Here is a 1153433-nt window from a genome sequence, read left to right as displayed (position 1 = left end):
GAGGATGGTTTTCTGGATGTACACAGCTGTGGTGTGTGCAATCTTAACGTATGCCTCTATTATATGGTGTCAAGCTTTGACCAAAAAGTACGAAAGATCGAAACTGAATAGGATTCAAAGAACCACGTGTGCAGATGCTGACGGGGCGCTGCAGTCCTGCCCGGCAGATGCTCTCAATGAACTCCGATACCTTCTGCCCCTAGACCTCTACATTAAATACATTTTAGCGTACAGTACCATATGGATGTTGGACAGCGAAGCCCTACGGCCATAGTAGCATCCTAGACGAAGTACCTCGGGAAATCTGAACGTTCCCCAAAGACTACGCCACATCTAAGTTGAACTTCACGAAAAACTTTGCTGTGGACTTTCCAATCAGGGCAGGGTGGAAGACCGGCGTGGCGTGTTGAAAGGCCATGACAACATTCTTCACCGACGGATCCAAGAAGATCTGTTTAGTCGGTGCGGAGGGTTTCTCGAGGGTAGTGTGTCCAAGTCGCGTGGTCTCCCACGCGGTCGCACTGACGATACCAGAAGCCTGTCCGTGCCCTAAGCATAAATAAACATTCTAATCGGCAGTCAAGCGGCGATCAAGGCAGTATATTCAACGACGCCATCCTGCAGGCTGTTGGGGCAGTGCAGAAACGCGCTGAACAGTCTGAGCGGCACGCTCAAGGTCACCCTCTTCTGGATTCGCGGTAGTAGGAACACAGAAGGGAGTGAATGGGCTGACGGATTGACCATGCGGGGCTCCACTCTTGGCAGTCGTTCGGCGGGTGCAGCCTGTGTCCCGCTGGCAACTGTCAAGAGCGGAATATACTCTGACTACTTAGTAGCTGAGGATCTTAGATAACGAAGGCTCACCACTTGCATCAAGTCAAGAAGGATTTGGCCCGCTTATAACAAAACCCGATCTGGAGAACTTCTATGCCAGACACGTGCACTAGCCCATAGGGTATCATGCCACCAGGCTCGGTATACCCTACAATTCTCATTGCCAAAATTGCGGAGAAGAGGGGGCAATACTCAGGCACTTCCTTTGCGATTGTCTGAGTTTAGTCAAAGTCAGGGTACGGACACTAGGTGAATCATCCTTTGGAGACCACAGTGAGATTTTTAGCTGCAGGATGGGAGATCTGCTTTCCTTTGTGAATGGTATGGGCTGGCTCTGAAGATCTGAGAGAGCTGGACTCTGCCTCATTGCTTTCATAACAGCAGTCACGGTCTTAGGGTTTGTGACATTAAAACGGCGCACCAAAGCGCTAATTGGGCTTCTCGAAACGGCCACTGATACCTACCTACCCCCATCCTTATAATGAATAATCCTTAAATAAATAAGTATATTAAATTTAGTTAAAAACCACCCCTGGGCGCACTGTCGATTGCAATGTGGTCAGTCTGATTTAGTGTACGTTTCCACTCAGTCAAGCTATAACGAAACCACAAACCAAAAGCCACAAACCTGTCACCAAGTGGTGAAATATACGAAAATCGAAATTGTCAATCACCTATTCCGGTGAGATATTGTCGAAGCACGCCTTGTCATTCAAATTTGTTGTTCAATTTCAACCCTTATAGCCCCAACTCCTCGCCATCCATGCCTCACCGACTCTTTTTTCTTCGATTAATCGAGTTTGGGGGTTCAATCTTGATTAATTCACTTAGTTAAGTTGAGAGTTAAATTTATCGTTTCAAATGCTGTAATCCTTCAAGTCCTTGTGTGTGGCGTGTAAATCCAGGACAATCTACTTTCACACGTATAATGCATGTTATTTTCAGTCATCCAGCGTTTTTCTGGGCCAATTGAAATTTTGCAATAAATAATGTATCGTAAGGAGCACGACGGAGGCCCGTACCTAATATCGATTTGATCCGGAAATATGTATATGAGGGGATGGTTTAGCTGCTGTGATTGAAGGGTACACAAATATCTCCAGATTAAATCTGAAACGAGCTCCCATATCAATATTTTTTCCTTCAAATACGGCAAACCATTTCCAGGAAGCGTTTTAATATTTGGTGTTGTGTTGCGGAAATGAACATTGTTGGTGGTGCGTGCAACATATGTGATCCTCTCCTGTGGGACTCTAATATTCAGGATGTAAATATAATTTTCCTTCATTCGATATGTGATTGGTTCTCCACCTACTGCAATTACTTTTTCCATTACCCTCAAAATCATTATTTTGTAATTCAATCTTTTCTGGTCATTGTTTCCTCCAATCAAGTGGGTTTGCGGAGTGGCTTGACGTGCATTACATACTGAGTACATGAAGCTTCCAATCAACCTTTCGGAAGTATTTTTTAGCAAATATAAAACATAACAAGCTTCCTCTGTCAACTTCCGTTCCGATTTTAACAAAAATAAATTGACAGAAACGGCTACAGACAACCAGAGGTAACGAAGGACCATCTCTGAAATAAGTTGCCGACAGGCCAATTCGATTCACTTCCGAAAGTGACGCGGCGAGACACAGCAAACTTGTGGGAAAGCTCTCAAAATGCCAATTTTTATGTTACGAAAGGACTTTGCTTGGAAACGACGGTCACATGGTACACAATGTCGACCGCATAGTGGTCAGTTCCTTCAGGTCATCTGCAATAATGGTATGATAACATGCCCGTTGTTTCCCCCCGACCAGTTTATAGTTCTTTCCTTCCTTCCGTCCGTTAGTGGTTCGATAACGTTCTCGACTTTCTACCCTCGCTCCACGTATTTCAACGTATCTGATGTTCTGATCCATGTGACCGGAAAACGAAATTGTACTTTATCACTGTTCAGCACATATGTGGGGACCATTTGTGTTCAGCATAATGGAATCCATGCTTCCCAGTGTAGAAAGTGTCAACATCCATATTTGATGTAACTGTGTGTACTTGGAAGTGGAACTGCTTTAAAGACAACAATCCTTACAAGGAAGTACATCATGCATAGTTGTATGAGGGAATCACGGCTCTGCTCTCGAAATTGAGCTATTTGGTAATGGGGAGTTACTGCGGATAATTGGAGACAAATCGCTTCTAGTTGAATATTGAAGGAATCTGATTGCACTTTTTGGTCTGAGCAGGACTAGAGAGGATATGCATGAATATTTACAGGTGCCTGCATATTTCAGGACGAGGGATTCTGTGTTGACTTCACGTAGGCAACAGAGGAAATTCAGAGAATTCATGACTTCCTAGGAAATTTTCGAGCGTGGTCGGTATAGGAAGGCACACATGTGACATGTAACCACAATCCCAGAAAGCTTGTCAATTGCGTTGTCCATACTTTTTGCATGAAGGGAGAAAAAATGATTTTTGCAGTCGACATCAAGGTCCTTGTACTTTAATTTTCAACACTCAAAAAACACGGCCTTAAGGGGGAGGAAAGAGACACTGTGGTCCAACCGAGAGAGCAGACAATTAGGGTCCTGTCTGTATCAGCATATCAACCACAGCCCGTATACGCTGATTCTTCTATATGTTGGGGGTTGAAAATGCATTGCTTGCTGTAAAGTGTCCCTGAAAGAGCCCAAATTAGCCAGCCATTTTTGAAAAGTTTTGGAACATACACAGAGTGGGGTTGTTTTTGATTCATTTAAGTAAGGGAAAGTCGCAGCTTCAAGCAATCAGGCTTCGTGAATAATCATCCTCATAAGTTAAGGGATTTGTAGCCATTGGCGAAATGCACAGCATCAAACACCCTACGCTCATTTGTTGGATCTATTAATCCATGCGAAGCCTGGAAGCCTGTCGATGGGTAGGCGTGATCCTAACTCCAAGCGTAACATAGTAATTCTGACAAACAACCAAGCGGCCATTAAGGCCTTGCACTCAGTCCTGGTCATAAGAACATAGAGGGGAATGAGCAGGCTAACGGATTGGCCAGACGGGGCGCTCCTCTTGGCAGTCCTTTGGCGAGTACAGTCGATGTCTCGCTGGCGATCTACCTACATTACTTAGCCGCCGCAGACTTCAGATGGCGAAGGCTTACCACCTATGCCAACTCAAGTAGGATTTGGCCCGCATATAGCAAAACCCGATCACGAGAACTCCTGTGCCAGACGCATGCAAATGCGCACAAGATTACGGCCATCTGCACTGGACACTGGCCCATAGGGGACCATGCCAGGCTCGGCATACCCTAAAATTCGCATTGCCAAGGCTGCAGAAAGAGGCGGAAACCCTCAAATACTTCCTTTGCGATTGCCTAGCTCTAGCTAGAGTCAGGCTACGGACACTTGGTGAACCATTCTTTGGAGACCGCAGAGAGATTTCTAACTGGAGGATGGGAGAACTGTTTGAGCCAGCTGGACTCTCCCTCCTTTTTTTCATAACAGCAGTCATGATCTTAGGAGTTCATGACATCAAAATGGTGCACCACAGCGCTAATTTCCTGGAAGCGATCACTGATACCTACTGATTCATTCCTGGGATCCGCTATTCAAACAGCTTCCTCTCAACGACCTACACAGACTTTTGTTAATATAACACATTTCGCAAAGTTGGATACTGCGCAGATTTCTTGTTTGAGATCTTTCTGAAGTATCATCGTTTGGGATTTGAGAAAGGCAGCTACATATGTGGGCGGCGGGAAGAAGACTGAACTCAGGTTATTTGCCGTTTACTCTGAAACATCCAACCATTCTAGCTAACTGCCACCGAGTAGAGTTATTAATAGGCAGGCAAAACCAAACCGTAACCACCCCGCGGTGCCTGCTGTAGAACGCCAAAGACAGTCGTAGTGAATGAGAAATGCTATATTCTCACTTACCAGCGAGGGGCCGGCAACCCCTCCTGATAATACCTTTTTGCTGCATAACCAGACCAACAACCTCGAACCGGCCGGATTCGACGGGAACGACTTCAGCAACGGAATATGGTCTGCTCCTTTGATACTTGAAACCGTCGCACTCTAAATAGAATCAGAGCCCTACGAAAACTTTTCATAGAAGCCTCAGGATACAACATCAACATCCTGGCGATCCAAGAAACCAAAGGGTTCAGATACAAGGTTGACGACATACGTTCGCACACAGTATTCACAAGCGGAAAAGAATCGGGAAACACTGAATTTGGAGTGGCATTTATCATGAACGACAAATTCAAAGAAAGAGTCATTGACTTTAAGGCTATAAATGAACGACTGTGTTACTGTTTGGCTAGTTAACTGCCACGCACCAACGGTCAAAAAAGGCGACGCGGTCAAGGAGTAGTTCTACAATATCCTGGGACGAGTTTATGACGCACTGCCTTCTAACGAAATAAAAATAGTGTTAGGTATTTCAGCAGCCAGATTGAACCAGACACAGCCTCCATGAGGACACGAATGACAACGGGCAGCGTCTTCCTAATTTCGCTAGCAGTAAAAGCATGACGGTAAGCCCTACCTGCTTCCGACATCGTGGCATTCGCAAAAGGAAATGAGCAACGCCAGATTGTCGCATATTCAATCAAATTGACCATGTTCTTATCGAAAAACGGGCTGCAACTAGCATTAAGGATGTGTAGGGACATTTGTTCCATTAGTAGCTAGGACTTTCGCGTGATGCTGACATTCAGAGTCTAGAAGTTGCACAGAAGCAACTATTTTGGCCTGCTATAACTTTGTTAAAATAGTGCGATTTTCACCAAACTTGGTAGGATCATGCTCTATGTTATAGCCTACACTACTGCTCTTGATTCTAGGATGAACTTAAGGGGGGTTTTACAAACAATTACTAAAAATCATAGTAATATACTAGCATTAACTTTATTTGAACAGATATCGGTGTGGAGGGTATTTCCGAGCCTCTTAATTTTTTTTTTCAGATTTTTCGGTTGGGTAGTTTCCGGGAATGGAACCGTGAAAGAAATGATCACATTCGACCTCCCGCACCCCACCTTCCAAACAAATTTCAAAACTAAACCGGCATCGGAAAGTACTAACCGATACCCTTCATTTGATGCCTTACATGATTACATTTAGCGAAAAAAAACTTTACACCCCCCTTTTGCATGTATGGGGACGCCTCCCTCAAATTCGGCGTAGAATGATGCAACTCACTGAATGCGTGAGCGTTCATAGTTCCAGCCTTTCCGCCAAATTTTGTGTCAATCCGTATAACCGTCTCCGAAAAAAAATGCGTGTGACAGACAAACAGACAGTAGACCTATTTTAACAAAGTTTCATTTTACACAGAACCTTAAGAAGACTAAACTCCCAAAAGAGTTGAGCACGGGAGAACTGCGGCTGAAGCTGCAGGCGAAATTGTCACAGCCGCGATTTCGAGTGAAGAGACTAGATCTCTCAAGGCGGAAGCGGAAACCAGGAGAAATAGAGACCAGAACTGATTACTTTCTCCAAACGAGGTGACATTTTTAGGGAACAATATCAGGCGCTTTTGACGATCCCAGAAAAAAGACATTATGTTAAAACTCAAGAAAACCAAAGATGTAACCGCGAAGACAAATCGGTAAGCCATTGGAACAGGCAACCGGCATAAAGGCTAGCAGGCCGGAGATCACTATAATCTGCAAAGATATAGATAAGATCTCCACGAAGAAGAGGTTCGCGAAGCAACCGACCAGTAAAGACAGCTGGGAGAGGATTATGTGTCCGCTTAAGGAGCAGATCGCAATGAAGTGATGCAATATATGCCATGAATTTTGAGGCTTTATGCACTTTCAGGGCAAGTGGTCTGGGATCTATAGTGGACCTGACATTCGTCAGCGCGGCTTTAGCCAATAGATTCTCTTGGCAAGTCAGTGAGGACTATACTCACAGTGACCGCCAGGCAATCTGCATGAAAATCAAGGTCGAATCTAGCTCGAAAAAGTTTTCTCGTCAAATATCGGGTGGTTTGCTCGGCTAGACGACGAAAGCTTTTGGGGGACACGTTTTCCGTGGCACTTAAGCTCAATATATGCCTGGCTGGTACAGCCTTAGAAAAAGTCACCGGAATCACCTGATAAATGAGGAAAGCATGCCATGGTATTATGCCTAAAAGGCGGGTGCTCCTTGACAACCCAACTGCCAACGGAACAACGAAATCCCAAAGTTGCGGGCCAAAATTTTCCGGCCAAGGACGCTTTACCAGAGACTCTGGGAAAAGAACGATAGCAACCGGTCAATAGGAGGCACACAGGCAGCTTCATAGCTGCTTAAAGAAGCCATTCGGAGAAGTAAAAAGAAATGCTTCAAACAGCTGTGTGACCATGTCGATATAAATCCTTGGGGTAAGGCCTACAGGGTGGTAATGTAAAGGCGACGGAAATCGTCCCAGGTCTCTGCCTCCTGAAGGAGATTATTACCACTCTCACTCACAACAAAATAAGGAAAGGCAAACGGTTGTCCAACAAAGACATAACACCTCCAGTAATTGTGGAGGAGCTAGATATTTAATAGGATCGGCGACAACAAGACCTCAGATTCGGATGGCATCCGTAACCGAGTTTTGAAGCTAGTAGTGAAGACTAGACCCGACTTTATCGTTTACCCTTTTGACGAACCTTGCAGAAAAGCAAAAAGCAAATGTTAGTTTTGCATCCCAATCCCAAAAACAGACCTGTCTACCTGCTAGATACAACGAAGAAGATGATGGAGAGAGTCAGCTACAGCAGACTCTTACCCGTTGTCGAAAACAGCAATGGTTTGTCGAAAGGCCAGTTTGGTTTCCGGCATGTCCACTCTACCGTGGATGAAAAAAGCGCGGTCGTGAAGCTGACAAAAAGCGGAGTCGTGAATCTGACAAAAAGTGCACTAGTACCACAGCCATCGGCATTGGCCCCCTTTTTGGGGAATGTCATGTATATTTGGGTCCTTATTCTTCCCGTTGCAGAGGGTAATCTAATCATCGACTTTGCTATGGTTGTTACAACAAAGTACCCAGAGGATGTCTACAGGGTTCAATACGACGGAATAGTGAGAGTGGTAAAGTCCTGGTTAAAAAGAGCGCCGGCGGCGAAAATGGAAGCGGTCTTGATAACGAACCGTAGGAAAAATAACACTGTGATGGTAGAAATCGGTGGAACAAACCCGACTATGATCATTTATTGAGCTATAGGGAGCACTTAGAGTATGCAAACCAAAATGTTGCCGAATATTGACGAACAAAACACTTTTGAAGATTTCTTTTTGCTTGATTGGTGCGATCTATTTTGCTTCACTTGTCACCCGTGTAGCCGAGGTACTTGTAAACGGAAGACAGAAGCAGATAAATTCAGTTTACCGGATGGTGCCCTTGAGGGTTTGTAGTGACTTTAAAACCACATCAGATGAGGCACTACTGGTCGTGGCGGGCATGATTTCTATTTGCCTTCTACGAAATAAATGAGTGTGCCGCTCCATCCAAGCTGATGGAGAGACATTCAAAACGCAGGAATTCACCAAGGTCAGAGTCGACTGAGGAGTCTGCAGAGGGTCGGTGGGCGCACAGGCCCATTCCCAACATTAGGTCAGGGCTTGAACAGAAACATGATGAGTCCAACTTCCACTTTGATGGAGCATCTGTATTCTTCTGCCCTAGATGTGGTGGCATTCTGGAAGATCCAGAGCATGTGATGTTTCATTTCCCAAGGTTTGCTATGGAGAGTGGCAATCTGGACCAAGCGGTAGCCAGGAGCATGAGCCCATCAATTTTGTTTACCAAATATAGTCATGTGGGGTATCAAATGAAAGACCCTGGTTAGTTCTTTTCGAAGCCGGTATTAGTTTTCACATTTGTTGGAATTATGGTGGGTGCGGGAAGTGAAAAGTGATCATTTCTTTCACTGACCCATTCTCAGAAACTACCCAACGGGATGATCTGAAAAGAATCAAACAGGTGCAACTATTTGGTGTGTATGCTCCGAAATATCCTCCATACCGATATCTATTCAAAAAAAGTTAATAATTTAAATTGCGTTGATTTTTCGTAATTTGTATAGAGAGAACCGACACCTTGCGATCGAGATCTACCTCCTGAACGCAAAGTCACTGCGAGCTTTCTGACCGCGTCGGCTAGTGTTATCACCATCGACTTAAGCTCGTCGATTTCCCGAGTTGTGTCTTGAGAAACTTCTACGACCACGGGCACGTATATATCTGGTGTACTTTGTCGGCCATGACGGACGACATCTCCTGCGATCCTGAGTCCGCGCAAGCCAAGACGATGCCGGGGCTCTCCGGGATTCGTTGCAGCGACAGAGACTTTAGCAGTTCAGAGTCGACCTTATCCACCCAGCTGCTTCATTTCTCGTAGCAACTGGCTTGGTGTGCGGTTGCCTAGCGTCAGCTCATTCAGCAAATGATTAAGCTTGACTTGCTCACTCACTGAAAGGCGCCGAATCAGTTGCTCTTTCAAGCGGACGTACGAGCAGTCCTCCGGCACGTCCGTGACGAGTTCAATGGTCTCCTCGTCGAGGCCGAGAAGTGCATGGTTCTGCTTCTACGATTATGCAAATTCTCCCTATTTCTATCAAGGCTTTACCAAAGGCATTTATTACCAGTAGCCACAACATGGCAGGGTGAACCCCTCCCTCTACGCAGTCACTAAAATCTTTTGTTAGAAATTGGTTCCCAGATCATGAGAGCACAGTTTAGTACCCCCTAGCAACAATCCGACATCGGATTCGCGTCTGGTACCACTTGGCTTCTCAAAGGACAAAATCACAATGTCGTAAGTGAGAGAGAAGTACTCGCCAAAATCCCACCTTCTCACTTCGTTTGGGTCCAGAATTACCAATCTTTATCGCCGGAATTCCGGCAAGTTGGAGAAACCAAGAATCCGGGGGGCCCTCGACACTATTGCCGAGGAGTGGGCGTAGATTTCAAAAAACAATCAGAAGCTTCACAATCTTTCAAGTCAAAGGTCGAAGCCGTTAAGACACTCAGGTGTTGTTGGCGTTTCAGTAGCAAGGCTGTTTGCCCACAAATTTCTATCCATTTTAGACGCCTTTTACTAGAAGCAGGAGATACTTTGAGTGTTTTCTTAAACCATAATTTACAGGGCAAAGTATGAATTGGGGAACGCAAACGGGAGCGTGACTTTTGAAGGTCGAAAACGGAGTCTAGAGCCTCAACGACAACCAATAAATATTACATTCAGGACTCTTGAGGTTCTGGAATTTATGTGTTCGCCAAGTATATGTGGTAAATATTTATGATTTGCAGGCCCAGGGCGTCTATTCGTCCTCATTACTTGTGCAAGGATGATGTCATTTGGGCCAGTAGATTTGTACCTATAGAGGAGCTACATGTCGGTTTAGGCCACTCGAATGACGTTTTTTGCACATCAAGGATCAGTTTGCATACATAGTTTCCAACTGGTCAATATTACTTTCAGAAGAAAACCAAAAGCAGTTGGAATTGCCCACGTTCAGACTTCAGCAAGGATCTAGGAGCAGCTGTAAAAATTGAAGCTCAAGATTGCATTCAAACAACATGTATCAGTACATAAAAATTGGAATTGCATAGTATCCTTGCCATTTCGAAAAAATGTGAAACGTGCATGTCGTCCCAGGACCACATAAAAGCAAAAGAATTTAATTGTCGTATAAAAAACAAGGACCAGTCAATTCGTACTGTAATTGAATGTCTTCATAAAGCGACTTTATTGCTGATGATATGGTGGAATGCTTCCCTTATTGACTGAGTTCTCATCAACAGACGAGATAATGCGTCGTATCTTTTTATCTTCCATTCCACTATTGTGATTACTTTTTGGTGGATTGATATTTGCAGAAGTGTAAAAGTTTCCTGGATGCCGTCATCCGTATTTTTAAGGAAGGATCATTTGCATTGGGTGAAGTTCAGTAGAAAGTTTATTCCAATCCGTCAGTTGGGGCAGCAGATAGCAGATAGAAACCTGTATTTGCTATGTAGAAAGGAACTTTTCCAAAAAAAAGTGAGAATTGGTTCATAAAGTTAAGTGTCCACACTAAATCGGTCGAGTAATAGTTCACAGCTATCTTCCCTAATAACTTGTCCTAAATCTTAGAAGTAGATCCCCGAGAGCTTAAATGCAAACTCTTCCTGGACGAAGTATATTATTCAAGTAAATTAAATTTCTTTCAATTTCAACCCAGTTTACGGAAGACATTGAATCTGCATGAAACGACCACAGCGGCCATAAATTGACTCTCAACTGAAACTTTGCCGTTGCCGGGCTTTACAAACGATAAGTTTTGGCACCTTTTGGTCGTGATAACAATGACGTTGGCAACTGCAAAAATGCAACTTATTCAATTCAGACAAAAGATTGTTCACAGAAGTTAGCCTTTGTTTGCTTTTACACACTCTTGACGCAAGTGTTTGCTCTGAACTTGTTCATTACGACTCAACTTGAAGACTTCTAATGGCATGAAGTCATTGTGGACATAGCGTTTTGAAAAGTCGTCAGTTTTTGGGGAAAACTATTTGGAAATTTCAAGTCCTTCGTAGACATCATGGACTTGAATGTTTGAGATTTAATTAACTTTCAAGAAAGTCAAGAACAGACCCGAAGATGGACCTCGACAGAAACATGTGCGTTCCAGCCTTTCATCACAGCAGGACAGATTAGAACCCTAAAGGATTATGAAGTTTCTTCGTTACTAAAAACAGAAGGAAATAGTTTGAGATGACGTATCAATTGAGGATATAGAGAAGGTTTAGTTTGAAAGGTTTCTTGTAATGTGTGATGCTTTCTTAACTCCAACTGAGCGAAATGCAGTTTGCAAATCGTTTCTCTAATATAGAAAAGGACTCTGGTGAATGAAATGACAGCTTAAAGAGAATCAGGATAAATCGATTTACCATGAGTTATCCTGACGAATTGTCGAACGGTTTTCTACACCTGATATAGTAGTGGGAGAGGAGCTGTACAGTCAAAAGCAACGTGAAGGTTGTAAAGGATAATTCAGGCCAAATGGAAATAAGTTGAACGATTCCTCGGACTCGCGGAGAGAAAGGTCCTAGAGTTTGTGAGGTTGATTCTGAGAGTTTCTGAAGTACGGCTCCTGGAAACTCCTCTTCTCTTACTTGATGTGTCTCAATGAAGTCCGTTGTGTTATACCGGCATGCGATGGAGTGCAACATCGGAAAGAGTTCAGCATTATGTCGAGGTAGAAGCTAGTCTCTGAAGATTGAGTCAATAAAGCGTTGTAAAGTAGGTTTGAGACGCATTTCTTACACTAAAATCCATGCCGTTAATTTGATAGCTCAAAAGATGCAATGACTTCCATTTCTGGGTACCCGACGGGGACACCTGTCTCTAGAAATAAGTTCCATTTTGCTGAATTTCAGTATTACAAACATTGGAGTCAACCATCTATGGCGAGTGCTGCAGAAGGGGATTTGTAGGGGAGGGGGTATCTTGGCGCCAGACACCATAATATCGGATCACACGACGCAGGCGCTTCTTGAAGACCTGCCTTGGTCTGTCTTTCCCTGAGATTTGATTGCTTGCTTGATATTTTACTGGAATAGGTATTTTGCCTGGGATGTAACTGACCATTTGATTTCGATTAATGAATGTGCCGGCCTATAAGCTCTGAAAGAAGCATAACGCGTCTACTGCGCCCAGATGCCATCTTTCCCGGTTCGACGAAAATTCAGCTCCTTACAGGTCGTTTCGAGAAGAATACACTTCCCCTTTGCATTTCTACGTCATGTACATCTAAGGTAACCCACTCGTCGGACACCCAGTATTAGTGGATTCCACTGCATTTCAAAGCCAACGATGAAGTTTTCACCTTTTCTTAAAGTATGACCTATCCACTGCTACTTTGTCCTCTAATAAAGACATCTACCGTCACCTGATCTTTACGCCGCCTTAGCTCTTCGTTCGAAGTTTTGTCAGGTCAGAGTACATTGAAGACATGGCGACGACAGGTGTTCACGATGGCTTGGAGTCTATTAGCAACATTGGTGGTCACATCCCATGTACCCATTATGAGAAGCCACGTCTGATGAGTCCCGATACAAATTCAGGTTTGTTCGCCTAAAACCTTGGACCATTCCTCTACTGTATAACGATCAGTAAGTCAATGTAAATACTGTGTTTTCCGGTGCCACTAGGAGGATGTTCTCCTTGGCCACTATGTGTTGATTCAGTTGGCAGTGTTGCTGCCCCATTTGCCTTCTCGCCACCTCAGAGCAGTCAATATGACAGCACAGAAAGAACATCGCTGCGAAACAATCAGCACTTGATATTAATGTTCAGGTATAAGCATTTCAAGATTTTAGACAAAACAACAAACGAGGAAATATAGACATCAAGTTTGGTGCTACCATCAATCAAAACAGCTTTACCGAGGTAGGCAAATTGATCAACATCCTCGACATTCGGCTTGTTAATGCAGGTAGAAAAATTGCGATGAATATTCAGACTAGGAACCTTCATTTTATCGGTGTTTATCTTTAGTCCAACTCTGCGTCCTACTCTTTTCAAATCCAGAGGAAACATGTCATCGACAAAATCAGGGTGTTGGACGAAGGATGTCATTTTACGTTAGGTCCTCCTCATCGGCTAGTGAAGGCAGCAGGAAAGAGAAAATCACCGATAACAAAAAGGAATATTGTCAGCGATAGAATGCAATCTTGTCAGACTCCTCTTTAAACAAACAATAAATTCTTCTGAAATTTTACCTTGATGTAGCAAGTGACATATTACGCATTATTGGCCGCTCTGATGATAGCTCCTCCCGATATACTTCCTGCTCATCTGTCGAAAATCTTCTCAAAATCAAGGAAGATCAAGTGAATGCCATGTCCATCCACTGACGGGTCCCGTGAATGAACTTTTTCAAGCTTATCAAGTCGAAGCTCGCTTCCTCTGTGAAAAGAAATGGACGTGATACATAAGTGAAGGGAAGGCGACCATCAAGTGATGATCTGGCTCAAAACCGATGCCAGCACTTCCGGTATTTCATACATCCAGAAGATAACTCCTACGTCTATTGCTGATCATGATGTCATTGATCGGATTAGATGTACTTTGATGATCAGTTGAAACCCAATTAACCTTATGATAGACTTGCGTTCTAACAATATTCCATGAGTGACTAGGCCGTGGCAACTGCAGGAAGTTACAAACGTTTCACCATTGTCGTCAAGACGCACCACATGTCCGAACAATCTGTTATCCGGGCCCACCTTGTTATTCAGATCAACCATAACGATTGTAATGTCACTTTAAGGAAAGTTCTCCTAGACTACGTGGTGTTGTTCATAGGAAGCCATCTTCTCCTCTCTATCAGAAGTTTTTGTCTGATATCGGTTTCCAGGACATAAGGGCCCATCTAGCATAAATGCCATCCGTGGAATCGTCGTTGAGAAACGTTCGCATATTTGAGAATCCAATCATAAACCCCTGACGAGAGGGTGGGGAACAAGGAAGTTAGGACACTACAGCAGTAGTATATGCATACCATTTATCCGGGTTTAGTTGGCCTCACCTACTCCCTGAGACGCCAAGGTGTTACATGGTCATCCAGATTGCAGTAACTTTTCCTGTCCCACCTCTCGAACGGGCTTGGAGACTTCTATTGCGTCTTTGACTATTTCAGAACTTCCAGACACTCCAAAGCCGGCACATATTTCTGTAGTGCATTATTTCTCTCTTCCGTTTGTCAAAGATAAAGAAAGCAGAATGGTACCACGACGGTGGTCATCATCTCTACCGACGATAGATTAATTTTACTAGATTTTTTTCTTCGAGTTCCGTTTCTGAAGTTGTTATGGCTGTATTACAGTTCGCGGTTGAATGTTGTTCCAAACCTTTTGAATTTAGAAGGGAGTATTGGATGGGCGCCCTTTAAGTTTATATGGTTGATGGTTACCGCGGAATGGGGGACAGCTTTTGCCGAGCCTCTCATGCTTCTCATCCTGAAGGTCAAAGCACGAAATGGGCTATAAAACCTGGGCGAGGACGATGATGAGAAAAAAATATTTGCTCGGTGTTCAAGATTCTCTAGAGCGCGGAAACCTGAAACCTTTCTGATCTCGCATTCGCAACTTCCGCAATCCCGACCAGCATAACCTTTCATTAATTTATTTGGGTCCTTTACAAGCTCCCCACAATTATCTAATGACCTACACTTCTGCGACTTTTCCTCAGTCTAAGTTTCTCTCCTCTCTCTTCTCTCCCGCGAGTCGATATAAGTTGCCCAGGTAGGTGCATAGGTAACCACGATGCTAATGTTGGCCCTCTTAATGACGGTCTTCTTAACCTCCTTTCGATTAAACCTTTCAGTCCATACTTTTTCCACTATTTCCAATAAAAGCTTCGAAAAGAATTACTTTCCTAACCTGTAAACTCCGCATTTAAAATAGCTGATATTAGATTGTTGCTGAGATATATCGCCCCCACTCCTCTCCTCCTGTTTCAAAATTTTGGAATGGTATGCCAGTGACTGGTTTCGCCACCTCATAGTGAAAGAGCACCAAGGTTTCGTTAAACGCAAGTCCACTGCAGTGAAATGCATCGGCAAGGGATGCCCTACTGCACCCTAAAAGAACTATTGTGCTCTAGGAATAGGAAGTGCATACTATCAACAGTGATTTGACTAAATCCGTAAATAACAAGATACTTTTGTCCAAATAGTGTCAGTGCTTCCGTATCACTTGGTTGTCACTTACCTTTTTAGCCGATTTTTCTGCGTCTGTTTTAATGGCCACATATCCTATTCCCTTTGCCCCTACTCTGGTATCCCATAAGGCTCGATTCTGGCCTCATAATTATTTTCATTCCTTATCAGCGACCTTTCCCCCTTTTTACTTGCCCATGTTTGCTCTATGCTGACAACCTTAAGCTGTTTTCCGCTACATCATCGCTTATGAAGCGATGGAAGTTGCAGAAATCCACAAAAGTGCCATCATCATCGTGACAACGACCATGATATCTCCAAGGAAGATTTGTCAGAGCACACCTCGGCATTCAAATTACTTATCACAATCAAAATATGGCCTCCAATGAACTGCGTGTAATTGCCGTAGAAAACATCCCTCGCTGCTATATTTGAAGTTTCCATTGGTGCATAGTACTGAACAATTTTGATGCCCCTTACCCTGGACAGGAATCTTGCAATTAGAAGTCAGTCAGAAACCGGTTCCCTGGTGAAACCTTTTGGTAGCCATCAGAAATAACCTGACACCAGGGTCACGTCTGCTACCGCTTAGCTTTCCAGAGTACAAAAATATGTGTGGTAAGAGGGAGAAAATTACTCTACAGAGATCAACCATTTTCTTACTTCGCTTAGGCCCAGAGTGTCAAGCTTATATCGCTGGAATTCCCTCCCAGCGAGCATTCTGAAGTTCGAGTTGGAGAAAACAAATATTGTGGGAACCCTCGATATTGTTGTTGAGTGGCGTCTGCACATTTCAGAAACCAAACATAGTCCGTTTTCAATAGCAAAAAGTCTCTGGCGAGAGATCAGTCCCTATCCAAGGCGTTGTTGGTGTTTCGGTAGCATTGAAATATCACATTTCGCTGATGGCTAGTTCACAAATATATATCGCTTTGTTGACGATGCTGGTAGTCCTGAGTCCACATCCACTTGATGGTGGACCGGACCACTTGGGAAGTAACTTACTTCCTCTCTCTCTCTCTCTTGGACGAAACTGTCAGTCACTCTTTTTTTGATAAACTTGAGTGTTAAACCTAAAGAAAGAGGAGCCCGCGGACCGCGACAGAGGAAGTAAGTTGCTTCCGAAGAGGTACGCTCCTTCATCAAGTGTATGCGGATTCAGGACTCCCAGCATCCTCAACAAAAAGTTCACTTCGGCCTGGTTTAGGTCTGAGCTTACGACGATATAATTAGCACTCATGTCGTTTTTGCGATTATATATATATATAGCGAGTACCACCTGTCGCTACTTTCGGTCACGCTGCTCCTTGGGCAAAGATAAGGTAGCGTCTGATGAGTTGCCTCTGTCCTGGACGAAACGGTCACTAACTCTTTTTTATCTATCTCTTTGTCTCAATCTGTCCCAGGCACAAGTAACTAAAATGCGAAACATGCAATGATCAGCACGAAACAATGATTCATACCGTAAAGCGCTGGCAGGAGGTGACTCCTGTGATGCCATATCACAGTCTATAATCGTCCACCCCACAGCCGGGATCAAGATGAAAGAATATGATGATCAGATGTTACCGCCGTGTCTTAGTAGACCAGGCAAGCCAGAGCAACTGGTGACGTAATTCAGAGGTTGCGTACTGACAGAAAGGGAAGGAATATGGAAACCTTAGGAGGAGAAATATCGGCAGGGAAGCCACCCTTAATTGTCTCAATTGTTGAAGTTTGAAGGGGGATTGAAAATTACGACTGAACCGCTTTTCTTAAGATGTGCAACTAAGACAGGTCACCTTTACCTACCGCAACAGATCAGTAAACTATTGGCAAGTAGGAAACTAACACCCGCGGCGCAAGCTTCATATGCCCCAATGTTTATCGGACCAAATACTTAGCTACAGCGCTTTTTGAGGGAGAAAGATCGCAGAAAACAGGTCTAGTATGCAGTTCCATGTTCCATGGCAGTCAACAAAGAAAAGGGCTGAGAGATGAATGGGATGAGTACAAATATTTATGTAAGGCCAAACATAATCTAAAAAGGATGGACCAACTCCCTCCATTGCGTCTAAAAAATCTTTAATTTGGGAATTCCTTCGACTAACTATTGAATCATTTTCTCAGCAAAGAAAAAAGGTTCTTGAGAAACGCGAAATAAAAACTCGAATCGGAGGAAGTTTCTAAGGAGCTAACCAAGGCTAAGGCTACCCAATAGGCGGGAGGTTCTGAGGATAAGGTGCGACAAGTAAAAGCACTCATCATTCTTCGGAACGATGAAAGGGATCTTAAGCTACTGGGATTTTGTTTCAAATCACGGGAAAACTATTTTTAATAAATATCAAAATAAAATGTTCAGTACTGCGGCCTCCCTGTTTGGTCTTATTATATGACTACATATTTCCAAGCGTCACTAAATTTCGAATCTAAACTCAGAGGATATGACAGGATTGGAAAGAAAAAGACACTAGGATTTCGATGATCGCCCAGGAACGGGGCGCAAGGCATTTATCTTCATGAGGCGCCTTAGGCAGGTCTGAATTTAAAAGTGGACCCAGTATGCTCGTCAAATGACGTCATAAAGCTAGTAGGATTAACTGACACACCTAGAGATGGTTATGACGCAGCCATTTATAGCATGGTGAAAGTTAGCGCTTGATCGTAACCAACTGGCGACCCTATTCAGAGCTCAGATAAAGCAGGTGCCCGGTGTCTGCACGACACCGCAGCTTGAAATAGAAAGTGCGAACTGATCAATATCAGGATCTTGAAGAGAGTTTGGGGAGTGAATCTTATATTTTCATTAGCTATTCAAGAATTTATGTTAAACAGTGAATTTACCATATATAGAGGCCCCGCCCGCCATTGCTGATATTCACAGGGGAATTTAGGCTTAATAGACAAAGTTATTGTTAATGAAAATTACTACAGAAGCATCATGCCAAAATTTCAGACAACCATATTACGCTTTGTTGCCCATTAGCCATCCAGATTACAGGAGAATCTGAAAAGTGCTTGATCCGAATATGCGTATCTTTTCGTTCTGTGTCCTTTTCTGCCAACAAGAGCATAAAACATCTTAACCTTGACACATCCAAATCGGAGCATAAATTCTTGACATATACAGAGCAAGGAAACCTATAATGTCAAAAGGCTCAATATCTTCCATCTATGAACTCTATTGGAAACCAGAGCGTTACCAACTTGTCATATGTGCTGGAAAATTGACCTAGAACTGCATCTTCATATGCTGAAACTCGAAACACATTACGAAAATTAATATGGCACTCTCCTTATTTGGGTCATCCTTGCATCCTATGCGTCGCAAATGTCGATTCACTGTACTTAGAAATGTTATCCTTTGCGAATGAATCCATCTGAAATGAATACATCTAACCTTGCCTCACTACAGAATGAAGAAGGAACTCTTATCGTTGTGCTCTTTGGTTTCCCCAAGCACGTATTTGAATGGCTTGCAGGGTAACGCTCCAAGCTTGCTTACAAACTGTAGAATGTAATATTTGCTCCTTTATTTAGGAGATTGGCTGCTTTCAAATGCTGGAATGTTTTTTCATAGCAACGAGTTTTCCTTTGCAACAACAAACCAAGGCTTAAATGGCTTCTGTATCCATTAAGGGAAAGTATGAAGAACGGATATAAGCAATTTTCCGTTTTTTCCTGATTACTTTGTAATGGAAAATTCAGTAATGAGAATTCACAATGCTTAACCAAGACAGAAAGGTAAGCAATTTTTCTGTTATGCAGAATTAATTTCGGCGAACGTTATTTTCAAAAATTTGGTAATCTTTTTATTTTACAGCCAAAGCAGTCAAGGAAGATTGTCTAAATTATTTAATTGGGGTTGGGTTTTTATACTGCCAATCTTCACGTTTGAAATACGTGCGAAGTGGAGTAACTTACTTTACAAAGGAATTTTGTTTGGAAGATTCAAAATGGTGACTCTGGTGTCTATGGGATTAATAGAAAAAGTGTCCTTTCAGAAGCGTTTTTTTTTTTGGGAGAAGGGTAGGTGAATGCGTTTACGCATAGAGTGTTGGAATCCCGAAACAGCGCACCAACGCTGGCTGACTACCAACTAAACACCTCCCTGTCATCAGAGAATTAGCCTGGGATCGTTTGACACATTACTTCCTCCCGCTCTCCCGGCTTTGGGAGCCTTCTGGTCAAGGAATTCCTTTCACCAACGGGAAGGGAGGGGAGGAAGGGAGTTGTTGTTAGTTCAGGGAACCCCTTACCGTCCGATCCCTCCTCCGGTCGAATTCAATCTTCTTCGTAATAAGAAGAGCCCGAACATAATGCACAATACGATTCCAGCTGCCTGCGCTCTTCAGCATCTCTCTGACAATGTTGTCTGGAGAGAGCTCCCCTGTGTCTGCGTAAAGCTGCTGGCGGAGGCCGCCCCACCTCTCGCAAGAGAAAATGTTCTGCAATGGTTCAGCGTCATCCGCCACTCCATTGCAGAATACACAATCAGGAGATCGCGCATTCCCAATCCTGTGAAGGTAAGACTGAAGGCTTCCATGCCCACTTAGAAATTGGGTAGGAAAGAATCAATCTTACTGTGCGTTCTGTTCAACCATGGGTCTAATTTGTCGATGAGCCGCGCAGTCCACTTACCCCTTGGCTCATTTTGCCAAGAAAGTTGCCACTCGCTAAGGGTGCGTTGGCGTTCTTCACGGGCAACCACTTCTCTAAAGTTTTCGCCCTTACGGCGATAGATAGCTTTGCGCTCCTTAGCAAGGAGAGCAACGGGGATCACTCCTATAATCACCATCACAGCCGGTTCGGAGACGGTGCGATAAGCAGACGCCACTCGCAAAGCTCCCCGCTTCTGCACTTCAGCGAGGCGTTTACGATGCACCTCCTTGTCAAGGGCATCAGCCCATACTTCCGCACCATAGAGAAGAACGGACTGCGTTGCCCCCATGAGAAGACGTCTCCTAGTTGATATAGGGCCTCCGATATTCGCCATTAGCCGACTCAAGGCCGCGACTCCAGCTGCAGCCATGTCCGCTGCTGCTTTGATTTGCTCAAAGAAGCTCATCTTCGAGTCGAGCATTAAACCAAGGTATTTACCCGCTGGTTTTGACTCTATAGGCAACTCGCCGAACGATATGGGACACAGGGTCGGGATTTTCCTTCTGGCCAAGACGACTACTTCGGTTTTTCCAGCGCAAGGCTGAAACCGTGACCAATCATCCATTCGCTTATCCGTCGTATTAATAACATATATCAAGTCTACTATGCGCCTGTTTACCAGTGCGTCCGGCAACAATTGCCGCAACGTCGTCCGCATAACCGACCGATCTTCACATAGGACATACTCTTCGGGCATATCGAGTCTCAGTTAACTATCGTAGGAAGCGTTGTCCGGCCCTAGAATGAATCCCTGTGCTACTCCCGACGTGATTTCCATCCTCCTCTGGCCCTCAAGCGTCTCATAGAGCAGGGAGCGGTCTTTCAAATAATCCCCCAATATCCGCAAGAGATAACTTGGCACGTGAAAGGAGTTATTTAGTGTGCCTAGCATATTTGGCCCTTTTTACGGAATTGAAGACATTTCTGACATCAAGCGTTATGAGGAGCACTATCCGTCGAGATCGGCGGCTCTGTGCCCTGGCTCGATTAAACGCATTTACGACCGCCATAACAGCATCCACTGTAGATTTCCCTGCTCTAAACCCGAACTGCCTTGCGGATAAGTCCCCGGCAGCACGGATCGCTTCAGCGAGTCTACCCCTGATGAGCTCCTCGAGCACTTTTCCGGCCGTGTCAAGCATACACAGCGATCGGTATGCAGACGGGAGCTCCGGGTGTCCTTTACCCTTAGTGACCAACACGACTCTGACCACTTTCCAGGGACAAGGCAAAATACCCTCCTTCAAGCACGCGTTGAACACTTCAAGCAGCAATTCTGGCCGTTGGTGGAACACCAGTTTGTAGACTTCTGCCGGGATGCCATCAGGACCTGGCGCCTTCCTGTTTTTCATAGTGAGAACCACTTCATCGAGCTCTCTCACTGTGAAAAGGGGACAATCCATGACGCTTTCCGCGCTATTTGCATCATCCCTTACAGGTTGTCTAGGGAACAATGCCCGCACAATGCGGTCCATCTCGTTTTCAGAAGTGGTGTATCGATTGTTCAGTTGCGTAAAAAGCGTTAACATTTCAAAAAGACAATCAAACGCAGTTTCATCGACGCGAGAGATAAGGGAAATATCCTTGCCATCATCCCCGAATACTAGCCAGGATTGCGTTTTGTAGATCTAGTAAAACATAGTCGCATCTAGGAAACCACTCCGCCAGCATCTTCCAATCATGCGTTCATCGCGCTTTCCGGCCTCAATCCAGATCAGTTTATCACTTTCAAATTTACTTCCAGGATCACTATCTCCACTTCAAGATAATATATATTTCGGTAACTAGGTTAAGGGCTTCCCCTTTCCTTCATTCAAGAATCTTGGAGAATGAAGCTAATACGTTCCGGGTCTTTGAGTCTAGCGATGTAACTACGGTATCCCGTAAAGAACTACGTCAGGATAGTATAATTCCCCAAGTCTTCGCTCGATCCATTTTTCAATGCACGTAATCGATGCGAGTACGCCGACTTTTTCGGAACTATCCCAACTTTGCTCCTCCTTCAGAAGTCCGGAGGCATTTCGAGCGGGTTTGCCGTACTTTCCTGGTGGAGATAATGTCTCTCTCCTCAGACGATATGAAGAAATCATTTCCGCGGTGACAAACACTCTCTCTCTTGACGCTGTCCCAAATACGTCTTAGCGCATTTGACCGGTACTACAAACAAAACTTATATTTTGGCCCCCGATATTGGGCATCAACCTTATTAGTGATGAACTAGTATTTACTGTCTTCTCTAGCACAGAACCCAAGGACCCCTCGAATCTCAGATTGGCAACGATAATTACCCGGGTTTGCCTCCAACCTTTTCTGGACAATGACCGCGTCTTCCAATTTTTTCAAGTTTTCGTATGTTTTCTCGGTATTCCGACTGGGCTCCCTCCGTCAATTTTCCACTAAAATACCCTTTTGAGTATTCTTACGTTGTCCATACCTGGATGACCAGAACATTGGGGCCTTGGTATTTACATCATGGTCGAGACTTCTGGCTCACCGTGAACTTCATAAAACCCGTTGTTGTGCCTGATCCACCCCTCCTCCAAACTGGATCCAATATTCCCCATAGGTTCCTTGAGTTCCTTTAGAATATATTCACACTACTGCTACCTGAGTCAATGTCTTCGTTTTGCTGCCGATAACATAGCGCAGGTCTGATAACACCTTCCTCTTGTGTATCTATTTTGACTTTAAAATGGGATTAATCGAGTAATGGGCTCTATTCGTCAGCTGAATGCCTGTATTTCGTGAATTTCATTAGAGTCCTTTAGTTTTCAAACTTGTATTCACCAATAGAAATATATTGTCTAGGTTGCACCAACACCTATCGGCATCTCTTTTGCGCCGACAAAAGATCAGAGAAAAATGTTAATATGGTCATCGAATACCACTAGCTGGTCCTATTAAAATAATGGGGTCCCTTTAGTGCCGATGGAGAACTTTTTGACTGCATGCCCCAGTGCTATACTGAAAAGGATAGAGACCAGCTGATCAACCAGTTTTAAGCTTGTTTGAGTGACAAATGGGTCAGTTAGTGCATTCTGAACCCTCACTTAAGCTGTCGTGTCTTTTATTATCAATTTTTTTAGCCGGACTAGTGAAGCCTACAAATGTTTGTAGACGTCAACATTACACTCTCAGCAGTTCATCAAAACCTGCTTTACCGTAAATAAATTAGTTAAACACCTGACCATCCAGTTACACCCCAACCATTATTCCTAAATGTATTACCTCATTATCGACTTTGGCGTTAAATTCGCCATGATGGGGCAGTGAATCGTAAAGCCAATCTAGGTAGCTGTCTAAACTACCAGTATCCGGTTTAGGCCTACCTTAGTAAAGAACTCCAGGCATCGCGGTTTTCCGTCGTCAGTATCGACTAGTAGTTGGGTAGCAATAAAGAGGATGCTACTACTTAGGGTGCACGTTAGGACCTCTCCTTCCCTTAGACGACCTTGAAGTCGATGGAAAGATGAGCATATTCCAACAGTTTTTCCATCGCTTGCCGCAATGAGAAAATCTAATCTGTTGCTAGTTTTCCTGGAGTGAAGCCTCTTTGGTATGGGCCAATGATATTCTGGGCGTATGAGGTTATCCGATTTAGCCAGATAGCGAAGAATATCTTATAGATGGTACTCAGAAACCCTGCACCGCTATAATTGCTACACTGCATGATATCTATTCCTGTATGGGATAGATAATGCCTCGTTACAGGTTACTAAGCATTGATTTGCTGTCGCACACCTTGGGCATAAGTAGATGAGCCGCTTGGTGTAGTTGGTCACCTCCATATTTATCCAATCCGGCAGTAATTCCTTCGGCTCCTGGCGACTTGTGATTTTTAAGCCGATGAATTGCTCGGACTGTTTCTTCTATACTTGGTAGTGGCAGTACTTTCAGGTCATCTTCAATGGGCGGAACTTCCAACTCGCAGCATTCTTTCGTTCCGTTGCTAGTTTACATTCATCGTCGAACCAGCCGTTCCGACTTCATTGTGACTGTGGTCAAGTATGTTAGTGGTCATATCAACGATTGCGTCCTTCAGATGATTGTGAAGATCGTTTGCCGAAGCTTCATCTCCAGGACCTCTGCTAGCTGCGGTTATTACAGCGTCTATTTCCCCTTTATAGGCTGCGCTGTGTATGGCTTCAGTCGTAACTCGTTCCTAATGATCAGAGAGGATTCTTGGCAGTCGGGCCCGAAGGATCAAGGCAACGAGATTCCAGTCTATATTGGCCCCCTATATTCTGACAGTCATTAAGACTGAAAGGTGGTGGCGTTCAATCAACCCGTGGTCAATTTGATTGAGAGGCCCATGTTTGTTTGTGGACCGCCTTCCGCGCAAACCAAGTACTTCCGACAACCATTTCGTGTGACACTGCTAATTGGATAATCCGCAGTCCGATATTATTCGTATCCTTATGTAAGCTATGGGAGTCAATGTATCGCCTGAATACGAGCTCCGTCCCTACTTGACTGTTCTCCAAAGGCGATTTTGATATCATACCTCGGACAGGCTTCGAGGGTTCGTTCTTCTGCCTCGTAGAAGGTATCCTTCTCCGACTTGCAGTTTCCTCTGTAGTGGCGTGAACGTTAATGAGGCTTATATTCTAAATTTGCCTCGCCAGCGCAGAGTCCATAGCCGTTCGCTTCAGTTTTCAAAGCCGATAACAGCAGGTTTCACGTCTCGTGGCTGACTAAGAAACCTACTCCGAGCACATGGTTTACTGGATGGCCACTATAATATATGGCGTAATGGCTCTTTTCAAGAAACCCCTCCCTGTCGAGTGCATCCTTTGTAATGCTGTTACATCAGCCTTTTAGTGGGACAGGGTATCGGCCAGCTATTGAGCAATATTCGGTCTGTGCAGAGAGACTATGTTTCATGAGAAAATGCACCAATCATTAGTCCGTTTTCGTTACCGGGCTGGTCATGGTGAAATCCGTCCAGTCCAAGGCTCCTTTTGTGGCTTCGTGGCTTTGGTTTTCCTTGTAAGGTTGTCAGCATTACACAGCCCCAAAGCTGGAGGACCAGTTTGTACAATTTGTCCCGTTTTTAAGCGCGGAAGACTCGCTTTGATCCTTCTTCGTTTGCAGTTTTTCGTTAAGAAAGAACTTCCAGGTATTACACTATGGGGAAGACGTTGGAAAGGGTAATATACGACAGGCTACTTCTGTTCGTCGAGTTAGCGGGTCTATCGGGGCGGCAGCAAGGAGCATTCCTAATATTAGAGAACTGAAATCTAATCGCCGGGATGGTGAAATCCACTTTGTTATACGCGGCTCCTGTCTGGGCGTGCGCACTGGATGACACAATGAGCCAATGAAGAGTAAGTTCGGTATATCGGCCAAACACGCTGAGGGTGCGCAGTGCATATCGGACGGTATTTGGTAAGGTAGTGTATGCAACCGCGGGGATGATTCCCTTGAATCTTCTAGCGAATGAGGCAAACTGTCTTTACTGAAGAAGGAGGTGAACTCGGCCGAAATTACTGCGGACTTCCGAAAAGCCACTAGGAAGGAGCTGTACAGGAGATGGCAGCAATGGTGGGATAATTCCCCAGTATCAATACACTGATCCCGTGTGTTGGGAGATGGATCCAGCGACACCATGGAGAATTGAATTACCACCTAACACAGTTCCTTACGGAAGACGCTTCGCTTCGGTTTGGATGAGTCCCCAGACTGTTTCGAATGCGTCGCTACACCCGAGAACTCGGAGCATGTTATGTTTCTCTGTCTGAAATTTATGATTAAAAGAGGGGGGTTAAACGACACGGTCAATGCAGCTATAACACCCCATAATTTCCAAGAGGAGATGCTAAGATCCGGAGCAAATTGGAGTGCGATAAATGCAACAGTCACTGTCATACAGGAAAAGCTGCAACAACTGGAACGAGCCGGGAAAAAGCGATGGACGCGTGACTTAGATGCGCTGGTGTAAACCTGAGCCCTCCCCGCGAAGTAGTACTTCATGGTGGTGCCGCGGGGTATGGGGGTTGGGTAACCTGGCATAGTAGCGTCTTTTCATGATTTTTACGTCCACTTATTAAAAAAGAAAAAAGCATCCCGCAGTGTTTGCAATTACAAAACAAGCTTCCACTATACGCTAATCCTTGGTTGGGATGACAGTGCCGACAGCTAGAGAATATCTTGTGACCCAAGAAATAGGAAATGCAGTTAACGTTTTGTCAGGACATATCTAGACTAAGCTATGTGTCCGGATAGCTCAGTGGTTAGAGCACTAGGCTGTCATACGGAAGGTCGCGGTTCAAATCTCACTGGTGACAGTGGAATTTGCATCGTGATTTGACGTCGGATACCAGCCTACTCAGCTGTGAATGAGTACCTGAGTCAAATCAGGGTAATAATCTCGGGCGAGCGCAATGCTGACCACATTGCCTCCTAGTGTACCGTTACGGTCTTGAATGAAGTGCTCTAACAAACTTCAAGGCCCTGATCCAATATGGGTTGTTGCGCCAACGATTATTATTATTATTATGTGAAAAAAACTTCACATAATGGTTGGGCGGGAGGGAAGTTAGCTAGATCTACATCTTCCCTGCGATGTACCACTTTGCTGTAGTTTTGTTGGGCAGTAAATATGAGGTTTGAGCAAGGTAAGGTAAAAATCCCAACAACTGGTAAAACATGGTCCAGTATCTTTCTACCTCCAGCAGTAAATTATAAACAGATAGTAAACCAATTTTAATAAAATTTTGTTTCCCACAAAACTACGAAAAGTGCTTATCAATCAACATGCAAATCATGTCATACTCCAGGCGAAATAGTAATGATTTCCGGAAATTTACAGGTTACAGGACACATTGCGAATGAATTTCCTATCATAAGCTCATCAATAACGACAAAAAGGCTTGATATTCCCTTTGATATTATATATTTAAAACTAACAACTGACAACCCATCATTTTAAATGGTTCCGTATTCCCCAGCCCCGAAGGCAATTTTTCTCAAATTCCAAATATCAGCCTGTCATTCCCATGTAAATTACAAACTGGATGATATCATTCCAAATGATTGAAACGACGCTGACAAACCAAATCATCATCTATGGAAATGACTGTACAAAGGGAGAGAGTGTAGCTCGTCCAACGATGAAAGGACCAGCGGCGATAACTGAGGCACATTAATATTCAAATATCCTCATGAAATTCAGGAAATGCTTGAATACAAGTAGAAAGGATAATTTTCCTTCTCTTTAAGTAATCTGTTTTTTTTTAATTCGTTACTAAATATTAATGTTTCCAAAATATCTATTCACCACATTTAATTTTTGATCAATTTTTAGGAAAGCAATCACTGCTGACACTCAAAACCATATCCTGCATTCGTGGAATCGATGTCATTAGTGAAAATTTGTTGCCAACTAGCTTAGCTATTGCAACGTTCATTATTCATTGCTATCTAAAATTTTTTTAATAATGTTTAAAACTGTCTGGTTTGAGCTCCATGCGTCAGGAGCATCTATAAATTTCTGTTCCTACTGCTAAGCAGATAGTTTATGTCCCAGATTCAGCACTTCAGTACCACTTCACCGACTGCGGCGATTAAAGCTATCCTAAATTTACCCTCCATTCACTTGGAGGTGAAACGGAAACTAGCCAATGACGCATATAGGCTCGATAGCATTGGGGCGTGGAAAGGCGGCAAATCACACAGTCATGCGGCTATCTGGGAATTCCTTGACCTACATCCGGCAGCCCTGATGCCGACCGATCATATGGTTCGCAGATTCGTCTTTGAAAAGACATTCAATGTCCTAATCACCGAAAGAGAAGAATGGTCGACAAATGGCCATGAGTCATTTCAGATTTCAAACTTAATAATTTTCACCGACGGGTCAGTCATGGAGGGTGGATCGGGCGCAGGGTTGTTCTTGGGGAATCCGATTATAAAACTGGCCCGACTCCCCGGAAAAAATGACCACCATATTTCAGGCGGAGATTTATGCCATTTCATTGGCAGCAGAAGAATGTCTGCGAAAGTGGAGGGGTCGCACCATTTGAATCTGTTCCGACAGTTGGGCGCCATTATCAGCATTTAATGGCAATGACATATCAAGCCAGTTGGTGTGGAGTTGTCATTAGGTGCTGCTGAAACTTGGCCGACTGAACGAAATATTTCTGATGTGGGTGCCGGGGCATTCTAACATCGCTAGTAATGAGAAGGCTGATAGACTGGCTCATCGAGGGTCTGGATCCACAATGGTGGGGCCAAAACCAGTTCTTGGAATCCGGCCATCTACTGTCAAGTCTACTCTGAAGTGTAAAATTGCAAGTATTCACGCAGCCGTGTGAAGAAATCTGGACTCTTGCCGACAGCGAAAATCCTTGTGAAAGAGCCTTGAGCCACTAGAGCGGCATTTTTGTTGTCTCTAAGAAATGGAACTTGAAAACCCTAGTAGGGCTTTTAACGGGACACTGCCCCTTAAACTACCATTTGGAAAAGATTGGGGTAGTGGTTTCGGCTATGTGCAGCCAATGTGAGGAGAAGGGGGAGACGGCCCTGCAGCTGCCCGGCCTCCTCAGATCTCAGACGGAGACACTTCGGCAAGGTTTTTTTCAATGAAGAATCTGCACACTCTCTGCCTCTAAAGAATATTCTCAGATTTGCTTGAGCCTGCCAACACCGTAGCCATTAAATAGGCGATATACGGGGAAACTATTAAGTCGCACTTACTTCTGTCGGGAATCACGTCATCAGTCAAAAACGTTGCCATAGACAAAGAAGTGCAGTTCATATGTATTGATTTAGAGCAGAAGGGTAACGGGTGGATGATCGTTATGGCTGAATGTAACCCTAATTCAAGAAAGAAATCTGTACTGGAGAGCATGGTTGAGGCCAAGTTTATTGATTGAACGATGAATGTTGTTTCCCCAAAGGTCTTAAACAAGCATTTGAGCAGACAAGAGCCCATTCCGGAAACAGAAACTGCAACCTCCGCTCATAAAGGCGGCGTTCGAGAAGTTCATGGTCTGATGGTTAGAGCCAGATATAAAGGCTAGGCCTACATCTGGCAGCACGTTCCTGGTGGCTTTCATATTTTTATGCCCAGCATTACAGATTTCCTGGCGGGGGAATGTGCCTAGGGAAAAGGAAACTGTAAGTTCCGCTTCTCCCAGTGAAATTTTGTAGGCTTTCTACCATTTTTTTGATGTCCCAATCGTAGCCATCCAAAGCCCCTTAGGTTACTGCGTTCAACTAAGGATCGATTGATCGATTCAAGTTTGATAATAATTGACCTCGATCGTAACTAATCGTACAATGCCTTATCCACTTCTGATTTTGTTCTCTGTGGTATGTCCATGCTTCCAATACCATTTACTGGTATCTCCACCAAGCAACATATGAATATGACTGCATAGTAAATGGAAATTTACCTCGAAAGCAGAGAGCATCACTGACTCTATATGATAGATGAATAGTGCAGCGAACTATCATATCGTTGCCATTCAACCTTAGGGGGGGGGAGGAATAGTGCGTCAACCATATCTACGCGTAATCATGTTCTCGCACGACTTCCCGTGACGCTCCCACTTCTCCTCTATTGTTAAGCGCCAAGTGGCTTTGGGGCGACCCACTAGCCGGCCATCTAGGGAGAGTGGATTCCACTGCATGGCGTAGCCCGCAACCCAATTGTCGCTCCTCCTTAAAGTGTGACCTATCCACTGCCACTTCGGTATTAGGATCATATTTAGTATGAGTAGCATGCCTGTTCGCTGACCATCCAACTATCAGCCTCAATAAATTTAAGCCTTCATTAAATTAGTGCCCCTCGGAATTCAAAAACTGAGTAACTTAGCTGAGTGTTGGTTAAAATACTGTAAACATTGGTGAAACTTAGGTGCAAAGAACGTCACTATTACCAATGTACCATCGACAAAATGTTCTTCTTATTTCTTATACTTTCATTGCTGTTGAAAGATATGGAAAATTTTGCGAGTAAAATGTGAACACTGTCTTCAAATTTCGCGGCAATTCTGGGATAGCTTCCGAAATTGGCCATTAATTTTCGCTTTGAAGACAAAACTGCAGATTTTCAATTTTTCTTCTACTCACTGAAAATGCATTATAACTAAACCCATATACCAGCGGAGGGAAGTTTAAAGTTCCACACCGTTCCCCCTGGTTTGGGTCCTTTGCATTATCATTCCAGTGAGACAAAACATTATGAATATAATGAATAAATTTTTCGTGGTGTATAAAGTTAATTCGAACTCTCTCTTTGGAAGACTTTTATACACTGGCTTAGTTACAACTAATTCTAACGCACTGCCAAGTGCCCAACCTTATCATTGACTGTCAGACCAATCCTATATGCATGGTGCCTAATTGGCTCTGCTGAAGTCAATACCGGGTGTTGAAAATTCCAGGTTTGGGCTTAGAATGATGCAGACAGGGCAGCAAAAGCGGATCTAGCGCTGCAAGTGCTTCGGGCAACATATAGTTGCCTTCGTCACCAGGATTATTTAAGTTATTGTCTTTGCGACGGTAGGGAGCCCGCAGATCCCCCTCCACCGGTCACACTCAAAAGTTGTGCCCTTTTTGGAATTTTAGCGATCATCCCCTTCTTCCACTCTTTGAAAAAGGTCCCGGATTCCCAAGATTTCTCTACGAGTGGAAGCAGCAAATCTACAGTAACTGCAAGTGCAACGACAAAAACCATCAAGTCTAGTGGCTTTATTCCGTTTAAGTGCATAAATGGCCGAAATAATTTCCCTTATGCTTGGAGGAACAGTCCGTATCCGCATGTTACGGTGACTAGCCATTTCATCCACAAAAGGGGAACCTTACCGGACGTAATACGATTAAGAACCATAGTGAAGTGTTCTTTCGACTTCTTCACTTGTTCATTATCGTGTATGAGCAGTTCTTCACAGGACCATCGAAGGATTTATGACCACATGCAAGCTCTTTAGTAATGCGGTATACAGTTCTGAAATCATTGCGATCTACGGTACCTTCCACTTATCTGACCAGCGCAATAGCAAATTCTCTTTTCTCACAACGCACACTACGCTGAACTTCTCGGGATTTTAGTCGGTATTGAAGTTCGAGCGGGTCACGCCGCCACCACTCGCAGAGGTCAGTAGAGCCTTCAACCCCCCGTATGCTCGAACAATGTACCACCAACGACAAGGCGGTGGAAGTTGCAAAAGTCCACAAGCCTCACACAATTATCATCCATCCATCCATCATCATCTCCTGTCCAAGCAAGATGTTGTCAGAACACAACTTGACCTTCAGATCACCCATCACGACCACGTTGTCGCCTTTAGGAAGCTTCCCCTGAGTTGCGTTTTGTTGCTTCTGAATGCTTCCTTCTTCACTGTATCGAAGTCTCCGTTAGTGCGTAGCATTGTACAATTGTGATGCTCTTTATGCTGGGCCGAATTCTTGCAGTTAGAAGTCTGCCAAAAACCAGCTCCCCGGGCCAAGAGCTTTTCGGTAGAAGTCAGAAGCAACCCGACACCGAATTCGCGCTATTACTTGACATTATGGAGTAGAATAGCACATTGCCATTAGTCTGGCAAGAGGAAAGGAGTACTCGTCAGAGTCGCACCATCTTACTTCACCTAGGCCCCGAATGTCTAGTTTATATCGCTGGATTTCCCACTCAAGTTAGGGAAAGCGAGCATTCTGGGGACTCTCGCTACCATTTTCAAGGAGCGTCCACACATTCCAGAAACCAATCATAGTCCGTTTTGGATAGTCAAAGGTCGTTGTCATGAGGTCAGTCCCCATCCACGGCCTTGATGGCGTTTCGGTAGCAATAAAGTTTCAAAATTTGCAGGTAGCTAGTCCACACATTTCTATCCCATTTAGTCAGCTCTTATGACAAATGAAAAATTAAGAACCATGATCCACATCCAGCAAGCAAACATGCATAGGTGTGCAGCTGCTCGCGACCTGATTGGGCAGATAGTATAAAAAAAGAAGAGCTGACTTGTTGCTTCTTATCGAGCGATACCGAGATAGGAGCTCGCCATCATGGTATGCCGATATATCTGGCACTGCTGCCATCTGGGTGAGAGATACGGTTAATTTGTGAATGCGGACCCATGGTTGAGGAAACGGCTTTGATTGGGTTCGTTGTGACGTTTTCCAGCACTTACCTCACACGGAAAGAATCAATGCAAGTTTTTCGAAATAGGCTCGCACCTTAGAGGATGAGATTAGAAGCACGGAATGGAAAATTCTAGTCGAAGGAGATTTTATCCGAAGAGCTTCCGAATGGGGTATATATAGAGATGGCCTCCAGGACAGGACTCATTGTCCTAAATACAGATAGCACTCTGACATTCCGATACCCCGGTTGCAAGGGCACTATCTCCGACGTAACTTTCGCTATGGATTCCTAAGTGTCCGCGACCCAACGATGCAAGGTACTGGAGAATTTCACGACCAGTGATCATCAGTACTTTTCCTTCGAAGTGACAAACGACTCTTCCCAATGTTCTGCCGTCCGGAAAATACCTACCGAGTAGAACATCGGGAAAATCGAAGTTACAAAATTTGTCGAAGCTCAACCAAGAGGAGTAAATCAGCGACGAAACCCAGATGTAGACAGAAGAACCGCAACTCAATCGTTAGTTCATTCAATACTGAGCCTTATCACCACAATGCTTCGGCTCGCAAAACGAAATTGGGTTCCGGAAAATTACCCATGTGCTAGTGAACCGCTGAAATTGTAAACGTACAAAGGAACTACCTCAGACTTCCGAGAATTGTTCAGCGCTCAAAAAGCCAAGACGAAGTGACACTTAGATCCACAGAGTAGAAGATTGTGAAAAAGGAACTTTGCCATGATCTCAACAGGCAGAAGGCAAGCTTCTAGCAAGCTAATCAATGACGTAAACAGAGAACCATGGGGCCCCGGGTATAAGATGGTTACCAAAAACTCAGTGGCCCCTTGTTATTGGAAGTATTCAACGCATGCTTGACAACTGGTGGTTTTCCCTCGCGCTGGAAGGTTGCGAGACTTGTGCTGATAAGTAAGGGCAAAGGCGATCCCGAGACGCGGTCAGCGTATAGTCCGTTCAGTATGTTAGACACAGCGGAGAGGCTGCTTGAGAAGTTCATTAAGCCACGACTGACTAGCGCAATACATGTTGCGAGAGACTACTCAGCACAATATTCTTTTAGAGTGGGGTGATCTACAATTGATGCATCGAGGAGGTGAACCAAACGAAAAAACTACTGGCTTAGTCAAACAGTAGATGCTGTCGGCGAATAGTGCTCCTCGACGTAAGAAACGCCTTCAATTCTGCGTGGCGGTGCGACATGCCTGAAGCACTAGAAAATCGCTTCCATACTAAAGGCATCCTATCGCAAAGCGATTATTCAAAGAACCGTGCCTTACTCTACGAAACCCGGGAAGGACAACGTCGAATGCAGGTGACATCGGGGCAACTCAGGGATGTATTATTGATTCAGGTCTTTGGAACCTCTTTGACGATAGTCTTCTACGATTCGAGATGCTTGATGAACTGCATCTGGTCGGATACGCGGATGATGTTACTGCACCGGGCTACTACACGCACGTTGAACAAACTCGGCGTAAACGGGGAATGGCAATGCGGAGAGTAGGCAGATGGATGGCAGGGCATGGATTCTTCGTAGCTCCGGAAAACCGAAGTCTTTGTGTTGACCAAGGAGGGTGCTCAGAGGCGGCGGCGAGGAACATGGGGCGGCAACCCTATCGGCCAAACCAAAACCAAGTAGCCGAGGAGAACCTCCATAGTGCTGGCACCGGGAGACGCTGTCATCACTTTGGTTTGCCGGCCGTGATTCAGTAGGCGAATGCTCCAAAGGCCTAATCAGGGCGATCAGACCCGAGTCTGCACGGGGACTCATCTGAAGTGGCAAATTGGTCACGAAACCTTACCAGGGGTATACTGGTACCATGGGAACCGGGAAAGCCCCTGGACTCACATACTTCGGGTGAACTCCTGTTGTATGTGAGGACAGCTTGGTTATTTGCGGTTGGCCCCCCTAGTGGGAGTTTCATGGTGGTTGTGGTTATGCTCAAGCGAGAAGAGACCTTCGGGCCTCGACGTGGTTTTGCGTATCAACACGAGTGCCGTACTCTATAGTTCGGTAGAGATTTAGGTAATTCTTGCATCCACCAGTATGAATGCTAAGCCATGCACTTGGTATAGACTAGCACCGTTGTTGCTTGTCTCAGCGGGGCTCTGATTGTGGTCACAAAATCAATCCGTGTCTGAAGAGGACCGTAGGATAAGTCTCACGACAGGCGCCTACGTAAAACACCATGGGCTTCACTGTTGACCAAGGAGAAGTTTCCCATAGTCCTCCCTATTCAGGTTGGTGAAACCATTGTCTTGTTGAAACTGGCGGTCAAATACATCGGCGTCATGATAGACACGACGATGAGCTTTATTGAGCAGATTCGCTGCATCATGTTTGCGATTTTTCGGTTGATGTCCAATGTCGGGCATCACTTGCTGATGAGTGCCGTTCAATCTGTCCTCTTTTACGGTTCCGAAGTATGTGCCGGAAATGTAGCGTAAGCATCTAGTGAAAGTACAAAGATGAGGAACTCTGCGAATTATGTCTTCATATCGCACTGTCTCGGAGCCAGCTGTAATGGTGATCGCGAGAGTGAGAAGAGAAGCAGAATCGAGGGGTAGATGGACCACGAATCTCATAAAAAACCTGCGGCCTTGGTTCAATTAAAAACACAGTGGGGGTGACTTTTACCTAACCCAGCTACTCAGCGGACATGGGTATTTTCAATCTGCTTCAAAATCACAGTCACCCGACTACATTTATTGCAAGGACGCGGTAGACGATGCCCGCCACACTTTTTTCTTCTGCAGAAGATGAGAGCGCCACCGCCATCACTTTTCAATGGAAGGATATCTTGCGTCCCCAGACACCATAATTGAGGTCATGCTGCAGAGCGATTGTGGCACGTTACACTCAAGGCATTCTGTAAGCGAAAAAAAAGGAAGATGGATTGGAGGTAATTGAGGTTCCCTGAATCTATGGAGTTTTGCCCCTATACTGAATGGGCCTGGCCTGAGGAAATGTGTCAAACAGTTCCGGGTCAGAGTCCTCAACGCTCCTGATGAGGTGTTTTAGCCGGTAGCCTGTATGAGACAGAAGCCCGGCATAACGGGTGGATCATTGGGAGTTTGTAAAAGGCACGCTGATCACGGAGACGGTCAGTAGTAAATTTGCAAAGTCCGCAAGGTTTTCCACTGCAAGCAGACGTAGTAGTGGCCATCAGATGATGGTTCCTTTCGGAGCCGATATCAGCACATCTTTTATTATGCTCATTGGTTTATTATATCTAATCTTATTATAGTAAAAGAAATTCATTCAGTCCGTCCACATTCAAACGCTATCATGATTCTTTACTCCTTTACTCATCTAACAACTCTACAACCAGACGGTGGAAAATGTACATAATTTTGGCTTTATTTTTTTGAAAAGTTTCTATTCACAGAAAAGTTTCAATAAAAGACCGATAGCTAGGGGCGTATTTAAAATTTTAAACCACAATTTCGTAACCACCTGAAATTTTCCTGTCTCTTTATTCCGTGAATATTTCCCATAGAAAGTTTGAAAATTCGCCGTCAATTATACAAGAGAGTATGCATGAGTCCATACAGTGAAAGAACAGTTCTTATTCGCGAAACATCCCTCCTAGCGTATTGCAGCGGGAAGGACATGTACGAACAGTTAGGGTTGACTGTCCGTAACATCCAAATCCGACTATGTTGATCAATAGGATAGAAATACAGATAGGATATCAATAAAGAGATAACGCGTAAACAGAACCAATCGCTAAAGCTCCATTAATCACGGGTCTAGTGACTATTGACATGGGTAGAGTACATACCGTATCAACCTTGCCTCCACCATATCCCGATTGTAGGTTGCAACACTAAAAATATTTCCAGAGAAAATATTTCCTGATGACTGACCTTTTCACTGCCGGTAGGCATCTGAAAATGTTTTCGAGTGATGAAAGCCTTTCCCATCACAAGGAAACCTGCGGGTTGAACTTCCACTTGAAAATGAATTTCCAAAAGGTCACCTGGCCAACAGCCAAACATAGTGAAGCATCGGCAACAGCGAAAATCATTAATACGAAACTCACAATTAACGTTATCAGAAAACCGGAACAAATATAAATAATTAAGGACTTTCAAAGGATTTCGTAATTATGGAAAAATTTTCAAGCACCATTTTGAGTTTCCAGAGAACATGGAATGATCAGAGAAATATCAATTTGGAATAAGTTTCTGTTTGACTTTTATTCATTTTCAATATTTTACAGGGTTGGTTGGTAAATATGATTGCAAGTGGCTGAACATGTTAATTATTCTGATTTTAATCAATCATAGGTGCATGAAGAGCAAAAGGTATGATCAATGGTCATTCTAGACTCTGAAAAAAGTAGGGAACTTACGTTAATTTCCGGAGAGCAGCATTCGCTTCTTTAGGAAAACTCGTATCGACAATTGCATCAAAGTGAAAACCCCGATTTTGTTCCTACTTTTGTCTGCATAAAGGGAACACAAACAACCCCGTAAGTGTAAAGGCAAGAGCTCTGTCCTTTCAATAGCGTCTATTGAAATGAATACTTTCAGAAAAAATTGCTCCATAATCCTGTAATAAACTGAGGGAAACCTCCCCAATTTTTTTATTATCACCGATGAGAGCAGAACTATAAGTTAGAACCTAAATAAGCTTAACTTGTCCAAGCGGGGCTTTTAGTACCCAAGTGCACCTCTGCAAAAGTTAGGTTTGCTTGCATACCGGCTGATTAGTCAATGCACCAGTGTAGGCGAAGTTTTTTAGATCAGAGAATGTGCCCAATCTTCAACCATCAGCCATTTATTGCGGAACACTCAGCCTCCCTTTATGGCACTATCCTGGTGTTTTCCGTCAAGCCTTCCGGAAGTAACCTTGAATCCGGTGTCAGATTAAAGCTATGTACAATCTTATATCGTTGAAAGTGGTCCACAATGACGAATATCTCAATAAATAGTAACTAACAAATCACGCCTTTAAATTTCACTAGGAGCGATAGAGATAGAATGTCATGTAAGGCCCCAGTCTTAAAGTTACCCAGGTTTTGACTGGGAAATCGCTGTATTTGGGAAACGCGGCGTGTGCTAGGAACTGAAAACTGGATTTATTAGAAATTGACAGGATCTGTCTCATTTTCTTTCCTTCCATACATATTGCCCTTGAAGACTAGACTTTTCGGGCTGGATCATCCTCATTCATTCGGATTGGATGACTCGCCCAACGCAACCTATTGAGCCGGATTTTATTCACAACTTGACGGCCGCGGCATCGCCCATAGATTTCGTCGTTATGTAGGCTACAGAATCATCCATCCTCATGTAGGGGGTCAAAAATTCTTCGCACGATTCTTTACTTCGAATGCGGTTCAGAGTTCGCGATTTTTCTTGCTAAGAACCCAAGTCTCTCAGGAATATATGAGGAGTGGCAAGATCATTGTCTTGTACAATAAGACCTTTGACCCTAGGATGGGACGTTTCGAAAAAAACACCTTTATAAGCTGAAATTGGCTCTGGTTGCTGCCAACAACCGTGTGCGGATCTCATCGTCGTAGCTGTTATCGGTTGTGATTTTCGATCCTAGATAGGAGAAATTATCAACGGTTTCAAAGTTGCAGTCTTCTATCTTTATTCTTCCCATTTGACCAGTGCGGTTTGATGTTGTTGTTGGTTGGTTTTTGGTCCTGACGTTGCCAATATATCGTTTGCCTTGCCTTTATTGATGTGCAACCCAATATGTTGCCCCAAGTACTCAATTTGGATGAAGGCAGTTTGTACGTCAGCATAGACCAGGAGTTGGGTAGACTTAAAGAGGATCGTCCCCTGGCATTTACTTTAGCATCACGGATCATTTTCTCAAGGGCCGAGTTAAAGAGGACGCATGTTAGGGCATCCCCTTATCGTAGACCGTTGTTGATGTTGAATGGTCTTGCGCGGGATCCTGCTGCTTTTATCTGGTCTCGCATATTGGTCAGGGTCACCCTAGTCAGTCTTCTCAATTTCGTCGGGATACCAAATTCTCTCATGGCCGTGTACAGTTTTACCCTGGCTATGCTGTCATAGACGGCTTTAAAGTCGATGAAAAGATGGTGCCACTGATGTCCATATTCCAACCGTTTTTCCATTACCTATTGCACAGAGAAAAACTGACCTGTTGCTGATTTGCCTGGAGTGGAGCCCCTTTGGTATGGGTCAATGATGTTCTGAGCGTATAGGGCTATCCGGCCTAGGAATATAGCGAAGAATATCTTATAGATGTACTCATCAAGGTGATACTGCGTAATATCTCTCTCTTTAAGCGATTTAACTGTCATTCCGTCGGCTCTTGGTGACTTATGGTTTTTAAGCATTTGTCCGTCGTCTTCAGTTGGCAGGACCTCCAGCTTGCCGATATTTTGCTTGTTGAGCAGTTCATCAAAATACTCAACCAGTCGCTCTAAAATGCCTATTCTGTCAGAAATCAGTTTTGCCTCTTTGTATCGGCAATATGAGCATCGAAGTGTATAAGGCTTTATCCTGCTGATTTATTGGTAAAACTCCCCCGCCTGGTGCGGTTGCTCCCTGTACTTTTTGAGTTCACGGACTCGCTGGTTCTCCCAGGCTTCCTTTTCCTTTCCGTAAAGTCGTTTGTCCGCTCGGCAGAGCTCGTGATAAGTCACCACACCTACCCGCGTCCTTTGAGAATGCAACATTACTCGATATGCAGCATTCTTCCGTTCCCTTGCAAGCTTACATTTATCGTGAAACCGGCCGTTCCGACCTTTTTGCGGCTGGAAGCAAGTGTGCCACTTTTCTGATAACGTTCTTTAAGTGATTCTGAAGATCATTTGTTGATGCTTCATCTCCAGGACATCTGTTAGCTGCGGTTATTGCGGAATCTATTTGCCCCTTATAGGTGTTACGCGATTCCGTCGAAAACCAGCTACTACCAACAACCGTTTCGTGTGATACTTCTAATTGGATAAGCCGCAGTCCATTATCATTTATATTTTTATGCAAGTTATGGGAGCCAACGTAGCCTACTTGGCTGGCAAAATCACCAAGAACGATTTTGATATCATACTTGGGACATACTTCGAGGGTTCGTTCTACTGCCTCGTAGAGGGTATCCTTCTCTGACTCTTTAGTCTCCTCTGAAGGGGCGTGAACGTTAATGAGGCTTATTTTTCTAAAGTTGCCTCTCAAGCGCCTTTCGCTTATGTTTTCAAAACCGATAACAACAGGCTTCATTTTTTGGCTGACTAAGAAATATACTCGCATGGTTTGGTGGGTTAGTTTGGTGGATGGCCACTATAACTCCAGGAAACCGGTCCCTTCCAACGCATCTCGGCTAGCTACTTGGCAACTCCATCTCTGTTTCGAGGAGCACACGTTCCGCGGATCTTTATTCCGTTGTCGTCGCCGAGTTTGTCGTTATGTAGTCAGTTCAATCCTCCTTCCTGTGGCTTCATAACAAGTTGATACAATTTGTCCCGTTTTTAGGTGCGGCAGTCTGCAGTTTTCTATTAAGAAAGGGCTTCCAGCGATCACCACGTGGAGCCAGCAACACTAGAACTTCTTTCTCTTCCTTTTCAAATATTAACTTATGTGAACAATTTCTTTGGTAGGAAAACCAGCTCATATTGCCCATTTAAGGTTGAATCTTATAAAGCAGTCTTCCAATAGCTCCTTTCTGGTCTCCTTTATGTCCTCCCCGAAAGCCTTCCTACTCCTTTTGAAATAGACTTTCTTAATGTTATTACCTCTTCCGCCTCAAACTAATTCTTCTCCTTCAAGAACTGTATTTTGCCTAGGGTTATCTGTGTTGGTCAATTTTGTCTAAAAATCTGACTATTTCCTAGACCTTTCTATTTTTTGAATCCTTGCCTCGTATTAAGTAATTTTTTTTTAACTCATTTCTATGGTTATTATACGCTTAACCTGTTTTCGCTGCTTACTTTTGTAGTCCCCGTTAAAACTAAAGGGTTTACATACTTGCCAGATCTCCGTACATCGAATCAGATCGACTACATTGCGATCAGCAGAAAATTTTGGAGATTTTCTCCATGAAAAGCGGGACGAAGACGGCTACGGTTTCGTACCTGGACAGAAGCAACTCATGTCCTTTACCCTGGGAGCAGCGTAACCGAAGCGGCTCGCAGGTCTTACACGCCCCCTTTGATAACTCGCAAAACATTGATTTTTGACCTTTGGGTGTTAAACCTAAAACGACGAGTCTGTGAACCATAAAGAGTGACAGTAGGTTGCTCCCCATTTGGTCCGGCCCGACATCAAGTGAATGCGGACTTAGAATTCCTCAATCCCTAAACAAAAATGTTTCACCATGCTCGAACCCACAGGGACGTCGACATTGGGCTCGTGCAAACACGTCAGTTGATGGTCGACCCCGAAGATTAACATGGTCTACCTAAAAGAACCGACGTTCGCAGGAATGGGAAGTGCTTTTCTCCGGGGTAAATGAGGCGGTTGACCACGTGTCGAAGGATCGTCATAAAATGTGGCTGATTGCTAGGGCCTGGAAGTGCATTGAGGATCCTAAAAGACTGAAGACTCTTATTTCCAGTATGCGTGGGGCGAACACCATCCGGATCAATTTGGAGCTGTGTTTGGAGCAGTGCTGGGAGCCTTTCATTTGATACCCTATATGACTAAATTCGGTAAAAAAAATATACCCTCCCCTTTTGCATGTATGAGAACTTCCCCCCTCTTCTCTTAAATTCAATGCAAAAAAATGTAGCTTGCTGCATAGTTCTCATCTTCTCTCCAAATTTCGTGTCAATGGGTGTAGCCGTTTCTGAGAAAAGTGGCAGATAGACATTGATCCGATTCCGAAAAAAGATTCTCCCGCGGAGACTATTTTGAAATAATACTATGCAGTCCTCTTACCTAATTAATGTAATCCGCAACATTGACAGGTCAATCGGTCAATGAATTTTAACACTGTATACCAGCTACCTCAATAAAAGCCTCTCCAACATCGGACTGAATTCTAGCACGTTCAAAGAAATCAGAAAAACTTATCCTAAACTGTACAAAACAACCCAGCGAACCGCGATCCCACCTCAAAACATTTCCCCGCGCAAGCACACCAATTCATACTGCACACTCATCGACATCGACCTTATCTTTCTATCGCACTCAAACTACATAACTTCTTAACCAAATGGTAGAAAAACCCCAACCCCCTTATCACCCAGATATCCGTACAATCCTAAAATCGCCTCTTCGATCCCAAAGCTAGAGTAATCTTCTACACTAATAACTAACTTCATTTATAATAAAAATTTGTCAGGAGGTGTTTTTCCGGATTTGTGGAAGGAAGCTCGTATTATACTCTTACACACAAAAGGTAATACCCGGGCCGAAAACTACTGACCTATATCCATCCTTCCTTCGTTCTCCAACATTTTTGAAAAATACGAAAAAAACTGCTTTTCGTCTCATTTCCGTCTCCCCCTTTTTAAAGGAGCAGCATGTGTTTCAACAAATGTAAAACTCAGTCCAGCTGGGAAAGTACAAACCGAGATCTTTCATTTGATACCCCAAATGACCATATTTGATGAACAAAAAATACACCTCCCTTTTGCCCCCTTAAATTCGATGTAGAACTATGTAACTCACTGTATGCTTAAGCGCTCACAGTTCCCACCTTTCCATCAAATTTGGTGTGAATCGCTACAGCCGTCTCCGAGCAAAAAGCGTGTAACGGACAGACAGACAAACAGTCAGACAGGAAGACTGCCTTCGATCCATTTTACCACCGAGTCAGACGAACAGCTCAGAGGACAATAGGAAGGATCCATCAAGGGCCAAATTAGCGTGCCTATAGAGAAGCCCGCAAGAACTTCAACCTCCCCATCCAGTGAAGTGAGAGGAATGTTTTGAGGAGCTCTGTTCGGAAGCGGTCATAAATCCGTGGGATAGCGCCTATAAAATCATGACAGGACGATTCAGAGGTAGATCATCTCCGCAGATCACGTGCCCTTTGCTCTTGTTGAAAATAATCCAAGGGATATTTCCCAGCAAGATGTTGGTGCTGACACTTTTCACCGCCCTCTGAATGTGACGTCGATACCACAAGTCACCAGGGACGAAGTGCTAGGGATCTACAGTCCAAAAGGCGACAGCGGATCTGGACGGCATACCGAATAAGGCCCTCAAACTTGCTGTCAAATGTAGACCGGATATTTTCTCGGAGCTGTTCGAAACGTGCATGTTCGAGGGTATCTTTCCTGTACCATGGAAGCGGCAGAAGCTAGTAATGCTGCCTAAGGCTGACAAACTTCCAGGGGAAACGTCCTCCTATAGGCCCATATATCTCCTAGACACTATGGGGAAAATGTTAGAGTGGATAATTTATAATAGATTACTCCTAGTCGTCGAGATCCAAGGGGGTCTTTCAGATAGACAGTGTGGGTTCCGTGAAGCGCCAGATCAACCATTGATGGCATCAAAATAGTTACTGGTCTGGTCGAAAATGCAATTCACGGAAGAGGTTGTACCAGCAAATATTGTGTGGTGGTGGCCCTCAATGTTAGGAATGCATTCAACTCGGCCAATTGCAACCTTATACGAAAGTCTCTTACGACGATTGGTGTTCCCACCTACCTCGCCGCTATTATCGATAGCTACTTGCATGAACAGACACTTTGGTATAATACCGATGATGAACCCAAGGAGTACGTTGTCTCCGAGGGAGTCCCACAGGGCTCTATACTGGACCCACTACTGTGGAACATTATATATAATGATGTACTTAACATTCCGGTTCCGGAGGAGGCGACGATGGTGGGTTACGCCGACGATATAATACTGGTTATGGTCGCAAAGCATCTCGAGGATGCTAAGTTGTACTCAAACGAAGCAATCAGTGTTGTTAAGGCTTGGTTAGAGAGTGTTGGACTGGCACTCGCGGAGGAAAAGACGAAAACTGTCTTCATCACTAAGCACCGCAAAAGAAATTACGCCTGCATTAGAATCGGGAATCGAATTATCACTTCTAAGTCGGCCATCAAAAACTTGGAGGTGATGATAGATGGAAAACTCAATATTAAGCAGCACATAGAGCATACTTCTGAAAAGGCATCCCCCACGAGTATGGCTCTGGCAAGGATGATACCAAACGTAGGAGAACCGCGTCATACTTGCAAGCTGCTCATTGCTAAGGTGATGAGTTCTATTTTGTTGTATGCAGTTCCAGTTTGGGGAAAAGCGCTGAAAGTTTTAGGTAGTGCACGTAAACTGAGTACGGTCTACAGAAGAACAGGGTGTGTTCTACCTTCAGGGCTGCCTCACATGATGCAGCGTTCGTCATCTCGGGAATGATGCCGATTCACATGCTGACAACTGAGATGATGAACATTAATAACGTAGGTCCATCTCTCCCTTATCGCAGATGAAGAAAGCTGAAAGGAAGAGAACCATAAGCAGATGGCAACTGCGATGGGATCAGTCAGAAAGGGTCGTCGAACTTACAGGTTGATCCTTTCCAGTATGGGGAGATCAATTATTATCTCACCCAGTTTCTCATCGGCCATGGAGGATAGCGTTAATACCTGTACAGGTTTAAAGTGGACACCTCACCTAATTGTCCAAACTGCGAAGGTGTCGCAGAGGACCCAGCGTACACATTCTTCTAATGTCCTAGGTTCGGGTTCTGATCAGTGCAGCCTTTAGTTAAACCTTGACACATTATCTCAGCGGTACATTCGTAACAAGTTGCCTGTTAATCCTTGTGTTATTCACTGAATACTTCTCCCCTGACACCTATTTATTATCTTGGCGGTCAGCCCTTAACCGTGATTGCCTCTTACGAGGACTTAGGTGTAATCTTTGACAGCAAACTTCGATTTTATTTTCATTATGCCAATGTACTCAGCTGTGTTTCCAAAATGTCCTTCGTTCCTCCTGGATATCCATTTATAAATCCTTCGTCCGTACTATTTTGTATGTATGCTTCGGTAATGTGCTCGCCTTACCATAATTGTGATTGTGAAGCAATTGAATCTGTGCAAAGGAGATTTACTCGATTCTTAGCCTTTTAGAAAACGTTCCCTACTCGACATATCTTGAACGTCTGACTTTCCTTAAGCTGACACCTCTGCAATCGCGTAGAAGTTCGACTGACGCATGCGTCCTTTTCAAACTTTGTAATGGCTTGATGGACAGCTCTGTAGCCTCCGAAACTCATTACTGTGACCACACAATTTTCGACAACTTCATGGAGGTTTCTTTCGTGGAGCTCTGGTGTTATTTCAACTCCTTCTTACCCAGAATATTACGGGATTCTAACCGTTTGCAACTTGGTTTGAGATGGAGTCTCCTATGACAATGATAGACCTCTTTACAGCTTTTAAATCGACTGACGATAACGAACGGAAATATATCAGACAGAAATGACAGATGCCAATAACCTTGAAATCGAAAGACTCAAGCTACCTTCAAGACTATTCTTGTAAAAATAAGTACCTTTGTATGGAAACTTGGAGGAATTTTGGGAAAAACCTTCAAACCTTGTCATGTTATTTTCTTTTTTGTCTGCATGACATGACGCCTTTTTGAGACCGGATTGAATAAAAAAAAATAAGCGAATAACATGGGCAAAAGATGAAAGAGAACGAAGATTTGTCAATCTATTTTTCAGGACAATCCACTTGAATTCAAGCTCGTGCAACTTTCTAAAAAGATACATAGATTCTGAGATATAGATTTCCTTATTCCTTATCAATCAGATCAGAGTTCCGCTGATACGAAAACAGTCTTATTTTTCACAAGCTAAAATTTAGGTCAAGTATAAACTATTTTGCTAACGAAATACCAAAAATAATTCACTCCCTTCATCTTTTATTTATGAACTGTTCACAGGAAATCTAGTTGAAAATCAATGTATTGCTCATTGTCAAGCACAAGGATCCTATCCTGCACACAACAGGACATTCATCACATCCAATGTCCCCACTGGGAGTGCAAGCTCAAGCATCGAAAACAAATAAAGCAAACTCTGATAAAATATAAATGGGAGTTATATTTTTTCCGACCCCACTCCATGATATTTTATGATGGCTGAGAAATGGCTGAGTGAATGATATAAAATATTTATTTTGGGTTTCCTCCATATTCAGCTCCGTCGATGACTTTATTTATGTCAATTCTTAAATCACTAAGATACCAAGAACAGGATGTGCCATTTGAACTCTTTGCGCTTCACTGACTTCAAATTCGTCCAGTAAAGACAGCAGAAACTACTAATTCCACCCCTATATTTGCATTTGCATATGTTAGATGTACATGAATAAAAAATTAATTATCTGAATCAGTAGAGTAATGACAACTTATTATCAAACATCGCGGTTTCGCGCTGAGGTCCATCAATTCGATATCCCTAAAAGCTGTCTGGGGTCCTGGCCAACGCCATCGTTCTCAGGCAGAGTCTGCCTCGTCTTCTTTTTCTTCTATAGATATTGACCTTACAGACTTTTCGGGTCGGATCATCCTCATCCATACTTAACCCGTTGGGGAGTTCCGTCCCCACGTACTCGAGGAGGGTGATCAGACCCGAGTCTGCAAGGGACTCATCTGAAGTGGCTCTGCCACGAAGCCTCACCGGAGGTTATCTAGTACCATGGGAACCGGGACGGCCCTCTGAGAGCATATGCTCCAGGAAAATTCCTGGAGGATGTGTTCTCGGCCCGGTTATTTGTGGTTGGCCACCTAGTGGGAGTTTCATGGTGGTTGTGGTTATGCCTATATCGCGGGCAGAGCTCCTCGGAGCTCAAGCGTGGAGTTGCGCTATACAACTCGGGTGCCGTACTCCTTAGTCGCGGCAGAGGTGTTAGATAGGCCTCGCATCCACTGGTATGAATGCTGAGCCTGCACTCAGTATAAACCAGTACAGCAGTGCTTGCATGGCGGGGCTGTGATTGTGATCCCAAAATCAATCCGTGTTCGAAGAGAACCGTGGGATTATGCCTACACGTTAAACCCCCAGGACTTTCATCCTCATCCATACGGATTAAGTGTCCCGCCCACCGCAACTTATTGAGCCGAATGAGATCTATCCTTATAATTGTAATATCATCTTTAAGGCATTTTTTTCTGAACTGTATCGAATTCTTTGTAAAAACCTCTATCGGAAATCCTTTTGAGTAAACTAACAAGAAACACCCCTTAAATTCATAATAGAATCATATAGACCCGTTTGGAGAACGGCACTAAAAAGTTCCTTTACTTTAATCTTTGTCCCGTTCACAAGCGAGGTTGGCATGTCTTGATTGGTTTCACCACTTTCCTCGGTCAAAAACCTAACCTAGAAGCAGTCACCGAGGCTTTAAAATCATCGTCCAGCGTGTCAAGCCACTTTTGTTTCGACCGCCCTTTTGGTCACTTACAATTGACTTCGATGTTTAGACTAATCTTGATAACTGACAGTGCCTGTTTCATAGGAATCGGTGGTCCAAAATTCTGTTTTATTTAGATTCAATCTGAGACCGCGTTGTATCAAACGATCTTTCCATTTTTGAGCAAGTTGCTCAAAATCATATTATAAGACGCTAAAAAAAGTCATCTGCATAAAGCAGTGTATAGGGCACACGACGTTGGATGTCCCGTGTGACGGTGTCCATAAAAAGAACAAAGAGAGGGTGAGAGGGGATTTCGTTGATGAATAGAGGCACAAAGCGGTTTTGACATTCCCGCCATACTTCGAACTTTACTGTGACCTAGCACACGTGCTCTTCTATCAGAATGTATCGCCGCGGAGCATACCAGGCACACGGTTGAACACTTTCTCTAGATCCAGAAATTAAATGTAAAGAGGGCGATGCTTCTCAGTTCTAGAAAAACTCCTTTTGATTCACGGTTATTTGAATTATGCTGCGAATATGCTTGTCAAGAATGAGTTGAAAAATCTCAATGGTATGGGACAGCAACCGGATCGGACGGTAATTTCAACATTTTGCTAGACTACCTTCCTTTATCCATATTTTTTTTTTTTTTTGAGTGGGGTAGGTGGCTGGCGGAGGCGTGTTCAGCGTCATCCGCCACTCCATTGCAGAACACACAATCAGGAGATCGCGTCTTCCCAATCTTGTGCAGGTAAGACTGAAAACCTCCATGCCCACTTAGAAGTTGGGTAAGGAAGTAATCAATCTCACCGTGCGTTCTGTTCAACCATGGGCCTAATTTGTCGATGAGCCGCGCAGTCCACTTGCCCTTTGGCTCATTTTGCCTAGAAAGTTGCCAGTCGCTAAGGGTGCGTTGACGTTCTTCACGGGCAACCACTTCTCTTAAGTTTCCGCCCTTACGGCGATAGATAGCTTTGCGCTCATTGGCAAGAAGGGCAACGAGGATCACTTCCGCAATCACCATCACAGCCAGTTCGGAGAAAGTGCGATAAGCAAACGCCACTCGCAAAGCTTCCCGACTCTGCACTTGAGCGAGGCGTTTACGATGCACCTCCTTCTCAAGGGCATCAGCCCATACCTCCGCACCACAGAGAAAAACGGACTGCGTTGCTCCCATGAGGAGACGTTTCCTAGTTGATATAGGGCCCCCGACATTCGCCATTAGCCGACTCAAGGCCGCGACTCCACCTGCAGCCCTGTCCGCTGCTGCTTTGATTTGCTCGAAGAAGCTCATCTTCGAGTCGAGCATTGAACCAAGGTATTTAATCGCTGGTTTTGACTTTATAGTCAACTCGCCGATCGATTTGGGACGCAGGGTCGGAATTCTCCTTCTGCCCAGGATGACTACTTCGGTTTTTTCCAGCGTTAGGTTGAAACCGTGAGCAGTCATTCGCTTACCCGTCGCATCAATATGCAAAGTCTGCTTTGCGCCTGTTCAACAGTGCGTCCGGCAACAAGTGCCGCAACGTCGTCTGCATAACCGACCAGGCGCGACTCTTCGGGCATATCGAGTCTTAGTAGACTATCGTAGGAAGCGTTCCAGAGGTCCGGCCCTAGGATGGATCCTTGTGCTACTCCCGACGTGATTTCCATCCTCTTCTGGCCATCTAGCGTCTCATAGAGCAAGGAGCGGTCTTTCAGATAATTTCTCAATATCCGCAAGAGATAGCCTGGTACGTGAAAGGAGTTCTCTAGAGTGCCTTGCATATCTGTCCATCTTACAGAATTGAAGGCATTTCTGACATCAAGCCTTATGATGAGCACTATCCGTCGAGATTGGCGGCTGTGTGCCCTGGCTCGATTAAACGCATCTACGACCTCTATAACAGCATCCACTGTAGATTTCCCTGTTCTAAACCCGAACTGCCTTGCGGATAAGTCCCCGGCAGCGAGTCTACCCCTGTCTGGGGAACAATGCCCGCACAATGCGGTCCATCTGGTCGTGCTCAGTATGCAGGGCTCCCGAATGGTCGTGCTTTTTTGCGAGTCAGATGGTGTTCTACTTCCTCAATAACCCGATTGAAGAACTCAATACGCCACAATGTTCGGCACCGGCTCTTTACTTTCCTAGGCTCAAGTGCGATGTCGTCAGGTCCTGTCACTTTTCCCGATTTCATTCGTTTGAGTGCTTCCTCTACTTCAGCAGCGTTGACAGATAGAATTAATCCAGAGGTCAGCAGTGCCTGTGGAAGTGAAGGATGAACAAATTGTTCCACTAAAATCTGCTCGAAATATTCTTGCACTCCAACGATCCGGGCTTGTCAGTCGGTAAGCAAAGCACCGTTCTTATCATTAACGCAACAGAAGTGCTCCATATCCTGTGTGGGTTGGTATCGGCTTTTGACAAGTCGATATGGATCTCCCACGCTGCTCTGATTGGATTTTTTTTCTGGATTTGCCAACTGCAAAAAAAAGGAGTTCATCAAGAGGAAGAAGAAAAGGAGAGAGAAAGTTGCTTTCTAATTGTTTCGTTCGCATAAGCCGCCTACTATGTAGTTGCCACAACATAATCGAGGTCACCACTAGAGAATCTTGACAGCTGCTAAAAAAACTAGGAGTACAAAATGTGTAGGAATCGGACGTCAAGTCCTTGTTGAGAGCATATTTAGCAAGAGAGACGACGATCATGACTATGTACTATGTATCAATATGTATTTATGTATCTCTTCCCAATCGGAAGGCAACTTATTCTGGACGAAATCTGCGTCTGACAGGCTTTCACGATTGGTTGAAACTCTATCGAGAGTTCGCAAAAGAAAACCATCTGCCGAAGAATAGTAATGACCGTCACTGTTTACTCAGCAGAGAGCAGAGATCGCGATTGTAATCATCTGATGGTATCTGACAATGAGAATCCTACCACTGAATCTAAACCATCGGCAAACGAAGAGCAAGTCAATATTATGGACAATATAGAAATCTACACCGTACCGATTAGGAAATAGATACAAACGGACAAGTTGTAATATATCCATAAATAAATAGCTCGTTAGATATATTTACTCTAATGACATCGAAAGAGCGTGTATCACTAAACCATGCACACCACAATTTTTTAACGAACTACAGGGGTAGACTTTAATCAAAAAAGACTGGTCATCAAAATCACCTAATGATGACCCTTATTCAAAGATATTTCCGAAAAACACCTGCAGATACGATGTCGCGGATTACCCATCGAACACATTGAGCCTGTGATGTATGGACACTCTCTTCCCGACGGTTATAGCAAAGTCCGAATACCCGAATATGAAGCTCCTGACGCAGTTGGGGACAACGCAGTTGCCGGTGTGCATTCAGTTCCCAACAAAATGGTTAACTAGTTTTGTTTGAGGATTGAGAGAGTCCTAAGTTCGTACTGAGTTGACATTGGACCAGACCAATTGGGAAGAAACTCTCTTCCGAATTAGTAGCCCCTTTAACATAGAAACCTCTTCCGTGGAGTCGCAGTTTAGCTCCGACTTGCTGCTCTCTCTCTCCGTAAGGACGCTCCCGTCTTTGCCCAACGAATTAGTAGCGTTAAATCCACTTCCACTGTTTCAGATTGAGGCTGATTCACGGAAATGTTCTCTAGTACTTGGAAAGTGTCCTCCAATTTTACTTCAAACCTCCAAATTTGAATCAAGTCTCTCTGTCGTACCATACAGGTGTTCTGGCATGGACAAGACACAGTCGGAACTGTTAATGAGAATGCAGAAGTAGTAATGGATAGATTACATTTTGGAAAAAGTTGACCATTCCATTACTAGTTATGCCATGTAATGGTCGCCGAGGGGATCGGTTTGGAACTACGTGACGCAGAACAGTGAAGTAAGAAGGAGCGCAAGTATCTCGAAAACTCATGGCTGTTGTTGAGTCACATTTCCAAGAACTGTGTAACTGACAGGCCTCGATGGTCATCTCTTTAAATACTACCCATTCAGCTTAACTGTTATCAAAATTTGTAGCATTTTTTATCTTTTGATAAAATTATAAAGGTATAAGGTATAAAGGTGAAAATCGCAGGAACCGAAATCTAGGTCCGGCTTAGTAAGGAACTCTACACATCCCGCTTTTGTGTAGAGATCCAATAATTGGATATCCCTAAAGGGTGTTTGCTGTCTTATCCGACGCCATCACTTCATCTGAGCCAGCGTCTGCGCCACGTCTTCTTTTTCTGCCTTAGATTTTGTCCCGGTAGACTTTCCGGGTTGGATAATCCTGGCCCATGCGAACTAGGTGACCTACTTATCATAATGTATTGCGCCCGATTTAATCCACAACCAGACAATAGTGGTATTCCTTATAAATTCCGTCGTTATGTAAGCTGCGGGCTTACCCATCCTCCTATAAGGGGCCAACTATTATACAAAGGATTCTCGACTCAAACGTCGCTAAAAGTTCGGAGTTTTCCGTGGTAACAACCTAAGTCGCCGAGGAATATAGAGGGTAGGCCGTTTAATGTGGTCCCATTTGTCCTTGGATTGTTGATGTATACCTTGGATTTGAGATAGCCTCACAGAAAAAAGTCTGGTGGTGCCGAATCTGGTGATCTCCGTGACCATGGAAAATCACCATTTTTGAATATCAACCTCCCGGGGAACAATGGGTTCAACAATTGATTGTAACGCGTGAAGTGTGGCAAGTTGCTCCGTCCTGCTGAAACCAGAAGCCTTCAATGTCATTTTCTTCGATGATTGGCATGACAAAATCACGAATCATGGCCCGAAAACGCTCGCCATTGATGGCAACAGAGGCTCCTTCGTCATTTTCGAAAAAGGACGGTCCGATGACCTTTTCCGCACAAACACCGCACCATACAGTCACTTTTTGATCGAAGAGAGGCTGCTCTCCAATGAATTGAGGATTTTCGGTAGCGTAGAAGCGACAGTTTTGCTTATTTACGCCTCTATTTAACTGAAAATGAGCCTCGTTTGGCATGATGATTTTTCGCCAAAAATCTGGTTCATTCCGAACAATTTCAACGGCCCATTTGGCATACTGAAGGCGTTTCGGATAATCGGCTGGGTTTGATTTTGTGTCAATTGAATTTTCTACGGAAACATTTTTAAATCGATACGAATTATGCGCCTGAGTGTGGTTCTTGCAATGCCTAACTCCTGGGAACGGCGATAACTCGATGTTCTCAGAGTCTCCTCAATACTGGCTCGTACGACTTCAATATTTTCTTCGGAACGCCTTGTACGTTATCTGGATGCGTGACTGGTATCGCTGAGAGTACTGTGATTAATAAATAAACGCTGCAAAGTGCTTTTAGATGGAGCACTTTTCACTTTATTTTACGAACACAATTGAGAGTTTATTTTGAATATAAAGCTGAATCATTTCAGCGCCTTCTTTTGGAGTTTACTGCTCCATGCTGTAAATTGTCTTGGACTGACGTTTAAAATGCAGTATGTTATTAGTCAATCGGATACTCCTGCCAAAAGTTACAGGGTTGCCAGATGGGCCCACATTAAATGGCCTACCCTGTATGACTTAATAAGAGTTCTGACTCTAAGTTCTGACCTTCCAGCGGAACAGTTGTTGTAAGCTGAAATAGGTGCAGCTAACTGTTAAAAACTGTGCGTTGTCATATCTGTTATCGGTTGTGTTTTTCGATTCTAAACAGGAGATTTTTTTGGTTCCAAAGTTGCTTTCTCCCATCTTTATTATTTTCAGCTGACCAGCACTACTGGATATGGTTATGGTTTTGTCGTTTTTGAAGCTGAGGTTTCCATCATGTATGAGTACTTCTTGTTGCCTTCTCTAATGGGCAACCCAACATCTAACGCCTCCTGCTTGATCTGGATGAAGGCAGTTTGAACACCTCGGGTCGCTTTCCTCATGAAGTCAACGTCATCAGTATACTTCTTCTTTTTTCAAGCTTTGACCCATTTATAAGGGGGGTCGGCTTCTCGTGATCGCTTGCGTCATTCTCATCTACTAAAGGCATGATCCACCGTCAGTACAATATATAACATAATCAAAAAATATTTCACTGTCCATTCCGAGGGATGAAAACGAATCAAACTCCAAATAAATGGCATTCCAAACGACGAATTGAGCAAAGATTGTTTCCATAGAGGCAATAAAAACAATCAAGGCAAAAATTGCGAATCTAAATGCGTGCATGTATCTTGCTTATGCTATTAAAATAGACATCATTTTTATAGATGTTTAATTCGCTACATGATTTTATTATGCGGATTTAAGTCCTGTGCTGCGTGGGCACAATCAGATACAATGAAATACACTCGTTTTATTCTTTATGCTTCCAATCTCTGCCAAACTTTACAGCAGAGTTTTATGGGTTTCATAAAACTCTTGATTGGTTATGGGCTTAGAGTGGACATAAAAGGAATACGTAAGGATATGTATGAAGGATATATTCCTATGGACATGCATATTCCATATATGATATGGATGAATATTCAATGAAAATAATGAACTGAAGTTTATCGTAGCTCCATTCTGTTACAATCTTTTCCCTCGTAACTACGAATGGATAACTATTTACTATTAGTAATTTGGTGAATTCGAGCTCCTCCAATGTCACATTATTTTCTCCTTGGATATTTAGTATGTTGAATAATTTAAAAGCGAATATGAATTTTGGATGCTACTCGACTTTATCTATTTTATTCTTTTGAAAATAAGTAGAAAGGGTATGTTCTGGAATCTTTCTTCAATTCATGCGCCGAAATTACGAAATGATTTCACATCAAATTCTTTTATGGCCAAAAAGATAGTGAGACACCATGTCTCAGTTATCATTTTCAGCAAATCATTTTCAAGGAGTTTTCTTGGTCAAAGAGTATTTAATGCTAACCAAATTCCATCTAATTGAATCTCATATTTAAAGTCTGCTTCTAGCTCTCGGCTGAGACAGTCGAGTTATCGGAGCTGAGTTTTTCTCAAACTTCTGTGCCGAGTAATCCGCGATTCGATCGCTCTGCACAAGTAAAACAAGAGACTCATGAGGAAGCTCGAAGAAGCCCACGAGAACAACCGCCACCTCACTGCAGTCATCAAGTCGCTCGAAGCGACGATCGCCCGTTCCTTCGGGGCAACCAGCCACCCTCTGGCGCCAACCGCGCCAACTACACCAACCGAGATGATGGACACCACCGTCCACATCAAGCAAGCACCACCGGCGCCACTCGCCCTACCGTCCGGGTCCCACCCCGAGGCGTACCCCACACTCAGCGAGGCGAAGAAGCTGCATCCTGCTAGCGCAGCCAAGCAGCCGCCACTGAAGCAACCGCAACCTCAACAGCCAAGACCAACTTCTGCAACCTCATCTAAGAAGGAGGTAAGTCGAAGAATACCTCGTGGTAGTCGAAAACTCGGTTGCCTTCAAAGGTATCAAAGAAACTATATCCCATGCTCTCCCTAATAACTACCTGAACAAGAAATCAGGTAGTTCCCATCAAATCATTACAAAAATGTCGGAAGATTACTCGTCAAAAACGTCTTTGTGGAGAACAAGAATAAGTTCTTCACGTACACTCTCCCTTCTGAGAAGACGACCAGCTTCATCCTCCGAGGCCTTAATACGACGTTCTCTCCTCAGGAGATCGTCCAAGAATTGAAGGCTCTGAGAGTCTCAAGCACCCTGAGCGCAAAACTCTTTGCCAAAAACGGGCAATTCCTGCAAATGTTCAACTCAATGGTCGGTATCTTGGCATCCATTAATGGACGTTAAGATAATCGAGTTGAAGATTAACTCAATCATCGGCCGAGCCCACAGACATGAGTTAGAGCTTTTCCTTGGCGAGCACAAACCCAATATAGTTCTCCTATGTAAAACTAGGTTGAACAATACATACAATCCTTCCTTTCCCAACTTCAACCTATTCCGGACCGACCGATACTCAATCCTCAAGGCCGCAGCACATGTGGCGGAACGGCCGTCCTCATCTCCGACAAATTCCAAGTCACACAAATCCACCCATCTTCGAACACCTTCACATCTATCGAAACCACCCTAATCTCCTTCTAATCCCAATCAACTTCGGTCTTCGTCGCCTCTGTTTGCTGTCCCCACCAATCCCTCGACACCCACGACTTTCTCCGTATTATGTCCCTCTGCGCGTCCCAACAACGCTCTCTCGGTAAACAATGGTCGCTGATTATTGGTGGAAACCTCAATGCCAGACACCCGTCCTGGTTCGATGCACGGTCAAACCACAACGGGGACCAGCTACACCTTTTCCTCACAACCTCAAATCCCACCATCCACCTAGCCCATTTCAGCCCGGCCCTTCCAACCTACAACAGATCGCACTACCATTCCTACCTAGACCACTTTCTGATAAGCAGCAGCCTGACTGTTATTCCCAACCTAAAGACTTTCGCTTTCCTCGAAACGGTCCCCGGAATCAGCGATCATGATCTCATAACCCTCCTCATCAAACTCCCGGACGGAGTCGCTCGGTCCACCCCACCTTCAGTTCCCGACTTCCAGCGCGCAAACTGGACACACATCAACCTGGCCCTCAAAACCAAACTTCAACCTCTCCTACTCCCGTCCAATTGTACAGTTCCCAACGAGTCCATTGACCCAACAGATCGTCAATACACCGAAGCAATTTGGCAAGTATGCGACGAACTGATCCCATCCCGTCCCTTAAACTACCGCAACCTAATCACCCTGCTCGGCCACATTCTAACCGATATCCACTATAAAAAGACCCTCAGGCGGAAATCATTTAGGAATGGATACTTTCCGGAATCCTCTCACCTCCTCGCCGAAATCCGCGAACTGGACAGGTCCATCCGCGAAACAATCCTCACCCAATATCTCCACAACCGCCTCTCCAACACCAAACTGAACCCTGATACATACAGGGAACTCAGGAAAACCTGCTCGCGTTTAAGCAAATCAGTCCAACAAAACGCGATCCCACCCCAAAACATCCCACCCACAGAAAAAGTGACCGTACTCGCACACCACTTCCTCCAAGCCCACCACTGCACCCTCCACTTCCGTGAACCAAGTTTCGACAACGAGGTAAACGGAAAGATCTCCCAACTCCTAGCCCACCCTTCCTATCTCATTCCCCAACCCACACAAAGTCCCTTCACCCAGGCCCTCGCCGACCAAAGTCAGCGAAAAAATATCCTCCCCATTCACTTTGTGAGTCCAAATTCCGTCAGGGCGACCATCCCCGCCTTCAAAATCGAAAAATCAGTTGGACTTGACAAAATCCCCTCCATCGTCCTCAAGAAATGAACCCAAAGCATTGCTCCCATTATGTCCTCCATCATCATCCAACGCCCACTTCCCAACAGATTGGATAAGTGCTCAAATTGTTCCTATCCCAAAAAAGAACCAAAATCCCGATAGCATCCTCCTTGTCTGCTGTTCTCCGCGAAGTGCCCTTGGGACGACCCACTCGTCAGCCATCTTTTGAAAGTGGATTCCACTGTATGACGTAGCCCACAATGCAATTGTCGCCCCTCCTTAATGTGTGACTTATCCACTGCCAGTTTCAGTTTCCAATCACAGTGTGTACAAGTGCCTGATGAAGTTCTTCATTTGACAATAATAGGCCAGCGAACTCCGATGATACGACGCAGACAGGTGTTGACGAAAGCTTGGAGCTTTTGAGTAATTGTGGGAATCACTTTCCACGTACTACTCCCCCCCCCCCCGTCGGGTTCCACCGTTGGGAGAACTCACGCTTCCTAGATATACAAATTCATCGACGCCTTCGATGCTTTGCCCACTAATGCAGATACGGAAAGTTTGATGAATGGTGTTTATCTTCAGTCCAACTCTACCTATCTCTCTTTGCAAATCCAGAGCCATTTGGCCAAATTCCAAGACCCGATGAGAGAGCATACTCTACTAATTGTATAGCACGTTATATTTTGCTTCATAATATGTCACGCTGATAATAGCTTCCGGAATGCCCCTGTTGCGTAAAGCATCCAGGATACCCGGCATCTTCATGCTATTGAAAGGTTTCTCGAAATCGTTGAAGAGCAGTGCAGCGAAGATCTAACCTTTGCGCACTGTTCCAAAATGATCCCTAGAATGTTGACGTGGTTAATGCAGGAGTATCCTGAAGGGAAACCAGTCTGCTCTCTATCGATCAAACTATCGAGATGTTCTTTGATGCGCTTCAGAATTATTTTAGTTATTATCCTCAAACTGTCACACTCAAAGCGGGCACCCTTCTTTGGAATCTTAACAATCATCCTCTTCTTCTACTCTCTGGGGAATGTCTCAGATTGCAGTAAGGGAAGTTGCAGCGATAAACAGCTCTCTCATCCTCTCATCCTCCGCCAAAATATTCGAGTCATCAACGACGAGCACTGTGGCTCCAACCGTTCATTCCCACAATTCCAATTCGCCAACCGACCTAAACGCTCGGTTAAGCATGCGCTCCTCGTGATCAAATCGGACGTCCTCCTCGGCCTCAACCGGAACGCGCCGACCATAGCCTATTTTCTTGACATAAAGAAGGCTTTCGACTCCGTATGGCAATGCGGAATCGCAAACAAGCTTTCCGTAGTCCTCCAGGTCCATCCGCACCTCTGCAAGCTAATTCTTAGCTTTCTTGATGAGCGGAAATTCCAAGTCCAACTCCGTGAACACCCCTCTCGTCCCCATATTCTAGTCCGGCTGGCATCCCTCAGGGATCAGTCATCTCCGCTACCCTCCTCTCCTTGTTCACGGCAGACCTGCCCAAACCAACTCCACACCCAAATCCAATCCGAATCATCCAATACGCGGATGATCTCATCTTTTACACCCAGTATATCCCAGCCGGTGAAGCCCACCTGAATTCCTATTTGGACCAGCTCTACCGGTATTTCACCCGCTGGAAACTATTCCTAAACACGCAAAAGTGCGTGACCATCGTATTCTGCGGTAACGCTAAAATGACACCGAAAATAAGGAACGACATATCAACCCTATCCCTGAAGATTCACAATGACACCATCCCAACCGTGAAGGAAGTCACCTACCTTGGGGTGGCAATGAATTCCCGTCTGTCCCACCTTCCACACGTCACAAAGGCACTAAGCCGTGCAACTGGTGCCTTAAAATCCCTTTACCCAATCCTAAAACACAGCAGCCCAACACCTCAGAAAGTCAAGCTGTTTTGCTACAAACAGCTCATCCGTCCCCTCCTCATTTTCGGCTTCATCTTCTGGTCCGACACTTCCCCCCTACCAAATCGAACAGCTCCGTGGCAATGAGCGCAGAATCCTACACCACTGCTCCAACATCTACAAGAACGAAGACCGCTCCAAATACCTTTCCAACCCGATCCTCTACGACTCCTGTCAAAAGCCCCACATCGACACCGTCCTAGCCCGTCACGCCCTCAAATTCGTCAACAAATGCCTATCCCATCCAAATCCACCTATCTCCCAGGCCATGTAGATCTAGATTGTCGAAGAGAATCTTCTACGAACTCATTGGTTCCCTCAAATCCTCCTATCTCTCCAGTCCCGAAACCACCTGCTCGACTCCGATGGTAGAGTAACCTTCTACAACGGCATCTACTCCTCATCCCAGTTTTCAAAACTCACCCACCCTCAGCGCCACTCCTAGCTTCCTTTCCCAAGCCCCTCCCGCAATGAATCTGTATTTTGTCAAAAAATACTTTGAGATACAGACTATCCCCTTTAGTGAAGTCTAATGGATTTTGCGGAAGTGTAACCCTTGACGAACAACTCCTTATACGGTAACCAAGAAAATTCCTTGAGGGTATGAAACGGATATTATATTTATTTTTAGTAGGGATTGATTTTATGTAGAATCCAATAACATGGACGCAAATTCAGGCATATCTTATATACTATATATATACAGGTGCTCATTGAAAAATTTGATTGGCATTTTCAAGAGAATTACTTTAGGCAGTTTACCTTTTTTTCATCAAATTGTCCTTTTGTTGTTTGTTATTTTCCGCAATTTTCTTGTATTTACCCGATATGCCAGGCGCAAAATTTAACAAAAATGAAAATAATTAAAGGACAATTGCTATAAATAATCAGGATTGCGTCGCCTACCTACGTGATTGCTACAAATTGCTTTTCAGAAATTAAACAGAAATCAGAATTTTTATTTATTCATGATAATGAAAATGGATAATTATTGAAATGAATTTTTTTTCTGAATGAAATAAAAGGTGTTTACTTTTCGACAGTTTTTCCTAGAGCTATTGTGGAATTGCTTTCGTTGCGTATAATGATGTTCCAAACATGCCCACACTCCATATAATTAATCCTTTGACCTTAATTGGGAAAGTATTCGAACACTATATGTACCGGAAAATTCATTACAATTGTATCCTAAAAATGGGTTTTAATTTAAATCGAAGAAAGTTTGACATCTGAACAACGCGAAAGTTGAACCCCATACCTTGGCCAACACCTTATTACATAAGCAGAGGACGCCGTGAATGTATGTAGGCACCTTAGTTATATCAAGCAGTTTACCTATTATATTCAATACGTTAATAGAAAAGAAAACGTTTTACTAGAAGCTTCCACAAGTGCTATCTATTTTTCAGCAATAATAGAAGCTCCAAAAGGTTCTTTAGACCCTATTCACCAATTTCAAATATTATACAAATTCGAAGTAGGTTGGTATCACTGGTTACTCCAAAGAGTCCAATTAGCACTCTGGTACGTCGTTTTGATACCATAAATTCCTAACACTATGACTGTTGTGAAAAGAGCAAAGGGAGCAGAGTCAGACTGCCCCAGATCTTCAGAGCCAGCCCATAGCACTCCCAAATGATACCAGCTTTCCCGCCCCACAGCTACAGATCTCCCAGCGAACCTCAAACCATATCTTACCCAGTGCCCGTACACTGGCTCTAGCTAGAGCTGGGCAATTACAAAAGAAGTTCCTAACGGTTTCTACCTTTGTTCTGCACCAATATGAATTTTAGGGTATGCAAAGTGTGGCGGCATGCTCCCCTATAGCCCGGTGCCCCGTAAAGACAGCCATAATTTGCGTTGGCATGCGTCTGGCACAAGAACCCTTGCGATAGGGTTTTGTTATAATTTGGCGCTGTTAAGTAGTCCGAGTAGATTCCATCTTTTACAGTGATATAGTCACCAGCGGGACACGGACTCTGCCCACCAAGAAACTGCCAAAAGCGGAACCTCATCTGATCAGTCCATCAGCCCGCTCATTCCCTTCCCCTCTTTATTCCGATGACCAGAAACCCAGAAGGAGGTGACTTTGACGTTACTGCGCAGACTAATCGTCGCATCCCTGAGCTGCTCCACTAGCTTGGAGGATGCCGCTGCTGACAGAACTGCACGCTACCGCGTATCTAATGTTGAAGTCCAGCGGGAGAAGGTACATTGAGACCATCCGCCCTTTTGGACTGAAGAGCCCTAACAGCACTCACATACGCGGTACTTTGAATCCTTTTAAACATCATCCTGTTGTACATTTTGCTCAGCACGTGCCATCACACAATAAAGTCGTACAGCAGATATTTCCTTACAAAGGTCCTCTTTCGGGTGTAGAAGGCTATCCAGGCCTTCTTAACCTCCTCAGCTCTATGTTCTATCTCCCATTTAAGTTACGAACCAGGATTACGCCGTGATGCTTTATATCAGGAAAAAGAACCAGCTTTTTTTCATTTAGTCTTACAAGGTTGATATCAGCGCCTCTCTTGTTACTCACATCCAAAAAATAACTTATAAATCTACCGCTGATAACAAAGTGGTCAATTTCACTACTCGTAAGAAATTCAACTGGCCTTATTAAAAACTTTTTGCTCGAACAATGTGCACCAATTAGCAGGCGGTGGAAGTTTTCAGAAATTCGCAAACATCCCCCGTCATTATCTTTATGGTCACCGAGAGCCTGCTTCTCCATCATATGTCCAAGCGAGGTGTTGCCAGAGCCCACCTTGGCGTTCAGATTACCCATCACGATCACAATGTCACTTTCGGGAAGTCTCTCCTGAACTGCCTATAATTGTTCATCCCATCTCCTACAATTGTGACTCTCCTTAACCTGGAATCCTGTCAGACTCCGGCTCCCTGGTGAAGGGAGCGTGCCTTGCCACAGTGGAAACTGACCAGGGAAATCTTCAACATCTGCTATTGGCATAAATACTGTCAGCCATACAAGGACTGCCTGAAGAAGTACAAGTCGGCCAGCAAGACGGCCAAGAGGCAATCTTGGTTGGACTATTGTCAGAACGCCAAAAACCAGCAAATCCGCGAAGCTCAGTAAGATTCTGTCCAAGGAACATAACAGCCCATCCTCTCTTAAAAAGTCCGAAGGCTCCTGGACGGAATCTTCTAGTGAAAACTTGCAGCTGCTGGTTCAGACACACTCACCCGCCAGCGAGGAGCGCTGTGAGTCAGAGCCTTGCTTGGGGAATTTGCGGCCACCCCAGCCATGCGAGTAATCGGTAATTACCGACGCTATAAACAGGACCCGAGTAGCTGAGTGGTTAGAGCACAAAGTTATCGTACGGAAGGTCACGGTTCAAATCTCACTGGTGGCAGTGGGATTTGTATCGTGAGTTAATGTCGGATACCAGTCGACTCAGCTATGAACGAGTACCTGAATCAAATCAGGGTAATAATCTCGGGTGAGCGCAATGCTGACCACATTGCCGCCTATAGGGTAGTGTACCATTACGGTCTTGAATGAAGTGCTCTAACACACCCCAAGGCCCTGATTCAATTGGATTATTGCGCTAACGTTTATTATTGTAAACAGCATCTCCGCATATAAATCTCCGGGTCCTGATGGCATAATGCCAGTCATACTACGGGCGCAGCAGGAAAGGGTTGTGCCGTGGTTTGTCGAGATTTATCGAAGCTGTAACCCTTTAGGATACGTACCACAGTCTTGGAGACACACACGAGTTGGTTTCATATCGACATGGCGGGGCCATGAGTCCACGAAGGACTTTCGACCAATCAGCCTCACCTCTTTCGGTTTGAAGAGCGCGTCCTGGACATCCACTTAAGGGCGATTGTGGAGAGAACGCCTTTCTCTAAGTCCCAAAATGCCTACCTTAAAGGCAAATTCACAGAAACCGCTCTCAAGGAGGTAATTGGCACGGTTAAGCTGTCACTGCAGTAAAAGCAGTATACCCTAACAGCCTTCTTGGATATAGAAAGAGCATTCAACAAAGTTAGTACCGACGCCACCGACAAAGATACCTGAATTGCACCTACCACGGCTGAACGAAGAGTGGTTCCTTCCTCCAATGTAAAATATTTGAGTGTAATCCTGGATCCGAAACTAAATTGTAGATTAAATTTAGAATTGAGAGTAAAGAAGACATGTATAGCCTCCTATGCCCGCAAGAGAACCTTTGCAAAGGAATGGGTTCTCCGGCCGAGGATGGTTCTTTAGATGTACACCGCTGCTGTGCCTCAAATCCTAACGTGCGACTCAATTGTGTGGCGGCAGGCGTTGAGCAAGAAGTTCAATAGAACGAAGGTTAATAGGATTCAAAGAACCATGTGTACAAGTGCTACCCAGCTGATGCCCTCAATGTACTCCTGCATCTCTTCTCCTCCACATTAAATACGTTGTAGCGTGCAGTGCCATCAGACTACGTGAGTCTGGATGCTGGACACCGAAGCCCTACGGCCACAGCAATATCATACACGAAGCACTTCAATAAATCTGGGCATGCCCCATGAACCATCCCGCAAGCTGAACTTCACGAGAATCTTTGCTGTGGACTTTCCAACCAGGGCAGAAGTGGAAGACCGGCGGCATGTTGCAAGGTTATGACACAGTATTCTTCACCGATGGATCAAAGGTGGTCTGTGAAGTCGGCGCGGGGGTTTTCTCTAATACATACAGGGTATCAGAGTTGAATAGTCTCCCAAGTTTCGCCAGTGTATTCCAAGTGGAAGTACTGGCGATGATGGAAGTCTGTCGATGGCTGGGGCATGATCCGAGCCTCAAGCGTAACATAGCCACTCTGACCAACTGCCAAGCGGGCATTAAAGCCTTGTACTCGGCAGCGACATCTTCCAGTTTGGTCGAGCAATGCGGAGATGCACTGAATATTGTGTACGGCACGCTCAAAGTCATAGGAACATAGAGTGGAATGAGCGGACTGATTGGTCAGGCGGAGTTCTGTTCTTCCCAGTCCTCCGGCGGGTACAGTGGATGTCTTGCTAGCGACAGTCAAGGGCGTACTATTAAGCAGCTGCGGGCCTTAGATGGCGAAGGCTTACTACCTGTGTCAAGTCAAAGAGGATTTGACCCGCTTATAACATAGCCCAATCACGAGAGCTCCTGTGCCAAACGCGCGGAAATGCATACAAGGTTACGGCAGTCTACACTAGGTACTGGCCCATAGGGGACCATGCTGCCAGGCTTGGCATATCCTAGAATTCACATTGCGGAGGCTGCTGAAAAGGGGGCAAAACCCTCGGACACTTCCTTTGCTATTGCTCAGCTATAGCTAGAGTCAAGCTACGGACACTGGGTAAATCATTCTTTGGGGACCTCAAAGAGATTCCTAGCTGCAGGGTGAGAGAGTTGCTTTCCTTCAAGAATGCTACGTGTTGCCTCTGAAGGTTTGAGCTGCTTGGACTCTGCCTCCCTGCTCTCATAACAACAGCCACGGTCTTAGGCGTTTGCGGCATCAAAACGGCGCACCACAGCGTTCTTCGGAGCAGCCGCTGATACCTACCCTAGCCAATTACCCCCGACTGCAAGCTATCCATATTGCGTATGGCTTGCATAACACCCTGGATTCGGGGAGCTGTTTTTCGACTTCTTAATCTAGGTCCGTAACGTGTTGTTAAAAGTATAGGCAGCTCATACCGGATGTGACCATCACGACGCACTAACGTTCTTGATAGACGCAAGGCTTAGTTTTCCGAGAACCATATATAAACCCTGGAGAGCGATGTGTTGGTTTCTACAGAGCTATATTTCACATCAGTCTATCCTACAGTCCACCGCTTGACCCCATTGAAACACAGGAGTATATTTGGTCATCTACATACAATCAGTTTTCATATTCTACCCTCCCCTACTAATTATGATTTCAGTTTCGGAGTTTACCCTTTACTTACTATAACTTATTGAACGCAAACCAATTGCTCTTTGAACCCGCCAGAAATTAATATCAAGTAGTACCCTAGTCCCTTTCAATTTGTCTGGTATTCGCTATACTACATTTCTCTATATTTTATTGAACTTCCCCCTCTTCAGTAGTTAATTATCGTTGCCGCTTTCATATCAACTTTCAACTCCGCCGAAGAACTTCCAATAGATACAAAAGAAGTGGCCCTGGAGTTTCTGAAGTCGGATCTCTACCATCTTTCTAGTTAGCTTCCTATATTGCTCCTTGGACATAACTTCCTTCGCAAACTTATGATCACTTCGCAAAATTTTCTTTATTTGCCTTTTAGTCAACTTCTGGAGAGAGTGCTCAAAAGGCAAACTTCAATAAGCCTTTCTTCCACTTTGGCTCCAATGTAGTGCTTGTACATTAAACTCCGTCCCGGGAATGTCCGGTCGCATGGTCTGCAGAGGAATTTTCGTTGTCCTGCTAACAGCCCTCCCGTCTTAATGGACATTTTTTACGTTTCTTCAAGATGTTGATGTAATATGCTATCGTGTTGGCCTGTGGATAGTGAGGGGGTCTACTGTACATAAAAACTTCGCAATACAGACTTTAGAAGATTTTCTTTCTCCAGCAGTATTTGTCTTACCCGTCCCAAGGATAATTGGCTAATGTGGGAATAAGTTCACGCGATGCGGGTAAATATACATGTCCATTTTGAAGCTTAATTTTCTCTTAATTTTCATCGTTTTGTCACCAAGAAAAGTTAACTCCCATTAAGAAAAACAACGAACGAATGGCACCTAATAATAATAGCGAAGGGATGAAAGCGCCTAGGAACAATTCAAAGCAGTTGAGTAGCAGGACATGTGGACTCTCTGAAATTTGGATCACACAACCGAGGAAAGTTATGAAGGATTATTATTATTATTCTGTTAAGGGAAAGTCGCACGGCGTCCTTGAAGAACTATTGTGCGCCTTTTACTGGTTATAGTGTACCTATTGATCATAGTATCTCAAGCAGGCCTGTAACCGTTAGAAACTTTAGTATGTTCCCCACTTCCAGATGTTTCAGCTTTACATTTGGTATTAAGTGTTCTCCCAGATGTCTCGACCTACTTTGCACAAGTGCCGGACACTGTCCCAGGACGTGTATAGAGGTTTCGTCCTCCTCCTCACAAAACCTGCAGCTTGCCTAGGTGATAGTTCAGCCGGCAATGACCAGTGAGAATTCCCACTATGATTCGGAGGTTCTTTTTGGTGAGGTTTAAGCAATCCTTTGTACGCATGCATTCGTATCCCCCAATAAGCACCCTGGACTGCTCCATCCCTGGTTGGCCCGCCCAATATAGTTCCCTCAACCGTTTCTCTTCGTTTCTTAGATTCATAGCCATGAAACCGTTTTCGATTCCACAGAAGGGGTCTGCCCCGTGTAAAGGCGTCCCTACTCCCTTCTTGGCTAATTCGTCCGCTGATTCGTTGCCTTCCAACCCAGCATGGCCTGAAACCCAAAGTATCCAGACCTTGTTGGACGAGCCGAGTGTATTCAGTCTCTCAAGGCATTCCCATACCAGTTTAGAGTTCACCTGGTTGGACCTAAGTGCCTTGATCGCTGCTTGGCTATCGATGAGAATAGCTATGTTCTGCCCCCTGTAGCTCCTTTGCAGATTAAAGGAGGCACATATGTCTATGGCATATATTTGCGCCTGGAATATGCTAGTGTACCTGCCCATTGGCTCAAAGTACATTTTCCTTGGACCAATGACACCGGCACCCGCTCCCTCTGCTGTGAGGGACCCGTCAGTGTACCAAGTAATCAGTTGCCGGTTTAAGCCGTATGTCGCAGCCACGCTCTCCCAGTTTGCCTTGTTACTCCAACGTGTTTCAAACTTCTTATCGAAGTGAAACCTCGTTGTCATGTTGTCCCTCGGTATCAGTAATTCGGGATACCGTATAGAAAGGATTTAGGTAGCTCCCCGCCTCACTCATACTACCGGGCATCTTGAATATTGATCTCCTTGCCTGCATCTGCAGATGGAGAAGGGTTAATCCCAGAAGGACCTCCAGGGATGCCGTTGGGCATGTCCTCATTGCCCCACTGATACACACGCAAGCCAGCCTTTGGAGCTTATGTAATTTCCAATGGCACTATGGTGGTTTTGGTCGGGTTGATCCGCAGTCCCACCTTCCTGCACCAGGCACTAGTAATCCTTAATCCAGTTTGGATTCTATCACATAGGGTATCTTCATATTTGCCCCTACGGATTAAAACAATGTCGTCCGCGTAGCCCTGGACTTGTATTCCAGTATTAGTTAACACGTCCAGGAGTTCATCCACTACCATACTCCACATCAGCGGCGATAGTACTCCACCCTGTGGACAGCCTTGAGTGGTGTTCATGATAATAGAATTTGTACCTGTTTGTACCCCTATTTGTCTGCTTTCTAGCATTTTGCCCATCCAGAGTGTCAGGGTGTTTCCCACTCCTTTGCGGCTCAGGGCATCCTGTATCTCTGTGTGCGATGTGTTGTCGAATGCTCCTTCGATATCCAAAAACGCGCACAGTGCAATTTCTTTTGTTTCTATGGCATCCCGTAGTACCTCTGTCAGCTGATACAGAGCAGTTTCAGTTGACCGTCCTGCCCGGTAAGCGTGTTGACAGTGATGTAGGGGATTACGCTTTAGAACGTTAGTTCGAATATAGTTGTCTAGTTGTCTTCTCCACCGTTTTGAGTACGAACGATGTTAGGTAGATTGGTCTGAAAGATTTAGGGTGAGAAGGATCCTTTTTACTCGCTTTCGGAATAAAGACCACTTTTGCCCGTCTCCAAGCCCTTGGTATGTAACCTAGTGTTATACTCCCCCTTAGAATCCTCAAAAAAGACTCTAAGATAATTCCTAGGCCTCTCTGGATAAAAGCTGCGAAAATGCCGTCTACTCCGGGAGATTTCATTGGTTCAAAAGTTCCCACTGCCCATCTTAGCCTAGCTTCTGAGCATACCTCTTTTGCTAGTTTCCAGCTCTCCTTTCTTCCCCTTTTATTCGTTGTTGGGGTGCCAGGCAGATTGTTGTCGCCTGCGACCGAGGGGTAGGACCCCGGGAAATGAGTTCTGAGAAGCAGGTGTACCCTGTCTTCCTCATTCTCGGTGAATGTCCCATCTTCCTTTTTCAAGCAGACAGAGGATATTCCCCCGTCTTTGGCTACAGCCTTGTACAGCCTGGTTGCTTCTGTGATCTGTTCAATCCCTTCACAGAATTCCCAAAAGCTGTTCCGTTTCGCTTCCCTGATCGCGTTGCTATACGCAGTCAGTGCATTTTTATACCTCCACCAGTCTCCGGTTTGTTTTGCCCGGTTAAAGAGTTTTCGTACCTCCGTTCTCATTCTGGCTAAGTTTCTGTTCCACCATGGTACATCCCTTGATGACTGGACTATCTTGGCCGGACAGCTGGCCTCATATGCGTCAATGACGATTGTGTTGAGGTTTTGCACCACCGTTTCTAATTCCAGTTCGCTCATGATGTCACCGCCCCCTTGAAGGTGGGCAATGTTGTTGCTCAAGTGGGTTGTGTAGGATTCCCAAGGATACTCACCTCCCTAAAAAGACGGAAGCGTATTGTGCGGAATTAAGGATACGTCTTCTATAATAACCATTAATTGTATCTCTTTATGTAATTAATACGTGGGAATTGGAAATTTATAAGAACTACTTTCATCTCGGTTTGAGGTTTGGTGGCTTACCCCGGATAACTCTCCAAAGCAGGCATAATTCCAATTCAATTTGATACAAACGTGGATAGCACGTGAATTCATTGAAGTTTAAATTGATTCGTGGTCTGCATTCTCAACTTCAAACAAAACATCCTCCCAAGTTGAATAAACTGCTCCAGTTAAATCATAACCAACATCTCTCAAATGAGCAATTAACAACGCTTGGAACGAACCGTGTTGGTCCTTATCAACAAACGTATCAGATACCCAGTAATTAGAGCATGCGGTTCTGCAGAAGCCTCCAGTTTCCATGATAGTAATTGATGCTCATATGAATTCCTGGAGAGCAAGGCAAACCGCAAACCCAAATTAATTACCAACCAGTTCACATATCAGATTGAAAATTAACGATTGACTTTAAACTGGAATAGAAGCCTCAATAGTCGCGAAAAGCTACATATTTGCAGGAACTTTATCAATTATGAGAAAGCAGTTGTGAATCTCATGAAACCTAAATGGAAATGCGTTCAAAATTCTCCTACCATGACGGCTAAGTGGGGGTGAGTTAGTCAGAAACCACACAAATTGAGTAGATTTTAATAAAATTGACAACTATCTTTTTTTGCCAATAAAGGATATTTATCTATATCTTCTGGTCTAATCGATGCCCATAGTCTCCGTTTCCCAATTTGAAGTATTTCAAATAATGTGTAAAGTATGTTATTGGGTTGGGGGTCCTTCTAAATATTTATTTACTAAAAATCAATAAAGAACATAAAAATTGGGTAAGACTATCTTTTCCTGCATTTTGCGTTTTAAGAAGAAAGATCATCAGATCAATTTTTAAGGTTTTGTGTGAAACAAAAAGGTATTACATCACGGGGCGGAGTCTCCTTTAAATTCCTCCTTTCTTCCACAAATCTCAGACAGTACAACAATACATGCTCTGGGTCCTCTAGGACTCCATCGCAATTTGGACAGTCGGGCGAGGTTTCCAATTTAAACCTGTGCAGGTATTGGCGATATCCTCCATGCCCCGTGAAAAGTTGGGTGAGATTATAGTTAATCTCACCGTGTCGTTTCTCCAACCACTCCTTGATGACAGAAATGAGCCTGTGTGTCCATCGACCCTTTCTCGAGCGTTTCCAATGATTTTGCCGTCTATTTAGAGATCTCTCCCTTCCGGATTTCTACGTCTGCAATAGAGGAGAGATCGACTTCTCATTATATGTATTCTTCATCTCATCTGCCAAGATGTCAATGGGCATCATTCCCAAGATGACGACTGTTGCATCATCTGAGACAATCCTGAATGTCGAGCACACCCCTAGGGCTGTTCTTCTGTAGACTGCACTCAGTTTGTTAGCGTGTGACCTGCAATGCCTTTCCCCAAACTGGAGCTGCATAGAACAGAATCGAACTAACTACCCTAGCTATAAACAACCTGATAGCATGCCGTGGCTCTCCCATTTTCGGCATCATCCTTGCCAGGGCCACACATCCTGTAGATGCTTTATCATAAGCATACTGCACGTGTTGCCTATAGCTGAGCTCCCCGTCTATCATAACTCCCAAGTATTTGATGACAGACTTTTCAACAACAATTTGAATGGGGGCTTAATTTTGTTTTTTTCCCTCTAACCAACCCTTAATAACACTGATCGCTTTCCATGAGTATAACTCAGCGTCTTTCAGATCATTTGCGACTACAACCTGCGCTATATCGTCGGGTTACACCGTGACTTTCTCCGGAAGGGGAAGTCGTTGTACATAATGTTCCACAGCATTGGGCCCAGTACGGAGCCCTGTGGGACACCCACGAAGACAACGTACTCCTGGGGTCAGTCATCAATGTCATACCAAAGCCTCCGTTCTTGCAAATAGCTTTTGACAATACTGCAAGGTGGAGGGGAATAACAATCTTCTCCGGAGATTCCGGCATTAGGTTTCAACTGGCCGAATTGAATGCATTTCTCATATTCAGGGGCATCACCACTCAATATTTGCTAGTACCACTCTTTCTGTGGATTGCATCTTCTGCCAAGCTAGTAACCATTTTGATGGCATCAATGGTTGATCTGGCTTTACGGAACCTATACTGTCGATCTGAGAGGCCTCCCTGGCTCTCAACAATCGGGAATAATATATCGTAGATTACTCGCTTTACCATTTTTCCCACAGTGTCCAAAAGACAAATAGGTCTGTAGGAGGTTGGCTCACCTAGTAGGCGGTAGTACTAACTTCTGTCGCTTCCATGGTGCAGGAAATATCCCCTCGGAGAACTCAGCGAACATGTCCGGTCTGGATTTCACGGCCAGCTTAAGGGCCCTATTCGGTACGCCACCCAGACCCGGAGCTTCGTTATCTCCTATTCTAGCGCAGAACTCCAGTAGCTCGTCACTGGTGACTGGCTGTATTGCCGTCACATTCGCTGAAAGCTGTCAGTACCCTCTTCTTGCGGGGGGAAAAATCCCTGGATACTTTTTAACAAGAGTGAAGGGCACGTGCTCTATGGTGATGAATGGCCTCTCAATCGCCTCATCACGATTCTATAGGCGCTCCCTCACGGGTTTGCATCCGCTTCCAAACAGAGCTCCTGAAAGTATTCCCTCTTTCTCCGTTGGATGGCGAGCTTGAGGGTTCTACGGGCTTCTTTATAGGCGCGCTCTTTTTGTCCTTGTTCAATTCTGTCTACCGCCCTCTGAGCCGCTGTTTTGGCTCGGCAACAGGCTGATCGAAGGCTGGCCAATTTAGTATTCCACCAGTAGTTTGGTCTTCTAGTGGGGAGTGAGAATCTCCTAGACATGGACACGTTACACGCTTTGGCGATGCATTGGACCACATGGACAGCTCTTTCTGTAGGGGCGCCTGCTTTACTAGGTTGGTCTAGCCATATGAAGGTTTGCCTGGTGATCGCTATGAGTGTAGTGTTCGCTAACGCACCAAGACATACCACGTGTCCTTGCAGGGCTGACAAAAGTCAGGTTTACAATTGAGACAGATCCGCCTTTCCGAAAGGTGTTTACATAATCTTTACTAGCCAGAATTATTTTCAACTGTTCAAAAGCGTCTAATAAACTGCGGCCCCTTGCATTTATCTCTCTGCTACCACACAGGTGCAAACATTGAAGTCACCAGCAATCACGCTTCGACTATGGCCTCTTGCGTCGACAACAAGACTGCTAAGCATTTCCTCGAATTCGGACAGTGTCAGACTTGGTGGGGCGTAACAGCTGTACACAAATACCCCAGTTATTTTTGCCCACACAAAACCACTGACTGTCTGACTCCCGGTACATTGTATGGCTTGTAGACCGCATGCTTATATCGCGGCTCCACCAGTCGAATCTGTAACCCACACGCCACCGTGACGGTTTCTATAGGGTTCGCTAATGATGGCAATTTCCACCTCGGCTTCGTATGTGGTCTGCTCGAGTAAATCCTGAGCGACCCTGCAATAATTGAGGTTTATTTAAATAAATCTCATTTCATTGTAGTAAGCGCCTTCCTATATTCCGGGTATTTAGCACTTCCGGCGATATGCCCGTAAATCCCGTCTTTTATTTCCTTCGCACAATAAGCATTAGTCACTATTGCACTTTTTGGAAATATGGCCTTTCTCCCCACACCTTCTGCATCGATTGGACCAATCAATGCCGCTGGTGTATGCCCTCGCGAAATGACCAAACGCGAGACACTCGAAGCACCTCTTTAGAGAAATCTGCTCTCTTAGACGGCAAACAATCCATCCGATTTGATCCTTCCCGGCCGCTAATAACTTTTGCGCTGCGTCCACTGGTAATCGCAATGTATCCGTTTGAGTATTGCCGGAGGCTTTCCACAAACTCACAATTGTCACCTCGACAAGTTCCTCCAACTTAAACTGTTCCATCAAGGCAGTGCAAATTTCTTTTCTGGATGTCACTTCATCGAGATCCTGACCTCATATATTTGAGTCTGTACTGTGACATTCTCCCCAAGTGAGTTCTTAGCTTGAGTTCGGAAGTCATCAGTTTTTCCCAAGCTGGATTTTTTCATCTCAAACATGAGGCCACCCTTCTGGGTCCTTCGAATCTTGCTGACATTTCCGCTCAGATCTTTCAGGTCGGAGTAGGGTATCTCCGCGTAGAATGAATTTCCCATGCTGGAGATCACAATTGCTTCTGGGTGAATTCGCACGTCACTTGGGTCACCTGTGACACCGTTGGGGCAACAGATTTCGACTTGGCCTTGGAATTTCGTTCCTCCTGCTGCGATTTATTTTAGAGCACTCTAATAGCTCGCACCATATTTTTTATAGCTGGACGTGTGCACGTTGTGCTTGTCCTTGATAAACTCGGACAGCTCAACTATTTTTGCACCAAGCTGTGTGAAGGGTGATTTCTCTGGATCAGGGCTCTATGCTCCATGAGTCCTAATCGCATTACTACCTTTAAATAGTCCTTCACATTTGGCATTCATTGACCTTCCCTCCATTTGTTTTTTTTTTATGGTTGGCATTGGCGGTGATCTCAAAATTGACACGAACATCTTCTGAATGGGTCCCTCTCCTGGTCCTGGAGTACCTCCTACTGGTGCTCCTGAATATGTGCAGTCGGTGTTGTTGCCGTTTTCGTCGCCTAGCGATCTGCTTTCAACTCAACTTATTTCGATTTTCTTCCTGGTGTTCTTAGTAGAGTGGTACTTCGCTTGAACACCACCTCCTTCTCCAGATCCAAATCATTTGTAGCATTGTATGCCCCGGTGGTCAAGTTGTTCACTACCGAGGCACTGCGGTCAAGGAATATCGACGACCAGGAGCCCGCTTGCTCACTTCCAAAAGCCGCCGATACTGGGGTTCCGAGCTCCTGCCCCGTAAGATTCCTCCATGTTACGTCTTTCATAGTGGTTTTATGTTCCGGGGATCGTCCCCATCGTCAAAAAATAAAAGTTCATGAACACATATTTATACATCAGTAGGTATGCCAGCCACTCCTCTAAATGTACTAATTGAACTCTTTCATTTGATACACACGACATATTCTCTCATGTATTGGGACATATTCTTTCGCATGTATTGGGAGCCTCCTTCTAAATTCAACATAAAATGGTACCACTTGTCATATGCAAAAGGGATTCACAAACCACACGTTCCCACCGAATTTCGTGAGAGTCGGTCTAACCGTTTCCAAATAAATCGGGAGTGACAAACAGACTGACAGACAGACAGACATCGAAGGGGTTCTAATAGGGTTTTGCTTCACACGAAACCTTCAAAATGGAAAAAAGCAAACAAACTTCAGCGTATACCCTCAGGATAAATGGTGGTATATGTGGTTTCTGTAGACGGAGTTGCTTTCCTTGAAACTATTATCATGAAGTCTTTCCCCAATAAAATATCCAATAATCAATAACCAAATTAAACCCATTTCAATCCCTTTTGATTTTAAATTTTTTAAACATTTCTGAACTAGAAAACTGACATTATCAGTCTGGGTAGAATACGGAGTAACGATTTCATGACCAATTACTAACTTATACGTAAGTAACGCAACTCATCTGGCCAATTTATCGAGTACAGGACTTCTAAGTACTTCAAGTTGACTTTCCTCTGGTAGATTCACTAATGTAGTTACCCATTTAGTGTTTCACTATCCTGAACTAGAAGTAAAGCGACCTTGCAGAAAGTTTTCCATATTTTCCTCGGCACAAAGGCGACATAGAGTTACTGTCAGTGGTTTTTAATCAAATTACATAGTTTACTTGCTCCTTATTGCCATCTAAAGTTAAAATGGGAAGATATATAGAGTATGCTCTATTTATATATTGTGACGTAACAAACCGTCATAATTTGTAGCAGATATTGCTTAAAGGATGAAAACGGATCCTGAATATATCCCTTAAGGGGCTATCTGTATATGCTTACATATTTTTTCAAGGAAATATCATATGCCCGATCAAACATCACACTAATGTTTCTGGTATTTTCATGCTTATTTACTTAGAGAATTTCCCAGGGTTAATCCAGTAAAACATATTTCTAGAAGGACATGAAATAAAAAACTTAACATACGATCAGAATTATGATAACAGAGCAATTTAATGGACCAATCTATGCATTGTAACGCCGACATGGTCTCGGAATCTGGGAGTGGAAACACAGTTCAAGCTCCGCAGAGAGCATCCTGAAAATGTCTGGTAATTTCACTGGAGGCAGAGAACTCTATCAGTCCAGTCGAAAATGATAACAAGGAAGGTTTTGGGATGCCTAGAAAATCATCGCTACGGAATGGAACGAAATTCCGAAGTAACCCTCAAGGACGTTTGGAACAAAGGAGCTGAATAGTGTTAAGCTGGGTTGAACGGAGTCAAAGTCAAAAGAGATACGCTATATGAAGCTAGGCATTCTGGAGGTGCAGTTGCTGAATTCTGATACGGTCAGTGGCAGGAGCTTATCATCAAAAAATACACCGCAGTGTCATGGATCTTTATGGTGCACCAGTGGGAGCTGAAAATGAATAGGAGATACAGGCACAAAAAAAGAAACACTGTCGGAAATCAGAGGTAGGAGGCGAAGGTAACAGAGAGGCAAAGCCGCTGAGGGTTCAGACTCTAGTGATCCATTATACTCGATTCCCACATCCAATTGAATATTCTAGATTCGTTTATGTATCCCAGGATTTCCACTAGTTAATATGATGCTACCCGCAGTAGTTAGAGCATGTCAGCACCAATCTGAAGCCTGGTGTGTGCATAGGTGGGACACTCGCATAAAAAATATTCCGTGGATCCCGCTTCTTTATTACAGGAAGGACATGCATAATCTTGAAGTGTAACTATTCTAACATATGCTAAGCTCTCAATACTTGCTCCTGTTTGTCGACGGGACAAAGTTGGCTGTAAGTTTATATGATTCTGCCGGGAAAAATTTGGTGTGTCCAGCAACGTTAAAACGCTGCCACCTGCCATTATGGAAAGCTTGTTCCAAGTTTACGATAGCAGCATTAGTCAATACTACTGAGACCGCAATTACTGTGAGGTAATTGGACCGCCTTTGGCTAAGGCATCCGAGATTTCATTTCTTTGTACACCACAATGACCAGGTACCCAGAGCAATTCCACCGTATTAAAATTCAATCGATTTCTACATCCCTGGACAATTTTTGAAGTGATCAAAGGACTGTTCAGCGTCATCAGTGCAGATGGACTATCGCTACAGGTTGTCGCCCTTAGGATAGCATACTTCTCAGCCTGATAGACCGTTGCATATTTTCCCAAGGCAAAAGGTCGCTTCTCATTTTTATTCGAGACTCCTGCTCCGGAACCCAGCTAGAGCCATCGGCGTAGAAGACTTCCGAATATCCTGTCATGGATACTTTCGGTTCCTACCAGTTTTCTCTATATTTCAGGAAACTTCATATCAAAGATCCAAGAATTTTATAGTAGGCAATGGGGAAAAAAGTAGATTCAGTTCTCCCAATAACTCTTCCAATGCTCTGTGCACCAAACAACCATTGTTACAAATTGAGTTATGCACTCAGAGCTGCACCGGATATCGTGCTTTTCGGAGCGGTAATAATCAGAAGCACAGTTCTTTGCAGTGTGGATAATTTACAGCGAAAAATCTTGTATATCACCGTAACCCACCACACTACGGAGCGATAACCGAGCAATGGCCTGATGATAGCAACACATGGGTATCCACATTACTACCTGAGCCCTGAGTCGAGGCAAACAGCCCATAAGCTGTTAGAGCCCGTTCCATCCTTATCTGTACATGTTTGTTCCAAAGAAGCTTCTTGTCTAGAATAACAACCGGATATTTCGCTTTTTCGGACAGTCATCTGTGAAGATAAAGATCATTCAGTTTCTTCCCTTTTGTAAATAATACCAACATGGTTTACCGAAAGCCCATCTCTGAGGCACCAACTGTCCATCAAATCAAAGGCATGTTATGCATTTCTGCACATCGTTCCCAAGTCTCGACCAATAATTAGGACAACCACTTCATCACCATGAGCTTCGGGTGTACGAGGAACATACCAGAAGTGGCGATAGCTCTCCTACTTTGACCAGCCTTTCTTTGGTTCTGTTAATAGGTAGCGTTCAACACCCATTTCAGCAATCTCTGCATTAACATAAATGCACTTAATTAGGTTTCATCGATACCATATTCTCTGGCGGCACCACAGAGCTTTTAGAAAGGCGAACAGTCAAACAACCCTTTCATGTCCACAAACACTCCCATCACATACTCAACTTTCAAAGTTACGTCCTCTATCTTTGAAACCAAAGAGTGAAGAGCAGACTCACAGGACTTTCCCTGTTGGTAAGTGCCTCGGTTTTCATTTAGTGGGTGCGTTCCTAGCTCAACCATTCTCCCCAGGCATTTCAGCGAAAATGATATTAAGCTGGTTTGTCTGTAGTTCCTTGGATTCGAATACTCATCTTTCCCAGGCGAAGAGGGAGGCACGTAGCCCAGAGCAAGACATCTTGGAAAAATATTTCCTGCAAATCACTCTAATTGCTCTGCATCCTCCTTTAGCATCGCAGGATAGATGCCATCAATGCCAGGTGCTTTGAAGTGTTCAGATGATAGTATAGCAGTTCTCGCCTTTTATTGGTAAGCCTATCCTGCAGTGCCCAATTTCCCTTGCATCATTTTCGTGTAATAATGTTTGCAGAGGCCACCAATTCTCCCCTGAGGCCGCGTTTGACAAGCTCCTTTTACCCTGGTAGGAAACCGTGAAGCCGTCTTCGCTTTTTATTTCATGAATCTATTTCCACATAGCGCTATTGAACCAGATGTTCACATCACCAGCTTCACTTTTCTCGTTAGAGTCGGAAGTGGAGGTTTTAAAAGGCAAGATTTAGCCTGTAGTCCCCTTTTCTTAACGGCTGAAATTCTTCTGTGGTTTTCTGGAATTTTGGCCGCCAGGCCGACAAACAGTCGCGTTTCCAGTTCCTTTCATTAAGGGAGTACTTTTCTTACCAGCTGACCACGCCGTAGACTCTGGGTGGGGGATTTCAACTGAGATGGAGAGCATGTCTTGCACAGGCTTCTCCTTCGGAGAATATGAATCCTATGAAGCCTCCAGCATTCCGCGCCTGATTGCTCAAAGTCGCGGGTGGATTCGAGTTTGTTACTCCTTACCACTTGGAGAATTATAATCCGGTGATTCCATCTTCGAGTCTTTTGGACTTCCTTAGTGTAGTAATAAATTATTTCAGACTCGCCCACATCGACAAGGTGTCGACATATTAAGGAAAGAGCAAGAGCTGACTGTGTTTAGGCGCCACACAAAAATGCATCGCTCACCGCGGCGACCAGCGCAAGAAGCATTGAGGACTGACACACCCGGTGTAATACCGGTACGCCCAAATAAATAGGAAGCTTTATCAAGTGCCACGACTGACGATGCGGGGACCCTAGTCCTAATACCCAGTAGTGTCCCTGTTCCGGAAAAAATCCCAGCCAGAATCGCTAGTCCTGAGCAGGTGGATTCTGACGCGAACGGAGTCCGCGACCATTCTACCTAGAGCCGAAAAGGAAGGCTCATCAGGAAATACGCAGCGGCGGTGTAGCTTATGCATTCGGTGACGTTCCCCCAGAAGCATGTCAGCAAAGGCGTCAAAAACAGGCTGATGGAACTCGGGGAAATACTGCATCGCATGTCCTTCTACAGGCGAACGTGGAAAGCAGCAAAAAACGCGTGGAAAACAGAAACAGGCGCACTTCCCGCTGAAAATACTGCAAGCACCAAACGGATCGCAGATAGCCCACTGCAAAGCGGACAGGGACTGGTGTAACTAACATGATCCGGCGGTGTCACTAACATGATCGGATCGCTTCGTTTCAGGCACGGCGGGTAGGCGAACCCTGATAGGCGGTGATTTAAATGCTAGAACCCTTGACTGGAGCATGCCTCAACCAGACTACATAGTTTAAAACACCGAAGGAAGGAAGCTTCCCTGATATCACTTTTGCGTCGGAACCTTCAGTGAACGAGTGGCGAATTCTCGGTAAGTGATCATAAGTGATCGGGTTCGAAGTGGTTGATGCTACTTGTCGGCGCGCACCAACTCCGTGCTCCCCCTGTGTGTGGAACGCCGCGAGGGTGGAAACCATCGGGAAATTCGTCGAAGTTCTTAGAATAAGCATAGCGCGCTGAAGGGTGTTGGGGGAGCGTGAGGGGGAGGTAGCGTTGTAGTTGACACTCTCATGCCAGGGGTCCCAGCTATGACAAGCTTTCTATGTACTTCTGGACGGCAGAAATTGCCGACCCTTGGACGAAATGTAATAAGTTCCACCGTTTGCACAACGTTTAGATACCCGGGAGGAGGCATGCACCATAAAGGAAGAGTATAGATCGACAAAAGGAAACTGCGCAGCGCGATAAATAAAAGCAAAGTTCACGGCTGGCAGAACCTAGTCAATGAGGATCCGTGCAGACTTTGCTAGCTTGTCACCTGGAAAATTGGGACTTTGCGGAAGCCCTGCATACTAAGTACCGACCAGATAGATCGCATTGTATCGGTATTATTTTTAGGATATCCCGCGCGAGTTAATGTCAATAACGCGGAAAACGTCGAAGATTGCCAGCTTTTCACAAAGAATCGGTTTTCACCATGAAAAACAAGAAGGCTCCAGGTTCTGATGGTATCCCGGCGGAAATTTACAAACTGGTGTTCCGTCTACGGCCAGACTTGCTGCTTGGGGCGTTTAATGCTAGCTTGAAAGATGACATTTTTGCTTGTCGCTGGAAAGTGTCGCTGGGTGATCAGCAAGGGAAAAGGAGACCCGGAGCTGCCGTCTGCATACCGACCGGTGTGTATGGTTGACGCGGCAGGGAAAGTGCTCGAAAAGCTCATCAGGAGTAGACTCATTGAAGCGATCTGCGCTGTGGAGGACCTATCCCCTAGGCAGTTCGAGTTCAGACCAGGGAGATCCACAGAGGATGTTGTTATGGAAGTCGTGGATGCGGTTCATCGAGCCGAAGCACACAGGCGCCGATCTCGACGGATAGTGCTCCTCATAACAGTTGATATCAGAAATGCCTTCAATTCCATAAGATGGACAGATATGCTTGGTACATTAGAAAACTAATTCCAAGTTATCTCTATGAGACGCTCGAGGGGCAGGAGAGGATGAAAATCACGTCGAGATTAACGCGGGAATCCATCCTAGGGCCGAACCTCTGAAATGCTTCCGACAATAGTCTAGTAATGCTCGACATCCCAGAAGAGTCGCACCTGGTCGATTATGTAGACGAGGTTGTGGCAATTGTTGCCGGACGCACAGTTTAACAGGCGCAAAGTAGACTTGTCATATTTATGCGACGGGTAAGAGGATTGATGACTGCTCATGTTTTCAACCTGGCGCTGGTAGAAACCAGAAAGAGAATCGCGACGCTGCGTTCTATATCAATCGGCGAGTTTACTATAGAGTCAAAACCAGCTGTTAAATACCTTGGTTTAATGTTTAACATGAAGATGAGCTTCTTCCAGCAAATCAAATCAGCAGTGGACAGGGCTACAGCTGGATTCTCAGCCTTGAGTTACCTAATGGCCAATGTTGAGGGTTCTATGTCTACTAGGAGACCTTCTTATAGGAGCAGCCGGTTCTGCTCTATGGCGCGAAGGTATGGGCTGATACCCTTGAGTAGTAGGTGCATCTTCAGCGCTTTGCTCAAGTGAAGAGGGGGAAAGCTTTGCGAGTAGCGTCTGCTTATCGCACTGTCTCATAACCTGCCGTGACTACGGGAGCGCGAGAGGGCTACCCCAAAGTAATGTGCGAAACGGTTCCACGCTAGTTCTCTGATAACAGGGAGGTGTTTAGTTGGTTATCCGACAGCATACTGTTACGGGAGTTTAACACCCTGTGCGTAAATACCTTCACATACCCTATTTCCCACCAAAAAAGGAGCCCTATCCACAGGTAAGCGCTTTCATAGAAATTGAGAAATGAGATTTAATTCATCCATTACAGTTTATAAACCACTCGCTCTATGTAAATTTAGAGACTGAATGACGATGATTACAAACCCAAAATGCTTTTATAAAGGTTGCTTCCATCCAAAATAAGATAAATAAATATAAAGCCCCAGATTAGTAGATGAAATGGGGCATTGAAGCATGTTTGCAAAGGCTAGTCACATATTTGCCTCAAAAAGCAATTACGCTTTGACTATGGATTACTCGAACATCGCTGAAATACCAGAAATACTTACGTCGACAACCGAGGATATTATTGTATCTCTAAGCAAGCGTGTATCTGCGTTTCACATTTTAAACCTCCGCATCAGAAACGTGGCAGCATAATTTATACACTAACAGAAATTGCATTCCATTGCTCTGTGTCGATGCAATATCCTCCTGAATCCCACAGGAACGATGATCTGTTTGCAATTTCGCTGATTGCAATCTGCGAAGTTCAATACTCCTTTGCGGAGCAATAAGGATTCCAAACATTGTCTCATTGGGACTTAGTCGTAAGTGCTTTCTTTATCCTTTGGCATATCGACAAATTTTATTTGAGTTTATGCAAATATTGTGTACGTTGCGTATGTGCTTGTGGTGTATTGGAAGGAAAGATACATCCGTTCGTAGGGATATGTGGGATGGGAAGATGTAACTAATTATTGCGGATCAAAGGACGGGAATGTTGGGACTTATCGGACTTATTAATCGCAAGGGGTTGAAAATTTTAAAGAAGGAAGATATGTACTCCGTTATTTTATATAGCCATGAAAGTTAGCCCTCAAATGTGCCTCTTGATCAAAAAGTAAGGAATCATCTTCAATACTGTTCTCTCAAATGTTAGAAACGGTATCCTTGTAATTTTTCCGATAAGATTATCCTTCATTAATTGTTTCTTTGTAATATCCCAATGAAGGCTTTTTGTCAATACGAAATGCTTAACTCGGGGGAGGGGCATCAGTAATCGAGACAACATAAAAGCATTCCTATTTCTGTCAGAGTTCTGAAACTATTCGCCAAAAGCTACAATAGATGCAATTTCCTATTTGATTCGATTCTATTCTGTGATGAAATCACACAAGAATTTCGTAATATTTGTCATGGTTGACCATAATGTTTTGTGAAACAGAGAATCATGAACACAACAAAGGACCCAACGGAGACCAAAACCGTATGGTTAGGGTAATGGTTAATGCGATGATAATCAAACTGCCACGTGGTCTCATTGTATGGAATGGAATGTTTAAAGAAATAAAAATACTTAGGAAGAGAGTGTACGGATGTCCTTCAGTCTACAAAGAGGTGTAAAGAAAACGACTCTACATTATAGTGACATCACTGTAGACTCTTTTACAGCTGAGGCTTATTTTTTTAGTGTAGCTGGTGTTGACACTACCGAAAAGACTTAACGATGTTAATCCATGACAAGGTAATGCACTTGACAATAGCCAAAATCTTGACGTTTACACATAGCATCCACTAGATGCCCTGCTCAGAGTATCCCGATTGACGATTACCTACCTTGCCGTGGTGGGGGAGTTCAGTAAGGAAAATCCTTTAGGAAACAAGAGGTGACAGAGCGGTAATAAAAACCCCAACCTAAGGTGTGACTACCGTGTCGAGGGCTGAATGGGGGGTTAAGATGTGGCCGTGAATAGTAAACTCTGGAAACCAGGCGACCCCCCATTTCAACTAGCCCTGTTTCGACAAAAAAAGAGTCTACCGAGATCGACTTACTTTCTCTGATAAAACTGAAGCCATGGCAGTCAAATATGAGAAACTAGAAAACTAAAAACCTTTTAAAAAACCAAAATTAAATCGCGATCGTGATGATCCAACCACGAATAAAGGGGCAATCTTAAGTTCATTCATGAACAACCTGAGTCTAGGGTCAGATTCTCCACTTTGAGTAAGTGGGAACCAATCTGGCTGAGACACAACCCTTAACGGACGAACCGAAGCAGGCCCCTTCTGTGATGCTGAAAGGAGCATCCGAGGCACCTGTGGCTAAGGCAAAACTGAAACGGCCACGATCCTTAGACGATCCCAACTCTTCGTAGCAAAAGGCAGCAAAGAAGGCTCGGCCGCCAACGACTTTTTCTGATTTAATCACAACTTCATCGATTGATTGAATCTTAGGAATTTATCGTAGAGATATATTTTGTTTTATTGGGCCTTTCTCTTTGAAAAGAAGAAAACGGAGAAGAGGAATCAGAATCTACAGTCAATTCAAAAATGAACACAAAAATTTAACTTAATTTAATGTGATGTTTACGCCGCCGCGGTTGTCCCAACCAACGGCATTTTTCCACCGCTAATTCTCCACTCTCCGTGCGTTCCGAAAATGAGTGAGTGGAGAGTTCCGCGCCATCTACCCGTCCGCATCCGCAACATTCGAAATAAATTTCGAATGCTGCAGATCCTGCCGCGCCACATCACTCCGCCCCCAGACGAAACCTAGGGGGTTTCGGCGACGGATCCCGGAACTTCGTTCCCCGTTAATCCACAAAGCGGACACGACGCTGCTTCGGGGCGCACACGGGGTTCAGCCTGGACAAAGAGACCGCCTTTTTGTGACCACCGATCTCGAGCTGGAAGAAATGTTCTCCCCTCTCGAGAACGCGGTACGGGCCCTCATATGGAGACTGCAGCGGCTTCCGGACGGCATCCGTCCTGATAAGCACGTGCGTGCATGTACCCAGTTCCTTGGGCGAACAAGCAGGTATGGACGCGTGTCGAGTGGGTGGTGGCGCTTTGATGCGTCGGAGATTGTCCCTCAGCAGACGCACCAACCCCGACTCCGTGAGACCCGATCTCTTGCCGAAGACCGGATCGCTTGGGAGTCTTGGGTTCTCCCCGTATACCTCTCGGCGGGTTGTACCTAGGCCAAGTAGAACGAGGGGCATGACTTGAGTCCAGGACGGATCGTCGCGTGCCATAACGGCGGCTTTCAGCGTCCAGTGCCAACGTTCCAGCATCCCATTGGATTGCGGGTGGTATGCAGTAGTCCGCTGGCGTTTAAAACCCAGGAGTTTGCCTAACTCCGAGAAAAGGGTGATGACCACTGCAGGGACGCCAAAGCGAGGTATCCACTCTCGACAGAGGGCTTCGGCACAAGATTGCGCCGTAATGTCTTTCAGAGGTATTGCCTCAGGCCACCGCGTGAACCTGTCGATGATTGTGAGGCAATACTTGTAGCCGTGCGAGTCTCGCAAAGGCCCTATTATGTCGAGGTGTATCGTGTGGAAACGCTTGGTAGTGCGGGGGAATGAGCCCACTTCTTTCCTTACATGCCTGGAGACTTTACACTTCTGGCATGCGATGCACTCTCTGGCCCAGGAATTGATATCCTTGTTCATGGAGAGCCAGAAGTATTTTCCGGTGACTAACCGGTTTGTTGTCCTGATGCCGGGATGCGCCAAGTCGTGAACTGCGTGGAACACTTCCTTGCGAAATGTGGCCGGAATGTATGGCCGAGGTCCCTTTTCCGAGTCTTCGCAGCAGAGCGAAAGGTTTGAGCCGAAGGTTGGCCACTCCCGAAATTTGTATTTGGGGTTGGACTTGAGGCTCTGAAGTGCTGCGTCATCCTCCTGCGCCTTGGCAATAGCCGAGAAATCGAGTGAGGCGGGGATGTTAACCTCGGAGACACGAGACAAAGCGTCAGCAACTATGTTGTCCTTGCCGGACACGTGCTGGATGTCTGACGTAAACTGGCTGATGAAGCTCAAGTGTCGAAGCTGACGAGGGGACGCTTTGTCGGGCTTTTGTTTCAAAGCATAAGTGAGAGGCTTATGGTCCGTGAACACTGTGAACGGCCTGCCTGTGCCCGTTGTAGAGTCCTGATGGGTTGCGATGCGGCGTTGTTTACGTCGTCAGCTCGTAGCGCTGATGGGTTGCGATGCGGCGTTGTTTACGTCGTCAGCTCGTAGCGCTGATGTTTTCGTAGCACTTCGATGGGAATTTGTATGCTTCCGTATTCACACAATTTTCCAACTTGATATCCACGAGGATGACGATGGCGGCATCACGTCGGGGTCACCACTTTTCTGATTTAATCACAACTTCATCGATTGATCGAATCTTAGGAATTTATCGTAGAGATATATTTTGTTTTATTGGGCCTTTCTCTTTGAAAAGAAGAAAACGGAGAAGAGGAATCAGAATCTACAGTCTATTCAAAAATGAACACAAAAATTTAACTTAATTTAATGTGATGTTTACGCCGCCGCGGTTGGAAACAGAAGAGACCGGCTTATTTCCATGCGGTCCTTACTGTCCCAACCAACGGCATTTTTCCATCGCTAATTCTCCACTCTCCTGGTGCGTTCCGAAAATGAGTGAGTGAAGAGTTCCGCGCCATCTACCCGTCCGCATCCGCATTATTCGAAATAAATTTCGAATGCTGCAGATCCTGCCGCGCCACAGACTAAGCCTTAATTTGCAGTCAAAGCTATCAAAGTTGCTGGATGGGTCTTGAATGACGATACTAATCCATCCGGCTACGATAGTGAGCAGTGCGAATAGCTTAGGAGGAAACTCCTCTTAGTTGTAAAGACTGTAACCTCGCAAGGGATTATACTACACTTTGAGTCGGTAGATATACACCGTAAGATGTTACCGATCAATTTTGAAGACAAAAGCAGAAACGTGTGGCTCATACGGTACTGCTCCTTCCTGTTAGGCAGCAAACGCAGGGGAAAGATCCGATAGGGCGGAAACTTTTCTCAAAAATCGCGTTCCTACGGGCCTTGAACGGTCATAATACAAGTGTCGGCTACTAGAACCATCGAAGGGGACGTGCAACCCACGACATCTTCATCTGAATAGTGAATGAAGCGCCATATCTCCCAAATAAACCATGGGTTATTGGTGAGGAAATTAGGCGCTTAAACTTGCGACATACCAACTTAGTATATGTGGTTTCAAAATACTTGCAAGCTATCTTGGTTAATGACCTATGTGATGGCGACACCACAAAGATCAAATTGGCACAAAAAGTCACGGGGGCGATAAGGAGATTCAGCTGTGCTCCGCTTATTTCTCTTATGACGTAAACGAAGTTCCCAGTGGAATACTCATCAGAGCTAACCAATATGCCAAAAGTAAAAGCCTGGGGATAATAGCAGGATTTGATGCTAACGTGTCCTATATATGCCAACATTAACGCGAGAGCTGGAAGTTTGAGAATACGGAAGCATCGTACAAAATCCCCTCGAAGTGTTGCGAATCTACCTGTGCTACTGGCGAGGGCGTAAACAAGGTCGCATCTCAGACCTTCGGCATCGTACCAAGTAGTAGGGATACGACGGCAGTGCGATAAGCTTTTTACATTTGACTTTTTTTATTTGACATTCTACATTGGATATTTTAAAACGATTTACATTTGATTTTACTTGAAGGAGGAGGGTTCGCTCCAGCTTCCACCAAATCGTTTTTCGCGTAGCTGCGGGGGTTGTTGCGTCGACGGGACGCGAGTTCGCCGTGCTTTCCTTTTTGTTTGTCCGCTTCGGTTCTTCCGCTCCAGTGTTCCACCTCTGCTCTACTCACTAGCTTCGCTGTCATGCCGCGGGCGGAGAAAACCGCGGGAAGCGATTCCTCTTTGGCAGTTGTCACAGTTAGGATGTCCTCCTTTTGGCGGCGCAATCCGACGGGGTGGTTCCGCCAATTGGAGACGCAATTCGCGCTGGCTTACGTCACAACGGACGCCACACCGTTTTAACCACGTCCTCATCGGTCTCGACGGGAAGACCATCGGATTAGTCTCGGACGTGCTGGAGGACTACTCCTACGTTCGGCTGAAGAAGCAATTCATGCGACGGCTTTCAGTGAAGAAAGAAGCGCAGTTAAATGTCTTGAATGAGCTAATGCTAGGCGGCCATACCCCCGGTCAGCTCTGAGTTGTTGAAGCCCTTTTGGTTGCAGCGGCCCCGGAAAGCACCCATGCCATCTTGGTCTGCGGGAACTCGGGGTCGCTGGAGCTCTTATTCGTCACAGTTAATAAAGTACACGAGGTGTAAACGCGCTCCGTGTTCACGAAGGTTTCTGAGAACGTGGCTCGGAAAATCAACGAACTGAGGACAATGATGACCCTGGCCGACACAGTCACCAAACTTATAGTGACAGTGGGTACTTTGCGCCACCTTTTTGAAGTCGGCAGGGAAAATTTCAACTTGCGCAAACGGCACTCTTTCTATTATTTTCGAGGATGTTACCGGCCATCGCATTCGCGCACTCCTCAGAAAATACCGCAACATCCTTACTAAAAGTAGTTTTTTCCCAGCCGGCTAATCATGATATGCAGCACCACAACAATACCAGTAGTGCGTCCTCTATCAACTGAGAAGCTACCTCCTGTAAGGAAAGTGATCGAGGAATTATTGCAACATGATATACTTCATTTGCTCGCTAAGCCAAACGGCGAAGGGTGGCTATTCTAGGATTACAAGTACTCAGACAATTTCCGTCCGGCACACTATTCTACTTTTCCATAATTTCGCGCAATCACTTACAAACTGCCATAGTTTCACGGTTCATGCCAAAGCGTAGTATCAAATCCTCATCGCTCCCAAAGACATACCTAAAACAGCTATCTGCACACCTTCCGGATTTTCGAGTTCACCAGGATGACTTTTGGCTTATGCAACGCTGTGCAGACATTCTAGAGATTTATCCTCTCTGTTCCGCGAAACTTAAACTTTTGTTTCGAATACATGGATAATGTTTTGGCCGTTGCTTTTTTCGAAATCGACCATTTCGACCATCTCGAGTGTATTTTTCAACGCCTCCATCAGGGCGGACTCGTTCTAAACAAAAAAAATGCAAATTTCTCCAGAAGCAGGTGAACCTGACCCAGACAAGGGTTATGCAATAAAGAACTTTCTGCTGCCAACCAGCGAAAGATTTGCGAAGGTTTTTGGGCATCTATCGTCATTTCTTGCCCAAGGCCGCTCATCACCAAGTAATCGTAAACGCTTACTGGAACCGAAAGCAAAAACTCCCGCGAGGTTGCGTGGACTTCTGAAGCCTGCTACACTGTTGGCATTTCCTCGAGCAGAAGCACCCCTAGCTGTGTTCGTCGATGCCTCAGATACAGGCGCCGCTCTGCATGAACGGGTGAATCAAATCTGACAACCGTTGAGCTTTTTTTCAAAACAGCTCAGAGCAACTATAGCGCCTACGATCATGAGCTACTCGCCGCGTACCTCGCTATGAAATACTTCCGTTTCTCACTTGAGGGCACGCCGTTCGCCGTGTTCACGAACCACAAGCCCTTACTTTCGCGCTTAGACAAAAGCCCGATAAAGCGACCCCACGCCAACTTCGCCAAACTTGAGTGGAAAAGACAATGTGGTTGCAGACGCTTTGTCTCGAATCTCGGAGGTCCCAGTCTCCGCAGCGGTCAATTTTACGGCAATCGCAAAGCTCCAGAGCCTGAAAAGAAACTCCAAATACAAATTCAAGGATTTTTGCAGGAAACTATTTCACGAAATGACCGATCTCCCGCACTAGGCATCAGGATAACGAACGGCGGAGGTCGACACCCGCAAAAACTTCGAGACAGGTCCTCATTCGGGCGGACGCTCCTCGGAGGCCGCTGTAGCCACCACGAGAGTCCCTTTAGAGTTCTGGAGCGGGGGAGCACTCCTTCAAGCTCGACGTTTGGATCGGACCAAAGTGGATCTCTTTATCGAGGCTGAAGGCTTTCGATGAGCCGGCGGACACTTCAAAAAAGTACTCGGGAAGCATCAGGGTCGTCCTATAACCCCATTAACGGGGTCACTCGATCAGTTTGCTCCGCTGATCCCACACAGTTTTAGCTGGATGCGAAGTGATGTAGCGGCACATCAGAAGCACGAACCACCCACTGGACTACCTGACTGGAGACCGCTCTCACTAACTACCTTTCGCACCTGAAGCACCGAGCTTCCAGTTTTCCGGATAGTATAGAAAAAAAGAATATGATGCTTAGTCAGATTAAGAAAAGATAATTTTGCTAATATTGAGCTTTATTCAGTCTCTTTTTTTGCACTTGTTACTTTCTTCTCTCACAATATTTCACTTTGAATCTAATAACATTTCTTCCGTCCTCGAAACCTTCTTGTTGAATGGGCTTTCTCGAAAGATACTGTTCCCTGCTTGACCCTAGATTTTAAGGGTATTCCGATTATTGGGAATAAAGTTGAAATTGCATATTGAAAATAAATTTAAGGATGGGCTGAAAAAATATGCTTTCTGGACCTGTAGCTACTAATGGCGCTATTTTGACTCTAACAACAAAGGAAACGGAATTATGGTATCATGCTTCTGGCGTTGAAGTTATACGTTTATACAGAGTCCTACATTTTACAGTACTTGGTTGTAATGGAAATGAGAATATACAAACGAAATAGTACTTCCAAACATAGAAGCATTATATAATCCTCCCAATTACAAAATCCTTTATTGCTCAAATTTAATACGTTTTGAGCTCCATTGAAAACTCTCTTAATATGGAGACTAATGAAATGATTACATAGCATACTTTACAGACACGACGTGCTGCTAACGATCCTGCTTACATTAATGAAGGAAGCAAACAATTTGATATTGAAATTTGATTAAATGAAAGCCCTAAAGGGAAAGCAATAAACAACATATTGAGGAGAATTTCAATCGAAACAGAAACCTTCGCTTGATAGAATGAAAATATTAGAAATTTCACTCCACTTGGCAATTAGATGTTAATCAACTTCCGATATTTACAAACCAAATATGCGACTTTTAATCTATTTATTTCACTTGAGTATCTTTAGCAAAGAAAACATTAAAATGCAGAATTCTGCCAGTTGCATTGATGGAAAAGGGACGTGGAACAAACACTAGTTGCCCCGTCCTGAAACATGGGTAACTTTTTCGCGATTAATTTGATAAAATAGTGCATTCTATTACCTTAAATTTCGCCGCATATTGCACATTATTGAATGCATTTAAGTGAATTGATCGTGACAGAGGGGACTGATCTGCCGCATCCGTCAACGCTACTGCCTTCGGAACATGAAATCTGGAACTTCAAAGCGATCGTAGCTACATCGGATCCTCCTCGTGGTGGTCAGCTGAATTAACGGCCGAGGAATTGTCAACTTCGCGGTTGGGCCTTTTGCTGTAGAAAGTATAACGTCTTGGCACCGATGAGTCACATTCCTTCACGATTCTCTGCGTGATATGGAGGGCCCTTTCCGAGGGTGTACCTGATATAGTATCCTGGTCGAACCAGAGATCTATGAATGTTTGTTCGCCAATTGCTTTCGCAGACCAACCCGTCGTTCTTCTTATTCTTCGACGAGCAGATTTCCAATCGCTTGACTTGCTCTTCAGATCAAAGACTAAATCCCCTGGTAATCACTGTGGGTGTAGTCTTTACTGACGTTCCAGGACATATTCCAAGTTAGTGAAGGACTAACAAAAGTCAGATACACAACCGAACCAAACCCTCCTTTACGGTAAGTATTAATCTGATCGTCATTAGTCACTATGACATCTAACTGCAGGAGAACCTCCAGGAAACAATTTCCCAATTCAGTGACCCATGCATTGAAGTCACCGACGACAACTTTTAGTTTCCATCCTTTTGCCTCCAAGACCAATCTGTCCAATATGGCCAACGTCAAGCTTGGAGCGTAGACGTATATGTCATCAATTTTTGCCCAGGCGAACCCACTTGTTGACTGTCTCATATATCCCTGTGTGGCTTGGCCTCGAATGCCCACAAGCCCCCCCCCCCCCTATAGCATCTGGTACCCATACATTATTGCTAGGGTTTCTATGGGTGCGCTTACTACAGCCACTTGCATCTCTGCATCGTGGGTCATCCCCGAGAGCAGGTTTTGTGGAACCGAACAGTGATTGTGGTCGATTTGGATCAACCTCATTTTCCCACAGCATTTAGAATCCTTTTCAACTCGGGATACCTGCCGCTTCCGCCAATATGCCACTGCCCTGATCCTCGTTTTCATCACGTAACATGCATTTGGGATCCTTGTTATATTCCCGAACAATGTGACCTGTTTCTCCACAATGTCTACATCGATCAGACCGATCAACCCTACTAGTGCATACTCTTGTCAGATGTCCTTACAAGAGACACTTGAAGCATCTCTTCAACGAGATTTGCTCTCTAAGGCGGCAGACTAATCTTCCAATACCTTGTCGACCTTCTCGACATCCAACAGTTAGTGCGCTGGTTCTGCTAGTAACCGGATGGTCGCCGTCTGTAAATACCTATACAGCTTCCAAAAGCTTACAATGGATGACTCCTGCAAACTTGAACTGCTCCGCTAAGGGAGTACAGATTTTCGCCGTAGAAGTGACCTCATCTAGGTCCTTACACTGAATGGCGATCTCATGTTTTTGAGCACGCACAGCAGCATTTCTCTCTGTGGAAGCCTTCGAGTTTGCTATCTTCGGATCTTTCCAGTTCCTGCATGAGATCTCCCTTTTGATTCGCCGGATCTTACTTATATTTCCCTCCATGTCTCTGAGATCAGGGTCAGCTTCCTAGGTATGTCTGCATAGGATATACTCCCTGCGCTTGAAGTGATGATCGCCTCGGGTCAGATCCTCATTCTCTCCTTCTTCTTCTTTTACTTTTTGGTTCAACTTTAGTCCAACCTTTTGAGATATCGGGTTCCTTGGTAGCGCTACTGTTTTGGGTACTATTCTCCTGTCTACCGGGGTTTTAGGCCCCTTCTTCAAAGTGGGTGATACACCTTCTTGCTTTTTGGTAACCTACTGATTTCCTGGATGTTCGTCTTCCTTTTCGCAAACACTCTTTTTCCTCTGCTCATCCACGAGTATACGGTTGGGTATCACCGTCGAAGGTGTAATTCTAGGGCTCTCCTCCAAATCTTTCGCATCTTCCCGCGGTTTGCTATATAGAACCCTGATAGCTCTCACCATATGCTTGATTGCTTGGTGAACGTTGTGTATATACTTGATGTATTCCGATAACTGAATAATTCTCGCTCCAAGCAAAGTGAAGGATGACAGGTCGGACTTCTGTTCCAAAGCCTTCTTATTTCTGCGCATTTCTAGCATTAACGGGGTTCCTTTGGCCCAGGTCCTTTTCCACCTTGGATATTGGAGGATATCACATAATCATTTAACTTCTCCCTGCTTGTGAACGGGAAAAAGACTGAAGGAGCGTACCATAACCCTTTACGCTCGGATGCGGTTGGTGTCACTGAGGTATTTGACGACCACCATTCTTCCGTAGGCTCACCCTTCTGCACTTTTATTATGGGTGTTCTGAGGAACGATGTGCTCGGTTTAAACAACTCATTGTCTAAGCTACTTGTAGCATTAAATGTTACGGTGGCCAAGGTCTCCACCCCCAAGGCACTGCAGTCGAGGGAAATCGATGATCGATAGCCTGCATGCCCACTCCAAAACCGCCCGTGCTGGGGTTCCGAGCCCCTAGACCTTCTCTTCGTCTATATTGGTTTAGTGTTCTGGGTGACTTTCCCATAACCATTTTTATTCACGGGTGGGCGCTTTTCTTCCACCTATCTGATCTGCACATATTCATGCCCATGCGCCCACACCTCCGAATGCGTGCAAGTACATATCCATACGCACCCGCCGACCATTTCCTTATCCGCACGAAGAGACGCGCCTGATACCTGGTAACTCCTCACAACGGTGGGATCGAGCGGAAAGGGGTCGATGGACCCACAGGTGTGAACGTAGTGAACGCACGAGACACCGTAAACACCTCTAAACTGGAAAGATCACCCATCTGTCCCAGCGGCAACGGTATTCTGGTGGACCCGGGACTATTTTCTTTCATTGTCCTAGATACGCAGAAGAAAGGAAGAACCTCGAGGAGGCATTTAGAGAAACAATTGCGCCGGAAAATATTATTGAGAAAATGCTTCTGTGCCTGGAGAACTGGAATGACAGTATGAGAAGAGACAGAAAGACAGAAGAGGCGAGAAAAGCGCAGTTGCGAATCCAATCGATGGGCGAAGGGGGTACTTTGTGGTAGTTCCGAGAGGAAGAGGACAGGAGTTAGGGGGTGGTTTTAGTGATTAAAAACCCCGCATGCCGGCGCATGTATACCAGTGTCTTTGGAACATTTCAACCTCCGGGAAAAAAGGACACAAAAAATCTTAAAAATGGTCTGATGTGGCCCCAGCGACTATTACTTGTTCCCAAATATCAAGCAACGACTCCAGGGAACGAGATTTACAGCGAATGAAGAAGCCATTGGTACAACTTCATCAAAAAAATGTTTTCAAATTCCGGGACTTTTCAGCCCATGTAGTATATATTCTGCGAAGGAGGCAGTACTTTCTACCTTGGTGTTTTTAAAGTTCACTGTAAGACCTGTTCCAGTGCAATTTAGTCCTTTGCAGACAGCTGCTTACAGATGGGACAATTGGTAACCATTCCTTATAATTCTAGTTATTGTCAGGATGCAAAAGCAATTTTCCACTCCAGCTCGCCGAAGTTTATAGTCAAATTTTGATATGCTTTCAGATACTTCTATCTTCCGGATACGTACACACCTTTTCACCAGATTCTAAAATTTCCCATGATAATAAAAACAATCTTCATGTCCGCCAAGGTTGACATTACACATAGGAACCATTCATCATCAAAAACTCATTGCCGACATTCACATCCCTTCATCCCTTTGGTGGCGAATTCTGGTTTCTCCAACTCATAACTCTTGACAGTCTGGTTGGAACTTATTAAATAATACTTGAACAATCTGTCACGAAAGAATTATGGGAAGGTTCCGTACATAATTCATGCCCATTAAGTATTCACTTGTTCCCACTTGATTAGAAATTTCCTGCCTTTCACGTGTGTAATTGCGATGTGAGGTGAAAGCTTCATTGAGGAGAATCAGATTAATTGAAAATTCATAATTCCAAGATACAGTACCAAGATGGGAAGACTTGTTACCATCTAATCAAAAAGTTTTGCTTCTCATGAGAGCAATGAAAAGGTTTCAGCTATCCTGAGATGTTTAGGACGAAGTATCAATTTGGAAGCTGATTCATTTAACCAAGTTTGAAGGGTAAGTGCTGATGAATGGCGCACTTTATATAATACTTCACTCTCGTAAAAGATACTTTTCTGTTTTGAAGGCAAAGACTTTTTTAGTTTACGTTTGCTAACTGTCAATATCCGAAATAGTAGGGAGTCGAAATCTTCCAAAATTTCTGCCAGCAGCCAAGGATTTAGTGAGACTGGAAGATAATCGCATTACTGTTAAACGCTCAGAAGTTCGTTCATAATCTAGCAGGCAGAATTAGGATGCGTTACGGAAGAAAAGAAGATGTTCCCGAAAGATCAACATTAGTGATGGTAGGTGATCGAAACACCGTGAGTTTAGGCCTTGGTTAGTCTAAGCCTGGACGACAACTTTTTAGTTTGGTGATTCAAAAACGTATTGCATTTGTACCCATTATAGTTGATACGTCAGAGAGGATCTCGGTACTACTGAAAAATTAGAAAGGGTTCGAGGCGGAAAGGGGGTATCAGGACGTAATGAAATTTCAAGTCCGTCTAATTTCCAGTAAGATCCTGTTGGCCGGACCAGACAAGGTGGTTATTTTTCCCGAATTACCTGTGGGACCAAGATAAAGATTCCAATTTAAAAACCAATAAGCTTGGATTAAAAAAAGAAAAGATATGTTAATGCCATATACATCATCCGTGGACGAATTTCTGACGTCCAGCCAGGACACAGTAACTGCCGAGGACTATGCAGCCATAGCACCGCTTTATTGGAATCAATGACTCCAAACTCTAAGACATAGATGTAGCGAGTGCCAGCGGCAGGTCCCCAAGGAACAAGGGTTGACAATAATGTCGGCTACCGGAAGTCAGCAAAAAATCGGAGGTTCTGTGGAACGCTGTTCAGAAGCCAGTATTAAAAGGGTACCCATATTCTAAGCAAGATTTTAGGAATAAAGAAACCGCTGCCGTTAAAAAACTGGATGCAAAATCCCTTAACTAAATACTAGGCGATTGCCAGAAATACATCAACAAACATCTGGGAAACCAATAGAAAAGGAAACATATCGCGTTCAAGCGCAAACAGATTGCGGTCGAACAAGAAATTCAAAGGCTCCAATGCGAAGTAACCTTAGCAAGCATCGAAACAGCAATGACCAGCCGAAGAAGCGCGAATCATGAAGGCCTTGAGCGGCATGGTCAGGAGTTATTTAAGGGTGAAGCTGTCGAAAGGTAAATCCGCCAGCAAAAAGCTGCACGTGGACCAATGTTGATGTCGATGCTCGATAAGATTCCTAGGAGATCCGCATCGGATTGACGAAAATTCACATAGATTAAAGAAAACTCGTCTAATTTCTGTGACTTTAAAGCCCTGGAATTCCTATCCAGATGGGCGCTAGTCATACGAGAACAACATAAATGAAGAGTACTGGAGACACTAGGAAAGGCAGACTATAAAGTGTAGTGTTAAGTCAGAAATGCAAAGATAAAAATGTTGCGCTTCGCGAAACCAAACGACCTGGACCCAATCGGAACCACCAACAAGCCGTTAGAGGAAATGACGATCAACGGTCTGACAACCATAGACGGAAGAATGATTAAGGTAATGAAAGCAACTCTACAACCCCTAAAGTCATCTTCAGCTAATCTGCTTGTCTATCTCAAAGTGGAATACATAGACGTCGCAATGCAGGCACTTAGTCAGAGAAGGCCGAACCATCAAGTAGGCATTACAATTTATTCAACAACAAAAGGACCATTAATTGGGAGAGATTTCGAGCATGGTTCCGTGCTAAAGAGGGCTACATGTAAAATTTTTATGTTCGTACTTGAGCTTCATCAGAGTGTGATCGGGGGTAATACACTAACCCTTCATTCCAATTTCAGGACGGTTATTAGGAGATATTGGACATGACCCTCCTATGGTGCTCTGCATATTTTCCCTACGACGCAGAAGACGTTCCCAGTGGAACATTCATCAGAGCTGTCCAATATGCCAAAAGTAGAGGCATGGGGGTAATAGCAGGATGTGATGTCAACGCTCACCACATATACTGGGGAAGTATGAACTTCAATGCAAGAGGATCGAGACTACTGGATTATCTAGTAGGAACCGATTTGCAGATCTTAAATGTGGGTAATGAACCCACTTTCTTCAACGTGATCAGGCGAAAGGTCATCGACATCACGGTGGTATCTCCTGACATCGCGGCTCTGATCGGAGGGTGGAGAGTATCAAACGATATCACACTCTCGGATCATAGACGCATTGATTTCGTTATGGGCATGGATCTACCTCCACCCACTGCATTTCGGAATCCGAGGAAGACAGATTGGGTAATGTATCAAACAGAATTGAGCGCCCGAGTCACGATCCCTGGGAAGCGCATCAAATCCATTGCTGGAATTGAGAAGACAACCCAGATGATCACAACTAGCATGAGAGAAGCTTTCAAAGAAATCTGTCCACTCAAAGAAGGGTAAAACACCATAGTGGAACTCGGATTTGGCAAAACAGAGGAGAACGACAAGGATGCTCCTTAATCGTGCTCTGAAGGGTGAATCAAGCACTAGCTGGAATCGCTATAAAGAGGCACAGAAGGCTCTAAAGAAGAGCATAAGATCGGCTAAACGATCATCTTGGAGACACTTTTGCGAAGAGACTAACTCTCTTGAGGCAACCTCAAAGCAGAAGCGGATTCTGATCAAAGAACGTAGCCAGAAACTGGGTTATTTACGTTTACAGAATGGGAAGTATACAGAAAGCGATGAAAAAACGGCAAATCATTTGCTTGAAGTACACTTCCCAGGCAGCATCCAAAATCTAATCTCTGGGCCAACAGGTGCATACAGCCCTCAACCGAGAGACTGGAATCTGGCATGCAAAGTAGTATCACTGGAGCGAGTGAAATGGGCATTTAACTCGTTCCATAGATTCAAGTCTGCACGTCCGGATGGCATCATCACTGCGCTAGTAATAGAAGGAATGGATGCCCTGGGTCTACACATTCGGAATATATATCGTGCATGCCTAGCACACTGTTATATTCCAATTAAATTGCGGGATCTGAAGGTGTTGTTCATTCCCAAACCAGGAAAACCCACCTACACAGACGCAAAAAGCTTTCGACCGATCAGCCCAACGTTCTTTCTGCTAAAAGGACTAGAGAGGACTAGTAGATCGGTTCATAAGGGATACACACATTCCTAAATGGCCACTTCCTACCAGAAAGGCAAATCCACGGAGACAGCACTCCATCAACTTACGGCAAAAATTGAAAAGGCTATGTCCGATAAAGAATACGCCTTTGGCGCATTGATGGACATCGAAAGTGCCTTCAATTATGCCTCATTTGCGGCAATTTGTGATGCGGCAAGATAACATGGAATCGAACCGCTGCTAATCAGTTGGATCTTTCACATGCTAGAGCGGAGAAAAATCCACATATCGGTCGGCCAGAAGTCTATTGAAGCAGGATGTCTCAAGGGCTGCCCACAGGGAGGGGTTCTTTCTCCACTGGATACCCTGCTGTGACTTCTGGAGGACAAAAAAGTCTTCGCGCAAGCATTTGCGGACGACCTAGCCGTAATAATTACCGTCAAGTTTGCGGACACAGTATGTGACCGCTTGAAAGCAACTCTGCATGTAATCCATAGCTGGTACCTCCGCAATGGACTCACAGTGAACGCTAGGAAGACTGGACTAGTTATGTTCACTAGGAACGTCAGGTGGGGCAGCCATACGCTACCCACCTTAGCAGGGGCGGAAATCCAGCTGGCACAAACAGTCAAGTACTTAGGAGTACATTTCGACTCCAAGTTAACGTGGAAGCATCATATCCAGGAACAATACCAGAAATCCTGCAGATTGCTCTGGTGCTGTAGGAATGCGATAGGTAAGACCTGGGGACTTTCACCTAAACGGATATATTGGATGTATACATCCATAATAAAACCCATTTTGATGTATGCATGCATCGTCTGGTGGCCAAGACTGAACTTTGCTAACAGCAGGAAGCTGCTAACGCAGATTCAGAGACTTGGTTGCCTAAGTATTACTGGAGCAATGAGTACTACGCCGACTGCGGCACTTGAAGCTATCCTAAATTTACCCCTATTCACTTCGAGATGAAACGGAAAGCAGCCAACGACGCATATAGGCTCGATACCATTGGGGCGTGGAAAGGCGGTCAATCAAACGGTCATACGTCTATCTGGAAATTCCTTGAAAAACATCCGGTAGCCCTGATGCCGACCGATCATATGGTTTCCAGATTCGTCTTGGAAAAGACATACACCGTCGTAATCACCGAAAGGGAAGAATGGTCGACAAGTGGCCATGAGTCTTTTCAGATTACAGACCTAATAATATTCACTGACGGGTCAGTCATGGAGGATAGATCGGGTGCAGGTGTGTTCTCGGAGAATCCGATTATAGAACTGGCCCGATCCCTCGGAAAAATGACGACCATATTCCAGGCGGAGATATATACCATCTCATTGACAGCAGAAGAATGTCTACGACAAAAATGGAGGGGTCGCACAATTCGAATCTGTTCTGACAGTCAGGCGGCATTATCAGCACTAAATGGCAACAACATATCAAGCCAGTTGGTGTGGAATTGTCATCAGGTGCTGCTGAAACTTGGCCGACTGAACGAAACATTCCTGATGTGGGTGCCGGGGCACTCTAACATCGCCGGTAATGAGGAGGCTGATAGACTGGCTCGCCGAGGGTCTGGATCCACAATGGGTGGGCCAGAACCAGCTCTTGGAATCCGATCATCTACTGTCAAGCCTACTCTGAAGGGTGAAATTGCAAGGATTCACGCAACCGAGTGGAGAAATTTGGACTCTTGCCGGCAAGCGAAAATCCTTGTGAAGGATCCTAGGGCCACTAGAGCGGCATTTTTGTTGTCCCTTAAGAAGTGGGACATGAAAACCCTAGTAGGGCTTTTGACGGGACACTGCCCCTTAAACTACCATATGGAAAAGATTGGGGTAGTGGTTTCGGCTGTGTGCAGCAAATCTGAGGAGGAGGAGGAGACAGCCCTGCACTTTTTATGCAGCTGCCCGGCATCCTCAGATCTCAGGCGAAGATACCTTGGCAAGGTTTTCTTCAATGAAGAATCTGCACACTCTCTGCCTCTTGAGAATGTTCTCAGATTTGCTAAAGCCTGCGAACACCGTAGGCGGGAAGCGATTGAATAGGCAACTTACGCGGATAGTACAATGGGCCTAATAATGGCCTGAGTGCTCGGAGCTGCGGCTCCCCCCATTTAACTAAACTAAACTAACTAAATCACCCTCCTAACAAACTATGAGACGTTAAAAGTCGAAAAACTCCAAGTCCTTGGAGCTGTTGGTTTATACGCACTTTCCCGCCAGCGAACAGGGCTTTGAGTCGGAACTGTCTTTCGTTTAGCTCCGTGTGGCACTGTTCGAGATGTGCCCGCGGGGTTTGTATACGGAAGGCAGGCATTAGTTCGCAAAGGATTTTCAATGTGGGTGACGTGTGGGTGACAGAAACAGTGCCTTACGGTTTGCTTTACCTGTAAGGCGCTACCTCTGTCACCCACACGTCATCCACGTACCAAAAAATCCTTGAACGACTGTAAATAATATTTTTTTATATAGAAACTTTACCCCTTACGAGACGTTATTCACGTACAACAAATTGACGTGTTCAGAACACAGCCACATCCCCTTTTTCTCTTTTTTTCCATAGTCGCTGGCTCTGAGCGTTCCCTGGTATCCACATGCCGAAGTTAATCAAGTAGCATCCACGCCACCTGTTTTCTTTTCTTCCGCTCTTCTTAGTAAGGGTAAAGATAGCGGATGCAACTTTGAATGGTGAGTACGCGATGGGGGTGTTCGTGGACATTGAAGGGGCTTTTGACTGTGCACCTTTTCAAAAACTTTGTGATGCCGCCAGAGCGCATGGTGTTGATGATGCTTTAATTAAGTGGATCCATGCTATGCTAACGCAAAGATTGTTGTGCGCTGAGGTAGGGGTCGATCGCTACCTGACTACAGAAGCGACGAAGGGCTGCCTCCAAGGAGGTGTGCTTTCGCCGCTTCTGTGGAGTATGCTGATCGACTCACTGCTATGCGAACTGCAAAATTTGCCAATACACGCTCAAGCTTATGCTGATGACGTTGCTGTACTTGCTGTTGATCATGAATATACAGCGTGCCATTGATTTGATAGACAGCTGGTGCCTCAGACATGGTTTGTCAGTTAATCCAAATAAAACCACAATGGTTTTATTCACAAAAAGGAGAAAACTGGATGGACTTTGTCTCCCTGAGATGAGGGGTACTACCATTCAACTCTCCGAAGAAGTGAAATATCGGGGGGTCACTCTAGATAAAAAACTTCTTTGGAACAAACATGTAGAGGTAAAGATGAAACGAGCTCTCACAGCTCATGGGCTGTGCAGACGGACCTTTACCTCGACATGGGGACTCAGGCCTCATGTGGTAATGTATCATAGATATACGTTGCCATCATTAGGCTGATGTTCGTATATGCATCCGTGGTGTGGTGGGTTAAGGTGAGACAAAAAGGTTTTCACTGTAAACTAGACGCACTGCAAAGAACTGTTTGTCTGGGTATCACTAGTGCCAAGAGCACGACATCCGGCGCAGCAATTTGCAGCCCCTAGATAGATATATTTATTCAAAGCACTGCAATGAGAGCAGCTCATAGGCTAATTCGATTAGATCTACGGTAAAACAACGAATGTGGGGGGCACAGAGCATTGGAAGAGTTACTGGGAGGACTAAATCCAGTTCTCACAATGCTTTCCGATTCTCGTGTCCCCATACATCTGTTTGGTAGAAGATATGTAGTTACCCTGAAGCGTAGAGAGGACTGGGAAGGCCCAGAGGAATGCGTGACGGGATATACGGAAGTCTTCTAGACCGATGGCTCAAAAACAGAAGAGGGTTCTGGAGCCGGAGTCTACCTCTCGAATAAAAACGAGAAGTGTGCTTCTCCTTTGGGACAATATGCAATGGTTTTTCAAGCCGAAGTTTATGCGATCCTAAGGGTGGCAAACTGGGTGATTGACGAGCGATTGAAGGGCAGGCGCATTGCAATCTGCAGTGACAGTCAAGCTGCACTGAGGCTATTGAGCAGTCCTTTGATCACCTCGAAAATCGTTCAGGAATGCAGAAACCGTTTGAACTCTATGTCTAGATTCAATACGGTGGAACTACTCTGGGTACCTGGTCACTGTGGCATAGAGGGAAATGAAATCTCGGACGCTTTAGCGAAAGAGGGGTCAATCTCCCCTATGCCGGGACCGGAGCCAGCAATTGGAGTATCAGTGGCATTGGCTAAATCTGTTTTCAAAAACTGGGAACAAGTTTCCCATAATGACAGGTGGCAGAGCTTAAATGCTGCTCGATACACCAAACTTTTCCTGCCAGAACCCAACATACGTACCGCAAAGTTTATTCTGTCCAAAAACCGGAAGACTTGCAGGTGTATTGTGGGCATTCTGACAGGCCATAATTCACTAGCTGGGCATATGTTCAAAATAGGAATTACGGAAGATGATACGTGTCCCTCCTGTAATGAGGAAGCGGAATCCACGGAGCATTTCCTATGTGAATGCCCCGCCTATGGACGCACCAGGCATCTTTGGTGCCGATGTCCTCCAATTGCGACGGGTAGCATCACATCCACTAACGGATACGTTAACGAATCCGGAATATTCCGTTAGACGGGGGAGGCGAGTACAATGGGCCAACACGGCCTGAGTGCTCAGAAGCTGTAGCTTCTCCCCCACCATACACACACACGCACACACAAGGATAATGGAAAAGATTCTGAGAGGAAGGACTCTGCCTGACTCTGTTCCCACTTTAGCGTCTGAAGTCCCCTTCTGCTAAGCCTTCCTCTTCCGCCTAGACGAGACGGCCGCAGTAGGATTTCGGATTTCTCCTAAGATGGCAGTTGCTGGGCTTACATTGAATTGGAAATCATCCCTTCTACAGACTTCTCCATAGGAGGACATGAATTTGGTGAGATCTCCAAAATCCACGCCTCCACCGCGAGCTGATTGCTCATAATTGCAGGTGGATCGGAAGTCTGTGACTTCTTAAAAGTTGTAGAGTTTAAATCCAAAACTTTCATATTTATGTGTTGAAGATCCTTTGTTATCCTGGCGACCTTGAGTGAAGGGCTATGTATAACACACTTTCAGACCCAGATCTATATGTATTATCTGTCATCCCACTCTTGATGCTAAATTGAAATTTCTTCAGAAAGGATTCTCAAGTGATAGTTCGTTGTTGTGTTATTTCCTTCGCCTATCAAAATTGCTGTTTACTGTCTTCGGTGCTATCCCTGGGCTATTTATTGCTTCTATTGTTATTCCATTCTTCAAGACGTGGAGATGAATTTCAATTTCAGCTATTGCAATAGAACCATTTGGATTCTTGAACAAGGCAAACATTCCTAAGTATGATGTTCGCGCCTACATAAGAAGGAGCGTCAGGAGCTCATCTAGCACAAACTTGATGTGATCTCTGTTATTTGATGCAATACATGTATACAATCGATTTCGAAGTTTAGGCATGAAGTTGAACCTCGGATGTCTGTTTTGATTTCCTTCAAATTGTTAACCCAAATGGAGCGGTGCCATAGAAAGAGGCAAGTCATCTAATATGCGAGTTATATTCTCAAGGATCTACGTTCTCGGAAAACACATGAACCTCAAGATGAATGCTAATCTGACTCATTTCATCTTTTCTTTTGAAGCGGTTGCGTTTAATCTTTTGACAAAGGCACGTATGTTTCACCGAATAAGCCTTTTACGAGTAGGTGACATACATTTCGTCCTTTGTGAGCATAAAAGTCAGGTAACTCTCCCAAGTCAAATATATTCAAATCTACACCGAACTTTCAAATGTGATTTACGTATTTGTTTTAAAAAAATATTGGCCCAATTTTCCAAGGAGTAGGATTTCATGAGCTGAATGGAATTTTAAACCAATGCGTAAGCGATTTCTTGGAAGTACATATTATTTTTCGGCAGGAATTATTCACTACCTTAAAAGCTTCACGAAAATACATAAAACAAAATAAAAGCAGCTCCTGAGAAAGGTACCTTCTTCCAAGGACATTTCCTTTTCATTTGTTTGCTGCAAGGAATATTCGGTGTTCTTTCTGTCGTTTTGTATTATTTATTTGGAGCAGAGAATCAAAGCCGGAGAGGACTTAAAGAAGTCTTGAAGTTCCTGAGAAAGGAATCCGATGTGTAGTATTTTCAAAAAGGACTACCATTGAATAAAATGCTAGCAGACAGCCTACCGGTGATATGAATGTGTACACGTCAAGGAAATGTTTCCAAACAAAGGATTCATTTTATCGTCACTTCCGCATATGGCAGTGATTCGCACAGTGGGGTGGCTTATCAGAGGCTTAGATGAACAATTTATAAGTTGAAATGCGGTGAATATTGATTCTGTAGATACGCACATTATTCATTCAGGTTTTTCACTTTTATTGTACGTCTGCCATGGTTGTAAATCTTCCGCTCCCATCTTGCCACCCTTAACATTTTCACAACGAGTTCAAAAAATTTCTTTATTTACGAGTATTTGGTTGTATTTGATCCTTTTTTTGAATAATGCTGTCCAGGGAAAAGATTATAATATTTTATGAAATAAAGAGTAAAAAGTTATTTGAGGATTTCTAGAAACTTGTGGATACATTCATTGTAGTACAGCGTCATTAGATTTCGACCAGGAGAGGAGTAATCAGAGTGAAAATCAACGAGAATAGCAGCAGCCGCATCAATCATCAGTGACCTCGACATCACCGCTATATTTCTGGCCAGCCAGCATTCCAAAGGAAAATCAGCACAAATAAATTAAACTTTTTCTTATTCTAACAACGACTCATTAATGCGTCTGACTATCTATAGCAGTGATTTAATATAAAGTATCTTATTGGAAAGTTTGGTGAAAATCCTACTATTATCAACAACGTTATAGTAGGTCAAAGTTGCCTCTTTCGCGTCAAATTAACACTCCCACACCGAATTGAATATCGGATGTATTCAACGTACATCTATGTATAAATAAGACCATCGTGTACCCAAATATTCTTACAATAAAAGGGGGTGTGGCTGTGTTATGGACACCACAATTTGTTGTACGTGAATAACGTCTCATAACGGGTAAATTTAATATATAAAAAAATATCATTTACAGTCGTACAAGGATCTTTTGGCGCGTGATTGACGTGTGGGTGACAGAGACAGCGCCTTCCAGGTAAGGCAAACTGTAAGGCACTGTTTCTGTCACCCACGCGTCAAAAGATCCTTGTAAGACTGTAAATAATATTTTTTAATATAGAAACTTTAATGTTAAAGAGGACGAGCATGATAGGACATCCCCTAGTCGTAGGCCGTTGTTGATGTCGAATTGGACCGACAGTGTTTTTATCTAGCCTCGCACAGTGGTCATGGTCAGCCTAGTCAGCCATGGCCGTGTATAGTTTTACCCTAATTATGCTATCATAGACGGCCTTAAGGGGGTCATCCCGTGTGTCGGGTTGGAGAAATCGATTTTTTTTTTTTGCATGAATTGTATCTATATATAGTGGAGAATATGTGGGCAAAGGGATTTTCCGATATTCCGAGTCCTTCAGAAATTACAGGGTTAAACAGGTAAGGAGTTTGCAGCCGCGGCTAGAGTACTCCATGAGAAAGAGCATCGAATCCTATTTTACCTGTTAGTTTTTTACCTGAGCCTTATAAATTCGAACACAGATATAAATATAAAAAGGTGGAAAACCAATCAATTGTCTAAACTTATTTGCTGTTTGGAATAAAAAGGATAATCCAGTCTAGAGTGAGCACTGAAAGGCTTTCAAGCTATACTCAGTTATATTTTGTTGTAACTATTGTGCTGTTTGTCTGTTCAGTGATTTTTTTAAATGGATCGTACGAAGGGAGATCGCTTTAACGTTCAACGTCATGCTCGCACTAAAAAACGAGTATTTCATGGGAATCGATAGTTATCAGAGAAGAAAAAGGACTTCGCATCAACATCAGCAAAGAAAGTTTTAGCAAGCATGAACATGGATGTTCCAATTGCGACAAGTTTTGTATATTGTATATTGGATTTTACTGGAGTTTTCTCCGGGATTTCTGCAAATTTCTGCAAATAATAAAATATACATAGTAGTAAAAAAGGAATACGTAGGACGTGTCGAGAAAAGAATGGGAACGCGGCTTAGAAATACAAAGAAGAATCACAAAGGCATTGGTGGAAAAGGGGCTGGAAAACTAACTGATAAGGACCTGACTACATTTTCTGGGCTAGCTATTCGTTGATAGAAGGAATGAAGCAAGAAATTTGGGTAACTTTCTTCCATATATGTTCTACAGACGAAAATCCTCAGCATCAAAATTGTCCAGCAGGCGAGGACAGTTGGTGCAAATGGCGCAAAGCGGAAGCTAAAGGAGAACTGGATAGTTTCCACCACGAGAAGGCACCTTTGACTGAAGAAGTTCAAACAGTCATTAAACCAATCTACGAAGATTTGTCACGAGATGATCTCGTGAACAGATGTTTAGGAGCAGAGACCCATAATAACAATGAGTCAATGCATTGATCTGGACTTTCGCTCCTAAACACCTTCATTCTGGGGCCAAGGTCGTAGAAATAGCCACTTTTCTGGCTGTACTTATTTTCAATGAAGGATTCAATGGCATTCTCAGAATCCTAGTGACAATGGGATGTCAAGTTGGTTATATATGTCAGGTTTATACCGACCGCCGTAATGAAGCGCGAATTTGGCGGTCCGAACGACGCTCGACTGACCTCGCAAAAAGAGCCACAATTGACACCAAAGAGCAACAAGCGGCCTTACAAGACTTTTTTGAAGAAACGGGGGGTGCTCTCTATGGACCAGGTATAGCAGATTAATGGTGAGCTAAAATTTTACTGTTGATAATCACATTTAAATTTTCAAATGCGTTTTTCTCGAAACTGCATCTTGAAAATCGGCTGCCACCATAGCTCAAAATCTATCCAACCAAATTCTTTGAAATTTTCACGACTTTTTTAATACATATTTCTACGGTCCGCAAACTAGGATAATTGCAATCGGACGGGTCGTTTTTTTTTTATTCATAAAAAAAGCCCCAAAAAAACACCAAAATCCAAAAAAATAAGTTTAAAAGCCCACCAAAAATTTACCTTTTAATATTTTCTAATTATCCTAGTTTGCGGACCGTGGAATATTGTCCACATTAAAATGCCGTTTAGTTTTTTCTCCTCAGATGAACACAGCGCCCTCCAGCGTGGCAGCAGAAAAACACCTTTTTTTGGAGATGGGTGCATAAATTAACACCTATTTCGAAAATTAGCTACGAAATCAAGCTGAAAAATTTGTCACATATACTAGACATATCAGTAAACATATGATGAAAAAATCACGTTTCTATCTTTATCCAGTCCTTCAAAATAATTTTTCAAAAAAAGGCAAAAAAAACGGCCTTCACACGGGATGACCCCCTTAAAGTCGATGAAAAAATGGTGGAACTGATGAAAATATTCCAACAGTTTTTCTGCACTGTGCGATATCTCCCTTTTTATGTATAAGACGGATAATCCTTCTTTACCAGTCGTCATGCCTTGATTCGCTGTCCCACACCTTGAGCACAAGTTGATGAACCTCTTGGTGTAACTGGTCGCCTCCATATGTAACCAATTCGGCTGTAATTAGTAATTGGTAAAAATTCCGCGCCTGTCGCGGTTGCTCCCTGTAATTTTCTAGTTCACAGACTTGTTGGTTCTCCCAGGCTTCCTTCTTCCGTCTGTGAAGTCGCTTCTCCGCTCAATGGAGTCCATGATAAGTCGCCGCGCTTGCCCGCGTTCTTTGAGAATGCAACATTAGTCGGTATGCGGCATTCTTCCGTTCCGTTGTTAGCTTACATTCATCGTCAAACCAGCCGTTCCGACTTCTTTTGCGGCTGGGGCCAAGTATATTTGTGGCCGCATCCATAATAACGTTCTTCAGGTAGTTGTGAAAATCATTTGTTGAAGCTTCATCTCCAGGATCTCTGTTGACTGCGGTTATTGGGGCATACATTTTCCTCTTATTGGTGTCGCGGAGGGTTGTGTTGTGGATGGCTTCAGTGTTAACTCTCACTTGATTGTCAGAGGGGATTCTGGGTGGTGTTGTTATTCGAGCTCGGAGCACCATGCCAACGAGATAATGATCCGAGTCTATATTGGCCCTCAATATGTTCTGACATTCATCAATGCTTATATTTCCAAAGCCGATAAAAGCAGGTTTCATTTTTTGGCTGACTAAGAAACCTACATGGTTCGCTATAATATATGGTGTAGTGGCTCTTCTCTAGGAGACCGGTCCCTGTTCAACGCATCTCCTGTAAGGCTGTTACATCTCTGTACAGGAAGCGTACGTTCCATGAGAAAATGCGCAAATCGTTATTCCTTTGTCGTGTCCGGGTTTGTCGTTGTGTAATCCATCCAGTCCGGGGCTCCTGTTGTGGCTTCGTAACAAGTTGTTTTCTGTGTAGGGTTGTCATCCCTACCCAACCCCGAAACAGGAGGACCAGTTGGTACAATTTGTCCCGTTTTTAGGCGCAGGAGACTCACCTTCATCATTCTCTCTGCAGCGTTTGGTTAAGAAAGAGCTCCCAGCGGTCACCACGTGGAGATGGAGATAGGGTTTGGTAGTAGTGCTGTTGGTGTTGGTTCAGCTGCCGTTTCCCAGGTTTTATGCTCCATCGTGGGTACCAATCCACGTTTCGCCCTGGAACCTATACCACCTGTTGACCACCTCCTTCTCCGCAAAGCTCCCACATTATAGGGACATCGTCTAGAATAATGTCCTGATGATGTCAAAGATAAGAGAGAACCTAAGAAGCCGCGCCTCAATAGCGAGCTGAGGCAGGAAAAATAAGGGTCGAGGCGTTGTCCCGCCGTGGATTTCTCCTCCTCGATCGCGGCAATCAGGTCCGGATATTTACCGCTTCACAAGTGGGATCGAGGCGTCGTTCTTCTGTTTTTGTTCTCCAGATTTTAATTCACATTTTGGTTTATCTCGTTAGGCTTAGGCAAATCCACGATTATTTCTAAAATCACATGCGGACCCACGCAGCGGTATGGACGCTTGAATTTTGAGATGAGATGAGATGAGGGATTGAAGCGCTCAAAGGGTGACTTTTTCGGCCACTCAGTTCATTACAAGCTGTACATATGTTCGGAATAGGAATTGTGCGAAAAGGTACATGTCAATCCTATAATGAGGAAACGGAATCTACGAAACATTTTCTATGTAAATGGGCGTCTATGGACACATTAGACCTCAGAGCTTTGAAGCTAATCTGCTCCACCTTATGTGACGTTCCATCACGTGTTTTTCCTCGAAATGGAACTTGCACGAGGTCGATCATCATCATCATCATCATCAACGGCGCAACAACCGGTATCCGGTCTAGGCCTGCCTTAATAAGGAACTCCAGACATCCCGGTTTTGCGCCGAGGTCCATCAATTCGATATCCCTAAAAGCTGTCTGGCGTCCTGGCCCACGCCATCGCTCCATCTTAGGCAGGGTCTGCCTCGTCTTCTTTTCCTACCATAGATATTGCCCTTATAGACTTTCCGGGTGGGATCATCTTCATCCATACGGATTAAGTGACCCGCCCACCGTAACCTATTGAGCCGGATTTTATCCACAACCGGACGGTCATGGTATCGCTCATAGATTTCGTCATTGTGTAGACTACGGAATCGTCCATCCTCATGTAGGGGGCCAAAAATTCTTCGGAGGATTCTTCTCTCAAACGCGGCCAAGAGTTCGCAATTTTTCTTGCTAAGAACCCAAGTTTCCGAGGAATACATGAGGACTGGCAAGATCATAGTCTTGTACAGTAAGAGCTTTGACCCTATGGTGAGACGTTTCGAGCGGAACAGTCTTTGTAAGCTGAAGTAGGCTCTGTTGGCTGACAACAACCGTGCGCGGATTTCATCATCGTAGTTGTTATCGGTTGTGATTTTCGACCCTAGATAGGAGAAATTGTCAACGGTCTCAAAGTTGTATTCCCCTATCATTATTCTTGTTCGTGCTTGTGTTTGACCAGTGCGGTTTGATGTTGTTGGTTGATTCGTCTTCGGTGCTGACGTTGCCACCATGTATTTTGTCTTGCCTTCATTGATGTGCAGCCCAAGATCTCGCGCCGCCTGCTCGATCTGGATGAAGGCAGTTTGAACGTCTCGGGTGGTTCTTCCCATGATGTCGATATCGTCAGCATAGGCCAGTAGTTGGGTGGACTTGAAGAGGATCGTACCTCTTGCATTCACCTCAGCATCACGGATCACCTTCTCGAGGGCCAGGTTAAAGAGGACGCATGATAGCGCATCCCCTTGTCGTAGACCGTTGTTGATGTCAAATGGTCTTGAGAGTGATCCTGCTGCTTTTATCTGGCCTCGCACATTGGTCAGGGTCAGCCTAGTCAGTCTTATTAATTTCGTCGGGATACCGAATTCCCTCATGGCCGTGTACAGTTTTACCCTGGCTATGCTATCATAGGTCACGAGGTCGATCGTCGACGTAATTCCACAGGTTGTTAATAATATTGTAACCCTACGAATTGTGGAAGGGTTTCGTCAACCTTGTGACTATTGAACAGTCATAGAATCCGTGTTTTCCACACTTTATGTTAGGGGTCATTGTCTTGGCACATCTGGAATATTTGGCGAATACTCAACTTCTCTGCGCTGGCATGGATTTTTTTTTTTCAAAAATCGATGTATATATTCCTTTTTACAAATACCAAATTACACACGCTGTTCGCTCCGTAGTAGCCCCATACCACAACGCTTCCCTGGGCGTGGAATTGACGCATTGCACGGAATCAAACTTATGTTAATGGAATCTATCAAGTGATTTGAATTTGCGTAGAACCATCTCTTTGAATATTAAATGTTTTTGGGTGACGCACGCGTCCTTGGCGTGTATAAATTTACTGAATCCTTCGGCGATGGAGCTGTAAAAGCTTGGCGAAAACCTGACCCAAAACTAAAACCGAAAAATGTGTAAAGCCCAGTAAAACAGGGCGGGGAAGTGATATAGATATAGGCTGATACGGAACAGACGACATGAGTAATTCGTTATTCGCGGGAAGGAATGTATTATAGTTCCGAATATGCATAGCGATATTGGTGCTCTAGGGTTGCGAGAAGACAGACGGGGTAGCAACCTTCCCGTTCGAATCAACACAAAGTGGCCAAGGTGAACTTCCATGTGGTGGCGCCGGGGAACACAGTATTCCCATTGACTAGTTTGGCGTGATGAAATGGGCGCATGGCTCAGGGATTAGAGCACTAGGCTGTCGTACGGAAGGTCGCGGTTCAAATCTCACTGGTAGCAGTGGAACTTGTATGCTGATTTGACGTCGAATACCAGTCGACTCAGCTGTGAATGAGTACATGAGTCAAAATAAGGGTAATAATTTCGGGCGAGCGCAATGCTGACCACATTGCCTCCTACAGGGTACTGTAATCCTGTAGTGTACCGTTACGGTTTTGAATGAAGTGCTCTAACCAACTTCAAGGCACTGATCCAATATGAATTGTTGCGCCAACGATTATTATTATAGTGGGCGCATTCTCTAAAGCTTTCTACGATCAAACCAGAGTTTACACGGGAACTTATCTGAAGTGGCTTCGACTACGATCCCTCAACATAGCCCTCCGAGTTCAAATGCCTTAGGAGAATGGCTGGGGCATGTGTTCTCAGCCCGATTATTAACAGTTGGCCCCTTAGTGGGAGTTTCATGGTGATTGTGGTTACGTCGACTTGGCGGACAGAGACCTGCATGCCTCAAGCGCTGTAAAACGTTGCTGTCATACTTCTTAGTTCGGTAGAGACTTTAGGTGGATCTTTCATCCCCCACCATGAATACTGAGCCTACACTTAGTATAGATTGAAACTGGGCTGGCCAAAAGCCAATCCGAAGCGAGCCTTAAACGAGTACAAAGCCCCTACCCCCATTACTCGCCGTTGGCCTCGAAAACTGCCACCGCGGCTTGTACCACGAACGCCGGTAATGTTAGCAAATAGCAAATTCCAACATCAGTTTTATAATGTGGTAATGCGGCGATGTAAGGTGATACGGTAATGCTAGGCGACGTTGAAATGTTTGGTGATGTAGTAATGTTTGGAGTGCACTCGGTGATGGTAATGTGATATCACGATTCAAGGAGATATCACATTTGTAATATTATATACATCACTTACCCATCTCTACTGTTGAGTATGTTCTCTCCTTGTGAAATATAGTAGAAGTGCTTGTGTTTGCAAGTGGATACCGTCAGTTCAACCAGTAGAACTTATCCTCTGTCTTCACTAGTCCATTCAGTTGATCAAACATTGAAAACAGCCAAAAAGTTTACCAGGCTTAAGGACGCCAAAACGTCTTTGATAAAAGTCTCTCTAGTGGAGAAACTGAAATATTCTCAGAGAGAAGACATCAATTGGGGTTAATCAAATATCACGTACGTTCATCACATTAGCTGAGGTTTTTTTTTTAATTCCAGCAAAGTGCATATCCTTTCTGCGTGTATCAAAGTCATTTTATTGGAAATTGTACTATTTTGCATACGGGATTGATCAATGTCCTCCAATCGATCACAAATTATTAAAAATTATCAACCCCAAAATGCAGTTATTTTTAATTTCATCAAACGGGAACTTATTCTGAGTGCCAAACGGCCGACTTCTGGTTCAGTGGTCAACATAGCTTGGAAAAACAACAACTCCACCGTGTTTAATTGCGAAAACCACACGCAAAAATAATTATTTCTGACATTTAATTTCATGCATTCTGAGGCGAATATCACATGTGCAATTTTTATGCAAATTTCGCATTCGTTTCCACGTACACATGACCGAGAAAATAAGGAATTTCGCCAGGATTTTCCGAGTTTTTTAATTATTAGTAGTTTTATCTACCCAGTCGTGCTGTGAGCCTTTAAAGTTTGGACAGCTTTGCCATTAATCGATTTAATTTGCATACATATGTGTACATCCACATATGCATATCCTTTCCCAGCCAGTCGACAGCTTTACCTTACAACATAACTAAATGAGATTTCAACGAAATCCAATTTGGGAACAAAATGCAATTTTTATTTTGCGGTGATGTTGGGAACAGTTGCATGCATGTCCTGGAATGCAGGAATGCAAGCGCGTTGAGTACTATGTGCATACGTCGTGCTGAGGCTCATTAACATCATCACATCCATTATATTGTATTTAGTACCGATAGCAATAATAAATGCCTTTAAAAATGCATGGGAGCCAAGTTTCATTGGACCATGTTTCGTTCGTTGTGTTGTTATCTCTGCGTGAAAAAAAATGCTGCACCTACGGGTGAATCTGCGCTATTGAAAGGGTGAACACATTTCAATTCATGTACATTTTGTTTAAAAAAAGACACAATTAAATTATAAACTTTGATATGAAATTCAATCATCTGAATGCAAAGGGATCAAGCAGAAGACTGCAGGATAGAATAATGCGGAATACAGCCTTGTGGGAGCCAACCTATGTCTCTCGGGGTTGATCTGTGGCTCTCTAGAAGCCAAGCTTCTTATCTCGGTGGAGATAGGCAAACCCTGGCCAAGATGACTTTACTATTTACAAAACGCTACGGATCTAGACCAAGGAGTGGAAAAACATCTCCTACATTCAAGAGTGTGTGCCCATTGGATAGTTTTCAGTCGGTAGTAACTGACTGCTTTCGAACGGAGCCTCACTGATACCTGCCTCTCTTAATCCCCACACTCGTGCGAATCATTTGAGTACACAAACGAACACAAAAAGGAAACTAAAAACAATCAAGCCCATCAGGCATATCTCCATAACTTTGAGAGTCAGCTGACCACACCCAAAAAGGGAGAAGTTGGGACATCAAGCAGAGGAGCAAAGGTCAACATCAGCCTACTGCAAAGGCCACAACCAAGAAAGGTCCCCGCTAAAAAGCAGGAACGGGCAAAAGTAAGTCTGAGGTCATATCAGACGTCAGAAAGGAGATTGGCCTCAGTGGCGCAGGTGTCAAGTGATATCTGCGCTATCTGGAGGACGACTTTCAAACAAGAAGAGTACCTACCTAAGCCTTCAGCATCAGAGCCGAGAAAGCAAAGAGCAACCGAACTCAGGCTGCAAGAGGGAAATGCTCCCAAGAAACCTAAGATCGAGCGTAAAAGGGGGGAAATCTCGCCACAATCAGGAGTGAAGGCAGGAGCCAGAAGACCTGCCGTAAGCTATGCTAATGCAGCAAAGCCTAATGGTCCATTGTACTCGATTCCCTCGTCTAACGGAATATCCCGGATTCGTCTATGTATCGCAGGATTTCCATTAGTGGATGTAATGCTACCCGCTGCAGTTGGAGCACATCAGCTCTGCAGGTTCTGACTAGAGTTTGGTGTGTTTAACAGCATTAAAGCTCAGCCACCTGTCATTATGGGGAAGCCTGTTCCCAGTTTTTAATAGTAACTTAACCAATGCTACCGACACCCCAATTACTATTTCCAGTCCGCGTATGGGGGAAATTGAACCCGCTTTTGCTAAAGCATCCGAGATTTCATTCCCCTCTGCACCACAGTTACCGAATACCGAGAGTAGTTTCACCGTATTGAAACTAGAAACAAAGTTCAATCGATTTCTACATTCCTGAACGAGTTTGAAATGATCAAAGGTCTGCTCAACGCCCTCAATGCTGCTTGACTATCGCTACAGACCGCATTACGCCTGCCCTTCAACAACTTGTCAATCCACAGGATCGCGTACAATTCAGCCTAAACGACCGTTGTGTATTGTCCCAAGAGAAAAGCCCACTTCTCATTTTTCTTCGAGAAGTAGACTTTTGCTCCAGAACCATTTTCTGCTTTTGAGCCATCGGTGTAGAAGACGTCAGTATATCCTGGCACGCATTTTTCTGGTTCGTCCCAGTTTTCTCTTCCTTTCAAGATAACATCATATCTTCTACCAAGCAGATCTATAGGGATCTGGGAATCAGAAGGCATTGCGAAAATTCGATTCACTTCCCCCGATGACTCTTCCAATGCTCTGGCGGTATCGCAGAGCTCTTGGAAGGACGCACAGATAAACGCCCCTTCAATGTCCACGAATACCCCCATTGCGTACTGGCCTTTCAGAATTGTGTCCTCTATCCTCAAAATTAAGGAATGAAGAGCTGACTCACAGAACTTTCTACGCTGGATTTTGCTTAGCGCCTTCCCGCAAATGTGACGCTCAACCAGTCCCTCCAGACGTTTCAGCGAAAAGAATGTTAAGCTGATTTGTCTCAACTTCTTTTTGTTTGAATAGTCATCTCACCCACGCTTAAGTATGAAGACCATCTTAACCTAGAGCAAGACATCCTCGAAAAATATTTCCTAAATTGCCATCAATACCAGGTGCTTTGATGTATTCAAATGATAGTACAGCCTCGCCTCGCCTCGCCTTTCCATTGGTAACAACCGCTCTCGCAGTGTCCCAGTTCCCCTTATAAAACCTTCGTGTTAAAAGCTTTGCAGAAACCGCTAATTCCTTTCTAACGTGCTTTTTGATTTTGCACTTCAAACATGCGATACACTGTCTGGCTGAAGAGTTTACGCCCTTGTTGATTGAGGGCCAGAAGTATTTTCCAGTGATTAACCGGTTCGTCGTCCTGATGCATGGATGCGCAATATCATGTATTGCGTGAAATACTTCCCTGCGAAAATCGGCCGGAGGGAATGACCTAGGTCTCACATCTAAGACCTCGCAGAGGTCGAGCCAAAGATAGGAAACTCCTTGAACTTGTATTTGGAGTTCGCCTTCAGGCTCTGAAGCTCTGCTTCGTCTTTCTGCGTCTCGGCGATTTCCGTATAATCGACCATAACAGGGACTAGGACCTTCGAGATTCGAGACAAAGCGTCTGCAAGGACGTTGCTTTGTCCAGACACGTGCTGGATTTCAGAAGTGAACTGGCTGATAAACCTCAAGTGCGGTCGTTTGTTTCAAAGCAAAAGTGAGTTGCTTATGGTCGGTGAACAATGTGACGGGCCTGCCCTCAAGGCAGAAACGAAAGTATTTGATAGACAGGTGCGCGATGAGGAGCTGACAATCGTAGGCGCTGTAATTACGTTGAACTGGGTTGACTTGTACCAAAAGGGCTCAAGGAGAAAAATGCACCCGAGATGCTCCAAATGCTCACCACCAACCGACCAAAAGATGCTCCAAATGCTCACCACCAACCGACCAAAACTTCATCGATGTATACGAAACAGAAGTTTAAGTTCCGTAGGGCAGAGTGGATGAATCACTGGAATGTCTGCGCAGCGTTGCGCCAGCCAAAAATCATCTTCGAGAACTCGAAAAGTCCGAAAGGTGTGCAGATTTTCGTTTTCGGTACGTGCTCGGGAACAGCAGGAATTTGATGATACGTCTTGGCTGGATCCAGGAACCTGAAAATACGGCAAACGATTGCGCGAAATCATGAATGAATGGAATGGGGTACCGATCGGGAATTGTCTGCGTATTCAGACTTCTATAATCTCCGCATGGGGTCCATTCGCCATTTGGCTTTGGGATCAAATGAAGTGGAGATTACCCGCAGTTATTGGAGGATCTGCAAATACCGTTTCATTAAATCATCAAACGGTTTGCTTACAACAGCTAGTTGATAGAGGACGCACCTTTGAGAAGACCGGGGAGCCGATGGTATTGATGTGGTGCTGCACGTCGTGCTCAACCAGCTGGGAGAAACTACTTTCAGTAGTGATGTTACAGTATTTCCTGAGAAGTATGCGAATGCGACCGTCAGCAACGTCCTCGAAAACTGTCGAAAGAGTGTCGTTTACGCAGGTGGAAATCTTCCCGGACGACTTTAAAGAGGTTGCGGGGTCTACTAAAGTTTTGTTCTACTGATCCACCAATAGACTATAGTGACACAGGAAGTCTGCGGATCGAATAGGGGTGCTAATGTCCGCCAGAACGATTCGCCACGAAAACTTTCAGCGCAGTCCAAGACTCACGTCCACCTGCCCACAGACATACGTGCGGATGGGAGAGGAGTTCTCGGCAACCAGTCGTAGGTTCCGCGGTATCAATGTATTTAGACGGAGTACCAGGAGAGCCAACACCTCAGCGCCCGTGTGAACAGGAAGCAACGCCTGCTCATAGGATCATAGATAGTAAGGCGACGTGGTACTATGCTTCGGGTCGCCGTCACCGAAAATCTTTTGTTGCGTGGAAATTGCATCCTGTGGTACATTTTGTCGCAAAAGCTCCGTATTGACGGTGGTACTGGCAAATCATTGGAGCCGATGAGGGTCCCGCGGGGCTACTACCTGAACGCCTTTTCGGAAAGCGAACCTCGACCGTGACTGCGATCGAGATCTACCACCAACGCAAAGTACCTACCTTCACTTTTAGTTTCGTGACTGTCTCGACCATTGTCGTTACCATTGTTTTTAGATGGTCAACTTCCAAATTGCGTCTCGAGAAACCTCCGGAACCACGGGACGAGTTATACTTCGTGTAACTTATCGGCCGTGACGAAGAACACCCCCAGCGGCCCTGAGTCCGCGCAGGCTAAGATGGAGTTGTCGTTATAAAATCCATCCTATCTGAGGCTCCTTTCGTGGCTTCATAACGTCGGTTTCCCGTGCAGGGTTGTGAGTCCTACCCAACCTAGGCGAAGAAGTATGTGTTTTGTCAGGATTCCTGATGAGAATTTTAGTTGTACTCAATGTACATCTTCAAGGATAATTAGCGATTCTCCATACTTCAATTTTGAAGACTTACTGCGACGACTATTATAATCCGATGGCGAAAAGTCATGGTCTAACCTTTACCTAAAAGCAAGGTAATTTTTTTCATAGTTTTCAGAGCGACGGTGATTTTCGCATTTGAGCTTTTTCTACTCAAATTTCAACTAATGCAGAAAGGACTAATACGAACCCTTTTCTGTATAGAATTAATCTCTCTAATGATCCTTAAGAGGTTCATGCACAATAGATTTGATTTTAATGCAGTTTTCCTCTTTCGTTTCCACAGAACACTGAAGATTGTCACGAAAATCTAGTTTCATAAAAACGGGTATCTGGTCTGTTGTTACTTCCTTCTATTAATTCTGCTTCCCCCAGTAAAGCATCACGTTATCCTTGTTTAGGCCTAGGGATTTACACACTTGGTCCAGTGCTCGGAGTTAATGTGAAAAGTGTTCACATCTTCCAGCCCTATCCTTCCATCTAAAAAACCTGGAGCATCCCGGAATGAGTTATTTCATGACTGGCGTTGAGGAAACGCAGCTGGTCCTCATACCGTCTACGTTGTAGACATGTACATACTCCTGCACGTACATCGTGCAAGCGGAAGCTTGATCCTATTTAGAACATCTGGAAGAAGAGCACCATTAGCGTTTCGTTTAAAACTAATTAACGGTGTAAGGAAAATTCTCTGCACTCATGAGCCAGTGCAGAATAGTGACTACGTTAATAATTTCCATTTTCGAGTTAATCCTGTCTAAATGCCCCGTAATACTAGCTAATCACGCAAATAGATCCGACAGTCATATTTCATGTATATTCCCTTAGAGGAAATGTTCCAAGCTTAGCGGAAAATTACGTTCACTAGAGTTACATAGTCCTTGCAGAGCCTGCTCTATGTACCTAGAGTTGTTAAAGATGCCGTCATGGAACACGAGAGATGATTTAACGGTGTCATTAAAATTCTCCATGACTTTTACTGCTTCATGTGTTGCTGAAGACTTTAAGATTTTGTAGAATTTAATGTTGATGAGGGTTCGCTGCTTATGACACTTTGTAATATGTACTCTTTCGAACTGAGTGGATGTAGATTTATTGATATGAGCACCTGAAAGATGATGGACAATTACTCCATTTAATTACCGTGAAACATTGTATGTAACCCTTAAATTAATTACTTCAACTTCTGATTAATTTAATGTCTACAATAATTATTATTTAGCTCCTCGAGTTAGTTGGTCAGCCTCTCGACGTTCTATGCCACGATCGAACTCCCCTTTTGTCATGGATATTTGTATTCGACCTTGTGTTGATCCGCCATTGTAGGTTTATCAATCAAGTCCAAGTCAAATTAATCAAACTCCGGGAGCAACAATGGGCCGGCAGTATTCGAGTGACGGACAGAAGAACCAAGACCGGTAAGAAAACCCCAGAAATGCTGACCAGCTTTAGTCCAGGGAGAAGAAAACAAATTACCCTGATTCGAATTATACCCCTTAAAGTCATTAGACGCATCACTGTACCCTAGAACGAGCCAAGGTCGAAAAAGAGACATGTCAGAGACAGGGCAACATATTCCAAACCACCGACGTCCGGGCAAGCAAAAAAGTGAGGAAAAATTGCAGAATTCGCAAGTGGTATAAGTACCAAGTTTCAAAAAAACAAACCGAAGATGAATTGAAGTGACCACCGAAGGTTGCAAGGTTGCTGTATAAATAACTGAAAAAATCACTGGCCTAGAATATATCAATGGGTATTCCTCATAGGATACAATCCAAATACTTAAATAAAGTCATATCTTAAACCGAAATCGCGCTGCTAACTTCAAAGCCAGATCAGAAGCTGTCTGGCTCTGGAAAAGTCTTACCTTGATATGTCCCCATTTGACAGAATAGAACTTTTCAAGGAGTTCTTCAAAAGTCTCGCTTACAAACTCTCTGGCAAGGCGTCTACAAGTTCTGTTTTTCACACATATATTACAGCTGAGTCGACTGGTATCGGGGATCCAGTCATGATAACAAATCCCTCTGCCACCAGTGAGATTTGAACCGCAACGTTCTGGTATGACAGCCCAGCGCCCTGATCGCTTGAGCCATCCGGACCCATTCTGAATTCTGTAAAATAAACGATGATAAAATCATAAACGCCGTTTCGTCGTTAGCCAATTATTTCATACTTTGCATATACCAGTATTTGGATAGCCAGCTCTTCAACGGAAAGCTATCCAGTCTCTGCAAAATGGAGCATAGTATAGTACTAATATTCTGTTAAGGGAAAGTCACACCGCGTCCTCAAAGAACTACAGTATAGTATTTTTTTTTTGTTCGTACATGGAGGTGAAAAATCTTATAAAGATACATCCGGCCCAGCTCCACTGCATAAACGCCGGGGCTATAACAGGCGCGTGTCGGATTCGCACCCACTAAAAACCACACCCAGTCTCTCCAGCGCCAGCTCCACGGGAGCACCATTTAGGTTTTTCCTTAGACACTTGTCCTTCTCCTCCTTTCGGTTTTCTTATTTCTTTGCTCCTTCAGCAACTCCTCCTGCATTTTCACGACTGTGTAACAAACCGTAAGCCAGTTCTCCTCGAACCTCAGAACCTCTCCAACTAAGTTCTCCGGGTTCTCGCTCCTGCCCAACACCTGGTTTAGGCTCCTCCTCTCCATTGTAAATCTTGGGCAGCGAGACATCACATGCTCTGGATCTTCCGGTATGCCACCGAATCTAGGATAATTCGGAGAACCCAAGGCGGGGCAGATACTGTCTGTAGCAACCATCGTGTCCCGGAAGGAACTGGGTAATGTGGTAGTGTGTGGTCTCCCCATGTTTCCGCTCAAGCCACACCATAATGTTGGAAATGAGCCTGTGCGTTCACCGACCCTTCATAGACTCATCCCATCTGCGTTTCCAGAGATTATGCGACTCTGACCTTGCCACATTTCTACGGTTTGTGTGCCTCTCCCCGTCTTGCAAGGTACAGCACACTAATTTCTTTACCCAGAATGTCGGCAGGGATCATGCCTGCCACCACCAATACTGCCTCATCTGATGTAGTTCAAACGCACTGAAAACCCTCAAAGCTATCAGCCAGTAATCCGGGTTCACCTGCTTCCGTCTCTGAGAGTTTGCAAGCGCCTCTGTCCACACAGGTGACGAGTAAAGCAGTATGGAACGCACCACTGGGTGTTTTGCTGTAAGAACCACAGCTAGGTCATCACCAAAACCGACAATCGTAGTTCGTTCTGGGACGAGAAGAGCAAAAACCCATTATACATGTTATTCCACAACAGAGGACCAACTACCGATTTCTTTGGCATCCCGGCTGTGACAATGTACTCTTTGAGGCCCTTATCCGTCCCGTATCAGAGAGGTAATTTTCCACCAAATTCGCTAAATACCCAGGAGCACCTATGTCAGGCAACTCCCCTTTAATGCAATTCCAGTTGACCGAGTTGAAAGCGTTCTTCACATCGCCAACACGGCACAGCACCCGCCAGAAATCTGTGCGCCTTTTGCCAGGTTTACTGCCACGCTAATTGCGTCCACCGTAGAGTGGGCATGCCAAAAACTAAAGTGACGTTCCGACAAACCATTGCTGGTTTCGACGATGGGTAGATGACTCCCTCCACCATTTCCCCCATTGTATCCAGCTGGCAAAGAAGATGATACGATGCTAGGTTTCCAGGTGGCTTGCCAGGGTTCGGAAGCAACACTAACTTTACCTTTTTCCACTAGACTGGGAATACTCCTTCTTGTACGTACGCCGCGAAGGTGTTGGCGAAAAGGTCGTGACTAGTCTTCACTGCCAGTTTCAAAACTCGGTTGGGGATGCATCCAAACATGGGACCTTGTTGTCACTGATCCTACTACGTATTTCCCGCAGCTGCTCCACATTTAGCTGGACCTCTGTAGGCCTCGCCACAAGGGTTTATGTCGTCATGGTTACACAGCTGTTTGAAGTAGTTCTTTTTGCCACGCAGTTGCCTGCAATTACGGTGGACTAACGTCCTCTTGCATCCAAAACCTGAGCTGCAAACATCTGGTCATACTCAGCGAGTGTAGCGCTAGGTGGAGCATAGCAGCTGTAGATGTGGACGCCTTTCGCCTTCACTCTGATGATGCCCCAGTCCGTGTGCTCCATTATTTTCTCGAAGGCCTGTTCTCCACAAGCCCATAGCGCTGCTTGGTCCGTCTGGTCTTTGACCAAAATGCTACCACCATGGTTTGGGTATGACTAACTAATTATAGCCACATAGATGCTTTTCTCGCGGATGATTTGCGAGAGTAGATCCTACACCGCTTTGCTGTGGTTGAGCTTGATTTATTTCAACCTCATCTGCGAATTGTGCTAACGGCTTTCCAGTATTCCGGGCATCTGCTGTTGCCTGCAATGTGCCGATGGTCCACGTCCACCTTCTCCTTGCACAGTAGGCAATTTGAGTCTGCTCCACACTCCTTGCTGATGTGGCTTTCCGCTCCGCACCTCCGGCATACCTTTGACCTGTCATTGGGACTGGAACATGCCTTCACGATATAACCGAAGCTAAGGCATTTAAAGCGATACTTGCTCTCTGAGGCGACACATAATCCAAACTATTTGAATTCTCCCTGCTGCCAACAGTTTGAGTGCTGCCTCCACTGGTAGACTGACGGTGGCGATTTGCCTCCCACCGTAGGCTTTCCGAAGCGTCTTTACCAATTACCCTTGAAATCCAATGAGGTTGACTTTTTTTATAGCCTCACGAACTTCCTACTTCGAGGTGATCTCATCTATAATCCTTGCTGGCAATAGAGATCTCCGCTCTGCTAGCTCTGATTTCGGCTTTCTGTTCCAACAACTTTCCAATTGATACGCCGTTATATCCTTGGACTTCTCGAGCTCCAGCATAAAGCCTCCTTCCTAAGACCGTCTAATGCGGCTAACATTACCTCCCAAGGTGGCAAGTTCTGGGTCTGCCTTGACTCTCTTAAGCATGTCAGCATATGACCTTTCGACATGCTTGGAGATAATGATAACCTCCGATCGCCTTCTAAAGAGCCACCTCTCTCTAAGCTCCCACATCCTTTTTAGGGGGTTCGCACCCTGTTCCCGAAATTGCGGCTAATTGAGATTCCCCTGCAGCTTGAGCAGTCTTCTTCACTTGCTTCACTTTTTTGGGAGCTGAACGCTTTTTTCTCTTAGGGGATTGCTGGCCAGTTGAATCGCTTAACCATTCGCGGTGCCTCTTTCCCCGTTTCCCCTCTCCCGAGCTTTTTGTGGGTGTCACTTGTGTTGCCTGGCTTACTTTTTCAACCGATGTTCTCACTTCTCTTTCATGATAAGCCGTGTCATTCGCCAACCTTATGCCTCGGATAATAGCCCTTATACTTTGATATTCCGGCGTTCATTAATGAATTTGCAAAGCTCTAGGATTTTATTACCTAGTGCGATGAAATCAGCTTCCGCCGCTGCACATTATGTCGCTCAGGCAGTTATCGGGCATTGTTTCCACCTACCCGTACCCCCCCCCCCCCCCTCTACACTCTCCCTCTTGGGAGTAGCATTCATTTTCATTCGCGCGGGTCTTGTGCCTGTAAGGGTGGGGATCAACGAAAAATCGAGCTTCTTCTGAACGGGTCTGTCAATGGATCCAATTCAACTCCATCCATCGCGCTTTCAACATTTGATGGTTCCCACTACTGCGGTCATTGGATATCGACGACCGGCAGCCCGCTTGCCCACTCCCAAAAATCGCAGGTACGGGGTTTCCGAAGCCCTGCATCGTAACTTTCCCTTTCCCTCTATTCTTCTCCTCCATGTTTAGTTTTATTTCTAGGTATCCTTCCCGTAGTCAATTTTGATCCACGGGTGAGCGTTTTGATTCCCACCTACCCGGACTGCGAATAAGCATGCCCATACACGCACATCTCCGAATGCATGCATGTGGCGCTCCTCGGTCCTTGGAAGTTATAGCTGCCCAAAGAATCGACAGCCATTGTCTTCGCAGACGACATGGGAGTGACTATCGTGGCACAGGATATTAAGGAGACCGAAGTCATCGCAAACGAGGTAATCTTTGAAATCACTGGCTTTTCCCACCCAAAGCATTAAACAGAGGTAGTTCTGATCACCAAATATATGAAGCACACGTCGAGAAAATCAGGATTGGCGAGCACATGATAAATTCTCAACGAAGATTACCGAATATAAGTTGTCCGAGGCGAAGCCCTCGACTCCTTATCTCGAGAATTGTCAAGCCCTTCTTGCTTTATGCGACGCTAGTCTGGACTTTGGCATTGAAAAATCGCAGCCCCATACCGACTGAGTGTATTGCGAACGTGATGCGTTTACCATGCAACATCAGACGAAGCAGCACGTGAACTAACAGGCATGGTCCCCATCAACATCTTGGCAAACGTGGGTTGACACTTCTATGCCCCAACATATGTAATCGGTGAGTCTTCCTGCCATCGACAATTGGCACGAAGTGAAACTATTTTTGAGTGGTAAAAAAAATAGGATGATTCGCCTAAAGGACGCTGGAAGCACAGGTTTATCCCAGATGTCGCAAAATGGATCAAACGGGGACACGGCGAAATTGGCTACGACCTAACTCAATACCTAAGCGGATATGGAGGGTACGCAGCATATCAATATCGCTTCGGACGTGGCTGCTCCCCATATTGCCCGACACGCGAGATGATTTCGGAGCATGTTGTTTTTAACTGACCGAGGTTTGCGTTATACAGGATGGAAGGAAAAAGTGACGCCAGGAAGCTGTTGTTACCAAAGATTATCGTGGACCACATGCTAGTCTCTGAAACAACTTAATGCGATGTGGAGAAATTAGTGAAGGCAATACATAATCTGCTGAGGAAGGAGGAGCTTCGGATGAAAGAAGTAAAAAGTGACAAGCTGCAGTTCGCCCGTTCCCCCGGAATAAGCGAGAGAGCAGGTGATTTTAGTCAGTTAAAGTCTCATATAACCGTATCGTAGCAGCCAGCGATAGGTTTTGAACCTTTCCACCTTCCAATGACAAAAAAACATCGATAGACAAAACCTTAAGAAGACCATTGGCACACTTATCTTGGAAATATGAAATGAAGAAGAAATCCCAACAGGATAGTGTAAAAGCATTATCTGGTTAATGTGCAGAGAGCAACTCACTGCTGCAAAGTGTCCACCAAAACATGGAGAACATACCAAAACTCTGCACTAGAAAGTCATTGAGGAGTACCAGGGCGACTTGAGAGATGGATGCACAATTATAAATCCGCTCTTCGTTGAAAAACAAACACCCGAAAAGTGTCAGAAATGGAACGTCAACATCTACCAAATATTTGAGATTAAACGAGCGTACTGACAGCATCGATCGCAACCTTCTGTATGAAATTATACTCCAGCTTGGTATACCAGGAAAACTTGGCTCGTCTCACAAAAATAGTCATTTTGGGTTGAATTTCGTAGGTGCAAGTTCAAAATGGTCTGATCCATTTTTAAGATAGAATGTTCTCAACGAAGGAGATGGACTAGTCCTAGTGCTCTTTAATTTGACAGTTGGGCATGCAGTCACAAAAATCCTTGTTGTGAGGTTCAAACGGAATCGGACCTGCATTATTTTGCGGACGCAAATTTTGGACTTTGACTCAGACTTCCGAAAGGAGAGTTTTGAAAAAGATCCTTGAAGCAGTCCAAGAGGACTACTGTACAATGGGTAACGCTACGGTATATATATATATATGTTGGCCATGTTCAAGGTATGGACGGATCGAAATGCCCATAATGGTATTCAAAGTGAAAACTAATGCCTCTATACTGGTTGGGAAACTAAGAAAACATTAGGAGGACTCGGTCAAAGCTAATATTCAATAACTGGCGAGGGCGCTAATTAAACCAAAGGAACTGTAGGTAATACATTTAGGGATTTACATACTAACCCCAGCCCCAACCGCAAAAGGAGTCGGAACGGCTGGTTTGACGATGAATGTAAGCTAGCAACGGAACGGAAGAATGCCGCATACCGAGTAATGTTGCATTCTCAAAGAACGCGGGCACGCGCAGAGACTTATCACGAACTCCGTCGAGCGGAGAAGCGACTTCACAGACGGAAAAAGGAAGCCTGGGAGAACCAACAAGTCTGTGAACTAGAAAAGTACAAGGAGCAACCGCACCAGGCGCGGAAGGTTTACCAACAAGTCAGCAGGATGAAACCTTATACACCTCGATGCTCATCCTGCCGAGACAAAGAGGGAAATCTGATTTCCGACGGAATGGGCATATTAAAGCGATGAGATGAGCTACTGAACAACCAGAACAACGGCGAGTTGGAGGTCCCGCCAACTGAAGACGACGGACAAATACTGCCACCACCAAGTTTAGGAGAAACAGTCCTTGCAATTCATCGGCTAAAAAAGCATAAGTCGCCAGGAGCCGATGAAATTACAGCCGAATTGGTTAAATATGGAGGCGATCAGTTACACCAAGTGGTTCATCAACTTGTGCTCAAGGTATGGGACAGCGAATCAATGCCTGACGATTGGCAAAGAGGCATTATCTGTCTCATACATAAAAAGAGAGATATCACACAGTGCAGCAATTATAGAGGTATCACGTTGCTGAGTACCATCTATAAGATATTCTCTTCTTCTTCTTCTTCTCTCTTCTTCTATCTTGCAAGGTCGGATAGCCCCATACGCCCAGAACATCTTTGGCCCATACCGAAGAGGCTTCACTCCATGCAAATCAGCAACAGATCAGATTTTCCCTCTGCGGCAAGCGATGGAAAAACTGTTGGAATATGGACAACAGTTGCACCATCTGTTCATCGACTTTAAAGCCGCCTATGATAGCATAGCCAGGGTAAAACTGTACACGGCCATGAGCGAATTCGGTATCCCGACTGACTAGGCTGACCCTGACCAATGTGCGAGGCCAGATAAAAGCAGCAGGATCACTCTCAAGACCATTCGACATCAACAATGGTCTTCGACAAGTGGATGCGCTATCATGCGTCCTCTTTAACCTGGCCCTGGAGAAAGTGATCCGTGATGCTGAGGTAAATGCAAGAGGGGATCCTCTTCAAGTCCACCCAACTACTGGCCTATGCTGACGATATTGACATCATGGGAAGAACCACCCGAGACGTACAAACTGCCTTCATCCAGATCGAGCCGGCGGCGTGAGACCTTGGGCTGCACATCAATGAAGGTAAGACAAAATATATGGTGGCAACGTCAGCACCGAAGACGAATCAACCAAGAACATCAAACCGCACTGGTCAAACACGAAGAAGAATGAGGATAGGAGAATACAACTTTGAGACCGTTGACAATTTCTCCTATCTATGGTCGAAAATCACAACCGATAACAGCTACGATGATGAAATCTGCGCACGGTGGTTGTCAGCCAACAGAACCTATTTCAGCTAACAAAAACTATTCCGCTCGAAACGTCTCACCCGAGGGTCAAAACTCTTACTGTACAAGACTATGATCTTGCCAGTCCTCCTCGGAAACTTGGGTTCTTAGCAAGAAAAATTGCGAACTCTTGGCCGCGTTCGAGAGAAGAATCCTCCGAAGAATTTTTGGCCTCCTACATGAGGATGGACGATTCCGTAGCCTACATAATGACGAAATCTATGAGCGATACCATGACCGTCCGGTTGTGGATAAAATCCGGCTCAATAGGTTACGGTGGGCGGGTAACTTAATCCGTATGGATAAGGATGATCCATCCCGGAAAGTCTATAAGGCAATATCTATGGTAGAAAAAGAAGACGAGTCAGACCCTGCCTAAGATGGAGCGATGGCGTTGGTCAGGACGCCAGACAGCTTTTAGGGATATCGAATTGGTGGACCTGGGCGCAAAACCGGGATGTCTGGAGTTCCTTATTAAGGCAGGCCTAGATCGGATACCGGTTGTTGCGCCGTTGATGATGAATACATAATCTGCTGAGGAATGAGGAATTTCGGATGAAAGAAGTAAAAAATTATAAGCTGCAGTTCGCCACTGATCCCGCCCCGCAACATAATAACGAAATCCCGCCGGATGAACGAGAGAGCAGGTGGTTTTAGTCAGTTAACGTCTCATATAACCGTATCATAGCAGCCAGCGATAGGTTTTGAACCTTTCCACCTTCCAATGACAAAAAAACATCAACGAACAAAACCTTAAGAAGACCATTGACATACTTATTTTGGAAATTAGAAAGGAAGAAGAAACCCCGACAATATAGCGTAATAGGAGTTGTTGTACGGTTGAAACTTTATAAAACAATTATCGGACCTGCATTATCTTGCTGACCCGAAATTTGGACTTTGACTCAGAGTTCTGAAAGGATGTTTTTAAAAAAGGATCCTTGAAGCTGTCCAAAAGGACGACGGAACTAGGTGCAATGGGGAACAATTGTACAGTATATGATGGACACGTTCAAGGTATGCACAAGTCGAGATGTCCACAAGGATATTCAGAGCGGCAGCTAATGCCTCTATACTGGACACTCTGGTTCGTTGGTGCACGACTAATGGTTTAGCGCTAAACGTCAGAAAGTGTCACTCTATGTGCTACTCCCTAAAATCCTCACCCACTTCCTTCTCCTACTCGCTTAACGGACATTCCTTATCCTGCTTAAATTCCACTCAAGACCTCGGAGTCACTTTCGACAATAAGCTCCGCTTTGACACCCATTGCCTCGATGTCATCAATCGAGCAGCAAAATTGTCAGGCTTTATTCTTCGCTCCTCCTCTGATTTTGACTCCATCCAACCCTCCTTAGCTCTCTTCAATTCCCTTGTGAGGAATACCCTCGAGTATTGCTCCGTGATCTGGTCACCCACTCGTAACTGTGATTGTCTTGCCCTTGAAAATGTGCAACGTAAATTCACCCGTTCTCTCTTCTTTAAGAAAAGTCTCCCTCGTGTGGATTACTCCTCCTGCCTCCGCTTTCTAAACCTTCCCTTCCTACAACAGCGTAGATCCTATCTGGATCTATGCACATTCTTTAAACTTTCCTCGGGCCTGATGGACTGCTCCGCCGCTGACGAGATCACCTGCGGTCCTGCGTCTTATAACACACGTAACGCAGATATTTTCAACGTGCCCTTCGCGGAGCTCGAAGTCTATTTTCATTCCCCGATTCCCAGGCTTTGCCGGAATTATAATGCAAAACAGCTTGGTCCTTTTAACTTCCCTACTTTAAGTAGTTTTAAACGTAGGATAAGTTTTTTGCTCTCTCCTCCTCCTGAGGACAATAATTAATTGGAATTCTCTCTGTTTGTTGTCCGTTAATTAAATAAATAAATATACTGGTTGGGAAGCCCGGAAACCCTTGGGAGAACTGGGTCAAAGTCGACAGTGCTTCAATATTCAATACTTGGCTGGTGCCTTGTTGAGCCAAAGGAACTGTAGGTAATGCATTTGGGAACCCAAGCCTCGAAACTAGGTGTGGTGCTAATAGGTAGAAGACTACGAGGATTTACATACTAACCCAAACGCAAGGAACAACAATGGTCTATTTGAAGCTTCCATAAATTACCAACTTTTTCATCCTCGCAGCTTTGAAATATTTATTGTTCACGCAGGCATTTCATTTTGATTTCCTATTACCTGGAACTCTACGGATGCAAGGACTGCATCAATATAAACGCTCATTTTGTCGATTGTCGCAATTTATCTTGACCAAACAAATTTTGTTTCAATCCTGCACCAGTTCTAGGAACTTACATTGGATCTACATCCTACATATGTAAAGTAGGAGAAGGTCGATATTTCCATTTGGATATTTATGGCTTCCATTATACGTGAGTTGAATAAATATAATAAATATGGCTTCGAAAAGATAAAATAACCGAGATATGGTATTTGAATAAAAACATACTCAGCGAAAGTATTGGTTTATTGCAAATATTGTGTATCCAATATATCCTTCGGGGGAAATTTTAAAATATATATTTCCAACACTAAATTTTCCATTCATTTTATTTTTGAATGGTTTGCTTTTTTTGAGAAACCCAAAAACATAGAGTGGACCCCTATCGCTATTCACGGAGAAAAAAGGGAGATTTTGAATAGTGAATAAACGCTTCCATTCATGCATACAACCAGGTACACGTAATCATCCGGTTGTAAATCCTCCCCCATAATACCTTATTCGCTTCCCTCCCAATCTTCTCGCGTTAACTCCACACAAAAGGAGTTCATTTCAATTATCCTCAATGAAATAAATTCTTACTTTCTCGACATTTTCTCTGGAATACAAACTCAAAGAACGATTTCGTCCTTTTTGCTCCTCTACACTAACATCATGTTACATACCATTATTGAAATTTGTTATGAGATTTAATTATTCTTAAATTCCATTCTGCAAAGATTCGGCAATTTCGCGACAGATATCGAGCATTCTGTTTACCCCTGAACTCCCTTCAGTGCTTACTCTCGGCACCAATATCACACTTGGTGGAGGGTGGGGGATGTTTTCAAAAGACTCCTTGTAGCATCCGCTCGATTATGTGTAGCGTACGACAAGTGTTGTATAGTATCTTCTTGAATGAGAAGATAATCTTATTATGAACGCACTTTTGCCATTTTACTTAAGCTGGTACTGGTGGGGAGTGTGTTCAAATACCCAGAGAGTGATATAATAGCGGTGAAAAAACCCATGAAAGTTTCCTCTTGTTTCGAATGAAAAGACGTTCCAGAATGAAGTTTATCTGTTATGAGACACTCCATTTTTGAGTTTTTAGCAGTCGGTAATAATGCATGGATTTTATTAACAGCGTTCGGTGAAATTAGTCCCAAGTTTAGTTGAAAGGGCGAAGGGACGAAAACCAATTATAGGCCCAAATATTGATGATAAGAAATTTGAGAGTAAGAGCAGCTCAATATTAACATTAAAACTAGCTTTCAAGCTCTTCATGAAACTGACAAAGTACCGATTGTTGGTCGTTCAGCTCCCTCAACGCCTAATCGATTGATCCATTGACTAGCTTTTGTATGCTGCTAGGCCAGTCAATTCGGGAAGGTGGACCATGATGTACCTTAATTCTGGCCTTCGTTAACCTATATCACCGAAGAACTGACAATGCATGTCGGGTTCTAATTCCCTGACGTTCTAATAGATATTGCAAACTAAGTCAATTTTGTAAAGTACTAGCTGAGCCCTTTCGTTTGACACCCCATATGACCATATTCTGAAAAAAATGTATATCACATCTCCCTTTCGAATGTACCTTCCTACCGACTCACGGCCTTCCCTATTCTTTAAATTCAAGATAAAGTCGTGTCACTTGCTTCATGTTCGCGTTTCTTAAGCACAGGCACAACACACATCTAACCATAAAGAATATGGTAAGAGCTAGTATGGTCCTCTATAACATATCGCAGGGGGGAGAAAGGCAATCTAAGGAGAAACCGAGAGCTACTGTCCCAACAGTGTCACAGACCACCCGAGTTTCACCTAACCGTATTGTCATCGAATTATGGCGAAATACAAGATACAGGGAAAAGAAGGAATCAATAGGAGCCTAAAAAAGGCACACCACCGAAAATCAGAACTATAAGTTCAGGAGAGGAACGTAAATGACCCAAATGCAAATATCGGTTGGCCTAGCGAAATCCAAGGAAAACGAAAACAATGTGTCGTCCAAGGCTGTAAAGGAAGGAAAGCAGAGACGGCAATGTACGGCAATGGTAAGGCGGGAGAAGATATTCAAAAAGTTGAAGCCTGATCCCGACCTAAAAAGTCTGAGTGGAAATCTCAGTGGGATTCGAAAAATTCAGAAGAAGTATCTCATGTTAGAGTTGAAAAGATACAGCGTGGCCAATACTGATGACTTCCGTAATCAGGTTAAAAACTCATGACTCATACCCAAACATGACTTTTACGTATATTATATGGATCTCCATGAAATGACATCCAATGAAGAAATCTGCGCTACCTTGAAGGAACAGGGAGATAGGCCATATTGCAGGGGGTGCGAAGCGAGATGGACTTACCAGTTTTGAGCCAAAAGAGGTTTGGAAGCCCATCGTAGCCTGGTCCGACAACGGCATCAAGTTTGCCAATGAGGTATTCGACAAGGAGAAGAGTAAGAAGGGGAGTGATAGGCGATGCGGGGCAGGCTACATCCGCTAGCGGGAGGTATTCGGAAGAAGAAGGGAGAACATAGACTGAGAAAAAATAGCGGGAGAGTAAATCATAACTAGTTGGGGAGAGTTAGCTGAGGAGCCGGAGAATTTAATGGCCGGAGGGGATAGCTGAACAGGACAGCGGGAGTTGCGAATATGGGAGTCTTCAACACTGACCAAATATTCGTTTCTGGACCTACGTATTAAGGATTTGACCAAAGAACGTAAAAAACTAAGCCAGCATAGGTTCTTGAAGACAGGAACTTCTTTCTCGCAATGTGTTTTTGACGTAGTTTTTTGTCAACTTCAGTGGTGTAAACAGGGTAAGAGCACAAGCACTTATGGGAGGAGGGGTTTGTTACGGCAGAAAAAATGGTATACAAGGTGTTGAGTGCTTGGTCACACCTAAATGGGAAGAGGAGGGGAACCCAGTTGATTGCCGTCAGGGCTGAGTTCATACCTTCGAAGTTAGCCTTATGAAAGTTGAACTTGGTAGGGTTGCGCGTGTCAGAAGAGAGGAGTCGGGATATCTGAGCATCGAACTCGAAAGCAGAATGAAGGGCTTCAGGGGCAACGTAAAAGGGCTCATGAGGGGTTTAGGAAAGGCAGTGGATGGGAAGGTCAAAGAGGACAAGGACAAGAGTGCGATATAAGTGGTTTCTAGAAAGGTTAAACTGGAGGGCGGCACAGGTGTACATGAAAGTGGATAGAGGAAGGGAAGGATGGGTGGAGTTATTACGGAGGGAGTGAAGGCCAGGAGAGCATGGGAAGATTAAAGTCGCCACAGAGGATAAAAGGAAGTGAGGAAACAAAATGATTAGGACGTTTGGAGGAATGACTCGTATGGTGACAAAATCGTAGGTGGAGGAGGAGGTAGAAAAGATGATTTCGGCACGGAGAGGGAACTTAACAACCATTAGGGTACCTCCGCTGGTTGTTTTGCCAAGCACAGCGCAGTCTCTGTCACAACAAAAGATAGAGAACCTTCGAGGAGCTCGGAATCAAAAATCCTATCATCCAAACAGATTTCAGAAATGCAGATGACGTGATGTTAGAATGCTAAGGCAGACAGTTTGAAATCCGACAACTTGGTCCTTATATACCTTACATTTTGATAAAACAGAGAAAAATTTTCAAAATCATTTAAGTTCGGCGAGGCAGACGGGCGGGCCGGAAATTTTCACGAAGCTTTGTCCTCTGATAAGGTTTGACGAAGACCCTCCGTGGATAAAAGGGAGATAGGACGATAGCATCGAAGTCGTGAGGATACGTCACCTTGAAGAAAGCTCACTCGGTCAAGAGAGCCATCCTTCGTTAACTTCACGCATGAGAAAGGTGACAAAGTTAAATTAGCTTTGCTTCTCATATAGGCCAGAATTTCGTTGGACATGGTGGAGTACGCTTGCCTTGACACGAGCAGCTGTTTCAGCGGTCAGGCGACGTTCAATTAAAGCCCGCTCGAGCGGCACGAGGTCGGAAAGGCCTGATGTGTGTGATGATTATGTTTACCTAAATAAACCTCAATCATTGTACAATCCGTTAGGATTTAGTTGAGCAGATCACTTACGAATCTGAAATGGAAATTGCCATCATAAGTGAACCTTACAGAAAGCGTCACCGTGGCGAATAGATCATATAATCGACTGGTGGAGCGGTGATATGGGCATGTGATCGTCAATCCATACAATCTGTCATGAGTCAGTCGGCTAGTAGCTTTGTGTTCGCGAAAATAAAGAGTGCATGTGGGTACAACTACTACCCGCACCAAGTCTGACACTCGCTGAATTCGAGGTAATCTTATTATCAACGGAAGGGGACGAAATGCGATGGTGATTGCAGGTGGCTTAACACTTACACTTACCGCAAAGGAGGGTCTGGTTCAGTTTAAGGCCTGGTTTTTGGCAGTCCTGCACTGGCGCGTGGGACGTCAGCGAGAGGTACACCCACAATGATCACCAGGCAGTATGGTTCCTAAACTATGAATAGGAACCAACATGACTGAAACCGGGAAAGACGTCAGATTGATTTGCAAGATCTTTGAATGAACAGATCATCATAGAGGTGTTGCTCGACTCACCTTCTAAAATAGGTGCTTCTTCGAAAATAATTTTCCATGAGGCGGCTAGAACTTCTGGTGCAATCGTAAACTGACCTGCCTTCCATCAGCCAGTCATACCAGATGAATATAACGACACCTAAGGGATTAAAAAATGGCATACCTATAAAAAGCCTTTCAAACCTACAAGTTGCCCATCATGCGAAGCAAAAGATAATGCCTTATAAAGCTCTACTTGGAGGCGGACGTAAAACTTTGGACGGAGGATGATTCAGACACTGTTCATCCCAGCAGATTACCTAACCAATCTTGTTGTTGAAAATCATCCAGGACGCTGATAACTTTCAGCGCCCGTTAAATGGCAAAACGAGCTGCCTGTAGGTCTACATGTCAACAAACAGGTGAGCAAAGCCCCAGGTATTAACCGGGTACCGAATAAACCCCGTAAATTCGTCTTGAAGTCCAAATTGAACGCGTTCGTTAAATTGTTCGAAGTGTGTATGTCCGAAGGGATATTTCCTGTGCCATAAAAGCAAACCTCGAGGTGAGGCCTTATCTTACGGACGAATAGGTATTTTCGGCAAGTTCAAACGTAGTGTGACGCCGGAAAGCAGGTGCTAAAATCGTTTGCGAGCAGCGAGAGTGAAAGTTGAGGCGCAGTTTCATAACCACAGTGTCAAATAGTGTACGTGATGCCTATTTATATATTGTTTTTGAGTTCGAAATCGGATTCCTATCATGAATACAGGAATGAAGGACAAATTTTAATTTAAAAAATCTAAAAAATATCATTGAACAATTCTTGAATCGTTTTGTTAATTACATAGATTTCTCAAGAAGCCAATAGTTGGTAATATTCGTCCTGTGCAGGTCACAATCACTAGTAAAAACTGTGGCATCAACACAATATTTCGTAGCTTACGGAAGCTCTCAAGCTGCGTCACGTCATCCTTAGTGCGAACATGGACCATCGTATTCATTTCCCTGTTTCACAAAAAAAAAACGCCCCTTCATCCAATGTTCATAAAATGAATGCAGTCTACAGAAGGACATCCTAATGGCTATACCCGGCAAATATGGGCTGAAAACCTGCAATCAAGGAAAATGATAAGCAAGTTATTCCGCTGAGTGGCGAGACATACAGAGTTTACCAGAGAAAGTTACGGAATGTAATCCGAGGAGGCATGAATTATATGAAGAGCCCGATATCTACCGTCTAGAGGAGCCGACAGAGCAGCTAAACCGAAGGGAGGCAATGCTCTCAGACCAAGTGCCCAGCTTTCTGATATCACGTGATTTAGAATTGACGCAATACAAGGCAGATGCTGTACCAATAAACAGCCACTAGTTAAGGAATTTCTAAAATTTCGTGTCATCGCAACAGGCGATAGAGCCCAAGCAGTACACCTACTACCTCGTTATTATACTTACGTAAACGGGAAAATGGGGAAGGTTGCAGCGGCGTTAGCTATCATGGTTCCTAACGTTGAAGGACCCAAACCGCCGAGGAGGCTGCTGCCCAAAGTGGTGCATCAATTCTGGCATACTCAGCACCAGTTTAGACGAAGGCCTTCAATATTTAGGCGTTTAAGAAGAAACTAACTACCATGTATCATCTGAGCAATGATAAGATGGAAGAAATGCACGTACATGGATGCAATATGAATGCTCGAAACATCCGCGGAGCTAATCGTGGCACTCGTAAATGGCGTGATTTCGCACACCTTCAGAGGAAGGGATCTGAAGTCTATAGTGAATCTGACATACGTGAGCGCCACTTTAACCAGTAGAATTGTCTGGCAAGTCAGTGAGGACCATACCCAAGTTGACCAACAAAAAAACCTGCGTGGAAATCAAAGACGAATCGATTTTTAAAAAGACCTATCCCAAAATATCTTGTGGGTTGCCCGAGTGAACGGCCAAAGTTTCGCGTTCTCCGTGGTACTCAAGCCGAATGCATCCCCAGATGGTATAGCTGGGAAAAACCACCAAATCACCCAATAGGTGAAGGAAGCATGCAATGCTACTATGCTCCTGGTAGGCCACCCAACTACTAGTCGAACAAACAACGCCACATTTGCGAGCGATATGTTTCCAGACAAAGAGGCTTTACTACGGACTTAGGGGAAGGCCCGGTAGTGACTTTTGGAAGGAGAAATGAAAACAAAGGCTTAGAAGAGACCATTCGGGCCAGCAAAAGGAACTACTTCAAACAATTGTGCGATCGTCATGATATAAACCCTTGAGGTGGGACTGCGTGGTAATAAAAAGGCTGAGGAAACCACCTCAAGTAACGTGTCCAAAACAACGGAAGGCAAATGATGGGTCACCTCAATAAGTGGGAAATACCTCCAGTAACTGAGGAGAGCTGCGGTGGAAAAACCGTGACGGACATAAATGTTTCTGGATATTTGGCTAGTTCGCTCAAAAATCACCACTCAGTGTGCTAGGACGGCTAGAGAGGCTAGAGAACCCCCTGTTGTAAAATGTTATATATAGTGTGAGGTGCTTGTTCTTCCAATCCCAAAAAAGTCTATGATTTTCGTCTTTAAGGATAACCTGACTGTAGTTACTACAACAAAGCACCCGGACGTAAAGCTTTAGTTAGAAAGAGCGAGGCTGACCTTAACAACAAACCGTTATCATAAGAATACTATGAAGGTACAAATCGGTGACCATACGGTCGTCTCGAAGCTGACTGTCAAATACCTAGGGGTTATGACTGATGCCAAACTGAGCTTTACGAAACAATAACAAGTCAGAGTTTGGGTCTCTTCGTCGTTTAAAATGGTCTCCTATATTAATAATGACATAATGATATTTACAAACCACCCGAAACTCTATAATCAAAACAAGATTGTCTGCAGAAATAATTAATTGAAATTGATGCTGAAAGTTGTGAAGTAGCAATAAATGTCAACAAAGTTCTCTTGAAAATATTCCCTCTACATGTGCCTTGATGATCGACATTTTAGAATTTGATTTTTCTATTTCTTTCATCCCCCATACTTGATTTCCTTTTCAAAAATAGGGCACAGCTCTCGTAAACCGAAGGGTGAATTTCTCTGAACTCCCAAATTCAAATCAGCTTTTCCAGTGCCAGCAAACCAAACGAAAAATTTCGAAAGTGTCATATTATGTAACTTTTGGCAACTTTTCAAATGAAAACGGAATTACTTAATTACCCCTCCAACTTACTGTGGCGATTTAAAAAGTTTGCGAACTTTTAAGTAGCAGACAAAAAGAAAAGCCAACATGCCCCACATCCTGGAAACTCACAAATTGCGTATAAGGTCGTATAGTGGAAGTTAAATGGTGTTTTCGTGTTTAGGTGAAATTATGAAGCTTTATGAAGTTTGTATGGCTTACCTTAGAAATAATTCAGACATTGGAGGGTCACGACTCCGAATACATTTAAATTCTGACTTGTAGAATGTTATATCATTGAAGCAGATCCTTTAGGAATTCCGTCTCTGCTGATATTGAGACTGGTATATATTGCGAATTTAAAATATCTTAATTTATACTGTGTATCATGCCGGAATAAATTCAAATCAGGAACGTCAAAGACACTTTAATCCTTTGGCAAGAGTGTATACATGGTACCTAGAACAAGATGATAATTTTGCCACAACTTTGCAAAATTTGTCCGCAAAGAAACTGGCAAGGAACACGTGAGCCGTCAAAAACAAGAGAAGTGGGGACTTAATGTTAATGCCCATTCAAAAAAGTCAAATTTTTTCGTCTCTCAGGGTTTATCTCTGTAGACCGAGTTCTTCCTGTTTTTTGAAGTTGCACCCTTGATGTTATTGAAAGCTTCGTCTTTCCAAAAACAAAAAATGCAAGAAAAAGAGGAGGGGGCCAAATCGAAGACCCTCCACCTCAAATAGAAATGCCAGTCTATTCTCGCTATGTAAGTGTACGCTATCGAGTAAACCTTCCTACGAGTTACCAATTTATTTCAGGTGATTTGGTTAACACTTTCCGAAAGCTTTGAAAGGACCGGGCTGAGCCTTCAACTCAAAACTGATTCTTAGCGTCGTATGCTCCAAAAAAATAGAGTCTAGGATCATGAACCTACGCCTTTGCTAAATCAGGCCATTGCATATCGCTTTAAGCGGAACTCCCCCGTAACTGCCAGAATCGATGCATCACCAAAATCCTAGATGATTGAATACCGTTCCAAAAATGGCCAGACTAAGACTAACTCAGTAACTTAGCCGCCCTCCCCCCGCCCCAAACATTCCAAAAAACAACGCTGTGATAGTACTAGGTGCTGCCCCGGAAATCCTGTTTTCGGAAAAACCCAGGCAGGAGAATGTCCACGAAAGCGGTAAAATTTGATTTCCGTAAAACAACAAAATTAACCTCAAGGACACGACCAGATAAATGAAATGAACGTTTGGTATTTGCACAACCTGTCGGGAGTCATAAGAAATAGAGAAAAATTAATTGGCATCCTCACCTCGGAGATTTTCGACGCTTCAAGAATATCATAGGATTTCAGCCTCTACTCAGAAGCAAAGCCTGCATCTTCTGAATGCTAGAACGATGAAAGGCTAGTGGGATTACCAAAAGATTCACTCCAAGAACTGACACTGATTTCCAAGAAATTTTCCTCGAGTCGCTAGAACTAACGTTCTGTGAAAATTTGTGATCCTGGCAGCCGAATCCAACATGGAAATTTTACTGACGCATATCAACACAACATATCTGATTAAACGTATGTGCACTGAGATCTATAAGAAACCGCAAGAGCTCTGAGCGAAAACATTCAGCCCAATTATCCACCACGAAAAAGGTCCTGTAGTCCGGTATTTTCTCCCTGTGAGTTGGGTCTTGGGAATACATTCAAAGTTTTCCCTGCTTGCCGAAACTGGCGACTGAAAGCGATAGTAATTCTTGAGCTGCTACTAGCAAACAAATTTTGGAACTTTATTGCTACCGAAACGACAACAACACCTCAAATAGGGACTATTCTGACGCCAAAGACCTTTGGATATCGAAAACGGACTATGACTGGTTTCTGGAATATGCGCACCCTCCTCGACAGCGGTCCCATGGCCCCCAAAATCTCGTTTTCCCCAACTTGGGCGGGAATTTCAGCGATATAAACTGGATACTCTAGGCCTACGAGGAGTAAGATGGTGGAACTCTGGAGAGTACTCCGCTCCCTTATGCGGCAATGTGCTTTTGTACTGTGGAAAGCCAAGTAATAGCAGACGTGAATCCAGTGTCGGGTTGCTCGAGTTCACTCTAACATCGCCGGCAATGAGGAGGCTGACAGACTAGCTCGCCGAGGGTCTGCATCCACAATGGTGGGGCCAGAACCAGCTCTTGGAATCCGACCATCTACTGTCAAGTCTACTCTGAAGAGTGAAATTGCAAGGATTCACGCAACCGAGTGGAAAAATTTGAACTCTTGCCGGCAAGCGAAAATCCTTGTAAAGGAGCCTAGAGCCACTAGAGCGGCATTTTTGTTGTCTCTTAAGAAGTCGGACTTGAAAACCCTAGTAGGGCTTTTGGCGGGACACTGCCCCTTAAACTACCATATGGAAAAGATTGGGGTAGTGGTTTCGGCTGTGTGCAGCCAATGTGAGGAGGAGGAGGAGACAGCCCTGCACTTTTTATGTAGCTGCCCGGCATCCTCAGATCGCAGACGAAGACACCTTGGCAAGGTTTTCTTCAATGAAGAGTCTGCATACTCTCTGCCTCTGGAGAATGTTCTCAGATTCGCTAAAGCCTGCGAACACCGTAGGCGGGAAGCCATTGAATAGACAACTATGGGGATAGTACAATGGGCCTAATAATGGCCTGAGTGCTCGGGGCTGCGGCTAGTCACCGTGACCTGTGAATACAAATTGTTCCTTCAAGCAGAAGAGAATAGTTAAACGGAGTATAGCCGTTGAAGTTGTAGATCTCCCTACAGAGCTATCCATCGCTACACCTGCAATTACTGTAGATCTGCTACTTCTATTCATGCGGAATTCACAGGAATACCCACCTTTCCCAGAGAGTGGAAGAAGGAGATGATAGTTATGATTCCAAAGAAGGTTAGCCGTTTTGAGTGTGACAATTGAAGCGATACCTGTATGTTTCCTGCCGACGGTATCTTGGATGCTTGATCGCCAGAAATGAGACTGTTTCTGCCCCCAATCATCCTGCATTGACCATATCAACACTCTAGCTTCACCTGCTCTTCATCGATTTCGAGGTGACTTTGCAGAGAAACTAGTAACTATTATCAGAGCGACATATGGTGGCGCAAGATGTCAAGTACTGCAATAAGGTAAAATCTCAGAGAATTTTCATGTCCAAAGTGGAGTCCGCCAGGATTCCATTTTGTCACCGATATTATTTCTTCGTGATATCGGTGACGTTCTTCATGCTGGCTTCTTCGGAGGATGTTAAGGAGTCCAACGGGCTATGACATCTTTCTTGAATCGTCTCGACTACGCAGACTAGAGGCGCTAGGAAGTCGTTTCCATATTCCAGGCTACCTTTGATGAATAATGAAGGACTGTTTATAAGACCGCAGACTGGGAGGACCGCACAAAATGAAATTCACATCGGGAACTGCTCGGGGATCTATCCTTGGTCCGAATTTTGGAAAAAAAAAAACAGAGTGGTAGAACCAAGGGGAGGTTTTCAACTGACTTCCCTATTTAGGTTGGAATGTAATGCTTTTTTCGAAACCCGCTGTGCAATACCTCACATGGTCAGCACAAGTAAAACGGCGAGGGCTTTGCAAGTTTCCTCCACCACCTCCGTCTCGAAGCCAGCGGTAATGGTAATGGTCAGAAGTTATTTCGATCACTCTCCATGTTAGTGTGGGAAAGCCTGTATACCTCAAAAAAGTGGAGGGAAAAAAAGAAATCGTCGCTTGCCAAGCGATCGTGGGAAAGGAAATGGAGAGCTAAATATCATTAAAAGTGTGCAGCCGTGGTTAACCGAAAACAGATAAGGTTCACTATTACCTAGCCTAGGTGCTCAGCGGTCACCACGGTACCAGGTTGTGCTGAATGATGTCTGAAATTTTTATGGCATTTCTTCTGTCAAGTGCCAACGGTCTCTGGACATCATAAAGAGACCATAGTGCAGAGCAAAGACGTGTAAAATAGAGTCGTACGCTACACTCAAGGCATTATTAGGGCCTAAGAGATGGAGATAAATAGGAGAAACACGAGAGTAACTGATCCACGGTTAGTGCAATAGATGCAACAGGGGGGATCTTTTATTCGGTAGCCTCTCTGAGACAGATACCCAAAAGGAATATTCTCCTATTTTGTAACTTCCCCAATTATCCAAATTATGACCGCACAATACTCTGTGCTGTCATGCATTGTTGGAATGATGGCTTCTGCATTAATCGGGTCAATAATTCCACAATAATGTTAATTTGTATTACAAAAACATTAGGTTCTGACACCTTCATATTCAATTAATATGGAACCTGTTAATCACCTATAAAACAGTAATTACACGGTAATAAAAATTAATTGCAAATGAAAAAGTTAATCTATTTGTAATTCCAGGTAAAACACAAAATTACATGAAATTTGAAATCGTCAATTTTAAACGTTGCATCCACATAAACCTTTAATCCTTTTGTTAACAATCAACCTCGCCCACTAACGAAAGTGGCGTAGATAAAGTCATATAGGGGATACACAGGCTAAAGCTACAAATCAAATGCAGTTTTTAACGCTAACGAGTAATGGAAAAATTAGTATCTGAACGATATTAAACATGTACAGATATGAATATCTACAAACAAAAATTATGTTTATTTCAATGAGCCACCGTTTCAAAACCGGGGAATAGCCTTTGTGCAAACAATTTATGAAATACACACATTAATTCGCTTTCAGAAATTTTGGGATTAGTTCAATGATTAGCAGTGATAACCCGAGGATTCGAATAATCAAAACGCACTGCATCCAAAGCGCATTATGAGGTAATCACCATTCAACTCGTTTCCATATTTTATGGAAATACAGTCATCATTCCGTTATGGAACTCCGTACATGGTCCTATCCTATCCCTATATCCTGTGGATCGATTTTACTGAATTGCATAAGCCAATTGAATGCATTACGAATAATTTAATGCAAGTTTTCGCTGATTAATTTAAACTCCTAATTTTCTCTTGCAATCTGTCTAGCTTTGAGGGAGTTGCCCCTTGTATGATGGCGAACAGGAAATTTAATTAGTGATAATTTAGTATGCTATCTTCTTTTTCTTTAGCCTTTATTCCATTCACAACCGGGGTCAGCTCGTCGTGATCGGCTGCACCATTTTATTTTATCAAAGGCTTGATCTGGATGTAGTCGTGAGGCGTTCAAATCACTATCCAGCGTATCCAGCCACCGTTGTTTTGAGCGGTTTTCTTTGGTCACTTACCATCGACTGTGGTATTCAGACCAATTTGGTCAAGCGAGTTTTCGTTAGCGAGGATTATATAACCATACCATTGAGGGAGCCTCTCTCGCAATTTTTCCACGATAAGTGCAACCCTATATCGATCACTGGTATCCTCATATCAGATATGATAGTCTCCCTTACCGTAAAACGCCGTTCATTGTCCTTCATAGTCGGCCAACACTCAGAACTATGCAAGGCGACAGGACAGACGACATTGCGATAAATTTTATATTTGAGACGTTGGTTGATCATTCAAGTTGCGCTAATGCGAGAAGCAATTTCATAACGGCGTTCTCCATTGGCTGACAGCATTGATCCTAAATATTTAAATGGCTTAGTGCCTGCCACCGACAGTGATAATGCCTATTTCGCCGGTCGTCAAAAATTCAGCTTTATTTAAATTCAATTTGAGACCGTGTTGGGCGAGGCGATCATTCCAGTTTTGCACAAGTTACTGGAGATCATTTTTAAGGCTTTGTGTGAAACGAAACCAAAACTAGAATCGAGTCAATGTCTGTTTTTTTTTGGTGGCGTTGGAGGATGGAAAGGTTCGAAACCTACCGCTAGCTCCTCCTGCGGGAGTGCCATTTCTTTATTATGTCGCGGGGCAGGAGCAGTTACGAACTGCGGCTCGTATCGTTCACTACTTTCCTTCGAAGCTTCTCCTTCTTCAACGGATTGTGGATCGCCTTCATTAATTTTTCCACCGCCCACAAAGTTTTTTCAGAGGCTGACATTTTATCCACGATATTATCGGGTGACAGCCGCGCCCCGGCTTCAATTTCCACCTCCGCTCTATATGCGGCGAAACTCGGGCAGTAAAAACAACATGCTCCACATACTCCGCAAATATCCCGCATGTCGGGCAATACAGGGAGTCGTCACGCGCGAAGCGATATAGATATGAACGTATCCGCTTAGCAATTAAGTTAGGTCGTAGCTAACTTCACCGTGCCTTTGGATGATCCATTTTTAGACATCTGGAATAATTCTTTGGGTGCATTCATTTAGGTGAATCCACTCCACTCCAAAAAAACTTCATTTCGTGCTAATTGCCGACGATAGATACAGGACTCGCGGATTGCATATGATGGTCATAGAAGCGTCGACCATCGTTCGCCAAGATATCGATGGGGACCATGCCTGCTATCACATATGCTGCTTCGCCTGATGTTGCGTGGTAAGCGCACGACATTAGCAATGCACTCAATCGATATGGAGCTGCGATTTGCTTGCCTTGGAACCTTGGTTGCTAAATTTTCAAGATGAGGCTTGAATTTCCGCTTTTGATCAACCATGACTCCTAGATATATGAGCGCTGGTTGCGAATGTATTATTTGTTCGTAAATTCTGATCTTTGTCGCCGTTTGCTTTCTTCGCTTGTTGATCAAAACTATGATACTTCGGTTTTATGCTCTGCGTGTGTCAGACCAGCGCAGTGGGCAGTTGCAGCTTTAATATTCCATCAAACATTATTATAGACAGGAGAGGACCGAGGACTTATCCTTGTGGAACCCTGCAGTTTGGTCTATATGTCTTAGGTGGATCGTCCAAATCGTAATCTAATTACCCCTCCTGGATGAATTTTATGACTACGTGCACCAGGTATTTGGAAGCGCCCAATTTGGCTAAAGCCACAATTATTTTGCTCCGTTTTGCAGTATTGATGGCATTCTTAGTAGCTTTCGCCTAAGATTCATTGGCCTCTACTGCTTTCTCAGCAATTTTCATCACCGTACTGATTGCATTGACAGTAGATCTTGTCTTTAGAAATCCGAACTGCCTATTTAAGAAGCCACCCTCCTTTCCTCCGAGCGGTACAAGTCTATTGTAGAAAAGTTTGCCGACGCCATTTAATAGGCATGTTGGCCTATTAGACGAAGGATCACCCAAAAGTTTATTTCGCTTCGGGATTAGGACAAACTTCTGTTTCCTCCTACTTCGAGGTACGTCGTGAATGTTTCGGTGAACCAGCTTGGAATTATTTTAGCGGCCACTACCAGAGCTTTATTTGGAATGCCATCTAAGCTTGGGAGTTTATTTTGGACAATCTCTTTTGCGTGATCCAGGACTCCTTCAGTGGTTACCTTGGAAGTTTCATCGGAGTCTATCTGGACAGTGCGCATTTCAAATGAACCACATTTGGAACTTTTGGGAATGATATCCCGCAGCAAATTAAGGTTGGTGATCGGTAGCCAACATTTATCTTTATTGATGCCACGACTGCCTTGTACGCGCCTGCCCATGGGCCGTAGTCTGCTTACTTACATAGCTTCTTGAAGTGTTCAATTTTACTCCAAGAGACAGTTGTTTGCAGTTGTTTCCTCGTCTTCTTATATCGGTTGTGCAGCTTTTCAGACTTAGCACGGTTTTCGCTACGTTGACTATGTCCCCAGCCCTTAAGGCAAACTGTACAAACCTAAGGTCTATCGCCCATCCCATATCCCATCTCCAAGAAGTATTGAGACCACCAGTGTTTGCCGAAACGACATTCAGACGTGAAAATATTTCGAGCAATATACGGTCTCTTGCATTTGTTTCGTGACTACTCCAGTCCAAGCGTTAAAATCGACGGCTATTATTATTGGGTTGTGGTGGCTTGCTTCAGAAGCTAACTTTTCAATCATCAGTACGAATTCATCGACCGTGAGGCTTAGCGCAGCCCAACCACTGAATATGTGAATGCCGCCTACCTTGGATGGTGTGAATCCGTATTCTGGGCTATTGTTTGTTTCTGCGGTTGCGCGGTTTCCATAGGTCAGATTACCGCTTTTCCGCTTCTGTCTAATGTAAAAACATAACTGTGGAGATCGTAGTAATCTCATATGAAAGCAACGTCAATTTTATTTTGAAGCACGCTTTGGGACACTAGGTCCTCGGTTACCTGACAATGGTTCAAATTCATGTGTAAGAATTTCATTTATGAAAAGCTGAAATCGCCTTCTTGAACGCTGGACATCTATAATTGCCTGTGATATAGTCGATGTTACCCTCTTGTGTTGCTCTGCATAGCAGACATTTAAGATTCGCATTTCACTCTCTGGCAATATGCCCTTCCTCTCCGCATCTTCGGCACAACTTATATCTATTGTACTTGCTTTGACAGTTTCTCGAAATATGTCCAAATTTCAGGCATTTGAAACACCACTTTGGCGATATCAGTCCTCGCAATCGACAGCTGACCCGCCCAACGCGAGTTTTACCAGCAGCAATAGCTTTTTTTGCTGATTAAAATGGCAAGGCTATTCTGGCCGTCTGAGTACCACCATATGCATTACGTAGGCTGATCACATTGGACTCAAGGGTCGAATCTAGACCAAGTTGGGTCTTTAGGGCTTGACAAATCTCCACGTTTGTGGTGTTTCCATCTAGGTCCCTTCACTCGATCAGCATTGAGTCCTGGCTCTCCTTTACCTCTGTTGCTTCGGTAATCTCATTATTCTACCGCTGCGCCTAAAAGGAGCGTTCACGTTTTGAACGACTCCTCTTTAGCGCTGTCGCAATACCCTTCAACAACGGGGTAGACATTCCTCCTTTGTGGTGACTCTCTTATTCCATCTTCTAGTTATATTTAAAATTTTTAAATTAACAGTTTATAAAATTATCCACTAAACACACTGTCTGTCTGTCTATCACATGCATTTTTGTCGGAAATGGTTATTGCACCGAATCTAGTGGAAAGGTAGGATCTGTAAACAGTCACGCATACAGGGAAATAACTCATTCTACGTTGAAATTAAGGGGGTCCCCATACATGTAGAAAGGGGGTGTAAATTTCATCAAATATAGAAACGGGCTGTCAAAATACGTATTCAATTGGTTACTTTTTTGGGCACAAAGCCAGATAATAGGGCTTGGTATATGCTGATGATGTCAATGTCCAAACTATTTTTTGGGGTCCCTGTCGCTTCGTAACCGTATGTTTTAATACCATTTATTGCTACAAAAAGCAGAAATGATTGCGATGAAAGCAAACCCTCGGAGAAAGGTTAGAGTGTTCACCTCAGTCGATGCGGCAGCAAAGGCTCCGATCCTGTCGAAAAATCAGCAAGGGTTCCTGGCGCATGGACGGTGTCCGGATATAAGTAAATTAGTCTGACCAAAACTAATACAAACTTGTTAGCACGATAGATATTGGCACGCTCACTGGGAAGACAGAGAAACCCACAAGAACTCTTCGGAAAGGACGCGTTGATATTTGCGGTCTACAAGAAATGTGATGGTCTGGGGCCTAAAACTACGATATAGAACGTGAGCCCACATAGCCGACACACTCAATATGGTGTCGGCATTGCCATCTCAGCGAGTCTCCATGGTACCATTAAAGAAATCGAGCAATTTGATGACTGACGAAGCTCACCATTAGATCGCACGATTTATTTCTTCGCCGCACACGCACCATAGAGAGATCGATATGATACAAGAATCCGAACTACTTGATAAGAAGGTAATAAGGGGATAAGTATACCGTCATTATGCCGATGATAATGGTCGTGTGGACGAAAAAGCATAAAAACAAGAGCTAGTAGCATGTAATGAGATATAGTCAAATAAATGATTAAATAAATGGCTTATCAAAGGATTGTTTCATCTTCCTAAAATTCAAATCGGCTATACCCCTATAAGACGCTGATCCCATTGGCCATTGGTTGCTGTTTTCCGAATCAAGCCACCGATTAAACAACGTAAGGAACCTATCTGTATCCAACTCTCGAGGCTACCCAAACTTCCAGCTAGTTCATCGACCGAGACACTTCGTTTCGGAATGATGATGTCCAAATGCGCTTTCCGCACTGTTACCATCAACTTGTAGGGGGTGTTGAAGAAATAGCACCCGTACAATGGCTATATGCACTACTTTAAGTGAACAGGTTACGTTGGGAATGCTTCCGTCGCGGAGCATGGTTGCGGGTTCCCCTGGGTGAATCCGGGGTTTAAAACTACTCCTCGCCGTCACTTTGGAAATCTGTTTTCCTCTGTAGTCTAAGTGAGACAAGTTCGCAGACCTTGAAGTATTCCCTAATCAAGATCCGCCCTTCAGTGCCCAAGGCAGTGTCCATCAGTGCATCAAGTGTCGAAAGTCGGGTATCGCCTCATTCGATGTTAGACAGACCATCAAGATCGTTACCCCTAAGCTCCGAATCCAGACGAAGCCACCGGCTCGGTCTGCGGAACCCTGAACCCAGATGGCAGCCGCGCCTGATAAGTCGGGGAGCCATGTATCTGAGTCCATTGACTGCCATGAATCTGGGTTCGGTACTGTTTGCTGATGAACATTAAATCAGCTTTTATTTAACTGGCGACTTATGAATGGTTGTACTCTTGTGTAGATTGATCTATAAAATGCGGATCGTGTTAACGGCATCCTAGCTATTTTTAACTGTGAAGATTGCACACCGCCATGAGCCCACAGTACGTGTAATGCTTCATCAGACGTGCGATGATATCTGCATATAGCGCAGTTCTCCCTTTCATAGCAGGTAATCAACTTATCTCACGGCGTCAATGGCATCCAGCCCTCCTGTCAAATCAAATTGCGGACTATTTTGCCCATAACAAAGCGTCGAAACACGTCGAAGACACTTCGGCTACACTATTTTCAGGCTTGATTTTATAACGAATTTCGCTGAGAACTTCCGCGGACGTCTTGTCTTCCGTCGGCTTAATAAGAAGAGCTTGCGATTCTCCGTCGTCTCCCCAGCTTTCCTAATGGTGCTTTAACTTAGGCAGAGGCATGTTGTTTCCTCTTGTCCTTCTTTGGACAAGAGGAAACAACATGCCTTCTTCTTCTGAGCGCTGGGAGCTATCTGCCTGAAACTTCTCTAAGATTCGCCTTCCTCCTTTCAATTTCTCCTCAGCTGGTAGTCCGGTTGCTTTTCGTGCATCTTCGGTTGCTCTCCATGTCTGAAGTAACAAAAACCTGTTGTTTCTTTTTGGTTGGTGTGAATATTTATTCTTGCAAATACCGATATTTCGGGAACCACTTGTTCCCTTCATCAGTGCTAACAAGTTTGACATTTTTCCTTAGAAACGTTTCAAATCGCAAGCGTTTCGCAGTTAAGACGCATTTTCAACTGCGCCAACACTCAGCTTATATTCGAAGCCATCTGTCTAGTTTTTGCGGTTTCTCTTTTGTCTCTTTATGGATTAGTAGCGTTACATGGTGGTGGGGTTACCAGCCGAGCCCCGGGTATTTTGTCATTTTACGAGTCTTCTTCTTTTTTAAGCTGTGCGTATCACCGTGTCTCGTTGGGCATTTCAGCTTTTACTGATTGCTTCACTATGCGCTGCAGATGAGTTTGCTCCTGCTCCATTCCTTTCTCCCAGTTTTACAACTTTTTTCTCCATGGAAGTTCTACAAGCGAATCGTGTGCTAGAGAGCGGGCTACCACAGTCAAGGATGGGTGTCCCTTCGGGGACGAAGCCCCCTCCCCAAGTTCCCTACCACGAAATGCAGTATGTAAGCTATAATATAGAGCATAATTTTACCAAGTTTGGTGGAAATCGCACTATTACTAACAAAGTTATAATAAGTCAAAGTTGTCCCTGTCGCTTCTTTGTTGCGTACTAATGAGGTAAATGCGCACTTAAATGGCTTGAGATAAGAAATACACAAAGACCTTGTATACCTGAAGCGTTCAGCTTCCGGTTTCTTGACTTGTTATATGGATATGGTAATGCAACTACCAAGTATGGCAGCTGAAAACGAGTTACACTAAAACTTTTTAAAAATAAGATCAAATAAATTTTTGATCTTGGGGAAACATTGTTGTTATTTACAACAACGTCAATCATATCTTTGTAATCATTGATTAGTATTTTATTCGCATTATTATCACTTGGCAGACCATGAATTTCACTCCTCAGATCAATAATTTGCCTTGAAAGATCGCTATTTTCACTTCTTAAAACTTTAATTTTATTTATTAATGAATTAATTTCATTTATTAAAGTGTTAATTTCATTTTTAAGGTTTTGTGTAAAACAAAACCTTATTAAAATCGATTCAATGTCTGTCTGTCTGTCTGTCACACGCATTTTTCTCCAAAACGGCTAAACCGATCCGAACGAAATTTGGTGGACAGATGGGAACTATGAAATCCCACGCATACAGCGAGTGGCATAAATTTAGGTGGAGTTTAAAGAGGGGCTCCCCATACATGCAAAGGGGGGATTCAAAAATTTTTTTCACCGGATATAGTTGTGTAGGGTATCAAATGAAAGGTCTCGGTTTGTACTTTCCGAAACTGGCATTAGTTTTGGCATAAATTGCAAAGTGCATGAGTAATGAGTCAAAATGTACGCACTTGAAGTGAAACAGGACTCATTTTCGGAAACTACCCAACCTAAAAATCCGAAAAAAATCAGGGTGGTGCGCCTAGATGAAATCTAGGCCTCAAAATATGTCCCATTCCGATATCTGCTCAAATAAACTTACTAATAGTGTATTACTACTTTGTAGAAATTTACTGAAAAACCCCCCTTAAATTCATCCTTCCGAATTTTGTACCAGCATCTTCTTCTTTTTCTTCAGCCTTTGTCCCGTTCACAAGCGGGGTCGGCTCGTCGTGATCGGCTTCGCCATTTGGCTCTATCGAATGCCTGATCTGGGTGCAATCTCGAGGCTTTCAAATCCCCATCCAGCGTATCAAGCCACCGTTGCTTAGGTCTGCCTTTTGGTCGTTTACCATCGACTTCGATGTTCAGACCAATCTTGGCAAGTGAATTCTCATTTGCACGAACTGCGTGACCATACCATCGAAGACGCCTCTCTCGCAACTTTTCCACGATCGGTGCAACCCCATAACGATCGCGGATATCCTCATTTCGGATGTGATCTAAACGTGTGACGCCACTAGTCTAACGTAGCATCTTCGTCTCGATTACCGCAAGACGCCGTTCATTGTCTTTTATGGTCGGCCAACACTCAGAACCATAGAGAGCGACTGGACGGACGACATTGCGGTAAATTTTAGATTTGAGACGTTCGTTGATACGTCGATCACAAAGAACACCAGTTGTGGAACGCCACTTCATCCAGGTTGCGTTAATGCGTGAAGCAATTTCATAACGCAGTTCTCCATTGGCTGATAGCGTTGACCCGAGGTATTTAAATCGCTCAGTTCTGGACAGATCACTGCCGCTGACAGTGATTGTGCCTGTTTCATGGGGATCGGTCGTCAAAAATTCAGTTTTGTTTAAATTCAATCTGAGACCGTGTTGCATGAGGCGATCATTCCATTTTTGAACAAGTTGCTCGAGATCATTTTTGCTATCAGATGCTAGGAAAACATCATCTGCATAAAGCAGTGTGTAGGGCGCTGGACGTTGGATATCCCGTGTGACGGTGTCCATAACAAGGACAAAGAGGAGTGGTGAGAGGGCACTTCCTTGATGAACACCAACAGAGACACGAAGCGGTTTTGATACACCCGCCATACTTCGAACTTTACTTTTCGGATCGTGGTAGAGCAATTGAACCCAGCGCACGAGTTCTTCTGGCACGAAGTGTTGTCGTAAAGCATACCAGATGAGTTCGTGTGGTACACGGTCAAACGATTTCTCTAGATCCAGAAAGGCAATGTAAAGAGAGCGATGCTTCTCACGGTGTTTCTCCATGAGTAACCGTGCAGCGTGTATTGCGTCAGTAGTTCCGCAGTTCTTGACAAATCCGGCTTGATTCACGGTTATTTCAATGATTTCGCGAATACGGTTGTCAAGAATGCGTTCAAAAATCTTCATGGTATGGGAAAGTAACCGGATCGGACGGTAATTTGAACATTCTGCTGGGCTACCTTTCTTTTTCCATATTGGAACAGTGGTACTTTCTTGCCAGTCAGATGGTGTTCTTCCTTCATGAATAACCCGGTTAAAGAATTCACTGAGCCACAGTGTTGGGTCCCAGCTCTTCGCTTTCCAGAGCTCAGATGCGATGTCGTCAAGTCCTGTTGCTTTCCCCGATTTCATTTGTTTTATTGCCTCCTCGACTTCAGTTGCGCTGACTGGTGGAACTGCTCCAAATGTCCAGGTAAAGGAGGAGGGTTTGAGGCAACGTACTCTGTACTATCCTCAGTAAAACAAAAATAAAATGCTGAGATCAGGGAAAGAGATAAATAGAGTATATTTGGAGTTATTCTACTATGCTAAATCCTACCTGATCTCTCTTGGTGACAGGCCCCGCGACAGGTCGACCAAGCAAATGCATAGAATGTCGTTACAAACATGAATTTTGTACCAGCATAGGGGACAATATTTCGAATATATGTGCTAAATTTCATGGAAATCAGGCAATTAACGCCAAAGTTATAGCAGTTCAAACTTACCAATTTCGCACGAGTTTACTGCTTCCAAAGCCATGCAAATCAGATGCTGACGTCATAATTACCCGGAATAATTGACATTCGCGTGGAATATTAAAGTCACATTTATGAAGAATCTATTTATCTGCAGCCCTTTTTAAGGTTTTTTGTAAAACACTTATGTGAAATCTAATCTTCGAGAGATGTCCCATTCCGGTATCTGTTCAAAAAATTTACTAATAGTATATTATCAACTTTTAGAAATTGACTAAAAAATTCCCCTTAAGTTCATCCTAAGCATACTAAATTTTGTACCGACATAGAGGACAGCTTCGTGGATACACATGCCAAGTTTCATGAAAATCCAACTATTATTGGGAAAGTTATAGCAGTACAAACCTATCAATTTCGTGCTAATTAACAGCATCCTAAGCCATACAAATAAGATGCTTACCTCATAATTAACGAGAATAATTGAAATTCCACTGAAATATTAAAATTCCATTCAAGAAGAATCTAATTCTCCCTAGCCCTTTTTTATATTTGATGTTGGTTAAATTGTTTTCATTCGCTAATAATATTAACCTGAGGGCGTAAAGCGTATGAGGTTGACCATTATCAACACAGGGCTTTCCATCAAATGATTTATTTAAATCGCTTTCTAGAAAATAGAGGGCAATGGAGTTTCTAGCTATATTACACGGAGCTGTCGTGCACTCGTCGCTTCTCATATCTTTTCCTTTTTCTTCAGCCTTCAGTTCAGAAGCGGGGTCGGCTCGTGGTGATGGGTTTCGTCATTTTATTTTATCAAATGCCTGATCAGAATGTAATCGCGAGACCTTTAACTCCCCATCCAGCGTATCAAGCCACCATTGTTTTGGCCGGCTTTTTGGTTGCTTACCATTGCTTTCGATGTTCTGATCAATACTGGTTGTTGAATTCTCGTTGGCGTGAATTACGTGACCACACCATCGAAAACGCCTCTCTTGTAGTTTTTCCACGATCGATGCAAACCCATATCGATCGCGGATATTCTCATTTCAGACGTAATCAAAACGTGTCACGCCACCAGTGCAATGCAACATCTTCGTCCCCATTACCGCAAGACACCATTCATTGTCATTTATAGTCGGCCAACACTCAGAACTATGGAGACTGGCAGACGGACGACATTGCAGTAAATTTTAGATTTGGGACGTTGCGCTGATACGTCGATCACAAAGAACACCAGTTGGGGAATGCCACTTCATCCAGGTTGCATTAATGCGTGAAACAATTTCATTACGCAGTTCTCCATTGGCTGATATCGTTGACTCGAGATTTTTAAATCGCTGAGTTCTGGCAATGGCAGTAACCTGCCCAGAACTGAATGATTTCAATATCTCGGGTCAATGCTATAAGCCAATCCTCCTCACATAGGGAAACACAAAACCTTTTATACCTGAAGCGTCCAGCTTCCGGTTTCCCGACTTGTTTAAAGGGTTAATTTCATTTGTTGAAGCGTTAATTTCAATTGTTAAAGCGTTAATTTCATTTGTTGAAGTATCCATTTTATTTGCAGAAGCGTTAATTTGACTTGTAAATGGTATATTTCTCTCACATATTTATTGTCCAATAAGATGATTTTGAAAACCAAACCGAACTTCTAAGAAATTTAATACTTTCAACCGACAACTGTCGATTATATTTATTTCAAATAGAAGTAAATGGAAAGGAGAAGAAAGGACTTTGTCTGCTTGTGTGGTCTGAATGGAAACAGAAACCATGAAAGTACAAGACAAATATCGGGCCCTGCAATTGAAATGGTATTATATTTTTCTACATGTTACATTCCATTGAAAGTAACTCTTTAAAAAACATTCAATAGTACTTAAATACGCAATTCCTCTTTTCCTACTTTGGCCTCTTACTCCTTTGCTTCTGCTGGTGACAAAGGAAAGCATCTGACATGTATATAATGACAAAGCAGTGCTAGGAAGTTCGTTCTACCTTTAGAGAATAAGGACCCGAACACTATCGTACCATCTTCCATTTTTCAAAGTATCACTCTTTGCTTTGTAAGTGACTTCCACTATATCAACTCTAACTCTACATGCATTCAATAATAAAAGATGTTCCTTCAGATATAACCCACTACATAGTTTTCAGCCTGCTCCAATCTGACCGAGAAAAAGTATCAGAAAATTCTAAACTTTTAAGTTTCTAGTTTCCTGTCTCTCCCAAGCCTCTAAATAATGTATGCGCTCCTGATGATAAAATCTTCCCCATGGCGAGGGCGATCCTGCTTTTAATTACACCTTTCTGGAATCTAGCCACTGGCGATTACGTTTGAGCCAAGCAAACACAGTAAATTAACTTTTTAATTATTTGCACTCGACTAGTCCGACAACATCAAATAAAATTAATGCCTGACTGTCAAACAATTTAATTAAATCTTTGTTCAGAAAAAGGAAAGGCCAATCAACTCCTGCGAGTAACTTCTCAGCATAAGTAAATGTAATAAAACCTGAAGGATTACTGCCTGCCGTTTGAACTGGATTCATCTTCAATATCAAACGACGTCAGTCAAAAGTCATTTTAAAAAGAGCTTAATATCCTGCTTGCAGTGATATAAAGGCTGTTTATCAAGGAGCGCAGCATTTTCACTCCATGTCGATGGGTTCATGTTTATGTCGAAATTACAGAATCGGAAAATTATTAAAGCGTAACAAATTGAGAGGAAAGCTGTTCCAGTGACTGAATGCCGGAGGTATTGCATTCTACCTCTAAAGGGATCATTATGCACGATGATATATAAATTTTCTAAATTAATTGACATCATAAAACCTGTCCGCACTGAATAGAGTTTGCAGGATAAAAGCACCACAGAGAAATCCAATATCCCACAGGCAGATATTCGCCAACATCATTATTTTCTGGACCAGAACAGGCTTAGCTAAATTAATTATTAGCTATTGATCCACCACTAACAGTTATATCAATGCATTGAACCACGCTAAATAAACTTAATGAAGGGGTCATGGATGCTGGAAAATATTGGGATTATAGAGAATCAATCGAAAAATGATGAGGTATTATAGGAAGGTGGTGGCATTCCCTGGTCCTTTACTCTATCGTTTATAAATAGTCTCTCTCTAGTCTCTCTGGACTTACGAACAGTGGGGTGTTCGGGGAAGCGGTTGAATAATTCGATTAAAAAACAAGTCAAAAAGCGGAAGCTCAGTGCTTCAGGTATGAAAGGTTTCGTTGTATCTAAGCACCCACGATGGTTCATTTATATATAGTCTGGTCTGATTATTCTTCAGAATAAAGTTGCATAATTCGACAAGTTCGCACAGGACCTCCCCGTGGGGGCCGCTGGAAACCGTCTTCGGAAGGGCTAAGAGTGTGTAGGACCGGGTTGGGAGCAGGCTTATCTAACAGACAAGAATCTGCTTGTCTGCTGGTCATGTGTTAGGGGCAAGTAGATCTTTTTTTTTCTTCATCGTTGGAAGGTGAAAAGGTTCAAAACCTACTGCTGGCTCCTGCCAAACAGTTATGTGAGACTTCTACTCACTAAAACCACCTCCTTCTCCTTCCACTCTCCCCACGGGACTGCTATAAGCATTGCATCGTGAGGCTGCATCAGTTCTTAACTGCGGCGCATTATTGTTCGCTCCCTTTCTTGCTTTCTTCGCAGTTCTTCATGCCTTAGCTGTTCATGAATCATTTTCAGCTCAATGACCACTTGATTCCAAGCCTCCGTTGATTCCAACATAAACTCCACTATATTTCCAGGTGTTAAGCGCCTGTCTGCTATCGCCTCCAGCCTAGCTCGGTGTGCTGTAAACCTTGGGCACTCAAACACAACATGCTCCGCATTCTCAGCCACGTTACCACATCTTGGGCACCATGGTGACTCGTCGTGTCCAAATCGATAAAGATAAGCCCGATAACCTCCATGTCCACTTAAAAACTGTGTTAGCTCGTAGCCTAGTTCCCCGTGATTCCTTTCCATCCATCTTCGAATGTGTGGAATGATACGGTAGGTCCAACGGCCAGTTTGTGCCTCGTTCCATCTCTTTTGCCATTTTGCTATGGATTCTCGCCGTGCTAGTTGCTGTCGAAGTACAATAGACTCACCGATTGCATACATATTGTCGTAGAGACGCCGACCTTCATCGGCCAAGATGTCTAAGGGGATTGTCCCTGCCAGTACATATGCTGCTTCTCCTGATGTCGTTCGATAAGCACTGCATACCCGGAGTGCATTCGCCATTCCTAGTTTTTCGCAGTTTGATTTGTTTTCCAGAACGGTTGCCCAAACTGGAGCTGCGTAGAGTAGCACGGAACTAACTACCCTTGAAATAAGGCGACGTCGACTTTGTCTTGGTCCACCAATGTTCGGTAGTATCCTCGAGATCGTTACAGCGATGGAAGATGCTTTAGTTGCAGCGCACTCAATGTGTTTTTTAAAGTTGAGTCTTTTGTCAATCATTACTCCCAAATATTTAAGCGACTCTTGGGAGTAAATTGTTTTTTCACCAACTTTAATTTTCACGGTCGTGTCTTTCCTTCTTTTGCTGATTAGCACTAGTTCCGTTTTATGTTCAGCAAGTGATAGACCGGACTTTTTTAACCAGGAATTGATCTCCCATATCGTTTCATTTGCATAGATTTCGATCTCGTCTAAGCGTTTTGCCACTATTGTTACCCCAATATCGTCCGCAAAGCCTATAGTTGTCACGCCGTTAGGAAGGTGTAGCGTCAGCACTCCGTTGTACATATTATAATTAACCACAGTAAGGGACCTAAGACAGACCCCTGTGGTACGCCGCACGTCATTGGGAATAATTTCTCTCCATTGTCCGAGTCGCAATATAATCTTCTTCCAAGATGAAATGCAACAACGATGCGTAAAATGTACGTTGGAACCTTTAGTTTGGTTAGAGCCTCTACGATTTTCGTCCACTTTGCAGTGTTGAAAGCATTTTTTACATCGACGGTCACCACTGCGCAGCATTTGTCATCTTGTATTACAGCGCGAGCCAGGCCAGTCACCATGCTGATTGCATCGATGGTTAATCTCCCCTTACGAAACCCGAATTGCTTGTCGGATAGGCCTCCTTCCTTTTCCGCAACAGCGAGCAGCCTGTTGTATAATACTCGTTCAAATAGTTTACCAATGGTATTGACCAAACATATCGGTCGATATGAGGAGGGATCTCCCAATGGTTTACCTGGCTTCGGAATAAGTATCAACTTTTGCAGCTTCCATTGCTCGGGGAATTCTCCTTCTCTAAGGCATGCCGTAAAAACTTTGGCAAACATACCTGGTGCTGACCTGGCTGCCACTTTCAGGGCGATATTCCGGATTCCATCTGGCCCTGGGGTCTTATTTTCAGCGAATTTCCTTACTGCATCAAAAATTTCCTATTCTACCACTTCAGGAATTTCGTCGGGGTTTACATGCACTTTAGGCAGATTTGTGTAGTTCACATCCTCTGGGAAGAGAGTGTCCACTATGTTTTCTAGTAATTTTGGGCAGGTAATCGGTGGGGAGCGCTTGCCTTTCAGTGATGACATTACAGACCTGTAGGCGCCACCCCATGGATCAGAATCAGCTTCGGTACACATCCGCTTGAAATGTTCGGATTTGCTCTTCGTGATAGCTACTTGCAATTTTTTCCTCGCGTTCTTGTATTGCATGTGCAGCTCAACGAATTCAGGTTGATTTCTTCTGCGCTGGGAGCATCTCCTAGCTCTGAGGCAGTTTTTCCGATATTCCTCAATTTCTGAATTCCACCAGAAATTGGGATTTCGTCTTCGGAAAGCGCTACGCCGTGGGATAGAGGCATCGCATGCCCGCTACAATTTTTCCGCGTCCTGTAAAGCTTTTTCTTGTGCGCTTCCCGATACTAATGTGTCATCTAGAAGTACATCCTTGAACATTTCTTCATCGAATTTGTTAGTTACCCAGCTCATCGTTATTCTTTTTGTTGGCTTCATATAATTCCTACGCGCTGTGTGTGTACTCTTCGCTAACATGCCACTGCAAGTCTTTGATAAGGGGGTCACTGACGAAAGTGAGGTCTACTACCGATTGTAATTCTCCCCTCCGGTATGTGTTGGCTCCCCCAGAGTTCGCAAGTACGACATTTAGACGCGAGAATGCCTCTAGCAGTATTTGCCCCCTTGCATTTGTTTTCCTGCTTCCCCATTCTTCTTTGGGATTATAGCGCCTGGCATCAAAATATAGTTTCTCAAGCAACAAAGTGAATTCCTCCAGCGTGAGGCTCGGGGCTGCGTAACAACTATAGATGTATATACCTCCTATTTTGGCACGTGTAAATCCGTTCTCTGGATGTTTTTTACATCTTCTATAGCACGACTTTCGCAGCTCCATATCGCGGCTTTGCTGTCAATTACCACTTGATTCCAAGCCTCCGTTGATTCCAACACATACTGTTTTTGTCAGCTACCCATACTCCGCTATGAAGATTTTCATATTGTTCGCATACAATAGCTACGTCGACATTACTTTCAAACACGCTCTGGGAGAGCAGGTCTTGGGCTGCTCGACAGTGGTTCAGATTTAGTTGCATAAACTTCATTTGTGCTTATTTATGAACGCCTTTCTGAATACTGGGCAATTACTGCTTCCTGAAATGTGGGCGCTGTCGCTATTTTTCATTTCGACACAGAACACGCATTTGGGCTTTCCGTTGCAATCCTTCGCAAAATGGCCTTGCTCTCCGCACTTGCGACACAGACTAGATCTGTATTGTGAGCTGGTACAGGCTTTGGCAATGTGGCCGAACTGCCAGCACTTAAAACATTTATGCACCTGACTTTGCTCTCGTATCCGGCAAACCACCCATCCAATACGAACTTTGCCTGCTGCTATCGCCTTTTTTGCTGCTTCGACAGGAAGACTTATCGACGCTATCTGTGTATCCCCGTACGCCTTCCTAAGTCGTAGCACGTTGGCCTCGCTCACTGACTGTAGTCCTAATTGAGATTGCAAGGCTTCACAGATCTTCGACTTCGTGGCGATTTCACCCAAGTCCTTACATTCTATCACCACTGAATCTCTGCTCATTTTGATTGCTGCAACCTCACCTAGTGCCACTTCGATTTTTTTTCGTAGGTTTTCGCCTACATCTTCACCCGCTTTAAGCTCCAGCAACAGATCACCTTTCTGCGTACGTCTGATACGCGTAACATTACCACTTAGTTCAGTCAGGGAGGTATCTGCTTTTGCTTTACGTAAAATCTCCGCGTACGTCAGCTCGCTAGTTTTTGTTGTGATCAGCGCGTCTGGCCTGGCTCTCCTTTGCAACCGTTTCTTACCTTCTACTTTAGTCCAGGTAGATTCTTCGGCGCGATTAGTGGCCTTTTCCGGGTGGGCCGATAAGCTTCCGTCTCCTAGGTTGCGCTGGAATTAGTTTCTCTTTTTTGCGTTTCGCTGTCCGTTGGGGTGATTGTACCTCTTCGCTGGGGTCTCTTTGTCGCTTATTGCGCATTGCTGAGATGTCTCTTTCACCTTGGATACCTTCTTTGTCAAAGAGCCTCTTGGGAAGAGATGTTTTCACCATAGTTTGTGTTGCTACAGTAACCATCACTTTCTGTTGGCTGTTCGGCAGTATACCTTCTTCGCGTGCTTTTACATCCTCTTTAGCCTTAAAGTACGTCGCCAAGTAGATCTGGCGGGGGATGTACCAAAGCAACAGGCCAGGAATCATCTTCCGTGCACTGGAGAAGGTATTTAAAGGACCCCAAAGAAAGGTAGGACTGTGTACGCCAAGGGCTGCGTGGTCAATGGGGAGCTTGGTCTTTAGTATGCGAACTCTGAATACCTTGGGCACCCTCATTTTCAAGTAAGACCCTTACCCTTGTGGCCGAGTTAGGCCGGGTGGACATTCTTCCCGAACTACTCGTAGGACCAAAACATGGATTCAATTTGAAAAAAAAAAAAAAAAAAGACGACGGAAGAAGAGGGTCAGATACCAGGCGCATCATCGGAGGATGAGCTACAGGCATCCAGCCAGGAGACAGTAACCGTCGAGAGCAGTACACTCGGTGCCAGCCGTAGCACCGCTTTGTTGAAACCAACCGCAGGGACTTCCTGGAGTGAGACGGCAGGCTAGTGGTTTCCAGGCTGGAACACATTGCCGTCAAACTGGGTGTAGCGAGTACCAGACATGGTACTTCTAACCCGAAACCCTCGGCGACGGGGGATTCCTCAAAAGTAAACACCGACAAGAACGCCGGTCACCGAAAACCAGCTACGAAGTATGGTGTCCTGTTCAAGAGCCAGTACCAGAAGGCCATGAACATTCTCAGCAAGATTGCTAACAATAAGTAGGCCCGTACTGTCGACAAATGGGATGAAAAAGACTTCGCTAAATACCAAGCGACTTTTGAGGAACACAATAGCAAGGGAACTGCGAAACCCTTCAGCAACATGTCCATGAGCCACATAAGAATGGCGCTGGCGGATGGTAATTCCGCTAGCGGCAAACAAGCGCCGGAGGTGTGGACCAGTTTTGAGGCCAGGCTGCGGAGATGGTCATTGAGCATCTTCTGGACAGAAAAGGCAAACACACGGGATTCATCCCCTGCTTTGATTCCTCTGAGGTGGTCCGTGGGTTCCACGATATAGCTTGCGAGGACCAATTCTCTAGGGACTTTCTCGATTCGTGCGTCGCTAAGATCAGTGACGCCTGAGAAGGCTTAAAGCTCAAGGTCATCCCTTACGACGAGATTCCCAGCAGACCGGTTACTCGTATCTGATTGCCGAAGAACCGCATGGATAAAGATAAGCTCGTTCAATCCCTGTACCTTCAAAGGCACACGCCCAAGGTGATTGAGTTGGTATCAAGGAGGAGGAACCCCAGAAAAATAGCCAACCTTTTCAACTCCGTATAATCGGAGGGTGCCTGAAGGCACTGGGAAAGGTAGACTATAAAGTTCGCTTTGGATTCAGAAACAGAAAGGTAAAAGTGTTCCGCTCTGCAAAACCGGACGACAACTTAGTTGCAATCGACGTCGCCAACGAGCTGTTGGAAAGAGATGAGGATCGACGGTCTGGCGGGGACTGACGAACACCCCACGCAAGCAGATCATGCTGAGGGTAACGCGGCTAATCTGCTTGTCTTCCTCCAAGAGGAAGACATCGATATCGCACTATTTCACGCACTTGCGTCGGAGGCGATCGAACCATCAAAGAACTCCAAGCAAATATTTTAATTTATTCCACACCACTGGAGACGCTGATCAGGACAGACCTAGAGCATGTATCCCTGCGAGGAAGAGTCTATACGCTTTTCTGTGTCCGGACCTGAGTCCTAGTGGCCTAGTCGTGGTCAAGCTGGAACAGGCGCGGGCAGAGAACGTGTATATTTCCTCGGCTTACATGGCTCGCGAACGATCAGTTCCGCCAGAAGAACTACAACATCTGACGAACACGATAGCAACAAAGAAGGCCAACCCGTTGATAAATTGGCACCCCAATGCAAAGCGTACACTTTGGAGCAGCTGGGAAATCGACGATAGAGGTGAATCGTTCTTTGATTTTATTATAACTACAAACGTATCGGTGTATAAGAGGGGCAGTACACCAATCTTCGATTTCCCCAGCTCGGAGAACTGCGACGGTTGGGAAGAGGTCCATGATATCACCCCAATAACCAATAATGGGATTCTTATTGTGCAGAACTAGAGAGTGTCCGACCAGAAATCCTTCTCTAATCACAGTTGGATACTTTTCAGTCTAGATTTCGCCACAGATGTCTCCAAACCCTTCAGCCACCCCAGAAGGATCGACTGGAGAAAGTTTGTTCAAGTAATTAAGAACAAACTCTCCGCTGCCCAAATTGGGAAGATTGGCACGACAGACGAGCTGAAGTCAAAGGTCAGGGCTATGGAAAAGGCATTCGATACCGCCTTCAAAGTTTCGTTGCCTACTAAGTACAGCAAAAAGACACTGCCACTGTGGTGGAATGAAGATTTCTCCAGCCTCAGGAAGCTGACCAAAGAAATCTTCAATATCTGCTACAGGCAAAAGTATTGGCAGCCATACAAGGACTGCCTGAAGAAGTACAAGTCGGCCATCAAGACCGCCAAGATTCTGTCCAAGGAACATAAAAGCCCATTCTTTCTTAAAAAGTCGGAAGACTCCTGGATGAAATCCTCTGGGGAGCAGCTGCTGGTTCAAATGTACTCTCCTGCCAGCGAAGAGAATTGTTAGTCACAGCCTTGCTTGGAGGGATTGTGGCCACCCCAAATGTGCGAGACTATCAAACCGGTAATTACCGAGGATGAAATCGGCTGAGCTATAAACAGCTTCTCCGCATATGAACCTCCGGGCCCAGATAGCATAATGCCAGTCATGCTACGCCATCAAGGAAACCTTACCGGTAATGGATTGGAGGGGTATCTTGCGCATTGGATTATATCCATGCTAAGTGCCAGGATAATCCAGAGTGCTCCTCCCGGCTTCCACTGAGACTCAGATAACCACAAGTTCCCCGATCAGGAACTGTGACATATATATATTTTAAATTGCGCTTAAGAATTATGCAAGCTCTTGGTTTTCGCAGGAGGAGTCCCAAATACGTGCATGCTTCCTCCTTGCAGACCCAGGGCTCCTGAGCCAGCACTATTCCAATGTTCTCCTTGGAACTCGCCCTTGCAATTGCCACAGTTGCAGCTCTTGCATGATGGAGGTTTATCTGGGCTATCTTAGTGTGCGTCCACCCTGTGCCCTAGAAGTCCTAGGTGTAGGTCGTGCAGCTTCCGCTCTTCACTGGGCAGCAGGTCTACTTCCTTGTTTGATACAGTCCTTTCTTCTTTGGGGACCTCTTTATGCTTTTCATCCGGTGTCTACTCCGTGGTGTCTTCCCTCGCCTTTTCTCTATGCACATGCACAGTTATATTGCCAAACGGATAGTTGATATGGAAACTTCGATGTTTGATTAACTCCAGCGAACGGTCATCTACCCCGATCATGAAAACTCTACCCTTGCCCTCCGCCTTGCATCTGAAGACTCTCCATAATCGCCTATGGATATCCTCATTCTGAGCGATAAGGAGATCCATGAGATCTTCCGCCTCTATTATAGCGGCTTTTGGGAGAGAGACTGTCACCATGTGTACTCCTGGTATATCATCCCCAGCACATGTTGACAAGTTTACTGCTTCCAAGCCTGGCAATTTAGGAACTATGGTCCTAAGCCACTCTGCAGTGTCTTCCATTGCGCAATCCACCAGCATATGACCTGGTCGAAAGCGTATTCCGGCGAACACAAGTTTCGTAGTCCATCCCTTGTACATCTGCCTGACGACAAGGTCTCCTTTTCCTTTTCCCCACGAATGAGTATTTACTCAAAAAGCATTTTTGGCAGTATGGCCAGTCGAATGCCCTTTACCGCACTAGCTTAGCTTATGGGGGGCTTCCTGATTCCTGCCTTCACCCCTGAACTGCCCGAGTTTTCGTCCCCACTTGGGTTCAGGTTTGGATTTTTGAGAGAATTCCCTTCATCCGGGCTAATCTCTGCTGCTCCCCGCTTTCTTGGCTCCTATAAAGATGGCTTAGGTCTATCCTGGCCTGGTTTCCGGCCTTCCTTCAGGTAACTCCACTGAGACCTTTCCTGACGTCTGATATATTTATCTCAGACATGCTTTTGTTAGTCCCTGATTTTTTAACAGTGGTGTTTGTTGATTGTTGTCCTCGCAGTATACAAATGTTGAGTTTGGATTCACTGTTTGACGACCCACCTTCTCCCTTCTTGGGTACAATCAACTAGTTCTCAGTATTTCGGAGATGTGCCTCGCCTGGTTAACCAGTTTGTGTGCGGTACGGAGTCCCGCTTTATTGGCTGTAGTTTTTTTTTTATTTTAATACGGGTATCCATTTGATTCCCACGAATATGGAGGTTAAGAGGTCTGCCGTGCCATAGCTCCGCGTAGCACGTTAAGGTCTAACTTACTCACTGAGACGACCAGGTATCAGTGCGACTCCATTCGAATACAGTCAGTTACCCCCGACTGCAAACTATCCAATTGGCACGATTCGCATGAGACCCAGGATTGGGCAAGGTGTTTCTCGACTCCTCAGTCTAGATCCGAAGCCTTTTGTTTATAGTAGGGTCACCTCGTACGGGGTGTGGCCATCACTACTCTCTAACGATTTTGGTAGACGAGAAGCTTGGCCCCTGAAAAGCCACACATCGCCCTATAGGAGATACAGTTAACCGTCAAAGAGAGATAGGTTCGCCTCAGAGAGTTATATTCCGTGTCAGTCTATCCTGCAGTCAACTGTTTGATCCCCATAGAATCCAAACTGGACTAATAGTTACTAGTGTCTGGTGCACAAAGGCGGAACTGCGCATCAAACCACCCAAAGCTACCATGCATGGTACCATTCGTTAGGAGGTGTAAGCTTGATCACTTGGGAACCATTACAAGGTTACATGGCATGGATATGAAACCGGAAACAGAGGCCAAATATTTGGCAGCTATTATTAACTAACTAAAATTACATACTCTGGAAGTCGCATGTTGGAAACACATGTCGGAAAGATACAAGAGCTCTGATGACTTGCAGGTTCAAAGCAGGGAAAAAATGGGGTTGAAAATACTACTTTCGATATACACTACCATGGTAAGCGTCAAATAGAAGTGAACTCAACACAACAGCCAGAGGGTTACAGAACCTTCAAAGTGTGGCATGCTTGCGTATCAGTGGGGCGACGAAGACATGCCTACGGGATCCCTGGGGATCAACTCCTGTCTACCTTCACATACAGATGCAGATATGGAGGGCAATCTTCAGAATGTCTGGGAGTATCAATGAGACGAGGAGCTGCCTAAATTAAGGGAAGATTAACATTCTTTTTTCGGCGGTATCTGAATTACCATTGTGTGGGATTATTTAGTAAATTTCCCAAATGTACATTGCTTTAAATTTATTCGAATAAGTATCAACATCCCATGTAGTCTGAGAGCTAGGTTTAGCGAAGCTGTCATGTCCTCTGGCGCCCGCTGTTAAAATCAGATTTTTGCTATGAAAAAATTGACTGTGACTGGCTCGAAGCCTTGAAAATAATGATTTACTGCCAAAATCAACATTAAATCACTGCCAGATTCACGGTCGCTTTCATAAATCCTATCTACGTGCAGACAGTAACATAGATTGTAAGAAAGATAGAGAAAGGAGTACCCTTCAAAATTACACCACCTTAAACCCAGTAAGTCTGGTCTCTCTAGATAAAATACACATAATCGGGACAAGATGGGTATTTTCAAGATTCTCGGTACACATCTCCATTGAATCCCGAGCTCTATTTAAATGTTCGTTTGCATATCGGTTCAACCTGCAGCCTTGGGCCATATTTATTCAGTCTTCATTCGGCGCCGAAATACCTGAATTCAAAATTAAAGTGAGCTCCTCTTGCTTTCTCTGCACGCGTAACATTAACTCGAATCCATTTGGAATCCTCAAATATGCAAACACATTTCCCTTGTATTTTTCCAAGTTAGAAAGTGAATAAATGTACGGAATAACCAAACTACCCTCCTGCTCCCTGAGACTTATACTAAAATCACAAACCAAATACGTCCTAACCTCCCACGTAAATTCTATCCATAGCGGATTCAATCACATCCTTAAAAAGCCACTGGAATTTGTAAATCTCTGCGTTTATTGAAGATTGTTTACGACCTTCAATCCACATACGTTGGGTCGAGGTTAATGATCTGAATAACATGTTCGCCATCACATCGGAATTCGTCTAGACACACCCTTGCTCGAGCGTATGTCCAAATGTAAAAAGGATACGCTCATGCTTCATATCCTCATACATTTGAATTTTATTTAGTGTTAAAACTCATTGTAAATCCACTTGAATCGCAAATCAAATTTCACAAGAACATGTTGCCTGTTATTGTAATGCGAATGTATCTCTGCCGGTTACATCTGCTCTCAATAAATTTAGATACACAGTGAATGTTGCGAATCATGGAAATGGAAATAAAATGAATTCCAGCATCAGAAATGTACAGGAAAAATATTTCACCGTTGGATAAACTGAGTGGAAACAATTTCAATAGAAATTCGTTGGGAATCCCGGGAGAGCAGCTGGATCAGATCAGCCAATATGGTTACGTGTTCTATTAAATCTATAGATTGAATTAAGCTGAATTAAAATATGACGGTCTTTCCACTAATGCATTCATTCTGAACATTCCAAAAACCCAGTGGGATTACACTAATGAAATATGCTAGAAAATGATATCAGAGAGTTCAAAACGTCGATTGAAAGGAATCTTTGAATATATCCAAAGCATATTGACAACATCCTTATGTAATGGAAAAGGGAACAAGGTAGGTAGGTAGGTCTCGGTGGCCGCAATGAGGAGCCCAATTAGTCCCATTTTGATGCCACAAACTCCTACATCCGTGACTGCTGTTAAGAGCGCAGGGAGGCAGAGTCCAACCGGCTCAGACCAACACAGCCAGCCCATAGCATACAGGATGGAAAACAGCTCTCCCACCCTCCAGCTAGAAATATCTCTGAGGTCCCCAAAGAATAGTTTACCCAGTGTCCGTAGCCTGACTCTAGCTGGAGCTGGGCAATATCATAGGAAGTGACTAAGGTTTCCGCCTCCTTTTCCGTAGCTTCGGCAATGCGAATTGTAGGGTATGCGGAGCCTGGCGGGATGGTCCCCTATGGGCCAGTGTCCCGTGAAGACCTCTGTAATCTTGTACGCATTTGGTCGAGTCTGGCATAGGAGTTCTCCTGATCGGGTTTTTTTAAAACCGGGCCAAGTCCTCCTTGACTTGTAAGCCTTCACCATCTAAGATCCGCGGCTGCTGTGTAGTGCTAGTAGACTCTGCCCTCCACAGTTGGCAATGAAACACCGACTGTACCCCCGGAAGGACTGCCAAGAGCAGAGCCCCGATTCGCCAATCACTCAGCCACTCATTCCACTCTATTTTGCTATGACCGGGAACCCAGAATAGGATGACCTTGAGCGTGCCGCCCAGACTTTCCAGCACGTTTCTGCACTGCTTCACTAGCTCGGAGAATGTCGTCTCTGAGTGCAAGGACTTAATGGCTGCTTGGCTGTCAGAATGTCAGAATGGCTATGTTACGCTTGGGGCTCGGATTACGCTCCAGACTTCCAGTATCACTGTACTTCCACTTGGAAACCATTCGACACTCATACACTGTATGTATTCGAAAAAAACTCCCGCACTGACTCCAAGGACCATCTTTGATCCATCCGCCTGTCTTCCACTCTGCCCTGATTGCGTGTGGCATAGTCCTTGGATGTCAAAGTCTAGGGGAAGAAGATGCAGAAGCACATTAAGAGCATCTGCCGCTTCTTTGTATCCTATTAAGCTTCGTTCTATGGTGCACTTTGCTCAAAACCTGCCACCATACAACAGTGTACATCCTAAGACCATCCTCGGCCGGAGAACCCTACAAGCCTTTTTAACCCTCAGTTCTATATTCAATCTCCACTTTAGTTTTGGATCCCAAACCAATCTTTGTTCATTCAGCCAAGGTAGGTGGAATTCAGATATCCTTAGCTTGCTGGTGAATAGTATCAGTTCCGGTTGGTTGGTTGGGTTTATGCCGAGCTATATCTTGCAGCCCACAGGCACATCTTTCACAACAGTCTTTCCATGATGTCGCTCATAATGTACGGAAGCATACTTGACACTAATATCACCAAGTCATCGGTACGCTGGTGTCCAAGACCAACCGTCACAGTTCTCCGAGCTGAGGAAATTGAAGGTTGGTGTAGTGGCCCTGTTACTCAGCGATAGATTTATAATAATAATAAAATCAGGGAACGATTCACTTCTTTCGTTGATTTCCGAGCTGCACCAAAGCGTATGCCCTGCATTGGCATCGCACCCTATCAACAGGTTCGTCTTCATTGTTGCTATGGTGCTCGTCAAATGTTCTAGTTCTTCTGGCGGAACCAATCGGTCGTGAGTCATAAAAGCCGAGGAAGTATACACATTCTGTGCCCGGCCTGTTCCATTTTGACAACGACTAGGTCGCTGCAGCTCAGGCCCGGACACAGAAAAGCGTGCAGACTCTTCTTCGCGAGGATACATGCTCTAAATATATCCTGATTAGTCGAGACGCACTTTCAGTGCTGCAGATTTATCTGCGTTACTCTCACCGAGATCTGCTTGCGTGGGAGGTTTGTCGATCTCCGTCGGACCGTCGATCCTCATCTCCTCTGACAGCTCGTTGGCAACGTCGATTGGACCCAGGTTGTCGTCTGGTTTTCAGAGCAAAATGCTTTTACCCTTGCGTTCCTGACTCACTTTAGAACGCACTTTATAGTCTACCTTTTCCAGTGCGTCTAGGCACTCATCATTTGCACGGAACAGAAAAGGGTGGCTGTTTGTCAGGGACTCCTCTTCCTTGATTACTACCCAGTCGTCCATGGGAATCCTGGGGTTCTGAATGCGCGAGATTGATCGAGCTTGTTGTTATCCATGCGTATCTTCGGCAACCATTTGCGAGCGATTGGTCTCCTCGGAATCTCGTCGTACGGGATAGCGTTGACCTTTGCGCCCTCCCAGGTGTCGCTGATTTTAGCGACACACGAACCGAGAAAGTCTCTGGAGAATTGGTCCCGGCGAGCTATAACGTGAATCCACGGACCACCAGAGAGGAATCAAAACATGGAATGGATCCCGTGTATTCGCCTTTGGTGTCCAGTAGATGCTCCATGACCATCTCAGAAAGCCTGGCCTCAACACTGTTCAACACCTCTAGCGTTATTTTGCCGCTAACGGAATTGCCATCCTCCAGCGCCACAGGTAAGTGGCTCCTAGACAATTCACTGTAGGGTTTCGCAGTTCTTAACCCGTCGGCTGGCTGTTGCGCGCTCGAGCTCTTGCCCACTTTGCTCCACTTGTGCTTTTGTTTGACCTTGTTTTGGGATCGATTGCATTTGAGAGCGAGGGGCGTCGCCTTCTGCTCGTCTGCTGGGCGTTTGCTGCTATATTCCTCAACAACCACCTGGTAATAAGTGAGGTTCTTTTCATCCCGCTTGCCAACAGTACCGGCCTGCTTATTCTTAGCAATTTTGCTGAGAATATGTATGGTCTTCTGGTACTATCTCTTGAGCAGTACACCAGAGGACCTTAGCTTCTTAGCCGATTTCCGGTGGCCGACGTTCTTGTCGGCCTTTACTTTTGAGGGATCCCCCACCCTCGAGGGTTTCGGGTTAGGAGTACTACGTCTGGTACTTGCTACAGCAAACTTGAGGGCAGTGGATTCGAGACTAGAAACCACTTGTCCGTCTTCCGCCTTACTGGGGAAGGTCCCTGCGGTTGGCTTCTACGGCTGGCACCGAGTGTGCTATTCTCGACGGCTATTGTCTCTTGCCTGGATGCCAACACCTCATCCTCCAAAGATGCACCTGGTATCACTACCCCCGTGTAGGGTATCAAATTAAAGGCATTGATTAGTACTTTCCGAAACTAACATTAGTTTTGGCGTGAATTGCAAAGCGCGCGAGTAAGGATTCAAAATGCACGCACTTAAAGTGAGACAGGACTCATTTTCGGTAACTACCTAACCCAAAAATCCGAAAAAAAATCAGGATGGTGCGCTTAGATGAAATCTAGGCCTCAAAATATGTCCCATTCCGATATCTGTTCAAATAAACTTACTAATAGCATATTACCAACCTTTATAAATTTACTGAAAAGCTCCCCTTAAATTCATCCTAGAACTACCAAATTTCGCGCAGCATAGAGGTCAATATTTGGTATACATTTCAAATTTCATCGAAAGCTGGCTATTAACGCCAAAGTTATAGCAGTTCAAACTTAGCAATTTCGCGAGAATTTTTTGCTTCTAAAGCCATGCAAATAAGACGCTGACGTCATAATTAACGAGAATAATTGGCATTCGGGCGAAATAGTAAAGTCGTATTTATGAAGAATCTACTTCTGCCCAGCCCTTTTTAAGGTTTTGTGTAAAACACTTAGGTGAAATGTAAGCCTCGAGAGATGTGCCATTCCGATATCTGCTCAAATAAACTTACTAATACTATATTGCCAACTTTTAGAAATTGACTGAAATACTCCCCTTAAGTTTATCCTAGGAGTACTAAATTTTGCACCCGCATAGAGGGCAGTATCGTGCATACGCATGTCATGAAAATCCAACTATTAGTGTCAAAGTTCAAACTTATCAATTTCGTGCGAATCAACAGCATCCTAACCCATGCAAATAAGATGCTAACGTCATAATTAACGAGAATAATTGACATTCGAGTGAGCCTTTTTTTGTGTCTGTTGTAGGTTAAATTCTTCACATTTGCTAATAAAATTAAACTCAGAGTGTGACGCGTATGAGGTTGACTATAATCAGTACAGGGCTTTCCATCAAATGATTTATTTAAATCGTTTTCTAAAAAATAGGGGGCAATGGAATTTTTCGCTATGTGACACGGAGCTGTCGTGCACTGGTCGCTCCTCACATCTTTTTCTTTTTCTTCAGCCTTCGTCCCGTTCACAAGCGGGGTCGGCTCGTCGTGATCGGTTTCGTCATTTTATTATATCAAATGATTGATCATGATGTAATCGCGAGACCTTTAAATCTCCATCCAGCGTATCAAGCCATCGTTGTTTCGACCCGCTTTTTGGTTGCACACCATTGACCTCAATTTTAAGACTAATATTGGTAAGTGAATTCTCGTTAGCGTGAATTACGTGGTCACACAATCGAAAACGCCTTTCTGGCAGTTTTTCCACGATCGGTGCAAACCCATATCGATCGCGAATATTCTCATTTCATACGTGATCAAAACGTGTCACGCCACCAGTGCAATGCAACATCTTCGTCTCCATTACCGCGAGACGCCGTACATTGTCTTTTACAGTCGGCGAACACTCAGAACTATAGAGAGGGACAGACGGACGACATTGTAGTAAATTTTAGATTTGGTACGTTGCTCTGATACGTCGATCACAAAGAACACTAGTTGTGGAATGCCACTTCATCCAGGTTGCGTTAATGCGTGAAGCAATTTTATTATGCAGTTCTCCATTGGCTGATAGCATTCACTCGAGATATTTAAATCGCTGGGTTCTGGTAATGGCAGTAACCTGCCCCTCGAGATATTTAAATCGCTCAGTTCTGGCAATGACAATAACCTTCCCAGAACTGAGCGATTTAAATACCTCGGGTCAATGCTATCAGCCAATGGAGGACTACATTATGCTTCTCACATAGGGAAATACAAAACCTTTTATACCTGAAGCGTCAAGCTTCCGGTTTCCCGACTTGTTAATTCGTGTGCGCAGCCTCGCCTAGATACGACGGTTCGTGTCGCATGAAGCACTTTCCTTTGCTTCCCTGCTCATTTTCGTTTTTGGTTAATTCACAGTGGAGTTTTCCGCTGGATGCCCTCCGTTGACCAAACAACGACACAAAGGTCACACTTTCCTTATAATATTCGCTTTTTCATTTAAATACTTTTAATTGTTTAGGATATGCGGGATCCTAAGTCCACATCCACATGATGGTGGACCGGACCAAATGAGGAGCAACTTACTCCTACGTTTTATAATCCATGGATCCCTAGTTTGGAGCATTAGTTGATGAGTTGCCTCTACCCTGGGCGAAACCGTCAGTCATTTTTTGGTTTTTTTACTTTTTGTTACTTAAATTCTATTAAATTGAATAGAATTAATTAGACAAAATATTATTAAATAATTAGGTGGATTGCGATTCAGCGACTGCTTGGATCGGACTCCCAACGAGTCCCCTTTCTCGTGAACTTTTGGCTGTCCGGGCTTCTTCCTATTTAAGTGGAAAGAAAGTTGTCAGCGTGTCCTCCACAAACACTAAAGATTAGGGAACTGGCAGCGGAAAACTTATTATATCATTTTCTATTTGTTACATAAGATATTGTCACCTTAGTTATCCCAAAAAAGAAATCCTCGAACGATATTTCCGCGAAACAGAACAAACCTGGCTGACTAAGATTCAGATCTGTTCTCCATTGTCGTGCATGATGTCATTCCCTGTATGCATGGGGGTCCTGACATTCCCACCTAATTTCATGTCAAAAGGTGAAACAGTTTTCAAAAAAAAGTGAGTGCACGGATTTTATTAGAATTGGACAAAAAAATAAGCATGCGTAGGGCAATTTGTGACACATATTAGTTCTTGACATTTTCTCTGAAAGTGAAGTCTCTAAAGTTGGACTTAGCACCCACGTTGGGCGCCATTTATCATTTGACATTAGGTCCTTCTGAACTACTCACAGCACGATGAGCAGCTCCATTCTATACTATTTATCTCCAGTTGGATTATCCAGCCGATGCTATGCTCATACCAGTTTGACTCCCACAGAGCTATTATTTAAAGTCTGGCACATGCCGCGAGACACCCAGAAACCTCATTAAAAAGAGACAAGAATTCTTGGGATAAACTGCTAAATACCATATCACCCACTGAAAATAAGCCTTCAAGGAAAACTCATTTCACACTGGTGCGAACAGTCACCATATTTGGATGAGCCAGTGTAAATGTATGGTGTATGTTGCTGAATAATGGAGTCCTTAACGATGTCTGCGAAAGTCTATACTTAAAACCACTCAATGGCGCTGGAATAAATTAAAATCTAGAATCAACACGCTTCCCTGAGCGCAACGATACAATAAACTTTAGATATTCCAGTATCACAGACGAGGGTGCTCCCGAACGACGACGCCTCAACTAGGAGCCAACATTTTAAAGACGCGCCGGGCTCCGCCGAAGTTCAAAGTCATTCTCATCTGATGATTAATGAGGTGTAAATTTAATCAATATTTGTTTTGAAGTTGTCGAAAAATCATAAAGCAGACATTTTAATTAACTTCAAATTAATGTCTGGAATCTGTTCTATGAACTCCGGGCGGGCTTCCTTCTGGGGCGGGTTTTCAAGTGCGCACACACACTGAGTTAATAAATCACCTCATAATGAACAACTTCAAGGATAAAACCTATCGAAAAGAATAATATGGAATTTGGTGCACATTTTCAAAACGGAAAATTCCCAATGAACGCACAAATGAATATACTCAATTTCAATAAACATTTTCCAATCAAGCGGAAGGTATATATGTACCATATGTACGTGCAAATATTAGCCTGTACGGCTACTGATGTAGTATTTCATAAATGCACATAAAAGAGATCAATTTTTGTACGTAGTCAACGAAAAACCACCGAAATGACACAAAAACCGTATCGGAGGCGTACATCATCTGGCACCAATTTTATGAGATTTCCAGGGGTGTTTTGTTTGTTCACCGAATGATACTGCATATTGTCCTGCGGAAGTACAGAACCCAATAAAGCACTATATCGGGCTATGCGCAAAAAACGTTGTAAGGGAAACTTTATGGAAAATATGTTTAATTGTTTTTGATTTCAAATTTGGAAAATTTATGACGCTACGGTTAGTGGAAATGCAATGAAATTATCGCACATGAAAAGAAGGGGTTGCACCATTTAAATAAAATCAATACGATACCAGCTCCACCTGCAAATCACGCCACTGTTACTACAATCCTGTTAGAGGGTATTAATTAGCAACCGTTCCTTTCCTTCGCGATGAAATTTACTAGACACTATCAAAGAGGGATATGTAAGACCTCTTCTTTAGAAAATGCAGACTTTGCAGCATCCTAAGTAAAAAATACTAAAAGAAATTTATATGAAAGTCCAATCAGATCTCGGATATAGTCACTTAACAGGACCGCGAATAGATGAATGAAATTCTGAAGAAATCCGCCAGCGGCGACAAAGTTGTGATATTGGTATCAAGGATATTCGCCACCACTAAGCAAAAGATACCCGGATTCCACCTCCCGGTATGTCGAGCTTACCTTTCTTTGGTTCACTGTCTTATCCCGACAGGAGGCGCGTATAGCAGGATGGATTCCCCCGCCATAAACAGAGGGCGACTAGCTTTCGGCCCTCCAATATTTGGCATCATCCTTGCTAGAGATGAACTAGCCTTTGCTGTCTTTTCCCGAGCATAGTCCAAGTGCCTCTTGAAGCTCAACTTGGCATCGATCATTACCCCCAGGTATTAAAATGATCGATTTTGAAACGTCCTCGTGATTAGCAGCGCGGTTTTTGACAGTATTGTTTCCTGCGATTACGTAATAAGGACCGCCTCCATCTTATCTCCTCTCAGGTGCTTTGATAGCATGAATGATTTCACTTGCATACAGTTCCATATCCTGATGGTCTCTCGCAACTACTACCACTGGCAGGTCGCCTCCCTTGGCACGCGAAGGCCGAACACTCTGTCATACATTATGTCCACAGCAGGGGCTCCAGTACGGAGCCTTTGGGAACAATTCCTGTCAGAATATATTCCTTCGGACCGTCGTTCGTCTTGTACCAAAGAAGTCCCTCCAGCCAGGGTGCCCTTAATCTAGCCGGAGTTGGCTAAATTAAAGGCTTTCCTGACATCTAGCGTAACCACCGTGCAGCACTTACCAGTGGCTGATGTATCCTGAGCCAAGTCCACGACAGTTGCAATGGCATCAATCATGGGCCACGCTCTACGAAACCCATACTGCCGCTCCGATATTATATATCACCCTCTCCAACATCCTCCCTATAGTGTCTAGAAGACAAATAGGGCGATATGAAGAGGGTGCGCCAGGTGGTTTGTGGGGCTTCGATAGCAGAACCAACTTCTCCCTCTTCCCTTGAGCAGGAAACACTCCTTCAACCATCATCATCATCATCATCAGCGGCGCAACAACCGGTATTCGGTCTAGACCTACCTTAATAAGGAACTCCAGATATCCCGGTTGTGCGCCGAGTCCACCAATTCGATATTCCTAAAAGCTGTCTGGTATCCTGACCTACACCATTGCTCCATCTCAGCCAGGGTCTGTCTCGTCTTCTTTTTCTACCATAGATATTGCCCTTATAGACTTTTCAGCCTGGATCATCCTCATCCATACGGATTAAGTGACCCGCCGACCGTAACCTATTGAACCGCATTTTACCCACAACTTGACGTTCATGGTATCACTCATAGATTTCGTCGTTATGCAGGCTACGGAATCGTCCATCCTCATGTAGAGGGCCAAAAATTCTAAGGAAGATTCTTCTATCGAGAGTTCGCAATTTTTCATTGCTAAGAACCCAAGCCTCCGAGGAATACATGAGGACTGGCAAGATCAGTGTCTTGTACAGTAAGAGCTTTGACCCTATGGTGAGACGTTTCGACCGGAACAGTTTCTGTAAGCTGAAATAGGCTCTGTCGATTGCCAACAACCGTGCGCCCATTTCATCGTCGTAGCTGTTGGCGGTTCTGATTTCCACCCCCGTGGGCTTGTTGGTTCTCCCAGACTTCCTGCTTCCACCTGTGAAGTCGCTTCTCCGTTCGACGAAGTTCTTGGTAGGTATCTGCGTGTGCCCGCGTCCTTTGAGAATGCAACTTTACTCTGTATGCGGCATTCTTCCGTTCCGTTGCTAGCTTACATTCATCGTCAAACCAGCCCTTCCGACTTTTCTTGCGGCTGGGGACAAATATAATTGTAGCCCTATCAATGATAACGTTCTTCAGGTGGTTGTGAAGATCATTTGTTGATGCTTCAGCTCCAGGACATCTGTTAGTTGCGATTATCGCGGCATCCATTTCCCTCTTATAGGTGTTGCGGAGGACTATGTTGTGAAAGTCTTCAGTATTCACTCTCACCTGATTGTTAGAGGGGATTTTGGGTGGTGTCGTTATTTGAGCTGGGAGCAATATACCAACAAGATTGTGACCCGAGTCTATATTGGCCCTCCTATATGTTCTGACATTCATTAAGGCTGAGAGATGGCGGCGTTCGATCAGCACGTGGTAAATTTGGTTCAAAGTGGTCCCATCTGGAGAGGCCCACGTTTGTTTGTGGACCGCTTTCCGAGCAAAGCAGGTACTTCAAACAACCATTTAGTGTGACACTGCTAATTGAATAATCCGCAGTCTGTTATCATTTGTATTTCGATGTAAGCTGTTAAAATCCCAAGTAAGATTTTGATATAATACTTGCGACAGGCTTCGAGGGTTCATTCTACTGTTTCGTAGAAGGTAGGTGCAGGAGACTCGCTTTCATCCTTCTCCGTCTGCAGAACTCCCAGCGATCACCACGTGGACATGGAGATAGGGTTTGGTAGTAGAGCTGTTGGTGTTGGTTCAGCATGCGTTTCCCAGGTTTTATGCTCCATCATGGCTACCAATCCACGCTTCGTCCTGGGATCCGTCGAAGGCCTAGTTTGAGCATGAGGGTAGGGATTCCGTATGTGGCAATTGGTCTCCCATTGGTAGCGGAAAGATTGAACCGTCCTTTTTTACATTGGAATTTAAAGCACAGATAAACGCAAATATCGGAACCTGTGTCTAAGTGGTACCGTGTTTTCATATTTTTGCCAAACATAAAGAAAACCATAGATGGTTCCCCAAAGTCTAATTATACGATTTCATACAGTTGGTGGCTTCGGCATTGAATCCTCAGTAATACCAGCAATCTCCTTGGAAACGGAGACTTTTAGGCTGTGAAAAACTTTGGCAAATAGAGCGGAAAAGTTTCCGTCCAGAAGGATTCAAAGATGTGAGACTCCTCGGGGCGTAGCATTACAAATTGGATTAAGCATGATCCAGCTGCGTTAAACGACTTTCCACTGCTGAAATCGAAGATGTTGTTAAATCTGAAGTTGGTTTCGCGTTGCTTGATAGAAATACGACATAGACCTTATCAACTAAGTGGGCTGCAGTTTGTATCGCCTGGCAATCCACTTTAGGGATTACCATGTAGAAAAGAAAATTAATTAAACTTGTTGAGGCAATTTTTGACTTGCTTACACCAAGTAAATATCTGGAAGTGATTAGCACCGCCCCAATGTTATAGTATCAATGTTATCTATCTAGCTAAAAGCCAGGATAATTTAACCAATCAATAGTCTGAAGATGGTTTCATGGATGTACTTTGCGGTAGTTATCCAATTCAAACCTGGAAGTCTTACATAAAGTAGGCGAGAGCGAAGGGAACAGAGTAGGGGCAGAATTAGTGAATCTCTTAGTACACAGAAAACAACCTCTTCGCTGAAAAAGGCCGAGTCGGCGAAAGTCGCAAGTTCTTCGATTAGGGTCTCAACTTTGACAATGCATTTGCAGCTCATAAACTCAAGCAATGGTCAAAAGGAGGAGAAGAAGATTCGTCCGGAAATAATTATTACTTCCAAGAAAGCAGATATGCCTTACGCAGATAACCTTGGGCTCGATGAGAGTCGTATTGGCCGTACGCAGAAAACGAGGATCTGATGTTGAAGCTAAACCAATCAACCTCAACCATTGCCAGGCTGCCCAAGATCTGCTCTCGGAAACCATTTGAAAGATGAATGTGGACGTGCCGCTAAACTGCAAACATTACCAAACTTACGATATTACTACGTGTGTGAAAGACTCATCTGGAAATGCGGCGATATGGACATGCGCAAGGCAAGCGATGAAAGAAACTATGACACTCTTTGTAGCCGGCTTTGAAACGTCAAAAGCCAACAGCGGAACGGCTGTAAATACACAGCTGTTACGCCCCTCTTAGTGCAACATCAGCCCTATATGAGACGATGCTTGACACCTTGATGTTGGACGCTAGAGACCATAATCCTAAGTTATTGCCGGCGATTTCAACCCGACCAGACTAGGACTGGGGAAGCCAAAGGATGAATACCAGAAGCGAAATCTTTCTTGGAACATTTGTGGAGCTGGACATCATACTGAAGAACGTTGGATGTGCTAGACATCATTCTAGAAAATGTAGGCTAAGCTCTATCGTCGACTTGACTTACCTCAATAACGCACAGACGAAAGGGATGATCTGACCAATGAAGGAACACACCCACAGAAACCATAGGACCATCTTTCTCGGCATTAGAAATGGAAGCGGTGACAGTCGAGTGCACAACAGAAGTAGAAAACCCAGGGTAACTGGTTAGTTCACCAGAGCTTTCGAGGAAAAAACATTCCTGATGGCTTTAGATGGAGATCATGAGTTAAAAGGGGCAGCCCTGGAAGAGGTGAGTCAGCTACGTCAGTGGATAACTGAGTCATGCAACTCTACAATGCCATAACGACATTTCCACCATAGTTGGATATCAAATTACTGGTGGTCCTGTTTGCAAGCGAGGAGGCTTTACCAAAAGGCAAGAGGGAAGGCAGAACATCGCCAGATGGAAAAAAATATGGAACTGCTAGAAGTAGCTGTGGCTCGAGGCAAATACGAAGCAAGATTTATGAGCAAAAATCGCATCAATTAACGTGTCACCGATGCTTGTTCAAAATAATTGCAATACTTTCCTTACAATAAGATGAAATTGGGCCTTAGTGAGAGCGCGTCCTCTCGGTCCCAGCAGGGGTGATGAAATCTATCCTGATCAGTACAGTAGACAACGCTGAGAACCGAAAAAGAAAGAGTGTGACATACTGGGCAATTCCAATAGTAAAACGCATTCAGCGAGGCATGGGGCGAAGATGTATGTTTCACCACGATAAGGATCCCTGTAGATCTTCGAAGGAGGCACACTATCTCCACCGACCCCCCCTAAATGATCACGGTATTCCGAAAACCAATGGAAGCACGGCAAAGCAGTTCCAAAAGGGGCACTGGACTCATATCTTGATTGCCTGTATTGAGAAATGGACCGAGAGTAGATAAAGTGAATTGAATTTCGAAATGAACCCTTCCTTGCCCAGTAATTTTTCATGATGGATAAACCTACCTTTCTTTTTTAGCGATCACTTACTCGGATTAAAGGCTTGGTTAAAAAAGATTTTACCTGATTTTTTTCTTTGTGCGTCATTAATACCGACGTTTGTGATCCACCTACTTTATACAGGCGTATTTGTTCAATCAACTGAGCTAATACATTATTATTATTAATATCATAATTGATCCCACCAATTAAAAGTTTCAACGTAATGCTATCCATTCCTGCATTGTGGAAATATCCATTCAGATCCCACACTGTCCTCTTTCTGTTTAAATATATTACGGAAACACACACTCATTTTCCAATAATTGAATTCACCGAAGGTGGACGCAATATAAATGTAATTAAGTATTTAAGTTATCATCCCTCATAAGCTCATTACATGGCATTCAATATTGAACGCATAAATTGAAGCCTTTGTTTTATATATTGGTGAAAATTGCCATAGTTCCAAATTTTAATTATGGTCAGAGCTTCCTGTACTGTTTCACATTATTTTCATTATTAAATCAAGTAACCTTTAACCAGCAAAAATTATTTGACAAGTAATTAATGTATTATATTGGGCCGTCAAAAAAGACAAATCTGATCTTCAAATAAAATAAAAAGAAACCATTTAGCGTAACATGTGACCTTTAGGAAGCCTCTCCTGGTCTGGTTTCGTAGTTGCGACTGACTCCTTTGGTGTCTGCATCACCATCGGTGGGTCCTTAGAGCTCTAGGACGACCACGTTTGTGATTTTGCGTTTTTTTTTTTTTTTGTTCCTTTTCCTTCTCTTTTTCTATAAGTTACTATTCCCTTTCTTTCTTCGGGCTGGCTGACTTCTGCGGCTAATTTTTTTTAGTTGTAGCTTCTTGACACCATCATCACGGAATTCGTAAGAAGTGCAGCCGTACGTCACTTTCGATCTCGATTTGATGGTTTCCGCAGTTGAGCTTTAGAAAATAACCGAATGTCTTCAATTGAAATTAGCTGGTCGAGACTTAATCGACCGGACTCTTGATCGGCATCCCATGGATCTGCCTCTTGATGGGCAATTGATGAAGCAACCTCTTGTTGGGTTGTAATGAACCTAAAGGAAAATAAGATCCTGAGTGGCCGAAGACGACCGAGAAGGAAAAGCTATCCCAGAAACCTAAAAACATCGCGAAATTGACCGTGAAGGTCAGTCCGCAACCGAAACAAAAGAAAGGATCTTTCCAACAGTCTTCAAACAAATGTCCAATCTGCCAACAATTCCAGCAGAGTCTAAACCATAATCCTGAATCTCAGACTGAGGATTTCCTGTTCTTTAAGTCAACACCCCCTTCAGATTCAGCAAAATAGCTGCACAATTGGTTAGAGAGCCTGCTTGACAGACGCTCCTCTAAAATTTGGCTCAGCTGTACCATCTCGCAGCTCGTGACCCGTGCTAGCTAGAAAACAAAGAAGTTGCCTCTGAATGTCAGGTCTCAGTCCACGACGTAACAACTCTACCAGTTTGTCTTCCGTTAAGAAATGTTGAAGCCTATTGGCTAGCGAAAGCGCCGCTTTATAGTAACCGTTGAAATCTTCTAATGGACCTTGCATGCGGTCTCGCATCAGTTCAAGGATATCCCAAACGTCTAGAGAATCTTTAAACTGTTGGCGAAGAGCCTCAGGAAAAGAGGTCCACTCAATTCGTCCGACAGACTGATGGTAGTTCAAGTACCAATCTGCTGCTCCGTCTGTAAAAAGGGTGTGTACATAAGCCTCCAGGCGGAAAAAGAACTGGTTGATGGGCAAAGCTGCTGATGTGCCATCAAAAACCAAGTACCGGGACTCCAAAATTATGTAAATACGATCCGCTGACATGGAATTAAGCAGTCATGCCTGGCATACGGCGAATCGTCATCGTCACAGTCGCTAAAATCGTACATATAGTCGAGTCTGGATCTGTCGTCATGTCCGTGTAAGTTCTCGAATCACGACCCGCGATAGAAGATCAATTGGAAACTCTGAATCACACAATTCTAGAGTGTTATAAAGAGGCTTGTCCTATTTCCCTAGGCCAACGAAGTAAAATGGTTCCATGGTGAAACCGAGAACTGCACAGACCCCGGAAATAAACCAAACGATTTCTAAATCGTATTTGCTAAACCAATAAGAACGAAATCTAGTTAAACTTCCAGAACTCACAGCGTGCATATAAGAGACTCGTTAATCGTCCGAAAGGAGACTCCTTTAGAGCATGCTGTGCGGAACTTGAAGGTGGAAGAGAGACTTCAGGCTGTGCAGAGTCCTTAATACGGATGAGTCGGCAATGGTGGACTCTCTACCGGATGATACTTTCACGAACTCCAGAGTTGAGTCTATACAGACTCTCTTGGAGGTCACCACCCGGGAGTACATGTCTCGGAAATAGGAGAAGAAAATTGTCGGTTTCCGCAAACCTTTCAACACGAAGGTGTTGCAAGGGAAATCGGAATACTCCATTCATCTGTTTGGCAGAAGATATGAAATTATTTTAAAAAGAAGAGAAAATTCTGACTAACCAGAAGAATGCGTGTCAGGATGTACTGACGTCTCCAACACCGATGGCTCAAAAACAGAACCAAACAAACATACTGCAAAGTTCATCCTGTCGAAAAGCAAGAATACTTGCAGGAGTATTGTAGGCATTCTGGCAGGCAATAATTCATTAGCTGAACATATATACAAAATAGAACTTGTGCAAGATGATGCGTCATGCTCCTGTAATGAGAAAGCAGAATCCATGCAGCGTTTTCTATGTGAATGCCCCGCCTATGAACGCATCAGACATCAGATTTTTCGTCCTGATGTACTCCAACTGGAGCGGGTAGCATCACATCCGCTAACGAAAATCCTGCGATACATAAAAGAATCCGGGATATTCCGTTAGACGGAGGAATCCAGTACAATGAACCACTAAGGTTTGAGTGCTCGGAGGCTTTGTTTCTTCCCCACCTTAAACACGGACACAGGCTCTGTTGACTGTTAACAACTATGCGCGAACTTTGTGATTGAGGACAGTGCCACTCGCGTTTAATTCAGCGTCGTAGATCTCTTTTTCCAGAAACAGATTAAAAAGGATACACGATTCGGCATCCCCTTGTGTTAGACCACTGTTGACAGTGTATGGACTCGAGGGTGATCCTACTGCTTTTATCTGGCCTCGCTTATTGGTCAGAGCCAGCCCAATCAGTCCTATCAAATTCGTGACGACACCGAGTTTTCTTTTGAATACGCACACCAAAAACAAACATAATTCTTTTAAAATTTAATTAATTTAATGTTGAAAAATTACACAAGTTGAAAGTTTAACTCAACAATAGTCATCCTAAAAAATGTACTAATTTTTAAAACCCCTCTTCACTCCTTGGAAAGCACGATCCCGCTGGGGCGTCGTGCTAGGCCACTAGATGTGTCAGCGATGGTTCAGTGCATCGGTGGTGAGCGCGTTCACTGTGACGGTAATGCAGTGCGTGGGACGCATATCCACTGCCCCGCCGCCTCATTCCGTCCCCAGCTGAAACCACGCGGGTTGAGCGGAAGAACCCGGGACGCGATTCCGCCAATGGTGTTACTGTACAAACCTGGCGCTTCGTGAAAAATTTTCTTGGATCGTCACTCGGCTTAGTGAATGTTTCCAGTCTTGACACGGAGACCCATTTGAGCCCGCCCCGGACATCGGGGTTGCAGAAGCGTTCCCGTCGTTCCAGGACTTTATAGGGGCCCTCGCAGCTTCCAAGAAGCGTCCACCCTAATGGGGACCTGCGAACATGTCTCAAGGTCTCTGAAAGTGTCGACTTCCTTCGTCGTTTGTTGGGAAGGTGGAGTCGGTCAAAGTTTTTAAACCGCTTCCCTGAGCAAACACTGCATGCACAAGTCGCTTAACCATGGCCTGGTGTCCAGTATAGGGTGGGCGGGAGCTGCAGATTCACTTCGTATACCATCTCCGCGGGGTGGCCGTGAATGTCTCTCGGTGGACTGTGCGAAAATCGAGGCGGACGGAAGGTACGGATTGCAACCACGACGGATCGTCGCGAGCCGTTAAGGCGGCATCCAGCATCCAATGCCAACGCTCCAGCATCCCGTTGCATCCCGGTCCTCTAACGTTTGAAACCCAACTGCCTAACTTCGAGAAAAGGGTAGACTCAAATTCGATCCCCTGGTCCGTGATGATTACGGCTAGCACACCAAAGCACGGGATCCATTCTCCACACTCGATTGTGCAGTAATATCAGCCAAAAGTATTCCTTCAGGCCACCGCGTAAACCTGTCGATTATTGTGGTGCAATACTTATATCCCTGCGAGTCTTGCAAAGGGACAATGATGTCGAGGTGGATGGTATGGAAACCCTTGATTAACCGAGGGAATACGTATACTTCCTTTTATACGTGCTTGCTGATTTTACACTTTTGACACGCGATGCACTATGTAGCCCAACAGTTTACGCCCTTGTTTATGGGCGACCAAAAGTATTTTCCGGTGACCAACCAGTTCGTCGTCTTGATGCCTGGGTGCGCAAGATCGTGTACTGGCTGGAACACTTCTATGCGAAATTCAGCCGAAACAAATGGCCTAGGTCCCTTTTCTGAGGTCTCGTAAAATAAGTAGGATTTTGAGCCGAAGACAGGAGACTCCTTAAATTATATTTGAAGTTTGTCCTCAGACTCTGAAGGTCCGCGTCATCCTTCTGCGCCTCTGCGATTACCATATAATCGACCGCGGCGGGGAGTGATACTTCCGAGATTCGTGATAAAGCGTCTGAACGACGTAGTCTTTTCCAGGCACGTGTTGAATGTCGCATGTGAGCTGGCTGATGAAGCTCAATTGCCGAAGTTGGCGAGGGAACGTTTTGTCGGGCTTTGGTTTGAACACGAATGTAAAGGATTTCTTGGCCGTAATAACAGTATCCTCAAGGGATAAACGGACGTATTTTATGGAGGAGGTCGCGGCAAGTGGCTCATGATCGTAGGCGCTGTAATTACGTTGAGCTGGGTTGAGTTGTTTCGAAAAGAAGCTCAACGGTTGCGAGGCTTGACTTCCCCCTTGTTGAAGAGCACCGCATATCGCTGTGTCTGAGGCATCGACAAACATGGCTAGGGTGCATCTGCCTGAGTAAATGCCAGAAGTGTAGCATGAATCAGCTGTTGTTTGAGGATTTCAAACGCCCGGAAGGCTTTCTGTATACCACGCGTAAGTAAGGATTAAGGATGGCTTGACAGTGAACGGCCTTGGGCAGGAAACGGCGATAGGAGTTTAGAATGCTCAAGAACCGTGCAGATCCTTCACGGTCGGCGGGTTTTTGTGATAATCGATGGTCGAGTCGTCAAGTAATGTGCAAAGTCATGGATGAATGAAATAGGGTATCGGTCAGGAACTATCTGGGGATTTAGATACCTGTAATCCCCGCAAAGCTGTTTGACTTAGGGAACATAAGGAATCGAGATTGCGAACAGCGGTTAGAAGGTCTGCAAATACTTTGTTCCAAGAGCTCAGAAAGCCCTTTCTTGGCAATAGCATACTTCTGGGGTGATTTGGGACCCACCAAGACAATGTTGGCAAAAGGTAGAAAGTTTTCTGCAAACCCTATTGTTATCTGCAAAGTTACGGTATTCATCTATGCTGCAGTGGTGTTAGAACTGTATAAAAGGGTGACTTTGGGTCGTTTCTAAGTAATTTATCCGTATATGTACTCAATAATTTTCCAGGCGGACAAGGTAGTTGATAGTAGAGAGGGAGGTTTTATTTACACACTCGCTCTGGAAAAGGCATAACAAAACTTTCTGATTCGCAAGCGTTCGAAAGGAGAGTTAAGAACTCTCTAATGAAAGCTGAACATTATGGTGCGAACTTATTTTTAATGACGCATACGTACAACTTCCAAGAATGTTGGGGAGTGTTGCAAGTGCTTACAACATGGACGCCAAAGAAACTGAAAATTCACTTAGAAACCGGCTGGGGAGGTAAGTGCAAAGAGGCATATATGAAAGTGCCAACTTTCCCTCTTGTGAAAATGAAATGAAGATTAATGCACTTACTCTGAAAGTTGCGTTGCGAGTATCAAGTTTAAAAACTAGAAAGTTTGTAAATTTATTCAAGCGCTAATGCCATTAAGGGGGTGTACACAGCTCCTTGCTGATTGAGGCGAATTTTCTTAATTAAAACATTAAAGGAGAAACTGTTTCTTCACATTCCAAAATTCTCTTACTTTTGATTACTTTTTGATGTAATGAGTTAAGGTACAAACTTTTTCCAGGAATGAAATTATTATACTAGGTCCTAATGGAATTTTCCATCGAAAGTGTGGGGTTTTTTTTTAACTATTTAAGGTAGCTCTATTGTACATTGCCTATCCCAAAATTTCGAATCTATTCATCCCGGAAAAAAAATTAAAACCAATTAGCGAATCTGACTGAAAGGCACTAGCAATTAGCTCATTAGGTCAACATGTTCTATATACGGGAAATGGCTGCTCCTTTGAACGTTACGATCCCTCAGGTATCAATATACAAAATTCACGTGTCTATACCAGTGCGGATTTCTTTTAGATCGCTCAACGAATCCCAACAGAGCGCCCAGACAGTACAGTTTTCAGTAACGTAAGCGAAAGAAGACTGGGGTGGATTTTAGGGATTACCCGCCCAGCATGCTGAGTGGATCACCGCCAAAGGCACCCGCCATACCAATACGCCTGGCTTGAATTTTGCGGATGTTACGGAAGAGGAAGTTCGATGAGCCATAAACAGCTGGAAGAACTGGAGGAGTCCAGGTGGGATCGGGTGCAGAATTTCTGGTATAAGAAATTTACCATAGTACACGATCGGTTGGCACACAGCATAAACCAGGTCATGAGTCGGTCGGAGGAATTTTCACCCTTCCTCACGGCGGGGATAACCTACATTATTCCTAAAAAGGACACGGTGCAGAAACTCGCAGACACAAGACCAATTACTTGCTTACTAACTCTCTACAAATTCTTAATGACCATTATTAGTGAAAGGGTCAATGCGCACCACGAGACCAAGAATATTCAGTTCGAGTTGGGTCAAGGGGTTGTAGTTTTGCATATCACTGAACCCTCTTTTATGGTTACTGAATGATGCTAGAGGGCACGGTTTTGCAATAAAGTATGGCTTATATGCTAAGTGGGAACTGACACACTTTATGTAACTAGATGACGTTACGGTGTGTGCTGGTACTGATGACCACCTTAGAAGTCAAATAGCAGAGATATTCAGCCGTGATATTCGGATGAAATTTGGATTAGACAAGTGTCAAATCCAAGCCAAAGGTCATCAAGAGCCGCATGTCGGACGTAGCATTGAGGACCTCCACATTGAAGCTATGGCCGAGACAAACTTCTACAAGTACCTAGGAATTCTGCAAGGAACCTATGTTCGAGAAGGTGATCAGAAGGATGCCCTGCAGTCTGAATTCCTTCGACATATAAAGCTGGTACGGAAATCTCATCTCGAGGGGAAGAATAAAATAAGCGCGTTGAGTGGATTCGCTATCCCTTCACTGGCTTATGCATTCAGAATATTTCCGGGGATGAAGACCGATCTGGAAAGCGTCCAGCGGCCGATACGGACAACTATGCCCAAATTCCGAATGCATCATCCAAAGTCTGCCGAGGAGCGGATGAACCTCCATCGTGAATTAGAAAGTAGGGGCATGGTTGACGTAGCGGCACAACATCATCGCCAAGTCGACTCACTGCGAGCTTATTTTTACAGCAAAGAGTAGGCGAGTCCCTTGGATGCAGTTGTCTGTAAGGCAGACTGTGGGCTGGCTTCAAGGATCGATCTTTTAATACTCTGAGTGGCGTGAAGTCGGACCAAGAGCGGATCGATGAATGAAAGTCGAAGGCAGTCAATTGTTGATTTACATTTGTCGAACAGATGGCCGTGTGCGATTGAGGATGACGTGGCCGCCACCCGAGCTTATAGAAAGCTCATAATGAAAGGGCGGGTAAAGAACGACCAGTGACCATCTCATTTGTGGCTGTTTAGCCACATCGAAATTTAAACAATCGTTTAGCCCTGCTCTGATGTCCAGAACAAGATCGGCGGGAAAGAGCAGATTCTCCCCGTAAACCATTTCCGCTGGGCTGGCCGCGAATTCGTCTCGTTGGGCTCTATGGAAGCCAAGGAGGAATAAAGGCAAGGACCGCGACCATGACGGATCATCGCGGGCCATTAGAGCGGCCTTCAGCGTCCAGTGCCAACGTTACAGCATATCATTGGACTGTGGATGGTATGCAGTAGTCCTATGCCGTTTAAAGCCAGAGAACTTTCCTAACTCCGCGAAAGAGTAGATTCGAATTGCATTTCCTGTTCCGTGATGATGACGGCTGAAACAACAAAGCGCGGAATCCATTCTCGACAGAGGGTCTTGGCACTTGATTGCGCTGTAATGTTAAAGAGGGGTATTGCTTCAGGCCACCGCGTAAACCTGCCGATGAGTGTGAGCCAACAATTTAATCCGTGCAAATCTCGCAAAGGACCGATGATGTCGAGATAGATGGAATGAGGTGCTCAGAGGTGGCGGTGAGGAAGACGGGGCGGCAACCCTGTCGGATGAGCCAAAACCAAGTGGCCGAAGAGAACCTCCATAGTGATGGCACCAGGAGACGCTGTACTCACTTTGGCATGCCGTCCGTGATGGAGTAGGCGAATGCTCCAAAGGCCTAATCAGGGCGATCACACCCGAGTCTGCACGGGGACTCATCCGAAGTGGCAAATTGGTCACAAAACCTCACCAGGGGTATACTGATACCATTGGAACCGATATAGCGCTTGGACTTCGGGTGAACTCCCGTTGTATGTAAGTACAGCTCGGTTATTTCCGGTTGGCCCCCTAGTAGGAGCTCATTGGGGGTTGTTGGTTATGCTCAAGTGAGAAGAAACCTTCGGGCCTCGGCATGGTGTTGCCTTTCAACACGGGTGCCGTACTCCTCAGTTCAGTAGAGATTTAGATAGGTCCAGTATCCACCAGTATGAATGCTAAGCCATGCACTTGGTATAGACTACCGTTGTTGCTTGTCTCAGCGGGGCTCTGATTGTGGTCACCAAATTAATCCGTGTCTTAAGAAGACCGTGGGATTAAGTCGTCCAGACAGGTGCTCACGTCAAACCCTCAAGGACTCATTGTCCTTGTTTATGGACGGCCAGAAATATTTTTCGGGGACTAACCGGTTCGTCGTCCTAATGCCAGGGTCCACAAGATCGTAAATAATTCCCTGCAAAAATCGACCAGAATGAATGAATCAGGCCCCTTATTTGAGGTCTCGCAGGGTAAGTAACAGTCTGAGCCGAAAATAGAAAACTCCTTGAATTTATATTTGGAAATTACCTTCAGGCTCTGAAGCTCTGCGTCGTCTTTTTGTGCCTCGACGATTGCCATATAATCGGCCCCGGCAGGTACTGTGACCTCCGAAATTCAAGACAAAGCATCTGCAACAACATTGTCTTTACCAGACACATATTGGATATCAGAAGTAAACTAGCTGATATAACTCAAGTGTCTAAGTTGGCGAGGGGACGCTTTGTCGGGCTTTCGTCTAAGCGCGAATGTCATGGGCTGGTGGTCCGTGAAAATAATGAACGCCCTGCCCTCAAGAAAGAAACGGAGTTATTTTCTAGCAAGGTATGCGACGAGTAATTCATAATCGTAGGCGCTGTAGTTGCGTTGAGCTGCGGTTGCCCGTTGGTGAAGAGCGGCGCTACTATTATTCTGTATGTTATAACCTATATTGCTGCAAAATGATTGCTTCATGATTCTAGAATGAACTTAAGAGGGGTAAGCATGATATAGTGGCAGTTGCTTTTTTCAAATTTCACCAGTTTCTGAGAAAAGGTCCGTGAAAGAAATGATCAATTTCGACCCAGCACAACCGACTCCCCACCTTTCAAACAAATGGAAAAACTAAGACCGGTTTCGCAAAGTACTAACCGAAACCTTTTCTTTGATACCCCACATGGCCATATTTGGTGAAACAAATTTACACCCCCCTTTTGCATGTATGCCCCCCCCCCCTTTAAATTCCACGTAGAATAATGTAACTCAACTTCCCCAAATTTGATGTCAATCGCTATAATCGTTCAAATCGAACAAAATGCATGTGACAAACAAACAAACAATCCGATTTTAATAAGGTTTTCTTTTTCACAAAACCTAAAATAAGGTTTTGATTTATCTGGGGAAGCTCTTTATAGCCCAATCGATTTTACCCTCGGTGGCCATAGATTTGATAGTCTTACATGACCGGGGCTGCATACCCTTGAAGCAAGGCTCTGAAACCGCAGCTTCAGAATTTTACCAGAAGATTCCAAAAATAAAAGATTAATTTTTTTCCGAAATGCCAAATAAAAATTGGTATTTTTCATACACCGATATTCCATGGACAAGTTGTCCTCTCCCTCAGTGACCTGCTTTACGCACTCCTAGGAGTCGTTGATCTTAACAACGCACAAGCCGAGAAAGTTAATGAATAATTGGCCCCCGCTCGCAGTGTTCTCAGCGGTAAGTTTAGCTGTTTCTACTTTCCAAGCGTCCTCCGCTACTCTCCACGCTCGGCTGTAGGAGGAGATGCGGTCCGGTAGCTCCCAGAGTTCTATCAGCCTTTGCAGACATTCTTCTGGAGGAACTTTGTCTACCACATACGCTTCACCACTGCCGTGCGGTTCCTGATGAGCCATTCGAAGGACGATCAATTCCACTTCTACTGGGTTCATGTCCGAATCCACCTGCTCACGACTAGTGATTCTGACTGAGCTTTTTCTGAAACACTACAGGGTATTAAAGTTAGCGTCCCCGCACCTTCAGTCTTGCTACTTGGTAGAAACTTGCTCTTTATTTAGTCGTCCCAATGTGACATCGGGTATCTCAGCCCTCGCTGTTTCTTTCGCTGGTCGCTGCGGTGAGCGACGCATTTTTGTGCTACGCCCAAACACACTCAGCTTCCTCGCTATTTCGTCTATTTTTTCTGTAATTAGGTTTACTATCAGCGCATCGTGTGCAAGAGAGCAGGCCGCAATAGTCAAGAACAGGTGTACCCTCGAGGACACATCCCCTACCCCTGTTCCCTGAGGCCTAACCTAAGCTTAGCTGATCCGCGAAGTCACGGACGGATCAGCACTCGCTCGGGACAACACAGTCTACTAACACCGGTTCAATGCGCACTACCCGACCAGAGTCCCGAGGGGGCTGGCCCCTGATACACGTCACAACTACCACCTTGACAGAGCTAGTCTCACATTACCCCATCGACGTTGACAGAAAGCTCTCGATGGCTCCGGCGACTCCCACTGTGTCCCGACATCTACTGGTCATTCGTGGTTCGCTCTTCACCGAGAGGCTTTCTCAAGGCTACTACCCAGAACTCAGGGGTACTGCCAGCTAGGGGGTTGAATCAAAATAGCCAAGCTCTTCAACTGAGTTAGAGGTAGTGTACTTTCTGCTTTGTCCTACATACCCTCGATACCCTCCCTATCACTGCCCCCTCTTGAGGTAGGATTCATAATTCAAACTTGACTATGATGATATCGATACGCCACCATAACTTTTTAATGTGGGTGACCGCAATGAATCCAACTTCCCTTGCATAACCCATCTACGCCCTCCGGGGGCGGAGTTGCAAATTCAAGTTTTAGCTTTTCTTAGTCCAGTTTGTGTGCTGGCTTCGAGATGAATTTGTGAACCGGAACGTGTTGATAATAATGATATTGAAGATTATACAGATTCAACAAATAACCAAAATTTCAAAATCCGTCCTACATTGGTCGTTCAGATAATATTCTCACTGAATGAATAGATACATTCAGTGAGAACAGATCGAGAACATAGTTCTAAGATCTGAGATTTTCTTGCTGATTTCTGCCAACTGAACTGTAATACAACAAAAACTCTGAACTCTGAACTCTGAAACTCAATACAGGCCGCGATAACTCTTCTCCTTCCTGGGTTCGATACCATCAATTAGCTGAGAACAATAAAAAACTTGAATTCAGGTCATGCAATATAATCGAAAACATATTTTATCAAACACTTACCAGCTGAGCTCTATCAAATTCCTGTTTGTATCCAGCCAAACCGGATAATTTATGTAGCAACTCTTTCCCTTTAGCTCGAGAAAAAAGTGTGCACATTTGGATAGGTTCCTTGACATGAATCCCGAATAAATAATGAAGGACCAGATACCCTTCAATGAATAGGGCTTAAAATATTCCATTCAAGCCTTATCTTATTTAAAGGACAAAAGTTTCCGGAAACTTCCTTCTAAACCGATGCGTGGGCCATGTACTTTGATATCAAAAACATAAACAAATTCAAGAGGGGCTTTATCTTTTCGGATTTTATGCAGCTCCTTCTCCATTTGTTTTGGTTTTCATACAAAGCAATTTCAAAGATATTTTTCAAGAGCTTTCAGGGGCTTTTCCCGTCAAGAGCTGAATATGAAAATTTCATTCGGCCCATTTCGAGATTTTGTTTATAACGGGCTCGACTGGTTGCTGCTATCCAACACTAAGTTTAAAAAATTGAGGGAAAAAAGAACGTATTAACTGAATACATCCTGGAAAGGTGTATTCAGAATGACCACATAAAGTTACTTTCCATTAAGATGTCGAGCGATTTATCCTGGAGGAAGTGGTCAATTTGAAAGGTTTTATAGCAAACTATTGATTGGATGACAATAGAATGAAAATGATAGTAATATCAATCAGGCTTTGCTACACGTGGCTTATTGTAAAACAAAATCCCAAAAGGGATATTATCTACGAAACTTCGAAGTTCAAATTTATACCAAGTCAGCGAGAGGTCGCTTAGGAAGGTTCCATTCTAAATCGAAATGAACAAGCGATTAGATAGTATCTTCGAATTTCAATATTTCCCCTCGCATTTGATAGGTTGTCAGAAAATGAATGACGTTTCCTGTAATTGAAAAATGTTTTATTTGGTTATTATTTATTCACTGTTTGCCCGAAACTATGGTATAAAAAAGTCAGTCTAAAGAGTTTAAGCTGCAACGAGTGGCTTCATATCATTGCCCTAATATCAGAGTCACCTGACGTTTTGCCAGGAAGTCCCAAATTGACGTATACCAAGGGGTTGGTCGCCTTTCCAAGCGCCACCAATTTGCTCTGCTCTTCTAACATTATTCTTGAACATTTTCCATTCCTGAAGATGGGTTGCGCAACTAATCCAGTCCTACTAGAGTTCACCGCACTCTTGCAGTCAAATACTATGTCCACTAACTTGCCGATGATTACTATTTGTAGATCACTAGACCGTTCATAAATCCTTGGGAAATACCTTTTCTCCGCCTGGAATCCATAACAAGATGTTTTGAAGGTATTTTCATAGGTATGGGAATAAATATAACCTTCCCGTACCACCAGGTTGAATTTTTTTCTGTTCATAGATGGTGGTGTAAAAATTTCAGAAAGACACGTCCACTCCACTTCAGCGGCGCGAACGTAAGAGCTAGAGTGGCTAGATATGAGACTCGCACCCACCAAAAACCACCCCCGGTCACTCCAAGCCCAGCTCCGCCGAGGAAACCACCAACATCTTCACATCTACATTCTCCAAACCCAAGTTACTTGCCAGTGCTTGGTTTACATTTTTCTCTCCATGACGAATCCTAGTCATAGCGAGAATCACATGCTCTGGATGCTCCACTATTTCGCCGCACTCAGAACAATTCATGGAATCTTCCAACCCAAAGCGATGCAGATACTGCTTCTAACAAGCACCATGTCGTGTGAGGAGCTGCGTAATGTGGTAGTTCGTCTCTCCGTGTTCCTGCGTGAGCATAACTGGATGAGCCTTTGTGTTCACCGACCCTTCGAGAAATCGTCCCATCTGCGTAACCCCGAATTCGTACCTTCGCGTGCCTCTCCCTCCGCCTTTGATGGTACAACACGATCATTTCTTTCACTATATTGTCGGCTAGGATCATGCCCGTCGCTACCTGTACTACCTCATCTGATGTGGTTCTAAAACCGGCGCTGCAAACAGTCTGAGCCATCAGTCGGTAAACTGACTTCATCTGCTTCCTTCTCTAAAAGTTTGCAAGAGCCTCTGCTCATAAGGATATGCGGCTAGATGAAACCTCCGACAGCGTTTTGGCCCTTTTACATACATAGATATACTTTCTACCCGGCCCTTTAAAACCACCCCTATTTTGGGTGAAACATGAACGATATACGTACCTGTGATCCATTCCTTTAGAAAGCGCCAGCCTGGCAGCCGACCGTTCTCTCTTACAATCTCCTTGATACACAACAGATCGGTGTGTAACAAACTGGGTTCATAGAGTTGGGGTTGGATCTCCACTCTCTCTTCCTCGGAGAAGAGTTAATCCTTACTAGATCCTACAAATAATACTCGGAAAGGATCCGTCACCCCAAAATATCAGAACTGATTTTCTTTGTCGGGAATTCAAATGACTGTAACGCATTTAAATTTCTCTCAATAAACCAATGGAATTTTATAATCGATACTAGCCCACCCGTCCCTTAATCCTGCAACCATTAGATCCAAATCCTCTAACTCTGACAATATTATGTTAGAAACCTTATTGATTTTGCTCACGTATTCTGCCTCCTCTTTTGTAATGAGCGGGGGTATGACCCTGCTTCGCTTAAAGGATATAGATTGCGATTTGGTTGTGTTAATCGGTAACCCCAATCTCCGGGATTCATCAACAAAGAGATTAACCTATTTTTACAGACGTTTGGAGGTCGAGCTCCAATTGTCACCGGTTGCCAAAGAAATTGTCTGCATATTGGAAAATTTCAATACTATCAGAACATTTATTATGCAGGGATGGTGTATAGAGGTTGAACAACATTGGACTTAAAATGCATCCTTGGGGAATACCGTTGCCAACTAGAATGCTGTTGAGCCGTAGTTAAAGGCATGAAACACATTCCGCAGGAAAACGGAAACATGACATTGTATCACACAGAGTCGCAAGAGTCACTTTCTCATAGGCATTCTTCACATTCAGCACTAAAGTCAGAACCTACTGACCCCTCCCTTTAGCTACCGAGATGTGCAACAAAACGTCATTAATGCAAGCAGACGTAGACTTGCCTGTAAAGTAGGAGTAGCAGTTGGCCGGCAGGACTTTGTATTCATCAATGAAATTGTTGATACGAACCTTGATCATCGAATTTAATAATTTGGCGAAGATATTAATGAGGGTGATAGGGCAGTAACTCGTCAAAAGTTCAGGGTCCTTAAGAGCTTTAGGGGTGAGCACTACCGGAATAATGGACCAATCCTCCAGGAAAATCCAATTGAACAAGATAAGGTTAAGCCCCTGTACGAAAGTTGAGAGGGCTTCAGGCGCCAACCATCGTACATATTGATAAGTTAAGTTGTCGGCACCAAGCGCAGAGGCACGCGTGTGCTTTAGCAAAATGGCAGCAAGCTCTTGTGAAGAGAAGGCCAGAGACATTGTGGGATATCTGACGACATCAGGAAGAGAGGGAGCAAGGAGGGGCCGTACTACCCAGCTAGTTAGTCAAGATATTCAACATTCTTCCTAGGATCCCAAGTTAGAGGCCTGTGACTAAAATATATATGAAATCCCACCATTAATTTTCTGAAGGACATAACATCTTTTGTCTCAGATAAATCAGACTAAATTTCAGGCTTTCGAATTGATTGACGCCGGTGTGCACCAACCCGACGCTCCCCCTGCGTGTGAAATGCCACGAAGGTGAACATCGGGAATTAATTCGAAGCTCTTGGAGTAGGTAGACCCGCGCTGGACGGCGGATTTGCCCTTCCACTTGGTGATATTCGAGGTTTGTCACGTTAAGTGTGCTTGATGGCTATATCCAGATAGCTTAAATACCCTACGGCTCCTGTTTCAGTTAACTCCCCCCCCCCCCCCCCCCGCCTTTTACTAATCGCTCGCAAATCTTGAAGAACCTCTCCATCTGCTGTGTGATAAGTTTCCGATCCGGCAGGAAATTCACGGAGGTGAGAATGTTATATTTGAGTTCGAACGCTTTAACCTGGACGTCTCCAATTTCAACCACCTTGATCTGTAACACTGGTTTCACTGACCCAGCATCGACTCTACAGACTAGTTCTAGCCCGTGTACGAGGCGGATTAGAAACACGAGACTTTTCTGGGGGTCGCTTTTTTAGATCGAGTTATTTGCCTGAGGGTAGATCCTTCTCCTCTTCTGGAAAAAGAGGGCCGAACTGGTGCACAGCCCAATGAACATACACAGATACACTTAAAGTACACGGGCCATTTTCCAACTTGAGGTACTGTGCCCGTTTTCTTTTATGTCTACTAGATCTCTTTAGGCGATCTACCGGCCCGGCCTTTTCCACTTGTCCTGTTTTTGTAACTACCCCAAATAGTAATTATTAAACTTTTCCCGGATATGCCTTTGAAGCTCCTTAATTTGAAGTCACCTTTTTGTAGCTGGCAGATTCTCACGCAAACCTTTTCCACGGATCTCCCTGGCCATCTTTTGCCGAAAGTTTGATAATGGCTGTTGGAAGAATTGTAAGTTTGGATGTTGGAAGAATTGTACTGGGGCTTGACAGCTCTGACTAATTTTTACATGGTGACTGACGCTGCCTGTAGGTGAATGACTACACAAAGTGTTACCGGATGCAGAACAGTGAGATCCTGTTCCTTACAAATATCGCACTTGAAACACTAATGCCTTCTGCAAAGCTCTGCTTTCTTGAACTTATGGGAGGCACAGTAAATACAGAAAGAATGGTGCCGAAGCAACTTTTCCTTCTCGAGACTATCTGCCAATTTTGGACATCCGAAGACAATATGTCTTCCCCCCCCCCCCACCCTTCTGCATAATTTTCCCCATAGACCCTTAGGTGAACTATCACCCCCTTTGCATCGCCCCTCAGCTAACTTTGGAGCATCATCAGACGCTCCACACTACCAATATCGGAGTCATTATAAACCAAGTTGAACAGAGTTTTGAACGACTCATATTGACTAATATCTCCCTAAACACAGCGATTTCTGGCACTGGAGAATTAGGTCTCGACCGATAATCCCGACTCCAGGAAGTCAAATTTTCTATAGGAGGGTATACGTTTATATGCTCTGCAATCAGTGGTATCAGTCCTTCGAACCCTAATGGGGGGATGTAGTCCCTTGTACTGCGCACCCCCCGATCGCCATCGATTTGGATCTTGTATCCGTTTAGTTTGCACTCGAGCCCCTAGCTTCCAAATGATTTCGAACCTCATTCCGGTCTAATTCTGCAGATTGCTCAATATTATCCCTTATTTTCTCGAGTTCTCTCCAAATTCCCTCTTCATTTAATTCAGGGTTATTACTGATCCTATGGTCCTTCTATCACTGAAGATATTGCTTTTAGAGCACTTTCTAGTTCTCGTAGATGATCGCGAACGAACTTTCCTCGGGTACTAACCTAATATGAACTTGACTGATGAATTCTTTGGCCCTTGCATAGTCGCTGCTCATAAGCGGAAACTTATTTTCACGGAAGTACACCAGAACTGCGGGTCCGTTCTGATCCAAAAGTCTCTGATGATCCTCAAGGATTTCAAATTTTCAAATTTTTCAAAACTCCGCGCTTTTGCAGGGCGTCAATTATCCCTTTGAAGAAATTACTAAGCTGAAGCTAGACTCCAAAAACTACTTTGAACAGTACAACACACCAGTAGGCGACAATTCCACAAGTAACGCCAAAAATGCAACGACTGATATGCAGTTCTAACGCATGATAACTCAAATGGGGCTGCACCGCTGTTGCTACAAAACTCTCTCTTCTGCGGTAATATACTTTTTATGATGGACTGTCGTTGACAGCTACTGCTTTGGAATTATATCATTCCCCATCTTGTCTATGAATATCTCACTCAAAAAGCGGGATATGGCGTTCCCCACTGCCAGCCCTTTGTCTCCTTTGTAGAACTTCCCTCTAAATAGTAGCTCTCTGTCATGCAAATGCCCACAAGTTTCATGAGTATCCCTGTTTCTCTTTTCCACGCCAAGGATGTCGATTTTTTACTTAGTAGCCAACAAACGATTCCGAACCACTCCCATTCTTATAAAATAACCCCTTTCCATTCAATGATCCACGGATTGTTCACCGTGCTCCCCAGTGCTGGAAGATTTAGAAAAGAAAAGGAGTATATTATCACCACTGGAATGAAAGAGGGCTTTCATCATCATCATCATCAACGGCGCAACAACCGGTATCCGGTCTAGGCCTGCCTTAATAAGGAACTCCAGACATCCCGGTTTTGCGCCGAGGTCCACCAATTCGATATCCCTAAAAGCTGTCTGGCGTCCTAGCCCACGCCATCGCTCCATCTTAGGCAGGGTCTGCCTCGTCTTCTTTTCCTACCATAGATATTGCCCTTATAGACTTTCCGGGTGGGATCATCCTCATCCATACGGATTAAGTGACCCGCCCACCGTAACCTATTCAGCCGGATTTTATCCACAACCGGACGGTCATGGTATCGCTCATAGATTTCGTCATTGTGCGGGTCCGTCGTTTTAAAATCCGTCCTATCCGAGGCTCCTGTTGTGGCTTCGTAACAAGTTGTTTTCCGTGTAGGGTTGTCAACCCTACCCAACCCCCAACCTGGAGGACCAGTTGGTACAATTTGTCCCGTTTTTAGGCGCGGGAGACTCGCCTTCATCCTTCTCCGTCTGCAGCTTTTCGTCAAGAAAGAGCTCCCAGCGGTCACCACGTGGAGGTGGAGATAGGGTTTGGTAGTAGAGCTGTTGGTGTTGGTTCAGCAGGCATTTCCCAGGTTTTATGCTCCATCGTGGGTACCAATCCACGTTTCGCCCCGGGACCTATACTACCCTTTGACCCTTTTTCAACCATCAATTAATCCTCATAAGGAAAAAGGCAGCAAGAAATAGAGGCACAGACATCCCTCGTTAGCAACCTGGAAAGTAAAACACAGAAGTAGGGAAGATTGAACCTCGGCACGGCCAACATGCAACCGGGGCTTCTGAGAGAGGTAACAAGTAAGATATCGGATCCCCGTATTCTTTTCGTCGTTTCCTCCTATCATGATAATTCTTATCAGGCAAATCAGTAGTACATCACGAATTTAAGATACTCAAAAATCGTCCTCCATTAAAGATCAGGGAATCCTAATTCCTAGAATCAAATAGGCATTTTTTCCTAGACTAAACTATCCACTGGGCCATAGTCCTACTTCTTAAGTGCAAAAAAAATCTCCATTAGAGAAATATTTCCTTTCAACCTGAACGTCAAAAGGCGGTAAACCAACTGCTTGAAAATCTTTCAGTCTCTTGTCTCATTCATTACTGTCATTGTTACATCCAGCCAGGATGTTTTTATGTCGTTTCGAAAATATTCTCTGGCCGGAATTCAAGCATTACGAAGTCATCCTCAATTAATTTTTGTTAAATTTCCAACTTGAACGTCGACAAAAAGGACATCCAGCGGCTCTTATTACACGGCGAGTAACAGAACTAGAAAGAAAAATAATTACTTCATGCCAGGCCCTTTCCTCGACTGACCCTCCTACGTTACACTTTTACTATGTAGACTCCTCCTGAGGAATGTACTTTTCATTGCTTCCCGAGCGAAGGGAAAAATTCGTAATTGGAAAGCATCTGAGTTTACGTGACGATTTAGATTGATTTGTAGTAATTTAATAGGGTTTGAAGTAAGGCTGGAGGTTGAGTTTAATTAATGGAATTCCGGGAAATTGCTAATGATTTCCCCGTCAATTTGGGGCGAAATGACGCTGAAAAGCAAAACAAAACAATAAATCTTAATTGAATGGAATATCGTTGCAAACAAAGGGTCAACGGATTCAAAAGTGAACAACAATACAGGCCGGAATATTAAAAACTTAAATACTAAGTAATTAGACCCTAGAAATCGATTTTACCATTCTAGATAAGTCTCCTTTTGACAAGTAAAACCCCAAGAGAAATGGTACTCAACGCCTACTAGCCAATGTAACATTTATAAAAGGAAAGAAGCGGGAGATTTATCGCTTATCTTTGACGTAACCAATTTATAGCGCTAGATGGGCCAGTTAGAAAGTATCACGATAAAAGCCTCCCTCCTTCTCAGGTATGTACACCAACGATGAAAATCACTCTTTTCATTACAAGATTTTCCCATTTTATTTTCAATGAAACTGTGTTTTAACTTCATTATCATCTCTGACCAACAGGAGTGAAACAGCACGAAAATGAACGCAAACATCCATGACCAATCGGGATCCGTAATCCCAAGGCACCTAAATCGAGAGGGTGACCCTAACCTAACCCGGTCATCGCTTCCTCTTAAGCTTGTCCAATAAGAAGGATGAATAAACCATTGTAGTGCAAACTGCCAAGAAATACCTAGACGTGTGAGGAAGTAGGTGGGGAAATTTCGTGCAGTTTTGATAGTATTAATTTCATTGAGATACCCCCACTTACTCAAGGAGGATGATCAGACCGGAGTCTGCAAGCGAATCATCTGAAGTGGCTCCTGCCACGTAGCTTCACCGGAGATTATCAGGTACCATGGAAACTGGGATGGCCCTATGAGAGCATATGTATCGGAAGAATTCATAGTCATAAGACCATCCTGAGTGACCGGAGACGCACGGAATGCGTTTTGAATCGAGATCCGAAATGAAGACAATGCCTCTTAAACTAATTTTTCAACCCGGGAAGCATCCGCGTGGAAAGGTCAATCCAACCCGCAGGACTTCTCCTCGTGACCTCATGCTACCGTCAGTCATCGCGCTGCGCTGGCAAGCCAAGCTCAACTGAGCGCCAATGACCTGAAGTAAAGCAGAGGTAAGGCAAGGTTTGTCGCGTGAAAAATGGTCTCGGTAATCTGACATGACTTAAATTAAATAAAATTGGAAACAGCCAAAAGGAAGCCCGAAAAAACCAAAAAAAATATAATGACCAACTAATCAAACATTAGAAAAAAATAATGAATTCTCAGGACTCCTCTACCCCTAGATTTTCGACTCGCATTATCAACTTCCGGCAAAACTCATGGATGGCCAAAATGCCATCCTAACTTCAAAACTTCGTTGCAAAAAGTATGCAGGAAAACTCCTGGTCACAGTGCTTATCAACGGAGAAACACCAATCGAGTTGCTTCCCGTTGCAGAGTGTTAGTAAATTAAATCAAAATAAAAAGGAGCGCAATAATTCGGTCTACTTCGTTTAGAATAAGGAACCAAAGTGGGGATGAATCAATGAGAACGGAACTGCACAGAATTTAGCCGACTGCCTTCATATCCCATCAAAGATTCATCTCACCTGTCACTTCATCTCGACGATAAAGAAAGAATATTCGATTCTTCATTTAATTGAAGAAGAGATAACCGTTTCCCATAAAGGTAGTAAAGGACACTCTTCACAACTTCGGACGGCAATACCTTTCATAATATATAGGCGCAAAGCCCCGTAAATCCAAAGCTTCTGGAAGGCAAACACTTATGAGACAATAAGTCCCAAAGACAAACACTCACTCACTCAGCTCTTAAAGGACCTTACCAAGGATAGGACTGGAAACCCCACTCTACAAGGTGGGAAAGGAGAATGAAGACCTGGGAACACTTACTTCTAGGGAAAAAGGCGTGCAAGCTAGAACTCAGGAAGATGAAGCCGGGCACAACGTTGAGAAACTTTTTTTTCTCTATCCAACACACCACTAATTCAAATAGCCTCAACCTAGGAATTTTGAGCCTGAACCTGGGAATTATTGGACCCCATGTTGGCGCCACCATTTGTAATGACTAAATTGAATTGACGATGATCAAAAGCCCATCCTGAGTAGCCGGATATGACCAAGAAGGGATAGCAATCCCAAAAGCCTGAAAAGTAGCGAAATTGACCCTGAAAGTAGGCGTGGAAATATTGAAGCTCAACCAAAGTGTTCCGTCGGCACGTGCTGGCACGCATCAGTGCTAGCCAAGCTCGGGAATATGGGGAGGGGTCCTTCGAACACTTCGATCCCCACGTTTCCTTTTACAAAAAAAAAATCACATGTCGTTTCTGGTACGTGGGTTCGCATCGAATATTGCAAAATAAGCAAAATAAGGATTCGCGCGTGCCTATCGAAGGACGCGAGCTAAGCCTGATAATAAAAAAAGACCGGCTGATGGCGCGCGTGGAGCCATAAAACGGCAGACTCACGGACCGGGAAAGACTCGCGAATTTTGGTATAATGATACGTGAGAGATCGAAGTGCTCAAGGATGCATGAAAAGCACAAATAGAGACCTTTCATTTGATATCACACATGGCTATATTCGGTGAAAAAAATCTATGCATGCATGGGGACCCCACCCCCCTTAAATTCAATATGCAGCAATGTAACCCAACATGTGGGGGGCGGGGGGTTCACCGTTTCCATTGTGGCGGCACGGAGGCGCGAACATGAGTGTCATTGTGAATTCGACTCTGCCGCTACATTCAATAGCCGTTGAAACAACTGACGGCCTGACATGAGGCTGGGGTGACAATTGTCAAGAATGACATCGGTCATGAGACTCGAGTCCCATCCACCAACCAGCTAAGGTCATAAAACCGGGTTTCAAAGCAAAACCTAGTTAAATGTGAAGTGAAATGTGAATATGTTACAATTGATTATTTAAGTAAAAATAAAGGGTGAAATTGTACTAAAACATAGTCAGTCTGGTTGTTTTCCCTGTTCTTCCCCCGGCTTCTGTTCCAAGCACACATATAATTGGGGAAACCTTGTGTCAATCGTCGTTTCTGAGAAAAGTGCGGGAAGCAGAGAGACAGACAAATATGACGCAAGAACGGACGCTCTGGTGCGAAACCGATGGTTGATTTATAGAGTACGTCTTCTCCGCAAGCATCCCACAGGGTTTGGTACTAGCCCCACTACCGCGTAACGCTATGAACAAGGTTGTATCTAATCTTCCAGTTCCGGAGGAGGCAACAGTAATGAGACTTACAGATGACACAGCACTGGTTTTAGTCGCGAACCATCTTGAAGATGCTAAATTGTACCCATGTGAAGCATAAATACTAAGGCCTGGTTGGAGAGCGCTGGACCCAGTTATGTAACTGCAATCGTCGACAGCTATTTAACAGGTCGAAAGTTCTGGTACAACACAGACAATAAACCCAGAGAATACATTGTTCCGCGGGAGTTCGGCAGGACTCTATACAAGGAACGTCATGTATAATCATGATAATGTCCTTTACATTCCAGTTGCTACCGAGACTACAATAGTAGTAGTAGTCGATGATGTAGCGGTGATTCGTTTTACAAAGCATCTGCTAGAGGGAAGTGACTTGAAGATGTAAATCTGAGAAAGGACAAAACAAAGGTGGCGCTTGCCATGAACCGGCGTAATGAAACCACTGCGTGCATCAAAATAGAAAAGCGTATCACCACTTCAAAATCAGTAATCAAATATCCTGCATCTGTCATGCAAGGTTAAGGCGTACAATGTTAGCATGACCCTGGCAAGGATGATGTCAGATTTTAGTAGCCCACGATGCACCCTGCTGACCATAGCTAGAGCAGTGCGCTTTAACATGCAATGCTCAAAAGATGACCACCGTTTATTGAAGCCTGCCATAAGAGTGTGTTGTGGTTGTAGAATCATCTCAGACGAAGCAGCCTACGCGGTAGCTGGAATGATGCCGATCCACATTTCGGCCAACGAAATGACACCCATCTATGATGAACCCGATTGCTCCTCTGATCGCCCGTGAAAAACGTGAAAAAAGAGGAATCATCAAGCAGGTGGCAACGACGATAGATGGGTCCACAGACTAATTCCCAGCATTTAGATGTCCCACACGCTGAAAAATGTGTATCAGTGTCTTTTGAACATTTCCACTTCCAAAAAAAGACAGACAGAAGAGGGTTATAATCCGGAGAAAGAAAGATGGGATGAAAAGACAACTCGAAGAAATACTATTGACCGCAATTCTGTGACCCACCGATATAATCAAGACACCACCCTCTCTTGTCTCTCCTCTCCCCTCTCTCCTTTCCACCACTACGTTACATGAACCCCTGGTGAACTTGATTATTAATCCCTTTTTAAATTATAATAGCTCCTCAGCGTTAAGCTCCATCTTAATTGTCCTACCCTCTTCGGCAGCAGACGTCACATTGGTATGCAAAACTATAGAAACTTTCAGTATGATATCTTTCAATAACTACCCATTTGGCCCTTTGGGTTGGTATTTAAGAATGGTATAGTTGGAGACGTCTTTTGAAAAGAGTAAGGGAGGTTGAAATTTGGAGCAAATTTTGAACAAATCCACCGAACAGTCTCCAGTGGAAACGTCACGTGTATCAGTGGAAGCGAAAAGTTCAAGAAATTGAAAACTCTACTACAAGTTTGAAGATATGGTATTCAGACGATACGATTTATTTGGAACATTTCATATGTTATATGTTTATTCAACTGACCAAAAGCTTATGACAAAACTGGATTGTAGATGTTCAAGAAAATATCCACAGTGGCCGGAGACGAACAAGAGGAGAGAGCTAACCCAAAAACCTAAAATATGTCCAAATTGACCGTGAAGGCCCGCCCGCCAATTTTGAAGCTCCATCGAAGTGCTTCGTCGACGCGTGTTTGCGCCCCTTTGAACTAGCCACACTAAACCTTTGAGGACGCCCTGCCTTGCGCTCCTCAGGTCATGATATTTTAGGATGTCCCTAATCTATATAAGTTTTGCATCCTAAGAAGAGTAGGGGAAAGGAAGTCCTCAAATCAAAAGTGTCTAGATATAATTCATTATAAAGTATATTTTTACAATAATCTTGCTGAAGTTACCCCATTCAATGCAGAAGCAAAAAAAAACAGACTGATAAAGAACAAAACAAAGAAAAAAAACTATAAAACAATAAAATAAATAAATAATAAAAAAAGAAAAGAGAAAATAATAAACGAACATAAGGAAATAAAACCAAAATTCAAGAATATAGAAGGATATTAAATAATAAAATAAGTGCAGGGACTTTGCAGTCTTGCACTTTACTCACTGGAGAAGCTATCCCCACACCTACCAGCTAGGGATAAAATGCACCACAAAAAATGAGAAGAAGAAGAAATTTGGGGTCCAGTATGGATAACCGGCGGGAGTCGTCTGACATGGTGACTGGGTCGAGTTCCCGTAATGGACAGCACCGTGTCGAAACCGTTAGTCGTGGGGCGCTTGGACGTCTAAGCGCCACGACGACGAGGAGCATTGCTTCGCCTGCTGCAGCTGTTTCACCACAATTTGTGGTGACCACTTCAGCAAGTTCTCGTAGGCAGCGGATGAAATGGACTGAAGAAATGAACCTCTTCATCATCCGCTCCTACTACAAAATAACAGCGAGGGCGGATGCGACATCTTACCGGCCATGAGTCGGCCAGGGAAATTTCCACCATTCCTCACTGCGGGGATTACCTACCTTATCTCTAAAAAGGACACGGTGCGGACCCCGCAGACGTAATACCAATTAGTTACTTACCAACTATCTATAAATTCATAACGTCCATCATTAGTGGAAGAGCAATGCGCACCTCGAGACCAACAACATTCTGTCCGAGGAGCAGAAGAGCTGCCGAGTTGGGTCAAGGGGTTGCAAAGAGCCACTCATTATTGACTCAGTAGTTCTAAGGCAAGCAACTAGAGGCCAAAGAAAACTCTTTAGTTCCTATATCGATCATTGCGAAATTTTCGACAGCATCCGGCATGTGAGTAATCGATGTCCTACATCTGTATCGCATTGATTCGAAACTAATAAAATTTTGGCGACAGTCATGGAAGAGTGGCGCACCACATTATCAGTGAAGTTATCACGACCCGCATGCCGGACATAGCATTGGTGGCCTCCACATCGAAACTATGACCGAGACAGACTTTTACTCTTTAGTACCGAGCAATTCTGCAATGAACCCATGCTCGTGTTGGTAATCGGAAGAGTGCTCTGCTGTCCGAATTCCTGCGACGTGTAAAGTTGGTGCTGAAATCGCATCTCTCGGGGAAGAATAGAATAAGCGTAATGAATGTATTCGATACCCCTTCAGCGGCTTATGCATTCGGAATATTGCGAAGACGAAAACCGAACCATGGCAATACAACATCATCGCCAAGTCGACACGCTACGCACTAATTTTTACAGCAAAGAGCAGGCAAATCCTTTGCATGCGGCTGTTTGTAAGGCAGAATATGGACTGACTCCACTTAACTTCAAGGATCGATCTTTCAATCCTCTGAGTAGGGTGAAGGAGTCGAAGGCAATTCACGGTAAACACGTGAATTATATTTGGCAGCCATTTGTCGATTTGCATTTATCGAACAGATGGCTCTTTGCTGAGACGGAGGGATTCATGTATACCATTCAGGACGGCGTGATCGCCACCCGAGCTTATAAAAGCTAATCATGAAAGAGCGGGTAAAAAACGACAAGTGGAGAATATGAGGTTCGGCATTAGAGACGTTGGACTATGTCATTTATTTTTGATATTTCTATCCCCCATAATCGCAACATTGAACGGAACTACGTGGAAAAGGAGGTGAACTATGAGCCACTGGCTCGGGAAATCAAAGAAGTTTGGTGTCTCGAGCGGGTTGTTGTAGTTCCCATAATATTGTCAGCTACAGGTATTATACCTAAATCCCTCACGACTTCCCTTGATGTTCTGGGACTTTCACACAGCCGGGTTCAAACCATGCAGAAATATACCATTCTGCACACTTGCTCGACGTTGCGGAGAGTTCTCGATGGCTTCTCCCATTGACCTACCACCGACCACCATCATCATAATTTAAGTAGGTAGGATCCTCCGAGCTTAATGCTTGATACTTAATGGTAGTATTTGAATCGAAACACGGGATTGGTATTGGTTTAGCATCGTCTTAAAACGTCTGAGTCCTCTGACTCTTCCTTCAATCATACACCGACACTTGCTTTCAATTAAATCAACTTACAAAACACTGTTGTTACCTTTTTTTAAATTTAACTCCACAAAGTGCTGTCTTGCCGGAATCGTTCGCCCAAATATTATTCACGTTTAATAGTCTTCACTCAGAAATTTAGAAAACTTCCACTAAAATTAGATATGTCCCTGCGCCCACTTGGTCGAAAGTGACGTTCGCTGTTAAATGTAAGACGTAGGAGGATTTCTATGAAACTGCTACCCCACTAACTGCACAGAATATATTCAAATTAGATAGGATCTCACCTGAGTCGGCATCCACCAGTACGCCGTCTCGCTTTCCACTTGAATCCACAAGCCCAAACAGAACTCTTTGACCCCTTCACGCACAGTACAGCTCTACTCTCCCTCACTAAGCAACCTCCGCGGTTCAGCTGTTCCGGTGCCAATGGATCAGCCGGTCCAGGTCCCCCAAATTTTCATGAAAAATGAATTTTTACTCGTCTCAAAATGGAAGAAAAGGGGAGAATATTGCATATTAGTAGATGCATTCCCGTTCTAGATTGTCTCTTGAAAAGGCAAATGAAGGACTGCCACCTGTGGCAAAGACGCGAACACTACAAACTCGCAAGCTTAAATTTGGGAAGCCCATAAATTATTACTGTATTTGGTACAAAAATCTGCATTGATACTACCATTTTCACTCTATCAAGCCTGCATGGCCACCATCGCATAATTGTGAAGATTCCCAAATGCGACATGTTTACGAAGTAATCTGCCTATGTATGTCCTTTTCTTTCTTGTTCTTCATGAACTAATCGTGTTTTCCTAAAAATAAGGATTCATTCGGCAATTAAAACCGTCAAGAAAACATCCTATTATAGAAATGAAAAGTTATGTGCGCAAATGAACCTGCAAAATGAAAACCATGTTCTCAGAAGGCCTCAGCACATTCTCAATTCCATGCCAATATTTTACAATATGAATAATCTTTGCAGAAACGGGGCCAACCCGCTCATATCCAGCTGAAAAAAAACTCCATAAGGCGAACAACAGAGCAACCACAAGGCTTAGCAGAACTTTACGAACAAGGGGAATTCATAATACAACTAAGCAAACTCCTACATATATTTATGTAATTATGCACATACTGATATATATACAGACGGTATAACTGGCATCAAAACTACATGAACTGAATCTCACATTATTTTCACTTAAGAGCTTCTCGCTATTCCAGGAACCTACACACTGCATAAGGAAAGCCCTAAAGTCTTAAGAACTCCTGCCGGAACCATCTTTGTTACATACATATTTTTATCACGAATAGAGTGCTAAGGATTTAAATGCATGCTCTTTGCCAGTGTTATGAGGGAGGATTATAATTATGGAAGGTCGTCTAGCCGTTATCATACTCGACAAAAGTTAGTGGTAAAGTTTGTTTTTCTTAGTAATTATGCCCTATTCCGGTAGAACATTGTACTTACATGTGTTTCCACGATGGTCCTTGAAAATCTTTGTATCGTAGGCATTAACATTTTACAACAGGATGGCCGGAAGTTATCCATACATATATGGTATCCTGAGCAACTCCAGTGAGCACTTCGAGATGTAGAGACATCCTGATTTACCCAGTGATCGGCTGTTTCAAAAGCCTCTGTAAAAGTAGGGTACCGAAGGTCTTAAAGGATACTACAACTTTTCTGTAACCAACTTAAAATTAAGGAATGTATCTTAGCTTAGCAATAGCCAACCTAACGACAATATTTATTGAAGAAGTTAGTTCACTTTTGACTTATAACCCTCCATAAATAACTACGATATCAAAACACTCATGAATGTCACTGTGAACAAAGAGCCACATGGTTCATAGGAGACAAGTCCTTTTCTTTGTTTAAGATTCTCTCAGTGTAGCTAACTCATCTGAGACGAGCTATAGCTTAGAATGCTCTTAATGGGAATATTCGCTTAGATAAGCTTCCATAATAAGAACCAGTTCCTAAGCCATGACAATTAGCTTAAGAGGATATCCTTGCTGATACCAAAATATGCTCCTATGCACACGTTTAGGAATCTTATCTTAAGGAAATTTTCCTCGACTTGCAGTTGTATAGTATTTCAATGTAAGAAAGGATGTGGTTAGTTCCTTTGTTAGGATAATCTGTGGAATTTCTATTATATAAATGCTCTTTTGTGTAATTCGCAGTATTTGAACGATGAAAACAAGAAGTTTAGGCCAACTTTAATTGTTTGCTCAACAAAATTTTCGTAACCTGAAATATATATGCAAGTAGGAGAAATAAGTGGGTACATATGGATGTAATCTCGGGTTCTCTTTCCCTTTAAATACCCAATTATAAAAAAATATTTGAACACCATCCCTAGAGGATGCCAATGGCTGAACTGCAAGCCAAACCTGTCGTCAACCCGATTTCAGTGGCACCCTGCTAAATATTACCTCACTACTAAAGCAACTATTCGTATCCAGGCTACCTTACTCCACCATTCCCGATAGTGAGTGAGTGATAGCTTCCTTCAAAGTTACACATCCCCACGACTTCGACGCTATCGACCTCGAAAGGGATCTTCATCAAGCCTTATCAGAAGACCAATCTTCAAGGAAATTTTCGGTCAGCCTACCTTGAATGATTTTCATAATTTAAGACCATTTTACCAAAATGTAAGAGGGTTGAAAACCTGCTTGGTCGACCTTCAAGTTATCTGCCTTAGCATTCCCACATCACGTCATATGCATTACTGAAACCTGGTTGAGAAAGGGAGACTTCGCCTTTCCGGGACCCAATCTGATCAAATAATGTATTCAATAATGTGTAATGCGCTCTTTATCCACACATCTTTTCTACCCCTTTAGTTTTCTCAATTATCCTTCCACAATTCCACAAATTCATTCCACGATTCCCATCCCTCACTTCATTTAAAAACAAAACTTAATATTTGAACTAATAAAATTTTATTATGCTTTAAACCATCCAACCACTGGTCCATTTCCCTTAAAGTCCATAGTTCAATTTCACTCAAACCTTTTCAAATTCATTTTTTTATAAAATTGCTCGTATTAGACATAATTAGGTGCAGGCAAACGATTGTTCGTGGGTTAGGGGAATGATCTGCCGCACACTTCAGCAACCTTGTACATTACTGTTGACGCAAAGCCGGAATGGACTTTTAAGTTCAAGGTAATGGATCAGGAACGAGATTAGCTGAACCAAGACCGGCTGATCGAGAGACGGCTGATGAGCTGGACAGGAGTCTTCAATTTGAAAGCGAGCCTCCAATGGTGAGGTTGGTGTTCAGAGAAAGAACGTGCGTGGTTGCAAAATTTTGTCAAAATAAACCTCAAAGTCAAAAAGCCGGTTAATTTTTGCATTGGCTCCTGATATGAGCCAAATTTTGGGAAATCATCTGCGATGAACATGAAGTGCTAGTTTTGTGCTGTAGAAAAGAAAATAATGTTCAGTTCGTTACATTTCGGTTTCACTTGTGATTGCTGGTGATTAGAGAATATCCTGCATATCTTGTGATTTGATGCGACAATATTTACTTCTTTTTTTATAATTTTTCTTTGTCCGAACAGACACTGAAAATTGGGTGAACATGTTTCTTGTTTTCATGTGAGATTTTGTGTAGCCAAAAGTAACCACCAGGAAATTGTCCCTTGTTGGCTCCAGTTAGCAAAAGGGTTCAGTGCTTAGACTTAAACAAAGCACCCGGAGCCGAGCCCAACTAACTTAATTTCAAAACGATATACAAGCAAGGAATGTCTTGCCAACAATGAAATTAAACTCAACATTTAAGATTACCGGTGTCAGAGTCGATTCTGGGTGGTGTTATTATTGAAGCTCGGAGCACCATGCCAACGAAATAGTGATCCGAGTCTCCCCTATATATTCTGACATTCTTTAAGGCTGAGAGGTGGCAGCGTTCAATCACCACGTAGTCAATTTGGTTAAAAGTGGTCCCATCTGGAGAGGCCCATATTTGTTTGTGGACCGCCTTCCGCACAAACCAGGTACTTCTCACAACCATTTCGTGTGACATCGAATACGGGCTCAATCTCTACTTGGTCTCGTAGAAGACATTCTTCTCCGATTCCTCAGTAGGGGCGTGAACTTTAATTAGGCCTATATTTCTAAATTTGCCTCGCAATCGCAGAGTGCATAGCGCGTTCGCTTATGTTTTATAAGCCGATAGCAGCAGGTTCCATTTTTTGGCTGATTAAGAAACCTACTCCAAGGCGTAGCGGCTCTTCTCCAGGAAACCAGTCCCTGTGCAACGTATTTCTTGCAACGCTGTTACATCAGCCCTATATTGGGACAGGGTATCGGCTGGCTGCTTGAGATCTCCATCTCTGTACAGGGAGCGCACGTTCCATTAGAAAACACGCAAATCGTTATTCCGTTGTCTTTGCTGGGTTCGTCGTTATGCTATCAGCCCAGTCCGAAGCTCCTGTTGTGGCTTCGTAACAAATTGTTTTCCGTGTAGGGACGTCAGCCCCAACCCCCAACGTGGAGGACCAGCTGGTACAATTTGTCCCATTTTTAAGCGCGGGATCTCTTCCGTCTGCAGCTTTTCGAGAAGAAGCAGCTTCCGGCGGGCACCATGAGGGAGTGGAGACAGAATTTGGTAGTAGAGCTGAACGTTTCCCAGGTTTTATGCTCCATCGTGGGTACCAATAAACGTTTTCCCCCTTTGACTACGGGGATCAGCCCTACCAAAATCTTCGTGGCGGATAAACTCCTGAGCGATGCTACGGCGCAGGCATACAGATCCGCCCTGGAGAAAAACTTTCACCTATGCTTCACTATATCAGCACAGGCTTACACGGGTTCTGGAGAGGACTTAAAGGCACCGTCGAAGAAGTCACAGAGAAGATCATGGGTTACAATTTCCCGTGAACACGAATCGACTGGTTTGACAATGAATGCAGAATAGCACTCGACGCAAAGAACGAAGCCTACAAACACTATATTCAATGTGCAACCAGAACCAAAAAGGAAAACTATGACAAGCTACGGCGAATTTCAAATAGAACAATTAGACGTAAGACAAGAAAATATTTTAACGTTCAGTTGCTGAAAATTAATGAAAAAGCTAGCTAATAGAAACACCAGACAAGCATATGGATTGGTGAATACAGTTTAGAACGGTTATCAACCCAGGACTAGCTTCTGCAAGGACATATATGAAAACATTATCAGCGATGCCGACAGTATCAACAAACACTGGGCTTCCCATTTTGACGAGCTTCTGAATCCGACACCTGGCGCCCGCATACAAGTAGCCCAAATCGATGGCGATATTGGTAATCCTAGCCTCACTACACATCCTCCGACAGCAGAAGAAGTTTATATCGCCGCACGGTCTCTGAAATCAAGCAAAGTGGCAGGCGCGACGAGATTCCAGCTGAGCTAGTCAAATCCGGTGGAATCGGTCTACTAAATGCTATACACCAACTACTGCTGCGAATCTAGGAGGACGAGGAGATCCCAGACAACTGGCGCAGGAGCACCTTCTCTCCGGTTGTGCATTGTGAAAACTAGAGGAATTTCACTAGTCTATAGGTCCTCTAAAATACTGACGAAACTTATTGAGAATAGAATAAGACCATACACCGAACGACTCATTGGCGAGTACCAAGACGGTTTCAGCCCGGGTCGTTCCACAACAGACCAACTTTTAACCGTCAAATTAATCCTACAAAAGTGTTAGGAATATAACATTGACGTGTACTAAATCTTTGTCGACTTCAAGCAGGCATAAGACAGTATAGATCGTAGAGTACTGTACAACATAATGCTGTGATTTGGTATACCAGCTAAACTAGTACGACTGATGAAAATGGCTATGACCAGCTCCATCTCACAGGTCAGGATCCATAACAGGTTGACTGATCCTTTGGAACCACATTATGGTTTGAAGCAGGGCGAAGGACTGGCGCTGACGCTCCTCAAAGTAGCACTTGAATACGCTATCCAAGCAAAAGGTATCAACACTGGCGGGATGCTACTCATTAAGTCGACACGGAGACCTCAACAGCGAATTAGTAAACATATGCATATTATTGAGTAGCCGCCTGTCAAAGGACGTCAATGAGACTGACGAAGTCAAGCGGCGGATACAGCGAATAAGGCTTTCTTTTCGGTCCTTCCCATAATGCAATCGAAGCATGTGCACAACACGAAGCTTCACGTATACAAAACCATGATACGACCAGTGCTATGCTATGTGAAATCCAGACCTTAACCCATGCAGTTCGCGACTGTAATGGTGGCGTATTCGGAACAACCAGCCGGTCTTCAGTGAGCAGGCCACGCCCAAACAAGGGGCCACAATCGCATGCCTAAGAACGTTTTGAACGACGACGTGTCGACGGAGGGAGACTACGAGGAAGATCGGAAGCGCGGTGGGAGCGCACAATATATACGGACGCCGAGCAACTACTGTGCTTCCAAGATGGAGGACGGGGTCACATAACCGAGATGATTTGAGGACAATGATCCAGGTGGCCAGGGCCCAACATTGAGCTGTAGCGATGATTATGATGATGAGATTTACGCGCATTTTACGAGTTTCAGCGGAAAAGCTGTCCTCAGATTCAAGTAGTTGGTAGTAGACGCCAATTTTGCCATACTGGGATGTGCAGGTTGGAAAGGAAGAAATCGAGAGTGCAGCCCGAGGAGTTTTTGAAGGTATTCTAACTCAGGGCAAAACAAATGTTCGTCAAAGAAGAGAGTCGAAAGGAAGAGTGGGAAAGGTTGTTGGAAGGAATAGGAAGGCTGGGATTATTAGGCTGGGTGAGCATGGGCAAGTTAAAATCTCCGCACAGAAGGAAAGGGAGGAAAAAAATTTGACAATAAGGTGTTCCGACAAGCTGTCAAACAATTCTTCAGACAGATGCGATGGGTAACCACAGGGGTCGTAGATACAAGATGCAATAAACAGAAGGGAATTACGCGAGGAGATACGTAAGGCAACACAATCGTAAAATGAACCAAAGGAGGAAAAAACGTGTTTAGCGTGGAGTTTGCAGTTACCGCGGCTTCACGACGGGAACGGAATCTCATTCGCCTTTTTCTGAATTGAATGAACACTCAAATCTGTTTACAAAAGAAATACACAAAACCTTTCATACCTGAACTTGTTTTTATTTTCCCGGTTTAGCTCGCGTTCTGTTTTTTTTCGTTAGGCCGTCGCGAATTCCTTTGTTTATTATCTATTTTTTAGATCTGGTGCGCACCTACTTTTTACTAATGAGACATGAAGGATCAAAGCGCTCAAAGGACCTCCCACATTCCCGAACCTGGCTAGCACAGAGGCTTGCAAGAACGTGTCAACCGAGCACTTTGATGGAGCTTGAGTCTTCGCGGGTGGACCTACACGGTCAATTTTGGTTTCTGGGATAGCTCTTCTCTGTAAGTTGCCTTCGGCCACTCAAGAGGGTCGATTGATAATCTTATTTCCTTTAAATCCATTATAAGTTGATCTTCTATCGCAATTACGACGCTGCCACCAATGGACCTACGTTATGCGGTCCGATTCCTGCCGCAGCGGAAAATGAAATACGCTTCAGGAAGGTCCAAGTTCAGTATATCGTATATGTGTCAGAAATAAAAATTACATGATGTCACTGAATCAGCGCAGATAGGCCCCGAGATTGATTCTTAAACCCTTATATTTTGCTTTGAATAAGGTGGCACACCTGAGGATCCATGTTCTACTGTCGTGTCTTGTCCATGATTTTGCTCAAAGAAAAGGAGTCCGGAAGGCTTTTTGAAAATCAGGATAAGCCCTAAGAACATCGTCGGAAAAATGCTGAAGTCTTAGGCAAACTGGTGCAGAGCCCGCAAGGAGAGCACAAAAAACCGAAGGCTTGGTCGCATCGCGCACAGTCCTCCCGCAAAGTAATGCAGTCCTCCAGGCAAAGTAATAGGATTGTTTCGTAGGCCAGATAGAAGGGAAAGAAGGGGGGGGGGGTGGTTTTAGTAGATGAAAATCCCACATACTATTGCAACCTGGCCCATTTTTTGAAGATGTACACCTGCAGCCAGAATAAACCAATTGATATTGGTATATCCATTGGTGCGCCTTTATCCAACACCTGGGGTTCCGCTTAACAATCCTTAACATGAAATTCGGTTAACATAGAAACCCTGGTAATGGTAAAGAATAGTTGAAGGAAAATGGAAAATTTAAAGGAAGTCACCTGTATCTATCAAGTATAAAAGTATGTCGTTTATTTATTCATCCCTTTTTCTATCCCGGTAATTTCATGGTATTTCTGCTCTCTCTTGGGTTTTATGTTCGAATTGGGAAGTTTCCCTACATGGAAACGGTAACCATTAATTGCAATGATTGGAATGGTTTTTCTTCCAAAGACGTAAGTATCCGCATTTACCGCACATTTGTGCGAATCTGAATTTCAAATATTGATGAGGCAAGCCTCGAACCTCACCGCGATGAATTATTTAGCTCCTTCGAGCTCTTTTCGTTCAACGGTGGATTCCACTAGTTCTCCTTACAGAAATAGACACCTACTGTCCCCATGTCTTAGGTCTGAATATTCATACCCTTTGCTAATATGCTATTCATACCGGAAAATGTAAACAAGCTAAGACGTCCTAATCGGAATTCCTGCGGCAATTATTACGTCCTACACGGGCGGGTACCTATGTTTATTTATACAATATCGAGACACTCCTGGCTCATGCAAACCATTAGCTCCAGCAGCAAATGTAATGGAATACGCTGTGATTAGCAATCATTCAATGAGCTCCCGCTCGACTGGGGAGAAACTACTAATTAAGCTAATAAAGTTTATGTCAATAGTCGAGATCTGATTAGCATACGAAGCAGAAATGGAGGAGCTAATAGCTGTTGAAGTTGAGACGACATGTTATACGTCCTGTAATTAATTCACCTAATATGATTATGCCGCGCCAAGCACGTGCCGCTTGATAACTGGAAACATTTTTCCTTTGTTCCCGCCAGGGTGCGCTTAAATGAAAAGACACGCTTTGTAAAAGGAAAATTTAATTTAGCCCCGATAAGGCTCTTTCACTTCTTTGAAAATATATTGTCCTTGCTGGAATTCAGCAGCCAGTTCATTACATAACGACAAAGATGTTTATGCTCAGGATTAGTCGCTCCTCTTGATTCCATTATTATAACATTTCAAAGCCTGAGGTTATTTAATTTCATCGAGTAAACAGAGCTATCAACATGTCATGCCGAGATTGTTACTCCCCCGGTTGGAATTCAATCTAAATTAATTCTTCTTGTATCTCCGCCAAAAACTTGTGAGGTGATAACCTAGAATAGTGCTACGGGCATGTCGCGATAATTGCGTTTAAGGTGAACTTAGGACTTATTAAATTCGAAAATACGTCCACTTGTTTACGAGGGTAAGGTATAACAATAGAATCTCCCAGCAAGGACGAATTTCGTTATAGAAAAATATTTCGCGAACTAAGACTCACCTGGAGGCGTAGCGAGTCACTTTTATGACGTCATTAAGCACGTTACCTCAGCGGAAAATTAAGGTGATTATTTGGAAATGACTTTGCGGATGTTCATAATAATTTGCATTTTATGCTGAATAATATACTAAAGTCTTCAGAAACTTTATTCTCCATAATATGGCTTGAATTAGGTTTATTATTTTAATTGATAAAAAATTTACTATATTCGCTATTGGGTTACTATTTGAGTGTCATTTCTCCGAAGTTCTTTCGAAGCATCAGTTCACAACTCCCCAAAGATGGTCCCGAACCCGTTTAAGAGAAGAGGAGGGAAGAGTCCGAAAAATGGCCTATGCATCACAAGGAGCAGATGAGGGAGATTTCACAACGACCAAAAGTACTTACTATTAAGCAGGGAAATTATGTCTAACTGATGTAACGACTCGCCCCCCCCCCCCTCCCGGGGTACGCGGGGTTTTCAAGGGGTTGGACCCTGGGCTCCACCAACGCTCCTCAATCTTTTTCGATCATTGGATCGAAAAAACTTCCCGAAATGCTAAATCAATCGATTGCTTTGGGTGACACCTCACTAACACCTCAAATCAGATTCAGCAATAGCAGGATTTTTTTATGTTGCGACATCAGGGGCGGGAGATATCGTGGAGAATCTAATGCCAGGAAGTCAGCTCAAAATCGGCGAAAATTGGAAATTCCATCCGTAGGTCGAAAAATCACGAAAAATGCAAAGACGCCTGATGACCGCGGACTATACCTCGTTTGAAAGAAACCGGTCCAGATTCAAGAAACGCAAGAACCCTCACGTCAGAAACAGGAGATATCGAGGAAAATCCGGTGCCCGAAGATCTGCTGAAAATGGAAAGAAATTGAATATTTTCTTATTTTCCGGGTCGGAAAAGCCACGACAAATTAAAAATCATCAGAGTGTCGTGGGTGATACCTCATCAGAAAGAGGACGCGGCCCGGATTCAAAAAACACTGGAATTTTCACGCACGCAATTATCGTAGCAAATCCAGCGACCGAAAGTCTGCTGAAAATCCAACAAAAATTTGAAATTTCCCCCGATCTCCGGGTCGGACAAATAGCGAAAAATACAAAATCGTCCGGTTGTCGTGGGCGAAACCCCTTTCGAGAAACGGAAGAATTTTCGAGCCAGGACGACGTCAAGGACTGGAGATATCGTTGAAACTCCGCGCTCGAAAGCTTGCAGGAGATCGAAAAAAAATTAGAAATTTTCTCGATTACCGTCGGAAAAATCACGAAAAATGCAAAATTGTTGGATGGCCGTAGTCTATAAATCGTTACAAATGAGTTGCGACCCAAATTCATCAAACGCAAGAATTTGCACGCTTCGTGGGAAATCCGGCCTGCCGATAATCCAAAAGTAAAAATTTTTTTATATCCCCGGGTCGGAAAAACCACGAAAATACAAGGTGATCAGAATCCGATGGCGATGCCCCGTTCGAAAGGGGACGCGGCACAGATTCCGAAAACGCAGGAATTTTTACGCTTCGTCGTCTAGGACGTGAGATATTAATGAAAATTCGCGGCGGTGGCGGTGGCGGAAGGTGACTGAAAATCGAAGAAACTTGGAAATCTTCTCGGTCCCGGGTCTGAAAAATTACGAAAAAAATGCAAAATCTTCGTATTCCGTGGGCGACATCTCGTTAGAAAGGTGACGCAAGAATTTTCGCGCTACGGCGTCAGGGACGTGAGATTCCTTTGAAAAATCCCCCACCCTAAGTCCCTGCTGAAAATCAAAAATTTTCTCGGCCCCCAGGCCGGAAAAGTCACAAAAATGCAAAGTCGAACAGTCGTGACCGATACTTCGTTCGAAAGGGGACGCGTCAAAGACCCAGAAAACGCAAGAATTTTCACATTACGGCGTCAGGGATATGAGATGTCGTTAAAAATCCGGTGCCCGAAGCGCTACTAGAAATCGAAGAAGAATAAAAATTTCTTTTCGATCCCCGGGTCGGAAAAATCACGAAAAATGCAAAATCATCGTAGTCCGGTAGCGATACCACTTTGGAAAGGGGACACAGCGTAGATTGCGAAAATGTTAGAATTTTCTCGATGTGGAGTCAAAAATGTGAGATATCGTTGAAAATCCGACGCCCGAAGGCCCTACTGGAAACCGAAGAAAAATGAAAATGTTCTCGAGCTCCGGATCGAAAAAATCACGAAAAATGCAATGAATCAAGTGGCGATACCACGTTCCCAAAGGGAAAGGGGACCCGGTGCAGATTCGCTCGAGGGCCTGCTGGAAATAGAAGAAAATTGGTAATTTTCCCGATCGGCTGATCGAAAAATGTCATCGTAATCCGGTGGCGATATCTTATTCGTAAAGGGCCGCGGCGCAGATTCAGGAAACGCAAGAATTTTCACGTTACGGTGTCAGAAACGTGAGATATCACGGAAAATCCGGTGCTCGAGAGCCCTGGTCGAAATCGAGGAAAATTGGATATTTTCTCGATCCTTGGGTCGGAAAGATCGTGGCAAATGGAAGATCGTCCGATTGCTGTGGGTGATACCTCGTTCGAAAGAGGACGAGACGTAAATACTGAAAACCCAAAAATTTTCAGGCTACCGCGTCAGGGACATGAGACCTACTGAGAATCGGAGAAAACTGAAAATTTTCTAGATATCGCCGGATGTAAAAGAACTTTCCCGCTTACAATGTCAGGGACGTAAAATATCATTGAAAATCCAGTGCCCGAGGGCCTGCTGGAAATCGAAGGAAAATTGAAAATTGCCCCTTCCCGCGCGTCGGAAAATCTGAAAAAATACCAATCACCGGCTTGTTTCGCCCAGTTGAAGAGTGTGAGTTGGTTAGATTCCTGTTCTACTAGTCCTTAATGTCATGACAGATCGACCGCTGACCTCATGTGCATGAATAAAGATTTTATTGCCGCCATCCACTGCTTTCCCAGTTTCAGTTCGGTCCTGACATCACAGCCTGTATAAGAGCCAAGTTATTGCTTAAGTGCCTTGTATGAAGTCCCAGTCTATTCTTCTAAGATTCCTTTCTCTTATTTCTACTTCCGAGTTGCCCTCAATGTTAAGTCTGATTATTCTGTGATCCGACATAGAGGACTTATCGGACAGCCTCCCACTCTTGACCAACCCATTAATCAGAGTATTCCATAGAGTTATGTGTAGTACTTTGTGTCTGGTGCCAATCACGAATGTTGACGACTTCCCTACATAATATACATATTTCTGGCATATTACTAAGGATACATTCGCAAAGGTATGTATGTCCACAGTGTGGGACAGCCAGGTATTATCTGTCCCATACATAAAAAGGAAGATATCACGCAGTCCACCAATTATAGAAGTACCACGTTGCTGAGTATATCTATAGGATATCCTCCGCTATCTTGCTAGCTCGGATAGCCCCAAGCGCCCAGCACATCATTAGCCCATACCAAAGAGGCTCCACTCCAGGCAAATCAGCAACAGATCAGATTTTCTCTCTGCGGCAAGCGGTGGAAAAACTGTTGAAATATGGACAACAGTTGCACCATCTGTTCATCGACTTTAAAGCCGCCTATGATAGCATAGCTAGGGTAAAACTGTACACGGCCATGAGAGAATTCGGTATCCCGACGAAGTTAATAAGACTGACTAGGCTGACCCTGACCAATGTGCGAGGCCAGATAAAAGCAGCAGGATCACTCTCGAGACCATTCGACATCTACAATGGTCTAAGTCAAGACGACGCCCTATCATGCGTCCTCTTCAACCTTGCCCTGGGAAAAGTTATCCGGGATGCTAAGGTAAATATGAGGGGTACGATCCCCTTTAAGTCCAGGTCGAGCAGGCGGCACGAGACCTTGAGCTGCACATCAATGAAGGCAAGGCAAAATATATAGTGGTAATGTCAGCACTAAAAACCAACATCAAACCGGACTGCTCAAACGGGAACAATAAAGATAGGAGACTACAAGTTTGAGACCTTTGATAATTTCTCCTATCTAGGGTCGAAAATCACAACGGATAACAGCTATGACGATGAAATCCGTGAACAGTTGTTGTCAGCCAATAGAACCTATTTCAGCTTACAAAAACTGTTCCGCTCGAAACGTCTTACCATAGGGTCAAAGCTCTTACTGTACAAAACCATGTTCTTGCCAGTCCTCAGGTATTCCTCGGAGACTTGGGTTCTTAGCAAGAAAAATTGCGAATTCTTGGCCACGTTCGAGAGAAGAATCCTCCGAAGAATTTTTGGCCCCCTACATTCCGTGGCCTACATAACGACGAAATCTATGAGCGATACCATGATGTCAGGTTGTGGATAAAATCCTGCTCAATAGGTTACGGTGGGGGTCACTTAATTCGTATAGATGAGGATGATTCAGCCCGGAAAGTCTATTAGGGCAATATCTATAGACGAGGCAGACCCTGCCTAAGATGGAGCGATAGCGTAGACCAAGACACCAGACAGCTTTTAGGGATATCGAATTGGTGGACCTCGGCGCAAAACCGGGATGTCTGGAGTTTCTTATTAAGGCAGACCTAGACCGGATACCGGTTGTTGCACGGTTGGTGATGATAGTATCAGGAAAATAGGGGTGCGATCAGTCCCATGATGATTTTTATTCCGTGTAAATTGAAAGAATGTAAGGTGACGAAGAAAGCGTGTATAGACGAAAGAAAGCCAAAGAGAGAGCGACCTCATGTTCATGATGTAATACCTTATGATGGTTCCTCGATACAGGGAGTATCGCGGATGAATTTACCTCCTTAACAAAAGAGAAACAGACATGGGGGCAGACAGACAGCATCTCTGTAGGATTGGGTTGCACTTGAGTAAACTACGAAATGCATTGGAAACCAGTAAAGCGGTGTTACAAACGCCGCGTATAGAAGAAAGAAACGAATCTAGAGTGGGCCCCGTGATGTAATGCCTTATGGTGGTTCAACTGAGTAAAACGCCCTGGCCTTGTTAGAAAAAGAACGCGGTCCAGATTCAGCAACGCTGGAAATTCACGCATGAAAATATCGTAGAATGTCGGGCAACCGAAAGTCTGCTGAAAATCCAAGAAAATTGAAAATTTGTCCGATCCACTGGTTGGACAAATAGAGGAAAAAAAAATTGCCCGGTTGTCGTAGGCGAAACCCCGTTCGAAAAGAAATGCGACCAGATTCAGGAAAAGGAAAAATTTTCGAGCCAGGACGACGTCAAGGACTGGAGATATCGTTAAAACCCGGCGCCCGAAAGTTTGCTGGAGAATTGGAAATTTTCTCAATCACCGGTTCGGAAAAATCATGAAAAATGCAAAATTGTTAGATGGCCATAGGCAATAAATCGTTACAAATGAGACGTGGCCCAGTTTCATCAAACGCAAGAATTTTCAAGTTGCGTGGGAAATACGGCGCCCCAAAGCCTGCCGAAAATCCAAAAATTAAAATTTTCCCGATCCCTGGGTCGGAAAAATCACGAAAATACAAAGACATCAGAATCCGATGGCGATACCTCGTTCGAAAGGGGACGCGGCGAAGATTCCGAAAATGGAGGAATTTTACGCTGCGGCGTCTGGGACGTGATATATCAATGAAAATCCGGCGGCCGAGTAGAAAATCGAAGAAAATTGAAAATCTTTTCGGTCCCCGGATTTGAAAAATTACAAAAAATGCAAAATCTTCGTATTCCGTGGGCGACATCGGGTTTGAAAGGTGACGCGGCGCAGACGCATGAAACGCAAGAATTTTCAAGCGACGGCGTCAGGGACGTAAGATACCTTTGAAAAATCCGGCGCCCTAAGGTCCTGCTGAAAATCAAAAAATTTCTCAGCCCCCGGGCCGGAAAAATCACAAAAATGCAAAGTCGTCGAATAGTCGTGGCCGATACTTCGTTCGAAAGAGGACGCGTCAAAGACCCAGAAAACGCAAAAATTTTCACATTACGACGTCAGGGATATGAGATTTCGTTAAAAATCCGGGGCCCGAAGCCCTACTAGAAATCGAAGAAAACTAAAAATTTGTTCCATTCCCGGGTCGGAAACATCATGACAAGTGCAAAATCATCGTAGCCCGGTGGCGATATCTCGTCGGAAAGCGGACATAGCGTAGATTGTGAAAATGCAAGAATTTTCTCGTTATGAAGTCAAAAATGTGAGATAGAAAACTGCGAAGAAAACTGAAAATGTTCTCGAAAAAAATCATGAAAAGCGCAAAATCGTCGGAATCAAGCGGCGATACCACGTTCCCACGTTACAAAGGGCGCAAATTCGGTCGAGAGCCTGCTGGAAATCGAAGGAAATTGTAAAGTTTCTCGACCAGCTGGTGGCGGTATTTTGTTCGAAAAGGGTCCCGGCTCAAATTAAGGAAATGCAAGAATTTTCACTCTACGGTGTCAGAGACGTGAGATATCGTGGAAATCCTACGCTAGAAGACCCTGGTCGAAATAGAGGAAAATTTTCTCGATCAATGGGTCGGAAAGATCATGGCAAATGGAAAATCTTCCGATTTTTTTGTTGAGGAGCCTGGGAGTCCTGAGTCCGCATCCACTTGATAATGGACCGGATCACTTGGGAAGCAACTGACTTCCTCTCTTGTGGTCCACGGACTCCTCTGTTGCGGTTAAACACTCAAGTCTATCAAAAATTTTGACTGACGGTTTCATCCCGGACCACAAGAGAAGAAGTATTTTGCTTCCTAAATGATCCGATCCATCATCAAGTGGATGCGGACTCAGGGCTCCCAGGATCCTCAACAAAAAAATCGGCAGATTTTCTATTTGCCATGATCTTTCCAACCCATTGACGAAACCGTCAGTTAAGATTATTGTCCGATTGCCGTGGGTCATGCCTCGTTGGAAACATAACTGACAGAAATACTGGAAACGCAAGAATTTTCAGGCTACGGCGTCAGGGACCTGCTGAGAATCGGAGAAGACTGAAAATTTTCTAGATCTCTCGGGTGGAAAAATAACGAAAAGTGCAAAATTATCGGATTGCCGTGGGGGATAACTCTTTTGAAATGGTACGCAGCGAGGATTCAGGAAAAGCAAGAACTTTCGCCCTACGATGTCAAAGACGTGAGGTGTCGTGGAATATCCAGCTCCCAAAAACCCTGCTGAAAATCAGAAAAAATTGCAAATGGGAGTAAGATATCGTTGGAAGTCCGACACCCCAAGGCCCTGTTGGAAATCAAAAATTTTCTCGATCCACGGTCCGCAAAATCACGAAAATGCACCGTTAGAAATTCGCCATCCGAGGGCCTACTGGAAATGGAGAAAAATTGAAAATTGGACATCCGGCGCTTATAAATCTCCTGAAAATTGACGAAAATTAAAAATTTTATCGATCCTCGGGTCGGAAAAGTCACGAAAAATTCAAAATCCTCAGATTGCGGTGCTATACCCAGTTCAAAAGGAGACGCGGTGCAGATTCTGGAAAGCAAGAACTTTCCCGCTACAATATCAGGGAAATAAGAAATCGTGGAAAATCCAGCACCCAACAAGTCTGCTGAAAGTCCAAGAAAATTGAAGATTTTCTGGGTACGATCGATACCTCGTTCGAAAGAGGACCCGGCACAAATTCAGGAAAGGGAAGAACTTTTACACTACGATATTAGGAACATGAGATATCGTGGAAAACCCGGCGTCGAAAAGGTTTGCTAAAAATCCAGGAAATGGAACATTTTCACGATCCTCGCGACGGAAAAATCACAAAAAATGCAAAGTCGTCAGAATTCAGTGGCGACATCTGGTTCGAAAGGTAATGCGACCAGATTCAGGAGATGCTAGAATTTTCACGTCAGGAATGTGATATGTCGTGGAAATTCCCGCGCTCAAAGGCCTACTGAAAATCGAAGAAAATTGGAAATTTTCTAGTTTGAAAGTGAACGGGACACGAATTCAGGAAATGCAAGAATTTTTACGCCACGACATCAGGGACATGAGATATCTTTGAAAATCCGGCGCCCGAAAGCCTGCTGAAAATCCAAGAAATTTGAAAACTTTCTCGATCTCCGAGTAGGAAAAATCACGAAAAATGCAAAATCATCGGAACCCGATAACGATACCTCTTTCTAAAGGGAGGCCGCGCAGATTTCGGATATCGTTGAAAATCCGGCTCCCGAAGACCATGCTGCAAATCGAGGAAAATTGATAATTTTCTCGAATTCCGGGTCGGAAAAATTACGAAAAATGCAAAGTCGTCGAATTGCCGTGGGCAATACCTGGTTCAAAATTCGACGAGTTTGAGCTGAGTTTTTGCGTTTTCCATTCGTTGTGGGTTTTCTCTAAGTAATGCGGCTATTTTCACAAACGTTGTTTGAGAACAGTACGACAAACGCCTACGCACCTCCGGTGGTCGCAGTGGCGATACAAGTGCCACCGTCTTAGCGAGGTAACCCGGAGGCCTGGTTCCGGCAACTGGAGAAGCAGTTCGCGCTCGCGAGCATCATTGCTGAAGCCACACGATTTAATCACGCGCTCGTCGGCCTGGACGAGGAGTCGATTGGACATGTCAACGACGTTCTAGAGGAGTGTTCCTACTCAAAATTAGAGGGGACCCTCATCAAGCGACAGAAGGCAAGTGAGTCATCCACTCTGTCCTGCGAAACCTTAACTTTTGTTTCGTGTACTTGGATGATGTTTTGTTCGCCTCTTCTTCAGAGTCTGAGCATTTGGAATTCCTCGTAGTCAATCTTGTGCTTAACTTTGAAAAGTGCAAATTCCTTCAACCACAGATGAAGTTTTTAGGCCACATAATTTCCCCTGAGGGGATCCAACCGGACGCAGGTTCCCATAACCTAAAACGGCCAAGGATTTGCGAAAGTTTTTGGGCATGCACTCCTGACATTCCCTCAAACAGATGCATCCCATGCCATATTCGTCGATGCCTCGGACATCGCAGTAGGTGCTGCCCTTCACCAAAAGGTAAACCACATCTGGCACCCGTTGAGCTTCTTTTCCAAGAAATTGAAGATAATGTAGTTGCAGACACTTTATCACGCGTTTCAAAGGTTAAAATCCTTGCTAAAGTCAATTTTTCGGTAATCGTCGAGGCACAGAGGGATGATGCAATACTTCAGAGCCTTAGAGACAACTCCAAATACTAATTTCGAGTATTTCCTGACCTCTGAAAAGGGACCTAAGTCACATATTCTGGCCGCTTTTCGCAAGGAAGTATTCCATGCAGTACACGATCTTGCGCATCCAGGCGTTTGGACAACGAATTAGCTAGTTACAAGCATATATTTCTGGCCCTCAATGAATGAGGATGTTAAATCGTGGGCCACAAAGTGCATCGCGTGCAGGAAGTGTAAAGTCACCAAATTCATCTTCTCGGTCTACAAAGTGTTTTCACACGATCCACATCGACATTATTGGCCCTTTGCGAAATTCGCGTGGTTTCAAGTATTGTCTCATAATCATCGATTGGTTGACGCGGTGGCCCGAAACAATACCTCTGCCCGATATTTTCGCATAATCCCCGCTAGCTCCGCCGAGCTAGTATATGGGGAGCATTCCAGACTCCCCATTGATCCTGGGTTCAATTCCTGGTCAGCCTTGGCCACCACTGGGCTTTTGCGTTTAGTTCGGGACACTGTAGCAAGATTAAAATCACCCCCGCCATCAAGTCATTCTTCGACTAGGGCTAACACCCCCAAGGACCTGGATGTCTGCACACACGTGTCGGTTCGCGTGGATGCCTCTCGGAAGTCCTTACAACCACTATATTAGGTTTCGGGGAAAAAGGGTGCACAGAGCGTGAGATTCGGTCTGCATCCTTAAATTTGGCGGGCCAGGAGTTGGGTTTTGTTGCTGAAACCTAGTATCAGCTGGGGTGGAGTAGAGTGGAAGCGTCACCAGAATAGCGTAACAAACTACGAAACCAAACTCATCTGCTTGAGTGGCTCGATTACCTGTTGGTCCCGGGCTAACAACCATGAGGTCGGCAGAGCAACCAGAGAGGATTAGTCTGCGGTGATAAGGAGAAAAAAGAAGAACTGCTACACTTTGAGAAACTGGGTCCAAGGTGCATGGTGGCGGTGCATAACATTTCGGCACAGGCGGTAGGGTCTATCGGCTTGGCACATAACATTTCCAAACCCCTGTTCCAAAAGTAATTTCTGCAGTAAAGCCAGTTGGATGCCCTTCTCCGCACTAACTAACAGTGGACCTCCTGGCTTTTATCTTCCCCTCTGATCTATCCGAGTGTTCCTCTTTCTTGAGTTCGGATTTGTGTTTCTTGCGAATATTCTCTTCTTGTGGGCTGATGTCTGCTGCTCCTTTCTTCCTTTGTTCCGTTGTTAAAGACTTAGATCTCTCCTAAATCTTCTTGAAAGTCTCCTTTGGTTTCAGATAGCGTAGATACCATTTAGAATCTGCGCCACGAAGGCACGGCTCCTTGCTGAGGTCGGACGTACTTTTGCTGGTTCCTGTCTTGCATCCAAGCACGTTTGCTGTTGATTCGATTGCTTGACTTCTCAACTTCTAACTTCTTGGTTTTTGTCACCTAGTGCTCAGCATTACAGAGATGTGCCTCCGCCTGAAGGGCCAATTTGTGTGTACAATGAGTCTGGAAGCCAGTGGCTTTGTAAGGGCAAAAATAAGCGGTCTACGTCGTTCTTGGTGTTGAACTTGTTGGATGTTCTGAGTGGATCAATGAAAAAACAGATTTTTTCCAGTTTGAAACAACTTTCATATAGTTGATCCCATACATCGATATTTCGACAACCAGTTGCTCCCATCCTCAGTATTTACAGTTGCTTCTTCCTCGATGATTAGATTGTAAGCACTGAAGAAAGGAACAACTGGTTCCCGAAATATCGATGTATGCGATCAAATATACTAGAGTTGTCCCTAATTTTAAAAAACAATTCATTTTTTCATTCCAGCGGTTTACACCCACAGAGCTACTACGCCCCACGCAACCTCACATGGTCTGAGTTTAAGACCTTAACCACTTTGCTCTCGATGCAAGCGTCCGAAGTTTAAAGATAATTGCTGGTCATTTTGATACATGGACCCTCTAATCTAATGTACTTGGACGCGAACGTCGCAGCGAACGTGGCAGAAATTCTGTAGATGCGACAACTCGAAGCTAGCAGTTATCTCCACAAATTACACGCCCTATTCGCTTGATGAAAACGATCCAGGGACTAAACTCCCAACAAGAAAGAGGTGCTAATACCTTCCAGAGATTTCTCAATATGACAGCAAACTGCTGAAAGTCTGCCATAGAACGGGCGACAATAAAGACTCGGGTCTGGACAAAGTATCAAATTTGGCCCTTAAGCTCGCTGTGAAACATGTTCGCTGTGTTATTCGAATCGTCCATGTCGGAAGGACTATTTCTTGCAGCATGGAAGGCGAGCCATCCTCTTAGGGAGCAATAAAGTATATCTCCGAGAAACTATGAGGAAGATGTTAATCTACAACGAATTCCTCCCAGTTGCCAAGAGGATTTTTCAGATCTCAGTAGGGGTTTCGGAAAGCCTGATCAACCACTGATGCCATCAAATTTGTTACTGACTTCACCGACGAAAGAAGAACTGCTAGCATACCAGGAAAATGGAGATGCGATCAGCTCCATGATGATATTTATGCAATGTGAAAGAAAGAAAGCCAAAGAGAGAGCTCCATGATGCAATACCTTATGATGGTTCCTCGAGATAGTGGGTGTCGCTGGATGATTTAGTGGGCAAAAATTCCATACAGTGGCATGTCCAGGCCAGCATGTTTTGAAGATTTTCACCTCCTTAACAAAAGAGAAACAGACATAGTGAGTGACAGGCAGCATCTCTGTAGGATCGAGCTGCGCTTGAGTAAACTAAGAAAGACATTGGAGACGAGTAAAGCAATGTTTCAAACGCCGCGTATAGAAGAAAGGAAACGAACCTAGAGTGTGCTAACTCCGCCCCGTGGTGTAATACCTTATGGTGGTTCTACTGAGTAAAACGCACTGGGGTCTGAACCAGTATCGTTTGAAGTTTCCCCTTCCTGTAGACTCGATGATATTTATCGTAATGAATTATCTAATTAGTAAAGCAAACGAACCCGGCACATGATAGCATCAACCGTCAAATTTGGATATTTACTATAATAATAAATCTAAACATGAAAATCTAGAAATTTACTGAGAATTAATCTGAGAGTCAATTTCAATCCCTCGCAAATCCTCAAACTTAATGAAATAATATATAATTTACAGATCAATCCAAAATAGGACGAGATGAAAATGCAGCAATTTTCTCTTGTTTCAACATTTAAATACCACCAACGCCCGAAATTCCGAGCTTCTACATTTCGCAAAGATATAAATTCCCTTGTTAATCTCAACTTGGCAGGTACTTTGAGTCCAGATATTTGCATAAATTTGAGAACTTGTAACTTAATAGCGTTCATTTCAAATTATACCCAGCCACTGAGAAGAGGAGCGAAACGAACCTCCATTTGCATAAGTTAACAATCTGGTCTGTGTTCGCCACAATCATCTCTAAACAGCATTTAAAGTGTACTTTGCGGTATTGAACCGTGAAAAGAGGATTGCAATAAACGATCTGGCACTGTATTTTCTCATCAAGGATTGTAAACATTTTGTTGCTGAAATATAGATGAATCGTTTGCCATTCTCAAATGAAAAGAAATGTTGCCGGCGATTGTTTGTGCGTCGTAGGAAACGGAAAATTCAATCATGACCACAGAGGCCACTTCTTTTTCGGAGTAGGGAAGGTGAATATATTTAAGCAGAATGTGTTGGACTCTCGCAACAATACTCCATCAGACTACCAGCTAAACACCTCTCCGTCATCAGAGCACTAATCTCGAACCGTTTGACAGATTACTTCGTACAAGCCCTCCCGTTCTTCCGACTCAGGGAGCCTTCAAGTCAGGGTATTCCTTCCAGCAACTAGGCGATGAGGGTGAAGGCGGTTATTCATTCAAGGAAACCCTTGCTTTCCTGTCCCTCCACGGGTCGAGCTTGATTTTCTTCGCAACAAGCAGAATCCGAACATAGTGCGCAGCATGACTCCATTTGCCAACGCTCCTCAGCATCTCTCTGACAAGATTGTCTTGAGAGAGCCCACCTGTGTCTGCGTAACGTTGCTGATGAAACCCATCCCACATTTCACGAGAAAAAAGATGTATTTGGGGTCATCTCCCACTCCATTGCAGAACGCAATGCCTTCCCAGGTTTGCGTAGGTAAGACTAAAAACCCCAATGTCTACTAAGAAGTCGGCCAAGGAAATAGTCAAGCTCACCATATTATCGGTTCAGCGTGTAGCTGTAGATGGCTTTACATTCCTTAGCAAGGAATGCACCGAGGGTCAGTCCCCGGATCGCCGCTGGCCGGATCTTAGACAATGCGATACGATGCCACTCGTAAAGCTCCTCGTCTGTGCACTTGGGAAGCATCCACCGTAGATCGCCCACTCTAAACCCGAACTGCCTTGGGGGTAAGTCCTAGGCAGCGTGGATCTATTCAGCGAGTCTACTTCTGATGAACTTTTCGAGCATTTTCCCACAGTGTACAACAGCCGATATGCAGACAGCATCTCAGAGTCGCCTCTCCCTTTGCTGATCAGCGCAGGCCTAGCTACCTTCCAGCAAGGAAAAGTGCCGTATCACGAGTTTGTATACCATAGGGTCCTGGCGCTTTATTGCTTTTCATAGAGAGGACTGTCTCCTCCAACTCATTTATAGAGAAAAGTAGGCAGTCCTCGGTGCCATCCGCGCTGTTGTTATCAACTCGTACGTGATGCACAGGGAATAGTGCCGTACAATAGGGATCATTTGCTGGGCTTTAAGTCAACAGGGTTTCCGCGAAGCTCGAGAATCCCCATGAGCCTCCTTTTCCTCGACGACCAGGTAGCGTAGCCAATTTTGCTTCTGTTTATTGCGGTCATCTGTACTCGTCATTGTGGTACATGCCTCCTCCCGGCCGTTTGAACATTGTGTCAAACGGCGGAGTTTGTGACACTCTTTGCGAAGTTCAACAATAACCACCTTCCACCAATACAGAAGAAATGTGCATGTCTCGATCCTCCTGGGCAAGGAAATGCCCCACACTGTCGTTATCAGGTTCATAATTAAATTTGCAAACAGTGTCGCCTGCAGTACTTTTCCACTAGACGTGCCACGATTCTCGCTTTCGTTGCAGGTCTTCCCTTGGTAACCTACCTGACCGTATCTGCGGAATGCTGTCTTCTTGTCGGATCCCTAGCAAGTTCCCAGTCCACAGCCCGCACACTTGTAACACTTTATTGGGGTTAATCGTATTCGTGCCCTGCATACTGCCCATCTAATTTTGATTTTCGTGCAGCTAAGGACTTTCCACGCGCGTTGCTCGTCGAAAAGTGAGAGAAAAGTGATACCTATCTGGGTTGATCACCTCTGGAAATGCACGCATTATAATCTCCTCCACTTTTTATATGATTTCTGGAGAGCACATAGGCTCTAGACTAGAAACGGGAACCTTCATCCCCGAGTAGCCCCTTTACCGCTACACCAAACCTACACTTACTAGTTCTCTTCGGAGCTAATTCAACGAGGCATTTGACATTTTCCTCCCGACACCCCTCGGTTTCCGATTGGAAGGCACCTCTACCCTATTGTCTTCAGCGTTCATCTTGTATCGGATTTTACTGAGGACTTCTGCAAATGTCTCGCTTCCGTCGGATAATCTGTCCCTCTTCGTGCCGTGTTTGCCTTGGGATAGACGGGTCATGACGGCATTGGGTGTTGTTTCCATTTGTCCTTCTTTGCCTCCTTTTTTGGGCCCTGGGAACTGTTTGCATAAAGTATGTTTCAGATGTGTTTTCCTTTTTCCGCTTTCTCCAAGCGACAGCCCGCTGTCTACAGTACTAAAATTGCCGTCGCCGCACGGGCGCAACAGTTACGTCACTGCATGCCTTCCTCTTTGTTTGGGCGTCTCTCGCTGGACCCTGCGGTGAGCGACACATTTTCGTGCTACACCCAAACACAGTCAATTCTCCCTCCTTTCCTTTTATTGCACTATTTTTTTTTTCTGTTTTGCTTTTACTCTCCATAGGATTTTTTACCACCGCATCGTTTGAAAGAGAGCAGACAGCAATAGTCAGATCGGATGAACCCTGGGGACACTGTATCTACACCAGTTCCCTGAAGCTGACCGAGAGGCTCAAAGCTACAACCTACGATGCAGGTATACTGCAAATTATTGGATCGGAAAAATTTACTCCCGCACCTTGGGACGCTCATTCCCCGTACCGTGAGCAATCCGTTAAAGATTGCAGACTACCCGTGAGGAGTCCAAGGAGACTTATTTGGAATTCTTACGGACATATTGACATGAAGTCTGGCCGCTCAAAACTATTCAGGTATATGTAGTCCCAAACAACTCGTATACGTATGCATCAATAATAAAATTGATATAATCAAAATAGTTTCAAAATATGTATGTATGTAGCTTTAAAGGTCCTAAAAGATACTTAAGCCTGAATTCAACCTCAATGACTAGTCCTAGTCTGGTGCGGGAGCTCAGCGAGAGAAACCATAGGCGACATCAGAAGCTACGCGGAAATCAAAACTCCAAACCAAAGTGTGCCTGCCATGACCGAACCTAATAAGCCACAGATGTAAAGATATGACAGTGAATGATGGATACCAGGCAGTTTAAACCAGGCTTGTCTCCGCAAAAAGGGGCTCGATGGGCATTAACTTCCTTTCCCCGGTAAATCAACCACCAAAATAAACGAAAAAAAAACATAAAACGTAAGTTAAATTTCAATCGTGACGATCCAACCCTGAGTGAGGGTGCATCTCTGAGCTTATTTGTGGAGAACCTAGACCCAGATTCTCCACTAATTGAACTGGCGGTCAATCCAATTGGGATCCAGTCCTTAACGAACGAGCCGAAGTCGGTCCCTTTTGTAAGTACTCCTAACCGCGCGCTCCAATCGGTGCCCCCTGCTGAAGCTAAAGTCGTACCCATGTGTCAGCATCTATTTTCCAGCTTCCGGAAATCCCGCCTCCGGGTAAACTGCCACCAGTCAAACTGCTTTCGCTCGAATTGCCTCCGGGGAAACCACAACCCAACCCCCAGACTGTGCAATAAGTTGAGTGAAAATTTGCAGCTAAGGACTGGCCGAAGCGGCAGCGGACCTCTGGCTACCCCAACTCCTCAGCCCAAAGGGTACAATATGAGCTCGACAGTGTTCGGCAATGTTCATTTGAAGCGAAGACTATTAAAACCGATGGATAGATCCAGTAGGACACCATCAATCCATGTGGAGAGTTTAGAAGAAGACTCTTCCTATCTGTAAGAACTGCATACCTTAAGCTTTGCTTTGAGTCGGTAGATATATATCGTACAATGTTTCGACAAAACTTTGGTGACGAAAGTAAGAACGATTGGCTCAGGCATTAACGCTCCTCCCTAAACAATACGTGAGGGCTTGTATGATTAACCCTGAAAAGGGTCTCTGAGCGTCCATTATTCAAAGAGTGGTTTCTCTAGCTTCTAGGGAACATAATCGTTCTAAAGTTCTGGAATATTCTCACATCCATTCTTACCAGGGCAGAGGCAAATCGTCAGACACTGCCTCACCTCTGACCTGGGAGCAGCGGTTTCGGTAACTTTAGCAGATGGCCGCCACATCCACATTCGACTCTCGAATGGTTTGCCTAGCAGGTCTTAACCCGCCTCACAATGGTTGAGGCTTATTTGTATCAACCTAATTTAGCCCTATGATTCAGCTTCCTCCGATATGCCGGACATTTGCCACCACTTCTATTATGCCTGTGGTCTCCTTCCTCTTTTCCTTGCACAACATGCGTCGTTGATCTCCAGTGCAATCTTTGACAAGATGACCCTCTTCTCCATACTTCCTTCACCTTTTCAACCTACCGTGCTCAGTAGTACGAAATCGGAGCAACTGAAGCATTTCTTGAGAGATACAAGTCAGCACACCACCCAACTTATCGTTACCTTGCTCGCGGTACTCAGTTCAGCCGCTAATTCCACCGGCAAGCTAATAATAGCGCCTTCTTCATCATCTTTATCGCACTCTTTGCAATTCCGCTAAGGTTGAATTGTTCTCTTAGCGCAACATTGATATCCTTCCCAGATGTAACCTCGTCTAGGTCTTTGCACTCGGTTACTATCTCTTGCTTTGGAGCCTTCGCGTCTGCTTGTTCATCTAACATCTTTTCAACTTGGCCCTGAAAACTATCCTCTGTCTTCTCACTGGATTTGTTTCGCTTCAACATCAGATCTTTGTTCATCATACACTAGATACTACTCACATTAGCAGCCAATTCGGGATCTTTGACTTTGCGAAGGATATCCGCATAAGACATATCTCTTTGAAATAATATAGCTTTTGCTGCCCATCCTTATCCATTGCTCGGATTTAAGAACTGTAAATTCCTTCCCTTTTGTCAATGTAATCATAGTAAGCCATAATTGAAAAACTACCAACTTTCCCCGGGACTTCCGTTGGACCAACTTTCTTCAGCGAATGGGCTTTTTTTTTCTTGGCCACTTACTCGGTACCAAGGGATTCATTAATTCCGTCCCTACTCCGTTTGATCATCGTCTTACCCTTGTATTGAGGAGGTGTCATCTGGGTTTCTAGCGTCGCCATGCCACATGACGTATAGAGCAACCTAATGTGCTAATATGTCATACTAAAGACCTGATATTTTGGTGGATATTCCCCTTTTCCTTAATGAACCCACAGAGTTCATTTATGCGTTCTCCCAGTGAAAGAAGCGCTGCTAAAATTTGCCGCCTTCTACGCTCGCTCCCCATATAACTTCCCTCCTAAAGTCTTCCTTTCTTATCCCTCATATTTGCTTTCATTTCAGAGTATTCTTCTTTTTCAACGGATGGTGGGTTGGTCCCACCTATTCGGCCTGTGTATGAGCGCATCATGTCCTGATAAGTACATGTACATTCCCATAACGCATCTGCCGAGGGTTCCCTTATCCAAACAGAAGGACGCGTCTGATGGAAGATTTGACAACTCCACATAAGACATGGGTGTGCTAGAACCCGCATGGTGGTTACAAAAGACCTGACCAACCTGTTACACTAACCATAGAATGTCAATGGGGGGGATTATTTACGGACGGGAGAAGCGAGGGGCGGAAATCCTGCACGTACAAACAGTCAAAGATTTAGTACTATGTGGAAGTAGCATATCCAAGGACAACAGATTGTTGTGGTGCTGCAGGAATGCAATAAGTAAGACTGGACACTTTCACCACAATGGATTCATTGGATGCATTCATCCATAATAAAGTCGATTTTGTCTGCATCTGAGCATTGAAAAATTTGTTATTTTTTATAGGACTCCTTTCCCTGATTTTAAAGATAATAAAGTCTACGAAACAATTCTCGTGCAACTGACAAACTTTGAATTCACAAAAACGACAGAACTATGCAACCAAAAAGTAGCACGTTTTGGAAATATTATAGTACACGAAATCGGAATTCAAAGTGTGAAATCCCGAAATAACTTCACGAAATAAAACCCCCTAGCTGTAGTTAAGTAGTACGTCATAGCGAAATTTAAACCCCCAGCCATGATGACACCCTCTTCCTTCATCCCTCTTCCAGAATTCTCAATTCCGTGGCTGCTACCAAAAACTATCGAACTCATGGAAACACCGCTGCTGCTGCTTTTGTTCTGGCATTAAATAACAAACAAGCATGGAGGAACGCTGCTAACATTTTCGGTTAGTCCCCCACAGCACAGATGAATTGCTCAAAGCGAAACATACTTTAGTGAGATGTATGTATGTTCATGGGCGGCATCTGTGATGTAACAGCTGTGTCATAATCCTTAGAAGCATTGTCTTCCGTGTAGTGGGTGGTGGAACACACAACAAACGAAACTAACTTATGGAGTCAGTTTCCTTAGTGTTCGCAAAATTTCTTCCAAATTCTCCCCCTTCAACGATTCCATACTGGTGGTCTCATCCACAGGACTCTTTAAGAATTGTCTGCCCCTAGGACCCAATACTACGAGCAGCATACTCGCAATCAATCAAAGGGTTACTCTTAGCGGGTGACTCCATTAAAGTTTATATGTAGTGATTTCCCGTTTAAGAAGGGATGACCACCTACTTTATTTTTACCAACAAAAAAAGGATATCACTAAGTCAAACTTTCCAGTATAATAATGTTTTGACAAACTATTTGATACTAGTACGGAACTACAAATACTTTCACCATCCTCAGCTAAGAGCTGATCCATTGCTTCTTAATAGTCTCGTGCTAGGTTACTAGAGTAATTATCTGACTGTTCGGGACATTATCAATTTCCTTACTATAATAAATTACATTTTTTGTCATTTTAATCACCCCATTTTCAGTTTTCTGTATCCTTTCCCGCCAGCAGTACCATAAAATCTCCCTCGGACCTTTAATATTATATAATAACTAAATCACCCTTTTCTGATACTTCAGCACTGGAATGCTATGTACATCTCAATGCTAAGGTACAGTTAGATGCATTTTACCTAAGCTAACAGGCCCTTGTAATATAAAAATATGATAATTATTCACAAGTGTTGCCCAAGCCCGCGGAGTTAAGAAATGCATTAAAATTTGTCTATTCAGGAACGACCGCTACTATCCAAATCTACGTCCTTCGATATTAACGGAAAACTTGTTAGCTTCGAGAAAAAGCATGAAAGCAATTGGTCTGAATCTTCTTGAATTATTCAAAACCTGTTGAGGGAGTTGGCGATGGCCGATTTAAGATTAAAATAAACCGGGACCGAAAAATTTATTACAACTGCGAAACATAACGATCTGTTATGACCCTTTTCCAGAATATACCAAATCGCCGAAGTCTAAAGCAGAATAAGGCCCCTTCGATCGCGACAACGTATCGACGAGAGTTAACTTTCTAACGGGTGGTCAAGCCGTTCCTTTCGTTCTTCAGGTTGCGTGTTGAAAAAAGCGTCGCCGCTCCCCATCTGTGCCTGTGCTTGAGGTGGGGGAGACGCAAAGCCTCTGAGCACTCAGACTCTAGTGGTCCATTGTACTCAATTCCTCCGCCTAAGGGATTTATCCTGGATTCGTTCATGTATCGCAGGATTTCCGTTAGTGGATGTGATGCTACCCGCTGCAGCTGGAGCCCATCAGCACCAAAAATCTCATGTCTGAGGCGTCCATAAGCGGGGAACTCACATAAAAAATGTTCGGTTTTCCGTGATTCCGCTTCGTCATTACAGGATGGACACGTATATTTTGGATAATTCCTATTCTGAACATATGACCAGCTAGATAATTATAACCTGTTAGAATGTTTCTGCAACTCCTCCTGCTTTTCGACAGGATAAACTTTACAGTATGTTTGTTTGGTGTTGACAGGAAAAGTTTGGTGTGCCGAGCAGCATTAAGGCTTCGCCCCTGTCATTATGGAAAACTTGTTCCCAGTTTTCAACTGCAGCATCAGCCAATGCTACTGACACCCAATTACTGGTTCCGGTGCGGGCATGGGGGAAGTTGAAGCCTATTTTGCTAAGGCATCCGATATTTCATTTGCCTCTACACCACAATGACCAGGTATCCAGAGTAATTCCACTATATTGAATCTAGAAACAGAGTTCAATCAGTTTCTACATTCCTGAACGATTTTTGGAGCGATCAAAGTACTACTCAGCGCCTTCAATACAGCTTGACTATCGCTGCAGAATGCCATGCGCTTGCCCTTGAACCGCCCTTAGGATCGCATACACTTCAGCCTGAAAGACCATTGTGTATTGTCCCAAAAAAAGCTCACTTCTCGTTTTTATTCGAGAAGTAGACTCCTGCTCCACCCTGTTCTGTTTTTGAGCCGTCGGTGTAGAAGACGTTAGTGTATCTGACACTCATTCTTCTAGTTCGTCCCAGTTTTCTCTTCGTTTCAAGATAACATCATATCTTCTACCAAACAGATATATAGGGATCTGAGAATCGGAAGGCATTGCGAAAATTAGATTCAATTCTCCCAATGACTCTTCCAATGCTCTGTGCCCCCACGTCCACTATTTTCCCATAGATCTAATCGCATTTTCTTGCAGTGTGGAAGTGTCTAAATAAACAAATCCAAGGACTGCAAATTGAGTAATGCATTCAGAGCTCTGCCGGATGTCATGCTCATGGCACTGGTGATGCCCCGACACGCGCCTTTTGTTTCACCATAACCCATCACACTACGAAGCATAAGCGAACATCGTCCTAACGATAGCAACATATATATTACTACCTGAGGCCTGAGTCCCCATGTCGAAGAAAAGGGCCGCCTACACAGCCTAGGATAACTCCCACATAGTTGACTTTTTCGGCGAGTTGAAGGGTTGTACCCCTCATCTCTGGAAGACAGAGAGCATTCAGGTTCCTCCTTTTTGTAAATGATACCATTGTGGTTTTATTTGGATTTACTGAAAGTTCATACCTGAGACACTAACTGTCAATCGCATCAATGGCGCGCTGTGTATTTCTACATACCATTCCGAGACCTCGACCAACAGCCAACACAGCCACGTCATCCACATAAGCTCTAACGTGTGTTGGCAGATTTTGCAGTTCGCAAAGTAGTGGGTTGATCAGCAAACTCCACAGAAGTGGCGATAATACACCTCCTTGAGGATAGCTTTTCGTCGCTTCGTTTGTTAAGTAGCGATAAACACCCACCTCAGGACACAGCAAGCTCTGCGTTAGCATAGCGTAGATCCACTTTATTAGAGTGTCGTCAACACCATACTCTCTGGCGGCATCACAAAATTTTTGAAAAAGCGCACAGTCAAAAACTCTTCAATGTCCACGAACACCCCACCGCATACTCGCCCTTCAGAGTTGCATCCTCTATCTTTGAAGCCAAAGAATGAAGAGCAGACTCACAGGACTTTTCATGCCGATGAGCATGTTGGTTTTCACTAAGTGGGTGCGACTCAAGTGCCTTCCCACGAATATGACGCTCAACCAGTCTCTGCAAACCTTTCAGCAAGAATGAAGTCAGGCTGATCTGTCTGAAGTTTCATGAATTAGAATAGACATCTTTCCCAGGCTTCGGTATGAACCTTCTGCCAAGAGGTAGGCACATAGCCCAAAGCAGGACTTGCTAGAAAAATATTTCTTATAAACGGCTCTAAGTGCTCCATACCCTCCTTTAGCATTGCCGGATAGATGCCATCTATGCCAGGTGCTTTGAAATGTTCAAAGGACAGTATGGCAGCTCTCATCTTTTCACTGATAACAACCGCTTTCGCAGTGTTCCAGTTCCCTTGAAGCACTTCCGTGTTGAAGGGTTTGCGAAAACCGTCAACTCTACCCCTACCACTTCTCCAACCCGTTTTCTCGGGTGATGTCCTTCCACGGGGGTTTGTACTGATTCCAGTCTGGAGCTCGTGAAAGTACCGTCGGGTTTTCTACGAGAGTCCAACTAGGCCCATTCATAACTTTTAAGGACTCTGCACAGCCTTGAAGTTTCTCTTTCGCCTTCCAGTTTCCCACGGTATACTCTAGTGGAGTCTCGTTGCGAACACCTAACAAGCCTACCATATGGTGACTTCCCCGGGCACCTCTAGACTCTTTTGGTCCAGTTCAAATGCCAAGTTGAAACCCTCCACGTTTGTGGATTTGTCCTTCCTGGCATTCATGAACTATACCCTCCAGTGTCCAAAGTCCATCCCCGGGTTCTATTCACCAAGCATGTGGATGATGTCCTCTGCCTTCCTTGAAGGACCGGGCACCCAACATCTGACATGTTCTATCCAGCGTAGCTCAGTCTTCACAATAGTGAACTTGGGGCGACCGCCAGAACTCAAAGCCGGGATTGCCTGCTGGAGCCACTATAAAGCAGCCCCGTCAGTGCACTCCAAATGGAGAAGCCCATCGCGAAAACTTTTACTGTTAAATCGTGGCTTCGTTCCAGGCTCCAGATTTTTCTTCCACATGCATTCCCGGGGGATGGTAAATTGTGCCATCCTTGGAGGAAACTTCCACGGCAGCAGTCAGAACAGAGGCTCCAGCTTGCGCGTACGTCCTCTTCCTTCCCGCCTTCGAGTCCGTATTCCTATGGAAGGGGCCAGCTTTATTGAGATCTCTCTCGCTGATTTGATCACCTCTCGGCACACCGGTCCTAATCCCCACGGGACGCCTGGATGTAAACCCTGGTGCGGAGCAAAATAACAGACTAAAACTGACAGAAGAGTCTGGGGCGTCCAGTATGAATCTCACCGGGATTTCCAGTTTATCCTCACCTTCCACCGGAGATTCCGCTTCCTTACGACCGATTTCTCTGGACGTTACCGCACCTAGTGGTCATAAAGTTTCAAAATTTGCAGGTTTTTAGCCCACAAATTTCTAACTCTTTTAGACGCGGAGAGCCTGCTTTAATTTTAGATCTGACTTTTCCTTTAAACAAAGGAAAATCTAAAAGGACATCTGGATGGTCAGTAAAAACAATCGATGAGCAGACCTTCCTGGAGGTGTGACTAGACCAGTCTAACAAAGTAGGCACCCCCACGGATTGAGCTCTCCATTCAACACAATGCATCGCTAAAGCATACGGCACGTCTATGCCTATGAAATGCGTACTGTACCCTGTACTGGTGGAATTATGAACTGGCTACCCTTCGATCAGCCTGCCACTGGACCAGACGAACGGCTCAAAGAGCGGTAGATCGAGTGCTTATAAAGAAGGACGCAAATTCTCAAATTAACCATTCAGCAAAAGAAGGGTGCCGGTAGCTTCCAGCGACCTCTATGTGACAGCAATTACAGCAATCATCAGAGACAAGCTACTGGAGATTTTCGGTAGAATAAGCGACATTAAAGCCCAGAGTTTGAGCGGAGTACCGAATAACATTCTGAAGCTTGCTTTGAAATCTATAAGGGACATGTTCGCTGAGTTGTTCGAAGAGTGGACGTCCGAGGGGACATTTTCTATAGCATGGAAGCGGCGGACGCTTCAGATGTACCATCATCCTAGAGGCTCCGTTGTTACAATAGATCGACAAACCAGGTCGACCGTTGATGCCACCCCAGATTGGTAGCTGACTTAGTCGAAAGTGCTATTCATAGAAAAGGTAGTACCAGCAAAATTTTGCATGGTGAATTTGTGGATCCGTGGAAAATGCATTCAATTCGGCAAATTGAACCGCAGGAGTACGCAGGTGTCACAAAGGACTCCATAGTTGGCCCACTGCTGTGGAACATCGCATGTGTGTGAACTGTGAACCCCCTTGAAGTTGACCCTGGATCCATAAATTCCTGCTATTACTAACAAAGTTGTAGTGGGTCAAAGTTGTCTCTTTTTTGTCAAATTGCTACTCCTTAAGAGATGAAATGATGAATGATGATATCGTGCATACACTACAAGCTTAGTAAGGAACTTCAAGCAACCCAATTTTGGGCAATAGTCCAGCAATTCGATATCTATAAGAGCTGTTTGGTGTCCTGACATACGCCATCGCTCCATCCAAAACAATGTTCGCTACGTCTTCGTTTTACCTTTATGGTCTTTCCTGACCCACCGCATACCATTGAACCAGGTCGTGGTACTCTCATTAATTTCGACATTATTTAGGCTTATCTTCTTCATCTTCATCTTAATTTCATTGCCGTAATAGAATGGCTCCATTCGAGCTCTTTGTTGACCCGAAATATCATCTCATTACAAATAATCCCGTGCAGCCATGACCCAGAAAATTGTCTTTTCCTGAATAATATGTCACATTTCGTTTGCTTGCAAAGCAGGAAGATTGGAAATATTCAACTTGATACGTAGACACTTAATCCATCAACCTCATACTTTACACTCTTTCGCTATCCGCACAACGCCTGACTTAAATCTTTCAGAAGACTTGAAGGAGCAGAAGAAGGAATTGCAAATTGAATTCGCTCCACCTCACACACTCCTCAAGTCTGAAGTACTTGCCAGGGTGAGTTGGATTTCAATGGCAAGGATATCGGGCATTGTCAGTACAAACAGATGCATTGGACGGTAATCCTGTGATCGATTGGTTTCCAAGTTCCTCAAAGTGCACGTAAACATGAGTCGGATAAGTGGAACCGATTGGGATATGCACCGCCTCCGAGGGTTGGGAAGCTAGAAGTTCTCAATTTAATCAGTGCATGCCGTTGGTTGCTGTTGTCATTTCGATTGGAACTAGTCAAGTAAGCGTGAAATCAAATGATGGAGCTTAGACTACCAGATTCTGGGAAACGAACAGTTGAAACTTTTATTTGCGTTTTTTGCTAGATTAGCTCTTCGGTGAAGTTTCAAGTTCCTTACATATGCACAAGAATGCTAGGAATACTTAGGAGGAGTATGATCTCATCAGACGTAGAGATGGAACTTTAAGCAGTTTTTAAGCTTCCAGAAATTTTGCACATCATTACATCCTTCGGGACAAATTGCTTCTTTCAAATTTGTTCATTTACACAGATTTCAGTTGTAAATTTGCAGTAAATGGCTCACGATATTCCTTTTTACTGCCGGAGACATGCGTCGCCGGACTACCAACTAAACACCCCCCCCCCCCCCCACATCGTCAGAACATTAGCCTGGAACCGTTTGGTACATTAATTCGGATTAGCCCTCCCACTCTCATCCTTTGGGACACCTTCAAATCAGGGAATTCTTTTCAGCAAAGAGAAGACAGAAGAGGAAGGGAACTGTTAGTTGCAGACGAATCTGATCCCACCTTCCATGAGAAAAAAAGGTGTGATCGGTGTCGTCCGCAACCCCATTTCAAACACGTATTCAGGAGAACGTAGCTCCCCACTGGAAACCCACATGCTTTCGATTCAGAAACCCCAAAGCTAGTGCGGGCAGCAAAAATAAAAATTGACACTATGGCTTGAAGTAGTTTAAAACCAATTCAATTTATTAATTTAATTTATTAATTTATTTCTAAGGAAACAAAAACCTAAAATTAATAAGGGTGAAAGCTAAAGCAGTGGAGTTTGAAGGTGCACTCAGAAGGCTCTGATCCTAAGTTGCCAATGTGCCCCGCAGTCTGTCTACCTCTTTTTTCCTTTTGCCAAGAGTGTAAGTTGCCGTTCTTCACGAGGCACCATCTCCCTTTTGTCTTCTCCCCTACGCTTGTACGAGTACTCGACTTCGCTCTCCTCTGCTAGAAGAGCAACCGGAGTAACTCCCTCAATCACCATCTTCACGGTTCAGAGACTATGCGATAGGTAGATGCCATCAGCGAAGCTCTCTGTCTCTGTAGTTGCGCAAGGCGCTTACGGGGTACCTCCCACACCTCCACACCGACTAAAGGCCGAGACTCTAGCTGCAACCTTATCCCTACTCATCTTTAGATCGAGCGTCAGCCTAAAGTACATAATTGTAGGTTTCAACTCGAGTATAGATTTGCCGATCGATATGGGACGCAGGGTTCTCATTTTCTCATTTTAGTTGGGCTTAGTTGCTCATGAATCCATAGGCAGTCAACCATCCACTTACTCGTCAAATCAATATGCCAAGTTTGTTTTACGTTTGTTCAACGGTGTGACTATTCTGGAATGTCGAGTCTCATCAGACTGTCGTAACAAACGTCCTAGAAATGTGGCCCTAGGTTGAATCCCTGCACTATGTCCTACATTATCTCCACTCTCCTCTGAGCTTCGAGCGTCTCAATACAGCAGGGAGCGGTTTCTCTAATAATCCTTCAATATCTGTAAGAAGCAACTTGTCACATGGAAAGTATTGTCTAGTGTGCCTAGAATGTTTTTTCTATCTTACGGAAGTAAAGGTATTTCTGATATAAAGCGTTATGAGGAGCATCACCAATGGAACGTGGGATGCCCCACTGTCTTGTGGATAAATTTCCGGCAGTACGTACCATTTTAGTGACTCTACTTTTCTAACTTTTCGAGCACTTCGTTGGCGGTGTCAAGCATACAAAGTGGTCGGGATGCAGGCGTCAACTCAGGGTCCCCTTTCCCTTTGCTAATCAGCGCAAACCTCGTCATCTTCTAGCGGGAAGGAAAAATGCCCTCTTTCAGACAAGCGTTGTATGCGCCTAACAGTAGGCCCATGCTGAAACACCAGCTTACATACTCGTACAGGATTTGCAGATCTCCGCACAATACTGTCCATCTACTCGGCCTTAAGCGAACAAGGTTTCCACAGATTTTTCGAATTACCAGTTCATCACCTCATCGACCAGGTCCTGCAAGCAGCGAGCTTTTTGCTTATCGCACTACAGAATTTTCTTTTGCAACAGAGTTTGTAACACTTCTACCAGAGCCTGGCAATTTCAACTGTCCACCAATAGTTCCGCAGGGTGTCGTTATCAGGTTCAAAACGGCGGGATGGTGCACTACAAAATGTTGGGCTGGATTCCGTGTTCAAAATTATGAGTCCTTCTCTCGCCACTGTTTCGTAAATTCGTGTCCCTCTGGGGCTTGGGTGAGGCATATACATTTAAGTGCCTTGGCATTGAAATCATCCCTGACCAGGATCCGCCCCTCTGTACCCAAGACAGTCTCCTCCAGAATACCAGGCCTGTGTCGAAACTACGACACGTCTCATTCGATGCTAGACGCTCACGGACGGATCATAAGGTGGGCGTCACACCGAACCAAGATGACAAAGATACCTGATAAGCCAAGGTGTCATGAAGCTGAGTCCTTGTTTCGGTTCTGTTCACTGATGAGCGCTATATCAGCCTTTATCTCTGCGGCGAACAACTCATGAACGTAAGAGGCGGATTATGTTAACAACGTCCTAGCTCTTTCCAATTCTGCTCTGAAGACTGGACACCGCTTTTAGCCGGCAGTATGTGCAACGCTCTCATGAGACGCGCTACAGTCCCTTCATAGAACGGCCTCGAGAATTCACAGAGGGGATTCCAATCTAGCATTGGTTACCTGCAGATATTCGCGCTTCATGATCCCTTCTACTTCGCTCTTTTTGTGAGACAGTCAAGATTTCGGATTTCCAGAGAGCACGTGAGTTTTAAGGTCCCAGGAGCACCTTGGCCGGTTCACAAAACATACCTTTGTTTGTTGGTTTCGGGCCTAATTCGACAAGGACTCCACCACTCTTCGTTTTCCAAATGGAAGACACTTCTGCTCCACTATCCTCGGACTTGATTGTATAATGGATTGATCACATCCCCAATACTTTTGCCTTCCGCCGGCTTAATAAGCAGATCTGGCGATCTAGTCCTCGTTCCTCCCCCCCCCCCCCCCTCCCCCTTTGGTGCTTCAGCATTCGTCTCCGCCTTAATTTTAGGCATAGGGCTATCAGTCGGCGCGGCGGGGTGTTGCCTCATCTGCCTCTTCGTCTTCTTCTGTTGAACCCTGGAAGTTTCCTTTAGATGCGCCTACTTCCTTTGGCACACAGACTGCGCTCCCATTCGACTTAAATTCGAAGCCGTCTGCGCAGTGTCAGTGATTCCTTCCGGAAAAGCATCACTGTATGGTACTTGGGTTTTCGTCTCCCCGGGTGCCGCATCGCTTTTTTCTTTATTTAGCCGGGCGCACCTCGATGTGCCGTCGGGTATTTCACCTCTTGTTGCCTCTTTTGATTGGTGCTATGGCGAGCTACGCAGTTCCCTGAGGTCTGACCTACGCTTAGCTACTTCCGAAGCTCACAGACGGATCAGTGCTCGCTCAAGGCAACGCAGTCTACTAATTCATACAATGCACATTACTTGACTTGACTTCTGATATACGCCACAATGACCACTTTGGCAGAGCTAACCTCACAAACTTTCTCGACGCAGGCATAATGCCAGCTAGGGGTCCGAAACACTTGATCGGGCACCTCGGGGACGCCACTCCCCCTTTCATAAGCGATTCCTTAAAGATCGTTGACGACCCCTCAGGGACCAACTGACGATATTGGCAGATCATTGTTTTCACAAGAATTGAAAATAAGATGGACAATTTTTATTGGTAGCGTTTGTAACATCTCTGATGACTGGGGATGGCCGGCATTAACATTCGCGTTGAGAGTTCTCAACCACAAGAGGGATAGTCCACAAACTAAGCATTATTTGAACTTTATTGCCACACTCACTCTCTATTTTTAGGGATTCAGTGATACTGAGTCCACATCTACGTGTTGACGAACCGGACCAATTAGAGAAAAGCTTCCCCCCAATTTTTGGCCAAGAATCTCGCCATTTGAGCTAAACACCCAAATATAGAATAAAACATGATTTGAGGCTTGAAAGGACCTCCAGGAACCCGTTAGGCATACTCTCATCGTTCCGGTGATACACATAATCACTTCTTTACTATTTCAGTATATATCTTCCCAGTTAGGAACCTGCAAATAATCGAAGCTCTTCTAACTTTTGGCCTAGAGTAGCTCCCAAATACCGCGAAGGGAGTCAATCACACCTAGGCGCCATCGTACGCGATTCGCTCAAATGCGCTTCAACTTCTTCCAGAAATTCTCGAAACGCTTGCATTCCTCGTCTACTGCTTTGTACCAGGTATCCTTGGGGCACCCACACGTTAGTCATCTTGGGAGAATGGCTTCCACTGCATGGCGAAGCCTAAAATAGAATTGTCGCCCATTTTTATTGTGTGATCTACCCATTTCCACTCCCGCCTTCTCATGAATTCATCCATGGGTAACTGGCCTGTGCGCCGGTCAAGTTTTGCGTTCGGAATTGTTTCAAGCCAACATACTCTAATTACATATCCCAGATAATTGTTCACGAAGGCTGGGAACTGTCGAGTAGCAGTAGTGGTTACTTTTCCTGTCCTACTCCCATATAGCAACACAGAGAGAACATTTGCACAGAACAGTTTCAATTTGGCCCTGGTGCTCAGATAACTGCATTTCCACATATTAGGCAAGGCATATCTAGCGCTGTTAATGCATCCAATAACATCCAGTTTGGTGTCATCGTCTGCAGAAACTACACTTCCTAGGTATACAAATAAGCCAAAGCCTTTTATGCTCTGGTCATTAATGCAGATAGGCAGAGTTCGATGACCGTCAGACTAACAACCTTGGTTTAGTTGGTGTTTTTCTTCATTCCGACTCTACCTTCTTCTCTTTCAAAACCCACAGACGTTTGGCCAAGGTCCCGGTGAGAGAGCGAACAGATGTCATCTACGTTGTTCATCTGGAAGAAAGGCATCCTTTCCCCGCTTGAGCGAATTGGTGGCCAAGATTATGTCCCTTTTGTTTATAGGAGTAATCTGCATATTACAGTGACTAGCCAGTTCATGAACAAGAAGGGAAACTTCTTATGCTGCTCATCGTCTTGGATACAGAATCTAGGGTTACGTCCTTACAGAATAATCAAGAGACTAGTCACCAAATTCAAGTTCTTCGGTAATAAGGTACACAGAAGCGAAATCGTAATTATTTGTGCCAGTTTCTGCTTCCCTGACTAGCGATTTGTCCGATTTGTCTTAACGCACACTATCCTTTACTTCCCAAGATTATCCGTGGTACCAGAGCTCAAGAACGTTACGTTCACCTCCACTAGCAGCGGCAAGAGAAGTTTTCATTTCAGATTTAGATTAGTATGTAAATAGATAAACCCACTGAAGAATGGACTTGTTAGCACTGACGAAGGGAACAAGTGGTTCCTGAAATATCGGTATTTGCAAGACCAATAAATAACACTAGCGACGTATTCATTATTTCAAACGTAGTTTTCAATTCCTGCGCTCAAGATCTGCCTGATATCAGGGCAGTCACTCGGATCTTATGGTGCCCCTTTGGTACTTGGCCAATAACCTCATTTGCACCAGAGAGGAAAGCAATTTTGATTATTGCCCACGGGCTCTCGTAAGTAAACTGTGATAAGCTCCAGGGGTCGAAACTCCCCACCCCTACAATATGATGTAGAGGCGATATGAAACGAAGGCAGGCAACCAAAAAATTATGGTCTTGCTGTAGGCCAATGTCAACGCCTTTCTTATTTCACATATCCAGAAAAAAACTCCTAAATCTTATACGTTGCCGATTAGTTGGCACCCAACTAACCTTACGGCAGGCCCTCCGCTAGAAAAATGTGACGAAGTGGTGGAAGGTGCAGAAAGCCGCAACCCTCTCGCAATTATCGTTACAGTCCCCAAGTCAGTGTTTTCCACTTACATGTTCGAACAAAATACTATCGGAGCCCATAGTGATATCCCTTCAGGACGCCTGAGTTAGTCTTAGACAGCCTACTTTTCTATTTCATCAAAAGTCTCGATTGGTGTGAACACTGCACTATTGGGATGTGCCTCATTCTGAAATGGAATCCCGCGATAACTATTCTGCCTGATATCGGTTCCCATGACACAAAAACATGACAGCGAACATTCGCGTCTACTTCCGGCAAAATTGCCAAAATACAACTGCGTAGAGCCACAAAGGGGGGAGGAGTGCGCCCGGGAGTCCCACCATTTAGCCTTGTTTTACCCTTGAATGTCCATCTCGCTGAAGTTGAAGCAAGTGTGCATTCTCAGGAACCTCGATACGGTCGTCAAGAAGCGTTCGCTCATTCCAAAAACCAATCATAAATCGTTGACAAAAGCGGAAGCCAAAAGATCAATCCGATCCGTTCCCGAAGAATAATTGATTTCAATATTCCCAGGTTGCTGGCTTAAAAATCTTTATCGTTTTTTCAACAAGCAGGCAATACTTTACGATTTAATTGAAGTGAATTCAATGGTACTCTCTATGAAGACCCGCTGAGGTAGTGACTGCCCTCTGAGGGTTCACAGGGGCTGATTGGTAATGTATAGGTTTCCGTAAGCGTCAAGTTGATCAATTTTCTTTGCCTGATTCAGTACCTGCAGATCATAGATTCTATACTATAGCCTATGCATTATCATGCAGCCCAGAGACATTAGATTGAATTCATATCTAGGTAATTGCAATTCCCCATTATTAAAAAAAAACTAGTTAAAAGCTCTTCTTCTTTCAGGATGTAGGAATAACTTAAAAAATAGTAGTAAAGTCCTACTAGGGTAGGATATCCACTTGATGCCGAACTGGACCAATTGGAAAGGAACTTTCTGCCATTTTTGTGATCCACAGACTCCATTTCTAAGGTGAGATGTTTACATAGCTGGGACGTTAATGTAGCGAAAAGTTTAGCTATTTAGCTACTGCCCCCTGCATTTCCTAAGCTCTTTCAACACAAATTAAGAATTATTATTATTATTATGTTCAAGACTGTAAGGTTTACCGATAATCTTCCTATAACATTTGTCAATTATACGGGAACAAAAGCTTTCTGAAATGAATTTCATCCAAAGCTTTTCAGCTTTCCGCTAAGCACGGAATGCGCCATCTGGATGAGAAATTTTTGTCTAAGTGAAGACACAATTTCAACTAGAAGAGCACTGTAAGCTTTTTCTTTCTTCTCTGGCTAGAAAGGGGCCAACCCCACTAAACTGAAAGTATTAGGTTGCAGTAAAAGTTTCTTCGATTTTGAAACATTTATCGAAAATTGGAAAATTGCAATAATTTAATTTACTGTAAAGACTTTCCTATACTGTTGACGATGGGGCACATTGACGCAGCAAAATATATTGAAAATCATTATCGTACTAAAGTAAATAGCTTGAAATATTGAAAACCAATATGGACGTCGAGTGTACGCTTATTCTTAAACCTTAAACCCTTAAAATTTCGAAGCAAACACTAACCTTCATTAGTGCAACTAAACTGAGCACACCACCGTGGTGGGGAAGCTTGTCATAGTTTACTGCACCATTAAAGGTGTCCAAAACATGAATTCCATCTCCAAGTGGTAAAAGCCACAGACTTCAAATCCACCCGCGATTATGAGTAGTCCGGTCAAGTCAAAGCTTTGGATACTTCACCACATTCATGTCCCCCTACAGAGATATCTATGGAAGGCATGCCTTTGAACTCATTGGAAAGGTTGCATCTAGCGGTACGCAGCCAGCCAGAAAGAAAAATATGGCAACTCCCACCTTATGGGAAACTGGAGATTGGACAACGATTGGACGCATGCGGAGGAGGAAGGTTCGGAAGAAGGAAACTCCAGCCACCAAGGGGGCCTACAGACTGAACCCAGTCTATTGGAACCTTCTCGTTTATTCTTACCCGGAAGAGCGCCTGAAAGAGAAGCCCCAGCCGATGCCAGAGGAAGGCACTGCGGAAGAAAGGGAAGCTCTTTGGGAATGAGGACACGGACGTGGCTTACTAGATATAGTAATATTGATGGAAATCGGACGCAACAAAGCGAAATCTTCCGTGGAAGATATGGGCAAACAAGCAAACCTACTGAGACCCATACTAGATGAAGCAGACTATTCATCATCACCATCATCAATCGCACAACAACCAGTATTCGGTTTAGGCCCGCCTTAGTAAGGCATCTCGGATTTGCACCAAGCTTCACCAATTAGATGTCCTTACAACCGGTCTGGCATCTTCTTTTTTTACCATAGATATTACGCTAATAGACTTTCTGGTCTTCTCACCCATATGGGGTAGCCCATCCGCCGCAACCTATTGAGCCGCATTTTATCCATAACCAGACGGTCATGATATGGCTCATAAATTTTCGTCGTGTAGTCTGTACAGGGTGGTGTAAAACTTTCAGAGATTCATCCACTTTCTACTGCAAAACTTAGACTTCTGTTCGTCTACTCGAACGACGTTCTGGCCTCATCTTCCACTGAGTCCGAATATTTGGCACATTTCGAGTGCATTTGAGATGACCTAATTCTCAAAATTAACAAATGCAAGTTTCTTCAGCAGTAGGTAAAATTTCTAGGCTATTCCAACACCCCTGGTGGCATTCAACGCAATCCAGTCAAAACATTTGAAATAATAAGAGAGGAGGCTTGTTAGCACTGATGAAGGGAAGAAGTGATTCCCGAAATATCGGGATTTGCAAAACCAATAAATTAACACTAGCGAATAGGAAAAACAAGTTTTTATTATTTCAAATAATGTAATCCTAGAAATACTGCGTAATTACACTCAAACCAGTCAAAGTGCAGGCAAAGACTTTTGGAGGTTCTTAGGTATAGTAAACTTTTCGTGGTTTCCTGCCCAAAGCCGCTCACCATCAGGCATTGGTTAACGCCCGCCTGGTCCTAAGGCCAAGAATTCACGAGTGAGTATGTGGTCCGCCCTGGAGTTTGAAATCCCCAAGCAGCAGTTGACAGACGCTACTCTTTCGGCATTCCCTCAAGAAGATACACCCATAGCCGTGTTCGCCGATGGCTCAGACACAGCAGTATGCGCTGCTCTTCAGGGTGAATCAAAGCTGGCAACCGTTGGGTTTCCACCACTCCAAAGAATTACAGCGCCTATGATCGTGAATCATAGGCGTATCTGAGTATCAGGTACATCGTATCTGAGTATCAGGTACATCCGATATTTCCTTGAAGGCAGGCCATCCACATTGCTCACAGACCATAAGCCTTTGGCTTTTGCCTTACGCCAAAAGCCCGACAATGCGTCCCCTTGCCAACTTCAGCACTTAGCTTACATCATCCAGTTCACATTGGACATTCAACATATGTCCGGTAAAGGCAAGTTAGTCGCTGATGTTTTATCCCGGATCTCCGAGATCAACATCCCAACCGCAGTCGATTTCTCGGCAATCGCTGTAACCAAGAAGAATGACGCCTTTCTTCAGAGCCTGCAATCTAACTCCAAATACAAGTTCAAGAAGCTCTCTGTTTTCGCCTAACATTCCTCTATCTACTGTGAGATCTATGAAAAGGAACCTAGACCATATATTCTGGCCGCATTTCGTGAAGAAGTATTTCGCTCTGTGTGCGCCCACCCATGCGCACCCTGGCACTCGGACAAAGAATTGGCTAGTCTCCTGCTAGTATTTCTGGACGTCCATGAACCAGGACGTGAAATTTTGGGCTAAATAGTGCGTTTCATTCCCAAAGTGTAAAGTCACTACATATGCTAGGAAGGAAGTATGTGTACCCTCCAGGTCAACAAGGCGCTTCCACACTGTACACCTCGATAGCGTAGGTCCTTTGCGAGACTCGCACGAGTACAAGTATTGCCTTACGCTTATTGATCGGTTTACTTGGTGGCCTGAGGTAATACCTCTGTCGAGAGTGCATTCTGCGCTTTGGTGTTCCACAGACCAAGGACGATAATTTGAATCTATTCTCTCCTCGGAGCTCGGGAAGCTCATGGGATTCAAACGTCAACGGAAAACTGCATACCATTCGCAGTCCAGTATGATGCTAGAACGTTGGCATCAGACACTGAAGGCGTTGAGCCATCTTGGTCACAGGTCATGCCTTTCGTTCTACTTGGCGTCCGCGAGTAGTATCCAGTCTAGGCCTGTCTTAATAAGAAACTCCAGACACCCCGGTTTTGTGCCGAGGTCCACCAATTCAATCAGACGGTCATGGTATCGCTAATGGGTTTCGTCATTATATAGGCTACGGAATCATCCATCCTCATGTAGAAGGCCGAAAATTCTTCGGAGGATTCTTCTCTACTGGATGTCGGACACCAGTCGACTCAGCTGTGAATGAGTACCTGAGTCAAATCAGGGTAATAATCTCGGGCGAGCGCAATGCTGACCACATTGCCTCCCACAGTATACTGTGGTGTACCGTTAAGGTCTTGAATGAAGTGCTCTAACACACTTCAAGGCCTTGATCCAATATGGATTGTTGCGCCAACGATTATTATTATTATTCTTCTCTACAACCCGACTCCGCAATTTTTCTTGTTAAGAACCCAAGTCTCCGAGGAATACATAAGGATCACTGTCTGGTACACTAAGAGATTAGACCCTATGATGAGACGTTTCGAACGGAACAGTTTTTGTAAGCTGAAATAAGCTCTGTTAGCTGCCAACAACCGTGCGCGGATTTCATCGTCAGAGCTGTTATCGGTTGTGATTTTCAACCCTAGATAGGAGAAATTTTCAACGGTTTCAGAGTTGTGGTCTCCTATCTTTATTGTTTTCGTTTGACCAGTGCGATTCGATGTTTTTCATTCTTTGGTTTTTGACGCTGACGTTACCACCATGTACGTCATCTTGCCCTCATTGTTGTGCAGCCCGAGATCTCGCGTCGATCGCCGCCTGCTCGATGTGGATGAAGGTGGACTCCCCGGGTTGTTCTTCCCATAATGTCAGCGTAGGCCACCAGTTGGGTGGACTTGAAAAGGATGGTGCCTCTCGCATTTACTTCTGCATCGCAAATCACTCTCCCCAGGGCCCGGTTGAAGAGGACGCATGATAGGGCATACCCTTGTCTGAGATCGTTGTTGATTTTGAATGGTCTCGAGAGTGCTTTTATCCGGCCTCGCACATTGGTCAGTGTCAGCCTAGCCAGTCTTATTAATTTCCAACCGTTTTTCCATCGCTTACCGCACAGAGAAAATCTGATCTGTTGCCGATTTCCCTGGAGTGAAACCTCTTTGGAATGGGCCAATAATGTTCTGGACGTATGGAGCTATCCAGACTAGCAAGATAGCGGAAAATATCTTATAGATGGTATTCAGCAACGGGATACCTCAATAATTGATGCACTGGATGTATCCCCCTGTCTATGTATGGGACAGATAATGCCTCGTTGCCAGTCGTCAGGCATTGATTCGCTATCCCACACCTTGTTCATAGATTGATGAACCGCTTGGTGTAATTAGTCGCCTCCATATTTAGCCAGCTCGGCAGTAAATCCATTAGCTCCTGGTGACCTATGGTTTTTAAGCCGGTGGATTGCAAGGACTGCTTCTTCTATGCTTGGTGGTGGCAGCATTTGTCCGTCGTCTTCAGTTGGCGGGACCTCCAACTCGCCAAAATTTTGATTGTTGAGCAGTTCATCATAATACTCAACCCATCGCCCAAATATGCCCATTCTGTCGGAAACCAAATTTCCCTCTTTGTCTCAGCAGGGTGAGCATCGACGTGCATAAGGCTTCATCCTGCTGACTTGTTGGTAAAACTTCCGCGCCTGGTGCGGTTGCTCCCTGTACTTTTTGGGTTCACAGACCAGTTGGTTCTCCCAGGCTTCCTTTTTCCGTCTGTGAAGTCGCTTCTCCGCTCGACGGAGTTCGTGATAAGTCTGTGCGCGTGCCCGCGTTCTTTGAGAATGCAACAGTACTCGGTATGCGGCACTCTTCCATTCCGTTGCTAGTTTACATTCGTCGTCAAACCAGCCGTTCCGACTTTTCTTGCGACTGGGGCCAAGTATGTTTGTGGCCGTATCAATGATAACGTTCATCAGATGGTGGTGAAAATCATTTGTTGATGTTTCACCTCCAGGATCTCTGTTGGCTGCGGTTATCGCGGTATCCATTTCTCCCTTATAGGTGTTACGTAGGGCTGTGTTGTGGATGGCTTCAGTATTCACTCTCACCTGATTGTCGGAGGCAATTCTGGGCGGTGCTGTTATTCCAGCTCGGATAATGATCCGAGTCTATATTGACCCCCCTATGTGCTCTGACATTCATCAAGGCTGAGAGGTGGCGGCTATAGGAGTCAATGTATCGCTTGAATACGAGCTCCCTCCCTATTTGACTGTTGAAATCTGCTATGATTTTGATTTGATACTCGGGACAGGTTTCGAGGGTCCGCTGCCTCGTAGAAGGTATCCTTCTCCGACTCTACAGTCTCCTCTGTAAGGGCGTGAACGTTTATGAAGCTTATATTTCTAAATTTGCCTCGCAACCGCAGAGTGCGTAGCCATTGGCTTATATTTTCCAAGCCGATAACAACAAGTTTTATTTTTTGGCTAAATAAGATACCTACTCCGAGCACATGTTTACTGGAAAAGTCTATCCAGTCTGAGGCTCCTTCTGCAGCTTCGTAACGTTGGTTTTCCATGTAGGGTTGTCAACCCAATCCAACCCCCAACCTGGAGGACCAGCTGGTACAATTTGTCCCGTTTTTAGGCGCGGGAGACTCGCCTTCATCCTTCTCCGTCTGCAGCTTTCCGATAAGAGAGAGCTCCCAACGGTCACCACGTGGAAGTGGAGATTAAGTTTGGTAGTAAAGCTGTTAGTGTTGGTTCAGCAGGCGTTTCCCAGGTTTTATGCTCGATCGTGTGTACCAATCCACATTTCGCCCTGGGACCTTTACTACTCTTTGACCACCCTAGCGACCTGGTCCTCGCCAAAAGAGATGACCTGGGAGAGACCGGATTATTGTACTACTACTCACACGCAGCCGGCGGCGAACTTGAAGTTTGTACCCACGTTCTGAAGAAGACTGATGCACTCCGAAAGCCGCTACAGCCACCTTACGAGAGCCCCTATAAGGTACTCGAACGTGGGTAACAAAGCCCAAGAAAATCTCCAGGAAGCAGCCGGCACTGGAAGAAAGCGAGAGCGCTGCGTTCGTTTTGACGTCCGCCAGTCGACAGCAGTCGAGTAGCCTCGCCGTGGGTTCTCTCGCCGAAGCTCCTAGGTTTCTGCTGGGGTGGAGTGCTGGGGCGGCGCGATACCGGGCGCGCTGGAGGAGGGCGCAACCAACCACGAGACCGATTTGAAAGAGGAGGACTATTTCACACGGAGTAATTGTATGACAATGTAACAAATAGGAATTGTCGGCTCAATTGAAAGTTTTGAAAAAATAATTGGATTGCAGTGGGAAGTCAGAATTCGAGGAGTAAAGATTTCCTCTCTTAGAATTCTTTAAATTTAGTTTTGTAGTTGTTAATATATTATTTAAAAATAACAAAAATAAAGTGTTTTAATTGAATTAAATGTGTTCTTAATTAAAAAAATATATAACTATCCACTAGTCTGGCAGTATTACACACAGAGAACTTGGTCAGTGCATTGGCCTGGCAGTTGTTAGTGTGGTAGTGAATAGGAGAGGCGACAATTGCATTATTGGCTACGTCATGCAGTGAAATCCACTCTGCCAAAATGAGAGACGAGTAGATAGCCCCAAGAGCGCTTGATGGACGTCTCGGAAATTCTGCATTTCAGGTAACTGTTAACGATGGCGCGTAGATGTGTGTAGGGATCCACTACCAACTGCATGGCATTATAGAGATGCGTGGCCAACTTCCCTTCGTTGATGCGACACACCAGTCACTTGATCATCAACGCTTGGCGCGAGCGGACGTGTTGTACACTGAATACTACAGTTTAATTTTCCTTGTAATTCTTTAAAAATGAATAAAGTTTTCATATGTTCAGTGTGGATTCCTTCTTTTAGTTCTATCGATCAAGTCAACCTCCTCCACACATCCTCTCATGTAGTTGACGCGCTGTACTCCACCAAGAGGTGAATGAAAACTACATAAATAGCTGCCTTCCTCTTCATACTTACTCACATCCTCTCATCGATCATCATCACCAAGGGCGCAACAACCGGTATCCGGTGTAGGGCTGTCTTAATAAGGAACTCCAGACATCCCGATTTTGTGCCGAGGTCCACCAGTTCGATATCCCTAAAAGCTGTCTGGCGTCCTGACCTTCGCCATCGTTCCAGCTCAGGCAGGGTCTGCATCGTCTTCTTTTTCCTCCATAAATATTTCCCTTATAGACCTTCCTGGTTAGATCATTCTCACCCATACGGATTAAGTGACCCGCCCACTGCAACCTGTTGAGCCGGCTTTTACCCATAACCAGACGGTCGTGGTATCGCTCATAGATTTCGTCGTTGTGCAGGCTACGGAATCGTCTATCCTCATGTAGGGGGCCGAAAATTCTTCGGTGAATTCTTCTCTCGAACGCGGCCAAGAGTTTGCAATTATTCTTGCTAAAAACCCAGGTTTCCGAGGAATATATATTCCTCGGACTGGCAAGATCATAGTCTTGTACAGTAAGAGCTTTGACCCTAGGGTGAGACGTTTCGAGCGGAACAGTGTTAGTAAGCTGAAATAGGCTCTATTGGCTGACAACAACCGTGTGCAGATTTCATCATCATAGCTGTTATCGGTTATGATTTTTGATATTAGATAGGAGAAATTTTCAACGGTTTCAAAGTTGTAGTCTCCTATTTTTATTCTTCCCGTTTGACCAGTACGGTTTGATGTTGTTTGTCGGTTGGTTTTTAGTGCTGACGTTGTCACCATATATTTTGTCTTGCCTTCATTGATGTGCAGCCCAAGATCTCGCTCGATCTCTGCTCGATCTGGATGAAAGCAGTTTGGACGTCTCGGGTCATTCTTCCCATGATGTCGATATCGTCAGCGTAGGCCAGTAGTTGGGTGGACTTGAAGAAGGTAGTACCCATTGCATTTACCTCAGCATCACGGATCACTTTCTCCAGGGCCAGGTTGAGGAGAACGCATGATATGGTTTCCCTTGTCTTAGACCGTTGTTGATGTTGAATGGTCTCGAAAGTGATCCTGCTGCTTTTATCTTGCCTCGCACATTAGTCAGGGTCAGCCTAGCCGGTCTCATTCATTTTGTCAGGATACTGAATTCTCTCATGGCCGTGTACAGTTTTATCCTGGCCATGCTTTCATTGACGACTTTAAAGTCAATGAAAAGATGGTGCAACTGATGTCCATATTCCAACAGTTTTCAATCGCATGCCGCACAGAAAAAATCTGATCTGTTGCTGATTTTCCTGGAGTGAAGCTTTGGTAAGGGCCAATAATCTTCTGGGCGGAAGGGCCAACCCGACCTAGCAAGATAGCTGAGAATATTTTATAGATGGCACTCAGCAACGTAATACCACTATAATTGTTGTATGCGCGATATCCTCCTTTCTTCGTATGGGACAGATAAAGCCTCTTTGCCAGTCGTCAGGCATTGATTCACTGTCCCTCACCTTGAACATCAGTTGATGACCATGGGGAGTTTAAAATCTACGCAAAGCGAAAAAGGGAGGGACGGGAATCTGGCAGTCAGTAGTCCAGACAAACTGTCAAACAATTTTTCGCGCAGGTGAGAAGGGTAAGCACAGGGGACGTATATACAAAATACAATGAACGGGAGGGAGTTGGGCGGGGAGGCACCAAAAGCAACACAGTCTCAAGGAGAGCCAAAGGAGGAGGAAACGAGTTCGACGCGGAGTGTACCATTTATTGCAATTAGGACCCCACCGTCGGTGGACTTACGAGTTGCATCTTGGTCTTTGCCATAGCAGAAAGTGGAATACACTTCCAGGAGCACATAATTTAATATGGCATCGTCCAGCCGGCTTTCGGAGATACAGATGGCATGGGGTTGCTGAGCCTGCGCGGATAAATTAAAGATTCCCAGCTTTGGTACATAAACCGCTAACATTCTGATAGAACAGACGGTCAGTGAAAAAGGATCCAGTTACATTGCTCGGCGATGCAGGCGGGTTGTCCTGGAATTTACTAATTGATGCGCTTATATGACTTGATGAACACACCTTGAGGCACAACTGAATGAAGTACCAGGGTATGGTGAAGCAGCGGGAAGTGGAGCTTCATTGCCGACAAAAACGATGGCAGAAAGTGGGCGGGTATTTTCCAATTCGTGATCTGCTGAGGAGTCTGAGGATATTGTCCTGTTGAAGGCGCGATGGAGCGAGACAGGATACTTACGCACAAGTACCACTTTCTTCTTAACGTTAGCTGTTTAGAGAATAAAAGACTCTTGGGATATCCTTTTAATACAATATCTTTAATCAAATATAGTCTACATTGATCACTTACGCACTACGTCGATGTATATGGTATGGTATTATTTGGTAACGTGATGGTGTTTAGTAACATGTGCTTAACTTACTTTGTGTTAACTATAAAAAACAACAATTAAATGTGAATCCAGATTAGGATTTTTCGGTCCACACTTGTTTTTTGAAGATTCGTGGTCGGACCTATTACTTCAATTTTTTATGAAAGTATCTTTCAATCACATAATATACAATTGCTCAATTTATACAACAAATAATTCAGTCTTAGAAATGGTGCGGCATATATGAAACCTGAGTATGCTAACATCTAAATATTAGATGAAATGTTCACTAGAGTGCAAAGGATCTTGGCCAGTTGAGAAAATTTCAAATTCGATTCCAAATAAATGAAACGCGGTTCAATGTTAACAAAAATAAATCACAGTCAAGGAATCGATTTTCAAGACATCAACTGGCCTCAAAATAGTAGAATAACAATATCACCCTCCATCCCTCCTCATTGTTCAATTGATTGGAAGAATTCCACGCTGGTCAAGATGACTCCAACTCAGCATTGGATGGTGCTTATTCCAGAGAGTGTGACAGCATTCAGAGAGCTGCATACATCCGAAGGACATCTTTCGAAGCTGCTATTCACCAAACCCTCGTTCCTAGACACAAGCTCCGAAATAGTCGAAAACGAGAGCAATTGTGGGTGGCTCTTGTCCAATTCATCACACTTTGCCGTTGCGGAGAATATCGGAATAATGGTCGACTCAGACTTGGAGTCCTTGTCCGCGGTCTCTGAATCGGATGGCTCGATTCCACTGAAATAGACACGAGATATGAATACTTGATTAATCCGGAAAGATTTTTTGGATAAAAATTCACACTTACTTTGGTGATCGCCTTCTATTCCCAATGAGACTAAATAAAATGAAGAGAACAATGGCGGCTGCAATCAATCCGGAAAGCATTGCAACAATAGTCATCACTTCGTGGGGCTCACCATCTGAGGTAGCTTTCGGTACTGAAAATACGGAAAAATAATAAAAAAAAAATCAATAAAATTACACACGCTTTTGGCATTTTATATCTAAATTTGAGTCGTTTAACCCCTGAATAACGTTAAACTCGCTTCAGATATTTTGAATAAGTCAGGGTTATTCGTACGGAATAAAGCATTGTGATTCATGCCATGATATTTTAACATATTCCAAATGAATTTGGCAAAGTACTCCTAATTTTGTATTTGATAGATACACATATGGAACTCAATCCCCCGGAAATTTACTCTAGACGGAAGGGGCTGAAAAAGTGATATTATTCCAAAAAAGTTTCACCGGGAGCTGCACCTTCCGTTCAGGTAGACATTTTTACAAAAACAAATTATTTATCTAATTTTAATTCAAAGGTTCGCTGATTGGTAAAATTATCAGAAAACGTTTACAGTTTTTCGACGGTTAAAAACCGACTGAAGTGCGGAGCTAACTTGAAGTGGTTTGCCTGCACCCAAGCCTAAAGCAGTCACACGAATCTGGCATCCATCACCCAAACGACCTCAAAAACAAACATTTCTCGAACTGGCCGATTAAAATAGCAACAATTTCATTTTGATTTACTTATTTTATAAACAAAAGACCACAACAAGTTCAATGACTACACATTCATCGGATTAAGCTGCCAGAATGATTGGGACATCAATCGACATGTGGAAGACGTTAATGTTTTTATTGAGTGTGGGCGCACGTTTCAAGAGCGCACTTTCGAATAAATTTCAAGTGGGTCTTAAAACTAATCCATATTTCACCTATGTAACTGGTTAGCAGTCTGTTGGTTGTCAGACATTAAGACGGCAATCTTCATTAGTGATTACTCGTTTCCCATTGTTTCCAAAATTAGCGAAATTTGATGCTCTGATTCCCAGAAGGGGAGTTAATTAATTTGACCCATCAAAAATATGGTCTTCCTTTAAATTACCCTAATAAGGTGTCCAGCCCTTTTGATTATACTTGGTCCAATAGGAAGCCTTACCATTATAGTAGGACCAGGTGATTCACACTTCAGTGACCACACGTAAGTAAACACCACTTGTTTACCTACAATCAACCTAGTGACCAAATGAAAGGCTCAATCTCCTCCATAAACATGGTGCATTTAACATAAACACAATGCAAAGCAGATTCTCTTAAGAAAGCTCAATTTTGTGTTTATTCATTAAGAAGCGGGTCCAGTTTGCTTCTTTTTATAGTAGGATCCATATGAGCATACACGGGTTGCTATCCAATTCACATGAACTGACTTTCCTAACAGGGCTAGTCAGTGGGTCATAAATCATTAGGTATGGAAGCATTTAAGAAACACCTGCCTTAGACAGATCGGCCGACTAAAACGCCCTTCAGTTGGATCTAGGACAATAACGCGGAACCATGTGTCTAACATTGCCTTAGACCAGGTCTATTCAGTGTAGGAGCACCCGACTCATGATACACGTCTCTCCTATCCATCTCGCCCTTTTTCACCTTAAGAATGCCTTGAGTGTAACGTACTACTCTGCTCCACGTATCCTCGTTCAGCAGCATGGCCTCACTTATGGTGTCTGAACATGCTTGACGTCAAGCCTGTAGTTACTACCTTCTACAGAAAAAAAGGGGCTATTAAACGATCCACTATTCTTGGTTTACTATGAAATTCGGAGAAGATTGTTTCTGACGTTGTCTTCTCCATCGTGTTGTAAAACGTAGAAGGTAGCGTGTGGTGGGAAGTAGTCTTCCAGCAAAGTTCCTGTGCGGTATTTGAAAAACAACAAAAAACTTGACCGCATCCCAATTCTCTTGATGTGCTACAATTTTCGGCACCAGATTTTCTGGAACCAGCACTTCTCCTAGAGTCTCCTCTAGATTCCTCCTTTCTTCTACAAATCTGGGACTGTAGAGGAATACATGCTCAAGGTCCTCTGGTACTCCATCGCAATTTGGACAGTCGGGTCAGGGCTCCAATTTAAACCTTTGTAGGTATCCTTCGTGCCCGTGAGAAACTTGAGATTATAATTATAATTAATCCAACCATGCCACCCCGCCAACCATTCGTTGATGACAGGAATGACCCTGTGAGTCCACCGACCCTTTCCGGAGCCTTCCCATCGCTCTTGCCATCTATGTATGGATCTCTCCCTCTCAGCGTTCTTCGTCTGCGATAAGAAAGAGATGGCTTCGCATTGTATATGTTTGTCATCTCATCTGCCAAAATGTCAATACTCATCATTCCAGAAAGGACGAATGCTGCATCATCTGAGACAGTCCTGAAAGCAGAACATACCCTCAGGGCTGTCCTCCTGTAGACTGCACTCAATTTGTTAGCGTTAACTGACATCCGCAACGCCTCCCTCCAAACTGGAGGCGCATCGAGCATGATTGAGGTCACCACCCTGGCTATAAGCAATCTAGAGGTATACCACGGCCCTCCTACGTTCGGCATCATCTTTGCCAGCGCCATTTTTGCAGTGGATGATTTGTCACCACTCCCAAGTATTTGATGGCAGGCTTAGAAATGATGATATGTTTTCCGATTTTAATACAAGCGTAATTTTTCTCCTGCCCTTAGTGATGAGCACCGCTTCCGTTTTTTCCTCCGCAAGTGCCAGACCAGAGCTCTCTAGCCAACCCCTAATAGCACTGATTGCCTCGCCTGAGTATAACTCAGCGTCTTTGGGACGTTTCGCGGCAACAACTAGCGCTATGCCGTCAGCGTAATCCACCACCGTGGCTTTCCCCGGAAGGGGAAGATTAAGTACATCGTTGTACATGATGTTCCACAGTAGTGGGCCCAATATGAAACCCTACGGGACACCCGCGCAAACAACATACTCCTGAGATCCGTCATCGGTGTTATACCAGAGCCTCCTTTCAGCTAAATAACTATCAACGATAGCAGCGAGATAGGCAGGAATACCAAACTTCGCTAGGAATTTCCGTATTTGATTCCAATTGACCGAATTGAATGCATTTTTCACGTCCAGGGTTACTACCACGCAATATTTGATGGTACTATCCTTTCCATGAATTGCATCTTCGGCCAAGCCAGTGACCAATTTGATGGCATCAATGGTTGATCTGGTTTTACGGAACCCATACTGTTAATCAAAAAGACGCCTTGACTCTCAACAACAGTTAGTAATATATTATTGATTGCCCGCTCTAACATTTTCCCCACAGTGTCCAAAAGACAGACCCATATGTATGAGGATGGTTCACTTCGAGGTTTACCAGACTTAGGTAGAAATACCAACTTCTGCCGCTTCCGTGCCGCTGTAAATATCCCCTTGGATATGCACGCTTTGAACAACTCAGCGAACATGTCCGGTTTGAATTTCACGGCAAGCTTAAGGACCCTATTCGATACTCCGTCCAGGCCTAGCGCTTTATTGTCTCCTATTCTACCACAGATCTCCAGCAGCTCGCCCCTGGTGACTGACGGAATTGCCGTCACATTCAAAGGTGGTTGAAATGTGTCGGTGGCCTCCTCTTGCTGGAGGAATAACTCTTGGATGATTTTCAGCAAGAGGGTGGGACACGTGATCTGCAGAGATGAACGGTCTCTGAATCGTCCCATCATGATTCTATTATATAAGCACTTCCCCACGGGTTTACGTCCGCTTCTGAGCAGAGCTCCTTAAAGCATTTCCTCTTGCTTCACTGGATTGCGAGCTTGATGGTTTTGCGGACTCCCTTATAAGCGCACTCTTTCTGCCCCTGATCGACTCTACCTATCGCCCTGTGAGCCGCTGTTCTGGTTCAGTGGCAGGCTGATCGTAGGCCGGTCAGTTCATCATTTCACCAGTAGTATGGTCTTCCACTGGGGAATGAACACTTCCTAGGCATGGACGCGTCACATGCTGACCACATTGCCTCCTAGTGTACCGTTACGGTCTTGAATGAAGTGCTCTAACACACTTCAAGGCCCTGATCCAACATGGATTGTTGCGCCAACGATTATTATTATTATCAGCTTTGACCTTTCTGAGTATCTTCGCGGAGGACAAATTGCCCTTACTGAAGATAACAATCGCATCTGGACGAATTCGTACTTTTGCTTTTCCTTTCGCTTCTTTGCTAGCAATTTTAGTTCATCCATTGTTTTCATTCGTCTTCGGCTTCGGCTTCGCCACGCTGGCCGAGTTTCCTAGATTTTCCGTATGCTTTCCTCCTTCTGAACTATTCGTACTGGTTTTCAGAATTGCCGGTCCATCTTTTTTTCTCTAAGGTGCCTAAGCACCAACGCTCAGAGGTGGCGGTGAAGAAGACGGGGCGGCAACCCTGTCGGCTGAACCAAAACCAAGTGGCCGAGGAGAACCTCCACGTGGTTGCACCGGGACACGCTGTACTCACTTTGGCTTACCGGCCGTGATGCAGAAGGCGAATGCTCCAAGGCTTAATTAGGGCGATCAGACCCGAGTCTGCACGGGGACTCATCTGAAGTGGCAATAGCCACGAAACCTTACCAAGGGTATACTGGTACCATGGGAACCGAGATAGCCCCTGGACTCATATACTTCGGGAGAATTCCTGTTGTATATGAGTACAGCTCGGTTGTTAGCGGTTGGCCCCTTAGTGGGAGCTTCATGGGGGCTGTGGTGATGCTCAAGCGAGAAGAGACCTTCGGGCCTCGGCGTGGTGTTGCGTTTCAACAAAGGTGCCGTACTGCTTAGTTCGGTAAAGATTTAGGCAGGTCTTGCATCCACCAGTATGAATGCTAAGCCATGCACTTGATATAGACTGGTACCGTTATTGCTTGTCACAGCGGGGCTCTGATTGTGGTCACAAAATCAATCCGTATCTTAAGAAGACAACAGGATTAAGTCTCCACGACAGGTACCTACGTTAAACACTCAAGGACTTAACTTAACTTAGTGCGGTTATGCGTCACTTGGGCCGCTTGTGACACTGTTGGCACAGCAGGGTTCGGCGTATCCTTAGTTTTCTTTTCCTCAATTTGTGATCTATTATAAAGGACTCTAATAGCGCTCACCCCATATTCTTCACTCGTCCAAAGATCTGCCTTCAGTTCATCTTTGTTTGGTCTTGTTACCGGTGCTCTCGGTAAGGTCGTACTTCGCTGGAACATCTCCTTCTCCAGAGCGAAATCATTTGTAGCATTATATACCAACGTGGCCAAATTGTCCACCACCGAGGCACTGCGGTCGAGTGATATCGACGAGCGGGAGCCCGCTTGCTCACTCCCAAAAACCACCCCTGCACCGTAATTTTCCTACTTCTCTCGTCTTCGATGGTGTTTTTTTTGTTCTAGGTAAGGTCCCATAGCCATTTTGGTCCACACATCAGAGATGAACAAGCACTAGCCCATACACAGTCTGAAAAGAAAGTGCGTGAACATATATTTACACATCAAAAGGGGTCGCACCTAATGGAGTATCTTGAAACTCCTCACAGGTCTGTCTGGCCCCGATCCCCATACATGCAAAAGGAGGGTGTGCATTTTTATCACCAAATATAGTCATGTTGGGGTATCAAATGAAAGGTCCCGATTAGTATGAAGCCGATCTTAATTTTGATATTTATTGGAAAGGTGGGGAGTGCGGGTGGTTGAAAGCGATCATCTCTTTAACAAACTCCTTCTCAAAAAATACCCAACCCAAAAATCTGAAAAAAAAATCAAGAGGCTGCCACTATATGGTGCCTACGCTCTGAAATACCTTTCATATCGATATCGATAGTTAATAATAGGATGTTACTATAATTTTCAGCAGTTGGCTGCGGAACCCCCCTTCAAATCAGCCTAGCACCGAAATTTTGCAGCAATGTAGGCTATAATAGAGACCATGATCCTACCAAGTTTGGTGGAAATCATCCTAGATCCACAAATTGTAGTAAGATAGGTTTTGATGGGAAGCTTTATACTGGCAAGTTTAGTGGAAATCCTTCTATTATTAACAAAGTTGTAGTACGTCAAAGTTCCCACTTTCGTGGAATGATAGAGCCAGCGGGAATCAATTTATTCGCCGTAGACTGACAGACATAATTTGGCGGCTCGAACTTATACGACCAGTTTCCCATTAGTTTGGCTTCAGTTCCAATCCATTGGAAGTCTTACCCACCAAACCGCACTGGCAGATTTCATTTGACAATTTAAGAAATTTTCATCAGTCTGGTTCATCAGTCCATCAATCGTTGCATTTCCACCAGCAGTCTAACACCAAAACAATTGTCTAAGGTGAATTTGATGATACTACGATAATGATCACTGGTTTTTGCATGCATATTGAATTGAATCTCTTTTTCATTATCTAGTCTGCCAAGAAGCTCCTGAAATTGCCCGAAAATTCCAAAACCTTTCGAGAAATATTATCAAATACGGAAAAATATACAACAATCAATTCTCAGCGTACTTCGATTTTCAACACTTACATGCATATATCTTGATTTCGTGAACCCTTCAATTAATAGATTGATATAAATCTCCCAAGTAACCAGCTGTAAACAAAACAATTCAACTGACTTACAACTGCTATAAATCATCACATGAAAGTGAAAGCTAAATGTGTCGCAAATATCTTTTAATTTACCATGAAAACTATGAATCAATAAATCATTTAAAAAGTGCAACAGTGCAATTGTCGACAGCATACTTATGTAATTGAGATTTCAGAGAATCGCTGTAAGGCACAAAGGTAATTAAGCCAATATGGCATCATAAGAGTGTTACATTTCAGTTTGGTTTCAGTAGGGGTAATTCTTTCAATAGAAACGAATCAAGATTTTTTCTCATTCACCTGACAAATGACAGTATGGAATGCAGAAAACTAAAAGCATAATATCAACATAACATTTTCTCGTATAATAAATGACAGGAAACTTATTCAGCATGAAAATGCGTTAATTAAGGCTTTTTCATTTTGAATATGGACACCAAATAAAATTTTCCTTTTATTTAAATAGGTGTCCCCAACTAGATCTCAAAAAATAATAACCGAAAATAGTGTAAAACTTACTTGAATCCTCTATCACAAATCGACTACTGCTTGTCACTTTCGGGGAGTTGGCCATCGTCCTTGCAAACCACCCTAACTTTCCAGACACGATCGCCTTTGTCAAAGGTTTTCTTTTCAATCTGCAAAATGAATAGAGAATATCAAAGCTTTTTGTTCTTCTTGTTCACTAACTGCATCGACTAGATCCAATAAAAAAATAGTAATAATAATCACATAATAATTCAGTTCCACATTTCTAGGCAAATTACAAATTTCTTCATTCCTAGTGGAAATTCTAGCTAAAATATAACGAACAACCTAAAAAATGCAGTTCAACTAGATTAGACCCGATGATGAACAAATGATACTGAAATTTCACTTGTTCCGAACATGGAAATTACCATAATAGCTGCAAATTAAATTATATAACTTTGAAGTGCAGTTATTAGCTTGGGGATATTATGAATGGTGAAGCTTACTGACGTCCGCACATTATAAACCTGTTTACAATTGGCAGATGTTTTTTCCAGCGAACCCTGTACTTAAATTACAAATAAAATCCATTTTATGGGAAGAAATACTATAACAATTCCAAAATTGAAAAGAATCTATGTTTATTATGACGCACTGCTCTGAGTTTAACCATTAAGGCTTCTATCACCGTGATCAAGAAGAGCTTGATGTAGTTTAATTCTGAATTTAGAAAATGTCGGTAGATACACTCTAAAATCCTATGTCAAAGTAATCGGAGTTCAATGAACTTTATAATCAGTGGGTCTTAAGGACATTGGCATCCATGTAGTGTCCCTGCGTGAAATTAAGTTGCACTACTACCATAGACGCTCATTTCTCAATTTTGACCTCTACCATATCGACCAACACTATCTTAAATAAATGGCCGCACAACTTGCTGAAGGCCTGACTGTCTCAATAAGCTCGAACGATGCCCCCATAATCAGATCCTTACAGAACTCAACTTACGAATCACGGGCCCAAATTTAGGGGGCGCCCACTACCTCTAGCAGTAGGACAGCCAACTAGCGGCTCATTCACAAATCACTCACATCCAGACTCAAATCAAACTTCTTCAAAACCACGACTAGTTAGCGATTCAGAAAGTATGTGTCATACTAGGGCTAATAGGCAATCTCAATTACCAAAACCAAAGCTCCCCACTGCCCAGAATGGCATCCCCTAAACCTACCTTACGGCAAAATTTATTTAGAAATGGGTCCTGTTTCCAATATTACTTCCTGAAAAAAAGTCAAATTCTTGATAGTCAATCAGTGATAGGATTCTACGCTTATACACCAAGCATTCCTCTATTTCAATATATACAGAGAAAGCTACCCCGCGACTTAGAAAAGGTAACAATTATAATAATCTTCAGCCCCACTTCACCAATTGACAAGCAACTCTGTTCTCTCTAGTTGTCCACCAAAGCGTTACAAAGCTTGAAGGAAATGCATGCGTCTATTGAGGTCCTTAGGTGTAATAGAGCGGACAGACTTAGGAATCAGACATATTTTGAAACAAAGGAAGGGGAGCAGCAGACCTACAGTAATTGCAAGTACAGCGATAAGTACCTCTGCGGGGAGACTGTCAAACCCACTCCTTTTAAATGCGTTGATATCCGAAATGATTTCTCTTCTGTTTGGAGAAACAGTCCGTACCCGCATGTTACGGTAATTTCCACAAAAGGAGGAACCTCACCGAACAATACAGCAACAACAGCGCAATAGCAAATTCTCTCTTGTCATGGCGTACACTAGACAGCGGTCAGTAGAGCCTTCAACTTCCTCCGTTGATCGATCCGCTTCCACGATTCCGCTCTCAGCTAGATCTTATGACGCCCCTCCGGGACTTGGCCGACGACCTGTGTAGCACCCAAGGAACGAGCATCTTTGATGGCAACCGAATGCTGATCGATATTCTGAGACATGTTACTCAGTATATCTGCCGTCCGATCAACAAGATATCTCTTCCACTGTCGAAGAAGAAGCAGTCAATGCTGAACTTAAGAAGTGGCAGCTCCCCAACCCGGCGAGAAGTGACGTACGCAATACCAAGCGAACGTAAGTGACCATGAGATGGTAATCCCTTTCTCTTTCCCTTCCTCTCTTGTTATACACACCTAGACTCCCTCGACGATTACCTACCTTGTCGTGGTGAGGGAGCTCAGTAAGGAAGACCCTCCAGGAAACGGGAGGTGACACCTGAAGCCAAGCGGTAATCAAAACCCCAAGCCAAGGTGTGACTACTGTGCCGAGGGCTGAATGGTCACAGGGGTTAAGATGTGGCCGTAAACGGTGAACTCTGGGTACCAGGCGACCCCCAGTTTTAACTAGCCTTGTCTCGGCAAAAAGGGGCTCTGCCGAGATCGACTTACTTTCCCCGGAAAAATTGAGGCCATGGCAGCCAACTATGAAAAAACAAAAAAACAAAAACATAAACCTATTAAGCAAACACAATTAAACTTCGATCGTGACGATCCAACCCCGAGCGAAGGGGCAACCCTGAGCTTATCGATGGAGAACCTGAGTCTGGACTCAGATTCCCCACTTATTCAAGTGGGAACCCATTCAATTGGGACCCAGTCCTTAACGGACGAGCCGAAGCAGGCCCCTTCTGTCAGTACTCCTGACCCCAGGCTCCCATCGGCGCCACCTGCTGAGGCTAAAGTCTTGCCTATGGGTAAGCACCCGCCCACGGATAGCAAACTGCCTTCGGGCAAACCGCCTTCGGGCAAACCGCCTTCGAGCAAACAGCCTCCGGGCAAACCGCCTCCGGGCAAACCGCCTTCGAGCAAGCCGCCTCCGAGCAAACGGCCTTCGGGCAAACCGCCTCCGGGCAACGCACAACCAAAGAGCTGTGCCAAGGTTGAGGGGAAAGGAGCGTTCGGGGCACCTGCGGCTAAGGGGAAACCGAAGCGGCAGCGGTCCTCGGACGATCCTAACTGTTCGACACAAAAGGCAGCAAAGAGGGCTCATTTGCAGTCAAGGCTATCGAAGCCGATGGATCCTGTATGACGACTCTAAACCATCCGGCTACGATACTGAGCAGTGCGAACAGCTTAGGAGGAAATTCCTTCTAGCTGTAAGGACTGCGTCCGCGCAAGGCATTAAGCTTTGCTTTGAGTCGATAGGTGTGCACCGTAAAATGTTACGGCTGAACTTTGCCAACGAAGACACGAACGAGTGGCTCAGGCAGTACTGCTCCTCCCTTAACGATGTGTGGGAGGGTGCGCGACTAACCTTGAAAAGGGTCTCTGAGCTTCCATCGATCAAAAAGTGCTTTCTCTGGCTCCCAGAAGAAGAGCGAAATGGTGTCGGGGTTCTGGAACAACTTGGTGTACAGAACAACCTTAACACTTCCACCTGGTTGCTGCTAGGCAGCAAAACAGGAGAGAGAACCGATAGGCCGGGAACTTTTCTCACTATCGGCGTTCCCGAACCTGATGTTAAGAAGATTCGGGAAAAATCGGGTTGCCGGCTCTTCTATGGGCTGGGGACCGTCACGTTACAAGTGTCGGCTCCTAAAACCATTGAAGGGGACATGCAGCCCCCGGCATCTACATCTGAAACGTAGATGAGGTGCCACATTTCCCGAGTAAATTTGCAGCATTGTAAAGCGGCGACTGCACTTATCAGTCGTTGGATCAATAGCTGCAAGACATTTATATACCTCATACAAGAACTGTGGGTTGTTGGTGGGGCAGTCAGGGGCCTAAACTTCCAACATGCTGACCTATTGTATGCCAATGGAAGCGATCGACCCGGCCCCTGCATGGTAGTCTCCAAAAACGTCCAGGCTAACCTGGTTAACGACCTATGTGATGACGACACCACATCGGCTAAGCTAACCATAAAAAGTCAACAGGGAGATAAAGAGATACTATGGTGCTCTGTATATTTCCCCTACGACGCAGAAGACGTTCCCAGTGGAACATTCATCAGAGCTATCCAATTTGCCAAAAATAGAGGCATGGGGTAATAGCAGGATGTGATGTCAATGCTTACCACATATGCTGGAGAAGTTCGAACATCAATGCAAGAGGATCGAGACTACTGGAATATCTAGTAGGAACCGATTTGCAGATCCTAAATGTGTGTAATGAACCCACTTTCTTCAACTTGGTCAGGCGAGAGGTCATCGACATCACGGTAGCATCTCCTGACATCGCGGCTCTGATCGGAGAGTGGAGAGTATCAAACGACATCACACTCTCGGATCACAGACGCATTGATTTCGTTATGGGCATGGATCCACCTCCGCCCACTCCATTTCGGAATCCGAGGAAGACAGATTGGTTAATGTATCAAACAGAATTGAGCGGCCGAGTCACGATCCCTGGGAAGCGCATCAAATCCATTGCTGGAATTGAGAAGACAACCCAGATGATCACAACTAGCATGAGAGAAGCTTTCGAAGAAAGCTGTCCACTGAAGATGCCAAAGAAGCGTAAAACACCATGGTGAAACTCGGATTTGGCAAAACAGAAGAGAACGACAAGGATGCTCCTTAATCGTGCTCTGAAGGGTGAATCAAGCACTAGCTGGAATCGCTATAAAGAGGCACAGAAGGCTCTAAAGAAGAGCATAAGATCGGCTAAACGATCATCTTGGAGACGCTTTTGCGAAGAGACTAACTCTCTTGAGGCAACTTCAAAGCTGAAGCGGATTCTGGTCAAAGAACGTAGCCAGAAACTGGGTTCTTTACGTTTACAGAATGGGAAGTACACAAAAAGCGATGAAGAAACGGCAAATCATTTGCTTGAAGTACACTTCCCAGGCAGCATCCAAAATCTAATCTCGGGGCCAACAGGTGCATACAGCCCTCAACCGAGAGACTGGAATCTGGCATGCAAAGTAGTATCACTGGAGCGAGTGAAATAGGCATTTAACTCGTTCCATAGATACAACTCCTAAACCTATCTGCTGATTGCAAAGCGGTTGATCTGATTACACATATGGCATCGGTCAGTTGAAACCCAATTGACCTTAGGGCAGGCTCTGTGCTCGAATAATGTACCACCAATGACGAGGCGGTGGAAGCTGCAGAAATCCACTAACCTCCAAACATTACATTTCGGTCGCTAAGACTGCTCGCCCATCACATCCTTCCTTGGCATTCAGCTCACCCATCACGATCACAATGTCACTTTTAGGTAACCTCCCCTGAACTATGTTTAATTGCTCGTGGAAAGCATCCTCTACCACTATATAGGGAGACTCCGTTCGTGCGTAGCATTGTACAATTGCGGTGACCCTTAACCTCGACCGGAATCTTGCAGTTAAAAGTCTGTCAAAAAAGCGGCCCCCGGGTCAAGACAGAGCCTCTGCTACTACTTTGCATTCCAGAGTACAAAAGCACATTGCTATTAGTCTGGTAAGAGGGAGAAAAGAACTCTACAGTGTCCCATAGTATTACTTCGCATAGGTCCAAAATGTCCAGTTTAAATTGCTGGAATTCCCGCTCAAAGCGAAAGCGAACATTTTGAAGAACCTCGCTACCTTTGTCGAGGAGCGTGCGCACATTCCAGAAACCAGTCATAGTCCATTTTCGATAATAAAAGGTCGTTGTCATCCCTATCCGAAGCCTTGTTGACGTTTGGAAAGAAAAAAAAAAGTTTCAAAATTTGCAGGTGTGCTAGCCCAAAAATGTCTCTTTTAGTCGCGTCTTACGATAAGCAGGGAAGACTTTGAGTGTATTCTTAAGCCCCAACTCACATTGCTAAGATCCCAAAGAAAGGGACAAACTGATAAATGCGTTTAATGCTCTCCCTATTAATACAAATAGAGAAAGTGCAATGGCCGATCAGACTGAAAACCTTGGTTTTTTTATGTTTATCTTTAGTTCAATTCTACTTGCCTCTAAATCCAGAGCCATTCGGCCAAGTTCCATAACCAAGTTAAAGAGAAAAAGCGTATTTTCAACATAGGCGTTTGGTGATAGATGTCATTATGTGACAGATAACAAGAGGCAGTAACATCGATGACAGGATGCATCTTTGGCAACCCAATTCCAACCACAACCCCATCAGATTCTCTAATAAGCAGTGATAGAGTTATTACCTTATCATTTGCACCTTAATAAATAACTTAGCATGCGGGCAAGGTAGCTCCCATCTCTGCTGTTTAACAAGTCATCTATCTAGGCGTTACCATCACTTCCAAATAAACAACCCTTAGGTTGACCACGCACTAGCTGAATAAAACATACGTTCCTCAGGTTAAGTGTATTTTAAAATTCTGGTATCCACTATTCCGATTTGATACGGTGTCTTTGTCTTTGTTGCTTGAATTCTGATACAGTTCTTGTTCTACTTTATTGGTTAGTTTACGTTTAGTATTACACTTTTCATAAAGCGTCATAAAGCGTAAGAGTGAATACTAAAGAAGACCTTGAGTATCTGCCAAGAATATGCTAGCTGAAGATGACCAGACTGACCATCCAGATTGACTATGGTTCATCATGATAGCAGCGCTATCCCAGAATCCAACAAGTCGGAAACCAGAAGTTCGGCACGGTGAAATCGCCTGGTAATCCCATCTCTTGCGGAGATTGAAGCCACCTTTCTTAATGCCACAGCCATTGCTTATTGCATCATCTAATCCATTTGGTTCTTTGCTCCCACAAAGTTTGTTCCGTGATTACTATATATTTCCGAACACAGTCCTCTTCGTGCCGTGAACCGTTTGAAAGCATCCAAAAAGGCTTCCGTTGATAGATCGCTGACTAATTCGAGATGCACAGACTTTGTCACCATGAACACAAACATGCAGGCATATCCTTCCAGTGTAACGGTAGAACGCGCTTTTGACATCCTAGTCTTTCCCCAACCTTCAGGAGGCCCTGTTGGCAATAAACGGATTTAGTTTCTGAAATTCTTTCTGGAACGGGTTTCCTCTTATGACCTCCTCTATCTCTTTGCCAAACTCTGCCTTTTGTACAGCTCGCAAAATGACGAAAAACGTTCCATTAGATCGAAACCCTCAATCATACTTGAAAAACAACAGATGTCTTCAGCAATGCTATTCTTACTGAGGCATTGAAGACCATTCCACCATAGTGGGTGCTCAGCGAGGTCCTTAGGGCTTATTCCTCCAGAAGCACAATCGGCTGGATTGTCATTCGATTTTACGTACCTCCAGAACCAAGATTCCTTACTATCTATCTATTCCTTATAATCTATCGTATCTTGGCCACTCGATTTCCAACATAGTTGTCTAGTTTCGCTGGATCCTTTCAAGTCAGGCCAGTACTACAGCTGCAGCACTCCTGCGATTGCATAGTATTTTGACTATGCCAATTCCAACCGCAGAAGAGTTATATTCGCCTTCGACGGCTTGACGATGGTTCTGGCGCATAACAATGTGACATTTATTTTTCCTTGCGTGTCAACTGATTTGACATAGATAACCGCAACATACGCCGACTCAGACGCATCACAATAACCATGCATCTCGATTGTGTTCGCCTTTGAGTCCTGAACCCATCAAGGGGTCCGAATCGATTCCAATATCGGTAACTCGGCGTTTCCATTGATTCAACAGGTCCTTCGATGGAATGTCATCCCAACCGATTCCCGACTCCCATATTCTTTGCATCAGGAGCGCCAACAATTGTTGGAGCTAACAATTACAGTGGATCCCATATGGCCGCAATATTTGATAACAGTTGGCGTTTCGTCAATTTTTTGTCTGGGTCAAACTCTACAGTCTTGAAGCGGAAATTGTCAGAGAGCGAGTTCCAAAGTAGTCTGAGAGTCGTTACCGCTTGATCCCGTACAATTTCTCGAAGTCCAGTATCCTTGTAGACTGCTGGAATATACTTCAGTAACTCAGGATCATTTGCAGCCCATTTGCGTAGGGTAAATCTGCCAGCCTTTAACAGCTTCATTATCTGATCTACCAAATCCCTTGTTTCATCCAATACACTTTAGGTGTTTGCTTTGTAATCCTCGGATAAATTTTAAGGAGGCTTCTCAATAAAATTCAATTATGACCTTATTTAAACAGGAATCGGTATGGGATGTGAAGGCATCTTCAGATTTTTTTTGAGGGTTGAGAAATCCTAAGTCCGCATTCACTGCATGTCGGACCAGATCAAATGGAGAGTAACTTACTACCACGTTTTTTGGTCCACCGACCCCTTGTTTTGAGCTTAACAGGATGCAGACAATTGGAAGGATTTTCTAATTTCCAACTAATGGAAAGGGAGAACACCGTGAAATCTTCAAGCACTACAGCTGTCAAAACCATCAACCATTTTTGACAAAGTAACACACTCTTCCGAAAAGAATAATGGCAGGAACCTTACAAGATTTATCTTTCCTTATAAAGCATTAACTATAAAGTAATTATTCTTTAATTGCATTTCTAGAATTTCAAAGAACCCTTTTTCTAATTTTATGCAACTAGCTGAAACGCCACACGTCCAAATTGCTATCGGCTCAATTTGAGTGAATAAATCCCACTTAGAAACGGCACTAGTCATGTTGTGTAAGCAGACGACGAATCTCACTCAAGATATTTATAAACAACTTCGTCGAGCAAATTATGATCCAATTGAATTATTGTCGGAAGTTGTGTCACTCATATACACTTGAACCGGAAAATAGAGTTAAGAAATTGAGATAAATGATGTAAATTGGGTGATGTATACTAATTGGCAATTACATGCATGTTCTATTTGCATTTATCTTTCACTTTCGGCATCATGGAAACTTCGTACGTTAGTGCAATAATGATTATTTTTCATTTGAAGTTCTTGTTTTAGTAGAAAATTTTTGTGAAAGTTGTGTAGCTTTTCTAGAGATGGAATAACGTTTTTCCACAAGGCGATAGTTAAAGAGAAAGGAACTGCTTCAAACATCCAATAGTATCGGCCACTAGAGGCTAAGTGCTCACAAATTCCGGATCGATCCAACTCCTAGTGGTACCTTGGTCCCACTTCCCTAAAATGACAGCGCCAGAAACTAATGCTGTTCTATGGCCTGAGTTCAGTAATTCAAAAACATAATACGACTAACGGCAAAGGAACCATTCGAAGGAGTAGCAATTTAAGAATTGTTAGTGCTATTAGACGAACTTCAAATATAAACAATTTTTCTACACTACTCTCTACGGCACTCCTTTATTTAACGATGGGGTCAACAGGCTCTATCATCGCTGACAAGCGTCTTTTGGCGCTCGTCTTCTTAAAGCGTAAGAAGCCCTCCTAAGTCTTAACAGGACTATCTTGACTGCTACATCATGATCTCTGTTGGTGATGTTATCCAAGCCAGGTGTTTTATGTTAGGCTATTTTCATTGCAGACTCCCTCCTCACCAACGATTGGAACTTCGTCGGGGTCTACCTGGACAGTGTGGAGGTTAACAGTACTCACATTTTGTGGGAATAAGTTTGCCACTCATTCGGGTAGTAGTTCGGAGCTAACAATCGGTGTAGAGCATTTGCCATTTATTTTCAACTTAAGTATCTTTTATGCATCACTCCAGTTGTATTGCATAACCTATGTAGTGCTTCGAAGAGCAGTATAGAACTCAGAACTCTAGCTATAAGCATGCTACGAGTATATTGCGCGCCTCCAATAATCCAAAGCCATGTTGAAATTGGATACCTTAATGTAAACATGTTGTATTATAAATGCCCCCTGAAGCTCATCAAAGTATCTATCACCACTCCAAAAATATTTGATCCCTGCTTTTGAAGCTGATGTAGTTCCCCATTCTAGTGCGAGCAATCGCTTCCTTACGACAGGAGGGAGGGAATAATTTTCAGGAAGAGATCAGTACATGAAATTTGCGGAGCTGCCTGACTCTTGAACCTCTCCATTACGACCCTGTAGGCGTTTCCCCATGAATTTTTATCAACCTCTGCGCAGAATAGTTTAAAGCAGTCACGCTTGCTTCGCAATATAGCTAGCTTGAGGTTTCTTAAAGCTTCCTTGGAAACAAGCTGCTTCACCTCATGGTCAATCCTACCCACTGCTGGCCCGATCAAACGCCGACCTTCTAACAGGGAAAATATAACGTATCAGCATCGATGAGTCATATGCCGTCGCAATGTACTCGGTGATATAGAAAGCTTTCTCTGACGGTTTGCCAGGTATATTGTCTTGGTCCAACCACACCTCTATAAATGCTTGCCCGTCAATTGCTTTCACATTAGGTTCCCTTCTTGTAACCACTTGCACCTTCATTCGAATGTGATCTGCGAGAGCAGGTCACTGGTTGAGTGATGAGGTGATTTGATGTTATGCCTATTCGCATCTATTTAATAGCTTTGAGAGGCACGGGCGGAGTATGGAAGTTCTATGGAATCTATCCGCGGTACCAACCTCATTTTTCTACCGCAGTTAATGCCCCTCTGAACTCCCCGAATACTTGCCGTCAACAACCGAATGACTGCTATCCAAACTCTCCACCGTTCGGCATGCATTTGGGATCCCTGTCACATTCACAGGCAATATGGACCGTTCCAACATCCAGCAGCTTGTGCGCTGTCTCTATAGGTTGCCGGATGGTCGCTATCTGTGTGTGATATATAGCGATTTTAACATTAATATTCACGCCCAAAGAGACTGCAGATGGAAAAAGGAAAAATGTGAGAACCTGTGAACTCGGAAAGTACAGCGAGTAACCACACCAAGCCTGGAAGCTTTACCAACAAGTCAGCAGGATCAAGCCTTATACACCTTGATGCTCATCCTGCCGAGACAAGGAGGGAAATCTGATTTCCGACAGAATGGGCATATTGGAACAAAGGGTTGAGTACTTTGATGAACTGCTCAACAACCAGAACATCGGCGAGTCGATGGTCCCTCTAACTGAAGCCGATGGACAACTACTGGCACCAACAAGTATAGAAGTAACAGTCCGTGGAATTCAGTGGCTTAAAAATTATAAGTCACCAGGAGCCTATGAAATTATAGCCGAATGGGTTATATTTAACCGGCTACTTACACCAAGCGGTTCATCAACTTATGCTTAAGGTGTGAGATAGCGAATCAATGCCTGACCACTGGCAACGAGGCATTGTCTACACCATACATAAAAAGAGAGATACCCTGCAGTCCAGCAATTATAGAGGTATCACGTTACTGAGTACCATTTATAAGATATTCTCCGCTATCTTGCTAGGTCGGATAGCTCCATTCGCATACAACATCATTGGTCCACACCAAAGAAGCACTCCAGGCAAATCAGCAACAGATCAGATTTTCTCTGTGCGGCAAGCGATGAAAAAACTGTTGGAATATGGACATCAGTTGCACCATCTTTTCATCGACTTTAAAGCCCCTTATGATAACATAGCCAGGGTAAAACTGTACACGACCATGCAACAATTCAGTATCCCGACGAAATTAATAAGACTGACTAGGCTGATCCTGACCAATGTGCGAGACCAGATAAACGCAGCAGGATCACTTGCGAGACCATTCAACATGAACAACAGTCCAAGACAAGGGGATACCCTATCATGCGTCCTCTTTAACCTGACCCTCGTGAAACTGATCCGTGATGCTGAGGTGAATGCGAGGGGCACCATCCTCTTTAAGTCGACCCAACTACTAGCCTACCCTGACTATATCAGCATCATGGGAAGAACGACCCGAGACGTACAATCTACCTTCATCCAGATCCTGCAGGCAACAATTGGTGCGAGATCTTGGGCTGCACATGAATGAAGGCAAGACAAAATATATGGTGGCAACGTGAGCACCAAATACCAACCGCACTGGTCAAACGGGAAGAATAAAGATAGGAGACTAAAATCCGTATGCATGAGCCCAAAGAGGCAATACCTGTGGTAAAAAAAGAAGACGAGGTAGAGCCTGCCTAAGATGGAGCGATGGCGTAGGCCAGGACGCCTGACAGCTTTCTGGGATATCGAATTGGTGGACCTCGGCACAAAACTGGGGTGTTAAGGCAGGGCTAGACCGGATACTGGTTATTGCACCCTTGATGATGATGATGATTCCTAAACCCGGTCCATCTTCCATGACTGTGAAGATTATGAAGTGTGTAATCTCAAAAGGCTCGTGGCATTTTATCGGATTATGATAGATTATGTCATCTCAGAGAGAAATCTGGAAATTAAATGATCAGATGATCCAGGCATCAGAGCTACCTGAAGTAAATAGGGGGTAGATTTAGTATAGTTCTGAGTAGCTCGACCGGCTGTGCTTTCATTGCTCCAGTAATACTTACGCAACCAAGCCTTTGGACCTGCGACTCTCTGCTTTCAGCCAGGTTTAGTCTGGGCCACCACTCGAAGCATGCATCCACCAAAATGGGCTTTATTAAGAATGTGTATATCCAAAGAATACGTTGCGATGCAAGTCTCCATATTGTTCCTAGATATGATCCTTTTTCATTAGCTTGGAGTCGAAATGTACTCCTAAATACTTGACTGTTTTTACCAGCTGGACTTTGACTCCCGATAAGGTGGGTAGCGTGTGAATGTCCCATATAAAGTTCCTAATGAACTTAGCTAGTCCAGTCTTCCCAGCCCGACCGTGATTACGTTACCGAGGCACCAACTGTGGACTATCTACAGAGTTAAGGACTGAGTCCCAATTAAATGGAGGACCAATTTGAATGAGTTGAATATCCAAGGCTAGTCTCAAGCTTTCCATTAATAAACTCTGGGTTGCTTCCTCACTCAGGATTGGATCATTACGGTCGAAAGTAACTTTCGATTTTTTTTAAGTTATATCGTTATCGGCGGCGGAAAGTTAGTTAATCTCAACAGAGCCCTTTTTTGGCAAGACAAGGCTAGCTGAAAATGGAGATCAGCTGGTATCCAAAGATCCCTGTTCATGACCACTTGTTAAACCCATCTGACCTTTTAGTCTTCACTACAATAGTCACACCTTGGCTTAGTTTTATTCGAGGCAGGTCATTCCTACGTCCGCATATAGGATACATTTCTCGCAATGGTGCATTTATGAAAGACTATTCAATATAACAAAACAGAGCGACACGAATACTGTCCGGATTTTGAGAAACTTAAATCCACCTTAAACCTAGAGGGTCCATACTAGATCGCTTGTATCACAGCAGTTCAAAAATACGAGTTTTCTGCTCTATTAATTCTGATAACATTTCCAATTATTGGTATGACTGGCGAAAGGATTAAAGACTGGAAAATCATGATATGATAAAACACAGATTTAAAAAAATGGACTACATAGATTGACGCAAGTTCCTAATTTTATAGCAAAAATTTGGCAAAAATTAAGTAAATGGAACACGAAAACTTCAACTTTTGGATTGGACACTATTACACTCACTGACCCTTGATAAGGATAATCACAGTCGCCGATCACGTGAACAAAACAACAGTATATCGGTCACCGTAGGAAAATGCACTTAACACGTAACATCCAAGAAATTTTGTAATCTTTAAGAAGCAAAGTTATTAGCTCCCATCTCAGTGAAAAAGTCTCAATACCCACTGACCGCACGCAACAAGATATTGGTCCAATTTAAAGTTACAAAATCTCTTCAAGACCTTCAAACTCGCTAATACGGAAAATGAGTGAAAAATAGGCAATTATGAAAACTCATTACAAGACTGAATTTTTGGGGTCATCGAAAAGTCTGAAGAGATAGCAGCAATTAGCCGAGCAAATTAGCGCGATCATTGCTTGGTCTGAGGTTATCAGCAGCGAAGAAAATTGTAACGTCTTTTGCACAGCGAAAGCACAGAGGAAACACTTACCAGTGTCCAGTTTACACTTGTTGCGGAAACAACAAATATTTCACTTTCTATGGAAAATTTAATAAAGTCTCTCCCAATGCCACCGAGTTGCTTTCAATTCCTGAACCGGCCACCATACGACACCTTACAAAATAACGACAATTGAATATTCAAACAAATAATAGTAGCAAAAGCGCGAATTGTGCAGATTGCGGGGAGAACCGATCGCGTTCAAGTGACCAGAACAAGTGGTTGCAGAAATTATTTGCAGCCCATTCATATAGTACAACGCGATTCTGTTAGGCTAGCTCTCACTCGAGCCCCTGAACCACGCTGTTCAGCCAATATCTGGTATGACACTCAATTTACATTTCTCAGCATTATTTAACAGCAAACACGCGTATAAATAAGACAAGATTACCTGGTCCGCTTGGCCGGTAAATCGGCAGATCAATAGTGACACGAGACTTATTAACAATTTTTATGGCCATTGGGGGACCACGGTCGAGCATCATTTTAGTGCTCACGCGACTAGGAAAGTGGTTGTGATTCATTTCATTGCCATAGATTCAAGATCACCGGCAAGTAACGAAGACAGCAGAAAGGACGAACCCGGGTTTGGGCATGGGTTACTGCTGACTGCGTCACTATCCGATTATTACTTTCCATCCACTTAAGGAAGTTGTTAACACGGAAAATCAACCCCAATCCCATTAATCCCAAAGCGTGGATATTAGATTGTCCAACCATAAGTTCTCAAGCCCCTTACAGTGAAGAGAATAAATGATTCAGATATTGTTTAACTTATTTTATTTTTAACATTTCCTTTTACGTACACGAGACACCACTTAGGTCATCTGCAAATCTGAATAATTGTTTATGGCATAATTCTTGGAAGGAACCGAAATTGTGCATTTTCGAACAGGTTTACAATGAAGTGTCAAGATGGATACGTATATGAATATGAACATTGAAGAAAGTACACAAAATCAATCTCAAGAACGGAGTTAATGTAGGAGTGCAATAGGGAGCAGTCTAAGGTAATCACACATTACGATGTTAACATATAATGCAGTACACCATTGCAATTTGCTTACATATAATGAACTAAGTAAATTAGACGCAGTAGTTCAACCAATCAACACTATTAAGCAAATTCTTCAATATGTATCTATGCACTTGGAAACAAACGTTTACCTTGTACGTAAATTCTAAATATATCTGTTTTCTTTTCATTCGGATGAGGATACTACATTCCACATACTTAAGCGCAAATGTATCTTACATATATGTACACTTTTCAGTGTGATATGTAGGCAAATAAGATAGCATCTGAATAAGTTGTCAGATCATTGAAGTCGGTAACCAAGTGATACGAGGATACGCTATGAACATCCAGCGCATGAACCCTAATTGTTGGTAGAGACCAATTTCTAAAGAAGAAAGGCACAGAGCTGAAAACAAATCCTTCCAGCAAGAGAGTCCAGCAGCCAGATATTCGGCGGAGTTATGCAAATCCCAAGATAGACTTCTCCAGGTGGTATCCACTCTCAAGAGCTACAAATGAACAAGGATGAAAGGGGAGCTTTCGGACCCTCAAAACAGAAATAATAATCGGATTGGTCCTCCAGTTGGGGTTGGGTTGTTAACCCCTCCCACTCGGTTAACGAACATTCCTTATCATACCTAAATTCCACTCATGGCCCCTGAGTCACTTTCGACAAAAAGCTCCCCTTCGACACCCATTGCCTCGAAGTCACCAATCGAACAGCAAAATTGTTGCTTGCGCACTAAGTGTTAGACTCCTGCAACGGTACGCCGTCATACTACCAACTAAACGCCTCAACATCGTCAGGGAGAACCGTTTGTGACAAGAGCTCGGGGTAGTCCCCAAGCTCTTCCGCCTTGCAGAGCCTTCAAATCAGGGAGTACCTTTCGCCAACGGGACGGAAGAGGAGGAAGGGAACTGTTAGTTCAAGAAACCCCTTGCCATTCGGTCCCTCCACCAGTCGAGTCTTATCTTCTTGACAGCGAGGGGAACCCGAATTTAACACGCAACACTGTTCCACTTGTCGGCTTCCAATTCAGACACGCTCCAAAGTTGCCAATTAGCCATACAGTCCATCTACTTCTAGTGTCATTTTACCGAGAGAGTTGCCACTAATCTAGTGTATGAGTACATTGATGTTCTTGAAAAACAACCAACTTCCTTGCTTCTTCTCCCTTGCGCTTGAATATGGCATTAAGTTCCTTAGCAAGAAGGGATCACTCCCGTGATCACCATCACGGCCGGTTTAGAAACAGTGTGGTACGCGTATGCCATCCGCAAAGCTCACTGTCTCTGTACTTGCGAGAGATGATTACGATATACTTCCTTGCTAAGGACGTCAGCCTATGCCCCTGCGCGGTAGAACAGAGCATTGTGCGTTGAACTCATCAGACATCATCTGCTATACGAAGGACCCCCAATATTTGCCATTAGCCGACTTAAGGCCGAAACTTCAGCTGCAACCTTATCCGGTGCTGCTTCGATTTGCACGAATTGCTCATCTTGGCGTCAAAAATCAGTACAAGCTACCTAACCATTAATTTAGGCTCGATTATTGACCCGCCGATCAATATGTGGCGCATAGTCAGGATTTCCATTTTAGTCAGGATGACTATTTCGGTTTTTTTTTCAGTGTAAGGTTGAAACCATGAGCATTCATCCATACTGCGCGCCTGATCGACAGTGCGTCCAGCAAAAAGCGTAACGACATCATCTACATAACCGACCAAGCGCGACTCTTCTGGTGTGTCGAGTCTAAGCAGACTATCATAGGAAGCGTTGCAGAGGTCCATCCCTAGGCTAGATCCCTACGCTACCCCTGACGTAACCTTATCCTCCTCTTACCCTCTAGCGTTTCATAGAGCAGGGAGCGTTTCCTCAAATAGTCACTCAATATCCGTAGGAGATAGTTCGACACATGGAAAGTACTGTCTAGTATGTCTAGAATATCTTTCCATCAGGCGTTCCTGACGCCAAGCGTTACGAGGAGCACCATCCGTCGTGCTCGGTGGCTATGTGCCTCTGCCCGATAAACGGCATCCACAACTTGCATAACAGCATCAACTGTTGACCTCCCTGCTCTAAAACCAAACTTCCGTGGGAATAAGTCTCCAACAACACCTATCGCTTCAGCGAGTCTACTTCTGATGAACTTTTCGGGCTCTTTCCCGGCAGGGTCAAGCATACAACGTTGTCGTTATGTAGACGGCAACTCAGGGTCGTCTTTCGCTTTGCTGATCAGCGTAAACATCGCCACCTTCCAACGATAGAGGAAAATGCATTGTTTAAAGCAAGTGTTGAATGCGTCCAATAGTAGGATTAGCCGATGTTGGATCACCAGTTTGAACAGCTCTGCCTGGATATCGTTATCCTTCTTTTTTATCATCGAAAGGACTGTCTGCTCCAACTCGTTTATAGAGAAAATTGGACAGCCTTCGGTACTCTCCGCTGCCATCATTCCGTGCGGGGTGCGCAGTGAATAATGCCCCTAGAATTCGGTCCACCTGCTCGGTTTTAGGTGAACAGAGCTTCCACAGAGCCCCGAATTTTCAGATTATACGTCTGTAACCGAGCCCCCACGGGTCCCCATTCACCTTGTCGACCAGGTCCTGCCAGCGACGAGCTTTTCTCCTGTTTATTGCTCCTTTTGGTTGCTCTGTACTGTGTCACTGTGGCACAGTGGCACATGCCTTCTGCCAGTCGTTGAGGCTTTGCGCCCAGCGGCGGGGTTTTGTGACACTCCTTCTAGTGCTCCGCAATTGCCGATACATAGAAGGCTTGCCACGTCTCGATGCCTTCCTAATCATGGAACCTCCGCAGGCCGTCGTTATCAGTTTCGTAACTGAATTTACGGCAGTGTTAGTTCCAGCGCCACGAACCCCAGAAGTACCATCTAGTGCGGACCTACCTACTTCAACACTTTCGACAAACCTCCCGGTGTTCAATGCCGTGAAGTTACAAGTGCAGAAAGTCCGTCGAAATGGCGGATTTTCATTGCACCGCTAAGATGGACGGCTACAAGGAAAAAACAGTGAACGATAAAGTGAAGGAGGTAATTAACGTACTTAAGCGTACAACAACAGGCAAACTCAGAGGAAAGAAATAGATTCCCCTGCATCCCCTTGCATTCACGAGCAACACCATAACATTAAAACATCAATGAAGAAAACAAACCTGGTGTCGATAACTACAAGCAGGAAACAAGACAAAACCTGGGTTCCCCATAAGACTGCTGCAAAACAATTAGAAGTGGGATTTATAAAATCCGTTGTTCGGAATACTACCAAGTCTACGTTGGACAAACTAAAAGACTGGTGGCCACCAAGATCAGAGAACATATAAGGGAAGCACGAGTTGCATTGAAGAAAGGACAAGCAGCAAGCGAAATAAAATCGTTAGTAGCAAAGCATATAATAAGCAGGAACCATAAAATCAGCACAGATAACTACGAGCACTAAGGAAGGAGCAGCTGGCTCCCGAAATGCTGATATCTGGAAATAAAGACAATAGGGTTGTCCCTAATCAATTGGCGCGGAGGTTACGTCAAGAATACTTCCCTCGCTACCTGGCCGCCGGAACATTGGGGTGGATTCGGTTTTTAAAACTACGAGTCCTGTTCTCGCCGCCATTTCGAGAACTCGTTTCCCTCTGGAGTGTGGGTGAGACATGCACCATTCATGTGCCCTGGCTTTGAAGTCACCCCCCAACCAGGACCCACCCATCTGTGCCGAAGACACCGTCCTCAAGAGCATCAAGCCTACGTCGAAAGTCCGGCATCGTCTCATTCGGTGTCAGATAGACACTGATAAATGTTAACTCTAAACAGAAAATCTTGACAATGCTTTTACATCGGTCTTGGGCAACAACCCTAAAGTGGATGTCGTCTCGAACCCAAATGGCCAAAAGCCAAGTCCTCGTTCTGATACTGTTAATTGATGAGCACTAGATCAGTTTTGATCTCCGCAACGAACTAGCAACTAGTGAGCGGTTGCACTAGTGTCCAAGCGATTTCTTCTCCTTTCCGAAACTCTCCTTTTCGTTGCAAGTATTCGCTTTATGGCCTACCTGGCCCCATCTGCGGCTTGTTGCCCTCCTTTTAGGTCTCCAGCAGGTTGCATATGTGTGACCACAATCTAAATATCTGTACCATTTGGTTGATGTGATGTGAAGTGATACCAACCCGTGCATTGGTTACATGCCCTTATATTTCGCTATCTTCGGGCTTGATCCTATAATGGATTTCGATGAGGACTTCCGCAGAGGTTTTGCCTTCCGTCAACTTAATAAGCAGAGTGGGCGGTCAAGTCCTTCTTTGCCTCCCCACCTTTTCATTAAGTGCTCCACCACTCGTGTTCGCATTAATTCTAGGCAAAGGTTTTTCTAACGACGCGGCGTGTTGTTGCCTCTTGTCCGTCTTCCCAATACAACAAAATTGCGTGGTACTATCTAGGCTACCGTTTCCGTCCCAAGTGTCGCTTCACTTTGCGAGTACTCCTCTTTATTTGTGCATTACGATATGCCGTCGAGTATTTCAACCCTTGTCCAGTCTTCCACTGGGCGCTGGCGCCATACAACCGCAGCCATCTTATTCTTCATCCCCGCTGTCTCGTCATTTATGCCGCTTTTAATCTCCTTTGATGTTTTCACCAGCACATCCTGTGCAAGGGAGCGGGACATAATAGTCAGGAACGCCTCGGAGAAAGTTCCCTGAGGCGTGATATATGCTTAGCTGCTCTCGGAACTCACGGACGGATCCGAACAGGGTTCCGAGGGACCATCTTGGCAGAGCTAGGCTCACATCACTCCATCGATGTCGGAAGGTAAGGAATCTTGGATGGTTCCGGAGACTCCCATTGTGTCCCGACGTGTATCGATCATTAGCAGTTCGCTCTTCACCAAGAAACTTTCTCGAGGCTACTACCTAGGACGCAAGTATAATGCCAGCTAGGGGATCAGAACCACTTACTGGGGCACCTCGGAAACGCCACTTCTCGTATAGTAAGCGACCCGTTAAGGATCGCAGACGACACCTGAGGTAGGTGCTCCACTTTGAGATTACAACCCATCATCCACAAAAACTCAACGCCGTATGCATTAACAAAATAAAGAGGCTCGGACTGAATTGATACTACACTAACTTCTGACTATGCTAAGTCCTTAAATGTTAGGTGAGTTAACAGAAATGGTGCTATTCAAAATCTTCTTCAGCAGAACAGCACCAACAAACCAAAAGTACTACAGTTTAGGAAATGAAATGTATTGGCGACGAGATTATTGTCACTGAGTGGCACAGAATTTTCAAAAATGAGTATTTGTCAGAAAAAGGGGAAACCAGCCGCCATCGACTTCAAGCCCACAAGTGAATCGATTTTTAAGATTTCCATCAAAGTCAAATTTTTTAATGTCTGGCTGAATGGTTTCATTGCCTCCAAATGAAAAGTAAGACCACGAAGGCGAAGACAATTTCTAAGATATTAGGTTGTTGTACATGAAATGGCCGATTTGGTACCAAAATTTGAAACCACTGTAAAGCTTACAAACATTTATTTAATTAATCAAAATAGGTTCAAGTAGATTCAAAACACTTCTCCAAGCGAGATACAAGAGCATGTATGCCAGTTTCGTAGAACTCCAATTTCCAGGTGTTGATAAACTCGTCGAAGGCCATTTTGATGGCCTCTTCATTCCTAAATTGTTTTTCCTCGCAAAAATTATCCAAATGCCGAAAAAGTGGTAGTCGTCCGGTGAATATGAAGGATGAGACAGAGTCTCATATTGCAATTCGTTCAACTTTTGAATCGTTGTTCTGAATACATGGGGTCGTGCATTGTCGTGAAGGAGTATCACACCATCTTTATTGCCTAACCTCGGCAATTGAATACTCAATTTTTGGTGCATTTCCTCGAGTTGGGCACAGTACTTCTATGCATTTATCTTCTCCAGGTGCCAGAAAAGAATAGTCAATAACTTCAGCTGTAGATCACCAAACAGTCACCATTACATTCATTGGATGGAGGCTCGATTTCGGCATATTCTTCGGTGGCTCATCAGCATCTCGCAATTGTGCTGATCCGCGACGATTGTAGTATAATATCCACTTTTCATCACATGTCACAAATCTGTGCAAAAAGGGATCGCTTCTATTACGGAAGAGTAAAGAACTGCAAATTTAGATTCGAAGCACCCTGTTTTACTCCGTAAGGGCATGCGAAACCCATTTGTCGAGCTTTTTCACCTTACCAAGTTATTGCAAACTGTGGAATAGTGTACGCCCAGTTTCTCTGCAATGTCCCTCCCAGACTGACGTGTGTCGGAATCGACTAGCAAACGCAGCCCTTCGTTGTCAATCGATGGTCCTGGATGTCCACGTAGCTCACTTTGAAGGATTACGTCGCCAAACCGGAATTTTTCGAACCACCGCCGTGTTGTTCGCTCGGTTACTGTATCACCTCCATATGCGCTGTTAATATTCTTGGTCGCTTCCGCCGCTTTATGACCGAGTTTGAACTCATACAGAAAAAGTATACGTTCTTGACTCTTCTCCATAGTCAAAACTGAAATGACTCCTTGATTAAATGTAGGAGTATTTATACTTCAATATTCAACACCAACAGCGCCAACTGGTGGTGGTTTGATACACCAAAATCGCAACTAACTTCACTTGATTGCCAAAACGGCCATTTCATATGCAACAACCTAATAATATCTGATCTATTTAACCATCCCTTTTGGGGCGTTAGCTTTCACGTCCATTACTTCACTAATTATTTTGCTTCTAATTCAAATTTCTTTCCATGCATCATGGGAAATCCACCTTAGTTCCTTAAATTTTTTGTTCATGTATTGGCGAACCATATCGTCGATTTTATATACCGATACTACAATCTTTGGAATTCGACAAAAAAAGACAAGATTTATTGTGAAGAGTGTAAGCTCATTCAAAAACCACTTTTTATTTTTGGTTTATTTAATAGCTAAAAATGTTGGCCGTAAACTTTAGACATGAGTCAAGGTCGAACAATGATCCCTGTGTGGCCTACATTTGGTATTAGTTTAGAAGTCCAATTAAAGCTTTTATGTTCCTAAGAAAAGATAAACTCCTCTCCTTTTTGTCACCCTAATTAAATAGGCGGGATCCGAATTTTAATTCCAGTCTCCTACTTTTAAAACTTCATTATCTCTGGAGAGTTCCTTCTGTACTATAATAATGGCTATGAATAATTGTTGCAATTTGCTGCAATTCCATTATGGGATTTTCAATTGAACCTGCAAAGCTATGCAAGAAATGTCAGCCTTAATACAAGAATTGATCTAGTTTTACTTCCGAATGGTTCAATTAAGTACCGTGCTGCATTCCTTTCCCTTTAAATTGAGGATATCTTAGCTATGCAACTTAGGGTGACCAAATTTTAAAGGTCAATTCAAGGTTCTGTGATATCCCACACTATACTTTTAATATCAGTTTGAACTCTCCCACCACTTTTCGGTAATTTTGAAAACAGTATATGCTTGCTTACATTGCTAACGTAAGCTAATTCAATATAAAGAATTTTGTTTGAAATTACCAAGCGCCATTTTTTCACTGCGACGCAAATCTATAATAGTTGGAACTTATATAATAGTAAAGTACTATTGAGTAATTACTGGAATTTGCTATAGACGTCAGTCCATGATTTGTGAGATATCACATATCAAGGGGGTAAAATACAAATATAATACAATTATCTAATTAGAAGCTTTGCGAATTATAAAATGATGTGAGAAGATGGCATAATAAATCAGAATCAGTTTTATTTTTTTATTAGGGACGAGGGTTGCATTCCACATCGTGAGACCAGAAAATAGTTATATATCCATAAAGTCTGGCAATAAACAAATCTGCTACTGCAATAAAACTTGACTTTCTAGGAACCTCAAAAGGAGCCTTTTCCCCCTCTAATGATCCTGCAATCGAGAAATCGGAGTTCTCCATTATCTTCTATATTAATTGCGAATCTTAAGTTCCGATGTAGCTTATTCAGAACCCTCAACATCTCCTCCACTTTGTCTCTATGGACAATGGTGAAAATGTCATCTATTACACATACCTTGTCCAGTCTTTTGGGAACAGGCCTGTGCAACATAGATCATTCTCAATCTTGTCCATGGATATGTCAATCAATAAAAGAGTTCCCCATTGCCACCTCTCAGGTTCCTTCGTAGAACTTCCCTCTAAATGTCAGGTAGCTCTCTGTCAAGCATGTTCTCGCTAGTTTCATGAGTATCCCTGTTTCTCTTCTCCACGCCAAGGATGTGGGATTTTTAGTTAGTAGTCACTCCTTCAATTAAGAAGGGCCTCTTTCACCGGGATGCTTGAAAATAATGCCACAATGACACTAGTCTTCATCCGTTGTCGTGAATTCCACATTCTTTAGTTTCCTAATGAGGTTTGAGTAGTTGATGAAAAAAATCAGGACACACATGAAGTTTCTTATGCAGTTCGACAGGATTTTCCGCTGAAGTGATGTATTCTAGAAGACCAATTGAGTCGTTAACCCGTTGGGGAGTTCCGTCCCCACGTACTCGAGGAGGGCGATCAGACCCGAGTCTCCAAGGGACTCATCTGAAGTGGCTTTGCCACGAAACCTCACTGGAGGTTATCTGGTAGCATGGGAACCGGGATGGCGCTCTCAGAGCATATGCTCCAGGAGAATTCCTGGGGGATGTGTTCTCGGCCCGGTTATTTGCGGTTGGCCCCTTAGTGGGAGTTTCATGGTGGTTGTGGTTATGCCTACATCGCGGGCAGAGCTCCTCGGAGCTCAAGCGTGGAGTTGCGCTGTACAACTCGGGTGCCATACCCTTTAGTTGCGGCAGAGGTGTTAGATAGGCCTCGCATCCACTAGTATGAATGGTGAGCCTGCACTCAGTATAAACCAGGACCGCTGTGCTTGCATGGCGGGGCTCTGATTATGGTCCCAAAATCAATTCGTGTCCGAAGAGGACCGCGGGATTATGCCTACACGGCAGATACTCATGTTAAACCCCCCCAGGACTTTCATTGCAAACCAGACTTTTGCGAAAGAGGGAACGGACGAGGGTCTGCAGTAGTAAGTGGCATAAAAGAGAAAAATGTGAAGTATCTAAATAAATCCCTGACAACCATTGGCCCTAGGACAGAAACAAACTAGACAAATTATTGGTACACAAAAAATTTCCGAAACTTTGTTGAGCGACTCATTCAAGGGCTTCACAATTTCCGATGACGATATTAAGCGCCGCTGCGACACCATTTTACCTTGTTTTATTCGTACTTAATCAAAATCTTGCAATTCATAAACGCGAGTTTGAAAATTGAAGGAGCCAGAGGAGACAGAGGAGAGACAGTGTCTAATGAGTTGCTTCTGCCTTAGACAAAACCATCAACATTTCTTTTTATAAACGTATTATTCCTCTTCGGGACTGTTACCACCACGGCCCAGTTCCTTGAACTACATACAAAACCAACAAACGGATAGTTTCCCTTGGAGGTTTTCCTGAGAATTCCAGAGCGTTTTCTTGAAAATTGCAGAACGCTTATTTGACGTACTAAGAGCCGGTGCATACAGAAGCTTTGACGAATTCCATCTCTCACGTGTCATTTTACAATAAAACTCCATGTGTCCATAACCGATGTGTGGTTCCGAACCGAAACCGAAAAACCAAACAAAGAAGGGACATCGCGCGAAGCTAACGAAAGATCAACACCTTGCACCTGTTGGAAAAAAAGAAACTTCACTCTCGCCCAAGTACTGCGATCGAGAAGCAAGATCCGCAACAAATTGCATTTTCAATCGATCCTTCTCCTGCCTTTGGAGTTCCCACCCTGCCTTCGCCTCCTCAGGTCATTCTCCGCCAATATTATGACTTGAGGAGGCGTGTGAGTTCTGCGGGTTAGAGAAGAGGTGGGGTTTTCCCCAACCCTCAAGCAAAAGAAAATGACCTCCACTTCATTGCTTCTTAAAGCGCAAAGATCGAACACAGGAAAAACCCAAAATAAAATAATTATGCCTAAAAAATATACTGAAGTAATAAACTACAAGTAAAGTGAAAAAAGAAAAAAAAATAAAAGATAGGAATGATCCTAGCCGAATAAAGAATAAAATAACAAAATAAAAATTGTGCAAGAAAAATAGGAAAGATAAACTCCGCCGAAGCCTGTCCCAAGCCGGGTTGTGAAAGGAGGAGGGATGGATAGCTTCAGTCTGAATGACTGTACGCCACCGCAGCGTCTCAGAGGGTAGGAGCTTTGCAGTCTTGCAGATTACTCACTGAGTAAGCTATCCCCACACCTGGCAGCTAGGGATAAAACGTACCACCAAAAATGAGAAGAAGTAGAAATTTGAGGTCCGGTACCGATAACCGACTGGAGTTGTTTGATTTGGTGACTGGGTCGGCGCTCCCTAATGGTCAGTACAGCGTCGAAACCGCTAGTCGTGGGGCGGTTCGACGTCTAGGCGCCGCGACGACCAGGAGCATTGGTCCGCCTTCTGCAGCTGTTTCGCCACTATCTGTAGCGACCACCTCAGCAGGTTCACGCAGGCAGCGCATGAAGTAGCCTGAGGAAATGAACCTCTTCATCAGTCGCTCCTACTACGAAATAACGGCGGGGGCGGGTGTTACATCTTACCGTCCCCTTGTTGCACCAGAGATTCGTCGAGTGACGCACGTGACTTGTGCAGCAAGACGCAGACCAGTACCGTTTTATAACTCGGAGCGAGACAATCCCGGCCATCATCAGGAGCGTGTTCGAATTGAGACCATCGCGGAAACTGGTAACCAAAAGTCGATGGGGGCATAGGCGGCTCTATACACCTCCAGCAACTCTAAGACTTATACTCCAATGATGAGATTGCTTCTCGACTGTATGCTGATATGTCGCCGCTTCAACTACAATAACTTGTGTATTGAGGTGCAGTTATGGCTGACAGATTGCACGGCCAGAAGATTTGCTTTCACGTTATTGGTTTGAGTGACCAAACAGATCCACCATAGAAAATTCATCTGGAACGTCGGCGAGACTCACTAAGGCAGCATATTGCTAAGCTGCTTGAAATCAGCTCCGACAACGTCAGCAGATAGGTGAAAAATAAAGTGCAGAGGGTTTACAGGAACTATGGATAGGGTGCAGAATTTCTGATATAAGAAATTTACCAGGATACACAGTCGGTTGGCACGCAGCATAAATCAGGTCATGAATCGGCCGGAGGAATTTCCATCTTTCTTCACCTAGAGGATTACCTACTTTATTTCTAAGAACGACACAGTTCAGGACCTTGAAGACAAAAGACCGATTACTAGCTTACCAACCCTCTACAAATTTATAACGTCCATTATTAGTAGAAGGGTCAATGTGTACCTCGAGACCAAGAACATTCTGTCCGAGGAGCAGAAGGGCGGTCGGGTTAGGTCAAGGGGTTGCAAAGAGTAATTCATTATCAACTCGGTAGTTGTACCACAAGCAACTAGAGGCCGAAGAATCCTCTTTAGTTGCTATATCCATTATGCCAAGGCTTTCGATAGCGCCCCGCATACCTGGCTAATTGATTTCCTACATCTGTATCACGTTGATCCGAAACTAATAAAGTTTTTGGCGACAGTCATCGAAGGGTCCATACCACCTTATCAGTGCATACATCTAAGGGTGCTAATAACTCAAAGCCCATCCGTATACGAAGGAGCATCTTCCAGGGGGATTCGTTGAGTCCCCTTTAGGTTTGTATGGCACTGAACCTCTTTTCATGGCTACTGAATTATGCTAGAGGAAATGGCAAATAGTAGAAATGTTCAGTCGTGATATTCGGATGGAGTTTGGATTGGAGCCGCATGCCGAACATAGCATTGGCGACCTGCACATCCAAACTATGACCGAGACAGACTTCTTCAAGTACCTAGGAACTCTGCAAGGAACCCATGCTCGAGTTGGTGATCTGAAGGATGCTCTGCTGTCCTAATTCACGCGACGTATAAAGCTGGTGCTGAAATCCCATCTCTCGAATCCAGAGCAGACAAGTTCCTTGCATGCGGCTGTTTGTAAGGCAGATTGTGGGCTGACTCCACTTAACCTCAAAGAACGATCTTTCAATTCTCTGAGTGATGAATGGAAGTCGAAGGCAATGCACGGTAAACACGTGAATTGTCTTTGGCAGCCATTTGTCGAATAGATGGCTCTGTGCTGGGGAGCTCTTTGCTAAGACGGATGGATTCATGCGTGCCATTCAGGACGACGTGAGCTCCACTCGAGCTTATAAAAAGCTCATAATGAAAGAGCAGGTGAAGAACGACCAGTGCAGAATATGTTTTTCAGCGTTAGAGACTTTGAACCACCTCATTTCTGGCAGCACTACAATACACGAACAGGCATAATTCTGTATGTAAGTGTTATTCGTCATGGACATGGACTGATCTCAGGAACACATCCAGTTTACCGATATGAGCTGCAGGCAGTATTTGATAGTTCTGCTTACAGCATGTATTGAGATCGGCAAATTCTAACTGATCGCCATACACCACACAATAAGCCTGACGTGCTGTTAGTTGACTAGATTGATACTGATGTTGATATCCCCCATAGTAGCAACATTGAATGGAAATGCGTGGAGAAGAAAGTGAACTATGAGCCACTGGCTCGGGAAATCAAAGATATTTGGTTTCTCAGGCGGGTGGTTATAGTTCCGACAATATTGTCAGCTACAGGTGTTGTAACTAAATCTCTTACGGCTTCCCTTGATGTCCTTTGACTCTAACCCAGTCTGGTTCAAACCATGCAGAAGTAAATCATTCTGCATCAATGGTGCGAGGAATTTTCAACGGATTCTCGCACTAATCTACAACCGGCCACTACCAGCGTCCTTTTATGTTTTAGGTACGTAGGATCGTCCGAGCCTAAATCCGGCCTCTGCTAAGATACAGATAACTGGAAAAAATGATAAATAAAGAGAAAATATGGTGACAAGCAATCTGTTTCTGATAGCGAATAATGGTCCCCTCTCCTTGAGGGCTCTTGAAGGTTGGTTAACAAGGCTCAATCTTATATAGTGAGGTTTTTACAAATACAATATCCGAGGTGCCGTCAAAATTTTTTGTTTGTTTTGAAAAGATTTAGCGAATGAGAAATTATTTGGAAAAGTGGTTTGATATTTTATGTCCTATGGTTCAAGTATTGTTTATGTAAACGTGTAAACAAATCACCGACGATGCACCTAAGTTGATCTTTCTAAGTGGAATTGAATGAGTTCTTCGGGAGTACAGACGTTCACGGGCAATCCTCGTCATAATATCACACCCACCATTTGACGTAAGGTCGGTTGGTTTGAGATTTAAACCAATGGTGGACACTTCACCTCCTGGATAATTAAAATGTGTATTGGAAACTGAATACTATAACTCCCCTCACCATCATCAGCGACGCAGATTGTCACTTACGCCTACAACCTAAACCATTTATACCCTTCAGGAATATCTCCATTTGAGGCCAAATCCAGGAAATCCATCTATTCCTTCCCTTCAGTTCGTATTTTTTCTTCCAAATTTCGTACTTATACAGGAAAACAGATGCCTCTAGGATACCTCTTGACAGAGCGTCATTCGATTAAAATCATCTGCTGAGCAGTGAGCATAGCTGTCGACTCGAGCGCTTGAATTCTCCTAGTTCCCACACACATTTCCTCATCATTCAAAATACCGATTCCACTAACCTTCTTAATTTCCTTTTTTTTTTAATTTTAGTCTCTTAAATTGTTACCAACTCCCTCAGATCAGTTGTTCACTAGTCCATCTTGTTCAGCCGATCCAAGTCCCGACCTTGAACTTGAAATACCAATACCATACCACGGCAAAACTTGCCTGGAACTTTTCTCATTACAAAAATCCCATTCGCCCCAGCAAGAAACAAGCGTTGGAAATGCACCTAATAATATGCAGTATGAGCAAGCCTATGTGAAAGCAAAAGGTCAATTTTCAAAATAATTTAGGACATTGGAATTGGAGGAGTTAAATGCTGCTAAAACGTACGAAAAAGGATCTAATATGCAATGCATTCTCTCATCAGGCCAACATGTTGCAAGATGCTAACGGTATGTAGGCGGGCAAAATGCGTCGAACTTTCTACAAGTTGTTTTGTAGCCATCGGAAAAGTACTGTAATCTCGATTAATATAGCAGTGAAAGTGTTAATAAGTGCATTGCGAGTGCCGCCAATCAAACATACCCCAGTGTGTCGACATTTGATCATGACAAAAATATGGCCATTCTCATTATTATTTTCATGAATGGCCTTTTCCGCTGGAAATTTTATCTTCCATTTCATCAGCTTACCATTAGCAATCCACACTTTACAGTTTGTGGTATTCGCGATTAAACGGGATGCAAGCAATCTTTGAGTTTAGCGTGGACCAAAAGGAAAACTCCGCGGCGTCATTGCGATCAAGATCGAAATTGCCATTAACAACAATAAAAGATACTTCAGTTCGGCTCGTGTGTGAGATGATTGAAATTGCAATAAATTAGCAAGAGACCGGCTTGTGTGATCAATGTCACGCGAGGTGATCGAAACTCCGCTTGGCATTATCCCATCCATTTTCGGAAACTTGACGAATTTCTTTATGGAAAGTTGATGTTATCAGTCGCATTGTGCTCTATGTCGGAGCCCACCATTATGGCCAATTGTAATAAAATCTTTATTGTAATATTTACATTTGCACAAGGTTAGCTTTCGACTTGGTTGACAACCTCACAGACTGGAGGGTGTGTGTTTGTTTATAGTTTTTTCTTCTTCAATTGATGGAATTGTTATAACAGTGAGTGATCTGATGCAAGATTGGAGTAATCGGAATAAGACTGATCAATTATGTATGTAGGTTGGTGTGCCTCATATGCAATTAGCTGGAGAAGCTAAAGTGCAGAACCTGCTCGTTATGGTGATTCTCATTTCATATGCATTATGTATTATTCCTACATAAGATAATGAACATATGCAATCAACTTGAAACAGAACCCCTCGTTGTTCTTCGAAACAATTAGCGTTTATTGGCAGCAACGATAAGCAATGTTACGTAGAAATAGGATAAGGGGAAAAACTGCTGAAGAACCCACTCGAGGAGAAATGTAGGTAAAAGCAAAAATGGCCGAGTCTGAAAAACCGGAAAGCGATGTGGGTCCGGCGGAAATCACATAGATTATCTGATTTTGTTAAAGTTTCCCTAAAAAACTCTAGACACGGGGGAATCCCCTTTTTTCTCCTTGCCTCTGGCCGATTCAAAAATTGATATGGTAGGGTATGCCAGGGACATATACGGATACGGATGTTTAGCTAGTTCTCGGGTGACCTAGTGGCATACAGACCACGCGAGGAGGGCTCTGGTTTACACCAGCCCAAGTAAGCCACGCGTCCATCGCGCTTTCCGGGCTCGTTCTAGTTCCTGCAGCTTCCGTTTATCCCACTCTCATTTGCTACGGACCCCAGCATCTCCCCGAAATTATGGGGTCTCGGACAGAAGAACATAACATGCTCCGGGACTTATCCAATCCGAAGCGATGCAAGTACTTACTGTATCCACCATGCCCCGTAAGGAACTTTGTTAAGTGGTAATTTAATTCTCCATGCTTGTGCTCGACCCATCTCTCAATACACGGGCTCAGTGTATGGCTGCAGCAACCTTTTCGGAATTATTCCACCGTGGCTGCCATTTCCTGTACAGCTCCTTCTTACTGGCTTTTAGAAAGGCTGAAGTCACTTCGGCCTGATTCACCCCCTTCTCCGGCAGAGACAGTGTGCCTCATTCGCTAGAAGATCCAAAGGAACCATCCCCGCGATACTACCTACTCTGATACCATCCTTTGTGCACTGCATACCCTCAGCGCGATTAGCTAGTATACCAAACTTACCTTTCTCTGGTTCACTGTGTTATCCAGTTCGCACGCCCATACAGGAGCCGCGTATAGCAGGATGGATTTCAGCATCCCTGCGATAAGCATTCATTTCCCCCAGGTATCTAATGAATGGCGGTCAAAAGGTTGTTTGAGTCCAGGGCGAAACGTGGATTGATACCCACGATGGAGCATAAAACCTGGGAAACGTATCCTGAACCAACACCAACAGCTCTACTACCAAACCCTATCTTCACCTCCACGTGGTGGTCGCCGAGAATCTCCCGCGCCTAAAAACGGCACAAATTGTACCAACTGGTCCTCGAGGTTGGGAGTTGGGTACCGATGTTACGAAGGCACGGAAGAAACCTCGGAGAGGGTGAATTTTAAAATGACCAACTCGGCAACGGCAACGGAATAATGATTTGCGCATTTTCTCATGGAACGGGTGCTCCCTGTACAGACCAAATGCTTCTCAGCAGCTAGCCGATCCCCGGCCCAATATAAGGTAGATGTAGCAGCGTTGCAAGAGATGCGTAGGACAGGGATCGGTTTCCTGGAGAAAACTCACTACACCATAAATTATAGGGGCCATTTAGTAAACCGTGTGTTCGGAGTAGGTTTCATAGTCAGCTAAAAATGACACCTGCCATTATCGGCTTTGAAAACATAAGCGACAGAAGAAAAAGCGACTGGGCATTAGCTGCGCCATACATAGAAAGGAGGATATCACACAGTGCAGCAATTATAGGGATATCACGTTGCTGAGTACCATCTACAAGATATTCCCATACCAAAGGGGTTTCACTCCAAGCAAATCAGCAAAGGATCAGTTTTTTTCTGTGCGGCAAGCGATGGAAAAGCTGTTGGAATATGTTCATCAGTTGAACCATCTCTTCATCGACTTTAAAGCCACCTATGACAGCATAATCAGGGTAAAACTGTGCACGGCCATGTGACAATTCGGTATCCAGACGAAATTGATATCAGTAACTAGGCTGACCCTGTCAGATATGCGAGGCCAGTTAAAAGTATCAGGACCACTCTCGAAACTATTCAACATCAACAACGTCTAAGACAAGGTGATGCCCTATCACGCGTCCACTTTAACCTGGCTCTGGAGAAAGTGCTTCGCGATACGCGCGAATGTAAATGCGAGAGGCACCATCCTCTTCAAGTCCACCCAACTATTGGCCTACGCTGACGATATCTACATCATGGGAAGAACAACCCGAGATGTACAGTCTACCTTCATCCAGATCGAGCAGGCGGCAATCGGCGCGAGATCTTGGGCTACACATTAATGAAGGCAAGACGAAGTACATGGTGGCAACGTCAGCACCAAAAAGCAAAGAACGAATAACATCGAATCGCATTGGTCAAACGAAAAGAATGAAGATGGGAGACTACAACTTCGAGACCGTTGAACATTTCTCCTATTTAGGGTCGAACATCAAAACCGATAACGTGCGATGATGAAATCCGCACACGTTTGTTGGCAGCCAACAGAGTCTATTTCAGCTTACAAAAACTGTTTCGTTCGAAACGTCTCACTATAGAGTCAAAGATCTTATCGTACAAGACAATCATCTTGCCAGCCCTTATGAATTCCTCGGAGACTTGGGTTCTTAACAAAAAAAAAAATGAGAACTCTTGACCGCGCTTGAGAGAAGAATCCTCCCCGAAGAATTTTTGGCCCCCAACATGAGAATCGACGATTTTGAAGTTTATCATAACGACGAAATCTGTGAACGATACCAGGGCCATCTGGTTGCGGGTAATATGCGGCTCAACAGGTTGCGGTGGGCGGTTCACCTAATCCATAAGGATGAGGATGACCTGACCTCGCAATTACCAACTCGGATTTCGATCGTGTTGTTTTTCCTGCGATTGGTAATGTAGACCGCGTTCGTTTTATCTTCCACCAGGTCTATTTTCACCATTTGGAGCCATGCTTTGATAGCATAAATGGTTTCACTTACATACAGTTCCACGTCCTGGTGGTGTTTCGCAAATACCTTGGTACGCGAAGACCAAGCACTCCGTCATACATTATGTTCCATACTGCTGTCACAACGTATCCCTTCCGCCCCAACAGCGCGGATCGCTTCGGCGACTCTACTCCTGATGAGCTTCTCGAGCACTTTCCCGGCCGTGTCAAGCATATACAGCGGTCGATATGCAAGTGGGAGCTCCGGGTTTCCTTTCCCTTGCTGATCAGCCCGAGTATGGTCACCTTCCAGCAAATGCCCTCCTTCAAGCAAGCGTTGAACGCCCTAAGCGGCAAGTGTGGCCATTGATGAAACAACAGTTTGTAAACTTCAACCGGGATGCCAACAGGACCTGGCGCCTTCTTGTTTTTCATATTAAGAACGCTTCTTCGAGCTCTCTCATTGTGAAAAGGAGGCAATCCTCGACGCTTTTCACGCTATTGACATCAACCCATACAGGATGTCTGGCGAATAATGCCCGTACAATGCGGTCCATTTGGTTGATACTTAGTATACAGGGTCTCCGCAGAGCCCCGATTTTCAGGATGGCAAGCTTATAGCCAAGTCCCCAAAGGTCCCCATTCACCTGGTTGACCACGTTCTGCCAGTCGAAAGCTTTGCTATTATTTATCGCACAGTGGAGTCTCCTTTTTGCTGATCTATACTCTGCCTTTATAGAACTTGCCTCCTCGCTAGCATGTGAACTTTGCGCCAAACGGCGGAGCTTATGACACTCCCTCCGTAGGTCTGCAATTTCTGCCGTCCACCAGTACATAAAAGATTTGCCGCAGCTGGCGCCCCTCCGGGCCATGGATGCCTCATATGCCACTGAATTTATGATGGTGTCAGTTACGATGCTACCACTCCCCAGAGCGCCCTCCAGCGCGGCTGTGTCTGCTCCAAGAGCTTCGACACACTTCCCGAAGTTCACCCTTGCGACTTTCCACATGTTAAGAGAGCGTCGAATTGGTGCTCGCCGTCGAGTAGCGTCTACTACTGCAAACGCGATGTATTGGTCATCACTTGCCTAGAAGTCTTCTATCGCCTCATTCAGCGTCAGGTAAACGCTAAAAAACGTTATCCCTAAGCACCGGATCCTGGCAAGCACATTTCATCGGCCTTCGGCAAGAACTCGATGTCGAACGTCCTCCCGAACTTATCTGGCAGCGAAGCCCGATAAGTCGAGATGCCATGAAGCCGAGTCCCTGTTTCGGTATTGCTCACCAATTTTGATTTTGCCGCTACTAAGGAGTTTCCTCACGTATTGCTCGAGTTTCATCAAATGTAGACGTTGCTTTGAATTTAAAATTATTTTTATCCGAAAAATATAAAGAATAAAAAAGATTTACTTCAGTTGTGAATGCCAGAACATTGTGGATTCAGTGTCGATTAATCGAATCTTCTGAATGTGCTTGTTGTAGGGTTATGACACAGTATTCTTTACCGATGAATCAAAGATGGCCTGTGGAGTCGGCGCGTGGGTTTTCTCGAACACACACACAGTGTATTCAAGTCGTATGGCCTCCAAGTTTCGCCAGTGTATTCCAAACGGCAGTACTGGCGATATTGGAAGTCTGCCGATGGCTGAAACGAGATTCGAGCCCCAAGCGTAACATAGCCATTCTGATCGACAACCAAGGCCTTGTACTCAGCGGCGACATCTTCCAGGCTGATGGGGCAGTGCATAAATGCGCTGAACCGTCTGTGCGGCAGGCTCAAGGTCACCCTTCTCGGGATTCCCGAGCATAGGATCATAGAGGGGAATGAGCGGCTGACGGATTGGCCAGGCGAGGCTGTGCTCTTGGCAGCCCTTCGGTGAATACTGTCGGTGTTTTGGCTGTCAGAGGTGGAGTTTACTCGAACTACCTGGCAGCCGCAGGCTTTAGATGACGAAGACTTACGAGAGCTCTTGTGCCAGACGCGTGCAAATGCATTCAAATTTATGGCGGTCTGCACGGGGCATTTGGCCATATTGAACCATGCTGCCACACGGGGTAACCCTACCATTCGCATCGCTGGAGAGAAAGAAGAAACCCTAATCCACTTTCTGTGCGATTGCCCAGCTCTAGCTAAAGTCTACGAGGCCACGAACACTGGGCCAAACCAATCTTTGTGGACCTCAGAGAGATTTCTAGCTGCAGGGTGGGAGAGCTGCTTTCCTTCGTGAATGCTACGGGCTGCTTGTGAAGATCCAAGCCGATTAGACTTTGCCTCCCTACCCTCATAACAGCAGGCACGGCCTTAGGAGTTTGTGGCATCAAAACGGTGAACCACAGCACTAATTGGGCTTCTCAGAGCGGCCACTGATGCCTACCTATTTACCCTTCCGAATGTGTAAATTGGGGATTAGTGACATAGCCAACTCTGTTGTTGCTGCTGCTGTTATCATCGAAAGAGTATAGCTCTTCATGCGAATGATTACCGTGTTGATCCCAAACAGTAATGCGAGGATAGGTGATAGATTCTTAACAAAAGAAATACACCTTCTAGTCTTGGTCGCGAATAATTTTACACTCCTTCTCACTCACAGATACTCGAAAGCACGGGCTGTAATCGTTGCTCATGACATGTTTTTCGAATTTCACTATGTCCAATACACAATTTCACCTTCACCGTCTGCATTATTCCCTCTTTACAAATAAAACAAACAAGGTCCTCAGCTCTCCACCATTGTCTTTTTCCGGATTTTCTGTACTGATTTTGTTGATTTTCAATACAGGAACGCGGGAACTAAGAGATTTGAAAAAAATGGTTAAATTCTAAATCTCTATCTTTTCGAAAGACTCCCCGCCATCTACCGCCTCGCTCGCCAACCTCACAATCCCCCGCCATTAATCAGCTGCCCACATGGAACAGGTTCCGATGGCGCTACAATCGCCTTAAACTCCGAGAGTTCATGTTGCTAGCAACATACGCGCATACGGCAAATCGTTCCCCTCTGTCACGACCGATTCGCGCGAAAACATTCAATAGTGTGCAATCTGCGGCGAAAGTTAAAGATAATTGCATATTATAGAATGCATTATTTAAGCAAACTAATCCAGAACAAGTCGGAATACGGGAACCTCGCGCTTCGGCTATAAAGGTTTTGTGTTCATCTTATGTAAAAAATTTCAATGCATATTTTTCTATCCGTTTATAGCTACAAATCCAACATAATCCTTCATATTTTTCCAAACTACGAGACATACGTACATATTACAGCCATAGATATTATGCTCACCCTAAACAAACAAACTGCCTATTACCGAATACTGTACACATATATGCACGTATATAAATTGATCGTACCCATATTTCCGATTTACTTCTTATATCTATTTGAATTAGGCACTACCCGCAAAGTTCATTAGCACGCATATTTTATATATCTACATTCACACATGTCTGGTTGACAGATAACTAAAAAACTAAAACAAAATAATTCTCTGCGACCCAATTCATAACAACTCATTTCGTTCTGGTATTGACGAATTGATATGTGATGATGACGTCATGCAGGTTTCACCCCCTATAACTTAGTTAATAATAGTTGGATTTTCTTCAAACTTGACCGAATTGTGCACCATGTGCGCCTTCATTACCCGCATTCCAAATTTTGTACTTCTGCGATGAACATAAGGGGGGTGTCGGGTAAATTTCGAAAATGTGGAAGTATACTATTATTAACTTTATTTTTGCAGATATCGGAACCGCATATATTTTGAGGCCTAGATTTCCTAGAAATGCACCAATGTGATTTTTTTCAGATTTTTCGGTTGGATAGGTTCTGAGAACGAGACCTGTTACACTTTTTGATGGTCATATTTTGAGCCCTCACTCACCAATTTTTCACCCAACATCAAATATTGATCCAGTTCCAAAAAGTACCAATTGAGACCTTTCATTCGATACCCCACATGGCTACATTCTGTGAAAAAAAAAATTTGCACCCACCATTCACATGTATGGCGAGCCCCCCCTTAAACTTAACACGAGACGGCGCCACTTACTGCATGTAAAGGGAACACCAGATTACATACTCTCACCAATTTCGTGATAATCGGTCTAGCCGTTTCCGAATAAATCGGGTGTGACAGACAGACAGACAGACGGTCTCGATTCTAATAAGGTTTTATTTCACACAAAACCTTAAAAAGGCGAATGAAATTCCGCTCCCGTCGCGAGTCCGCGGCCACTACAACAGCAATGGCCGGAATCCACTCTCGACAGAGGGCCTCGGCACATGATTGTGCCGTAATGTACGAGTAAGACAGAGGTATTGCTTCAGCGCGCCTACTGACCCCACCAAGTTTGGTGGAAATCGCGCTATTACTAACAAAGTTATAGTAGGCCAAAGTTGTCAATTCCAGACTTTGAATGTCAGTATCACCCGAAAGTGGATACTCTCACATAATATATGCGTATATTTTACGTACTAGATACCAATGGGATAAATGTCCACTCAAATGTTTTTATAAAAGAAATACACAAAACCTTTCATACCTGAAGCGGTTCCCGATTTGTTTTCTTTCAGTACTCTATTTAATGACGAAATTCTCTTGATCAAATCTATACCGCAAACAATTATACAAATAAAAATAGTGAACCCCTCCCATTGTTGCTGATTTAAGAAATTAATTACAGCTCACCATTTGTGATTTATTCGATAAATGATTGTGCATGTGTTTTATAACATGATGAACTTTTCCTAGTGCGAAACAAAGTATTGGAAAATTACTTAGCTAAAAATGGAAAACATTCTGCTTCACAAATGTGCTTCCTTTCGGCTATTAGGTTATGCAACGCATAATTCCCGTACACTTAGCGGGAGCGTATTAATCTGTGTAAAATATAGACAGTCATCAGTGGATTACATTACAATAGCGAATTTCGATTTTCTCCCAAAGAAGACCTAATTAGAACGAAATGAGCTACAGACCTGGCATGGCTTAGCTCCAGGATTGGTAATTAAATATAATAATATCATGCACGCTAGCGTGATATTCTTAGTATCCCATGCACTTCGTTAAAAGGTGTCCTCCACAATGTCAAGTTATGATACAATTGAATTGACGGCTGCATCTTTTGCATAAGATTTAGAATTCCCCTCTTATGGCACAATCATGCTAATCAAAATCATATAATTACTGCAAGTAATTTGCAATATGTCTTTTTTATGGAATCCGATATAGGTAAAACAACATTTTTATTGCTTATGCAGATATTTATCATTACATTTATTGAACATTCCAATTAATAGCTTCTAGGCCAGCAGATACCAAGCGAAATTAATCATGCAAATGGGAGATGAATAAATAGATCCATGGAAGAGCTCTAAAACACATCTATCCGTACATACAAAATATGCATGCATACAAAACTATATGTATAGCATAATATCTTTTTGTAATAACACGGGAAAACACAAGTATCTATGAAATACGTGGAGAAGATACTTTTTCAAAACTATAACTATTTGAATCAAACATTTCCACATATGCAGATAGTTAATTTTATAGGTTTGTACAATATGTTCATACTATATATGCAGCTGTTAGACTCTGTTTATTCCAGTAGGCAGATCACAATAAAAACGTGGAAAATGGAAAAAAACCAATCTGAAAAAAACATATCTAATGAGATTCCAACATTGTCTACATTTTTATCTTCGAAATTGAGGCGTAGATAGAAGACAAGTTTCAATATCAATTTTGTGATATTTTGATTGTACACTACTATGTATTTCTGCTCATCTGTCGCATTTATTCAAATGTAATTTTTATTCCAATATATTTATTCATTAAGCCTTGTTTTCTTTCCCAGCTTAAACTACTGATGGCTATCTATTTTTGTGCGATATTTTGATTTATTAAACTAGTGTAAAATTACTATGTCAATAGTAAATCAAGTAATATCTATATATATAAAAGAAAGTGGTGTTAGTTACACTATTTATAACTTAAGAATGGCTGAACCGATTTGGCTGAAAATTGGTGGAGAGGTAGCTTAGAACCAGGAGACGGACATAGGATACTAGCCCGCTCGGCCGCGTTTCCGTAAAGTCCCTATAAAACGTGGTATAACAAAAACGCATCTGACATGGAATAACAAAACGCAATTAATAGCTAAACGTAATTTTGTCTATGGTTAAGTAGAAAATTTGATAATATAAATTTTGTCAAAAATATATAACATCAGCAATTTGTATTCTCTTTGAATCATTATTAACAATGCCGCCACCAAGACGATCGAATCTTTACCGACAAAGCCGTAATGCAAGAAGGATGCGAAACATTGCGAATGAAGTGACTAAAGAAGCAGAAGGAATTGCCCCGAAAAGCGCCGCGTTAATATGGCTCGACTTCGTGCTTCTCAATCACAAGAGCAAAGCGAGGCAGCCCGTGAAACGGCTCGGTTGGCAATGCGAAATCGTTGAGCGAATAACAGAGATCAACATAATTTTCGACGCAACTCCGCCATGCTATTAACATAGTATGCTGGTCCCAAGCCCAGGTAAAGGAGGAGGGTTTGAGGCAACGTACTCTGTACTATCCTCAGTAAAACAAAAATAAAATGCTGAGATCAGGGAAAGAGATAAATAGAGTATAGTTGGAGTTATTCTACTATGCTAAATCCTACCTGATCTCTTTTGGTGACAGGCCCCGCGACAGGTCGACCAAGAAAATGCATAGAATGTCGTTACAAACATGATGATCGGATTGAGTCACAAGCCTCGGAGAAATGCTAGGGCGTCCACCTCAGTCGACGCGGCAGGACGGGCCCCGGTCCTGTCGAGAAATGGGCAAGGGTTCTTGACGCATGGACGGCGTCAGGACGTAAGCAAGTTAGTCCGCACACAACGAACAAAACAAATACGTGTCTGCACGCTAAATGTTGGTACCCTAACTGGAAAGACGGAGGAACTCGCAAGAGCCCTTCGGAAAAGATGCATTGACATCTGCGCTCTGCAAGAAACCCGATGGTCTGGTGCCAAAAGCTGTGACATTGAACGCGAACGCGGTAAAAATGGCTACAAACTTCTCTATTTTGGTAACCCACACACTCAATATGGTGTTGGCATTGCCATCTCAGAGGGTTTCCGTGATGCCATTAAAGAAGTTGAACGATTTAATGATCGGCTGATGAAGCTCACCATTATATCAGCTGATCGCACTATTCACTTCTTCACCGCGTATGCACCACAGACAGGTCGGCCTGATGCCGAGAAGGATGCCTTCTGGCAACTTCTCGATGAAAAGACTTGTCACGTGCCTGCTGACGATTACATAATCATTGCCGGCGACCTTAATGGTCATGTGGGTGAAAAGGCAGACGGTAACAGGTGCCATGGGGGAAAGGGGTTCGGAGCGCGCAATGAAGGTGGCGAGCGTATAATCGATTTTGCGGACACCCATGACCTTGTACTTATGAATACATGGTTCATCAAACGATTGTCTCATCTTCCCACATTTTATAGTGGGAACAATAAAACGCAAATCGACTATATTCTCATAAGACGCCAACACTTTACCACTGTCACTGATTGCAAAGTCGTTCCCTATGAGACCATCGCACCTCAACATCGGCCGTTGATTGTCGTCCTGCGAATTAAGCCACCGATAAAACAGCGTGAGGAACGCACTGGCCCGCCGCGCATTAAATGGTGGCGATTTGGTGAGAAGGAAGTAGAAATGGTCTCACTCATACAATTGCCAACCATTACGACTGTGGAAGAATCATGGAACCAAATGAAAGACACGATCCACAAAGCGGCCTCTGCAACCCTCGGGGTCACCAAGCCGGGTAAGCGGTACATCAACCGAGATACTTGGCTTTGGAATGATGATGTTGAAATGAAGGTCCGTGAAAAGAAACGCCTCTACCACAAATTTCTCGACGATGAAACACCTGCTAATTGGCAAATTTATAAGAATGCCAACCGGGAAGCAAAGAAAGCGGTCGCTGTCACCCGAGCAAACCATTTCAAAAATCTTTACGATAAACTGGACACTCGGGATGGCGAGAGAGATCTTTATCGACTTGCTAAAAGCCGTGATGAACGCACACAGGATATCGAACATTTCTGTTGTGTTAATGATAAGAACGGTACTTTGCTTACCAACCGTCGAGCCGCAATGGATAGATGGCGAGAATACTTCGAGCAGATTTCAACTGAAGAATTTGCTCATCCTCCACTTCCACAATCATTGCCGACATTTGGAGCAGTTCCACCAGTCACCGCAACTGAAGTCGAGGAGGCAATAAAACAAATGAAATCGGGGAAAGCAACAGGGCCTGACGACATCGCATCTGAGCTCTGGAAAGCGAAGAGCTGGGACCCAACACTGTGGCTCAGTGAATTCTTTAACCGGGTTATTCAGGAAGGAAGAACACCATCTGACTGGCAAGAAAGTACCACTGTTCCAATATGGAAAAAGAAAGGTAGTCCAGCAGAATGTTCAAATTACCGTCCGATCCGGTTACTTTCCCATACCATGAAGATTTTTGAACGCATTCTTGACAACCGTATTCGCGAAATCGTTGAAATAACCGTGAATCAAGCCGGATTTGTCAAGAACTGCGGAACTACTGACGCAATACACGCTGCGCGGCTACTCATGGAGAAACACCGTGAGAAGCATCGCCCTCTTTACATTGCCTTTCTGGATCTAGAGAAAGCGTTTGACCGTGTACCACACGAACTCATCTGGTATGCTTTACGACAACACTTCGTGCCAGAAGAACTCGTGCGCTGGGTTCAATTGCTCTACCACGATCCGAAAAGTAAAGTTCGAAGTATGGCGGGTGTATCAAAACCGCTTCGTGTCTCTGTTGGTGTTCATCAAGGAAGTGCCCTCTCACCACTCCTCTTTGTCCTTGTTATGGACACCGTCACACGGGATATCCAACGTCCAGCGCCCTACACACTGCTTTATGCAGATGATGTTTTCCTAGCATCTGATAGCAAAAATGATCTCGAGCAACTTGTTCAAAAATGGAATGATCGCCTCATGGAACACGGTCTCAGATTGAATTTAAACAAAACTGAATTTTTGACGACCGATCCCCATGAAACAGGCACAATCACTGTCAGCGGCAGTGATCTGCCCAGAACTGAGCGATTTAAATACCTCGGGTCAACGCTATCAGCCAATGGAGAACTGCGTTATGAAATTGCTTCACGCATTAACGCAACCTGGATGAAGTGGCGTTCCACAACTGGTGTCCTTTGTGATCGATGTATCAACGAACGTCTCAAATCTAAAATTTACCGCAATGTCGTCCGTCCAGTCGCTCTCTATGGTTCTGAGTGTTGGCCGACCATAAAAGACAATGAACGGTGTCTTGCGGTAATGGAGACGAAGATGCTACGTTGGACTAGTGGCGTCACACGTTTAGATCACATCCGAAATGAGGATATCCGCGATCGTTATGGGGTTGCACCGATCGTGGAAAAGTTGCGAGAGAGGCGTCTTCGATAGAGCCAAATTCGATAGAGCCAAATGGCGAAGCCGATCACGACGAGCCGACCCCGCTTGTGAACGGGACAAAGGCTGAAGAAAAAGAAGAAGAACATAATTTTCGACGCACAAGAAGAGATTTATCAAGTGCTGATTTGAATCGAGCAGCGTTTCGATATGATCGACGGAAAGTATTCCAAACAATAACCACGGAAATTAACGGCGGAGACCGTCACTGGCAACGATGGTTATCCACAGTATCGCCGTCGATCACCCGATGAGAACGGTCGAACTGTCACAAAAAAGTGAAAAGAATGGATTTCGTTGTCGACAATAGTTGGATTGTTCCATATTCGCCACTTATTTCCAAAACGATCAAGACACATTGCAACGTTGAGTATTGCAATTCAGTAAAGTCCATAAAATACATTTGCAAATATGTCACGAAAGACAGCGATATGGCGGTTCTTGGCATCCAATCTTCCAATACCAACGATGAAAATGCGCGCTATCAAGTTGGTCGTTATTTGAACTGCAATGAAGCGATTTGGCGTATATTCGCATTCCCTATTCACAAACGTCATCCTATTGTGGTGCATTTGGCGGTGCATCTGGAGAATGGTCAACAAATATATTTCACGGCTTCGAATATTGTTCAACGTGCTGAAACACCTCCAGCGACAACATTGACCAGTTTCTTTGCGATCTGCCAAAGCGATCCGTTTGCACGAATTTTGCTTTACTTGGAGGTGCCAAGTTATTACACTTGGAATTTTCAACGACGGAAGCAAGGCAATACGGTTCCTGGTTATCCGGCTGTGCGTTCTACTGATGCTCTTGGTCGTATGTATACAGTTGATCCAAAGAATGATGAATGCTTCTATTTGCAGTTGTTGCTGGTAAATGTGCGTGGGCCAACGTCATTTGAGTGACTACGGACTGTTAATGATAGAATATTCCCAATATATCGTGCTACAAGTGAAGAATTCAATTTACTAGAAAACGATGCCCATTGGGATACGGCAATCGTTGAAGCCTTTATCTCTGCATCTTCAAGTCAGATACGCACATTATTTGCAATCATTATTTCGCCATGCTTTCCGTCGAACCCATCTAACCTGTGGCATAAATACAAGGATAATATGTCAGAAGATATTTGACATCAAATACGTGTCAGTTCCAGAAATCCCGATCTTGAGATGAATGAGGAGATACATAATCGGGCTTTACTCTTGATCGAAGACATGTGTTACCTTATGTGCGGTAGTTTATTAGTCAAGTTAGGAATGCCAGCGCCAAATCGCGAAATGAATGACGCATTTAATCGAGAATTGGAACGGGAACGTGAATATGATCACCAGGAATTAGATTTTAGCAGTTCAAACGAATGTACCACTGTTGAATCCCCAACAAAAGGAAGTTTATGATAGATTAATGAAGGCAATTGATGATGAAAATGGTGGTTTATATTTCTTGGATCCCCCTTGGAACTGGTAAGACATTCCTCATGTCAGTAGTTTTAGGGACTGTTCGTGCGAGATCCAACATTGCGCTTGCTGTTGCTTCTTCTGCAATAGAAGCCATATTTTTTTAAGGATGCCGTACCGTCATTCAGAATTAAAATCGCCGTTAAATCTTCAAACTATTGAAGAACCAAAATGTAATATTTCAAAAAACTCCGCAATGGCCAAAGTTTTATCAGCATCGAAAATCATCATCTGGGACGAATGCACAATGGCGCGTAAACGTACATTAGAAGCCACTTAACCGTACATTAAAAGATCTACACAATGACTCGAGATGTTTTGGAGGCGCAATGATTTCAGTATCTGGCGATTTCCGTCAAACACTCCCAGTAATTCCAGGATCAACGGCTGCTGACGAAATAAACACTTGCCTCAAATCATCGAATCTATGGCGCTATGTGAAGAAACTCCAGCTGACAACAAACATAAGAGGTGCATTGCTTAGTGATACATCTGCTGAAGATTTCTCTGGGCAATTGCTGATTATCGGTAATGGTCGAGTACCTGTCAACGAATCGAGTGGATTGACTTTGTTTCCTCAGAATTTCTGTAACTTTGTCTCATGGAAAGACGAACTTATTAACAAAGTATTCCCAAACATCATTACTAACTACAAAAATAATGAATCGTTGAGTTAGCGAACAATTTTAGTGGCTACGAATAAAGATGTAGATGACCTTAACTACATATTTCAGAATGATATCATTGGAACAATGCATTCATTCAAATCCATTGACTGTGTAACAAATAAAGATGAAGCCACCAACTCCAATTGAATTTTTAAACTCCTTGGATGTGCCTGGCTTGACACCGCACAATTTACGCCTAAAGGTTGACTCCGTAGTAATCATGCTTCGAAACATAAACCCACCAAAACTTTGCAATAGTACGCGTTTGGCGGTAAGTAAATTGATGAACATTGTGATTTACGCCACGATACTCAAAGAACAATTCGAAGGTGAGGAAGTTCTTATTCCGAGGATCCCGATGATCCCAACCGATATGCCGTTTAAGTTTAAAAGACTTCAATTTCTGATCCGTCTTGCATTCGCCATGACCATTAACAAATTACAAGGTAAATCCTTGAAAGTTTGTGGTCTGAATCTGGAAAATCAATGTTTTTCACATGGTCAATTATATGCGGCATGTTCATGGATCGGAAGACCATCTGGGTTGTTTGTTCTTGCGCCTAATTATAAAACAAAAAATGTCGTATATCACAAGGTGCTTAACTGAAGAGTGCAACCTATTAAAAAATCATTGAAATACTTAATAAATAAAAAATTAATTTAATAAAATCAAAAATCTGCTTAGTTTTTGCCTCTACGGCGGAGCAAAGTTCGCAGGGTCAGCTAGTTGATGATAAAAAAAATAGCAAATTTGAAGTTTTGTGTTTCAGTCATACGTTCCTCAACCTCAGCCTTCTCGGCCCAGCTCATATCATAATATACAGAATCAATGTATGTGTTAAAAGATCTTTTCCGGGATTATTCCACCCTTACACAGTTTTCGGAAGGCCACCAGGTGAATATACAGCTGCATTTGCTTTTTTTTCTCATCAAAATACTGCTCCCTAATCGCTAGAAGATAAATAAGGATCATTCCCATAATCAAGCCCACTGTCATCTGTTATTCTCTTAGGACAATATTAGCCCAATTAGATATTGATTTACGATTGCCATTCAACCCTTAGTGGGGTATAGCGCGTTAACCACACCTAAGCGTCATCGTTCGCGGTTACCTAAAATACGCTTCAGCTCTCCCCACGACTACCCAAGTCACTCGCACTGCTCCTCTACTGCTCTGCGCCAAGTGCCCATGGAGGGACCCACTCGTCGACCATCTTGTGAGAGTACATTCCACTGCCAGAAAGTGACCGAATGCGAGGTAACAAAAGTGCATTTTTAAAGTCAATCACTACCTCCGTTCGCGTATAATCCAGCCAGCCAGTCTTCACCTAGACCACTGTAATAAGAATTGGTTCCACCAGAAAGTAACTCCAGGTAAAGCTGCATTGCATATTTGACCATAGTTCTATTAAGGATACTGGTTTAAGCATACCTGCATCTGCAGCTGCACGTTTCATTCGACCACTCAAGACATCCGAAAAGTTCAACACAAAACACCGCGTAGAACCATCAAAATAAAAGGAGTAATCTACGAATTGGAATTGAAAAACCTAAATACTTCCTAAAAGTAATTGTTTTTTTATACTTGAAGGTACTAACCGAGATCTTTCATTCGATACCCCACTTGATGAATTAGTCAAGAAGGTAGCAGGGACGCCTTTACACGGGCCAGAACCCTTCTGTAGAATCGGAAACGGTTTCATGGCTACGACATTAAGAAATGAAGAGGAACAGTTGAGGGAACTATACTGGGCAGACCTAACAGGAATGGCGCAGTCCAAGGTGTTTTTTTTGCGATACGAACCCATGCGCACAAAGGATTGCTTAAACCTCACCAAAAAGAACCTCCGAATCATTGTGGGAATTCTCACTGGTCTCTGTCGGCTAAACTATCACCTAGGGAAGCTAGGAATGTCTACGGACATTGCCTGCAGGTTTTATGCGGAGTGTGATGAAACCTCTATACACGTCCTGGGATAGTGTCCGCCACTGTAGGCCAAGTAGGTCCAAGCATCTGGGAGAACATTTAATACCAGATGCAAAGTTGAAAGATCTGAAAATAGGGAATATACTAAAGTTCCTGATGGTTGTCGGCTTGCTTGAGATACTATGATTAATAAGTACACTATAACCAGTAAAAGGAGCACAATAATTTTTTAAGGATGCAGTGGGACTTTCCCTTAACAGAATAATAATATTTGGTGAAAAAAATGTACACCTGCCTTGGGGACGACCCCTAAAATTCGACGTATAATAATGTATGTGTGAGCGTTCACAGTTCCCACCTTTCCACCAAATTTGCCGTCAATCGTTGTAATCATTTCCCAAAAATATGAGTGCGACAGATAGACAGAATCTAGCCCCTTGTCGAAGAGTATTGCGACAGCAAACAAGCAAATCCGTAAAGAGGAGAATCCCCAAGCTTAGATGGCATTCCGAATAAAGCTCTGGTAGGGGCCGATAAAACAAGGTGGTTCGCTGAAACATTTACAACGTGCCTCCAAGAAGGGATTTTCCCGGAAAAGTATAGAAAACAGAAACTTGTCTTAATCCCAAAGCCGAATAAACCGTTGGGTAATCCTTCGTCTTACAGGCCTATATGCCTATTAAATGGCGTTGGCAAACGTTTCGAATGGTTCATCTACAATAAGTCTGGGCATAGACATTAAAGCTAGAGGCAAATAGAAGAAAAATCTTAGCCCCATATCGATTGAGTGCATTGCGAACGTCGTTCGCTTACCGTACAACATTAGACGAAGCAGCATGTGTGATAGCAGGCATGGTCCTCATCGACATCTTCGCGAACAAGGGTTGACACCTCATATGCAATCAGCGAGTCCTGTACTTATCGTCAGCAATTCGTACGAACGACAATTTCTCCTATCTAGGGTCGAATATCACAACCGACAACAGCTAGGATTATGAAATCCGCGCACGGTTGTTGTCAGCCAACAGAGCCTATTTCAGCTTACAAAGAGTGTTCCGCTCGAAACGTCTCACCATAGAGTCAAAGCTCTTACTGTACAAGACTATGATTTTGCCAGTCCTCATGTATTCCTCAGAAACTTGGGTTCTTAGCAAGAAAAATTGCGAACTCTTGGCCGCGTTCGAGAAAAGAATCCTCCGAAGAATTTTTGGCCCCCTACATGAGGAAGGAGATTCCGTAGCCTACACAATGACGAAATCTATGAGCGATACCATGGCCGCCCGGTTGTGGATAAAATCCGGCTGAATAAGTTACGGTGGGCGGGTCACTTATTCCGTATCGATGAGGATAATCCAGCCCGGAAAATCTTTAAGGGCGATATCTATGGTAGAAAAGGAAGACGAGGCAGACCTTGCCTAAGATGGAGCGATGGTGTAGGTCAAGACGCCAGACAGCTTTTAGGGATATCGAATTGTTGGACCTCGGCGCAAAATCGGGATGTTTGGAGTTCCTTATTAAGGCAGGCCTAGACCGGATACCGGTTGTTGCGCCGTTGATGATGATGAATGTATGAATTAAAAGATCTTTTCTGGGATTATTCCACCCTTACACAGTTTTCGAAAGACCGCCATGTAAATATACAGCAGCATTTGCTTTTTTTTCTCATCAAAATACTGCTCCCTAATCGCTAGAAGATAAATAAGGATCATTCTCATAATCAAGCTCACTGTCATCTGTTATTCTCTTAGGACAATATTAGCCCAATTAGATATTGATTTATGGTTGCCATTCAACCCTTGGTGGGGTATAGCGCGTTAACCACACCTAAGCGTCATCGTTCGAAATACGCTTCAGCTCTCCCCACGACTACCCAAGTCACTCGCACTGCTCCTCTACTGCTCTGCGCCAAGTACTCCTGGAAGGACCCACTCCTCGACCACCTTGAGAGAATATGTGCCACTGCATGGCGTAGCCCGCAATACAATTGTCGGCCCTCCTTAATGTGTGACCTATCCACTGCCACTTCCGTCTTCCGATTACATCGCATATGAGTGCCATGCCTGGGGGCCAAGCAAATTCTTCGTTTAAGATAGTGTCAGACCAACGTACTCCGATGATACGACGCGGGCAAGTATTGACAAAAGCTTGGAGCTTTTGCTACTCCCATATAGCAACACAGAAAGAACACTAGCACAGAACAATCTCAACTTGATCTTTGTGTTGAAGTAACTGTATTTCCAGATTTTAGACAGGACAGCGAAGGCGGATTTAGCACTGTTAATGCGTTGGGCAACATCTAGTTCGGTACCGCCCCCGGCAGAAGACACCCTTCTTGGATATACAAATTAATCAACGGATAAGGATTGAAAGAGTGCGATGACCGATCAGATTTAGAACCCTGGTTTTGTTGGTATTTATCTTCAGTCCAACTCTACTTCGCTCTCCTTCCAAATCCACAGCCATTTGGCCAAGGTAATAACCCGGTGTGAGAGCAAACATATGTCATCAGTGAAGTCGAAGTATTTGAGGAAAGGAGTCCACATCCTCCGGACAGAGCAGTATAAAGTTCATCATCGATAACAAGAAGAAATAATATCCATCATAAGATGCAACCCTGGCGGACTCCGCTTTGGACTTCAAAGCCCTCCAAGATTTTACCTCGGTGCAATACGTAACATTGTGCGCCATCATATATCGTTCTGATAATAGCTATTAGTTTCTCCGGAATCCACCTCCTGCTTAGAAGACTCCAAATACGCTCTCTGTTCTCGATATCGAAAGCTTTCTCGAAATTTATGAAGAGCAGATGAAGCGAAAATCTGACCTCTGAACACTGTTCCAAAATGATACGTAGGGTGTTAATGTGGTCAATGTAGGAGGATCCGGAGCGGAAACCAGCCTGCTCTCTATCGATTAAGCTTTTGAGATATTCTTTGTCGTTCCAGAATTATTTTAGCTATTATTTTTGCAACGGCAGGGAGCACCCAGATATCCCTTCAATTGTCATACCCAAAACGGGACCCTTCGTTTGGAACCTTGAAGAATATCCCCTTCGTCCACTCTCTCGGAAAGGTTTCGGATTCCCAGGATTTTCGTACGAGTGGCAGCAGGAGATCTGTAGTATCTAGAGGTACAGTGACAAATAATTCTGCGGGGAGACGGTCAAGCCCAGTGGCTTTACCCTTTTTCAGCGCCAAAAAGATTTGTCTTCTCCTTGGAGGAACAGTCAGTATCCGCATGTAACGACGACTAGCCATTTCATCTACAAGGGAAGAACTTCACCGGATGTGATACGGTTAGGAACCATCATGAAGTGTTTTCACTTCTTCAATTGTTCATCATCGTAGATGAGAAATCGACAGTCGACATCCTTTACAGGACCATCGAAAGATTTGCGAGGACATGCAAGCTCTTTCGTGATGCGGCATACATTTCTAAAGTCATTGCGATCTGCATTACCTTTCGCTTCCCTGACCAGCGCAGTAGCCAATTCTCTCTTGTCACGGCGTGCACTACGCTGAACTTCTCGGAATTTCGCTTAGTATCGGAGTTCTAGAGGGTCACAGCCCGCCATCATTCGTAGCGGTTAGTAGAGCCTTGAGCCCCTTCCGTTCATCGATCCGGTTCCAAGATTCTGCAGTCAGCCAGATCTTATGACGCCCCCTCGAGACGTGGCCGACGACCTGTGTAGCACCCAAGAAAGGAGCATTTTTGATGGCGATCCAATGCTCATCGATATTCTCAAAGGGGCTACTCATTATATCTCCCGTCCGATCAGCGTGAGAGTCTCCTAGTATCGGGCGACAACTGAGGCACACAAGCGATCGAATTTGAATTTAGGAGGCTCCAGCTCCCCGTGCAAGAGGTGACGAACACAACACGGGTAAGCGAAAGTAAGCCAGACCCGGGGCTTTGTTGTTGCCTATTCAAATGCAGATCTCCAGCAGCTCGTCCCGGATGACTGATGGAATCGGCGTCACATTCAAGGAGCGCTGGAAGGTGTCAGTACTCCCCTCTTGTTGTGGAAATAACCCCTGGATTACTTTCAACAAGAGCATAGGGCATTTGATCTGCGGAGATGATCGGCCTCTGAATCGTCCTGCCACGATTTTATAGGCTCCACCCCAGGGATTTATGTCAGCTTCCAAACAGAACTCCTTAAAGCATTCCCTCTTACTCCGCTGGATGGCGAGCTTGAGGTCCTTACGAGCCTCCCTATAGACTTGCTCCTTTTGCCCTTGATTGATCCTACCCATTATTCCACCAATAATTGGGTTTTCTAGTGGGGAATGGGCATCTCCGAGGCATCGACGCATCACATGCTTTAGAAATGCTTTGTGTAACATGAAGCGCTCTATTCGCTTTGTTAGGCAGGTCTAACCACACCTCCATGAATTTTTGCTCATCCATTGCTTTTGCAGGCTAGCCTGGTGTTCTTTTGGATTTCGGCTTCCGGGGTGTGAGTCTCCTGCCTTGTGGCTCCGCCCTTAGTTCAAAGGTTGTTGCCTGGTGGTCGCTGTACCTCAAGTCCTCACTAACTTGCGAGGACATGCCACGTGCAAGCGCAGGGCAGACAAAAGTCAGATCTACAATTGAATCAGTTCCCCCTTTCTTATAAGTATTTACATCACCTTCGTTGCCCAGAACTACATCCACTTTAGCGAACGCTTCTAATAGGCACAACCCCTTGCGTTAGTCTCTTTGCTACCCTACTTGATAGGCCACGCACTAAAGTCACCGGGTATCACTTTTAGATCTTGTCCCCTTGCGTCGAGAACAAGACCGTCTAACAGGTCTTCAAACTCAGACAGTGTGGGGCTCGGTGGGGCGTAGTAGCTGTATATGAATAGAACGCTTATTTTTGCCCAAACAAAACCACTAGCCATCTAACCCATGCTATATTGTATGGCTTGATGACCGCACGCCCATATCGCCGCTCCAGCAGGCGAATCTGTGTTCCACACACCACCGTAAAGATTTCTGTATCTCCATCGCGGATTCGTAAGTGGTCTGCGTAAGCAAATCTTATGCGACCCTACAATGATTGAGGTTTATTTATATTAACCTCATTTTTTCACTGCAGTTAACGCTTTCCTAAATTCCGGGCATTTACCACTTCTGCCAATATGCCGGTTATCCCGTCCCTCCTTTTCTTCGCACAAAATGCATTTGGGGTCTTTATTGCACTCCTTGGCAATATGTTCTTTCTCCCCACACCTTCGAAATCGATTGGACCGATCAATGCCGCTAGTGCATGCCTTTGCGAAGTGTCCAAACATTAGGCACCTCTTTAAAGAGATATGTTCCCTTAGTCGGTAAACAACCCTTCCAATCCGAACCTTCACCACGGCCAACAACTTCTGCACTGACTCCACCGGTAGTCGCATTGTGGCCGTTTGAGTACCTCCATAAACTTTAGGTTGACGATAGATTCCTCCAACTTGAATTATTGCTTCAAGGCAGTGCAGATCTCTTCTATGGATGTTACCTCATCGAGATCCTTGCATTGTATTTAGATCTGACGAACCGCGACATTCTCCCTAAGTGAGTATATAACTTGGTTACGAAAGCCGTCAGTTTTCCCCACGCTGGATTTTTTCAGCTCAAAGATGAAATCCCCTTTCTGGGTCCTCCGGATTTTGCTGATATTTCCGCCTAGGTCTTTTAGGTCGGGGTCAGATTTCACCTTCTTCGGTCTGTCTGTCTGCCTGTCCGTTGGTCAAACGCAATTTTTTTTGGGAGACTATAGCAGCGATTGACACCAGATCTGGTAGAAAGGTGGGAATTGTGAACGCTCACGTATACAGTGAGATACACCCTTTTACGTCGAATTTAAGGGGGGGAGGGGGGGTCACCATACATGCAAAAGGAGGGGGTACATTTTTTTTAACAAATATATTCATGTAGGGTATCAAATGAAAGGTCTCCGTTAGTACTTTCTGTAGCCGGTCTTAGTTTTGCCATTTGTTGGAAAAGCATGGAGTTGGGGGAGGGGAGGTCGGAAGTGATAATTTTTTTAACGGGGCCATTCTCAGAAACTGCCCAATCGAAAAATCTGAAAAAATCAAGAGGATGCCACTATATAGTGAGTGGTACCCTCAGTGAAACCCCACATAACTGTATTTGGTGAAAAAGAAATTTACACCCCCCTTTTACAAATTCGGCGTAAAAGGATGTAACTCACTGTATGCGCGAGCGTTCGCAGTCCCCATTTTTTCACCAAATTTGTTGTCAATCGCTGCAACAGTCTCCGAGAAAAATACGTGTGACGGACAGACAGACATATAGAGAGACAGGCAGTAGACAGTAAACCGATTTTAATAAGGTTTTGTTTTACACAAAACCTTAAAAACTGGTATTGATAGTTCGTGCTACCACACTTAGAGAAAACATCCTTACATCGAGGAGGAAAAAGGAGAAGTCCATATTGAAGTACCTCTGAAATGAACTGTATAAGTGATAACTTTCAAATCCAGTGAAACGATGACTATATTAATATTAAGAAAATAATCAGCTTATAACAGTTGACAGATCGATTCAAAGCAATAAACTTTTGACGCGAGGACCCGCCACATAGCTGAACATGCTTGACATTCTGCTTGACCCCTATCCTCTGACAACTGATAAACAATTATTCCATTTTCTGATTCAATAATCGACGAGTCATTCTCCTATTCGCCAAGATTTATGGTCAATTAAAATAATGTTTTATTGTAATCAAATAGTGTTATAATTGCTTGACTGCTGACAAATCATTCCACTCTCCGCCAGTACGTCACTATGAATAATTCATAACTGGGGCTTGCGCATAAACAATATTCCATCATTTTTGAATAATTAGATGAAAAATCTGACGAGTTTGAATAAATGATGTTGAATCATAAAAAACTTGACGGAATTGAAATCGCAGGAATTCAAGAGATTTTTCTAGCAGCAGCGTCGCTTGGGGTTCGACTTAGATATAACGCGTACTCCTAAGTGCGCTATTCAAATTTCCATAAAAGTTAGATTTTTCAAATTCACTCACCACTTTAGTTATTAGATTAAATTGGAGGCTATTATGGCTAGGACTACTGCACTTGCATTATTTCAAAATTACGTTCAAATCGCACCAGTTTCAAGAAATACTTGATTCAAGGAAAACTTTTCAGAATTCGGAAAATCGCCACATTGAACTTTTATTTGTAAACGACGAGTTTATTTATAGATGTCAAGAGAGTTTATGTTTACAAACAGAAAGATTTCACTGAACACATCTCCTGACATCTCTCACTGAGCGCTGTATTGAATGCCACGTAAGATTGGAAGATAAATTCCTAATTGTTTTCAATTCAAATGAACATTTCAAAGGGGCATCCGGTGTCATTAAAATGCGATGTAATTTCGCAGTATCTTATCTTATCTATTCAAAATAACTAAGCCTTATCAATCAATTAATTTGAGTTCATTATGCACTTTACAACTTTTTTGACCTAGCAAGATTATTTAACTTACATATTTGCGCAAACGGGTTTTCAGAGGAAATTGAGATGTGTGGAAATTGTAGCTAAGTATACCCCTAACTGACCGACGGGCAGACTCTGTGCATTTAACCAACGGAGATATATGGCTAGGATCAAAGATAAACTACAAAATAGACCAAATTCAAAACCAATAACACAAATTGGTGAGACTGTATTGTCTACCAACCAACCGTGTATTTTAGGGAAAAAAGCTTCATCGGGCCCCTAAAGAGATAGGAGCGCCGTTTTGTATCTTTATGCAGCGAAATGGAACCAAATCGGCCTTGAAAACCTAATCCTGAACGGTATTGACAAGTTAGTCCCGCACAAAATATATATAATTTCGCAGACGTTACCCAACGTGGGTCATCTGAGGAATATCTTAAATTTACCAGAGAAATCCCATCGTGTTAACATATTCTAAGAAAATTTAGGGACAAGCTGAATTGATTTTCGATAAGTGATCCAATACCATATGACCACGTCCTTTCATCACCATCCATTTCACCAAAACATAGGAAAACTTCATCAAACGCAATTCGACTTAGAAACAAAAATGAAATGATCCCTCCATCTTATCCTCCATCAATTTGCTTGGCATCGTAAATGGCAAGCGTAATTCTGATAACTTTAGTTTAGTCAACACATCGACTACAAGATATACAGGAACGGGAGGCAGACGGACTACCCCTTTCCAGTATGGAAACCACTATCGTCGATCTAGACGTAGCGAGTACCAAGCACAGTATCTATCCCGAAACTGTCAATATTGGAGGTGTCCCGAAGAATGTGGGCGATAAGAATATTGATTGGTGGATTCTAGCGAAGAAGCCGTGTTCACGGGAGTCCTGCTTAAGAGATAGTACGGGAAAGTCATCCATATTCAGATTGCGAAGATTGCGAAGAACAAGACATTGGTACTGTCGACGAGCGGGACGAAAAGGACCTCTCAAATTACCAGGCAATTGTCAAGGAATGCAAAAGCAAATGTCTTAAAAATCAGCAGAAAGGTAAACCTACCGCCTTTAAGCGCCAACATCAGGATTAAGTCGAGCAGATAGACAAGAGGGGCAGAGTGTCCAAGGGCTCAGACGCGAAGCAACCTCTGCGCGCAGCAAAATATCAACGGACGGCCGACGCAACCGGAACTATGAAACTCTTCAACGACGTTCCTAAAAGTCACTAGTTGGCCGCATAAACGATTGACCGAAGATGCAAAGTAGATTTCGGAAAGCTGTAATGTCGGTGTCTGCAATAACATTTTTTTCGCACTTACAGAAAACTGGCATCGTTGGTTTGAACTATGGTCTTCGCTGCTTGGGATGGTCATGGACCCTTTTTTGGGAGGCAAGGTGGTTAATCCGTGTACTCTACGTAATAGGCCCAACTCTCCAAAGATTTTTTTTGATACGCTTAGTGTTGGGACGGATGGCAGGGCATGAAGCCCAAGGTTATAGAAGACCCGTAAGTTCGTCCAATCTCTGCACCTCTGAAGCCTCGGGCTCTCTATGGGCGAGTGTGCGATGATACAAGGAGCAGGATCCTCAGGTAAACAACCAACAGTGGGTCAGAGTCAGGAACACACATTATGCGGAGCAGGACCCATCAACACAACGGACAAACTAGAGGCAAATATCAGAACTCTGGAAAAACATTCTAAGCGGGCGTTACAGTTTCGTGCTCCAGTCTGAGGAAACTGACCAGGGAGATAATCAACATTTGCAATTATGAATACTGGCAAGTCTGCGATGATAAAATAATAATAAGACGCAACAATCCAGTTGGAACTGGGCCTTGAAAGGTGTTAAAACAGTTAATTCAAGACAGCAGTTTGCTCGCCCGGGGATGTTACTCTGATTTGACTAACACAGTTCATTCCACTAGTATCCAACATCCAATCACCATATAAATCTTTCTGCCATCAGTAAGATTTGAACCGCAACTGGACAACAGCCCTGCGAGATTCTCACAGTGTAAGGAAAATTGAAGGCATTGTCGAAGACTCTACATCCTAGTGTCAAAATGTGGTCAGTTGCAACTGCCAATGCAATGAATTGGTATCCATGATGGAGCATAACACCTGGGAAACGCCTGCTGAACCAGCACCAAAAGCTCTACCACCAAACCCTATCTCCACCTCCACTTGGTGATCGCTGGGAGTTCTTTCTTAATGAAAAATTGGAGATGGAGAAGGATAAAGGCGAGTCTCCCGCGCCCAAAACCGGGAGAAAATGTATCAACTGGTCATCCAAGTTGGGGCTAAACAAGGCTGACAACGCCACACGGAAAAAACCTCGTTACGAAATCACAAAAGGAACCCCAGACTGGGCTGATAACACAACGGCAAAACCGGCAACGAAAATGGAATAACGATTTGCTAAGAGCTGCCAAGCAGCGAGTCGATATCATGTCCCAGGGTTGGTGTAACAGCGTTGCAGGAGATGCGTTGGACAGGAACCGGTTTCCTGGAGAAGAGTCACTACACCAAATATTATAGCGGCCATCCAATCATGTGTTCGAATTAGGTTTCTTAGTCAGCCAAAAAATTAAACCTGCTGTTATCGGCTTTGAAAACATAAACGAACGTCTATGCACTCTGCGCTTGTGAGGCAAATTTAGAAATATAAGCTTTATTCACGTTCACCCCCCTACAGAGCAGACTGCAGAGTCGGAGAAGCCTTCTACGAGGCAGTAGAACGAACCATGGAAGCCTGTCCCAGATATGATATCAAAATCATACTTATGAATTTTAATAGCCAAGTATGGACGGAACCCATATTCAGTGGATACGTCGGCTCTCATAGCTTACATAAAGATACCACTGATAAGGCACGCTTTTTTAAGTTAGCAGACGTTATCATTGATTGATACTCTCGAGACCATTCGCCATCAACAACGGTCCACGACAAGGGGATGCGCTATCATGCGTCCTCTTTGACCTGACCCTCGAGAAAGTCATCCGTGATGCTGAGGTAGACGCAAGAGATACGATCCTCTTTAAGTCTACCTAACTACTGGTCTATGCTGACGATATCGACATCATGGGAAGAATGACACGATACTTACAAACTGCCTTCATCCAGATCGAGCAGGCAGCGATTGGCACGAGATCTTGGGCTGCACATCAATGAAGGCAAGACAAAGTATATGGTGGCAACGTGAGCACCAAAAACCAGCCAACCAACAACATCATACCGCACTAGTCAAGCGGAAAGAATAAAGCTCCTGTCTTTATTCTACACTACTACTACAACTTTGAGACCATTGATAATTTCCCCTATCTAGGGTTGAAAATCGCAACCGATAACAGCTATAACGATAAAATCCGCGCACAGTTGTTGGGTACCAACACAACCTATTTCAACTTACAAAAACTGTTTCACGCGAGACGTCTCACCATAGGGTCAAAGCTCTTACTGTACAAGACAATAATCTTGCTAGCCCTTATATATTTCTCGGAGACCTACTTTCTTAGCAAGAAAAATTGCCAACTCTTGGCCGCGTTCGAGAGAAGAATCCTGAGAACAATTTTTGACCCCCTACATGAAGATAAACGATTCCGGAGCCTACATAACGACGAAATCTATGAGCGATACCATGACCGTCCGGTTGTGGATAAAATCTGGCTTAATAAACTGCTCCCTTAATCAGCATGGAAGAGGATGAGCTCGCCCAGAAAGTCTATAAGGGCAACATTTATGATAGAAAAAGAAGTCGTGGCACACCCTGCCGGAGATAAAGCGATAATGTAGGTCAAGACACCAGCCAACTTTTAGGGATGCTGGACCTCGGCGCAAAACCAGGATATCTGGAGTTCCTTATTTAGACAAGCCTAGACTGGATACGAGTTCTTGCACCGTTGATGATTAATGATGAAAAATGCAAGGCTTGCCTAGGCGGTTTCGCCTTTTGTGTATAGTCTTCTTGAATCAGGCCCGGTTCTCTTTCTTCTTCCGCGCGTGAATTACTGCTCTGCTTCTTCTCACCGAAAAAGTCTTACAATTTCTTGGAGACGTCTTCCATTTCGTTTTCAGATCTGATCGCCAATGGTTTTATGCCAAACCCCCTTACTGCAATATAATCTTCAATCGCATCGAATATAGTTGTCGATGAGTGTCAAACAGTACCTGTTCCCGCTTGATGTTTCGCTTGCGTCAGTCCACCCAAATCTGAATGGAAGAGCATCCCTGGTTCCTCTTCTATTTTCTTTACTTCTACAAAATTCGACTTATGTATCTCCTCTTTTATGCAGCTCTCGCATGGTGGTTTATTCTTGCAGAAAGAAATGCCAATTCGTATTACCCACGATTTGATTATCGTGCGATTCGTTTCTTTACGGCATACCACCATAGACAAGTTGACTCGATGCCGAGAAAGATGCCTTCTGGCAACTACTTGACATAAAGACCTGGAAAGTACCTGTCGATGATGCGAACTATCTTAATGGTAATTTGTGTGAAAAGATAGACGGCAAAAGGTGGCATGACGGAAAGTTTTTGGAGCACACAATGAAGATAGCGAGCAAACAGTCGATTTTAGAGGCACTCCCCACCTTGTACTTCTCAGTATGTGGATTATTAAACGATTGTCGCATCGTGCTATATTGTACAGTGGAAAGAGTAAAACGCAAATCGACTACAGTTGCACCTCAACGTTGGCCGTTAATTTCTGGCTTGCGAATCAAACCACCGACACAACAACGTGAGAAACGCCATAGCCCGGCTATCGAGGACTGAGCGATTTCAATATCTCGAATCAATGCTATCAGCCAATGGTGAACTGCGTTATGAAATCGCTTCACTCATCAATGAAACTAGGATGGACTAGCATTCCACAACTGTCCTTCTTTATGATCAACGCATCAACAAATATATTAAATCGAAAATTTCCCGTAGTCTCGTCTGCCCTGTCGTCCTCCATAGTTCTGAGTGTTGGCCGACTATAAAAGACAATGAACGGCGCCTTGTGGCAATGGAGACCAAGATGTTGCGGGAATCGTAGAAAAATTGCGTGAGAGGCGTCTTCAATGGTACGGTCACATAATTCGCGCTAACGAGAATTCACTTGCCAAGATTGGTCTAAACACCGAAGTCGATCGGAAATTACCAAAAGTTCAACCGAAGCAACGATGATTAGATATGCTAGATGGTGATTTGAAGGCTTCTTGACTCCATTCAAACTAGGCTTGGAACCAGCAAAATGCCGCATTCGATCGAGATGAAGACTGAACAGGAAGAAAAAGGAGAAGAACAGTGTACTCAATTCTGTAACACGAACTTAGTCAATAGCTTTCTCGAATTGAAAAACCGATATTTAATGACAATCCTCGACTATTGAAACCGACCTGTATTCGAATATCTCGAGGACAAAACATCCGATTAAAGTAGAAAAGAGGTATATTCTTTGGCGTACATGGATGATCGAAGCACACATTGATAAACTCGTATCAACGGGGAATTTCTGGTCTGTGGTTGCAACAGCTACCGAAGATGGAAGAGGATCTCGGAAAGCTGTAGTGTCGGTATCCTTTTTCACAAATTTTCGAATTTTCCAAAGTAAAAGTTTGATGGTTTGCGAGATTTTCGCCTTATTAGATACTGAAAGTTAAACTGCAAAAATTTGCGACAAAAATCACTGTTCTGGATTATCTAGAGGTTCGCTTATGTCAGCTAATGTAAGTAACCAGTTCATGTAGATTCACCCATAGATATTGAAATTGTCGAGCCGGAAAACTTGGTAAAACTACTTCCAGACATGCTAGCGTCACTAGATTTTTACATCTATGAAAATCCCCATTCAAAAAGCATTAGACTCATTAGACAGCATATGGAATTCTGTTATTATTAGAACAGACAATTCAGAAACAAAAGCTCTCAGTGCGCAGTTGATCCGTTAAATTTAGTTTGGACGGACAATGAAGAAAGTTTGGCATCATGTTGACGACACTATAAAACGTATATGACCCTGCAAATTAATTTGGTATCTTTTTTGCCTTGTCTAGTCTTCCACTAATAAATAAATTACTTTTCTTCGGATAGCCTACATTGATCCTATATCGACTGCGTTGTGACCCTAAACTTTCCTTCAAGTTCAAAGAGTGGGTGAAAGCAAACTGTGAGCACAGGTTGTTGACGAATCCTACTCATTTGAATCTCCCTTTTTTTGACGAATTGAAATTAGAATCTGGTATTCGAATCATTGTTTCATTTTACATATTAACGGCTATGGAAAATTGTAACAGAAAATATGTTGATTCCAAAGAAGAATAACATCAGAATTGAAAAAAAAGATACGCACAGAGAATTAATTTCAATTTTTTTAAAGGAGATCATGTGGATTATACATGTTATGTTCAATTTTCTTTATGATAGCAACCATTGGCCAGAGACTGACGACTTCACACGAATTTTTATTTCGAATTTGCAAAGTCACCGGCAAATAGGCTTAGGATTAGGAATTCTTTCGAATTCTAACTGAATACACTTGACAAATTAATCACTTCAAAGACACACGTTCCTCTTTTGTGATATATGCTATGAATCTTCAATTTTTCCACGGTTTTTTTGTACTGATAATCTCATGTAATTATCTTTTGCAGTCGCTAGATAATATACAAACATTACACACTAACTTAAGGGGGTCATCCTGTGTGAAGGCCGTTTTTTTTGGGTGTTTTTAGAAATTTTTTGTGAAGAACTGGATAAAGCTACAAATACGAGTTTTTCAACATAGATTTATTAATATCTTGAGCGTCCATAGTAATTTTTCCAGCCCGATCACATAGTTCGTTATTGAAATACAGAGCAATTTATACACCCATCTCCAAAAAAGGTGTTTGTCTGCTGCCATAAAAGCTTAACCGACCATTAATCTACTATACCTAGTCCATAAACCTTAGGTTTCTTGAAGAAACACATGTACGGCATTGGCTTCAATTCTTGTCCTTTTATCGAAGTCATTCGAACGTCACCGGACCGATAAATAACTTATCACGTGTTTAACATTATAATTTCCGAACCACTCCGAATATCAAAAAATATCTTTGCCCATATATTCTATACTATATCTATGAGCGATACCATAACCGTCCGGTTATGGATAAAATCCGGCTCAATAGGTTACGGTGGGCGGGTCACTTAATCCGTATATATGAGAATGATCCCACCCGGGAAGTTTATAAGGGCAATATCTATGGTAGAAAAAAAAGACGAGGCAGACCCTGTCTAAGATGGATGGATACCTATTCCCACGCATACTAATTAGAGGTCCTTTCTGACTGACTTTTGATCCCAATAATATTTATGTATGTCTTATATTGTATATTGGAATGTACCTCATTCATATGCACATGATCAACAGTATAGGATATTCGGTTGCTACCGACCATCTGTATTATGTCTTTTTTACCAAAGAATGAGAATTAATTTCATTCTGACATTTGGAAAATTAATTAAAATTATCACACCCGAGCACGCTTATGTTAATATTGTAATCATTTAAATGCTGGAATCATTTTGACTTCAAAGCTATGCCATTGCGAAATTGTAAAACATTCTTGAATTAACGCCATTTCGGTTTGATTAGTAGAAACAAACATTTTATATGTGAATATTCAATTGTAAAACGAAGAAAAAAGAATTATTCAGAGTTGCAACTAATGTTACTATTTCCTTGTTGTTTAATATTCAAAAAAGCACTCATTAAATTATGCATTATTCTTGAATCATATTTGATTATAATAGAAGTGCAAGACGATGCAAATGCAACGAAACTTTGATTCTAAAAATAAATTTGCAAGAATATTGTATTTATATATTGTTGCTATTTTCTCCTTAGCCGGGTATAGAGCCTCAAGCAAACTTACGCGCCATCGTTCGTGGTTATCTGAAACGCAATTCAGGTCCCCCACGATTTCCTAACACGTCTAAAGTTTTTTTTACTGCTCTGCGCTAAGTGCCCTTGGAGCGACAAACACGTCGGCCAACTTGGAGGAGGGAATTTCACTGTAGCAATGCAATTGTCGCCCCTCCTTAATGTGTGACCTATTCACTGCCACTGTCGCCTTCCTATCGCATTGCGTAAGAGTCACAGGCCTGTACACTGACTAAGTTCATCATTTGAGGTAATATCAGGCCAGCGTACTCCGGTGATACGACTCAGGCAGGTTTCGACGAAGCGGAGTTCACTTCCCATGTATTACTCCTATATGGCAAGACAGAAGGAGCACTAGCACAAAACAGTCCCAACTTGATCTTAGTGTGCAACGAAAGCGAATCTAGCGCTGTTAATGTGTCGGACAATATCCAGTTCGGTGCCACCGTCCGCAGAAACCTAGTTTCCTAGATATACAAATTGATCAATGCCTTCGATGCTCTGCGCAGATAAGGAGAGTGCGATGTCCCGTCAGACTGAGGATCTTGGTTTTGTTGGTATCTATCTTCAGTCCTACTCTACTTGCCTCCCTTCCCAAATCCAGAGCCATTTCGCCAAGGTCCAAGACCCGGTGAGAGAGCAAACAGATGTCATCTGCGTAGTCGAGGTGTTAAAGAAGACATCATCGTCCTCCGGACAAGACAGCATGACGAACGACACCGGCAACAAACAGAAACGCTTTGGACCTCAACATTCTCTGAACTTTTACCTAGATGCAGCACGTGACATTTTGAAATGTCGTCCTGCATACTGCACGTCAGATAGACTCCCTGTTCATGCTATCGGAAGCTTTCTCGATGAAAAGCAGGCGAAGCGAAGATCTAAACTCCGGGCAGTATTCCAAAATCATCCGTAAGTTGTTAATGTGATCAAACGAGAAGGATCCAGAGCGAAAACCAGCCTGTTCTTTGATGTGTTCCAGGATTATTTCAGCTGTTATCTCTGCAATAGCATTGAGCACGCAGATACCTTTCCAATTGTCACACTCACAACGTGTCCCCTTCTTTGGAATTTTAACGATCAGAGTGGAAGAAGGCTTCCACTCTCTGCGAAAGGCATCAGATACCCAAGTTTTCCGTACGAGTGGAAGTAGCAAATCTGCAGTAACTGTAAGTGTAACAATAAATAACTTTACTGGAAGACTACCAAACCATTTGAATGCAATAATAACCGAAATGACTTTTCTACTGGTTGGAGGAACAATCCGTATCCAAATGCTATTTGAGTAGCCATTTCATCCACAAAAGGAGGAACTTGACCTGATATGATACGATTAAGAACAGTGGTGAAGTGTTCTTTCCACCTCTTTCGTTGTATGTCATCGTGGATGATTAGTCAATCGTTAACATCCTCCAAAGGACCATCGAAAGATTTGCGACCACATGATCGTCCTGCAACTACATGCGAACTCTTTCGTGATGCGGTGTACAGTTCTGAAATCATTACGATCTACGGCATCGTCCGCTTCCCTGACCAGCACAATAGCAAATTCTCTCTGTACACTACGCTGCACTTCTCGGGTTTTCGCTCGGTATTGGAGTAGAGTGCGTCAGGCCCGTAAGCCCTCGGAGCAGGCAATAAAGCCTTCGATGCGGTTACGACGCCCCCAAGTATTTTTGAGGACAACCCAATACTCACCGATACTCTCAGACGGGTTAATCAGTATATCTGCCGTACCATCTGGAAGATAGTTCTTCCATTCTTAAAGAGGTGGATCACACAAGTGATCGATATTGAACTTAGGAGTCGTTACTCTCCAATCTTTCGAAAAGTGCCGGACACAACACGTAAGTGACCATCTAGTAATGTGCTCTCTTGTTATGTACATCCCGGAGACAACTCCTAAATCTACTGCTGATCGCAAAATGATGTGATTGCTCATGTGGTGTCGGTATGTTGAAACCTGTCGTTGATCCTCTCTCTCAATTGCGTCACTCAAATCTGAAGTTTTCCAGCTTCATAGGCGCTCTGGTTTATTTTTTTGTTTTTCCAGTTTCAGTCTCGAATTTTCCGACTGCATAGGCACCATGGTATATTTTCTCTGTGTTTTCACTTTCTGCTTGGCAACTGAGTTTGAATTTCGCGCGCTATCCATTTCTGTATTTCAGGTTTTGGTACGGTCCCAACTCCAGCTTTAAATGATATGTCAAAATAATCTAAGAGCTAACTCTTTGTATGAAAAATGTTATCGGTAAATGGTTGAAAGGCCTACTGGAAGACAAACCTGTCACATTATCCAGCAAAGACCTACAAATGCAGGGCAAACATTGCCAGAAAGCTTGGTAGAAAATAAAGGACTGTCACAGAGCAGAGGCAACTCATCAGTCGTTGTTTCACCTCTGCCCCTGAGCAATGTAACCAAAGTGATTGCTAGGCGCCCCCTTATAAATAGCCGCAAGTTAATTTACATTTGTTAATTGAGGTTCAAGCCCAGAACAGAGGAGTCCATGGACCAGAAACCGAGGAAAAAAGTTCCTTTTCAATTGGTCCGGTTCGCCATCAAGTATCGTAGATGGCGGACTCAGCTCCTTCAAATCCATGAATCAAGATTTAGATCAGTCTTGGTCGGTTTAGGCCTGGCGTATTACGAATTATATATAAGGGGGCAGGCAACATTTAGTAGCCACTTCGGTCACACTATTCCCAGGGTAGAGGTGAAGCAGCGTCTGATGGGCTGCCTATGTCCTGGACACAACCGCAAGGTAACAAAAGTAGACACCTGCAACATGCTAAAGAGCAAATCGCCCCCCCCCCCCCCCCAATTCAGGGGTGGAAAGTGAAAAATAACCAAACTTTCAGAATGGTTTCCGATGTGCCGGGCAACGCTAAGCGACTCTTTGTACTTTGTAAAAGATTTAACAAAACAATTATTTTATTTATGACAAAATAATAAAATTATAACGAATCATTAATTTCAGATGGGCAAAATTGCTCTACCTCAATCCGATAAGTATAGTTTGAAGTGTGGCGGGTGTATCAAAACTGCTTTGTGTCTTTGTTGGCGTTCATCAAGCAAGTGCCCTCTCACGACTTCTCTTTGTTCCTGTTATGGATACTGCCATACGAGACTTCCAATATCCAGCGCTTTATACACTACTTTATGCAAATTATGTTTTCCTGACGTCTCATAGAAAAAATAATATTGAGCGTCGTCGTCCTGTCGCCCTCTATGGTTCTGAGTGTTGGCCGACTAGAAAAAACAATGAACAGCGTCTTGCGGTGATGAAGACGAAGATGTTGCCTTGGACTAATTGCGTAACAAGCCTTGATCAGATCCGAAAAAAGGATGTTTGCGATCGATATGGGGTAACAGTGTTCGTGGAAAAATTCTGAACATCGAAGTTGATGGTAACTAAAAGGCGGCTGAGACAACGTGGCTTGATACACAGGATGATGATTTGTAGGTCTCACAACCACATCCAGGTCAGGCCTTTGATAAAATAAAATGGCGCAACCGATCACGACGAACCGACCCCGCTTGTAATCGGGGCAAAGGCTAAAGAAAAAGAAGAAGAAGAAATTTTCCTCAAATCTAGGATCTTCGCCGCTGTTATATTTTCTACTTTAGATTTACCCCGTTCGATTACCGGGTTGGTTCATTTAGTTGGGGTCGCTATTTTTTATTGAGTTCACTTAGCGTTGTTTATGTTCTCGACTTGTTATTTCTTTGGAGTGCTTTTTAAAGTTTTATGTAAAACAAAATCTTATAAAAATCGGTTTACTGTCTGTCTGTCTGTCCATCACACGAATTTTTCTCAGAAACGGTTATAGTTATTGACACGAAAAGTGAAAACTATGAACGCTCACGTATACCGTGGGGTACATAATTCTACGTCGAATTTAAGAGGAGTCCCCATCCTTGCAAAAGGGGGGTGTAATTTTTTTTAGCAAATATAGTCATGTGGGACATCAAATGAAAGGTTTTGTTTAGTACTTTCCGAAGCCGGTCTTAGTTTTGACATTTGTTGGAAAGGTGGGGAGTTCGGGGGATTGAAATTGATTATTTCTTTCACGGACCCATTCTCAGAAACCAGGAAACCGAAAAGTCTGAAAAAAATCAATAGGCTGCCACTATATGGTGCCTAGGCTCTGAAATACCCTCCATACCGATATATCTTTAAGTAAAGTCGGCAGCTAATTTGTTGACTACGAAGTTGAGTATTATCGGGATTTGAATGAAATTTTCCTATATAGTTGTTAGGGTCAATTGCTGTGCATCCTTCTTTATTCTTTGACTCAGATGGTGTTTCTCGACCTTCTGTTTCAGCGTTTCCGATACATGTATCTTATGTGCTTGGGAAACCACATCCCTCTGACGACACTATTGTAAAAACCTTATGTTTTCCTTGTTTGTAGGTGGCTCCTTAAAATCGGATTGTAGGTTGGAACCTATCAAATAATCATTTTGGTCTTGTTTCTTGTAGTTTAGTTTTAATAAAAAAACCAGTATCTTTCCTACTACAATTGCTGGTTCTTAAAAAAAATATCTCAGGAATTCCTAAATGCAATAGTACCTCCGGTACAAAGGTCGAAGGCAAAGCTTCCGAGCTCCGGGTTACTTGCAATTATTCATTGAGTATCTATACAGTATTTACTTGAAAGGCCAATTAATGGTAATCAAGTTATAGAAGGTACATATGGGACTTAATGTGAAAACTTTAAAAAAAAATAATTACAATAACCAAATTGCTTATTAATATTGCGGTTAGGAGTTTAGCCGTAATTCCTGACATAACCAAGTGAGTGTAAGAAAGTTTATATTTTATATAATAAACTATTGCTATTACCCAGGAGTGCAAACTCTTTTTGACTCAGAAAAAAAAACTAAAGCTAGTAATTGTGATCGCTTAATAAATATAATCACACGACATCTGACCGCATGCATGTATATGCTAATTTTGACATAGCAGAGATGGCATCTACATATTACCAGATACTAATTTTATTCACTTCCTACTGAATGAATACTTTTAGCCTTCTCTAGTAGCTGATTCACCAGCAATATCTTATCAAAAATATTCTTGAACGCGAATAGGATACAGTTATCATTATATCGGTGATTCCCATGTTATAGAGAATATCAATTGAAGAAAATGCTTTGATATACAAATTTATTCAAATGGCGCCTGGAGACATACTCTCCGGTTGAAGGTTTTGTAGAGTTTCTCCATGAAACCAAAATGTCAGATGACAACCTTTCTCTTTGATGGCACAGTAAATTAGATGATAGTTGGGGGAGTTAGTAAAGGAGCCAGGGAATTTAATGAAAGGAAGGCATAGCTGGGAGGGATCGCGGGAGGTACAAATGTGAGACCAGAACGGATTTGAGGTTTCCGCGACCCAGATATTCCTTTCTGGGCATAAGTATTACGTATTTGACCGAAGAACGCAGAGTTTTGAAAGAAAAACCGAATCAGCACGGTTTCCAGAAGGCAGAAACTTTTTCCCAACACTAAGTTTTTGACGAAGTGTTTTGTAGACTTCAGTGGTGAACCAGACTGGGTAAAAGCACAGGGACTTAGGAGAGGAGGGACCTACCAAGGAAGAAGACCTGAAAAAATGGCGTAGAAGGTCGTGAATGCTAGGTCGGGCTTTAACGAGGAGAGGTGAAGAGGCCGAGCTGATTATCGCCAGGGCTGAGTTAAGGTCTTCAAAATTCGCCCTATGAAAGTTAAACTTGCGCGTAACAGGAGAATGAATTCGAGTACTCTGAACATCAAACTCGAAACCAGAAACATAGGCGTCAGGAGCAACGTAAGAGGCAGCGTGAGGGGATTGGGAAAAGCAACGCACAGGAAGCTGAGGCTGGAGAGGACAAGATCAAGAATGCGATTTAATTGATTTCTGGAAAGGGTAAATTGGAGGGTGCGACAAGTGTTCATGAAAGTGGACAAAGGAAAGGAAGGATGAGGTATTGGGAAGGAAAGGAAGCCTGGGAGTAGTAGATCAAGAGAGCATAGAAAGATTAAACTTTCCATAGAGGATGAAAGCAAGCGAGAAGAACAATATGTTACTAATAATCAACGACAGGAAAGAAGTATGGAGGCAGGGAAAATATACACAGGGTATGATGAAGGGACATGCGTTTGGCAGAATGGCTCGTACGGTGACACAATTGTTGGTGGAAGGTTAGGAAAAGATGATTTCGGCACGAAAAGGAGATTTAACACCTATCAGGGCACCTTGACAGCACAGTCTCCGTCACAAATCTAAATTCTTAATCTAAAATCCTGCCACGTTTCAGTAATGCAGATCATGATATTGAAATATTACGGCAGATAACTTGAAACTTGACAGCTTATTTCTTAGACCAATTCCATTTTGATAAAAAAGTAAACGCCCCCTTTTTAAACTTCAAATAAAACGCAACATTTAGATATTTTTCCTTATTTTTTTTTATTTTGAAGAAAATTGAATGCCACTGATGGTGGAACTCAACATCTTTTATATGGCCGCCTTGCCAGCGCAGGTAAGACCGAATACGAGAAACCCAATTTTTCATGACTTTCCAGCAACCATTCGGCTATTTCGACAGTTGAACGTTCTGTGTTGTCGCGAAGTTTGTCAAGTGTTACTGGTTTGTTGAAATAGACCATGAAGTTTTGATATCCCCAAAGAAAGAAGCCTGGCGATGTTAGATCCGGCGAACGTGGCAGCTAACTGACGGGGCCGTTTTTAAGGTTTTATGTAAAACAAAACCTTATTAAAATCGGTTTACTGTCTGTCACTCGCATTTTTCAAGGAGACAGTTGTGGCGATTGACACCAAATTCGGTGGAAAGGTGGGAACTGTGAATGCTCACGCTTACAGCAAGCTACATCATTCTACGTTTTTTTTACACCAAATATAGTCATGTGGGGTAGTAAATGAAAGGTCTGGGTTAGTACTTTCCGGAGTTTTGACATTTGATGGAAAGGTGGGGAGCGCGGGGAATCGAAATTGAAAGTTTATTTGATGGATCCATTTTCCAAAAGTTTTAAAAAAATCAAGAGCCTGCACTTTATGGTGCCTAGGCTCCGAAATATCCTCCATACCGATATGTGTTCAAATAAAGTTAACGGTGCAAGTGTTTTCAGCATCATTGTAAAAGAAATAGGTTCCAATCACTCCGCCAACACGAATGCCGCTTCAAACAGTCAATTTTTTGGATGTAAAGGCTTTTCAAATATTTTATGAGAATTTGAATCACACCAGAAACGTCAATTTCTTTATTCACAAATCCATTTAGCTAAAAATGAGTCTCGTTGGTAAACACAAGAAATGTAAGAGTCCACATCCGCAGCCAGCTGGTCCAGAACCCAATTTGTGAACTCATGGCGTTTTCGCGGATCAATCGGTAACAATTCTTGAGTGAGAAGGTTCTTGAAGGGATGTACGCCAAGATTCTTACGAAAAATATACCACAATGTCATTTGTAAGAGCCCTAACTCTTGAGATCGACGTGGAATGGACTTAATCTTATCCTCGATAACACTGGCTGAAACAGCATTCTGTTTTGCGGCTTGACATCCAAAGGAGTAAATTTAGGCTCAAACTTTTCCACTATACGAACAATGGTCCTCTGGCGACAATTCGTAACCGACTCGAAACCGTGAGTCAACTTTTTTTGGAAAACTTGGATGTTTACCCCAAAAAAGAGGAGTCTGTGGACTATAAGAGTGGAAATAAGTTGCTTCCCATGTGATCCGGTCCGTTATCAAGTGGGTGCGGACTAAGGACTCCCAGCATCCTTAACAAAAATTTCGTAACCGACTCGTTATTTTTGTAATAAATTTTGCTAATTTGGAGACAATCTTGTGGCGTTTACTTCTACATCGTTAAATGGCAGACCTTGACTGTCAAAACACGCTTTGACACTGGAGGATAACTTCACGCCATTGTTTATAAAGACGTTTCAAAAAAAGGGCGTCTTTATTGGTAAACCCGTTATTTGGAAAATCATTCAAAGCTGGCGAAGCAAGCGCCAGGAAATTTTCTCGAAGCTTAGTCCTTTGATAAGGCTTAATAAAAACCTTTTGCAGTCAAAAAGAAGATTGAGCGATAGCGCCCAAACTACTGCGAAAGCAGTAGTTTTTTCACCACGACCATTTTAGAGCATTGAAAAAATACACAGATTTGTGACCAACAACTGCCTTGGAAGCTTGGTCAAAAGGATATGGTAGTCCTGGTAAAGCCTGGAAAAAAGTGCATTAAATCTCAAAGGGATTATTGGGAGAAATAATGTGGGGTCGCGTCCGCAGCTTTGATTTGTTTGCACGTACGGGAACTCCTATATCATGGCATACAAGAATTTATACCACGTTGAACGCACAAAATCAGGAATTTTTTCGTTTTTTTTTTTGACAGACAGTAAAGGATGTACTCGGCATAAAGACTCTCAATTTGGACGTTTTCGGCCCACGTCCGCTTATTGACCTACATGCAATACCTCACACGATCTGAGCCAGAACATACACCAAACGGCATAAATATTTGTGTGAAAATAATAATAAACAAAGTGGTCCTGTGCTTCATAGTATACGGGTTGGGCACATCGCCTGATTGCGTCAACCGTCAAAATAAACCGAGATGAGAATGTCAAAAATACGTCAAGTTCTGGTATAGAGATACTCGTGACTATGAAAGCGTTCCTGATGACATTTTGAACTCCGCCGTAGCCGATCCCAAACTCGGTTGTGAAAGAAGGAGGGATGGATAGCTTCAGGCTGAATGGCTGTATGCCACCACAGCGTCTCAGGAGGTAGGTGAGGAAAGTTCAGGAAATTTCCAGTCTTGCAGATTACCCGCTGAGGAAGCTATCACCACACCTTGCACTTAGGTATAAAATGCAAATTCATCTAATGAGAAGAAGGAGATTCTTGAGGTCCGGTACGGATAACCGGCAGGGGTCGTCTGACTTGGTGACTAAATCGGACACTAGCAAACACTAGATTCTGACCCATAAGACACCCCACCCTGTCCTAAATGACAAAAATACAAAAATTAATATTTCCACAATATAACCAACTTCTCCTTACACTGCATCAATGTCTACTATTTCAATACAAAACCCCCAAAGGAAACAGCAGCCGCACTACATTAGCCATAGATTGATATGAATAATCTAAACGACGTGACTTGAGAAAATTGCAATATTGTATCTATGATTTCCTCATTACACAGACTCAGATTTGATGTGACATGACGTTGGCAGAATTTAAAATTACAATAAATAATTGGTTTTATCAGAACCATCATATTGTTCGCTTCCAAAGCACGACGAATCACAAACATAATAATTTTATTAACGTTGCAGTTATTATTTAAATATGCTCCGTGATTACAATGGAAATGATTCGTTTTTTGTATGATGCTGTTTAAAAAAAAGTGTTCGGGTTTTTCACTTCCTTATTGAAACAGAAACTTTTCAATAAATGAAATGACTAGCAAATGATCGTATAAATCATATCAAGTTCCTTGATATCTGGAAAGTAGCATACGTGAAGTTATCAGAACCCCAAAAGTAAAGCATCCATGTAAACTCTCTCAAACAACTCCGTGGAGGAACAGCTGAAACAATTAAATAGAATCCTCAAAACGAAGAATTTGGATGGTTCAGATAAAAGATTGATGGCTAAGCCTCTGATTACTTAGTATCTAATGCATGCATACAAGTAAAGCCACGAAATGACAACCAAACGCTATCCAGCAGCTCCTCTACCGCGATCATCACCCCTACTAGTACCTTAAAAACTATTTGGGTTACGATACTCCTGAACCCAATGTCGATTTCAATTTTCAAGCAGTAGAACTCAATTTTTTGAAATATTAATTTATCTATTTTCCTCTATCAATCTTCTCCGTTAACTTTACTCCGAATTGTCCCCGCATTAGTCCTAAGACTGTTCAGCAAATCGTTGTACACATTGTTAAAACTGCACGTCATGCCTCGCTTGAAATATCAAAATCTTCCTCAAACTCAAAAATTTTCTATAATTCAAATACGCAAAAATTTAGCATAAAATGTACCCCCCAGCAAGAACTTGCAACAAAATATTCAGGCTGCGCACGGATATAAAAATCTTGATCGGTTAGGCAAAATGCATCCTACTGCACGTCACCATGGGAATGTACATAGCATTGCGATGCTAACTAATAGAAAAAGAACTCAATGATCATTTATAGTTTAAAATGTTCATAGTTTTAGCTTTATTATACAGATTTCAAGGTTGATAAATTTCGAGTAGAAATTTTCCAATGAATCTAACGTGAATATTAAAAAATATAATTGTATTGTATGAATATAGAACATGTTGAATTTATTCACCAGTTCGATCATCCTCATCATCATCAACGGCGGAACAACTGGTATCCGATCTAGGCCTGCTTTGTAAAGAACTCCAGACCTCCCTAAAAGCTGACTGGCGTCCTGACCTACACCATCGTTCCATCTCAGGCAGGGTCTGCCTCTTCTTCTTTTTCTACCGTAGATATTGCCCTTGTTGACTTTTCAGGCTTGATTATCCTCATCCATACGAATTAGGTGACCCGCCCACCACAACCTATTAAGTCACTTAAGCCGGATTTTATCACGGTCACGGTATCGCTCATAGATTTCGTAGAACGTTCAACTACGGAATCGTCCATCATCATGTGAGGGGCCAAGAATTCTTCTCGCACTAACCTCAGCATCACGCTTTTATCTGGCCTCGCGAACGTTCCGGATAGTGTTTCGACTACAGCTCCAACTTTGACAAAAGTGGAAGAGCCAACAGCTCGTAAATCAGAGGAATGGGCAAAGATGAGCGGCACAAAGCGGAAGAAAATGAAAAAGAAGATTCTTTCGGAAATAATCATTATCTCCAAGAAAGGAGATATGTCCTACGCCGATATCCTCCGCAAAGTCAAAGTCGGAATTGACAGACCTGGGTGGCAATATGAGTCGTATCAGGCGTATGCAAAAGGGGATCTGATGTTCGAGCGAAACCAATCCAGCGAGAAGACATCGGTTAGTTTTCGCGGTCAGGTGGCTCGAAAGCAGCAGATAGTAATCGAGTGCAGAGATCTGGACGAGGTCACATCACGAGGGTATATCTGTGCTGCGCTAAGGTAACAATTCAAACTTAGCGGATAGAATAGAGTGCGATCAAAAGGATGAAGAACGCGTAGCTCCAAATGGTGAAGCTGTACCTGGCGGAAGATAAGACGGAGGCGCTCCTAATTACCAATCGTAAGAAAAACAATCCTGTTAAAATCCGGGTTGGTAATCTCTAGGTCGCCTTAAAATCGGTAATTAGGTACCTGGGAGTAATGATCGATGCCAAGTTCAACTTCAAGAGGCACCTGGACAGCAAAGGCTAGCTCATCTCTAACAAGGATGATGCCTAATATTGGAGGGCCAAAATCTATTCGACGGCAGCTCACCTTTGGGGTGGTGAAATCCATCCTGCTACACGCGGTTCTTGTCTGGGCGTGCGCACTGGAAACCACAGTGAACCAGAGCAGGGTAAGTTCAGCATACCGGCCAATCGCGCTGAAGGTGCGCAGTGCTATCAAGAGCATCTGGTGAGACAGTGAATGTCATTGCAGGGAATGATGACGACAGCTATGGTAGAATAATTTCGAAAAAGGCCGCTGGACACATATGGAGAAATGAATTGTCACCTAACACAGCTCCTTTCGGGACATGGTGGATACAGGGAGTACTTGCATTGTTCCGGATTGGATGAGTTCCCAGAATGTGCCGCTATACCGGAGGATCTGAAGCATGTTATGCTCCACTATCTGAGATTCACGATTGAAAGAGAGAAGTTAAATGGCATCCTCAACGCAGTTGTCGGACCCAATAATTTCTTGAAGGAGCTGTTGGGGTCGGAAGCAAATTGAAGTGCGATAAACGCAATGGCAACTGCGATACAGGGAAAGTTGCAGGAACTGGAACGAACCCGGAAAGCGCTACGGACGCGTAACTTAGTTGTGCTGATGTAAACCGGAGCCCCCCTCGCGAAGTAATAGTGACAGTGATACCGCGGGAATATCGGCGGAGCAGTGGAGGTGGTTTTAGTAGGTGAAAATAACACACACTGCTGCAACCTGGCGCAATAGCGTCTTTTTAAGATTTCCACCCATAAAAAAATACGTGTTCAACTCCATTTTTCAAACAACAACACTCATTCTTTTCAAAGATTAATTTTGCTCAATTGTCTATTTTCCTCTGCCAAGAAAAATTTCATTCTCCGTCCGCCTCTTTCCGAATGGTCTTCGCACCGGTTCTGTTCACCAAATCGTTTTGCGCTTTACTAAAACTGCACCTCAACCGACCTTCTTTCTACCATATTTTCCGAGCCGAAGTAATCATCTTGACCAAAAAGGAAATTCCTACCCTGCGTCCAATATCGATCGGAGAGTTGACTATAGAGTCACAACCAGCGGTTTAATGCTCGACTCTAAGATGAGCTTCTTTAAGCAAATCAAAGCAGCATCGGACAGGGCTGCAGCTGGAGTCTCGCCCGTGAGTCGGCTAATGGCGAATGTTAGGGGTCCTATCTACTAGGAGATCTCATCTTATCGGAGCAACGCAGTCCGTTCTGCGTGGTGAGATTGATTATTTCCTTAGCCAATTTCTAAGTTGGCATGGAAGATTTCAGTCTGACCTGCACAAGATTGGGAAGGCGCAATTTCTAGATTGAAATGTTGGACAACTTTCGTCAGCAGCTTTATGCAGATACAGGGGAGCTGTCTCCAAACAACGTTGTCAGAGAGATGCTGAGAAGCGCTGGCGGATGGAGTCGTATTGCCCATTATGTCCAAGCTCTTCTTATTGCGAAGAAGATTGAGCTCGACCCGCAGAGGGACCGGATGGCAAAGGGTTCCCTGAAAAAGTAACTCCCTTCCTCCCCTCCCCTCCCCTCCCCTCCCGTTGGTGGAAGGAATTCCCTGACTTGAAGGATCACAAAACCGGGACAGCGGCAGGGCTAGTCCGAAGTAATGTGGCACACGACTCCAGACTAGTTTTCTAGTAAGGAGGTGTTTAGTTGGTAGCCCGACGACGTACTGTTACAGGAGTCCAACACTCTGTGCGTAAACTCCTTCACCTACCTTACTCCCAAAGAAATAAATAATAGCAGCAGCGATGTCCACCACTGCTTTTGTTGAATCGATGGTGGGCGACCTTTTCAGAATTCAAACAGCATATTAGATAGCGGTTCTTCGTTTTTAGCTGCTTCCAGCAATCTATTCTATGATTATTCCTTCTGGATTTGTTCCCGTCCAATCCAGAAAGTATATTGGATGATATTAGAAAGGATCTCTGGGCCGTTTGCTTCCTTTCCCTAACGACACGTTGCTGCTTTGCTTTCTTAGCGAACATTCCTTCGTTTAGCCATTGTTGCATGGTTTGCATAAATATGCCTGGTGTCGTGAGGAAGGCAATTTTCCAAGCTTTGTTAGCAATGTTATCAGCTCCTGACGCTCTTTTGTTGGTTATTTTTTTCTTTGAACAATTCGCCTTCGGTGATACAAAGAATTATCTACGAATTCAAAGCTCCAATTGTTGCAATCGTTGTGTTTTCACTACAATTTCAACATTATTGGACAGATTAGCTCCGGTGCCTTCTTCCCCTTTATCTTAGACATCTTCTCTCTCCATCTCTCTCTCTCTATCTGTACGTGGTGACTCAATTCTCTAAACTTAGAGGGCTGTTCTTTTAACTCCAGTCTTCCTATCCATCGTCGAACGAATCTTCGGGTATGTAAGCATTTTTTCCCAATTTTCTGTATTTCTTCGTTCAATCAGCAGCACTAAGAGCACTTTTCTGCTGATTCTTAATTCATACTGGCGGAAATCATACCCAAGTCAAATGCAGCTTTGTCAAAGAAACCGTTCTTCCACTTTGGACCAGTCGATCCTGTATCCTTGCAGGGTTCAAAATTAAACCCAACCCTTATGACATAAAAATGGCACCACTTTTAGACGCTAAAGCCCTTTAAAGGGGTAGACCGAACCAATTATTTTCCGGCAGAGAGAGAGAGACCTTGCTTTTTATTCTATAAAACATGTCCATTCATAATTCAGACTTCACCGTACATAAAACTATAAACAAGTCGGGAAACCGGAAGCTGGACGCTTCAAGTACGAAAGGTTTTGTGTATTTCTTAGTACGTAGCACGTAATATATCCATATATTATGTGAGAGTATCCACTTTCGGGTGATATTGACATTCATAGTCTTCAATTTTCAAATAAGCAACAAATTTGAGGTATTATAACTTTGTTAATAATAGTGCGATTTCCACCAAACTTGGTAAGATCATGCTCTAAATTATAGCCTATATCACTGCACAGGACTAGGATGAACTTAAGGGGGGTTTCTAACCAATTACAAAAAATTGTAGTAATATACTATTATTAACTTTATTTAAATAGATATCGGCATGGAAGGTATTTCGGAGCCCAGGCACCATATAGTGGCAGCCTCCTGATTTTTTTCAGATTTTTCGGTTTGGTAGTTTCTGAGAGTGGCCGCCTTAAGGAAGTGATCACTTTCAACCCCCCGCGCTCCCCACCCTTCCAACGAATGTCAAAACTAAGATCGGCTTGGAAAAGTACTAATCCAGACCTTTAATTTGATACCCCATATGACTATATTTGATGAAAAACAATTTTACACCCCCCTTTTGCATGTATGGGGACCCCCCCTTAAATTCGACGTATAAGGATGTAATTCACTGTATGCGTGAGCGTTCACAGTTCCCACCTTTCTACCAAATTTGGTGTCAATCGCTATAACCGTCTCCGAGAAAAATGCGTGTGACGGACAGACAGACAGACAGACAGACAAGGAACATCAGGACTATGCCTGTGAGAAAGCGGCAAATAAAAGCGTATCATTAGCGCGGATGATGCCTAACATTGGAGGTCCAAGGTACAGTCGCAGATTACTTGTGGCCGGAGTGGTTCGCTCCACACTATTATACGCGGCACCAGTTTGGGAGGAAGCATTAGCGTGTGAGAGTAATCGTAGGAGAGTGAATATGACTTACCGCTTAGTGGCGCTAAGGGTGTGCAGCGCCTTCTGAACAATATCAGGCGAGGCAGCGTGTGTTATTGCGGGAATGATCCCGATAGACATTCTGAGTGAGTGAGACACGCTGCCTGTACGAGACAAGGAAAATGAATCCTCTTGAAAAGGATGCAGAATACCGAAAGGCGGCAAGGCGAGAGTCGCTGGAGAACTGGCAGAAACGGTGGAATGACTCGCAGAGGGGTCACTGGACCCACACTTTGATTCCCCGTATTGAGGAGTGGATCCAGCGACGACACGGTGAGATTAACTACCATCTGACGCAATTCCTGTCAGGACATGGTGGTTACAGGAAGTACCTGCACCAATTCAGGCTGGATGATTCTCCCTTGTGTCCTGAATGTGGTTGCACACCTGAGGACCCGGAGCATGTTATGTTCCACTGTCCACGATTTCTCTCAGAAAGGAGGAGTCTGGAAGACTCCCTGAAAACCACTCTAAGCCCGCAGAACATAGTCGGGGAAATGTTGAAATCGGAGGGAAACTGGTGTGCGGTGAACACCGCAATCAAACGAATACAAGAGGAACTGGGAAGAACGGAGCGCGCAAGGAGGACGCGAAGAACGGAAGGCGTGGTCGCGTAAAGCGCAGTCCACCCCGCGAAGTAATGCTTTGCGGCGGTCCCGCGGAGAAGGAAAAAGGAGAAAGTGGGGGTGGTTTTAGTGGGTGAGAATCCCACACGCTGCTGCAACCTGGCGCGGCAGTGTCTTTCTAAGATTTCCACCTCCATCCATAAAAAAAAAAGACAGACGGACGGACAGACAGATAGACAGACAGACAGACAGACAGACATTGAATCGATTTTAATAAGGTTTTGTTTTACACAAAACCTTAAAAAGGGTTAGGGAGAATTATATTCTTCTTGAATGGAATTTGAATATTTCACTCGAATTTCAATTATTCTCGTTAATTATGACGTCAGCATCTTATTTGTATAGCCTAGGATGCTGTTAATTAGCACGAAATTGATAAGTTTTAACTGCTATAACTTTCCCAATAATAGTTGGATTTTCATGAAACTTAGCTTAGCTTAGCTTAGCACGAGGCTGTCCTCTATGTCGGTGCAAAATGTAGTACACTTAGGAGTAACTTAAGGGGAGTTTTTTAGTTAATTTCTAAAAGTTGATAATATACTATTAGTAAATTTTTTGAGCAGATACCGGAATAGGACATCTCTCGAAGATTAGATTTCACATAAGTGTTTTACACAAAATCTTAAAAAGGGCTGCAGATAAATAGATTCTTCATAAATGCGACTTTAATATTTCACGCGAATGTCAATTATTCCGAGTAATTATGACGTCAGCATCTGATTTGCATGGCTTTGGAAGCGGTAAATTCGCGCGAAATTGCTAAGTTTGAACTGCTATAACTTTGGCGTTAATTGCGGGATTTCTACGAAATTTCCTAGGATGTCCTAGGATAAATTTAAGGGGGGTTTTTCAGTAAATTTGTAAAAAGTAGTAATATACTACTAGTAAGTTTATTTGAGCAGATATCGGAATGGGACATATTTTGAGGCCTAGATTTCATCTAGGCGCACCACTCCGATTTTTTCCGGATTTTTAGGTTGGGTAGTTTCCGAAAATGAGTCCTGTCTCACTTCAAGTGCGTACATTTTGACTCATTACTCACGCACTTTGCAATTTATGCCAAAACTAATATCAGTTTCGGAAAGTACAGATCGAGACCTTTCATTTGATACCCTACACAACTATATCCGGTGGAAAAAATTTTTGAATCCCCCCTTTGTATGTATGGGGAGCCCCCCTTTAAACTAAATTTATGCCACTCACTGTATGCGTGGGATTTCATAGTTCCCATCTGTCCACCAAATTTCGTTCGGATCGGTGTAGCCGTTTTGGAGAAAAATGCGTGTGACAGACAGACAGACAGACAGACAGACATTGAATCAATTTTAATAAAGTTTTGTTTTACACAAAACCTTAAAAACAACCCCCTTTGAAGGGTGATAACTTTTCTCATGAGGGGAGAAGTGACCGCCACTTTCCAGTCTTCATGCCTTTCCATAAAGTTTCCACTCGCTCAGGAGATGGGATTGAAAATTCAACCTTTACCATAAGTTCTTAAGTCACTATTCCTCTGTTAACACTGATATAGTTTGCACCAAACTTTCCATTTTAAATTTTTTCCTTTGATTGATTTTGAAACTTTTCGGTTATACAGATAAGGTTCGACGATCACAGGGGCGGACCATAAAAGAATTTTTATTAGTAGCATATTATTGTTATATTGTTTTACAGAATAAATAATGTGGTAAGTTTATCTGAAACAAATAATGCTGAGTCAAACTCTTTCTTTATTCTTCTTTTTAAAATCGAAGCAAACTGGTAACTTACATTTATTGCGATTTATATATTACAATTGGACTTTATCCCTTGTTTCTCACTATTTACATTGAATACTGGTATTTTTCCACTGAAATCTCCAATGAGTTAGTAATTTTCCAAACAACAGTTTCGGATTATAGAACAAGTTTTCCGACTAATCTGACGAAACTCCCAAGATATTTTCATATTGTACTGAGATTACTGAGAAAATGCCATACATAATGTGGTAAATATTCGGAACAACTCATCTTGATCCAGGTGAATGTGAAAGCAGATAAACATCTTTTTCATTGATCAATTCTTGAAACCTCGTGCCTGTCGGAATTAATTTAATATTATACAAGTAAAACCACAATCGCGTGGATACTTCCATTCACTCGTAAAAATTTGTATTTGCCGTAAAAAAACGAAGGAAAGAATGCATAATTTCTTGTGAAAAATCGTAAATAACCCAGTGGATGCATTTAGATATAAGATTAAAAATGTGTATATGCTTGATATAATTATTGGCAGTTTTGAACATATGATAGTGTCGAACAACACGTCTTGATGCGCCATAAAATGAAAAGAAATATTAAGAACAAAGTTGGGAAAATCCAGAAAGTTCATCCAAGCACGATTCAAAACCACAACAAAGAGCTGGTTTTATTGCTAACAATTGTGGAAAGAGAAAAAGATATTTCATTTCAATTAAATGAATTAGGTATTTATGGTTTGTAAGAATAAAAATAATATAAAAGGAGACAGTATATCGCCTTTCGCAAAATAAAACGTAGTAACCAGCAGAGTAGTGAAGCGAAGTGGAATGCAATACGGGGGCTAATCAGAAAATTAAGAGCTTTGATTTATGGGAAAATTAAAAAGCCTACTGGTTTTCCCTGTTTAAAATTCAAGCGAGCAAACAAACAGTTGAATCAGGAGAATATTATTAAATACAGTCGTATATCAACCTTTAAACGGCTGTGATATGAACTTTAGACCTTCAGAAACTATCTACTTATTCAATTATGTGCAGTTCAAGTTAAAAGCTTGTCTGGGTTACCTCTATTCTGTTTTCTATGCAGATATTAACTTAACTATACTAGATTACTTCCACCGAAAAGCTTTCACAGCCCCTTTAGTTAAAAATTCTAGAATTGAATTGATAATAAGGACAAACATAATAAGTACGAAAGGCAGAAATAAGCTCCCTAGATAGTAGACAGTTTTAACGCTAAACTGACACTCTCCTCAACAGATGTGTAGTTTAGGAAAATCCTTCATTCACCGTGTCCGGTGACAAACTAATAAGAGAATGCATTTGTTAATATGCAGCATTTTTTCTCTTTATTATTATTATTATTACTCCTGAGCTTCTAATCGAATATTCTTTCCAATTTCTTAATTCCCAACCTGACATTAAAATATACTAAAAATCTAGTTTTTAAAATGGGTTGAATGGGTCTAGGGACTGAATGGGTTTGGAGGTTAAATGGGTTCAGTAACACAGAGTAAAGTTCCTGATCGCCTTTAATTCGACAAAGGCCAATAACGATCCTTGTTCATGTCTGGATCAAGTTGACCCACACCTCCTAGTGGTTGCCCTGGATTTTCGAGGCTTATAATATCATCAAAAGAATCATAACCTGAAACTATGAAACCAACTAGTAATAGTAATGTAACGAAAACTTAGGAAATATAAATTGGTTAACTGCGTAAGATGCTCAGCAAGCTGGAAAAACTTACGCAAATTAAAAAACTGCCCTAGGAAAACGAAATTCTTAGGCTAGTTCACTTCCTGCGAAGTGCTCTCATCATTCAACACATCCCAGTTAGCCAACCAGAAGATATCAAACACCACGAGAAACAAAAAATTGAAAATCAAAAGAAGAGAAACAAAAAATTGAAGGCAAAAACTTCTGACTATTTGTGAAGAACTATTTGACAAAGTTGTGAAGACTTCCTTAATATGCCATCCGCACCAATCTAGTGGTAAAAAAAAAGATTTCGACTCCTCGACTCTTCAAATTTATCGGAAGCTCCTTCACTTTAAACAGTGACTTTAACGAAAACAATGGATTCTGGAGTTCTAGTCTAACAACATCCGTAGATAGACCACTAGTTGAAGTATAACGAGCACAGAACTGCAATAGTCACTCCAGCGGTAAGCCTACGTACTGACCGACTGACATACCAAAAACACCCAAATGTCATTGATTTTTCATAACTAAGGAAATCTCACTCGTTTCCGTAAATCGCCAGAACAACGCTAATCAACTCTAGGAGCATATCGATTTACGAACGAAGAAAACATCTCACCCCCTGCCGTGACTTCATCAAACAAAAATCCACCCTACGATGCCAACTACACCGACACAGATAGGCATCAATTTTCTCAAAGCCCGAATTTATTCCCTAACCCACCTCATCCAATACCACATCCAAACACTCTACGCTGACCACAATGCAGTGAAGCACGCGGGCATTTTCGCTGAATCAGCAGACCTACAAACAAATCCGTGGAACGTGCTCTCGCCTAGCGAAACCCCGCACAGCCAGCATCCTCCCCCACAATACCTCGCCCAAAGCTAACGCCAATCTCATCGAAAATATCTCTTTCTTGTTGCACATCACACTACCCGACATATGTTCGACCAATCTACTGAAGCAATGGTGCGCCAACACATCTCCAACCCTACCTCCTCCCCACCCTCCCCTGCCCACCTATACAAACGGTCCATCATCGCTTTCCGAAACAATAAAAAATGCACCGGCCCTGGCAACATCCCAATCATCATCCTGAAAAAATGCGCGAAACCCCTCAGACCCTTCCCGTCCCAACTCTTCAATCTATGCCTTCTATCAACTCATTTTCCCAACCCCAAGAAGAAGGAAGGAGGAAGGAAGGAAGAAATCCCAAATCGGACTCTGCAGGTATGAAAGGTTTGTGTATTTCCTTTATAAAAACATTTGAGTGGAATTCTGTCCCACTAGTACCTAGCACGTAATATATGCATATATTATGTGAGAATATCCACTTTATCGTGATATTGACATTCTACAGACAGTCTTGAATTTGAACAGGAACGACAACTTTGAACTATTATAACTTTGTTAGTAATAGTGCAATTTCCACCAAACTTGGTAAGATGCTCAATGCCATAACCTACATTGCTAGCAGGCGTCACGGTGGACGCCACTAAATTCAACCATGCGTTGGTCAGGCCGGATGAGAAATCCGTCGCACTCGTTGCCGACGTACTGAGCAGATGCTCCTACGCCCGGCAAAAGACCAGCTTATTAGGCATGGTAACTGAGATAGCCAAATTGAGTCACTTTCTGACAGATTTGACGGTGCGCGACCGCAAACCCAGCCAGGTACTCGGGAAATGAAGCACCAGGGTGGGATACGGTCGGTGAGAGCTATTAAAGTCTTTGTGGCTTCACCAAATGGCGGAGGGCACGCGTGCAATCCTTGTGAGGTCAGACAACGGTTCTCTGGAGGTGTGGGTCGCAACTACAGGTAAGATATACGAGGTGTACGTGGTCTTGGAGGTGCCTCACCGACCCGCCGACCTGACGGAACTTTGGAGTCAATTGGCCGCACTTACGCACAAGCTGATTATACTGACGGCGACGGTAGAGGTTTTGTGTTCGAGAAAGCAATTTCGAACTCGTTCAACACCTTGAGAAATGAGCGGTCGGGTAGCAGCGCGCCGCGGTCCGCAGCCAACTTCAACGGGTGCTGGTACCACCGTTGGCTTGCGAATCAAGCCACGAAATATACCACCCCGTGCAATTTTACCGCGACTTCAAAAAAACTGAATTCACTGGGAAGCGTCGCAACATCTACCCGAAGTGAAGCAACACGTCGCCGATCCTCCCAATCTCGAGACCCAACAAACTATTTCCGCTACGCAACTTCCGACTACAGGCAAGTAGACGGGAGTCTTTGCTCGCGTGGCGCTCGATTTTGGCTGGCATCATTGTCGACGCGCATTAGGCGGAAACTTCCTGTGGCACTATAGTTTGCTGGTAGATATGCACCATAGGTCCCTCAAAGGCCACCCAACCTCTCGTCGGCCATCAGGAATTCAACCTGTTCTAACAACAAAACTCTTTCTCTTTCTTCTCTTCTCTTCTCTTCTCTTCTCTTCTCTTCTCTTCTCTTCTCTTCTCTTCTCTTCTCTTCTCTTCTCTTCTCTTCTCTTCTCTTCTCTTCTCTTCTCTTCTCTTCTCTTCTCTTCTCTTCTCTTCTCTTCTCTTCTCTTCTCTTCTCTTCTCTTCTCTTCTCTTCTCTTCTCTTCTCTTCTCTTCTCTTCTCTTCTCTTCTCTTCTCTTCTCTTCTCTTCTCTTCTCTTCTCTTCTCTTCTCTTCTCTTCTCTTCTCTTCTCTTCTCTTCTCTTCTCTTCTCTTCTCTTCTCTTCTCTTCTCTTCTCTTCTCTTCTCTTCTCTTCTCTTCTCTTCTCTTCTCTTCTCTTCTCTTCTCTTCTCTTCTCTTCTCTTCTCTTCTCTTCTCTTCTCTTCTCTTCTCTCTCTAGTCCAATATCGGGTCTAACAGTTTAAATCAGCAACTGATTACTTGGTACATTGACAGATCCCTGACAGAGGAGAGAGCCGGTGTAATTGGTCCAAGGAAATGCACTTCGAGCCAATGGGTTAGCACACTAGCATATTCCAAGTGGAAATATATGACATAGATAGATGTACCTCCTTTAATCTCCAAAGGAACTACAAGGGGCAGAACATTGCTATTCTTACCAACGGCCAAGCAGCGATCAAGACACTTAGGCCCAACTAGGTGAACTATAAACTGGTATGGGAATGCCTTGAGAGACTGAATACGCTCCTCGTTGAACAAGGTCTGAATACTCTGGGTTCCTGGCCATGTTGGGTTGGAAGGAAATAGGGCAGCGGACGAACTAGCCAAGAAGGAAGCAGGAACGCCTTTACACGGCCCAGAATCCTTCTGTGGAATCGGAAACGGTTTCATGGCGGATATTTTTTTTTTAAGAATTGCTCCCCATTTGGCCCAGTCCGTCATCAAATGGAAGCGGACTTAGCATCCCACAATTCTTAAAAAAAAATATCAGATCTGACTAAGCTTTGGTCCAAAATATGGGCAGATTTATGCTCAATTCAATTCATAGTCAAGTCGTGTTCTGCGAATTATATAAAGGAGCTCCTAACATCTGCCAGCCGCTTCGGCCACGCCGTTCCCAGAGCAGAGGTGAGGCAGCGTCTCACGATTTGCCTCTGCCCTGGTAAGAAACAGTAAAGCCGTCGCCTAATATACTGGGCGGGTCTACCAGCAGTCCAAGGTGTTTATTGGAGGAAACGAATCTAAGCGCGTAAAGGGTTGCTTAAACCTCACCAAAAAGAACCTCCAAATCATAGTGGGAATTCTCACTTGTCACTGTCGGCTAAACTATCACTAAGGGAAGCTAGGGATATCTACGAACACTGCCTGCAGGTTCTGTGCGGAGTGTGATCAAACCTCTATACACCTTCTGAAACAGTGTCCGGCACTTGTGCAAAGTAGGACAAAGCATCTGGGAGAACACTTAATAGCAGATGCAAAGTTGAAAGATCTGAAAGTAGGGAATATAGTAAAATTCCTAACGGTTATAGACTTGCTTGAGATACCTATAAATTAACCAGCAAAAGGGTTACAATAGTTCTTTAAGGACGTGGTGCGACTTCCCCCTAACTGAATAATAATAATGGGGTCTAACGGCAAAATTGAAAGAAATGGAGCAATTAAGGCGAGCGTTTCGCTCTGGTTTCTTTCTTTTTGGGTATCAGGCAGCCGAAATCCACTTTCAATTTGGAGACAGGCGGCGCTATTCTTCAACGTGCTATCGTATTGCGCTTTACTCCGTCTATTTCTGCCCGTCAGCCACAGAACGCAATCGAGAAGAGACCTTCATGAGCAGCCGAGAACGAAGCTGAACGATACAGGAGGGGTTTTGGTTTTATGAACAGCACTGTCTGCAAATATACATTTCACTCGAATTCGTAATGGTTTCTAGATCTGGAAAATCAGATTTATAATTAAAAAAAAAACAAATGGCGTAACCCTTTGCCAGCATTAAGCTTAATAAGATCCATATTATGACCCACGTGAAACTGTGAAGGAAGGAAGAACAGCCGCTGCTCCAAATTATCGCAACTTAACAATTGCTTTCATTACAATCTTTCCACAGCAAGGATCGGCTACTTCCACTCTTACCGAAATATTGACAATTTGAGGCCATTCCCAGAGAGTAGAAGAAAGGGATAATCGCTAAGATTTTAAAGAAGGGCGCCCGTCTTGAGTGTGACAAATGAGGGGGGGGGGTTATTTTTGGATTTTCATTTATATTCTTTGTTTTCCCAAAGAACTAACACCAGGCAACTGGCACCCTCCATTTTACTGATCCAAGAATGCAAGGCAGTGTGGGAATGCCCAAGGTCACGCCTCATTGAACATCCAAGACGGTTACATATAAGTACAAAGTATGCCTATTAGAAAATACTTTCCATTAGGAATGGGAAAACAAATCTCGACAGCACTGAAGAGAAAGCACCTAGATAAGCTGATAAAGCCAAGTCAACAAGTCAGACCTTATAGTTCCTATAAAGTAAGGCTCAAGCGACTCCCGTAATTACGGGAATTGTACAATTGTGTTTACAATTGTAAACAAAGAAAAGCGTTCACCTGTGTGGCAAAGGGAAACTTTAAGGCTAGGAAACTATAACGAACTTAAGGGAAATAGGAGGACCAAACAAGAAGGGCTATCCCAAAAACCTAAGAAGCTGGCGAAATTGACCATGAAAGTCCGCTCGCAAAGACTGGAGCTCCATCAAAGTGCTCGGTCGACACCTCCTTGTGTCTATACCGATGCGTGGGTCCGCAGTGGATTTCAAAATAGTCAACATCGAAGGAATGCACGACCGCCTAACGAAAAAAAACCCAGAAGGCGACCTAAAATTGAAAAATAATAAAAAAAACAGCTCAACCGCGTGTGGAGCCGCAAGCGTCCGCATCCGCCGTGGACCTTGCCTATCGATCGCGGCACTCCGGTCCGGCAACTTTCGGCTCCACGCGTGCGGTCGAGCCATTTTTTTTTTTATTTTTTATTTTTCAATTTTAACTCGCGCTCTGGATTTTTTTCGTTAGGCTGTCGCGAATTCCTTCGTTGTTGTCTATTTTGAAATCCGATGCGGACCCACGCATCAGTATAGACACGTTAATTTTGTATTAATGACACAAAGCGCTCAAAGGACCCCCCCCCCCCCCCCTCCCACATTCCTGAGCCTCGCTAGCACAGAGGCGTGTAGGAACCTGTCGACCGAGCACTTTGATGGAGCTTCAGTGTTTGCAGGCAGACCTTCACGGTCAATTTCGTCAACTTTTTAGGTTTTTGAGGTAGCTGATGATGATCGTTTGGTCCTCCTATTTCCCTCAAGTTCATTACAAAACCCAAATAAAAAACCAAAAGGTCGCTTCAGCAGTGGACAGCCGATGAACTCAGAAAGAATCACTAGGATCAGAAGGAATACCATATCTAATCCATCCATATCATTCCTAAGACCTCTGTTAACCACGAGATATCTGTATAGATAACTGACAGGAAGAAACCTATAAGATCGGTGGAACTCGAATAGACCAGGCTAGTTACGACAAATGTAATAACTGAAGGAATCAGTATTACTTGTATAAACCATAGCTACGGAGACATTGCCATACTGCACTTCGATGGATGTGTACTCATCCTAAAGTCTGGTCATCCTGAAGTACATCTGATCAAAAAGAGATGAATGCTACCGCAGATGTTTGTAGCCAGAGATTACCCATGGATATAGTTCGTATTTCCTGCGTAGGTAGAATATTGATACTCAACGAACCTAAAGAAAGGAAATTCGGTCTTCCGTATTAGGGATCTGAGTACAGTATTCAGTACAGAAATGGTACTCATTGGCCTAATCACTTTTTACAAGGAGAGTGGAGGAACCTATACGTTGCTTTGTGGGCCACCTCCCATCTACAAACTTGCAAATTAAATTATGGCAATATTTCTGTCATTTGATTTTATTATTAACTGCTAGAGATGACTCAATCAAACACATGTCTACAAATAAACTTTTGTTATTCACGTTTGATAAATTGGTTCTGTTCTCACTGTCCTTCTTAGTGAAGTTCAATACCATCAATTTTCTTATATAAATTAAGTTGTCATATTTTGATGCCTCCAAACTTACTAATTGCATATCGAGTCTGCTACGGAAAGTGGTTAGCGTTAAGACAACTAGACAAAGCCATATTAAGAGTGTCAGGCAATAAACACGGTTTATTTCTTAATATGCAAATGATATTTCTGAACCTGCCATTTAGATATCTATCTATCTTTGATCTCTTTTAGCGCGGAAATGAGTGTGAGATTAACTTTTATTGAGATAGACTCCATTTCCGAGTTGAATGTTTCCATTACTTCCGAATCCATTCATACCTTTCACTTTTTCAAGTTAGTCCGTAGAATTTTCATATGTTAAGCATGCGACATTGACTTAATGCGAATTTATCTGGTTTGTCTTCTTTTTGGTATTGTTCTGTGTTAGTAGGCATGCATTACTCGCTTGTTCATATCGAGTATGCAAGTATGCAGATATTAATAAAATCAATTATTTAAAGAAAAACACTTGACATGTTGCTCCCAATGAATATGATTTACAAAATGGTGAACTGAACAGAAGATTTACATGTTTCAGAGCTGACAACCGCTGTCACTGTTGTGTTGTCTATAACTAGTCATTGTATTAAAGTGAATTGCAATAGCATATTTAAAAAGTATCCACTTTTCTGTACACATAGTTCTTGAAATAATAGAAAGGAGCCACCTAATAAGTCAACCATGGCTGCTTATGGATATCAAGTTCGACCTGAATACACTTCCCCCTACCCACTCACCCTAGCTTCCGAGCATACTTCTTTTGCTAATTTCTTGTTCACCTTACTTCTCCTTTTGCTCATTGTTGGGGTGTCAGACAGAATGTTATCAAAATGAGTTCTGAGAAGCAGGCGTACTCTGTCCTCCTCATTCTCGGTAAATGTCCTATCCGCCTTCTTCTTTCATACTGGCAGTAGATATTGCCCCGTCTTTGGCAATCGCTTATAGCCTGATAGCTTTTGTGGTTTGTTCGATCACTTCACCGAATCCCCTGAAGTTGTTCCGTTTTGCTTCCCTGATCGCATTTTTGCACCTCGGTCAGTCTCCGATTTGTTTTGCCCGGTTGAAGAGTTTTCGTACCTCTGCCCTTATTTTGGCTAGGTTCCTATCCCACCAAAGTACATCTCTTGATGACTCAACTGTCTTATCCGGACAGCTGGTCCCATATGCTTCAATGACGACCTTGTTCAGATTTTCCACTACTATTTCTAGTTCCAGTTTACTCCTGATATCAACGCTCCTTTGAAGGTGAGCTATGTTATTGCTCAGATGCGTTGCATAGGAATCCCAATCCGTTTTCCTGGGATTCCTTATTATTCTTTTACTTCGGAAATCCCCCCAATGTCGAATGTGATTATTTTGTGATCGGACATATAAGGGGAATTCATCCGACACCTGCGAATTCCCGGTCAGCTCGTTGATCAAAGTATTCCCTAGAGTTATGTCTAGTATCTCTTGTCTAGTGCTAGTCCCGAATGCTGAATTGTTCCCTATGTTGTATACCTCTAACTTATTGCTAAGAATAAATTTAAGATGGTACCTCTTCGATTAGCGTCGCTGCTTCCACAGACTTCGTGATGGGCGTTGGCATCGAAGCCGGGGAAAAGCGGTAACGCACCCTCTCACAATAGTTCACCAGTCTAGCCACTAGCTCCGGTCAGATCCGAATATCGTTACCTAGGAAGTAGCCCGATACCACAACTGCTTCTCGAGTGCTTCTCGAGTGGATAACCACAAGGTCCCCGGTCAGGAACTCTGAAAGATATATATATTTCAAATCACATTTAAGAATGATTCAAACTATTGGCTTTTCGTAAGATGATTCCCAAATTACCTACATGCTTCCTCCTTTCAAAGTTCGAATCTGCTCCTGAGCCAGCATTATTCCAATGTTCACCTTGGAACTTGCCCTTGCAATTACCGCAGATGCAGCTTGCGAAGGCGTATCTGGGCTACTTTGGTGCTGGCGATTGGCTTCGTTATTGTTTGGAGCTCTTCTTCACTATCGGAGTATCACCCTCCTCCTCCGACATGTCACTCTCCTGCCAGCCGATGTCCACCCTACGCCCTAGGAGATCTAAGTCTAAGTCTAACTTCTCCTCCCCACTGGACAACAGGTCTACTTCCCAAATTGATCCAGTCCTTCCCGCCTTTATGGCCCCCGAGATTCCATCGGGAACCTCGGTAAATTTTTCATCCGATATCTCCTCTGAAATGTCTTTCGTCGTCTTTTCCCTGTACACGTGCGAGTATTGCCAAATCTGACTTGGCAAATCTGAGTTGGCAGCAACTATGAGTCGATCATGGTAATTTAAGAATCCAAGTGGTATCTACATATTTGACAGCTTGAACTTTTATGATGAACTGCAAGATACATCAAACTTATGACTGCGTTATATGGTCACGGAAATATTCTGGACTTCGTGAGGGTGGATGTACTATCGTAAATCGGACTATTCTATGATATACCTCGGATCCCGCGAAACTCCATATCCTTACGTAGGGAAAAGGAAAAGTTTGTAGTCTCTAGCTTTTTTATCAATCATCAATCACTAGTAAGCACAGATATGACCTGCTCCACGTCACTGCGATAGCCCAGACAATTGGGGCTGGACGGTTTTTGCTTTCTCGTGTCGATGCCCCCACAGTGGCTGTGGATTTTAATCAACAAAACTATTTCGAGCTAGAGGGTTCTGAGCTTAAACCGTGCCAGATGCGAGAAAATATTTTGCAGTGCTCATCAAAATTCATCAAAGATATAAATCTTATTCCTAATTGTGTGATAGATGCGGTGTACGAATGACCAAACAAACCAAAACCAGTTAACATAACCGCATGGAAGTAGTTGATGGCACCGAATAGGCGGTTGTATGCTGCCAACCAGCCAATTATCGCTGGAAGACATCGGCGGAATCCACACTAAGGACAATTGCCTTATACAAGTTCACGGAATGACACTTCCAGCAACAGTTTCAATAATCAGGAGGAATATCGAGGCTTTTGAGAAGGGGGTCCATCTTATCGAGTGGCAAAGTAACCAGGATTACAGCTCTACTCCCCGCTTCCCGACGATAGTGGCGGGTTATTTGGCTTAATGCTGCAGTATCCGAACATATCTTCTTTGTTATGTTGAGTACTGAGACTATATCCTGACGGTCCTTCAGTGTAGCCTCAATTGTAAAGTTAACCTGCATCGTCAAGCTATCTCGATGACTCTAGCTTCACCCAGCTTTTCGACGTGGTACCCACCAGGAGGCCTCCATGATTCATACTTGCTCGTAGATATGTTCTGTCTACGATCATCGGGGTACTTTGCCTTGATAATATTTAAAACAAAGCCTGTCACCCGTAGGCGATGTGATCGAAAAGCGGAAGAGGACACATATTAAGGAAGGCCGAAAATGTTATTGCTCTCAAGAAGGCCGACGAGTGGGTCGCCTCAAGAGTACTTGGCACAGAACAGTGGAGGGGGAGTTCAGGGGTCTCGGGAAATCTTGTCACGGTTCATTGATACCTTCCGCAATGCCCGGAAAAAGCCTTCAAGGATCTCACTTTCGATTCTAAGTCCCTCTGGTGTTTTACCCGGACACACTACACACATCTCACGTCGGGCATGATATAAACTATAAACTACGTATTTTTCTCCCTCCCCTTTCCACCCCTTCTACCAGATATATTCCAGATGCACTCTCTTTAATCGTTCTCGAAAACCTTTTTAACAGAAAAGTTCTTCCATGATCGGTAAAACATAAATTCATCCGAAGACTGCTATGGTCTTAATGAAGGGAAGAAGCACGTTTGTACCCCAGCAACTATTTTTAGATGGTCGCCTTTTCGAAAGTCCTTAAGCCTTTTATAACTCATGAAAATGTTTGAACATTTCATGGGTTATTCAAGCTTAAATTGTACGACGGGGTTTTAATATAGTGTTAATAAAAGAGCTGTGACCGGCGTCAATGGACCGTCCATCTTTTATAATTGAACCTTAACTGCCGCATATCATTGCATCTACACATGTGTAGCATCAAAGCGAGGATATCCTACTATGCATTTGCAACTTTGTTCTGATTTCATTTTTTAAAAATATTTCATTCAGAAATTACAATTTAAATTATTTATGCAGAAACCGCGGAGACATATATCAAACCAGTGCAATATTGTCCAGGTGACGGCATAAAATAAATTGTTAATTTTCCTACCGACGTTATTAATCTTTAGGAAACACTTTCAAGCAATAAACATGTTATTCACATTTCCGTATGCGCATTCTCCATTCAGTAATTTACATACTTGGATTATCTAAATTGATCCTTATTTATCGATTTATTTAATATTTTCTTCAAAATATGGCGTTTGTAGAAGATATAGTACGAGTTCCATTGGTGAATAGGGAGCCAATCATTTTCTTGTTAATTGTAATTGTAAAAGTACTGGTTATTGTCACTGCTGACGTACTCTTGAGGAACCTTTTTTACCCATAGTACTACATACAAAAAGTCATGAATATCTTCGAATAGATATTTCGCGTTTTATGAGATATCTTATCTTCTTTTTCTTCAGCCTTCGTCCCGTTCAGAAGTGGAGTAAGCCCGTCGTGATCAGTTTCGCCATTTAGGTCTATCAAATGCCTGATCTGGATGCAATTTCGAGGGTTTTAAATCCCCATTCAGCATATCAAGCCACCATTGTTTCGGCCGACCTTTTGGTCGTTTACCATCGACTTCAATGTTCAGACCAATCTTGGCGAGTGAATTCTCGTTAGCGCGAATTACGTGACCATACCATCGAAGACGCCTCTCTTGCAGTTTTTCCACGATCGGTGTAGCCCCATATCGATGGCGGATATCCTCATCCTCATGTGATCAAAACGTGTCACGCCACTAGTCCAACGCAGCATCTTCGTCTCCATCACCGCAAGATGCCGTTCATTGTCTTTTATAGTCGGTCAACACTCAAAACCATAGAGAGCGACAGGACGAACGACATTGCGGTAAGTTTTAGATTTGAGACGTTGGAGTTTTAAATATTGATTTCTGTAAATAAAGCTACTCCATCGCAAAACAGTAGATATTCTTCGATCGGGAGAATTTCATCACTTCGTCTGTACTTTCTATCCAATCCCATAAGATATTCTAGAATTCAAAAGCTATACCTATTCCTCCAAACTAGCGGAATTCTAGAAACAACAAGCGAAAGCTAACAGTATGCTGCCATCAACAAAATTGCATAAGTCGCTGAATAATTACCCAGATATTACCTACTATTTGCCTGTTTCCAGTTTATTGACCACACACTATCTCCGCCGGCAAACGCTATTCAAATGCATATTAACCAGTATCGAGCCGCGCCAGCTTAGCCTTGACTTTGAAATATACTTGCCCGAGATCAACAGGTTGCACGCCACAATGATAATGTTACGTTGATGCATATGTACCCATGGATGTGTTTACCTGCATCGTAGTATCTGGTAACCAGTCGCCGCACGAATCTAATTCCATAATTAATGGAAATCAGTTTACTTTTATAATAGTAACGTGATGGCTGTAATTGCACCGCGGTAATGTTGCAGTCACTTTAAGAAGCTGGTCACAATCGGTGTAATTACCCCCACACGCCTTTAAGTATCTGTTATCTGTTAAAAGAAAATGTCTTGCCCAGCAACATCGCCACACCACTCATGCCTCAAATTAACATGAAACGTGTCTAAGATTTTGGCAGAAAAAACGGTAAAGATTTAGATAAAGAATCTGAGCCTCAAATAAAAGAATTAGAATTAAAGATGGGCAGGTGTTGATCAACTCTTTTGCTTGGTTCTCACGAGACTAGTCGGTGACAAACGCAGCAGGATTATGTAAAAATCATCCACCAAAGAACACCGAAACCTGCGGTCGATATTCAAATTAAGTTCATTAATTACTAGGAGCCAACTTGTCTGCTTCGGATTCTCTGAAATGGCTTCAACCGCCGGTTTTTATGCGCTCCAAATGCCAACATGGTCCAAATTTGATTACCAAATTTATTGATCCCCTAATTTCTGGTCAATTTAAAAAAAGATTAACCAGTCCAATCTATTATAGATTAATGATTTCGAATTTGATTTTTATGAATGGTTTTAATGAAATAGAACAAGTGTATCTATTTTTGACTTCCTTTGACTACCCTGGTCGCCAACGTCCACGAAGGGAAGACTCAATTGTTAGGAGCTGCTAACAACATTAGTAGCAACTATAGTCATAATTTTTTGAAACGCCTAAGTTGCCAGGCAATTAAACCTGCGTTTGGCTAGAAGATTTTATTGATACTCTATTGTCAGGATTGTGTGTGTATAAGGTGGAGACGATAGCCTGAGCACATATACCGTAGTGGAACATTGAACCCGACGGGACCGTCTAAGAAAATATCCCAAACTAGTTTGCCTTTCACTAGATTTCCGTTAGGGGATGTGATGCGATCTACTGACGCTGGAGTACATCAGCACCAAAAATCTGATGTCTGATGCTTCCATAGGGAATACTCTGTTGATTCCGCTTCTGGATTACAGGAGGGACACATATCACCTTGAATGATTCCTATTCTGAACATATGTCCAGCTAGTGAATTATAGGCTGTCAGAATGCCTACCATATTCCTGCAAGTCCTCCTGCTTTTTGACAGGAGAAACTTGCGCGCCTGTTCGGTTCTGACAGGAAAAATTTGGTGTGTCCAGCAGCATTTAGGCTTTGCCACCTATCTTTGTGGGAAGCCTGTTCCCAGTTTCTGAAAACAGTCTTTGCCAATGCTACTGATACTCCAATTGTTGGTTCCGATCCCTGCATGGGGGTGATTAAACCCTCTTTTGCTAAAGCATCCGAGATTTGATTTCTCTCTAGACCATAGTGACCAGATACCCAGAGTAGTTCCACAGTATTGAATCTAGAGATTGAGTTCAAACAGTTTGTGCATTCCAGGGCGATTTACGAGGTGATCAAAGGACTACTCAATGCCCTCAATGCAGCGACGCGCCTGCCCTTCAACCGGTCGTCAATCAACCGTTTTGCCGCACTTAGGATCGCAGATACTTCGGGTTGAAAAACCGTTGTATATTGTCCTAAAGAAAAAGCCGAGAAGTGTCTCGTTTTTATTCGAGAGGTAGACTCCGGTTCTGTTCTCTTTTTGAGCTATCGGTCTAGATGACTTCCGTATATCCCACCATGCATTCCTCTGGGACTTCCCAGTTCTCTCTACGTTTGAGGGTAACTTTATATCTCCTACCAAACAGATTGATGGGGATCCGAGAATCGGAAGGCATTCAGATTCAGAACTCCCAGCAACTCTTCCAATGCTCTGTGCCCCCCCCCCCCATCCGTTGTTTCCGAATAGATCTAACCTAATTAGTCTATGAGCTGCTCTTATTGCAGCGCTCTGAATAAACAAATTCAAAGGCTGAAAATTGAGTGATGCATTTCGACCTGCGGTAGATGTCTTACTGATGGCCCCCGTAATACCCAGACACACAGTTCTTCGAAGTGCGGCTAGTTTACGGTGAAAACCTTTTTGTCTCACCACCATCCATCCATCCACATTACCATATGAGGCCTAAGTCCCCATGTCGAGGCAAAGGTCCGTCTGCATAGTCCATAAACTATGAGAGCTCGTTTCAACTTTACCTATACATGTTTGTTCCAACGAAGTTTTTTTTCTAGATTGACTCTCAGATATTTCACTTCTTCGGAAAATTTAAGGGTTGCACCCCTCGACTCTGAGAGGCAAAGTCAATTTAATTGTCTCCTTTTTGTGAATAAAACCATTATGGTTTTATTTGGATTAACTGACAGACCATGTCTGACGCACCAGCTGTCTATCAAATCAACGGCATGTTGTATATTCGTACACACCGTTCCAAGATCCCGAACAACAGCAAGCACAGCCACGTCGTCAGCATAAGCTTGAGCGTGAATTGGCAAATTTTGCAGTTCGCATAGTAGTGAGTCGATCAGCATACTCCACAGAAGTGGCGAAAGCACACTTCCTTGGGGGCAGCCCTTCGTTGCTTCTGCAGTCAGATAGCGATCGACCCCCGCCTCAGCGCACAGCAATCTCTGCGTTAGCATAGCATGGATCCGCTTAATTAAAGCATCATCAACACCATGCGCTCTGGCGGCATCACAAAGTTTTTGAAAAAGCGCATAGTCAAAAGCCCCTTCAATGTCCACGAACACCCCCATCGCGTACTCACCATTCAAAGTTGCATCCTCTATCTTTGTGACCAAAGAATGAAGAGCGGACTCACAGGACTTTCCATGTTAGTAAGCATGTTGGTTTTCACTAAGTGGGTGTGACCTAACTGCGTTTCCACGAATGTGACGCTCCACCAGTCTCTCCAAACCTTTCAACAAGAATGAAGTCAAGCTGATCTGTCTGAAGTTCTTTGGATTGGAATAGTCATCTTTCCCAGGTTTCGGTATGAAGACTTCCTTAACCTGTTGCCAAGAAGAAGGCACGTAGCCCAGAGCAAGACATCCTCGAAAAATATTTCTTAGAGGTCGCTCTAAATGCTCCATACCCTCCTTTAGCATTGCTGGATAGATGCCATCCATGCCAGGTGCTTTGAAATGTTGAAAGGACAGTATGGCAGCTCTCACCTTTTCATGGGTAACAACCGGTTTCGCAGTGTTCCAAGTGTGCAAGAACCGTCAGGTCTCCCCCTACCACTTCTCTCTCTGCCGGGTGGTGTACTTCCAGGAGGGTATGTACTGAATCCAGTCTGGAGCTCGTGGAAGTACCGTCGGGTTTTCTAAGAGAATCCAATTGTACCAACTAGTCCTCCAGGTTGGGGTTGGGTAGGGCTATACCATAACTAATACTGTACATGGTAAACCAACGCTACGAAGCCACAGAAGAAGCCTCGGACATGACGGACTTTACAAACACGAACCCGGGAATGACAACGGAATAACGACTTGTGCATTTTCTCATGGAACGTACGCTTCCTGTACAGAGATGGAACTGTCAAGCAGCTAGCCTCTGCCCGAATATAGGACTGATGTAACATCGTTGCAGGAAATGCGTTGGACAGGGACTGGTTTCCTGGAGAAGAGCCACTACACCATATATGAAAGCGCCCATCCAGTATTCGGAGTAGATTCCTTAGTCAGCGAAAAAATGACACCTGCTCATGGTTTGGATTAGAAGGTAGTTTGTTAACCGATGTCGTAAAATGAAAGATTACCCCGGAAGATATTTTTCCTTTTTATTGGCTGAAAGTATCTAATCTATACCAATACGTGTTTCGGGGACCAACTGTCCCCTCTGTGTTTGTGAAGTAAATTTCGAAATATAAGCCTCATAAACGTTCACGCCCTTGCAGAGGAGAGTGCAGAGTCGGAGAGGCAATTGAGCGGACCCTAGAAGTGTGTCCCAAGTATGATATCAAAATCGCGCGGTTTTTGTGATTTAATCCCCTTAGGCCGTTTATCTCCTTTGAGATTGAAATTTTCGGTGGTATCAATCTTCCTCGAGACTTCACGTCTCTATTAGAGTAGATTACCCCGGGTGGGTTTAGTTTTTCTTTGACTATTGAGTCAAGGCACGTGATAAAAGCTCTGTATCCTGGCAGGGAGGTAATATTTAATAACCAAGAACTGCTAGCATTCAAGTTACCTCCAGCATGTGCCGTCCAGTTCCTCATATTATCTCGCGCAGTTGGTGTTCACGACTGACAAGCCTGTTAGGAGAGTTTGGTTGGTTAACAGCCTTGGTGACCAGGTTGGCACCAAGGTGATACAACGTCATACTCTCATCGTAACACACCTCGAAAGAGAAAATATCCAAGAAAGATAAGACCAGAGGGGATCATGATCTCAAAACGAAGTGATGGGTTGATATGCTCAAGAAAGTGAAGGCGGGCTTCGAGTTCACCAATTTGGGAGACAATGTCAGCGGCATTAGACGATCCCGGAAAGGTGACTTTATGTTGGAGCTCAAGAAATCCAAGGTTGAAACCGCAAAGGCAAATCGTCATTAGGACAGCTCCGGCCTGCTGTCCTAATGACTATAATCTGCAAAGGTATAGATGAGATATCCACGAAAGAGGAGGTTCGCGAGGCCTTGAAGAAGCAATTCGATCTTATCGGACTACAAGACTCAACGGTGAAAACGCTGAGGAAACCCAACGACGGAACACAAACCGCCATCATCAGCCTACCAGTGGAGGCAGCACTCAAACTATTGGCAGCAGGGAGAGTAAGAATAGGTCGGGTTATCTTTCGGCTTAGGGAGCAGGTGGCACTGAAGCGATGCTTTAAATGTCTAGACTTTAGTCACATTGCAAAGGCATACAAAAGTTTGAATGACACGGTGGTGCCATTTAGTTCAAAGACCAAACGGGCCGTTTGGGCGAAAAAAAAAGTCTTTCAAGAAAGAATAAAGCACCAGCAGAAAGGCTTCATCAGAGCAAAGGTGAAATGAGTTCACATCTGCAGCTGCTATGCTCCATCTAGCGCTACACTTGCCGAGTATGAGCAGATACTGAGCGCTCTGGTTTTGAATGCAAAAACACGTTAGCCGATAATCGGAACAGGTGATTTTCATGAGTGGGCTATTGAATGGACCAGTCGTACCATGAACGTGGAAGGGCATGCTCTGATCGAAGCATTCGCGAAGCTAGACCACTCCGCTGTTGGTACCTCATATTCTTTCAGAGGAGCAAGTCTGGGTCTATAGTGGACCTGACATAGAGGAACGCCGCTTTAGCCAATAGAGCCACATGGCAATAAGTGAGGACTATACTCACAGTGACCACGTGGCAATTTGCATAGAAATCAAGGACGACTTGAGCTGCAAAAAGGGCTCCCGCAAGATGAGGTTCGGCGGCCCTCAAGCCCTATATATCCTTGAATGGCACAGGCAGAGAAAAAGTGACCCAAATACCCAATGGGTCGGAGAGTCTGTATAGTTTTCGCCGTGCCCATTCTACTGTGGATGCAATAAGCATATATCACTTGGCCAAAGGTGCACTGGTTTCTAGCGACTACTGAGCAGTGTTGGCATTGAATGTCAGAAACGCATTCAACTGGGCCAACTGGCACCGAATTAAAGAGACGTTGACTAACATAGTTGTTCCCGGGTATTTAGTAATATATAATAATTGTTGGAGCAACAATCCATATTGGATCAGGGCCTTGAAGTGTGTTAGAACACTTCATTCAAGTCCGTTACGGTACACTACAGTACACTGTAGGAGGCAATGTGGTCAGCATTGCGCTCGCCCGAGATTATTACCCTGATTTGACTCAGGTACTCATTCACAGCTGAGTCGACTGGTATCCGACATACAGCCACGATAACAAATTTTCCAGTGAGCCGCCTTCTGCTACGACAACCTAGCGCTCTAACCACTTGCGCCATCCGGACATTTAGTAAGTCTGAACGAAAATTACATTTCAGAGAGGGCTCCCTGGAACAGGATTAATGAAGACTGACCTGGACCAGGACACTATACAAGGTACACCCTCGGAAAGAGCCCGCCATATCACCGAGTGTATCGCGAAGGCATGCGACTCATCGATGCCGAGACCTTATACTTTCTTCAGGGCTATATGTCTATTGGACACTATTGGAAAAATGTTGAAGCGAATAATCTACAATAGATTGCTACCGGCTGTAGAAAGTCTGGGAGGCTTATCAGACCGACAATTCGGCTTCCCTACAGCCAGATCAACGGTGGACGCCATCAAACTGGTCACTGACTTATTTGAAAATGCAATGCACGGAAGGGGTGGCGCTAGCAAGTATTGTGCTGTTACCCTTGACATGCAAAATGCGTTCAACTCTGCCTCTGGTGTACCCAGTTACTTAACTGCACTAGTCGACAGCTTCTTAAAAGATAGAAGGCTCTAATATGACACAGCCAATGGAACCAAAGAATACATTGACTGCATAGGTGTTCCATAGGGTTTTGTGCTGGGACCGCTATTGTGGAACATCATGATACTGTACTGATGTCCTCAGCGTCTCAATAGTGGGCCATAATAGTGAGTTACGCCGATGACATAGCGGCGATTGTAGTTGCAAAAGATCTCGCAAATATGGAATTATATTCATCCGAAGCAATTGCTGCTACAAAGAAGTAACTGAAAGATGCATGTTGTGATAGATGCGGGGCTGAATTTCAAGCAGCACTTCCAATGTTAGCATGGCCCCGGCAAGGATGATGTCAAATGTTAGGGACTTGCGGTGCACTTGTAGACTGCTTATAGCTAAAGTGATGAGCTCTATACTGCTTTACGCAGCGCCAATTTGGTCAACTGTATTGCATACTGCTTGCAATGCTCAAAAGATGAGGTCGGTGTATAGAAAGATCACCCTAAGAGTGCGCTGTGGTTGTAGAACCATCCCGCATGAAGCGACCTATGCAGTAGCCGGAATGATGCCGATCGACATTTTGGCCAATGATGGATCCGATTCTTCCTCTGACCTTCAAATTAAAACACCAAAAGGGAGGAATCGTTAAGCAGGTGGCAGCAACGGTGGGAACAGGCGAAAAAGGGTCTATGGACCTAGCGCAGTTTCTCACGGGACATGGGGGTTAGTGTAAATAGTTTAAACTGGACAGCCCACCTAACTGTACCAACTACGACGGCATTCCGTAGGACCCCATGTTTTCTTCCATTGTCCTAGATTCGTTGAAGAAGGGAAGAGTCTAGAGGAGGCATTGGGAGGAACAGTAGCATCGAAAAATATAATCGAGAAAATGCTTACATGCCAGGAGAGCTGGAATGCAGTGAACAATATGGTAGGGCGGATTCAGTGCAGATTAGGAGAGACAGAGGAGGTGAGAAGACGCGGTTGCAAATACAATCGATGGGCGAAGGGAGAGGGTAGAGCCATGTCCATCCCGCAAAGAAACACTTTATGGTGGTTCACGGGGAAGAGGACAAGAGTTAGGGGTGAGTTTTAGTGGGAAAAAATCCCACACGCTGAAACATGTGTACCGGTGTCTTTGGAAGATTTCCACCTCCGGGAAAAGAAAGATAGACAGACAAGCAGACAGACAGTAAACCGATTTTAATAAAGTTTCGTTTTACACACTGACTGAGGTGAAGTCGATTCTTTATTAATGGAACTTTACTATTTGACTCGAAAGTTAATTATTCTCGTTTATTATGATGTCACCATCTTATTTGCATGGCATTAGATGCTGTAAATTCGCACAAAATTGATAAGTTTGAACTGCTATAATTTTCACACAACGGATTTCCACGAAACTTAGGGAGTATTATGCACGATAATGCCATCTATGCTGCTGCAATTTTGCACTCATAGGATGAATTTAAGGGGGGTTTTTCATTCAATTTCAAAAGGTCGATAAAATACTATTAGTAAGTTTATTTGAGCAGATATCGGAATGGCACATATTTTGAGCCCTAGCGCCTACTCAACCCTAGGCGCATCATCCTGATTTTTTGAGACTTTTGGATTGAGTAGTTTCCGAAAATGAGCCCTGTATCGCTTTAAGTGTGCAACCCCATGTCCATTTAGACGCAATGCAACATCTTCCTCTTCATTACCGTGAAGCGGCATTCATTGCTTTTTGTAGTCAGCTTTCACTTAGAACCATATACATAGAGCACCAGGCCGAACGGCATAGTGGTAGATTTTGGAGTTGAGATGTTCGTTGATGCATCGATTGTAAGGAACGTCAGGTGTGGAACGTCACTTCGTCAAGGTTGCGGTTATCAATTAATCAATTTCATAGTACAGCTCACCATTGGCTAAGAGCATTGATCCATTAGATTGAAATATTTCAGAAATAGAATATTCGAGAGAAAAGAAAATTTTAAAACGGAGTTACAGCGTTTAATCGGAATGTTGGAAGAGACTAAAAATAGTTAATAATTAGAGGCTTCAGGAAATTCAACTGCTGTCAATAGTCTTTTGAGTGATAGAATAGGTGCCAGGCAATCAACATAAAACCCTGTACGCAGTCGAACTGGGGGCTAACTATCAATTAAAATGCAAAAACCGTCAAAAATCTCTAAAGTATCATATGAGTATCTTTAGACCACTGCCTCATATACATTCGATAATTGCAAATGCATCAGCGAAATACTCTCGTATTGTGATAGACTCTTGGCAATAGAATGCATAATCACTGCCTCAAATAGCAGTCCCTCAAGCCAGTTGTTCGAGCATCAGGTATTATTGGGATTTCTCTTATATAAGTGTTCTCCTATGTTATAATAATATCGAAGTATAAAATACACGTGATTTTCGCAATAGTTCAGATTGGATGGATTCAAGAAAATTTGTAACTCATTGGAAACGTGATGGTGGATTACATTACCCTCAGGTGTGAATGGCACCTGAGTAACATGCTGAGAAATAGAAATGTGACCTGTCCAATTTCAGATATCATCCTTTTTTGCCGGGGACTATCCTGTCGTTTATTAATCAATGTCAATAAACTCAATAATCATAAGATTGAGGCATTTCCACGCATTCGTTCATTGATTCTTTAATTAATTGTTATGTACTTACTGATAAATGGTAATAGATTGTTGAACGTTGAACGGAACCGACAAGGTCCAACACTTCCTCATTCAGAAACCAATAATATAGCACTCCATGCACTACTTCCGAAGAAATACAGAAACATGGAAGTTTTAGAAAACATTGGTTGCAATTCCAGTGAAAGCTAATTAAGGTCGGAATACTACAATTATAACAATTGTTGACCGCTTTTTAATGATATCGACGAGAATTTCTTGCTCCAGCTACCAATGCGGAATAGACGTCTATAATTACCCAAAAAAACTTTAAGGTTAGTCCAATAGTCTGAAAGGAATTTCAAAAACTAATTAACAAAATTAGATCGTTTCAGTAATATTGTCAAAGACATCCATCAAAGGCATCCTAAAGAGCTATTGTGCTTCTTTACTGATTATAGTATACCCAGTATATCAAGAAAATCTATAACCGACAAGAACTTTATTATGTTCCGTACATCCAAGTTTTTCAACCTGGCATCTGGTATTCTTTGAGGTGCCTCAATCTACTTTGCACAAGTGCTAGACACTGACCCTGGAGGTTTCATCATTCTCCTCACAGAATCTACAGAGAGTGTCCGTAGATATCCCTAGCTTTCCCTGTGATAGTTTAGCCTGCAGTAACTAGTGAATGTTCCCATTTTGATCCGGACGCTCTTCTGAGTGAGGTATCCCCCATGAGCACCCTGGACTGTCCAATTCCTGGCAAGTTCGCCCAATATAGTTCGCTCAGCGGTTCCTCTTCTTTTTTCAATGTCGTAGCCATAAACCCAAATTCCGACTCCACAGAATCGCTCTAGGCGTTATAGCGGCGTCCCTGCTCCCCTCCTGCCCAACCCATCTGCTGTCTCATTGCCTTCTAAAGCAATGTATCCTGGAACCCATAGTATCCAAATCTTATTGAGCGAGCCGAGCGTATTCAGACTGTTAAGGCATTCCCATTCCAGTGTGGTGACACATTGGAGGCAAGAACCAAACAGACAAGTCGGACAGCGGAAGGAAAATGTCAATAGCGTGAAAACTTTTTTCGTCCTACAAATTCTTCTTGCTTGAGGATAGTGGCCGTCTATCTACTTTACTATTGCAAGGACCACGGATCATTCGGTAACGGTGTGGTGTGGATGCGCTTGAATTAGGCTTTTGTCGGAAATCGCAGCAAAAGAATTCAATCGAATTCCCGACAAATCAAGGACTTCCACTATCCACCCTGAACTCTCTCTCCCCGCACCCAGTCCAAACACGTTGATACCGCAGAATGTGCGACTGGCTGCCACGAACTCCTCTCCCATCCGTACTTACGGCTACATGCATTTTAGGCGTAGACTTCCAGTGTCACTATGGGCGGTTAGTGGACCTACAGAACAAAGCCTTAATAGATCTCGCAGCCTTTTTAAAGTCGTCAGGAAAAATTTCCACCAGCGCAAACAACATTATTTCCATTGTTTTCGAGGACATTGCCGACCATTGCATTCGCGCACTCCTCCGAAAATCTAGCAACATTACTACTGAAAGGGGTTTCTACCTCAACCGGCTGGCACATCAATAATACCAGCCCCAATCTTCTCAAAAGTGGGCCTCCTATCACCCCAGAAGCTAGCTGTTGCAAAAAATGAGTTCAATGATCTCATGAAACAGGATATTTGCGTACCTCCCAATAACTGTTGGTCATATCCACTCCATATAGTCCCTAAGCCATACGGCGAATGGAGGCCTTGCAGAGATTACAGGCGTCTGAATTCATCCAATTCTCGATCGATACCCTACTCCACTCATTCAGGACTATGCGCAGTTACTGACGAACTGCCATGGTTTCTAGCGAAGACGTGTCACCAAATCCCTGTTGCTCCCGAAGACAAACCGACAATCCCCAGGATGACACTGGGCTTGTGCAACATCCTCTGTCCTACGAAACTTAAACTTCTGTTTCGTTTACATGGATGATGTTTTAGTCGCTTGTTCTTCTAAATTTCAGCATTTGGAGGACGAACATTTTTCAACATCTCCTTGAGGCTGGGGTCGTTCTAAACGTTAATAAATGCAAGTGAAAACGTTAATAAATGCAAGTGAAATTTTTCGGACACATGATCATCCCTGATGGGATTCAACCAGACCCAAACAAGGTTGAAGCGATCAAAAATCGTTTCTGTCAATCACGGTGAAGGATCTGTGAAGGTTTTTGGACATGTTAAACTGCTATCCTCGCTTCCTGCGCCAGGCCGCTCATCACCAAGCGATCCTCAACGCTTACTTGTCTGGGCTCAAAATGAAAGAATCCCTCAAGGCTGCGTGGTCTACTGAGGCCCACGGGGCGTTTAAAACCGTTAAACAATAGTTTCTTGATACTACACTACCGACATTTCCTCGGCCAAATGCTCCCCTAACCGTGTTCGTCGTTATCTGAGACACAGCGGTAGGCGTCGCCCTTTAACAAGGGGTGAACCAAACCTGGCATCCGATGAGCTTCTTCTCGAAACAACTCCACCTTACTCAACGCAACTACATTGCCTACAATCGTGACCTACTCGCCGCGTACCTCTCCAATAAATACTTCCGCATCTCCCTTGAGATCAGGCGTGCACCGTGTTCACGGACCACGACCCCTTACTTTCGCGCTTAAATAAAAGCCCGACAAAGTATCTCCTCGGTAGCTTCGGCAACGGAACTTTATCAGCCTGTTTACTTCCGTCATCCAACACGAGTCTGGAAAAGACAACGTCGCTGCGTACGCTTTGTCTCGAATCTCGGAGGTCACAGTCCCCATTGCGGTCGATTATATGGCAATCGCCGAGGCTCAGAAAGGAGATGCAGAGCTTCAGGGCCTGAGGGTACTAAAAACCGCCTTAGTGGCTCGTGAAAATTCGTTGTGGTCGTAGTCGTTGCCTTCTCGAACTTCACACAGCTCATCGAGAGGAGTTCACGACCAGCCCCGCCGACCCTGTGCTGGATATCAGTTCGAGGTTAACTGACTCTAGTATGTTGCATCTGCTCAGAGACGCAGTTTCGAAACTGCCCCTGACTTCTCCTTCCCGACGTACGACGCAGGATGCCGATACCTCCAGGAACCTCGCTATATGCTCGTAAGTCCTCATTAGGGTGGGCGCTCCTCGAAGGCCGCAGCATTCATCATACGAGGGCCTCCTTGAAGTCCTAGAACGACGGGAACACTCCTTCAAGCTCGACGTTCGGAGCAGGCCAAAATGGGTCTCATTGTTAGGGCTGAAGACCTTCACCGAACCGGGGGATGCTTCAGAAAGAGCGTCAGGTTCGCCCGGTAACCCCATCGCGGATCCCGACCCGGGTTCCTCCCCTGAATCCGCACAATTTCAGCTAGGGCTTATTGATGTGACCGCAGATCGGAGACCAGAACCGCTAACTGCATTGTCGGCAGTGTATTCACCTCCTCCAGACGCACTAAACTGCCGCCGACAAAGCTGGCGGCCAGGCACGAGGCCGGTGCGCATTCCCTCCTTCTTCTAGTTCCGATTTCCCACGAAAGCGGACGTATTTACAATTAAACGCGGGGGCCAAATCAGTTTGGAATTCACATTGTTTGACATAGGTGCTTCCGAAATATTTGACTCCTGGTACTCGTATCATCTCCATACCGTGTAATCAAATAGTTTCCAAGTGATCAAGACTACAATTTCTAGTGAATTGGCTGGATTTATGTGCAACCCAGCTTTCCGGCAACAGTTACTAATGATTCGTAGTTTGGATTCTGCCACATAGAGTATCCTCATATTTACCCCAAAAGATTAAAACAACATCATCCCTCTTGACCTGTATTCCAATGTTTATTAGCTCTGATATGACTGATATAGTAATAGACACCATACCTCACATTAACGTTGATAATACCCCACATTGTGTCCGGATAGCTGAGTGGTTAGAGCACAAGGCTTTCGTACGGAAGGTCGCGGTTCAAATCTCACTGGTGACAGTGGGATTTGTATCGTGATTTGACGTCGGATACCAGTCGACTCAGCTGTGAATGAGTACCTGAATCAAATCAGAGTAATAATCTCGGGCGAGCGCAATGCTGACCTCATTGCCTCCTACAGTGTACTGTAGTGTACCGTTACGGTCTTGAATGAAGTGCTCTAACACACTTCAAGGCCCTGATCCAATATGGATTGTTGCGCCAACGATTATTATTATTATTATTATTAATATCCCACATTGTGAACAATCTTTAGTAGTGTTCATGCCAATGGAATCCATTCTGAAGGCCAAGTGGTTTCCCCGCCCCCTTCCGGATCAAGGCATCTCCCATCGCTGTGCGTAATGTGTTATCGAGCGCTCCTTGGACATCCAAAAACACACACAGTGCTATTTCTTGTTTCTAAGACATCCCATACTATATCCGTCAGCTGATACAGGGCAGTTTCTTTTAACCTTTCTGCCAGGGAACTATATTAGAACTAGAAGTTCTAATATAGTTGTCTATGACCTTCCTCACCGTTTTAAGTACGAACGATGTCAGTTAGATTGGCTTTTACCCGATTTCGGAATAAAGACCACTCTTGCCCATCTCCAGACCCTTGGTATATATTGTATCTCAAGGCTATGCTGCGTTTTATCACCCTTAGGAGAAATCCTAAGATGATTTCTAGACCTCCCTGAAGTAGTGCTGGGAAGATGCCATCTACTCCGGGTGATTTCAGTGGTTCACCTGAGCGCAGCCCTTTCGCTAGTTTCCGATACACCTTTTCCCTCCTTTGTCCGTTGTTGGGGTGTTAGGCGGAGTACTATTGATTTCTGCCGAGAGGTAAGACCCCAGAAGATTAGATATATCCTGCGCTCCTCATTCTCGATGTATTTCTTCTTCAGACAGATATAATACATTGCCCTGTCGTTGGCTATAGCTTTGTATAGCCTGAATATTTCTATGCTTTGTTCTATCCTATCTATCCTATCTAGAGAATTTCCAGGACCTCTTTCATTTTGCTTCCCTGATTGCATTGCTATATGTCGTCAATGCTATTTTGTACCTCTACCAACCCTGGGTTTCTTTTGCCCGGTTGAAGACTTTTTGCACCTTCGTTCTCATTATGACTAGATTTCTGTTCCACCACTTCTATCTTAACATATACGTTAATGATGACGGAAGATCTTAACTTCCACCAGGTCTCTTTCACTCCTGGTATCACCGCTTGCCTGTAGATGAGGCATGATGCCACTCAAGTGTCTTGTGCAGGAATTCTGTTTGTTTCTGTGATCCGATATAGAGGGCCTAATCAACACGCCCTAGTTCTAGGCCAAGCTAAAGTTATGTCAAGTACCTCTTGCTTGGTGTTCGTCACGAATATTTGCGTGCTCCCTACGTTACGTATTTCTAACTTATAACTAAGGAGGAATTCAAGAAAGTACTCAAATACTTACCTCTTCTATTAATATCAGTGCTTCCCCAGATCTCATAGTGGCATCGCAGCCGAAGATAAGCGCCTTCCTCTCGTAGAACTTCGCCTGTCCTGTTGCTACGACTGCCTTTCGAGTTCTTTCGCCAGCTTCAAATAAAACTTAGGCAGCCACGACGTCTCCAGTTAAAAACTGTGGAAGACATATATGTTTTCAGTTTGGTTTGATTTCACACAAGGAATCCCAAATTACCTGTATGCTTCTTCTTTGCATACTGCAAATTTACACCCGGTACCCGCAGGGTTCTTGAGCCAGCACTATTCCAATGTTATCCTTGGAACTTGCCCTTGCAATTACTGCAAGGTTTACCTGGGGTATTTTAATGCAGGCCATTGGCTCCATTATTGCTTTGATCTCTTCTCCAACATCCAAGTGTCATTCTCATCCCCCCACATGACACTTCTTCGCATTTCGCTCTCCGATTTGAGCCCTAGAAGATCTAGGTCTAGGTTGTCCAACTTCTCCTCTTCTGTGGACAGCAGGTCCACTTCTCTGCACGGTTCTGAACTTTTGGCTTGTACGGCTTCCGTAATTCTTCCGGGGAACTCGGTAGGCTTTCCCCCCGATTTGTCCTCCGAAATATCCTTCCTTTGTTTCTCCCTGTGCACGTGTACAGGCATGAAACCAAATCTGTAACTAGTAACCGTAACGAAATTGCTTAGATGCATTCTATGTTCTTGATCACAAATGCGCAGTCAATTAAGCTGAATGCATAAATTCCATCGTAAACTTGGGGCTAATGTTGTAGATTAACTTTTCCTATCGTTATTCTATAATTGATGGTTTCGCTCTCTAATTTATTTGAAATAAAGCATTTGCCATAACAATAAAATCTACCCCGGAGCATTTAACTATTATGAAAACTGTCATATAATTGCAGGTTGGAGCGCATATAGGCCCATGTTTATTCCGTCGTCAGATTCCAGCCATACTTACCTTTCGCAAGATGAATGGCAGGTGGAAAGTATGTTAGCTTTTTATGTATGGAAGAGTGTGAAACACTCGGGGTCGAATTAAGTAACGTAATACTTGCACCTTCATGCACAGACGCATTTCAATTTAAAACGCCATGGAGCCCCGACAGAATGCCTTTTGCAATGCCATTTTCATTGTCATTTCTAATACCTGTAATTTCTATGGATTCGTGCCAAATTATTATCATCAAATTCAAAGTGAAGAATAACTATTCATCCCAATGTGATATTTAAGCCTGAATTATAATTTACAGACAAAGTAATTGAGACTAGGTATATATATAGACACCTACCGCTACTAAGAGGATGGTCACCGTTTTGATAGAGCAATATCTGCATGATATCTGCAAGATCGCAAATTTTGTGTGGTTGCCAATGCCCATACGTAAGACATAGTCGCTCAACCACACCCAGGCGTCATCTGACGTTCTGACAATGTGTTTCAGCTGCCTCCAGGAAGGCTGCACTCCTAATGTTTTACGCTGAATGCTTGTTGTTGAAGCTGCCGCCGTTGCTCAACATGTGACCTACTGTCACTGTCACTTCCGCACCCTAATCAACACCTCTACCGATATCTGGTCACTTTCCGCATGCTACTACCGTATGGCAAGGGCCCATTGTACTCGATTCCCCGTGTAACCAAATTCATCAGATACGTTTTTGTATCGCAGGATTTAAATTAGTAGATGTGATGCTACTCGCAAATTTGGAGCACATCAACGCCAAAAATCGGATGTCCGATGTGTGAATACACGGGACCTTCACATAGAAAATGTTCCATGGATTCCGTTTCCTCATTGCAGGAGGAACACATATCTTGTACAATTCCTATTCTGAACTTATGACCAGCTAGTGAATTATGGCCAGTCAGAATACCCACAATGCTTCTGCAAATCTTCCTGTTTTTCGACAGGATAAACTTTGTATGTTTGTTAGGTTCTGGTGGGAAAAGTTTGGTGTGTCTTACCATAGTGACAGGTGGCCAACATGTCACTATGGTAAGCTTGTTCCCGACTTGAACCCTCTTTTGCTAAGGCATCCGAGATTTCATTTCTGGAAATAGACTTTAATCGGTTTCTACATTTCTGAACGATTTTTGAGGTGATCAAAGGACTTAATACTCTCAATGCAGCCTGGCTATAGCTACACATTGCGTAGCACCTATCCCTCAATTGCTTGTCAATCATCCAGGTTGAAGTCCTTAGAATCGCGTACACTTCAGCCTGAAAGACCGTTGTATCTTGCTCATACGAAAAGCCCACTTCTCATTTTTACGCTAGAGGAAGGCTCCAGGAACCTGTTCTGCTTTTGCGACATCGATGTAGAAGACTTTCTTATATCCCGCCACACGTTATTCTTGGACTTCAAAGTTTTCTCTACGTTTCAGGATTACCTCATATCTTCTTCTACGCAGACGTATCGGTATCCGAGCATCAAAACGCATTGTAAGAAATGGATTCAATTCTCCCAATAAATCTTCCAATGCTCTGTGTCACTCACTTCAATTTTGTCCATATAGATCTATACGAATTAGTCTAAAAGCTGCGTCAGATTTTATGCTCACGGCACTGGTAGTACCCAGAGACACAGTTTTCTGCAATGCTACTAGTTTACGAATGTATAAGCGAACATCAGGCTAATGATAGCAACATTCCAATATCCAGATTAGGCCTAAGTTCCCATCTCCTTCTTCTTCGCTTACCCCGCGGGACAGCCATTTCGGTATTATGTTCGCGTAGTAGGATTAGTTACGAACTGCGGCTAGTGCCGTTATTTACCATTTTCATCTGAAGCTCCTCCTTCCTCAGTATCATCATCTTTATTAATTTTTCAGAAGGTAGCATGTGGTCTACAATATTCTCGGGTAACATCTGTACCCCGGCGGCGGTTTGACGAACCCCGTGCAGGAAAAAACACCATGCTCCGCATCCTCCGGAATTATCTCGCATCACAGGTAATATGAGGAGTCGTCACATCCGAAGCGATCCATGTCCCCTTAGGAATTGAGTTAATTCGAAGCTAACTTCACCATGCGTTCATTTGACCTGCTTTGAAATATCTGGAATAATCCTTTGAGTCCAGCATCCTTTAAGAGAGCCATCGCATCTTTTTTGTCACTCCAAAATAATTTCACTACGTGCTAATTGCCAACGATAGGTATAGGATTCGCCGATTGCATAGGATGGGTCCTAGAAGCCTCCACCCTCGTTCGCCAAGATGTCGATGGGTACCATGCCTGCTATCGCACATGCTGCTCCGTCTGATATTGTACGGTAAGCGCACGATATTCGCAATGCACTCAATCGATTTAGGACTCCGATTTCTTCTATTCTTCTATTTGCTTTTAACTTCAATGACGATTCCTAGACTGAACACATACATAAAGCAATATGGAGCTGACACCCCTCGAGATAAGAAACAGCCGGACTCCTTTGAGGCATGTTGTAAATGTTTCAGCGAACCACAATGGAACTGTTTTTACCGCAACTCCTTGAGGCGGCCTTTCGTTGCTTCCATTGTTAAGTAGATCCACTTCATTAAAGTATCATCGACACTCGAAATCATAAAGTTTTTTGGAACAACACACCGTCAAAAGCTCACCGTCAAGCTCCACGTGTCAGAGTTGCGTCCTCTATTTTTGAAACCAAAGAATGAAAAGTACACTATCAGCACTTTTCACGTTGGTAAGCGTGTTTGTTTTCTTTCACTGGGTACGACCTTAGCGTCCTGCCACGAATGTGATGTTTAACCAGTCTCTTCAAACATTTCAGCATGAACGATATCAAGCTCTGTGTTTGAATAGCCATCATTTTCAAGCTTCGGTAAGTAGACTGCTTTAACCTTCTGCCAAGATGTAGGCACGTAGCCCAGAGCAAGACATGCTTAACAAATATTTGTCACCAGTCGTTCTAAGTGCTCTATGCCTTCCAGCATCATTGAATTGATGCCTTCCATGCCAGGTGCTACAAAGTGTTCACAGGACAATATGGCAGCTTTCACTTTTCCTTTCTCAACAATCGTTCTCGTAGTTTTTTAATCCCCTCTGCAACACTCGCCAGTTGAAGGGTTTACAGAAGCCGCAAACTCCCCTCCCCACTTCCAATTCTGTCATCTATTGTCCAGATAATGTACTTCCAAGAAAGTCTGTACAGCCTGAACTCTGGAGTTGGCAAAAGTTCTATCTGGCTTTCTAAGAGATTCCAACTTAGGCTACTCATCCCTTTCAAGAACTATATACAGCCTTGAAATCTCTTTATCGCGAGACCAGCTGAGGTGATGAAAATAAACAGTTTCTCTCCTCTAGAGATCACCATGGGTCATCTGCGATGTTTAACAAGTCGCTCATGATACGGAGCGTGACGTCCCCGAGGTGCTCGAGTAAGTAGTTCTAACCCCTTAGCTGGAAGTATACCTGCTTCCTAGGAGGACGACCTCTCGATGAAGAGCAAACTGCAAATGATTGGTACACATCGGAACACGCTGGTAGTCCTCGGAACCGTCGACAGCTCTCTAACGATGTCGATGGGGTGTATGTACATGTATCAGAAGCCAACCTTTCATGGATTGAACCGGTGCTAATTAACCGCGTTGCTTCGAGCGAGCGCTGATCCGCCCGCGAGTTAGGTCAGACCTCAAAGAATTGGGTAGGGGCTTTGTCCCCGAGTATACACCCATTTCTGACTATTGCGACCCGCTCCTTGCACCCAATGCCCTGGTAAGAACACCCATAGAGGCACACAGCCACCAATCTCGATGGATAGTGCTCTTCATAACCCTTGATGTCAGAAATACCATCAATTCCGTAAGATAGACAGCACATTAGAAAACTCTTTCCACGTGCCGAGCTATCTTTCGCGGATATTAAGGAATTTTCTGAGAGACCGTTCTCTGCTCTGTGAGGCGCTGGAGGGCCAGAGGGAGATGGGGACCACGTCAGAAGTAGCACAGGGATCCATCTTTGGACAGGATCTCTAGAATATTTCTTACGATAGTCTGTTGAGGCTCGACATGCCAAAAGAGTCGCACCTAGTCCGTTATACAGACGAGGTTGCGATACTTTTTGCCGGACTCGCTGTTGAACAAGCACATAGCTGACTTGGCACATCGATGCGATGGGTAAACGGATGAATGACTGCTCATGGTGTCAGCCTTGCGTTAAAAAACTGAAGTAGTCATCTTGGCCAGAAAAAGAATACCAACCCAGCGTCCCATATGGACCGGCGAGTTGAATATAAATTTAAAACCAGGCATCAAGGCATCAAGGTTAACGGCAAATGTTGGGGGTCCTATATCTACCAGGAGGCATCTTCTAATGGGAGTGACACACAGCATTCTGCTCTATGGCACGGATGTATGGGCTGATACTCTAGGATGGGCTAGGATGTGTATAGTAAGCGCCTTGCCCAAGTGCAGAAACGAGAAACTTTGCGAGTAGAATCTACTGGCTGAGAACAGGCCATGATGGTAAACCCAGGAGTGACTTCCATTGCCCTCCTTGCTAAGAAGTGTAAAGCCATCTTCAGCCCCAAGGGCGAAGAAATCAGAGAGTTGGGTACGCGTGAAGAAAGTCAACGTACATGTACCGAGAGGCAACTCTTTTGACAACCTAAACCAAAAGGCAAATGGACTGGGCGGCTCATCGGCGATTTAGATCCGCGGCTCAACCGAAAGCATAGTGGGAATGGAGGTTTTCAGTCCTACCTGCACAAAATTGGCCAGGAACGATCTTCTGATTCTGTATTCTGCAATGAAATGACGGACGGCGTCGAACACACCTTTTTCTCTTGTGAGAAGTGGGTTGGCAAATTGTTCACTGAACTCACAACTGCCTTCCGTCTCTCGCCTCCCGTTGGTCAAAGGGATTCCCTGACTTGAAGCCTCCTCAAGCCGGGAGAGCGGAAGGACTACCCCGGAGTAATATGTCAAACGTTCTCAGGCTAATTCTCTGATGACGAGGAGTTTTTTAGTTGGTAGTTCAACAGCGACAGTCACAGGAGTTCCAATTTTTATTAAATCGAGCCAATGGCTCTCGCACCAGAAAAATATAAGTGCAGTCCTACAGCTTTGTCAGCCTTGCTGCCAGCATATAGGAGAAGGCTGTGGCATGCTGTTAATTTGTTTCCCGAGATAAGCTTAATCTAATATGTAATAGAAAACAGTTAAAAGCATCTGCGGCCGGTTGTTAACGAGGTTCCACTCAACCCATGCTGTTGATCCCCTCATGTTTGATTTCCCTAAAAATAGCCTTTGTAGGTGTAGCAGTGCTCATGTTCTGTGTACTACTACTATTTTGTATAAGCCGAAAACCATCACCGTTTCTGAACACCATCAGACTCTTTTAGTCCAGTTTCAACACCAAGCTGGAACCCTCCACATTTGTAGATTTCTCCTCCCTGGTATTCATGAATTTTACCCTCCAGTGTCCGAAATCACTGTCCCGGTTCTGTTCGTCCAACGTGCGGGTGGGCCCCCACCATTCATTCGAGGGCCAGGTATCTAACATATTCAGCCCTGCAGAACTCGGATTTCACAATAATGAACTTGAGCCAACCGCGAAAACTCAAAGCTGGCATTATCTTTTGAAGCCACTTTAAGGCAGCCCCATCAGTGCACTCCAAATCGATGAACGCATCAGGAAAAGCTTGATTGTTAAATCTTGGGTTCGTTTCAGACCCCACCATTGTTTTCACAGGCACTCCAGGAGGATGGTAAATTGTCACTTTAACATTTTGCTATTTTTGGAGAAAATCCCCACGGCAACGTCAGAATGGACGATGGGGCTTATGGAGCTTCTTTCTCGTGTTCGTGTCTGAATTTATATGGAAAGAACTAGCTTCATTGAGATCTTTCTGGCTGATCTGATCACCTCCTGCCACACCGGATGACAATGAAGCCTACCGCAGATGCGGTGGTCTTACGTTTTTTGTGAGCATTACCGCTGAAAGAGCAGTCTGCTGCTTTCAGTTTGAGCTTAACAGGGGTTACCAGCTTGTCCTCACCTTCCGCCAGAGATTCCGCTTTTTTGCGCCCGATTTCTCTGGAAACCTGGGGCACCTGGTGATTAAGCCAGCACCTTAAACCAATAGCGTCCACGTCACCAGCTTCTCTTTCTTCCCTTTTTCCTGATAAGAGTAAAGGAGAACGTTCTGATAGGTTGGATTCAGCTTGTAGTCCCCCCTCCTTACTAGCTGAAGTTATCTTCAGCCGAGGCCTCCTCTTCTGCTTGCTGAAGATTTAGGCAGTAGTACCATAGACAGACAGGCCGTAGTCAGATTTCCATTTTCTCCCAAAGTGTGGAATTTCCGAGCTGAATTTAGTGAGGCTTCAAAATCAAAGCGCTATTTGACATTTTTTTATTTCATAGTAGGCCCTAATAAGGACCTGATTTGGCAACCAAATGTCAGATTTCATTTAAGACAGAGATGTGCAAAATTTAGAAAATGTATTGAATACCCCAAAAACCAGGGAAATGCGTAACATACTAACATTAATTTTCTGTATCCTTTGTCTCGTGAGTGTGGTTGTTCCAAAGGTTACACCCGATATACTGATCAACCTCTTTTCAGGTTTTGGAAATACTCGGTTTTCTATTTGTTGCTTTAAATTATGGAAGTGCTTGCATTCAAGCTGGTGAAATCACGGAAAACGCATACGCTTATATGATACTTATCTATGCAGTGGCGACCAGTGATCTGTTCTACACAACCGTTGTTTGGTTCCTGCCCGGTGCAGCCCTTCGAGATTTTGTAAGCTTTAATTTGTCAATCTCGGATAGGTAAAAACTCAATTGATTGAACAAGAATACTCATAACCGCCAATCAAGGAGTTTTTACATAACTTCCTGTTTTGCCTGAAACGCCCATTATACTAACCTTGAATTGCAGATCTTCGTATACCACATAGGTGCACTAGTTGTCAGTTTAGCTGGCAGTATCGCGATATTTGCGGGACTCACATTCTGTGGTAACGCCGCCCAAGTATTTTTCTTTCTAGCTGGCCTAGTAGGAGTAGTTGCTGCCGTTTTTCATGCCGTGATAGCTCTCATTGTAAGAAAAAAATTGCCTGTCACTTCGAAATTCTCGAAAGGACATACATAAGTTGCGAACAGTATCCAAGTCGAAAAGTGGCTATTGATTAAGGAGCATACTTTCTACAGAACCCGAAATGAATCTGGCAGAAGAACCACCCTCTGAATAGGAAATATATTCAAGATAAAATTTTGTGTTTTCGTGGTCTAATTATTACCAAAAGTTGACAAGAGCAAAGGCGTGTTATTGGCTTTTAAATTTTGTACCTTATTTATTAAATTTAATAGCTACAGGAGACACAATAAAATCTTAATTGCAATCTGCATTAAAAAGCGTTTTTAATAAGCTAACTTCCCGGCGAAGTTAGCCAGAAATCCGACTACGGAAGGCTCGGCAGAAGGGAACTTGGACCACTAAGGAGGGGGGGACTACAGGCTGAATCCTGTCTGCCAGAACCTTCCCCTTCACCCTTACCGGGGAGAGCGGACGCAGGGGAAGCTGGTGACGTGGACGCTCCTGGTTTAACGCCGGAATGTGGAAATGGATCAAGGCGTGACACCGTGAACCTGGGGGGCCCTAAGCCGGCGACAGAAGAGAGCACTGCGAAGGAAGATGAAACACCTTGGGAATAAGGACATGCGTGTGGTTGTACCACTTGATGCGGTAACATCCAGAGAAATAGGACGCGAGGAAGCGGAATAAACTGGAAACCCCGGTGAGATCCACAGTGAACGCACCAGACTTTTCTGTCAGCGGTAATACGCGTAAAAAGCAAGAAGTTGATCAAATCAGCGAGAGAGATCTCAATGAAGCTGGTCCCTCCCATAGGAATACGGACACGAAGGTGGGAAGGAAGAGAACCTATGCGCAAGCTGCAGCCTTTGTTCTGACTGCTGCCGTGGGATTTTCCTCCAAGGATAGCAAAATGTCAGAGGAACAATTTACCATCCTCCATTTGGAGTGCACTGACGAGGCTGCCTTAGAATGGCTCCAAAAGGCAAACCCGGCTTTGGGTTCCGGCGGTCGGCCCAAGTTCACTATTGTGAACACTGAGCTGCACAGGACAGAATATGACAGTTGTTGGTTACGAGGCCCTCGAAAAAAGGTAGGGGACATCATCCGCATGCTGGGTGGACAGAACCCGGGCATGGACTTTGGACACTAGAGGGTAAAGTTCATGAATGCCAGGAAGGATAAATCTACGAACGTGGAAGCTTTCAACTTCTGTATTCGAACTGGACCAAAAGACTCTGGATGTGCTCAGGGGAAGTCATCATATGGTGCTGCACTTTTTCCCAGATAGACTGAAATTCAGTCATATTAAGAAACTGTAGAGCATCATCTCCATTTTGAGAGCAAAGGACAATGACGGTCTTCGACTCACACAATATAGAGCAAATTGCAGCACCTTCGGTGCGCTCTCTCATAATGGAGCTTCGCGCGGAGGATGGTGCATACAGGGGCGGAACCCCCATATGGGAGTTCGCACTGGTGAAGGGACTACTTGTTAATAATTTCCCCTACACCTTCCAAGGAGCAGGCGAAAGAGAGAGAAGCCAGAGACCTGAACGGAACTGACTTGATGCCAGTTCGAGTGATCGAATCTATGCAAACCGGACACCGCAAACCAGTCAAGGTGCTAAATGGAAAACAGACGAATGCTCTGCGAATGAGACGCGATTTTTCATGGGTGAGAACATTGGAACTGCGGTACCTCCAAGTGCGGCTTTTCTAAGGGATATCACATGCGGACTGCAGCCTACGCTTCGAACTATTTTCCATAACACATTACACTAAGTTTATATCGAAAAACATAAAAATTGGTCAAATCAACCTACAGTATGCCAAATCCTTCTACTATCTGTTGGCAGCAAGACTGACAAAGCTGCAGGACTTCCCCTACATTTTCCTGGTGCAATAGCCGTGGATTCGATTTAACAGAATATGTGGCATTGGATCAGTAAAGAGGGCTTGGATCTTCTACGATGAAAGATCGATAAGACCGAGAGCTTGTGTCCTGATGTCAAGACGGTTGAGACAGTTGTGTTCCCAGGACTTAGATACGGTTATCGTACAATATCAGATAAATAGCGAGGGGAAAAACATCATAGTTGCCTCCGCGTATTCACCATATGATTCTTTGTATCCTCCACGGACGCAAGAGCCTAGGGACCTGGTGGCGTATACAGAATCAAGTGATCTGGAACCCTCAATAGCTTGCTATGCGAATGTTCAACAAATTTGTTGGGGCAGTAGCAAATGCAATCCTAGAGGAGAGAAGCTATTGGATTTCATCATTTCAGCTGGTCTTATGACTGCAAACGTTGTATGTTCGTGGGACCGAGAGAAAGCGAAGTAATTGACCTAACAATCTGTACCTCAAAAGTGTTAGAATTAATTACACACTGGTGAGTTCTAGACGAGGTCTCACTGTCAAATCACCGATATCTAGAATTCAATCTGACTATTGCGGGCGAACAGTCTGCAGTACAAAGACGGAACCCTAGGAAAACGGATTGAACAACGTTCAATGAACTTCTTGGCAATGAAGTACAGTTCCCTAGGCGACTAAGGACTCCTTTGGTGCTGAAAGATGTATTGAAAACTCTGAACTGCACACTTTTAGAGTGCTATGAAGAGGCTTGTCCTATTTCCCGAGGCCAAAGCGGTAAAACGGTTCCTTAGTGGAACCGAGAACTGCAAAAACTCAGGAAATCAACCAGGCGACTACTGAACCGTGCTTGCAAAAGTAATAAGAACGAAGACTGGTTAAATTTCCGTACCTCACAGCGTGAATATAAAAGGCTCATTAGGTGTTCGAAACGAGACTCCTTTAGAGCGTACTTTGAGGAACTGGAAGGCGAAAGAGAGACTTCAAGGTTGTGGAGAGTCCTTAAAAGGGATGAGTCCACCAAGTTGGACTCTCTTAGAAACCCGCCGGGACTTTCACTCGTGTCCCCATACATCTGTTTGGTAGAAAATATGAAGCTTCCCTGAAGCGTAGGGAGAACTGGGAAATCCCAGATGAATGCGTGGCGGAGTATACGGAAGTCTTCTACACCGATGGCTCAAAAACAGAGCAGGGTTCGGGAGCCGGAGTCTATCTCCCGAATAAAAACGAGGATTGGCTTTTCCTTTGAGACAATATGCGACGGTTTTTCAAACCAAAGTTTATGCGATCCTATCACTGCGGCGTAGAGTGAAATGAAATTTCGGATGCTTTAGCGAAAGGGGGGGCCAATCTCCTTTATGCCAGAACCGGTACCAGCAATGGAAGTATCAGTAGCGTTGACTAAGTCTGTCTTCAAAAACTGGGAACAAGCTTCCCACAATGACAGGTGGCAGAGCCTAAATGCTGCTCGACACACCAAACTTTTCCTGCCAGAACCGAACGTGTGTACTACAAAGTTTATCCTGTCGAAAAGCAGGAGGACTTGCAGGAGTATTGCGGGCATTCTGACAGGCCATAATTCACTAGCTGGGCATATGTTCAGAATAGGAATTATTCACGATGATACGTGTCCCTCCTGTAATGAGGAAGCGGAATCCATGCAGTATTTCCTATAGAATGTCCCAATGCAACTGGGCCACAGTTTGATAATCTTCACACCTATAATGACTAAATGTATGGAACGATGGTTACAGGACTAGCATTTGCACTAGCCAAGCTTGGGAATGTGGAGGGTCCTTTTAAACATTTCAATTGATCCCAAGTAATTTTACAAAACTTCACGTGTCCTTTCATCAATGCTCGGCACGGTACCGGGTCCTGAAAACAAACCTGCTGATACTGGAAAATAAAAAATACAATGGCTTGAGCCCATGAGTGGGGCCGTAAAGGTCGGAACCGGAGTGTTTTGTTTCAGGGGAACGATCCACGAGGCATCGAAGCTTCTCTACCCACAGACGTCCATGAGGCTCGGTCTTTGGGGTTTCCACTCTTCCTTGGTGCTCTCCGTCTATTAAACTGGGGTATTCCCATTCATTAAAATGCACTTCACATTTAGTTAGGGAGGAGAAGAGGATGAAGGAATCCTCAAAATAAACAATTTAGATCGTATTCATGCTTACAAGTGAATAATCCAATCAAAATAAAAACCAATAATCAAATATTAAATTTTCACGAAAACCGCTTTAGCTGTTCCCAAGCCCGGTTTTGAAACGAGGAGGGATGAATAGCTTCAGTCTGAATGGCTGTACGCCACCACAGCGTCTCAGGGGGTAGGTGAGAAAAGTGCAGTATTGTAGATTACTCACTGAGGAAGTTATGACCACACCATGAAAATCCTGAAGATCCATCTAATGAGAAAAAGGAACTTAAAGTCTGGTATGGATAACCGGCAGGAACCGTCTGACTTGGCAACTGGGTCGGGCTCCCAAAATGGACAGGAAGGCGTCGAAGCCGCCAATCGTTAAGCGGTTTGACGTTAAGGTGCCACAATGCTGCTGCAGCTATTTCGCCACAATCTGTAGCGACCACTTTAGCAGGCTCGCGTAGGCAGCGGATAAAGTGAACTGATGAAATGAACCTCATCATCATCTGCTCCCACTACGAAATAACGGCGGGGGCAGGTACAACATCTTGCCACCCCTTGTTACACCAAAGATTCGTCGGGCAATTCCCGCAATTCGAGCACGTGACTGTGCAGCATTCGCAGATCAGTACCGCTCTATTACCCGCAGCAACACCATCCAGGCCATCATCAGAGAGCACGCTTGACTTGAGGTCATCACGGAAACTGGTGGCCAAGTAGATGCGAGAAGAGGCGGCGGCATCAAGAACACCACGCCGCACTGCAGGCAACAGTTGCAGTACTTCACCGTCCAACTGAAGTCTGCGCTGAGGTTCGGGACGAATTCCAGACAGTGTGTATAGAATTCTCGGAAATGAGTCCTTTGCATAGACCAGGTATTCCCAGACTATATGCATCTCCAGCAACTCCAAGAATTCTATCACAAATCAATGATGAGATTGCATCTCGGCTATGTGCTGATATGTCACTGCTGCAACTACAATCACTAGTGTATTGTGGTGCAGTTGGGGCTGTCAGATTGCATGGTCAGAAGATCCACTTTCGCGTTATTGGTTTGAATGACCTACGAAATCCACTATGGAAAATTCATCTGGAACGTCGGCGGGACTCATTAAGGCATTGGTAGGCTGATTCAAATCAGTACTGGCAACGCCAGCAGATGTCTAAAAAATTAAGTGCAGAGGGTTTACGGAAACTATACCATCCCCAGTGACGCACTCGTAGTTGAAATTATGGACACACTAAAGCAGAAACTTTCAGTCGTATGCAGTCGGTTATGACGGTATGGCGAAAGTCATTTCAGACGTGTCCAGAATGCAACATACACGAGAAATCAGCGGAGCTTTTTTAGATCACTCAACGAGTCCGAACAGAGAGTCCAGACAGTACAATTTTCGGTGACGGAAGCCAAAAGGTACTAGGATGGACTTTGGGGGCTACCCACCCAGCATGCTGAACATGCTGAATGGATCACCGCCGGAAGCACCCGCCATGCCAATACGCCTGGCATGAATTTTGCGGATGTTACCGAAGAAGAGGTTCGACGAGCCATAAACAGCTCGAAGAACTGGAGGGGCCCAGGTCTGGATCGGGCGCAAAAATTCTGGTACAAAAAGTTAATCAGTATACATGGTCGGTTGGCACACAAATCAGGTCATTAGTTGACCGGAGGAATTTCCACCCTTCCTTACTGCGAGGATTACCTACCTTAACCCGAAGAAGGACACGATGCAGGACCCCGCAGACACAAGACCGATTACTTGCTTACCCACTCTCTACAAATTCATAACGTACATCGTTAGTGGAAGGGTCAATGCGCACCTAGAGGGCGACAATTTTCTGGCCGGGGAGCAGTAGGGTTGCCGAGTCAGTTCAAGGAGTTGCAAAGAGCAACTCATTATCGACTCGGTAGTTGTAGACAAGCAGCTAGAGGCCAAAGAATCAAGAAACCTCTTTAGTTCCTATATCCATTATGCCAAGGCTTTCAATAGCGTCCCGCATACCTGGCTAATCGATGTCCTACATCTGTATCGTATTGATCCGAAACTAATAAAGTTTTTGACGGCAGTCATGGAAGGGTGGCATACCACCTTATCGGTACCTTCATCTGATGGTGCCAATACATCAGAGCCTATCCATATACGAAGAGGCATCTCCCAAGGGTATTCTTTAAATCTCCTTTGGTTTTGTATGACACTGAACCCCCTTTCATGGCCACTGAATGATGCTAGCAGGCATGGTTTTGCAATAAAATATAGCCTACGTGCTAAGCGCGAACTGACACACTTCATGTACTTAGATGACATCAAGTTGTATGCTGGTACTGAAGAAGTCTGTTGTGAATATTAGACATGTTCAACCGTGATATTCGGATGGAGTTTGAATTAGACAATCGTCGAATTCAAGCCATCCGCAAAAGTCATCACGAGCCGCATGCCGAACATAGCATTGGTGACCTTCACATTGAAGCTATGACCGAGACAAACCCATATACCCAAGAATTCTGCAAGGAATCAATGGTCGAGTTGGTGATCTGAAGGATGCTCTGCTGTCCGAATTCCTGTGCCGTGTGAAGCTGGTGCTGAAATTGCATCCCTCAGGGTAGAATAAGATAAGCGCATTGAATGTATTCACTATCCCTTCACTGGCTTATGCATTCGAAATATTGCCGTGGACAAAGACCGATCTGGAAAACGCCCAGCGGCGGGTACGGACCACTAAGTCCAAATTCCGAATGCATCATCGGATGAACCTGCCTCGTGGCATTGGAGGTAGAGGCTTGGTGGACGTGGTGGCACGACATCACCAGTCCTTTGCATGCAGTTGTTTGTAAAGCAGATTGTGAGCTGACTCCACTTAACATGAAGGATCTTTCCTCTAAGCGGGGTGAAATCAGACCAAGAGCGAATCAATGAATAGAAGTCGAATTGTCTTTGGCAGCCATTTGTCGATTAGTCAATTTGTCCGACAGATGACTGTGTGCTGAGGAGCTCATTGCTGAGGTGGAGGAATTCATGTGCGCCATTCATCTAAACGCCTAAATGCTTGGCACTTAGTGCTAGTATTAGGTAAAATTATGCATCTGCCGAGATTGTGACAACTCAGAATTTCTTTTAAAAAATTAACCAAAGATTGAGTTCGGACCCATAAATTCTAACACAATTCATATATGTATACACTTATTCGTCTGTACATATATACACACTTACTAAGTTTCAAGTTTTCGAAATGGCACGCTTTTCTTCGAATCAATTATTGTCTTAAGGGAAAGGACATCTCCCTGTATTTAAACTAGATTTATATATATGCAGAATGGTCCATAATTGATGTAATCTTATATGCATATATATATAATATTTTGCATGTTTATTCCTCCAATTCTATTCTACTATTTATTCTCCAAGATATTTCCTTGATTACACACAGTTTTTCAACCTAATTAGTCGACATTTTTTATAAATTGTTCATCCCTGTCTGAGTCGAACGTGATCATTGTCTTAATTCAATTTATGGAGAAAAAACCATCTGAAAGTGATAATTTCATTCACCTCATATTTTCGTGATTCGAAAACAAAGGCGTTCTATGACCGAGCATCAGACAATCTTGCTCAAGCCATCAAGATCACTCTAATCACCAACTCATGGTGTGCGCTTATTTTTAGATGCATCATAGGATGAACCCCACATAGCATGGACATGATGATGCGGTGGAATCTCCGGCTGCACCCTTAACAGAAGCAATCTCAAGATCAGTACAACGCGTGGATTCCTCCAGATATGCCTACAGTCGCGATCGGAAGACACAATAACCACATGGGTCCTTTCTCAGGAGGAGGTGGAGGTGGAATAAACGTGTGTTGCTGCCGTATTTGCACCTGTGTTAACTTCGGTTTCTTGGGTTCCCGGTTCGGTTTGATGAAGGTGTGTGAAATTATGCTGGCCAGTTTTTGTGAAACCCTCCTCGTTCAATTTGGAATACCTTATGCAAGTAACATCGGAAAGGCTTTATTCAGTTTCCAAGCAGCGACCGCAAGCACCTACACGACAACTGTGATTCTGTTAATTGTGTATTGTTTCTCCGAAAAATCATTCCATTTAATGCGACAAAGTTTATTTGTGAGTATAGAAATCCTGTATATAAATAGGAGTCATTTTTACGCAAAGAAAAAAAACTTCTTGATCTATACAAACTAACCCAAATTGTGAAGTGCCAAGAGAAGCAATTACCAAATTGAAGTCCTTTGGAAGGTATTTTGCTGGGCGCTTAATTGGACACTAGTTAATATTTAAAAGATACTTTATCTGATGATGAAATGCAGCAATTAGAATCCGTCCTTTTTCATGCCCTGACATAATTTGGTAGCGGCATTAAAACCTAGAATTAACCAACACCCGCCCCCTCATCCAAATTCCCATTTGGACCGACCTATTCTCCAATCCCACCAGTTACTGATCTTTGTAAATAAATGGTAACATAGACTTTAGATGAAGGCAATCATCAAACATAGTAGGATGATTGCCTCCATCTAGATTTTCTGAACAAGTGAAGCAGTCGGTCAAAAATTGCTTTGCCACTCTTTCTACCCAATCCTCATAGTCAGGCCTGTCAACTGGAGGAAAGCACTAGCTCTCCCCGTGCCCCAAGGTTCCTCATGCCAAATCTTTGTGTCTGGAGCGTCTTTTTAAGACATGTAGTCGCTGGGAACCAGATCTAGATAATAGAGTTGCTTGTTAAACAATCCGAAATTGGATGCAGTCAGTTTGACCACAACTTTCATCGATTTATGAGGTGGTGAAAAAACAATTTTTTCTTTTGCATTGGAGGTGATTTTCTATTTATTTCTATAATTTTCACCTTCAATGGATTTACCCTTAAGAAGATACGCTACCGTTTGACATCGTCAGGGTGTCAACAGTCTCACGAAATTTTTATTGCCGATAGACCGATACCATTTTGCCAACTTTTCTTATTTCCTGAAACAGCTGCCGAATTTAGGCAACCCGAGCGTTGACCAGCAACTGTTAGTTCAAGGAACCCCTTGCCACCCGACTCCACCACCGGTCGAGCTCCATCTTCTTTGCAGCAAGCAGAACCTGAACATGATGCCGAATAGGGCTCACCTTGTCATCACTCCCTAGCATTGTTATATGTTAATAAAGTTACTGACCAATCCCATCCCACATTCCGCAAAAAATAAAGTTGTGATGGGCCTTGTCTACAACCTCATTGCAAATTAAGAGCTGGGTAAGGAAATAGTGAGTCTTACCCTACTTCCGATTTAGCCATGTACTAAGTTGCCAATCATCCAGGGAGTCCATCTGCCTCTTGTCGTCTTGTGACAAGAAAGTTTCCACTCATTTAGCATAAATTACAGTTCTTCACGAGCAACCACCACCCTTGAGTTTTCTCCCTTGCACTTGGATATGACTCTACGCTTCTTAACAAGAAGTTCAACGGGGATCACTCCTGCGATCACCACCACAGCCTGCTCAGAAACAGTTCAATAGGAAGATGCCACTTGCAAAGCTCCCCGTTTCTGTACTTGCGCAAGGCGCTTATGATATACCTCCTTGCCAAGAACATCAACCCATACCTTCGCTCCGTAAAGCACTACACACTGCGTGGCACTCATTAGAAGACGTCGCCTGTTAGATGTAAGATCCCCCATGTTTGCCATTAGCCGACTTAAGATTCAAACTCCAGTTGCAACTTTATGCACTGCTGCTTTGATTTCCTCGAAAAAGTTCATCCCTAAGTCAAGCGTCAGTCTGAGGTACCTAATCACTGGTTTTGACTCGATTATCGACTCGCTGATCGATATAGAAAACAGGGTCGGAATTCTCTTTTTAATTAGGATAACTGCTTTGGTTTTCCAGCGTATAGTTTCACCATGAGCAGTCACCCATCTGCTTACCCGTCGGATCAATATGGTTTGCGCCTGTTCAATAGTCCTTTCGGCAGTAAATACCCCAACATCATCTGCATAACCGACCAAACACGACTCATCTGGCATATTAAGCAGACTATCGTAAGTAGCGTTCCAGAGATACGGCCCCAGAATGGGTCCCTGCGCTACCTCCAACGTTATCTCCATCCTCCTCTGATCCTCTAGCGCCTCATGAAACAAAATGCTAGGAATTGAATGCAGCAAACATAAGAGATAACTCAGCACGTGGAATATATTCTGCAGTGTGACTAGAATGGCTTTAAATTTTACAGAATTAAAGGCATTTCTGATGTCAAACGTTATGAGAGGCATCACCAGTGGAGCTCAGTAGCTCTGTGCCTCATTTGACGAACCGCATTAAGCAGCTATTTTAGATCTCCTTTCTTTAAAACCGCACTGTCTTGGGAATCAATCTCCGGCAGCATGTATCGCTTCATCGAGTCTACTCCTAATGACTTTTCCGAGCACTTTTCCGACCGTATCAAGCATATAAAGGGGCCGGTATGTAGTTAGCAGGTCAACAATATTTTGGATGTTGATCAGCACAATCTCCACCACCTTCCAGCGAAAAGCAAAAGCATTGAATGTGTCGAGCAGTAGGTCTGGCCCATGTCGAAACACCAATTTGCAATGGGCAACCCTCAGCACCTTCCATGCTGCTATCGTCAACCCACATGAGAATTACAGGGAATATTGCCTGCACAATGCAGTCGATCTGCTCGACGTTAAATGAACAAGTAAACAAGATTTACCAGTCTATAAACGAGTCCTCATGGGTCCCAATTCACCTCGTCGACTAGCTGCTAACAGCAGCGAGCTTTGTTTCTGTCTATTTCACTACGAAGTATCCTTTTGGCTAACATGTATTCTGTCATTGTGCTACAATCCTCCACCTGGTCGTTTAGCCGTTGTGTAAAGTGGCTCTTTGTGACACTTCTTCCGGAGCTCTTCAACCAATACATAAAAGGTTTGCGACATTTCGATACCCTTCTAGGCATAAAATCTCTGCAGGTTGACGTTATCAAGTTCATAACTGAATTTACGACAGTGTCAGCTGAAGCGGCACCACCCCGAGAATTCTAATTTTCCCGATGTTAAGAAATTTCCTTTCATATTGCGTATTGGCCTCGCGAATTTGCAGAGGTGATAGCAATCCGGACATTGGTTACTTCCGGAAGTTTGATGTTCTTTTCTACTTTTCTGTGAGGCAGTCAAGGTTTCGGATTTCCAGAGACCATGGGGTTTCGAGGATAGAAAACCGGAGCTCCATTATTCGTGCCCGCTTTAACTTTAGAAAGACGGTTTTTTGAATGCGCTCCCTCTTGTCCCTCTTCTCCTTCTTTTGAGCCCTGAAGGCTACTTCCTCCTTTCGCTTTGCTATTTGCGATCCGTTTGACGCTTACGGTGCTCTAAGGGGAAGGCACCGTCGCTTCTGCTTCCCGCGCATTTTCTTTCGCTCTCCATATCCGTCTATGGAAGGAAATGCGATCAAGGAGTTCCTACGGTTCCATATACCCGATATTTTTCTGTGGGAACTTTGCAGACCGCATGTGCTTCATAACTGCCACATATTTTCGAATAAGCCTTTCCTCTTCAGCTTTCACAAGGACCGTCGAGTGTCCTCCCATTCGGCTTATATTCAAAGCCATCTTCCCAGTTTCAGCGGTTCCCTCTGTGCCTCTTTCTGGAACAGCAGCACTGCTTAGTACTATGATTGCCATCTCTGCCCGAGGTGTCACACCATTTTGTGAGTCTTCTTTATTTGGCTGTACCCACTCCGGTGTCTCATCGGGTATTTCAGCCCTTGCTGCGTCCTCCTGCGGCGAGCGACGCATTTTCGTGCCACACATAAACGCAGGCAACTCCTCCATTTCTGTCCCCTCCGTTTTTTAATTTTTTTATCTCCATAAAAGTTTCACCAGCGCATCGTGCGCAAGAGATCGTGTGCCCAATAGTCGGGTGTGAGTGTACCTTAGGAGACAAAGCTTCACTCACGCTTAGTTGACTCCGGAACTCACGGACGGTTTAGCTCTCGCTCGGGGCAACGTGGTCTACTAATAAATGTTCAATACACATTACCCGACCAGGGTCCCGAAAGGCTCCTTATACGCACCACAACTACCATCTTGGCAGAGCTAAGCTAACATCACCCTGTCGTCGTCGACGCAGAGAATTGTCAAAGAAACGGCTGTTTGTCACATACACTTTCCCGATTTAAACTTCTCCTACAAGTACTAAATTGAGCAGCAACATAAGGTGGTTCCCTTTCTCCCTTACGTAGGGAATAGCACATCAACCCCGCCTACTTGCCATCATTGACAGTTCCTGGCAATATGCTTCAGCTTACTCTAGGATATCCGGTTTAATGTGTTATGGCAACTTGTAAAGGAGTTGTCGCCTTTTTTAAAGTGTGACCTATACAACATCACTTCTTCCTTCCCATCAACATTTCAACAGATATCCATCGCTCGGATTACAACCATTTTCTCATCCGCCTTGTGTACGGCAAACTTCACGCAGTTAAAAACAACATGCTCCGCATCCTCCGGAATCATCTTGCATTTCGGGGAGTCGTCACGACCGAAGCGATAAAAGTATCCACGGAACCTCTCGCAAGGATGCTCGAATAACCACCTGGCCCGGGGAGGTATCACCTGCTTCCTCCCGCTCCCTTGTTTTCGCCCCAGAACGTCATCTCTGGCATACTTTTTGAAAAAATATCTAATACTTGCCTCAGAATAATTGATTTTTCTCCCTATTTGAAAAGGCGATTGAAAAAGGTGGAATCCTGCAAGTGTTGAGTGTGAACATTTTTTTTGTCGCATATGTATTCGTTAATATGACCCAGTAATATTCCATGTATCTTTCTTTTTTCCAGGAGACACTTTTCAATAGTATTTCTTGTTTAATGTACGCAACTGCATCGAGCTACATGGCAACTGCAGCAATTCTTTGGTTATATCCACAATTTCTCATCGTTCCCGGATTCATCGCATATCCAGCCATGGTGGCAGTTTATGTATGTAACATTGACTTATTTAATTTAATTAATCTTTCATAATTTCTTCCAACTTTTTTCCAGTGGATGGGATATGTCGCAGCTTTAGTCTATGGGGTAGACGCGTATTGCGCATACAAATACTACAAAGGACGACGATAACATTTTGATATGAAACTCACGAAAAACTGCAATAATTTATTGATATTTTAATTTAAACTTTTCGGTTAACATTATTTATTGTTTAGAATAAAAATAACTTTATAGAATTTGTTTATTGCGTCTCCCTATTCTTCCTATTTCGATAAACAAACACCTTTCCGTGGGTTCTTCAACATCCAACAATTCTATTTTTAGAAAAATGTCGTTCTGATACTCAGCCAATGTGTTCTTGAACTTATGCAGGAAGACCCATACAAAGAATTGTCTCTTTTCATGAAATAAACACGTTCACGACCCCCCGTCCTAATACTAATTTTAGATATCATGAATCGAAATTGAAAGCCGGGAATGAGTACGTTTGTAACATGCTAAAGATATCGTACATGCACGTGAGATGCTCCAGGAAATAGTGTCCCTTTTTTATTTCGAAACGCATTTGCTGGACCCCCTAGATGGAATCAAATAGCTGATGATCCCTGTGAATAATAGCATATGCAGCGGCTTCAAAGGGCAACGAGTCTATATTTGGCTTGTGCGGAAAGGACTATATTTAGATTAGAGAGAGACTGAGCTTGATTAACTTGCAGCTACTTTGTGCATCTCTAGATAAAGAGCGATACGCACTGAGCAAATTGAATTTAGATTTAGATTTCTTTATCATCATCATCATCCAACGAACACTTTATCTAGGAACAGCTTTCACTTCTCAATAAAGGCTTGAACTTTGCCATAAGAGACCTCACTTTCCCCAAAGAGGACATGGTAATTGACGCGGGAATTAAATATGCATCACAAAAGCATTCGAGAAGAATTAGGCGACCACTGACCCCCACCAAGCGAATGGCCTCAAGGAAAAGAGCAGCATCCGACCACCACAAAACCATTAAAGAGTTGAAAGAGAAATTCGTTTTCTTACCAGCAGACAAAGGAAACGCAGTGGTCATCATAGAAAAAGGAGCATGCAAGGAGTTGGTACGCAAAAAGTTAGAAGTTAAGTTTTACATCATCAGGAAAGACCCTCTGGCAGACCCCGTTAAAAGAGTGGAAAAGGCTCTGACTGAATGCACACCCATTATTAAAAAAGTAGCCGAATTGAGAATGCCTAACCAATCTCTACCTAGAATCAAATCATCATCATCATCAACGGCGCAACAACCGGTATCCAGAGTAGTAGTAGTAGCTTTGTACTGATGAAGGGAGTAAGTTGTTCCCGAAATATATATATACATAATAAAATAAAATTGTAGTTTGGAGTAAGCTACTGGTCTATCAATTCCAGACATCCCGGTTTTGTGCCGAGGTCCACCAATTCGATATCCCTAAAAGCTGTATGGCGTCCTGGCCTACGCCGTCGCTCCATCTTAGGCAAGGTTAGGCCTTAAAATCGGAAAACGGCTGAGAAGTCATTCGAATGGAGAATCGAAAACGGGCCTTCACATGCATGAGTGAATCCTATTTCACATTCAGGAATAAATTTTATAAAATAACCTCCGGGGCAGCAGTGAGCAATCCCTCTCACCGCTGCTATGCAAGGTATTTATGGAAACCTGGAGAATGAACTCGAGGAGGCTGGAGGCAATCCAGAGATAATAGATCAGATATTTGGACGATGTATTAGCAATCATCAAAAGGGAAGAAGCAGGAACGATCCTCGAGAAACTCAATCGCGCACACAGGAATAACGAGTTTACCATGGGGAACGAAAAGGGAGAGGAGATCCGTTGCTGGACTTAAAGATAATCCAGGAGAGAGTGAATTTTGAATTCAACATCTACAGTTACCCGACCCAGACACAACGAACCATCACATACACCTCAAACCATGATTTCCATTATAAGAAGGCGGCATACAACTTTATGATTCACAGGATGCTCACAATACCGCTCAACAAGGAGAGAAAAAATAAAGAAATGAACTACATCCTGGAAACAGCCGAGAAGAACGGATACAACAGGAACTTCATTAAAAATCAGATAAAAAAAAAACTATGCCAGGCGTACGAAGGATTGCTTAAACCTCACCAAAAAGAACCTCCGAATCATAGTGGGAATTCTCACTGGCCATTGTCGGCTGAACTATCACCTAGAGAAGCTAGGGATATCTACGGACACTGCCTGCAGGTTTTGTGAGGCGGAAGACGAAACCTCTATACACGCCCTGGGACAGTGTCCGGCACTTGTGCAAAGTAGGTCGAGACATCTGGGAGAATACTTAATACCAGATGCAAAGCTGAAACTTCTGGAAGTGGGGAACATACTAAAGTTCCTAACGGTTACAGGCCTGCTTGAGATACTATGATCAACAGGTACACTATAACCAGTAAAAGGGGCTCAATAGTTCTTCAAGGACGCGATGCGACTTTCCCTTAACAGAATAATAATGATAATAACTACGCCAGGCCTCAAGACAGCAACTTTCAACATTTCTCCAGGAGGTGAACACAGAGCCTGGGCCTGGGTGGGAAGCAGGACATCAAAAGGCTACACACAGACTACACAAACGTGGATTCCGGGCCACCTCGCCCAGCAGACGGTACCTACTTAGGACCTGTTTACAATCAGTCAAGAACAAAAAAGATTGTACTGAAAAAGTGGCGCTTATAAGATTTCCTAACCAGACTGCGACAAGATTTACATAAGGCAAAAAAACGGCTAGTCCACACCAGGTTGTTAAAACACATAAGGGAGATCGAATCCGCTAAGAATAAGAATAACCCACACATGAAGTTCGCGCAGGGACACCATTTGTCGTCGGACAACGCCTATGTTTTGAAGGAAATAAACGACGTTATGAGACTAGATTCCTACAAGAGTCTCCACATTTCGAAAATTCCCCCCGAAGAAAAAGCTAAACACCGACATGGACAACGATTTTTCCTTCTTGGTGGAACTTTTAGGAGGGACTAGGGGAAGAAAAGAAGCATAATTAGATATCATAATTACAGGAATGGCTTTAAAAACCCAAATTTGAGAAGATAAAACACTGAAGAAGGGAGCAGTTGGTCCCCGAAATACTATACGTATATGTATACATCACAAAAGACTTTCAGCCAATAAAAAGGCGAATATCTTCAAAGCCAAATTTTTCACTTACTTGTCTTGTGTTTATTATCGGGGTCCCTCCTGGTCCAGTGAATTAAAATTTTAATATCTCATCCTTAATATCTGTTGCATGTTTTCCTGCTAGACAGTCTCCATGTTCATGTGCGTATTAAACACACCAACCATATTAAGTTTTTTCACCTCCCTCGTAACTCCCTGAATGCAATTAGCGTGCGTTAGATATTTGATCCTGAATGGTCTATATCTAAAACCAGCCCTGATCTACCCCAACTGGAACTTGAAGGAGTTATATATGTTTAGAACCCCAAACCAGTTAGGAAACCGTAGTTCACTATATAATCAAACTCGATTGGATGAAAACTCTCCGAGTTCTATTCTAATTCCCGCACTCTACCGGCTATCCACTGTTCTCTGTTCTGCATCCTATGCCTTCTGTCTTTTGTCTTCTATCCTCTGTTCCCTGTTCCCTGTCCTCTATCCTCTGGCCTCTGTCCTGTGTCCCTTACTCTCTGCACTATATCCCCTGTCCTCTTGTGCAAGAGCGGCTAACTTGCGTGACGAAGGGACGCAATTGTGATTGAATCGTCCTTGACTTGGAAAAACAATTTCCGACAATAGAAAGGATATCAGGTCAGGGAAGGAAGAGGACGACCCACTGGGAAAAAGTGAGTAAAAATTTTCACCTTAAAAATTATTGACCCTGACAATAAAATAAACAGAAATAGAAGATTAGAAGAAGAAATAACGGCAAATCAGATGGTAGACGTGCAGTACACGCTAAGGGAACACTTTTCAAGTCAAGGATTAAATCAATTCTAGAGGACATAGTTCTCATCAGTCAGAGCTTCAAATTTTCCGAGATATCGCCCACACAAATCCGACCATTTTTCATTTTTTTTTTCGTTGATTTTCACCAGATCCTTTAGCGATCAATTTTCCACAATATCTACCACTCACGACGTCATAGTGTAAAAATTGTTACATTTGCTGAATTGGAACCGCATAATTTTTTGAACAAGATATCGCTCATGGACATCCGGCGATTTTCCATTTTCCCCTTTTTACAACCATTGGCACGTCCGCAAATTTTCAATTTTCTTCGATTTTCACCAGGTCCTTCGGCGGTAGATTTTCCGTTATATCTCGTCTTCCCAACGTCTAAGTGTGAAAATTCTTGCATTTCCTGAATCTCGGTTGCCTTCCGTTTCGAATGAGATATCGCTCAAAGAAATCCGCCGATTTTCCCATTTTTGCATATTTTCGCCACGGGCCCGTGGACATTTTTCTCGATTTTAACCAAGCCCTGGGGCAATGTATTGTCTGCGACACCTTGCCTTCTCACCGTCATAGTGTAAAAAGTTTTGCATTTCCTGGATCTGAATCGCTTTCGCTTTCGAATGAGATTTCGCCCACAGAAATCCGACAATTTTTACGACCCGGGGTCGTGCGATTTTCCAATTTTTCCTCGGTCTTGACCTCCTGCGGTCGATTTTCCGTGATATCTCGCGTTCCCGACGTCGGTCGTACTGCAAAAACTTTCGAGCGAAATTTCGCCCACAGAAATGCGATGATTTTCATTTTTTGCCTTTTTTATATTCGGAGGTAAATGGGGTACATATCAGTGGCCACACCGAGGAGTCCAATTAGCACTGTAGTACGTTGTTTTGATATCACAAACTCCTAACACCGTGATTGCTGTTATGACAGCTGGGGAGGCAAAGTCCAGCCGGCGCAGATCTTCAGAGCCATCCCGTAGCATTCACGAAGGAAAGCAGCTCTCCCACCCCGCAGCTAGAAATCTCTATGAGGTCCCCAAAGAATGGTTTACCCGGTGCCCGTAGCCTGACTCTAGCTAGAGCTGGGCAATTGCAAAGGAAGCGTCTGAGGATTTCCCCCTCTTCTCCTCAGCTTCGGCAATGCGAATTGTGAGGTATCCCCCACCAGCCTGAAAGATGTCGCTGAATACAAGACCGAATGGCCGCTTAACTGTCGGTCAGAATGGCTATGTTACGTTTGGGGCTCGGATTTTGCCCCATCATCGACGGGCTTCCAGTATCGCCAGTACTTCCACTTGGAATACACCGGCGAAACCTGGGAGACCATACGACTCGGATACACTATGTGTATTCGAGAAAACTCCCGCACCGGCTCCACAAACTATCTTTGATCCGCCGGTGAAGAATACTGTGCCATAGCCTTGCAACTTGCCCTCGGTCTTCCACGCTGCCCTGGCTGGTAAGTCTACAGAAAAATTTCTCGGGAAGTTCAGTTTGCTTGTGGCATATTCCGTGGGGAATGTCCAGCATCCAGACTCACTTAGTCTGTTGACACTAGGCCCTATAACGTATTTAATGTGCAGGTCTAGGGGGAGGCGACGCAGGAGTACATTGAGGCAGGACTGCAGAAGGAACAAAAACATATTATGTTGCAAAGTATATGTGCAGCGCGTAGCTTTATTCCGGGCACTCGAAATTATGATAGGAAAAGGTTAAAAGAACCGGTAAAACTTGAAATTCCCCTGTCTGAGACGCCTGCATTTCTTCACTACAGAAGCATAGAAGAAAAAATAAAAGAAAATTAGAAATACACGCTAAAGGAACAATTTTCGAACTAATGATCAAATCACCCTCATTGCGAGCTGTAACCCCTTTCTCTTCAGCACCTCTTGACATCTGCCTTTTCACCTACATAACCATTAAGGTCACTGCAATGCACCAGCAGCCACGCTACAGATCTTTGCATCGAGAAGTTACCAGAAGGCATCTCTCTCGGCATCAGGTCGACCTATTTGTGGTGCATACGTGGTAAAAAAGTTAATAGTGCGACCAGCTGATATAATGTTAAGCTTCATTAGCCGAGTTAAAAATCAAATCGTTTCCGGAGGATCCAGTTTTCGGCAACCAGATCTTTAAGTTTTACGGAAGACAAGACTTCGTGAATTCTGAAATCGTCTGGACTAGCAGACTAGGTTGAATTACTCGCCGTATTGGAAAGACAGCACGTCGAATTCCGGTGTGCTGTGCTCTGTACTCTGTATGCGGCGCTCTGCGCTCGGTGCTCTCCGTTCCGTCATCTGTCCTCTGCCTTCTTCCATGCTATCTGCTCTGTGTTCCGTTTTCTGTCCTCTGTTCTCTCTAATCTGTCCTCTGTCCGCTTCTCTATTCCCTGTCCACCGTCATCTGTCCTCTGCCGGCTTCAGCCCTCTGTCTTCAGTTCTCTGAGTACTGGGCTCTATTCTCTGTTCTGTGCCGTGTTCCATCCTCTGTTCTGTGCCGCCCGTCCTCAGCCCTGGGTCTTGTGTGCCTGGTTCTTCCCTGTTGGCTTCTTCTCTGCTGTCTGATTATTTACTGCCCTGTTTTCTGCTTCTTTCTCGGCTGCTTTCTTCTCAATGGGTAATAAACTTTTTCCATTTGTTAAGACGATTAAATTTTTCTACTCGTTCGTCATTCATGTAGCTAAGCTCGAGCTGCCTTTTTTTCGGTTTAAAGAACCAAGGCGAACAATGTTCCGCAGTATGAAGAATGAAATAATGAAAAAATGAATTAGTTGCCCGACATATAAAAGTTGCGTCAGTAAAGCATTCAATACATTAACAATATTAATACAGAATTCTAAAAATGAATCTTCCAATTGATTGGAAGGGAAGAATACCTTATTCTTTTTCTTTAGCCTTATGAAAGGTACATAAGCGGGGTCGGCTCGCCTTGATCGGTTGCGCCATTTTGTTCTACCAAACACCTGATCTGGATGCAGTTGCAAAGCTTCCAAATCACCATCCAGCGTATCAAGCCACCGATATTTCGACCGGCGTTTTGGTCGCTTACTATCGACTGCGATGTTCACACTAATCTTGGCAAGTGAATTCTCCTTAGCGCGAATTACGTGACCATATCATCAAAGACGCCAGTACAACATCATATCAATCTCGATTATCCTAATTTCGGATGTGATCAACTTGTTCAACGCAACATTTCCGTCTCTTCTTCTTTTTCTTCTTTTTCTTCAGCCTTTGTCCCGTTCCCAAGCGGGGTCGGCTCGTCGTGATCGGCTTCGCCATTTGGCTCTATCGAATGCCTGATCTGGGTGCAATCTCGAGGCTTTCAAATCCCCATCCAGCGTATCAAGCCACCGTTGCTTAGGTCTGCCTTTTGGTCGTTTACCATCGACTTCGATGTTCAGACCAATCTTGGCAAGTGAATTCTCGTTTGCACGAATTGCGTGACCATACCATCGAAGACGCCTCTCTCGCAACTTTTCCACGATCGGTGCAACCGCATAACGATCGCGGATATCCTCATTTCGGATGTGATCTAAACGTGTGACGCCACTAGTCCAACGTAGCATCTTCGTCTCCATTACCGCGAGACGCCGTTCATTGTCTTTTATGGTCGGCCAACACTCAGAACCATAGAGACCGACTGGACGGACGACATTGCGGTAAATTTTAGATTTGAGACGTTCGTTGATACGTCGATCACAAAGGACACCAGTTGTGGAACGCCACTTCATTACCGCGAAACACCGTTCATTGTACTTTATAGTCGGACAACACTCAGATCCATGGAGAACGGCAGGACGGATAACATTGCGGTAAATTTTAGATTTCAGATGTTCGTTAATCACAAAGGACACCTCCAGGTTGCGTTAATGCGTGAAGCAATTTTATAACGCAGTTCTCCATTGGCTAATAGCATTGACCCGAGATATTTAAATCGCTCAGTCCTGGGTAAGTCACTGGCGCTGACAGTGATTGTGTCTCTTTCATGGAGATCTGTCATCAAAAATTCAGTTTTATTCAGATTAAATCTGAGACTGTGTTGTATGAGGTGAACATTCCACTTTTGGACAACTTGTTCAAGATGATTTTTGCTATTAGACGAAAGGAAAACATCATCTGCATAAAGCAGTGTATAGGCCGCTGGACGTTGGATGTTCCGTGTCCATAACAAGAACAAAGAGGAGTGGTGAGAGGGAGCTTTCTTGATGAAAACCAGGAGAGACACGAAGCGGTTTTGATTCACCGACCACACTTTGAATTTCACTTTTTGGATCATGGTAGAGGAATTTAACCTGACGCACTATGTGTTGTCGTAGAGCATACCAGATTGGTTCGTGTGGCACACGGTCAAAGGCTATCTCTAGATCCAGAAATGGAATGTAAAGAGGGCGATGCTTCTCACGCAGCGTGTTTTGCATCAGTAGTTCCGCAATTCTTGATAAACTTGACTTGATTCACGGTCATTTGAACGATTTCGCGAACATGGTTATCAAAATTACATTCAAAATTCTTCATCGTATGGAGCAGCAAACAGATCGGACAGCCTGATTAAAGAATTCACTGGGTCATGCATCCAAATGCTTCGCTTTCCAGAGTTCAGATGCGATGTCATCAAGTCCTGGTGCTTTCCCCAATTTCATTCGTTTTATTGCTTCCTCGACTTCTGTCGACAAGTGGAATTGCTCCAAATGTCGGCAATGCTTGTGGAAGTGGAGGATGAATAAATTCTCTTGTTAAAATCTGCTCGAAATATCCTCAACATCTCGAGTGTCCAGTTTATTGTAAATAACTTTGCAATGGACCGCCCGGATAACAACAATCCCTTTCTTTGCTTTCCGATTGGCATTCTTGTAAATTTGCCAATTGATTGGCCTTTTATCGTCGAGAAACTTGTGGTAGAGGGGTTTGTATTCATGGACTTTCATTTGAACATTGTTATTCCATAGCAAAGTATCTCAGTTGATGAACCGCTTCCTGGCTTGGTGACCCCGAGGGGTACATAGGCCACTTTGTGGATCGCATCTTATTTTCTTCTTTTTCCTCACGAAATCGCCACCATTTAATGCGTAGCGGTTCAGCGCGTTCCTAACTGTTCCTCGCTGTTTAATAGTTAGTTTAATTCGCAAGACGGCCGTTGTTGAAGTGCAATGGTCTCCTAGTGAACGCTTTTGCAGTTAGTGATGGTGATAAAATGCCAGCGTCTAATGAGGATATAATCGACATGCGTTTTACTGTAGGGAGATGAGACGATTGTTTGATAAGTCATGTATTCACATGTACAAGGTCATAAGTGTCCGCAAAATCGACACCCGCATTGCGCACTCCAAACCCCTTTCCCCCATGGCACATGTTACCGTCTGCCTTTTCATCCACATGACCATGATGATATAGTCCTCAGCAGGCACGTGACAAATCTTTTCATCGAGAAGTCGCCAGAAGACATCTTTCTCGACATCAGGTCGACCTGTCTGTGGTGCGTGCACAGTGAAGAAGTCAATCAGCTGATATAATGTTGAGCTTCACCAGTGGGTCATCAAATCGTTCGACTGCTTTATGACATTACAGGAACCCTCCGAGTTGGCTATGCCAACACCGTATTGGGTGTGTGCGCTACCAAAATAAAGAAGTTTATAACCATTTTTACTGCGTTCGTGTTCTTTGTCACAGCTCTTATCACCAGACCATCGAGTCTCATGTAGAGCGCAGATGTCAATGCACTCCTCGGTTTTCCCAGTGTTTTGCTTGGCCTGATTTACTTACGTCCTGACGCCCTTCATGCATCAAGAACCCTTACCTATTTCCACGCTGGCCCGTGGCCCGTCCTGCCACGTCGACTGTGGTGAACGCCCTAACATTTCTCTGAGGCTTACGACTCAACACGATCAATTTGTTTTTAACGACATTCGATGCACTTTCTTGGTCGGCCTTTCACTGGAACTGTCACCAAGAGAAATCAGGTAGGATTTAGCATAGTGGAATAATTCCAACTATACTTTATTTGCCTCTTTCCTTAACCGCAGGATCTTAATTTTGCTGTTGTTTGGATAGTATAAAATACGTTGCCTCAAACCCTCCTTCTTTACTTGGACTTGGGACCAGCATGATGTGGATATGACAGGCAATAACACAGTGACTAGGTTCCAAAAGCCATAGCTCCGGTTTAAGAAATAGCAACTAGGAAGTTAAACTAGAGTTTCTAGGAACCCCTAAATAGATCATAACATCAATACCGCTTCAACTTCGGGAGCTTATACTGAAAAAAGGATTTAAACGTAACAAATAAAACAATCGAATTCAATCAAACGAACTTTATTTTAGTTTCTTTTCAGCTAGAAAAACAACTGACCTTACAACTAATAGGGTTTCAATAAAACCACTTCAGTATTTGTTAAACAAAACGTGTATATAAGATTTATACTGATATTATCCACTTTGGAGAATTCTGAGAAACTTAACATGACTAGGATTTGTATTTTCTTAGTAAATTATGAAGCCACTTTTAGCACCAATACCATAATTTAATCATTTGCAAAGGAAACTCCCTTTTGCCTGCTCAAATCGACTTCTCTCGTTTGAGCAACTTTCCCGACACAACGCTTCGAAGATGCTTAAGAGCTTGACTAGATTCATAGTCTTCTTTGGCCATTGCGATTCGAACCCATCGGGGTTTATCATGGATTGCTTTATGCAAAGCAAACTTTATACCCAACAGTAAATGTTCAAAAATCACGAATGTGAATGTAGAGGTTGTTGGAAAGAGATTCGATACGTAGTCCCTGGGGGTAGACAGGATGAAAATAAGTACATTGCTCTGAAAAGCTACTAACACTACTTATAAGTAAAAAGGAAGCAAATTGAAAATAAAATTGCCAAATTGGCGCAGCACACCAAAAAGGGGGATGATCGTAGGTTTTACTATCTCAAAGAAAGGTTGTGCTTATAGTTTCTTAGAAATAACCCCCCAAATTATGAATGGAACTACTTACCTGATACTAGGCTGTAAATACACAAGGCCACAATTGCTCAAAATCGCAAGGACGGATAACAACTCCAAAGCTGATTGCCAAGCACCAATGTTTTTAGCTCGTCGTGCAAAAGGGCGCTTATAGAAATTAGTAATCTGTAATATTTCAAAGCAATTAACTTAGCACCAAAGTCAACTCAAAACAAATTCATCTTTCTAACCTTGAACAGATCAATAGACATCCCGAAGAAATTGTTCACCAAAGCGCAAGCAGCTGCAAAAGGAGCAACTGCCGCAAAAAGCACAACATACCCAAACTGCGTACAGATTTGTAAATAGTCCTCATATGTGCTATTATATTCATCCAGTCCACTTTCATAGCAAGCCTTCAACATCAAAAAGAAATATTGGCCAAATGAACAGGAGAACATTATAATGCGATACAAACCTGATTGTAACGCTCAATATCCGCAATCAAAGCCTGTTTGCTTTCAGGGATTTCTTTGACATGTTGAGTATATTTTTGCTTAGCAACTGCTATCAGGGGAAAACCGACTTCCTGAATGATTTGGACAATCTTTAAGCAGGAAAAATAAAACGGGATTTAATGAAAGTCATTTATCGAAGTAACCGAAACTAACGAACTTACTTGGAAAATCACCAACTGCGTCATCAACTGATACTTAAGTTGGCCCAAATCTTGCAAAATGAAAGCAATGTAGAACAGAGAAAAGAAATTGTTAACAATTTCAAAAATCATAAGTTTGTTTACTCGATGTCTCTCATATTGGCTGCGTGTCCTATGATTTTCGTTATCCGTTAAAAATGTCGCCAACTTCTCATAAGCCCATGAAAATATCGCAATAAGTATAGATTGGACAATACCAGGGACATACAACAGGAGAGATTCACTGCCTTTAAGATTACGTCCATGAAATCAATTGAGTACCAATAAATGTGCAATTTATTACCGAAATCCTGCAACACTTCAGCTTCGATTTGGAATTGGTAAAGGGCAAAGTACATTGCTGCTACCACACATAGCGCCACAACAGGATAAGATACACAGTACATTTGCATATATGTGTATCGCATTGGGTACTGCAGGGTAAGTTTGCCTGAAATAAATTGAAACGAATTAAGATCTCTTCAAATTTGTTGTACCTATAAAACAATATGAATAAATAAGGGAACATTCAAGAATATTCAAGTCCTAGGATTGCATACTCTCAGAAGTCTAGCTAAACACTCAGCTAGTCCCGTTGGGATACTGAAAAGACCTAACGAAGCATAGGTAAAGATTGGAAAGGAACCCTAAAAATACTTTCAGGGACTCACTTTCCAGGTTTTGAAATAAGAATATTTGTGCAGAAACCCAGTTTAATTAAACAGTTCTGAACAATAAGGGTTAGTAAAAGCTTGAAACTCGAGGATGAAGGATACATGCAGAAAAGGCCGCATCCAAGCCAACATGCTTATCGACCGGGAAAATATTTTGGGGCAGCACAATATCAGATGGTTTCGAAAATTACTGATGGAAAAAACAACAGGTAACACCTCCTTTGGATCAGGTAATACACATAAACTTCCGCAATCGTTACTAAAAAGCAAACTGGTTCAAGCATATTCAAGTGGTTAGACTATGTACGCCGCCATATGCAGAGGCTATCCACTATCACTTTCACTGCGGGACCTTGGAGTAGAAAACTGCTAGTCTTAGAGAACTGGGTGGAGTATCACGTCTAAGAATTTGTAGTGGTCGCAGCTTTGCGGCATATGCAATATTTCATTCGCCTTGTCCATGGACAATCTCACGAGAAGATGCATTTAATGATATGCAACATTTACGCATTTTCTCACTTTTTAGTAGCTCTTAGTTTTCCCAATTTACTTCTTTCATTTTCCTAATTCTCATCCCGAGATTCACTCATATCAAAAAATTAATATTTACAATTATTAATTTTATTTCATTTAACAAAAAAAAACTGACACTTAGTGCCTTTACCCTGTACTAATAATAATGCATACAAACTTACCCAGGTGGCCTATTGTGAGTGTAGCGACTGATTCTGGTTAGAACGCTCTTGTTGTTTTCGCAGCGCAATGTTCTATCGTATCGAAAGGATCGTCATATTATTGGGTTGGTGCTCTAGGCGTCGTTTGTTTCTGAATGAGGCATTCTTAGTGTTTCCACAAAGGAACAAATTTTATATAATTTTTGCTTTTACTGCCGCCAACTTGGAATTCGAATCCAAAGCTGGGGTCAGTTAAAGCGAGAATTAGCGAAATCCGGGCCGGCTAATGAGATTGGACGTTGATCAGCTGGACCGATGGAGTGTGCAAGAGCTGACTGGACGACTGACTTATTAACCGTGGAAGAGCAAGGTGTTTTTAAGCAGTTTCTGCGATATTAATTCGTTCGGCCAATCGTAGCCATATTCCTAACGAAAGGTTAGTGCTACGGGTGAAAATCGCTAACTAGCCTTGGTGAGTGCAGTGATGCATTTAGATTTTCGTTGAAAGGCGTGAATAAGTGCAAGAAAAGTGTGCAGTCAGAGCAATCGGTCGGTCAACATGAAACCAAAATTCTGAGTGCAATAATACCTCCAGTAAAAGTTGATGTTATGAACTTATAGACGGTTGATAAGCAAATAATCGGTTTGTGTCTGCGGGGTCCCGCATCGTATGCTTTTTAAGGACAAACTACGTAATTCCCACAGCGAGGAAGGATGGAAATTCCTCAAGCCAATTAATGACCATGCATACTGGCAAACTTTGTATACCAGAAAATCTGCACTCGATTCTGACCAGCGCCCCTCCAGTTCTTCGCTATGATTCAAAGCACTTCCCCTTTGATAACATCTACAATATTCATACTCAGCATAGCGGCATGGCGGGTGCGGTTTTCAGAAAGTTTCTACTTTAATGTCTCCTAAATATCAACCACGAATATGTCACTGGGAAAGGCATAGTTTCGGTGAAACTCTACAACTTTGTTCTTCATCTACATACTGGTATTGCCGACGTTCCAGATGAATTTTTCATGGTAAATCTCTTTGGTCACGACAATTCTACACGCATTCTTTGCAATTCTTCCAGAACTTCAGCAGAGACTTCAGCCGGCGAGTACTGTAATTGTTGCCCGCAGTACGGCGTGGTATTGATACCGCTGGCTTTGTTTTAATCGACTCTCGGTGTGGTGGACTCTAAAGTCGAACACGCTCCCTGTAATGAAGCGGTTTGCGACCCGCTGCACAATCACGTGCGCGTATTGTAGAAGACGCTCGAGGAATCTTTGATGCATCAGGGGACGTTGCATCGTAGCTGCCCCACGATTAGCGGTTTCGCCGTGGTATCCATTACGGGAGCCCCACCCAATCCCCAAATCAGACGAATCCAGTTATCTATAAAGGACCTTAGATTTCTCATTTAATGGATTTGCATTTTATACCTAATTGCCAGGTGTAGTGATAGTCTCTTCAGTGAGTAATCTGCAAGATTGCAAAGTACCAGCACTTTCCTCACCGCTGAGAGGCTACGGTGACCTATAAGGGGTCAGATTGAAGCTACCCATCCAACCGGGCTTCGGACCTGCTAGTCACTTCTTTTCCACTATTTTGGTTTATTTTATTTTTCTCAGTTGATTTATTTTTATTTTATTTAATTCTTTTTTTTATTAAATTGAATATATTATCTTTTATTGTTTTTATGTTTTGAATATATATTAGCATGAGTTCCAGCTAACTTCTTCAGCACTTCCTCTTCCCCTCCCCCTCTAACCGCACAACTCTCACACTAATGGAAACATCCTCCAATATAATGGCCCGAAGATGCCAAGGCAAAGCCCTCGCCTCATAGCACATCTCAGGCAGAAGAAGCATTCATTAAAGATGCGTCGTGGATCTTCCTTCTCAATCGTGGCACTCGGGTCCAAAGTTTTACCACACGCGCGATCGAGCCGTACCTTTGCTACGGAGTTCTTAGTGACAGCGATTCAACCAGTCATCATCAGTAAATTTCCCATTTCCATTCCCAATATTCTGACGTCCGGCAATTACCTATCGAGTGGAACATCGGGAAAATCAACGTTGGAAAATTTGTGAAAGCTCTCTCAAGAGGGGTAGATCGATAATCCCGGCGTAGACAAAAAAACTGCAACTGAATCATCCGACAATGTCCCTTATCACTGCAGCTGACAATGCACCGGCTCCCAAAAGTAAACTGCGGGATATTCCCTATGTACTGGTGGACGGCTGAAATTGTAAGCCTACGAAGGAAGTGCCTCAGACTTCGGCGGATTGCTCAGCAGGAAAGAGGCCAAGACGAGGTGACCCTTAGGATGGGCAGAATATAAAAGAGGGAAAACAGAACTCCGCTACGAAATCAACTATAAATTGATCATCTGGTCAACTCGATGTCCATCGATTATATTGCTCCGTGGAAGCAGTTAGATTTGAAAGCAGGGCGATCCACAATTAATGCGATTGAGGAAGTAGTCCATGAGGTGGAACTGACTGAGGCACATAGTTACCACTGTCGGCCGGCGGTGTTCCTTGTGACCTTAGACATAAAAACGCTTTCAATTCTGGAAGACAGTGCCGCATACTTGAGGCACTGGAAAATCGTTGCCATAATTCTGGCTACCTATTGCGAATATTTAGGGGCTATTTAAAGGACCCTGCTATACCTAACCCAGGAAGGACAGCGCAAAATGAAGGTCATATTAGAGCGGCTCCGGAATCTATGCTTGGTCCGGACCTTTGGAACGCCTTGTGCGATAGTCTTCTACGACTCGAGATGCCTGATGAATCGCCTCTTGTCAGATACGCGGACGATGTTGCGGCACTAGTTACCGGAAGCACAGTTGAGCAAGCTCAACGCACACTGGGAATGGTGATGCAGCGAGTAAACTGCATTGCTAAACATGTATTCTCCCTAGCTCCGGAGAAAACCTCGGCATCATGGTAAACGCAAAGATGAGCTTTTCCGAGCAGATTCGCAACACCGCAGGCAAGGCTCAGGCTGGAATATTTATGATTTGCGGCTGATGTCCAATATCGGAGGTCCCTTACCTAGAAGCCATCGTTTGCTGATGAGTGCAGCTCGGTTCGCCATTTACTGTTCCGAAGTAGATAGAAAGAAGAGTCCTGCGAGATGTCCCCACCTATCGTACCGTCTTCAAACCAGCAGTAATGGTGACAGCAGGCGTTATTCCGATCGCCCTCCATGTTGCCAAGCGAAGGTTCATATTCCTTAGAAAAGACGAAGGAAATAAGAAAGGAAGGAAGAGCCCGTACTTTCTGCGCATGGCAGCAATCTTAGAAAAAAGAATCGAGGGAAAGATGGACCGCGCATCTTATCAAAGACATACGGCCGTGGTTCAATCGAAAGCACGGTGACATGAGCATTTTCAATCTTACACAGTCGGGAAATCAGGGTCGCCTGACTGAATTTACTGCAAGGCTGTGGTGAATAATGCCTGCCGCACTTTTTCTTCTGGGTGGTGGGGGAGGTAGGAGCGCCATCACAATCACCTTTCGATGGAAGGATGTTAAGTGTCCCCAGACACCATAGTTGAGGCCATGCTGCGGAGGGAGGGCAAGTGAAGCCGGGTGGTATGTTGCATTCAAAGCATTCTTAAGACGATAAAGGGGAAGATGGATAGGAGAGATGCCAAGGTAGCCGAGGCTCCCTGGACCACGAAATTTTGCTTTTTTACCGAATAGGCCCCGACTTGTGTGTAAATGCATTTCACCTCCCTGTTCCAAAAAAGGACTTTCATTAAGCAGTTCTTCATTTGGCATTTTATCCGTCAGAAAGGCAGTTTTCTATTGACGAACTGACATAGGTCTGGATAGAAATAAACGGGTCTCTTCACTCCAAATAAAAATGCAGAAGTAAAGTTTCGATGCGCAATTCACTCATCATGTTTGCTTCGAAATGTTTCTTTGGGACTTCAAGAGTATTGTTATTGGAAATGGAATAATATTTTGTTCAACCCTGTTTAACAATCATAGAATAACCAACGCTATTTTGACGCTTGTATTAAAAATTTTCTTTTTTCCACAAACAAAACAAAAGTAAAAATACAGATTTCCTTTGCCAGACAGAGGATGCTTCCCTTATAAGACTGTAACCCAATTTTCGATTACTCACTCAATAAGTTCTCCCTCTGTAGCACATTATTTTTAAACAAAGAAGTAACAACCAACAACTAGAAGCTATCGAATGATTTTCTTTTCCTAACTGATGCCAATTGCTTTGAATGGATTGTTACATTCAAAGCGCTTAGCAGTTACAGGAATACTAACCTGTTACAGGGTCTGGCTTCAATTCGCCGTGATAAGCCGTTCTAGGTTTATCTAAGCTGGTCATCTCTATAGTTCCCCATCTATAAGCCAGTCCTGAGCATTTGCGTTTCCACAATTCTAGAAATATCTAGAGAAAACAAGCATGTTTTATTTGAAATAATTTTCCTTAATGATTTTATATGAGGAATGATCTTGTAAGATTGTTTTGTCTTGTATTTGTTCCAAACTTTGATCTAACTATAAAAATGGATGTCCGGATAGCTCAGTGGTTAGAGCACTAGGCTGTCATACGGAAGGTCGCGGTTCAAATCTCACTGGTAGCAGTGGAATTTGCATCGTGATTTGACGTCGGATACCAGTCGACTCAGCTGTGAATGAGTACCTGAGTCAAATCAGGGTGATAATCTCGGGCGAGCGCAATGCTGACCACATTGCCTCCTAGTGTACCGTTACGGTCTTGAATGAAGTGCTCTAACACACTTCAAGGCCCTAATCCAATATGGATTGTTGCGCCAACGATTATTATTATTATATATAAAAATGGAACAGAAAACTTACAGTGGTCCACAGCATATAAAATCCACAAACAGTTGTTAAATTAAATCCCAATACATATTGCAGAATCCCAAATAATGCCGGAAAAATCAGTGCTGTTGTGTAGAATTGTATAAACGCGAAGTATATTCCAATGCTAGAACCGAAGTAGTTCCTAATATCTTCGATAGGGAATTTACGTCCAAGGCGAACTTGAAATTTATTTAAATACTCCTGTGAAAGATAATTCAATTTAGTCAGCTTTGATTTTGCGATAATTTATAGCAGAAATACCAAATCGTGAACCGCGAAGAAGTGCTCAATTGCACCATTGCGCATGTAAGGCATGAGGGACGGTTTGATTGCGTCCTTGATTAAAACAGAACGTTCGGCATTCGTTAGAATATCATCTTCAGTCATATCTCCAACGAGATAGTCAGTCTTACTGTAGTAGTTGAACTTTTGCATGCTGCCGGTTACAGTTTTTTTCATGATTTCATTTTCATCGGCTAGTTTCAGTAGAGTATCGTTGGTGGCCGAAACATAAAGGTACTTCTCGGTTTTGCTGAAATTAGGAAAATATGGTGGTTATGCTGGTTTATTTACAGAAGCCCTACCCCTTTATAAGATACCCAAAACAATATCTTGCAAAAAACAGAAACACGGCAATTCGACAAACAGATGCACGGAATACAGCTACGCCATGCAAAAGAATCCACTACTCTGGGATGGCCGAGGAGTGGGTCGACCCAAAAACACACAGCGCAGAATATTGAAGGAAGAATGCAAACCCTGGAAGGAATTGAAACATAGTTCGGCAGTCTAAGATGACGTGTAGGCACAATTGATGCGCTATTCCCCATTTAGGGTAACTGGCAACCGTATATCTCTAGTGTATCAGGTTAATCCCCACCTCAGTTGTAAAAGGAGAGCTGCATGCGACCAGGCGCGTGTCATAGGTTGCGGATAATGGCATGGCCCACCGAAGCTACAAATATTGCAAGTTAATCTTATAAATAAGCAGAACGTTTCCATTTGTGTTCGTCTTCCGAAACCCATTTTTGCTTTCTGGGGGAGTAAACCTTCTTTAAAAAAATCTATAATCCAGAATGAAGGAATTGACGTATCTTTCGGACGAATTGCAGTTACTTTACACGGTATTTCAGCAAATCCCCTCCAAATACTTTCCCTACATATAGAAGTAACCATGTAACTTTGTTCGAGGGTTGACTAGTTCCCCAATGCTTGTGAGAACAAATTGGGAACACTATTTTAATTTTTTTATAACACAGTTCCCATCACGATAAAAAGTCGGTGAATTACATCAAAGTTTCTCTTCGCCCTTGCAGGTTTTGGTGTTTGCCGTCAACCACCAGCGGCGAAAGACTTAGGCTTCGTATGATTTGGCGAATCAACTAAATTAATTCTTTGTTTGCACCTATTACCATATTACATCCACTCAATGACACGTTCATAACCCGCCTTCTAGAACTATGCCATTTGCCACAACAGGATGTTGTCAAGCAATGCCGGATAATAGCAAAAAATATTCGAAATGCCCTTCCAACTAGACTAAAAATTTTCCAGGAAGTTTCCCTTGAAATCGGTGTAGAGTCATCAGCAAACCGGACTGAGCAAAGAGTAACTCGGATACTCCACATTAAAGCACACCGAACCCAATAGTCAGGAGAAGCTCATGCATTCACAAAATAAAAAGCTAAAATTTAATTCGACTATCAATGACATCATCATTGCAGTTGACAGAATTTCGGCTGACAGTTTGGTAAGCGAGATTACCGCGACACTAATTGAACGAGTGGGGAATCCAGGGCTAGGCTCTCGATCAATGACTGAGGGTTCTTCCCTCACTCAGTGTACGATCGTCACGATCGAAATGTAATTTTGGACGTTGTTTTCAGTTTTTGTTCTTTTTAAGTTGACTGAACATGGTGGAACTTTAAAAACGTTTTCACTTGTTCTTACTAAAGTTAGATCTCAAGGTAATATCTTATCAATAATTGCTTCTTCGGAAGTCGCTGCAACTTGGTTAGGTTGTGGAAATGTAGCCCATCCGGCATTAACGCTCCCAATACTCATAATATCCCCATTATGAGCACGAAACTATCAATATCCTCACAAACATCAAGGGAGATATCAGAGGCATGGAGCCTTTCAAGGCGACTCTCTAAACTCACTGTGGTTTTTTGTCTTTCAGTTCATCTCTTGCATGAACGCAAATACGGATTCCAAGTTGAACATGGTCCCTTGCTGGACACCACCATCCTGTTTAGTACGGATATTAGCATACAGTTGTAGTACAATTAAACGGGGCAAACACACCGCCAAATATGGAATCTACCCCAAGGGTATGGATTTGGGCAATCGCTAAAAAAATTTGCTGATGGAATTTGAACTGAATCTTGTCGTGAAAACAGAGCTGTTCGGCAACACGCACCTACGCCAATCTTCTTCTTTTTCTTCAGCCTTTGCCCCGTTCACAAGCGGGGTCGGCCCGTCGTGATCGGTTTCACCATTTGGCTCTATCGAATGCCTGATCTGGGTGCAATATTGAGGCTTTTAAATCCCATCCAGCATATCAGGCCACCGTTGTTTAGGCCTGCCTTTTGATCGTTTACCATCGACTTCGATGTTCAGACCAATCTTGGCAAGTGAATTCTCGTTAGCACGAATTGCGTGACCATACCATCGAAAACGCCTCTCTCGCAACTTTTCCACGATCGATGCAACACCACAACGATCGCGGATATCCTCATTTCGGATGTGATCAAAACGTGTCCCGCCACTAGTCCGACGTAACATCTTCGTCACCAATGTGTCTAAGATATATTGGGTTAAAAGACCCCGCTTGTGAACGGGACAGAGGCTGAAGAAAAAGAAGAAGAAAAGACATCGAGGCAGCGAACGGGTCTGGAAAGGAGCAGCGGCGAAACTATATGGGTCAAAACCATTCTGTGAAGTCCGAAATCGGTTTATGGCTACTACGCCAACAAATGAAGAGAAACGGCTGAGGGAACTGTACTAGGTGAACTTACCAGGAATGGAGCAGTCCAGGGTGCTCATGGCGGGATACAAAGAAAGTTGTTAGGGGGTTTCATTCCTTCGTATCTTGAATCTTCCTTATTAAGCTACATTTAGTGGCTAAATCCACAATGTGTGAATTTTCTTTTTCAAACCTTTCTTTAGTAAGATGTGTAGACAAAAGTCTATTCTTACTGATGCCTGGTGGTCAGAGGGTAGTATAGGTCCTAGGGCGAAACGTGGATCGGTACCCACGATGAAGCATAAAACTTAGGAAACGCCTGCTGAACCAACACAAACAGCTCTACTACCAAACTCTATCTCCTCCTCCAAGTGGTGACTGCTGGGAGCTGCGCCTAAAAACAGGACAAATCGTACCAACTGGTCCTCCAGGTTGAGGATTGGCTAAGACATCAGCTCCTCTTGTGGGTTCGTAACAAGTTGTTTTCCGTGTAGGGTTATCAAACCACAACAGGAGCCTCGGACTAGACTAAAAACAAAACGACGAACCCGGCAACGTAAATGGAATAACGGTTTGCGCATTTTCTCATAGAACCTGCGCTCCCTGTACAGAGAAGGAGCTGCCAAGCAACTAGCCAATATCCTGTCCCAATATAGGGCTGATTTAGCAGTGTTGCAGGAGATGTGTTGGACAGGGGCCAATTTCCTGGAGAAAAGCCACTACACCATATATTATAGTAAATCACGTGCTAAGACTAGGTTTCAAGTCAGTCAAAAAATGAAACCTGCTGTTATCGGCTTTGAAAACATAAGTGATAGGCTATGCACTCTACGCTTGAGAGGCAAATTTAGAAATATAAGCCGCATTGACTTTCATGCCTCTACAGAGGAAACTGCTGACTCGGAGAAGGACACCTATGAGGCAATAGAATGAACCCTCGAAGCTTATCCCAGGTATGATACCAAAATCTTACTTGGGGATTTTAACAACTAGGGAAGAAGCTCTATTCAGGCAATACGTTGGCCCCCTAAAAATACAAATGAAAACTGACTGCGGATTATTCAATTAGCAGTGTCACACGAAATGGTTGTTAGATGTACCTGGTTTGCGCGGAAAGCGGTCCACAAACATACGCGGGCCTCTTCAGATGGGACCACTTTCAACCAAATTGACCACGTGTTGATTGAACGCCGGCATCTCTCAGCTTTGATGAAGGTCAGAACCTATAGGGGGGGGCCAATATAGACTCGAATCACTTTCTCGTTGGCATGGTGTTCCGAGCTCGAATAACAACACTACCCAGAATCCCCTCTGACAATCAGGTGAAAGATAACACTGAAGCCATCCACAGCACAGCCCTCCGTAATACTAATAAGGGGGAAGTGAATGCCGCAATAACCGGAGTCAACAGAGATCCTGGAACTGAAGCATCAACAAAAGATCTTCACAATCACCTGAAGAACGTTATCATTGATTGGCGCCAGTCGGAAAAAGAGTCAGAACGGCTGGCTTGACGATGAATGTAAACTGGCAATGGAACGGAAGAATACTGCATACCGAGTAATGTTGCATTCTCAAAGGATGCGGGGACGCGAGGAGGCTTATCACGAACTCCGGCGTGCGGAGAAGCGACTTCACAGATGGAAAAAGGAAGACTGGGAGAACCAACAGGTCTGTGAACTCGAAAAGTACAGGGAGCAATCGCACCAGGCGCGCAAGTTTTACCAACAAGTCAGCAGGATGAAGCTTACATACCTCGATGTTCATCTTGCCGAGACAAAGAGGGAAATCTGATTTCCGACTGAATGGGCATATTGAAGCGATGGGTTGAGTTCTTTGATGGGCTACTGAACAACCGGAACATCGGCGATTTGGAGGTCTCGCCAACTGAAGACGACGGACAAATACTGTCACCACCAAGTTTAGAGAAACAGTCCGTGCAATTCATCGGCTAAAAAATCATAAGTCGCCAGGAGCCGATGGAATTACAGCCGAATTGGTTAAATATGGATTCGACCAGTTACACCAAGTGGTTCATCAACTTGTGCTCAAGGTATGGGACAGCGAATCAATGCCTGACGATTGGCAACGAGGCATTATCTGTCTCATACATAAAAAGGGAGATATCACACAGTGCAGCAATTATAGAGGTATCACGTTGCTGAGTACCATCTATAAGATATTCTCCTCTATCTTGGTAGGCCAGATAGCCCCATACGCCCAGAACATCACTGGCCCATAACAAAGAGGCTTCACTCCAGGCAAATCAGCAACACATCAGATTTTCTCTCTCCGGCAAGCGATGGAAAACTGTTGGAATATGGACAACAGTTGCACCATTTGTTCATCGACTTTAAAACCGCCTATGAGAGAGACAGCCACGAGAGAATTCGTTATCCCGACGAAATTGATAAGACTGACTAGGCAGACCCTGTCCAATGTGCGAGGCCAGATAAAAGCAGAAGGACCACTCTGAAGACCATTCGACATCAACAACTGTCAAGGGGATACCCTACCATGCGTCCTCTTTAACCTGGCCCTCGAGAAAGTGATCCGTGATGCTGAGGTAAATGCAAGAGGTACGATCCTCTTCAAGTCCACCCAACTACTGGCCTATGCTGACGATATCGACATCATGGGAGGAACCACCCGAGACGTACAAACTGCCTTCATCCAGATCGAGCAGGCGGCGCGAGATCTTGGGCTGCACATCAATGAAGGCAAGACAAAATATATGGTGACAGGCGGAGATATATGAAATTTTATTGGCAACAGAAGAATATTTGCGGCAAAAATGGAGGGGTCACACCATTTAAACCTGTTTCGACAGTCAGACAGCATTTTCAACACTAAACACATATCAAGCCAGTTGGTGTAGAGTTGTTATCAGGTGCTGCTGAAACTTGGCCGACAGACAAAACCAAACATACCTGATGTGGGTACCAGGGCACTCAAACATCACTGACAGACTTGCTCGCTCGGCGTTTCTGGATCCACAATGACAGGGTCAGAACCAGGTTTTGGCGTCCGGCCATCTACTGTCAAGTTTACTCTGAAAGAGGAAATTGGAATGGAGAAATTTGAACTTCTGCCGGCAGGCGAAAATCTTTGTGAAGGAACCCGAAGCCACTAAAGCGACATTTTTGTTGTCCCTTTAAGAAGTGGGACACGAAATCCCTAGTAGGGCATTTAAGGGAACTCTGCTCCTTAAAATACCACATGGAAAAATCGGAGTGGTGGTCTCGACCATATGCAGCTGCCTGTCCTCTTCAGACCTCAGACGAACATACCTTAGTAAAGTTTTCTTCAACGAATAGTGTGCGCATTCTCTGTCTCTCGAGGATGTTCTCAGATTCGCGAAAGCCTGCGAACCCCGTAAACGAGAGGCCGATGAATAGGCGATCTACGGGGATAGTATAGATAGATAGGATTTTAACTTAAAATTTTTCGTTAAACTTTGTGGCTCGCCAGGATAAATGGCATATGCATGTGTGTAATCGATCAAACGCCGATTTTGTATTTACTCAGTATATTCTTCCCCTTCTAGATGGATCCTATATGTTAATTACGGTGTTCAAATAGAGGAGGGTATGAGAGGGATCACTCCTTCCTGGATTAATAATTATTCCTTGCACCTCTTCAATATATATACAACGGTGAATATTATGCTCCTCCGAATTCTCCCCCCTTTATATCGGCCATAAATACGGAAAACATTGATAACAACAGTGAGGCATTGTCATTTCGGTTTATGGGTGCTTGTTTGAATGTGTATGACTTGCTAATTAGTTTCCACTCGCGCATGTTAATTACTCATCCACACCAGAAATTCGCTGCAAACACGTCTCTATCAAACCTTAAAATCTCCAAGGTGGTGAACATATTGAACTCTTGGACGATCTTCTCAATATCCTCCACCGTCGACCGCTTCACCCTCTCCGAGAATATAATGGTCACATACGTCTGCAATTAAAACATAAATGAGACCTGAATATCAAACGGTTCAGTGAATATTCCCCAAAAATGCCATACCTTATTGGGCGACTGCGTCTCATCTTTACCAACGTCTACTTTGGAAGCGTTTTGGGACTTTCGTCGCCGTGGTTCCGTGGGTTCCTCATAGCTACCCCTTCGGCTTCCTGGAGCCTGTTCCGCGCGTAACAATGCTGTAACCGGGAAATGGTTACCTTCTAGGTTACACCAGAGGAATTGCACGCTCCACTTACCAACCGTCTCGTCCGACATTTCCACTGTCTTGTACACCAAGTGCAGATCGAACAACTTGTTGAGATTCTTTCCCATCTGTTCGAGAGCCGAACCGCTGGCCCACCCACTCCTCTACCTCTTTCTCCAGAACCAACAACAATTCAGACGTGTCTTGCCGCCGTCACGCTGACAAGCTTCGCCGGTCGACCATCCCCTCGTCAGCTGGTCTACAATGTGTGAGGGTTTGCTCGTTACATGTGTGTGGAGTAGGGGTGTGACGTGTGTAGAAAAAACAGAAAATATTGGTTTTGCATGTATGAAATGTAGCAAATGACATTCGGAAGATAACAAAGCAGAATTTGGTAAGCAGTTCCCAGAATAACACAAGCGTGAACGTATGGTGCTGGCAATATCAATGGAATATTGAGTGATCTCACAGAACAATTGTTCTATTTTTACCATTGCGTTGAAGCGTTCAAATAATTATTCATGCCTTGCGGAAAATTCAATATGATTTCGAAGTAGGCAAAGTCATGCTTTAATAAGAGTCCCCAATTTTTGACCCAGTAACACTACGACCCTAGACGGTGGGTGGCAAGATAATGAGCAAGCAAATGCTACTGGTTGCATGCAATAAACATTATTGTTGAGTAGTTAGCTAACTTGAAAATGCATAGGTTTCACCTATGGCAAAGCAATCTGCAAGATTTCTGATACTGTTCCAGGATATGTGACTTCCACGTTAACTTGGATTTGAGGCGTCCTCCTAAATACTTGACTTGATTTCCACTCCCCAGTTAACGTTTCTAATGGACATAACTATTATACTTGTCTTCATAGCATCCAAAGTGAGTCCGTTTTGGTTGTTCAAACTAAGGATTATCTGCAAGTTTACATCCAAACGGTCACAATACTATGTCCGCATGCCGATAATTACTATAGCCAAATCGTACGCAAATGCTTGCGCATCTGGGAGCAACAGCAAGGTGTCTATTACAAGGAGACCTAACAGAGGGAAGAGAATCCCTCATGCGCCTAAGGCGCTTCTCAGTTTTTACCGTACGCTAATGGAGTGCTCTATCCGTGGATTTAGCTTTCCGGTAGCATATTGTCTATGGTACAGTGAAGTGGCACATTGTTAGGTGTCTGTATCCCTTATGAACCGTCCTATTAGTGTCTCCAGTCCTGATGAGTCAGCGTCGGTGTAGGTGGGTTTCCCTGGTTTGCGAAGACCATGTTTCCCCATCATTTGTCCGAGCCCACTTTGGCATTTTTTTTTTTTTGTGCGTACACGGAGGTGGAAAATCTTAGAAAGTCACGTCCGCCGCAGCTCCGCCGCCCGAACGGCGGAACTACAGCGGGCGCGTGTGGGATTCACACCCACTAAAAACCACCCCCGGTCTCTCCAGCCCCAGCCCCGCGGGACCACCATTGAGGTATTACTTCACGGGGTAGGTTTGCTCTTAGGCAACGGGGTAGGTTTGCTCTTAGGCTCTTAGGCTCTTCTATTTGCAGCTTTCCTCCTTCTTTGTTCCTTCTCCAACTCCTCCTGCATTTGGATGATTGCGGAGCCAACTGCAAGCCACTTCTCCTCGAACTCCAGCATCTCAGTAACCAAGCTCTCCGAGGTCCCGCTCCTGCCCAGCACCTGGTTTAAGCTCCTTCTCTCCATCGCAAATCGTGGCCAGTGAAACATCACATGCTCTGGATCCTCCGGTATGCCATCGCATCTGGGACAGTTCGGAAAATCATCCAACCCAAAGCGGTGCAGATACTGCCTGTAGCAACCACCGTGTCCCGTGAGGAACTGGGTAGTGTGGTAGTTGGTCTCCCCATGTTTTCGCTCAAGCCACACCCTAATGTTGGGAATGAGCCTGTGCGTCCACCGACCTTTCGCAGACTCGTCCCATCTGCGTTGCCAGAGATCAAGCGACTCTGACCTTGCCGCACTTCTACGCTGTGCATGCCCCTCCATATGTCTTGCATTGTACAGGACACTCATTTCTTTGGCCAGAATGTCAACCGGGATCATGCCTGCCACCACCAATACTGCCTCATCTGATGTGGTTCTAAAAGCACTGCAAACCCTCAAAGCCATCCGCCGGTAAACCGAGTTCACCTGCTTCCGTCTCTGAGAGTTTGCAAGCGCCTCTGCCCACACAGGCGACGAGTAGAGCAGGATGGAGCGCACCACTCCGGCTAGCACCAACCTCCGGCAATGTTTCGGCCCACCAATATTTGGCAACATTTTTGCAAGTGCCGTGGTGGCAATGGCTGCCTTTTGGCATGCATACTCTAGGTGCTCCCTAAAACTCAATTTGGTGTCAATTATTACCCCCAGGTATTTGATAGCCGGCTTTGATACGACCGTATGTCCACCGACCTCCACTTTTACAGTGTTATTTTTCCTGCGTTTCGTTATTAAGACCGCTTCCGTTTTCGCGTCCGCCAAGGTCAGCCCGGCCTTTTCTAGCCAGGACTTTACCGCTCTCACTGTTTCTGTTGCGTAAACCTCCACATCTTCTGGGTGTTTTGCTGCAACAACCACAGCTAGGTCATCAGCAAAGCCGACAATCGTAGTCCCCTCTGGGACGGGAAGAGCAAGCACCCCATTATACATGATATTTCACAACAGGGGACCAAGTACCGATCCCTGTGGTACCCCGGCTGTGACAATGTACTCTTTGGGGCCCTCATCCGTCCCGTACCAGAGAGTCCTCTCTGAGAGGTAGTTTTCCACCAAATTCGCTAAGTATCCGGGGACACCTATGTCAGCCAACGCCCGTTTAATTCTATCCCAGTTGGCCGAGTTGAATGCGTTTTTGACATCCAACGCCACCACGGCACAGCAGCCGCCAGAAATCAGTGCACCTTTTGCCAGGTTTACCACCATGCCAATTGCGTCCACCGTAGAGTGGGCGCGTCGGAAACCAAACTGGCGTTCCGACAAACCATTGCTGGCTTCTACGATGGGCACGAGTCTGTTGTAGATGACTCTCTCCATCATCTTCCCCATTGTATCCAACAGGCAGATAGGACGGTACGACGCTGGGTTTCCAGGTGGCTTGCCAGGCTTCGGAAGCAACACCAACTTTTGCTTTTTCCACTGGGCAGGGAATATTCCTTCTTTTAGGCACGCCTCGAAGGTGTTGGCGAAAAGGTCGGGCCTAGTCTTCACTGCCAGTTTCAAAGCTCGGTTGGGGATGCCATCCAACCCTGGGGCCTTGTTGTCACTAAACCTACCACATATTTCCCGCAGCTCCTCCACAGTTACAGGCGGTATTATGCCGTCATTTAGCTGGACAAAAATTTGCTTTCCCCTATTTTCGTGGTATGGGAACAGAGTGGTAACAATCTGTTTCAGGAGGCGCGGACAGGTCACCTGGAGTGATTTCCGCAGCCTTTTCATCACCACTCTGTAAGCCTCGCCCCAAGGGTTTATGTCGGCATGGTCGCACAGCTGTTTGAAGCAGTTCTTTTTGCTCCTCCAAATGGCTTCCTTTAGGCGGCCACGCAATTGCTTGTGTGCCTCCTCTCGACCGTCGCCACCGGGTTTTCCCCTGAGCCTCTGGCAAAGCCTCCTTGCCCGAAAACATGTGGCTCGCAAACTTGCGATTTCGTTGTTCCACCAGTAGTTGGGTTGCCTACTGGGGAGCAATCGCCTTCTGGGCATAGAAGCATCGCATGCTTCCGTCACCCATCGAGTGATCTGGGTGGCTTTCCCTCCAGCCGTACCATTCAGGGATATGTCGGATTTGAGCAGCGCGGAAAACGTGTCCCCCTCGAAAGCTTTCACTGTCCAGCCAAGCATACCACCCGGCATTCTGCGAAAACTCTTTGTCGAGCTCGATCCGCCCTTGATCTCTATGCAGATTGCCTGGTGGTCGCTGTGAGTATAGTCCTCACTGACATGCCAAGCGATTCTACTGGCTAAAGTGGCACTCACGTATGTCAGGTCCACTATAGACCCCAGGCCCCTTCCCCGGAAAGTGTACGAAGACCCAACATTCGCCAGTACCACGTCCAGCTCCGCGAATGCTTCGAGGAGAACACGTCCCCTGACATTAGTTACCCGGCTGCCCCATTCAAGAGCCCACGCATTGAAATCGCCTCCTATTATGATCGGCCAACGTCCTCTTGCATCCAAAACAAGAGCAGCAAGCATCCGCTCATACTCGACGAGTGTAGCGCTGGGTGGAGCATAGCAGCTGTAGATGTGGATGCCCTTCACCTTCGCTCTGATGAAGCCCTCCTTCGGGTGCTCCATTATTTCCTGGAAGGCTTGTTCTCCACAAGTCCACAGCGCTGCTTGGCCCGTTTGGTCTTTGACCCAAACGCTACCACCGCGTTTTCGGTATGGTTCACTTAGTATGGCCACATCGATGTTTTTCTCGCGGATGGTTTGCGCGAATAGATCCTGCGCCGTCTCGCAGTGGTTGAGGTTGATTTGTATCAACCTCATCTGCGATTTGTGCTAAGGGCTCTCCTGTATTCCGGGCACCTGCTGCTGCCTGCAATGTGCCGATGGTCCACACCCTCCTTTCCTTTGCACAGTAGACAATTTGGGTCAGCTCCGCAGTCCTTGCTGATGTGGCCTTCCACTCCGCATCTCCTGCATTGCTTTGACCTGTCATTTGGGTTAGTGCATGACTTCGCAATGTGACCAAAGCCAAGGCATCTAAAGCACCGTTTTAACGCCACCTGTTCCCTAAGGCGACACATAACCCAGCCTATTCTCACTCTCCCTGCTGCTAACAGTTTGAGTGCGTTCTCCACTGGTAGGCTGATGATGGCGGTTTGTGTTCCCCCATAGGCTTTCCTTAGCGTTTTCACCACTGACGCTTGTAGTCCGGCAAGATCGAACTGTTTCTCCAACGCTTCGCGAACCTCCTCCTTCGTCGTGATTTCATCTATATCTTTGCAGATTATAGTGATCTCCGGCCTGCTAGCTCTTATGTCGGCTTCCTGCCCTAAAGTCTTCCCGATTTGGCTTAAGAATTTGTCCGCGGTTACATCCTTGGATTTCTTAAGTTCCAACATAAGATCTCCCTTCTGCGACCGTCTAATACGGCTGACGTTGTCTCCCAAATTGGTGAGTTCGGGGTCTGCCTTCACTTTCCTGAGAATGTCGGCGTATGACCCTTCGCCTCGTTTGGAAATGAAAATCACCTCCGGTCTAATCTTCCTCCGATAATTTCTTTTCCGCGGTTCTACCTTCCTCCAAGCTTCCGCATCCGCCTTTGAAGGTTCGATCCCTCTTCTCGAGGTAGCCACTGCAGTATTTTCACTGGTAGCTTCAGACGTACTTTTCATGAACTCCGCCTTTTTGGGAGTTGAGTCCTTTTTTCTGTTCGGGGTTTGCTGGCCTGTTGAGTCATTCAGCTTCTCGCGCAGCCTCTTTCCCGGTTTCTCCCCTTTTGTGGTTTGAACCGGCGTTATTTGAGTTACCTGGTTCACTTTTCCAATCGGCGACTTCCCTACTCGTTCATCCTGGGCCTTGCCGTACGTCAAACGGATGCCTCTTATCATGGCCCTTATATTTTGGTGAATGTTCCTGCGCTCCTTTATAAACTCACACAGCTCCATGATCTTTTTACCGAGGGCAGTAAAGGCAGCTCCAGACTGATCATTGCCCAAAACATCGCTCGGGTGAATCGGCGTCAGTGATTCTTCCTCATCGAAGACTCCCGCTATACGCTTCCCACTGGGGGTAGCGATCGTGGGGGCTTGTGCCCGTGTGGGAGGGGATCTGCGAAAAATCGAGCTCCTTCTGAACGGATCCATCACTGGAGCCAGTTCAAGTTCCTCCCGTACGCTTGTAACATTAGATGCCACAGTAGCCAAGGTTCCCACTACTGAGGCACTGCGGTCGTTGGATATCGACGGCCGGGAGCCCGCTTGTTCACTCCCAAAAACCGCCGGCACTGGGTTTCCGAAGCCCTGCACCGTAACTTCATTCTCCTTCTGCTCCTCCATGTTTGGTTTTATTTCTGGGTATCCTTCCCATAGCCAATTTTTATCCACGGGTGGGCGTTTACTTCCCACCTATCCGGCCTGCGCATAAACATGCCCATACACGCACATCTCCGGATGCGTGCATGTGCATGGCCATGACACATTCGCCGAGCATTCCCTTATCCGCACGAAGGGACGCGCCTGATGGGAGATTTTGCAACTCCACACAGGTCCACTTTGGCATTCAAATCAGCCGTCACGACCACAATGTCACCTTTAGGAAGTCTATCCTGAAATGCATGTAATTGGTCCTTTTCCAATATAACGTAAATCTCTATTTGTGCATAACATTGTACAATTATGGTCCATACCCTTGCTTTGTGAGTTGGGGTTAAAAATACACTCAAAAGTCTTTCCTGCTTGTCGTATGAGGCGACTAAAAGGAATAGAAGTTTTTGGGCTAGCAACCTGCAAATTTTGAAACTTTTTGAAACGAAACGTGAATAACGCCTCGGATAGGAACAAACCGCACGGCAACGACCTTTGGCTATCGATAATGGACTATGTGCGCGCACCCCTCGGCAGCAGCAGCGAGGGTCCTCAGAATGCTCGCTTTCTACAACTTAACTGGGCATTCTGAGCCTAAGTAAGAGGGTGGGACTCTGGAAAGCACTCCTCTCCACACTAATGATGATGTGGTTTTGACCTCTGGAAAGCCAAGTGGCAGCAAACGCAAACCCGGAGTCGGATTGCTTCTGACGACTACGGCAAGGGGCGCTCTCTTAACCTGGGAACCGGTTTCTGACAGACTTCTAACTGCAACATTTAGGTACAGTTTAAGAAGCACCACAATTATACAATGCTACGTACCAACAGAGACTTCCGTTATACTGGAGAAAGTCTAAAAATGACATTGTGATCGTGATGGGTAATCTGAATGCCAAACTGACAACACTTGTGATGGAGAAACATGGTCTTGTCGACCGCAATGGTAATGATGGAAGGTTCGTGGATATCTGCAACTTCCACCGCCTCGTCATTGGTGGCACACTATTCGAGCACAGAGCCTGCCATAAAATCAGTTGGGTTTTATCGGTACCATACAAGCAGAAAGATCGACCACTTCGCGATCAGCAGTAGATTTAGAAGTTGTCTTCTGAATGTGCTTAACACGAGAGGCGCAGATATCTGCCCCGAAAGAGATCATCATCGCTTGCGTGTTGCTTCCGCCACTTCCCGCAGGGTTAGAAAGCTGCGACCCCTAAGTTCAACATCGACCACTTGTATACCTCGTCGCTCGACAGTGGGGGAGCTATCTTGCTCATCGAACGGCAGATATATTGTCTAATCCGCCTGAGAATATTGATGAGCATTTGCTATTGCGCTGGTCAGGGAAGCGGAAGATGCGCATATCGCAATGATTTCGAATCGTATACTGCATCACAAAGGGTTTGCATGCAGTTGCAAATCTTTCGATGGTCCCGTGAAGGACATCAACAATCGGCTTCTCATCCACAATGATGAACAACTGAAGAGATGGAAAGAACACTTCAGCATAGTTCTCTAACCATATCACAACCGGTGAGGTTCCTCCTCTTGTGGATGAAATGGCTAGTCACCATAATATGCGGATACGAACTGTTCCTCCAAGCTGAAAAGAAGTCGCTACGGCCATCAATAAACTCAAACGGAGTAAAACCGCTGGGCTTGACGGTCTCCCCGCAGAGTTATTTATCGCTGCACCACCTATTACAGATCTGCTGCTTCCACTGGGAAATCTTAGGAATCCGAGACCTTTCCCAGAGAGAGAAGAAGGGGATGATTGTCAATATCCCAAAGAAGAGAACCCGCTTTGAGTGTAATAACTGGACTGGTATCTGCATCGCAAAGATAATAGCTAAAATAATCCTGGAACGCATCCAAGAACATCTCGAAAAATTGCTAGGCAAAGAACTGGCTGGTTTCCACTCCGGCACTTCCTGCATAGACCACATAAACACCCTATGAATTCCGTGTACTGTATCAATTGGAATTTAGATCTTCGCTGCACCTGCTCTTCATAGATTTCCCGAAAGTTTTCGATAGCGTGAACAGGGAGTGTATCTGGAGTACTCTCCGCAGAAGAGACATTCCGGAGAAGCTAATAGCTATGATGGCGTATAATGACACGTGCTGCACTGAGGTAGAATCTCGGAGGATTTTGAGGTGCAAAGCGGGGTCCGCCAGGGTTGCATCATGTCACCGATATTATTTCTTCCTGTTATCGGTGACGTTCTTCATGCTGCCTTGCCCAGAAGACGTGGAGAAATTCAATGGACTATGGTATCTTTCGTCAAACACCTCGACTACACCATTGACATCTGTTTGGTCTCTCACCAGGTCATGGAGTTTGACCAAATGGCTCTGGATTTGGGAAAAAAGGGCAAGTAAAATTGGACTGAAGATAAACACCAACAAAACCAAGGTTCTCAATCTGACCAAGATGCTCCACGAGTAGGTCGCCCTGAGGGAACTTAGCGCAGAATAGAAGAGGACGAGTGCGAGTGTCTCGGGAAGTCCTGGGTGGTGCTGAAGAGCATTTCTGGTCACCGCGAACGATGATGTGTAGGTGCGATTGACGCGGTACACGTCACCAAGAGATGAAGGAAACCATATATTAACTTTGACCGGAATCTTGCAGTCAGAATCCTGTCAGAAACTGGCTCCCAAGTCAAGAGAGTGCACCTTGGAGTAGCTGTCAGAAACAATACGACACCAGATTCGCATCTGCTACCATCTTGGCTAGGGGGGCGAGCCAACACCCAGTGGCCAACGAGAATCTCCAAATGGTGGCGCCGAAAAACGCTGTATTCACATTGACTTGCTGATCATCATACAGTAGGCGAATGCTCCGACATTCAGACCCGAGTCGGAACAAAAGTCATCAGGAGAATTATTGAAAGATGCGTTCTCGGCCTAGTTAGTTACGGTTGGCACTTGTAGGAGTTCCACAGGTGTTGTGATTGTGCCCCCATCGCGGGCAGAGCTCCTTGCGGGCTTAAGCGTCGAGTTGTGCTGTACTACTCGGATACCATATTCCTTATTCGCGGTAGAGGCCTTAGGGAGATCTTGTATCCACCAGTGTGCTATCAGGATTAAGCGAATTAACGTTCTTTTTGGGAATGAGGGCAATACCAGCACTCTTCTAATCGTTGGGGAAGTGGACGTTGAGGAGGAAGTGATTAATGATTGAGCAAAGTGAAGTGGAAATGTTGGGACTTTTTTTAAAAATTATGGATGGGATTTTATCAAGACCCACTGATTTTTTGTTTTTGAAGGCTGCTATCATAGGCTGACAAAGTGAATGGGAGGAACATCTTCATGTTCGTCAGGATGGATGGAAGATTAGAAGAAATGGTTTTCGCAAGGTTGGGAGTGGTAAAAAGTTGGCATGGATTGAAGTTGGTTTATGGATTCCCTCGCAGCGTTTTCAAGGTGCACCGATGCACTTGAAGGAAGCAGTTTGCAAGGATGTTCACCTTTTTAGGAGTGGGGGTGTTTTGCGGAAGGATAGTGGTTTGTTGGTTCGTTTTCCCTAGACGAGGGTAAGTTTTCTGAAGTCAGTGAAAGTTTCAGGCTTCAGTTCTATGTCGGAGAGACGTTTGCGGAGGTTAATGGTATAAACTGTTAAGATTCTTTCTCGGAGTGACCTCTCAAGGGAATAGATTTCGGCAGCGAGAGAAGAGGATTGCGGTGAGTATGTATCTCTAAATAGTATCCGCCTTAGGGTACGTGTGTTTTTGACATCCTCAAAGGTATCATTAGGGTAAGAATTTAGGTTGCAGTAGTTGCGTTAGCAAGGAGAAAGAGAGGGTTCCATTTTGAATTTGAGGATTCGGTTGATGAGTTTCCAGTTCGCCTTCTGGAAGTTGAGGACAAAGGTTGGAGAAGAACGGATGGCTTTGTCGGACGTTTTCTTCTAAGAAGCAGTAGAAACTTTATTCTCTATAGCTTTAATCAAAGTATGTTTTTAAAAACATTATTGTATCATCGTAAATGTGACATGACTTGACAGATGTGACTAATATACATAGATAGTTGGGAACATAAAGATGAGGAAGACAGCTCGAAACTTCTCTGTGAATTGGTGGTTTAGTTCATGGATCGCTGTATGGTCATTTAATTCTTACAGTAGTTTTTTAACAATTCCTTTTTTTATAGGTTCTGACTTCGACGACCTTAAACATTTACGTTTTCTTTTATAGTGTTCCCCGTGACTTCATTTTGATAATTTTTCATGGTGAAACGTTGAGCATTTTATTCATGTACACAGTCTTTTCAATATGGAGTTCACTGAAAAGAAGAGAAAGGCTTCCCTTAATTGTAAGCGTCATATTCCTGGGTAACTTATCATTTTAACTAAATATCTCAACATACATATATTTTTTTTTTTATTTGACTATACCACGGCATTTTCAGGTAAAATTATTCTCAATTTGCCACGGCATTTTCAACCTAATAATGTCCATCGTTGTGATAATCACATACTCCTGCGATTTAGATTCGAATTGCGGAGGTAGGGAATACCAGTCTGTTTGGATATTTGACAATAAATGGATCATTGCCTCTTCTGGCATCATTGGATCAATAACGAGTGTTTCGTTGGTGTGTTATTCTATGACACTAACCAGTTTTAAATGGAGAAATCTACCAAAGAAGATGCATTATTTTCGAATTTCAGATGCAACAGAGCGAAGACAACATAGGTAACCTGTGTAAAAAGAGCTATTTATATGAACCCGCCTTTGTCTAATTTATAAATATAGAACGTTTACCAAAGGTGCATACTCAATATTTTATTTATTTAATGTGGCGAGGAAAAGCTTCAAAAGTTTACTGGCAATGGAGAAAAGTTCAGTACACTACACTGTTAAACGGCTGCATATTCTGTCAGCATAACGAGCTCCTCCTCTTCTTCAACCTAGTCCTGGAGAAAATGATCCGCGATGCACACGTAAATGCGAGAGGCACCATCCTCTTAAAGTCCACCCAACTACTGGCCTATGTTGACGACATTGACATGATGGGAAGAACAAACCGAGATGTACAGTCTACCTTCATCCCGATGGAGCAGGCGGCACGAGATCTCGGGTTGCACATAAATGAAGGCAACGTCAGCGCTAAAAAGCAAAGAACGAGCAACATCAAATGAAACTGGTCAAACGAAAACAAACAGGATAGGAGACTACAACTTTGACACCGTTGAAAATTTCTCCTATTTGGGGTCGATGATCACAACTGACAACAGCTATGATGATGAAGTCCGCGAACGGTTGTTGACAGCCAAGAAAGCCTATTTCAGCTTATACAAGCTTTTCCGCGTTCTGGATAAATGTTGACTGTGAAAGGTGTTAATTTTGATATTAATTGCAGCGTGAGAAGTCAAAATGTGCGTACTTCTTCCCTTTCTTTTTCTTCAGTCTTTGTCCCGTTTACAAGCGGGAAAAATTCGATACCGGAAAGGAATCCACATAAACAGTTGCTATACTCCACCCAACGCAACATTTGCCGACTATGAGCAAATACGCTCTGGTTTTCAACGCAAGAGAACGTTGATCGTGCTCCTGGCGAATGTTGAAACCTCATAAACTCAGCGGCACCTTAGATAGTAGAATTGCTTGGTAAGTCAGTGAGGACTATACTCCTAGTGACTACCAGGCAATCTGCATGGAAATCAAGCGTGAATCGAGCTCGATTTTCTCTCAGCCAATGAAGCAGATGGGACAGCGAAATCGCAAGTCTACGAGCCACATGTTTGCAGGTAAGCGAGCGTTACCAGAAGCTTAAGGTAAAACCCGGTAGTGACGGTCGATAGACAACTGCCTGGCCGCTTACAAGAGGCTATTCAGATTGGTAAGAAGAACTGCTTAAAACAATTGGGAGACCATGTCGAATGGACTCATAGGGCGGTAATAAAAGGGTTGTGAAGATAGCTCTAGGTGACTCACCTATTCTGAAAGAAGTCGCTGCTATTCTGTTTTCTCACTACGAAAACAGCGGTAGTCCAGCTCAATACCTCCAGTAACTGAGGAGGAACCGCTTGAAATCTGTCGCAGGATCAGTGAAAATAAGGCCTCAAGATTGGATGACATCCCTAAGAGAACTTCTGGCAGCGAAGACTAGGTGCGACCTTTCCGCGAATACTTTCGAAGCGTGCCTAAAAGAAGGAATATTGCCTCAGTGGAAAAATAGAAGTTGATGTTGCCTCTCAAACTCAATAAGCCATCTGAAAATCCAGCATCATATCGCTCTCTCTGTCTGCTGGATATAATGGGGAACATGAGCGAGAGAATCTTCTACAATAGACGCCGAAAGTGGTAATGACTTGTGTGAGCGCAAGTATGGCTTTTGGTGCGCCCACTTTACGGTGAATGCAATAAACATAGTCATGAATCTGTCAAAAGGCGCACTGGTTTCTGGCTGTGCCTTGTTGGCATTGCATGTTAAAAATGTATCAACTCCGCCAACTGAAATACGAATTAAAGAAGCATTAGCTGGCATAGGTGTACTGGAATATTCAACGAGTTTGGTCGACAATTACCTGTCAGAAAGGACTCTCTAGCACGGAGGTTACTTCTAACCGGAGTTGTCTGATCCATTCTTCTTTATGCAGGTATATGGCCTCTTGCAAACTCTCAGAGATGGGAGTTTACTGGGTGATAACTCTGAAGCTTTACAGCACTTTTGGAACCACATCAAATAAGGCAGCACTAGCGGTAACAGGCATGATCCCGATCGACATTCTTCCGAAAGAAATGAGTATTATGTACCATGTAACATGTATGGAGTGGCACACAGAACACAGAAATGCAGCAAGATCAGAGTCGCATGATATCTGACAACGCAGGTGGGACGAGTCTTCAAAGGATCGCTGGACGCACAAGTTAATCCCAGTTGTTAAAGGAAGAGGAAAGCAGGTGTTCGTTGAATACCATTTGCTTTTGTATGGCGCTGATCCCCTTCCGTTGCTACCGAGTAATCCCACAGAGCATAGCAATCGAATTGAGTATAAGCGAAGGGCTAATTGTGAACTTACGCACTTGATGTCCTTAGATATCATCAACTTGTATACTGGTTTAGTATTGTTTAGTTTAGTGGGGGGGGAGAGACGCAGTTCAAAGCACTAAGGCCTTTGGTTAGGTCCATTGTACTTTTCCCGGAAATCGCGTATCCAATGACCTCCTGCCTGTGGTGCTCGGAGGTCTTGACAGTGCATAGATTCTTCGTTGAAGAAAACCTTACGGAGGTTTGTTTGAAATGTCAGGAGGCTGAGCAACGATATATGAAGTGCAGAGTCGTCTTCTCCTCCTCCTCACATTGGCTGCATATATATGAGACCACCACCTCAATTTTGTCCGTATGGTATTATAGTTTAAGGAGCAGTATCCCAGTATCCCGATAACTGATTAACATCGAAACTAATCCACCCTGTCTTGTCGCGTCACAAATTAAAGGCATCTTCGATGTACATGAATGCGCCTATTATTATTCTGTTAAGGGAAAGTCGCACCGCGTCCTTGAAGAACTATTGTGCCCCTTTTACTGGTTATAGTGTACCTGTTGATCATAGTATCTCAAGCAGGCCTATAACCGTTAGGAACTTTAGTATGTTCCCCACTTCCAGAAGTTTCAGCTTTGCATCTGGTATTAAGTGTTCTCCCAGATGAGGGATCCGTCAGTGTACCAAGTAATCAGTTGCTGGTTTAAGCCGTATGTCGCTGCCACGCTCTCCCAGTTTCCCTTGTTACTCCAACGTGTTTCAAACTTCTTATCGAAGTGAAACCTCTTGTCATGTTGTCCCTCGGTATCAGTAATTCGGGATACCGCCTAGAAAGGATATCAATCTTCCTTCGATTTAGGCAACTCCCCGCCTCACTCATACTACCGGCCATCCTGAATATTGATCTCCTTGCCTGCATCTGTATGTGCAGATGGAGAGGGGTTAATCCCAGAAGGACCTCCAGGGATGCCGTTGAGTATGTCCTCATTGCCCCACTGATACACACGCAAGCCAGCCTTTGGAGCTTATGTAATTCCCTGGCTTGTGTGCTGAGTTCGATTCTTTCTGCCCAGATTACCGCTCCATAGGTAATCATTGGCCTTACTATTGCAGTATATATCCAAAGTACTATCTTCGGGCTGCAACCCCATTTTTTTCCTGCTATGGATCTGCAAGTCATAAGAGCCCTCGTGGCTTTCCGACAAGTGTTTCCGACATGTGTCTTCCAGAGTAATTTTTGGTCTAGCGTGATTCCCAAATATTTGACCTCTGTTTCTCGTTTCACCTCCATATCATGTAATGTTATGGCTTTCAGGTGATCCAGCTTACGCCTCCTAGTGAATGGTACTATGGTGGTTTTGGTTGGGTTGATCCGCAGTCCCACCTTCCTGCACCAGGCACTAGTAACCCTTAATCCAGTTTGGATTCTATCACATAGGATATCTTCATATTTGCCCCTACAGATTAGAACAATGTCGTCCGCGTAGCCCTGGACTTGTATTCCAGTATTAGTTAACACGTCCAGGAGTTCATCCACTACCATACTCCACATCAGCGGCGATAGTACTCCACCCTGTGGACAGTCTTGAGTGGTGTTCATGATAATAGAATTGGTACCTGTTTGTACCTCTATTTGTCTGCTTTCTAGCATTTTGCCCATCCAGAGTGCCAGGGTGTTTCCCACTCCTTTGCGGCTCAGGGCATCCTGTATCCCTGTGTACGATGTGTTGTCGAATGCTCCTTCGATATCCAAAAACGCGCACAGTGCAATTTCTTTTGTTTCTATGGCGTCCCGTAGTACCTCTGTCAGCTGATACAGAGCAGTTTCAGTTGCCCGTCCTGCCCGGTAAGCGTGCTGACAGTGATGTAGGGGATTACGCTTTAGAACGTTAGTTCTAATATAGTTGTCTATGACCTTCTCCACCGTTTTGAGTACTAACGATGTTAGGCAGATTGGTCTGAAAGATTTAGGGTGAAAAGGATCCTTTTTACCCGCTTTCGGAATAAAGACCACTTTTGCCCGTCTCCATGCCCTTGGTATGTAACCCAGTGCTATGCTCCCCCTTACCACCCTTAGAAGAGACTCTAAGATAATTCCTAGGCCTCTCTGGATAAGTGCTGGGAAAATGCCATCTACTCCGGGAGATTTCATTGGTTTGAAAGTTCCCACTGCCCATCTTAGCCTAGCTTCTGAGCATACCTCTTTTGCTAGTTTCCAGCTCTCTTTCCTTCCCCTTTTATTCGTTGTTGGGGTGTCATGCAGATGGTTGTCGCCTGCTGCCGAGGGGTAGAACCCCGGGAAATGAGTTCTGAGAAGCAGGTGTACCCTGTCCTCCTCATTCTCGGTGAATGTCCCATCTTCCTTTTTCAAGCAGACAGAGGATATTCCCCCGTCTTTGGCTACAGCCTTGTACAGCCTGGTTGCTTCTGTGATCTGTTCAATCCCTTCACAGAATTCCCTAAAGCTGTTCCGTTTCGCTTCCCTGATCGCGTTGCTATACGAAGTCAGTGCATTTTTATACCTCAGCCAGTCCCCGGTTTGTTTTGCCCGGTTAAAGAGTTTTCGTACCTCTGTTCTCATTCTGGCTGGGTTCTTGTTCCACCATGGTACATCCCTTGATGACTTGACTGTCTTGGCCGGACAGCTGGCCTCATATGCGTCAATGACGATTATGTTGAGGTTTTCCACCACCGTTTCTAATTCCAGATCGCTCCTGATGTCCCCGCCCCCTTGAAGGTGGGCAATGTTGTTGCTCAGGTGCGTTGTGTAGGATTCCCAATCCGTTCTCTTGGGATTCCTTATTATTCTTTTTATTTCGGAGTTACCCTCAATGTCGAATCTGATTATCCTGTGATCAGACGTTGAGGGTTCATCCGACACCCTCCAATTCCTGACCATCCCGTTCATTAGGGTATTTCCTAGAGTTATATCTAGTACCTCTTGTCTGGTGCTGGTCACAAATGTTGGAGTGATCCCTACGTTGTATATTTCTAACTTATTGCTAAGAATAAATTCGAGAAGGTACTCACCTCTACGATTAGTGTCGCTGCTTCCCCACACTTCGTGGTGGGCGTTGGCATCGCAGCCGAGAAGAAGTGATAACGCCCTCTCCTCGCAATACTCCGACAGCTTTGCGACTTGTTCCGGTGGAGCCCGGCTCTCGTCTCCTGGGAAGTATCCCGATGCTACAACTGCCTCTCGAGTGCTCCTCCCAGCTTCCAAAGAGACTTGGATAGCCGCAAGGTCCCCGGTTAAGAACTCTGAAAGACATATGTATTTTAAATTACGTTTGAGCATTATGCAAGCTCTTGGTTTTTCACAAGAAGAGTCCCAAATTGCCTGCATGTCTCCTCCTTGCAGACCGCGAATCTGCCCCCGGTACACCCAGGACTCCTGAGCTAGCACTATTCCAATGTTCTCCTTGGAATTTGCCCTTGCAATCACTGCAGATGCAGCTCTCGCATGGTGGAGGTTTATCTGGGCTATCTTAGTACTGGCCATTGGCTCCGATATTGTTTGGAGCTCTTCTCCACTGTCGGAGTGTCACCCTCCTCCTCCGACATGGCGCTTTCCTGCGCGTCGCTGTCCACCCCGAGCCCTAGGAGTCCTAGGTCTAGGTCGTCCAGCTTCTGCTCTTCACTGGCCAGCAGGTCTATTTCCCTGGTTGATCCAGTTCTTTCCGCCTCTATGGCTTCCGCGACTTCTTCAGGAACCTCGGTAAGTTTTTCACCCGATGCCTCCTCCGAGGTCACTTTCTTTGGCTTTTCCTTGTGCACATGCACGGGTATGTTGCCAAATCGGTAGTTGATATGACAACTCCGACGTTTAATTGCCTCCAGGGATCGGTCATCTACCCCGATCGTGAGGAGTTTACTCTTTCCCTCCACCTTGCTTCTGAAGACTCTCCATAGTCGAGCGTGGAGATCTTCATTCTGAGCAATTAGGAGTCTCATAAGGTCTTCCGTTACTATTGCCGCGGCCTTTGGAAGAAAAACTGTCACCATGTGGGCTCCTGGTATATCATCCCCAGCACATGTTGACAGTTCCACCCCTTCCCAGCTTGGCAATCTAGAAATTATGGTTCTGACCCATTCTGCGGTGCCTTCCGTCGCGCAGTCCACCAGTATAAGGCCTGGTCGAAAGCGTATCCCGGTGAACACCAATTTCGAAGTCCAACCCTTGATCATCTGCTTGACGACAAGTTCCTCAATGATTTCCTGTTCCTCCCGAGTGAGTATTTGCTCGGGAAACCTTTTTGGCAGTATGGCCAGTCGAATGCCCTTGACCGCACTAGCATAGCTAATGCCGGGCTTCCTGGGTCCTGCCTTCACTCCTGACCTGCCCGGGTTTTCTCCTCCCGTGGGTTCAGGTCTGGATTTTTTGGGAGCATTCCCTTCATGCGGGCTGATCTCTGCTGCTCCCCGCTTTCTCGGCTCCGGTAGAGATTGCTTAGGTCTGTCCTGAGCCTTCTTAAGGGCCTCTTCTGGTTTCAGGCCTTCCTTCAGATAGCGCAGGTACCATTTAACCCCGGCGTCACTGAGACCTGTCTCCTTCCTGACGTCTGTTATATTCATCTCAGACGTGCTTTTGCTGGCCCCTGCTCTTTGAGCAGTGGTGTTCGTTGGCTGTAGTCCACGCAGTATACCAATGCTCACCTTGGATCCACTGCTTGACGTCCCAACTTCTTCCTTCTTGGGTGTAGTCACCTGGCTCTCAGTAATTCGGAGACGTGCCTCCGTCTGATTAACCAGTTTTGGTGCGGTACGGGGCCCCGCTTTTTTGGTTTTTGTTTTCTTTTCTAGTTTTGTACTCATTTGATTCCCACGAGTATGGGGGTTAAGAGGTCCGCCGTGCCATAGCCCCCCGTAGCACGGTAAGGTCTAACTTACTCACTGAGGCGCCGAGGTATCAGTGAGGCTCCGTTCGAATACAGTCAGTTACCACCGACTGCAAACTATCCAATGGGCACGGTTCGCATGACACCCTGGATTGGGGGAGGTGTTTTTCGACTCCCCAGTCTAGATCCGTGGCGTTTTGTTAATAGTAGGGTCACCTCGTACAGGGTGTGGCTATCACCACTCACTAACGGTCTTGGTAGACGAGAGGCTAGGCCCCTGAAAAGGCACACACCGTCCCAGAGGAGAGACAACTCATCCTTAGAGAGAGATAGGTTGGCCTCAGGGAGTTATGTTCCGCATCAGTCTATCCTGCAGTGCACTGCTTGACCCCTATGCGCCTAAGGAGTATCCTTTTTCGGACATCGCCTTTTCAATTTTTGCTCATGGAGTGCTGTCTGCATAGATTTGCCTTTCTGACAAGCACGTTGCCTAAAGTGATCACTTAGAGACTCAGCAATCGCTGGGCGAGCCCTCTTTCCTGATTTTTGAGCAAAGAGGTGGCATCGTCAGGCGAACGCTGCCGGTTAGATTTGCCCTTAACCACAGGTGCTCCGGGTGCCTCTTTAGCTTCAACCCTGGCACAACCCGTCAGTTGTGATTTGAATGGAAGCGGTTCGCCCGGAGGCTATTTTCTGTCCGAAGAGGGATGCTTAACCGTAGGGAAGACTTTATTCTCAGCAAGTGGTGCCGATTGGAGCCCGGGGTCAGTGCTGACAGATGGGGCCTGCTTCGGTTCGTCCGCTAAGATTAGGTCCCAATTGAATTGGTTGCCACTTGAATTATTGGAGAATGCGTCTAAACTCAGGTACTCCATCGATGACCTCAGGATTGCACTTCGCTCTGAGTTGGCTGGACAAGATCAAAATCTAACTCTGGTTTTTGTTTTCTTTTCGGTTTTTTGTTTTGCGAGTTTTCATAATTGGCTGCCATGGTCTTACTTTTACCAGGGAAAGTAAGTCGATCTCGGTAAAGCCCCTTTTCGTCGATACACGGCAAGTTGAAATTGGAGGTCGCCTGGTGTGCAGAATTCACCATTCACGGCCACTTCGTAAACCCTGTGACCATTCAGCTCTCGGCACCGTAGTCACACTTTGGCTAGGGGTCTGATCCCTAGAAAATCTTTCTTACTGAGCTCCTTCGCCACGGCTAGGTAGGTAATCGTTGAGGGAGCTTTGAATGGTGGTACTGGTGACCATCTTAAAGGCCCGTTGGGGAGAATTAACATATTTAGTCTAGTGTCGAGACGGATACCAAATATAACATTACTTTTTTTTTTTTTAAAAAAATCATTTATTTGAAAACCAGTGACTTACATTAAATACATAGCGTTTGTTTCTTATTACTAGCCTAAATGTAGCTTATGTGTCATAATTAAATATTAAAAAAAAAACGAGTGGCTATTACATTGTTTGGCCTGCCCGACCTTCTCTGACATTACTTTTTACGGTGTATTTACTTTACACATAGATCTTGACAATTCGTGATTAAAAAAACTGGACATATATTTGAAAAAAACTGCTCCTGCACCTAAAGCGCGAGAAGGCTTATTTACTTACTTATTCTAACTTAATCTAATCTAATAAATAATACTTAAATCTAATTCTTATAACTAATGTTTTTATAGCGCTCACAATTTCGCGCTTAACCTCTGTGCACCCCTACCAGGCAAGGAGTGTCGAAGAGAGAGACAATGGCGGGTTTTAATGCAGAGCTCACAATTTGGCAAGACCTTAAGAATGTGGCCAATGGGGTGGAGTTACCCTCCAGATAAAGTTGCCTCATGAGTGGATTGGGGTGATTCTCCGTTCTTTCGAAGAATCTTTCTAACAGGTTGAGAGCGAACTCTCGAAGAGGTTTAACTTTTGCTCGCCTGTACACTTCGGCGTTGCGGCCGCACTTCTTGGTTTTCCAATTGTATGACAAGCCGACGAAGTGTCTCAAAATTTTGCGCTCGAAGGACTCGCACTTCTTCATAGCTTTGGTCGAGCAAGAGATCCATGTAGGGGCTCCGTAGCAAAGAATCGGTCTTATGAGGACTTTGTATAGGGTCAGTTTAGATTTAGTGCAAAGTCCTACTCTTTTACGAAGAATAGAGTAGATTTTACTTAGTGCACCGCGTGCTCTGCTGAGAACAAGATTAAGGTGGGGGTCGAATCGTAGGTGTTCATGAAATAGCATTCCCAGGTATTTCATTTGTTGTGAACTGTTTACTACGGTATTCCCGATGCGTAGCTTTAAGCGTTTAGCTTTTCTGTGGATAGATCTAGATCCCAAGTATCTGGATTTTCTCCGAAGAGTAATAACCTGTGTTTTAGCCTCGTTGATTTTTATCCCCCAGGTCTGGTAGTACTTGCAGAGATCTGTTAAGTATTTCTCAATAGCATTAGCTGCCTTACCGGGTCGGAGGCTCGACGAGAAGATAAGCGTGTCGTCAGCGAACTGTAATAGTTCTGTGCCGCTCTCTGGGATTGGAGCGTCGGCCGTGAAAATGTTGTAGAGTGTAGGTCCTGAAATGGATCCCTGCGGTACTCCAGAAGTGACCGGTAGGAATTCGGAATAATCATTTCTCACGCTGACGTAAAAATGCCTATCTTCGAAGAAACTTATTATAAGTCGGATCACCGGGATAGGGAAATCAAGGCTGATTAATTTGAAGATAAGTCCATTGACCCACACGGAATCAAATGCCTTTTCGAGGTCTAATGCACACAATACTGTGGGCTTGTTATTGACGTTAAGTCTGCTACTCACTGAATCGTGAAGGTAGCTTAGTGCGTGTTGGGTCCCGTGCTTTGTCCGGAACCCGAATTGATGGTTCGGAATAATGTTTTTCCGATCGCAATGTTGGACTAATCCCACTGTCCATACTTTTTCGAAGAGCTTGCCCAAGTTGGAGAGGAGAGAGACGGGCCTGAAGTTTTGTGGTTCGTGGGAGCCGCCTTTTTTTTTAATGGCGATTATCTTTGCTACTTTCCAAGTAGTGGGAAAGTAACCATTATTGATGCAGTTGTTGAAGACTGCAAGAAGGAACTTCATTGATGCCCTAGGGAGGTTTTTGATGACAATATTTGATATGTCATCTGGTCCAGTTGATTTTTTGCCGTTAAGGCTTTTAGTGATGGCTGCGAGCTGTGATAAGCTCAAAAAGGTTTTTGGGTCATTTGGTTTGCAGGATGGGTTAAAGGTAGAGAAGGTAGTTAGTTTGAGTGAATGCTCATGAAGAAAGTCTTTGATTGTCGTGCCTACAATCGAACTGACGGCTCGGTTGTTACTAGGTGAAGGAGAGTTTAGTTGATTTAGGAAAGACTCCGCGAGTATTTGAGCTTTCCTAGCGTCACTGCCGATGTTTTCATTGTTCTTGGTAAGAACGAAGTTTTTGGATCTGTTGCGGCCTGTCAGCCTATTTATATGTACAAACATATTAGATCCGGGTTTCACATCTGCTAGCTTGCGAGTGAGTTCCTTGCTACGGAATTGTTCCACCATTTGACGGATTAATGTACTAAGGCAGTTAATCCGCGAAATTAACACTTTATATTCCGTGTTAGTTCTGTTGCCATTTTTGTGGAAGTTTCGTTTGAGATTTCTGCGCCAGATTTTTCTGACTTTCAGGTGTTTCATTATCTCGTGCGGTAGTTTATTGAACTGAATCTCATCGATTTTGAGGAGCTTTGTGTTTCTGCGTGTAGCAGAGTTGGCAGAGATGGCATCAGTAGCCAAGATGATGGCCTCATCGATTTCTTTGTCCGTTAGATTTTGCGAGACAGTGATTTTTTTCAGGTTTAGTTGTGGTGCTAATTCTGTCCTGAATTTATCCCAGTTAGTATGGGCGAATGATCTTATTGCGCTGGGTACTCGCTTTTGCAGTTGAGAGTTTAGGGAAAGTATAAGTTCAACTGCGAAGTGATCGGACATCCCTGGTAAAGTTTTGCACGTTAACACCTGCAGTGTGAGAGTGACGTCTGCGGACATTAGAAAATAGTCAAGTATTGACTGACTTGCAGGCCTTGTGGGTGTGTCTGGCAAGATCATCTCAAGCTGGTTTAATGGACTTTGATTATGGATCCATTTTTCGAGGGCAACCCCATTTCGGTTTTTTGCCAAATCGCCCCAGGAAGTGTGCCGTGAGTTAGTCCCCACCAAAAATTAGGTATTTAGATTTAGACTGGAGATCGCTCAAGATTTGTAAGTCTTGGCCCAGTTGTTCAGAGGGAGAGTTACATTTTATGTAGACTGCAGCTATTAAGATGCGTCTATTGTCGTTAGTTTTAACTAAGGCCGCTGCTGCGGAACAGGTCTGCAGGTTTTTGATGGAGACTTCCTCAAATGCATAGTCTTTTCTGACTAAAAGGGCGGAACCGCTGTTGGTGTCGTCCCGGATAATGTTATATCCGGTAAAATAAACGTTGTGCCTGCTTTTTAAATGTGTCTCTGAAACACAGAAGAAGTCTGCTTTCAGGGAATCGACCAACTCTTGTGCGGTGGCACGTTGGGCGTGTGAGACCAAGGACGCGGAGTTAAATGTGACGAACTCCATAAACTCATCAAAAGTTGGACAGCGGCTAATTGTCGCTATTCATTTGTTTGGGCCGAAGCGAGAGTTTCGACCAAGTTTTGGAAGGCCAATTTGTTGCCTTGAGGGACTTGAGGGGCTGTAGTTCTAGGAATAGTGTTCCTAGTTGTTTGGGTAAGAGGAGTTTGGGGGGCTGCAGCTCTAGGGAGAGTATTTCTAGCTGCTTGAGCGTAAGAAACGCCCGGTTTGGCCAAGCTTTGTGACATCTGAGTCACCGCCTGTTTGGCATTCATGGTCTCGGCATTTTTTTTCGCCCTGCCAGCTTCCCTTCTGGCAACCATGTCCTTGTATGCCGGGCATCCACGATAGTTGGGTTGGCGGGGTGTCCGGCCTGGCCGCAATTGCAGCAAGTTGGTTTGTCTGCGGTGGGATTTGAGCATTCCCCTCGCACATGGGTTTTCGTGCACCTCACGCACCGGTGTACGATGGAGCAATTGATGACGATATGCCCAAAGTTTTGGCAGTTGTAGCACTGCACTTCTTGAAACGGCTTGATTTTCTCAAGCGAAATTTTCTGGTGAAGGATATATTTCACCTTAAATGCTTCGTTTAGATCTTGTTCTGGCTCGAAAGTAGCCATGAACAGCCCCGATTGCGACTTCAATGGAAGGGCCGGGTTCAGGCTGTGGGCCAGTTTGTCGGCTCGTGTGACTAGATTTGAAACACACACGGATACTCTTCGTTGAGTTCGCGCATTATGTCAGCCGGCTCAGTCTCTCTATGAAGACCACGGATGACCAAGGACTGAGTCCTTAAAGCCGGAGGAGTACTGGTCGTGGCATGCAGTCCCTTTTCCTTAATAAGGTTGAAGATCGCTGCATGATCCTCAAGACTTTGAGCAAAAATGAGGGTCCTATCGGCCCTCGTATTTTTTAGGATTGCTTTTAACCCTTCCTCTTTTAATATCCTCAAGAATTGAGGAACATTAATTTTATACCCAGTGATGGGCGGAATTTTTGCCTTTTTTGGTCGGGTAGCCTTGGGGGAGGGTGCCTGAGGGTTTGCCGGAGGTTCATTAACTCTACTTACTCACCTTTTCTTTGTTTCTCTTTTTCCTCCGCTGGACGAAGTTGAATTCGTCGCCTTCCTCTTCTTGGATGACGACGCACATCTCTCCATCTTGATGATGTTGTTGATCCTTCTGTTGTTGCTCCTTCAGTTGTTGCTCGTGTTGTTGTTGTTCATGTTGATGTTGCCGTTGTTCACGATGATGTTGTCACTGCTGCTGCTCCGACGTTGCGATTGGCATCCTCCCTTCGAGGGATGCCAAGCGATCCTCTAGCCGCTTTATAATTTTTAGCTGACAGTCCAGCTGCTGGACCATCGCAGCCTTTTCTTGCTTTAGCCCCTCGATTTTTTCGAGGAGGGTCGCGTTCATTGCTTGCAGCTCTGGGGAGCTGCCTTCTTCCGATGACATCTCCTCGGGGTGTATCATCTTACACCTCTTGGCGGACATCCTGTCCCCAAGCACGTATTTGCTGTTGTGCGCAGCAGCTCTGGAATGTAACAATATTTTTTTAATTTAATGTTCTTATAATAGTTACCCTTTTTCGGACGTGAATGACACCACTGTCCAGAACGTATACTTCCTTCTGGATTCTTGTTCAGCTCTGCTCTTAATGACCGTTCGCTTCGAGAGCTCGGAGCGAACTGTATAACATTACTGACCCCATCAGCCAAGCTAAGATCGAAACAGGCTTCTAGTTGATGGTTTGAAAGGCCCAATGCTGTCCGAATCTCTCCGATGGTATAGTATACTCCTACATACACGCTAGTAGAATACATGGATAATGCTTACAATTTGCAACGTCAAGGCTATATATATGTAACCCAGGAGCCTGGTACTCTGCGTCTTAAAGCGACGTTACAAATTACGCCTTTTTTCAGCTGTCAGGCTTGTCGAATTCGGAATGGCATAAATTTGAGAAATTTAAAAAAATTATGAGTACGAAGATAATACCATTTATCCTCCAAATTGTTATATTGGTGAGTAACTTCGTATAATTAATTAGATTAAAAATTAGGCTCTGTTTCCTTGCAGGTGCTAGCACTAATATGTACTATCATTAATAGTGTGCATTACGAATTTCCCAGGGTTTTATTGCCTTTCCTCTACCAACTTGAAGCAGTCGCCATCACTTTTATATTCCTCGTTTATTCCATTGCATCTCTTATCGACATTGGTGAGAATTATCCTTTAATGGTGAGTGCGACTTGTTTGAATGAATAGATGCAGATATTTTACGTTGATTAACTCAAATATTTCAGCTCGTACTTGTCTCCCTTTTCCACGGTATTCTGTTTTTGGCCGTCTCCATTTCAATGCTCATGACATTCTCTGCAGACACTATTATGGGATTTGAGAGTGATATCTGGGGTCCTGAGAAGTCACTCTTTCTTGTCTCAGGAGGTTTTGGAATTGCCACCAGCATTGTACTCATTGTAGCAGCGATATACTTCCTCATTGAATTCAGTTCTAAAGGATTCGCAAGGACTGCAGGCACTCTTCCAAGGAAAAAATAACCGCAACACGAGTCGTCGCCAAAACAAAATAGTCTATTCGAAGCAAAAATTGTACTCTAGAACTGGTAAGGATTTAAGTGTACTTTCGCACATACAATCGGGGATAACACAAAGAGTCCTAAATAATTCCATACAACTTGGAATGAAATTCTATGTTTTCCTCACATGGAAGGACATTCTAAGGGTATCTGAGAATTATTAAGAACTTGGCCCAGTTCGAATTTTATTTTCTGATCGATTCATAGATTTATTACTCAATGTGCATTTTACCTGTATCCTGAATTTGATGGTATATTTTGTAATAATAAAATATAATAATTACGACAAAGTACTGCATTGAAAAATGTTTATATTATATAACCAAATAGATAAAGGTTTTATTTTTCAACCACATTCCCGGTGGAGTTGGGAAAGTTCTAGAGGGGAAAGGAGGGGGTCCCCGTCCTTCAACCTAGATGAAAACTCATAGCAGTCACCACTCAAAAGAGTTGTCTTTATATCATCATGGTAAAGTTTGAATTTCCAACCCTACCTTTGGGGATAAAATGGGGCGGGGTGGCAAGTGTATGTAGGAGGAAAATGCAGATCTCTCTCTAACTTATTTCAAGAATTGCGTCGGTTACGAGGGAAATTAATTTTGAATCCCATCCCCGCACGGAGTAAGGAAGACATGAAGGGAAAAGTGGAAGGTCATTTTCCTCCAAACCCGTTAAAAAATTGTGGCGATTAGTGGAAGTAGTTAGTTAAGTTTAGTGGAGGGAGCCGCAGCTAAAAGCACTCAGACCTTTGTTAGGCCCATTGTACCATCCCTAGAGATCGCCTATTCATCGGCCTCTCGGCTGCGTTCGCAGGCTTCGCGCGAATCTGAGAACATTCCCCAAAGACAGAGAATGCCCAGCCTTGTCGTTAAAGAAAACCTTGCCAAGGTATCTTTGTCTAAGGCCGGACAGCTGCATAGGAAGTTCAGGGCTGTCTCTTCCTTCTCCTCACATTGGCTGCATATGGCCGAGAAGACCACTCCGATTTTTTCCATGTCTTAGTTTAAAAAGTCGTGTCCCGTTAAAAGCTCTACTATGCTTTTCATGTCACACTTCTTAATTGACAACAAAAATGCCTTGGGTTCCTTCACAAAGATTTTCGCCTGCCGGCAGAAATTCTCCATTCTGCTACATGTACCCTTGCAATTTTCCCCTTCAGAGTATACTTGACAGTAGATATTGGATGCCAAAAACTGCTTTTGGCCCCACCATTGCGAATCCAGAACCTTAGCGAGCCAGTCTGTCAGCCTCCTCATGACCAGCGATGTTCGAGTACCCTGGCACCCACATCAGGAATATTTTGTTCCGTTTTAGTGGCACCTGATGACAGCTTCACAATAAATGACTTGATATGTCGTTATTTAGTGCTGATAATGTCCGACTGTCGGTACAAATTCGAATGGAGTGACCCCCTCATTTTTCCGCAAACCTTCTGCTGCCAATAACCTGCGATATATCTCCGTCTGGTGGCCGGTCGTCATTTTTCTGAGAGGTAAAGCCAGTTCCATAATCGGATTTCCCGAGAACACCCCTGCGTCAGATCCGTTTTCCATGATTGACCCGTCGGTGAAGATGATTATGTCTGTAATCCCAAAAGACTCGTGACCATTTATCGACCATTCTTCTCTTTTGGTTGTTACGACGGGACATGTCTTTTCGAAGAGAAATCCGGAAACCATATGATCGGCGGGCATCAGAGCCACCTGATGTTTGCCAAAAAATTTCCAGGTGCATGCATGACCAATAGTATCAAGCCTATATGCGTCGTTAGCTGCGGTCCGTTTCACCGCCAAATGGATTAGGGGTGAATTTAAAATAGCTTTGAGTGCCGCCGTTGGCTTACTATTCATTTCTCCGGTAATATTTAGGCAACCGAGCCTCTGAATCAGCGTCAGCAGCTTCCTGCTGTTAGCAAAGTTCAATCTGGGTCACCAAATGATGCATGCATGCATCAAAATAGGTTTTATTATGGATTCATACATCCAAAATATCCGTTTTGGTAAAATTCTTCAAGTCTTACCTATCGCAGTCCTGCAGCACCAGAGCAATCTGCGGGATTTCTGGTATTGTTCCTGGATATTGTGCTTTCAGGTTAACTTGGAGTCGAGATGTACTCCTAAGTATTTGATTGTTTATACCAGCTGGATTTCCGCTCCTACTAAGGTGACTAGTGTGTCGTTGCCCCAACTGACGTTCCTAGTGATCACAACTAGTCCAGTCTTCCTAGTGTTCATTATGAATCTATTACGGAGGCACCAATTGTAGGTTACATGCAATGTTACATTTAGGTACCTGCAAGTTTGCCAATAATTATTACGGCTAGATCACCCGCAAATGATTGTGCGAAGACCTTTGTGTCCTCCAGGGGTCATAGCAAGGTTTCCATAACTAGGAGCGAAAACAGAGCAGAGAGGCCACCCCAATGTGGGCGACCCTTCAGACACACAGCCACAACAGATTTTTGTCTGGATTTGCCTTTCTGGTAGGCATATTGCCTACAGTGAAGTGGTCACCTAGGGATATATGTATCCCTTATGAGCCGATCTACTAGATCTACTAGTCTTTCCAGTCCTTCTTCCTTAGCAGAAAGGAAGTTAGACTGATTGGTCGAAAGCTTTTTGTGTCTATGTAGATGGGTTCCCCTGGTTTGGGAATAAATACTACCTTCACATCACGCCAGCTGGTTGGTAGGCAAGCATGGTATATATTCCGAATATGTAAATCCAGGGCATCCATTTCCACTATTACTAGAGCAAGAATAATACCATCCTGCCCCGCAGACTTGCATATATGGAATGAGTCAAATGATCATTTCACCCGTTATAGTCAAACTACTTTACATGCCAGAGTGCAATCTTCTGATTGAGGGCTGCATGCATCTGTCGGCCCCGAGATGAGATTTTGAATACTGCCTGGGAAGTGCACTTGAAACAAATGGTTTGCTGGCTACATTCTTTGACAGTTTTGAGGTTGTGTCAAGACAGTTGGTCTTTCCGCAAAAGCATCTCCATGATTATCGTTTGGCCAACTTTATACTCTTCCTTATGTCGGTGACCTCTTGCCTGTTCACGTTGAAGAAAGTGGGTTCATTAGTCAAATTAAGGATCTGCAATTCAGTTCCTACCAGATACTCCAGCAGTCTCGATGCTCTGGAACTTCCCCAGCATATATGGTCGGTGCTAACATCACATCCTGCTATTATTCCCATGTCTTTACTTTTGACAAGTTGGTTAACTCTGATGAATATTCCACTGGGGACTTCGTCTACGTCATAAGGGAAATAGCCAGAGCGCCATAAAATCTCCTTATCTCCTTGTTGGCTTTTTATGGTCAATTTAATCGTTGTGGAGTCGCCATCACATAGGTTGTTAATCAAGATAGCTTGGAGGTCTTTTGAAACTACCATGCAAGAGCGGGGTCTACCACTTCCATTGGCATACAACAAGCCAGCATGTCGAAAATTTAAGCTGTTAATTTCCCCACCAACACTCCATGATTTTTGTATGAGGTATAGGTAACAAGGCAAAACTGGAAAAAGAAGGTCTCCTCTCTTGCTCCATTGGAAGCTTAGGATGACCCCCCCCCCCCCACTCTTAAAGACTAATGGCGCCTTAAAAGAGACTGAATTGATATCATTAATAAGCTTATTGATAAAGCAATTACTCCCCCTCCCCGGGGATAATAAATCAAACTTTACCTTGATGTCCTCAAAAAACTGCTTCCCTCCGCAGTAACTCCTTGGACGGATGACCGCCGCAAGTTTCTAAAGGAGTTGGAGAGAGAATTCCTGGCACTCACTCTGGGGTTGGAGTTGAAAATTCCACCCTGTATTTATAACATCCAGTCCGGTTTTTAAGACACCATTCATTTTTAAGGAGAAATCCTCATCTTCTTCCTACCTACACTTGGCATCACCTAGAGTTGAAAGCTCATTATGAGGCACCATACATTTTTTAGAGGCCCTCCACCTCCCATAATCTCAAACGGGACGGATTGAGAATTCGACCTTTACCAACCAAAAGGCGACTTCGACGTGAACTTCTTGAGGAAAAGCAGTCACTGCTCGCAATTCACCTTTAAATTGTGTTCAGTTCATTATTTACTATGTTTATTTGCCATATTCGTGTCGGGCTTCTTTCAACTAGATATTCGAAGCAGCCTTACATCCTCTGTAGGAATTTCAATTTACCCCCAGTTTACCTGACCTCCCGTAACATATTACTTCCTCGTTTCTAGTACTAACTGCGTTTATGAGTTCCTGCGCTGCCTTACATCTCAATCTCCACCATAATCAGCAACATTTGTCTCCTCGTGTCATAAACTGTGTAAATACCCGACTTGGCTCACAGTAGAAATTCATGACGCCATATTTAAAAAGCACTTGCCTCGGTTAAAATTCCTCGTATAGGAAGTGCAGTTGATCAAGCTTATTTTAAAGCCCTACGTTGGTTCATAAAATCCTTAGCCAGGAACGCTCTTTCCGAATGTCTATCAAATATTGAAGTCCTTTTCGAACGACAGAAAGTTAGGCTCTTCTGATCTCATCTTGGAGCTTCGTGCTCTTTGACCGCTCCTCCCGTTGCTAACATACAGCTTTATGATTGCATTTTATGCTCCCCTAATTCTGCATATTCTCAGAGATCGTCAGGGATCCTTAAGGGGTCGCTTACTATACAGAGAAGGCCGTCTCCGAGGTGCGTGAACAAGTAGTTCTGACCCCCTAGCTGACATTACACTTGCGTGCTAGGTAGTATTATCGAGTAAGTTTCTGGGTGGAGAGTGAACTACTAATGATCACTACACGCCGGGACACACTAAGATTCCCCGTAGCCGTCGACGACTCTTTGCTGACATCAATGGGGTGACCCGAGATTAGCTCTGCCAAGGTAGTAATTGTGGCGTATATCAGGAGCCAGCCCTTTTGGGACCCTGGTCGGGCAGAGGCAGAGGCAAATCGTCAGACGCTGCTTCACCTCTGCCCTGGGAGCAGCGAGACCGTAGCGGCTCGGAGATGTTGAGTGCTCCTGCCCTGGTAAGAAACCGTAAAGCGGCCATCGATTGTATCAGATACTGTTGCAATCTGGGTTCAGGACAGAAACCTGAACCGCATTTCAACAATTCAAAGTGTGACACCTGCCTATCGAACGAACAACCAGCCCTAAATGAGTTTCAGAAAAAGACATATTTTGAAAAATATTATATAAGTTATATTTGGAACAACCTCAAATTCGTGAAAAAAATACTACAACAATGAGAACAGGTTACTAAAGGAATGGAGTACCTAACTTGATAACGGCATTTCATTCGAAATAATACAGTTATTATCTTTATCTTAACATTACCATTGAGAATCTAAGTCACACTTAAACACAAGAATCTAACTTTCCTACGCAATATTATGATATGAAGATTCATTCAAATGATTTTGTTTTCTTTATTAGATTCCACGATATGATCTTTGAGCGAGAACCGCACTTGCACAGTATAAGGCAGCGTTCACCAAGCAAATTATAGATGCTGCCATGTAAGGATCATAGATAGTTGTATATTTATAGTAGTGGTTGACCTCAATCAAGAGGGTAAGACCAGCAGCCAGAAGTAGAATGAAGGCAATAGAGTGGTAGATGAGTTCCTGAAAAAATGGAAAATGTTTAATGAGCCATTCGCAGTTCTTTCCCTAAGAAACTAAGATACTTACGTATATTGTTTTCGAAATGATGCCACCGGTACTTAGTGATATCAGGCAGGATGCGAGTAAACAGAATGTCGCAATCATGAATGTTACAACCATCAAAAGGAAGAAAAGCTCAGGGGTTGCCTGTCGTATGTAACTATGCGATGAATAGTATGCTACGATGCCGGTGCAAACAATACCAAGGATCTAGAAGTAAAATTGACAACCTTATTAGCTACTTAATAAGTTTTCCGGCGGACTAACCATGAAATCTAAATAATTTATCTAATTGATCCGTATGATGATGACGGCTGTAACATGCTATGCAAGACTACTTTTTGTTGCTCTCCAGATGATTACCTACCTAGTCGTGTTGAGCGAACTCAGTAAGGAGGATCCTCCGGGAAACCAGAGGTGACACCTGAAGATAAGGGTAATCGAAACCGACTACCGCGCCTGAGGGCTGAATGGTCACAGGGGTTAAGATACGGCCGTGAACGGTGAACTCTGGGTACCAAACGACCACCTGTTCCAACTAGCCTTGTCTCGGCAAAAAGGGGCTCTCCCGAGATAGGCTTATTTTCCCCGGTAAAACAAAGGCCACGGCAGCCAACTATGAAGTAACTAAAAATCTAAAAATAAAAAGTAATCACCAGCACCTTGAACATGACGATCCAACCCTAAGCAAAGGGGCAATCCTGAGCTCTTCGATGAAGTCTAGACTCAGATTCTTCACTTCAAGTGGGATCCAACCCCTTTGGGACGAGCCAAAGTGATCCCCTTCTCTCAGCAATCCTGACCCCGTGCTCCAATCGACACCACCTCCTGAGGATGAAGTCTTACCTACGGGTAAGCATCTCTCTTGGGGAAGCAAACCGCCTTCGGGCAAAACAATGCCTCCACTCGAACCACCTCTGGTCAAACCGCCTCCGCGCAAACCGTCTCCAGGCAAACAGCCTTCGGGCAAACTGCCCCCAGGAAAACTGCCTCCGAGCAAATCGCCTTCGGGCAAAACACAACCCCCGGGTTGTGTCAATGTTGAAGGGGATCGTCTAGGGCATCTGCCACTGAGGGTAAACAAAAGCGGCAACAGTCTTCTGACGATCCCAACTCTTCGGTTCAAATGGCTCCAAAGAAGGCTTAGGAGGAAACTCCTCCTAGCTTTAAGGACTGCATCCTTTGAAGGGAGTACATTACGCTTTGAGTCGGTAGGTGTATACCGTAAAATATTACGGAAAAACTTTGCTGACGAAAGCACGAACGAATGGCTTAGGCAATGCTCCTCCTCCTCTAACGATGTGTGGGAGGGTGCGCGATGGACCCTGAAGAGGGTTTCCATTGTTTAAAAAGCGCTTTCTCTGGCTTCCAGAAGAGGAGCGTAATGGTGCTGAGGTCCTAGAACAGCTTCAAGTCCAGAATAACCTCAACACCCCAGAGTTGCATTTTTGTAGTCCCTTAGGAAGTGGGACATGTAGTAGGGCTTTTAACCCCTTAAGCTACTATATAGAAAAAATCAGAGTGATGGCCACGGTCATAGGCAGTTAATGCAAATAGGAAGAAGAAACGGCCCTGCACTTCGTATGCAGCTGCCCGGCCTCCTCAGACCTCAGACAAAGATACCTTAGTAAGGTTTTCTTCAACGAAGAGTCTACGAATTCTCTGACTTTGCAGAATGTTCTCAGATTCACGAAAGCCTGCGTACACCGTCGGCGAGAGGCCGATGAATAAGCAATCTCTCCGTCCGAAAACCCTTATTCCGCAATTTTGCGTTTAGCTGCCGCGAATTCATCTCCCATCAGCGCCTATAGGCAGATGGATGTAAGTCTCGGACTCCGAACTCTTCATGAATGTTTTCGTGCCGTTTCATTTTAGCAGACATCAGCAGCCCTACATAAGACGCAGACTTCCTATTTCACTATAGGCTGCTGGTTAACTTGCAGAACAAGACCTTAATAGACCCCGCAGCTTCCTTACAGGCGTCAGGGAAGATTTCTACCTGCCGAGATGACACTCTCTCGATAATTTTCGAGGACATTGCCGACCATCACATTCCGAAAGTTTCACAACATCACCACGGAAAGTATAATAGTTTCTCCAAACCGGTGAAGCAGCAGCACATCAATACCACTGGCTCTCCAATCTTCTCAAAAGGAGTGTCCTCTTTCACCCAAGAAACTTGCCGTTGCGAAGAGGGAGTGTGAAAATTTTATAAAACAGGGTGTTTGCAGACCATCAAACAGTTGTTGCTCCTCTCCACTTCATATGGTCCCTAAGGTATTATTCTTGTTAGCACTGATGAAGGGAACAAGTGGTTCCCCAAATATCGGTATTTGCAAGAATAAATATCCACACCAACGAAAAAGAAACAACAAGTTTTTTATTATTTCAGATAATTAATCGTTGGAAACACCGCATAAATTCGCTCAGACTCGGGAATGTTGCCTCTGCTTAGGGACGCGAGTTCGAGAATGCGGCCGACTCCACCGTCCCGACACGCGACATCGGAGGTCAATACCCCCAGGGATCTTGAGAAGTGTGGCCGGGTCCTCATCAGGGTCGTCAGATTCGCCCGGCAATACGTATTGGCGGAATCATACGGACGGTTGGCTTCACTGAACCCGGCGGGTTTTAGCCCAATGCCCCCATCTAGGAACTAACCATTCCCTTGAATGCTTAACCTCAACTATCACCCATCGCCCCCGACAAATTGAAGTTATCGTTTCTGCATTTTAAATTTTGTTAGTAAAATGATTCTGTTGTAATTGTTAGTGAAGTATAGTGTCAGATTTTTTGTATTTAGTACTGACGTTCATTGACAACATCAATAGCATGCAGTAAAGCCACACGGTAAGTACAACTTTAACCAGTTATAACTTTGTGAGTAATCATCCGACTTTCATCGAACCTCAAAGTATTATCTCCCATATTATCCTGTGAATTGTTACAAAATGTTGCATTCGTAGGGGGTTGCCAATAAATTTCCAACATTTGAAAAGATATAGATGCGGAGTATTTTTCAGGCGACTAGTTCCGGAAAATGGGGCTTTGATCGAAGGATTCATTTCTGGTGTGGCGTGAAAATGAGTCTTGACAGGCACTTTCATGGATTTGCACTTAGGTGGCCTCGTAGTTAGTAATAGCCAACTGGGGATGATCATTTGATTTCCCAAACGGCCTTCCCTATAAATAACAAAGTGTGAATAATTACCGCTGCAAACTGTCAGTGTAATCAATTTTTTTGTTCATTGAAGTAATTTGTTATACCGAAGAAATTGATAAGACTGACTAGGCTGACCCTGACCAATGTGTGAGGCCAGATAAAAGCAGCAGGATCGCTCTCAAGACCATTCGACATCAACAACGTTCTACGACATGCGTCCTCTTTAATCTGGCCCTGGAGAAAGTGATCCGTGATGCTAAGGTAAATGCAAGAGGTACGATCCTCTTTAAGTCCTCCCAACTACTGACCTATGCCGACGATATCGACATCATGGGATGCCCGACCCGAGACGTACAAACTGACTTTATCCAGATCGAGCGGACGGCGCCAGATCTTGGGCTGCACATCAATTAAGGCAAGACAAAATATATGGTGGCAACGTCAGCACCGAAACCAACCAATCAACAACATCAACCAGCACTGATCAAACGGGAGGAATAAAGAGAGGAGACTACAACTTTGAGACCGTTTACAATTTCTCCTATTGAGGGCTGCGCACGGTTGTTGGCAGCCAATAGAGCCGCTCGAAACGTCTCACCATAGGGTCAAAGCTCCTACTGTACAAGACTATGATCTTGCCAGTCCTCATGTATTTCTCAGAGGCTTGGGTTCTTAGCAAGAGAGAAGTACTTATATCTAAAATAAATTCAACTAAATGATTATTTTTAAAAACATTTAATAATATTAGTCATTGTAAAAACTTACAATATGTTAAAAAAATATAAAAGTAAACATCTTTTCATAAAATAAAATATAGTAAAATGCACAAACATAACAGTAGAAGTCATGAAACTAAACTCGAGATTGAAAAATCTTCACTTAAAGCTAATTTTTGAGTATTCTTGGCCAAACCTTCAATTTGACTCGATAATTTAAAAAGTGAATTGGTTCTTTTTGGTTTCGTAGGTTGGAAAATATAACTGACATTTTATGATTGAATCTAAGTTTCGAAAACGCGAGCAAATCATTTTCGTGGTTCGTTTCAGTAGCCAGCCCTGGTCCTTTTTCAAAATAGTCGATTCAATGGAAAGTGGCTCGGAAATTGGAACCTGCCTTACTTTAGATTCCTTTGTAAGAACGTTGAGCGAAAATAGCGCTAATGCAGTACAGGATAGCATTGACGAGTCCAAGTATTGATGCTACCATGTATGGCTCATATCGTCGTGAACCTTTGTATCTATCAATTCGAATTATGAAATTCAAAGATGCTGCCAATATCAAGATACAAGCGATCGTATGATAGATGAGCTCCTACAAAAACACAGGAATAAGTTATTCGCCATCGTTTCGAATCTATTTATACAATTCCACACTTGAAAAACTTACATAGATTGTTTTCGATATAATTCCGCCTGTACTAAGCGAAAATAAGCAAGATATCAGGAGACAAAACGTTGCTATCATAAACGTTACGACCATCAGCAGGAAGAAGAATTCTGGAGACGAAATCGACACATAGTCGCTATTGAGATACCAGAATGTGATACCTGTGCACACTGCTCCCAGTAACTAGAAAATATAGTTTTTTTTTTGGAAATATTGACACCTTCTATGATAGATATTCCAGGAAAAATTAGTTGCCGCAAAATGGTAATCGCGCACATGTATGTATGGAAACCGATTTAATTATAATAGATACATGCAAATCTTGCGGGTTTTAATCCAAAACATGCGATGATATTTTGTAAATTACAGATTCAACTATGACTTAAATATTATTTAGATAACACTCATCTCTAGTTAGATTGGTGTATCCATTGCTGCCGCAAATATTAGATATATGTAGCTAAAAACATTTAATATTGCCAAACTCCAATTAAATGTGGTACTTAGTTATTCAAACACACACCTGTAACAATATATTAAGAGGGATGACACATATTATAGATACTTTAGCTGGAACGAGATAAAAGCCCGTTTAGTTTTGTTATCACATACGAAGCAAAAGCCGGGAAAATAGGTCTCTAGTTCGTGTATACCTAACGATAACCTGTGAGCTCATCCTTTAGAATTACAATTTCCAAAATACAATCTTGTCTTCCGGGCTCTTCAGAATGAAAACAGACAATCAAAAGTACAAGTATACTCTTTACAGGTAATGTAGGATAGCCTTTACCTACCTAATACGAGATCCATTTGAAAAAAATGAGTTAAGTTGAGCTTGGTGCCACTAAACTTGTTCAGATCAATTGATATCCTTTTCTGACTTCAAATATATCAAAGGGTGACCAGATAGCAAAGAAAGGGGGGGGGGGGGATCGTCCTCCTTGCACTGGAGAAGGTGCTGCTAGGACCCCAAGCCAAGGTGGAACAGGATACGTCGAGGGCTGCGTGGCCAATGGGGAGCTTGGTCTTTAGTAAGCGAACTTTGAATACCTTGGGCACCTTCAGTTTCAAATAAGACCCTTGCCCTGGCGATCGGGCCAGCCAGGGTGGACATTCTTCCCGGACTACTAGTGGGACCAAGACATGGACTCATTTTTAAAAATACAAAAAACGACGATAGAAGAAGAGGGGGGTAAAGTCAGGCGCATCATCGGAGGACGAGCTGCTGGAATCCAGCCAGGAGACAGTAGCCGTCGAAAGCAGTACACTCGGTGCCAGCCGTAGCACCGCTGTGCTGAAATCAACCGCAAAGAACTCCCAGAGCGAGGCGGCAGACGGACTAGTGGCTTCCAGCGTAGCGAGTACCAGACATAATACTGCTAACCCGAAACCCTCGACGTCGGGGGATCCCTCGAAAGAGAAAATCGACAAGAACTTCGGTCGCCAGAAGCCGACTAAGAAGCGAAGGTCCGCTGGTGTCCTGCTCAAGAGCCAGTACCAGGAGGCCATGCATATTCTCAGCAAGATTGCTAAGAATAAGGAGGCCGATACTGTCGACGATCAGGATGAAAAAGACCTCACTAAATACCAGGCAATTGTTGAGGAATACAATAGCCAGCACCTGGCAGACGAGCAAGAAGGCGAAAACCCATGGCTCCGAAACGCAATCGATCTCAAGATGAGGACGAGTAAGATCAAAAGCGGAGCAGAGCGGGCAAGAGCTCAGAGGCTAAGCAACATCCGAAGAAAAGTGAGCAGCAACAGTCAGCCGATGGGCCGCAAACTGCGAAATCTTTCAGCGACGTGGCCAGGAGCCAGTTACGTGTGGTGCTGGCGAATGGTAATTCTGCCAGAGCGGCAAACTAGAGTTGAGGCCAGGCTATCAGGGGTGATCTTTGAGCATCTCCTGGACACGGAAGGAAAACATACAGGACTCATCCACTGCTTTGATTCTTCTCAGGTGGTCCATGGGTTGACCATATATGATAGCTTGCGAGAACCAATTCTCTAAGGACTTTCTCGGTTCGTGCGTTGCCAAGATCAGCCATGCCTGGGAGGATGTAAAGCTCAAGGTCATCCCTTACGACGAGGTTCCCAGGAGATCAGTCGCTCGCATCTGGTTGCCGAAGATCCGCATGAATAAGTGTTCGAACAAGCATCAATGCATCCACAAAGATTGACAGTTTGGTGCGGTTTATAGCCGGGTGGCATCATCAGAACTGATTTCATTCGAAATAAGGAAAGAGTTATGTTAACATACTTTCTGTGGCTAGAGCTCGACAACATCGGCAATAGCTCGGATACTACATCTCACATAACCGACGTAACGTAATGTCGAACATTTTGCACCGAGTCATAAAAAATTGGACTTGTGACAGGCACATTTTTTTTGTGGAGATAGGTTAGGTGAATGCATTTACGCACACAGTATTGGACTCCCGGTTCGGTACGTCGTCGGACTATCAACTAAACACCTCCCCATCGTCAGAGAGCTAGCCTGGAACCGTTTGTCACATTACTTGGGGCTAGTCCTCCAACTCTCCCGCTTTGCGGAGCCTTCAAATCACACATTTACTATGCTCAACACAGGTTACGGTGATGTTAATACATAAGCAGCTTGTCGATTATTTCAAATGGCATGAACCTTTGGAGGGTTATTGACAGTCAATGAAGGTAATAAACGTCCTTCCACATCAACTGGCGACCCACATCAACGTTTGATGTTAAGAAGCTTGCTGAAGAGTGTGTGATGCCAAATAGATTTTGTTATAAGATTTTCACCGAAGATGTGAAAGCAGAGGAGTCTGCCCACGTTTACCGGCGGATGACAAAAAGCCAATCTTTTGCAGATTTCTGAGGAGCTGCTTGATCGCATTAGTCCCAATTGGTATCTGAAACGCCACCAGAACCCAAAAAGCTCGACAAGTCCGATGAAAGAACGAAGATGAGACTATAATTTGGAAATTATTGAAAATCTCTCCTATCCAGGGTTGCAAATTAGAACCGATAACAGCTATGAGTACCAAGTTGGCAGCCAACAAATGTAATTATCTTGCAGTCTTCATGTAATCCTCAGAAATTGGGTTTTTTAGCAAGAAAAGTTGCGAGCTCTTAACCGCGTTTGAGAGGGGAGCTCTACGAAGAATTGTTGGGCCCCCATAAAAAAGATGGACGATTCCGTAGTCTACAATATATAACGATGAAGTTTATGAACAATACCACGAATGCCCGGTTGTGGATAAAATCCGGCTTTATATCCTGCGGTGGGCTCTGCACCTAATCCAAATAGGTAAGAAAGATGCAGTCCTTAACATCCATAGGGGCAATATTTAAGATATAGAAGGAGTCAAGGACGCCAGACAGCTAATAAAGATTCAAATTGGTGAACCTCGGTGCAAAATGTTTGGATTTCCTTGCAGCAGTCGACAGGAGGGAATACATACAACTACGACTCCACTTGAAAAAGGTGATTTGAAAAAGCGAAAGGAAATGCTTCAAACAGTTGTGCCAAGATGACGATATAAACTGTTGAGGAGGGGCTTAAAGAGCGATAATGAATAGGTTGCGAAATTATCACTTGTGAGCTGTCCGCGCCTTCTTCTTCACTCTATTTCCTCAAAACAAAACAACAGCAATCAAACAGTGGTCCAGGCCAACGAGGGCGCTACGTTGTATCTTCAGCTACCGAGGAGGAGCTGTTGTAACAATAACGCCCCAGACTTCAATGACATTCGTAATAGAGCTAGAAAGTTGGCAGTGAAGGCTAGACTCGATCATTTCACAAATACCTACGAGGCGCGTCTAAAAGAGGGATGCTGCTGCTGCTGGATTAAAAAAGCAAAAGTTAGTGTTGCTTCCCAAAAGCAATAAACCACCTCGAAATCCAACAACATATCGTCTGATCTGCATGTTGGATGCAATTGGGTTGGGGGTGAAAATGATGGACAGAGTCATCTACAACAGACTGATATCTATCATCGAAAGCAGCAATATTTAATATCGGATGTCAGTTCAGCTAACTAAGCATTCAGTTCCGCTAACTGGGGCTATTTGCGAGTCTGGTCGAGAATTACCTTTTAGAGGAAACTCTCTGGTTCGGGACGGATGAGGGACTCAAAGACTAAAACAGTACAGTGAGGCTACAATAGAACTCGGTGCTGGGTCCCCTGATATGAAATTTCATGTGAATTGGAGTGCTTGTGCTTCCCACCCTTGAGGAAGCTGCGATTGTCGGCTTTACCTATGATATGGCTGCACAGAGACAGTGAGAGCGGTAAAGACCGGGTTAACTAAAGCGGATAGGAAAATGGAAACGGTCCTAATAATGAGTCGTAGAAAGAGAAATACCGTGAAGATGAAAGTTGGTGGGCATACAGACGCTTCTAAGTCGGCTATCGAATTCCTGGGGGTGATAATTGGTGCCAAACTGGGCGTTAGGAAGCACCCAGAGTATGCACGTTAAAAGGCAGCTGGCGCCAACGCAGCAATTACAAAAATATTGTCGAATGTTGGCGGGCCAAAACATAGTAAAAGATTGCTCCTAGCCGGAGTGGTGCGATCCATCCTACTTTTCGCGTCGCCTGGGTAGGCAGAGGTGCTTGCAAACTCCCAGGGAAGGAAACAGAAGAATTTACAGGCTGATGGTTCTGAGGGTTTGCAGTGCTTTTAAAACCACCTCAGTAAAGGCAGTACTGATTCGATATTCTGGCGATGAAACGGCTGTGACGTATGGAAGGGGTAGGCGCACATAGCGCAGGAAAACGGCAAAATCAGAATGTCATGATGTCCAGCCACACGTATAGAACGAGTCTTCGAAAAATTGGTTAACGCTCAGACTCATTTCCAACATTACGGTGCGACTTAAGCGAAAGAACGGAGAGCCAAACTACCGCATTACCCAGTTCCTCACGAGACAATATCTGCATTGCTTTGGGCTGGATGATTCACCGAATGGTCCTGGATGCGGGGACAAACCGGAGGATACATATCATGTGATTTGTCACTGCACTAGGCTCACGATGGTGAAAAGAAACGTGATCAAGCGCTGGGAGGGAGGTTGACCTAGAGAGTATAGTTGCGTAGATGCTATGGTCGAAGAAGAACTGATCTACGGCTTCCTCCGCAATTGTGAAAATACAGAACGATCTGGTGAAGGAAGTATGGAAGAGAAAAGCTCGAAGTACGAGAAGCCAGAGTGCCTCAAAGCAAATTCCGCGAAATAATACCTAAGTGGTTGCCCCTCCCACTGAGCTAAGACTAAATCAACCGGTTTTTAGTAGGCGCGAATCCCACAGATAACGAAGCTTTAATTCAATTTTTGCTTATGGTTTCCCCAAAATATGGTTTTGGCAACTTGGATATTTTTTGGTGGTTCCCTGAATTGTTTTCGTTTACTTGCTATGTATTTGAATGCGCAATTTATGTGAATATCTAATATAATACGTACGTTTTACTGTACTCAAATTTATACGCAGAGCGGTGGATGACTGGCGGAAAGGTTTTGTTACGGTTCTTCACACCGAATTTCAGTCAAGCCATTGGGGTCCCCCCTCGAGATGGGCGATCAAACTAGAATCTGCACGGGACTAATCTCAAGTGGTTTTTGCCATGAAACCTCATCAGCGGTTATCTGGTACCATGCGGACCGCCATGGTCCTCTGAGAATTCCTGAAGAATATGATCTCGGTCCAGTTAAATGTGGTTTCCCCTTTTCCATTGTGGGTGTTGGTTAGGTCCACATCGTGAGCAGAGCACTTTACTCGCAGCAGAGGTGTTAGATATGCCTCGCATCCACTGGTATGAAAGCTGAGCCTGCACCCAGTATAAACCAGTACTCCGATGTTACTCACGACGGGCTCTGATTGTGGTCCCAAATCAATCTGTATCCGAAGAGGACAGGGTTAGGCCAACACGGCGGATACTCACGTTAAACCTCATCCTAGCTCAAAATGTATCTATTCGCAAAATAGCACCTTAAAAAAACGTAAACTACCTCAATTGGAAAGGAAAAACGGACCCGGTAAAAGAAAGTGCACCAATTCGAGAAAAGATCAAATTATTTTCAGAAAAACTTTTAGATCGTTTCAAAAATGTAGACCCCATAAAACCGGAACTGCAACAAGAATTCCAAATGAATATCTCAAAAAGAACTGTCTAAATTGGCCTGAACTATATATATATGTATGATTGCAAGGAAGCATGAAACCAAAAGAACTTTTTAGAAAAGATTGGGGGCCGAGGATGATGAAAAATCGTATAAATTGGGCTAAAAGCAAAGCTATTGGGGCGGAAGCCGACTGGTAAGGTATCATCTTTTCGGACGAGTTCAAATTCGACTGTATAGGATACGATGAATCTGGCACCCTATATGGTGGTAAGGGTAAGCATTTCCAAAAACAAAACAGGGAAAAAAATACAAATACATTATATCCAACGGAGGTATACAAGTTTAGAGAGTCTGACACAGATAAGGAAGACAACCCAATTTCCCAAGATGATTCTGCACCATGTCATGGAGATCGCTCTTTAAGTAACAAGGTGACAATAGACTAGGCTTCAATCCGATCGAAAAGCGGACAATGACGGTCAAAACATTGAGTGAACTAAAGAGACAAATCGAAACATTTTCCTTCTAGGATTGGGAGACCCTGAATTCATATCCACTTAATAATGTAACGGACCCATTGAAGGGAGACTTTCTCTCATTTTTTTGGTTCACAAACCGCTTTTCTGAACTCAGTACCTGACTTCATCAAGTGCAGGCGGACTTGAAACCCCCTGAATCTTTAAAAATTCTGCCAAGCTCCGGCCAGAACAAGACAATTTTCAATCTGAATACACTAATTCTACTATTATGTATGTCATTTTGTCCGGCTTATTTTTGGTAAGGAAAACCAAAAAGAGAAGACAAAATTTTCCTGAAATGCCGAATAAAATGTTTTTTTTATCTCATTTACTGATATTTCGCGGACCAGTTGACCCAGTTGTCGTCAGTGAGTTTTAGTCTGAATTTAGACCTGAATGTAATTCGTAAAGACTTTAGGTCAAGCTGCTCTCAGGGCAAAGGTGAGGCAGCGTTCACTGAGTTGTCCCTGCACTGAACACTGGTTTTGCCTCCACGTGTCAGAGTTTTTCTTGCAAGTTAGAAACGTCGGAAAAAAACACTGAAAAAGGGAACAACTGATTCCCGAAATACGGTATTTCTTTGAATAAATCAAATTGTAGTCAAAAGATCCTTTTAATAATAGCAAATATCAGGTTTTTTTTCATTTTTGTATCGTTACTACAATGCAGGGTTTTTGGGTTGGGTGTATATTGAAGTTCTAAAAATTTGAAAGGACGTCACTCTGCGGAAATAGCCATAAGTGTGGTCTTTGTTTAGCATTCAGCACTCTAAACTCGTGAGACACCTGACTTGAACTTCTTTCTTACAACTTTTTCTTATTTTCCCAATTGAAAAGATCCCTCAAAGGAACAACATTCAAGATTATTCCTGAGATTAGGGCAGAGATGACGAAGGAGCTGGAAGGTACTAGAGAAAAGCGTGCCAGGACTATTCTAACAAGTAGAAGCACAGTTGAGATACCATAAGGGTGTGCGTTGGGGAAGAGTACTTTGACGGAAACCCAGATATCTAACTTCCAAATGAAATATAGTCCGCCCATTTTTTAAGTGGGCCTCGCACTTTCCTTTGAGAATCCGATACCTCTTTTGTCAAATGAGTTTTAATTAGAATAAATTGTCAACCGACTAAAAAATGAACCAAGAATATATAAAAATGACATGAAAAATCCAATAAATTACTTAATTACGTATTTATTACTATTTTATATAAAGATTCTAACAAATTGAGTAGTATAAAAAGGTAATGTTCAAGTAGAGCACCGTAGGGTCGAACTATTACAATAATATATGCAATAAATACATATTGCATTCTCTAACTCGATTCCTAATAATATTCTAATCTGTTTTAATCTCATATGAGGAGGAACCATGTCGAATATTTGGAATATGAAATATATTTATCGAAAAAGCGTCCATTGTGTCCTGGATTTTTGTAAAAAAATTACTTTTATTAAAAAATAGATACTTCGATGGGATTCTGAATATTTTTTTCAAACATTATTGTATCTATATAAGCTCCTCAGTGCAGCAATCAAGATAATTTGAATGTTCGGACATAATAGGATTTAATTTTCTCAAATTCCTCTATAGGATCGTCGTGCATAAACCGCGCTGATACAATACAAAATGGCGTTAACCAGACCCATAATAGACGCCGCCATGAATGGTTCATATAAGTTCGTACGTTTATAATCATCAATTCGTATAATAAAATTCAGAGATGCTGCTAATATTAAAATACACGCGATCGTATGGTATATGAGCTCCTAAAATCAGAGAAGTTTCTTTAGTACTCATAATTTGATGGAAAAGGATTTTATGACTTACGTAGATTGTTTTTGAGATAATGCCACCCGTACTCAGAGATACAAGGCACGATGTTAGTAGGCAAAACGTTGCTATCATGAATGTTACGGCCATCAATAAGAAGAAAAGTTCCGCAGAACGTCTGACCGCATAGTGATCAAGGTAATATAGCATAACGCCAGTACATGCAGCTCCCAGGAGCTGAAAATATATGACCGTGATATCTCAAAAAAATTCAAAATGGCACAAATAACTAGGATAGGTATCATTCCCAAATTTAGATAATTTCAAGGAAAAGTAACTTTGAAACTAACTAACCAACTAAATAAAATAAGGGAACATTATTTTATATCTGCGATTTGAACCGTAAGAGCCTTAAGATGCGGTACCCATAAAAAGCGAGTTCAGTATTGAAAAATGCAATCACCTCATGAGCTTCCAGCTAAGGCAAAAGCAAACGAGTGATTCAAAAAGCGGAATAAGGATAGCAATCGGTTCAAAGTAAAACAGAAGCGAAAACTCAGGAAGCAACAGCATAAAGAATAGATTCAGATTACTTCATATTAAAAAAAAGTATCCCAAATCAGTATACAGAAGCAAACTACTTGTTTTCAATATGATCTATACTAGTGGAGGCTATGTGAACAATGTTACCCATAAATGAACAGCATGCAATTGATAGTGGCTTCCACCAAAGTAGTCTGACAATTTACTGTTAAAGTAGAATATATGTTAGGTCTGAGAAATAGAAATTCAACTAAGCACTCAAATAAAATATTTCAACCTCTATGAAAAGAAAATATATTTCCTTTAAATAAAAAAAAGTTCCAAATTGAAGTTTAATTCGCCAACAAATAGATTCATCCAATCCATGTGCAATATTATTTTACAAAGTGGTAATACTTGAGTAGCCCACGATAAAGATCTTTACGGGGTGGCGAGAGACATCTCTATCCACTTGTCAGAAGCCATTTTTCACTTTTCAAAATTAAAAAAAAAACTTCCAAAGCATCAGGAAGACATCCAATCTCGCCAATTACCAAAATGTTACCCAGGTTCGGGACAAATACCCACAAATAGTAAAAAATGTCAAAAAAGATACAAACGAGATACGTCAAAGATTTTTGATCTACCGTAAAAAAAATCAGACCACCTTAAGAAAAATCGGCTGACAAACAAGCATGGGTTAAGGAAAATAACCAGCCATATCTGCAGCAGGTCCTTCACCAATACAACAGTGATAGGACTCCACTCCACTTCACCCTAAAAATACCTTTCGTTCCGCAAAGGAACAAATCTCCGTCTGCAGCTGGCATAGGCAAGATCTGATACTTACACATATAGTGGCCCAGCAAACAAATGGAGGTTGCGCTCCTGTACTCAGCAAAATTTGTTTTTATTCGAATACCCCCAATTGGATAGACGATGATCTAAATAGTCCCCATACTTAAGGAGAATAAAGATCCTAGGGATCTAGGAAATTTCCGACTCATTTTATTGATAATTGTTTTTGCTAAATTGCTGAACTCCCTGATCAAAGCCAGAATTTTTCACTGCATCTAGGACTTTCAATATATATATAGAAGATTTAAACTAACATTAAGCCTGGAGAAAACCATTAATACCCTGTTGTGCTGAACTTGTTAGCACTGATGAAGAGAACAAGTAGTTCCCGAAATATCGGTATTTGCAAGAATAAAGATTCACACCAACGAAAAAGGAACAACAAGTTTTTATTATTTCAAACATTAATACCCGCTTGCCCAACACGGCCTTACCACTATCTACAACAAATTTCAGATGATTTTCAACAATGTTAAGACAGATTGTATATCTCATCTCTGCACACACGTCTTGATTCACGTGGATGCTTCCCGGAAGCCCCTATAACCATCATATGAACCCACATAAACAGAGAGTATCACTTGTTTAGGATTGGTGTCGACCACAGCCTCAAGAATGTCTCCGTGTCCAGGCCAAAACCTTTTTTACCCGGCGTTGAGGTCTCGGGGAAGAGAGGTGCACGGTGCATGAGATTCAATCTGTGTCCCTAGAGCTGTCGGATCAAGATATCTGGTTTTGTCGCTGAAGCCCAAAATAAACTGACAGTGGGGTAATGTGGAGGTACTGCAATATGGAACTGTTTAGCGAAGATTCACCCAAGCTCCAGCTCGGTTACCTATCGGTAGCAAGATGACAGCCTCGGGCCGGCGCAGAAACCGGGTCGAGTTAGGCCACAAAGAAATCAAATGCCGCGAAAATAGTTTTTTCGGTGTCAGTGAGGATGGAGTCAAGAAAGGAGAGAAAATTCAAGGAGAAATACTGCAGCCTCACTGAAACGCGAATAATTGAAATAAATTACATTATTCTAAAAGGAAAAAGATGAATTCTTTTACTAAACTTCCACGTGTCCTAGACAATTTACAGAAATATCCAAAAAAGCTAATTACAATCCACACTTCTTTATCTATTATTAGATACGAATTCTCAGATAGAGGTTCGGCTGCATACCGCTAGGTTAACAAGTCATCATCATCATCAACGGCGCAACAGCCGATATCCGGTCTAGGCCTGCCTTAATAAGGAACTCCAGACATCCCGGTTTTGCGCCGAGGTCCATCAATTCAATATCCCTAAAAGCTGTCTGGCGTCCTGACCTACGCCATCGCTCCATCTTAGGCAGGGTCTGCCGAGTCTTCTTTCTCTACCATAGATATAGCCTTTATACACTTTTCGGGCTGGATCTTCCTCATCCATACGGATTGGGTGACCCGCCCACCGTAACCTATTGAGCCGGATTTTATCCACAACCAGAAGGTCATGGTATCGCTCATAGATTTCGTCGTTATGTAGGCTACGGAATCGTCCATCCTCATGTAGGGGGCCAAAAATTTTTCGGAGGATTCTTCTCTCGAACGCGGCCAAGAGTACGCAATTTTTCTTGCTAAGAACCCAAGTCTCCGAGGAATACATGAGGACTGGCAAGTTCATAGTCTTGTACAGTAAGAGCTTTGACCCTATGGTGAGACGTTTCGAGCGGAACAGTCTTTGTAAGCTGAAATAGGCTCTGTTGGCTGACAACAACCGTGCGCGGATTTCATCATCGTAGTTGTTATCAGTTGCGATTTTCGACCCTAGATAGGAGACATTATCCACGGTCTCAAAGTTGTATTCTCCTATCGTTATTCTTCTTCGTGTTTGACCAGTGCGGTTTGATGTTGTTGATTGGTTGGTTTTTGGTGCTGACGCTTCTACCATATATTTTGTCTTGCCTTCATTGATGTGCACCCCAAAATCTAGCCCCATTGCCGCATGCTCGATCTGGATGAAGGCAGTTTGTACGTCTCGGGTGGTTCTTCCCATGATGTCGATATCATCAGCATATGCCAGTAGTTGGGTGGACTTAAAGATTTGCATTTACCTCAGCATCACGGATCACTTTCTCGAGGGTCAGGTTAAAGAGGACGCATGATAGGGCATCCCCTTGTCGTAGACCGTTGTTGATGTCGAATGGTCTTGAGAGTGATCCTGTTGCTTTTATCTGGCCTCGCACATAGGTCAGTCGAATTCTATCATGGTCGTGTACAGTTTTACCCTGAAGTGTCTTCGATTACTGCTGCACTGTCGAATAATGTGAACTATCAGCACCATGATCCAGGAAGTAATAAACAACCAAAATATGATGTTGCGTATTCTTTTCAATAAAAAATAAATGCCATAAGAATTGCTCATCGGAATACAAACGGCCTTAGACGACACAAAGCTGAAGTTATCGTCCCCCTTCTGAAAAACTCATGACATTGATCTGTTTCTAATATCGGAAACTCACTTCACAGAAAACAAGTCGATTAACCGGAAGCTTGACGTTTCAGGTATAAAAAGTTTTGCGTTTCCCTATATGAGGGGCATAACGCAGTTCTCCATTGGCTGATAGCATTGACTCGAGAAATTTAAATCGCTCAGTACTGTCAGCTTTAGTAATCTGCCCAGAACTGAGCGAATTAAATATCTCGGATCAATGCTATCAGTCAATGGAGAACTGCGTAATGAAATTGTTTCACACATTAACGCAACCTGGATGAAGTGGCATTCCACAACTGGTGTTCTTTTTTATCGACGTATCAGCGAACGTCTGAAATCTAAAATTTACCGTAATGTCATCCGTCTGCAGCACTATAGTTCTGAGTGTTGGGCGAGTATAAAAGACAATGAACGACGTCTTGCGGTAATGGGGGCGAACATATTGCATTGGACTAGTGGCGTGACACGTTTTGATCACATCCGGAATGAGGATATCCGTGATCGATATTGGGTTGCACCGATCGTGGAAAAACTGCGAGTGAGGCGTTTTCGATGATATGATCATATGATATAATTCGCGCTAACAAAAATTCACATCGAAGCCAATGGTAAGCGTCCAAAAGGCCGACCGAAACAACGGTGGCTTGATACGCTGGATGAAGATTAAAAAGCCTCGCGATTACATCCAGATCAGGCATTTGATAAAATAAAATGGCAAAACCGATCACGACGAGCCGACGCCGCTTGTGAACGGGACAAAGGCTGAAGAAAAAGAAGAAGATATGAGGAGCGACGAGTGCATGATAGCCCCGTGTCACATAGCTAAAAATTCCATTGGCCTCTATTTTTTTGAAAGCGATTTAATGGAAAGTTCTGTATTGACAATAGTCATACGCTTCACACTCTGAATTTAATATTATTAGCAAATGTGAAGAACTTAACCTACAGCAGATACAAACAAGTCGGGAAACCGGAAGCTGCACGCTTCAGGTACGAAAGGTTTTGTGTATTTCTTAGTGCGTAGCACGTAATATATCCATATATTATGTGAGAGTATCCACTTTCGGGTGATATTGACATTCATAGTCTTCAATTTTCAAAGAAGCATCAAATTTAAGATATTATAACTTTGTTAGTAATAGTGCAATTTCCACCAAACCTGGTAAGATCATGCTCTATATTATAGCCTATATCACTGCAATTTCATGGTACTCGGATGAACTTAAGGGGGGTTTCTAATCAATTACAAAAGATTGTAGTAATATACTATTATTAACTTTATTTAAACAGATATCGGCATGGAAGGTATTTCGGAGCCCAGGCACCATAGAGTGGCAGTCTCCTGTTTTTTTTCAGATTTTTCGGTTTGGTAGTTTCTGAGAATGGCCCCCTTAAAGAAGTGATCACTTTCAACCCCCCGCGCTCCCCACCCTTCCAACGAATGTCTAAACTAAGATCGGCTTTGAGAAGTACTAATCGAGACCTTTGATACCCCACATGACTATATTTGATGAAAAAAAATTTTACACCCCCCTTTTGCATGTATGGGGACCCCCCCTTAAATTCGACGCAAAAAGATGTAATTCGCTGTATGCGTGAGCGTTCACAGTTCCCACCTTTCTACCAAATTTGGTGTCAATCGCTATAACCGTCTCCGAGAAAAATGCGTGTGACGGACAGACAGACAGACAGACAGTAAACCGATTTTAATAAGGTTTTGTGTTTACACTGCAATATCGAAACGGCACATATTTTGAGGCCTAGATTTCATATAAGCGCACTACCCAGATTTTTTTTGGATTTTTGGGTTGGGTAGTTTCCAGAAATGAGTTCCGTCTCACTTTAAGTTTGTTTTACACAAAACCTTAAAAATGATAACACCAGAGTAGCCCATCAGAAAGATCTTTACGATAAACTGGACACTCAAGGCGCGAGCAGATATTTGAATCTACTCATCAACAGCCAGTACCAGGCACCAGGCATCCTGGCTGTACGGACATTTCTGATTGTTAATGATAAGAATAGTACTTTGCCTACCGACTGACGAGCCGCGACCAATAGCGGCGGGAATACTTCGATTCCAACAGAAGAACTTGTTAACCCGCCACTTCTCCTGGAACTGCCCACATTTGGAGCAATCCAACCTGTTAATGCCACAAAAAATAAGAAGGCAGCCAAAAGAATGGAACCAGGGAAAGCAACATTACCTGATGACACCGGAACTGAGTTTTGGAAAGCGGTGAGCTGGAACCAAATAGTCCAGCTAGGTGAGTTCTTTAATTGCGTTATTAAGGAAGGCGGAACCAGATCTGATTGGAAAGAGAGCCTAACTTTAAGTAAGGAAAATTAAGCAATTCGGGAAATCGCAAGCTGGACGTTTCAGGTATGAAAGGCTTTGTTTATTTCTGTTATAAAAACATTTGAGTGGACATTTGTCCCATTAGTATATATATAGCACGCAATATATGCATATATTATGTCAGAACTTTCGCGTGATACTAACATTCAAAGTCTTGAATTCGCACAGAAGCGACAACTTTGACCTATTACAACTTTGTTAGTAATAGTACGATTTCTACCAAACATGGTAAGATCATGCTTTATGCTACAAAATTTATAGGATGAACTTAAGGGTGGTTTTGCTGTCAATAACTAAAAATTTTAGTAATATACTATTATCAACTGGATGAGGGTATTCCGACGCCTAGCCACCGTATACTTGAAACTTCCGGATTTTTTTTGCAGATTTTTCGGTTGAATAGTTTCTGAGCATGACTCCGTGAGAAAAATTATTACTTTCGACCCCCGCGCTCCTCATTTTTCCAACAAATGTCAAAAATAAGACTTGCTTTACACCCCCATTTTGCATGCATGCCCCCCCCCCCCTTAAATTCGACGTGGAATGATATAACTGAATGTTCCCAATTCCCACCTTTCCACCAAATTTGGTGTCAACCGCTATAACTGTTTCCGAGAAAAGTGCTTGTGGCCGACCGACAGAAAGACCTGTGAGAAGTTGCCAGATTTCCCATCAGGTGCGCCGCTTCGTGCGGATAAGAGAGTTCTTGATGGATACATATAGATATGCACTTGTACGCATTCGGAGGGGTGCGTGCATGGGCATGTTTATGCGGGTTGGTGGAAGAAAAACGCCCACCCGTGGATGAAAATGGCCATGGTGTTAAGGTCATCCAAAATAAAAGACCAATATGGACGAAGGGAAGGTGTATAGATTTACGGTGCAGAGGCCCGGAACCCCAGTACGGACGGCTTTTGGCAGTGAGCAAACAGGCTACCGGCCTCTGATATCCCTCAACTGCATTGCCACGATGGTGGACAGCTTGGTCCCCGTGGCATTTATTGCTACATGGAAGTGTTTAAATCCCTAAAACACCCACTACAAAAGCGCACGGAGAAGGATGTGCTCAAGGGAGAACGGCAGTCGTCAAAAGCCGCAGTGACACCAACTGCATCCGAGCGTAAACAGTTAGGGGAGGCTCCTCAGGATCGAAAACCAAATCCGTTTGGGAGAAGCTTAACGATTATGAGATCTCCCCCAATAATCAAGGCGGAAAACGGCCTGGGCGAAAAAATTCCCGTTAATGCCAGCAAATGTGCGGAAAGAAGAATGGAGGCTTTGAAATAGAAGTCCGGCCTGGAAGAGTCATCCTTCATTTTGCTTGGTGCGAAAATTGTTGAGTTGTCAGAAAGCATCAAGGATGAACCCAACGTACAATCAAGAATATGGTGAGAGCCATCAGGGTTCTATATAACAAATCGCGGTAAGATGCGAAAGATTCGAATGAGAGCCCTAAAATTACTGCTTCGACGGTGCAGCAGGTTCCCAAAAAACAAAACAGCATATCACCTGCTTTGAAGGAGGGGCCACCAAGGGAGCCGATGTTTCAATAGTACACGACGGTTGGACTAACATTAGGCCAAAAAAGCCAAAAAAGAAGAAGAAAAGAATGAGGATCCGCATTTCATGCACGGGTATATCCAGAAATACTAAGAAAAGTGACTGCTGAGCCTGATCTCAAAGACTTGGGGGAAAATGTAAACAGGATCCAGAATAACCAAAAGAGGGATCTTATGCTATAACTAAAAAGGTCCGAAGAGAGCAAATCCGAAAGCTTCCGGAGCCAAGTCAAAAATTTACTTAAAGAAAGTGCTGCCGTGCGCCGCTCAAAACCATAAGACCGCTATGCAGTGCAAGGACCTAAATAAGGCCACTTCTAAGGCCAAAATCTCCACTGTCTTAGCGGAGCAGTTCAAGCTGCACGACTTGCAGGAGGCATACATTGAAAGTCTTAGAAAGGAGTGTGGAGCTACACAGACGGCGGCCAGCAGAAGCAGCGCGAAAGCTGTTGGATATCGGGAAGGTCCATATTTGATGGGTCGAAAGAGTAGCCATCCAATACGGAGAGCAAATCTCGTTGAAGATATGCTTCAAGTGTCTCTTGTACGGACATCTAGCGAGAGTGCGCACAAGTACGGTTGATCGCCCTGACCGATGCAGACGAAGTGAAGAAAGAAGTAAGTCACATTCCTCGGAAATGTAACAACATCCCAAATGCATATTGTGTGATGAAAAGGAGGGCCTGCACAGGGGACATATTGCCGCAAGCGGTAAGTGTCCCGAATTCAAAAAAGCGTTAAATGAAGTGAGAAAATGAGATTGATCCAAATCAACCTCAATCACTATAAGGTCGCTCAACATCTGCTCTCGCAAACGACCCACGAATCAGAGGTCCAAGTGGCTATAATATGCGAAGTCCTAACAATAATGTAAGTGGGGCGGCCTTGTGGGTTTACGGGGACCAAACCATACAGGAATATATGAGGCAGTCCACAAGTGGGCTCGTAACGACAAAAATAGACGGCATATAGGTCTACAGCTGCTATGCTCCTCCAAGCCTTACGTTGGCTAAATTCGAGGACATGTTGGACAGATTGGTTTTAGTTGCTTGCTGGTAACTTCAATGGATGGGCCACTGAATGGGAAAGTTCACTGACGAATGCAAAAGGGCGTTATCTCCTGGAGGCTTCAGTTAGATATCATTTTGACTAACGACGATCAGGTTAATACTTACCAGAAAAGGAGGTCCAGTTCCTGGGACGTCAGTGAACCCTACATCCACAGTGATCAACAGGCAATTGTTTTTGACCTGAACAGCAAGTCAAGCGGTTGGAAATCTGCTCATCCAAGAATGAACAGAACGTCAGGTGGGTCTGCGAAAGCAATTGACGAGCAAACATTCATAGGTGTGTGCTTGGACTATGACATTATAACAAGTACACCCTCGAAAAGAAACTGTTGGAGGACTAGTGAATTGTCTGATCTCCGGTCGACGTGTCGTCGGGCCAAACGAATGGCTTAGAAAGCAATGGGTAGGAATAAACGGGAGGTGAAGCAATGAGCTTATAAGGAAGCTCGAAGAAACCTAAAGCTGGCTATATAGCGAAGCAAGAGGGACTGCTTCAAGCAATTCTGCACAGAGGGGATATAGACCCATGGGGCAGCACCTACAGCAAATTGTGATGGGGAGATATAGAGGTCAGGCAGCTGCGTAAATTAGATGCCCCAATCTTCTACTGATAATCGACCAGGGTTTGATGCCTCAAGAAACCACAAGCGCATCTTTAGAACAAACGAAAAAAGGTCGTTAACCCCACACATTGATTCCCAGCATCAAGGTATGGACCCAGAGACGCGTGGTGAGATAAACTATGGGCTCACGGGATACCTCTATAGGTTAAAACTGGACAACTCATCGAACTGCCCCAGCTGCAACGGTATTTTGGAGGACAGGCAGCATGTTTTCTTCCATTGTCCTACATTCGCAGAGGAAAGGAAGAGGAGAGGGGAGGAACATTAGCACCGGAAAATATAAATGGGAAAATGCTTGTGTACCATGAGAACTGGAATGCAGTGAACGACATGGTAGGGCGGATTCAGTGCAGGTTGAGAGAGGCAGAGGAGGCGGGAAAGGCGCAGTTTCGAATGTAATCGATGGGCGAAGGGGGAGGCTAGAGCTATGTCCACCTCATTATGAAATATTTTGTGGTGTTTCCACGGGGAAGGGGATAAGATTTAGTGAGTAAAAATCCCACACGCTGTCACATGTGTACCGGTGTCTTTGGAAGATTTCCACCTTCGAAAAAAACGAGAGGCAGACAGATAGGCAGCAAACCGATTTGAATAAGGTTTTGTTTTACACTGTTCGTTTCCTAGCTCAAAATGAGATACGAAAGGAAAACATTCGGAGAAGATTGAGAAGTATGTACCTAATGCATGCATTTTTGAAAAAAAAATCCGTGATTTTTTACGGATCTAAAACAACTAAAAATACTTTTTGTTATGTTGTGTTGTATATATTTATTTTGTATATATTTATTTCCGATGTGTATTGGCCTCATATGTTTTGACAGAATAAATTGTGTAATAAAAATGGTATAAAATTGTAATATTACGAGTAATAATATATTCGAGATTAGTCAGTTAATCTCCTTAAATTACGGCTTAATTAATTGAACAGGCACTTAGTATGGATAAACTTGAGTTTTACCGGTTATTTGAATATATGCCGGTGTCAGTTTTTTGGTTTTTATCAATATATGAATAAATGCTAATATCTTCGGTTAAAGTATAAAAACTGGAAATTCGACAGGATTTGGCATTGATTACATGTAGCACCTTCAATTGAAAAAAAATCGGGAGAATTCAAGACATCAAAGAAATTCTTCTTCCCTTCAGATTCCTTTATATGTTCGTCGTGCAAAAACAGCGCTAACGCAGTACAAAATAGCATTAACCAATCCCATAATAGATGCCGCCAAAAACGGATCATACAGCTCGGTACGCTTATAGTCGTTAATCCTTACAACCAGATTCAGTGATGATGCCAGTATTAAAATGCAACCAATTGTATGATAAATAAGTTCCTAGAATTCACAGAAAAACGTCCATCTTTATCACTTTTATCTGTTCTTTGTTAATCTCAATTTTTGAGATATCCATCCTATTGAAAACTTACATAAATTGTTTTCTCAATAATTCCGCCTGTACTCAACGATACTATGCAGGATGCTAGCAAACAGAATGTTGCTATCATAAATGTAACGGACATCAGCAGGAAGAAAAGTTCTGGAGAACCTGTGATAATGTAATGATCGAGGTACCATAGCATAACTCCAGTACACGCAGCTCCCAGGAGCTAAAAATGGCATCCATGATTCTGATTTTTCATAGAATTTTATTTCAATTATGGAAATGTTGGAAGTGTATTAAGTCTCTAGTGATACTATTATACGGGTATAGAACGCATTTCCGAAGGATATAGAAGGACAGTTCAAAAGAGAACAGGTTCGGAAGTATTTGGTTATGAAATAGAGTGATATATTTGTGACTTCAAATTCAGCCAAATGATAAAGTTTTTATGGATAATTGTATGAGAGAAGTGTGTGTATGTTATAAATTGATGTGTGCTGATAATCTCATTAATATTAAAACAATCCAATTCGCACTTGCAATCAAAGAAATAGTGCAATAGACTATATATATAATCTTCGATCATCTCTTAGTATGAACCTTTCGAACCTTTCGGGTAAGGACGGGGTAGGTAAGTGGCCCCAGACCTACATGGTTAACGTATTGGTGGATCGGGGTGTCAATGTCAGGGCCTCATCTTATCGCAGCAGAAAACGGGTGCATCCAAAAGATTGATCTTGGATGCATCAACTTATTTCCGCCTCACTTCCTAAGGGAGCAACCATGGATCTATTGCCGAGAATATTGCGCGTGTTTACTTCCACCAAGCTTCCCAAAGACGAATTTTGAAGCATTATTCACTCAGTGATTTCATTAAGATCCATTACCATTAATCCGAGAATGAATCTTTAAGGAAGCTCTGTCGTTGGTTCCCGCTGAAATGTGGGAAGCTATAAACAGCTGCGCAATGTTAAAACAGATGTTGCCACCTGCTCGCAGCAACTCGCAGTCATGTGCTCGCAACCACGTGGGCGCACACCATTTGTAAGAGATGGCACTGATGTTTCTTTCATAGAAATGGTAACACTATAATATCATATTATTTTGCTGACAAGTCAAGCTTCAAAATTTTATATTTGGCAGATAGTTGAAGTGGACAGAATATATTTTTTAATCATTCAAAAATAAAACAAGTCGGAATACCGGAAGCTCGTGCTTCGGATATAAAGGTTTTGTGTTCATCTTATCTAAGAAATTTCAACGCACATTTTTCTACCCGTATACAGCTACAAAACTACGAGACATACGTACATATTACAGCCGTAGATGTTACGCTCACCCTAAACAAACAAACTGCCTATTTTCGAATACTGTACACATATAGGCACGTATATAAATTGATCGTACCCATATTTCCGATTTACTTCTTATATCTATCTGAATTAAGCTCTACCCGCAAAGTTCATTAGCACGCATATACTATATACCTACATACACACATGTCTCATTGGAATAATTGATATTCATATACAAATGATTAAAGAACTAAAACAAAATAATTCTTTTCCACCCAATTCATACGAACCTACTTCGTTGTGGTATTGACAGATTGATATGTGATGATGACGTCATGCAGGTTGTAGAGTGCACGAAATTCACAAAAAATTATAAAGTTTTACCCCCTATAACTTTGTTAATAATAGTTGGATTTTCTTCAAACTTGACCAAATTGTGCACTATGTTCTTTATTATACGTATGCCAAATTTTGTACTTCTGGGATGAACATAAGGGGGGTGCCGGGTAAATTTCTAAAATATGGAAATATACTATTATTAACTTTATTTATGCAGATATCGGAACCGGATATATTTTGAGGCCTAGATTTCGTAGAGATGCACTACTGAGATTTTTTTCAGATTTTTCGGTTGGATAGGTTCTGAGAACGAGACCTGTTACACTATTTGGGGGTCATATTTTGAGCCCTCACTCCCCTATGTTTCACCAAATATCAAATATTGAACCAGTTTCGAAAAGTACTAATTGAGACCTTTCATTTGATACCCCACATGGCCACATTTTATGAAAAAAAATTTTTCACCCTCCTTTCACATGTATGGGGAGCCCCCCTTAAACTTAATACAAAATGGCGTCAGTTGCTGCATGTAAAGGGAACGGCAGATCACATACTCCTACCAATTTTCGTGACAATCGGTTTAGCCGTTTCCGAATAAATCGGCTGTGACAGACAGACAGACAGACAGACAGACAGACGGACAGACAGACAGACATGGGATCGATGATTAATAATCTAATGGAGTACGTTAACCAACGCAATAATGTACACCACGCGATAAAGGATCAGGTGCGTTCTATTAGGGCAACATTTTTCAAGGCCAAAGAGGACGTGAAAGCACGGGCAGAAGCAACAGTGCCGATAAGCCAACAAAAAAGCGATGGTTGCCGTAGCAACCCAAACCACGCAGAAGACATCTCTTCCCAAAAAGCTCTTTGGCAAAGAACTCTTCCAAAGTGAAAAGGATATCTCGGAAATTCGGAACAAACGATTAAGAGACCCAAATGAAGAAATGCTATCTCCCCAAAGAACAGCAAAAAGGAAAAAGGAGAAACAGATGCCGGTGCAACCTGGGAATGACGGAAGACTATCTGGGCATACGGAAAAGGCCACTAACAGCGCCGAAGACACGTGGACTAAGGTAGGACCTAAGAAGAAGCTACAAAAAAGAGCCAGGCCGGACGCGCTGATAATAACAAAAACCAGCGAGTTGACGTACGCGGAAATGCTACGCAAGGTTAAAGCAGATGCCTCCTTGACGGATCTGAGTGCAAATGTCACGCGGATAAGACGAACACAGAAAGGCGACCTGTTGTTCGAACTTAAAACCGGTGATGACGGAGGCGAAAACCTACGGAAGAAAATTGAAGCATCACTAGGTGAGGCTGCGGCGGTCAAAATGAGTAAGGATTCGGTGGTGATCGAACGCAAGGATTTGGATGAAGTCACCACAAAATCTGAGATCTGCGAGGCCTTGCAAACCCAATTAGGATTACAATCAGTGAGTGAGTTTAATGTGCTACGACTTAGAAAAGCGTACGGTGACACGCAGATAGCATCGATAAGTCTTCCTATTGAAGCAGCGAAAAAGGCGATTGCAGTGGGCAAAGTACGTATTGGATGGGTGGTCTGTCGGCTACGGGAACAGAGTCCAGTACATAAATGCTATAAGTGCTGGCAGGTTGGTCATATAGCGAAAGCTTGCACTAGCTCCCAAGACAGATCAAATCTGTGCCGCAAATGTGGAGAACAAGGCCATTTGGCAAAGGACTGCAACGGAATGCCCAAGTGCGTATTCTGTGTGGAAGCAAAAAGTAATGACAGCGCCCACATTGCAGGAAGCAGTAAATGCCCAGTGTTCAGAAAGGCGTTCATAAATAAAGCCAAATGAAGTTTATGCAACTCAATCTGAATCACTGTCGAGCGGCCCAAGACCTACTTTCCCAAAGCGTATTCGAGAACAACGTCGACGTTGCGATTGTATCTGAACAATACGAAAATCTGCATAGCGGAGTATGGATAGCAGACAAAACCAGTAAGGCGGCAATATGGAGCTGCGGAAGCCAAGCTATAGTAGATGCGAAAAGACATCCAGAAGACGGGTTCACCCGTGCCGTTGGAGGGATATATATCTACAGCTGTTACGCAGCACCGAGCCTCACAATAGAGGAATTCACGTCATTGCTGGAGAAACTATCCTTCAATGCAAGTCGCTACAACCCCAAAGTAATAGCCGGCGACTTCAACGCATGGGCAGAAGAATGGGGTAGCAGAGAAACCAACGCAAGAGGACGAATATTGCTGGAGACATTCTCGCGCTTGAACGTGGTACTTGCCAACTCTGGGGGAGCCAACACATTCCGGAGGGGAGAATTGCAATCGGTGGTAGACCTCACCTTCGTCAGTGATACCTTAATCAGAGACTTGGAGTGGCGTGTCAGCGAGGAGTACACACACAGCGATCATCAGGCTATCATTTTTCAAACCTCGCAAAGGAATAATTTGAAGCCATTAACACGAATAACGATGAGCTGGGTAGCTAAGAAATTCGACGCAGAAATGTTCAAGGAGGTACTTCTGGAAGATACATTGCTATCGGGAAGCGCGCAAAACAAAGTTTCACAGGTCGTGGAAAAATTGCAGCGGGCATGCGATGCCGCTATGCCTCGACGTAGCACTTTCCGAAGACGAAATCCTAATTTTTGGTGGAATTCCGAAATTGAGGAATGCCGGAAAAAGTGTCTCAAAGCTAGGAGACGCTCCCAGCGCAGAAGAAACCGACCTGAGTTCGAGGAGCTACACGTGCAATATAAAAATGCGAGGAAAAAATTGCAAGTAGCTATCGCAAGGAGCAAATCCGAACATTTCAAGCAGATGTGTACTGAAGCTGATTCCGACCCATGGGGTGGCGCATATAGGTCGGTGATGTCATCACTAAAAGGCGAGCGCTCCCCACCGATTACTTGCCCAGAGTTGTTGCAGAATATAGTGAACACTCTATTCCCAGTGGATCTGAATGGTACAAGTCTGCCTGCAGTACAGTTGAATCCCGACGAAGTTCCGATAGTGGAAAATGAGGAGGTTCTAGACGCAGCAAAACGATTGATTGAAAAAAAGACTCCAGGACCGGATGGAATCCCTAACATTGCCCTGAAGGTAGCCGCCAGGACAGCACCAGGTATGTTTGCCCAAGTTTTCACGGCATGCCTTAGGGAAGGAGAATTCCCCGAGCAATGGAAGGTACAAAAGCTAATACTCATTCCGAAGGCAGGTAAACCATTGGGTGACCCCTCCTCATATAGGCCGATATGTCTGGTCAATACCATTGGCAAACTATTTGAACGAGTAATATATAAAAGACTGCTCGCTGTTGCGGAAAAGGAAGAAGGCCTTTCCGACAAACAATTCGGATTTCGTAAGGCAAAATCAACTGTCGACGCAATCAGCATGCTGACTGGCTTGGCTCAGGCTGCAATAGAAGAAGGAAAATGCTGTGCAGTAATAACCCTGGACGTAAAAAATGCGTTCAATAGTGCAAAATGGAAAAAAATCATCGAGGCACTCGAAAAGATACAAGCCCCGAAGTACATTGTACGCATTGTGGTCGAGTTTCTCCTTGGGAGAAGACTTTACTGCGACTCGGACGATGGGCTAAAAATATTCCCGACAACTTGCGGAGTGCCACAGGGTTCTGTCCTGGGTCCCTTGCTGTGGCTAGTTATGTACGATGGAGTGCTGACGCTACGCCTACCGGACAACGTGACAACTATTGGCTTCGCCGATGATATCGGAATAACGGTGGTCGCAAAGCACCAAGACGAGATCGAGATATATGCAAATGAAGCGATATGGGAGATCAATTCCTGGTTGAGAAATTCTGGCCTTTCACTTGCCGAGCATAAAACAGAAGTAGTTCTCATTAGCAAGAGAAGAAAGAACACAACTGTGAAAGTTGGCGGTAAAACAATTTACTCCCAACCATCGCTCAAATACTTGGGAGTAATTATTGACAGAAGACTCAACTTCAAAAGACACATTGAGTACGCCGCAACTAAAGCGTCTTCCATCGCTACAACGATCTCGAGGATACTACCGAACATCGGTGGGCCAAGACAAAGTCGACGTCTTCTGCTCTCCAGAGTAGTCAGCTCCGTGCTACTCTACGCAGCTCCAGTTTGGGCAACTGCTCTGAATAACAAAGTGAACTGCCGAAAATTGGGAATTGCGTATCGGTTAAGTGCACTCCGGGTATGCAGTGCATATCGGACAACATCAGGAGAAGCGGCATATGTACTAGCAGGGATGCTCCCCATAGACATTTTGGCGAAGGAAAGTCGGCGACTCTACGACAAAACGTATGCAGCTGGAGAGTCTAGCGCATTTCGACGGCAGCTGGCACGGTGGGAATCTATCAAACGGTGGCAACAGCGATGGGACGAGTCCCAAACTGGTCGTTGGACATACCGCATCATTCCGGATATTCGGAGATGGTTTGAACGAAACCATGGGGAATTAAGCTACGAGTTAACGCAATTCCTGAGTGGACATGGAGGTTATCGTGCTTATTTACATCGATTTGGTCACGACGAATCACCATGCTGCCCAAGATGTGGTAACGTGGCTGAGAATGTGGAGCATGTCATATTTGATTGCCCCAGGTTCACCGCGCACCGAACAAGAATGGAAGCGGTCGCACATAGGCGTTTAACACCCGAAAACATTGTGGAGTTTATGCTGGAGTCAACGGATGCCTGGAACCAGGTTGTAAGGGAACTGCAAGCTATTCACCATCAGCTTAGGCAGGAAGAACTACGACGAAAACAAGGAAGGGAAAGAACCATAATGAGCCTCAGTTAAAAGCTGATCCAGCCCCGCGATGCAATACTTGATAGGAGTTCCGTGGGGAGAGTGGAATGAGAAGGAGGTGGTTTTAGTGAGTAGAAGTCTCACATAACTGCGTGGCAGGAGCCAGCAGTAGGTTTTGAACCTTTCCACCTTCCAACGCCGAAAAAAAAAAAAAAAAAAAAAGACAGACAGACAGACAGACAGACAGACAGACAGACGGACAGACAGATATCGAATCGATTCTAATAAGGTTTTGTGTTACACAAAACCTTAAAAATGTTGTCCCTAAGAAGAAGCATTTGCAGGAAGTTTTGCTATACTTTTGCAAATTGGAACAAGTCGGGAAACCGGAAGCTCGACGCTTCAGGTATGAAAGGTTTTGTGTATTTCTTTTATAAAGACATTTGAGTGTGAATTTTGCCCATTAGTACGAAACACGTAATATACGTAATATATTATGTGAGAGTATCCACTTTCGGGTGATATTGACATTCAAAATCTTAAATTTCCAAAGAAGTGGCAAATTTGACCTATTATAACTTTGTTAGTAATGGTGCGATTTCCATCAAACTTGGTAGGATCAAGCTCTATACTATAACCTACATAGCTGGCAAATTTTGTGGTGCTAGGATGAACTTAAGGGGGGTTCTGCAGCCATTTACTGAAAATTATAGTAATATACTATTATTAACTTTATTTGAATGGATATCAGTATCGAAGGTATTTCGGAGCCTAGCCGCCATATAGTAGCAGTCTTTTGATTTTTTCCAGATTTTTCGGTTTGGCAGTTTCTGAGAATGGCCCTCTTAAATAAATGATCACTTTCGATCCCCCGAACTCCCCGCCTTTCCAACAAATGTCAAAACTAATGCCAGCTTTGGAAAGTACTAACCGAAACCTTTGATTTGATACCCCGCAAGACTATATTTGATGAAAAAAATTTGCACAAAAGGGGGGCATGTATGGGGACCCCCCTTAAATTCGACATAAAAGCATGTAACTCGCTGTTTGCGTGAGCGTTCACAGATCCCACCGAATTTGGTGTCAATTGCTGCTACAGTCTCCGAGAAAAATGCACGTGACGGACAGACAGGCAGTCAGATGGACAAACAGACAATAAACCGATTTTAATAAGATTTTGTGTTTACACAAAACTTTAAAAAGTGCCCCTGAAAGTCATAGATTGCTTGTCGAAGCTTATGGCGATTACGCACTATCGGAAGGCAGATGTAGGAAATGATTTGGCTGATTCAAAAGTGATAATTCCGACGTTTGGGACCAACTACACCCCGATGCACGAAAAAAAGTTTGAAGACGAAGAACTGGAAGCGTTGCTCCAAGAAGATTGGGTCAAGTTTTGCAGAAATTATCAGAAACTCTGAATATTGATTCAACGACAGTTGGAAAACGCGTGCAATTTTTTTTATCGAATAATTACCGGTGATGAAAAGTAGATTCACTATGACAATCCCAAGTGAAAAAAGCAAGATTGAAGCCAGGTGAACCAACATCAAAATCGACACCAAAACGAGACATTCACGACAAGAAGCGTATGTTGCATATATGGTGGTCCCAGCAATGTACGCTATAATTCGAGTTGCTGTAACCAAGTGAAACTAGGACAGCTGAACAATATCGAGAGGGTATGATTGCTTTAAATCGAATTTTGCACGGTAAATGGCCTGAATGGGCCGAAATATACACGAACGTGCTCCGAAAATCGTAAAACAAACGTTGGAGTTGATTGGCTAGGAAGTTTTGCCTCACCCTCCTTACTCTCCGGATATCACACTTTCGGATTATCATTTGTGTAAAGCATAAAAACTTCAAAAATTACTCAGAAGCCAAAAATTGGGTCCACTCGTGAATCGTTTCAAAAAATCAGGAATACTTTCACAGAGGAACCTATCAGCCCATCCCCACCAAGATGGCAAAAGGTCATCCATGCAGATGGAGAATATTTTATTTAATTTCAGTTGTTATTGTTTTTTTAAATAAAATTATTTTCGAATACCTAAAAACGCCTGTTATTTATTCCGCCTCCCAATAGTTCTCCAAGTTATATCCACTCTCTCTGATTGGCGAGACGACATGGTGAGATCAACAATAATCGTACGCAGTTTCTCACGGGGTATAGAGAATATCGCCAGTATCTGTATAGGTTTAAACTGAATACATCACCCGATGGCCCAAACTGCAATGGAGTCCCAGAGGACCCCGAGCATGTATTCTTCCACTGCCCAAGATGTGTGGAGAGGTGCAAGTATCAGAAAATCTGGTGCCGAAAATGGTAGCACGTCAAGAAAATTGGGATGCAATCTATTGCATTATCGTATCTATCCAGAATAAACTGCGAAAAGCGGAGGATACGAGAAAAACGCGGTTACGTACCCCGCATAGGGAAGAAAAGTGGTGAAGCTAGAATAAGCTAACCCCACCCCGTGATCTAATACCCTATGGTTTGACACAAACCCTTATAAAGAAAATCGGTTGAACGTATCCGAAAACATACGCGAAGCTGATTTAAAAATAAATAGAAAATACCGGCGCGATTGCGCTCGTAAAATCCTGAAACTAGGCAGAAGGGGAGAGCGAAGATCCACGTCGGTTCCCATCTACGAGTAAGCGTCCATCTTCGCGAAAAAAAACCTCCGGACAAATCGCCTTGTGGCAAAAAATTACCTCCCAGCAAAACGCCTCCGAGCAAATCACCTTCAGGCAAAACGCTTTCTGACAAAGCCTCTGGGCAAACCATAAGCAGCTACTTGCCCTTGATTGAGGGAAAAGGAACTTTTGAGGCATTTACAATCAAAGGTAAAAAGAAACGCTGCGACCGTCAGACTAGGCTCCTCAGCAACGGTTAAGCCTTCATTTGCACCAATCCATGCCGTTTCGGTAGTGAGCGAAGCGAATAACATAGATCCTAGATGTAAGGAGTGCACCATCGCAAGGCACCAAACTTTGCTTGGAGTCGGTAGGTGAACACCGTAAAATAGGGGTCAAGTAGTGGACTGCAGGATATACCCATGAGGGATAAAGCCCCCGGGGAGTCAATCTTTCCCCCGGGGCAATATGTGGCTCTTTAGGAACTAAGTCTCTCGTCTACCAAGATCTTTAGTGGGCAGTGACGGATTAAGATGCAGGGATCGAAAAACACCTACTCCAAACTAGGATTTTATGCAAGCCATGCCCATTGGATAGTTTGCGGTCGAATGTTCCTGACTATATTCAAAGGGAATTTCATTGATACCTTGTAAGCTCGATCTTACAGTACTTCAGAGGGCTATGGGATGATGGACCTCCGCACAATTTACGAAAGACAAACGGAAAACAACTACAAGCAAGCGCCATCTGACGGTCCGTCTTGAACCAAAGAAGATCCTTATGGAGGGTCATGACTTAAGCCTCCCACCATTGAACTAAAGAAGTGCAGAACTGCAAACATGAGCCCACAAGAGGGAAGGCTCCCAGGAAGCCGAGATGCGAGCCCTAGAGGGAAAAAATCCCGAGTAGGTCAAAAGATCAGAACTGTGGGCAGGAGAAAGTAGCCCCGCCGTTAGGTAAGCTAGTAGGATCAAAGCTATTCGTCTGCCTTCACTACTGAAAAAATTTCCCGAGCAAATACTCACTTGTGACAAGCAGGAAATTATCGTAGACCTTGTAGTCAGGCAGATGTGCACGGGATGGTGTGCAAAGCATATGTTCGCCGTCATACACTTTCGACTTGGTCTTATATTAGCAAACTGCGTAAAGGAGGACACGGGAGAAGGTCTTGGGAGTAAATTTTCAGGATTAAAAGGAACAGAATTATCAACATATGTAGGGATCATATATCATAAGCACACATAATGATAGTGTACTTTTCCAAAGCCATATCGCTGGAAACGAAGGAACTTTCGGGTTTCTTATTTGCTCAAAATAATGATCTCCATGTGTCCGGATAGCAGTCGCGGTTCAAATCTCACTGCTGGCCGTGACGCCGATTCAAACATTAATTGCCCTAAGCCTATACAAAGATAGAAGTATATTTAAAGTCGTTAAGACTTGCATAATATTATTTGCGAAAATAAACAGGAAGACGCATAGCCTCAACTAGTTAACCAATATGGTTTTCATTCACCTCTCCACCAGTGTCGTCCATCCTGTCGCGGTCTATGGTTGTGAGTGTTGGCCGGTTATAAAAGACCATGAACGATGCGTCGCAATAATATGGACGAAGATGTTACGATTGACTAGGGACAAAACAGCCCTTGATTACATTCGTCTTTAATGGCATGGCCACTTATTTCGCACTGACGAGAATTCACTTGCCAAGATTGGTCCCGAACATCAAAGTCCATGGGAAGTGACCGGCCGTAGCAACGGTGGCTTGATACAATAGCTGGGGATTTGAAAGACAGTGGGGTCACTTTCCATGTGCTACTCCAATATAGCAACACAGAATGAACACTACCACAGAACAGCATTAACTTGATTTTAGTGATGAGACCACTGCGTGTAAAAAGGAAGGACCAAGCAGCATGGAGAACTTCGCCGATAACAAGAAAAAATAATACTGGTGACAAAATGCTACCCTGGTGATCTCCGCTTTCAACCTCAAATTCTCGCTCAACTATTAGTTTCTCCAGAATGCCCCACCCTGTTCAGGCTGTCAAAAGCGTTCTCGAAACCGATGAATTGCAATGTAGCGTTGATCTAAACATTGCACACTGCTCTAAAGTGATCCGAAGGGCGTAAAGTTGGTCAGTATAAGAGAATCCAGGACAGAAACAAGCCTGTTCTTTACCGATTGAGGTGTCCTTTGATTTGTTTAGCCAGTATTTTCGTGACTCCAGTTATCATACTCAAGACAAGTGCCCTTTTTCCACCCATCGGAAAAATCTCAGATTCTCAGATGTTGATTGTGAATGTTACTGAACGGATGGAATAACAACAAGGTACTGACATACATTTCTGTTGGTAGTGAGGTACTACTCCGTCAAGGAACACTGGATATCAACCATATCCATGCATTTTACTTTTCGGCATTTTCAAATGTTTACTGAGCCGTAAACACGAAACATGAAAGAGAAGTAAGAACAAAATAAAAGAGCATTTGCGAATGAAGTCGGAAAAAATGTTGGAAATAGTGCATTGGTGCTAAAGCTAAATTGAGAGCATAGAAGTTGGCTCTGCGGGAATTGCACCTAGCTGACTCCCAAACAGAGTTAGAGAGAGGAAATGATTGGAAACCTAGGATTATTGACCAGTTGAGCAGGTGAAGGTTGAAAATGCCACAGAGGAAAAAAGGGAGGGGGGATCTACCAGTAAGTTTAGATAAACTGTCGAACTATTCTCCATATAGGGGCAAGGCCTACACGGGAGAAGTAACAAACAGCATGGTCAGAAGGAGATCCGAAGAGAGAAATATTTGATTGCGATACCCTCTCCCTGCCACAGCAAAAAAATGGAGTATCCTTCGCAGAACCCAGACACTTTGCAGCCGGAAAGAAGGATTAGCTATAAAATCTTATTCGCGGGGACAAGTCACTTTAAGATAGTTTTATATCTCGCGGTCGGAGTTACGTTTCTTTGTAAGCTTGAGTTACTCTTGATGTACTCCAATATTTCATCCGTGAATATACTGGGAGACACTACCTTCCATCAGGAATGACGAATGCGAACAAGGGAAGCATTTAGGTTGAATGTAGATATGTGCGAGGCCAGATAAAAGCAGCAGGATCACTCTCAAGACCATTCGACATCAACAACGATCTACGACAAGGGGATGCTCTATCATGCGTCCTCTTTAACGTGGCCCTCGAGTAAGTGATCCGTGATGCTGAGGTAAATGCAAGAGGTACGATCCTCTTCAAGTCCACCCAACTACTGGCCTATACTGACGATATCGGCATCATGGGTAGAACCACCCATGACGTACAAACTGCCTTCATCCAGATCGAGCAGGCGGCGACTGGCGCGAGATCTTGGGCTGCACATCAATGAAGGCAAGACAAAATATATGGTGGCAACGTCAGTACCGAAGACGAATCAACCAACAACATCAAACCGCACTGGTCAAACAGGAAAAATAAGGATAGGAGAATACAACTTTGAAACCGTTGATAATTTCTCCTATCTAGGGTCGAAAATCACAACCGATAACAACTACGATGATGAAATCCGCGCACGGTTGTTGTCAGCCAATAGAGCCTATTTCAGCTTACAAAGACTGCTCCGCTCGAAACGTCTCACCGTAGGGTCAAAGCTCTTACTATACAAGATCTTGCCAGTCCTCATGTTTTCCTTGGAAACTTGGGTTCTTAACAAGAAAAATTGCGAACTCTTGGCCGCGTTCGAGAGAAGAATCCTCCTAAGAATTTTTGGCCCTCTACATGAGGATGGACGATTCCGTAGCCTACACAATGACGAAATCTATGAGCGATACCATGACCGTCCGGTTGTGGAAATCCGACTCAATAGGTTACGCTGGGCGGGTCACTTAATCCGTATGGATGAGGATGATCCCACCCGGAAAGTCTATAAGGGCAATATCTATGGTAGAAAAAGAAGACGAAGCAAACCCTGCCTAAGATGGAGCGATGGCGTAGGTCAGGACACCAGACAGCTTTTAGGGTTATCGAATTGGTGGACCTCGGCGCAAAACCGGGATGTCTGGAGTTCCTTATTAAGGCAGGCCTAGTCCGGATACCGGTTGTTGCGCCATTGATGATGATGATGAATTAAATTCGTCGACATTTTTTGATTCAGATGATTCAGGTCGTGTTTTTTCCCATTTTTTTAGGGCAACACGTGTGTTTTGTGTTCAATAAAAAAATCATTGAAAATTGTTCAAAATATGCGCTTCAAGATAATATAGTGATCGTTTAAAAATGTTCCGTAGTTTTCTTAAAAAAAAAATCGAGGAAATGACTTATTTTTTGCGTAGCAAGTGGGGTTAACTCCTTAAGGGGGTCATCCCGTATGACGGCCGTTTTTTTCGCTTTTTTGGAAATTTTTTGTGAAGAACTGGATAAAGGTACAAATACGAATTTTTTTATTGATATTTATTGATATCTTGAGCATGCGTAGTAATTTTTCCAACTTATACCCCCATCTCCAAAAAAAGTGTATTTCTGCTGCCACGCTAGGGGGCGCTGTGGTAATCTTAAAGAAAAATGTAAACAGCATGTTAACATACGGACTTAACTGCAGTCCGCAAACTAGGATTATTAAGAAATATTTAAGGTTACATTTTTGGTGAACGATATCTATTTTTTCAGGAGGAATAATTCTCTCTGAGGAAAGTAATGTGTTTTCATTAAACTTAAGTCTCAAGGAACCAGACCTAGACACAGCCAAAGTCAAGTCTGGGCCAGCAGCCTTAAGGAGTCTTCTACCGACATGGTTTCAAAAAATCGTTTTATTGTTCTTGCATACTTTGAAAGTAGGTGATGTTAACAATACGTCATAAAAAGGAATTCATGAAAAGCACGTTTCTTTTTGGGTATTTGGGAGGGGGAACATGACCACCTGCGGCCTTTTCGAGCGCTTAGTCGCAGATTGCAGATTGAATCGTAACTGTCTGCAGTCATGTTATACCAGCCTTCATCTTTTAACGCGTTATCTCGAAAGTTGACTTTTTTAAACATTCCGACATAAATTCTACTGGAAATGTTTATGTAATTCAATCAATCTTTTTTTTTAATTATTCAGCAGAAATCTCACTATGACTTCCCGAGGCCGTTTTTGAAAATCTTCCGAACGGGAAAACATAGCGAACGGAACACTTATTAATGACAAATATAATTTGTTTGATTACGAATAGACAAAATGCTTCAAAATTGCCCATGACATTTCGACCAAGGCTGAAGGATGGACGTTTCAATGACATAGGACAAACTATGGGTAATTTTTTTAAAATGTTTTTGAAAAGTCAATTAATTCCCAAAAAAGGGCCTAAAATTTACGTTTGACCGTAGAAGACCCCCTTAAGCAATCTTACGGACATTTTCTCGAAGGGTGCTGCCAAAAATTCAGCGAGTCAAGCAACAAACCAAATCAACCAGGTACAACCCACTTGAAGCAACACGCATATGTATGGAGAAGCCGTCGCGAATGGTTGTCCCGAAATGCCTCAATATAATCGAAACCAAGACTGAATCAGGTGAAGGCCAGCGATTTCTGAATCGTCGACAGTTGGTCTTAACAAAAGACATATCATATGCAATACTTCACATGTAATCAATTACCATCGATTCCTCCAAGCATATGGGAGGGTACACATACAAATAATTATCAAATAATCAGATTTTCATTCTTAATATCATCTTGAAATCCTTTTACATATCCAACTAGTCTTTCTTAACGTCATGCATATAATAAGGACGTATCAATAGTAACTTCTTAAAAGGATTTGTGGTTACTCAGTGCTAATAAATATTTCCTGCTACTTTCTAGGAAAGAAATGCTTATACAAATAGAGAAGTGGAGGAACTTTGTCATGCAGTAAAGGATATTTGATTCTCATTCCCATAACTCTGGCAACCAATATAATATCCGCCCAAAGATTCAAACTTCTTTAAAGGTTTCTTGAATGTTAGTAGAAGAAAATAAATCCCTGTGTTAATAAGAAATTCGTAGCGTGATTTCCTCTATGAAGTAAACTATCACCGTGTAAGTATCGGTTAATTAATATGAATTATATACAAATGTATCTGTTTTCATCCACTTACCAACTGTACAAGCTTCAAAAGTCCTGGAATTGTCTTCAGATATCCGGTATTGATGATAAGAGCCGATGTGGTACCGGATGTGGTAGTTGTACGGGTGATCGTGACTGTATGCGACATTTTGTCTTAATTTCCAAACAAAATACGTAAATTAAATCTGTAATGAATAATTCAAATAAAAAATTGCATTAGCCAATGTTCAGTTTTCATGTTAACAAAAATATCACGTAGTAATTAACCAAAATATGTTAGTCCAAGAATAGACGCTTTACAATACCAAATTTGCTATTCACATGAGTCTAAAAATCTTTTATGTATGCCTAATGGAATTGCCGATAAATGATATCATTAAAATAGCCGGAAACACGTTATGTTTCGTAATCGAAATTTTTGTAACAACTTTGAACGACTAGAATGAACCATGTGTTGCTCGTGTGTAGTTTTATTGTAAATCAAATCATGTTGCGGTTAACTATTTTTAAATGCTGATCCAGGCCAGGCATGGCAGAGGTGGAGATTGGTGGAGAACTGAAACTTGAAAAGATTTAAGATTTTCATTTTATTCAATGACACACTGACTATAAGCAGTTCTATGTTGTGGTCATCACCGAGTCGATACATTAATGAAATTAGGCCTGGGATTTGTAATTTATTTATGTAACACAGAAATTGCATATGGAAAACACTCAGGACCGCAAACAGAAAATCCGAGCCCCGGATGAAAATCGTATAGATCTGGGGTGAAAATTATGTGAGCCCCGTTAGTTTTTTAGTTTTTAAAAATCATTTTTATTTTTCAGAAATAGGTAACAATAATATATAGACTGCAAAAATGAACAAAAAGAAAAACAATCTTTTAAACTAACAAAAATAATGTGAAAGGAGGAGGGATGGAAAGTTTCAGTCTGTAAGCCACCGCAGCGTCTCACGGGGTAGGTGAGGAAAGTGCAGGAACTTTGCAGTCCTGCAGAATACTCACTCAGTAGGCTATCACCACACCTGGCAGCTAAGGATAAAATGCAGCATCAAAAATGAGAAGAAGAAGAAACTTGAGGTCCGGTACGGATAACCGGCGGGAGTCATCTAACTTGGTGACTGGGTCGGGCTCCCGTAATGGACAGCAGGGCGTCGAAACCGCTAATCGTGGGGCGGTTCGGCGTCTAGGCGCCACGACGACCAGGAGCACTGCTCCACCTGCTGCAGTTGTTTCGCCACAATCTGTGGCGACCACTTCAGCAGGTTCGCATAGGCTGCGGATGAAGTAGACTGAAGAAATGAACCTCTTCATCATCCGCTCATACCACGAAATAACGGTGCTGGCAACAACATCTTACCGACCGGAGGGCATCTTCCAGGAGGATTCGTTGAGTCCCTTTGGTTTTGTATGGCACTGAATCCCCTTTCATAGCTACTGAATGATGCTAGAGGGCATGGTTTTGCAATTAAATATGGCTTACATGCTATGTGCGAACTGACAGACTTGATTTTCTTAGATGACATCACGCTGTATGCTGCCACTGACGACCACCTTAGAAACCTGTTGCCAATAGTAGATATGTTCAGTCGTGATATTCGGATGGAGTTTGGATAAGACAAGTGTCGAATCCAAGCCATACGCAAAAGTCATCATGAGTCGCATGCCGGACATAGTATTGGTGACCTCCACATCGACGCTATGACCGAGACAGACTTCCACAAGTACCTACGAATTCTGCAAGGAATCCATGCTCAAGTTTGTGATCTGCTGTCCGAATTCCTGCAACGTGTAAAGCTGGTACTGAAATCGCATCTCTCGATGAAGAATAAAATAAGCGCATTGAATGTATTCGCTATCCCTTCACTGTCTTATGCATTCGGAATATTACCGTGGACGAAGACCGACCTGGAAAACGTCCAGCGGCGGATACGGACAACTATGTCCAAATTCCGAATGCATCATCCAAACTCTGCCGTAGAGCGGATGGACCTGCCTCGTGACATCGGAGGTAGAGCCGCGGTTGACGTGGCGGCACAACATCATCACCAAGTCAACTTACTGCGCGCTTATTTTTACAGCAAAAAGCAAGCGAGTCCCTTGCATGCAACTGCCTGTAAGGCAGACTGTGGGCTGACTCCACTTAACTTGAAGGATCGATCTTTCAATCCTCTGAGTGGCGTGAAGTCGGACCAAGAACGGACCGATGAATGGAAGTCGAAAGCAATACACGGTAAACACGTGAATTGTCTTTGGCAACCATTAGTCTATTTGCATTTGTCGAACAGATGACTGCGTGCTGAGGAGCTGTTTGCTGAGACGGAGGGGTTCATGTGTGCCATTTAGGACGGCGTGGTCGCCACCCAAGCTTATAAAAAGTTCATCATGAAAGAACGGGTGGAGAATGACCAGTGCAGAATGTGTGGTTCAGCTTTAGAGACGTTGGACCATCTCATTTCTGCCTGCACTGTTATGGCACCGGTGCAATACAACACCAGGCATAATGCTAGATGTAAGGTAATTCATCAAAACCTTGCATAAAAGCATGGACTGATCACAGGAACATGTCCGGTTTACCGACATGAGCCGCAAGCAGTACTTGATAGTTGAGACCGGCAAGTTCCGGCTAAGATGTGGAGCATAAAAGAGTTTTCGAAAATACATGAATGCCTTGCGAGCCCTTTCTAGCGCAACTTTAACGTGCTCGTTAAATTGGAGACGCTCATCAAGAGTTCAACCAAGGTGGGAAAATTGTTGCCCATGTCCGTGTTTAGCCTTTTTTCAAGGGAAATTCTCGAGATATGAAAACTCTGGTAGGAATCTAGTCTCCTAACGTCGTTCACCTCCTTCAAGATATTGGCGTAGTCCAACGACATATGGTGTCCCTGCTCTATTATATGTCTGACAACCGCGAACCTTATATGTGGGTTATTCTTATTTTTAGCGGATTCGGCCTCCTTGAAGTGTTCTAACACCCTGGTATGGACTAGCCGTTTTGTTTGCCCTACGTAAATCTTGTCGCAGTCTGGGCAGGAGATCTTATAAATACCGCTTTTTCTGTATACTCTTTTTTGTCTTTCACTGATTGAAACCGGGTCCTAAGTAGGTATCGTCTGTTGGTCGAGGTGACCCGAAATCCGGAACCTCTCTTGGAATTTCTTCCAATCTGCTTGTTTTAAGTTCAGCCTGTAGACGCCACTGTCCATCGGCAGAAGGCAAACTCGTCGTCCATCAAACAGCACCTCTATAAGAATAGCATTATAGTCGCTATCGTTGAGGATTCCTAAAACTAAAGTTCAAACGCCCGTCAGCAATGCACAAATCCAGATAGAAATTTGTCCTGGACCAGGTTGGACTATTTGATTCGCATTTATACTCTATCTGGTATTGCTCTATCCAAAATTTGAGGAATACTCCTTTGGAATAATTTGTGGCGTTTAGCCACGATGAATGCTAGGCATTCAAGTCGCCGACTATAATATAATTATTATACAGGCCTATTAATATGCCTGATAACGACAAGTATTCCAGTACCACCACCCCCATCACAATTTCGTCTAGCGTTCCCCACGAATGCAAAATCTTTGAATGATATCGAATGCCTCGAACTGAGGTGGGTTTCTGAATTCGAGACAATGTGGGGCTGAAATCAAGGAGCTCCGCTCATAATATGGATTCCTAAGATGGAATTCACATTAATCACGATGATCCGGAGACCTTCCAGTGGTACCGTTATATATAGCTTCTTAGCTCCCCCTTGTCGTACTACTTCTGCAAAATGGATCCCCGCGACAATTGGTGCCGAAATGACGGAACCGTTCAACACCGCTGACATCTTCGTCCTTTGAGCCGATCTTGACGCCTGCTGGCATGTGACCTTAACATTACGGTATGCAGGACATCCACGGTATGAAGCCGGATGCCCTCCGCTTACGCAGTTGACACAGTAGGTTTTTTCTTTGCCCTTTGCTTCAGTCAACGAACATCCGACTGCGGCATGACCTCTCCCGCACTTTACATATCGCAAGGTCATTTGACAGTTCACTGCTGAGTGGCCATAGCGCTGGCATCTTCGACATTGGACTATTTCGCCTCTCATCAGGCGCTCAAAACGAATTGCCTGGTAATTAAACGAGCTGATGCCGATCAGATCGCTTCCCCGGCTCTCCGAGCTTATCTGCACGAGGAAGTGCGGCAAAATTGATTTTTCCAAAACGCGACACTGAAGGGAACTTGACCTCAGTTCCCGTCTCCCGAAGCATTTTGAGCGCCTCATCGGGCTCTTCCTATGTATCCAAACCTTTCAGAAGGAAGGTTTGCTGAAGTGAGGAGTCTTCCCTAGTTCGAAGACGTCCCGAGCTTTCTTGTAATCCGCTATTTTTTTTGCATTTGATTATTTGATTTTTTACATTTTGATAATAAAATTCGAGAGCCCCACGCTCCCATTAAGTAGAGTGTCTAAATTTCTACCACTTAATTCATATACATTAGTAAGGAGCACCCTTTCCCCCTTTTCTTTATTTCGGGTGCTACTTGTAGCCCCGGTCGGGCGATTTTTTAAATTTTCAAGTCCTACTCGTGTTATTCCTTTCATTAGTTATCATTTTTTTCTTAACTTTTGTTTTTCTTTTTTAAATTTTTTGATACATAGAACAAAAATTCACCCATTTCTGCCTCTTAAGGGCTATCTTTGCCGCACTTATCCTACTGTAACCAGCAACCCCTCTTCCGGGACATTTCCACCACCGCAGTCACTGTCTCACGCACCGTCAGCTTAATGATTTTCTGTGTCATACATACGGATAGATTCGCTGCCGAAAACTTGCTGGCCTTCAAAACAACTCGGCTCCTCCATGACTGTGGAAGTATTAGAAGAAAGCTTCCTTTTTTCCTGACTACCCTTGGAGACGGCGGGCCTACCTCCCCAGCCGTTAGCTGCTCAGTGAGGTTTCCATTTTTCTTTATCAGTAATATTTCATTTTTAAGATCTTCGAGTGTCTTCGCCAATTCGATATTTCTTTTTTCAAGGTAGGCTATCCTTACTTTGGCTCCTTTGAGGTCTGGATCATCCTCGATACAGACTCCACGACCGATCCGAATGCCCCTAGATCTTATGGTGGAGGCCAGTCTAGCCCGCCACACGTCGGCGGCTTGTCCCTCATTCCCATCACAACACACAATTAAAAAAAAACGAATTTTTTAGCAAAATTTTTCCGGGAAAAAGTAACTTAAATAACAAATCAAAAGTAAGCTAGTTTAAATTAATTTTTAAATTATATTATATTAGTTAAGTGAGTATAATTAAGTAATATAAATATAATAAAATTTAATTTAATTTAAATTTTTAATTCTTTTTCTATGTGAACCCCTAATTATTCCGTTTTTGCCTAGAAATTTCTACCCCAAGCCCAGAAAACCCCCGCTTTTCCATCTCTCTCGTAAACCATAAAAACACTTGATAGTCGCAGAGCCTTATACTCAGATAACGAACAAATGTTCACCACTGTTCTTCTATATTGGAGAGGATATACTTATGTACACACTCGTAACCATAAACCCATATACAAGAATTTCCATTTTTAATCGTAACCATGCAATTATAATAAATTTGCATGACATCAGTTAAGCCATTTAATTTGACCGTCGTCGTCTTATTCCGAAATCAAGGCGAAGTGGCTCAATTCTTTCGTGCAAAAAAGCAAGTGAAGCGCATGCAAATAATGATGTCAATATCAACAATTTCGTGAACATTCCGAGTTTAATTAACACAATCGACAAAAGCATTCAGTCATCTCTTCCCCTTGCATTAATCAAATGGCACAAAACTTATTCATTTCCAACTTATCTCATTGGCCTTATTACGTGTATGACTTTGAAGGCGTTTCACCATAATTGCCATTACTCACTGAGTTTATTCAGTCAATACTGACTCAGGTGCACCAATCGGCCCAAGAAACTCGTCTAAACTAAATCAGCGGAGAAAATTGCTATTTCCTTTCCGTTGGTTTGAATGCGATAAAGTGGGAAAACTCCCCAAGAATGTTGAAAACAAGTTGAATCTATGATAACAATATTATATAGTAGTATTGGAGCTTATTCTCGTTAGGTCGAGTATGCGGTTAATGAAAGTATAGAAAATAATAAAAACAGCTCCATTCATGATAATTAGTTGATGTGTATACTTCCCTCCACAAAATCTTCGAAAAGCAATTCATATAACATCTCCCAGAAAAGTTAGCCCCGTCCCAGTTCTTACAAAGTTCTAGGAAAGCTTATGTGATCATTTGAATTGAATCGATGTTGGCTTGTTGATGATTTCATCACTCACAAGTGACCATGTTTTGTAAAACGTTAAAACTAACATATTTGACGTGATTATATAGAACGTTAAGTGAATTTTCGAATTACTTTAAGCCCTTCCAAGTAGAAACCTCGCGAAAAATGCAAATGAAGAAGTCAGGTCTAACTGACGGCCTAGCAAGCACAACCTATTTATTAACTTTTATGAAACCATATCAAATGACGCTTTCAAATGAAAATTTCATTTATAATATCATCCGTTAAAGAAATGACCACTTTCGACCACCCGAACTCCCCACCTTTCCAACAAATGTTAAAACTAAGACCGGTTTCGGAAAGTACTAACCAAGGCCTTTTATTTGATACCCCACACGACTATATTTGATGAAAATAAATGTACACCCCCTTTTGCATGTATGGGAACCCCCTTAAATTCGATGTAGAATTAAGTAACTCACTATATGCGTGAGCATACCACCAAATTTGGTGTGAATTGCTTCTACCGTCTCCGAGAAAAATGCGTGTGACGGACAGACAGACAGGCAGACAAGGAGTTGTTTAAACCGGGCACATCGCTCGCTAGAACACCCATAGCAAACGCGCAGAAGGATGCGCCCAAAGGAGAACGTTGGTCGTTAAAAGGCGCAGTGACACCAACCGCGTCTTAGTGTAAAGAGTTAGGAGAAGCTCCTCAATATTGAGAGCCGGATCCGTTTAGGAGAAGCTCAACGATTATCAGATCTCCCCCAATATCCAAGGCCGAAAAGGACCTGGGCAACTGGAATCCCGTTAATGCCAGAAAATGTGCGGAAAGAAGAAGGGAGGCTTTGGAATACAAGTCCAACCCGAAAGAGTCATCCTTCATTTTGCTTGGAGCGAAAATTGTTTAGTTGTCGGAATTCATAGAAGATAAACACAACATGCAACAAGCAATTTAGTATATGGTGAGAGCCATCAGGGTTCTATATAACAAATCGCGAGAAGATACGAAAGATTCAAAGAAGAGCCCTAGAATTACTGCTTCGCCGGTGACAACTAACCTTATACTCGCGGATGGGCAGAGAAAAAAGAAGGTGCGGGAAAAGACGAACATCCAGGAAGGCAGCCGGTTCCCAAAAAAACAAAAAGGCGTACCACCCGCTTTGGAGAGGGACCTAAAGCCTTAGTAAACGGGAAAGCAGTGTCTAAATCACACGACGGTTAGACTAAGGTTGAACCAAAGAAGCCAAAAAAGAAAGAGAGAATCTGTCCCGAGGCGATCATCATTTGAAGCATGGGTAGTATGTCCTATGAAGGCATATTACGAAGAGTGAAAGCTGACCCTAATCTCAAAGACTGGGGGGGGGGGGGATGTACTGGAACTGAGAAGGTCCGAAGAGAGTATAGCCGAGAGCTTTCGTAGCTAAGTGAAAAATTTACTTGGGGAAAATTTTGCCGTGCATGGTGAAAATGGTGAAAAGCATGAAATCGCTATACTGTCCAAGGACTTAGACGAGGTCACTTGTAAGGCGTAAATCTGCACTCCCTTTGCGGAGCAGTTGGAGCTGCACGACTTGCAGAAGGCATCCATTGTAAGCCTTACAAAGGCACATGGAGGTACACAGACGGCGACCATCCGGCTGCCAGCAGAAGCATCGCGCAAGCTGTTGGGTGTCGGGAAGGTTCGTATTGGATGGGTAGTATGTCATCTTAGAGAGCAAATCTCATTGAAGAAATACTTTAAGTGTTTCCGGTACAGACATCTACCGAGAGTGTGCACAAGTAAGGTTGATCGATCTAGCCGATGCAGACGGGGGTCGCGTCCGATCTGTTCTTGCAAACCACCCATAAATCAAAGGTAGAAGTGGCTATAATAAGCGAACCCTATAGAATAATGTATGGGTAGTCGATCCAACATATGAGGCGGCCTTGCGGGCATGCGGGGACCAAGCCATACAGGAATGTATGAGGCAGTCCACAAGTGGATTCGTATGGGCAAAAATAGGCATATACGTTTACAGCTGCTATGCTCTTCCAAGCCTGACGGTGACCGAATTCGAGGACATGCTGGAGACATTGGTTCTGGATGCAAAAGGACGGAAACCAAAAGTCATGCCGATGATTTCGATACATGGACCACAGAACAGGGAAATTTACTGATGAATTCAAGAGGGCGTTGTTTCTTGGAGGCTTCCGCGCAGTTAGATATCATATTGGCTAACGATAGTCGGGTTAATACTTACCGGAAAGGGGGTTCGGTTCGGTTGTGGATCTGACTTTTGTTAGTCCTTTACTAGCTCGCGGTTTGTTTTGGAACGTCAGTGAACAGTGCACCGATAGTGATCACCAGGCAATAGTCTTTGACTTTATTTAAACCTTGGATAACAAACCAACCCCTAAATCGAACTATGGATATATGATTATTGAAATATTTTTTAAAATATAAAATAATGAGAAAAATAGATCACAAAGTTTGAGGGTAATCAATATTCAACTCGCGTCCCGCTCTATCGTTTTTGTGTGTTGTATTACCAATTTAAGTCACATTCTGTTTTTGAAGGGGTAGCAACCTCCCTTGATATAGTTTTCCAGTTCACTTAATAGTGTGCTGGACCTTATTTCTTTCCAAGAAGAGATAAAGTTTCCAGAATCAAAGAGGAGAACGGAGTAGATCAACGGTCAATTTGACCACTTATTAAAAAGTTCTGGCATCAAGCCTCCACAGACGATACCCAAAAATCCGGAGTAGAATAAACCGCATTATAATTGAAATGGCCGCGTGTTCACTGATCCAATCTGGGCTTCCATCTACCTTTTAGGCAGAAACACTCTTAACTATGTGTTTCATCTACTGTTTTATCGAATGGGAAACCCCTTTACAAGATATGAATGGCAAAGAAGACGATCTGAATTCAATAGAAAATCCGTGGAAAGATTTCAAAAACTGTTTCGAATAAAAGTCAAAAATAAGAGCAAACTTTGCCCTTTTCTCGGGATGCATCTGTGAGTAGAAGGTACCTGGAAGTTAATTCCTAATGAAACAAGTTAGAATCTTAAGTGCTCACTGAAGCGTGGTTATCAATCAAAAAGTAAGTCGGAAACCGGAAGATCGGTGCTTCAGGTACGAAAGGTTTTGTTTATTTTTTGTCTAAAAATATGTGACTAGTCGATGATTCCCCTTATATATAACTCGTAATGTAAATGCATTGAATATACCCGATATTCAAATCGACGTGATACTGACATTTTATCTCTTAGCAAGTAATTATTTCCACCAAACTTTCCAGTATGATGCTTCCGATCAAAACCTATCCTATTCCTATCCTACCTCAAAATTTTACGGATCTACGACGAATTTAAGGGGGGTTTGCAGTAAATTTTTAAAATATGAAAGTATACTGTTATTAACCTTATTTGAATATATATTGTAACGGAGAATATTTTGAGCCCTAAATACCATACGCTCGGAATACCATAATTTTTTTCAGATTTTTTAGTTGGATAATTTCTGAGAATGAGTCCTTGAAGTAATTGCTCCTTTTTGGGGTCACCCACTAGTCCTCTTTCCAACTAATTTCAAAACTAATATCTGAAAAATACAAATCGCGACCTTTCATTTGTTACCCCACTTGATTATATTCGGTGAAAAACAAATTTGCAGCCCTCCTTCAAGTAATTCATGGCATGTATGTGGGCTTACAGTTTCCACCTTCCCACCAAATTTCGTGTTAATCGGTGCAGTCATTTCTGAGACAGACAAACAGACAGACAGTCAATCGATTTTAATAAGGTTTTGTTTCAACAGAAGTTTTATAAAAGGTGGCAGCATCCAAATATTGAATATGTTTAGGTGTTTTATTTCTACTTATTATTGATTGATTGTTGAACTGCTTTTATTTTTACCCCTTGTTTCTCGTGCCCCGGGTTCGAACCCCAGTTGCGTCATGAATGAATACACATATTATGTACATAGTATAGCCATAAGTTCTATCAGTCAATGCGTATAACGAGAAATGTTAGGCCGCCCAAGCTGATAACACTGTGCACGGAGAGTACCTAACCATACCCCACTTCCGTCAGACTTTCAGGTTTCGAAGGTCAGTAGCGCGTGAACGCCAGCACGATGAAGTTCGGTAACTACGAGAAAGAATCGCAATTATTGCGTTGCACCAATGTGGGAATACGCCGAAAAAGATTCACAGCTTGTTAAAAAAGCTACCGGTAAACAAACGATTCGTTTTTAGGACATTAGCTCGATACTGCGAAACAGCTGGTGTGGTTAACAGGTCGCGGGAGGGGCGTCAGTGCTCCGTACGTCGCCCGAATGCCGTGCATGCTGTACGTGAGCGTGTTCGTCGCAATCCTCTCCGCAAGCAGAGACGAATGTTGATAGAAATGGGCGTTTCAACTCGAAGTATGAGTCGTATTTTATGAGAAGATCTCGGTCTCGGTGCGTACCGGCAGTGGGTTACGGCGAACTCGGTGTGCTGCTCTTCTGCAACAATCTCCCGATAAAAAATACCGTAAAATTCTATTTTATGATGAAAACATTTTTACTATCGGAGAAAAATTCAACCGACAAAATGATCGAGAACATGCTCACAATGGTTATGAAGCCAAACAAAATGCTCCGCGAGTTCAACGTCGTCACCATCCGAATTCTGTCATGGTATGGTGGTACGTCTCATATCACAGAGTAACTGATATTCATTTCTGCGAGGCCGGCGTCAAAACCACCAGGATATAGTTAAGCCACTGAGTGAATCTCTATTCGTTGTAAAGCTGTGGTACTTCAGCAGGATTCGGCCCCACTCACAAAGCCAAGATAATTCAGCAGTGGTTAGCGGTGCATGTTCCTGACTTGATAACCGCGGATGAATGGGCCGCAGGTAGCCTAGATTTGGATCCCTTGGACTACAGCCTATGGGCTAAGTTAGAGGAGACTGCCTGCGGTCGAACTTACACAGATTTGGAGAGTTTGAAGGCCAATATCGTGCGTGCAGCTCGAGAAATACCACTTCATGCCGTTCCTGAAGCGATCAATGCACGGCGTCGCAGACTTCTGGCCTGTATAGCTGCTATCGGCGGCCATTTTGAATGAATTTTTTTTTCGTTTGAAAGCCCTTTTCCAATGGTGTACTTTTCGATTGATTTGGTGTATTATTTCGTGAGAAATAAAGATTTGTTTGACTCACAGAACTTATGACTATACTATGTATTCTCCCTCGTGCTTGTTTCGCTGCTAAAAGCTTATTACTTGCACAGCTTTAAGTGTGATAATAATACAACTGAAGTGCAGTCTCATTAAAAATAATGAACGAAAACAAAACAAAACACATAAAAGCGAACAAGAGGCATCAAATTTCTGAAAATACATACTCTATGCATAATGATAGTTTGGGATATTTATGTCGCTTTCATTAAAGGATATTGCTATACTGCTGTATGTCGACGTAAGAGCCTTCAGGAAACACCCCTTCACTTTGCTGCAAAATGATCTCTTCCTCCGTACACATAAGGCGTCTACAATTTTAATATTAAAATATTCCCTAGTGGTCTTGAATTGAAATTGAACGCCTAATGTCACTCCTTTTCCTAAATTGCCATATTGTTAACTGTGTTTTCCTATTCAATTCGCTATCTAAAGATATTTAACCTAATCTCTAGGTGACCTAGCGATTAAACCTTAACTAATTGGGCCCCAAACACAATAGTCAGGTTAATGACCATATTAACTGCCACTCCCACTAGATAGAGTTTAGGTTCTCGCATAGAATGTTTGGGGTGGGAATTCCTGAAATTCAGTCGGCAATATCCTACGATATAATCGTTATCTTTACGGGAGTGTAACGAATATACTTCATCGTTTGTATATTCTCAATTTAGCGTGAAGTCAGTTTACTTAATTCCCTTGTGTAAATACTGGAAATTTATTATTAGAAAAAAGAAAGATATTAATTATAATATGAACCGTTATAAAGCGGTAGAAAAAAAGAGATATTACTAAAATAGAAAGAATAATATAAAGGAAAAAAAATGGCCTTGAATAATTTAAGGTTAACTTGATAGTATGTTTTGGTGGGTTAAAGAAGACAAATTCAGTAATGTTTTCTTATAGAACCATTTATAAGCGAATTAGAATGTAATCGGACTATGTATGTAGTCTGCAGTGTGGGGACACTATAATACAATTTGTATGTATTAGCTTTATCGGTAAAAATTCAATTTCTACCAAGCGTACGTAGCTGCACTATACGAGGATTTCATACCGTTCCAAGTTTCCCATTTTCCTCTAACACCAAATAATCTTTGAAAATTTTTATGGCCAAAATAATCCAGTAAACCTTTATAACCACTTCATTACCATTATCAACATTCATCTTCCTACATTCGAGTCACTTCCTCTTCACATTAAATACATGCATAGGAACTCTTAACGCGACTCACAAACAATCCGCTAAAAGTAAGAGTGACATAATTGAAACAGAATTTCAGCTTTTTAAAATCACAAAACGCTCATAAATGACATCATGGGTTGCTTCCAAACAACAACGCCACAACCAAGAGCTTGAGATCTGCCACGGTTAGATTTAGATATTTTGCTCTGGGACATTCAGATACAAAAGCGACTGAAGACAATACGAATATCAACGCAAAAAGATTCCACCAATGTATGTAAACAACCCATGGAAAACGGCTAGTAGGCCAGAACCGAGGCCCCCATGACGTCGGTATCGGCATTGTTACAATACAGGATTGCCTTGGATTTGGCAATATCCATAGCATCAACACTACTTCAAAATGTTTTCAGTGAATTAATCCATTCACGACGACACATTGGTGGTGAGAGACGCAGATGCGTCGAATTCGCTCTCCATTCATTTCCACGGGCCAGGCAGGTCCTCGTGGATCAACCATCTGCTTCGGGTTGGGAGAATCTCAAAACCATCACTCATACGTATCCTTTGAAGGCCTTTCTTTTGGAGGCAAGCGTCCAAACTCCTGATTTCCATGCAAACCGCGAAAACTACGCAAAATTTCAAGAATGACGTCATCCACTAGTTGTATGCACACCAAGAACATACATCGTGAGGTGGACAAGATACTCCCTAATTTGGCGATCCCCATGGGTAACAACAATCCGCACCTTCTTGAAACCAAACAGTGTAATCGTGTAATCATGTAACAATTCCAAATTGGTCTGGGAAGAGGGGCATTGTGGAATAAGGGAGAGTTCATTGGAGGTCGACCGTCTGCATTCGAATTACTTCATCGCAATTTAAAAATAGCCACAATGTAGACCGCACCCACCAGTTTCGCTACTTGATTCCCGTATCTTCTTTTCGCAGTCAGCCAAAGTGAAATTCTATTGACTCAAACACAGAAATGTTTCGAATGCAACATTTCAGGATGCAGGCGAACACCTTTCCAATAGTTACGCCCAGAATGCAGTTAGTACACTATACACTATAATCTCACTACACTGGGATTCTCTTACCGTTCACTATAGTGAATTTGTGGCTAACGCGGTTCAGCTACTACTTAGCGAAGCGTATCCGTAAACACTTGGACGTTATGCGTGGAACACTGTGCGAGAGCGATTTACAACTGAAAGTTGAACGCGAGTCGGTGGACTCCAAAATCAGGGGCAAAATTTTCGCGCTAGTGTCCTCAGAATGGGGGGCTTTATGGTGGACGTGGGCTTTATCACACGACGAGGGGAACGCCAGAATGTTAGAAGAAAATCGTCATCTAGAAAGCCAACCACTTTAAGGCATTTGAACGACCAACAAGAAATGTGTGTTTTGGAAAGACTCTTGGACTTCTCTGAAAGTATCTTTTTTGCTCAAGTGATATCTCTCTAACCTGCCGTTGATTATTTTGATAGATTTTTAATACGATTGAATGGCGAATTGCAAGATTGGGCTTACCTGGCTGCAGTGTTGCATAATTTCCTTTACTTTTCTAAGTTCAGTTGGATATGTATCTTTAACAAGTCAAAACCTAGTCAAAGAGATACATACGAAAGAGTTCTACTTTCCGTCGATTTTTGAGTCTGACCTGCACCTTGCCCACAGTCGACCATTCAAGATGATGTTCCCTATCTTCAAGCATATTTCCCGGATTAGAAATGAAACCTTACCTAAATAAAACTACACATGCTGACAAAAATATTGGAGCCATAGAAAAAGATAAAAATTCGAGCCCCCCAAAATGGAAAATGAATCTGGAAAATCCTTCTATTTCCCATTGGTTTACAAACTATTCGAAATTCGCTGAACAAACATAACATGTATCTTAAGCTTTCGCACATACTATTCGAGGGTATCTTTCAGTAAGCTTTTATGTATATATGCAAGTTATGGTGATTCAAGAACTATATCTGGTACGTGAAGCAACAAGTGTGCAGTGCTGCCAGTCGTTAACGGAACCAGGAATTTAGTATATTTGTGTGTAGCAAGTGATGAAGAGAGAAAATCCTAGCCCGGGAGGAAGTTATGCGGTCCCTCTATCTTTACTTTAGCTTTAGCTATATATTTCAATCTGTACCTTTATTTTAAGCCCCCCAGACTTGTGACAAATTATCGCGTACTCACCTCTTCTCCTCGGGCCTAAGCAACCTAAATGTATATCGCACACCTCATACGGGAGTTTGTCTTGACATGAAAACACCTTAATATCCTTAAGACGTTTTGGAACCATCATCAATGCTCTCTTTGGCATTATAAAATGCGGTCGCAGTGCAGAGTTCTATTTTATACCCGCAAAGACCCCTTGAATAAATCATCAGTGCCATACGAGAGTAGTTTTTTCCAGTTATGTTTTACCCAAGTCAGATTTCCAAACTTCCGTGCCTTATTTTTTATGGTCACCTTTCACCCCTTGGTGGAGAATAGCACGTCAACCACACCTACACGCCATCCCTCGCGCTTACCTGAAATGTCCTTCAACTCCCCCCACCACTTCCCGAGACGCTCGAACTCCTCCTCTACTGTTCTGCATCAGGTGCCCTTGGGGCAACCCACTCGTCGACCATATTTAGAGAGTGGATTTCACTGCATAGCATAGTCCGCAATGCAATTGTCGTCCCTGCTTAACATGTGACCTATCCACTACCGCTTCCGTCTTCCTATCGCATCGTATATGAGTGCCAAGGCTGTGCGCGACCAAGTTATTCGTTTCAGATAAACTCAAACCAACTTACTCCGAAGATACGACGCAGATAGGTATTGACCAAAATTTTGGAGCTTTTCAGTAACAATAGGGGGCGAGGATATAATCGATTTTGCGGACAGTCATGTCCTTGTACTTATGAATACATGGTTCATCAAACGATTGTCTATGAGAACAGTAAAACGCAAATCGACTATATTCTCATAAGACGTCGACATTTTACCACCGTCACTGATTGCGAAGCCGTTCCCTATGCGACGATCACACCTCAACATTGGCTGTTGATTGCCGTCCTGTGAATTAAACGACAGCGTGAGGAACCCACTCGCCCGCGGCGCATTAAATGGTGGCGATTCCATGAGAAGAAAAGAGAAATGATCTCACTTACGCGATTACCGACCATTACGAATGTGGAAGAACCAAATGAAAGACACGATCCACAAAGCGGCCTCAGCAACCCTCGAGGTCACCAAGCCTGGTAAGCGGTACATCAACCCAGATACTTGGCTTTGGAATGACAATGATGAAATTAAGGTGCGTGAAAAGAAACGCCTCTACTACAAATTTCTCGACGATAAAACACCGGCCAATTGGCAAATTTATAAGAATGCCAACCGGGAAGCAAAGAAAGCGGTCGTTGTCACCCGAGCGGACTATTACAAAAATCTTTATGATAAACTGGACACTTGGGATGGCGAGAGAAATCTGCCAAAAGCCGTAGCAAACGCACACAGGATATCGAACACTTCTATTGCGTTAATGATAATGCTTACCAACCGTCGAGCCGCAACGGATAGATGGCGAGAATATTTCGAGCAGATTTCAACTGAAGAATTTGTTCATCCTCCGCTTCCACAATCATTGCCGACATTTCGAGCAGTTACACCTGTCAGCGCAACTGGTGCTCAGGGGAGGCGGGGAGGAAGACGAAGCGGCAACCCTGTCGGCTGAACCAAAACCAAGTGGGCGAAGAGAACCTCGAAAGTGGTGGCACCGGGAGGCGTTGTATCGCATTGGCTTACCGGCGTGATGCAGTAGACGAATGCTCCGAAGGCCTAATTAGGGCGATCAGACCAGAGTCTGCACGGGGACTCATCTGAAGTGGCAATAGTCACGAAACCTTACCAGGGGTATGCTGGTACCATGGAAACCGGGATAATCCCTGGACTCACATACTTCAGGAGGATTCATGTTTTACATGCGTTCCGCTCGGTTGTTTGCCGTTAGCCCTCTAGTGGGAGCTTCATGGGGGTTGTGGTTGTGTTCAAGCGAACAGAGACCTTCGGGTCTCAGCGTGGTGTTGCGTTTCAACACGGGTGTCGTACTCCTTAGTTCGGTAGAGATTTTGGTAATCGGGGAAAGCCACAGACTTGTTGACATCGCATCTGAGCTCTGAAAAGCGAAGAACTGGGATTCAACATTGTGGCTCAATGAATTCTTTAATCGGGTTATTCAGGAAGGAAGAACATCATCTGACTGGCAAGAAAGTACCACTGTTCCATATGGAAAAAGAAAGGTAGTCCGGCAGAATGTAGGATGAAGATTTTTAAATGCATTGTTGACAACCGTATGCGGGAAATCGTTGAAATAACCGTGAATCAAACCGGATTTGTCAAAAACTGTGGAACTACTGACGCAATACACGCTGCACAGTTACTCATGGAGAAACCCTGTGAAAAGCATCGCCCTCTTTATATTGCATTTCTGGGTCTGGAGAAACGTTTGACCATGTACCGAACGAATTCATCTGGGATGCTCTACGACAACATTTAATGTCAGAAGAACTCGTGCGCGATCCGAAAAGTGAAGTTCGAAGTGTGGCGGGTATATCAAAACCGCTTCGTTTCTCTGTTGGTGATCATCAGGGAAACGCCCTCTCCCCACTTCTCTTTTGTTTGTAGTAGGATGGACGGTCACACAGAACAACATCCAAAAAGACGACCAAAAGGCAGGTCGAAACAATGGTTGCTTGATACGCTGGAAGATGTTTTAGAAGCCTCTCGATTGCACCTTAGTGATAGATAGATATGCAAATTAATCAACGCTTTCGATGCTCTGCTATTAATTCAGATAGGGAGGGTGTGATGACCCGTCAGACACAGAACCTTGGTTTTGTTAAGGTTTACCTTCAGTCCGAATCTACTTACCTCTCTTCCCAAATCCACAGCCATTTGGACAACATCCATGACCCGATGAGAGAGCAAACAGATGTCATCAGCCTAGTCGAGGTGTTGGAGCAAAGATGTCATCGTCCACTAAATTCCCCCACGTCCTCCAGATAAGGCAGCATGAAAAATGTCACCAGTAACAAGAAGAAATAAGATCGTTGACAGGATGCAACCCTGGCGGATTTCGCTTTGGACCTCAAAATCCTTCGAGAAGATGCAGCGAAAATTTAAACTCTCCACACTACTCCAAAATTATCCTTGAGATGTTGATGTGGTCAATGCAGGAGGATCCGAAACGGAAACCAGCCTGCTTTCTCTCGCTTTCGAGATATGTATACTTTAATGCATCCCAGAATTATTTTAGCTATTATCTTTGAAATGGCAGGTAGTACGCAGGCATCCCTGCAATTGTCACACTTAAAACAGGTCTCCTTCTTTGGGATCTTGATGATCATCCTCTTCTTCCACTTTCTGGGTAAAGTCTCGGATTCCTAAAATTTCTGTACGAGTTGAAGCAGCAGCGTGCAGTGATCATAATTTTGCAGGGAGAACGCCAAGCCCAGCGTTTTTACTCCGTTTGAGTACATTGATGGCCTAAATGATTTCTCTTCTACTTGGAAGAACATTCCGTATCCGCATGTTACGGTGACTAGCCATTTCATTCACAAGAGGAGGAACTTCACCGGGTATGATACGGTTAAGGCCCGTAGTGAAATGTTCTTCCAGGTCTTAGCTGTTTATTATAGTGGATGAGAAGTCGAGCATTAACATCCTCAACAGGACTACTTGCAATCACATGCAAGCTCTTTCGTGATACGGTATACAGTTCTGAAATCATTACGATCTGCCATATCTTCCGCTTCCCTGGCCAGCAATAGCTCTCTCTCTCTTGTCTCTCACTTGTCACGGCGTACTCTATTCTGACCTTCTGGGGATTTTGCTCGGTATCGGAATTCGCGCACGTCACGCCCGCCATCACTCGGTAAGTAGTGGCTTAAACCCTTCCCGTCATCGATCTGCTTCCATGACTCCGCAGTCAACCAGATCTTATGATGCCGTTTCCGGACGTGGCCGACGACCTGTGCAGCACCCGAAAGAGAGCATTTTTGATGACGACCCAATACTCATCGATATTCTCAGGCGCGTTACTCAGTAGATCTGCCGCTTAATAAGTAAGATAGCTCTCCCACTGCCTTGCGGCAACTCGGTCGTACAAGCAGTCAATGTTGAGCTTAGGGCAGCTCCCCAACCCTGCGACAAGTGGCGGACGCAACTCGCAAGCGAACGATGTCAGCGCCTCTCTTGTTACGCACATCCAGAAAGTAACTCCTAAATCTACTGCTGATCGCAAAGTGCTGGATCTGATTGCTCGTACGGCGTCGGTCAACTGATCTTATGGCAGACTCTGTGTTCAAACAGTGTGCCACCGATGATGAGACGGTGGAAGTTGCAGAAATCCACAAACCTCCCACCATTACCATTACGATCATCAAGACCGTGCTTCTTTATTACAAGTCCGAGAAGGGTGTTGTCAGATCTCACTTTGGCATGCAGGTCACCCATCACGCAATGTCACCTTTAGGAAACTTCCCCTGAACTGTTTTTAATTGCCCAAGCATCATTCTCCACTGCATCGGAAGTCTCCCTTGGTGCACAGCATTGCACAATTATGATACTTCTTAACCTGGACCGAAATCTAGCAGTGAGAAGTAGGTCAGAAAACGCCTCCCGGTGGTAGCCGTCAAAAGCAACCCGAGACCGGATCCGCGTCTGTTACCACTTGGCTTTCCAGAGGAGTACTATCCAGAGTCCCACCATTTTAGTGTAATTATGCGGTGTTTCCAACGATTAATTATTTAAATAATAAGCAGTAGCTTCCTCCAAACTACAATTTTTATTTTTCAGTGTAGATATATATCTCGGGAACTTTGTATTGGTGAAGGGGGTAAGTTGCCCCCGAAATACATGTCTACACTGAAAAATAAAAATTGTAGTTTGGACGAAGCTACTGGTCTATCAATTTGAATCATAAACCGTTGACTAAAACAATAGATCGTAGCCAAACAAAATCAGCCAGTTGCTCCTCATTTAGTCCGGTCCACCATCAAGTGGATGGGGACTTAGGATCCCGCAGATCTTAAACAAAAATCAGCCCGTCTTGGAGGCATCTTCTTTCTTCTTCTTTTCTTTAGCTATTGTCTCGTTCGCAAGCGAGGTCGACTCGTCGTGATTGGTTGTGTCATTTTGCTCTATCAAAAGGCTGATAGGGATCCAGCCGCGAGGCTTTCAAATCCCCATCCAGAGTACCAAGCCATGATTGTGTCAGCCAGCCTTTTTAGTCGTTTACCATCGATTTCAATGTTCAGGCCAATCTTGACCTGTGAATTGTCGAAGACGCTAGTCTAACGTAAGATCTTCGTATCCATTACGTCAAGACGACGTTCATTGTTTTTATTGTCGACTAACACTCAGAACCATAGAGGGCGACAAATTTTAGATTTGAGACGTTCGTTGACACGTCTATTACAAAGAACACCAGGATCACAAAGAACGCCACTTCATCAAGGCTGTGCCTTCTCCAGGTCCAGAAATGCAATATAAAAAGGGCGATGTTTCTCACAGTGTTTCTCCATAAGTAACCGTGCAGCGTGTATTACGTCAGTAGTTCCACCGTTCTTGTCAAACCTCGCTTAATTCACTGTTATTTGAACGGTGTCGCAAATACAGCTGTCAAGAATTCGTTCAAAAATCTTCATGGTATGGAACAGCAACCGGATCAGACGCCAATTTGAACATTCTGCTGGATTACGCTTCTTTTTCCATATTGAAACGGTAGTGCTTTCTTGCCTGTCTGACGGTTTTCTATCTTCCGATAGGCGATGTCGCCAGGTTCTGATGCTTTCTCCGATTTCATTCATTTGATTACTTCCTCGACTTCAGTGGCGCTGATATGTGGAATTGCTTCAAATGTCGATAGTGCGGAGGATGAACAAATTCTTCTGTTGGAGTCTAAAGCATTCCTGCCATCTGTCTGTGGCGACTCGTCGATCGATAAGCAGAGTCCCGTTTTTATCAAAGACACAACGGAAGTGTTCGATTTCGGACTGGTTTTAACTTTTCACCACTCATTGCGAATGTCTCTCTAGTTTATCGTAAAGGTGCAGGCGTGATTTGCAGGACAGCAGTCAACGATCGATGGTGAGCTGTGATGGTCTCATAAGGAACGGCGTGCTGCCAGTTACGGCAAGAGAATACAGATGTCTTATGAGCATATAGTCAATTTGCCTTTTTCTGTTTCCATTATAAAGTGCAGGAAGATGCGTCAACCGTTTAATAAACCGTGTATTGACAAGTACAAGGTCGCCAGACACTTTCAGGCGACATTAGATGATTTCTAATTCGTTATCATTAGTAATGTCATGCAAAATATAGATGTCAACATGTCACCTGAGTACGGGTCCCTTCCCAATTTTGCTGGTTAAATCTTAGGGATCACAATTTAGATGTCAAACTTGGGGCAGACGTCGAAGGTAAGACTCCTCCGTTGGGGTATAAACGATGATGAGGCTGATATCATGGAATTCGTCTTGCACGCGCAAAATACAAGGCGTTTCAATGTCAGCCCCTGCCCCATTTACCGGAGCGCAGTAATATTAGCCTTATCTGTGAACAGGATATCTGCTAGTTGTGTAGCTCGAAATTTATACAGGAAGCCCATGTTCCGTGAAAAAATTCTCACATCACTTCCTTTTCCGCAATAATACCCAAGCATAACCAAAGTATTGCAAAAATGTCACATTAATGTTTCAGGTTGTGAAGAACAACTTTCTATGAATTTTCACTGGAAACATTAAATAAAACGCTAAGAGATTTATATGTAAACGCAAATTTGCGCCCTGCTAGCTAGTATGCCATAAACTACTTTCTATTGGCAACCCATCGACCATACGAGTAAGAACATTCTCTCTGTTATCAATAACAAGACCAAATCGGAGTGTGTTGTCGAAGAGTAAACCAACAATCTTTGTTGTTAGTGACTCAGGAACGAGGGTGACTCAGCCAGACGTAATCAGTATCACACTATGTTCATATGTATGTTTGTAAGCGCATTCCTGGCCGTGCCAAAAATTGCTATCAAAACAATGTTATGAGCTTCATCAAATTTATCGAGCTCACCCAGCATTTGTACGCTTACTACGTAGCAACTTGATACGCCTCTGATAGCGTGAGTGGTTAGTAGTATTGCTTTATGGGACGTCTTATGAATAAATACGAGTTACTTCACCTTGACACTTAAATATTTCAAGTTTGCGCGAAGTTTTTAAAAATAGCAACTGATAGGCATCAGAACTTTACATATTTTGCCTCAAATCCCATAAGCTCGGTTACTCTTGTTCTAGGTACACGTGTAACTCTTCAAGAAATGTAATATGTCCGCACCTTGGTAAATAAGCGTCTAATTTTTTGTTACCTGTGTATCTAAAAGTATCAAGTTGCAAAGACCACTAGTATTGCTGGAAAGCGTTCGCCTTAACCAAGGTTGCAAGAACTCAAGTAGTTTTTGGCAACCTGTTCTGCTTTTTTAAGACCTGATGATTTTGTGCTTCCTAGCACACCCACTTCTAGAAAACGATAATATCTGGTAAATCCTCCGTGCTCTGCAGTAGTTTCCACGCGTAAACACCAATCCTAGGTTAGATTAATACAGAGAATTATCATGTCCCCTGGAAGACTTTCAATGTAAAAAAGCAGGACAACAAGGGATACATGAAAGAAGTTCAGGCACGTAATCCAAGCAAGTGTCCTTTTGAAAACAGCGGGTGAAGTCATTATAGTCTGAATAACAAAAACCACCTAGGCATCTCGGGTATCAAGGAAAGGAATTCCATGTCTAGTTAATAATACCCATTGTAGGTTGGGGATTAAAAATGTACTCAAAGCATTTCGTGCTTGTAGGCTAACAGCTTCCAAATTTAGAACTACCTTCAGATTCCAGGGAAAACTCCAGGACCCTACCCAAAGCAATAACAGCGATATTGAGGAACAGTATGGCATGAATACACTGTTAATTACTTACTTAGATCTCCAATACAGAGCAGAAAGAGAATTTCTTTGAGAAACTGAATCCAGCCCAAGAGAATTTTCCTAAAGTAAGCATGGTAATTAAGGTGGACATGTGGTAGGGAAACACGGTTTCAGGGTCAGTAACGTCGATGATGAGAGACTTATGAATTTCTTTAACTTCCATCTTCACGTCATTGATAGAAATTACTCCAACAAGATTCAATTCGGTTTCAACTGACCAATCAGATCGGCCGCATTGTGATCAACGGAGAGGTACCACTGACTGTGGAGCCGTGGAGGCATTGACGAGCGTAAGGCACTTCAGGCTTTGATAATCGCTGTGAGTAGGGCCATCACGTGAAAATCCTCAGTAGTTCCAAGTGTTTCAATACACAATCGAGAACGAGGAACTGCGTTGACGTCTTAAAGCAGAAATGGTAGTAGGTGGGACATGCATTAAAAAAGAAAGGAAGGCGTTGCGCCAAATTCAAATCTCAGTTCGTCATGGATGTTTGTGTTTGTTTTTCTCTTAGTCCCGCTGCTGTAGGCAAATGGCATAAAATATATTAAAAGATGGCGACAGCTCCCTTAACTCCGCCGTAGCCTCTCCCAAGCCATGGTTGAGAAAGGAGGAGGAAGGGATAACTGTAGCCTGAATGGCTGAGTTGCACCTAAGCGTCTCAGGTGAGTAGGGTGTCACAAATTACGTAGCCAGGCCTGCAACCGAGTTCTTTGAACTCTGGCACATTTCGAACCACCTGAAGCAGCTATCACCGAGACCACCCCTGGATAGAGATTTCCGATGGGCCGGCAACCAAAAGTACTCCATGTCAGGAAACCTGGAACATTTGCCTCGGATTGGACGAATAAACGACGACAACCAAGCAAACGTCTAACGGACTTTTTTTCGGATCCAGGAATGTACACTCGCTGAACCAACGAAGGACCGTCAAGGTTCGCCTTCAACAGGTCAAGATTTACAAATTGAGCATGATTGCAGTCCAGGAAACAAATTGGATTAGTAGCGAAATAATCGATATGAATTCGCACATAATTTTCAAACGTAGCAAACCATCGGGTTACAAGGAGTTTGGAGTTGCATTTAAAGTGAGCAAACAGCTCAAGCCACATTTCATCGACTTCAAACATATCAACGAAAGGTTGTGTGCGATTATCATCGGGGCTCATTTTTTCAACCTCTGGCTCATCAACGTGCACGCACTGACTGAAATCAAGGAAGATGCAGTAAAAGACGAGTTTTATGCACGCCTGGAAGCACTGTTTGACTCACTTCCAGACGCATATACCATCAACCAAATTAACCACGGATGAAGCCTTATACACCCGGATGCTCATCCTACCGAGACAATGTGGGAAATAATCAAGGTATCAAGGACGCCAGAATGTTCGCCGTTTCCAGCTTGAACAAGGATATCGGCGGCGGGGTTCACCATATTCTTTTGCAGCACACCGAAAATTCGGTGTCGGATTGCTGCTGCTGGTTTCTTGCAGGATTTCCATTGCAAGATAGTTATAGTTCAGATTAAGTAGCATCACAATTATCATCATCATCATCATCAACGGCGCAACAACCGGTATCCAGTCTAGGCCTGCCTTAATAAGGAACTCCAGACATCCCGGTTTTGCGCCGAGGTCCACCAATTCGATATCCCTAAAAGCTGTCTGGCGTCCTGGCCCACGCCATCGCTCCATCTTAGACAGGGTCTGCCTCGTCTTCTTTTCCTACCATAGATATTGCCCTTATAGACTTTCCGGGTGGGATCATCTTCATCCATACGGATTAAGTGAGCCGCCCACCGTAACCTATTGAGCCGGATTTTATCCACAACCGGACGGTCATGGTATCGCTCATAGATTTCGTCATTGTGTAGGCTACGGAATCGTCGATCCTCATGTAGGAGGCCAAAAATTCTTCGGAGGATTCTTCTCTCGAACGCGGCCAAGAGTTCGCAATTTTTCTTGCTAAGAACCCAAGTTTCCGAGGAATACATGAGGACTGGCAAGATCATAGTCTTGTACAGTAAGAGCTTTGACCCTATGGTGAGACGTTTCGAGCGGAACAGTCTTTGTAAGCTGAAATAGGCTCTGTTGGCTGACAACAACCGTGCGCGGATTTCATCATCGTAGTTGTTATCGGTTGTGATTTTCGACCCTAGATAGGAGAAATTGTCTTTGAGACCGTTGACAATTTCTCCTATCTAGGGTCGAAAATCACAACCGATAACAATATTGTATTCCCCTATCCTTATTCTTGTTCGTGCTTGTGTTTGACCAGTGCGGTTTGATGTTGTTGGTTGATTCGTCTTCGGTGCTGACGTTACCACTATATATTTTGTCTTGCCTTCATTGATGTGCAGCCCAAGATCTCGCGCCGATTACCGCCTGCTCGATCTGGATGAAGGCAGTTTGTACGTCTCGGGTGGTTCTTCCCATGATGTCGATATCGTCAGCATAGGCCAGTAGTTGGGTGGACTTGAAGAGGATCGTACCTCTTGCATTCACCTCAGCATCACGGATCACTTTCTCGAGGACCAGGTTAAAGAGGACGCATGATAGGGCATCCCCTTGTCGTATACCGTTGTTGATGTCGAATGGTCTTGAGAGTGATCCTGCTGCTTTTATCTGGCCTCGCACATTGGTCAGGGTCAGCCTAGTCAGTCTTATCAATTTCGTCGGGATACCGCATTCTCTCATGGCCGTGTACAGTTTTACCCTGGCTATGCTATCATAGGCGGCTTTAAAGTCGATGAACAGATGGTGCAACTGTTGTCCATATTCCAACAGTTTTTCCATCGCCTGCCGCAGAGAGAAAATCTGATCTGTTGCTGATTTGCCTGGAGTGAAGCCTCTTTGGTATGGGCCAATGATGTTCTGGGCGTATGGGGCTATCCGGCCTAGCAAGATAGTGGAGAATATCTTATAGATGGTACTCAGCAACGTGATACCTCTATAATTGCTGCACTGTGTGATATCTCCCTTTTTATGTATGAGACAGATTATGCCTCGTTGCCAATCGTCAGGCATTGATTCGTTGTCCCATACCTTGAGCACAAGTTGATGAACCACTTGGTGTAACTGGTCGCCTCCATATTTAACCAATTCGGCTGTAATTCCATCGGCTCCTGGCGACTTATGATTTTTTAGCCGATGAATTGCACGGACTGTTTCTCCTAAACTTGGTGGTGGCAGTATTTGTCCGTCGTCTTCAGTTGGCGGGACCTCCAACTCGCCGATGTTCTGGTTGTTCAGTACCTCATCAAAGTACTCAACCCATCGCTCTAATATGCCCATTCTGTCGGAAATCAGATTTCCCTCTTTGTCTCGGCAGGATGAGCATTGAGGTGTATAAGGCTTCATCCTGCTGACTTGTTGGTAAAACTTCCGCGCCTGGTGCGGTTGCTCCCTGTACTTTTCTATAATAGTTCACAGACTTGTTGGTTCTCCCAGGCTTCCTTTTTCCGTCTGTGAAGTCGCTTCACAATTATTTAGTGCGATATTGTATTGAGCATAAGCAGTTACATGCAGTTCAAGAGAGATTTCCTAAAACTGACGTTGTGGTCGTGATCTGAATGTCAACGTGGGGTCTTACAATACCTTGTGGTCTTGGTAACGATAACAACGACGCTGAACGATTTGTAGACTTCTACAACTTTCGCCCTCTCTTCTAAGCAGCGCACTGTTCAGGCAACAGGAGTTGTTGGTTAAAAGAGTGACGAAGACGGCTTACGGTCTCGCGCCAGGGCAACTCATCATACTCTGCCTCACCTCAGCTCTGGAAGCAAAATTGTCTTTTGAATTTAAAGAAACACCAACAAAATCAAGATTCTCAGTTTGATTGAATATCACCCCCTGCATGACGCCGGCACCGAACTTGATGTCGTCAAATTCATTAGCGCTAAGCCCACTGTTCTGTCTAAAATCCGGAAATGCAACTGTCTCAACATCGCGTTGAGGTTGTTCCGCGTCAATATGTCGTCGGCAATGGTTTCCATACTGCCATAATGTACCATAGAAAACAAACCTATAAAACATAATGTCAGAAAATGAAGAAAATGAAGAATACAGCTAGCAGATAGACAGAAGTCAGGACCAGGAATACCTTGAGCACCCTCAGTTTCAAATAAGACCCTTATCTTGATGATGCTAGCCAACGTGGATTACTCGTTGGGCTAAGACATGGACCCAAACTTTACAGACAAGTCGGAAAACCAGAAGCTGGACGTTTCAGATATAAAAGATTTTGTATATTTCTTATATAAAAATATTTGAATGGACATTTGTCCCATTAGCACCTAGCATGTAATGTATATGCATATATTATATTAGAATATCCACTTCCGCGTGCTACCGATATTGAGTCTTCGAATTTGCACTGAAGCGGTAGTTTTGACCTATTATAAGTTTGTGAGTAATAGTGCGATTTCCACCAAATTTGGTAGAATCATGCTTTACATTATAGCCTATATTACTGCAATTTCATAATTCTAGGCTGAACCTAAGGGGCTTTTGCAGGCAATTACTAAAAATTATAGTAATATAATATTATCAACTTTATTTGAACAAATATCGGAGTGGAGTGTAGTTCGGAGCCTATGCACCGTACAGTGCCCGCTCCGTGTTTTTTTTTCAGATTTTTCGGTTGAATGGACTCTGAGAATGAGTCACTCAAAGAAATGACCACTTTTCAACCTCCACCCTCCCTTTCATTTGATACCCAAGATGACTTTATTCTTTAGAAAACAATTTTACAGCCCTCTTTTGCATGTCTGCAGCATTCGAAGCGCGCCTCAGCTAATCTGCTGATCTTTCCCCAAAGGGAAGTGTTGTTAATATAGGAGCCCTAGATCGGAGGAGCCCGAACTATCAAAGAGCTCAAAAGTAGGCAGAAAAAACCTTATTCCACAGCAGAAGGGCCACTGATTGGGACTGACTTGGAATATGTTTCCTTGCCACATTTGCATACCTTTCTGTGTCCCGACCTGAGTTCCAGCTACTTAACTCTGTTCAAACTGGAACAGGCGGGACCGGAGACGTATATACCTCACGATCGTCTTAAGAAGAACTACGACGTCTGACCTCCATCATCGCAGCGAAAAAGGTCAACCAATTGATAAGCTACAACACCCATATGAGGCATAAGCTTTGTGTCAGCTCAGAAATCAACGAAAGGCATGAGCTTCTTTTGGACTTTATTATTAACACAGTAAGCCAACCTTGCATTTTCCCAGCTGGGAGAACTGTAACGGTAGGGAGGAGGTTGATAATATCCTACCAATGGGACTTTCATGGTCGAAAACTGGAGAGTGTATCACCAGCGACCCTTATCAAATCACATACTTTTCAATTTAAATTTTGCTATAGAGATTTCTCACTTTTTAAAGACCACAGGAAAGTCAACTGGAGGAAGTTTAGTCAAATTATCAAGAACAAAGTCTCCGATATTTGAAGCGGTTACATTGGCATGACAGACGAACTGGAGTCAAAGATGGGGATTCTGGAAAAGTCAACCGAAACCACCTTCAAAGCCTTGTCCCTGCCAAATATAACAAAAAGACATTGCGACCATAATATAATGAAGATATATCCAATCTCAGGAAGCTAACCATAGAGGTCCTAAGCATCTGCATCTGAAAAGGTACGAGTCGGCTAACAAGACTGCCAAAAACAGTCCTGGTTTGACTATTGCTAGAACATCTGCGTCTGCGAGACGTAGCAAGATTTTGAACAAGAAATATAAGAACCCATCCTTGCTTAAAAAGTCGAAAGGTTCCTGGATGGAATCTTCTTATCAGATTTTAAAGCTTCTAGTTCATACGTACTTTTCGCCAGCGAGGACGATTATGAGTCCGACCCATGGCCGCGTCCGCGAAGGAAGGAGTCTGACCTCTTTCGTGTTAAAGATGCTAAAGCACGTGTGGGATATCCACATAAGGAAGATCATGAAGGGGTCGCCCTTCTCCACATCTCAGCACATTTACGTTAAAGGCAAATCCACCGAAACCACTCATGATAAGGTAATTAGCATGATTGAGTGGTTAATACATTGCATCCAAAATACCCTAACCGCCATCCTGGATATAGAAGGAGCATTCAACAACGTTAGTATCAAAATCATCAAGGAGGCTCGAACCACGCATCGGATAGTATTCATGCTAAGAGCTAGGATAATCAGTGTGGCGCATTTGTTCGGATCTCTAGTCGATAGTGATTCATATTAGGCAGGAACGGAGTACCACCACTTGGTGTCAGGGATGATTCCCTTCCTTATTAATCAAGCAGTAGGGCGCGTTGGAACAGACCTAGATCCAACCAGAGGCACCCCTCTGGTGCTGTTTACCACAAAATCAAGATACCCGAAATAGATGAAGATTGTTTTTTACTGCTGATCTTCTTACACCTGCAACAGGTCCTTTGTGAAACCTGGGGTCCTCGGCCGAGTATGATTCTCTGAGTGTATACAACCCTGGTTCATCGCATGGTAACAGACGCTGAACAAAAGGTATAATACCACCAAGTTTAATGGGATCCAAAAAACCACGTGCAATTGGTCATAAATTTCATCGCTATTTAGGCTAGCCTGGAGTGCCTAGTATTTTGCAGTCGAATATCTTTCTCATAGGTAGTGAATATTCTGCGTACCCTTGGTATTGTTCTTCAAACTATAGCCGCAACAGGTGATGACACCATGTTCGATGTAATATCCAAAGAATTGTACATCTATTTTCACTGACCCAGGTTTTAGAAGTCACGCCAATTTGACTCTAGTTGAATTAGGTATATCCGCAAGGAGCTACCGTTTCTTCAAATGTACTATAGCTTCATATATCAGAAGAGTTTCGCTGTATTGACTTCATTATTAAAGTGGTGCAATTTGATAACCTAAAGTATGCCAAGGTCTGGCAAATTGTTAATCGAAATGGGTTTTAGATTGATATGCTGCGACTTCCCGTTAACAATTACTACCTATTTCCACTCGATTGGAAGTTAAAAAATGTTTATCGATTTCAGACGGAAATTATGGAAAAAACTGGAAAGGTGAATCGTGAGTAACAAGCCAATCTTCCGAATATCACAATAACAAAATTAAAGATACACATTACGCATTGCAAGCTCTATCATTCGATTGTCTATACAAGCTGGCGCCCAGCCGTTTTCCACACACTTTCCTTCCACTAACCCTTCTCCCCGCATCTAGATTTATGGCTAGAGAGCTTTCCCGTGTCAACACTTCTCCAATAATATAGCGGCCAATGCCCCACTGCACCCCCACACCACATCAGATTTTCTCTTCGGAAAAGCGTGTCTAGAAATAAAATTCGATTCGAGTGCGGATGAATGTTCAGCAATTGTGAGTCACGATCTAAATTCGAAACGAAATGTTTGGAAAATATTAACGTTTTGAATGATGGAAATGGACGACTTGTTGCATTTTCAATACTCCTCCTGCCTTATTTATTGATGGTCTTCTGGAATATTTTGGACACAAACAAAATTGTAGGGAAAGACACGTTCCATGAAACTGTTTTCATGGAAAATTTGGGAGGAAAATCTTTTTTGAAGTTGAACGAGAAAAGCTCTGTGCACAATTGCAGTGAAATCTAAATATTTGTTTAGCTCAAATAGCAGGAATACGCTTTTGTCCGTGAACTACTTAATTAAGATACATTCGTGCATAGGAATATACACTCATCTATCTCACCTACATATCTTATTTATAAAATCTGGTATATTTTCGAAAATTGCTCAGATAGCCCTCAAGCCCTTGTGTTTAGATAAGATCAGAAATAACGAGAGAGAAGGAAAAGGGCGATTCCCCCTGGCCCGGAGTAGACAGTTCACTAGTTACTTTTCACGCTGGGTGCCCCGGATAATTTCCAGATAAAGATTTTTCCTTTGTGGTTATAGGGTAATGCCGTTTACCTTCCCACATCTTAGACCCCATTTTTACACTCTATGTGACAAATTATGCCCTCAAGAATACACTCAGAGTCCCCCTGCTTGTCGAAAAAAGGGAATAGGGGAAGGGATAGAAAGAAAAGGGAGAAGAAAAAAGACCTTTGGCTGTCAAAAACGGACTATAATGTGCACATGCTCTCTTGACCTGGGAGCCAATCTCTGACAGACTTCTAACTGCAAGATTCCAATCCAGGTTAAGGAGCATCACAATTGTACAATGCTATGCACCAATGAAGACTTCCGATATAGTACATGAAGGTCCTGGTGGTTTAACGTGAGTACCTACCGTGTAGGCATAAACCCACGGTCCTCTTCGGACACGGATTGATTTTGATACCACAATCAAAGCCCCGCCATGACTGGCACAGCGGTACTGGTTTATACTGAGTACAGGCTCAGCATTCATACCAACGGATGCAAGGCCTATCTAACACCTCTGCCACACCTAAGGTGTACGCGACCCGAGTTGTACGCTTGCGCTCCAAGGAGCTCTACTCGCTATGTAGGCATAACCACAACCACCATGAAGTCCCACAAGGGGAGTAACCGCATATAACCGGGCCGAGAGCACATTCTCCAGGAATTCTCCTGTAGCATATGCTCTCAGAGGGTCATCCCGGTTCCCATGGTACCAGATAACCTTCGGTGAGGCTTCGATGGGTCCCTTGCAGGCTCGGATCTGATCGCTTTGCTCGAGTACGTGGGGACGACACTCCGATATAGTGCAGAGGGATGCTTTCTACAAGCAATTACACGCTGTCCAAGGGAGGCTTCCTAAAAGTGACATTGTTATCGTGATGGGTGATCTGAACGCCACGTAGCTCAAACATGTGATGGGGAAGCATGGTGTTGGCGACCCAAATGATAATGGTGGCAGGTTTTGGATTTCTGCAATTTCCACCACATCATCATGAATGACACATTGTGCTATCACAGAGCCTTCTATAAGATCAGTTGGGTTTCAACCGGCCGACACGTTACGAGGAATAAGATCGACCATTTCGTGATCAGCAGTAGATTTAGGAGTTGTCTTCTGGATGTGCGTAACGAGAAAGGTCGTCTACGCTTGCTTGTTACATCCGTCTCTGCTCGCAGGATTGGAGAGCTATGGCCCTCCAAGTTCGCTTGCATGACTCAGCTTTCGCTGAACGGTGGGAGAGCTATCTTGCTGATCGGACGGCAAATATACGAAGTGCCAGTGATGTGGTGTCATTGAAAGCAAGGGAAGCGTTGCTTCACCTACTTAATTAAAGAAAATACAACTTGCAGAGAAAACTATTGTATAATTCATAACACGGCTGAAAACACTGCCTCTTTACGTCAGTTTGACAGAGCAATGACAGAACAACAAAAAATGCCTTCTTCGCGACACACATTCCTTGAGTGGCATTTTAAAATCTGCGTACGACGATCCATTGAAAAATTCATTTCGTTGTCGAGCGTTTATCGCGAATTCATAAATTTTACGGAGTCAATGGGATGAATTGCATTCTTGTCGAGGTGATTTCAAATTCGCCTCCAGAGCGGCAGAATTGGTTGCTGATGAATCATGTGGTGTATTGATCCGACCGAATGAACTTTTTCCAATTTGTTATTGGAAATTTGTAAATTTATAAGTTAGAATTAGTATTGAATAAAGTAATAGTTTTCGAATTGAAGGTGGTGTGTTTATTAAGTCAATTAAAGGTGAAAGTATTCATTTTTGTTTGATTGATGATCTGTTATCGAAGTCTTTTCGATCGTGTTCATTTGCTAGTAAGGAAAAAATTGTTAGCAAATGCCGGTATTAACTATTATTAAAGACCTGAAAGAAGTTTTACATTCTTGGTTTTTCTAGTGAATTTTTAATATTGGGAGTTGCTTCACCGAGTCTGACGTTAAAAACAAATTCATTTCTGGGCATTTCTACTATTTTCTTCCGAAAATAACATGTGGTGGACAGGAAGATGTGGTGATTTAAATAATTTTCATAAAGCTATTGTAAGGAGTGCGGAGAAAAAAATATGTGACCATTTGAGATCCGTATTAGCTTTGGCTAGAGAAAGAAAACCAGGCAGACCCTGAATGAGATGGAATGATGGCGCAGGTCAGGACGCCAGACAGCTTTTGGGGATATCGAATCGGTGGACCTCGTCGCAAAGCCGGGATGTCTGGAGTTCCTTATTAAGGTAGGCCTAGACCGGATACCTAATACCTGCTAAGTTTGGTAACTGTTCAAATATCAAAGACTTGATTGGTACTCATTACTCATCATCCGATCCAAAATGCTTGGCACTCAGTGCCAGTACAGGGTGCGGCAGCATAACTTCCTTTTTTAAAATGCGCACCACTCAGTTAGTTGATGTCATAGCGGAGCGCTAGTGGTCTCGTTCAAGAGAGGATACTGTAAAGTTTTGTCCCGACACGGTTCAGTCGCCATCATGCGTTGGAATAGTGAGGAGCGTGCCTTTGCCGTTGAGGTTTACTTTTCAAGCGGATGTTCGGTTATTGCAACACAACGTGCATTTCGGAATCGCTTTAATTTAGCCCCGTTGGCTCCCGTCCCAGACCGCAAATCAATTGTTACATGGGTCACTACATTCAGACAAATTGCAAGTGCGACAAAAGGAATAACTGGAGTCCCTCGGCCCGTTAGATCACCTGAGAACATTGAAGCAGTGAGAGCGTCAATGTTGCATTCGCCACGGCGTTCTGCGCGCAAACACGCATCTGCCCTTCGACTATCCGATCATTCTGTGAGAAGAATTCTTCGTGATGATCTTCATTTTTATCCCTATAAGATGGCGATAGTGCAGGAACTTTCAGAACGTGACTTCAATTCTCGGATGAACGCGTGTGAGCTTCTTCTTGATGTCGTTCCCGAGGGTGCTATTGTATTTTTTAGCGATGAAACCCATTTTCATTTGTGTGGGTCGGTTAACAAACGAAACATACGCTACTGGGCTGACACAAACCCTCGAGAATTGCATCAAAAGCCTTTGCATTCACCCAAAGTCACAGTGTGGTGTGCAATTTCCTCAGCTGGAATTATTGGTCCCTGGTTTTTTGAGGTAAATGAAGTTACAGTGACAGTGAATTCGAACCGGTATGTAAACATGCTACAGAATTTTTTTTTCCCACGGCTACAAAATTTGGACTTGGGGGACACTTGATTCCAACAAGACGGTGCAACAGCACACACTTCAAGAGCATCGATGGCTGTTTTGAGGGAACACTTTCCAGAGCCCCTTATCTCAATTAGAGGCGATTTGGAATGGCCGGCACGCTCTCTCGATTTGTCCCCTTGTGATTTTTTTCTATGGGGTTTTTTGAAATCCCGTGTTTATGTGAACCGTTCAAGAACCCTACAAGATTTGAAGACCAACATCCAAGAAGAAATTGCCAACATAACACCTGCTATGCTAACAAGAGTCATGACAAACGCCAGAAATCGGTTTACGCAATGTATGGAGAATGGGGGACGTCACCTAACAGATTTGATCTTCAAAACAATGTAAATAAAAACTTTAGACATGTACCTACATTATAAAAAATAAATAAATATTTTCCGATGCATACAATAGTTTTTATTGAGTTTTGAAAAAAGGAAGTTATGCTGCCGCACCCTGCATTAGGTGGACAGCATACCGGGCTAATCGATGTCCTACGATTGTATCGCATTAATCCGAAACTAATAAAGTTTTTGGCGACAGTCATCTTATCAGTGCGTACATCTGGGGGTGTTAATACCTCATAGCCCATTCGTATACGGAAAGGTATCTTCCAGGAGGATTCGTTGAATCCTCTTTGAATTTGCATGGCACTGAACCCCCTTTCATGGCTACTGAATGATGTTATGACCTACGTGCTAAGTGTGAGCTGACACACTTGATGTATTTAGATGACATCAAGCTGTATGCTCGTACTGACGACCATGATATTCGGATCGAGTTTAGAGTAGACAAGTGTCGAATCCAAGCCATCCGCAAAAGTCATCACGAGCCGCATGACGAACATAGCATTGGCGACCCCCACATCGAAGCTATGAGCGAGATTTCTACAAGTACCTAGAAATTCTGGAAGGTACCCATGGTCGAGTTGGTGATCTGAAGGATGCTCTGCTGTCCGAATTCCTGCGACGTATAAAGTTGGTGCTGAAATCGCATCTCTCGGAGAAGAATAAAATAAGCGTATTGAATGCATTCGCTATTCCTTCACTGGCTTATGCATTCGGAATATTGCTGGGGCGAAGACCGATCTGGAAAACGTCCAGCGGCGGATACGGACAACTATGTCCAAATTCCGAATGCATTATTCAAAGTCTGCCGTGGAGCGGATGTACCTGCCTCGTGACATCGGAGGTAGGGGCATGGTTGACGTGGGGGCACAACATTATCGCCAAGTCGACTCGCTGCGCGCTTATTTTGACAGCAAAGAGCAGGCGAGTCCCTTGCATGCGGCTGAAACTAACTAAGACAGACTGAAGGTTGACTCCACTTAACTTGAAGGGTCGATCTTTTAAGCCCCTGAGTGGGGTGAAGTCAAACCAAGAGTGAATCGATGAATGGAAGTCGAAGGCGATGCACGGTAAACACGAGAACGAACGGAAATACGTGCAGAAGAAGGTGAACTATGAGCTATTCATTTATTTATTTTTCAAATGTAAATATATACACAAATACTTATGTATATGTATTTTTGTGGTTTTGTTATGGTATTCGTGGACCCAAAACATTGCACGTCCTTGTTCGTGCACCCTGTATGCACAAAACATAATTTTAAAAGTTCAACTGTATAAATTAAATAAATATTGCGTCCCCTCATTCTCAACAAATATCACGCCATTGGTGAATACTTCACCTGAAAATATCGATTACCATTGAGCCGCCATCAAAAATGGTATTTTCTCGGATGCTACAGCGGTCCTCGGCCCCGTCCTGAAGGGAGCCACAAGATTTGGCTGACTGCGGAATCGGATCGATGAACAGAATGAGTTGAATGCTCAATTAACCGCTTCGAGTGGCGCAGGCGTAACGCGCTAGAACTCCGATAGAATCCAATTTAATAATCTCAAAAGTGTATACCGTATCACGAAAGAGCTTGCATGTGGTCTCAATTCTTTCAATGGTCCTAAAAAGGGCGTTAACGTTCGCCCTTGCATCCACGATGATGAGCAAGGAAGAGGTGGAAAGAAGACTTCGCCACAGTTATTAACCGTATCACATCCGGTCCCTCTTGTGGATGAAATGGCGGTTCCCCCATGAAAACCCTGGGAATCCAAAGCGTTTACTGGACAATGAAAGAGGGAGATGATCGTTGAGATTCCAAAAGCACTCGCTTTGAGTGTGACAGTTGGAAGAGTATGTACGTACTCCCTGCCGTCCCAAAGGTAATAGCTGAAATATTCCTGGAAGGCATCAAAGAACATCTCGAAAGTTTCATCAACAGAAAACAGGCTGGTTTTCTTTCTGGACCCTCCTGTATTGACCACATCAACACCCTACGGATCATCTGGGAGCAGTGCGCAGAATTTAGATTTCGCTTCACCTACCCTCATTGATTTCGAGAAAACTGTCGATAGCGTGAATAGGGAGTGTATCTCATGTGCTCTACGTAAGAAGGCATTCCAGAGAAACTAATTGCTATTGTCAGAGCAATATATGATGGAAGAGGATGTTGAGCTCCAAAGCGTCACTTGTCACCGATATCATTTCTTCTTGTTATCGGTGACGCTCTTCATGCTGTAGGGAGGACGTGGAGGAATTCGATAGCGCTAGCAGTTACGCTAGCGACATGTTTTCTCTGGATTTGGAAAGAGAAGCAAGTAGGATTGGACTGAAAATTTTGAATGTTTATAGCGCATTGGAATTGTATTTTCTTCCTGTCTCAAAAAATGGAGGAAATTTTTTCTGTCGATGTTCTGCTCATGAATTGTGGCGTTTCAAAGTACTGACAGTATTTATGTCTAAACTGACTTATTGGGTACTTGACTGAGGGATCCGTGGGCCACAACCATGAAAGTAAGTTGCTTCCCAACCGTTCTGGTCCGCCATCAAGTGGGACTTAGAACTCCCTCAATCCCAAAACAACATCTTGTTTTTTTCTGCCCTCTCTTCGCATTTTCATATTCCACTAGCTCAATAACTTTATTTCGTTTTCCGATTTCACGTTCACCAAAATTTGGCGATGTCTATGTCAATTCTTACGTACGCGAAAAGCATGACCATAGATAAAAACTCCGCAGCCTGCTGTTATCTGTATCGAGATATTAGGAAAACTTTTCAAAAATTTCAGATACCCACAAATATGAAGTGCAAGGAATAGTTGTTAATTACCCTCGAAGACAGTATATTGATGGTCACTAACTAATTTATTAGAATTTTTCACCCCTATATGATGCCATCCAAGAATTTCGACACAAAAATTAGCTCAAAAATAGTTTCCTTGCAATGAGACTTTTTGAACTGCTCACATCTGTTGCCATGATTTGAAATGCTCCCGTTTGTTCCAATGGTGCTGCTACGCACTCTGTCCGCAGTTGCAGGCAGCGATAAAGTAGACAAACTTCCTGCGGCTTCAACTTGTCACCAGTCATGTTGTGCTGGTTCTTACTGAATACCGGGACGATGTCGATCCTTTGACTGACGTCGAGAGGGAGCGCAGTGGAGATACACACAGACAGTACCTCATCAAATCAGCCACCCTCGAAGGTACTCAACACAATACGATTGTACGCAATGGATCCTAAATGAATGTCAGCGGGACCGTTCAATGGAGTTGCACTTAATCGAATAAGCACACAAGTGACGATTGATAGCTGGACTTAACCCGATTAGAATTGCTTCTTTCCGTTCGAATCGTCCTCGGGGGACCTTTACCTCCCATTTCGTAACATCAACCACGTTTTCTCTTCAATAAATCGAGTGAACCACGAAATGCAACAAGCACTAAAAAGGAATCTACAAAGCAATAGGAAGGTCATTGATACAGTCTAGTCTACAGTACTAGTCACAACACCTTCTGCAGACTTTAAAAAATAAACCACAATTTACGCTAGATAAGCCAACGAGGGTGTATTTCCTTTCCATAACTATATGATACATTTTCTATTTATTATATTGTAATGCTTCTTGCAAGTTCCCGTGGAATTGTATAAAAGGGCTCAGACACACCTCACCCTATTATTATCAGTTCTATTCAAATTAGAATGCTTGAATCCAAAAGCATATGAATTGCAAAAATGTATAAAAGTCTCTCTCAGTTGATGAACAATATGGTTTAAGTGTTAGTAACTATAGTTGGTTGTTCATTATTATTCAAGTTCCTTAATCGAGTCCATCATCAGTGAAATCCGGTTTTGGCTTCTGACTAGCTCCGGTATTTGTGTCGCCTGCTGTAAACCCAGCACCCGGGAAACCACCAGCTCCAGCTCCTGGGAAACCTCCCGCTCCTGGGAATCCTCCGGCTCCACCTGCTCCACCCATCGCTGAACCAATCTTCGTTATTAAATTCATTATTTTTGGATTTGATTGATATTTGGTAATATTGGCAGGATTCGTCATAATATCTTGCATGGCAGCAGAAACTTCTGGATCACTGAAGGCGCTAAGGAATTCTGCTTGATTCAGGTTTCCAAACAGATTTCCTAAATTCGGCATTCCACCGGCACCTCCCGCATTAGGTCTTGGCTGTGATTGTTCCTGTTGCTGTTGTTCTTGTTGTGCCTTACGATTAGCTTCCTGAGCCTTTCGAAGGCGTTCTTGACGTTTGCGAAGCTCCCGCTCTGCCTTATTTCGCTCCTGCTTGATCTTATGCTGTTCCAATTTCTTTGCGTTTGGTGTGACTTCCTTCAGCCATTCATCGGCTTCTTCATCAAAATCTAATTTGACCGCTTGCCTCAGATCTTTAGCTGCGTCTTCCCAATTTCCTAGCAAGCGATGTGCTCGGCCGCGGAATTTGTAAGCAGCTGCAGAGTCACAGTTCAATTCCAAAGCACGATTGCAATCTCGGATGCAAGCGTTCGGTTTGTTCAGTTTCAAGAAGGCTTGACCACGCTTGGCATGGAATAAGGCATTATGTGGGTTCAATTCTATGGCTTTGGTATATAGATCAATTGCCTCCTGATAGTTCTGCTCTGAGTATGCGCTTGCTGCTTTTGAACGGAATTCACCAGCCTGATCCATCTCTTCTTCGGTCGGTTCTTTGCTTGCATCGCCCATAGGTTGCGGTTCATCTTTATCCCCTTCGATAACACCTGCAAGGAAAAAAGGAATTTAATGTTATTACGCAAGGGTTAATTGTTTACGAACACTTGAAAAGAGCCACTTCTTCTTTTTCTTCAGCCTTTGTCCCGTTCACAAGCGGGGTTGGATCGTCGTGATCGGTTTCGTTATTTGGCTCTATCGAATGCCCGATTTGGGTGCAATCTCGAGGCTTTTAAATCCCCATCTAGCGTATCAAGCCACCGTTGTTTCGGCCTGCCTTTTGGTCGTTTACCATCGACTCCGATGTTCAGACCAATCTTGGAAGGTGAATTCTCGTTAGTACGAATTGCGTGACCACACCATCGAAAACGCCTCCCCCCAATTTTTCCACGATCGATGCAACTCCATAACGATCACAGATATCCTCATTTCGAACGTGTCACGCCACTAGTCCAACGCACCATCTTTATCTCTATTACCGCAAGACGCCGTTCATTGTCTTTTATAGTCGGCCAACACTCAGAACCATAGAGGGCGACAGAACCGACGACATTGCGGACGACATTGCGGACGACATTTTAGATTTGAGACGTTCGTTGATACGTCGATCACAATGAACACCAGTTGTGGAACGGCACTTCACCAAGGTTGCGTTAACGCGTGAAGCAATTTCATAACGCAGTTTTCCATTGGCTGATTGAACCCAGCGCACAAGTTCTTCTGGCACTAAGTGTTGTCGTAAAACATACCAGATGAGATCGTGTGGTACACGGTCAAACGCTTTCTCTATTATATTACCGACTTTGAAAAATTTATTGGAAAACCCTCCTCCTTCATCTTAGGAGTACCACCATATGGCGCCATTTTCAAACATAACAAAAGAATGATCTACTTACCCGTCATATCCAGTTCAACGTCTGACTCAGGTTCAGATTCCTCTTCTGGTTCCGGTTCGGGTGCAGGAGCGGATGCTTTTGGCTGCTCTCCATTTCTGCAAATACAAAAAAAAATTGAGAAAATGAGCACTGAGTCATTATCAAAAAATATTATCTCTGGTACTCTGGTACACATCTCCCAAAAACCGGTAAGTAACGTGGATCTACTATTCATTAGAAGAGTCAAATGACCAAGTGAGGTGCCATAAAAAACACGTGAAAAGCATCATAATATACACCGTGGCAAAATAGTATTTATCATTTTTTTGCCTAGGAAAATAAAAATGGATGCGATTTTGTACAAAGCACAAAACATCATGATTCTGAGAGCCAAGCGACAATCAAGCCACTCAAATCCCACCAGGCGCACTATAAACTGATGTGGGAATTCCTTGATAAATTAAATACGCAAAACTCGCACGACAGAATCTGGGGTCCAGACTATCTTGGGAGGCAGGACAATGAACCCTTCAGAGGGATCGGAAAGGGGTCCATGATCGTGGCATCCAAGAACAAGGAGTCTTGTGACAGCCCATTTTCAACCGTGATTTGATCGCCCCTGATCAGTTTCCTGCATTCCAATGTTCTTTGTACCCAAATTATAATTTCAGGCGGAACTTCCCGCCATAATGACTTGCACATCGATATTCTCACGCGGGTTACTCAGTATATCTACCGTCCGATCAGCAAGACAGCTCTCTCACTGTCGAGCGACAGCTGGCTCATATAAGCGGACGATGTCGAACTTAAGGGGTCGCAGCTCTCCAGTCCTGCGGGAAGTGGCGGACGCAACACGCAAACGAACGGAAACCACCACCAGTTGGTGAACCCTTTCGATGTAAACATATTTCTTGTTAGGCACATCCAATAGACAACTCCTGAATCTACTGCTAATCGCGAAGTGAGCGATATGATTGTGTTGTACGACGTCGATCAGTTAAAACCCAGCTGACATTATAGCAGGCTCTGTGCTCGAACAATGAGCCACCAGAGTTGCAGAAATCTAATAACCTTCCACCATTACAGGTGGGTCCCCGTTACCGTTACGGTCGCCACGACCGTGTCCGAGCAAAGTATTATCAGATCTCACCTTGCGATTTAGATTACCCATCACAATCACAGTGTCACCTTTAGGAATCCTCCCTTGAATAGTTTTTAATTGCTCGTAGAAACCATCCTTTTTCACTATATAACAAGTCTCCTTTGGTGCGTCGTATTGTACAATTGTGATGCTCCTTAACCTGATCTTGCAGTTAGAAATCTGTCCCAGGTCAAGAGAGCGCGGTTTGCATTAGAAGTCAGAAGCAACTCGACACCGGATCCACGTCTGCTTTCAAGAGCACAAAAGTACATTACCGCAAGAGAGAAAAGAGAGTCCCACCATCTTACTTCGCTTAGGATAAGAATGTCCAGCTTATATCGGTAGAATTCCCGCTTAAATTGGAAAAAGCAAGCATTTTGAAGACCCTGCCTATTGTTGTCAAGGGGTCTAACACATCGTTCAATAAGTCCCGGGACTAACTATGAAAACAACATTATATCGGCAAAATTTTTTATTATTCATCAACATAATCTCCTTCAAGGGTTATACAATCATTCCAACGCTTCTCTAACTTTTCAATGCCACGTTTGTAGAACGATTTGTCTTTTGACTCAAAATGAGCCTCAGTAGCAGCGATCACCTCCTCATTCGAGCCAAATCTTTCTCCCTGGAGCATCTTTTTGAGATCCGCAAAGAGCCAGCAGTCGCTGGGGGCCAGATCCGGCGAGTACGGAGGATGAGGAAGCAGTTGGAAGCCTAATTCGTTAAATTTGGTCATCGTTTTGATTGACTTGTGGCACGGTGCGTTGTCTTGATGAAAGATGACTTTCTTCTTCTTCATGTGTGGGCGTTTTTTCGCTATTTCGGCCTTCAAACGATCCAATAACACCATGTAGTAGCCGCTATTGATGGTTTCTCCTTTTTCGAGGTAGTCAATGAAAATTATACCATTCGCATCCCAGAATACGGACGCCATCACTTTGCCGGCCGACTGTTGTGTTTTTGGACGCTTCGGGCGGCTTTTACCGGTCGTACGCCATTCAGCTGACTGCCGACTTGACTCCGGAGTGAAATGGTGAATGCATGTTTCGTCCACTGTCACATATCGACGCAAAAAATCCTGTTTATTGCGAGTAAACAGTGCCAAACAGCTCTCCGAATCGTTGATACGGTGTTGCTTTTGTTCCATTGTGAGCAAACGCGGCAGCCATTTGGAAAAAAACCTTTTTCATAGCCAATTTTTGGTGCAAAATAGTAAATGCACTACCAGTTGATATGTTCACCATCTTAGCTATCTCGCGCACTTTCATTTTGCGGTCACCCATCACGATTTTCAATACTTGCTTGGTGTTTTCGGGAGTTACTCCCTCATTTGGCCGACCCGAACATCCCGCATCATTTGTATCAGCACGACCGCGTTTCACGTCGAAAACCACCGACAAATGGTTGTTTTCGACGGAGTAGAGTCCGGATAACGTTCTTCAAACCATTGCTGAGCTTGAACAGTGTTTTTTCCCCATTAGAAAACAATGTTTTATCAACACACGAAACTCGTTTTGGTCCATTTTTTCACGATTGCAAAGGTAGCGTCAGTTTAACCACTATAGCTTTCTTGGTTATGTTTCGAATTACATCAAATTTTGACACATCTTATCTGAAGGTTGGCACTTCTGAACCTTGATATATAAATGGCATTATTAGCGCCATTTCTACGCTAGTCCCGGGACTTATTGAACGATGTGTTATGTACATTCCAAAAAGCAATCATAGTTCGTTTTCGATTGCCAAACGTCGTTACAGTGAGGTCAGTGCCTATTCGAGCCGTTGTTGACGCTTCGGTAGCAGTAAAGCTTCAAACTTTGCAGGTTGCTAACCCACAAATTTGTATCCCTTTTAATCGCCTCTTACGACAAGTAGGGAAGACTTTGATTATATTTTTAAGCCCCAACTCGCAGGGCACATTATTACTTATAATGGTACAAAATTCTGTACTTCTGGGATGAACTTAAGGGGTGCGTTCTAATGAATCTCTAAAATATTTTAATATAGTATTACCAATTTTATTTGACCAAGTATCGGAATGGGATGTAGATGTAGACTTTGTGTAGGTGCTATGTTGATTTTTTTTGAGATTTTTCAGTTGGGTAAATCCTGAGAACGTGACATGTTGCACTTTTCGGGGCATACATTTTGAGCCCTCACTACCGTATGTTTCACCTAATATCAGAAATAGGATGAATCTAGCCCTTTCATTTGATACCCCACATGACCTACTTTCACATGTTTGGCGAGCCCTCCTTTAAACTCCACATAAAATGATGCCACTTGCTGTATGTAAAGGGATTCGCAGGCCACATACCCTCACCAAATTTCGTGACGCGGTCTTAGCCGAATTGGATTTTGTTTGACACAAAACCTTAGAACCCCCTCCAAGTAAGCACTGAATGCGCTGGAATTTCGCCCGATCGTGAAACGCCAGTTTATATACTTCTATCGGAATACCTTCGGTTTCTGGCACCTCCTTATTTTTCATAAAGGACTGCCCTTTTCCTTTCGCTGTTCTCTCCTTGTGAATAGTATCCAATCACCAGTGTTTCCACATGACCTTGATTTTTCGTATTGATAACCAAGTCCCTACGGACTAGTTGGTTAGCTCCTAGCAGCAGCAAGATTCCTTTCAGCTGAGTTGTACTCTCCAGGTTGTGCCAAACAGCGGAGGTTATGCCACGTCCTTCGCAGGTTGGCAATTTCCGCCGTCCACGAATGCTTATAAGACGGTACATTGATATAAGTTCGACGGGAAGTCTTCTAGAATTGGCCCCTCGTCTGCGACGACATCACTGATTCCGACGTGAAAGTTCCGTCAGACATGTTTCCTTCGCAACCTGGGCGCTGGAACGTTGTTGGAGATCCGATGTTTAAAACTTCAACCAAATTAATATGCGCCGGAGTGCAAATGCTCACGAGTTGTTAGTTCACTGCGGAGACCAAAGCTGATTCAGTACTTATCAGTGAGCAGTACCGAAACAAAGACCTAGTTTCATGGCACCCTGACATATCAGGTACCGCTGCCATCTGGGTTCGGGGCAGCACCCCCCTTAGGGTTCTTGCCCAAAGCCGAGGGAACGACTTCGTCTGGATTTGGTGTTTAGGGATAACGTTTTCCAATGTGGATCTTACGCCTAATGAGACGATGCCGGACTTTCGATGCAAGCTTGATGCTTTGGAGGACGCTATTTTGGGCACGGATGAGCGGATCCTGGTCGGGGGTGACTTCAACGCCAGGGCGCTTGAATAGGGCATGCCTGATGGCATTCCAGGCGTAACCATCGCGTCGGAGTCACTGATTTCGCTGGTGGACAGATGGCGAATTCTGGAAGACTTTTCGGCAAGCGAATATCAATGCATTGCCTTCGAAGTGGTGGACACAAACTCTCGGTGTGCGCCACCCCGGTGCTCTTTCTGTGCATGGAACGTTGAGGTGAACACCGGGAGGTTTGTCGAAACTCTTGGAACAGCTGGGTTCGCGCTGGAAGGTACTCCTGGGGGTGGTAGCGCTGCAGCTGACACTGCCGTAAATTCAGTTATGAACCCAGGAGGGCACCGGGACGGGGCAAATCTTCTATGTATTGACGGACGGTGGAAATTGCAGTGCTTAAAAAGGAATGTCACAAACTCAGCCGCTTAACAGAACGTCTAAACGACCGGAAGCAAGCACGTACCATAATAACAATAATAGCAATAAACGGGGGGGAGAGTGAACTGCTACGGCGTATTCAACGCTTGCTTGAAAGAGGGCATTATCCCTTCTCGTTGGAAGGTGGCGAGGTTTGCGCTGATCAGCAAAGGGAAAGGCGACCCTGAGTTGCCGTCTTCATACCGCCCACTTTGTATTCTTGACACGCTGAAGCGATAGGCGCTGCCGGAGACTTCTCTCCACGGCAATTCGGTGTTAGAGCAGAGCGATCCACAGTTGATACTGTCATACAAGTGTGGATGCCGTTCGACGAGTGGAGGCGCATAGCCGCCGAATTCGGCGGGTGGTGCTCCTCGTAACGCTTGACGTCAGAAACGCCTTTAATTCCGTAAAATGGAAAGACATTCTAGGCACACTAGAGAATACTTTCCACGTGCCGAACTATCTCTTACGGATATTGAGAGGCTATCTGAAGAACCGCTCCCTGCTCTATGAAATGCTAGAGGATCAGAGGAGGATGGAGATCACGTTGGGACTAACGCAGGGATGCATCCTAGGGCCGGATCTGTGGAACGTCACCTTTGATAGTCTACTTAAACTTGACATGCCAAATGAGTCGCAGATGCAGATTATGCAGATGATGCTGAAGCGCTTGCTGCTGGACGCACTGTCGAACAAGGGCGAGGCAGACTTGGCATATTGAAGCGACGGGTAAGCGGATGGATAACATTACGAGATTTCACTTCGATAAGAAGTTTGAAACACGTCGGAGTAACAAGGCAAACCGGGAGAGCGTGGCTGCGACATACGACTTAAACAAGCAACTGATTACTTGGTGCACTGACGAATCCCTTACAGCAGAGGTAGCGGGTGCCGGTGTCAAGGGTCCAAGGAAAATCTACTTTGAGCCAATGGGCAGGTACACTAGCATATTCCAGACGGAAATATAAACCATAGACAAATGTGCCCCCTTTAATCTCCAAAGGAACTACAGGGGGCAGAACTTTGCTATTCTCACCGATAACCAAACAGCGATCAAGGCACTGGTATGGGAATGTTTTAAGAGACTGAATACACTCGGTTCGTCCAACATGGTCTGGATACTCTGGGTTCCAGGCCATGCTGGATTAGAAGGCAACGAGGGAGCGGACGAACTAGCCAAAGAGCAGGGACGTCTTTACACGGGCAAGAAACCCTTCTGAGGAATCGGAAATGGTTTCATGGCTATAACTCTAAGAAATGAAGAGGAACTATACTGAGCGGACTTCCTAGGACTGGAGCAGTCCAGGGTGCTACCTGGGGGATACGAACCCATGCGCACAAAGGATTCCTTAAACCTCACCGAAAAGAACCTCCGAATCATAGTGGGAGTTCTCACTGGTTACTGTCGGCTAAACTATAACCTAAGGAAGCTAGGGATATCTACGGACACTGCCTGCAGGTGAGGAGTGTGACGAAACCTCTGCACGCATCCTGGGACAGTGTCCGGCACTTATGCAAAGTAGGTCGAGGCATCTGGGAGCACACTTAATGCCAGATGCAAAGTTGAAAGATCTGAAAGTAGGGAACATACTAAAGTTCCTGACGGTTATAGGCTTGCTTCAGATACTATGATCAATACGTACACTATGACCAGTAAAAGGGGCACAATAGTTCTTTAAGGACGCGGTGCGACTTTCCCTTAACAGAATAATAATAATAAGCGGATGGATGACTGCTCATGGTTTCAACCTTGCACTAGAAAAAATCGTAGTAGTCATCCTGACTAAAAAGAGAATTCCGACTCTGCGTCCTATATTGGTCGAGGAGTCGATAATCGAGTCAAAACCAGCGGTGAAGTACCTTGGGCTGACTCTCGACTCAAAGATGCGTTTTTGAGCAAATCAAAGCGGCAGCCAACTAGACTGCAGCTGGAGTTTCGACGTTAATTACAAATATTGGAGGCCCTATATCTAGCAGGCGACGTCTCCTAATGAGTTCAACGCGGCCTGTCCTGTTCTACTGTACAGAGGTATGGGCTGACGCTCTTAACAAGGAGGTATATCGTAAAGGACTCGCACAATTACAGGGAGGGGGAGCTTTGCGGGTGGCTTCTGCGTACCAAACTGTCTCTGAACCGCCCGTGATGCAGATCGCGGAAGTGGTCCCCGTTGCCCTTCTTGCTAAGGAACGTCAGGTCATATACAAGAGCAAGGGAGATGAGCCAAGGGAGGTTGTTGCTCGTGAATAACAGCAACGCACTCTGGACGAGCGGCAGCTCTCTTGGCAAAATGAAATTGGAGGCAGATAGACTGCGCGGCTCGCATGATGAGGCACAATCTCCGGATTGTGTTTTGCAATGGAATTGTGGACGACGCCAATCATACTTTTTTTTCTTGTGGAAGGTGAAATGGGACTCATCAGCAGCTCTATTTAAGCACAGGGGATCTCTCTCCACACAACATTGTCGAAGAGATGCTAAGGAGCGCTGGCATGTGAAGCCGTGTTGACCATTACGTCCGAGTCCTTTTCGTTGCAAAGAAGATAGAGCTCGACCAGTGGAGGAGCCAGATGGCAGGGAGTTCCTTGAACTGACAGTTCTCTCCCTCCTCTCCCCTACCGTTGGTGAAAGGGATTTTCCCTGATTTGAAGGTTCCGCAAGGCAGAAGAATTCGGGGATTAACCCGAAATAATGTGACCAACGGTTCCAGGCTAGCTTTCTGACGATGGTGAGGTGTTTACTTGGTAGTCCGACGACGTCCCATTGCGGGAATCCAACACTGTGCGTAAATGCACTCACCTACCCCACCCAAAAAAAAAAAGATGTTTAAAACTTCAACCCCCGTTCTCGCCGCTACTTTGTTTTCGAAGTCCAGCCACCACCTAAGTGTGGAAAATTACAACGATTGCACAACAGTTCCAGATATGAGAGGTAGAAAAGAGACACCCCCAACTGAGGTTACAGTTAATCCAGAATTCCGATGAGACCCAAAGGTATTGGGAATCTCCCAACTATTCAAAAATAAGGTCTGCATATTAGTGATACTCTACACTTTTGTATTCTTCATGTTCAACGATATTTAGTAACTTTTTTCTAGAAAACCATATTTTAAAATTGACTCATGTGGGGTGACACGAGCTTGACTAGGAATGATGAGGCAAAACAAACTTTTCTGTACAAAAAACGCTCCACGAATAAAAATTCCTTTTTGCTAGGTCATTCCGTTTACATTTGCAATCCAAATTGCAGCCATAAACAGGTAAATATTACGAAAGGTGGGCAGCCGGCCTCACCCTTATTGCGTCCACTTACCCCTCAAATGTCGGAATCTTGAATTCTCCGGCAGGAACTTTGCCGCCCAATTTCTCGACGAATTCCTTGAAGAAATCCAACTGTGGAATGTTGAGAATTTCAGGCTGATTCGTACAGAACCCGATGAACGCCCGTAATTTCGCCAACTCCTCCGGACCGACTGGGCAGGTCATTGTGAAAACTTTTCAAATTGGCGATTTCAGATCAACTGCGATAACAACGCTCGACAACTCTTCCCGTGATGTGCAGAGTAAACGTCTCGCGGAACAATGGAAACTAATCTGTGCAGCGAACTGAATAAAGTGATTTTTACCACGAAATCTTCCAATTCACAACAAATTAAATTACGCCGGCTGCGACCGTCGCGAAGTTTCTCTTTATCGGTGTAGAAGTAAAAACAAAATCACTCCGAAATACCCGAAATCAATCCGAAAATTAAGTAGTGAAGTTAGCGGTAAATAGTGGATCCGTGGTGCGAATATTGGCTGAATGGAAGTTTCCATAGACAAATAACCGTTGGCTGAAATAAATTAATTCAAATATGATCGGTAGAAAAAATACAAGTTTGCTCTTTGATGTATGTTTAGATAAATAAATAAATCTGGAAAAGCGAACAAATACCACAATCCCGATTGCCACATTTTTGCAAATCTGCAAGTAAAAGATTCTGTTATTAACGAACTTTGCATCACATAATTTTTTGCATTTTCCAGCTTCCCTACCAGTATAAAGAATTCGAATATTCTCATGGTTTTTAAGTGGCTCTTGCTGACCAATTACAGACTAATTTTCCTAATTACGCTACCATTAAGAAACACAAATCATTTGCTTGAAGTACACTTCCCAGGCAGCATCCAAAATCTAATCTCGAGGCCAACAGGTGCATACAGCCCTCAACCAAGAGACTGGAATCTGGCATGCAAAGTAGTATCACTGGAGCGAGTGAAATGGGCATTTAACTCGTTCCATAGGTACAAGTCTGCAGGTCCGGATGGCATCATAATAGAAGGAATGGATGCCCTGGGTTTACACATTCAGAATATATATCGCGCATGCCTAGCACACACTTATATTCCAATTAAATGGCGGGATGTGAAGGTGTTGTTTATTCCCAAACCAGGAAAACCCACCTACACAGACGCAAAAAGCTTTCGATCGATCAGCCTAACGTCCTTTCTGCTAAAAGGACTAGAAAGACTAGTAGATCGGTTCATAAGGGTGTATCCCTTATGAACCGATCCTAAGTGGCCACTCCACCATAGGCAACACGCCTACCAGAAAGGCAACTCCACGGAGACAGCACTCCATGAACTTATGGCAAAAATTGAAAAGGCGTTGTCCGAAAAAGAATACGCCTTAGGCGCATTCACGGACGTCGAAGGTGCCTTCAATTATGCCTCATTCGCGGCAATTTGTGATGCGGCAAGACAGATGCTAGAGTGGGGAAAAATCCACATATCGGTCGGCCAAAAGTCTATTGAATCAGGGTGTCTCAGGGGCTGTCCACAGGGAAGGGTTCTCTCTCCTCTGTTATGGCTCTTGGTGATGGATACCCTGCTGTGGCTCCTGGAGGACAAAAAAGTCTTCGCGCAAGCATTTGCGGACGACCTAGCCGTAATAATTACCGGCAAGTTTGCGGACACAGTATGTGACCGCTTGAATGCAACTCTGCATGTAATCCACAGCTGGTGCCTCCGCAATGGACTCACGGTGAATGCTAGGAAGACCGGACTAGTTATGTTCACTAGGAACGTCAGGTGGGGCAGCTATACGCTACCCACCTTAGCAGGGGCGGAAATCCAGCTGGCACAAACAGTCAAGTACTTAGGAGTACATTTCGACTCCAAGTTAACGTGGAAGCATCATATCCAGGAACAATATCAGAAATCCTGCAGATTGCTCTGGTGCTGTAGGAATGCGATAGGTAAGACCTGGGGACTTTCACCTAAACGGATATACTGGATGTATACATCCATAATAAAACCCATTTTGATGCATGCATGCATCGTCTGGTGGCCAAGACTGAACTTTGCTAACAGCAGGAAGCTGCTAACGCAGATTCAGAGACTTGGTTGTCTGAGTATTACTGGAGCAATGAGTACTACGCCGACTGCGACACTTGAAGCTATCCTAAATTTACCCCTCATTCACTTGGAGGTGAAACGGAAAGCGGCCAACGACACATATAGGCTCGATACCATTGGGGCGTGGAAAGGCGGCCAATCAAACGGTCATGCGTCTATCTGGAAATTCCTTGGAAAACATCCGGTAGCCCTGATGCCGACCGATCATATGGTTTCCAGATTCCTCTTTGAAAAGACATATACTGTCGTAATCACCGAAAGAGAAGAATTGTCGACAAGTGGCCATGAGTCTTGGTCATGGAGGATGGATCGGGCATAGGGGTGTTCTCGTAGAATCCGATTATAGAACTGGCCCGACTCCTCGGAAAAATGATGACCATATTCCAGGCGGAGATATATGCCATTTCATTGGCAACAGAAGAATGTCTGCGACAAAAATGGAGGGGTCGCATCATTCGAATCTGTTTCGACAGTCGGGCGGCATTATCAGCACTAAATGGCAACAACATATCAAGCCAGTTGGTGTGGAGTTGTCATCAGGTGCTGCTGAAACTTGGCCGACTGAAGAAACATTCCTGATGTGGGTGCCGGGGCACTCTAATATCACTGGTAATGAGGAGGCTGATAAACAGGCTCGTCGAAGGTCTGGATTCACAATGGTGGGGCCAGAACGAGCTCTTGGAATTCGGCGATCTACTGTCAAGTCTGCTCTGAAGGGTAAAATTGCAAGGATTCACCCAGCCGAGTGGAGAAATTTGGACTCTTGCCGGCAGGCGAAAATCCTTGTGAAAGAGCCTAGGGCCACTATAGCGGCATTTTTGTTGTCCCTAGGAAGTGGAACTTGAAAACCCTAGTAGGGCTTTTAACGGGACATTGCTCCTTAAACTACCATTTGGAAAAGATTGGGGTAGTGGTTTCGGCTATGTGCAACCACTGTGAGGAGGAGGAGGAGACGACCCTGCACTTTTTATGCAGCTGCCCGGCATCCTCAGATCTCAGACGAAGACACCTTGGCAAGGTTTTCTTCAATGAAGAATCTGCACACTCTCTGCCTCTGGAGAATGTTCTAAGATTCGCTAAAGTCTGCGAACACCGTAGGGTAACTTACGGGGATAGTACAATGGGCCTAACAATGGCCTAAGCGCTCGGAGCTGCGGCTCCCCCCAGTTAACTAAACTAAACTAAAAGAAACACAAAAATTAACATCAGGATAAGGTGATTTTGGTGATTCGAGATGGGTCGGTTAGGTAAGCAATATCACCTTAAAGTGTAGTATCACATTATCATTACCAAACATTACAATATCAACAAATATTACAACATCACCCAACAGCGCCATCTTTCTTTATGTGATATCACATTACAAAATATCACCACTCTTCGAAGTACAAGTGGCAGCAGTGGTTGTGGAGTACCGAGCCGATCCCGAGTTCTAGAGAGAATCTATTGTTGTTATAATTGCCTGTTCCACTGGATCACTTTGGGCCCCCGTCAAACTGGCTTTGGGGTAGATTCGTGATGGATGTGAATATAGAGCCGCAGATTCTTGTCTTTAAGTAGTTGATTTGTAATCTTATCGCTTAGTAATGAATGTTGTCTATTGATTAATGGGTATATGGCATTGATCTGCGCTATATTTCCTAGTACAATTGACCAAGGCAACTGTCGAGTGGTGATGGCGACTACCAGTTATAAATCTACTCTCTCGGTTGGCTATGGTGTGATTTCGACTTTGTATGGGATAGAAAAGCTTTTAATTACGCCAAGCAAAGATAATTTCTAAATGAAGTAATAATCATTTGCAAATTAGGTAGGTAGGTATCAGTGGCCGCTCCGAAGAGCCCAATTAGCGCTGTGGTGCGCCGTTTTGATGCCACAAACTCCTAAGCCCGTGACTGCTGTTATGAGAGCAGGGAGGCAGAGTCCAGCCGGCTCGAATCTTCAGAGCCAGTCTGTAGCATTCCCACTCTGCAGCTAGAAATATCTCTGAGGTCCCCAAAGAATGGTTTACCCAGTGCCCCTAGCCTAACTCTAGCTAGAGCTGGACAGAGAAAGTGCATGAGGGTTTCTCTTCCTTCTCCGCAGCTTCGGCAATGCGAATTGTAGGGTGTGCCGAGCCTGGCGGCATGGTCCCCTATGGGCCAGTGCTCCGTGCAGACCGCTGTAATCTTGAATGTTATAAGCGGGCCAAGTTCTCCTTGACTTGGCACAGCTCGTAATCTTTCGCCATCGCCCGCGGCTGCTAGATAGTGCGAGTAGACTCCACCCCTGACAGATGCCAGCGGAATACCGACTGTATTCATTGAAGGGCTGCCAAGAACAGAGCCTCGTCTGGCCTATCCGTCAATCCGCTCATTCCCCTCTATGTTCCTATGCCCGGGAACCCAAAGAAGGGTGACCTTGAGCGTGCCGCCCAGACGGTTTATAGTGTGTCTGCACTGCCCCACCAGCCTGGAATATGTCGTCGCTGAGTACAAAACCTTGATGGCCGTTTGGCTGTCGGTCAGAATGGCTATGTTACGCTTGGGGCTCGAATCTCGTTCCAGCCATCGACAGACTTCCAATATCGTCAGCACTTCCACTGTGAATACACTGGCGAAATCTAGTAGACCATACGACTTGGATACACTGTGTGTATTCAAGAAAACCCCTGCGCCGACTCCACAGGCCATCTTTGATCCATCGGTAAAGAATACTGAGACATAACCTTGCAACATGCCGCCGGTCTATCACTTTGCCCTGGTTGGAAAGTCCACAGTAAAGTTTCTCATGAAGTTAAACTTACGTATGGCTTAGTCTGTGGGGAATGCCCAGATTTCCCGAGGTACTTCGGCTAGGATGTTGCTGTGGCCGTAGGACTCCGCTGCCCAGCATCCGGACTCACGTAGTCTGACGGCACTGCACGCTGCAACATATTTAATGTGGAGGTCTAGGAGGAGGAGATGCAGGAGTACATTGAGAGCATCTGCCAGACAGGACTGCAGAGCCCCAGCAGCACCTGCACACACGGTTCTTCGAATCCTATTAAGCTTCATCCTATTGTATTTTTTGCTCAAAGCCTGCCACCATACAATAGAGCAGTACGTTAGGATCTGACCCACTACAGCGGTGTACATCCAGAGAACCATCCTCGGCCGGAGACCCCATTTCTTTGCAAAGGTTCTCTTGCAGGCGTAGAAGGCTATACGGGCCCTCAGTTCTATGTTCAATTTCCAATTTAGTTTTGGATCCAGGATTACACCCTGATACTTTACATTAGAAGGAAGAACCAATTTTTGTTCATTCAGCCGTGATAGGTGGAGTTCAAGTCTTGGTGGTGAATAGCCTAGTTTATGCCGAGTCCGCGGCCCACAGGCACACCTTTCGAAACGCTCTTTCCATGATGTCGCTCATACTGGACGGAAACATCCCTGACACTAATATCACCAAGTCGTCGGCATACGCCACCACCTTCACCCCGCTGCTGTCTGTCGTAAAATTTCGTCCATTACTATTAATCAGAGCACCGGAGAGATGGCCCCACCGTGGGGCGTGCTTCCGTTGGCAACTATGGTCAAGTGGTTGCCTCCTAGATCCGACTGGATTATCCTGGTACTTAGTATGGATATAATCCAATGCGTAAGATACCCCTCCGATCCAATACTGGTCAAGGCTTCCTTGATGACGTTGGTACTAACGTTGTTGAAAGCTCCCTCTATATCCAAGGAAGCAGCTAGGGTATACTGCTTGTACTGGAGCGACCGCTCAACCGTGCCAATTACCTCGTGGAGGACGGTTTCTGTGGATTTTTCTTTGAAGTAGGCATGCTGGGACTTAGAACAACACAGAGTTGCAATCAGATTGGAGGCATTGTATTCTTGTCTTCGGCTTAAAAATTATAAGTCGCCACAAGCGACCAATTACACCAAGTGGTTCATCAACTCATACTCAAGGTGTGGGACAGCGAATCAATGCCTGACGACTGGCCAAGAGGCATTATCTGCTCCATCTATAAAAAGGGAGGTGTCACTCAGTGCAGCAATTATAGAGATATTACGTTGCTGAGTACCACCTTTAGGATATTCTCCGCTATCTTGCTAGGTCAGATAGCCTCATACACCTAGAACATCATTGGCCCATAACAAAGAGGCTTCACTCCAGGCAAATCAGCAACAGATCAGATTTTCTCTCTACGGCAAGCGATGGAAAAACTGTTAGAATATGGACATCAATAGCACCATCTCTTCATCGACTTTAAAGCCGTCTATGATAGCACGGCCAGGATAAAACTATACACGGCCATGAGAGAATTCGGTATCCCGACGAAGTTAATAAGACTGACTAGGCTGACCCTTACCAATGTGCGAGGCCAGATAAAAGCAGGAAGATCACTCCCGAGACCATTCGACATCAACAGCGGTCTAAGACAAAGGGATGCCCTATAATGCGTCCTCTTCAACCCGGCCCTGGAAAAAGTGATCCGTGATACTGAGGTACGAGAGATGCGATCCTCTTTAAGTCCACCCAACTACTGGCCTATGCTGACGATATCGACATCATGGGAAGAACGACCCGAGACGTACAAACTGCTTTCGTCCAGATCGAGAAGGCGGCGCGAGATCTTGGGCTGTACATTAATGAAGGGAAGACAAAATATATGGTGTCAACGTCGTCACCTGGCGTTCTGCGAGAACTCTTTTTCGAGCTGGATCGATGTCAGGTCCACTATAGACCCCAGGCCCCTTCCCCAGAAAGTGTACGAAGCCCCAATATTCACAAGTACCACGTCTAGCTCCGCAAATGCTTCGAGGAGAACACGTCCTTGTCCGGCTGCCCCATTCAAGAGCCCATGCATTGAAATCGCCTGCTATTGTGGTCGGTCAACGTCCTCGAGCATCCAAAACAAGAGCGGCAAGCATCTGCTCATACTCGGCGAGGGTAGCGCTGGGTGGAGCATAGCAGCTGTAGATGTGGACGCCTTTCACCTTCGCTCTGATGAAGCCCTCCTCCGGGTACTCCATTATTTCCTCGAAGGCTTGTTCTCCACAAGACCATAGCGCTGCTTGACCCGTTTGATCCAAATGCTACCACCGTGGTTTCGATATGGTTCACTTATTATGGCCACATCGATGTTTTTCCCGCGGGTGTTTTGCGAGAGCAGATCCTGCGTCGCCTCGTAGTGGTTGAGGTTGATTTGTATCAACCTCATCTGCGATTTGTGCTAAGGGTTCTCCTGTATTCCGGGCACCAGCTGCTGCCTGCAATGAGCAGATGATCCACACCCTCCTTTCCTTTGTACAGTAGGCAATTTGGGTAAGCTCCGCAGTTCTTGCTGTTATGGCCTTCCACTCCGCATCTCCTGCATTGTTTCGACCTGTCATTTGGACTAGTGTATGCCTTCGCAATGTGACCGAAGCCAAGGTATCTAAAGCATCGCTTTAACGCCACCTGTTCCCTAAAAAGACTCATAACCCAGCCTATTCTCACTCCCGCTGCTGCTAACAGTTTGAGTGCGTTCTCTACTGATAGACTGATGATGGCGGTTTGCGTTCCCCCGTAGGCTTTCCTCAGCGTTTTCATCGCTGGTCACGGCAAGATCGAACTGCTTCTCCAACGCTTCGCAAACCTCCTCCTTCGTCGTGATTTCATCTATATCTTTTCAGATTATAATGATCTCCGACCTGCTAGCAATTATGTCGGCTTCCTGTCCTAACGATTTGGCTCAAGAATTTGTCCGCGGTTACATCCTTGGATTTCTTAAGCTCCAACATAAAGTTTCTCTTCTAGGACCGTCTTATGCGGCTGACCTTGTCTCCCAAGTTGGTGAGTTCGGGTCTGCCTTCACTCTCCTGAGAATATCGACGTACAACCCTTCACCTCGTTTGGAAATGATAATCATCTCCGATCATTTCTTTTCCGCGGTTCCACTTTCCTCCAGGATTTCACATGCGCCTTTGAAGGTCCGGCTCCTTTTCTCGAGGTCACCGCTGCAATAGTTTCACTGGCAGCTTCAGTCGTAGTTCTCATGAGCTCCGCCTTTTTGGGAGTTGAATCCTTTTTTCTTTTCGGGGTTTGCTGGCCTGCTGAGTCATTCAGCTTTTCGCGCAGCCTCTTCCTCAGTTTCTCCGCTTTTGTATTTTGAACAGACGTTACTTGTGTTGCCTGGTTCACTTTTCCAATCGACGTCTTCCCTACTCGTTCGTCCTGAAGCTTGCCGTACGCCAAACGGATGCCTATTATCATGGCCCTTATATTCTAATGAATGTTCCTGCGCTCCTTTATAAATTCACACAGATCCTGATCTTTTTACCCAGGGCAGTAAAGGCAGCTCCACATGGTTGCCTAAAACATCGCTCGGGTGATTCGACGTGAAGGATTCTTTCTCATCGAAGATTCCCGCTATGCGCTTCCCACTGTGGGTAGAGATCGCGGGGGCTTGTGCCCGTGTGAGAGGTGATCTGCGGAGAATCGAGCTCCTTCTGAACGGGTCCGTCAATGGAGCTACTTCCAGTTCCTACCATACGCTTGTAACATTAGATGCCATAGTAGCCAAGCTTCCCACTACTGAGGCACTGCGGTCATTGGATATCGACGGCCGGGAGCCCGCTTGCCCACTCCCAAACACCGCTGGTACTGGGTTTCCAAAGCTCTACACCGTAACCTTATTCTCCTTCTGTTCCTCCATGTTTGGTTTCATTTCCCATAGTCAGTTTTTATCCACGGGTGGGCGTTTACTACCCACCTACTCGGGTGCGTGCATGTGCATGCGCATGACACATTCGCCGAGCATTCCCTTATCCGCACGAAGGGACGCGCCTGATGGTAGATTTGGCAACTTCACACACATGGCTGATTGGAATTATTTATGATTGAGCATGTTACAAACCGTTTTTCCTAGAATTTTCCATTCCTCCAACTAATATGTGGCGCAGCAGGGTTAACCACATTCGAAATTTATTTCGAATGTCACAATCATTCACGAGTTGCGTTTTTCGTTTTTCACCAAAACTTTCCGCATTCATTTATGTGTCATTTTACAGTTGAATTATAACAAACCTTATCATTTTGAGAAAACAGAAATATAATTCGAAATACAAGAAAGAAATCTCATTTGTCATTCTTTAGGAGCAAATTTGTGCAGATCTGAAAATAGCGAGTATTTGTCAGTATATGTCTTGTAAAAGGAAACCAACTGGTTAAACACTAGTTTAAATTACTTTATTCAAAATATAATCCTCTCAAAATTATATATTAACATTTTATAAATACATACGGCGTAGTTACAACAAAGATGAATCATAGTCCTTAAATTCTTAAATTCATGAGTTAAAATAAATATGGAAAAGTTTTAATAGAAAGAAAAGGATAAACCGTCAATTTACAGCTTAGATACTACCACATACTTCGTTTCAACATTATTCGTGTTTCCTAGCCCATAAAATGTTGGATTTGTCGATTTTGGGGTGAAAGTTGCTCATTGGTACTTCAGGGAGCTCAGATTGCTAGATCGCAATATCTTTTCGTGTCGATATAAAAACCAATTGATCTGCAGATGTGAAAAACGCTAATTTTAGATTGAATCCCCGCATCCGCGCGTCGATTTCTAGCCTCGAGAACACAATTGAACGACTTTCTGCCAATTACGTCTTAATGGAAATTAGTTGTGATAAGTATGTACATGTACATTGGATTGGCAGATGAATTTAATTTAGTTAGATAAACAAAAGAAGAAACTTATCCTTAAAGATAGTCCACTATTCTAATTTGATAAACTATTTTTGTGTTCTATGAACAGCAGATACGTTCCGAATCCATAAACTAATGTGTTGAAAAGACCAAAGACACCGGCAGCGATGTTCGACCCCTTGCCGTATCCGTAGAGGCTTGACCATGAAGCCAGTTGCACAATGAAGGCAATTAGATACAGAAGAGTTATGATGCCTGTATTGATCATCTCCTGTGAAAAGAAAAGAAAAAATATGTAAGCACAGTTACTGAAGATGCAAACTTAGGCTCTATAAATACAATATAGGAAAGGGGTTGGACTAAGGGCACCCTGGCTAACCTGGGTGTCCCTAGTTACTTAGCTCGGATAATCCAGAATTACCCCTCGGAGAGACTTCTTTGGTACGAGATGGACGACAGGCCGAATGAATATGTCGTGACAGCAGGTGTTCCCCAAGGCTCCATACTGGCCCCTGCTGTGGAACATAATGTATGACGAAGCGCTCGGCCTTCGCGAGCCAAAGGAGATGACCTGACAGTGGTAGTAGTTGCGAAACACCACCAGGCCGTGGAACTGTATGCAAGTGAAACCACCGCGTTGGTAATAACGACGTCGTTTCAAAATTGATCATTAGAAACCTGAGGGTAATGATCGATGCAAAATTGAGCTTCAAGGGGCACCTGGACTATGCGCGCGAAAAGGCAGCAAAGGCTAGTTCATCTCTAGCAAGGATGATGCCAAATATTGGAGGGCCAAAATCTAGTCGCGTGCTGTTTATCGCAGGGGTAGTGAAATCCATCCGGCTCTACGCGGCTCCTGTATGGGCGTGCGCACTAGAGAACCCAGCGAACCAGAGAAGGGTTAGTTCGGCATATCGGCGAATTGCGCTGAAGGTGTGCAGTGCATATAGGACGGTCTCGGGTGAGGTAATGTGTGTCATCGCGGAGATGATTCCCTTGGATTTTCAAGCGAATGAGGCACACTGTCTCTACCGGAGAAGGAGGGTGAATCCGACCGAAGTGAGTGCGGGCTTCCTAAAAGCCACTAGGAAGGAGCTGTACAGGAGATGGCAGTAACGGAGGGGCGGATCCGGAGCATTTTATGTTCCACTGTCCGAGATTCGCGAATGAAAGAGGGAGGCTAAACGATGCCCTTCAACGTAATTATCGGACCCCCAGAGATGCTGAGGTCCGCAGCAACCTGGATTGCGATAAACGAAACAGTAACTGCGATACAGGAGAAGCTGAAGGAACTGGAACGAACCGGAGCGCGACGGACGCGTGACTTAGTTGTGCTGGTGTAAACCAGAGCCTTTCTCGCGATGTAATACTTCACGGTGGTCTCGCGAAGATATGGGCGGAGAAGTATGGGTAGTTTTAGTGGGTGAGAATCCCACACACTGTTGCAACCTGGTGCGTCTTTTTAAAATTTCCACCTCCAACCATAAAAAAATTTCTTGAAGGAATTGTTTGGAATTATTTAATTTTCTTAGACGCTGCAAAGTGGGTTCCTACGAAACAGTGCCTGAACCTACTTCACGCTAGTGCCGGACGCGGTCCTAGAACATGTGTGGAGGTTTCGTCACTCTCCTCACAGAGTCTACAGACAGTGTCCGTAGATATCCCTAGTTTCCCCAGATGATAGTTTAGCCTGCAGTGACCAGTGAGTATTCCCACTATGATCTGGAGACTCTACTTGGCGAGGTTTAAAAAATCTTTCGAGCGCTTGGGTTCATATCTCCCCACGAGCAATCTGACCTGTTCCATTCCTGGTAACTTCGAATAGTACAGTTCTCTCAGAGGCTCCTGTCCGTTTTTAAGCACAATAACCTTGAATCCATATCCGACCCAATAGAATGGCTTTGGCCTAAGCAACATGTCCCTGTTCCCTTTTTGGCCAATTTGTCCGCAGTCGCATCGCCTTCTAACTCAAAGTGACCTGGAACTTAGAGTATCTAGACTTTATTGAGCGAGCCAAACGTGTTCAGTCTGTTAAGGGATTCTCATAACAATTTGGAATTCACCTGGTTGAACCCAAGTGCTTTAATAACGGCTTGGCTATCGGCTAGAATAGCAATGCCGTGCCCCCTGACGTATATTTTCATCTGAAATTGGTTCGAAATATATTTTCCTTGGACCAACGACCCCAGCGCCTGCTCCCTCTGCTGTAAGGGATTCGTCAATGTACCAGGTAATCAGTTGCTGCTTTAAGTTGTATGTCAGTGCCATGCTCTCCCAGTTTGCTCTATTACTCTAAAGGGTTTGAAACTTTTTATCGAAATGAAACGCCGTTATCATATTATCGCTTGGTTTCAGTAATTTGGAATACCACCTAAAAAAAGACAGAAATTTTACCTCGATTTAGGCAGCTCCTCGTCTTGCGGACATTCTGAAGATCTCTTCCTTCCCTGGATCTGTATGCGCAGATAAAGAGGAGTCAGTCCCAGAAAAATCTCTAAGGATGCCAGTTATCAAATGTTTGACCTCTGTTACTCCTTTGAATTTCATACCAGGTAATCTAATGACTCTCAATTGATCAAGCTTGCGTTTCCTAGTGAACAGTACTGTTTTGGCCTTGACTTTACTACTACAAGTGATTCTTCCATTTACATTGAGGGTGAAAGGGATCCCCGCTCTTGCACTCGCGCTCTTAACACTTTTAGGAGAGATGCTAAGATGATTTCTAGGCCTCTTTGGAGTAGTGCTGGGAAAATGTCATCTACTCCGGGGGATTTCAGTGGTTTAAAAGTTCGCACTGCTCATCTTACTTTAGCTTCCGAGGATACCTCTTTTGTCAGTTTCCAAATCAACTGCGATGGCGTAGGTCAGGACGCCAGACAGCTTTTAGGGATATCAAATTGGTGGATTTCGGCGCAAAACCGAGATGTATGGAGTTCCATACTAAGGCAGGCCTAGATCAGATACCGGTTGTTGCGCCGTTGATGATGATGAACATGTCCCTTTAGTGGTTATCTAAACTTCGCTCCACACTGTTTTATAGATGGCAAATGCGTCTCTGAACTCTGTTTCTTTCTCTCTACTTTTGGACAGCAGAGAAGACGGAAACATCCTGGACCAAGTCTTGTACTTCATCCAGCAGAGATCGGATCTATTCACCAATTCCTTGATTTCAGGCCAGAATTTTGTGGTCACTAGTTTCTATATTGATTCATTCTAAATTGATGATCCTAGCGTGATCATCCTAGTATCAACCATCTTACTCCTTTGGCGTTACAGCTGGCATTGTTTGTTGCTTTTTGATGTAGCAGCATCGGGGGTGAAAACCTTACTTCATCAGGCTGGGACTAATGCGGAACGTTGTCGGGTGAAAAACGAGGCGATGTTGTTTTTAGGAAGACAAACCTCAGGTTGTGATTCCTGAAGATCGAGTCAGTGTTTAATGCCCATTGAATCTGTTCGGGCAGAAGCAATACGATTAAGTTCTCTCTGTTCTTGGCCCCGAAATTAACCAGGAAATGTCCAACATGATACCAGATTAATAGCCGCTCCCCATAATTGTGGATTTGCTAGAGAAGATAAAAGACAAGATATTGTCTATAATTGATTTCTACAAAGCCTTACACAGCATTCCGATAGCAGAGAAACACGTACCGAAAATGACCATTCCGACATCATTCCTCGAGTTGGCCTGAACATTGATAGATCTACGGAACGTAGCTCAGTCGCTCCAACGGACTATGGACCACCTCCTATGGAACCGTTCATTCGCCAGGTATAACTTCTATTACTTTCTTGTCGCTTCAAATGTCAATGATTAATATATTAATACCGAAAGTGTAACTTCCTGGAAGCAAGGAATGCTTCTCATCTTCTTCTTTTTCTTTAGCCTTTGTCCCGTTCACAAGCGGGGTCGGCTCGTCGTGATCGGCTTCGCCATTTGGCTCTATCGAATGCCTGATCTGGGTGCAATCTCGAGGCTTTCAAATCCCCATCCAGCGTATCAAGCCACCGTTGCTTAGGTCTGCCTTTTGGAATGCTTCTCATCAACCCAGGTAAATACGTGTTCGGCTCGAGTGAAGTATAATATAATAGAAGACCTTGACTATAGCGTCTCACCTTAACGTATCACGCCACTATCGTTCAAAATCGAAGTTATCGAAGATTTTTGGAAGCCAGACCTGTGCCTAAATAGCCCATAAGGAACCAGTGTGTGAGATGTAGCTGGGCTGTCAGGCTGTTTTCACGACCAGGATTTAACTGATTGTACAGTCCGGGTTAGTGTATGGGTACGGAGTTTTTAGGTCAAGAGGCAGGCGAATGGACTACGGGTAGTTTAGGTATCATCAACGCCCTTGCTAGAATGCTTTGACTGGTTTCAGGAATACTCAACTTTTTCACCGCTGCATTCCAATTGCTGAAGGGTATATTGGCTCGCTGGACGAACTATTCCAAGGCCCATATTCCAGGGAGATGTGCTTAGTGAAACAAAGCAGCGCTTGCCGACAACACTTCACTCCTAACGCCATCACGCTAGCCCTGAGAATGGATACTGCCGACAATGCTGTTGGAGACATCCTTGAGCAGGAGCTTAACCGTGGTACATGGCGATTAGTATTGTTATTGAATAGGGAGAAACGTTACAACACATACGACCGGGAATTGTCTATTATTTCCACTGTCATTAAATAGCCTCAACACTTTCTTGGAGTTCACCGATATCAACCTCTAATCTAAGCTGCCCAGCATAAGTTAGACAGGTTCGTCAGTTGGACTGCATCCGGCAGCACCAAATTATTTTGAAGTGAGTGAAGGGAGTGAACAATCGAGCACTTTGTCGTTTGTAGAAGGCTTACTTCACCTTGTCCTGGATATCAAATAAATTTCAGCATTCAGGTCATGGATTTGTAGTGTTGTCCACATACGAAGGGCACTAGACCAGCATTCCCATTCGCTACATCAACCATGCGCCTTCTTCACCGACGACCTGAAGCTAACGCATAATTGAGGTGGCGGATCTCGGGACATACCCATCTCCATCACGCTCCTCGAGGATCAAACAGAAAACCATCAAGTCGAATCAAGAGTTGCAAGCTGCATCACCTCTGAACGCTCAACCCAGAAGCTCTATGCAACCCACCTCAAACGCTATTTGCAGTTTTGAGCGGCTTTAGAGGGGTCTTCATGGCTCAAATCAATTTTGCAATTTTTGAAAGCAGAGACCCACGCCATACCCCCTTTTAACCGCGACTTTACTAAGAACCATGACTACCTTTTGGCCCACGCTGATTGTTATTATTAAAAATTTGGTATGGAAGCAGAAAATTAGGACAAAAAAGCAAACCCAAACCTCATTGTCAAAAGTCGCTTGTAAGATAGATTGGGAGTTTCAGTGAAAGAGCAGATCACTTACCGACCGGGTAATTGGATTAGATGTCCGTATATATGCCAAAGATATATATTTGGACAAATTCTTAAAATTTTATTGTCGAGATGATATGGGCTAAGAAACTCTGATTGGTTGAGTGCTTAAAAGCGTCCGTAACAAGACTAGCCATTGTTCGTCAATGAGCTTATTCAGACACCGCCCAAAAACATGTTTACTGATACTGATTTATTTCTACTTCATACTAACATTGATATAAGAGTACTTTCAAATTTTCTTACCGTCAATATCCAATTAATCGTCAAATTAAGAACCTCACGGATTCCCAGCAGATAAACGAACGACCAAAGCAATGTCGCAATGAAGGACACAACTGCTACGAAGAGGAAGTAGTGTGTTGCTGATATAAACGCAGGTGATGCACAGGCCATGCAAATAATGCCAAGGATCTGAAAAGTAGAAGAAAGATATTTGATTAGAGACGTTTGTTGAGTGAAAATTATGTGGGCCCTTCTATTATTCCCTTCTTCATAGGAATTTTCTTCTGAGAAAACTTTAGGCCCGGGAGAATTCTCCCTTCCCACCGCATTTGCATTTTTGTAGTCCATACACAGGGGATCAATGTTTCAAGGAGTAGTGGTACATATTTTTTGGTCCCTGTTCACAGTTTTTGAATAAGTTGATTGAGTTGTTTTTACTCTCAATTCAACGCAAAAAAAACATCGTTACTATCGACAAAAGCGTAGATACGTATGTGATATGTATAATACTAAAATAGTGATATCACCTAAGAGTGCAATATCACATTACCATCACCGAATGCGATTTGAACATTACCAAACATCACAACATGACTTAACTTTGAGGCATCACTTAACATCACCGAATAATCAAAGTATTGTAATGTTTATCTTCATGTGATATATGGTTATAAAACGCCACCAACCATCACCTTTCTTTCTAGGAGAAGTGGCAGGGGCAGCTGTCGAGTGCTGAGTCGATGCTGACTACCGCCTGCCAATTTGACAGTGTTGTGATTCCATATTCTCTTGCTTAAAGTGAATTACTGATTTGTAATGATATTGTTAACCTAACATAACGACGAAATCTATGAGCGATACCATGACCGTCAGGTTGTGGATAAAATCCGGCTCAATAGGTTGCGGTGGGCGGGTCACTTAATCCGTATGGATGAGGATGATCACATCCGAAAAGTCTATAAGGGCAATATCTATGGTCGAAAAAGACCATGGCGCCATTCAGCTTTTTGGGATATCGAATTGGTGAACCTCGCCGCAAAATCGGGATGTCTGGAGTTCCTTATTAAGGTAGGTGTTGATGATGATGATGAATGATATTGCTTCTGATTGATATCGTGTCGATCTAGGTCTGTTGCATGAAATATTCACTCCCCATTCATACCGTATATTTTACGCTACGAATTTGATAAACGCAGAGCAAATATCACTTTAGTGATAAGTAATATTTATTAATATCGGCTGATTGGATTATGTGATGTTGGTGATATTACATAGATGTATATTATGTAATATTACTTTCCTCAAAAGTGATGTGATCTTACAGGACCTATTAAGGTGAGGTTTCCAGCATCACTTATTAAAAGAGTTGTTGCCTTAGTATAATAATTTATCTTTGTAGTTTCAGTTTTTAGGCCGAGTGTGGAAAACAATAATTTTTCTGGTATTTAGGTAAATTTTTTGAAGGAAATCATTGTACACCAATTCTGCTGATTCATTTCTGTGAAAATTGTTAGCCCACCGGTCGCAGAAGATTGGAGGTTAGCAGGTGTATCAACACTGAGGGTTTTTAGGGACCTTTTTCACCAGGAATTAAAACTCAACACCAACATTGCTGTCATTTACATGTTCAGCTTTGCAATATTGTTGAACGATCCTCACCATTCATCGCTTTTATGGTCTTAATCAAACTGGAGCAGGGGGAGCAGAGAACGTGTATACTTTCTCGATTTACATGGCTCACCATCTATCAGTTCCATCAGAAGAACTGCAATATTTGACATCCACCATTGCAGCAAAGAAGGGTAATCTGTTGATAGACAGCGACGCCAATGCAAGCTGCGATGGAGCAGCTCAGAAATCAACGAAAGAAGGGAGTCAACTATCGGTGTGTAACAGGGGCAGTGCATCAACTTCTTGTCGAAGACCTTAGAGTACGCATTTAGGGGCGGTTGGGGAGAAAAGACCCTTCTCCCAATCCCAGCACGCCCACCTCAAAGGTAAATCCATAGAAACTGCTCTTCACGAGGTAATTAGTTACTCTAGCTGCTTTCCTGGATAAAGAGGAAGTGTTGAACATGATTGATAGTGGTGAACGAAATTCTACCCATATTGGAACAGGTACCCGAATTCGTGTCATCTCGACTTATCGAGTACCGCTACCATCTGGAATCGAAACGGCGTTCGACTACATGTTCTTGCCCAAGGATGAGGGAATGGCTATGTCTGGATTCAGTGTTTAGGGATAACGATGCCAGACTTTTGGTGCCGGCTTGATGGTCTAGAGGATACCGTTATGGGCACGGAGAGACAAATCCTGATAGGAGGCGACTTTAAAGATAGGCCCCTTGAATGGAGCATGGCCGTGACAAGCCTTCTATGTACTGGTGGACACAGAAATTGTCGACCTACAAAAGGAGTGTCATAAGCTCCGCCGTTTGGCACAACGTTTACACGAGATATAGATCAGTAAAAAGGAGACTCCGAAATGCGATAAATAAAAGCAAAGCTCGTAGCTGACAGAATCCAATCAAGGAGGTAAATGAGGACCCGTGGGGTCTTGGCAATAAACTTGTCACTTGGAAAATCGGGGCTCTGCAGAAACACTATGTACTATGTACCGAACAGATGGACCGCATCACACAGGCATTATTTGCCAGACATCCGGTACGCGTTTATGTCAAGAGCGCGAAAAGCGCCCAAGACTACTCCCTTTTCACAAGAAGCAGTTCTCGCCATGAAAAATAAGAGAAGCCAGGTCCTGGCGTCCTGGGTATCCCGGTAGAAGTTTACAAACTGGTGTTCCGCCAGCAGCTCGTTGCTCGAGGTGTTCAGAGCCTGCCTGAAGGAAGACATTTTTCCTTGTTGCTGGAAGGTGGCGGGACTCGCGGTAATCAGGAAAGGAAATGGAAGCCCCTGAGCTGCCGTCTGCATACCGACCGCTATGTATGCTTCACACGGCCAGAAAAGTGCTTGAAAAGCTCATCAGGAGTAGACTCGCTGAAGCGATACACCCTGCCGGGGACTTACCCCCAGGGCAATTCGGGTTCAGAGATGCTGTAACGGAAGTCATGGATGCGGTTCATCGCCAATCTCAACGGATAGCGCTCCTCATAACGCTTGATGTCAGGACAGATATGCTAGGCACATTAGAAAACTCATTCCATGTGCCGAGCTACCTCTGGTCGATATTGAGGGATTATCTGGAAGACTGCTCCCTGCTCTATAAGACGCTAGAGGGATAAAAGAGGATGAACGTCATGTCGAGGGTAGCACGGGGATCGATCCTAGGGCCGGACGGCTGCAGCCGGAACCTCGGCCTTGAGTCAGCTAATGACAAATATTGGGGCCCTGTATCAATCAGGAGACGTCTTCTTATGGAAGCAATGCAATCCATTTTGCTCTACGGCGCGGAGGTACGGGGTGATGTCCTTGACAGGGAGGTGCATCGTAAACGCCTTGCCCAAGTGCAGATACGGTGGACTTTGCGAGTGGCGTTTTCATATTGCACTGTTTCAGTACCGGCCGTGATGGTGATCGCAGGAGTGATCCCCGTTGCCCTCCTTGTTAAGGAACGTAAAGCCGCAAGGGAAAAAATTTACGAGAGTTGATTGCCCGTGATGAACGTCAAACCTCACTTACCGACTGGCAACTCTCTTGGCAAAATGGGCCAAGAGGCAGATGGACTGCACGGCTCATTGACAATTTAGATTCTTGGATGAACCGAACGCATGGTGAGATTGATTACTTCCGTACTCAACTATTAAGTGGTTTTTCAATCTTACCTGCACGATCTCCTGATTGTGTGTTCTGCAATGGAGTGCTGGACAACACCGAACGCACATTTTTCTCTTATGAAAGGTGGGACGGCTTTTGGTAGCAGCTTTATGCACACACAGGGGAGCTCTCTCCAGACAACATTGTCAGAGAGATGCTGAGGAACTCTAATAGATGGAGTCGTGTTGTGTATTATGTTGTTGCGAGAAGATTGAGGTCGACCGGCGGAGAGACGGAATGGCAAGGGATTACCCGAACTAACAACTCCCTTCCTCTTCTCCCCTCCTGTTGGTGAAAGGAATTTCCTGACCTCAAACTCCCAAAGCTGGGAGAGCGGAAGGGCTAGCCCGAAGTGATGTCCCAAACGGATCCAGGCTAGTTTTTTGGTGACAGGGAGATATTTAGTTGGCAGTCCGACGGCGTACTGTTGCGGGAGTCCAACACTCTGTGCGTAAACGCATTTACCTGTCCTACTACCAAACAAGAAAATATGATCAAAGGACCATATGTGCAAGTGCTATCGGAGTTCAACAGCCCTGCTCAGCCGATGTTCTCAATGTACTGTGGCGCGGCAGGATCTGCAGCATTCGAAATTTATTTCGGATGTTGCGGATGCGGACGGGTAGATGGCGCTGAACGTGGAAACTCTCCACTCACGCGTTTTCAGAACGCACCGGGGAAGTGGAGAGCCAGCGGTAAAAAAGTGCCGTTGGTTGGGACAGTAAGGGCCGCATGGAAATAAGTCGGTCTCTTCTGTTCCCAACCGCGAGACAGATCACTTCAGCGCGAGTAATAAAAAAGTATTGTAAGAATTAAATAAAGTAAATCAAGTCAAATCTTTACAAGTCCAATCTTTTGATTTCTTTCAATCCGATCTCGACTTTTCTATTACGAAAATTCCCCGGGCATCTCACAAGAGCGAGCTTATCGTGAGAACAGTAAAGTTTCGATTCCGCCTCGTGAAGATTAGTTAAAGTACTCCCACAACTCCTGGACCTCCACATTAAATACGTTGTAGCGTGCAGTGTTATTAGACTACATGAGTTGTTGTTGGATAGCGAAGCTCTTCGGCCATTCTAGACGAAGTACCGCGCGAACTTTAGGCATTCCCTATGTTGCAAGGCTATGGCACAGTATCCTTCACCAATGGATCAAAGGTGATCTGCGGAGTCGGTGGGAAGTTTTCTCAGATACACACATCGTAGTGGAGTGGTACCGTACCAGTCCCAAGAATCGCCAGAGTATTCCAAGTGGAAGTACTGGTGATACTCGATGGCTCGGCCATGATACGTGTGCCAAGGGTGACATGGCTATTCTAACCGACGGACAGGCGGTCATTTAGGCTTTGTAGTAGCGAAATCTTCCAGGCTGGTGGGGTAGTGCAGTGATATTCTGAACAGTTTGGACAACACGTTCAAAATCACCCTCCTCTTGGTTCCCGGCTATAGGCAAAAAGAGGGGAATGGGAGGCCTGACAGACTGGACAGACGGGGTTCTGCTTTTGGTAGTCCCTCAGTTGGCACGGTATGGGCCCCGCTGGCGACTATTAAGGATAGAATCTACTCACACGACTTAGCAGCCTCGAACCTCATCACCTGCGCTAGTCAAGGAGGTTTTGGCCTGCCTATAACAAGACCCAAGCTCTTGTGCCAGACGGAGAAGAAAGAGAAACCTTCAGGCACTGCCTTTGCGATTACCTATATCTAGCTGGAGTCAGACTATGGACATTAAGTAAATCATTTTGTGCGGACCTCCGGGAGACCTCTAGTTGCAGGGTGGGAAAGCGGTTTTCTTTAGTGAATGTTGCGCGATGGCTCTGAAAATCTGCGCCGGTCCTGCCCTCTTTGCTCTTACCACAGGGGCCATAGTCTTAAGAGCTTGTTCATTAAAACGGTGCATTATAGCACTAATTGAGCTCCTCGGTCACAAATTGCACTTGTATTCCTAAAATATTTGCAACTGACACGCCTTAAATATGAATAAAATTATTAAAAACCCATAAAGCATTGAAACAATCATATTAACCCAGAAATTTCAAAGAAATGTTATCGCCCATACGATTCTATAAGCTAAACCCCTCGTTCTTACGTAATAGTCTTATTAAATCTTTCTGGTAATCGTGACGTAGGATCATGCACAAGACCACATTTTTAGAAGCAACGCGATGGTGCGACAGTATGACCTTAAGGTAGATATTTACACCTACATTGCCCACTCACATGGCGACATAGTGTACATTTTTCCATGAAAAAAGTAAGTTAAAGATATTTTCTCAGCAAGCAGACGTTTCATTCAAGTTTTTGTCATGGAGTTGGCTTTAGTCATAAATGGAAGGTGGAAGGCAATGAAGCGCTTCTACAGCGTGTTACGTAGTTAAACCGACTTAATTGTATAGTCCAGGTGCTAAAAAAGATACAAAACATGCCATATGTGAGTAGGTTGTGTATTGGTTGGGAAACTTTTGGTTTCATGTGTATTTTGCTTGTCTTCAGCCTCTGGGGACTACTTAATTGTCCGTAAATATTTCCTATAAATTTATTATGGCTGTGGTTCGTTTAAACTGTTTCCAATTATAGGGATTTGGACTTGATTGGGACATTTCTGTGGTGAGGTAGACTTTTATTAATTTCAAACTTCTCCATTTTTTCTCCAATCGATTTAATACATATATCCCCCTCAAGGACTTCTTGAATTTGAAAAAGTCATCAAGAAAAGGGAAGCCAATCACTCTGAATTATTAAGCACCAAACACTTCATCAAAACTTGTTTATGAAAGTACCATAGACGCCGGACAAAGAGTTGAGTTCTGGTCGATTAATGAAGCTAAACGTTGGCCCAGATGTCCTGGCCATTAGACCCTATCAAACTTTGCGTCCAAACTTATAAACATCAAATGCATAATGTAGGAAATAAAAGTGCAACAATTTCAATCCATTCATTATTCAAATCACATACGTTCCTGACATGCATATGTTCGGTTGTTGTCTTCAACGTGTTTCCGTTGCTGACCACTTACCTCATGAAATTTCCACGTCTATTTAAAGGTGTAAAAGGAGGAAACGAGATACAGAAAATTCAGTGAAAAGTTCGTCGTTCGACATACTTGAATGAATACATTACCAAAGTAGTAAACCTGAACGGTTCTGTTGGTCGACCCGTAAATGCGTTCCAACCGACCGGGGAGCGTTGGAGCTCCATAAACGGCCACAGTTTCAATGGATACGCACCTCAACGCAATTACTTATGCATGTGCATCAATCGATTCAAGATCGACGCTATGGACTTAAGCAGAAACCATCTGACGAGTACGTAGTTTGCTCGGTTGGTTGCTTTCATTATTGAAAAAGTCGTACAGAGTCGTACAGTATAGAGTATCCAAACTGCGCGGTAAACCTTGATATATAGTGAGGTGACGCGGCTGTGCTGCTAGGTGACCTGATTTTCAGCCTACAATGGTAAGGTTGATACCTAATACCGTGGGCTGGTAGTGTACTTGGGAATATCTGGACGTGCAGGGTGATGAAAAATGAATTATATTTGCATAAAATCAGCATACATGTATGTTGATGGCTGATTTTCTAGATTACCAAAAATCGTTTCCTTATTCTCCTTTTTCGGATATATACCTACAGATGTTCACTCCACGCAGCCTCTGGGTTGAAATTATTATTTTTTCCTCATTTGTGTGCCTTATTGTCACTGCATTTGATCCTGTATTCGAACCCGGGATAACGAGAGCGAGGGGCCGACTCTCAACCAACTCAACCGTCACACCGTCGTAAGTTAATAAATTTCTCGGGGCTCTGTGTTTCTCCTTTTGTTCGCAAAGAGTCTAGTCTGTAAAATCCTGGAACATGAAACCTCATGTGTTACGGTGTTGACTTTTAGGAATGGAAGGTTTTTCGAAGCCTAGCCATCATATAGTGGCAGTCTCTTGATTTTTTCAGATTTTTCGGTTGGACAGTTTCTGAGAATGACCCCGTTAAATAAATGATCACTTTCGACCCCCGAACTCTCCGCCTTTCCAACAAATGTCAAAACTAAGACCAGCTTTGGAAAGTACTAACTGAGACCTTTCATTTAATACCCCACATGACTATATTTGGTAAAAAAAAATTACACCCCCTTCTTGCCTGTATGGGGACCTCTCCTTAAATTCGCCATAAAAGAATAAAACTCACTGTATGCGTGAGCGTTCACAGTTCCTACCTTTTCACCAAATTTGGTGTCAATCGTTGCTACAGTCTCCGAGAAAAATACGTGTGACGGACAAACAGACAGACATACTTAGAAGACCAAACTACTGGTGGAATGATGAACTGACCGCCCTTCGATCAGCCTGCTACCGAGCCAGAAGAGCGGCTCAGAGGGCGGTAGGTAGAGTCAATCAGGAACAGAAAGAGGGCGCTTATAAGGCAACCCGAAAAACCCTCATGCTCGCCATCCAGCGAAGCAAGAGGAAATGCTTTAAGGAGCTCTGCTCCGTGGGGGAGTGCTTATAGAATGGTGATGGGACGATTCAGATTCCGTTCATCTCCGCAGATCACGTGTCCCACCCTCTTGCTGAAAATCATCTACGGGTTATTCCCCCAGCAAGAGAATGGCACCAACACATTCCAACCACCTCTGAATATGACGGCAATTCCCCCAGTCACCAGATACGAGCTGCTGGAGATCTGCGGTAGAATAGGAGACAACAAAACGCCGGGACTGGACGGAGTACCGAATAAGGCCCTTAAGCTTTCCATGCAATCCAGACCGGACATACTCACTGAGTTGTTGGAAGTGTGCATGTCCGAGGGAATATTTCCAGCGGTATGGAAGCGGCAGAAGTTGGTATTTCTTGCCTAAGCCTGGTAAACCTCCAGGTGAACCATCCTCATATCGACCCATATGTCTTCTGGACACTATGGGGAAAATGTTAGAGTGGATAATCTATAATAGATTACTCCTGGCTGTTGAGAGCCAAGGCGACCTTTCAGATCGGTAAAGCCGGATCAACCATTGATGCCATCAAATTGGTTACTGGCTCGGCCAAACATGCAATGCACGGAAAGAGTAGTACCAGCAAGTATTGCGTGGTAGTAATCCTGGAATTGAAAAATGCATTCAATTCGGCCAATTGGAATCTAATACGCAAATTCCTAGCGAAGGTTGGAATTCCCGCCCAATCTCGCTACTATAGTCGATAGTTATTTAACTGAAAGGAGGCTCTGGTATGACACCGATGACGGACCCCAGGAGTACGTTGTTTCCGCGGGTGTCCCACAGGGCTCCGTATTGGGTCCACTACTGTGGAACATCATGTACAACGATATACTTAATCTTCTCCTTCCGGAGGAAGCCGCAGTGGTGGGTTACGCCGACGACATAGCGCTGGTTGTTGTCGCAAAGCATCTCGAAGATTCTGAGTTATACTCAAGCGAGGCAATCAGTGTTAACAGTTGGCTAGAGAGTACTGGTCTGACACTTGCGGAGGAAAAAACGGAAGCGGTCCTCATCACTAAGCGCCGGAAGAGAAATTACGTCTGTATTGTGATCTGTATCATCACTTCCAAGCCGGTCATCAAATACTTGGGGGTGGTGATAGACAGGAAGCTCAGTTATAAGCAACACGTACAGTATGTTCGCGAGTATGGCCCTGACGAGGATGATGCCGAACGTGGGAGGGCCACGGTATACCTCTAGGTTGCTTATAGCCAGGGTGGTGACCTCAATCATGCTGGATGGAGACGTTGCAGATGTCAGTTAACACTAACGAACTGAGTGCAGTCTACAGGAGGACAGCCCTGAGGGTATGCTCTGCCTTCAGGACTGTCTCAGATGGTGCAGCATTCGTCATCTCTGGAATGATGCCGATTGATATGTTGGAAGATGAGATGGCGAGTATATACAATGCGAAGCCAATCTCTCCCTTATCGCAGATGAAGAATGTGGAAAGGGAGAGATCCATAAATAGATGGCAAGAGCGGTGGGAACATTCGGGAAAGGGTCGGTAGACTCACAGGCTCATTCCTGCCATCAAGTAGTGACTGGAGAGACGACACGGTGAGATTAATTATAATCTCACCCAGTTTCTCACGAGGCATGGAGGATATCGCCAATACCTGCACAAGTTTAAATTGGACACTTCACCCGACTGTCCAAATTGCGATGGAGTCCCAGAGGACCCAAAGCATGTATTCTTCCATTGTCCGAGATTTGTGGAAGGAAGGAGGAATTTAGAGGAGACTCTGGGAGAGGTGCTGATACCAGAGAATCTGGTGCCGAAAATGGTAGCGCATCAAGAAAATTGGGATGCGGTCAGCTCCATGATCGCATCTATCCAAACCAAACTGCGAAAGACAGAAGCGAGGAGAAAAGCGTATTCACGTGCGCCACGTATAGAAGAAAGGTGACTAAGCTAGAATAAGCTGACTCCGCCGCGTGATGTAATACCATATGGTGGTTCCGCGGGGCAGGGACGGAGTCGGGGATGGTTTCGTTTTACACAAAACCTTAAAAAAGGATTCCGATTCTCCTCATATTAAAATCAAAATAAGTACACATGGAGACGAAGTTGCGCACCTACAAAATAATCATCAAATGTATCCTACTTTGTTATTGAAAGCTGACTCCGTCGGGCCTGCCAAACTTCTCGAGAACGCTCAAAAGGGTATTCAAGGTGAAAATTGACGGAAGGAAACCAGTCGGAAAACCTAGGAAAAGATGCGAGGACGCGTCGAAACCGACAGCGAAATTCTATTTATCATCAACTACGGCGCAACTACCGGTATCCGGTCTAGACCTACCTTAGTAAGGAACTCCAGACATCCCGGTTTTGCACCGAGGTGCACCAATTCGATATCCCTAAAAGCTGTCTGGCATCTTGACTTACGTCATCGGTCCATCTCAGGCAGGGTCTGCCTCGTTTTCTTTTCCTACCATAGATATTGCCCTTATAGACTTTCCAGGCTGGATTATACTCATCCATACGGATTAACTGACCCGCCCACCGTAACATATTGAGCCGGATTTTATCCACAACTTGACTGTCATGGTACCGCTCATAGATTTCGTTGTTATGTAGGCTACGGAATCGTCCATCCTTATGTAGGGGGCCAAAAATTCTTCGGAGGATTCTTCTCTCAAACGCGGCCAAGAGTTCGCAATTTTTCTTGCTAAGAACCCAAGTTTCCGAGGAATACATGAGGACTGGCAGGATCATTGCCTTGTACAGTAAGTTCTTTGATCCTGTGGTCAGAGGTTTCGAGCGAAACAGTTTTTGTAAGCTAAAATAGGCTCTGTTGGCTGCCATCAACCGTGTGCGGATTTCATTCTCATAGTTGTTATCGGTTGTGATTTTCGACCCTAGATAGGAGAAATTTTCGACGGTCACAAAGTTGTAGTCTCCAATCTTTATTCTCCCCGTTTGACTAGTGCGGTTTGATGTTGTTGGTTGGTTGGTTTTCGGTGCTGACGTTGCAACCATATATTTTGTCTTGCCTTCATTCATGGGTAGACCAAGATCTCGCGCCGCCTGCTCGATCTTGGTGAAGGCAGTTTGTACGTCTCGGCGAGGTTGGAAAGGAAGAGGTAGAGAGTGCAGCCCAAGGAGTTTTTGATGGCATTGAAATTCAGGGCAGAGCAAGTGTTCATAAAAGAAGAAAGTAAAAAGAAAGAATGGGAGAGGTTGTTGGAAGGAATTGGAAGGCTAGGATGACTAGGTCAATGGAACATGGAGAGTCATCTTAGCAAAGTAAGAACCGGAGAGAAGGGCAAACACAGAGGACGTATATACAAGATACAATGAGCGGGAGGGAGTTGGGCGGGGAGACACGAAGTGAAATACAGTCAAAAGCAAAATCAGGGGAGCTCGGAATTCATTATGGCATCGTCCAGCCACCTTTCAAAGATACATATGGCATGGTGTTGCTGAGCCCGCGCAGATAAATTGAAGGTCCCCAGCTTGATTGTTAAACCCCCAACATTCTGATAGAACAGACGGATAGTAAACACGGACCCAGTTACATTGCTCGGTAAGGCAGGCGAATTGTCAGCCAGAAGGAAGGGTTGTCGAGAATTCGTGTGGGCAAGTGACTTTAAAATACGCAATCACTCGGTTGGTGTTGTTGTCTTTTTTAAGTTTGACATAGGACAGAGGAGAAAGTAAACCAACTTTACTCTTTATGTACTCCAATACATAGTCCGAAGAAGTTGGAAACGCCAGCCTGGAGATAAATAGTTGTTTACGTGGGAACGTCACCTTTAACCCGGGGCCGCTGGCATGGGTGGATGAAGTGCCAGGGTATGGAGCAGCGGCGGCAAGTGGAGCTTCTTTGAGGATGAGAACGATGTCAAAAAGTGGAGCGACTGTGTTCCGATTCGTGACCTGCTTAGGAGGCTGCAGATATTGTCCCGTTGAAAGCACGATGGAGCGAAACAGGATCGGAGGCTTGGTGAACCGTAACTCGTCGCATATGGGCCACTGAATGCAGGGATGCAGAGCTAGTTGAAGCAACCCTGATGAAGGAAAGCATTGCAAATGAAGTCAACTCAGATTGAAAGGCCTGTTGCACAGGCTCCTGAGGAGAAGTTAAGGCTACACTTTTAGGCGTAGTAGGAAGCGCATTTTCAGAAACCTAAGTCTCGTCGAATGAATTCCTAAGCCGCCGGGAACACATAGATAGCGACGACTTAGTAGATCGTGGCATTTTGGCACTGTACTAGTGTTTCGATTCACGTTTTCGATGGTATTTAGTGATTGTGCTGAATTACTGGGCTTGGGTAAGTCATCGTTGGTAGAAGGAAAAGTAGAAATAGCTGAAAATATAGTAGTGCCCTCCTCCATGCCTTTGGTATATACTCGTACTCCAGGGTTATGCTGCCCCTTACCACCTTTAGAAGAGACTCTAGCATGATTTCTAGGCCTCTGGAGTAGACCTTGGAAGTTGTCATCCACTCCGGGTGATTTCAGGGGATTGAAAGTTCCCATTGCCCACCTTACCCTAGCTTCTGAGCAGACCTCTTTTGCTAGTTTCCAGGTATCCTTTCTTCCCCTTTAGTTCATTGTCGGGGTGTTAGATAGAATGCTGTCGCCTTAAAAAAATGAGTACTGAGAAGCAGGTGTACTCTGTCGCTATCATTCATAGATAATTTACTGCTTGCTTTGAAAATAGATTTATAAAAGATACAAGAAAGATATCAGCTTTCCAATCACCCTACAATTCGCTACTGTTAATTCTCTTTGCAGTCTATGGATTCTAGCTATTGCTTTATGCAAATTAAAACTAAATAGACGCTCGCCACCTTAAAAATCCCCATCAAAGTTTTTAATAAACGTTTGTCCACACCAAGTAGAATCATAGATACTGCATCTATGTACATAGATATCTATAAAATACCGGTCATTCCTAAATTGTACACCTTGCACGTACCGGCAAAAGAAGCAAACTCTTATGAATTTTATGTATCGACTGAGCCGAGTGGATTGGTCTGCAATAAGCTCGAGACAAACGCGTTACTGATTGATGTCTGCAACATACGAGTATCTTTCTTTCCAAGATGTTAATCTTTTATTCGAACAATACCCGCATCTACGGCCCGTGTAAAATCTTTTTTTTTTGTTTTGTGCTAATTTGACGAAAAAAGGTTTTACTTTCTTTCTGATGATCGTCTTTATGACGTGAAAGTCATTTAACCTGTTCATCAAGACACATTACCATTCTTTGACTTTCTTTTACACATCAATTTCCATCCGTGGAAAGGCCTAATTTGGATAAAAATGCCAAGAGTTTAAATTTAAATTCTGTCTTTGATCTTTTGGAATGTTAGGTTGTAATCTTTTTGGTGATCACACTTTCTTTTTCATATGCTCGTATGATTACAATGTGGTGTGGGGACAATTTAAAAAACATGTTTACACATATGCGTGTGTAACATAAGCTTTTAGTTTTTTTATAGTTCTTGCCAGTTATCTTTCCTGATTTAAATGTGCATTGGGCATGATTGAGAGATAATGAATGGCTGCGGATAGAATCCATACCGTTTTATAGAAAAAAGATATTCAGGCCTACGATCACTAGGCTCCAAAAGGACTATTTATGCCCTGTACACATTTCTAATTGGGCCTATGGTTCTGAATGTTGCTCAACTATAAAAGACAATGAACGACGTCTTGGGGTAATGGAGACGAAGATGTTACGTTGGACTAGTGGTGTGACACGTTCTGATCACATCCGAAATGAGGATATCCTCGATCGTTATGGGGTTGCACCGATCGTGGAAAAATTGCGAGAGAGACGTCTTCGATGGTACGGTCACGCAATTCGTGCTCACGAGAATTCACTTGCCAAGATTGGTCTGAACATCGAAGTCGATGGTAAATGACCAAAAGGCAGGCCGAAACAACGGTGGATTGATACGCTGGATGGGGATTTAAAAGCCTCGAGATTGCACCCAGATCAGGTATTCGGTAGAGCTAAATGGCGAAACCGATCACAACAAGACGGATTTAACTATGGTTGAAATTTTATCCACTCATCGACAGGATAAATAATAAATAAATTCATAATTTTTTCCTGTTGATTTGATAGCTCTGTGGAAATTGATACACCGTTAGCAGAGACATTACTCATCATCATCAATGGCGCAATAACCGGTATCCGGTCTAAGCCTGCCTTAGTAAGGAATTCCAGACACCCCGGTTTTGCGTCGAGGTCCTAACCTACGCCATCGATCCATCTCAGACAGAATCTGCCTCGTCTTCTTTTTCTACCATAGATATTGCCTTTCCGGGCTGGATCATCCTCATCCACCCGGATTAGGTGGCCCGCCCACCACAGCAGTGAGCAGTGAGAGCTTTGACCCTATGGTGAGATCCTATGGTGAAATAGGCTCTGTTGGGTGCCAACAACCGTACGTGGATTTCATCACCATAGTTGTTATCGGTTGTGATTTTCGATCCTAGATAGGAGAAATTTTCGTTCTTTGGTTTTTAGTGCTGCAGTTCATCAAGATACTCAACCCATCGCTCCAATATCCCCATTCTGTCGAAAATTAGATTTCCCTTTTGTCTTGGCAGGATGAGCATCGGAGTGTATAAGGTTTAAGTTCGAACATCAATGCAAGAGGATCGAGACTACTGGAGTATCTAGTAGGAACCGATTTGCAGATCCTAAATGAGGGTGATGAACCCACTTTCTTCAACGTGGTCAGGCGAGAGGTCATCGACATCACGGTGGCATCTCCTGACATCGCGGCTCTGATCGGAGAGTGGAGAGTATCAAAAGATATCACACTCTCTGATCACAGACGCATTGATTTCGTTATGGGCATGGATCTACCTCCACCCACTCCATTTCGGAATCCGAGGAAGACAGATTGGGTAATGTATCAAACAGAATTGAACGCCCGAGTCACGATCCCTGGGAGGCGCATCAAATCCATTGCTGGAATTGAGAAGACAACCCAGATGATCACAACTAGCATGAGAGAAGCTTTCGAAGAAAGCTGTCCACTCAGGATGCCAAAGAAGGGTAAAACACCATGGTGGAACTCAGATTTGGCAAAACAGAGGAGAACGACAAGGATGCTCCTTAATCGTGCTCTGAAGGGCGAATCAAGCATTAGCTGGAATCGCTATAAAGAGGCACAGAAGGCTCTAAAGAAGAGCATAAGATCGGCCAAACGATCATCTTGGAGACGCTTTTGCGAAGAGACTAACTCTCTTGAGGCAACTTCAAAGCTGAAGCGGATTCTGGTCAAAGAACGTAGCCAGAAACTGGGTTACTTACGTTTACAGAATGGGAAGTACACAGAAAGCGATGAAGAAACGGCAAATCATTTGCTTCAAGTACACTTCCCAGGCAGCATCCAAAATCTAATCTCGGGGCCAACAGGTGCATACAGCCCTCAACCGAGAGATTGGAATCTGGCATGCAAAGTATTATAGTATCACTGGAGCGAGTGAAATGGGCATTTAACTCGTTCCACAGACATAAGTCTGCAGGTCCGGATGGCATCATTCCTGCGCTAGTAATAGAAGGAATGGATGCCCTGGGTCGACACATTCGGAATATATATCGGGCATGCCTAGCACACGCTTATATTCCAATTAGATGGCGGGATGTGAAGGTGTTGTTCATTCCCAAACCAGGAAAACCCACCTACACAGATGCAAAAAGCTTTCGACCGATCAGCCTAACGTCCTTTCTGCTAAAAGGACTAGAAAGATTAGTAGATCGGTTCATAAGGGATACACACATTCCTAAATGGCCACTTCACCATAGGCAACACGCCTACCAGAAAGGCAAATCCACGGAGACAGCACTCCATGAACTTACGGCAAAAATTGAAAAGGCGATGTCCGATAAAGAATACGCTTTAGGCGCATTCATGGACATTGAAGGTGCCTTCAATTATGCTTCATTTGCGGCAATTTGTAATGCGGCAAGACAGCATGGAATCGAACCGCTGCTAATCAGTTGGATCCTTCACATGCTAGAGTGGAGAAAAATCCACATATCGGTCGGCCAGAAGTCTATTGAAGCAGGATGTCTCAGGGGCTGCCCACAGGGAGGGGTTCTCTCTCCACTGTTATGGCTCTTGGTGATGCATACCCTGCTGTGGCTCCTGGAGGACAAAAAAGTCTTCGCGCAAGCATTTGCGGACGACCTAGCCGTAATAATTACCGGCAAGTTTGCAGACACAGTATGTGACCGCTTGAATGCAACTCTGCATGTAATCCACAGCTGGTGCCTCCGCAATGGACTCACGGTGAACGCTAGAAAGACTGGACTAGTTATGTTCACTAAGAACGTCAGGTGGGGCAGCTATACGCTACCCACCTTAGCAGGGGCGGAAATCCAGCTGGCACAAACAGTCAAGTACTTAGGAGTACATTTCGACTCCAAGTTAACGTGGAAGCATCATATCCAGGAACAATACCAGAAATCCTGCAGATTGCTCTGGTGCTGTAGGAATGCGATAGGTAAGACCTGGGGACTTTCACCTAAACGGATCTATTGGATGTATACATCCATAATAAAACCCATTTTGATGTATGCATGCATCGTCTGGTGGCCAAGACTGAACTTTGCTAACAGCAGGAAGCTGCTAACGCAGATTCAGAGACTTGGTTGCCTAAGTATTACTGGAGCAATGAGTACTACGCCGACTGCGGCACTTGAAGCCATCCTAAATTTACCCCCCATCCACTTGGAGGTGAAACGGAAAGCAACCAACGACGCATATAGGCTCGATACCATTGGGGCGTGGAAAGGCGGTCAATTCAACGGGCATGCGTCTATATGGAAATTCCTTGGAAAACATCCGGTAGCCCTGATGCCGACCGATCATATGGTTTCCAGATTCGTCTTTGAAAAGACATACACTGTCGTAATCACCGAAAGAGAAGAATGGTCGACAAGTGGCCATGAGTCTTTTCAGATTACAGACCTAATAATCTTCACCGACGGGTCAGTCACGGAGGATGGATCGGGTGCAGGCGTGTTCTCGGAGAACCCGATTATAGAACTGGCCCGACCCCTCGGGAAAATGACGACCATATTCCAGGCGGAGATATATGCCATTTCATTGGCAGCAGAAGAATGTCTGCGACAAAAATGGAGGGGTCGCACCATTCGAATCTGTTCCGACAGTCGGGCGGCATTATCAGCGCTAGATGGCAACAACATATTAAGCCAGTTGGTGTGGAGTTGTCATCAGGTGCTGCTGAAACTTGGCCGACTGAACGAAACATTCCTAATGTGGGTGCCGGGGCACTCTAACATCGCTGGTAATGAGGGGGCTGATAGACTGGCTCGCCGAGGGTCTGGATCCACAATGGTGGGCCCAGAACCAGCTCTTGGAATCCGACCATCTACTGTCAAGTCTACTCTGAAAGGTGAAATTGCAAGGATTCACGCAACCGAGTGGAGAAATTTGGACTCTTGCCGGCAAGCGAAAATCCTTGTGAAGGAGCCTAGGGCCACTAGAGCGGCATTTTTGTTGTCCCTTAAGAAGTGGGACATGAAAACCCTAGTAGGGCTTTTGACGGGACACTGCCCCTTAAACTACCATATGGAAAAGATTGGGGTAGTGGTTTCGGCTGTGTGCAGCCAATGTGAGGAGGAGGAGGAAACTGCCGTATCAATGATAACGTTCTTCAGGTGATTGTGAAGATCATTTGTGGATGTTTCGTCTCTAAGACACCTGTTAACTGAGATCATTGCGGCATCCATTTTCCCTTTATAGGTGTTACGAAGGGTTGTGTTGTGAATGGCTTTTATTATTCACTCTCACCTGATTATCGGAGAGATTTTAGGCGGTGTTGTCATTCAAGCTCGGAGCACTATGCCAACGAGATAGGGATCCGAGTTTATATTTGCCCCCCTATATGTTCTGACATTCATCAACGGTAAGAGTTGGTCGAAAGTATAGCTTACGTAGGGATGCAAATGCTAACGAACTACGAATTATTCAGTTAGCAATATCGCACGAAATGGTTGTTAGAAGTACCTGGTTTTTGCGGAAAGCGTTCCGCAAATATACGTTGGCATCTCTAGATGGGACAAATATATTTGTAGGCCACTTTCCTGTTAACTGAATAATTCGTAGTTCATTATCATTGGTATCCCTATGTAAGCTATGGGAGCCGATGTATCGCCTGAATACGGGCTCAGTCCCTATTCGACTGTTGAAGTCCCCAAGTATGATTTTAATATCACACTTGGGACAGGCGTCAAGCGTCCGCTCAACTGCCTCGTTGAAAGTATCCTTGTCCGACTCTGCAGTCCCCTTTGTAGGGGCGTGAACGTTTATGAGGCTTATATTTCCAAACTTGCCTCACAAACGCAGAGTGCATAGTCTTTCGCTTATATTTTCAAAGCCGATAACAGCAGGTTTCATTTTTTGGCTGACTAAGAAACCTACTCCGAGCTCATGGTTTACTGGATGGCCGCTATAATATATGGTGTAGCAACTCTTCTCCAGAAAACCGGTCCCTGTCCATCGCATCTCTTGCAATGCTGTTACATCAGTCTTGTATTAGGACAGGGTATCGGCTAGCTGCTCAGCAGCATTCGGTCTGTACAGGGAGCGCACGTTTCATGAGAAAATTTGCAAATCGTTAATCTGTTGTCGTTGCTGGGTTCGTCGTTGTAAAATCCATCCTGTCCAAGGTTCCTCCCGTGGCTTTGTAACATCGGTTTTGTGCGTAGGCTTGTCAGCCCTACCCAACCTGGAGGACCAGGTGGTACATTTTGTCTCGTTTTTAGGCACGGGAGACTCGCCTTCATCCTTCTCCGTCTGCAGTTTTCCATGATGAAAGAACTCCCAGCGATCACCACGTGGAGATGGAGATAGGGTTTTGTAGTAGAACTGTTGGTGTTGGTTCAGCCGGCGTTTTCCAGGCTTTATGCTCCATCGAGAATACCAATCCACGTTTTGCCCTGGGACCTATACTACCCTTTGACCACAGACATTACTATCCAATGAAAACTATCCCCTACAGAGGCAGATGCGTTGTAAAACAGTAAGTATCTGGGTCGGGAGAGAATTTTAAGAAAGATTCTCTTCCCTTACATATTAAATGAAAGATGGAGATTTTAGTGACCAAGAGTGTCATATTATCGCATGGTAGGAACCAGCAGAGTTAGGTTTTGAATTTTTCCACCTTCCAGCGATAAAAAAAAGAAGACATACAAACAGACAGACAGACCGATTTTAATATGATAAAATTTTGTTCTACAAAGGTTTTGTTCTACACTACAAGATTAAAATACCCTCTAGGAGGCAATGTGACCTGCATAGCACCCGCCTCTTATTATTGCCCTGATTTGACTCTAGTATTGATTCATAGCTGAGTCGACTGGTATCCAAAATCCACTCAAGATACAAATCCCATCACAGCCTAGCACTCTAACCACTGAACCATCCGGGCACATAGGTGTTACTTTTTTTTATTTCTAAGCGTCCTTATCAAAATTAAAAATGAGCTCTGCCTTTTTTAGTCCTCACATTGGAAGCTCCGCTCCTAGAATCGTAGTAAGATTTTGGATGAAGCATTTCACTTCCCCCTATGTATCTTAAGATCAATACTCAACGTCTTGTGCCTGAACTTATTATAAAATTTATTTGCCATATTATTTCAGACCAAACAGAGGCCGACTAATCTAACTTTAGGAAAACACTCAAGGAAATGACTTTTCTAGTTCAACTCTAAAATTAAAGGTGTCCAGTAGTAACATGATACTTAGGAATTTTTTTGTTTTCGACGATCTCCTTATAACTTTCAATATTTGAGTCTGCTGGAAGTTATGATCACAGATTCTCATAAGAAGTGTTCGGTCAACTTTAAAGAAACACCAAAAAGTCGAAAAGTGAAACTCAACATCCGCAATACTTTCCAATCTTCCTCCATATCAATTAGATTTACAAACATAACACAGTGTTTAGAATTTATTTTATGTTTTTTTTTCTGTATCTTTATTGTGTTCTTTATTATGCACAAGATCTAGATCAAGAAAAGTTTATTCATAAGAACAAAAAAGTTTCAGTAATGTATAACATCACCGTTTGTGGTCCGCCATTGATGAAACGTACGTAGCTGTTAAAAATAGTTTTGCGTAGAGTTCAATGGATAACGTTTATGATTTCTCCACAGTAGCCTATATACTACGTATCTTTTTTTCTCTGTTCAAATAAAATTTGCATATTATTAAGCAAACAATAACAAAAATAAGAGAAAAATGGAATAGACCGCTAAGTGCAGAGAAAATATATCTTATGGAAATTTGCAATTGTTTAATATTTGATTAAATGTGGACCATTTACATATTTGTTGCTGCATTGGAAGAATACTCAGACATATCATTCCTTCAAGGCTAACATTCGCCTGAAATTAATGATCAAAATTTCACAAACTTCTATTTCATAATTAAATATTTCGCCACATAATAGGATAAGCGCGACAAGGATCACATTCGAAAATCCGGTATAGTCTTAAGTTGTTCAATATCTGCGACCACAGGGGTTTTCCTAATAACCTCATATATTGGGCTAGCCACGTGAAGCACATGAATGACCCAAGAATTCACAAACCTAACTTGGATGGCAACGATTAGCAAAGTTAATCGCAGTGAAAGCTGCGAAACTAAGGCCTTGGATAGGGACTGATCTCACGCCGAAGACCTTTGACTATTGAAGACGGACTATGATTGGTTTCTGCAAAATGCTTGCCTCCACCACCTTGAGAATTCCAGCGATATAAGCTAGACATTCTGGCCCTAAGCGCAGTAAGATGGTGGGACTCTGGAGAGTACTCTTCTCCCTCTTGCCACACTTAAGGCGCGAATCCGGTGTCGGGTTGCTTCTGACTTCTGCTACCACAAGGTGCGATCTCTTGACTTATAAGCCAGTTTCTGACAAATTTCTAACTGCAAAATTTCGATCTAGGTTAAGGAGCATTACAATGGTACAATGCTACGCACCAACGGAGACCTTTGATATAGGGTAGAATCCTTTCTACGAACAATTATACGCAGTTCCGGGGAGGCTTCCTAAAGGTAACATTGTGATCGTGCTGGGTGATCTGAATGCCAAGGTATATGATGGGGAAACACGATCTTGGTGACCGTAGTGATAATGGTGGGAGGTTCGTGGATTTCTGCAACTTCCATCGCCTCGTCATTGGTGGCAAATTGTTCAAGCATAGAGCCTACCATAAGGTCAGTTGAATTTCAACTCACCGACAACGTACGATCAATCAGATGGAGCACTTCGAGGATCAGCATTAGATTGAGGAGTTGTCTTCTGCGAGTGCGTAACAAGAGAGGCGCTGACATCGGCTTGAAAGGGATCACCATCTGATGGTCGCTTGCGTGTTGCGTCCACCCTTTCTCCTAGAGAGTGGAAGAAGAAGATGATCGTTTAGATTACAAAAAAGGGCATTCGTTCTGAGGATGCCAATTAGAGGGGTATCTGTGTGCTCCTTCAAACAACATCTCGAAAGCCTGATCGACAGAGAGCAGGCTGGTATCCGCTCCGGATCCTCCTGCACTAACCACATCAATACCCTACGGATCATTGGATCGGTGAGTGGAGTTTAGATCTTCACTACACCTGTTCTTCATAGATTTCGAGAAAGCTACTCAGGGAGGACATTCCAGAGGAATTAATTTCCATTATCAGAGCGACATATGATGGTGCAAAATGTTACGTGCTGCACCGAGGTAAAATCTCGAAGGATTTTGAGGTCCAAAAAGGAGTCTGCGAGGATTGCATCCTGTCGCGGATGTTATTTCTTTTTATTATCGGTAACGTTCTTCACGTTAGGAACTTTGGCCATATGGCTCCGGATTTGAAAGGAGAGGCAAGTAGAGTTGCACTGAAGATAAACAGCAACAAAACTAAGGTTTTCAGTCTAAAACTAATGGGATATCGCACTCTCTATCTATTCTACTAAAACTCAGCGAGGTTCAAGGAAACCAATGACTTTTTCATCCCCAGATAGCCCAAGCATGAGGTTCTCAGGAACAAGTACAGAGTCTTGGCTTTGAATAGGGATTCAAAGCCAAGACTCTGCACTTTATTTTTGAAACACGCTACTAAGGAGTAGCGTCTTTCAAAAATAAAGCTAGTAGCCATCCCGCAGTTTATCCCGCTGGCAAAAATCTTACATTCTATCATTTTTCACAAATTCGTGTTTTCTACGAAAAATAAATTTTCTGCCCTTGAGAACTCGAACCTAAGTCTATATGGTTGTCGGAGAGCCAAAAGGACAGCGCTTAATGATTCACGATAATTGACGAATATCGACCATGCATACCTCTATGAGGCTCAGAAACATGGTAAAAGCTGTTGGACATCCTTTTGTGCGACCATAAAAAATCACGTGTCTTACTAATAGGCACAACTCGACGGAGCACGGAACCGGAAGATTATGACCAAGCAGTGGGCGAAATTATATCCACACCAGCAAGGTCCACCTTACGTCTGATGACAAGGCGAAATTAAGAGGTTATATCTGTTTGGAATTTTTCTTTCTTGGCTTTTTTTGGCTTTAAAATACACTAAAACATTCCTAGATTTATAATCACTAGCGTGTTGCGTGGTTATGACTCAATATTCTTCACCGATGAATCAAAGATGGCCTGTGGAGTCGGCGCGGGGGTTTTCTCGAATACATACAGTGTATCCAAGTCGTATGATCTCCCAGTTTGGCCAGTGTATTCCAAGCGGAAGTATTAACGATATTGGAAATCTGTCGATGGCTGGAAGATTCGAGCCCCAAGCGTAACATAGCCATTCTAACCGACAGCCAAGCGGCCATCAACGCCTTGTACTCAGCGACGACATCTTCCAGGCTGGTGAGGCCGTGCAGAGACGCGCTGAACCGTCTGGACGGCACGCTCAAGGTCACCCTCCTCTGGGTTCCAGAACATAGAGACATAGAGGGGAATGAGCCGACTGACGAATTGGCTAGGAGACGCTCTGCTCTTGGCAGCCCTTCGGTGAATACAGTCGGTGTTTCACTGACGGCTGTCAGGGGCAAATTCTACTCGCAATACCTAGCAGCCGCGGGCCTTAGATGGCAAAGGCTCACCACCTGTGCCGAGTCAAGGAGAATATGGCCCGTTTATAATATAACCCGATCACGAATTCTCCTGTGCCAGACGCGTGCAAATGCATTCAAGATTACGGCGGTCTGCACGGAGCTGCCAGGCTCGGCATACCCTACAATTCACATTCTCGAAACTGCGGAGAAGGAAGGGAAACCCTCATGCACTTTCTCTGCGATTCCTCAGCTCTAGTTAAAATCAGGCTACTGATACTAGGTAAACCATGCTTTGGGGACTTCAGAGAGATTTCTAGCTGCAGGGTGGGGGAACTGCTTTCCTTCGTGAATGCTACGGACTGGCTCTGAAGATCCGAGATAGCTAGACTCTGCCTCCCAGCTCGCATAACAGTAGTCACGATCATAGGAGTTTGTGGTATCAAAACGGCGATCCACAGCGCTAATTGGGCTTCTCGGAACGGCTACTGATACCTACCTACCTACAGCAAAATATGGTTGTGGAAGGAGGGCACTTGTGAGATGCTAGGATTGCAGAGTGAAATTAAAAAATCGGATTTTCGTCCGATCGACGTGAAAATTTAATTGTAACTTCTTCATTTGATTATCTAGGAAACTAAACACGATTTTGCCGATTGAGAAAGAGAAATTTTTTTAAAATTTTTTTTTAGGTCAATTTGTTTTGTCGAAAAAGCGACATTTTTTCGAAGTCCCCCCATTTTGCGAAAAAGATTCTAAAGTTGCAATCGTGCGTACTTCACTAGTTACACTTATGTAGTCCATGAAAAAAATGTTGGTATGGTTCTAAATGTTCGCTGTTTTGTTTGTACAGTCCTTGCCAACAATAAATTTTTTTCCTACTCCTGAACAGTTGCTTAATCGATTGGTATATTATTAGGTTGTTGCATATGAAATGGCCGTTTTGGCAATCAGGTGAAGTTAGTTGCAATTTTGGTGTATTAAACCACCACCAGTTGGCGCTGTTGGTGTTGAATATTGAAGTATAAATACTCCTACATTTAATCAAGGAGTCATTTCAGTTTTGACCATCGTTGGGATAACAGAGAATAGAAAGGAAACAAACGATGGAAAAGAGCCAAGAACGTATACTTTTTCTGTATGAGTTTAAACTCGGCCATAAAGCGGCGGAGGCGACCAAGAACATTAACAGCGCATTTGGAGCTGATACAGTAACCGAACGAACCACACGGCGGTGGTTCGAAAAATTTCGGTCAGGCGACGTAAACCTTCAAAATGAGCCACGTGGACATCCAGGACCATCGATTGACAACCACGAGCTGCGTTTGCTAGTCGAATCCGATACACGTCAGTCTGTGAGGCACATTGCAGAGAAACTGGGCGTACACTATTCGACAGTTTCCCGGCACTTGCAACAACTTGGAAAGGTGGAAAAGCTCGACAAATGGGTTCCACAAGCCCTTACGGAGTAAAACATGGCCTTTCGAATGGAAATTTGCACCAGAACCGATCACTTTTTGCACAGAATAGTGGCATGTGATGAAAAGTGGATATTATACGACAATTGTCGCCGATCAGCGCAATGGCTAGATACTAATGAGTCACCGAAGCATATGCTGAAACCGAGCCTCCATCCAAAGAAGGTAATGGTGAGTGTTTGGAGGTCTACAGCTGGAGTTATCCACTATTCTTTGTTGGCACCTGGAGAAAAGATAAATGCACAGAAATACTGTGCCCAACTCGAGAAAATACATCAAAAATTGAGTATACAACGGCCGAGATTAGTCAGCAAAAATGGTGTGATACTGCTCAACGACAATGCACGACCCCATGTACCCAGAACAACGGTTCAAAAGTTGAACGAATTGCAGTATGATACTCTGCCTCATCCACCATATGCACCGGACCTTTCGCCAACCGACTACCACTTTTTTAAGCATTTGGATCATTTTTTGGCGGAAAAACAATTTAAGAACGAAGAGGCTGGCCAAATTGCCTTCGACGAATTTATCAACACCCGACAGTTGGGAGAAGTGTTTTGAATCAACTGACACCTATTTTTATTAAATAAATAAATTTTTGTAAGCTTTACAGTCGTTTCAAATGTTAGTACCAAAACGGCCATTTCATTTGCAACAACCTAATAATTCGTGAGATTAGCTGTCAAGGCTGAAATCGCAAAACGAACGAAAATCTACTCCGTTACGCTCAATCAACTTGTTCGTTCTTTTTTGAAAACTTGGGTAGTTAACCCCAAAAAGAGGAGTCTGTGGACTACAAAAGAGGAAGTAAGTTGCTTCTCAAGTGGTCTGGTCCATCACCAAGCAGGTATGGACTCAGGACTCCCAACATCCTCAACAATAAATAATGGTAGCAAATTTAAATAAAAGTGACTGATAATAACAAAGGTTTTTATGATATACTGCTAGAAATATTTGGACAAGAAAAAAACCCAGAAACAAATGAAATTTGCCAAGCCCATTTTCCCGCGACGCCTCAAGCAGATCGCCCAAACATTGAATCTGTACATTATACACCCTCTACTCTTTTCATACCACATTACTACCCAAGTTGGAAGAATAAGGTCCAGTCAAGTTGAAGAAAGACACTACAACATCAGCTGTGTTGAAATTCCGTAGCCTACATAACGACAAAATCTATGAGCCATACCACGACCGTTTGGTTATGGACAAAATCCGGCTCAACAGGTTGTGGTGGACGGGTCACTTAATCCGTATGGATGAGGATGATCCAGCCCGGAAAATGTATAAGGGCAATATCTATGGTAGTAAAAGAAGACGAGGCAGACCCCGCCTGAGATGGAGCGATGGCGTAGGTAAGGACGCCAGACATCTTTTGGGGATATCGAATTGGTGGACCTCGGGGCAAAACCGGCGTGTCTGAAGTTCCTTATTAAGGCAGGCCTAGACGATTAGCTGGAAATATTCACAGATCAGGATCCAGCAATGTAATTTTTCATCCATTGTTACTTTTCTGGATATGAAATCAGTTTGCAAAATTTTGGTATTTTTTATAATTTTGACTAATGCTCTCCTCAGAAATGTATCTAATATTTTCAACCTAAACTTAATTGAATGAAAAATGATCATGTCCAATCAATGGGTCTATCAAATTAAAATTCCACCAACTGCTTTGATCTGTATTTTACCACGAAACACTCAACTATAAATAATACATATCAACCTGTTCTGATTTTCTGTCTCTACAAAGCGCCATGTAGGCGTATCTACTCATGTATCTTTATTATATGAATACTTGTGGAAAATATCACTAACTTATGGAACAAAAAAAAATGTTGATGAATGACAAAATCAAAGTTTGGGGAATATGCATACATAATATTCGCGATTATGTTACTTTCGCTTTCTGTGATTACATTCCATGACAATCTCCAGTAGCAGCAGATAGTGGAAGTGACGTCTTATGAGATTAATAATGCATTTGAAAGATACATCCATCTTCAGCTTTGTTTGTAAATACAAGCATGGTTATTACTGGTACATTTGTTTTTATTACGTGCCAATTGAGTGGGTAGCTTTGTTTATACTAAGGAACAATACAAGAAAGTCTAACACAGTTTACGCGCTTATGCATCAAGAAGCACATTAATGTATCTGCCGTAAAACAAACTTTCCGTCTATTGTTATTTATCTACTCGTACATACATAAATCGTAAGATATTGTTTTAAACTATAAAGTTTGCGTGAATTCACGGACCGTTAAGGTCTGCGATAATAAAAACAAATCCATGCGTGTTATGCACATGTAATGATTTAATGCATTTCTATTTCCGATTTATAACTTTAGAAATCATCAACATCTCTAATGTGAATTTATTCAGTTATGCTTGCCATAGCATTTCCGTTTCTTCCACCAAGCATAGTAAGCCATTTCTTAATATAGAAAACAAAGCTAATCTGAGATCGATTAAAAGAAAGTTCCAGGAATGTTTACACACTCGTAGCGATCACAAATGGAGTAGGCAGAAGATGATCTGAAATCAAATCACGATGATGTAACCGCGTTATTCACTTTATTCATCGGAATAGGGAGAGAACTAGTGGGAGTATTTCCCGGATCTTACGTCTATTCGTCGACGATGAAATACTCTTCTGAATATCTATCCCAAATGATAGTTTCCGATTTGACAGGTTAGCTCAGAAAGCCTTCTATGGAACTAAGGTTCAGAGTTCTTAACATCCCCTTACTTACATATTTGTTCACCTTGAATTCCTTACCCATATAGCGATGCTAATCCTTAGGAAAACTGAATACCAACCGAGAACGGGTGGTCCCGCGGGGATATGTGTTGAAGTCCACTCTTCGGTGTGAAAATCCTATACTCTTCAGCAACCTCACGAAGCAAAATCTTCTCAAGATTTCCACTTCTATTCGTAAAACAAAAAAGTCGCACAGTGTCCTGGCTATTGGAGTCTTTCTAAGATGCTCACATTGTCAAAACATCAAGCCTGCAGTGCCTTCGAAAAGCCCTCGAGCGGATTAAGATCCCATCGCGTGTTTTGCCAAGAAGGCAAACCGAAGGTACCTGAAAGTCATCCCATACGACGAGATCCCTAGAAGACAAGTCGCCCGCATCTGGTTGCTGAAGACCCGCACGAATAAGGACAAGCTCGTTCAATCCCTGCGCCTTTAATATCTCAAGGTTTTCATGGACGACTCGACTAGGTGCTTATGAAGAAAGAAGAACCCCAGGCGAACAGCAAATCTTTACTGCTCCATATGAATGAAAAGTGCCTAGAGGCACTACTAAACGCGGATCACAAAGTGCGGTTCGAAGTCAGGACCGCAAAGGTGAAAGTGTTCCACTCCAAGAAACCCGACAAGGACCTGGATCCAGTCGACGCCACCAACGAGTTATTGAAGGAGATGAGGATCGATAGTCCGACGGAGACTGACAAGCGAGGCGGAGAAAAATCTGCAGCACTTGAAGGGCGTCTCAGCCAATCTGCTGGTCTTCCCCCTAGAGGATGACATCGACGTCGCACTAATACAGCAGTCCTGAATCGAAGGAGTTTGAGCAATCAAAGGTCTCCAAAGTGATCGAAACAAACCTAAAGTTTGTATTCTCGCGAAGAAATTCTTGCACGCTTTTCTGTGTTGGAACCTCAGCTTCAGCGATCTTGTCGTATATATTTCCTCGGCATACACAGCTCTCGACCGATCAGCTGCGACAGAAGAACTACAACATTTGACGTGCACCATTGCAATAAAAGCATACGCTTTGGGCAGCTCGGAAATCACGAACGAGGTGAGTCATTCTTTGAATTTATTATTAACACAAATCTATCGGGGTGTAACCTTTCATTTTCCCCAGCTGGGAGAACTGTGACGCTTTCGAGGAAGTACTTGATATCACCTTACTAACCGACAATGGGGCTCTTAGGGTGGAGATTAGTACCTGATCAGAGATCTTTCCCAAATCACAGTTGGATACTTCTCAGTCTAGATCTCAGAGATCCCAGGAGGATTGATTGAAGGAAGTTTTCAACATCTGTTACAGGCACTAATATTGGCAGCCATACGAGGACTGCCCGAAGAAGTACAAGTCGGCCATCAACTCTGCCTAGAGATCGTCCTGGTTGGACTATTGTCAGCAAGTTGGAAGCACTAGCAAATCTGCAAGTCTCAGTAAGATTCTCTCTAAGGAATATAGGTGCCCATCCTTTCTTAAAAAATAGGAAGGGACCTGGACAAGATCTTCAGGTAAAATCCTGGAGTTGCTGGTTTAGGCACGCTACTCCGCCAGCGAGGAGGACTGCGGGTCAGAGTCTTACTTACGGGATATGCAGCCCCTTACGTGTGGAACTGTCAAATCGGTAATTACCGAGGATAAGATCGGCTGGGCTATAAGCAGCTTCTTGGCATATAAATCTTCGAGCCCAGATCTTATAATGCCTGTCATGCTACAGAAACAGAAAAAAAGGGTTGTCCCGCGGCTTATCGAAACTTACCAGAGCTGCATCTCTTTGGGATGCGTAACACACTCTTGGAGACGTGCGCGGGTGATTTTCATACTGAAAGCGGACAGGCACGGCAATGAGTCCGCGGAGAACTCTCGACCAATCAGCCACACCTCTTTCGTGTTAGAGACCCCAGAGCGCGTCCTGGACATCCATTTAAGGAAGATTACGGAGAAAACGCCTTTCTTGAATTCTTAGCACGTCTACCTCAAAGGCAAATCCAGAAAAACCGCTCATAATGAGGTAATTGGCACGATTGAGCGGTCACTACAATACAATCAGTACAGTTTAGCTGCCTTCCTGGATATAGAGGTAAAAATCAACAACGTTAATACCAACGCTATGAAAAAAGCCTTAACTAGTATTGAATTGGAGATGTATCTTACGCATTGAGTAATGCTCCTGCTAAGAACTAGAATAATCCAGCCTGATCTTTGAGGTAGACACTTGCCCAGAACTGTGAGTAGAAGTACGCCCCAGGGTTGCGCCATTTCCCCGGTGCTCTGGTTGATAATGATGGATGAAATTCTACGGGTATTGGACAGGGGCAGAGCGAACGTAGACGGGTATGCCGATGACTTGGTGATATTGGTGTTAGCGATGTTTCCCTCCATTATGAGTGACATCATGAAAGGAACGTTGAGAAAAGCGTGCCTGTGGAGACGGACTCGGTATAAATCCAACCAAAACGAAACTAATGCTACTCACCACCAAGACAAAGGAATTCCACCTTCCGCCATTAAATGAACAAAGATCGGTTCCCCCCTCCAATTTAAAGTATCTGGGTGCAATTCTGGATTCGAAACTAAATTAGAGATTGAACATAGAACTGAGCGTTAAGAAGGTCTGTATAGCCTTCTACGGCTGCACCTTTGCAAGGAGCAGTTGTCTCCGATCCAGAATGGTTCTCGGGATGTAAACAACCGTAGTACATCTCATCCTAGCGTACCATTCTATTATGTGGTGGCAAAAAGCACAACAGAAAGAAGTTTAATAGGATTCAAAGAACCACGACCGACGGACCAAAGAAGGTCTATGGGGTCGGCGCGGGAGACACACAGTAACCGCGGATTTCAGATGACGAAGACTCACCACTTGCAATAAGTCAAGGGGGATTTGGCCCGCCTACAATAGACCCCGTTCACAAGAGCTCTTGTGACAGACACGTAGAAATGCATACAACATTATGGCGGTCTGCACGGGGCACTGACCTATAGGAAACCGTACCACTAGACTCGGCATATCCTTCAATTCGCTTTGTCGAAGCTGCCGAGAAGAGGGCGAACTCTTCAGGCCTTCATATGTGACTGCCCAGATCTAGCTAGAGGCAGGCTACGGACACTGCAGGTTAGGGCTGTTTTCCTTCGGTCTGGCTCTGAAATCCGAGCTGGTTGGATTCTGTATCCTTGGAGAATCCATGAGCAAAAAATTGGAAAATATTTCTCTAAAAGTGGTCTGATCCGCAATCCACTTAATGGGAGACTCAGGACTCTTTTAACACCAAAGCAAAAATTAATTCAGCTTCGGCCAACTTAGGCCAGAACTATAGGTACTGAACGGCTTTTATTTGCATATAATTCATACGCATAACGTGCTTGCGGATAGGGTAGAGGTGAGGCAGTGTCTGCTGAATTACCTCTGCTCAGGACAAACCCGTAAGTCTTCTGTGAGTGATGCAGTTGCTTGAGCGGACTATCGTTTTCTTGTATAGTATTCTACAATTTATAATAATCAAAAGATGGCACAAGTAGAAACCAATACTTCTACTTAAAGATTGCGCAGATCGTATCTACGGCTTTGATTGAAAAGGATTACCCACCGGACAAGATTTATTTTTTCCATATAATTCAGGGCTTGCCTAGGTAGTTTAACCTTCCTCATGGTCCACACGACAGGATATATTGACAGATGTGATGACTAAAGCAGACTTTGCGTTCAGACTACAGCCAATGACAGGTTTGACAATTTCTTTTTTGTTTGCGGCTTTTGTCAAACGCGTACGCAGTCAGCGAAGACTTGATTTGTTAGAAACTTGGTTTTTCCTGCAAACAATATGGGTAGAGGTCCGCGATAATGCTCAAGATTGTCCATGCTCACAAAGGCATTGTAGGCAGATAACATAGTTCCACGTTAAGTTTATGGGGGCGGGTACCCAAACATATAAAATGGGGTGTAATAGTTTTTTCACCGAGTATAGTCGTGTGGGATATCAAATGAAAGGCCTCGAGTAGTACTTTACGAAGCCAGTATTGGCTGCAAAGGGTAGACGTGCGGGGATCGTAAAGGGGTCACTTACTTCAACAAACCGTTCTCAGAAACAACCGAACGCACCTCCCTGAAAAAATATGGTGGTCCATGCACGTGGTACCTAGGCCTCAAAATACTCTCCATATCAATACGGGTTTAAAAAAAAATAATAATAGTAGATTTCCATATTTATTATAAGTATATTTTTTAGAAATTCACCTTAAAGTTATTCTAGCACCATTAACTTTTGCAGTAGTATATTGAGCATATATTATAGAGCATAATACTACTAACTTTGGTGGCAATCGCACTATTACTAACAAAGTTATAATAGGTCAAAATTGCTGCTTTTGTGCAAATTTCTTGCATTCTAGGACTTTGAAAGCCAGGATCATACTAAAGCGAATGGTCTGACAAGCTATAAACGGTACGGTACGGTATAAACGGTACGAATTAGGTACGAAAGGGACGAAAGGCCACTCAAATGTGTTTCCCGACTTGTTTCATTTTGTATTTTTTTCCTACAACATCTTGAAAGAGACTGTATTTAAGTTTCATTATTATCACACTTAATACTGTGCAGGCAATAAGTCTAAAGCAGTGGGACAAACACAACGGCGAAAATAAGCATTCATGACGCAACAGCGATTGAAATCTTAGGAAACAAGACTCAGTGACTGACGCTTAACGAATTCAGCCATCGCACTGTTATGGTGGCATCCTTACGTGACCAAATTCGTTGTTGGGCTTTGAACATAGAATTTGGAAGCAAACAAAAGTGCTGTGCCACTAACTTAGATTATCGTAAATTGGTTCTAAATGGGGCAGAATTTAAGTGGTTATAAATATTCCATTCCCATCCAAACCTCCAAATGCAGAACTGTTTAAATCTAAAACTTTTAGCTTCGGATATGTTCCGATATGTTTCACATTCTTTATATTGTGTTGGGGGAAAAGAAATGTCGTATTTTGTCAATAGATGGCAACACTTAGACATATCTTGTGTTGTGCATATCGCATGGGGTCATACTATACGGCGATTTGAAGACGACAATCTGTGCTACAAGTGTCTTTTGGACAGTGTTGTGATCGTACGTTTCAGTCTCAAGTTATAGCGCGTCAAAAATGGACTCCACCAAGCAAGAAATTCGTCATACTTTACGTTTTTACTACCTGAGAGATAAAAATGCAACGAAGGCGGCCGAAAAAATTTGTGAGGTTTATGGGCCCGATACTGTAATGATTCGCACAGCACAGCGTTGGTTTGATCGATTTCGTGCTCGTGTAGTGGATGTCGAAGATACACCCCGTACTGGTAGGTCAATCGTCGTAGAAACCGATAAAATCGTCGAAATCATTCAAGTAGACCGGCATGTGAACATTCGCTTGATTGGCCAGGAACTGGGTATAGACCATAAAACCGTTCGGAACCATTTGCAAAAGATTGGATTCTAAAAAAAGCTGGATGTTTGGGTGCCACACGAGTTGACGGAAAAAAATCTCTTGGACCGAATCAACGCCTGCGATGCACTGTTGAAACGGAACGAATTCGACCCATTTTTGAAGCGGATGGTGACTGGTGATAAAAAGTGGATCACGTACGATAATCTCAAGCGAAAAGGATCATGGTCGAAGCGCGGCGAGCCGGCCCAAACCATCGCCAAGCCCGCATTGACGGCCAGGAAGGTTTTGCTTTGTGTTTGGTGGGATTGGAAGGGAATCATCCACTATGAGCTGCTCAAATATGGCTAGACCCTCAATTCGGTCCTCTACTGTGAGCAACACGACCGTTTGAAGCAGGCGATTGACCAGAAGCGGCCAGAATTGGGCTCGGCCTCACATACCTTTGATAACCCGCCAGAAGCCACGGGAGCTCGGATGGGGTGTCCTATCGCACCCACCGTATAGTCCGGACCTGGCACCAAGTGATTATCATTTCTTCCGGTCTTAGTGCTACTAAGTTGGCCTCAAAAGAGGCTTGCGAAAACTGTCTGTCTGAGTTTTTTGCAAATAAGGAAGGGATACTGAAGTTGCCTTCTAAATGACAACAAGTTTGCGAACAAAACGAAGCATATTTTACTTAGATCGGATAATCATAAGTATGTCAAATAAAGCGTCAAATTTCGATCACAAATACGACATTTCTTTTTCCCCAGCTCAATATTTCATTCCGATCCAAACCTCCAAATTTTTCTAAAGAAAAGAAATGCAGAACTGTTTAAGCCTAAAACTTCCAGGTTCAGATATGTTCCAAAATGTTTCAGATTCTTTATATTTTGACCGAGAAACAAAGTCGATAACATGTTTTTTTTATTGACAACATAAGTCAACGAATATACCTGTGCCCATGTGCCCCCCCCCCCCCTCCTTCCAGTTGCCTCCTCACAACTTACATAACCGAGAATATGTCCATAGACTCTATGAAAACTTTTCCCAGAACATCAAAAGCTATAAATTGGGCTAATTGCCAATCTACCACGGAATTAAAGAATTCACAGATTATTCACCTAACTTCATCAGATACTTTTGTCTATCTATCCCATCAAATTTTCCCACTATAAATTAGGTATTTCCGCGAGTTCCGCCGAAATACATTGCCTTATCGTGGGCGTCATATCGTTCCCGTATTGCCATAAAAATAGATTCAAATAAACTTGTCATGCCTGTTTTATATCTATTTTAAAGAAAATAAACAATCTTTTCATTCTGTTCCACGTTGATTTATTGCAAGTCACAAAGATGTTTTTTCGGAAATCTTCATCATCTTTACGGAGGAAAAATGCAACCCAGACTTGCCTTTCATTTGATCGAAAATTTGCATAAAACTTGAAACTGGGAAGTAAACAGCCACTTCCCATAGTAATTCGTTTCAGTGTGTACGTCTAGACCCGGACGACTAATGGCTGCAATATTTGTAGTATCTGAAATTCGCTTTGCATATTTTTAGAATCTAAGTAGGCCTTCAGTAAGCAAGTAAACGAATTTGGCTTAATGCCCGATTCTGGATATGAATGTCCCCCACTTAAGTGGCCATAGCTCACGGCCCGTCTTTCTATAAAAGATACATATGCCAATCTGTTTCCCCCAGTTCTTCACCATAAAAATTTTGACATACTTTTACCTTGAATATCATCAACTGATCAATTCAGATATTCCACGTGAACCCATCTAAAAACTTTTCAGATTATCCGGAATTCCTACATAAAAAGATACTTCCAAATGATGGAAGGGGGCTAGACGAGATACTTTTAACTGCAAAATAACCAACAGATATGCACACATATGTGGTATTCTTTTGAGCTACGTAGGAAATCTTAACAATTATGTATCAGCCCCAAACGGTCAGATCGAATTTCTTGTAAAATTAAGATCACTCTCTCCACTTTAGATGAGCCGTGTGCGTCCATTCTAAGACGATTTGGACATGGTCCAATTCAAATAAATTACATGTTAGTTTAGACAAGGAAGGGGATCCATTATTTCAAATATTGCTCTCAGATTTGAATGAATTTTTGGATAATTTTTGTGTGATTGAATTAGAACAATTTGGTGTGGACGAAGGTGGTCCAGTTCCAAGCACACGCGGCCGTTTATCATTATTTATATGTTCCATGAATGGCTTATATCTATATGATCAAAGCTGTTCAGATGAAAAAATTATCCGGATACTTACAAATATGTTTATATAAAACTTAGTCGGATAAGATATACCAACTACCAACCAGTGGGCTCGCAGCTGAGAATATTCCTTCCCTTTTAAGGTTCTCTGTCGAACTGAAGATGGAAATTTCGGAAAGACATTTCTGCGTTAGACTGCAATGGATGGCATCCACAACCACTAAATCCACCCTCATGAAACTACCCTGAAATATTATTACGCTACTTTCCGCTCTTCATACTTTCCTTCTACGTTTCCCTTCTCAAGTTCGCCCTGAATCCTTGCTGGAACCAAGTCACTCGTTTATCAAGGTGGTGGTGATGGCCACACCCTGTACGAGGTGACCTTACTAACTGCAATGGATCTAGACTGATGAGGAGTGGAAAAGTACCCGACTGTATTCGAATGGACCCTCGCTGAGACCCGGTCGCCTCCGTGAACGACCTTGACTTTACCGGGCTACCGTCTTAGAATAGGCAATTCTAACCTACTATAGCTTTGTTAGTTCTAGTGCGATTTTTACCAATCCTACCGATTATGCTTTATATTCCAACCTATATTACCGCAGTTTCATGATTTTAGGATGAATTTAAGGGGGTTCTGCATTCATTTACTAAAAATTATTTAAATAGATATCGGTATAGAGGGATTTTCGGAGCCTAAGCACAGTATAGTAGCAGCTTCATGATTTTTTTTTTTTGAATTTTTCGGTTGGGTAAGTTCTGAGAATGGGTCCAGTTCCATCTCCTGACCCCCCCCCCTCTTTCTAATAATGTCATGGAAAATGGAAAAGTACTAATCGAGGCCTTTCCCTTGATACCCCACATGATTATATTTGGTGAAAAAAATTTACATTCCCCCTTTGCATGTATAGAGACCCCCCTTAATTTACATGTAGAGCGATGTAACTCTCCATACGCGTAAGCGTTTACAGTTCCCACCCTCCCACCCAATTTGGTGCCAATCGGTAACCATTTCTGAGAAAATTGCATATGACAGGCAAACAGACAGACAGACAGTGCAGTGGCTTGTCAGCGAGGAATAGACACCCCGCGATCATGGGGTTATCATCTTCCAAATATCGCAAAGGGATATTATGAAGCCATTTAAAAGAATAACCATGAGCTGGGTAACCAAGAAATTTGACGCAACAATCTTCAAGGAGGTACTTCTGGAAGATACATTGCTACCGCGAGCGGGCAAGAAAAAGTTTTACAGGTCGTATGAAAATTGCAGCAGGCATGCGATGCCTCTATACCTCGGCGCAGCACTTTCCGAAGGCGAAATCCGAATTTCTGGTGGAGTTCAGAGTTCGAGGAATACCAGAAAAAGTGCCTCAAAGCTAGGAGATGCTCCCATCACAGAAGAAACCGACCTAAGTTCGAGGAGCTACACGTGCAATACAAAAATGCCAGGGAAAAATTGCAAGTAGCTATCACGAAGAGCAAATCCCAACATTTCAAGCGAATGTGTACTGTAGCTGACTCTGATCCATCGGTGGCATATATAGGTCGGTGACGTCATCATTAAAAGACAAGCGCTCCCCACCGATTACTTGCCCCGAGTAGTTTCAGAATATAGTAAACACCGACGAAGTTGCCATAGTGGTAAATGAGGAGGCTTTAGACGCAACGAAAAGATTCACTGAAAAAAGACCCCAGGACTGGATGAAATCCCTAATATTGACCTAAAAGTAGCCGCCAGAACAGCTCCAGGATATGCCCAAGTTTTCACGGCATGCCTTAGAGCAGGAGAATTCCCCGAGCAATGGAAGCTATAAAAGCTCACACTCATTCCGAAGGTAGGTAAATCATTGGATGACCCCTCCGATATGTCTGGTCAATACCATTGGCAAACTATTTGAGTGAGTAATATACAATAGACAGCTCACTTTTGCGGAAAAGGAAGGACAGCTTTCCGACAAATAATTCGGGCGCAATCAACATAGTAGCTGGTTTGCCTCAGGCTGCAATACAAGAAGGCGAATGCTCCACAGCAATAACACTCGACATAAGAAATAAATTAAAGGAAGTAGTTTAGTGAGTATAAATGTATGGCAGGAGCCAGCAGTAGGCCTAGAACCAAACAATAACAGACAAAGAGTAGACCGATTTTAATAAGGTTTTGTTTTACACGAAACCTAAACCCTGTGTAAAACAAAACCTTAAAAAGACGAACATCAAACAAAAGGGATCCCATATAACCAACAAACTGGTCCATCAGGTGGAAGCACATTTCCGCAATACTGAGAAGCAGGTGACTATTCCCAATATGGGAGAAGTTGGGAAGTCAAGCAGTGGAATCAAGATCAAAACCGGCCTACTGCGGAGACCGCTACCAACTAAGGTCCTTGATCATAAGGCAGGAGCCAACAAAAAAATCTTTGAGGTCAGTTTATCAGACGACAGAAAGGAGGCGTCTACAGCACAGACACTAAATGGTATCTGAAAGACGGACTGGGACCGAAAGGACCCCTTAAAATACTCAGGATAGACCTAAGCAATTGCAGAACCAAAGTTGTGGAAACAGCCCACATCAGCTCGCCAGAGGAGAACGGTCCCAAAAAACCCAAACCAGGACCAAAGAAGAAGGAAATTTTGGGTAAGTTAGGTGTGAAAGCAGGAAACAGGAGACCCGCCGTTAGCTATGCTAGTACGGTAAAGTGCATTCGACTAGTTGTACTACCGAAATCATTTCCGGAGCAAAAACTAACTCCAGGGAATCATCAAACACCTTCTCGTCATGTAGATGTGCAAGGGATGGACTAAAGAGCTGGTGTTCACCAGCATACGTATTCCAACGGGTCTTATACAGGTAAAAGATACGAAAGAGTACACGGCGCAATGGCTTCGGACCATTGCCCCTAAATTACCAGGATGGAAGGGAGAAAACCTGTGGACACCTGCTGAGGATGATAAATCCGGGGAACACATGGTGGCAATCCACCTTCCCAAAGCCGCAGCCGTTGAGACGGAGAATCTTCTAGACCCCCTTATTACGCTGAATAAAGATCCTTACACGCGGTTGTGGAGACTTCTCAGAAAGAATGTGAAGGGCAACGACAAACTTCTCACGATCGGGGTAGATGACCGATTCGGCAACCAAACGTCGTGACTGCTTCTTGGACTATATATTTAACAAAATCTTAGTGCTTGTGCGCAGGGAGAAAAACGAGAAAAAGTACTACAGAGGACACATCAAGTACCGGGATAGATAACGGAAGGACAGAATCGACCAGGAGACTGGAGCTACCGTCCATCAAAGAAGAAATCTGGACAATCTATACCAGGATCTTCTAGGGCTCAAGGCGGACAACGGCACACAGGGATAATTTTGACATTGAAAAAGAGATACAAGCAATAAAGAAGCCAATGCGCAGTACTAGCTCAGGTAAACCCGCACCACGAAAAGGCTGAATTTGCAGTAATTGCAAGGATTATTTCCTAGGATAACTTTAGAATAGGACCGACTCTAGAAACCCAGGTTTATCTGGGGCAGATTCGGGATCTGGTATTCCCCTTGTGAAAAACAAGAGCCCGCATTATTCTTAAAAGCAAGTTAAAATTAAAAGCAATTTAAAATATATACAACCTCGTGGAACAAGAACCTATCCAAAATGGGAGCAGATGTCCGAAAACTCGATCGAAGGCGAAGCAAATCGGGAACTGTCTGAGATACAAACACGTAATGATGACGTATAGTACCGCGAGCAGAAAAACAAAGCGAAACAGCTTCATGGAATTCTGGGAAGGAACTGAAAAAATTACAGAAACATCCAAGCTATACAAAGCTGTAGTCAAAGGTAAGGAAATATCTTGTCTGTTTGAAGCAGGAAGATGTGATATTTACCAAGAGTTCATTCACATTTTCCGGGGTCCTACACCACAGCAAAATACAACAACCTTCTGCCTGACCCCCTATAAAAACAGAGAGAAGGAGAAAAATGAAGACTAGCAAAGGAGGTATGCTCGGAAGTTAGGGTAAAATGGGTAACCTTTAAACAATCGAAAGTTGACGGGATTTACCCAGCAATATTTCAAAGGGGCCCAGAAATAATTTTGAGACTCTTCTAAAGGTGGCAAGGGACAACATAGCCTTGGAATATATATATGTTCACAGGTTGGAGAACTGTTTCCGTTGATGTGGAGTATTAGGTCCACCCAGGTGACCTCTAAACGGGTATGGAAATGCCTTAGGTATGGATACTCTGCTTGTAGTCCATATCAATTGGAAGCGAATGACTGGGCGAACTACACTGAGTGAACTTACCAAGAATGGAACAGTCCAGGGTGTTCAAGGGGAAATACGAATTCAGCGCCATCCAGGCACATATACAAATCCCCAGTTGACTGCATTCAATGTACGCTCGACTTTCAGAGCCACCACGGCACAGGATTCACTGAGGTGTTGTGTCTTAAGATAGCTTTAATATTACGTAGGTGGGGTCCACTGGAGTATGGGCATAGCGAAAACCAAATCAATGATAGGAACAAATCTGTAGCAAATGATATTGCCTAGAGTATTCTGCATTGTGTTTTGAGGCAGATCGGATGGTGTAATGATCATCCCTGCCGGTTGGTTATTAGACTTTGGCGGTAAAGAAAATTCTTACCACCAAGTATGACTCAAGTCAGACTTCCCTAGCTTGGCAGTGAAATTATGGGCTCTTTTAGGAACTAGATGCTTGCAAATATCTATAGTTTCCTTCTCAGTTACTGCATGCATGAATTCATACATGCATTCATTTATTCATTTATGACATCCAGTACTAATCCACATTTTTTTGTGGCTCTTTTTAGTGCAGAGAACAGACACCATAACTAAATTGTGAAGAAGATACCATCAACTGCAGTCTTCACCCCGTTAACTTATTCATAAAAACCATGCCCGCTACCTCTCAGAAGTTCGAAGTTGCCTCCCCGTAAAGTTCTTCCATTCGCCCTTTTTGGTGTGAACGATGTAGTTAAGTTTTCTCCAAAAATGACTCTTTGCTTTCTATTTCTTGCAGAAATCCGACCACTGTTTGCATGGCTGGCAAAGTCTTCTTGTTTGGAAGTATGCAGCCCGCAATTCTAAGAGCATACCATTCTACCAACAGTTTGACCACCTCTTTTGGAGTATTCACCATCTTGTCAAGGCAGCGTCGCATACCTCCATTAGGTGTTTTTTTTATAGCCATGTATATGAAACCATCGTTTTTCCTCTGTGCCTTCCCGCGCCAATCCTGCAAATTTATGCAGAAACGGTACCTATTAGCACACAAATTTGTTGAGTATGTTTGAAGTGTAAATCCGCGCATAGTGAATGGCAGAGAGAGTTTATGAACTGTGACCTACCAAATGACAGGCCTCACTTAATAGTCTTAAGTTTATCAGTAGGTAGTGAGAAACAGCTCAAACGAAAAATCTATCCTTTTCGATTATTTGGTCAAATATGATATTTTGGAAATTCACTGAGAGGCCCCCTTAAATTCATCGTAGAAGTATAAAATTTAATAGTAACAAAGATTATAATGTACCGCACAACATTGGAAAGTTTGGTGGAAACCATACTATTATTAATAAAGTTTTAATGGAACAAAAGTTGTGTTTGTCAAGTCAAAATGTTGCATGTATGTAGGGTATGTGTTACTATTCATAATATAATACTTCAGAATAAACTCGTTATATACCTGGGCCTTGAAAAGTTTTTACTCTATATACAGAGTTCTTCGCAAAACTACAAAACCATATAACTTGGCTGCCTAGTTTCCATTGTGTCATTTTCTTTTTAGTTCAAGGTAGACAGTAGTTCCTTATTTCCAGTACTTGAAAAAAGATGAAATTGTAACACTTTCGCCACGCCCCGATGTTAGGGCCGTAGAGAATTAGATTATTCGTGCTTCCTTATTATCCCTTGTTTTTAGTGAAATTTATATTCTGGGCCTTTGAGAAAACTTCGAGACCAGAAGATAAAAACACTTTTCCACCTCCCTCTCGTCAGGTCTGCCCGATGCTACGTTCAACGACTTTTTAGATATGGGTTTAAGCTCATCTTTTCTTACTGTGTGCCTTAGCAACTGCCACCTCCGCCTTTCAATCAACATGCCTACACCAACTTAGCTCTTTACGTGTAATCAAAGTGCCCAAAAGCCAAATTAGACACAAGGTTCGGCGTAGCCTTGAAACTATGATTCAATGGTGGCAGCATCTTTTAGCCTCTTGATAGTAAAACAAACATTATCCATACCAGGCCTGACAAAAGGGATCGAGAGTTTTCTTGGGGGCTCGGAAAGCAAATTTCAGTGAAAAATGCGATAATACGGGGAGCATTATGCCTGCAGCAAGGGGAATAGCTTTTGAAAATATAGGATGGATATGGATTATGATGAAAGCACTCTAATCGTAGATGGAAATTAAATATAAAACTATATTTTATATTTATATTTTATTTCAATGTCTCCTGTTCATTCCTTTTGTGGAACACAAGCATCTGTTAAGAGCGAGCGAACTCGGAGTAGCAAGACCCAGCGGCTGACGCTCAACCAGTTCGACCACGGCACTCGTTTCTCATCCCGGATTTGATTTTGTCATTTTTGTTCTGATTACGCATCTATCAACATCAAATTAATTCCCGGAATACAACAAGATTTGCGTAAAAGAAATAAAAATATTTTTAGGCTCCCTGGTAATCCAATTAATAAAAAAATTCCTTCTCCCCTACGCCTTTCTGTTGAATAGATTTTATTTTATTATTTTTTCAAAATGCATTTATTACATATTATATTTATTTTTATTAAGAATATCAAAGCCAGAGGAAGACACCATGGCTTTTATTTGCATTTTATAACAAGTTAATCATGCATGAAACTCTCAACGGGTGTGAATATTATGAGCACAGCATCTCCTCAATTAATTCCCACCGAGTGAGGGAAATCCGAACACGATGCAAAAAATAAACAACAAACAGGAAGTTGATTGGGAAATGGATAGAACAAAATCATGTGAAATTCTTTCAAGATCTAAACCAGTCAATTGGAATTTCAGTGTTTACGATTGATAGATTTAGAAGTTTATTTTTAAATCTGATTTTGACTTTCTATGTGACATACAAACGTATTCATTTGCATTTATATATTTGCAAGTGAAAATGAGGTTAAAGCTATGAACTGTGGCATTCCTTAATGGCTACTTCTCAGCACTGCAAGAGGACTGTTTCTGGTACAGAAAAGACACAATTTTGACCTACTTTGACTGCATTAATAATAATATGATTTCCACCAAACTGTCCTGTTTTGTTTCGTATATTACGGCTTATGTTGCTGCAAGATTTTGTACTTATTGGCTGAGCTTAACAGACGTTTCCTTGTAAATTTATAAAATATATTCCGAGTACAGAGTACCTTCCCTACTTTCCAACAAATATTGACAATTAAGCTAGTTTCGAAATATACTAATTACGGCCTTTGGTATTCATTTGCCGACCACCGTATTCGTGCCTCAGAAAGTGTTGCAACATTACTACGGAAAGTAGTTTCTCCAAGCACGATGCGCAGCACCACATCAACACTCTCCAATCTTCTCAACGATTTATTCAAACAGAGTATTTGCAGATCTTCCAATAGATGTTGGTCCTCTCCACTTCATTTGGTCCCTAAGCCAAGCGGTGAATGGCGGCCATGTGGAGATCCAGGCCGATATCCCATTTTACTCATCCATGACTTTGCGCAATCGCTAACGAACTCCTGTGTTTTTACGGCCTTGGATCTAGCCAAGACGTATGACCAAATCCCTGACGCTTCCGAAGACATTTCGGGAACGCCTATCTGCACATCTTTCAGACTCTTCGAGTTCACTACGATGACTTTCGGCTTGTGAAATGCTGACTTTCCAGAGATTCATCCACTTTGTCTTACGAAACTTGCTTCTTCAAAATCTGAGCAATTTCAACGTCTCTTTGTCCTAAATTTTGAAAAATGCAAATTCCTCCAGAGGTAGGAAAAATTTCTTGGCCGTTGAGCTTCTTTTCAAAACAGCTCAACGCAATTACTCGCCACGTACCTCGCTATTAACTACTTCCGATTCTACCTTGAGAGCAGGTCGTTCACCGTTTTCACGGACCACACGCGTCTTACGCTTTGTCTCGAATCTCGGAGGTCACAGTCTCCGCCGCGGTCAATTATATGGTAAACGCCGATGCACAAAAAGACGATGTAAAGCTTTAGAGCCTGAAGGCAAACTCGAAATACAAGTTCAAAGAGTTTCCTGTTTTCGGATCAAATTCCCTCAGATAAGGAACCCAGACCATTCATTCCGGCCGGTTTTCGCAGTGACGTATTGCACGCAATACACGATCTTGCGCACCCAGGCATCAGGGGCGATGAACTGGGTAGTCACCGAAAAATACTTCATGAACAAGGTTGTACATCGCTCACCAGAAGTGCAAGGTCAACAAACACGTATGAGAGGAAGTAGGTGTATTCCGTAGGTCAACCAAGCACTTCCAAACCATCCATCTCGACATCATCGACCCTTTGCGAGACTCGCAAGGATTCAAATATTGCCTCACAATCATTGACAGGTTTACGCGGTGGTCGGAAGCAATACCTGATATTAAGGCACAATCATATGCCGAAGCCCTCTGTCGAGAGTGCATTCCGCGTTTTGGTGTTCCAGACTTTATAATCACGGACCAGGGAATGCAATTCGAGTCTACCCCTTTCGCGGAAAAAGGAGAGCTCCTTGACTTCGAACGGCATAAGACTACTTCATACCATCCACAGTCCAATGGTATGCTGGAACGTTGGCACCGGACGCTGAAGGCCGCCTTAATGGCTCGCGACGATCCGTCGTTATTGCAGTCTTTGCATTTCCTCCTCCTCGGCCTCCGCACAATCCAACGAGAGGAATTCCCAGCCAGCTCCGTGGAAATGGTGTACAGAAAAAATCTGCGCATTCTCTGTAATGGACATCAGAGCAGGGTTAAACGACTCAGGAATGCTGCGTCAGCTCAGGGATGCGGTTTGGAAGATGTGATCGACCCCACCGCCCCGACACGTGGTGACATCGGAGGTCAACACCCACAGGATCTTGAGAGATGTAGGCAGGTCCTCATTAGGGTGTACACTCTTCGAAGGCCGCTTCAACCACCATACGAGCGCCCCTTTAGCTTTGTTTAGCGACGTCTAACCCTCATGGGCGGGATCACGCGGACGGTAAGCTTCACTGAACCTGCACAGTTTCAGCTGGGAGCGAAGTGATGTGGCGACACATCGGAGGGGCGAACCTGAGCGTCATTGAGGATTCGCCTCCACCGCTGCATTCAATGACCGCAGCGAACAGCTGACGACCTGACGACCTGACATGAGACTAGCGAACAAGTGTCAATAACGACATTTTGTCAACTGTCCCACGGAAACTCAAGTCTCGTCCGCCGGACAGAGAACGCCAAGTTAAGTGTTACCTTTTTGTATTAGATTTCGTTATAGAGAGCTGTGATCAAATTGTGATTGAGAAGAGTTTAATGGCCTTCCCATTCTATGGTCATGTTCTACAATATGCCGGGCGGCTGCAGAATTAATATGTGCTCATCATCATCATTAACGACGCAACAACCGGTATCCGGTCTAGGCCTGCCTTAATAAAGAAATCCAAACATCCCGGTTTTGCGCCGAGGTCCACCAATTCGATATCCCTAAAAGCTGTCTGGCGTCCTGGCCTACGCCGTCGCTCCATCTTAGGCAGGGTCTGCCTCGTCTTCTTTTTCTACCATAGATATTGGCCTTATAGACTTTCCAGGCTGGATCATCCTCATCCATACGGATTAAGCGACCCGCCCACCGCAACCTATTGAGCCGGATTTTATCCACAACCGGATGGTCATGGTATCGTTAATAGATTTCGTCATTGTGTAGGCGACGGAATCGTCCATCCTCATGTAGGGGGCCAAAAATTCTTCGGAGGATTCTTCTATCGAACGCGGGCAAGAGTTCGTAATTTTTCTTGCTAAGAACCCAAGCCTCCAAGGAATACATGAGGATTGGCAAGATCATTGTCTTGTACAGTAAGAGCTTTGACCCTATGGTGAGACGTTTCGAGCGGAACAGTTTTTGTAAGCTGAAATCGGCTCTGTTGGCTGATAACAACCGTGCGCGGATTTCATCATCGTAGTTGTTATCGGTTGTGATTTTCTACCCTAGATAGGAGAAATTGTCAACGGTCTCAAAGTTATATTCTCCTATCCTTATTCTTCCTGTTTGACCAGTGCGGTTTGATGTTGTTGGTTGGTTGGTTTTCGGTGCTGACGTTGCCACCATATACTTTGTCTTGTCTTTTTTCCTCTTCCTTCTTCGGGTCTTTTTCCTTGCCGAATTGCACTTTGAGCTGGTGAATCCTACTTGATCCTACTGCTTCGATGCCTTCTTTGAACATTTCCGTTGAGTAAATTATACCGGCTCATTGTGTGTCCATCTTCATCCTCTCATGTTCGAACAAAGTTGCTAGGCGATTTCGTTCCTTCGTACCTTCCATGTTCCCAATTAAGCTCTGGATTAGAGTTGACTGAAATCCAATTTTTGTAGCTGTACCCACAATGTATGCCTTTTTTTCGACCCTTTTAGTAAGTGGTGTAGACAAAAGTCTGTGCACCATGGAGCGGTAGGCGGCCACTTTATGCTGATGTGAATGGTCAGACGTCCTGACAATGGTACCTTGTGTACTCGATGGCTTCCTATACATAAAGAATTCGAAGCCGTTATTCCTCTTTAACACTTTGATGTCGAGGAAGGGGATGCCACCGTTTGACTCCTCTTCCATCGTGAATTTTATATTAGGGTGCCACTTGTTGATTTGATCCAGTATAATTTGCTTATCCTCCTCTTTTACAATAGCCAGAACGTCATCCACATAGCGTAACCAAACTCTCGTTTTGGTCATCTGTCGTTCTATTTTCTTTTCTAGGCCTGTCATGAAAATTTCACTTAATAGTGAGGTTAAGGGGCTACTCATCGCTGTCCCTTTGGTCGTCTTCTAAAATATATTTCGAAAAGTAAAATAATTTTCTGACATATATGTCGCCGCTAGTTTGGCATATAGTTTGGTCATTCTTTTACCCTCCGGAGTACTATCGTGCTGTTTGATCCATTCTTCCAGCTTACGTAGGGATTCTTTCACCGAAATGCTCGGAAATAGTACCTTTACATCGTATGAGACCAAGATTTCGTCGTCCTCTATACGACACTCCTTCAATCTCTCCACAATTTCTGCATGGCTACCAACGAGTTACCTTTGTCTGCGTCCTTTTGCTTCAGTTGTTTGACCTGCTCCATTTTCTTGGAAGAACGACTGAGCTTACTGTTAGCCACCGATTTTACAACTTTGGCCACTTCTCTCCTAATGTTGTATTTTGTCTCAGCTTGGAAATGTTTAATCTTCCCCTGATTATCCATTATTGTAGTTTCAATTGGTGTTGCAGGTGTAACAGCGTAGCTCATCCCTTTATTGAGCTGTTTTAATTCGTCTATTGTAAATCGGGCAGTCATTAACAACGTAGTAGGGTATCGTTTCAATGGAGTATTTGGTTGCCCTATTCGGTTGCGGCTGGGATCTTAATAGGTGCGCTAGTTTTTTGTCATGGATACTTCTTTTTTTTGGCTCTCGCACATTCCTGGGGGGCTAAAATTATTTACTAGAAATCACAAACACCGAATTTCGGGAACCACCTGCCCCTGGATTTAGTGGAACAACTCCCCTTGGTGAACCAAGTATTTTGAGGTCTCGGTGTCATACAAAGATATGATTTTTCCGGATATTTCGACCGAATGAGAAGGGAATGGGTTCTTGAAATAAGTGGCTACTTTCTAAACTAGGTCCTAAGAAAGCACTAATCGTGATCCTTCATTACAGGACCGAGAGTATACACAGAAGATCTTTTGTTTCTAAAAATATACAACAATAAAAATGTAGTGATACAGCAAAAACACTTCTGATTCCGATATCAAACACCTGTTCCTCCAAAATTTATTACTCAGGGGAATCACTTCACCTGGAGTAGCTAGCGTCCAGTCAGCTGTTGTTATCAGTTTCATTCAAATAATTATGACTATGATACCTTTGATAAGTTTCTGATATAAAAGTTTGAATAATATATTTTGTTAGTCAGTTATTGATTTGAGTTAGTCATTGATTCAAAGGCTAGCAAACACTCGAGTGTCACGGGACCGTGATATCAGCAACCAGTTCTCAGAGTTCCCCGACGGAATTATTGAATATATTTTTACCCAAATCCACCTGCATCTGACTAAGTCACAATATCTATAATGCCTTTTGTACGAATATCTGAATATTCTCCTTAAATTAATTTGTTTACGTACGACAGGAATAAATATACAAATGTACATACTCAGTAGAACGTGCATGCATATATATATTCGTGTGAATTTTCCTGAGTATACGCAATTTGCTGGTATCATTCACCTGAGAATTATTCAGTATTTTACTTTACGTAATTTGTTTCGTTATCGCTGTGAAATACCAGTCGCTTTTTATCACATACCTATCTCCATTGCTACATGCACAGCACTTTTATTGTCTGCGAATTCAATGAACGTTCCCTTTGATAAGAGAATAATGGAAAGGACAAATTATAAACCTCTTGTAGCTCCCACTGGAGACTCTATGAATAGCATAGGTGTATCAAAAGAAAAGATAATAAGCGGTATGCGTAATTACAGAAGTTTTCTTTTTCATGTTCTCTATGTGATTATCTGTCGTAGAATGATAGATTGCTTATGGATTTTGTGTCATCAATAAAGTGAGTAGATAAACCATGACAAAATGAGAATTGCGATTCGATGTTATCTACTATGTATATCTAAACCTTGACCAAACGAATATAATCGTGTTCGAAATTAAGGAACTTCACGAAATATGACTCACAATTACGGAATTCAACTAGACTATTATTTGATTTAATGATCAACAGAAAATTACTAGTCTTCAGCCATATCTCGAAAGAGGAAAATCGATATGTTTTCGATAAACATGTGTAATTATTTCCATTTTATTTTGGGATGTTGTTATATTTCTTCCGTATGACAACACAAGTGGCAACAAAATGGTTCACATTCACACAAATATGGAAAGTCGTAATAGAAATATTTTATTCCCAAGTATTATATAATGGATATATTCGACTAGAACTTGTATTTCCAAAGCTGATGAATTACTAGATTTATCGTCAGCTAAATGGACACCAATCAAGCAACTCAATAAAGTGAAAGGTAAATATCCACATTTAGCACCTCATACAATTGTGCCTCCTGATTAAGTTTTATTTTCGATAATTAGGCGTGACGAGAGGGGGTGTAAATACCTTAAATATATCCGATATTCAATTCGACGTGCTACTGACATTTTATCTCTTAGCAAATAGGTATTTGACGTTAATGGAACAACTTTGACCCACTATAACTTTGCTGATAATAATATGATTCCCACCAAACTTTCCAGTATGATGCTTCCTATCAAAACCTATCGCAATGCAAAATGCGGATATATTATTAACTTTATTAGAGGAGGTATCGCAACAGAGAGTATTTTGAGGTCTAGATATCATATCCTCGGACCACCATAATTTTTTTCAGATTTTTCAGTTGGGTAAGTTCTGACAATGAGTCTTTGAAGCAATTGACCCTTTTCGGACCCCCGCACTGCTTCCCTTTGCAACCAATATCAAAACTAATATCTGATTCGAAAAGTACTAATTAAGACCTTTCATTTGATACTTCACATGACTATATTCGGTGAAAAATGTTGGACCTCTCTTTTAAGTATATGAGGACACCTACTTAAGTTCTACGTAAAGCAATGTAATTTATCAAATAATGGGGCTTCACAGTTTCCACCAAATTTCGTGTTAATAGGTGCAATAGGTTCTGAGAAAAGTGTGTGTGACAGACAGACAGGCAGTGAAAAAGAGCGAATAGCTGGGAATTAGCAGAAGAAGAGATTTATCGTTAGCACGTTTGATAAAGTACTGAGAAATCCTTCAATTTGTAATTAATATTTTAGTTTGAGGAGTTGCTCAATGTGGAGACGTTGTTAATATAAGGTCTTAGTAATGCGCCTATGCAGGCACACGAGAAATTTTCCAATGACTCTGGCTCCTAACACCTTTCACTATACTCCGTGTTTTGCCGCTCTTTAGCTACTCAAATAATGACAACCTTAGCAGGTTGGCCAAACGTAATCACACATTGCACCCAGGAAGGACTTGGACCTACTGAAAATTCCTCCTTTGACAGTCCGACTAGAATTACCCCAAGACGTACCAACTCGGTAAGCTTAGCCACATGATCCATGCGAAAACCATGACTCCTAGCGGATTATTCACTAGAGGCAACAAGAAGATAGTCCCGAGACTGGCGATGATCGAAATGGTGTGTTTTCTCAACACGGAGCTGGAATTTCAGCAACCACTGAAACCTTTATCATGGTTTTCCCACTCTATCCAGAAGTAGTTTAGTGCTTTGCGAATAATAAACTACGCTGGTCATGCTGGCTGTAGGGGCAAGATTACCTAGTTCGTACTTCTCCCTTGAAGTGCTCAAGTTCTAGAAATTTCATAGAAAAACATGCTTAAGTTTTAGATACAGCCAAGTTCTAAAATCTTTCGAGCCGGTCAAACAACGTTGCCAGTAGCGTGCTGGGTTACAGAACAATGTACCCTCTGGTCTCTCAAAACAACACTTGTAACTTCTGACTCGGAAACAATGCATCCGTACTGGTGCCCCTTTTGTCAGGGTCCGCATCGAATTGAACACTACCAAAGGATAGTAGATAGATAGTAGTGCAGCTCCAGTAGTGAAAGCTGCCATTTAGGAGAACCATACGGGTGATACCCCAGAACCTAGCAATAGCACGCACGATCGACCGAGAAGTCTCGCAGGAAATTGGAGTGGAAAAAAAATTTTTGGGGGTAACCATCCAATTACAAGGCCTTTTGCCAAACTTCCAGGAAGATCTTTGACGGAATTTACACCCGAACAAAGTGATTTTCGCCCTGAGTGCACTATGTTATGTCTTCGAATTAATTAATTAATTAATTAACATCTAGGAACAGGCCTGAAAAATGGAAAGGGGGGATTCACTCTGGGCCCAGAGTTTTCTCGGGGACCCGGCATGCAAATTTCTATGAGAAAAAGAACTAATAGGGAGCCCGCATAATTTTTTTTCACCCCGGGCCCCGTTTTGCTATCACCTATCCTGCTGTGGTGAAAGAGGTCAATAAGAAAAATTTTCTGGTGTACTAAAGGAGAATCCAGAAACTAAGGAACAGTCAAACCCAAAGTCAAAGTTTGACTACCCGAGTTCGTAGTGATCACACGACTTGACTACCGTACCGACGGCTGAATGGTCGTAGGAGTTAAGATATAGCTGAGAACGGTCAACTCTGAGTGCTAGACCAGCCCCATTTTGAACTGATCTTGTTTCGGCAAACATGGGTTCTGCCGAAATCAACCTGCTTTACTCAATATAACAAAGGCCATGGCAGTCAATTATGAAACATATCATAAAAAAACCAAAACAAAAATTAAAATGATGACTCAGATTCTCCATTCAATCAATGTGGAGTCAGTCCCATTGGAACCCATTTCCTAATGGACGTGTGTTCAAACACAAAAATTTCTCTGATTTGCGTCTTCACGGCCAGCGTTGAACACATGGTGTCGTCCAGCTTGCCGTTACGTATACGGTGTTTTCAATCCAAAAGGCGGCTGGAAGGAGTGCGCACTGTTCAGGCGTGACTGACAGGCCTCACTGTCCGTGGATGGGCAGCTTAACTCGTCAACTAAATCTTCATATGCAGCTCAGGATAATGAAGCCAATGTATGGGCCTTTTACTATACCCAGTAAAAGGGGCACACTAGTTCTTTAAGGACGCGGTGCAACTTTCCCTTAACAGAATAATAATAAATGGGCCTTATATGGTGACACTACTCCATCAAGTTACAAAAGTGAACGGTGCGAATAGCTTAACAAGAAATTCTTCCAAACTGTAAGGACTACATCATCGTAAAGCATCAAGCTTTGTTGTCTCTGAGCTGCCATTATTCAATAAGGGTTTTTTCTCTGGCTTCCAGCTTAGGACCGCTTGGACTCTGAAGCAACTTAGTGCGTAGAACCAACTCAACACCACCATCTGGATACTGCTAGGCAGTAGAGCAGAGCAAAAAGCCAAGAAGCTGAAAAGTTTCCTGACTGTCGACGCTCCTGAAACCGATGTCAAGTAGGTTCGAGAATAAACGAATTTTCGGCCTAGCTTGGTATTATCGCACTTTGTACAAGCAACGGCTCCTAGAGCAAGTAAAAAGAATGTGCTGTGCGCCAAAAAAGGGTAAAACACTTGGTGAACCTACAACTAAATATACAACTCCATAATGAAGCCCATTTTGATATATGCGCGCATCGTCAGAACTTGTTCGCTTATGGAGCTAGTTCGATGTCTTGGAGAAATGACAATAGAGATGTACGCTATTTTATTGACACCAGAAGAAAGCTTGCGACAAAAACGGCGGGGTCGCCCCATTAGAATTAGTTCCAACAGTCAAGCAACTTTATCAGCGCTAAATAGCAACAGCATGTCACCCGTTGGTGGGGAGCTTGACTGACTGAAAAAAAACATTCCTGATGTGGGTGCCAAGGCACTCAAAAATCGTTGTAAAGAGCTAGTTAGAGACTAGCAAGCTAAGGGTCTGATTTCATAATGATAGGACCAAAGACAGCATTTGACTTTACGTCATACATTGCGAAGTCTAGTGTGAACAGTGAAGTCGCAAGGATCCACGAAGCTAAATGGAGAATTTTGAGTTCCTTCTGGCAGGAGAAAATCTTGGTGCAAGAACCGGAGGTCTCTAGGGTGACAGTTTCACTGTACTTTAGGGAGGAGAACATGAACAACCTAGTAAGGTCTTTTAATGGGACACCCCCCTAAACCACCAAATGGAAAAAATTGGAGTAAAGGTTGAATTGTCAACCCCATCCCGGGAGATGGTTGAGAGTCTGTGTAGAGGGGAGATGCTTCCTCTTAAAACTCGATGAAAACTCGTGGTGGCCCCCTTCCTAAGAGAGTTATGGCCCCTCAAAGTGTGGTCTTTTATATCATCATGGTAAAGTTTGAATTTTCAACTCTACCCCGTGAGGGTGGGACGGTGATGAGTGTTTGTAGGAAGAAGGGGAAAGTCAACCCTTCTTAATCCTTTACAAAAATGCGGTGGCCATCTCCTTTAGAAAAAATCATCGTGCATCAGAGTGGGGATATTTCCATGTCATAATGATAGAATTCAATTTTGAACTCCATCCCCACAGAGAGAGATAGAAGGGAGTATAAAGGGACAAGTGAGAAGTTCTCTTCCTTAAACACCATTGCAAAATTGCAGCTGTTGCTGCCTTAGAAAGGCTATGGGGCTTAAAATGGGAGTATTTTAATGGCAAACCTTGATTTGCCAACCGGGGAGGGAGTAAAATATGCATATATGTTAAGCGGAAGGAAAAGGTGCCCCCATTCTATCCCCGCTAAAAACCCACAGCAGCCAATATTGCTTAAAAAGTTAGGGAGTCTCAAAAAGAAACGATTTTCATATTATTAAAAGAGTTGTTAGTAGAGCAACCATCATTACGATGCGGAAGGTGAGCTACAGAGGGGGCCGGCCTTGGATATCGCGCGAAGATAGCCCTACTAATAGGCCTGTTAATAATATGAAAATTTCAACGAGAAGTGATCGGTGAAATTCTTCCACGGAGTGGGGGAGGGGTGACCTTCCTCTTTCTCCTATATATTTATTTCCCCCCCCCCCTCCCCCGGAGATGCGACGAGTTTGGAAGAGGGGAGGAGCTACCGTCTCTCCCTTCACACCCTTCTTCTTGCTTGCAAGGACGAGATTTACAGTTAAACCCCACCGTTATGACATGAAAATAGTCTTTTTTTTTTTGGGGCGCTATAATTTTTTTAAGGAGGGATTGGAAAGAGGGATTTTCTCCGTGTTCCTACATACGCTGCCCATCCTTTGCCTCACAGGGAAGGGTTGAAAATTTAAGCTTTACCATGATAATATAAAAAAACCTAACTTTCAGAAGCTATAACTTTTTAATGGGAGTGACCGCTTCGAGTTTTCATTAAGATTGAAGAGAGGAACCTTCCCTTCCATAAACTCCTCTACTTCCCCGGAGAATGAGTCGAAAATTGCCAAAATTGGAGTGGTGAAATCGGCTATATTTAGCCAATCTGAAGAAGAGGAGTAGACCCTGTATATCATATATAGCTGCTCGCCCTCTTCAGGCCTTCTGCACTGTAGCCTATTTCAATTGTGACAAAAAGAAATTTGTCATTTAGATAAAAATTACTCTGGTAAGTTTCAACAGAGTTTCTTGTGCCCAATGGCGTTTAAGTTTAATGAACATCTATCTTGCAGATATTCGAGGAGGTCCACTTTCTTCTGAATGCTGTGATCTCTAAAGAGCAAAGATTGACAGTAAAACTCCACTTTAAGGTATTGCGGGAGTATGTCTACCAAGAGGTAAATAATGCCGCCACAATAGCATCATACGAATATCTTGTCAATATTAGTAAGCCATGACCCATTCACAGCTTGCTTGTAACTGCTGTACGCTCCGCCCGTATAGACAAAAATACATAGTAGTAGTCAGTAGAGCCGGAGAAAATAAGATGGTCTTACAGTCAAGATTGTGTAACATTTTCCAGACGAGATAACGTTTGTGAAATGATATCGCTAATCGATTTATTTGTGCTCCAAATTTATCAAATGGATTCTAAGAAAAACGGAAATATCTTTTCCGAAAGAGCACAAGATATGGGAAGACAAGAAAGTATCAGTCATACATATCTTCAGCGACAAAATGGGCCGGAAGCTTATTCCACTTGTTAATTTGATATGGGAAGGGAATAAAGGAAGTATTTACATCACCCTAAATTCAAAGATTCCTCCAATGCTTATAAATGCAGAATGACATGTGAAGTCCGGGTTATATATTGTTTACCTGCCTGAGATTGGTGGAAAAGGGGAGGAATTTGAACGGGTAACTAACGAGTCATCGTGAGTCCTCGGAATAAAATTTTAGGCCTCAAGCAATACCTGACTTATACATGCTGTCTTGGAGGTTAAGATTAGCCCGTTAATGATTTTGTGGTGCTGAGAATGTTGCGCGTGTTTGCTTCGACCAATCTTCCTACAGAGGAATTTTAAAGCATCATTTGCTCGGTGATTCCATTAAGATCCATTACTTGTCTCTTGTTATGATAGATGCAGCCACGTGCTCGCAAAAACTCGCAACATTGTGCTCTCAACCATGTAGCCGCACACCAATACTAACACCAGCCCTTATGCGCAGAATTTTGCTCGCGCAACTCTCGTTCCAGTCGAAAGTGTGCAAGACTTCTCCGTCTCCATAAAATTTCAAAGAATTCCAGCACTAAACTCTTGCGGGAGTGGGGTTGACAAATCATGCTTCCCATGATGATACCAAAATACCTCATATTTGAAGGGAAAATACTTTTTAATGGGAGGAGATGAGCCCCACAATTTTTCAACGGGATCGGAAAATAGGACCTCCCGTTTCATATCCTTCTTTCAATTGTGGCGATGGCGTTCAAAATTAAACCCTATGCCCCAATTTGAGGCGCCATAACTCTTTAAAGAGGAATGGATTCTCCCTCCGGGGCCAGGGCTGAGAATTCAAACTTAACTATCATAATGTAAAAAAAAATTCCAATTTGAGGAGCCATAACCTTCTCAGGAAGGGAAGTTGTAACTATCACAAGCTTTTATCGGAGTTGAAGAGGGGGACCTCCCCCTCCCCTTTACTAAAATTTCATATAAATCTTTCTCATGACAAAGAAAAGTTGATATTTTTCCACTGGCCACAATGGTAGCCATCAGTGAGTATGTTTCTTAGTAACCATTTTGGGCGAGTTGGTACAAAATGATACGTGTATATGGACATGGTTGTATGCTTACTATACCACCCAAAACACAACAATCTAGAAGTTAAATTCCCGAATGCATGACGATGTACTGAACGCTAATTCGAAACACTATTAAATCTAATTTGAGCACGCCAAAATGGATATGCAAATCTAAACAGCGTGTGCGATGCTTAACGTGTCCAACTTCAGAATTTTAATGCGAGTTTTTAATAGACATCGCTAATCAGAAGTAACAAGGAACAACTTATTCTCACGCATTTATTGCATTTGTAGCATCATATTGTACATAGCGAATGGAAAAAATGCTTCGTAATATGTTTCAAAGCTTGCGGTGTGTGTACTCATATAAGTAAATATTTGGATTAACTAATAGATAAGCACGCGTTGTTTGGTTAGTCTAAATGAATAAGCAATTTAGCTTTAGAAAGAATTAGATAACTTCTTCCAGGCGCATCATCGGAGGACGAGCTGCTGACATCTAACCAGGAGACAGTAGCCGTTGAGAACAGTACAATTGGTAACAGCCGTAGCACCACCGTGCTGAAATCAACCGCGGCGACCTCCTGAAATGAGGAGGCACACGGACTAGCGGTTTTCTGCCTAAAATCCACTGGCGTCAAGCTGAGTGTAGCGATCACCAGACATAGTATTTCTAAACCGAAACCCTCGACGTCCGAGATCCCTCAAAAGTAAAGACCGACAGAACATCGGCCACCGGAAACCGGCTAAGAAGCGAAGGTCCACTGGTACCGTGCTCAAGAACCAGTACCAGAAAGCCATCCATATTCTCAGTAAAATTGCTAAGAATAAGAAGGCCGGTACTGTCGACGATGAAAAGGGGATGAAAAGGACCAGACGATTGTTGCGGAATCTACCAGCAAACGCCTGGCAAATGAACAGAAGGTGAAGCCCACCGCTCTCAAGACGAGGTCAAACAAAAACACAAGTGAACCAGAATGAGCAAGAGTTCGGATGCTAAGCAGCCTGTAGAGAAAAGTAAGCAACAACAGGCAGCCGACGAGCCACGAACTACGAAACCCGCCAACGACGTGGCCAGGAGCCACTTGCGTGTGGCGCTCGCTGATAGCAATTCCGCTAGCGACAAACTAGCGCCGGAAATGTGGACCAGTGTTGCGGCCAGACTGTCGGAGATGATTATTGACCTCCTGGACGCCAAAAGTGATCTGTGGGTTCCATGTTATAGCTTGCGAGGACCAATTCTCCAGGGACTTCCTCGGATCGTGCGTCGCAAAGCTAAAAGTCATCCCCGACGATGAGATTCCCAGGAAACCGGTCGTTCACATCCGTTTGTCGAAGATCCGCATAAATAGGGACAAGCTCGTCCAATCCCTGCGGCTTCAAAACCCCAAGATTTCCATAGACGACCGGGTGGTTGTCAAGGAAGATAAATCCCAGACAAAGACCCAAACTTTTCTACTTCGCATAAGGCAGCCCTAGACCGGATACCGGTTCTTGCGCCATTGATGATGATGACAAATGGAGAGTGCCTGGAGGCACTGGAAAAGGTAGACTATAAAGTACGGTTCGGGATTAGCAACGCAAAGGTGAAAGTGTTCCGCTCTGTAAAGTGGGACGATGACCTGGATCCAATGGACGCCGCCAACAAGCTGTTGGAGGATATGAGGATCGACGGTCCGACGAACCGCCCACGCAAGCAGATCATGCTGAGGATAACGTAGATAAATCTGCAGCGCTCAAAGTGCGCTTCGACTAATCTCCTTGTCTTCCTTCTAGAGGAAGACATCGACATCGCACTAATGCAGGAGCCTTAGGTCGAAGGCGACCAAACCATAAGAGGACTCCAAAACAAATTTTATAATTTATTCGACATCACAGGAGACGCTGATCAGGACAGACCTAGATCATGTATTCTCGCGAAGAAGAGTCTGCACGCTTTCCTGTGTCTGATCAGTCGTGGTCAGACTGGAGCAAGTGCGGACAGAGAACGTGTATATTTTCTCAGCTTACATGGCTCACGAACGATCAGCTACGCTAGCTGCCTTCTTGAATATAGAGGGAGCATTCAACAACATTAGTGCCAACGCCACCAAGGATGCCTTGACCGGTATTGGATGGGAGGGGTATCTTACGCATTGGATTATATCCACGCTAAGAACCAGAATAATCCAGTCGGATCTGGGAGACAACCACTTGACCAGAGCTGTGAACAGAGGCACGCCCCAGGCTGGTGTCCTCTCTTCGGTGCTCTGATTAATAGTGATGAACAGCAGCGCGGTGAAGGTAGTGGCGTACGCCGACGACTTGGTGGTATTAGTGTCAGGGATGTTTCCGTCGATTATGAGCGACATCATGGAAGAATCGTTGGGAAAGGTGTGCCTGGGGGTTGCAAGATGCGGACTCGGCATAAACCCAATCAAAAGGGAACTGATGCTATTCACCACAAAGGCAAGGGTACCTGAATTCCACCTACCGCTCCTGAATAAACAAAGATTGGTTCTTTCCTCTAATGTAAAGTATCTGGGTGTAATCCTGGATCCAAAACTAAATTAGAGATTGACCATACAACTGAGGGCCTGTATAGCCTTCTATGCCTGCAAGGGAACCTTTGTAAAGAAACGGGGTCTCCGGCCGAGAATGGTTCTCTGGATGTACACCGCTGTAGTGCGCCCGATCCTCACGTACGGCTCTATTGTATGGTGGCAGGCTTTGAGCAAAAAGTACAACAGGATGAAGCTTAATAGGATTCAAAGAACCGCGTGTGCAGGTGCTACTGCGGTTCTGCAGTCCTGCCCGGCAGATGCTCTCAATATACTCCTGCATCTCCTCCCCTAGACCTCCACATAAAATATGTTGCAGTGTGCAGTGCCGTCAGACTACGTGAGTTCTACGGCCACAGTAACATCCTAGACGAAGTACCTCGGGAAATTTGGGCATTTCCCGCGGACTATGCAACACGCAAGCTGAACTTCACGAGAAACTTCGCTGTGGACTCTCCAACCAGGGCAAAGTGGAAGACCGGCAGCTTGTTGCAAGGCTATGACACAGCATTCTTCAATTAAGGGTCGAAGATGGTCTATGGAGTTGGTGCCGGGGTTTCCTCGAATACACACAGTGTGTCCGACTCGTATGGTCTCCCAGATTTCACCAGAGTATTCCAAGCGGAATTACTGGCGACGCTGGGGCATGATCTGAGCCCTAAACGTAACATAGCCATTCTGATGGACAATCAAGCAGCCATCAAGGCCTTGTACTCAGCGACGACATCCTCCCGGCTGATGGGTAGCACGCTCGAGATCATCCTCCGCTGTGTTCCCGGCCATGGGAACATAGAGGGGAATGAATGGGTCGACGAATTGGCCAGGCGAGGCTCTGCTCTTAGCAGCCTTTCGGTGAATACAGTCGGTGTTTCGTTGGCGGTTGTCAAGAGCGAAATCTAACCGCACTACTTAGCAGCCGCTGACTTCAGATGACGGAGGCTCACCAGCTGCGCCAACACGAGGAGGATTTGGCCCGCTTATAACACCATAACCGACCATGAGAGCTCCTGCGCCAGACGCGTGCAAATGCGTACAAGATTATGGCGGTCTGCACGGGGCACTGGCCCATAGGGGACCATGCTGTCAGGCTCGGCATACCCTACAATTCGCATTGCCAAAGCTGTAGAGAAGAGAGGGAAACCCTCAGGCACTTGCCCAGTTCTAACGAGAGTCTGGCTACGGACACTGGGTAAGCCATTCTTTGGGGACCTTAGAGAGATTTCTAGCTGCAGGGTGGGAGAGTTGCTTTCCTTTGTAAATGGTACGAGCTGGTTCTGAAGATCTGGGCAGGGTAGACTATGCATACCTGCTCTCATAATAGCAGTCACGGTCTTAGGAGTTTGTGGCATCAAAACGGCGCACCACAGCGCTAATTGAGCTCCCCCTGAGCGGCCCCCTTACCCCATTTTGAATATTTATCCAATTCCATTCTAGCACGCCTGTCAGACTAGTATGCAACAGCAAATTACTACTTTAACCGTGAAAAAAAAATAGAAAATTATATTCTATTGAAACCAACCTACAGAATTGTTCCACTTTACGTCAACAACAAGTTTTCATTTTTTCTCAAAAGCAAGCGAGAAACCCAGACAAGAATGCATTCTTGCCACTGCAACATTCATAAGATCCCATGTTGATCTGCGACGAAGTTGAGAATTGCATTTACTCAAACATAAAGTGGTTAACCTTGGCTATAAAGAGCCGAGAAATTATAATGTACAAATAGCGATCTATCTTACTGCACCCTCTTGAAAAAGCTAAAGCTCAAACGGAGAATTACATCACCACATTTCGCAATGGCAATCAATGAGACAGCGCATTCAATTATTCTTATCTCATGACGAAGTGTTTAGTATAATTCACAAATATGCGCATGAAATAAATTTATCATAAATTTAGTTTCTGGATTTTGGTAGGAAAAGAATTGATATCTTTATCGATCACCAATCAACCATAAAAGGGTTATTTCCACCATTTTATCAAGAGAAAAAGCGTGGCTTGAATTTTCCTCTCAATCAGGTTCAGATAACATTTTCTTGCAGGAAATAGGATAGAAGCAAACTATCTTTTTCACGCTCACGAAAAGTTCCTATTATGGATTCATCTAAGGTAGCTTCTTCATTTCTCGGGCTCCAGGTCTTATTACTCTACGATGTGATTATGTAACATAATTAGGTCAATCATGGATCATGCACACATTCCACTTTACTTTTACATTTGGTGATAAATCACGATCAATATCAGATTCTATCTTACTAAATGCATCTGAAATAACATTAACGAGATGTGATCAAAGAGGTCACAAGGTTCACCGCAAGAATTGATTTCTAACATGCCTAGATACGCGAGAGCACTGGAACATCGGAAATGCAAGAAAACTATTTTGACTTCAGCCTCACGAAGGGCAATCTTATATCTATGTGTCTAGAGTTTTGTACATGGAAGTATCTCATCGTCATAGATACTCAGAGTCCTCAAAGTACAATACTCTGCCAAAAAAGTAAACATTAAGAAGTAATCGCCATGAGTCCCTAGACTAGACTACAGTGGATCAACCACCCCAGTTCTGGTTGTCAATTTTGATTTTGTTAATTCTCCCCAATATCTTCCAAAAATTTGATACTTTTCTTTAAACATTTATAGCATCACAGTTTCCTGTCTTGGTCTAGTTCTATGCTATCTAGTTTCATGTAGGCAATGATAAACAGATAAAAGTGTCAAAAATGGGTAAGCACTTTTTGTTACCTTCATCAAGGCTGCAAGGTTTCATCAAAGCCCCCCTCTCAGTAGAGGAAGCGGATGCCGGCGTCATTGGCCCAAGGAAAACACCAATAGGTATGTACAGTAATATATTCCAAGCGGAAATATACGCCATAGACAGATATGCCGCCTTCAATTTTCAAAGGAACTATAGGAGGCAGAACATTGCTATTTAGACCACCAGCCAAGCGGCAATCAAGGCCCTCAAGTCAAACCAGGTGAATTCTAACTCGGTATGGGGATACCTCGAAAGACTGAATACACTCGCCTCGCACAATAAGGTCTGGATACTGTGGGATCCAAGTGATGTCGGGTTAGAAGGCAACGAGACAGCGGACGAACTAGCCAGGAGAAAAACAGGAACACGTTTACACGAGCCAGAGCCCTTCTGTAGAATCGGAAACGGGTTCATAGCTATGACAGTGAAAAATGAAGAGGAATGACTGAGGGAACTATACTAGGTGAACCTACCAGAAATAGAGCAGTCTAGGTTGCTCACGGGGGATATGAGCCCAAAGGCTCGAAGGATTGTTTGAACCTTACCAAGAAGAACATAGGGATCATAGTGGGAATACATGGTGCATTATAAAAGAATACACATATATCAGGAAAAATTGATTTATTCACTCGTGGTTAAAATTTTTCAAAATAGTCTCCTCATGCATCGATCCTGCGGAAACAATTCTGCCATGCCTAGAAAATACCCAGAAACTCCTCAACTGCCTCAAATGCCTCTCAGGAACCTTGTAACTTGAACTTGAATGTTCTCCACCGACTTCCAATGCTTTCCCTTCAGCTCCTTTTCAGTCGGGGGAACAAACTGTCAGAACTGTAAGGAGGCTGGGGCACCACGGAAGCCTTATTCTGAGTCGGGAAGTTGGTAACGATGAAGGCCATTTAGCTGGGAGCATTGCCGTGGTGGAGCTTAAGAAGTCTTTGATGTCAGGCCTGACGCGTGCGACCCGTTGTTGCAGTCTCCTGAGCACCTCCAGGTAAAAGGCTGCGTTGACAGTTAGTTCCTGCGGTACAAACTCAAAATAGACGATTTCTCTGACGTCAAAGAAGACAATCAACATTGTTTTGATGCGAGACTTGCTCATGCGCGCTTTTTTGGGTTTGGGATAAGTTTGTGTGTGCCACTCGGAGCTCTGCTTTTTGGATTCTGGATCGTACTCGAACATCCAATCGTAACTGCGAAAAACTCGAACTTCCTTTTGCTCCTGCGTCAACACCTTCGGCACAAGTTTTACAAATCCTCCGTCACTAACCCATGTACCACGAATGTCGACAAGTTCAGCGTATCAGCAATTACCTGAATACTTAAACGACGGGCATCCAGAACGAGGCTCATCAGTAACCTCCTCCCGGCCATCCTTCAAAGCCTTGTGCCACCTTCCGCATTGGGATCTCGAAATGCATTCCTCCTTAAACGCCTCTTGAAGCATTTGATAAATTTCCACTGTATTCTTCCCAAGTCGTACGCAAAACTTGATCGCGTGCCGCTGTTCCAGTGAGCGCTCCATTACGCAATGACACAATCGAAAACCAGACTTCGCGCAAAAACAGGTCCTAACAATCCTACCACTCAGAGCAAACTGAAACAAGGCGCATTTGAAAGGGCAGAACTCCCTACACAATCTCCTACTAATCGCATTGCATTACTTTTATAATGCATCCTGGACTCACTGGTCACTACCGGCTAACTATCACCTGATGAAGCTAAGGATATCTAAGCACACTGTCTGCATATTCCGTGCGGAGAGTGAAGAAACCTCCATACATATTCTGGGACAGTGTCCGGCACTTATGCGAAGTAGGTCAGGACACCTGGGATACTTAATACCAGATGCTGAGTTGCAATACTTGGAAGTGAGGAATATATTGAAATTCCAGTAAATTATAATCTTGCTCGACATACTATAGTTAATAGGTACACTATCGCCAGTAAAGGGGGCACAATAGTTCTGCTGGGACATAGCGCAACTTCCCTTAACAGATTTGTGTATTTATTTACCAAAGCCTTTCTAAGAACCATCATGACAACAGTATCACTTCTGAAGGCGTTGCGGATACCATTGTAATTGAGGCATCAACTTCGAAATATCGGCCTCGGCCCAGGGTCCAAATCCTGGATCCCTAAGTAAGACCTGCAACGTTTGCTACCTGAATTGAGCGATTCCATCATCATTAATGGCGAACAACCGGTATCCGATCTAGGCCTGACTTGATAATAAACTCCTGACATTCCGGTTTTGCGACGAGGTCCACCAACATCCCTAGAAGCTGTCTGCATCGTCTTCTTTTCCTTCTTGTTTTTTGAGAGATTTATGAAGCCCAAATGCCTATGTTTATAAACGTCACGTGTATTATGGATATACAGCGCGCACATGGTACGCTCCTACCGACTGAAACCTCACAAACTAAATTTTTGTTGTTTGAGGATCAAGTTGTCCGCTCCTCAAAATTACGATTCAAGACCACTTGATCCTCAAACGGAAAGAAAGTTTTTATCTAGGCTCATACCTAGTTTTTATCTAGACCCATACCAGCCAAGGTTTCGAACCGACGATTTTCGGTCCTTATAATTCAACCCATCTCGAACGTTTAAGTTAACATATTTGGAGCCAGCAATACCTGCACCCGCTTTCAGTCACGCTGATACCCAGTGCAGAAGTCTAATGAGTTTGTTTCTGCCCTGATGGCAGAATTTTTTAACATCCCAGAAGCTCTCCACAATCTTCGCAGATTCTAGCATTGCTTCACGGGGCTGGTCCAGTCTCAGAGCGCTCTTCCTAATGCGTACCTAACGTAAACTCAGCAGCTAGTTTAATCATTTCAGCACTGTTACCGACGTTAAAACTTAGTTTCCTAAACCAAGAGTAATAGAAACTGGGGGCCCACAAGCAGGGCAAAAGAAAGTAACTACAAGCAGGGAAAATTTGAAGGTGGTGTGCCAACGTATTTCTTTAGCCAAAAGGGAAATGGCAAGAAAGAAATGTATTCACGTCCTCTGGAAAACATAATGAAGCCATGGATAGATGCGGTGTCTTCTAGAAATCCAGATGCTTTCCAGTAAGTTGATTGTCAGACAGCATCGGTATGATTTGGCCGAAAGAATTGTGGCTTCCCAACAGCGTAGATTTGAATCCTTTGAACTTTTATCAGCATAGTTGTAAGCGCTACCAACAAATCCAGAAATCCAAACGTCACATCATTGAGAGCTATGTACTATTGAAATGGAATTCGCCAATATTGGCCGCTAAAAGTTAAAGAACGCCTGTGAACACTTCAAGCCGAGAGTGAAGTGGAGTGGTCAAAGGGCAGTACAGGTCCCAGGGCGAAACGTGGATTAGTTCCCACGATGGAGCTTAACACCTGGAAAATGCCTGCTACTACCGAATCCTATCTCCACCTCCATGTGGTGACTGCAGACGGGAAAGGATGAAGGCGAGTCTCCCACGCCTAAAAACCGGACAAAATGTACCAACTGGCCCTCCAGGTTGGGGATTGGGTCGTGCTGACAACCCTACACGGAAGACCAAAAATTAACGAAGCCACAACAGGAGCCTCGGACAGGATGGATTTCAAAACGACTACGAAATAACGATTTGCGCATTTTCTCTCCCTGTACAGACCGAATGCTGCTCAACAGCTAGTCGATACCCTGCCCCATATAAGGCTGATGTAACAGCTTTGCAAGAGATGCGCTGCACAGGGACCGGTTTCCTGGAGAAGAGCCACTACACCATATATTATAGCGACCATCCAGTAAACCATATGCTCAGAGTAGCTTTTTTAATTAGCCGGCTTTGAAAACATAAGCGAACAGTCATGCATTCTGCGCTTGCGAGGCAAGTTTAGAAACATAAGCCTCATTAACATTCACGCCCCTACAGAGGAGACTGCAGAGTTGGTGAAGGATACCTTCTACTAGGTAGTAGAACGAACACTTGAAACCTGTCCCAGATATGATATCAAAATCATACTTGGGGATTTTAGCAGCCAAGTAGGGAAGGAGCCCGTATTCAGGCGATACGTCGGCTCCCATAGGTTACATAGGGATACCAATGATAACGGACTGCGGATTATTCAGTTAGCAGTATCGCACGATATGGTTGTTGGAAGTACCTGATTTGCGCGGAAAGCGGTTCGCAAACATACGTGGGCCTCTCCAGACGGGACCACTTTCAATCAAATTGACCACGTGTTGATCGAACGCCGCCACCTCTCAGCCTTGATGAATGTCACAACATATAGGGGGGCCAATATAGACTCGGATCACTACCTCGTTGACATGGTGCTCCGAACTCGAATAACAATAACACCTAGAATCGCCTCTGACAATCAGGTGAGAGTGAACACTGAAGCCATCCACAACACAGCCCTCCGTAACACCTATAAGAGGGAAAAGGATGCCTCAATAGCCGGAGTCAACAGAGATCCTGGAGATGAAGCATCAACAAATGATCTTCACGATCACCTGAAGAACGTTATCATAAATACGGCCACAAACTTACTTGGTCCCAGCCGTAAAAAGAGTTGGAACGGTTGGTTTGACGATGAATGTAAGCTAGCCACGGAACGGAAGAATGCTGCCTACCGAGTAATACTGCATTCTCAACGAACTCGGGCACGCGCGGAGACTTATCACGAACTCCGTCGAGCGGAGAAGTGACTTCTCAGACGGAAAAAGGATGCCTAGGAGAACTAACAACTCAGTGAACTAGAAAAGTGAGGAGAGCAACCGCATCAGGTGCGTAAGTTTTACCAACAAGTCAGCAGGATGAAGCTTTATAAACCTAGATGCTCATCCTGCCGAGACAAAGAGGGAAATCTGATGTCCGACAAAATGGGCATATTGGAGCGATGGGTTGAGTACTTTGATGAACTACTGAACAACCAGAATATCGGCGAGTTGGAGGTCCCGCCAACTGAAAACGACGGACAAATACTGCCACCACCAAGTTTAGGAGAAACAGTCCCTTCAATTCATCCGCTAAAAAATCATAAGTCGCCAGGAGTCGATGGAATTAGAGCCGAATTGGTTAAATATGGAGGCGACCAGTTACACCAAGTGGTTCATCAACTTGTGCTCAAGGTATGGGACAGCGAATCAATGCCTGATTGGCAACGAGGCATTATCTGTCTCATACATAAAAAGGGAGATATCACACAGTGCAGCAATTATAGAGGTATCACGTTGCTGAGTACCATCTATAAGATATTCTCCACTATCTTGCTAGGCCGGATAGCCCCATACGCTCAGAATGTCATTGGCCCATACCAGAGAGGCTTCACTCCAGGCAAATCAGCAACAAATCAGATTTTCTCACTGCGGCAAGCGATGGAAAAATTGTTGGAATATGGACATCAGTTGCACCATCTTTTCATCGACTTTAAAGCCGCCTATGACCGCACAGCCAGGGTAAAACTGTACACAGCCATGAGAGAATTCAGTATCCCAACGAAATTGATAAGACTGACAAAGCTGACCCTGACCAATGTACGAGGCCAGATAAAAGCAGCATGGTCACTCTCAAGACCATTCGACATCAACAACGGTCTACGACAAGAAGATGCCCTATCATGTGTCCTCTTTAACCTGGTCCTGGAGAAAGTGATCCGTGATGCCGATGTAAATGCGAGAGGCACCATCCTCTTCAAGTCCACCCTCCGAAGAATTTTTGGCCCCCTACATGAGGATGGACGATTCCGCAGCCTACGTAACAACGAAATCTATGAGCGATATCACGAACTTCTGGTTGTGGATAAAATCCGGCTCAACAGACTGCGGGGGGTGGGCACTTAATCATCTGCATGAATGAGGATGATCTAACCCGGAAAGCCTAAAAAGAAGACAAGGCAGATCCTGCCTGAAATGGAGCGATAATGCCAGACAGCTTTTAGGGATATCGAATTAGTGGACCTCGGCGCAAAACGGAGGTGTCTGAGGTTCTTTATTAAGGGAGACCTAGACCGGATACCGGTTGTTGCGCCTTTGACGATGGTGAAAGGAAGCAATCTTCTCAACCCTTTTAATTCTATGTAGAAATAGATTTACTACAAAAACCTAGAATTTTTAAGGCCAAGACTGAAGACTAACTCAAGTAAATTGCCTCAAATTACGAAACCCAAAGAAAGTTAAAATCTTATCAAGTTTATGCAATGTGGATTTCCCCATAATCAGCTTGAAGCCTGGAATTTTAGATTAAATAGGAGAGAACTGCTAGTCATCATAGAACCAGTCTGCGCTCAATGCAAGCCAATAAGCAAGTTATCACGATTATCCAGCTATCTCGATGTTTCTCAACAGGGTGTCCAGTGGGTTATATATAACCTTCAGGGAAGCACTCCCACTTTAATTATACTGAACTTCGGATAGGATACCGTCGCTTGGTGCCCTTGGTAAATGCTGATCTATATAATTATACTGGACTCCTCGAAAGACAAACTAACCGTGAACATAGCCTAGTTATTGGGACTTCCGCAGAAAAAAACGTTTAATATAAAAAGGGTTTTGTCAGGCTAAGAAGTCAGTCCTAGATTGCCTACTTCCTTAGCAAAATTACAGTCAGTCTTTATTGTATCTTTGGATTTTAAATCATACGGGAAACTGCATTTCAAGATAAATACTTTTTCCTTTTATAAAAAAAAAATCCAACCAAGTGAAAAACGAGTACGAAATACAATAGAATTGGTCATTCGAAGTATTTCTCTCTAAAAATATTTAACTTGAAAACTGAATTCATTTAAAGTTCTCTTATCACCCCCAAGATAATGAACAATTTAAACGAATATAAAAATGCCACTTTCGCAACAAAACAATGAACTTGCACTAAGTGCCCGGAATCATTATCAGCCCGAAATGACGAATTTAGATAGAACTTTGATATGATCAGGTGAATCGGAAAAAACTACAACTGCGTCTTAGCATGCGTGAGTCCCAAAATGGTCAAAACCTGACTTCCTAGGTTCCTACTCAAAGCAGCTAGTGCTACTCCCAAACGCGCCTTACCAAACTATGGAGGAAGCGTATGGACTGCATAGTTTACGCAGCTGTTTCCATTGTATTCTACTATAAACACTATAATAAAAGATATTTGCTATTCTCACCAGCTCCACTGCTTTCAAAATTCCAGGAATGGTCGTAAAGTAGTCAATGTTGAACTTCAACCAGCTCAAAGCACCACCCGCAGGTTTTGGTTGTTGTCCAGGATTTGGATTAGGATTGCGATTGGGATCGACCGTGACCACTGTTTCCGTCATCATGAACGCTGTGTAGCTGGCAAACCCTCGTTAATCGTCACAAAAGCCAATAAATCACTTTTCTACTCCAATCATCCACTAATTTCTCGAATAATTGATTTTCGGAAGTTACCCAACCGTTACAATCACTATGCGCACGATCAACCACAAAACAATCAACTTCACGGATTCAATTCAACTTTGTGTTCAACTTCTTGAGTCAGGGCGGGAGATTCTGTTTCATTCAAAAGAATCAGAAAAGAACGGGGACACGTAACGAAAACGTAAGAAAGTTGTTAACTATGCGAGCGCGTTAAAACGACTGAATCGGCTTCAGGCCGCGAATGTAACGGAAAGCGCAAGGCGGCAAAACTAGCAGAGATTTTAATTTATTTTAACGGATGTATTGCGGCCAAGATAGCATAGTAATAGTACGGATAACATACAGTCGCATGGGCTTGTCTGCATACATGCATGGCTCGCGATATGTGTGTCGCGTCCGTGCAAGCTTGTTTTCCATCTTTTCGTATGCGACATATGCGACGAAACAGAAATTGTGTTTTCGCTCATGGAACCAGCTCCGAAAATTGGATGTCGACAGGCTTTGGAAAGCACCTGAAAAGGTAGGTCTTGATTGGAGTCACGCTCAGGTGTTTACGATGGTTTCATACGAGACCGCTTTTTCGAAGTAGCGGCGACAACTTCGGCTCCATTTCCCTGGCATTCCCACTATCAGATACTTCCCTTCCTCCTGACCCGCATTCTTCATTACTTCCTCCTGTGTCCGTCCCGGAATCATCGAGAATCTTATCAATAATATTTCATATTGTTTACTAATTGTAGGCTCCGGGCGCAGGTGTTTCTGCGATCATCTCTATGCTCGCTGATCGAGGCTATGCTCGTGATGAGATAAAGATAAGTACACTCGGCGACAAAAAAGTGCAGAAGAATTCCGGGATGAAAAATAAAATGTGAGAATATTTCGTTACACGTCGTTCACCGCAGCGATCAGCGAAAGAGGCAACGAGGGCTGACATACCCGATGTGACACTGGGGTGCCCAAATAAAGAGGAAGTCTTATCAAGTGGCGCGACTGACCGTGCGAAGATGGCAACTCCAATGCCTTGTAGTGCCCCTGTTCCGAAAGAAAGCTCAGTCAGAATCGCTAGTCCTGAGCAAATGGATTCGAACACAAACCGAGCACAAGTGCAGTCGACCGGTCTTAGCTAGAGCCGAAGAGGAAAACCTCATCAGGAAATGCGCAGCAGTGGTGAAGCGTATGCGGTGGCAATGTTCCTCCAGAGGATCGTCATCAAAGGCGTCAAAAACGGGCTGATGGTACTGGAGGAACTATTGAACCGCATCTCCTTCTATAGGCGAACGTAAAGAGCAGCGGAAGACGATCGGAGAGCAGAATCAGCCGCACTCTCCGCTGAGAATACTGCTTGCGTCAAACGGACCGCAGATAGCCCACTGCAAAGAGAACTGGGGAAAAACGGAAGGAGGACGAGGTGCCTGAAGGAGACTTTATCCAAGTAGTTTCCAGGGCCCAAAAAAAAAAGAAGTCCAAGAAGGAAAAAAGGAAACAACCGACTACGCCACCAGAGACACGTTTGTTCAAAGACAAGGAGGCTGCCAACCAAAAGCCAGGAGCAGAAAAGATGAGGAAACGAAGAAGGACTAGACCGTCGGCTCTGCTCATTAAGCCAACGGAATGAAAGACATTCGCGGAATCCCTTAGTGAAATCCGCTACAGGATGAAGCTCGAAGACAACGGAGGAGAGGTGTCTTTCATACGGAAAATGAGAAGTGGCAGAGTTTTCGTCGACTTGACCCAAAGACGACTAACAAGAGTACGTTCTACAAAGCGGTCAAGGGGTTATTGGGGGAGAAGGCTCTTTTTTTCCAGTCTAGGGCCCATGTGCTCTCTAAAAATCCGGAATATTGACTGCCTCACAGAAAAGCTCGAAGTAGAGGAGGCGATAAATTGGCACCTCTGTAAATGCCCGAGGCCAAAAGCCCGCCATCGTGGAAATCCCCGAGCAATATGCGAGGAAACTCCTTAGCAGCGGGTGAATCAAAATTAGATGGGTAGTATGCAGGGTGCGAATACGGATAGCAAAGATGAAGCAGTGTCTTACGAGTAGTCTCTACCGTCTTTGCTTTCCTTTGAAAATTTTGATTCTAAGCCCGAAATGAGGGGTCCATCGATCAAAAAAGGAGGAAGTAAGTTGCTCCATATTTAATCCGGTCCGACATCGTGTGGATCCGGACTTTAAACAAAACAAAAAGACCTTAGAAAGGTTGTCGGGTCTATCAGGGATCAATACTACTTATCCCATATATTTGGCTGTAGCCGTTAGTTAGGCGTAGAGATTGCCCTTGCTAAATTTAGCTGCTGAGAATAGTTAGTTAGCGGGGCAGGACCAAGACTTCTACGCCTGTATTCACCAGGAAATTCTTCCTGCAAAGGGGTCGCACATTATTAGGTGACGTGTCCAAGTTATTTTTTTGAGGTTGCGAGAAACGTACATGGGCCGGTACATTTCGTAGCCCAATCTGCACATCTGCGTTGGTACGTGAGTCATAGTCGACGAAGCAGATGCCAACCATCTGCGACCACCATCAAACAATTCAATAGATAACAATGTCTGTAGTCCTTCCTGGAATAATATCATATTAGGTAAATAAATCCCCGACCTTCCTGGAATAATATCACATTAGGTAAATAAATCCCCGACCTTCCTGGAACATTATCACCATGGGTAATAAAAGTCTTAACCCATAGAGTAATAAAGATCACAGGTCATAGGGAAACATGTTTTGTATAGTTTTCCTATGTTAAAGATAAGAAGTGATAAATCACGATCAATATCAGATTCTATCTTACTAAATGCATCTGAAATAACATTAACGAGATGTGATCAAAGAGGTCACAAGGTTCACCGCAAGAATTGATTTCTAACATGCCTAGATACGCGAGAGCACTGGAACATCGGAAATGCAAGAAAACTATTTTGACTTCAGCCTCACGAAGGGCAATCTTATATCTATGTGTCTAGAGTTTTGTACATGGAAGTATCTCATCGTCATAGATACTCAGAGTCCTCAAAGTACAATACTCTGCCAAAAAAGTAAACATTAAGAAGTAATCGCCATGAGTCCCTAGACTAGACTACAGTGGATCAACCACCCCAGTTCTGGTTGTCAATTTTGATTTTGTTAATTCTCCCCAATATCTTCCAAAAATTTGATACTTTTCTTTAAACATTTATAGCATCACAGTTTCCTGTCTTGGTCTAGTTCTATGCTATCTAGTTTCATGTAGGCAATGATAAACAGATAAAAGTGTCAAAAATGGGTAAGCACTTTTTGTTACCTTCATCAAGGCTGCAAGGTTTCATCAAAGCCCCCCTCTCAGTAGAGGAAGCGGATGCCGGCGTCATTGGCCCAAGGAAAACACCAATAGGTATGTACAGTAATATATTCCAAGCGGAAATATACGCCATAGACAGATATGCCGCCTTCAATTTTCAAAGGAACTATAGGAGGCAGAACATTGCTATTTAGACCACCAGCCAAGCGGCAATCAAGGCCCTCAAGTCAAACCAGGTGAATTCTAACTCGGTATGGGGATACCTCGAAAGACTGAATACACTCGCCTCGCACAATAAGGTCTGGATACTGTGGGATCCAAGTGATGTCGGGTTAGAAGGCAACGAGACAGCGGACGAACTAGCCAGGAGAAAAACAGGAACACGTTTACACGAGCCAGAGCCCTTCTGTAGAATCGGAAACGGGTTCATAGCTATGACAGTGAAAAATGAAGAGGAATGACTGAGGGAACTATACTAGGTGAACCTACCAGAAATAGAGCAGTCTAGGTTGCTCACGGGGGATATGAGCCCAAAGGCTCGAAGGATTGTTTGAACCTTACCAAGAAGAACATAGGGATCATAGTGGGAATACATGGTGCATTATAAAAGAATACACATATATCAGGAAAAATTGATTTATTCACTCGTGGTTAAAATTTTTCAAAATAGTCTCCTCATGCATCGATCCTGCGGAAACAATTCTGCCATGCCTAGAAAATACCCAGAAACTCCTCAACTGCCTCAAATGCCTCTCAGGAACCTTGTAACTTGAACTTGAATGTTCTCCACCGACTTCCAATGCTTTCCCTTCAGCTCCTTTTCAGTCGGGGGAACAAACTGTCAGAACTGTAAGGAGGCTGGGGCACCACGGAAGCCTTATTCTGAGTCGGGAAGTTGGTAACGATGAAGGCCATTTAGCTGGGAGCATTGCCGTGGTGGAGCTTAAGAAGTCTTTGATGTCAGGCCTGACGCGTGCGACCCGTTGTTGCAGTCTCCTGAGCACCTCCAGGTAAAAGGCTGCGTTGACAGTTAGTTCCTGCGGTACAAACTCAAAATAGACGATTTCTCTGACGTCAAAGAAGACAATCAACATTGTTTTGATGCGAGACTTGCTCATGCGCGCTTTTTTGGGTTTGGGATAAGTTTGTGTGTGCCACTCGGAGCTCTGCTTTTTGGATTCTGGATCGTACTCGAACATCCAATCGTAACTGCGAAAAACTCGAACTTCCTTTTGCTCCTGCGTCAACACCTTCGGCACAAGTTTTACAAATCCTCCGTCACTAACCCATGTACCACGAATGTCGACAAGTTCAGCGTATCAGCAATTACCTGAATACTTAAACGACGGGCATCCAGAACGAGGCTCATCAGTAACCTCCTCCCGGCCATCCTTCAAAGCCTTGTGCCACCTTCCGCATTGGGATCTCGAAATGCATTCCTCCTTAAACGCCTCTTGAAGCATTTGATAAATTTCCACTGTATTCTTCCCAAGTCGTACGCAAAACTTGATCGCGTGCCGCTGTTCCAGTGAGCGCTCCATTACGCAATGACACAATCGAAAACCAGACTTCGCGCAAAAACAGGTCCTAACAATCCTACCACTCAGAGCAAACTGAAACAAGGCGCATTTGAAAGGGCAGAACTCCCTACACAATCTCCTACTAATCGCATTGCATTACTTTTATAATGCATCCTGGACTCACTGGTCACTACCGGCTAACTATCACCTGATGAAGCTAAGGATATCTAAGCACACTGTCTGCATATTCCGTGCGGAGAGTGAAGAAACCTCCATACATATTCTGGGACAGTGTCCGGCACTTATGCGAAGTAGGTCAGGACACCTGGGATACTTAATACCAGATGCTGAGTTGCAATACTTGGAAGTGAGGAATATATTGAAATTCCAGTAAATTATAATCTTGCTCGACATACTATAGTTAATAGGTACACTATCGCCAGTAAAGGGGGCACAATAGTTCTGCTGGGACATAGCGCAACTTCCCTTAACAGATTTGTGTATTTATTTACCAAAGCCTTTCTAAGAACCATCATGACAACAGTATCACTTCTGAAGGCGTTGCGGATACCATTGTAATTGAGGCATCAACTTCGAAATATCGGCCTCGGCCCAGGGTCCAAATCCTGGATCCCTAAGTAAGACCTGCAACGTTTGCTACCTGAATTGAGCGATTCCATCATCATTAATGGCGAACAACCGGTATCCGATCTAGGCCTGACTTGATAATAAACTCCTGACATTCCGGTTTTGCGACGAGGTCCACCAACATCCCTAGAAGCTGTCTGCATCGTCTTCTTTTCCTTCTTGTTTTTTGAGAGATTTATGAAGCCCAAATGCCTATGTTTATAAACGTCACGTGTATTATGGATATACAGCGCGCACATGGTACGCTCCTACCGACTGAAACCTCACAAACTAAATTTTTGTTGTTTGAGGATCAAGTTGTCCGCTCCTCAAAATTACGATTCAAGACCACTTGATCCTCAAACGGAAAGAAAGTTTTTATCTAGGCTCATACCTAGTTTTTATCTAGACCCATACCAGCCAAGGTTTCGAACCGACGATTTTCGGTCCTTATAATTCAACCCATCTCGAACGTTTAAGTTAACATATTTGGAGCCAGCAATACCTGCACCCGCTTTCAGTCACGCTGATACCCAGTGCAGAAGTCTAATGAGTTTGTTTCTGCCCTGATGGCAGAATTTTTTAACATCCCAGAAGCTCTCCACAATCTTCGCAGATTCTAGCATTGCTTCACGGGGCTGGTCCAGTCTCAGAGCGCTCTTCCTAATGCGTACCTAACGTAAACTCAGCAGCTAGTTTAATCATTTCAGCACTGTTACCGACGTTAAAACTTAGTTTCCTAAACCAAGAGTAATAGAAACTGGGGGCCCACAAGCAGGGCAAAAGAAAGTAACTACAAGCAGGGAAAATTTGAAGGTGGTGTGCCAACGTATTTCTTTAGCCAAAAGGGAAATGGCAAGAAAGAAATGTATTCACGTCCTCTGGAAAACATAATGAAGCCATGGATAGATGCGGTGTCTTCTAGAAATCCAGATGCTTTCCAGTAAGTTGATTGTCAGACAGCATCGGTATGATTTGGCCGAAAGAATTGTGGCTTCCCAACAGCGTAGATTTGAATCCTTTGAACTTTTATCAGCATAGTTGTAAGCGCTACCAACAAATCCAGAAATCCAAACGTCACATCATTGAGAGCTATGTACTATTGAAATGGAATTCGCCAATATTGGCCGCTAAAAGTTAAAGAACGCCTGTGAACACTTCAAGCCGAGAGTGAAGTGGAGTGGTCAAAGGGCAGTACAGGTCCCAGGGCGAAACGTGGATTAGTTCCCACGATGGAGCTTAACACCTGGAAAATGCCTGCTACTACCGAATCCTATCTCCACCTCCATGTGGTGACTGCAGACGGGAAAGGATGAAGGCGAGTCTCCCACGCCTAAAAACCGGACAAAATGTACCAACTGGCCCTCCAGGTTGGGGATTGGGTCGTGCTGACAACCCTACACGGAAGACCAAAAATTAACGAAGCCACAACAGGAGCCTCGGACAGGATGGATTTCAAAACGACTACGAAATAACGATTTGCGCATTTTCTCTCCCTGTACAGACCGAATGCTGCTCAACAGCTAGTCGATACCCTGCCCCATATAAGGCTGATGTAACAGCTTTGCAAGAGATGCGCTGCACAGGGACCGGTTTCCTGGAGAAGAGCCACTACACCATATATTATAGCGACCATCCAGTAAACCATATGCTCAGAGTAGCTTTTTTAATTAGCCGGCTTTGAAAACATAAGCGAACAGTCATGCATTCTGCGCTTGCGAGGCAAGTTTAGAAACATAAGCCTCATTAACATTCACGCCCCTACAGAGGAGACTGCAGAGTTGGTGAAGGATACCTTCTACTAGGTAGTAGAACGAACACTTGAAACCTGTCCCAGATATGATATCAAAATCATACTTGGGGATTTTAGCAGCCAAGTAGGGAAGGAGCCCGTATTCAGGCGATACGTCGGCTCCCATAGGTTACATAGGGATACCAATGATAACGGACTGCGGATTATTCAGTTAGCAGTATCGCACGATATGGTTGTTGGAAGTACCTGATTTGCGCGGAAAGCGGTTCGCAAACATACGTGGGCCTCTCCAGACGGGACCACTTTCAATCAAATTGACCACGTGTTGATCGAACGCCGCCACCTCTCAGCCTTGATGAATGTCACAACATATAGGGGGGCCAATATAGACTCGGATCACTACCTCGTTGACATGGTGCTCCGAACTCGAATAACAATAACACCTAGAATCGCCTCTGACAATCAGGTGAGAGTGAACACTGAAGCCATCCACAACACAGCCCTCCGTAACACCTATAAGAGGGAAAAGGATGCCTCAATAGCCGGAGTCAACAGAGATCCTGGAGATGAAGCATCAACAAATGATCTTCACGATCACCTGAAGAACGTTATCATAAATACGGCCACAAACTTACTTGGTCCCAGCCGTAAAAAGAGTTGGAACGGTTGGTTTGACGATGAATGTAAGCTAGCCACGGAACGGAAGAATGCTGCCTACCGAGTAATACTGCATTCTCAACGAACTCGGGCACGCGCGGAGACTTATCACGAACTCCGTCGAGCGGAGAAGTGACTTCTCAGACGGAAAAAGGATGCCTAGGAGAACTAACAACTCAGTGAACTAGAAAAGTGAGGAGAGCAACCGCATCAGGTGCGTAAGTTTTACCAACAAGTCAGCAGGATGAAGCTTTATAAACCTAGATGCTCATCCTGCCGAGACAAAGAGGGAAATCTGATGTCCGACAAAATGGGCATATTGGAGCGATGGGTTGAGTACTTTGATGAACTACTGAACAACCAGAATATCGGCGAGTTGGAGGTCCCGCCAACTGAAAACGACGGACAAATACTGCCACCACCAAGTTTAGGAGAAACAGTCCCTTCAATTCATCCGCTAAAAAATCATAAGTCGCCAGGAGTCGATGGAATTAGAGCCGAATTGGTTAAATATGGAGGCGACCAGTTACACCAAGTGGTTCATCAACTTGTGCTCAAGGTATGGGACAGCGAATCAATGCCTGATTGGCAACGAGGCATTATCTGTCTCATACATAAAAAGGGAGATATCACACAGTGCAGCAATTATAGAGGTATCACGTTGCTGAGTACCATCTATAAGATATTCTCCACTATCTTGCTAGGCCGGATAGCCCCATACGCTCAGAATGTCATTGGCCCATACCAGAGAGGCTTCACTCCAGGCAAATCAGCAACAAATCAGATTTTCTCACTGCGGCAAGCGATGGAAAAATTGTTGGAATATGGACATCAGTTGCACCATCTTTTCATCGACTTTAAAGCCGCCTATGACCGCACAGCCAGGGTAAAACTGTACACAGCCATGAGAGAATTCAGTATCCCAACGAAATTGATAAGACTGACAAAGCTGACCCTGACCAATGTACGAGGCCAGATAAAAGCAGCATGGTCACTCTCAAGACCATTCGACATCAACAACGGTCTACGACAAGAAGATGCCCTATCATGTGTCCTCTTTAACCTGGTCCTGGAGAAAGTGATCCGTGATGCCGATGTAAATGCGAGAGGCACCATCCTCTTCAAGTCCACCCTCCGAAGAATTTTTGGCCCCCTACATGAGGATGGACGATTCCGCAGCCTACGTAACAACGAAATCTATGAGCGATATCACGAACTTCTGGTTGTGGATAAAATCCGGCTCAACAGACTGCGGGGGGTGGGCACTTAATCATCTGCATGAATGAGGATGATCTAACCCGGAAAGCCTAAAAAGAAGACAAGGCAGATCCTGCCTGAAATGGAGCGATAATGCCAGACAGCTTTTAGGGATATCGAATTAGTGGACCTCGGCGCAAAACGGAGGTGTCTGAGGTTCTTTATTAAGGGAGACCTAGACCGGATACCGGTTGTTGCGCCTTTGACGATGGTGAAAGGAAGCAATCTTCTCAACCCTTTTAATTCTATGTAGAAATAGATTTACTACAAAAACCTAGAATTTTTAAGGCCAAGACTGAAGACTAACTCAAGTAAATTGCCTCAAATTACGAAACCCAAAGAAAGTTAAAATCTTATCAAGTTTATGCAATGTGGATTTCCCCATAATCAGCTTGAAGCCTGGAATTTTAGATTAAATAGGAGAGAACTGCTAGTCATCATAGAACCAGTCTGCGCTCAATGCAAGCCAATAAGCAAGTTATCACGATTATCCAGCTATCTCGATGTTTCTCAACAGGGTGTCCAGTGGGTTATATATAACCTTCAGGGAAGCACTCCCACTTTAATTATACTGAACTTCGGATAGGATACCGTCGCTTGGTGCCCTTGGTAAATGCTGATCTATATAATTATACTGGACTCCTCGAAAGACAAACTAACCGTGAACATAGCCTAGTTATTGGGACTTCCGCAGAAAAAAACGTTTAATATAAAAAGGGTTTTGTCAGGCTAAGAAGTCAGTCCTAGATTGCCTACTTCCTTAGCAAAATTACAGTCAGTCTTTATTGTATCTTTGGATTTTAAATCATACGGGAAACTGCATTTCAAGATAAATACTTTTTCCTTTTATAAAAAAAAAATCCAACCAAGTGAAAAACGAGTACGAAATACAATAGAATTGGTCATTCGAAGTATTTCTCTCTAAAAATATTTAACTTGAAAACTGAATTCATTTAAAGTTCTCTTATCACCCCCAAGATAATGAACAATTTAAACGAATATAAAAATGCCACTTTCGCAACAAAACAATGAACTTGCACTAAGTGCCCGGAATCATTATCAGCCCGAAATGACGAATTTAGATAGAACTTTGATATGATCAGGTGAATCGGAAAAAACTACAACTGCGTCTTAGCATGCGTGAGTCCCAAAATGGTCAAAACCTGACTTCCTAGGTTCCTACTCAAAGCAGCTAGTGCTACTCCCAAACGCGCCTTACCAAACTATGGAGGAAGCGTATGGACTGCATAGTTTACGCAGCTGTTTCCATTGTATTCTACTATAAACACTATAATAAAAGATATTTGCTATTCTCACCAGCTCCACTGCTTTCAAAATTCCAGGAATGGTCGTAAAGTAGTCAATGTTGAACTTCAACCAGCTCAAAGCACCACCCGCAGGTTTTGGTTGTTGTCCAGGATTTGGATTAGGATTGCGATTGGGATCGACCGTGACCACTGTTTCCGTCATCATGAACGCTGTGTAGCTGGCAAACCCTCGTTAATCGTCACAAAAGCCAATAAATCACTTTTCTACTCCAATCATCCACTAATTTCTCGAATAATTGATTTTCGGAAGTTACCCAACCGTTACAATCACTATGCGCACGATCAACCACAAAACAATCAACTTCACGGATTCAATTCAACTTTGTGTTCAACTTCTTGAGTCAGGGCGGGAGATTCTGTTTCATTCAAAAGAATCAGAAAAGAACGGGGACACGTAACGAAAACGTAAGAAAGTTGTTAACTATGCGAGCGCGTTAAAACGACTGAATCGGCTTCAGGCCGCGAATGTAACGGAAAGCGCAAGGCGGCAAAACTAGCAGAGATTTTAATTTATTTTAACGGATGTATTGCGGCCAAGATAGCATAGTAATAGTACGGATAACATACAGTCGCATGGGCTTGTCTGCATACATGCATGGCTCGCGATATGTGTGTCGCGTCCGTGCAAGCTTGTTTTCCATCTTTTCGTATGCGACATATGCGACGAAACAGAAATTGTGTTTTCGCTCATGGAACCAGCTCCGAAAATTGGATGTCGACAGGCTTTGGAAAGCACCTGAAAAGGTAGGTCTTGATTGGAGTCACGCTCAGGTGTTTACGATGGTTTCATACGAGACCGCTTTTTCGAAGTAGCGGCGACAACTTCGGCTCCATTTCCCTGGCATTCCCACTATCAGATACTTCCCTTCCTCCTGACCCGCATTCTTCATTACTTCCTCCTGTGTCCGTCCCGGAATCATCGAGAATCTTATCAATAATATTTCATATTGTTTACTAATTGTAGGCTCCGGGCGCAGGTGTTTCTGCGATCATCTCTATGCTCGCTGATCGAGGCTATGCTCGTGATGAGATAAAGATAAGTACACTCGGCGACAAAAAAGTGCAGAAGAATTCCGGGATGAAAAATAAAATGTGAGAATATTTCGTTACACGTCGTTCACCGCAGCGATCAGCGAAAGAGGCAACGAGGGCTGACATACCCGATGTGACACTGGGGTGCCCAAATAAAGAGGAAGTCTTATCAAGTGGCGCGACTGACCGTGCGAAGATGGCAACTCCAATGCCTTGTAGTGCCCCTGTTCCGAAAGAAAGCTCAGTCAGAATCGCTAGTCCTGAGCAAATGGATTCGAACACAAACCGAGCACAAGTGCAGTCGACCGGTCTTAGCTAGAGCCGAAGAGGAAAACCTCATCAGGAAATGCGCAGCAGTGGTGAAGCGTATGCGGTGGCAATGTTCCTCCAGAGGATCGTCATCAAAGGCGTCAAAAACGGGCTGATGGTACTGGAGGAACTATTGAACCGCATCTCCTTCTATAGGCGAACGTAAAGAGCAGCGGAAGACGATCGGAGAGCAGAATCAGCCGCACTCTCCGCTGAGAATACTGCTTGCGTCAAACGGACCGCAGATAGCCCACTGCAAAGAGAACTGGGGAAAAACGGAAGGAGGACGAGGTGCCTGAAGGAGACTTTATCCAAGTAGTTTCCAGGGCCCAAAAAAAAAAGAAGTCCAAGAAGGAAAAAAGGAAACAACCGACTACGCCACCAGAGACACGTTTGTTCAAAGACAAGGAGGCTGCCAACCAAAAGCCAGGAGCAGAAAAGATGAGGAAACGAAGAAGGACTAGACCGTCGGCTCTGCTCATTAAGCCAACGGAATGAAAGACATTCGCGGAATCCCTTAGTGAAATCCGCTACAGGATGAAGCTCGAAGACAACGGAGGAGAGGTGTCTTTCATACGGAAAATGAGAAGTGGCAGAGTTTTCGTCGACTTGACCCAAAGACGACTAACAAGAGTACGTTCTACAAAGCGGTCAAGGGGTTATTGGGGGAGAAGGCTCTTTTTTTCCAGTCTAGGGCCCATGTGCTCTCTAAAAATCCGGAATATTGACTGCCTCACAGAAAAGCTCGAAGTAGAGGAGGCGATAAATTGGCACCTCTGTAAATGCCCGAGGCCAAAAGCCCGCCATCGTGGAAATCCCCGAGCAATATGCGAGGAAACTCCTTAGCAGCGGGTGAATCAAAATTAGATGGGTAGTATGCAGGGTGCGAATACGGATAGCAAAGATGAAGCAGTGTCTTACGAGTAGTCTCTACCGTCTTTGCTTTCCTTTGAAAATTTTGATTCTAAGCCCGAAATGAGGGGTCCATCGATCAAAAAAGGAGGAAGTAAGTTGCTCCATATTTAATCCGGTCCGACATCGTGTGGATCCGGACTTTAAACAAAACAAAAAGACCTTAGAAAGGTTGTCGGGTCTATCAGGGATCAATACTACTTATCCCATATATTTGGCTGTAGCCGTTAGTTAGGCGTAGAGATTGCCCTTGCTAAATTTAGCTGCTGAGAATAGTTAGTTAGCGGGGCAGGACCAAGACTTCTACGCCTGTATTCACCAGGAAATTCTTCCTGCAAAGGGGTCGCACATTATTAGGTGACGTGTCCAAGTTATTTTTTTGAGGTTGCGAGAAACGTACATGGGCCGGTACATTTCGTAGCCCAATCTGCACATCTGCGTTGGTACGTGAGTCATAGTCGACGAAGCAGATGCCAACCATCTGCGACCACCATCAAACAATTCAATAGATAACAATGTCTGTAGTCCTTCCTGGAATAATATCATATTAGGTAAATAAATCCCCGACCTTCCTGGAATAATATCACATTAGGTAAATAAATCCCCGACCTTCCTGGAACATTATCACCATGGGTAATAAAAGTCTTAACCCATAGAGTAATAAAGATCACAGGTCATAGGGAAACATGTTTTGTATAGTTTTCCTATGTTAAAGATAAGAACCATGGGTCATAAGGAAATATGTGTGTGTTTCCCTGTCGATTTATTAGTAAATAAGACGTAGTATTTAAGGAGGTGTAGAAACGGAGATCAGCAGTTCCTCGAGTATTACCAGAGCGTAAGCACTCTGGCCCTCGTGAATGAATAAAAAAGTATAAAACAAATATCGTTTTATTTGTTAACTCGTGCACAAAGAACGTGCGCTCCCTGTAAAAACCAAATGTTGCCCAGTAGCTAGCCGACACCCTGTATCTTGATATAACAACCTTACAAAGGGATCGGTTTCCTGGAGAACAGCCACTGCACCATATGTAGGCTTTGCCAGTCTTATTCAAAATTTTCCAAATCAAATTCCGAATTTTCCAAACTGATTTCAGATTTTTCAGTCAATTTCAGAATTTTCTATTTCAAATTCAGAAATTATTCAATGTTCTACTATAAGATTTTTTATACCAACATTTTACAACTCGATTCAGCTTATGCAGTGGGAAAAATTTTAGCTGCCTATCAATTTTCAATCATTATTTGATTTCATGGTCTAATAAAAATGTAATCTCCTCAATCTTTGCTGTTTTTCATGACTAGATAGATATAAAATCGCGAACTTATAACTGCAATTGCAATAATTTCGCTGTTTCGTGTAGAGTCTCATTAATGTCAAAAATCGAAAAATCTTACCAAGTATTAAAAAGTTTAAATTGTGGGAAAAATCTAAAATTCAAAAAGGGTTACTAACGGTTTCGGCCAGGTCAGAGGCAACTCATCAGATGCTGCCTCACCTCTGCTCTGGGAACAGCGTTACCGAAAGTAACGACAGGTAGTAATCGCTCCGGGCAGAGGTGAGGTAGCGTCTGATAACTTGCCTCTGACCTGGACGAAACCGGCAATCAACGTTTTTGGAAAACTTAGGTGTTTAACCCGAACAAGAGGAGTCCGTGGACCACAAGGGAGGAAGTAAGTTGCTGTCCAAGTGGTCCGGTCCGTCATCAAGTGGGTGCGGACTCAGGATTTCCAGCATTGCCAATAAAAAATCTGAAATTGTTTCGAAAATTTGGCATTTGATGTGGGAAATTCTGAATCAGACTTGCAAAACCTATATTTAAGTATGCTCGGAGCAGGTTCCTTTGTGAGAAAATATATGAAATATTTGAAATAATAAAAACTTGTTTTTCCTATCGGCTAGTGTTAATTTATTGGACTTGCAAATACCGATATTTCGTGAACCACCGTTATTTGACGTCGGATACCAGTCGACTCAGCTGTGGGGCGAGCGCAATGGTGACCACATTGCCTCCTATAGGGTACTATAATTCTGTAGTAACACACTTCAAGGCCCTGATCCAATTGGATTATTGCGCCAACGATTGTTATTATTATTATAAGATTGGTCTAAACATCGAAGTCGATGGTAAGCGACCAAAAGACCGGCCGATCGCACAAAATGATTGTTGGAAATACCCGCTTTGTGCGAAGGCAGTCCATAAGTATGCATGGACGTCTCCAGACGGGACCACATTCAGCCAAACCGACTACGCGCTAATCTAACGTCCTCTTGATAAATGTCACAATAGGTAGGGAGGGGTGCAATTTAGACTCGAAACGCTATCTTATTGGCATGGTGGCCCGGGCTCGACGGACAACACTACCTCGAATCCCCTATGACAGTCAGGTGAGAATGAACACTGAAGCCATTCGAAACATAGTCCTCCGTAATACCTATAAGGGACAAATAGGTGCCGCAATAAAAGCATGCAATAGAGGCCCTGAAGATGAACCATCGGCAAATTGTCTTCATATCGACCTGAAGAACGTTATCATTTGTTACGATGGGAGTTCAGCATTGCATCACCTTGAGACCAACACGGTCACCAAGACACCGGATACCAACTAGTCGTGAACACCGACTGCGCGAGATAGAATATAGATCCGAACGGCATGTGCTGGAGCTAACCCGATTGCTAGCAGTTCAGCAAGATGTGGACCGGGGTTCTTGGTGCTCACGTATTATCTCCCTGTGAGGACACAGAGATTTAATCACATGCCTTGACTTAGGAGTCAACAAAACTAAACTCACCTGGGGTGAACTACTGTATTAGATACGTGCCTTTAGATTTTAGAAACTTTCGCCTTGAATTTCGTCCTAAATTATCTGCTTGTCGGACAGCAAATTAAGGTCTACATAGTCCATCTCCCTCCTCAGGCAGGGCACTTATCCCCCTCGCAATTCCTTCAGGGATCTCGGTAAGCTTTCCACTCGATGTACATTCCAAGGATATGTCATCTACCCCGATTTCCCTCTACGTTGTTTGTAAAGGGTCTCCACAACCGCGTGTGAAGATCTTTATTCTGAACAATTAAGAGACCCAGAATATTCTCTGTCTTCATCGGTGCGGTTCCAGGAAGGTGTACTCTTGGTATATCATCCCCAGCACATGTAGTTTGAAGAGCCCAGGTGTTTGGTAGGATATTTGAGGCGCGTTAAACTATCACCATGTAACCAAACTCAAACAGGGGAAGTATACAGCTAGAACGTTTCGTAGCAGGATTGAACGGAAAACGCTCATCCCTAGTGAATACACGTAACCTCACAAAAACTATACTTATAGTAAAAAATACCATTACCGTTTCTTACCAAGGTAGAGGCAAATCGACAGAAGCTGCCTCACCTCTGCCCTGGGAACAGCGCATCCTCTGCCCTGGTAAGGAACCGCTAAGCCCTAAACGAGGGGTCCGTGGACAAAAAAAAAATAATAAATAAATAAAATACTGCACTTATGGAAATTTTGTTTAATGATCCTTTTTGTCAACAGAGAACACTATGAAATCACTCCCATAAAGTCACTTCTCAACCAGTCTATTGACGCATTTTGCAACCTAACTTGTATGGAAATTCCCATCCCTCAACTCCTCATCCATTTAAATACCGGGTCCACGCCATCGTTCCGGTATCCAGGCTGCGAGGGAAGCACTCCCAAAGTAACCTTTGCTTCGAAATCTCTGATGTCGGTGGCGAATCCTCTGAAAGACTTCTCGTCAAATCAATTCATCGTGTTCGGCGGGCGATCAGTTGAAGCAAAACTCACTGCTGGCAGGACCTAGCCGCAAAGGTAAAAGGGGATCCATGGGAACTTGATTATAAAATTTCCACCCGGAAAATTGGCAATATGCGAAAATCCTGTTCACTTAGCATCGAACAGATGGATCGCATTGTATGAGTATTATACTCTAGACTACCTGTACGGATAAGTGACAACAGCGTAGAAGGCATTGAAGACTGCTCGCTTTTCACCACAAAGAAGCAGTTCCCTCAATGAAAAATAAGAAAACGTCAAGTCCTGAAGGTACCCCAACAGAAGTGGTGGGCTATCGGGCAGATCTACTGCTGAGCATATTTAACGCTTGTCAGAAGGAGAACATTTTTCCTTCCCGCTGAAGAGGAAACCCCGAGCTGCCCTCTGCATACCAACCTCTGTATATTCTTGACATGGCCGGGAAAGTGGCCGACAAGCTCATCAGAGTAACTTGCTGAGGTGGTACGTGCTGCTAGTGAGTTAACCTCAAGGCAGTTGTGTTGAGGGGACCTACATCTACCAGGGGACGTCTTGCAACGCAGTTCATTCTGCTCTACGACGCAGAGACGTTGGATAATGCCCTTGGCAAGGAGGTGTATCGTAAGCGTCATATCTGCAGCGCAGGAACCGGGAGCTTTGCGGATGGAGTCTGCCTATCGTAGAGTCATTCTCCTCCTTACGCTCGTTTCTGTTCTGTCTCCAACTGACATCGACAAATAAATTTCGCTGTCAAAAATTGTTTTTGATGTCATGGCCGCCATGATTGCCACTTGCGTGCGTCTGACACAAATTGCTCGTTCCGCCACAACCCAACGTACATTAAATGCAAGTCATTTATTGTCTCCCAAAATAAGTCGACATGTCCAAAATTGAGAAGACACGGTCCCTTGACGATGACGGCAATCACACCTTTTTTCTTGTGCAAAATCGAATGGGATTCGTCAACAACTTTGAGCAGCAGGGGAGCTCCCTCCAGACAATATTCGGGTTGTTTTTGTTGCGAAGAAAATTGAACTTGACCGGGGGGAGAGACCAGAGGGCAAAGAGTCCCAGAACAAACAATTTCCTTCCCTCTCTCTCCTTCCGTTGGTGGAAGGAATTCTCTGACTTGAAAGGTCCCTAAACCGGGACGAGCGGGAGGACTAGCCCGAAGAAATGTCCCCAGCGCTTTGTTTTACAAAATTATAAATCCCTCTCCCTCCACCTTGTTATATCTCCATATTAAATTTACTATACAGTCCCTAAATTTCATGAAGATAGAGTTAGGTAGTAAGGGAAACAATATATCCGCTTAAACGATGTTTGATTCCTACAAAATGGGTTTTTTTTCCAACTCTTCATAACTCCAATTTGCTTGGTCTTTCAAAAACTACCCATAATTGCTAATGCACCATAAACATCTCATTCTACCGCGAACTGTACACTCAACAGGTAACAGGTTTGTAAGGTATTGATTGCAAAACGGTGAAGCAAAGTATTCCCTGCGAGCGATTCAATCTCGCGAATACTCGTTCACTTGCATCTTGTTTGCGTATGATCCATACGGGACCGGTATACGACGCCCAAAAGGCGTTAAACAACCGCAACCTGTTGCAGGTGACTGCCAAGCTGAATGCCATCTATTTGAACTATTGCACCAAGCAAAGGAGGCAACCACTTGCCCAGGTGTAATTTGTCTAACTGTTTGAGCAAGGTATCAGCCGAGTAAGAAAATAAACGTCTTCGCACTATTTATCAATGAACATTCCAAATATTTGCAGTGTCATATGATGGCGTAATCCTGAGGGTCACTATTGCGTGGTTGAAAACAACACTTTTTTCGAATGAGTCAAATTAGATAAGTTTATCTGAATTCGCGCTGTAATGACAACAATTAGTGACAATCGTTCTGGGGAAAAATATTAATCGCGGATAGAGTTCTATCAAATATTTGAACGACCATCGTAAAATTAATGTTGGCTCCGAAATATGCTATTCTTGGAAAATCGGAAAAGTCAATTTCCGTCCTCCCTGTGTATGAATGAGCCTAGGGAATCCCATAGGGCTTGTATAATACATAAAATCTGGAAGGGCCACACCTAAATATTTGGCGAATTATTTGAACTTGAATCCGTTTCAAGCTTGCATGGAATAAGCGCTCAATAGATAGATAAGAGTAGATTGTGGCACAACAACTTGAGATGGCGCCTGTAATGAGTCAGAAGAAGGAAGTTGTCGAAATAAACAGCCAAACTATCAACTGCGAGGCCAGAGTTATCAAACTTACCGGAAATGTGACGAAGTTCTCACTCTTCATCTCCACCAGCATTTAAATGCAGCTTTATCGAAATATTAATACGCCCTTGCTTATCCTGTTTAACATATTAGCAACTACGGTAAGGTTGGTGTGACCCTTTGGTACTTTGATCCCTCACACGTCATCATCATCATCAACGGCGCAACAACCGGTATCCGGTCTAGGCCTGCCTTAATAAGGAACTCCAGACATCCCGGTTTTGCGCCGAGGTCCACCAATTCGATATCCCTAAAAGCTGTCTGGCGTCCTGGCCCACGCCATCGCTCCATCTTAGGCAGGGTCTGCCTCGTCTTCTTTTCCCACCATAGATATTGCCCTTATAGACTTTCCGGGTGGGATCATCTTCATCCATACGGATTAAGTGACCCGCCCACCGTAACCTATTGAGCCGGATTTTATCCACAACCGGACGGTCATGGAATCGCTCATAGATTTCGTCATTGTGTAGGCTACGGAATCGTCCATCCTCATGTAGGGGGCCAAAAATTCTTCGGAGGATTCTTCTCTCGGACGCGGCCAAGAGTTCGCAATTTTTCTTGCTAAGAACCCAAGTTTCCGAGGAATACATGAGGACTGGCAAGATCATAGTCTTGTACAGTAAGAGCTTTGACCCTATGGTGAGACGTTTTGAGCGGAACAGTCTTTGTAAGCAGAAATAGGCTCTGTTGGCTGACAACAACCGTGCGCGGATTTCTTCATCATAGTTGTTATCAGTTGTGATTTTCGACCCTAGATAGGAGAAATTGTCAACGGTCTCAAAGTTGTATTCTCCTATCCTTATTCTTCTTCGTGTTTGTGTTTGACCAGTGCGGTTTGATGTTGTTGGTTGATTCGTCTTCTGTGCTGACGTTGCCACCATATATTTTGTCTTGCCGTCATTGATGTGCAGCCCAAGATCTGGCGCCGCCTGCTCGATCTGGATGAAGGCAGTTTGTACGTCTCGGGTGGTTCTTCCCATGATGTCGATATCGTCAGCATAGGCCAGTAGTTGGGTGGACTTGAAGAGGATCGTACCTCTTGCATTTACCTCAGCATCACGAATCACTTTCTCGAGGGCCAGGTTAAAGAGGACGCATGATAGCGCATCCCCTTGTCGTAGACCGTTGTTGATGTCGAATGGTCTTGAGAGTGATCCTGCTGCTTTTATCTGGCCTCGCACATTGGTCAGGGTCAGCCCAGTCAGTCTTATTAATTTCGTCGGGATACCGAATTCTCCCATGGCCGTGTACAGTTTTACCTTGGCTATGCTATCATAGGCGGCTTTAAAGTCGATGAACAGATGGTGCAACTGTTGTCCATATTCCAACAGTTTTTCCATCGCCTGCCGCAGAGAGAAAATCTGATCTGTTGCTGATTTGCCTGGAGTGAAGCCTCTTTGGTATGGGCCAATGATGTTCTGGGCGTATGGGGCTATCCGGCCTAGCAAGATAGTGGAGAATATCTTATAGATGGTACTCAGCAACGTGATACCTCTATAATTGCTGCACTGTGTGATATCTCCCTTTTTATGTATGAGACAGATTATGCCTCGTTGCCAATCGTCAGGCATTGATTCGCTGTCCCATACCTTGAGCACAAGTTGATGAACCACTTGGTGTAACTGGTCGCCTCCATATTTAACCAATTCGGCTGTAATTCCATCGGCTCCTGGCGACTTATGATTTTTTAGCCGATGAATTGCACGGACTGTTTCTCCTAAACTTGGTGGTGGCAGTATTTGTCCGTCGTCTTCAGTTGGCGGGACCTCCAACTCGCCGTTGTTCTGGTTGTTCAGTAGCTCATCAAAGTACTCAACCCATCGCTCTAATATGCCCATTCTGTCGGAAATCAGATTTCCCTCTTTGTCTCGGCAGGATGAGCATCGAGGTGTATAAGGCGTCACTGTTGAAAATCATGTCCTAAATCTACTTTACAACCTAGAACAAACTCAAAACCAATAATATGGCTTTTTTCAATCAAATTTGTAATTCTGCTAAGCAAATTCGTAATTCTCATACCAAATTCATGGGGTCAAGCAATGCACTGCAGGATAGACTGATGCGGAACATAGCTCCTTAAGGCCAACCTATCTCTCTCTGAAGTTGAGCTGTCTCTCTTCTAGGGCGATGCATGGCATTTTAGGGGCCAAGCCTCTCGTCCACCAAGACCTTTAGTGAGTGGTGATAGCCACACCCTGTACGAGGTAACCCTATTATTAACAAAACGTTACGGATCTAAACTGGGGAATCGAAAAACACCTCCCCCAATCGAGCGTGTTATGCGAACCGTGCCCATTGGATAGTTTGCAGTCGGGGGTAACTGACTGTATTCGAACGGAGCCTCACTGATACCTTTCTTTTTGAGGAGGTGGAAATCTTCTAAAGAAACTGGTCACCCACTAAAACCACCCCCGACACCCTCCCTGCCCCGCGGAACCACCCTAACGTATTACATCATGGGGCGCAGTCAGCTCATTCTAACTTAATCCCGTTTCTTCTATACGCCGCATACGGGACCGCACTTTTCTCCTCTCCTCTGCCTTCCGCAATTTATTTTGGATAGATGCGATCATCCAGTTGGCCGCATCTCAATTCTCTTGTTTTGCTAGCATTTTCGCCACCAGATTTTCTGGTACCAGCACCTCTCCTAGAGTCTCCTCTAGATTCTTCCTTTTTTCCACAAATCTCTGGGTCCTCTGGGACTCCATCGCAATTTGGACAATCGGGTGAGGTCTCCAATTTAAACCTGTGCAGTTATTGGCGATATCCTCCATACCCCGTGAGAAACTGGGTGAGATTATAGTTAATCTCACCGTGTCGTCTCTCAACCACTCCTTGATGGCAAGAATGAGTCTGTGAGTCCACCAACCCTTTACCGAGCGTTCCCACCGCTTTTGCCATCTATTTATGGATCTCTTCCTCTCAGCGTTCTTCGTCTGCAATAAGGGAGAGATTGGCTTCGCATGGTATATATTCGCCATCTCATCTGCCAAGATGTCAATCGGCATCATTCCAGAGATGACGAATGCTGCATCATCCAGTCCAGAAGGCAGAGCATATCCTTAGGGCCGCCCTCCTGTAGACTGCATTCAGTTTGCTAGTGTTAACTGAGATCCGCAACGCCGCCCTCCAAACTGGGGTCGCATAGAACATCATTGAGATCACCACCCTGGCTATAAGCAACCTAGAGGTATGCCGTGGCCCTCCCACGTTTGGCATCATCCTCGCCAGGGCCATACTAGCAGTGGATGATTTATCGCAAACTTACTTCACGTGTTGCTTATAGCTGAGCATCCTGTCTATCACCACCCCCAAATATTTGATGATCGGCTTGGGAGTGATGATATGATTCCCGATTCTAATACAGGCGTAATTTCTCTTCCCGCGCTTCGTGATGAGGACCGCTTCTGTTTTTTCCTCCGCAAGCGTCAGACCAGAGCTCTCTAACCAGCATTTGACAGCACTGATTGCCTCGCTTGAGTATAACTTAGCATCTTCGAGATGCTTTGCGACAATAACCAGTGCTATGTCGTCAGCGTAACCCACCACTGTTAAGTACATCGTTGTATATGATGTTCCACAGTAGTGGGCCAAATACGGAGCCCTGTGGGACACCCGCGGAAACAACGTACTCCTGGGGTCCGCCATCGGTGTCATACCAGAGCCTCCTTCCAGTTAAGTAACTATCGATGATTGCAGCGAGATAGGCGTGAATACCAACCTTCGCTAGGGATTTCCGTATTCGATTCCAATTGGCCGAATTGAATGCAATTTTTCACATCCAGGGTTACTACCACGCAGTATTTGCTGGTACTACCCTTACCGTGGATTGCATCTTCGGCCAAGCCAGTAACCAATTTGATGGCATCAATGGTTGATCTGGCTTTAAGGAACCCATACTGCCGATCTGAAACCGGGAGTAATCTATTATAGATTACCCGCTCTAACATTTTCCCCACCGTGTCCAAAAGGCATATGGGTCGGTATGACGATGGTTAACCTGGAGGTTTACCAGGCTTAAGCAGAAGTACCAAATTCTGTCGCTTCCATGCCGCTGGAAATATTGCGGACATGCACGCTTCGAACAACTCAGCGAACATGTCCGGCCTGGATTTCACGGCAAGCTTAAGGGCCTTATTCGGTACTCCGTCCAGGCCCAGCGCTTTATTGTCTCCTATTCTACCGCAGATCTCCAGCAGTTCGTCTCTGGTGACTGGTGGGATTGCCGTTACATTCAGAGGTGGTTGGAATGTGTCGGTGCTCTCCACTTGCTGCGGGAATAATCCCTGGATGATTTTCAGCAAGAGGGTGGGACACGTGATCTGCGGAGATGAACGGCCTCTGAATCATCCCATCACGATTCCATAAGCTCTCCCCCACGGGTTTACGTCCGCTTCTGAGCAGAGCTCCTCAAAGCATTTCCTCTTGCTTCGCTGGATGGCAAGCTTGAGGGTTTTGCGGGCTGCCTTATAGGTGCACTCTTTCTGCCCCTGATCGACTCTACCTACCGCCCTCTGAACCTCTCTTCTGGCTCGGTGGCAGGCTGATCGAAGACCGGTCAGTTCATCATTCCACCAGTAGTTTGGTATTCTATGGGGGAATGAGCACCTCCTAGGCCACCCTTCAAGCTGTATCAGAAGCTAGCATGTGGTCCACGATATTTTCGGGTGACAACCGCGCCCCGGCGTCATTTTCCACCTCAGCTCTGTGTGCGGCGAAACTCGGGCAGTTAAAATGAACATATACTCAAGCATCCTCCAGAATCATCTCGAACGTCGGGCAATATGGGGACTCGTCGCAATCAAAGCGATAAAGGTACGCACGGTACCCTCGGTGTCCGCTTAGAAATTGAGTTAGACCTTAGCTAACTTCACTGTGCCTTCGTTTGATCCATTTTGAGATACCTTCAATAAACCTGTGAGTCCAGCGTCCTTTAGGCCACTCCAAAATAGCTTCACTTCGTGCTTCGTGGACTCGCCGAATGCATATGATGGGTCATAGAGGCGTCAACCCTCGTTGGCCAAGATTTCGATGGGGATTATCCCTGCTATCCTGCTATCGCACATGCTGCTTGGTCTGATGGTGTTCGGTAAGCGCACGATGTTGGCAATGCACTAAATTGGCGTGGGACTGCAATTTTTCTGCTATTTGTTTGTAGTTTCAATGACGATGCCCACATTGGAGCTGCATAAAGCAAGAGGGAGCTGACAACTCTCGAGATAAGGAGCCAACGGCTTTGCCTAGGGCCACCTACATTCGGTAACATTCTTGCCAACAATGTAGTAACCCCGGAAGCTTTTGTTTCTAAATTCTCAAGACGTAGCACCGATCCTTGTGGAATCCCACAGGTTGTTCTATAAATCTTACGTACATCATCCGAACTGTAACACAACAGCCTCTCCCGAAAAAATTCGATGACTGTGTACATCAGGTATTTGGGGACGAGGAATTTGGCTAAAGTTACATCAAGAGTGACTATCGCGCAAGATTTATTGGCTTCCATTGCTTGCTCCACAATTCTCGGCACAATACCGATCCCATTAATAGTAGGTCTTCCCTTTCGGACTCCGAACTGTCTATCTGAGAAATCACCCTCCCTTTCTGTGATCGGTACTGAGGATAACCCATTCAAAAAGTTTGCCGATGCCTTTTAATAGGCATATAGGCCTATAAGACGAAGAGCGCCCCCCAAAGGATTATTTAGCTTTGGGATTAGCGCAAGCTTCTGTTTCCTCCACTTTTTCGAAAAAAAATCCTTCCTCGAGGCATGCCGTAAATTTTTCAGCGAACCACTTTAGAACTGTTTTAACGACCGCTACCAAAACTTTTTTTGGAATGCAATCTAATCCTGGGGCTTTATTTTCGAGAATCTTCTTCGCGGCTTCCAGGACTTCCTCAGTGGTTACTTCGGGAATTTCGTCGAGATCTATCTGGAGAGTGGGTAGCTTCGATTCGCTTGAAATTTGTGGAAAGAGAGTCCGAATAATATCCCCCAGCAAATCAATGCTGGTGATAGGTGGTGACCGTTTACGCTTTATTGATGCCATGACTGCCTTCTAAAACACCGGAGATTTGTAATTGGATGTGATATGGTCGATGTTACTTTCCTGTGTTTCTCTGCATAGCAGGTATTTAGGATTTCCATTGCAATATGTCTTTCTTCTCTGGATCTTCGGCACAACTTAGATCTATCATACTTACTTGAACAGTTTCTCGAAATGCATCCAAATTCCAGGCATTTGAAGCACCTCTTTGGTGATATCTCATCTCGCAGCCGAAAGCTGATCCAGTTGACGCGAATTTTGCTAACAGCAATAGCTTTTTTCGTTGCTTCGAAAGGGAAGGCTGTTGTGGCTATCTGAGTAGCACCATATGCATTGCGTAGCCTTATCACATTTGACTCAAGGATCGAATCTAGCCCAAGTTGAGTCTTTAAGGCCTCGCAGATCTCCGCTTTTTTGTTGATCTCATCTAGGCCCTTGCACTCAATCAGTATTGAGTCCTGGCTCACCTTTACCTCCGCTGCTTTGCCACTGATGACTCGATCTTCTTATGGAGATCGTGAGACTCCCTCTTCCCAGGCCTAAGCTCAAGGAGTAAATCGCCTTTCTGCGTTTTATCTGGTTGGCGTGTTCAACCAAGTCCAAGAGGAAACTATCTTTCTTCACCTTCCGCATATGTCAGTCAGACTTGCTACTCGGGGCGTTCAACGCTTGTCTGAAGGAGTGCATTTTTCCTTGTCGCTGGAAGGAGGCGAGACGCGGGCTAATCAGCAAAGGAAAAGAAGAGCCGAGCTGCCGTCTGAATAATGACCGCTGTGTATGCTTAACAAGACCGGGAAAAAATTCGACAAGCTCATCAGGAGTAGACTTGCTAAAGCGATCCACGCTGCCGGGAACTTATCGTCAAGGCAGTTCGGGTTCAGATCGGGAAGATCCACGGTGGATGCTATTATGGAGGTTACGGATGCGGTTCATCGAGCTGAGAAACACAACCGCCAATCTCAATAGACCGTGCTCCACATAACCTGCTGCTAGGAACATTAGAAACCCCCCCTTCTTCTTAACAACGAGAAAGACTCGAAAGTAATGGGTAACACGGCTCCACCCGTTAGCAGTCCTCAGCGTTTCCTGTTGTCTGGAGAGAGATCCTCTGTGTTTAAATAGAGCTGCTGACGAATTTCATCCCAGCTTCCACAAGAAAAAAAGTGTGATGGGCTTCGTCCACAACTCCATTGCAAAACACACAATCCGGAGGCCGTGCCTTTCCAACCTTATGCAGGTAAGACTGAAAACCTTCATGAGCACTTAACAACTAGGTAAGGAAATAGTCAGTCTCACCATGCTTCCGATTCATCTACGGACCTAAGTTGCCGATGCTCCTCGCAATCAATATGCCTTTAGCTTCGTTTTGCCAAGAGGGTTGCCACTCGTCTAGGGTACATTGCCGTTCTTCACGAGCAACCACCTTCCTTGGCACTTCTTCCTTTAGCTTGTATATGTGGCTTGACGCTCCCCAGCAAGAAGGGCAACGAGAATCATTCCCGCGATCACCATCATGGCCGGATCATAGACAGTGCGGTACGCAGGCGCCACTCGCAAACCTCTGCGTCGTAGAGCAAGACAGACTGCGTTGAATTCATCAGGAGACATGGTAGCCTACTTACCACTGAAATTCCAGCTGCAACCTTTTTCGCGGCTGCTTTGATTTGCTCGAGAAAGCTCATCTTTGAGTCAAGAGTTAGCCCGAGGTACTTTACAGCTGGTTTTGACTCGATTATTGGCTCGCTGAACGATATGAGACGTAGGGTCGGAATTCTCTTTTTAGTCAAGATGACTACTTCGGTTTTTTCTAGTGCAAGGTTGAAACCTTGAGTAGTCATCCATCCGCTTACCCGTCGTATCAATATGCCGAGTCTGCTTTGCGCCTGTTCGACAGTGAGTTCAGCAACAAGCGCCGCGACATTATGTGCATAACCGACCAGACGCGACTCTTCTGGCATGTCGAGTTTAAGTAGACTATCATAGATAGCTTTCCAGAGGTCCGGCTCTAGGATGGATCCCTGTGCTACCCCCGACCTGACCTCCATCTTCCTTTGACCCTCCAGTGTTTCATAGAGCAAGGAGTGGTTCCTCAGATAGTTCCTCAATATCCGTAAGAGATAGTTCGGCACGTGGAAAGTATTATCTAGTGTGCCTAGAATGTCTTTCCATTTTACGGAATTAAAGGCGTTCCTGGCATCAAGCGTTACGAGGAGCACCATCCGTCGAGTTCGGCGGCTATGTACCTCTGCTCGTCGAACGGGAGTGGTCTCCGTTGCCCCCTTGCTAAGGAACATAAAGCTATCCACAGCCGCAAGGGCGAAAATTTAAGAGAGGCAGTTGCCAGTGAAGAACTTTAACGCCCACTTGCACACAGGGGCAACTCTGCTGGCGAAATGAACCAAGAGGCAGATGGACTGCGCGTCTCAACGATTTTGAAGGCACGATCTGCTGATTTGGTGTTTTGCAATGGAATGCGACGAAGAGTACTCTTGTGAAAACTGGGACGCCTTTCGTTAGCAGCTTTATGCAGACACAGGCGAGCTCTCTTCAGACAACATCGTCAGAGGGATGGTGAAGGGACCTGGCAGATGAGGCTCCTCTTCTTGTAGCGAAGAAGATTGAGTTCGACCGATGGAGGAACCGGATGGCAAAGAGTTCCCTAAACTAATAACTCCCTTCCTCCTCTCCCCTTCCGTTGGTGAAAGGAATTCCCTGACTTGAAGGGTCTCGAAGCCGGGAGAGCGGGAGGGTTAGCCCGAAGTAATGTCTCAAATGGTCCCAGGCTAGTTTTCTGATGACATGGATGACATGGTTTAAGGGCACCTGATTTTTTTTTTAAAGTGACATGTATGCGATCGGCTAGCATAAGTGCAAAGAAAAGCGTGTCGATGGAGCACTTCCGTGAAGTTTCAGTATTTACGGGCGAACCTAGGCGATCAATTAATTTAAGGTTTTAGTATTGCTCTGCCCTTATAGTCATCTCCGGGCACTGAGGATGGCATTTGGTCATAGTTAAATCCTCAAAACATCATTACAAAACCTTAAAAGACTGCACGTATCATAGTGCGAATTGTTTTTCTATTACTTTTCTTTTTAGGTGTGGAATCAACGATTATGTAACATTTCACTATGCTCCAATTTTACCAAATTCTGTTGCATGACGTTAATAAAATCAAACATTTAATCATCCCAAATTTCGAAATCACCCTCTATCTAACAACCTATCAATACCCGTCACCAGATTCCGCTAATATCGGTCAATTCCGACACTCAGTCGTACCAACCAAATGTCAACTTCCTCCTTTCTGTCGCGTACTTTTCACCGATAGCCGTGAAATATTTTTCCAAAATAAATCGAAGGTAATCCCGCCTCCATCGTTTCGTAAATTACATTTTAAGTGGACAAAACCAACGCCCAAAGTGCCATCCGCTCGGAATTTCTAAGATTTATGTCCGTTTGCCTCACGAAATCGGAGAAAATTCAGTTTTTGGTTTCAGTTTGACAGGTCCGACTGCTGTCAATAGTGCATTTGCGGCTGAAGTTTTAGAATTGTTTTATGTGCGGGGAGATGTCTATTAACTTGAAGGAGAGTAGTTTCAGCCCATGGGAGTGAATGCACGGAATCGTCATTTGGATCGGATTGAATTGGCGGTTTTGGCGCCCGGTAACATGCTGCAGCGAATATGTTTGTGACATGTCGTACGCTCAGCACTTGTTCGCATTACGTCCTCCACGGGGCTTAGTTTTGTTTTCTTGTGCTTCGAAAGTCTTTCCTCCCTTCGTATGTAAAGTCTTGAAATCGCCGTCTAAAATGGTAATTGGTTGACATCAACAAGTTAACCTCAAAGTTCGCGTTGGCAAGTGGTGTCCCGTGTATTTCTCCGAACGAACGCCAGGACCTTGTCTAGTCGTGAGGACCCGCGAGTTTCTTAGATCTGACCAGGCACTTTGGGTTTCTAACAAAACATTCTTTACACAACTCGAAAAACTCGCCAAAAACATCGAAACTAATCCGATTTATTTTCTCCCTTCCAGCCATGGTGCGCATGAACGTGTTAGCCGATGCCCTGAAATGCATCAACAACGCCGAGAAGCGCGGTAAGCGCCAAGTGCTCCTGCGTCCCTGCTCCAAGGTCATCATCAAGTTCCTCACAGTCATGATGAAGCACGGATACATCGGCGAATTCGAGATCGTGGACGACCACCGTTCCGGCAAGATCGTCGTGAACCTGACCGGACGCCTGAACAAGTGCGGCGTGATCTCGCCCCGCTTCGATGTCCCAATCAATGATATTGAAAAATGGACAAACAATTTGCTGCCTTCGCGTCAGTTCGGCTACGTCGTACTCACAACCTCAGGAGGTATTATGGATCACGAGGAAGCTCGGCGAAGGCATTTGGGAGGAAAGATCCTCGGATTCTTCTTCTAGATGAGACGTGTTTTGTATAAATAAGGAAAAACGAAGGTTGGGAGTTTCAATAAAGGACTTTCAACGGGAGTGAAGTGTTTTCATGTTCGGTAGTTTATAATCTAAACAGTTTATGCGATGGAGAAAGTGGGAGCCATTTGGCGGTGGCAAATTTTTAGGCTTTCTTGTGGAAAAGTAAAAAGAGGTTCTCTGGTGCAATGCAGTTGGCGCTGCTTGACTGAAACGTCCTACAAACTCTCAGCTCGTAACAGATCCCCAACGAGTAAAACTATTACTAGGTTCCTGCGCTTCAACAATGCACAAACATTTTCCTGAAGTGATAGTGCTCATTGGCTGAGCTTTCTTTAATAAAAATATGCGTTTATTCGGCTTCACTCCAGGCAAATCAGCAACAGATCAGATTTTCTCTCTGCAGTAAGGGGTGGGAGGACTGTTGAAATATGGACATCAGTTGAACAATCTCTTCAATCACCACTATGTCAACTGGAACACTGAGGACATCATTATACGTGATATTCCACAATAGCGGTCCCAGAACGGAGCCCTGTGGAACACCGGCGGAGACAATGTATTCTTTGGTACCATTGTTTGTGTCGTACCACAGCCTTCTATCTGTTAAGTAGCTGTCGACTAGCGTAGTTAAGTAACTTGGTACACCAATCGTTGCCAAAGACCTTATAAGGTTCCAATTCACCAGCAGACTTACCAGGTTTAGGCAATAACACTAACCTTTGTTTTTTTCCATGTCTCAGAAAAGCATGCTTCAAACAACTCTACGAATATGTCTGGCATTGACTGGACAGCCAGCTTAAGGGCTTTGCTTGGTATGCCGTCGAGGTCGGGAACTTTGTTGTCTCCCAGCCTACCGCAAATCTCCACTACTTCTTCCTTCGTTACTGGAGTAGTTATAGCCACATCTAAAAACCCCTTGTGCTCTCCTCAGGTTTCCTCGGACTTCCTCGTAAGCTCGCTGTTTCACGTCCAGGTCAATCCTCTACCCATTGCTCTCTGAGCCACTCGTCTGGTCCAATGGCATGCCGACCGAAGATCTGACAATTCACTATTCCACCAGCAATTGGGCCTTCTACTGGGTAAAGTCTAACGTCTCGGCATCGATGAGTCGCATGCCTTGGCGGTACACTTAGTGATATGGTAGTTTACCTGGTGATCACTATGGGTGCACTGTTCACTGACGTTCCAGGACATCGCGAGCTAGTGAAGGACTAACAAAAGTTAGATCGACAACCGGAGCGGACCCCATTTCCGATAAGTATTAACCTGACCATCGTTAGCCAATAGATAATAATCTCTAACTGCGCGAAAGCCTCCATTCATCAGTGAACTTCCCCATTCTGTGGCCCATGCATTGGAATCATCGGCGATGACTTTTGGTTTCCGTCCGTTTGCATCCAGAACCAATCTGTCCAGCATGTCCTCGAATTTGGACAACGTCAGGCTTTGAGGACCATAGCAACTGTAGACGTCTATGCCGTCTATTTTTGCCGATGCGAACCCATTTGTGGATTGCCTCATACATTCCTGTATGACTTGGTCGGCTACCCATACATTATTGTTAGGGTTTCTATAGGGTTCGCTTATTATAGCCACTTGCACCTCTGATTCAAGGGTCGTGTGCGAGAGTAGATCTTGCGCGACCCTACAGTGATTGAGGTTGCTTTGGACCAACACTTGCCGCTTTCGGCAATATGCCCGCTGTCCAGGCCCTCCTTTCCATCACATAACATGCATTTGGGATCCTTGTTACAATCCCGAGCAATGTGACCTGTTTCACCACAACGTCTGCATCGGCTAGACCGATCAACCTCACTTGTGCAAACTCTCGCTAGGCGTCCGTACGAGAGACACGCATCTTTCCAGTGAGAATTGCTCTCTAAGGCGACAAACTACCCATCCCGACATCCAGCAGCTTGCGCGCTGCTTCTTCTGGGAGCCGGATGGTTACCGTCTGTGTACCTACATGCGGCTTTCTAAAGCTTACAATGGATGCCTCCTGCAAGTCGTGCAACTTGAACTGCTCCGCTAAGGCAGTGCAGATTTCCGCCAGGACTCCAGACAGCTTTTAGGGATATCGAATTGGTGGACCTCGTCGCAAAAACGGGATGTCTGGAGTTCCTTATCAAGGCTGGCCTAGACCGGATACCGGTTGTTGCGTCGTTGATGATGATGATGATGGTTATTCGGTTACATTTGTTGGAAGTGTGGGAGATAGAAGGTGGAAGTTCAAAGGGTGGCAATCGGTGCTCAGAAACTATCACGAGTCATATTTTAGTTTTGGCAAAATCAAGGTTTCCAAAGATTTATAGAAAAGGACGACTCGTGAGTATTCCAGATGAAAGCCTCGCAAGTGGTACACAACTTTCCCTGGAACTAACGCACACTCAAAATTTGAGTTGAATTTAGTCTGAATATCTGAAGACGGGTTATTCTCATACGTAAGGGCAATGTAATATCATTGGGCCAATTGTAAATCTAAAACGCATCAAGCATATAGAACACCGTAAAGCACTGTCGACATTCATCGCAATCTCACCGGGAGGATTCTGGCGGCTTCGTAGTTGAGCTAACAGAAAACCAAGTCCGGCGTAGTGTCCAAATTACCAATCGAATTAGCTATCGCCGACCCAGTCTTCTTAAAAATTGCTTTACTGAGCCGATCCGCACCATTCGCTTATTCATATGTATGTATGTATGTAACGTTATATTATGCTGCAACTGTTCTATCTTTTCTAAGATAACTTATAAAAGTCAGGAAACCGGAAGCTCGACGCTTCAGGTGTAAAAGGTTTTGTGTTTCTCTATGTCAGGAGCATAACGCAGTTCTCCATTGGTTGATAGCATTGACAGTTCTGTCAATGGCAGTAATCTGCCCAGAAAAGAGCGATTTAAATATCTCGGGTCAATGCAATCAACCAACGAAGAACTGCGTAAGGAAATTGCTTCACGCATTAACGCAACTTGGATGAAGTGATGGGCGTTCCACAAGTGGTGTTCTTTGACATCGACGAATCAAGGAATGTCTCAAATCTAAAATTTACCGCAATGTTGTCCCTCCTATCGCTCTCTATGGTTCTGAGTGTTGCCGACTATCAAAGACAACGAACGGCGTCTTGCGGTAATGGAGACGAAGATGTTGAATTGGACTTGCGGTGTGACACGTTTTGATCACATCCGAAATGAGGATATCCGCATCCGGGTTGCACCGATCGTGGAAAAACTGCCAGAGAGGCGTCTTCGACGGTATGGTTACGTAATTCGTGCTAACGACAATTCAACTTGCCAAGATTGGTCTGAACATCGAAGTCGATAGTAAGCGACCAAAAGACTGGCCGAAACAACGGTGGCTTGATACCCTGGATGGAGATTTAAAAGCCTCGAGATTATATCCAGATCAAGCATTTGATAGGGCCAAATGGCGAGGCAGATCGCGGCGAGCCCGTCCCCGCTTGTGAACGGGACAAAGGCTAAAGAAAAAGAAGAGGATTCAACAATGGTTGCGATTATTCAGTTAGGTTTATTAAAGTGAGGAATGGTATGTGGAAATATAGAAAGCTCAAAGTGTGAGCATCGGTTCTCAGGAATCTTTGATATTCTCAATTGACTTGGAAAATTTGAAGGTTTTTCTACTTATCGATATCTCGGCTGTTGCAAGAGTCCCTCAGCCCAGCCATCGGCAAGTTCCTCGAAGGCACTTCTTGCCACATTGAAGTGCGTGACGTGGTTGCAATAATAATTTGTTTCGTCACCAAGATTCAGGTTACTGATGCCTGCAGACATCTGCTCTCTAGGTATCATCATCGAGGTGACTCCGAGCTTAGCCGAAATACAATAGTTGATTACTACAGCTATTGTCGAGAAATAGCTGAAGTAATCGCTTAATTACAGCCGAATTGGTTAAATATGGAGGCGACCAGTTACACCAAGTGGTTCATCAACTTGTGCTCAAGGTATGGGACAGCGAATCAATGCCTGACGATTGGCAACGAGGCATTATCTGTCTCATACATAAAAAGGGAGATATCACACAGTGCAGCAATTATAGAGGTATCACGTTGCTGAGTGCCATCTATAAGATATTCTCCACTATCTTACTAGGCCGGATAGCCCCATACGCCCAGAACATCATTGGCCCATACCAAAGAGGCTTCACTCCAGGCAAATCAGCAACAGATCAGATTTTCTCCCTGCGGCAAGCGATGGAAAAACTGTTGGAATATGGACAACAGTTGCACCATCTGTTCATCGACTTTAAAGCCGCCTATGATAGCATAGCCAGGGTAAAACTGTACACGGCCATGAGAGAATTCGGTATTCCGACGAAATTAATAAGACTGACTAGGCTGACCCTGACCAATGTGCGAGGCCAGATAAAAGCAGCAGGATCACTCTCAAGACCATTCGACATCAACAACCACCTACGAAAAGGGGATGCCCTGTCATGCGTCCTCTTTAACCTGGCCCTCGAGAAAGTGATCCATAATGCCGAGGTAAATGCAAGAGGTACGATCCTCTTCAAGTCCACCCAACTACTGGCCTATGCTGACGATATCGACATCATGGGAAGAACCACCCGAGACGTACAAACTGCCTTCATCCAGATCGAGCAGGCGGTGATTGGCGCGAGATCTTGGGCTGCACATCAATGAAGGCAAGACAAAATATATGGTGGCAACGTCAGCACCGAAGACGAATCAACCAACAACATCAAACCGCACTGGTCAAACACAAACACGAAGAAGAATAAGGATAGGAGAATACAACTTTGAGACCGTTGATAATTTCTCCTATCTAGGGTCGAAAATCACAACCGATAACAACTACGATGATGAAATCCGCGCACGGTTGTTGTCAGCCAACAGAGCCTATTTCAGCTTACAAAGACTGTTCCGCTCGAAACGTCTCACCATAGGGTCAAAGCTCTTACTGTACAAGACTATGATCTTGCCAGTCCTCATGTATTCCTCGGAAACTTGGGTTCTTAGCAAGAAAAATTGCGAACTCTTGGCCGCGTTCGAGAGAAGAATTCTCCGAAGAATTTTTGGCCCCCTACATGAGGATGGACGATTCCGTAGCCTACACAATGACGAAATCTATGAGCGATACCATGACCGTCCGGTTGTGGATAAAATCCGGCTCAATAGGTTACGGTGGGCGGGTCACTTAATCCGTATGGATGAGGATGATCCCACCCGGAAAGTCTATAAGGGCAATATCTATGGTAGAAAAAGAAGACGGGGCAGACCCTGCCTAAGATGGAGCGATGGCGTGGGTCAGGACGCCAGACAGCTTTTAAGGATATCGAATTGGTGGACCTCGGCGCAAAACCGGGATGTCTGGAGTTCCTTATTAAGGCAGGCCTAGACCGGATACCGGTTGTTGCGCCGTTGATGATGATGATGAATCGCTTCGCACGGTAACATGGTACTAGGTGGCGAGGGTAAAACGGTCCTGATCGATGAAACCTTTCTCACTAAAAGAAAATATAATCGGGGCCGTATTAACGAGCAAATGAGTATAACCGTGTTGGGTTTATATTGTAAGGAAGGTAAACTTGATTTATTTTTTAGAGTAAACTCGAAAAACAAGCGGGAACTGTAGCCATATATTCAGACGTATGGGGATTCTTCAACATCGAGGATATGCAGCGACAGCGCAAAACAGTATCTGTTGACATCAGCACATAAATTCCCAATAGGATTGAGGTCTGGCGATTGCGCTGACGGAATGGGGTGGTTTTCTTACATATCTACGGGATCCTTTGCCATAATACAAAACAATTTGGACCCATCAAACTATAAAATGTTTCTCCATTTCTCGGTCCCCGAACTTAAGTAGGTTTTGGCGAACTTTAAACGTGCTGTTACGTGCCAGATGAACTTTCTCGTCCTACGGACTGTCAAATTATTCTCTCTTTAGGGGGTCATTCCGTGTGAAGGTCGTTTTTTTTTGGCTTTTTTTAGAAATGTTTTGTGAACAACTGGATAAAGATATAAATACGAATTTTTCACCATAGATTTATTAATATCTTGAGCGTGCATAGTAATTTTTTCAGCCCGATCGAATAGTTCGTTATTGAAATACGGAACAATTTATACACCCATCTCCAAAAAAGGTGTCTTTCTGCTGCCACGCTAGAGGGCGCTGGGAGCATCTTAAAGAAAAAAAAGTAAACGACATTTTAAGTACAGACTTAACTACAGTCCGCAAACTAGGATTATTAAAAAATATGAAAAGCTAAATTTTTGGCGCCGTGTTAAACTTTTTTTTGTGAATTTTGGCTTCTTCAATGAATAAAAAAAAACGGCTGAATGAATCGCAATTATCCTAGCTTGCGGACGGTAGAAATATGTTCTAAATAAGTTGAGAAAATTTCAAAATTTCGTTGGATAGATTTTGGGCTATGGTGACAGCCGATTTTCAACATGCGGTTTCGAGGAAAACGCATTTAAAAAGTAGAATGCCATTTTTAGCCATAGAATCTTAACTGACCACTAATCTGCTATACCTAGTCCATACACCTTAGGTGACTTATCAAGTGTTTAACATTATAATTTCCGAACAACTCCGAATATCAAAAAATCACTTTGCCTACATATTCTCTACTATATCTAGATACCATTGATGCCAAAAAAATTCCATTCTGCGGATCTGACACGCAGGATGACCCCCTTAAATATAAAATTTACCGCAACGTCGTCCGTCCTATCGCTATGGTTTTGAGTGTTGCCGACTATAAAAGACACGTGACACGTTTTGATTACATCCGAAATGAGGATAACCGCATCCGGGTTGCACCGATTGTAGAAAAACTGCGAGAGAGGCGTCTTCGATGGTATGGTCATACAATTCGCGCTAACGAGAATTCACTTACCAAGATTTGTTTGAACATTGAAGTCGATAGCAAGCAACCAAATGGTCGGCCGAAATAACGGTGGCTTGATACCCTAGATGAGCATTGAAAAGCGTTGTGATTACATCCAGATCAGGCATTTGATAAAATAAAATGGCAAAACCGATCACGACGAGCCTACCCCGCTTGTGAACGGGACAAAGGAAGAAGATGTGAGGAGCGACGAGTGATATTTAAATTATCTTCTTTTTGTGCCAGTTATCATAATCTCGGCAGATGCCGGATTTCAACTAATACTAGCACTAAGTGCCAAGCATTTAGGCTCGGACGATCCTACCTCCTTAAAAACTAAAGGGCCGCTGGTGGTGGTGCCTGGTTGTAGGTCAAATGGAGAATCCGTCAAGATCGAGCACGTATGTAGAATGGTGTACTTCTGCATGGTTTGAACCAGACTGTGCGAAAGTCCCAGGGCATCAAGGAAAGCCGTGAGGGATTTAGGGACAATACCTGTAGCTGACACTATTATAGGAACTACAACAACTACAACCACCCTCTCGAGACGCCAAATTTCTTTGATTTCCGTTTAATGTTCCTATTATCGGGGATAGCAACGTCAATTGTATACGCGGAGCGACTCGTCTTGCCAACTAACAATACGTCAGGCTTGTTGTGTGAAGTATGGTGAATAGTCAGAACTTGCCGGTTCCAATACAGAACTATCAAGCACTGCTTGCAGCTCATATCGGTAAACGGGACATGTTCCCGTGATCAACCCATGCTTGTATGCAAGGTTTTGATGAATAACCTTACATACAGCATTATGACTGGTAATGTATTGCACCAGTGCCATAACAGTACAGCCAGAAATGAGAGGGTCCAACGTCTCTAACGCTGAACCACACATTCTGCACTGGTAGTTCTCCACCCGTTCTTTCGTGATGAGCTTTTTATAAGCTCGGGTGGCGACCACGCCATCCTGAATGGCACACATGAACCTTTCCGTCTCAGCAAAGAGCTCCCCAGCATACAGCCATCTGTTCGACAAATGCAAATCGACAAATGGCTGCCAAGGACAATTCACGTATTTACCGTGCATTGCTTTCGACTTCCATTCATCGATCCGCTCTTGGTGCTAGTTCATACCACTCAGAAGATTGAAAGATCGATCCTTCAAGTTAAGTGGAATCAGCCCACAGTCTGCCTTACAGACAGCCGCATGCAAGGCACTCGCCTGCTCTTTCCTGTAAAAATAAGCACGTGGCGAGTCGTCTTTGCGATGATGTTGTGCCGCCACGTCAACCACGCTCTTACCTCCGATGTTGTGAGGTGGGTTCATCCGCTCCACGGCAGACTTTGGATGATGCATTCGGAATTTGGACATAGTTGTCCGTATCCGCCGCTGGACGTTTTCCAGATCGAATGCATAAGCAAGTGAAGGGATAGCGAATACATTCAATGCGCTTATCTTATTCTTCTCTGAGAGATGCGATTTCAGCACCAGCTTTACACGTCGCAGGAATTCGAACAGCAGAGTATCCTTCAGATCACCAACTCGAGCATGGGTTCCTTGCAGAATTCCTAGGTACTTATAGAAGTCTGTCTCGGTCATAGCTTCAATGTGGAGGTCACCAATGCTATGTCCGGCATGCGGCTCGTGATGACCTTTGTGGATGGTTTGGATTCGATACTTGTCTAATCCAAACTCCACCCCAATATCACGGCTGAACATGTCTATTATTCGCAACAGACTTCTAAGATGGTCGTCAGTGCCAGCATACAGCTTGATGTCATCTAAGTACATCAAGTTTGTTAGCACGTAGGCCATTCTTTAATGCAAAACCATGCCCTCTAGCATCATTCAGTAGCCATGAAAAGGGGTTCAGTGCCATACAAAACCAAAGGGGACTCAACGAATCCCCCTGGAAGATGCCCCGCCGTATACGGATGGGCTCTGAGGTATTAGCACCCTCAGATGTACGCACTGATAAGGTGGTATGCCAACCTTCCATGACTGTCGCCAAAAACTTCATTAGTTTCGGATCAATGCGATACAGATCTAGGACATCGATTAGCCAGGTATGCGGGACGCTATCAAAAGCCTTGGCATAATCGATATAGCAACTGAAGAGGTTTCTATGGCCTCTAGTTGCTTGTCCTACAATTACCGAGTCGACAATGAGTTGCTCTTTGCAACCCCTTGACCCAACTCGGCAGCCCTTCTGCTCCTCGGACAGAATGTTGTTGGTCTCGAGGTGCGCATTGACCCTTCCACTAATAATGGGCGTTATAAATGAAGCATCAACAAATGATCTTCACAACCACCTGAAGAACGTTATCATTGATACGGCCACAAACATACTTGGCCCCAGCCGCAAAAGGAGTCGGAACCGCTGGTCTGACGATGAATGTAAGCTAGCAACGGAACGGAAGAATGCTACATACCGAGTAATGTTGCATTCTCAAAGAACGCAGGCACGCGTAGAGACTCCTCCGTCGAGCGGAGAAGCGACTTCACAGACGAAAAAAGGAAGCCTGGGAGAACCAGCAAGCCTGTTTTCCAGGTGATTGAGGATATGGTCTTGCAGATACAGGATTGCCTGCTCGGTGGATCTGAGGTTTTCGAAGTGGAATTGATTAAGTGGAATGATAGGAGTGTAGCGTCTATTGAGGTGACTTAGTAGGATACGTTCGAAGATTTTTCCAATACTGGAAAGAAGAGAGATAAGCCTCATATCTTTGAGATCGCCCGAGCACTCCTTCTTAGGGATAGGTATGAGGAGGGCTGATTTCCAAGATACCGGGAAGTGGGCGTTGTTCAAGAGGATGGCGAGACACTCGCTGATGGTAGCCGCACACTTCCGCAGAACAACGTTAAAGATGCTATCGGGGCCCGAAGAGGAAAAGGAGCAAAGGTAGGACCCTTCCAAGCTCAGCCTTTTATCGTTGACAGTATTGGCGACCACCGAGTTCCAGATGGGGTCCGCTGGCGATTTGGCTCTGAATAAGTGGCTGAAATAGTCTACGCAGGCGGATATTTTCTCCTCAGGGGAGTGACACTGGAGGTTACCTATTTTTATCGGGGTTTGATTGAAGTTAATTAGAGATTTTTTCCTTCCAGCCAATCGATTAATTGTTGAGAAAACTTGTGGGCTAGGTTTGAGGGTTTTGAGGAGTTTCTTGTAAGATGCATTCAGTTCGGACCGAATAGCTTCATTGATTTTGCTGGACAGGTGTTTGATGATCTCGGAGAAGAGACGGTAGCCAGCGTGGCATCTGTTCCGTAACCGGTGAAATAATCGTTTCCTGCGCTGCAGTAGTCTGTTTCTATCGCGGACTAAGAGAAGGGTTGAGGGGGAAAGGCACCCGTATTATTTATTTATTTATTTATTTAATTAACGGACAACAAACAGATAGAATTCCAATTAATTATTGTCTTCAGGAGGAGGAGGAGAAAGCAAAAAACTTATCCTACGTTTAAAATTACTTAAATTAGGGAAGTTAAAAGGACCAAGCTGTTTTGCATTATAGTTTCGGCAAAGCCTGGGAATCGGGAAATGAAAATAGACTTCGAGCTCTGCGAAGGGCACGTTGAAAATATCTGCGTTACGTGTGTTATAAGACGCAGGACGGCAGGTGATCTCGTCAGCGGCGGAGCAGTCCATCAGGCCCGAGGAAAGTTTAAAGAATGTGCATAGATCCAGATAGAATCTACGCTGTTGTAGGAAGGGAAGGTTTAGAAAGCGGAGGCGGGAGGGATAATCCACACGAGGGAAGCTTTTCTTAAAGAAGAGAGAACGGGTAAATTGCACATTTTCAAGGGCAAGACAATCACAGTTACGAGTGGGTGACCAGATCACGGAGCAATACTCGAGGGTATTCCTCACAAGGGAATTGAAGAGAGCTAAGGAGGGTTGGATGGAGTCAAAATCAGAGGAGGACCGAAGAATAAAGCCTGACAATTTTGCTGCTCGATTGATGACATCGAGGCAATGGGTGTCAAAGCGGAGCTTATTGTCGAAAGTGACTCCGAGGTCTTGAGTGGAATTTAAGCAGGATAAGGAATGTCCGTCAAGCGAGTAGGAGAAAGAAGCGGGTGAGGATTTTAGGGAGTAGCACATAGAGTGACACTTTCTGACGTTTAGCGCTAAACCATTAGTCGAGCACCAACGAACCAGAGTGTCCAGGTTATTCTGAAGGGAAACACAGGGACAAGTAAGGAGGGGAGGAAGGTCGTTAATAAAAAATAAAAATAGCAAAGGACCCAGAATAGACCCCTCTGGGACGCCAGAAGAGGGGGAGAAGGAGCGGGAAGTACAGCCGTCAAAAGAGACGCGGCAGGATCGGTTGGAAAGGTAAGAGGCAAGCCATAAAACAAGTGGTATGGGAACGTTTAGGGACGAGAGTTTGGATAGAAGTATCTTGTGATTTACAGTGTCGAAGGCTTTCGCGAAGTCAGTGTAAATGGTATGCACTTCTTGCCGTGAATTTAGACATTTGGCGACAAAGTTGGCAGTGGACCTACGTTTAACGAAGCCGTGCTGTTCTTTCACTATGTGATGGCCAAAGTGGGCGGACAACCAGTCGCTGACATATCTTTCCAGGATTTTGGAACAGGAGGAGAGGAGGGAAATGGGACGGTAATTCTCGGCAAGCGAACGATCGCCACTTTTGTGAATGAGGATAATGAGAACCTCTTTCCACAAGCTGGGAAAATGATTCTCTTCAAGGCTTTTGTTGAAAATAAGAGATAGGGGAAGGGAGATGGACTTACCAGTTTTGAGCAAAAAGAGGTTTGGAAGACCATCGTAGCCAGGTCCGACCTTGGCATCAAGTTCGCCAATGAGGTATTCGACAAGAATAGGGGTAAGTAGGGGAATGGTAGGCGATGCGGGGCAGGCTACATCTACTATCGGCAGGGATTCGGAGGAAGGGGGAGGAACATAGACTGACGAAAAGTAGCGGCAGAGTAAATCACAAGATCGTTGGGGGGAGTTTGCTGAGAAGCCAGAGAATTTAATGGACGGAGGGGATAACTGGGCAGGGCAGCGGGAGTTGCGAATGTGGGACCAGAAAGGTTTCAAATTTCCGCTCTTTAATGAGTCTTCCACGCTGGACAAATATTCGAGTCTGGACTTACGTATTAAAGATTTGACCGAGGAACGAAGGGATTTGAAAAAAACTAAGTCAGCAACGTTTCTAGAAGACAGGAACTTCTTTCTCGCAGTCTGTTTTTGACGTAGTTTTTTGTGAATTTCAGTGGTGTACCAGACGGGGTAAGAGCGTAAGCACTTAGGAGAGGAGGGAACGTAACAAGGAAGAAGATCAGATAAAATGGTATAGAAAGTATTGAGTGCTTGGTCACATGTAAATGGAGAGAGTAGGGGGACCCAGTTGATTGACGCCAGGGCTGAGTTCAGACCTTCGAAGTTCGCCTTACGAAAGTTGAACTTGGTAGGCTTGCGAGCGACAGGAGAGTGGAGTCGGGATATCTGAACATCGAACTCGAGAGCAGGATGATGGGCGTCAGGGGCAACGTAAGACGGAGCATGAAGGGATTGGGAAAGATAACGTACAGGAAGGTTAGAGAGGACAAGGTCAAGAGTGCGATCTAAGTGATTTCTAGAAAGGTTAAATTGGAGGGCTTCACAGGTGTACATGAAAGTGGATAGAGGACGGGAAGGGTGGGTCGAGTTATTAGGGAGGGAGGGAAGGCCAGGAGTAACGGGCCAGGAGAGCATAGGAAGATTAAAGTCACCACAGAGGATGAAAGGAAGTGAGGGAAACAAAACGGTTAGGACCTCTGATAATCTGTCGAAGAAATCCTCGTACAGAGAAGGCGGGCTTAGGCAGGGAAAATATACACACGATATGATAAAGGGACATACGTTTGGCGGAAGGACACGTATGGTAACAGAATCGTAGGAAGAGGAGGAAAAGATGATTTCGGCACGGAGAGGGGACTTAACAGCTATTAGGGCACCTCCGCCAGTTGTCTTGCCAAGCGCAACGCAGTCTCTGTCACAACGAAAGACAGAGTAACCTTCGAGGAGCTCAGAATCTAAAATCCTGTCATCCAGCCAGGTTTCAGAAATGCAGATGACATGATGTTGGAATGCTAAGGCCGACAGTTTGAAATCCGGCAGCTTGGTCCTTAGACCCCTTACATTTTGATAAAATAGCGTATAGTTATTGGAATCATTCAAGTTCGGCGAGGCAGGCGGGCAGGCCGGAAATTTTCGCGAATCTTAGACTTCTGATAAGGCTTAACGAAGACCCCCTGTGGCCAAAAGCAGGATTGGACGATAGCATCGAAGTCATGGGGATATGTCACTTTGAATGAAGCTATCACTCGGTCAGGAGAGCCATCCTTCGTCAGCTTCACACAGGAAAGAGGTGACAAAGTTGAGTTGCTTTTGCTTCTGATATAGGCCAGAATTTCGTCGGGCGTAGTGGAGTACGCTAGCCTTGACACGAACAGCTGTTTCGGTGGCGAGGCGACGTTCAATTGGGGGCCGCTCGGACGACATGAGGTCGGAAGGGCCTGCGGTTCAGCGGTGGCGGGCGTCGATGATACACAGGAGGAAGCGTGCGATGGTGCTAATGTAGCGATTGTAGTATAAACGTCAGAACTTCGTAGCGCATCCGATGTTGCGTAGGGAACTTGTCCCTCGGATGGAGGATTTTTCAGTAGGCTAGCGGACGTCATCGGGTTGATACCATCTTTTATGGACACACTGGAATAGAGCGAGGCAGATGGAGGCAGAGAATTAGAATTAACCGACCGGGACGACTTAGGTATGGCGCCAGTTTTGTTGGCTGCAGTCGCCGGCGAGGTATAAGCAGAGCCAGTCAGCGGCATCTCAGGAACTGAGACTACGCTGGTGCTCGATAAAGCAGCAGCTTGCGGGGGCAGAATTGTAGTAACCAGGTTCTTTAACTGGAGCGTGTTTGTCAATTGTAGCTTCGAAGGCAGAGTTGACTTTCCGGATGTATGTATCTAGCTCATCATTAGAGTGGATGCGTGATTTGTCCAGGGGAGGGCCCAGCGCACTGGCTAAATCGCGTTGGAAATCGTCCCAGTTTGTCAGATTGAAGCATCTGCATTTATGCGGATGGTGGAGTGAAGGGAGAATATGCTGTAGATGTAGAGAGAGGCTGAGGGCAAGATGATTGGAGTGGGCTGCCAAAGAGGAGTAGCTAGTGACATATGCTGAGAGATTGGACGAGATGATAAAGCCGTCTAGGGAAGAAGATCCACGAGGAAAGGATGGCAGTCCTGCGTTAATAATGTCCGCGCTAAGAAATGGACCTGACTGGAACTAATCGAAGAGCACTTTGCCGTTTTCGTTGCTAACTGAGTCGCCCCAAGATACGTGCCTCGCGTTGAGGTCACCGCCTAGGATGAAGGCATCGAAACTGATCGCGATTTCCCAGAGTTCGGCTAGAATGGGTGTGAGGTGACGACCTGTGCCGCCCGCGAAGTAGAGAGAGAGAGCCGATTAGGACTCGGAGGTCGCCACCACCTCGAACAGGAAGTCTGACTACTGCTAACAGGCAGTTTGATACCAGTGCAGCCGATGGAAAGCTATTTGCCCTTAGTTCCGCTCTCACTAATATGGCTGTGCCCCTGCCCGCGTCGTTACGGAAAATACTGTAGCCGGAAGCATGTAGTTGTACGTAGGGGGCTTCCCCCAGTCTGGTTTCGTTTAGAAGAGCGAGATTAGGATCGGAATCCTCCAGGAGCTTGTGGAGAGCGAGACGTTTGTCATTAGAAATGAGCGAATTAGTGTTGAGTGTGAGCATCTTCATTTTGGTTGTGTAGCAATTTGAAGAGGAATTGTAAGGGTGTGTCTTCAGGGGGGAGACGGAGATAGTTGTGAGAGAAGTCAGAGATTGTGTTCCACAGCGAGGAGAAAGGCATATTGAATAGGGACCTGGCTTCCATGAAGAAACCCCTGGGAATGGAAGAATGTGGGGGCGATAAAGGGCTAAGGGTTTCGGGTCTTGCTCGACTCTCGCCACTGCGGTGAAAGACGGGGTCAGTGAAAGAGGGGCGGCCCAGTTGGCATGAAGCAGAGTGTTAGGCTGCGAGACATGAACAGGGGAGGGTCTGTCAAGGTGGGGGAAGAACGAAACAGATCGAGAGTGCGGGATGCTTTTTGCTCTTTCTATGCGCTGGATAGATTCCAGCCTACGGCAGCACTTAGAGAAGTTGGCAGGGTGACCCAGTTGCCACAGTTTGCACATTTGAGAGGTGCCGCCGACTCCTTTTCGGCGTGGTCTTCTACTTTCGAACGGGGGCAGTCCCTGGAGGCGTGTCGACCCACGCACTTCACACATCTGGGGTCGTATCCGCAGTTTGCAGATACGTGGCCAAATTGTTGGCAATTAAAACATTGGGTGACGTCCCCTTTTGGGGGTTTCTTCCAGCTAATCCGTGTTTCGTGACTATATTGGCCTATATTGAGAGTCACATGGAAGAGGCTCAAATTGGTGTCATTGGCACGTGACCATAGGGTGGAAAGCCTAGTAATGCGGACAGGCGTAATCTGCGTTAGCTTCTTAATTTCCGAAGCCACGTCTTCGGAAGTGAACTCATGGGGGGAGGATGAGGGTTGACTTCCTCTCCTCTTCCAGCGTGAACGAATGGCCTTCCAGTTTTGTGATTTTGATTAAGTGTAGTAGTTTCTTATGGATATTGGGACAAGTGAGCCGAACTTTGAGCCTGTCGGCCGGTGGGTTGGTAATTTCAAACTTGACATTTTTGTCTATGTTCTTGATGACAAGACCGAGTGCCCTGGCTGTGAATCCATACAAGAAAATCCGGGGGGGGGGGGAGAAAGCTAATTCTATTCTTATCTTTAACTAACGGTGGGTTGGCATTGTCAGCAGATTTCGAGGTTCCGGAACGTACGTGCGTCGCTTCGTGGCGATGCTCGTTGTCAGAGAGAAGATAAAAGAATTGAATTCGTCTTGGAAACACCGATCCGAACGTCGGGCTGGTCCCCAAGAGGGGAGCTCTAATCATTTCTTCGGCCGTAACGGCCTTTTTGGCCGAATGGAGGAGTTGTGTGGTGATATTGAAGTTGCCCAGTCCATGGGTGGCGCCAGTATAAGCTGGTTCCGCGCCTTTTACGGACACAAGCGAACTCTAAAAGAAACTGTACACACGCTTTGAAATGCGTAATAGAAAATCGCCATAACCGCCATAGCTTACGTTACGTCAAAATTCCATGGAATTTTATCTGAATCAAAGCGCCATCTGTGCTTCAGCTTCATGATAATTGTATATTTTAACATATCCGTTACAGCCAGATGTCGCTCTCTCCAGCACAGGGACTTGAAAAACCGGTTTCTGAACAACAAACACGCTCACAAACTTCTTGACAGTTGGTTTCAGTTGCATTTCAGAAGTTGACGGTGGAGGTGCTGCGCGTTGTTTGTTTTTCCGACTTCCGTTTGTGCTTCTTGTTTGCCGGGAGTATTGCACAAGCGTGTGACTAACGCAACAGGTGGATTGCGTTCCCGTGTGCTGGCAGCGAAGTGAAAGTGAGACGAGCGCTGTGCTTGCGAGTGTCCTTTGAGTTTCGACTTGGCCGCGCCAGCAGTCGATGGTGCCCAGCCTTGGAGCATTGTTTCGCGGGAGCAGCTTCTTCCCCCGTCCGTGGCCGATGGTCCGCTCCCAATTGCAACGCGACAATTCCGTGCAACGGCCAGCATGTAACCGAGAGGACGTGCTGGACTGCTAAGGACCCCGGGGACGGCGCTGTTTTTAGTGATTTTTGCACAAAAGGAGGCCAAGTCGTGGATTCAGCCAGTGATCGTGATCTTCTTGTTTCTCACGCGGGAAAGAGAGCGACGTTCACGGAGCTAATCGCCGACGGGCAACGGCTCCAGCTCCGCAGTGGTTTGAGTGTGTGCGACCAGGTGTTTACCAAGGTGTGTTGGTTCAGCGCCAGCGTGTTTTGCTTAGACGAGGGCACGGGAGAGCGGGGCAAATCGGACGCGAGCGATCGTTCCGGCGGTTAAGTGCATCCACGGCGATTGTGTACGTTCTCATCTGCGGCGAGTGCGGTCCAGATTGTGGAGATTGCGGAATTCTTTTGTTTTATCGGGGAATGCTCTGTGGCGCGGAAAACGCGGTGCTTCTGTGCGTGATTTCGGTGGTGGGTGCAATGGTTTGCGGCGGCCGCTTGCTCTGAATGGAGGTCGCGCAATTGGCGAAATCAATTGAAAACGAGATCCGCGATCAGTGATTTTTGTCAGTGGGAATTTTGGCCGATTGGAAAGTAACAATGGAGGAAAGGGAGCGGAAGCGAAGAACGTTTGTGGAAGGTGTTCCACGATTTGGGATTATTTTACTCGTCGTTTGGCTGGTATTGGCCAAATGTAGTCATGCTATAGGTGAGTTACGAGGGATGCATTATTGTTCCCTTTTTTGTACAGTAGACAATCATAACAGTATTACGAGTTTTTTTCCACTCTAAATTTCCTCCCCTAAAATACATTCTTCTGCACTCTCCTGTGAAAATTATCTTAAGAATTCGAAAAATTCCGCTCCTTTTCTTCATGAGGTAATGCGGTTCCGTCAGCTGGTATCCCTGAAATGCTTTCGAAGGGTTGCTCGTTTGAGGGGTGTAACCTATTTGGCTGGTCGATTTCGTCACCAGCACTTAAGGCAATCAAAACCTAATAAAACGCAGATGTATTTCCACCCTAGGCTGCATTATCAATTAGTGTCATCATTTGTAAATGGGATAAGAAGAAATTGTTAACGGCGTAGACACTGTATTTCGGGAAACAGTTGTTCCCGCCAAAATGTATATTCGAATGTTTCTAGCGATCAAGGGAGAGTCAGAGAAGTAAAAACAGTGACTACGTCTCCTTTGTTCTACTTGATCCCTCCGTTAAGAATGTGGAAGTTTTGTTAGTTTTTAAGGTTTTGTGTAAAACGAAATTTTATTAAAATCGGTTCATTGTTTATCTGTCTCCCACACGCACTTTTCTCAGATTTACACTAAATTTGGTGGGAAGACGGAAACCGTGAACGCCCACACATGCAATTACAACTAGGTTGAGTTTAAGGGGGAGCCTCCAAAGGGGAGTGTAATTTTTTTTCACTGAATATAGTCATATGTGGGGTATCAAATGAAAGTTCTCGATTAGTACTTGGCGAATCCAGTTTTAGTTTTAAAATTTGTTGAAAAGGCGGGTATTGTGAGGGCTGGAAAGTGATGATTTCTTCAATGGACCCATTCTCTAACTCACAATTTCAAAACGCGGCTCAACAAACATCGCACCTCAACCAAGGAAAGGAGGGTGTATGTGGTGGGGGAGAAGCTATCGCTTCTGGGCACTCAGGCCTTGCTGGCCGATTGTACTCGCCACTCACATCTAATGGAATATTCCGGATTCGTTGACGTCTCGCAGGATTTTCGTTAGCAGATGTGATGCTACCCGTCGCAACTGGAGAACATCTTCTTTTTCTTCAACCTTTGTCCCGTTCGTAAGCGGGGTCGGCTTGTCGTGATTGACTTCGCCATTTGGCTCTATCAAATGCTTGATTTGGATGTAATCTCAAGGTTTTCAAATCCCCATCCAGCGTATCAAGCTACCGTTGTTTCGGCCTGCCTTTTGGTCGTTTACCATCGACGATGTTCAGGCCAATCTTGGCAAGTGAATTCTCGTTAGTGCGACCAAACATACCACGGAAGACGCCTCTCTGGCAATTTTTCCACGATCCCCAACCCCATGCAGATATCCTCATTTCGGATGTGATCAAAAGGTGTCACGCCACTAGTCCAACGCAAAATCTTCGTCTCCATTATCGCAAGACGTCGTTCATTGCCTTTTATAGTCGGCTAGCACTCAGAACCATAAAGGACGAACGACATTGCGGTAAATTCTAAATTTGAGACGTTCGCTGATACACCGATCACAAAGAACACCAGTTGTGAAATGCCTCTTCATTCAAGTTGTGTTAATGCGTGAAGCAATTTCATTATGCAATTCTAGATTGGCTGATAGCATTGACCTGACATATTTAAATTGCACAGTTCTGAGCAGGTCACTACCACTAACAGAACTGAGCGATTTAAATAGTTCGAGTCAATGGTATCAGGCAATGGTAAACCGCGTTATCCTCCTCACATAGGGAAACACAAAACCTTTTATACCTGAAGCGTCAAGCTTCCGGTTTTCCGATTTGTTTGTAAGATTCCCAAGGGGTGTCATACTTTTTTTCTGGGAGTAGGGTAGGTGAATGCGTTTACGCATGCAGTGTTGAATACTGCAACAGTATGCCATCGGACTACCAAATAAACAGCTTCCTGTCATCAGAGAACTAGCCTGGAACCGTTTGACACATCACTTCGGGCTTCTCGGCTTAGAGAACCGGCAGCCCAGGGAATCCCTTTCACCAAAGGGAGGGGAGTGTTAGTTCAGGAAACCCCTTCCCATTCGGTCCCTCCGCGGGTCGAGATCCCCTATGTCTGCATAAAGCTGCTGTCGAAAGCCGTCTCCCTTTCGCAAGAGAAAAAGACGTTTTCGGCTTCGTCAACTACTTCATTACAGAATACACAATCTGGAGATCGTGCCTTCCTGTTCTTGTGCAGGGAAGACTGAAAACCACCACGCCCACTTACAAGTAAGTAATCAAATTCACGATGTGTTTAGTTCAGCCACGGATCTAAATTGTCGATGAGTCGCGCAGTCCATCTGTCTCTTAGCTTATTTTGCCAAGAGAGTTGCCATTTCGGCCCCCAACATTCGCTATTACTCGACTCAAGGCCGAGATCATCTGCTGCTTTGATTTGCTCAAAGAAGCTCATCTTCGGGTCGAGCATTAAACCAAGATATTTAATCGCTGATTTTGACTCTGTAGTCAATTCACCGATCGATATGGGACGCAGGATCGAGATTCTCTTTCTGGTCAAGATGACTACTTCGGCTTTTTCCAGCGCTAGACTGAAACCATGTGCATCCTCTTACTCGTCCCATCAATATGCTATGTCTGCTTTGTGCTGGTTCAACTGTTCGTTCGGCATCAAGTGCCGCAATGTCGTCTGCATAACCGACCAGGCGCGACTTTTCTTAGCAGACTATCGTAACATGCGTTCCAAAGACCCGGTCCTAGAATGGATCCCTGTGCTATTCCCAACGTGATTTCCATCTTCCTCTGACTCTCTAGCGTCTCATAGAGCGGCCTTTCAGCTCGGCATGTGGAATGAGTTTTCTAATGTGCCTAGCATATCTTACTATCTTTCGGTAAGCGTTATGACGAGCGTCGAGATCGGCGGCTGTGTGCCTCGCCTCGATGAACGGACCTCCATAACAGCATCCACCGTGGATCTCCCTGCTGTGAACCCGAACAACCTCATACATCCTGTATGGTGAATAATACCCGTACAATGCGGTCCATTTAGTTGGTACTTAGTATGCCGGGTTTCCCCAGAGCCTCGATTTTCCGGGTGGCAAGTTTATAACTTCATTGGCTAGATTCTGCTAGTGGCGAGCTTTTATTTATCGCAATGCGGAGTCTCCTCTTTGCTGATCAATACTCTCCCTTTATGGCGCAGGCTTTCTCGCTGCCGTGCAAACCTTATGCCAAACGACGGAGCTTATACCACTTTTTTCGTAGGTCGGTAATTTTTGCCGTCCATCAGTACATAGGTTTGTCACGAGGAGGTCGCTACCCTTCATTTTTCATATGGAAGACACTTTTGCTCCATTGTCTTTGAGTTTTATCTTGTAGCGAATTTCACTTAGGACTTTCGCAAATATCTTGCCTTCCGTCTTCTTAATGAGCAGAGCCGACCGTTTAGTTCTTAGTTTTCTTGTCTTTTCTGCTACTGGTTTTTGGTTTGGAACCTCCTTGTCTTTTGACAGACGGTGTAGCGAGTTCTTTGCTTTTGTCCTTCTTTTTTTTGTCCCTTTGCAATAGGTAATCTGCGATTCGTTTGCCACGGACAGTGTTTTTAGCGGAAAGTGTGGCTGTTTCTATTTTCCGCGCGTCTTCCGCTGATGTCCACGTTCGCCTGTAGAAGGAGATGCGGTCCAGTGCTTTCTCCAGTTCCATCAGCCCGTTTTTGATGTCTTTGCTAATGTTCTTCTCGAGGAACGCTACCGACCACATATGCACGATTTCAGAAACGGGTATAGCTTCTAGGGCAAAGCCCTTATCCCGATTCCCTGAGGCCAGACCTACGCTTGCTGATCCTGAAACTCACGGACGCATCAGTGTTCACTCGGGGCAACGCGGTCTACCAGCACGGGTTCAATGCACCCTACCCGACCAAGGTCCCGAAGGACACATACACGTCACAACTACCACTTTGGCAGAGCTAGGCTCACATCACCTTGTCGATGCTGGCAGAACTCTCGACGGCTCCGAGGTCTCCCAGTGTGTCCCGCATGTAACGGTCATTCGCGGTTCATCCTTCACTGAAAGGCTTTCTCAAGGCTACTACCTAGGACGCAGGTATACTGCCAGCTTGGAGGGCACATCAGGGATTTCACTCTCCGTGGGCGACCCGTTGACGTTCTCTGAGGGGAAGGGGTTTTATACTTAGATAGGATTGTGATACTTTATTGAAAAGGACGCTTCGAACGTGATGCTTTCGAACCCCTTAGTATCGAAAGAAACCATTACGCGCCCAAGGACGAGTGTTACAGCGGAAAACATCAACACGGTCTGCAGGCTCATAGAGCAGAATCGATCATAATCCCTATTCGAAATCATTGAGGAAGTCAACATAAACTATGGAAGTGTCCAAAAATTGTGGCGGATGACTTGAAATTTCGAAAAGTCTCTGATAAATTGGTACCATCTTTTCTATCGAAAGACCACAGCAGCATCGATTGGAAGTTTCTCAGTTTGTTCCGACGATTCCAGCAAGAGGCTCCTGTGACAATTTTGGATGCATTATTACACACTCGAGTCAGAGTATGGCCAGTATGGAATGCAGAAGAGTGGCGAGGGGACACCAATGAAGGACAAGATGAGATTGTCAGCCCGTAAAGTAATGACATCTCACATAGGGTGACCCCCTTAAGGCACAGTATTATTCTGAAATGCTGGATGCCGCGAAATTGGCATTATGACGAAAAATGAAGATAAAATCCTGATTTTTGTTCATGACAAGGCAAGGCCGCACATAGTCAACTTCTTTGGCTGAGAAACCTTCGAAACATCATGAATTTTCTGGGCCACTAAGAGGAAGAGCCCTTGGAGGAAAACTATTTAACGATGACGCGGCATTGGAGGTGACAGAAAAAAAGCAAATCTAACGATTAAACTCTATATTTTTATGTATTCAATAAGACTGTCAAATTTTAAAAAGATCGGTTCAGTAGTTTTCGAGTAATTTTGGTTACAGGCTTCAAAAATGTTATTTGTACAAAAACGAGTTTAGAGTTTCAACTTCAAGTCGTTTACGGAACGGATTCTTCTCTTTCAACGATCATATCTCAGTCGGATCAACTTGAAATTTTAAGGACGTATTCTCAGATAATTATACTTAAAAAAGACGCGTCGTTCACGGTTATCTGAAATGCGCTCCAACAACTCTATTTGCCTGTCTTTCCAAATCCAGAGCCATGTGGCCAAGGTCCAGGACCCGGTGAAAGAGCAAACAGATGTCATCAACATAGTCGAGGTGTTTGAGAAAAGATGTCATCGTCCATTGAATTCCTCCACGTGCTCCGGACAAGGCAACATGAAAAACGTCACCGCTGCTCCACTTTGGACCTCAAAATCCTCCGAAATTTTACCTCGTTGCAGCACGCCATCGTATTTGCTCTGACAATATGGTAGCTATTAATTTCTCTGGAATGCTCGCCCCACCGTTGAGCACTCCAGATACACTCCCTGTTCACGCTATCGAAAGATTATTCGAAATCGATGAAAAGCAGGTGCAGCGAAGATCTAAACTGTACGCACTATTCCAAAATGATCCCTAGGATATTGATGTGGCCAGTGTCGCAGGATCCGGGGCGGAAACCAGCCTGCGCTCTATCGATCACGTTTTCGAGATGTTCTTTGACGCATTCCAGGATTTTTTTTAGGATCTTGACGATCATCCCGTTTTTTTACACCTTGGCAAAGGTCTTGGATTCCCAAGATTTTCATACGAGTAGAAGCAGCAGAGCTGCAGTAATTGTAGGTGCAGCGATAAATAGCTCTACGTCAAGCCCAGCGACTTTACTCTGCTTGAATGCATTGATTGATTTCACTTCGGCTCGGAGGAACAGTCCGTATCGGTATCACGGTGTACCATACACTAAGCTGAACTACTCGGGATTCCGCTCGGTATCGCAGTTCGAGCTCGAAGCGGCCAATAGAGTCTTCAATTGTCAACCGTCTGCCTTGTATCCGATAAAAAGGCGCATCGATTCTCCAACTCTGTGAGAAGTGGGTGCAACACACAAGCGTAAGCGAACGTAAGTGGCCAATACATGGTGATCTCTTTCGAGGTTGATGTCAGCGCCTATTTTGCTAGGCACATCCAGGAGACAACTCGTAAATCTACTGCTGATCGCAAATTGGTAAATCTGATTATTCGAACGGTGCCGATCGTTTAAAACTGAACTGACCATAGCGGGTTCTGTGCTCGTTCAGTTGCAGAAATCCCCAAACCTCCTGTCATTATATTTGCAGTAGCCAAGACTGTGTTTCTCGCTTTGGAATTCAGATCACCCATTACGATCACAATGTCACCTTTGGGAAGCCTACTCTGAACTGCGGGTAATTGCTCGTAGAAAGCATTCTTCTCCATTATATCGAACGTCTCCATACAACTGTGAAATTCCTTAACTTGGACCGGAATCTTGCAGTCAGAGTCTGTCAGAAACCGGGTTCAAGGTTAAGAGAACTGTCAGAAATAATTTGACACCGAATTCGCGTCTGCTACAGAGTACAAAAACACAGTGCCAAATTCGCATTCGCTTAGGCTCAGAATGTGCAGCTTATATCGTGAAAATGCTCGCTCAAGTTGGAGAGAACGAGCGTTTTGGGGACCCTCGATACCGTTTTCGAGGAGTGTGCGTACATTCCACAAACCAATCATGGTCCGTTTTCGATAGCCGAAGGTTTTCGACATTGTTGATGTTTCGATAGCAATAAAGTTCCGAAATTTGCATGTTGCTAGCCCTGCTAGTTGATGTCCTTGGCAAAGACGTTCATCGTGTACTCTTTGCCCAAATGCAGGGACGGGGAGCTTGGCGAGTGGCGTCTGCTTATCGCACTGTCTCACAACGGGTCGTGGTGTTAATCGCGGAACTCCTTTGCTTGCTAAGGAGATGAAGAACCGAATGGCAAACTTACCGTTTTTGAGTGTCAACTACTGCCTTAAGTATCCCATAGCTTACATTTATCCCTTCAACATTTAGACCAACAAACCACCCTACCCCCTTACCGGTCGCTTTAGAAGCTAATCATGGCTGTAGAAAGAATACTTAATGAAGCCTAATTGCTTCTGTTTATTTTTAGTCATATCCCTTGACAAATACATGTTTACCTCCGAAACTTCCAAGTTTTCTGTCAACTTCCGGAGGAGTAAATATAATAATTGGGCGCCAACTGAGTAAGCCCCACGCTTGCACCTTATATCTTTCCATATCTATCATTTTCTTCTACACATGCTTATTTCTACTCACACACAAGTCGAAATATACTCATGGACTGTAGTGTCTACTGATAAAAATTGATTATTTATCAAATTTATTCTGATACGCCATCCATTTTTCATTTGTATGTCAATTTCCCAATGTCACTCCTTCAACTAGAACTAAGTGCAGCACATTTGTAGACACTCTCCATGTTCAATTCATTCGGGAAGTAGTGTCTGAACGAGGTGTTTCACTGAACACCCAGGTCCCCGGCGCTTACTACGATATCGATTACTTAATGGTAGCCTGAAGTGGGCCCCTCCAAAGACAGAAGATTAGATTAATAAATCAACCGGGGAAATGATAATAAGTCACAGGTGTGATTATTGAAATATGTGAGCAATAACGCAATGTTTACATGCAGCCAATGAGAGATAATTCAAGGAAATCTGACCAGGGAAAGTAGGTCCCCATTCATCTATTGTGGAATTATTGAAATTGTCGGTGGTCCCGATGATATAGTTCCGGAGTTAATTAAAAAACCACTGTATGACAGGCTACTAGCGTTGTGATGGACATTATGGGTCGAAGCCAGGAAGGGGCCATCAAATAGATTGGTTTTATCACAAGAATCCACCTATTCACAACGTAATATCACCCGTGATGATTTTCATGCTTATTACTATAATTAATCTGGAATTAACTTCTGGATCCTTATGAATGGAGTTGTACATGTAATGCTTTCTCCATAATTGGGAATGCCACTTCTGGTGATTCTTCAACAACCATAGAAGCTGGTAGGCTACTTGCTGCGAAATATTTTAGATGACAGCCGAACATTAAGGCGTCATGAAGTTGAAAGGTAACATAGAAAGCTGAATGTTGAACCAGAGAACTTGGTAAGAAATTAGTGTTCCTCAGTTAAATTGTATCCCTCCTGTCATGGAATCGGTTGAATTCACGGATGTCGTCCTTTTTAAACATAAAACCTCGAATCATTGCCCTTTTGTTTTATTATTGGGAATATACATCCCCAAAAAGGAAATTTACTTTGAAGGCCCTTGAAGGTCCTTGAAGAACTATTGTGCCTTTTACTGGTTATAGTGTACCTGTTGATCATAGTATCTCAAGCAGGCCTGTAACCGTTAGGAACTTTAGTATGTTCCCTACTTCCAGATGTTTCAGCTTTGCATCTGGTATTAAGTGTTCTCCCAGATGTATCGACCTACTTTGCACAAGTGCCGGACACTGTCCCAGGACGTGTATAGAGGTTTCGTCCTCCTCCTCACAAAACCTGCAGGCAGTGTCCGTAGATATCCCTAGCTTCCCTAGCTGATAGTTCAGCCGACAGTGACCAGTGAGAATTCCCACTATGATTCGGAGGTTCTTTTTGGTGAGGTTTAAGCAATCCTTTGTACGAATGGGCTCGTATCCCCAATAAGCACCCTGGACTGCTCCATCCCTGGTAGGCCCGCCCAATATAGTTCCTTCAACCGTTTCTTTTCGTTTCTTAGATTCATAGCCATGAAACCGTTTCCGATTCCATAGAAGGATTCTGGCCCGTGTAAAGGCGTCCCTGCTCCCTTCTTGGCTAGTTCATCCGCTGCCTCGATGCCTTCCAACCCAGCATGGCCTGGAACCCAAAGCATCCAGACCTTGTTGGACGAGCCGAGTGTATTCAGTCTCTCAAGGCATTCCCATACCAGTTTAGAGTTCACCGGGTTGGACCTAAGTGCCTTGATCGCTGCTTGGCTATCGGTGAGAATAGCTATGTTCTACCCCCTGTAGTTCCTTTGCAGATTAAAGGAGGCATGTCTATGGTGTAAATTTCCGCCTGGAATATGCTAGTGTACCTGCCCATTGGCTCAAAGTACATTTTCCTTGGACCAATGACACCGGCACCCGCTCCCTCTGCTGTGAGGGATCCGTCAGTGTACCAAGTAATCAGTTGGTGGTTTAAGCCGTATGTCGCAGCCACACTCTCCCAGTTTGCCTTGTTACTCCAACGTGTTTCAAACTTCTTATCGAAGTGAAACCTCGTTGTCATGTTGTCCCTCGGTATCAGTAATTCGGGATACCGCCTAGAAAGGATATCAATCTTCCTTCGATTTAGGCAGCTCCCCGCCTCACTCATACTACCGGCCATCCTGAATATTGATCTCCTTGCCTGCATCTGTATGTGCAGATGGAGAGGGGTTAATCCCAGAAGGACCTCCAGGGCTGCCGTTGGGCATGTCCTCATTGCCCCACTGATACAGACGCAAGCCAGCCTTTGGAGCTTATGTAATTCCCTGGCTTGTGTGCTGAGTTGGGTTCTTTCTGCCCAGATTACCGCTCCATAGGTAATCATTGGCCTTACTATTGCAGTATATATCCAAAGTAGTATCTTCGGGCTGCAACCCCATTTTTTTCCTACTATGGATCTGCAAGCCATCAGAGCCCTCGTGGACGTTCCGACAAGTGTTTCCGACATGTGTCTTCCAGAGTAATTTTTGGTCTAGTAGTAACAGCGCTCCCCATCGGTTTAAGTTAACGGCGGCAGTCTCTTTAGGTGCTTCAAAAATCGATAGCTATATCGTCTTATAAGTTAGTTTAGTTTACTAGGGGTAGCCGAGCACTCAGGCCTGTACTGTCCCCGTAAATCGTCTATTCAATGGTTTCCCGCCTACGGCGTTCGTAGGCTTCAGCGAATCTGAGAACATTCTCCAGAGGTAGAGAGTGCAGATTCTTCATTGAACAAAATCTTACCAAAGTGTTTTCGGCTGAGATCTGAGGGGGGAGAGGACTGCTGTATATAAAGTGCAGGGCCGTCTCTACATTGGCTGCACATAGCCGAAACCACCACCTCAATCTTTTTCATATGGTAGTTTAAGGAGCAGTGTCCCGTTAAAAGTCCTACTAGGGTTTTCATGCTCCATTTCTTAAGAGACAACAAAAATGCCGCTGTACTGACCCCAGGTTCTTTTACAAGGATTTTAGCCTGCCGACAAGAGTTCAAATTTCTCCACTCGGCTGCGTGAATTCTTGCAATTTCACCCATCAGAGTAGACTTGACAGTGGATGCGCGGATTCCAAAAGCTGGTTCCGGACCCGCCATTGTGGATCCAGACCCTCGGCAAGCCACTCTGTCAGTTTCCTCATTACCAGCGATGTTTGAGTGCCTCGGCATCCACATCAGGGATGTTCCGTTCAATCAATTGGCTTGATATGACGTTGCTGTTTAGTGCTGATAATTCCGCCATTTTTGTCGCAACCATTTTTCTGAAAGGTCGGGCCAGTTCCATAATTTGATCCCCCGAGAACATCTCTGCGCCCGATCCGCCCTCCATTACTGACGCGTCGGTGAAGATTATTAAATCTGGAATCTGAAAGGACTCATGGCCACTTGTCGATCATTCTTCTCTTTCGATGATTACGATAGTTTATGTCTTTTCAAAGACGCATCTGGAAACCATATGATCGGTCGGTATCAGAGCTACCGGATGCTTGTCAAAGAATTTTCCCGATAGACACATGACCATGTGATTTGTCGAATTTCCACGCTCCAATGGTATCGAGTCTATATGCGTCATTGGTTGCTCCAAGTGAATGGGGGGTGGATTCAGGATAGCTTCAAGTGCCGCAGTCGGCACGCAGTAGTACTTATTACTCCAGTAATACTTAGGTAACTAAGCCTCTGAATCTGCGTGAGCAGTTTCTTGCTGTTAGCAAAGTTTAGTCTTGGCCACCAGGCGATGTTTACATCCACTATATCCGTTTTGGTGAAAGTCTCCAGGTCTTACCTAGCGCACTCCAACAGCACCAGAGCATATTGTTCCTGGATATGGGGCTTCCACATTAATTTGGAGTCGAAATGTACTCCTAAATACTTGACTGTTTGTGGATTTCCGCCCCTGTTAAGGTGGGTAGCGTATAGCTGCCCCACTTGACGTTCCCAGTGAACATAACTAATCCAGTCTTCCCAGCGTTCACCGAGTCCATTGCGGAGGCACCAACTGTGAATTTCATGCAGAGTTGCATTGAAGCGCATACTGTGTCCGCAAACTTGCCGGGAATTATTATGACTAGGTCGTCCACAAATGCTTGCGCGAGGCATTTTTTGTCCTCCAGGAGCCACAGCAGGGTATCCATTACCAATAGCCATAACAGCGGAGAGAGAACCCTTCCCTGTGGGCAGCCCCTAAGACATCCTACTTCAATAGACTTCTGGCTGACCAATATGTGGATTTTTCTCCACTCTAGCATGTGAAGGAGCCAACTGATTAGCAGTTGTCTTGCCGCATCACAAATTGCCGCAAATTAGGCATAACTGAAGGGACCTCCGATGTCCATGAATGCGCCTAAGGCGTATTCTTTTTCGGCTTTTTCAATTTTTGCCGTGAGTTCATGGAGTGCTGTCTCCGTGGATTTGCCTTTCTGGTAGGCGTGTTGCCTACGATGAATTGGCCACTTAGGAATGTGTGTATCCCTTATGTGTCGATCTACTCGTCCTTTTAGTAGAAAAGACATTAGACTGTCGGTCAGAAGCTTTTTGCATCTGTGTAGGTGGGTTTCCCTGGTTTGGGAATGAACAACACCTTCACATCCCGCCATTTAATTGGAATATAAGCGTGTGCTAGGCATGCACGATATATATTCCGAATATGTAGACCCAGGGCATCCATTCCTTCCTTCTATTACTAGCGCAGGGATGATGCCATCCGGACTGCAGACTTGTATCTATGGAATGCCCATTTCACTCGCTCCAGTGATACTATTTTGCATGCCAAATTTCAGTCTCTCGGTTGAGGGCTGTATGCACCTGTTGGCCCCGAGATTAGATTTTGGATGCTGCCTGGGAAGTGCACTTCAAGCAAATAGTTTGCCGTTTCTTCATCGTTTTCTGCGTACCTCCCGTTGTGTAAACGTAAATAACCCAGTTTCTGGCTACGTTCTTCAACTAGAATCCGCTTCAGCTTTGAGGTTGCTTCAAGAAATTTAGTCTTTTCGCAAAAGCGTCTCCATGATGATCGTTTAGCCGATTTTATGCTCTTTTTAGAGCCTTCTGTGCCTCTTTATAGCGATTCCAGCTAGCGCCTGAATCACACTTCAGGGCACGATTGGGGAGCATTCTTGCTGTTCTCTTCTGTTTTGCCAGATTCGAGTTCCACCATGGTGTTTTACCCTTCTTTGGCATGTTGAGTGAACAGTTTTCTTCGAAAGCTTCTCTCATGCTAGTTGTGATCATCTGGGTTGTCTTCTCAATTTGATGCGCTTCCTAGGGATCGTGACTCGGGTGCTCAATTCTATTTTATACGTCACCCAATCTGTCTTCCGCGGGTTCTGAAATGGAGTAGGTGGATGTGGATGGGCATAGGCCCATTACGAAATCAATGCGTCTGTGTTCCGAGAGCGATATCGTTTAATATCCTCGGATGTCAGAGGGTGCCTGACCACGTTGAAGAAATTGGGTTCATTACCCAAGTCAAGGATCTACAAATCGGTTCCTACTAGATCCTCCAGTAGTTTCGATCCTCCTGCATTGATGTTGGAACTTCCCCAGCATATGTGATGAGTGTTGATATTACATCCTGCTATTACCTCCATGCCTCTACTTTGGGCATATTGGATAGCTCTGATGAATGTTCCACTGGGGACGTCTTCTGCGTCATAGGGGAAATATGGAGAGCACCACAGTATCTTTTTATCTCCCTGTTGACTTTTAATGGTTAGTTTAGCCGATGTGGTGTCGCCAACCAAATTAGCCTGGAAGTCTTTTGAGACTACCATGCAGGAGCGGGGTCGATCACTTCGATTGGCATACAACAGGTCAGCATATTGGAAGTTTAGGCCCCTGATTACCCCACCAACAACCCACGGTTCTTGTATGAGGTATATAAATGTCTTGCAGCTAATAATCCGACGACTGATAAGTGCAGTTGCTGCTTTACAATGCTGCAAATTAATTTGGTAAATGTGGCCCCTCATCTACGCTTCAGATGAAGATGCCGAGGGCTGCAGGTCCCCTTCCCCGTAGTAGAGCCGGCAGCCCGATTTTTCCGGAACCTTCTTAACATCGGATTCGGGAACGCCGATAGTGAGAAAAGTTCCCGGCCTATCGGCTCTCTCTCCTGTTGAGTGTTGCAGTGGAATGTCGCCATTCGAATTTCACTAACAGAGAGATTTGTATCGTATAATAAGTACCTGAGTCACATGATGTGTGAACACAACACCGGCTACATTCCCTCCTAGGGTATCGTTGAGGATTTGAATGTAAAAAATATTTGGTGATGTTTTATAATGTGATATCACATTGTCATATACATTACAAAACGTTACTTATTATAAGAGTAGTATCATCATCACTTTGGTGATGCAGTGATGCTAGGTGATGTAATGTTAAGTGACGTTGTGATGTTTGGATTGCACTTGGTGATGGTAGCGTGATATCACACTTTAAGATGGTATCCCTTTTGTTATATTACATACATCACCTACCCATTCACAAGGGTATGAGTATGACCTATCTTGGTTGCAACACGTTCGGTTGTAGGTGTCAAGTCAACACCAACGATGCTATTCAGATTGAATTGGTTAATACTAGGGAGATAAAACTTAGCCTGTTCGAAATTGTACAGTCGGCGGTAGGTTGGTCCTCTTTATTCAAAAACATATCAGACGCCGATGTCTCTAGTTGACATAAGGATCTTTGCATGCCAATAATGACGTTCTAAGCAAGAAGCTGCACCAAATATTCAAAAGTCAACAGGAAACACAACGTTCCTGATATTGAATGTTATTCGAGAAGCTGGAGTTCAAGTTGTTGGACAAAAGGACCGACCAACCAAAAGCAATCCAATAGACGTTAACCTATGCTGAGTTCAGATTTAAAATGGAATGTTTCTCATGAACTTTAAATTAATTTTGATATTGAAGCTATTCACGTATGAAATATTGGTAATGAGTGTTGTTATAGCCAAACTACTCAAACTTGATTCCATGTTGATGATTCCTACCTATAGCATCACATTGGAACGCATTTCCTGGTATTCTTGACAACATGTTCTGACTATCAAAACCTGTCACGAGCTTGAAAACAATCAAAAGCAATTTTATAGTTTCTAGAAACAAAATCTAGTATCGCTTCACAACGGTGGCTCCAACCAAAAAGGTACTACGTTCACCGAAAAAATTCACATCTTAATTCACGTTGTGCGGTGCGTCGAATTTTTTTATGAAAATTTCTCATTTTGACCACATGCATGACCACATCCTGTCCATTCACTTGAATGTGAAATCCAGAAGGCGGCCTCGTAGTACAAGTTGCAATGCAGTCAACATCAATTGCAGTTGGATATCAAGATGACAGCCCTCAAGAGTTAGATGCAAGGCATGGTCAGACAACAAAATAGTTGCAGCTCTTGCAAGTATGGAATGGTCGTGAAGCTGATTTGAATGCAAAATTATAAAAAAAGATTCTTTCATGCAATGAAAATTACCTACATCACGCATACAAGCGCCTATCGACACATGATGTCAGTGCTTATGTTGGGAAGTTGGAAAAAAAGTTAGTACAGTGGATGCAGGGAATGTTTGAATGGGTGGGTTTCGTTAAAATAGCTGAGCTGGAATTTTTAGGTCTTTGTAAATGGGTATTACCACAAAATATTGAGATATTTAAGTGGTCCAATTTCAGGTAAAGAGATGGAGAAGAGAGTTGAGATTTTAGGCTCAAAACTACCCCAAAAAATTCCTTTTAATTTTCGAAGTGCGTGGCTAAAAATGTTATCAAGGCAGCGTCCGTGAACCCTCCCATCAAGTGGAAGAATTTCCTTTAATTGAATCAAAGTCCAATCACATTTCTTGCCCTTCTTGTTTCCGCGCTTACAGGCTCCTTTGAATATCTACGAAGAGTTCAATGCTAGGCAAAAACTATGCATATACAGCGTTTATTCCTTACACTGAACTGCTCTCTCAAGAAATCATTCTAGTAATTGTTTCGTCTATTCCATAGCCAGTATTTCATGGTAGTAGGTGGTTGCACTTTCTATAATAACTGGTTCTATTTTTATTGTGAGTTTCTGTATAACTCTTAGTTTTTTCAGTATTCCACTCCCATTCAGAGACTATTCATTCGGCTTAAAACTATTGGCCCCAATTCTCTGGGACACCACAATGCTGAGAGTCGACCTAAACCTGCGCTACATACCTAGTAATGACCATGTTCATTGATAAAGTTGTTCTTGTGATAAAGCATCTTGTCAGACAAGCCAAATAGCCCAAAATGGTCACTCCCTCGGGCACTATCCCAAATTGCACCCAAGTTTGACGAAAATCGTCTTGGGGCCGCTATGTCTTTTCTTTCCTCTACTACAAAATATGTGACAACGATTTCTCAGAAGTTTGCTCATCACCTCACTTTCCGAACCTGGAGCACTCCACTAGCACTAAAAAGTTTGGTGGAACCAATTCTCACTGAAAGTGATAGATAATCATCGATTGCAATGTTCTGTTCGAAGGTATGCTCTAGCTTGGCATGCCAGTAAAACTAGTTCGTCTAACAAAAGCAAGTATGATGGCCTCACCATCATCGCTGTGAATTCAAGTATCCTAATTGATGCACGGGTTTAAACAGAGGGAGAGGCTAGCACTAACATTCTTTAACTTGGGTCTTGAGCACGGAACCAGAAAATTTGCTAAACCAACGGAAGTAGTGGCATACGTTGATGACCTTAATACCTTATTGCGCTCCCTCCTCGTTACCAAAGAATCCTTCGTGAAGCGTTACGTTGCAGCAAGGGAGGTAGGGTTATGGGCCAATGAACAAAGAACCAGGATCATGCCCCAAACTAGGAAACATGGGAGCTAGACAAAATATCATAATTGGTGAATGCATACTTAGGGGATGTCTGACAATTTTACATATTTGAATCATCAATTATTCCAGCGTTTTTTTAAACTTTCAATGCCTTCCTTATAAAACACTGTGTCTTTAGCCTAAAAATAGGTCTCAGTTGCAGCTATAACTTCTCCATCAGAGTCGAATATCTTGCCCTGGAACTTTCTTTTCAGATCTATGAACAAGTAGAAGTCAGATGAGGCCATATCTGGTGAAAATGAGGGGTAACCCGAATCGTAAATCGTGCAATTTTCCCATCGTTTTCATCGACTTGTGAATCGGCGCATTATCCTGGTGAAACAAGTTTTTTCTTTACCATATGAGCCCTTTTCTGTTTAATTGCGTCAGCCAATCTATTGAATCGATTCAATATGGTAGTCGCTGTTGATCATCTGGCCCTTCGGAAGAAAGGCCCAACGCAAAATTCCGTGGATGTCCCAAAACACAGAGGCCATGACCTTGCCTGCTGACTGCTGTGTCTTTGGTTACTTTGGTAAGTTTTCGTCCTTTCGTTTCTATTTTGCTGACGCTCTTTTTGACCCTGGAGTATATAATTCACGTTTCATCCATTGTTATCTTTCGACACAAAAAACCCTTTCTACCTCGCGTAAACGGTTGCAAACAGCGATCAATTCGCTGTTGTTTCTGCTCTACTGTGAAAAAACGCGGCACCCACTTGGAAAAAATCTTTTTCATACCCAAATTGTCATGCACAATTTTAGAGGCCGTGCCCTTTGATATCTTCAGGATCTTACCTATGTCCTCCAACCTCGCTCTACGATCGGACATAACAATTTTTGGGACCTTTTTGATGTTTTTGGAATCTGCCATCTCAATTGGGTGACCTGATCACCCTGCGTCTTCCGTAGATTTTCGACCACGTCTAAAGTTCGCATACCGCATATCGGCAAATAGTTCGTCTCGTGACCACATTCAACAAACAAATTGGTAACTTGAGAGAATATTTTGTTGTTGAGGATGCTGGGACTCCTGAGTCCGCATCCACTTAATGACGGACCGGACCACTTCTTCCTCTTTTTTAGTCCACTGACTTCTCTTTTTTGAGTTAAACACCCAATTTTTTCAGAAAAGAACGAAAAAGTTGACTGACGGTTTCGTCCAGGGCAGAGGCAACTCATCAGACGCTGCATCACCTGAGGTGAGGCCAGTCAACTTTTTCGTTCTTTTCTGAAAAATTTTGGTGTTTAACTCAAAAAAGAGGAGTCAGTGGACTACAAAAGAGGAAATAAGTTGCTTCCCAAGTGGTCCGGTCCGTCACTAAGTGAGTGCGAAATTTGATGTCTTTAGACCGGTTGAGAAGTCGAGAAAACACGGTGGGAGATCACGATCGTTGACAGCGCTTCATTATCAGTCGTAAGGAACTAACGGAACGCGTTCGTTAAGCCGAGAGGATTGGAAGGAATGCATTCGCAAAGCCAAAGTTTGAAACGAGCTGTAACACTATGAAGAAGAGATGATGGTCAACTGCAAAAAACATGAAAAATTTGACCGGAAATGGGTAATCAGACTTCCATATTACCAGATCAAACTATTGGTCGGGTACTGATCGATCTGGGCGTGGATTGGCATTTACAAACACCTGGAAGTCAAAGATCGAATGAATCAGCTGGGGGTCAGCTGGAGAAAAGCTTTCTCCCATTTTTTTGGTCCATGGGCGCCTCTTTTTGAGCTAAAGTTTTTATAAAATGGCTACTGACGGGTTCGTCCAGGGCAAAGGCAACTCATCAACACTACGTCTGCTATATATAGACAGTATGACGAAGAAGACAAGATGGCCCTGCACTTCATATGTAGCTGCCGGGTATCCTCAGACTTCAAACGAAGATAGCTTTGCAATATTTTGTTCAAAGAAAAATCTGCGCATTCCATGCCTCTGGAAGATGTTCTTAGATTTGCAAAAGCGAACGCCGCAAGCAGGAGAACAGAGAACAGAAAATTTTAAGGTATAGTACAATTGACGTTACAAAAGGTCTGATTACTTGCAACTTCGGTTCCCCGATTTGCATTCCAAGCTCCTGAGGAAACTCTGGACCCGGTGGGAAGGCCCGCTCCATGCTTTCTCGTCAGGCCTGGATTCGACTGATGCCTAACATCCAGCCTACAATACGAATTCCTCTGTCACTACTGAGAATTGAAATGTGCCTTTCGGTTGAGGTAGTTTAGTGTTCTAGCTGTCTTTTATTTTTCAAAAATTATCTCACTTTCACAAGCTTCCAAATGTCGTCAGGAAGGAAATGAGCTGTCAAAAATGATGTCCAAGTATATTTTTGCGGTGTTTCTAGCTGGTCAATTGATATAAAAAATTAGATGATTTTTCCTTAACGCTAGTGTTTATTTATTTTGGTGCGCATATATCGATATATCGGGAACCACTTGTTCCCTGCTTCAGTTATAGACGTGTTCGTGGTGTAGAATACTGAAGAAGAGAATATTTGTTCCCGAAATGTCAGTATAACCGCACCACTAGTGAAAGAGACAGGTCGTGTAATTATTTGCATTACATTACAAATTACAGGCTTAAAAAAAGGCGGGACTTATTCTTAGAAACTATCCTGTCCAAAAATTAAAACAAAAACGTGTTTATATCCCTATACGAAATGTATCCGTCTCATTTGACCTAGTATTAATTGGATCGTGGCCCCTAGGGGTAGGAAGGCACCTAAACAAAAGAAACCTATTCCAAGAGTATTTTCCTTTATTGGCTGTTTGAAGTCGCCAATACTGTATTTCGGGAACCAATTCTCCCCTTCATCAATGTCTTCTCTTTCAATAGAGGAAAATTCTTCTTGATTTGGTCTCCTTTGTTTCTTCTTAAATATAAATTTCAATTTAATAAAACATTTCTCATTTCCAGGTATCAAAATGCTCTTATGCAGAGAGTGGAGAAGGGGTAGATAGATGAGAGGGGAGAGAGGAGAGAACAAACATTTGGAATTTGCTCGATTTTATACGTTCCAGGTTGATCTTGTTCTAAAGTCCATTCTATGATATTTATCTCAGTAGGCTCGGGGATGAAAATATCATCGAATTCGCCAGAGGAGCATGTGAAAATGACATATCATGAGTTTTACGCCTCATTTTGGAAGCCAGAAGCGATCATGAGAAATATGCAGGTTTCAGCAGAGCCTTGGATATTAATAGTGCGTTTGTTCTTTCAGTCGCATTTCAGTTTTCAGTAAGTTGTTGACTCAAAGGGTTTGCTGTTGTTCATTTAAACTCGTCGAGCGAGATATTGTGGAGCCATCGCGGAAGCTTCCAGGCAAGGAACACATGAATTATTGTTGAAGATGTCGATCTGGTGGTAGTCTTGCTGAGATGTCATCCATTACAGCTCCATGGTACCTGGTTCATCGATTACAATGGATGTTTACATCAAGCAACTAGTCGAATTCATGCAAAATCCCACAACCAAGCAGCCGGGATTTGTCAATCGATTGGTTTCCATTCTCTTGTACGACAACATTGAACCACAACCGTGGCGAAGCTGCTGGTGTTGACAGACGGACAGATTACCACTTCTTCCAGATTTCGGACACCTTGGGTGAAAAAAAAATCCCTTCCCTTGAGGCTCCGATAAGGGTCTTTAAATAGTTCATCGACTCTCATGTACCAGGCCGCTATGCTGAAAGAGAGTTGCCAAAAAATGATTGATTAAAAATATAAATGGACTGAACTTAAACTTCTTATTTTTTTAATTCATAACATCATAATACATAGGTCTGCAGGAGGTAGCCAGTGCTGGATTTTAGTCTTCATAATTATCTGGGATAATTTCCAACCTGCAGGCAAAGCTTCAACCCGTAGTATCACGCTGAGTATGTACTTTTATGAACTTTAGGTGGACAACAGATTTAGGGGGAATCAAATTTTGAAGCGAATCCTTCCTTTCTGGTACTTCTACGATTTCTGGTAACTACAGAATGTAATAGCTGCTTCCCCTGTTTTTCGACGTCAGGTTAATCAGGATCGTAGATATTAATGCGGAGATTCTAGAATGGTAGATGGAAACAAGCCTCTGTAAATCCTTGACTACATGATGTATTGTTAGCTACACCGAAGTCAATGGCATTTGCCAATTTCTGGTAATCTGATGATCAGACTTTGGGTGGTTGTTCGACATTATTGTGTTCTACTATCAGGGCAAATAAATTCTTGCGCTTGGGTGTGTTCAACCTCTGCCGCCTAAGGTTTTGTAGTTCAATCTGGGTCGACTACAATATATACTGCAGAGATCATGCAGGGTTTTTGATAAGTAACTTAATTCAAAAAGTCATGAGGATCCTCCCAATCGTAAGACCATGTTGAATTGAGTAAAAACTCTAGCGAAATTAACAGGACTGAGCACACTATCGAAAACCTGCCCGGAGCATTGGCACGAAGATCGCGTAGATCAATTTTAAGATATTTGTTGCAATGTCGAACAATGTCAACAAACAAACCTCTGCTAAAGATCCGAGAATCACGCAGCCTTACTTTTTCGAATAGGAGGGTTTCCACCCCAACCTATACCTCTCATCAAAGGAGCAAATTGTGAAAGGATGCTGCTTTGTGGTTTGGGGATATCTGCTTATGATAATGATGGAATCCGGTTACCAGAGATATCAAGCACGAATGCATGTTATGCGATAGTCTCTTGAACTCTCCGTGGGGCCAAAAAATAGTGACTTACGATTGTCTCCAGGAGTGAGGAAGCTCAACATACGCTGCTTCACCTCTCTCAAGGAGAGAAAATGGCATCACAACTAATGCCACCCACTTCAATCACGCGCTGGTCGGGCTAGATGAGGGACATTTGACTGCTCCTACAAAAGACTAAAGCAGCAGTCTATGCAACGCCTGTCAGTAAGTGAGACAACCAGAATTAACCACTTACTGACAAAGCTAACGCTAGGGAACCGTGCGCCAAGCCAACTGCTGCGTGGAATGAACCAGTTGAATGGTTATCAAGTCAGCACCTATCTGCTACAGTCTGTGGCTTTAGAGTTTCCGGGAGAGCACACAGGCCATCCTGTCATGTGCGGATTCGGTGTTTCTGGACACGTTAGCCACCACCGCGAATAAAATCCATGACGTCCACGCGCTAGCCGTGGTTGGCGATGTGTTTCGTGACACATCAAGCCAGGTGACTTAACTGAAGCAGACGGTTTCAGCATATACAGAGGTCGTCCGTGCCTTGCATTCGGGAAGTAAAACTAAATCACTATCTAGATCTGCCTCCCGAAAAGGACGATCGAGTAGTAGGTCGTCAGGATTTCCGGCAACTACTGGATCATGCTGATGCCACTGTAGGTCTGTCGAAAAGGCCAGAAAAATTAGACTTGCCGCGAGTTCTGTCAACGACTACCTGAGATCCAGCACCATGCCGCCTCACAATTTACGACCTTTTGAGTCGGCGCAACCGTCGATATAGGCTTGAAGTCTCGGTTCTCCCCGTATCCTGGAACCATAACTTATCACCACCATTGTTAAAACGGTAGCAAATTCTTTGTCGATTGGCACGTACGGCTACCGGCAGGTAGACATGAGTCTAAGACTTTCATGAACTATGGCGAACCACGAGTATTCCCATTTTAGGTGCAGACTTCCTTTGTCACTATGGATTGCTAGCGGATCTACACAGCACGTCCCTTATTGAACCCCTAACTTCTCTTAAGTCATCACGAGAAATCTCATCCGCCACGCTCAACACTCTTTCTATTGTTTTTGAAAACCTTGCCCAACCACGTATTCGCCACCTTTTCAAAAATGCCGCATCATCATTACCGATCGTAGTCCCTCTGAGCCTGTTAAGCATGATGTTCAGCACTACTGCCTCCCCTAAATTTTTGAAGGTGCGTCCATTATCACCGCAGAAGCTGGCATTTGCGCAAAAAGAGTTCGAAGTTGTAGACTTTCAGTGAGTTGTTGGTCTTTCTCATTTCACATGATCCCTAAACCCAATGGTGAGTGGATACCTTGTAGCGACTACAGACGTTTAAGTGCCCAGACAAATACCCTATTCCATTCATCCACGATTTTGGGCACTCTATCGAAAACTATCGTACTTTCTCGACCTTGGATTTAATCAAGGTATACCCTCGAAGCGCTGTCGTTCCCAAAGACATTGTGAAAACGGCAATATGCCCACCTTTCGGACTCTCCAATTCATCAGGAAATCTTTTGGATTGTGCAACTCATCCATTCAATGTTGCGGAACTCCTACTTCTGTTTTGTTTATTTGGATGATGTTTTGGCCACGTCTTTAAGTCCGAGCATAAAGAGCACCTTGAGTGCATTATTCAACACCGCATTGAGGTAAACTCGCCTTCAACGCTGAGAAATGTAAATTCTTACAATGGCAGGTGAGATTCCTCGGCAACCTGATTACTACCCCTGAAGACATCCAACCGTACTCAGTCAAATTGTAAATGATTTCGAGCTTCCAAAAACAGTTAAGGATCTTAGAAGTTTCTTGGGCATGTTAATGTCTATCGGCGCGTCTTGCCCAAGACCGTCCACCATCAGTCAACCCTTAATGCCTACTTGTCTGGGCCGAATACCAAATACTTCCGTCAGATTGTGTAGTCTCTTTAGAGGCTGTCCAGGCGTTTGACACCACCAAACAACAGCTGGTGGCTGCTACCCTTCTGGCATTCCCTCAGCAGGAAGCATCCCTAGCCGTATTTGTAGATGCATCAGACATTGCCTGGGGTGCTAATCTTCACCAAAAGGTGAATCAAATCTGGTAGCTGTTGAGTTTCTTTCCCAAGCAGTTGAATGCCCGGTTAACGGGCCCAAAACATTTACGATCATGAGTTATTGTCCGGGTATCTCGCAATTCGCAAATACTTCCGCTATTTCTTTGAAGGCAGGCCATTCAGTTCAATGTTCTATGATCCTCACTTTTGTTTTCAAACAAAAGCCCAAAAAAGCGTGTCCCTGCCAACTTCGGCGCTTGAGCTTCATTAGTGAGTTCACTTCCAACGTTCAACAAGTGTCTGGAAAAGATGACGCAGTTGCGGAGGCTTTGCCACGTTTTTCAGAGGTCAAGATCTCCGAAGAAAAACGCAGTTCCACAGAACGATGGATTGGAACCAGGTCCAAATACACATTTAGGAAGTTTCTTATCTTCGGCTCAACATCCATTCTATATTGCGAGACCTCAGACCAGGGACCACAGCCATATTGTCCGGCCGATTTCCGCAAGGAAGTATTTGCCACTTTTCACGATCTAGTGAACCCAGGCAGACCGACAACGACTCCGTTAGCCACCACAAAGTATTTCTGGCTGTTTATGAACAAGGACATTAATTTTTGGATCAGACAGTACATTATATGCCAGAAGACGGCAAGACTGGAAAACGTGTGAGATAGGCAATGTTTCCTCGGTCCACCAAGTGTATCCATACAGTCCACCTCGATTTAATTGTCTTTTTGCGAGACTTCCACGGCCAAAGATGAAACCTTTGAATGGCATTTCTGGACAATCTTGTTCTGGGGCTACCCCTCTATCACCGAGCAGGGAATACAGTCTGAGTTCCCTTTTTTTCAGCGTTGGGCGAATATTTTCAAACACTACCCAATAACCGCGTAACATTTGCAGTCCAAAGGGATGCACCCTGAAGGCCGCTATAACGGCCCAACTACCCTTCTCAGTCGGATGTCCTGTCACTCGTTCTACTTGGCCTTCAGACAGTTAGTTGTGAAGAATTCGCTGCAATTTCCGCGGAGCTGGTATACGGGAGAACCTGAGACTCCTCAACGACCCTATACTCGACACTAGGTCGGGACTCAACACCACCGGTTTGTTGCGTCTGCTCAAGGATACAGTGCGAAAGCTGATGCCGCCACCGTCCACCAACTATGCGGAAAACCTGGCTGAGGTGCCCAGAGATATGAGCCCTGCACCTAATGTCCTGTTGCTGTCACTCTTGCCTAGATAAATTGGAGGCCATTTTGGTGGCTTTTCATCCTAATGATTGGACTCGGCTCCATTATGAAGTATGCTGACCTTGCAATCTTCATCTGGGATTGCGGGAAAAACTTGAGAACTCAGAAGCAAGGTTCAGGCTGGCCAGGCTTATTTTTGCGGACATTTTGAATCCTATTACAATCTTTTGAATTAGTAAGGGAAAATTGGCCTAATTTTACCATTTGAAAGTGGCTTAATCCTGGAGTGGGCCATCGGAAAGTTGACAGGTATTGGATTAATCAACTAAGCAAAAACATGGTTTGCACTTCTCCCCGGTGATTTTCGGTTCCATTTGAGAGGAATTATCATTTGTAATTAAAATTAAATTTTTATTCCCATTGGTCTCTCCACAATGCCTTGTGTCTGGAGTCCTCTTTCCAATAGGAGATCCCAGGGATTGGATTATTCTAAATTATTTTGTGCTCGAACAATTTCCATATCCACTTTATTTGGTTTGTTGACTGTTGACTGCTAACTGCCCATGGACGATTGTACTCAATTTTTGTTGTTTTTGCTCATACGACTGGAAAAAAATCGACGTGTTTAGAAATATTGAACAGCAACGACGTCCGTTGTTTCTGGACATTATGTGAGAATGTCCGTACAAGCATGCAATGGGGAAATGCACGTGAAAGGAATCCCAAATGCAATTGAGCCAATGACGAGGATAGTGGAACACAAGCAAAATGGGAGGGAAAAAATGCAAAAATTCCAGCCGATCCATGAGCACCTTTGTACGTTGTAGATTCAGATAGCTCTGAACATGCGAATACCGTGGGGCTAGGGTAGTAGTGCTGTAAATGCCACACAAGGGCTGGGGCCGACCAAAGAGTCCTATTAGCCTTATAGCCATCATCAAGTTAGATGGGTGCGAAAACCATCTATTCTTCCGTTTTTATTTTCGATGTCCCCATCTTTTCGTCTTTCAAAAACTGTGACCGCTCTCATGGACGTGTTCTGGGGCTTCTGGTCATTTCTGTGTGCAAAGAAAACTGAATCTTTTTAACGGGTCAGATGCGTTCCTGCTGTGAATTCTTGGTTGTCAGGGAATGATCCAAATTTCCTGCTGCTCTAGAGTGAGGATTGATGGGATTTAGATTTCTATATGGAAGTCGGCCTATACATCAGATTATTCCGAGCTTATGGTTGACGGCAGTGATTAATGGTTGTAATTCATCGTTTGGTGTGTATGTGGATGGGTTTTGTATCGAAATTAGAAGTGTACGGAGTATATGATTTGCCAGGACGATGGTGGGACGCTGGGGCGCAACAGCCGAAAATGACGAGCGTGTTTCCATCAATCGACATTAGAGTCATCATGTGGCCTATCAGCGTGGCATATCTTGGCTGGGAGATTTTTTTATTCATTATTCACACAATTCGGGTTTAGGGATTCATGTTGTACAACTTTATACATAACTCTTCCCTGTGGAATGTTCTGAGGGTTTATTTTTATGAGGATTCCTTGTCATCAATTCTTTGAATGATTAGATAGAGGATTCAGATAGGATCAGTGCATGATTGTCAAAAATGTTGAACAAAACGGTGGAGAGTTATGAACGTTCCAAATGTGTTTTTTAAAAGCAGAAGTCATCACTTTCATATGGGGTCGACCACTAAAATAGAAGAAACGCAGTGACAGTGGTGAAAAATTGCAAACTAGGCCGAATTCAGTGGCTAAAATTTAAGGCTCGATACTCCCAATTTTCGCCCCACATACCATCTAATCCTAATCTAATCTCTCCAATAGTATTAGCCTCTTTCAATTTCAATCAAAATCCCTTAAATCCAAACCATTGGGTGGTTATATAATAATTTCTACTTATACCTGCCTAGCTCCTACCTTAGAACCTAATCCCCCGAGCAATGACCTATTTATCATTTGATTAATTTATCGCCATGTTTAGTTGAAGTCTTATTGTTAATTATATGAGTACTAATTCGTCTTCACTTAATGGGACCCTGTCATGTTGTGTGACGGTATGAACATGACGAATCTCCAAAATATCGTTTAGATTTGTATGTTGCCTCCTATGTGGGTTAATCAGGTGTCCAGTAGTCTGGAAAAAGTGATTAGTTGCACGTGAATCTGGAAGAGGCTGCAAAAAGTCGGAAAGTGGCTATAAGTATATTTGCTGGATTGAGCGTGGTGTGTACACTTGATTGCTACTTTATTGACAAGTGTATTGCTGTAGAAAGTAGACGAAGAATTATTGGATAATGTCTTCTAGCAACGTCAATTTTTCTTGGTTTAGGTTTTATGTAAATCAAAACCTAACACTAACGCGCCGGGACATACCACGTACCAATGCAGGGCTAACAAAAGTCAGGTCTAAGATTGACGAAGACTCTCCTTTGCGAAAGGTATTTGCATCATCTACATCGGCCAAAACTAAAGCCTCTGGTAGACTTCGGCCCCTTGCGTTACTTTCCCTGCTTCCCCACTTGAGGGCTCAAGCGTTGAAGTCACCGGCAATCAACTTTAGATTTCGTCCACTTGCATCAAGAACAAGGTTGTCTGTCTTCAAATTCAGAAAATGTGAGACTGGGTGGGGCGTAGCAGTTGCATACGTACACACCGTTTATTTTCGTGCAAAAGAAACCACTGGTCAACTGGCTCATACAGCATTGTGTAGCTTGGCGACTGTACGCCCATATCGCCGCTCCACTAGGCGAATCTGTGGCTCATACACCACAGGCACAGTTTCTGTAAGCTTCACTTGTGATGGAAATTTCCATCTAAGATTCATAAGTGGTTTGCTCAAGTAAGTCCTGAGAATAAATCTCATTTTTTTCATTGCAGTCAACGCTTTCCTGAATTTCTGGCATTTATGACTTCCTGCAATATGCAGGTTATCTCTTCCTTTCTTTCTTTCGCACAATAGGCATTCGGGATCCCTATTGCACTTCTTGGCAATATGTACTTTCTCCTGTCCAAACATGAGACACTTGAAGCGCCTTTTTAATGAAACCTGGTCTCGCAGGCGGCAGACAACCTGTCAAATTCGAACCTTTCCGGCTGACAATAATTTCTGCGCTGCCTCGACTGGTAGTCGCATTGTGGCCGTTTGAGTATTACCATGGGTTCAGATTCACCTATTTTAGAATCTCCGCGTAAGACAAATTGCCCTTACTGGAGATAACAATTTCCTCTGGGCGAATCCGCACTTTTATTTTCTTCTTAGACTTTTTATTGACAACTTTGGTCCATCCACCATTTTCGATTCCCTTCGATTGCTGACGCTCGCACATGCGGCATAGATTTATTTACCTTCTGTGCTTTTAATTCCGTTCTTCGGAACTGCTAGTGTACTTTTTGCCCTCTTAGGAGTCTGCTGATTTCCTAGAAGTTCATCGTTTTTCTCCCGGATTCTTTTCTTTGCTACGGTTCGTTGTCACTTGGGTCGCCGGTCACAATATCTGAATGGCTTTTCCTTAGAACAGCTTTCCTCCTCCTGAGACCTATTATAGAGAACCCTAATGGTTTCACCATGTTTTGAATAGCTTGGTGTGGTGTAGGACAGCTCAATTATTTTTGCTTCAAGCTGCTTGAAAGGTAGTTCCTCCGGGTCAGGGCTCCGTTCTCTATGAGTCTTTTTCGGATTACTCCTTCTAAACGCATCTTCACCTGTAGCATTTATCGTGCTTTCTTGCGTTTTATATCGGTCCATATTTGGTATTGATGGAGATGGAAGAATTGAGGAGCGCCCCCTGAATGGGTCAGTTTCTTGGTCTCGGAGTACCTCCTGTGGTCGTGGACAAATACGGTGGGTTTCGAAACCGCCTTAACCGGGCAGCGATCTTCTTTCAACCCATAATTTTTTGCCTTCGTTATTGGTGTTCTTGGCAAGGTATTGCTTCGCTTGAACACCTCCATAACCAACTCTAAACCACTTGTAGTATTAGATGCCATGGTTATCAAGTTGTCCACCACCGAGTGACGCATACAGTGAATTATATCGTTCGACAAGGAATTTAAGGGGGAGACCTCGTACATGCAAAAAGGAGGATGTACATTTTTTTCACCAAATATAGTGAAAATGAAAAGTTCCGGTTAGTACTTTCCATTTTGACATTCGCTGGAAGAGATTGTCAACTAGTAACACGAAGCTCCAAAAAGTAAGTGTAGCGAAGCCCTCACGGTGGTAGGGAATAGTTTTACGCCAACACTGCCTGACTCCTTCTTTTCAAAATGAGACCGGGGTTAGTATATTGAACGTTTTTGATGCAGGATCGTCCCTTCTGAAAAATGTGGATCCAATCTCCCGCTAAGTGCGAAATCTGCTACCTCGTCGGGCGAGGCAAAATTCCAGTTCAGATTTTTAATGAGGTTAAAAATGTTTATGGGAACTACTCACTGTATCCGTGCTTTTGGATCATAAAGGCATTTTCGTTGAGTATCTGGCTCAGGATAAATCCATGAGACCCTAAAAAAATGAAAACAGCAATTCACAATAAAAGGAGAAGCATACTGACAATGGGGTCTTCCAGGGCCTACGCCCAACTCCACGAAGCAATTCCTGGACCCATTTGGATGGGGCGTTCTGAATCACTTCCTGCGTTCTTCCGGCTTGCCGCCTTTAGATTCCCATATGTTCATTTTCCTGAAGGTGAAAAGGGATCGAAAAAGAAGATAAATAAAAAATTCAAAATCGTTTCCGTTAACTTTACTAGAAAATTTCCTGCAAATATGCAAATTCCGGCGACTACTTGTCGCCTTCCTCAGTGCTTGGATTTGGATGAGAAAAGAGATTGCTGATGGAACTGATATTATAATTCCGCGATTGTGCCTTCTGACAAATGTGAGGAACCAGGAATAATCTTTGCCTTGATCCCTGTTAAGAAGTTCATCCTTCGGTGTTCTATAAATTTCTAGACTTTCGGCCTTTCCGACTTTCCTTGTCTCACTTATGTGCTTCATCAACCTTACGTTCTTCCTGGAAGACATGTGTTTATTTAGGACGATATGTTCCGTTACCTTTGATCTGAAAACCGTCGTACCCCTTTTTCCACCAACTCTGCTTCCTTTAGGTGTTCGCTAAACGCGCAAACACCGTTCCTTGTGGTTTGTTCGATGTATATTTTCCTGCAATCACAGCAGGAAATTTCGTATATCCCGGACTTCGTCAATTGATCGACTGAATTATTGGTCGATCCTAAAAGGGGTTTGAGTTAGTTGTTTTTGCTGCTGAGGGCGACGTTCAAACAATGTCTCACCAGTTTTAATTTCAACGAAAGGGAAACTTTGTTGAATTCCAAAGCTTTTCTCCGGCTGGGTTGTTGATCCGGAGTCAGCTTTTTGAGCGCTTGCCGTTGGAGCTTCCTCTTCTGTCTGCTAATCAACCTGATGGTGTGGACGGAGTATCTATTCAGTCTGGCGACCTCAAAAATATGCTTCGTCTCTTTCATTGCTCCCTACAAAGAAATGGCAAGAGTTAGCACCCGGTGAATCATGTAGTTACAAGAGGCGCCTTTGTGGTGATGGGCGTGGTTCGAAGGGCTGGGGATAATTCGTTTGGTGTCCGTCCGATTTGTTGGTCTATTTTCTTTCCTTCCTCTTCAACAGTAGGTGTAAGAAAGGTAATTAATCCTCCTTTCCCATCATCAGGCTGGGTCAAATACTGGAGAGCAATTTACTGAGGAAGTGAACGTTTTTTCCACATCATTTTTCTTGATGATAGTAAAGATTTTCAAAAAAAGTGACTGTCGGTTTCGCCTAGGGCAGAGGCAACTCGTCAGACGCTACCTTACCTCTCCCCTTGGAGCAGCGTGATCGAAAGCGGCTAAGGGTGATAGTTGCTCCTTTACGTATCGCAAACGCGACATGAGTGCGAATTACTTTCAAGTGAAATCCCCCTTTATATTCAGACTCAAACTAGGCCGAAGCGCTGATATCGTCCACATACCTCTTCCAAAACCTCAGCTATCGGTTACTAATAGTAGGAGTTTCACCAAATTTTCTAGCATAATGATCCACGTTAAGGTTTATATCATTAATTGGCAAGCGATCAGGTGGGGGGGGGGGGGTGGCTAGGTTCACTGTTTGGCAGTCTCCAGCACGCGATTTCGAAAAGAAGTGGTTTTCACTCAGTTGTCAGCAATTTGTAGCACAAATTTTGCTGAGGTACATTTTTGTTTTGGGATGACAGAGTCTTGAATGCGCTTTCCACTTCATGGAAGACCGGGCGGTGATGAGTGATCACTTTCTGGCCTTCGCATTTCCTCCCCTTTACAACTGATTTGATTTGATAGCTTACATGGCTATAGTTGATAAAATAATTCTATACTCCCTTTTGCATATATGGGTACCTCAACTCAATGTAGAACGATCTTGTTTACGACACGCAGAACAAATTTCGTCTGAATAGGTATCATCGTTTGGGAGAAAAGTACTTGTGACAGACAGACAGAGAGACACCCTCAGTGGTAGAGTACTTGACCACTGTTGCGTCTAGTACTTAAATTAGTCTGGATAAAGGGGAATTTTAAAGGAGTGTATCACCCTCGAGAACACCCACTGCAGGGACACGAAAAGATGCCCCCCAGGTGACCATTCATCAGCTCACAGTGGAGTGAATACATCTTGGAGATGATGCTAGTGCTGGACCCATTTAGGAAAAGCTCAACGATCCTCCGATCTCCTCCGATGTCAACTTAAAAATGGAAGTCAAGGAAGCTCCGGAAAACTTATAAATATGGAAGTGCACAGATGGTAAACCAAGAGGATCAGTGAACGAATATGAACCATTCTTTGTTCGCTCTGCTGGAAGGAAAAAAAAATGAATTATCTGAATTCATAGAGGACAAATACAATGTGCTCCAGTCGAGGATCAGTGGTCAGGGTGAAAAGGTACCAATGGTGAAAAATGGCACGAAGAAACCAAACGTAAGTGACGTTTTCCCAAAACCCAAAGAGCGGTAAACGTGAAAAGTGGAGTATAATATAGAAGCAGTGAAAGATTCTTTTAAATCCTTGCAGGACGCAAAAAGGGTTCTCACTGGAAAAGGTAAAGAAAACAAAATAACCGAAATGGTGGAAACAGCGAGGACAGCTCCCCAAAAAGGAACCGCATCAGAACGTAAAAGGTGATATGACATCCGCCGATCTTGAGGCGCAAATGCAACTAATTTTTTTCCCATAATGAATAACTGGTATTTAGTAACCATTTTTTGACTTCAGCATTTAGATACAAATGTTTTTTTAGAAGTCGTTTAACCCTCACCTTCTGTCATTTCTTTTTCATATTCATTCATTCATTTTTCATCATGTTTATTTCCTATAAAGTCTAAAATAAAGTAGGTAGGTAGTATCAGTGGCTGCTCCGAGGAGCCCAATTAACGGGTGTGGTGTGCCGTTTTGATGCCACAAACATCGTGACTGCTGTTATGGGAGCAGGGAGGCAGAGTCTAACCGGCTCAGATGTTCAGAGCCAGCCCGTAGCATTCACGAAGGAGAGCAGCTCTCCCACCCTGCAGCTAGAAATCTCTGTCCCCGCCTGTTCCAGCTTCATCATGGTTAGGTCGCTGGAACTCAGGTGCGGACACAGAAAAGCGTGCAGACTCTTCCTCGCGAGAATACATGCTCTAGGTCTATCCTGATCAGCGTCTCCTGTGCTGTGGAATAAATTAAAATATTTGCTTTGGAGCTCTTTGATGATTCGGTCGCCTCCGACCCAGGGCTCCTGTATTAGTGCGATGTCGATGTCTTTCTTTAAGAGGAAGACAAGCAGATTAGCCGAGGCGCACTTTGAGCGCTGCAGATTTATCTACGTTACCCTTAGCATGATGTGCTTACGTGGGGTGTTCGTCAGGCCCCGTCGGACCGTCGATTGTCATCTCCTCCAATAATGTCGATTGGATCTAGATCGTCGTCCGGTTTTGCAGAGCGGAACACTTTTACCTTTACATTCCTGATTCCGAACCGCACTTTATAGTCGGCCTTTTTCAGTGCCTCCAGGTACTCTTCGTTTATACGGAGTGGTAAAGGTTGGCTGTTTGTCTGAGGTTCCTCCTCCTTGATAACAACCCAGTCGATGATCTTAGCGACACACGAACAGAGAAACTCCCTAGAGAAATGGTCCACGCAAGCTGTAACGTGGAACCCACGGACCACCTGAGAGGAATTAAAGCAGGGGATGAGTCCCGCGTGTTTGCCTTCGTTGTCCAGGAGATGCTCGAAGACCATCCCCGACAGCATGCGTTTCAGAGCGATGAGCTTCGCCTTCTAGTACTATGTCTGGTACTCGCTATACCCAGTTTGACGGCAGTGGATTCCAGGCTGGAAGCCACTAGTCCGTCTGCCGCCTTGACTCGGGAAGTCCCTGCAGTTGGTTTCAGCACAGTGGTGCTACGGCTGGCACCAAGTGTACTGCTCTCGGCGGCTACTGTCTCCTGGTTGTATACCAGCAGCTAGTCCTCCGATGATGCGCCTGGAATCACCCCCTCTTCTTCTGTTGTCGTTTTTTGTTTTTTTAAAAAGTGAGACCATGTCTTGATCCCACGAGTAGCCTGGGAAGAATGTCCACCCTGGCTGGCCCGGCTACCAGGGTAAGGGTCTTATTAGAAACTGAAGGTGCCCTAGGTATTCGGAGTTCGCATACTAAAGACCAAGTTCCCCATTGGCCACGCAGCCCTCGGCGTATGGTGTTCCACCTTGGCTTGGGGTTCTATTAGCAGGACGATCCCCGGGCTGTTGCTTTGGTTCATCCCCCGCCAGATCTACTAGATCCTGAAATAAGGTAGGTAGGAAACCACCTGATGATGAAAGGTTGGGGATGAAGCCTTGCTAATGCCGATGGAATTCCGAAGTCTGAAAGCCAAGTCGATAATAAATGTGAAAAGTGAGGATACATAAACTGGTTCGCAGCTTGAACAAATTGTCAAAGATGTCTGCTTGTCTTTCCGTGGGTCGTAAACATTGATGGAATCTTTTTGTTTATGAAAACATTAATGCCTGCAGTAAGCATAATGAAAAAGCTATAATTGTCTGTCAAGGCCTTTTTAAATTCAGATATACTAAAGAGAGCAACGACTCTTATTATTGCTTTATTGTAAACCTGAAAAGTACTGAAGTAGTGAAACCATGAATGGAGAGATCTCTTCGACGCTTCAAAAACAAATTCCTCCGCCATTACGCAGCGTTTCAAAGCGTGTCATGTTTTTATTACCAACACTTGTTAACTACGCTGCCGTAAACCTACAGATAATCACTTTTCCGATAGTTTACAGCCAAGTGCTTGTGTATTTCGTTTAAATTTTGCTGTAGACAGAGCAACATTTCAACCGAAATCTGATTCGGTTGCGTTACCTGCTCTATTATTTCGCTTCACACTTTGAACACTGCAAACTACCTTCGATTTTATCTTTTCCGCCATTCTGGATAAGATAGTCCGTCGGCCAGTGAAAGTCCATTCGAGCTCATTTTCTTCTCATTTACATCTCTAGAAAGAATGCGCTCACTATTTTCCGGCCAACTGACTATTTCACGGTAGTTGACGTTTTGCATTATTCTGTTTGCAATTAATCGCAATCTTGCATGCAATTTACACAAAAACTCACAAAAAGGCTGAAATACAATACAAGGGAAAAAGACGAGGGCATTATTTTACATTATAGCTTTCATAAATAGCGAAATGCTGTCCGGTTCATATGAACAGGTAAATAGACCCAGAAAAACAACCTTGAATGAAAATGACATTAATTGCTGTGCTCGCTACCTTTGCTATTTATGTTTTCCATTCAACTTTGCTTTCCGTCCTTATTCAGCATCCAGCTAGGATTTGTGCGGAAAATGCAATTGTCTTGCCATCTCGCAAGTCCAGTCGTGGACTAGTTATTCTAACCCTAAAGGTAAGCAAATATTGCGGCGACTCTTCTCGTGTTACTAGGACTGCAATTAAACCTGCTCTACCTGGCCGGAGTGCACCTGTTCACTTTTAAAGTCTCATATAGCCTTCGGATTTTTCTTTATCCTTTGGGTTGCACATGCACTTGGGGCTGAAAGTATTGGGGCATGAGGAATTAACTTGTGCATTTTGTTCTTTGATGTTTTTGGTGATTAGTAACCTTTGTCAGTGCAAGGGTATTCCGAAAGGAAGGGTGCATCGTGGGCTTTTCCCCGTTCCAGGTTATGACTAGAGGCCTTTTTCCAACGTTGCAGGGAAGCTGATGAATTTGCCCCAGAAACGTAGAGTTTGTATTTGTTGATCATTGACACATATTGAGGACATCAGCTCGCTTCCATTGGATATGAGGCCCATACTGGCACGGATGCAAATCTATCTTGATTCGATTAAAAACAATTTCCAATTCAGGCCACTAATTTAAATAAAAGAATGAATAAATATTTACTCAAACCACTTTCCGCTGATGGTCTCTGTGTCCGTCATTGCAACTTACCATCATCACTTCATTCCTGTCTATCCTTTCAGAAGCGATACCAACTGAAAAACGCAATTCTCGCCAACAGATGAAAGCTGCAGTGCATCCATGAGCAGATTTCAAGTTAATGATGGGAAACTTGCAACATTTCCATCCCAAGGTGCGGCTTCGGCTTGAGCTCCACTAGCCGGGCTGGTGTTACTAGATTCATGGCCATAAACATTCATCGAGGAAAAAAAAACCCCGAGAGAGGGAATCATCAGACTACAATTGAATTAATTAGGCCAGGCGGATTGGGTTACAGTCGTTTGGGTGTGAAATGACTGCAAGTCAGGGCAAATAGCGAAATCAAATCAATTATTCTGGATTAAATCTCTTGTTAAGTTCAAAAGTTGTTGGGGATTTGGGCGCCACTAATTAATGGCTGAAATATCGACTTTAGCACTATAAAATCTGCGCCACAAACTTGGGTGGTAGTGGGGAACTTCCAGTAAATTGAATACAAAGTTTTTGTGATTTTAAAAGTTGGCTATGGAGTACTTGGAACAAATGGATTGAAGATTTGAAGAGACTCAACGGATGGTAAATGAGGAGCGCTCTTGGGAAGCATTGTTTGGATCATGTATAATCACGGGAAAATATTTTCTTCCCAGTCAAATAACTCTGAGGGCATTTTGCAATTGATTGATGTCGCATTGTAGCCCGCGCGTGAAAGTACGCATTTTTTTCTCACATTTTGCACTCCGAGCGAACAATGCGACTAATGTGATAAATTTCTGAGATTAATACGAGCAATATCAGGACTTATAACTTATAACTTTCTCATTTACCGCAAATGATCGGGAAAGCCGCGAACATAGAATTGTTTGGAAATTATCAAGACCAAGATAGGTTCCACGTGGTTGTAGGAAGGCGCGATGAAGAGATCGGAAGGGTAGTTCTCGCAGGGAAGTTTTTTTTGGAAGAAGAGGGGAGAAGTAAATTTACTTTGCTCCTTTTCTAGGGCAAGTCAATCAGAGTTACTGGACGGTGATCAGATCACGGGGCAGTACTCGAAGATGTTTCTAATGAGGGAGTTAAGGCAGGTTGGAAAAAATCAAATTCAGAGGAAGAGTGTAGCATTCATGAACACCTGCGCTGTTTTTCAGGCTCCTTTCTCAATCTTCTTTTCCTCTTCTCTATGTTGGTCCTGATGCCCATCATCCTGCTCTTGAATTCGAGGTACAACTGCTATACTATGCGCAATACCTCTAAGTTCAACTTTTGTAAGGGCAATTTTGAGGATTTGAACTTACCTCTGGTGTCAATTAACTGGGCTCCCATTATCTCACCATTACTCTGCGGCCAAGCCCTCCTCTCCTTTTATTCCTTTCTGTCTGACCTACTTCCTAGTTACGTTTCTTCCTCTCCCAAATCTCCGATCTCCTACCCATTATGGTTCGCCACAGAAAAAACAGGCTGCGAGGAAAACGTTTTTATCCACTGGAAGCCATGCAGACTTTGGCCACTCCAGCGCTCTGCAAACTTCAGTTAAGTCATCATCATCATCAACGGCGCAACAACCGGTATCCGGTCTAGGCTTGCCTTAATAAGGAACTACAGACATGCCGGTTTTGCGCCAAGGTCCATCAATTCGATATCCCTAAAAGCTGTCTGGCGTCCTGACCTACGCCATCGCTCCATTTCAGGCAGGGTCACCCTCGTCTTCTTTTTCTACCATAGATATTGCCCTTATAGAGTTTCCGGGCTGGATCATCCTCATCCATATGGATTAAGTGATCCGCTCACCACAGCATATTGAGCCGGATTTTATTCACAACCAGACGGTCGTGGTATTGCTCATAGATTTCGTCGTTATGTAGGCTACGGAATCGTCCATCCTCATCTAGAGGGCCAAAAACTCTTCGGAGGATTCTTCTCTCGAACGCATTGGCTACCAACAACCGTGCACTGATTCCAACATCAAAACTGTTATCCTGCTCGGTCTGGATGAAGGTGTACATCTCGCGTTGTTCTTTCCATAATGCCAATATCGTCAGCATAAACCAGTAGTTGGGTGGACTTGAAGAGGATGGTGCCTCTCGCATTTACGTCTGCATTGCGAATCACTTTCTTTAGGGCCAGGATGAAGAGGACTGATAGGGCCTCCCCTTGTCTCAGACCGTTGTCGATGTTGAATGGTGTAGAGAGTGATCCTGCTGCTTTTATCTGGCATCGCACATTGGTCAGAGTCAACTTGGTCAGTCTTACTAATTTCGTTGGAATACCGAATTCTCTCATGGTCGTGTATAGTTTTACCCTGCTGCACTGCGTGATATCTCTTTTTATATATGAGACAGAAAATGCCAGTGGTCAGACATTGATTCGCTGTCCAACACCTTGAGCATTAGTTGATGAACCACTTGGCGTAATTGGTCGCCTCCATATTTAACCAATTCGGCTGTAATTCCATCAGATAATAATAATAATAATAATCGTTGGCGCAACAATCCATATTGGATCAGGGCCTTGAAGTGTGTTAGAGCACTTCATTCAAGACCGTAACGGTACACTACAGAACACTGTAGGAGGCAATGTGGTCAGCATTGCGCTCGTCCGAGATTATTACCCTGATTTGACTCAGGTACTCATTCACAGCTGAGTCGACTGGCATCCGACGTCAAGTCACGATACAAATCCCACTGCCACCAGCGAGATTTGAACCGCGGCCTTCCGTATGGCAACCCAGTGCTCTAACCACTGAGCTATTCCATCAGATCCTGGCGATTTATGATTTTTAAGCCGATGAATTGCACGGACGGTTTCTTCTATACTTGATGGAGGCAGTTGTCCGTCGTCTTCAGTTGGCGGGACCTCCAACTCGCCGATATTTTGGCTGTTGAGCAATTCATCAAAGTACTCAAGCCATCGCTCCAATATGCCCATTCTGTCGGAAATCAGATTTCCCTGTTTGTCTCGGCAGGATGAGCATCGCGGTTTATAAGGGTTCATCCTGCTGACTGGTTGGTAAAACTTGCGCGCCTCGTGCGGTTGCTCTCTGTATTTTTCTAGTTGACAGGCTTGTTGGTTCTCCCAGATTTCCTTTTTACGTCTGTGAAGTCGCTTCTCCGCTCAACGGAGTTCGTATTAACCCTCTGCGCGTGTCCGCGTTCTTTGAGAATGCAATATTACTCGGTATGCAGCATTCTTCCGTTCCGTGGTTAGCTTACATTCATCGTCGAACCAGCCGTTTTGACTTTTCTTGCAGGTGGGGCCAAGTATGTTTGTGGCCGTATCAATGAGAACGTTCTTCAAGTGGTTGTGAAGATCATTTGTTGATGCTTCATCTCCAGGATCTCTGGTGACTGCGGTTATGAATGGCTGCAGTATTCACTCTCACCCGAAGGGGATGGTAGGTGGTGTTGTAATTCAAGCACGAAATAGTGATCCGAGTCTATATTGGCCTCCCTATACGTTCTGACATTCCTCAAGGCTGAGAGGTGGAGGCGCTCAATCAGCACGTGGTCAATTTGGTTGAAAGTGGTCCCGTCTGGAGAGGCCCACGAATGTTTGTGGCCGCTTTCCGCGCAAACCAGGTACTTCAACAACCATGTCGTGCAATAATGCTAACAGAATAATGCGCAGTCCGTTATCATCCCTAAGTAAGCTATAGGAGCCTACGTATCGCCTGAATACGGGTTCCTTCCCTACTTGACTGTTGAAATCCCCAAGTATGATTTTGATGTCATACTTGGGACAGCTTTCGAGGGTCCGCTCAACTGCCTCGTTAGAAGGTATCCTTCTCCGACTCTACAGTCTCGTCTGTAGAGGCGTGAACATTAATGAGGCTCATATATCTAAATTTGCCTCGGCTGAACAGAGTGCATAGCCGTTCGCTTATGTTTTCAAAGCCGATAACAGCAGGAAGGCCGCTGTAATATATGATGTAATCGCTCTTCTCCAGGAAACCGGTCCCTATCCAACGCATTTCCTGCAATGATGTTACATCAGCCCTATATTGGGACAGAGGCTAGGTGCTTGGCAGCTCCATCTTTGTACAGGGAGCGCACGTTCTGCGAGAAAATGGGCAAATCGTTATTCCGTTGTCGTTGTATAATCAATCCAGTCCGAAGCTCCTGTTGGGCCTTCGTAACGGCTTGTTGTCCGTGTAGGGTTGTCAGCCTTATCCAACCCTCAGCCTGGAGGACCAGTTGGTACAATTTATCCTGTTTTTTGGCGCGGGAGACTCGTCTTCATCTTTCTCCGTCTGCAGCTTTTCGTTAAGAAAGAGCTCCCAGCGGTCACCACGTGGAGGTGGAGATGTTGGTGCTGGTTCAGCGTTTCTCAGGTTTTATGTTCCTCGAACCTATACTACCCTTTGACCACCAGAAGTTTTCCCCTGTGGTTTGGGTTTCTGAATTCCTGTAATTATCTATCCTAATTGTGTGCTTTTTACTAGTTTTTCCAAAGAAGTTCCACCAATGTAGAAAAATTGTTGCCCATATCCGTGCTTAGCCTTTTTTCCAGTGGAATTTTCGAAATGTCGAGGCTTTCGTATGGGTCTAGTTTCCTAATGTCGGCATGAACATCAAATGCTCTATTATATGGTTGGCAACCGCGGACTTTATGTGTGGGTTGTCAGTCTTTCTTGCAGATTTGGTCTCCTTTATGTGTTCTAATACCCGAGGGTGGACTAGCCGTTTTGTTTAGGTAAATAATGTCGTAGTTTGGGCAGAAAATCTTTCGGTACACTCTTTTGTATCCTTAATCGATTGCATCCGGGTCCTCAGTAATTATCGTCTACTGGTTGAGGTAACCACGTTTATGTAGTTGCCTTTTGATGTTCTGCGTTAGTCTCGAATAGGAATAGGTTACCCATTGTCTTTTTCTGCATTTGGCTCCTGGATTAATGTCGAAAGTTTTTGTTTTGAAGCCTGGCCTAGTTTCTTTTGGATCCAATAGACGACGATATTGCTGTCGTACCCGTTTTTCTTGTTTGTGTCCAGGATGTAGGTCGTTTTCTTTTTTCTTTTCTGTTTGTTAAGCGGTGTTGTAACCATCCTGTCGATAAAAAAGTTGTATGCCGCCATCTTGTGGTGGAAATCGTGATTTGGGGTGTATGTGATGGTTACTTATGTTTGAGTCGGTTTCCTGTAAGTGTCGAATTCAAAGTCCCCTCTTTCTTGGATGATTTTTAAGTCTAGGAACGGTATCTCCCCTTCTTTTTCGATCTCCATGGTGAATTCGATGTGTCTGTGCGCCCGATTGAGTTTCTCGAGTATCGTGCCTGTTTCTTCCCTATTGATGATTGGTAGTACATCGTCTTTACGTCTGATCCAGAATCTTGGGAGTGTGCCAGTCCACTCGAGTTCATTCTCCAGATTCCTCATAAATACCTCGCATAGCAGCGGTGAGAGGGGGTTACCCATTGCAGTCCCAAATGTTGATTTTCGTTTCCTCACTGAAAAACCTTTTACAATTCTGTTCTTCATAAAATACTACAATTTCTACGTCACTTCCCGTTCCAACTGCACCACTTCTGTCGCATTTATGCAAAACTCAAAAATATTGGTTTTTGTAAAATTGACACTGGCAACCACAAATCATTTTCTGTCGTTTCCATATTTCACGAAATTCCAGTCTCTCCTAGCAACGATTCACTTACCCCGCTAGGCAAAATGCAATTAAATGTATACAAATATAAAAAAACTCATAGGATTGCAATGATGAAATATCAAATAAGCCAATGATAATTTTTATTTTGAATGTAGGATATTTAAGGTTACAGAAACCGTTGTTGGTTCACCTTCGCTGTTTTGCGCTGTTCTCTCTGCGTTGAAAGTTACAAGCATGTGTTATGTCTCCGCTGTGTCATCAGTGCACCCTGGCTCGACACAATCTCGAATAAAAATCTACGATGCAGTACAGACCAGTTGTCGGTAGACGTGTTGATTAAGATACTGAAAGGGCAGTTGATAGGTCACGCTTCCCAGGAGAAATGACGCTGAATGGCACTGTTGGCAATCCTAAAGTGGACAACGATTGGTTCGTCTCAGAAATACATGGCAAAGAACAGTAGAAAAATAGTGTATGGTCCTTGGGAAGAATTGGAGGAGGGTGAAATATATTTCGGCAAACCTTCGGTTATGACTCGTTGGTGAGGTTGAGGGGCTATGCCCGTTTAGGAGATAATAATGGTAACTCCATATATGCATTGTATCTGGAATAAAAATTACCTAAAGGTTGTGTTGCGTGACTACACCCTTTTTTGGTAGTGAGGGATTTCGAGCTGGCTGGTTAGCGAACGGTGGATCTTACTTCCTCATCTTGCGTCAGATTTCAGTCTTTTTTGTGAGCGTATGTAGAAATGTACACTTCATACACTGGTCTGACAATACCTTCCTTAGACCTAAACAACTACATAGGAGTGGAGGATATTTCCTGCAATTACAAAAAAAGTTTAGTTTCTAAATTCCATGCTTAAAGTTTCCTGCAAACTGGAATACATTCAACAGAATTTTTCATAACTGATAAGCAACTAATGAATTGTTGTGAAGTGTATGTCAATATATCCTTCTGAAAGGATATTTTCTCCAGCTCGGAATAATCATATTGTAAACTTGAACATACAATATCAACTTTGGAATTCTTGAGTACATGTTTTGAATAAATTTATTACTTTCAACGTTGCCCTAGGTGAAGTTAGATGATAGGAAAGGTTCAGTTATGCAGAAATATCCTTGGATAAAATTGAGTTTTGGAATCAGTTTCCTGTATCTGATTGTAAATACTACATCCCCCCTTTGTTCATTTGGATATATTAAACTCAATTTCCCTAGTTTTGTTTTCCAATTCGATTTCAGTAAACGCTTTGTCTAACCGAGAAGGTCATAATCACTTCTCCTGGCTTCATTTCTCATCAGTCTATTACTGGAAAACTCCCTAATTTATTAATGGAAGGGATATCGGTGATGGCCGTTAAACGTCAATTTATATTACACAAGATAACAATTGGAGGACAATCCATTTAATCGACCTAGGATTATCGAAAACACAACACCAGAAAAGGAGTCATTTGTATTGCGTGCATGCCCATAATTATTTCGGTGGACATTTATTCAGAAAGTTTCGTAAACATAAATATAAACAAAAGAAAAGTTAGACTTTTGGCATTTGATTTGCTTCCTGGGAAGGTAAGATGTTAAAAAAATTTCGGAATTAGACCCGAATCGGATCCAGAAATTATTAATGGAAAAAGAAATTAGTAGCTAAATCATTTTGGTGAATGTTCGACATGCATAACAATATTGGGTCTGAGGGAAATTGGTTTGCGTGTCACTGGGGGAGGATATAATAAAGCTGTTATGGATAGAAGAGGAGGGGATAGTCTGGCGTTTTCAACCCTTTAACACGCTAATCCTGAGACTTTTCACTTACAACCCGACCGATTGGGAATGTAAACATGCTCGTATGTGAAGGTCATGTTGTAATTGCAAATTATGTCCTGATAAAAGGAGCTAAATTTCGTCGTACTGAATATACTACGTTAGCGAAGGAATGGCGAAAGCGACAATAGGAAATTAAGCTGAAATTTAAGAATCTTGGGTGGAAATTTACAGGATACCTTTTTATGTAAGTTATGAGGTTTTAGGGCTGCAGTTATTGCCGTTCTCGTTAGGATACTGCACGCACTCTGGTTCATTAGGGCCCTGTTGGATGCCTTCTGTAATGATCAGAAGCGTTAGGAGAGGAGAGAAACCACAAACCACTTAAAACTTGATTTTTTTCAACCACATAAGTGAAGCCAAGCCTTAAGTTCGTCCGAACCTTGGCGAGGTTCCGCAGAAGTATACCTCAGGAAAGGGTATGAATAATTCGAATCAGGGTTCAAAACACCGCGAAACCGGCGGTAGCTTCATGCTTGGATAGATGGATAGCCAAGTTGGGGACGACGAACTTTTTGTCGGTGGTAATTACAGGCAACAAGTCAGTCTAATGCAATGAAAGTTTCCGACGAAATTGTCGAGAATGAGTCTGCACCCTTCTCAAGTATAGAATTGCTGAACATTTGAAATATTTTGACGTTTGATTTTGAAAATGTCAAAGTTAATACACCTTTTTCAGTATGGCTTTTATGAACTTCAAGATTTCCGTTCAAATCCCTTCACCACCTCTTCGAAATCAGTCGGTTTCTCTTTGGCTACCTGCACTCTCATTTGTGCCACATGTTCTCTATTGGGTTAATATTTGGACTGTTCCTGGACCATGGAAAATGTAAAAAACCGAGTTTGCGCAAGTAATTCTCTATCTGTGAAAAATTAGCAAAGAGTTGCGGATTATCGCTGATGACAAAATAAAGATTAGAAAAAATAATGCCAATTGAGCCTGAAAACAAGGAGCATCTTGGAAAGTCATTTGATACATATGAGAAAAATGCTCTTCGATGACGGTTATCAAAATGTGTTTCAGGCAGTTTTTGTAATCAACAGCCTTCATCGTCCTTTCAACCCTAACCAATCGTCCAATTTGATGATAGAAGAAGCATGTCCAGATTATTCTGTTGACTAGGTGGCTTTATGTTCATAAATTATACTCATCGGTGTTCCAGTCTTTCGGCGCAGATATTGCATTTAATTTCACCGAGAAATTTTGATCTTTGATTCATCTGAGAAGATCTTCCAATCACTAACAATCTATCTTTGGTGCTCGTTGGGCAACTCAAGGTGACTCGACTTCATTTGAGCGGTTAGACGGAATTCCCTAGCGGATTGATGTATTCACAGCATCTTGGAGCTTTCGCCGTACAGTTCTCGTAGAAACTGGTGCTCCCTCAAGTCGGTTAAAATCCCTTCTAATTTTCTCAGTAATTTTGAAGAGATTTCTAAGGCTAATGCCCTTTAAAAGTGGATCTTTACCTACGGTAGGGCTTTTATGAGCTCCTCATCTAACTTCGCGGGCAGTGGATCTAGTTTGAGCAATTTTTTTCAAAAAAAAGTTGCTACTCTAGACTCAATGCCTTCTATAGCCAGTCGGTTAAAGATTCAGCTGGCAACATAAAAATTTCACCTTTCCTAACTTCACGGAGTTTCTCCATATTCGACATCCTTCACGTTTTCATTGTCTAGGATGCATTTATTTATGCTAAAAAAGCCATTTCCTGCAAAACAATACATCTGCGTTTCCAATAAGATCCTTTTATTGAACCCTTATAGCTTGCCGACATTTCATTGGTCATGACTGCACTTGGTTAACCTGCGAAGGCCCTAAATAAAAGGTCAATGTTCAAAAGTCTTATAAATGGCGTCAGCGGTTTTGATCTCATTCGAGGTTCTCTATTAGTAGTCTTAAGTCGCAGGTTTCCAGCCTATCAATGCCAACACCCCAAAATTAGTCGCCAGAAAGGAAATGGTCCTATCTAAACTAAGCAGCGCCAGTTTAATGAACAACAGCCGGTGATCACTATAAGCTTTTCCAAAGGAAAGGGTAAGCCAGAAAATCCCATCGATTGTTGTTGTGGAATCCCCTGACAATTTCAGAACCATATAAAAGATTCGGTTCGATTCCATAACAAACAATTTCCTGACCAGAAAGTCAGTGAACTCTAACCATCGAGTCCTCCTAAACAGCAGGGAGGACTACGGCGTGACTAAGAACCTTCTTGTAAAGAATCAAATGAAGTTTCTTACGAATACTTCCCCATCGGAGAAAACTACATAATTGATAATTCGGCTTGACTACACACACTCCACACAGGAAACCTCTGAGGACCTAATCATCAACGTGCTAACTCTTCGTCACAACAAGGGCGAACTCAGAAAATCGTAAGCTGAACCTGTGGCTTGTTACTTTCGACGTCTGTATAGACTGAAAAGTTCAGCGATTCAGACATGTGGCACCGAACTGTCATCTTCAATACCGCTGCGTCAAATGCGACAGCACCATATAAGCTGTCGATGAACGTTCCAAAACAGGGAATGAAGGAAAGAAAAAGACACGTGTGAATTAACATTAACTCTAAAGCTGGATGAGCTCAAAGGTATCAGCTCAAACTATTTTTCGTCGAGAAGAAACTTAAAGTAGCACTCCTATGTGAAACTAGGCCGCACTTCAGTCTCAAGTCCACGTTCCCTAATTGCAGCGTTTTCAGAACTGATAGGCACCATCTGAAACATCTCCGTTCATACCTTTCTGAAGGCACCTCAATATCAGTCTTCGGCAAGATTTTTGCCATCAACTATTCTTACCTGAAAACTCCCTCAAATCTCTAAGGGGTTATTATGGCCTGAATTGGAAACAAACAATTCTTCGATACCAGTGACATTTCTTTCTGCCAAAACCAACCCCGCTTAACTAGAAAATCTTAGCCCTTTATAATAGGGGGTAACTTCAATGTTAGGCGTACCATTTAGGTAGACTCACAAATAAACAACAACGGTCGCCAGCTCGACCGTTGTATTGCTGCAGAAAGCAGCTCTCATTTCACTCCAGCTTTCCCATGTGGTGTAAGCAACGATTCCTCTTCTGATTAACAGCAAAATATCCGTAATACACAATCCAAGTACCCAGAAACCTTAAGTGGCATCAGCGATCACGACTCTATGATCCTTAACATCCCATTTCCGGATCGATTCATCTGCACATCATAGCTATTGACATCTGACGTCAGAAATGCCAATAGGCGGCTCATAAACCAATCTCTCGGTTCTAGACTAGTACAAATTCAACTCCTGCAGTCCTCTTCCTCCTCAACCAGAATAATACTATCGATCAAACCGTTTTTGAATACACTGAACTTATGCAATGTGCAATGAATTGGTGCTGGTAGAGCCACTATATTTCCCCAACCTCATTTCGCTTGTAGATGCCATCCTTCAAGAAATCCAATAGACCAGTCAGACACCTTGGGGAGGGCGAGTAATTTAGCAATAGATGTCGGCAGAACTCCTTTCTATAAACCAAGACCATCCAGCTTGACAATTTAATTCGAGGAAGGATATCTCCATATATACAAATCACCGTTGAAAATCTCCCGTCCCCGATATTGCGCTTTATTCAAGTGTGTACTCAGAAATATCTACCCACGACTTGGCAGGAGTATTCATCGAAATGACACCGTACTACAAAGCATGTACAGCACGAAAAAGCAAACCTCTTTGTTGGTCACTTTTTAAAGGAACTTCACTTCCCATTCCACGACAGTTTTGAAGCCGAAATTAGTGTATGCATCATTCCGATCATGGCCTTTGTACACCAAATTACTCAATCAAACGGGACTTTGTCAATACCCTTTCTTTCCAAAGATACTTGATGGTTTTATTCCACTTACCAACCTCGTTAAGCGTAAAAGGGTTCTCAATTTTATTAAGCAGATCAAAAGGAAAAAGTCGACCGGGTTGGAAAAAATCCCAACCATGTTTTGGATCCATCTGTTCATTCCTGCCCTCGGTCATATATGATTGCGCGCTGAATCCCCACTTTTCTGTGAGTTAGAAGTAATCTTAGATCGCATCCGTTCTAAAAGAGAATGCAAATTCTTTCCGTCCCGAATGCTTCAGGCCTATTATTATCCTTTCAACCTCTCCCAAAATCTTCGAGCTGACTATCAAAATAATGATCGACTAATACTGCGATACGCGAACTCGGTTAAGTAAATTCTCTTAATCCTGAAGAAATTTCTTGCTCGGCATTAATTGAACACATATATAAAGGTTTAGGTTCCATTTGACAGGGCCAACTCGTTTAGAAGCTTGTAAATATCTTCAATATTTACTTGCAAATCTGAAAACTTATCCATAGCTTTCTAGGCGGGTGGCAATTCTAGTTAAAGTTCAGCACATCTGCCCCATACACCAACCCAACCGGGATTACCTAAGGCTCCGTTCTGTTTGCAGTGCTATTTTCACTCTTCACAGGAGACATCCCTAAGTCCTCTTAAACACCTACCACAATCAAAATCCTGCATATGTCAACCAGACCACTATGGAGGACATAGTACGTAATGAAGCTCGGCGGAATTCGTATTTAAACGAATTATACTGATACTCTACTAAGTGAAAACCCGCCCTTAATTCCCAAAATTGTCAAAAATTTGTTTCTCGAGGGAAAGGTATGGAGAGGAGACCGAAAATGTTTTACCGTATCAAAAATATAACCTCGCAAATTAGAGTAGGTTCAAGTCAAGTCTGTCAGGCATTATCATTATCTTTAACCTATCTTCCTATTCCTCTAAGGATCAAAATCTTCTGCTAAAAGCAGTTAATTAAATATTTGATTATTTTCGGCTTATCTTCTGGACCGATGCCTCTCCGCATCATATGGACAGGTTAAGCTTCAAAGAAAGACAATTTTTTTGACATAATCAAAAGCAACGTTCGTAGTACATATCCAATATAGCTCTATACGAAGCCTGGACACAGTTTTCGCTAGATGCGCGGTGAAACTCCTTGAAGGGTGTCACACATCGACCTCTTAGTTGCTAGAGTACATGTAAAACCTTAAACTAAGTTGGCCATTAAGGTTTCTATTAGGTTAAGAAATTGTGTGATGACTTGTTGAGTTGAGGCGATCCTAGACCATCCTATTTAGCCGAAGTCCGAAATTGACTGTGAAAGTGCCCCCGTAAATACTGAAGCTCCATTAAAGGGTCCCATCGACAAATACTTGCAGACCTCTGTTTGGGGGAAGAGGTGTCCTTTTGGAAGCTCAATCCCTCAAGTCTCATTTTAAGAAATTTCACGTGTCCCTTTAATCTTTAGAGATCAAGTCTTCACTAAAGTGTCATTCGTCAAATCCTTCGTCACAACTAAGGAAATCGTAAATTGAACCTTTCTTTGATTACTTTTGACGCTTCTTTCAATAACGAACAGCTCAGACAAATAAAAACGTTTTGATCAGCTTCGAACAGATGTACAGCGCGCAAATATTTCAGCGAACTGTCATCTTCAATACCGCTGGGTCTAATGAGGCACCTCAGCGTGGGCGAGGTGCTGCTCCAAGGCGGTCTAAAATGCGCCACATGGGAGAAACGACCACCATGCCAACTAATGTAAATTGCCTAACGTTGTTTAAGTTGTCACAAAGAAGCTCAATAGCTCAATAGCGGGGGGGCACAAAACCGGGATGTTTAGGTTTCTTTAGTAAAGTAGGCCTAGACCAGATACCAGTTGCTGTGCCGCTGATGATGAAAATGACCGAATGATAACATTGATCAAACCATTCGTGAATACACTGAAATATTTCGGGAAATATGCAATGAATTGGTGCTGAAATGCCCATCAAATTTTCGCAACCTTTTCTCGCTTCTGGACAACTTTTTTTCAAATATCCAATACTAAAGGGCTTTGCGGTGGGGATTATTTAGAAATAGATGATCTCCAACGCTCCTTCCTAAAAGCCAGAATCTTCCAGCTCCATATTTCTGTTGGAAAGGCTTTTCGTTCTGTATGCAAAATCTTCCGTCCAACGTTGAATTTAATTCATCCAAACATGTGCATTTAGGTCAGAAACGCCCCCCCCCCCCCTCCTTGCTTGGCAAGAGCGTGAATTGAAATGGTACGCTACACCAAAACATATCCCATCCAAAAAACAAATGTCCTTGCTAATATTTTTTTAACAGCCCCACCCCTCTATACTCAACATGCTTGACGAAGGCTTTGAATCCACTTCACTCAATCTAACAGGGTTTTTCAACATTTATATCTTCCAACCAGACTCAATGGTTTTATCGTTTAATCAACCTTGTCAAGCCCAAAACGGTTGCAAAATCGATCAAGCCGAACAAGGACAGCTGCTAAGTTTTTGATTAGGTTAAGAACTTTTAATTTGGGTAATGACTTGTTGAGTTGAGACCAAAAGACTATACTAGTTGGGCGAAGTCGACTTGGAGATATCTCAAAAACCTAAAAAAATTTGACTATGAAAGTTTTCCTGTAAATACTGAAGCTCTACTGAAGTGTCCCGTCGACAAATACTTGCATACTTCTGTGTTAGCCAGATTAGGGGGTCCTTTTGGACACTTCAGTCCCTAATGTGTCATTTTGGACAATTTCACGTCTCCTTTTAACCGATGCACGGGACCACACCGGAACCTGAAATACAAACAAGGAAAAAAACGCGCAAAGCTAAACTGAAAAAAAATATGGGCCCGGTTGCCCACGACCCCAGACCTGTGTGCTGCGATCGGGAGGAAAGATCGACAATTGGTACCCACAATCGATGTTTCTCTTTCATTCGGCAGGTGTCATTGAGTGATGAACCGAAGGGGATTGAACCATATCTATCTCTATTCCGGGAAAAGACCTCCAAGCAATTTTGTCTTGTATGGTATGCCCAAGACAAATCTGCTGTCACTTGTGACGATGGATTTTATTGCAATCAATGAATTCAGACGGCTCAACTTCACAATAGATGATGACCTAACTGCTCCTTAGCGATTCAAAATAAATATCTGATTTTACAGGAATTTAGTGGTTTTGAGCCGTCCGGAAAATGTTCACCCCCAATCTTTGACTTCTCAAGAAGTTATCTAAAAAAAGGAGATGTTTACAAAGTAGAAACAAGAAAGAAAAAACGCCCAGAAATGACAACCTTTCAATAAAATCTCGCGATTTCGTTCCACTTTCATCACTTCCAAATGTGATTTCTCGCGGTCAAAAGCCGCCTCATCGTTTTGTCGGCACAAAGAACAGATCACACTCACCCTAGCAAGTCCGAAATCTGAACCTTCTTCACCAACAGCCAAAAATGATCTGTTCTGCCCATCAGCTGTCTCTAGATCAGCCGGTCCCGCTAAGCCTGGCCTTGAAATTCGAGAGTACAAGTTGCCAGCAGCATACGCAGTTGCGTTGACGGATACGGCAGATCATTTTCCTTTGGTACAATCAATTCGCCCGAATATATTAAATAATGTGCAATGTGTGGCGAAATTTAAGGTAATTGCACACTATAGAATGTATTATTTGATCAAATTAATCTCGAAAAAGGCGAATGAAAGCCCGTTCCCGTCGTAAAGCTGCGGCCTCTACAGCCCCTCCAAAAATATCACAAAACACTCAACTCACTTCAAAAACTGTCGTGGGAGATCTTACGAATTCCTTCGTACAACCCGGACTATGTCTAATCGAAATTTCACTAGTTTGGACTAGCTCTACGTGTCAAACATTTTTGATACAATGGAGAAGTTAAAAGTTAGATGCAACAGTGACTTCAAGATTATTACAAGGAATTTTATGTCAGAAGCACACATAACTTGACAAACGATGAAGAATTTGTTATTCTATTACTGGAACTATATTGAAAATTACTTACACCAAAAGTTAATAAAGTACGAAATGGAAAGTACCTGAGCATTGTCGTGATACAAGGTTCTCTCTGTGAGTACCAGATCATTGGACGACGCGAGCGTACAATTTCAGCAAAATTGAATGATCAAAAGATGCGCTGGCAGTCTGAACATGCGGTATGAACTCTTTGTGGACGAGACTGTGGATGTTGAAAATATAGACAAGTATTGAGCTCAATTGCGAACGCGATATTCGTGTTTTCTAGGAGTACCGACGGCTATTTGTTTCCAACTTTCCTGTACCCTAATTTCTCAGCCAGGTTTGATCATTGATTACCATATACTCGAGATCCTTATGAATTTTCCGACTCGTAGATCACCACAAATCTCGTGCTTGTTCGTTGTAATGATGGTAGATCCCTTGACAACATTGGAGGCAGCATCTTTGATAGTATATCAAAGACCAAGTAGGAGTGTGTTAGGCGGCGAGGTGCCAGATTCAGGAGTTACTTTGTTTCGGTCGGTCCTAGCATGGGGAGTACCATCGCCACATTCTTTAATCGGTGGGACATCCTGGGACTTTGGGACCGGAGTTTAGAAGGCAAATTCTCTTCCCCGAAAATTTGGAATCCTGCCCTTTGAGATTGAATATAAAACATCATGGGGTGGCAGGTAGATCCTCTATGCTTTGAATAAGGCCTGGCTATTTAATTTACGCTCACGGGGGCTATGGGCGATGTCCAGGAGGACACATGACGCTTGCTGTCGTGTTGTTTGCCATAATTGCCGTATACTTGACGCTGTAAACATTAGGGTAGATTTCAGTTCCAGCAATAACACCCTATTACGAACTGCTTCTTTGGTAGATTTTTTCATCGAGACGTTGATTTTCCTCCCGAGCTAGATGACCATCCGGGGAATCATCCTGCTTGTAACTTCACGCCAATCCGCTGTGGTAAACTTATAACTGACACACCATTAAATGCCGTCTTGGTCTTCCAAAGCCTTTGTCCGTTCAATAGCGGGCCCGGCTCGTCAGGATCCTATTGACATTTCTCTCCATCTGCTCCATTTCTTTCTATCTCAAGGTTGGTCCGGATGTAATCGACATGTTCTCAAATCACAATCTAGTGTATCTGGCCGTCGTTGCTTCGGTCCATCTTTGGGTCTTCTCCAAGCGACTTGATTATTTAGGCCAACAGTTAACAGTAGACAGTTATCATCATAGGGATAACATAATCATGCCATCCAAGACGTTTCCTTCGTAACTGCTCCATGATAGTTTCAACCCCGTAAGATACTGCGAGGTATTAAGTAGGATAATAATGAAACTAAAGCGCACTCTCCTATTATAATTGAATAGGAAATGGGACATTGATCCACAAAGGAGTAAATAGGCCACCACATCTATGCGCCATCGTTCCTGGTTTGACGAAACGCACTCCAGCTCCCCCTAAGCCTCTTAAGAACCCGATACTCTTCTTCTACTGTTCTGCGACATGTACTTCTGGAGCTACTCACTAGTGGACGAATCTGGGTATAGCCAGCAATTCATTCATATCCTCTCTCTCAAAGTTTGACCTATTCACTGCCACTTCTGCACTTTAATCAACACGTCTACCGGCAACAGGCTAGGACGCCGAATTAGCTCATCATTCGATATTTTCTTAGACCAGAGTACACCGATGACATGGCGTAGATACTGTTCAGGACTACTGATTTCCTGGAATTCGAAATTCTTCATCCGCCGATACAACAACAAAAGTTGCTCCACAGCCGTGTCCAGGCAAAAATCTCTCTGATGCTTTATGTCGAGCCGTGAGTCAAAATGCATCCCATGCAAGTAGAAGATCAATGATCGTTTGGTCGTTCTTAATTTATGTAATGAAATATTTAGCAAGTAGGAGTTTAGGGTTGCCATGATAGAGAAAGAAGGTGAACAAAAGATATTCGGGACAAATCGGGGGTCGCAGGTACTATGTCTATTATTTATAGGAAAAAATGTTGCTTCAATTCTGTAGAGCTTTTAGAAAAGCATCTGTCGCGTTTAAAGTATCTTTCAGTCTATTTCAAAGTATACACGCGCATATATATGTATGCACTGAGGAGTACGTTCCCGGTCTATTTCAAAATTTGAAATTTAACGCCAAATTATCGAGTATCAATAAATATTTAACTTGTGATAATAAATCGATTAATAAAACCCTCTCGCTCACCATCAGCCCCCCAGAATAATGTTTGCTTACTTTTAAATTTATCTTTATCTCGATACAAATGTGCGTACTAAAATTTCCATATGAACTGGATGCAGATCTAAATTTGATGAACTCACTATTCAAACATATTATCCAACGCTTGTGTTTACAATGAGTGGTTTTCGGCACATCTAAACGTGACAAATGCTAAATCAAACATGCCAAATCTACACATTTCATATTATTCAGCCAAACCTCATATGCAGGAGTATTGTTGCTTTCGGATATTTTCGCAACATCTGTCCCGCAAAAAAAAAAGATAAAACTTTCATTCAACGTATTGAAGTGGAAAATGGGATGGGCTGGGGAGGCCATAGAATGGCGAAAGGATCAAATTGTATCTTATTTAGAATTAATTTTCCGGGCTTTTATTACAATCATATTTTTGTTCTAGCAAATGTTCCTGAGATACATTTATTCATCTTTTTTTTGTCGAAAAGAAGTTTCAGGATGGGATTGCGGTTTATTTTTATTTTGTTTGAACTTTGTGGGCTGTAGTTGAGTTTCGGGAAAAGAATGGAAAGAAGGACATTTGTAGGTTTCAACCTGACCTTTATGAAATTAATTGAATATTGTTTTGGATGATTTGATGTATTTATTCGAGAATAAACTTGAGATTGTTAGTAAGTTTAATTTTAGAAATTTTTGAAGTTTTTTTTGAAGCTTAGTTGAGAACAATACGAACCCACCCTCTCTATTCAATACTTCACAGTTATCGAATCGTGAGGTGTACATCAAACGAACTTGCCTCTCTAGTGCGACCTCCCTAATAAACCTTTATTGGTTGACATACTTTAGATATACTCACCGGTGCAAGTGACGCTTAAATGGATGAATGGTCCCCAAATCTGACCCCAGCAACTTTTGATTCCAAAATTAAAAAGATTCCTAATGGGCAACAAATTTAGGTCCATCGCTGAAATCATTGCAGATGCGGAAACCCATTTTGGAGATCTTGATAAGTCCAAAGGATAGCGAAAGTTTGTTACATCTCAGGGTGGATTTAGTGTATTACGGTCATTGTCTAAAACTAGTTCCTTTTCTTCTTCAGATATCCAAAAACCCTGGAACTGATACCTTTTTATTTGGACTTCAATGGACTACGTCCTTATCTGATATTTCTGTTTGCCTGAGATAGAAACTACTTACCAACTCCCCCAAAAAACTTTCAGCTCCTCAAAATTCAGTTGTCAAATCACCTTCATTCATATCCTATTCCCCGATTAATCCATACCACTGCGAATTCGCAGCATAGAGTCAATTTCGTCCATCTATTTGTCAGATTGGCGGGGCATAACATAGCAACAACAACAGTGAACCAATATTTGAATTTATAGCAGTTCGTGGGTTTTTTTTTTTTTTTTTTTTGTGGGAGTAGGGTAGGTGAATGCGTTTACGCACAGAGTGTTGGACTCCCGCAACAGAACGCTGGCGGACTACCAACTAAATACCGCCCTGTCATCAAAGAACTAGCCTGGAACCGTTTGACACATTACTTCGGGCTAGCCCTCCCGCTCTCCCGGCTTTGGGAGCCTTCAAGTCAGGGAATTCCTTTCACCAACGAGAGGGGAGGGGAGGAAGGGAGTTGTTAGTTCAGGGAACCCCTTACCGTCCGATCCCTCTGCCGGTCGAGTTCAATCTTCTTCGTAGTAAGAAGAGCCCGAACATAATGCGCAATACGATTCCAGCTGCCAGCGCTCTTCAGCATCTCTCTGACAATGTTGTCTGGAGAGAGCTCCCCTGTGTCTGCATAAAGCTGCTGGCGGAGGCGGTCCCACCTCTCGCAAGAGAAAAAGGTGTGTTCAGCGTCATCCGCCACTCTATTGCAGAACACACAATCAAGAGATCGCGCTTTCCCAACCCTGTGCAGGTTAGACTGAAAACCTCCATGCCCACTTAAAAGTTGGGTAAGGAAGTAATCAATCTCACCGAGCTTTCAGTTCAAACATGGGTCTAATTTGTCGATGAGCCACGCAGTCCACTTGCCCCTTGGCTAATTTTGCCAAGAAAGTTGCCACTCGTTGACGTTCTTCACGGGCAACCACTTCTCTTAAGTTTTCGCCCTTACGGCGATAGATAGCTTTGCGTTCCTTGGCAAGGAGGGCAACGGGGATCACTCCCGCAATCACCATCACGGCCGGTTCGGAGACGGTGCGATAAGCAGACGCCACTCGCAAAGCTCCCCGCCTCTGCACTTGAGCGAGGCGTTTACGATGCACCTCCTTGTCAAGGGCATCAGCCCATACCTCCGCACCATAGAGAAGGACGGACTGCGTTGCTCCCATGAGGAGACGTCTCCTAGTTGATATAGGGCCGCCGACATTCGCCATTAACCGACTCAAGGCCGCGACTCCAGCTGCAGCCCTGTCCGCGACTGCTTTGATTTGCTCGAAGAAGCTCATCTTCGAGTCGAGCATTAAACCAAGGTATTTAATCGCTGGTTTTGTCTCTATAGTCAACTCGCCGATCGATATGGGACGCAAAGTCGGGATTCTCCTTCTGGTCAGGATGACTACTTCGGTTTTTTCCAGCGCAAGGTTGAAACTGTGAGCAATCATCCATCCGCTTACCCGTCGGATCAATATGCCAAGTCTGCCTTGCGCCTGTTCAACAGTGCGTCTGGCAACAAGTGCCGCAACGTCGTCTGCATAACCGACCAGGCGCGACTCTTGGGGCATATCGAGTCTCAGCAGACTATCGTAGGAAGCGTTCCAGAGGTCCGGCCCTAGGATGGATCCCTGCGCTACTCCCGACGTGATTTCCATCCTCCTCTGGCCCTCTAGCGTCTCATAGAACAGGGAGCGGCCTTTCAGATAATCCCTCAATATCCGCAAGAGATAGCTTGACACGTGAAAGGAGTTCTCTAGTGTGCCTAGCATATCTGTCCATCTTACGGAATTGAAGGCATTTCTGACATCAAGCGTTATGAGGAGCACTATCCGTCGAGATCGGCGGCTGTGTGCCCCGGCTCGATTAAACGCATCTACGACCTCAATAACAGCATCCACTGTAGATTTCCCTGTTCTAAACCCGAACTGCCTTGCGGATAAGTCCCCGACAGCACGGATCGCTACAGCGAGTCTACCCCTGATGAGCTTCTCGACCACTTTTCGGGCCTTGTCAAGCATACACAGCGGTCGGTATGCAGACGGGAGCTCCGGGTCTCCTTTACCCTTACTGATCAACGCGAGTCTGGCCACTTTCCAGCGACAAGGAAAAATGCCCTCCTTCAAGCACGCGTTGAACGCTTCGAGCAGCAATTCTGGCCGTTGGCGGAACACCAGTTTGTAAACTTCCGCCGGGATGCCATCAGGACCTGGCGCCTTCCTGTTTTTCATAGTGAGAACCGCTTCTTCGAGTTCTCCCATTGTGATAAGGGGGCAATCCACGACGCTTTCCGCGCTATTTACATCAACCCGTACAGGGTACAGGGGAACAATGCCCGCACAATGCGGTCCATCTGGTCGGTGCTCAATATGCAGGGCTTCCGCAGAGCCCCGATTTTCCGAGTGACAAGCCAAGTCCCCACGGGTCATCATTCACTTCATTAACAAGATTTTGCCAGCCGCGAGCTTTGCTTTTATTTATAACGCTGCGGAGTCTCCTTTTTGCTGATCTATATTGTGCCTTTATGGCACATGCCTCCTCGTTGGCGTACAAACGTTGTGCCAAACGGCGGAGCTTATGACACTCCTTCCGTAGGTCGGCAATTTCCGCCGTCCACCAGTACATAGAAGGCTACTCGCGCCTGAGGCCTCTCCGGGGCATGGACGCCTCACACGCCGTCGTTATGAGATTCATCACTGAATTTACGACGGTGTCAGCTGCGACACCACCACCCCCCGGAGTGCCTCCCAGCGCGGCCCTACCTGCTCCAAGAGCTTCGACGAACCTTCCGATGTTCGCCCTCGCGACATTCCACACGCAAGGGGAACGTCGTGTTGGTGCTCGCCGGCAAGTAGCGTCAAACACTTCGAACGCAATGTACTGATGATCACTTGCCGAGAAGTCTTCTAGGACTCGCCACCCGTCCACCGATGATGCCAGAGATTTCGACGCAAAAGTGATGTCAGGAATGCTTCCTTCACAACCTGGGCGCCGAAACGTTGGCGTGGATCCGGTGTTTAAAATTACGAGCCCGTTCTCGCCGCCATTTCCAGAATCCGTTTTCCTCTGGAGTCTGATTGAGGCATGCCCCATTCAAGAGCCCTGGCATTAAAATCACCGCCAGCCAGGATTCGTCCCTCCGTGCTCGAAACGGCGTCCTCCAGAGCACCAAGCCGGCGCTGAAAGTCCGGAATCGACTCATTCGGCGTCAGGTAAACGCTAAAAAACGTTATCCCTAAACACCGGATCCAGACAAATCCTTCCCCCCGGCCTTCGGCAAGAACCCGAAGTCGAACGTCGTCCCGAACCCAGATGGCAGCGGTGCCCGATAAGTCGAGATACCATGCGGACCGGTCCTTGTTTCGGTATTGCTCACTCATCAGCACTAGATTAGCATTTACTTCCGCAGCGAACTGTGCTAGCAACTGGTGAGCGGTTGCACTCCGGTGCATGTTAATTTGCAAAATGCGGAATGCAGTTCGTGGGTTAAGGTGTTTAGGATGGGACTAAGACGTTGCAAATTTTAACAAATTACACTTTCCTCAACGCCAAATTCTCTGAGATGACAGTTTGAGCGGTGCCGGAGCAAGGGCTTAACGCCTCGCTAGTTGAGAAATCGATAACTGACGTACAGAACCCACAAATTATTTCACTTCTTTAATATTTTCGACAACTCTAGATGGTGTCGGACGATCAGCGCATTGGTAACCCTTAACAAGTTCTCTTCTCTTTTGGAACAACTTGACCCACTGAAAAACATGCTGCTCATGGCAGCATCCCCGTTGATCAGCTCCATATCTAAGGTTCCTTTGGTGATTTTTCTAAGTTTGAAGTAAAATTTGACAATTATAGCTTTTCTCGGGGTTAAGTTGGTGACTGTGACGACCCTGCCTAAGGAACGAACACCCTTACAAATTCCACATGAAATAAAAAGGGTCATTTTGGTATACTTAGCGTGACAAATGTAAAAATTAAGGAGATCACTGTAGGACCGTTCTTCAATTATATCAGAGGCAGACAGAAGGAACAGGTGAGGATGTTATCTGTCTCGTATTGTTTGTCATGTTGTCTATCAAACTATTTTTGTTTGAAAAGTGAATTAGTCCTAGGTCCCCATCACTACCACTGCACTAGATGGAGAATAACACTCTCCAACACTTTGGTAGGGGGAATACTCGTTTGTGAGTAACATATCCAATTCTAAGGTTTTGTGAAAAACATTAAAATCCGTTCCTTGTTTGTCTATTTTTTTTTTCTTGTCGCTGGAATGGTTAAAAAACCTATCATTGTCTCCTGCCATCCGGTTATGTGAGACTTTTACTCACAAAAATTACCTCCTTCTACTTCGCTTACTCCGCGAGATTATCATTTTGGTATTACGTCGAGGGGCAGGATCAGTTATGAACTCTGGCTTGTATCGGTACTTATCCCCTTCATCTGTGGCTCCTCCTTTCTCAGAAAATTGTGGATCGCCTTCATTAATTTTTTGGTTGGTGGTGGTGGTTTTGGTCCACGATTTTCTCTGGCGACGATTACCACCTCCATCCTCTGCTCAGCGAAGCTCGGGCAGTTAAAAACAGCTTGCCTTGGATCCTCCGCACTCTAATCGCATGTCGGGCGATATAGGGAATTGTCACATCGAAGCGGTAAAAATATGCTCGATACCCTCCGTATTGTTTTAGAAGTATGGTTAAGTCGTAGCTATCTTCTTCACGCCGTCGTTTAATCCACTTTGTGACATCTGGGATCATGCTGTGTGTCAATCGTCCTTAAGGTAAATCGCCCCATCACTTCTACTTCTTCAGTACTGCTTCAGTCCGTGCTAGTTGACGATGGAACTCGCCGATTGCATTTGTTAAGTCATAGATGTGTCGACTCTAGTTCGCGAGGATATCGAGGGGGACCATGCCTGCTATCACCCATGTTGCTTCGTTTGATGTTGTATGGTGGGCGCAAATCGTCTACAATGCGCTTAATCGGTATGGATTTGACCTTTTTTGTCGTTTGATTTATACCCCAATCCCGGGGCCCAACTGGATAAAGCAGGATCGAGCAAACAACTCTCGAGATAAGGAGTCAACAGTTTTGCCTTGGGCCGCAAATATTCGCCATTATTTGCGTCGACAATGTAACAACTCCGGAACCCTTTTTGTTACTAAACTCTCAGAATGTGGCTTGAAGTTTAGTTTCCGACCAATCATGACTCCTATGGTGAATGTATTGTGTTTTTCCAAATCTTAAACTTTATCGAGGTTTGCTTCCTTCGTTTGACGATCATAACTACCTCGGATTTATGCCGTGTGAGCACCAGACCAGCGTGTTCTAGCCAAGATCTGGTTTTCAAAATGGCCTTGTTTGTCACAATCTTACTCCGATATCATCTGCGAAATCAATGACGGTCACCCCTTTGGGAAGCTGTAACCACAAAATTCCGTCGTACAAAATTATCCACAGGAGAAGACCGAAGACCAATCCTTGTGAAGGTTGTTCGATGTGTCTTGGCTTTATCGTCCGAATCATAACACAGTAGCTACTCCTGGAGGAATTCTGTGACTTTTCACATCAGGTATTTGGGAGAGCCTAATTTAGCTAAACCCTCAAATATTTTGCCCCACCTCGCAGAATTAAAGGTGTTTGCCAGGTCAACAGTAACTGCTGCACAAGATTTATTAGCCTCCATTTCTGCCTTCGCAATTTCCGTTACCGTGCTGACCTCATTGACAGTAAATTTCGCTTTTCGGAATCCAAACTGTCTGTCCAGGAGACCACCCTCCCCTTCTATCATTGACCCCAGCCTGTTGTAGATGACTCGTTGGAAAAGTTTGGTTTTGCCATCTATTAAACGCACAGGCCTATAAGACGAAGGTTCTGAAATTAGCACTAGCTTCTGTTGATTCCACTTTGGCTGGAAAATCCCCCAGCAAATCAGGGTTGTTGATTGGCGGTGACATTTCTGGATACCAAAAAAAGTTGGGTATTCGTTTCTTCATAGGGTGGCCTATGGAAGATCACATACACATCATCCTCTGGGTTTGCCATGGTCATTCTATCCTCTAGTAGTACCTCTTCAGACATTTTTTTATCGTGTAACTTTCCAATCCGCTTCTAGCGTTTATTTTTGTTATGTTTTCCTCTCGCCCTACGCCGTTATTGGAGAATGATAGTCTGGTGGTCACTGTGCTTATACTTCTTATTTATATGCTATTGGAAGTCCTTTCATAGCGTCGCTAACAAACATGAGGTCTATTACCGGGCCCATACCCCGCCTCCGGAAAGTCTTGACTCCGCCGGTATTTGTCAGAACTATATTCAGGGGTGAATAAGTTTTTAGTAATAGGCGGTCTGTTGCGTTTATGTCATGACTTCCCCAATCTTAGGCCGCAGTGTTAAAATTGGCAACTGTGGTTATTCGTTTGCGGCGACTTGTATCGGTAACTATCTAGCGGAAGATATGGCACAGCGTAACAACTATATATGTGGATGCTGCCTACCTTAGCTCATGTGAATCCATCTTACGGGCCATTGATTGTTCTTGTGTATGATCCGGTTCTCACAGGCCTATATTGCAGGTTTGCCGGTTTTAGTTGTTTTCCTGATGTCTGGAGAGAAGTGGTTTGCTAAGTTTAAAGGGGGCGAAATGAGCACCGAGGACGATGCACGCAATTGACGCCCCAAGAAGGCTGTTATTGACGAAAATATCGAAAAAGTCCATAAAATAATGTTGAATAACTACAACGTGAAGTTGTTCGAGTTTGCGCGTGAGCTCACAATTGATAAAAAAAAGCAACGATTTGCCGATTCTGAGCAGTGTTTGAAGCTCTTCCACCATAAAAAACTGAAATTTATGCGATATGTGACAATGGACGAAACATGACCCCATTATTTCACACTGCACGTGGTAAACCGACTTCAAAGCGTACAAAGACGCAACAGTCGGGTGGCAAGGCTATGGCATCAGTATTTTGGGATGCACATAATATATAATATTCATCGACTATCTTGAGAAGAGGAAACCATCAACAGCGACATAGGGTTATTGACCCCATTGGAAAATGCATGAATTGAGCTTTGTATCGCCCTTGAAGACAACTATTTTGAACAATAAATCAAATTTTATCAAAAAAATTTTTTTTTTCTATGTTACCTTGCAAACTTTTCAGATCCTGCCTGTTAGGTTCTCCGGGCTCACACTCCTGCGCAACGCTTGATTCAGATTCCTCCTCTCCATTGCGAACCTTGGGTAGTCAAGTATCACATGCTCTGGGTCCTCCGTTATTCCACCTCATCTAGGACAATTCGATGAATCATCCACCTTAAAATGATACTGTAGCGACCCTGTTCCCTATGTTTCCTCTCAAACGACACCCTAATCTTGGAAATGAGTTCAGCGAGTCTTCGTAGACTCGTCTCATCTGCGTTGTCAGAGATTATTCAACTCTGACCTTGCCGTATTCCTGTTTTTTATGCTCCCCTCTATACGCTTTGCATAGTACAGCACTCTCATTTCTTTCGTCAGAATGTCCTGTAAATCCTGTAAATCGAATTCACCTGCCTTCGTCTCCCAGAGTTAACTAGCGCCTTCACCAGCACAAGTGACGCGTGAAGCAAAATATATCGCACCATTCCGGCTAGAAGCAACTTTCGATTGTGTTTCAGCCAATGAATATTCGGCAAAATTTTTGAGGTTGCATTAAGTGCCTTTTGACGTGCGTACTATCAGTATTCTCGGAAGTTAGGCATCAATCATTGTCTCTAGTTATTTAATAGCAGCTTTTGAGACGACCATGTGTCAATCGACTTTCACTTCCACAATGTTCTTCTTTCTACGGTTCTAGCCAGGACTTTACCGCTATCACTGTTTCAACTACGTAGGTCTTCACATCCTCTGGGCGCTTTGCTGTTACATTACTGCCAGGTCATTCCTAAAGTTGACAGTCGTCGCCTCTTCTGCGACGAGAAGAGCAAGCATCTCTTTATACATGATATTCCTCAGCAGGTGATCCAGTATCAAGCCCTGTGGTACCTCCGTCACTCTTTGGAACCCTTATCCGTCCTGTGTCAGAAGCAAACCTCCTTTATGAGGTAATTCAGAACTAAACTAAAATAGAACTCTTCAACAAACTATAAAAGTCGCGATTATTAGTCGTTTAACTTCCTCAACGCCTAACCCTATTGCCATTGAAATATGGCAAAATAAAAGCTTACAGAGAAAAGAAGATAACTCTATAGGTAATCAATGGGTGCCTAAAAAAAGGCATGCAACCAGTAACGAGAAGCGGAACTGAAATTTCAGAAGGGGATCGCAAATGGCCCAAGTTTCAACGTTGGCTAGCGTAGCGAAATCCAAGGAAAAGGAAAACAATGTATCGATGAAGGCTTCCAGCAAACAAGTCAGCAAACCGGGAACTAAACGCTTCAGGTATAGAAGGTTTTGTCTACTGCTTATATGAGTATATTTCAGTGGGTATTTGTCCCATTTGTACGTACCATATCTCGCAATATTTATGCATTTAGTTTGTCAAACCATTCGCTTTAGTATGACACTGACATTCAGACTCTTAAAACACAATAAATTTGCATAAAAACGTCAACTTTGACCTTTTATAATTCTGTTAGTAATAGTACGATTTCCACCAAACTTGTTAGTATCATGCTCTATAGAAGACCCTATATGACTAAACAAGTTGATGATTCGAGGAACTTTATTCAAACCAGTATCGGTATAGAGAGCGTTTTGAGGCCTAGATACAACGCCCATGAACCAGCGTATTTTTTTCCGATAGTTGGATTGGGTAGTTTCTGAGAATGGGACCTTTTCGGACCACGTGCTCCTCCCCTTGCAACCAATGTCAAAACTAAAACTAATATAGGTTTCGTAAAGTACTACTCGAGGTCTTTCATGATAGTCTACACGATTATACTCGGCGAAAAAAAGGTACAATGAAGATCCTCGAGAGTGACTTCACGCAATCGAAAGTAGTGGTATATCCAACTACAGTTGCTATGCGAAACCAAGTCTTACGAGGGGGGAGTTCCAATCAGTGGCGGAGAGGCTAGCGACAGATGCAGGAAACCGTACCCTTAAAATCATAAATGGCGCCTTTAACGCATGGGCTGAAGAATGAGACAAACCAACGCAACGTATGTATTACTTGAAGCTCTTCCTGGTCTGAATCTTGTTCTCGCAAACACCGCATGAGTCGCCGCTTTCCGAAGAAGTGAACTAGGATCGGTGGTAGATGTCACATTTGTTGGTGACACTTTCGCCAATGATCTTCAGTGACACGTTAGCGAAAGTTACACACGCAGTGACCATCAGCCCATAATTTTTGGAAATTAAGGAACTTACAAAAATAAATTGGTTCTGGAAGATATTTGTAAAATGGGCAGTCAATAGGTTTGACGAGGAAACTTTCAAAGAGGTCCTACTGCAGAACACAACGTTAGAAGAAAACGCAAATTATAAGGCTTCCCAGATTGGCGAAGAGTTACGACGAGCATGTAACGCGTCCATGTCAAAGTGTACTGATTCACAGAAACAGGCACCGAACTTCTGGTGGAACCCTGAAAGTGATGAATGCCGCAAGATCTGCCTTAAGACCCGAAGGTGCAGTCAACAAATTAAAATCCGATTTGGATACAAGCAGCTACATGAACAATACAAAGAGGCGCAAAAAAAATGCATGTAGCTATTAGTAAGATGTAAAAGCGAACAAGCGGCTTTATAAGAAACCTGATTCGGACCCTTGGGTCGGCGCCTACAAAACAGTGCTGTACAAAAATAGACGTAACTGCTTCCCATCAATTATTGGCCCCAACTTGCTAGACGTGATAGTGACAAACCTTTTCCCACAAGTATGAATACTGCTAGTCTTAGTATTGTCCAAGTGTATCCTGTCGAAATCTCATTGGTAAGCGAGGAAGGGTTCCTGGAAGTTGCAACGAAAATAGCACATAGGCTATGGCTTAGATAGTATCTCCAACAAAGCCCGTAAGGCAGCAGTGAATATTTACCGCATGTCTTAAGGAAAGAGCATTTCTCAAAGAGTGGAAAAAGTAGAGGCTAATTCTCACTCCCAAGGCAGACAAATCCCTGGGTGATCCTTCATCATACAGACCAGTATGTCTTTTAAATAATACTGACAAATTGTTTGAACGAATAATCCAATTGCCGAAAAGGACGGCGGTCTCTCTGAAAATCAATTCGATTTTCAAAGGAGGAGGTCTACGACGGATGCAGTTAGCCTGGTGTCTAACACAGCTAATCCTACACTTGATAAGGACAAATGCTTTGGGCAAATCATTGCTACTTTCGACGATGGGTATTATCTGGTGTAGATGACTCTCTCCGTCATTCTCCCCATTGTACCCAAGAGGCAAATCAGGCGATATGATGCAGGATCTCCAGGTGGTTTACTTGGTTTGGGAAGCAAGACTAACTTACTTTTTCCACTGAGCAGGAAATATTCCATCTTTTAAGCACACCTCGAAAGTGATTGCGAAGAGGTTAAATCTAGCCTTCGCTAACCTCAACTTCAAAGTTCTGTTGGGGATGTTTTCCAAATTAAGAGCTTTGTTGTCGTTGATCCTAGCACATATTTCCCGCATCTCCTGCTCAGTTACTAGAGGTGTTACACACTCTTTGAGCTGGACGATTGGTTGCCTTTCGCTGTTTTCGGGGTGAGGAAAGAGAGTGGCAATAATCTCTTTCAGGAGATGCGAGCAACCCGTCTGAAGTGATCTTTGCAGCCCTTTCATTTCTACCCTGTAGGTCCCACTCTTTGCTTTCGACAGGATGCTCATTTCAGTTTATGTTTCTCAAATTCAATGAGTATTTCCTTCGCAGCCTCTAACCATACTGAATTCCTCCCTCATGAGATTTAACGTTTCTTCATTTTCAAGTTGATGTCCTTGTCCTGAGCCTTATTACAGGTTTTCTGTTTTTTTAACAGCGTAGGGCCAATCTTTCAAATAGAGGTCAGAGTTCATGTGAACAAATCTTTTGTCATAAATGTCAATAAACAATTTTTCTCCTCTGGGGATTACAAGCAAAACAAATACTCTCCTAAATAATATATGATTCACGGGAATCCCTAAGGACATTTTCCTTCCAATTTTGCAGCGATTCATATCGCAAGTGGTTTAAATCATTCTAACTGCTGTCAAATTGCATGCCTACATAATATGAATATTCCTTGTATTTCCTGCGTAATATCGTTTAACATTTTCCTGGAAATTCCTTTAAGAAATCAATAAATAACTCCGACATATACAGCAGCTGTTTAGGACTGACCACAATTGCTTTGATGAAAAACTATTTTGCGAAGTATTCCAGGCGAATGGTGTCAAATGTCTCGTTTCCAGCAAATGCCAGGAAAACCATGCATTTCACTTGCATACGTACAAAGTAAATAAAATGCTAAATAGAAAATTGTGAAATGTTGGATGCATATAGATTTGTGTGTATATCCTTGCAGTTGAGACGAAACAAAATACAGTGTAACGAGGGAGGCCAACGAAACGAGAAGCAATTCCAAAGTGTCTAAATCGAATCTAAACGTGTTTCAGTTTCACTTGGAAAAGCCTATTGGGTTGCAAAAGGTGGAAACGCTTAGGTTGATGGCTTAAGGTGGTTGGGAAAGCTGGAAAAGGGAAAATTAGGTTTGGTCGCTATGTTTTGCTGTTTCGTTAAAATCAAATCAGAAGGTTCGATTTTCATGGCACCAATCAGTCATTATGGTTCTGGAATTTCCGAATATGTACTGCTAATACCCTTAAGGATTCGCGGTCTAATTTCAAATCGAAACCTTCACTGGTGGTAAATTTGCTGCTTTGTTTATAAACTTGCTGAAGAGCCATCCTTGTGCCAGCGCGACCAAATTCTCGCATGTTCGGTTGATAGCTACATGGTTGACTTCAACTTTCTGGCACTTTGACTACCACGGGCTGCCTATTCGTAGGAATCATGTCCAACTGGGGGATCCCCCGGTGGCTCAAAGTAAGTTCCCGACTGAGTGCCAGTGCTCAATAGATAAATTACTTTACGACGAACTGGTTAACATACCGCAGACCTATCAGTCGGGGTCGTGACTTTTGCTTATTCCTGGGAGGCTGCAACGGAAGGAGGAAAGAATGGCCGTGAAAAGCTGTCAAACTGCTGACAATAAGATGGAAATATCTAAAACAAGAACAAATACTTCTTGCAGGGAGAAAGTATTGATTGAATGAATTTAAAATTGTTGATTGAGTGCTTAATGAGCGGAATAGGTTTTCTCACTAATTAAAATAAAGCAGGCGAACACCAGTGATAAATAAATAATGTGCTGTAAATGCTATGACAGTTATTCGATGTTTTAAATGAAGTTTTCCTTTTTTGGTATTTTATTATTCATGATTGGAAGTAGTTTTCATCCGGTGAACAAGAGTAGATAAAAGGTTTAGATTGCAAAATGTCAAAACTTGACATAGTGATAAATCCTAAAAGTGTCCTATCAAGTCAGAATCTCGGTTGAATTGATTCGCTTTTTGCCATTTCTATCCCCTCAAAGGTAGGCTTCCAAATAAACCATGTACCTCAGATTGCTTCCCACTTGATAAAAATATCAATAGGAATTGTTCACGTTTTTTTATTATTTCATCCAAACACGATATGAAAATGGAAAACGAGTGATACTACCCGGTTTAGTGCTGGGTAATGTGGGTCTATCTAAATAATGGAAATGTCTCCGAAATTATGTATGTGCACTTTAGGTGTGAATAAATGGATGGTTCCTTGGCATGACATGTGTAACATTCATTTTGTATTGCAGATGGCATTTGACTGGGTTGGGGGAAACGTTCCTCTGTCCTTGTTACTGTTGATTTACATATTAACCGAATTTCTAATGACCATAAGTTAGTTACAAGTGTGTTTAGCGTGACTTTGATTGGGGAATTTCACGTCTTTGTCCAAATTATGTTAAATATATTCCGGGTTGTAGGGAAGATTGTTGTCCTTTTGAACTGTACATATTCAAAAATTATGTAAGAGATAGTCTCGCAGCAAAATTTTTTGTTGGATGATATGATTATTCCAAAATTTCAAAATAAAAATTTCCCACACAATAATTTTCGTCACAAATTGAAAATTATTTACGCCTGTTGATGTGTATTCTGCCTCAGGTCGTGCGTGATTGAGGGGATTGCATGTAGGGCGACCGTCGGACAAACATTTGTGCCGAAAACCTGTGTCTTTACGCCTAGCAAATCCTTTAATGTCTGTCAAAAAAACGAAGTGTCCGATTGTGTGCGTCAAAATGCGATAAATTCTTGTGTGCCGTGATATAGGAATTCCCGTTCGTTCAAACAAATTAAAGCTGCGGACACAATTCTACAATATTCCCTTCGAGATCTAATGCACTTTTCTATACGCTTTACCAGGATCGCCATTTGTTACCAGACTTCCAAGTCAGCGTTACCTTACTTTTCTTCGAAAAGAGAACACAGTATACGTTGGTTTTTTTGTTTTTTAGATGATCGTAAATATGTGTCCTTCGTACCACTAGAAGGGTAAAAAGTTAACTTGCTGAGGACTTTTAGATGGTAGTCCTTTGGCTCGATTCTAGTGCTGTAATAAACTTTCTTTCAAAAGTCATCACAAAATATTTCGTCCATTTCTAATGGATCATCATTTGCTATAAAATGCGATTGGTAAGCGGAAACCTTAACCACCTTCCATCCCAGGAACATAACTTTTAGTCCTGCCGTCATCCTGATCTCATGTAGCTCCAACGGCCTCCTATTGAACGTTGCTTCCTCACCGAAACAACTGTTCATCTCGAGACTAGCTTATTCCACCACTTTACGATATTCTGGCGTACATCAGAGGCAAAACCAATTTAACTCTCCGCCACTTCTCTTGTGGGAAACTGATGACAGGCTCTCCCGATTGAGTGATATGTAGCTTCCTTCATAGTGATTTATTCCCACAACCTGAAGTTATCGCCCAATTTTCCTTTTGGCCGCAAGGGGTTTTCATCAAACCTTATCAAAGGACTAATATTCGAGAAAATTTCCGGGTGCTTGCCTCACGAATCTTGAATGATTTTCCAAATACAGTGGAATCCTGATAATTCGTACATCGATTGTTCGTATTTCTGGCTTATTCGTAGAAATTTTTCCGTTGCCTGAGTCATTTTTTTTTTACTTTGCACTCCCGATAATTGAAGATCTGGCTATTTCGTACTAAATCGTCAGCTTCTTGACCATACGAATTATCGGGGTTCTATTGTATAAGACTTTTTTGCCAAAATGTATTGGGTTTAATAACCACGCTGTCTAGCTTCAAGTTATCTGCCTTAACATCCTATCATAACATCATCTGCGTTACTGTAACCTGGTTAGATGGCAGGATTCAGACTCGGAGCGCCCCGAAGGTTATTCTGTCTTTTGTTGTGAGAGAGACTGTGTTGCACTTGCACAAGTCAATCCGCGGAGGTACCCTGATTGCTCTTAAATTCCCCTTTTGTGCCATCTTTTCACCCTCACCTTTCACATAGGGTTCTTTCACAGTGCGAGTCTTTCTGCCAAACGCATGTCCCTTTATCATATCCTATATACATTTTCCTTACCTCAACCCTTATGCCCTGTTCGAAGATTTTTTCGACTGATTATTAGTAGGTCTAAATATATTGTTCCTCCCTTTTCCTTTCGTCCTCTGTAGGATATTTAGTTTAACTTTCTTATGCTCTCTTGGTCTCTACTACTCCCAGGCTTCCTTCCCTTTCCAATATCTTCTACCACCCTTCCTTTCCTTTATCCACTCTCATGAATACCTCCACTTTAACCTTTTCAGAAATCATTTAAATCGCACTCTTGATCTTCTCCTCTCTAAGCTTCTGCCTCCTGCGCGTTGATTTTCCCAATCACCTCACGCTCCATCTTACGTTGTTCCTGACGCCCATCTTCCTGCTCTTGAGTTTGATGCTCAGATCTTCCGGCTCCATTCCTCTGTCGTGTGCAAGTTTAATTTTCGTAAGGCGAATTTCGAAGGCCTGAACTCAGCCATGACGACAAACAGCTGCCCCCTCCCTTCCCACCTTCTTACATCTCCTCATCCCCAGCTTGGTTCACCACTGAAGTTTATAAAAAAACAGCATCAAAAAGTTACTAAATATCTAGCCAGTTATGATGCCTCACTGAAGCACGGAAATCTCAAACTATTTTGGTCTCACATTCGCAACTCCCGCTAAATTGTCTCCTCCTTTCATTAAATTCTCAGGTTCCTCAGCTAACTCCCTCCAACTATCTTCTGATTAACCCTGCCGCTACTTTCCCTCGGTCTATATTCTCTAGCCTCAAAGAAATCCGTTTTCCTAGGCCTTCATCATCTCCATTTACAAAAGTGATTATTGTACCCTTGCTGAGAATTATCTCAATTCGCTCTACTCTTCTGTTCCAAAATCTTGGAAAGGTATGTTAGCGACTGATTGTCCGTCCACTTTGGCCACCTCATAGTGAAGGAGCAATAAGGCTTTGTTAAATGTAGGTTCATTGGTTTCAACCGGCTCGACTTCACCAACTTTGTGGTCAAATGTCTAAATTCATGACAGAAAGTATATACTATCTACACTTAAGGGGGTCATCCCGTCATTCGAACCGATAAATACGCCCTTATTACGGCGATCGACATAAACCTGGCGTGTGACATTTTACTTGTTTATCACTCTAATTTCCGGACGACTCCGAATATCAAAAAATCACTTTGCAGATATATTCTTCATTATATCTAGATACGATTGATGCCAACAAAAAATTCGATTCCTTGGATCCGACACACGGGATGACCTCTTTAAGCCTTCGGCACTGTGAATCACAAGATGGTTTTGTCAAAATTCACCTCTCCCGGCGTTCCCATATCACTTGTAACATGGCTAGCCTTTCTTTTTCCCCTCCTCTGGTATCCCACAAGGCACTATTCTGGACCCATGTTATTTTATTTCTTTATCGACTCATTTGTCCCTGTGTATTTGGTCTATGCCGACGACCTTAAGCTCTTTTCTGTATTACCTTCAATCAAATCTAGACAGTCTGGTTCCCTGGTGTTCTGCTAATGATTTAGCGCTGAACGTGAAAAAGTATCACTCTATGTGCTACTCGCTTAAATCCTCAACCACTTCTTTTTCCTATTCTCTTCTTTTACAAATCAGAACTATACTCAAGACTTCAGAGTCACTTTCGACAATAAGCTCCACTTTGGCATCCAGTGACTCGATGTCACCAACCGAGTTGCAAAATTTTCAGGCCTCATAGCACATCTGAAGCAGGAGAAGCATCGATTGGGGATGTGATCCGTCGTGGATCTTCCCTCTCAATCACGGCAGTTAGTTACGTAAGGAATCGAAGTGCTTAAAGGACGTTCAAATACTCATAACTTCGCCAATTTTGCTCCGATTGGCTTGACATAATATTCTTGAGGTGTTATGCATTTAAAATGCAAAGAAAAAACTTTAAATACTCTACCCCCACCGCCTCTCGGCAGAAAATGTACACCAATTTTTCTAAGGCCTCTTACTCTGTTCACCACTGCCAAACTCGCCTTTCTTAACATTCTTCTGTCACTGACTATATGCCTTGCCTCCATTCATGTTTCCCCTCCTCTGGTGTACCGTAAAGTTCCTTTTTGGGTTCACTGCTATTTCTATTTTTCATCAGCGAATTTCCGACTCTTTCCAGAGTTTCTTGTTTGCCTTATGTCGATGACCTTACACTTTTTTCATCTCTAGCTTCTCCTGCAAACCGTGTGTCTCCTCATTCGACTTAGACAAACTGGTTCGGTGATACTGTATAAATACGAGGACGGGGTGAAATGTTTCCAGTTGAAGGTTGAATCATCTGAAATATGAAGCTTCCTTATCAAGGATTGGGGTATACCAAGTGTATTTGCAGTTCGCCGTTAGTAGTTTCTTTATCGGATGCAATTCCCAGGGATTCGGAATCTAACAAAAGTTAGATTTTGTGTGGAATTTCAAGGGCATGGGGATGGAAGCGGCGTCTTCTCAAAGGTGATCGTTAGACATCTCTGCTCCTTTGTCGACTTATCCCCGATAAAAACAAAGGAGAACGCAAATAGTCTTGTCTGCCAGAGCGATGGTTCCCAGGCTGGGGTTCGGAAAAGTGGGTCATAATTCTAGCGTGGCGCAGCTGCCTCTATTCTGTATTCTGAGTGAATGCCTCCATATTTCTCTGCCACACGCGAAGGGGATCTGAGTGATTGAGTCCTGAGACAAACGAAGACTGTCTAAAATAAATATAATAGCTTTAGACTTCAAGAGTTGATATGATACCTTAAACATTCGCTTGCATAGTTCCTATATATTTTTTGCCCAAAATAAAATGCTCGAAAGGCAAGATGCTTCTGTGATTGGTAGTCCTTTCTCCGTGGATCATCGGAAGTGGATGAAAAGTTCACACCTCGTATTTTCTCCTTTCGGTTGATCGCTATCAAGCATATTTTCACGCCAGGTCGAACTGCGCGATGGTCAACATCGAGCACTGAAAAAAGAGACTTTCTGACTTATTTTTGAGAAGCCTGATCAAGTAATCGCCAAATCCTGGGAGTAGTCATCAAACAGTGTACTTTAGAGTACATTAAACAATGAAAATGTGTTTATCTAAGCGAGTCTGGCAGCGATCTCTGAGGAAGAAGGTTGAAGAATGATCACACGCGCAATATATGAAATACGAGATGACAGACTTCGAAAAAAGGAGTCTTTTTGGGGGCATCGCTAGGAACGAATAAGAAAATAAAATAATTTAAAGGACAAAAAAAATATTGAAGCGAATCTTCCGGGGAGGTCATAGAAAAGAGGTAGAGTGTCAGCTATTAATTGTAATTGGATGGATGGAGTAATTGGAGTAATTGGATGTCGGACGATAATTCTCCGTCGAGCAACTGGTTGGGTAGAGATTCTTTCGCGAGAGTTTTGAGAGTTTGATGCACAAAACAGATCCATTCCTAATTTGAAACCAAACACATCTATCAGGCCCAGCAAATACGAGCTCCGTGGTCAAGATCGGACCCATTTTTACGAGTTGGCTAATAAAGAGGCAGACAAACGCATATTAGGATTTTCGTTTGACTGCACTCAGATGTTTCTTTCCATCGTATTCAAGGGGGCGATCAAACGAGGTGTCTGGTACTATGGGAGCCTAGATGGCAGATGCTCTGCTCTAGGAGAATTCGTGGACGATGTGCTTTCGGGCCGGTTATTCGCAGTTAGCTCCCTTTGTGAGAGTTTTCTCTGTACTCTTTCTGGGCTCAATGCGTTGAGTGATATTCTATATCTCGGGGCCGTATCCTTTAATTTTGGAAGGTGTTAGATAGGCCTTGCATTTACTGGTAAGCTTCCTGAACCTACACTCAGTATAAACCAGTACCACTGTGCTATTCACGATGGGGTTGTGATTGTGGTCCACAAATCAATCCATGTCTGAGAGGACCTACAAGGCCGGTACTCAAATTAACTTCTCAGGAACCTCATATATTTAGGTGCAAGCAGACTTTAGCCGTCAAATATTCATCATTTTTTCGGTTTTGTTAAAAAGCTCGGCCCTCGTGGTTGACAAAATTAACCCGGATTCATTCTGTGTATCCTCAAACTCCCGGGTCACTACACCCCATTAGGTCATGACGACGACGACGACCTACATCTGCTTCACAAAAAGTTTGAAATTTATCTAACGTATTTGTGTATTTCATATATCGACAACCAAATGTCACCCACATTTTCCATTGCTTCATACTCTCCTATTCGTTATATTTATTCCTAAGCAACTCAAATAATTCAGCGTCGCGTTACAAAGATACATCACATTCGGAACCATATGTGTGACTACATTTTTCTGTGTAGATTTATGATCCTTTTTACGTTTAAGTCTGGTTATTACGTTTGGTAGAAAAAGGGTACAAAAATAATTTACACAAACATATTTTCCACTAAATCATAATTTTCTTTTGGCTAATGGGATTTTTTTTTCTTCTATTTCAGGTACGTATTCGTATATGGAATTCTAGTGTAAGTTTGAAATGAAATAAAGAAAAGCAAGCAGTCGTGGAGCTAACATACATGTGCCAAGATGGAAAGCTTAGGATTCTTTGGTATAAAAAGGAAGGCGCTCTTTAGTTTTGTATTATTATCCTTTCTAAGATTTAAATTAAAATGAATGGACTGTAATTATCTTGGGCACAGCACCACAACTAGGCAATAAATTGGGGGAAATGGGGGTAGATGTTCTTTGTATTATTGAAACCATTTTGTTGACTTACATACTTCTGTGGATATTCTATCCATATCCTGATTTCTTATAGCAGTTCCGAGGAATTTTTACGTCCACCTTATCGGGGGTGGGAATCCAGCTGGTGCAAATATTCAGCAAGGAAGAAGAATGATCGGTGAAGGACCATGACTCACCGACGGGTCAGTCGTAGAAGACGGATCGGGCTTAGGAGTATTCTTGGAAAATCCGATTATGAAACTAGTCCGACTTCCTAGCAAAATATTCCAACCATATTCTTGGCGGCAGCAGAATTTTTGCGACAGAAATTAAGGCGATTAAGGCGGGGTCCTCATACATGCAAAAGGGGGTGTACATTTTTTTTTTCACCGAAAATCATGTTAGGTATCAAATGAAAGGTCTCGATTAGTACTTTTCGATGCCATTCTTAGTTTTGACATTTCCTTTGAAAGGCGGTGAGTGCGGAGGGTCGAAAGTGATGATTTCTTTAACTTTAACTACCCAACCGAAAAATCTGTAACAAAAATTATGAAGCTGCCTCTATATGGTGCCCAGGCCTCAAAATACTCTCCATATTGATATCTGCTCAAATTAGGTTAATAATAGCATATTACTATATTTCTGGGGAAATTGAGTAAAGACCCCCCTTAAGTTTATCCTAGAATTATAAAAACTTGTAGTAGTATAGAATATAATATGAGTCATTATCCGCAAGTTTGATCAAAATCATACCATTGTTAGCAAAGTTACAGTAGTTCAAAGTTGACTTTACCGTGTAAATTTACTGCAACTAAATATCAATATCATACTAAAGTGAGTAGTCTGACATGCTAAATGCATATCGGGCTACGTACAAATGGACAGTTCTGTACTCAAATATACTCACAGAAGGAGCAAACAAAAGCTTTCATACCTGAAGAGTCTGGAAGGCTTTTGAGGCTTCTTATCATCAGGCTCGGGAATGCCGAAAGTAAGGAAGTTTCCGGCCTATCAGCTCTCCCTCCTGGTGGTGTTGATGTTATTCTGGACACCAAGTTGTCCCAGGACCATTACGCTCTTCTTCTGGAAGCCAGAGAAAGCACTTTTGGAACGAAGCTCAGAGACCTGTCGCGCACCCTCCCACACATCGTTGAGGGAGGAGCAGTACTGCCTGAGCCACTCGTTCGTGTCTTCGTCGGCAAAGTTTAGCCGTACTATTTTACGGTATACACCTACCGACTCAAAGCAAAGTTTAATGCCTTGCGAGGATGCAGTCCTTACAGCTAGGAGTAGTTCGCTCAGTATCGTCACCGGATGGATTAGAGTCGTCATACAAGACCCATCCATCAGCTTCGATAGCCTTGGCTGCAAATGAAAGCCTAGCCATTGCCGGGCCAGCCCTCTTTGCTGCCTTTTGTGTAGAAGAGTTAGGATCGTCCAAGGTCCACTGCCGCTTTGGTTTCCCCTTAGTCGCAAGTGCTCCGGACGATCCTTTCCCCTCAATCTTGGTATAGCGCGTGGATTGTGATTTGTCCGAAGGCTGTTTGCTGTCCGTGGGCAAATGCTTACCAATGGGCAAGACTTTAGCCTCAGCAGGTGGCAACGATTGGAGCCTGGGGTCAGTAGTGCTGACAGAAGCGGCCTGCTTCGGCTCGTCCGTTAAGGACTGGGTCCCAACTATATTGGTTCTCACTTGAGTAGATGGAGAATCTGAGTCTAGATTCACGTTCTCCATTGATGAGCTTATGGTTGTCCCTCCGCTTGTAGTTGAATGTCACGATCGAGGTTTAATTGTATTTGTTTAAAACGTTAGTGGATGCTACATTTCTGGCATTTCCTCAAGAAACTGCGCAAATAGCCGTATTAATCGATGCCAGACATTGCCGTAGCTGCCGCTCGTCATAGAAAGTGAATCAAATTTGGCAGCCGTTGAGTTTCTTCTCCAAACAGCTCAATCCCGCCAACTTCGGCACTTGAGCGTTATCAGCCAGTTCCCTTCCGACATTCAACACATGTCTGGTAAAGATAACGTGATTGCTGATGTTATGGCAAGTGTTGCAGAGGTCAAGATCCCTCCCACCGTCGATTTTTCGGCACTCGTCTAGGTGCGGAACGACAACGCAATTTTTCAGAGCGTGAAGACCAGCTCCAAATTCACTTTAAAAAGATTTTCTTATCTTCGGTTCAACATTCATATATTCCGACCGATTTTCGAAAGGAAGTGTTTCACGCCGTTCACGATCTGGCGTGCGCAGGCATTCGGACACCGAATCGGTATTTCTGGCCGTCCATAAACAAGGATATTAATTCTTGGACCAGAAGTGCAAAACTACAAAACATATGAGGAAAGAGGTAGCAGTGTTCCTCCGGTCCACCGAGCGTTTCCACATAAGCCACCTCGACATAATTGGCCCTTTGCGAGACTTGGACGTTTTCAGGTATTGCCTCACAATCATCGATAGGTTCACGCGGTGGCTTGAGGCGATACCTCTGAAAGACAATCTGGTGCTGAGGTTCTCTGTCGGGAATGGATTTCACGCTTTGGTGTGCCGACAATTATAATCACCGACCAGGGAATGCAGTTTGGGTCCTCCCTTTTCTCAGAGTTGGGCAAACTCTTCGGCTTTAAACGGCACCGGACAACCGCATACCACCCGCAGTCCAATGGGATGCTCGACATGGGGCACAGGACATTGAAGGCTGTTATAATGGCCCAAGATAACTTTTCTTGGTCGCAGGTTCTGCCATTCGTTCTTCTTGGCCTCGAGACACCCAGTCGCGAAGAATTTGCTGCTAGTCTCCTGGACCTGATATACGGGGAGAATCTGAGACTCCCCAACGACCCTGTTCTTTACATCAGGTCGGGAACGCTACTGGTCTGTTGCATCTGCTCAAAGACGCATTGCCAAAGCTGAAGCCGGCACCACCTGCCAACCACGCGAAAACCATGGCTGACATTACCCAGGGATCTGGAATACTGTACGTATGTCCTAATTAGGACGGACGCTTCTCGGAAGCCGCTGCAGCTACCTTAGGTCAACCCCTTTGAAGTCCCCGAGCGAGGCCAACATCATTATAGCCTGAATGTCGGAGGAACGGGGATCAATACCAGTTGGTTGTCGCAAGTTGCAAGGTTGCAAGAGTTCATGCAGCCGAATGAAGAAATTTAAATTCTATTCGTGGCACCAAAAACCTTTGTGGAAGAACTCGAGGTCTCTAGAGTACCACTTTTATTGTTCCTTCCTCCTGGGATATGAGTGCCCTAGTGGGACTTTTAAAGAACATTGTCCCTTAAGCTACCACAGGGTAAAAATTTGGCTAGTCAATGTGAGGAAAAGGAGGAGACGGGTTAGCATTTTATATGCAGCTGCCAGTCTCGTCAGACCTCAGAAGAAGGTACTTCGGACAGATTTTTTTCGACGGAGAAATCTGTCTTTGGATGACGCTCTTGGAATCATAAAATCCGTCGGATGACCAGAAGCTATTGAATAGACGATTTCAGGGACGAGTGGAATGGACCTAACACCGTGGATTGACGAAAGGTGAGGATTCTGCCCGGACCCGGGGTTTTCTAGGCTCTTGAATTAGACATTTTACTGAGAAGGCCACATAATTTTTTCCTTGGGCTCGGATTTTTTTCTACGGCTCTGGACCTAACAAAAGGCTTTAGTGCTCGGCAGAGCGGTTCCTCTGAAAGTTTCTGTTTTATTGAAATTTGTCTGGTTTTTTTTTTATTATAAAATATTCAACTGTCTGCATTTTATGCTAATATCTAATCTTAATTATCTAATTCTGTTTATATCTTTTATAAGCGGTAGTTAGCATTGACCTCTGTGGGCAGCTGTAAAATTGACCAGATGTCTGAAGATAGTGGTCATCTTTAAGATTTAAAACAAACAAGCAATACGTTCACGGGTACTCAGGAGAACAATGGGCCTCCCCGATAACAATGTGTCATAAAAAACTGCCAACTTCGTTTTGTCAATTTCAAGTGAAATAAAAATTTTTCTCTTTGAATCTAAAATGATACTGCACTAGCCCCCGAAAGCTTGACGTCTTTAAGTGCGAAAATGTGTGCTTCTCTTCGTCTATGTCGTCTTTCAGATCGCGTTTTATGATCTAATAAAATTCTCTACTTCAGAAGCCAGTTAGGTAACTTCCAGTTCTATTATTTTGAAAGGTGAAGATATTTTCTGCATTTTTTTACCTGGCGTTATTCTATTTCACAAAAGGCTCATTTGCATGACCCCTTTTTCGTTGTTCTGTGAAAGTGGCGTGAAGTGCAAGAAGGCAAGACAGCATGGCTGTCTGAGCAGCTACAAGGAGTTCTGCAATTTTTCTTTAAGAATCACATTCACTTATGGATATAAAAAAGGAAAGTTGAAAACGGAAGTCGAGGTTTGAGCTTTCAGATCATTAAGATGACGAATGTAACCTTTCCAGGCTCGGTATTGATAGAGTCCTCTCTGCTCCTTGTGTTTCAAATTTTATTCTTGTGGTGATTTCCAGAGGCCTCGACATGCACCATGTATCAGTTTCGACAGTATCTTTAAATCAAAAGGGAACAGTTGAAAACTCTTGAAGATACTTGAATGGAAAATTGCTTTGTGTGTCCTTTTTATGCATTCCTCGACTACCACCTCTGCTGTAGGACAGTCAGCGTGCTGCACAATTGCCGCTACTGCGACAGCGAAAAATATTCATTCGTTTGGAATCGTACATACAATACGCTATTGCCGGTGCCAACAATGTGACGCAGACAACCCGACATCCATTCCAGGATCAAGAGGAAATTTAACACTTGTGTCCTCTTGAAAGAAAAACGAGAAAAATACAAATACCCGTTGTCGTTGTGGGGCCCAAGCGTACCAAGTCGACAACAAGACACAAACCCAGATCCTTGCAAACTGCAAATGTCGCACGTAGAGAAAGGAACACTTTGGCTGCAAGTGAATGCAATAATTAGTTAAGGACACTTTGGGAATAAATCTTGCTGCAAACCATTCATAAATTCTATGGCACTTGAAGTTGTAAAATTTTTGAGAACAAGTAAATGAGTGCGAGCCTCCCCAAACTTGGCGGCTACTATCTGGTTGGGAGAGTATTGTAGTCTTGAAGGTTACCAGTCGTCGTCCGGGAGAATCTTGCCGGGAGCGAAATGAAGCCAGGAAGTTGTTTGAATAAATGGAGTTTCTTTGAAAAGAAATTAACCTAACAAAGCCAAGTACAAGCGCAAGATGAAGGCGCTACAGAGTTTTAAGTATGCATTGAAGTGGATGTGACAATTCAGTTAAATTGACCGTTGTTAAGTGAAAAGTGTGATGCTGGAAAATGAGCTTCAGTTCGGGGGAAAACGGAATCGTTATCTCGAGAGAGTATTCTCTTTTGGAGGATGAAGGGTTCTGCTGAATTTTAATGGAGCAGTAATAGGAGCGAGTGGGAAGTATCTTCTAATTAAACTCCTCCTTCGAAATGGTGAAATAATGAATTTTTAGGGATACCTTTGTGATGCATTGGTACCTTGTTCTAGGGCGCCTAACTTCATTCCTTCAATGAGATAGAAGTCACTCAAGACAATACCTACAATATTTCTATACCATTCTACAGAAAGGACATCAAACGACGGGGAATTATTAACGACCATCGTAGGACGCTTTTGATTGCTTTAATTACTGAGGCTAAACGTTAATAGACTCTGTTCTTTCTGCATGAATACAAAATTCAAATAAATTATCTTTAAGGATTATGTCGGTCCTTGACTTGCATTGTCATCATCGTGAAATCGTAAAGATGAAATTTATTAAAACAAAATTACGGTGTGGGGACAATTTTATGTCTTCCCTGGTCCATATAATTCCAGGTACGGTAGGTGACTATATAAGCAATTTTTTTACAAAACGATTTGAGAAGTCCATACCTTAGGCTTAGCTTCAATAAGAGAGCAGGTTCCACTGTGTAGCACTACCCTAGCAATATAACCATAATCCTTTCCTAATGCTTTATCTACTTCTTCTTTTTCGTCAGCCTTTGTCCCGTTCAAAAGTGGGATCGGCTCGTCGTGATCGGTTCCCCCATTTGCCTCTATCAAATGACTGATCTGGATGCAATCTTGAGGCTTTAAAATCTCCATCCAGCGTATCAAGCCACCATTGTTTCGACCGGCCTTTTGGTCGTTTACCATCGACTTCGATGTTCAGACCAATCTTGACAAGTGAATTCTCGTTAATTCGAATTAGGTGACGATACCATTGAAGACGCCTGTCTCGCAGTTTTCCCCACGATCGGTGCAACCCCATATCGATCGCGGATACCCTCATTTCGGATGTGATCAAAACATGTGACGCCATTAGTCTAACGCAACATCTTCGTTTCCATTACTGCAAGACGCCGTTCTTTGTCTTTTATAGTCGGCCAACACTCAGAACCATAGAGCAACAGAACGGACGACATTGCGGAAAATTTTAGATGTGAGACATCCATTGATACGTCGATCACAAAGAACACCAGTTGTGGAACGCCAGGTTATATAGTCACTGCCATAATTTGATCATTTCGTCCACAAGAACCAATGCAGGTATAAAAACATAATACACAATAACAATTCAGCCTGAAAATCCTTCCCTTGTTGGTACTTATCATCGACTCTCACTGTTCCTTTTTTAACCTCCAATTCATGTTGATGGTTTGGTAAAGTAACATAATTTGTATAGTTGAAGTGTTTAAAGAAATATGCGTTTGCCCATCCGATATCTTCAAGTCCTATAGACAGGATAGAATATCAAATAATTCATCGACTCACCCGTATTAGACGGAAATTATTGAAGAAAATAATTACTGACCAGAATCAAAAAGTTTCAATTACAAAAGAAGGTAAGAGCCCTTGAAGACTCAACTGTTGAATATTGGCTGAAGATCTCCTAACACTACTGGACTAACCAAGATCTAATTAGATTGGTCTACTTTGCGTCATGTGCCTATCTATAAAAGTCTGGCTAGACCCTGGCTAGTTTCTTATGGCTTTGGTTAGAGAAGGCTTTGCTAATCTTCTAGCCAATGTCACGCAAGCGCCAATTGAATTAATCGAGTCAAGATTTGCCAGGCTAGTGCCTGCCTAGATCCAACCTAGACTTTTTGATGTCATGACTACTCTAGCTTGATCAAAATTTTCTAGTTGAAGTGAGGGGTAAGTAATCTACGTAATATCACAAAAGGGATATTACCTTAAAATGTAATTTTACATGATTATTACCGAGGTCGATCCAAACCTCAAGACATCATTTGACAGCATAATCTCACTTAACTTCACAACATCACCACTCAGCAAAGAAATGATGATGATTTCTACTCCCAATGATAGGTGATGTTTTGTAATGTCAGTCCCGATGTGATATCACATCACCAAGTAATACTAGAATGTATCGTTTGATCGTTCGGTGGTTGTCGAGTGTTATGATTTCCTGTTCTCTTGACAGGCCTGAAAAATCTTAATGGATATCTTTTATTGGGCAAATTTAGGCGGCTGCTTGTTCCTTGTTCTTGGCATGTGAAGATATCTTACTATTGTATATGTGAATTTTGTGTTTTTTTTTCTCTCGCATAAAAAAAAACATTCTTCATTTACGTACTGCTGCGCTGTTGTACATTTTTCGCTAGGAATGTAATAAATGCAGGGCAAATATCGCGCTGGTGATAAGTAATTTTTTTTTATTTACGACGATATTTGCCACCATGTGATATTTCTGATATAGCATCACATGTTAGGTTAGGGAAACGAAATGTGACATTTGGAGCATCAATTCGTAATAAAAATTTTCTCAGAAAGAGATCTGACATCACACCACCTATGAAAGCGATATTTCGCTCATCTCTCTATGATCTACATAGAAATTGATGTTACCGAAAAGAAGTATCTGGAGGGAGCTGGAAGTGAAGAGAATGAATGCACAAAGAACCGAGAGGTAACATTGACCTACCAAATGCAGTGAACTTTAGTAAGCAAAGTGGAAGAAGAGGGGGGGGGGGGGCAGTTAACGGTACATCTAACTTACAACTTCTTCGAGCATAGAGCCTACCATAAGATCGATTTGGTTTCAACTAACCGATACCTACGAAAAATCAGGTTGACTACTTCACAATCAGCAGTATATTTACGAGTTATCTCTTGAATGAGGGTAACAAATGAGGCGCTAATATCGGGCTTGAAAGGGAAAGGGTCGTTTACATTCGCTTCTGTGTTTCGTCCGCAACTTCTCGCAGGCTTGGAGAGCTGCAACACTCTAAATTCAACATAAACCGCTTGTATGACCCAGTTGTCGCTCGGTAGTGGGAGACCTATCTTGCTGATCGGGAAGCAGATATACTGAATCATCCGCTTGAGGATATCGATGAGCAATCAAAAACGCTCTTTTCTCGGGTGCTGCTCAGGTCATCGGCCAAGCCAGGAAGGGGCGTTATAAGATCTAGCTGACTATGGAATTGTGGGAATGGATCGATGAACGGAAGGGCTTTCTTGGCCGCTGCGAATGAAATTCCGAGGAGTTCAACGTAGTGTGCACCGTGACAAGAGAGAATTTGCTTTTGCGCTGGCCAGGGAAGCGAAAAATGTCGCAGGATGCAATGTTATTCGTATCACCAAAGAGCTTGCAAATCTTTCGATAATCCTGTGAAGAACGTCAACGGTCGACTTCTCATCCACAATGATGACCAACCAAGGAGGTGGAAATAACATTTCACCATGTTTGTTAATCACATCACATCCGGTGAGGTTCCTTCTCTCGTGGATGAAGTGACTAGTCACCGTAATATGCGGATACGGACTGTTTATCCAAGCAAAAAAGAAATCATTTCTGCCGTGAATGCACTTAATCGGATTAAAGCCGCTAGGCTTGACGGTCTTCCCGAACTGCACCTCCAGTTACTGCACATCTGTTGCTTCCAATCGTACGGGAATCTTGGGAATTCGAGACCTTTCCTAGAGTATGGAAAAAGGGGATGACCGTTAAGATTCTTGAAAAGGGCATCTGTTTAGAGTGTAACAATTGGAGGGGAAGCTGCGTGCTATCTGCCATGGCAAAGATAATAGCGAAAGTAATCCTGGAACCTATCAAACACAGAGAGCAGGCTGGTTTCCGGTCCGGATCCTACTGCATTGACCACATCAACCCCCTATGGGTCATTTTGGAACAGTGCGCGGTGTTCAAATCTTCGCTTCATCTGCTTTTCATCAATTCTGAGTGTACAGGAAGTGTATCTGGAGTGCTCTACGTAGGGGCATTCCAGAGAAACTAATAACTATTATGCCGAGGTAAAATCTCGAAGGATTTTGAGGTCCAAAGCAGAGTCCGCCAGGGTTCCATCTTGCCGCCGATATTATTTTTTCTTGTTATCGATGACGTTCTTCATGCTGCTTTGTCTTGAGGCCTTAGAGGAATCTAATGGATTAACATTTTTCCTCAAACACCTGGATTACGCTGATGACATCTGTTTGCTCTGTCAATGGGTCATGGACCTTGGCCAAATGGCTCTGGATTTAGAAAGAGAGGTAAGTAGAGTTGGACTGAAAATAAACAGCACAAACAAACAAAGCGATGGTTCTCAGTTTTACGGGTCATCGCACTGTCCCTGTCTTCATTAATGGGCAGAGCATTGAGGGCGTCAATCAGTTTATATATCTAAGAAGCGTGGCTTCTGCTTACGGTGGCCTGGTGTTGCTCGACTCATTACCCGCGCTAAATCTGGTTTCGCTCCCTTGTCTAAAATCGTCTGGTCTAGCCGGAGGGAAGAACTAAATTGGCTAGAAGTCATCGTTGTAAATTTTATTATCAACATTGGTGATGAAGTGCCTCAAGAGTTGCTATACTTCTGTATTTCTCGAATTCTGTTCCGTTCCACTATTCATGCCTTGAGTTCGTTCATTGGGATCAAGCCCGTCTCCTACTTCTTTGGGAGTTGTCAGAAGTCAATCGTCCCAGGTGTCGCTATAGATCGTCCAGTCCCGTGAATCTTACTTATAGCTAGAATATCTTGGAGAAAGCAATTATTTTCATTTTTGCAGACCCACAGTCTATTTTTATCCTTTTTTAAGGTTTTGTGTAAAACAAAACCTTATTAAAATTAGTTTACTGCCTGTCTGTTGCACGCATTTTTCTCGGCATTCATTGTAGCAATTGACACCAAATTTGGTGGAAAGGTGGGAACTGTGAACGCTCACGTATACATCATTCTAGGTCGAACTTAAAGGGGGGTCTCCATATATGCAGAAAAGAGGTGCAAATTTTTTCCAAATAAAGTCATGTGGGGTACCAAATGAAACGCCTCGATTAGTACTTTTCAATGCCGGTCTTAGTTTTGTCACCTGTTGGAAAAGTGGGGAGTGCTGGGGGCCGAAAGTGGTCATCATCGATTGTCATTCTCAGAAACTACCCAACCGAAAAATCCGAAAAAATCAAGAGGCTGCCAGGGGGGGGGGAGGCTGTGGGGAGGAAGATAAACATCCAGGTATCCAGAACGCGAAATCGAGAGGTTCATTTTCAACCATTTGGGCGAGCGCATCATGATGGTCGAGTATTTTGTTATACCTCAATATCTTTTTTGTGCAACGCATGATCGTCGATCATCTATGCTAATTGCTTCTATACCAAAGCAGGGCATGTTTAGGAGGTCCGCGCTAAGCTTTTATCTGGAGCTATAACGCAAGTCTGGGATTCGGTTGTGAGTGGGGTTGTTAGTAAAAGATGGGGACCGACCTAATTAGTTCAATAATAGGGAGCATGGTACTGGGAAATTTGTTATAGATCCCATTATCGTATTTATTGAATATAAGTTTACAAATTATTCAAAACTTTGCAAAGTATTGTCTCTCGAATTCGATGCACCATTGTCAACGCTTTACCCAATCATGGAAGGCGTCTTGGAAGTCGGCAACTGGAATCCCATGTAGACGTTGTAGCTACTTTTGTCGCCTCCGATGTCCCATGCCGAGTTTCTTTCAAAGTTCTTTTAAAATCCTTGGGAACAAAAAGAAATCCAATAGAGGCAACGTTGCCACGCCTATTTTATGTGGCTTGGCGCATTGTCATGGTGCAACATCCAATTGTTGTAAATTTCTCTTCGGACTCGTATCTGTTTGAGTACTTCACAGTAAAACTCATTATTGACTATTTGCTCATGTGAAACAAATTCACTGTAGTCCACGCTTTTTTGTCAAAGAACACAATGAGCATCGTCTTGATTTGTAATTTGGTCATTCTCGGTTTTCGGACGAGGAGACTCCTTAGTGTGTCAGTTCCCACTATGACGCTTTTTTTTCGGGATCATACTCAAAAATCTACGCCTTGTCCCCTAGATCAGTTTCGTAGCATTCATGAGAGCCCTGACACTTCAGTAAGCAATATTCCTTCATCTCACTCGCCAGAATTTTCGGTATAATTTTTAGTTGGAGCGGACTTTCCTCATTTGAAGATTATCTGATAAAATATGATGAATGATTGTTTTGGATATCCCGCATTCCTCTTCAATCATCTGGACACCTAATTGCCGAACTTTGTCCAAAATTTGTCGCATTTCTCGCATCGAGTCCTCGAACGCTCGTCATCGTTGACGGGACTCCCGGTCCTCCCGAAACCTCTTGTGCCCCATGTAAGTTTGGCCCTTTTTCGTCACCCGTCATCGTAGGGTTTCCAAATCATTTCGAGCAGTTCCAACATATGCATAACCTCAACAATTGCCTACAGGCGACCGGCACCAACTCAGGTCTACCCCCAACTTTTCCGATCGAAGTTCCGTGTTGCCTCTACACCCACCCAGCGGAACTAGAAAAACTCATCTCGGAGCTTTTGGGACACACCCTATATGGCGAAGCTGTTCTTGCTTACTGCAACCTATTTTAGATTTCCACTCAAAAAGTCTATTTAGCATTACCAAAGTGTCAATTATACCCACTTAACATTATACTGCATTAACAACAGTAAGCTCCAACTAGCTGAATTCACCGAGTAGTCGTTGAGGTTAAGCATTGTAGGGAGTACCGAGCTTTTGGGCCGGGGACATGGGGACATTTCATTTTCAATTTTTTTTGCTAGTGAAATTTTCATAGCATTCACAACATATGACCCGATACCATAATAGTGTGAGAGCTGACAAAATTGAAAATATCCTTTCTATTGGATTTTCGACTGCAGAACGATGATTCGACAAACTCTCCTAATGCGCGGCGAGTGATTCTGGATATATTTTCTGCAGTACTGCCAACATTTTTTTTGAGTCCCAGTACCTTGCTTATCGTACCATTTGCAGCGGACTGATTCTGCTATATACGAGTGTTGTTGATTCACACCGAACTCTTACGGCAAAGGTGATGATTTTTGGGGATTATATTGTACCATTGTCGATTTTGGGATGAATTTGATGATTTTGAGCGTCCTTCGTTACTAGGTTCCCTAATGTTGGTGTTTCTGTATAATCTACTGGGATTTGTTTGTTTAGTCGTTCGTCGGAGATGCTTTTGTTAATCTCTGGATCGTATCAGTAATAAAAGACCATATTCGGAAAGATGATCGAACTGTTGAACGTCAATTTTCGGAAGGGTAATTTTATCCAAACGGAACATGGTTGAATCTAGAATTGGGAACTTCAATGACCTGAAAATTTATTCTGTTTTGTGGGTCTTGGGTCCTTGTTTGTATTCTGCTTTTAGAGCTTAGGCTGTGGCTCCTATTGCTTGGTCTGAGTGGGAGCTGATGGGGTACCTGAAGAACAGATATCGTTATGGAGAAAAGTGAATTGATTGTTCCAGTGGATTATGAAGCTAAGGGAGGTACCCATCTTCGTTGTCGGTTTTGTTCTTCCTTAGCATTTTTCAGTAAATCACATCTTTATGGTCTCATCAGACGCAGATCATTGCCTTCTCGGGGTGAATATTTTGCTTCACTCTGGACGTTGATGTATTTCCTGGAGCTAAGCATTCCTTGCTCTGTTTCATAGGAAGTAAAGGCACTATTTATTCCAGGGGCATTTGGGTACAAAAAATCAATTATGACCGCGTGTTGCATCATGTCGGGTGTTGAACTGCTATTTTACGATGACTTTTCTTGTTCAGGTCACCCAACGCTACGCTCACGGAGCTAGGATGGTTAGCGAAGGGTGTGAAGGTAAAGCCAATTTTTTAGTAGTAATTTTCGCTTTTTTCGACGACTATTTTTCTTCAGAAGTAGATCTTGGTTAAAGTCGAAAGGCTGACCGGAGGGACCGTACTCTTCAGATCGAAACTAATATTTTTGAATTGTTTGTATCAGTCCAGAGCTGTCCAAGCAGCTAAAGCATACACTGCAAATGCATCGCAAATGTCTCTTTCTGTTTCTGAAGCTTTTTAACAACGCGAAAAAGTGGAATAGGCTTCATATCTGGAAGGGGACAGTTTAACATAATGTAATCTTCGAAGGTACTTTCTAATCTGTTTGTTAAAAACAGTTTTTTTTTTTGCTGTTTTGGGGGAAGGGAGGCTATTGAGTATCGTTTGAAGATTCGTTATGTATGAAATGCCTTCATAAAAATTATTGGTTGCCAGGAATTGGCGAAGTCGCTCTGTCGTCGCTGCTTTCATGTTTTTTTCGATGATCTCCACTCTCCCTCGAGGTATTCCTTGGTGTTCAACATGCTTCCCAAAAATGTTATTTCTTCTTGGCCAAATTTGCATTTGCTGACGTTGATCGTTAGACCATGGTTCTGCAGTCGTTAAAGTACAATATTTAAGTGTTCCACACGCTCTGCTCTTCCCTGGTTTCTAGACATTATTGGTAACCATCAACTAGGAAAAAATTTAGTGGAAATCTGTAAAGACTCAATGGACGGTCGAATGGGCTGTGGAAGGTCGAGGCCTTCCGCCTTCAGTCATGTTTCTCATCCCCTGTAGGATGGTTTGCTGTTTCTCAATCGATTAGTTTGCGATCGAGATGTGTAATAGGGGTTGCTACCATTCTGTGCGTCTCGTATTCGGTTGAGTTGTGCCATTATTGTCACGAGCTCGTTCATTCGGTTCACGTACCTCTTCTCCTTTAGCAGTTGTTCACATATTAACGCTTCTTTAAAAACTTTTTCTACGTTTGGGTGGTTTTATAACCGGGGTCTGCAAAGTGGTGCGTGTTATAGCCACCATCCAGGACCAATTCGGCCTGTCATTTACGCGTGAACACTCCGCAGTTGACCGATTGGCTTGTCAGTTTGAACTGCTGAGGCGGGCGGTGATCGAATTAAAAACGATTCGCCCGACTAGCCAGACGGAAAAGAGATAAAGAAAACCGGTATTGATGCGCCCGGTCGACGCAGTGAGTGAGAATTTTGGGCGCATCTTCATCGCTGGTAAATTTTTTTATAAATGCTTTAACACAAAAATATCTCTGATTTGCGTCTCAATACCTTTCACGGCCTTGGTTCAGTGCACTGTCTGATTAACAGGCCTGCCTGACCATGGATGGCCGAATTTAGACATTTGTGAAACTGAAACAAAGGAATGTAAACACGTGCTCGAATGGGGGGAAAGGGATTTCTTTTACTCAGAATTCATTGTAAAAGCGACCAGATGAACCCTATGGAATTCAGAAAAACGGTGCCACAGTGGTGGGGATTTAACCAAGGCTTTAGTATCTATTTTCTTCGAAAACTGCCCATAGTATGTCTGAACTACTAGAGCCCATAGATCGTTCAGTTTTTTGAAATCTTAACGTCTAACATCTGCATGGAGAAAGTGAGTTTTCTGCCTACTTCCTGTTCACACTGTTGTGGATTATAGGTCAGCCATACAATTTTTTCTGTGGCTTTCGTTTTCTTTTTAGAGGGGAGGTTGGGGGTAAGGTCATAATGAAATTTTGCTTGAATGCAGTAATTCATGAACGCAATCTAGATTTAAATTCGGATGGCGAGGTCTAGAGATTAACACAGGTTCGCGCCAAGCCTTTATCTGGACCAAGAAGGCTGCCCATACGAGATTCGTCTTCTAGCGCATTGCTTGAATTTGTATGGTCAAAGATAGTCATTGCATATGTTTGACCTTCTTTGGTCACTTGCGTGAGGAATTCAGCGCACATTGGGTACTTTTCATCAAACGGGTTTAGATGTCAGAATTTTCGTGCCATAAATTTTAACAAGGTCCATTTTCAGAACCACCAACCATGTCTAGCTATACCAGGTGTACTCCTAATTAATTTCCGGGTTTTTTTTTTCGATGGATGGCGTTCTATGCTTTGTGTCGCTGTTGGTCACACATACCTGTCATTTTGTTTAGTTGTTGTCGAGTGTCTAAACTGCGTTGACGTTTTCCCGAAAGGTTCCTCCAGCTAATTTTTATTGCGCTTAAAAATGGCGGCGTTCGTACCGAATTTGGAGCATATGCGTCATGCATTGCTTCTCATGTTCAATCAAGGAGAAAAAGTGTCCGAGAGCCACTGTGCACTTGTGGAAGTTTATGGCGATCGTGCATTAACACTTCGAACATGTGAAACGTGGTTTCAACAATTCAACAATGGAGATTTCGATCTGAACGACGCCGCACGCTTCGGCAAGCGAAAAATGTTTGATGACGCCGAATTGCATGCATTATTGGATGAAGACAACACACAAACGCAACGACAGCTTGCAGATACGTTGGGAGTTCAACAGCAAGCAATTTCGAAGCATCTGTGAGCCATGGGAAAAATTCAGAAAGTGGGTGCCGTATGAACTGACCGAGAGACAAATGGAGAACCGAAAAGTGACGTGTGAAATGCTGCTTCAACAGTACAAAAGAAAGTCTTTTCTCCATCGTATTGTTACGGGCGACGAAAAGTGGATTGTCTTGGAGAACCTTAAAAGCAACAGATCGTGAGTGAGTCCAGGTGAAGCATCGAAATCGACGGCACGACAAAATCGTTATGGTCTCGGAAGGTCATGTTGTGTGTGTGGTGGGACCAGACCGGTGAGATCTACTTGAACTGCTGAAACCTAGTGGTGAAACTGTGAACGCCGTTCGCTACAAACAACAAATGAAAGATTTAAGCCGAGCGATTGCGGAGAACCGACCAGAATATCAAGAAAGATAGAAGAAGGTGATTTTGCTCCATGACAATGCACTATCGCATAAGTCGAAAGGCGTTCACGAGATGCTGGGAAAATTCAAGTGGGAGGTGCTTAATCATGCGACTTACTCACCAGACCTGGCTCCATCGGATTACCACTTCTTTGCCTCGTTGGGCCACGCACTGTCTCAAAAGCGCTTCGATTCCTTCGAAAATTCGCGGAAATAGCTCACTGAGTGGTTCACCTCCAAAGACAGTCAATTCTACTGGCGTGGTATTCAGAAATTACCAGAAAGATGGGAAAAGATGTTGAAATCGAGAGAGAATATTTCGAATAAAATAACTATTACGGTTCCCTTGGAATTATGTGTTTTATTCACAAAAAAAACGGAAATTAACTAGGAGTACACCTGGTATATATGCATATGTATATGAGGAGATTCTTTTCACTTGCTGTAATTTATTTTAAAGCTACGCTACAAAAGATTTATTTATTAAACAATTTCAAAATTGTTGATTATACTCACGTAACATTATACTACATTAACAAAAGTAACAACTAGCTGAATTCGACGTGTAAAAATTAAGGTTAAGCGTTGTAGGGATTTACGAGCTTTCGGATCGGGGACGTGGGGACATGTTATTTCCATCTTTATTTTTTTTAGTTAATTTTAAAACGAAATTTTCATAACATAAGACACGATAGCATGAGATATAGTGAGAGCTGGAAAATTGGATTTTCAACTGCAGAGCGATTATTTGACAAACGACCTCATATGACATCTATTTCGCTCTTTGCTGATAATGACTTAATAGCTCAAATTGTAACTTTCAATTGAACTTATTTCGCAACATTTCCCTTTCATTCTATCAATATCAGACCGTTCTCTATGGTGGATGGTGGATCAAACTCCACTCAACAAGCGGATGAAATTTACATGAACGCAAATGAACTACTGCAAAGTGGTTTTGCTATTTGAATTACAAATTTTAAAAGCTCCCTTGATGCACTCACGCAAATTCTTTCGTGCCACTGCAATTCCTATGAAAATTCAATTATGAAATTATGGAGAAAAGTTGTATAAAGTTATGGCCGCAATTCAGTAGGAATTAACACCGAAAATCAATTGGTACTCGAGTTGACGAGTTGAAATAAACATAGCATTTCGTTTTAATTTCTCTAATTAAATGTTGCATGTCATTTTCCTAATTATTATTTCTAATTGTCCGCACTGCAGCCTAATATTAACTGTTATTTATTCGGCCAGAAGCTGATAATTAAATGCACTTACCGCCACTAGTCAGGTTATAACGAAATTTCATTCGAATGAAATGTAATTGATAAAATTAATTTCAGTTACGTAAACCACGAAATTACCAAATTTGGTCACGCACTGCCCAAGTATGTACACATGTGTGTATGCTCAGTAAACATGGTGAGCAATTTTTGTAGAACTTGTAGAACTGGATAGAGCATGGTCTATGGATGTTGGTCGGGTCAACTTGTCCATTCTTTTCCTTTTTTTTCGGGGTGAGCCGATTATTTTGTTGGTTACATGTTTGCCTCGTTTTATTACTATAATTCGACATACTAATCTAAAATGTATACCTGGCGAGTATGAAGGTAGGAATTACATGGATTGTTTGTAAGAAAGAACACCTAACCCGGAGGCCAGGGCCAGAACTATTAATTCGGGCGGAAAAAGGAACACAATGACTGTAGCACTCTCGGAGGAGTGACTCCGAAAAGCCGCGAGTAATGAAGAAGATCATTATCGGGCCATTAGGCAGGAATAACAACCGGTCTTAGCATTTTCACCGGACGAATAATTTGGGTTGATTCAGGTGAGGCTTTAACCCCTGGTCAGTAATTTTTGAGGAAGGACGAAAGGGTCTCCTTGAATTGTTGGTAAGTACAGAGCTTTGGATCGAAATTACGCAGGTGTTTACTTAAGGACTAAATTGGTACTTCATTACCGGTTTGATTGGTTGTTGGATACTCCAGAAATACCCTTTTTGACTCGTTGAAGCCCCAAAGATTATCCCTATTTCATATGTCAGAATTCAGAGTTTATTCGTTAGGAATTAATTTAGATATTTTAGAATTCCTAAGGCAACGAACTGTCATTAAATTTGACAAATGACCAACCGTGGATCCTCTCCCTTAAATCCAGAGAATTTGATACACACATTTTTATCTCTTCCTTGCTACCTTGTATACAACCCCCGCTACCAACTCAACTAACTAAGGGTTAAACCGTGAAAAAAGGCCACAAAACAAGAAGCCAACGGCAAACCGTTTGCATATAACTTTCCCTTACCATACCAAAGACTGACTAATGTCTCCAGAACCCGAGACCCACACAATCCTCCTAATTTGCCTAATTCGCCAGGACACTGGGAAAAAGAAAATGAATGGAGTTTTCTTTCTTTTTTGTTTTTTAAATTTGTAACGGCGAGTGGTAAAGCACTTTGAATATTCCCAGCCATCTGGCCGTACTGAATTGACAATGTACATTTAATTTGTTTATGTGCGACGAACCGCAAACAGGTGAGCCTTGGATAGATATTTTTGTGCGAAATGAGATCGGCAATGGAACCTCCGTAATTTGCGCGAGGGTAACGAAAATAACCAAGAGACCGAATGGTCGTCTTAGGGTAAAGGAAAAATTGCTGGTTGAAATACAAGACAACCAGCTAATTGGACAAATTGAAGGAATGGAGTTCGGGATGGACAGTCGAATTGTATGCAGTCTTAGTTTCAAGTTTCTCTGTGGTATTTTAAAGGAGTGCTTTCTTTCTTGAAATGATAAGTGCGTGTTGCCGTACCTACAAAGAACAGTGAAGAAAATTGAGGCCACTAAGGGCAGTTCCTCTTGCCTTGGTCGATGCGGAAGCCAAGATCGTTCATGGTTCAAATTTCGAGATCTCGACCCCGTGATCCGGGATGTTTGTGCTTATCCAAAGGGAATAGAAAAATTACCAGGAGTCTACAAAACCTGAGCGCAGAAATATCTTTGTTTCTAAGGATGTGAGGAGTCCTGAATCCTCCGCCCACTAGATGGCGGAGCAGGCCAATCGGAAAGAAACTTTCTTCCTTTGTTTCTGGCCCATGGACCTCTCTGTTCTAGGTTAGAATCCATTTCGTTCCCCTCAAGGTAATGGAATTGTCGCCTTTTTCAAAGTCTGACCTATCCATTCCCACTTCTGCCTCTCGTTAACACTTCCAACAGTATCTTGTTTGTATACCGACGAAGTCCTCTATATGTTATTGTCTTCATCTCAGAACGACACAAGGACATGACTAAATTCAAGTTTGGACGTTTTGAGTAACAGTGGATCAGCCTCAACTTGAAACAGTAAAAGTCTATTTAACGCTGCTAATACGAAGATCGTAGACGATAGTCCTTAGGCGGCATCTCAAAAGTATGGGCCAGAGATTGGCCGCGAGTCTACCGACGATGTCTCTATATTGAGGAGGCAGGTTCATTATCTCATCAAAGCCTTGAAGAGGATGACGAAACGATACGAGCGACTCACGATCTCTCGCAACATATCGACAACATAATAAGGAAACATCCAGTTAACAATCGACTCGCACAAGTTTGGGAACGTTCCTTTTATTTTTAAATATACTAAATTCAACCCTCTACCCTTTCCCTGCTTAAAACTTTTGCCGTAGGATGATCTTTATCCGCGTGAGGCCGGCATCCGCATTCTCTGGTGGTCAGGACAAGAAGGAAGAGGAAGTGCAAGTATAATACTTCCAGGGTTCGAGGATTTTATAGCCCTCCTTTGGTGGGGACAACGAGCGCGAGGAGTTTTCACCTTAATGACGACCTGAGAGCATGTCTCGAGGGTGTTGACCTCCTTTCCTCTCCTCTATGAACTGCGAGAAGGCCGAAAGTCAAGGACCGTGACCACGACGGAACGTCGCGCGTCATTAAGACGGCTTTTAGTATCCGGTGCCAACTTTCCAACATCCCATTGGACTGCGGATGGTATGCAGTGATCCTGTGGCGTTTGAAACCCAGGAGCTTACCTTACTCCGAGAAACGAGTAGAATCAAACTGCATTCCCTGGTCCGTAATGATTACGGCTGGTGCATCAAAGCGCGGGATCCATTCTCGACAGAGAGCCTCGGCCCCCGTAATGTCAGTGAGAGGTATTGCTTCAGACTACTGCGAAAATCTGTCAATGATAGTGAGGCAATACCTGAAACCGTGTGTATCTCGCAAAGGGCCAATGATATCGAGGTAGATGATGTGGAACCGCTTGGTCGACCAAGATTCTTTTTATGTGCTTGTTGATCTTACACTTTTGGCACGTGATGTACTATTTGGCCCAAGAGTTTACGTTCTTGTTCATGGACGGTCGTCCTAATGCCTGGATGCGCAAGATCTTGTACTGCGTGAAATATTTCCTTGCGAAAATCGGCCGGAATAAATGGTCTAGGTCCTATGTCTGAAGTCTCGCAGAATAAGTAGGAGCCGAAGATAGGAAACTTGTACTTGGAGTTTGCCCTCAGCCTCTGAGGCTCTGCGTCGTCTTTCTGCCATATGATGGGCCGCAGCAGGGACCGTGAGCTCCGAAATTCGAGATAAAGCGTCCACAACGACGTTGAATGTCGGAAGTAAACTGGTTGGCATAGTTCGTGAAGTTGGCGACTAGACGTTTTGTCGGACTTTTGTTTGAGCGCGAACGTAAGGGGCTTGAGGCCCCTGAACACAGTGAACGGCTTGCCCTTAAGGGAGAAGCGAGAGGTACACGATGAGTACCTCACGATCGTAGGCGCTGTATTTGCGCCGAATTGGGTTGAGTAGTTTCGAAAAAAGCTGCAATATCAACAATGCAAATTGCAAGGTATGATGACATGGTCCCCTCTATAGGCCAATGTCCCGAGCAAACGTCTGGCCTAGAAAGCTTCGTCTATTTACACTACAATGAAGTATGCAATAACGACGCCAATCGGTTGACTGCTCCAATTCGACTGTTATGCTGCTAACCGAATAAGCGCCACTGCTGGTGGGACACCTGAAATGAGATGTGCTTGAGTCGTTACATAACTCCCTCTCGACTGTTGGAGTCACGTGAGATGAGGAACGTCACTTTTCACTGCGTTGACGTTTGGGATTTCGGTTGCTACAAATGTCGGATGTGCTGCGGACGCGGGTTGAATGGACTCAAGAGAACAGGTAACTGGTGCTGGGTCAAGTGTTCTGCAACTGCAGTCTGCACTACCTCTGCTTGAAATGGAATAAGAGGTTTGGCCTGACTCAGTGATGAAGAAATGGGTCTGTTGACTGGTGTGGCTGACCTCGAGACGAATGAGGGCGTCTTATTCATAGATCGAAATTTAACCGCTGGTCGAGGAGCTGCATGCGCCTTTTCTGTTGGCCGGGGAATCGTGGGTGGCTTTTCCACTGTAGTTTCTAGATGATGGCCGAGGTGTAGTTGCGATTGCATCGGAAAATGCGAAATTCATGATGTACTGGGCTTTAGTTCGAAAGGCCGTGTTGTTGGCTGACTCTATCTATTCCGACTGCAACATCGGATTATCCATGTCGTATTCCAGGAAGGATGGTTTCAGCCTTTCGATGGAAATATTTACCTGCCGCCCGTTAAGATCCACCTTCCGTTGGGCTAACCGGTCTGAGGTGCTGATGAATGTTGCTAAGGAATACGCTGGGATCACTCTCAACTTCCGAATCCAAGAAGCATTCATCCGGCAACCGTAATGGGGTGCCGAATAACAGCTCTGCTGATGACGCATTCAGGTCTTGTTTGGTACTTGCCTGGAGGCCAAGGAGAACCAAAGGCAATACCTCCACCCAGCTACGATTGTCTTGCAAGGCCTGATGGCGGCCTTGAGCAGACTGTGCCACTGTTCGATCGCGCCGTTTGACGTCGGATGATATGGGGATGTTCTGGTCCGCTTGTAACCCAGTGTTTTGACTACGGCAGTGAAAAGTGACGGTTCAAACTGAGTGTCCTGATCCGTAGTTATAACCCTAGGCATCCCGTAGTGCGACATTCACGTCGCGACGAATGCTTCAGCAACGGAATTGGCAGACTGGTCTGCCAATGGTGTGGTTTCCGGCCATCCGGAGAATCTGTCCAGCATCGGCAAACAGTATCTGTACCCGCATGAAGGGGGAAGGGGATTCACAATGTCCAAGTGAAGCTACTGGAATCTTCCGGGGGACACTTCGCATGACTAGTACGGGTTCCTTGTGTGCCGGCCAACTTTGGCGCGCTGGCAACGTAGACAATTACGAGTCCATTGCATTTACGTCCTTTCTATGCCTGCCCATCCAACTTTCTGTTGATCGCGTTGAGCGTCAACGCCCCAGAGTGCGCCAGCTACCACGTTCGCTTCTACCGCGACGTGAACGATGTTGGTTGAAAATTCGGCTATGTACGTCAGGTAGCGTACCTGACGGTTCGATGCTTTATCCGTCTTTTGCCTGGACACGTAGATCAACGACTTATAATCCATATTGATAACAAACTGCACTCCCTCCAGAAATTGATGGAACGCTGCAGTAGATGTCCAACAACTCTCTGTCGAACGTGCTGTATTTACGTTCGGAGGTTGAAAGCTTCCGCTGGAAAAGTGCTTGTGTTGTTGTTCCAAATCGGCACCTATGCCTCGTTCGATGCGTTGGTTATCAATGCATTGGTGCATTCTGTTGGAAGTGCACCAGCAATGTTGCGTTCGCTAGGCTGCTTGTGCAAGCTTTGGAAGGGCTGGTCTGCCTGTGTCGACCGTATAATGGGTGTTCTATCCCTTTTTTTCGGATTCCTCACTGGGTCAATGATGCTGGAAGCGTAGCGGCGTTGGGAACAAAACCTCTGTAAAAATTAAGGACCCCCAGAAAGCGTCTTAAGTTCTTTGGCAATGATTGAACATTTATACTTCTGGATTGCCTCGATATGAGAGTATAGGTTCCACGTTCGTTAATCATATGGCCCTGCAACCCAATTTCGTTGGTTCTGAATACATATTGCGACAAGTTCACCACCAGACCGTAATGAGTTAGACGCTGAAAAACCTTACGCAACTGTTCGGCGTGTTGCTGGGGGGTCTCAGGTGCAACCAGGATACCGTCGACGTAGCATACACGAAAATTCAACCGTCGCAGGACCTCGTCTATGAAGCGCTGAAAGGTCTGGGCGGTGTTCCATAGGCCGAACGTAATTATGGTGAATTCGTCACGGCGGTTTTGGGGATGTGCACCTCGCGATTGGTGATACGCTCTATGAAGGTCAATCTTGAAGAAAACATGTTTTTTTTTGTTTAGTCCGGTGACCATATCCTGGATGTGCCGCATTAGATATCGATCCGGAGCTGTTGTCGTGTTTAATCCCTATATGGCCTCCAAGTTCCGTCCTTTTTGGGGGCCAAATGCAGGGAACTGGTCATGTACTCAAACTCCTTTCTTGCTACCTCCAGTTGATCGGGCTTCAGACATCGAGATCTCTCTGCAAACGGCGGCCCGTTGGTAACAATGTGGTGTTGGACTCCATGTTGGCAACTGGTTTCAACGGAAGGGTTCGTTATGTTGGGGAACTCTTTGAGTATCTGATGGTACGTTGAGTTGCCTTCCACTGCGCAGGCCAAGGCTAACTGTGATCACTTGCTTGCCGTACATACACGATCTGTTCGCGACAAAAAGTTTGGTGTGGCCGGCTTTGAATTTGCGGATATTTCGTGATGGCAGGATAACTGATACGTCCGCGCCCGTATCTATGATATTAAAAACATCAGTCCGGCATGTTTGTCAAGGATATGGAGGCGACTTTGTTTGGCGATGCTTCCATCAGCCAAATCTGCACGCGCCGTAACCAGTTTTTCGACGACCCGACCCTGGAAACCCAAGAACAAGGTTTTTGGCACTCCCATGGGTATTTTCGGAATTTCCAGTGAAATAGCACAAAGAGCTGGAACCATTCAATCGAGGCGACTGTTATGTTGCTAACTGAATAAGCGCCCCTGATGATGAGAGTTTTTGACACCTGAAGTGAGGTGCGCTTGAGTCACTACAGATATTACCATGGGACAGTCTCAACTCGAAGTTGTTTTAAGATATCTGCATCTCAACAATTTAGACAAGACAGCGAAGGCGGATTTAGTGCTTTTAATGCGTCGAGCGATTTCAAGTTCGGTGCCACAGTCGGGAGGATCAACGCAAGGTATAAGTTCACCAATGCCTTCAATGCTCTGTCAATTAATGCGAATAGAGAGAGTGCGCTAAGCAGTCAGACTGAGGACCTTTGTTTTGGCAGTGCCCACTTGCCTCTATTTCTAAATGCAGAGCTGTTTAACAAGGTCCTTGACCGGTGAGAGAGTTGTTTCTAGTTCCAGTTCGCTCCTGATGTCACCGCCCTCGTTCAAAGTGAGCCATGTTATTGCTCAGGTGCGTTGCATAGGAATCCCAATCTGTTCTCCAGGGATTCCTTATTATTCTTTTCATTTCGGAGTTACTCTTAATGTCGATTATTCTATGATCAGACATAGAGGGCTTAATCCGACACCTTCCAATTATCATAGTAACAGCACTGTTTCAATGTTCTCCTTAGAACTTGCCCTTGCAATTACCGCAGATGCAGCTTTCGCATGGTGGGGGTTTATCTGGGATATCTTAGTGCTAGCCATTGGCTCCGTTATTGTTTGGAGCTTTTCTCCGCTGTTGAAATATCGCCCTCCTCCTTCGACATAACACTTTCTTGCGCGTCACTCTCCACTCTAAGCCCAAGAAGTCCTAGGTCTGGGTCATCCAGCATCTGTTCTTCCCTGGGCAGCAGGTCTCGAGGACTTCGGCATGCTTTTCACTCGGTGTCTCCTCCGAGGTGTCTTTCCTCGGCTTTTCACTGTGCACGTACACTGGTATGGCAACTGCGACATTTGATTGCCTTCAGAGATCATTCATTTACCCTGATGGTTAGGAATCTACCCTTGCCCTCCACCTTGCTTCCGAAGACTCTCCATAATCGCGTATGGAGATCTTCCTGAGCGATCAGGAGGTCCATGAGATCTTTCGTCTCTATTGTTGCGGCTTTCGGGAGAAAAACTGTCAGCATGTGTGCTCCTGGTATACCATCCCCAGCACATGTTGAGAGTTCTGCTCCGTCCCAGTCTGGCAATTTAGGAACTATGGCCCTAAGCCTCTCTGCAGTGTCTTCCGTCGCGCAGTCCACCAGTATATGGCCTGGTCGAAATCGTATCCCGGTGAATACAAGTTTCGCAGTCCATCTCTTGCACATTTGCCTGACAAGGTCTTCGATGGTTTCCTGCTCCTCACCAGTGAGTATTATCGAATGCCCTTGACCGCGCTAGCATAGTTAATGGCGGGCTTCCTGATTCCTGCCTTCACCCCTGACCTGCCTAGGTTTTCTCCTTTCTTGGGTTCAGGTTTGGAAGTTTTGGGAGCCTTCCCTTGATGCGGGCTAATTTCCGCTGCTCCCCGCTTTCTTGGCTGCGATAAAGATGGCTTAGGTCTATCCTTAGCCTTATTAAGAGCCTCCTTTGGTTTCAGGCTTTCGTTCAGGTAGCGCAGGTATCATTCAGCACCTGCGCCACTGAGACCTATCTCCTTCCATACGTCTGATGTATTGATCTCAGACGGGCTTTTGCTAGTCCCTGCTTTTTGAGCATTGGTGTTTGTTGGTTGTTGTACTCGCAATATACCGTGATCTTGGATCCACTGCCTCCCAAATTCTCCCTTCTTGGGTGTAATCACCTGGCTCTCAGAATTTCGAAGATGTGCCTCCGCCTGGTTAACCAGCTTCTGTGCGGTACGGGGGGTTCCTTTCCTTTATTTTTGCAACATTACTCACTTGATTCCCTCGAGTATGGGGGCTAGAAGGTCCGCCGTGCCGTAGTCTCTCGTAGCACGGTAAGGTCAAACTTACTCATTGAGGCGACCAGTGAGGCTCCTTTCGAATGCAGTCAGTTACCCCCCACTGCAAGCTATCCAACGGGCACGGTTCGCACGACACCCTGGGTTGGGGGAGCTATTTTTCGACTCCCTAGTCTAGATCTGTAGCGTTTTGTTAATAGTAGAGTCACCTCGTACAGGGTGTGGCTATCACCACTCATTAACGGTCTTGGTAGACGAGAGGCTTGGCCCGTGGAAAGCCACAAGCCATAGCCGGAGAATGTTCTTTAAAATAAATATAAACACATTAGCTGAACAAATTAGAAATAAATGATAATCTATATTAAGATATTTTAGGAACACAAGCATGCTAATTATCTATTTATAGTTTTAATTAATAAAAAATATTCATCAAAAACTAGACACCAAACAGTAGCAGTCCAGGGTACTTTTTTGCTAGAGGAAGATCAGGGTGAATATCTTAGTAAATGCGTTTTTTGCTCCCGTAGTAGCTTCCATTTCCACTAAATTTGACAGATACTTCTTAGTGTTTGCGCATGGGACTGTTTCTTGCAATTCATCTTTTTGTTATTTGAATCTAGTGAGGCTAATTAATATAAGACCAATTTTTCGATCATGTAGGGGGTCGTCGTCCAGATCTTAGACTTATAGTCTTCAGGTTGAATATTATTGAAAAAATAAGAGTCAAAGAATCTAAAGATATTGGCAGCTCTTTTTCGTATCTCATTAATACAGTCTCGGAAAAAAGACTAGCCATTGCATGCTAACCGAGGTGATTAGATCTCAAATTACCCAGTTCTCTCCACGACTGGATCCTGCTTTCAGTGTGGAAATGTGATTAATGTTGGATATAATTAAAATCCGTTTTTGTTTCGTATCTCGTAGAATTCCTGGCTTAAAAGAATCTTACGTAGAAAGCGAAAATCTATTTCTTTTAAAGTTAATGGACACTATCTAAGCAAGGGATTGAAGATAATCTAGCGCTGACATCCCAAAATCGATTGCTTTCCTACCAGAATTAGCAAGACATTGACCTGGTCAGTTGATGGAAATTCATTTCACCAAAAATCCACGTTATTTTTTTATGAATACACGATGATGATATCATATCTTTGCGTTCGGTACTAATTTGCATCGAAAACAAAGATAAATTTTTTGTTATCTTGCAGGTTTAGGTACGGTCACATCACACATATTGTGATACACTTTTTTTGGGTTCGTTGATGACAGTATGCGTTTATTGCCGGGGTTGATTTGGATAGATTCGTACCTATGGATTTGTATATGTATATCCAGATAGTATCTACAGATATGGACGCTTGTGATGTTTCAATTAACTTTTTAAGTAGGAACAAGCAAAAAACCGAGATAGGTTGAAATTTTTTTTTATTGAGAAATTTGGTGCGAATATCGGAGTTATTAGCACTGTTAATTGGTTGTATAATTCTGCAATATGGATACTGGAGGGATGAGGTGAGTCTGATGGTCTACGGAAATGATGGTTTTAACATTTCCCTATATTTTGGGGATTGATTTATACAAGGAATCTTAGCATGGTCAGAGAGGGCCAACAAGTATTGAGAAGTCGTTTGGTTTCGGCTCATTTTTTTGAATTCCCGAATAATTTTTCATACTTTAGTTACCGAGGAGAACTTTAATGATCGTCATATGTATCTTTAAAGGAAATATTATTTAATAATTGTGTCCGGATAGCTGAGTGGTTTGAACACAAGGCGGTTCAAATCTCACTGGTGGCAGTGGGATTTATATCGTGATTTGACGTCGAATACCAGTCGACTCAGCTGTGAAGAGTACCCGAGTCAAATCAGGGTAATAATCTCGGGCGAGTGCAATGCTGACCACATTGCCTCCTGCAGTATACTGTAGTGTACCGTTTCGGTCTTGAATGAAGTGCTCTAACACACTTCACGGCCTTGATCCAATATGGATTGTTGCGCCAACGATTATTATTTCCGATTCATCACAATCTTGGTGGATGCCGGATTTTACCTAATACTAGCACTAAGTGCCAAGCATTTAGGCTCGGACGATCCTACCTACTTAAAAACTAAAGGTGCGCTAGTGGTAGGTCAATGGGAGAATTCTTCGAGAACTCCCCACAACATCGAGCACGTATGCAGAACGGTGTATTTCTGCATGGTTTGAACCAGACTGTGCGAAAGTCCCAGGACATCAAGGGAAGCCGTGAGGGAACCACACATTCTGCACTGGTCGTTCTCCACCCGTTCTTTCATGATGAGCTTTTTATAAGCTCGGGTGGCGACCACAGCGTCCTGAATGGCACACATGATTCCTTCCGTCTCAGCAAAGAGCTCCCCAGCACACAGCCATCTGCTCGACAAATGGCTGCCAAAGACAATTCACGACTTCCATTCATCGCTCCGCTCTGGGTCCGACTTCACCCCACTCAGAGGATCGAAAGATCGATCCTTCAAGTTAAGTGGAGTCAGCCCACAGTCTGCCTTACAGATAGCCGCATGCAAGGCACTCGCCTGCTCTTTGCTGTAAAACTAAGCGCGCAGCGAGTCGACTTGGCGATGATGTTGTGCCGCCACGTCAACCACGCCCCTACCTCCGATGTCACGAGGTAGGTTCATCCGCTCCACGGCAGACTTTGGATGATGCATTCGAAATTTTGACATAATAGTCCGTATCCGCCGCTGGACGTTTTCCAGATTGGTCTTCGTCCACGGCAATATTCCGAATGCATAAGCCAGTGAAGGGATAGCGAATACATTCAACGCGCTCATTTTATTCTTCCCCGAGAGATGCGATTTCAGCACCAGCTACACGTCGCAGGAATTCGGACAGCAGAGCATCCTTCAGATCACCAACATGGGTTCCTTGCAGAATTCCTAGGTACTTATAGAAGTCTGTCTCGGTCATAGCTTCGATGTGGAGGTTACCAATGCTATGTCCGGCATGCGGCTCGTGATGACCTTTGTGGATGGTTTGGATTCGACACTTGTCTAATCCAAACTCCATCCGAATATTATGGCTGAACATGTATATTATTCGCAACAGACTTCTAAGATGGTCGTCACTCCCAGCATACAGCTTGATGTCATCTAAGTACATCAAGTGTGTCAGTTCGCACTTAGCACGTAGGCCATATTTTATTGCAAAATCATACCCTCTAGCATCATTCAGTAGCCATGAGAGGGGGTTCAGTGCCATACAAAACCAAAGGGGACTCAACGAATCCTCCTGGAAAATGCTTCTCTGCTGGGTTCTGAGATATTAGCACCCTCAGATGTATGGACTGATAAGGTGGTATGCCACCCTTCCGTGACTGTCGCCAAAAACTTTTCGAATCAATGCGATGCAGATGTAGGATATCGATTAGCCAGGTATGCGGAACGCTATCAAAAGCCTTGGCATAATCGATATAGCAACTAAACAGGTTTCTTTGGCCTCTAGTTGCGAGTACCGAGTCGATAATGAGTTTCTCTTTGCAACCCCTTGATCCAACTCGGCAGCCCTTCAGCTTCTCGGACAGAATGTTGTTGGTCTCGAGGTGCGCATTGGCCCTTCCACTAATAATGGACGTGATGAATTTGTAGAGGGTTGGTAAGCTAGTAATCGGCCTTGTGTCTGCGGGGTCCTGCACCGTGTCCTTCTTAGGGATAAAGTAGGTAATCCCCGCAGTGAGGAAGGGTGGAAATTTCTCCGGTCGACTCATGACCTCATTTATACTGCCTGCCAATCGACTGTGTACGCTGGTAAATTTCTTATACCAGATATTCTGCACCCGATCCAGACCTGGGCCCCTCCAGTTCTTCGAGCTGTTTATGGCTCGTCGAACTTCCTCTTCGGTAACATCCGCAAAATTCATGCAAGGCGTGTTGGTATGACGGGTGCCTTCGGCGGTGATCCACTCAGCATGCTGGGCAGGTAACCCCCAAAGTCCACCCCAATACTGTACTGTCTGAACGCTCTGTTGGCATTCGTTGAGAGATCTGAAAAAGCTCCGCTGGTTCCTTTCGTATGTTGCATTCTGGACACGTCTGGAATGACTTTCGCCATACCGTCGTAACCGACTGCATACGACAGAAAGTTTTTGCTTTAGTGTGTCCAGAATTTCAACTACGGGTGTCTCACTGGGGATGGCAAAGTTCCGGTAAACCCTCTGCACTTTATTTCTCACCCGTCTGCTAGCATTGCCAGTGCTGATCTGAATGAGTCTAGCAATGTCCTGCCTTAGTGAGTCCCGCCGACATTCCAGACCAATTTTTCATGGTGGATCTCTTCGGTTACTCAAACCAATAACACCGACATGGGTTCCTCTCTCGGTCGATGGGTTCCCTGATGGTGGCCGGCATTCTGTCGCTGCGAGTAATAAAACGGTACTGGTCTGCGACTCGCTGCACAGTCACGTGCGCGTATTGCTGGAAACGCTGGACGAATCTCTGGTGCAACAAGGGGCGGTAAGATGTTGTACCCGCCCCCGGCGTTATTTCGTAGTAGGAGCAGATGATGAAGAGGTTCATTTCTTCAGTCCATTTCATCCGCTGTCTACGCGAACCTGCTGAAGTTTTCGCCACGGATTGGGCCAAACAACTGCAGCAGGCGGAGCTGTGCTCCTGGTCGTCGTGGCGCCTAGACGTCGAACCGCCCCACGACTAGCGGTTTCGACGCCTTGCTGTCCATTACGAGAGCCCGATCCAGTCACCAAGTCAGACGACTCCCGCCGGTTATCCGTACCGGACCGCAAATTTCTTCTTCTTCTTATTTTTTGTGGTGCATTTTATCCCTAGCTGTCAGGTGGTGGGATAGCTTCCTTAGTGAGTAATCTGCAAGACTGCAAAGTTCCTGCACTTTCCTCACCTACCCCTGAGACGCTGCGGTGGCGTACAGCCATTCAGATTGAAGCTAGCCATCTCTCCTCTTTTCACAACCGGGCTTGGGACCGCCTTCGGCGGAGTTATTATTATTATTAAATAATTAAATTTTCTCTAGTTATTGGCAATCTCATTGTTGAAAAAACCTCCTACATGCGTGTATACATTATAATTTTCCTGAATTTTCCTGAATTTTCCTCATTTTATAAATTGAACTTTGCATCGACTGCCAATTCCAATATCATTCCAATCATTTAATTCACACATACATATGCATATCCACACGGATTGATTGTTAAAATGAATAAAAATGATTTCTACTGGGAATGGACTGGACAATGACTGTGTTCCCAAAGCATATTTTCATAACTGGTTTTTGTTGAATTCTGTAGCCTTGTATTTAATGAATTTCACACTCACCGAGACTAGTTATCGGATCAAATTGCAATTTGTTGGTAGTACATGGCTTGCAGTGATGGTGGAACGAATGCATTTCTACAATGTTAGATGTAAGAAATGGTAATGATGGTAGATTCGATGATGGACTATTATGTTATTTTTTTATGCCTCTAATTTGTTTCGCTTGGATAGCGACAGCGGAACATATGAGTGTGTAAAGAAGTGAATAGGTAGAGGAAGAAGATCTAAGGAGTTACGGCGATATGGCGATCATTGATGAGTTCGATAATCATCGCTATCAACGTGTATTTTCACTTATTACTGGAAGGAAAGATAGTTGAGTTCATTTTGATCGGTTTTTAATAATTTAACTGTTTCATTGCGGGGATTCATTTATGTAATAACATCGTGCTTATATAGAGGAAATTTTACTGTTGGAATTTCCGCGACAGCCAAGTTACCAAAACACGCAGTCTTCGAAATTTTATGGAGGGAAAAATCATTGCGCATCTTCGACTGCGACGGTAATTGCGGAAGAAAAATTCCATGCATAAGGCTGGGTGTTGGTGCCGTGTATGATGTACAGTGCATTGGTGTGCGCCCATGTGGCATTGCACAGCTGTTAATGGCTTGTCACATGTAATGGGAAAACACATACAAGAAAGCCATCTAAGCGCCATCGACATATTACTATAATACATTAACCACGTTGGTCAAAAATACAAAATGACATTCCACGCCGGTTTGCCGTTGGATTTGCTTCTCCAGTTTTGATGCAGTGTCCCGTCGATACAAGCTCGTACGCATTTATGCTACCCAGGATCAGGAATGTGGAGGGTCTTTTTGACACTTCAATTCCTCACATGTTATCTTCAAAATGTTCAGATGTCCTTCAATCTGACACGTATGACCGCGCAGGAATCTGAAATACAAAAAGGAATATCGCGTGCCATTCCCCAAACTCTGTGATCATAAAGCGGAAAATTAAAAATGAATGTAGCCTCGACCTTCTTTGTATATGAGAGGGAAAATTCACGATGGGTCGAATCCCCAATCGAAGTTTCCCCTGTCTCACAACTTATGAAGGGGCGCTTTCGAGGTCACCCTGGCAAGAGGCATCTTCAATTATTTTGACGGGAGGATGCTAAGGTAGGGTGGGAACTCCAAGAGCTGTCCTGAAGTCTCACAATGAATAACGGGATTTCTGTCAAAATTTTACCAAAGTGTAGGACCATGTCTTGGACGTTTTTTTCCATCTACTTTTTGAAGAGTTGAACTATTTTTTTGTGTCGAAATATCTCTTTGGTGGGTGTAGTGGTTTTGCAAAACTTATTCAGAAATCATCCATCCAATCAGACAAACCCCACTGCTACCAGTGAGACTTAATGACAGTTTGCGTAATCTGCCAAATTTGAGATATCCATAGTTTGATATCCTTGGCAATTAGGCCGTTTCTACAGAATATGATGGCCTTCAACTAAAATGTGCTTTGTCACTGGCAATTTTATGATGATTATCAATGATGTCCGGATAGCTGAGTGGTTAGAGCACGGAAGGTCGCGGTTCAAATCTCACTGGTGGCAGTGGGATTTTTATCGTGATTTGACGTCGGATACCAGTCGACTCAGCCATGAATGAGTAGCTGAGTGAAATCAGAGGGCGAGCGCAATGCTGATCACATTGCCTCCTACAGGGTTTTGTAAACCTGTAGTGTACCGCTACGGACTTGAATGAAGTGTTTTAACACAGTTCAAGGACCCGATCCAAAATGGGTTGTTGTGCTAACGATTGTTATTATAATTTTATCATGTTTTCGTCCTTCCTTCTCGTGGTGGCTGGCTCTGTTTTGCTCAGAAATTCTTCCAAACTCACTAACCGTTTTGTTTGTCCTATGTGAAATCACATATTTGGTAGATCCCATTTTTTTCCCTAGAGATTTTTCGTGTCCTTCACTGAGATGTGGGTTGATCACTATGGATTTTCAAACATACAGCCATTCCGCCGATGTCAAATTCTCCTTGGAAACCGTGTGGTCTGCTACTTCGTTCTGAAGTCTGTCGCTCCCTTTTTTCTCGCCAACTCTGCCTCCTTCAGGTTCCACTTTCCGTCTTGTCTTTCCAAGTTTTGCAAGTCTGATTCAGAATTTTCGAAACAATTATAGATTTCTACAAACTGATTTCAGATTTGTCCAAGTCAATTTCAGAATTTTCCATTTCAAACTCGGAATTTTCCTCTCCAAGATGTCTGCGAAAGCATGTCCGGAGGAAAAGCCTGGACTGGACTGGTTCCTTCATCATATTAATAACCTCGCACACACTATTTGACCCTTAAGGGCTGGTCTGTCATTCCCTACCTTCTGTATTCACCAGCCGTAGCTCAGTGGAGTTTTCCTACTTTGGAGAATGAAAAGGAGTCTTGGCTATATGGAGGCGGCCAAAACAACCTCAAAATGGGCAATGGAGGGTTCTATAAGGCTTTTAGACAGTGGGAAGGAAGGGTTGACTAGTGCATCGCATGTAATGGACAGTCCTTCTAAGGTGATTATAGGAATTAAATCGGTTCGCTGTCTGTCTTTCTTTCGGTCGGGGAAGTTCCATCAGGGATACGCATTTGTCAGACTCTTACCCATTAAAACCTCCTATCTTTTCTCCATACTCTCCCCGCGGGATCACCGTTCTGGTACTGCTTGACAGATCTCTTTAGTGTTCTTTATTTCTGCCTCTTTTACCTGGTGGTGTATCTGTTTTCCCGCTGCAACTACCACGATCTATGCTGTATCCGATTCCCCCATAAAGGTTACCAGATTTCCCATCGTCAAGAGGGATCCTAGTTCACTTCGTGGTTTCTCCTTGAGCTTTCGAATCTTCGTCAGGTGAAGAGAACATGCTCTGCATCTTAGGATAATCAGGCGACTCATCCAAATTGAACTTATACTTCCTGTACCCAGCGTGTCTTCCGCCGACAATTCTTTACCTAGTCCCATTTTATTTACCACGAAGTCAATAGCTCAGTTTGCTTGCTTAGGTTCGTTTTTAGCTTTTCGTACAAGCGGTTTGCGTCATCGACTAAAATATCCACTGGGATCATCGCCGCAACATCATACAATGTTGTCCAGGGGCGCAGGATGTTCGCCGAGCGCTTAGCCGATTTGAAACTTGTGGAAGAGGTTGGAAGTTACTGGAGGGATGTCTTCGGCATTTAGCAGTAACGTTGGGAAGGAAGTTTCGTATGGGGAAACCATGTCGAAACTTTCATTCACAGTAATCTAGGGCACATAATGGGAGGAGACTTTTTATGCTTCATTTCCGACATAACCGACTTGGACGCACCTCCTTATGGGTCAGAATCTACCTCGCTACCTCGCGTGTTACTTCGACATTGATTTTGTCTTCTGATCTTCAGGCATTCTCCTCTATCTCCCCTATTTCAGTGTTCCACAAGTAGTTGAAGCTGCGGTTCTGAGAGTGTGCCTTTTGATTTGGAAGCATCGGCGGCTCCATATATTTGTGGGGGACAACAGTGACGCCTTATCGACAGCCGTTCCAATAAACTCGCTGTTCGACCGCAATACCTACATAAATCTATCCCTGTCAAGTGATCTGGGTGAACAATCTGGTTTAGATCTCTTTAGATCTGGTGATCACTGTGCATATACTGACATACCAGTGTAGAAGTTTGGGCAGCGGGTCAGTTAGGAAAGTCAGATCCAGCGAGCCTAGTTCTACACGCCAAGGTGATGGTTAGGTAGGAGAAGACCACGAGTAAAATTCTTGGGTTGCGCTTTTTGGCACCTCTCACTATCTGTCAAGCATATTACACCCTCTGATATTATCATTTGGTTCGACATAATAGCTGTAAAAGTAGAGGTCATCGACTAAGCTCTCACAAAGTCGTGTTCGCAATGCTTTATTTCTTGCGGCAAAGCTTGATTTCCGTAGGCAATCAAATGAAGGCTCTCGACTAGTACTTTCCGAAGCAGATTTCGATATTTATTGTTAAGGAGGGAGTGCAGGGGCTTGAAAGTTAATACTTATTTTATGGGGCCATTCTGGGAATCCTGCCTTTTGTCAGGCCTGATGGCTCCCCATATTGTTTGATGTGCAAGATGAACGCGGATGATGTAAGGCAAGCTCCTGTGAAATGCTCGAGATCTGTCACGCACAGGGCGGGGTGCTGTTTTCACCGGAGAATATCATGAAGCACATGTACAGCTGCAAAATCGTCCATTTAACATCATTACTGAATAGGGTAGTTCTAAACTCTTGAAAAAAAAAGTTTGAAATTTCTTAAAACTACGTAAAACGTACTATTCTATATGCTAGAATTTCTGTAATTTCAGTTATATGATACAATGACCTACTCTAAATTAACCATAGCGCGTAAAGCACACTGACGTGCCACCCCTTCAGCTTCCTCCAGGTCTTTCCAGGAAGGTTCTGCTTCTTCTCTACTGTTCTGTGACAAGTGTTTCTACCCACTATTGACCACTATGAGATAGTATATTCCATTGAGTGTCATAGCCAATAATGTAGACACTGCTTTTTCTTAAAGTGTAATTCATCCACTGTCACTTCCACCTTCTAATCAAGATGTCTACCCCCAGCTGACCGTAAGCCGATATTGGCCAAGCTGATGTTTAGGCAAGAGAACACTTCGAGTAGAACTTCTCTTATCTCATTTGTCTCCCGGCTTTGCCATTCCACTGCCCAGGGGTTCAAGCCGCCGGTGACCATTTTGGTGTTGTGCTCTGGTATTGTCACACTTGGTGCGGCATAATAGCTGTCAATGTATATAGAGGTCATCGATATTAACGCTCGCAAAGTTATGTTCGCGATGTTTTAATGCTTTCTGCAAAGCAAAAATTTCCACTTACGTTGACTTCCCAAGCGCTTTGATGAGGATTCTTTTATTGTTCACAGACAATAGCCACAGAAGTCTGTCTGTCTGTCATACGCAGGAACGTATTTTATGGAAATGGCCTTTTTAGCTCTCTGAGACACAAGATGTATTACGTAGAATTGGATTCCAGGCATATTCAACGCATATGAACTATGTATAAATGTTCTTACATAAAAAATCCGCAAATTCATCCATACCAAGCTTCTAGTTTCTGACTTGTTTTATATCATTGTGGAGTTGCCAAATCTCCCATCAGGCGCGTCCCTTCGTGCGGATAAGGGAATGCTCGGCGAATGTGTCATGGCCATGCACATGCACGCATCCGGATATGTGCGTGTATGGGCATGTTTATGCGCAGGCCGGGTAGGTGGGAAGTAAACGCCCATCCGTGGATAAAAATTGGCTATGGGAAGGATATCCAGAAATAAAACCAAACATGGAGGAGCAGAAGAAGAATGAAGTTACGGTGCAGGGCTTCGGAAACCCAGTGCCGGCGGTTTTTGGGAGTGAGCAAGCGGGCTCCCGGCCGTCGATATCCAACGACCGCAGTGCCTCAGTAGTGGCAACCTTGGCTACTGTGGCATTTAATGTTACAAGCGTACGGGAGGAACTTGAACTGGCTCCAGTGATGGATCCGTTTAGAAGGAGCTCGATTTTTCGCAGATCCCCTCCCACACGGGCACAAGCCCCCACGATCGCTACCCCCAGTGGGAAGCGTATAGCGGGAGTCTTCGATAAGGAAGAATCGCTGACGCCGATTCACCCGAGCGATGTTTTGGGCAATGATCAGTCTGAAGCTGCCTTTACTGCCCTCGGTAAAAAGATCATGGAGCTGTGTGAGTTTATAAAGGAGCGCAGAAAATGTAAGGGCCATGATAAGAGGCATCCGTTTGACGTACGGCAAGGCCCAGGATGAACGAGTAGGGAAGTCGCCGATTGGAAAAGTGAACCAAGCAACTCAAGTAACGCCGGTTCAAAACACAAAAGGGGAGAAACCGGGGAAGAGGCTGTGCGAGAAGCTGAATGACCCAACAGGCCAGCAAAACTCCGAAAAGAAAAAAGGACTCAACTCCCAAAAAGGCGGAGTTCATGAAAAGTACGTCTGAAGCTACCAGGGAAAATACTGCAGTGGCTACCTCGAGAAAAGGGATCGAACCTTCAAAGGCGGATGCGGAAGCTTGGAGGAAGGTAGAACCGCGGAAAAGAAATTATCGGAGGAAGATTAGACCGGAGGTGATTTTCATTTTCAAACGAGGCGAAGGGTCATACGCCGACATTCTCAGGAAAGTGAAGGCAGACCCCGAACTCACCAATTTGGGAGACAACGTCAGCCGTATTAGACGGTCGCAGAAGGGAGATCTTATGTTGGAACTTAAGAAATCCAAGGATGTAACCGCGGACAAATTCTTAAGCCAAATCGGGAAGACTTTAGGGCAGGAAGCCGACATAAGAGCTAGCAGGCCGGAGATCACTATAATCTGCAAAGATATAGATGAAATCACGGCGAAGGAGGAGGTTCGCGAAGCTTTGGAGAAACAGTTCGATCTTGCCGGACTACAAGAGTCAGCGGTGAAAACGCTAAGGAAAGCCTATGGGGGAACACAAACCGCCATCATCAGTCTACCAGTGGAGAACGCACTCAAACTGTTAGCAGCAGGGAGAGTGAGAATAGGCTGGGTTATGTGTCGCCTTAGGGAACAGGTGGCGTTAAAACGGTGCTTTAGATGCCTTGGCTTTGGTCACATTGCGAAGTCATGCACTAACCCAAATGACAGGTCAAAGCTATGCAGGAGATGCGGAGTGGAAGGCCACATCAGCAAGGACTGCGGAGCTGACCCAAATTGTCTACTGTGCAAAGGAAAGGAGGGTGTGGATCATCGGCACATTGCAGGCAGCAGCAGGTGCCCGGAATACAGGAGAGCCCTTAGCACAAATCGCAGATGAGGTTGATGCAAATCAACCTCAACCACTGCGAGGCGGCGCAGGATCTACTCGCGCAAACCATCCGCGAGAAAAACATCGATGTGCCCATACTAAGAGAACCATACCGAAACCGCGGTGGTAGCGTTTGGGTCAAAGACCAAACGGGCCAAGCAGCGCTGTGGACTTGTGGAGAACAAGCCTTCCAGGAAATAATGGAGCACCCGGAGGAGGGCTTCATCAGAGCGAAGGTGAAGGGATAACTAATGTGAGGGGACGTGTTCTCCTCGAAGCATTCGCGGAGCTGGACGTGGTACTGGCGAATGTTGGGTCTTCGTACACTTTCCGGGGAAGGGGCCTGGGGTCTATAGTGGACCTGACATACGTGAGTGTCACTTTAGCCAGTAGAATCGCTTGGCATGTCAGTGAGGACTATACTCACAGCGACCACCAGGCAATCTGCATAGAGATCAAGGGCGGATCGAGCTCGAAAAAGAGTTTTCGCAAAATGCCGGGTGGTATGCTTGGCTGGACAGTGAAAGCGTTCGAGGTGGACACGTTTTCCGCGGTGCTCAAATCCGACATATCCCTGAATGGTACGGCTGGAGAGAAAGCCACCCAGATCACTCGATGGGTGACGGAAGCATGCGATGCTACTATGCCCAGAAGGCGATTGCTCCCCAGTAGGCAGCCCAACTACTGGTGGAACAATGAAATTGCAAGTTTGCGAGCCGCATGTTTTCGGGCAAGGAGGCTTTGCCAGAGGCTCAGGGGAAAACCCGGTGGCGACGGTCGAGAGGAGGCACACAAGCAATTGCATGGCCGCCTAAAGGAAGCCATTCGGAGGAGCAAAAAGAACTGCTTCAAACAGCTGTGCGACCATGCCGACATAAACCCTTGGGGCGAGGCTTACAGAGTGGTGATGAAAAGGCTGCGGAAATCACCCCAGGTGACCTGTCCGCGCCTCCTGAAACAGATTGTTACCACTCTGTTCCCTCACCATGAAAATAGGGGAAGGCAAATTTTTGTCCAGCCAAATGACGGCATAATACCGCCTGTAACTGTGGAGGAGCTGCGGGAAATATGTGATAGGTTCGGTGACAACAAGGCCCCAGGTTTGGATGGCATCCCCAACCGAGCTTTGAAACTGGCAGTGAAGACTAGGCCCGACCTTTTCGCCAACACCTTCGAGGCGTGCCTAAAAGAAGGAATATTCCCTGCCCAGTGGAAAAAGCAAAAGTTGGTGTTGCTTCCGAAGTCTGGCAAGCAACCTGGAAACCCAGCGTCGTATCGTCCTATCTGCCTGTTGGATACAATGGGGAAGATGATGGAGAGAGTCATCTACAACAGACTCCTGCCCATTGTCGAAGCCAGCAATGGTTTGTCGGAACGCCAATTTGGTTTCCCAACTTTGCGGCGCGATAATATTTTAATGGGGAGGGGGTGATCGCCAGGAGCTTTTATTGGGATTGAAACAGGAAGCTAATCCTTTCAAAGAACGCAATACTTTTTGCTTCGCATCACCGGTCGTTCTCGTTCCAACAGGCCATTAATCGATCATCGGAGACAAAGAAATTTTTTCCCTCCTTCAAACAATGATCAAAGTTTTTGACTCCGGTGCGCCAGAGAACGAACAACCGTTAGGCAAAGGTGCATTTAATTGTGTGCTAGTACACAAAGATGCATAGCATTCCAACAGTTTATAATTACAAGCAAAGAATGATCATTTTAGCTTTCAGAATCGTAGTTATTATTTTTGGTGTTTGCAGTTTTCTCCAATAATGAACAACCCGTAGCACTTCCATCGGAGGTTCCAAGTTTTCGGTGAAGGTAGAGTTCAAAGGCAGTTTATGGACGGAGTGGGTTGGTCCTTAAAATATCATTCTATTTTTGCCAACTATCCTTTCACGGGTGGGGTTAGCAAATTAAACTTTACCATGACGATATCAAGATATCCTTCTCTGAAGTGGTATCACTTTTTAAAGAGAGATGGTCGCCACTACTTTTCAACGAGGCTAGGGACAGCGGACTTATCGCTTCTGTTTCCAGACTTTAAGTACAAAATTAAACGCTACCTTTATGACATTGAGACACCCCCATTTTGAACTGCTGAAACTGTTTAAGGGGAGGTGACCACCGCCATTTTTCAAAAGGATCGGAATGGAATCCCCTCCATATGATGAAAAGTGAGGAAGGAGTAGGGATGGAAACTCCAACTTTACCATGTTGATATGAAGAAGCTTTGTCCCGCCATTACTTTTTACGAGGGCTATGAGTTTCCTTTGACGTTGAATAGGGAGCTCTCTCTTTTCCCTGCATAGTCTGCATGTTAACTCCAGGGACCTTTTAACTTTTACTAATATCATTCTATTGAGGTTTGCTAGACGAATTCAGCAGCTCTTCTTGTTGTTAATTCGGAAACGTCTGTTAAGCTATTTTTAGTTCAAAGTAATTTTCTTTGGTAATGCAGTGCGGGTGCATCCTATTACATATTATTATTGTGCTATCGAAGTTCTTTGGAAAAGCGTATTTGAAAATATAATAACCCAAATACTGATCCGTTTAGAATACAAAAACTACCTATTGCAACTATCTTCTTCCTGGCCCAGAAATATTTTGAGAGGGTCACCGGTTGCCGGAGGCAAGGAAAACATTACTCTTTGTCATGTTCCAACAGGTCATTAATCAATCATTTGAGAGAAGGAAATATTTTCTTTCTCCCGAATAATTATAAAAATTATGACTTCCAAACAAATCCAGGTTGCACTTGTCGGCATGCGAATAGTACATACATAAGTATTTCCCTTCCGCTTTCCTTAATCTGTTAGGCAAAAGTGCATTTAATTGTGTGTTAGCATGCAATGATGCATAGCATTCCCATAGTACTAATTATAAGAAAAGGAGAGGTCGCTGATTATTTTAGTTTTCAAAAGCGTAGATAATATTTTTGGCGTTTGTAGTTTTCTCCAATTTGAAGTTGAAGCGGGAGCTCTCCCTTTCCCCTGCATAGTATCGATGCTAACTCCAGGGATCTTTTAACCTTTACTAATATCATTCTAATGAGGTTTGCTAGACGGATTCAGCAGCTGTTTTTGTTGTTAATTCGAAAACGTCTGTTAAGCTATTTTTAGTTGAAAGTAATTTTCTTTGGTAATGCAGTTTCCATGCATCCTATTACATCCCATTATGCACTTCCATGTTATTAATTTATTTTAGGGTTGAATAACATGGAGCATAATATCACGGGAAAAGTAAACATTACCCAATCTACACTGTAAGACCGCTCAACTTACATAAGTGCCATTATGCCCAGAAATGATTTTCAAAACAGGGTTTCGTTGCTAGCTCTAAGGAACGCCTAATACAATTCATTGCAACAAACAAATGCACTTAATGAAACAAAACAAGATTACAGAAAACCGTCCATGTGCACCTAAAGGTTGTCGGCAAGGTAACTTTTTCTGCAGATGTTGAACTTCTTTCTTCGTTCCGCGTCTACAAAATGGAATTCTCATATGAATGTATGCGCTGGGGACGACTACATAGATGCCAAAAAAAAAATGACTATTTAGACTTGTTTCCAAAGATATTCTTTGGAGAGAGAAACAGGCTTTGAGGAAGCAGCCCAAGAAGTCGTCGCTGGTATTGAATAACATACGCTTGGGTACAGAACCAACTCGTTTCAAATTTACCAAGCAAACAAGCAAGTGCATTTCCTTCTGAGACTATGTTGTGACTCAGGGGTTCCTACTCAGGCCAGGCAGAGCTAGGGGCTCGGTGGAACTAGTTTTACTTTTTGGGGTTGCCTTGAACTTTTCAGTAGAATGTGTATCTTTGAAGGATATATTTCATTGGAATGCTGACGAACTGTTGTTTGAAAAGTTTCTGAAAAGATAGAGTAATCAGACTAATTTAGAACATGGCGTAACCCCGGGCTGACTGAGGACGGGTTGAACACCTCTGCTGGAGTCTCAATTCACTCCAACAGGTATTAATAGAGCTTGAAATGTACACACGCTTGATAGTAAATAGTCAGAAGGTATACCCGCATATACATATATGGCATTCATCTTATCCGAGAGCCAAAGCAGCTAGAGGGGCACTAGGATGCACCCCGCTTATGTAATGAAGGCTTCATTTTATTACGATTTTATTTAAGTCTTTGAGTTTCTAATCGTGCATTGGAAGGGTTACAAGCGACAAAGAATGGCTAAGACAATTCCTCTTTAGCTGCTAGTTGAACACGAAGTTCATTGTCCCCCGAGGGGTCACCACAATAATACTCCAGCACAAGACACGTATTGCTGGAGAATAAGGTGGAAGTAATAAGAATCGATTTGATCGGAGAATGAAATCGAGCCGACTCGACTGCACAACAGAAATGGGCAAATGCATGAATACTACATGAAGTTGCTCCAGGTGCATTATGCGGTTCAATTTAGCAATGTGCGGTCTTGTTGTGCTATTTGGCCTAGGTTGGAACTATCATGGAGAAGGAGAGGATCTTTGATAGCATTGAATTGTACCGAGAATAAGTGCTTTCATGCGGTCCATGGTCAATAATCCTTACTACTCTACCGAGAGACTCAGTTCACTTTAAAACGACACTAACCACTTCGAAATTAGGGTGCACTGCTCTCCATTATTTCCAAAACAACCACCAACAACATGCATAAGTATCCCTTACGACAGGTGTAAACTCCTTACTGGAAACCTCCCCATGACCCAGACACGCTTTCCAGCCCATACACTAGCTCCTTCACCACTCCAAAAGTTGATTGTCATTCCTAATTAACTTTTCAGCATGGACTAGACAAAAAAAGAAAAGATACGATATCACAATATCACAAGCTTTATTGATTTTTGTTCACGATAATGAAACTTTGATAGAATGCAATGAAAATGATGCCATAGTAGTGCACGATGGGGACGCTATTGATGACGCCTTTGTTTTTGAATTTGTTAGGAAAATAGGGCCAAGCGATACGGTAGATATGGAAAGGTAATTTGAGTAAAACAAATAAGGTTAGATTGCGATAGGGTCTGGGGGGGGAGTGGGAGTTTCATTTTGCATGTAATTTGATTCCGACCAATTTGCAGTAATCAATTTTTGCCAATAGCGAATCAGACGAGCATACGGTGCAGTTCTTAACTATGCCTATTATAGCCTGTGCCTATGCATATAGTTGACTCCTTTTTGAGACTTGGGCCAGCCAATCATCATTAAATCACAATTCAATAAAGAACCAAGATCTTGGAGATTAAGATATGAAGGATTCGCTAATTCTACACTCTGCCAGGACTGCAAAGATCTGTAAATTCTTTTTAGAAGCCTTCCTCCTGCAATTTTTGATAGTTGGGAATTGCCAGTGTCTGCGTGGTCCTCAATTTTGGTTTCACAGAACTGAGGTGAGATGGTCGAGTTGGTTGAGCGTCAGCCTGTCATGGTTGTTTGTGTTCATCTTTGCCCTGTCCCATTACTGTAGGATTATCATTTGTGCACAGTTTGTTTAAAAATTGAAGAAACACATTAATTTCAGCAGCAAGAAAAAAAAACAAAGTGCAGTCCTATCATCATCATCATCATCAATGGCGCAACAACCGGTATCCGGTCTAGGCCTGCCTTAATAAGGAACTCCAGACATCCAGGTTTTGCGCCGAGATCCACCAATTCGATATCTTTAAGAGATGTCTGGCATCCTAACCTACGACATCGCTCCATCTCAGGCAGGGTCTGCCTCATCTTCTTTTTCAACCTGACGGTCATGGTATCGCTCATTTCGTCGTTGTGTAGGTTACAGGATGGACGATTGTCCATCCTCATGGAGGGGGCCAAAAATTCTTCGGAGGATTCTTCTCTCGAACGCGGCCAAGAGATCGAAATTTTTCTTGCTAAGAACCCAAGTCTCTAACAGTTTTTGTAAGCTGAAATAGGCTCCCAACAACTGTACGCGGATTTCACCGTCGTAGGTGTTATCGGTTGTGTAGTCTCCTATCTTTATTCTTCCTGTTTGATCAGTGCGGTTTGATATTGTTGGTTGGTTGCTTTCCGGTGCTGACGTTGCCACCATGTACTTCATCTTGCCTTCATTGATGTGCAGCCCAAGATCTCGAGCCGATTACTGCCTGCTCGATCTGTATGAAGGCAATTGGTACGTCTCGGGTGGTTCTTCCCATGATGTTGATATCGTCAGCATAGGCCAGTAGTTGGGTGGACTTAAAGAAGATCGTACCCGTGTATTTACCTCAACATCCCGGATCTCTTTCTCGAGGGCCAGGTTAAAGAGGACGCATGATAGGGCATGCCCTTATCGTAGAGCGTTGTTGATGTCAAATCGTCTTGAGAGTGACCCTGCTGCTATCCTAGAGCTCCTATGGTGAGAATTGTTCCCTCCCTGCCGCTTTTTCGTAAGCGCTCTAACTTTCAAAGCTCCTCCTAAAAACAGCCTATGGTGCAACTAGCTGCATTCAACATTCCTTGGGTTATTGAGCATTTGCGGAATGTTCGTCTCCACTTGTAGGGTTCTTGTCATGAAAAGTTGGAGGTGTCTCCCACTCCCCTCATATGCAAATCTCTAACATACGAAGGGACGACTACGAAAGTTGCTTCGTCTGACGTTGTTCGGAATCCGCTAGCGACTCATAACGCATTCAGGGCAGTATACTGAAGATAATTTTCTCCTACACGCCTGAATATTAAGCGCTTTTGTCCAAACTGGTGCTGCATACAGTAAAATGGATGAACACACTCTGGCTGACAAAAGCCTCCTCGGTGCTTTTGGTTCTCCTTTCGTTGCTTTCTCGCCCGCATAGCTCAAGTTTTCCTTGACGGTCAATAGATGATCCAGTATAACGTCGAGGTATTTGATGTGTCCGGATAGCTGAGTGGTTAGAGCGCAAGGCTATCGTACGGAAGGTCGCGGTTCAAATCTCACTGGTGGCAGTGGGATTTGTATCGTGATTTGACGTCGGATACCAGTCGACTCAGCTGTGAATGAGTACCTGAGTCAAATCAGGGTAATAATCTCGGTCGAGCGCAATGCTGACCACATTGCCTCCTACAATATACTGTATAGTACGGTTTCGGTCTTGAATGAAGCGCTCTAATACACTTCAAGACCTTGATTCAATATGGATCGTTGCGCCAACGATTATTATTATTATATTTGATGAAAGGCTTGGACTATATCTCATGCTGTCCCACACGAAATCATAAAATTTCTTTCAGTTTGCGGCTGCTGACTAATACTGCCTCAGTTTTGTGTTCCGCCCACTCTAATCCACGTGATACCAACCAGTCCTTGATCAGCCTAACTGATGTCTCGCATGCCAAATAAAATCCTCCAGATATTTGTCTGTTACAAAAATTGCGGTGTCGTCTGCATAGCCGATAAGGGGACAGGGGAGTTTGATGCACAGTACATGGTCATACATCACGTTTCAGAGCAGTAAACCCAACACTGATCCTTGAGACACTCTGCCAGTTATCAAAAATTCAACTTTGCCTCCGTCGGTGTCATAGAGGAGCTTTCTATCCATGAAATAATTCCTGATGATTAGCTGAATATAGTTGGCACATTCAGCTGGCTTAAGGAACTTATTATATGCTGCGTTCCTCAGGTCAAGGGTGATGATGGCACAGTATTGACACAGCTAGATTGACTACTGCGTGATAAAATCAGTCCTGCAATAACACAAACCTTCACCCGATGTTATTCTATATGTGATGCACATCTTCAGCGCAATTGGCCGAGTTCACTTTCCTCCGGTTCATAACGTTATCCACTGTACCTGTTTAAACAGGAGCCGCATATAGTAAGCCGGATTTAAATATCACTTACATATAAGAACTAAACCACCTCCTTATTTTCTTGCAAAACATTGCCCCCTCCACCACGCAAAGACTAAGGGCTCCATGATGACATCGAGGACCCCAATATGAAACTTGATTTCACAATATGCGTTTTAGACGTTTGAGACGTACCAGAGACACTTCTCCGATACGTAACTCCTGATTAACTGGGCTAAGTAGCCAGGAATACCCAAATTAGTCAAAGCATCAATAAACTAACCGCAGTTGACCGAACTAAAGGCATTCCTGACATCTAGCGTCCCCAGTATTTAGTACTTACCAACGCCTTCTGTTCTTTCAACTTTTGCTTATTCCTTTCACCATGTGTGATTCAAATGTCGCTATAAAACAACCCGGCCGGATCTTAACAACTAAGCTGACGGCTTTGTTCGGAATCAGTTCCAATTCCGAAGCTTTTAGATTCCTAGCATCTCTTCCTCGGTAATCTCAGGAAACGAAAACAGATGCGGTTGAATCGTTGGCTCCTCCTACTGGAGATTTTTGAACACTTTTTTTGATCCATGTAACCCAGTAGTTAGTGCCCTCGGCTTTGGTATTAACTTCAAGGTACAATATAATCCAGAGGTGAAACGGCAAAGTTAGAAGTGTCACTCGGACAGATCTCTCTAAACGAAAAATGCCCGAGTGAGCAAATCACTCCCGATTTCCTCCTTGGACAATAGGGATACCTTTGGCAAAGAATTTTTACATCTGTTGACAACTCTCAGCTGTCAGTCAGTCAGTTGAGAAAGGGGATGCTTCGGGTTAAACCAAACATTGATCCTCCTGTTTCCCCAGCTTCACTGGCTTTATTCTCCTCAAAACCAAAAAAAAATCTTAAGAGGATGTCTTTTTGGGACTAGAACATCGAAGAGAATATGCTGGACGTGCTTATGGTTATATCGGTTGGGATCTTCCAGCGTGCTACTCAGTCTGGGAAGCACACAGGACTGTCCCCGGAACAGACGCAAGCAACGCCAAATCATCTGTCAACCGAAAAGCTGGAACCTTTGGAACTCCATAAATGTTGGGTATGACAGTTGTCCTCTTCTATATCTCCTGATTGTGCGAACGAATTGAGATTGAAATTGTTTTTGGTTTGCAGTTGGTCGTCCCTTATACTCTTTTAGGTTGGCACCATGTCCAAAATTTATTGACTCGCAAAGGTTGGCAAGGCAGACGGCCGGTTAAGATCAATTACGTCAATCGTAGACAATCCCTCATATGGGCTCTCGAAAGTCTTCGCACAAGAACTCCGTTGGATTCCGGGAGAAAATAAAAAACTTCCGGGTATCATATTTAAGCATTATTCTTTCAATTCATTTTTGATCCTTTCACCGCAGGAGCCAGAAAATGAATGCCGCTAACAAACTAGTACTCACCGCACTTAATGCTATGTGCAGTGTCATTGAGGTAAAAAAAAGGAGGCCGGTTCGATTTCTAGTGATGTTTTTTTTTTCGAAAAGGAGCTGTGGCAAAAATACTAGCCAAGGAACACATGACTCTAAAGGCGCTCCACATCCTCCAAAATCAGTTATTGCTGGAATGCTGTCAGTTTATTACTGCGCAGGCACCTCGCTCAAATTTTTGGAAAAAGAGCTCTTCACCGAACATAACGTGAAGTATGTTTCTTAAGGTTCAAACATTGTGGAACGCCTAGATGACATATGCACCCACGCATAATCGAGCGGTGAGCGTCCATTGTCTATCTTTCGGTCCAAGGAAAGGACTTAGGATCGCAGAACTCGGGTTGAAAATTTTATGGGTCTTTCAGTAACTTAATAAACTTTTTTAAAGCTAAAGGATCATTCCCTTTCTCCACCTCTCTCCACTTTAGCATCTTTTTGGGGCCGTAGCGATCATCTGCAACGAGCAAACCTAACTATGGATTATTTTGTTTGTGGATTGATGGAGTCCTAAGTCCGCATCCAGTTGACGACGGACCGGACCAATTCGGAGGAAAACTTTTTTCCACATTTGTGATCCACGGATCCTTCTTTTTTACCTCAAATTTGCAAAAACCGTTAGTCATTTTTTAAGGTTTTATGTAAAACAGAACCTGATTTTCTATCTATGACTGACAAATTCCTTAAAATATTTGAAATAATAAAAACTTGTTTTACCTCGCTAGTGTTATTTATTGGTCAACAAGACTTGTCAGTATTTGCAAGACCAATAAATAACACTAGCGAATGGAAAAAGCAAGTTTTTATTATTTCAAATAAATTAGTCGCTAGAAAAACCGCGTAATTTCACTCAGAAGCCTAAAAATAACCGAGAAAGCAGTCATTCAATATCTTGTTCGCCTGATGAAGGCATTGGTTATCTGCTAATGGCGAACTGCATTATGAAATTGCTTCACACATTAGCGCAATCTAGATGAAGTGGTGTTTTACAACTGGTGTCGTTTGTGATCGACGTATCAACAAACGTCTCAAATCCAAAAATTTTCCGCAGTGCCGTCCTCCCTATCGTACTCTCTGGTTCTAAGTGTTGGTCGACCATAAAAGACAATGAACGACGTCTCGCGATAATGGATACGAAGATGTTGCATTGGACTAGTGGCAATATGCCTTGTCACATCCGAAATGAAGGTATCCGCGATCGATATGGAATGGCACCGATCATGGAAAAATTGCGAGAGAGGCGTCTACGATGGTATGGTCATGTAATTCGCGCTAACGAGAATTCACTTGCCAAAATTGACTTGAACGCCGAAATCGACGGCATGGGACCAAAAAGTCGGGTAAAAAAACGTTAGCTTAATACCCTGGATGGGGATTTAAAAGCCTCCCAACTGCATTATGAGCAGGTCTTTGGCAGAACAAAATGGCGATCACGAGGGGTCGACCCCACATGTGAACGAGACCACAGGCTGAAGAAAAAGAAGAACAGGTCAAGTGCCAAACATGTTTTTCAAAACCTGGCAAAGTCGTCTTGGTTAGCAGTATTTCTTCAACAACTATCCACTACCAGCATTAACCTGTGCCATAAAGAAACATTATTTTCAAATTCGGCAGCCATACCACAAAAAGGACATTGGCATCATCAGTGAAGTCAGTAGAGTCAAAAGGGACATATACCAAGGGAGGTTCTGCCCAATTGCAGTTAAGATAGTGGATTCGTAGAGAAGAGATCGAGTGAAATTGCAAACAAAGTCACGGGAGGGATCAGGATAAGATTACGGCGCATTAATCAAGGATTCTTTGAATGAGGAAGTTGAAAAAGTAAGGTCGTTGCCATGACCCAAGCAAGGGACAATGAGAAGAGAGGGAAGGTCGTTGAGATTAAAAAAAACAATAGCGTATCCTCGTGTTATTCCAGAGGAAAACACTGCTCGATCGGTGGGTGGTGGGTGGGGGGCGAAGTCAGCAACAGAAATGTGTAAAGATAACATTTCTTTCTTGTTTAGAAGTGGCAACGTAGTTGACGAAGTCTGGTGAGTTATGATTGCACATGCTAAAAATTATGAAGAGAGAAGAGGTTTTTAGCAAAAAGAGGTTAGGGCGCCTTTCAAGGTCGGGACTAAAATTGGCATCAAAACTGCCAATAGGGTACTTGAGTAAGGACGAGGTGAAGAAGAGTATTGTAAAGGATGCTGGGCAGGTTATAGCCAGTTTGAGAAGAAAAGAAAGTGTGAGAGGAGTTGTGACCCTAAGGAAAATAAATCATGCGAGTTAGCAGAGGAGCCTTCACAGTTGATGGAACTGGGATGAGATTAAGCCGGGTTGCGGATGTTGCAGATGTGAGACCAAAACTTTCCGCATGCCATTAATCAGAAATTCCTTCATGGATTTAGTTATCAGTGACTTTACTGAAATTCGCAGATGTCCATAGTTCAAAGAACTTGGGGAACTTGAGGGAGAGGGTTGTACCAGTGAAGCAGGTTTGATACAATGAGGAAGAGAGTGAGGATGAGATCTCAGGGCTGAACATTAAGACTTTCGAAATGGGCGTTAAGAAAGTTGAAGTTAGCAGGCTTGCACAAACCATGGGAGTTGAGATAAGCGGTTTGCGCATCGAATTTAAAAGCAGGATGAGAACTAGGAGTGACGTAAGCCGGAGCATTTGGAAAGCGTGCAGAGCAACGCACATGCAGGTTAGAGAGTGTAAGGTCAAAAGTGCAACTTAAATGATGGAGGTTCAGTTGAAGAGCAACACAAATATTCATGAACCTGCCTAAAGAAAGGAAACGTGAAAGGAGTAATTGGCGGGTGGTAGAGGACTGGGAAAATAAGGTCAGGTGAACATAGGGAGGTTGGAGACGCCACAAGCAATGAAGCAAAAAGGGGGCGAGGGGAAGTTCACTTAGGATTTCTGGTAATTTAGCAAGGAATTGGACCTACGTTGGCTGTGGACACAGTGGTAAGGCACAAAGTAGAAAGAAAGACGCTAGTTGCCCACTCAAAGCCCCTAAGCTTTGTCACAATGTCGGACCAAGTAGTCTTGGAGGAACTCCGAATCAAAAATCTTGTCAATGCGAGTGATCGTTTTTTTCGCTTCTTTCGTTACGTTGCACAAAAGTGGATACGCTTCCTTAATATTGCGACTGCGAAAACGGCAGAGTCCTGTTGAAGGCCGCATATTTTTTTGGTGGAATACTAGAGGCCTAGTGAATTTGAAGGGTTTTATCTAGGTCAACAGTCAGGGTCGACCTCTCCAAAGGCTAACTAAATCACGAAGCCCACTGAACTACACATGACCCCATATCACCAAATTGCTCAGTGGGGGATCATCGAACTCCGCTTAGAAGTTCCGCCGAATTACCAGGTGGATCCAGCATCAGCAGGTAAAGTGGTTAATTCGCTCAATTTAGTCAGGCCCGGATAACATTTTAAAACTAAATGAAATTCGTAATTAATTGGGCTTAGACTTGTGACATGAGTCAACAAGGACGTCTTGCTTAAAAAAATACCACTGCATCACCCAACCACACTCCACCTGCTTACTAATACCCTTATTACGGAGCCAATCCATTGTTTGATTTCAAAGAACATAACATTTCCCGAATCCGATTAGAATTCACTGTAGGCTCTATCACCTCATTCCTCAACAAAAAATCCATCACCACAAGAATCCAAATCGACATCATTACTAAACAGAAAAGCAACCATTGTTGTTCCTTTTGGGGAAATAAAACACGTTGTCTAACATTCTGAACGCTTGTTCTTGTTGGTACGCACCAAAACCAAATCCCTTAAGACAATTAAAATTCTCTGGTGACTTTGAAGCCATGTTTGTATTTAAGAATTAATTAAGAAACGCAGGGGGACCATGGAGGCCCGGCAGGCCAGGAAAAAGAATGTTAAATGAAGAGGATCCCATTGTAATTATGAGTGTCGGTAACAGTCCACCAGTAAACATGTTAAAGGAAGCTACTTTTTTGTGGTCCCCAGAACACTTCCAGGCGTGAGAGTGAATAAATGATATTAAATGGCGAAATTTACTTTTTCCACCGCATTTTATTCATCAGACCATGAAATATATGTGGGAAAGAGAGGTCTTTTAGGCGCTTAATGTTGTTGGAAGTTTCAAGAATTTTTCCAACAAAAACAGACTCCGCAAAACGACAATAAAATGTTGTGTAATTGGTATAATTTGAACTAACAATGTTTTGCATATTGGAGCGGTTGTTGCGATAAATAGTTTATGGTAAATAGCTAAAAGCCAAAGAAAAATCATCCAATTATTCGCAATATGAAATCCAAACAATTGCTGTTATCCTAGAGCTAATATACCTGCACCAATTTTCCAAATTAGAGCGAAATTTTCTGCATATTATATAACTCCAATAATTTTCATTAAATTTTGATAAATATTTAAAATGTCAAATATTCAATTTTAGTTGGAAACACATTTCTGTGAATAATTATAAAGTTTGAATGAATAAAAAAAACAAATCTGAAGGAGGAAAGTGGGCGGATGAAGTATAAAGGAGTTTGACCCATTTGTAGTTAGTTTAGTTTACTGGGGGCAGCCGCAGCTCCGACCACTCAGGCCATTGTTAGGCCCATTGTACTATCCCCGTAAATTGCCTATTCAATGGCTTCCCGCCTACGGTGTTCGCAGGCTTTAGCGAATCTGAGAACATTCTCCAGAGCCAGAGAGTGTTCAGATTCTTCATTGAAGAAAACCTTGCCAAGGTGTCTTCGTCTGAGATCTGAAGATGCCGGGCAGCTGCATAAAAAGTGCAGGGTCGTCTCCTCCTCCTCCTCATATTGGCTGCACATAGCCGAAACCACTACCCCAATCTTTTCCATATGGTAGTTTAAGGAGCAGTGTCCCATTAAAAGCCCTACTAGGGTTTTCATGTCCCACTTCTCAAGGGACAACAAAAATGCCGCTCTAGTGGCCCTAAGCTCTTTCGCAAGGATTTTCGTCTGCCCGGAAGAGTCCAAATTTCTCCACTCGGTTGCGTGAATCCTTGCAATTTCACCCTTCAGAGTAGACTTGACAGTAGATTGTCGCATTCCAAGAGCTGGTTCTGGCCAAATCATTGTGTATCCAGACCCTTTGCGAGCCAGTCTGTCAGCCTCCTCATTACCGTCGATGGCATATATCTCCCCCTGGAATATGGTCATCATTTTTCCTAGGGATCGGGCCAGTTCTATAATCGGATTCTCCGAGAACACCCCTGCGCCCGATCCATCCTCCATGACTGACCCGTCGGTGAAGATTATTGGGTCTGTAATCTGAAAAGACTCATGGCCATTTGTCGACCATTCTTCTCTTTCGGTAATGGCGACAGTGTATGTCTTTTTAAAGACGAATCTGGAAACCATATGATCGGTCGGCATCAGGGCTACCGGATGTTTTTCAAGGAATTTCCAAATAGACGCATGACCGTGTGATTGGCCGGTTTTCCACGTCCCAATGGTATCGAGCCTATATGCGTCGTTGGCCGTTTTCCGTTTCACCTCCAAGTGAATGGGGGTAGATTTAGGATAGCTTCAAGTGCCACAGTCGGCGTAGTACTCATTGCTCTAGTAATACTTAGGCAACCGGGCTTCTGAATCTACGTTGGCAGCTTCCTCCTATTAGCAAAGTTCGGTCTCGGCCACCAGATGATGCATGCATCAATCAAAATGAGTTTTATTACAGATGTTACATCCAATGCATCCGTTTTGATTAAAAAGGTCCTCAGGCATTACTTATCGCAGTCCTACAGCATCAGAACAATCTGCAGGATTTCTGATATTGTTCCCGGATGTAGTGCTTCCACGTTAATTTAGAGTCGAAATTTACTCCTAAATACTTGACAATTTTTGCCCCTGCTAAGGTGGGTAGCATATAACTGCCCCACCTGACGTTCCTAGTGAACATAACTAGTAAGGTCTTCCTAGCGTTCACCGTGAGTCGTGAGGCACCAACTGTGGATTTCATGTAGAGTTGCATTCAAGCGGTCACATACTGTGTCCGTAAACTTGCCGGTAATTATTACGGCTGGTTTGTCCGCAAATGCTTGCGCGAAAACTTTTTTGTCCTCCAGGAGTTACAGCGGGGTATCCATTACCAAGAGCCATAATAGTGGAGAGAGAACCCCCCACTGTGGGCAGCCCCTGAGACATCCTGCTTCAATAGACTTCTGGGCGACCGATATGTCGACATCCGGACCTGCAGTCTTATATCTATGGAACGAGTTAAATGGCCATTTTACTCGTTCCACTGATACTACTTTGCATGCCAGATTCCAGTCTCTCCTGTGAGGGTTGTATGCACCTGTTGGCCCCGAGATAAGATTTTGGACGCTGCCCGGGAAGTGCACTTCGAGCAAATGGTTTGCCGTTTCTTCATCGCTTTCTGTGTACCTCCCGTTCTGTAAAAGTAAATAACTCCCAGTTTCTGACTACGTTCTTTAACCAGAATCCGCTTCGATCGTTTAGCTGACCTTATGCTCTTCTTTAGAGCCTTGTGTTCCTCTTTATAGCGATTCCAGCTAGCGCCTGAATCATCTACCAATGCAGGTGCTTGATCGATCGCTTACACTGGCATACAATAGGTCAGCATGTTGGAAGTTTTGGTCCCTGACTACCCCACCAACAACCCACGGTTCTTGTATGAGGTATATAAACGTCTTGCAGCTATTGCTCCCACGACTGATAAGTGCAGTCGCCGCTTTACAAAGCAGCAAATAAATGTGGCACCTCATCTACGTTTCAGATGAAGATGCCGAGGGGTGCATGTCCCCTTCAATGGTTTTAGGAGTCGACATTTGTAACGTGACTGTCCCCAATCCATAGTAGAGCCGGCAGCCTGATTTTTCCCGAACCTTCTTAATATCGGGTTCGGGAATGCCGATAGTGAGAATAGTTCCTGGCCTATTGGCTCTCTCTCTTGTTTTGCTGCCTAGCAGCAACCAGGTGGAAGTGTTGAGGTTGTTCTGCACAGCAAGTTCTTGCAGAACCCCAGCACCCTTTCGCTCTTCTTCTAGAAGCCAGAGAAAGCACTTTTTGGTCGATGGAAGCTCAGAGACCCTTTTCAAGGTTAGTCGCGCACCCTCCCACACATCTTCGTCGGCAAAATTCAGCCATAACATTTTACGGTATACATCTACCGACTCAAAGCAAAGCTTAATGCCTTGCGCGGACGCTTACAGCTAAGAGGAGTTTCCTCCCAAGCTCTTCGCACAGTATCGTACACGGATTGATTAGAGTCGTCATACAGGACCCATCCATCGCCTTCGATTGCCTTGGCTGCAAATGAAGGCGTAGCCGTTGCCGGCCGAGCCTTTTTTTGCTACCTTTTGTGTTGAAGAGTTAGGATCGTCCGAGGACCACTGCCGCTTCGGTTTCCCCTTAGTCGCAGGTGCCCCGAACGCTCCTTTCCCCTCAGCCTTGGCACAGCTCTTGGTTTGTGCGTTGCCCGGAGGCGGTTTGCTTGAAGGTGGTTTGCCCGGAGGCGGTTTGTCTGAAGGCGGTTTGTCCGGAGGCTGTTTGCTGTCCGTGGACAAGTGCTGACTCATGGGCAAGACTTTAGCCTCAGCAGGTGGCGCCAATTGGAGCCTGGCGTCAGGAGTGCTGACAGATGGGCTCGTCCGTTAAGGACTGGGTCCCAATTAGATTGGTTCCCACCTGAGTAAGTGGGGACTCTGAGTCTAGACACAGGTTCTCCATCGATGAGGTTAGGGTTGCCCCTTCACTCGGGGTTGGATCGTCAAGATCGAGGTTTAATTGTGTTTGCTTAATCTGTTTTTGTTTTTTTATAATTGACTGCCATGGCCTCAATTTTATCGGGGAAAGTAAGTCGATCTCGGCAGAGGCCCTTTTTGCCGAGACAAGACCAGTTAAAACTGGGGGTCGCCTGGTACCCAGAGTTCACCGCTTACGGTCAAATCTTAACCCCTGTGACCATTCAGCCCTCGGCACGGTAGTCACATCTGGGTTTGGGGTTTTGATTACCGCTTCGCTTCAGGTGTCACCTCCCGTTTCCTGGAGGATCTTCCTTACTGAGCTCCCTCATCACGACATGGTAGGTTATCGCCGAGAGAGTTGATCCATTTGTAAGTAGACAAGTTGAATTTTGAGCAGAGTGAATTTACATGAAAATGACAACTTTAGTCCACAACAGCTTTGTTAATAATAACAGCGAGTTCACCAAACTTTCCATTATCATACCCTATATTATCGTTTATGTTCTAGCATGAAGTGAAGAGGGCTTTTCAGTAAGTTTTGGAAACGTAATGAATTATATAATTATTCACAAAATAGGATAGGTTGGGGGAGGAGGATTCGATGATGGGACTTTGAGGGCGAGATTTCGTGTAGTGCATCATTAAATTTTTTTCCAGATTTTTCTGTCAGGTAAATCCCGGGAACGACTCCCGTTTCATTTTCCGTTTGTATTTTTTAGACCTACACTTCGTATTTTGCAAAGCTAAAACCTGTAACGTGTTTTACCCTGAAAAAAATCTTGAAAAAATTAAAATATAGTTTTGTTCGATTATAAGTTCAGTTATTGACAGATATTTTTTCCAGCTTTTTCTTGATCCATAAACATAAAAATTCTATGAATCATGTTGAATGACTATTCCAATCACTTCCGAGCATTCTAAGTATGACCAAACGTTGTCAACAACCTTTTCTTTCGCTTATATCATAAATATTTTGAAAGCTTAGTCATTTATTCGACTACTGATTATATGATTATATTCAGGCCACATTCATGGAAAAGGCCTTCAGTGACTAACATTTTTGCATCTCACCGTCCTCATATTGATTTCTGTGCCCATTGAGCTAGGGTTCCAAAATACCCTCGAAGTATTGCCTACATGTCCTAAAAGGCCAGGGAATAAAAACTTGTGGGCCAGCAACCCGCAACCGATTTTTCTACCGCAACGTTAACATATCTCGGATAGGGGCTAGTTATTGTCGGCGCACTATTCGAGCACAGGGTTTTAGATAAGGTCAATTGGGTTTCGGTGAGCAAAATCCTGATCAACATCAGCTTTAGGAGTTATCTTCTGAATATGTGTAATAAAAAGTCATGCTGATATCAGCCTGTAAAAATTGCATTCTTTAATGGTTTAGCGGTCGCAAATGCTGTGAGATGGAGCCCACACAGCCCCACAGCTAAATGCCTATTCGACAAAAAAGATTCCTCTGCCAAAAATGTGGTAACTAAGAGAACAACCACACTGTTAATTGCTGAGGATGTCCAGTGTACGTTGAAGTCAGTCGGAGATCCCGACCAACAACTAAAAGATCTTTAAAAGGCAATCTTGACCCAAGTACTGTCTCTTGCCTCAATTTCCACCTTCAATACCAAACAAACGCATTAAGGCTGGAACATGATCTCACCTAGACGCAAAACTCTCCGGGCTGTTGCCAAATCGACGAAATATAGATTCGATGTGCTAGCGAACGGTCATCCAACCTACTGGTCAAGTGATAGACGTAAAATACCTGACCTTATCGATTTTTCAAAAGAAACCAACAATCTGCGCAACCCTTCTTTGATCTCATTTCCGATCATTCGACATTCGACAGCAAATGTGTCCTTGAAATCAAACATCGAACTCGATCAGGTTGTACATTGTTTCACTGAAGTATCAACATCCGCTGCCCTGCATGCAACATCGAAGTCCCAATGTGCAGGTCAGTCTAGATCATCCAAAGTGTTCAACAATAATAAACCAGCTTATAAGGAAAAACGATAGCTGAGAGGTGAATGACAGCAGTTTAGATCTGCGAATTCGAAGAAGAATCTAGCAACAGATAGAAAGGAGCTACAAGGAGCATTGAAGAAGGAGAAACAAAGATCTGAAATGTTTCCTTGAAAATCTAACACCTTTTCCGACTATGAATTATTCCTTTCGGAAAGCGGTGAAAAAGCTCAATAGGCCAATCCTACGCGAATCATCAATCCGATTGTCAGACAGCAGTTGGCGAGGAATGATGTCGAGAGAGGTTCAATCTTTGCTTAACACTTGATAGGCATTTTTCAACCAAACCCACATATACCGGAGGAAGAACTACCACTTTTGATTCCCAAAGGTGCACACCAACCGATTCGTTTCAAAGTTTCCCAGGTCTTAAGATTCTGGCAAGACCACATTGATCCCAGAAAGGCTCCTGGTTTCATCCTTATTACGGGCAAAATGATCTAAAAACTACTACTAACCTCTGAGATAAGCTGCACTTTGGAATGCAGAAACTACTGCTCGGCCGTATTCCGCACAAGCATTTGTCAAAGTCTGGTCTGAAGGTCTCCTCAACAAAACCAAGGAAAAGCTACCAACGAATAGCCATAAAATTCTCGAGTTGTACAGACTGGCAGGAGATTTGTTATTAAACAAAAAAACTTTCACTCCACGAGAATGTAACTTCAAAGCACTTCGGCCCTCTCTTTATTTACTTCTACCTTCGCTGACGATACGGCTGAGTATCCCCTGCACTCGATACGCTGGGTATCTTCTGCACATATTCCAAATCTAGTATGGCATCTCAAGACCTCGAGAGTCACATAAAAGAGGTTGAGCAATGGTTGGCCCGTTGAAGAGTCATTGAAAAAACGAGTATGTCACCCAGTTAAGTTTAACGACGTATCCATTCCTCAGTCTAACGAGGTAAAATATCTAGGAATACACCTAAATAGAAGGCTTACTTGGAAAGAACATATTGAGGCCAGAAAACTCAGCTCAACCTAAGATTAAAAAACTCGCACTGGCTACTCAACAAATTTTTCAAGCTGCCCTTGGTGATAAAGTCATGCCCTTGAGGATCGCGCATCCAACATTGAAATCCGCCGCACAAGCGCCGGAGCTACAGCGGGCGCGTGTGGGATTCGCACTCACTGAAAACCGCCCCCAGTCTCTCCAGTCCCAATCCTGTGGGACCACCATTTAAGTATTACTTCGTGGGGTAGGTTTGCCCTTGGCATTCGTCCTTTTGCTGTTCTCCTTCAGCAACTCCTCCTGTATTTTCACGATTGTGGACCAAACCGTAAGCCAGTTCTCCTCGCACCTCAGCATTTCCGCAACTAAGTTGTCTGGGCTCACGCTCCTGCCCAGGACTTGGCTTAGACTCCTCCTTTCCGTTGCAAATCTTGGGCTGTGCGTCCACTGACCCTTCTTAGACTCGTCCCATCTGCGTTGCCAGAGATCATGTGACTCTGATTTTGCCGCATTTCTACGCTCTGCGTGCCCCTCCATACGTCTTGCATGGTACAGAATACTGATGTCTTTAGCCAAGGATCATGCCTGCCACCACCAACCTGCCTCATCTGATGTGGTTGCAAAAGCAGTGCAAACTCTCAAAGACATCAGCCGGTAAACCGAGTTCACCTGCTTCTGCCTCTGAGAGATTGTAAGCGCCTCTGCCTACACAGGTGACGAATAAAGAAAACAGGATGGAACGCACAACTCGGGCTGTAACCTGCGACAGTGTTTCGGCCCACCAATATTCGGGAACATTTTTGCAAGTATCGCGGTGGCACTGGCTGCCTTTTGGCATGCATATTCTAGGTGTTCCCTCAAGCTCAATTTGGTGTTAATTATCACTCCCAGGTATTTGCTACACGGCTTTGATACGACCGTATATCCACCGACTTCCATTTTCACAGTGTTATTTTTCTTGCGGTTGGTTATTAAGACCGCTTTCGTTTTCGCGTCCACCAAGGCCAGCCCGGCTCTTTCTAACTAGGACTTTACCGATCTTACTGTTTCCGTCGCGTAGATCTCCACATCTTCTGTGTGTTTTGCTGTAACAACCACAGCTAGGTCATCAGCAAAGCCGTAGTTCCCTTTGGAGCAAGGACCCCATTATACATGATATTCCACAATAGGGGACCAAGTACCGATCCCTGTGGTAGCCCGGCTGTGGCAATGTACTCTTCGGGGCCCTCATCCGTCCATTCTAGAGAGTTCTCTCTGAGAGGTAGTCTTCACTGCCAGTTTCAAAGCTCGGTTGGGGATGTCATTCAAACCTTGTTGTCGCCGATCCTACCACATATTTCCCGTAGTTCCTCCACAGTTAATAATAACCGTTGACATAACAATCCAATTGGATCAGGGCCTTGAAATGTGTTAGAGCACTTCATTCAAGACTGTAATGATCCACTATAGGATTACAGTACCCTGTAGGGGGCAATGTGGTCAGCATTGCATCGAGCGAGCGTATTACCTTGATTTGACTCAGGTACTCATTCACAGCTGAGTCGACTGACATCCGATGTCAAATCACGATACACCAGTGAGATTTGAACCACGACCTTCCGTACGACCACCCTGTGCTCTAACCCCTCAGCTATCCTGATACTCCTCCACAGTTACTGGAGGTACTATATCCTCATTTAGCTGGACATCCATTTGCCTTCCCCCATTTTCGTGGTGAGGGAACAGAGCGGTAGGCCTCGCCCTAAGGGTTGATGTCGGCATGGTCACACAGCTGTTTAAAGCAGTTCTTTTTGTTCCTCCGAATGGCTTCTTTTAAGCGACCACGTAGTTGCCTCTGTGCCTCCTCTTGACCTTCGCCACCAGGCTTTCCCCTGAGTCTCTGGCAAAGCCAACCTCAATCTCATTTGCGACTTGTGTTAAAGGCTCTCCTGAATTTTGGGCATCTGCTGCTACCTGCAATGTGCCTATGGTCCACCCTTTCCTTCCCTTTGCACAGTCCTTGCTGATGTGGCCCTCCGCTCCACATCTCCGGCATAGTTTCGACCTGTCATCGTCACTGGAACATTCCTTCGCGATATGGCCGAAGCCAAGGCATCTAAAACACCGCTTCAGCGACACCTGCTCTCTGGGGCAACACATAACGCAGCCTATTTTAACTATTTTTATTTTGTTTGATTTATTTTTAAGTTTAAGTGCTCTCTGCATTGGCAGACTGATGACCATGGCGGTTTGTGTCCCATTATAAGCTTTTCATAGCGTCTTTACCGCTGATTCTTCAAGTCCAATAAGGTCGAATTTTTTTCCAAAGGCTCATAAATTTCCTCCCTTGTGCTGACTTCATTTAAATCCTTGCAGACTATAGAGATCTCTAATTTCGGCTTCCTGACCCAAGGACTTTTCAATTTAGCTCAAGAATTTATCCGCTGTTATATCCTTGGACTTCTTGAGCTCTAGCATAAGCTCTCCTTTCTGAGACCGTCTAATGCGGCTAATATTATCTCCCAGAGTGGTAAGTTCGGGGTCTGCCTTCACTTTCTTGAGAATGTCAGCGTATGACCCTTCAACACGCTTGGAGATGTTGATGATCTCTGGTCGTATCCTCCTCCTACTTCTCTTTTTCCGAGGAGCCACCTTTCCACATCCTTTTTACGGGGTCGCACCCTCTCCCCGAAATTGCAGCTACATGAGATTCCCCTTTAGCAGTCCTCTTTACCTGTTCCACTTTTTCGGGAGTTGAGCCCTTTTAGGGGATTGTTGGCCAGTTGGCTCGTTCAACCATTCGCGATGCCTCTTCCCTGGTTTCTTCTTTGTGGGCGTCACTTGTGTTGCCTGGGTTACTTTTTTAACCGATGCCTTCACTCCTCTTTCATCCTGGACCTTGCCGTACGCCAACCTAATGCCTCGAATCATGGCCGTTAGATTTTAATGGATACTTCGGTGTTCCTTTATGAATTCGCAAACCTCTAGGATTTTATTACTTAGTGCAATGAAGGGAACTCCCGATTTGTCGCTGCACCTTATGTCGCTCAAGTAGTTATCCGGCATTGTTTCCTCCTTTCTGTATCCCGCTACACTCTCTCCCTTGGGAGTAGCATTTTTATTCGCGGGGGCGTGTGCCTGTAAGGGTGGAGATCTACAAAGAATCGAGCTTTTTCTGAACGGGTAAATAAAGGGTACCAGTTCTATTCCATTCATTGCCAAGGTTCCTACTACTGCGGCACTGCGGTCGTTGGATATCGACGGCGGGGATCTCGCTTGCCCACTCCCAAATACTGCCGGTACTGGGTTTCCGAAGCCCTGCACCGCTTCCCTCTATGTTTGTCTTTATTTCTGAGCGTTTTTATTCCCACCTACCTAGCCTGCGAATAAGCATTCCCATAACGCATCCACCGAGCGTTACACGAAGGGACGCGTCTCATGGGAGATTTGACAACTTCACACAGTTTGTAGCTTCCGTCCCATGGTGGTCGGGTTTAAAAGGTTCCATTGTATATGTTGTGTGTCGACTCTACTATTGTCCAATGCATGAAAAACATTGAAATCTAGGTATAGGTATCCTTCCCAAAACAAAAGTTTCTAATATTCCTCTTCTATTGAATCCTTGAAGGGTGTATGAATCCGAAATGTCAAAGAGTATCGGCCACAACCCTTATGACAGCCATATTTCACAGGCTTTCATGAACACCTCCCTAATCACCGAATCAAAATAAGTTGAAGTTGTTATTGTGAAGCGGGAAATTTCCTGGAAAACCTCCATCCTTAAGTGTTGTATTACTCTTTTTTCCGCATTAAAATCCCCCAAGACAATAATCAATCCACCGACTTTACACATATCCTAAGGATATCCTATTTTGGTAACTTTAGGTAGCGTTAAACCCTTAACTATAGCGAGAAGAGAAATATAAATATTTGGAGCAGGCGCCAGGAGGGATGAGTTTCACATTCATCCCCTCTGTTTTCCTCAGCAATAATAATTCATGAATCCCAAACCCCAACCCGCAGAACTGACGTGTTTATCTTTGTTGTCAATCAAAAGAAATTTTAATGCTACGCATGGCGTATATATGAATTCCTGAATTCCCAATGTCAGTTTTCATTGAAATGAAGGAATAATTTCTGTTGCTCATCTCCTTGTTTACCGTATTTGAAGAAATGTGTATTAAATGACGGAAGGAATTGCTTATACGAACTTTCCCTCTATTTGTCCTACCTCCCCAGGAATAAAGGACTTGTTTGACGGAGTTCGAAGTTTATACTTAGATGGAATAATCAAAGTTACTCCTTTGAACTTCAACTCGCTATGTATACTTGCCCCTGGCCGAGAAAGCGAAATTCTCGACCTAGCCAATGTTTGTTCAGTTCTCCCTCCTTGACGGGCATCACCATTATTTAATTTAATCATACCACCTTGCTCCTGCTCAAAGTCCTAGACTTCTAAAATGCCACGAAATATGACAAGCAAAATAGCGAGAAACGCTAAGTTACGCAAACTGCCCAAGCCACGTATCCGGTTGGAATGAAACTCTCTGATTACCTCAATCATCCTTATGCCTCGCAGTGGTAGAACTTGAAATTGGTCTCTTTATAAATGAAGGTGGCTCTCTCCGTCTAAAAGGCGACTGCACAGGATACGGCTAGGATAGGTAAATAGAATGTCTAATGGAAATCATTCAACATTTATGTCGGAAGCATTTTCACGAAATGAGGTTGGCAACTTCGCCAACGCTGTCTTCTCCGTCTTCGTTGTGATCATACCACTAAGTCAACAGTTTTAGCAATCATTGCAGATTAAATAAAAGAATATGTTCAGATTTTTAGGTTGGGTAATGACGTACACACTTGGATTCTTGTTTTGGTTTACTTGTGTCACTCAATCCCATTTCAGTGTAAATATTTCTGAATTAATTTCTCGGAATAGAAAATTAAGGCCTAGTCGGGGACTGAATATCTTTTTCAGTTTCCTGAAAGATACAATGATATAGGAACGATATTTATGGGACTTCAACCAGCCCAACCTGAATAAGCATAATATAATATGTCATGAGGTATGAAGGTCCTTCTATTCGAAGTCTATAAGAAAGGTGCCTGAATAGCTTGTCCATCACTGTTACTCTTTCCATCTCTTAGCTCTCCCCGAAATCTCCATTGACATCTTTCCACTCCAAACCTATAAACAATTAAAACCGCACAATCTCCAAAATCCACTGTGATCTGAATTTCTCATAAAAGTTTGGTTGCACCTCCGAGGCATCTTGACTCGTCACCCATATTTGTTTCTGCACGTCAAACACTGGCTGAGTGAGTGCTTTCTAAATTGCCTCGCGAAATGTAATTTCCAGTTGTCAGTGACATCGGAGCCATAGTCATCATCGTCCCCATTAGTGCCTTGGTGCTATTACAGCCGCCTGTTTGACTTCCATCTTCTCCTATGCTAATGAAGTTTACTTTTTGTTATGTTTTCTTGTGTAAAAATAGCAGAGACTCCTTGAGTAATGCGGGCAATTCCAGATTGTTGAAGTCTTCAGAACAAATAGGAACAAAGTTGCAGTTTTTTTGGGGAATTTGTAAATTTGGACATCTAATTGGATATCGTTGGATATCCACAATGACATTTTTATCTGAAAATCATTCAGGTACAGTAATGGCTTCTGTCAATGGAAATGTGATGTAGTGTGATGTTATGACAAATTAGGGAGGCTTTTGGAGAAAATATGTCGGTAAGGGTGAACTAAAACTAACCTTTTTTGGTGGGGGACCTAGTCTAGAATCCCTCGTCACATTACTTCGGGGCTAGCCCCTGAACTCTTCCGTCTTCCACCGGCAATTTCTTTCACCAACGGAAGCGAAGAGGAGGAAAGGAACTGTCAGTTCAAAGGATCCCCTGCCATCCGGCTCCTCTACCGGTCGAGTTCTATCTTCTTTGCAATTAAAAGGACCCGAATGTCAACGTTCCTCAGCATCTCATTGAAAATCTTATCTGGAGTGAGATCCCCTGTGTTTAAATAGAGCGGCTGCCGAATCCCATCCCATCTTCCACAAGAAAAAGAAGTGTGCTGGGCGTCGTTCACAACTCCCTTGCAAAACACACAATCCAGAGATCATGCCTTTCCAATCTTGTGCAGGTGAGACTGAAAACCTCCAAGCCCACTTAAGAACTGGGTAACGAAATAGTCAGTCTCACCATGCTTCCGACTCAGCCACGCACCTAAGTTGCCAATAAACCGCGTAGTTCATCTGCCTCTAGATTCATTTTGCCAAGAGGTTTGCCACTCATCTAGGGTGCGTTGCGGTTCTTCACGAGCGACCACCTTCTTTGGACTTGTATATGGCTTGACGCTCCTTAGTAAAAAGGACAACGGGGATCACTCTCGCGATCACTATCACCCACAAAACTCCCCGTCTCTGTATTTGCACGAGATGCTTACGATATACCTCATTGTGAAAAGCATCAACCCATACCTCTGCGCCGTAGAGCAGGACAGACTCCGATGAACTCATCAGGAGAGGTCACCTACTAGACGTAAGGCCCCCAATATTTGCCATTAGCGGACATTGCTCGCTGCTGCTTTGATTTGCTCAAAAAAGCTTATGTTTGAGTCAAGAGTCAGGCCAAGGTACTTTACTGTTGGTTTTGATTCGATTATCGGCTCGTCGTATGATTTGGGACGCAGGGTCAGAATTCTCTTTTTAGTCAGGATGACTACTTCGGTTTTTTCCAGTGCAAGGTTGAAACCATGAGTAGTCATCCATCCGCTTAACCGTCGCATCAATATGCCGAATCTGCTTTGCGCCTGTTCGACAGTGCGTCCAGCAATAAACGCCGCGACATCATCTACATAACCGACCAAGCGCGACTTTCCTGGCATGTCGAGTTTAAGTAGACTATCAGAGGAAGCGGTCCGGTGGTCCGGCCCTAGGATAGACCCCTGTGCTACCCCCGAAGTGACCTCCATCCTCTTCTGATCCTCTAGTGTTTCATAGAACAGGGAGCGGTTCCTTAGATAGTCCCTCAATATCCGTAAGAGATAGTTCGCCACGTGGAAGGTATTGGCTAGTGTGCTTAGAATATCTTTCTATCTTACGGAATTAAAGGCATTTCTGATGTCAAGCGTTACGAGGAGCATCACCGGTTGAAATCGGCGGCGGCTGTTTGTCTCCGCTCGATGAACGGCATCCACGATTTGCATGACAGCATCAACTGTGGGTCTCCCTGGTCGAAAACCGAACTGCCGTGGGGATAATTCTCCGGCAGCGCGTATTGCTTCAGCGAGTCTACTTCTGATGAGCTTTTCGAGCACTTTCTCAGCAGTGTTGAGCATACAAAGTGGGCGATATGAAGACGGCAACTCGGGGTCGTCTTTCCCTTCGCTGATTAGCGCAAGGCTCCCCAACTTCCAACAAGAAGCGAAAATGGCCTCTTTCAGGCAAGTGTTGAGTACGCCGAGCAGTAGATCTGGCCGATGTTGGAATACCAGTTTGTGTAACTCTGCTGGAATGCCATCGGATCCTGGGACCTTCTTCATAGAGAGAATTGCTTGTTCTAACCCTTTTATTGAGAAAAGCGGTCCTCGACGATCTCCGCGCCGACATCATCATCCCGTTGGGGGTATGTAGGGTAGTTTCCGTACAATGCGGTCCGGAGAGCCTCGATTTTTCGGATTACTAGTTTGTAACTGAGCCCCCACGGGTCCCCATTCAGCTCGTCGACCAGATCTTGCCAGTAGCGAGCTTTGCTCCTGATTTTTGCGCTGCGGAGTCTCCTTTTGGCTGATCTGTACTCTGTCATTATGGAACATGCCTCCTCTCGGTCATTTAGACGTTTTGTTAAGCGGCAGGTTTGTACATACAAATACACCAATACAAAAAAAGAAAGGTTTGCCACGTCTCGATGCCCTGCTGGGCATAGCTGAATTTACGACAGTGTTAACTGCAGCGCCACCACCCCAAGGAGTGCCCTCCAGCGCGGACCCCACCTGTTCCAAGAGCTTCGATCTTCGTAACGTTCCATGCACAGAAAAAGCGGCGGGGTGGCGCACACCGAGAGTTTGTGACAACCACTTCGAAGGCAACGTATTGATGGTCGCTTGTTGAGAAGCCTTCCAGAACTCACTACCCGTCCATCAGTGACTCCGACGCGACGGTTATGTCTGGAATACTTCCTTCGCACCCTGGGCGCCGGAACGTTGGGGGGGATCCGGTGTTTAAAACTACCAGCCTTATTCTCGTCGTCATTTCGAGAATTAATTTAATTCTAGAGTCTGGATGCATGCCCATTCAAGTGCCCTGGCATTGAAGTCACAACCGACCAGGATCCGGCCCTCTATGTCCAAGATAGCGTCCTCCAAAGCATCAACTCTGCGTCGAAAGTCCGACATTTGACGTAAGAGAGACAATGAAAACGTTATTTTTGAACACTGAATCCAGACAAAGCGTCCCCTCGGCCTCGGGTAAGAATCCTAAGGAGGGTACCGTCTCTATCCAAGATTGCAGCGGTGCAATGACGCTAAGTCCTTGTTTCGATACTGCTCACTGATGGGCATTAAATCAGTTTTGGTCATCACAGCGAACTGCGCTAGCACTTCGTAAACGGCAGCTCTCCGGTGCATAATGATTTGTACGATGGGAATCATATTGGCCACGTCCTAGCTTTTTCGAGTTCTGCTCTCAAGACCGCCCCTAGCCCACAGTGTGCGCAACGTTCTCATCAGACGCACCACGGTCCCTGCATAGGACGGAGCTCTCCTTTTCGCTCCAGATGTTCGCTTTATGGCCGGCATGACCACATTTGTGGCATGTTGCCCTTCTGTCAGGGCCCCGACATATTGCAGACGCCACTTAATCCAAACATCTGTAACCCAACCAATTTTGATTTTCCCGTTGTTTAGAAGCTTCCTTGCGTATTGCTGGAGTTCGGAGAGGTGATACCAATCTGGACATTGGCGTTTGATGGCCTCTTCTCCCTCGCTCTTTCCTGTGAGGTGGTCAAGATCTCGGGTTTCCAGAAAACACGTGGACTCTAGGCCGGAAACCAAAGCTTTCTCTCCCAGAAGCCCCTTGACTGCTTTACAGAACGTAACTTTATTTGTTGTCCTCGGGCCTAATTCGACTAGGACTCCATTACCCTTGGTTTTTCAAATGGTAGACACTTCTACTCCGCTATCTTCGTGCTTGATCTTGTAACGGATTTCACTGAAGACTCCCCCAAAAGTCTTGCCTGTATGGGTTCAATAAGAAGAGCTAGCGGTCTAGTCCTCCCTCGTCTCCCCGCCTTTTCTTTTGGTGCTGGATCCTTCGTGTGCGCCTTACTTTTAAGCAGAGCTTTTTCTGATGATGCGGCGTGTTGTCGTCTCTTATTTCTCTCCACCTTCTTTTGATCCATGAAGAGTACCTGGGTGAAGTCTCACTGGAGGTTGTCTGGAATCATGGGAGCGGCGGTAGCATTTGTGGGCTCAATGCGCTTTAGAACTCGGGGACCGTATCCCTTTATTGCGGCAGCAGTGCTAATAAGTATCGCATCCCTACATCACCAAATGCCTCCAGGTAGTATTGACCAGTATCGCTGTATACTCATAGCGGGGCTCTGATTGTTAATTAGTGTCCGAAGAGGATCGTGGGACTTTGCCTACACACCATCTACTCACGTTAGACCCTCAGAATCTTCGTGTCTTTTTGAGTGTTTAGTAGGGAGGCACTCATGGCATTTTATATTGTCACAGATGTTGTACCACTTTTATCTAAAAGCATATTAATATCTTGAAAAATAAGTGGTTTGGGCTGTTATTTTGCTTAATTTCGTGACCATCTATGAAATAGTGTAGGAAAATTCTACCTTTTTTATAAATTGAATTATTAAATAATTTTTTTTTTCTCTTATTTTTAGGTAAGCTACTGACAATTGTTGGCTCATATTTTACTTGTGATTAATACAGTAAGTGACATTAATTTGGCAGTTTATACATTTCTGCTCACTTTTTTTCTAATATTTATATTTTATCATCTACTGAAATATTATGAAAGGGTTAGTGATCGGTTTAAAATAGTAATTCAGAGCCACTGTGACCTATTCAAAATTTCGGCGCCTCCCGAAAATAGTGATAACTAGGATGCGCTGCCATATTCCAGAGTATTGTTCGAAATTGCATGAAGGGAAAAAATCATTGCGCAATTTCGACCTTCTGCGGTGAATGGCCGTGCAAAATTCTGCGCATTAGGTCTTATACTAGTACCGTGTATATGTGATGCAGTGCATTGGTCTGAGACCACTTGGTTGCCTCGCTGCTGTAGTCTTATCTGTTACAAAACATTATATTATAATTAAAATGAAACCCGATCTCAGCAGGAGACTGAGACTATTTGAATATCTTATACTCTGCAAAGGAGTGAACAGGAGATATACAAATCCAATTTAAAAGCTTAATCTTTACATTGAAGATTTAATGAAGTTCACTCGATGCTTACCTTCTCTGTAGACTTATGAGAAGGCTGTGGGATTGAGAGGCGTTTTACTAATTTTTCGCTTTGCTGTTCTATCTTGTGTCTTCCGTTAACAAATATTCTAGCTAATTGGTTAGTTGGAGGTGCAACTCCATGATAGCGGCCAAACTTTTCGGATGGTTCCTAGTTGTGGTCTTGAGTCAGCAGCTGAAGGATATCGCAATCACATAAAGAGTACCTAAACTGATGATGAATAGTCTTACGGGAGGAGGTCCATTTATTTGTCCGATCAGTGGAACCTCCAGGACCAGTCTGCCGCTCTATGTTTGAAACTGATATACACACAAGTAGACCAACATCCAGTTAATGTTGTCACACAGAGGAACTGTGATAACAGTCGGGATCATAGATATAGTCCTATGCGTTGTGATGTCCCTTTTTTTGTATGCGCCACACGAGTTGAAACAGGATGATCAGATGCGAGGATTTCGATGCAGTTAATCTCTCTCAAACCAAATCTCCAATTCGGAAACTAATGGAGGTCCTGCTCATCGTTGGATTTTCATCTCAATCCACATGCAATCTATCGCAAGATAGTCAATATATCCAATTATCTTGAGGTCTACTCCCCCTAACCGTGATGATTTACACAACATTTTAGATTAGAAAGGAAGCAGTAGACGAACAAATGATGCTCTTCGTCGTGGTGTATATGAAAACGCGATTGCCTCTAAGTTTTGTCCTAATTGGAGAGGGGGGTCAGAATTGGTCTTGGCCCTGAACTGAGATCAGTAGAAAACAAGACCTTTCCGAGAATCTCCCAATGGTCTGTATTTCCAACGACTTCTGAAAGATATTCTCTTGTAAGACTATAAGTTTCAAGGCAACACAGAAATGACAAAGCTTTTGATATGCAAGAAGGGATTGATCCATTTATTTTTTCTTTGTGTAAAATGTCTGTCTGTCTGTCACATCCGAAATGGTGAAATTTGCTGAGAACGTGTGGTGTATACTTACTCATACATATGAAAAGGGTCTATGGTCAATGTCGGGTATTAAATGAAAGGGCTCAATTAGTAATTTTTTGAAACTGATGATATTTTGAATACCAGGTGAAACTTAGGGGAGTGAGGGATCAAAATGTTTGCCCCAAAAAGTGTAACAGATTTCGTTCTCAGAACCAACCGGAAAATTTGAAAAAAATCACAAAATACATCCACTTCCGATATCTACTTTAATAAAACTAATAAAAGGATATTACCATATTTTGGAAATTCACCCCCTTAACATAATGAAGAATTTTGGAAAGTTTGATGAAAATCCAACTATTATTAACAAAGTTAAAGAAGACCAAAATTGTGTATTTCACGTGAATTTATCGCACTCTAAGATGTGTATGCCGTCTTTATCATATAAAGTGAACTCACATGAATGCCGGAGTTGGAGTTTGGAAATACATATGTATGTCAAGGAATATTTTGAATTGGGGATATACGCAAATGGGAAAACCTGAATAGGGAATTTATTACACAGGATGAACACAAAACCTTTATACCTGGACGCTTCAGCTTCCGGTATTCCAGCTTGTTTTATTCGGTATCATTTTGTTTTTCGAAATTGATACAATCCAATTTTTGAAATGTAGGCTCTATTCTGGTGTAAGTCCTATTACTCTAGGTCTAAGAGATGCCATTTTTAAGGTTTTGTGTAAAACAAAATCTTATTAAAATTGGTTTTTTGTCTGTCTGTCTGTCTTCTTTTTCCAGAGGCGAAAATCTTCTACAGACACTGATACACATATTCCAGCGTGTGGGATTTTTATCCACTAAAACCACCCCCTACATCCTGTCCTCTTCCCCGCGGAAACACCACAAAGTATTTCATCGCGGGGTGGACAAAGATCTAGCCTCTCCCGTCGTCCATCGATTACATTCGCAACCGCGCCTTTATCGCCTACTCTGCCTAGCTTAATCTGCACTGAATCTGCCCTACCATGTCGTTCACTGCATTCCAGGTCTCCTGGCAAGGAAGCATTTTTCCAATTATATTTTCCGGTGCTCGTGTTCCTAGCAATGTCTCTTCTAGATTCTGCCTTTCCTCAGCGAATCTAGAACAATGGAAAAAACATGCTCCGGCTCCTCCGGAATACCGCCGCAGCTGGTAAAGTTGGGTGAGCTGTCCTATTTAAACCTATAGAGGTATTTACGGTAACCGCCATATCCCATGAGAATCTGCGTAAGATCATAGTTTATCTCACCATCCATTCTCTGCGTCCACACCTTGATGCTAGGAATCAATCTGTGGGTCCATCCACCCTTTTTTGCCTGTTCCCATCGTTGCTGCCACCTGCTTAAGGATTCCTTCCTTTCGGCGTTTTTCCTTTGCTGATCAGAGGAAGAATCGGGTCTATCAGAGATACGTGTCATCTCATCGGCCAAAATGTCGATCGGCATCATTTCGGCTACTGCATAGGCCACTTCGTTCGAGATGGTTCTATAACCACAGCACACTTTTAGGGCAACCTTTGAATACACCGCGCTCATATTTTGAGCATTGCATGCGGTATGCAATGAAGTTGACCAAATTGGCACCGCATAAGGCAGACGCGCAGACGATGTATTCTTTGGTTCCATTGTCTGTGTCGTATCAGAGCCTTCTATCTGTTAAGTAGCTGTCGACTAACGCAATAAGTAACGGGATACACCAATCGCCGCCAATGACCTTCTTATAAGGTTTCAACTGGCAGAGTAGAACGCATTTTGCACGTCAAGGGTAATCACGGGACAATACTTGCTAGTGCCACCCCTTCCGTGCATCGCATTTTCAGCTAAGCAGTGACCAGTTTGATGGCATGATTCGTTGATCTGGCTGTACGGAAATCGAATTGTCGGCCTGATAAGCCTCCCAGACTTTTTACATCCGGGAGCAATCTGTTGTAGATAATTCGCTACAGCATTTTCCCCATATTGTTCAATAGACATATAGGCTTGTAGGAAGATAGTTTACCAGGAGGTTTACCAGGTTTAGGTAACAACAACTTTTTCCATGTCTCAGGAAAGATCCCATCCACCAAACATGCTTCAAGCAACTCTACGAATATGTTTGGCCTTGACTTGACGACCAGCATAAGGGCTTTGTTTGGTATGCCGTCGAGGCCGGGCGCTTTATTGTCTCCCAGCCTACCGCAAATCTCCAGTACTTCCTTCGTTACTTCGAGAATCGCAGCCACTTCTAGAGATGTCTGTAGACTGTAACCCCTTGTGCTCTCCTGAGGTAGCAAATCCTGAACGATTTCCAGACATCCAGAGATCTAGACAAGTAATTTGCACAGCTGCCTGAGCTCTAAATCCCCCCACCACAACCCGGTAGGCTCTTCCCAATAGTTCTATATCGGCCTCTGCACGGAGTTGCTTGAAGCAGTCCCTCTTACTTGGCTGTATAATCAGCTTCAGGTTTCTTCGGGCTTCCTTGCTGCTCGCTGTCTCACCTCCTAGTCAATTCTACTCCTTGCTCTCTGAGCCGCTCGTCTGGTTCGATGGCACGCCGACCGAAGATCTGACAATTCACTATTCCACCAGCAGTTGAGTCGTCTCTGCATAGATGATTCGCATGCCTTCGTGATACACTCCGTGATATGGAGGTATACCTTGTATAGTCGTATAGTAGCAACGCTCTCTTGTGCTCTGAGACACAACACTCATCATCTACTCATACACGGCAAGTGGGTCGACTCATCTAAAAAATTTGACCTTTTCGAGATGAAGCTTATGAGCCGCAGCCTTCGTTAGAATATCCAATCTGCTGGAAATTACAGCGGTTTTCTTGAGATGCACTGCATGCTTACCCCTTTTACATACTTATCAGAAAAGTTGTGGGATTAGGTGGAATACTTCCATGGGCGATATTTCTCCAGCTTTTCGTTTTACTCTTCTATTATACGCAGTACCCAAACCCTACTAGGTACCTAAAAATGGAGAACCTATTTCAGTACGTGGGTTTTCAACCCATAGCATAGCAATTCGACCCATCTGTCTTCCGTTAAGGAACGTTCTTGTAGATCAGTGAGTTGAGTTCAGCTGCATGATATCTACCAAAATTTTCGGGTAGGCCTATCGGGGGTTTTTTTCAAGGATGTCGTAGTTACATAGAGGGTCCTTAAACCTTTATAGGGAGAGACAGGAACCTTTACGCTGCAAGGTGAGGAATGAGTCAAAGGAAGTTACGGTGGAGAGAGCGTAACTGTAAGTGTAGTGTGGTGGTGAAGTGTACTTTGGGCGTAGTAGCAGCAACCAGGAAACAGGAAGTTCAAGAGACACGAAGTTTGGAGCCGGGATTGGTTATTTTCCAAGGTTTCACTTCAGTAACAATCTTCGAGCCCATGTTGAGCGCTACTAGACCCATCGCGACGATGTATGGGGCCGAAATATTGAAGACTCGACCCAGGACTCTGAATGGTCAAAATTCGTCACTTTTCCGATTTACAATGATAGCTCTGTCCTTGCGGTTGGACAAAATCAATTTGAATGTCCTTTTTCGACGTTTTTCACTCGATTCCATTCTCTTTTCCATCTTTCACTCGCTCCGCCTCTAATAAAATTCTACTTTCTTGTTGAAACATTGCAGTTAAGCACTCCATATATCCCCCCTTGTTTTCTTTAAACAACAACCCGTGTAGTCCCTAAAATCCCTAAAAATAAGTCCTATATTCATGGCATGATTACACCAATCCATGACGGAAATCATTTAGGAAGAATCAATCGCAAATCCAAAACGAAAATGAATGTCTTCCTTAATTGCACCCTTGAAAAGTTAATCGCGCCTAAAAGGTATGCTCCTTCCGTTCTGCCATCAAACACCAGATTTACGCTTTTTTTTGCCTCTTGCCATGCCATTTTTTCCCCGAAACTTTCAAATCGGGAACAAATTGACAGTGAGGTTTTAATGGCTCCCCCATAAATAATTCCAATCTACATGTCCTCTGGGGAAAAACAATTGGAAAACAGGACAAGAAAAAGAGCCAACTCCGAGCAGAATAGACTGTAAAGGACCAAAGCATTGGGTAATCGGATATTTAGATTTCCCTTATGTCGTTTTCCGTTCTCATAGCGCCCTGAACCGAAAATAAAACCTTTTCCTTGATTGAATACGTAAGGTTCTGTTTTCGGTATCGATGGGGGTGGATGACGCTAGGCATGGTGGCCACGTCACCTCTGAAGCTAATTCAAATCAATTTAGATTTCGAGCTGCAGGAGGAAATGGAGGAGTGTGAATGATATGGTGCTGGGAAAGAGTCAAACTTGTCTGGGAATTGACAAGGGGATATGACAATGGGGGTGCTGTATAGGAAGTCAATATGAAAGGATACATGGAATTTTGTTAGATTTTTCAAACAAATTTTAGGAATTTCAGAGAAATATCAGGTGTCAGGTGATGAAGCTTAAATTATATAAAGGAGTATGTAAGCATATTCTAATTAGGTGCCATGATAAATGATAACGCCTTCCTGAGCGCATTTTCCATCATAAAGGTCATTTGTGGTAATTTTGCCTTGGGTAGAAATTGAGAAAAGGCGGAATTGGTATTTCTCGTTCATTAGGATTTGGAAAAGCTGACCCTTATACCTTTCATAAACTTCTAAATTGCTGATTATTATTTTTAAGGACATTTTCAAAAATCATGCTCCTGAACCGGTATGCCCAGCACTTATTTGGTACTTCATTTTCTGAGAATTTAGTTTTGGGCAAATAAATTTAATAAATAGACAATCTAGGAATCCATTCGTCATTATTAGCGAACAAGAATAGGATTTTCGAGTTCTGTTAGTGCCTGTGGTTTGACAGATCAATAGTTACTCTGTCATCCGCAGTGACTCCATGTTTCGTCACTCCTGAAGATTCAATTTTTTTTCTGAATGGTTCGCTTGGTATCTCTAATAATCTTATCACAAAATTCGTACACTAGGCTCGTTTCGTTATTTCCTCTATTTTGGCCCAAGGCTAGTGCCGTTAGTGCTCGGAGCAAAGTAGACCAGTCTTACCTCGTGTTTTTGAAGGACCTTTCTCATTTGATCGGTAATATCTCTGGATGTACATATGTAGTCTAGTTTGACATATTCGTTTGGAATGTTCCCACCTATGTGGCATGTTTGACTTGCTTGCTTTGCGTAGAAAATTAAATGCGTTCTCATCACTTGCATTTTTTTGAGTTAAGGCCCGCGACACGTCTCATTTCCGTCACAAATTGCCGAACGCGATATGGCGATTTTCGAGTCTCATTTCTCCCCCTTTTTTGACGTTTGGAGCGTTCGAAACAAGGCAAATCCTCTAACACTACGTTGGTATCTTAAAGTCTTTATACCACTCATATGTCCGAGTTTTCGACAGAGCAGATTCCCCTAAGGCTTTTTGAACATTTTTCAAAATGTTAAACAAACTCATTGGTCAGCGACCCATCCAAATTAAGATGCGACAAAAGATAAGTTGACTAAGCAGTAAACTGATGCCAGGCAGATACTCATGATGCATTGGCGCTAAAATATTGACATGTACATCAGCTAAGGCGATACCAATTTGCTTTAGCTGGGAGATTAGCGCCCTGTAGAATAGCATACTTTATTTTATGAGGATTCTTGTAAAGAGGATTTACTCACCCATGCTCATCAAAAGTCCTATGGATCGAACTTGTCCTTCGTCTTCTAATTTTATGTAGGACAACAGTTTCCTACCAGAAATCATCGAAGTTCTGTTGTTAGCTTTTTGGAGACTTCGTGTAGCAGAAATTTGACGGAACTTGCTATCGGACTTTAGGGTATCCTTTGGTTGGGGGCTTTAGAGAGACAGTGCACTTTAGGGGCTCCCGAAACTAAGCTGCTACGCTCCTTGAATTCCGGATATCTTTCCGAACAGCAAGAGAACATTGTGTTGTAAACCAAGAGAGAGGTTCTGAGTTGAGTAAATTAGCTAATTTATTTTTAGAGTCTTCCCTATCCTTCCTGCAATTGGCACGTTTCCTCACTAAACCCTTCAACCCTTTGGCTTCTCCTTGAGATGAGCTACGAATAAGTTTCGGATAATCATAAGAAATCCAAGTTATTTGGTTTTGAATCATTCCCAACGTATGCAATTGCTTGAAAATGACTTCGTGGGTAACTACTACTGCTGAAACAAACTCTTATTGCATTTGACAGGAAATCTCATCGAGCAAACGCTTCAAATCAGCATCGTGGAAGGTTTTTGGCTTTCTTTGGCACGGACGATCGTCAACATCGAAATCACCGTCTTTGAAACGACGGCACCAGAAGCGTCTCTGTAAACTTTTTGTAACTTTTGATGCACTTCAACTGCCGTTTTCACGGAATGAAAGAAGAAAATGAAAATTTTTCCGCAAGTGGCGATTATTTGTTTTTTTTTTTTTTGTCAAATGCGGCGTTTAGGTAAAACGTAGAGTAGCGAGTAAGTGATGTATGCAATATTATAAAAGTGATATCGATTAAAGTATATCACATTACCATCACCGAGCGCAATCCAACTATCATCAAAAATCATAACATCATCAAATATCACAATATCACTTAACATCATAACATCACCTCATTACTATCCAGTAGAGAAGTGATATTGATATTACTCTTGTGATAGTAGCGTAATGTTTTGTAATCCCAATGTATTCACATCACAATACATCTCTAGACATTACTGAGTAATATTGCAATGCATGGTTTGTTACTTGGATGATTTCCTGTTCTCCTGGTTGGCTTTAGTTCGGAAATGTTGGTGTTTTTCTTCTTTTGCAAAAAAGGTTCATTCTTTATTTATACCTACTTGGCGCTGCCGTACATTTTTACTATGGATCCAGGGTAAATATCACCGTTCTGATAAGCAATATTTCAAAATATCGGCTGGCAAGGGTAATATGTGATGTCCATAACATAACATCACATAATGGTAAATTTTGACCTGTAACAAGCCACACTCAAGTGTGCGACAATACCTGCAGTGAGTGAGGTGTCAGTCTTGCAATCTCTCAACATCGCATCCCTGATTGAAATTCCACCCACAACCATAACTTTTCGTGATTGTCTAAAGCAAATATCATAGAGCAGGACCTATTAAAGATCTGAGTGCTGGAATTACGCTTCTCCTGAGAAAGAGAGCATATACATTCCAAACTTGTCTGAGAGACACCAACGTGGAATTCCTAAAAATTTAGGGAAATTGATACGCAGTCACTTGCTCATAAGTAGTGGTTCATTTCGGGATGTGGTGACGGCTAGGAGGAGGTCCTTGAAACCACCTTATTAATTAAGGAACGATAACTTGATATGTGTGCCTGGCATTAACTTCTTTTCTCTTGGCCAATTCTGGTCGCTCTTTCTTGATTGCTTCGTTTGAATGGTCAGATTGTATACAGTAGAGGATCAAATTGATCGTTCTACCTCGTTGTAGCAGTTCATAATGGACAATTCCCTTCCAATCCTACCAAACATGTAGCATAGTCTTGTTTGCTGTCAATACAGGCTGTGAAGTTGTTTGTTGAGGGTTATCGGTCTTTGACTATGACTCATTCATTTTCATCGCCCGTAATGATAGACTTTAAAAATGATTCCATTTCGATGCTTCGCTGATAGTAATTCTGTCAACCAAATTTCTTTCTATTATTTCATGTGGCACTCAAACATCGAGTTTTTTTTAAATATCCTGCTTTTTTTAGATGATTCCAAATTATACGGCCTAATATCTGGTGCCATACAAGAACGGCCTAAGAAGATATACGAGTAAGTCAACCATCAAAACTGACAGGAGGCGGCCTTAACTGAATTACTGTCAAAACATTAGAAAATATCAGCAATTCTGTGAGACTCCGTAAAATTCTGGTCAATGAACAAAGAAACCCATCCTCTCTCAAAAAATCGTAGGGATCCTGGACAAAATTCTGAAGCTGCTTGTTCATATGCACTTGTCCTCCAGCAAAGAGGACTGTTAATTAGAACCCTGCCTGGAGATTATGCAGCCCTAGTCCTTTGAAAAAATCGAATCGATATTCATCGAGGATGAAAGGGGGGGGGGGGGGGTGTTATACAATGGATGGAGTCTGTTCACACTAGTTGACAGCTGCGAACTTCAGTCGGCGAAGGCTCATCACCTAGAATTTTACCTTCCTACAAACCCAATCTAGAGGAATTTTGGGCTAGACGCATGCAAATATGTACAGGATTACGGCGGTTTGCAGAGGGGACTGGGCTCTAGGTTACTGCGCTACCAGGCTCGACATACCTTAGAATTCAGGTTGTCGAAATTGCGGTAAGAAAGGACAAACCATCAGATATTTCCTTCGTGTTTAGATAATGAAAGTTCTAAATTTTCAACCACTTGATATCTGACCGGACGCATGGGGGAGCAACTTGCTCCTATTTTTTGGTCCACTAATTCCTCTTTTTGGACTCAGCAACCTCTGCTGCCAGAAATTCTCTGAATGCGACTGGCTTTTATGGGAGTGTGCCTGGATGTCAACCGTGTAGAGCAAGCACGTTGTAAACGTTGCATCAACCGATTGTCAACAAACCATTTCATGGGGAAAGAAAAAAGTGGATGACGGTGATTAATCGGTATTCCGGGCAAAGTCGTTAGAATTTACACCAAGCAAATACTAGCACTGAAATATTTGGTTGATCTGGCCGACTTAGGCCTATTTAATAAGTAATCACGCACTTCGTTTGTCCTTTGCAGGGAAATATGTTGAGTACATGCATTGGGTATTTTCCTAATCCGGGTGCACTGGCGGTATTACCATTTACTAGGCGCGGCTCCCATCCACTGAGGTGTGTTCCACGTTTCTTGTCGACCGAGAGGTAGTAGGTCATCAGGTATTTGGAGATACAGGCGCTCTACTTGTTTGAGAGGTGCACCAGGAATCGAAAAGCGTGCCAACAATCAGCGGAGGATCAAGGGTATAAAAAGCTACAGTAAATAGAGGAGTTGAAATGCCGACAAAGAAGCAAGGAAGGAACAGCTGAGTCCCCTCCGAAGTTACAGTTAGAGCCAAGCAGTCCATTGTAGGTAACCAATTCTTTGGAGACCTCAGACAGATCTCTGGTTGTAGGGTGGTAATGTCTGATGCCTAATTATCTGGGAAACGTAAAACTGCTGGAATTACAAGAATATTTATCAGAATATAACGAAAATTAATAAGAGGCTTCAGGTACTCATAAGGTAAAGCACATTCCGAAAGGAGCATAAAATCGTCACGAAAAAAAGCGGGCGAAGGAATACACAGTAGGGTCAAGGAAGATCTAGAACTCCCCAATTTAGGGGTAAAATATAAGCAACATCAGATGGTCCCACAATGGAAACAATCAACAGAGCGCAAAAAAGGTGCAGTGGCGAGATCTGGCTCTTATCTCTGAAATTGTAAAGGTCCAAAATGGGCTCCTGAAGTAGGCAAAGAGAAAGGAAGTGAAAAAAGCTGGAAGTATTTGAGCCTAAAAGCCAACTCACTCCCCAAATAAATCCCTAACAGCTGGTGGCCTGATTTGTTCTTAGTGGATCCAAATCCTCACGTGCGGACTCTGGCCCCGACCTTCAAGTGGTCTAGTTGGAGTGGACTGGCTTTTCAAGACTTTGAAACCTACGCTTAGCAATAATAAAATAATTAAACCGAACTTTCAAATATCGTGCGTGATGAAGATGTATGTAGCCATATACTGTTAACTTATAATTTTAACAGATATTGAAGCTTATTTAAAGGTTACACTTTATAGGGAGATCTACGCTTTTTGATCCCATACTCCCTTATTCCAGGAGGCTATATATATTCTGTGCAAGATTGCTGTCAACGATCGGGATCAGAAAGATTGATTGTCGAAGAATGCAAAAACCTTGGTGAAACCTTGAAAACCTTCAAGTGGAATCGACCTCAAGATGGACCCTTCAGCGACGTGGTCAGGAGTCACTTACGTGTGGCGCTGGCCACCAGTGGCAACCTATTATCGGAGGTGTGGCCCAGTGTTAAGGCCAGGCTATCAGAGATGGCCATCGAGCATTTGCTGGACGGCAAAGGAAAATAGGGGAGTGTACCCACTATTTTTGTTTCATCCAGGTGGGCCATAGGTTCTTTGTCATAGCATGTAAGGACCAATACACTAGGTGGCTCACATCTGATTGCTGAAGATCCACATGGATAAGGACAAGCTCTTCTAATACGTGCGTCTTCAAAACCTCAGAATTCTAACGAAAACGGGGTGGTAATCAAGGAGGAGGAACCCCAGTCAACCATGTCAGCTCCGCGTAAATATAGCGTGAGAAAGGCGGACTTTAAAGCCTGATGAGTCTCTCCTTATTGTTAACACGAACCTATTGGTGTGGAACAGGGGTAGAACATCACCGTTCGATTTCCCTAGCTCGGAGAATGTTGACGGTTGCGAGGAGGTCCCTGATATCGCCCTACTAACCGACAATGGGACTTTCAGGATTGAGCTCTGGAGTGTATCTGTAGACATCCTGCTCAGATCATAAATAACACTTTCAGGGACCTCATGAGAATCAACTGGAGGGAGTTTTGTCACATTATCAAGAACAAACTCTCCAGTATTTAAATTGACAGCATTGGCACGATAGAGGCGCTGGAGTTGAAGGTCGGGGCTCTGAAAAAAGTCTCGTGCTAGATCTATCTAGCGGTCCTGGCTATGTTATTGACAGAACATTGAAAGCACCAGCGAATTTGCAAGACTCAGTAAGATTCTGTCCGAGGGATATAAAACCTACCTCTTTCTTAAAAAGTCGGAATCTTCCAGTGAGACCCTGGAGCTGTTAGTTCAGACGCATTCCGCCGGCCAGCCTCAGTCGTGCAGAATTATCAAGCGATGATAAAATCGGCTGAGCTATAAACAGCGCCAAGCAGTGATGGTAAGTAACCAATTCTTTGGAGACCTCAAACAGATTCTTCGTAGCTAGATGCTACTCCCTGGGCCCTTCCCACAGCAGTTATGATACCAGGCGGTTTTTGGTATCAAAACCGCACATCACAGCGCTAATTGGTCGGAACCGTCACTGACATCTAAACATGCTTTCGGATGGTCAAACATTTTGATAGTTTTGGTATTTCTTCCAAAGAAATGCTGCCAGTTTTTTTGGAATTTGAAGAGTTTGGTGGGAATGGTACTATTGTTAACAATCCTAGAGCCGGTTCGAGCTGTGGCTATGTAAATTTACTACTCTTCTAAGTCATTCAAGGTCATCATTTACGCTACAAATTATGTACAAATGCGCTGGTCTTCTTCGCAACTGGGGTTGCAGGTTTTGCGACTTTGAGCTCCGAATGCAAGATAAAAGATACTATAGTGTATTTTCATCATTTTTCCGATCCTGCACTGACATCTATACCTTTAATTGGATCATAGATTGGTTGGAATATCTTGACCTGCAGGAACTAAAAATCTATGGAAGCTTTTCCCATTTTTCTACTCTATGGATGAGTGTGAAAGTTCCTGCGTATTCCCAATAACAACTAACAAGAATAGCTAAATGGAAACGTTCCTATTTATGAATCTATAATCTTTATCTACGATCTATCTTCATCAAGCAATTGAATGAATTGCCAATTACACGACACGCTTTTCCGAAATGAGTATTGCATGTACGAGTCGTCCTCACACGTGACTCTCGACAAAACTGTTCACTAAAGATAAGTGAATTTCCAACGACCAATCTCAGATAACCTCCGAAAGTTATTTGACTATCGATTATAATCCTTGTGCACTCATAACCCAGCGCTTTCAGACGTTAGCTCCCGTATCAAGCGATACGAAAAGTTGCGTGTGAATAATTTATAAATCTCTTTTCGCATTTAACCCTAATCGGCTCGGCCATGGATTAATAAAGGCTATAAGGGAATCACAAAAAAGTGGAGTGTAGTAGTAAGGGGACCCACTAATCGAGTGGACTTCAAGTGGAGAGAAGGGGACGACAAGAGCTCTAGAATTTTATGCAGATTTTTGATGCGGACATTTTAAATCTCCATTGTTGGGTGGTGGTGGGAAGTGTAAAGGCAAATTTGCCTAGTATGGAGAACAGTTGGTGGGGGTCTAGTATGTGTACATAGGAACTAATCAATATTGGAAATTATGTTGCGTTCCGTGAATCTTACAATTAAGAAAAGCCGTTAAAAATAAACATGCAATATTTTATTCATGAGATGTAGCCCCCTTGAGCCTGGTGGTGCGCTTTATGGTTTCGGCGAAATTAGTGTTAGCGTTAATGTTTTGTAGGCTTTTTCAGGTGGTAACTGAAAGTCATGTTGTTCACCTGGAGCTTTGGATGAAAAATGGGGATAATAAATTTTAGGGACCAAAGTTTTGTTTTTGGATGGATAAGATAGTTTCAGGATTAGGGAGTGAGGTTCGTGTTATGCTTAGAATGTCATTATTGTCCTGATAAGGGTTTATAGGTACCAATAAAAGTTAGCTTAATTGAAATATTTAATCGGATTTGAGGAAGAGTTTAGAGTCTACATCCTTTCTATCCAGGTCCTGTGATATTACTTAATTTTCGTCCAATTTTTGCGACTCACTCTGCTGGTTATCAGCTTTTGCTCTCTGCCTGTCAGTTAAATACTTGCCTGACTATGTTTTTTTCTAGGCTCCAGAGAGTGTGTCCAATTTAAGGCCAATTGCATCGCCCAATTGGAACTAACATACTATCGATTCCTTCCTTGAGTCTTGACAAAAAGATGTTGTCTACAGTCCTTAGGCAACTGTTGACGAATGGCGGTGACATCGTTGAAGTTTAACAGGAATGTCTTGACATATGAGATGCTTCGTCGAGTACCGCATTGAAGAGTATTCTAGATAGTGGACATCCCATATTGTCATTCATACCAGCGCACCCAACTCGTCATTGTGTACTATAATTAGGTTCGTACGTACCGTACTTCTGTGGTCAGTACCCCCTTTTCCGTTTCTGAAGCTGTCTTAGCTCTGGATGAGTAGATTGCGTGATATCCTCTTGTTTGTCAATATTCGTATTTTCTCATTCAACACTCTTGTCCTGACTCTTCGCTGTTTCTTCAAATTTTGCCATTTTGCCGAAGGCCCGATATTATGCTTGAGTTCTATGTTCTTCTGGTCAGGAAGCTCTCTTTTTTGACTATGCTTTCATTTTTTCATGTCTAGCTCTTCCATTCTTAGAGACTTCTTGTCTGCTTGTCGGTAGTTGATCTGAAGGTTTTCTATGTCTATTTTGCTGTTTCTTTTTTGAAGTTGTCTCTCCATTCTTTGCTTAGTTTTATGACTACCATTTGCAGTATGCAATCGTGGTCTATAGCTTTTTTCAGTCATATTCGTAATTTTTCCAATCAAATTCGTATTTTTGTTTTGTTTGGACTTTCCTGAGTAAATTCTTTTTCGGAACGCCCACGAAATTGCTTGTAAAAATACGAATTTGGTGTCAGAATTGCGAATTTGGTTGGAAAACCTATGAACTTGATTGAAGAAAGGCATATACGGCTGCCTCTCTTCTTATCCATATATATAGTAGCTTCTCCTTCCAGTTGCGACTAATTCAGATGTCTATTCGGTTTTTTTTGTTTGCCTGTCTGAGAAACCTATGTGTATTTATGAGCGGTCTTTTGAGAGAACATTGCCCAACTTATTATTAGGGTGTTTCGTATGCCAATAAGGCGTCGAAATGCAGCAGTAATTGTAGTAAAGATGGTGTGTATAGAATCCTACTTCGATTATTCTTCCTGAGGTCGGTTGCCAACTCATAAGGCTTCTCTTGTGGCTATAATTTCTACACCATCGACTCTGGTGCTTCCTTCATTGCTTAATCACCATATTAATTCTCATCGTGACAACCTCACCTGTTTCTGCGATCTTTTCCACTGATCCCCAATACTTCAATTTTATATATTCCATTTCTGTATCCAACTTTCATACTTCCACTGGATATCTGTAGGTTCATAGTATGTGCTCCAATGGCCGTTGTCATATTGTTCCTCCGTTTCTGAAGTCTCCGTTTCAGGTCACTCTAACACCATGTGGGTGATTAGCCCCCAATGGCTATGAAGTTGTAGATTTTATGTTTACTTATTTTTATTTGCGGGTCTGACTTTCTGAAAAATTGGAGTATTGAGGAAAAACGTGTGATCCCGCCTCTGAGAGTTCAGACACACAACACTTAGGAACGTGGTCGCGGGTTTGGGACATTGACAACGTTTTTTTTGCCTTATCCAGGGACAATCTGACGAGAGAATGAATTTAGTAATATGCATTATTCCTTCTTTTTCTCTCGTCCTAATACTCCTTAGCTTTCCCAATTTCCTCCTTTCGGTGTAGCAATTCCCATCCTTACATACCAATTTCAACTTCCACGCGTAACTTTTAATTTTTTTTTAATTAATTGATTTTATTAAAATAAAACTAACAACTGGACCTTTTCGCCTAGCCCCAAGAATTTAATTAAATTTGCACAATTTCAAATTTTATTTTAACTTCTTAAATAGTGCAAGCCAATATTGATATTCAGCTCATTTTCTCATACCTACATAATTTTGGAATGTTGCTGTATTCACAACGCAACGCTCTAACATAGCGAAGGGATCACCGTTTTTTTGGGTTCATGCTCTTTCTAGTGTTCTTTTGTTTCTGAGCGAGGCATGGGATGTTGTTATTGTCGTTGAGCCGGCATGAAGTTCAAGGCCATCTTTCACAGAGTCCGGATGAGCTGGACCGAGACCGGCTGATGACTGGACGGCTGAAAAGCTGAACCGAGGACTTTAGTTTAGTCCGAAAAGTGTATCGATTGTATGAGGCATTTCGAAGTGAAGTCATTGCTTTGCGTTTCCCGCGATTTTCGTTCTCCATCAGTGAAAATTCTTATAAAAACTGTAGATTTTAGCTCGTAGGATTTTCCGTAGTTGTTCCCTAGCTCTTTCGGGCAGTTTTCTTTGAATATTGTGGATTTTATAGCCTGGAAATTTGCAAAATTAACGACCGAACATGGTCTAAGTGCGAAACTTTGCCTTTGTCAAGTGGAAAATTTGAATCACAAGAAGTACAACTTTTTACATAATTTTTTTTTATGACTTCTTTTTCTTTTATTTATATTTCTGGAATTTTCCTTTCTTTTATTTTCGTATTTATTTTCTTTTTCTTTTTTTGTTACCAATTTCTATTTTCCTCTTGATTTTATTTTATTATTCTCTTGGTTTTCGTGTTTGATATCGGTTGAATGGACAATAAATTTTATTCAATTCTTCTTGGTTTGAGGGCATCCTATCCCCCTTCTCCTCTCTAGTTCTGCAAATCTCTTTCTAGTAAGGGCCTTGCTCCAATGTAATGGCCTGAGGATGTTAAGGCAGGGTGGAAACATCAAAGGCTGCGCCTCACAATACATTTGAGGCAGAGGAAACCAGGGAACTAGGATGCGATCCGTCATGGGTCCCCTCTTCCGATCGCGGCACTCGGGCCCCGAGTTTTTCAGATTTGGGTCGCCTGTTGATCATTCGATAGGCTCGAGCGAATCCCCTTTGTGTTTATTATTCGCGATCTGGTGCGGACCAATGTATCGTAAGGGACACGTGAATTTGGGATCGAAATGCCCAAAGGACCCCACCACATTCCCGAGCCTGTCTAGCATAGAGACGTGTAAACACGTGTTGACGGAGCGCTTCGATCGAGCCTTAATATTTGTGGACTCGGTCAATTTCGCCACCTTTCCTTTTCTGGGTCTCTCGGTCCTCTCTGGCCACTAAGGATGCGCTTTTGACCATCTCAATCCCAATGAGTTATTATGACGTAACCTAACACGCTAACCTCTCTCACCGAGGCGTAACGTAGGAGAACACTAGTCACAAATATGAAGACTTAATATCTATGAGTTTAATATTTTTTTCGTTTGAGGATAGAGTGGTCCTGAGTCCCACTAATTTTGAGGAGCAATTTACTCCTTTCTCCTAATTTCCAAACCTCATTTTTTCGACGAATATCTTTTCAAATATTTACTAAGGGTTTCGCCGTCAAGGCAGAGACAACTCATCAGACATTGCTTCACTTCTGCCTTGAAGAGCAGTGTGACCAGGTGCACCTACAGGTTTTGTTGGCTCCGAATACATTAATTCAAAAACGCGAAATGAGTATGATTTTATTAAGATTTTTCCCTCTGGAATCAGTTGGTTTGCGGCTGGTCGTAGTCCCTTTGTGGGTACTACGTGCTATCTGTACTTGATATCCCAAATCGCGGCAGAGAGCTCATTGAGCTCTGTGTTGCGTCGGCTTCCAAACGAATGCTGGTACCCAAAGACGGTGGAAGTGTTGGATAAGCCTCGTATCCACCGGTATAAATGTCAAGCATGTATTTAGCATAAATTAGTGCTTCTATCCAAAAATGAAAGGTGTTGATAAATGTTTTTTTTCCTGTTCTGCGCTTTCATGGGCGGTCAAGTTAGGCTCTTTGGTAGGAATTCACCAAAAAATATTTTTACTCCTATAACCCATTCGAGCTAGGACTGAGCTATTGGCATCGACATCCGATACATGTTGTTTATAAGAGGCATTATTTGATACAGTACATGAGATTATTCTTTCTCCCTCTAACACACAGAGTCTTCTGGCGGAGTGGATCGCTTACTACTGAGAAGAAACCTTTCTATCTATCAAATCTCTCCGTTACTATAATATCTATACAATTGTCACGGGATTTTTCTTTTTTATACTTCAGTGCGCCTATTTAGATATTTTCCTACTTCTGCCAAGCGATAAACCTGGCCCATATGTGAAAATCGTCCAGATTATTCATTGAATAAAGCTTTTTCCGAGTGCTTTCATCTTGAGTCTGTAAAAGCAAGATAGTTATATAGGAAACATTCTCCCCTTCTGCTTGTTGACCATAGATAGCTAAACCAATTTTAGAGTCCTCGTGTTGTCCTCTTGAATATCAGTGAAAATATCGTCCTAGCGTTCTTCTATGTTACTTGTCAGGAGAAGAATTTCTGGGTTTTTTGCCGTATAGAAGTATTGATTGCTAAGTATGAGTATAATTTGAGCTCTATTGACTTTGCAACTGAGACCACAACAAAATTTTTGGTATAACTCAGAATAATCTACACCTTTAATACTAAAAGCCTTGACACATTCGACATTGAAAAAGGCAGCGAACTTTTCGATCCACTATACTTTAGACCTCAAAAATTTTCAAATAATTGTCACTTTTTCGAAGGATACCATGCCTCGAAAACGCGCTGTTTAACTGGCGGGAAGTGTCAATAGAGGTAGTGTACATGACAGTTTAACAGAAGCTTGGGGTCGTTCCATCATTATCGGTGACCGTTGTTCTTCGTTTAGGACCTCCTTGACAAATAAATTGGTAATGAACGACCAGCAACCGAGCCTCAAAAAAAAAAAATGATCGTGATTCAGACCCCACGTCATACGGTCCTTGGTTGAGCGAAGGTGGATTACAGAGCCCTTGTGCGTATTTTCGGTCTGAGGTTAGGCCGAATCGTCGTAAGTCGCAGTGGTCCAACGCTGTTTCTGACGCGCCTCCTTTTCTGGATTTACTTCCAAGTCACTGGTTTCCGTTCGTTGTGACCTGGATCTGCATCAAGTCCTTTCTGCGCCATCCTTTCTTATTTTGTATCCAAATAACCTAATAACCGATGTCGATAAATTAAAGAAACAGAATAAATGTAAAGGAAAACAATCACTACTGTGTTTTGCTTAACGCTTTAGAAGAAAGCCACCTTTAAGTCACTCCGTGGGCAAACAAAAATGATAGATAAAGAACGGAATAAATATGTACAATAGGTCGTGCAGATGCAACCTGCGAATTCCCGCCTCAAATTGTCAACTCTCAAAAATGTTTGCCTCACAACCTCACCGTCACAGAGAACAAGATAACAAATTAAAACAAGAGGAGGAGTACCGACGAACAAGAAAGAATATTGAACAAAGAGATTGCCGTTTGACAACCACTAGGGAAGGAAGACATTAACTTCAAGCAAAGGGAAAGGGCGTACTCCCAAAGCTTGTAAAACCAAATCAAGTACACGTGGAGCTTAGTCAGGAACAAAGTTGAGGGTCGGAATGTGGTCATTGGGCGATGGCCAAAAATCATCAGAGTTAGGTCTGTCCTTTTGGTGGCTTCCGGCTAATTCTTGTAGCTTTTGACCATCATTAGAAATACTGTTCTTCATCATCAGGTGATTGAACTCTCTAACACTAGACCGAGTAAAGTATTACTGGCACACTTTCTACTATTTGTATCCGTTTTACGGGTGGTATTATCAGGGAAGCTAGCGATCAGTCTTATGGTGTCGACAGCCGATTTAAACGCACGGAACCAATGCTACCAATCTAGTTACCTTTGGATACCGTCAACTCTGGATAATAGTCTACTTTTTCCTGAAATTAGCGAAGCTCGCTTTCGATGTTGGTGTCCTGAGTAACTTGGCAAGCAGGTTAACTTTCAGACCAAATTAGATGTCCTCTAAAATGCATTTCTCTTGTTTTAGATTTACTTGACTGACACTTCCCAATGTTCGTAATTTCGTAATCGTGTCAGTCTATCTCCCTGCCAGTATCTCTAACAGGGAGGTCAACACGGCCTAGATCCAGCACCACAAATTTTCTCCTATTTCAGGAAGCAAACGTCTGTGGAACATGGTTGTTGGTGACGCTAAGCGGAAGTGTTGGCGTCAAATTTGGTCTGACTTTTCTGATTTTCTAGCTTTGCAGGACAGCCCCCCATCCACCTATCTTCATGGTATCCTTAGATATCCCACTGTTTCTCAGCCCTTCTCTCTAGTAGAGCTGACGGTTGCATTGCTAAGGCACAAGCGTGTCTTCGTCCCTGGTACTGATAATATCACTTACCAACATGTATGCTGGTTGTCACAGGAAACATTCTCTGCACTGCTACAGGGGCATACCCTTATCTGGTACAGGTTGAGTTCTCCAAAGGGTTGGTCTATTATTCGGTAGTACCCATCCCAAAACACTTAAGAACCGAGAACTTTGGACCAGTTACCGCTCCATTTCTCTCATTAATGTGTTTGCCAAACTGGTTAGCTCCATGATCAAGGTTCGTATCAATGATTTTATTGATGATTGCCTGCTAACTGCTATGGCTATTCGGCAGGTAAATCTACGTCTGCTTGCAGCAATGATATCCTTCTAGACATTTCGATAGCAAAAGGTAAAAGTCAGCAGGTGTTGATGCTGTGTGTTAATGCTGGATGTGAAGAACGCCTATGAGAAGGTTGATCTGCTTTCCTGCTGAGATTGTTTTATGGGTATCAAGGATAATGTCCAATGTTGTTTGATATATATCAACATTCCTGATATCTATACTCTGATAGCATTGAAATCTTCCAATATGCAGACGATTTCCTCACGACTGGACGATTGGTTGTGGACTTCCAAATGTTTGCAAAGGCAGGTAAATGTGTCTGTTAATGAATCCCGAAGATTGGGCCCAACCAATTGACATAACCAAATCCCAGTCTATATCCTTCAAGGGAAGTAGAACAATAATATATAATAATGTTATCCTTGCCTGTGTCAAATCCATCACCTTTCTAGGCAGGGAGATAACGAGGACGAATTCCGTCAGAGACCACTTGAACTACATTATTCTTAAAACCGTGAAGGCAGGCAGGTTGATTAATTTTTCAACTCGTTTTTCTTTGGTGGACATCCCGTAAGGCGGTCAATCTTTATATATCTGTGGTAAGACCCATTATAGAATGTACCGCTGCGTCCACTATGAATCTGCCAAAATATTTTGAAAACACATTCAACTCAATATCTGCTTGTATGCTGGTGCTGATCAGGATGCTTGGGGCTGATCAGAACTACCCCATTGCACCAGTTTTTTTGCTTTAGCGAACGAATCACCTCTCCGTTTCAAAAGGTCCTTCCCGGCAGCTTAAGAACTCCTTAAATTAAAGGAAAGAAATCCCAAAACCTATCATTTGGTGGTTCAGAGCCCGGATGCTGAAAATGGTCTCTCCTTGATCTATAAGGCGTTCCGGAGCTTGTTTGACACTGTAATCCCCAATGTTATTCCCGCATGACGGTCGTATGACGGGCCACCTGTGCCCAGGTGGCGGCTGCGTGTGGCAGGTTGGTGGGGGGGTCTTAAATCAAGGGGTTTTCTGGTTCTGGCGTCTGATGCTACGTTCATGCGTGGTGGGTCCTGCCTATGTGGATGTTGATCCGGACGGGACGCAAGTCTCACGTTTTCCCTTGGATGTCACTTGGATTTTGGCGGCTAAGCTTTTTCTGTTTGTTTGTTTTGCAAGTCTCTGGGCTCTAGCCCCACAAGTTAGGTCGAACCCTCCCCTCTGGATGTAATGAAGGCAACTCAGGAACACTCCTATAGAGAGTGGGAGGATGACTTTTTAGGGATATCACGGGTCAAATATGTGTCAGTGATATCACTGGACACTTGATTTCCGTATATTTTGCAACCTTGTCAGAACTCAATTTTAAAAAAATCTAATAAATAAATGAGCGTTTCAAAGAAAAACAATAGACGAGATGAATCCTCTATTTTAACACAATAAACGCAGTTTTTAAGGTGGGAGTTAATTGCTGGGAAACTCTAATTAATTGAAAGGTGGTTACTCGGGTGATCATCAAGGTTAAGTGTTGTTCGCAGTAGTTAGTACAAAGATAGGGGACCAAATGGAGAAATTTTTCCCTTTTTAGCTGAAAAATAGATTCAGTGAATAAACGATACTAATAAATAAAGCATTCAATTTTCCCATTCTTTTTGTCTATCCGTTTTGATAGTGTTTAAAATACCGGTTTCCACAATTTATATAAATAATAATTTTCACACCACTTACATCAGGAAGGACGTATTCACCTAGATGCGCCCTTAAACCCAATACCATAGTTCCGGTACTTTCACTTGACACGGCCGCAATAAATACTTAACAAGTTGTGATTTATTGCTCTCCATATGTATTATTCCCAAAATTATTATTTTTACGTGAGCTAATTAAAATGAATTATGATTCAAACTTATTTTCGACCACGAGCTTGCGATGATATGTTTACCGAATAACAGAGACAATGGGTTTAAAACTTATGTTATGTTGGCATCTGGGTATTTTATCATAATCCAGTGATGTTGAGCTCCAGTTCCTCACAAAGTGCATATTTGATTATCGCAATGGCGGATTTGTCATTGTTGGTAAATGGAAAAGGATGTTTATGTAACCGAATAATACCCCCCAACATAATTAATTGAGTTTACATAAATCGAGAACGTGGTAAATGATGAGTTGTTGAGTTTATAGATGACAGTGGACTATCATAGTTTTATAGATGATTGAGAATGACTGATGAGAGTCAGAGTAAGAAAGGACGATTGAGTTTAAATATTTCATAAATTTATTTGGGGTAATGAACCATTATTACTCATTGATTAATCAAACTCATTAAATTATTTTCTACTTTAAATTTTTGACAGTTGCTTTCATTCTGCTGGTATAAGTCGAATTAAACTAACGTTATTAAAGAATGATGGGGATGAACAGAAATCATAGAGGCATAGCTATCTAATCACTGAAAAAGGGATGATTTTTTATTAGACGAGCCCGCCAGGTGCAGCCAAAATTTTCAGATTAGCGAGGAAGTATCCGGGGCGCATAATTCTTCGTTAATTAGATACGCATTGCCTTAGGTTATTCTTTCAGCATTTTGGCAGTAAATCCTCTCTCTCATAGTAAAGTGAACACTTAAGGTCTAGAACCTCCGTTCATTTGGGCGACAGCCACAGGAGCGGAATTATTTCAAACTCAGAAATTAGCTAATATTGAGAGATTCGCCAGTACCTAAGTATACCTGACCTAAAATGTTCCGTCAACACGCACTGGTAGGCTTCTGCATTAGCCAAGCTTGGGAAGTGTGGGCTGGTCTTTTGGTCTTGGAGCTTGACCACACGCTGAGTCGGAAGAACCAGATCCAAAAGCGAATATATGTTGAGGATCCACATCGGATCATTTTTTCATCAAAGTCTAGCTTTGGATGACGTTGAAGCATAGCCTTCCTGGGTTCTACCTTACCTTAGCATTTCGGGGTCTAAATTCTTCCGAAATGCATCTATTTTACTAAATTTCATTTAAATTTCTATTGTAAATAGGCTGACGTGCAAACATTACCTTTTCACTCACTGCACAGTGTCTTTGATTCAGGTGCTCATTTACAGTTGAATCAATTCGCTTTACAAATCTCACTGTCACAATCTTTCAAGACAACCCTCTCGCGACGTCGTAAACATCGCCTTCAAGCTGTGGATCACTACACTCATAGTAGAAGTGATTCATCTTGTTGCGAAATAAGCTGAAATATTTCCTTAAGTTGTTCTGCAAATGCAGTTCCCTTCTCTTCATCACTGTGTGCCCAGGTGACATCAGAAAATACTATGGAGGTTCACGCTCTTCGAACGTTTCGTCACTTTCTAAAGTAATCAGCAACTATTGGTTCAATTTCTTAATGGTTTTTCAAGATATTGGTAAAACCTGCAGTTTTTAATTTTGAAGGATCAAGTGAAGTTGCTTCTTTTTATGGTGTTGGTTGCCTATCTAACTTTGGAAACCGAGTTGTTTCCAACTCTGGTCTTAATTTTCTTTTCTCGCTTAACAGTTAGTGCTTAACAGGTAATGGCGGCTTCAGCTGCAGCATTACGTTCTTAAGCAGATGCAACAAACCAGTAGTGTTCAATCCCTACTTGATGTCGAGTACAGGGTTGCTGGGCAGTCTCAGGTTCTCTATACCAACTCCGCGGGACTTGCAGAAAATTCTTCACGATTCACCTGCGACCAAGAAAGGTCGTCTGTGGCCATTAAAGCGCCCTTCAGCATCCTGTGCCACAGCAGCTTGCGTATTGAACGCACTCAGATGCAAATCGTGATGGCCATGACATCGAAAAACAATTTTTGATAGCGAAAGTTCCTGAACAAAAGCCTAATTTAGGCCTAAAATATGGCGGTTTTACGTTCAATGTAGTTCGCACCCATGTCGTGCTTGAGATTATATATAAAGGAGTGATTAGTACCTTAACGACTTTCGGTCACGGTTAACCCAGGACGACCTAAACAAAAAAGTATCTTAATCAATACATTATGGGATCTTGAGGTGGGAGAACCGAGGGGACCCTCGGTAGTCGAATTTAAACTGTGGAAGAACTTCGACCTTTCCTAGGAATGATGTACTATTACAGGGAATCATTATCTAATCTGGCTAGTCTAGGTGAAAATATGAAACCACTCGTTCTGTTCACAATGATAAACAAATTAGAACCATTTGGATTGCAGAGACAGAAAAATTTCTTCACTTCCTTAAAGAAGGACTCGTTGACGTTGCGACGAAAGCTTCTTCTCACCGTGTATTCGGTTCAATCACGGGTCTAAATTGTCGATGAGCCGCGCAGTCCATCTGCCCCTTGGCTCATTTGCCAAGGAAGTTGCCACTCAGTAAGTGTGTGTTGACGTTCTTTACCGGCAACCACCTCTCTTAAGTTCCCGCCTTTACGGCGGTAGATAGCTTTGCGCTCCTTGGCGAGGAGGGCAATGGGGATGACTCCCGTGATAACCATCACAGCCGGTTTGGAGACGGTGTGATAAGCAGACGCCACTCGCAAAGCTTCCCGCCTCTGCACTTCAGCAAGGCGCTTACGATGCCCCTCCTTGTCAAGGGCATCAGCCCATACCTCCGCCCCATAGAGCAGAACCGACTGCGTTGCTCCCATAAGGAGACGTCTCCTAGTAGATATATGGCCCCCAACATTCGCCATTAGTGGACTCAAGGCCGCAACTCCAGCTGCAGCCCTGTCTGCTGCTGCTTTAATTTGCTCGAAGAAGCTCATCTTCCAGCAGGGTCGGGATTCTCCTTCTGGTCAAGACGACTACTTCGGTTTTTTTAGCGCCTGTTCAACAGTGCGTCCGGGAACAAGTGCCGCAGCGTCGTCTACATAACCGACCAGGTGCGACTCTTCGGGCATATCGAGTCTCAGCAGACTATCATAGGAAGCGTTCCAGAGGTCTGGCGCTAGAATGGATCCCTGTGCTACTCCCGACGTGATTTCCATCCTCTTTGGGCCTCTAGCGTATCATAAAGCAGGGAGCAATCTTTCAAATACTCCCTCTATATCCGCAAGAGATAGTTTAGCACGTGAAATGAGTTTTCTAATGTGCCTAGCATCCATCCATCCATCTTACGGAATTGAAGGCATTTTGGACATCAAGCGTGATGAGGAGCAGTATCCATCGAGACCGGAGGCTGTGTGCCTCGGTTCCATGAACTGCACCTACGGCCTCCATAATAGCATCCACTGTGGATCTCCCTGTTCAGAACGGGGGGATAAGTCCCCGGCGGCGCGGATCGTTTCAGCGATTCTACTCTTGATGAGCTTCTCGAGCACTTTTCGGCCGTGTCAAGCATACACAGCGGTCGGTATGCAGACGGGACCTCCAGATCTCCCTTAGCCTTGCTGATCAGCGCGATTCTGGCCGCTTTCCAGCGATAAGGAAAAATGCCCTCCTTCAAGCAAGCGTTGAATGCCTCTAGCAGCAATTCTGGCCGTTGGCGGAACACCACGTTGTAAACTTCCGCCGGGATGCCATCAGGACTTGGCGCCTTCTTGTTTTTCATAGTGAGAACCGCTTCTTCGGGCTCTCTTATTGTGAAAAGGGGCAATCCTCGACGCTTTTCGTGCTATTGACATCAACCCGTAAAGAATGTCTGGGAAACAATGCCCGCACAATGCGGTCCATCTGGTCGGTACTTAGAACGCTGGGCTTCCGCAGAGCCTCGATTTTCCGGGTGACAAGCTTATAGCCAAGTCCCCATGTGTCCTCATTCACCTCGTTGACAAAGTTCTGCCAGCCGCGAGCTTTGCTTTTATTTATAGGACTGCGGAGTCTCCTTTTTGCTGATCTATATTGTGCCTTTATGGCGCATGCCTCCTCGTTGATGTGCAAACGTTGTGCCAAACGGCAGGGATTATGACATTCCTTCCGTAGTGTCCACCAGTACATAGAAGGTTTGTCCCGCCTGGGGTCCCACCGAGGCATGGAACCCTCACACGCCGTCGTTATCAGGTTCATTACTGAATTTACGATGGTGTCAGCTGTGACCCTACCATCCCCCGGAGTGTCCTCCAGCGCGGCCCTGCTTGCTCCAGGAGCTTCAACGAACTTCCCGATGTTCACCCCCGCGGCATTCCACAAGTAGAGGGATCGCCGCGTTGGTGCTCGCCGGCAAGTAGCGCCAACCACTTCGATCGCGATGTACTGATGATCACTTGTCGAGAAGTCTTCTAGGACTCGCCACCCGTCCACCGATGATTCCTGAGATTCCGACGCAAAAGTGATGTCAGAAATGCTTCCTTCACTGCCTGGGCGCCGAAACATTGGCGTGGATCCAGTATTTAAAACTACGACCCTGGTTCTTGCCATTATTTTCAGAATTCGTTTCCCTCTGAAGTCTGACTGACGAATGCACCATTCAAGGGCCCTGGCATTAAAATCACCGCCTACCAGGGTTCGTCCCTCCGTGCTCGAAACGGTGTCCTCCAGAGCAACAAGCCCGCGCCGAAAGTCCGACATCGTCTCCTTCGACGTCAGGTAAACGCTAAAAACCGTTATCCCTAAACATCGATCCAAACAAACCCGTTCCCTCGGGCTTCGGCAAGAACATGAAGTCGAACATCGTCCCAAACCCAGATGGCAGCGATGCCTGATAAGTCAAGATGCCATGAGGACGGGTCCTTGTTTCGATATTGCTCGCTAATTAGCACTATATCAGCATTTACTTCCGCAGCGAACTGTGCTAGCAACTGGTGAGCGGTTGCATTGCCGTGAATGTTAATTTGTAAAATGCGGATCATGCTGTTCGCACCCTAGCGTTTTCCAATTTTGCCCTGAAGATTGGACACCGTCCTGAACTCGCAGTGTGTGCGGCGCTCTCAAACGAGTCCAGACACCTGTAGCACTTGGTGGGTGGACTATCCGCATTCGGACCCTGCATATTACCCATCCAATTTTGATTCTCCCGCTGCTTTTGACCTCGAGCATTTACAGAGGTGATACCTACCCGGGCATTGGTTATCTCTGGACATTCACGCTTTATCGCCTCCTCCACTTCGACCTTTTCTATGAGGCAGTCAAGATCTCGGATTTCTAGAGAGCACATGGGCTCTAAGTTGGAAACAAAAGTTTTCTCCCCCAATAATCTCTTAACCGCTTCGCAAAACGTATTCTTGTTAGTCGTTTTTGGGCTCAGTTCGATGAGAATTCCACCATTTCTTGTTTTCCGTACGGAAAACACCTCTGCTGCGTTATGTTCGGGTTTCATCCTGTAGCAGATTTCACTAAGGACTTCTGCGAATGTCTTGCCTTCCTTTCTTCTTTTCTGCTCCTGGCTTTTGGTTGACAGCCTCCTTGTCTTTAGACAGACGTGTCTCTGGCGGCGTAGTCGATTGTTTCCTTTTTTCCTTCTTCGCCTTCTTTTTTTGGGCCCTGGAAGTTGCTTCGATAAAGTCTCCTGCAGGCACCTCGTCCTCCTTCCGTTTTTTTCCAAGTTCGCTTTGCAGTGGGCTATCTGCGGTCCGTTTGATGCAAGTAGCGTTCTCAGTGCCTATAGAAGGAGATGCGGTCCAGCAGTTCCATCAGTCCTTTTTTGACGCCTTTGCTGACGTTCCTCTGGAGGAACGTTGTCGACCGCTTACGCTTCATCACTGCTGCACATTTCCTGATGATTTCCTCTTCGGCTCTAGCTAGGACGGTCGGCTGCACTTGCATTCGGTTTGTGTTACCGATTCTGACTGAGTTTTCTTTTGGAACGATCAGTCGCGCCACTTGATAAGGCTTCCTCTTTATTTGGGCGCCCCGTGTATGCCAGCCCGTGCTGCCTCTTTCGCTGATCGCTGCGGTGAACGACGCATTTTTGTGCTGTATGTCTAAGCTGATTGGCTACATTCTGTCACCTTTTCTGCTGAGCTCAGTGGTCCAATTCGCACCAGACGCAAGTACATCCCGAATGATGGCCCAATATTTACCGGTAGTGGTCTCTGTAGAATGGTTTTCATTAGTGCTCAACGATTATATTTTGACGAGTTAGTCCCTTATAAGATGTTTTCGCACCTCCATTTCTAGGCCATTAAGGTTCTTTTTGATCCCTTGTTGAATGAAATGGATAATCCAGTACCTCATTTGACGTTGATATTCGATGGCTTAAAATTGAAATCTGAAGTTTTATTACAATAAGATTTGTTCTAAATCTGAAGGTAGCTGTTATTCGGTTTTTTGTTTCAAGTAGGATACACTTCAAGTGAGGGGAGAGATTCGATATTATCATGAAACGACTGACAATCCTTTCACTACCTATTTGACCATTTCACAAAACCTGGAGAAAACTGAAAGTACCAGATAACCGTAAGTCAATGATTCATAAAGATACACATCATATAGAAAGTAGACTTTTTAATCATAACTACGGTCCAGCCAATGACATCAACTATCTAGTCATAACCCAGGTCCACAAGAAAGCCCGGTATGCAGGTATCCATGCCTACAGCAGCAATGACTCAACAAAATTAGATATTTAAGTTGAGTAGTTGCCTTCCCATTGGTATCTTAAATGAAGCAATAAGTCATCGATGGCCTTGAAGTATCGACGAGTAATTGTATGCATATTTAACGAGACTCATGGCTTCTGGAGCCAAAGCATAATTGACAATAGCATTCTGTGGAAGCTCAAACAAACAACTGCTCGGAATTTTGGAAATTAAACACTCAAAGGATTAGAAGATGTATCTTGATGGTTTGTACGAGGACAAGTGTGTGTACCCAACAGAGGATTGGTCAACAAAACAAAGCTTATAGCGTGCACCTAATTGCTATGTGCACTCCTGCAACCTTGTCTACGGCCAAGACTTACTTCAAATTGAGAAGATGAACTCAGAAATGTTCTGAGATACAAATCAAACGAAACACAGTTTCCAGACAGTTGTCGAGTATCTTCTTAAGAACCTTTGCTGAAGTGGTCGTCGTCCCCTTGTTTCTTCTAAATTGCTATTAATTGAGGGGTTAATAAGAACCTAATTGACTTGTATAGTACAAGTTGTCCAAAGCGTATGTATTGGGTTTGATATGATTTATAAGCTGGACATGGTCTATTGGGTTCAATTTAAATATCAAAATTAGGTTAGACCACTGAAGTATGCAGTCGAGGTCATCCAGCGTTTATTCATCCGTGGCAGCTAATGAATGCAATCAGAATGCGTGGTAGTGTTAATTGCATGAGGTCCGCAATAAGATATCGAGTTTGACGGGAGTTGTGTTGAATTTCGAATCATTTATTGAAGACCTCTTGGCTTCATTTAACTTTTGTCGTAAGATCCCCTAAGAGATAGATGGTCTGACCATCCATTTCTGGTTTTACTGAAAGAAACCGCCACCAAATTTACATAATATAATTTTAAATATTCTCTTTCCTCCACGGGAAACCGTCCACTGACTGAAAGAGGGCCGGGACAGAGGTGCTATTGACATAAAACCCACCGTAAATTGCAAAGTTGCATATCAGAGTGGCCCTTGATGACATTTTCCTGAGGTACTTATTTGTCATCATTAATAATTCACTTTGTTTGATGCACTCACCTAAAGGACGTTCGGTTGCCGTCAGTGATGGGTACTAAAAGTCGTGCAGATGGGCATCATCTAACTTCTAAGAAAAACGAAAGATTGTTGGGAAATGTTGCCTTTACCTTGCTTTTATCTTGTGGCCATTTCAAATGCATACCTGGCTCCGGTGAACGAGCATACTTGGTCTTTGTGTGGACTCGATTACTCATCTTGGTATCATTTCAACAATTTCCTCCGTGCTGGATGCCTCACCTGAGGCTGTTGAGTTGTGTTGATAGTTTATTCGTGACTCAGTGACATGTGGGTTACCAGTCGTTGGAGAGGTGTTCAGTAGTAATATGTTTTCAGTTTGAATTTTTTTCTTTGAATCATCAAAAAATTTCATAATTTTGAAATGAAAATATTGAGTTGGGGAAAAAGTAATGCCGTATTTGTGATCGAATTTTAACGCTTTATTTAACGTACTTAGAATTATCCGATTTAAGTCAAATATGCACCGTTTTGTTCGCAAACTTGTTGCCATTTAGAAGGCAACTCCATTATCCCCCTCTTATAAAACCTTCGTAAGTGATCCCCTTTTCATCACCAGTCACCATCCGCTTTAAAAATGAGTCGAATTCGATCCGTTTCAGCAGTGCATCGCAGACGTTGATTCGGTCCAAGAGATTTTTTCCCTCAACTCATGTAGCACCCAAACATCCAGCTTTTTTTGGAATCCAATCTTCTGCAAATGGTTTCAAACGGTTCCTGGCCAATCGAGCGAATGCTCACATGCCGGTCTACTTGGATGATTTCGACGATTTTATCGGTTTCTACGACGATTGGCCTACCAGTATGGGGTGTATCTTCGACATCTACTACACCAGAACGAAATCGATCAAACCAACGCTGTGCTGTGCGATTCGTTACAGTATCGGACCCATAAACTTCACAAATTTTTTTGGCCGTCTTCGTTGCGTTTTTACCTCTCAGGTAGTAAAAATGTAAAATATGACGAATTTCTTCCTTGGTGGACTCCATCTTTGACGCGCTATAACTTGGGACTGAAACGTGCGATCATAAAACTGTCAAATAGACACATGTACCCCGGTTTTTGTCGTCTTCAAATCGCCGTATAGTATGACCTGATGCGATAAGTACAGCACCTGATATGTTTAAGTGTCGCCATCTATTGACAAAATTCGACATTACTTTTTCCCCAACCTAATATAAATTTTTCACTTTTTATCATTGCTCCATTTTCGTTAATACGGACTGTGTTTTTTTAAACTTGTTGGTAGGGTTTTGGTTTGAAACTTTTTTGGTGGTTTTTGAGATCATGACCTTAAAGGGGTTGAGCAAATTAATTAGTTGAGACAGAATTTAAATTATAGTCGCAATAAAGCTTATCAATCGAGAATTTACAGAAAATATACATCATTGCAGGACTTTAGGCAAATAGACCGGGGAGGAGAGTCAACTTAAAGTGCATTCTTCGAAATGGTGAAGAAAAATCATTGCACATCTTCGATGTCGACGGTTGTTGCAGGAAAAAATTCCACGCATAAGGTCTGGCGTTAATGCCGTGTATGTGATGCAGTCCATTGGTGTGCCTCGTCGTGGTTGCGAACATGTGGTATTGCACAGCTGCTTATGGCTTGTCACATTGGATGGGGAAACACATACAAGATTCATTCATGAACAATTCCAGCTCTTGGTGTAAAGGTAGATGGAACTCCAGGTCGACTAAATCAAACCAACTTCATAATTAACCGACCTGGTCTTTTCTTTGGTCAATGTTCAGTTCACTCTAACACTTTGTGGATAATTATTGACCGATATGTTAAATGTGATTTCCGGTCCAGTTGCTCTTTATAGATTTCGAGAAGGCTTTGGGAAGTGTCAACCGGTCTCTGCTATCATGACCTTATTTTTGAGAGTTTAGTTTTGGTGTATGTCACACGAAGGGGAATTGCAGATTTAGGAGCAACGTTATGCTGTTGTTAAACTTGTGAAACCCGCGGTTGTAGGCTTTAAAATGTGAAAAGGCTTATAAAGTGCATTGCTTTTCAAGAGACCAGGTTTTTCGGTGGCCCCGATCGTACTGTTATCAGGGCTGGGAATTTGTGGAAAATTTGCTCACTTAGGGATACCTTCAACTTCTAAACTTAACGTATGGAGGCCTGATTAGCCTGTCATTTAACAACAAAGATTGATGAGGGTCCAACCAAAATTGAACAATTCCACTTTGCATCAAATTAGAACTCAAGATTTGTAGGGAAGCCTTGCTGAAGAGATTGTTCAGCACAAGGATAATTGAAAAAATGTGTGCTTTGGTCTTCTTGACTGAATTGTCGATAACTACAATTTTTCAACCATTCCGTTCACAGGTCGTCACCTCTGATCATGGATTTTTTAATATGGCTCCGAAACAAAACGGGTATACAAGGTGAGGCACACTGAGATACTGAATCACTAAAGTATGTGTCTCTTTGTCAATGGGGTTTTAATGATTGCTTCCCTTTATTGTTCAGGCGCCAGCAAAAGTCACTGTGTAATCTGTTTTAGCTCCTACGCATGTCTCGTGAAAAGCAAGGGCGATTTGGTCTTTCTGAATTTTAAAAGTGTGCCTACGAAAGAATTCCAGTTATCACATCTAGGCATTACGTCTTCTTTTTCTTTAGCCGTTGTCCCGTTCACAAACGGGTCGGTTCATCTTAATCGGTTGTGTCATTTTGTTCTGTGAAGGGCCTGTTCAGGACGCAGTCCTGTCGCTTTCAAATCATCATCCAGCATATCAAGCCACCGTTGCTTCGGCTGGTCTTTCGGACCAATCTTGGCAAGTGAATTCTCGTTAGTACGAATCGCGTAACTATACCATCAGCGAAGCCTCTTTCGCAATGTTTCCACGATCGGTGCAACCTTATATTGTTCGCGGATATACTTATTTTGGATCAATCATGGCATGCCACGTCATGGGCCAACGCAACATCTGCCTCTCCCCTACCGCGAGGCGTCATTCATTGTCTTCTAAGGGCGGTCAGGAGTCAGAATCATAGAGGGCGAACCACATTGCGTTAATACGTCGATCATTAAAACGCTAGTTGTGGAACGCCACTTCATCTAGGTTGCGCTAATGCATGAAGCAATTTCATAACGCAGTTCACCATTGGCTAGTAGCGTTGATTCGAGATATTTAAATCGCTCAGTTGTTAGCAGATGTCTGCCATTGATAGTGATAGTGCCTGTTTCATTGGGATCGTTTGCCAAAAATTCAGGCCTGGCACTCGTGCACACTGTGATCAAAAGTGGCTGCAGATAGGTCACACGTTAAGGAGGGGCGACAATTGCATTACTGGCCACACCATGCAGTGGAATCCACTCGCCCAAGTTGGCCGACGAATGGGTTGCTCCAAGGGCACTTGGGGTAGAACAGTAAGGATGAATACAAGCGTCTCGTTAAGTCGTGGGGGTGCTGAAGGGCATTACAGGTAACCGCGAGCGGTGGCGCGTAGGTGCGATTGACGTGCTATATCCTATCCAGGGGTGAAGGGCAACCATGTATTATCTATCTGTTGCGGATTGTCTATCGGTAAGCAAAGTACCGTTCTTGTCATTGAGACAACAGAAGTGTTCGATACCCTGTGTGCGTTCCTTTCGGCTTTTGGCAAGTCGATACAGATCTCCCTCGACATCACGAGTATCCAATTTATCGTAAAGATTTTTGTAATAGTTAGCTCGGGTGACAACGATCGCTATCCTTGTTTCCCTGTTCGCATTCTTATAAATTTGCCACTTGTCGAGCGTTTTATCGTCGAGAAACTTGTGATAGAGGCGTTTATTTTTACGGACCTTCATTTCAACATCGTCATTCCAAAGCCAAGTATCTCGGTTGATGTGCCACTTACCTGGCTTGGTGATCCCGTGGGTTGCAGAGGCAGCTTTGTGGATCGTGTCTTTCATTTGGATCCACGATTCTTCCACATTCGTAATGATCGGTAATCGTGTGAGTTAGATCATTTCTTCTTTGTTCTGATGAAATCGCCACCATTTAATGCGCCGCGGACCACAGCGTTCCTCACGCTGTTTTATCGGTGGCTTAATTCGCAGGATGGCAATCAACTCATAATAGCAATAGCCAGGCTTCTCATGTCGATGAAGAACCAGACGTTTTTGGGAAAATCAGCAAAACGTAACGGAACATATTTATGTCAAAGCGATCAAGACGAGCGGAGTCCGCTTCTGAACGGAAGGATGGCTGAAGAACAAGAAGAAGTAGGAATTCAGCAAAATTTTGTAGTATTATCCTCTAGACTATTCTTAATGCTGACGCACAATACTCCACGTATTCCTAGGATGAATTTAAGACTTGAGGAAATACTGAGCCGCCAGCTACGGATTAATTAGAGAGAAGGGTAGGTGGGCATTAGTGGCTCAATTAGCGTTGTAGTGCGCCGTTTTGATGCTTCAAACTACTAAGACCGTGACTCCTATTATGAGAACAGGGAGGCAGAGTTCACTCCATTCAGATCTTCAGAGGCAGCCCGTAGCATTCACGAAGGAAAGCAGCTCTCCCACCCTCCGGCTAAAGATCTCTCCGAGCTCCCCAAAGACTGGCTTACCCAGTGTCCGTAGCTTGACTCTAGTTAGAGTTGGGCAATCGTAAACGAAGTGCCTGAGGGTTTTCCCCTCTTCTCCGTAGCTTCGGTAATGCGAATTGTAGTGTATGCCGAGCCTGGCGGCATGATCTCCAATGGGTCAGTGCCCCGTGCAGACCGCCGTAATCTTAAATGCATTTGCACGCGTCTGGCACAGGAGCTCCTGTGATCGGGTTTTGTTATAAGTGTGTCATTGACTTGGCACAGGGGGTGAGTCTTCGCTAATTATCTCGTGGAGAGCGGTTTCTGTGAATTTGTCTTTGAGGTAGTCATGCTGGGACTTCGAGAAAGGCATTATCTCCATAATCGCCCTTAAGTGGATGCACAGGACGTGTTCTAGGGTCTTTAACACGAAAGAAGTGAGGCTGGTTGATCGAAAGTCCTTCCCGGACTTATGGCAGCGTCTGCCCACTTTCAGTATGAAAACCACTCGTGCGCGTCTTCAAGGCTCTTTTACGTATCCCAAAGAGATACAGCTCCGCTAAATCTCGACAAGCTACGGCACAACCCTTTCCTCCTGCTTCTGTAACATGAGTGGCATTATGCCATCTGGACGCAGCGATTTATATGCGGAGAAGCTGTTTATAGCCCAGCCGATCTTATCCTGGGCTTATCGTCCGATTTGATAGTCTAGCACGCAAAACCCTCCTAGCAAGGCGCTGACTGACAGTCCTTCCCGCTGGCGGGAAAGTACGCCCGAACCAACAGCTCCAAGGTTTCACCAGAAGATTTCGTCCAGAAGCCTTCCGAATTTTTAAGAAAGGATGGGCTCCTATGTTCCTTGAACAGAATCTTACTGAGCCTTGCGGATTCGCTGGCGCTTTCGATGTTTTGACAATAGCCGAACCAACATCGCCTCTTGGTGGTCTTAATGGCCGACTTGTATGGTTACCAATATTTATGCCTCTAGCAGTTGTGGAAGATTTCCTGGTTAGCTTCCTGATGCTGGAGAGTTCTTCATTCCACCACGGTGGCAGGGACTTTAAAGGCGGTATCGAATGACTTTTCCAGAGTCCTGACCTTTAACTCCAGTTCGACTTTCGTGTCAATCTTGCCTATTTCGCGCACCGGAGAGTTTGTTCTTAATTACTTTACCAAATTTCCTTCTGGGGTCTCTGAATTGTAAGGCGACATCTGCGGCGAGATCTAGACTGATGAACTATGATCTGAGAAAGATATCTGGTCAGACATTCTCCAGTTCTCCGCGTTAAGAATCTCATTGTCGGTTAGTACAGTGATATGAAGGACCTCCTCCCAACCGTCACAATTCTCCGAGCTGGGGAAATGGAAGGTTGGTGTACTGCGCCTGTTACACACCGATAGATTTGTATTAATAATAAAATCAAAGAATGACTCACGTCTGTCGTTGATTTCCGAGCTGCCTTAAAGCGTATGCTTTGCATTGGCATCGCAGCATATCAACAGGTTGGTCTTCTTTGTTGTTATGGTCGTCAAATGTTGTAGTTCTTCTGGTGGAGCTGATCGATCGTGAGCCATGCCCCCGCCTGCTCAAGTTTGACCACGACTAGGTTGCTGGAACTCAGGTCCGGATACAGAAAAGCATGCAGACTCTTCCTCGTGAGGACACATACTCTAAGTCTGTCCTGAACAGCGTTTCCTGTACTGTGGAATAGATTAAAATATTTGCTTTGGAACCTTTTAATGGTTCTTTCGCCTCTTACACAAGGCTTCTGTACTAGTGCGATGTGTGAGACAGGTAGAGTAGTCGAGGCGCACCTCAAGTGCTACTTGCGTGGGGGGTTTGTCAGTCCTCGTCGGATAGTCGATCCTCATCTCCTCCAACAGCTCGTTGGCGGTGTCGATTGGATCTAGGTCGTCATCTGGTTTTACAGAGTGGAATACTTTCACCCTTGCGTTCCTGACTCCACTACTTTTTCTAGCGCCTCCAGGCACTCTCCGTTTATCTGGAGCAATGAAGGTTGGTTATTTGTCTTGGCTTCCTGCTCCTTGATAACTATCCAGTGGTCCATCAGAATCCTGGGGTTTTGATGGCGCGTATCCATGCGGATCTTCGGTAACCAGATATGACCGACCGGTCTCCTGAGAATCTCGTCGTAGGGGATTACTGACTGATGAGTTCTACGTCGTCCAAGTCGTCGCTGATTCTAGCAACGCACGAACCGAGAAAACCCTTGGGTAATTGATTCTCGCAAGCTTTAACGTGGAACCCACGGACCACCTGAAAGGAATCAAAACAGGGGATGGATCTCGTGTGTTCGCCTTTGACGTCCAGGAGATATTCAATGATCACCTCCGACAGCCTGGCCTCAACACTGGTCCATACCTCCGGCGCTAGTTTGCCGCTAACGGAAGTGTCATACGCCAGCATCACACGTAAGTGGCTTCTGGTTACGTGGCTGAAGGGTTTCGCAGTTCGTGGCTCGTCGGCTGGCTGTTGCTATTTATTTTTCTCCAGATGTTGCTTAGTGTCCGAGCTCTTGCTCTGCTTGTATTTTTGTTTGGCCTCGTCTTGAGATCGATTGTGTTTGAGATCAGTGGGCTTGACCTTCTGTTCGTCTGCCAGGTGTTTACTGTCATATTCCTCAACAATTGCCCGGTATTTAGGGAGGTCCTTTTCATCCCGCTCGTCGACAGTACCGGGCCTCCTTATTCTTATCAATCTTGCTGAGAATATGCAAAACTGTTGTGTACTGACTTTTGGGTAGGATTCGAGTGGACCTTCGGTTCTTAGCCAATTTCCGGTGACAGACGCTCTTGTTGGTCTTTACTTTTGAGGGATCCGCCGAGGTCGACGATTGGGAGTACTATGTTTGGTAATCGCTACACCCAGCTTGACGGCAGTGAATTCAAGGCTGGAAACCACTAGTCCGGCTGCCGCCTGGCTCCGGAAGGTCCCTGCGGTTGATTTCAGTACAGTGGTGCTACGGCTGGCATCGACGGCTACTGTCTCCTGGCTGGATGCCAGCAACGCATCCTCTGATGATGCGTCTGCCATCACCACGTTTTTCTTCTATCGTCGTTTTTTCTTTTTGTTTCTTGAAAATTGAGTCCATGTCTTGGTCCGACGAGTAGTCCGGGAAGGATGTCCACCTTGGCTAGCCCAGTAATCAGGGTGAGGGTCTTATTTGAAACCGAAGGTGCCCAAGGTATTCAGAGTTCGCATACTAAAGACCAAGCTCCCCATTGGCCATGCAGCCTTCGGCTTATACTGTTCCATCTTAGCTTGGGGTCCTATTAGGACTTTCTCCAGTGCAGGGAGAACGATCCCTCGGTTTTTGCTTCAACTCATCCCCCCGCCAGATCTATTTGCCTCTAATACATGACCGACAGACAAGCAGATCCCCGTCAGTTGGATAAGCCTACTCCAAGCCTGACCCTACACATTTTTGGCCCGTCCGAAGACGGTTTCCAGTGGTTACCGCGAGGAGGTCGTGTGAGGACTTGCCGAATTATGCAACTTTAATCTGAAGCATAATCAGACCAGGCCGCCCATTTATGAGGAGCTTTAAAAATACTCTAATTAAAGGTAAACAAAGTAAGCTCAGGCAGTTTTATTTTTCCCGGTAAATTATTAAAAATAAGGACTAGAATCGGGAATGATATCGAAGGAGTAATGATGCAGATATTTTTGTGTATAATGATGGCGTATTAGATTACATTCCTGAAGATTTTCTAAAGAAATTTATAATAAAATTAATTTATTCAGTTTTCCCAGAAATCCCCTTATTTGCTGTGGCATGAGTCGGGAAATCATTAGTTTTCGGCATGAAATTCGAACCCTAATCCAAATGCTCGTCATCCCACATGAAGATACATTCGTTTCAGATATTTGAATTGTTTTCCGGTGTCTCATAGGAGTTTGGTAACACCAACCATCCAGCTCCTTCTGCAGCTCTACTAAATCCCAACCACATTGTCTTTCCCTCATCTGTTCAGGTGTTGTGAGCTGGGCCACAAAAGGCAGCAAACATTGCACCGGTTCGAGATTACATCAAGAGTGGAAACGGATAACCGCAGAATGGGTCACGGTGAGCCAAGAGCCAAGGAGGATATCTGCATCAATGTCGGCGAGCTAAATCGACGTCGGCTTAAAGTTTATCCGTTGAATTTTATGTTAAGACTTGGTCTGCACAACTCATGCTGGAGGAAGCGAACTCAGGTGAGGTAAAACTCAGTGGCCAACAACGTCTATTGGATTGGAACTGGTTTTCTGGTCGAACGAGCTGAAAAAAAAAGTCCTGGAACTGCGTCTTCTGCCAGGCGTTATTTTATCTTAAATAACGCTTTGATCAGGTCGTGGCGGTAATGTGATGCCGTGGCAGAGCAGCGATAGGTAGAGGATAGTAGCCTCGTTGATGGGCAAAACATTAGTTCGGTTGGGCAAGAACTATGCCCTTTGATGGTAACAAAGTGCTTTTCCTTTTATTTTTCATTCCTTCTGTGGTTTCAACATATTCCGAGAAGAATTGTTTTTCTTTGATGTGAGGCATCCTGTAATCGAGGAGCTAACAGAGGCAATTACCCGTTTTCCTCGACATTTGATGAGACAATGGTAGATACTTACTAGCCGCGGTGGATTATATCAAAAGACTTCGATTATCAGCCCAGAAAGTCATGATAACTCCGGCGCAAGTTGAGCCATAACTTCTTAAGTGGAAGTCGCTTCCGATGGACCAATTTAAGGATCAAACACATACATCACCTCACTTCCAACTTCCCATTAAAATTCAAGCAGATTCTCTTCAAACACATTCAAAATTAGACCTCATTCCCGTAAATCCACAGGATGAGATATCTAAAGATATTACCTTGGCGTTTGGTAGCTTAAGCTATTCACAAAGGTATTTCATGGACACTGACTCATCCCGAAAAACCCCTGAAGCCATCCACACGGCCAACGGCGGTGCACCGTCCATGACGTAGTTTTTTCCTGGATTCTTTTAAAGTCCATTAACATTTTTTCACGACCTTATGTACAGTTGTTGGGTCTTTGATTGAAGATGATTTCCTGGTTAAGATGGTATTCTGAGAGGTTCTTGTTTCTGATTTCTTTTGTGTAGGAATTGATGGGTTCAGAGGCGAATTGCTGCTGAAATGAAGTGGTAATGAAGGCAATTTTTGATCTTAAGATGTTTCATTGAATGTTTAGAATCCAATCGTAGTAGCTCGCCAATAATCGCTATTGATAGAAAGATTATAAATCGGATTTTACGCATCTTTTTCTATTATTGGTAAATAATTATGTTGTGCTTCTCGAAGAACTTAGTCGAATGGATCAAGATTCAAGTGGTTGCAAAAGGAAGTCATTTCTATAAAAATCGAAGACAAATGACCTAACTTAAGTAATCTTTTGATGGATTGATAACAGCAAAGAGACCAGACCAGAGAGCAGTCTCTGATGCTTCTTGGAGTTCCCATAAATCACACTTGATTTTGAATACAAATTTAGCATTAGCTCCAAGCTTCCCTTTGAATTCTATCATAGATCCAGATAGAGTTGCCTCTAATTGACAGGCACTGACTCTTGAGGGTGACGGCTTATCACCTGCGCTAAGTCAAGGAAGATTTGGTCGCCCTACAGCAAAAGTTTTTCATTATTACGGTTGTCTGCACGAAGCAATGGTAGAGGACCACGCTGCCAGACCCGATATACCCCAGAATCCCCAGAACCCCAAAGGTACGAAAAAAGGAGGCAGGCCCTGGGACATTTTTTTGCGATTGTCCAGTTCCTGGAGATCTCTTGATTGTAGATGAGGTAGATGAGGTGCTACCTGCCTTTGATGATCTGAGCCGTCTAGGTTCTGCTCCTCTTGTCCTTCCCACAGCAATTCTGGTTTTAGAAGTTTGTGACATCCTAATTGTTAATTGGTCTTCTTTTCCTTTCTTCCTTTTATTTTGGTCTTCTTGTCTATAAGCAATCGATCCTACAATGATATCTGTCCTTGTCCTCATATATGGTTGCCTTTCATCCCTTGGTGGGGTATAGCGGGTCAACCACGTCTACGCGTCATCGTTCGCAGTTACCTGAAATGCGCTTTAGCTCAACATTAATGCAGATGGGGAGGGTGGGATAGCCCGTCAGACTGAGAACCTTGCTTTTGTTGGTATTTATTTGTAGTCCGACTCTACTTTCTTCCCTTTCCAAATCCGGAGCCATTTGCCCAAGGTGCCGTTGAACGTAGAAGCGACTTCACAGACGGAAAAAGGAAGCTTGGAAGAACCAAAAAGTCTGTGAACTAGAAAACTACAGGGAGCAACCGCACCAGGCGCGCAAGTATTACCAACAAGTCAGCAGGGCGAAACCTTATACACCTCAATGCTTATCCTGCCGAGACAAAGGCGAAATCTGATTTCCGACAAAATGGACATGTTGGAACGATGGGTTGAGTATTTTAATGAACTGCTGAACAACGAAAATATCGACGAGTTGGAGGTCCCGCCAATTGAAGACGACGAACAAATACTGCCAACACCAAGCATAGAAGAAAAAGTATGTGGAATTCATAGGCTTAAAAACCATAAGTCGCCAGCCGAATTGGTTAAATATGGAGGCGACCAGTTACACCATGTGGTTCATCAACTTGTGCTTAAGGTATGGGACAGCGAATCAATGCCTAACAATTGGCAACGAGGCATTATCTGTCTCTTACATAAAAAGGGAGATATCACACAGTGCAGCAATTATAGAGGTATCACGTTGCTGAGTACCATCTATAAGATATTCTCCGCTATTTTGCTAGGCCGGATAGCTCCATACGCCCAGAACATCATTGGCCCATACCAAAGAGGCTTCACTCCAGGCAAATCAGCAACAGATCAGATTTCCTCTGTGCGGCAAGCGATGGATAACATAACGAGGGTAAAACTGTACACGGCCATTAGAGAATGCGGTATCCCGACGAAATTGATTAGATTGACTAGGCTGACCCTAACCAATGTGCGAGGCCAGATAAGTTACGGTGGTATGGATGCGGATCATCCAGCCCGGAAGGTCTATAGGAACAATATCTATGGTAGAAAAAGAAAACGAGGCAGACCCTGGCTGAGATTGAACGATGGCGTAGGTCAGGACGCCAGAAAACTTTTAGGGATATCGAATTGGTGGACCTCGGTGCAAAGCCGGGATGTCTGCAGTTCCTTATTAAGGCAGGCATAGACCGGATACCGGTTGTTGCGCCGTTGATGATGATGATGAAGATCTACAACTTTAGTTTCTCTTAGGTACTTCTAGTCAATGTGGTTCGTCGTCGTCTTGGTACAAAAGTAACCATTTCGGAGTGACCAAGCTGGAAATCTTTGGGTAAACGCCGCTCAAATTCAATCAAGTTATACACGGTAGAGGTCTGCATACTGCTATCCGGAACCTGTCCAAAAAGGAATAGGCTTTCGAAGCTTTTCAAAACGCACAATGATGCCTTTCTTAAAAATCGGTCTATTTTGGTTTCGCTCCGCTACTTGCCTTTGTTTGAACCACAGTTTTCTTTGTCCAGATTTTGAACTGGATTGAAAATCAATTTTCGACATGTATTAGCATGGGTTTGGGCTTGTTTTCTGTAAGGTCATCTATGATTTCCCAGGAGCGTGAATATGCTGAATAATCTGATGTCTGATGCGTCCATAGGTGGGGCATTCACATAGAAAGTGTTCCGTGTTTCCTCCGTGGTACTCATTACAGAGTGGATACGTATTATCTTGGAGAATTCTTATTTTGAACGTATGAATGCCCACAATATTTCTACAAGTCTTCCTGCTTCTCGTCAGGAAAAACTTTGCCGTATGCTTGTTTGGGTCTGACAGGATAAGTTGTTCCGAGTTTTTGATAGGAGCATCAGCCAATGTTTTTTTTTTTTTGGAGTTAGGTGAATGCATTTACGTACAGAGTTTTGGATTCTCGGAACGGTACAAGCTCTATCTTCTTTGCAACGAGAAGAACCCAAACGTAATGGGCCACACAGCTCCACCTGTCAGCGCTCCTTAGTATCTCCTTGACAATATTGTCTGGAAAGAGATCACCTGTGTTTAAATAAAGAAAAGAAAAAAAAAAGGTGTAATGGGCGTCGTCTACAACTCCATTGCAAAACACACAATCCGTAGATCGTGCCTTTCCAATCTTGTGCAAGGAAAGCTGAAAACCTCCATGTCCACTTAAGAACTGGGTAAGGAAATAGTCAGTTTCATCGTGCTTCCGATTCACATTCATTCGCACCTAAGTTGCCAATTAGCATATACCTCCTTGCCAAGAACGTCAGCCCATACCTCTGCACCGTAGAGCAGGACAGACTACGTTGAAATCATCAAAAGACGTCACCTGCTGGACGTAGGACCCACAATATTTGCCATTAATCTGCTTAACGCCGAAACTGCCGCTGTAGTCTTGTTCGCTGCTGCTTTGATATGCTCAAAAAAGCTTAGAGTCAAGAGTCAGTTCGAGGTACTTTACCATTGGTTTTGACTCGATTATCGACTCGCCGAACGATATAGGAACCTGCATTTCCTGGAATTCAGTGCAAGGTTGAAACCATGAGTAGTCATCCATCCGCATACCCGTCGCATCAATATGCCGAGTCTGTTTTGCGCCTGTTGGACAGTGAATCCAGCAGCCAGCGGCACGACATCATCTGTATAAACGACCAGGCACGAAGTAGAAGTAGCATTCCTGAGGTCCGGCCCTAGGATGGATCCCTGTGTTACCCCCGACCTGACGTCCATCTTCCTTTGACCCTCTAGTGTTTCATAGAGCAGGGAGTGATTCCTCAGATAGTTCCTCAATATCCGTAAGAGATAGTTGCGCACGTGGAAAATATTGTCTAGTGTGCCTAGAATGTCTTTCGATTTTACGGAATTAAAGGCGTTTCTGATGTCAAGGGTTACGAGGAAACACCATCGAATGATTTTCGTGTTTATGTGCCTCCGCTCATCGAACGGCATCCACGACTTGCATTACACCATCAACCGCGGATCTCCCTTTTCTAAAACCAAACTGCCGTGAATATAAGTCTCCGGGAGCGCGAATCGCTTCGGCGAGTCTACTTCTGATTAAATGTTTGAGCACTTTTCCAGCAGTGTCAAGGATACAAAGTGGACGATATGAAGAAAGTGCTCTCTTTCAGACAAGCGTTAAATGCGCCGAACAGTAGATCTGGCCGGTGTTGGAATACCATATTGTATACCCCAGCTGGATACCACCGAGTCCTGGCGCCTTCTGGCTTTTCATAGAGGGGGGCTGCCTGTTGCAATTCTTTTATAAAGAAAAGCGGACAGTTCTCGGCGCTATCCGCGCCATCGTCATCATCTCGTTCAGAGTGTGCAGGGAATAGTGCCCGTACAATACAGTCCATCTGTTCGACCTTAAGTGAACAGAATTTTCACAGAACCCCGATTTTTCGAGTTACCAGTTTGTAACCGAGTCCGCACGGGTCTCCACTCACCAGGTCGGTCAGATCTTGCTAGCAGCGAGCTTTGCTCCTGTTTATTACACTGCGGAGTCTCCTTTGGTTGATCTGTACTCTGTCATGATCGTACATGCCTCCTCCAGGTCGTTTAGACGTTGTGTTAAGCGGCGAAGCCTTTGACACCCCTGCTGGAGTTCTGCGATTTCCACTAGAAAGTTTACGACGACTCGATGCCCTTATGAGCACGGGGGTTCCGCAGGCCGTAATCAGATTCATAGCTAGACTTTCGACAGTGTCAACTGCAGCGCGGTCCCACCTGTTCCAAGAGTTTCCACAAACTTCCACCTTCGCAACGTTCCATGTACAGAAAAAGCGCCGGCGTGGCGCACCCCGAGAGTTTGTGCCAACCACTTCGAAGGCAATGCATTGATGGTCGTTTCCAGTCTTTCAGAACTCGCTACTCGCCGACCAGTGACTCCGACGCGAAAGCTACGTCTGTTGTGCTTCCCTCGAAGCCTATGCACTGGAACGTTGGGTTAGATCCGGTGTCCAGAACTATCAGTCCTGAGAATTCGTTTCCTCCTGGAGTCTGAGTGAGGCATGCCCCATTCAAGTGCCCTGACATTGAAGTCACCCTCGACGAGGATCCGCCCATCCGTGCCGAAGATAGCGTCCTCCAAAGCATCAAGCCTGCGTCAAAAGTCCGGCATCGTCTCATTCGGCGTAAGATAGACACTGAAAAACGGAGTTCCTGAACGCTGAATCTACACAAACCGTTCCCTCGGCCTTGGGAAAGAACCCTAATGAGGGTGTTCCCCGAAACCCATATAGCAGTTTTCTTCTTTTGAGCCCTGGAGAGCATCTGAGTGAAATCTCCTTCAGATACCCCTTCCTCATTTCGTTTTTTCCCCAGTTCGTCCTGCAATGGCCTGTCTGCGATCCGTTTGGCGTTCGTAGTGTTCTCATCGGGAGGCGCGGTTGTTTCTGCTTCCCGCAGATTTTCTCTTACTCTTCATGTCCGCCCACAATATGAAATTCTATCCAGGAGCTCCTCCAGCTCCATCAGCCCGTTTTTCACCCCTTTGCTGACGTTTTTCTGGAGGAACGTCGCAGATCGCATGCGATTTACAACTTCCGCATATTTCTTAATAAGCGTTTCCTGTTTAGCTTTCGCCAGAGTAGTCAACAGCGCTCCCATTTGGTTAGTTTCGGTAGTTTCCACTGTGTCTCTTTCCGCAACTATAGTACAGTGTGGTACTGTCTGGGTTCCCGTCTCCATTGCAGGTGCCGCATCACTTTGCGAGTCCTTCTCTCTGTCTGTGCATCCCGATGTCTCGTCAGGTATTTCTGACTTTGATGCGTCCTTCACTGGGTGCTGGGGTGAGCGACGCAGTTTTTCGTGTTGCATATAAGCGCAACCAGCTTCATTCAGAATTCACAACCAGATTCCTTACTTCTTGCGTCGGCGGAGGACACAAAGAATCGTAAGGTAAGTATGCAGAGCCAACTATAACGTTTTTCCTCTTACCAACAACCTGATATGGTAAGCTGACCGCAACAAGGTCCTGGGAATAGAATTGTTTTAGCATGGTTGCCTTTAATAATTTTGACATCAGAACGCAGGCCCTGGGTCTCGAGGATTTCTGATCGAAGAAGGTTCTAGTCCTCTGACTGAGCCAATATTACAGATTTTGTTAAAACAAACCCATGACTCTTGAGCTAGAAATATATAAGGACAGTCCTGCAACTTTGCCGCAGTAGATAGGAAGAGGCTTTGGCATGCTGCAGGTTGATTTGACTAATTCTTTTGTCTGTAGCCATAAGTGCAGTCTAATATAAAACCGGCGCTAATTGAAAAGTCTGCTGCATTCAGTGGGGATCTCACCGCGGTTACCAGCTTGTCCTCACCTTCCGCCGAAAGTTTCGCTTTCTTGCGTCCGATTTCTCTGGATATCGTCACACTTGGTGGTGTAGCTACGCCCATGTCCTCACTCCCAAGAAGCTTCGCCTTCTTTCGCAATATCTTCCGTTGTCGTCGGCTGGGAGTCCTCCCAGGTTCACGGTGTCCGGGCTGCATGGATCTGTTTCCGCATACCGTAATTACAACAGTTGCATCCATATCACTGGCTTCCTTTCCTTCCGCTTTATCTGGTAGAGGTGGATCGGAAGGATCTGACAAGCAAGCCTGTAGTCCCTTCTCATTTGCGGTTGAAGTTTCCTTCTGCCGAGCCTTCCTCGCCCGTTTTTTGGCAGAGTTAGGCAACAGTGTCACCGACAGGCCGGCCGTTGTCAGGTTTCCAGTTACTCTCTATAAGGGAGTTGCTGCACTATCCTTTCTGGCTGCCCACGCCTTAGACACTGGGTGTCGATTTTCCACTGTACAGATTTGTCTGTGGGCGAACATGAATCTGGTGAGGTCTCCAAAATCCGTGCTTCGGCCACGAACTGATTGCTTAAAGTCGCGGGTAGATTTGAAGTCTGTGACTTCTTACACCACTTGGAGAGTTACAATCCTGCTGTGATAATGTTCTCTTTGGGAACCTCATCCATCCCGTACGAGAGAGTGCTTTCTAAGAGATAATTTTCGAACTGAGTCGCCAAATATCGTGGAGCACTTATGTCTGCCAACCCGTTTTTAATTCGGCTCCAGTTGGCGGATTTGAATATATTTTTGACATCCAATGCCACCACGATGCAACAACCCCCACAATTCAGTGCATCTTTTTGCAGGCTCATCACCATGTTTATTGCATCCATCGTAGAGTTGGCGCGTCGGAATCTGTACTGGGGCTTTGACAGGCCATTGTCGGTTTCGATAATAGGTAGGAGTCTGTATCCAACAGATCGATTGGACTATATAGTGCTAGATTGTAGTCGATTGGACGATGTAGTGCTAGATCTCCAAGTGATTTATTGGGTTCGGGAAACGGCGCCAACTTTTATTCTTTCAGTGGATAGGGAATAGCCCTTCTTTTAGCCACACCTCGACAGTGTTGACAAAAAGGTCGGGTTTAGTCTTTGCTGCCAGCTTCAAAGGTCTGTTAGGAATGCCATCCAGGCATGGGACCTTGTTATCACATATTTCCCCTTGATAACTGCAGGTATCACCTCCCCCTTGACCTGGACCACCGTTTGTCTTCCGCTGTCTTAGTGATGAGGAAGTACATAGTGGTAACAATCTCTTTCAGAAGGCACGGACAGTGCATCTGGGGTGATCTCTTCAGCGTTTTCATTATCACCCTGCACCCTTCGCACAACTGTTTCAAACCGTTCCTTTTACTTTTGGGAATCGCCTGCTTTAACCGGCCTTGCAGTTGCCTATGCGTCTCATCTCGATTGCCGCTACTGGGTTTTCCCCTGAGGTTTTGGTAAAGCCTTCTTACCCGGAAACAGATGGCCCGAAAACTTGCTATTTCCCACTTCCACCAGTGGTTTGGGCTGCCTATTGGGGAACAGTCGTGTTCTGGGCATACTGGGAGTGCATGTTTTCGTCACCCATTGTATGATCTGGGTGGCTTTTTCTATGGCCGTACTAATTAGGGATATATCAGGCTCAAGCCCCGCAGAGAATGTGTCCCCATCGAAAACTTCCGCCGTCCAATTGGGCATCCCACCTGACACTCTGTAGGAGCTATTTTTCGAGCTCGATTCGTTCTTGATCTCCATAAAGATTGCTTGGTGGTCACTGTGAGTGTTGTCCTCACTAACATGCCAAGCAAGTCTTCTGACTAAATCGGCGCTCACTTTTGTTAGGTTATATAGATTAGCTTTCCATTCATGCTTTTAATATATTGCATTCTGAGAGTGAAGTGACCAATTTTTGATGAACCCACGAAGACTAATAAACGCGAATTATTATAGGAAATTAACTAATATCCACCTAGTTTTCGTAAGTACTGCTGTTAGCGGGTTATTTCCTATTCTTACTTACTTTATTCATAACCTCCGTCACCGCCATGAAACACAATGTAACTAACGCTTCCTAAAGGGACTCACCAGCTTTTCATATCATCATATCTTCCTCAAAATATGATAATGAACGGATTACTAAACTATGGCGACCTAGTTCCTAAACAATATTAAAATTTCACGAGAAAATCTGGCCTTATTGCCAACAACTTTACACAAGTATTCCCATTTGGAGGGATTTCGAGTTGGTCTTGTTTACAACATGTTATCCTTCATGTTGTTTTCAAATTTCTTGCGATACATTCAGCGCATATGTCTGTACTATGCCAGCGGGAATATCCTTGATGGAAATCTTATTAGGACAATTTCATTAGACACGGGGAGACGTTGAAGAAAGCTTAAATATGCATTATATGGTCTGTAAAGATGTAAGGATGTGCTGCGAAATAGGTTGAATTCATAATGAGCTGCGCAATGTGGAAGGATATTATTTTTCCTTGACTACATCATACAGATTATGAACGTACTTGCATTTCTGGTTAGATGTGCTCAACTATACAAATTTCTAATCGAGTCGGTTATGGAGGAATTGGAGAGAGTGCAGGAAGTTCCCTGAATTTAGGTTGCTGATCAACTATAAATCAATGTCCTTTTTCTCCTGCAATAATAGGAAATTTTTTTTTCCTATATATCGCCCTCAGATGAAAAGTTTATTGAAAGCATTGTTTCTATCTCCTTTTGCTAAGTGTTAGGCGATCCTTTTGCGAAAGGACTCCTTTTCTGCGAAAGGATTCTGATGCTGAACATTTTTGAGAGGTTGTTGCTACGACAGCGTCACATCACAGGCTTGAATCATTCGGGTGTACAGTCCAAATCAGACCTTACCCTCGCTGTTTCTCCATCGGAGTTTATTCAGGTATGTAGAGCCACTTCATCAGAGATATGGGGCAAACTCCACTCGCATGTGCACATCAAAAGGCTCAGTTTATCCTAGCATTGCCAAAATAGGTCACGCCTAGCATAAAATGGCGGAAGAGGTCGACATGAGAGATTAGCTTGCCAAATTCTCTAGCGTCATCGATAAGCTCTAAGCAACGTAAGGATCTGTAGATATAAATGCAGGTCTTCTCGTGATAATAGTTAGATTGCTCAGTAATGGATTCGTCAAATGCGCTCTGAGATGGTCTTCGTTGAATTTTGAAGTTCGTTTGACACGGGGTACTTCGTCTAGGCCAAAGTTACCATTTCCGTGCTATTGGCTCGCGTATAACACCATCTACGTATAGCGCGAAAAAGCCCCTTCAGCGGAGACAGCAGTTTTTGACCGCGATGAAAGGCAAGAACAGCAGATGTTGAAAATGTTGACTTTTGTCCCCCGAAGACCAAGACTAAGTAGCAAAGGTTTGTAGTGCACAAAAAGTTGTTTCGAATAATTATAAACATTTAGCCAGACAACAAATCAAATCAAATCAAAATAAGAGAAATGTATTGACCAAACCAGTTGTGAAAGGTTCTGTACCGATATTGAGTTGCTGAAGATCGAAATTATCGGAGAAAGCGGATCGAGAATGCAGAAAGCAGGGGTCGTCACATACGCATCCACAGAAATCGGGATAAACTTGGCGGCCACAGGTAAAGATCCTTTGAATTTGCGAAGCAAGCATATACGTTTTTATGTTGGTGTAAAGTTTATTTTTTACCGAAGGAAAAAAAAGTATCTAAAAGCGAAAAGAGAAAAAAAATAATCATAGCCCTTCAGTTCGACAACGAAGTAACCTCCTCAGTAGCGAGGTATTTTGCCGTAATTTACAGTCTGGCATATATCCCAGCTACATGAAGATTAAAAATCGCACCTTTGTTGGATCAGCACACTGCATGCTTGCTCATTCTTTTGAACCAAGGCTATTTATATTGCCAAATATATTCGGAACTGTCGTGCGTCACTAAAAGACTAGATAAACGAATATCATTCCAAATATGGCACGAAAGGAAGCCCAGGTTCAGGCACCTTCAGATCTTAAAATAGACATCCTCGGAAAGCTACCAGGTAAGAGAAGTCGACACATTGTCGGGGAAACCTTCGCAGAGTACTAAGAAACGTGAGAGATACGTTGAGGGGCTCATGGGGTACGACAAATTTTTTAATGAGGTCATAGATAGATTAAGCATTAAGGCTAAGCTTATAAATTCTATTGAAAACACCAGAGTACCTGAACTAAATATTCCTAAGGACAATGGCCCGAAAGAGTCGCTTAAAGGATAACGCCTTGAAAGCATAATAAAGACGGGGCTCTAAAAGGTTTGCCCTCGAGAAGACAGGTAAGGGGGCATTCTCGAAGTACGTACAACTTGATGGTAGAAAACGGTGCAACGAATCACGTCAGAAAATTTCAATTTTGCGGAACGGAATGGGTCCTGGGGGTTGGAGGGACAAATAAACGGTGGTACTACGTGCTGGTAGGAAAATGTTGTAACTTGTCACGTCAAACAACAGTTTTGCAAGACGAAATGGTTTTTGCGGTTGGCGGGATGAATGAACCAGCAGAATTTGCACAGAAATTGACTTGATCTCGAAGTGCACCATCGACATCCACAAGGGCGTCAGAGTCGTCGAATGTCGGAACATATGTCCCTAGAACTTGTGGGAGAAATCCTCATCCAAATTATCCATGAGGCTTTTGCGATGGGCGAATAGAGTGAAAAGAATGGTTACAAAGCGGAAGAAGTTCTGTATGATACTTTGAACTAAACGATTAGTACTTTTCAAAACTGTGCCCAGTTTTGAAAAGTACTAATCGAAACGTTTCATTTGATACCCCACATGACCATATTTGGTGAAAAAGAAATCACCTCCCCTTCCCCCTTTTGCATGTATCGGGACTCACCATAAATTCCACGTAGAACGATATACCTCACTGTATGCGTGGGCGTTTACAGTTCTTACCTTTCCACCAAATTTGGTGTCAATAGGTGTAACCGCTTTCGAGAAAAATGCGCGTGACAGACAAACAGTAAACCGCTTTTAATAAGGTTTTGTTTTATCCAAAACCGTAAAAAGCGGACCGCGTCGGAGATGAATTGACGAGAAAATTCCCAATAAACTTTCTTGGAAAAGTACTGCCTCTGTATCGAGAGTTTCTATAATCGAGGGAGCTGTGCCCAATAACAAACAGGTTGGATTCAGAGTATTTGCAATAGGTTTGATATGAATAAATTGCAAAATGTCAAAAACCCCAAATGAGCTAAGAAAGTAGGACACTGAAGGCAGTCTAGATGACAGAAAGACCGAATCATCGTCGCTTTTTTAAGAACTGATCGGTGCTTTAATGTGTTTGGTTGAGAACATCCAATCACATTTTGAACGAACCACACAGCGGAGATCGTTTGTGGTACTTAGCAGACACCATCCCTCAGGGGCTACTCTACGGAAAGACCTGGGTAGAAGTTATTGACTGCATACCACCATGTCACCAATAACCGAGCGTTACGTTATGTTTGCGTGAAGCCGTATAAAGAGCCTCTCAGGTCCCAAGGAAATCTTCCCAATTGGTCTGGTTTGCCATTAAGTCGATAGTGGACTCAGGACACCCTCAAATCATACATCTTATATCTTAGATCAATCACTCTCTTTGATAACAAAGTACCTAAACTTGGATTATAGCTACATCCAGACCAACTTCTCTATTGTCATTGTTGATATCAAGTAATGTGTTGGCCATTTCTACCTGAGGTCAGTTCTGGCCTTCCCATTGGATCTTATTGTTTTTCAGGAGGCAAAGAGAGGGTAGTTTTCATAGTGCCTCCTCACTGATAACATCAGTTTCAAGAGGTTAGACCGAAAGAGAGAAGGAATATGTCGTTCATTCATTATTAAACTAAATGCGGTATTCATAAGCATAGGTAGGTCTTAAGAGGAGCTTCCAAAAATCAATCTAACTTCATCTTTCCAATGTTTCAGATACACTCTGGAAAGTTCTATTAATTATCCCATAAAACCGTGTTCTAATGGTCATTGGCGACTCTCGTAGGATCGCGAGAAATTCGTGGACATACCTACCTCCTACGAAAACCTATGCCAGGTTTGAGTGTTCATTTTTAAAGCTTGTAACGAGGACACGTTTTCTGAATTTCGAACTTAATTTTGCAGACCTCAAAGCGCACCCCATGAAACAAGTGAAACTATTTCGCCAAGCAATTGCGCTACAGTGCCTGATTAGCTCACTTTTGCTGTCGTAGTGGAAGACCGCGGTTCAAATCTTACTGGTAAGAGAGGGATTTGTAAAGTACCTGGAAGTCAAATACCAGTCGACTCAACTGTAAATGAACACCTGAGTACAATCAGGGTAATAATAATGGGCGATCGTAATGCTCACCATATTACCTCCTGCAGTGTTTCGTAGACCTTCAAGGCCCAAAATCGCCTAATCAAATTCAAGCCTCCGTCGGCCGAAGCTGAACTAGATTTTCTTTAAGAATTTAATGGAGTGCGGAGTCCGCCATTCATTTGACTGTGGACCAGACCAGTTTGGAACCAACTCCTATGGTTCAGGTTCACGGACTTCTCACTCTTGGGCAAGAGCCCAAGGGGCTAAATTATGTGATTCATTAACGACGCTAGATCAGCCTTTGTTGAAAGTGGAGATACCTCAACACCAAGATTGAGATGGGGTTGTTCCGCGGTAATATTCTTTCCCTGCTGAGACAAGGGAACAGCACATGGAACTTAACCAGCTCTGTTTTTCAAAAGCTCTAAGTGATCGTTAACACATGCCTTCGTCGTACCATCGGTGTACTCTGGACTGACAAAATCTAGAATAATGACCTAAATCGACATACGTGCGAGTTATCGGTAGATATGCTAATCAGAGGACGGAAATGGCAGTGGATAGGTCACACTTCAAGAAAGGTGATGAGTGCATTGCTAGCTAAGTCATACAATGGAACCCACTTTCTTATGGTGGCTGGCAAGTGGGCCGTCCTAGAATCAAGTGACGGATAACAGAAGAGGTGTTGTTTGGGTTTTTCGGTGTAGTGGATGCGCTATGTGCCATTTAGGGAATGTTGGCCCGCCGTGTATATATCTCAACCTGTGTCGAGCTAAAATTATGATGTTGCTAGGCCTTATGTATTCGTCGCAGACTTGAAAACAATCTTATCCGCATTCAAGATCACGAAACTTTCGGTCTCTGTACAAGGATGGCCGCAACGAATAAATCTGCGTGCGATACGGTATCGGCAGGGGCCCGTTAGGGGGCAGAAAACTTTGATATTTGGAGTTCCTTACGAAGTAGGATTCGACCGGGTACCGGTTGTTGCACCGCCCGGAGCATGTGCTGTTTGAGTGCCCGAGATCCTGGGAGTCAACATGAGCCCCCAAAATTTAACCGGTGAAATGCTCAGGTCGGAGGCAAACTGGACTTCGGTCATCCACACAATTATGTGGATACAAACCCAGCTCCAGGAGCACGCGCACGAAGAGCGTAAGGAAATGGAGAGGCGGTACTCTGAAGACAGAATGAAGCTACTAAACGAGGAAAAGAGGCGGGAGACTGCAGAGCTGAAAACATGAAGCCCTACGCAAGGCAAGCTCACCCTGCGAAGTAATGCTGCATATGTTGCCAGTCCTTATGTATTCATGACATGACATGACATCAGTTTAGAGAGGGTAGACAGAAGGAGTGGAGGAATCTGTCGTTATCATTGGATAAACAGCATATCCTTCAGCCTCTATGCACTCCCTTTCATTCGACGGGCAACTAGCGTAGCATGTTCATTATTGAACTAAATGTGGTGTTCATGAGCATTTGTGGGGGGAGGGGGGAGTTCACCTTTTCAGTGTTTCAGATCCGCTCTGATAGCGCAATTATCCTGCAGGACCGTGTGCTAATGGTCGTTAGGTGGTCTGCTAGGGCTTTTCGCTTTTATCTGATTTCAACTAGCTTTTCTGATGCAAAATTTCGTCTCAATCAATTTGTAGGCATAATTACCTCCTACAAAAACCCATGCCATGTTTGAATGTTCATTTTTTAAAAGTCTTGTAACGAGGACACGCCCTTCGCAAGGCACTTGCGCTACAGTGTGTGGATAGTTCAGTCGCTGGAGCGCTAAGCATTCGTAACAGAAGCCCGCGGTTCAAATCTTACCGATGGCAGAGGGATTTATATGGTATCTAGAGGGCGAATACCAGCCGATTCAACTGTAAATGAACATCTGAGTACAATCAGGGTAATAATAATGGCCGATCGTAATGCTCACCATATTGCCTCCTACAGGGTTTTGTAGACCTTCAAGGTCCAAAACCGCCTGATAAAATTGAAGCATCCGCCGGCCGAAGCTGAACTAGATTTGGTTTAAAAATTTAAGGGAGTGCGGAGTTCGCCATCCATTTGACTGTGCACCGGACCAGTTTGGAAACAGCCTTCCATGATTTAAGTCGACAGACTTCTCAGTTTTGGGCAAGCATCCAAGTTACAAAATTATATGAGTTGCGATTTCGTCGAGAGCAGAGGCAACTCATCAGATGCTGCTTCGTCTCTGCCCTTAGAGCAGCAGGATTGACGGTCTCCTTGTGAAACTGTTCATTGTAGCTCCGACTATATCTGCAGACCTGCTTCTTCTACTTACATGTAAATCCGGATGATTTGATATCTTTCAGATTTCGAAGAAGGGATTCGTATCGGGCGCGGCAATTGGGATGGTGGGGTCCATAGACATATCCTTGTCGCCACCTGGGATTGCTTACTAAAGTTCTTCGAACAGACACAATTGGTTTTCTAGAATGCAGTGCAACTTCCCTTGGGGCTATATAGTTGCCAAGTGCTTAGGCAATCATATTTAAGCTTTAAGCAAAATAAGAGACTCGTAGTGCTTGAACAACACTAAAATTTTATTGCATCGAGCAGGGGGGGCTATTCGATAATTGTTGTGCATTAACTAGCTGAACTTGAAGGGTGTCGACCAATATGTCAATCTTGGTAGCGCTGTTTCTACGGACGATTGTACCGAACTTGATCTCCCTCGATTCATTTACGACACTAGATTAGCCTTTGTTGGAAGTGCAGATACCGTAACACCAAAATCAACTTGAGGTTGTTCCGTGCTGATACATGGGAGCAGCACATGGGAAGTGCTCATGATCACCATTTTTCCGCCATGCCATCGGTGTACTCTGGCCTGGAAAAATATCTAATAATGACCCAAGTCAGCGTACAGGCCAATTACCGATAATTGTCTTGATTACAAGGCAGGAGTGGCAGTGGTTAGATCATACTCAAAGAAATGGCTACGAATGCATTGCTAGCTAGGTCATGCAATGGAACCGATTTTCTCAGAGTGGCTGGCAAGTAGGTTGTCCTAGAATTACATGACCAGTAACAGTAGAGAAGGAGTGTGGGCTTCTCAGCCTAGTGGACGCGCTATGCTTCATTTATCTCAACTTCTGTGAACCCAATGGTTGGGAAAAACGAGTGGTTTTCATGTAGGAATCCAAAATGGTATGACCGGTAGAAGTTACCTTTTCCATAGGATCTGACCTCCTATTGTGCAAAACAATGATGTTGCCAGTCCTTATACATTTCTCGGAGACTTGCAAAGGATTGTGAGTTCTTATCCGTATTCTAGAGCAAAATCCTCCTCGAAATCTTTGGTCCCTATGGACATGGGTGATACCGTAGCCTACACAATGAAGAAATCTGTGAGTGATATCGAATCTGTTTTAGGCTGCAGTGAGCAGATTATCTAATCCGTATGGGAGAAGATAATCCAGCTAAGAAAGTCTATAGGGGAAAAAGGGTAGTAGCTGTTAGGGATATCGGTGGATATCGGCAGAAAGGTGGGATATTTAGAGTTCTTTATTAAACAGGCCTCGGCAGGACACCGATTGATGCTGATGGTCTATAATTGGAAACCCTGATTGCATGAGTACTACCTACGCTGTCTTCGATGATGTAACTAAAAAATTCATCTTCGTCCTGAAAACATTCATCCCTGCATTTGAGAGGGTTTCATAAATGAGTAATATCTTTCCAAACACCGCAAAACATAACTCAGATTCAAAACTGAACCAAACCTATTCATTCGTGCCTACGAATACCATTTTTAATTCATATCCTTCGCCTAGAAGAAACATAACTCTTGGTTTCAATTTTCGCTCCCATGCCCTGTAACTTGTACGATAAAATTTTAAAAGATACTCTAGAAAGCCCCGTCCTTTCAATATCTACTGCACTACACTCCAGAGAAGTTTCCACTTTTGGATCTAGGGCAAACTATATTACAAATTTATTTATGAGCAATCTAAGTGGCTCCTTCTTATCCGTGTCCTATGTAGATACGTATCCTAAGAGAAAAGCTTCGGCGCTACTACTCTACCCCAACGTTAATTTGGTAAACATTTTATAATTTTACGCCTTTTCTGAGTGTGTCCTTTTCGTTGGTTCTTTTACACGCCTTTTGCTCTCCGTTATGTATATATATTTTTTTAATTGATTTTTTTTTCTTCCCTTTTTACTTTCAGGTAAGTGGAGCACACCTGGACTACAAAAGTAATACTCTTTGTCACGAGCAGCAGCAAGCTGCCATTAACAGTTTTAGTTCCAAGTCAGTCGAAGTTTAATGTACCTTGAGTGGAATAGGGGATGGCCTGACGAGGCATGGTAATTGCACCCCAACAGACTTGTAGCGGAAGATAACAGACATTCAGGTGGTATTTCACTAAATATTGAGAGTTATTTCACATGAATTATTCGGTCATTTTGATTGGCATTTTTCGACTATATCAAGGTCCTTACCATTAATTTTCGTAGTAATGCTTAGTCTGGTTGATCTGCTTCGACAACGGTCGTTATTTTTCTTCAACCTCTGAAATTACCACCTGTCAAAAAGTGCCAATAACAGGTGTAACCCATTCAATTCTTAAAATTGATACTCTGAATTCATTGATATCCAATAGCTGTCTCCGTCCCTAACTCGGGTGATTCTCTAGACGTCGAGTCCTTTTAATACTTCCTCGGCTAATTCATCTATTATTCCAGTAGTGCGAAGTATGACAACGTGACTAAGGGCCTGCTTTCCCAACTAATACGGAAAGTACACCTCGTTTATAAGCCACGATTACGTTACATTTAAGCATGAAATTGGATTGGGTCGAATCGAAGGAGATTGCATTGCTTTCGGTAAATTATAGGTAAGCGTTTAACGAGCGTAAAGTTTGCCCCACAAGGGAGGCAAGTCTGGTGTGGGTGTCAGCCTTTTGGTTTGATGGAAGAGTCAGGGTGTAGGTTACAATTGTTTACGAATGTTTTCGACTTTGTATCTGATTTTGTGGGCGTCCCCTATGCTATATGACGTTAATTACAGGGACAAGAGTAGAAAGAATAAATGGAAATGACCCAAAGAATTATTGGATGTTTTAGTACGCTACATGAGAGTGGACAGTTATTGCATGATAGAGGGATGAAAACGAGTAAACTAACTAAAATCAATGATAAACGGGCTTTAATTCTTTTTACTTCCTCATTTACTCCTGGAGAGTTGATGACCAAAAGACCACCCTAAGTGACCGCAGTTGACAAAGAGGAGAGAGCTGTTCTAGAACCTAAATGAAAATAAAAGTTGACGAAATTGACAGTGAAGGTTGGACTGCAAATATTGTAGTTCCATTAACACGCTTTTGCTTTCCTGTATGCTAGCTAGGTGCCGGAATGTGAAGGGGGGAGGGGTGTTCTCTGAGCATTTAGATCGCTCAAGTATCATTAAAGAGTTTCATTGGTCCGCATCGGAACCTGATAAATATCAAACATGGGACTTCGAGGGGACCTAATGAAAGATCAGCACGGGAGCTGAACCTAGAAAGTGAAAATTAAAAAAAAAAACATACGATCCGATCTGGCGGGTGGAGCTGTAAAACTCCGGACCCGAGTACCGTGATCCAAAAAGAAGATCCACGAGGGATTACATTCCCAATCAGTCCTACTCCGTCATCAGATGTGCAAGGGATGCCAACATTAATATCCAAAGAGACCGAAGCGCCAAAGCTAAACATAATCTCCGGTTGGGGTCAGTTCGGTCCCCAGCATTATCGCCAACATCCTGCCCAATCGTCCTTGTTGCGAAGATATTTACATTGCCTAGGTCTCAAATTCTTTGCAAATTTTGGGGGTGGCACTACGGATAAGGTCGTCATTGGATATCTCTCGACAAGTCTGCCCATCAGCCAAAGAGTAGACACACAGTGGTCACCTATAATCAATACGATATCGCCAATATGAAAGTTCGGAATGTGTCATCGCCATTTTTCCCAAAGTTATAGAGTAACCAAGCGCTCGTTTTGCTGGCGTTGCCAAAAATCCTGGCGATTTCGACGAAGCCACTGCGCTTGTTGAGATCGGATAGTTTAGATTCTGGCATCACAAAAAGTTGTCTTCCGAGCAGACAGTCGGTTGAAGATAGGGCGAATTTGTGGTCTGGGTTAATGCATAGAGTTGCGATTGTCCTAAAGTTACGGAAAGCCTCCAGAGCATCACATAGCTTTGAAAAGTTAGGGTTAAGTCAGAATTTTCCAAACCAAATTCGAAATTTTCAAAACTAACTTCATATCTTTCCAAATTAATTTCAGACTTTTCCAAGTCAATTTCAAAATTTTCCATTTCAAATTCAGACTTTTTCATTTCAAAATCAGAATTTTCCGTTTTAAATTCAGAATTTATACCAACTTTTTAGCACTGGATAAGAATTGAGCTATTATTTTTAGAAAAAAATCTGAGCGGCCCATCAATTTTCTGTCATTGTTTGATCTAATCAACTATTATGTCGATCTGGGAATATAATGGTCCAATGGCGTCCTCATATACTACTAATATCCAGTGGTAGAAAAAATTCTGGATTTGCAATGGGAAATTTTGATTTTGAAATGGAAAGGTCTGAATTTGAAATAGAAAAATCCGGAAAAAGGTAATAATTAAGAATGGTCTGAAATTGGTGTGCAAAATTCTGAATTTGTTGTTTAGGATAGTGAGAGATCCTAAATTCTCTGCCCTGGGAGCAGCGTGACCGAAAATGACAGCAGGTGGAAAACGCTCCTTTATATATTCGTAACAACACGAGGGGGGTGCGAATTATATCCAAGTGAATTTGATTTGTAAAATGTTAAATTGACTAAAACTAAAACCTATAGTTGCCCCAACTAAAGAGACTGTCTTCTCACAACTCGGGTCAAGTGGGGTTTGGTTGACTTGACCGCCGAGAGATGAAATTCCAGGTGGTTCCTAAGTCTGCCAATGCTTCCTTATATATAAAGGATCCTGTTGATACCGCAAAAGGCTGTGCCATTAGCACATACAGGGGCATCGTCCTCGCTGTCCCATGAAACGTGTGAACCCATCGTGAAACGTTTAGAAGTTGGGGTTCTCAATTAGCCATAGATATACAATGCTAAGTACGCTTTCTGCATAGTGTGAAAGCGCTTGGTACCAATACGAAGAGTAAGTGGGCCACAATAGTTAACCCCCGTGACCGAGAAAATAATGCGAGCTCCTGGAAGTGGGGCCACTTTCTGTTCGATGACGTCGACATGGATGTGACCGTCCTAGTCCTGGATATGCACTTAGATGAAGGCCGCAGAAAAGTCTATATACTGGCGTCCAGAAAACCATGAAGTGTCATCATGCGACCAGGAGCCATGCCTGATCATCGGGGAATGCGCAGTAATTTGAGGTCCATCTATTGTAAATAGTGAGTCAGGTTTGCGCCACCGTATCCGGAAGAGGGCTATTTGAGTACAAGCCAGCTGTCCAAAGAGACTGAATAATGATTTTATCCGAATAAATTTGGGTTCCACAAAGAGTCTGGCCAGTTAGCGAAACATCTACCGTTTAGCCGAAGGGGGTGTCAGGAACAGGATATCTACTTGGAGTAGGAGCTCATCAGAGACTGAATCCCATCATAAGCCACTTACCGACGTAGAATATTGGATAGCCAACTTGGTCAACGAGGCAGAAACAGCATGGATGGCCTGCACAACTGAAATCTCACGAGACTTCCACTTACCTACTCGGAAGTGTCCTATTAAAAAGATGCAATCGATATGACGAGCCATACGTTTCGTGAGTTGCTCAGTATGCAGGCTTATTAGAAAGTCGTCGATGTAGAACTCCTAAAGGATATCATCTCATGCGATTGCTTTCTGGCAAGCCACCCCATAATGTCCAAGAGGTTCGCCTCGACTGCCTGAGCAGAAAGGATTTGAAGCAGAGGAAGCTGAATCGTGGTTCCGCTCCATTACAAGTCACTTCATGAATTATTATTGGATGTTGTCCCCGAAGCATTAAAGGCGACCCGAAACTTCTGTTTTCACAGCATAATGTGGGATGTAATAGTCAGGAGTTTGCGTTGGTAGGGGATCAACGTGCAGTGCGTGTTTCAATTCCTCATATTTCCTCATGGAGACTACGTATTTTTTCCGGAAATGGGATTTGTATGCGAAGCGCCGTTCAAGGTGTTGAAACTATCGTAAAGCTGTTTGCCAAAAGTCACCATCGCCTGAAGCGGGATTCGAATGACTGAGTGTCCGTGAAGATACGAGCGCAGTAATGCTCTTCCTCCTGATGGCTAGTATCAGTGATCGACTATACCGACTGTGTGGGCGAACTACTGCATAGCCCCTTGGCAAAGAGGAAGTCAAAAATTCGCCTTAGAATGATGGAGTCCTAGGGTCTTACAGGGCTCGTTGAAATGCTCTGCACCGAAGTTTTTGGTTTCTGCACCGAAAGATAGATACAATGTTTGGTAGAGTATCGTATGGTACCACTTCCCACACTGCCGACAGCCACTTGAAGTATACTCTTTGAACGGATAGCCTGGTCTAAAGCAGTTGAAGCAGAGGGTGGAAATCCTCTTTGGCAACGAGTTATTCGGTGTGAACTCTGACAGAAACGGCAGGAAGTTTGTCCCAAAATTGACCGCCTTAATTGATACTCCGTCGATGTTATGCCTTTTGGGGTTCTGTCCGTTGCCACAAATAGTGTTGCCTAGTAGGTTTCATTTACCTTACAGTCTGACTATCTACGAAACCAGGCGCTATAAACCTCAGTAAATCATGAAAGGGGAAGCTGCCCAAATGCGCTGCGTTTTCGCAGTTTCGTCACGTTAATCGACATAACGCAAAGCTTCATGACCGCCAGAGCGGGAACGAAGCTTGTACCGCGTCAACAACAACCAATAACTTCTCTCCGCCTCGATGTTAAGGAATTGGGCAATATGGATTGTAGCCAGTTGCCTTGGGCTGTCATAATAGTTGTTTAGCGCCTTCCAAACTTTCTGGCAGCCCTTGGTGTAAAGGCCACAAACCAGGAATACAATGTTGACATTGCTGGCTTGGCGCAGTTTACGAAGCAAGTAAACTTCCGGGAAATCTTGATCATGTACAAGTAATTATTTGGTCTGAAACTTTCAGGAAAGGGAGACCAACATTTTTTTTGTTTGGGGCAGGTACAGAGCATTTCTTCAGGATGATGGATAACATTTTATCAAACCCCTTTGACCTCTTGTTTTTGCTCTGCTTAATGAAATTTCAAGGCCGCTATGGGCTTGACGGTATTGCCGGGGAAAGTTGAGCCAGGAAATTTGGTTGGGGGAAGCATGGGCTGAAATAGTCCAGTGTGGCTAATAGGCTGAAAATAAGATGTTATGGATTTAAGGGAAGCGATTAATCCGTTGATTTCGGCTTCAAAGCTTTGGTCATACGTGTGGAGTGTGGTGGGATTCGAGGAAATGGGGGGGTCTTTGTTTCTTCAATGGAGCGGGAGGAGGTGGTGTTTTGAATCAGGGTATCATTGTAACTGGTAGTTTTGCCAAGCCGAGAAACGATTTTCTAGGTTTGCCTGTACGTATTTAGCCCAAGTTGAATATGGGACGGGTGGTTGAGAAGGGGGTGGTATATGGGATGAGGATTCTTTCATGGATTGAAGTATCGAGATCATGGATCTCATTATTCTGGAAGGAACATGGCAAAGAATATATATTTCTAGATAGTTGTCCTGCAGAATGTTGTCCGAAAGGGAGATAGGGTTTCGGTAATTGAGAGAGTTCGTTACATACGCCCGGAATTGCTTCAGCGTACCGATGAACTATGCGCGATGGTTTTGGGTAAGTTGGAGTTGGAAGAGTTTGAATCTAAGGTATTGGTTGATAAGCTGCTAGTGGCATTCCTGAAGTCAGGAACGGGCGGATGGATCGATTAGGGAGTTGTAAATCTAGTCTGATGCCGGAAACAGTTTGTAGGAAAAGGAAAGTTTTTGAATTTAGATTTGTGTTGAAGTTGCTGCCAATTACGAAGTGTTCAAGGTACGTAGAGCAATTCTTTGCATTATAGGAACGGAGAGGCGGGTTGAAATGGGATATATTTCATGCAACGGATCTTGCTAGCGATATAGCTTGCGACTATTATTGTTAACATAGTCGAAACAGGCTCACAGCTTTCGAGCTTGACGGGTTTGATCCGCGCAGAACGACCTGATTGTAGGAGACACCGTTCTTGCTAAACAATTGTTTGGGACAATGCATGCATTTACGCACAGAGGGTTGGACTCCTGCAACGGGTACCTCGTCGAATAAATACCTCCCCCTGGAACCGTTTGTCATTCGTCACCTTACTTCGGGCTAGCCCCCGAGCTCTCCCACCTCGCGGAGCCTTCAAATCAGGGAACACCTTTCATCAACGGGAAGGGAACTGTCAATTCAAGGAACCTCTGCCATCCAGCTCCTCCACCGGTTGAGCTCTATTTTCTTTCTTCTCGACAATCTTGTCTGAACAGATCTCGTGTGTTTAAACACAGCTTGTCAGCAGCATCCCGTCCCACCTTTCACCATAAAAAAGGCGCTATGGGCGTCGTCCTTAACTACATTGCAAAACACAAAACAAGGAGATCGTGCCTTTCCAATCTTATGCAGAAGATTGAAAACCACCATGCCCACTTAGGAGCTGGATAAGGAAATAGTCAGTCTCACCATGTTCCCGATGCAGCCACGCTCCTAAGTTGCAATCCATCTGCCTCTAGTTTCATTTTGCCAAGAGAGTTGCCACTCATCTAGTGTACGCTGCTATTTTCCACACTTTACATGTCTTTACGCTCCTTAGCAGGAAGGACAACGGGGATCATTCCCGCGATCACCATCACGGCCGGTTCAGAGAGAGTGAGGTTGGCAGACGCCACTCACAAAGCTCCCCGTCTCTGTACTTGTGCAAGATGCTTACGGTTTACCAAGAGCGTCATCCTATACCTCTGCGCCGTAGAGCAGAACAGACTGCAATGAACTCATCAGGAGACGTCGTCTACTAGACGTAGGGCCTCCAATATCTGCCATTAGCCGGAGCAGTTCCTTAGATAATCTCCCAATATCCGTAAGACATAGTTCGGCACGTGGAAAGTATTGTCTAGTATGCCTAGAATGCCTTTCCATTTCACGGAATTAAAGGCGTACCTGACTTCAAGCGTTACGAGGGGCACCACTCGTCGAGATCGGCGGTCGCCTCCGCTCAATGAACGGCATCCACGTGAATTTCCCCGCTGTAAAGCTAAACTGCCGTGGGGTAAGTCTTCGGCAGCACGTATTGCTTCAGCGAGTCTACTTCTGATGAGGTTTTCGACCACTTTCTCAGGAGTGTCAAGCATGCAAAGTGGTCGGTATGAAGAGGGCAACTCAGAGTTATCTTTTCCTTTGCTGATCAGCGCAAGCCTCACCACCGTCCAATGAGAAGGGAAAATTTCCTTTTTCAGGCAAGTGTTGATTGTGCCGCGCAGTAGGTCTGGCCGATGTTGCAGCACCAGTTTGTATACCTCTGCTGGGATGTTATCGGATCCTGGCGCCTTCTTGTTTTTCACAGGGAGAATTGCTTCTTCCAACTGTTTTTTTTTTTTAAAGAAAAGTGGGCAATCCTCGGTGCTCTCCGCTTTGATCCTGTTATGCTGCGGAGTCTCTTTTTGACTGATGCGTACTCTGTGGTTATGGCAGATGGATCTTCCCAGTCGTTTAGACGTTGCGTCAAGCGCCATTTGCTGTGCCAGCATCTAGGATGCCGTCCAGTGTTGGCCCCACCTGTTCAGAGAGTTTCGACGAACCTCTCGCGTCGCATAGGTACATGTAACAAACATTTTTTGCTCCGTCGAGCGGGTTTTCAGAGAAAGATAATTGGATTCTTTAGTGCAAGGTACGATTCACAATCTCCACTGTTAAATTATTATCCAAATAATTTGGTGAAGACGAATTTGTAATTTCCACTGATATAAAGAATTCCTGATTATTTTATCCCTCTGCTACCTTTAGTGCAAATGCAAGCGAAAATAGCAGGAACCAGCAATAGGACTCTCCAACTGAGTCGCAATTTTGAGAAGGACAGCTAGGATCGTCATTCGCTAGGATACTTCCAAGCAAGGTTGGAATGGCTTAAGCAATTGTGGACTTCATGCATGGAATTACACTCCGTGGTACTATCCGAGACGAAAATTACTTCGGATCAATGGGAAGAATATAAGAGGGAGAATGGACTAACGAAGGACATCTACATGGACCTTCTCATCTGCTTTCAGACAGGGATTAACAAATTCAACGCTACGGACGTCGCAGGGAAGGATAAGCAACCATCCGCTGGCCCAGGGCAGATACGGCTGGAGCGAATTACTATTCCCAAGTTCAACGGGGACTATAATCAATTGAGGACTTTCAACGACCTTTTCAAGTCTATGGTGGATAACAACGAAGGACTCTCTCCTGTAGACAAGATGCAATACCTAAAAACTCATCTACAAAGAGAAGCTGCCAGGATAGTGCAACATCTGGAGGTCAGCAATGATAACTGCCAAAAAGCGTGGAAACTCTTACGAAAACGCTTGGAATTAATTCTATAGCATGCCAATAGCAAAGGAAAGAGAAGATGCAACTATCAAGCTGACCATGGACGTAACTTCCCAGTTTCTAGCTGATATGGAAGGCATCGGCGTGAACGTTAAACACTGGGATCTACTGATAATTTATACGATTGTTCAGAAACTATATCAAGAGTCTGTGAGAGACATCACAAGGGGCGTCACCCGACATTCCAAAGCTGTCAGTATTTATGGATTTTTTGACTGGTCGTTTCAGAACTTTGGAAGCTCTTAGTTCTCCGAAGAAGAACAAAAGAATCGAGAGCGCTCGTGGTCAACGACGCTACCGAATGCGACATGTGTCAAAGGGATCACCAGATACACCAATGCAGTAAGTTGAAGTCCTCATCCCTCCAGCAGCGAAGGGACACCGTACGGAAAAGAAGTTTATGTTACAACTGTCTTAAAATGGGGTATTACGTAAATAAATGCTCATCCAAAAGTTGACGTCCACTGTGCTCTAGGAAACACCATACGCTGCTACACACCGATGCGATAAAGGCATCAGAATTTTCGGTTGAGGCTAAGCCGTTTGTTCCCGATTCAAACGCCTTGATAGCCAAAATGGACGCCGAGTCAACCATTCTGCTGGCTACAGCAAGAATTCAAGTACGGGACGCAACCGGACAATTTATCTTTCTCAGAGGATTGATTGATTCCGGGTCCCAACGAAGCTTTATCGCTGAGGCAGCTCCGCAATTGCTTAAAGTCAAACGGCATGGCGCGAAAGTCAGCATATTTGGTTTGGGTGTAAATCGTCAATACAAAGGAGAGGTCGAGTTTCCTTTTGGATCAAAGTAAGGAAGGGTGATCTGAAACTCAATTTATCCACCCTCATCATAACGACCCTCACGAATGTCTGACCTGCTGTGGCGATTAAAGCTTAGCTACTCAACGGACTGAACTTGAAAAATCTAGCTGATCCTGCTTAAGGCAGCCCTGGCAACATCGACGTGCTACTAGGGGCCGATATATACCATTCGTTACTACTACATGGATTTAAGAAAGGACCTCCATGCGCCATTAACACCAAAATTGGATGGTTACTGCTTGGGCCAACACAGGCGCAGGCATAATATCAATGGTTAGCACCGAAGAAAGCACGGAGTAGCTGCTGAGGAAATTCTGGGAAATTGAGGAGCAACCGCCAAAAACACTCTGGACTCAAGACGAGCAAGCCGCTGCTACTTGGTATACGAACACAACTAAACGGGATTCAATAGGAAGGTATTTTGTGCGACTCCTCTTCAAGGAGGAAGCTCAACCAGCCGACGAGCTACGCGATTCACAGAAAATTGCGCACATTCGTTTTTCACAACTAGAAAAACGATTGGCTGCGGATGACGTGTTACGGCAACAATACGTGGCATTCATGAAGGAGTACCTCAGGCTGGGTCATATGACGGAGGTTCCCCAGAGGGAAGTCCATTCGATGTGCAACTATTACTTCCCACATCATGCGGTCTGCAAGGTAGAGAGCACAACAACAAACCTTAGAGTGGTGTTCAACGCATCACAAACGACCCCCACCGGCAAATCGCTCAGCGACCTCTTTCTGGTTGGACCCACGTTGAGGAAGAACTTCATGATTGCCGTAGACATCGGGAAGATGTATCGATAAATCGGTATACACGAAAAGGATCAAAATTTTCAACGCAACATAACACAGCAAACTAGGATGTCACGATGCTGTGCAAGTCAAAAGTCGAAAGCAACAGGTGAAGCAAAAACAAATCAGCAAACACCAATGGTCTAAGCTGGCCTTTCAGTTCAGTAAATGGTCGCTCGTGTGAATCAAAAGGCTGACTCCACCCCCACCCCTAAAATCGCGATACACTAAATATGTACAAAAATCGAATGATTGCCAAGCACCACTCGTTTCCTCAATTTCATCCGTTTGACCAAACTTTTCCTTCTGCAGAAAATGCCTTGATAGGATTTTCTTTGCACATGAAATAATTTTCCGCCGATTACTTACTGGTTTGTAACAAAACCAGCGAAACATTTTACTATCGTCCATACATCAATTTTCCGAATCGAGTTGGTTCACGAAGTCACGCAATCCGAATACCAAAGAATGTACGTATGCCATACGTACCACCGGGAATTGGAAAAGCAGCGGCCATGTTATATCGAAGTAATTCGTGCCTGAAGTAGCCGCAACTTTTGCAACAATTCTCTAAGAAGACTCCATCCCCTGGAGTAATTTAGGGCTATTAAATGCAGAACAATAATATGCTGAAGTGGGTCCCACATATGCCTGGAATTCTCCTAATTTCGCCTGCAGGTTTCCGTCTCCCATAATAGCCTTTGAGGTCACCTGGATGATTGCATGGCGTTTAAAATTATGTTTTTGTTACATTGCGGTAATAAACTACGTTGGCAGAAATCGATTGCGTTTTTGCTAGATTTAATCTTGTTTCATAAAGCTCGAATGGTTTGGGAGTCCGTTCGCCAGACGCACAACACTCACACAAATATTGTACAATTTTCTTTTGTTGATTGAATCCGGGGCCATTCAGACGCTGGAAAATGTTTGTTCTGTGGAAAATTAGAAAATTCGATTCGAGATTTGTGTCCAAAAATAACATTCCATTCGTCAGAATAGAATCTTTCAGCATTCAAGCTCCGAAATTAAAGACGCTAAAGGAGCGAGCCTTATCGTGGATGAAATTCAACTCATTGGATACACGCTTTTGATTACATTAGCCCCATGGCCACAATCAACAAACGCGATTAATGAGACTCAGCAATAAATGGCCCGATCGCATTTCTCCCGTGTAATGGTCCAAAGAGAGAAATTCAACCCCGAAAGGACAAAATAATTTATCTTGGTCCGTTTATAAGCGAGCTTATAACAAAAGTGAAATTTCATGGCCCATATATCGGCTCCACGTGTAGTCTGGGAGGCAGGTAGTGGCCACCAGGGCCTTTGTTGTCTTCAGGTTCCGCAAAAGCCCCGAAATCGTTTGATGGACATTGGCATGGCGTACTGCATTCATTGAACCGATGAAGCTTTTCAAATCGACTCCAACATGACTTGGCAGATAGCTGTCTATTGAATCGAAAAACTCTCTGGAACTAAACAATATTTTATGTAATATGAAATCGTGCCTTTTTCTTCTAACCAATATCTAAGAATGGCCACGGATACGTTGGAGTACTGAAGGTGGAAAAAGGTTGGACGCAACCAATTGCAAGATATTGCGGAACGTCCGGCGGGTGGTTAAACACTCAAAGTATTTAGAGGTTGGCACTGGAATGAATGACTTTGTTAATGGTGTAATAACGTTAAATGAAACAAATGTGTTGATTCTATGAGTAACTGGTATCCGAACATTGGAGTATTTGCTAAGATATTCAGATGTTAATTGCAGATATTGTTCCATAGCGTGAAACGACTTGAATTGTGAATTGTATGTGTCCATATCAGCCATTTTTCCTCTAAAGCTCATTCAGTAACTAATATCTGCATGACACATTCCACTGTGTCTTATCTAACGAAAAGTGAAAGTTATGGAGAGGGATGTGAAATTCGCCACCGACCTACCGAATCAGCCTTCAATACAATTACCGGATACGGAAAGAAATGTGTGACTTCCTGATACTGTCCTAAAATATATTTGAAACTTTCACGACTCTCCCCACAGAATTTAAAGATAGTATCCGTAGATATCCTTAGCTTTCACAGGTGGTAGTGTAGCCTCCAGTGACTTTTGAGCATTCCCACTATGACCTCTTTTTCGTGAGATTTAAACAAGCACCCGGCGCTGTTCTATTGCTGGTAAGTTCACTCAACTTAGCTCCCTCAATCGCTCCTACTTTTTTCTTTTTGTTATGATCATGAACCCTTTTTAATTCTGCAGAAGAACTAGCTCGTTTGCTGCCTCATTGTCTTCTGAACCTCAGAGTATCCAGAATCTATCGTGACAGACAAACGTATTCAATTTCTTAAGTAATTTCCATACCAGTTTAGAATGTACTTGGTTGCACATAAGTGCCTTAATAGCCACCTGGGTGCAACGTCATTTAAGTGGAAATGGGTTGGTGATGTATGTAATATCACAAAAGCGATATCACCTTATAGTGTCACATTCACATCACATTATATCAGTGAACGCGATCTAAATATTTCCAAACATTACACCACCTTACATCACAGTATTATCTAACATCACCACATTATCTAACATCACCGCATTACCAAAATGATGATGATAGTACTTCGTAGTACAAGTGGCAACGGAAATCGTCGAGTAGTGAAATTATGATTGACTGATTTTTTTATTTGTTTTGGGTTAACTTTGCGCTGACTTTGGGTTGGCATCGAGCTAGCTTTGGGCTAGCTTGCTTTAGATGTAGACGATATAACATTATATGTACGTTTACAGTAATGAGGGTAATGTAATTATATTTGTCTTTCCCACTTTTTCCTCACATTACCTAGTAAGACGATGTTTCGTGCACCACCTCGCTAATTACGCAAAGTATCCCAACTTTGCTAAAATTATGGCCAGATGAAACTTCCAAAAATGCGCCCTTTAATTCCACACCAAACCAAACCATCAAACCTAGTATGATTTTAACGCTGTCTTTCATTCAGCCATCCGTATTCTTTGCCGATGGAGTCCAATCGTACCGGCTCCTCAAAAACTAACCAACCAAACTACTCCAAGATTTTCGGCAGTTTGCCGAGCAAATTTCTGTGGATATTCAATGCAACGATCATAGTGTTCTTGTGTGAAATCATGGTACGCCGCCGTCATAAGGCCTACCTTCTACCTCTAACCTCTTCCGAACCGATGGACGCTATCAAAAACAAATGCGCTAATCCTTTGACGATGGCGCCGGAATACTACTGTTCGGCCAGTTCCTCTCTAGGGACCTCTTTTTATCCGCTACTCACAACTTTCAATGTCATCATCGTCCAGCTCGGCAAAGGAAATTACTATTGAAGGAAGAGCTTCCTGATATTAGCCACCAGTAGCGAGAACATCGCTATGTTCACATCTTCACCGTAATATTGTCCAGGTCACGTTTCGAGACGAGGTTCCAGACTTGGATGACTCTTGGCAAACACATTTACGACAGGTTAAATACCTTGAACGGCGCTTCGCAATCAATGCCAATCTTTGGGAGAAATACGCAGCTTTCATGATAAAGTATGAGAAATTAGGAGACATGCTGTGGTTTGATCTGCTGGCTACCACATCCCATACCATGCTGTGTAACAGAAGTTCCCATTCGACGACAACATCCAATGACAGATCATGGAATGACGTGCAGTGGAGTGGACCCACGATTCAGTTTCCTCTGCTTCCCATGTTCTTGCAGTTAAGGCAATTCAGAGTGGCACTATCTGCAGACATAGAGAAAAAGTCCGGTAGATTTATGTGGCATCCAACTAGCGCATCATTTAATAAGAGCATCCGAAGAAATCTCTTGGACATTTGGCTTCAAGTCCCTGCACCTCGCCCCTTGCATAATATGAAGTGCATAACAAATTTGACCCGGGAAGCAGCCGCACGAGATGATATCCTTTCAACAAGCATTTTCGACTACGCAAGTGGAAGTCCAATGAAACTTCAGTCGGGAAGGCGATCTTCGGCGTTCCTGCCTCGTTGACCGAGTTGGCTATGGACCAATCTCCCATGTCGGTACTTGGCATAGGATGAGATCCAGCTTCTGACGAGCTGATGCCTGATTCTCCCCAACTAAACGACCATTTGTTAACCGAGGTGACCAGGTTCTTTGATCATGCTGGCTTTAAAATCATCATTCAGTCTCTCTTGGCAGCTGGTTTGTGCTAGAATATGGCTTATTATTCAGAATATAATTGACGACCTCATCAACTGCGCATTCCACGATGATCAGTCATGGCTCCTATTCGCATGATGACAGTTCATGGTTTTCCGAACGCCAGTATACAGACTTATACTACGGCCTTCATCTAAACGTGTATCCCGGACTAAGACGGTCACATCCGTGTCGATGTCATCGAAGGAAACTTATCGGACAGTAGGTGGCCACACTCACAGCAGCGCGCGTCTCTGTTTCGGCTATAGAGGGCGATAATAAAACAAGCACTGTGTGACGTCCCTAAAAAATGTATGGAAATTTCATGGCTCTCCCGACAGTATCTTTAGATATCCTTAGCTTCCGCAAATGGTAGTATAGCCTGCAGTCACCTCTGATCTCTGAGTAAGTTCATCCAATAGAGCTCCCTCAATCGCTCCTCTCTTTCGCTTATTGCTATAATCATAAACCCCTTCCCAATTCCGCAGAAACACTAGCTCGTCGCCTGGCTCATTGTCTTCTAATCCACTTTGACCCGGAATCTAGGGCGCGCGTGGAATTCGCACCCACTAAAAACCAACACCATTTAGGTATTACTTCACGGGATGGGTGTACCTTTAAGCACTCACCATTCTCATCCTTTGAGTTTTCCTCTTCCTTCCTTTAGCAGCTCATTTTATATTTTTATAATTGCGGAGGAAACCGCAAACCAGTTCTCCTTTGACCTCAGCATCTCCGCAACTCTACTCTCCGGGTTCACGTTCCTTCCTAGCGCCTCTTTCAGGCTCCATCGCGAACCTTGGATAGTGAAACATAACATGCAGGATATTTCGGCAAATCATCCAGCCCAAGGCGGTATAAATACTGCTTATAGCAACCACAACCACCATGTCCCGTGAGGAACTGGGTAACGGGATAATTTGTTTCTCCGTGTTGTCGCCCAAGCCATACTCTAATGTTGGGAATAAGCCTATACGTCAAGCGGTCCTTCGAAGACTCGTCTCATCTACAATACCAGAGATCCTACGACTCTGATCTTCCCGCGTTCCTATGTGCCGCTCCATATGTCTTGCATGGTATAGCGCACTCATTTTATTTGCCAGGATGTCGACTAGAATCATGGCCGCCACCACCAATGCTGCCTCATTTGATGTGGTTCTAAAGGCACTGCAAACCCTCAAGCCGATAAACCAAATTCGCTTGTCTCCATCTTTGAGAGTTTGCAAGCGCCTCCGCCAACGTAGGTGATGTGTAGCGAAGAGTGGATCGCATCACTCTGGCTAAAAACAATCTTCTACAGTGCTACAGGCTCAGCTTGGCGTCAATTATCACTCCCAAGTACTTGATAGTCGGCTTAGAGACGGCCATATACCCATCGACTTTCACTTTCACGGTGTTTTTGTTGTACGGTTCGTTATTAAGGTCGCTTCCGTTTCTCCATCCGCCATGGTCAATTCTCCGTCTCCGTCGTGTAAACCTCCACATCTCCTGGGTGCCTTGCTGCAATAACTACAGCCAGGTCATCGGCAAAGCCTACAATCGTAGCCTCCTATGGGACGGGAAGTACAAACAATACATTATACATGACATTCCACAGCAAGGAACCCAGTACCGAGCCCTGTGGTACCCCTGCTGTGACGATGTACCCTCTGAAAGTTAATTCAACAACCTACCAAATATACAGGAACATCTATGTCAGCTAATTCGCTTTTAATTCGGCCACCACGCCACAGCAACCACCAGCATCCACCACCATGCTTTTTGCATCCACCTGTACTGGCGTTGCGTTCCTTCCTTTAGGAACGCCTCGAAGGTGTTGGTGAAACGGTCGGGCCTGGTCATCACTTTCAACTTCAAAGCGCGGTAAGTATGCCATTCAGGCCTGGGGCCTTCTTGTCACCGATTCAACTACATATTTTCCGCATCTCCTCCTCACTAATTGAAGGTATCGAGCACTAGTTGACCTGAGCCACCGTTTGTCTTCCGCTGTATTGGTGGTGTGGTAACAATCTGTTTCAGGAGGCATGAGCAGATCATCTGGGGTGATTTCCGGCACATTTTCATTACCACCCTGTAGGACTCACCCCAATGGTTTATGTCGGCATCTTCGCAAAAGTGTTTGAAGCAGTTTTTTTTTTGCTTTTGCGAATCGCTTCCTTTAGACGGCCACGCAGTAGTCTTTGCGTGCCCTCTCGATCTTCACTACCGCGAGCCTCTGATAGAGCCTACTTGCCCGGAAACATGCGGCTCGCAAACTTGCTATTTCATAGTTCCACCAGTAGTTGGGGAACATTCATCTTCTGGGCATCATGGCATCGTATGCTTTCATCGCCCATTGAGGGATCTGAGTGGCCTTTTCTATGACCATGCCAATCAGAGATATATCAGATTCAAGTGCCGCAAAGAACGTGTGAAAGTTTTCGCCGTCCAACTCGGCAACCCACCAGGCTGATCTGTGGGAGCTCTTTTTCGAGCTCGATTCACCCTTGATCTCTATGTATATGTAGATTGCCTGCAGGTCACCGTGAGTATAGTCCTCATTAACATGCCAAGTAACTCTTCTGACTAAAGTGGCGCTCACGAAAGTCGGGCTTCTTCCCCTGAAAGTGTTCATTCGTGAGTACCACGTCTAGCTCCGCGAGTGCCTCGAACAGAATACGTCCTCTAACATTCGTTGTCCAGCTTTCCCTTTCAAGAGCCCACGCATTTATGTCACCTGCTATTATGGTCGGCAAACGACCTCTCGCATCCAGAACGAAGCCGCTCAGCATTTTTTTATTTTAATTGTAGCGCTGGATGGAGCATAGCAGCTGTATATGTGAACTCCTTCCACATTCGCCCTGATGAAGCCTTCGTCTGGGTGTTTCATTATTTTCTAGAAGGCTGCTTGGCCGGTTTGATCCTTGACACAAATGCCACCACCGTGATTTCGATATGGCTCATTAACGATCAAATCCAAGGCATCTAAAGCACCACTTCAGTGACACCAACTGTCTAAGGAGACACAGAACCCACTCTATTTTTACTCTTCCTGCTGCCAGCAGTTTGAGTGCTTCCTCCACTGATAGACTGATGATGGCGGCTTGTGCCCCACCGTAGGCTTTTCGTAGCGTCTTTATCACTGACCCTTGGAGTTCAATGAGATCGAACTCTTTTTCCAAAGCTTCGTGAACCTCCTCCTACGTGGTAACATCATCTATATCCTTGCAGACTATAGAAATCTCCGGTCTGCTAGTCCTGATTTCGGCTGTCTGTCCTAAGGACTTTTCGATTTGACTCAAGAATTTAAGGTTTCCTTTCTGAGATCGCCTAATGCAGTTAACTGCGGTGGTGGCGGTGAAGAGGGGAAAAACCCTGTCGGCAAAATCAAAACCGATTGGCCGAGATTAACCTCCATGTGGTGGCACCGGGAAACCCTGTATTCACTGTGGTTTGCTGGCCGTGATGTAGTTGGCCAATGCTCGAAGATGTAATCATGGCGATCAGACCCGAGTCTGCACGGAGATAAATTTGAATTGGCTTTAGATCATGAGACCTTACCAGGGGTATACTGATATCATGGGAACCGGTATAGCCCCTGAATTCACATGTCCCAGGAGAATTTCTGTCTCATGTGCGTCCAGGTGGGTTACAGCGGGGTTGAATCAACTCAAATGTTAGTCACGTTAAACCACCGAGAAGTAACTGTCCACACTCTCCTATCATTCATTACATGGCTTGTGTCCTATCTTTCTAACCATTCCAGCAGTGTTTCTTCTCATGGTTGTATATCCTGTGCCTTTTCCGGCTCCTCTGGTGTACCCCAAGGGTCCATTTTGGCTACTCTATTGTTTTTATTCTTGGTCAACGAATTTTCTGTTCTTTTCACTCTCTCTTGTTTGTTTTACGCCAACGCTGCTAAGTGTTTTTCTTCTCTAGTTTTACTAATGGATTGTGTGTATCTACATTCCGATTTGGGCACTATGTTTCGCTGGTGCTCTATAAATGAGTTGCCACTAAGGCACTGTTAGCAAATCGCCTTCTGATCTGTTTTCGTACTTTCTTTGGAGCCACTCTTTATCTTACTGGAGCTCAATTCGAGAAATCAGGGTAACTTTTGATGGTAAGGTGTGTTTGGACAGGCACTGACTTGATGTCAGTAATCGTGTTTCCAGAATCCCTGGTTTAATATTGCCTACCTCTTCTGACTTTATTTCTGTCCAAGCCTTCTCGTCGCTCCCTCGTTCGAAACAGCCTTGGGTATTGCTCTGGGATCTGGTCTCCTTCCCATATATGTGACTATCTTGCGCTCCAAAATTTCAAGGCAATTTTATCTCCACTTCTCTCTTCTCCAGCATGGAAAATCCCATCTGTCTCCACTCTTTTAATCTTCCTTATCTAAAACTACGCAGAACCTTCTTCTTTAAACTTTCAGCGTACAGCTTCGTATGGATCCTACTTGTACCAGGTTTCAAGACAAGCGATACCTCAGTTGAAATACGGCGCTAGCGGTGCTGTCCGGTCAAATTTCGCGGCTTTATCAGATTTCAGCTCTACCTTCGTGGATGCCAATAACCAACTCGGATGCTTACATATTTTAATCATCCCCCGACTGATATTCATTACACCATCCAAAAATAGACCTAATGAAAATTCTCTCCAGACAATTGAGTCACTTCCAAGAACTCAACTCGTCATCGAACCTAATCAAATACTTCACCTTTTCTTCCATTTTATTGCCAACTTGTCAGCAAGATATCCTCTGCATCTATCATGTAACAAGAGTAATTTATATTTCTACTTTTACTCCCCCTCTCTGTAACCCCACAAAATTACTCTTCGCAAACAGACATAACATCCTCACGAAAACACCATTTCCAACAAACATTGTTGCTCAATTATCGAAAAGGAGAACACCAGAAAATTTCCGGCATTCGAGGTTCCATATTTATGAAAATTACCACCGGAAAAATATCGAGAAGCTATTATTAGCGCAATGAAAATAAGTCGTAACTAACAAACTTTCCTCATTCATAGAAGAGGAAAACTGAATAAAACTCAACCAGAAATAGAAGCACAGAAAGCCTTTCCACACTTAAGTTTCGCTAAATTGAATTAGTTTCATGTGCTGTAAATGCGGGGCGGCGTTCATTGATTTATTTATGTGTGGATAAATTCTGGCGGAAAATTAGCTAACTTGTAAATCTATTACCGTTTATCATTTGGCTATAAATTAACATATAATGCCGTCCTACTTCAGATACAACTATCTTTTTTCAATTTTTGAATAACATTGACTTAAATCTAAACAAGCAGCGAACACCAAGATAAACATGAAAAACTATAAAAAGATAGTAATGTGATGCAATAAAAATTTAATACCCAGGAAGTTCGGATTTTAACGTGGAGTTGTAAAAGGCAGAATCGCAACAAGTGAATACGGAGATGTTAGTCCAAATCTGCGGTGAATGGCACCCTAAAATTGTGCGAAGAAAACATTCGCTAAAGAGGGGAGCAATCAAATCGAATCGAAATAGAGGATGTCAAATGGAGTAGAGTATCTAAAGTGAATGCTGTGTCCTTGCTTCGTAGATATTTTGTTGGTCAGGCTGGAATTGAAAAGCAACATTATTGGGAGAGTTGTTTTCTTTCCTTACTGAGATTTAGGGGCAAAGTTGGTGAGGCAGTTACTGAAAGCCTGTCTTACAGGATACAAAGCTCAGTTAATACCAAATAGGCTCTGAGGGACGTAGAGTTGCGTGAAATTTTGTCGGGGCTTTTAAATTTCAAGATCCATAAAAGGAGTTTAAGGGAAATATTAAGGAGCCGTTGTGCCTTTATTCACTACCTGAAGGCACGGACATATGGAGCGTCAAAAAAAGTAATTAGACTGATTTTACTTCCCTTCGCAGCTGCGCATCGACAGGGTCGTTGTTTCTAATCTTGGTAGTATCGGTGGGAGATTACAGAAGACCCTTAGCATGTCTGTTCTAAATTTTTTCCCCTCTTTAACCTTTTTGCCGTTCAACAACTCGGTCGGCGCGTCTATATCGGGTTCGCCAATTTTCTCGGTCATGGACTTGGTCCGGGAGGAGTCAAAGCAGGCTCTCAAATCACGTATATTGGTCGCTATTTTGGTCGGTCTGTGGTAATCTCCCATCGGCTTTGAAGTTCACATCAATCTTAGCAATTTTGGCACCATAAATGCAACCCCATATTTATCGCGTCCTCATTTGCCCGAATTACGTTCTTTTAAGGCATTTTTTTTTAGTTTTGGGGAAAAGGAAAAAGTTGCATGAACTGCGAAGGAGACAGAGGGAGTTGACAATTTTCCCTGGAAAATAAAATTTCATTTTATCTTTGATTTGCTTGCTGGAGTTCTTTTGGCTGAGGAAATGCCTTAGTGTGCCACTTTTAATTTTGCTATCTCGTTTCAGGGTCATATTCAAAATTATATTGGTAGTTTTTATTGCAAGATCATCATCTTGAATAGTCAGGATTTTTGGCATTATCCTTGCACAGATCTGCGGTATCTGCAGTGACTATTTGACTCAACTTTAACTGGTTACTGATGATTGTTATAATTAAACGGCGATTTGACCTCACCGGAGCCCTCTCAAGTTCAAATTTTTAATTTTTTTGAAGTTGAAGGATGCCCTGAGCAAGGTGGTTCTTTCATCATTTCTCGGTTATCCAAAAATGTGTGCCAGTGGCTTTTTATAAGAAAAAATTGTCCTTAAGCCTACCTGCCCTCAAAAATATGATAAAGTCAAAACTCAAACTAAGGATCTGCTTGATATTAAATAACATGTCTAGTAAAGGGCGACAGTAAAGCTTTACCAGAGCCAACGCTGCAATCGGTATCGCAGTTCTTCCATATATTTTGTCGTTGGAGTTTAACGTCATATGCGGGGCATACCTGGAACTTAAAATAGCTAGGGTGCGTATCAGAATGAAGGTAGCCCATAATATCCCCCCCCCCTCCCCCTGCCTCTGAGGCAGGAGAAACATCGGTTGAGGATATGATTCATCGTGGATTTTCCTTCTCGATCGTGGCACTCGGTTCCCGACTTTTAAGGCTCTACACGCGGTGAGATGGTTTTTTTTCTGTATAGCTTCATGCTTAGTTTTTCAGGTTCCTGACAACAACCGGTATCCGGTCTAGGTTTGGCTTAGCAAGGAACTCCAGACATCCTGGTTTTGCGCCAAGGTCCGGTTTCGTCGTTGTAAAGTCCATCCAGTCTGAGGGTCAATGTTGTACAATTTGTTCCGTTTTTTTAGGCGCGGAAGACTCGCCTTCACCCTTTCTGTCCGTAGTTTTTCATTAACAATGAACTCCCGACGATCACAACGTGGAGAAGATGGAAGAGCTGTTGGCATTGGTTCAGTGGGCGTGTCTCAGGTTTTATGCTCCATCGTGGGTTTCAATCCATGTTTCGCCCTGGGGCCTATGCTACCCTTTGACCACTCATACATCGGATAACAAACATGATAGACGGAAGTGTGCGAAAGGACCCCAGTCCTGAGCCCGCCAGCCCAAGAGCATAGTTCGTGATCACAAGTTTGGAGAGCAAAATGAGTTTGAGATTGGTATGGAAGTTTGGGGGTCTAGAAATGGCTGAAATTAAGGAAGAAAATTTTGAAAAGGTAAAAGTATTCATTGTGATGCTTGGATTGAAGGCACCATAATAAAGGGTGAATATAGAAGGAAGCTGACAAGAACAATGTTTCTTTCACTGGGAAAACACGTAAACGAATTGTGTAATTTTATCAAGGAGGGGCGAAATATTTACAAAAAATGCAGGCTCTGAAAAGTGACATTGTGTTGTTCTGTGAGAAGTGGCGAAACATAGGTGACATCTACTCCATGGTTTTTGTTGGAAATAATTACAACGCTTTTTCCGCAGCAACTAGCAATTCAATAAACCATCTTCTCGATCATTGATCTTATCCAGAGAAAACTGCGGGATATCTCTGGACGTATTGGGAATAAGAAGGCATCGGGGATCGGACGGAATTCTGAATAAAGCGTTTACACATTTGAATCGACCACGTTGGAAAGCTCCTCTACCGTAATTTCAAAAATCACCTGGCCTTATCTCTATTCATATCGCCCAGTCTGTCTTTTAGTCACTACAGGGAAGATATCGGTGAGGGTGATATTCTAGGTGTATGTATAAGTTTTTGCCGCTTTTTGTTAAAAAAGTTACCGATTTTTGGTAAAACGAGGGCCAGCGCTGTTGATGCGTAGAGGTGGTAATCACATTGCGCCAAGTCTGGGGACTACGGGAATGCCAAAGAATGTTTTATCCAAGTGGTTTCAACGTTTCTTTCCTGATTTGCTGTGTGAAACAGCACATTGTCATTACTATGCCATATTGTCGGGCCCATCCGCTTTTTCGCTCAATTCGTCGTTTAAATTAATCATTCTTTTGGCAATAGCCTTGTGTATTAAAGGTTTCGTCAGGCTTCAAAAGTTCATAATACACAATACCGCTCTGTTATCACCAGACACAGCATGGCCTCTCTGCCGATGCAAAGTGACATTTATGTTGAGGGGCCGCCATGGGGAAGGTACGATTTATCTCGCTGCGGGATTTCAAAATAAGCCCATTTTCAGGACGATCGCCATTGAAAAATGGTGTGCTATGATGACGCTAGATATCAGGAATCTCTTTAATTCCATTGGCTGAAGTTCAAGTAAGGCCGCTTTGGTTAAACTGGGTGCCCCTGGATCCTTATATCTTGAGATTATTACCCTGATTCGACTCAATATCTATGCCAAACTGAGCTTCAAGGACGACTTTGACTATGCCCTAGAAAAGGTAGTAGAATCTATTTCATCCTTAGTAAGCCCAAAACCGGAGAAAAAGGGGAGGGAAATATAATCGCAGACTGTTTATTACAGGAGAGTGAAATTTTTGCTGCTATACGTAGTTCCTTGTCTTGAATGAAGTGCTCTAACACACTTCAAGGTCCTGATCCTATATGGATTGTTGCACCAACGATTATTATTATTATTATACCTAGTTCCTGTCTGATCGGAAGCAGTTAACACTACGAATCGGATGAAGCTGAGTTTAATCGTGTTGAGTCTATTTAGCTCGTATTGAACACCTTAGGTCAAAGCAGTGCGTATGATTGCGGAAAGGATTCCCTTAGATCGTCTAGTGAATGGAGTGAACTCGTGACTGCGGACTTCCGAAAAGTTGCAAGGAAGGAACTGTACAGGAGAGGTAGTTCCAAAAAAGACCAATGGATCTGTATACTAATTGCGTGTATTAAGAACTGGGTCGAACAAAAACGGTGGTTTGCTAGAAGTATTTGTATCTCTTCGGATTGGATGAGTCGGGATACTCCGAATATACTTTAATATCCGAGGACTCTGTTCTATTTGAAATAATAAAACTTGTTTTTCCTATTCGCTAGTGTTGATTTTTATTTCGCAAAGAGCGATATTTCGTGAACCACTTGTAAAAATGGAGCAAATCAAAATTCGCATTTTCCTGACTTGCGTCACTGACCCTATTCTCGGAGCAGTCGATGCGCTTCTCGTCGAGGTGAGCCGCATGCATTTGCGCACTCCAAAGTAATTCCCTACACGTCTCTGATTTACCAAATGAACAAAAATCCTTCGTTGAAGCCGAATTCTGTCATTCTGAAAGCTTGCCAAAGTCCCTTGGGCCTCGGCCTGACCCTGCTTGGTACAGGAAAAACTGAGCGCTCAAAAAGGCCGGTCTATTCCAAAAATCTAAAAAGATGATGATGAAATTAGCCTGCGCACAGGCAGGAGAGGCATTGATTGAGAGAATAGGATCCGCCATAGATTTTCCTTCTGGCTCGGGGCACTCAAATTTCGAATTTGGAAGCTCCGCACGCATAGTACTGACAGGCCTTTTATAATTTGCTTTCGAATCCTGTAGGATCGTGTTCAGTGGTGCTTCTGTAGCGACTGCGTTTGGGGTCTTGCATGGTTTCAGGCTTCGGATAATGTTGTAAAGCCTGACACAATCCGGTAATAATGATTACAGAAGTTCAAAAAATTTACAACAGTTGCTCCAAATACACATTTATCTGCATGGATGCAGAGTCCGTATTTTCCTATCTGCGGCTTTGGTGAATATTCTTTAAAAAAATATATCGGGTATCCATCTGGCATGGTCGGCGAGTTAAGTTTGCAGTAATCACACACAGTCTCTAATCCTCGTTCTTTTTCTTATGTAATGGACTCGCTCAAGGACTGGTGGAAGGTTGTGCGCAACTTAATTCAACCATGAGCCTGAATTCTTCCTTAGCAGTTTGGAGCCGTTCGAGACATAATTGTCAGACGCGTTGGGCGCACGGTGAGTCGGTGGTGGCGATAAGCTCTTAGGCGGAGTGTTTAGTGGCTTGATAATAGCGATGTGCTGTGTGCTTCCCCAAATTGCGGTTAATGTGACAATAGGTGCTGGCTCGTAGTATCCTGCGCTGTAACATCCCGTGTGTGGGTCGATAATCCGACCTCGTTTTAGGTCCATTAATATGCCATGTGCAACAAATCAGCGCCTATAATTGCGCAAGGCACATTTGTTAAACGGAAAGTCCAGGAGATGACCGCCATAACCTTAAATTAAGGGTGAGACCTCTTTCACCGTATGTTGCGGTTTTGCTTAAATTAGCAGTGTAAACTTGGAGCCTACGGGGTGCTAATATGTCGGTACGACTAGGGGGTACAACCGATATATCCGAGCCGGTATCAACGGGGGATTTGACGCTTGTAGTTTTGTCATAAATAAAGACCCTGCAAGGAATTACACTGCTTCCAAAAGCCGCCGAATCCATTGGCAGTGTAGTTTCCCGGTTTTATAATCCAACACGGCTTAGTGCAATTGGCAATTGTTACGCTGTAGTGACCCTAGATATCGGGAGTGTCCTTAATTCGACTGACTGAAGTTCAATTAAAGGCGGTTTGGTTAAAATAACCTTATCTGGCATAACGGGGAGGACACCGGCGAAGTGCATTGCGGCAGCAGGTGCCCTCCGAGATTCTGTATTGGGGTTTCTACTGTAGGACTCAAATTGTGATGAAGTGCAAGGAGAAGGCAACGATGATTGGTTTTGCGGACGACCTGGCGATTATAGTTACAAAAAACTTTGAAAACGTTTAATTATATCGAAGTGAGACCACTTTGCGAAAATTATGCCTTTAGATCGTCTAGCAAATGGAGCATACTATCGTGAATCTGTCTGAAGTGACTGTGGAGCCTTTAGGAAGAAACTGTACACGAGATGGCCGCAGGGGTGGGGCAATCCTAAAAAAGAGCACTGGATCTGTATATTGATTGGTTTGATCGCTTGTACTGAGGAAAATTAGACCTTTCAGATGGTATGTGGGTTGGGGGGGTCTAGGTGCCGGGAAAATGGCCGCAAAGTGGTGGTTTGTTAAAAGTATTTGTTTCTCTTCGGATTGGATGAGTCTCCCGACTCACAACACATTATGTTCTATGTTCGTGAATCATAGATGGAAGAGGAAGATTGAACGACGCGTTTAACATCCCTTTCGGACCTTATAATCTTGAAAAAGCAATTATGAGGTTCGAAGTGAACACAGTACTATCGGCAACACAAAAGAAGCTCCAGGAGCTGGAACGCGACGTCGACGTGAAGCAACATTTCACATTGGTCCGGGGGCTATATGGGCTGAGAGGGGTAAGGAAGGTATACATGAAGAAAAGGAAGGTTTCTTCTCTCCAGCTCTATGGGAAACCCATGACGATTAGTCCTCCTTAAGAGATTATGGTGCCTCGATTATGGCAGCCAATTGCAATGCAAGGTTGGAAAAAAGGTTGCCTCACTTCTTCCTTCATATTCTTTCTCTCTCCCTTGTCATTTTGATGACAAAACAGTCTCACTTTAAGGTGCTTTCACATTTCAAGAAGCGTGGAAATAACCGTCGCAATTTTTCAACCGGGAAGAGAGAGTAAACTTCCTCTACCTTCGGCATACTCTCCCCTTCACCAAAGCTATCCCTCTGGGGGTAGCGCTAATAATTTAAACTTTATGAGCTGACAGGATGTCTGTTGATTTGTTGCTGAATAAGATCCGAGCAGCACTTTGTAAAGGTCGTTGGTATCGTTTACTGCAAGGACTTTCCCAATTGACTTGCGTCACATGAAATGCAGGAGTCACGAGCCCCTATTTTCACACATAGTAAGGTGTGTACGACAAGAGGGCTGGCCTTCCGCCAATTAAAGATATCATAACATCTGGCTATAAGAACCATCTTCATGAAGTTGCGGTTCAGAGAATTCTTAATTTATCTCCATTTGTCAGTTCAAAATATTCCCTGAAAATTTCCCCAGAACCCATGAGTTTTTAATGCTTCTTTTTAACACTTCGACCTTTTCCGCTCCTCAATGCATGAGGATCTCGTTTCCTTTTAACTCATCGTTTTCTTGACGAAACTATTCTGGAGGAGCCAAATTTCGGCTATTAGAAAGAAGCTCCGAGTCTAGACAACAATTTACAGTTGGCTGGAAAATGGGAGGGTAATCGTTTGATGTGTACAGCTATCAGAGAATTCCTTTATGCTCAATTACCTCAAATTATTCGTTCGTCTAATGCTTCACTAAAAAGAAGGAAAGATTCTTGTACACCGCCATATGTGGGGAAACTGTAGAGTCACCGTAGAGTACAACATGTTTGTATGCACACATGTTCACTGAAGAATAAATCCTTCACGTGTTCCCAGAGTACAACTATAAAGTACCTTCTATTTATTTAGTACAGCTCACATGTGAAATGTATATATTTTTCTATGACGGCGGAGTTTTATTCTGTTCGTTTAATGCCAAGCCGGCTGTCTATGAACTATAAATAGACGAGGAAAATGTACTGCACTATTTAGGGAAGTCTTAACGATGCTTCACTTCCGTAGTTCATGTCTTACACTACAGACCATTATGGGGTGCATAGAATTTTATTCAGCACTAAAACCATTAAATAACTTGGGCAACAACAGAATATCCGAAGGAATCATATGAAACATGTGGACAAATGGCACAATAATTTCTCTTTTAGATGACAACGAAATATGAAGCAAAGCACTTGGGACAGGGATGCTTACCCTCAATGCGGTTTGGGTAGAAAACCGGAAAAAAATCCAAACTTTGTTACTGGAAACTGCTAACAAAAAATATAATTGAATTTCAAATGGATTATTTTTTAGGTAAACTTAAATCTGGTTATGACGTGGATACCCAGGGAAACGTTGCACCCACCCCAAATTTTCAAATTAATCCTTTTGTTATTTTCCATGTACAAAACTTGATGTACATTTTCGCATGTCAAACACAACTGTGCAGTACCAACGCTGGACCAGTTGCAGGATAGCGCATAAGCCAGGCCAAAATATGGGTCTGAAATTATAAAAACTGCCTGGGGCATGTTGAAAGATTATCAGCACGACTGATGTAAATCCTCTTTCCACCTTCATTTAGTAGCTACTGTACAGAAAAATTTCGACACCTTTCATGGAAAACTTTTAGGGGACCAACGAAATTCTTACTTTCAGTGTCATTCGCTTTGTTGCTCTCCTTGATTCTGAGTGTTGAGCGACTATCAAAAGCAATGGATGGTACCTCGCAGTAATGGAGACGAAAATGTAGTGTTTGACCAGGTTGCAGATGAATCAATCACACTTTCAAACGAGACAAAAAGCTAAACAAGAAGATTTCAGTAGACATAAGTATTTAAAGTCTTGACTAAGAATATCTGAATTGAAGCTTTTATTCAGGAGTGGCTATTTAAAATTGGCTTGAATCTTCAATTTGATAGAAAGCACTTAAAATGCCAAGCAAAACGTTAGTGTGGTGGTTTGAAAACATCTTGACTGCGCCCAAACCTAGTATACAACCGGAAGAAGTGGCGAACTTAGATCAGACGAACCTATCTCGCTACAAAACGGGTCAAATACTAAAGAAGGAGCGAAGGAGCTATAATCAATATGATACAGTTTGGCAAATAAACATGTGTAACTTTTTTAGAAACCATTTTTCATATTTCTCGGTTTTGATTGTCAAAGCCGAAAACTTTATTCTTGGCGATGACTTACCGTCTGGCTCGTCATACGGTATGAACAGCACCTTGCTGTTAATCGGCTTCTTACCTTTCTAGTTGATAACTTCACATTACCTGGTATTACGAAAATTGCGATTGTAGTACATTATTCAAAGTAAAATTCTCCTTTCCTCTTTCCAAGTACCAAAAAGAATATCATGGCATTCCCGTGAAAAGTATTTTGCTATGACATAAGCGGAATTCTTTGATGGCCCATCCTGAGTGACCGGAGACGAACAACAGCTAAAAGCAGAAAAGAAGATTAGGGGAATTGTCCGTGAAGGACCTCCATCGAAGTGTTTCATCGACACACGCTAGCTTGTCTCTTTGCCAGCCAGACTCCGGAATGTGGGGTCCTTCGAACTCTCCAATCCCTCACGTGTCATTATACAAAACTTCAGGTTTCTTTTAACCGATGGATAGGTCCTGAAAATTAACTAAACGCGGGACTTCATGGGCACCTATCGGTTAACCAACATGTGAGCTAAACCTGGAAATGAAATAGAAATAATGGCTCGACCTGCGCACCTGGAGCCATAATCCCGAACCCTCCCAATTTGATAATCAAGAACCAAACTGGAGGTCTTGCCTTTTTCCGGCATAACTCAACGGAACCATATCATCTGAATTGAAGAAACCTAGACTGATGATAAAATATTAAAGTCTGTGCTCCCTAAAGGATACTCCATTGTGGACAGGTATTAGAGTGCATCATTCTTGCCTATCACTACTTTTTTCTTTCGTGAATACTTGATCCATCCTGCAATTTAGCTCCATCAAAAATTCTTTCGACCACACTCTCGATGTCTTCCTTTCTAACTTGGTGCTGCTCGGGTCACCTCTTCATATTTCCTTGTAGATCTTTGTATGCCTACCATCCAGTCTTTACATACTAAGCGGAGCTCTATCGGTTGTTTGCTCCTTTTTCTCTTATATATCTGGGCCTGGTGTGTGGCCATTTTGGTCACACTCGTGATTAACGTAACCTCACTCCATCCTTCCCTACTTCCAACAATTTAACTGGCTCTACTGTCAATTCCCCACAATAGCTCTATGGCTTACATGGTTGTTACTTCTCTTCCATGTTCAGCTCCCAGTCTCTGCCTCCTCTTCCTCTGCTAGGTGCAGACTGTCTGTGTCGATCGCTCCTTTCTTTACTCTTTCTTCGGTTGAGTTTTTCAATGATAAACTTGACATCAACCATCTTACCTCTCCAATGGATACTTTTCAACAAAAGTCTCGTAGTTTGCTACTTTCTTCACTTTTGGCAAGAGGATCTTATTCAATAGCGGTGACTATTTCATTCCCCTCCTCTTGTTCTAAAATTGCAAGGGATTCGTTGACGACTGGTTGACCTCATACATTGCTCACCTCACAGCGAAAGAGTAACATCTTCTTTTCTTCAAACTTTGTCCTGTTCACAAGCGGGGTCGGCTCGTCGTAATCGGTTTCGTCATTTAGCCCTATCAAATGCCTGATCTGAATGTAATCTCGAGGCTTTTAAATCCCCATCTAGCGTATCAGGGCACTGTTATTTTGACCAATCTTTTGGTCGTTCACCATCGACTTCGATATTCAGACCAATCTTGGCAAGTGAATTCTCGTTAGCGCGAATTACGTGACCATACCAACGAAAACGTCTCTCTCGCAGTTTTTCCACGATTGGTGCAACCCCATAACGATCGCGGATATCCTCATTTCGGATGTGATCTAAACGTGTCACGCCACTAGTCCAACGTAGCATCTTCCTCTCCATTACCGTAAGACGCCGTTCATTGTCTTTTATAGTCGGCCAACATTCAGAACCATAGAGAGCAACAAGACGCGGAACCGCCGCAAAGCATTACTTCGCGGGGTGGACTGCCCTTTAAGCGACCAAACCTTCCGTTCTTTGCTTCCTCCTTGCGCGGTCCTCTTTTCCAAGCTCCTCCTGTATACCTTTGATTGCAGAGTTCACCGCACACCAGTTTTCCTTCGACTTCAGCATCTCAGCTTAGGTTGATCTTCAGGGAGTCTTTCGGGCTCCTTCTCTCTGAGTAAAATCGTGGACAGTGGAGCAAAACATGCTCCGGGTTCTCAGGAGTGCAACCACAGGACGAAAGGGACAATCATCCATGCCGAATTGGTGCAGATACTTCCTGTAACCACCATATTCTGACAGGAATTACGTCAGCTGGATCCACTCCTCAATACGGGGAATGAAAGTGTAGGTTTCGCGACCCCTCTGCGAGTCATCAGACCGTTGCTGCCACTTTTCCAGCGACTCTCTTTCGGTATTCTGCATCCTTTTCAGGTGGATTCCGTTTTTCGTACAGGCAGCGTGTCTCACTTGCCGCGATCTCTTCATTCCACCAGTAGTATGAGCGCCTTTTTGCGAGGACTCGCCGCCTCGACATAGCAACATCGTATGCTCCGGGATCGTGGGCTCCCAATGGTATCTCTATGAATACATCTTCTTCAAACTTTTTCACGGACCAGCCCTGGAACGCACATCGCCGCATAGCCCACATTCGATCTGGAGGATAAGTGCCTGGTGGTCGCTATGAGTATAATGCTCACTGACAAACCATGCCATTCTCCTCGCCAATGTGGTACTCACATATGTCAGATCGACTATTGAGCCCGACCCTGTCCCATGAAATGTGGAAACATTTCCCGGATTTGCAAACATCACATTTAGCTCAGCGAAAACCTCGAGCAGGATAGGGCCCCTGGTGCTCGTAGTGCGACTACCCAATGCACGGCCCGCGCCTTGAAATCACCTGCTAAAATCTTGAGGTTTCGACTTCTTGCATCCGAGACCAGGATACCTAGCATTACTTCAAATTCTGCTATCGTCGCGCTTGGTGCAACTATATATGTAGATACCAGCTATTTTTGCGCTGACGGATTCAACTTCTGGAAATTCCATCACTTCTTGAATGGCTTGATTTCCAAACGCCCATATTGCCGCCTTGCCAGTTACATCTGTAGTCCACAAACCGCTCTTATTATTGCGATAAGGCTGGCTGATTAAGGCAGCTTCGATTCCCTTCTCATAGATGGTCCACGAGAGAAGGTCTTACGCTGCCTTACAGTAGTTGAGGTTGATTTGTATCAACTTCATTTCTTTACTGCATTCAAGACTAAACACTGGGCATCTGCTGCTGCCTGCAACGTGCCGACAGTTGATGCCCTTTTTCTCCTTTTAAAGCATAGATTCAGGCTCAGCCTTTCACTCCCTAAACATATGACCTTCTCCTCCACACTTTCTGTAACTTTTTGACCTGTCACAGTCACCGGTGTATTTCGCGTTATGTAACCAAATTCCAGGCATCTAAAGCAGTGCTTGAGGGGTACTTGCTCCCTGAGTCGGCAAACGATTCAACCTATTTTTACTTTACCAGCGGCCAGCAGTTTAAACGCTACTTCAGCTGGTAAGCTTATAGTTGCTGTTTGCGTACCTCCGTATACCTTCCTCAGTCCTCTGATTGCAGAATCTTCAAGTCAAGTGGTACGAACTACTTTCTTAAGGCGTCGCGGGTATCCTCCTTGGTCGTGATTTCATCAATGTCCTTACATTGTATAACAATCTCCTGCTTTCTGGCCCGTACTTGTGCTTCTTCTCCTAAAGACTTCTCGACCTTGCCGAGGAAATTTTCAACCGTTTTGCCCCGAGACTTCTTCAGCTCCAGTATCAAATTTCCTCTTTGGGAGTGTCTGATTCGACTGCCGTTTTCTCCAAGGCCTATCAGCTCAGGATCGGATTCGACCTTCCTGACGATATCGGCATAAATCATATCACCTTTTTGTCAGATGGTGTATGTGTGTAACATTTTTCTTTCCGCCAACCTTCCTCCATGCTTGCTTGGTTCTTTTTTGGGGGCTTTATCTCCCTTGCGTCGGTTGGAGCCGGCGTCGCAGTTTCCACGGTTTTGGTAACTTTATTTGCCTTTCCGTTTGCCGGTGAGAGGCCCTCTCGCGTCCTGCGAGGATCCGAAGGAATCGTTCCCGCCCTCTCTACTCCTCTTTTCCAGCTTACCGCCCTTTGAATTTTGAGGGGGTGTCACTTGTGTTGCCTGGGCGACGCTTGATTTCTTTGAGGCATTTTTTTCGTCCTTGGCACTATTGTACAGTACCATGTTTTGATGGCCTGGTGTACATGGTGCACATCCTTTATGAATTCAGACAACTCTGTTATTTTTTCACCGAATAGGGCAAACAATGATTCGTCAATATTCTGACATTGGTCCTCTGTTTGGTTTTCCCATTGGGCACTTCCATATTTATTAGCGTTCCATGAGCTTCCCTGATTTCCTTCCTTCATCAACGTTGACTTCGGAGGAGATCGCAGGATCGTCGAGCTTCTCCTAAATGGATCAAACACTAAGTCCTGCAACATGTTCTGACCAGGTGTAGTCACCCCACTATGGGCCAACGAATGGCCAGTTTGTGGGGCATTTTTCCGTGTTTTTTGAACAGGCGTTCTCGGGAGTGATGTGCTCCTTTTAAATGCCTTTTTTTCCAGGCTACTTGTAGTATTCGATTCAACGGTGGCCAAGTAATCGGCCACACTTCAGTCGAGGGATATCGACGGCCGGGAGCCTGCTTGCCCATTCCCAAAAGCTGGCGATACTGGGGTTCCGAGTCCTTGCACCGTAACTTTTTCTCTCCTTTCTTCTTCCATATTGGTATCTTGTTCTGGGTGTCCTTTGTCCACGGGTGGGTGTTTTTCTCCCATCTAACCGACCCGCGCATCCCCCGAGAATTCTCTTATCCGCCCTAAGGGACGCGCCCAATGGGAGATCTGGCAACTCCGCATAGGTCTGTCTGTCCGCATTTTTCTCGGAGACGGTTTTAGCGATTGACACTAAATTTGATGGAAAGGTGGGAACTGTGAACGCTCACGCATACAGTGAGTTACATAATTCTATGTCGAATTTAAGAGGGGTCCTCAGACATGCAAAAGGGGGGTGTGTATTTTTTTCATCAAATATAATCATGTGGGGTACCAAATGAAAGATCTCGGTTGGTACTTTTCGAAGCTGGTCTTAGTTTTGACATTTGTTGGAAAAGTGGGGAGCGCGAGTGGTCGAAAGTGATCATTTATTTAACGAACCCATTCTCAGAAACTACCCAATCGAAAAATTTGAAAAAAGTCAGAAGGCTGCCACTATATGGTTCCTAGGCCCTCTCTCCTGTGTAAATAAAGTTAATAATAGGATCTTACTATAATTTTAAGTAATTGGCTGCAAAACCCCCTTAAGTTCATTCTAGCAGCACGAAATGTAGGGTACAACAGAGCATGACCCTACCAATTTTGGTGGAAATCGCACTATTACTAACAAAGTTATAACACGTCAAAATTGTTGCATCTTTGTATCTTTGACTTTTTTTATATAATGTCAGAATTCGTAACAAAGAACTAACAACGTCTTGAAGGCGTTCCAAACTGCTGGTGAACATAGTGAAGGCGATGTGCTCGGTCGTAACGTGTCGTGCTGTACAATATAAATAGACTAACAATTTTTTTTTTTTTTTCGTGCGTACACGGAGGTGGAAAATCTTAGAAAGACACGTCCGCCGCAGCTCCACCGCCGGAACGGCGGAACTACAGCGGGCGCGTGTGGGATTCATACCCACTAAAAACCACCCCCGGTCTTTCCAGCCCCAGCCCCGCGGGACCACCATTGAGGTATTACTTCGCGGGGTAGGTTTGCTCTTAGGCACTCATCCTTCTCCTATTTGCGGCTTTCCTCCTTCTTTGTTCCTTCACCAACTCCTCCTGCATTTGGATGATTGCGGAGCCAACCGCAAGCCATTTCTCCTCGGACTCCAGCATCTCAGTAACCAAGCTCTCCGGGGTCCCGCTCCTGCCCAGCACCTGGTTTAAGCTCCTTCTCTCCATCGCAAATCGTGGCCAGTGAAACATCACATGCTCTGGATCCTCCGGTATGCCATCGCATCTGGGACAGTTCGGAAAATCATCCAACCCAAAGCGGTGCAGATACTGCCTGTAGCAACCACCGTGTCCCGTGAGAAACTGGGTAATGTGGTAGTTGGTCTCCCCATGTTTTCGCTCAAGCCACACCCTAATGTTGGGAATGAGCCTGTGCGTCCACCGACCTTTCGTAGACTCGTCCCATCTGCGTTGCCAGAGATCAAGTGACTCTGACCTTGCCGCATTTCTACGCTGTGCATGCCCCTCCATATGTCTTGCATTGTACAGGACACTAATTTCTTTGGCCAGAATGTCAACCGGGATCATGCCTGCCACCACCAATACTGCCTCATCTGATGTGGTTCTAAAAGCACTGCAAACCCTCAAAGCCATCCGCCGGTAAACCGAGTTCACCTGCTTCCGTTTCTGAGCGCTTGCAAGCGCCTCTGCCCACACAGGTGACGAGTAGAGCAGGATGGAGCGCACCACTCCGGCTAGCACCAACCTCCGGCAATGTTTCGGTCCACCAATATTTGGCAACATTTTTGCAAGTGCCGTGGTGGCACTGGCTGCCTTTTGGCATGCATACTCTAGGTGTTCCCTAGAACTCAATTTGGTATCAATTATTACCCCCAGGTATTTGATAGCCGGCTTTGATACGACCGTATGTCCACCGACCTCCACTTTTACAGTGTTATTTTTCCTGCGTTTCGTTATTAAGACCGCTTTCGTTTTCGCGTCCGCCAAGGTTAGCCCGGCCTTTTCTAGCCAGGACTTTACCGCTCTCACTGTTTCCGTTGCGTAAACCTCCACATCTTCTGGGTGTTTTGCTGCAACAACCACAGCTAGGTCATCAGCAAAGCCGACAATCGTAGTTCCCTTTGGGACGGGAAGAGCAAGCACCCCATTATATAATACATGATATTCGACAACAGGGGACCAAGTACCGATCCCTGTGGTACCCCGGTTGTGACAATGTACTCTTTGGGGCCCTCATCCGTCCCGTACCAGAGAGTCCTCTCTGAGAGGTAGTTTTCCACCAAATTCGCTAAGTATCCGGGGACACCTATGTCAGCCAACGCCCCTTTAATTCTATTCCAGTTGGCCGAGTTGGATGCGTTTTTGACATCCAACGCCACCACGGCACAGCAGCCGCCAGAAATCAGTGCACCTTTTGCCAGGTTTACCACCATGCCAATTGCGTCCACCGTAGAGTGGGCGCGTCGGAAACCAAACTGGCGTTCCGACAAACCATTGCTGACTTCGACGATGGGCAGGAATCTGTTGTAGATGGCTCTCTCCATCATCTTCCCCATTGTATCCAACAGGCAGATAGGACGATACGACGCTGGGTTTCCAGGTGGCTTGCCAGGCTTCGGAAGCAACACCAACTTTTGCTTTTTCCACTGGGCAGGGAATATTCCTTCTTTTAGGCACGCCTCGAAGGTGTTGGCGAAAAGGTCGGGCCTAGTCTTCACTGCCAGTTTCAAAGCTCGGTTGGGAATGCCATCCAAAGCTGGGGCCTTGTTGTCATCGAACCTACCACATATTTCTCGCAGCTCCTCCACAGTTACAGGCGGTATTATGCCGTCATTTAGCTGGACAAAAATTTGCCTTCCCCTATTTTCGTGGTGAGGGAACAGAGTGGTAACAATCTGTTTCAGGAGACGCGGACAGGTCACCTGGGGTGATTTCCGCAGCCTTTTCATCACCACTCTGTAAGCCTCGCCCCAAGGGTTTATGTCGGTATGGTCGCACAGCTGTTTGAAGCAGTTCCTTTTGCTCCTCCGAATGGCTTCCTTTAGGCGGCCACGCAATTACTTGTGTGCCTCCTCTCGACCGTCGCCACCGGGTTTTCCCCTGAGCCTCTGGCAAAGCCTCCTCGCCCGAAAACATACGGCTCGCAAACTTGCAATTTCGTTGTTCCACCAGTAGTTGGGTTGCCTACTGGGGAGCAATCGCCTTCTGGGCATAGTAGCATCGCATGCTTCCGTCACCCATCGAGTGATCTGGGTGGCTTTCTCTCCAGCCGTACCTTTCAGGGATATGTCGGATTTGCGCACCGCGGAAAACATGTCCCCCTCGAAAGCTTTCAGTGTCCAGCCAAGCATATCATCCGGGATTCTGCGAAAACTCTTTTTCAAGCTCGAGCCGCCCTTGATCTCTATGCAGATTGCCTGGTGGTCGCTGTGAGTATAGTCCTCACTGACATGCCAAGCGATTCTACTGGGTAAAGTGGCACTCACGTATGTCAGGTCCAATATAGACCCCAGGCCCCTTCCCCGGAAAGTGTACGAAGACCCAACATTCGCCAGTACCACGTGCAGCTCCGCGAATGCCTCGAGGAGAACACGTCCCCTGACATTAGTTATCCGGCTGCCCCATTCAAGAGCCCACGCATTGAAATCGCCTCCTATTATGATCGGCCAACGTCCTCTTGCATCCAAAACAAGAGCAGCAAGCATCCGCTCATACTCGACGACTAACAATTTATCTGTGTGTGCATCGACACTTATAATATATTTCAAACTTCAGTAGGGTCGTTTTCTTGGAAGCGAAGTAATTACATCAATATCAAATTTTGGCTGCTGTCAGCTGTCATAAGGAAAGATACAGATACATATCTCAATCGTTCAGCAGCAGAAGGTAAAATTCTTAAATCTTCTCAAATCGCTAAGTAAATTGAAAGGATGTATACAGTTTACCTGTGTCCTGGAACAATTCTGGAATTCGTCAGAAATTCTATACCTAGTCATAGGACTTCCGCAAACTCCGTCTAATTGCATAACTTGGTTGCCTATTACCACCTTGATTAATAATTTCGATGCCATTCCGAAAACTCCACAAGCAATATGCATACGTGTGAATGCCACACACTTCGTCATACCAGACGTGGCCGCAACAGTATGCTATCCTCATCGTGTTCATCCTTACTTCTCTATGAGGAAGGATATAGCCACAAGGGGAAACTATCTTCCTCGTTGCTATCTATTCTCTCAGTGTGGTCTGTACGTATGCTCGTCTAGATACTCTGAGCATCTTAGAAGTAGCGAGCAGACGTTATTAAACACGAGATCACGTGCATTCGATTATAATGTTTTAAGTTAAAGTTATGCTACTTTGGATGGTCTACATTGAAACGCGGACCAAGTGGCATCACCACTTCTTAATGCCTTTTACGCTTCACAAGGATCTATCTTTGTCGTTCGGCATTGTTCCTGTTATTGCGAAAAAGCCCCAATGGCTGGGTCGTTGCGCACGTATTTATGCAAGGAGGAAAAACTCTTTCCCGTCGTTAAATTGTCCATAAGTGAAAATGGGGTAAAATTTTGACGTTTCACTAGATATTTCTCGGAATATCTGAAAGATACATTTGAATTTCTGTCGAAAGTCCCTGCGTTAATCCGCAAGCCAGATTGATAGATAATTCAGTGACGAAACCTGGGATAGTACAAGTCTTAGTGGCAGTTGACGAGGACTCAAGCCTGATCAGTCTAGAGGGAATCGTTGACATTATGTCCTTATAACCGGTAACAAACGGTGACAGGACGTTCATCAAACCTGATCAGGTTGTAGAAATCAGCCATTGCAAACTTTCCAGATCAGATTAGAAATGAAGTCAAAATATTTCCATATGCTCAGCTTTCCCTACATCAGCCTCCTCATTAGTTCGAGTCCTGAAATGCTGTTTTTGCAAATTAACCGAATATCTACCGCTGGAAGTGAGTCCTTTGAAAGACATCAGCGTTCTGAAGCCATAGTTTAATTGTTATAGTTTGTCGGTGTCCTAATGAAGACTATATGAACCCTTGATGAAGATATGTAGACCCTAAAGTGCGAATCCCATTCTCCTCGAGTGTATCCTTCAGGTTGAACCCCAACCTACTGCAACCTGCTTAAGGTAACCATATAAGTAATATTCTCATTTTAGAGATTTCTTATGGTTTGGGTAACAGTTTATTCATGTAATTGGATTTTATTCCAGTTGGAGTTGTTTGCCACTCCTTTTGCGGCAACGTGAAATATATCCTGGTCGTGATGAACGTGCAGCTTAGGATAGAAGCAGTATAGATACTAAGATAGATACTGACATACAACTTCGCACAACTGAGAAATTGCGCCATCACAAATGAACACAAAATATCTTGACCGATTTAAAAAAGCACTTAGCGTCCATCGAAGCCATCTGCTATAGATTGAGATTCCAAGGATTCAGGTAGTTTCTATTCTGGAGCCTCGGATTGATAGTTCTGTCGTCGTGAAACCTAATGTGCGGCAGCGGATACTACCAGCACCTCAGCATGCTGTATCTCTCCCAAGGGTAGTAATCACCACCTTAATATGTTACATATAACCACACACCGTTGGCTGCAAGTTGGAATCCATCCAGCTTCCTCCGGCAGGATTCCCTAAAAACTTATACAGTGCAGTGCTATCATGCACACCGCACAAAAGTACGTACATCAACCAGGACGATACTGAAGAGAGAGAGAGAGTACGTGTCATGTTCCCTGGCCAGATTAACCTGACATCCGTGAAATATATAAGGATACAGTGAAACATTGTAGCTACCACAAATTGAAGCGGATTATTATGATCGGCGTGAATGAATTTTCATAGGATTTAAGGGAGTTAATTTTGAACTTTTGTAGCGCGCTTATTGAATTATGACTCTTCCACCGACAGTTTGAAAAGGAACTTAGTTTTACGTTGTCGGAGAGATGGATTTAATTAAAGGTTATAGTGGAAAATATGTTGGAGATAATTAAGGATGAACTAATCAAAAATGCAAAAGGAACATAGCAAGAGATAAAACTCAATGTTTGACATAAATTGGATGGTTTATCCGCATCAATAAATAATGATTACAGAAAACCTAATTCGTTTAGTGGTACCCGCACTTTATATAGAAATGGAGAGGCTCAAGTTCAGATCGAAAAGTTGGCACAGACCCTCCGCATTGAAATTTGAAAGCTCCAATAAGTGTCACTTCTGAAGATAAAGACTATCGCGGGAAATATCTTATGGAAAAAGGGTGTACAGGCGAAACTATTTTAAGCACTCCAGGAGTTGAGTTGTAGACCCTCATATTCTGACATCTGTCAGTCGAATTAACAACTTAAATTTAGCTTTTGTCATGCCACTAGGCAACAAAGACGCGACAGGCCCATCGGACCCTCAGGTGACCGCCCTCGCTGTGCGCGTCCCTCCCTTTTGGCGAAGGAAGCCGGAGCTGTGGTTCCTCCATCTGGAGGCACAATGTCAGATGTCCGGAATCGCAGCGGGCGCGTCAAAATTCAACTACGCCATTGTGCGCCTGGATGAGGAATCCATCCTCCTAGTAGCGGACATCGTAAAGTCTGCCTCCTACAGCTTATTGAAAACAGAGCTGATCAACCGCCTGTCGGTAAGTGAGTCAGCTAAGCTGGATCACTTGCTGGCAGGTTTGACGTTGGGTGACCGAACTCCCAGCCAATTGCTTCGCGAAATGAGGCAATTGGGTGGGAGCAAGATCGACGACGATCTGTTAAAGGCGCTCTGGTTGTGGCGTCTTCCGGAGGGCACCCAGGCGGTGCTCGCGTTCGTCTCTGGTTTTTCGGAGGCGCTGGCAGCTGCGGCTGATAAGGTGCATGAGGTGCACGCGCGTCCCACGATAGCGGCCGTTCAGCAGCCTTCAGATGAATTAGGCAAGCTGAAGCGTGAGATGGCCGCCACATCTATACGTCATCTAACCATGACTAAAATTTCTGCGGGGTTCGCTTCGGAAAAAATCTGGTGGTGTAGTTCTCGAGCAACTTTAATTTTTCTGTTCCAGCTAAAGACTTATCTCTGCTTTGCGTGCGGGAAGGGGGGGCTATCGGCAGAGCTAAATTGTTCATGGTATAAGACGAATATTGACCGTAAACGTTCAAATGAAATGACCCGTCATGCTTCTATGCTAATTAGGCTCGGGAAAAGTTTCGTTAGACATTTCAACCCCTCTGGCGTGACTACAAAGAAACCCCGATGTTCTTCTAATCGGCACTAAAGAAAATTGGGGACATAACAGCTAAGGAGATAACAGCTTGATCGTGTGCGAAGCCAAAAGACTAAGAACTGTCGGTGAACGAGCGATGGACGATTCACATCGAAAACACCCAATTAGGCTCCGATGATGGTGAGGCGCAGCCTTCGTCAAGGCCCCACCCTACTTGGCAATTTGAGGTCTAATTGTTTCGAAATGCCCCTTGCTCCAGTTTACTTTGAAGCCAGTTTTTCCACAATGGGCCGCGAAAGATTGGAACAGAAATATTTCCAACTCTTCTGTGCCAAGTGCTTTGGGCAACCCACTCGTCGGCCATCTTGGGAGAGTGTATTCCACTACATGGCGTAGCCGCCAATGTAATGGATGCTTCTCGTTAATGTGTAACCTACCCATTGCATTTCCGTCTTCCAATCACATTGACGAAAGCTTGGAGCTTTTGGGTGACAGTGGAATTCACTTTCCATGTGCTACTCGCATATAGCAATACAGAAAGAGCACTAGCACCGAACAGTTTGAGCTTGATCTTGGTGTTGTGGTGACTGCATTTCCAAATTTTAGACAGTGCAGCGAAAGCGGATCCAGCGCTGTTAATGCGTCGGGCAACATCCATCCACCGTCGGCAGAAACGATTCTAGAAATTCACCTTGGATGTTCCGCACCATTAATGCAGATAGGGAGACTACGATGACCCGTCATATGTCGCTCTGACAATGGCTATTAATTTCTCTAGAAAACCCTCCTTGCGTAGAACACTGCAGATACACTTCCTGTTCACGCTATCTTAGACTTTCTCGAAATCGTTGAATAGCGGGTGCAACGGAAGGCTAAACTCCACCCACTGTTTCCAAATGATCCGTATGGTGTTGATGTGGTCAGTGCAGGAAGATCCGAAGCGGAAACCAGACTGCTCTCTGTGGATTAAGTTTTTGAGATGTTCCTTAATGCGTTCCAGGATTATTTTCACTATAATTTTTGCGACGGCAAGGAGCAGCCAGATACCCCTTCAATTGTCACACTCAAAACGGGTCCCCTTCTTTGGAATCTTGACGATCATCCTCTTTTTCCATTCTTTGGGAACGGTTTCGGGTTTCCAAGGTTTCTGTACGAGTGGAAGAAACAGGTCTGCGCGTGCAGTGATAAATAACTCTACGAGGCGACAGTCACATGGAACATCCAACGTCCAGCGCCCTATACTTTGCTTTATTCAGATGGTTTTTTCCTGGCGTCTCATAGCAAAACTGATCTCGAACAACTTGTCCAAAAATGGAATGATCGCCTCATGCAACACGGTCTCAGATTGAATTTGAATAAAACTGAATTTTTGACGACCGATCCCCATGAAACAGGCGCGATTACTGTCTGCGGCGGTAACCTGTCCAGAACTGAGCGATTTAAATATCGCGGGTCAATGCTAGCAGCCAATGAAGAACTGCGTTATGAAATTACTCCTGGCATTAAAGCAACCTGGATACCGTCCTATCGCCCTCTATGGTTCTGAGTGATGGTCGACTATAAAAGGCAATGAACGGCGTCTTGCGGTAGTGGAGATGAAGCTGTTGCGTTGGACTAGTGGCGTGACACGTTTTGATCACATCCGAAATGAGGAGGATTTTACTCAGAGAGAAGCAGCCTGAAAGACTCCCTGAAAATCAACCTAAGCTGAAATGCTGAAGTCCAAGGAAAACTGGTGTGCGGTGAACTCCGCAATCAAAGGTATACAGGAGGAGTTTGGAAAAGAGGACCGCGCAAGGAGGAAGCAAAGAACGGAAGGTTTGGTCGCTTAAAGCGCAGTCCACTCCGCGAAGTAATGTTTTGCGGCGGTTCCGCGTCTTGTTGCTCTCTATGGTTCTGAATGTTGGCCGACTATAAAAGACAATGAACGGCGTCTTACGGTAATGGAGACGAAGATGCTACGTTGGACTAGTGGCGTCACACGTTTAGATCACATCCGAAATGAGGATATCCACGACCGATATGGGGTTGCACCGATCGTAGAAAAACTGCGAGACGAGTTTTAATTGGTGTGGTCATGTAATTCGTGCTAACGAGAATTCACTTGCCAAGATTAGTCTGAATATCGAAGTCGATGGTGAACGATTAAAATGTTGGTCAAAACAACGGTGGCTTGATACGCTGGATGGGGATTTAAAAAGCTCTAGCTTGCTTTCAAATCAGGCATTTGATAGGCATCGAAGTGGATGGTACGCGACCAAAAGGTCAGCCGCAACAACGGTGGCTTGATACGTTGGATGGGATTTAAAAGCCTCGCGATTGCATTCACATCAGATATAAAATGGCGAAACCGATTATGATGAGCCGACGCCGCTTGTGAACGGGACAAAGGCTGAAGAAAAAGAGGAAAGTGCATTGATGGCCGTAATGAGTCGTCTTCTGCTTAGAGGAACAGTCCCTACCCGCATGTTACGGTGACTTCCCATTTCATCCATAAGAGGAGAAACCTCACCGGATGTAATACGGTTAAAAATCACGGTGAAGCGTTCTTTCTACCTCTACAATTGTTCATCATCGTGGATTGGAATTCGACCGTTGACATCCTTTACAAGACCATCGAAAGATTTGCGGCTACATGCAATCATTATGATATGCGGCATCCCTGACCAGCATAATAACTAAATGTCTCTTGTTACGACGTACACTCACTTCTCGGTTTCGGATTTCGAGCGCATTACGCCCACCATCACTCGCGTTCAACCTATTCAGTTCTTCCATCCGCTTCCGTGATTCAGCAGTCAGTCAGGTCTTATGACACCCCTTCCGACATCGACAACCTGTATAGCACTCGCCTCCAACCTCTTCAGTTCTTCCATCCGCTTCCGTGATTCAGCAGTCAGTCAGGTCTTATGACAACCCTTCCGACATCGACAAGCTGTATACCACCGAGAAAAGAGTATTTTTTATGGCTGCCAAATACTCATCGATATTCTCAGGTGAGCTATACAGTATGACTGCCGTTCGTTCAGCAAGATAGCTCTCCCACTGTGGAGGAACAGCTGGATCATACAAGGGGGCGATGTTGAACTTAGGGGGTCGCAGCTTCCTAACCCTGCGACAAGCGACCATAAGATGATGATCCCTCTCTTGTTACGTACATTCAGGAGACAACTCCTAAATCTACTGGTGATCGCGAAGTGGTCGATCTGATATGAGCAATGGAGTTGAAACTCAACTGACCTTACGGCTCTATCTTCGAACAATGTGCCACCGATGACCAGGTGAGAGAGGTTGCAGAAATCCACGAACTTCCCACGATTACCGTTGCGGTCGGCGAGACGGTGCTTCCCCATGACATGTCCGAGCAGGGTGTTGTCAGCTTGGGCTTCCGGTTACATTTCGATTATAATGTCACCTTCAGGCAGTCTCCCTTGAACTGTGTGCAATTGGTTGTAGAAAACCTCCTTTTTCACTATATCGGAAGTTTCCGTTGGTGCGTAGAACAATTGTGATGCTCGACAATACAGTTGTGGTTCTCCTTAGCTAGCCCCCAAATTTTTATCCTTTTCAGTCATCTCTTACGACAAGCGAGGAAGGCTTTGACTGTATTCCTAAGCCCTAACTCACAGGGTGAATTCCAAATAAAATAATAAGGACATAATAATAATTCTGTCTTCAGCATTCCTAGAGTTATCTACAAAAGCTCCAGTCTAGAGGGAGATGAAGCAATGACTGGCTGCAAGGACTGTTCACATAACGCTGGCGAAACTAGCGACTTCTTCTTTTTAGTTTGAAATATTTGTGAATATATATGAAATTCGCTTGCACTTGTCTTAATCCTAGACGGAATCGAGAGCGGTTTTCCCGAAGAATGGCAGCTGCGAAAATACAAATCCGATAGACAGGTGAAAAGCTACTTTTTGACTACCGTTTGCGTGGCGTTAATTGCACTAGTTTCCCTTATATGTTATGGATCATCCCCGCAATCACGCATGCTGTCTGTATGTCTGTCTGTTCGTCACACGCATTTTTCTCGGAGACGGTTATGGCGATTGACATCAAATTTAGTAGAAAGGTGGAACTGTGAACGCTCACATATACAGTGAGTTACATCCTTTTACGTTGAATTTAAGGGGGGTCACCAGACATGCAAAAGAAGGGTGCAAAATTTTTGATCATCACATATAATCATGTGGGGTATCACATTAAAGGTCTCGGTTAGCACTTTTCGAAGCTGGTCCTAGTTTTGACATTTGTTGGAAAGGTGGGGGGTGCGGGGAGTTGAAAGTGATCATTTCTTTAAGGGACCCATTCCTAACCTAACCGAAAAATCAGAAGGCTGCCACTATATGGTGCCTGGGCTCCGAAATACTCTCCATACCGATATCTCTTATAAGTTAATCATAGTATATTACTACATTTTTTTATAATTGACTGGAAACCCCCCTCCCCCTCCCCTAAGTTCATCCTAGCACTACGAAATTTGCAGTGATGTAGGCTATAATGTAGAACATGATCTTACCAAGTTTGGTGGAAATCGCACTATTAATAACAAAGTTATAATACGTCAAAATTGTTGCTTCTCTGAAAATTGAAGACTCTGAATATCAATATCACCCGAAAGTGGATACTCTCACATAATATTGGGTTGGGGAAGAAGAAATATCGTATTTTGTCAATAGATGGCGACATTTAAACATGTCTTGTGTTGTACTTATCGCATCGGGTCATAAGGCGATTTGAAGACCACAATCTGGGCTACAGGTGTCTCTTTGACAGTTTTATGATCGTATCTTTCAGTCTCAAATTATAGCGCGTCAAAGATGGAGTCCACCAAGGAAGAAATTCGTCATATTTTATGTTTTTACTACCTGAGAGGTAAAAATGCAACGAAGGCGGCCAAACAAATTTGTGAAGTTTATGGGTCCGATACTGTAACGATTCGCACAGCACAGCGTTGGTTCGATCGATTTCGTTCTTGTGTAGTGGATGTCGAAGATACACCCCGTACTGGTTGGTCAATCGTCGTAGAAACCGATAAATTCGTTGAAATCATCCAAGTAGACCGGCATGTGAGCATTCGCTCGATTGGCCAGGAACTAGGTTTAGACCATAAAACCGTTTGGAATCATTTGCAACAGATTGGGTTCCAAAAAAAGCTGGATGTTTGGGTGCCACACAAGTTGACGGCCAGATCAAAGAAGCAACCAGGCTTTACAAGGCTGTAGCCAAAGACGGGGAACTATCCTCCGTCTGTTTGAAGAAGGAAGATGGGATATTTATCGAGAATGAGGAGGACAGGGTACACCTGCTTGTCAGAACTCATTTCACGGGGTCTTACCTCACGGCGGCAGGTGACAACATTCTGTCTAACAACCCAGTAACGAAGAAGAAATGAGAACTGGAAACTAGCAAAAGAGGTATGCTCAGAAGCTAGGCTAAGGTGTGCAGTGGGAACTTTTAAGTAGAAGAAGTAGATGGCTTTTTCCCAGCACTAATCCATAGAGGCGTAGGAATCATCTTAGAGTTTCTTCTGAGGGTGGTAAGATGGAGCATAGCATTGGGATATATACCAAGGGCATGGAGACGGACAGGGATCCTTTTCACTCTAAATCTTTCAGACCAATTTGCCTAACATCGTTCGCACTCAAAACGGTGGGGAAGGTCATAGACAATTATATTAGTACTTTTTTGGATGTCGAAGGAGCATTCGACAACACATCGCACACAGAGATACAAGAACAGCAAGGAAGTGGGAAACGTTCTGGGATTCTGGATCGGCAAAATGCTAGAAAGTAGGCAAATCGAAGTACCGACAGGTACATATACTGGAATACAGGTCCAGGGTTACCCGGACGACATTGTTTTAATCTGTAGGGGCAAATATGAGGATACCCCATGTGATAGAATCCAAATCGATTAAGGGTTACTAGTGTCTGGTGCAGGAAGGTCGGACTGCGGATCAACCCAGCCAAAGCCACCATAGTACCATTTACTAGGAGGCGTAAGCTTGATCACCCGAGAGCCATAAGATATGGAGATGAAACGAGAAACAGAGGTCAAATATTTGGGAATTACGCTAGACAACAAATTACTCTGGAGGACGCATACCGGAAACATTTGTCGGAAAGCCACGAGGGCTCTGATGACTTGTAGATCCATAGTAGGAAAAAACTGGGGTTGCAGCCCGAAGATACTACTTTGGATATATACTGCAATAGTAAAGCCAATGATTACCTAAGGAGCGGTAATCTGGGCAGAAAGAACTGAACTCAGCACGCAAGTCAGGGAATTCTACAAACTCCAAAGACTGGCTTGGGTGTGTATCAGTGGGGCAATGAGGACATGCCCAGCGACATCCCTGGAGATCCTTCTGGGATTAATTCTTCTCCATCTGCACATACAGATGCAGGCAAGGAGGGCAATATTTAGGATGGCAAACAACGAGGTTTGACTTCGATAAGAAGTTTGAAACACGTTGAAATAACAAAGGCTGGGAGAGCGTGGCTGCGACATACGGCTTAAACCAGCAACTGATTACTTAGTACACTGACGGATCTCTCACAGCAGAGGGAGCGGGTGGCGGTGTCATTGGTCCAAGGAAAATGTACTTGGAGCCAATGGGCAGGTACACTAGCATATTCCAGGCGGAAATATACGCCATAGACAGATGTGTCTCCTTTAATCTCCAAAGGAACTACAGGGGGCATTACATTGCTATTCTCACCGATAGCCAAGCAGTAATCAAGGCACTTACGTCCAACCAGGTGAACTCTGAACTGGTGTGGGAACGCCTTGAGAGATTGAATACACTCGCAACGTCCAACAAGGATACTCTGGGTTCCAGGTCATGCTGGGTTAGAAGGCAACGAGGCATCGGCAGAACTAGCCAAGAAGGGATCAGGGACACCTTTACACGGGCCAGAACCCTTCTGTGGAATCGGAAACAGTTTCATAGTTATGTCTCCAAGAAATGGAGAGGAACGATTGAGGGAACTATACTGGGCGGGCCTTCCAGGGATGGAGCAGTCCAGGGTACTTATTGGAGGTACAAGCCCATGCGCACAAAGGATTGCTTAAACCTCACCAAAAAGAACCTTCGAATCATAGTGGGAACTCTCACTGGTCATTGTCGGCTGAACTGTCACCTAGGGAAGCTAGGGATATCTACGCACACTACCTGCAGGTTTTATGAGGAGTATGACGTAACCTCTATACACGTCCTGGGACAGTGTCCGGCACTTGTGCAAGGTAGGTCGAGGCATCTGGAAGAACACCTAATATCAGATGCAAAGCCGAAAGATCTGGAAATAGGGAACATACTAAAGTTCCTGACGGTTATAAGCCTGCTTGAGATACTATGATCAATAGGTACACTATAACTAGTAAAAGGGGCACAATAGTTCTTCATCATCGTAGCTGTTATCGGTTGTGATTTTCTACCTTAGTTAGAAATTATCAACGTTCTCAAAGTTATAGTCTCCTATCTTTATTCTTCCCGTTTGATCAGTACGGTTTTATGTTGTTGGTTGGTTGGTTTTTGGTGCTGACGCTGCCACCATATACTCTGTCTTGCCTTCATTGATGTGCAGCCCAAGATCTCGCGCCGCCTGCTCGATCTGGATGAAGGCAGTTTGTACGTCTCGGGTGGTTCTTCCCATGATGTCAATATCGTCAGCGTAGACCAGTAGTTCGGTGGACTTAAAGAGGATCGTACCTCTTGCATTTACCTCTGCATCACGGATCACTTTCTCGAGGGCCAGGTTAAAGAGGACGCATGATAGGGCATCTCCTTGTCGTAGACCGTTGTTGATGTCGAATGGTGTTGAGAGTGATCCTGCTGCTTTTATCTGGCCTCGCACATTGGTCAGGGTCAGCCTAGTGAATCTTATCAATTTCGTCGGGGTACCGAATTCTCTCAATTTTACCCTGGCTATGCTATCATCGGCGGCTTTAAAGTCGATGAAGAGATGGTGCAACTGATGTCCATATTCCAAAAATTTTCCCATCGCTTGCCGCAGAGGGAAAATGTAATCTGTTGCTGATTTGCCTGGAGTATGGGCCAATGATGTTCTGAGCGTATGGGGCTATCCAACAAGATAGCGGAGAATGGTACTCAGCAACGTGGTACCTATATAGCAGCTGCACTGTGTGATATCTCCCTTTTTATGTGTGAGACAGATAAGACGTTGCCAATCGTCAAGCATTGATTCGTTGTCCCATACCTTGAGTATAAGTTGATGAACCACTTGCTGTAACTGGTCGCTCTATATTTAACCAATTCGGCTGTAATTCCATCGACTCCTGGCGACTTATGATTTTTAAGTCGATGAATTGCAGGGACTGTTTCTTCTATACTTGGTGGTGGCAGTATTTGTCCGACGTCTTCAGTTGACAGGACCTCCAACTCGTCAATGTTCTGGTTGTTCAGTAGCTCATCAGCTCAGCTCAGCTCATCAACCCATCGTTCCAATATGCCCATTCTGCCGGAAATCAAATTTCCCTCTTTATCTCGGCAGGATGAACATCGAGGTGTGTATGGCTGCTGACTTGTTAGTAAAACTTACGCCTTCTATGCCCGGTGCGGTTGCTGCCTGTACTTTTCGAGTTCACAGACCTGTTGGTTCTCCCAGGCTTCCTTTTTCCGTCTGAAGTCGCTTCTCCGCTTGCCGGAACTCCCACCGGTCTCCACGTGGAGATGGAGATAGAGTTTGGTAGTAGAGCTGTTGGTGTTGGTTCAGCAGGCATTTCCCAGGTTTTATGCTCCATCGTGGGTACCAATCCACGTTTCGTCCTGGGACCTATACTACCTTTTGGCCACGTAAATATTGAAACTGGAAAAATGCTCAAATAAATAAATTTGCTAAGCCAATCCTCCGGCGACATCTCTCCCGCAGTCCGACCAAACCGTGAATCATTACTCATGCTTTCGGGAAGTATTCATACATGATTGAACGTCAATCCAGATCCAAGGTAAATAGGAACCCCTCCTTTTTGCTGCAACAGATATACCTATTATTTTAAGGATTCCGTTTCAGGTTCGGGAGGATCATCTCCTATTCGGAATAGTTTTTCCATCCATGTCAATATTTGGATAAAATTCAATAGCTCAATCCATAAATCGGTAGAGTAAACCAAAACTCAATTTCCCATCAATTTGTCCTAGTCCATGCTATATACGAATGTCGGGGTGTTCATGCGACACCAATGTCCTTTACTGGAAAGTATTTTATTTTTTCTGTTTAAAATTTCAAATGGAATTCTCTAAAAACGCAAAACCATGTCCAGGACATCGGAATTCGAATTAAATATCCGCGGTAAGTGCACATACATATGTTTCTGCACAAATTGATATCCGAAGTGGAATCAACTCTGCGTAACAGGATCTAAATGATAAACGACTATCGATGGCATCACTTTGAAGTGGATATTCCAAAAATTATTATAGTGGCAACGGACAATTTCCGTGCCTCATATTTAAAATATCCTTGGAGCCTCGCACATATGAATTTGAAGTACCTGTATCCTTTTGAGCTGCGAAAAAAATGTGTTATTTTCATCGACCGCAGTTGTGTTTATGGTGGCTCTTAGTTGGGTCGATGTAGAGGAGGTGGGGGTCAGGTGAGCAATTTCAGCAAATTGTGAAGGAGGGAGACAGATTTTGATAGTTTAAAAACACGATGAAAATTTGAACACCCTGAAGCGTTCAGGGCGGATATAATTAACTTAATATTCGAATAAGGTTCGAGGTTCTTCCGCAGTGGGTGTCCTATGAAAGAGTCCTGGTGGGACTAAAAAAAGATAGGCCAAAGATGGGACCACAAAAACTAAGAGAATTTCGAATCATGTCCCCGGTCCACGTCTTTTCTAACCCCCACGCTACCTTTTTAGAGCTTTATTGCTGCATTTATTCCCCATGCATATCTACGTATACATATATCTGATCAATAAATCGAACAGATGCGCTCGCGGCTGTAAAAAAGTATCGCATGTCATATATTAAATGGTAAAGGTAGCACATTGACGGTATTCCACGAATTGCCCATCTGGTGGTGGTCCTTGCAACGGAAAGTTCACGCAATCCTGTCATACAGTTGACTGGTTCAAGTTTCCTGCATGCGCTCCTCCCTTGCACCCTTATTCCAAGCCACTCCGATGATATGCATTTATTATGAACAATACAACAATTTACTTGTCGGAAAACTCCACTCAGAGCAATTCATACAAAACCAGGTTGAAAATGAGGATTGGCGAAAAAATTATGCTTCCTGGGGGTTGTTTTTTTTTATGCGAAAACACTTGAAATTACTCCAGGATGAATGGAAGTTATATATATTGCGATTAATTGGAGAGAATACGGGAAGAATGTACTTAGTTTAATTGAAACGGCCGTGAGTCTAGACTGAAGGTTATTCATAGAGTGAAATTGGAGTTATTAAAATAAATCTTGGAACATTTCAATTTCATTTAATGCAAGAAGCTTCATTGGCAGATATCAGTTCGTTGTTGCGAAATGGATATCGGGAATTAACGTATTATAAGCTTGGCATTTTATCGAATCGATATCTCCAATGAAATATTAATTTTTCGATGGACCTCAAATTGTATCTGGTATTAGGACGTACGTTGACTGCGGAGGTTGAGGATGGGATGCGGATATTTGGACGATATCACGAATTAAAAGCCGTGTTCGATGGAATCCAGCATTACCCATGAATTCACCATTAGAGACCGAAAATTAGCAATGCAAATTCACCCTTGAGGGGTTGCCTCAATACCATTTCTCGCTCAAATTTTCATGCATGACAATGTTGTCCCAGGAGTATATGGTAGTTTTCTATATTCTCCTTCATAGTCTTTATTAAATGTATGACATGCACCACAGTATATTGGACCAAATTATTTTCAACGTGAAATTGGAGGTATTACCGCGGGACACCGTTCATTATCTTTTATAGTCGGCCAACACTCAGAACCATACAAGGCGACATGGTGGACAACACTGCCGTAAATTTTAGATTTAAAACCTTCGTTGGTAGGTCGATCACAAAGAACGCCACTTCAATCAGGTTGCTGGCTAATAACATTGATCTGAGGTACTTAAATCACTCAGATCTGGTTAGATCACTACCGCTGGCAATCATTGGGATCGGTCGTCAAAAATTGAGTTTTATTCGGATTTACTCTGAGACCGCGTTGCGTCAGGCAGTCATTCCTTTGCTATGAAACCCTTGGAAAATATCATCTGCATAGAGTACTGTCTAGGGTGCTGGGCGTTGGATGTCCCGTGTGACAGTGTCCATAACAAAATTAAAGAGAGTGGTGACGGCGGGCTTCCTTGATGAACATCGATAGAGACACGAAAGGGTTTTGGTACAGAGACCAGACTACGAACTTTACTTTTCGGATCGTGGTAGACCAATTTAAGACAGTGTCCAAGTTTCTGTTGTTGTAGAGCATTATTATTATTATTCTATTAAGGGAAAGTCGCACCGCGTCCTTGAAGAACTATTGTGCCCCTTTTACTGGTTATAGTGTACCTGTTGATCATAGTATCTCAAGCAGGCCTGTAACCGTTAGGAACTTTAATATGTTCCCCACTTCCAGAAGTTTCAGCTTTGCATCTGGTATTAAGTGTTCTCCCAGATGTATCGACCTACTTTGCACAAGTGCCGGACACTGTCCCAGGACGTGCATAGAGGTTTCGTCCTCCTCCTCACAGAACCTGCAGGCAGTGTGCGTAGATATCCCTAGCTTCCCTAGGTGATAGTTCAGCCGACAATGACCAGTGAGAATTCCCACTATGATTCGGAGGTTCTTTTTGGTGACGTTTAAGCAATCCTTTGTGCGCATGGGTTCGTATCCCCCAGTAAGCACTCTGGACTGCTCCATCCCTGGTAGGCCCGCCCAATATAGTTCCCTCAACCGTTTCTCTTCGTTTCTTAGATTCATAGCCATGAAACCGTTTCCGATTCCACAGAAGGGTTCTGGCCCGTGTAAAGACATCCCTGCTCCCTTCTTGGCTAGTTCATCCGCTGCTTCGTTGCCTTCCAACCAAGCATGGCCTGGAACCCAAAGTATCCAGACCTTGTTGGACGAGCCGAGTGTATTCAGTCTCTCAAGGCATTCCCATACCAGTTTAGAGTTCACCTGGTTGGACCTAAGTGCCTTGATCGCTGCTTGGCTATCGGTGAGAATAGCTATGTTCTGCCCCCTGTAGTTCCTTTGCAGATTAAAGGAGGCACCTTTCTCTATAGCGTAAATTTCCGCCTGGAATATGCTAGTGTACCTGCCCATTGGCTCAAAGTACATTTTCCTTGGACCAATGGCACCGGCACCCGCTCCCTCAGCTGTGAGGGATCCGTCAGTGTACCAAGTAATCAGTTGCTGGTTTAAGCCGTATGTCGCAGCCACGCTCTCCCAGTTTGCCTTGTTACTCCAACGTATTTCAAGCTTCTTATCGAAGTGAAACCTCGTTGTCATGTTGTCCCTCGGTATCAGTAATTCGGGATACCGCCTAGAAAGAATATCAATCTTCCTTCGATTTAGGCAGCTCCCCGCCTCACTCATACTACCGGCCATCCTGAATATTGATCTCCTTGCCTGCATCTGTATGTGCAGATGGAGAGGGGTTAATCCCAGAAGGACCTCCAGGGATGCCGTTGGGCATGTCCTCATTGCCCTACTGATACACACGCAAGCCAGCCTTTGGAGCTTATGTAATTCCCTGGCTTGTGTGCTGAGTTGGGCTCTTTCTGCCCAGATTACCGCTCCATAGGTAATCATTGGCCTTACTATTGCAGTATATATCCAAAGTAGTATCTTCGGGCTGGAAGCCCATTTTTTTTCCTGCTATGGGTCTGCAAGTCATCAGAGCCCTCGTGGCTTTTCGACAAGTGTTTCCGACATGTGTCTTCCAAAGTAATTTTTGGTCTAGCGTGATTCCCAAATATTTGACCTCTGTTTCTCGTTTCACCTCCATATCATGTAATGTTATGGCTTTCAGGTGATCCAGCTTACGCCTCCTAGTGAATGGTACTATGGTGGTTTTGGTTGGGTTGATCCGCAGTCCCACCTTCCTGCACCAGTTTGGATTCTATCATATAGGGTATCTTCATATTTGCCCCTACAGATTAGAACAATGTCGTCCGCGTAGCCCTGGACTTGTATTCCAGTATTAGTTAGCACGTCCAGGAGTTCATCCACTACCATACTCCGCATCAGCGGCGATAGTACTGTGGACAGCCTTGAGTGGTGTTCATGATAATAGAATTTGTACCTGTTTGTACCTCTATTTGTCTGCTTTCTAGCATTTTGCCCATCCAGACTGCCAGGGTGTTTCCCACTCCTTTGCGGCTCAGGGCATCCTGTATCTCTGTGTACGATGTGTTGTCGAATGCTCCAAAAACGCGCACAGTGCAATTTCTTTTGTTTCTATGGCATCCCGTATTACCTCTGTCAGCTGATACAGAGCAGTTTCAGTGGACCTTCCTGCCCGGTAAGCGTGTTGACAGTGATGTAGGGGATTACGCTTTAGAACGTTAGTTCTAATATAGTTGTCTATGACCTTCTCCACCGTTTTGAGTACGAACGATGTTAGGCAAATTGGTCTGAAAGATTTAGGGTGAAAAGAATCCTTTTTACCCGCCTTCGGAATAAAGACCACTTTTGCCCGTCTCCATGCCCTTGGTATGTAACCCAGTGCTATGCTCCCCCTTACCACCCTCAGAAGAGACTCTAAGATAATTCCTAGGCCTCTCTGAATAAGTGCTGGGAAAATGCCATCTGCTCCGGGAGATTTCATTGGTTGAAAAGTTCCCACTGCCCATCTTAGCCTAGCTTCTGAGCATACCTCTTTTGCTAGTTTCCAGCTCTCTTTCCTTCCCCTTTTATTCGTTGTTGGGGTGTCAGGCAGATTATTGTCGCCTGCCGCCGAGGGGTAGGACCCCGGGAAATGAGTTCTGAGAAGCAGGTGTACCCTGTCCTCCTCATTCTCGGTGAATGTCCCATCTTCCTTTTTCAAGCAGACAGAGGATATTCCTCCGACTTTGGCTACAGCCTTGTACAGCCTGGTTGCTTCTGTGATCTGTTCAATCCCTTCACAGAATTCCCTAAAGCTGTTCCGTTTCGCTTCCCTGATGGCGTTGCTATACGCAGTCAGTGCATTTTTATACCTCCGCCTGTCCCCGGTTCGTTTTACCCGGTTAAAGAGTTTTCGTACCTCCGTTCTCATTCTGGCTAAGTTCCTGTTCCACCATGGTACATCCCTTGATGACTTGACTGTCTTGGCCGGACAGCTGGCCTCATATGCGTCAATGACGATTGTGTTGAGGTCTTCCACCACCGTTTCTAATTCCAATTCGCTCCTGATGTCATCGCCCCCTTGAAGGTGGGCAATGTTGTTGCTCAGGTGCATTGTGTAGGATTCCCAATCCGTTCTCTTGGGATTCCTTATTATTCTTTTTATTTCGGAGTTACCCTCAATGTCGAATCTGATTATCCTGTGATCAGACATTGAGGGTTCATCCGACACCCTCCAATTCCTGACCATCCCGTTCATTACGGTATTTCCTAGATTTATAGTACCTCTAGTACCTCTTGTCTGGTGCTGGTCACAAATGTTGGAGTGTTCCCTACGTTGTATATTTCTAACTTATTACTAAGAATAAATTCGAGAAGGTACTCACCTCTACGATTAGTGTCGCTGCTTCCCCACACTTCGTGGTGGGCGTTGGCATCGCAGCCGAGAAGAAGTGGTAACGCCCTCTCCTCGCAATACTCCGTCAGCTTTGCGACTTGTTCCGGTGGAGCCCGGCTGTTGTCTCCTGGGAAGTATCCCGATGCTACAACTGCCTCTCGAGTGCTCCTCCCGGCTTCCAATGAGACTTGGATAGCCACAAGGTCCCCGGTTAAGAACTCTGAAAGACATATGTATTTTAAATTACGTTTGAGAATTATGCAAGCTCTTGGTTTTTCACAAGAGGAGTCCCAAATTACCTGCATGTCTCCTCCTTGCAGACCACGAATCTGCCCCCGGTACACCCAGGGCTCCTGAGCCAGCACTATTCCAATGTTCTCCTTGGAATTTTCCCTTGCAATCACTGCAGATGCAGCTCTCGCATGGTGGAGGTTTATCTGGGCTATCCTAGTGCTGGCCATTGGCTCCGTTATTGTTTGGAGCTCTTCTCCACTGTCGGAGTGTCACCCTCCTCCTCCGACATGGCGCTTTCCTGCGCGTCGCTGTCCACCCCGAGCCCTAGCAGTCCTAGGACTAGGTCGTCCAGCTTCTGCTCTTCACTGGGCAGCAGGTCTATTTCCCTGGTTGATCCAGTTCTTTCCACCTCTATGGCTTCCGCGACTTCTTCAGGGACCTCGGTAAGTTTTCCACCCGATGCCTCCTCCGAGGTCTCTTTCCTTGGCTTTTCCTTGCACGAGTATGTTGCCAAATCGGTAGTTGATATGACAACTCCGACGTTTAATTGCCTCTAGGGATCGGTCATCTACCCCGATCGTGAGGAGTTTACCCTTTCCCTCCACCTTGCTTCTGAAGACTCTCCATAGTCGAGTATGGAGATCTTCGTTCTGAGCAATTAGGAGTCTCATAAGGACTTCTGTTACTACTGCCGCGGCCTTTGGGAGTAAAACTGTCACCATGTGGGCTCCTGGTATATCATCTCCAGCACATGTTGACAGTTCCACCCCTTCCCAGCCTGGCAATCTAGGAATTATGGTTCTAACCCATTCTGCGGTACCTTCCGTCGCGCAGTCCACCAGTATAAGGCCTGGTCGAAAGCGTATCCCGGTGAACACCAGTTTCGACGTCCAACCCTTGATCATCTGCTTGACGACAAGTTCCTCAATGATTTCCTGTTCCTCTCGAGTGAGTATTTGCTCGGGAAACTTTTTTGGCAGTATGACCAGTCGAATGCCCTTGACCGCACTAGCACAGCTAATGCCGGGTTTCCTGGGTCCTGCCTTCACTCCTGACCTGCCCGGGTTTTCTCCTCTCGTGGGTTCAGGTCTGGGTTTTTTGGGAGCATTCCCTTCATGCGGGCTGATCTCTGCTGCTCCCCGCTTTCTCGGCTCCGGTAGAGATGGCTTAGGTCTGTCCTGAGCTTTCTTAAGGGCCTCTTCTGGTTTCAGGCCTTCCTTCAGATAGCGCAGGTACCATTTAACCCCGGCGCCACTGAGACCTGTCTCCTTCCTGACGTCTGTTATATTTATCTCAGACGTGCTTTCGCTGGTCCCTGCTCTTTGAGCAGTGGTGTTCGTTGGCTGTAGTCCACGCAGTATACCAATGCTCACCTTGGATCCACTGCTTGACGTCCCAACTTCTCCCTTCTTGGGTGTAGTCACCTGGCTTTCAGTAATTCGGAGACGTGCCTCCGCCTGATTAACCAGTTTTGGTGCGGTACGGGGCCCCGCTTTTTTGGTTTTTGTTTTCTTTTCTGGTTTTGTACTCATTTGATTCCCACGAGTATGGGGGTTAAGAGGTCCGCCGTGCCATAGCCCCCCGCAGCACGGTAAGATCTAACTTACACACTGAGGCGACCAGGTATCAGTGAGGCTCCGTTCGAATACAGTCAGTTACCCCCGACTGCAAACTATCCAATGGACACGGTTCGCATGACACCCTGGATTGGGGGAGGTTTTTTTCGACTCCCCAGTCTAGATCCGTAGCGTTTTGTTAATAGTAGGGTCACCTCGTACAGGGTGTGGCTATCACCACTCACTAACGGTCTTGGTAGACGAGAGGCTTGGCCCCTGAAAAGGCGCACACCGTCCCAGAGGAGAGACAACTCATCCTTAGAGAAAGATAGGTTGGCCACAGGGAGCTATGTTCCGCATCAGTCTATCCTGCAGTGCACTGCTTGACCCCGTTGTAGAGCATACCAGATGAGTTCGTGTGGGACACGGTTAAATGCCTCCTCTAAATCCAGGAATGCAATGTAAAGAGGATGATGTTTTTCACGGTGTTCCGGAGATGACCAAAAGGGAAAAGATATCCAAAAAACCATAAAAGTAGATGGCGAAACTGACCGTGAAGGTTCGCCCGACGTGCTCTATCGAAGAGCTCCGTCGACACGTGCTTGCATGCCTCTGTGCTAACCAGGCTGGGGAATGTGGGGGGGGGGGGTCCTTTGAGCACTTCGATCCCTCACGTATTATTTTTACAAATATTCACGTGTTCTTTTCGGTTCGTGGGTCCCCATCAGATCCTGAATAATACTTGACATGGGAATTCGCGTGCAGACCTACGCACCCCCAAGGGACACGCGAATGTTTGCAAAAATGACAAGGGATCGATCGAGGCCGTGCAAGAACGTGACGGAACCCTTCGTTAGAGCTTCAAAATTTGCAGGTGGACCATCACTATCAATTTCGCCACTTTTTTTTTGGTTTTTGAGATAGCTCTTTCCTCTTGGTCGTCATCGGCCACTCAGGACGGTTTTCTCACCATCGCATTACATTATGTCATTACGAATTGCGTCCAACGTGACCGCGCCTGGAGCGTCGTAAAAATCCTTAGTCCCGCAAAACTGTTACAAATAGGGACATCCCCCAGTATAATGACCTAAGGATGCCAAGGAAGGGTGGGAGCCTCAGAGGCCGCGCCGCACTGGCAGGCAGTAGGAACAACGATTGAGGGTGTGATCTGTCGTCGATCCTCCGAAGTTCTACGACTCTACCCGTGCGGTCGTCCTTTTTATTTTTATTTCCAGGCTTAGCTCACGTATTGGTTATTTCGTTAAGCTCGTGTGAATCCCCGTGATTGATTTGTCTTTTAGAAATCGGTGCGGACCCATGATGTCATGAACACGATTCTCAAGAAGGCGCTTAAAAATCTTCATGGTGTGGGACAGGAACCGGACCGAATGGTACTTTCAACATTCTACTGGACTATCTTTCTTTTTTTTTTAATTTCAACCGTGGTACTTTCATGCCAGTCAGATGGTGTTCTACCTTTCTCAAAAACTCGATTGAAGAACTCATTGAGCCAGGATCTCGGCTCCTCGGTCTTCAGAATACACGAGACTGCAACTAATATACGGTTCCGGGGAAAAAGAAGGAGGAAAACTGGATGGACTGATGAATGATACAGCATGTGACGAGTTTGGGAAGTCCGAGCGCCGCTGAGGCAGTGACTCCCATCTAAGTACGTCTCAAAGGGAAGATTTGTGATACAGCATACTGGAATTCTTAAAATTAAACGGCTGCTGTACCTCGAAACTGGACCGGGTACGACCTTTTGCTTTTATCAACGGTTTATGATCAGATTTTCGAATATACGACCACTTCCCAGAATGCTCGTTTGCTTCAACTTTAATGAGAATTTCAGCGATTCTGGTGTTTAGTGAAGTAAGATGGTGGGAATTTAGGGGGTACTGTGTTGTTGTATTCTGGTAAACCTGCGGAAGCAAGCATGAGTCCGATGTTGCATTCGTTTTCTTAGGCATACTAACTACTACTAGCATACTAACTGCGGGATGCAGGATGAATTACATCACCACGCATTAACCGTGCTAGATCCACGCCTAAAATTTGGAGATGTATGTATCTCAAGAACAAGGTCAAGTTGAGTTTGCTCCGTGCCAATGTTCTCTCTAAACTTGAACTGGAATCAGACTGGACGCACAGTCTTAATGAAGAAAAAAAACTATATCCTTTGTTTTCTGCCATCTGCCGTTCTGTACTTCCTCACGCGACACAGTAGGGCATGTCCCTCAAAAATAGAAGACCGATCAGTCGCTGGACGACCGCGGTTAATTGCCGCTCATCACTACTATATACACCGCAATGCAATGATAAAGGTAATTTTACCCGCTGGTTTTGCGAGCGAGTGGGATTTTCTGTGGTCTTCGCAGCTTGAAATACTCCAGTTTGTCCTATCTGGAATTAGAGATGCTAGAACGAAAGCGAACCTAAGAAAACAGGCTGAGATGACACTAAAAATGAAAGCGTTACCACTCGAATGGACAAGTAAATTTCCAATTTCCGTTTATTATTATTCCCTGAAACTGTCAATTTGTTGCTTACCATCCCCCCAAATGCATACCCCCCCCCCCCCCCCCAAATTTTAAATGCTAATATAGAAGCTTTCCAATATTTCAAAGATGATCATTATCATTTTGTTGTTGTTGTTGTTACATAGACCTGATCATATTGCATATTTTTTCGTTCGCCAAGACGTAATATTGAGATATAGTGGCACTGCCATTGGGTAGATGCCGTTCCGATGAAGAGCGACAGAGCCGCTGCTTTTTCGAAGCAGTTAAGTTGATTTGATTTTGGAGTGGCAGCGAATACTCTGTAGGGGTGTGAATGTTAATGAGGCTTATATTTCTAAATTTGCCTCGCAAACGCAGAGTGCATAGCCTTTCGCTTATATTTCCAAAGCTGGTAACAGCAGGTTTCATTTTTTGGCTGACTAAGAAACTTACTCCGAGCACATGGTTTACTGAATAGTCGCTATAATATATGGTGTGGTGACTCTTCTGCGGAAAACCGCTCCCTGTCCAACAAACCTCCTGCAATGCTGTTCACGAATGACAGGAAATGCCTTAGTAGTTAGCATAGAGGACCCCAATGCTTTTTATTATCATTTTTATTTCTTTAAAATTAACCAAAAATATATCAAATTAACATAGTTCTCTTTTTTCCTTTCTTTACAGGTGAGTTTTGTTGGCGTACCTGATGGCTTAAAACAAGTTAGCATTTTGACAAAGCTGGACAAAGCGAAGAACCTAATCACGCAGGCCTTAGTAGGCACGTTGTTCTAATCTATTTCTTTTTGGACAATCAAATGTCCACAACCATGATCGAGATTCGAACCCGGAGTACGAGGTCGAGGCCCCATAGTTAACGCCCCAGTCGTCTGGACAATCGTACCGTTTTCGACAAACCATAAAAAATAAATAAATGAATATAGAAATTAAGGTATCTTACGACTGGAATCTGTATATATTTGTGGTTACTTTAGTTTGTCGATCTGTTTTTTTGAACTTGTATATGTCTTCAGCAAAGGACGGGTCTTGTATCTTTGAGGAGATGTTATTCATGAGCTTGAGTATTTGCAAAAGGGCTTTTTGATACTCAGATACAACTGTTCGAAAACGGGATGGTTTGGCATTGGTAGTTTTTAACGGTCAGTATTGGGAAACAGTGGTCTGGTGTTGACACGTGGATTAGATTTGACCGTAGACTTGCATTTTTACTTCCTCTAATGATCTTGTTAAACTCATCTTGAGGATCCCTCAATTAGTTACTCCGACTTGCTCTTTTCTTCAGCGGAGGGAAGGTAACGTCACAGTCAACATCGCAGTCTAATGATTCGTAATAATAAACAGTCTTGCCACATAGAGCACATTTTTTTTCCGCAAGAGTTACCATCACATTCATCTTTAGGTCCACTGCATTTTAAGCATCTGCTCGATTTCGCTTTGCAGTTCGTGGTAATGTCGCCCAATCTACCGCATGGGAAACATTGTCGTGATCTGTTCACGTAATGGTCAACTTCTACTCTTACGCTACCAATTGAGATATGTTTGGGGATCTAAGACCCTTTGAAGGTTAGTTCGACTGCTCTGGATGGAAGGAAGATGTCCTTATTTTCTCTGGATCTGAAATCCAGCCTTTGCACTTTGGTTACTGTAATTGGAGGGTCTATATCCTGTAACATATTTTCTTCGGAGAAATCAAGGGAATACCTTCGATGATCCCAAGTCTGTGAGTATCTCTTAAGGCTTTTAACCTTAATGTACTCCAGCGGATATCGGATGCCAAATTATTCGCACAAGAAGCAGACTTACAAAGAATTGTCATCCTCGTAGGCCCGTCTTCCTTGACCATTATTACCTGGTCATTAAGATTAAGATGCCTCGTAAGATTATGGAAATTGAGGGATTTGAAAGCCTCAATTCCTTTTTTACTAGTAATGTTGTCAATGTATGTCGTGGGATTGCTTCTTTCCACACATGCTTTGTACGATTTACATTGAGTGCTCTCATTGAATTTATACACTGGGGTTGTTTGCTCCATAGGGGCTATGTTTTGCTTCTCCATGGAAAAAAAATGTTTTACTTAGGTCCTGAGACTGGGCAACCTCAGAAAAAGCTAAAAGTTGAGCTGTGACAGGTAGAATTCCAGAAAGTTTTGGCTACTTGATTGTGAGGGATTGAATTATCTTATCCTTCTTTCTTTCCTGGTTAGGACATGACCTCAGATTTCGGTTGGGCTTTTGAAATGCGGCCCTACAGGTGCCTGAGAAGATGGTGAAGAGACGGATCTGTCTAAGTTTATTTTCCCCTTGTCCGAGGGTTCATACTCCCTAACCTCCATAACCTATCTTAACTAAGACAGAAATGCCTGCTTGAAGGAGAAAACATACACCAAAAATACAGCATTAAGTTTTCTACTTCAGGATTTGATTGAAATGAGACTTTGGTAATTCTAGTCTAGCCTAAAATTGATAGACAAGGATCGCTTCCTCCAAACTATAATTTTTAGCATCATGATTTTTTTCAGATTTTTCGGTTGTATAGTTTCTGAGAATGGGCGCGTTAAAGAAATAATCACTTTCCACCCCTCCCACCCCACCTCTCTTTCTAACAAATGTCAAAACTAAGACCGGCATCAGAAAGTACTAATCGTGACCTTTTATTTGACACCCAATATGACCATATTCGGTGCAAAAAAATCTACACCCCCCTTTTGCATGTATTGGGACCCCCCCAAAATCTCAACGTAGAAGGATATCACTCACTGCATGGCTGGGCGTGGCACTCAAACGGCCACAATACGAGTACCAGCGGAGGGAACGCAGATGTTGTTAGCTGCCGGAAGGATTCGGATTGGATGGGTTGTCTGCCGTTTAATGTTTAATGTCTCATGTTTAGGCACTTCGCGAAGGCATGCTCCAGCAGCATTGATCGATCCAAACGTGACGATTGAAATTGCCATCATAAGTGAACCGTTTAGAAACCGTCACAGTGGCATATGGGTCACAGATTCGACTGGTGGAGTGGCGATATGGGCTTGCGGTCGATAGGCCATACAATGTATTGCAAGTCAGGCAGCCAGTGGCTCTGTGTGGGCGAAAATAAGTGGGGTATATGTGTACAGCTGCTACGTCCCACCAAGTTTGACACTGTTTGAATTCAAGCAAATGCTTGATAATCTTGTCCGCAAAGGGCCGAAGTCCAAAGGTGATTGTTGGTGATTTCAATGCTTGGGCCCGAGAGTGGGGTAGCAGGGAATCAAATGCTAGGCGGCGCAGTTTATTAGAATCTTTTGCGCAGTTGGATATAGTTTTGGCTAACGAAGGTGCTGTAAACACCTTTCAGAAAGGGGGGTCAGGCTTGGTTGTAGACCTGACCTTTGTGAGCTCTTCGCTGGCGCGTGGTATGTCCTCGTGTGTCAGTGAACACTACACCCACAGCGATCACCAGGCAATCTTCTTTGAGACATGTGTCGAGCCACAGAGCAAAGAGCTAACATGCCCGAAACCGAAAAAGATTTCAGGCTGGTCTGCAAAATCTTTGGATAAGCAGACCTTCATCGAGGTGTGGTTAGATCAACCTAATAAAGCATGGCCCTCTACAGAAAGAGCCGTCCATATACCTTGATCCATCGCCAAAGCATGTGACGCGTCCTGCTCATTCCCCCCAGGGCGGTAGGTAGGTAGGATCGAGGGCAGAAAGAGTGTGCCTGTAAGGTAGCCCGCAAAACCCTCAAGCTCGCCATCCAGCGAAGCAAGAGAAAATGCTTTAAGGAGCTCTACTCAGCAACGGTCATAAACCCTTGGGGGATTGCTTAAAGAATCGTGGTGAGACGATTCAGAGGCCGTTCATCTCCACAGATCACGTGTCCCACCCTCTAGCTGAAAATCATCCGGGGGTTATTCTCCCAGCAAAAGGACGGCAATTCCGCCAGTCACCAAAGACGAGCTGCTGGAGATCTGCGGTAGAATAGAAAACAATGAAGCGCCGGGCCTGGATGAAATACCGAAGAAGGCCCTTTAGCTCGCCATGAAATCCAGGCCGGACATGTTCGCTGAGTTATTCGAAGCGTGCATGTCCAAGGGAATATTAGCGGCATGGAAGAGGCAGAAGTTAGTACTTCTACTTAAGCCTGGTAAACCTCCAGGTAAGCCATCCTCATACCGACCCAATATGTCTTTTTAGAGCGGGTAATCTATAATAGATTACTCCCGATTGTTGAGGGTCAAGGTGGCCTTTCAGACCGGCAGTATGGGTTCTATAAAGCCAGATCAACCATTGATGCCATCAAATTAGTTACTGGCTTGGCCGAAGATGCAATTCACGGAAAGGGTAGTACCAGCAAATATTGCGTGGTAGTAACCCTGGAAAATGCAAAATTCGGCCAATTGTAATCTAATACGTCATTCCCTAGCGAAGGTTGGTATTCCCGCCTATCTCGCTGCTATCGCCGATAGTTATTTTTTTAACACGTCGTCAACTTACGAACTTGTTTTTAAAAACTTCGAACAATTGCAAGAAACTTCAGCAGCGACATCTTATTTGGTAGAAGTAAATCTCTATTGCTTAGAAAATCGGCTAAGTTTTCACTCTCAACTACGATATTTTTCTCCTTCAAGCTATTTATTTTTTTTACATACTTTGAATATTTTAATTTTAATTTAATAATGAAGGGCGGTACAAAATGGATGATAAAAAACGTTTGATCCCACAGTTTATGACTTATCAGAACAAAGAGCAGTATAAATGTGTTCACCGCCGCGGTTGGAAACTGAAGAGACCGGCTTATTTCCATGCGGTCCTTACTGTCCCAACCAACGGCATTTTTCCACCGCTAATCCTCCACTCCCTTGGTGCGTTCTAAAATGAGTGAGTGGAGAGTTCCGCGCCATCTACCCGTCCGCATCCGCAACATTCGAAATAAATTTCGAATGGTGCAGATCCTGCCGCGCCACAATTTAACTGAAAAGAGGCTCTGATATGACAATGATGACGGACCCCAGGAGTACGGTGTTTCCGCGGGTGTCCTGCAGGGCTCCGTATTGGGCCCACTACTGTGGAACATCATGTACAACGATGTAGTTAATCTTCCCCTTCAGGAGGAACAGTGGTGTGTTACGCTGACAACATAACGCTGATTGTTGTCGCAAAGTATCTTGAGGATGCTGAGTTATACTCAAGCGAGGCAATCAGTGCTGTTAAGGGTTTGTTATAGAGCTCTGGTGTGACACTTTCGGAGGAAAAAACAGAAGCGGTCCTTATCACTAAGCGCCGGAAGAGAAATTACACCTGTATTAGAATCGGGAATCATATCATCACTTCCATGCCGACCATCAAATACTTGGGGGCAGCTATAAGCAACACGTGCAGTATGTTTGCGATAAATCATCCACTGTTAGCATGGCCTTGGCGAGGATGATGCCGAACGTGGGAGGGCCACGGCATAGCTCTAGGTTGCTTATAGCCAGGGTGGTGGCGTCAATCATGCTCTATGCGACCCCAGTTTGGAGAGAGGCGTTGCGGATGTCAGTTAACAGTAACAAACTGAGGGGAGTCTACAGGAGGACAGCCCTGAGAGTATGCTCTGCCTTGAGGGCTGTCTCAGATGATGCAGCATTCATCATCTCCGGAATCATGCCGATTGTCATCTTGGCAGATGAGATGGCGAACATATACAATGCGAAGCCAGTTTCTCCCTTATCACAGGCGAAGAACGCTGAGAGTGAGAGATCCATAGATAGATGGCAATCATCTCACCTAGTTTATCTGGAGGATATCGCCAATACCTGCACAGGTTTAAAACTGCTTGATCGCATCTATCCAAAATAAACTTCGAAAGGCAGAGGAGAGGAGAAAAGCGCGGTCACGTACGCCGCGTATAGAAGAAAGGTGACTAAGCTAGAATGAGCTGACTCCGCCCCGTGATGTAATACCTTAGGGTGGTTCCGCGGGGTAGGCAGGGAGTCGGGGGTGGTTTTAGTGGGTAAAAATCCCACACGCTGGTGTGTCCAGGCCAGTGTCTTTTGAAGTTTTCCACCTCTTAAAAAAGAAGACAGACAGACAGACATTGAACCGATTTTGATTTAATTTTGTCTTGCAAACAAAACCTTAAAAAGAAGAGATGAGTGGAATTGATAAGGTCAGCTGCCCAGAATGTGAAAAAGTATATATTGGTCAGACTAAAAGGCTAGTGACCGCAAGATTCGAGGAACACATAAGAGAGTACTCCAAATGAAAAAGCGACGAACCTTGAAACATCAAGTCAATGGTAGCAAGGCAAATGATGGAAGAGGGAATGCGCGATTCAATACAAGGTTTCTGCGAACTACGTAGTTACTTCTGCGTTCTGTACTTAAAGACTTGTAAGACCAGTTTTCGTTTGACATTCACTCATCAAAATAGAATTGTGCAGCGATTAAGCAATGAAGCAAAACAGGAAATTTAAAATTAGAGGTTTGAAGGGTGACAGTCCATAAATTCAAAGAGAAAATTCATAAATAACTTCGCCAGTTCAATATTATAGTGAACTTTTCCGGGGACCACCATGACGTTTTTTTTCATTTCCCAGATTCATTTCGTTTTGGGGCTCGGGAGCGTTCAACTCGTTGTTCTAAAAGGTGCATTAGACCTATTTTAAAAACAACAATCATAGAAAACGTCCCCATCTGAAATGTGTTTCGTGGCGGCGCTCCTCCAAATCTAAACATACGATTTCCCTCCGGTGAAAAACATACAAACAAAACCACCGGCAATATCACATGATGCCACCATCAGCATATTATTTTCCCATAGAATTTTCACAGACAAACCTCTGTGAGTGGAAAAAGCGAACATGAATGGAAACTATTTCAAAGGTCCCGATATGATCACCATTTTTTTTTCAAGAAATCCAAAGAAAATTCAGCAACAAATATTTATGTTGGGTAATTATAGTGCATGAATGTGCAAACGTATGACCAGGTTCATGCATAATACAGAGTCCACTTGTTCGTCTGTTTGTTCGGGGTTGGTATACGCCAGCCGGTGCAGTGGACATTCGACTCCCTGGCTAGACGGACAGTAATAATTATAACTAGAACAACATATGGGAGACCAGTATCTCTGCTTCATTTTGCTCGCCTTTGCATACCTTGATGTTGTGTTTTCAATGGTTGTTTGTATAGTTGTGACCATGTGTTATGTTTAACACACCAACGGACATATAATCAGGTTTCCAATGGCATTTAGGTCATCAGATTGAAATTCACATGTCCGAGTTAGATTCGATTATTTACAAACATTCTGACGTGGGATTGCAGTCAAACATTTGAAATATGTTTACAATCTACCTTCACATGTTACTGAATAATGGATTTCCACACCAATCGCTTTAAGTGACGCCACAGAACCAACGGAAAGATAGCTCCAGCAATATGCTTTAGTCCCTTCATTTGTGGAGCTCAGTTTCGCTTAGAGTTGAACCCCCTTCATCATCATCATCATTGTCAACGCCGCAACAACCGGTATCCCGGTCTAGGCCTGCCTAAATAAGGAACTCTAGACATTCTGGTTTTGCGCCGAGGGCCACCAATTCGATATCCCTAAAAGCTTTCTGGCGTCCTGACCTACGCCATCGCTCCATCTCAGGCTGGGACTGCCTCGTCTTCTTTTTCTACCATAGACATTGCCCTTATGGACTTCCTGAGCTGGATCATTCTCATTCATACGGATTGAGTGACCCGCCCATCGCAACCTATTGAGCCGGATTTCATCCACAATTTGAAGACCATGGTATCGCTCATAGATTTCGTCGTTATGTAGGCTACCGAATTGTCCATCCTCATGTAGGTTGCCAAAAATTCTTCAGAGGATTCTTCGAACGCGGCCAAGAGTTCGCAATTTTCCTTACTAAGAACCCAAGTCTCCGAGGAATACAGTTGACTTTTGGCTATCGAAAATGGTTTATTATTTGTTTCTGGAATGTATGCCCACTCCTAGATAACAATATCGAGAGCCGTCAGCCTTGTTTTCTTCTGTTTGAATAAGAATTACGGCGACATTAGCTGGTCATTATCTGGGATTCTGTCGAGTACCTCTCTCCCTTTTACAGCATTACGCTTTTGCATTTTGAAAAGTTCAATGGAGGCAGGCGTGAATCCAGTGGTGGGTTTTACTGACGAATACGGTAAGGGGTGCTCTCATGACCTGGGAGCCAGTCTCTGACAGGATCTCGATTGCAAAATCCCGGTCCAGATGCCTTAACCTGCTTTGCACAAATGACGGACATTATCTCAGAATATGCATGGAAGTTTCATCTCTCTCGCCATAGCTTCCCCAGGTGATAGTTTAGCCTGTAATGACCAAGAACTCAAGGCTTGATTCCCTGGACTGCTTCATTCATGATAAGCTTGCCATTGACCCCTACATCGTCTCCATTTGCTACGAAAGACTTCTCAGTGGATCAGGTTAACCAGTTGTTAGTTTAAGCCATAAGTCAATGCTACGCTCTACAAGAATGTCCTGCTGTTCCATTGTATTTCAAATTTCTTCCCGAAGTGAAACTTCTTTGTCACACTACCCTCGGTGTCAGTAATCGCCTAGAAAAGATGTCATTGTTCTTTCGGCTGCTCTTAGACGTTCAGAAGATTGCCGTCCTTACTTGCATCTAAATGTCAAGATAAAGAGGAATCAGTCCCAGAATGACTCCCGGGGATACCGTTGCGCGTTCTCATTACCCCAGTGGTACACACACCAGTCTTTGAATTTTTGGTAACTCCCTGATTTTTGTGCCGAGTTTGGTTGTATTTGTCCAGAGGTGTAGTGAAGAGCCAAATATATCCAGGTAGTGTTTTCGGGATGTACCCCATTTCTTCTTTGCTGTGGATCTGAAAAACATCAAAGCTCTTGTAATTTCCTACTCACGTTTCTGACGTGCGTCTTCCACAACAACTTTTGGTCTAAATAATTCCACAATACATGACCTCTGTTTCCTGCGCTTCCTAGTGAATGGTACTATGGTGGGCTTAGCTGAATGGATGCGCAGCGCTTCCTTCACCAGTTACTGGTAATTCTCAATCTCAATTGAATAGGGTACCCCCATACTTATCCAGCACAGTAAAGACAGTATCGACACCGAAATCCTGGATCTTATTCTAGAATCTCTTTGCTCTCTAAGGAATTCGTCAACTACTATACTTCGTACTAGAGGTGATAATACCATGACGGTAGAACTGCTTTCTGTTGACACTCCTTGTCTGCTTTCTAACAGTTTCTCAAATAAAAAATCAGACGACTTCTGGTTTCGTCCAGAGCAGACATAACTCATGAGACGTTGGCTGACAGTTTTTTTTTTTTGGGTAGGGTAGGTGAATGCATTTACGCACACAGTGTTGGACTCCCGATTCGGTACGTCGTCGGACTACCAACTAAACACCTCCCCATCGTCAGAGAGCTAGCCTGGAACCGTTTGTCACATTACTTCGGGCTAGTCCCCAAACTCTCCCGCCTTGCGGAGCCTTCAAAACAGGGAATTCCTTTCACCAACGGGAGGGGAGAGGAGGAAAGGAATTGTTAGTTCAAGGAGCCCCCTGCCTTCCGGCTCCTCCACCGGTCGAGTTCTATTTTCTTAGCAACGAGAAGGGCCCGAACGTAATGGGCAACACGGTTCCACCTGTCAGCAGTCCTCAGCATCTCTTCCACAATGTTGTCTGGAGAGAGATCCCCTGTGTTTAAATAGAACTGCTGACGAACCCCATCCCACCTTTCACAAGAAAAAAAAAGTGTGTTGGACGTCGTCCACAACTCCATTGCAAAACACACAATCCGGAGAACGTGCCTTTCCAATCTTGTGCAGGTAAGACTGAAAACTTCCATGCCCACTTAAAAATTGGGTAAGGGAATAGTCAGTCTCACCATGCTTCCGATTCAGCAACGCACCTAAGTTGCCGATGAGCCGCGCAGTCCATCTGCCTCTAGTTTCATTTTGCCAAGAGAGCTGCCACTCGTCTAGAGTGTGTTGTCGTTCTTCGCGAGCAACCACCTCCCTTGGCTCATCTCCCTTGCCTTGTATATGGCCTGACGCTCCCTAGCAAGAAGGGCAACGGGGATCACTCCCGCGATCACCATCACGGCCGGTTCAGAGACAGTGCGGTACGCAGACGCCACCCGTAAAGCTCCCCGTCTCTGTACTTGCGCGAGGCGTTTACGATATACCTCCTTGTTAAGAGCGCCAGCCCATACCTCTGCGCCGTAGAGCAGGACAGACTGCGTTGAGCTCATCAGGAGACGTTGCCTACTAGACCTAGGACCCCCAGTGTTTGCCATTAGCCTACTTAACGCCGAAACTCCAGCCGCAGCCTTGTTCCCTGCTGCTTCGATTTGCTCAGAAAAGCTCATCTTTGAGTCAGGAGTCAACCCGAGGTACTTTACTGCTGATTTTGACTCGATTATCGACTCGCCGAACGATATGGGACGCAGGCTCGGAATTCTTTTTTTAGTCAGGATGACTACTTCGGTTTTTGCCTCTGCTCGTCGAACGGCGTCCACGACCTGCATGACAGCATCAATTGTCGATCTCCCTGCCCTAAAACCAAACTGCCGGGGAGATAAATCTCCGGCAGCGCGTCTCGCTTCAGCGAGTCTACTTCTGATGAGCTTTTCGAGCACTTTCCCAGCAGTATCAAGCATACATAGTGGGCGGTATGAAGACGGCAATTCGGGATCGCCTTTCCCTTTAGGGATCAGCGCAAGCCTCGCAGCTTTCCAACGAGCAGGGAAAGTGCCCTCTTTCAGGCAAGCGTTGAATGCGCCGAGCAGTAGGTCTGGTCGGTGTTGGAATACCAGTTTGTATACCTCTGCTGGAATACCATCGGATCCTGGCGCCTTCTTGTTTTTCATAGAGAGGACTGCCTTTTCCAACTCTTTTATAGAGAAAAGTGGACAGTCCTCTGCGCATTCCGCGCCGACTTCACCATCCCATACGGGGTGGGCAGGGAAGAGTGCTCTCACAATGCGATCCATCTGCTCGGCCTTAAGTTAACAGGGTTTCCGCAGAGCCCCGATTTTTCGGGTTACAAGTTTGTAACCGAGTCCCCACGGATCCCCATTCACCTCGTCGATCAGATCTTGCCAGCAGCAAGCTTTGCTCTTGTTTATTGCGCTGCGGAGTCTCCTTTTGGCTGATTTGTACTCCATCATTATGGTACATGACTCCCCCCGGTCGCCTAGACGTTGTGTTAAGCGGCGGAGCCTATGACACTCCTTCCGGAGCTCTGCGATTTCCACTGTCCACCAATACATGGAAGGTTTGCCGCGCCTCGACGTCTTCCTGGGCATGGAGGCTCCGCAGACCGTCGTTATCAGGTTCATTACTGAATTTACGACAGTGTCAGCCGCGGTGCCACCGCCCCCAGGAGAACCCTTCAGCGTGGCCCCACCTGTTCCCAGAGTTTCGACGAACTTCCCGGTGTTCACTTTGGCTACGTTCAATACACAGAAAGATCGCTGGGGTGGCACACACCGAGAGTTTGTGTCCACCACTTCGAAAGCAATGTATTGGTGGTCACTTGCCGAAAAGTCTTCCAGAACTCGCCACCTGTCCACCAGCGCCACCAGTGATTCCGATGCGAAGGTTACGTCTGGAATGCTTCCTTCGCAGCTGGGGCGCCGGAACGTTGGTGTTTAGAATTACCAGTCCTGTTCTCGCCGCCATTTCCAGAATTCGTTTTCCTCTGGAATCTGTGTAAGGCATGTCCCATTCAAGTGCCCTAGCATTGAAGTCACCCCTGACCAGGATCCGCCCATCCGTGCTTAAGATAGCGTCCTCCAAAGCATCAAGCCTCCGACGAAAGTCCGGCATCGTCTCATTCGGAGTAAGATAGACACTAAAAAACGTTATCCCTGAACACCGAATCCAGACAAAGCCGTCCCCTCGGCCTTGGGCAAGAACACCCAGGAGGGTGCCGTCCCGAACCCAGATGGTAGCGGTACCTTATATGTCTGGACAGTGGCTGACAGTTTGGTAGCGGAAGAAAGTTCCTTCCCAATAACCCGATCCTCCCTTCCTCAAATTCCTAAGCAAAAATTGAGATCTATCTCAGGCGGCTTAGCTCCGAGTTTATTAGGCGACTTTTGTCATGAAGATAATTCATACTGAGGTCGACACACCTGGTAACCACTACGGTCATCAGACGCCACCTCACCACTGACCTGGAAGCAGCGCCAGAGAAGAGGTGGCGTCAGATGAATGAATTGCTTCTGCATCGGACGAGATTGCGAGTCGTTTATTTTTTTTTCCGAGGCTACTGCTTATGCACAAACCCTTTTTTTTCTGCCTTCGTGATAGTATTCCTATGGAAGGAATCAGCTTCATCTAGATCTCCTAATTTACTTGTCTTCCAGCAAACAGGGTTTAACCCCCGCCGAAAACGTGGAAATAAACCCTAGCGTGGAGCACATCAAATCGTTGCTCAGCACAGATGTATTTGTTTTACACTGGGTTCAGTGAGGGTCTCACTAGAGTCGCCAGCCTGTTCCCATTTTTCGTCGAAGGTTGCTCACCTAGCCGTTTAGCAACGCCCGTTTCTAAGAAGCTTCGCTTTTTTCTACAGCACTCTTCTTTGGATTCGTCTAGAAGCTTTCCCAGCTTCACGGTGTCCAGCCCTCACAGATCCGTTCTACCAGTATTATATCGCTTGCGTCCACGTCATCAGCTTTCTTTCTAATAGGGAGGGTTTAGCCTGTAGTCCCTTCCTTGTGACTGAAGTGTCCTTCTACCGAGTAGTCCTCTTCCATTTTTAGGGCAATTTAGGTAATAGTCTCGCTTGTGAGCCGGCCGTAGTTGGATTTCCAGTTTCTCTCATTAGGGAGTACCTGCACTCTCCTTTCTGTGACATAGGCACTGCAAACTTTCTATTGAAGTGGAGAACATGTCTTCCATTCATTTCTCCGTTGGAACCTAGATGAGGTCCCCAAAATCCGCGCTAAGCACTATGAAATTACAAGTCCCTCGTAAATTCGTCAATACATCCCTTTTTATGTACCACAAGTCAGTAGACCGTGTTAACAGTGTAATCACTAAAATGTATACAAATTATTATCAAATCACGCCTCCTTTGTTTAAGGACTGAGGGAGTCCTGAGTCTACATCCACTTAATGACGGACCGGACCAATTGTGTTGAATTTGTCTTTCCTTTATGAGCTCCACTGACCCCTCTTTTGGACTAAACACCAAATTTTTTTGTTTTGTATCTGACTTAACTTTCACTGTCCATAAGGGTGGTCCATGAAACCAGGAAAATTAGGAAAACGTGACACACGTCAAAGATGAAGTCAAAAAGCCAAACTCCCTCGGGTGAAATAATAAAAATGCAAACAATAGCAGAAAATTTCCACAGAAGTAAGAAGGGTCGGTTGCAACTTATCAACCCCACGATTTGTCACAGTCGTCTGTCACCCTCTTCTAAATCACTTCTAATCCGTCTCTCTGTTCACAGATAGGAATTTAAATAGTCCTCATTCAATTACTTCGGAACGCACAAGGCCACAAATTTGCTGTTAATGCAGAGGGTGTTGTGCATTGTATTTAGGGATGGTGTCACAATTATCCTCCAGAGAATGTTTACGTCGCATCTGTTCCCATCATTTATCTTGGATTGTGGGTTGCGGCGAGTTAGAGAAATGAATATTTGATTATTACAGACATCATAAATTTCTGGGCGGGAATCTATACAAACAAAGGGGGTTTACGGAAGGACCTCTTATTATAGTTTTTAGGGTTCTGCTTTGGTGACATTTTCTGGCCCCGCGCTGATACTGTTCAATCTATTGAGCATTGAAGAACTTTCTTTCTGATATCTTCAAAGTGGACTGAAATCCTTCCAGCTATTCCGAACTATCAACAGTTGGAAACTAAGCTTCTACGAAAAGGACCTTTTTTGTCCAAAATTTATGCATTGCACGCTCCATGGCTAATAATAATTAAAACTTGACAAAAACTTTGTGATTGCTCGCTCAGGACTAACTTTTTGCCATATTTCTTGCGTATAAAGGATTATTGTTATGGCGAAGCCTCCAGCACTCCCCGTCTGACAAGGGTCACTTTATGGTTGAAGGGATATCACATATCCTAAAAATAATTACAATTCTCCCTGAACAAAGCAATTCACTGATGAAGTATTCGTTTCAACTATAAAAACCCTTTCAGGCCATTCAGCTGGCCACCAAGTTTCAAATGAATACAAGGACTAGATACAGTCAAGGGCCACAGCACACCCCCAACGGGGGACCGTAAAGGTTGTAGGCGAGAAAGAAATAATAAGACCGGAAAATTGTAAGGACTCCCGAAGGCTTCCATCAGAGCTGGCCTCAAGTTCAATTAATTACCTTTCCACGCTGTTCGTTAGCCCCATTTCTTCGACATTGTCGACGAATTATTTCGAATAAATACCATCGTTATTTTCTTTATCTTAAACGGCAGCTATCGGTGGAAGCTAAGATATTTAGAAATTAATTGCCACCTTCCATGAAAACGGCTGTGTTGAGTGACTTAAAGGAGCCCCGAAACAAACTCCATTGAAAATGAAAAAGTAATTTGAAAAATGTTTTAAGGCTTCCTCGCACCCTTTGTGAACGATAGATCGGGAAAGTCATCCAAGAGGGTGAAATATTGATTCTCGGTGATTATGAGAAAAAATATTGTTTCTAGGACGCTGATGGAAAATCAACAGAGGAAAGTGTTATTCCAATAAAAGTGAAAAGTTTCACTTGTTGCAGACTATTCCCTGACGGTGCCAGGTTCTTTCAATGGACTTTGGAAGTTGAGCGTTGTGCAGGAAGAATGGGTTGCGCTTCTGGGTATAGATGTATTGAAGGTAAAGTCCTCCATGAATTTCAAAGATCGGAACTCTCTAATGGTGCAGCATTAGAAATTGTGTGTAGAATGCGAATATTCTTGAAGATACTCTTGCTAACTTCCGAACAGGATCTGAAACATGCTCCTATTTAGTAAACGGTGTATGATGGATACTTGAACAAGTCCTTGCAGTTTGGGAATTCGAGTAATTAAATCCGCCGGGAAGGCTCTTTCAATCATTGAGGAATGTGAAGTTCTATACATCTATCTATCGGAAAAGCAATTCATCTTTATGCACCTGCATCAGGAAGAACCAAGTGAAATAACATTTCAATAGGAACTATGAATGTTTCCATAACAAAATGGCTCTTGATCCTCTTAGAAAATAATTTTGGTCGTAAATCCACACATCAATTCAAAGATGGACTTTAGGAAGCAAAATAGTGTCACTTAAACGAGTTGTAATGATCCACGGCTTGGACGGAATGCTTGCGACGTAGTAAGAGGATTGGTTAGACAAATTGTGTGAAACAAAACCTTATTAAAATCGGTTTACTGTCTGTCTGTCTGTCCTTTTTTCTGGCTGGGGGAACTCCATCATGAATACGCATCTAGAATCTAGGACACGCAAGTCAGAATCTTACCGACTAAAACCTATTTTCTCATCACTCTCCCCGCGGGACCACCGTTCTGGTATTACTTCGCGGGGCTGTTCAGTACTTAGCTGCTCACTCTAAACGAGCTGCTACCGCTTTGCGTGACGTTAATTGCAGTAGCTTCCTTTCTATGTCTCCGCTGCGCATCTGTTTCTTTTAGCTGCTGGTGGATCCGTTTCATCATTGCAACTACCGCGCCCCATACTGTGTTTGATTGGACCATGTACTTTATCAGATTTTCCATCGTTAAACTGGTATTTAGGTCTGTTTCAAGCTTTCTCCGTGAGCTTTTAAATCTTGGGCAAGCAGAGAAGACGTGTTCTGCATTTTGCATTCATTTGACGGTGGACCGGACAAGTTTGAAACCAACTTCCACGGTTGTGGTTGACGGACCCTCAGTCTTGGCAAGTATCCAAGTTGCAAAATTATGTGTCTTGGAAACTTTTTGAGGGCAGAAGCAACTCATTAGACGCTGCCTTGCTTTTGCCCTGGGAGCTACAGGCTTCACAATCTCCCCGTGAAAGTGTTCATTGTAGCTCCGGCTGTATCTGCAGAGCTGCTTCTTCCACTCTCATCTAAATCCGGGAGGTTTGATATCTTTTCCAGTGCGATGAAGAATAAGATAATCGTCCAGATTCCGGAGAAGGAATTCGTATCGAGCGTGTCAATTGGGGTGGTATTCGATAATTGTTTTGCATTAACTAGCTGAACTTCGTAGGTGAAGACCAATTTGTCTATCTTGGTAGCGCTGTTTCTACGGACTTGATCTCACTCGATTCATTAACCACGCTAGATCCGCCTTTGCTGGAAGTGTAGATACCTCAACATCAAAATCAAGCTGAAGTTGTTAGGCACTGATACATGAGAACAGCACGTGGAACGTAACCGGCACTGTTTTTCAAAAGCTCTAAGTCTTCTTTCACACCTGTTCCCGCCGTGTCATCGGTGGACTCTGGACTAAGTACATCTCAAATAATGACCTAAGTCGACGCACGGGCCAGTTATCGGTAAATGTGCTAATTAGAGGGCGGAAATGGCAGTAGATAGGTCACATCGAAACCGTAGGAAAGTACTGTTTGGCCTTCTGAATACTGGCTTTCGCAGTATGACAGCGAGCTCCATCCTGCATCAATATCGGAGATATTGCCGTCGGACTTTGGTTCACTTTCCATAAATTGGCAAAATTTAATTTCGATAATACTCGCCCTTGTCAGTGCAATTTTCGCCTATGATGATAAGCTCAAATTTTCCGCATAAATTGATCTCTCCGGCCACCATAATTTTAAGCCCTTGTTTAAGTCGTTGCATTAGTTTCATCGACTTTCGATCCGATGTCCTTGCCCCTCGCATTTTCTAGAGTAAAGCCTTCGTCGGTTAGTCTTTTACAGAAACTTTTCCGATCGTCAATATTTTTTTGATTTAAAAGTGGTTTCGTTGGCCTTACGTAAGCATGTTTTTCTCAGGGACGGCTTTTGATGTAATCACTGACAGTTTTCCTGCTAACTTCTTTCTCACGACGTTGAAATTCTGGTGGGTGATTTAAGATTTTTATCACACTCTTAGTTGAAACTCCGACTTTATCCTTTCTTTTATCCGCTGATGACAGGATCTACCACTTTTACAGAGTTCCTCGAGTTGTCCTACGGGTCTTGTGGTCCATAGCTGTTTCCTTGTCTATGCAGGTCCTGAATGCTTTTGTGTATTTCTTTTGTTAAAGCCATGGTTCTACATAAAAAATTTCCATGAGGTTGACTCTTTTCACAATAAATTCCCCTCCGAAAAAATTGATACTACGGTAGTAACAAAGATACCGATTAATTAGACTTCAATCACAACAATTTTGTTGTTGTAGATTTTAGTTATCACATGACGTTCAGATAGGCTAACAGAGAGAGCTAAGCACTCTGGTCCGGCCCACGGTGATCGTGCATGGGGGCGAGAATTGGTCAGGCCTTCGATCTATGTGTGCCAGCTGTCATCCGAGGTTTGGGCATTGGGCCCTATGTTGTCAGACTCGTTGTAGATTATATAACCCACGTGTCTGCGATTCATCTAGACCGAACTTATAGAGGTAATTCCTGTATCCACCGGTTAAGAACTGAGTCAGATCGTAACTCGTGTCACCGTGGTTTTGTATAGTCCACATACTTATATCTGGTATAAGCCTGTGCCTCCACCGGCCATTCTCCGCCTGGTCCCATGCTGTTGGCCATGAAGCTAATGACCGCATATGCTTACTTTGCTGGTTTAGGTTCGCTTCCTGATTCTCGTACAGACGACTTGCCTCATCGGTTAGAATATCAACCGAGATCATCCCCGCAATCGCGCATACCGCCTCATAAGATGTTATTCGGTAGGCGCAACATGTTCGCAGAGCGCTTAACCGATATACAGCTTGGAGCTGTCTGCAATTTTTATCGCCGACGCCCAAACTTGTACCGCGTATAAAAGTACAGAGCTGACGATTCGCGATAAGAGTAATCGTCGACTGTGTTTCGGTCCGCCTACATTTGCAAGCATCCTTGCCAGTGTTGAGCTGATAGTCGCCGTTTTCTGCCCAGTAAGCTTTAAGTGGCGTTCAAAGCTCAGCTTGAAGTCGAATGTTACCCCCACCCCGATGCAAATTTCAACACTTTGCCTATTGTATTCAAAAGATAGATAGGTCCCTAGGATGTTGGCTCACCTATCGGCCTACCTATCTTCAGGATCAATACTAGCTTTTGTATTTTCCACTCTGCGGGGAAAAAGGTGAAGAAAAAGGCAAAAATGAGAATTTGCCCAGAAGCGATTGTAATCTCCAGCAATGGAAGTTTGTCCTACGCGGAGATACTGAAAAAGATCAAAACTGACCCCAACCTAAAAGATCTAGGAGGAAATGTCAGCAAGATTCGAAGAACCTAAAAGGGTGACCTCATGTTTGAGCTGAAAAAAACCACCTTGGGCAAAACTGATGGCTTCCGAACTCAGGTTAAGAACTCACTTGGGGAGAATGTCACAGTACGGACCCAAAAACATGAGGTCTATATGCAGTGATCTCGATGAAGTGACATCCAAAGGAGAAACTTGCACTGCCTTGATGGAACAGTTCAAGTTGAAGGAACTTGCCGAAGAGTCCATTGTGAGTTTGCGGAAAGCCTATGGCAGTACTCAAACGGCCACATTGCGGTTACCAGCGGACGCAACCGAGAAGTTATTGGCAGGCGGGAAGGTTCGAATCGGATGGGTTGTTTGCCGTCTAAGACAGCAAATTTCTCTAAAGAGGTGCTTCAAGTGCCTCGCGTTTGGTCATTTCGCGAAAGCATGCACCAGCGGCATTGATCGGTCCGATCGATGCAGAAGGTGTGGGGAGAAAGGCCATATTGCCAAAGCGTGCAATAGGGACCCCAAATGCTTATTATGCGAAGGAAGTGAGGGACGGGATTACCGGCATATTGCCGGAAGTGCTAAATGCCCGGAATTTAGGAAGGCGCTAATTTCAATGAAAAAGTGAGGTTTATTCAAATAAACCTTAATCATTGCAGGGTCGCTCAAGATTTACTCGAGCAGACCATCTACGAATGCGAGGTGGAAATTGTCATCATTAGCGAACCCTATAGAAACCGCCACGGTCGCGTATGGGCTACAGATTCAACTGGTGGAGCGGTGATATGGGCATGCGGTCGACAAGCCATACAATGTACTGGGGGTCAGACATACAGCGGCTTTGTGTGGGCGAAAATAAACGGGATATATGTGTACAGCTGTTACGCCCCACTAAACCTGACATTGCCCGAATTCGAAGAAATGCTTGACAGTCTTGTTCTCGACGCAAGGGATCGTAGTCCAAGGGTGATTGCTGGTGATTCAATGCTTGGGCCCGTGAGTGGGGTAGCAGAGAGACAAATGTAAGGGGCCGCAGTCTATTAGACACTTTCGCACAGTTGGATATCATTCTCGCCAACGAAAGATATGTAAATACCTTTCAGAAAGGGAGGTCTGCCTCAATCGTTGACCTAACTTTTGTCAGCCCTGCACAGGCACGTGGTATGTCCTGGTGCGTCAGCAAGCACTACACCCACAGCGATCACCAGGCAATCTTCTGTGGACTATGGGTAGTCACCGGGCAGAGGATCATAATGCCCGAAACGGAAAAAGATGTCAGGCTGGTCTGCTAAAGCTCTGGATGAGCAGATCTTCATAGAGGTGTGGTTAGACCAACCTAATAAAGTAGGCACCTCTACGGAAAGAGCTGCCCATGTGGCCCAATGCATCGCCAAAGCATGTGACGCGTCCATGTCTAGGCGGTGGTCATTCCCCAGTAGAAGACCAAACTACTGGTGGAATACTGAACTGGCCAGTCTGTCACCGAACCAAAAGAGCGGCTCAAAATCCTCAAGCTCGCCATCCAACGGAGCTTCCCTCTTGCTCCTCTTGCTTTAAGGAGCTCAGTTCGGAAGTCGACATAAACCCGCGGGGGAGCGCCTATAAAAACGTGATGGGGCGATTCTGAGGCCAATCATTTCCGCAGATCATGTGCCCTTCACTCTTGTCAAAAATTATCCAAGGCCTATTCCCACAGCAAGAGGAGGGCATAGACACCTTCCAGCGACTTCTGAACGACACGGCAATACCGCCAGTCACCAGTGACGAACTGCTGGAGATCTGCGCTAGGATAGGAGATAACAAAGCTCCGGCTCTGGATGGCTTTCCGAATATGGCCCTTCAGCTTGCCGTGAAATGCAGACCGGACATGTTTTAGTGGGTAAGAATCCCACACGTTGACATGTCCAGGCCAGTGTCTTTTAAAGATTTCCACCTCAAAAAGAGACTGGGCTGGTTCACCAACCATTTGAGCAAAGCGCGGTTAGTCATCACAGTGTCCTCACTGCTGTCTAAACATTTCTGCTCAGCTTTGTAGCTTTGCTGAGTAAGCTTGCTTGACATATTATATGTTATACCTATGGGAACTGCAAATAACCTCTCGGTCTTCTTTGATTATGCTCCAATATGATAATGGATGACGATACGTTTAGAGAAGTCAGGGCTACGAATTGCAAAGCGCTGTTCTGAACTTACAAACAATACTATTCATACCTTTCAAGAAATTATCGTAATCCTTTGGTGGTTTTCAGACCCGGAAATTCTAAGGTAGCAGGTGCCTTGTCGGGACTGTTCCTTATCGCTGACCGTCACTCGTGTAGAGAAGGAAATCATCGGACACCTCACCGCTGACCTGTTGTGACGGGTATGGAGAGCCTATAATTGAGCTGAGCGGCATACGCTTTCGACCAGGTATGAGACTGGAAGATTGCGTGACAAAGGATTCGGCAGCATGATTCAGGACAATGATCCTTGAATTGCTAGGGTTGAGAGGAGCAAAACTATCGACATCTGCTGGGGATGATATACTAGCCTCCCTTCTCGGTACGAAGATTTTTTCGATAAGTTATCAGAAGTCTGAGCATTTTTGTTCCTCTCTCTTGCTTTCATTCTCTGTCGCAACTTCAACCTTCCTTGGCTCTCTTGGCCTACCACTTCTGGCCTATCTTCCCTTCCCAATAACTAAACCCATTCTTCCCTTTCTTTATCCACTTTCATGAGCACCTGTGCCGACGTGAAATTTGCCCTTTTTAAGTCATTCAAATAGCACTCTTGATTTTGTCCTCTCTAACCTCCCTGTGTGTTGCCTTTTCTAATCTCCTCATACCCCTCTTGCGTTGCTTCTGACATCCATCATCCTCTTCTCGCGTTTCATGCTCAGATGTTCCGACTCCACTCGCCTATCGTGCCCAGTCCTGCCAAGTTTAACTTTCTTACGGCAAACTTCGAAAATTCGAATTCAGTCCTCGACAATCAACTGGGCTCCCCTCCTCTCTCCATTAACGTGCGACCACACACTTTCTATATCACTTTATCTCATCTTCTTCCTTGTTACGTCCCCTCTTATCCTAAGTAACTGCGTCGAAAACACGCTGCGAAACAGAAGTTCGTGTCCTCTGAAACCTATGCTGGTTTCCATTCTTTTTCAAAGCTCTATGTTCCGCGGTCAAATCCTTAATACTTAAGTCCAGAAGGGAATATCTGGTCAGTGTTGAAACTTCCTTAGAGCGCGAAAATCTTAAACCTTCCTGGTCCCACGTTTGCAACTCCCGCGGTCTCGTCCAGCTGTTTCTTCCTTCTATTAAATTCACTGGCTCCTCTATCAATTCTCCTCAACTATCTTGTTATTCATCTCTACGCATCTCCTACCACTATTACCACCTTCCCTCTAACCCTCCCCTTGTTGAGTACCTCATTGGCAAGCTTGGCGCCAATGTCGGCCCTGGTTACGACGGTCGTCCGTACCTCTTTTTCCTTAAAAATCATCAATCCATCTCCCTTCTCTTCTCAATTTTTTTCAACAAAAGTCTTCAAGAGAACCATTTGCCTGACCTGTGAAAAGGGGCCCTCATCATCCTCATTCATAAAGGTGGCGATCACACTCTTGGCGGGAATTGCCGTCCCATTTCGCTTCTCTCCTCCCGTTCCAAAATTTTGGAAAGTTATGTCAGTGACAGGTTTCCGCCTACTTTGGGCGTCTAATAGTGAAAGAGCAACACGGTTTAATTGAGTGTAGATTCCAAGATCTCCGCTCCAAGCTGCCTTTTCAAACTTAATTCTTTAGTAGTTATATGCTCTTTGGCCAGTCAGATTATGCCTACCTCTTTTTCAACCTAGGAGTTCTCAATACAACGGGTTCACTGAATGGACACGTCCAGCCCATTTGGATATGCACATGCATTGTTTTGTGTCCGAGACTAAACTCAGCTAACACTAGGAATCACCTAAACACTCTGTTGCCTCTGCATTACCAGACTAATGAGAATTACGCAGTTCGTTGAACTTGAAGTTGTCCTGAATATACCTTCATTCATTTGAAAATATCTCTCCCCTCTCAAAACTCGTTGAAAAATCGCGGTGGTCACCCCCCCTTAAAAAATTTGGTCGTGATTTTTTAACAGGATTTTAGAAAGTACACTTGCCTTCATACCATTCTTTAACACCTGTGGAGGTAGGGTTCAAAATAAAACCCTAACGTTTTGACATGAAAATAGTTCCACTTTAAGGCGACAAGAGGAGGAGGTGACCGCTGCAATTCTTCAATTTTCTTTTTCTTCTACACGCACTGATCGTTACCTTCCCCTCACGTGGTACGGTTGAAAACTCAAACTTGACCATAATGGTATAAAAAAGCCCAACTTTGAGAGGAGGGGAGACCGCGACTTTGAAGAGGGGCGTGTACCTCTCCATAAACTCCTCACGCTCTCCTGGCACGGGGTTGAAAATTCAACCTTTACCATGGTTTAGTTATCATGAGATGTCATTTTCAGAAACTCTGCAAATGTTTCAGAGAGTGTCCCTGACTTTTCTACAAAACCTACCTAAATTGGAACACCTTTTAATTTCCCTCCTCAAAGAATTATCCAGGACCCAAATAGATCTTCAACCAGACCTCTTATAAAATTCTCACGAGGAACACAATCAGTTAAAGCAGTTAGAAGGTATTAACGGAGGTAACCCTATTTAGTCAAACAAGGTAAAGCCTTTGATAACCGAAGCTTATTGAATTTTACCACTGAAACAATTTGCCGTAATTAGTCTGAGATCATCATCCCCAATAATCCCTTACTCTTGCAATAAAGGACAAAGTTCCTCTGCATAAAATCATCCATAATGGATTATCAACGCCATGTTAATCAGAACGAATTAGAAAATTACTTTCTAATTTAATGACAGGTGTTTGCTCCCCAAAGTAGATTTTCAATTCCAACGCCATGTATGCCTCGCTAGCTTCAAGCTTCGGCTGGGGGTAAATTCAATTTGACGTTATATGACTTCATATCGATTTTCATGCGACTAATGCATAATGTCGATTTATGTCATATCTGGAGCATGGGATTTATAGTCTATGCAAAAAGGATTTCTCATCTGAAGTGAAGGAGACTTTTTTCTAGCCCATAGCGGTGTAAATATTGAATGGAACCGTTTGAAAATGACTTCCATGTCTTTGATAAATAGTTTGTAGATTCATACATTTCATCAAAGCCAATTCGGTCCCTATCCTTCCATAGGAAGGTTACCTCCATGTTGTCGCTTCCAAAAAAGTGGTAGATAGACCAGCTTAAAGTCCTATTCACGAATGTCAGTCATCGCAACTTCGCCTTTGATTCCAAGTTCATTGTCTAGAACTCTAGTTCCCAGTTTACCTTTTCTCCTTGATGGCTTCCCAAAATTTGTTTATCTGGTATACAGTAGTGAAACCAGCTATAATAACTTTCTCCTTTGGGTAATCAATCATGATAATTCCTTGTTTGCCTCGGAAAATGGATTTCAAATCCTTGCTGTCGATAATAAGGTTTGCTTGCAAACCATTGGGTGGTCCTTAGTGTCTTAATTGTAGTGCACCAAAATCTTATCCATGATTATGACCTGAAACAAAAATCCTAGTCAATTTAGGACATGTTATGAATTGCTCTTGAAATGTCCAGTTGATTGGTATTTCCAGTAGTAAATTTAGTCTGAGGTCCACTTTTCAGATAACTACCACTAACTCTACCATTTTTTCCATTGTCATCTCTTCGGTGGGTTTCTTCTGTCGAAGTTTTACCTAATCTTGAATCCTTGCAACTTGTCAATTCTTATTTTTCTATTACAATCATTAGAGCAGAATACCACTTTGTATACTCCGCAATCCCTCTCTCGCCGATGTCTCCCACGCTGGAAACCGACTTCCACCCGTTTGACAGACTTCTAATTAGGCCACCTAAATCTCCAGCAGTTCGCCGAGCAATGCAGGTAGTGATTCTCGACGAAAACAACCCGCAACTATTGCTTTTGCGTTATACTACCGTAACATGCCTTCATTCCAGAATTTCAACCTTTGCCGCACAGACACACAACACAGCTACCAAACTTTGACTCACCTTCCTGAAGCCATCGGAATGTTAGTCTCTGACAATCAACAGCAATATTTCAATAATATCAAACCCACACACTTTCACTTTCGTGGCATCAGTGAAATCGATACTGTAGTCCTAGATATCTCGCTTACCTCTCAAGGAATTGGTCTACCATCACTGGTGGGACAGGATTTTAGAAGTGTCAACTGGCAACTTATCAATTAGTTTCTCAGATTTAGGCTGTCCCAGATCCAATTACTTCAAAACTAGTGGATGTCAAATGAAACTATAGATCATACACTCTGCCGATTTAATGAAGCAATTCTGGAAGTACCAGATGATTTCGAGCAGATACGTATTCTCAATTTTCATATCCTCATTTATCTCCATGTATCTCTCCATCACCAAAAGATTCTATGGCGTAGATTATCTAGAAATAGCTACTTTCCGGAATATTCCTTCTTGGAGAACGAGATATATTGTCTCGGTACTTCAATCCGGGAAACAATGTTCCCCCTATACACCAACCCCCAGGGTCGTAGGAACGACATTCAGGCCTGGGGTGAATGTTTTGCTAAAAAACTAGGCCCGGAGGGAAAATTATAATGCGGTGAGGGCCCGCCCTCCCCATTTTTTCATTGAAATTTTTTCTACCGCTCCTTGGGAAAACTCTAGGTCCAGAGCGAATTCCCCACTTTTCCACTCCCTTCTCGATAGGCCTGGCAATTGCCTCAATAAGCCGCTAGAAATCACCCGGATAGGTAGGGAGAACTCCGAAAAATGTCTCCTGTTGAACGACCAATTTTCCACAAAATGAAAGTGCGCCAAAATTATACCCGTTCTAAAAGGATTCTTTTGTAAATGTTCTGAATCAAAACTCTCAGGGTTGAAGCTTTAAGGGGTGAGGAAGGGTGGAGAACCCTATAGGCGATAGCATGCAAAAGGGGGGGGGGGCTAGAAAGGGAAACATGCCCTCTCCACAATGTCGCACTTTTTGGGGATCCGTAATTTTGTTTAGGAGGCGCAAATGCCGCGAATTTTCAGTGAGGCTAGAAGAGGAGAGCCTCTCGCTCACGTATACTGTCCTTACCCGATCCCCCTTTTGGGATGTGATCTGCAAATGAACATTTACTATAACAATATCATAATAAGCCTCTTTGTGATACCATAGCCTTTTAAAGGTGCGACCGTCTCGGCTTTTTGACGATGTTGAAGAGAAAAAATCTCCGGCTTCTCCCCGCATACCTTCCCTGCAAGGCCTAGGGTCTTGAGAAAATAGTCTGATGAATGCCATGCCTGAATTTTGAGGGAGAATTGCCGACGCAATTCTCCAATTGGATTAAAGAGCAGTCACCTTTCTTTTTATTTTGCATGCCATGTCCATCCCTTTCTCCTCCAGAATAGGGCTGAAAATCTAAACTTATCAAAATCACCGAGGAACCTTTCCCTGCCCCCTAAAAGTAGTCGTCCCTAAATATTCCTTTATATTTTCGTAACTTTCGCCGCTTCCTTCATAGCCATACACTTTCAGATTCATCCTGGTGCAAGGTCAAAGGCATGTGACTCTTATTTGTGTATGACATGACCTGGTTGAGGTGTCCAAGGAAATCAAACCATCTTCTCGCAATTGGCTAGCATAGAAGGATAAACGCGCTTACTCACAGGATGCTTTGGTGCAGATGCTGGTGTTATTGGTGAATCTGTATAGTGACGTTTTTATTACCAACTTCATTCTGGCCATCCTTAGTTAGTTTAGTGGGAGCGGTAGCCCCAAGTACTCAGGCCTTTTGTTAGGTTCATTATACTATCTCCTAAAATTACCTATTAAATGGCATCTGGACTGCGGTCTGCGGATCTGAGAGGAGCCTCCAGAGGAAGACCAAATTTCGACCCTTAGCAAACTAGTCCGTCAGCTTCCTCCTTTCCAACGATGTTCGAGCACCCACGTCAGTAGTGTTTTGTTTAGTCGGCCACGTTTTAGCAGCAACTGGTACACCCCAACACCACCTGGCTTGATGGTATTTTATGCTAATAACGCTCCCCGAATGCTGGAACAGATTTGAATACTTTCGCCTGAAATATGGTCATCATTTTTGCTAGAAGTCGGACCAGTTCCGAGAAAAATACTGCGCCCGGTCCATCTTCCATGCCTGACCCGTCGATAAAGATTATTACGTCCGTAATCCCAAAAGACTCATGGCCATTTATCAACCATTCTTTTTTTTGGTTTTTGCGGCAGAGTACATCTTTTGAAGGAAGAATCTGGAAGCCATATGATCCGCGGACATCTGAGCTACCAGGTATTACCTATCGCAGTCCTACAGCACGAGAGCAATCTGCATCCTTATTAGTTCTTCACATTGGCTTTGAGTCGAGCTGTGCTCCTAAATACTTGACCGTTCCTACCAGCTAGATTTCCGTCCGTGCTAAAGTGGCGAGGGTATAGCTGCCCCACCTCACGTTCATAGTGAACATAACTAGTCCAGTCTTCCTAGCATTCACCGTGAGTCCATTGCGGAGGCACCAGCTGTGGATTTCATACAGACTTGCATTCAATCTAGATCGTCCGCAAATGCTTGCACGAAGCCCTTTTTGTCATCCAGGAGCCATGCTAAAATATTCATTATTAGGAACCATAACAGAGCTCCTCCCTGTGGGCAGCCCCCAAGATATCCTGCCTCAATAGATTTCTGGCCGATCATGCTGTCCTGCAGCATCACAAATTACAGTGTAAGGTGTAATCTTTTTGGGACATTAAATTTCAAATTTCGCGTTATCCAGAAACAAGTGTTAGTAATGCAGTTCGTAATATGCAACATGATTAAATCTATATGCTTTTTTCGAAATGGTAGAACATTTCTATTTTAACCTTGAAAATATTTAAATGAATTTTAGGGTTTTGTTTGAAAGTTTAAACATCACAGGGCGTAGAAGATGATGCGGATGCTGGGAAGTCACCAACACAACAGCTTTGTAGATTTTCTTCTCGACTGAAATATTTAAGTTATTAAGTTATGAGAGATTACACAGGATACACGTCCTCTCCCTCCTTCTCATTTGGTCCTTGTTTCTTGATTCACGCCTTTGGCAGTTGCCGAAGTCATATGTTCTGCATTGCTTCCTTTGGTCGTCTTCCTCATATTTTCAAATTTCCGACAAAACAGCCCTTTGGCAAGATGTTCGGTTCTTGTGTTCAATTTGATCCATTTCTCTCGCTTACACTTCTCTGCCTTTTCTTCTACTTAACTGGAATTTGGTGCAGCGACTATTCACGTCGCTTCTGATACTTAACGTCTGTAGCTCATTTATTGCACTTTTAGGTAAGTACCATCAGCCGCCCCGATGAGACTAATTAAGGCTGTGGTATGGTGTTTTGATGCCAGTTCGTCTTGCGAATGATACCGATTCGCGTCTCTGAAAATTTGCTTTGAAAAGTTGAGCAAACTTCCGTCTTGGGTCTCCAAAAGGATTGAAGACCTCTATAGCGAGATAACCAACTGTGATCTGAGGACGATCATCGGTTAGACATCTTTCAGTTCTCCATCCTGAAAGTTCCGGTTAGTATGGTGATATCAAGCACGTCCTCTGAATCGTCACAGTTCCCCAAGCCCCTGCTGTACACCCATCGATTTGTATTGATAATAAAATCAAAGAGAGACTCACCTCTTTATTGATTTTCGAGGTCTCCCAACGGGGATGTCTTGCATTGACGTTGCAGCCTATCAACAGGTTGGCCTTCTTTGCTGTGATGGTGATCTGTTGTAGTTCTTCCGATATAGATGGTCGGTCGTATGCACTACCCTGTTGCGGTTTGACCGCAGGTCGATCACTGGAACTTAGGTTCGGATACATAAAAGCGTTTAGGCTCTTTCTGGTAAGGATGCATACTCTAAGTCTGTCCCGATCAATGTCTCTTTTGCCACAGAATAAACTGTAACATTGCCCTTGGAGTCCTTGGATGGTTCGACTTCCTTCAGTGCAGAGTTTCTGTACTAATGCAACGTCGATATTTCCCCCTTAGAGGAAGACTAGCAGATAAGCTGAGGCACACTTCAAACGCACAGATTTATCTGCGTTCCTGTCAACATGATCCACTTGCATAGAGAGGATCGTCGGTCTCCACCGGACTGTCAATTTTCCTTTTCTGCAACAGCTCGTTTTCCGCGCCGACTGGATCGAGGTTACCGTTCAGGGCAGAACACTTTCACTTTTCCGTTCCTAACTCCGAACTGCACTTTATAGTCTTATAGTATCTTTCCCAGCACCTACATGCACTCTCCGTTTACTCGGAGTAGAAAAGGCTGGTTGTCCACCTGAGTTTCTTACTACTTGAGCACTATACAGTTGCCCATGGGGATCCTGGGGTTTTAAAAAGATTCAAGGGTTGGATGGGGAACTCTCGACTTCGATGGTTTCGAGGTAGACGTACTGTGCACTCGCTATGTCCAGTTCGACGACAGTAGCTTCCTAGTTGGAAACCGCTAGTTCATCTCTCGCCAGGCTCCCGGAGGTCCTTGTTGTTGGTTCCAGATCGTGGTATCACCACCTCTACTTCCTCATCTTTGCTCGTTTTTGGTTTGTATTTGTTGAGTCCATATCGTGATTTCAGAGGTAATCTGAGATAAATGTCTATCCTAACTGGTACCGGAGTAAGGGTCTTATTTGAAACTGAAAAAAATGCCCAAAGTATTGGGATTTCCTATACAAGTGACCAAGCTGCCCCCGACGTATATTTTTCCATCTTGGTTTGGGGTCCTATTAGGACGTTTTCCAATGCAGCGAGGAACGGTCTCTGGGCTTTTGCTTCGATTGATTCCCCGTCAGATTCGCTTGTCCCTAAAGCTGCTGGATGAACCTACTCCTAGCCCGACCCTACACACACTTGACCCATCCGAAGATGAGTTCCTGTGATCACCGCGGAGAGGTGGTATGACGACTAACCTGAAGCACAATCAGACTAGGTCGCGTTATACTTTTATCTTCTGAATAAATTTATGGAGCTGCAGTGCTGAAGGGCTGTACCATCGAAGTGGGACAATCCTCGATAATGCATCAGATTTCAAACTCTGAGTGTTATAAATGGACTCAAAGCATCAAATGTTAAACTAGGCGCCCTCTTTTGAAAACGACTGTATTGAATAATATTTCGCAATGCCCACTCCGGTCGAAAGTTAGCTCCAGATTCACACCTCATTTATAATCACATGATGGCCTGTCTAATTCCATCTACACAGAAGTTCGAGCGCTGCAGACTTCCTAACACTTCAGCCTTGCGACAACGCAACATTTCAATGTCCAGTGGCAACTTCTGCTCGCATATGAACATGATATTGAATCAGTTGATTAATTAGGAGCTAATTTAAGCGTTAGTTTGGAGCCAAAAGCTAATTAAGAGGCACTGCTTTGACCTGTGAAGCCACATACATCGGCTCAATAACCCGCTGCATATGAAAATTTAAGCGAAATTTCAAAACAGGATTCGTTGACACATTTGTCAGTTTATTAATAAATGCTGCTGAATGCAGCTCTTGGGATGCATCTTGCGCTGATGATGATGAGCTCATTGGAACTAATTTACGTATCCGAGAATTAGTGTGGAGAAGATTTATGGTGCATGTGCATCGGCTGGACGTAAATATTTGAATGCTTCAAGTTTTTCAAAGCGCTTCCTATTGACACATGCCTTCTCCATTTAGAATCCATTTGAACTGTTTTCCTTGACTTGTTGAGACACAGATCGAAAGAAGGGCAACCTACGTCGGGAAAGCATGAATCCCGGCATCAGTCATTTGGAGCATGTAATCCGAGCTTGATTTTCTTAAGATCTTGGATTTCGTATTAATCAGAACATATGCTCAGCAGCATGTGCTCCTGTATGCAAATGCATACTCGGTGCTGCCTCCGGGACGATATGGTGGGAACCGGGTTGTTATGACAAAGACAGACAGGGCTGATTTGCTGCATTAGCATCTGGGCGCTTCTTGCTTAATTATTCATGAGCCACAAAACACTCGTGCAAGTATCCAATTTGCATACGAGCAAAGGTCGTCGTCGCCATCATCATCTCGTCAACACATCGCAAGTCACTAATGTGGAGCAAATGAACTGTGGAACTGGAGTATGTAAAAAAGTGGCGACTTTAAAACCCAAATTGCCGACAGTAAATCACTTAAGACTGTTCATTTCAATTGTAATATTTCCAGTGGGAAAGATGCCCATCAGAATGGGAACCTCGTCTCGTTATAGTTTGGGTTTATGTCATCACCTCGTTGAAGGATGAAAATCTAGTGCTGTCAATTTCAACATTTTTGATTCAACGGTGCAATGACCGAGCTGATTGAGCCTCAGCCTCTCGATTTTCTGCTCCGAGTTCAAATCCCGATTGTATCTTGGAATTTTTGTTCGCCCTGGTGGTGTCGGTTGGCGCCCAGGCTCAAAAGTGCTGACATGAGGGTCTGCTTCGGTTCGTCCCAATCGGATTGTTCACCAATTGAATAAGTGGAAAATGTGAGTATAAACTAAGGTCGACGAGTTTGAAGTTACGCCCTCATCCAGGATAGGACCGCCAAGATCGAGATTAAGTTTTATTTTTTGTTTTTTGTTGCTTCACGACTGACTACTTTCCAAGTTAACTCCACTCTGAATGGGGTAAAGGCAAAAGAAGAAGAAGATTATGACTGGTTGGTTTTATTTTACTGGCTATCCTTTAGGATCAGGTTTCTCCTCTAGTTCAACACAGGATCTTCTTTACTGAGTTTCCTGACTATGGCTAGGTAGGTAATCGTCGGGGGTGTATATATATGTATATGTAGGTTGAACTTAAAGCAAAACTTTCCAGTAAAATTTCTAAAATTTATCCTTAGGAATATAGATATTTTGGGGCTGAAGTGGCCACTAAGTCCATTCGGTTGACTATGGTTATGGCAGAGCTGTCCCAAAAACCAAAAGAAAAGTGTCGGCAGTGCAAGTCTACTGAAGTATCCCGCCAACATGTACTTGCACGCCTCGATTCTAGTCAGGTTCGGGAAAGTGGGTCCTTTTGGATACTTCAGTATCTCACAGCTTATCTTCACAAAAACTCAAGTATCCTTTATCTGGTGCATTGGGGTAGCATTACAATCTAAAAACGTAGATGAAAGGGGGCAAAATCGCGAAATCTATCAAAATGAGGTGTTAATGAAGGCGCGGAGCAGAAAGACTCGAATCTTCAGTCCAAAACCTTACTCCACGTCAAGCCTCAGCCATTTTTGAGACGCGACCTGGCACGCAGTCCAACTCAAACTTTGAATAGAGTTGGCGTTAGCGAACGCTCGATGTACCATACTCTGCTGATTCTGTGTTAATTCGTCCTATGTATACCTTCCGCGCCCCGTCATTCCCTTCCACAATCGTTTGTCCCTTTGATAATCAAAGTCAAGCACCGTCGGTTTTGAGGTAACTAGAATTTAACTAAGGTCTACCACGAAGGCAAACCCGCCGTAGCACACCAGGTGAAGAACACATGAGTTTTTGTAAATGACGTATGCATTTAGGTAAATTCCAAATCCGCCCGGTTAACTTTCACCATTTTTCTTTTGCTTTTTGGTTGACCTTAATCAACTCGGAATGGTTGCAAGTTCGATACAGCACCTCTTCCTATTTGCATCGTTGAAAATCCACTCCCTTCATAGTTCATAGCTCCCTGGATGTCCTATGACTCTCACATTTCCTAGTTGAAACCATGCATAGGTACACCATTCCGGAAAATTGCTCAATGTTGCGGGGGGTGCTTGGCGGATCTTTTCAAGAACTTGTCACAAACCATTACCATCAAAGCCTTCATTCCTTTATAATCGTTAGCAGCATCATTAGAGCCCAACTGCAAGGCGGTCCTAGTGTTAGATAAAATCCGGCATCAGCACAGATTGCGACAACTCAAAAAAATAAATAAGTTTATTTTCGAGAATTGAGAGATTGCTTTCGACTTTGCCTATTGGAACACCCTGGCCTGGGTTTTTTGGATATCGCTCTCCCAACTTTCATCTACTTGGCCCTATTTTTGCTTCCATTGCTTTGGAGTTAGGTTTCTAACTGGTAATGGTTGTTAATTGATGTGGTACTTCAGCGTGTATCCATTGTCAAATCGCACCTGAGTTATCTGACCTTATTGGAGATAGTCCCCCCTCCCCCTAAACGCTCAAATGAAACTTCTCACAATATTGCATTTTCTAAGACACTTGCTTGTGAAAAGCGTGAAATTGCGAGTGAGGCAACTGCCGATGCACCTTAGATTTTGCTGATTTAGACCCCCGATGGCATTGAGGATTCTGTTTCTTCAGAGACTGCAACCTTGAGGCAAAACCATCTGGATTTCCTTGAACCTTCTTCTTTTTCTTCAGCCTTTGTCCCGTTCACAAGCGGGGTCGGCTTCTGGATTTCCTTGACCCTCAGAACATGTTAAGGTACACCAGCAATACCCACACGGCTCACGTTGCCCTTTCAGTTGAAAGTATAAGAAGCGACTAAAAGGGATAATAATTTGTGGGCTAGCAACCTGCAAATTTGAAACTACTGTTACTGCTACCGAAACGTCAAAAGCGCCGCAGATAGGGGCTGACCTCACGGCCACGACCTTTGATTTGGAATGTGCGTACGCTCCTCAACAACGGTAGCGCTTTCTCTAGCTCGGCTAGGAGTTCCAAAGATATAGCTAGACATTTTGGGTATAAACGAAGTAAGATGGTGAGACTCTGGAGAGGACACCTCTCCCTCTTGCCATACTACTAATAGCAATGCGCTTTTGTATCTTGGAAAGTCGGGTTATAGCAGACGCGAATCCGGTGTCGGATTGTTTCTGACAGCTTCTGCAAGGCTGCTCTGAGCGCAAGATTCCGGTCCAAGTTAAGGAACATCTAAATTGTACAGGGTTATGCACATCCGTCCACTTGGGAACCAACTTACTTCCTCTCTTGTCGTCCACGGACCCCTCGTTTTGTTAACTCCATACACGCGCGAGCGATAACCACCTGTCGCCACTTTCGGTCACGTTGCTCCCATTGCAGAGGTGAGGCAGCGTCTGATGCTTCTGCTCTGGGCGAAACCATCAGTCAACCCATCAAAAAATGATGAGTGATCTGAGTGCGAAAACGGGATCTTAAAATATCGGACATATGATGAGAAGGCACGTTCTTGGCGATAATGATAAAGTCGGAAGGTTCTTCTACATTTTCGATCGCCTCGTCATTGGTGGCAAACTGTCCGATCACAGAGCCTACCATAAGGTTAGGTTTCAACTGACCGGCACTGCACGAGCAATCAGATCGGAGTTGTCTTCTGAATGTGCGTAACAAGATAGGCGTTGACATCGGCTACGAAACGGTCTTTTTCAGTGGTTGGAGAGCTCGAGCTCCCCAAGTTCAACATCGATCGCTTGTATGATTCAGCTGTCGTTCGACAATGAAAAATCTGACTTACTGATCAGACGACCGATACACTAAGTAACTCATCAAAAATGCACTTTTCGAGGAGTGCTAGGCTGGTTGTCGGTCACATCCCGAAAGGATGCTACGAAATCTGACTGACTGCGAAATCGTGGAAGCGGCTCCATAAACGGAAGGGATTGACGGCTCCATTGACTGCTGCGAGTGATGACGGCTGCAACGCTCTCCAACTCCGATACCGGGTGAAATCCCAAGAAGTTCAGCGTAATGTGCGTCGTAACAAAAGAAAATGTGTTATTGTGCTGAGGAATGCCATCATTTCAGAAGTGTATAATATATCACGAAAGAACCTTCATGTGGTTTCAAATCTTTCAATGGTCCTGTCAAGGACGTTAACGGTGGACTTCTCATCCACGACGACGAGCAACTGTAGAAGTGAAAGGAAGAGCGTATCTCACCCGGTGAGGTTCTTCCTTTTATGGATGAACTAGCTAGTCACCGTAACATGCGGATACGGATTGTTCCTCCCAGCAGAAGAGGAATAATTTCGACCATCAATACACTTAAACGGAGTAAAACCGCTAGGTTTGACGGTCTCCCTGCAGAGTTATTTGCTGCTACACCTTTAGTTACTTCAGATATGCTACTTCCAATAGTACGGAAATCTACTTCCCAGAGAAGGGGATGATCATTAAGATTCGAAAGAAGAACACCCGTTTTGAGAGTGACAACTTGAGGGAGGATCTGCGTGCTCCCAACCGTCACAAAGTTAATAGCTAAAATAATCATGGAGTCCATCAAAGTATATCTCAAAAGCCTGATCGACAGAAAGCAGGCTGGTTTCCGCTCCGGATCCTCCTGCATTAACCACATTACCTTAAAGGTCATTTTGGAACAGTGCGCAAACAAATCTTTCGACAAGGTGAATAGAGAGTGTTTCTGGCATGCTCCACACAAGAGGAACATTCCAAAGAAACTAATAGCTATTGCCAGAGCGACATATGATGGTGGAAAATGTCACTTGTTGCGCTGACGTAAAATCTCAGAGAATTTTGAGGTTGAAAGCAGAGTCCGAAAGGGTTGCATTTACATTCTACATTTTGCCTTGTTCGGAGGACGTGGACGAGTTCAATGGACTATGACAGCTTTCCTTAAACACCTGGACTACGCTGACATCTGTTTGCTCTCTCACCGGGTCATAGACCTTGGAACTGGATGTTGTAGGACACATTAACAGCGCTAGATCTGCTTACGTTGTCTTGTCTTTGTGTGCGTATGTGGAAGGTAGAAGTGGCAGTGGATAGGTGCCAAATGTAGGCGGCGACAATTTCATCGCTAGCTACACCCTGAAGTGGAATCCATTCTCTCAAGATGGCCGACGAGTGCACCCAAAAACACTTGGCACTGAACAGAAGAGGAGGAGCACAGGCTAGTCAGCAAGTCGTGGGGAGAGCTGAAACACATTTCAGGTAACCGCAAACAATGACGCATAGGCGTGGTTGACACGCTGTGCCGTACCAAAGGGTAAATGCCCACCATATATATAATGCTCCATGGCATGATCCAAAAGTTTTAAGAGTTCGTGGAAATCTTACGTTTGGATAGTTTCCTGTTTGCTTTTTTAGCCCAATTTGGTAATCACCTTGTTTTTGGGATCATGACAAGCGGTGATTCTTAGTAATTTTTCTCGATCTTGGTGATGATTTCTGCTTTATTGAAGGCATCAAGTTATTATACGACTCATCCTACCGAAGCGTACAGGACACACACTGATTGCATTCCTTCTTGCAGTTTCAAAAAACTGTTGAAAATTGAAATTGTCCGTTCGAAAATATCTTAGAATTCTCGTAAAACGATATGCAGACTCTTCTTCAACGTGTTTTAGGTCTATTTTAGAACGGTAGAACTAGATTCTCTGGAGAAGGGCTCTATATTTTGCCGGAATAATGTAAATTTGTTTCTCCTCTGAGTGTGTTTGCGGCATAAAATCGGAGATCTAGTGCTTTAAACTGATCTCTAGGAAGAAAGCCTGTTCACTTAAAGTTGAACGGGGGGCATTACCAGGTGTGTCAATCCGTTATCATACAAAAGAACTACCTTTCCGCTTGATTAAGGTTGCAGTTCGTACCGATCAGCATCTACGGTTTCGTTAGACTTTAGTAGCTCATGCCCCATGCCCCTTTGGTCCCACCAAACACCCAGCGTTACTTTCTTCTCGAACCGGTTTGATTTCACTGACGATGTTGGTGGTTGTCCAGCATCCCATGATCTCTTTGGATTCTCGAAACAAACTCATTTGGCGTCACTCGCCACGATTCAAAGGCTTTGAAAGCGTATTTCTGATATGGTCTTCCTATTCGCCATTTGTCCCCCAGTCAGTTGATGGGGTGCCTATTTTCCCGTTTTGTGAATTTTTCCCAAACGTCATAAAGTAGTTGACCGATCGCTCTTCAATATATTTCCGATTTGCTGTTGTTTCAAAGTGTCGTCTCCGCTAAAAATGGCTTCCAATTCAGAATTTTCAAACTTTTCCGGTGACCTGCCACGTTCATATGCACACACCTAGCACTCCCTACATATCCTCTTCGGGTTTACGTCAACAGCGTGGAAAGCGCCGAGTATTGAACAAATTTCAAAACGGAAGAACTAGGAGAAGTAGCCCTCTCTATGAAAAATAAGGTGAGAACACGACAATATTTCAATGGAGGTTCATAGACTACACGGTAGGTAGGCCGGACTTACTGTCGCTGGCAGGTGACGAGGCTCGCGTTAATCAGCAAATGAAAGGGCGACCCTGATCTGCCGTCTATTCATCGGTGACTTTTTATGCTCGACACTTTCAGGAAAGTGGTCGGGACTTATCTTCAAGGCAGTTCGGTTTTGCAACAGAGGGATCCATCGTGGATCCTTGGATCAAACACTAGTTTTTACTGTTACTCAAATAAATCGATCGACAGTTTTTGGTTCAGATGTACCAGTTCTTCACGATTTTGGTCACCATAAAACATAAAAATAAAGTTACGGCCAGGGCAAAGAGAGAGAAGAGCTTGCTTCCTAAGTGGTCCGGTCCGGCATCAAGTGAGTGTGGACTCAGGACTCCCAGCATCCTCAACAAATAAAAGAATAAATCATTTGATATCAGGAGTCGAAAACTACACTATTAATCAGCGCTATAAGCTTCGAAAATGCTGGCAGTTCACTTTGTCAATACCTTAGTAATCATCACCATGGTCAAAGACGGTTTCAACTTTCTCACTGGGGACGCATTATAGGACTTTAAATCAAGCGAACACAAACACTTAACGTCAACAATTTACCAATTGTCCATAATTAAATTACATGCGCAGGCGTGTGCCTCTTAACCGCGGCAATGAGATGAACCTGCGAATGAATGCCCTTCTCCTCCTTCATTGCCTACTCGGCCATTTTCAAGACTGTCGATATTGCAAATGCTATTTAGGATTCAAAACGTTGCCGGAAACAAATTAAGAGAACAACTTCAAAAAGATCTTTAACGGGCGTCAAATGGCAAGCAGAAAGCGGCAGTTCTACCAACAATTGCTTTAGAATCAACGCCGCTCGTAACGACTTAAGATGAAGGCGCACATAGAAATTAAATGAGCTGAACGGAGGGTAATAAACAAGTTCAATTAAAAGCAAACAATTGTAGATTTACAAACTCAGTAGATGAGTGTTTATAAACAATTCAAAAGTCCCAATGAAATGGTATTCGGAACAACTAGGCATTCAAACAATGGACCAGGACCATTTACGTTTATGTCTGATGGATTTTATGAGCTCTACTTTTGTGAAAATGTTGCCCCGTGGCTTTCTTAAAAACTAGCAAAAAGTTTTGTAATACAGAAAGACTGTTATGAGGAATGCTATCCTAGAGCGAGACACTGGCTAGACGCAGAAGCCGCTATACTACGGAATTATCCTTCCAATCTGGTGGAATGATCGGAAAATTTGGTATCTGTACATAGATGGTTACAAAGGGCTTCCGAGCTCCCGGAAACTCCAATGTCTCGCTGTTCTTATATGTCGACCCAACCAACATATCTTTACCCGGATGTTACTGCCTTGGGTAAAAGGGTTTCAGGAGTGATTGACTACGGGGCCACCATGATTAACTGTGATCGATACAAATGAGAGAGATTCTGCAACCATCTCGAGGACTGATAGGACTACCCACATGACAGTAGGCAGAGTGTCGGCTGACATGTGTTACGATCAGATGGAATCAAGTCGTTCCTCCTTACTCCGTCCTTAATATAAAATGTTTGTTCAATTGAAAATGGCTGGAAGATCATCCAACATCAGTTGACGACATACCAGCGAACAAGGTTGGATGACATTGTTGACAGTTGTCCGTCATTCCATGTCTAGGGCTTAGGATGCAAAAGTTTCACGGCATATGTGATCGATATCGGAGATAGTAAGCCAATTAAACAGAGACACTTTCCAGTCTCTCCTATGCTGAAATAGATTGGATTCTTGCTTTGAAGGTCATCGATGACTTTGTGGTGAAACCTGACAAAGGACATCTTTAATTCGCTGCATGTAAGGTTAGCAGTGCTCTCGGGAAGGACGCTAATCCTTTTCATCGCGTGGATTTTCAGTCGTCTCCCAAAAACTAGATTTGTCACAAATCTAGATCTGAAATATGCGTCCTGGCAAATTCGGCTGGATCATACGTCAAAGGATAAGGTCGCTCTATCAGCTCAGAAAGCATGCCGTTTGCAGCTCAAACAATGCGGTGATTGATAGGCAAAATCATCAATACTCACTTGCGTCACTTTCATCAGATCAGTACAGCTTGTCCTCTTTCAATAACAACGCATGCCTTTATGATTTCAACAAGGCCACACAATGTCGTAAGACTAAAAAGATTCATACAGGTTCCTGTGCTTCAGTAGCAATATCAGTATATTTGACATTGCTTGGCAATCATCGTTACCAGAGAATATGGTACAAGTTGATAAAGGACGAACATTATGGTTTCAAGCTTCGTTGGATCACTTGTTCTTTCAATTATTGGAAAAATACAAAACTGCTAAGCTAATCCTGCCTGAAGCATTCAACACGGCAGAGCTTGCTCAGCAATTTCAGTAATCACTTAATACGAGATTCCAGAAATAGGTTAGCAAAGTACATTCGTATATCTTTGCACAGATGGGAGTTTTCATGAGTTTCAACTGTCAGAATCCCCAGATATTCCAAAAATAGAAAAAAGATCCCCCAACAAAGGCTGGTAGAAATTTGCCCGGAGATATCATTTGATGGCACCACCATCCCATTAATCCTCTCTTAACCTATCACAGTGGCTCACCACTCTCGGTAAATGACAGATCCACACCCAAAGTTCAGAATGTTCAGCTAAAACATCACAGCACTGCTTCCAGGTCAACAACCTGGAACTGTTTGACGTATTACCCGTATATTGGGCTAAGGCTATTCAATTTAGGCACAAATCGCCCATGGTTCAGAGAGCTACAACCCTGTTGTCCTTCCTAATCGTCTCCTTCGCATTTGCCTTTAGGATGCCTTGAATGAAACGTGTTACCCAACTCCATATGTCTCCACTTGGCAGCCTCAACTAGAGCTTTCAGAAGTACCTTACCTCCCCGGCAAAGAAGCGTTGATAATTGCGCTCCCATCTTCTGCAAAAGAAGAAAGTAGAAAGCATCGTCAACCATCCCTTTGCAATAAAAATGGTCGTTTTTGTTGAGGATGCTGGGAATCCTGAGTCCGCACCAACTTAGTGACAGACCGGACCACTTGGGAAGCAACTTACTTCCTCTTTTGTAGTCCACGGATTCCTGTTTTTTGTGTTAAACCCAAGTTTTCAAAAAGAACGAAAAAGCTGACTGACGGTTTCGTCAGTTTATTTAAGTGGAGCGATTTGCATCTGTCGTTACTTTCGGTCCCGCTGCTCCCAGGGCAGAGGTGAGGCAGCGTCTGATGAGTTGTCCCTGCCCTGGACGAAACTGTCAGACAGCTATTTCGTTCTTTTTGAAAAATGGTCGGCTGATCGCAATATCTCGATTTGAATAGGTAAATTAAAAATTACTCTTAGTGTGCTCTCGGTTAAACCATGATCGCACATTTTTGATCGGTTGCGCGGTCTATTTATCCCTCGATTCGCTTTCCCTCTCTTCATGACCGACTGTTTCTTTATCCTCCACGCGCTTTTCGCGATCGAAATAACTCCGGCCACCGCTGGTTCCGAAACAGTGCAATGGGTGAACACTTCTCGTAAAGCTTCCCTGATTGTAGCCCTCAGTGCACCAGCGCTAGAGAAATATGTATTAAACAAAATTCCACAACATCATCCGCAAATCCTGTCAGGTCCTCGGGGATCTCGAGTTCTGGCAGACCATGACATGAAGCATTTCAAAGATTCCTTCGTTGAGAATTGCGGTAGTCCTGAGTCCACATCAATTTGATGAACTTATGTACTTCCCCTCTTGTGGTTCACGGAGCCTTCTTTTTGGGTTAAACACCCAAGTTCTTTCGAAAATTGGCTGATGGTTTCGTCCAGTGCAGAGGCAATTCATTAGATGCTGCCTCACCTCTGCCCTAGAACAGCGTAACCGAAAGTGGTAACAGGTATTTTTTTTCGAGAGATCTATAATCATCTGGAAATTTAGTGTCTGCGACAGAAATGGAGGGGTCGCACCATCCGAATCGGTTCTGACAGTCGGGCGGCATTATCAGCACTAAATGGCAACAACATATCAAGCCAGTTGGTATGGAGTTGTCATCAGGTGCTGCTGAAACTTGGCCGACTGAACGAGATATTCCTGATGTGGGTGCCGGGGCACTCTAACATCGCCGGTAATGAGGAGGCTGACAGACTGGCTCCCCGAGGGTCTGGATCCACAATGGTGGGGCCAGAACCAGCTCTTGAATCTGACCATCTACTGTCAAATCTACTCTGAAGGGTGAAATTGCAAGGATTCACGCAACCCAGTGGAGAAATTTGGACTCTTGCCGGCAAGCGAAAATCCTTGTGAAGGAGCCTAGGGCCACTAGAGCGGCATTTTTGTTGTCCTTTAAGAAGTGGGACATGAAAACCCTAGTAGGGATTTTGACGGGACACTGCCCCTTAAACTACCATATGGAAAAGATTGGGGTAGTGGTTTCGGCTGTGTGCAGCCAATGTGAGGAGGAGGAGGAGACGGCCCTGCACTTTTTATGCAGCTGTTCGGCATCCTCAGACCTCAGACGAAGACACCTTGGCAAGGTTTTCTTCAATGAAGAATCTGCACACTCTCTGCCTCTGGAGAATGTTCTAAGATTCGCTAAAGCCTGCGAACACCGTAGCCGGGAAGCCATTGAATAGGCAACTTACGGGGATAGTACAATGGTCCTAACAATGGCCTGAGTGCTCGGAGGGGTAGTGAATAACGAAGGTGAAAGTAAGTGATGAAGAAGTTGATGTCGGCCCTCAATGTTTCATTTTGACTTCGTTTTCTGGTTGGACCGAGAAGATCGAATTCTCGTGTATCTCTTTTGAGAATGCACCGTGCGCGGGAGCTTCCACGCACACAAGTGCGAGTTCTACTGGTTGAGTTTGTGTGTTGAAAAATTTATGGAGGAGAGTCCCCCAGTTGCGCAGTTCTGACCACTTGTCCTTTCTTTTTTAATGTTTTCGAGTTTTCTGTTTCAGTCTTATTTGCCCTAGCTATGGAGCTCATTATACGATCATTGACACAACATAACAGGAATTATCTCCTTAGCATTTTTTTCGGTTGCATCACCACTTCTTTTCTTAATCCTCATACTGAAATTAAAATTGTTGCCTTCTATGATTCTGAGTGTTGGTCGACAATAAAATACAATGAACCGCGTCCCGCGATAATGGTAGCGAAAATGTTGCGTTGGACGAGTGTCATAACACACCTTGATCACATCCAAAATGAGGACATTCGCGATCGATATCGATTGATCTGAACATGGTAAGCGACCAAAAAAGCCCGGTCGAAACAGCAATAACTTAGTACGCTGACTTTGAATTTTTGGCCACTTTCACGATACGGGGTTCGTGGAAATTTTCAATTTTCTTCGACTTTCACCAGGCCCTCGGGCGTTGGATTTAACGCCATATCTCGTCTTCCTGACGTGGTAGAGTAGAAATTCTTGGATTTCCTGAATCTGGGTCGCCTCCTCTTTCGAACGAGACATCGCGCACAGAAATCTAACGATTTTGAATTTTTGGTCACTTTCACGACCCGGGGTTCGTGGATATTTTCAGTTTTCTTCGACTTTCACCTGGCCCTCCGGCGTTGGATTTTCCGCGAATCTTGCCTTCCCGACGTCGCAGAGTAGAAATTCTTGGATTTCATGAATCTGGGTCGCCTCCCCATTCGAACGAGACATCGCCCACAGAAATCCGACGATTTTGAATTTTTGGCCACTTTGACCAGCCGGTTTTTATGGAAATTTTCAATTTTCTTCGGCTTTCACCAGGCCCTTCCTGTATGCCATACAGGTTGAAAAGATCCTTGAAAGCTACGGATCTTAGGTATGGGCCGATCAGGTCGATATGCAAACGTTGAAACACACAAATCGAAGGTGAGCGCTTTTCCTATTAGGGGTTGGAGCTTCTGACTTCTTGCACGCTTCACAATTGCTATGTGGTGCCTGATCTGTGAAACCAGTTTAGGCCAATAGAATCAAAAGCACAGTCTTCCCAAGGTTTTACCAGTCCCCCCATATGCACTCGAGGGATCATCATGGGCGTGTTTGTACAGTTCGGAGGTCAGCTCCTCCGGAATCCAAAGCTTCCAAGCCTGTTGTTCATGCAGTTCTTCTGCTGAACCATGGTTGGTTCGCTTGTATACCAATCCATCGCGTACCTACAGATCATTGAGTTTGTTGGAATTCTCCACAATAAGCTCGATCAGTCGCAAATAGTCCACAGACCGAAAATGTGGCGAATCAAAATTTACATATGTGTTGTCTTCATTTCTCTCCAAAGCATCACCCTGTGGTGGTGAATACCTGTGAGATAAAGAATCCGGCACCAGGCATTCTGATCTCTTTGATGATGAACGAGAATCTGGCTAGTCTACCGTGAAGGCCTGATTGGTTCATCAGGCATTTGAGCGAAGTGTTCAGTGACAGTGTAGTTCCGCTTTTTTTTTTAATGGATGGAGGTGGAAATATTAGAAAGACGCTGCTGCGCCAGGTTGCAGCAGTGTGTGGAATTCGCACCCACTAAAACCACTCCCACTCTTCCGCCCCTCTCCGCGGGACCACTGTGAAGTATTACTTCGCGGGGGAGGGTCTGGTTCGCTATACCAGCTCGTCCATGTCGCGTCTCCGTCGCGCCGCCTTCCGAGCTCGATCCAACTCCAGGAGTTTTGTCTGCACCACGGCTACTGCCTCATTTACCGCCATCCAGTTTTCCTCCGACTTCAGCATCTCTTCCCCTAGGTTGGAGGGCTCCATGTCCGCCCTAAGATGCTGTTCAACCTCCTTTTCTGCTGCAGAAATCTGGGACAATGGAACATAACGTGCTCCGGGTCCTCTGGTGTAGCACCGCATTCAGGACAGTTGGGAGACACGTCCAACTCGAATCGATGCAAGTACTTCCTATAGCCACCGTGTCCCGTAAGGAACTGTGTCAGGTGGTAATTCAATTCTCTGTGCTTTCGGTCGACCCATTTCTCGATACACGGGATCAATGTATGGGTCCACCGGCCCTTGTCGGAGTTATCCTACCGTTGTTGCCACTTGCCACACAACTCACTCCTGATGGCTTTTCGGAAATCCGCATACACCTCGGCTGGATTTGCCTTCCGTTTTTCGTAGAGCCAGTGTGCCTCGCTCGCCAAAGGATCTGCCTCCGTCGACGCCGTCCTAAATGCGCAATTGGCCGGTATGCCAAACTTATCTTCCTCCGGTTGACAGCGTGGTTCAACGCTCCCGACCAGACAGGGGCCGCGTATAGCAAGATCGACCCCACCACTTCCGCGATGAGTAGCCTGCGACTATACTTCGGCCCTCCCACGTTAGGCATCATCCTTGCAAGGGATGAGCTGGCATTTGCTGCCTTCTCTCGCGCATAATCCCAGTGTCCCTTGAAACTCAGCTTGGCATCGATCATCACCCCCAGATATTTGACAACTGATTTTGAGACGACCTCACGATTACCAACCCGGATGGTAACCGTGTTGTTCTTCCTACGGTTGGTAATGAGGACCGCCTCCGTCTTTTCGTCCGCCAGATCCAGCTTGGCCATTCGTAACCATGACTTGATTGTATAAATGACTTCATTTGCATAAAGCTCCATATCCTCGGGATGCTTTGCAATTGCAACTACCGCCAGGTCGTCCGCAAAACCAATCAGCGTTGCCCCATCCGGCATGCGTAGGCTAAGCACTCCGTCGTACATTATGTTCCACAGCAGTGGTCCCAATACAGAACCTTGAGGCACACCTGCTGTCACAATGTACTCCTTCGGCCCGTCGTCCGTCTCGTACCAGAGAAGTCTGTCCGAAAGGTAACTCTCGATGAGCCGGGCAAAGTAGCTAGGAACACCCAGTTTGGCCAAAACGCCTTTAATCCAGCCCCAGTTGGCTGAGTTAAAAGCATTTTTGACGTCCAGCGTCACCAGAGCACAGCATTTGCCCATGGCCATTGCATTCCAAGCCAATTCCACGACCTTTGCTACTGCATCGACCGTAGAACGGGCTCGCCGAATCCCATATTGCCGCTCTGAAAGACCACCTGCAAGCTCGATGAACGGGAGCAGCCTGTTCTATGTCACCCTCTCCAAGATCTCCATGGTGTCTAAGAGACAAATAGGGCGATATAAAGAGGGCACGCCGGGTGGTTTTTGGGGCTTTGGCAACACCAGCTTCTGCCTCTTCTACTGGGCGGTAAATATTCATCCCGTCATGCAGGATTCGAATGTGCTTGCGAACCACTTTGGTCTGGCCTTGACCGCCACCTTCAGAGCCTTGTTCGGAATTCCGTCCAATCCCGGAGCCTTGCAATCCCCAGTACGTCTGCAGATTTCCAAAAGTTACTCTTCGGTAACATCAGGGATCGAGAAGACGTCCTGCTGAGCTGCCAGTTGGGGTTTTCTTTCGTACTGTTCCTGCTGCGGGAAAAGAGTTCTAATTATTTGCAACAAGAGCCGTGGGCATGTCACTTGAGGTGATTTTTGCCCGCGGATCTTCTTTATTACAACTTGGTAGGCTGTACCCCACGGATTCGTATTAGCCTCCATGCAGAGCTTCTGGTAGCATTCCTGCTTGCTTCTCCGAATGGCCTTCTTAAGGTTGCTTCGTAGATCCCTGTATTCCTCCTCACGCTCCTGGTGCTCCGGCCTTCCCCTTGTCCTGTGGGAAAGTCTCCTCGCTCGGAGACAAGAGGATCTCAATGCAGCGATCTCCATGTTCCACCAGTAGTTTGGCCTCTTGCCGTGGTGCAAACGTCGTCGTGGCATCGTAGCGTCGCATGCTTCGGTTACACGCTGAGACAGCTGTGTGACCCTTTGCACCGCTGTTCCATCCGGATCATGGGCTGCTTCCAATGTGGCCGGGAATGTCTCCTTGTCGAAAGCTTCGATAGACCAGTCAACCGCTTTGGCCTTTCCATCTTCAGAGCGCCGTTGACTGCTTCCCCGGTTCCCAATGCAGAGGAAAATGGCCTGGTGGTCATTGTGGGTGTAGTGCTCACTCACTTGCTAAGCCATCTCCCTCACCAGTGAAGTGCTAACAAATGTCAGGTCAACGATCGAACCCGACCCTCTTCCTCGAAAGGTGGGCACGCATCCAACGTTGGCCAGCACGATGTCCAGCTCCGCAAAGGACTCCAATAGAATTTGACTTCTGGTGTTCGTCGATCAGCTTCCCCACTCCAGGGTCCATGCGTTGAAATCAGCCGCAATGATTTTAGGGCTGCGGTCTCTAGCGTCCAATACCAGACTGTCTAACATCTCCTCATATTGTGCTAAGGTTGCACTAGGAGGAGCGTAGCAGCTGTAAATATGAACACCGTTGACCTTCGCCCTTATAAAACCGGCTGCCGGGGGGGCCATGACTTTCTGCATGGCTTGTCTTCCGCACGCCCAGATGGCGGCGTTGCCAGACGCATCCACCGCCCAAGTCGCACTGCGGTGATTTCTTCATCAACATATATGCTAGAGGAACTACATGTTCCTCCTCTGTATTCTGCATCAGCACCGCTCCTATGACAGGTTGACTTACGTCACAATGGGTAGCGAATAGTTTGGAGAAGTCCTGGCTGTGTAAGACCGGAGCCGAAAAGAGACTCCTTTTTGAGAGCGTTGAAGGCTAAGTTGGCTTCCTCAGTCTCCTCAGTCCAGCAAAATTGACGTCTCTTCTGAAGCATGTCTGTCACCGGTGCAGTCAGGGAAGCGTAACTGGACATGTGAGGGATCGAAGTGTTCGAAGGACTTCCCCACATTCCCGAGCCTGGGTAGCATAGAGGCGTACAAGCAAGTGTCGACGAAGCGCTTCGATGGAGCCTCAATGTTTGCGGGCGGACCTTCACAGCCAATTTCGCCTTCTTTTTAGGTTTTTAGGATAGCTCTCCTCTCTCGGTCGTCTCCGGCCACTCAGCACGGTCTTTTGACCCTCGGAATATCATAAGTCATTACAGAGGATGTTACCAAATGTTGTGCTTTCTGGCTCCACCGATATGAGTTGTGTGTAATATCTAAACGCAATTAAGTATCTTAATTTCTTGCATATTGAAATATTTCCCCTTGAGTAATATTACTTATCCTGAAATTCCACTTTATCTCCTAAGGTGAAAAGTGAAATAAATTTACTCAATCTATTAAGAAACTTAATTTCAAAACTTTGTTTCCAAACACCGAAATCCATTTACCACTTCAAGTGTAAATTCCCGTATCTCAGCACATAACTTAGATGTGTCCACTTTCGAAATAAGACCAGATTACAAAGTTTACTCACAGACACTATTTAGATTAAATGTTTCATTCGAAAATAAGCTCGCAGCACGTCTTCATAGCTTTCTCTCTGTTTACTGAGTTCTTAGGACTCCTGCTGTTTTCATGCCCAATTTGTATCTGAGTTCCATACAATGCGCCAACAATTTCGCCATACGTAAGCGTGATTGTTGCTCCTCATTCTCTCCATGTCTCAGAAAAGTTTTTCTAGTCAGCAGACGTGTTATCTCCACATTGCTGGGCATGGGTGTTATCATAACCATGAGATTGTAAGCGTCCCAAGCCAGGACAAAGCTTTAATTGTGTGCATATCTTTAATAATCCCCAACTGGAATAGATTTGTCCGAAAAAGTGATAGGATTCGGTTATTGCTTCCTAACCAATTGTATTCCGGTTGCCGGTCTGCAATGGCACTAAGGCTAGCAAGGATATCGGATTGGAGCAATCGTTAGTGGTTGGAATCGGGGCCAATCAAATGAAATGAAACAAAATGCAAGAATGGCTATGATGCGAAGGATCCAGGCAGTTGGGAAGACACGACAGAACGCAGAAAATGCTCCGTCTGTACCAACAAGACTCGCAAACAGCATGCTCGATTACAAGGACTAATTCAGGAAACATTTGAACAAATCGATTCCGATACTCGTACTACTTCTACAAGCTTGACTACATGCATGCACTGGCAGTAAAAGTACGGAAGGAATGAGGAGATCCATCGGTAGATTGTGAGTAGCAAATATTGCGCTTTTCCTGAAATAGGAATGATTTCCATTTCTTGGGGGGTATTGACTTGAAACAAAAAGGAGTCAGTGCTATGAATTCTTGAAATTTTTGTTGGTGTTGATACAACCAGTGTAGGTAGGTAGGTAGGTAGCTGCGAGGAGCCCAATTAACGCTATGATGCGCAATTTTGATGCCACAAACTCCTAACACCAGCCGGCTCAGATCTGTAGGGCCAGTCCGTAGCGTTCATCAAGGAAAGCAGCTCTCCCAGCCTGCAGCTAGAGTGGTTTACCCAGTATCCGTAGCTGACTCTAGCTAGTGCTGGTCAATCGTAAAGGAAGTCGCGGCATGGACCCCAATGGGCCAATGCACCATGTAGACCGCCGTAATCTTGTACGCATTTGCACGCGTCTGACACAGGAGCTCTCATGATCGGGGTTTGTTATAAGCGGGTCAAATGCTTCTTGACATGGCACAGGTGGGTAGCCTTCGCCATCTGAGGTCCGCGGCTGCTAAATAGTACGAGTAGATTCCGCTCTTGACAGTCGCCAGTGAGATATCGACTGTACCTGCTGGGGAACTGCCAAGAGTAGAACCCCGACTGGCCAATTCGTCAGCCCGCTCATTGACCTCTATATTCCTATGACCGGGAACCTAAAGAATGGTGACCTTGAGTGTGCCGCCCAGACTGTCCAGCGCGTTTCTGCACTGTTGCATCAGCTTGCCGGATGTCGCTGCTGAGTACAAGGTCTTAATGGCCGCTTGGCGGTCGGCCTGATTGGCTCTGTTACGTTTGGGGATGGGATTATATCCCAGCAATCGACAGGCTTCCAATATCGTTAGTAATTCCGCTTGGAATACACTGGCGAAACCTGGGAGACTCGGATATTCGAGAAAACCACCTCACCGACTCGACAGACTATCTTTGATCCGTCAGTGAAGAATACTGTGTCATAACCTTGCAGCACGCCGCCGATCTTCCAGCAAAGTTTCCCGTGAAGTTAACTTTGCGTGTAGCACAGTCCATGGGAAATGCTCAGGTTTCCGGAGGTACTTCGTTTACGATGTCACTATGGCTGTAGGGCTTCCAGCATCCAGACTCACGCTGTCTGACGGCACTTGATCAAAAGTCCTTCGCGGACTCAAGGCAGCACCTTCCCGCTTTAGGTATGAAAACCATTGGCGCTCGTCTCCAGGACTGTGGTACATATACTATAGAGATACAGCTCCGGTAAATCTGGACACGTCACGGCATAACCCTTTCCTGCTGCTTCTGTAGCATGACTGGCATTATGCCATCTGGATCCGGAGATTTATTTATTTATAAATTGTTTAGGATAAGTGAGGGATCCTAAGTCCACAACCACTTGTTGTTGGACCGGACCAAATGGAGAGCAACTTACTCCCACGTTTCTTTGGTCCGCGGATCACTCGTTTGGGGCATGGCACCCAAGCATTAAAAATTATAGGACAAACGGTTTCGTCCAGAGCAGAGGCAACTCGTCAGACGCTGCCTCACCTTTGCCCTGGGAGCAGCGTGACCGTGAGTGGCATCGGATGGAAAACGCTCCATTTACATGTTTAGGAAAACAGAGGTGAGAGAGCAGAGGTGAGGCAGCGTCTGACGAGTTGCCTCTGCCCTGGACGAAACCATTTGTCCTATAATATTTATTTATAGTTCAGCCGATCTTAGCCTCGATAATTACCGATCTGATAGTCTCACACGGGTGGGGTGGCTGCAAACCCCCCTAGCAAGGCTCTGGCTCATATTCCCAGAAGCACCAGAAGATCCCATCCAAGAGTTTTTCGAAAAGGATGGGCTCCTATGTTCCTTGGAGAGAATTTTATTGAGCGTTGCGGATTCACTAGTGATTTCAATGTTCTGACAATAGTCCAAGCTTCTTCTTAGAAGTCTTGAAAGCTGGCTTGTACCTTTTCTGGCAGTTTTTGTAGGGCTGCCAATTACTGTACCCGTAGCAGCTATCAAGACCGCTAGGAGGCGTCCAAAAATGACAGTTTCTTGGAAGTCTTGAAAGCCGACTTGTACTTCTTCAGGCAGTCCTTGTATAGCTGCCAATATTTATGCTTGTAGTAGATGTTGAAAATCTACCTCTCCCACAATGGTGTCTTCTTGCTGTATTTAGCAGAGCACGAGACTTTAAAGGCGGTAGCGAATGGCTTTGCCAGAGTCCCGACCTTTGACTCCAGTTCGTCTTTCATGCCTATTGGCAATTTGCGAACCAGAGAGTTTGTTCTTGATTACTTGACCCATTGTTTGTTAGTAGGGTGCCTCCTCCCAAATGCGCAGTTCTCCGAAGGTCGGTGTACTGCCCCTGTTATGCACCGATAGATTTGTATTAATAAAAAACCAACGAATGCCTCCCTTCTTTCGTTTATTTCCGAGCTGTTCCAAAGCGTATGCCTTACATTGTCGTCGCAGTCTGTCAGCAGGTTGGCCTCCTTTGTTGCTGTGGTGCTCGTCAAATGTTGTATTATAGTTTTTTTGGTGGAGCTCGGTCGTGAGTCATGTAAGCCGACAAGATATGCACTTTCTCTGATCCCGCGTGCTCCAGTTTGGCCACGAATAGGACGCTGGAACTTAGTCTCGGAAACAGAAAAAAGTGCAGACCCTTCCTCGCGTAGATACATGCTCTAGGTCTATCCTGATCAGCGTCTCCTGTGCTATGGAATAAATTATAATATTTGCTTTGGAGCCCTCTGATAGTTCAATCGTCTCCGACCCAAGGTGAACAATTACTACTTCATTTCTTAAATTCTAATATTTAATCAACATTTCGAAATTTTAAAAATTGTGGGGAGGTCTTTCCCAACAGCTGAAAGCAAAGGAGGCCTCAATGTGGAACCAAGCGCATGCCTCGCTCAGCTCGGCTGTCGCAAGTCAAATTGAATACATCGCACGGTACATCGAAGCGTGGGATCCACTCTCGAAAGGGCCTCGGTTCAAGCTTGTACAGCAATGTCTTTCAGAGGTATCGTCACAGGCCACCGCGTGAACCTATAGATGATTGTTTGACAATGAATCTGAAACAGTGTGGGTCTCACAAACGACCGATTAAGTGAAGAGACTACTTGGACTGAAAAACCGCGTGGTACCTCTTTCTTTATGGGATCCACGCAATGGAGTGGGAGTCTTTAATTTTCGGTCTAAGAAGACGTTAAGAATCGATTGCCGTTGGGTGGCCTTGGGCAAGAAACAACAGTAGAAGCTTAACATCCTTGGGCATGTTATACTTCTGAGATCGGAAGCTGGAAACCGCTTCCACTATTTCTGGGTTCGGTTGGATGCCTTCAGGGGCTCTCAGTTGGCCATGGAATTTCACCTGTGATTTCAAAAGTTTGGATTTCTCAATGTTGAATACTAGATCGTTCTCAGAAGGACATTAAGGAATGCACTCGAGATCCTGTAAATACTCAGACTCAGAGAACGACGCGATCAGTACATCATCCAAATAAACGAAACAAAGGTGGACATTTCCTACCACAGAGTGGATGAATTTCTGAAAACTTTGCGTCGAACTGCTCTGTCCAAAAGTCATCCCAGTGAACTCGAAAAGTCTGAAAGGTGTTGCCATATTCGGAACGTCTCCTGGAGCTGCAGGTATTCGATGGTATGCCTTGACTAAATCAAAGGACGAGAAAATAAGACAGTCTACGATAGAGTGTCCAAAGTCATGGATCGTTTGGACGTTTAGACGTCTGTAATCGCCATAAGATCTTCGTTTATCATTGCATGTAGAGAACGTGTGAAGTGACGAAGAGCAATAGCTATCTAAAAGTCTGCAGATACTCTGCTCAAGAAGTTCTTCGATCTGTTTCCGCACAACTGCGAGCTTCGGCGGTGATCATGAATGCATGTTAGGAAAATAGGGGAGTCAGTAGTGTTGATGTGATGCTGAATAACATGTTTAACTGGCTCGCTCGGTAGTGATGTTGCACTATTTTTAAAGAATTTACGAACATAGGATGCGCAGAGAATCGAAACCTTAGCGCCTGTATCTGCTAGATGAGGGACATGGCTCGTGCGTAGACCTCACGCATTTTCTTGGCGATGACGGCCAACGAGACCCCGAGTCCGCATATACCAGGATGACCTGTGTGCTTTCCGGAAGTCTCTGCATCCCCAAAGACTGTGGCAACTGGGGGCGACATTTGTCAACGTTAGCTCTGTCGGTAAGTGATTTAGCTTAGCTTCACTAATAGGCATTTAATGAGCTGCTCCTTCAGCTTTTTGTAGGAGCATTCCTCGAGCACGTCGGAGACAAGCTCAATTTTCTCCTCATCTATCCCTATGAGTGCGCGGTTTAACTAGGTGGCGTCTATCATGACGCCGGCTAGAGCAAATTGGGCCGTGCCGAATTTTTCCAATATGCTCCCGAAATTCCTGGTCCGCTGCCTGTGAAACACAAGTTGGAGTCGACAAAGACTTCACTTCACGTCCAAAGACTTCACTTTGCACGTCCAAAGAGTATCTACCCTCGGCGGTAGCGTTTCACTTCCTGGGCGAGATGTTTACTTGTCCACTTGGCTCACAGAACGGGCGTTTATTTGTCTAGCGGAAGCGATTCCTGTCGTTGTCAGGGTCACTAGTGTGGCTTTTTAAATGTTGCTCGCTGCGCCACACCAATATCATTTCGGGATAGTCATCCGGGCAATATGGAAGGTTGGAAGGTGCAAGGTTTCTTCAGAAAATAAGAGTGAGCACCGCTCACACTGGGTACTTTTTTTCAAGTTACCCTTGAGTATTATGAGGGTTTCTTCTAAATATTACGAACACAACCGGGGTCTTATTATTATGAAAATGCCGTCCAGGCCTTGACTCGTCTAAGCCTAAGCAACACCTTTTTATTTTCAGGATACAGTAGCCCTAAGTCCACGATGACGGACCGCATTAATTTAAGAAACAAAAAACAGTTGTTGTCTATGGTCAGATCAGCCAATGTTTAAACCGATCGTTTCCAATCGATAGTGATACCTGCTCCCGGAGCTAGCAACATCTGTAAACGTTACGTTACATACAGCTGATTGTCCAAAAACCATAAGTTTTTAGAACCTATTTAGACTCTTCCAAAAAAACAGATTTTTCCCTACTCACGTAAGCTGTAATCCATATATGTAGTAAATTTGAGAAATTCAGTGAGAATGCTGCTATTATTACTAAAAGAAGAAGAAAAAATTAAAACTAAAAAAACATAGCATCTGATACACATTTCTGTAGAGTCCGCTATTGGCTAACTTATAACTCGGAAAATCAAAGGCCTGTGGCTTGGCGCTTAAAAATACACTCAAAGTCTTTCCTGCTTGTCGTAAGAGGCGGATAGAAATTTGGAGTCTACCAACCTTCAAATTTTGAAATTTTATTGTTACCGAAACGCTGACAACGCCTCGGATAGGCTATCGAAAACGGACTATGTTTGGTTTTCTCGAATGGCAATTTTTGCACTCTGGAAAGCCAAGTGATAGTAGACATGAATCCGATGTCGGGTTGCTTCGGCCGGCTCCCGCAAGGCACACTCTTTTGACCTGGGAGCTAATTTCTGATAGACTTCTGTCAAATTTCAGTCCAGGTTAAAAGGCATCACAATTGTATAACTTCTGATATAGTGGGGAAGGTTGTTTTCTACGGGCAATTATACACAGTTCAAGGGAGAGTTTCTAACGGTGACATTGAGATTGTAATGGATAATCTGAGTGCCAAGGGTGACTTCCGATGGTGACACCGAAGTGGATGTCTTTCGGCGCATTAGCAGTTCTAGATTCGCATTCACTTTCTTGTCTAAAATCTGGAAATGAAGTTATCGCAAAATCAACATTAATTTGAGATTGTTCTATGCTAGTGTACTTTCTGTGTTGCTATATGGGAGTAACACATAGAAAGTGACTCTCATCATCACTGGGAAACCCCAAGCCTTCGTCAACACCTGTCTGCGTCATATCATCAGCGCACACTGGCCTGATGCTGCTACAAATGTCGTTGCACAGTCTTATCACCCGTACTCGATGCGACCGGAAGTGACAGTGGATAGATCACATATTAAGAGGGGCGACAATTGCATTGCTGGCTACTGTCAAGATGGCCAACGGCAAGTCACCCCAAAGGAGCTCGTTGTAGAACAGCAGAAAAGCAGTGCGGGCATCTCGTGAAGTCGTGGAGAGATCTGAAGAGCATTTCAAGTAACCGTTAGCGATGGTGCGTAGGTGTGATTGACACGGTGTAGACCACCAAGGGGGCCAAGGATGTTTCTTGTGGAGAGCCTTGATGAGGGAGTGTATTCTAGCTTCGTCTTCAATAGACTCGGCGAAAATGAGCATGCCTTTTGTGAGCCTTTATCCAATAATTGCTAGATGTCCTATCATCCTTAATTGGTAGTTGGGTCGCATCAAAAAGAGCAGAAATGCTTCTGGCAAGGGTGCTTGCGATTTTGTCATTAAGAGAGGTAGAGACCTGAAGCTTAATTTGTTGATTGACCTCTGATACTTCTGTATCTTTCAAAGACACAAAGATTTCAGAGACTAATATTGGTTCATATGGCAGCCACCGAACCCGGAAGTGTATTTCTTTACAAGCTGTGTTCTGGCTTAAATTTTCATGGAAAGTAAGGAGGGTAGCCTTCTAAGGCATTCCAGAACCAGAACCAAATTGCAGGATTTTCTATCCAACAAACTCAGCTTTGTATTAAGCACTGCAAAAGGCTTTCACAGAGGTATATTCCTACGAATAATTCGGTATACCACATAGTTCAATCCGTTAGGGTAGCTTCTTTACCAACTGCCCTTATATAATGTATCTTAGGCCATTCATTCATGCAAATCTAAACACTCACAGTCACCCAATCGATTTCAATAAAATTGTACATGGGCAAACCCTCAGAAACCATCTAAGTTAATCCTCAAATCAACCAAAGGAATACTTCAATGGCTACGAATCACCACACGATTGGATTCCACTGCACAATTCGCATGTAAACCTACGTATCTGTCGCACAGTAATTAGTTTAACTGCACACTGGAAACCCAGAAATTCCGGGGATTCCAGTTGATATCCACAAGTCCCAACATACCCTTACTTGAATATTTGACATGGCTCAAATCTCAGTCATGTCAAGCGTATTTAAATCTCCCTTAATCTTCCTAACCCCATTTAACGTCAAATGATATCTCTAATTATCAATTATCTAATTTACTTCAATTAACTGCGCTCGCATAGTCTTCATGCAATTAATTACAAGACGAGACAAGTGTTATTTGAGTCCATGAATGGCCCAATAATCGTTCTTAGCGCTACATTATGCGCATACAATTGGATGATAATTTGTTTGTGGAAATGACACATTACGAAATTCTTCAAGTCAAGATATTCTATATGTACCCACCTACGCTACATATCTTTCGATGTATTATTTTAGGTTGCTCAGTAAGCCATTAAGTACTAGAGACATTACACTCATGAATGGTAGGAAGCATTCTAGATATTGCCTTACAGTAAGACGAAGTGAATGATTCCGGTTCAATGGAGAATATTTAATGAATTCTCATTGGGGTAATTATGAGGAAGAACTTCTTATTGATTTTGTCAATTATAAATAAACCAGAAGGCGGAAACGTAGATCCTCAGATGTACGACGTTTTAGGCTTCTCTAAGTTCACCGCAGCATTGTTGCTATGTGTTGCTTTGAAATGAAGCAATTTTCTACTAAAAATACATTTTTCGCCTTCTGCAATTTTATTAATAATAACAGGATTCGCACCAAACTTTTCAGATTCACTATATACATTTCGCTTTCTGTTAGTGGAAAAAATCAGTTTCTTAAATTGAATTTCAGAGTTACTCAAAAGATTGCATACCATTCTTTGGATTTGCGCGCTTTGAGCACTATTGATCTTTTTCCCAAGCAAAGTGTCAAATACCACGTTCTTTCAACGATTCTCAAAGCCACTCAACAAACGCCCCGTGGCTACTCAATAAAACACCACAACCAGATGAACGGTCCTCTGTACAGGTCCTATGAGGATTTAAGGCAGACATTTAATCAGGCGTTTTACTTATCTACCTCCTTTCAACACTTCCCTTCCCTTACAATTTCCTACTAACCATCCCAACATTCACTCATTTTGAGATATTAATTAAAAAAACATCCATTTTTATTCTCTACATTCACAATTTTATCTGCAAAAACTTGTCATCTTTGTAATTTGCCACAAAACCCTAAAATTCATTTGAACATTTCAAGGTTAATATAAAAAAAATTCTTGCACTTTGGAAAACCGCTTACTCATAATTCTAAATTATGTTGCATATTGCGAAATGCAATTCTAATGCTTGTTTCTGACTAAAGCGAAATATTGCGCATGTGTGAGCGATATCTAGCTCGATCGCTGCCTGGTTGAAAACTCGTTTGAGGGTGATACTTAATAGTTAGTGCGTGTACAAGTGTCATTTTGGAAGAGATTGCTCTCTGTAACTTCGGAGAAGTAAACACGATAATATCGTGGAAAAGTGTTTTTTGTGCAGGAGCATATGAAAGTGCATTTCTGTGTTTGATAGTTTTTTAAAAGATGTCCTTGTACTTTTTTGGAAATATTTTCTTAATTTGCTTTGTTAGGCGTCTGGATGAAGTTCGCTTCAATCACCCGCTGGTCGGGCTGGATGAGGAGGCAGTTGAGCTTGTCTCCAACGTCCTCGAGGACTACTCTTACAGAAGACTAAAAGAGCAGCTCATAAAGCGCCTGTCAGTGAGTGAGACGGCTAAACTTAACCACTTACTGAAAGATCTAACGCCACAGCCAACTGCTGCGTGAAATGATGCAAAGTCGGCATCGAGCTGCTACAGTTTTTGTAGCTGGAGAGTGTGCCATAGAGCACACAGGCCATTCTGGTATGTGCGGACTCGGGGTCTTTAGAGACGTTGGCCGCAACCGCGGATCAAATTCATGAGGTGACGAGGTGTCTCGCGACAACTCAAATCAGGTGGCTCAGTTGCAGCAGATGGCGGCAGCATTCACAGCTATCGTCTCTGGGTTGGCAGAGGCCGTCGGTGCTTTACGTTCGGGAAGTAAGACTAGATCAAAGTCTAGATCCGTCTCGGATAGTAGTTCGTCGGGACCTTTGCTAAGGCATGCTGGTACCATCGTAGGTTCGCCGAAAAAAACAAAGAAATGTATCATTTCCTGCAATTTCGCACCGCAAAAACAGACTTTCCGGGAGTTCTGGCAACTGCTACCCGAAATGCAGCACCACCTCCATTTTGTTCTAAGGTGCGTCCATTATCACCGCAGAAGCTCGCAGTTGCGCGGAAAACAGGGTATTTGCAGACCTTCAGACAGTTGTTGGTTTGCGCCACTTTACATAGTACCTAAATCCAATGGCGAATCAAGATCTTGTGGCGACTAAAGGCGTCTGAATGCTCAGACCATTCCAGACCGCTACGTCATACCACTCATCCACGATTTTGCCCACTCTATCGTAGTTTTTCATATTTTCTCGACCTTCGATTTAGTCAAGGCATACCACTAAATTCCTGCAGCTCCCGAAAACGGCAATATGCATACCGTTCGTGCTCTTCGAATTCACTAGGAAGACTTTTGGGCTCTGCAACGCGGTGCAAAGTTTTCAGAGATTCATCCATTCTGCGCTGCGGAACCTCAACTTATGGTTCGTATATTGGATGATGTTCTGGTCGCGTCCACCTCTGAGTCCAAGCATTTAGACCACCTCGAGTGCATTTTTCAACGCCGGTCTCATACTCAACGTTGAAAAGTTCAAATTTCTAGAATCGCAGGTGAGATTCCCGGGCCATCTGATTACCCCTGAAGGCATCCAACCGCTTCCAAAAACTGGTAAGGATTTCAGAAGGTTCTTGGACATGTTAAACTTCTATCGTCGTTTTTTGCCCAAGGCCGCCCACCATCAATCGATGCTTATCGCCTTCTTCTCTGGGCCGAAAACTAAAGATTCCCGTCTGATTGTGTGATTCCCAGAGGTTATTCAGGTGTTTGAGACCACCAAACAACAGCTGGTAGATGCTACACTTCTGGCATTCCTTCAGCAAAATGCACCCCTAGATGTATTATATTAGTCGTTGCCTCCGACATTGCCGTAGGTGCTGCTCTTCACCAAAAAATGAACCAAATCTGGCAGTCTTTGAACTTCTTCTCCAAACAGCTGAAACCCGCTCAACGAAACTACAGCACCTATGATCGTGAGTTACTCGCAATTAAATACTTTCGGTATTCCCTAGAAGGCAGGCCACTCACAGGGTTCACTCTTAATTTAAAAGAAACACGGACAAAGCTTGCTCTCGCCAACCTCGGCACTGAGCTTTCTCCGCCAATTTATTTTCGGCATTCAACACGTGTCTGAAAAAGATCGCGTAGTTGCAAGACTGCAAAGCATGTGAGGAAAGAGGTAGGAATCTCCCCTCGGTCCACCAAGCGTTTCCACACAATCCACCTCGACATCATTGGCCCTTTGCGAGACTCGCACGGTTTCAGGTATTGCCTCATAATTACCGATAGATTCACGCAGTGCTTGTGGCGACACCTCTGAAAGATAATTTTTTATAATCTCAATGTTGACGTTTTTGTCGAAAATGGATTCCACGCTTTGGTGTGCCGGCAATTATAATCTCCAATCTAGGAATGTAGTTTGAGTCCTCCTTCTCTCAGAGTTGGGCAAACTCCTCGGCTTCAAATGCCATTGGACAACCGCGTATCACTCGCAGTCCAATGGGGTGCTCGCAAGTATAATACAGGACGCTGAAGCCCGCTATAATGTTCCACGATAACCCTGCTTGATCGCACTCGTTCTATTTGGCCTCCGGACAGCTAATTGAGAGAAATTTGCTGCAAGTTCCGTGGAGTTGGTATACGGAAAGAGCCTGAGACTTGCCAGCGATCCTGCTCTCGACATCAGGTCGGGATTCTACACTACTCGTTTGTTGCGTCTACTCAGGGACCACGCGAAAACCGTGGTTACGAATCTCCAATCTTGCACGCATGTTCTAATTAGGATGGACGCCTTTCGGAAGCTGCTGCAGCCACCTTACGAGGGCTCCTTCGAAGTCCTCGAGCGAAGCCAACACTATTATAGCCTCAACGTTCGGGCACGGTCAAACGGTTCTCCTTGGCTCAACTAAAGCCCTTCGTCCAGCAAGAAAGGGCAACCACGAAGAGAGACCTGCGATGCGTTCATTTTGACTCGGGGCAGCCATGTTGAAGGGACCGTGTGTCTGGTTCCTCGCTGAAAATCCCTGCGGTTTCAGCTGGGGTGGAGTGTTGTGGCGGAGCAAGCAACTTACGTGTCGGATGCACGCTGTAGAAATTTCTTATCTCCCTGATGACTTTTTATAGTTAGTTTGCTCGTTGTGGTATCGCCATCACATAGGTCGTTAATCAAAGCAGTCTGTATGCCTTTTAAGATCACCCTGTTGAAATTCCGTCTATCATTTACAGTGGCATAAAACAGGCCACATATCGTAAATTTAAGCCCCAGACTAGCCCACCTACAACCGATGTTTCTTGTACGAGGAATATACATTTCCGTTTGACAATGCTGCAAATTTATTTGAAAGATATGGCCCCTCAGTTACGATTCAGATAAGGATACCGTGAGCTGCACGTCTCCTTCAATGTTTTTAAAGTGACGATCCCAAACCGTAGTAGAGCCGGCAACCCGTTTATTCCCGAACCTTCTTAATATTCGGTTCGTGAACGACGATAGTATGGACAGTTTCCGGCCTAGTAGCATCCAGGTGTAGGTATTGAGGTTGTTTTTGGCGCCATATTGTTCCTAAGCCTCAGCACCATTACGCTCCTCTTCTGGAAGCTAGAGAAAGCACTTTTTAAATGATGGTGGCTCGGAAACCCTCTTCAGTGCCAGTCACGCACCCTCCCATACATCGTTGAAGGAGGAGCGAGCAGTACTGTCTAAGTCACTCGTTTTTTCGTATATTTTACGGTATACACCTTCTGAATCAAAATGTAGTATAATCCCTTGCAAGAATGCAGTCGTTACAGCTAGGAGAAATTTCCTCCTGAGCTGCTGACACTGCTTTGTATCATACCCGGAAGGATTGGTGTTGTTATACAACACCCATCCATCGATTTCGATAGCTTTGGCTGTAAATGAAGACTGAGCTGTTACCGGCCGAGCGTTCTTTGCAGCCATTTGAGTCGAAGAATTGGGATCGTCAAAAGGCCGCTGTCGCTTTGCCCGGAAACTGTTTGCTGCTCGAAAACAGATGCTTACCCGTAGGTAAGACTTTAGCCTCAGCAGGTGGCACCGGTTAGAATTCGAGGTCAGGAATGTTGACAGAAGGGAACTGCCTCGGCTCATCCGTTAAGGATAAGGTCTAGACTCAGATTCTCTATCGAAGAGCTCAGGATTGCCCCTTCGCTCAGGGTTGGACCGTCATGATCAAAGTGCTGCTGAATTCTTTTGTTTTTTAAGTTTTTTATATCTTCATAGTTGGCTGCCATGGCCTTTATTGTACCGGCGAAAATAAGTCGATCTCGACAGAGGCCCTTTTGCCGATACAGGGCTAGTTGAAACTGAGGGTCGCCTGGTACCAAGAATTCATCGTTCAAGGCAACATTTTAGCCTCTGTGACCATTCAACCCTCGGTACGGTAGTCACAACTTGGCTTGGAATTTTGATTACCACTTAACTGCAGGTATCTTCTCTGGGTTCCCGGTGGATCCTTCTTACTGAGTTCTCTCATCAGGTGTGCTTGCTTGAACAACGGACAGCAAAGTTTCTCACATACATAGTACATCACGACATCAGTGGACCTGCCACTTTGAAAGCCATCCTATTTATCCAATTGTGAGACTATAATCCTTTTCATAACCTTCGCAAGGAGGTATGGCCCTGTATGATCCAGGATTACATAAAAACCCAGGCAGTCTTCCAGAATACTCAGAAATTATCCTTCTGCAAACAATGCCTGTATAGACACTACACATTGCATGGAAGAGCTTCCCGTACGGCGTTGCATACCTCATCCTGTCCTATTCAGGACTTCTGAGACCTGAGCATCAGCATACTCTTTTGGATCTTGCAACACAGCCGCAATGCCTTGACTTTTTCCCTTAAAATACCTGGTAGATCCTTCAGCTATCCGTTGCAGGTCTTTGGTTGAAGACTAAGCGCAACAAGATGCTGCTGATGTCAGTTGCTTCAATGATTACGTTACTATGAAGGAAACCTCCTAGGGGCTGTCACCTTGGTTCCGCTGAAGGCATGGGAGAAATTTGCTGAGACTGGACAAGCTAGGAGAGAAATCCTCGCGCCAATATCTTGTATAAAATGGCTGATGTCATACTAGATTATGCTTCACATTTTTGAATTTTAGCCCTGGAGTCATACCACCTTTGACCTATGTACTGACAATCATCGGTTTCGCCTGATGTTGTTTGACGTTTTAGAATTTTCTTATCCATTTCCGCTAAGTCCAGAAGATCAGTTCATGATGTTCTATGCATAACTAACTCTGAATTTTCTCTTACAGACGGAATACAAGTGCAACCCCCGAGATTTGTCACGCATCCATCGTCATCTGCATCAATGGTCAACGAAGGAAGGACGAAAATTCTTCAGTGTCACGCCTTAGGTAAGTCGAAATAATGATCTTCTGCTTTCTTTTGCTTTTTGCTAATTACCGAGAGAATGCCCCGCATTGTAAGAAGTTGGTACCAAACAACCATTGAATGATTGCATTCTCGCAGCTCATGCAAGGGAAACTTCAGCGCATTAAGGTTATCCCAGATATCCCGCAACTTCTTCTAAACTTTTGCTTCTAATTGAAACCAAGTTACTGTTCATTTTACATCGGTTGCAGACATTAACAAATCTTCATTTTCCTTCCTAGCTATTTTCTTGAAATTGTATTTTATTATACAATTCCTTTACAACAACTCAGCCCTCCCCACCCCTTCGCCTCTACGTGGCAAAGTGTCCGGACAATAAAATCCCAGAGACACAATGGACAATACAGAAAATAATCCTGCAAACTTTAGCCAACAACATCAGAAGGATGACTTTCGTCCCCGGCCCAAGTTGGCCTTTTTCGCCTTACTTTTCACTGGAGGAAACATTGTAGTGAATACACCAAAAAAAAAACTTTTACTTCCAAGAATGCCTTAAGTTGTGCATCTGCAATTGCACTTGAAAGGGGACACTTGCAATCTTATGGCGTTCGCGACTTTGCAATTTTTTATGTAGGTTTTTTCTCCATTTGTGGGCATGGCTGCTCGCTGACTCCTTGCGCCCTTGCAGTCACATAATCGACGGATTCGACTGCATAACACGGAAACTATCATATGTACGAGGACATGCTCCCTTTTTTAGTGGCGTCGTCCTCACATGCAATGCAGGATCCTGTTTGGATATCTATGAATGGGTTGTAGATGAAATCGAATAGGATTCGGATTAAGTGTATTGAAAATTAATTGCATTTGCGAGCAAATCTGAGTATGAAGAAAATATCTGCTCGGCATTTTGATCAGATTTCCAGGGGTTAAATACAGAACGTCTGGGACGTACATCTCGTAATTAAAGTATTGACTAAGCCATTGTTAGCCGCCTTCATCAATATAGTATATCGCATCCCATATCAAATATTAATGGTGGAAACTCATCCTTTTTGGCAGTGTTTCTTGGAACTGAAAATTGTTGAATGATGAAGAAAAATACAAGGATCTTTTGCGAGCATGATTCTTGGTACCATTATTAGCACTACAAATGACGCTGATTGCAGACCATGGAGAGCTTCTGGTTGCAATTAATTTTCAATCCAATTTATCTCGTACTGAAAGCACAAATCTATTGTTCTACTTTAGTTAGTATTAAAAATAGTTTGTCTACTAAATTGGCTTAGAGACCTTCTTTGGCAGTCCTTACTGTCTATAAATTTCTTCTTCGTAAACGACTTTAAGCTCCGATGCCAATAACTACCAATACCTTTATTTCAGTTTCACTTCCTTTTCCTTGAGAGTTTTCGTATTCTGCAGGAATTGGCCCTTGCTTGAATAGGTACACAGCTGTCAGTGGCCGTTCGATGAGCCGGCAAACTCTTAGGACCATGATAGCTGTAGGAAGGATGAGGAATGTCAAATCTAGCCGACCCAAATCTTCACAGTCAAGACGTAACATTCACGAAGGATAGAAGCTCCACCACCTTGCAAGCAGATGTTTCCAAAAAATTATTTATCTAGTATCCACAGCCTGACTCTAACTAGAGGTTGACAATCACGAAGGAAGTGCCTGTAAGTTTCTCCCTACTCTCCGCAAACTTCGACAATTTGAATTGTGGGGGATGCTGAATCTGGGAGTTCAGTCTCCTATAGACCAGTGCCCCGTTCAAGTTGCCTTAATTCTGCCCATTCCTCTCTATGCTCCTATGACCGGGAATCCAGACGGTTCAGTTCATCTCTGGTCTGCCCCACCAGCCTGGAGGATGTCATTTCTGAGTTCAAAGACCGTCGGTCAGAATGATTATGTTTCCGTTTCGGCTGGGATCATACTCTTGGCATCAGCAGGGGTTCAGTATCCTGAAAGCCAGAACAACTCGACTACACTGCGTATATCCGAGAATACTCCCACACCGACTCGACAGATCATCTTTGATTCCTCGGCAAAGGATAATGTGGTTGGAAAGCTCACAGCCAAATTCATCTTGAAGCTAGATTTCATTATAGTGTAGTCCGTCGGGAAAGTTTGAACTTCCTGAGGTACTTCGTCTAGGACGTCTTTATAGTAGTAAGGATTCGCTGTCAAATATTCGGGCTCATTACAGCGTATTTAATATGAAAATCCAGTGGAAGGAGGCGTACGAGTACATTGAGGACATCCTTCGGGCAGGACTGCAGAGCCGGGCAGCACCTGCACATAAAACTCTTGGTATCCTATTGAGCTTTATTCTAAGGTATTTCTAGTTCGACTAAATAACATAATTGCCGTTTTGTTCACACTTCTCCCAATGCGCCCTCCATGATTTCGCTCATAACGGGTGTAGTATTCGCGGCTTTGCGACATGGATATTTCATTCGCCTTTTCCAAGGTCAATCTGACAAGAAAGTACATTCAATATTGTGCAATATTCCCTCTTTTTCTCCTTAGCTTTCCCAGTTACCACTCTCAATATCATAATTTCAATCCCGAAATACATTTACATTTATATAATGGCGCAACAGTTGGCGACGAGTTGCAGTCCACCGAGCCTCCGATATCAATATCCGCAGCCTCCTCAGCACGTCAACGAAACTCCACTTCTCGCCACTGCCATATATCCTGGCACTTCATCCACCCATACCAACGCCCCCGGGTTAAAGGTGGCGCGCCCACCTAAACAGCTCTTTATCTCCAAGTAAGCGTTCGCAACTTCTACGGACGAGGTACTGGAGTACATAAAGAGCAAAGTTGGTTTACTTTCTCCTCTGTCCTTCGTCAAACTGACAAAAGACAATAAGACCGACCGAGTAATTGCGTCTTTCAAGTTGGCACGAAGTTAGCGTTCTCAGTAAACCCTTCTTTTTGGCCTAAAGGTGTATTCTTCGAACCATACAAGCGCCCCCATTTCACGGATTGATTTCAGGAAAACCCGCTTGCCTCGCCGAGCAATATAACTGGATCCATGTTTACTGTCCGTCTGTTTTATCAGAATGGTAGGGGTTTGAGAACCAAGCTGGGGCCTTCAATTTATCCGCGCTGGCTCAGAAACACCATGTCATCTATATCTCCGAAAGCTGGTTGGACGATGCCATATTAAACTGCGAGCTCCTTGAACGGTACTCCACTTCCCGCTGGGTCAGGGACCGGGATGCATCTCATAAGTCCACCGGTGGTGAGGTCCTGATTGCATAAAAATACACTCCCCGCCGAACTCGTCTTTTTGTCCTCTGGGTTTCCTTTCGACCGTGTTGCTTGCGTGTCACTCCGCCCAATTTCTTCCCGTTCGTTGTATTTTGTATTTATGTCCTCTATGTCTGCCCTTCTCACCAGTATGAAGAATTGTTTGACAGTTTGTCTGAACTCCTTACTGTCAGATTCCCTTTTCTCCCTTTCTTCCTTCGCGGAGATTTTAACCTCCCCATGCTCCACAGCGGAGTTTCTTCGTTCCAACTCCAAAACCGAGCGTAAATATACTAAGTTCAACTTCCGCAAAGCCAACTTTGACGGTCTGAACTCAGCTTTACTGTTTACATATATTAAGCAACTCAACGTCTGATCAAGCTCTGCTCTAAACTCCTTTTTCAGTATCCTGTCCGAGCTCCTCTCCCGTTATGTCCCTTCTTCCCCTACTTGCCTACGTTCGTGCCCAACTTGACTCACAACGGAGATTCTTAATACCATTCGCCTGAAACACGCATTGTGGTAGAAGTTTCGGGTTAAAGTTGCTCACTTTAAGGCCATGCACTCTACAATGATTAAAAAACGCATGAAAGGTTCTTATTTAGCGTCGAAGCCGCAATTGTCCGCGGTAACTTGAAACCCTTTTGGTCGCACACTCGCAATTTTCGTAATCCCACTTAATCTCTCACTTCTTTTATCAATTTTGCTGACTCCAACAACACAACAACAACCCTGCGATCTTCTCTGCGTCTACTTCTTTTCCGTGTTTTCTCTCTCAACCCCTCCAGCCTCTACGCCTCTTCTAACTGCAGACTTCTGGGAACTATCGCCCCATCTCTCTTTTCTCCTCTTGCTTCAAAATTCTGGAAAGATACGTCAACAACTGGTTGACCGTGCACTCCGATCACCTCATTGTCAAAGAGCAGCATGGTTTCATAAAACATAGATTTACGGCTTCAAACCTTCTGGTCTGGTGCCTTAATTCACGACAGGAGGTACTTGCTATTTATACTGATTTCTCCAAAGCCTTTGATACTGTTGACCATTATATTATCCTCTCTAAACTCTCATTACTCAACTCCCCTCCCTCAGTCATCTCCTGCCTTTTCTCCTATCTCTCATATCATTCTTGCAAAGTTTCTTTTCATGGTTATTCATTTGGTCCCTTCTCTCCTTTCTCTGGTGTTCCCCAAGGCTCTATACTTGGCCCCCTACTCTTCCTGTCTTTTTTGAATGACCTCACCTTCATTCTCACCTGCCCGTGTTTGTTTTACGCAGGCGGCCTTAAATTATTTGCCTCTGTTTCATCTCTACTGGACTGTGCTCTCTTGCAGTTCAACGGATGGTGTTCGGTCAACAAGCTAACACTGAATGTCAGCGAATGCCACTGGATGTGCTATTCGCTTAAACCCTCCCCAACATCCTTTTCCTATTCTCTAAGTGGACAACCCCTTTCACTACTGACCACCTTCCAAGACCTGGGTGTAATATTCGACGATAAACTTCGTTTCAATTCCCACTTCGTTGATATCATCAATAGAGCTTCCAAAATGTTTAGTTTTCTCCTACGTTCCTTCTCCGACTTTACCTCAATTCAGTCCTCCTTAACACTCTTCAATTCCCTTGTCAGAAACGTCCTTGAATATTGCTGTGTAGTCTGATTCCCCCTTCCGTATCCGTGACTGTCACGTTGTTGAAGTTGTATAACGCAAATTCACCCGGGCCCTCTTTTATAAAAGAACCTTCCAGGGGTTGACTATCCTTCACGACTCCGCCGTAACGCGGAGCTCGGCAGGCTTGCATTCTGTCTTTAATATTAGTTCTTCTTGTTATCGGTGACATCCTTCATGATGAATTGTCCGGAGGACGTGGCGGAATTGAATGGGCTATGACATCCTTCCTCAAACACCTCGACTATGCTAATGCCATCTGTTTACTCTCTCACTGGGTCAGGGAGCTTGGCGTTGGATTGAAGATAAACCCCAATAGAACTATTGTTTTCAGTCTGATGGGTCAGCACATTCTCTATTCTATTTGCATTAATGGGCAGAGAATCGAGAGTGTCGATCATATCGAGGAAGCGTGGTTTCTGCTAACAGTGACACCGAACTGAATGTCGCCCGACGCGTTAGCAGCGCTAGATCTGGAGATATGGAATTATCTCAAAACCATGATCAAGTTGAGTCTGTTCTGTGTTAGTATTCTTTCTGTGTTGCTATATGGGAGTGGTATCTGGCTCCCACTGTAACTCGAAGCCTCCAGGCCTTCGTCAACCCTTGGCTGCGTCGTATTACCGAAGTACACCCGCCTGATACTATTGCAAACGAAGAATTTACTCGGCTTACAGGTGTGCACCAGTACGCAATGCGATCTGAAGGCGGATGTGGCAGTGGATAAGTCACACATTAAAGAGGGCGACAATTGCATTGCTGGCTACGACATGCAGTGAAATCCAATCTCTTAAGATGACCGACGAGTGGGTTGCCTCAAGGACACTTGGCGTAGAACAGTAGAGAAAGGGTGTGAACTTCTCGGAAAGTCCTAGAGTGAGCTAGAGCGCGTTTCAGGTAACCGTGAACGATGGCGGGTAGGTGTACTTGAAGTGCTATACCCTATCGAAGAGGTAAATTACCATACCTAAATAAGTGCCCAGTCTCGCGGCAATAAATCCCTCTGCTCCTAAAAGCTGGTGGCGGCATGAATTTCTCCTCAGAGCTCTCTTCCTTCTTCAAACCCTTCAGACTCGGCTGACTATAACCCCTCTGCTAGCCTGAGCTCAACCGTAGATGCATTGTGTTGCAGTTTGTGATACAGCATTTCTGGTTTTAAGTGTACAAATTGTAGAGCTTAGCAGTTGTCAAAAGACCATTTTGAGTGCCCGGAGACGACCAGAATCCACCCGCCCACAAATATTGAAGCTCCATCAAGTGATCTTCCGACACGTGCTTGCCCGCTTCTGAGCTAGCCAGGAATCTGGGGGTCATTCGATCCGTCATGTTTCTTCTTCTTTTTCTTCAGCCTATGTCCCGTTCACAAGCAGGGTCTGCCCGCCGGGGTCGATTTCGCCATTTGGCTCTATCAAATGCCTGATTTGGATGCAATTGCGAGGCTTTGAAATCCCCATCCAGCGTATCAAGCCATGTGTTATTTTACAAAAATGCACATACCCTTTCCGGTGTGTTGGTCCGCATCGGATCCTGAAAAGAAAAGAAAATCATAAACACAGGAATTCGCGTGCACCTATCCAAAAATATGATGCAAGCTAAACCTGAAATTCAAAAAAAATAAAAGACGGTTCGATCGCGTGCGTGGAGCTGTAAAACTGCGGACCCGAGTGCATCATCATCATCAACGGCGCAACAACCGGTATCCGGTCTAGGCCTGCCTTAATAAGGAACTTCAGACATCCCGGTTTTGCGCCGAGGTCCATCAATTCGATATCCCTAAAAACTGTCTGGCGTCCTGACCCACGCCATCGCGGACCCGAGTGCCGCGATCGAAAAGGAGAATCCACGGCAGATCACATCCTCGATCGATGTTTCCCCTGCCTCATATGTATTGTGAGGCGCGGTCTTTGAGGTTCCCATCTGCCTTTTCATCCTCAGTCCATGGTATTGGAGGATGTCCCTTTAAATGTGAGCCTTTCGGGGTTAAAAAGGAAAAGGGGTGCAGGAAATCCTTTTTCGAGTGAATTATTTTCACTTTGACAAAATCCGAAGTTTCCAGGGCAAAAAAAAATATCGCGATCGTAGCTGCTTCATCCGCGGTTGAATAATCAGCGGAATTCATTTTCATACGCTGCGAGGTTTTCCATATTTTCTTCCTTATTTATTTCTCTTCCTTTTTTTTCCTATTATTCCTTAACAATTCATGGTTAGTTAAATGGAAACTTTCTATTTAAAGTTCATAGCAAAACACCAGCTCTCTCAGTCAATTTCACCACATTCGATTGCGAACTTTTCCAATTTTCAAACTATCAAGTCCACAAAATTTATAGAAAACTCATGAATCAATTACCTCCGGAAAATATTCAAGTTTGATTTTCTTTTCTATCCACCTTCAAAAATCTTATCCTCGCCGGCCAACAAGTGCCACTTCCTTCCCAATTCCAATCAAAAGCTCGCAGTTGGAGGCCACTCCACACTGTGGTTCTTTGGGAAAACTGCTGGAAGGAAGAAACCCTACAATAAAAATTAAATCTTCCACACAAGAAATTTTGACGTGCCTTTTCCAAGAAACGTAATGCTTCCACCCGTCTGCTTTCCGTCCTCAATTCACAACAACCCCGAAATTAATCCCAACTCTTCGGTCCAGCTAATCTGCTGTCCATCCATCAGCCGCCCCGGTCACGCTAAACCTGGCCTTGAACTTGAAGTTCATGCCGATTCATTCATTCGTGATTATAATTTCCGCCAGGATTCTTTTGAGTATGCCCGTTCTTCAATGCCATTACAAAGAGCTTCCCTTATAAAAAAAAAACTTTTGGGAGAACTGAACAGCAGATATTTAGGTCATTGGAACGCGATACTTAAATTGGGTATAAAAAGGGTTCTCTCATCCTTGAATGAAAGGCAGCATCAAGCTGATACCTGTTGGCATAAAAACAGCGCTTCTCCTCATTATCTCCTTCGCTGTACGAGTAACTATGGATATTCCCATCGGATTACTTAAAGGACTACTTTGTTTTTGCAACGAAATATAATAACATGAAAAAGTATAGATTCTGCACAGCGCACGTATCTCTTTTTCACAGTCAATTTATCCGTTTCAAATGTTGGTAAAATTCCTCAAATTGTCAGTTAGGAAATCCACAAAGACAACATCTTTTATGTAAAGTATTCCCGGATGAATGGATGGAAATATACTCATAAGTCTGCAGATATAGAGGGAACAAACCACCGGGACCCTATATGAGCGAAACTTTCATAGCTTTCACCGTACCATTTCAGAGAGTCCAAGTCGAAAAAAGATACTTTGCGTCCCTTACAAAGGAAATTCAACAAAAAAAATCCTGGAGGATTCCATGACACGACTAGATATTATAACGAGGGCTTAAAAGCGGATTTACCTTAGTCATATGAGCAAAAATCCTTTTGTATCTTTTCTCGTTAGATCGACGTCGAGGTGTTGTGTGTTCAGAATACACTTAAAGGGTATAATGGCGATAATATTCCTTCGGGAGAATTCAAACTTCAGGTTAGCTTACTCCTGATTTTCGCTTTCACACGTTCCTGGATAATTCCCGAAATACACATGCTCCGATGTTTTTATGGATGTACCCCGGGTTTGGTATTTGAACTTTTTATAGATTGCCAGTGGGGAATGCGCTCTATGACTCGCTCCTGCAGGTCTCGGTTCCGCGGTCCATTTTATTAGCATGGGAGTTGTTTTATGGCTTAATAGCAGATAAAATTTCAAATAAAAGATAAAAGTTGCTGTGTAGCAACTGGAAAAATATTCAAGGGAGTATTTAGAAGTTAATTGGGTCATTAATGAAAATGTTTAACGGTTGTCTGTTGTGGGACTGGAAAACGTATTTTAAATTAAGTTCATTAAATGCCAATGCTGTGCTATTGATGGACGTTGCTGACTGGAAGGAGTGGGATACTTTTTAAAAACTAGTCAGCAAGGGCTCACTTTTTGGGAATGTCCTTGAGATTTTTGTCTGATATGACTTGATTGTTCTAGATTCACTTTACGCGGTAATTAATGAACCTTAATTTGGGGAGCAAACGGGCTTCAGCCTGGATAAGGAGACAACCTTTTTATGTCCCCCGATCTCGAGCTGGAAGAAATGCTCTTTCCGCTCGAGAACACGGTGCGGACCTTCGTATGGAGGCTGCAGCGGCTTCCGGACAGCATCCGTCCTGACCAGCACGTGCGGGCACATGTCCAGCTCCTTGGGAGTGCAGGCAGGTGCGGACGAGTGTCGGGTGAAAGGTGTGGCTTTAATGCGGCGAAGGTTGTCTTTCAACAGGCGCAGCAATCCCGAATCTGTGAGACCCGATCTCTTGTCGAAAACCGGATCACTTGGGAGCCTTGGGTTATCCCCATATACCAGCTCCGCGGGGCTGGCAACAAATTCCTCTCGGCTGGTTGTTTATAGGCCGAGTAGGACGAGGGGCAAGACCTGAGTACAGGACGGATCGTCACAAACCATAATAGTGGCTTTCAGGGTCCGGTGCCAACGCTCTAGCATCCCATTGGATTGCGAGTGGTAAGCCGTAGTTCGCTGGTGTTTGCCTAACTCCTAGAAATGGCCTGGGCTCAAATTGCATTCCCTGATCAGTGATTATCACTGCACGGACGTCAAAGCGTGGGATCCACTCTCGACAGAGAGCTTCGGCACAAGATTGCGCCGTAATATCATTCAGAGGTATTGCTTCAGGCCACCGCGTAAACTTGTCCATGATTGTAAGACAATACTTGTAATTGTGCGAGTCCCGCAAAGGGCCAAGGATGTCGAGGTGTATGGTGTGAAACCGCTTGGTAGTGTGGGGAAATGAGCCCACTTCTTTTCTCACATGCCTGGTGACCTTACACTTCTGGCATGCAATGCCCTCTCTGGTCCAGGAGTTGATGTTCTCGATCGTAGGTGCTGTAGTTCCGTTGAACGGAGTTTAACTGTCTGGAGAAGAAGCTCAACGGCTGTCAGACTTGGTTCACCTTTTGGGGAAGAACAGCACCTATTGCGATATCAGAGGCATCAACAAAAACGGCTAGGGGTGCATCTTGTCGAGGAAATGCCAAGAGTGTACCCCCAGCCAGTTGTTGTCGGGATTTATCAAATGCACGGACAGACTCTTCAGACCACACAATCTCTCGTGTGTCCTTAGTTTTAGGGCCAGACAAGTACGCGTTCAAAACGGACTGGTGTTGGGCGGCCTTGGGCAGGAAACGACGATTGAAGTTTAGTATGCCCAAGAACCTCCGCAAATCCTTCACGGTTTTCGGACGCGGGAAGCTGGAGATCTTGTCTGGGTCAGCCTGTATTCCGTCAGGGGAAATGAAGTGGCCGAGGAACCTTACCTGTCTTTGGAGAAACCTGCATTTATCAACGTTTAGGAATAAATCGGCCTCAAGGAGACGTTGAAAAATGCACACGAGGTGGGCTAAGTGCTCAGACTCTGAGGAAGAAGCAACCAAAACATGGTTCAAATATACGAAACACAAGTCGAGGGTTCGCAGGACCGAGTGAATGCGCCTTTGAAAGGTTTGCCCTGCATTGCACAACCCGAAAGTCATCCGTGTGAACTTGAAGAGTCTAAAGAATGTGCATATTGCCGTCTTTGGAATGTCTTCTGGTGATAGGCCTTGGTTAAATCCCAGATCGAAAAGATGCGGCAGTTTGCGAGATGATCCGCAAAGTCGTGGATGAGTGGAATGAGATATCGGTCAGGAACAGTCTGCGCGTTTAGCCTTCTGTAATCTCCACAGGGGAGCCATTTACCATTTGGCTTGGGGACCATATGGAGTGGGGAAGACCAATAGCTGTGTGAAGGGTCTGCAGATACTCTGTTGTTGAAACTCTTTCCGTGCAATAGCCAGCTTCTAGGGTGGTAAGGGACGCACCTTTGAGAAGATCGGGGAACCAGCGGTGTTAATGTGGTGCTGCACATTATGCTTCACTGGTTTAGAGAGACTACACTCGGTAGTAATCTGGCTGAACTTTTGGAGGAGTGCCCGAACACGAGAGTGAGTAATGTCCTCCAAAATTACGGAAAGATTGTTGTTAGGAAGAGATGAGATTTTATCATCATCATCAACGGCGCAACAACCGGTATCCGGTCTAGGGTTGCCTTAATAAGGAACTCCAGACATCCCGGTTTTGCGCCGAGGTCCACCAAATCGATATCCCTAAAAGCTGTCTGGCGTTCTAGCCTACGCCATCGCTCCATCTTAGGCAGGATCTGCCTCGTCTTCTTTTTCTACCATAGATATTGCCCTTATAGCGGGATCATCCTCATCCATACGGATTAAGTGACCCGCCCACCGTAACCTATTGAGCCGGATTTTATCCACAACCGGACGGTCATGGTATGGCTCATAGATTTCGTCATTGTGTAGGCTACGGAATCGTCCATCCTCATGTAGGGGGTCAAAAATTCTTCGGAGGATTCTTCTCTCGAACGCGGCCAAGAGTTCGCAATTTTTCTTGCTAAGAACCCAAGTTTCCGAGGAATACATGAGGACTGGCAAGATAATAGATGAGATTTGGCCTGATGAATTAAGGTTGGCTGTGGAGTCTATAAGGGACCTGTTCTGAAAGTCCACCAGCAACCCGTAGTGACACAAGAAGTCGGCGCGTAAAATGGGCAAGCTGACATCCGCCAGGATGAATCGCCACGGGAATGTCCTACGCAAGTCAAGACTCACGTCTACTTGCTTATACCCGTAGGGGTTAATGCGCGAGGAATTTGCCGCTGCAAGTTTCAAAGGTTGAGGAAATAGCCGATGATGCCGGGGTACGGGAAGAACCGAAATCTCCGCACCAGCATCTACAAGATAACTGCGCCTGTTGAGAGGGTCATAAATTGTTAGGCGACGTGGCGCTGCGTTCTGGGTGGCCGTCGCCAGCACCTCCGCGGACCTGGTTTTGTAAGATGGGCGCGAATTTACACGCGATCGTACATCTGGTAGCTTTTTCGCCGAATCTGCGATGGTACCAACAAATGCTTCGGTCCCGTAGGTTGTCCTGACGACCTGTTACCCGGTCGCCCTTTTCGAGCAGTAGATCGCGAGCGAGCTGGCGAACTGCCGCCCGAACGATGAGCGTCCAGCGTCGTCCTCATTTCAACCATACTGGCCACAAGAACGGCCATCTCGCGCTTCAGTTCGCCAACTTGGTCAGAAGGTTGCTGAACGGCTGCTATTGTTGGACGCGCGTGCACCTTATGGACCGCAGCTGCCAGCGCCTCCAAAGAATCGGAGACGCACGCGAGGACCGCCTGGGTGCCCTCTGGGAGTCGTCGCAGCCAGAGCCATTTCAACAAGTCGTCGTCGATCTTGCTCCCACCCAATTGCATCATTTCGCGAAGCAATTGGCTGGGAGTTCGATCGCCCAACGTCAAACCTGCCAGCAAGTGATCCAGCTTAGCTGGCTCATTTACTGACAGGCGCTTGATCAACTCGGTCTTCAACTGTGTGTAGGAGGCCGATTCCACTATGTCGGCCACCAGGAGGATGCACTCCTCTTCCTCTTCCTTTCTGGAACTGCGCTTCCAGATGGACGAACCACAGCTCCAGATTCTGTCGCCAAAATGGAGGGACGTGCACAGCGAGGGCGGTTACCTGAGTGTCCGATGGGTCTCCCGCGTCTTTATTCTCAAACGACATCTCCAAAGCTAATTTTCCGACGCGAGTTCTTGTCGAAGACGCAGTGATACCGAATTCTATAAGGCCCTACTTTGACCGCGTTGTTAACCCCACTGCGCCGCAAGATTTCTCAGGGAATCCCCCCGCTTCATCAATCCTTTTAGTAGATTTGGAACTATCTTTTTCGTAAATCCAAGTATTTTGTTCCGGATCTGACTGAAGAAAAAGCAGACGTGAAACAAGCTCCTCTTTTTTCGGTACTATCTTGTCGAAAAAGGACACTAAGTTGTCTTTGTAGATTTCCTAATACCTATAAACCTCGACTGATTAATGGCAGAAATATGTATAAAGCTGCAACCCTAAACACTTGAATTTCAAGGAGCAACGTTTGACAGTCTAAGCTCCTCTAGGACCATGTATTAAAAATTCAATTATAAATTTCCCGGGCTAGTATCAACAGTTGCCCCCATCTTCCGAAATTCTTGTACCGTGGAAAGTTTCGTTTTGACATTTTATCTCCTTTGCATAGATTTTCCTAACAGGAGCGTTACAACCATCGTCCTGAACTTGCCTCATTTAAGAAAAACTTCTCTAAACTTTAAGCTTAATATAATGCAGTGATATGATACCTACTTAAAAGTTTCATTTTATGGAGATGGACAGTTTTGTGGAATTCCTTTAATATTTTTTTTTCGGCGAATACTTTCAGGGAGATACCCTATTGTGTGGAATATGGCATTTTTAAAATGTTTTCGATGCTGGAATGGGAGCCGGGAAAAATGATTTATGTTGTCGCCATAATATGCGATATCATCCCTCAAACATACATCAACGGTTTCCATGGTATCCTTTTTATATTTGGAAATGCATTTTGTGTCACGTGAATGCTTTGAGTGGATTGAAAAGTATGCGATTAATTATTTTAATAGATTTATTGTGCATTGCACTAACAGGACTTTCAATCTATTTAAGGGTGGAAAATTTGGTATGGTATGAGTGGGAATTGTGGCTTATACAGGTAACTTTTTGTTGGAAAAGGCACATATGTCAGCGCGGAAAACTCACAATGGCTATCCAACTCTACTGACCGCCAATTTTGTAAATATTTCTGAATAAAAATGATATCATGATAAAGCTCTAATTGTCAACCATTCCCTCCTCTATTGTTCTGCGTCAAGTGCCTTTGGGGCGACCCACTCGTAGATGCATGCATGGTGTAGCCAGCAATGAAATTATCACCCCTGCTTAATAAGTGATCTATCCACTGCCATTTCCGCCTTCCGATCACAGTGCGTATGAGGGTCAGGCCTGTGTACTGACCGAGTTCTTCGTTTGAGATAGTGTCAGACCAGCAAACTCTCCCTACTCCCATATAGTAATCCAGAAAGAGCACTAGCAAAGAATGGTCTGAACCTAATCTTGGTGTTGAGGAAACTGCATTTCCAAATTTTGGACAAAGCAGCGATAGCGGATTTAGCACTGTTAATACGTCGGGCAACATCCAGTTCGGTGCCACCATGGGCAGAAATAACACTTCCTAAATATACAAATTGATTGACGCCTTCAGTGGTCTACCCATTAATGCAGGTCATTGCCTTCTTCTATTCTCTAGGAAGGGTCTCGGATTCCCAAGATTTCCATGCCAGTGGAAGCAGCAGTTCTGCTTGGAGGAACAGTACGTACCCGCATGTTACGGTGACTAACCATTTCATCCACAAGAGGAGGAACCTCACCGGATGTGATACGGTTAAAAACCATGGTGCAGTATTCTTTTCACCTTCTCAACTACTCGTCATCCCCTCCCTTCATATACCACCGAAATAGTTTAATTTATTTATTTATTTAATTTATTTATTTATTTAATTAACGGACAACAAACAGATAGAATTCCAATTAATTATTGTCCTCAGGAGGAGGAGGAGAAAGTAAAAAACTTATCCTACGTTTAAAATTACTTAAAGTAGGGAAGTTAAAAGGACCAAGCTGTTTTGCATTATAATTACGGCAAAGCCTGGGAATCGGGGAATGAAAATAGACTTCGAGCTCCGCGAAGGGCACGTTGAAAATATCTGCGTTACGTGTGTCATAAGACGCAGGACGGCAGGTGATCTTGTCAGCGGCGGAGCAGTCCATCAGGCCCGAGGAAAGTTTAAAGAATGTGCATAGATCCAGATAGGATCTACGCTGTTGTAGGAAGGGAAGGTTTAGAAAACGGAGGCGGGAGGGATAATCCACACGAGGGAAGCTTTTCTTAAAGAAGAGAGAACGGGTGAATTTACGTTGCACATTTTCAAGGGCAAGACAATCACAGTTACGAGTGGGTGACCAGATCACGGAGCAATACTCGAGGGTATTCCTCACAAGGGAATTGAAGAGAGCTAAGGAGGGTTGGATGGAGTCAAAATCAGAGGAGGAGCGAAGAATAAAGCCTGACAATTTTGCTGCTCGATTGATGACATCGAGGCAATGGGTGTCAAAGCGGAGCTTATTGTCGAAAGTGACTCCGAGGTCTTGAGTGGAATTTAAGCAGGATAAGGAATGTCCGTCAAGCGAGTAGGAGAAAGAAGTGGATGAGGATTTTAGGGAGTAGCACATAGAGTGACACTTTCTGACGTTTAGCGCTAAACCATTAGTCGAGCACTAACGAACCAGAGTGTCCAGGTTATTGGGGGACAAGGGAAACACAGTCCATAGGCGACGATATAGCGGAAAACAGCTTAAGGTCGTCTGCATAGAGTAAGGAGGGGAGGAAGGTCGTTAATAAAGAATAAAAATAGCAAAGGATCCAGAATAGACCCCTGTGGGACGCCAGAAGAGGGGGAGAAGGAGCGGGAAGTACAGCCGTCAAAAGAGACGCGGCAGGGTCGGTTGGAAAGGTAAGAGGCAAGCCATAATACAAGTGGTATGGGAACGTTTAGGGACGAGAGTTTGGATAGAAGTATCTTGTGATTTACAGTGTCGAAGGCTTTCGCGAAGTCAGTGTAAATGGTATGCACTTCTTGCCGTGAATTTAGACATTTGGCGACAAAGTTGGTAAAATCAAGCAGGTTGGAGGCAGTGGACCTACGTTTAACGAAGCCGTGCTGTTCTTTCACTATGTGATGGCCAAAGTGGGCGGACAACCAGTCGCTGACATATCTTTCCAGGATTTTGGAACAGGAGGAGAGGAGGGAAATGGGACGGTAATTCTCGGCAAGCGAACGACCGCCACTTTTGTGAATGGGGATAATGAGAGCCTCTTTCCACAAGCTGGGAAAATGATTCTCTTCAAGGCTTTTATTGAAAATAAGAGATAGTGGAAGGGAGATGGACTTACCAGTTTTAAGCAAAAAGAGGTTTGGAAGACCATCGTGGCCAGGTCCGACCTTGGCATCAAGTTCGCCAATGAGGTATTCGACAAGGATAGGGGTAAGTAGGGGAATGGTAGGCGATGCGGGGCAGGCTACATCTACTATCGGGAGGGATTCGGAGGAAAGGGGAGGAACATAGACTGACGAAAAATAGCGGCAGAGTAAATCACAAGATTGTTGGGGGGAGTTAGCTGAGAAGCCAGAGAATTTAATGGACGGAGGGGATAACTGGGCAGGGCAGCGGGAGTTGCGAATGTGGGACCAGAAAGGTTTCAAATTTCCGCGCTTTAATGAGTCTTCCACGCTGGACAAATATTCGTGTCTGGACTTACGTATTAAAGATTTGACAGAGGAACGAAGGGATTTGAAAAAAACTAAGTCAGCAACGTTTCTAGAAGATAGGAACTTCTTTCTCGCACTCTGTTTTTGACGTAGTTTTTTGTGAATTTCAGTGGTGAACCAGGTGAGGCTTGCGAGCGAGAGGAGAGTGGAGTCGGGATATCTGAACATCGAACTCGAGAGCAGGATGATGGGCGTCAGGGGCAACGTAAGACGGAGCATGAAGGGATTGGGAAAGATAACGTACAGGAAGGTTAGAGAGGACAAGGTCAAGAGTACGATCTAAGTGATTTCTAGAGAGGTTAAATTGGAGGGCCCCACAGGTGTACATGAAAGTGGGTAGAGGAAGGGAAGGGTGGGTCGAGTTATTAGGGAGGGAGGGAAGGCCAGGAGTAACGGGCCAGGAGAGCATAGGAAGATTAAAGTCACCACAGAGGATGAAAGGAAGTGAGGGAAACAAAACAGTTAGGGCCTCTGATAATCTGTCGAAGAAATCCTCGTACAGAGAAGGCGATCTTAGGCAGGGAAAATATACACACGATATGATAAAGGGACATACGTTTGGCGCAAGGACACGTATGGTAACAGAATCGTAGGAGGAGGAGGAGGAGGAAAAGATGATTTCGGCACGGAGAGGGGACTTAACAGCTATTAGGGCACTTCCGCCAGTTGTCTTGCCAAGCGCAACGCAGTCTCCGTCACAACGAAAGACAGAGTAACCTTCGAGGAGCTCAGAATCTAAAATCCTGTCATCCAGCCAGGTTTCAGAAATGCAGATGACATGATGTTGGAATGCTAAGGCAGACAGTTTGAAATCCGACAGCTTGGTCCTTAGACCCCTTACATTTTGATAAAATAGCGTATAGTTATTGGAATCATTCAAGTTCGGCGAGGCAGGCGGGCGGGCCGGAAATTTTCGCGAATCTTAGACCTCTGATAAGGCTTAACGAAGACCCCCTGTGGCCAAAAGCAGGATTGGACGATAGCATCGAAGTCATGGGGATATGAGCCACAGTGGTAACCACATGCAAGTTCTTTCGTATTGTAGTATACCCTTCAGTGTTCTGTGGCATTTTCCGTTTTCCTGACCAGTGCAATAATAAATTTCCTTTTGTCACAACACACACTACGCTGAACTTTCGCACGGTATTGGAATGTCAGCGTGTCACGCCTGCTATCATTCGCAGCGGTCAATAGAGCTTTCTACCCATTCCGTTCGTCAATCCGTTCCCACGGTTCTGCAGTCAGCCAGCTCTTATGATGCCCCTTCAGGACGCCGACGATCTGTATAGCACCCGAGAAAAGAGCATTTTTCACGGCAGCTAAATGCTCATCGATATTCTCAGACTGCTTCCGATCAACAAGATAGATTTCCCATTGTCGAACTACAGTTGAATCATACAAGCGGTCTTAAACTTGGAGAGTATAGTGACGCGATTGCGAAGGTCAAATGACCATCAAGAGTGGCCGGAGACGACCTAGAGGGAAGAGCTATTCCCTAAACCTAAACAAATTAGCTAAACTTTCCGTGAAGTTCCGCCCGCAAATTTTGAAGCTCCGTCGAAGTGAAATTCTTGCTCAAACTCTCCTCCTTCTTTCCTTCTCAATAATAATAATAATAATCGTTGGCGCAACAATCCATTTGGATCAGGGCCTTGAAGTGTGTTAGAGCATTTCATTCAAGAGCGTAACGGTACACCACAGGATTAGAATACCCCATAGGAGGCAATATGGTCAGCATTGCGCTCGCCCGAGATTATTACCCTGATTTGATTCTGGTACTCATTCACAGCTGAGTCGACTGATATCCGACATCAAATCACGATACAAATCCCAATGCCAGCAGTGAGATTTGAATCGCGACCTTCCATACGACAGCCTTGTGCTCTAACCACTCAGCTATCCGGACACAATCTTACTTTTCCGTTTCAAATCGCCCGAAATTTAACACCGCTTTCGATCTCCAAGTTCTGATTTTTTCCAAGCTCCAAAACGTCTTTTCTCTTCAAGACACCACATAGAATCCCCTTTTCGCAACCAATCTCTCCCTTCAACAAAAACGATTTCCCGCTGATCAGCTGTCCCCCCGATCAGCCGGTCCCCGGTTCCGTTCATTTTTGATTCCACCGACGCCGGTTTTGAACTTCAAATTCAAGTTGGCTCAGCGGAAGCAAAAATCAAGTCACATTTTTGCATGGCTAAATGCATGCATATTCGTTTTAGCCCAGTTAAACCGATCCGTCCATGTGTTTTCAACAATACGTAACTGGGGCTAGTTAAAGTACCAAAAAAAAGGTCAACGTACATTTTCCCCGGTCAATGTTCGATGACAATTAAGAATTGTTAGTAAATGCCCATTAAAATTTGTTCAAATGGAATTACATATTATTGGATCCACCCACTCCCATCGGATGGAACCTGGGAAAGGCGAAGGACATACCGACTATATTGCAAAGCCGCGGACACTGCAAGGGTCGCAGCTCCCCGACCGTATGAGAAGTGGTGGAAGGAGCGCAGAAGCGAGTGTAGGGGACCATTAGATGACGATTCCTTTCGAGGCCGATGTCATCACCTTTCTCAGCTACCCTAGTTGCCCGCCAAACGCTTTTCCCGCATTGCATCTGTTGCCATCTAGCTTTTCACCCACGTTACCATTAAGGTCGCCTGCAATGATGATATAGCCATAGCAGGCAAGTTGCGGGTCTTTGCATCGAAAAGTTGCCAAAAGACATCTTTCTCGCCACTAGGTGGACCTGTCTGTGGTGCATACGTGATGGAGAAGTGTATAGTGCGATCAGCTGATATAATGGTGAGCTTCATCAACCGGTCATCAAATCGTTCGATTTCTTTAATGGCATCATGGTTTTTGGGCTGCCAAAATAGAGAAGTTCATAGCCATTTTTATCACGTTTGCGTTCTATATCGCAGCTTTTGGCATCACACCATCGGGTTTCTTGTAGAGTACGGATATAAATGCGGCTTTTCCGAAGGTGCCAATATTTAGCGTGTAGACACTTATTTGTTTTGCTCAGACTAATTTACTTGTGTCCAAAGCCTGTCCATGCGTCAACAAGCCTTGTAATGTTCTAAAGAATATCAACTGATGTGGTCTATTTGTGTTGTGGCCTCTAAAAGCTGTCAGATAAGAGAAGGTTGTATAGCGTATTATAAGTACTGATATAACACCTGCTGTGAGTGGCCGGAGACGACCGAGAGGGAGAGCTATCCCAAAAATCTGCAAATGTGGCGAAAAACCTAAAAATGTTCCACCGAAGTTAATATCTCGAGTCAATGCTATCAGCCAATGGAGAATTGCGTTATGAAATTGCTTTACGCATTAACGCAACCTGGATGAAGTGGGATTCCACAACTGGTGTTCTTACTGATCGACGTATCAGCGAACGTCTCAAATCTAAAATTTACCACCATGTCGCCTGTATGCCGCTCTCTATAGTTCTGGGTATTTGTCGACTATAAAAGACAATGAACGGCATCTTGCGGTAATGGGGACGAACATGTTGCATTGGACTAGTGGTGTGACTTTTGATCACATCCGAAATAAGGATATCCGCGATCGATATGGGATTGCACCGAGTGAGGCGTTTTCGATGGTATGGTTACGTAATTCACGCTAACGAGAATTCATTTGCCAATATTGGTCTGAACATGGAAGTGGATGATAAGCGACCAAAAGGCCGGCCGAAACAACGGTGGCTTGATACGCTGAACGGAAATTTAAACGTCTCCTTGAGGCCGGACTCGTTCTAAACGTTGAAAAATGCGGATTGCTACAGAAGCAGATGAAATTTCTCGGCCACATGATCACCTCTGACGGAAGCCAGCCTGACCCAGACAGGACTGAAGCGATTAAGAACTTTCTCTGCCAACCACGGTGAAGGATCTGCGAAGGTTCTTAGGCATGTTAAACTTCTATCATCGTTTCTTTCCCATGGCCGCCAGTCACCAAGCGATCCTCAACGCTTACTTGTCTGGGCCTAAAACTAGAGACTCTTACGAGGTTGCGTAGTATGCTGAGGCCGTCCAGGGTTTGCGACAGTCAAACAACAGCTTGTTGATGCAACACTGCTGGCATTTTCCACTTCCAGATGCCTCAGATACAGCGTTAGGCGCCGCTCTTCACCAACGGGTAAATTAAATCTGGCAACCGTTGAGCTTCTTTTCAAAACAGCTGAACGCAACTACAGCGTCTACGATCGTGAGTTACTCGCCAGGTACCTTGCTATAAGATACTTCCGTTTCTCCCTTGAAGGAAGGCCGTTCTCAGTTTTCACGGACCACAAGCCCCTTACTTCCGCGCTTAGACAAAAGTCCAGCAAAGCGTCCCTTCGCTAACTTCGGAACTTGAGTTACATCTGATGTCTGGAAAAGACAATGTTGTTGCAGACACTTTGTCTCGAATTTTGGAGGTAACAGTCCCCGCCGCGGTCGATTATGCGCGCAAGAACACGACGCAGAGCTTCAGAGCCTGAAGGCAAACTTTAAATACAAATTCAAGGAGTTTCCTATTTTTGACTCAAACTTTTATTTACTGTGCGAGGTCTCGGATAAGAGACCCAGGCCATTCATTTCGGTCGATTTTCGCAAGGAAGTATTTGATGCAATACACGATCTTGAACATCCAGTCATCAGGACGACGAACCGATTAGTCACCGAAAAATACTTCTGCCCGTCCATGAACAAGGATGTAAACTCCTGCGCAAGACAGCGCATCGCGTGCCAGAAGTGCAAGGTCAACAAGCAGGTACGAAACGAAGTAGATGTATTCCCTAGGTCAACCAAGCGCTTGAACATCATCCATTTCAACCTCATCGGCCATTTGCGAGACTCGCCTGAATTCAAGTATTGCCTCACAATTGTCGACTGGTTTAAGCAGTTGCCTGAAGCAATACCTCTGTCTGAAATTACTGCACACTCATATGCCGAGGCCCTTTATCTAGAGTGGATTCCGTGCTGTGGTGTGCCATCTGTAATCATCACGGACCAGGAAATGTTGATCTACTCTTTTCGCGGAGTTGGCTTCAAACGGCATAGGACTATTTCATACCATCCCCAGTCCAATGGTAGCCTGGAACGTCGGCACCGGAGGCTGAAGGCCGCGTTAATGGCTCCGTCGCGATCCTTGCCTTTTGTTCTCCTCGGCCTCTGTACAATCTAACGAGAGGAATTCACGTCCAGCCCCGCGGAGATGGTGTACGGGGAAAATCTGCGCCTCCCCGACAATCCTGTACTGTACTGGGGTTAAGTGACTCTGGAATGCTGTGTCTACTCAGGGACGCAATTTCGAAGATGCGGCCAACTCCACTGTCCCGACACGCGACAGCGGAGGCTAACACCCCCAGGGACCTTGAGACCTCTACGCAGGTCCTCGTTAGGGTGGATGCTCTTCGGAGGTCGCTGCAACCACCATTCTGGAAGAAGGCGAGCACTCTATCAAGCTCGACGTCCGAGGCGGGCTCAAGTGGGTCTCCTTGTCGAGGCTGAAGGCCTTCACGACTCGGCGGCGTTTCGAAAAAAACACTCGCGGAGTGTAACTCACATTGGCGGATTCATGTGGTCGCTTTACTTCGCTACGAAGCGGCAAATGTCAAGAATGACATTTGTCATCACTCGAGTCCTGTCGGCCGAGCAGCTAAAGTCATCAAAGTCGAGGTTCGACCAGTAAACGTGTACTAATGACCATCTTAGAAGTCTGTTTCGAATAGTGGACATATTTAACCGTGATATTCGGACAAAGTTTGGGGTAGACTAGTGTTGAGTACAAGCTATCTGCAAAAGTCATTACGAGCCTCGTCCGAGATATAGTACTGGTAACCTCCACATCCAAGCTATGACCGAGATTAACTTCTACAAATATGAGTTGGTGAGCTGAAGGATGTTCTGCTGTCCGAAGTCCTCATTGTATTAACTATCCCCTACTGGTCTATGCAATCGGAATATTACCGTGGACGAAGACCCATCTGGAAAAGTCCAACGGCGAATACGGACTATTATGTCCAAATTCCGAATGCATCATCCAAACTCTGCCGTAAAGCGGATGAACCTGTTCCGTGACATCGGAGGTATAGGTGGAGCGGGAGGGTTCCTTCCATACAAATGAATTATATTGACCGAAGCACTGTCAATTCAGATGTTAGATAGTATGAACCTAGACAACAATTTTTTTTGTTTGAGGATTGAAAGGTCCCTCATCTTGATCTTGATTGTGGAAGCCGAATTTCGTGAAGCAATTCAGCCCTTCCACCTAGTGGATTCCGAGTAGTCTGGGAGTAAGAAATCCTGAGAGAAACGGATTTAGATTGGGCTTCGGTACCGCAAAAGGTATCGAGGATACATTTTTCCGTGCATCCGCGTTCTTATCGCCGTCAGTACCTTTGTCTTCAAATGTCCATTTCATTGTTATCTCATACGATCTTAAAAAAATGTCACTACTGAGAGCGTAGTAGCCTTCATTGCAAGTATCTATTGGGCACATTGGTTTTATATCTGAACCTCTGACCATGTACTTTCCCACAATTTCCCTCCTACGATTCTTTATTATAACAAGTCATAACTATAATTGTTAGTTATTGCGGATATTGTGGATAAAGTTATTTCAAGATTTTTCAATTCGAACGAATACTAAGATACTTAGCTCGTTGGTTGGGGACTATTGATGGCATAAGAATAAGAACCACTGAAAAGTTGGAATTCCACCCTAAACTTAAAACTTCAGATAATTGAATTTAAGTCCTTTGTGCAATTTGAAGCGAAATCTTGGTCAATAGTTAAACTTTTTTCCGCAGAAAGTGCTGAAAAATGTCGAAAATATCTATGGCGAGTGATGAACTCTTTCTATAATGTCAAACTTGACACTCAACTTGTTCTACCTGTATCTAACTAGGAACATTTAGGTTATTCCATTGGGAAACTATGCTAATCTATAGTTTTTCATGTTTTACTAGAAAATAAATTAGAAATAATGACCTTAAATCTGACTTGGTCGACTTGCGGTTACAAGAATCTATTCCGAGATTTCTAAAGAAATAAATCTTCTCCCGATCTTTTTGGTTCATTGCAAGTACAATTTGCTCCGCTTCAGAATACATACAAGCATTATTCTGTAAAACAAAAAAAGATGCGATAACTTTCATTAAATCTCATCTGTTGATTTTCGCATTTAGCTCAGTTCATGTTCGCCGGCCATTAGCTACTTATTATGTCCAATTTATCTTTTAATTTCATCAACACTTCAACTGGATTCCGAATAGGCTGAAATCGTAATCGTGCGCAAACCTCATTACGCTGAAAGCAGGGGGTCGAACGCATGCTATAGTCGCCGCTCCTAAGTACTCGTATGCAGCCTACAAGAATTGTATCTAGAAAACAAAGATTCATTATAGAATAAGTTTAGTGTTTTGAGAGATAACGGGTCAGAAGAGGGCAGTCCTGATATTTTTAAAGTTGTGCATCTGACAAAGAAAAAACTTCGGCAAAGTCAATGTTGGTAGTTTTGTTCATGATAGTATTTTTTGAGATGGAAAGTGCACGGTTGGTTTAGAGGAGCATGGATTTCCCTGGTTGGAGCCGGCAAATTTGTAGGTGGCCTTCCGAGAAATTCTTGAACTAAGGAAAGAAGGGCTGATAAGCGGCTAAGGGTCAATGGGATTCTCTTGCAACTATGAGCACTAATAGGAAATGGAACATTCTACATCTATGTGGCTTTTGGATCAAGTTTGAAACCAACTAAGCCAGGAGAATGTATTATCTGAAAATGAGCATGCAAGCGTGAAGAAGATAGTTGAACAAAATTGTTTGGTTATCAAAAGAAACTTTACGATTAATACATGTCAAATGTAGCTCTTTACGGCTTTTTGGGGAGATCCCTACGGGGATGACTGACATGACAATAATATCAAGCAAAGACTGCCTCGTTTCAGTTGCACCAAAGGCTTGACTCACGAACATTTCGGTCAAGTTAAGGGGGGAGTGCAGTGTAGAAGGGTCTAGATGAGGTCTATTCTCGGAAGTAAATCAAGGCTAAAATTGGCAAATTAGGTATTTATTGTTTCAATAGAATTATTGGCCATATCTTTGCCTTTAATTTAAAAAAAAAAAGACGTTCCTGACCCCTCCCTAGCTCCCTCTACGTCACAAAACCGTTTGGCGTGTAAAAAACGGCGTCCATTGGCGGACACAATTGCAGGATTTCGGTCGGTCTGAAACACAAAAACCAAAATTCTTAGGACTCAGAACATTTGTAATTATCATGTGAACCTCCCATTTAACTCCCCGGCTTAAAAAAAAAAATGTGAAAAATAGCTATTAAAAACTTTCGAAAGTTTTAGATTTAAAAGTTTTTCAAAAAATATTTCTGAGTAAAAACAGACTAATGTTGAAGGTTCTCACCAGAATGGCATGTGTTAGCTGTTATATTCTGCAAACCGCATTAAATTATTTTTATTTTTACGCCCTGAGGAGCGTCCGCCGCTTAAAACAAGTCGGGAAAACGGAAGCTTGGCGCTTCAGGTATAAAAGGCTTTGTGTTTCATTATGTAATGGGCATAACGCAGCTCTCCATTGGCTGATAGCATTGACCCGAGATATTTAAATCGCTCAGTGGCAGTAATCTGAGATTTAAATATCTCGGGTCAATGCTATCAGCCAATGGAGAATTGCATGATGAAATTGCTTCAGGCATTTCTTTGTGATCGACGTAACAGCGAACGTCTCAAATCTAAAATTGACCGCAATATCGTCCGTCTGCCGCTCTCTATAGTTCTGAGTGTTGGTCGACTATAAAATATAATGAACGGGGTCTTGCGGTAATGGGGACGAAGATTGCGGTGAACTAATGGCTTGACATGTTTTCATCACATCCGAAATGAGGATATCCGTTATCGTTACCGGGTTGCGCCGATCGTGGAAAAACTGTGAGTGAGGCGTTTTGGATGGTATGGTCACGTGATTCGCGCTAACGAGAATTCACTTCCCAATATTGGTCTAGTAAGCGACCAAAAGGTCGGTCGACACAACAGTAGCTTGATACGCTGGATGGGGATTTAAAAGTCTCGTGATTGCATCCAGATCAGGCATTCGATAGAGTCAAATCGCGAAACCGATCATGATGAGCCGACCCCGCTTGAGAACGGAACAAAGGCTGAAGAAAGAGAAGAAGATGTGAGGAGTGACGAGTGCATGACATGGAGTTGTCACATAGTTAAAAATTCCATTGCCCTCTATTTTTTAGAAAGCGATTTAAATAATTCATTTGGTGGAAAGCCCTGTATTGTTAATAGTCAGCCTCATATGCCTCACACTCTGAGTTTAACATTATTAGCAAATGCGAAGAATTTAACCTACATCAGATATAAACAAGTCGGGAAACCGGAAACTGGACGCTTCAGGTACGAAAGGTTTTGTGTATTTCTTAGTACGTAGCACGTAATATAACCATATATTATGTGAGAGTATCCATTTTCGAGTGATATTGACATTCATAGTCTTCAATTTTCAAAGAAGCAACAAATTTGAGGTATTATAACTTTGTCAGTAATAGTGCGATTTCCACCAAACTTGGTAAGATCATGCTCTATATTATAGCCTATACCACTGGTACTAGGATGAACTTAAGGGGGGGTTTCTAACCAATTACAAAAAATTGCAGTAATATACTATTATTAACTTTATTTAAATAGATATCGGCATGGAAGGTATTTAGGAGCCCAGGCACCATATAGTGGCAGCCTCCTGATTTTTTTCAGATTTTTCGGTTTGGTAGTTTCTGAGAATGGCCCCCTTAAAAAAGTGATCACTTTCAACTCCCTGCGCTCTCCACCCTTCCAACGAATGTCAAAACTAATCGGCTTTGAAAAGTACTAATCGAGACCTTTAATTTGATTCCCCACATGACTATATTTGGTGAAAAAAAAATGTACACTCTGTTTTGCATATATGGGGACCCCCCTTAAATTCAAGGTAAAAGGATGTAACTCACTATATGCGTGAGCGTTCACAGTTCCCATCTTTCTGCCAAATTTCAATAATCGCCTCCGAGAAAAATGCGTGTGACGGACAGACAGACAGACAGTAAACCGATTTTAATAAGGTTGTTTACACAAAACCTTAAAAAGGGCTGGGGAGAAATAGATTCTTCATGAAGGGGAGTTTCTCAATCAATTTCTAAAAGTCGGTAATATACTATTAGTAAATTTATTTAAGCAGATATCGGAACGGGACATATTTTGAGGCCTAGATTTCATCTAAGCGTACTTTCCTGATTTTTTTCGGGTTTTTTTTGGATTGAGTAGTTTCCGAAAATGAGTCCTTTAAGTGCGTACATTTTAATTCCTCACTCGCGCACTTTACAAGTCACCTCAAAGCTGATATCAGATTCGGAAAGTACTAATTAAGACTTTTCATTCGATACCCCACATGACTATATTCGATGAAAAAATTTTTGACATCGCCCCTTCACATGTATGGAAAGCCCCCTCTAAACTGCACGAAAATTTATGCCACTCACTGTATGCGTGGGATTTGATAGTTCCCCTATGTTTGTTTGGATCGGTTTAGCCGTTTAGAAGAGAAATGCGTGTGACAGACAGACAGTGAATCAAAACGTTAAAAACGGCATTTGGAGTAAAATCGATTTAAAAAAAAGAGAAAATTCTCTATGAAAACGGATGAAACGATTCTTACCAGTCTGAATCAATTCCCGGGCCGTACAGTATTTCATCCTCTTCGATGGCTTCCTCCTGGGCTCTTCTCCTGGCTTCTCTAAGGGGGATCTTCATTTCTTTTGTTGCAGCTACTGCTTGGGCTTCTGATTTTGCAATCCTTTCTGCATTTACCTTTTCCATTGCACTGAAATATTGGCTTTCTGTATTTGCACCTAACTCTTCCATGATCTTCATGAGAGTGCAGTGTCAGTACCACTTTGCCATTGAACAGTGTCCTTGGAAACTTTCATTTGCATTTTGATCAGAGGCGCCTACACATCTTGTCAGCAACTCTTCTCTTGTTAGGTCCTTATAGACTGGTTCCACTGCACCTACAACTTCATAGGGAAGGGCATCCTGGTGCTGTATTCTTCATTTTCTGCCATAGCACGCCGCCAACGGTACCATGAAGTTTCACCTTGCGGGCAGTAAAAGTGCTGAAGGTCATTGCCAGTTGAGACACGGTATTAATAGATGACCATTATGGCCTTCCTCATTTCTTCTACCCCAAAAGGGTTGCTTCTAATTGCAAAGTATTTGGACAACTTCTCTATCTGCGCTCCAGTCAACTTGCATTTCCCTTTCAAAGAAGGAAGTTCCTAAGTCTCGAGCCTATTCTTTTGTTAAGGCAGTTAACACATTCTTTTTTTCTTAGCGGGATGTTCTTCTCCATGCGTTTAGCCTCAGAGATTGCTATATGATTTTTTGTGTCAACATCAACTGTATAGTTCAGATAGCAAACATCTCTCAAGTCCAGTGACCTTTTAAAAATTTCAAGAATGCCTTTAACCTACATTCCTCCACGGCTCCGTTCATAGTTAACATTGCACTCAGGCCAATGGGTATCGATGAAGTCCTTATATTCTTCACTGTCAAATTTCTTTTCCTAAATTTCACATGCTTTGCAAAACATGCTAGTCTAATTACTGTACTCCTATAACAGCTACAACACCAAATAAAGAAGAAAATCCTCTTATCATCCGGGATCCATCAATTGAAATTGCAATGTCTCCTAGCTTATAACCTGGCCTGAGTACAGTTTTCTCCTTTTCCTCTGGAGCAGTTTTCTTCATACAATAATCTGCAACTACACTAGAAGCTTCTCGTATCTTCTTAGTTACCTCATAGAAGCAACTTTTGGCGACCCCAGCATGACCTATTCCAAGCAACTTCATTGCAAACGTCAAAAAGTATTTTTTGAATTCAGCGCTTGGAGTGCCTGTGTTTTGGTCGGGAAAAAATGAAGATTTTTTTAAGACCAAAAAAAAAATCGATTTTTTTCGACACTCCACACTGTACTCCTCCCTTAACATTATTTTTATAAAGCAGGAACTTCATTCATATGCTAACCTTGCCATGAATAATTCCAAATTTTCATAGTAACCTTCATTTAATGTTGGTGTAAAATAATCAACCTAATAAGCAGAGAAAAACACGGTTCGGCGAAGACCTTCGACATCGACAAGGAGACCCATTTGGATCCGCCCCGAACATCGACCTTGAAGGAGTGCTCTCGTCGCTTCAGACCTTAAAGGGACCCTCATCGTCGGAGTATCGCAGATTCTCCCCGTACACTATCTCCGTGGGGCTGGCTGTGAACTCCTCTCGAGGGGCTGTACGAATACCGAGGAGGACGAAAGGCAAAGACTCCGACCACGACGGATCGTCGCGAGGAATTAAGGCGGTCTTTAGTGTTCGGTGCCAACGTTCCAGCCTCCCATTGGGCTGCAGATGGTATGTAGTGGTCCTGTGACGTTTTGAAATTCCGAGAGAACAGTAGAATCAAACTGCATTATTTGATCCGTATTGAATACGACTGGTACGCCAAAGTGCGGGAGTTAAGTCGTGATAACTGCAGCGGGTTGCCTTGATTAACATTAATACCAACACGATGATACTGTTGTGAGATTGGATCGGAGCAGAGCAGGGATGCCTTTATACGGGCCAGAACCCTTCTGTGGAATCGGAAACGGTTTCATGGCTATGAATCTAAGAAACGAAGAAAAACGGTTGAGGGAACTATATTGGGCGGGCCTACCAGGGATGGAGCAGTCCAGGGTGCTTATTGGGGGATACGAACCCATGCGCACAAAGGATTGCTTAAACCTCACCAAAAAGAACCTCTGAATCATAGTGGGAATTCTCACTGGTCATTGTCGGCTGAACTACCACCTAGGAAAGCTAGGGATATCTACGGACACTGCCTGCAGGTTCTGTGAGGAGGAGGACGAAACCTCTATGCACGTCCTGGGACAGTGTCCAGCACTTGTGCAAAGTAGATCGATACATCTGGGAGAACACTTAATACCAGATGCAAAGCTGAAACTTCTGGAAGTGGGGAACATACTAAAGTTCCTAACGGTTACTGGCCTGCTTGAGATACTATGATCAACAGGAACACTATAACCAGTAAAAGGGGCACAATAGTTCTTCAAGGACGCGGTGCGACTTTCCCTTAACAGAATAATAATAATTGGATCGGAGCAGCAACCGATTGATTGTTGATTCAGGGTAGGATTATTTATTGGATCGAAGTAGCTCCTGATCCTTTATCACGTATTGCCAATGATCCAATTGGTCCATAGTTATCTAGTGCCATGTTGGTGTGATTTTGCAATGAATTATTGCTCATAATTGGCCGTTGAATAGAGCTAGTCCACTGGCTGGAGGAGACGAAATTGGAGCCTAACTGGGAGGCTTCAGAACAACAACAAATTCAAATCGTTCGGTGTTGTTGAGTACACTTCAGGTTCCGTCTGCGAAGAAATCGCGCCTGCTTGTGAGGTGACTACAATTGAATGTGACACTCCTCCCGGTGATGTTACAGCCTAAATTGCATACACAGATAGGATACTCAAATGCTGGGAATTGTTGGGTGACATAGCAGCTGGAGAGCCTGAACTCATGGTAGATATTGCATTTTCCAAATTTAGCATATCTTGTGCAGTAGGCACCCCGTAGCCGCTGTAGCCACTTGGATCATTCGAAAACCACCATGCATTCGAATCGGCTTGTGGCTGAGACTGAGGTCTACCTGGTGGTGGTTGGTTATAAGATGGAACTGTATTTTGATTTCCAACCGTTGGTAATTTCTGGTAATTACTCAAAGCTTTAATGAAAAATTCCGCCTAGCTGATGTGCGGGTGCTCCGAGAGCCGCAGCAATCAGAGCGTTTTATCCCCACCCAACTGTGTCATTTCTCGAAGCAGCTCGCTAGGAGTACAGTCACTCAGGGCCAGCTTGTTCAGCAGCGGCATATGAGCTGCTCCTTTAGCAATCGTAGGGGCCGTCGTTTCCTCGAGATCGACAAGTACATTACCAAAGTGCGTAGCATCCGTTGTGATACCTGCCTGAACTCTTTTCCAACAGTTGAAACAATTTAGAGTAGTTACGTCCCGGTGGTTTAACGTGAGTTCCCGCCATTTAAACCTAATCACACGGTTTTCTTAAGACATGGATTGATTTTGTGACCACAATCAGAGCTCTTCTGTGGCAACAACGGTACCAATCTATATTCGATTCATGGCTCAACATTCATATTGGTGGAAGACATACCTAAATCTCTCCCGATTTGTAAGCACTGCAATTTGGACGTAACCACAACGATTTGGACGCAACCTCAAGGACCGGTACAAACATACAACCGGGAACTACTGACGATAAAATACTTTCGTCATATGGTTAAGACAAGGGAGTTCACCACCTTTACGGATTATAAGCCACTAACCTTTGTCTTCCATGAAAATACATCCCATTGCGTCAATTTCATCATTCAGATTATTTCGGGCAGTTTATTATCGGCATCCTGCAGGTATCCGGTTACGACAATCTTGTTGCGGACGTATTATCCTACGATAAGGAGTTGCAATCAATTATTGATAAAATAAAGCTTCAGCCACTCCTTTTGTTGATGATTAGCTAAAAAGGATCCGATTTCAGCAATTTTGGGTTCCGGACGCTAGCTTCAACCTTCTGAAAAGCTGTTTTCGACAGTTCATCCGTTCTGAAAAGCTCTTTATGACATCTTACACCATTTATCCCACCCTTTAAAAAACACCGCGGGAATTTGGTCGTACCTCTATCCAGGTTTTGTTTTTATTGATTTCCCTTATTGTGAAGGGCATGCTTCTCACGTTGACCGAACGTAGGACCAATCCCCGGTTAAGAAGTCATCATAGTTACCAATCTTGGCGTATGCATCTCCAGTTTTGGCATACTACTTCAGATCACCTCAGCCCAAGAAACACAGTTTGAATTGAGGTTGTTTCTAGAATTCAAAAACCTGAGTGACGCAACAGACCTCAGAACAAGAGCGCACCAACCTGCAGACGCTCGTAAAAAAGGATCGTTCGTAGCGATGAAAACGATTCATGATTCAGAGGACGGAGTGTCTCACCCCTGAATCATAAATTTTCGGTTTGTTTTTGTACGAAACGCCCACTGGCGGGATTTGGAAAATTATACTCCAAATGGTCCGATTCTATGGAGATGGGAGATTCTGATTTATCAGCCAATTATCCATTCAGACAGTAATTGACATCGCTCAATTTTTCTAAAAATTATATACGACTTGGGACTTGTTTAACACAGAAACTGTTCGACTGCACACAAACGAACAAGAGAACGAAATGGTGTGAACAATTCACACGAACAGTCTTAAATCAACTCTAGATTCGTCTTCCCATTGCATTCTTGAAGCATCGGCATAGCCGTCCTTCAACTCAGCCAGCGTCCATCCATCTTCAATTCCGCTAAGTCCTATTACCCGCATTTGTGTGTACGAATTTCTGCCTTAGCTAGAAATAACCATTAGTAATGAATTTCGTAATATGCAACTTGATGAATCTATGTGTAAACAACAACAACAAAAGGTTAATGATCGCTTTCGAAATATTAGAAACTTTCCAATATTAACCTTATAATATTTAAATGAATTTTCGGGTTTTGTGGGAAGTTTAAAGATGAAAGAGTTTTATGAATAGTATTGAAAACAAAAGTTGTCATTTTGAAGTTAATATTTTAAATTAAATGATGTTGGGTTGGGAATTAACAAAGCAGGGCAATGGAGGTAGTAGGAGATAAGGAAATATGCTGCATACAAGAAGGTGAATTTCTCGTTCGCAAGTCACAGGACAACGAGGACCAAATGATGCGAATGCTAAGAATCCACAGACACTGCACATATTTCGTACGCTTTCTACTTAAATTCTTTTAACGTATGGTTATTTATCTCACAACTCATAATCCTTATATATGAATAAATTGAGTTATTTTGGGCTAATGAAGGCTAATAAACAACCCTCTAGGAAGCATAAAGCAATGGATATCATACACCGTAGAAATTGTAGTGTTCGTAGATTCTTGAAGGAGCTCCTGCTACTAAAACTGAAATTATCCTTGATACATATTGCCAACTATGCAGTGTAGCTTATTAAATTCCAGTAAATTGACTTCCTAGAAATAGTTCGTCACTGCATCAGCATCGATTCCTTTAATTATTACGTAGCATACATAGCTGCTGTCAACTTCATTACATCCAACAAATTTCACCTGTAGTAAGGCAAACACGGGAAGGACCTGTAACGTGCAACAATGGCTAAATTCAACGATTAGAAGATAAGCCATGAACTTCTGCCAGGAGCCAGTCATCCAATATCCTCCCCAGATCGTCTCAGCGGGAAGTTAAGTTTTCGATGCATAGATAAACTCTGAACTTCAATGGAGTGAGGGTGGGGCAGGGTAGACCGAAATAGACTTGACGACAACAATTGACAGGAAGGAAGCAAGCAGAAGATTGCATGTAAACTGTGACTTGTACTTTCCAGACTTTTCACTAACGGTTCGTGAAATTTTAAGAGCACCTCTTGCACTAAGCTTAATTGAAAGTGCACTCCTGTTTCACCCACCGTACTTGTATTGACGTATTGACAATCTGAGGATGTGGGGGTCGTGACATTAAAATAAATGTTCACGACACAATTGGAACTTGTTGAACTTTCCATGCCACAAGAAAGTTACTACTTTTTGTGTATGGTTTACAGCTTCCAATAAGGTAGCCCTTGTGAGGTGTTTTCGTTGAAATTCTGCTGGTGTACTGTATTCAATTCGTTTCAGGGAAGAGTGTAAATCCAGGCTATTCCTCTGTTCAGGATTGAAGGTGGAATGCACTTAAGCGAAAATACTTGCCAATATGAAATATTACTCTGCGAAAACTGCAGGAATTCCTCAATAAATAACTGCGTGAGTTATTTCTGAAACTACTGTTGTCCTTGAGAGTTTGAATCTTGCATGACATGAATGTAAAAGGACAGAAGGACCTTTCAGGAACACAGTCAATATTCAGTGTAAGAAGGTATACTGGGCTGTATTTCTAGAATTAGAGAATTTAATAGGAAGGACCAGGTGAAATGATACAGAGTTGCAGATATAGGAGCAGCTGAATCAAATTTAATGCTGAATCTTAAGAGTGAAGTAATGGTTCACCACAAAATCGGTTGTTAAAACTCAGAAACTCAGAGATTACAGAATATTTGTGCAATTATTTCAGATAAAACTGGCTAGGAAGAGATGAAGTTCACAGTGAGGAAATATTTCAAAATTGAATTCCTACAGGAGTGCTAATACAGGAGCATTACCCATTCATGTGGCAGAGCTTCATTGGCTCTGGTAGGATTAGATATTTGTAGTATTTTGCCCCTTGAACGGTTTTGCAGATAATATCCAAATCCTTTTATGATCAAGATCTTGGAATTGGACCGGAGTTTATTATGAGTTTCTGTCTATCCACCATATGCGACTTAAGACAAAGCGGTTCAAACTACAATCACGGAAGCTAGCATCTTTCCTTGTTTTACCCATAAATTGCATGACATGCAAATAGAAATGTATTTTTGCCTAGCGGATCCTCTCAGGCAATAGCGGAACGTTTCTGTATCTAGATATTGCTGCAAAACACTGCAACTGCAATGAATTTTTTTTTGTCTCTGACGGGCAACCGGAAACGATGAAGTGAGAGGTCAGATTTTTGAAGTTTGCGTTTTGTCATGATCGAAGGATTTGCATTGATTTTTCGCCGCTTTCTGTTAATTTTCATTTTTATCTTCTCCTTTCTTGGCTAATTTCTTTTGAGATTAATCTTAAAACGCAGATTTTTTTGTTAAAGATTGAGTTGTGGGTACCCGAGTAGGACAGTTTAGTGAACGATCGTTTTAACAACTTGAAAACGTTAATGCTTAACTTCTGCAGTAAAAATTCCAAAAGAGTGCAAATGTCTGCAAAAAAGGTGGCTCTGTCATTCATTTCCATCCATCCATTATCCATTTGAGTCGGTTATTTCACTGTAGTCCTACTAAATCGCACATTCAGATTCAAACGATGAAATGACTCCGTATTTGTTTCATGGGGTGGTTTTGCTTTAAGGCAACCGTGTTTCGACTCTTTTCTGCTTTCATCCTTCGTACTTCCTTCAACAACTCGTTCTTACGATTTACCATTGCAGAGGAAACTGTGAGTCAGTTCCCTTTCGACCTGAATATCTCCGCAACTAGATTCTCCGGGCCCAAGTCCCTTTCCAGTCCTTTCTTTAGATTCGTTCTCTCCATTGCAAACCTTCGGCAGTGAAAAATCACTTCCTCCAGATAGTCCACTATCCACGCATCCAGGACAATTCAATGAATCATCCAATCCAAAGCGATGCAGATACTGCCTATAGGAACCGGTGAAGAGTTGGAGAATCTGGTAGCTGGTCTCCCCATGTTTCTCCTCATGCCACATCCTAATATATGCTTCCAGCGACCCGTCAGAGACCTGTCCCAAACGCGTTGCCAGAGATCCTCTGACCTTGCCGTATTCATGTGTGTACTCCTCCGTACGTCTTACACGGTACAGCGCGCTCATTGCTCAGGCCAGAATATTTCTCATACTTCATCTAATGTGTTTCTAAAAGCCCTGAAAATTCCCAGAGCCATCAGCCGAAAAATCGGATTCATCTGCTTCCTTCTCTGTGATTTTGGAAGCGCCTCCCCCACACAGGTGACAGAAAGAAAAATAGATCGCACCAATCCGGTTAGATGCAATCTCCGACAGTGTTTAGGCTCTTCAATATTTGGGAACATTTTTACAAGTTCCGCCGTGGCACTAGTTGTCTGTTGGAATGCATACTCTAGCTGTTCCCTAAAGCTTAGTTTGGCATCATCACGTCGGCTTCGAAATAATCGTAGATCCACCGACTTCCACTTTCACAGTATTCTTTTTTCTACTCGCCTCTCTATAGCCAGGACTTTACCGCTCTCACTGTCTCCGTCATTAGACCTCCACATCTTCTGAGTGCGTTGCTGTAACAACTACAGGCAGGTCATCCGCAAAGCCAAGAATCATGACCTCTGCAGCATCGAGGCCTGTGGGATCCTCACTGTGACCACGTACTGTTCGAGCTGTAGCGCCACTAAATCGTCCATTTCCCACCGTGATGATAGTAAGTAGTCGACTAAATAGTGACTTTTATTCAGATTCAGAAGACGAATTGACTCCGCTTCCAATAGCTGCGTCTGGTTTACCTATTTCTGCAAGTAATATATATATGACCCCAGAATATCGGCATGCAATTATGAGAAGGATAGGAAGGGGCACGAGGAGTTATTATAGTATTCTTTTTGTTCGTGTAGGGAGGTGTTGAAATCTTAGAAAAATACGCCCGCTCCAGATCAGCCGTGCGAACTTCGGGACTAAAGCGGACCTGTGTGGGATCCACACTCAGTAAAACCCGCTCCGACCCAGCCTCAGCCCCCGCGGAACCAGCATTTAGGTGTTGCTTAGTAGAGCGATTTTGTTTTGAGGCAGTCGTGCTTCTACTCCTCCGTATTTTCTTCAATAACTCGTTCTGAAGTTGCATGATTGCAGATGACCCCGTAAGCCAGTTTCTCTTTCACCCAAACATCTCTACAACTGTATTCTCCGAAGTCACGCTCCTTCCCGGAGCTCTCTTCAGGTTTCTTTCTCTCTATTGCGAACCTTGGGCAATGAAATATCACATAGGAACTGATGAAGAGCTGAGTAAGGTGATAGCTGGTCCCTCAATGTTTCCGCTCATGCCACACCCCAATATATGCGTCTAGCGACCCTTCATAGATGTGTCACAACTGCGTTGCCAGATTCCAGTTTGATACCAATCATTACAGACATGATAGTCGGCTTTCAGATGACTGTATGGCCATCGAATTCCCCTTTCATAGTATTTTTCTTTCTACGGTTCGTTATTATGTTTTCTTATCCGTCAAAGCAGCCTGGCTCTCTCTAGCCAGAACTTTACTACTCTCATTGTCTCTGTCGCATAGACCCCCACATCCTCCAGGTGCTTTGCTGTAGCAACTACGGCTAGATCAGCCGCAAAGATGACGATCGTAGCCCCTCTAAGAAAGAACAAGCACTCATTGTATATCACATCCCCAATTTCAAGCTCTGGGGTATCGCGGATGTAACGACGTGTTCTTTGAGGTCCGCATTGTCCGCTGATACTCGGCAGGGTGCTATATGACTGTATATATTCTGATAAATTCATCCTCTCAATGCTCCATTATTCCCTGTAAAGCTTGTTCTCCGCAAGTCCTTAGTATTGCTTTACCTGTTCTTGTCTTGTCTTTGACCCAAGTGCCATTATTGTGGTCCGGTAGTGAGCCCTGCGCCGTTTGACAGTGGCTGAGGTTGAATTATATCAACCTCATCTGCGAAATGCGTTGAGACCTCTCCTATATTCCAAGCACCTGCTGTTACCTGCAATATGCCGATGGGTCACACCCTCCTTCTCTTGCACAGTAAGTGATTTGGGTCAGTTTCAGAGTCCTTGCTGAAATGGTCTTCAGCCCCGCATCTCTTGCATTGCTTCGACCTGAAGGACGTGCCAATTTAGCTAGAGAATTTTCCTATGGTTACATCCTTAGATTTCCTGAGTTCCAACATAAGGTCTCCTTTCTAAGACCGTCTAATAAGGCTGACATTATCTACCAGAATGATGATAAATTCGAGGCCGGTCTTCACTCTCTTGAAAATTTACTAAGTTTGAAGATGACAATAACCTCTGATCCTACCTTCTTCCGATCTTTTCTTGCATGTCTTTTGTCTTTTGGATGGACGTCACTTGTGTCGCCTGGCTCACTTTTTCGCTGGACATCTTCACTTCTCTTCCATCTTAGGCCTGACCATACCTCAACCTGGCGTTCTGGCGTTTCTTAATGAATTCGCGGAGCATCAGATTTTGGTATCCAATGCGATAAAGACAGCTCCTGATTGGTCGCACTTTCGTTCGTGTGGGTTTATTTTCGTATGGATAGGGATCTGCGAAGAATCGAGTTCCTCGTGAAAGATTCGGTCAATGAAACGAGTTATATCCCTTCCCGCGCGCTTGTGACATTGGATGCTACAGTACCTAAGGTTCCCACTACTGAGGCACTGCGATGGTTTGATATCAACTGCCGGGAGCTGGCTTGCTTACTCCAAAACTGCGGGTATATTAAGTTTCCGAAGTTATACATCACAACCATATCTCTCTTCTGCTTCTCCATTCCCATGTATCCTTCCATAGACAATTTTGATTTACAGGATGGCCGTTGCAATCTCCGGATGCGTCAATGGGTGCAATTCCACCCCACAAAGCTATGTCATGTAGTGGAATCCAAAATCGCAGGATAACGTAGGAGTGTATCGCAATTAGCGCAGATCAGTGGATTAAGGGCGCAAGCTTCTTGGGAAGCCTTGGTCAGATCTGGCACGCATTTTGACACACCGAGAACAGTGGTACGTAGGGGAAGTTTAGTGCTATTTTCCATTTAGGAGTAAAAGGCAACCATACCTATAAGATCTCAGAAGTGACCACTTCACAGTCTTACTCAAGTCACATGTCAGCACAGATCACGGACTGCGATTTAAATCCGGTGCAGGTATTTTGTGAACAAATCTTGTTCCTGTTTGTTCATCGTCTTTGTAAGGGCTAAATTGGTTGACGGTGGTCTAACACCAACCTGGATAACCACTGAAGTATTCCGTCGACACGTGCTTGGATGCTTTTATTGTCATGATTTTGAAGGATGTCCCTGTTTATTGTGAGTTATCTAGGAGTTATGGAGGAGTGGGGGTTGGCAGAAAATTTCATCATCATCTGCATATTAAAATCATTCAAAATTAAGACAAAATGGCAGTAGTTGACTCACGTTTTTTTAAATGGCTAAAGCTTCTGAGGTTATTACTGGAAAATTTTGACTTCTTATGACTCAAATATCGTGTATGGTCGTTTACGAACTAGCTAAGCTGCTCCTTTCAGGTGGAGATGAATGAGTTCTTCAGAGTATGATCAAGGATGTAGTCTGAATAATACCGGGTGAATTTCGCCCCAGTAGCACACCCATCTATTATAGATGGTAAGTCAGCCGCTATTTGGACAATGCCAGTTCAATTCCTGGACACTTCTTCATTTCCTCCAGCTGGCATTCAATCATCTCTGCCTTCCCGCTTCTTCCGAAACAGATTCTGCTCACGACAACTGATCCTTCGCGCTTTCGTGCACGGCCCTTACACATCCTATTTTCACCATTTTAGGGCGAGTACAATGGGCCAACACAGCCTGAGTGCTCAGAAGCTGTAGCTCCTCCCCCACCATACACACCATTTTATGAATCTTTTTATTTTCAAACTTCGTCCATTGAATTCACTGGAATTGCACGATCAAATCCTCCCCCCCCCCCCTCAGCACAGCCACGAACCACCTCCCTTCATTAGCTGGCTTGCAGACAATTAACCCAGAATTCGTAATCAATTGGAACAACAACAAAAACTACTTCGAATTTTTCTATAATTTTGCATCGAACCGTCCTGCATCTCATTTCTTTACAAAATCAAAATCCCGACAATGCATAGCATTTCACCTTAGCCTGAAACTAACGTTAGAAATGCATTCAATATTATACCGCATTATCAGGTCCGAAAACAACAACAAAAAAGTTAATGATTATGTTTGAAATATTTGAAAATTTTTTTAGTTATTATTAGAAATATTTAAATAAATTTTAGGAGGTGTTTAAAGTGCTGAAGAACTTTACTCCTATTTTTTCAAATAACAATTCCCTGAAATGCTTGCACATTTCTGAAAGAGATTCTGAAACCCTTAATCCAACTAGTAACAGGAAAACGAGGTGTCGGGGTCTAGCTTTGTTAATTATCGCAATAATCCGACATCTGCAGGAAAATTTCCCAGTAACCATGCATTACTTTTGTTCACATTGAAACTTCTAATTAACGTCAGTTTCACGCGATGCATTGTTCCACACTATGACATCGTCACTACACTAACAATTAGCAATTGCAGTTTTGAAATTCATTCAGCATCCTGACAATGAAAGCCTTTTATCCAGACTCATTCATCACGAAGTTAAACTACTGTGACCTGAAGTTGTTTTGAAGTGTAACAATCGGCACCCATATGAAAAGCTCTCGATGCGTATATGAATGTCTAGGTTACTATAGATCAGCTTCACCTCTGGGGGTTAGTTAGGGGAGAGTAGCACAATAACGAGTTTTTGTTACCGCAGTTGACTCATTAGAGAGAACAGAGGAAAACTGATTGTACAACTGCTGGGAGTTTTCCCTTAATGCCTGTCTGCATGAGTTTGACTACGCCAGTATCTCCCTCCGCAGTACAGCTAAGGTAGGTTAGCTAATTATATCATTGCACATTGCGTGAATCAAATTAAGATCCCCGGAAAAGATAACAATCTGTCTCATATGAATAGACCCCATGAGCCCATGGATTGCGTTGCATCTAGGTTTCTCCTAAAATCCCCGATACCTGTCATGTGTGCAGCACAGAGGCAATCACTTACAATCCAGTTGGCTCCATTCTATGTAATTTCCCTAGGCATATGACAAAAAAGGAGCACGTACTTGCCGCACACCTCATTTATAATGCATATGTTCATTAAGAGTCTATCAATGGTTTCGGGACGTTTAAACAACTGCTACGGCTGCGAATGATGTGTAGTAGTCCTGTTTCAATGCAGTGCACTCGTCGTCCTGCCTAGGAATTTCCGCAGAGAAACGCGAATGCTCATAGGATAATATTCCCATTTATTAACAACAATTTATACACACACAACAGACATTTCTTGAATAGAACGTTTGCAACATCTACGAACGCAATCTTGGCAAGGACTTCTTCTAGCCAGGAAGTTTTTCATGAATGACGACAGAAGAGCCCAATAAAAAGGAAACTCTGAATTGAAAGGATGACGTATACTTATCGCGGGTTGAATGAAGGGAATTTCCATTAAAATGTAGGAAAAGTAATTCCAGAACTCGCTCAGTACCTTCAGGAAATGAGGATAAAACGGATTTCACATATAATATTCATCCGTATGAAATCCTGGTCAGAAAGGTGTCAAAGTGATTCAGGGAGATGATGGGAAACCTGTGATATTTAGATGGCTCCGTCACACCTGTATCCTTGCAAATAAATGCCAGAGTGGTAATTCGCTTTTTTTGCGGATATCCTATGGTAGCAAAACGGGTCGGGCTTTAAGGATTTTTAAACATGCTTCCTGTTGATATTAAAGGAGCAGTTATTGCAGTTTATTTGAAAAAAGCTGAACTGTTCCAATCATCATGCAAAATGCTACCAAAAAAATAGTGGATTTTTTTCTCAGGCTCCAGAAGAAAAGGATGATTGGTACCAGCAAGGATTGCAAATGAGACTACCTACCACTGAACTTCAAAATCGGAGTAAGTAAGTAGGTAGGTATCAGGGACTGCTCTAAGGACTCCAATCAGCACTGCAGCTCGTCATTTTGATGTCACAAACTCCTGAGACCATGACTGCTGCATTAAGAACAAAGGAAGCAAAGACCAAGCGGCTCAGATCTCCAGAGGTAGCCCGTAGCATTCACAAAGGATAGCAGCTCTTTCACCCTGCAACCAGATACCTCCTTGAAGCCCCAGAAAAGTGGTTTACCTAGTGTCCGTAACATGGCTCTAGCTAGAGGGTTTTCTCTTCCTCTCCGCAACTTGGCAATGCGAATCATAGATTATGCAGAGTCTGGTGGCATATATAGACCCTTGCCCGGGGAGATTACCGTAATCTTGTACACATTTGCACGCATCTGGTCCAAAAGCTCTTGCGATCGGGTCTTGTTAAAGTCAGGCCAAATCCTCCCTGACTTGGCGCAGGTGGTGATTCTTTACCATCTGAAGTCAGCAGCTGCTAAGTAATCCGAATAGATTTCGCTCCTTACAGTCACCAGCGGAGTGCAGATAGTGCTCATTGAGGAACTGCCAACTGAGTCCGTCAGTCCGCTCATTCTTCTTTATGTTCCTATGACCGAGAACCTAGAGGAGGGTGACTTTGAGCTTACTGCCTAAAGTATTCAACGGTCAGAATGGCTAAGTTACGTTTGAAACTCGGATCATACCTTAGCCATTGACAGGCTTCCAGTATCACCAGTACTTCCGCTTGGAATACACTGGCGAATCCTAGAAGATTGCATGACTCGGCTGCGCTGTGTGTATTCGAGAAAACCTCCACACTGACTCCACAGACCATCTTTGATCCGTTGGTGTAGAATACTGTGTAATAACCTTGCAACACGTCGTTGGTTCTCTACTTTGTACTGATTGGGAAGTTCATTGCAAAATTCATATATGAAGCTTGGCTTGCAGCGCCTAGAGTTTCCGAGGTACTTCGTCTAGTGTGTTACTATGTTTGTAGGGCTTCGCTGTCTGACATCCTAGCTCACGTAGTCTGACAGAACTGCTTGCTACAGCACATTTGATCTGGATGTCTAGGGGAAGGATGTTCAGTAGTACATTGAGGGGATTTGCTGGGAAGGACTACAGAGCTCCGTAGCATCTGCTCCTGCGCCTCTTTGAATCCGATTAATCTTCGTTCTACTGTACTTCTTGTTCAGCAGGATGAAGCGAACCATTGCTGTGTACATTCAGAGAACCACCCTCGGCCAAACACTACATTTCCTTTCAAAGGTCGTCTTAACCCCGAGCTATATGTTCAGTTTGCGATTTAACTTAGGATTCAGAATCAAACCCGGAGGAAAGAGCCAATCTTTGTTTATTTAGCCGCGGGAGGTATTATCCGGGTAGCCTTGTCTCGGTGGCAAATGGCATGAACTCCATTTTGGTTGCATTTGTGGCGAGTCCGCATCTTGCAGCCCACTTGTGCATCTTCGCTCATGTCCAGAATTTCGTCCATTGCTATTAACCAGATCACCTGAGAGATAGCGCCACTCTGGAGCATACCTCTGCCCCCAGCTCCGATCAGGTGGTTGCTGCCCAGGCTATACTTGATTATCCTAGTTCTTAGCATGGGTTATCATCATCAACGGCGCAACAACTGATATCCGGTCTAGGCCTGCCTTTGTAAGGAACTCCAGACATCTCGGTTTTGCACCGAGGTCCACCAATTCGATATCCCTAACAGGTCTGCCTCGTCTTCTTTTTCTACTGTAGATATTGTCCTTATAGACATGGATCCCGATGGCCAAATTAGCCTTGAAAAGAAGGGTTCTAAGTCTGAAATCATCGTACTCTCCCTATCTGCATTACTGGATAGAGCATCAAAAGGAAGCTAAGATGGCAACAAACTGGATGTTGTTCGACCCATTAATAGCGCTAGATCTGCTTTTGCTGCTTTTTTGTCTAAAATTTGGAAATTCAGTTATTTCAACACCGATATCAGGTAGAGACTGTTCTGTGCTAGTATTCTTTCTATGCTGCTATCTGGGAGTAACACATGGGAAGTGAACCTCACTGTCATTGGGAAGCTCCAAGTCTTCGTCTATGCTTGTCTCCGTCGTACCGTCGAAGTACGAAGAACTTGGTCGACATACAGGACTGTCCCGCGTACGCGATGTGATCGGGAGTGGCAATGGATGTGTCACATTAAGGAGAGACGATAACTGGAATGCGACCTACGCCATGCAGTGGAATCGACTCTCTCAAGTGGCCAAGAGCAATTGTGGCAGAACAGTGGAGAAGGAGTGCGGGCGTCTCGAGAATTTGGGAGGAAGCAGAAGAGCATTTGAGGTAACCGTGAGCGATGGTGCGTAGGTGTGATTGACACTGTGTACCCCACCAAGGAGGGTGAAGGATTTTTCTTGTGGGGAACCTTACAAGGATTAAGGAGCATCACAATTATAGAAAGCTATGCACCAACAGATATTTCATATATAGTGGAGCAGGATGCTTTCTACGAGCAATTACACGCAGTTCAAGGGAGGCTGTCTAAAGATGACATTGTGATCGTGATGGGTGATCTGAATCCCAAGTTGGGCTGCCAACGGTGGAAGCGAAGTGGATGTCGCTAAAATCTGGAAATACAATTATATCAACACCAAGATTAAGCTGAGACTGTCCTGTGCTAGTATTTTTCTGTGTTGACACATGGGAGTAGCACATGGAAAGTGAACTCCACTGTTACTCAGAAGGTCCAAGCATTCGTGAACACCTGTCTGTGTTGTATCATCAGAGTAGGCTGGTTTGATACTATTTCAAACGAAGAAGAACGCACAGGGCTGTTACCCGTACACGATGAAATCATAAGGCGGAAGTGGCGGTGTATAGGTCACACCTTACGGATGGAAGACAATTCCATTGCTGACTACATCATGCAGTGGAATCCGCTCTCCCAAGATATATGACGAGTGGGTCACTCAAAGAGTACTTAGCACAGAACAGTAGAGAAGGAGTGCTGGCATCTTGGGAAGTCGTGGGTGGAGCCTATGCACATTTCAAGTAGCAGCGAACGATGTCACGAAGTTCTGATTGACGCGCTGTACACCACAAAGGGGTAAATGACAACCATATATATTATCATGGATACTATCCAGTGCATAAGATACCTCTCCAATCATATTCTGACTAGAGCTTTCCTTGATGGCTTTGGTATTTACGTTGTTGAATGCTTTCTCTATATCCAGGAAGACAACTAGAATAGCAATGTAGCGCCCGCTGATCGTACTACCCCGGGGTTTGGCTTTGAGGCTTGGAGAAGGGGGTACACTCTATACTCCTCTTTAAATGGATATCCAGAACCCGCTCTAGGACCTTCAACATGAAAAAAGTGAGGCTGATTTGTTGAAAGTCCTTTGGAGACTCATGGCCGCGCTTGACTGCAAAAACCACCCTCTCACGTCTCCATGAGTGTAGTGTATATTCGATAAAAATCCAGCTCCGGTAAATTTCTACGTGCCACGGTACAACCCTTTCTTTCATTATGTCATCTGGACCCGGAGATTTGTATCTGGAGGAGCTGTTTATAGACCAGCCGATAATTACCGATTTGATAGTTTCACGCGACGGGGGGTTCATTCCTTTCAGGCAGGACTCTTAACTCACAACGTCTTCAGGGTATCACCAAAAGATTTCATCCAGGACTCCTATGTTCCTTGGCCATAATCTTCTGAAAAGAGTCCAACCAGGACCGTCTTCTGGTCGGTTTTATGGCCGACCTGTACCTCTCCAGGCAGTCCTTGTATGGGTGCCAATATTTGTACTTATAGCAGATGTTAAAGGCCTCTCTGGTCAGATTTCTGAGGCTGGACAGATCTTTATTCTTCCACGATGTTTAGCAGGGTAAAAGATTCAGAAAACGGGGCTTTTTCCAGAGCCCAGACTTTTGATTCCAGGCCGGCTGTAGTGATAATATTGCCAACATGTGCTACGGAGGTTTTATTATTGCTATCTTGACCACACTTCCTCCAGTCGGTCATCCTAGGGTCTTTAAAGGGGTTGAAAACTTTTACAGCGAGATTTGGAGCGAAGTATCCAAATGTGATCTCTGGTCAGACAGTCTCCGATTTTCAACCTTGAAAGTGTCATTGCCGATTAGTAGGGTGACATCTAGGACCCCCTTCCAACCATTACAGTCTACCGAGCTGGGAAAATGGCAGGTTTGTGTACCGATAGATTTGTGTTGATAATAAATTCAAAGAGAAACTGATATTTCGTTGCTTTCCGAGCTGCCTGAAAGCGTATGGCTCGCATTGGCATCACAACCTATGAACAGGTTCGTCTTCTTTGCTGCGATGGTGTTTGTCAAATATCATAGTAACATACTTCTGATGGAGTTGATTGGTTGTGAGCTATGATGTAAGTCGAGGAGATGTTCAAGTTCTCCGTTGCCACTTGCTCTATTTTGGCCACGGTCAGGTCGCTCAGATGCTGAGACAGAAAAGCTAACATGCGCTTCCTGGCGAGGATACATGATCTAGGTCTGTTTTAATCAGTGTCTCCTCTGCTTTGAAAGAAAGTACAATGCTTGCTTTGGAGCCCTTTGATGGTTCGGCCTTCTTCGATTAAGGTCCCCTGTATTAATGCGACGTCGATGTCTTCTCCTAGGAGGAAGACCAGCAGATTAGCAACGAATTTATCTGTGGTACCCACAGCATGATCCGCCTGCGTAGAGGGCTCTTCTGTCTCTGTCGGACCAGCGATCTTCATCTCCCTCACTTAGCTATGTTTTCGCGGAATGGGAGACTTTGGCCTTTGCATTCCTGACCCCGAATCGCACTCTATAGTCCGCTTTTACCAGTGCCTCCAAGCGTACAAGCTTTTTGTGGAGCAGAAAAGATCGTCCTACGGTTTCCCGGAATGGGAGTGTTTCGCGTTTGCACTCCTGACCCCGAATCGTACTTTATAGTCCACTTTTTCAAGTGCCTCCAGGCGTTCTCAGTTTTTGTGGAATAGAAAAGGTCGGCCGTTTGTTGCTGTTTGCCTGTTTACAGAGGTTGCTTTGTTTCCGAGCTTTTGCGCACTCTGCTCCTTTTGTTTTATTGTTTGAGCTCATGTTGAGATCAATTGCGCTTGAAAGCAGTTGGCTTCGTCTTCTGCTGATTTCTCAGGCGCCTATTATTGTATTCTTCGACAATCACCTGATATTCCTCGGACTTCGCTACCTTTTTATCCTGCTCGTCGGTAATACTTGCCTCCTTATTCTTCGCAATTATGCTCACAACATTTATGGCCTTTTGGTACTGGCTCTCAGGCAAGTCAACGATGGACTGGCGCTTCTTCGCTGGCTTCCGATGCCCAACATTTTGCTTGTAGGGGACCCCTACGTCGACGGTTTCGAGTTAGGAGTACTGTGGCTGGTGCTCGCTGCTCCCAGTTTGATAACAGTGGTTGCCAAGTTGGAAACCGCTAGTCCGTCTGCTGCCTCGCCCCAGTAGGTCTCCGTTATTGGTAGAGCGACTGCACTACCCTCGACGGCTTCTATCTCCTGGCTTGTTGCCTGTAAGTTATCCTTCGATGATGGGCCTGGCATCACCGCCTCTTGCTCTTCTATCGTCCGTTTTTTATTTGGGTTGGATTAATGAATTGGTCGCACGAGTAATCCAGGAAAATGTCCACACTAGGTAGGCCGGCTACCAGGGTAAGAGTCTTATTTGAAACCAAATATACCTAAAGTACTAGAGACCAGGCTCTCCATTGGCCACACGCTCCTCAGCGTATGCTGTTCCACCTTGGCTTGGGGTCCCTTTAGCACTTTTTCCAGTGCAGAAGGATGATCTGCGGGCTGTAGCTTTGGTCCTGACCAGCATGTAATTCTCGTCCCCGTCACTTCTTATACTTTTGGCCCGTCCAAAGACGGTTTCTAACAGTTAGGTGAGAACTTGCCGAATTATGCAACCCTAACCTGAACCTCTAGAAAAGAAACCAATCAGAAACCGGAAACTTGGCGCTTCAGGTATGAGGGCCACGGTTCAGGATGGCTTCAACGGGACCAGTAGACATGGAGATGAGATAGTTTTAACATTTTCAAAGGAGGTCGCATTATTAGTTGTAGTCCTTGGAATCTAGATTGCACTCTTGAAACACTTCAACAAGTAACCCAAAAAATCTTGGATAATGCTATGTATCCTGCACAATTCGCCAATACAAATTAGCATCACTCCTGTCAGTGTTACGTATGGGCTGGCTGTATGGGATATATTGATAATTGGGATAAATTCAAGGACCCTTAACTCCTTCAAGCTTATAATTCTATTAACATTATTGCTTATCAATAAATCACACATAGATTTTCTAATCCACCGTAGCCAACAAGAGCCTCATCATAATTGCCTGAGCCTTTTTCATGTCCTCAGGAGCGCGCTCCAGAAAATCAGTCAAGGATTTACTACTGATTTTCTTGTCAAGCACGGTCACTCAAAGGATTTGGTCTGTTCTCATGAGTGCAATATTGTGTAGGGTTTTCGGTTAAAACTTTTCCCCGTTCAATATGAGGTAGGTGTGCCGAGACTCGGAGAAGGGCGCCCACTCTATAATTGTCCTTAAGTGGATACCACGCCCTCTAGGACCTTCAACATGACAGAGGTGAGGCTGATTTGTCGAAGGTCCTGGCCTGGCTGCTTTCAACTTACTTCCTCTTTTGTAGTCCAAAACTTGGGTGTTTAACCCAAAAAAGAGGAGTCCGTGGACTAAAAAAGAGGAAGTAAGTTGCTTCCCAAGTGGTCCGGTCCGTCACCAAGTCGGTGCAGACTGAGGTCTCTCAGCATCCTCAACAAAAAATGGTTATAAGGTCAGTAATTTTGGAAAATTTGACAAAAATCCAATAATAATAGATGAACGGAATATTTTGAATTGAAAGTATATGCGAGTGGGAAAACGTGAATAGGAAATTTCTCACCCAAGATGAACACAAAACCTTTATATCCGAAGCGTGCAGCTTCTGGTGTTCCTACTTGTTTACCCAATACAGGACTATCACTACCAATTCACTGCTGCATCCTTCAGGTCCATTCAGGTCCTTTCAGCTCGAATCTTCGAAGCGTGAACTTCCTTTTCAGTGGCTTCCCTCGAGTCTTGGCACATAGCAGGAATACAGACACCTTGTCATGACTATCTTCTGGCTTACTATAGATGACCGCCTAACAGGCTGCTTCCGAGGCACACAACTATGTGAATAGTGAATCTAGCGGGGCATTTGAATGGAATCCAGGTCTGGAAGCTCGGATTCATACCACCGCTATTCTGTCAAAATATATATTTGGGGGAAGGTCTTCCCAGCCAACATCTGATTGCCAAATCTTCTGCATGAGGATTTTCATTCCTATCGTGATTGGTCAATGGATCGTAGACCGCAGCAATATTTCAGTTTGACTGTATTTCACTTACTAGAATTTCAGGCCATCCATCACTGGATTGCATCGTAATCCTAGTGTGGCAATGATTGTTTCGCTTATTATTTCATGTCGTCCGACCTCCTTTCATTCGTCTCGAATTTCTTGTATCAACTTTGAATCATTCTCAGGTTGAACCCACCTGCTTTCAGGAGGTTAATTATTTGTTTAATTAAGATAGCTGCTTCCGCCTTTTGCTCAGCTCCGTTTAAAAAATCTTTCCTTTTTTGACTTCTCCGCAACACTAGGTAACCAATATCCTTCATCTATTGCCAGCTGATACAATGACCTGACAAAAAAGAATGTGGTAGGAGTTTTGCCATATGAAATTGCTGTAAGGACGAACTGCTGAACCGGCCTATTCTAGATTGGTCTAGAATAGGCAGCCGCTGGAAGTCCCAATGACATGGCTGCATGTTAATCATGCGAACCATCTCCTTGATATCCGATGAAAGTGCATATTTGTACTTCCTCCATCTCAACACATTCACAGTCAAGTCATCTTGCGGCTTGGGGCCTATATGGAGTCGGTCATTCAAACAGTTTCCAAATGACGTCTCCATCGAAGGATCAAACACTGATCGGACCTTGGTCGTGAGGACTGGTTGATGAGCAAGGTAGCACACATCCTTATCCTATCCTACGAAGGGACTCGTTGGTTTCATATCTCCTAAGTCGATGTATTCTTTCATCGCCCTGTGGTACGCTATCCACAGTACCTCGTCCTTATCAAGCCGCTTCTGAAACTGTTGAAAATGTATCATAGCCTTTTTTCTAGAGTTTTCTAGCGGGCTTATGCTAGAATTATCCTTGAATGGTAATGTAATAGTATATCTTTGATCTGCTTTACGACCAACTCGTTAGCAGAGGGCGTATCATTTGGAACTTCTTCCGAGTTGAAGAAACATTTTAAGACGACTTGAAACACTTCAACAAAAACCAAAAAATCTTCAATAATGCTATTCATCCTGCACAGTTTGCCAATACATATTAGCATCACTCCTGTCAGTATTACGTATGGGCTGGCAGTATGCCATCTTAATTGGGATTAATTGAAGGACCCTTAACTCCTTCAAGCTTATAATTCTATTAACATTATTGCTTCCCAATAAATCAACTGTACATTTTCTAATCCACCATAGCCAACAAGAGCCTCATCATAATTGCCTGAGCCTTTTTCATGTCCTCAGGAGCGTGCTCCAGAAAATCAGTCAAGGACTTACTACTGATTTTCTTGTCAAGCACGGTCACTCAAAGGATTTGGTCTGTTTTCATGAATGCAATATTGTGCAGGGTTTTCGGTTAAAACTTTTCCCGTTCAATATATTTATCCATCTATGCATAGACCGAGTGGATGTATAATATCCTTAGATTGAATGTCTATTATAAAACACTCGAGCGAACGGAGTCTGGCTTCAGTGAAACGGAAAGCAAAATAGGACTATGTATATCGAATTGGCTCCTCAGTGTAATTTTCTTATAGGTTTTGCCTCGTACGACAAAAGGGACAGGTATTGATTTCCTTTTGAGAAGGCACTACCATTCATTTTATGTACGTGGACACTTTCAGGATATTGAGGTATACAATAAGTATCGATTTTTATCGGGGGCTACTTTTTATGAAACAAGATGCGTACGTGCCACTTTGAAGAAGACATAGTGAATAAGGATATTTGGAACGTGTTTTGAGTACTCTTTAATGGAGTAATTAACCGATGAATGTAGTTTTTAATATATTTCCGGTATTTCCAGGAAAAGGACGAGTTTGGTGGAAAACCGGAAATAAATATTGTAATAGTTGGGGCGGATATAATAGCAGCAGTGAAGTCACTAGCACACGACTAACTTTATGGAGACATAGTATCCATGAACCCCTGAAGTATCGTCCCAGATCTACTGATATCATTTCAGTGTAGATCCTAAGTCATTCGTAGACATCCTGGATGATTTGACTAAGCTAACATCCTCGACAAGCCCTTGCTCTCCACCCCGTATTCTGAGTTAAATGGAAAAATAATGGTTTCGTTTTTCTTTGCCGTTTCAACAGCAGCCAACAAAGGAAGTCGTCCTAACATATTAAAAGAGTAATCCACTCAGCATCCCAGACTGATAAAGACGATCTGCATGTCCTTTACTTTTTTAAAAAAACAATACTCAGTCACAGTTCACTGCATGAGAAATAAAATGGAAAATTGAAAGAGGGATGATAACGTAAAGTGTACCCTTTAAATCTCACTTTGGGTCGAATGATGGCGTATACAGATAAGTGAGTTAGGCTCATTATCGTCAAAGTGGAAAGGACGAGTGTCAGGGATAATATGATAGTTTTATGTAATTGCAATGGTAATTGGTGAGAGCTATGGAGTAGTTTATGAAGAGTATATTTTTGGTCCCTACATGTATAAAGTGCTTTTATTTGGGGATTTTTGGGAATCTAACAGAACTCGTTATAGTCAATTATTGAACTCCTCTACGAAGCGTATTTAATCCAATGTTGCGAAAAAGTTAAAATAGAACTTTGAAATTCTAAAACTTTGTTAACAATAACACAAGTTCTACGAAACTTTCCATTATTTTTGTTTTGTATGGGTGGAGGTGAAAATCTTAAAAAGACGTGTGTGGGATTCTCACCCACTAAAACCACTCGCGGGACTACCGTGAAGTATTACTTCGCGAGGAGGGCTCTGATTTACACCAGCGCCACTAAGTCACGCATCCGTCGCGCCTTCCGACCTCGTTCCAGTTCCTTCAGCTTCTCCTGTACCCGAGTTACTGTTTCCCTTATCGCACTCGAGTTGGCTGCGGACCTCAGCATCTCCTCCACGAAATTTTGGGGTCTGATAACTGCATTGGGGGCATCGTTTAACTTCCTTCTTTCATTCGCAAATCTCAGACAGTGGAACATAAATGCTCCGGGTCCTCGTTTGTTCTGTTGCTGCCACCTCCTCTACAGCTCCTTCCTAGTGGCCTTCAGGAAGCCCACAGTCACCTCGGTCGGATTTACCCTCCTTCTCCGGTAGAGACAGTGTGCCTCATTCGCTAGAAGATCCAAGGAAATCATTCCCGCGATGACACACATTGCCTCACCTGATATCGTTCTATATGCACTGCACACCCTCAGCGGTGGCGGTTGGCCGGTATGACGAACTTACCCTTTTCTAGTTCGCTATGTTATTCAGTGCGCACGACAGGAGCCACGTATAGCAGGATGGGTTTCACCACTCCTGCGATAAGCAGCCGGCGGCTAGTTTTGGCCCTCTCATATTTTGCATGATCCTTGCCAGAGATGAACTACCTTTCTGATATAGATTTTGAAACGACCTCATGATTAGCAACGCGAATTTTGACGAAGTTGTTTTATCTGCGATTGATAATAAGGAAGTCAAATTTCACCATTTGGTGCCATGCTTTGATAAAATGAATGGTTTCATTTGGATACAGTTCCACGTCCTGGTGGTCTTTCGCAACTACTGTCACTGCTAGGTCGTCTGCAAAACCATTCAATGTTCCCTTCTTTGGCACGTGAAGGTCGAACACTCCTTCATGCATTATGTTTCACAGGAGGGGCCCCAGTACAGAGTCTTGGGGAACACCAGCTGTCACAATATATTCCTTCGGTCCGTCCTCCGTCTTGTACCAAAAAAGTCTCTCCGAAAGGTAACTCTCGATTATCCGAGCTAAGTAACCAGGGACACCCAGGGCGCCCTTAAACCAACCCCAGTTGGCTGAGTTAAAGGCTTTCCTGACATCTAGCGTTACCGCCGCGCACCACTTGCCAGCGGCCGATGCATCCCGGGCCAGGTCCACGACCGTTGCAATGGCATCAGCCGTTGACCGCGCTCTACGAAACCCATACTGCCGCTCCGATGGACCACCCGCTAGCTCGACGAAAGGAACCAGCCTGTTGTATATCACCCTCTTGGGGTGATTTTTGTCCATGAATTTTGTTCATTATGACCTTGTAACTAGCGCACCACAGGTTCTTATTTGCTTTGCATGCACAAATGCTTGTAGCAATTCCTCTTACTTTCCCGTATAGCCTTCTTAAAACTACTTCGAAGATCGCGGTATTTTTTCTCCGACCGGTGATGTTCTGGCTTCCCTCTGGCCCTTTGGCAAAGCCTTCTCGGTCGCAAACACGATGCTCTCAACAGCGAGATTTCTTGGTTCCACTAGTAGTTTGGTTTCCTATTCTAATGGAACTTGCATCGCGGCATTGTATGTTAGAGTCGCAGGCCTCAGTTATCCGTTGACATAACTGGCTCACTTTTTCCACTGCCATTTCCTTCGGGTCGTAGCCTCCTAAAGCCGCCAGGATTGTCTCTTCCTCGAAAGCTCCAGTAGACCACCCAGCTATCCTGTTTTTTCCGCTTCGGATGCTCACTCGATTGTCGCCTCTCACGTTCCACCACTCTCGCCAACGACGTACTGAGGTAGGTTAGATAAACGATTGAGCCTAGTCCTCGGCCTCGGAAGGTGGGCACGCATCCAACGTTGGCGAGTACAATGCTCAGTTCTGCGAAGGTTTCAAGCAAGATTTGGCCCCTAGTGTTCGTCATTCGACTTCCCCAGTCTAAAGCCCACGCGTTGAAATCGCCGGCAATGATTTTGGGGCTGCGGACTCTAGCGTTCAACATCAAGTCGCGTTTCCCGATGAGTCTTTCACCCACGTAGCACTATCGTAATTTAGTTACGGTTCACATATTACCGCCACGTCCACATTCAACTCTCGGATAGTTTGCGAGAGTAAGCCTTGAGCTGCCTCGCAATGTTTGAGGTTGATTTGTATCAACCTCATTTAGCCTTACGATCCAGCTCCCTCCTATATGCCGGGCGCTTGCCACTACCTGCAACGTGCCGGTCAATTACTCTCGTTCTCCATTTGCACAACATGCATTGTCCTGCTTGTTCCCTAAGTCGGCACACGACCCAACCTATTCTTACCTTCATCATCATCAACGGTGCAACAACCGGTATCCGGTGTAGGCCTCCCTTAATAAGAAACTCCAGACATCCCGGTTTTGCGCCGAGGTCCACCAATTCGATATCTCTAAAAGCTGTCTGGCGTCCTGACCTACGCCATCGCTCCATCTTAGGCAGAGTCTGCCTCGTCTTCTTTTTCCACCATAAATATTGCCCTCATAGACTTTCCGGGCTGGATCATCCTCATCCATACGGACTACGTGACTCGTCCACCGTAACATATTGAGTCGGATTTTATCCACAACCTGACGGTCATGGTATTGCACATAGATTTCGTCGTTATGTAGGCCACGGAATCGTCCATCCTCATGTAGGGAGCCAAAAATTCTTCGGAGGATTCTTCTCTCAAACGCGACCAAGAGTTCGCAATTTTTCTTGCTAAGAACCCAAGTCCATGATGTCGATATCGTCAGCATAGGCCAGTAGTTGGGTGGACTTAAAGAGGTTCATACCTCTTGCATTTACCTCAGCATCACGGATCACTCTCTCCAGGGGTTAAAGAGGACGCATGATAGGGCGTCGCCTTGTCGTAGACCGTTGTTGATGTTTAATGCTCTTGAGAGTGATCCTGCTGCTTTTATCTTGCCTCGCACATTGGTCAGGGTCAGCCTAGTCAGTCTTATTAATTTCGTCGGGATACCGAATTCTCTCATGGCTGTGTACAGTTTTATGTTATCATAGGCGGCTTTAAAGTCGATGAAAAGATAGTGCAACTGTTGTCCATATTCCAACAGTTTTTCCATCGCTTGCCGCACAAAGAAAATCTGATCTGTTGTTGATTTGCCTGGAGTGGAGCCTCTTTGGTATGGGCCAATGATGTTCTGGGCGTATGGGGCTATCCAGCCTAGCAAGATAGCGGAGAATATCTTGCAAATGGTATTCAGCAACGTGATACCTCTATAATTGCTGCACTGTGTGATATTTCCCTTTTGATGTATGAGACAGATAATTCCTCTTTGCCATTCGTCAGGCATTGATTCGCTCTCCCACACCTTGAGCACAAGTTGATGAACCACTTGGTGTAATTGGTCGCCTCCATGTATAACCAATTCGGCTGTAATTCCATCGGCTCCTGGCGACTTATGATTTTTAAGCCGATGAATTGCACGGAGTGTTTCTCCTATGCTTGGTGGTAGCAGTATTTGTCCGTCGTCTTCAGTTGGCGGGACCTCCCACTCGCCGACGTTCTGGTTGTTCAGTAGTTTATTAAAGTACTCAACCCATCGCTCCAATATGTCCATTCTGTCAGAAATCAGATTTCCCTCTTTGTCTCGGCAGGATGAGCATCGAGGTGTATAAGGCTTCATCCTGCTGACTTCTTGGTAAAACTTCCGCGCCTGATGCGGTTGCTCCCTGTATTTTTCTAGTTCACAGACTTTTTGGTTCTCCCAGGCTTCCTTTTCCGTCTGTGAAGTCGCTTCTCCGCTCGACGGAGTTCGTGATAAGTCTCTGCGCGTGCCCGCGTTCTTTGAGAATGCAACATTACTCGGTATGCGGCATTCTTCCGTTCCGTTGCTAGCTTACGTTGATCGTCAAACCAGCCGTTCCGACTCCTTTTGCGGCTGGGGCCAAGTATGTTTGTGGCCGTATCCATGATAGCGTTCTTCAGGTGATTGTGAAGATCATTTGTTGATGCTTCATCTCCAGGATCTCTGTTGACGGTTATTGCGGCACCATACCATTTCCCTCTTATAGGTGTCGCGAAGGGCTCTGCTGTGGATGGCTTCAGTGTAACCTCTCACCTGATTGTCAGAGGGGATTCTAGGTGGTGTTGTTATTCGAGCTCGGAGCACCATGCCAACGAGATAGTGATCCGAGTCTATATTGGCCCCCCTATATACCAGGTACTTCCAACAACCATTTCGTGTGACAGTGCTTTGAATTGAATGAATGATCCGCAGTCTGTTATCATTTGTATTTTGGTTTATGCTATGAGAGTCAACGTATCGCCTGAATGCGGGCTTCTTCTCTATTGGACTGTTAAAGTTCCCAAGTATGATTTTGATGTCATATCTGGGACAGGCTTCGAGAGTTCGTTCTACTGCCTGGTAGAAGGTATCCTTCTCCGACTCTGCAGTCTCCTCTGTAGGGGCGTGAACATTTATGAGGCTTATATTTCTAAATTTGCCTCGCAAACGCAGAGTGCATAGCTGCTTATGTTTTCAAAGCCGATAACAGCAGTTTTCATTTTTTGGATGACTAAGAAATCTACTCCGAGCACATGATTGACTGGATGGCCATTATAATATATGGTGTAGCGACTCTTCTCCAGGAAACCGGTCCTTGTCCATCGCATCTCCTGTAACGTTATTACATCAGCCCTATATTGGGACAGGGTATCGGCTAGCCGCTCAGCAGCTTCATATCTGTACAGGGAGTGCACGTTCCATGAGAGACTACGCAAATCGTTATTCTTTTATCATTGCTGGGTTCGTCGTTGTGTTTTCCTTCTAATCCGAGGCTCCTGTTGTGGCTTCGTAATTTCGATTTTCCGTGTAGGGTTGTCAGCCCTACCCAACCCTCAACCTGAAGGACCAGTTGGTACAATTTTTAGGTGCGGGAGACTCGCCTTCATCCTTCTCCGTCTGCAGCTTTTCGTTGACTATATTTGGTGAAAAAAAAATTACGCACCCCCTTTGGCATGTAGCCCCCACCTGAAATTCGACGTAAAAGAATGTAACTCACTGTATGCGGGAGCGTTCACAGTTCCCACCTTTCCGTCGAATTTGGTGTCAATCGCTATAACCGTCTCCGGGGACGGACCAACGGGGAGACAGCTGCAGAGAAGATTGTGGAAAATAAAGCCCCAGGCTTAGATGGCATTCCAAATAAAGGCCGTTAAAACAGTTCCGAAGTGCCTCAAACAAGGTTTTTTCCGGGAAAAGTGGAGGAAACAGAAGCTTGTGCTAATGTCGAAGCGAAATAAACCTTTGGGTGATCCTTCATTTTATAAGCCTATATGCCTATTAAATGGCGTCGGCAAACTTTTCGAACGAGTCATCTACAATAGACTTGTACCGGCTGCAGAAAAGGAGGGTGGCCTCTCAGCTCGGATTCCGAAAGACAAGATCTACTGTCAATGCGATCAGTACGGTGACAAAAATTGCTGAGGAAGCAGTAGAGCCAATAAATCTTGCGCGATAGTTACTCTCGACATGAAGAATGCTTTCAATACTGCAAAATGGAGCAAAATAATTGCAGGTTTAGCCAAATTGGACGCTCCCAAATACCTGGTGCGCATAGTCATCGAATTCCTTCGGGAGAGGCAATTATTTGACGATTCGGACGCCGGACCTAAGACATAGAACAACCTACGGGGTTCCACAAGGATTAGTCCTCGGTCCCCGCAGAACATAAAACCGAAGTACGTCGATAAAGATCAGAATTGGCGAACTCAATACATTCGCAACCCATGCTCAAATATCTAGGAGTCATGGTTGATCAAAGACTGAAATTCAAGCCTCATCTCGAGAATTGACAACCAAGACTTCCGTCGACTTTTTATCTCGAGAGTTGTCAGCTCCATCTTGTTTTATGCAGCTCCAGTCTGAGCATCGACACTAAAGCAAGAAGCAAATAAAAGGAAAATCGCAGCCCCATATCAATTGAATGGATTGTGAACGTTTTGTGCTTACCATACAACATCAGACGATCCAGCAAATGTGATAGCAGGCATGGTCCCCATCGGCGTTTTGGCGAACTAGTGCCGACGCCTCTATGATCCATCATATGCAATCACTGAATCCGACGATAGATACACGGTAAATATCACGAAATGAAGCTATTTTGGAGTGGTAAAAAAGATGGAATGATACAACCAAAGGACGCTGGACTTATGGAATTATTCCAGACATCTCAAAATGGATCACTCGAAGGCACGTTGAAGTTAGCTACCACCCTAGCTCAATTCCTAAGCGGACACGAAAGGTACCGTGCATACCTTTATCGCTTCGGGGGTGACAACTCCCCATATAGAAATACAACACAAAATGACAAACAGACATTGAGAAGGGTTCGGTGATTTCTGATTAACTAGCAACAATTTGAACGGTCAACATTTCATTTTACAAGTAAAGGTTCTTTATTCAGAAAAAATCTGTATAAAAACAATATATACTCAGTGAAAATTGGAAAACATCACTCGAAGCCTTCCTTAAGTTCCATTCTAGAACTTTAATGTACACCATATTGAAGAGTTTGGTGCAAATCGTACAATCATCAGCAAAGTTATAATAAGTCAAAATTGTCGTTTTTCGTCCACCAAAATATTCTTACATGAAAAAATCCACGTCACCTTTCATACCTGGAGCACCAAGCTTCGGATCCCTGGCTTGTTTATGATGAAAGACACTTTTGTAAAGCGCTCGTTACAGATTATAGTAGAATTAAGAGGTATTTACTTTATGAAGAATTTGTGTTTCCCCAAAACCTAATTGCTCAGAAACTTTTCCCCGAAAACTAATATTATAAATCTATAAAAGGATTATTTCGAATCTTTTATAACAGATACATGTGTGATGAAGCTGGATTATCTTTTACATCAGTCTAAACTTTGTGCTATCCCCTAAGAACTCGAAACCTTTTGAGCACCAGATTAATCTGATATTCGTCTTTGATAATGCTAACTACCCAAGATTTACTACTAGCACAATATCTTTCGAATATTTTCATCTAATTATTCTACTATCAATTCATTCGGAAGCGAACAACTTTGGTTCAGTGAACTTTTATCAGTAGTAAAAGATCTGAAGCGTCAATCATCTTGAAATATTCAATGGGTTAATGATTATGAGTACAAGCACACAACACCGTCGTCTGTTGGGGAAAAGCATGGAAAATGATTCCAACCATTTTCCTTTCACTTTCCTATTGAAGTCTTAGTTCCAAGCCAACTCCATCCATCCGTTGAGAGTCTCATGCTCCAATTACTATCATCAGTGAGCATAGCGTCACTAGTGTGCATCGTGAATTTACAGGAGCTCCAGACGACAGAGTTAGATACAAAGTATCGATTCGACTTTAAGCTATTCCGGATCTTTAATGCAGAGCATAGAGGACACATGTGGCTTGTATTCTCCAAATTGCATTTGAATTTATTTGAGAGAATGCCAATGAGAGATGGGTCCAATTCCAATTTAGGCTAGTTATGTTTGAGCTTGGAACAGATGAGTGAATCTGGAAGGAGTGAACTAAATTGTAGATAACAATTAATTACTTCCTCTAAATGAACAAATAATTTGAATATCTTTTGTGGGACCCCGACTTGAATCCAGTCAGCCCAGGTCATTTGATAAGCAAAACAACGACATGAGAACGATAAATCAAAACTAAGTCCGTCCCAATAGGACCACTCGAAAGAAAGTTAACTACAAGATGTCATCTTGATTTGAGCCGGGTCGCCCAGTCCATCATTTGCGATCCCAATTTGAAATATCTGCAATTTAACAACGACATGGACGTCGATGTAACATGGTTTTGCTCTGATAGACTCACCAGATCTAGGTACGTACCAACTTCTTCGGGACCTGATTTATGTGCTTGGGTGCCGGAAACGGTTGTCTACCATCTTGCCCCGAGCATACTAACAGCTTACTGGCATCGGCGAACGTAAGGGCAAACCAAAACAATGGGCATTCTTTCAAGTTATTACAGTTTAAATTTATAAGATTCACGACATGCCTTCCAGATAAAAGATAGAAGCAGTTTTCTAACCACATGCAATTATTTTCCTCTATCCAAAGGTTCACCCCAGCCAAGTTATCGATGGCTCAAAGACGGAGTTCCAGTTGGAGATTTCTCAAGTAGTCAGTACTATCGGATACACAACACAAGGCGGGAAGATGCCGGCAACTATCAGTGCATTGCAAAGAACGACGCTGGAACAATCTTCAGTGAAAAAATTGATGTGGTGGTTGCATGTAAGTATCTTTATCTGCTTAACAATTGATGAATAATAATATATGTTGGATTACGGTGAAGGGAAATATTTAGGGCCATTGTTGATCGTTCTTCAGTGGAAATGGAATGATGGAGAAGCACTTGATATTGACTAGGAAATGATTTTATTATTTTAAAGTTCTGCGGTTATCACAATTTGGGTACCACATTTTCATAGAAGTTAAGTTGAATTTAGTGCTTACTAGCCCTGGGTCTTCAAGACTTCGGTAAAGGTTGAATTTTCAACCCCATTATCGGAAGGAAATGAAGAGTCTTTTATAGGAAAGGGAGAGGTGTCCCATCTTCAGCTCCGTTAAAAACTTGAAAACTCCTTATGATCACTCGACACCCGTTAAAAAGTTGTAGTCCCTCGTAATGGAGACGATGGGACAGATCTGCAGAAGGAAGAGGAATCTCTTTTCTTTCTAATCCCATTAAAAAATTTCGGCGGTCAATACTCCTTAAAAAGTGACGGAGAAAGGATGGTATGAAAGGAGGATTAGGGAGTCCCCTCTTTCAAACCCTGTTGAAGTATTGGAGCGATGGGGGTATGTTGATATTATCATAATAAAGTTTGATTTCCCATCCCCGCCCCCGGAGGTAAAGACGGCATACAAAGGGCCTTTCTATCCCCACTAAAACTCGTAACAGAGCCTAACTCTTAAAAACTTATGGGCACCCCTTGTCCCTCCACATCCTCCTGAACGCGAGCGGATGCATCATAATCTTTCAACGGGGGCTGATTGCTGCATCTCCAAGAGTGGCACTTTACTATCATGGTATCAAAATACTCCCCGTTTGAAGCACCATGGCATTTTAAGAGGACGTGACTCCCCCGACTTTTTAACGAAGTTTGAGCGAGGATCTCCTGCTTCTACCTTCATTTCCTTCTTTTTCCCTGCAGAGATGAGGTTCAAAGTTAGACCCTATCGTTACGACGGCAAAATAACCCGACTTTCGAGCGCCATAACTTTTAAGAGAGAGAGAATATTTTTCCCTCCCTCCTACACAACTTTTTCATCCTCCATCTCTCCCCCACAGGGTAGGGCTAGAAGCTCAAACTTTACCACGATGATGTAAATAAAACTCCACTTTGAGGGCCATTACTTTTTAAGGGAAGTGATTTTCACTACTTCTCTTCGGGGTTGAAGAGGGCGACCACTTCCATACAGTTCCACGTTCTGGAAGTGTTTCGCAACTACTACCACTGCCAGGCCGTCTTTTGACACGCGAAGGCCGAGCACTCCGTTATACATTATGTGCAGAACACCTGCTGCCACAACATACTCTTTCGGCCGGTTATCGGTCTCGTACCGAAGTAGTCGCTCTGAGAGGTAATTCTCGATTATCCGAGCTAGGTGGCCAGGGACACTCATTTTAGCCGGGTGCCTTTAATAACCCCATTTAGCTGGGTTAAAGGCGTACCTGACATCCAGCGTCATCACCGCGCAGTACTTACGAGATGGTAATGCCTCCTGAACCAGGTTGCTATTGCATTGAGAGTGGATCGTGTTCTACGAAACAAACGTTGCGGGCACGTCGCTTGGGGTGATTTTTGCCCACGAATCTTGTTCACTATAACTTTGTATGGGTTCGTATTTGCGTCAAGTATAACTGCTTGTAGCAATTCTGCTTACTATCCCGTATAGCCTTTTTATGGCTACTTCAAAAGTGACGGTATTCTTTCTCCGACTGCCGGTGTTCTCGCTTCCCTCTTCTCCTTTGGTAAAGCATCCTCGCTCGCAGACAGGATGCTCCACCAGTAGTTTGGTTTCCTACTGTGGTGGAACTTGCGTCGGGGCATTGTAGAGTCATATGCCTCAGTTACCCGCTGGCATACATAGCTGGCTCACTTTTTCCAGCGCCGTCCTAATGTCGCCAGGAAAGTTTTTTCCTCGAAAGCTCCAGTAGACCACCCAGCTATCCTGGTTTTTCCGCTTCTGTTGCTTACTCGACCGTCGCTTCCTCCGTTCTTGATGTTGAGAAAGATGGCTTGGTGGTCACTGTTGGTGTAGTGTTCATTCACTCGCCAGATTATCTCTCTCATCAGTGAGGCACTGAATTAAGTCAGATCGATGATTGAGCCTTGCCCTCGCCCTCATCCAGCACTGGCTAGTATAATACAATGTCCAGCTTCTTGAAAGTTTCAAGCAGGATTTGGCCCATGGTGTTCGTCGCTTGACTTCCCCAGCTTAAGTCCTAGGCGTTGAAATGTTGCACTAGGAGGAGCATAACAGTTGTAGATATACACGTCGTTCGCTTTTACCCTTACAAAACCGGCTCCTGGGAATGCCATAGTTTCTTGAATGGCTTGCCGTTCGCATGCCCAAGCGAGATAAAGAGAATGAAGAAGACGTATAGAGGTACACAGACTGCTATCATTAGCTTGCCCGTTAAATCTGATTACTGTGGGCAAAGTAAAAATAGCCTAGATCGTGTACCGACTTAGAGAGCAAATATCTCTCAAGGGATACCTCAATTTCGGTCACTTTCCAGCACCGTATATCGTATCGTGCTCACTAGATATGTCGAGAAGGAAGTTTTGTAATCCTAATTAGCCATTCGGTAGAAAAGGGAGTCCACCCACAACCCTACACAGTGCACCTTACCACACTAATTTACCAATTTCAGTCCGCATGACCCAAAAATTTGGTTCAAACTAGTGGAGGAAAAGCCATCGCAGTGCTATCACCGCGGTATGTTAGCGCACTTGCGCAAACAACTAATAAAGCGGTTGTGTACCAGTGAGAGGGAGAAAACGGGACAATTCACAGAGGTATTTCCATGGGTGACAAGAAACCTTCACCGTTTTTTCACCGCCTGCAAAGTCTCCACGGCGCCGCTTGTACACAGTTTATGGGTAAGGCGCCTATTATTTGCTCTTCGACCGATTATGATGACACTAGATAGCCAGCCACTACAAACCGTCGCTAGCTTAGCTGACAGAATCGTTACTCGTTCGTCAAAGTCAGATATACCAACGAATATCAATCCAACTCAGAGAACCGCGAGCGGAGACACGCAGATTCAGATAGAAATGTTAGCGTTCACGGTCCAGATGGCGTTCGCAGTGCAGGTCCAAAAATTTTCGTTCTCAGGGAACCACTGGAGGTGTAATTCTAGAGCTACTTTCTTACGCGAAGGCCACCGACACGAAAGTGCATCCAATCCTGAACCAACACCAGGAAACCTTAGTGGCAATGCCTGCTCCCGATAGAGATATTCCAAAATTCGTTCAAGCTCCCGATCAACAACCTGCAGTTGTCGAACCCAACAAAATGTAATAGGAAAATTCGATTTTCTGATTATTACCAGGCAGGATTTCAGTAATTTCATACACCACCAACAGTTTTACAATAATAAAACCACAACTTCACAAGAGAATCAGTTTGATTTTGGTGCTAAGACGTACTTTCTTTCAAAAAAGATAGTAGATGCTATCAAATGCACCTCGCGACTTACGGATAGTGAGCTGAAAATGAGAATTGAATAAGAATTTGATCAGTTTTGAGTTTCAACGGGAAAGCTCCCTTATTGATGGATTTAGAAGGAAAGCATCTAGATTTGCTGCGAAAAATGCAGACATACGTTTTTGCCTCGGTAATGTTGAAACCCCAGTTGTCGTGGTTTTTGCGAAGGCCTACCAAACATTTCTCGATGGCTTTCACCGCCTTGTTGGGATTGAAGTTCGAAGAGAAAATAAGCGTGTCATTGACAGATTGGATCAGGTCAGTAGTGATGTCAGGAGGCCGTACGTCAACCGCGAAAAGATTATATATGATTGGACCGAGAACAGATCCTTGCAGTACTCCCGAGGTTACTACCAATAGATCGAAAATACCATTACCTATGCAATCGAGATTATAATCGTGTTTTTTCGAGGATCAGGTCAAAGGTTTCTGCAAGGACTTTCGCTTTTCTAACATCACTGCAGATAGGTTCCCCGTTCTTTGTGAGAATGAAGTTGCGGGATTTGTCTTCCCCTGTGACATATTTATGTGTTGAAAGATCTTTGACCCTTGTTTAACATTTGTTAGTTTGGGGATGAACTCTCTGTTTGATTTGCGCGTCTTACTGGTGAATCCTACAAGACCATCCCAAGGAAATTTGGCGTATAAGGATCTTGGATCCATCTAAGCAGCGTTCCCCATTATAATTGACTGACGTATCACCTCTGCATGTGCCAAGAGAGTTTATGCATTTAATAAAAACTGCAAGAAAAAGGCTTCTTATCATTAAGGTCTCTGGTAAGACTATAAGTTGTGATAAACTCGGAAAATTTTTGATTTATTGTGACATTCTACCGTTCATACCACCTTGTATTATCGTACCAGCGTGAGCAAGCTTGCCTTTCAGTATAGTACCATATCCAACTGTTTCTCATCAAGATTAACTGGATCTTTAGCTAAAGACCACCTCTGGCGTATTCTCTCTAGAAGTATTTTTATTTGCGGCTCTGTTAGAACGCCCCTCTTGGTTTTCCGGATCCTCATTATTATACTGAGTAAAGATTTGGTTATGTTCCTCCCACCGCCCCGGTCTTCTGCTGTGGGTCTTCCAGATTCTGATTTCACCACTTTCTGAACTGGGTTTTATCTGTAGTGTATTTCTGCGAATGCATTTATGTCCTAAGAGTGAGAGCTTGCCGTAGCAAACGCGGTTCGAGTGGTAGAGAAGGTAAGTTTGATTACCGTTCCTTTGTAACGAAGGGTAGGTTCAGTGGTCCTCTTTTTTATTATTAAATCGTGTCTAATAATATGATGATCGGATTGAGTCACAAGCCTCGGAGAAATGCTAGGGCGTCCACCTCAGTCGACGCGGCAGGACGGGCCCCGGTCCTGTCGAGAAATGGGCAAGGGTTCTTGACGCATGGACGGCGTCAGGACGTAAGCAAGTTAGTCCGCACACAACGAACAAAACAAATACGTGTCTGCACGCTAAATGTTGGTACCCTAACTGGAAAGACGGAGGAACTCGCAAGAGCCCTTCGGAAAAGGCGCATTGACATCTGCGCTCTGCAAGAAACCCGATGATCTGGTGCCAAAAGCTGCGATTGAACGCGAACGCGGTAAAAATGGCTACAAACTTCTCTATTTTGGTAACCCACACACTCAATATGGTGTTGGCATTGCCATCTCAGAGGGTTTCCGTGATGCCATTAAAGAAGTTGAACGATTTGATGATCGGCTGATGAAGCTCACCATTATATCAGCTGATCGCACTATTCACTTCTTCACCGCGTATGCACCACAGACAGGTCGACCTGATGCCGAGAAAGATGCCTTCTGGCAACTTCTCGATGAAAAGACTTGTCACGTGCCTGCTGACGATTACATAATCATTGCCGGCGACCTTAATGGTCACGTGGGTGAAAAGGCAGACGGTAACAGGTGCCATGGGGGAAAGGGGTTCGGAGCGCGCAATGAAGGTGGCGAGCGTATAATCGATTTTGCGGACACCCATGACCTTGTACTTATGAATACATGGTTCATCAAACGATTGTCTCATCTTCCCACATTTTATAGTGGGAACAATAAAACGCAAATCGACTATATTCTCATAAGACGCCAACACTTTACCACTGTCACTGATTGCAAAGTCGTTCCCTATGAGACCATCGCACCTCAACATCGGCCGTTGATTGCCGTCCTGCGAATTAAGCCACCGATAAAACAGCGTGAGGAACGCACTGGCCCGCCGCGCATTAAATGGTGGCGATTTGGTGAGAAAGAAGTAGAAACGGTCTCACTCATACAATTGCGAACCATTACGACTGTGGAAGAATCATGGAACCAAATGAAAGACACGATCCACAAAGCGGCCTCTGCAACCCTCGGGGTCACCAAGCCGGGTAAGCGGTACATCAACCGAGATACTTGGCTTTGCAATGATGATGTTGAAATGAAGGTCCGTGAAAAGAAACGCCTCTACCACAAATTTCTCGACGATAAAACACCTGCTAATTGGCAAATTTATAAGAATGCCAAACGGGAAGCAAAGAAAGCGGTCGCTGTCACCCGAGCAAACCATTTCAAAAATCTTTACGATAAACTGGACACTCGGGATGGCGAAAGAGATCTGTATCGACTTGCTAAAAGCCGTGATGAACGCACACAGGATATCGAACATTTCTGTTGTGTTAATGACAAGAACGGTACTTTGCTTGCCAACCATCGAGCCGCAACGGATAGATGGCGAGAATACTTCGAGCAGATTTCAACTGAAGAATTTGCTCATCCTCCACTTCCACAATCATTGCCGACATTTGGAGCAGTTCCACCAGTCAGCGCAACTGAAGTCGAGGAGGCAATAAAAGAAATGAAATCGGGGAAAGCAACAGGACCTGACGACATCGCATCTGAGCTCTGGAAAGCGAAGAGCTGCGACCCAACACTGTGGCTCAGTGAATTCTTTAACCAGGTTATTCAGGAAGGAAGAACACCATCTGACTGGCAAGAAAGTACCACTGTTCCAATATGGAAAAAGAAAGGTAGCCCAGCAGAATGTTCAAATTACCGTCCGATCCGGTTACTTTCCCATACCATGAAGATTTTTGAACGCATTCTTGACAACCGTATTCGCGAAATCGTTGAAATAACCGTGAATCAAGCCGGATTTGTCAAGAACTGCGGAACTACTGACGCAATACACGCTGCGCGGTTACTCATGGAGAAACACCGTGAGAAGCATCGCCCTCTTTACATTGCCTTTCTGGATCTAGAGAAAGCGTTTGACCGTGTACCACACGAACTCATCTGGTATGCTTTACGACAACACTTCGTGCCAGAAGAACTCGTGCACTGGGTTCAATGGCACTACCACGATCCGAAAAGTAAAGTTCGAAGTATGGCGGGTGTATCAAAACCGCTTCGTGTCTCTGTTGGTGTTCATCAAGGAAGTGCCCTCTCACCACTCCTCTTTGTCCTTGTTATGGACATCGTCACACGGGATATCCAACGTCCAGCGCCCTACACACTGCTTTATGCAGATGATGTTTTCCTAGCATCTGATAGCAAAAATGATCTCGAGCAGCTTGTTCAAAAATGGAATGATCGCCTCATGCAACACGGTCTCAGATTGAATTTAAACAAAACTGAATTTTTGACGACCGATCCCCATGAAACAGGTACAATCACTGTCAGCGGCAGTGATCTGCCCAGAACTGAGCGATTTAAATACCTCGGGTCAACGCTATCAGCCAATGGAGAACTGCGTTATGAAATTGCTTCACGCATTAACACAACCTGGATGAAGTGGCGTTCCACAACTGGTGTCCTTTGTGATCGACGTATCAACGAACATCTCAAATCTAAAATTTACCGCAATTTACCGCAATGTCGTCTGTCCAGTTGCTCTCTATGGTTCTGAGTGTTGGCCGACCATAAAAGACAATGAACGGCGTCTTGCGGTAATGGAGACGAAGATGCTACGTTGGACTAGTGGCGTCACACGTTTAGATCACATCCGAAATGAGGATATCCGCGATCGTTATGGGGTTGCACCGATCGTGGAAAAGTTGCGAGAGAGGCGTCTTCGATGGTATGGTCACGCAGTTCGTGCAAATGAGAATTCACTTGCCAAGATTGGTCTGAACATCGAAGTCGATGGTAAACGACCAAAAGGCAGACCTAAGCAACGGTGGCTTGATACGCTGGATGGCGATTTGCAAGTCTCGAGATTGCACTCAGATCAGGCATTCGATAGAGCCAAATGGCGAAGCCGATCACGACGAGCCGACCCCGCTTGTGAACGGGACAAAGGCTGAAGAAAAAGAAGAAGAAGAAAAAGAAGTCTAATAATATATTGATGAAGGTACTCACCAAACTTGTTGTTTCTGTTTCTGGTGTTGTTTGGTATTTCTTGGTGTTGTTCAAGCTTCATGATTGCCCAGATGTTGTGTTATTCCCAATGGCTGGTCAGGTCCTCCAGTTCCATCGGGGTTAACACGACTGGGCTCCCTGGGCCGTCAGCATCTAAGATGTTTTTTTCTTCTATTTTTCTACCATTACAGTCATCTTCAGATGGGCTAGTACTTTCCTGTAAGTTTCCTCAGGTGTTATTGATCCGCCGAGTCTTATCAACGGAACATTTTCTCTTCTCGGTTGTTTAAGGAGTTTTGATTCTGGTCTTCCCTTTTTCCCTTCGTTCTGACCTTCCTCATCCATGTCTATTCTTCGGAGAATAGAGTCGCATTGTCCACGTATAATTGCCCTCTTTCGCCTTTAGGCTCCAGATAGCTTCTTCCGAGATGCGGTTTGTCTATCCATTCATAGATATATCTGCAAAGTTTGGTTGTTGCGCATAAGTTTGCAGGTTTAGCTTGGCACCGGGAAAATTGGCTTCTCGTGTCGATTTCTTGATGTTGCTCCAGTTCTTTGTTGTCTATTTTCTTTTTTTTATTTTTATTATCTTGAGCTGGGGGTTTTCAAATACCGCTTGGGTTTAAAGTACCTCGTGATTTCTCAGGAGATAGCCCCTGCTAAGGAGAGATTTCTTTTAAATGTTCCAATAAATCTACCATATTCTTCAAAGGAAGGGTATCTAATAGGTGTTTCTATAAAATCTAATGAATATTTCGGGAAGATGGTTCTCAAAAATTCATTGGAAAATCTGCATGACGATTTGATTGTGACCTTTCTCAATTTAGTCTCTTATTCTAATCTCCTTTCTTCAAACCCTTGTTATTAGCTGAACGATATCTCTTTATTCCCACGGAACAAAGCAAATGTTAATATATGTGGGCTTTTATGTAGATTACCAGTCTCATGATATCAATTAACTGGAATTAAAAATAAGACATCAGTGAATCTTGTGCTGTTAACTTAATAACTCTCAGCGAATTTATATCAATCAGGTCAGACTCAGGCATTGTGAGAGATTCCTTGAAACAAAGAGATGAATAATTCAGCTTCATTGTCATCAATTATTGGAAACAATCACAGTTCAAAGCCTTCTGCGAGAAAGAGTTTGAGGACAGTAGGCAATCATAATTAAAGCGCTTTTATATCGAATTGGAGAGATTTGTTTTAATATTGAAAAAAAAAGTTCTTTCAAATAAACCTTGCGTATGCAAATAGAATAGTTAAATTTTTTGAAGGCCGTTTTGAATTAATTCGCAATTTACACGAAAATGGTTGAAAGTATTGTCATGGGGGTGGGTTGATTTGGGGCCAATGAAATTTCATTTATATGGTGAATAGTATGATTTTGCGTTGAGGGATCTCAGAACATGTTGTTGGTTTTATTTCAAAGACAATCATATGAACAAAATATGATGATACTTATGCTTTTAGACTTTAAAAACTCGAAGTCTTCTTCTGGTTGAGTTGGGCGTTTTCCCATTTTTTTCGAACTATGTAACAATATAGCAAACAATATAGAAAAATGTGGTACGAATCCTACCACAGTTGAGAAGAAATTCACTGTGGGCAACATTATATTCTCTATCGCAACATAGATCTCAAGTCATTTTAAAGTGAAATATTTTCTGGTCTTATACGATCCCAACACGTTACGCTTAAAAAAAGTGAAGCTGAATTTTCGGAAAGTACCCATCGTCTACATTTCCGAGCCTGGCTAACATAGGGTCAAGAAAGCGCGAATCTGTTGGTGTGAAGTTGCACTTAAACGCTGACGGCCTTTCATAGTCAACTTTCATCACCTCTTTTATTTTTGAGGTAGCTCTGGCTTTGTGGTTAACCATTGTCAACTCGGTTGGTGGTTTTGAACATTTTCTACAGCTTTCTAGTTCCGTTTTCTAAGGAGGAAACCATTTTCTTCAACGCACGGTTCATTTAGCCTGAGTCGCTCCTGATTCTTCGCTTTTTAATCTCCTCTTTTTTCCATGCTGGCTTCCTTTTAATTTTCTTTCGCTAGTCTCCATGTCGTACTTCCATTGACACATTTGTATAATTTATCATATAGTGGGTGCACTCACATTAAATTTCTAAATCTGTCAACCTCCCATGACCTGTCACTCAGGCGTTAGTTGCCAGTTCAATACAGCGACCAACCATCGATATTTCTATTGATTTTACTTGACAGCATTATTCATCTAATTGTTCACAAACGTGGAAACCGCATTGCAACCACAAAGTAAAAATTTAACAATCGAAATTGGAATGAATAAACCAAGGCAAAGGCGGAGATCCCTCGGAAGTGGTAAAGTCAAGCAGACGTTACGCTAACCAAATCTAATAAATGACCTACCTGTCAATGATGGTCAGCAATCGACCAAGATTATAGATTTAGAAATTTTTGATGCAAAATTGTTTTTTCGCGATGGACTCCTGCAGCACTCATAGTGAGTACAACCTATAAACCAATTTTATTTGGCATTACTTATACCTGAACTGCCAAAAAAATATCTAGTTGTCTCAGCGGAGTGACAAACTCGAGTGAAGTTGATACATCAACTCATTTACTGAGGTGATGATAACTCCCTGCGAGATAAGGAGTTTATTCATACCATTCTCTCTTGGTGATGTGTAGGAGACAACAGGTATTTTTAACTTTGACTGGAAAGGACATTCTTGTCCTTGCAATGCAGCTAAAAAACACAGAAATTGTTTGAACTTAAAAATACTGAAAAATGTTTTAAAACTATACAAAGAACTTTCCTATTACGCTTACAATGCGTGCTAAATGACAATGAGCTAGGCGGGGGATGGAAAAGGGAGGATATGTTTTAAGATGAGAAAGGCGGGTGAATTAGCAGCGGCGTGGGTTGGAAGTATATATTGGCCATGGGGCTACACTGCCTTCCCTGTCGAACAGGCGGCTATCATTGTGTAGGGAATGGGGCGTTCCAGAAAATTATGCTTACGAAGGAAGTTGTCGTTGCCGATTTTAACTCCTGGCGATTAATGGGTCATCAGACCAGAAGCGAATTTGAAAAGTGATCAAAGGTCTAATTAACTTTTTGCAACAGAACAATTTGACTTTTTGCGGGATGGGTTTGTTAAATCGGATTATGACATAGAATGGATTAACGGCATTAAGTAAGTGGAGGGAAAGTCTCCCAAACAAGCATTGTGAAGAACCTTGATTAGGTCGTGCTTTAGAGCGGGTTTATAGCTATCCACTGTAACTAGCAAAAAGAGGGTTGCCAAGAGGAGTGCGCCTTCCGGGATTGCAACAGGACTAATGCTGGTTCAGTCAAAAAGTGATTCCACTTGTTGCAACAGAGGTCAACGATATGCTGCAGAAGCGTTAAAAACGACCCTTTGTTGAAAAGGATGAAAACTAGTGATAAGACAGCTTTGGTCCCAATGTGGAGATGTACCGTAGACGGCTTCGAAAGCAGAGGTCAGCATGCTGCGATAAAATGGATACGAGGCTTCTACAAAGGAACCAAACGATCAATTTGGAAGAGTATTGCCAGCATTGAACGTATTTCTCAACCGGAAACCCCCAGAGCACGCCAATTGTAAAGGGGTTGTGTTCCATTACGAAAATGCGATCACACACACATTTTTCGTTTCCCGTCAAAAATTACTCGTGCCTGTAGAACCCTTGTCTTGTTCTCCCTTATTCATTGCCTTGTATGTAAAACCCCCAAAATGAGGGAATGTTGATAAGACCCACTTTTCGGTTTTATTCATTGGGCCATCGGTATAGAAGACGTCAGTACATCCTGAGACGCATTCTTCTGGTTCATTTCAGTTTTCTCTTTGTTTCAAGATAACATCATATCTTCTACCAAGCAGATGTATGTGGATCCGAAAATCTGAAAGCATTGCGAAAACAAGATTCAGTTCTCCCAATGACTCTTTCAATGTTCTTTGCCCCCACGTCCATTGTTTCCCCATAGATCTAATCAAATTAGTCTATGGGGTGCAGGTACTTACTGTACCCACCATGCCCTAAGAGAACTTGGATCAAGTGGTAGTCAATCTCGCCGTATCTTCGTTGAATCTACTCCTCAATAGAGGTCCAGTGATCAATTATCGACTTTTGCCACCGTTGCCACTACTTTTCCAGTCATGTTCTCCTTGCCGCCCTTCGAGTTCTGTATCCTTTCTAGGTAGATTCATTCTCCTTTTCTCATATAGACAGCATACCTTACTTCAGCACCGCCCCCGTCTTTTACTCCGCAAGATGACTGAACCATCTCAGCCACGCTCTCATGTTGCTTATGGTTTTATTAAGGTATACTGCAACATTTTCAGTTTGTCTCGCGGCGACCACCCCAGCTAGATCATCCGCGAAACCGATTATCGTGGCCTTCTTTAGCACGGGAAGGACAAGGACCCCATGGTACATCATGCGCCATAGGAGAAGATCTAACACTACGTCATGTGGTCCCTCATTCTTGTCATACCAAAATGTAGCTTAGTCAAGTAACTAGGAGCATCTATTTTAACCAATAAGCGTTATTTCCATTTCTAGCGCCAGACAAATGTCTGGTTCAGGTAAAATCTTTTTGTCAGACAAATTTCTGACCCTGTATTAGACACCAGACTGAGAGATCTGTCTGATATCTCGTCAGACATCAGACAGACATTTGTCATTTGACGTTTGGCTGAAGCAGACATTTGTCTGACACCGACAGAAATTTGTCTGTCTGATATCTGAGCAACACTCAAACATTTATCTGCTGTCTGAAACAGACATTTGTTTTTCTGATATCTGATGCCGACTCAGACATTTGTCTAACTGCTGTGTGAGGCAGAATCAGCCATTTGTCTGCTGTAGCCGAAACTTGCATGAAACTGATATTGTTCAGCGCAGATATTTGTCTGACGCTGACAATTGTCTATCTGATGTCTGAAACATGCACTGACGTTTGCCTGTCTGATGTCTTACGCAACCGGAGGCATTCTCCTTCGCACAACATAAGTTAATAATAGTTTTTTTGAGAATTGTGGGGTCCTAAGTCCGCATCAACTTAATGCTGGACCGGACCAAATGGGGAGCAACTTACTATGGAACTACTTACTTACTATGGATTTTCCGAGCACTCCCTCTTTTTTAATCCACGGACCTCACGATTAAGGCTTAGCACCCAAACTTTACAAAAATGGTGATTTGCCTCTGCCCTGATAAGAAACCGTAAAGCCGTCATCGCCTGACATTTTAATAATAGTGTTTTCAATATGTTTACCTTGCCAATACGCTAGGAAATATTCTATCGTGTCGTTCCCAGTGGGCGTTAGCAAATCTGTCGCGTCGTTCCCGGTGGGCGTTAACAAAACTGTCGTGTCATGTCGGTCCCATTGGGCGCGCTCCTTCGGGCCGTAATCTTCTTCCGCGTGTCGCTTTTCTCTATGCCTTATTCTTCGGTTCCTTCTTGGGGATCTGCTTTCTTTGAATTCATTGAAGCCGGCCCCGCTGTTTCTACAAATTTAGTTATTTTGATAGACTTTCCCTTTCCATGTAAAAGTCCTTTTTGTCTTTTAATGTTCTCCGAGGGTCCAAAAGGATCATTCGCTGCCTTTCTATTCCTCGTTTTGGATTTACCGCCCTTTGGGTTTTGAGGGGGCGTTATTTGTATTGCCTAAGTAGCGTTTGCTTTCTTCAAGGTACTTTTTTCTTCATTCTTTGGCACTGTTATATAGAATTCTAATGGCTCTGGCCATAACTTTAACGACCTGGTGCAGATAGTGCTTGTTCTTCATGAATTCAAACAACTCTATTCTTTTGCCTCTGAGCAAGGCGAAGGGCAATTCGTCCGTATTCAAACGTGAGCTTCTGCTTGGTTTTCCCACTTTGTACTTCCGTATTTGCTAGTTTTTCGGGATTTTTCCTGATTTCTATTTTTTTTCCATGTTAGCTTCGGGGAACGTCACAGGATTAACGAGCTCGTTTTAAATCCGTCTAGCACTGTTTCTTATGATATCTCCCGACCCACTGGAAGTTGACGAATGCCCAGTTTGCGAAGTATCCTTCCGTGTCTTTTCAACGGGTGTTCTCGGGAGTAATGCACTCCTTTTAAGTGGCACTTTTTTAGACTAATAATCCCCCACCGAGGTACTTCCGTCGAAGGGTATCTACCGGTAGCCTCCTTGCTCGCTCCCAAAACCTGCAAGCACTGGAGTTCCGAGTTCCTGCATCGCAAGTTTTGATCTCGTTTCTTTCTCCAGACTGGTTATTTGTCCTGGGTATCCTTTTCATAGACAATTTCGATCCATGGATGGATGTTTTCACCCGCATAGGCATCCGCCGTGCCTTCCCTTATCCACACGAAGGAGTGCGTCTTACAGGAGATCTAACAAATAATGCACAGGTTCCACCGATGCCTGGAATGCCTTAAAAACATGGATGAGTATCAAACAACAGCCCAGAACAAAGGAGTATCCTTTATGAATCTCGTTTAAACTATTCCAGTTAAATCCTGTAATTCATACTCTCTGAAGGTGGCGCAAGTTAAGACGATAATTCGCTGAATCACTCGTACAACAAATCTTTCCTTAAGAAGATAACTCTGACATGTGCGATAGACGTAGGGTCAAAAGGACCAGTTGCTACATCATTTTCAAATGCATTAAGCATGAAACCTTCAGAAACAAGTATTATTGGAGCCCTGGCAATGGGTTTCTTCAAACAAAAGTTCTGGTCAGAATTGTCTAGTGTACCGCTTCGATAATAACTAGGTTTCACGTCTTAGAATTGTATCTATTCCTTCTTATATACTTCTAAAACCGTGGTGACACCATCTTAGGAAATATTGAGTTTTCCAGTTCAGCTATTGTGTCCAGTATAGACAGGTCATATTTCGATCAAGATTTTCAAAGGAAACACCAATTTAGCATCCAAAAAGGATTATATTTCAGTTCTATTGCGAAACCATACTTCATTGATTACTAGCTCCAGTCGATAGTCAATAGTACGAACTGAGCTCTGTAGTCCTTGCAATCTTTCACAGCACAGCACACTATAAAAAGAAGATATGACGAGATGAGATCATACCTGTATCTGTATGAGAAGTTTTTGAAAAAGATATCAAAACCACCATCACGACCTCGCGTATGTTTCCACCCCAATATGTACGTTAAAGCCTGCTTTCAAGATAGTCAGACTTTGAATTGAAAACAAGTTGCTTCTCATTATCCAGAAATATCCAATCATCCATTCCAACTCAGGCAGGGAATAAGTAATTGAAATCTTTTGTAGGCACAGATATATTATTCTGTGATGTTACTTTTAATACAATATGGCAAATTGCAAATCTAATCACTTCCATTCGTCCTGTCCATTCAATTTCTCCGCAGATATGGGAGTATTCGAGAACGTAACCGAAAGCCGACTATCTGTCCAGTCCGGTCATCCAGCCATATTCACGTTACCACCCATCGAATCGGTGCCATCCCCGTCCGTTGTCTGGCAAGACGAGAGAGGAGCCCTCAATTATGACATCAAATACGCTTATACGAAGCGCAATGAATTAATCATTTTAAGTGCAGAAGAGGCCGATCAGAAAGCTTACCGTGCACGAGCCATAAATACACAACTCGGCAAGGAGGAAAACAGCGCCTTCATTCACTTAAATGTCACAGGAGATCCCTATACGGAAATCGCGCCGGAAATTATTGTCCATCCGGAAGATATGAAAATCAAACGAGGAGAATCGGTGGCTCTGCTGCAGTGCATTGCCAACGCTCGGTCCTTGTATGAAGTTGAGACGCTTTGGCTGAAGGACGGCATCTTCATCGAAAATGCAGGAATCGACTATACGTTGAATGACCAGTGGAATCGAACATTAGCCCTGCTGTCTGCTAATCTAACACACTCGGGAGAGTACACGTGCCAAGTGCGACTACGGAGCGGGGGCTATCCAACAGTGACGGCAAGTGCCATTGTCGTTGTTCAGGAGCCACCCTATTTTTTCTCACCCCTTCGAACAGAGACTCTGGGCGAGTATGGATCACCATTGGAACTTCACTGTGATGTCCTGGGAGAGCCGCCACCAAGCGTTACTTGGTATCGAAATGCCGAACCGTTGGATTTATCTGTGGACAAGTAAGAGACGTGGATTTTATATATGCATTTGCAGTTTTCACAATTCCGATTAACATGCAGATAACTGACAATCTCATTTCAACTTTGATTTTCAGATATGTGGTTAAAGAGGATAACACGCTGATCATAAAGAAGCTGACAATGGACGATTCAGCCATGTTCCAATGTCTGGCATCGAATGACGCGGGAGAGAAATCATTGTATACCTGGTTACGAGTCAAGAGTGAGTGAACCATTTATGAACTGCAGTTTTCAGATGTATCATTCACGGTGTTCCGAAATTTTAAAATAAGATAAATTACTGAAATTGTTCACTTAATTAATATTATCCTCCGACCTTTTGTTTACATGTTCAATAAGAGAATGGGGTAGTCTAGTTTAGTGGGAGAAGGAACCGTAGCACCAAACACAGGCCTTTTGTTAGGCCTGTTCTATTACCCCTTAATATCGACTATTCCTTGACCTCCGGTGTTTGCAGCCCTTTGAGAATTTGGAAACATTCTACAGAGGCAGAGAGTGCGCAGATTCTTCGTCAAACAAAACCATACCGAGCTATTTTCGTCCGAGATCTGGAGAAACCGGGACAGCTGCATATGAAGTGCGGAAACGCCTCCCCTTCCACTTCTTAAGCTGCAATAATAGTGCCGCTCTAACGACCCCTACAAAGATTTTCGCCTGTCGGCACGAGTTAAAATTTCTCCATTCGGCTACGTGAATTCTTACAATTTCACCCTTCAAAGTAGACTTGATGGTGCATCCCTGGATACCAAAAACAGACTCTGGTCCTACCGTTGTGGAACCAGACCCTTGGCGAACCAGCATATCAGCTTCCTCATTACCAGCGATGCTTCAGTGCCCTAGCACTAATTTCAGAAAAATTCCGTTTAGTCAGCCCAGTTTCACCAGAAACTGATGACACCACTCTACACGAATTGATTTGATATGTCGTTACTGTTAGTGCTGATAACGCTGCCCGACTATTGAAATAGATTTGAATAGTGCGACCTCATCATTTTTATCGCAAACATTCTTCTGCTGGCAATAAAATGGGATACACCTCCGCCTGGAATGTGGTCGTTTTATTTTCCGAGATATCGGACCAGTCCCATAATCGGATTTCCCGAGGACTCCCCATTATTATTATTCTGTTAAGGGAAAGTCGCACCGCGTCCTTGAAGAACTATTGTGCCCCTTTTACTGGTTATAGTGTACCTATTGATCATAGTATCTCAAGCAGGCCTGTAACCGTTAGGAACTTTAGTATGTTCCCCACTTCCAGATGTTTCAGCTTTGCACCTGGTATTAAGTGTTCTCCCAGATGTCTGGACCTATTTTGCACAAGTGCCGGACACTGTCCCAGGACGTGTATAGAGGTTTCGTCCTCCTCCTCACAAAATCTGCAGGCAGTGTCCGTAGATATCCCTAACTTCCCTAGGTGGTAGTTCAGCCGCCAATGACCGGTGAGAATTCCTACTATGATTCGGAGGTTCTTTTTGGTGAGGTTTAAGCAATCCTTTGTACGCATGGGTTCGTATCTCCCAATAAGCACCCTGGACTGCTCCATCCCTGGTAGGCCCGCCCAATATAGTTCCCTCAACCGTTTCTCTTCGTTTCTTAGATTTGTATAGTAGCTATGAAACCGTTTCCGATTCCACAGAAGGGTTCTGGCCCGTGTAAAGGCATCCCTGCTCCCTTCTTGGCTAGTTCATCCGCTGCCTCGTTGCCTTCCAACCCAGCATGGCCTGGAACCCAAAGTATCCAGACCTTGTTGGACGAGCCGAGTGTATTCAGTCTCTCAAGGCATTCCCACACCAGTTTAGAGTTCACCTGGTTGGACCTAAGTGCCTTGATCGCTGCTTGGCTATCGGTGAGAATAGCTATGTTCTGCCCCCTATAGTTTCTTTGCAGATTAAAGGAGGCACATTTGTCTATGGCGTATATTTCCGCCTGGAATATGCTAGTGTACCTGCTCATTGACTCAAAGTACATTTTCCTTGGACCAATGACACCGGCACCTGCTCCCTCTGCTGTGAGGGATCCGTCAGTGTACCAAATAATTAGTTGCTGGTTTAAGCCGTATGTCGCAGCCACGGTCTCCCAGTTTGCCTTGTTACTCCAACGTGTTTCAAACTTCTTATCGAAGTGAAACCTCGTTGTCATGTTGTCCCTCGGTATCAGTAATTCGGGATACCGCCTAGAAAGGATATCAATCTTCCTTCGATTTAGGCAGCTCCCCGCATCACTCATACTACCGGCCATCCTGAATATTGATCTCCTTCCCTGCATCTGTATGTGCAGATGGAGAGGGGTTAATCCCAGGAGGACTCCTTAGCGCCCGATATGAGTGCCAGGACTGATCCGTCCATGAAAATTATTAGATCTTAACGACAAAAGGCTCGTGGTCATTTATCGACCTCTTCTTTTGATGATCGCAACGGAGTATGTCTTTTTAAAGACGAATCTGGAAACCATATAATCCACAGGCATCTGAACCACCTGACGGTTGCCAAGAAATTTCCAGATGGACGCATGACTGTATGATTGGCCGCCTTTCCACGCCCCACTGGTATGAACCCTAGGTGTATCTCTAGCTGCTTTCCCTTGCACCTAAAAAGAGGGGAGGGTAGATTAAAGATAACTTCCAGTGTCATTGCTCATTGCTTTAGTAATACTTAGGCAACCAAGCCATTGAATCTACGCCACCAGCTTCCTACTCTTACCAAAGTTCTGCCTTGGCCATCGGTTGAAGCATGCATGCATCAAAATGGTTCTTTTATGGAAGTATACATCCAATGAAGCCATTGTAGTGAAATTGTCCAGTTCTTATCTATCGCAGTCCTACAGGACCAGAGCAATTTATTTATTTATTTATTTATTTAATGAGGACAATACACAGAAAGCAAATTTCTTATTACATATTGTCCTCAGAGGGAGGAGCAAGTAAATGGCATATTTTGCGCTTAAAGCTAGAGAGGGACATAGAGTCAAATGAACCAAGCTGTAGGGCATTGTAGGACCGGCAAAACCTCGGGATCGGAGAGTGAAAGTAAATCTCGAGCTCGGCGAAGGGCACATCAAAAATGTCCGCATTACGTGTGTCATGAGACGAGGCGATACGGAGAGTAATATCCGAGTTGGCGGAGCAGTCCATCAGACCATTGCAGAGTTTGAAAAGAGTACACATATCAAGGAAAATACGGCGTTGCTGTAGGGAGGGGAGATTGAGGGTGCGGAGTCGTGACGGATAATCAACCCGTTTTTTTTTTCATCAACCCGTGGAAGGTTCTTTTTGTAAAAGAGGGTCCGGGTGAATTTGCGTTGTACAGCTTCAAGAGCGCGGCCGTCACGGATGCGGTAGGGGAACCAGACTACAGAGCAGTATTCAAGGATGTTTTTGACAAGGGAATTGAAGAGTGTTAAGGAGGGCTGGATTGAGGTAAAGTCGGACGAGGAACGTAGGATAAAACCAGACATTTTGGAAGCTCTATTGATGATGTCAACGAAGTGGGAATTGAAACGAAGTTTATCGTCGAATATTACACCCAGGTCTTTGAAGGAGGTCAGTAGTGAAAGGGGTTGACCACTGAGAGAATAGGAAAAGGATGATGGGGAGGGTTTCAGGGAATAGCGCATCCAGTGGCATTTGTTGACATTCAGTGTTAGCTTGTTGACCGAACACCAACGGGCTAAATTATCAAGGTTGGATTGTAAGAGAGCACAGTCCAATGGAGACGAAACAGAGGCAAACAATTTAAGGTCGTCTGCGTAAAGCAAATACGGACAGGCGAGGATGGAGGCGAGGTCATTGATAAAAAACAGGAAGAGTAGCGGGCCAAGTATAGAGCCTTGGGGAACACCAGAGGAAGGAGAGAAGGAACGAGATGAGTGACCATGAAAAGAAACTTTGCAGGAACGGTATGAGAGATAGGAGGAAAGCCAGGAGATGACTGAGGGAGGGACCTCTAGCGAAGAAAGTTTAGAGAGGAGAATGTTATGGTCAACGGTGTCAAAGGCTTTGGAGAAATCAGTATAAACAGCATGTACCTCCTGTCGTGAATTCAAGCGTTTAGCAACAAAGTTGGTAAGGACCAGAAGATTTGAAGCCGTTGATCTATGTTTCACGAAACCATGCTGCTCTTTGACAATGAGGTGACCGAAGTGCGCGGTCAACCAGTCGTTGACGTATCTTTCTAGGATTTTGGAGCAAGAGGAGAGAAGGGAAATGGGGCGGTAGTTCACAGCAAGGGAAGGGTCTCCGCTCTTGAGGATAGGAATGATAAGGGCCTCTTTCCAGAGACGGGGAAAGTAGCATTCGTCTAGACTTTTGTTGTAGATTATACACAGGGGGGAGGGAAATGTGTTTTCTACAGTTAAGGAGGAAGAGATTAGGAAGCCCATCGGGGCCAGGTCCGACATTGGGTTCAAGATTACCAATGAGGAACTCAACCAAGGAAGGCGTAAGGAGAGGAATGGCTAGTGATTCGGAGGAGTCTGTGGTTATGAAAGGTGTAGACGGTGAAGGGCTTGAGGGAGAAAACACTGAAAAGAAGTAGGTGCAGAGAAGGTCGCAGGATTGTTGTGGGGAGTTGGCAGTGGAGTCAGCGAAGCTGATAGAAGAAGGGACAGAATGAGTTGGATTACGAGAGTTGCGAGCGTGAGACCAAAAGAGTTTTAAGTTACCGCGGGCAAGGGCGGCTTCGACGCTCAATAGGTACCTTTTACGCGCCTTTCTGACCATTGACTTCACAGTAGATCGTATAACTTTAAATTGAGCAAGGTCGACGTCATTTTTAGAAGCCCGAAACTTCTTCCTCAGTGTATGTTTCAAGCGCATGTTAATATGAAGTTCCGTTGTGAACCAAGTTGGGAAAGAACGTAGGCAGGGAGGGGAAGAAGGAACATAACAGGAGAGGAGATCAGAGAGGATATTGTAGAAGGTGTTAAGAGCTTGATCACACGATGAATTACTTAATATATGAACCCAGTTGAAAGACGCTAAAGCTGAGTTCAGACCGACAAAATTGGCTTTGCGGAAGTTGAACTTAGTGGGTTTACGCTTGGTTTTGGGTTTTGAACGAGGGAGCTCCGCTTCAAATTCAACCGCGGGATGGTGAGCGTCGGTTTTTACATACGGGGATGTGCCAGGAAATAAAGAGAGGTGGCGCTCGGGGAGGTTGGAAAGGAAGAGATCGAAAGTGCGGCCCAAGGAGTTTTTGGTGGTGTTGAAAGGAAGAAAGTGGGAGGGAAGAATGGGGTAGCATGTAGCTTCCCTACCTAACGTTCCTAGTAATAACAACTGGTGCAGTCTTCCAAGCATGCACTGTGAGTCCGTTACGGAGGCACCAGCTGTGGATTACAAGCAGAGTTATGTATTCAAGCGGTCACATAATGTGTTCGCAAACTTAATACAGTGAAATACTGATAATTCGTACATTGATTATTCATATTTCCGGCTAATTTGTACAAATTTCTCGGTCCCCAGGGTTAATTTTCATTCGTTTTCACTTCTGATGATTAGTAATCGTCAGTGGTCAGTCCCTTGACGATACGAATTACCTAGATTCTACTGTAATAACACTACGAGGTGTGTTTCCAAAAAAATAAGGTTCCCTCATTTTTTTCAAGCATAAGGAATTTTTTAGTTAAAAAAACGAATACAACGTTGAAAACGTTGGTCTTTAAACTATTTTTTTACATACGTAGTCGCCATTTTTTTTTGACAAGTAATCCACTTTTGCATTCCCGCCTGAAAGAAGTTCGCCAACACCCCGTGGAGAAACCTGGAAACTTCGTCTTGCAACTCGTCCGTCTCGAATTGTTGACCGCCTGGGTGCTCCTTCAACTTTGGAAACAGATGGAAATCGCTGGGTAGAATGTCAGGGCTGTAAGGGGGGATGGACAATTACTTCCTAGCCAAATCCCTCCGTTTGTTGCGAGACATTCAAACGCGCATTGTCGTGATGCAGTCTTACGCCTCTGGTGAGTTTTTCCCTACATCGATTTTGGATTGCCTGTCTGAACTTTTTCAGGGGCGCGCAACAACTTGTTGAGTTTATTGTGGTGTGGTGTGGGCGTAAGCATGATAAGTAGTACACCACGCCGGTCTCAAAGTATCGTTGCCACTTTTCCTGCAGACAGCTTCTGCTTAAACTTTGTTGGTTTGGGCCACTCTGTGTGTTTCCATTGGCGAGACTGTTTTGTTTCCGGAGTAACGTAATGGCATCACGTTTCATCCCCATAACAGTGGTGAGAGAAGTCTTCGGTATGCTTCCGAGCCCAGTCGATACACTCCACAAATCCTGTCGTAGTGTAGCTTTTCTTCCAAAATCATGTCAATTGAAACTTCAGAAGCCTCAAGAATTTCAGCAGGCAATTGCTGGATCCTGATTCGCCGATCATCGAGCATGATGTGTTCGATCTTCGACAAAACTTCGTCGGAAATCGACGGCCTCCCCGTTGATCAGCGAACTCCCTACACCGTTTGCGGACATGTTGAATGCTTATACTCGTTTTCCCATACACCTCACTTAATTGGCGATGAATTTCTTTGGGCGATGACGGGTTCAACCGCTGATGGCTGTCAAGCCAGCACTGACCGTCGCAGACAGGCGATTGTTGTTGGAATACGTAGTGAGGGAAACATCGAACAAAGCGGTGTTGCCAGATTTCACCTAGCCTCACGCGCCGCAAAGTTACAGCGTTGTCAACCTTATTTTTGGTGGGGTATATCCCATCAACCACATCCACACCTAATCGTGGTCACCTGAAAAGCATTTCAGCTTCCTCCACGACTGTTTTGCGCCAAGTACTTTTGGGGTGCCTGACCCGGTGGGAAAGCAAACCGATGTCATCAGCGTAGTCGCGGTGGTCGAGGCAGCATGAAAAACGAAAAAAATCAAAACAAAAAGAAGAAAAAATAATATCGGTGATAGGATGCAACCCTGATGGACTCCGCTATGAACCTCAAAATCCTCCTAGTTTTTTCCTCGGTACAACAATCGACATTTTGCGTCATCATATGTCGCTTTGATAATAATCACATTAACGCAACCTGGATGAAGTGGCGTTCCACAACTGGTGTCCTTTGTGATCGACGTATCAACGAACGTCTCAAATCTAAAATTTACCGCAATGTCGTCCGTCCAGTCGCTCTCTATGGTTCGGAGTGTTGGCCAACCATAAAAGACAATGAACGGCGTCTTGCGGTAATGGAGACGAAGATGTTACGTTGGACTAGTGGCGTGACACGTTTAGATCACATCCGAAATGAGGATATCCGCGAACGTTATGTGGTTGCACCGATCGTGGAAAAGTTGCGAGAGAGGCGTCTTCGATGGTATGGTCACGCAATTCGTGCAAACGAGAATTCACTTGCCAAGATTGGTCTGAACATCGAAGTCGATGGTAAACGACCAAAAGGCAGACCTAAGCAACGGTGGCTTGATACGCTGGATGGGGATTTGAAAGCCTCGAGATTGCACCCAGATCAGGTATTCGATAGAGCCAAATGGCGAAGCCGATCACGACGAGCCGACCCCGCTTGTGAACGGGACAAAGGCTGAAGAAAAAGATATGTCGCTTTGATAATAGCTATTAGTTTCTCCGGAATGGCCCCCCTGCGTAGAGCATTCCAAATACACTCCCTGTTTACGCTATCGAAAGCTTTCTCGAAATCGAAGAAGAGCAGGTGCGGCAAAAATCTAAACTCCACGCACTGTTCCAAAATTATTCGTAGGATTTTGATGTGGCCAATGCAGGAGGATCCGGAGCGGAAACAAGCCTGTTCTTTGTCGGTCAAGCTTTTGAGATATTCTTTGAGCCGTTCCGTTTTAGGCATTATTTTTGCAAGGGCAGGGATCACGTAGATACACGCTCCAATTGTGACAGTCAAAACGGGTGCCCTTCTTTGCAATCTTAACGATCATTCCCTTTTTCCACTCTCTGGGAAAGGTCTCGGATACTCAAGATTTCTGTACGATTAGAAGTAGCAGATGTGCAGTAACTGCTGGTGCAGCGATAAATAATTGTTCAGGGTAGGTCCACTGCCTCCAAATTGTTTAACGTTACCAACTATGTCGCCAAATGTCTAAATTCACGGCAACCAGTGTCTACCATTAGCACTGACTTTGCTAAAGCTTTCGACACTGTAAATTATAAGATACTTCTATGCTAACTCTCGCCTCTAAGCGTTCCCATACCACTTGTTTTATGGCTTGCCTCTTACCTTTGCAACCGATCCTACCGCGTCTCTTTTGGTGGCTGCACATCCTGCTCCTTCTCCTCCTCCTCTGGCATCTCGCAGGGATCTATTCGGGGTATTTTATTATTTTAATTTCTTATCAACCACCTCCTCGTTCCTCTTTACTTGTCCCTGTTTGCTCTATGCCGACGACCTTAAGCTGTTTTCCGCAATATCGTCGTCTATGGACTGTGTTTCCCTTCAAACTAACCTAGACAATCTGGTTCATTGGTGCTCTGCTAATGGGTTAGCGCTAATCGTCAGAAAGTTGCATTCTATGTGCTACTCGCTTAAATCCTCACCCACTTCCTACTCCTACTCTCTTAATAGATAACTTGGATATAATACCTAAATTCCACTCAAGACCTCGGAGTCATTTTTGATAATAAGCTCCGCTTTGACACCCATTGTCTCAAAGTAACCAATCGAGCAGCAAAATTGTCAGGCTTTATACTTCACGTCTTAGCTCATTTCAATTCGCTCGTGAGGAATACCCTCGAGTACTGCTCCGTGATTTGATCACCTTCCCGTAACTATAATTGTCTTGCCCTTGAAAATGTGCAACGTACATTCACCCGTTTCCTCCTCTTGAAGGACTTCCCTCGTGGGGGCCATCCCTCCCGACTCCGCTTTCTGAACCTCCCTTTCCTACAACAGCGTGGATCCTATTTGGATTTATGCACATTTTTTAAACTTTCCTCGAGTCTGATGGAGTACTCCGCCTCTAACGACATCACCTGCTGTTCTGCGTCTTATAAGACTTACAACGCAGACATTTTCAAAGTGCCCTTCGCAGAGCTCGAAGTCTACTTCCATTCACCGATTCCTAGGCTTTGCCGAAGTTACAACGCACAATAGCTTGGTCCTTTTAACTTCTCTTTCTCTTTAAGTAGTTTTAAGCACTGGATAAGATGAACGCTTTCTCCTCCTCCTGAGAGCAATAAGTAATTGGAGTTTACTCTGTTTATTGTCCCTTAAATAAAGAAATTATCCGGGGAGACCATCATGCCCAGCGGCTTTACTCCGTTTCAATGTATTGATGGCCGAAATAATTTCTCTTCTGGTTGGAACTGTATCCGCAAAAGGAGGAACCTGACAGGATGTGGTACGGTTAAGAACCGTGGCGAAGTGTTCTTTTAACCTCTTCAGTTCCTCCTATCGTTGATGAGAAGTCGACCATTGACGTCCTTCACAGGACCATCGAAAGGGTTTATTTGGTCATAAAGCTTGCAAGCCCTTCCGTGATGCGATATATACTTCTGAAATCATTGCGTTATGCGGCATATTCCACTTCCCCGTCCAGCCAATAGCAAATTCCCTCTTATCATGGCACACATTAGGCTTGGATTTCGGTAGGTATCGGAATTTGAGCGCTTCACGTCCGCCATAACTCCGGAGTCAGCCAGATCTTATGACGCCCCTTCGGGACTTGGCCGACAAACTAGGTAGCACCCGAGAAAAGAGCATTTTTGATGGCAGCCCAATGCTCATCGATATTCTTACGCAAGCTGCTTAACATATCTACCGTCTGATCAGCGAGATAGCTCTCACATTATCGAACTGGGTCGTACAAGCAGTCCATATTGAACTTGGGGGATTGCAGCCCCTCGACTGTGCGAGAAGTGGCGGAAACAACACGCAAGTGGTGATCCCTTTCGAGGCTGATGTCAGCACCTCTCTTGTTACGCACATCCAGCAAATAACTTTCTAAGTCTACTGCTAACCGCGAAGTGGACGATCTGTTTGCTAGCACGGTGCCGGTTAATTGAAACGAAACTGACCTTTTGGCAGGTTCTGCGTTCGAACAATGTGACCATTGACGAGGCGGTGGAAGTTGCAGAAATGCACGAACCTCCACCATTGCCATTGCAGTCGCCAAGACCGTGTTTCCCGATTACATGTCCGAGCAAAGTTTTATCAGAGCCAACCTTGGCATTCAGATCATCCATCATGATCACAATGTCGCCTAAGCATCCCCTGAACTGGGTATACTTGCTCGTGGAAAGCATCATCTCCAGTATATCGGAAGTCTCCGTTGGTGCATAGCATTGTCAAATTGTGATGCTCCTTAACGTCGAGCGGAATCTTGCAAGTCTGTCAGAATACGGCTCGAAGATCAAGAGAGTACGCCTTGCGGTAGCGTCAGAAGTAACCTGACATCGGTTTCACGTTTGTTGCCACTTGGTTTTCCAGAGTACAAAAGCACATTGCTACAAGTGCGACAAGAGAAGTACCCTCCAGAGTCCTACAATTTTACATTCCTTAGACCCAGAATGTCCATCTTATATCGCCACCTTCAATGTCCACCTTTCCACTCAAGTTGAAGAAAGCGAGTATTCTGAGGACCCTCGCTACCGTAATCGAGGAGCGAGTGCATATTCCAGAAACCAATCATACTCCGTTTTCGATAGTCAAAGGTCTTCGCCGTTAAGTCAGTCCCTATCCCTATCCCTTAATCCAAAGGCACAACTTGCCGATAATTATTACGGCTAGATCGTCCGAAAGTGCTTATACGCAGACCATTTTGTCGTCCAGGAGCTATAACTGAGAAGTGAGAACCCTTCCTGTGTACAGTCCCTAAAACATCCCTCCTTCTATCCGACGAGTACGTGCATCTTTTTCCATTCTAACATGTGTAGGATCCAACTGGTTAACTTCCGCGAATGAGACATAATTGAACGTACTGAGATGAGATTTTGGATGCTGCCTGGGAAGTGCACAGTTTACTGTTCCTTCATCGCTTTCTGTGTACCTCCCGCTCTGTATACGTAGATAACCCAGCAGCTGGCTACTTCTTTGACAAGAACCCGCTTCAGCGTTGAGGTTGCCTCGAGAGAGTTGGCCTCTTCGAAAAAGCGTCTCCTTGGTGATCGCTTAGCTGAACTTATGCTCTTTTTGAGAGCTTTCTGAGCCTCTTTGTATCGATTCCAGCCAACAGCTGAATCAGACTTTAAAAATCGGTTGAGGAGCAAATCAGAGTTCTACCACGGTGTTTCACCCTTGTTTGGCGTATTGAGTAGACAGCTGTCTCCGAAACCTTCTCTGATGCTAGTCGTGATCGTCTCATTTGTTTTCTCAATCCTAGCAATGGATGCCGAAATATACCCATTACGAATGCAATGCGCCTGTAATCCGAGAGCGTGATACCGTTTGATACTCTCCACTGTCCGACAAGAGCCACAATGTCAAGAGATGCCACCATGATGTCAATGACCTCTCGCCTGACCACGTTAAATTGACGGTTTGAAGTTCGGTTGTTACCAGATCCTCAATTCTCTCGCATTGATTTTGGGACTTCCCCAGGTGGGCCTTAACATCACATCCTGTTATTACCCCATGCTTTTACCTTTGGCTTGTTGGATAGCTCTGATGAATGTTCCACTGGGAACTTCGTCTACGTCATAGGGGAAGTAAGCAGAGTATCAAGGAATCGCCTAATCTCACTATTAACATTTTATGGTCAGTTTGCCCGTTGTGGTGTCGCCATCGTATAGAACGTTAACCAAGATGGCCTCGAGGTCCTTTGCTACCACCGTGCCTGGGTGGGGTCTATCACTTCCACCTGTTGTATAACAAACAGGTCAGCATGTCGGGAGTTTAAACCTTTGAATTTTTCACCGACAACCCACGGTTCTTTAAAGATTGATATGTGCAGTGGCCGCTTTACAACGCTCCAAAAAGAGAGCATGTAAGAAGGGAATGGTTTTTGGGGGATGGAGCAACTAATTACCTAACCAAAGTATCTCATCAAATTAAACTTATGCACATTTATTCCCAAAGGGGCTTTCCACAGAGATTTTCAGGACTGTAGAGCCTACTCCCTATTCAGGCTAGATTCCGTCACCTCTTTATAACTAATGTAACTACTTAAAGTAACACCGCCCATTAGATTTAGATACTTGAGCAATGTTTTCAAGAAATTTGAATAAATGAATAATGTTTGCCTACGTCTAAGATTGAAATGTACATAAAATATGTAAGGATTCCAGATGGAAGATATCTACGAAGAGTACCATCTATCTTTAGTGGCGAATATTTTATTCTCCTGGCTTAGACGCGTATTCCTATGTGGGAATGTCTTTCAATATTTAATTTTACATCACATCTTCCCCTTCGACATGGAAATTCGATTTTCAAGATTGACTACGAATGGTGTCGGTTTTTCCACAAATATCAATCTTAAATTCATAATTATAAATTTCTGAGTACATTTGTTTTACTCCTTCTATTTTCGGGTGCAATAGTTTCCTAGAAACCTTCATCATTATTGAGATAGTTCGCTGAACCATTTCACAACTGACAGAGGTGTTGGATAGCACCGACTTGTCTGTGCTTTGCGGTATCTTTTTGAATTCGGATTGATAATTCCTCAATTTCTCTGAAAACATTTCCTGTCGATCCAATTCAAATGTCTGCTCGTCGAATCGTATTATGTATCTTTGGATATCCTTATCCATACCCTTTCCCTTTATCGTGTTTTGGTTGAAGTTTGCCCGTCAATCAAAAATGGTTGATTTTAATAGAATTCCTTTTTGGGGTGTTATTCGTTGGTTTTTTCCTATTGATATTTGAGTGTGATTAAACTTACGAAGATTTGTAGTACAGTATCAGTGGCAATAATATAAAAGAAGTCCTAGGATTATGAGGTCCTGACCTGTAATTTTCAGTTGATTAAAGACTACGCTTTGAGTGTATTTCGGGAACCAGTTCTTGACGAAGGGAACAATTGATTCCCGAAATGCGGTATTTCTTTAAAAAAAAAGAAAATTTTAGACAGGAAAAGAAGATCCTTCTTTTCCTTTAATCTGGAAAATATTAAAACAAACCCCAATATGCCCTAAAATATTTCTCTACTTCTAACTGCCTCGCTACCACTCCTTTCCCACTTGTGATGTTGGGCGTCCCCCACTCAATGTACATTTATTTCCGTAGATCCGGAAATCCAATCTCTAGAATGGCATCTAGACTCGGTAGACTGAAGGATACAATGGGATTTTAATTGAGCATGCTCCGGGCCAAAGAAAAATCAAGGAAACCTCCACATTTATCTTATTTGGATATTTCAGAAAGATTTCTGGGCGCAGAGATTCGTAAATAATTGCAGAAACGGTTCAGTATCTGCTTTCTCGTGCAAAACTAGCAAGGTCTAAAAAGAATGGAAGAACGCCAAGCAAAGCCTAAATGGTGGAAAAGGCTAGTTAGGAAAATTAACAAAACTCCCTTCCCTATATCTTAAACTTTAGAAATCCTGGCCAAACTTCAAAAGGCTGAAATTTTCCTGATACTTTACAGTGGGGGTATCTTAGGAAAACTTCGGAAAAATTGCCGAAAATCTCGAGGATTCAATCTGACGTACGTTTCAAAGAATTGTATTCCATGAAAAGCGGTAACTCTAGGGTTTGTCTGGAGAATTCAACGGATTTATTTTAGAGTAAAATTGCCTAGAGAAGTCCAATAATATTTGAAAATCTGGGAGTTAAAGTTTTTGAAAACTACCATAATTTTTGGCAGTATCTGTGTGGAGAGTAAGTCGATCTGTAATGCCTCTGCCATTCAAGACAGCTTTAGGGCTTTCACAGCGCACTTTTAATACCGTGTCCCGCAATCTTTGAAAAAACTAGACCGCCTCTGACAGCAGAAAGTACTTGATCATTAATGGTGATACCACATGTCTCAGGGGTGCCCTTTTTCCCATCAACTGACACCTCATCATCTTGGACCTCATCATCTTGGACCTCATCATCTTAGACCTCACCATCTTTTTCTGGTTGCTCGAACGCGCGGGATTTGGCGAGTTCATTCATTATAGTCAAACCCTAAATGGAGATCATTGACCAACATCTGACCGGTATCAATGCGGAAAGCCAACTAGGCAATGTCGAGGTTATGCCGTACAACCACCTTCTGCGTTTCTGAAAGGCGAAACACAGGCTATGATTCTTCAAAGTCGTATCTGCGTTCCACATACACCGCATTAATTTCAAAGGAAAAAAATGACTTGGTCGTCTGTATTATTGACACTGATACGTACATCCTGCTGGACATACCAGCTACCGGGAAATATTCGCATTTAAAGGCAGAAATTCTCGACTACCTCATGAACTCATTTGGCAAGCAGCTATCAAACCCTAGTTTTAAGATATCCTCATAGTTTCTCTGGTAACGATAACGGTCTACACTCAAAAGGGTTAGATTTCCTGCTTCCAAACACATTCGGGTTTTTGAAAATGCTGAAAGACCTCCAATCTCGAGCTCATCTTCGTGGGTCTTTCCGCCTTCACCGCTAGTTCACTCCAACTATGCTCTACGACCATGGCCTCAGCAGGAGTTGACCCTGTAGCTAGGGAGTTAGCAGCGCTATAACTCCGCATAGCCCAATTCATCTCACTAACCAGTCAGTCAATCGAGAGCCAGATCAGCGCACTAGCCAACGAAAAGTAGCAATGAGGGCGTTCTATCTTTAGAGCATGCAAAAATCAAAGAAACCACTACAACTCTTTAACAGCTAAAGTGGAATGGTGCTCACCAGACCCAGTGTCATACGCCCTCAACGATAACCAGAAAAAAAAACGATAAAGCCACTTCCGATCTAGACTACGAAAGTCGATATTAGTGTTTCAATAAAAAAACGGTTACAAGTCTACGACCGCAACACCATCATTTGTTTCCTGATTGACTCAAACTCAATCATCTCATTGCTTCCATATGCTGTCATTAATAGGAAGCAATTCCAGCGCCAGCGTTTCTTTCTCAATGCGGGCGTCTTTGGGGTAGACTCCCTGCCTCAGTAATCAAGATAATTGGCTGGTCTAAGCTAGTACTAGTCGGCTCTGTTGCAAGTTTCCAAGGACGCCTGTTCTCCACCCTTGCCTTCTTCACCTCTCAGTGCAACACGAGATTCACATAATAGACCCTTCTTTCCTCGAGCAAGCACATAGACTCGTTTATCCGCCGAGGAGCGATTTTGAGACATCAGGAGCAAAGCACAAGATCGTCGTCCAGTCAGTGAAGGGACCCATTTAATCTCTTTTCGAAAGCAAGTGGCTCATAGTGATTTATTCGGCTGTTGCAGGCGTCTAATCGTCTTTCCGACCATACCAAATTTAGTTTCACTTCTTGTTTCAAGGACATATCTCTTGGGCTTAACATCCAAGTACTCGTCCAGCGCAAAGGCAACTCATCAGACGCCGCCTCACCTCTGCTCTGGAGCATCAAGTAGATGTGGACTTATAATCTTTCATTTCCCAAAAAAACCTTTGCTTTGGCCGCCTAGCTTAGGCTTAAACTATTTGCAGCTTTATATTGAATTTAAAACACCTCCGATTTCTCTGTCGGAATAACCCTTGAACAGGTATTCCCCCGAAGCACTTAGCTTTTTTTAGGATCCTGTTCCAGGAAACTCTCCACCAGAAACTGTTTGTGGCTTCCGATGCCATTAAGCAGCTCTAGCGATCTCTGAAAGGTCGTTGTTTTACGGTTTTCATCAACTATCAGCTCCTGGTCTACGGAGCTTAACAACTGGATTACATTTGGTAGCACCAGGGAAACCTCAAATATGTGAAAGAAGTGGACGACAGGGTAATAACCGCACACGTTTGCCATTGCTATGCCCTCAAGTCGTCACCGAAGTCTAGCGACGAACAGATATCTCATCTTCTCGAAAGTTTCAAGGTAGTGTTTCACTAATTATATTTTGACAGTTCTTTATCCTGTACAATGCCTCAAAGGATAGGCCAGAACTTAAGTGTCAATAACACTCCATAAGACTATATTCGAAGAGCTTCACAATTTGATTCATACCAGCGATAACGCCCCCATGCTGCTGCTAACACAAAATTACCATATATCTGGCCGGAGATAACAAAAATGTTCCAGATGTCCGATTCCATAGATACAGATTTTAGGTGACCGCTCGTCAACCTCTTGTCTTACCAACCAGCATCAGTTATCATCAAAGCCCTGTATTCATATTGTATCTGCATATTCGGCCTCTCGCTCATCTTTACAAGTTTTGAAACTTATTTTCAGAATTTTTCAAACCAATTTCATAATTTTCTATTTCAAAATCAGAATTTTCCATTTCAAATTCAGAATTTTTTCAATTAATTTTGTTCCATTCTTTGTTTTAATGGAGCATTATAGTCACTCGGTACGGTAACTTGAAATGACTATCTGTATGTATGCCATCCTCATTATCCTGCAAGTGGTCACATCTTTGAGAAAACTCGAGCCTGGCTGCTCGGCTCTGCTGCAGGAGTTCAAGGATGCCTGTCCTCCACACACCCTAGCCATCTTCCTACTAGACTTGGCAATGCAACATGAGATTCACAAAACAAAACTTCTTGTCTTCAAGCGACCATGCAGACTTTGGGCTTTGACGGCACCAGAGAAAAATACATACAAGACATACAGACAAGACACAAGAACAAGATGTCATGCAACCATCGTCCAGTTATTGGATCAAAAGGTGGTTCTCGAACCAACGGCAGTTACAGATATCCCTTCTCAACCTCTGCAAAGCTTTCTACCAGACACAGGTAGCAGAGAAAAACGGCTACTACAAAAATTGAGCCTCTTCGAGTTCGTTGTTTCGTCAATAAGGTTAGGTAATGCTACCCAGCTTCTAACGCACTATGAGACATCTCTTAGGTCATCACAGGTGTCAAACCTCCAGCGTGCAAAGTCCAACACTTGAAGACTGTCCAAAATCTGAGTCTTCCACGGAATCCTGGGAGTATTTTATCGCCACTCCATTTCAATACCTACGCTAAGCAAAGCCTGCCAAGAAAAAGAAGCCCCATCTATCGTAGAAACTGCATTTCGAGGCAGCAAAGTGGCGCTCACTGTCGATACTGCAACTTCATTCTTCAAGCCAAATGTCACACTAGTCCTGGGAGCAAATAATGTCATTATTGGAACCGTTCTTGAGCGGGAATTTCCCTGAAGATGAGGATAAATGCTGCGATCAGTTTGTAGTTTCACTGCCATTAATCAGTTCCAACATATTCTGGAAGAGCTGCGTTTTCACGGTTTCCACCGACCAGCTCTAGTCTATTTAGTCCAGCAACGTTTGGCCAAGGCATCGCTTAGACAGATTCGCCAGCGGGGTTGCATCTGGCAGCACCAGATCTCAACTAAGTGAAGGTATGTGATGCGATCAGACAATAGGGTAATGTTCTCTTGCGCACTTGTAGTGTTGTTATGTTTTCCACCATCAATCCTCAAGTTTTCACCGAAGTCCAAACAGATTACCAATGTTTCATCTGCTCAAAAATTTGATCAGTTAGAGTTTGACATGCTATGATGATGTTGACAGGAAACACCCTCCCTTATGCGCCAGTAATATTACGTAGAACTACTTTCATCCTTAAAAAGTTGGTATAAAACTTTATAATAAAATATTCAAAAAATTCTGAATTTGGAAAGGAAAATTCTGAAATTGGTTTGGAAAATTCTGAAGTTAACTTGGAAAGTTCTAAAAGTATTTTAAAAAACTTTGAATTTGGTTTGAAAAATCTCAATATCACTTGCAAAACCTTCATGTTTAATCAAGGGGCACAGTTCGAGTTCGATCCTTACAACGCCGTACCAACAAGATCCAAGGTTTTCATTGAACACTCGAAGTCCCCCTCATGAGCAACCAACATGTTTTATTGACGACTCTATTATCAACAGTACTTCATGGTTCCTGAAAGACCTTCAAAGACGACCAGTTCTCTCCGGCTAAGATGCTCTTCGTCAGGATATTTCGGTTCCCAGGCGAGTCCTTTTCTCAAACCATGCTTTGTCATTTGCTGAAAGTCTACATCGTCCTTGAAACTACCAACCTAGCTCCAACTTCTGAGATATTGCTGCGCAGAGGTTCTTCCCTACTAATGGCCTGTAAACTTGCTCACATGTAGTTAACCAATCGCTGCCGGACTTCCAGCCAAAAAGATCTACTGGGCGCAGCTCAATCGTGAAGTACAACGCAGACAGGTTTCCCTCATAATTTGTGACCAACCTTTGAAGTGAATTAAATGTGACGCCAATCAAGGTAGTTTCGCGCCGCAACCAGAAGGTTGCCCAAGCTCTGTCTTTACTATCAATAACGCTGACTACACACTACAAGTCGTCACCGAAGTCTAGCGACGAACAGATATCTCATCTTCTCGAAAGTTTCAAGGTAGTGTTTCACTAATTATATTTTGACAGTTCTTTATCCTGTACAATGCCTCAAAGGATAGGCCAGAACTTAAGTGTCAATAACACTCCATAAGACTATATTCGAAGAGCTTCACAATTTGATTCATACCAGCGATAACGCCCCCATGCTGCTGCTAACACAAAATTACCATATATCTGGCCGGAGATAACAAAAATGTTCCAGATGTCCGATTCCATAGATACAGATTTTAGGTGACCGCTCGTCAACCTCTTGTCTTACCAACCAGCATCAGTTATCATCAAAGCCCTGTATTCATATTGTATCTGCATATTCGGCCTCTCGCTCATCTTTACAAGTTTTGAAACTTATTTTCAGAATTTTTCAAACCAATTTCATAATTTTCTATTTCAAAATCAGAATTTTCCATTTCAAATTCAGAATTTTTTCAATTAATTTTGTTCCATTCTTTGTTTTAATGGAGCCTTTCTTTTACATGTGATGGGGAAGCACGGTCTTGGTGACCATAACGATGGGGATATCTGCAACTTCCACCGCCTAACCATTGGTGGCACATTTCGGGCACAAACTCTGCCATAAAGTCACTTGGGATGCGGTACGAGCAATCTGATCGAATGTTTCACGATCAGCAGTAGATTTGGGAGTGGTCTGCTGAATGTGCTAACAAGAGAGGCGTTGACATCGGCCTCGAAAAGGATTACCATCCGATGGTCGCTTAAGATTCCAAAAAGGGCACCCGTTTTGAGTGTGATAATTGAAGGTGTATCTGCGTGCTCCTTGCCGTCGCAGAGATCTTTCTTTTTCTTCAGCCTTTGTCCCGTTCACAAGCGGGGTCTGCTCGTCATGATCGGTTTCGCCATTTGGCTCTATCGAATGCCTGATCTGGGTGCAATCTCGCGTCGCAGAAATAATAGCTAAAATAATCCTGCAATGAATCAAAGAACATCTCGAAAACTTGATCAACAAAGAGCAGGCTGAATTCCGCTCCGGATCCTCCCGCATTAACCACATCAACACCCTACGGATTATTTTGCCACAGTGTGCGGAGCTGCGATGTTCGCTTCAATTGCTCTTCATTGATATGAGAAAGCTTTTGGTAGCATGAACAGTGAGTGCACCTGGAGTGCCTTGCCTAGGAGAGTCATTTCGGGGGACTAATAGCTGTTATCAGAACGACATATGATGGCGCAAAATGTCATGTGCTACATTGAGGTAAAATCTTACAGGATTTTGACGTCAAAACCGGAGTCTGCCAGGGTTGCATCCTGTCGCCAATACTATCTTTTATCTTGTTATCTGTGACGTTCTTCACGCTGCCCTGTTCGGTGGAATTCAACGGACGATGACAATTTTCCTCAAACACTCCGACTACGTTGATGACATCTGTTTGTTCTCTCACCGGATCATGGACCCTGGTCAAATACCTCTGGATTGGGAAACACCAACGAAACCAAGATTCTGAATTTGACGGGTCATCACACTCTCCTTATCTGCATTAATGGCCAGAGCATGGAAGGCGTCAATTAATTTGTATATCTAAAAAGAAGCGTGGTCTCTGCTGACGGTGGCACCGAACTGGATATTACCCAACACATAGCGCTATATCCGTGATTTGTATCGTTGAATTTTTTGGTTGGCGTGGTAAATAATCTGTCAATTTAAATACCTGGAATTAAGTGAGGATTAGTCCTGATTTTTCCTAAATTAGGTTTGAGAGCTTAGACGGTGCTGAAGATACTGGAAGTCTTGAGTCCGCATTCACTTGATGACGGAAAAAAATCACTTCGGCCTGGTCTAGATTTGAACTTGGGACCGATTTCACTTCAATATAATTCGTACGCATGTTATGTCTGCGATTATATATAAATGGAGCGATTACCACCTGTCACCATTTTCAGTCACGCTTGTCCCAGGGCAGAGATGAGGCAGTGTCTGATGAGTTGCCTCTGCCCTGGACGAAATCATCAGTCAAGATTTTTGCTTCTTCATGATCGGGTGTTCCAAAGATCTGTGTTCATCCTATTTTCCACCGGTAGTCTGGAGATTTCTAGATTTTCTAGGATGTCCAATGACCGCGTATGTCGGATTTGTTCGTCCTTTCTTCGATGCAGTCTGTGCTTCTCCGTTTGCATTGAAGAAAAGGCGAACAGCGAGCTAAACAAAATCGTCAGTATATGCCAAACACCATAGGCATATACGAGATGCTGCACATGGTAAGAGTCACGGTCACGGAGGGCGATCATTGAACATCCTACAAATTTAAGATTCGCTTTTGTTGCCTTGTCCAAAATCGAGAAATGCAGTCATCTAAACACCAAGATCAAGCTGAGATTGTTTTGTTCTAATGTTTTTTCGGTATTGCAACATGGGAGTAGCGTATGGAAAATGACCCCCCCCCCCCCCCTACAGTTACACAAAGGCTACAACCCTTCGTCAACACCTGTCTGCGATGTATAATCGGGGTACGCTGGCCTGATACTATTACGAAAGAACAACTTGCTCAGCGTACAGACCTGGTACCCGTATTCGCTGTGATCGGAAGGAGGAAGTGGCTAAGCCACAATTGCATTGCTGGCTGCGCCATGCAGTAGAATCCACTATCCTAAAAAATGGCAATGGGTGAGTCGGCCCAAAGGCACTTTGTGTAGAGGAGGCGTGCAGATATCTCACGAAATAGTACGCGACAGTACGTGCCTCAGACAACCTCGCATTCAATAATAGTTTCGTTTTCTTTCATCAAACGGAGCCTTGTGATTTTGAATCTGATCTCGTACTAATTTTTCTCCGCACTCAGTTTTTCCTAGCTTCGTTTCCATTCGGTTCAGTTTGTTTTCGGACCCAACCGAATGAAACACTTTCACGCATACACGGTTCCTATTCGGCAAACTGCACATTAAATCCAGTCACTATGAATTCAAAATGTAAACTGAATCGTACGTGGGATTGGTTTTTGTCTCATGCACACGAATTCGAACCGTATTGAAACCTAATATAATAAAACCTATTCATTTCGTGGGAACATTCGATTCTATACGGCTTCAATTAGGTACCGAATAGACATCGAGTTGAAACCGAAACACCGAAAATGAACCTAAAACGAGCTGAACCGAATGGAACCGTATATGTGTGGAAGGAACCTTACTCACCCTTTAGGTGTTAAGATTGCAAAGTTATTTGAAAAGAACAATGAAGTGATAATACCGTGAATGATACATTTTAAGATTATATTCTGCCATTTTTTACTATCATAATATTAACTAATCCTTTCATTATTTACTCATAACCGAAATCATCAAATCAATATGTACGCGTTGCATAATTGTTCTCTATCATAAAATGAACAAAATAAACAAAAAAGAAGCATCAGACAAACTAGAAAATAATCCTAGTCGCATTAAAAATTCTTTCTGCTCGTACTATGCAACTAACAAACATTGTAAATTGCTAAATCGTCTAAAACGTCTGGCCCAGCCCAGAATAATAAGGGTGAGAGCAACTTCAACATCTGGTAGACGGAAACATAAGGACTTTCGCTATGATACAGCCAGTAAGAGTTTAATTAAAAAGAAAGGTTTGAGAATTAGTAGTGTAAATAATTAATCACACTTTTCCCGCTTCACACTAACACAAAAACACATGCATAGTCGCACGATATATTGTAACGTATTGCATTCATTTGCGCCATTAATCTTCTAAGTTTTCGTTGCACAATTTAAATCTGTTGTATGATAGGCAAGACTACAGATACTCGGCACTTTCAGATATATTTTCCTTCTGCTACTAAATAAATAATTTTAATTTGGAAGAATCAACTGAAATGCACGTGATTTTAGCTTTTTCAACTGGAGTTTTGTTTGGACATAACATCACTAATACACGTTTGTGATAATTAAATTTCTCAACAAGTTTTCGTTCCCATCAATTCGATCACATACTCTAGTTCAGTTAAATTATCTTGAAATGAAACCTGTGTATCTTCTGATCACAAAGAATCAGAAATTTTTAGATACCTCCAATTTTTGTTAGCTTTCAAAATATTAATTCTGCCCAAATAAGCAAGCAAGCCACGTGATGCAACGACTTAATATGAAATCAGCGATAGAAAAGCTTTAATTAATGTTTATTTTAATCACACATAATTGGAAATTACATTACATCAACATTCTATCGAACCATACATTACATCATTACTCGGTGATGTTTAGTGATGTCTTATATGATATTACATCGGCACGGATATTACAAAGCATTGCTTATCACAAGAAGAATATCATCATCACTTCTATACTCGAGGTGGTGTGGTTGTAATGTTAAAAGGGGCGGTGGTGTTAAGCGGGTCATCCCGTGTGTCGGATCTGGGGAATTGATTTTTTTTTGGAATCAATTGTTTCTAGATATAGTGCAGAATATATGGGCAAAGTAATTTTTGGATATTCGGAGTTCGGAAAATTATTACTTACTTTACTTTTTTTCTTTAAGATGATCGCAGCGCCCTTTAGCGTGGCTGCAGAAAAACACTTTTTTTTGGAGGTGGGTGTATAAATTGCTCTGTATTTCAATAACGAATTAAGCGATCGGGGTGGAAAAGTTACTATGCACGCTCAAGATATTAATAAATCTATGGTGAAAAATTCGTATTTGTATCTTTCACCAAAAATTTCTAAAAAAAAGCGAAAAAAACGGCCTTCACACGGGATGACCCCCCTTAAGTGATGTTGTGATGCTTGGTAATGTTTGAATCGCAGCTGGTGATGATAATATGCCATTAGGCTTAAAACTTATATAGTTAAGGTGATATTACATACATTACTTGGGAAATTGCGATGTGAATTTATAACAGCCATTTCATGCGGTGTGTTGTTAGTACTCCGATCAGAAGGCGTTGTTTGGTCTTCCATTTCTGGAAGGGTCGGCTTGATAAGCTCAGCGGACATAACTTGGTTTTTCCGGTTTTGTAAATAAATAACGAGCGTGATCTGTCGATGGGGTTGATCATAGGTTGCGCATAACATTTCGATGTTTTTCCATAAACTCATCGTTCGATGTATGGTCTGCGGACAGCCGCCATGAAAATCGTATTGTCGTGTCGTGCAGTGCATCATCTCGGCTGTTGCTTGCCCCTCTTCTTTGGAACTGAAACGTAACTCGAGTAGAATATGGGGATATTCGTCGACACAGTTAGACACAGTGACATTTGCCAGTACTCGATCATTTCTTTTGAAGCAACGTGAAAAGTGAGTTTCCTGGAAGAGTTCGTTATGGTCCTAGCCCGCTCAATCTCCATCTTAATACCTTTGCTAGTAACAATACATCTGAAGTCCTTAGTTTAGCTTACTGGAGCGAGCACTCAGGCCAGTGTTAGGCCCACTGTATTATCCCCGTAAATCACCTATTCACTGGTTTCTCGCCCACGGCGTTTGCAGGCTTTAGCGAATCTGAGAACATTCTCCAGAGGCAGAGAGTGTGCAGATTCTTCATTGAAGAAAACCTAGCCAAGGTGTCTTCATCTGAGATCTGAGGAGGTCGGGCAGTTGCATAAAAAGTGCAGGGCCGTTGCTGTTTAGTGCTGATAATGAAGCCCGATTGTCGGAACAAATTCGAATGGTGGGGCCCCTCCATTTCTGTCGCAGACATTCTTATGCTGTCAATCAAATGGCATATATCTCTGCTTGGAGTATGGTCATCATTATTCTGAGGGGTCGGTCCAGTTCGCTGATCGGATTCCCCGAGAACACCCCTGTGCCCGATCTAGCCTCCATGACTGACATGTCGGTCAAGATTATTAAGTCTGTAATCTGAAAAGACTCATGGCCATCTGTCGACCATTCTTCTCTTTTGGTGATTACAATAGTGTGTGTTGTTTCAAAGACGAATCGCATCCCAGCTATCGGATGTTTGTCAAAGAATTTCCAGATAAACGAATGACCGTGTGATTAGCTCCAATGGTATCGAGTTTATATGCGTCATTGGCTGCTTTCCGTTTCATCTCCAAGCGAATAGGGGATTTAGGATCGCAGTCGGCGTAGTACTCATTTCTCCAGTAAAACTTAGGCAACCAAGCTTCTGGATCTGCGTTAGCAGCTTGCTGCTGTTAGCAAAGTTCAGTCTCGGCCATCAGACGATGCATGAACACATAAAAATGGGTTTCATTATGGATGTATACATCCAGTGTATCCGTTTTGGTGAAAGTTCCCCCTGCAATCTGCACGATTTCTGATATTGTTCCTGGATATGGTGCTTCCACGTTAACTTGGAGTCGAAATGTACTCCTAAATACTTGACTGTTTGTGGATTTCCGCCCCTGCTAAGGTGGGTAGCGTATAGCTGCCCCACTTGACGTTCCTAGTGCACATAACTACTCCAGTCTTCCTAGTCCATTGCGGAGGCACCAACTGTGAATTTCATGCAGAGTTGCATTCAAGCGGTTACATACTGTGTGTGGAAACTTGCCGGTAATTATTACGGCTAGGTTGCCCGCAAATGCTTGCGCGAAGACTTTTTCGTCCTCCAGGAGCCACAGCAGGGTATCCATTACCAAGAACCATAACAATGGAGAGAAAACCCCTCCCTGTGGGCAGCCCCTGTGACATCCTGTTTCAATAGACTTCTGGCCGGCCAATATGTGGATTTTTTTTCACTCTAGCATGTGAAGGATCCAACTTATTAGCAGTTCGATTCCATGCTGACTTGCCACTTCACAAATAGCCACGAATGAGGCGTAATTGAAGGCACGTTGACATTACATCCTGCTATTACCCCAGGCCTCTACTTTTGGAATATTGGATAGCTCTGATGAATGTTTGACTGGGAACGCCTTCTGCGTCATAGGGGACATGCAATCTGTATTTCTGAATTCGCTCTAAAAACCATTCCCGCATGCTACTTATGTTATACCTCGACATAGCAGGTCACGAAAGACGTCCCCGTAATACGATGTCTGTAAGGTGCTGTGTTCCGTGCATTTAATGTTTTCATATTGAACTGAAATAATCCAAAAGATTTTAGGATGCTTCTTACGGGACCAAGAATATTTGGTAGTACACTCGGTTACAGTTGAAACCAATTCGCATCCCTACTCAATAACCTTGGGTTTTTATTTGCCTGGGGAGATGACAAGATTTAGACATCGGAAATCGCCGCAGGGCCTCCACTCGTCGTTCTTTTTAGGTTCTGAGTACAGTGGAACGGCCTATTGACTCTGCGAAGAGCAGTCTCTAGCTTTTCTGGCATAAGACTCTGGGGCTTTCTTTAATGGGCTTTGCCATTAAAGTGGATATTATGTTTAATCATTTGGCCGAATTTTCAAATAGTTGTTTAAACCCGAGACGCCCAAAGAAATGATTCGAGGGAGTTGGGGCCCACACTCGACAATTGGGAGTCGACCAAGCATTTCAATTTGATGATGACTAGCAGCAAGTTATTTTGAAAGAAACGTCAGAAAAAACCTGCCTCTCATTCTAATTTTTGTTGGGAGAAAGATTAGCAGTAGAGGCAGGTCATAGGATAGGAGACATGCAGGAAAGGCTTAAAGATTAGAAGCTAGGGATCGGTGCTATGGATGGGTGGACTTTGAAAACTGGGACTGAAAATAATTACCGGTGTAGAAGACTACTCTTCTCTACGAGTCAAAGAGACGGCTTTGGGATTATAAGGACAAGAGGGAGGGAACAGGTGAGTACGGAGAAAATAACCATGTCCTCAATCAGCATGACCTGGGTGACAAAGAAGCTGGAGTGTGTCTCACATTTGATTACGAAATTAACAGCATGACGGGGACGGACAATTTCAATGGGAGGAGATCCATTCTTGTAGATATTAGAGCACTAGTAGGGGATCTTCCATTCTCTCAGACGGCGCCACCTTTCTATTTGAAACGGGGACCAGAAGATGAAGCTGAAAATGAGGAAATGTTTGGTAAGCTGCTTGCGACAGAACTATTTAATTTTGTGCACCTTTTCCGCACCGTATTTTAGAATAGGATACAGGGATTTGCATGTACGGTTTGCATAGGATGAAATATAGGATACGTGTGAAAGACGGAAGTTCATTGTCATCTTGTAAGATGGATTTTGAAAGAAGAATGGCATTGTCTCTCCTCATTTAGGTTGTCATCCTAATGTTGCCGCGGAACACAACTATTATATTTCACATTTTTTTGAAATTAAGCTCGTCGAAATATTAATTCACTCGAGCTTCGCGGGGGGAAATATTATCAAAGATGTGTAAAGGATCAGATCATCCGCACAGTATAGCATTTGGTTGAGATTAGGGTTAGGACTCTGTTTAGGAAGGTCAGCGGTGACGAGGGAAAACAGGGTGGTTGAAAGAACTGAGATGCTTCCTTGGATGTATATAGGGATGAGAGGCATTGTTAGATGTTGACTTGGGACGGCCCATCTAGGAAACTGGCTTACAGATGTGCCAATGTAAGTTGAGCATTGCCGGAAGCTTCAAACCGAATCTGTATTGTCAGACGAATTCGAAAGCTATGGTTGGACAAGAAACGCGTGCTTAACCGCATATTTTGGTCGGTTACAATTTCAGTTGTAGAGCTCGTTGATTATAGACTTGATGATCCGCTCGAAGATCTTGAAAGAGGATGATAGGCCTGTAGCTTTCGAGATTAAGAGGGTTTTTCTTTTCTGTGTGAGTGACAAAATGGTTGGTTGGGAAATTCTCCCGGTGATCTAGGTGATTGAGAAAGATGGGATCAATTATATTGGGTAAATTGATTCGCTCGCTTGCTTCGGTTTCGGACGGCTTGGAGGAAATAATCTGAGATAGGATTGGGGTTTGGTGTGTTGTTCTGTACAGGCGAAGGCAAGTTTTTCTGATTTCTCTGAAAGTATTAGAGTTTAGCACTATGTTGGAGAGACGTTTGTAGAAGTAGTCGATATACCAGGTTAAAATTCATTAGCGGATTGAGCTGTTGCTGATGTTTTCATTGAGATGATAGGACTACGGGGAGTATCTAGTCTCCGCCAGAGGATCTTTTTGTATTTGATATTGTCGAGAATATTATTGGTGGGAGAAATGAGGTTGCAGTAGTTGAGGGGGGTGACCTAAAATCGGTTCGTTTCATATTTTGCTGATTTACTTCAATGTATCGATGATGTCCGGTCGATGGAATCGTTAGATACCACGCTGTTGTATGAGAGGAGTAGATTAAGTCTGGACTTAAGAATCTGGTTAATGAGTTTCTAGTTGGCCTACTGGAAATTTGGAAATGAGGGTTGCTAGGACGATTGAACTTCCCCGGAAGTTTAATGTTGAAGATTACAAGGTCTTGGTCACTGTTTCCAGGAAGGGATAGGTATTAGGATGAGCATTAACAGTATTGTTACTGCTGATGGTAAAGTGGTCAAGATAGGAGTGATAGTAACCTCTGATGAAAGTGGTAAGAAATTGGATGGATGAGCGATGTTGAGAAAACGGTGGATCCTTCCCTTACTCTGGTTCTACCATGCATCGGACCAATATTGGTCCCTGAGGTTAAGGTTTCCCCCTATTATCAGGTACCAGGCTTTACCTGGCACTCGTGTCGAAAGCGCAGAAAGCGTAATGCATCTTCACAATCAGAGAAAACGACCAACAAACCATTACTTATCGCGCGAGCTCTCGCGGTTTTTATTTCATGGATCATTTTCCTAGCTCCACTTGAATGATGGTTGGTTTTCATATTATATCTATAGTCCCATCCCTCACCGACAATAGTGATCCGTTTTTAAGGTTTTGTTTGTAAAACAAAACCTTATTAAAATCGGTTCAATGTCTGTCTGTCTGTCCGTCTGTTTGTCTGTCTATCACAGGCACTTTTCTCAGAAACGGCTATACAGATTGACAAGAAATTTGGTGAGAAGGTGGGAGCTGCGGACCCCCAGACATGCAGTGAGTGACATCCTCCTACGTTGAGATTTAGGGGTGGTCCCCATACATGTAAAAGGGGGCTGTAAAATTTTGTTTAACCAAATATAGTTATGTGGGGTATCAAATGAAAGGTGTCGATTAGTACTTTTCGAAGCCGGTCTTAGTTTTGAGATTTGTTAAAAAGGCGGGGAGTGGGAGGGGTGCAAAGTGATGATTTCTTTAACGGACCCATTCCCAGAAACTTCCCAACCGAAAAATCTGAAAAAAATCATGAAGCTGCCTCTGCCCAGGCCTCAAAATACTCTCCATATCGATATCTGTTCAAATTAAATTAATAATACTATATTACCATATTTTTGGGAAAATTGAGTAAAACCCCCCTTAAGTTTATCTCAGAGTTACAAAAGTTGGTAGTAGTATAAAATATAATATGAAGCATATCATCTCCTAATCATACTATTAGTAACAAAGTCACAGTAGTTCAAAGTTGTCTTTACCGTGTAAATTTACAACCCGAACTACTAAATCTGACATGCTAAATGCATATTCTTAACGGGCGACGTACAAATGGGATAGTTCTACACTCAAATATACTCACACAAGAAGCAAACAAAACCTTTCATACCTGAAGCGACCAGTTTCCGGTTTCCCGATTTGTTTAAATGCTGGGTCATATCTTCAATCATAAAAGGTTAACTTTTGGACTAAACCGCAAAACAATTTCGGACCTTCGTCCTTTTCCAAGTTGACTTCAAATCTACGATCTGGCGTTCCTTTTTATGATTTCCCATTATGTTATAATTTTGCAGAAATTTAAGCATGCAATTAACCTAATGAGAAAGTTTTATGAACCTCTTATTCAAAGATAGAAAAGTAAGTGCAAAAAATAAACAGGAACCAGATCCTTTTACCATAAGCGTTTACATATGATACCATTCTCCTATATACGAATGCATGTGGGGATGGTGTTCCGTTCCTCGACTTATTTGCATGCTAGACTGCAAAATAGCTAATTAACGTTGACAATTTCAATTTTACAACTTATGAAACAATTTCTTTGATATATGCACGGCAATATGACCACAATACGAAGAGCGGCATAATAACGTCATGCCGGCGTAAATTGCCCTCGTTAAGTGACGCTATATGTACACGTAAACGAAGGAATTGCTACTATATTGTAGCCGAGTATTCATTTCAAAGTACTCGACGTTCATTTTTCTTCTATATGTGTATGTGTTATCCTTTGGTAAAGTCTACCATGTAAAATTTATTATACCGGCTTGGCCTCTTTGAAACAAAGTTTTGTCGCCATGGTTTCAACTTGTGCAACTCATATGGGATTATTATCAGAATAAAGAATAACTCGGCGAGTCGCTTGAAAATATAAAGGGATTGTAGTCCTGGAAAGGCTGATGCGAATAATGCTAATAGAAACAATAATCAATTATTTATGGAATGCAGCTCGGAATAAAAAACCAGAAAAGTTACAACATCCTATCTTCGGCCCCGAAAAAAAGGAAGTATACCAATTTATTTTTTTAACTTTGACTTAGTGGATTCTGTCGCTGTTGACACCACAATTTCATGTGGATACCAGTAAGTTAAGTCCACATGACATATAGACAAAAATTTAAAAAAAACTCAAAGATCTATTCGTAACTGTCCAAAAAATGACCATTAGACATTTAGCTGAAACTAGGAATCTGATGTGACAGCGCTCCAAAGATTTATTTTCAACGAATTACTGCACGTTGGGTGGGGTGAACTTTAAACGATGATCAAAAGGCGAGTTTATATTTTAAGGACAAATCTTAAGATACTTCCGGTTGACCAAGGTTGATACTTGGCTCAGCCAGTGGTTTCACTTTAATCCAGAAAACAATGGGCAATGGGTTTTTGCAACGACTATCATTGTCAATGCCGAATAAAATCATGTTTCAAGCTTTTCGGGAAAGATTTCGATATCCATTAAATGGGATGAACAAGGAATCGTCAGAGTTGATCATCTAGAAAATAGTACTAGTAAAAACCAACCCTTATTAAGCAAGTCAAATAATGTGAGTGCAAGAAGGTATCAGTAATCCCTACCCATGACTCCTATTTAAGTAATCAGGTCAATGACGCTCCTTCAACGTTATTATACATGAAGAGGAAGCATTTTCCACAAATTTTTCCCGCTGAAAATCTTATATTTTTTTACATTTCGCAAGGAAAACTCAGGTATCGATATCGCTGTGAAGGCAAGTTGGAAAATCTGGAAGCAGATCTACTGCTGGTACACTTAATTAATTTAATCAGGTGACGTGTCCCGATGCAGACACGAGAGTGCAGTTTTATCTACCTCTAGAACTGCGGCGTAAATTTTCAGGCTTCCATTGCCCTGGATTTTTGTGAAGATGTCCTTCGATAGAATATGAATATCTCATAATTAAAGTAAATTTCTGGAAAAGTCCTTATAAATTCGTACACTTTAAAGAGTGGAGTACATTTACGTTCGCGCTTTTAATTTCTTACAGTTGAATTTGCAACCGCGAGTTTGTATAAAATTTTGCGTGAAGATGATGTAATTTTTATGGCTGTATCCGTCGTACAGTATTCATTATATAAAGTGTAGTTAAATGATATCCTTTTTTTGCATGAAATTAAAGGCTCTGTTTATCAAACTTAAAATGATCCGTTTTGCTCGATAACTTGTTGCCATTTTGAAAATAATTGCTTTGCCGCTCTCCCATAGAAGCCCTCGTCCCTATTAACAAAAAACTGAAGTAGTCCATTTTCACAGGCGAATTTCCTATCAGGAAAATTGTTCCCTAAGGATGGAAACAAGTGGTATTTAATTACCAAGTCCGGACTTTAAATTCAATGCATAAAAACCTCTCAATTGAACATTTGGACAATTGTTTTCTTCAGAAGACCCAGTTGTCGATTTTGTTGGGAAAAGTGTGTGTCGATTTTGTTGGGATTCAGCAGCGATTCGCAGATAGAAATAAAGTTTTCTAGCATGCGCCACCGAGAGCTTCTTTTTCATTTTCGGAAATTGGCCTTCCAGAGGGCCGTGCATTTTTCGCGTAGAAATTACTGGGCCGGAATCGACGCAATCACAACTGTGCGCAATTAACTTTCACAGTGCCAGAACCATACACACTATGGCGTGGTTTTTCGCCTTCCACGAAGAAATTCTGGAAAATATAACTCATTTTCTCTTTGTTAGTGTCGGTTTTTGGTGACAAAACTGAATCAACTAATCACAAAACTGTGGCAAACGTCAAGAAAAGAGTCTCATGCTTCTATTATGTGAAAACGTTGGCGCTACAAACATTGCGGTATGATTGCCCATTTGACCGCGAGAATATACGAGGGCACTAAAAACTTCTCGTTCCTCCGATAATCTTCTGCTTTAGCCTTTGCCCCGTTCAGAAGCGGGGTCAGCTCACCTTGATCAGTTACGCCATTTTGTCCTGTCCAAGGCCTAATCTAAATGCAGCTGAGAGCCATTCAGATCCTCCTCCAGCGTATGAAGCCACGTTTGTTTCGGTCCACCTATTGGTCGTTTCTCATCGATGTTCGGACTAATCCTGGCAGGTGAGTTCTAGTCAGAGTGATTTACATGTTCATACAATCAAAGACGCCTCTTTCGCAATTTTCCCGTGATCGGTGCATCGATCGTCGACGGCCTCATTTCGGATGTGTATAGCACGCTACGTCCAACGCAACATCTTCGTCTCCATTATCGCGAGGCGCTGTTCATTGTCTTTTATATTCGGCCAGCACTTGGAACAATAGATTACGACAGGGACTTCTGCCCATACACTCCAATGAAGATACGCTTTGAAGTGGACATTAGTATCCCAAAATCTGGGAAACGTCTCCTGGTCCTCCGCTTATAAACCTTATCACCTTTGCACACAATCTCTTTCCTACTACCTCTCTCTTTGGCACGTTGAAATGCAAAAATCTCATCGACCCAACAGCTCTAAAGAGAAGCACGTTGTTAAAAGTGACCTATGACGTACCTGCACCCTTCGTTTGCAATACAACGTTCTCATTTCCACCTCGAAAACCTTCAAGGGAAAGCCCTTATGGATACGTGCCGCCGATAGTAATTGTCAACTGCTTCTTTAAAATAGAAAGGATTCCTATCACCTTTGTTAAATAACGACCGATAATACATTGAATAACTAATAATATTCGAGATTTATTTCGTCCTCCTTTTTGCCTCTGCGCAGACGAATTCCTATGCAAACGACGCACCACATGGAAGGGAAAAAGGAATCATTCTGCATGCTCAAAATATAAACTGTGACTTTTTACCGCAACTATCTTTATTTTTCAAATTCCTATGGCAGTTCTTGCACTTTGGGTACACATTTAATTTTTCATAATTCACACTGGTCGATCATTAAAGTCGTCCCGACTCCCAAGAAAGATAAAGACCTCGACCTCCTGACCAACTATCGTTCCATAGCCCTAATCAATATTTTCACTAAAGTATTGAACTCCATGGTAAAGACCAACATCAATTAATTTGTCGAAAATCACATTGTTCTACCGGTCAATTGCTGTGGTTATTCTGGTCCTCCTCCTCCTCTCTACATTCTACAGTTACCAAAAGCAAAAGTCTATATGTCCCGCGTATGAGAAAGTGGATATAGTGACCCTTGATAACATTATGGTCGATTTCAATTTCCCAGCCGAATTTATCCTTTAGATTACCAAGGTGATGCCGAACAGACAACTCCAACTCGGATCAAATCAGATTGATATCAAAAATGGCATCTCCCAAGACTGTTTTCTAAGCCCCACACTTTTCAACATATACACAGCAAATGTTCAGAGAACATTGAAGTTTTCCAGTATGCGGATGATTTCATTATCATAAAGGTAAAGACTGAAACCAAACTTCCAAACTCTTGGAAAGTTAGGTCATTTTTTTCGTTACCGAATGTGTTTAACTGTGGTTTCCATTTATCCTGGTCAAATCTAAATCCAAAGCCTTCAAAAGAAGCAGAATAGTCAAAAATGGGGCGCAGACGGCTACGGTTTCGTACCAGGGCAGAGGCAACTCAGAGGCCGCTGCCTCACCTCTACCCTGGGAGTAGCGTGATCAAATCTGAGTGTAATTACGCGGTATTACTAGCGTAACCAAAACGCGTCCCAGGTGCTATATGCTTCCTTTTATAATTCTCAAAGCACGGCAAGGTTGCGAATTATATCCAACGTAAATCTGCCCACATTTCGGACCAAAGCTTGGCCGGACCTAGACAATTTTTGTTTAGGGATTGAGGAGTCCTAAATCTGCATCTACTTGATGTCGGACCGGACCGGACCAATCCCTAAACAAAAAAAACAAAATAATACCCTTCAAACTAAGACAAATAGCCACATCCTGACGCACGTTAGATCCATAATTTGTCTTGTCAGAGAAATAACCAGAACGGGCTCGGTTAGTATCGTTCCAAAAATCCAACGGGCCGGCAGGATAATTAACTTCTCAACCGATTTTTCTTTGGGGCTTTCGCCTCAAAGAGCTATTAATTTTTATAGATCCCTTATAAGACTTATTATAGAAAATGGTGCCACCTCTACCAAGAATCCTCCTGATGTTTCGAAAGTAAACTTAATTCCCTAATTGCCTGCAACTTAACGATATGTCTCGGACTCACCAGAACCACCCCACTACATCCGGTCTTTGTTCTAGCCAAAATTGCAAAATTCCATAATATTAAGACGAACTTTAGGAGGTTCCGAAAGAAGGCCGTCTCCCTTGTGAATTACATGTCATAAATGAGACCAGTTTTGAGAAGTACTAATCGAAATCTTTCATTTGATATCCCACATGCCCATATTTAGAGGAAACAATTTTACACCGGCTATTTGCATACATGGGGACAACCACCTCCCCCCCCCACCCTCCACCCCCCCTAAAATTCCACGTAGAATGGTGTAACTCAATGTATGCGTTAGCGTTCGCAGTTTCCACCTTTCCACCAACTTCGGGGTCATTCGGCGTAACCGAATGAGTGTGAAAGACAGACGGAAAGATAGTAAACCAATTTTAATAAAGTTCTGTTTGACACAAAACCTTAAGAACGAAGATATGTAACCGTCAGTCTTACAACATGTGTCCAGTTTGTTCTGGTATGCTTTAACGGAAAGGTGTTTGCACGTGTATCCAATTAAAGCGGCACAGGATCAATTCGAGAGTACGTTTTCTGGCAATATAGACTGATAGCCTTCCACCAGTCCTGTTGCTGTCTTCGTAGGTGGTATATTAGCTTGCCAGTGTCCCAGAAGGCAATCAAAATCAGTCGGTAGCAATCCATATTACTTTTGGGCAACTAACTTTCCGGCTTGCATGCTGGAAAGCAACAAACCAAAACAACATTTCAACCAAAATGCCTTTTAATCACCAGTGCCGATACACTAGATTAAATGCATCTAATTACATGATGGCATGGGAATGCGCATATTATTATGGTGCTGTTAGAAAAAAAAGGGGTCAATGATTATTGTTGGTTTAAAATGTATGTGATAGGTGATAGGTACTAGGATTTCGAGAAGTTGGTGAGTTTTGGGTTAAAATTTCGAAGCTAAATTATTTTGATAATTTAAAATGAACATTTTGGGTTGCCACTTTCGGTCGCTGCTTCTTGGACAAAATCGTTAGTCATCTTTCGTTCCATTTTTTGATTATAATCGTTTGCAACTTGGTCATCTGGCTCAGATTTTTTTGCTTTCGCAGCGAAAGTTAAGTCTGTATTTTGGTCTCGGGAAATATGGCAAGCCACTTCATAGCACTCCTACCACCCTACATTTGCAGTCATGAGACCAGCTGAAGTGATGAAATCAAATAGCTTCTCTCCTCTTGGATTGCATTTGCTTCTGCCTCAAAAAATATGTTGAGTATTCGCATCGCAACCTATTAAGAATTCGAGACCACTTGATTCTGCACCAGATCCCTTAGTTCTTGCGTTGGTGGAGGAAACAAAGAATCATCGGGTAAATAAGCGGAGGCAACTATGATGTTTTCCTCTTCCCATTAATCTGGTATTGTACGATGATCGTAACTAAGTCCTGGGAACAGAACTGTCTCGGCACGGTTGCCTCTAGCCGTCTTGACATCTGGACACAACCACAAGATCCAAGCTTATTGATCTTTCATCGTATCCTCCTTTACTTCTATTAAACCAAACCCATGGCTCTTGTACCAGAAAAATGTAGGGGCAGTCCTGTAGTTTTGTCAGCCTCGCTGCTAGCAGATAGGAGGAGGCTATGACCAATCTTCATGTTTTTCGACAAAAACTTAGTCTAATATGTAATGGAAAACTGTTAGAAGCGTATGCCGCGGTCCTCGTGTGACGGGGTTTCCTCCACACCGAACCGAAAAGCCTCGACTCCTCGTGTTTGATTTCTCTGAGAAAAGCCGCACTTGGAGCTACAGCAGTTTCCATGTCCTCATCCATAAAATTTCTTATCCCATCCCGCAGAACATTCGTCTGTTTTCCACTTTCCACTTTAACTGGTTTGCGGTGTCGAGTTTGCATAGATTCAATCACTCGAACTGGCATCAAGTCAATTCCGTTCACGTCTCTGGCTTCCCTTTTTCCGCTTGTTCCGTAAGTATAGGAGAAGTTACTAGCAGGTACGATTCACTCTGTAGTCCCTTCACCAGTGCGAACCCTCATACAGGGGTTCCACCACTGCATGCACTATCCTCCGCGCGTAGCTCCATTGTGGGAGAGCACACCGAAGATGCTGCAATTTGCTCTATATTGTGTGAGTCGAAGACCATTGTTCTTTGCTCTCAAAATGGAGATGATTCTCTACAGTTTCCTGATATGATTGAATTTCAATCTATTTAGGAAAAAGTGGGGCATCATACGGTGACTTTTCTTGAGCACATTTGACCCTTTTGGTCCAGTTCGAATACCAAGCTGAAACCCTCGACGTTTATAGATCTGTCCCTCCTAGCATTCATGAACTTTATCCTCCAATGTCTGAAGTCAATGCCCGGTTCTGTTCACCCAACATGCGGATTATGTCCTCTGCCTTCCTTCTGGGGCCCGGTAAACAACATCCGACATGTTCTGTCCTGCGCAGCTCAGTGTTCACAATAGTGAGCTTGAGCCGACCGGCAGAACTCTTAAGCCGGGATTACCTGTTGGGGTCACTTTAAGCCAGCCTCATCAGTGTACTCCAAATAAAGAAGCCCATCGCGAAAGCCTCGATTTTTAAATCTTGGCTTCGTTCCAGGCTCCAGCACTTTTTCCACAGGCATTCCCGGAGGATGGTAAATGGTCCATCTGACATTTTGTCATCCTTGGAGGAAACTCCCACGGCAGTAGTCAGAACTGAGGCTGCAGTTTGCGCATATGTCCTCTTCCTTCCCGCCTTCGTATCCGTATTCCTATGGAAGGGACCAGCTTCATTGAAATTTCTCTCGCTGATTTGATCACCTCTCGGCACATCAGTCTTAATTCCCACGGGACGCGTGCCGCGCGCAGCCCTGTGTGTTGGTCTTACGCTTCTTCCGCGCATCACCGTTGACAGAAGAGTCTGGTGCCTCTAGGATGAAACTCATCGGGGTTACCAGTTTATTCCCACCTCCCGTCGAAAATTCGGCTTGCTTGCGTTTGATTTCTCTGGACATTACCGCACCTAGTGGTACCCAAGGTGCTTCATCTTTTTTCGCAGTAGCTTCTTCTGCCGCCGACTTGGGGCCTTTCCAGGTTCACGGTGTTCGGGCCACTTGGGTCCAGTTCTACGGGCGTTAAACCAATAGCGTCCATGTCAGCAGCTTAGTTTTCTTCTATTCCTCTCCTTAAGGGTGAAAAAGAAGGTTCTGATAGGCGGGATTCAGCCTGTAGTTCCCCGCCTTATTGGCCGAAGTTCCCGTATGCCGGAAGGAGAAGTTCTTCCGTTTGCGGATAAATTTGGACTGTAGTACCGCGGACGGGCCGGCTGTAGTCGGATTTCCATTTTTTCCCAAGTTGACAGTTTCCGTACTTTCTTTTCTGGCTAGCTTCGCCGTAGGCACTAAATGCAAGCTTTCCATTGAGTCGAAAAGCATGCCTTCTGCAGATTTATCCATGAATGTGCATGAATGTGGTGAGGCCTCCAAAATTCGCGCCTCGGCCACGACATGATTGCGGGTGGATGCGAAGTCTGTGACTTCTTACCACTTGGAGAGTTTAAATCCTTCGTTTTCATATTCATATTTTGGACACCCTTAGTGTAGTAGTAACCTACTACGGTCCCCCTCCCACCACGCCAAGGTAGAGTCCAAGGGAAAGAAAACATTAGCTTAGTTGGTATCGCTTTTAGGCGGTTATGTAAGAATTTCGTCCGTTTAGTTTTTGTCACAGATAAATATGAGAAAATATGAATTGCAATTAATAAACCAAATCTTTCTTCAAGTCAATAGAAAAAAGGAAAATTCCGTTGAATTCGCACAATAATCCAAATATGTACAACTAAGAACGAAATCGCCAGAGAATTCAAAATGTTATTCTACATTAGTTCATTGCATCTTCCCGTCAGACAGGAGATAATATTTGTATCTACATAACATATGAAGACTTCTCTAAATATAACCGAGTCCGACACATTGCCTTCTGGATTTATACCCTTGAATTCTGACTTACAGATTGTGATCACATTCCGTAGATTCATCATTTCAAAAATGTAATACGTTCCCCCTGCCAGCTATGAAGTGATACAATTTCTTTGTAGTTACATATTTGGAATTTGACGATCCTATTCAGTCCCCAAAATGGAACACATGAATCTACTCCTTTACTATTGTATCTATTTGTATCCATAAGAAAGACATTAGAATTCTTATCATTAATTACTCTCAATTAAGGAAGAGAGAGTTATTTATGTCTAACGAGTGTGTCCCCGGAGAATATGAGCTGATGTTTTGTAACATGAAGGTATGAATATACTCGGACTGTATCTAATCCTAGCGTGGTCCTACAAAGAAGATTCAGGTATAAGGGAATACAAGAAAGGTCGAAGAAATGAAAAAAAGTCTTGCCGCATGTATTTGCTGGTGAATAGAGCTCCTTTCATTTGTAGGACGTGTATAGATACTAAATATTATCTTCCGAATTCAATACTGCCTGCGTTGGTTGCTATGCATTCATTGCCACCACAAAAGCAATAATATTTCTCTAAAACAGCGAAATCTTATCGATTCAAGATTTAAGACCATTCGCCACCACCAAATATCTCGAAATAGACTCATAAAGCCTTGCGAACGGAAGCTCACTTTCAACGCACGTAATGAAAAGGTAGCTAAGGACATAAATAGTAACAGAATAATTCCAAGATATTTATCTTTCTCCAGGCACACTTTAAATATTGAATTAAGTGGAGCTAATTAAAGCTATAACTTGCCAAACGGAGTCTAATATTTATCTTGGACCGAATTTTAATTTATATTATTCCAGCGGTTGCTTTTGTGGTTGGCAAACAACGTAAAACGGCACCGGAAACCTTCAGAGCTAAAATTGAGGCCATATTAATTGGAATTTGCTTCGTTGGATAAGATAATAATCAGTGCAACAGCCGCGATGTGCTAACTGGCCAACACACCACCTCAGTGCTTGGCTAGTGTACACAGAACACCCTGTACTACGAGGGAAAACTACTTGTTGCAATACCTTCCGATTTAGCTATGGAAATTCCGCAATTGAAGAGATTTACTCCGGAATTGTGTAAATTCATTATTTAATTCAATTCCGTATGCGATAGAAGCACTCAATGTAAATTGGTGTAGATATTTATTCGCCGCAAATTGTTTACAGAGTTGTTTGGCCCTTAACAGCGGGGAAGATACTTGAATCTATTTCAAATTTTACTCGGGGAGCTGCTCTATGTCCATTTGCACCTTCCAGAATACTCATTGCCAGAGACAAAAGTCGTTTCAGATGCAATTGGAAAAAAGTTGCGGAAGGCGTTTAATTTATGGGATCAAGTTCTTATAAATAAATATCGAAAGAAAAACGTGTACATGGCATTGGGAAAGTGTTTTTGGGTCAAGGATAGGAACGTGGCCGGAACCAAATTGGAAAATAATGTTTTGCAACGTAGATTCTCATAAACGTGGTTGCTACAATCAAATGAAAATTAATTGCAATTTGTGTTCATATCTGTATCTTATCTTATAGGCTTGGATTCGACTTCGATAGGTTCTTTACCTATGCCTTTTTAGGTAAATACGCAGATCGCTAGTTTACAGGAAAGGTGGCCGAAATAACCCTTACAATAATCGATATCATCATCTTTGAGTCCACTTATCAATGACAGCATTATATGTAGCGCTTCAAATAGAGAGCAAGGTGAAATTATTCACGTATACTTTGCCTTTGGAGTAGTCTGAACCACACCTACCCTGCACAGGAGAATGCCAAGGATATGAAGATCCAATGCATCCCCAATGTGTTGTTTGTTGTCAAACACTCTATTCAATCAGAGGAGAAGCGAAAGATAAGTAAGCTAAGCATGCGACTAGCCAGTCAGATCCACGATCCCACCCTGGTGAAAGCGAGAAATCGCAGTTTGAGCTGCTTCCAGCGAATAAACAGATTCCCTCAGCAGTCAACTATTGCAGGTGCCCTGACTTCTTCAAAGTAATAGTCTTAAGGCGAGCCCCTCCCCATTTCAGACCGACCCAATTTCATCCATTAAACTTGTGTTCGTCTTTGTGCTTGTCTCCGCTGCAGTAAGCTTATCACTTGCGCAACATAAAGTGTGTTCATAGTGACACTGAAGCATAAGAAGAGCCCGAACTCTCTTTGAGCTCTTCAGCATCTCTTTGACAATGTTGTCTGGAGAGAGCTCCCCTGTGTCTGCATAAAGCTTCTGACGAAAGCCGTTCCACCTCTCGCAAGGGAAAAAGGTGTGTTCAACGTCATCCATGACTCCATTGCAAAATACACAATTGGGAGATCGCGCCTTCCCAATACTGTGCAGGTAAGACTGAACACCTCCATGACCGCTTAGAAGTTGGGTGAGAAAATAATCAACCTCACCGTACGTTCGGTTCAAACACGGGTCTAAATTGTCGATGAGCTGCGCAGTCCATCTGCCCCTTGGCTCATTTTGCGAAGAAAGTTGCTACTCGGTAAGGGTGCATTGACGTTTTTCACGGGCAACCATCTGTCTTAAGTTCTCGTCCTTACGGCGAGATAGCTAGATAGCTTTGCGCTCCTTGGCAAGGAGGGCGACGGGGACCACTCCCACGATCACCATCACGGCCGGTTCGGAGACGGTGCGATAAGCAGACGCCACTCGCAAAGTTCGCCACCTTTGCACTTGAGCAAGGCGCTTACGATGCATCTCTTTGTCAAGAGCGTCAGCCCATACCTCTGCGCCATAGAGCAGAACCAACTGCGTTGCTCCCATAAGGAGACGTCTCCTAGTAGATATAGGGCCTCCATCATTCGCCATTAGCCGACTCAAGGCCGCGACGCCAGCTGCAGCACTGTCCGCTGCTGCTTTGATTTGCTCTAAGAAGCTCATCTTCGACTCGAGCATTAAACCAAGGTATTTAACCGCTGGTTTTGACTCTATAGTCAAATCGCCTATCGATATGGGACGCAGGGTCGGGATTCTCCTTCTGGTCAAGGTGACTACTTCGTTTTTTTCCAGCGCGCATAACCGACCAGGGCATATCGAGTCTCAGTAGACTATCATAGAGAGTGTTCCAAAGGTCTGGCCATAGGGTGGATCCCTGTCCTACTCCCGACGTGATTTTCATCCTCCTTTGGCCGTCTAACATCTCATAGAGCAGGGAGCGTTCTCTCAAATAATCCCTCAATATCCGCAAGAGATAACTTGGCACGTGAAATGAGTTTTCTAGTGTGCCTAGCATATCTGTGCATCTTACGGCCTCGGGCCCCGATTTTTCGGGAGACAAGCTTATAGCCAAGTCCCCAGGGGTCCTCATTCACCTCGTTGACAAGGTTCTGCCAGCTGCGAGCTTTGCTTTTATTTATAGCACTGCGGAGTCTCTTTTTTGCTGAGCCGGAGCTTATGACGCTCCCTCCGTAGTTCGGCAATTTCTGCTGTCCACCAGTACATAGAAGGATTGTCGCAGCTGGGGCTTCTCTGTGTATGTGGCTGCTCTATGCTCCACAAAGGAATGATCAGGAGACAAACTGAAGAAACACAATCCACAAATAGTGCTCCTGTATGAAACGGGGTTGCATTACCGATACAAATACACGCAGGTATCATCCTAACTAAATTCTTCAAAAACAGGACTCTTCCTTCCCGTCAATGCTCTGAAGTCCCTAGAGGTCATCATCGTCTCAATCGAAATCACTGCAGATTATGTATATGTCGTTTCCCTATGTTGTTCCAGCTAGCTCTTTGATCCGAAAGACCAATCCACCATCAAATACTTTTGCGTGGATTAACTCCGCCCATTCGGCAAATCTTGGACCTTGATTTTAGGGGCAACACAAACGCTATATACACTTCCTGGTTCTGGTAATCAGCACCATCAACGTAATTCTTCTGAATTCAAACACCGTTCCATTCCTTTAAACCTTACTCGACATCAGTGGCCATAATGCTATAATCCTTGATATCCAACTCTTGGTCGCGCCTTTCGCGCATGGCATCTGGCAGCCCGGATTTCAGGTAAGCCAATCGACAGTTCATAAACCAATCTCTGAAACTATTCCTATACTTTCTCCTCTCCAAACACACTTACTCGTTCAACTCCCGCAAATCAAATTTCTCAACCCCAAAGTGGTCGCAATGATTATCAAACAGAACAAGAGTAAAAATTCAATTGTGCATGACGAAATCCCCTGCACAATACTGTGTATCCAGACCCTCTTTGTCAAAACTATTCAATCATTGTTCGAATGTCTTTTTCCCCTCGAGCTGAAAGTATGATCAGATGACACACATCTCCTCCCGGACAGTTAAAGGCCTATAACTTTTCTTTCAACCAAAGCTAACATTTTCGTGCGGACGGTCAAAACAGTGATTCATGAGTACCGCGATACAAACAATCTTTCCCTACACCAGTCTAGCTAGAGACCCGAAAAGCTCAGTTATCTCCGCAAACCACTCACTTTTCACCGCAGATATTCCGAAATCCGCTCCCATAGCCAACCCAATCAAGGTGCTTCAATAGGCCGATGAGTTCACACTACCACAAACGACATAGTACGTTCTGGCATCCATATTTGGACGAGTTTTACTGATGATTCACCAAGTGAAAACTGGCGCTCAATCTGCAAAAATGCCAAACAATAGTTCTTTAAGGAAAATGGAGGATGACCCCGAAAATGTTTTTGACATCATAAAGCTATCCTTAAGAATCCATACATCTCCCCTCCTCACAGTGAACCAAGTTATCTAACTTGGCGTCACTATAAACTTAAACAGTGCCCTCAAAACACGGTTTCCGCAGTTTAAAGTCTTATTAAAGTGAGGGATCCATGCCCACCGAAGGCAGTGTAGTTTAACGAATTTCTACAGTTCATCCAACTCATGCGCCATCCAGCACGGTCGCAAACTGGTCCGAAAATTCGCCGAAGGGCTTTCTTTCGAATGTGATTAGCAAATTTTTGGAAGCTTGGATTAGGCTCCAGGTTTCGCACCCATAACATAGTACTGGTCGTATGATGGTTTTGTATACCCGGAGCTTCGTATTTCTGTGCACATGCTTCGATTTCATTATAGGAAGGTCCGAGAAGAAACTCTTATTTGTATGCTCTCTTCGTCGCTTGACCTCTCTCATTAACTTTCTTTGACTTTGAATTCATGTTGAGGTCCCCTACGTAGACACATTCCACCGGATAATATTCCCTGCGCCTCTGCTGGGCTAAGAAGAGTATGACAGGTAGACTAACAGACCTAGAATCGATTTCAAGAAGGTTTTGTTTCACACAAAACAAAAAACGTTTAAAGAATCTTCTGGTCAATGTGATGCACATTGGGTCCTAGTTGAAATTGAGCTCGTCTTGAATTCTCTCTTTTTCCAAAGCAGTTGCCTTTTTATCTGCCTAGGCTCAACTATGATCATTTTTAATTCCACTTCGAATTTTAATATTATCCAAAGAAAAAAATTAAATAAATAAATCCACGAGTATTAAATACAGGAATGAAAGGTCAAAAGCATAGTTCTCAACCTTTCGGGTTTTACAGGGGCGGAAGGCGTTTTATATATATAAGTATATGTTTGCTATTTCCACAAACAGAACAAAGCACGTAAACCACGCCTAAGCACCATCGCTATCGAGTTAATTGGAGTTGTTTCAGCTCTCTCTAGAACTTCCCGAGAAGCTTCCACTTCATGGGGTTACTCTGCGGATCTACAGAACAATGTGAAAGGAGTCTGCCGGTTTTGAGATTTCCAATGTTTAGTATCCTTGGTAATTGAGTCGTTTCTGGAGATTATGATGGCCTTCAATCAAAATAAACCATGTTACCGGCAATTTTATTATATTTTTTCGTACGTCCTTCTATTGCCGGCTGGTTCTGTCTCACTCTGGTATTCTTCCAACCTCAAACCCACGAGCCTTTTTGTTTGTTCTATGTATGACATATCACAGACAGAGTGACATATTTGGTATATCCTACTTTTGTCTCAGACATCTTTCATGTCCTTCACTGAGGCTACCCTATTTTTAATTAATTTCTGTATTTGTGTTAAGATGTGGGTTGATCACTATGGATTTTCAAACTTTCAACCATTTCGACAATCCCAAATTTTCCTTGGAAACCGTGTGGTTTGTTAAGACGATATGCTCTGCTACTTTCCGAAATTTGGCAGTCCCTTTTTTCCTGCTTCAGGTCCCATATTCTGTCTTGTCTTTTGATATAGTATATGGGTCTGATTCCACATTCCCCAAACATTTTCAGATTTTTCCAAACTGATTAAAATTTTTCCACGGCAGTTCCAAAATTTTCCATTTCAAATTCGGAATTTTCCATTCCAAAATCAAAATTTTTCGTTTCAAATTCAGAAATTTTTCAATCTTCTACTATCAGGATTTATGCTGTAAGAGACATCTTAGCTGCCCATCAGTTTTCTATCATTGTTTGATTTCATGGTCTGGGAAACAAGCAATCTCCTCAATCTTTGCTGTTTTTCATGACTTCTAGATATAAAATCGTGTGCTTATGATTGCAATTAATTTCGCCATTTCCTGTAGAGGCCTTACCAAATATTGAGAAATTAAATTGTGGGGTTGCTTACTGCATAGGCTGCATCCTTATCCAGTGGTAAAGTGCTGGTATAAAACCTTTATTAAAACATTGAAAAATTTCCGAATTTGAAATGGAAAGTTTTTAAATTTACTTGGAAAAATTTGAAACTGTTTGGAAAATTCCAAGATTTGCGAAACCTATATATATTATTGCAATTTATACAGGATCCTGAAAGAGTTTTGAGCTGGTTTTTTCCTGCTATTGAAGACGATGTCCAAGCCATGTTTTCGCTGTAAAGAAAGGGGGATTTGGTTAAATTGGAATACTATTCCCTATTTGGGCTCTTGATCCACAGCAAGCTTGTTAAGCACTTGCTACTGAAGGATCCTCTTCCGTTTGCCGATGAAACAACCGATGGGATGGTCGGTGTATTCGTTCAATTTAGTGGCATAAAAAATGTGTTTGGCCTTTTTTAGCACGTTTTTTAAAGAATAGGGTAAGAAATAGGAAAAAGGCGACTTAGTATGAATGAGGGTGGTTTGAGGCTCTGAGGATGATTCATTTTGTATTCATGATACAGACATTCAAAGTCTTGAATTTGCACAAAAGCGACAACTTTGACCTATTACAACTTTGTTAGTAATAGTGCGATTTCTACCAAACTGCAAAATTTTGTGATTCTTGAATGAACTTCAGGAGTTTTGCAGTCAATTACTAAAAATTGTAGCAATATACTATTATTAATAATAATCGTTGGTGCAACAATCCATATTGGATCAGGGCCTTGAAGTGTGTTAGTAATGGTACACTACAGTACGCTGTAGGAGACAATGTGGTCAGCATTGTGCTCGCCTGAGATTATTACCCTGATTTCTCAGGTACCCATTCACACCTGAGTCGACTGGTATCCGACATTCAGTCACGATAACAAATCTCTCTGCCACCAGTGAGATTTGAACCGCGACCTTCCGCTACGACAGCCTCCAGTGCTCTAACCACTAGAGCCATCCAGATGCAATACTATTATTAACTTTATTTAAATAGATATCAGTTTGAAGGATATTTCGGAGCCTAAACACCATATAGTGTCAGTATGTTGATTTTTTTCAGATTTTTCGGTTGGATAGTTTCTGAGAATGAGCCCGTGAAAGAAATGATCAATTTCAACCCCCCGCACTCCTCACGTTCTCAACAAACGTCAAAGTTAAAACCGGGTTCGAAAGTACTAATCGAGGCCTTCCATTTGATACCCCACATGACCATATTTTGTGAAAAAAAAATTGACAACCCCCTTTTGCATTTATGAGGACCTCTCCCCCTTAAATTCGAGGTAGAATAATGTAATTCACTGTATGCGAGAGCGTGCACAGTTCACACCTTTCCACCTAGTTGGATGACGAATCTAGTTTCACTAGCAATCTAAGCAAAATAGTTTGTCGATTCATTCAAAATAAAATTCTACTAAATTTTCTAAACATACCAGTCTCTCTACATCGCTTGGCAGAATCGAAAGCACCAAACTTGACTCTTCGAGTCCTTCCACTACTAAATTAACCTTATTCAGTACATATCAAATATCGAACATTGTTCCTTTAGCCGTAATTTCTACTTCAAAAGTACAAATCTCGTTCAGTGGAAGCATTATCGCCAGAATCAGGAGCAGACAGATTTTCTATAAAAGTCTTGCGCTTCCAACCGCACGATGGTTCCGTCGACAGACGGTATCCACTAAAATATACACTTGCGAAATGCACAATGTCGGCCGTTTTTCTACTTCCCACGATTTTCACCCCACTGTGGCGGTTTTCATTATCATTTCAGACTTATAGGTTGGCGAAATATGGAATAATATATAACAACTCTCACACACGAGCTTTCGGGTTCTTCGATTTCTTTGCACTCACCACCACTCCAAACTCAACACATTCCGATATCCCAATTTCGATTCATTTCTTTGTAGTCCTAAATTAACTTGGATAAGGCACCAAATTTTAAAGATTTAAGAATTTAAGTGAACTCTTTTGGAAAAAAGTATCAAAATGTGCATTTCAATCAAGTATTTGTCCGTTACTTATTTATATCAAACTCCACTCGTTGTCTTTCTTAAACAAGTCAAAAACCAGAACAGGACTTGCGAAAACCGACCTCAAAACACATAAAACCAAAATCCCCGTATCATCAACATCACTTGTATTTGCAAGCACAACATTTTGCCTTAGTCAGAAACAAACGTTAGAAATGCATTTAATAATATACGGCATTATCAGGTCTATCGTGAAAATGACAACAAAAAAGTTAATGATCATTTTTGAAATATTTGAAAATTTGTTGATTATTAATTCTACTGTTATATATGTTGTTTTGCCCGACTTATTTATAATTAAAACACCAAAACAAAATAAGGTTTTCTAAGAATGTGAAAAAATTTTATAATCTGATGAAAACTCACTGAGGAAGGTGACAAACTGTCATCAAAATAAAAGTGATCATTTTTAAATTAATATTTTAAAATAATTGGGAAATAGAAGATGTGAACAAGTGCAATGAAGAAGCATAAAAACTCGATTTGTTTCTTCATCTGTTAATGTTGATATCCTTTATTCAAGTGTTTTAATAAAGTTAAGAAATTTTTGGATTACCAAAAACCTGGTTCCTCCATTGATTCAAGTTCTTCCATCAATGTATATTAAAGATGACCTAAGCATATGAAATCAACGTCTATACTATGGTTTCTTTGAAGCTAAACACTATCAAAACGAGAACCCTTATCTGAAGAGATAACATGATTCTTGTCAACATCAGTTCGCATTATCAGTTATTAATCTCATCCCGTATGTACTACTCTCAAGAAGAGAAGAAGAGAAAGGGTTGCATTAAGAAGCCTCCCTCAGCTGATAGTGCTCCTATTTGAGTATCTCAAGTTATTTCAACAACTAGTTGAGTAATATTGAAAATGAGTTTCGCTCCCAATCTCACCATATTTGCGCAATAGAGACTATTTTTTAGAATTAGATTTAAATAAATCTAATAAATAATACATCTTTCATATGGAGAAAGGTGACAAGATCTCATGAAATCTTTCATTTCAGTCATCTCAATATTATTTATATTGGACTATCTATTTTTTATATTTAATAAGAATTTTGAAAATTTTATTGTTTGTCATTAATTTTCCCAATTTTCCTCTCGGATTGAAGATAATAATAATTTACTAATTTTTGCAAAATTTACTTAAATTCACTTTACCTCTAATTATTTGCTAGTTTAATTCAAATTGCATGCCCTATGATTTGTAGAAGAAAACGTATCCTTATCTAACACACTAATTAAAACCGCCATTGGCTTTCACCTCAGCGTTTTCCCACACTGCAATGACTATCGATGAAAACCCCAAAAGTGTTCAATTAGTCAGCTAACGAGATAATTTTTACTTTCAAGCTTCAACCCCAATCATGGAGCAACCGCCCCAAAATGTGACTGTGCTCGATGGCAAGGACGCGACGATATCCTGCCGAGCGGTGGGAGCGCCAACGCCCAACATAACGTGGATTTACAACAGTAAGTACAAAAGTACAAGATTCCAATGCAATTAAAGCTAACTTTGATGAGCATGTAAAGTGCCTAAAGGACGAGTGAGTGAGTATGTTTGCTGTGAAATTATAAATTGAATTTTCTATAACTGGAATGCTGACATGTGAGTGGCTCCGTACAGGGTGAGCTTCCAGGGAAAAGTAAATTGGATATCATTTGATGATTTTCGAGTTTAAAAGCTGTTTTGATTTGAACATTATTTATGTTAATATTTTCAGTTGATTTATGCAGAACTTAGGTCTCATATAAAGTAAAGTATTATGACTGAAACTAAGTTATTCAAACGTTTGCAGAATTGCTACTCCTGGTCTTAATTTTTGTCAAGATGGAGGGAGCAGTTGGTTCCCGAAATACGGTATTTATGATTTCCAAGAAATGATTTTACTCATCTCTCTTCAATCTGTTTCAGAATAGACAAAGTACTATTCTGAACAAAAGAGGCTGACAACGGCTAGTGTCCTAAAAAAATGGCACCCAATTTCTTAGTCAGATTTATTATTTCTCTCAATCCTATTCCTATTCGTACTGATTCTATCAGGACCAGAACTGCGCAAGCTGCTGTAATGAACCTAAGGGAAATAGGACGATCAAACGATCATCCTAAGTGGCTGAAAACGGCCTAAAGGGGAAAGCTATCCCAGAGACGTAAAAAGTTGGCGAAATTGACCATCAAAGGTCTCGGTTGACACGTTCTTGAACGCCATATTTATTAGGGACATGCTCTAAGGGCCTGAGGATGTCAAGAATGGAAGGGAACTTCAGGGGCCGCGCCTCAATCAATTACGGCTCCACGCGCGGGGTCGTGTCGTTTTTAAGGATTTGTTTTGTGTCGTAAAACCTTATTAAAATCGGTTTACTTTCTGTCTGTCTTTTTTTAATCCGTTGGAAGGTGAACAAGTTCAAAACCCCCCGCTGGCTCCTGTCATACGATTATGTGAGACTTTTACTTTCTAAAACCACCTCCTTTTCCTTCACTTTACCCGCGGGACTGCCATTTCGGTATTACGTCGCGGGGAAGGATCAGTTACGAACTGCGCCTCGTGTAGTTATTTGTAACTTTTCTCCGAAGCTCTTCCTTCCTCAGCAGGTTGTGAATCATTAATTCGTTGATTTTTCCACTGCCCTCCAAGATGTTTCAAAGGCTAGCATATTCCCGGGTGTCAACCATGCCCCGGCATCAATTTCCGCCTCCGCTGGTAGTTAAAAGCAACATGCTCTGCATCCTCCGGAATCATGACGCATGCCGGGCAATACGGGGAGTCGTCACGCCCAAAGCGATAAAGGTATGCACGGTACCCTCCGTGTCCACCTAGGAATTGAGTTCGATGGTGACTAACCTCACCGTGCCTTCGTTTCATCCATTTTGAGACATCTGGAATATTTCAGTGTGTCAAGCGTCCTTTAGGTGAATCATCCCATCTTTTTTGCCATTCAGATAGACAATAGGTAAAGGACTCGCTGATTGCATATGATGAGCCAAGATGTCGATGGAGGCAATGCCTGCTATCATACAGGCTTCGTTTGATGTTGTACGGCAAGCGCACTACGTTTTCAATGCACTCAATCGGTATGGAGCTGGAATTTTCCTTCTATTTGCTTCCAGCTCCAAAGACGGTGCCCAGATTGGAGCTGTGTAAAGCAAGATGAAACTGACAACTATCGAGATAAGGAGCCGGCGGCGCTTGGTGATCAAAACTGCCTCGGTTTTATGCTCTGCGAGCGTCAGATGGTTGACATACATTATTATCCGCAGAAGAAGACCGAGAGCTGATCCTTATGGAACCCCGCAGTTTGTTCGATACGTTTTAGGTCCATCGTCCGGACCGTAACTCAATATCCTCTCACGGAAAAATTCCATGATTATGTGCACCAATTATTTAGGAGCGCCCAATTTGCCTAAGGCAGCAATTATTTTGCTCCCTTTTGCCATATTAAAGACATTCTTCACGTCAAGAGTAACTATCGCGCAAGATTTATTGACCTCCGTTGCTTTTTTCGCAATTTCCGCCACCGGCTGATGGCATTGACAGTAGATTTTGCCTTTCGAAATCCGAACTGCCTGTCTGAGAGGCCACCCTCCTTTTCTCTGATTGGTACATGCCTATTGAAGATGACCGGTTTGAAAAGTTCGCGGATGCCGTTTAGCAGGCATATAGGCCTACAAGACAAAAGATCACCCAAAAGTTTATTTGGTTTCTTGGTTAGCACAAGCATTTGTTTCCTCCACTTTTCCGGGAAAATCTCATCTTTGAGGCAGGCCGTAAATGTTTCAGCGAACCACCTTGGAACTGTTTCGGCGGCCACTGTCAGTGCTTTATTCGGAATGCCGTCTAAACCTGGGGCTTTATTTTGGGCAATCTTCTTCGCGGCTTCCAGAACTTCCTCAGTGGTTACCTCGGGAATTTCATCGGATTCTATCTGGACAGTTTGTAGGTTCAAGCCATCTGAAACTTGTGGAAAGAGAGTACTAATGATATCCCACAGCAAATCAGGGTTGGTAATCGGCGGTGAGCGCTTACCTTTGACTGACGCCATCACTGGCTTGTATGCACCTCCCCATGGGTTGAAGTCCGCTTCCTTACCTAACCTCTTGAAGTGTTTAGTTTTAGTTCTAGAGATGGCTACTTGCAGATCTTTTCTTGCCTTCTTATATCGGTTGTGGAACTCTTCCATCTCTTCCATCTCTAATCATCTTCATGCGACGGTGAAGATCGATAGGGCGGAGAAGTGGATCCGCCATCAACTGAATGAAAACCAGAGATGAGGAGCGGAAAACTATGTGTGAGTTCATCATCATCATAATCATCAACGGCGCAACAACCGGTATCCGGTCTAGGCCTGCCTTAATATGGAACTCCAGACATCCCGGTTTTGCGCCGAGGTCCACCAATTCGATATTCCTAAAAGCTGTCTGGCGTCCTGACCCACGCCATCGCTCCATCTTAGGCAGGGTCTGCCTCGTCTTCTTTTTCTACCATAGATATTGCCCTTATAGACTTTCCGGGCGGGATCATCCTCATCCATACGGATTAAGTGACCCGCCCACCGTAACCTATTGAGCCGGATTTTATTCACAACCGGACGGTCATGGTATCGCTCATAGATTTCGTCATTGTGTAGGCTACGGAGTTCCTTTTGAGAAAAAGTCGGTAGGTAACCAATGACGAAAAATGAATCCACTCCAATATGCCGAGGAACAAAATATAATGCACCTCCTAAAAATAGGAATTTACAACTGCCATGTGTAACCTAGTGTCAAGCCTGTCAAAGATGAGCAGTTTCTGGCCCCTCTGGCATTTGCCTCGAGAGAACTTGCGCAGAAAAAATATCGGCCCATTATAACGCGTGTGCTTTTGAGTGAGTCAACCGACCAACATGTGGGAATGTGCTACGTTCGAGGCATTTGCGGGGCTGGGCATGGTGCTCGCGAATGCTAGAATCTCATAGCCTTACCCCGGAAAAATCCTGGGTTTATTGTGGACCTGAGATACATCAGCGTCATGGTAGCTTAGAGAATCGAATGGGGATTAGGTGAATCGAATTCAATAAAGAGTTATCGCAGAATATGGAGTAAATTGTTCGCACCGGTAGTTGCAGTGCAGTCTAAAATAGCTAAGGGAAAATGACGACATAAATTCTTGGAATTCGACTGACAGGCTAGTAATGGGAAGCTCTCAAAGCAAAAGTCACGGCAAGTGGCTAGCCCGCGCTTTCGAAAAAAGAATTCTAGCCATTCTGTTTCCTGCGGACAAAAACAGCAAAATAAAAACGGTGGTCCAATGTAACGAATACCCGATACCTCCAGTTATTGAAAAAGAACTACCAGAAATATGTGAAAGGATCGACGACGATAAGGCCCCACAGTTGGATGGTATTCACTACAAAACTTTGAAACTGGCAGTGAAGACTTTGCTAGGACTTTTGAGACATCCCTGAGAAAAGGAATATTCTCTGTCCAGTAAAAAAGCAAAAGTGTTTCTTCCCAAACCCAATTAGCCACCATCGATCTGTTTTTTAGATACAATGTATTCTGACGACTACTGCCCCGTACCATGGCAGTTGGATATGAAAAACGCTATCAAGTGTACCAACTCCTGCCGGATTAAAGTATATTGACTGAAGCGGTGTTCCTGGATACTTACAAGTTTAGTTGAGAATTGCCTCTTGGAGAAGTGTCTCTGCCACGAGATGGATTGGGGCTGCTCATGCTTCCCGTCCCAGAAGAAGCTACGGTCGTTGATTAGGAGTGAAGGTCTGTGCGACGGAAACAGCGAGAATGAGTCTTGGTTAGAAAAGGCCAGGATAAATCTGGTTCATGAAAGAACGGAAGCAATCTTTGTAACAAATTGTACAATGACATCTTGGTGATTTAACGTGAGCACCCACCATGTCGGCCTAACTCCACCCTCTTTGTAAGACTACAATCGGTGCGAGGGTATGACAGGTACCTTTGGGCCAGTTTACACTGAGTGCAGGCTCAGCATTCATACTGGTGGATGCAAGACCTACTTAAAGCCCCTATCGAACTACGGAGTATGGCATCCGAGTTATACTGCGCAATTCCACGATTGATTCCCAAAGGACTCTGTGTGTAATGTGGACATTACCACAACTCCCATGAAACGTCTACTAGACGTCGGCAGGGTTGCTGCCCTATCTGCCTACTCGACACTCAGGGCACCAACAAACTATACCAAAAAAGAAACACTTTCAAAGGAGAATTCGGTGGATATATGTTCGTCTCTAAGGCAGCTACCAAATTTTGCCTACTGGGCATCTAAAGTATGCTCACCAAAAGACAATCGGCGCCACCGCGGCACTTCCAAGAATGTTGCCGAGTATCAGCAGGTCGAAGTACGGTTGGAGATTGCTCAAAACTGGAGTTGTATAATCTATTTTACTTTTGCTTCGCCTGTGTAGTTGACGGCGCTTAGAAGCACATCAGATGAAATGATGGACGAACGAACTCAGAGGATTAGCTCGAGTAGCTATACGAGGAGACCAGCTACTATATTAGCTGGTTCCTTACTCAAGAGGATCTTCTCTGGTTTGGATTGGATGATTCATACAATTGTCCTGGATATGGTAGCATGCCAGAAAATCCAGAGATTATGATGTCTCCCTACTTAAAATATGGGAGCGAAAGAAGAACCATTGAGGGCGAAGGTGAACCCGGAGAGTATAATCGAAGAGATGCTCAAGTCGAAGAAGAAGGACTTGGAGTTGCCTCCGCAACGTAAAAATGCAGAATTAGCGATTGAAAGAGGAAGAGTAGGATAAACCCCGCAAAGTGTAAAAGGTAATCCCACGGAATGGGGCTACAGAGACCAAATTCCGCATTTGTACAAGTATTGTTTGATTGGTTTGAATATGGTACGACTTTCGTTCTCCAGAATAAGCCGTCGCTTCTACTTCTTGACTACTTCTTATTATAATGTTATCCTTTTTATTGACAACAGGCGGAACTTAAACTCAAATACCTATTTCTTCCTGTAACCAATTCACCGAATCACACCTAGTCAGCCAGTTATGCTCACCCTGTACATGTCCCAGCTTACTAAGAATTATATGATTTTTGTCCCATTCTATTCGCTAACTAACTTAACCTTGTTGTTTCAAATCGCAAATATTTCGTCTTCCCAGAAACACAGCCAGTGGAGGTATCGAGTCGTGTGCAGATCCTTGAATCAGGAGACCTGTTGATTTCCAACGTTCGTGAACTTGACGCTGGCTTATATTCATGCAATCGTTCTAACGAAGCAGGGACTGTAAGCGGCGAAGCGTATTTAGGAGTCCTTGGTAAGTATTGAAATAAGTGGCGAACGTGCTGTTAAGTAGACGCTAGAGATGCTAATATAATAAGACCAATAACCAGAGCAGCTATACGAGTATCTAAAACAACGAGATACTCTCCCCGTGGTTGTAAATCTGTCTGGATGTTAATACGTTTTACTTGTTTGTTCATATTATTTGCTGTCGTCACTTTGTTAAATTTTGCGGAATTTGATAAATTGATAAACTGAAAATGCTCATTACCATTTCAAATTGAATTTGCTTTTTGAATTGCTTGAAAGTAATTTTCTTTGAGTACGAAAGGGTGAAATGTTTCGAGGTCTTGGGAGAATTAATATTTGTTCGGCATTCGTACTATGGTGGATGATATTTGACTTCCAAGTACTTCGTCGTTACAGCTCTGAATGAATAGTCTACGCTTAATAAGTAATCATGTGTACATTTACGGTATTCAAGGACATAAGGATACAAGTGTCACGCTTTTAATTGGTTAATTGGTTTTAAATATTTTGCCTATTGTTATACCTATTTAAAAAAAAATCAAACCACTTCAAAATTTAACTCAAATTCATATTTTATTATTTTTCCAGTTCGAACCCAAATAATCCAACCCCCAGTGGATACAACAGTCCTACTAGGCTTGACAGCATCCCTGCAGTGTAAGGTGTCAAGTGACCCTTCCGTACCTTACAACATTGATTGGTATCGCGAAGGTCAAACTGCCCCAATTATGAACTCCCAACGAATTGGAGTGCAAGCTGATGGCACCTTGGAAATCCAAGCGGTTCGAGCCGCTGACGTTGGCACCTACTCTTGCATGGTCACCTCCCCAGGTGGTAACGAAACACGCTCGGCCCAACTGAGCGTTATCGAATTGCCATTTCCACCGACAAATATCAAAGCTGAACGCATTGACGCAGAGAACCCACGGGTCATCAATGTATCTTGGACACCAGGATTCGATGGGAATAGTCAAATACAAAAATTCATAGTACAAAGACGCGAAGTATCTGAACTAGGTAACTGCTTATATTTGAAAAAAGAAAGTACACACTGATCGGCTTACATATTTTCTTTTGTGTGTTTTCTTTTTGTTCGTCTCGTTCTTTCTCCGTTCGTACACACAATATTACTCTTCGAATCATACTCATGCATACCAAATCTACTACCACCTACTCTACCTACTACTTCTGCCAAATTATCTGAACATCTAACTGTAGAAGAATTTTTAGGTCCGATTCCAGATCCGCTTCTTAATTGGATAACCGAACTAAGCAATGTGTCAGCATCACAACGTTGGGTTTTATTGACCAATTTAAAGGCTGCGACTGTCTATCAATTCCGCGTAAGTGCAGTTAATCGGGTGGGCGAAGGATCCCCATCAGAACCGAGTAACATTATTGAATTACCACAAGAAGGTGAGTAGATTGAATTGCATGCTAATATCTATATATGTCAATCTAATAAAGGGGAAAGGGCTTATTTTTTATTTTGCAATGGGTGGAGCAGGAAATCAGTAGCTTTTATTTGTATATAAGTATATATAAGTTGTTTTTATCTTCGTTTTGATTCGAACCACAGTATTGACCTAGGACTCATTTATACATTTTTTTAAAAGGGTCTACCAATAGGCATGCCTGAATCCTTAAATATTGACTTTACTCCTCATCCTCAATGAGTGCGTCCAGGATGTTAAAGCGTTGGCCCCTGCTGCATAGATTTCCCATACTATAGAAGACGCGCAAATTCTAAAAGAATCTTTCCAGTTTTTGTGGACAAAATCTTTCGTCTGGATGAAAAATAAAACCTTAGCCGGTACTCGTTTTTTTATCGCAGCATTACTGATGCCCAAAAAATAGGCTTCTCATATTTCCTCATATGTCCTCTCCCTTCTCTTCGTCTCTTTCGGTAGCTCGTTCTGCATTTTTACAGTTGCGGAGCAACTCCAAGCCCTCCTTCGACTTGAGCATCTCTTCAATTACACTTTTCCGGCTCACCTTTGTCCTCAACGTTTCGTTTCAGTTTCTTCTTTCACTGCCAATCTCGTGTAGAGAAACATCACAATCTCTGGATTTTTTGACATGCTACCATATCCAGGGTAATTGTATGAATCATCCAATCCAAATCAGAGAAGATCCGCTTGAGTAAGGAACCGGCTAATATAGTAGCTGGTCTCCCCGAGCCACCCCTTTGAGTTTGTGGGCCCATCATTTCATCTGAAGTCATTCTAAAATCGCTGCAGTTGGTAAACTTTGGTAGATGCCTTAGAGACAAATTCTACTTTGAAAGTGTTTTTTTGGTACAGTTTGTTAGTACCTTGTTTGAACAGGCGGACGGGGCAGCAACCCTGTCGATGGAATCACCACCAAGTGACCAAGGAGAACCACGAGTGAGGCCGGGAAATCGTGATGCAGTAGGCGAATACTTCAAGGCTTCCGGCGGTCAGACCCGAGCCTGCAGGGAGATTCATTTGAAATGACTTCAGCCACGTTCGCCATCCTAGTTCATATGTCTCAAGAGAATTCCTGGGCCATGTGTTCTCGGCTCGGTTATTTACAATTGGGCCTTTAGTGGAAATTTCGAGGGAGTTGTGGTAACGTCCACATTACGGATAGAGTCCTTCGGAAATCGAGCGTGAACTCGAGTGCTGTACTGCTCAGTTCGGTAGAGGCTTTAAGTAGGTTTTGTATCCACCAGTGTGAATGCTGAACCTGCACTCAGTATAAACTGGCCCAACGATACCTGTCGTACAGGGGCTCCGATTATAGTCTTAAAAAGACCGTGGAGTTAGGGCAACACGGCGGATATTCACGTTAAATCATCAAGATGTACAATTTGAGCTAGATTCATCCTGGCCTTTTCTAACCACGACTTCAACATTTTCACTGTCTCCGTCGCATAGACCTCCACTGTTTTGTTGCAGCAGTCCAATCCTAATCAATAGAAAAGCCGACGACCGTAGTCTTCTTTGGGACGGGAAGCATGAACAGTCCCGAGGTCTCGTAGCAGAGACACTCCTCCAAAAGGTAATTCTATATCAAAACATTCTAAATCAAATATGTTGACGCAGTTGCACTGGCAGATTTTTTTAACTATGACGACCAGAACAGAAATTATTCTATTTCCGATTTTACTACTATTATCACACTCAGGTCAAATTTGCTTAAGGGTGTCGCCATCAGCTTTAAAGCTAATATTACTTTTTAAAAAGTTCCGTATAGTTTAGTTTGCCCTCCACCGTCCACCAGGGTTTATACAGAACAAAAGTAAATAAGCTACTAAGATTTATATAGGACATGCCAAAGGTTTTTAACGCATGACTTTAGCCTGTCAAAGGCGCAGTGCTAGTGAAGCTCTCCGGAACAATTTTTCAAATTAGAAACAATGGCAAACCCACCCCACCACCATCTTATAAACAATACATAGAAACACCTCGTGATCCCGGATTTAGCGTTGATAAACCAACCTAGCTTCGAACGGATGTGGGACATTGTGGTGGTTAACATCAGCAACAGCCAGCACAGCGTAATCTTAATTTCCACCTCTTCTATTGTCCGAAGGGCCGAGTCTTTTTGGACGTGAAATTCACATAAATTAAAATATCACACTACACTGCGCAAACACAGAAAGCCACTTTTCCAACAAATAGCAACTAGCAAAAAGTCTGCGTTGCTTGGCGCCAACATTGGACTACCAAAATCAAGCAAATAAGGTGTTCTTCCAGTCTCTCAGATTTCTGGACTTTTATAAAACTCAGCACAAATTGTCCTGTCATAGCTAGTAGATCGCCCGATACCCAATACGATCGGCTCTGGCATTTACTCCCATCTAAACCAACTTTAGTCTGTGTATCCCAACATTTCTCCTCCGCTGAGCTGATGGATGTGCTTTCCAAACACATTACCTAATTCGTTCCCTGATGGCATCCTCTGCGATACATTGCACTGCCTCAACGAGACCGCATGCGCTCAGCAATCGCTAAACTTTATAGAATGCGCCCAGAATGACCCATTTTTTTTATCCACCGATCATAACCCAAAATGCAGTGGTTACCGTTCAACAACTTCCAAAAAAAGGCGAATGAGTTTGCAAATTTTAGAGGTAGACACCTCTATTAACATCAATAATTCCAACAACGTAAAATTTGTCAAACTCCAAAGGGGTTCATACACCACTCACATCAAGTTTCCCCGTAGAACCATAGGCAGCTCACTCACGATCAACCTACATTTTGATGACATTTTAACAAAGGCTTCAGCTGTGATTGGCTCTATGAACCGTGTCTAGTATAAAAAGTGGGCTCCACCCCACCAAAAGTTTAACGCTTTGGGGAAGCCTAACCAAATATGCAACCTTATCCACTATCAATTGCCGTGATTACATCAAGCAAAACTGGACAGGTTCACAGCCTCTTAGCTGTGTCAATATGAAGGTCTAGCCAAATCCATTCCGACACATGTCATTTTCGCCATCATGAATGAACCTCTTCTCTAAGCATCTAAGAATGATTCTCACTGCGAAGAAACTCAATAAATTATCCTTCAGTAGAAGAGTATATGAGAACATATGGATATCCAAATCTGGCAGTTGAAAATGAATACACTTATGGTGGAGCTCGCAAATGGTAGCTTCCATCTCCTTATGTTCCCTGTGTCATGGATTGAAGGTTTTGTCCAGGGCAGAGGCAACCCATCAGACGCTGGACGACCTCTGCCCTAAAAGCAACGTAAGAAAAACTTGTTCCAGGTTCTTGTATTTTGTAATAACTTACAGGAGTTGGCGGTGGTCTAAAACTATCCTGGAGTCGACCCAAAACGGGGAACTATCCCAAAAATTTAAAAAGTTAAAATGAAACGAATAGATTGTGTTTTGATTAGGGACAATCCTATTGTATTTATTCGCAGATATCGATATTTCGGGAGCCAGTTGCTCCATTATTCACTCAGGGCAGATTGAGGAAGGGAGCAACTAGCTTCTGAGTCCCGAAATATCGATATCTGCGAATATATATTAGGTTGTTGCATATGAAAAGGCCGATTTGGTACTAAAATTTGAAGCGACTGTAAAGCTTACAAAAATTTATTTATTTAATCAAAATAGGTGCCAGTCGATTCAAAACACTTCTCCCAGCGAGATACAAGAGCATGTATGTCAGTTTCGTAGAAGTCCAACTGTTAGGTGTTGATAAATTTGTCGAAGGCAATTTTGACAGCCTCTTCGTTCCTAAATTGTTTTTCCGCCAAAAAATGATCTAAATGCTTAAAAAAGTGGTAGCCGTTTGCGAAAGGTCCGGCGAATATGGTGGATGAGACAAAGTCTCATACCGCAATTCGTTCAAATTTTGAACCGTTGTTCTAGATACTTGAGGTGTATTGGCGTGAAGGAGTATCATACCATCTCTGTTGAATGCTCAATTTTTGGTGCATTTCCTCGAGTTGGGAACAGTATTTATCGTTTCTCCAGGTGCCAAAAAAGAATAGTGGATAGCTCCAGCTGTAGACCACCAAACAATCACCATTGCCTTCTTCGGATGGAGGCTCGGTTTCGGCATATGCTTCACTGGCTCATCAGCATCTAGCCATTGTGCTGATTGGCGACAATTGTTGTATAATATTCACTTTTCATCACATGTCACTATTCTGTGCAAAAAGGGATCACTTTTGTTGCAGGAGAGCAAAGAACTGTAAATTTCCATTCGATTGTTTTGCTCCGATGCATGCATGCATGCGAAACCCATTTGTCAAGCTTTTTCACCTTTCCAAGTTGTTGTAAGTGCCGGGAAACTGTTGGTTAGTATACTCTCTGCAAAGTATCTCACAGACTGACGTGTGCGGATTCGACTAGCAAACACAGCTCGTCGTTGTCAATCGATGGTTCGGGATGCCCAAGTGGCTCATTTTGAAGGTTTACGTCGCCTGACCGGAATTTTTCGAACCACCGCCGTGTGGTTCGTTCGCTTACCTTATCAGCTCCAAATGCGCTGTTAACGCTCCTGGTCGCTTCCGCTGCTTTATGACCGAGTTTGAACTCATACAGAAAAAGTATACGTTCTTGGCTTTTTTCCATCCTTTTTTCCTTTTATACACTGTTATCACAACGATGGTAAAAACTGAATTGACTCCTTGATTAAATGTAAGAGTATCTATTCTTCATTTGTGATTTTTTGGGGGTTGAGGAAATTTTCAATATTCCGCGATTTTGGCCAGACTTTTGAGGCGTCGATTTTCCGCCATATCTTGCGTTCCCGACGCCCTACAGTGGAAATTCTTGCATTTTCTGAATCCTGCCCGCCTCCCCGTTCGCGCGATGAAATAAATTCGGAGCCTGCCACTATACGGTGCCTAGGCTTCGAAGTACCCTCCATACCGATATCTCTGTTCAAATAAAGTTAATAATGCCCCCTTCTATCACCACAATGCAACAATGTAGGGTATAACGTAGAGCATGATTCTACTAAGTTTGGTGGGAATCGCACTATTACTAACAAAGTTCTTTGCAAATTCAAAACTGAATGTGGATATTCTCACATAATATATACATATATCAGGTGTTACCTACTAACCCACACACGCATCGGTTTGCCTAATCTTCTTTCCGGCAAGCCCATTGATCGAATCGCTTTTCAATCGATCTCCAGTCGCCTGAACAGTCCAAATTGGCAGATGAGCTGGAATCCATACAAGTTCCGGTCACCGGTTACCTGCGAACTTTTTCTTTTTCTTCACCTTTGCCCCGTTCACAAGCGGAGTCGGCTCGTCGTGATCGGTTTCGCCATAATTATATGGTAGGCATTAGACAAGAACATTTTGAACACGGGACTGACGTTTGAATCATACAAACTTGATTTTTTGAAGTAAGAGAATTGAAACAATGATTACGTATGAAAACGATCAAAAATCCCTGATTGAAACAAATATAGTCTTTTCCTTCAACTCAATGAAATTTGCTTGAAAAACATGGAATGGAAGAGAAGATGAAAAGGAGGGAATAATCCCTCCATTCTGGGTAAGATATATGGATGATGTCCTTCCTGATAAGGTCAAAGTTGCGAGTGAGGCGTCTTCGATGGTATGATCACGTAATTCGCGCCAACGAGAATTCACTTGTCGAAATTGGTCTGATCACCAAAGTCGATGGTAAACGGGCAAAAGGCCGGCCGAAACAACGGTGGTTTGATACCCTGGATGGGGATTTAAAAGTCTCGATATTGCATCCAGATCAGGTATTTGATAAAATAAAATTGCCAAACTGATCACGAAGAGCCGGATCCGCTTGTGAACGGTAGAAAGTTTAAAGAAAAAAAAAAAGTCCTTGTCGTGGCACAATGGAGATAAACATGAACCAGAGCCTTACTTTCTTGAAGATCAAAATAATGAACAAGGATGGAAAGGTGAAGTTTGACATCCACCGAAAAATCACCCGCACCCGACGAACCATACCAATAACCCCCAATCGCTCATGGAGTCAAAAAATGGTCACCTTCAACTCAACGAATTATCGCACGTACACGGCCTCGCTAAGCGAGAAAAACTTCAAAAATGAAAAAAAAACATACTCAGCACCACGAAGATGGACAAAAAAAAACAGAATATCTGATAAGACACAAGGAAGGGTAGCTGAAGAGAAGGGAACTAACGTACCTAAGTGTGCAGCAGCGATACCCAGAAAAGAGAAACAGGTGCCGATACCCACAAGCAGGAAACAGCAGTTGAAACAAAAATCTTTGATATATCTAGCAACCGCGGACTTTATGTGTGGGTTGTCCTTATTTCTAGCGGATTCGGCCTCCTTTATCTGTTCTAACATCCTGATGTGGACTAGCCGTTTTTTTTGCCCTACGTAGTAAATCTTGTCGCAGTCTGAGCGGGAAATCTTATAACGCTTTTTTCAGTACACTCTTTTTCGTCCTTAACTGATTGTAACCGGGTCCTAAGTAGGTGTCATCTGCTGGACGAGGTGACCCGCAATCCATGTTTATGTAGCCGCTTTTTAGTGTTCTGCATCCGACCCGAGCAGGTTAATGTTATCCGTTGCCTAGGTTCTGCGTTCGCCTCTTGGAGGAGTGTTGAAAGTTGCTATCTTGAGGCCTGGTGTAGTTTCTTTTTGATTCGTTTTTTTGATGAGGTTCCTGTTGTATCCATTTTTCTTGGCTATTTCCAAGATGTAGTTCATTACTTCTTCCTACATTCGGTGAGTTTTCGTGTGTGGTGAGCCATTCTTCGAACAAGTATAGGGCTTCCTTCATCGGTCCACTTGGAAACAGCGCTTTTACGTCGAAGGATAGGATTTCATCACTTGATATCCCCCGACCTCGTTGAGTCTGGCAATGGCTTCTCTACCGTTGCCCACTGCAAGTCTCCCTATTCTAAGGCCTAGCCTTTTGACTTCTTCCAAGAGCCACTTCGCAATATTTTGGATCGGTGAATTCGTTGCTGCTATTATCTTTCAGACCTTGTTGCCTTCTTGGGGCGGCAATTGATTCTAGGGGGGTTAGGCAGTCTCAGTTCGGCTGCTTTCTTAATAATGGCTTGCATTCGGCCAGAGCTTTTTCCATCTTTTAACGGAGTCTGCTAGTCGGCTAATTTCTTCTCGGGTACCGCCTCTTGTGATGTATATTTGATTCCTATCTCGACGTCAATTATGATGTCCTGTTTGTGGAAAGTGGGGTCTCTTATGGCGAAATTTAAGCCTTTATTGAGAAGTGAAAGCTGTTTCTGGGTAAAGTTTTCGTTGGATCTGTTGATCGCCTTAGTTTGGTGTGAATTCTTCCTTCGGTTTCTCTATTGCACCCTGGCCCGCTTGTGTTGTGATGAGCGCCTTTAATTTCTTTTCCAATATGCTCCTCTTTCTGGCCTTTTCGCAGGTGTAGACCCTATTGATTTTTTCCCATAGGTCGGTCATGTCGCCCTTTCTTCCATCGGTGTTCTTGGTGATTTTTAAGTGTGCGGAGTAAGCATGGAGTGTGTTATATTCTAGCCTCGTATAAAGTGATTTAATACTTTGTGTCTGGAGAAGAATAGAATCTTAAGATATTACAATTACATGACTAGCTATGAAAAAAATTGTAAAGGAAACTATCAGAAGATAAAACACTGAAGAAGAGGACAGTTGGTCCCCGAAATACGTATTTGTATATATCACCAAATACTTTTGGCCAATGAAAAGGAAAAATACCTTCTAAGGTAATCTTTCATTTTAAGACTTCGACTAACAAACTATCTCCTAATTCAAACATAGAGGAAGGATTATAGAAAGGACGGAAGGCGAACGAAATAAACTCGCCAGTAACCAAGCACATGGTACACAAGAACCACAACATCACCATGAAGAACTATGATTGGTAATCCTGGAAAATCTAAAAATTTCCAGACTACCTGAAGGAAAAAGGGCAAATAGCGACCTTGAAAACGCTCAAACATGGCCCACTTTACTTCAGGAGGGCGATTAGACGCGAGTCTTCAATGGTACTGATCTAAAGTGGCACTTGCTACGAAGCCGGAGGTTATCTGGTACCATGGGAACCGAGATGGCTCCATGAAAGGATATGCTTCAGCAAAATTCCTGGAGGATGCGCTCTCGGCCCGGTTATTTGCGATTGGTCCCCTTGTGGGAGTTTGGTGGTGGTTGTAGTTGTGCCCATATATTGGGGCTCTGATTGTCGTCTTTAAATCGATCCGTCTCCGAAGAGGATCGTAGGATTATGCCTGCACAGCCAGTACTCATATTAAACCCTCATATCGAAGACTTGAACGTCAGCATCATTTGAATTCATGTAAAAAATGATATTCAGTGTAGTGCGATCTGCAAAAAAGTTTTCAATTTTGAAAGTCAGGCATGCTTATTGGATGACCCTATGTAAATCTATCTTTTCAATGGTTCACTCTAAAATTTATTCATTTTTTTACTTTATTCATCATCATTTTTCCTAACATTTTTTAACAATGGTTTACTACGCTGCTATGGAAAAAGTCTGCAAAACTTAGCGGCAACTTAGTAGCATTAACTCTCAGAACCCATTTTAGATTTTTCATTAGTTTAGGAACATTGAAGTGTGTTCAACAATTCGCATGTAAATAATAGATTGCTATAGAAATATTATATCGTCACATTGAATGGATTTTTTAAATCATTATCATAACCGTCATTGAAACCTTTTGACTAACTTACTATCAATCTCATTCTAACATGAAATTTTTTCTTAACTATATTTTATTTCCATACAATAAAACGCTTAAGTAGCATTACCGCTTGAAAGAGGTATCTATGGAACTAACCAATTCTAACTTTACACTTTTCTATATTTTACTAATTCTATATTTTTCTGGATCTAGCTCCATCTGGCCCTCCAGTGGGTTTCGTTGGCTCAGCTCGTTCATCCTCCGAAATCATCATTCAATGGCAACCACCTCTGGAAGAACACCGGAATGGACAAATTCTCGGTTACATTATTCGCTACAGGCTTTATGGTTATAACAATAGTCCATGGACCACGCAGAATATAACGAACGAAGCCCAGAGGAATTATTTGATACAAGAACTCATCACATGGAAGGATTACACAGTGCAAGTTGCGGCATACAATAACATGGGAGTAGGCGTTTTCACGGAGGGAGCGAAAATCAAAACAAAGGAGGGAATTCCTGAGGCTCCACCGACTAATGTAACAGCAATAGCGGTCAATTCAACAGCTGTGAAAGTTTCTTGGAAGCCACCTAATCCACAACAAATTAATGGTATCAACCAAGGCTACAAAATACAAGCGTGGCGATACCAAATCGCAGGAGATGGTGAACACGAAAGTGAAGAGAGAATGATCACAGTTCCACCCAGCCTCTTAGATCCCTTAGCAGAACAAAGTGCTGTTATGACAGGGCTACAAAAATTCACAGACTACAATATTACCGTCCTTTGTTTCACTGATCCTGGAGATGGCGTCAGAAGCGAAATGGTTCCTGTGAAAACCAAAGAAGATGTTCCAGACGAAGTGGCTTCTCTGCAATTCAACGATGTTTCGGATCGCTCTGTGAAAGTGATTTGGACCCCACCTAAAAATGCCAATGGAATCCTTGTCGGATATCAACTTCGCTTCCAAATCAAGGATAAGCCAGAAACTCGAAAGCTTGTCAACCTGACTGCAGACAGAACCGACTATGAAGTCAATCAGTTGCAAGCAACCACTCACTACTGGTTTGAAATCACCGCATGGACTCAAGTAGGTCCAGGTCCTGCAAAAACAGCCACTATACAATCTGGAGTAGAACCAGTTCTCCCAACTGCACCAACGCAACTGGCTCTGTCAAATATAGAAGCATTCTCGGTAGTCCTTCAATTCACTCCTGGCTTTGATGGGAACTCATCGATTACTCGGTGGACTGTTGAGGCACAAACTGCAAGAAATTTAACATGGTTTAAAGTTTTCGATATCTACGATCCAGACGCCTCGACATTGACTGTCACTGGATTAGTGCCTTTCACACAATATCGATTGCGGCTCATTGCCACCAATGTGGTAGGCTCCTCGGAACCATCAGAGCCGACAAAAGACTTTCAAACCATACAAGCTCCGCCGATGCATCCACCGTTTAATGTTACTGTAAGAGCCATGAGCGCAACTGAATTAAGAGTTCGATGGATTCCACTGCAGCAGACGGAGTGGTATGGGAATCCTAGAGGATACAATATCACGTACAGACAAGTTGATGGTAGTCCGAAAGTTCCCGCGATGTCGGTGCTCATTGAAGATCACACAGCCAACTCGCATGTTCTGGACAGTTTGGAGGAATGGGCGGTCTATGAAGTGATTATGAAGTCATGCAATGATGTAGGATGCTCAAAGTAAGTTGTAATTTTATATCTTTAAACAAATTATCCCATTCTTCACTGTTTTTCCTTACTAACAGGCAAAGTCCAAAAGCAGTTGAAAGGACCCGAGAAGCTGTACCTTCATTCGGTCCCCTTGGAGTTGAAGCCAATGCCACGTCCTCCACCACAATCGTTGTTAGATGGGGGGAGGTTCCAAAAGAACACAGAAACGGCCAAATTGATGGTTACAAAGTGTATTATGGAGCTGCTAACCGCGGGGTGCAAGTGCAACATAAAACAATAAGCAACAATGCATCGTTCACAACGACTTTAACCGAACTTAGAAAATACGTTGTGTATCACATTCAAGTGTTGGCTTACACTCGATTGGGGGATGGAGCTCTTAGCACTCCGCCTGTTAGAATTCAAACATTCGAGGACACTCCTGGTGCTCCATCGAATGTTTCCTTCCCCGATGTATCCTTTTCGACAGCAAGAATAATTTGGGATGTTCCAGAAGAACCGAATGGAGAGATTCTAGCCTACAAAGTCACTTATTCATTGAACGGAAGTGCTAATTTGAATTATAGTAGAGAATTCTCTCCGACAGATAGGACATTCCGAGCAACCCAACTGTTAGCTGAAAGATATTACATATTTAGCGTAACAGCACAAACAAGACTAGGTTGGGGTAACACTGCTTCAGTTTTAGTATACACAACTAATAATCGGGAAAGACCACAATCCCCATCAGCGCCCCAGATATCCAGAAGCCAGATCCAAGCGCATCAGATTACGTTTAGCTGGACTCCAGGAAGAGATGGATTCGCTCCTCTACGTTACTACATAGTTCAGTTTCGAGAAAATGAGGGCCCTTGGACTTCGCTTCCGGAACGAGTTGATCCTTCAGTTAATTCCTACACGGCCCAGAATTTGAAACCTCACACTACATACCAATTCAGAATTCAGGCAACCAACGACTTGGGACCATCAACATTTAGCCAAGAAAGTATATTAGTGCGCACTCTTTCAGCGGCTCCTTCGCAAGGAGTAACTGGTTTGAGAGTTGTTCCGATAACCACTACTAGCGTTCGTGTTCACTGGAATCCTCTAGAGAAAGTTCTTTGGAATGGAGATGCTATAACTGGCGGTTATCGTGTCCTTTTCCAACAAATATCTGATTTCCCAACTGCTCTTCAAGCAACTCCCAAACAAGATGTAATGGGAATAAGCTCAGAATCGGTTATACTCACAGATCTAACTCAGGATCGTAACTATGAGATAGTCGTACTGCCATTCAACTCGCAGGGAACTGGTCCTGCAACTCCACCAGTTGCTGTTTACGTTGGGGAAGCTGTACCTACCGGAGAGCCAAGAGCTGTTGAAGCGGCTCCAATTTCTAGCACCGAAGTCAGACTTCGTTGGAAACCTCCTAAATTGAATATGCAAAATGGAGATTTGCTTGGCTATAAAATATTCTACCTAGTCACGGATTCTCCTCAAGAATTGGAAGAAGGACGAACACATGAAGAAGAAATCGAAGTCGTTCCAGCCTCAACAACGTCTCATAGCTTAGTGTTTTTGGATAAGTTTACGGAATATAAGATTCAAATCCTGGCTTTTAATCCGGCTGGTGATGGACCCCGCTCGGCAGCTATTACTGTTAAAACCCTACAAGGCTTGCCAGGACCGCCAGCAAATTTGAAATTTGACGAGATTACCATGCAAAGTTTAAAGGTATCTTGGGAGCCACCAAAGAAACGCAATGGAGAAATTTTAGGATATCTTGTCACGTACGAAACAACAGAAGAGAACGAAAGTAAGTAAAGTAAAAAGTGAGAAATCGAATTGCTTTTGATTATTTAAAACAATAGAGTCTACAAAAAAGCATTCTCTCCTTCCTGTAGAGTTTAGTAAACAAGTAAAACAGAAAGTCACAGGAACAAGTCTCTTCATTCAAACGCTCGAGGAGGAAGTTACATACACATTTACAGTACGTGCACAAACCATCGACTACGGTCCAGCGATTAGTGGAAACGTAACGACGGGTCCTCAGGAAGGTTCACCGATAGCTCCAAGGGATTTAATTCTATCGAAAGGAGTATCCAGTGTTGATATGCATTGGGTGAATGGTCCATCGGGACGGGGACCAATTCTCGGATACTACATCGAATGTAAAAAACGAGGTAAGCGAAGAAAGCATAAGTTTACGTTTGGCTAGGATTAGAAAAATGTCGTATAACGTTGAAATTTTCCTTTTTTTCTATTTTTCCATGATAAATAGAAAACGACAATTCGTATATTTGTAAGTACACTGGCTCTTTCGAACGATTATAATTGAATGTTGTGCCTTTTAGATGTTTTTGCATTCAACTTTCATGACATTGTTGTGTGCTGTTTTATTCGATTCACTAAGGACATTGATTGCATTTTTATTGATTTAAGTTTTCGCAGTGATTTTTGATTTAAACTGACAAAAATGAAATCACTGCATTCATTGATTTGCAGAAGTTCCATTATATCATTTACTTTTGTGCATTGACATTGCTTATTATTTTATTCGATCACCGTATATAAAACTACTCTTATCTAACACAGAATATTTTTCCTCACCATTGTATAATGAAGACCGCAAACTAATAAAGCGTTAGCAATTTGAATATTCACACCATTTGTGGTGTGATTCCATTACAAATTACTTCGAGCTGAAGCAATTGAATTTGGAAAATTTCGGCATAATTCATTACATAAATATTGAGTTGATAACTAAGTAATTGTATAGATTTTACCCTTAACCCCCTGATCATAAATAGCATTTCAAACACGCCTAATTGCCATCGTTCAAGGTTCGCCGAAATGTGCTTCAACTCCCCCTTCTTCCTCCTCCTCCTTCTTCTTGAGAACCCTAGACTCCTGGCACGACCTCCAATCATGGGGCGAGCCACTCGTCGACCACTTTTGGAGAGTGGGTTAGAGTACAAGGCGTAGCCAGCAATGGAATTGTTGCGCCTCCTTAAAGGGTGACCTATCTACTTCCACTTTCGCCTTCTAATCAACTTATCCCTTATCCTTACTGAGGGTGTCAGCCCTCTTCGGTGCCGTAAATAAGGATGAAATTAACCACACTCATCAGCAGAAGATGCCTACTGGATAAGGGTCCTCGGATATTGGACATTAATCGGTAAATTGCAAAAATTCTAGCCATATGCGGTGTTGCGAACCTGCTCGAAGATCTTCATGCCTATAATGATGTCGGGGTATTTTACTGCCGGCTTCGAGGAGACCATGTCTTCATCAACTTGATTAGTGAGGACTCCTTGGTCGGGACAACTACTTCGGCTTTCTCCAGAGTTGTGGAGATCGGAATGCCGCACTCGCAAGTTAGCCGTATCTCTCACCAACACGGCAGCAATCTCTGATATCTCGACATACCACGATGGTGAGTTCCTATCCCGGTGCTGCTCGCCAGGGATCAACAATTCAGCTCTTCTTTCTTGCACCATTTGCGTTATCAAGTGGTGAGCAGTTGCACTCCAACTTTGATTTTTCACTTTGTGTAACTCTTCTTTGAAGACCTGGAACCGGGAACATGAGCCATATCTTCCTTGCAAAGAACACAGAATTTTTCCCACTCGAAGGTCTTCACTTTGTGCCCAGGTTCGCCACACTTATGACAGAAAGTGCTTCTATCCTGCCCTTTGCAAGCTCTTGCTATATGCTCATAGACCCAGCGCTTAAAGCAGCGGTTCGAAATTGCCCTTCGTCTTACGCTGCAAATGATCCGCCCGATCTTTATTTTCCCGCAATGAAGAAGTTGGCTCACTGTCTTCTCAGGGACAATGACAATGGCCAATTTTTTTCCTCTGAAGTTGACAAATGCAGTTCCCGGCTTGAGGTTGCTCAGATTTGGGTAATCCCTTCTTGTTGCTTCCTCCAACTCTTCCGTACTTAATCTGGCCTGTCGCGGAAAACGTACTCTTCTTTTCGATCTTCGGCCCAAGTTCGACAAGTATACGGCGGTTCGAATCCACCGAAATGATTTACGTCCATCTCAGCGAGTTATAGTTTGGCGTTGTAGCGGATTTCTCGAAGAACTTGCACAAAAGATCTTCTTTCGTTCGGCTTGATAAGAAAGACCTTTGATCGTGATTTGATCCTTCTCTGTTTCTTTGGTGTTGATGATCCACGCAGATCCACGCTATTTTCCTCCTCTCAATTGTTTGTTCTCTTTCAGGTGGGCTGAGGCCACCGAGGGCTACAATAGGGATGTTTTTTTCTTTAACTCCTCTTCGCATGTCTTCCAACATTGATAAGTTGCAGGAGTTCCTCCAACCCTATTATACCATTTTTGACATCATAGAGATGCTTCGTTGGACGATGGTGGCAGCCTTCATTTTCCGTAAGATCATCCCGCACGTCTTGAAGAGCCTCTCTTCCCTTGTCTTTCGGATGAAATCCACCCTCTTCGGTGAGATGACTTACGTTTCCGCTTTGTTGGCGAGTTCGTCAATCGTTTTTCTCAACAAGTGAGTATCGCGCAGGTTGAAGCTTGCCTTTTTTTAGTGCCCCTTTTTCTGATCTCGAACTCAATGACGTCTGGTCTTTTTGTCCGCCAGAACCCTTGTCCCCCACAGTGTCACTCCCTTTTTCACTACTAGTCGCCTTCTCCGCTGGGACAGGGGCCTTTCTACTTTTTCAATAGTGGCACCTTCGATTTTAGCTGCCAGAAGCGGCGAGCGTGATGTATTGCCGCTTCTAAAAATTTCGGTAATTGCCAATTCTGTTGTGTTAAGTTTTGTTGGTGTTGTTAATGTTGTTATTACATTTTGGTTCCCAGCTGCAAGCCGCTCTCTCCGCTTGTAAGTGCAGTCGTCTTAAATGATCCTCGTGATTGTCTATGTGAGCAGAGAGGTCACGGGTGGGTTGCTACAAACCTTGCGGAAGTTTGTGTCCAAAATCAGGATCGGACGCTAGCCAGGAGTCGTATCTAAACTGAGACTGCACTTCCAACTTAATGCTGTCTTAGGTTTCAACGTTTTTATAGCCCTGCCAAAATTATTTTGGGGATGAAGGCAACTGTTGAACACCATTTCAACGAGATGTCACTCTGGTACAGTAAGGTAACAGAATCATCAACTCATGTGCAACCTATTCCGAATTGTTTACCAAATCATAAGCTCCTGCCATGCCCGGTTATCCTCGTCAGCGCCGCCAAACAAAAACCTTTATTCAAAATATTGGTCCTTGCTATCTACACATTTTTTCCATCTCTCGGGGAATTTATGGATCTCATGCCAATAAAATTGTTGGTCGTTCGAAGCAAACCACTCATCAAGACATTTTCGGACGTCTGCGCAAGAATCGAAGTGCTACTCAGCGAGCTAGTGGCCCATCGATAAAAACAGATGATAGTCGCATGGGGCCAGGTCTGGAGGTAATATCTTCCAGTTAAGCGTTTCTAAGTAGTTTCGAATTTTTTCCGAGGTGTGCGACGGAGCATTATCATTGGAGGAAAATTAGCTTTTCATGTCTCTGATCCCACCACACGCACAGCATCGTCTTCCGTCCGAAGCGATTTGGTCTTGCAGAAGATGTCGCTAGTTGGCCGGCATCAACCCACGATTTTTTTTCGTTTAAGATTTTCGAAATAAATTTACTTTTCGTCGCCAGTCATAATCCGTTGCAAAAACAAGATTTCGCATGTGTTTTGGCGCCGCTCCATCTGTGTATCGTTCAATTCATGCGGCACCCATTTTCCGATCTTTTGAACCTTACCCATTGCACGTAGCCTCATAGAAACGGCTTGTTGAGAAACACCTAATTGCTTGGCAGGCATTTTATGCGTTTGAGTATCGTCCCCGTCCAAAAGAGTCTCCAATTCGTAGTCCTTAACTTTCCTGGGCCGATTTTCACGCTCTTTATCGCTTAGATTGAAATCTTGGATCTTTGAACCGACAGAACCAGTCTCGGCACGATGCGATTCATGCGAAATTGAAGCAAAAAAATAAAGCTTCCCCCAAATGCTTTTTTATGCGAACAAAACTGGGCATGATTATTGAAGAAAAAGAATATGTTTTTGCATGAAATTGCTGATGATATGGACTGACAATTGTTGACAAATGTCGTACTAAAAAAAAATATGGCGTGCTCATAGCAGCTTGATACGTTCACTGACGCTATCTGTGAGCAAACAGAGGATTTAGGCTTGTACATCTGGTACAGGTCATTGAAGGAATCAGTGTTGAAATATTTTTTTAGGGCATCAAATATTTTCTAGATTCTATAATATTTCTTTCACATTTTTGGGAACACAACGGTTAGTTTCAGTAAATACTGAATATATGTTTAGTAATTGCTGAATTTTAACCACTGAAAATACACAATCCCTATAGAATCCCATCAATCTGATGCCATGTTTTTTCGTCCTCTACATCGCCCGAAGCGTTCGTACTAAACCTTTGGTTGACGCTGGGCGAAGGTTATCAATCTTTTCAAAAAGAATGATTTTCGCCTGTTTCACAATCAAATATCTTTGCGTTCGATTGAAAGGTTTTTTTCCAACTTTAAACCTTACCTCGAGCTATTTTAAATGCATCGCGAGGCACATATACAGTGCTTTGAACGTTTACCATTGTCGACTTTATTTGGTCGGCCAAACGTTTCCACGTCCTTGTAAAAAAATTGAATAAAAAAATCCCCGAAATAACTTTGATAGTGCAACTATCAATATCACGGATTATTACTTTTTATGAGTGTAGAATGAATCTTTTTTCTTTATAAAAGGGATAAAGGCAAGTTGCATGCTTTATATTATCTTCTTTTCTGCTATCCTTAGAAATCAATAAACGACACCTTCCAGGCAATTATATGTTTCGCTTACTACTCGATGTTGAGATACCAAATTGGTAAAATAATTACCGAAATAACTCGGTTTGATACGAACTAATCCTACCTTGAAAAACTTGGAGGACGACTTGAAAAGTGCCCTTTTTATTTAATAAAATAACACATCATTTTTGTATATAATCAAGGAAAAATGGAATTTTGTAATGAAATTAGATGTGGGTGAAGAAGAGAGCAGGACACAATCCCGTCTACTAAATCTCTCGCAACTCCGTTTCGCGAAGTACGAGGTTAGACAATTAGGTAATGAGACTGATTCCATAAAGACCGTATATTCTACAACTCTGCCATCCGCTTCAAACCCTTGGGCAGCTATGCAGCGATTCCAGCGCGTTTTTCACTCTCCGTAATATTTCTGGAACGCTTCGACTGGGATGTCCGCGAGTACCCTCATCACGGCCGCTTGGATGTCCATAATTGACTCAAAATGGGTTCCTTTGACCGATTTTGTTCCAGGGAACAAAAAAAGTCACAGGGTGACATATCGGGCGAATAACGCCGCTGTTGCTTTAGAGACTAAACACTGGGAGACGCTGGGGGTGGTGTGGCACGGCGCGTTGTCGTGATGAAGGATCCAGTTACGAGCGTGTCTGGGCGAGTACTTGGCGATAGTAGACTCGATTTACCGTTTGCCCGGCGGAACAAATTCTTTGTGGACGATTCCACGGCTGTCAAAAAAGGTAATAATCATCGTTTTTACCTTCAACTTGCTCATGTGAGTTTTTTTCGGGTGGGGGCGTGCGGAGACAACCATTATGAGCTTTGGCGTTTGGTTTCTGGGTCGTATTGGAAAAACCAGCTCTCATCGTCTGTAATAACTCGATTTAGCAGCATGGGATCGTTTTCCACTTGTTCCAAACAGTCTTCTGCGACGGTCAATCGATGCTGCTTCTGCTCCTCAGAAAGGTTCTTTGGAACCATCTTCCCGGACAACTTTTTCATCCCGAAATCATCTGTTAAAATTTGTCTGACTGTTTCACGGTTCATACCCAGTACCGAGGCCAATATTCGAACTACTAAACGCCGATCTTCACGGATTAGGGCGCGCAAACGCTGCCCATTCGCGTCAGTCCGCACCTCGACTGGTCTCCCACTCCGCGCCTCGTCTTCCACGTTTTCACGCCCCTCCTTAAACTCTTCATGCCATCGAAACACCTGGGCACGACTAAGAGCACTATTTCCATGCACATTTACAATTTTAGCGTACGTTTTCGAAGCTGTTTCGCTCAATCTGGCGCAAAATTTTATCACGACGCGTTGCTCTAGATTTCGTTTCTCCATTTTCTTGACGAGCACCACCAACACACGTCTACTCAACACGACACAGCAGGCGAACTAAACAAGCTGGAGTGATGGTGAATATATCAATGGAGAGGGGAAGGATACCGGGGAAGGGGAAGGAAATTTGAAGGTTGCAGGTTTACCACCAGCGCGGCAATAAAATCAGTCTCATTACTTAATTGTTTAACATCTGGCCTTTGCGATATTAGCCCGAAAACGATTCATGATCCTGCTGAACCCGAACTCGGGTCTGCTTCCGGAGATCAGTCCCAGATAATCGATCACGGGATTTTTCTCTGAGAGCGCCCAAAGTCCAATGCGTACAGTTGTTGAAGTTAGAAGGTTTTTTGGAAGCCTGGTTGAAGAGAGTATTTTCCTTATTGGTTAAAATTGGTTGGTTCCCGAAATGCATGCTACTCTCTAGAACCTGCTTATTTTGTCCAACGCAGATGTTAACCAATTGAGTTAGTCAGACTTTGCAGAGGACGTGACTGTAGTCGAATCTAATTTGAGCCCCTCTTCCCCATTCGCAACTATGTTCATCACAATTGACACCATTTCTGTATTGCGTTCCATGCCTGTATGTTTTGTTCATTGTTTTTGTATTGCACTCACATACCTTCAAATTTCACGTCTATTCATTAATTTTCCAATATTTTAGTTACACTTTTGACTAATTATTTTTCTTTTCTAATTTTCAAGACGATTCACGATGGGAAACAATATCGAAAACTACATCCGGACCTGTACAGGACTTTTCCGTCAGCTTCCAGAGCTTACTGCCATCAACTGCCTACACATTTCGTGTGATCTCCTATAATAAATATGGCATTTCCTATCCAGTTGTATCAAAAGATACAATTCTGACCCCATCGAAACTATATCTAGAATACGGTTATCTACAACATAAGCCATTTTATCGACAAACATGGTTTATGGTGGCCTTGGCCGCTACATCTATTGTGATAATTATAATGGTAATAGCCGTTTTGTGTGTGAAGAGCAAGAGCCATAAATATAAACGTAAGTATTTAGATTTTAAGATAGAAACATGACAGATTTGAGTTAGGAATTGATGAAAGAAGCCCACGTAGACTGAAAACTTATCGATAATGGTCCTTCGCCAACATAAACATAATCTTCATGGCTGAAACAAACAACCAGTCAGCAATTATTTGTGTATCTGGAATAGAGTATATAAAGCCACCTTTTTGTCGTCACAGATAAAATAGTTTCAAAGTACATTTTACATCAGAAGTTCGCATTTTTGTGCTGCGGTGGATAGTCAACAAAGTTCAGTTTAAAATACCATTTCCTACAACTGATTCATGGAAAAGGGAAAAGAAAATTCTTGAAAGAACTCGGAAAATAAGGAATGCAAATCATATAAGTTTAAAAACTTTTTAAAGTACAATTAGCTGAACGATAAAGTAAGAAAATTCAGTGGAAGGGGGTTTTCCGATGAAGGGCTCAGTTTAACTAAGTTATTTCATGTTTTACTGGTGAAAGTAAACTTGATTTTGAGAAGAAGACCTAACTTGCTTCTTTCTAGTTAGTTACTGAGTTTGTTCTGGTCATAGTTGAAAGTTTCCTTTGGGGAACACATAAAACAGAAGATACGAACTCGTCAGATGCTACCTTACCTCCGCCCTACGGAGCAACGTAACCAAAAGCTGCAGGTATGCTTGTCCCCGAATGTATAAATTCAAAAAAACCGACATGGATGTGAATTATAATGACTGCTTTAGCCGACCCAAGGAGGCCTGTCGTCCCCTGACGTTGAGGCTATAATAATGTCGGCCTTGCTCGAGGACTTCGAAGGGGCTCTCATAAGGTAGCTACAGCGGCTTCCGAGTAGCGTCTCTCCTAATTAAGATGTACGTACAGGATTCGAGATCCCTGGGCACGTCAGTCACGTTTTTTGCGTGGTTGACGGGTGGCAGTTTTGCCATCGCGTCCTTGAACAGAGGCAACCGACAAGTAGCATTGAATCCCGACCTAATATTGAAAACACGGTCGCTGGGGAGTCTCAGATTCTCCCCATACACCATCTCCGCGGGACTTGCACCAAACTCTTCGCAATTGGCTGTTCGGAGGCCAAGAAGAACGATTGCAGGACCTGCGTCCAAGAGGGATTGTCTTGGGCCATTTTAGTGGCCTTCAGCGTCCTGTGCCACCTTGCGAGCATCTCATAGGAGTGGTTATCCGGTGGCGTCTAAAGTCGAAAAGTTGGCCCAATTCTGAGAAAAGGGAGGACTCAAACTGCATTCCCTGGTCGGTGATTATAATTGCCGGCACACCAAAGTGTGGAATCCATTCTCGACAGAGAGCCTTTGCACAAGATTATGCAGTAATGTCTTTCAAAGGTATTGCCGCAGGCCACTCTGTGAACCTATCGATGATTGTGAAGCAATACCTGAAACTGTGCGAGTCTCGCAAAGGGCAAATGAATGAGGGAACACTACTACCTCTTTTTTCACATGCTTTGTAGTTTTACACTTCGGACATGCAATGCACTGTCTGGCCCATGAATTAATGTCCTTCTTCATAGACGGCTAGAAACACTTCGTGGTGACTAACCGATTAGTTGTCCGAATGCCTCGGTACGCTAGATCGTGAACGGCGTGAAATACTTCCTTTCGGAAATCAGGCGGAATATATAGCCTTGGACCCTTGTCTGAGGTCTCACAGTATATACTAGATGTTGGACCGGAAATAGGAGACTCTAAACGTATATTTGGAGTTTTCCCTCAAGCTCTGAAGAATTGTGTCGTCATTCTGCGACTCGGCGATTGCTGGAAAATCGACGGTGGCGGGGATCTTGACGTAAATTATCGGACTCAGAGGAAGACGCGAGCAGAACATCATCCAACCATACGAAACAGAAATTGAGGTTTCGCTGCACCGAGTGGATGAATCTCTGAAAGGTTTGCGCCACGTTACACAGTCCAAAAGTCATCATAGTGAACTCGAAGAGTCCGAAAGGTGGCGTTTTCGGAATGTCTTCGGGAGCTACGGGGATTTGATGGAACGCCTTGGCTAAGTCCAAGGTCGAGACAGTACAACAGTTTGCGATAGAGTGCGCAAAATCGTGGATGATTGGGATGGGGTATCGGTCTGAAAACATCTCCATTCGCCATTGAGTTTAGGGACCATGTGAAGTGGCGAAGACCAACAACCACTGGACCTGCATTGTCGCAGGACACCTTACCAACCAAGTGAACCTCATGGATTTCGACCGCGATGACAGCTAGTGTATTCAGAGACCCCGAATCCGCACACGCCAGGATGGCCTGCGTACTTTCTGCAGCCACAACGACTGTAGCGGCTCAGTGCCGACTTTGTCAATAACCAACTGCTTCATCTCACGCAGCAGTTGGCTTGGTGCATGGTCACTCAGCATTAGGTCTATTAGTAAGCCGTTAAATTTAGCCATCTCACTTACAGGTGTTTTACGAGCTGCTCTTTTAACTTCCTATAAAAGCAGTCCTTGAGAACATAGGAGGCAAGCCCAACTGCCTCCTCGTCCATCCCAACCAACGCGTAATTGAAACGAACGGCACCACTGTGACGCCGGCGAAAGTGAATTGGCCCTTGAGTTGGAGGAACCATGCTGCCGGGCTCCTACGCCTAAACGGCGGCACCCGTACGGCCACGGTAATTACCACGGGACTTGCCTCTATTCCGGAGGACATTGTTTAGCGGAAGCGAACAACCCAAGAGAAAGAACGCGTAAGTGAAGTTCGAGACTGAAAGAAGACGGCAGCTCAGGGTCCCCCTTTTAAATGTTAATTAGCCGGAGCTTTGCCAATTTATAGCCAAGTCACCACGGGTCCTCGTTGATTGGGTTCTATCAGCCGCTAGCTTTGTTTTTATTTATCGCGTTACGGAGTCTGCTTTTTACTAGTCTGTAGCCTGCTTTGTGTATGCCTTCTCACGGGTGTGTAAACATTGTGCCTACAACGCTACTACTCCCGAAATCCTTTTCAGCGTAACTCTGTCGAGAGCTTCGGTGATTTTTCCCATGTTCACCTTCCAGGCGTTCCACGCGCAAGGAGAGCGCCAGGTTAGTGTATGCTGACAAATAGCGTCAACCGCTTCAACGCGATGTACTGCTGGTCACTTGCCAAGAAGTGTCTAAGAACTCGCCGCCCGCTTACCAACATTTCAAGAGATTCCGATGCAAAAGTTATGTCTGGAATGTTTCCTTCGCAGCAGTTCCTTCGCCGCCATTTCCAGGAACTGGGTGAGGTGTGTCCTATTCAAGGTCCGTAGCACCTCATCTTCTTCCAGGATTCACCCCTCCGTGCCTAGAGCGGTGTCCTCCATGGCATCAAGTTTGCGTCGAAAGTCCGACATCGTCTCATTCGGCGTTAAGTAAACGCTAAAAAACGTTCTCCCTAAACAGCAAATCCAGACAAACCCATTCCCTAGGCAGTAGGCAAGAACCCAAAGTCGAATGCCGTCTCGAATGCAGATGGCAGCCGTACCCAATAAATCGAGATGCCATGAACCCGGGTCCTTATTTCGTTGTTGACCACTGATTAGCATTACATCAACTTTTACTTCCGCAGCGCTAGCAGCTCGTGAACGATTGCATTCCGGTGCATGCTTATTTGTAGGTTGCGGATCAAACTAGTCGCTTCCTAGCTCTTCCTAATTCCGCCCGTCCTGAAGACCCCAGTGTGTGCAAATCTTTCACCAGACGCGCCACAATTCTTGCAGAGAACTCAATTCTCGTTTTCGTGGAAGATTAACGCTCGGTAACCTACCTGACCGTATTTGCGGCATGCTGTCCTATCGATAAGTTGCAGGCGGGTATCCATAGACCAGATATCGGTAACACTTGACGGGGGCTATCCGCATTAAGGAGTTTCCTCGCGTTTTGCGCAGCGATTTCCACAACAGCGAATTTTTCGTGTCGAGCATTCCCAGAAGTGATACCTATCCGAGCATTATCTCTTGACATTCAAACTTTATGGTCTCCTTCGCTTCATCCTTTTGAGGCAATCAAGATCCCGGATTTCTAAAGCGCATATAGGCTCTAGACTAGAAACGAAAATATTCTGCTCCAGTAGCCCCTTGACTGCTTCGCAGAACGTACTCTCGCTAGTTCATTTCGGGCCTACTTCAGCGAAGATTTCGCCACCCTTCGTTTTCTGTATGGGCTCCACTGTTTTCGAGCTTCATCTTGTAGCGAATTTCACTGAGGACAATCTTCCATCGGGCTAAGGAGCAGAGTCTACGGTGTACTCTTCCTTCGCTTCCTCGTCTTTTCGATTAGTGGTTTTCCATTCACAGCTTCCTTGTATTTGGACAGATGGGTTTCTAACAGCGTAGCATATTGTTTCATTTTGTCGTTCTTTGCCTTCTTTTTTTGAACCCTGGAAACTACGCGGATAAAGTCTCCTTTTCAGGTGCATCTTCCTCTTTCTCTCACGTTCGCTTTGCAGTGGGCTGTCTGCGATTCGTTTGACACTTACAGGGTTCTCAGCGGGAAATGCGGCTGTTTCTGCTTTTTGTGCGTCTTCCGCTTCGAAAAGCGGTTCAGTAGTTCCTCGAGTTACATCAGCCCGTCTTCTGGAGAAACGTTGCCGACCGCATACACTTCACCACTGGTGCGCGTTTCCTGATGAGCCTTTCCTCTTCGGCTGCAATTAGGACGATTGACCTGCTCAGTTTTAGCGATTTTGCCCAGTATTTTTCTGGAATAGGAACACTGCATGGTACTGGAGTGTCCAGCCCCGCCCAGGAAACTGCGTCACTTTGCGAGGCTTTCTCTCTGTTTGGGCGTCTCGATATCACATCGGGTGTTTCAGCCGTCGCTGCTTTTTTGGTTGCTATTGCATCGATTTTTTGGTTTATTTTATTTTTATTTTTATTCTTCATGGGTTTTTTTAACAGCACATTGTGTACAAAGGAGCGGGGCGCAATAGTCAAAGACAGGTGTACCCTCGAGGACAAAGCCTTACCCCAGTTCTCTGAGGCCAAACCTACATTTAATTGCTTCCGGAACTCATGGATGGATCATCGCTCGCTGAAGACAACGTGGTCTACTAATACCGGTTCGATGCGCACTATCTAACCAGATTCCCGAAGCGGCTGGCTCCTGATACAAGTCGCAACTATCACGTTTTCAGAACTACGCTCACATTACTCCATCGACGTTGGCAGAGAGTTGTCGACGGTCCCGAGGACTCTCAGTGTGTTCCGGCTTGTACCAGTCATTCGCAGTTCGCTCTTCATCGAGAGAGTTTCTCAAGCCTACTTCCTAAGATGCAAGTATACTGCCAACTAGGGGGTCAGAATTACTTACTCGTGCACCTCAAGGACGTCACTCCGCATATCGTGAGCGATCTGTTAACGATTGCAGACGACCTCCGGTATACGATAGCTTCTCTGACCAACGCACTGGTGGAATTTATGGCGGAGGCTACCTTACATCTCTGGAATCTTCTCAAGATAACAGAGCTCCAGCGTCTTCAACAAATTCTCTGTGAATGTCAGGTTTTTAAATTGCAACTCATTTCCGCCATAGAAACAACTGAGTAGTATTTTTCCTTTTTTTTTTTTATTTTTTTTAGAAATTGGGGAGTCTTAAGTTCGTATCGGTTTGATGCCGGACCAAATGGAGAGCAACTTGCTCCCTTGATGGTCCACGGACTCCTCTTTATAGTTTTAACGCTCAAGTTTCCAAAATTAAAAAAGGGATTGTCAAATGTGCTACTCAGTTAAAAGAGAGACGAAGGCGGCTACAGTTTCTTACCAAGGCAAAGGCAACTCTTCAGACGCTGCCTCACCTCTGCCCTGGGAGCAACGTGACCGAAACGGCTCGTAGATGTTATGCGCTTCCTTTTGGTCTGAACTGTAGGCGTGGGCCAACACAAACAGCAACAGATTATCTTTAATGGTTTCCCTTGTTTTCAAATCTTCCAAGGAATGGCAGATAAGACCGAATCTTAGAGGCTCTTATCTACTTTAGATTCGACTTAAAGGGATCGAACATAAAAAATCAATACTGTCATGTTTTTACTTTCATTTTCATCCTTATTCGCATCAACTCAAGATATTAACTACTCATTAATTCACAGAAGAAATACAAAAAACCCTCGAAGAATCAATGGCAATGTCTGTTGATGAACGAGAAGGTCTCGCGTTAGATATCTACCGTGCTCGCCACGCTGCTGGAGGCGGATCGAGTACAATAAATAGTGCTGGGACATTAAGTCGAAGAACAATAGGAACTTTAAGTAGAAAACCACCGCACGGACCACCGCCAGCACTAGGAAAAAGTCCACCACGACCATCACCAGCATCTGTGGCGTATCACAGCGACGAAGAGAGCTTAAAATGCTACGACGAGAATCCAGATGACAGTAGCGTTACAGAGAAACCATCAGAAGTCAGTTCATCGGATTCACAGGTAAATAGCTGATTTGTGTTCTGTTTTGAACCAATACACTCAACGCCTCTCCTTTTTCCAGCACTCCGAAAGTGAAAACGAAAGTGTTCGTTCCGACCCACATTCGTTCGTTAACCATTACGCGAATGTTAACGATTCTCTACGACAATCGTGGAAACGGCAGAAGCCCGTTCGAAACTACTCAAGTTACACAGATTCGGAACCAGAAGGGGTGACTAGCTTGAATGGAGGTCAAATTATCGTTAACAATATGGCACGATCGAGAGCTCCGCTGCCGGGCTTCTCATCGTTTGTTTGACAATCAACAGAGTTTTAAGTTGATTTTCCTGACGAAGTCACTTTTGTTTCCCATTATCTCAATATCGCCATCGTCGTCATTATAAGAGATGCAACACACAAACACAATATTTATCATTGTGGACTGTCTTTCAATCATCTCTTTTATTTGTGATAAAAGACTTTTTCTTATTTATTCATAAGCGTAACTCACTAAGCAACTATACTACTTACGTACTAAACGATTTTTTACAGAAAGAGGACATTAGGAATACAAACATCTTTCTAGCCTTTACGATAATCTAAGTTTAAGTTTAGATAGTGTCGATCAATGTGGAATTGAAATCATTTTTTGTATAATTATTTTCGAGTTCGAATCGTTCGAATGCAGCATATCACTAAGCATCTTTTCATTTCGAGAAACTAAGAAAGTTGCGTTTGTTTCACGAAACCTGTACGGACCATGTTTTTTCTGTAAATACTAAGATATTGAATATGAATGGACTTAAGTCATTTGCATTTATCCTTCCTTATCCTTCGAGAGCAGTGAAGTATGATTACTTTTGTATTTCTAGTAAGGCAAGAATCTAGCTGAGAAGCAACAACTCCTTACAAAGAAACGGAACAAAGGAAACTCTACAATTTTAAGAAATACGAACACTTAAATGACTGATTATTTCGTAGAATATGAAATTAAGTTAATTTTATACATTTAGCTAAATGAAATTTGTATTAGTGTATTAACTAATTGAACGATCCGAAGAAACAAATTGGAAGATAAAGAACTTAGCGAAGAATCAAGTGAAAATGTGGTAATTCTAGTTATCCCATATTTTTGTGCGAAAATGTAAAAAAGCATATTATGATAGCTCAAATAAATAGCATCTGTCGTTGTTCTATGATTGCGTTCGCGAATCGAACGTTCCATAGAGGAAACTAGTTCATGCTCAAAAATAAAGTCGAGTGTATTTATTCATAGTATCCAATCTCATCTCTCATTTACAGATTCATCCCACATTCTCCTCATCCTCCCTCCATCAACTGCGACCTATTTTCGGGCCTGGGTTCGTGAATACTCCTTCAGCCTGAACCACAAACTTTCTGCTGGGTTCAAGTCGGGAGAGCTGCCACGTCGATATGTTAAAATATCATCAAAATGCTCGTAAATCGCATCGTAAGTTGTGAAAAATGTGTGCGATCGACCTCCATCCTGCATCAGATCGTCTTATCTCCGTCCATAAATTTATCATTACACTAGTTAACAAAAAAAAATTGGACGGACACTCTGATGGATGACTGTGGCGCAGCAGGGTTAACAGCATTCGAAATTGATTTCGACATTTATTTCGAAATTCGAAATTTATTTCGAATGCTGTTAATTCGACTGTCAGATGCCAACAGCGGTGTTCTCCGTGGTGGAGTAGGCTTGGAAATGAAATGTGAAAAATAATTGAAGTTCAAAAAGTTAAGTTGACAATGAATTCTCAGCTAAACGAATTATTAAAAAGTTGTACAACTTTTCGACTGAGAGAGCCTCGCTAATTATTCCTTAACTTTATATAAATAAAATTATTTAAGCTGTGATTTGTAAGTTTATTATAAAATGTCAAGGCTCCGAATCTGCTTCCGATTGCTAGCGATATTCATATCCAATATCTAGAAGAATCTAGAACAATCAAGTCATATCAAGACAAATGTGGTGACCCCGAAACAAAAAGTTAGAATAACAGATCTTTGTACTGTCAGAAAACTCCGCCACCATTGTTGCAATTCTGACTCGCAGCAGCGAACCTATCATTTACCACATATTCAGACCCACTCGGAGAACCGGCGCATCAAAAGTCCAACGAGTGCGACGACCTTTCAACATTCGCAGCAGCAACCTAGACAACGAACGATTATTTGGCAACCGCGGCCTCAAACTCACATAGGACCACAACTGACTTCATCTCAACAGGCACAACAGCATCATTCGAGGTCACAGATACAAAAACAGTCCCCATCTCATCCGCAGCAATCAGTGGTGTCGATTTGAAATTTAGTTGGGCCGCTGTCGATCACGTCGACAAATGGTTTCTCTTCGTCAATCTCCAAAATCGCCCCAGGAATAAAAGAACTTGTTAGAATAGTTAACATATTTAAAAAAAAACTAATCTTAATAATCATCATAAAACCGCCGCAAGAGATGGCGTTGATACTCTTTGGATTTCCGCTCTTTTGGCGAGTTTTCATTTTGGTCTGCGCATCAGGCGTCAGGCTTCGGGGTGCGCCGGTGGTCTCTTTTTCTGTTGAATGGGGCATTTGTGGGTACGGTCTGTCGTAGTCAGAGTAGGGCCTTTTAGCTTTTGTTATGTCAATTGAGATTAAAGACACGGCAGGCCCATCGGACCCTCAGGTGACCGTCCTCGCTGTGTGGGTTTCTCCTTTTTGGTGACGGAATCCGGAGCTGTGATTCGTCCATCTGGAGGCGCAATTCCAGATGTCCGGAATCACAGCGGACGCAACCAAGTTTAACCACGCCATTGTAGGTCTGGATGAGGAGACCATCCTCCATGTGGCAGACATTGTCAAAACGGCCTCTTACAATATACTCAAAATGGAGCTAATTAAGCGCCTGTCAATAAGTGAGTCAGCCAAGCTGGATCACTTGCTGGCAGGTTTGACGTTGGGCCATCGAACTCCCAGCCAATTGCTTCGCGAAATGAGGAAATTGTATGGGAGCAAGATCGACGAAAATCTGTTGAAGTCGTTCCGGCTGCGACGGCTTCCGGAGAGCACCCAGGCGGTCCTCGCGTCCGTCTCAGGTTCTTTGGAGGTGCTGGCAGCTGCGGCTGACAAGGTGCATGAGGTTCATGTGCGTCCCACGGTAGTGACCGTTCAGCAGCCTTCAGATGAATTAGGCGAGCTGAAGCTTGAGATGGCCGCTCTTGTAGCCAGCATGGCAGAGATGAGGGCGACGCTGGACGCTCAGCGTCCGGCGGCGTTTGACTGGTGCTGTTTGATGTTGTCGGTTGGCTGGTTGTCGGTGCTGACGTTGCCACCATGTACTTCGTCTTGCTTTCATTAATCTACAGCCCAAGATCTCGCGCCGCCTGCTCGATTTAGTTGAAGTAGACTGTACATCTCGGGTTGTTCTTCCTGTAATATCGATATCGAACTTGAAGAGGATGGTGCCTCTTGCAATAACATTTGCATCGCGGATCACTTTTTCCAGGGCCAGGTTAAAAAGGAATCATGATAGGGCATCCCCTTGACCGTTGTTAATGCTGAATAATCTCGAGAGTGATCCTGCTACTTTTATCTGACCTCGCATATTGGTTCTCAGAGGTGGCGGCGAGGAAAACGGGGCGGCAACCCTGTCGGCTGAACAAAAACCAAGTGGTCGAGGAGAACCTCCATATTGGTGGCACCGGGAGACGCTGTACTCACTTTGACTTACCGGCCGTGATGCAGTAGGCGAATGCTCCAAAGGCCTAATCAGGGCGATAAGATCCAACTCTGCACGGGGACTCATCTGAAGTGGTAATTTGGTCACGAAACTTCACCAGGGGTATACTGGTCCCATGGGAACCGAGATGGCCACTGGACTCTCATACTTCGGGTGAACTCCCGTTGTATGTGAGTACAGCTCAGTTGTTTACGGCCCCCTAGTGGGAGTTCCATGGGGGTTATGGTTATGCTCAAGCGAGAAGTGACCTTCGGGCTTCGGCGTGGTGTTGCGTTTCAACACGGGTACCGTAATCCTTAGTTCGGTAGAGATTTAGGTAGGTTTTCCATCCCACAAAATGAATGCGAAGCCATACCCTTGGTATATACTGGTACCGTTGTTGCTTGTCACAGCGGGGCTCCGATTGTGGTCACAAAATCAATCCGTGTCTTAAGAAAACCGTGGGGTTAAGTCTCCACGACAGGTACCTACGTTAAACACCCAAGGTCTTAACTGTCAGCGCAACTGAAGTCGAGGAGGCAATAAAACGAATGAAATCGGGGAAAGCCACAGGACCTGACGACATCGCATCTGAGCTCTGGAAAGCGAAGAGCTGGAACTCAACACTGTGGCTCAGTGAATTATTTAATCGGGTTATTCAGGAAGGAAGAACACCATCTAACTGGCAAGAAAGTACCACTGTTCCAATATGGAAAAAGAAAGGTAGCAGATCTGGTTACTTTCTCATACCATGAAGATTTTTGAACGCATTCTTGACAACCGTATTCGCGAAATCGTTGAAATAACCGTGAATCCAGCCGGATTTGTCAAAAACTGCGGAAATACTGACGCAATACACGCTGCGCGGTTACTCATGGAGAAGCATCGCCCTCTATACATTGCATTTCTGGATCTGGAGAAAGCGTTTGACCGTGTGCCACATGAACTCATCTGGTATGCATTAGTGCCAGAAGAACTCGTGCGCTGGGTTTAGTTGCTCTACCACGATCCGAAAAATAAAGTTCGAAGTATGGCGGGTGTATCAAAACCGCTTCTTGTCTCTGTTGGTGTTCATCATGGAATCGCCCTCTCACCACTGCTCTTTGTTCTTGTTATGGACACCGTGACACGGGATATCCAACGTGCAAATGATGTTTTCCTAGCATCTAGTAGCAAAAATGATCTTGAGCAACTTGTCCAAAAATTGAATGATCACCTCATGCAACACGGTCTCAGATTGAATCTAAACAAAGCTGAATTTTTGACAACTGATCCCCATAAGACAAGCACAATCATTGCCAGTGGCAGGGATCTGAACAGAACTGAGCGATTTAAATATCTCGGGTCAACGCTATCAGCCAATGGAGAACTGTGTTATGAAATTGTTTCACGCATTAACGCAACCTGGATGAGTGGCGTTCCACAACTGGTGTTCTTTGTGATCGACGTATCAACGAACGTCTCAAATCTAAAATTTACCGCAATGTCGTCCGTCCAGTCGCTCTCTATGGTTCTGAGTGTTGGCCGACAATAAAAGACAATGAGCGGCGTTTTACGGTAACCGAGACAAAGATGTTGCGGTGGACTAATGACGTCACACGATTTTATCACATTCGAAATGAGGATATCCGCGTTCCTTATGGGACAGCACCAACGTAGAAAAATTGTGAGAGAGAGAAGTCATTTGCCAAGATTCGTCTGAACATCGAAGTCGATGGTAAACGACCAAAAAACAGGCCGAAACAACGGTGCGTTGATACGCTGGATGGTGATTTAAAAGCCTCTAGATTGCATCCAGATCAGGCATTTGATAGAGCGAAATGGCGAAACCGATCACGACGAGCCCCGCTTGTGAACGGGACAAAGGCTGAAGAAAAGGAAGAAGTTTGTTTTCCAGCAGGACTTTCTTTTCGGAACGAGAATGGTTATTGTATATGCCGCCCCAATCGGTGAACCTTAAGCTATTGAAAATTTGTATCATTTGCTCGAACTCCAGATGATTTCCTGATTTCCTGAAGGCATTATCGGCATTCTTCTTGTTAAGCTAATATTTTGGTTGCAAATTCCACTTTATACAAACCCTGGGTCTGGTAACAATGAACTCTCATGTATAGAACTCAATAAATTTTCGATCAATACAATTTATTCTTAAGCCAAGAAACAACAATGATTAACTTTATAGTTTTCTTTATTTTTTAAGCTTCTCGTTTGTCCGCTTTTTTTTTAATAGTAGTTGTTCTTTTATATTAGAAGGCAGATAAAATTTGTTTTCTATCTATAACGCGATGAGGAAGGAAGCATCTTACCCCTGGAATATCGAGAGGCGCAAAATAAAACATAATATAAAAAAACAACTAATGATTAACCGCATTCTGGGTAAAGCTTTCAAGCATTAGCTATATTAGGAATAATAGTTTTGTAAATTTCGATTCCTTTCAAATAAATATCTGCGTCAATGTATTCGTCATTGTCATGCAGCAACACAGGAGTGTTATTCATGGGTGAAAATCCAATAGCAGGAATACCGGCCGCTCTGATATAACGACTGTCGGTAGCACCCGGGAAAATTAACGTCCTACTTTTAAGACCTCTGAAAAAAGGAGGAATGATTAGCTCAAAACATATCATGATTTTAATGACTTACAAAGAGTCGAGGGAACCTTTGAATGCTTTCCAATATATGTTACTATCATCAATCGGCGTTGGTGGCACGTAGGGCTCCTTGCTCTCATATGTGATTTCGATACCGCCGCCGGCTTCTTCACACCATTTCTCCAACTGTAGAAGGAAGTCATCATAAATGAAATAATAACCAGAATAAACCACATTCAACACCGAAACCGATAGTCAATAGTTGATGTTAGGAAGTTATTTGTTAGCCTGAAGTTAAACAAGCGGAGGAGAGCAGGTCCTTTTATTGACTAAAATTGTATTGTTGAAAATCACATATACTATATTTCGGGAACAAACTGTCCCCTCCATGAAAGAAGAGAGCACCCTGATAAGAGGGACAGTTGGTTCCCGAAATACAGTATATATGATTTTCAACAATTTAGTCAATAAAAGGAAATAATCTGCGAAGTTAATATTATGGTTATGCCTTCAACTAGCATGATTCTAATTTTCCGATAAATTTTCGTGAATACTGAGCATTTTCTTACCTGTTTAATGAACTGCTGGTGATCTACATCAAGAGCTAAACGCACATCGAAGGAAACCATCAGTTTTGGTGGCACAATGTTGTTTAGGATTCCTCCCTGTACGCGAGTAAGGTTCACTGTCGTCACATTACCAAGATTCAATGAGCTATTGTTTGCCAATTTTTTCACTTCAGCTTCACGAAAATCCATCATTCGATCAATAATGTAACGTAGTTTCACGCCAACGGTGTTCTCATGCAGCAAAGATCCATGACCAGCATTTCCAGAAATGTGGAACAGGATAACTATGGAAAATCTCATTAAAAACCTATCAACTATGTTTAGGATCGGTAGGAACTTACACCAGATACTGCGTTCTGCGTAAAACACGTCGAAGGTTTCATTTGGCGATGCAATACCTTCGTCTAATGCGAATCCTACGTTCAGAGCTTTAAAGTCATCAGTTGGAACAAACTTGGCCATACCAGATTTTCCACCGATTTCTTCATCTAAAAAATGTATAGAATGGTTTAAACTTCAGCATTATTTTCAAAAATTGTTCTAAAATAGACTCCCCGCCTAAATTTCACTAATGACGGAAATCACTTCTATGATGCAATCTAACAAATCTCTCAAAGACCCTTTTTAAGGTTTTGTTTGCAAACCAAAACCTTATTAAAATCGGTTTAATGTCTGTCTGTCGGTCTGTCTGTCTGTCTGTCTATCACAGGCACTTTTCTCAGAAACGGCTATACCGATTGACTCTAAATTTGGTGAGAAGATGGGACCTGTGGACCCCCAGACCTGTAATGAGTGATATCCTTCTACGTTGAGATTTAGGGGGTCACCATACATGTAAAAGGGGGGTGTAAACATTTTTTTCACCAAATATAGTCATGTGGGGTATCAAATGAAAGGTCTTAATTACTTTTCGAAGTCAGACTTAGTTTTGAGATTTGTTAAAAAGGCGAGGAGTGGGAGGGATGGAAAGTGATGATTTCTTTAACGGACCCATTCTCAGAAACTACCTAACCGAAAAATCTGAAAAAAATCAAGAAACTGCCTCTATATGGTGCCCAGGCCTCAAAATACTCTCCATACCGATAACTGTTCAAATTAAGTTAATAATAGTATATCGCCATATTTTTGGGAAAATTGAGTAAAACTCCCCTTAAGTTTATCACAGAGTTATAAAAGCTGGTAATAGTATAAAATATAATATGAAGCATATTATTTCCAAGTTTGATCAAAATCATACTATTAGTAACAAAGTTACAGTACCTCAAAGTTGTCTTTACCGTGTAAATTTACAATCCGAAGTACTAAATCTGACATGCTAAATGCATATTCTTAACGGGCTACGTACATTTGAACGTAGGGATAGTTCTACACTCAAATATACTCACACAAGAAGCAAACAAAACCTTTCATACCTGAAGCTCCCAGTTTCCAGTTTCCTGACTTGTTTAAAATTATCAGCATTTGAAATTTCAACAAAATTCAAATATACTGAAAAGCCCGCGCCACATTGTGGGACATCACAACTCGAGCCAAGAAACTTCAGTATCCCGGCAGCTGGCAGTTACTCATAAAAATATAAAATTGTCAAAATTAATTTGCCGAGCGAAATGCCAAGGAATTAGAGATAAAGTGCAAACCCAAAAATGAGGAGAAGGAAAAATTTGAGGCCCAGTACGGATAATCGGCGGGAGTCGTCTGACTTGCTGACTGGGTCAGGCTACCGCAATAGACAGCACGGCGTCGAAACTGCTAATCGTGGGATGGTTCGACGTCTAGGCGCCACGACGACTAGAAGCATTGCTCTGCCTGCTGCAACTGTTTCACCACAATCTATGGCGACTACTTCAGTACTTCGCTTAGGGAGCGGATGACTGATTGGTTTGAATGACCGAAGAGATCCTTCATGGAAAATTCGTTTGCAACGTCGGCAGGACTCACTAAAGCAGGACATTGCTACCCTGATTCAAATCAGCACTGGCAATGCCAACAGGTGAGAAAGAAATAAGGTGCAGAGGGTTTATAGGAACTATACTATACTATGGTTGCTTTGCAGGCTACCTGCCCAGCACACTGAGCATGCTGTGTGGATCACCGTCGAAGGCACCCCCCATGTTACTACGCCTGGCATGAATTTTGCAAATGTTACCGAAGAAGAACTTCCTCTTCGGTAACATATTAGCCATAAACAGCTCAGAAAACTGGAGGAGCCCTGGTCGATCCTAACCAAAGTTTCTCATATAAGAAATTTACCAATATACACAATCGCAATACCATAGCATAAATCACGTCATCAGTCGGCCGGAGGAATTTCCATCTTTCCCCACTGCGGGAATTACCTACCTTGTCCTAAAAAAGTACACGGTGGCAAACCCCGCGGACAAAAGATCGATTACTTACTTAAAAACTCTCTGCAAATTCAAAACGTCCATTATTAGTGTAAAGATCAATGTGCACCTCGAGATCAACAACGTTCTGTCTAAGGAGCAGAAAGGCTGCCGATTCGGATCAAGGGGTTGCAAAGAGCAACTCATTATCGATTCGGTAATTGGAGGACCAGAAACTAGAGGCCAAAGAAATTTCTTTGGTTGCTATATCGATTATGTCCAAAGTCTGTATCGCATTGATCCCAAACTAATAAAGTTATCGGCAGCAGTCATCGAAGGATGGCATACCACCTTACCAGTGCGTTCATCTGAGAGTGCCAAAATGTCAGAGCCCATCCGTATACGGTATTAGGACTGGCAAGTTCTAACAGATCGTCATACACCACACAATAAACCTGCCGGGCTCTTAGTTGATCAGACGGGTCTCTCCGCCTATATTATTCATGTTGCTATCCCCCATAATAGCAACGTTGAAAGGAAATACGCGAAAGAGAAGATGAACTATGAGCGACTGGCTCGGGAAACCAAAGAAATTTGGCGTCTTGAGAAAGTGGTTGTAGTTCCCATAGTGTTGTCAGCTACAGGCTCCCTCACGGTTTCCCTTGATGTCCTGGGACTATAACACAGTCTGGATCAAACGATGCAGAAATATACCATTCTTCATACGTGCTCGCCGGTGCGGGGCGGCCACCGCCACCAGCGCCCCTTTATAATTTAAGCAGGTAGGGAGGATCGTCCAAGGCTAAATGCTTGACACTAATCCGGCATCTGCCGAGATTGTGACAACTCGGAAGAAAATAATCGTTGGCGCAACAATTCAATTGGATTGGAGCACTTCATTCTAGACTGTAACGGCATTCTACAGGATTACAATACCCTACAGGAGGCAATTTGATCCGCATTGCGCTCGCCCGAGATAATTACCCTGATTTGACTCAGGCACTCATTCACAGCTGATTCGACTGGTATCCGTCGTCAAATCACGATACAAATTGCACAAAGACCAGTGAGGTTTGAGCCGCAACCTTCTGTATGGCAGCCTTGTGCTCTAACCACTCAGCTATCCGGACATCAAAGGTAAGAGAACACAATTTTAAAACCCTTAAAAATGTCTCTTATCTAAGACCGAAAATCACAACCGATAACAAATACCGCGATGAAATCCGCGCACGGTAGTTAAGAGCCTATTCAGCTTAGAAAACTGTTCCGCTGGAAATGTTTCATCGCACGGTCAAAGGCCCTACTTCCTCGAGGACTTAGCAAGAAAAATTATGAATTCTTAGCCGCGTTCGAAAGAAGAATCCTTCGAAGAATATTTGGTTCCTTAAATGAGGATGGAGCGTAGCGTATTTAATGACGAAATGATACCTCTTCAGACGAGCCCACTTTCAACCAAACATTACCATGTGTTGATCGAACGCCGCCACCTATCAGCGTTGATGAATTTCAGAACATATAGGGGGGCCAATATAGACTCGGATCACTATCTCGTTGGCATGGCGCCCCAAGCTGACTGACAATCAAATGAGAGTTAAGATTGAAGCCATCTACAACACAGCCCTCTGCGACACCTATTAGAGGGAAATGGATGCCGCAATAACCGCAGTTAACAGAGATCCTGGAGATGATCTTCACAATCACCTGAAGAACGTTATCATAAATACGGCCAAAAACATACTTGGCCCCAGCCGCAAAAAGAGTCGGAAAGGCTGGTTTGACGATGAATGTAAGCTAGCACCGGAACCGACGCGAGCACGCGCAGAGACTTATCACGAATTCCGGCGAGCGGAGAAGCAACTTCACAGATGGAAAAAGGAAGCCTGGGAGAACTAACAGGTCTGTGAACTCGAAAAGTACAGGGAGCAACCGCACCAGGCGCACAAGTTTTACCAACAAGTTAGCAGGATGAAGCTTTACCCACCTCGATTTTCATCCTGCCGAGTCCGTGCAATTCATCGACTTAAAAATCGTAAGTCGCCTGGAGCCGATGGAATTACAGCCGAATTGGTTATATATGGAGGCGACCAATTACACCGAGCGGTTCATCAACTGATGCTCAAGATGTGGGACAGCGAATCAATGTCTGACGACTAGTAAAGAGTCATTATTATCTGTCTCATACATAAAAAGGAAGATATCACACAGTGCAGCAATTATAGAGGTATCACGTTGCTGAGTACCATCTATAAGATATTCTCCGCTATCTTGCTAGGCCGAATAGCCCCAAACGCTCAGAACATCATTGGCCCATACCAAAGAGGCTTCACTCCAGGCAAATCAGCAACAGATCAGATTTTCTCTGTGCGGCAAGCAAAGGAAAAACTGTTAGAATATGGACATCAATTGCGCTCTCGTTTCATCAACTTTGAAGCCGCCTATGATAGCATAGCCAGGGTAAAATTGTACACGACCATGAGAGAATTCGGTATCCTAACGAAATTGACAAGACTGACTCTGACCAGTGTGCGAGGTCAGATAAAAGCAGCAGGATCACTCTCAAGACCATTCAACGTCAACAACGGTCTACGACAAGGTGGTGCCCTATCATGCGTCCTCTTTAACCTGACCCTGGAGAAAGTGATCCGTAATGTTGAGGTAAATGCAAGGAGTACAATCCTCTTTAAGTCCACCTAACTACTGGCCTATGCTAGCGATATCGACATCATGGGAAGAACCACCCGAGACGTACAAACTGCCTTCATCCAGATCGAGCAGGCGGTAATCAGCGCGAGATCTTGGGCCACACATCAATGAAGGCAAGACAAACTATATGGTGACAACGTTAGCACCAAAAACAAACCAACCAACAACATCAAACCGCACTGGTCAAACACGAAGAAGAATACAATTTCGAGACCGTTGACAATTTCTCCTATCTGGGGTCGAAAATCACAACCGATAACAGCTACGATGATGAATCCGCACACGGTTGTTGTCAGCCAACAGAGCCTATTTCAGCTTACAAAGACTGTTCCGCTCAAAACGTCTCACCATAGGGTCAAAGCTCTCACTGTATAAGACAATGATCTCACCAGTACCTATTCCTCGAAAATTTGGGTTCTTAGCAAGAAGAATTGCGAACTCTTAGCCGCGTTCGAGAGAAGAATCTTCCAAAGAATTTTTGGCCCCCTACATGAGGATGGACGACTCCGTAGCCTACATAACGACGAAATCTATGAGCGATACCATGACCGTCCAGTTGTGGATAAAATCCGGCTCAATAGGTTACGGTGGACGGGTCACTTAATCCGTATGGTTGAGGATGATCCAGCCCGGAAAGTCTGTAAGGGCAATATCTATGGTAGAAAAAAACACGATGCAGACCCTGCCTGAGATGGAGCGATGGCGTAGGTTAGGGCGCCAAACAGCTTTTAGGGATATCGAATTGGTGGACCTCGGCGCAAAACCGGGATGTCTGGAGTTCCTTATTAAGGCAGGCCAAGACCGGTTACCGGTTGTTGCGCCGTTGATGATGACCAGAACACCAGAAATCGTACAAAAAATACAGAATATCGTATTGGAAAACCGTCAAGTGACTGAAAAAAATTTTATAGAAGCTCTGGGCATCTCATTGGGCAGTATTAGCAATATTTTGACTGAAGTATTAGGTTTGAGAAAGCTGTGTGCACAATAGGTGCCGCATTCGCTAACAATGGAACAAAAACGCATTCGAACGCGACTTTCTCAACAACATTTAGAGCGTTTCGTAAGGATAAAGCGGATTTTGTACGTCGATTCATCACTATGGATGGACGTGAACGGTGTGAACCTGGTTCTTCGGCTCCGAAACCAGTTCGTGTCCAAAAATCGGATTCAAAAAGAAACTGGTAAAACTATAAATTCTGAATATTATTGTAATCTTTTAGACCAGAGAAATTGTAAGAAACGTTGACTTATAAGGTTCGCAGGCATCATTCCTTCGCTAGTAATAGATGGAATAGATGCCCTGGGTCTACATATTCGGAATATATATCGCGCATGCCTAGCACACGCTTATATTCCAATTAAATGGCGTGATGTGAAGGTGTTGTTCATTCCCAAACCAGGAAAACCCACCTACACAGACGCAAAAAGCTTTCGACCGATCAGTCTAACGTTCTTTCTGTTAAAAGGACTAGAAAGACTAGTAGATCTGTTCATAAGGGATACACACATTCCTAAGTGGCCACTTCACCATAGACAACACGCCTACCAGAAAGGCAAATCCACGGAGACAGCACTCCATGAACTTACGGCAAAAATTGAAAAGGCGACGTTCGAAAAAGAATACGCCTTAGGCGGATTCATGGACATCGAAGGTGCTTTCAATTATGCCTCATTCGCGGCAATTTGTGATGCGGCAAGACAGCATGAAATCAAATCGCTGCTAATCAGTTGGATCCTTCACATGCTAGAATGGAGAAAAATCCACATATCGGTCGGCCAAAAGTCTATTAAAGCAGGATGTCTCAGGGAGGGGTTCTCTCTCCACTGTTATGGCTCTTGGTAATGGATACCCTGCTGTGACTCCTGGAGGACAAAAAAGTCTTCGCGCAAGCATTTGACATACACTGTCGTAACCACCGAAAGAGAAGAATGGTCGACAAATGGCCATGAGGCTTTTCAGATTACAGACTTAATAATCTTCACCGACATGACAGTCATGGAGGGTGAATCGGTCGCAGAGGTGTTCTCGGAGAATCCGATTGTAGAACCGGCCCGACCCCTCGGAAAAATGATCACCACACTCCAAGCAGAGATATATGCCATTTGATTGTCCGTAGAAAAATGTCCGCTACAAAAGTGGAGGGGTCGCACTATCAGCATTATCAGCACTAAATGGCAACGACATATGAAGCCAGTTGATTTGGAGTTGTCATCAGGTGCTGCTGAAACTTGGCCGACTGAACGAAACATTACTGATGTGGGTGCCGGGGCACTCTAACATCGCTGGTAATGAGGAGGCTGACAGACTGGCTTGCTGAGGGTTTGGATCCACAATGGTGGGGCCAGAATCGGCTCTTGGAATCCGACAATCTACTGTCGAGTCTACTTTGAAGGGTGAAATTGCAAGGATTCACGCAACCGAGTGGAGAAATTTGGACTCTTGCCGGCAGACGAAAATCCTTGTGAAAGAGCCTAGGGCCACTAGAGCGGCAATTTTGTTGTCCCTTAAGAAGGGCTTTTAACGGGACACTGCACCTTAAACTACCATAGGGAAAAGATTGGGGTAGTGGTTTCGGCTATGTGAGGAGGAGGAGGAGGCGGCCCTGCACTTTTTATGCAGCTGCCCGGCATCCTCAGATCTCAGACGAAGACACCTTGGCAAGGTTTTCTTCAATGAAGAATCTGCACACTCTCTGCCTCTGGAGAATGTTCTCAGATTCGCTAAAGCCTGCGAACACCGTAGGCGGGAAGCCATTGAATAGGCAACTTTCAGGGATAGTACAATGGGCCTAACAATGGCGTGACGGCTTGGAGCTGGGGCTCCCCCAGTAAAATAAACTAACTAACTATAAGAATTAAATTGAAAATAAAACTATTTTTGATCTAAGCTCAAGTTGAGGCCTACGTCGCGAGACAAGCTCAAAGGCGAAAACAAACATCCATGACAACCAGGAAAGGAACCCGTAGTAATGAGAACGAGAGGCTGACCCGCAAATAATTGAACCATCGCACTGCCAAACTAATATCTAATTTTAGGCAGAAAGTATGTTGATTACATTCATATTCCGAGAATGTACCTGTTAAATGCTAATCCCAGAAGGTGCATCGTTTTTTAGAAACCTAATGATTACCCTTTTTCATTCCAAAGGCGAAAGTCTGAGTTTCCCAAACTGTCGAGAAATGATTTAAGATAGAGTCCCTCGGATTGACATCTGAGGAAGAGTTCATGGAGGTCTTTTCAATAATGTAAATATCAGACGATAAGGACAATGATAACACTTTAATTTGGTTAACATTTTCTCCATCCAATTCGAAAAAGCAACCGCTTTTATAGGTTTATAACGACTGCCGCTTTTTTATCAATCTTTATAGCTCAATGTGTCCAAGAAAAATTACCTTATCTTCCGTTGAAGTTAGTAATAAATATGCAATTTATCTTTTTCAAGTTTGAAGTTAATCATTGTAAACTACGTGGAAATATACTAGATATGCACATGAACTCGTAGAATATCAAATAACTATTTTGTTGAGCGATTTCGCTTAAAGATAAGTCAATAAAGCTTTGTTATAAAGATCAAGATCTTTTTAAAGAAGATAAAGATAATATCAATCACTACTAGTAGACGTGATCATTTCTTCTGTATTCTGGATGGAGTTTAAGACAGACGCCTTGATTTATGAAGGAGATATGAATACATATGATTGCAAATAGGGAGAAGTATCTTAAATTATGAATTTAATTTAAATTTTCCACTTAGTCTTTCAAGTCATGCATGGTAAGATTTAAGGTGAGAAAAGTATCTATTTTCAGTGCCTTCGAAAAAATCAACTAGGAAGGCATGCTGCCTTTGAAAGTATTTTTTTTCGTAGTGCCCTCTGAGAATCGAAGGCGTTTGAATCCCAGAAAGGTCAATTATAGCGTCAATGGCTGGACTTCAATCGTTTGTTAAAATCAGTTATATTGCGAATTCAGGCAAAATGAATCAATTTTGTGAGAGAGAATTAAAAGAAAATTACACGCCCTCAATGCTTCCGCTTAGCGGTTGCCACCTCGTCAGCGCATTCCCAATTATTCCGTTTGACGTACTCCCAATCTAAGCTGATTACCTGACTAGACTTTTAATGGAAATTACCAAGAATAAAGTGTTTTACGTAACTCTCCAAAGTTAACTCCACTTCGAGCGCTAAACATGGAAAATTGCTAAGCAAACTCCTTCGGAAGAACATTGTGAGTAGCACATGGAAAACTAGAATATCGAGTTTGAACAAGAGAAATTGGCGAGTGACCAAGAAATTACCTCCCTTGGTCTACCAGTAGGAAAAGGCTTACCTGCAGCAAACATGATGTGAATGGTTCGTTTAAATCGCTTTCCCTCCTTCTTGAGTGCCCGAATAGCGGCCAAGTACTGCATTCCAACCGACTTCATATCTTGGGTACCACGGGCAAAAATCCTCCCTTTCGAGTCAATTTCCGCTCCAAATGGGGGATGTGTCCACTTTTCAGGATATACAGGGACAACATCCATGTGAGAATTCAAGACTATGGAAGGCAATTCCGGTTGTGTTCCAGTCCATGTTATGATCACTGTTGGCTTTTTCGGGTCCGTGGGGTGGTAAATCCTAATCGGCAGCCCAAGATTTTGTGCCTGGCGCTTGAGAAATTCCACGCAGGGTTCTGAAAAAGTGTATTTAGATAAGGATCAGAATCATAAACCAATTACACCCTGGAATTCTCATAGTACTGATAAAAATACAAACACTCACCGTAATCCACATCGGGATGGGTGCTCGGAATTCTCAGATACTCTTGAAAGAGCTTTATCTCTTCGTTATTTTCCCACGCAGCCATTTCTATGTGCAGCTATTCCACTTGGAGACTAGAGAAAGTTCAGCGCTAGCAGTCTGCTCGCGAAACACCAACTGAGCAATTTCTCCGACGAGCGACTGTTTTAAATATGGACTCCCAGCTCCAACCCGATTATGTACGGGTATTAATCGAAAATGATAAGCGACTTTTATATTACACACTTGAGAGCTATGGCTGAGGTTGTTAACCCAAAAAAATTATATTTTTGTGGACACTTGATTTGGATGCGTTCAAATAATTACATTGTCCCCACGTGAATGTTTATATCGAAACCGAATGCACGTAGTTGGTCAATGGAAATTTAGTTTGCGGCTTTGGCCCAATGTTCCAGTACTTGAATTCGTAATCATGAATAGTGACCACGGGCGACTTCGAAATTATCGAAGGATTAACCAAATGATGAATGTAGTCACGAGTGGTAGTGTAGTAGCATATCTTCCCTCCACTTATGAAAAGAAAAAATGTGGGAGAAATATGGATAACTCTTAACAAATAAGCATATGATTTTCACCAAGCAAATTTGTTAAAACTCCCCAACTGCGGCTTTTATACCTCCAGCCTGCAAGTGGAGCTGGCGCCATTCACGCATTTGTATCTTTTACATGCTTGGTTGGTGCTGCATTAAAGTTATTTTTTTTGGGGGTAGGGTATGTGAATGCATTTACGCACACAGTGTTGGACTCCCGATTCGGCACATCGTCGGACTACCAATTAAACACCTCCCCATCGTCAGAGAGCTAACCTGGAACCGTTTGTCACATTACTTCGGGTTAGTCCTCGAACTCTCCCGCCTTGCGGAGCCTTCAAATCAGGGAATTCCTTTCACCAACGGGAGGGGAGAGGAGGAAGGGACCTGTCAGTTCAAGGAACCCCCTGCCATCTGGCTCCTCCACCGATCGAGTTCTATCTTCTTAGCAACGAGAAGGGCCCGAAGGTAATAGGCAACACGGTTCCACCTGTCAGCAGTCCTCAGCATCTCTTCGACAGTGTTGTCCGGAGAGAGATCCCCTGTGTTTAAATAGAGCTGCTGACGAACCCCATCCCACCTTCCACAAGAAAAAAAAGTGTGGTAGGCGTCGTCCACAAATCCATTGCATAACAGACAATCCGGATAACGCGCCTTTCCAATCTTGTGCAGGTAAGACTGAAAACTTCCATGCCCACTTAAAAATTGGGTAAGGAAATAGTCAGCCTCACCATGCTTCCGATTCAGCCACGCACCTAAGTTGCCGATGAGCCGGGCAGTCCATCTGCCTCTAGTTTCATTTTGCCACGAGAGCTGCCACTCGTCTAGAGTGCGTTGCCGTTCTTCGCGAGCAACCACCTCCCTTGGCTCATTTCCCTTGTGCTTGTATATGGCCTGACGCTCCCTAGCAAGAAGGGCAATGGGGATCACTCCCGCGAACACC

The 1153433-nt window shown here is 43.8% G+C and overlaps 12 protein-coding genes and 1 long non-coding RNA gene across 28 annotated transcripts; 7 read left to right on the top strand and 6 right to left on the bottom strand.

Moving 5' to 3' along the window:
• Nucleotides 1–253673: 253673 nt before the first annotated feature.
• On the bottom strand, nucleotides 253674–314951 carry LOC119657947. 2 transcript variants are annotated; one of them, XM_038065139.1, is made up of 4 exons: nucleotides 314858–314951; nucleotides 261695–261813; nucleotides 254584–254716; nucleotides 253674–254513 (listed from the first exon to the last, which is right to left on the bottom strand). In XM_038065139.1, exons 2-4 carry the CDS (start codon nucleotides 261747–261749, stop codon nucleotides 254255–254257), a joined length of 447 nt encoding a protein of 148 aa, XP_037921067.1. In that variant the 5' UTR covers nucleotides 261750–261813; nucleotides 314858–314951; the 3' UTR covers nucleotides 253674–254254. The 2 variants fall into 2 exon arrangements, with proteins under 2 accessions (XP_037921067.1, XP_037921066.1); XM_038065138.1 differs by lacking the exon at nucleotides 314858–314951 and adding an exon at nucleotides 275407–275644.
• A 61205-nt stretch (nucleotides 314952–376156) lies between these two features.
• On the top strand, nucleotides 376157–377128 carry LOC119657720. Its single transcript, XM_038064763.1, has 3 exons — nucleotides 376157–376294; nucleotides 376350–376529; nucleotides 376668–377128. Exons 1-3 carry the CDS (start codon nucleotides 376253–376255, stop codon nucleotides 376878–376880), a joined length of 435 nt encoding a protein of 144 aa, XP_037920691.1. The 5' UTR covers nucleotides 376157–376252; the 3' UTR covers nucleotides 376881–377128.
• Nucleotides 377129–384566: 7438 nt separating this feature from the next.
• Nucleotides 384567–390018, top strand: LOC119657680 (protein singles bar). Its single transcript, XM_038064710.1, has 3 exons — nucleotides 384567–384961; nucleotides 389672–389812; nucleotides 389876–390018. The coding sequence occupies exons 1-3, from the start codon at nucleotides 384623–384625 to the stop codon at nucleotides 389951–389953; spliced, it is 558 nt and encodes a 185-aa protein (XP_037920638.1). The 5' UTR covers nucleotides 384567–384622; the 3' UTR covers nucleotides 389954–390018.
• A 10068-nt stretch (nucleotides 390019–400086) lies between these two features.
• LOC119658070 (anoctamin-8) lies at nucleotides 400087–415002 on the bottom strand. The gene is made up of 12 exons (XM_038065329.1): nucleotides 414830–415002; nucleotides 414636–414769; nucleotides 414460–414566; nucleotides 407897–408167; nucleotides 407627–407836; nucleotides 407069–407195; nucleotides 401729–401875; nucleotides 401407–401672; nucleotides 401206–401334; nucleotides 400979–401143; nucleotides 400780–400913; nucleotides 400087–400569 (listed from the first exon to the last, which is right to left on the bottom strand). Exons 1-12 carry the CDS (start codon nucleotides 414903–414905, stop codon nucleotides 400347–400349), a joined length of 1989 nt encoding a protein of 662 aa, XP_037921257.1. The 5' UTR covers nucleotides 414906–415002; the 3' UTR covers nucleotides 400087–400346.
• Nucleotides 415003–439114: 24112 nt separating this feature from the next.
• On the top strand, nucleotides 439115–440129 carry LOC119657694. Its single transcript, XM_038064727.1, has 3 exons — nucleotides 439115–439261; nucleotides 439317–439478; nucleotides 439544–440129. Exons 1-3 carry the CDS (start codon nucleotides 439217–439219, stop codon nucleotides 439796–439798), a joined length of 462 nt encoding a protein of 153 aa, XP_037920655.1. The 5' UTR covers nucleotides 439115–439216; the 3' UTR covers nucleotides 439799–440129.
• A 4896-nt stretch (nucleotides 440130–445025) lies between these two features.
• Nucleotides 445026–498316, bottom strand: LOC119656890. 5 transcript variants are annotated; one of them, XM_038063562.1, is made up of 4 exons: nucleotides 498160–498316; nucleotides 484412–484565; nucleotides 445535–445717; nucleotides 445026–445468 (listed from the first exon to the last, which is right to left on the bottom strand). In XM_038063562.1, the coding sequence occupies exons 2-4, from the start codon at nucleotides 484526–484528 to the stop codon at nucleotides 445274–445276; spliced, it is 495 nt and encodes a 164-aa protein (XP_037919490.1). In that variant the 5' UTR covers nucleotides 484529–484565; nucleotides 498160–498316; the 3' UTR covers nucleotides 445026–445273. The 5 variants fall into 5 exon arrangements, with proteins under 5 accessions (XP_037919490.1, XP_037919491.1, XP_037919492.1 ...); XM_038063563.1 differs by lacking the exon at nucleotides 498160–498316 and adding an exon at nucleotides 497973–498127 and having other exon boundaries at nucleotides 445274–445468; XM_038063564.1 differs by lacking the exons at nucleotides 445026–445468; nucleotides 445535–445717 and adding exons at nucleotides 449390–449981; nucleotides 450057–450239.
• A 9741-nt stretch (nucleotides 498317–508057) lies between these two features.
• On the top strand, nucleotides 508058–508399 carry LOC119656974. Its single transcript, XM_038063708.1, has one exon. The coding sequence runs from the start codon at nucleotides 508058–508060 to the stop codon at nucleotides 508397–508399; it is 342 nt and encodes a 113-aa protein (XP_037919636.1).
• A 13671-nt stretch (nucleotides 508400–522070) lies between these two features.
• Nucleotides 522071–532604, bottom strand: LOC119657707 (hsc70-interacting protein 1-like). The gene is made up of 3 exons (XM_038064750.1): nucleotides 532194–532604; nucleotides 524124–524218; nucleotides 522071–523277 (listed from the first exon to the last, which is right to left on the bottom strand). The coding sequence occupies exons 1-3, from the start codon at nucleotides 532364–532366 to the stop codon at nucleotides 522349–522351; spliced, it is 1197 nt and encodes a 398-aa protein (XP_037920678.1). The 5' UTR covers nucleotides 532367–532604; the 3' UTR covers nucleotides 522071–522348.
• An 8848-nt stretch (nucleotides 532605–541452) lies between these two features.
• LOC119657754 (CKLF-like MARVEL transmembrane domain-containing protein 4) lies at nucleotides 541453–615655 on the bottom strand. Its single transcript, XM_038064808.1, has 3 exons — nucleotides 615173–615655; nucleotides 547607–547774; nucleotides 541453–542213 (listed from the first exon to the last, which is right to left on the bottom strand). Exons 1-3 carry the CDS (start codon nucleotides 615326–615328, stop codon nucleotides 542016–542018), a joined length of 522 nt encoding a protein of 173 aa, XP_037920736.1. The 5' UTR covers nucleotides 615329–615655; the 3' UTR covers nucleotides 541453–542015.
• Nucleotides 615656–643419: 27764 nt separating this feature from the next.
• Nucleotides 643420–644684, top strand: LOC119658052 (40S ribosomal protein S15Aa). The gene is made up of 2 exons (XM_038065297.1): nucleotides 643420–643544; nucleotides 644221–644684. Exon 2 carries the CDS (start codon nucleotides 644223–644225, stop codon nucleotides 644613–644615), a length of 393 nt encoding a protein of 130 aa, XP_037921225.1. The 5' UTR covers nucleotides 643420–643544; nucleotides 644221–644222; the 3' UTR covers nucleotides 644616–644684.
• Nucleotides 644685–660892: 16208 nt separating this feature from the next.
• Nucleotides 660893–1136497, top strand: LOC119656708 (protein sidekick). 11 transcript variants are annotated; one of them, XM_038063218.1, is made up of 18 exons: nucleotides 660893–661887; nucleotides 978905–979006; nucleotides 1037862–1038038; nucleotides 1053270–1054017; nucleotides 1054113–1054240; nucleotides 1075783–1075992; nucleotides 1101909–1102028; nucleotides 1107705–1107860; nucleotides 1108445–1108873; nucleotides 1109075–1109272; nucleotides 1118094–1118111; nucleotides 1118186–1119689; nucleotides 1119755–1121475; nucleotides 1121564–1121842; nucleotides 1121941–1121961; nucleotides 1128543–1128863; nucleotides 1134932–1135263; nucleotides 1135325–1136497. In XM_038063218.1, exons 1-18 carry the CDS (start codon nucleotides 661779–661781, stop codon nucleotides 1135559–1135561), a joined length of 6810 nt encoding a protein of 2269 aa, XP_037919146.1. In that variant the 5' UTR covers nucleotides 660893–661778; the 3' UTR covers nucleotides 1135562–1136497. The 11 variants fall into 11 exon arrangements, with proteins under 11 accessions (XP_037919146.1, XP_037919150.1, XP_037919147.1 ...); XM_038063222.1 differs by having other exon boundaries at nucleotides 1075783–1075968; nucleotides 1135325–1135561; XM_038063219.1 differs by having other exon boundaries at nucleotides 1109087–1109272; nucleotides 1135325–1135561.
• On the top strand, nucleotides 727272–734210 carry LOC119656709. Its single transcript, XR_005250083.1, has 2 exons — nucleotides 727272–727489; nucleotides 733970–734210. It is a non-coding gene; the product is annotated as an uncharacterized LOC119656709 (long non-coding RNA).
• A 4664-nt stretch (nucleotides 1136498–1141161) lies between the features above and the next one.
• LOC119658059 (aminoacylase-1-like) lies at nucleotides 1141162–1152120 on the bottom strand. Its single transcript, XM_038065311.1, has 6 exons — nucleotides 1151922–1152120; nucleotides 1151488–1151832; nucleotides 1142469–1142615; nucleotides 1142128–1142411; nucleotides 1141611–1141744; nucleotides 1141162–1141556 (listed from the first exon to the last, which is right to left on the bottom strand). The coding sequence occupies exons 1-6, from the start codon at nucleotides 1152004–1152006 to the stop codon at nucleotides 1141352–1141354; spliced, it is 1200 nt and encodes a 399-aa protein (XP_037921239.1). The 5' UTR covers nucleotides 1152007–1152120; the 3' UTR covers nucleotides 1141162–1141351.
• Nucleotides 1152121–1153433: the final 1313 nt, after the last annotated feature.

The sequence above is a fragment of the Hermetia illucens genome, chromosome 5 (assembly GCF_905115235.1).
Source record: "Hermetia illucens chromosome 5, iHerIll2.2.curated.20191125, whole genome shotgun sequence".
Taxonomy (NCBI): domain Eukaryota; kingdom Metazoa; phylum Arthropoda; class Insecta; order Diptera; family Stratiomyidae; genus Hermetia; species Hermetia illucens.
Note: the sequence above shows the minus strand (reverse complement) of the source record. Positions and strands in the feature narration are given on the sequence as shown.

What these genes read in the sequence shown, in the direction of transcription:
- LOC119657947 (XM_038065139.1), bottom strand. Translation starts at nt 261,749, where the DNA reads ATGGCCAACTCCCCGAAAGTGACAAGCAGTAGTCGATTTGTGATAGAG. An exon ending in ATTTGTGATAGAGGATTCAA is followed by an intron (nt 254,717 to 261,694) that starts GTAAGTTTTACA and finishes CCGTATTTTCAG; the next exon opens with TACCGAAAGCTACCTCAGAT. An exon ending in AATAGAAGGCGATCACCAAA is followed by an intron (nt 254,514 to 254,583) that starts GTAAGTGTGAAT and finishes TGTCTATTTCAG; the next exon opens with TGGAATCGAGCCATCCGATT.
- LOC119657720 (XM_038064763.1), top strand. Translation starts at nt 376,253, where the DNA reads ATGCGTAACATACTAACATTAATTTTCTGTATCCTTTGTCTC. An exon ending in TTTTCTGTATCCTTTGTCTC is followed by an intron (nt 376,295 to 376,349) that starts GTGAGTGTGGTT and finishes ACCTCTTTTCAG; the next exon opens with GTTTTGGAAATACTCGGTTT. An exon ending in GTGCAGCCCTTCGAGATTTT is followed by an intron (nt 376,530 to 376,667) that starts GTAAGCTTTAAT and finishes CTTGAATTGCAG; the next exon opens with ATCTTCGTATACCACATAGG.
- LOC119657680 (XM_038064710.1), top strand. Translation starts at nt 384,623, where the DNA reads ATGCCTACAGTCGCGATCGGAAGACACAATAACCACATGGGTCCTTTC. An exon ending in TAATGCGACAAAGTTTATTT is followed by an intron (nt 384,962 to 389,671) that starts GTGAGTATAGAA and finishes TCTTTTTTCCAG; the next exon opens with GAGACACTTTTCAATAGTAT. An exon ending in CAGCCATGGTGGCAGTTTAT is followed by an intron (nt 389,813 to 389,875) that starts GTATGTAACATT and finishes ACTTTTTTCCAG; the next exon opens with TGGATGGGATATGTCGCAGC.
- LOC119658070 (XM_038065329.1), bottom strand. Translation starts at nt 414,905, where the DNA reads ATGGGAAAGAATCTCAACAAGTTGTTCGATCTGCACTTGGTGTACAAG. An exon ending in TTTATATGCTGTGGACCACT is followed by an intron (nt 407,196 to 407,626) that starts GTAAGTTTTCTG and finishes TGTTTTCTCTAG; the next exon opens with ATATTTCTAGAATTGTGGAA. An exon ending in TGTCTATTGATCTGTTCAAG is followed by an intron (nt 400,914 to 400,978) that starts GTTAGAAAGATG and finishes GAAATATTACAG; the next exon opens with ATTACTAATTTCTATAAGCG.
- LOC119657694 (XM_038064727.1), top strand. Translation starts at nt 439,217, where the DNA reads ATGAGTACGAAGATAATACCATTTATCCTCCAAATTGTTATATTG. An exon ending in TCCTCCAAATTGTTATATTG is followed by an intron (nt 439,262 to 439,316) that starts GTGAGTAACTTC and finishes GTTTCCTTGCAG; the next exon opens with GTGCTAGCACTAATATGTAC. An exon ending in GTGAGAATTATCCTTTAATG is followed by an intron (nt 439,479 to 439,543) that starts GTGAGTGCGACT and finishes CAAATATTTCAG; the next exon opens with CTCGTACTTGTCTCCCTTTT.
- LOC119656890 (XM_038063562.1), bottom strand. Translation starts at nt 484,528, where the DNA reads ATGTCGCATACAGTCACGATCACCCGTACAACTACCACATCCGGTACC. An exon ending in TTTTGAAGCTTGTACAGTTG is followed by an intron (nt 445,718 to 484,411) that starts GTAAGTGGATGA and finishes TTTTACTTCTAG; the next exon opens with ATCCTTGGTATTGTTTGCAC. An exon ending in TCATTTCGAAAACAATATAC is followed by an intron (nt 445,469 to 445,534) that starts GTAAGTATCTTA and finishes CCATTTTTTCAG; the next exon opens with GAACTCATCTACCACTCTAT.
- LOC119656974 (XM_038063708.1), top strand. Translation starts at nt 508,058, where the DNA reads ATGATTGCAGTCCAGGAAACAAATTGGATTAGTAGCGAAATAATCGAT.
- LOC119657707 (XM_038064750.1), bottom strand. Translation starts at nt 532,366, where the DNA reads ATGACCTGCCCAGTCGGTCCGGAGGAGTTGGCGAAATTACGGGCGTTC. An exon ending in AAGATTCCGACATTTGAGGG is followed by an intron (nt 524,219 to 532,193) that starts GTAAGTGGACGC and finishes TTGTATTTGCAG; the next exon opens with AAATGGAGAGCAGCCAAAAG. An exon ending in CGTTGAACTGGATATGACGG is followed by an intron (nt 523,278 to 524,123) that starts GTAAGTAGATCA and finishes TTTTCCTTGCAG; the next exon opens with GTGTTATCGAAGGGGATAAA.
- LOC119657754 (XM_038064808.1), bottom strand. Translation starts at nt 615,328, where the DNA reads ATGATGACGGAAACAGTGGTCACGGTCGATCCCAATCGCAATCCTAAT. An exon ending in TTTTGAAAGCAGTGGAGCTG is followed by an intron (nt 547,775 to 615,172) that starts GTGAGAATAGCA and finishes TCTACTTTTCAG; the next exon opens with ATCCTTGGCATTATTTGCAT. An exon ending in CGATTAATTGGATATTGACG is followed by an intron (nt 542,214 to 547,606) that starts GTAAGAAAATTT and finishes TTCTTTTCACAG; the next exon opens with GAGATGATCAATACAGGCAT.
- LOC119658052 (XM_038065297.1), top strand. Translation starts at nt 644,223, where the DNA reads ATGGTGCGCATGAACGTGTTAGCCGATGCCCTGAAATGCATCAACAAC.
- LOC119656708 (XM_038063218.1), top strand. Translation starts at nt 661,779, where the DNA reads ATGGAGGAAAGGGAGCGGAAGCGAAGAACGTTTGTGGAAGGTGTTCCA. An exon ending in TACCTGGTTACGAGTCAAGA is followed by an intron (nt 1,054,241 to 1,075,782) that starts GTGAGTGAACCA and finishes ACAAAAAAGAAG; the next exon opens with CATCAGACAAACTAGAAAAT. An exon ending in AACAACAGAAGAGAACGAAA is followed by an intron (nt 1,121,476 to 1,121,563) that starts GTAAGTAAAGTA and finishes TCCTTCCTGTAG; the next exon opens with AGTTTAGTAAACAAGTAAAA.
- LOC119658059 (XM_038065311.1), bottom strand. Translation starts at nt 1,152,006, where the DNA reads ATGGCTGCGTGGGAAAATAACGAAGAGATAAAGCTCTTTCAAGAGTAT. An exon ending in CCATCCCGATGTGGATTACG is followed by an intron (nt 1,151,833 to 1,151,921) that starts GTGAGTGTTTGT and finishes ACACTTTTTCAG; the next exon opens with AACCCTGCGTGGAATTTCTC. An exon ending in ACCAGCAGTTCATTAAACAG is followed by an intron (nt 1,141,745 to 1,142,127) that starts GTAAGAAAATGC and finishes TTCCTTCTACAG; the next exon opens with TTGGAGAAATGGTGTGAAGA.